General features: G+C 33.4%; 24 protein-coding genes across 46 annotated transcripts in view; 16 read left to right on the forward strand and 8 right to left on the reverse strand.

The window, feature by feature from the left end:
- Positions 1 to 47,273, forward strand: part of LOC101893274 (venom dipeptidyl peptidase 4) — a 282,967-nt gene extending 235,694 nt beyond the window's left edge. Inside the window, exons 2-12 of one of the 3 annotated variants that reach the window (XM_059129441.1) lie at positions 9,685 to 10,140; positions 40,438 to 40,719; positions 40,783 to 40,860; positions 41,117 to 41,839; positions 42,982 to 43,327; positions 43,390 to 43,503; positions 43,596 to 43,816; positions 43,895 to 44,064; positions 44,148 to 44,308; positions 44,382 to 44,587; positions 47,108 to 47,273. In XM_059129441.1, the coding sequence (XP_058985424.1) occupies positions 10,066 to 10,140; positions 40,438 to 40,719; positions 40,783 to 40,860; positions 41,117 to 41,839; positions 42,982 to 43,327; positions 43,390 to 43,503; positions 43,596 to 43,816; positions 43,895 to 44,064; positions 44,148 to 44,308; positions 44,382 to 44,587; positions 47,108 to 47,221 (2,490 nt within the window). In that variant the 5' untranslated portion in view covers positions 9,685 to 10,065 and the 3' untranslated portion in view covers positions 47,222 to 47,273. The remainder of the gene's footprint in view (positions 1 to 9,684; positions 10,141 to 40,437; positions 40,720 to 40,782; positions 40,861 to 41,116; positions 41,840 to 42,981; positions 43,328 to 43,389; positions 43,504 to 43,595; positions 43,817 to 43,894; positions 44,065 to 44,147; positions 44,309 to 44,381; positions 44,588 to 47,107) is intronic. The other 2 variants (XM_059129439.1, XM_059129440.1) reach the window with 2 other exon arrangements.
- A 14,588-nt stretch (positions 47,274 to 61,861) lies between these two features.
- On the reverse strand, positions 61,862 to 63,280 carry LOC131805805 (midnolin homolog). The gene is made up of 3 exons (XM_059129450.1): positions 62,549 to 63,280; positions 62,315 to 62,464; positions 61,862 to 62,095 (listed from the first exon to the last, which is right to left on the reverse strand). The coding sequence occupies exons 1-3, from the start codon at positions 63,278 to 63,280 to the stop codon at positions 61,862 to 61,864; spliced, it is 1,116 nt and encodes a 371-aa protein (XP_058985433.1).
- On the reverse strand, positions 63,147 to 108,815 carry LOC131805793 (transcription factor GAGA-like). 6 transcript variants are annotated; one of them, XM_059129418.1, is made up of 8 exons: positions 108,689 to 108,815; positions 107,075 to 107,735; positions 84,310 to 84,543; positions 84,031 to 84,250; positions 83,661 to 83,966; positions 80,598 to 80,735; positions 72,679 to 73,241; positions 63,147 to 63,358 (listed from the first exon to the last, which is right to left on the reverse strand). In XM_059129418.1, exons 2-8 carry the CDS (start codon positions 107,267 to 107,269, stop codon positions 63,296 to 63,298), a joined length of 1,719 nt encoding a protein of 572 aa, XP_058985401.1. In that variant the 5' UTR covers positions 107,270 to 107,735; positions 108,689 to 108,815; the 3' UTR covers positions 63,147 to 63,295. The 6 variants fall into 6 exon arrangements, with proteins under 6 accessions (XP_058985401.1, XP_058985400.1, XP_058985404.1 ...); XM_059129417.1 differs by having other exon boundaries at positions 107,075 to 107,729; positions 108,689 to 108,795; XM_059129421.1 differs by having other exon boundaries at positions 108,717 to 108,790.
- Positions 108,816 to 116,469: 7,654 nt separating this feature from the next.
- Positions 116,470 to 120,211, forward strand: LOC131805808 (ubiquitin-like-conjugating enzyme ATG3). The gene is made up of 6 exons (XM_059129461.1): positions 116,470 to 116,621; positions 116,807 to 116,942; positions 117,011 to 117,201; positions 119,175 to 119,483; positions 119,573 to 119,860; positions 119,915 to 120,211. Exons 1-5 carry the CDS (start codon positions 116,550 to 116,552, stop codon positions 119,852 to 119,854), a joined length of 990 nt encoding a protein of 329 aa, XP_058985444.1. The 5' UTR covers positions 116,470 to 116,549; the 3' UTR covers positions 119,855 to 119,860; positions 119,915 to 120,211.
- Positions 120,212 to 123,035: 2,824 nt separating this feature from the next.
- LOC131805809 (protein roadkill-like) lies at positions 123,036 to 124,315 on the reverse strand. The gene has a single exon (XM_059129462.1). It carries the CDS (start codon positions 123,931 to 123,933, stop codon positions 123,052 to 123,054), a length of 882 nt encoding a protein of 293 aa, XP_058985445.1. The 5' UTR covers positions 123,934 to 124,315; the 3' UTR covers positions 123,036 to 123,051.
- A 3,225-nt stretch (positions 124,316 to 127,540) lies between these two features.
- Positions 127,541 to 133,274, forward strand: LOC101895098 (biogenesis of lysosome-related organelles complex 1 subunit 6). Of its 2 annotated transcripts, none has more exons than XM_005188895.4 (6): positions 127,541 to 127,699; positions 127,778 to 127,933; positions 129,791 to 130,108; positions 130,175 to 130,259; positions 132,652 to 132,738; positions 132,876 to 133,274. In XM_005188895.4, exons 2-6 carry the CDS (start codon positions 127,908 to 127,910, stop codon positions 133,014 to 133,016), a joined length of 657 nt encoding a protein of 218 aa, XP_005188952.2. In that variant the 5' UTR covers positions 127,541 to 127,699; positions 127,778 to 127,907; the 3' UTR covers positions 133,017 to 133,274. The 2 variants fall into 2 exon arrangements, with proteins under 2 accessions (XP_005188952.2, XP_019894261.2); XM_020038702.2 differs by having other exon boundaries at positions 127,562 to 127,723.
- Positions 133,275 to 138,571: 5,297 nt separating this feature from the next.
- Positions 138,572 to 165,191, reverse strand: LOC101898172 (major facilitator superfamily domain-containing protein 6-A). Of its 6 annotated transcripts, none has more exons than XM_059129476.1 (6): positions 164,208 to 165,176; positions 149,565 to 149,703; positions 148,662 to 149,493; positions 145,237 to 145,695; positions 142,408 to 142,600; positions 138,572 to 139,058 (listed from the first exon to the last, which is right to left on the reverse strand). In XM_059129476.1, exons 1-6 carry the CDS (start codon positions 164,269 to 164,271, stop codon positions 138,991 to 138,993), a joined length of 1,755 nt encoding a protein of 584 aa, XP_058985459.1. In that variant the 5' UTR covers positions 164,272 to 165,176; the 3' UTR covers positions 138,572 to 138,990. The 6 variants fall into 6 exon arrangements, with proteins under 6 accessions (XP_058985459.1, XP_058985454.1, XP_058985456.1 ...); XM_059129471.1 differs by lacking the exon at positions 138,572 to 139,058 and having other exon boundaries at positions 142,097 to 142,600; positions 164,208 to 164,416; positions 165,061 to 165,191; XM_059129473.1 differs by lacking the exon at positions 138,572 to 139,058 and having other exon boundaries at positions 142,097 to 142,600; positions 164,208 to 164,544; positions 165,061 to 165,185.
- Positions 165,192 to 166,967: 1,776 nt separating this feature from the next.
- LOC131805816 (general transcription factor IIE subunit 1-like) lies at positions 166,968 to 174,496 on the reverse strand. The gene is made up of 4 exons (XM_059129479.1): positions 173,927 to 174,496; positions 168,255 to 168,991; positions 167,705 to 168,189; positions 166,968 to 167,632 (listed from the first exon to the last, which is right to left on the reverse strand). Exons 2-4 carry the CDS (start codon positions 168,932 to 168,934, stop codon positions 167,436 to 167,438), a joined length of 1,362 nt encoding a protein of 453 aa, XP_058985462.1. The 5' UTR covers positions 168,935 to 168,991; positions 173,927 to 174,496; the 3' UTR covers positions 166,968 to 167,435.
- A 16,464-nt stretch (positions 174,497 to 190,960) lies between these two features.
- LOC101900176 (F-box/LRR-repeat protein 16) lies at positions 190,961 to 333,736 on the forward strand. Its single transcript, XM_059129454.1, has 6 exons — positions 190,961 to 191,225; positions 214,297 to 216,639; positions 251,530 to 251,703; positions 251,794 to 251,911; positions 333,086 to 333,281; positions 333,353 to 333,736. Exons 2-6 carry the CDS (start codon positions 215,245 to 215,247, stop codon positions 333,648 to 333,650), a joined length of 2,181 nt encoding a protein of 726 aa, XP_058985437.1. The 5' UTR covers positions 190,961 to 191,225; positions 214,297 to 215,244; the 3' UTR covers positions 333,651 to 333,736.
- A 13,478-nt stretch (positions 333,737 to 347,214) lies between these two features.
- On the forward strand, positions 347,215 to 356,224 carry LOC101890399 (acyl-protein thioesterase 1). Of its 2 annotated transcripts, none has more exons than XM_059129444.1 (7): positions 347,215 to 347,372; positions 347,622 to 347,889; positions 348,003 to 348,034; positions 350,927 to 351,314; positions 351,379 to 351,534; positions 351,609 to 351,626; positions 355,897 to 356,224. In XM_059129444.1, the coding sequence occupies exons 2-7, from the start codon at positions 347,839 to 347,841 to the stop codon at positions 355,969 to 355,971; spliced, it is 720 nt and encodes a 239-aa protein (XP_058985427.1). In that variant the 5' UTR covers positions 347,215 to 347,372; positions 347,622 to 347,838; the 3' UTR covers positions 355,972 to 356,224. The 2 variants fall into 2 exon arrangements, with proteins under 2 accessions (XP_058985427.1, XP_058985428.1); XM_059129445.1 differs by lacking the exon at positions 355,897 to 356,224 and adding an exon at positions 355,489 to 355,626.
- Positions 356,225 to 359,304: 3,080 nt separating this feature from the next.
- LOC101896421 (ATP-binding cassette sub-family G member 1) lies at positions 359,305 to 392,069 on the forward strand. The gene is made up of 8 exons (XM_059129499.1): positions 359,305 to 359,929; positions 375,952 to 376,522; positions 387,761 to 387,890; positions 387,952 to 388,496; positions 388,559 to 389,017; positions 389,097 to 389,213; positions 391,264 to 391,520; positions 391,580 to 392,069. The coding sequence occupies exons 2-8, from the start codon at positions 376,441 to 376,443 to the stop codon at positions 391,919 to 391,921; spliced, it is 1,932 nt and encodes a 643-aa protein (XP_058985482.1). The 5' UTR covers positions 359,305 to 359,929; positions 375,952 to 376,440; the 3' UTR covers positions 391,922 to 392,069.
- A 24-nt stretch (positions 392,070 to 392,093) lies between these two features.
- LOC101892643 (serine/threonine-protein kinase RIO1-like) lies at positions 392,094 to 394,686 on the reverse strand. The gene is made up of 2 exons (XM_005191852.4): positions 394,473 to 394,686; positions 392,094 to 394,412 (listed from the first exon to the last, which is right to left on the reverse strand). The coding sequence occupies exons 1-2, from the start codon at positions 394,527 to 394,529 to the stop codon at positions 392,652 to 392,654; spliced, it is 1,818 nt and encodes a 605-aa protein (XP_005191909.2). The 5' UTR covers positions 394,530 to 394,686; the 3' UTR covers positions 392,094 to 392,651.
- A 290-nt stretch (positions 394,687 to 394,976) lies between these two features.
- LOC101892469 (glycine--tRNA ligase) lies at positions 394,977 to 397,696 on the forward strand. The gene is made up of 2 exons (XM_005191851.4): positions 394,977 to 395,045; positions 395,137 to 397,696. The coding sequence occupies exon 2, from the start codon at positions 395,428 to 395,430 to the stop codon at positions 397,468 to 397,470; it is 2,043 nt and encodes a 680-aa protein (XP_005191908.1). The 5' UTR covers positions 394,977 to 395,045; positions 395,137 to 395,427; the 3' UTR covers positions 397,471 to 397,696.
- A 789-nt stretch (positions 397,697 to 398,485) lies between these two features.
- Positions 398,486 to 459,692, forward strand: LOC101894631 (CTP synthase). The gene is made up of 5 exons (XM_059129431.1): positions 398,486 to 399,113; positions 399,186 to 399,370; positions 457,329 to 457,499; positions 457,565 to 458,066; positions 458,136 to 459,692. Exons 2-5 carry the CDS (start codon positions 399,205 to 399,207, stop codon positions 459,190 to 459,192), a joined length of 1,896 nt encoding a protein of 631 aa, XP_058985414.1. The 5' UTR covers positions 398,486 to 399,113; positions 399,186 to 399,204; the 3' UTR covers positions 459,193 to 459,692.
- On the forward strand, positions 421,523 to 454,764 carry LOC101894954 (uncharacterized). Of its 2 annotated transcripts, XM_059129432.1 has the most exons (4): positions 421,523 to 421,698; positions 452,277 to 452,470; positions 452,543 to 452,692; positions 452,756 to 454,764. In XM_059129432.1, the coding sequence occupies exons 2-4, from the start codon at positions 452,317 to 452,319 to the stop codon at positions 454,111 to 454,113; spliced, it is 1,662 nt and encodes a 553-aa protein (XP_058985415.1). In that variant the 5' UTR covers positions 421,523 to 421,698; positions 452,277 to 452,316; the 3' UTR covers positions 454,114 to 454,764. The 2 variants fall into 2 exon arrangements, with proteins under 2 accessions (XP_058985415.1, XP_005191995.2); XM_005191938.4 differs by lacking the exon at positions 421,523 to 421,698 and having other exon boundaries at positions 452,201 to 452,470.
- A 1,551-nt stretch (positions 459,693 to 461,243) lies between the features above and the next one.
- LOC101894787 (tryptophan--tRNA ligase, mitochondrial) lies at positions 461,244 to 466,774 on the forward strand. Its single transcript, XM_059129478.1, has 5 exons — positions 461,244 to 461,258; positions 463,782 to 463,942; positions 464,011 to 464,172; positions 464,229 to 464,491; positions 465,921 to 466,774. Exons 2-5 carry the CDS (start codon positions 463,808 to 463,810, stop codon positions 466,723 to 466,725), a joined length of 1,365 nt encoding a protein of 454 aa, XP_058985461.1. The 5' UTR covers positions 461,244 to 461,258; positions 463,782 to 463,807; the 3' UTR covers positions 466,726 to 466,774.
- A 53-nt stretch (positions 466,775 to 466,827) lies between these two features.
- LOC101895113 (mucin-2) lies at positions 466,828 to 470,126 on the reverse strand. Its single transcript, XM_059129477.1, has 2 exons — positions 469,980 to 470,126; positions 466,828 to 469,900 (listed from the first exon to the last, which is right to left on the reverse strand). The coding sequence occupies exons 1-2, from the start codon at positions 470,044 to 470,046 to the stop codon at positions 466,878 to 466,880; spliced, it is 3,090 nt and encodes a 1,029-aa protein (XP_058985460.1). The 5' UTR covers positions 470,047 to 470,126; the 3' UTR covers positions 466,828 to 466,877.
- Positions 470,127 to 476,400: 6,274 nt separating this feature from the next.
- LOC101892531 (rab11 family-interacting protein 3) lies at positions 476,401 to 669,124 on the forward strand. Of its 7 annotated transcripts, XM_059129490.1 has the most exons (11): positions 476,401 to 476,665; positions 531,533 to 531,944; positions 536,041 to 536,109; positions 541,655 to 541,699; positions 582,135 to 582,173; positions 585,237 to 585,345; positions 664,139 to 664,273; positions 664,340 to 664,793; positions 664,857 to 664,984; positions 668,556 to 668,594; positions 668,914 to 669,124. In XM_059129490.1, exons 2-11 carry the CDS (start codon positions 531,598 to 531,600, stop codon positions 669,055 to 669,057), a joined length of 1,509 nt encoding a protein of 502 aa, XP_058985473.1. In that variant the 5' UTR covers positions 476,401 to 476,665; positions 531,533 to 531,597; the 3' UTR covers positions 669,058 to 669,124. The 7 variants fall into 7 exon arrangements, with proteins under 7 accessions (XP_058985473.1, XP_058985474.1, XP_058985475.1 ...); XM_059129491.1 differs by lacking the exon at positions 541,655 to 541,699 and having other exon boundaries at positions 476,402 to 476,665; XM_059129492.1 differs by lacking the exons at positions 476,401 to 476,665; positions 531,533 to 531,944; positions 536,041 to 536,109; positions 541,655 to 541,699 and adding an exon at positions 553,148 to 553,518.
- LOC131805819 (uncharacterized) lies at positions 480,030 to 481,181 on the forward strand. Its single transcript, XM_059129494.1, has 2 exons — positions 480,030 to 480,870; positions 480,937 to 481,181. Exons 1-2 carry the CDS (start codon positions 480,118 to 480,120, stop codon positions 481,168 to 481,170), a joined length of 987 nt encoding a protein of 328 aa, XP_058985477.1. The 5' UTR covers positions 480,030 to 480,117; the 3' UTR covers positions 481,171 to 481,181.
- On the forward strand, positions 484,605 to 485,523 carry LOC131805806 (probable chitinase 10). The gene is made up of 2 exons (XM_059129451.1): positions 484,605 to 484,620; positions 484,685 to 485,523. Exons 1-2 carry the CDS (start codon positions 484,605 to 484,607, stop codon positions 485,521 to 485,523), a joined length of 855 nt encoding a protein of 284 aa, XP_058985434.1.
- Positions 669,125 to 669,274: 150 nt separating the features above from the next.
- On the forward strand, positions 669,275 to 676,302 carry LOC101898056 (uncharacterized protein DDB_G0290685-like). The gene is made up of 2 exons (XM_059129486.1): positions 669,275 to 672,657; positions 672,731 to 676,302. The coding sequence occupies exons 1-2, from the start codon at positions 672,630 to 672,632 to the stop codon at positions 676,216 to 676,218; spliced, it is 3,516 nt and encodes a 1,171-aa protein (XP_058985469.1). The 5' UTR covers positions 669,275 to 672,629; the 3' UTR covers positions 676,219 to 676,302.
- A 56,838-nt stretch (positions 676,303 to 733,140) lies between these two features.
- On the reverse strand, positions 733,141 to 734,105 carry LOC101890725 (uncharacterized). 2 transcript variants are annotated; one of them, XM_005189266.3, is made up of 5 exons: positions 734,045 to 734,105; positions 733,770 to 733,963; positions 733,619 to 733,698; positions 733,358 to 733,524; positions 733,141 to 733,273 (listed from the first exon to the last, which is right to left on the reverse strand). In XM_005189266.3, the coding sequence occupies exons 1-5, from the start codon at positions 734,090 to 734,092 to the stop codon at positions 733,208 to 733,210; spliced, it is 555 nt and encodes a 184-aa protein (XP_005189323.1). In that variant the 5' UTR covers positions 734,093 to 734,105; the 3' UTR covers positions 733,141 to 733,207. The 2 variants fall into 2 exon arrangements, with proteins under 2 accessions (XP_005189323.1, XP_019894394.1); XM_020038835.2 differs by having other exon boundaries at positions 733,770 to 733,966; positions 734,045 to 734,104.
- A 27,813-nt stretch (positions 734,106 to 761,918) lies between these two features.
- LOC101887479 (frizzled-like) lies at positions 761,919 to 996,123 on the forward strand. The gene is made up of 5 exons (XM_059129453.1): positions 761,919 to 762,758; positions 845,442 to 845,561; positions 860,573 to 860,767; positions 860,954 to 861,179; positions 991,262 to 996,123. The coding sequence occupies exons 1-5, from the start codon at positions 762,027 to 762,029 to the stop codon at positions 991,789 to 991,791; spliced, it is 1,803 nt and encodes a 600-aa protein (XP_058985436.1). The 5' UTR covers positions 761,919 to 762,026; the 3' UTR covers positions 991,792 to 996,123.
- Positions 996,124 to 1,151,197: 155,074 nt separating this feature from the next.
- The window catches only part of LOC101892535 (uncharacterized), a 21,009-nt gene continuing 18,773 nt past the window's right edge, over positions 1,151,198 to 1,153,433 (forward strand). The window contains exons 1-2 of the mRNA XM_059129452.1: positions 1,151,198 to 1,151,762; positions 1,152,923 to 1,153,433. The exon at positions 1,152,923 to 1,153,433 is cut by the window's right edge and continues 1,810 nt beyond it. Coding sequence (XP_058985435.1) covers positions 1,151,606 to 1,151,762; positions 1,152,923 to 1,153,433 — 668 coding nt within the window. The 5' untranslated portion in view covers positions 1,151,198 to 1,151,605. The remainder of the gene's footprint in view (positions 1,151,763 to 1,152,922) is intronic.

The raw sequence follows: 1,153,433 nt of genomic DNA on the forward strand, positions 1-1,153,433 counted from the left end.
TTCCTAAGGAATTTTTTCCTAAATAATTTGGAAAAAACGAATTTGCTTCTGCAAAAGTGTTTTAATTTGCAAAAAATTAGGTTTTATATACTTCCCGATGCATAAAAGTGCGAAATCGCGAATTTTCAAGGTGTGGTGAATTTCTCGAAAAACTCACCACACCCAGAAAAATGTTGGAAATTAAGCCAAATTGGCTATAAACATTAGTTATGGCCATAAAATGGAAGCGAGATGTTCTTTAAAGGCAATATGACAAAGAAAAAATATTCAAATTGGTAAAACGGCTATTTTTTATTAAAAAAAAGTTTTTTTTTATTTTTGTCTTTTCAATTTAGTATTTTATAAAATATTTTGGAGAACATTTTACATAAAATTGTGGAAACATGAAACTAATTTTCTTTACAAAAAATTTTTTCAAAATGTCGAAATAACATTTGTAAACAACATTTTGCTGAACACAATTCCTAAGAGACTTAAATGGGATATTTTCTAAATTATTTTGATAAAAAACGAATTTTCTTCTGCAAAAGTGTTTTAATTTGCAAAAAAATTGTTTTTTATATAATTCCCGATGTATAAAAATGCGAAATCGCGAATTTTCAAGGTGTGGTGAATTTCTCGAAAAACTCACCACACCCGGAAAAATGTTGGAAATTAAGCAAAATTGGCTATAAGCATTAGTTATGACCATAAAATAGACGCAAGATGTTATTTAAAGACAAAATGATGAAGAAAAAATATTAAAACTGGTAAAATGTTTAACATTTTTTACTAAAAAATGAAAAGGTCACATTGAATCCAGTTTAATTTCCTTTAATATTTTATAAAATATTGTGGAAAACATTTTACACAAAATTGTGGAAACACATGAAACTAATTTTTTCCACAATTTTTTTTTTTTTTCAAAATATGAAAATAACATTTGAATACAAACACTTTACTGGTCAAAATTTCTAAAAGACTTAAATGGGATTTTCCTAAATAATTTAGATAAAAAAAGAATTTACGTCTCCAGATTGGTTTGAATTTTTAAAAATTGTGTGTTTTAAATACTTATCGACATTTTTAAATACGAAATCACGAATTTTCAAAGTGTGGTGAATTTCTCGAAAAACTCACCACACTTAGAAAAGTGTTGGAAATTAAGCCAAATTGGCTATAAACATTAGTAATGACCATAAAATAGACGCAAGATGTTATTTAAAGGCAATATGACGAAGAAAAAATTTAATTTGGTTAAAAATTTAAATTTTTTTACTAAAAACAAATATTTTTTACTAAAAATTAAAAAAAAAATAATTTGGTAAAATATTTAAATTTTATTTTACTAAAAACAAATATTTTTTACTAAGAATTAAAAGGTCACCGTGATTCCGGTTTGATTTCCTTTATGATTTTGTAAAATATTGTTTAGAACATTTTGTAGAAAATCTTGGAAATACACAAACTAATTTTTTTCAAAATAAAATTTTCAAAATATTGAAAAAACACCTTCGAAAATTTTTACAGTGCTTCTAAGTCTAGGATAAAAGAGTTTCTTAATTATTTTCAAGGTGTGGTGAATTTTTCACCTAGAAAATTAAGGGAATTGCATTGCCGCGTTTACGGTAAATAAACGAGCATAGATCCCAGAACTTCTTTGAAATTCGAAAACAAATTGTTGGAAATACTCACCACACCTTTGAAAATTTTTACAATGCTTCTAGTTTACGCCAGTATGTGTTATAAAATTATTCTACATCATTTTCAAGGTGTGGTGAATTTTTCCCAAAACTCACCACACCCAAAAATTAGAGGAATTTGCATAATTAGACTCCAGTTAACGGGTATATCATCAAAAGTCATTGCTATGGCCCCGTTTGGGGTATACAAACGGCTATAGAACCCAGAACTTTTTTCAAATTCGAAAACAAATTGTTGGAAATACTCACAACACCTTAGAAAATGTTTATAATGCTTCTAGTTTATGCCAGTATGTGATAAAATATTTTTTACATAATTTTCAAGGTGTGGTGAGTTTTTGTGAAAACTCACCACACTCTGAAATTTGAGGAAATTGCATAATTAGACTCTAGTTAACGAGTATAAAATCAAAAGCCATTGTTATGACTCCGTTTATGGGAAATAAAAGGCCATAGACCCAGAACTTTTTTGAAATTCGAAAAAAATGCTAAAAATACTCACCACACCTTAGAAAATGTTTATAATGCTTCTAGTTTATGACAGTATGTGTTATAAAATTATTCTACATCATTTTCAAGGTGTGGTGAATTTTTGCCAAAACTCACCACACCCAAAAAATAGAGGAATTTGCATAATTAGACTCTAATTAATGGGTTTAAAATCAAAACTCATTGCTTTGACCCCGTTTGCAGGGAGTTAAATGCGCAAACCCCTAGAATTTCATAAATGCAGATTTAATATTCTTTCAATTTTGTGAGCAAAAAAAATAGGCCAAAGGCATATGCAGATGCAACTTATGCAGTTATATTTTTAGCTGCACTTGCTTGAGTGTAAATATTTTAATATTTTCCATGGCAATGGATAAATGTCATTTCATATGGTTAGCTAACTTGGCACACTTTTTCGAAAATGGATTTTTTTTCTCGTAACCCCCTTTCAATAATATGTATAAATTTACCTGTGCTACCACCTGTATTATGACAAATGCCTACGGCCAACATTTTTCAAATATAAAATTCACTTTCGATGCTCGGTTTTTTTTCACTTTTTTTTTTGTAAAATGCTATTTTTATTTTAGAATGTGGTGACATTACGCTTGAATGGCAAGGAAAGTGATGGCTGTTGATGCCTGACGCCTGATTGCTGATGGTTGCCATGTTCAAGCTCAACTTGTATTTCAAATTCTGTGACAATAACACAGATGTATATGTGTGTGTGTATGCGAGTGTTTTGGTAACAGTGCCAGTGTCAATGTCGCATTTCATGTTTCTTGTTTTTTGCTTCGTTATCCTTGTGTTGTTCTACTCACTCTCCTGGCAGTCATAAATGTAAACATGACAAATGCATAACTTCTGTATAATGTTACGTTTCAAAACGAAAAAGCAGAAAACTGAAGGCTTTCTGCGGCAACATGTTCTCCAAAAAAAGGACATGTGCTTTGTTATTTCTTTCTTGTTGTGTGATAAAAGGATTGTTGCTTGGTTTCTCCCCCTTCCATCCGTACGACATGTTTTCGTGTAAATTCAGTTTTTTCCCCTCAAAATTGTTTCACATGACAGCAGTATTGAAAAAATGCAAAAGAAGAAAAATCGAAACAAAAAAAAATCCAATCACCATATATCGATGATGATTTATTTATGCCTTGGAGAAGGGAAAAATAAAACGTTAAGGTTTTCAATTTCATCTTCATGACATTTTCCAAGGATAATAGTGTGGCAAAGGAGATATCAGATTATATGTGTGTGTGTGTGTTTGAAAACAACCAAATAATTGGATGTATAAATCTACATAACAATCTAAGCAATATTCCGCACACACATCACACACACATCAGACCTCCACCACAAGTCATGGCTTGAAGAAGAAGAATGCCTTCACCACACATACACACTGCATTCATCTAAAGGACTATGTCATCTCAATCGACTTAATGGAGTAGCAGTTCATGTATATCTCCCATAGATTTGCACATGTTAGAACGCCGTGACTCAAGGTTTTTTTCTATTGCAATTATTTTTTAATTTTATTCCGCGCAGTCCTGTAGTTCTTGCTGCTATTGCGTTTATTTCAAGTTCCTTTCTTAATTGCTGACTATATTTAAATTTTTAATGTGACATTCGTGTGGGATTTCAAGGTCCTGGGAGTCGTTAAAAAATCTGAAAAAAAAACAAAAAATTAAGGAAAACGAAAACTGAAGCTCTTAAATCCCAACTTTTATGTAAAAACTAGCAATTATATAACATTATTGTGATACAACACAAAAATACTTACTTTTTTCGTAATGCAAATCACGTTTTCTTTCATTTGAAACCCATTTTTGGGGTGTGGTGAATTTTGACATAAACTCACCACACCATGAAAATGGCGCAAATGGCATAAAAAATAATTTTTATTTATGTAAAAAGGCTTAGAATGTGGTTTTACAACTCCTAAATATTCTAAAATTGAAAAATATATGATAGACTGCCTCAATTAAATCTTTACTAAAAACCCACACACATTTTAAGCAAACACTGGCCATTGTATATTGTTGTAATGATAGGACACCAAAATACTTACTTTTTCGTAATCCAAATCACGTTTTCTTTCATTTGACACCCATTTTTGGGGTGTGGTGAATTTTGAAACAAACTCACCACACCTTGAAAATGGCGCAAATGACATAAAAAATAATTTTTATGTATATACAAAGTCTTAGAATGTGATTTTTCAATTCCTGAATGTTACTAAAATTAAAAAATATAAAATAGGCTGCCTTAATTAAATCCAGCAAAAAAATATTGAATTTTTTACAACTTTAAGTTTCTATTCGAATTTTTTGAGACCAAAATATTTTTTTTTATATTATATATTTTTTATATTATATATTACATTATATATTTGACACAAATTTTAGGGTGTGGTGAATTTTCACAAAAACTCACCACACCAAGAAATTTAGTAAAACTGCATAAAAAATAATTGATGCGTATATCCAAGAAATTTGCTGAATATATTTGAATTTTTATTGTGGCATTCATGTCGGATTTCAAGGTCCTAGAAGAAATTACGAAATCTAAAAATATTTTAGGGAAAAAATTTAAAGACCAGCGATAAAGGAAGGGATTTTCTAGTTAACAAACACATTTTCTTTAATTTGACACAAATTAAAGGGTGTGGTGAATTTTCAAATAAACTCGCCCCCCATATAAGATGGCTTAAAAAACCCATAAATTTATTTATGCATATATCTGGATGTAGAGAAACTGTCTTAACATCGTAAATTTCAATTACAAATTTAAACAAATAAAATTTATATCAAATCTTCTAAAGTCCAATCAATATCTGACATTTCTCAGAAATTCATGTACGATACATTTCTTCGAAGACAGAGCCATTATTTTAAATGTCGTTTTCGCATTAAGAAATTAATTTTCTTTGATTAGACATCAATTCTAGGGTGTGGTGAATTTCCACAAAAATTCACCACACCTTGAAAATTACGTAAATCACCTAAAAATATTTTTCTTCACATATCTAGATGTTTAAGAATTTTATTAAACCATAAATTTGAATGGAAAATTAAAATAATAAAAGAATATTTCAAATCCAAACACTAATTCTCTCACAAATTTCGACCATTTTTCTCAAACGTTTGAAGCAAAAAATTGTTTTTACAATATTGTTTCCCCATCAACAAATAATTTATCATTAATTTGAAAAAAAAAAATTAGAGTGTGGTGAATTTTTCTCAAAACTCACCACACCTCGAAAATTGCTTGAAACAGCTTAAAATGTTTTTTATATGTCTCTAGATGATTAAAAATAGTTTTGAGTCGAGAGTCTTAAATTTCAACCAGAATTTCCGATTCTAACCCAAAGGACTGTATTTTTCAGTTTAGACCTTAATGGTAACTTTTGAGGCATAAATATTATTCATAAAGTACATGTACAAGTACAAGAAACTTAGAAATTTAACATGGCATAAGTAAAAATGTGTAAAAAAAGGCCAGGAGATGAAGAATGTCTTGAATGGAGGAAATTTAATTTTTAATGAAATTTTTGGGGGAAAATTGGAGAACGTTTTTGTGTAACTGCCTTTAAACTTCATAATAAGCTATTTATTTTAAATTTTAGCAATTTTTAAGGTGTGGTGAATTTTTATAAAAAAAAAACTCATCACACCGGTAAAACAATTGCATTCGTTTAAAATTGTGAAAATATTAATGTTTGAAACATTGACTTGGCCAAAAATGAGTCGGAGAACCAACCGTGGAGTGGTAAATTTTTATGAAAACTCATTCACTGTATGTAAATATGGATGTTAGAAACATATAATAAATGCCAAAAACGGACAAATTTATCTCTGAGCCTTAAAAAAAATTGGGAGTGCTGGTTTTTTCTTTAAATTTCTTTATTCGATAAAAATTTGTGAAATAATACTAGGAAAAATCTTAGAATGTCTTATTACTCAACATTATGTAATTTTAGAACAATTCCAGCCATTTTCAAGGTGTGGTGAATTTTTGTAAAAACTCACCACACCTGAAAAATGGCTGCATTTGCCTTAATTTGTCTAAATGTTGATGTCAGAAACCGAAATTGACAATTTCGCACGCAAAAAAATGTTTCAGGAACCTTAAAAAAACTTAAAAGTTAACAAAAAAAACTTTTCATTTAAATTTATTTTTCAATAAAAATTTTAGAAAAAAAAGTGGACAAACACGATTTTTAATGTCTAATTATTTAATACTAAGTAATTTTAGAACATTCCCATCCATTTTCAAGGTGTGGTGAATTTTTGAATAAACTCACCACACCTGAAAAATTGTTGCATTTGCCCTAACATTGTGTAAATTGTAATATAAGAAAGAGAAGTTGATTGCTATGCATCAAAAATAGCTCTCTGAACCCTAAAAAACGACGTAACGGCGTTTTTCATTAAAATTTACTTTTTTTGTTAAAAATTAAAAAAAAAAGTGAAGGAAAATTGTTAATGTCTAGTTACTCAATATTACGCGATTTTCGATGATTTCCAGCCATTTTCAAGGTGTGGTGAATTTCCGTAAATACTCACCATACCATATAAATTACTGCATTTACTTTAATTTTGTGTAAATTGTAATATAAAAAACAGAAGATGATTGCGATGCATCAAAAATAGCTCTCTGAACCCTAAAAAACTCAAATGTAACGACATTTTTCTTTAAAATTTATTTATTTATTTTGATAAAAATGTTAGAAGTTGAAAGGAACATTTTTTAATGTCTAATTACTCAATTTCAAGTAATTTTCGATGATGTCCAACAATTTTCAGGTGTGGTGAATTTTAGTAAAAACTCACCACACCTGAAAAATTGTTTCATTTGCTTTAATTTTGTGTATATTGTAATATAGAAAACAAAAGTTGATCGCTATGCATCAAAAATAGCTCTCTGAACCCTAAAAACACGAGAGTAGCGACTTTTTTCATTAAAATTAACTTTTTTTGTTAAAAATTTAAGAAAAAGTTGAAAGGAACATTTTTTAATGTCTAATTACTCAATATTATGAGATTTTCGTTATTTTCCAGCAATTTTCAAGGTGTGGTGAATTTCTATAAAAACTCACCACACCTGAAAAATTGTTGCATTTACTTTAATTTTGTGTGAATTGGAATATAGAAAACAGAAGTTGATTGCTATCCTGTAAAATAGGTCTCTGAACCCTAAAAAACTCAAGTGTAACGACTTTTTTCTTTAAAATTTCATCTTTTTATAAAAATCGAAGAAAAAATTGAAAGGAAAATTTTCTAATGTCTAATTACTCAATATTACGCGATTTTCGATGATTTCCAGCCATTTCCACGGTGTGGTGAATTTCCGTAAAAACTCACCACACCTGAAAAATTACTGAAATTGCTTAAATTAATAATAATATTTACAATAGAAGTAAAATTTTAAGGTTTTGTTTATATATTACTCATCTTAATGAGAAACTAAGCCATGTAGAAACCATACTATTTCCTAATTTTTAATTTAATTAGAAAAATACCTCCATCTTGTGTGGTACTTGCCGTTTTAATTAGATTTCAAAAGTCATTGAAAAGTGGAAATTTCATGTATTTCCTTCCAAAACAAAACGACCTTATCCTTTTTGCGGATTGTTTTGGTTTTAATTGGCAATTGGCCAATTGAATTACACAAGCCATCAATGGCTTTATTTGGTTATGGAGAACGAAAACCAAGAAAGAAAAAAAAAACAAGAACTCATTAAATTTTGTTGAAATGAAGTCTCCAGACAATGTTTGGCAGACGCCATAATGACTGGCGATGATGAACGCAACTCATGTGTGTGTGTGCGTGTGGGAGTGTGCTTTAGGCTTCCATATCACTTACTCACCCATGAAATTAGTAAAATAATCAAAATCTATAGTTTTGTAAATTTATAAAAGTGATACCTAAACTGTTATATTTAAAAAAATTTAAAAACTGACTTGAATTCCTATCATTTTGGAACAGTTACTTTCAACTGTTATACAGCTATTATAGTGCTCAAAATGTTATGCCACTTCATACAGGTTATATAAATTCCAAAAACCGAGAATTTTTCAAATGTAAAATAAACTGTTATACTTTTCAAACACACCCAAAAATTATAAATTTCTTTAATTGAAACAATGAAGAAAGTAGTTCTCATAAATATATGATTGTATAGCAGTTAGAAAAAAATAATTTCCTTTGTATAACAGTTGTTTTAAACGATAATGCAGTCTAAGTCAAGTTGTAAATAGTTTTGTTAGACATTCTTTTGTTAAACTTTCCAAATGATAACATTTTTTGAGTTGTAGCCCAGTTATTGGTGCTGTATAACAGTTATGCCAAACTGTTATACTCCTCTGAAATGCATACGAATGCTATATTTGCTTAGATATAGATATCCTGTTGAATTGGGAGTTAAATGTTATAGTATAACAGTTTTTGTTAACTGTTATACAACTAAAAAAAGCTAAAAAATCAAAAAAGAAAATAAATTGTTTTACTTTAGCGCAAAATAAAAATAAAATATGTATATTCCACCATTTCTGGTTTCACTATTTAGGACTATTTAAGAATTTTCTAATTTTGTTTGTATAACAGTTATTTTTAATCATAAAACTGACTAAATCAAGTTGTTGGATAAATATTTATTTGATATATATTTCAAATAAGAACACTTTTGCAATTGTAGAACGATTGAAAATTCATATAAAATATTTAATATAGGTATCCGGTTGATTTTGGGTTGAAATTTGATTGTATAACAGCTTTTGTTAACTGTTATACAACTAAAAATAGTTAAAAAACAAATCCAAAATATATAAATTTTTTTTATACTTTGACTCAAAAAAGAATAGAAAATATGTATATACCGCTATTTCAGGTCTCATTAGTAATGACTGCCTAGGAACGTTCTAATTTTAGTTGTATGACAGTTATTTGGGACAGTTATACACACTTAATCACTCAGTGAAGTGGTTTGTTAAACCTTATTTTGTTATATTTTCCAAAAAAAATAACATTTTTGCAGTTGTAGAACAGTTTTTCGTGCTGTATAACAGTTATGTCAAACTGTTATACTCCTATGAAAATGCATAATAATGCTTACTTTTCTTAGATATAGCTATCTTGTTGAGTTAAGAGTTAAAATTCGTAGTATAACAGTTTTTTATTAACTGTTATACAGGTATAAAAAAATCTAAAAAAATTCCAAAAAAATATATTAGTAGCTGTCATTTTACACAATGTTGAAATGAAAAATATTATTACAAAAAGAGCCCCCTCAAAAAAATGGAACAGCAGCCAAACAAATGAAACGTGTGGTTAAAAACGCTTTGAAACCAAAAAAAAAACGGAATAAAATAAAATCAATAAAAAAACCAAAAAAATTGCAACTGAAAACGAAATCGCCCGCCCAATAAACTTCGACTTGAAATCAAACTCCTCGAAAAAAAAATAAACAAAAAGTGAAAATATTTTTTTCTTCTTCTTCAAATAATTACAGGATAAGTTTTTTCTGCTTTACCTTATGGTTTTGTACCGAAACAAAACAAACAAACTTCACTCACATTGAGTGAAATTGCATGTCAAAAATAAAAAACGGAAACTGTAAATAAATTCTACAGTGGAAAAGTTTTACCAAAATCAACCTCAATATCCCCGTTTTTTTTCTTTGGCCAAAAGTCTTCCTGGAATCCAATCCCCCTCAAATAAGGGAAAAATAACTGCCTACCTGCCTGCCCGCCCGCCTGCCAACAACCAAGCATATCCTGTAGTTTAAGAAACAATATCCCAGGTTGTTTTTTTTTTTGGTTCTCTTCTCCTCTTCTTCTACAACAAAAATTAAAATCAAAATAACAATAAGAACATAGTACCAACAACCAACATGGCTTCCAATGATCCAGCGAATAACATAGAACTGGGCAAGGTGCCAGCTCCAGCAGAAGGAGCCCAACCAGAGGTAAGTTGTAAAAGTTCCCTGTGACGTTGCAAAAATAAGTTTTTGATTTTTTCATTTTTTTGAAACTTGCCTGTTTCCTTTTTTCGTCTTTTCGATTTCTGGTATTTCATTTTTGTTTATTTGCTAGTTTGTTTGTTTTTTTTTTTCTTTTTTCCTATTGTCATTTGCCAAACTTCCGGCATGTTTATTTTTGTAATTAGAAATAGTTTGCAATGTCCGAAAATACCGCATAGAATTGTTGCACCTTAAGTAGATTTAGTATTGAGTTCAATATCCTGATATTCAGAGAAGTCCTTATTTCCCATATCCTGTAAATTAGGAATATAATTTTTTTTTCTTTTTATAACCTCCACCATACTATGGAGGGTATATTTACTTTGTCATTCCGTTTGTAACTCCTTGAAATACTCATGTCAGACCCAACAAAGTATATATATCCTTGATCAGCGTAAAATTCTAAGTCGATTTAGCGATGTCTCTATGTCCGTCTATCAATCTGTTGTAATCACGCTATCTTCCGAACGAATTGAGATAAAAGGCTAAAATTTTGCACACATGCATAGTTTACCAGTAGGCAGGTTATGTTCGTAAATGGGCCATGTAGGCCCACGTCTTCGTATAGCCCCCATATAACGGTACCTCCCAATATTCGGTATTTTGATGATTTTAGCGACATTATTCACCGGAATTGTTTCAAATTTAGTATTCTAAGTTCGTAATGGCAACTATAGTCTGTGACAGAAAATTGTATATGCAGGCCCACGTCTTCGTATAGCCCCATATAACAGCACCTCCCGATATTCGTTTTTTTTTTTAATGATTTTAGCGACATTATTCACCGGAATTGTTTCAAATTTGGTATTTGAAGTTCGTAACGGATATTACAGCCTACGACAGAAAATTGTCTGTGCAGGTCCAGGTCTTCGTATAGGCCCCATATATCAGTACCTCCCAATATTCAGTATTTTGATGATTTTAGCGTCATTATTCACCGGAGTTGTTTCAAATTAAGCATTTAGAGTTCGTAATGGGTTCTACAGCCTATGACAGAAAATTGTCTGTGCAGGTCCACGTCTTCGTATACGGCCCCATATATCAATACCTCCCTATATTCGGTATTTTGATGATTTTAGAGTACAATACTCACCGAAATTGTTAGAGATGTCGTATTTGAAGTTCGTAATGGGTTCTACAGCCTATGACAGAAAATTGTCTATGCAGGTCCACGTCTTCATATAGTTTCGATATAACGATACCTCCCAATATTCGGTATTTTGGTGATTTTAGCGACATTATTCACCGGAGTAGTTTCAAATTAAGTATTTAGAATTCGAAATAGAATCTACAGTCTGTGACAGAAAATTGTACGTGCAGGTCCAGGTCTTCGTGTAGCCCCCATATATCAACACCTCCCTATATTCGGTATTTTGATGATTTTAGCGACATTATTCACCGGAATTGTTTCAAATTTGGTATTTGAATTTCGAAATGGATACTACAGTCTGTGCCAGAAAATTGTCTATACAGGTCCAGGTCTTCGTATAGCCCCCATATAACGGTACCTCCCAATATTCGGTATTTTGATGATTTTAACGACATTATTCACCGGAATTGTTTCAAATTTGGTATTTGAAGTTCGTAATGGATACTAAAGCCTATGACAGAAAATTGTCTATGCAGCTCCAGGTCTTCGTATAGGCCCCATATAACGGTACCTCCCGATATTCGGTATTTTGGTGATTTTAGCGACATTATTCACCGGAGTAGTTTCAAATTAAGTATTTAGAGTTCGAAATAGAATCTACAGTCTATGACAGAAAATTGTCTGTGCAGGTCCACGTCTTCGTATAGGCCCCATATATCAGTACCTCCCTATATTCGGTATTTTGATAATTTTAGCGTCATTATTCACCGGAATTGTTTCAAATTAAATATTTAGAGTTCGAAATGGGAACTACAGTCTATGACAGAAAATTGTCTATGCAGGTGCAGGCCTTCGCACAGCTCCAATATAACGGTACCTCCCTATATCCGGTATTTTGATGATTTTAGCTACATTATTCACCGTTTATTTCAAGTTTCGAATTTGAATATGGTAATGGCTTATGACAAACAATGCCAATGTAGGTCCACATCGTATAGACCCCAATATAACGTCTATATTCTGTATTTTTTAAAAATCTTAACAGAATTTTTTAACGGATTTTATTTTTTGAAAATTTCCAAATTCGTTCTAAAACGGCCCGGCCAAAATTACTGCTTTTTAACTTTGTCCTGGGAAATAAATTTTAAAAGATCTACCATTTCTGCTGGTCCTGGCGAAATTATCAAAAAACACATATGTTCCATTGGTAGTAGAATATTTAGAGTAGTACGAATATGAATCTTCCAGGGATGTTGTAAAAATGTAATGGATCCTTCCACCTCTGTTATGGGGAAGTTTTTCTACCTCCCTTTATTGGAGGTTACTTATTGGCTCTATTTTCCACTCTCCTTTTCTTCTCCTCTATATAGAAGACTTTCTGCATCAATACAAAAATCTTCTCTCCCTTCCCTCTCCCCTTAGAGTCCGATTAATTACCAATGCTTCAACAAATAACAAAATCAATGTTTGCTACAAACCTGCATTAACCTTTTATCACAAAGAGATAGAGAGAGAGAGAGAGAGAGAGCGATAAACCAAATAGAAGCAAATATAAATAAATAAAAATACAAAAACAAAACACAAAATCCTTTGTTTAAATATTCAACATCTTTTGTTAATTACGAAGCAAATATGACCATCATAGAGGCCAAGCTGGCAGCCATCATGCCCGACTTTGACTTGGCCAACAAATATCAAATGCCACGGAATTAGTTCATCGAGGAGAGGGGGAATAGTGGAAAAATCCAAAACCAAAGTATGGCCTCAAGAAACATCCTTCGTTGGAGTTTAGCTCCACAACTCAAAGAGCAGTCCGACCGACCACAAACAGCGTTCAGAGAGATAGAGAAAAATAATTGCTCTAAAAAGGATACGGACGTGTGAATTCGAATGTTGGCATGGAATGAAAAAATAGAACCAGGCAACCAAATGGTGGTCCACATATATGACCATCATCGTCAAGGCAAATATCATCATCTCAAGTCTTTTGCACTAATGAGGAACAAATAATGAAAAATAGCAAAGAAAGAGAAAATCTGACAAAAAAAAATACAATATTTTTTACACATATGAGGGAAGTGCCGAGGGGAGGGAGGGAGAGACTGAATATTGCTCACAAATATTGCCAAATTAGAGCATATTGAGGTTACTGGCTGTGCCGTCTTAGATATTGGCACAAAACCAATATTATGGCCATACGTAAAGAAAGAAAATAAAAAGGGCTAACAAATGTGCTGGGCTGGGTTGTGGGTTCTATGGCATTCGGAATTCGGCAACTCTTTAATGTTGCGAATGAAGATTTTTTTTTGGGAGGGAAAACATTTTTCTTTTTATTTTTAATATATCCAGAGGTTTTAGAAATTTTCAAAAAATAAAATCCTTAAAATATTCTAGTAAAATTTTAAAAATACCGAATATAGCCATTATATTGGGGTCTATACGTTGGCGTTGTTTGTCATAAGCCATTACCATATTCAAATTCGAAACTTGAAATAAACGGTGGATGATGTAGCTATAGTCATCAAAATATCGTATATAGGGAGGTACCGTTATATCGGAACTGTGCGAAAACCTGGACCAGCATAGACAATTTTCTGTCACAGGCTGTAGCATGCATAACGAACTTCAAATACGACATCTCAAACAATTTCGGTGGGTATTGTACCTAAACTCGTCAAAATACCGGATACAGGGAGGTACTGATATATGGGGCCTATACGAGAATCTGGACCTGTATAGACAATTTTCTGTCACAGACTGTAGTTTCCATTACGAACTCTAAATGCGCAATTTGAAACAAACATCCAACTCTCTTCAAATTTCAACGGAAAATTGTTTATGCAGGTCCAGGTCTTCGTATAGCCCCCATATAACGGTACCTCCCGATATTCGGTATTTTGATGAATTCAGCGACATCATTCACCGGAATTGTTTAAAATTTGGTATTTGAAGTTCGTAATGGATACTACAGTCTGTGACAGGAAATTGCCTATGCAGGTCCAGGTCTTCGTATAGCCCCCATATAACGTTACCTCCCGATATTCGGTATTTTGATGATTTTAGCGACAATATTAACCGGAAATGCTTCAAATTTGGTATTTGAAGTTCGTAATAGATACTACAGCATAAAACAGAAAATGGGTCATGTAGGTCCACGTCTTCGTATAGCCCCCATATAACGGTACCTCCCTATATTCAGTATTTTGACGATTTTTGCGACATTATTCACCGGAATTGTTTAAAATTTGGTATTTGAAGTTCGTAACGGATACTACAGCCTATGACAGAAAATTGTCTGTGCAAGTCCACGTCTTCGTATAGCCCCCATTTAACGGTACCTCCCAATATTCGGTATTTTAATGATTTTATAGAAATTTTTTCACTGGAATTGTTTCAATTTTGGTATTTAAAGTTCGTAATGGATACTACAGCATAGGACAGAAAATGGGTTATGTAGGTCCACGTTATCGTATAGCCCCATATAACTGTACCTCCCGATATGCGGTATTTTGATAATTTTAGCGACATTATTTACCGGAATTGTTTCAAATTTGGTATTTGAAGTTCGTGATGGGAACTACAGTCTGTGACAGAAAATTGTGTGTGCAGGCCCACGTCTTCGTATAGCCCCCATATAACTGTACCTCCCAATATTCGGTATTTTGATTATTTTAGCGACATTATTCACCGGAATTGTTTCAAATTTGGTATTTGAAGTTCGAAATGGATACTACAGCATAAGACAGAAAATGGGTGATGTAGGTCCACGTCTTCGTATAGCCCCCATATAACGGTATCCACCGATATTCGGTATTTTAATTATTTTAGCGACATTATTAACCGGAATTGTTTAAAATTTGGTATTTGAAGTTCGTAATGAATATTACAGCCTATGACAGAAAATTGTCTATGCAGGTCCACGTCTTCGTATAGCCCCCATATAACGGTACCCCCGATATTCGGCATTTTGATAATTTTTGCGACATTATTCACCGGAATTGTTTCCAATTTCGTATTTGAACTTCGAAATGGATATTACAGCCTATGACAGAAAATTGTCTGTGCAGGTTCAGGTCTTCGTATAGGCCCCATATAACTGTACCTCCCGATATTCGATATTTTGATGATTTTAGCGACATTATTTACAGGAGTGATTTCAAATTAAGTATTTACAGTTCGAAATGGGAAATACAGTCTGTGACAGAAAATTGTCTATGCAGGTCCAGGTCTTCGTATAGGCCCCATATATCAGTATCTCCCTATATTCGGCATTTTGATAATTTTTGCGTCATTATTCACCGGAATTGTTTCAAATTTGGTATTTGAAGTTCGTAATGGATACTACCGCCTAAGACGGAAAATTGTCTATGCTGGTCCAGGTCTTCGTATAGATCCGATATAACGGTACCTCCCTATATTCGGTATTTTGATGATTTTAGCGACAGTATTAACCGGAATTGTTTCAAATTTGGTATTTGAAGTTCGTAATGGAAACTACAGTCTAAGACAGAAAATTATCTGTGCAGGTCCACGTCCCGATAATGACAAACAATGCCTATGTAGGTCCACGTCGTATAGACCCCAATATGCCGGCTATATTCGGTATTTTTAAAAAATTTTATTTTAACAGAATTTTTTAAGGATTTTACTTTTTGAAAATTTTCAAATTCGTTCCAAATGGTGGAGGGTTGTCAAAGTTCGGCCCAGCCGAACTTACTACTTATTTACTTGTTTTTCAATATAGAAGTGTTTTTTTTTTTTTTGATAAATAATTTTTTTTTTAAGATTTAATATTTCCATCCAACTTCCTAAAAACCTTCTTTGAAGATATTCTCGACATTACCACACAAACACAACAACAATTCATTATTTTATTTGGTGTGATGAAATTGTTTATTTGTATTTACACACGACCCATTGTGTCCTGTGATTTGAATCCTTGAATACTTATTATGGCATTTGTGTAATGGGATTTAGGTTAAACAATTTTATCACTCATGCCAATTCGAGAAAAAACATGCTCCTTTCGAAGCATGCCGACTGACTACAAAAACAAATCAACTTCGAGGAAAATAGACTGGCTAAAGGCACATGAATGCCAAAGAAGTCCTTAAATAAATCCTAAAGTAAAGAAGATGAAGAAAAACTGAATTTAAGCTGTGCTAATGGACCATGGAGCAACACAAAAACAAACACAAAGGAGGCGAAGAAGAAGGAGAAAACAAAAAGTCTACTCAATGTGAAATAGGAATACAAAATAAACAATCATAACAATAAACCATTAGAATGGTAGAGGCAGAGGCAGGGCAACCAAAAACAGGTTAAAAAACAGTAAGTTCCGGGCCGGGCCGAACTTTGAATACCCTCCACCACCACTTGGAACGAATTTAGAAAAAATAAAAAAAAATAAAAAAATAAATAAATAAAAAAAAATAAATAAATAAATAAAAAATAAATAAATAAATAAAAAAATAATAAATAAAATAATAAATAAATAAATAAAATAAATAATAATAAATAATAATAAATAATAATAAATAATAATAATAATAATAATAATATATAATAATAATAATAATATAATAATAATATAATATAATAATAATATAATATAATAATAATAATAATAATAATAATAATAATAATAATAATAATAATAATAATAATAATAATAATAATAATAATAATAATAATAATAATAATAATATAATAATAATAATAATAATAAAATAAATAATAATAAATAAATAAATAAATAAAATAAATAAATAAATAACTAAATAAAATAAATAAATAAATAAATAAAATAATAAAATAAAAAAATAAATAAATAAAAAAATAAATAAATAAATAAAAAATAAAATAAATAATAATAAAAATAATAAATAAATAAATAAAAAATAAAAAAAAAATAAAAATAAAATCCGTTAAAAAATTCTGTTAAGATCTTTAAAATACCGAATAATGCCATCATATTGGGGTCTATACGACGTGGACCTACATAGGCATTATTTGTCATAAGCCATTACTCTATTCAAATTCGAAACATGAAATAAACGGTGAATAATGTAGCTAAAATCATCAGAATATCGTATATAGGGAGGTACCGTTATATCGGAACTGTGCGAAGACCTGGACCAGCATAGACAATTTTCTGTCTTAGGCTATAGTATTCATTACGAACTTCAAATACCAAATTTGAAACAATTCCGGTGAATAATGACGCTAAAATCATCAAAATACCGAATATCGAGAGATACCGTATATGGGGGCTATACGAAGACGTGGACCTGGACAGACAATTTTCTGTCTTAGGCTGTAGTATACATTACGAACTCTAAATACGTAATTCGAAACAATTCCGGTAAATAATGACGCTAAAATTATAAAAAATACCAAATATATAGGGAGGTACTGATATATGGGGCTATACGAAGACGTGGACCTGCACAGACAATTTTCTGTCATAGGCTGTAGTATCCATTACGAACTCTAAATACGTAATTCGAAACAATTCCGGTGAATAATGACGCTAAAATCATCAAAATACCGAATATTGGGAGTTACCGTTATATGGGGGCTATACGAAAGCGTGGACCTGCATAGACAATTTTCTGTCTTAGGCTGTAGTATTCATAAGGAACTTCAAATAGCAAATTTTAAACAATTCCGGTGAATAATGACGCTAAAATCGCCAAAATATCGAATATAGGGAGGTACTGATATATGGGGGCTATTCGAGGACGTGGGCCTGCACAGACAATTTTCTGTCCTAGGCTGTAGTATCTATTACGAACTTCAAATTCCAAATTTAAAACAATTCCGGTGAATAATTTCCATAAAATCATAAAAATACCAAATATAGGAAGGTACTGATATATGAGGGCTATACGAATACGTGGACCTGCGCAGACAATTTTCTGTCTTAGGCTGTAGTATTCATAAGGAACTTCAAATAGCAAATTTTAAACAATTCCGGTGAATAATGACGCTAAAATCGCCAAAATATCGAATATAGGGAGGTACTTATATATGGGGCCTATACGAAGACCTGAACCTGCATAGACAATTTTCTGTCACAGACTGTAATTTCCATTACGAACTTCAAATACAAAATTTGAAATAATTCCGGTTAATAATGTCGCTAAAATCATCAAAATACCGAATATTGGGATCTAGCGTTATATGGGGGCTATACGAAGACGTCAACCAGCACAGACTATTTTCTGTCATAGGCTGTAGTATCCATTACGAACTTCAAATACCAAATTTGAAACAATTCCGGTGAATAATGACGGTAAAATTATCAAAATAATATCGCGAATATCGGGAGCTACCGTTATATGGGGGCTATACGAAGACCTGGACCTGCATAGACAATTTTCTGTCTTAGGCTGTAGTATGCATTACGAACTTCAAATACCAAATTTGAATCAATTCCGGTGAATAATGTTGCTAAAATCATCAAAATACCGAATATTGGGAGGTACCGTTATATGGGAGCTATATGAAGACCTGGACCTGCATAGACAATTTTCTGTCATAGGCTGTAGTATCCATTACGAACTTCAAATACCAAATATGAAACAATTCCAGTAAATAATGTCGCTTAAATCATCAAAATATCGTTCCAAAGATAGCGTGATTACAACAGACGGACGGACAGACAGTCGGCATGGGTAAATCTACTTTTAATTTTACTGATCGGGAATATACTTTGTTGGGTCTGACATTAGTATTTCGAGGAGTTACAAACGGAATGACAAAATTAATATACCCTCGATAGTATGATGGAGGGTATACAAACAAACAAAGAACTGTTTTTTCTTCACATCATCCTCGATTGGGGGGACTCCCACACCACCCCTCCCCCTACCGGCATTGTTGTTGTTATTGTTGTGGAAATTGAAAATACTTTAAATGTGGAAGTAATTTCCTATTATGACTGGGGATTTTTGGGAGACTACTATTTTGTCCCAGAATATCTTTCTTGGAATCGTATTTTTTGTTGTTGTTGTTGTTGTTGTATTTCTGGGAAGTAGTCTATTAAGAATTCGAAACACCAAAATACTACCCTCTAGGAAAATCATATTCAAGGCTATGCCAAAATAAATATTAAAGTGTAAAAGATAAGCACGAGAAGTGCGAATAAACAATTGTAAAAAAGTAAACATTGAAGAGAAAGAGGAGGGTGGTGGGGGAGGGGGAATTTTCGCAAAAAAAAAATGAAAAGTTCTGTAAAAGGTAAAAAATTGAATATTTAAAATTTACTGACTGACTTAATGATTCATCAACGGCCAGACGAAACGGCGGAAGGTAGAATCTTGAATTTTTTTTACATTTTTTTTAAAATTTTATTGAATGAAAGCAACAAATGTCGGAAATAGCATCAAATTTTAAAATACATTTAGATTTGTTCGAATTTGTCACCTTTGGCACAAATCATGGCCTTCAAACGGCCAACGTCACACGCTGTGCCCGAATGTTGCTCTGCGGTATTTTGGCCCATTCCCGGCGAAGTGCTTGCTTGAGGTGATCGACACTTTGGATATTTTTAGTGCCAACCTTGCTTTCCAAAATATTCCAGACACAATAGTCCAACGGGGATTGGTATACGGAGACTTTTTGGTGGCCATTGTGCGCTGGAAATGAAGCGAGGAGGAACCTCATTTTGTAACCATTCTCGGGTGGCGCGTGCTGAGTGCGGCGATGTGATGCTGGGTCCTGTTGAAATGTCCAAGGTCTGCTGCGGCCAAAATATTTGCATGCCCAAGGTTTTAATACACCCTCCAGAATATTTTGGCGATAATATTCGGCATTTATTCTGATGGCACGGTCGATTAATATAAATGGAGAGCGACCATCGGCTGTTATGGTGGCTCACACCATCACCATGGCCGACGCTTGAGTTCTGGTGGCCAAGCGAAGGTGCACATTTTCAGCTGACCTCTTTGGCAAGTAAACAGGATCATTTGATTTGTTTAGAAACTGCTGGACAACGAATGTTTTCTCATCGGAGACCACCAAACCAAATTCGGCAGATCACCATTTTCGGCCAAGCGAAGCAACTCTTTAGCTCTTTTGAGTCTTTTTTCTTTCGGTTGCGATGTAAGTTCCGGAACTTTTTGGAATTTCAATGGCTTTACCCCGAGCTGATTTTTCAATATTTGTCGAATGGAATATTGCAATATGTTCAGCTCACGAGCCATTTTTCGGCCACTGCGACGCTTCTTTACTTTTCGAACCATTTCTGCTGATGTTGCGGTTTTCTTCCGTCCACTTCCTTGACGTCGTCGGGCTACGCTACCAGTATCACGGTAACGAGCGATGGTACGAGACACAAAAGATTCATTCACATTTAAATGCTGGAGTGCCCTAACGATAGCCACTTGAGGTTTTCCAGCCAAATATAAAGAAATCACGCTATCACGCTTCAATTCCATCACGAATAACTTTTTTCTGGAAAAGTCTCACCACAAGGCTGTGGTACGCTTGAAGACAATATAATGAGCTGTCACTGGAATAATTTTAACAGCTGTCGGACGAGTGGCTTAGAAATGAAAGCAGTCTGAAATTGGTTGCGGTTTTTTTATCTCATCCTGTAGGTTTGCTTTAATACGTTTCCATTTCGAGTCAAAATCTCCCTTTAAACTGCATTTTTTGGACAAAGAGTCAAAGGAAAAATTATTCTAGATCGAATTTCATTGTGGGTTTCGGAATAAACCATGTCTGTAGGACCAATAGTTTTTATGGAAATTACAGTCGAAATGTGTGTACAAAAAATAAAAATTATGTCTTTGCATTTTTTTACTGCTTGATTTAACACGTTTCAAATCCGAGTCAAAATCTCGCTTTAAACTTCATTTTTCGGACAAAGTGTCAAAATAAGAATTATTCTAGACCGAATTTCATTGTGGGTCTCAGAATAAACCATATATCTAGGTACAATATTTTTTTATGAAAATTATATTCGAATTGTATGTACAAAAAGTGAAAATTATGGCTTTGCATTTTTCTACTCTTTGATTAAACATGTTTCCATTTCGAGTCAAAATCTCCCTTTATTCTTCATTTTTTGGGTAAAGTCTAAAAGTATGAAATATTCTAGATCGAATTTCAATGTGAGTCCCAGAATAAACCATATATCTAGATACAATAGTTTTTATGAAAATTGCAGTCGAAATAAATGTACCAAAAGCGAAAATTATGTCTTTGCATTTTTTTACTATTTTATTAAACACGTTTCAAATCGGAGTCAAAATCTCTTTTTATCCTTCATTTTTCGGACAAAGTGTAAAAGTATGAAATATTCTAGATCCAATTTCAATATGAGTCTCAGAATAAACCATATATCTAGGTACAATAGTTTTCATAAAAATTACATTCGAAATAAATGTATAAAAAGCGAAATTTATGTATTTGCTTTTTTTACTCTTTGATTGAACACCTTTCCAATTTGAGTCAAAATTTCACTTTACTCTTCATTTTCCGGGAAAAGTATGAAAGTATGAATTATTCTAGATCGAATTTCAATATAAGTCCCAGAATAAACCATAATAGGTGCAATAGTTTTCATGAAAATTGCATTCAAAATGGATGTACTAAAAGCGAAAATTATGTCTTTGCATTTTTTTACTCTTTGATTAAACACCTTTTCAATCCGAGTCAACATCTCGCTTTATGCTTCATTTTTCGGGAAAGGTGTCAAAGTAATAATTATTCTAGATCAAATTTCATTGTTGGTCTCAGAATAAACCATATATCTAGGTCCAATAGTTTTTATGAAAATTACATTCGAAATGTATGTACAAAAAAGTGAAAATTATGTCTTTGCATTTTTTTACTCTTTGATTAAACACGTTTCCAATTTGAGTCAAAATCTCCCTTTATTCTTCATTTTTCGGGCAAAGTGTCAAAGTATGAAATATTCTAGATAAAATTTCATTGGGAGTCTCAGAATAAATCATATATCTAGGCACGATAGTTTTTATGAAAATTACGTTCGAAATGTATGTCAAAAAAATGAAAATTATGTCTTTGCATTACTCTCGGATTAAACATGTTTTCAGTCCGAGTCAAAATCTCCCTTTATACTTAATTTTTCGTGCAAAGTATTAAAGTATAAAATATTCTGGATCGAATTTCAACGTAAGTCTTAGAATAAACCATATATCTAGGAGCAATAGTTTTCATGAAAATTACATTCGAAATAAATGTACCAAAAGCGAAATTTACGTCTTTGAATTTTTTCACTCTTGGATTGAACACGTTTCCATTTCGAGTCAAAATCTCCCTCTATACTTCATTTTTTGGACAAAGTGCCAAAGTAATAATTATTTTAGATCAAATTTTATTGTGAGTCACAGAATAAACCATAAATCTAGGTGCAATAGTTTTCATGAAAATTACATTCGAAATGTATGAACAAAAAATAAAAATTATGTCTTTGCATTTTTTTACTCTTTGATTAAACACGTTTCAATTTCGCGTCAAAATCTCCCTCTATACTTTATTTTTCGGGCAAAATGTCAAAGTAAGAATTATTCTAGATCGAATTTCAATATGAGTCTTTGAATAAACCATAAATCTAGGTGCAATAGTATTCATAAAAATTACATTCGAAATGTATGTCCAAAAAATGAAAATTATGTCTTTGAATTTTTTTGCTCTTTGATTAAACACGTTTCCAATCCGAATCAAAATCTCGCTTTATACTTCATTTTTCGGGCAAAGTGTCAAAGTATGAAATATTCTAGATAAAATTTCATTGGGAGTCTCAGAATAAATCATATATCTAGGCACGATAGTTTTTATGAAAATTACGTTCGAAATGTATGTCAAAAAAATGAAAATTATGTCTTTGCATTACTCTCGGATTAAACATGTTTTCAGTCCGAGTCAAAATCTCCCTTTATACTTAATTTTTCGTGCAAAGTATTAAAGTATAAAATATTCTGGATCGAATTTCAACGTAAGTCTTAGAATAAACCATATATCTAGGAGCAATAGTTTTCATGAAAATTACATTCGAAATAAATGTACCAAAAGCGAAATTTACGTCTTTGAATTTTTTCACTCTTGGATTGAACACGTTTCCATTTCGAGTCAAAATCTCCCTCTATACTTCATTTTTTGGACAAAGTGCCAAAGTAATAATTATTTTAGATCAAATTTTATTGTGAGTCACAGAATAAACCATAAATCTAGGTGCAATAGTTTTCATGAAAATTACATTCGAAATGTATGAACAAAAAATAAAAATTATGTCTTTGCATTTTTTTACTCTTTGATTAAACACGTTTCAATTTCGCGTCAAAATCTCCCTCTATACTTTATTTTTCGGGCAAAATGTCAAAGTAAGAATTATTCTAGATCGAATTTCAATATGAGTCTTTGAATAAACCATAAATCTAGGTGCAATAGTATTCATAAAAATTACATTCGAAATGTATGTCCAAAAAATGAAAATTATGTCTTTGAATTTTTTTGCTCTTTGATTAAACACGTTTCCAATCCGAATCAAAATCTCGCTTTATACTTCATTTTTCGGGCAAAGTCTAAAAGTATGAAATATTCTAGATCGAATTTTAATGTAAATCTCAGACTAAACCATATATATAGATCTAATAGTTTTTATGAAAATTATATTCGAAATGTATGTACAAAAACTGAAAATTATGTCTCAGCATTTTTTTACTCTCGGATTCAACACGTTTCCATTTCTAGTCAAAATCTCCCTTTATTTTTGATTTTTCGGGCAAAGTGTCAAAGTGTGAATTATTCAAGATCGAATTTCAATGTGAGTCTCAGAATAAACCATATATCTAGGTATTATAGTTTTCATGAAAATTACATTCGAAATTTATGTCCAAAAAATGAAAATTATGTCTGCATTTTTTACTCTTTGATTAAACACCTTTCCAATTTGAGGCAAAATCTCCCTTTATACATCATTTTTTGGGAAAAGTGTCAAAGTATGAAATATTCTAGATCCAATTTCAATATGAGTCTCGGAATAAACCATATGCCTAGATACAATAGTTTTCATAAAAATTACATTCGAAATAAATGTATTAAAAGCGAAATTTATGTATTTGTTTTTTTACTCTTTGATTGAACACCTTTACAATTTGAGTCAAAATCTCCCTTTACTCTTCATTTTTCGGGCAAAGTATTAAAGTATGAAATATTCTAGATCGAATTTCATTGTGAGTCTCTGAATAAACTATAAATCTAGGTGCAATAGTTTTCATGAAAATTATATTCGAAATAAATGTACTAAAAGCGAAATTTATGTCTTAGCATTTTTTTTACTCTTTGATTAAACACCTTTCCAATTTGAGTCAAAATCTCTCTTTATACTTCATTTTTCGGGCAAAGTATTAAAGTATGAAATATTTGAGATCGAATTTTAATGTAAGTCTCAGAATAAACCAAAATTCTAGGTGTAATAGTTTTCATGAAAATTACATTCGAAATGTATGTCCAAAAAATAAAAATCATGTCTTTGCATTTTTTTACGCTTTGATTAAACACGTTTCAAATCCGAATCAAATTCTCGCTTTATACTTAATTTTTCGGGCAAAGTATCAATGCAAGAATTATTCCAAATCAAATTTTAAGGAGGGTCTCTGCACAAAAGAAATTTGTATACTCAATGTGTACCATAAAAAAATAACATAAAAAGAAACCTTTTCATGGGACCAATTGGTCTTTGGATTTTTAAAAATATTTTTTTCCCAGAACCAAATGGAGTTTTTTTTAAATTTTAAAAATATTTTTCCTAGAACCTGTAGAATCTTGAATTTTTGTTAGCAAATATGCAAGTATAAATTAGAATTTGGATATTTTAAAAATATTTTCCTGGAATATTAGAAAAAAAAGAAATTTCCGATTTTTTTTTTCTAATATTTTTAGCACGCTTATTTCTGTTATAATTTTTAGCCTGCTTATGACTGCCAAGTTAGAGATTTTGTGTATTTTTTTTTAATTTGTTAATTTGCACGAAGTAATAATTCACTTCCTTCCTCCCTCAAAAAAAAAGAAAACAAAATTAACCATCCTCCTCCCACCCCAGCAAGAAATGCCTGAATATTTGATGAAATTATGATTTCAATTCTGCTTGGCGTTGATAATCTTTACAAATAACTTTTATTTTTATTCCCCCCTCACCCCCCCCTCCCTCTTCTGCATAAATATATATATTTGTATTTTTTTTTATTATCAAATTTATTTGTGTGTGTGAAATTTCTCCCTTCGCCGATCCTCGCCTACACAGTTAAGTCATTTCGATTATGGCCCTAATAAAATCTTGGCCAAATGTGGTAAATATTTGAATAACAACAACGGTGGCACAAAAAACCAACAACAACAACACAATTTGTCTCGTGCCACAAGGATAACGGCAGGATACTCAAGTAGCCAAGACAGTGGCCGGGACAGCGGTAGAGATAGCAGTGTTCGTGAGATTATGAGCAGCAGCAGTAATCCGAACAATGCCAGCAGTGAGGAGGAAAATAACATCAACAACCACCTGCCGTATCAGGACAATCAGGAGGAGAATTTTGTGGCTGGGAGTGGGAGGAGGAGGATGAGGAGGGGAGATGGCGAAGGAGAAGATGTTGGTGATGCTGATGATGGTCGTGGTGGTCACATTAGTGTTGGTACTTCATTTGATAGTGATTCGGTCTTAACCGAAGGTAGGCATTGTAATTTGTTTAGTGAGAAACAGGGTTCCCTCTACCACCCGCCTGCCAGCCGGGAGTATCAGAGATCTCTTCATCAGGCTAAACAAATCAGAATTAATTCGTCTAATAGAATGGCCAATGAAGCTGCAGCATCATCAACAACAGCTTTGCATAAGACCTCAATAGCTGCCATCAGTGGTGCTGGTGGTGGAGGAGATGGTGGGCTGGGCTACTTTGATAAATCCTCCATGGAGACAAACACATTAGGCTCTGGAAATTCATTACATCATAACCTTTATACGAACGACTCATACGAGAGTCGTTTCGGTAACGACCATCGGCCACTCCAACACCAGCAGTACCCCCACCAACACCATCACCACCACCGCAACAACAACAGCATGTCGGCCTCATCGACATTCCTCTTGGATGATGGCAGTGAAATGGAAATGGAGAGTGGAAAATCGTATTTGGTGCCATTGGATATACCCACACCGCCGCCACAGCCACACATGCCGCATAGTCGGCCAACACAGCAGCTCCAGCAGCAGCAGTCGTCTGTGTGTCAGTGTGACACAATTGGCAACAATGGCGCGGGACTTTGCCATCATCAGCAACATTTTCAGCAGGTAAGCCAGCTCAGGCATCAGCATAATGGTACTGCGCCAGCCAACAACAACAACAACGACAGCAACAATGACTTCAAAAACATGGAAACACCATTGGCCAATGGCCTCAGCCATCATCATCCTCATCGTCCGCATCACACAAGTGGTCTTCTCAATTATAAATTACATGATCCACAACAGCTGCACCAGTTCACAACTCCGTCTCCGCATCAGCATCATCATCACCAGCACCAGCACCACGACCACCACGCATTGGAAAGTAATTTTGGGCAACATCATCTCCATGCCAAATTGGGCTCACAAAAAAGTCTAACAAAATTGCAGCTGCATCAGAAGCAACAACAACTGCAAAATCTCGTCTATCCCCAGCTATCGCCCTGCCATGTCGCCGATGAGCGTAACTCGTTTCATCGGATGGACGATCTTAAAGGTGGTTATGCGAAGAAGGTAAGAGCGAAATGGAAGGGGATTGGGGGGAGGAAAGCAATGGTGATTTTTTTGCAATTCTCCAGGTGGGAAAATTGGGAAAACCCAAGAGATCTTTGAAGGAAGGACTTGGAGATGACGGGATTTCTTAAGAAGTTTGCCGAGAAGATACTTGTCAATCCTTAAAAAGATCCATTGGTCTGCTTTCAAATGAATCCTCTCTTTGGTCCTCCAGAAACTAAAACTTTCAGGACATCTTCAAGACGACATCTGGGGTCTTCTTTAAGAAGACCCCAAGGTCTTCTCGAGAAGAACTCCTATGACACATTTTACAAGAATTTTCGAACCTTCTATGAGAAGACCCCTCGTATCTTCTTTTAACGAGACCTCTCGGGTCCTTTTTAAAAGGACCCCCGGGTCTTCCGTGACAATATCTTTCGGGTCTTCCATGAGAAAACCTCCCGGGTCTTCCTTGCGGAGACCTCTTAAATCTACTATGAGATAAATCCCCGCGTCTTCCGAGAGAATACCTCTCGGGTCTTTTTTTTTTTTTTTTTTTTTTTTTTTTTTTGAGACTATTCTGGATTTTCTTTGAAGAGACCTCACAGGCCTTCTATGAGAAGATCTCCAGGCTCTTCTTCGGAGAGACCTCTCAGGTCCTCTGAAAAAAAAACTCACAGGCCTTCTATGAGAAAAACCCTCGTATCTTATTTTAAGGAGACCTCTCGGGTCTTCTTTAAAGAGGCCACCCCCGGGGCCTTCTCTGAGAAGATCTATCGGTCTTCTATGAGAAGAACTTTGGGGTGTTCTATGGGTGACCCCCGGACTTTCCAAAAAAAGACCTCTCGGGAGTTTTTTGAAGACCTCTGGGGTCTTCTTTGAGAAGACCTCTCTGGCCTTCTGTGAGAAGACATCTCACGTCTTCTATGAAAAGACTTTAAGAATCTTCTATGAGAAGACCCATGAGAGGACTTCTATGAGAAAGCCCACAGGTGTTTTTTGAAGGAAATCCTCAGGCTTTCTATAAGAAGACCTCCCGGGTCTTCTATGAAAAAAAAACTTCTTTTTTGAGAAGGAGACCCGACTTCTGTGAGAAGACCTCCCTGGTTTTTTGACGGGAAGTCTCGGTTTTTCTTTAAAGAGACCTCTGAGATTTTATTATTTATTTATTTAGAAGACCTCTTGAGTATTTTATGCGAAGACCTCTAGGGGTCTTCTTCGGCGAGACCTTTCGGACCTCACTGGTATTTATGGGAAGATGGCTTGAGGAAGACTCCTAAGATCTTCTAGGAAAATTCCTCTGGGGTCTTCTACGAGAAGACTTCTGTGGTCTTTATGAGAAGGTCTCTTGAGATTTTTGTGAGAATCTTTTAAGAAATGACCGCCGGGGTCTTCCAAGAAAATGCCTCTCAGAGAGAGAGACTCCCGGGATTTCTTTGAGGAGACCCCTCAGACCTCTCAGGTCTTTTATGAAAAGGCCTCTTTGGAATTTTATTTTGAGAAGATCCCTATGGACTTGTATGTGAGATTCGCACTGTTCTTCTAAGAGAACACCACTACGTTTTTTTTTTTTTGAGGAGATATCTCGGCTTTGCCTTGAACAGATATATTAGAAGACCTTTTGGGTCTATTAGAAGACCGCTATGGTCTTCTTTTAAACGGAACTCTCATATCCTCTATGAAAAGACCTCATTGACCTTCTGTGGGAAGACCTCTAGGGTCTTCTACGAGAACACCTCTCGAGTCTTTTTTTTGTGAGAGAAGACATTTCACGTCTTCCCTCTGGCTTTTTATACCAATACCTCTTCGGTCTTCTATGAGAAGACCACTTCGTTTATTTCGTTTTTGGAAAATATCCCTTGGGTCTTCTATGAGGGGATCTCCTCACAGGTCTTAAAAGTCGTCTCTTTGAACGAATCGAACTTTTTTTGAGGAAAATTCTCGGGTCTTCTTTGAACAGACTTCTTAGGTTTTCTATTAGAAGACCTCTTGGGTCTTCTGTATGAAAACTCCATGGCCTTCTTTTGGAAGACCTCTAGGGTCTTCTATGAGAAGACCTCCAGTTTGTTCTGTAAAAATCTGTAGGGCCTGCTATTGGCAGAACCACTGGTATTTTATGAGAAGCACTCCAGGGTGTTCTTTAAAAAACCTCTAAGGCCTGCAGTTGGAAGATCCCGAGTCTTCTATGAGCGGACCTTTAGGTTTGTTCTGTAAAAAAATTCTAAGGCCTTCTATTGTAAGAACCCCGGGTCTTCTATGGGTACACATCCAAGGGGTTTCTGTAAGAAACCTCTAAGGCCTTCTGTTGGAAGACCTCCAGGGTGTTTTGTTCTCTAAGGCCTTCTATTGAAAGACCCGCGGGTCTTCTGTGAGAAGACCTCCAGGGTCTTCTATGGGAAGATCTTACAGGCCTTCTATAAGACATCTCTGGTCTTCCATGAGAAGAACCCTCGGATCTTCTTTCAGAAGATCTCTCAGGCCTTCTTTAAGGATACCAGACAGACCTCCTATAAGAAGAATTCCTAGGTCTTTAATTGGAAGATCTGTCTGCTCTTTTATGAGGAAAACTCTTGGAGTTTTTATGAGTAGAACTCTCTCTTCTATGAAAATACCCCTCAGGATTTCTATGAGGTGATCATTAGGAATTCTTTGAGGAATTCTCTCATATCTTCTTCGAGAAGACTCCTCGGCTTTTCTAAGAGGTGAGATCTGCTTATGAGGTCTTTCTGAAATTAACTGGGAGTACTTACATTGAACGACCGCGGGAGAATATAATTTTGCTAATTCTTGGACCACTCTCTTTCTCTCTCTCTCTCTCTCTCTCTCTCTGTTAAAAAATGTCACGGTACCTGGTTGCGTATTATTGCCGTCAACATGTATACGACATGATGGACATAGAGAAAAAATTCCTTTTTTCATTATTTTGTACAGTTGGAAATCTCAGCAAAGTCTCTATTAAACGGCTGAGCAATTTCTCAGCCATGGATTCGTGTTTTTTTTTTATTTTTTTCTTTATTTTTATTTTCGGTTTGTCAGAAATTGTTTCTCTTTGATTTCTCTCTCTCCCAATGCCCGACTCATAGTCGATTTAAAATAATTTAATTAATTAGGGGGATTATAATCTGCTGCATTTTTCCATCTTTGCGACGAAAACTCATATCCCAAGAATATTATCGCCTGAGGATGACTTTTAATTTGCTTAATTTGCCATAAAATAATGAAACTCTTCAGGATGTCCAAATAATGCAACCCCATAATTTCATTATCTTAATCGCCTTTAATAGAAAATTATGTAAGTGATAATTGCCAGTATCACAATGCAATGTGTCTCAATGGGGGATGGGACCGGAGGGTGTTAAATGCTATGTTGGAAAATAATTTATATTTATGATTATTTTTGGGGAGTTGTTTTTTAAAGAATATTTAAATAAAATATTTTTTTAAAGACCATTAACAGTTTTTTTCTAGTATTTTTGCCATAGACAACCTATCGAGGTTACAACATATCTTGTAAGCCGATCTTAAGTCTTGTTTATTTTTTAAATAATTTTTAAAAGAACTGCTACAGGCTGAAATAAAAAGAAACCTGCCACAAAGTCAAACGCCAAAATTTTTACATTTGTTGCTCTTCTTTGGACCTCTTTCTCTCTCTCTCTGTTAAAAAATGGCACGGTGCCTGGTTGCGTATGATTGCCGTCAACAAGTATACGATATGATGGACATAAAGAAAAAATTCCTTTTCTTTCGAACGAATTGAGATAGAAGGCTAAAATTTGGCACACATGTTTATATTGCCAGGTTAAGTTCGTAAATGGGCCATGTAGGTTCACGTCTTCGTATAGCTTCCATATAACGGTACCTCCCTATATTCGGCGCTTTGATGATTTTAGCGACATCAAACCGGAATTGTTTCAAATTTGGTATTTGAAGTTCGAAATGGATACTACAGCCAAAGACAAAAAATTGTCTGTGCAGGTCCACGTCTTCGTATAGCCCCCATATAAGAGTACCTCCCGATATTCGGTATTTTGATGATTTTAGCCACATCATTCACCTGAATTGTTTCAAATTTGGTATTTGAAGTTCGAAATAGATACTACAGCCTATGACAGAAAATTGTCTGTGCAGCTTCACGTCTTCGTATAGCCCCCATATAACGGTATCTCCCGATATTCGGTATTTTGATGATTTTAGCGTCATTATTCGCCGCATTAGTTTCAAATTACGTATTTAGAGTCCGTAATGGATACTACAGCCTATGACAGAAAATTTTCTATGCATGTCCACGTATTCGTATAGCCCCCATATAGCCGTATGTTCCGATATTCGGTATTTTGAAGATTTTAGCGACATTATTCACCTGAATTATTTCAAATTTGTTATTTGAAACTCGTAATGGATACTACAGCCTGTGACAAAAAATTGTCTATGCATGTCCAGGTCTTCGTATAGCCCCCATATAATGGTACCTCCCAATATTCGGTATTTTGATGATTTTAGCGACATCAATTAACCGGAATTGTTTCAAATTTGGTATTTGAAGTGCGAAATGGATACTACAGCCTAAGACAAAAAATTGTCTGTGCAGGTCCAGGTCTTCGTATAGACCCCATATATCAGTATCTCCCTATATTCGGTATTTTGACGATTTTAGGTACAATACTCACCGGAATTGTTTGAGATGTCGTTTTTGAGGTTCGTAATGGATGCTACAACCTATGACAGAAAATTGTCTGTGCAGGTACAGGTCTTCGTATAGCCCCCATATAACGGTAGCTCCCAATATTCTGTATTTTGATGATTTTAGCTACATTATTCAACGTTTATTTCATGTTTCGAATATGAATATGGTAATGGCTTATGACAAACAAAGCCTACGTAGGTCCACGTCGTATAGACCCCAGTATAATGGATATATTCGGCATTTTTAAGATTTTAACAGAATTTTTAAAGGATTTTATTTTTTAAAAATTTCCAAATTCGTTCCGAACGGGTGGAGGTTATTCAAAGTTCGGCCCGGCCGAACATACTGCTTTTTAACTTGTTTTTCTTCGAATTGATAACCATTTTTTTTTTAATTTTTTTTAAATTTTTATTTTATTATATGAAAACAAAAAATATCGGAAATAGCATCAAATTTTAGAATAAGTTTAGATTTGTTCGAATTGGTCACCTTTGGCACGAATTATAGCCTTCAAATGGCCAATGAAACCATTACACGCTGTGCCCGATTGTTGCTCTGCGGTATTTTGGCCCATTCCCGGCAAAGCGCTTGCTTGAGGTGATCGACACTTTGGTATTTTCTTAGTGCCAAACTTCCTTTCCAAAATACTCCGGACACAATAGTCCAACGGGGATTGGAATCCGGAGATTTTTTGGTTGCCATTGTGCGCTGGAAATGAAGCAAGGAACCTCAATTTGTAACCATTCTTGGGTGCCGCGTGCTGAGTGCGGCGATGCGATGCTGAGTCCTGTTGGAATGTCCAAGGTCTGCTATGGCCAAAATGTTTGCGTGCCCAAGGCTTTAATACACCCTCCAGAATATTTTCGCAATAATGTTGGGCATTTATTCTAATGCCACGGTCGATTAATACGAACGGAGAGCGACCATTGGCTGTCTTGGCGGCCCACACCATCACCATGGCCGGCACTTGAGTTTCGGGTGGCCAACCGAAGGTGCGCATTTTCAGCTGACCTCTTTGGCATGTAAATACGATCATTTTCGTTTGTTTTTAAAAACTGCTGGACAACGAATGTTTTCTCATCGAAGACGACCAAACCAAATTCGGCAGTTCAGTACTTTCGGCCAAGCGAAGCAACTCTTTAGCTCTTTTAAGACTATTTTCTTTCTGTTGCGGTGCACTTTTTGGAATGACTTTAACCCGAGCTAATTTTTCAATATTTGCCGAATGCCGAATATTGCGATATGTTTAGCTCACGAGCCATTTTTCGGCCACTGCGACGCAGGTTTCGATCATGGCGCTTCTTTACTTTTCGAACCATTTCTACTGATGTTGCTGTTTCCTTGACGTCCACTTCCTTGAAGTCGTCGGGCTACGCTACCTCTAGACACAAAAGATTTATTCCCATTTAAATGCTGGAGTGCTCTAACGATAGCCACTTGTGGTTCTACAGTCAAATAATAAGAAATCACACTATCACGCTTGAATTCCATCACGAATAACTTTTTTTCTGGAAAATTCTCACCAAAATGCTTTGGTACGCTTGTAGACAATATAATGAGCTGTCGCTGGAATAATTTTAACAGCTGTCGGAGGAGGGGCTTAGAAATGATAGCAGTCTGAAGTTGGCTGCAGTCTTTTCATCATTTGCCCCTATCTTTTTTAAAAATATTTTTTGAAAATATTTTTTAAAAATATTTTTTGAAAATATTTATAAAAATATTTTTTTTTAAATATTTTTTGAAAATATTTTTTGAAAATATTTTTCAAAAATATTTTTGAAATTTTTTTTTTAAAAATATTTTCTAAAAATATTTTCTAAAAATTTTTTTTTAAAAATATTTTTTGAAAATATTTTTTAAAAATATTTTTTGAAAATATTTTTTAAAAATATTTTTTGAAAATATTTTTTAAAAATATTTTTTAAAAATATTTCCTAAAAATATTTTTTAATTAAAGCTGGAGTCATTTAAATTTTTTTTCTCACAAAAATTAATAGCTATAAGCGTGTGAATTTTGAAGAGAAAAAAATACTCAAAAAAAATCGTAAAGATCCATTGACCTACCTTAACAATTGTTTTCTTCAAAAAATTCCAAACTATTACCCATCTTTGCATCACCAAAATACCAACAAATTTCTAAGCTTCACCCATGAATGGGTACCACTTTTTCCCCTTTCCCACACTTGCTATTTCAAAAAAACAAACGACAAAACAACACGACAAATTACTTCCCCAAAAAAAGAGCCATATAATTATGTTCGTCGTCATAAACGCCAAGAAATTAAAACAAAGAAATGGGTAAATAAATATCTTTATTTCTTCTTTCATTGTTGTCGTCGTTTTTTTTTTTTTCTTCTTCTCCTCCTCTAACTGAAATGCTTCATTGCATACAAATAAATCCACAAAAAAAAATGGAAAAAAATATTACTTCAGACATTACGTTCGTTGTCGCGAAGCACTTCTACGAATTTCTTTTCAAGCACTCCATTGGTGTTGCGCAGGCGCAACATAACCGCTTATAAAACAAACAATGACAACAACAAACACCATTTACTTTTTGTGGTATCCAACGACAACAACAACAACAACATCGCCCAGCAATTGCAATAAACCAAGCAACCAACATTCCCGATTTACGTGCCCGGTATGAATAATGACCAGTGTCGAATCTACTTGACTTGTCACTTTTGACAAAGCAACAAAAACTATAAAACTCAAGACGCTGATGATGAAAACTTTGATGACTACGTTGACAAACCACAATTTGTTTAAATTTCAAAATTTTAGGAAAGAGGAAATTTTGAATATGTAATGGCAATGGGTAACTCCATCTGGCAGTATTCTATCAAAATTTTAAGAAGAAAATCCAACCAATAACTAGTACAGCCCGAAAATCTGCCGGTACACACTTTTCCAATATCGAGAATAATTTTTCTTGTCGATAACAACTTTTTTATGGAGAAAAGTTGTCGATAACAACTTTTCCATAACGAAAAGTTGTCGATAACAACTTTTCTATAACGAAAAGTTGCCGATAACAACATTTCTATAACGAAAAGTTGTCGATAACAACTTTTCTAGAACGAAAAGTTGTCGATAACAACATTTCTATAACGAAAAGTTGTCGATAACAACTTTTCTATAACGAAAAGTTGTCGATAACAACTTTTCCATAACGGAAAGTTGTCGATAACAACTTTTCTATAACGAAAAGTTGTCGATAACAACTTTTCTAGAACGAAAAGTTGTCGATAACAACTTTTCTATAACGGAAAGTTGTCGATAACAACTTTTCTATAACAAAAGGTTGTCGATAAGAACTTTTCTAGAACGGAAAGTTGTCGATAACAACTTTTCTATAACGAAAAGTTGTCGATAATAACTTTTTTATGGAGAAATTAATTTTTTCAAAGTTGTTATCGACAACTTTTCTCCATAGAAAAGTTGTTATCGACAACTTTTCTCTATAGAAATGTTGTTATCGATAACTTTTCTCTACAGAAAAGTTGTTATCGATAACTTTTCTCTACAGAAAAGTTGTTATCGACAAATTTTCTTCATAAAAGAGTTCTTATCGACAAATTTTCTTCATAGAAAAGTTCTTATCGACAACTGGTCTTTATCGAAAAGTTGTTATCGACAACTTTTCTTTACAGAAAAGTTGTTATCGACAAATTGTATCTATTAATATGTTGTTATCGACAACTTTTCTTAATAGAAAAGTTGTTATAGACATCTTTTCTTCATAGAAAAGTTGTTATCGGCATCTTTTCTCCATAGAAAAGTTGTTATCGATAACTTTTCTTCACAGAAAAGTTGTTATCGATGAATTTTCTTCACAGAAAAGTTGTTATCGACAACTTTTCGTTATAGAAAAGTTTTTATCGACAACTTTTCGTTATAGAAAAGTTAATATCGACAACTTTCCTTCATAGAAAAGTTGTTATCGACAACTTTTCTTCATAGAAAAGTTGTTATCGACAATTTTTTTTCATAAAAAAGTTGTTATCGACAACTTTTCTTAATAGAAAAGTTATTATAGACATCTTTTCTTAATAGAAAAGTTGTTATAGACATCTTTTCTTCATAGAAATGTTGTTATCGATAACTTTTCTCCATAGAAATGTTGTTATCGTTAACTTTTCTCCATAGAGATGTTGTTATCGATAACTTTTCTCCATAGAAATGTTGTTATCGATAACTTTTCTCCATAGAAATGTTGTTATCGATAACTTTACTCCATAGAAATGTTGTTAGCGATAACTTTACTCCATAGAAATGTTGTTATCGATAACTTTACTCCATAGAAATGTTGTTATCGATAACTAAAGTTGTCGATAACAATAACGAAAAGTTGTCGATAACAAGCTTTCTAGAACGAATAGTTGTCGATAACAAGTTTTCTATAACGAAAAGTTATCGATAACAACTTTTCTATAACGAAAAGTTGTCGATAACAACTTTTCTATAACGAAAAGTTGTCGATAACAACTTTTCTATAACGAAAAGTTGTCGATAACAACTTTTCTATAACGAAAAGTTGTCGATAACAACTTTTCTATAACGAAAAGTTGTCGATAACAACTTTTCTATAACGAAAAGTTGTCGACAGCAACTTATCTATAACGAAAAGCTGTCGATAATAACTTTTTTATGGAGAAATTAATTTTTTCAAAGTTGTTATCGACAACTTTTCTCCATAGAACAGTTGTTATCGACAACTTTTCTCCATAGAAATGTTGTTATCGATAACTTTTCTCCATAGAAATGTTGTTATCGATAACTTTTCTCCATAGAAATGTTATTATCGATAACTTTTCTCCATAGAAATGTTGTTATCGATAACTTTTCTTCACAGAAATGTTGTTATCGATAACTTTTCTCCATAGAAATGTTGTTATCGATAACTTTTCTCCATAGAAATGTTGTTATCGATAACTTTACTCCATAGAAATGTTGTTATCGATAACTTTTCTTCATAGAAATGTTGTTATCGACAACTTTTCTCCATAGAAAAGTTGTTATCGACAACTTTTCTCCATAGAAAAGTTGTTATCGACAACTTTTCTCCATAGAAAAGTTGTTATCGACAACTTTTCTCCATAGAAAAGTTGTTATCGACAACTTTTCTCCATAGAAAAGTTGTTATCGGCAACTTTTCTCCATAGAAAAGTTGTTATCGGCAACTTTTCTCCATAGAAAAGTTGTTATCGACAACTTTTCTTTACAGATAAGATCTTATCGATAACTTCTCTCCATAGAAAATTTGTTATCGACAACTTTTCTTTACAGATAAGATCTTATCGATAACTTCTCTCCATAGAAAAGTTTTTATCGATAACATTTCTTTACAGATAAGTTGTTATCGATAACTTTTCTCAATAGAAAAGTTGTTATCGATAACTTTTCTCTATAGAAAAGTTTTTATCAATAACCTTTCTTTACAAATAAGTTGTTATCGATAACTTCTCTCCAAAACAAAATTGTTATCGACAAGTTTTACTTACAAGAAGTTTGTTATCGACAATTTTTCGTTTTAGATAAGTTGTTATCGACAACTTCTCTCCATAGCAAGGTTGTTATCCTATGGAAAAAAAGTTGTCGACACTAAATTTTACCCTTGAATTCAGTTATCGATTTTCTATTAGCAATTATACAACAAAATTAATTGCAGTAATACTCGATTTATTTTAAACATTTTTGGAAAGCGAAATGTTGTCATGGCTAAAAGTGGAAGTGAATGTGCGTAGCCGACCCCCCTGCCCCCCCAGTTGCATAATTTCTACAATCGAACGAAATGTAATGCAATTTTTACCACTTAACAAACCAAACTAACCCTAGATGGCACGCACGGTAGTGGTGGTGGTGGTGATCGGGTGGGGAGAGGTGAGCGGGACTATTACAACAGTCTAACCACACATATACCTGACCACATGGAAATGAAAGCGAAAAAACCAGATCCGAACTGACCGATATCAGCAAACATTTTAACAGGGCTTAAAAATCGGTTATGTGGCATCGGTTTGTTGCAGTTGTTGCTCCTATTGACCCAACATGGGCCGATGGTAGAGTTGTGAATTTTATGTAATTATTTTGTGCAACAACAACGACAACAACAGCATCCCCAACAACAAAAAGCGCTCCAAGCAAGCCAGCCGGCCGGCCAACCTACCAGTCATCCAGCAAACAAACAAACAAATGGACAGTAAGCCCCATCCTGAAATGGTCAAAGTGACGGTAACTATGCCATCAGTTGGTCGATCGGTCGGGTGGTTAGTCAGTCGGTCTTTGACCACAAATACCGAACTGGGTGAAGTGGGGGTTTAATTGAGATTATAGAAATTCATCTGTGGTTTGTTTGGGGCTGTTTTTTTTCGAATCCGTTCGTATCGGTATTTTGTCTTTATTGGGAAGTTGTTGTTTTTGTTGTTCCTGTTGTTATTGGTTTGGCTTTATTTTTCAATGAATAGAAGTGGATTTTAATATGGTCAAAATTGCGGAAAATTCCATAAGCTGTTGTATTTACAGCAAATGATTTATGGAGCTCAAACACACAAATACACAGAGACACACACACACATATGTAATGGTTGCTGTACAGATGGTTTCCTGGCATGGATTGGAAGGAACAACAAACGGATTTGAATTTGTCAATAAAGTTGTAAAATTTAATGCGATTATGATAACACAATAGCAACAAAAAAAAACAAAATTGGTAGTGGAACAAAGCGGTTATGGAAAAAGCGGTTCATAGGAAAGTTGTTATCGACAACTTTTTTCATAGAAGAGTTGTTATCGGCATCTCTTCTCCATAGAAAAGTTGTTATCGATAACTTTTCAATACAAAAGTTGTAATCGGCTACATTTCTTCATAGAAAAGTTGTAATCGACAACTTTTCTTCATAGAAAAGTTGTTATCGACAAATTTTCTTCATAGAAAATATGTTATCGACAACTTTTCTCGATAGAAAAGTTGTTATCGACAACTTTTCTTTATAGAAAAATTGTTGTCGACAACTTTTCTTTATAGAAAAGTTGTTATCGACAACTTTTCTTTATAGAAAAGTTGTTATCGACAACTTTTCTTTATAGAAATATTGTTATCCATAACTTTTCTTCATAGAAAGGTTATTATCGCTAACTCTTTTTTGTAAAAAGTTGTCATCGATAACTTTTCTCTATAGAAAATATGTTATCGACAACTTTTCTCGATAGAGAAGTTGTTATCGATAACTTTTCTTCACAGAAAAGTTGTTATCGACAACTTTTCTTCATAGAGAAGTTGTTATCGATAACTTTTCTTCATAGAAAAGTTGTTATCGACAACTTTTCTTCACAGAAAAGTTGTTATCGACAACTTTCCTTCATAGAAAAGTTGTTATCGACAACTTTCTTTCTTAGAAAAGTTGTTATCGACAACTTTTCTTCATAGAAAAGTTGTTATCGACAACTTTTCTTCACAGAAAAGTTGTTATCGACAACTTTCCTTCATAGAAAAGTTGTTATCGACAACTTTCTTTCATAGAAAAGTTGTTATCGACAACTTTTCTTCATAGAAAAGTTGTTATCGACAACTTTTCTCCACAGAAAAGGTGTTATCGATAGCTTTTATCCACAGAAAAGGTGTTACCGATAACTTTTATCCACAGAAAATTTGTTATCGATAACTTTTATCCACAGAAAATTTGTTATCGACAACTTGTCTTTTAAGAAGAGTTGTTATCGGCACATTTTCTCTATTAATATATTGTTATCGACAAATTTTCCAAAAAGGAAAGTTGTTATCGACAACTTTAAAAAAAAGTTAATATTGACAACTTTCCTTCATAGAAAAATTGTTATCGACAACTTTTCTTCATAGAAAAGTTGTTATCGACAACTTTTCTTCATAGAAAAGTTGTTATCGACAACTTTTCTTCATAGAAAAGTTGTTATCGACAACTTTTCTTCATAGAAAAGTTGTTATCGACAACTTTTCTTCATAGAAAAGTTGTTATCGACAACTTTTCTTCATAGAAAAGTTGTTATCGACAACTTTTCTTCACAGAAAAGTTGTTATCGACAACTTTTCTTCATAGAAAAGTTGTTATCGACAACTTTTCTCCACACAAAAGGTGCTATCGATAACTTTTATCCACAGAAAAGGTGCTATCGATAACATTTATCCACAGAAAATTTGTTGTCGATAACTTCTCTCTACAGAAAAGTTGTTATCGAAAAATTTTCTTCATAGAAAAGTTATTATCGTTCATGAAATGTATTTTTGCAGAATTATCGATAACTTTTCTTTATAGAAATATTGTTATCGATAACTTTTCTTCATAGAAAGGTTATTATCGCTAACTCTTGTTTGTAGAAAGTTGTTATCGATAATTTTTCTTTATAGAAAAGTTGCTATCGATAACTTTTCTTTAAAGAGAAGTTGTCGATAACAACTTTTCTATGAAGAAAATGTATACGCAATAACTTTCTACAAAGAAAAGTGGTCGATAACAACTTTGCTTTGCTTATTGACAATTTGTCTTCATGCATTTTCGACATTTCGTTTTTGGAAATAAAATTTCTCCATATAAATGATATCGATTTTTTGATAAAATCTAGGTTGAAACTCAAAATTTTCCAACAGGCATCAGAGATTTCTTAGTTAATTCAATATGTTAATAAAACATATTAATAATACTATTTCCCCTTTCCCTCTTCCCCTTTTCTTGTCTTTTTTATTTTCAGAACCTTGTCCCATCGCCACAAAAATTACGAAAACGTCGTATAATTATCGTGTGCGGCATTCTTATTGCGATTCTAGTGGCTATTGGCATCTATTTTATTGTGACAGCAGGCAGTGATGACTCGACAAATGGCGACGGCAATGGTGGCAATGGTGGCAATGGTGGTGGTTCCGGCTCATCCAATGGCATCCATTTGGAGGATATATTACAGGGTAAGCTGTTGTCGCGTTCCTTCAATGGCAGCTGGTCGAATGGACCCAATGTGATCTACAAGGAAAATCATGTAAGTTGTTGTCATCATGCTGTGACCCATCGAAAAGATTTCAATCAAAATGCTACCATAAAGAATTTTCAAAATTTGCAGGCCATTGTGGAGCTGAATGTCAAGACGAAAATGAAAACCACGCTGATGATGGATGAGGCTGTAAGTAGAAAAATTGGCTAGAGTCCTTTGGGAAGGCGGAGAGGATTATGAGGCTCAAATTAACAAAAAATTAAGGGAGAAAGAGATGTGATTTGTTTTCTTTAGACATTTATTGGAGTGAATGAGAATTATATTACGTGGTTTACACGGGAGTCCAGGAACTGTATTTAAATATTCACATCTCTTTTTCTCAAACTAATTCCTTACCCGTCTTAATTCATCCCTCTATTTCTCTCTCTCTCTCTCGCCTTTTTAGCAACAATATGTGCTCTTTGAGAAATCAGCCGATGGCACTCTCCTGCTTCTGGCCAAGAACTACAAGAAGAACTTCCGCCACAGTTACGAGGCCGAATACGATATCTACAACATTTCCAGCGGACAAATTCAACCGTTGCTCATCCAGAACCAAGTCCATCCCCTGATTTTGGTCCAATGGGCCCCGGTGGGTAATGCCCTCGTCATTAACTTCCAACGCAACCTCTACTACAAGCCAACCGCCTTCGCCCAAGAAATCGCCCTCACCGACGATACGAATTTGGCCATTCTGAACGGTATACCCGACTGGGTGTACGAAGAGGAGGTATTCGCCTCGAATTCGGCCGTCTGGTTCAGTCCCGACGGCAGCCAACTGGCCTTCATCCAATTCGACGATAGTCCAACGCCTGTCATTAACTTCCCCATCTATGGCGAAGCTGGTGATATCCGTTTCCAATATCCCTACAATCGTTTGGTGGCCTACCCGAAGTCCGGCTCACCAAATCCCCGCGTCAAACTGTTTACATCGGATTTAGCAAGAGCTGCTGGTGGTAATACAGACCACTTGACTGAGATCCCACGGCCCAGTGCTCTGAACACAGAAAGTGATTATATTATCACCGTAGTTGATTGGCTAAATAACACGAATGTGCTGTCGGTGTGGATGAATCGGATACAGAATTCGGCCCATTTGCAGATATTCAATGGGCTGAGGAGGCAGGAGGTAGGTATCACTTGATGTTATTTAAGTTGTAAAGACAAAATACTTGAAAGCACTTTTGGCAAAGAAAAAAAATTACTCAATGGAAAATTTTATTATCGATAACTTGTGGCTACGGAAAAGTTGTTTTCGATAAATTATCTATCTATAAAACCCATCATAGATAACTCTATTCAATAGAAAAAATGTTATCGATAGACTTTCTCTATAGAAAAGTTGTTATCGATAATTTTTCTCCATAGAAAATTTGTTATCGATAACTTTTCACTATAGAATATTTTTTATCGATCACTTTTCTCTATAGAAAAACTGTTATCGATAACTTTTCTCTATAGAAAAATTTTTATCGATAACTTTTCCCTATAAAAAAAGTTTTTATCGATAACTTTTCTCTATAGAAAACTTGCTATCTGTAACCCTTCGCAATAGAAACCTTGATATCGATAACTTTTTTTTAAGAAAAAGGTATTATCGATCAATTGTATCTATTGAAAAGTTATTATCGGTAAATTTTATTTACAAAAATGTTGTTATCGATCATTTTTTCTTTATAAAAATGTTATTGTCGTCAAGTTTTCTTTATAGAAAAAATGTTATCGATAACTTTTCTGAATATTAATGTTATTTTTCTATATCGAAACATCGTTATCGACAACGCATATCTATACAAATGTTGTTATCGACGACTTTCCTCCGTAGAAAGTTGTTATCGATAACTTTTTCTTTATAGAAAAGTTGTTATCGACAATTGTTGTCTATAGGAAAGTTGTTATCGATAATTTTTTCTACATCGAAATGAAGATATCGATTATTTTTTTCCATTGAAAAGTTGTTATCGACATATTCGCCAAACGAACTGTTATCGAAAATATGTTATCGATTTATTTCTTTTTATTATTATTGAGCACCTTAAGCAAAAGAACTTATCGATTAATTTTATTTAAAGAAAATTTGTTAAAAATTAGTTATCGATAATTTTTCGTTATCGACTAATTTTATTTAAAGAAAATTTATTAAAAATAAGTTATCGATACTTTTTCGTTATAGAAAAACTATTTTTTAAAAAAAAACGTTATCGATAACTTTCCTTCAAAGAAAACATATTCATATTCTTTTTTTTTTTTTTTTTCTTCTTCTTTTCTCAGATCTTCAGTTTGGAATCGAAAACCGGTTGGGTCGACTTCTTTGCCGCCCCCTTCAAAAATCGTGATGGTTCTCGCATTGCCCTAATCTTGCCTCAGACCCAGGTTGATGGCGGTGACTATCGTCATTTGTGTCTGCTGGCCACCTCGTCGGGCAGCAACAAACCCGAGGCCATAACCAAGGGTAAATATGTTGTCACCTCCATTCTGCATTGGGACAGCGGGAGCGATGTGATCTTTTATACCGCCAATACTGAACAAAATCCGGAATATTTACACGTCTATGCCATTAGGGCGGCCACGGGACAAACGGCCAAATGTTTGACCTGTAAATTACATACATCGAATGGTGAGTGGGACGGGGAGGGGTGTGGTGTGGTGATTTTTCGATTAATTTTCTTTGGATTTTAGGTGTGGAACAGACCTATTACAGTGCCGATTTTAATACTGCCAATCAGGTGGTAATCACCTCTATGGGACCAAGCATACCCATTACCTCAGTCTATGAATGGAGTTATTCGGGAAGTAAGTTTTGAGTTCCCATTGATTTAGGTCTTTAAGTGTTCTCTTTTTTTTTTTGGTCCTTCGAGCTGATTTAAATCCGTTACTTCTTCCAGATCAAGTTTCTTTGAGCAAATTAATGGATTGGGAACACAATGATAATCTACGCCACAAACTGGAGGGTACGGCCATGCCCACAATCGAAATTGAGACGGTACAAATGTCAAATGGTTTCTCGGCCAAGGTTTTGATGCAGCTACCTCCCAATCTGGATCGCAGTGGCAAAACCAAATATCCCATGTTGGTCGATGTGTATGGTGGCCCAGATTCCTATTCGGTAGGTCAGGGAGTGTGGGGGGCATATTAAAGAGTTTTTGGAATAATTGGCATTCTTCTTCGGCTTCCTCTGCTTTAGGTTGTGAACAAATGGATCCTGGATTGGGGCACCTATCTTTCCTCAAATCAATCTGTGATTTATGTCAAAATTGATGGACGTGGCTCGGGACTGAGAGGAGAAAAACTGTTGCACTCGGTTTACCTTAAATTGGGTACCGTGGAAATTGCCGATCAAATTGAAGTGGCCCAGTAAGGCGGACTAAAAATTCAGTTACTCATCAAATCCAGAGATTTAAATCCTCTCTCTCTCTCTCTTTCCCTCCCTCTTCCAGGTATTTACAAAAAAAACATCGCTTCATTGATGCCGAACACTCTGGCATTTGGGGTTGGAGTTATGGTGGCTATGCGGCTGCTATGGCCTTGGCCAATGATAAAAACAATGTCTTCCGTTGTGCTGCCTCAATTGCCCCCGTCACCGATTGGGCCTACTATGGTAAGTCATACAAACCCCCCAACCTTACCCTTTCCAATTTTTAAACAATACTCACCTCTCTCATTTTTTTCAGATTCAATTTACACCGAACGTTACATGAGCCTGCCCACACTCAACGAAATCGGCTATGCCAGTTCCCGCCTCAGCACCAAGGCCACAAATTTGAAGGGCAAGAAATTCCTGCTGGTCCATGGCACCCTGGATGATAATGTCCATTATCAGCAGGCCATGATATTGGCCAAGAATTTGGAGAGACATGATATTCTGTTTAAGCAAATTGTAAGTATTGGGGGTGCGGGGAGGGGAACCTTACCAGAGGCCCACATAAAAATAAGAGACCAAAGAGGTAACTCTATCTTCCATGTGGGTAATTGGATGGAATTTTTTCCGCAGTTTTGAAAATTGAATTTTATCCGCGTTCTACGGATAACATAAAATCCTTATCTGCCTTTTTTCGGATAACATAAAATTCTTATTCGAAGTAAATGGAGAACCTTAAAATTCTATCCGCAACGCATGGATAAATTTTTCGCGATGCACGGATAACCCAAAACCGTTATCCGTTGTTTCGGATGTCTTGAGAATGTCACCTTAACTTTATCCGTGATACGCGGATAAAATTTTTAACAATTATTATTCACGCGTCGCGGGTAATGTTCATATATTATCCATGCGTCGCGGATAATTCTAAAACTTTATCAGCTCTACCTAAAAATGTTATCCATGATGTTCGGATAACCTAAAACTTATATCCGTTAGCACGGATAACCTAAAAACTTTATCCGCGTCACTTATATAACCTAATCAGTTTATCCGCGATCGACGGATAACCTAAAACTGTTATCCGTTGTTTCGAAATTGCTTAAAAATGTATCTGCGCCATTCAAATGACCTCAAAATGTTATCCGCGGCGCGCGGATTATCCTAAAACTTCATCAGCTCTGCCCAAAAATGTTATCCATGATGTACGGATAACCTAAAATTTTTATCCGCAGATGCCCGGATAACCTAAAAACTTTATCCGAGTCACTTATATAACCTAATCAGTTTATCCGCTACTCACGGATAACCTAAAAATTTATCCGCGTCACTTATGTAACTTAATCGTTTTATCCGCGACCCACGGATAACCTAAAACTGTTATCCGTCGTTACGAATGTCCTTAAAATGTTATCTGCGCCATTCAAATAACTTAAAAATCTTATCCGCGGCGCGTGGATAATCCTGAAACTGTATCCGCTATGCGAAGAAACGTTATCCGTGATGTTCGGGTACCTAAAACTGTTATCCGATATGCAACCTAAAAATTTTATCCGCGTCACTTATATAACCTAATCAGTTTATCCGCAACCTACGGATAACCTAAAAACGATACCCGTTGTTTCGGAATTGCTTAAAAATGTATCTGCGCCATTCATATGACTGAAAAATGTTATCCGCGGCGCGTGGATAATCCTGAAACTGTATCCGCTATGCTAAGAAACATTATCCGTGATGTTCGGGTACCTAAAACCTATATCCGGTATGCACGGATAACCTAAAAACTTTATCCGCGTCACTTATATAACTTAATAATTTTATCCGCGACCCACGGATAACCTAAAACTGTTATCCGTTGCATCGAAATTGCTTAAAAATGTATCTGCGCCATTCAAATAACTGAAAAAGGTTATCCGTGGCGCGTGGATAATCCTGAAACTGTATCCGCTATGCCAAGAAACGTTATCCATGAAGTACGGATAACCTAAAACTTTTATCCGCTATGCACGGATAACCTAAAAATTTTTTCCGCGTCACTTATATAACCTAACCATTTTATCCGCGACCCACGGATAACCTAAAAGAGTTATACGTTGTTACGAAAGTTCTTAAAATGTTATCTGCGCCATTCAAATAACCGCGAAATGTTATCCGCGGCGCGTGGATAATCCTGAAACTGTATCCGGTATACCAAGAAACGTTATCCGTGGTGTTCGGGTACCTAAAACTTATATCCGTTATGCACGGATAACATAAAAACTTTATCCACGTCGCTTATATAACTTAATCATTTTATCCGCGACCCACGGATAACCTAAAAACTTTATCCGCGTCACTTATATAACCTAATCATTTGATCCGCAACTCATGGATAACCTAAAAACTCTATCCGCGTCACTTATATAGCCTTAACAGGTTATCCACGATGCACGGATAAGCTTGAACCGTTATCCGTGACACGCGGATAACATAATAACATTATCCGATAACCTTAAAAATCATATGCGCTATGCAGGATAACTCAAATTGCCCTATTTGATGAATGGATAACATAACAATTTTATCCGCTGTTATCCGAATTTTGCAGATAATCTAATAAATGTTAATCGCATTATTTGTATGATCCAAAACCGGTTATCCACTTTATCCGGATAAAGCAAAAATGTTATCCACGTTATGTGGATAACCTAGAAATTTTATCCACGCTCTGTAAATTATCTTAAAACTTTATCCACATTGCATGGATAAAATGAAAATGTTATCCAGTTTATCCACATGATGTGGATAACCTAAAATTTTTATCCACATTTTTCGGATATACTTAAATCATTGTTTTCATGATTTGAATGGCAAAAAATCGTTATCCCCATGATGCGGATAACCTTAAATCATTATCTCAAAGATTTGGATAACCCCACGTTTTTTTATCCAAATGATACGGATAATTAAAAAAATGTTATCTCATTATCCAAATGTGTTTTTACTAATATTTTGTCTTCTTTTCTCTCTCTCTCTCTCTCTCTCTCTCTTCCTTTTCAGAGCTATCCCGATGAAGATCATGCTTTAGCCGGTGTTAGACCTCATTTATATCATTCATTGGATCGTTTCTTTGGCGAATGTTTCGCCCAAAAGCGTATGGTCTATCGAAAATAGACAAATTCCAAAGCGGATAATCAATTTTGCCATTTATAAAAAAAAACAAAAACTAAATTTATCGAAGAGGAGTTAACAGAAAATGAATCGAAATTTATTAAAAAAAAATTAAAATAACAGCAAACACAAGAACAACAAAAAAAAACGCAGCTAACAAAAACATATTGTACTTATACATACAATATCTATTTAAAAACAAAAAAAATATATATATAATTTATTTATTATATAGCATTTAAAAATTGAAACAAGAAAAAAATTAAAGCCAACTAATTCCAAAATGAAAATAATAACAAAAAAATAAATTAATGACAGTTTTCGAGGGGGTGGAGATCGGGGGATAATACAATTGTTTTTTAATTAAAAGTTTTAATTAAATTTTTTAAAATTGGAAAAATTTTCAAAATTCAGTCTTTTTTTTTGATGTTTTTTTGCGGTTTTGGCTTCGATGTTGTGATATGATTGAGGTTCAATTCGGATATTAGCATAGGAGTTTTATAACCAACAAATGCAACAACAAAAATACAGGTATTTCTTCCAAATGTTTTTTTAGAATTTTTTTTCAATTTTTTTTTCAAAAAAAAAAATCTAAAGTTTTTTCCACATTTCTAAAAGTAGCAGTAGAGGTATTTTTTACAAAAAATATTTTTTTTCAAAAAAAAAAATTAAAAATCTATTTTTCAATTTTTGTTTGAATTCTAATTTTTTTTTCGAAATTTCTTCACATTATCTTTCCCTAAAATAGTAGTATGGGTATTTTTTTAATATTTAGTTTTTTTCTATTTTTTTTTTTAATTTAAAATTATTTTCAAAAAAATTAAAAATTTTTTTTAACTTTCTTGTATTTTTTTTTTTTTTTTTTGTTGAGAGTGAAGGTACTTCTTACAAAAACTGTTTTAAAATTTTTTCTTCAAAAAAAAAACATTTTAATCTTTTTATACCCGACTTTAAAACTTTCTTTACTTGTTTTTTTTTAATATTTATTTTTTCCAGTTTTTTTCTATTTTTTTAATATAAAATTATTATCAAAAAGAAAATAAAAAAAAACTTTTTAAATCTTTTTTCAATTTTTGTTTGAATTCGAAATTTTTTTCGACATTTCTTCACATTATCTTCCCCTAAAATAGTAGTATTGGTATTTTTTTAATATTTATTTTGTTAATATTTTTTTTCTATTTTTTTTAATTTAAAATTATTTTCAAAAAAATTCATTTTTTTTAAGTTCTTGTATTTTTTTTTTTGAGAGTGAAGGTACTTCTTCCAAAAACTGTTTTAAAAATTTTCCTAAAAAACATTTTAATCTTTTTGTACCCGACTTTAAGACATTCTTCACTTGTTTATTTTAATATTTATTTTTTCCTGTTTTTTCTATTTTTTCAATTTAAAATTATTTTCAAAAAAAATCCAATTTTTTTAACAGTTCTTGTAATTTTTTAGAGAGTGAAGGTACTTTTTCCAAAAACTGTTTTAAAACTTTTCTTCAAAAAAAAAAACATTTTAATCTTTTTTAAAAAATAATTTTTTAAAAAAAAAAGTATTTTTTTAAATTCTAATTTTTTCAAGTTTTATTTTGCGGTTATTGGTACAGGAAAGTTGTTTTGAATTTTATTTTTTTTTTCAATTTTTTTTCCAAAAAAAATCTATTATTTTTTCCACATTTATTCTCACTGTTTTTTACATCATCTTTCCTAAAAGTAGTGGCAGAGGTTTTTTTCCTAAAATTATTTTAAATCTTTTTTCAAAAAAAAAAAATAAATTCTAATTTTTTCAACTTTTATTTTGCGGTTTTTTTCTTCTCACTATTCTTCACATCATCTTTCCTAAAAGTAGTAGTGGAAGTATTTTTTCCAAGACAATTTTAAAATCTTTTTTAAAAAAGATTTGAGTTTTTTTCAATTTTTTTTTTTCATTTTTTAATTTCAAATTGTTTTAACAAAATTTGTTTCCAAAAAAAATTCGAACTTTTTCCAAAATTTTGTTTTTTATTCTAAATTTTTTTCTACTTTTATTTTGCGGTTTTTGCTTCGGGTTTTATAACCAACGAATCAACAAAAAAGAAATATTGGTATTTTTTCAAATGTTTTTTTTAGAAATTTTTTTCAAACAATTTTTTATTCCAAAAATAAAAAAAAATAATTTTTTTTTCCAAATTTCTTCTCACTGTTCTTCACATCATCTTTCCTAACAGTAGTAGTAGGTATTTTTGGAGATTTTTTTTAATTTTTTTTTAAAGAACAGTGTTTGGCTTGCTTGTTTGGGATACCATAGTATTTTGTTGTTGCAAAATCGTCAGGCAAAATCCCATTATTGTTGTTTTTATAAAAACAACGTTTGTTTATGAGTGGAGAACGATGGTAATGTTTACCAGGGGGTAAGGCAGGGAATACCTAGGTTTCGGAAAGAGCCACCAATCCTCATCAGTTCCCTTGTTTTTGTCTGGGATATTCTCCCCAGAAGTTATTTTAAAAATAACTTCTATGACAAAAAACATTTTTTACCCAAGTGACGAGATCGTAAGCTCAATAGAAGAGGAACAAAAGAATTACATAAAACTAAAATTCTTTTGGAAAATCTTCTAAATCTTACAACCGCACTTATAAACATTTACATCTTTCTCCACTTTGTTATGCTTTCGTTCAACCTGAACGAAGTAACATAACCATGTAAGTTTGTTTTGTCTGTTACAACAAAAACCCCTTCGTCGACCGTGCCTGTGTCTATTAATAGAACAGTGTTTGGCTTGCTTGTTTGGGATACCATAGTATTTTGTTGTTGCAAAATCGTCAGGCAAAATCCCATTATTGTTGTTTTTATAAAAACAAAAAGAAAAAAATTATTTTTAATTCCAAAAATTTTTTCAACATTTCTTATCATTATTTTTCACATTTTCTTCCCTTAAACAAGTATTACTGGATTTTATACAATGTTCGTAAAAATAAAAATTTTAAAAAATTCCTTTTCTATTTTTTTTTTTAATTCAAACATTTGTTCAACATTTTTTCCCAGGTTTTTACATAAATTTTGTTTTTATTTTTTTTTTAAATTCTTCTCTTCTAATTTTTTTTTAATTTTAAAATTTTTTCTCATTACCCTCACATTTTCTCTCCTTAAAACAGTAGTAAAAGTTTTAAAAAAAAATATTGTTTTTCAACATTTACAAATATTTTTATTTTTTCTTTATTTTTTAATTTTTTTTTTAATTTTCAAAAATGGGCTTTTAAGAAAGTTCCAGCAATTCTTGTCATTTATTGAAAATTGTTTTTCAAGTTATCTCCCCCTAAAGGTAGAGATTTATACGCCTTCTATTAGATATTTATATCTCTTATAGTTCTTTGTCTCTCTCTCTCTCTCTCGCTATCTCTATCGTTACCATATCTCCCGTACTCTTGAAGCACTAATTAGTCACCGCACAACTTAGCCATCTTTCTTTATATCGTTCTCTCTCTCTCTCTCTCTCTCGCTACCAGGGCTCCCATTATTTTTTCAACATTTCTTGTCATTTTTGAATCTTCTTTTTCAATTCTTCCCGCCAAATATTGGCCTTTGTATGCCTTCAAAGAGATACTTTTATTTACTCTCTCATAGTTCTCTCTCTCTCTGGCTACGTCCTTAACATATCTCCCCATATCTCTCTAATTAGTCACCGCACAACTTAGCCATATTTTTTTATATTGTTCTCTCTCTCACTCTCTCGCTACCATGGCTCCCGTTCTTTTTTCATCATTTCTTGTCATTTTTTGAATCTTCTTTTTCAATTCTCCCCCCAAAAATAGACCTTTGTATGCCTTCAATGAGATACTTTTATCTACTCTCTCTAATAATTCTTTATCTCTCTCTCTCTCTTGCTACCTTAACATATCTCCCGTTCTCTTGAAGCATTAATTAGTCACGGCACAACTCAGTCATCTTTCTTTATCCCTTTCTCTCTCTCTCTCGCTATCTCTATCGTTACCATATCTCCCGATCTCTTGAGACCACACAACTCAGTCATCTTTTTCTTAGAATCACTTCCGTATTTTTTGGCTTTCAAATAAATATTGAAATTTAAAGTTTTCTTAAATGAATTTTTTAAATAACCCTTCTTTACAGGTTCTCAAAGTGGAGAAAAGATTTTCTGCTCCCAAGGGAGAAGGGAGTTATATATCTTTTCGAGAAGATAGATTTGTGGTGAAAATGGTGTTTAATTGTATGCCAGATTCTGCAAGATTTCCAGACAATTTTTTAATGGTTGTGTTTAAGAAGGGAGAAGAAAAACGCGCTCTCTCTCTCTCTCTATTTTCAAAAGCCAAAAACTCCTGTTCATAAGTTTTATGAAAATGTTTATGAAATCAAAGAACACAAGAAATAAACTTCGGAAAAAATGGGTTTTGGGAAGAGAGCAGGGGTAAGAGGCCTGTGCACCTCTCTGGCTCTCTCTCTTCTACCCATGAATAAAAGATCATTTTTTGGAAAGCGAGGAGAGATGACTCTTATCTCTCACTTATGCACTGGGTTTTGGAAAGAGGACAGAGGTAGGAGTCCTGTTGATCTCTCTCCTCTCTTCTACCCATGAATGATTTTTTTTTTTTGTAAAGAGAGCATAGATGACTCTTATCATTCACCTATGCATTGGGTTTTGGAAAGAGAGCAGAGGTGAGAGTCCTGTCCATCTCTCTCGCCTCTATTCTAGCCATGGATGAAAGACAATTTATTTTTGGAAAGAGAGAACAGATGGCCCTTATCCTTCAACTATGCATCCCTCTCGTTTTCTCTCTCTCTCTCTCTCGCTATCTCTCTATTTCTCTTTCTTCTTGCCCATCTTAATTCAATAATTTTGTGTATAGTTGGTCCAAACAATTTTTAAATTCGATAAAATTCGATTTCCCTCTTAATCCTCTCCCTCGTAAAAAACAAGTTTCACCCTGAGAAAAACAAGCAATCCCAATATTAAAAAAAACAACAACAACAAATATAACGCGCATAAAACCAAGCATTTGTAGTTTGTAGAAAAATTTAGAATTTTTTTTTATAAAAAAAAAGAATATAACAACAACAACAAAAAAATCAACAACAACCAAAATGATGCCAACAAATACAAGAATACCACAATGCTTATGTCAAACAATAAAATCAAAATAACGAAAACCAAAACAAACTCCTCATCAAAAGTAGTTGGGTGCCTATATGAAAAATATTAAAACAAAAAAAATAGTTATATATAGTTCTAAATTTATAAAAACAAAAATAAAATTGTGGAGAAAAAATGTGAATTTCGCAACACAACGGTTTACAACAATAAGAAAATTAACAATAATTAGCAATATAAATTAAATAAATTTTAAAAGGCGAAAATACAGCTAATAGAAGAAAAAATATGGGGGAAAAAATTAAAACACTGTGCTGCAGAAAAATTTCCAACTGGAAGTCGAAATAGAAGGCCGAGTAAAAAAAATGAATTTAAAAACTTCAAAATGTTTGATAAAAATTTGAATTAAATAGAGCTCCCCAAAATATGCCTTTTTTGCAAGAAAACTTTTTTCTTTATTTTTTTTTTTTTGTGAATAAAAATATTTTGTGATTTTCCAAAAAATAATAACCAGATGAAATTAAAAATTTCTTCAATGTGAATTTTTAAAACTTCAAAACAAAAAATATAACAGATTGGTAAACAAAACCTGAGATTCCGTGGTCAATTCAAATAAAAACCCCCTAAAGTAGGCAATATTTTAGATAAGTAATTTTTTTGGAAAAAATTTAAGAAAACGTACATTTTCCTTTTTTTTTACAATTTTTAACAAATAAATAAATAAAGCTCCCTAAAGTTAGCATTTTTTTCAAGAAAACCTTTTTTGCAAAATATTCGAAAAAATTTTTATTTGTTTTTTGGAAAAAAAATTTATAGATTTTCAAAAAAATTATAACCAGATGAAATTTAAAATCGCTCCAAAGAAATTCTTTAAAACTTTAGAACAAGAAAATATATATTTGGTGACCAAAACCTGAGATTCCATGACCAATTCAAATACAAACCCCCTAAAGTAGGCAATATATTATTTAAAGCAAAAAAAAAAAAAACACTTTACTGAAGAAATTTTTCTACAGGAGGTCGAAATAGAAATTAAAAGAAAAAATGAATTCAAAATTTTTGATAAGAATTTAAAAATATTTTTAAATTAAATAGAGCTCCCAAAATATAGACAATTTTTACCAAGAAAACTTTTTTTGAAAATTTTTTCAATTTTTTTAAGTTTTGAAAAAAAAAATATTTTGGGATTTTCCAAAAAATAATAACCAGATTAAATTAAAAACCTCTTCTCTCTTCTAAAAAAATATTATATATTGGTGTCCAAAATCTAAGGTTCCATAGTCAATTTAAATACAAACCCCCTAAAGCAGGCAATATTTTATTTAAAGCAAAAAAAAAACACTGTGCTGCAGAAAATTTTCAACAGGAGGTCAAAATAAAAGACCGATTTTAAATTAAAAAAAATAATTGAAAACTTCAAAAATTTTGATAAAAATTTTAAAATATGTTAAAATTAAATAGAGCTCCCTAAAATAGGCAATTTCTTCCTAGGAAACTTTTTTTTGAATTTTTTTTTAAATTATTTTTTTTTTGAGATTTTTAAAAATTAATAGCTTTTGAAATTTTTGATCTCTCCAAAGCGAATTTTTAAAACTTCAGAACAAAAAAAGTAGTATATATTGGTGACCAAAACCTGAGATTCCATGGCCAATTCAAATACAAACATCCTAAAAATAAACAATATTTTAAAAAAATATTTTTTTTTTATTTTTAGAAAATTGCATTTTCATTTTAAATTTTTTTCAATTTTTAGAAAATTTTCTGTTAAAAAATTATTTTTTATTGCAAAATTTGAAAACTACAAATATCCCTTCTTTAAAAAAATATTTGTCTTTAATTTTTTTTTTCAAATTTTTTTTGGCCGGCCCCATTTTGTAGCACAGTGTAGTTCCATAGAGAAAAAAATCAAAAATAACCACAATTACCAGGCAGCATAAAATAGGCAAAAAGCTACACTCATACATAAAAAGCATATGTATGTATGTGTTAGTTAAGTATTTATTTCCTTTGTAATAAAATTCAATAGAAATGCTGAAATTTAATAAAAAAAAAAACAACACATTCTCTTTATAATATATATTTATTTATATATTACCCATGTAAACGATATATATTTTTAGTAGACAAATGGAAAAATATAAAAAAAATCAAATAAAATAATAGAAAATTAAATAAGGAAATTTAAAGCAAAGTAAAATCAAACAATCCCCTTAAACAGAAAATTGTTAAAATCCCAAACATAAAAAACCCAAAATGTGGCCCAAAAAATTAGGAGAAATCAATAACATTTTTGTAGAAAAAAAAAACAGAAATAATACATTAAAAAATTAATTAAATAATTATTGATTATAAAAAAATAATATTCTTATAGTTTTTATTATTGTTAATAAGTTTTTTATAAATTTTTATTATTTTGTTTTCAATTAGAATTATTGTTTTTAACCATTTTTATGTTGATTTGTATTAGTTAGCCAAGTTATTACTTGTTGCGCCTGAAAGTATGCTCTGTGTTTTTTCCCTAAATGTAAGCCATTTCGTTAACTCCCTTATTTTTTCAATCGCTCTTTTTTTCGTTAGTAATTGTATATATTTTACATTTTATTGTAAATTACAAAAAAAAACAACAATAACAACAAGAGCTATTTATTTGTTAACAAGAAAATGAAACAAAAAACAAAAAAACATGAGAAATCAAAAAACAAAACATTGTTATGCTGTTCTTTTCCTACTTAAATTTAAGCTAAACGAAATAAAGTAAATTGTAAAAAAAATAATTAAAAAAAAAAAATAAATAAATAATAAAAATTTAAAGAATTTATTAAATAAACGAGAACAAATATAATAAACAGAAAAAAATATGTGTTTTTAATTTTTCAAGAAAATAATATTTTTGCAGGGATCTAAAGGAATATATTTTTAAAGGAACAAATGATAGCCAAACTTAAAATTTTTCCAGGATCCTGAAAAAAAAACATTTTTAAGGATTTTTTAAAAATATATTTTAAGGGAGCTTTTAAGTATTTTTTCAAGGACCAACAGGGACGCCCACATGGTTTAAAAAAAAATATTTTTATGGAGTTTTGAAAAACATTTTTTAAGGCTTTTTTATAAATCTTTTTCAGGGACCAAAAGCTACGCAAATGTGCATTTTTGAAAAAATATTTTTGGGTGTTTTTTTTTCACATATTTTTAAGGTGTTTCAAAAAATAGAAACGCAAAAGTGGATTATTGAAAAATATTTTTAAGGATTTAATTTTTTTTTAAATATTTTCAAGTATTTTTAAAAAATAGCGATGCAAACGTGTTTTTTTTAAATTTTAGGCGTTTTTTAATATTTCTGGGGAGTGATGAAAAGTAGCGACGTAAACATGGATTTTTAATTTTTTTTTTAAAAAACTACATGGACACGAACGCGGAAATTTTAAAAATGATTTTTCAAATCTATTTTTTCCAATAATTTTAGACCCCACAAAGCATACAGGGTGAGATAAAAAAACTACAACAAAGTCAAACGCCATAATTTTTCCTTTTTTTTAAATTTTATTGACTGAAAGCAAAAAATGTCGGAAATAGCGTCAAATTTTAAAATAAGTTTAGATTTGTTCGAATTTGTCACCTTTGGCACGAATTATGGCCTTAAAACACGCTGTGCCCGAATGTTGCTCTGTGGTATTTTGGTCCATTTCCGGCGAAGCGCTTGCTTGAGTTTCGTATTTTGAATCCGTAATGTATACTACAGCCTATGACAGAAAATTGTCTTTGCAGGTCCAGCTCTTCGTATAGCCCCCATAGAATGGTACCTCCCTATTTTCTGTATTTTGGTTATTTAAACGGCATTATTGACAAGAATTGTTTGCAAATTTTGTATTTGAAGTTCGTAATAGATACTACAGCCTATGTCAGAAAATTGTCCGTGCAGGTCCACGTCTTCGTATAGTCCCCATATATCAGTACCTCCCTATATTCGGTGTTTTGATGATTTCAGCGACATTATTCACCGGAGTTGTTCCAAATTTTGTATTTGAAGTTCGTAATGGATACTACAGCCTATGACAGAAAATTGTCCGTGCAGGTCCAAGTCTTCGTATAGCCCCATACAACGGCACCTCCCGATATTCGGTATTTTGATGATGTAAGCTACATTATTCATCGGAATTGGTATTTGAAGTTCGTAATGGATACTATGACAGAAAATTGTTTGTGCAGGTCCACGTCTTTGTATTGCCCCCATATGACGGTACCTCCCGATATTCGGAATTTTTATTATTTTAGCTACATTATCCACCGATTTTTTTCAAGTTTCGAGTTTGAATATTGTAATGGCTTATGACAAAAGATGCCTATGCAGGTCCACGTCAACGGCTACATTCGGTATTTTTAAGATACTAACAGAATTTTTAACGAATTTTATTTATTTTTTTTTTTTTAAATTGCGAAGTTTGTTCAAAATGGTGGAGGATATTCAAAGTTCGGTCCGGCTTACAGCTTTTTTATTTGTTTTTATTTATTTATTTATTTTTATTTATTTATTTTTATTTGTTTTTATTTACTTATTTTTTTTTTTTATTTTTTTTTATTTACTTATATTTATTTATTTATTTTTATTTATTTTATTTTTTTCTGAAAGACCAACAGGTCCTCCCACGTTAAAAACTAGCCTCCTACGTCTCCTTGCCCGAATGTTAATTGAATTAACAAATTTAAATTTTTTTTCTGTTTCAAATAAATGTTTATTTTTTATTTATTTATTTATTTATTTATTTTTTTTTTCATTAAATATCTATACACATTATATGTCTTCCTTATTATAACTATTATTTTAACATGCTATATACATTCAGATTTCTTTTATATAATACAAATTCTATGTTATTTAATAATATTTTCAAAATTACTTAAAAAGTCAATTTGTTCTTCAATTAAAACGAGTTGTTGTTTTTTTTAAAGAATTTAATGAAATTTTTAAATGTTTGATTTAGAAAAAAATATTAAAGATTTTATTTTGTATATTTTGTTGACTTATAGACTAATATTTATCATTTATTTAATATGTAATTAATGCTATTTATGTATATGAGATAATTAAAATTTTAAAAATAAGAAAATATATTTTTTTAATTATTTTCATTGGCTTTTAGACCGTTTACGTAGTGAAATTTTGAAAGTTTTTAAGGAAACGTATTGAAGAAAAATATTAAAATATTGCAATCTAAACATGTTTAAGAAAAGCCCTTTTTGGTTAATATTTAAATATGTATACACATTTTTTTTATAAACATTAAAAAAAATTAGGTTAATTCAAATTGCACCTGGACAACTATTTTAAAAAATATTTTTTAACAAAAATCCACGTCGATAAGTATTTTGAAAAATATTGTGTTAAAAAAATTCTCATTAGTAAGTAAAACAATTAAAAACAATTTTTTTAAATTTACGTTGGTTGGTATTTTGAGAAAATATTTTTTTTTAAAAAATCCACGTCGCTAAATATTTTGAAAAAATATTTTTTAAAAAAAATCCACGTCGGTATTTTGAAAAAATATTTTTTAAAAAAAAATCCACGTCGGTATTTTGAAAAAATATTTTTTAAAAAAAATCCACGTCGGTATTTTGAAAAAATATTTTTTAAAAAAAAATCCACGTCGGTATTTTGAAAAAATATTTTTTAAAAAAAATCCACGTCGGTATTTTGAAAAAATATTTTTTAAAAAAAATCCACGTCGGTATTTTGAAAAACATTTTTTTAAAAAATCCACGTCGGCATTTTGAAAAAAATTTTTAAAAAATCCCCGTCGGTAAATATTTCGAAAAAATATTTTTTTGTATTTATATTTTGGTATTTAAATATGTATTCACATTTTTTATAAACATTTAAAAAAAGAAAATTAGGTCAATTAATATTGCACGTGGACAAATATTTTAAAAAATATTTTTTAACCAAAATCCACGTCGGTAAGTCTTTTGAAAAATATTTTGTTAAAAAATTCTAATTAGTAAGTATTTTTAAAAACATTTTTTTTTAAATTTACGTTGCTAAATATTTTGAAAAATATTTTTTTAAAAATTCCACGTCGCTAAATATTTTGAAAAATATTTTGTTTAAAAAAAATCTCATTAGTAAGTATTTTTAAAAATATTTTTTTATATTTACGTTACTAAATATTTTGAAAAAATATTTTTTTTAAAAATCCACGTCGCTAAATATTTTGAAAAAAATATTTTTTAAGAGAAATCCACGTCGGTATTTTGAAAAACAATTTTTTTTAAAATCCACGTCGTTATTTTGAAAAACAATTTTTTTTAAAATCCACGTCGGTATTTTGAAAAATATTTTTAAAAAAATCCACGTCGGTATTTTGAAAAATATTTTTAAAAAAATCCACGTCGGTATTTTGAAAGATATGTTTAAAAAAAATCCACGTCGGTATTTTGAAAAATATTTTTTTAAAAAATCCACGTCGGTAAATATTCTTGGAAAAAATATTTTTTTTAAATCCAAGTTAGTAAGTATTTTGAAAAAAAAAAAACAATATTTTCTAAAAAATCCAACAGCTCAACTAGAACAACTCACTCCACACCCATAGCTCAAATATTTTTGGCGGAAGCTAAATATACGGGCCAAATTCCTCCTCTTCGTCATTTTTGAATTAAGATTCGAAGGAATCCATTTATTTTAGGTAGATAGTGTCTTCGGCAATATTGTAGAAAAAATAAGAGGAATATATTGATTGAAAATTTTAAACCTCAAGCGAGTCAAGAAATGGACCATTTTGGTCTATTATTTAAAATATGATTAAGAACTCCATTTAAACGGGATCGTAGCAAGTCAAAATATTCCACAAAGTTATTTATTATAAAATTCTACTGTAGGTCCTAGAAGACGTCAAGAGTCTTAATCTTATCTAAACGCCAGGAATTCATATACAATAACAACCCACATTTAGGGTTAAAGCCGTATTTTCTGTGAGTTTATGCATAACTCTCCAACAAAGAATAACTTTCGAGGGATGACGTCAGAGACAAAAGTATTCCCCATCAAATTTCACTATGAGTCATCAAAGAACAAAAATGTCTATTTCCATTGTATAGCAAAAAAATATTTGCAACAATGTTCCCAAAAAAAATATTGCCTAATTTGTCTGATAAATTTTTCCTCTGGCTTTTTTTTCGAGTTGACGCCTGGAAATAATATAAAGTTAATTTTAGACGAAAGGTGTCTAAAGAATATATATTCTATACAAAATTTAACAATAAATCTCAGAATAAACTTTATATCTAGATGCAATAGTTTAAAAGCCAGGAACTCATATATATTAGAACCCCATTTTAGGGGCTAAAACTGTACTTTGTGTGAGTTTGTGCAAAACTCTCCAACAAAGCATACTTTTCGAGGGATGACGTCAAAGACAAAAATATTCCCCATCAAATTTCACTATGAGTCATCAAAGAACAAAAATCTCTATTTCCATTGTATAGCAAAAAAAAAATATCAAAAAAAAAACGAAAATATGCTTAATTTTTTGATGAATTTTTCTTTTGACCTTTTTCGATGTGACGCCTGGAAATAATTTAAAATTTAATTTTAGGCGAAAGGTTTTGACACAAGATAAAATTTTACAATAAATCTCAGAATAAACCCTATATCTAGGTGCAATAGTTTTAATGAAAATAACATTCGAACTTGATGTATTATAAGTCAAAATTAGGTTTTTGCTTTTTTACTGTTTAATTTAACACGTTTTCAATTCGAGTAAAAATCTCCCTTTTTACTTCATTTTTTGAGCATTGTGTCAAAGTAAGAATTATTCTAAATTAAATTTCAATGGGGGTCTCAGAATACACCATGTTTCTAGATGCAATAGTTTTAATGCAATTTCCATTCGAACTTTATGTACAACAAGTTAAAATTATGTTTTTGCTTTTTTTTACTGTTCAAGTGAACACGTATACAAACCGAGTCAAAATTTCCCTTTATACTTGATTTTTTGGGCAAAGTGTTAAAGGTAGAATTATTCTAGATCGAATCTCAATGTGAGTCTCTGAATAAACCATCCATCTAGGTTCAATAATTTTTATAAAAATCGCATTCAAAATTGATGTACTAAAAGTAAAAATTATGAGTTTCCTTTTCTTGCTGCTTGATTTAACCCGTATCTAAGCCAAGTCGAAATTTCCCTTTGTACTTAATTTTTTGACAAACGTGTTAAAGTAAGAATTATTCTAGATCGAATTTCAATGTGTGTCACTGAATAAACCATATATCTAGGTACAATAGTTTTTATAAAAATTATATTCAAAATTGATGTACTAAAAGTGAAAATTATGTTTTAGCTTTTCTTGCTGTTTGATTTAACAAGTATCCAAGCCGACTTAAAATCTCCCTTTATCCTTCATTTTTTGGGCAAAGTGTCAATGTAAGAATGATTCGAGATCAAATTTCAATGTGAGTCTCATAATAAACCATATATCTGAGTACAATAGTTTTTATGAAAAATACATTCAAAATTAATATACCAAAAATGAAATTTATGTGTCTACTTTTTCACTGTTTGATTTACCGAGTATCCATCTGTATAAAAATCTCCCTTTATCCTTCATTTTTTGGGCAAAGTGTCAAAGTAAGAATAATTCTAGATCAAATTTTAAGGAGGGTCTCTGAACAATAGTAATTTGTATACTTAATATGTACCATACAAACAATAGCATCAATTTTTGTTAATATAAAGCCTTGTTTATATCTGAACAATTTAGCACTTTTTCCCAATTCGCTGCAACTTTTCTTGTAATTTCCCCCCAAAAAATTTAATTGTGCCGGTCGCATAATATTAGGGCTATACCATATTTCAATACCAGAAATACTACGGGCTTTAAAATATTTTAAACCTTATGAAAGCTTGTCATAAGCAAGCCCATGCTTTGGGCTCCTCATTATATTCTTTATTTATTTATTACAAACCTTGAATATTTGAACAAAATTTCGAACATAGAAAAATTTTTTAGAGGCCCTTAAGATGGATTAGAAAACGTTTTTGTATTTTTTAGAAGCACTCTTTGGATATCTATGAAAGATCCATACATATTTTCGATTCAAATTTCCTTTATATTTCGTTTTTACTTTTTCAAAATTTCGCACCTAAAATACTTTTTAAAAGGTCGTTATGTGGAACTTTTCGAAACCCTCTTGGCTTTTCGAAAACCCTTTTGAATAACTTGTAATCCATAAAAGATCCATACATATTTTCGATTCTTGGCCACATTTCCTTTATATTTTCTTTTCTCTTTTTCAAAACTTACTCTATACAATTTCAATTTTCTTATACAAATCTCTTATTATGTATATGTATTTATATATATATTAGACTTAAATCTAATATCTATGCAAAATCGTCCTCTTCTTCTTTTTCAAACAAAAAAAGAAATCTAAAAAAATTGCAACATTGTCTCCAGTTAATTTTTTTTTCTTCCTCGTAAAAAAATAAAATCTACCTCCATATATTTCTTCTTCTTCTCCTCTTCCTTCCTCTTAATCTTAATCATTTAAATTTACAAAAATATTTCTCATCGATCTTGGATCTCTATTGCAAATACACCTCTTCCACTTCACCCTCGTCGTCGAGACACTCCCCCGTAGCTGAGGTCTGCAGTTGCACGGTATGCAGCTGTTGGATGTGATGCGTTTCGACAACTTCTTCCACATCTTCGGCATCTTCAACGGACATGGCTGCTTCAACAACTTGATCAACATTACTGGTACTATATTCGAGGAGATCTTCATCATCCATGTCCGCTGATGTGGCCTGGGTTTGGGTCTGGATACTCATCAAATGGGGTACACCAGCCGAGGTTTGATGGTGATGATGATGTTGCTGCTGCTGCTGATGGTGGTGGTGATGTTCAGTTGTTTGATATTCAGCCCCACCTCCACCTCCAGGATGGGTGTGATGATGTATTATGACCTGATGTTGTTGTTGTTGCTGTTGGGGTTGATATTGTTGTTGTTGTTGATGATGTTCCTCGATCTCTTCGACTTCGTGTAGCTCATGATGCTGCAGCTCTTCGGCACTGTGATGGGTGGTTGTGGTAAAAACCAATGGAGGTGGTGATACTGATGTGGCTGTGGTTGTTGTTGTCCTTGTTGTGGCATGATGTGTGGTGGCAATGTGTTGTTGTTGGTGTTGCTGATGATGATGTTGCTGTTGTCGTATAATATGATCTGCGGTATTTTGTTGAGATTTATTAGATCTCTTCAGGGTGACGGTGACCTCAGAGCCTAGACCAGCCAATGAAACGGGGGTGGAGCCGGTTGATGTGCGAACGGTGGTGGTGTTGGCATTGCCATGGCCACCAGCATGATGCTGGGATCGAGTTTGAATGACTCTACGTGTTGTGGTGGTGGTTGGACCGCCACCACTCGATGATGAGCTTTGAATGATACCAGCCGGGCCATGATGTTGTTGTTGGTGGTGATGTTGCTGCTGCTGATGACCCCCACCACCGCCACTACTACTACTGGCAGCAGTGGCATGGGCATGAGAGTGACTAGTGGCATTGTTGTTGTTGTTACCCGCCGCATTCGGTGATATATAATTGATGAGCAATACCCTTTCCCCGGCCGCATTTGTGGTGGCATGGCCCCGCAACATGCGTCGCGTGGCCCTCGACAATGGCTGGGTTGTGGTAATTTGTACATTACCCTGGGCTCCACTAACCATCTGGGCCAATTCGGCGGCACTTACATTCAAAACCTCGCCACCGCTTATGACCGTTGCATTTCCGCCACCACTACCCCCGCCGCCACCGTTTGTCTGTCCCGTTGCCGTTTCGTGTGCTGATGTCGTTGCGGCCACGACAGTTGATGTTGTTACTGCCGACGATGCTGTTGATGCCGCTGCCGTTGTGGGGCCCGCCGTTACGACCTCGACTCCGTTGTCCGTTGTTGCGGCAGCCGCATGTTGATTTGCCGCTGCTGTACCACCGTCGGAGCCGCAGATCATATCGTTGGATCATCATTACGTATTATTACTGCCTTTTAAAATGAAAACCTTCTTTACCAAAATGTTCTTGTTGTTGCCCTGGTTGGTTAGGCGTCCAGGTAAATATTTAGGAAATATTTTAAAGGTTAGGTTTGGAGGTTAGGTTTTGATGATCATGATTTTGGTTTAATGGAACAGCAAATTGTTGTTGTTGTATTTTATTGGTTAGCACAGTTGGTTATTGGCAATGACATTGGACGACGATGATGATGATGATGATGTTTTTCGATGATGATAATGATGAAAAGAGAGTAAAAAAAGAGACAAGAAAAAGAGAACACACAATTAGTACTTTGTAATGATATTTATGGGGAATGGTTATAAACATTTTTTTTTTAATTTTGTTATTGTGATGAGAGGCGGGCGGTTCATGAATGCTCTGTCAAAGAGTGAAAATGTTAGTAACAATAATGTGACATAACCTCACTATTTTAGGAAATCTATTTACAACGGATATTCTACAAAATCTTTCTATAGAAAGGGTTTTTTATAAATAAAAAAGCAAAATATATAGTGAAATTGAATAAAAATATTGAATTTTGGGTATGACTTCGAACATAACCTCAATTTTGCAAAATAGCTTCAACAAAAAGTCATGAAATTCTCCGAATAAAATAGATATTTCAACAAAAATTCTACAAAATATAATACATATTGATATACATTTTTAATATTTAATTTAAATTTTTGGAAATTTGATATTTTGGAAAAAATTTTCAACATAACCTCAATTTTGGAAAATTTAAATTTTAGCAAATTTCTTTCATTTTTGCAACATATATGTATACATAAAACCCAAATCCATGCGAAGGTCTGATATTCAGACTCAATATTTAAAAAAAAAATTGGAATTTTTGAAAAAATGAAAAAAGTTCAAACCTAACCTCAATTTTGAAAATGTTATTTTGCACCGGATTCCATCAGTTTTGCAATTTATACTTAGATGTACATGTAAATTTTTTTTATGCTGAGCCGTAGTTTTTGGAAATGTTCAATTTTTGAACAACATTTTTCGAACCTAACCTCAATTTTGGAAATTGGAATTTCAACAAATTTTCCTTGAATGAAATATATGTATATTAAAAATCTTGAAGGGAAATTCACTTAAATACAATTCATATTAATGTAAACTTTTAGGATTTGAACTCAATTTTTGGAAATTTTTAATTTCTTGACAAATCTTCAACCTAACCTCAATTTTGAAAATTTAAATTTTAGCAAATTCCTTTCATTTTTGCAACACCTTTATACATAAAACAAAAATCTAAGCGTTTTCCCGAATCTCATACTCAATTTAAAAAAAAAAAAACTGAATTTTTAAAAAAAAAATTGAAACCTAACCTCAATTATGAAAATATTATTTTACACCGGATTCCATCAATTCTGCAATTTTTACATTTATACAATTTTTTTACAGATATACATGTACATTTTTTTATGCTGAGCCGTAGTTTTTGAAAATTTTAAATTTTTGCATAACATTTTTCGAACCTAACCTCAATTTTGGAAATTAGAATTTTAAGAATTTTTTTCTTAACAAGGATATATATTAATTCGTAGTAATGTAAACATTTATGACTTAAACTCAATTTTTGGAAATTTTGAGTTTTTTTGACAAATCTACAAACCTAACCACAATTTTGAAAATTTAAATGTTAACAAAAATCTTTCATTTTGCCAAAAAAAATCGAAATTTTTGTTAAAAAAAATCAAACCTAACGTCAATTTTGAAAATATGATTTTGTAACGGATTCCATAAATTTTGCAATATATACTTAGATATAGAGGTATATTTTTGATGCTGAGTTGCAGTTTTTGGAAATTTTGGATTTTGGATAAATTTTTTCGAACCTAACCTCAATTTTGGAAATTTAAATTTAAACAAATATCTTTCATTTTTACGATATACACATACATAACACTTAAATCCAAGCGATTTTCTAATACTCAGACACAATTTTTACATATCGCAATATTCCATTCGGCAAATATTGAAAAAAGAGCTCGGGGTAAAGCCGTAAAAATTCCAAAAAGTGCAAGAACTTACACAGCAACAGAAATAATATGGACTCTAAAGAGCTAAGGAGTTGCTTCGCCAAAGAGGTGAGCTGACCCCTTCGTTTGGCCAAGAGAACTCAAGCGCCGGCCATGGTGATGGATCGGCCATAACAGCCGATGGTCGCGCTCTCCGCTCGTATTAATCGAACGCGAGAATAAAATTGTGTATGCAAGTCCACGTCTTCGTATAACCCCACATATAACGGTACCTCCTGATATTCGGTATTTTCATAATTTTAGCCACATTATTTACCGGAATTATTTAGAATTTCGTATTTGAAGTTCGTAATGGGTTCTACAGCTTATGACAAAAATTTTTGTATGCAAGCCCACGTCTTCGTATAGCCCCTATATAACGGTTTCCATTTAAGTGGTAGTTTTCGGAATTTTTTGAAAATTTTCAAGTTCCTTCGAAATGGTGGAGGGTATTAAAAGTTCGGCCCGGCCGAACTTAGGTGCTTTTTTACTTGTTCCTTCTCGTCATGTATGGTCCCTGAAAAAAATATTGGTCCTTGAAAAAAATATTTGTAATTCCGTGGACTAGTTAATTGTCAGGGGGGTCTATATCGACAAAAAAAGATTTGGAAACTCTTGTAGAAAATAAAAAAGGGGAAAGGTATTACCACTAAAAAATTGATATTAACATTGAATACGACAACATGCTGGATAAGAGGAAGGGAAGGTGAAACAAAGCCAGAAAGAATAATAAGAAAATCATCTACACTCTAAAGATGGTGTTTGAAATTGAAAAAAAGGTTTTATTATAAAATCCAAAATCTCAAAAGAAATATTAGTAAAGTTTCGATAACGTACAGTAGAACATGGCTATGGTGTAGTAATGGGGAGTAATATTGCTTTTGGCTTTTAAGTTTTGTGTTTGGAAACATTGAAATCACAACAGTAAAATGAAATGAAAAAAAAAAAAAAGATTCAAAATAACCCATAGATTCATCATGGCCATGTTCGACTGTTTTCAGTTTTTAATTTTTTTTTTGTGGTATTTTATTTCAATGAAAATTTTTCAAAACAAAATATATCTAAGAATAGGCATTTTTATTTGGGGTAGAAGAATAGATGTTTACTAGGAAGCACCGAGGTGGTACCCGGAGAAATGTTTTACAAAACCATTTTTGAATTTCAATTTATGGTGGAGGTGCTCAACATCTCTCTGGATACATCGTCGTTGCTTGGAAGGGTAACTATTTTCTAAAAAAAAAAAAATAATTAACTACAACTAAAAACAAAATATAATTTTATTTATTTTTTTTAAGGCAATTAGTGGAAATTAACTAAGGAAGCAGATTTTTACAAAAAGCACATTTTTTTACAATTTTACTTATAAACGGAACACAAACTTATTTTTTTTTAAATTTATAAAATTAAATATACAAATAGTACTTAAAATATGTTTTTTTAATAACTTATAATATTCTAATAACTAATACCAAAAAAAAATGGAAATGAAATAATTTTAATGGTAATTAATAACAAGTAAAACAGCTGTAAGTTCAGACGGGCCGAAAATTGAATACCCTCCACCATTTGGAAAGAAATTTGAAACAATTCCGGTGAAATAATGTCGCTAAAATCATCAAAATACCGAATATCGGGAGGTACCATTATATGAGGGCTATACAAAAAACGTGGACCTGCACAGAAAACGTTCTGTCATAGGATGTAGTCTCCATTGCGAACTTCAAATACCAAATTTGAAACAATTCCGGTGAATAATGTCGCTACAATCATCAAAATACCGAATATCGGGAGGTGTTGTTATATAGGGCCTATACGAATACGTGGACATGCACAGACAATTTTCTGTCATAGGCTGAAGTCTTCATTGCGAACTTCAGATACCAAATTTGAAACAATTCCGGTAAATAATGTCGTTAAAATCATCAAAATACCGAATATAGGGAGGTACCGTTATATGGGAGCCATACGCAGACGTGAACCTGCACAGACAATTTTCTGTCTTAGGCTGAAGTCTTCATTGCGAACTTCAAATACCAAATTTGAAACAATTCCAGTGAATAATGTCGCTAAAATCATAAAAATACCGAATAACGGGAGGTACCGCTATATGGCGACTATGCGAAGACGTGGACCTGCTCAGACAATTTTCTGCGTTAGGCTGTAGTCTCTATTACGAGCTTCAAATACCAAATTTGAAACAATTCCAGTGAATAATGTCGCTAAAATCATCAAAATACCGAATATCGGGAGGTCCCGTTATATGGGGGCTATACCAAAACCTGCATGGACCAATTTCAATACCAAAAGTCCTACAGACATAGTATACATTTGAGTAAAATTTTATCAACCTACTTCATTTCGTTCGGAAGCTAGAGTGATTTCCACAGACGGATAGACGGTCATAGCTAAATCGACACAGAATTTTAAGCTGATCAAGAATATATGGGGTGTTATGGGGTCTAAAATGTATGTATATTTCGAGGTGTTACCAACGGAATGACAAACTTAATATACCCTTCATACTTTCCATTAAAAAATCTCTGAGAGGACCAGTAAAGATTTCAGTTTTAATTGACATCCTAACTCTAGGTCGTCTATGAAAACTCCCAAGCCCACAGCTCACCCATGATAGCCATTTTGGCCTCCAGATCACCCTGCTCTTCAGCTGTATCTTTAAAAAGTCCCAGACATTCATAAATAAATCGAAATGCCAGAAGAGATGAACGAATAGTTTCAAGGATGTACTTTTGACTTGTTTTTAAGAATGCCACCAAGCCCTTTTTAAAATGGATTTTTAAGATTAGATATATTCTAGAAAAATATTCTCCACAAAATTCTACCATAGACATCTAGGTGCAACGTAACAGAAATCCTAACATCAGACTCTCTTAGTGGAACCAAAACCAAGTTTTATTAAAACAAAGTATTTTGACCCCTATTCAAAATTGACTCGAATACGCTGGTTTAGAAGTTACGTAATGTTCTACAAAAATGGTGATCACGAAATTCTTTTAGGCGATCCGGTACAAAACTTAACGGAAATACCAATCTGAATATCAGATAAAATTGAAAACCAAAAGAAATTTTTAAGTAAGGACCAAGTTTAAAAAGTAATTTTGTCAACTTTTCGAAAATGGTACAAAAACCCATCTAAACGCGATTTTTACGGTATGAAATATTTTGGAGAATTATACGCAACATAATTCTACTGGGGCTCTCTAAATACAACATAACTCAAATCTCAATTTAAATGTCTGAAAAAGTTTGAAATAAAATCATAACTTTGAGTGAACCTGAATAAAAGGAGTTTTTCTGGATAGTTTTCAAAAATGGTACAAAACACCTTTAAAACGGGATTTTTTAGGTTCAATATACTCTAAAGATTTGTTTGTCACAAAATTCTACAATGAGTCTCTGGATGTAGCATAACTCAAATCTCAGTCTTAGTGTCCGAAAAACGGCGGATTCAAAAACATAGTTTTACGTAAAAACTAATTTAAAGGGTATCTCTGAATACTTTCCAAAACTGGGACAAAATTCGATATATTCCTGAGATTGGTTCGTCATATAATTCTATAATGGGTCTCCAAATTTGGCGTGACTCAAATTTCAATTCGAATGTGAAAAAAACATTTAAAACAAAAACATAATTTTAGACTGAATTGTAAGATTTTTGCGGACTACTTTCCAAATGCTTAAATGTGATTTTTACGTTCCGATGTATTTTGGAGATCAATTTTCTATAAAATTCTATTAGGGATCTCTGAATACAACATGGATAAAATTTCAATACAAATGTGAGAAAAAGTTTAAAACAAAAAAGATAGTTTTAGGTTAAGACCGAATTAAAGGCACTTTCAGACTATTTTTCAAAAATGATACAAAACACCGCTTAAAAGGGATTTTTAAGGTTCGATCTATTCTGAAGATCGGTTCGCCATAAAATTCTGTTAGAGGTCTCTGTTTATAACATAAATCAAATCTCAGTCCTAATGTGAGAAAAGATGGAAAACAAAATAATATTTTTATGTGAAAAATTAATTAAAGGTATTTTTTGACAAATTTCCAAAAATGGTACAAAACAATCCTTAAATAGGATTTTTAAGGTTCGACATATTTAGAAGATTGGTTCGCCATAAAATTCTATTGGGGGTCTCAGAATATAGCATAACTTAAATCTCAGTCGTAATGTGAGAAAAAAATGGAAACAAAATAAAGATTTTAAGTGAAGAATGAATTAAAGGTATTTTTTGACAAATTTTCAAAAATGGTACAGAACACCGCTTAAATGGGATTTTTAAGATTCGATATATTTGGAAAATCTGTTCGCCATAAAATTCTGTTAGGGGTCTCTGAATATAGCATAACTTAAATCTAAGTCCTAATGTGAGAAAAAGTTGAAAACAAAAACATTATTTTAAGTAAAGAATGAATTAAGGATATTTTCTGGCTACTTTCTAAAAATGGTACAAAACACCGGTTAAATTCGATTTTTTAGGTTGGATATATTCTGAAGATCGGTTCGCCATAAAATTCTGTTAGGGGTCTCTGTTTATAGCATAACTCAAATCTCAGTCCTAATGTGAGAAAAAGCTGAAAACAAAAACATTATTTTAAGTAAAGAATTAATTAAGGGTATTTTCTGGCTACTTTCTAAAAATGGTACAAAACACCGGTTAAATTCGATTTTTAAGGTTGGATATATTCGGAAGATCGTTTCACCATAAAATTCTATTGGGGGTCTCCGGATATAGAAAAACTTAAATCCCAGTCATAATGTGAGAAAAAGATGGAAACAAAATAACAATTTTAAGTGAAGAATGAATTAAGGGCCTTTTTGACAAATGTTTAAAATTGGTACAAAACACCACTAAAATGAGATTTTTAAGGTTCGATATATTTTAAAGATCGGTTCGCCATAAAATTCTATTGGGGGTCACTGTATATATCACACCTCAAATCTCAGTCATAATGTGAGAAACAGCTTAAAACAAAAACATTATTTTAAGTAAAGAATGAATTAAGGGTATTTTCTAGCTAGTTTCCAAAAATGGTACAAAACACCGGTTAAATTCGATTTTTAAGGTTCAATATATTCTGAAGATTGGTTCGCCATAAAATTCTGTTAGGGGTGTCTGAATATAGCATAACTCAAATCTCAGTTATAATGTGAGAAAAAGATGGAAACAAAATAATAATTTTAATTGAAGACTGAATTAAAGCTATTTTCTGACTACTTTCCAAAAATGGTACAAAACACCGGTTAAATTCGATTTTTAAGTTTCAATATATTCTGAAGATTGGTTTGCCATAAAATTCTATTGGGGGTCTCTGAATATAGCATAACTCAAATCTCAGTCCTAATGTAAGAAAAAGTTTAAAACAAAAACATTATTTTAAGTAAAGAAAGAATTAGGGTATTTTCTGGCTACTTTCCAAAAATGGTACAAAACATCGGTTAAATTCGATTTTTAAGGTTTAATATATTCTGAAGATCGGTTTGCCATAAAATTCTATTAGGTGTCTCTGAATATAGCATAACTCAAATCTCAGTCCTAATGTGAGAAAAGATGGAAAACAAAAACATTATTTTAAGTAAAGAATGAATTAATGGTATTTTCTGGCTACTTTCCCAAAATGGTACCAAACAATCCTTAAATGGGATTTTTAAGGTTCGATATATTTAGAAGATCAGCTCGCCATAAAATTCCATTGGGGGTCTCTGAAAATAGCATAATTTAAATCTCAGTCGTAATGCGAGAAAAAGAAGGAAACAAAAACATTTTTCCAAGTTAAAACTGAATTGAAGATATTTTCTGGTTACTTTCCAAAAATGGTATAAAACACCGGTTAAAATCGATTTTTAAGGTTCGATATATTCTGAAGATAGGTTTGCCATCAAATTCTATTGGGGGTCTCCGAGTATAGCATAACTCAAAGCTCATTCATAATATGGGAAAAGGATGGAAACAAAAAATATAATTTTAAGTAAAATTCTGAAATATTCTAAAACACTAAACAACCTATAAAAAACAGCTTTTAAGACTTGATTTAAGAAAAAATATATAAAAGTTCTAAATAATATTTCCATAAAAAAATTGTTTATATTACAAAGTTTTTTTTTTAAATTAAAAGTAAGCTTAGCTTTTTACAGAAAAGAAAAACACAAAAGACCATGGGAAAATTTTGTTTTTTTTTTAATTATTATCTATTTATAGATATTTTTTAATTTATCTAACACAAAGTTTTTTTTTTGTAAGAGAAAAGATAAAAGAATAAGAGTAATTATTTAACATAAGGGTGGGGGGATAAAACGAAGATAACTTAAAACCAAGTTTTTAAAGCAAATTACATACAAAACTAAGTTATAACTATATTTAAAACAAATAGTACAGGACACAATTAGCATTGGGGGTTTTGCCGGGGTGTGGTGGGGGAAAAGCTTTTAGCTCTACCAAAGGCAGGTAAGAACATACAGGGGGAGAAAAACACAAAATGCAATTTCAAGAACCAAAAGGGATTTAATTTTACGAAAAGCAAAAGAAAGTACATAGCTCTTAAATGGTAAATGGAAACAGAACAAAGATAATCAAAAAATTATTCTACAGAATTTTATTTATTTATTTTTGTTTTTTTTTTTTTTTAACTTCTTTAAGTTAAACCAAAAGAATTTTAGTTAATTTTAATAATTTACAAACTAAAGGGTTTTTGGGGGTTAGTATTAAACTTAGGCTATTGACATAATTGTTTATATAGACTACCGAATAAAAAACATAAAACCTTGGGTGAAACATAACAAAACCAATTCAGAAAGAAGTCGCAGATTTGGACAATTTCATGGAAGAAGATAAATTGTTGGCTACAGAAATCATTTATTTCTTCAGATTTCTTCCATGAATTTTTCCAATCTAGGTTAAATCAAATACAATAAATAGCTTGTCATTTTGGGGAAGGGGGGTTGGTTTCTGGAGGAGTACAACAATTCCACTAAAGGTGTTGTTATGACGTTCTACTTATTTCTAAATTTTCTAAAAATCTAAACAAAGAAAATAAGTATTTAAAGCCAAGAAAGATGTATGCTTTCTTCCCCTCTCTACATGTTTTTCTAAGAATATTTGAAAAAAAAAAATTAGGAAATAAAAAACAAATTGTCTTAATTTTTTTTTTTTTTTTTTTTTTTTTTAAAATAATTTTTTCTTTGCGTGTGTTTGTGTGCGTGTGTGGCAATTAGTTTTGTCATCCGTCCACTCTCTCTATCTTTCTTACGCTCTCTCACCACCCACTCATCACAATGTTGGATGTGTTTGGTATTCAGTCATATTCACCTGATTGATATTGCCCAAAATTTGATGGCCCGAGGGCAGGGTTTGCACCTGGGCAATGGATAGCGAGGTGGTGCCATCGGTATTTTCGGTTTGTGTTACAATCTGTTGGGCTTGTTGTTGATTCTGTTGCTGCTGCTGTTGTTGCTGTTGGGCTTGTTGTTGTTGTTGCTGCTGTTGTCCCGTGGTTGTTGTAGTCGTCGTGGTGGATATATTGCCCGATTGATCGATTATATGATGCTGTTGTATCTGTTGAGCCTGTTGAACTTGAACTTGTTGCACCTGTTGTTGCTGTTGTTGGTTTTGTTGTTGCTGGTTCTGCTGTTGCTGATTCTGCTGTTGTCCGTTGTTGTTGTTGCTGCCCGTTGTTGTCGTGGTCACTGTCATTGTCTGTCCTTGGTTTTGTGCATCAGGATCCTTCTTAACTTGCACCGTCTGTAGGGTGTGCAACGATTGTACCGATTGCACTTGCGGCACCGTGCTAACCGATGTCGTGGTCACTGTCGATGTACCAGATGCATTCGTTGAACCGGGCGGTACAGCCATGGCGGTTTTCTTACCGGGAGCTAGAAATGAAAAGAAACAACAAAAAACAAGATGTTAGAAATGGGAAGTCTATATAAAACACCTTGGTCGTCGGCGAGGCTATTTTACACAAGAAATGCTTACGGTCTTTCTGAAACGTTTCTCTTGCAGTTTTTTTTCATTTTAGTCCTAGGTTGTGCATTTTGGAGGTAAAAAAAACAATTTTAAGTAAAAAGCCTATTTTGACGACTTTTCCAAATTGGACGAAAACACACCGAAAACGTCGCTATAGAGTTCCGTAACATGCTACAAAAGGATTGACCACAAAAATCTACAAGGGGTCTCTGAACATAGCAAGACTCAAATATCATTCTAAATATTCAAAAGAGGGGGAAACAAAATCAATATTTTAAGAAAATACTAAATTAAAGGAGTATTATTGGATGTTTTACAAAAATGCTATAAAAGACGAATAAAACGTGATCATGACAAATCGATATATTCTAGAAAAATGTTGTCTGGACAATTTTAATAGGGGTCTCCACATGTAGCGGGATTTAAATAAAGACAGAAGTTTATCAAAGAGATGAAAACAAAAATAGAACTTCAAGTAAAGCACGTATTTTGGCCTTTTTTCAAATTGGTCCAAAACGACTCGAAAACGTCGCTCTAGACTTCCGTAACATTCTACAAAAAAGTTGACCACAAAATTCTACTAGGGGTCTCTGAATATAGCATAACCTAAATCTCAATTTAAATGTCCGAAAGAGGAGGAAACAAAAAGATAGCTTTAAGTCAAAATTTTTGACTACTTTTCAAAAATAGTTGAAAACACGTCCAAAAAGGAATTTTTATGTTTCGATGTATTAAGAAAAATTGTTCTTCATAAAGTTCTACGAGGGGTCTCTGAATAGAGCATAACCCAAATATCAACCTAAATGCAAAAAAGAGGAGGAAACGAAAATACAATCTTGAGTCTAGACGAACTTAATGTATTATTTTTGACTACTTTTCAGAAATAGTTGAAAACGCCTCCAAATCGGGATTTTTAAGGTTCGATGTATTTAGGAAAAATGTTCTCCATAAAGTTCTACTAGAGGTCCCTGACTATAGCATAATGAAAATCTCAATCTAAATATCCGAAATAGGTGGAAATGGAAATACAATTTTGATTCAAGACGAACTACATTAAGTACTTTTCAATAATAGTACAAAACACCTCCAAAACGGAATTTTTATGGCTCAAAATATTCTAGAAAATGATTCTGCACTAAATTCTACTGGGGGTCTTTCAGTATAGCATAACTCCAATCCCAACCTAAATGCCAAAAAGAGGAAGAGAAAAATGACAATTTTATGTCAAAACTAAATTTAATTAACATTATTGAATAGTTTTCAAAAATGGGACAAAACACCACGAAAACGGAATTTTTAAGCTACGATATATTCTAGAAAATGGTTCTACACTAAATTCTACTAGGGGTCTCTCAATATAGCATAACTCCAATCGCAACCTAAATGCCAAAAAGATGAGGAAACAAAAATACAATTTTAAGTCAAGACTAAATTTAATTAAGATTATTAAATATTTCTCAAAAATGGTACAAAACACCTCGAAAACGGGATTTTTTGGCTTTCAATTATTCTAGAAAATGGTTCCACAATAAATTCTACTGGGGGTCTCTCAATATAGCATAACTCCAATCCCAACCTAAATGCCAAAAAGAGGAGGAAATAAAAATACAATTTTATAGCAAAACTAAATTTAATAAACATTATTGAATATTTTTCAAAATTGCTACAAAACACCACGAAAACGGGATATTTAGGGTTTCATTTATTCTAGAAAATTGTTCTCCACAGAATTCTACTGGGGTCTCAAAATACAGCGAAACTCAAATGTCAATTTACATGTCGGAAAAAGTTCGAAACAAAAACATTATCTTATGTCAACACTAAATTAAAGGAGTATTTTTGAATATTTTTCAAAAAGAGTAGAAAACACCTTGAAAACGTAATTTTTAGGCTTCAATATATTCTAGAAAATTGTTCTCCACAAAATTCTACTGAGGGTCCCAAAATACAACGAAACTCAAATTTCAATTTAAATGTCGGAAAAAGTTCGAAACAAAAACATAATTTTAAGTCAACGCTAAATTAAAGGAGTATTTCTGAGTATTTCTTGAAAAATGATACAAAACACCTTAAAAACGGAATTTTTGGGCTTCAATTTATTCCAGAAATTTGTTCTCCATAAAATTCTACTACGGGTCCCAAAGTACAGCGAAACTCAAATTTCAATTTAAATGTCGAAAAACGTTCGAAACAAAAACGTAATCTTAAGTCAACGCTTAGCTAAAGGATTGTTATTGAATATTTTTCAAAAAAGAGTAGAAAACACCTGGAAAACGGAACTTTTAGTCTTCAATATATTCTAGAAAATCGTTATCCACAAAATTTTACTGGGGGTTTTAAAGTACAGCGAAACTCAAATTTTAATTTAAATGTCGGAAAAAGTTCGAAACAAAAACATAATTTTAAGCCAACACTAAATTAAAGGAGTATTATTGAGTATTTTTTTAAAAATGATACAAAACACCTTAAAGATGGAATTTTTAGGCTTCAATATATTCTAGAAAATTGTTCTCCACAAAATTCTACCATGGGTCTCGGAATATATCATACGCCAAATCGTAATATGAGTCTCTCAAAAAGATCAGTTTCAATATGAAAATGTATTTTAGAACCCTTTTTCATTTCGTTTCATCTGCAGAGCCTCCATCTGGCCTTCATTTTATCCATAAACCTGATCTTTCTCTGACCTTCAGATTGTTTGCACAATACTTCATTACATCCAACTGGCCCCTAAAAAGAGGATCACCAGAATTCTGGTTCCTGAGCAACGTATTTTCCCCTTTCCGAACTACAAATTCATCTCGGAAGTTTATCAGCAACACAGCGCACATAGTTGTTACAATAGTAGAGGGTGGAGGTACTGAATGATTTGATTGGATTAATGAGTTGAATAAAAATGACACGTTCAATGATTATTTTTGTATGAATGTATGTGTGTGGGTGATGTAAGTGAGTGAGTGGGTGAATATGAAATGATGTTAGAAATACAAAATTTTGTTTACAATTTTATAAATTTTAATACTTTTTCTTTTGTGTTTGTGTATGTGTTTTTCGGTTAGTATATTAAAAAAAAAAAAAAAAAACAAAACAAAAACCAAACTTTATCGTGATGAATTTGTAGTTGCGAGAAAAAAAATCAGAAGAGGGAAGAAGACTTAAAAAATTCAATGCAAGGTGGTCAGAGATCTTGGGGTTTGGGGATTTAAATAGTATTCAAAAATTAGAAATATCTGAAATATCTAACTACAGAATAAAGTTCAGATTAATAAATGATATTCTCAAAACTAGAGTAGTAAAAATTATAAATACCAAAAAACAAAAACAAGGAATACAAACTCATAACAAATAAGGTTTGGTTTTTCTTTCATTATGTCCACTTTATTTATAAAGAAGTTTTCACTTTCATGTTTCGTTTTCTCTTTTTGTTGTTGTTAATTGAATGTGTATATATGTAAGTATTAGGTGTAGTTAAGTTATTCTAGTATTATTATAAATTATATTATAAAAAATATATATATATATATATATATATATTAAAATACATAAACTAATAATTTAAAAAATAGTTTAGAATTATAAATATTTTAAAAATATAAAATTGTGTTTTTTTTTTTTTTTTGTATTTTTTCTGTCGTTTTAAAGACTATTATTAAGTATTTCTTTACAATGCTTAATACAAGAAAAAATAAAAACAAAATTATTTAAATAATTTTGATTTTTTTTCAATTTGTATTCTCTTTTTTAAAAAAAATTTAATAAAAAATACATGAGATTAAGTTTTTTTTACAATAATATAGTTTAAAAGTTGTAGAAAAAATGGGAATTGAGTGAAGCTTTAGGAAGATCCTTAAAGAAAGGAATTTGAATTTTGACCCTAAAAATAGGATTTACTTTAGTTTGTCGATAAAGAAGGCATTTGGGTAGTCTAGAAAAATTCCCTTCTTTAAAAAAGATAGTTCATTTTTTTTTTGCAACTGCAGGGTTAACTGCAGGTTATTTTTATTCGTAACAACACGAAGAACAGTTTTGTAGAACATATTTAGTATCCTTTAGGAATTGATGTAGTATTTATGATAAGTTTTCAAAATTGTTACAAAACACCCCGAAAACGTGGATATTGTAAATCGTGATGGTCTACAAAAATATTCTCCACAAAATTCTACTAGGGGTCCCTGAACACAGCATAGCTCAAATCAAAAGATTTAAGTTAGAGAAAGATGAAAACAAAAACAAAACTTTTAATAAAATTTAATGGGAGTACTTTTACGCAATTTTTAAAAAATATGTTCAAAACAACACGAAAACGTGGATATTGAAATTCCCATTAGCTACAGAAATATTCAAATCGTAGCATAAAAGATAAAAATAAAATAACCATTTTTAGAAAAACGTTTTTTTTTCTGACACGTTTCAAAAATTGTCCGAAACCAATCGAAAACATGGATATAAAAGTTCGCGATAGCCTACAAAAATATTCTCTATAAAATTCTACTAGAGCCCTCTGAATACAGCATAACTCAAATCGGAGGACAAAAGTGAGAAAAAGATAAAAATAAAATCACCTTTTTTAGTTATAGTTAATTGAAGTAGTTTTTTGACATTTTCCAAAAAATGTACAAAACAACCCGAAAACGTGAACATCGAAGTTCGCGATAGTCTACAAAAATATTCTCTATAAAATTCTACTAGAGCCCTCTGAATACAGCATAACTCAAATCGTAGCATAAAAGTCGGAAAAAGATAAAAATAAAATCACATTTTTTAGTTATAGTTTATTTGAAGTAGTTTTTTGACATTTTCCAAAAAATGTACAAAACACCCCGATAACGTGAAGATCGAAGTTCGCGATAGTCTACAAAATTATTCTCTATAAAATTCTACTAGAGCCCTCTGAAGACAGCATAACTCAAATCGGAGGACAAAAGTGAGAAAAATATAAAAATAAAATCACTAGTTTTAGAAGAAGCTTTTTGACATATTTCAAAATATGTACAAAACACCCCGAAAACGTGAAGATCGAAGTTCGCGATAGTCTACAAAATTATTCTCTATAAAATTCTACTAGAGCCCTCTGAAGACAGCATAACTCAAATCGGAGGACAAAAGTGAGAAAAAGATAAAAATAAAATCACCAGTTTTAGAAGAAGCTTTTTTGACATTTTTCAAAAAATGTACAAAACAACCCGAAAACGTGAACATCGAAGTTCGCGATAGTCTACAAAAATATTTTCTATAAAATTCTGTTAGGGGTCTCTGAATACAGCTTAGCTCAAATCGTAGCATAAAATTCGGAAAAAGATGAAAATAAAATCACCATTTTTATTAATAGTTAATTGAAGTAGTTTTTTGACACTATTCAAAAAATATACAAAACACCCCGAAAACGTGAAGATCGAAGTTCGCGATGGTCTACAAAAATATTCTCTATAAAATTCTACTAGGGGTCTCTGAATACAGCATAACTCAAATCGGAGGACAAAAGTGAGAAAAAGATAAAAATAAAATCACCTTTTTTAGTTATAGTTAATTGAAGTAGTTTTTTGACATTTTCCAAAAAAAGTACAAAACACCCTGAAAATGTGAAGATCGAAGTTCGCGATAGTCTACAAAAATATTCTCCACAAAATTCTACTAGGGGTCTCTGAATACAGCATAGCTCAAATCGTAGCATAAAAGTCGGAAAAAGATAAATATAAAATCACCATTTTTAGTTATTGGTAATTAAAGTAGTTTTTTGACATTTTCCAAAAAATGTACAAAACACCCCGAAAACGTGAAGATCGAAGTTCGCGATTGTCTACAAAAATATTCTCTATAAAATTCTACTAGGGGTCTCTGAATACTGCATAACTTAAATCGTAGCATAAAAGTCAGATAAAGGTGAAAATAAAATCACAATTTTTAGAAGTTTTATTTTTGACTCTCTTCAAAAATTGTTTTTGAAAAAGCTACGAAATTCTGCTAAAACTTGGATTTTGAGACTTGTCATGTTCTACAAAAATGTTCTTCACAAAATTCCACTGGGGGCATCTGAATATCCAAAAACTCTAAACATAAGCGAAAGGCTGAAATTAGGTAATAACAAAAAGAAAATCTTTTGTAAAGAAGAAAAATAGTTTGATATGGCCCCCATCGAAGAGATCCTTACAATGTGGGCCACCTATTGATTTTTCTGCTTTAGAAAAGATAATGCTAGATAAAAATAGGAACCTTTCAATAGATACTCTAGAGAAAAAATTGGATCTTTACTGATTTTAAAAATGTACTACTCCCAAATAAAACTCCCTTTTTTTCTACAACTTTTCTTTCATAACTTATAATAATGTTGTTGTTTTTTTGTTTGTGTTTAAAATTATACAAATAAAATTAGATAAAATTTTAAATTACTTTGAAGTAATAATCTGATATATACAAAAAAATATATATATTTAAAAAAATTAAAAACTTTGAAAGAAAACCATAAAGGAATTGCATTTAAGCGTGTGTTTCTGTTTAAGAGAGAGAGTGAGAGACATACAGACAGAGATTTGCTTGCCAACCGCTGGTGGGCATTGTTAGAAGAAGGAAGCAGAAAATTATCAAAATTGCAACTCGAAATGCAATGGAAGATATGTCAAACAAAGAGATGAAGAAGAAAAGTAAATGATGTCAACAAGGAATGCATGATGATAATGATTGATGTTGTTGTTGAGAAAATGATGATGCTGAGCGGGTAAGTATTGATTAGAAACAAAGAAAATGTGTGGTGTTTTATGATTATTGCTGTTGATGTTGCTGCTGCTGTTGTTGTTGCTGTTGTTGTTGCTGCTGCTGATAAACTTCCTCACTAACTATGTGTATGACATTTTGCATTTGACCTTGATTCGCCGCATTGGCCACCTGCTGAGCCGTTGCTGTACCCACAATACAACCACCAGCGGTTGTGGTAATGGTTGCGGCGGCGCCTGGCTCCTGTTTAAGTACGGGCAATTGGGTGATGGTATTGCCCATAATTATGGGCGTGCCACCACTTGTTACCGCCGTCGTCGTTGTATTCATGGGTATCGCATTGCTCACAGCCGTGACCAAGGCATTGACACCACCACCGCCGCCGTTTGCATTATGTCCACCCGCCGTTGTCGTTGTTGTATTATCTAGTATACCACTGGCATCGCTGGTCATTGTCGTCGAACCTAACATTGTTGTGTTGTTACCGTTCATTGCCTCAGTCGATGCATCTAGATCGGCACCGGTGCCGCTGCCATTACCACCACCTGACTTACTTTTCTTTTCCTTTTTCACACCGGGTTTGGCAAAATGTCTCAGCTCCAAGTGACGACGTAAGTTGCGCGATTGACGAATGACAGCATAACAGATGGGACATGTGGCCGGTTGTTCGGATTGTGATCGGGAACGAGGTTCTGCAAAAAGGAGATGGAGAAAAATTAATGAGAAATCGAAATTAAAATAAAATCTCAATAAAATGTGTGCATTATCCAAATAGCATGGATAATGTATCTATGCCATACAAATGGCATGGGAAATGTATCTAGCCTATACATATGCTATGGAAAATGTATCTACATTATCCAAATGTCGTGGATAATGTATCTACATTACCCAAATGACATGGAAAATGTATCTACACTATTCAAATGGCAGGGTTAATGTATCTACATTATCCAAATGGTGTGGATACTATCTACATACACTAGATACACAATCCAAATGACAGGGATAATGTATCTACACTATCTAAATAGCATTGATAATGTATCTATACTATACAAATGGTACGGATAATGTATCTACATTATCTAAATAGAATGGATAATGTATCTGCATTATCTAAATGGCAGGGATAATGTATCTACATTATCTAAATGGCTGGGATAATGTATCTACATTGTCTAAATGACATGGATAATGTATCTACACTATCCAATGGCTGAGATAATGTATCTATACTATCCAAATGATGTGCATTATGTAACTACATTATCCAAATGACATGTATAATGTATCTACACTATCCAAATGGCGTGAATAATGTATCTAGACTATCTAAATAGCATGGATAATGTATCTACACTATCCAAATGGCAGGGATAATGTATCTACACCATCCAAATGGCATGAATAATGTATCTATACTATACAAATGGCATGGATAATGTATCTACATTATCCAAAAAGCATGGATAATGTATCTACACTATCCAAAAGGCATGGATAATGTATCTACACTATCCAAATGGCGTGAATAATGTATCTAGACTATCTAAATAGCATGGATAATGTATCTACGCCATCCAAATGGCATGAATAATGTATCTGTACTATACAAATGGCATGGATAATGTATCTACATTATCCAAATGGCATGGATAATGTATCTACATTATCCAAATGGCATGGATAATGTATCTACATTATCCAAATGGCATGGATAATGTATCTACATTATCCAAATGGTATGGATAATGTATCTACTTTATCTAAATAGCATGGATAATGTATCTACCTTATCCAAGTGGCATGGATAATGTATCTACATTATCCAAATGACATGAATCATGTATCTAGACTATCTAAATAGCATAGATAATGTATCTTCATTGTTCGAATGAAGTGGATAATGTATCTACTTTATGTAAATAGCATGGATAATGTATCTACCTCATCCAAATAGCATGGATATTGTATCTAACTACACAAATGCCACGGACAATTTATCTACATTATCCAAAGGGCATGGATAATGTATCTACATTATCCAAATGGTATGGATAATGTATCTACATTATCTAAATAGCATGGATAATGTATCTACCTTATCCAAATAAGGTCTACGCTATGTAAATAGCATGGATAATGTATCTATACTATATAAATGGTACGGATAATGTATCTACACTATCAAAATGGCATGAATAATTTATCTAAACCGTGTAAATTATAAATATGACGTTTAAAAAGTATCTCCATTTTCTAAATAGCGTGCATTTTGTAGAAGAAAAAAAGTTGTTCCTCCATCGACTACTACTTACTACTAAATGACAGGTATAATGTATCTACACTATCTAAATAGCATAGATAATGTATCTTCATTGCTCAAATGAGGTGGATAATGTATCTGCACTATCCAAACGGCATGCTTAATGTATCTACACTATTCAAATGACATGGATAATTTATCTACACTATCCAAATGGCATGAATAATGTATCTACGCTATCCAAATGGCATGAATAATGTATCTACATTATCCAAAAGGTGGATAATGTATCTGCACTATCCAAATGGCGCGAATAATGTATCTAGACTATCTAAATAGCATGGATAATGTATCTACGCTATCCAAATGGCGCGAATAATGTATTTAGACTATCTAAATAGCATGGATAATGTATCTACACTATTCAAATGGCGTGGATAATGTATCTACACTATCCAAATAGTTTAAATAATGTATCTACAACATCCAAATGACAGGGATAATGTATCTACACTATCCAAACGGCATGGTTAATGTATCTACACTATTCAAATGGCATGAATAATGTATCTACACTATCCAAATGGCGTGAATAATGTATCTAGACTATCTAAATAGCATGGATAATGTATCTACGCCATCCAAATGGCATGAATAATGTATCTGTACTATACAAATGGCATGGATAATGTATCTACATTATCCAAATGGCATGGATAATGTATCTACATTATCCAAATGGCATGGATAATGTATCTACATTATCCAAATGGTATGGATAATGTATCTACTTTATCTAAATAGCATGGATAATGTATCTACCTTATCCAAGTGACATGGATAATGTATCTACATTATCCAAATGACATGAATCATGTATCTAGACTATCTAAATAGCATAGATAATGTATCTTCATTGTTCGAATGAAGTGGATAATGTATCTACTTTATGTAAATAGCATGGATAATGTATCTACCTCATCCAAATAGCATGGATATTGTATCTAACTACACAAATGCCACGGACAATGTATCTACATTATCCAAAGGGCATGGATAATGTATCTACATTATCTAAATGGTATGGATAATGTATCTACATTATCTAAATAGCATGGATAACGTATCTACCTTATCCAAATAAGGTCTACGCTATGTAAATAGCATGGATAATGTATCTATACTATATAAATGGTACGGATAATGTATCTATGCTATCCAAATGGCAAGGATAATTTATCTAAACCAAATGTATTATTCACACGACGTTTAAAAAGTATCTCCATTTTCTAAATAGCGTGCATTTTGTAGAAGAAACAAAGTTGGTCCTCCATCGACTACTACTTACTCTCTCCACTCAAATTCTTGGTACGTTTGCCAGTTTTGCCGGGTGTTGAAATGCTTATTTCACCACTTGTGTTCGGGTCCATAACGATCGTTTCCACTTTGGTAACTTCACTCTTGATAATCGGTGTCGAGGTGATCATTGAGCCGTCATTACCATTTTCGATCTGTTGCTGCTGTTGTTGTTGTTGTTGCTGCTGTTGGACCTGTTGTTGCTGGGTCGTCTGTACCGTGGCCGTGGGATGAGATGTTGTTGGGGTGCTGATAATCGTGTCCATGCCTTCAACTTTAGTGATTTTCGGAGCAGTGGCTGTTTCGCAGAAACAAATGAAATTAAATTTTTGAAATGTCAAAGAAATGTATTTCAAACTTACGTGACATTTTCTTAACACGGGGTTTACGTTTGCGTGCCGGCAAATATTGTTGTATAACATCCTTGGTAGCATCTGTGGTCACAATGGTCTGTTGTTGTCCTTGTTGAGTTTGTGTGGTCGTTTGCAGAATTTGTCCAGCCTGATGTATGTCGTCAACAACTTGAGCATGTACCGTTTGTTGGGGAGCCGTGGCAATGGTGGCAATCAATTGTTCTTGTTCCTATGGAAATAAAATTTATTATTTCATTTGTCTTTTTCATGTTTTTGATTTTAACTTACATGGTGGTGTTGGGGTATCATGTGTTGCAATTGTATCGAATGCGTATAGTCGTCTTTGGTCACAGTTTGTGGCGCCAGCCCTTGTATATTCAAACATTGTGCTGCCTGCAACAGTGATGGTAATTGGGCATGATCGACACTCACCTCACCACGATAGACAAACTCCAGCAATGCCTCCAAATCGTTGGCATTGACACCGGCCAACATAACGACCGGATGTTTGCAGGGGGTGTTCTGAAATTGAATTAGAAAAAAAATATTTTTTTAATTATTTCATTAAAGGAGAGAAAATGAGACATCAAAAGGCCTATTCCCAACACTATTTTAATCAAAAAGGGAAATGTTTTCCGTTTATGGTAAATTAATATAAGGACAGTGTAAAAATTCAGGAAGATCGTCTTCTCTGAATGTCCTAGGAAAGAAATTGAATTAATGGGTCCTATACTTTCTTTTATTGAAGCACTGACTCCAAAAGATTTTCTATAGATAAGGGGCTAGAATAATAACTCTGCAAATAGAGTTTTATAACTCTCTGTGGGACCTTTAATAAAAATCCTAAAATATTCGTATCTGATACCAAAAGCTAAATAATTCCCATATGATCTAGTGGCAAGGATTTTTCTTGATAGAAATCATAATAGTTTTCCAAGTTCTACATTCTCTCTTCTAAAACCCTATCGTGTTCTCAAAATTTCCTCAAATGATCAGCATGTCGTAAAGTCATTGAATATTTCCTTATTATTCCCATACGGTCTAGTGGCGAGGACATCTAATTCGATTTAAGAATTATTGACATTTCCAAATACTTCCAACTTCTGAAGAAAATGCATTTGATTTTTTCCCATATGTTCTAGTGACGAGGACACCTAATTCGATCTAAAAACCACTATCGTCTCCAATGACTTTTAACATCTAATAATCATTGGATTTTCTTAATTCCCATATGTTCTAGTGGCGAGGAAAACTAATGCGATTTAAAAATTATTGTCGTTTCCAAAGAATTTTTAAATCTAAGCAATAAAATTAGTAAAAATAGTACACGAAATTAACATCCGATTCCATTCAGACTTGGTACATCTCAATATTTCCACCAGCACAAGATTTGTTATAAAGATGGTAGAGATAGGACCATTCCTTCTAGTACCTCCCCCACAAAGGGTTTAAGTTTAAAATAACCAAAAGGATCATAAAATCCAAAATAAGCATCCGATTCTTTTCAAATTACACACATTACAATACTTGTATTGGCCCAAGGTCTGGTGTGAAGATAGGATATATTGGCCCACTTTTTTGATACCTCCCCCACAAAGGGATAACATTTTGAGTATCCATGAAGCACCGATTGCATTCAGACTTGGCACATCTCAATATTTCATCAAATCTGTTATAACGATGGTAGAAATCGGACCATTCCTTCTCAAACCTCGCCCACAAGGGTTTAAGTTTTGAATAACAAAAATGATAATAAAATCCGAAATAAGCATCCGGTTCTCTTCAAATTACACACATCACAATATTTTTAATAACCCAAGATCTGATGCGAACGTGGAATATATCGGTTCATTCCTTCTGGTACCTCCCCCACAAATTGATAAAGTTTTGAGTATCCATGGAACTCATAAAACGCGGAATTAACATCCGATTCAATTTAGACGTTGTACATCTCAATATTTCCATCAACACAAGATATGTCATAAAGATGGTAGAGATCGGACTATTTATTCTGGTACCTCTGCCAGATAGGGTCCAAAATTTTTGGAAAAAACGCTCAAGGACAATGAATTAAGCATACGGTTCTCTTCAAATTTCACACATCACAATATTTTTAATAACCCAAGATCCAGTGTGAAGATGGGATATATGTGCCAACCCCTCTTCTGGTACCTCACCCACAAAGAGTCACAACATCCAAAACATATATCTGTCATAGCTTGCGAAGCTTGCCATATCTAAATATTTCCCTCAAATCTTTGCAAGATATGGTATGCTGGAGATAGCTTCATAAATTCTTTATGGGGTTCATGTCTGTACTCTGGTATTCCCTTCAAATCTTTGCAAGATATGGTATGCTGGTGGAATTTTCCATCGAGATAGCTCCATAAATTATCTATGGGGTTCATGTCTACACTCTGGGCTGGTGTATCCATGACGTGGGGAAAATTATATAGCAGCCATGGCCGCACTTGTGTTTCGGGGATCATTGTCTTGATAAAAATAATAATCTTCGCCATGGCCGAGTTTTTCCTTACAGAGTGGCAAACTTTCTTTCAAATGTAAGGTACATAGTCTGATCCATAATACCCTCAAAAAAATGCAATACACCAGGTCCAGAGGCTGAAAATGAACCTCACACCATTATTGGCCCACCACCGTGCTATTTTTTTGACAATTTTTTGCCTTTCTCCATAGATAAGGTCTGCCATCTGAACCAAAAAGGTTAAATTTGCTCTTTTCCGCGACCAGCACATTGTTCCATTTGTTATCCGTTTTAATATTTAAGTCAGTAAATTACACAACACGTGGAAATTTGTGATAAATCAGCTGTTAGGGACTTCCCCAAATATATTTTCCAATAATCGCGTGAAGTTGAACGCAGTTGCCGTATAAATGTAAGCTGTACGAGTTTAGCTTTTGCATAGAAATTTGGTGAGTCTTAGAATAAATTCCATTGTTTCGTTAAAAAAAAAAAAAAACAGTAAAATTCTGTTCTACGGCTAGGTTAGGTTAAAGGACGCGCGGTTACCATATGTCAACCGCTCCACTCGGAGACCTATAGGTCCATTGTGTTCATCCTAGAAAAGAGTGTTAGATCAGGTTTTGACAATGACATCAGCGACCTTGTTCTCTTCTCCGAGAGTGTGGGCCAGATTCGTTTGGGGATGGTACATCCAATTTCATCCAGCCATTTTTGTTGGATTTTCTCAGAGTAGTGTTTGTGAATAACCTGTAGGAAATTGGCACAGTGGTGGTTTAACCGAGTTGTCTACTTCAATTGTAGTTGATTCGGATCCTAGTCTGGCCAATTCGTCTGCAGTCTTGTTACCTGGGATGTTGAAATGTCCAGGAACCCAACAGAGCTTGATGGATAACCTAGTGTTTTCCAAGGCTTCCCTGCAGTTCAAAACAGCCCTAGACTTGATTGTAAAGGAACTCAAGGCCTTCAGTGCCGCTTGACTATCGACATATATAGTCACCTGACTACTGACTTCAATGCTCCTGAATGCGTGACCAGCAGGTCAATGGCCTTTTTGACCGCAATGATTTCCGCCTGAAATACGCTACAGTTGTTTCCAAGCTTGTAGGATTCACGAACATTAAGAGTATCACAGAAGACACCAGCTCCCGTACCACACTCCATCTTTGAACCGTCGGTATAAACAGCTATGCCACGGAAAGGTGGGTTGTTTTGAGCCCAGGCGTCTCTATCAGGTATGTGTAGTATGTCAGGTGGGTAGAAGCTTAGTCGTGGTGAAATATAGTCACTTACAAAGTCTCCCACATTCCTTACATGCCTTAGAATCGCAGAATGTCCAAAGGGTTGACTGCGCCATTCACCTAGTGGATGCCTGTTCCTCCACATATACATTCAGCGGGCTTAGGCCCAGTAGAGTATCCAGTGCTGCTTGAGGCGTGCTCCTGTGTTCTACGGCTAACTCTAATAAAAAAATATACGAGTTTCGCTTGGAGCTACTGTAGATCAGTCTTAGGTCAAATACGAATTGGTTAATACAGACCTCCCCCATAAAGGGTCAACAGTTAGAAAAATCATAACTCGTGACTGGGGGTATACATCTGCGGGCAAAACCGACTGATACTATTTTACTTGTTTTTAAATAAAAATTTATTTTTATTGTTACAATTGTAAATTTAATAAAAAAACGAGCTCGAGGTCTTTGTTGTTGTTTAATTATTTATTATTTTCGATATTTCGTCCTCCAACGGAAGACATCATCAGGAACAATACTGTTCAAAAATATATAAAAAAATTTTACAAAATATCGCCAAATGTTCCTGATGATGTCTTCCGTTGGAGGACGAAATATCGAAAATAATAAATAATTAAACAACAACAAAGACCTCGAGCTCGTTTTTTTATTAAATTTACAATTGTAACAATATATAATAAAGGTCGAATTAAATATCTAAAAATCAAATAATTTATTTCTATTACACCAAAATGCCCATATGGTCTAGAGGCGGGGATATCTAACAGGTTGACATTTTAATCCACCTCCATCAAAGTTCTTGAATTAATTTAAAGACCTTCCAGCCAACAGGCCTCCTGCCAACATACTACTAAACTCATGACACAATATATGCTGTATTGGAACTTTTCGCGCCTAAATTTGTATAAACAAAATTACCAACACAATGACACACACGGAGAGATACTATTTTTCCGTTCATGTACCGGCATTTTTGTCCCATATTTTGGTATAGATTTTGTTTTTATTTTCTTTTTTTTTCGTTTTTGCTAAGAGACGTCGTCTGTCACAGTAACTCTTTTTTGCCAGCGGTGCGAGAGGAGGTTATCTCAACGTGTGAGTATGTTGTTGTTGAGATATGTTGACAATGATTTACAACAAAATAGCTGCCATATTCCCAATAGCAATTAAACACAACAAAAATGCAAACGAGAGCAACAAATGGGCCAAAAGAGATCATGGTTGAGGCGCAACAACAAAACAAACACACGCACTCACACACACACACACACACACACAAACCTAGATGTAACAAAAAAAAATCCAATTGACTCCAACGGCAAAAAAAATGCAACACAACACCTGCAGAGAAAAATGTAATGGTCCCTCTTCTACACCTCTCTTGCTCTCTCCCAAGAATTTTAAGATACTCACAACGACGACAACAACAACAACAATGGGGGGGACTCCGTTAACCATTAAAAACTATTCTAAATCAGAGATAAATATTTTTAGTTTCATTTATGCTCTGCATTTTCTTTCTTGGTAATTTCTTTCCCCCGTGGAGATTAGAGGAATGAGAACGAACAACAATAAAAAAAAACCCTCCCAACATTATTATCATCAAAAGGAGAAATGAAAATATGAGAATTAGCTGGTTATTGAATAAAGGGGCGGGGGAGAGGAAACCGCAACTAAATGGGAGTAGAGAAAGATTACTCTTCCCCGCCTAAATACAACAGAAATTTAGAGTAAAAGAGATTGGTGTTGTTGGTTTTTTCGTTTAGAAGACTCACAGCATTGAATCTTGCTGGGAGACGACTTTGATGGGAGAAATCGAAGGCAAACTCACACATAGTTTGCTACTCCCTTCCCCCTCCCCCCTCGACAGAAAACAAACAAATCACAAGGCAATGACCACCAGCAGCAGCCGTCATCAAGAAGAGCGCGGCACACACATTTAGAGAATGGGTTCTGAAAAAAAAAAATTCCACTAAAATGGGAAAATGGAGAAGAGTTTAAAACACAAAAAAACGAGCAACAGCGAGTAGTGGGACATGTAAAACAAAAAAAAAGAAAGAAAACAAGAAACATAAAGGAATCCAATGTTTACACATTGCCCTCAAATCCAAATGAGTAGCGCGCGGCAGTCATCACTCTTTTTTTGATTTTCTCCATTCCACATTTGGGGTTAATAAACTCTGAGCGGAAGTAAACAACAAAGTTTCTCCTGGTGAAAATTTTGTTTTACTGAGTTTAGTTGGTTTGAAGAAATGTCTGAGTAGAGGTGATGTACTTGTGGTGAGGTGGAGAAGCAACAGCGGCAGCAACAAAACCAATCATGTACATTATTGCCCAACGTGAGTGAATTGGAAAGCGCAATGAGCCCGCTGTTTTGGCGCTTTTGCTTAACAATAACAAAAAAAAAAAAAAAAAGACATGGATTGTAACTACTCAAAAAATAGAGGTAATGCCAGGAAAAAAAGACGTGGTCTAATAAGCCTGGTGAAAATTTAAAAAATTTAAACAGCGATTGTAGCGTTTTTCATGGAAGAGATTTTTGCTGTCAGAATGGCCATAGAGCTGTTGGAAAACAGAATCAATGAACGGGATGGACCGGTGACTATATATGTCGATAGTCAAGCGGCCCTAAAAGCTCTAAATTCTTTTATAATGAAATCTATGGCTGTTTTGGAGTGCATGAATTGCCCTGGAAAAGGTAAAGTCGTTTGTCAAGCTCTGTTGAATTCCTGGACACTGCAACATATCTGGCAATGAATCTGCCGATGAATTGGCCAGACGCGGATCTGAGTCAGTAGATCTAGAGATTGAGACCTCAGTGAAGCCACCTTTATGCCACTTCTTTCAAGTACTTCATAATCACTATCTTGGGAGATTTCAACAGAACTGGCTATCTGGAAGGCGATGTAACATCTCCAAAAAGATTTGGCCGGTGAACTCTGAAAGGAGATCACGGTCACTCACATCCATGCCGAAGTTGGACTTGAAGCTTGTGGTGGGTCTAATTACAGGTCATTGCAACATAAAGGCCATGACTTAAAAATGGGGGGGGGGGTGACGACACTGAATACTGCAGGCTTTTCCAAGATGAGAAAGAAACAGAAACGGTGGAAGACTTACTCTGTCACTGTCCTACCCTGATCGGAGTAAGACATAGGCTTCTAGGTAAGCAAATTCTGCCCGATTTGTCATGGCTCTCCGAAACCGAGCCAGCAGTTATTCTTCAGTTAGCCAGAGGACTAAAGTGGCTAAGGACGACACGCTGACTACGCCGTGGATGCAAACCCACTAACTCTTCTATTTCCTATCTATATTCTACTCTAACCTCCTAACTTATTTCACTTTCATTTTTTCTAAATTAGGATGATCACAATGGGCCAATAGGTCTCCAAGTGGAGTTGTTGTTTTTACACAGCCACACATCCTTTAACCTAACCTAACCTAACCCTTAAGCTATAGCAAGTCTAAAATTGGACTTAATATACAGAAGCAATTCAGTTGAAAACATGCTTCATCGAAATAGCGGTCTTAGACACTAGGTCTCTTTGCAACAAATCCGTTTCAGAGCATTTGAAGTCCATCTAGGGATATCCGTCCGTCCGTTTGTTTGTCAGTCTGACTGGGGCACACGATAACTCTCAAAGGGAGTATCCGATTTGATCCAAACTTGGTAAATTGTAATATTATTGTCAAACTTAGAACGAGTTTGGAGATGGCCAATATCGGTCCACTCATTCTGGTACCTCCCCCACACAAAATGGCAACATTTTCAAAGAAAATAATTTAGCGCACAGAAAGAGAAAAATTATCCGATTTTGCTCCAAGTTTGCAAATTCTAATATTTGCATCAGTGCTAGGCGAGGTGCGAAAATGGGCAATATCGGTCCACTCCATCAAGTACCTCCCCCACAAAGGGTTAAAAATTTTGAATAATTAAAATTCTTATAAAATTTGATGTAAGTGTCGGATTGTTTTCAAATTACACACATCACAATATTTTTATTAACGCAAGGTCTGGTGTGAAGATGGAATATATCGGCCCATTCCTACTGGTATCTCCCCCACAAAGGGTCAAAACTTTGAATATTAATGAAACTCATAAATCACGAAATTAAACTGCTATTTCATTCAGAATTGGTACATCTCAATATTTTCGTCAACACAAGATCTGTTATAAAGATGGTAGAGATCGGACCATTCCTTCTGGTACCTCCCACACAAAGATTAAAAGTTTTGAATAATCAAAACGATCACAAAACGGGAAATAAGCACCCGGTCCTCTTTATATTTCACACATCCCATTATTTTTACTAACACAAGATCTGCTGTGAAGATGGGCTATATGGGTCCACACCTTCTGGTACCTGCCCCACAAAAAGGGTCAAATTTTTTAAATAACCAAAACGATTGTAAAATCCGAAATAAGCTTCCGCTGTCCTTCAGGTACCTTCTCCACAAAGGCTCAACATTTTAAATATTCACGAAGCTCCGAAAACGCGAAATTACCATACGACTCTATTCAGACTTGGTATATCTCAATATTTCTATCAACACTATATCTTTTTGTCCACAAGAATACATCGACATCGACTCAGAAAGTGATGCTATGAAGATCCTCAAAAGTAACTATGGGTCTATCTCGCTTCCTTCTGCATGTTACAAAGAAATGCACAAATACATAATACCCTTACCTTTATGTGGTGTAGGGTATAAAAATGCCAAAACTCGCCGGGAACAGCAATCCAAGGCTTTAGTCCAAGTTAAAAATCGGACTAAATATACAGAAGCAAAAAAAAAAGCGTCAAAAATACCTAAACTCGTTGGGACCAGCAAATCTAGGCCTCAGTCAAATTTAAAATCGAACTAAATATACAGAAGCATCGAGAGGAATTCATTTTAAAAATGAGAGATCAATCGTCAAAAATACTTAAACTAGCCGGGTCAGCAACCCTTGCCTTTAGGGCAAGTTTGGAATCGGACTTAATGTACAGAAGCATTGAGGAGCCATAACGGGCGAATTGGAAAGAGAGGAGAGACACCTTTAGTCACATTTTTCAATGACATTGTCTGAAATTCTACAAATTCCCCTGAAGGAGAATTTTCTATATAGGTCCACAATATCGTATAGCCCACATACAATGGTGCCCCCCAAATTGTCTAAAAATCCACAAAAGGAGTTCCCTCTGAGTACTTTACCCCCTGGAAGGGAATTGCCTTATAGGTCTACGTTTTAGTATAGCACCCTTATAACGCTACTTTCCTACGCTACGCTATTTGAAGTTCCGTATAGGTACTACAGCTTAAGACAGAATATTGCCTATGCAGGTCCACGTCCTCGTATAGCCCCCAAATAACGGTACGCCCCCCTCCGCCGATTTTCGGTATTTTGGTGATTTTGGCTACATTATTCACCGGCAATGTTCCAAATTTGGTATCTGAAGTTCGTAATGGATACTACAGCCTAAGGCAGAAAATTGTCTGTGCAGGTCAACGTCTTTGTATAGCTCTCATATAACAGTACCTATGGGATTTCGGTATTTTGAGGATTTTAGCGACATTATTCACCGGGATCGTGGCAAATTGAGTATTTAAAGTTCGTAATGGGTTCTACAGCCTATGACAAAAATTTTTGTATGCAGGTCCACGTTTTCGTATAGCCCCCATATACCGTACCCCCCGATATTCGGTATTTTGATGATTTTAGCGACATTATTTACCGAATTTGTTTTCAAGTTTCGAATTTTAATATTGTAATGGCTTATGACTAAAGTTACCTATGCAGGTCCACGTCGTCGTATAGACCCTAATATAACGGCTACACTCGAAAATTTTTAAGATTTTAACAGAATTTGTAAGGGATTTTCTCTTTTTGAAAATTGCCAAATTCGTTCCGAATGGTGGAGGGTATTCAAAAGTTGGCCCAGCCGAACTTACATTTTTTACTTGTTTTTATTTTCAATATTCATTTCCCATATGTTCTAGTGACAAGGATATCAATTTTACTTCCATTTTTTCTATTTTTAAAAATTCCACACAAATTATCAATGCTCCTTTCTTCTTAGATGGATCAAACCATTTGTAATTCATGGCAAAAAGTGCATGGTGGAGGGTATTCAAAAGTTGGACCAGCCGAACTTACATTTTTTACTTGTTTTTATTTTCAATTTTCTTTTCCCATATGTTCTAGTGACAAGGATATCTTTTTTTGACTTCCATTTTTTCTATTTTTAAAAATTCCACACAAATTATCAATGCTCCTTCCTACTTCATGGCAAAAGTGCACGCTTTCAAATCAAAATTACATAAAAAAATTCAAGCCGGTAGTGAAAAGAAAACAAAACAACTTGTTTGTCCCACCTCTGCACCCACCTCAAAGAAAGCAACACTCGGACAGAGTGAGAGTTGGGTTATGAGCAGCAGTACGCCGCCACGTACTCACAATTAATCTACTCTTTATTTATTATTGTACGACACTTTATGTTAAGCAGCAAAGGCCAGGCCGCCGGGAGACAAAATAAAGTTGTTGTCCAGATAAAAAAAAAAAATCGTTCAAATGCCATGGCGGCCAGTTGCAGCAGCTGTGAATGAATGAATGAATGAAGGCGAAGTGAAAGTTTATGGACACAAGTTGATTTGTTTTTTCTTGATGTAGTTTTGAGACATAACGGAATTTCACCAGGAGAGTAGAGAAAGAGTAATGTACATGTGTTGTGTGGCGGAGAATTGGCCTCAAAGTGGCGTAGATTGAAAAGATTTCTTGCTCAAACGACATGAGACACATTTTCTTATGTGGAGTATACGACTTTTGTTCAGAGCATACTTAAGCATGTTTCTCCTTGCGTAAATAATGCCACGGAAACCAAATATTACTGCCAACAGTTATCAGAGTATAGAGTGGTGGCAAATGACTCTTTTTTTGTTCCTGCAAAAATATAACAGAAATGAGGTGTTGAGGATAGTGAGAAGAGTGTACAGAGAACATACCATACGACGCAATGCAGACAGCAGCACTTAACCTCATCTCTGCTGCTGCTGCCTCAATGAGTTTTAAAGAGTTCAAACACATTTAAATTTTGTGCACATGATTTTTCCCTAAAGATAGAACATCAAACAGCTGCCTGCCGGTCGGTCGGTTGGTCGTGGTGGTAATAATTCAGACATTGTTTTGGGTTCTGGCATTCTCTATTAAAGAGTGTAGTCTCTAGTCATTCTCACAGCCCTCATTTGAACACAGAACGCCAGCATTATTATCTCCACCATCCGCAACCTCGTGTCGTAATCAATGGAAAATATTCTCTGTTTACAATTTATTTTCTGTTTCGAGATATGAGAGGAGGGTTATAGATTTTAACTTCTTCTCTGTTTACATTTGTCTCTGTTTCGAATTTTTGTTGATAAACAAAAGAGGTGCAGCAGTTCCATGAAATATCCATGAAATTTAAATTTCAATGGAAATACGAAAACCCGATTTTTATTCTGTTGGGGGGACTAACCATATTAGAGACTTCCACGTCTTTTACCCAAAAACAAGTAAAGAAACTGTAAGTTCCGCCGGGCTGAACTTTGAATATCCTCCAACATTTGGAAATTTTCAAAAAAAAATAAAATCCATTAAAAATTCTGTTAAAATCATAAAAATACCGAATGTAGCCCTTATATATGGGGGTCTATACGACGACATGGACCTACATAGGCAACTTTTTTCATAAGCCGTTAATAATGAAGCTAAAATCGTCAAAATACGGAATATCGGAAATTGCCGTTATATCGGGGCTATACGAAGACGTGGGCATGCACGGACAATTTTCTGTATTAGGCTGTAATATCCATTACTAACTTCAAATACGAAATTTGAAACAGTTCCAGTGAAAAATGTCGCTAAAACCATCAAAATACCGAATATCGGGAGGTGCCGTTATAAGGGGGGTATAAGAAGACGTGGACCTGCATGGACAATTTTCTGTCATAGGCTGTAGTATTCATTACGAACTTCAAATACCAAATTCAAAACAATTTCGGTGAATTCCGGTCGCTAAAATCATCAAAATACCGAATATCGGGAGGTGCCGTTATAAGGGGGCCATAAGAAGACGTGGACCTGCATGGACAATTTTCTGTCATAGGCTGTAGTATCCTTTACGAACTTCAAATACCAAATTTGAAATAGTTCTGGTAAATAATGTCGCTAGAATCATCGAAATACCGAATATCGGGGGGTACCGTTAGAAGGGGGCTATAAGAAGACGTGGACCTGCACGGACAATTTTCTGTATTAGGCTGTAATACCCATTACTAACTTCAAATACAAAATTTGAAACAATTCCAGTGAAAAATGTCGCTAAAACCATCAAAATACCGAATATCGGGAGGTACCGTTATATGGGGGCTATAAGAAGACGTGGACCTGCAAGGACAATTTTCTGTCATAGGCTGTAGTATCCATTGCTAACTTCAAATACCAAATTTGAAACAATTCCAGTGAACAATGTCGCTAAAACCATCAAAATACCGAATATCGTTAGGTGCCGTTATAAGAGGGCTATAAGAAGACGTGGACCTGCATGGACAATTTTCTGTCGTAGGCTGTAATGTCCATTACGAACTCCAAATGCCAAATTTGAAATAGTTCCGGTAAAAAATGTCGCTAGAATCATCAAAATACCGCATATCGGGAGGTGCCGTTATAAGGGGGCTATACGAAGACGTGGACCTGCAAGGACAATTTTCTGTCATAGGCTGTAGTATCCGTTACGAACTTCAAATACCAAATTTGAAATAGTTCCGGTAAAAAATGTCGCTAGAATCATCAAAATACCGCATATCGGGAGGTACAGTTATATGGGGGCTATACGAAGACGTGGACCTACACGGTCCATTTTCTGTGTTAAGCCGTAGCATCTATTACGAACTTTAAATATTAATTTTGAGACAATTCCGGTAAATAATGTCGCTAAAATCATCAAAATACCAAATATCGGGGGGTACCGTTAGAAGGGGGCTATACGAAGACGTATATCTACATGACCCATTTTCTGTTTTATGCTGTAGTATCTGTTACAAACTTCAAATACCAAATTTGAAATAGTTCCGGTAAAAAATGTCGCTAAAATCATGAAAATACCGAATATCGGGAGGTACCGTTATATGGGGGCTATACGAAGACGTAGACTTACATACACAAATTTTGGTCATAGGCTGTAGTACCCGTTACGAACATCAAATACCAAATTTGAAACAGTTCCGGTGAATAATGTCGCTTAAATCACCAAAATTCCGAAAATAGGGAGGTACCGTTCTTTGGGGGCTACATGAAGACGTGAACCTACATCACCCATTTTCAATACCAAAAGTCCTGCAGACATAGTACACATTTGAGTAAAATTTTATCAACCTATTTCATTTCGTTCGGAAGCTAGAGTGATTTCCACAGACGGACAGACGGACGGACATCCATACTATGGTGGAGGGTATAAAAAGAAGTGTAAAGGAAGAAAGTATAAAACAGAAAATTGCATTAATATGAAATCCCCATTTATCCTTGTCTTCCTGAATTGTTTGGCATACTTCCCTGTTGCCTGGTAATTTATTTATATTGTATTAATAATGTGGCTAGGGGATCTTTCCGGGTTTTAAATGCCAGTATTTCGCTTTGTGAACTTTAATGACGGCCAATTTCCAATTTCATCAATATTCTGTCTTTTGGATTTCCTACCAAAAATTCTTAAACTTTTATAATAAACAATATTTCCCATATGGTCTAGTGACGATGATATCTGACTGTAATCATCAAATGAATGTGTATTTTATACTTTCGTTTTACATCACCACTTTCAGAAAAATTGAAATTAACAAATTTTGCAAATATTGCGCAAAGCGTTGATGAAACATTTAAAGACATTTATGTCTGAAGCTGGCGATTGATTGTGAGGCACAAACAACACTGTGCTTGGTTTCTTTTCCAGCGACACTTCCAACGCTGACTATAGTCATGAGAAACAAGACACACACACATACACTGGCTTTCAAAAAATTAGCGGAGCTTAAAATCGTGGGATGACTACATTTTATTTCACAAAAAATATCTGTTTATGTGTGTAGGTGTTTTGTACACATGGACGCTGCAGAGACACACAAGTCTGATCAAGTTTGTACATAAAATGCCGTTTGGTTATATATCTCGCATGCTCACATCACATCGCAGCCAGAGATCCCATGGAAACAATTTCCCCTCTTTTTTTCTGTGTGAAATATTTGAGTAAGAAAGAGACGTTTATAGAGTCGCAGCAAGCGGCACACAGTCTCTGCCGATTGCCGACACTGCCACACTGCAGAGTATAACGTCATCCGAAAAAAAGAGCTTATGTATATATTCATTCAAATGCTCAGTTGTATGTATTGGCGGCTCCCGTACTTATACTTTCAAATGGCCTTCGCCGTTATATAGTTGTGTCTCACTCTTTGGCCTCTCGTTATCTCTCACTCTATCTCTTTTTGATTGTTGTGTGTGTGAGTGTGCTGTGCTGTGTTTGTTGTGCGCATGGAAAAAAGCTCTCATTCTATCACATGAATTATTAAGGTTAAAAGTTATAGCTCACCTCCCTGCCTCCCTGCCCCACCACCATCTCCGGCGTTGCCATGCCTTAAGAAATGTATGGGTTTACGCTTCAAGTTTTTTTTGTTGCTATTTTTTTGTTTCTGTTTGTTGTAGTCCATGTTTCTGTCTTAATCGGAATTTTAGCTGTTGTTTCAATTTTTTTTCATTGTAGCAATGTTTTGGATCATAGATTGGATTTTTGAAATAAAGATTTTGGATATCACGAGAATGGGGTGGTCTCAAATAAATTTGAATTATACCTAGAAGCCTCAGAGACCCCAACTTTTAACCAAAAAAGTTTTTAGAATTTTTGACAACAATTTTCAATTCTGATCCACTATTTGTAAAACAGTTCCTACGGACTCTCAATACTAATAAAATACAGAAAATGTTCAACTCAGACCTATATTTAAGGAACATAGTCACAGGGGCCCGACCCGGGTCGGACATTTTTGTACATGGTACATAGAATAGTTACTTTTATGGCAATAGTGAAGAAGATATGAAGCGGGCCACGGTTCCACTTAACTCCATATGGCCTGATGGGCAAGGATGTTAATTTCTATGGCGTGCCAACAGTTTCTCTGCCATAATTTCTTTTTATACCCTCCCACCAAACATAGTATGGAGGTCCATGATATCGTCTAGGTATTTTGACGATTTTAGCGATATAATTCACCGGAATTGTTTCAAATTTCGTATTTGAAGTTCGTAATGGGTATTACTGCCCATAACATCCCGATACTCTGTTTTTGGATGAATTTAGCAACATTATTTACCGGAATTATTTAAAATTTCGTATTTGATGTTCGTAATGGGTACTACAGCCTATGGCAATTTTTCGTATGCAGGTCCACGTCTTCGTATTCATTTGAGTGAGTTTTCGGATTTTTTTTTTTGAAATTTTTCAATTTCCTTCAAAATGGTGGATGGCATTAAAAGTTCGGCCCATCCGAACTTAGCTGCTTCTTAAATGCTTTAATTCCCATATGTTCTAGTGACAAGAATATCTTGATACTTTCTTGATCTAACAAGTTCGTCGTTCACGAAACAGAACACTGGATGTTCTTGCTTTTTAATTTATGCATATTTCATTTTTTTATTATTTTTATATAAGTTGTTATTATTTGATTATTTTTATTATTACTTTATGACATATTTATTTTTTATTATGATTATTATTATTTTTTTTTTTGTTTATTATTATTTTTATTACTTGTATTTTTTTTTTTTTTGTTATATTGTTACAACATTTTTTATATCTATTTTTTTAAATTTTTATTTCATCATTTTTTACAAAGATTTTAAAAATATTATATATTATTTTTTACAATTATTATTTTTTTTAATTAATTTTTTAATAATTATATATTTTATTATAATTATTTTCTTTTTTTATTTTTTTTTATAATAATTATATTTTTTATTATAATTATTTTCTTATTTTTATTTTTTGCTTATTATTTTTTATTATAAATATTTTTAGCTTACGCTTATTTTTTAATTATATTTATTATTATTATTACAATTTTTTAATTTAAAATTAATGTTTTATTAGTTTTCCTTATTTGATTTTTATTTTCTATTATTTTTATTATTATATTGTTTTTTACTATTATTTTTGTATACCTATTTTATGTTAACATTTATTTGTATATTTTTATTATAATTTTCTATTTTTTATTATTATTATTATTGTTATTTTTTATTACATATCAATTTCATTTTCAACCCAAATAAAAATTTATACTTCTGATCCCATCAAAATAAAACTATCAAATGTTCCCAAAACGAATCTCAAACCAATCAACAAATTGGCGGGAAAATCCCATTGAAACTGAAAAAAATCCAATTAGAGAATCTGCTCTTTTTTTTCGAAAAAAAAAAAAAAAAGAAATCAAAACAAACCATTATCCACAAAAGAAAACAATATCTCACAATAAATAGGTATCTCCATAACTGTTCTACTCCCAAAACAAAACAAAAGTAAGAATTTTAATCTCTCATCTCTCTGTAACCAAAAAAAAAAATAAAATTGCCAAGAGCCTGAGAAAAGAAAACCCAGAAAAAATCCAATTTCAAATTTCTCAGAGAAAATGTCCCGATAGACAAAATAAAAATACTTTTTCAGAGAAAATAGAGTTTTGTCAATGAATGAACCCACTGTGTTCTGGCCTATGTAGTGTGGTGAGCATCAGGAGCGCGTACAACAACAACACCAAACAGGCACAAACAAATAAAATCGATGAGTTGGCAACAAAGTCCATATAACAGCCAGAGTACAGCCAGCAACAGAGTATAAAAAACGCACAACACACAGAGCCCCACACACAGAAAACGGGGTATATCTCTGAGAGTGTGAGTAAGTGTTTTGTCTGTGTGATACTCAGAGTATGTGTGTGAACGACGATGACAACAGCGTGTGGGTTTTTGCTGATTGTTTTTGTTGTTTGAAAAATTTCAACAGAGCATGAGCAATAAATATAATCGTCTGGCAGAGAGGAGTATGTATGTTGGGTATATAAAAAAAATTGGGTTGTTGAAAACAGAAAAACAAAGAGTAAAGGAGGTGGTGGTCGATACTCATTTAATATAAGCACTCTCTCGCTCTGACACAGGCCATTTTTGTTGCTGGTCATGAGATCAAGTCATGTATTTCCAACCTCTCCCCGCTCACTCACTCTTTCTCTCTTGCACTAAATGTTAATAAAACAAAATCAACGAAGACTTCGTCGATGAAGGAAGGAAGGGAGGAAGCAAGTAGTGGTGGAAATGTTCATCGGCGATAGAGACTGAGTACGTGTAATATACGAAACGAAGAAAAAAAAATCCACATTAAATGTGAATAGAAAGTGGGAAACAACAACAAAATGTTTTTTTTTATATATATAAAACAATTTTTCAGTGTAGAGAAAAAAAAAGAATACGGAAAATTTAAAAAAAGGGAATATTGAAGTTTGGACAAAAAAATACAATTATTTGGAAGTTTTGTTGTAAGATTTGTGTAAAAATGGAAAATTTTATTTTGGTGTTGAACAATAGGCATTCAAAAATCCAAATTCTTTCAAAAACCTTTTCGAAAAATTAACTATTTCAGAATTTTCAAAAATTTATCCATCAGATATTTTCCGTTGTACCTAGCTTTTTAAATTTTGAAAATAAAATATTCAAAAAACTTGGATCTTTTTGTCCATTAAATAAATGTCGAAGTTTAAAAAGGTTAGTGGGGGTTAATAAAATTTAATTCAATTTTTTTTATTAAAAGATATGAGTATTTTTGTGGAATTGAGAACAAATATTGACATTATTTTACAATTGGGTGGTGTGTAAATAATCTTTTGACACCAATTCCTTCTGATTTTTTCCAAATATTGTTTTTTTTTTAATTTATTTTTTTTAATTTTTTTTTAATTTATTTTTTTTAATTTAATTTTTTTTTAATTTAATTTTTAAAATTTTATTTTTTTTTTTTAATTTTTTAAAATTTTATTTTTTTTTTAATTTTTAAAATTTTATTTATTACATTTTTTAATAAATTCGTATTTTTTGTAAAAAAATGTGTAATTTTCCCTTAAAATGCGTTAAAGTTTTTAATGGAAATATAATTTTTATTTTTGTTATGCTTTTCTATCACATGAGTGTTGAAATTTTTAAGATTTTGAATTTTGGTCTCAGTTTTAGATTTTTTGTAAAAAAAATGTGTAAATTTTTCCTTAAAATGCGTTAACATTTTTATTGAAAAATATAATTTTTATTTTTGTTATGTTTTTCTTTCCCCTGAGTATTGACATTTTTGAGATTTTGAATTTTGGTCTCAGTTTTAGATTTAATTTTTAAAATTTATTTTTTTTTTAATTTTTCAAATTTTATTTTTTTTTTAATTTTTCGAATTTAATTTTATTTTAATTTTTAAAATTTTATTTTTTTTCAATTCGTATTTTTTGTAAAAAAATGTGTAATTTTTTCCTTAAAATGCGTTAACATTTTTATTGGAAAATATAATTTTTATTTTTGTTATGACTTTTTCACATGAGTATTGACATTTTTCAGATTTTGAATTTTGGTCTCAGTTTTAGATTTATTTTTTTAAATTTTTTTTTATTTTTAATTTTTTTTTTTAATTTTTATTTTTTAATTTTTCAAAAATTCGAATTTTTTTTGTAAAAAAAAATTGTAATTTATTTTTTTAAAATGCGTTTAAATTTTTATTGGAAAATATAATTTTTATTTATACTTTCACATGAGTATTGACATTTTTCAGATTTTGAATTTTGGTCTCAGTTTTAGATTTATTTTTTTAAATTTTAAATTTTTTTTTATTTATAATTTTTATTTTTTTTTTTTTAATTTTGCGAAAATTCGTATTTTTTTGTAAAAAAAATTTGTTAATTTTTTTCTTAAAATGCGTTAAAATTTTTTGTTCGAAAATATAATTTTTATTTTTGTTATGTTTTTCTTTTCAATTGAGTATTGAAATTTTTGAGAGTTTGAATTTTGGCCTCAGTTTTAGTTGAGTGGCACCAAGAGTGCCTCCTTGGCTCAGAGACCTTTTTGGTCTCCGACTCAAAGGAAAACAAAGTAGAGATAGGTTTCAGAATGAATGGATGGATGCTCTTCCATCATGTTCTCGTTTGTCAGTTACACTCTTGGTGGCTTCTCCCCACAACAACAACAAAAAATATGGGGATTGCTATTTCATCGGCGGTCTCTGGCCAAACCACTAACCAAACGAGAACAAATGATGGTTAACTAAGGTCAGTATTTTTGCATTATTTTTTCTCTAGAAAAAAAAAATAATGTTCAATGTGAGGGAAGTAGAAACTCCCGCTCATCTACCACCCGCCATCTCTATTGAGTCGGAAAACAAACCCAGAGACACCAAGCTCAGAGTCCAAAAAGAAATTAAACGGCCTCTTTTTGTGTTGCCGTCGCCACCAACTCAAAAATATGTTTGTGTACGTGTGTGTGTTTGTGCTTGCCCATGTAAGTTTCATTCTTGCAGTGCAGGGAGACATTTCCTCATTTGCCTCAATTGACAATTGAAATCTTTTAAAGAAATCTCTAAAAATCTTACTTGGTAGAGGAGAAAATGACGAAAATTACCCTCAGAGCAGAGTTTAAGCACCAGCAGCAACCAAAACAAAACAGGTCTTATTCTGCGTGACACAATGCAAGCAAGCAAGCAACCAACCAACAACAACGATTGAGACACAGTGTTTCCCCATCAAAAGGCCTATTGAGTCGATAGTTAAATAAAAATAAAATAATAGAGCGGCGGTCAAAACTCTTTATGGCGCCAAAAAAAAAAGCCATTACCTTACACTCTGGATACTCTAATCAAGAGTTTTCTTATTGGACCGGGGGAGATGATGATGAAATAAATGTAACCTGTGTGCTTGCTCTTCTCATCATCTCATCTCAATGTGAAACAACAACACCAACAGCAATCCCCCACCCCAGAAGGTGGTGCTTTACTAATAAAACCCCACCATGCCACTCTATGTTGTGAGTGTGGGAGAAGAGATTGCAGACAGCAAGTTTTTGTCTCCAAAAGAAGCAAAAAAAAAAACAATTGTTTGACAGATGACCAATTTGGCGCGCGTCACCTCTTTTCTATTTTTTCGGTCTAGAGTTGTTGCTGTTGTGAGTAAAGCCAAACGAGATGTGAGTGAAAAAAAATAAAGTGCGTTGTTTTTGTTGTCTTTTGGAGAATTTAATTTAAATATTTTTGTTAATGAATTACAACAAACTGAATGAATTTACGGCCGGCGGCCGCAAACATTTCTCTGCCACATTTATTTTTGTTTGGCTGGTTGGTTCTTCTTCTCAGAGCATAACAATAACAACAATGTGTTCTCTGACAAACTATGCCAGCAGCAAATGATGATTATTAGACAGAGGGAGAGGAGAAAAGGGAGGGAGAGATTGTACCTTGTTCTTTTACTTCTCCGTGAATGTGAGTAGTAGTAGTTGTTGGTATATCTCTAACAAAGGCTCTTCCTTCTCCTCTATAGGGAAACTCTCATCTCTCTGTTTACAAACAGAAAAAGCGCGCCTTTTTTATTATTGTAAAGGGCACAAGTCTAATTAGAATCAATGCAAGAGTGGTTGAAAAACTTTCATGGAAATGAAATTTTTGATAAATAAATGATGGGAAAACCAACTCAACTACCCAATTTTATACGGGCCGAGTATGTGGCAGCTGAATGGAGGCCAAAATGGGTGATTGAAAAACATTTAAATCCAAGACTTATGGGAAACCAACTATGAGGCGAGGCATAAAAGTTGCAGGTATTTCCGTGACATAAATAAGACTATTGGAAACGTACCCCAAGGCGGTAAGTAGTGGTGGAAGGTAAAGTCCTGGAAATAATGTAATGATGTTTAATTCCAGGTGAAGTTTGTTGCACTTGCCAATTGAAGGTACCTTTATTCCACGAACGTACAAAATACAGGACCTCATCTCCTCCATTCAAAAAGGTTATTTTTCTGTCATTTAGAGTTTATTTTTTCATAGAAAAGGCTAAATCGTGCCAAGGCCACGGTCCATAATAATGTAAGTAGTTTGAAAATACATGAATTAAGAACTTTTTAATCAATTTTTACTGGCAAATTTGTTTTAGTCGGACAATAATGCTTAGAAACCTGAAGAAATAAATAATGGGAAAACGGACTCAAATACCCAATTTTATACGGGCCGAGTATGCGGCAGCTGAATCGAGCCAAAATGGATGATTGAAAAACATTTAAATCCAAGATTTATGGGAAACCATAAATAAGACTATTGGAAACGTTGCCCAAGGCGGTAAGTAGTGGTGGAAGGTAAAGTCCTGGAAATAAAGTATTGATGTTCAATTCCAGGTGAAGTCTGTTGTAATTTTTAAGTGAAGGTACCCTTCCACGTACGTACAAAATATAGGCCTCCTCCATTCTGTCATTTAGAGTTTATTTTTCATAGAAAAAACCAATCGTCCCAAATGATCCAAGCTCACGGTCCATAATGGTGTAAGTAGTTTGTAAATAAATGAATTAACATTTTAATCAATTTTTACTGGATGATATCTTTTAGCCGGACACTGCTGAGAACCCCGAGGCAACTATTTCAAATATGAGTGAACAAGTTCCTAACTTGGGGAAGCTTTTGGAAGTCCAACAAATTTAATATTTTTGCTGTAAATTTAATGGAAGGTATTTAAGGCAGATCCTTGTCGTGTTCGACATTCAGAAAATATGGAAATGTGTAAAGACGGGTTGGTTCTGAAACAGAATAGGTATTGGAATCAATGACTTTTAATCAAATTTTATAAATACTCGAAAAATTACCTATATGATGTCGACCAGTAAAGCCCATCTACACCTAAGTTTGCAAGTCAAAGAGAGTCGAATCCCAATAACGCTAAAACCTCCAAGTTTCTTGTCAAATTGTTGTTAACTGTAGTCTACACTTGGCCGACCTTATGTAGGCCTTGTTTCGATGCAGCAGAACCTGGTTAGTTAGGGGCGGAACTATTTTAAATGGTAATTCGTGTTTAAATACCACGTTAGCCAAGATGTAAACAAATCTCTTTTATTTTTTTTTTTTAGAGGAAAGCCTTTGGAGGTCGTTGTGTAACTCCAAAATAATCGGAATATGTTTTTAGAATACCAAAAGACAAGATGTAAAGCTACGGATCTGCAATAATTTAAAAGGAATACTCCAAAAAACCTGAAGAAGCAAACCATGACAGGCATAAATATTAAACATTAGAAATAATTTCTGCAGGTGTTAGATTAGATTAGACGAATCAAGAGTACATTTAAGTCAGATCAGTAAACATATGTATATCAGCTAGTCTTTAGAGAGTTGTTACAGACCGTTTAATTTTCAGGGAATCGTGAAAGTTGTTCTGAAGAGAACAAATTGAAGTATTACTCAGAAAAACATTAGAATGTCCTGTAGGATTCATGGACTCTGTGCTTAGTAGGATTCATGGACCACTGCTTATGGATGAATTTCGGAAGGACTTCTAAGCTAGATATTCTTGTGACCCTCAAGCTAAGACAGATCGTGAAGAGATGTTCAGTACAGAATGACATGCAAATGTCATTCTACATTTTTTGGAAATTCAACGATAACCTTTCAAGAATAGGATTTGGAAGGGGTTTTAATGTAGACCTTCTTGTAGCTTTCCACCTATGACAGATCGTGATGAGTTGTTCTATATATGAATGACTTACAGACCTTCTACCAATTATGGAAATGGAAATTCACCAGGAAACTCCCATGAAGAAGAAAATCCATTGTATAATTCCTGATGTTTAGATTAACCGCATAGATGCTATTAGGGATTGTGCAAGTATGGAATTAATTTGAAAGAACATTAACCAATTGGAGATATACTGGTATTGGGGTTATTTATAGGCTTTCAAATTCAATCATAAAAGCTATAGAATCAGGTCTCCTATCTTCAAATGGCAAAATACGTTTTATATTGGAAAAATGACCTGTAAGAGACCACTTTTAAGATTATAAAACTTCAAAGCTGAAGGACAGACTTCCTTTCATTCCTAAAATGTGTTGTTTATATTCATCAAACTTTATAATCTGGACATTACACTTGTTCGGACAACAACCCTTTACCCTCATATTTCACATATCGAAAATTCTCTTCCAATTCTAAAATAATAACAAAATAACAAGTATTCTTCTAAACCTTAAACAAATAACGAATTTGTTGCCACTTACCTTTAACAAATCCAGCAGAAACGGTGATGCAGCACATAAAACAATTTTATGGGCCGGAAAGCTGCGTCCACCCGCTGCCAGCGTACAATCGACCAAATCGCCGTGACAACGCAACAGCTGGATGGCCGATACTAATGAGGTGCCATAGTCACCCCATGTCAGGGAATATAGAGAATTCATGGGCAAAGCCATCATGGAGTCCACCGATTCACCAACAGCACAAACGTCCTCCAAGGGCTGTTGCTGTTGCTGAATTGGGTGGTAATAGTGGGTAATGGTGGCGGTGAATTTAAATTACCCGAAATACACAAAATTATGCACTGGTTTGTTTAGCGCGGATGATTGTCTTTCAAGTTTGGTTTTTGCCACGGGGCGTTGTGGTGGTGCTTGTGGCCGCCTTTTGCTGATGTGGGAAAGACCATGCACCGGTTTCACGAAAAAAAGTCCTTTTTATCTTTGTTTTGTTTCTGCAATCACTTTATGATAAAACTTTGTTTTTTTCTTCTTTTTGTCTTTTATGTTGTTTTTGTTTTCACTGACAATTTTCTTTTAAGAAAACATTTTTTCTTTTTTTTTAGATATTTTTAGTTTCTATTCAACTTTGCGAGCCGTCCCGCAACGAGACCAACATAAATGTCTACGATTTTTTCTGATACTGAAACTGTAAATAATCATTAATATTTTTTTCTTTTCTTTTTTTGATAGCAAGAAGAAGCACACAAAAATGAGGGGAAATGCCATTGACAGCAATAACGTTCTCTCTCTCTCGCTCACTCACTGTCTAAATATGGTGGGGGCCCACACAAGCACTTTTTTATATATACTCTCAACCATGCAATGGGAAAGAGCAAGAGAGTGACAGAGAGAGAGGGAGAACATAAACATTTCAGAGTATTGTGTTGTGTGCTATGCTCTGGTGTGTGTGTGTGTGTTTGTTGGGGGGAGTTGGGGAGCTCGACACCAGGCAACCATGCATATTTACACTTGTGGCCAAAATACAATCAAGAAAAAAAAAAACAAAATTGTTCAAGTTTCTAGAAGCATTGCGCACTGCCGTGAAAGAAAAAAAAACACAAACGTATTGACATAAAAAAAAAACTGGTAAAGGCGCGCTGTTGTTTCTTTATACTGAATAAATTTAACAATATGGGGGACTTTGGTTTTTCAATTCTTGGAAAAAATTATAGGGAATTTTGTTGAGTGGACTCTCTTGGATTTTTTATTAAATATTTTTTAACACCATAACTGGGCGGCTTTGTACAGTTCACATAATTTGTATTATTTCATGTTAATATTGCCACTTTTTTGTTTTTCTTCCAACTGGAAGCCGTCAGGTACTACGACACTTCTCTCTTTACTTCTATTTGTTGTTTTTAGAGATTTTTCCCGCTTTTTTGATAATCAGATTTTTTAGGCACCTCAGAGCACACAGAACCCAAGAATCAGTTCAAAATTTTTATTCTCATGAGCGTAAAGCGGACAATCTATCTTTTTCAGAAAAAAAAACGCACACACAACACATGCACATAGCCACTACTACACTCTGTACTCTGAAATTCTTCTTTTGATGTTGCTAAAGAGGAGGTGGATGATGATAATGATGACGATGATTACCATCAGAGGCACAAAATTTGTATCTCACTCTGGGAGCAAAATGTTATTTGTTTGAAATTTTGCGCTCACAACTTCTCGCCAACGATGAAAATGTTCTACTAAAAATTGAGTTTTTCAAAAAATCCCTGAAAAGTCATGCGATATACTACAAGGCAGATAGGCATGCACGCAAGCAAATACACACTCACACACACACACACACACACACACAGAGACACGTAGAGTGGTCGGAGCAGAGCACATCACACGTGTAGAAGAGAGACGTGTACGCAAAGGGGAAAACAGCAAAACAACTACAGAGCATTATACAAAAACAGTGCACAGGGGAGTCTCTTCCGTGCGTCTCTTGTATAAATTTGTTTTATTTATAGGATGTATGTGTGTGTGTGAGTGCCTGTTAATGCTGTGTTATGTGGTTGCCTTTCCCATAAGATAACACGTATTGAATGATGACAACATTGCGCTGTGAATAAAACGCTGAAATTTGAAAAATCACCAAAAATAGGAAAAGTCGAATTTAAGAGATTTTTTTTGGCTTACTAGGACTTAACAACAGCTATTAGCTGACAAAAACTTTTTCGAAAAAAAAAACTTTAAAATGACAGTACGAACAAAACTATTCAAAAATAAGAAAATTATTTAAAAATAATTGTTCTGAGTTGGAAAAAAAGCTTTTTCTTCAGATAAAATACAGCGGATAAAATTATATAATTAGTTTTTATGAGAAAAAAAGCTGGGATGTCAAGTTTAACAGTTTTCGAAAATGATACCTTCGAGCTGGATGTCTTTATTTGAATTGAGGCTACCCCGAAGTAAAAAAAATAATGGAAAACAAGTAAAAAAGGCCGGGACGAACTTTGAAATACCCTCCACCATTTGGAACGAATTCGGCAATTTTCAAAAAAAAAAAAAAAATTTTCTGCCTTAGGCTGTAGTATCCATTTCGAACTTAAAATACCAAATTTGAAACAATTCTGGTGAATAATGTCGCTAAAATCATCAAAATAGCGAATATAGGGAGACACTGATGCATGGGTCCTATTCGAAGACTTGGACCTGCATAGACAATTTTCTGTCATAGGCTGTAGTTCCCATTGCAAATTCTAGCTACGAAATCTGAAACAACTCCGGTGAATAATGTCGCAAAAATCATGAAAATACCGAATATCGGGAGGTGCCGTTGTATGGGGGCTATATCAAAACGTGGACCAGCACAGACAAATTTCTGTCATAGGTTGTAGTATCCATTACGAACTTCAAATACCAAACTTCAAAACAATTCCGGTGAAATTGAAACAACTCCTGTGAATAATGTCGCCAAAATCATCAAAATACCGAATATCGGGAGGTACCGCTATATGGGGGCTACACGAAGACGTGGACCTACAGGGAGAGATAAAAAAAATTGCAACAAAGTCAAATTATTTTTTTTATTGAATTTTTTGAAATTTTTAATTTTATTGAATGAAAGCAAAAAATGTCGGAAATAGCATCACAATTTAGAATAAGTTTAGATTTGTTCGAATTGGTAACCTTTGGCACGAATTATGGCCTTCAAGCGGAAAATGAAACCGTCTCACGCTGTGCCCGAATGTTGCTCTGCGGTATTTTGGCACATTCCCGGCAAAGCGCTTGCTTGAGGTGATCGACATTTTGGGATTTTTTTCGGTTCAACCTTGCTTTCAAAAATACTCCAGACACAATAGTCCAACGGGGATTGGTATCTGGAGATTTTTTGGTGGCCATTGTGCGCTTGAAATGAAGCGAGAAACCTCATTTTGTAACCATTTTTGGGTGGCGTGTGCTGAGTACGATGGTGCTGAGTCCTGTTGGAATGTCCGTCGTCTGTTCCGCTAAAATGTTTGCGTGCCCAAGGCTTTAATACACCCTACAGAATATTTTCGCGATAATATTCGACATTTATTCTGATGCCACGGTTGATTAAAACATGCGGAGAGCGACCATCGGCTGTTATGGCGGCACACACCATTACCATGGCGCTGGCGCTTGAGTTTTGGTGGCCAACCAAAGGTGCACATTTTCAGCTGACCTCATTTGGTTTGTTTACAAACTGCCGGACAACGAATGTTTACTCATTGGAGACCACCAAACCAAATTCGGCAGTTCACTACTTTCGGCCAAGCGAAGCAACTCTTTAGCTCTTTTGATTCCGTTTTCTTTCTGTTGCGGTGTAAGTTTTTGCAATTTTTGGAATTTCAATGACTTTACCCCGAGCTCCCCAATTTTTCTATATTTGCCGAATGGAATATTGCAATATGTTCAGCTCACGAGCCGTTTTTCGGCCACTGCGACGCGGGTTTCGATCAAGTCGCTTTTTTTACATTTCGAACCATTTCTGCTGACGTTGCTTCCCTTTTCTTCCGTCCACTTCCTTGACGTCGTCCGGCAGCACTACCAATATCACGGTAACGAGACGCAAAAGATTTATTCACATTTAAATGCTGGAGTGTTCTAACGATAGCCACTGGTGGTTTTCCAGCCAAATATAAAGAAATCACACTATCACGCTTGAATTCCATTACGAATAACTTTTTTTCTGGAAATTTCTCACCAAAATGCTTTTGTACACTTGTAAACAATATAATGAGCTATCGCTGCAATAATTTCAACAGCTGTCGGAAGAGTGGCTTAGAAATGACAGCAGTCTGAAGTTGGTTGCAGTTTTTTCATCTCAACTTGTATATAAATTTTTCGATATCTCAATGGAAAAATCGATTATCGATGTAAAAAAATGTATATCCTTGCAGTTCTGGAACAGATCAATACATGGTAGAACCATGGTACAATAAGGAGGTAGAAAAGCTTCGTAAAACTACAAAAATACAGCCCTAATGTTATGCCCGCTTCCTGTCAGACTCATTCAAAATTATTGTTTTCATTTTTTTTTTTCCATATTTTTCCTCATTTTTAAAATGAATTAAATACCGCCAAAAATGAATAAAATGTCTGGATTTTTCTCTCAAAAATATGATCCCAACTGTTCAATCTTACAATTTCATGGCTATACTGGTTAATAGCCTTAATGCGCCTTTCCAATCATTGGTTTTGGAAATATTTTTTTTTTAATTTTTCAAAACAATTAATACATACACAAAATTTGGCAGAAGTCGGGCACACTTAGAAAAAAAAATTGTAATCAGCTGTTAGCTCTACGTTACCCTTTTCATTGTACCATGGGTAGAACTGAGAAGGAAAAGTCATGTAATCATATGTTTACAATTTTTTTTAATATATACATTTGACAGCATCTCATTGTCAAAATCTATATTCATAAATCCATTGTATAGACACAAAATCAGAGATGGAAACTCTTTTTTATGCATTGAAATTTCTAAGGTAAATTACAGAGCTGGGAATGTTAATTTGAAATGAGATTACCTATATTTTATTGTACCATAAGATCAATTAACATTTTCTCTCCTAAAAAACCAATTTGGCGTTTTTTTTGGTTATTTTGGCGATTTTTTGCATTTCAGCGATTTTTTCGCCATAAAAAGTTAACATCATTGTTAGTTTTCTTTTGTGGTGTGTGCGCGACTCAGTAAATGGTGTTGTTGTTATTGTTGTTCAAATGGGAGCAAGATGGCTGACGCTCTTCTCGCACACATAACTCTCACACAAACACACACACACACACCCGCCGACCATTGCCTTCATTTTTGTTATTGCAGTCGTCACACAACTCAGCAAAACAAGCACAAGCCAGTCAGCCAGCCAGCCCCAGCCATATCCCAGAAAATGAGGTACAGTCATTCATTGTATGAATTTGTGAGTTCGTATTTTTTCTGGCTGTGTGTTTCGTGAGCATTAATTTAAGTAAACGCTGGCCTCGTGTTTCAAAAGAGAAGAGTGGCAGAGATGATGATGAGGGAAATGAATGGTTTTGTTGGTTGTTGGTTGAAAAAGGAAATTAAACTGAACTGAGTTTGGATTTAAGAAGAAGAAGAACCCAAATGCTAAATGAGCCACGTTGTTTGGTTTGCAATAACAAAAACTATTGCAAAGCAAAGGATAGAGAAGAGAAACCGATTAGAGATATTCTGATATTCCAGAAAATGGTTTTTAAACTCTCTAAAAATTGTCAAATCAAAATTACAATTTTGTTTACCTTTTACAATTGGTTCCCCCCCCCTGCGGCGAATGGCGTTGGCGGCATTGGTCCTCCTCTCTGTTATGATTTTCTGTAACAATCTCTTCTAGTTTGGTTATTTTGTTGTTCTCCTTTCCCTGGGAGAGGGGTTTTGTTTTTTGTTTTTGATTTTTTTTTTTTGGAGGGAGAGCCGTAGCAAATTGCAATTTGGAGAAGAGTTGTCATAAAATTTATTCTTATTGCGGTTTTCCATTGAGTTTATGGTTTATGTTTTCATCTTCACATTGGGTAGATGAGAGATGTACCGTTAGTAAAATCATTATTAGTTGGTGTGGAGAGGAGAGGAGGAGACTGAGAGTGTGAGAGGTTATTTTATGCAAAGAAATCTAATTTCAAAGGTATGAAAATAATCATACAATGGGTACGGCATTCGCCAGCCTGGCATTCATTTGCAAATTGCAACAGCAGCAGTCGTAATTGGAGATTGATCTCATAAAGAACAAGGGAATCTGTGGCACTGGCTCAAAAAATTCAATGAAAACAAGGGAAATGAAATAAATTGGAAAATATTTATGGAAATATTTTTGCTTTATTCCGGAACTACAAGTTTTTTCGATTTTCCCTTTATGATACCGAAACAATTGAAAATGTTTTGCAGTTTCTGGAACTTGTGGACAAAATTTGTAAACATTTTTTTTTGGGAAAATGTTTTCAAAGTAAATTCCAATCAACAACACCATCACATGACTAAATAAATGTTGGTCTTGGACCACGATTGATGCAGACTGTCATCATAGCAATGGGGGAATACTACGGCATGGAAAGTCAACAACAAACGTGTCCATGCAAAGGATAAAAAATCTACGAAAATAAATGCTAACCAATTTGTTTGCATTTTATTAAACTCAAATTTGGGTTTTATGTTTGAAAATCATAACTGGCACAGATGTGGTTGCAAGCTAGCTTAAAAAAAGAATATGGAACATTTTATCCTGGTCACTAGACTATATGGGAATATTGAAGAATATTTTTTTTTCAAATATCGGAAATGACTAAACACTCAAGAGAAACAGAAAATATCTAACATTTTATCTTGGCCACTAGACTATATGGGAAAATTAAAGGATATGTAACATCCATGGTACAATAAGGAGGTAGAGCAGCGAGAACAGAACAAATTTGCATGCAACAAATTGTTTCAATTTATTCAATATTTTTTCTCATTTTTAAAATCGGTTAAACAGTGGGAAAATGAATGAAATGCCTGGATTTTCTCTTTTTTTTTTCATTTTATTAACCTCAAATTTGGGTTTTATGTAGCTTAAGAAAAACATGGAACATTTTATCCTGGTCACTAGACTATATGGGAATATTGAAGGATATTTTTTTTTTCAAAAACCCGGAAATATCTAAACACCCAAGAGGAACAGAAAATATCTAAAATTTTATTTTAGCCACTAGACTATATGGGAAAATTAAAGGATATGTAACATCCATGGTACAAAAAGGAGGTAGAATAGCTTTGTAAAACTACAGAAATACCAGCTCTGGAGCTATGCCCGCCCGCTTCCTGTCAAATTTGCATGCAACAAATTGTTTCCATTTATTCAATATTTTTCTTCTTTTTTTTCAGCGGGGAAAAATGAATGAAATACCTGGATTTTCTCTTTTTTCTCATTTTATTAACCTCAAATTTGGGTTTTGCGCTTGAAATCATAACTGGCACAGATGTGGTTGCAAGCTGGCTTTAAAAAAGAACATGGAACATTTTATCCTGGTCACTAGACTATATGGGAATATTGAAGGATATTTTTTTTTTCAAATACCGTAAATATCTAAACACTCAAGACAAACAGAAAATATCTAAAATTTTATCCTAGCCACTAGTCTATATGGGAAAATTAAAGGATATGTAACATCCATGGTACAAAAAGGAGGTAGAATAGCTTTGTAAAACTACAGAAATACAGCTCTGGGGCTATGCCCGCCCGCTTCCTGTCAAATTTGCAAATTGTTTTAATTTATTCAATAATTTTTTTTTTTCATTTTTTTTCAAAAATGTGATCTAAATAGTTCTATCTTTCAATTCCATGGCAAACCTGATGAATAGCTTTAATGCGCATCTTGCAATGTACGCCTCTTCCAATCATTGATTTTGAAAATATTGTGTTTTTATTTTTCAAAACCATAAATACCTACAAAAAAATGGCGGAAGCCGGGACAAGTCGCTTCTTTACTTTTCAAACCATCATTTCTGCTGATGTTGCACACTATTACGCTTGAATTCCATCACGAATAACTTTCTTTCTGGAAAATTCTCACCAAAATGCCTTTGCACGCTTGTAAACAATATAATGAGCTCTCACTGGAATAATTTTAACAGTTGTCGGACAAGTGGCTTAGAGATGGCAGCAGTCTGAAGTTGGTTGCAGTTTTTTCATCTCATCCTGTATATCTTCAATCGATTTCGGATTAATTGTATCAGTCCAAATAATCTGAATTTTGGCTCATCCGTCTGAATTCAGTCGAGAAGCAAGTACACCAAATTTGGTGAAAATCGGTTCAGATATAGCTATAGCTCCCATATATATACATTTCATCCGATTTAGGGTCTTATGTCCTTCACATTCGCAATATGCACTCCACAAGAATGATATGTGGTACCAGATATATGATACAGCCCAGAAATACCTCTGCCGAATTGTATCAGGATCGGTTTAGATTTGGATATAGCTACAATGTATATCTTCAACCGATTTCGGGTTAATTGTGCACCAAATGGCCAATATCAGTCCAAATTTGGTGAAAATTTTTATACGAATATTTAAATACGAAACTTAAAAAAATTCCGGCGGATAGTGTAGCTAAAATCCGCAAAATACCGAATATAATGTGGCTACAATCATCAGAATACCGAATATAGGGTTGGTCATCTTCAAGAGAACTAGAATAATGCAACTCTGTGCTGGAGTTATATATGGAATGTTCCAGAACCTGCAAGAATCTACTAATTTTGCAATTTTCTTCGATATCATAAAGGGAAAATTGGTTATCCTAGTAAAAACTTTTGGATTCTCGCAGTTCTGGAACAGACCAATAGCGTTTATTTTTAATTTTTTAAACGAAATTCTTATATTGGAAGAAACCCGCGAGGTATTGGTTGGCCAATATTAACATTTTTTCCTCAAATAGGATTCTTTAGGACACATTATTTTCTCCTACTCCCGTACAATCTCTATGGTTTTGATTTTAAAAACCTTACCCGATCGTCCAATGTCAATTCACTCTTCTACTTCAGCTTTGGCGCCATTCTCATTCATTTGTGCGTTGCCAACGAGCCACCCGTTTCTCTTCCCATATATTCCTTTTGCACATTTCTCGAAAACAAATCGAAACTTGAAACGGTCTTTCACTATAATACAATAGAATTCACAATAACCCTCATTAAATCTACAAAGTGCCTTGATCCAGCTTTTATGGTCAATGAGAACATCAAATGCTAATCTTAACATGGCATATGTTACTAAAATAATGTCTAGGGACCTTTAATTCTGATTTGATACTTAACGTTTGATGACTTATCGATTAATCGACATTACAAAGTCGACTTAGCTTACCCTAAAAAGAAAGCAAAAGAAAGTGTTAGAAGTGTTGAGAGATTAGGCGAAATTAGAAAAGAAATTTAAAAAAGAAAATTAAACAAAGAACATAAAATCATTTCCCAATCCTACCTTAAAGACAATCCAAGACATGCAAAGTGTTTTAAATACCGTTAAAGGAACTGCCCTAAATGTCGCTGAATATTTGACACCAGTTCTAAAGGTAACAAAAATATAAAAACGATAAAGAATGCATCACAAAACGACAGAAAGAGTGGGTGGGGGTTACTGACTGATTATGCCCAGTCTTTATTGTTCTTGCACCCCATCTATTACTATGTAGACAATGTGGAACTAGACTGGATGGCGATGAGTCATGTTATAATAAACATTTTCTTTCTGTCATAGGAATCCAAATTCCGTGAAACTGGAGTATTGACACCGGAAGAATTTGTGGCAGCCGGCGATCACTTGGTCCATCACTGTCCAACCTGGCAATGGGCAGCTGGCGATGAAAACAAGACAAAATCCTATTTACCCAAAGGTTTGTAGAACTTGTGTAAATAATTAAAGTTATGGAAGTAAATTAAATTCCTTTGTTGTTGTTGTTAGATAAACAATTCTTGATTACACGCAATGTACCTTGCTACCGCCGTTGCAAGCAAATGGAATATGTGGGCGAAGAAACGGTTGTGGAAGAGGAGGGTGGCGATGGTGGCTGGGTGGAAACGCATCAAATGAATGAGGATGGCACCAAAGCGGAATTGGACGATAAAATTTGTGAACTGACTCTGGATGATCGGGTAAAGATTTCGAAGCCAAATCAAAAATGTTTTTTTAGGGCAAAAGGAATGCGATTCAAAAGTGGTTTAAAGAAGTATTTTTATTATAGGGTTCACAGGAACGGACACGGGAACGCCTTTCGAGAGCTTTTGATGGGTGGATCTGGTAACAAAAAAACCAATTTTTCCATACAAAAAGTACAAAAATCGTGTGAACTGTAACCTCTTTTTTTTGTCCCCAGGATCACACCCTGCGCTTGTGCCCGTTTGTTCAATTCCCAAATCAGCTATACTATGGGCGCTCAAATAACATTCCTCATTTCTGACAAAGTTTTTAGGTTTGAGGATCGAAGAACAAGTTATGTTCATTCCCATAAATCTAACTTTTCTTATCCCCAATATTTCCCCTTTGTGGGAAATATCTTCAATGTACGGAAATTGCTTGGGAAATTACAAAGTTTTTTGCCCATCATTTTTATACCCTCCACCATAGTATGGGGGGTATATTATGTTTGTCATACGGTTTGTAACACCTCGAAATATAAATTTTAGACCCCACAAAGTATATATATCCTTGATCAGCATAAAATTCTATATCGATTTAGCGATGTCCGTCCGTCTATCCGTCTGTCTGTGGAAATCACTCTAGCTTCCGAACGAAATGAAGTAGGTTGATAAAATTTTACTCAAATGTGTATTATGTCTGCAGGACTTTTGGTATTGAAAATGGGTCATGCAGGTCCACGTTTTGGTATAGCCCCCATATAATGGTACACTCTTTTTTCGGTATTTTGGTGATTTTTGCGTCATTATTCACCGGAATTGTTGCAAATTTTGAATTTGAAGTTCGTAATGGGTACCACAGCCTACGACAGAAAATTGGTCCACGTCTTCGTATAGCCCCCGTATAACGGTACCTCCCGATATTCGGTATTTTGATGATTTTAGCGACATTATTCACCGGAATTGTTGCAAATTTGGTATTTAAAGTTCGTAATAGATACTGCAGCCTATGACAGAAAATTGTCTGTGCAGGTCCACGTCTTCATATATCCCCCATATAACGGTACCTCCCGATATTCGGTATTTTGATGATTTTAGCGACATTATTCACCGGAATTGTTTCAAATTTGGTATTTGATGTTCGTAATAGATACTACAGCCTATGACAGAAAATTGTCTATGCAGGTCCAGGTCTTCGTATAGCCCCCGTATAACGGATCCTTCCGATATTCGGTATTTTAATGATTTTAGCGACATTATTCACCCGAATTGTTGCAAATTTGGTATTTGAAGTTCGTAATAGATACTGCAGCCTATGACAGAAAATTGTCTGTGCAGGTCCACGTCTTCATATATCCCCCATATAACGGTACCTCCCGATATTCGGTATTTTGATGATTTTAGCGATAGTATTCACCGGAATTGTTGCAAATTTGGAATTTGAAGTTCGTAATGGGTACCACAGCCTACGACAGAAAATTGGTCTACGTCTTCGTATAGCCCCCCATATAACGGTACCTCCCGATATTCGGTATTTTGATGATTTTAGCGACATTATTCACCGGAATTGTTGCAAATTTGGTATTTAAAGTTCGTAATGGATACTGCAGCCTATGACAGAAAATCGTCTGTGCAGGTACACGTCTTCGTATAGCCCCAATATAACGGTAACCCCCGATATTCGATATTTTGATGATTTTAGCTACATTATTCACCGAATTTTTTTATTCAAATTTCGCATTTGAATATTGTAATGGTTTTGAATTTTGAATATTGTAATGGATTATGATGCAGGCCCACAACGTCGTATAGACCCTAATATAACGGCTACATTCGGTATTTTTAAGATTTTAAAAGAATTTTTAACGGATTTCATTGTTTTTGAAAATTGCCATAATCGTTCCAAATGATGGGGAGGGTATTCAAAGATCGCTTACCGCTTTTTTATTTGTTTTAAATGTAATTTGAAGTTTATATTTATCTTATTTTAGGACGAAATGCACACTCCGGACAATGAACAACCTGGAAATATGGACGATGTTGCTGGGGCTGATGATGAGGAGGATGACGATGAAGCTTTAGATATGGACGAATTCGAGGAAAGCGGTATGTTGGATTTAGTCGATCCTGCGGTGGCAACCGTACGCAAGACGGAGAAGCCTGAAAGCACAAACAGTGAGGGCGGGGCTGCCTCGTATGATACCCAAGACTCGGTGCTGCACACCCGTACCTATGATCTGCACATAACCTATGATAAATATTATCAAACACCACGTCTTTGGGTGGTGGGCTATGATGAGGTAATGCCAATATTTTCCAAAAATTTTAATACTAGAATTAAAATAAGATATTTTACTCTCTCTCTCTCTCTCTCTCTCTCTCTCTTTAGAATCGCAAACCCCTGACCGTTGAACAAATGTACGAAGATGTCTCACAAGATCATGCCAAAAAGACTGTCACCATGGAATCACATCCCCATTTGCCGGGACCGAATATGGCCTCGGTGCATCCATGTCGCCATGCCGATATAATGAAGAAAATCATACAGACCGTTGAAGAGGGCGGCGGCGAATTGGGTGTGCATTTATATTTGATTATTTTCTTAAAATTTGTACAAACTGTTATACCAACAATTGAATATGATTTTACACAAAATTTCAATTTATCTTAAGGTGGAATATATATATATATATATATATATATATATATATATATATATATATATATATATATATATATATATATTTTATTTTTTTTGTAATGACACTCCTCAACACCATCCTCCTCCCACATGATATTAGATATATGTATGTAACGTTATGGCTTAACTGCTTAAAACATAAATGTAAAAACAAAAAAACACATGCAGAAACATTTCGATTCTTTTGTTTTTGAACATCTACCATTACAATTGGCATACATCAAAGTAGGCTTAATTTAATTGCAATTTATAAACAAAGAATTTGTATAAAGCTATTGTTTTAAATTATTTTCATTTCTTATTTAAATAAAATGATATTCCCTAGTATCCTTAAGACTAAAATATTTATGAAACAAAAAAAAAAAAAAAAAAAAAAAAAAACAAGTAAAAAAACTATCCGGGCCGAACTTTAAATACCCTCCACCATTTGGAATGAATTTGACAATTTTCAAAAAAAAAAAAAAAATCCGTTAAAAATTCTGTTAAGATCTTAAAAATACCAATTGTAGCCGTCATAGTAGGGTCTAAACGACGACGTGGACCTGCATAGGCATAAGACATTACAATATTCAAATGCGAAACTTGAAAAAAATCGGTGAATAATGTAGCTAATATCATCAATCTAAGGAGGTACTATTATATGAGGGCTATACCAAAATGTGGACCTGCACAGACACTTTTCTGCCATAGACTGTATTATCCCTTACAAACTTCAAATACCAAATTTGAAACAATTCCAGTGAATAATATCGCTAAAATCAGCAAAATACCGAATATCGGGAGGTACCGTTATATGGGGGCTATACCAAAATGTGGACCTGCACAGACACTTTTCTGCCATAGACTGTATTATCCCTTACGAACTTCAAATACTAAATTTGAAACAATTTCAGTGAATAATATCGCTAAAATCAGCAAAATACCGAATATCGGTACGTACCGTTATATGGGGGCTATACCAAAATGTGGATCTACACAGACACTTTTCTGTCATAGGCTGTAGTATCCATTACGAACTTCAAATACCAAATTTGAAACAATTCCGAAGAATAGAGTCGCTAAAATCATCAAAATACCGAATATCGGGAGGTACTATTATATGGGGGCTATACAAAGACGTGGACCTGCACAGACACTTTTCTGCCATAGACTGTATTATCCCTTACGAACTTCAAATACCAAATTTGAAACAATTCCGAAGAGTAGAGTCGCTAAAATCATCAATATACCGAATATAGGAAGGTACTATTATATGGGGGCTATAACAAAACGTGGACCTACATGGCCCATTTTCAATACCAAAAGTCCTGCAGACATACAAGTGCAATTGTGCAATTTTATCAATCTTCTTCATTTCGTTCGGAAGCTAAAGTGATTTCCACTGAACGACAGACGGACGGACATCACTAAATCGACATAGGATTTTATGCTGATCAAGAATATATTTACTTTGTGGGGTCTAAAATGTATATTTCGAGGAGTTACAAGCGTAATATACCCTCCATGGAGGGTATCAAAAAAAGAGTAATCTGAGCTGATTTTGAAATTTAGACCATAAAACATTTAATTTCTTCGAATATTCTTAAATATTTTGCTGAATCTTATCTTTACGGGGCAAAAAAACTTAATGAAAAGACAAAAAAGATCTGAATCATTTTTTGAGGTTAGAATCACAACTTTTTCGTCCGAATAAAATTCTTAGCATCTTATCTTGCCATGGCAAAAAAAATCCAAGAAATTTAAAAAAAGTCTGAAAAAAATTTATTTTACAATTTTAAGGTTAGGATTCAATTCATGTCAATCAATTAAATTGAAAATCTTGTGAAATTAAAACATATTTTTTTTTTGGGAAATTAATGGAGCCGTTACAAAATAATATTTAAATCATTAAAAATGAGTGAAAATCACTTTCAACAAATTTTGAGGTTAGGACCACGATTTTTCAGGCCAAGGAAAAATCTTTGCATTTTATGGAATATTTCCACATTTGGACGAGCCTTATGTTGCAGTGAAAAAAAAATTACAAGAAATGTACAAAAAAAAAAATGCTAAAAATCATTTCCAACAAACATTTTTCAGCCCATAGTAACTCCCTTAATATTTTATAGAAAAAATTGCATTTTTAAAAGAATTTTGTCTTGCAATGGCAAAAATTCCCAAATATTTCTTTTTTTTTTTTTTTTTGAAAAAAAAAATATTGCCAGCAAATTTTGAGGTTAGGACCACTTTTCAGCTCATGGAAAAATTTTCACATTTTATAGGAAAATTTTGCATTTTTGTTTCAAATCTTATCATGCAATGTCAAAAATTTCAAAATATTTCGGACAAAAATTCAAAACAAATAATAAATAATTTCCTATGGATTTTCAGGTTAGGTCCAAAACTTCAGAAAAATTGTTCAAATTTTTTAGAAAAAAAAAATTAAGTTTTGACAGAATCTTGTCTTGCCAAGGCAAGAAATTTGATCATATAGAAATTTGTATTTATCACACTTCATTCAAAGCATTCTATATCTGATATTTGCTCATCATTACAGATAGCTTTAATGGTTTTACTCAAAACATCTATACATAAGGTGTGTCTGGTTACCCTAAAATTTGTAACAATTGTTACAAATTGTTACTGGAAGTCGTCTGTTAACCCAAAAGTTCTGCAAAAGAGAGCGGTTGGAGAGAGAAATTTTGACAGTTCTTTCAGTGAGAGTTTGCAAATTCTTGCTGGAAAAATTTCTTCTTGCAATTGCTTGCAACTCTTCTTCTTCTCATTTATTGACATTCAATCAGATGTTTTCTATTGTTTGTTTATTTATTTTTGTGCTTTCAATTTGAAAATATTTTTTTGGAATTAGCAAGACTAATAGTTTTTGGAGAAAAACTTTACAAAATGTGAAAAACGTAAATGTTAATATGTAATAAGAAAATAAAAGACTATTTCCAACATTTTTATTTAAAAAAACTTGTAAAATTAGTATTGCTTCCTTTGTTTTAATTCTCCTTATGGGGGACAAATTGGTTTGTTTTGATTTGATCAGCTGATTAGTTGCAAGCTTCTGCAGGAATACCGTCTGTTTACTTTTAGCATTTTCCTTGCAAAAGAGAATAAAACTACCTTACTCTCTCAGAAAGAAGTTACTGGACAAATCCTGCAGGAAAAGTAACCAGACACACCTATAGATTGTGATCCAACGCTTGCAGACGTTTCCAACTTGCTGTCTCCATAACAGCTACAATATTTTTCGATATAAACTGAAGAGCATTTCTCTTCAGACGTTCGTTGGACGTCCGTTCGGCTAGCAAAAGAATATCGGCCACAGAAGATATATCCATTGTCTGGGTTAAGATGCTTTCACACAATGACTGCAGATCTACCAGGGCATATTTGTCGGCTGCCACATAGAGGTCAGCGGCCAATTCTTTGGATACAATCTCCTCGGTGTAGATATAGTTTAACATTTCCTGCAACACCTCGCCGTCTATGTCATCGATGGAAACCGAATTTGCTTTATTCTCCAGGAATTCGTTGTCAAACATGGCAGCAAAGACCTCACTGCGGGCACTTAATATATTCTTGTGGGCTCTGAACTGCATTCCACCGCGGCCCACCAGAGTAACATCGCTAAATTTTTCATCGGTCAACAGTTTGGCAAGATCTTTCTTGATCTTCGATATCGGCAGAACTTCCTCAAAAATCACTTTTTCATCCTTATATTTGACGCTAATTTCGAACATCACTTCCATGGGAAGTGCACGCAAGAATGGCGTATCGCCTAGGTAATGGTACTTGTTACTTTCTTTCGTGGAAATTTCCCCACTGATAGAAAAATCGTTAGTTGATATACTGACTGTAAACTGGGTATCAGATATATTGGCAGAAATCAGCTTGACATAGAACTTTTTCCTTTCTAAATACAACTTCCATGTAGATGAGATGCCATCAATGAATGTCTTAATTAGGGGGGATTCAGCAGAGAATCCGCGTATTTCAAGGCGCCAAATGTAACGATTGCCGAAATTTATAACAGTTCCATGTTCGAAATTCTCAGCAGCCATGGTTAACCTTACGATTTTCTCTTTTATTTAAAATGACAATGACAATTTGACTTGCGATTGAGTGTAGATCGAGTGAATATGCGAATATGGGCCAACGGTTTTGAATTGCGAATGCAGCATGGTAGAAAAATACAGGTAGATGCATCAACGCTTGAGAGCATTGATATGTCAAAAATTTTTAAATTTCTTTTCAAATATAAGTAGATTTTTATATGTTTTCTTATACGACAAAAATCGTGGGTTGTAAAGATATGCATTTTTCAACAATTTTTACAAATTTAAATAATTTTTCATTCAACATTTTTAATTCCAAAATTGGTTTGACAGTTCATTGTCCCAGCAGCTGCGTCGATGCGTCTACCTATATTCTTCTACCATGGAATGCAGCGAATGAAAGAAGACGATAACACCGAAAGAAGAATACAGGTAGATGGATCGCTATTTGTAAAAATTGATATGTGAAGAATTATAGAAAAGATTATTTAAAAATAATTCAATTTTGAAATGCTTTCGTATCAAAACGCATCATTCGGAGTTGGTATTCAGAAATTTAAGGAAATTTGAACAACTTTTTATTGAAAATATGTTCTGGCTGTATGTTTTGTACCACCTGTTGTGTTGATGAGGCTACCTGTATTATTGTATCGTGGTAATGGAGAGAAAAAAAAACAAATACAACTGATGTGTGAATAAAAAGAGATAGAGAAAATAGACTGAGTTGCAAGGTGGCATGGCCACATCATAAATTCTCCAAGGTAGACCATAGAAATACACAATAAACACGTTCCACACTCGTTTTTTTTTCGCAATTTTCTCTTAAATAAAAATTGCAAGAAAAATATCATATAAATTAAAACAGTTTGTCTCATTTGTTATTGGTAAATTTGAAGTTACAAGACTTAAGCATCAGGTTACCCTGCCTTGTAGTAATTGTACCAAGCATGGTAGAAAAATACAGGTAGATGCATCAACGCTTGGGAACATTGATATGCCAAAAAATTTTAAATGTTTTTTTTTGAATATAAGTGGAATTTTATGTTTTTTTTATTCGACGTCATTCGGAGGCTATTATAATTCGCGTCTTTCAACAATTTTTACAAATTTAAATAATTTTTTATTCAACATTTTCCATTCCAATATTGGTTTGACAGTTCATTGTCCCAGCAGCTATGTCGATGCGTCTACCTACCCATGGTACAATAAAAAGGTAAGGTAGAGCTACCAGCTGATTACAATTTCTTCCTAAGTGTACCCGACTTCTGCCATTTTTTTGTATGATTTTTTTGTTTTAAAAAAATGAAAACAAAATATTTTCAAAAGCAATGACTGGAAGATATGTAGCTTGCGGCTCGCGCATTAAAGCTATTACCAGTTTATCCATAAAATTGAAAGATTGAACAGTTTGCATCACATTTTTGAGCGAAACTCCAGGCACTTCATTAATTTTTCGCGCTATTTAAATCATTTTAAAAATGAGGAAAATATGAAAAAATATAACAACTTGTTGCATACATAATTTTGAATGATTTTGACAGGAAGCAGGCATAGCCTCAGGGCTGTATTTCTGTAGTTTTATGAAGCTGTTATACCTACTTATTGTACCATGGGTACTACCTATTCAAATCAAAATTTTAGATATTCAGGTCCTCAAAAAATCGAGCTTTGAATGTTTCGTGGATTTAAGGGCTAAGTACATAAAAAGCTTGAAGCCATGGCTAGGCATATTTTGTGACATTTCACAAAGGGATTACAGAGCCGCACTAAAATCCAGCCGTCGTTTTCCATTATAATTTGACATTAATATGCCTAGCCATGACTTTAAGCTTCTTATGTACTTAGCCCTTTAGATTTTTCCTTTATGAAATTGCATAACTTGCAGGCTCTGGAACAGAGCAGAAGTTACCTCGATTTAATTGTTCCATGTAAAAAAAGGTGTTATTTTTTCAGTGATTATAAAGATGAGTTAGCATTTTCTTCCATGTTCTTATGGTACAATAAAAAAGGTAAGGTAGAGCAACCAGCTGTTTACAAGTTGTTTTTTCTAAGTGTGCCCGGTTTCTGTCAATTTTTGCTCTGTTCCAGAACCTGCAAGAATCTACTGGTTTGGAAATTTTTGTCGATATCATAGAGGGAAACTCGGTTATTGCAGGCAAAATTTTTACATTCTTGCAGTTCTGCAACAGACAATTTTTGTATGTACTTAATGTTTTAGGAAAAAAACAAGAAATCATGGCAAAACAAAAAAGGTAAACTCATTTGCTAAATTTAATATGGCAACACTTTTCTGACGAACTCGACTATGTCACTTTTTTAATAATATCTTTTTTGATATCTAAAATAGGCAGATTTTACAATAATAACAAATAATCTCTAGTTTTCGGTACACCTTTTTACAAAAAAACATACGCGTTCTGGACTTAAGGAAACGTTTTTGTAGGAAAACATATCTAATCTACTTATTTTTGAAGTAACATTTAAAAATTGTTGACATATCAATGTTCCCAAGCCTTCATGCATCTACCTGTATTCTTCTACCACGAGATATGTCAAATTTTTTAAAAATTTTCTCCAAAAATAAATGGATTTTGAAAGATTTTCTTATATAACGACAATCAGAAGTTGTTATGACATGCATTTTAAAAAAATTTTTACAAATTGCAATATTTTTTCATTCAAAAATTGCAATTCCGAAATTTGGTTTGACAGTTCGTTGTACCAGCAGCTGTGTTGTTGCGCCTACCTGTATCATTTTATCATGGCTGTACTTCACATCACTAGTTCTCATGGTTCCGTTCAATGATTAGTACCATCGAACTATCCATCATCGTCAATTTGATATTCAATTGAGTATATAGTTGAGATCGGGAGCAAGTCTCATGTGCACTCTCTCTCTCTTTCTCTCTTTATTGTTATTTCATAAATTATCTTTGTTTTTATTCGCAAATTGCATTTGTTCCCTTAACAAGAGGAAAATAGTTCAAAGGTATAATGTTATCATCTCGTAGTACATTTATAAATGTTGTAATAAAGAAGAAGACTCGCATAAAGAAAACAACTAATATTCAGTTATGAAAATTCATGATTATCATTTATTAGAGTTCATTTTGTGCAGGGCTTAAATCGATCTTCGGCATTTTTATTTTGCAACTGGCTTTTTGATTTATTTAATTCAAATATTTGAAAGTATATAAATTAAATGTTTTTCTTTTTTGGATGAGTCTTATCTCGAAAGAAAATCATAATAGCAAAAAATCTTTTACCGGTCAGACGCCAATATTAAATGTGCTATTTTAAGCAATTAAGCCTTTACGGTTTTTTATCTTTTTCATTCAATTGACCTTGTTTTGGTTAAACTGGTTCAACTTACCCTATCTCTGTTAGCCTCGTTATGATATTTTAAGGTTTATTTTTTATCTACAAAGACAAAAAAACATCTGTCACCTGTCACACGCTTGTATTAATGGTGCTACTATAATACGTTTTCCTCCATTCCAACTGTCCAGCTGATTGCATTTTCTTCATCTTCATTTCTTCTCATTCGTAAACAACAGCGTTGTCGGAGATTTTGCTTTTTGTTTATTTTTTATCAGGCATTACCCGTTTTGAACCACCTTCTTATTTGTTTCGTTGGGAACGATTTTTATTTTTGTTTGCTTTGCAGTAGCCGATAAACATACACCCACCTCCTTACAAAAAGGACATTGTATTTGGAATTAGGACACACAGAGAGAGGTGGCTTCATTAGAGTCCTGCAACTATACCGGAGGTTAGATGGGAACATCTCCACGAGGTTACAGAAGCTTCGTGTAAAGACCATTGCAAATAATGATTCTCTTTTTTATAGAGCCATACCGTAATTGAAAAATTAAATCAAAGCCCCGTGTTGCTATCCAACAGTAATTAAATTCAGTTGATGAAATCCAAATTTAAAGACGCTTTAACTTGGATAGGCTCAAAAAGTAACTTTTTACAAAATGTTGAAAAGCAACAACTTCAACAGGTGAGTACTTCAATTGGCAACTTACATCAACAGGTCAGGTCGGTCAACAGGTGTATCAACAAGTTTTTACAAAATAACAAGTGCCCTATAGTAGGGGGAGCAAAAAGCAACAAAACAAGTCAAGTTTTGAAAAATTCCCAAGACTTTCGCGGATTTTGTCAACAATGGGCGAACAAGTGTCATAGCTAAAATATGGGTCGAATGTTTGCAAAGAGGAATGAGCTGTAAGAAAGACAGAGAGATTTGTCCACCTGATGGAAAAACTTAATTTAAAATCCAATCCACCGTCATCATTTCGCCCGTTACTACATTTCCAAATCTTTATCTGGTACATTCCCAAATCTTCATCAGGTAATCAGACCATTTCAACACATGATAACATGATATTGAAAGCGATAATTCCGAGTAAACTATTTCATGGCAAAACAACCAGATGAGCCACGAATCCAAGAAATATTGAAGCACATGCTTTTGGCGTGAAATATATCATTATTATACCCTCAGTCATATGGCTACAAAGGGTACATATCATTTGATACGACCAAAATGTGCCCCATCGAAATAATGGTTTTAGACCTTAGGGCATTTTGATTCGATCTAGCGATGTCCATCTGTTTGATGTGAAGTTATTGTCAAACTTAGATGTAGTTCGGAGATGGACAATATCGTTCCACTCCTTCTGGTACCTCCCCCACAAAATGTCAACATTTTCAAAGAAAATAATTTACTGCACCGAAAGAAAAAGGATAATCCAACTTTGCAAATCCTAATATTTACGTCAGTGCTAGGTCAGGTGCGAAAATGGACAATATCGGTCCACTCCATCAAGTACCTCCCCCACAAAGGCTCAAAATTTTGAATAATTATAACTCTCATAAAGTGTGATGTAAGTGTCCGATTGTCTTCAAATTACACACATCAAAATATTTTTATTATTCCAATGTCTGGTGTGAAGATGGAATATATCGGCCCACACGTTCTGATACCTCCCCCACAAGGGGTCAAAATTTTGAATATTCATGAAGCTCATAAAACACAAAATTAACATCCGATTCCATTCAGACTTGGCACATCTCAATACTTTCATCAACACAAGATCTGTTATAAAGATGAAGAGAGATTGGACCATTTCTTCTGGTACCTTCTCCACAAAGGGTCAAAGTTTTGAATAACCAAAACGATCATAAAAAACGAAAAAAGCATCTGGTTCACTTCAAATTACACACATCACAATATTTTTGCTAGCCCAAGGTTTGGTGTGAAGATGGAATAAATCGGTTCACTCCTATGGTACCTCCCGCAAAAAGGGTCAAAATTTTGAATATTCATGAAGCTCATAAAACACAAAATTAACATCCGATTCCATTCAGACTTGCCGCATCTCAATATTTCCATCAACACAAGATCTGACGTAAAGATAGTAGAGTTCGGTTAGGTCAGATATGAATTGGTCAATATTGGCCAACTGCTTGGGAAGGGTCAACAGTTGGAGTAATCATAACTAAAGGCATCTGTCGGCATAACCCACTGATACTATTTTCATCATTTAAGTATATCCACTTTAGCAATTTCGGAATTTCCAAAACGTCTACACTTTTGAGATATCGCATTCATATTGAACTTATCTTAAAAAACCTACCTTCTTTGTAGCAAGAGAATACGTGCTTTATTTTATGGTTGTATAATTATGAGATAAGTGAAACAATGTTTGTTGCCATTGTTAATGACTTGTTCGTTTTGTTGTTTTTTTTTTTTTGTTTACAACTCAATCTGTCTTTAATTTCAATTATAAATTTTTTTATTAACCTTTTGTTTTTGTTTTCTCCAACACACACCATTACCAACCACCTACCATAGCATTATCGATGACTTATCGGCATTTAGTCAAGCAGATACATTCGAAGCATTAAGACCTACAACACTGGAATTGGATGAAGCTGGCAGCAGCGATCAAATAACCTCGATACAATCACCCACAAATAATAATCTGAATTCATTAAATAATAACAATAATGAAAAGAACAATGCTGAGAAGAGTCAACCATCTACAGACCCCACAGATGAAACCTCGTCACCCTCCACATCCTCCCTAGCGGCCTTACAATTAACAGCGGGTTTTATGCAGTTGTATTCACCGCCATTGGCCAAGGCAAGGACACAGCTCAAGGAGTTAATGTAAGTGGAGAAAGTGTGGTGGAGTTTTATTATTATTTAGAATTGAAAAATTCCTTCTTTTTCTAGTGGCAAACAGAATAAAATCTATATAGATTTGTCGGCGGAAAAATTCAAGCTGGACAATGGTGAAGTTGCCAAATTACAAGATATGGTAAGGAGAGTAATTAGTTACCCCATGTTTGGAGCCATAAAAATAGTTATTTGAGGAAAATATTTTACGATGTGTTTTGAAAGAGATATTATCTATAAAACATTTTATATACCACTCATACTATCCATTACCCATGTCAGTGGAGATACTTGCTTTTTTGAAAGCAATAAATGTTGCTCGGCACAATAATTTATCAAGAATAGATATCTTAACTGATAATTTGAACAGAATACAAGCAGTTGAGGCAAGACAACATAAAAACCTATTGATAAGTTAATTGAAAAATATTACGGCCAAAATGTGTCTCATCGAAATAACGGTTTTAGAGCCTAGGTCTCTTTGGACCAAATCCATTTTAGGACATTTGTCCGTCCATCTGGCTAGCTGGTGTGCACGATAAAGAAGGGAGTATCCGAAGGTAGTATCCCACTTGTATACAACCGTGGTACATCGTAATATTATTGTCAAACTTATATTGAGTTCGGAGATGGACAATATCGGTCCACGCGTTCTGGTACCTCCCCCCCCCCAAAATGTCAACATTTTCAAAGAAAATAATTTACTGCACAAAAAGAGAAAGGATAATCCGATTTTGCTCCAACTTTGCAAATCGTAATATTTACATCAGTGCTAGGTCAGGTGCGAAAATGGACAGTATCGGTTCACTCCATCAAGTAATTCCCCCACAAAAGGTAAAAATTTTGAATTAACAAAACGATCATAAAATGTGAAAAAAGCATCCGATTGCCTTCAAATTACACACATCACAAAATTTTTATTGACCCAAGGTCTGGTGTAAAGATGGAATATATCGGTTCACTCCTTCTGGTACCTCCCCCACAAAGGGTAAAAATTTTGAATAATTATAACTCTTATAAAATGTGATGTAAGTGTCCTATTGTCTTCAAATTACAAACATCACAATATTTTTATTAATCAAAGGTCTAGTGTGAAGATGGAATATATTGGTCCACCCCCTCTGGTACCTCCCCCACAAAGGGTCAAAATTTTGGATATTTATGAAGCTCATAAAACACGAAATTAATATCCGATTCCATTCAGACTTGGCACATCTTAATATTTCCATCACCACAAGACCTGTTATAAAGATGGTAGAGATCGGAACATTCCTTCTGGTACCTCCTCCACAAAGGGTCAAAGTTTTTAATAACAAAAACGATCATAAAATCCGAAAAAAGCATCCGGATCTCTTCAAATTTCACACATCACAATATTTTTTTAACCCAAGGTGTGGCGTGAAGATAGAATGTATCGGTCCACCCCCTCTGGTACCTCGCCCACAAAGGGTCAAAATTTTGAATATTTTGAAGCTCATAAAACGCGAAAATAACATCCGGTTCCATTCAGACTTGGTACATCTCAATATTTCCATCAACACAAGATCTGTTATAAAGATGGTAGAGATCGGAACATTCCTTCTGGTACCTCCTCCACAAAGGGTCAGAGTTTTGAATAAACAAAACAATCATAAAAAAGCATGCGGTTCTCTTCAAAATTCACACATCTCACTACATTTATCAACCCAAGGTCTGGTGTGAAGATGGAATATATGGGGCCACTCCTTCTGGCACCTCCCCCTCAAAGGGTCAAAATTTTAAATATTCATGAAACTCATAAAACAGGAAATTAACATCCGATTCAATTCAGACTTGGTACATCTAAATATTCCCATTAACAAAAGATCTGTTATAAAGATGTTAGATATCGGATCATTTCAACTGATAACTCATAGGGTTCAAGGTTTTGAAAAAAAAAAACGTTCAAAGAAAGCGAAATAAGCATCCGATTTTCTTCAAATTTCACACATCCAAATATTTTAGCTAACGTAAGATCTATTGTGAAGATGATATACATATATCTGCCAACCCTTTAAGGGTACCTCACCCACAAATGGTCACAATTTCCAATGCTTATATCTGTCATAACTTGCGAAACAATTCGGCGATTCTTTACAACTTGCAATGCCTAAATATTTCTCTTAACCACAAATCTGATTTGAATATGTAATTTATCGAAATTTATGATTTCGCATAAAATTCGATATATAAATGTTCGATTTCCTTTAAAATTTTGCACATACCAATATTTTTTATCAGTATTAGATGAAGAATGAAAATGGAATATTTCGGTACCTCACGGATATTTTCCAAAAATTTGCACATATCTCATATAAAGTATAGGAAGTAGTCGATATAGCCTAAATCTGATACGTCGTAATATCTATATCAGTCTTAGGTCAGATACGAACTGGTCGATATTGAAGAACAGCCTTTTTACAACATTTCTTCCACTGGCATCTCTACACCATTCAGATAAAATTTTATTTAACCATTTTGTATAAACTCCCAAAAAAATGTTTTTTTTTTTTCAGATGACTGATGTCAAAGAGTATCGGGAAAAATTATTGAAAATTAAGAAACAAATGCAAAACATTTATCAGAGGTCCAAAGAGCTGAAGGTATGACAATTTTTTTTTTGGTTTTTAAAAAAAAAAAATAATAATAAATTCTAAAATTAAAAACAAATTTAAATATGAAAAACAAAAAACAACAAAAAATATTTATTTTATTTTATATATATTTTTCGAAATAATAGAAAAGAGCTCTAAACATACAGTCGTGCAAAGAGAAGGAGCTACAAAAGAAATTACAAAAACAACAACACGAAGAATCATTAATTGCCAAAAAACAACAACAACAGCAGCAGCAACAACAGCATCATGAGGAACCACAATAGTATTGAGAAAAAAATGAATATAAGTTTTTTTTTTTTTAATTTTTAGTGAATTTGTTGTTACAAAGAAAAAAGAAATAATGGGAAAAGAATGTCACGGTAAAGTAGATAATAAATTATAAAAAAAAAACCGAAAATAGTGCAATAAATAATATTTGATTTTAAATGCAAAAAAATAATAAAAAATTACGGTTTTTATATTAAAACAAAAAAATATAATAATAATTAAATAAATTAAAATTAAAAAAATAAATAAATAAAAAATTATCTAAATTAAAAAATATTAATAATTTTCAAAGGTGAAAATCAATTGTTTTAATTAAAAAAAATAATAAAAAAAACATTTTAATTAAAAAAATGATTTTATATAATTTTAAAAAATCTGTTGATTTTATATGATTTAAAAAATGTTGATTTTATTAAAAAAAAAAAAATAATAATATCCACAAAAAATTTCGGCATAACAAAAAATTATCTAAAATAAAAAAAAAATATTAATCATTTTCAAAGGTAAAAATCATATTTTTTAATTAAAAAAATAACAAAAAAAAAAAAACACATTTGAATTCAAAAAAAAAAAAAAGAGATAAAGATTATATATAATTTAAAAAAAAATCTGTTGATTTTATAAAAAAAAAAAATAAAGATAATATCCGCAAAATTTTCGGGATAAAAAAATTACAATATTTTATAAAATAAAAAATGTAAAAAATATCACGGAAATTAACGCGAAGGTAGATAAAAAATAGTGCAATAATATTTGATTTGATTAAAAAAAATAATAAAAAATTACGTATTTTATATTAAAACAAAAAAATATAATAATAATTAAATAAATTAAAACTAAAAAAATAAATAAATAAAAAATTATCTAAATTAAAAAATATTAATAATTTTCAAAGGTGAAAATCAAATTTTTTAATCTAAAAAAAAAAAAAATAACAAAAAAAAAACATTTTAATTAAAAAAAAAAAATTATATATAATTTTAAAAAATCTGTTGATTTTATATAATTTAAAAAAAATGTTGATTTTATTAAAAAAAAAATAATAATATCCACAAAAATTTTCGGCATAACAAAAAATTATCTAAATTAAAAAAATATTAATCATTTTCAAAGGTAAAAATCATATTTTTTAATTAAAAAAATAACAAAAAAAAAAAAAAAAAAACACACACATTTGAATTCAAAAAAAAAAAAGAGATAAAGATTATATATAATTAAAAAAATCTTTTGATTTTATAAAAAAATAAAAATAATATCCGCAAAATTTTCGGGATAAAAAAATTAGAATATTTTATAAAATAAAAAATGTAAAAAATATCATGGAAATTAACGCGAAGGTAGATAAAAAAATAGTGCAATAAATAATATTTGATTTAAAATGCAAAAAATAATAAAAAAAATACGATTTTAATATTAAACTAAAAAAATAGTAGTAATTAAAATATTTAAAATTAAAATAAAAAGAAAATAAAAAAAATATCTAAATCAAAAAATGTTAATCATGTTAATTTAAAAAAAAATTAAAAAAATATTATATATCATTTTAAAAAAATCTCTTGATTTTATATATAATTAAAAAAAAATCCGTTGAATTTTATATATAATTTAGAAAAAAAATGTTGATTTTATAAAAAAATCCGCAAAAATTTTCGGCATAACAAAATTACAAATTCCAATATTTTATAAAATAAATAATGGAAAAGAATATTATGGAAATTAACGAGAGGATAGATAATACAATTATAATAAAAGCGAAAATAGTGCAGTAAATAATATTTGATTTTAAATGCAAAAAATAATAAAAAAAATTACGTTATAAATATTAAAATATAAAATAAATAATTAAAAATTAAAAAAAAAATTATCTAAATTTAAAAATATTAATCATTTTCAAAGGTAAAAATAAAAAAATAATAAAAAAAATTTAAGCAAAAAATTTATATATAATTTAAAAAAATCTTTTGATTTTATATATAATTAAAAAAAATCCCTTGATTTTATATATAATTTAGAAAAAAAAATTGTTGATTTTATAAAAAAAAAATAAAAAAAATCCACAAAAAATTTCGGCGTAACAAAATTACAAATTCCAATATTTTATAAAATAAATAATGGAAAAGAATATTATGGAAATTAACGAGAGGATAGATAATACAATTATAATAAAAACGAAAATAGTGCAGTAAATAATATTTGAATGAAAAAATGCAAAAAATAATAAAAAATTACGTTTACAATATTAAAACAAAAAAATGATAATTTAATAATTTAAAATTAAAATAAAAAGAAAATAAAAAAATATCTAAATCAAAAAATGTTAATAATTTTCAAAGGTAAAAATTAAAAAATAAAAAAAATTAAGTAAAAAAATTTATATATAAAAAAATCTTTTGATTTTATATATAATTAAAAAAAATCCCTTGATTTTATATATAATTTAGAAAAAAAAACATTGATTTTATAAAACAAAAATTTTCGGTATAATAAAATTACAAATCCCAATATTTTATAAAATAAAAAATGGAAATGAATATCATAAAAAGAAAATAAAAAATATCTAAATCAAAAAATGTTAATCATTTTCAAAGGTAAAAATCGAAAAATAAAAAAATTAATTAAAAAAAATATTATATATCATTTAAAAAAAATCTCTTGATTTTATATAATTAAAAAAAAAATAATTTTTTATATAATTTAGAAGAAAATTGTTGATTTTATAAAAAAAGAAAAGAAAATAAAAATTACAAATTCCATTTTTTTATAATTTTGCTTGTTTTCGACAAAAAAACATTTTTAAATAAAACAATGTTTTCAAATTTTTTTTAATGTTCCCTTAATAAGTTATGAAGACTTTATTTGTTATCGTTTTTTTTTAATATAAATAAAATTCAAAATTTTAATTTAATTTTGTTTTTACATAGAAAACTATCTAAGACTTTGGTTTTCTAACAATTACAAAAAAATAATAAAATTTAATTATAAGCTAGATATAGATGTATACTTTTTTGTTAAAATTTTATAATTTAAACATGCCTAAATAAAATTATTTAAATACTTGTTTTTTTCTCTCTTTCTTTTTCTTTCTATGCAATTCTTATTTTTAATGACAAGTTACAAAAACATGCAGTAGTATTTTAATTTATAAACATTTGGAATGACATTATTTAATGAAATCATATTTATTTTTTATTTAAATTAAAAATTCGTTGCCTTTTAAAGGAAATTGAGAATTTAGAAACATGCACAATGTTTTACAATTTTTAGAGTTTGTTTTTCATTTAAAAATCTATAAATTAAGAACTAATAAATAAGTTAAATTGCTAAAACAAGTCTAGTTATAAAAATACATACACATAACACTAGGTAATTAAATTCTTTTTTTTTAAACAAAAGGATATTTAGAAAGTTAAAATCTTAAAACATGGTCGGGTATTTCTTTTTAAAACGTTGGCTAAAAATGTGAAATATTTGGTGTGGCATAAAAGAATATTGAATTCAAATGCAAGGGCTTAATTTTGACTAATTGAAGGTAAAAAAATTACTAAAAATTTTTTAGTAATGGCCCTTGCCAGGGCTGAAATTCCAAATTGTTTTGGAAAAATTTGACAATTTTCACCAACAAATTTTAGGGTTAGGACCACTACCACTTTTCAGGCCAAGGAAAAATTTACGCATTAAAAAAAAAAATAATAATTTTTGACAGAATCTTGTCCTGCCAAGGCTGAATTTCCAAAATGTTTTGGAAAATGTTGATAATTTTCACCAACGAATTTTAGGGTTAGGACCAAGACTTTTCAGTCCACGAAAAAATGTTCAGATATTATAGAAAAAACTTAAATTTGTCACAGAATCTTGTCTTGCCAAGGCTGAAATTCCAAAATGTTTTGGAAAAATGTGAAAATTTTCGCCAATAAATTTTGAGGTAAGAACCACGATTTTTCAGTTCAAGGAAAATATTCTCAGGTTTTATAGAAAAAAACTTGATTTTCACAGAATCTTGTCTTGCCAAGGCTGAATTTCCGAAATGTTGACGATTTTCACCAAAGAATTTTGAGGTTAGGATCAAGATTTTTCAGTCCAATGAATAATACTCACATTTTACAGATTTTTTTTGTTTTAATTTTTTGATTCTTATTTGGCAATGACAAATATTTTGAAAAATTTCGAAAAAATCTAGAAAATTATCTGCAACGATTTTTGAGGTTAGGACCACAACTTTTCAGCCCATCGATAATTTTTCACATTTTATAGGAAAATTTTGAATTTTTGTTAGAAACTCATTTGGCAATGACAAAAGTTTTGAAATATTAAAAAAGAAATATTGAAAATTTTCTCCAACGAATTTTGAGGTTAGGACCATGACTTTCCAGTCCAAGGAAAATTGTTCAAATATTATAGAAAAACTTGAATTTTTCACAGAATCTTGTCTTGCCAAGGTTGAATTTTTTTAAATGTTTTGGAAAAATTTGACAATTTTCACCAACGAATTTTGAGGTTAGGATCAAGATTTTTCAGTTCAAGGAATAATACTCACATTTTATAAAAAAATTTTAATAATTATCTGCAACGATTTTTGAGGTTAGGACCACAACTTTTCAGCCCATCGATAATTTTTCACATTTTGTAGGAAAATTTTGCATTTTTGTTAGAATCTTATTTGGCAATGACAAAAGCTTTGAAAAATTTCGAAAAAATATTGAAAATTTTCTCCAACGAATTTTGAGGTTAGGACCACAATTTTTCGGTCCAAGGAAACATTTTCACATTTTATGGAAAAAAAACTTGAATTTTTCACAGAATCTTGTCTTGTCTTTTTCACAGAATCCTGAATTTCTAAAATGTTTTGGAAAATTTTGACAATTTTCACCAACGAATTTTGAGGTTAGGACAACGATTTTTCAGTTCAAGGAAAATTTTTTCAGGTTTTATAGAAAAAACTTGAATTTTTCACAGAATCTTGTCTTGCTAAGGCTAAGTTTCCAATATGATTTGGAAAATTTTGACAATTTTCACCAACTAATTTTAGTGTTAGGACCACGACTTTTCAGCCCAAGGACAATTTTTCAGATATTATCGAAAAAAACTTGAATTTTTCACAGAATCTTTTCTTGCCAAAGCTGAAATTCCAAAATGTTTTGTAAAAATTTGATAATTTTCACTAATGAATTTTAAAGGTTAGGACCACGACATTTCAGCCTTACGTAATTTTTTGAATTTTTTTGAAATAATTAAATGTTAAGTGAAAACTAATGTCATTAATAAAAATAAGAAAATCTTTAAAAACCACTTGAAAACTATATTATAAAAATTTGAGGTTAGGACCATAATTTTTCAGCCGAGTTTGATTTTTTTGAATTTTTAAAAATTATTTAAAAAAATGAAATGCTTTGCTACCAGGATATAAAATTGGAAAATTCTTCAAAAAATTGGAAATTGCTCTCAAAGGATTTGATGTCATAACCATTAGCCCTGGTCCGATTTGAGGTTAGGACCATAATATTTCAGTCGAGTTTGATTTTTTTTTTGAATTTTTTTGAAATAGTTACAAAAAAAATTTAAATACTATGTCAACGGGATATAAAATTGGACAACCCTTTAAAAAAAATGGAAATTGCTCTCAAAAGATTTGAGTTAAGAGCCATGAATTATTAGCCCTGGCCATACTAAAAGTACACAATCTGAAGACTATCTTTCACGGGACCAATACTTCATATCACAACCAGGAAATATCTACTATTTCCTGGAGGTTTTTTAAAGGTTTTTAGTTAAATTTTTTTTTTTGTACGACACACCTCATACTTTTTTTGTTTTTGAAATATTAAGCCAACGTGATAAAAATCAAATACCCTTTCATCAAACTGCCATTTTGAAAAAAATAAACTACTTAAAAATTATAAACACATTCTCAAAATTAAAAAAAGGTAATAAAACATCTATACGATAATGTTAACGTTTACACACAGCCCACATCTACGTTAGAAATTCTTGATCGTTAAGCATATGCATTGCATCTGTAGGCGCTAAATATTTAACAGTGCCTAAAATATTAAAAAAAAAATAAAAGAAAATTTGAAAATTAGTTACAAATTTTAACAAAAGACATACATATAAATTATGTTATATAAAAAATAACAATAGATATACAGGGTGAGATGAAAAAAAAAACTGCAACAAAGTCAAAGACCATAATTTTTTCTTTTTTTTTTTAAAAAAAATTTGAATGAAAGAAAAAAATGTCGGAAATAGCTTCAAATTTTAGAATAAGTTTAGATTTGTTCGAATTTGTCACCTTTGGCACAAATTATGGCCTTCAAATGGCCAATGAAACCGTCACACGTTGCCCGAATCTTACTCTGCGGTATTTTGGCCCATTCCCGGCGAAGCGCTTGCTTGAGGTGATCGACACTTTGGTATTTTTTAGAGCCAATCTTGCTTTCCAAAATACGCTCTAAATACTACTGATTTTTCAGTCTAAGAAAAATTTTTCAGTTATTATAGAAAAAACTTGAATTTTTCACAGAATCTTGTCTTGCCAGGGCTGAAATTCCAAATTGTTTTGGAAAAATTTGACGATTTTCACCAAAGAATTTTGAGGTTAGGACCACGATTTTTTCAGTTCAAGGAAATTTTTTCAGGTTTTATAGCCAATCTTGCTTTCCAAAATACTGCAGACACAATAGTCCAACGGGGATTGGTATCCGGAAATTTTGGTGGTTTTTGGGCACTGGAAATGAAGTGAGGAGGAACCTCATTTTATAACCATTCTTGGGTGGCGCGTGCTGAGTCCTATTGGTATTTGAGGTGATCGACACTTTGATATTTTTTAGTGCCAACCTTGCATTCGAAAATACTCCAGACACAATAGTATCCGGAGGTTTTTGGTGGCCATTGTGGGCTGGAAATGAAGCGAGGGACCTCATTTTGCAACCATTTTGCGATGGTGCTGAGTCCTGTTGGCTTTAATGCCCAAGGCTTTAATACACCCTCCAGAATATTTTCGCGATAATATTCGACATTTATTCTGATGCCACGGTCTTTTAATACAAGCGGAGAACGACCATCGGCTGTATTGGCCGATCCACCATCATCAGCATGGCCGGCGCTTGAGTTCCGAAGGTGCACATTTTCAACTGCGATGGTGCTGAGTCCTGTCGGAATGCCCAAAGTCTGCGGCCAAAATATTTGAGTGCCCAAGGCTTTAATACACCCTCCAGAATATTTTTGCGATAATATTCGGCATTTATTCTGATGCCATGGTCGATTAATACGAGCGGAGAACGACCATCGGCTGTTATGGGGGCCGCCACACCATCACCATGGCCGGCGCTTGAGTTCTGAAGGTGCTGGAGTTCCGAAGGTGCACATTATCAACTGACCTCTTTGGCAAGTAAACACGATCATGTCAACAGCTGGACAAAGAATGTTTTCTCATCGGAGAAACCCAAATTCGGCAGTTCGCCACTTTCGGCCAAGCGAAGCAACTCTTTAGCTCATTTGAGTCTATTTTCTTTTCGATACGGTGTAAGTTCTTGCACTTTTTGGAATTTCAAAGGCTATACCCCGAGGAGTTCATTTTTCAATATTTGCGGAATGGAATAGATATTGCGATATGTTCAGCTCACGAGCCATTCCATCCATCGGCCACTACGACGCGGGTTTCGAACAAGTAGCTTCTTTACTTTTCAAACCATTTCTGCGGTGTAAGTTCTTGTAATTTTTTTTACCCCGAGGAGCTCATTTTTCAATATTTGCCAAATGGAATGGATATTGCGATATGTTCAGTTCACGAGCCATCCCATCCATCGGCCACTGTGACGCGCGTTTCGATCAAGTCGCTTCTTTACTTTTCCAACCATTTCTGCGGTGTAAGTTCTTGCACTTTTTTTTACCCCGAGGAGCTCATTTTTCAATATTTGCCGAATGGAATAGTTATTGCGATATGTTCAGCTCACGAGCCATTCCATCCATCGGCCATAGTGACGCGCGTTTCGATCAAGTCTCTTCTTTACTTTTCGAACCATTTCTGCGGTGTAAGTTCTTGCACTTTTTTGGAATGTCAATGGCTTTACCCCGAGGAGCTCGTTTTTCAATATTTGCCGAATGGAATATTGACATATGTTCAGCTCACGAGCCATTTTTCGGCCACAGCGACGCGGGTTTCGATGAAGTCGCTTCTTTCCTTTTCGGACCAATTCTGCGGTGTAAGTTCTTGCAAGTTCAATATTTGCTGAATGGAATATTGTGATATGTTCAGCTCACGAGCCATTCCATCCCTCGACCACTGCGACACGGGTTTCAATGAAGTCGCTTTTTTACTTCTCGAATCATTTCTGCTGATGTTTATGTTTCCTTGACGTCCACTTCCTTGACGTCGAGTTCCGCCACCAGTATGACATTAACGAGCGATGCTACGAGTCGCAAAAGATTTATTCCCATTTCAATTCGGGTAGCCACTTGTGGTTTTCCAGCCAAATATAAAGAAATCGCACCATGACGATTGAATTCCACAAATCGCAAATAACTTTTTGTCCTGGAAAATTCTCACCAAAATGCTTTCGGACGCTTGTAAACAATATAATGAGCTGTCCCGGGAATAATTTTAGTCGCCTGTCGGACGAGTGGCTTAGACATATGACAGCAGTGGTGGCTTAGACATAGGGCTGCAGTTTTTTTATCTCACCCTGTATATATATGAAAGTATATAAAAAAATTACTCTAAATATAAATAAGAGAATCTCACGAGTAGATGACCCTGTTTATCATCTATCATCGAAGAGAATGAATTTTGGGATTTTTTTCCAAATCGCTCTCTCTCTCTCTCTCTGAAATCGTTATGTTGTAGTTATTATATCACACATGGGCATATCCACTTTTATTTGGCATGTGATTTTGCCCCGCCAAGGTCTCTTAAACAAACCAATGAAATTATCTGGAAAATTAGTACAGCTTATCTTGAAAAATGTCTGGCTAAAATTCTATTTGCCTTCCAACACCATATTTGGTATAAAAATTGTTTATTGTTATAAAAAATACGCAAAAAATAAACAAAACAACAATTTTCTTTTTTTTACAAAAAAAAAAAAAAAACACAAAACCAAATAAAAACAAAAAATATTGAACAATATCGTAAACTTTTAAAATCTCTTATAAAAAATCTCTAAATTCGTCTTTTGGTTAAAAAAAAAATTAAGCTCCCTGCGTTAGGAAACTTTTATAAATTTGTTTCCCACAACAGCAGACACTGTTATGAGGAGCCGTTGTTGGGCGGCTCCACCTCACTACTATTGGTCTGGGTGGCCGCATTACTATTCGACTCAATATCGACATTACCATCTTCATGGAGTATGGGATTTTCTGCCGTTGGAGCTTTATCATCAATTTGCTTACCATTTTCAGTATCGCTGCTGGAGTGATGACGCTGCAAATACATTTGCACACACACATGAACAATGAAGGCCACAAAAGCGGCCACACCAAAGATTTCAAATGTATGACCACCACCAATGGAATCGAAGAGATAGCCAGCAATCAAACTGCCCACAGAAACGCCAACGCCTTCGAAAATGGCACCAACCAGACCCTGCAAAATTTCAAAAAAATAGAGAATTAAAAAAAATAAATAAAATAGACAGTATCAGTCGGTTCTGCCGAAAGATGTATAACCTCGATTATGTAAATATATTTTGACTTATGTTATGATTATACAAATTGTTGCTGCTGGGCTAATATTGTCGGACCCACATAAATATGATATAAATATTGCGACGTGCCAGGTTTGGACTAAATTCATCCATTCGATTGGTTTTTCAAAATTTTCAACCCTATGTGAGGAAGGTACCAGAAGAAATGGTCCGATCTCTACCATTCAGAGCCTTTGTGGGGTAGGAGAAGAAGGAGTGGGCCGATATATCCCATCTTTACAGCAACTGGTTGCGTATTTTGGATTTTATGATAGTTTTGGTTATTCGAAACTTTGTCCCTTTGTGGGGGAGGTACCAGAAGGAGTGCGCCGATAGATCTCATCTTTATAACAGATCTTGTGTTGATGGAAATATTGAGGTGTACCAAGTCTCAATGGAATCGGATATTAATTTCGCTTTTTATGAGCTTTATGGATATCCACAATTTTGAACCCTTTATGGGGGTGGTACCAGAAGGAGTGGTCCGATATCTACCATCTTTGCAACAGATCTTGTGTTGATGGAAATATTGAGATGTACCAAGTCTCAATGGAATCGAATGTTAATTTCGGGTTTTAGGAACTTTACGGATATTCAAAATTTTGACCCTTTGTACCGGAAGAAATGGTCCGGGATGTACCGGAAGAAATGGTCCGATATCTACCATATTTGCAACAGATCTTGTGTTGATGGAAATATTGAGGTGTACGAAGTCTCAATGAAATCGGATGTTAATTTCGCGTTTTAGGAGCTTCATGGATATTCAAAAATTTTGACCCTTTGTAGGAGAGGTACCAGAAGGAGTGATCCGATCTCTCCAATCTTTATAACAGATCTTGTGTTGATAGAAATATTAAGGTGTACCAAGTCTCAATGGAATCGGATGTTAATTTTGCTGTTTATGAGATTCATGAGCACTCAAAATTTTGACCCTTTGTACGGGAGGTACCAGAAGGAATGGTCCGATCGCTACCATATTTATAACAGATCTTTCGTTGATAAAAATATTGAGATTTGCCAAGTCTGAATGGAATCGGATGTTAATTACGCGTTTTAGGAGCTTCATGGATATTCAAAATTTTGACCCTTTGTGGGGGATGTGCCAGAAGGAGTGGTCCGATCTCTCCCATCTTTACAGCATATCTTGTGTTAGTAGAAATAATGGGATGTGTGAAATATGAAGAGAACCGGATGCTTATTTCGGATTTTATAATCGTTTCGGTTATTCGAAACTTTGACCCTTTGTGGGGGAGGTACCTGAAGGAATGATCCGATCTTTACCATCTTTGCAACAGACCTTGTGTTGATGGAAATATTGAGATGTACCAAGTCTCAATGGAATCGAATGTTAATTTCGCGTTTTAGGAGCTTCATGGATATTCAAAATTTTGACCCTTTGTGGGGGATGTGCCAGAAGGAGTGGTCCGATCTCTCCCATCTTTACAGCATATCTTGTGTTAGTAGAAATAATGGGATGTGTGAAATATGAAGAGAACCGGATGCTTATTTCGGATTTTATAATCGTTTCGGTTATTCGAAACTTTAACCCTTTGTGGGGGAGGTACCTGAAGGAATGATCCGATCTTTACCATCTTTCTAACAGATCTTGTGTTGATGGAAATATTGAGGTGTACCAAGTCTCAATGAAATCGGATGTTAATTTCGCGTTTTAGGAGCTTCATGGATATTCAAAAATTTTGATCCTTTGTGGGGGAGGTACCAGAAGGAGTGCACCGATATATTCCATCTTTGCAGCAGATCTTGTGTTAGTAGATATAATGAGATGTGCCAAGTCTGAATGGGATCGGATGTTGATTTTGTGTTTTATGAGCTACATGGATATTCAAAATTTTGACCCTTTGTGGGGTAGGTACCAGAAGAAGTGTGCCGACATATCCCATCTTCACACCAGAACTTGGATTAATAAAAATATTGTGATGTGTGTAATTTGAAGACAATAGGACAATCACATAACATTTTACAAGTGTTTTAATTATTCAAAATTTTGACCCTTTGTGGGGGAGCTACTTGATGGAGTAGAACAATATTGTCCATTTTCGCACCTGCTGTAGCACTGATGCAAATATTTGGATTTGCAAAGTTGGAGGAAAATCGGGGTACCCTTTCTCTTTAGGTGCAGTAAATTATATTTTTTGAAAGTTTGGACCTTTTGTAGGAGAGGTACCAGAAGGAGTGGATCGATATTGCCCATCTCCAAACTTGATCAAAGTTTGATAATAAAATTCCGATGTAACAAGTTTCGATCAAATCGGATACTCCCTTCGAGAGTTATCGTGTGCACCAGTCAGCCAGACAGACAGACGGACGGACATCGCTAGATCGACTCTAAATGACCTGAAACGGATTTCATCCAAAGAGACCTAGAATCTAAAACCGTTATTTCGATGAGGCACGTTTTGGCCATATCAAATGTTATATAACCTCTCTAGCCATATGTCTAAGGGTATAAAAATCAAAAGGAACCCCATGGGACTTCCCCCAAAAAATTAAAACATTTCAAATTCCATCTACTCACCTGCATTGTGGTCTCCGTACCGGGCGGTGCAACAATGCTCGCATACGAAGCCATTGTTGCATAGAATAGACCAAAGGTCACTCCGTTCAGCAGCTCAATGGGCAATACATACCATGGATCCTGCAGCATAGAGTACAATATAAAACGTACACCGAAACCGAATAGCACCATGCTCATAGCATTCACATGACCGATTTTCTTTAAAATCCAACCGGAGAAAAAGAAAAACGGCAACTCTCCACAGAAACATTGAATGGACATAACAAAACCTTGTAGCGTTTTCATGTAGGTGGCATCACAGCCGCCCAACGTTTCCAGGTGTACAAATAAAAAGTTCCAAATGAGAGCGGTACCCAGACCAATGAAGATGCACCATATGAAAAAGATCAGACATCGAATGGAGAGGAACATTTGACCCACATCTTTGAGGATGTTGGGCGATAAGTGGGTTTGGGTGTGCTGTAAAGAGAGAGAGAGAGAGATCAGAGATGGAAAAAAAACATTAAAAATTAGAATTTTTAAACATATTTTTCTCGAAATTATCAAATTTTACGCAATGTGGAAAAGTCTCCACTTTTGGAGAGTTTCAAAAATCACTTGAAATTCGGCTTTATGAAAATTTTTAAACGTATTTTCCTTAAAATTATAAAATTTCATGCAATTTGAAAAAGTCTCCACTTTTGGAGAGTTTCAAAAATCACTTGAAATGCGGCTGTACGTAAAATTTTTAAACGTTTTTCCTTAAAATTATAAAATTTCATGCAAATTGAAAAAGTCTCCACTTTTGGAGAGTTTCAAAAATCACTTGAAATACTGTTTAAAATGCTTCGGTAGTAAATTACAATGAAAGTAAGCATATTTGCTCAATATTTAAAAGATCTCCACTTGTGGAGAATTATTACAAATCGCTATTCGGAACTTTAAAGCAAAGTATAACCTTCAAAGCAATTTTATTATAGCAAAAAAAAAAAAATAAAAATACAACTTTATATTTAAAATAATACAAAACACTCAAATTTAATACAGCTGGTTTAAAATATTTTCAATTATTAAAGAATATCGAAATTTCAATACAACTTTTTTACTTTTGGCCCTAAACTCGATATTTTTATAATTTTTATAAAGAAAAAATTGGCTAATACCATGCAACGAAATACAATTTATGAAAAATTCAATCAAAATAATTAAAATTAGGAAATTTTGAAAAGTCTCCACTTTTGGAGACTTTCGAAAATGAATGGAAACATTATGCACAATGGTTGTATTGTCATTGGCAATAAAACCCAGAGAATTTAGAACATTTTTACCAAGTCTACACTTGTGTAGAGTTTTTAAAACTAGAAATTTTGAAGGTTTTTTGAATGTTTATGGTTCAAAATACATCTATAAAGTCGTTAAACACATTCCCAAGAAATTTAAAAAAGTCTCCAGAAGTGGAGACTTTGCAAAATTACTCGTAATGTGGTTTTGAATAATTTTCTGATAACTGGCAATGAAAATAAATTACGCACAATGGTTGTATTATCATTGTCAATAAATACTAGAAAATTTAGAGCATTTTTACAAAGTCTACACTTGTGTAGAGTTTTTAAAAATAAAATTTTTGAAGGTTTTTTGATTGTTTATGGTTCAGAATACTTCTATAAAGTAGTTAAAAACATTTCCAAGGCATTTAAAAAAGTCTCCAAAAGTGGAGACTTTTCAAAATTAATGGAAATTGTGTTTTGAATAATTTTCTGATAACTGGCAATGAAAATAAATTATGCACAATGGTTTTATTATCATTGGCAATAAATACTAGAAAATTTAGAGCATTTTTACAAAGTCTACACTTGTGTAGAGTTTTTAAAAATTGAAACTCTGAAGGGTTTTTGACTGTTTAATGTTTAAAATGTGTCTATAAAGTAGTTTAACAAGTAATTTCCAAGGCATTTAAAAAAGTCTCCAAAAGTGGAGACTTTTCAAAATTAATGGAAATTGTGTTTTGAATAATTTTCTGATAACTGGCAATGAAAATAAATTATGCACAATGGTTTTATTATCATTGGCAATAAATACTAGAAAATTTAGAGCATTTTTACAAAGTCTACACTTGTGTAGAGTTTTTAAAAATTGAAACTCTGAAGGGTTTTTGACTGTTTAATGTTTAAAATGTGTCTATAAAGTAGTTTAACAAGTAATTTCCAAGGCATTTAAAAAAGTCTCCAAAAGTGGAGAGTTTTCAAAATTGCTCGTAATGTGGTTTTGAATAATTTTCTGATAACTGGCAATGAAAATAAATTATGCACAATTGTTGTATTATCATTGGCAATAAAAACTAGAATATTTAGAGCACTTTTATCAAGTCTACACTTGTGTAGAGTTTTTAAAAATATAATATTTTTTGGTTTTTTGACTGTTCAATTTTCAAAACATGTCTATAAAGTAGTTAAACACATTCCCAAGAAATTTAAAAAAGTCTCCAAAAGTGGAGAGTTTTCAAAATTGGTTGAAAATTTGTTTTGAATAATCTTCTGATAACTGGCAATGAAAATAATTTATGCACAATTATTGTATTATCAATGGCAATAAAAACTAGAATATTTAGAGCACTTTTACCAAGTCTACACTTGTGTAGAGTTTTTAAAAATATAATTTTTTTTGGTTTTTTGACTGTTCAATTTTCAAAACATGTCTATAAAGTAGTTAAATACATTCCCAAGAAATTTAAAAAAGTCTCCAAAAGTGGAGACTTTTCAAAATTGGTTGAAAATTTGTTTTGAATAATGTTCTGATAACTGGCAATGAAAATAAATTACGCACAATGATTGTATTATCATTGGCAATAAATACTAGAAATTTTAGAGCATTTTTACCAAGTCTACACTTGTGTAGAGTTTTTAAAAATTGAAACTCTGAAGGTTTTTTGACTGTTTATTGTTCAAAATATATCTACAAAGTAGTTTAACACATTTTCAAGAAATTTAAAAAAGTCTCCAAAAGTGGAGACTTTTCAAAATTGCTCGTAATGTTGTTTTGAATAATTTGCTAATAACTGGCAATGAAAATAAAACACCCCTGATCCTTATTTTAAAGTCTACACTTGTGTAGAGTTCTTAGAAAATGCAAATTTGAACATTTTGTCATCGTACTATTAATGATATAGATAAATTCAATTCGAATTAAATTCGAAAATAGAAGTTTCAAAATTCTTTGCAAAATGGTTCAAAATAATCGTGGATTTTTGGGAAAAGAATATAAAGGCTCTCAAACTAGTTATTGCCAATTTAAGAGAAAAAAATTCTGGTTATTCTTTTGAAGTCTCCATATGTGAAGAATTGTGAAATTGACAATTTTTAATATTTGGTTTAAAGAATTTTATATAAGTTCCTAATCCAAAAAAAATTTGACATTCAAAATATCTCATTTTCTCAAAAAAAACCTACCTTCAATTTCATTGAGGCCACAACATCCAAACCAATTAGCACGGCTGTCATCCAAAAGACAATGGTGTAATCCTTTTCGACACCATTCGACATCTTATCCACCAAAACCCCCGCCAAAATGGAGAATATACCCCAACCGACCGAACCATAGAGACGTTGTTTGCCATACAAATGGGCCCGTTCACCCAATATGCCAAAACAAATGGCATCACCAATACTGACCACAGCCGCCATGCCAATCCATGATATGATCAACATACCAAAGAACCACCAGAATTGATATAAACCCATGGCCGCTGTGGTACTTATCACCGGACTATCGGCTATTTTACTATCCAAATAGGTGTCATTGCAATCCATGGAACAGATGCTGCTGAAATATGGCTTGTCGCTGGGACAATACATCGTTGCATTGTGGCCATTCACTTCGGCATGTATGTGCGGCACACTGAAGAAGACACAACCCTCATTGGAGGTTTCATTCCTTTCCACCAGGAGATTTGTGAATGTGGCACTTATATCTATGTTTGCATTATCATTTGCGGGCGGACACAGTCCGGTAGTGTTCCAGTCTTTGCATATTATATCCCACATAAAGGCCTGGGCGGGACAGTTCAGCTTACATGCTAATGCCTTGTCCTGATAGTCCCGCTCGATTTCGTTTAACGTGCACTGATCTTCGGTGCAAAAATGAAAATTCGCCCCACCCGCATGACAATGAAAGGTCACCGAGGGCAGCTGTTGTGGAATGGCGGGCGTGAACATTATGGCGAAGAAGGCAACTGCGGTTAGAATTTCAGCGGCTATAAAAAGGCTGCGATGGCGTTGGTATCTAAAGGGAAAGGAAATTGGAAAAATTTGAAATATTTTTGAAAAAAAAATGAAATTTTGAAAAATACTTACCGATCTGCTATAAATCCACATAATGGCTTGGCCAGCATGCCAATTACCGGCAATATAGCATACATGGTCCCCACAACCACATTTGAATAGCCCAATTGTTTGGCCAGGGTGGGCATAAAAGGTACAACCGGTGCAGTGCCTGAAAAGATAGAGAAAGAGGGACGATAATGAAAATTGTAAAATTTAAAACTTAATTTTTTGGAGTTTCAGGATAGGTATTTTTTATTCAAAAACATTAATATATTTTCAAAATAATAGTAAATTTTTTACAATTTGAAGTGCCACCACTTCAAATATCAAGTTCCACGGTACTTTTTTTTATTGAAAAGGTATACCGGATGAGATAAAAAAACTGCAAAAAAGTCAAATGCTATAATTTTAAAATTTTATCGAATGAAAGCAAAAAATGTCGGAAATATCATCAAATTTTAGAATAAGTTTAGATTTGTTCGAATTGATCTCCTTTGGCACAAATTTTGGCCTTCAAACGGCTAATGAAACCGTCAAACGCTGCCCAAATGTTGCTCTGCGGTATTTTGGCCCAATGCCGGCGAAGCGCTTGCTTGACTTGATCGTCACTTTGGTATTTTTTAGTGCCAACCTTGCTTTCCAAAATACTCCAGACACAATATCCGAAGATTTTGGTGGCCATTCGCCGGGAATGGGCCAAAATATCGCGGACCAACATTCGGGCATAGCGTGTGACAGTTTCATTGGCCGTTTGAAGGCCATAAATCGTGCCAAAGGTGACCAATTTGAACAAATCTAAACTTATTCTAAAAATTGATGCTATTTCCGACATTTTTATACCCTACACCACAAGGTGGTCAGGGTATTATGGCTTTGTGCATTTGTTTGTAACAGGCAAAAGGAAACGAGATAGACCCATAGTTCCTTTTGATGATCTGCATAGAATCACTTTCTGAGTTGATGTATGCATGTCAGTCCGTCTGTCCGTCCGTCCGTCTGTCCATGTATTCTTGTGAACAAAATGCAGGTCGCATTTATTATCCGATTGAGATGAAATTTTGCAAACAACATTTGTTTGGCCCAAGAACGAAGCCTATTGAAATTGGAGATAATCGGTAAAAATTTAGATATAGCTCCCCTATATATAACTTCGTCCGATTTACCATTTATTGTGCACCAAACGTCTAATATTTGTCCAAATGGGATGGAATTTGGCACATACGACCGAATTTAGTCTAAAAGGTAGTATGTCAAATTTGGTGAAGATCGGTTCAGATATAGCTATAGCTCCCATATATATTGTTCATCCGATTTGTTATTTGTTGTCCTCAGCAGCCGTAATATGCACTCTGTAACAACAATATTTGGGGAAATATATCAAATACAGCTCAGAAATACCTTTGCTAAATTTTATCGAGATCGGTTCAGATTTGGATATAGCTCCCATATATAACTTCGTCCGATTTACCATTTATTGTGCACCAAACGTCTAACATTTGTCCAAATGGGATGGAATTTGACACATACGACCGAATTTAGTCTAGAAGGTAGTATGCCAAATTTGGTGAAGATCGGTTCAGATATAGCTATAGCTCCCAAATATATCTTCGTCCGATTTGCTTTTTATTGTGCACCAAACGTGTAATATCAGTCCGAATAGTATGGAAATTTGCACGTACAACCAAATTAGGCCTGAAAATAAGTATGTCAAATTTGATCGAAATCGGTTCAGGTATAGCTATAGCTCCCATATATACTGTTCATCCGATTTGTTATTTTTGTCCTCCGCAGCTGTAATATGCACTCTGTAACAACAATATTTGGGGAAATATATCAAATGCAGCTCAGAAATACATTTGCTAAATTTTATCGAGATCGGTTCAGATTTGGATATAGCTCCGATATATAACTTCGTCCGATTTACCATTTATTGTGCACCAAACGTCTAATATTTGCCCAAATTGGATGAAATTTGGCACTTACGACCGAATTTAGTCTAGAAACTAGTATGTCAAATTTGGTTAAGATCGGTTCAGATGTAGTTATAGCTCCCATATATATTGTACATCCGATTTGTTATTTTTGTCCTCCGCAGCCGTAATATGCACTCTGTAACAACAATATTTGGGGAAATATATCAAATACAGCTTAGAAATACATTTGCTAAATTTTATCGAGATCGGTTCAGATTTGGATATAGCTCCCATACATAACTTCGTCCGATTTACATTTGATTGTGCACCAAACGTGTAATATTTGCCCAAATTGGATGAAATTTGGCACTTACGACCGACTTGAGTCTAGAAACTAGTATGTCAAATTTGGTAAAGATCGGTTCAGATATAGCTATAGCTCCAATATATCTTGTTCATCCGATTTGTTATTGTTGTCCTCCTCAGCCGTAATATGCACTCGGTAACTACGATATTTGGGGAAATATATCAAATACAGCTCAGAAATACATTTGATAAATTTTGTCGAAATCGGTTCAGATTTGGATATAGCTCCCCTATATATAACTTCGTCCGATTTACAATTTATTGTGCACCAAACGTCTAATATTTGTCCAAATGGGATGGAATTTGGCACTTACGACCGAATTGAGTCTAGAAGCTAGTATGCCAAATTTGGTAAAGATCGGTTCAGATATAGCTATAGCTCCCATACATACTGGTCATCCGATTTGTCATATTTATTACCCACAGCCGTAATATGCACTCCCCGTAACAACGATATTCAGGGAAATATATAAAATACAGCTCCGAAATATCTTTGCCAAATTTTATCGAGATCGGTTCAAATTTTTATATAGTTCCCATATATATTTTTATCCGATTTCAAATTAATTTCTCACCAAATGGGCAATACAAGTCCGAATTTAAAAGATACAAATGCTTCGGCATATTTAGTCCTTTGAATTTTAAATTATAATTATAATCATAGCGTGGTGCATGATTGAATTCTCCGATAAAAACTTTTAATTGTTATGTGGAGCTCTACTAAGTTAGCAAAGTGGTGTAGGGTATCATAAAATCGGCCCCGCCCGACTTAAGGACTTTCTTTACTGGTTTGCTTTCATTCAAATAAAATTTAAAAAAAAAAATGTAAAAATTATGGTGTTTGATTTTGTTGCAGTTTTTTTTTTTTTTTTGTCTCACTCTGTAATGGAATTTTCAAAAGTCTGAAATTTTGAAGAATTCAAGAAAATTTTGAATGTAGAATTGATTTTCATAATTTTGGAATAAAATCTAAAATGAAAAATTTTCAAATTATGACTTTATTCAATAATTCTTATCAATTTTGAAATTGAAATGGGCAGGGAAAACCATAAATGCTCCATAAAAGCCATTAAATTTTTGATTCTCTCCATTGAAAAATATTCCAATCTCCCAAAATTTATTTATTTGCATTATTTACTTTGTTGCAGGATAATTATTTTGAAAATTTTAAATCTTAAGGAAAATTATAATAAAATTGTTTCAGTATCCAGAATTTCCCAGAATTTCAAAATGAATTGAAATATTTAGCGAAAAGTTCCATAAATGCCTTTCCCTTTTCGTTTCTCTCCATTTGAAACAAACAATTTTCAAACCTCCCCAAAAATTGATTTATTTGCATTATTTACTATGTTAAGATCTTTGAATGTTTTTTTTCGTTTTTTTTTTTGTTGGTCTCTTGGCGAGCAATCTTATCAGCCACAATCAATTGGTATTGAAAAAAAAAATGACTTTTCGAAAACCAAAAAGCATGGTTACAAATTCAATTAGTCGCCTATTTCAATCATATTTCTTTAATCTAGATTGACATTCCGACGCTTGTGTGCAATTGGCCAATAGAGGGCTATGTAGGTTTTAATTGATTGAATGGAATGATCATCAACGAAATCAAAAGGAAGAGCATTGCTGTCTGGCTAGGCTATTAATAATAGGTATAATAACAAATGATGGGGCTGGGGAGAGACACAATAAACAAATGTGAGGGTAGAGGAAGGAAGTATTTGAATGCAGAAGTGTGAGGATATTCAACTTTGGACTTAATAGGGAGATGATGGGGAAAAGATGTGTAGCGAAGAGCCATTTTCAAAATGCATTTTGGCGAGAATTTTCCAGAAAAAAAAAACTAGTAAAGAAAGTCTTAAAGTCGGGAGGGGCCGACTTTATGATACCCTACACCACTTTGCTAATTTAGTAGAGCTCCACATAACAATTAAAAGTTTTTATGGGAGAATTCAATCATGCACGCTATGATTATAATTATAATTTAAAGTTCAAAGGACTAAATATGCCGAAGCATTTGTGACTTTTAAATTCGGACTTGTACTGCCCATTTGCTGCACAATTTTTTTGAAATCGGATATAGATATATATAAGAGCTATATCTAAATCGGAACCGATCTCAAAAAAAATTGGCAAATATATTTCTGAGCTGGTTTTGAAATATTTCCCTGAATATCATGGAGTGCATATTACGGCTGCGGAGGACAAAAAGTAACAAATCGGATAAACAGTATGTATAGGAGCTATAGCTATATCTGAACCGATCTTCACCAAATTTGACATACTAGTTTCTAGACTCAATTCGGTCGTAAGTGGCAAATTTCATCCAATTTGGGCAAATAGTAGACGTTTGGTGCACAATCAAAGGTAAATCGGACGAAGTTATATATGGGAGCTATATCCAAATCTAAACCGATCTCGATAAAATTTAGCAAATGTATTTCTGAGCTGTATTTGATATATTTCCCCAAATATTGTTGTTACAGAGTGCATATTACGGCTGCGGAGGACAAAAACTAACAAATCGGATGAAAAATATATATGGGCGCTATAACTATATCTAAACCGATTTCAATCAAATTTGGCATACTTATTTTTAGGTCCAATCTGATTGTACGTGCAAATTTCCATACTATTCGGAGTGAAATTACACGTTTGGTGCACAATAAAAGGCAAATCGGACGAAGTTATATATGGGAGCTATATCCAAATCTGAACCGATCTCAAACAAATTTGGCAAATATATTTCTGAGCTGTATTTGATATATTTCCCTGAATATCGTTGTTACGGAGTGCATATTACGGCTGTGGATGACAAATATGACAAATCGGATGAACAGTATGTATGGGAGCTATAGCTATATCTGAACCGATCTTAACCAAATTTGACATACTATGATCTAGACTCAATTCGGTCATAAGTGCCAAATTTCATCCAATTTGGGCAAATATTAGACGTTTGGTGCACAATCAAAGGTAAATCGGACGAAGTTAAATTCGGGAGCTATATCCAAATCTGAACCGATCACGATAAAATTTAGCAAATGTATTTCTGAGCTGTATCTAATATATTTCCCCAAATATTGTTGTTACAGAGTGCATATTACGGCTGCAGAGGACAAAAATAACAAATCGGATGAACAGTATATATGGGAGCTATAGCTATATCTTCACCGATTTCGATCAAATTTGGCATACTTATTTTCAGGTCTAATCTGATCGTACGTGCAAATTTCCACACTATTCGGACTGATATTACACGTTTTGGTGCACAATCAAAGGAAAATCGGACGAAGTTATATATGGTAGCTATATCCAAATCCGAACCGATCTCGATAAAATTTAGCAAATGTATTTCTGAGCTGTATTTGATATATTTCCCCAAATATTGTTGTTATCGAGTGCATATTACGGCTGCGGAGGACAAAAATAACAAATCGGATGAACAGTATATATGGGAGCTATAGCTATATCTGAACCGATTTCGATCAAATTTGGCATACTTATTTTCAGGTCCAATCTGATCGTACGTGCAAGTTTCTATACTATTCGGACTGATATTACACGTTTGGCGCACAATAAAAGGCAAATCGGACCAAGATATATATGGGAGCTATATCTAAATTTTGACCGATTATCTCCAATTTCAATAGGGTTCGTCCTTGGGCCAAACGAATGATTTGTGCAAAATTTCATCTGGATAGGATAATAAATGCGAACTGTACTTTGCTTACAAAAATACATGGACAGACGGACGGACGGGCGGACGGACGGACATGAATAAATCGGCTCAGAATGTGATTCTATGCAGATCATCAAAAGGAACTATGGGTCTATCTCATTTCCTTTTGCCTGTCACAAACAAATGCACAAAGACATAATACCCTGCCTGACCACCTTGTGGTGTAGGGTATAATTATTCGTGATTTGGCTAAACAACCACAAGTGGCTATCGTTAGAGCACTCCAGCATTTAAATGTCAATAAATATTTTGTATTTCGTACAAGGAAACAGCAACATCAGCAGAAATGGTTCGAAAAGTAAAGAAGCGACCTGATCGAAACCCACATCGCCGTGGCCGATGGTTGGAATGGCTCGTGAGCTGAACATATCGCAATATTCCATTCCATTCGGCAAATATTGAAAAATCAGCTCGGGGTAAAGCCATTGAAATTCCAAAAAGTGCAAGAACTTATACCGCAACAGAAAGGAAATAGACTCAAAAGAGCTCAAGAGTTGCTTCGCTTGGCCGAAAGTGATGAACTGCCAAATTTGGTGGTCTCCGATGAGGAAACATTCATTGTCCAGCCGTTTGTAAACAAACAAAATGATCGTGTTTTCTTGCCAAAAAAGGTTAGCTGAAAATATGAACCTTCGCTTGGCCACCAGAACTCAAGCGCCGGTCATGGTTGTTGTTGTTGTAGCAGTAGTACATGTGAGTGTTTGCGTTCTGCTAATCTGGTTCCAGTTCCAGGTTTAGAAATTCGGCTATTTTAATGAGCTGTTACCAGAGATCATCTGAAGTGAGTTGGGTAGGCTTGGCTGTGCAATTAAAGAGATGCAGCGTATTGTGCGGACCTGTATCACACGCCGGGCAGGCGTCACGCACATCTTCATCAATTCGTGCCCAATACGAATTGAGACGACTACACCATCCTGAACGTAATTGTGCCAAGACTACCCTGGTTTTTTTCTAGGCAGTTGCTGTTCTTCCGCTGCAAAGGATGGGGCCGGCCATGGTGATGGTGTGGGCCGCAATAACAGCCGATGCTAGCTCTCCGCTCGTATTAATCGACCATGGCATCGGAATAAATGACGAATATTATCGCGAAAATATTCTGGAGGGTGTATTAAAGCCTTGGCCACGCAAACATTTTGGCCGCAGCAGACCTTGGACATTCCAACAGGACCCAGCATCGTCAGCACCATCGAACTCAGCACAAGAATGGTTACAAAATGAGGTTCCTCCTCGCCGCATTTCCAGCGCACAATGGCCACAAAAATCTCCGAATACCAATCCCCGTTGCACTATTGTGTCTGGAGTATTTTGGAAAGCAAATATTTTAAAAGCGAAAATATTCTGAAGGTTGTATTAAAGCCTTGGTCACGCAAACATTTTGGCCGCAGCAAACCTTGGACATTCCAACAGAGCCCAGCATTGCATCGCACTCAGCACCATCGCACTCAACACAAGAATGGTTACAAAATGAGGTTCCTCCTCGCCGCATTTCCAGCGCACAATGGCCACCAAAATCTCCGAATACCAATCCCCGTTGGATTATTGTGTCTGGAGTATTTTGGAAAGCAAATATTTGAAAAGCGAAAATATTCTGAAGGGTGTATTAAAGCCTTGAGCACGCAAAAATTTTGGCCGCAGCAGACCTTGGACATTCCAACAGGGCCCAGCATTGCATCGCACACAGCACGCGCCACCCAAGAATGTGGTTACAAAATGAGTTTCCTCCTCGCTTCATTTCCAGCACACAATGGCAACCAAAATCTCCGAATACCAATCCCCGTTGGACTATTGCGTCTGGATTATTTTGCAAGGAAAGTAAGGTTGGCACAAAAAAATACCAAGGTGTCGATCACCTCAAGCAAGCGCTTCGCCGGGAATTGGGCCAAAATACCGCAGAGCAACATTCGGGCACAGCGTGTGACGGTTTCTGTGTTTGTTTTCTCTCATTGGCCGTTTGAAGGTCATAATTCGTGCCAAAGTTGACCAATTCGAAAAAATCTAAACTTAAACTAAAATTTGATTCTATTTCCGACAGTTTTTGCTTTCATTCAATAAAATTTGAAAAAAAAAAATCTAAAAATTATGGCTTTTGACTTTGTTGCAGTTTTTATACCCTCAGCCATATGGCTACAGAGGGTATATATCATTTGATACGGTCAAAACGTGCCTAGTCGAAATAACGGTTTTAGACCCTAGGTCTCTTTGGACCACATCCGTTTCAAGACATTTGGAGTCGATCTAGCGATGTCCGTCCGTCCGTCTGTCTGTCTGTCTGGCTGGCTGGTGCGTACGATAACTCTCGAAGAGAGTACCCGATTTGGTCCAAACTTTGTACACCGTAATATTTTTGTCAAACTTAGATCGAGTTCGGAGATGGGCAATATCGGTCCACTCCTTCTGGTACCTCCCCCAGAAAAGGTCGAAATTTTCAAAAAATATATTTTCTGCACAGAAAGAGAAATGATGATCCGAGTTTGCTCCAACTTTGCAAATCCTAATATTTTTGTCAGTGCTAGGTCAAGTGCGAAAATGGACAATATTAGTCCACTCTATCAAGTACCTCCCCCACAAAAGGGTCAAAATTTTGAATAATAACAACTCTTATAAAATGTGAAGTAAGAGTCCGATTGTCTTCAAATTTCGCACATCCCAATAATTTTATTAGCGTAATATCTGGGGTGAAGATGGAATACATCGGTCCACTCCTTCTGGTACCTCCCCCACAAAAGGTCGAAATTTTCAAAAAAAAAAAAAAATATTTTTTCTGCACAGAAAGAGAAATGATGATCCGATTTTGCCCCATCTTTGCAAATCCTAATATTTGTAACAGCGTAAGGTCAGGTGCAAAAATGGACAATATCGGATCACTCCATCAAGTACCTCCCCCACAAAAGGTCGAAATTTGCAAAAAATATATTTTCTGCACAGAAAGAGAAAGGATGATCCGATTTTGCTCGAACTTTGCGAATCCTAATATTTGCGTAAGTGCTAGGTCAGGTGCGAAAGCGGACTATATCGGTCCACTCCATCAAGTACCTCCACCACAAAGGGTCAAAATTTTGAATAATTATAACTCTTATAAAATGTGATGTAAGTAACCAAACGTCTTAAAATTTCACACACCCCAATATTTCTATAAACCTAAGATCTTTTGTTAACATGGAATATATCGGTCCACTCCTTCTGGTACCTCCCCCACAAAGTGTCGACATTTTGAATACCCAGGTGGTTCATAAAACGCCAAATTAACATCCGATTCCATTTAGACTTGGCACATCTGAATATTTCTATTAACACAAGATCTGTTATAAAGGTGGAATAGATCGAACCATTCCTTCTGGTATCTCCCCTATACATAGGGTTCAAGATTTTGAAAAAAAAAAAAAAAAAAACGCTCAAATAAAGCGAAATAAGCATCTCTGCAAATTTCAAACATACAAAATTTTTGCTAACACAAGATTTGTATATATCTTCGAACCCCTTCTGGCACCTCACCCACATAGTGTCACAATTTTCAATAATTTTATCTGTTTTTATGATTTGCCATAAAATACGAAATGGACAATATTGACCCATTTCCTCGAAACCTGCTGCATAGAGGGTCAAACGTTTGAATAATCGTAATACTAGCCAAAATATATTTAAATAATCTAACGTAGGCTGAGGGTATATATCTGTCGGCAATACCGACTGATACTTTTTAATTTGTTTTTTATCTCACCCTATAAATTTCTTGCTTCTTGTGAGTAAGGGGCTCCATCCTGTCCCCTTTTGCTTATCTTCTCATAATTCTTATCATTCCGTCTATTAAACATTTTTTTCTTTCCAAAAAGAAAAAAAAAAACAGTTTTGAAATGAAAAAAATGATGACCAAATATTTGTCTATTTGTTCCCCCTGGTTTTTGGTGGAATATCCTAATTGTTTGTGTGTGTGTTTTTTTAAATGCATATTTAATTAATACCTTGTGATGACTGGGACAGATCAAAAAAACACACTGTTTTTCCATAACAAGCTCTTATCAAAATTTACCGCCCACACTCAGTTAAAAACATTTATCTGCATATACACACACACATACATACGAATGGCTTATTTTTATTAGCATAGTTACTGTTATTGCATTTCTTGTATAGCCTCTAGTGACTATTGTTTAAATTTAATCAAGATAAGCTACATATATTGGACATAAAGAATAATAAACTAACTCGCTCACATGTCTAAATACAGGGAGTTGAGTAAATAAGAATTTCGAAGTAGGCAATAGCTTAGCTGATAATACGAAAAAGCACAGAAAAAAATGGAATGGATTCGTATGACAAAAATGTCTATAGCTAAGGGTAATTTGAGGCCCAAGCATGGGGACAAATGTTGGGAAAAACAATACTGCAACAAAAATTAAAAAAAAAAATAAATAATAAATAAAAACAATTAAAACCGCAACACAATCGTTTGGGCATTTGGGGGAAAAAAATCGCATAAATCACGTAGCAAAAAATGCTTTAAATTGCAATTAAATCAGTTTTTATACCCTCAGCCATTTGGCTAGAGAGGGTATTTATCATTTGATACGGCCAAAAAGGTGGCTCATCGAAATAACGGTTTAAGACCCTACGTCTCTTTGGACCAAACATTTGGAGTAGATCTAGTGATGTCCGTCTGGCTGGCTGGCTGGCTGGTGCGCACAATAACTGTCCGATTTGATTTAAACTTGGTACATCGTAATATTATTATCAAACTTAGATCGAGTTCGGAGATGGGAAATATCGGTCCACTCCTTCTGGTATCTTCCGCCACAAAATGTTAACATTTTCAAAGAAAATAAATTACTGAACAGCAAGAGAAAGGATTACCCGATTTGGCTTCAGCTTTGCATATCCTAATATTTGCCTCAGTGCTAGGTCAGGTGCGAAAATTGACAATATCGGTTCACTCCAACAAGTATCTCCCCCACAAAGGGTCATAATTTGGAATAATTATAACTCTAACTCGAACTCGAATCCGATTGTCTTCAAATTACATACATCACAATATTTTTATTAATCCAAGGTCTGGTGTAAAAATGGAATATATCTGTCCACTTCTACTGGTACCTTCCCCACAAAAGGTCTAAATTTTGAATATCAATGAAGCCCATAAAAAACAAAATTAACATTCGATTCCATTCAGACTTGGTACATAGCAATATTTCCATCAACACAAGATCTAAAATAAAGGTGGTAGGGATCGCAACATTCCTTCTGGTACCTCCCCCACAAAGGGTTACAAATTTGAATAACCAAAACGATCATAAAATCCGAAATAAGCTTCCGCTACTCTTCAAACTATACACATCACAATGTTTTTATTAACCCAAGGTGTGGTGTAAAGATATAATATATCGGTCCACTTCTTCTGGTACCTCCCCCACAAAGAGTAAACATTTGGAATATTCATGAAGCTTATAAAACACAAAATTAACATTCGATTCCATTCAGAATTGGCACATCGCAAAATTTCCATCAACACAAGATTTGTTATAAAGTGAGATGGTAGTGATCGGACCAATCCTTCTGGTATCTCCCCCACAAAGGGTTACAATTTTGAATAACCAAAACGATCATAAAATCCGAAATAAGCATCCGCTTCTCTTCAAACTACACACATCACAATATTTTTATTAACCCAAGACCTGTTATGAAGATGGTAGAGATCGGGCCATTCCTTCTGGTACCTCCCCCACAAAGAGTAAACATATGGAATATTCATGAAGCTCATAAAACACGAAATTAACATCCGATTCCATTCAGACTTGGCACAACGCAATATTTCTATCAACACAAGATCTGATATTAAGGTGGTAGAGATCGAACCATTTCTTCTGCAACCTCCCCCACAAAGGGTTACAATTTTGAATAACCAAAACGATCATAAAATCCGAAATAAGCATCCGCTTCTCTTCAAACTACACACATCACAATATTTTTATTAACCCAAGACCTGTTATGAAGATGGTAGAGATCGGGCCATTCCTTCTGGTACCTCCCCCACAAAGGGTTAAAATTTTGAATATCCACGAAGCTCAAAAAACACGAAACTAACATCCGATTCTATTCATACTTGGCATATCGCAATATTTCTATCAAAACAAGATCTGATATAAAGGTAGTAGGGATCGCACCATTCCTTCTGGTACCTCCCCGCATAGCTTTAAAGATTTTGAAGAACAAAAGGCTCAAGGAGAGCGAATAAATGCATCCAAATCCATCTCCTTAAATATCCCACACACAAAAATTTTTGCTAACAAAAGATCAGTTGTGAAGATGATATACATCTGCCAACCCCTTGTGGTACCTCACCCAAAAAGGGTCACAATTTCCAATATTTATATTTGTCATAACTTGAGAAACAATTCGTCGGGTCTTTACAACATGCTTTATCTAAACATTTATCCTAATCAGAAATCTGATATGATATGTAATTTATCGGAATTTATGATTTCGCATTTGATTAGATGAAGTTTTAAAATGGAATATTTCGGTCCGCTATATCTGTTACCTTACGCATGTTTCCACATTTTCCAAAAATTTGCAAATGGCTCATATGAAGAACATGGAGTAGTCGATATAGCCCAAATCTGTCAACTTGTAATATTTGTATCAGTCTTAGGTCAGATACGAATTGGTCAATATTGGTCAACTGCTTCGGAACATCCGCCATAAAGAATCAAGAGTTTGAATAATCATAAGTCAAGGCTGGGGATATACATTCATCTGTCGACAAAACCGACAGATACTATTTACTTAGTTTTTTCTTTAACATTGCATTTGGGATATTGTTGATCGGATGACAAATTATCCTTCAGAAAATGTCACAAGGGTTGATTTTTTTCTGCAATAGAATATTCTTCTGTGATGAATTTTTTTAATATTTCTGCAGGACAGATCATCCGGTTTTTAATTCTTCTTTGGAAAAGAAACTGCGGGAATATATTATTTCTTAAGGAGAGATAATCGGGTACGATTTTCTTTAAAAAGATTTCATGCAGAATAAGTTTTCTTCGTACGACGAAATACATTCCGGGATTAATTTCGTTAGAAAGATTCATCTGGGAATGAGTTTTCTTACGGATGATTTTTTCTTTGATTTTTCTTTGATGCGATTTTCTTTAGAAAGGTTCATCCCCAATGATAAAACATCCGAATGATCTTTTCTCAGTGAAAAGACGCAAATAAGTGTTTTGTGCTCAAGGAGAAGTCGTTTTAAATGAGTTCTGGTGTATCAAGGAAGGATATATTCGGGATTTTTTCTGTAACATTCGATGAGTTTTCTACACAAAGACACTTGAAAGAAGTCCTGGGTCATATATGATAAACTCTATCATGGAAAAATCCAATTTAGATTAGTTTCGTTCTGCCAAATGTAATTTCAGATGATTTTTTGGTTCTCTTTAATGGCTTATTTAATAGTCGTTTCAGAACGAATCTGAAAAAAGATTATCATTGAGTTTTTATGCTCTAAGTTTGTAAATTATAATACTTGTCTTATATTTCCCAATTAAGTCCTGATACAGACTAGGCGACTAGGGCTAAAGTATGTTTTGGAACACCTGATTCATATCAAAAATGAAATGTAACTTAAAACCGCCAAGGCTAGAAGTTACCTTTGGCCTTCCCACTTCAATTTTCCTCTATTCATTAGCTATTTGTTTTTAATTTTTATCATTTTCTATACGTTCTACTCTTGAATTGATTAAATGAGACAGCTGATCGATGTTTTGGCTGATCATATTGGGATGTTGCAATTTTTTGCAGAATACTTGATTGATAAATCATTTTATAAGGATAAATCCTTATAATATTTGTTAAATCCTTTCATAGATAAATCCATTTCTGACAATTTTTACTCAATATGCAATTGCCATGGAGCCTTTGCAATCTTAGATTATTTTTCTTTGCCAAAAATAATTATAGAAATTTTTTTTGATAAGGAGAAGGTCCTTTCCGATTAACTTGTCTATAAAATGCCATCCAGAACGAATCTGAAATAAAATCCAGTATTATTGAGTATTATACACTCAAAGGTTAAAAAATTATCTTGTCTTTGAATTTCCCAATAAGTAAATGTTTTACAATACCTAGATGTTACTTTTGGCCTTCTCATTTCCATTTATTTCTTATTTTCTCCTTTTTTTTAACTTTTATCATTTTCTATTAGTTTGCCTTATAATTGCCAAGATTCTATTGAATTGACTAAATGATTGACAGCTGATCGATCTTTTGGCGGCAAAATATGCAATATGCGACTGTCACGCATTCCTATTTCTCTGCCCCTTTTGTGTTTGGTTATGTTTATTCTCTCTCTCTCTCTCGCTCTCTTTCAAACACTCATCTAATTAGAATGAATTCCCTGACTTGTCTCAGTGTATTTTAGTATGGAAGTGATTAGACTTTGCACGACAAAAGTAAATAAGCAAAAAGTTATAAAAAATGTACAACAGTAATAATAATAACAATTATTAAAAGAAAAACTAACTAAAAAACATCACATACGTGTATGGGCATTAATGAGGCTAATGATGCTGGTTAAAATGTGTCAAATGTTTATGGTTGTTTGGGTTGTAGCACAAATATACAAATACCCTCTTGTCCCTCCCATTCGATTCTTTCAGAGTTACTTACCAGCATTAAAGAAAAAATAATGCGCCTTCATAGGCAGTAAATCTTTGTCAACTTTTGGTCTCATTTTGATGCAGTAGCAGCGGCGGCGACCGGCGTAATTTAATGTTAATAATGATTATTATTTCTACTGCTGTTGTAATTATTCTCTGGTGGGTTGATAATAGACCACCCTTCTTTGATTAGGCAAACACTGAATTGTAAAATGGCCCCTTGAATAGTTGAAATTAAGTTAAATCACAAAAGGAAATGTTAGAGTTTCGTGTTTTTTTTGTTGATGTTCAGTTGTGTGTGTTTTTTTGTGGGGTGTAAATATTGACATACACAGCCTAATTATATACTAAACAAACGACAAGTCGCGACACAATGAATTATGGATGACATTTACACTCCAGTAACAACAACAATTTCACATATATTGACAATTTCTGGCTTTGGTCGGGTCAGTGGCTATGGGTCAATGCATAACAAAATGTTGCTTCTCAAGTGTCAATTGAAGTGAGTGCAAATACTTTTTTTACACAATAACAACATCAAATAACAATAAAAGTATCTGCTTATTTAATTAACCAAACATTTTTAATATATATTTCCCATTTAATTGACCATTAAAGGCTTTTTAACCAGTTTTCTTAAACAATTTATTAACTCTTCACTTTATTTATTTCCACACACACACCATACTCCGTCTTCATTCATTCATGCACACTCTTATTTCCTCTCACACATTCTCTCTCTCGTTCACTCGGCCAACACATTTGTCATGCTGATTTACGTTTCTTTTTTTGTTTTTCACCAATGAATTATTAAAAGTAATACACTTTGTCTTGACCAAGCACATGGATTTAAAGCTTACGCCAAGATTTTTTTGCTCGCGTATTGCGTGTCTAGCGCATCTTTTTATATTCTGCGGGAAATTTATTTCGTATGGTTGACGAATAAATAAACACTAGCAGAAAAAAACGAAGGAAAACAATTTGACGGCTGCTCATTAGAGTTGCCATATTGTCATTGAAAAACGTATGATTAGCAACATTGATGGAGGGAAACAATGTTCTCAACGTCAAATGTGTTGGGAATTTTAAATTAGTCATGCAAGCTTTTGATTTATTATTTCAACAGATGTCGCTCTGTAATGAGGGGAAAACACTAATGGTAATTGTTATGGAATTTTCTGGCTAGACAGAAAAGTTCACTCGAGATGTTTGTTACATATAGAAATGTTAATCAGAGATAAAAATAGTTCATTGATAAAGTTTTCTAAAGAAAAAATCATCATTGAAAAAATTTCTTAAGAAAAATTTGTTGTCATTAAATCTTTTCTGAATCTGAGATGATTTTTTCTTTACAGAATTGCATCGGGAATGAATTTTTCTTTAGAAAAGTTCATCGGGGATTAATTTTTCTTAAGAAAACTCATCGGGGATGAATTTTTCGTTAGAAAATCGAGGATGAATTTTTCTTTAGAAATGTTCATCCGGGATGAATTTTTCTTTAGAAAACTTAATCGAGGATGAATTTTTCTTTAGAAAACTTAATCGAGGATGAATTTTTCTTTAGAAAACTTCATCGAGGATGAATTTTTCTTTAGAAAAGTTCATCGAGGATGAATTTTTCTTTAGAAAAGTTCATCGAGGATGAATTTTTCTTTAGAAAAGTTCATCGAGGATGAATTTTTCTTTAGAAATGTTCATCGAGGATGAATTTTTCTTTAGAAAAGTTCATCGAGGATGAATTTTTCTTTAGAAAAGTTCATCCGGGATGAATTTTTCTTTAGAAAAGTTCATCCGGGATGAATTTTTCTTTAGAAAAGTTCATCCGGGATGAATTTTTCTTTAGAAAAGTTCATCCGGGATGAATTTTTCTTTACAAAAGTTCATCGGGGATGAATTTTTCTTTAGAAAAGTTCATCGGGGATGAATTTTTCTTTAGAAAAGTTCATCGGGGATGAATTTTTCTTTAGAAAAGTTCATCGGGGATGAATTTTTCTTTAGAAAAGTTCATCGGGGATGAATTTTTCTTTAGAAAAGTTCATCGGGGATGAATTTTTCTTTAGAAAAGTTCATCGAGGATGAATTTTTCTTTTGAAAAGTTCTTCGAGGATGAATTTTTCTTTAGAAAAGTTCATCGAGGATGAATTTTTCTTTAGAAAAGTTCATCGAGGATGAATTTTTCTTTAGAAAAGTTCATCGGGAATGAATTTTTCTTTAGAAACGTTTCTCCGGGATGAATTTTTCTTTAGAAAAGTTCATCCGTGATGAATTTTTCTTTAGAAAAGTTCATCCGGGATGAATTTTTCTTTAGAAAAGTTCATCCGGGATGAATTTTTCTTTAGAAAAGTTCATCCGGGATGAATTTTTCTTTAGAAAAGTTCATCCGGGATGAATTTTTCTTTAGAAAAGTTCATCCGGGATGAATTTTTCTTTAGAAAAGTTCATCCGGGATGAATTTTTCTTTAGAAAAGTTCATCCGGGATGAATTTTTCTTTAGAAAAGTTCATCCGGGATGAATTTTTCTTTAGAAAAGTTCATCCGGGATGAATTTTTCTTTAGAAAAGTTCATCCGGGATAAATTTTTCTTAAGAAAACTCGTCGGGGATGAATTTTTCTTTAGAAAAGTTTATCGGGGATGAATTTTTCTTCAGAGAAGTTCATCTGGGATGAATTTTTCTTAAGAAAACTCGTCGGGGATGAAGTTTTTCTTTAAAAAAGTTCATCAGGGATGAATTTATTTTTCTACAGAAGTAAAAAAGGTGTGTTTTTTTTAATTTTCAAGTTTTTTTTATTGTTTTGTTGATTCTTTGTTTTACTTCTTCTTCTTTTAAATATATTTTCTCGTTCAAAGCATTCTTCTCCGTCTGTCTCTCTCTTCCATTCTCTTAAATATTATTTTATATAAACATTTAACGAAAATTATTTATTTAATTAAAAAAAAAATAAGATGAGCAAAATTGTGAAAATATTTGGACGATGGAGGAGGTGGAGGGTCAGGCTTTCAAATTGGAGAAAATTAAAACACTATTGGCTTGTATAAAGAATTAACTAAAAAATATATAATGAAAAAAATTAATAATAATAATAGTAATAATTAATATAATTATAGTAATAGTTGTTGTTGTAGTTGTTTGTTGAAAAAAGAACATCGAGTTGTGGGTTTGTAAAAAAAATAATGATTGGGGTTTGAGGAGGAGGAGGTGGGTAGGGGAGGGGGGAGGGGAACGGGAGTTGTTTTTCAATCATATATATGACTATAATGTTGCTGATATATGTGTATATAGTTCTCCTTCTCCTGCTGAGACATTTGGCCAATTAGCACATCATTGATTTGATCAATGGGATGAGGACGGCCGGCCACCAAAACGGAAGGAACATCATCCTCTTCTTCTTCAGATTCGGAATTAATAAAGTTATTGTAATCATCGTTATTGGCTGATGAAAGAAAACGAAAGTCGAAATTAAATAAAGAAAATTGAAAAAGAATTCCCTCGAATGACTACTTACGAATTTTGGTATTTTCTATGTCATTTTCATCATCACTCGAATCACTGGAATTGGCATTGGAAGTACCGAAACGTAGACCCTTGCTATTGTTTTTCTTTTGTTCAGGTTGTTTCTCATATTGCAACAGGACAGCCATGATGTCTTCCTGTTCCTTTTTGCGATTGTTGTTGAACGTACTGTTTGTGGTGCTGGTGGTGGAGGTGTTGCCTCCGGCGGCGGAAGACCACGCCGACAGGCCGGGTTGTTGGGAATTTTGTGCTGCTTCATTGAGTATGGCATCGGTATTGTCGGTATTATCCTCGGTGATGACCGTACTCTCCGTCATCCAAATGGGGCGGGCCTTACGTTCGGCCACGGTATCGGGCACATCATCACCACCAATGTTAATGTCCACCCGGGTTTCTTCCACGGCAAAACCTTGGTTTCTCGTGGCCTCTCCGGACCATTGTTGGCCCTCGCCACGCACCGCCGAGGGTTTGTTAATCCTACAAAGAGACAAAAAGGAAATTAATACATTTTTTTTCTCACAAAATAACCCTCCTCCACTTACCCTCTTATCGTATCAATATCCACCGGCTCGGGTTCCAAAATCTCCGGTGCCAATTTAATGCCCTCCACCTCCCTCAGCAGATCATACAATGGCTGTAACTGTTCATTGAATCTGGCCAACATCAGGCGCGAATCTTTGGTCGGCATGGCCGAGGTATCCTCCTCCACCGTACACCCACAATATGTACAACGAAATTCCTGAGTATTGAAGTCAAACAGTTGATCGGCCTCCAAATCCGTAAAGGTCTTATTACAATTCGTACACTTGAAACTCGCCCGACTTGTGGCGTCCCGCTCTTCCGTCTCCATGCGCTTGCGCATCAGATCCAACTTATATTTGACTACATTTACAAAGGTTTTATAATTTATAAAATAATAATTGACTTTTTGAGCCTTGCCATCCGGACCCGTTTCCATTTTGAGACGAATCTGAATGAATTTATCGCTGCGCAGGGTGGTGATGCGGGCCCGCATTTGTTTCTTTTCGAAACGTAACAGTTCGGCAATGTCATCCTCTTTCATGCAGGGATTCCGGACCAACATGTCGATGATGAGGGCATCCTCAATGGTGTAGAAGCCCCGGACGACCAGGCGGGCTAACTGTTTTAGACTACTAGGCACTTCGGTAACATAACGGATTTCTGTATTGGATGTGGCAGCAGCAGCAGGAGCTGAAGACATGGCAGAGGAAGTAGAGATGTGAAAGGAAGGATATTTGAGGTGATACGAAGATGGGAGCTGGAAAGAGAAAAACGGATTATTGCATTAAGAATTTTGGAAAATCTAAATTCAATCAAACATCTAAATTCATCTGAAATGATTTTTTTTCTTTAGAAAAGTTCATCCATCCATCATCGGGGATGAATTTTTCCTTAGAAAAGTTCATCCGCGATGAATTTTTCTTTAGAAAAGTTCATCGGGGATGAATTTTTCTTTAGAAAAGTTCATCGGGGATGAATTTTTCTTTAGAAAAGTTCATCGGGGATGAATTTTTCTTTAGAAAAGTTCATCGGGGATGAATTTTTCTTTAGAAAAGTTCATCGGGGATGAATTTTTTTTAGAAAAGTTCATCGGGGATGAATTTTTCTTTAGAAAAGTTCATCGGGGATGAATTTTTCTTTAGAAAAGTTCATCGGGGATGAATTTTTCTTTAGAAAAGTTCATCGGGGATGAATTTTTCTTTAGAAAACTTGATTCGGGATGAATTTTTCTTTAGAAAACTTGATTCGGGATGAATTTTTCTTTAGAAAAGTTCATCCGGGATGATGTTTTCTTTAGAAAAGTTCATCCGGGATGATGTTTTCTTTAGAAAAGTTCATCCGGGATGATGTTTTCTTTAGAAAAGTTCATCCGGGATGAAGTTTTCTTTAGAAAAGTTCATCGGGGATGAATTTTTCTTTAGAAAAGTTCATCCGGGATGAAGTTTTCTTTAGAAAAGTTCATCCGGGATGAAGTTTTCTTTATGAATGATGAATTTTTCTTTAGAAAAGTTCATCGGGGATGAATTTTTCTATAGAAAAGTTCATCGGGGATGAATTTTTCTATAGAAAAGTTCATCGGGGATGAATTTTTCTATAGAAAAGTTCATCGGGGATGAATTTTTCTTTAGAAAAGTTCATCGGGGATGAATTTTTCTTTAGAAAAGTTCATCGGGGATGAATTTTTCTTTAGAAAAGTTCATCGGGGATGAATTTTTCTTTAGAAAAGTTCATCGGGGATGAATTTTTCTTTAGAAAAGTTTATCGGGGATGAAGTTTTCTCCATCCGGGCTGAATTTGCTTTAGAAGAGTTCATCGGGTATGAATTTTTCTTTAGAAAAGTTCATCGGGGATGAATTTTTCTTTAGAAAAGTTCATCGGGGATGAATTTTTCTTTAGAAAAGTTCATCGGGGATGAATTTTTCTTTAGAAAAGTTCATCGGGGATGAATTTTTCTTTAGAAAAGTTTATCGGGGATGAAGTTTTCTCCATCCGGGCTGAATTTGCTTTAGAAGAGTTCATCGGGGATGAATTTTTCTTTAGAAAAGTTCATCGGGGATGAATTTTTCTTTAGAAAAGTTTATCGGGGATGAAGTTTTCTCCATCCGGGCTGAATTTGCTTTAGAAGAGTTCATCGGGTATGAATTTTTCTTTAGAAAAGTTCATTCGGGATGAATTTTTCTTTAGAAAAGTTCATTCGGGATGAATTTTTCTTTAGAAAAGTTCATTCGGTATGAATTTTTCTTTAGAAAAGTTCATTCGGGATGAATTTTTCTTTAGAAAAGTTCATCGGGGATGAATTTTTCTTTAGAAAAGTTCATCGGGGATGAATTTTTCTTTAGAAAAGTTTATCGGGGATGAAGTTTTCTCCATCCGGGCTGAATTTGCTTTAGAAGAGTTCATCGGGTATGAATTTTTCTTTAGAAAAGTTCATTCGGGATGAATTTTTCTTTAGAAAAGTTCATTCGGGATGAATTTTTCTTTAGAAAAGTTCATTCGGGATGAATTTTTCTTTAGAAAAGTTCATTCGGGATGAATTTTTCTTTAGAAAAGTTCATCGGGGATGAATTTTTCTTTAGAAAAGTTCATCGGGGATGAATTTTTCTTTAGAAAAGTTTATCGGGGATGAAGTTTTCTCCATCCGGGCTGAATTTGCTTTAGAAGAGTTCATCGGGTATGAATTTTTCTTTAGAAAAGTTCATTCGGGATGAATTTTTCTTTAGAAAAGTTCATTCGGGATGAATTTTTCTTTAGAAAAGTTCATTCGGGATGAATTTTTCTTTAGAAAAGTTCATTCGGGATGAATTTTTCTTTAGAAAAGTTCATCGGGGATGAATTTTTCTTTAGAAAAGTTCATCGGGGATGAATTTTTCTTTAGAAAAGTTTATCGGGGATGAAGTTTTCTCCATCCGGGCTGAATTTGCTTTAGAAGAGTTCATCGGGTATGAATTTTTCTTTAGAAAAGTTCATTCGGGATGAATTTTTCTTTAGAAAAGTTCATTCGGGATGAATTTTTCTTTAGTAAAGTTCATTCGGGATGAATTTTTCTTTAGAAAAGTTCATTCGGGATGAATTTTTCTTTAGAAAAGTTCATCGGGGATGAATTTTTCTTTAGAAAAGTTCATCGGGGATGAATTTTTCTTTAGAAAAGTTCATCGGGGATGAATTTTTCTTTAGAAAAGTTCATCGGGGATGAATTTTTCTTTAGAAAAGTTCATCGGGGATGAATTTTTCTTTAGAAAAGTTCATCGGGGATGAATTTTTCTTTAGAAAAGTTCATCGGGGATGAATTTTTCTTTAGAAAAGTTCATCGGGGATGAATTTTTCTTTAGAAAAGTTAATCGGGGATGAATTTTTCTTTAGAAAAGTTCATCGGGGATGAATTTTTCTTTAGAAAAGTTTATCGGGGATGAAGTTTTCTCCATCCGGGCTGAATTTGCTTTAGAAGAGTTCATCGGGTATGAATTTTTCTTTAGAAAAGTTCATTCGGGATGAATTTTTCTTTAGAAAAGTTCATTCGGGATGAATTTTTCTTTAGAAAAGTTCATTCGGGATGAATTTTTCTTTAGAAAAGTTCATTCGGTATGAATTTTTCTTTAGAAAAGTTCATTCGGGATGAATTTTTCTTTAGAAAAGTTCATTCGGGATGAATTTTTCTTTAGAAAAGTTCATTCGGGATGAATTTTTCTTTAGAAAAGTTCATTCGGGATGAATTTTTCTTTAGAAAAGTTCATTCGGGATGAATTTTTCTTTAGAAAATTTCATTCGGGATGAATTTTCTTTAGAAAAGTTCATTCGGGATGAATTTTTCTTTAGAAAAGTTCATTCGGGATGAATTTTTCTTTAGAAAAGTTCATTCGGGATGAATTTTTCTTTAGAAAAGTTCATTCGGGATGAATTTTTCTTTAGAAAAGTTCATTCGGGATGAATTTTTCTTTAGAAAAGTTCATTCGGGATGAATTTTTCTTTAGAAAAGTTCATTCGGGATGAATTTTTCTTTAGAAAAGTTCAACGGGGATGAATTTTTCTTTAGAAAAGTTCATCGGGGATGAATTTTTCTTTAGAAAAGTTCATCGGGGATGAATTTTTCTTTAAAAAAGTTCATCGGGGATGAATTTTTCTTTAAAAAAGTTCATCCGTGCTCAACTTTTTTTAAAACGTATTATTATACCCTACACCACAAGGTGGTCAGGGTATTATGTATTTGTGCATTTGTTTGTAACAGGCAAAAGGAAACGAGATAGACCCATAGTTCCTTTTGATGATCTGCATAGAATCACATTCTGAGTCGATTTATGCATGTCCGTCCGTCCGTCTGTCCGTCCGTCCGTCCGTCCGTCCGTCTGTCCGTCTGTCCATGTATTTTTGTAAACAAAGTACAGGTCGCATTTATTGCCCGATCCAGATGAAATTTTGCACAGATCATTTGTTTGGCCCAAGGACGAACCCTATTGAAATTGGAGATAATCGGTCAAAATTTAGATATAGCTCCCATATATATCTTCGTCCGATTTGCCTTTTATTGTGCACCAAACGTGTAATATCAGCCCGAATTGTATGGAATTTTGCATATACACCCAAATTAGCCCTGAAAATATGTATGCCAAATTTGATCGAAATCGGTTCAGATATAGCTATAGCTCCCATATATATTGTTCATCCGATTTGTTACTTTTTGTCCACCGCCGCCGTAATATGCACTCTGCAACAACAACATTTGGGGAAATATATCAAATACAGCCCAGAAATACATGTGCCAAATTTTATCGAGATCGGTTCAGATTTGGATATATCTCCCATATATAACTTCGTCCGATTTACCTTATATTGTGCACCAAACGTCTAATATTTGTCCAAATGGGATGGAATTTGGCACTTAGGACCGAATTCAGTCTAGAAGGTAGTATGCCAAATTTGGTGAAGATCGGTTCAGATATAGCTATAGCTCCCATATGTATTGTTCATCCGATTTGTTATATTTGTTACCCACAACCGTAATATGCACTCCGCAACAACGATATTCAGGGAAATATATCAAATACAGCTCAGAGATATCTTTGCCAAAGTTTATCGAGATCGGTTCAGATTTGGATATAGCTCCCATATATATCTTTATCCGATTTCAAATTAATTGTGCACCAAATTGGCAATACAATTCTGAATTTAAAAGATACAAAAGCTTCGGCATATTTAGTACTTTGAACATTAAATTATAATTATGATCATAGCGTGTATGATTGAATTCTCCCATAAAAACTTTTAATTGTTATGTGGAGCTCTACTAAATTAGCAAAGTGGTGTAGGGTATCATAAAGTCGGCCCCGCCCGACTTTAAGACTTTCTTTACTGGTTTTTTCGCTTAAAGTAGTTTTGTTTATTTTTGCCCGTTTCGCAGTAGCAACCAACAAATCCTAGTTTGCTTAGCGCCATCTGTTGTTCTTCAAAACCCAAAGCTTTCATTGGCCCGAAAAACAAATTTGACATGTTGCCGCGCATCCATTTGTTTCGCAACAAAACCACATTCCCACACACATCTGGCAACAACACTTGTTTCGCTCTCCCTCTCCGGCGCGGTTTTTTGATGTTAATGTTGTTGGTTTCTTTCAGGTTGCTGTGTTCCACTCTCTCTCTCAACATTTTGCATTGTCAAGTTTTGACATTTTTCCATTAGTCGTTTATTTTGTGTCATTCTTACCTCTTGTTGTTTCTGTATCTGTGCTGCTGCTGGGGTATCGTCGTCGCTTTCGTTGGTGTGTGATTAGAGTAGGAATTTTTTTTATAATTTTTGAAAACACTTTTTCACCGCTGTTAACAATGAAAAACGTCAACTTTCATATCGCTCAGCATAATGTCGGCTTGGCGAAGATGTATGTATAGTTTTTGAGGAGTTTAATTGCCTTATTCTTAGACAATTATTAGTTTTTTGAGGAGACTATAAAAATGCCCGACCGCAAAATATCTGCGTAAGGCGAGACAGGGTATTTCATGTGGTGTGTGTGCATGGAAATTGCAGTTTGTGAGAAAACATATGTTTCCAATTGTTGATGTTTCGTGGGCACCCTGTTCAGAGACAGGGTTGCTTGATGCTACAAATGGGTGTTGCTTGAATGATGACGTGTGACAAAATGAATGTGCTTCTGAGGGATTTTTGTTGGAAAATGAGGTTTTCGATGATTTCGTTTGCAATTTTTTAGGTTTTTATGAAAATTTCGAGTTTTTCTTGTTTTAGAAGAATAATGAGTGCATATTTTTCTGTTTGTTGCTATGTGCCCTGGTTTAAGTTTAACATTTAATTGAACAAGTTACGAACAAATTAGGTACATTTTCCTGACAATTATTCGAAAATTTAAGGGTTTGGCAAAATATGTTTTTATATTGTTTATATATATTTCAATTTAATTCAGTAGTTAAAAACCCTACAAGAATATTTGTAATATATTTGTTTACATTCAGGACTTGTAGGAAAACACAAACAGAATATAATTTGTACAAGAATTTATGTATTTATTTATTGAAAATTAGATAAAAAAGGTTCGAAATATTAACGTTTGTTGAAAATTGAAATGGAATTTTTTATATAACATATTCTTTATATAAAAATAATTTAATTAATATTTAAGAAATAAAATATTTTAATAAATTATTTTTTTATTATATTAATTATTTTTTGTTGGAAATTCGAAAAATATATTTTTTAGAAAAACAATTTTGTCAAAAAATTAAAAAAATCAAGTTTGTTAAAATTAAAAAAATATATTTTTTTGTGAGCGTCTTCTGTTGTAAATTAAAAAAAAATATTTAAAAAATTACTAAATAAAATATTTTAATAAATTAATTTTTTTTATATTTTTTGTTGGAAATATTTTTTTTTAAAAATCCGCATTTGTTAAGAATATAAAAAAACCACGTTTGTTGAAATTTAAAAAAATATGTTTTTAAAGCGTCTTCTGTTGTAAATTTAAAAAAAATTTAAATAAATAAAATATTTTAATAAATTCATTTTGTTGTTGGAAAAATATTTCAATAAATTAATTTTTATTTTATTATATTAATTATTTTTTGTTGGAAATTCAAAAAATATATATTTTAAAACCCCAATTTTGTAAAAAATTTAAAAAAAACCAGGTTTATTGAAATTTAAAAAAAATATTTTTTTAAAGAATCTTCCGTTGTAAATTTAAAAAAATATATATTAAAAAAAACATAATTTTTAAAAAATTAATTTCCTTTATATTTTTTTATTGGAAATTTAAAAAAATATTTTTTAAAAATCCGCATTTGTTAAGTATAAAAAAAAATCCACGTTTGTTAAAATTAATAAAAATATATTTTTTAGAGCGTCTTCTGTTGTATATTTAAAAATATATATTAAAAAAATAAAATAAATAAAATATTTTAATAAATTAATTTTTTTATATATTTTTTTTTGGAAATTAAAAAACATATATTTTAAAAATCCGCATTTGTTAAGAATATAAAAAAATCCACGTTTGTTGAAATTTTTTAAAAATATTTTTTTAAAGCGTCCTCTGTTGTAAATTGAAAAAATATTTAAAAAAAAATGAAATTTTTTATAAATTAATTTTTTTTTTAATTTTTTGTTGGAAATGAAAAAAAAATATTTTTTAAAAATCGGAATTTGTTAAGAATGTTTTGTTTTTTAAAAATATTTCTTTTTTAATCGTCATCTGTTGTAAATTAAAAAAATATTTAAAAAAAATTAACCTTTTTTTAAATTAATTTTTAATATTAATAATTAATTTTTTTAAGAATCCGCATTTGTTAAGAATATAAAAAAATCTACATTTTTTTAAAAATGTTTCTTTTTTAGTCGTCATCTGTTGCAAATTTAAAAAAATGACACTAACAAAATATATTCAAAAAAATAATAAATTTAAAAAAGAAATAAAATTAATTAAAAGAAAAAAATGTTTTTTTTTTTAATTTAGTTTTGTGAAAAATATATGAAAAAATATGTTTTTTAAAATATCCAAATTTGAAAATAAAAAAAAAATTATATATAACAAATATAATAAATAAAATATTTTAATAAATTAATTTTTTTTCATATTTTTTTTGCTGGAAATTAAAAAAATAATTTTTAAAAATCTGTTAAGAATATAAAAAATCCACGTTTGCTTAAATTTTTTTAAAAATGTTTCTTTTAAAATCGTCATCTATTGCAAATTTTAAATAAAATATTTCAGAAACACAAAAAAAATATTTTTGAGAAAATTAATAAATTTAAAAAAGAAACAAAATTAATTAAAAGAAAAACAACGTTTTTTTTAATTTAGTTTTGTGAAAAATATATGAAAATATGTTTTTTTTAAATATCCAAATTTGAAAATTAAAAAAATGTTTAAGAAAAATCCAGTTTTATCGAAATTTATAGAAAAAAAATTTTAAAAAATTCACGCTTGTTCAAAATTTAAAAAATCTACGTTTGTCAAATATAAAAAAAAAATAAATTTCTTAGAAAAATCCAAGTTTGTTAAAAATATTTTTCAAAAAAATCCAGTTTTATCGAAATTTAAAAAAAAAAAAATTCACGTTTGTTAAAAATTTAAAAAAAACCACGTTTGTCAAATATTAAAAAAAAACATCCAGTTTTGCTGTAAATGTAAAAAAATATTTTAAAAAGATCCACGTTTGCTAAAAATTAAAAAGAAATAAATAAAAAAATACACTTTTGATGAAAATTTAAAAAAAAAATTCAAAAAGATCCTTGTTTGGTAAAAATTAAAAAATACACTTTTGTTGAAAATTTGAAAAAAATATTTTCAAAAAAATCCAGTTTTATCGATATTTAAAAAAAATCACGTTTGTTAAAAATTTAAAAAAATCCACGTTTGTCAAATAATAAAAAAACATTTCTTAGAAAAATCCAATTTTGTTGTAAATGTAAAAAAAATATTTTAAAAAGATCCACGTTTGCTAAAAATTAAAAAGAAATAATTAAAAAAAAACACTTTTGTTGAAAATTTAAAAAAAAAAATTCAAAAAGATCCACGTTTGCTAAAAATTAAAAAAATTTAAAAAAATACACTTTTGTTGAAAATTTAAAAAAAAAATATTTTCAAAAAGAGAAATTAAAAAGAAAATAAAAAAGATTAAAAAAATTCGCTTTTGTTGAAAAGTTGAAAAAAATATTTTTAAAAAATCCTCGTTTGTTGAAAATTTAAGAAAAATATATAAAAAAATAAATAAAAAATTTAAAAAAAAATTGTTGGAAATTTTAAAATTTTTTTTTTTTTAAAAAATGCATGTTAATTGAAAATTTAAAGAAATCCACGTTTGTTGAAAATTAAAAAAAAAAAAATATTTAAAAAACAATAAACAAAAATTGTTGAAAATTAAAAAAATGTTTTTTTAAATATTTATGCTTGTTAAAGATATATTTTTTTTAAATATCCAAGTTTGCTGAGAATTAAATTTTTTTTTAAGAAAACCGCCATCCTGAGAGTAAAAAAACACATTAAAAATTTATTTTATTTATGTTTTATATTTTCTTTTTTTATTTTTAATCCAGGCTCCTCCGTTTTGGGCTCTGACAAGTAAAATCTACGCTTGTTAAAAGTATATTTTTTAAAATATCCAAGTTTGCTGAGAATTTAAAAAATATATTTTTTAAGAAAACCGGTATCATTGAAAATAATAAAAAAAAAACATTAAAAAAATTTTTATTTTATTTATTATATATTATGTTTTTATATTATTTTATGTTTTATATATATATATTTTTTATTAATTTTCACGTGTATTTTTTGTTTTATTTTTAATCTAGGCTCCTCCGTTTTGGGCTCTGACAAGTCATTACCATTACTTTCACCCACTCATTAAAATCGCTTACCTCAAAGAGCATGTGTGTGTGACTCAGAGCCGGAGAAGTGTCTTTATGTTTGACATTAAAAGTTTTTTCTTATGTTGTTGTTATTGTTGTTGTTATTGTTGTTTTGTTTTTAGTTTAATGCTTTTCGGTACTTGAGATTCCATTTCATTGTTGCTGCTGGTGCTGCTACTTGCTGGTCCATTTCTATTTTTGTTGTTGATGCTGTCATTGCTCTTTGGTACTTAGCTTGCCATGTCCTTGTTTTACAAGGAATTAGTTTTTCTTTTCATGTTTCTGTTTCTTTGTTTTCCTCTGGCGCGTGGGATTACCAAAGTTCAATAGCGTACGTTATTGTAAACAACAACTGCAGGGGCAAGATGCAGAGAAAAAGGTAATGTGTGGCCATATTTCTTACATTTCCCGCTCTCCTTTTTTCTATTTGTTGACTATTTTTGTTTTTTTGGGGGGAATTATTTTCTCCCTCTCTCTCTGTGTTGGAAAAAGTAGATGAAGTAAATACCCATAAAAATAAAAGTAAAATTATATTGACGGCCCAGACATTTGGACGCCAAACTGTTCCATTTAATATTTTATTTAGTTCAATGAAAATAAGGAGCAAAAAGATAAAGACCAAGAAGAAGAAGAAAATACAGCCGTTGTTGTGTGCGGCCAGGGATCTCAAAAAGTCAACACACATTACTCACTCTCTCACACATACACACACCCCGATGAGCGACTTAACGGAGTATTGCCATTGCATTCCTTTTGTTGGGGGAGATGAGAGTAGCCTACCGATATCATCAAATGAGACACATAACGGAGTATTCTCATGGGAAGGAAAGAGATGAGAGCAGATAAACAACGTCAACTTACAATGAAGTGGACACAGGCAGACACACTCTCATGCGTGTGTGCGTGTGTGTAACTCTAAATGGGATTATTTAACTTTGTAACCAGACAACATCAAAATAAAACATCAATTCCCTTTTGCACATTCATGACGTGACGTGTCGTGGAGAGAGTTAACAACTTTAACGTTGATGCTGGTATTTCTTTCAAAGTTGGCTTTTTTTGGACATTTTGCTTTCATTTGATGTGGATGACGATGATGGATGTTGTTTTTGAAGTGTTTGAATTTTCTAACAAAGTTTTTCTTCTTCTTTTTTTAGGTGAATATCAAAGAATGGAAATTGAAGGTGGAATAAGAAAATGGGATACAAATGAGAGGAAATAAAGGGCAATGGTGAAGGCATGAACTAAATCATGAATTGAAATCAAATTGAAAGGCAAACAAAAAACTATTAGAAAATCGATTGGGAACAACTCATCGAAGGAAACTAAAGGAACATTTTTATAGACCGAAGAAGATCTCTCCGACAACATGGATCAAAAAAAAAAACAAGAAACAAAAATAAAAATGGACAATTGAAAAAGAAAAAAAAAACAAAAAACAAAAATAAAAATGGACAATTGAAAAAAAAAAAAAAAAAAAAAAACAAAAATAAAAATGGACAATTGAAAAAGAAAACAAAAAACAAAAATAAAAATGGACAATTGAAAAAGAAAAAAAAAAAAAACAAACAAACAAGAAAATAGTATCAGTCGGTTTTGTCGACAGATGTATGTATACCCCCAAATTTGAGGAGATGGATGGATGGATTTGGATGATTATATCGCTTTCTTTGAGAGGTTTGTTTCTCAAAATCTCGAACCCTTGGTGGGGGAGGTACCAGAAGGAATTGTCTGATCTGTACCATTTTCATAACAGATCTAGTGTTGACGAAAATATTGAGATTTGTCAAGTCTGAATGGAATCGGATGCAATTTCGAGTTTTATGAGCTTCAAGAATATTCAAAATTTTGAACCTTTGTGGGGGAGGTACCAGAAGGAGTGGACCGATATATCCCATCTTTACACCAGATCTCTGGCTAACCAATATATTGTGATTTATGTATTTTGAAGGGAACCGGGTGTTTCTTTCGGATTTTATGATCGTTTTGGGTTATTCCTAACTTTAACCCTTTGTGGGGCAGGTACCAGAAGGAATGGTCCGATCTCTACCATCTTTATAACAAAACTTGTGTTGGCGAAAATATTAAGATGTGCCAAATTTGAATGGAAACGGATGTTATTTCCGCGTTTCATGAGCTTGATGAATATTCAAAATTTTAACCCTTTGTGGGGGAGGTACCAGAAGGAATGGTGCGATCTTTACCATCTTTATAACAGATCTTGTGTTGATGGTAATATTGAGATGTGCCAAGTTTGAATGGAATCGGATGTTATTTTCGTGTTTTATGAGCTTCATGAATATTCAAACTTTTGACCCTTTGTGGGGAAGGTACCAGAAGGAGTGAATCGATATATCCCATCTTTACACCAGATCTTGGGCTAACCAAAATATCGTCATGTGCCTAATTTGAAGAGAACCGGAAGCTTATTTCGGATTTTATGATCGTTTTGGTTATTTCAGATTTTAACCCTTTGTGGGGGAGGTACCAGAAGGAATGGTGCGATCTTTACCATCTTTATAACAGATCTTGTGTTGATGGTAATATTGAGATGTGCCAAGTCTGAATGGGATCTGACGTTATTTTCGTGTTTTATGAGCTTCATGAATATTCAAAATTTTGACCCTTTGTGTGGGAGGTACCAGAAGAAGTGGAACGATATATCCCATCTTTACACCAGATCTTGGGCTAACCAAAAAAGCGTCATGTGTCCAATTTGAAGAGAATCGGATACTCATTTCGGGTTTTATGATCGTTTTGGTTATTCCAAATTTTAACCCTTTGTGGGGCAGGTACCAGAAGGAATGGTGCGATCTCCACCATATTTATAACAGATCTCGTGTTGACGGAAATATTAAGATGTGCCAAGCCTGAATGAAATCGGATGTTAATTTCGAGTTTTATGGGCTTGATGAATATTCAAAATTTAAACCCTTTGTGGGGGAGGTACTAGAAGGAGTGGACCGATCTCAACCATCTTTACAACAGTTCTTGTGTTGGCGGAAATATTAAGATGTGCCAAGTCTGAATGAAATCGGATGTTAATTTCGAGTTTTATGAGCTTCAAGAATATTCAAAATGTTGACCCTTTGTGGGGGAGGTACCAGAAGGAGTTGACCGATATAATACATCTTCACACCAGACCTTGGGTTAATAAAAATATTGCGATGTGTGTAGTTTGAAGAGAACCGGAAGCTTATTTCAGATTTTATGATTTTTTTGGTTATTTCAGATTTTTACCCTTTGTGGGAGAGGTACCAGAAGGAATGGTCCTATCTTTACCACATTTATAAGAGATCTTGTGTTAATGGAAATATTGAGATATGCGAAGTCTGAATGGAATCGGGTGTTAATTTCCTGTTTTATGAGCTTCATGAATATTCAAAATTTTGACCCTTTGTGGGGGAGGTACCAAAAGGAGTGAGCCGATATATTCCACTTTCACACCAGACCTTGGTTTAATAAAAATATTGTGATGTGTGTAATTTGAAGAGAATCGGATGCTTATTTCGGATTTTATGATCGTTTTGGTTATTCCAAATTTTAACCATTTGTGGGGGAGGTACCAGAAGGAATGGTCCGATCTCTACAATTTTTACAACAGATCTTGTGTTGATGGAAATATTGAGATGAGCTAAGTTTGAATGGAATAGGATGTTAATTTCGTGTTGTATGAGCTTCATGAATATTCAAAATTTTGACCCTTTGTGGGGAAGGCACCAGAAGAAGTGGGCCGATATATCCCAACTTCATACCAGACCTTGAGTTAATAAAATTATTGGGATGTGTGAAATTTGAAGACAATCGAAGTCTTACATCACATTTTATAAGAGTTGTATTTATTAAAAATTGTGACCATTTGTGGGGGAGGTACTTGATAGAGTGTACCGATATTGTCCATTTTTGCACCTGACCTAGCACTAATGCAAATATTGGGATATGCAAAGTTGGAGCAAAATCGGATTATCGGTTCGCTTTCTGTGCAGAAAATATATATTTTTTGAAAGTTTCGATCTTTTGTGGGGGACGTACCAGAAGGAGTGGATCGATATTGCTCATCTCCAAACTTGATCTAAGTTTGATAATAATATTACGATGTACCAAGTTTGGACCAAATCGGAGACTCCCTTCGAGAGTTATCGTGCGCACCAGCCAGACGAACGGACATCGCTGGATCAAATCTTAATGTCCTGAAACGGATTTGGCCCAAGAGACCTAGGACCTACAACCGTTATTTCGATGAGGCACGTTTTGGCTGTATCAAATGATATATATGTACCCTCTCTGGCCATATGACTGAGGGTATTAAAAAATGGACTGTTGGCTCCTTGAAAAAATCCTCAAATGATTGGGTCATGGGGATAGATTGATCCTTGAAAATAATATCCAAAAGAATGCTTTTTTTGTGATTTTTTGGAAATTGGAAAAATTTTCTCAAATTTGCTCTCACGGATCCTCGAAAAAAATCTTTAAAAAAATCCACTTTTCTTGGAACGGTAGCTGCTTGAAAAAATCCTCAAATGATTGGGTTATGTTGATAGATCGATCCTTGAAAAAATATTAAAAAAATCCCCGTTTTGAGGTCTTTTTGAAATAATCCTTGAAAAAATCCTCAAATGATTGGGTCATGGGGATAGATTGATCCTTGAAAATAATATCCAAAAGAATGCTTTTTTTGTGGTCTGTTGAAAACTAGAAAAATTCCCTCAAAATTCGGATTATGCTCTCACGGATCCTCTAAAAAAATCTTTAAATAAATCCACGTTTCTTGGAATGGTAGCTCCTTGAAAAAAATCCTCAAATGATTGGGTTATGTTGATAGATCGATCCTTGAAAAAATATTAAAAAAATCCCCGTTTTGAGGTCTTTTTGAAATAATCCTTGAAAAAATTGCTCCTTGAAACAATTCTCAAATGATTGGGTCATGGGGATAGATTGATCCTTGAAAATAATATCTGAAAGAAAATGTGGACTGTTGGAAACTTGAAATTAAAATTCTCTCAAAATCCAGGTTAAAAGCTCTCACGGATCCTCGGAAAAAAATCTTTAAAAAATCCACAAAAATTATCAAATGATTGGGTTGGTGGATACGTTGATCCTTGAAAACATATTCCAAAAAATCCTTGCTTTGTGGTCTGTAGGGTCTTCAAAAAAAAAAAAAAAAAAAAAAAAAAATCCTCAATTTTGTGGTCTCAATTATCCTTTTAAAATTCTTAAAACGAACCCTAGCTTTGTGGTCTGTGGGTGCTTGAAAAAATTCCAAAAATCCACGACTTGTAGTCTGTTGGGTCCTTGACAAAAAAAATTTTCAACAAATCTAAGATTTTTTTGTGGTCTTTTGGTCCTTGAAAAAATCCAAATTTTTTCGTTAGTTAGGTCCTCTGAAAAAATCGACATTTTGTCGTTCGATAATTCCTTAATTTTTTGCCAGAAATCTGATTTTGTGGTCTGTTGTGCCCTTAAAAATCCCTGATCTTTTGCTCCTAAAATCTTCAAAAATCTAAGTCTCGTGGTCCTTGAAAAAATCCTTTAAAAAACCACAATTCTTTGTTGTCTGTCCGAACTTTAGAAATATTCTTAAAAATCCATATTTTGTGGCTTTTCATGACTTAAAAATCTCATTTTTAGTTCGTTGGCTGTAGGGTCTTCGAAAAATTTTTCAAAAAAACCTCAATTTTGTGGTCTCAATTATCCTTTTAAAATCCTTAACAAAAATCCTAGCCTTGTGGTTTGTGGGTGCTTTAAAAAAATCCTAAAAATCCGACACTTGTCAGTTGGGTCTTTGACAAAAAATTCTTCAACAAATCTAAGTTTTTTTTTTGTGGTCTTTTGGTCCTTGAAAAAATTCAAATTTTGTGGTTCCTTAGGTTATTTGAAAAAATCCACATTTTTTGGTTCGGTAAGTCCTTAATTATTTTCTTCCAAATATACTCACATTTGTGGTCTTTTGTGCCCCTACAAATCAATGTTCTGTTCTCCAAAAAATTTTTCAAAAAATCGAAGTCTCGAAGTAGATCTACTGATGATGAAATATTTTTTAAAAATTCCACGTTGGATCTACTTATGAAAAAATATTTTTTAAAAAATCTGAATTTATTGTATTCATGAAAAAATATTTTTTAAAAGATCCAAGTTTATTGTATTAATGAAAAAATATTTTTTAAAAAAATCTAAATTTATTGTATTCATGAAAAAGTATTTTTTAAAAGATCCAAGTTTATTGTATTAATGAAAAAATATTTTTTAAAAAATCCACGTTCGTTTTATTAATGCAAAAATATTTTTTAAAAAATCCACGTTCGTTTTATTAATGAAAAAATATTTTTTAAAAAATCCACGTTCGTTTTATTAATGAAAAAATATTTTTTAAAAAATCCACGTTCGTTTTATTAATGAAAAAATATTTTTTAAAAAATCCACGTTAGATCTACAGATGAAAAAATATTTTTTAAAAAATCTACGTTCGTTTTATTAATGAAAAAATATTTTTTAAAAAATCTACGCTCGTTTTATTAATGAAAAAAAATATTTTTTTTTTTAAAAATCTACGCTCGTTGTCCTTGAAAAAATACTTTAAAAAATCCACGTTTCTTTGAGGTCTCTCCGGTCTTTAGAAATATTATTAAAAATCCATATTTTGTGGTTTTTCATGACTTAAAAATTTCCATTTTTAGTTCTTTGACTCCTTAAAAAATTCTTAAATTTATGCTCTGCCTGACTTTCTTAAAAAAATATATTTCTTTTAATTATTCATTTTAATTGCATGTCCTTAGTTACAATCATCCTAGAATCCTCCCATAAGTCATTCATTTGTTCAGCAAGAAATCCCTTCGTCAATATTGTCTCCGCTCCGTTTTGTTTATTGTCATGCCAACTTGTTTGCGGCAAGTGCGTGCAAACATCCCAAGTAAAAAAGGGAGAAAAAAACAAAAACAACAAATTGAAATAACGAAAAAAGTCCGGCCAAGGAATCAGTCCTTTTAGGCTTTGTGGAACGAACGTCAAATCACCCTGCACTTGATGATGACGTCAGCAGACACTGTGCAAATAGAAATACCCATACGCATCTACACACAGACACACACACACACACAAGCAACATCCCCCACAACGGGCAATGCAACAACCCCTCGAATAAGAATTTAATGAAATAATGTTCTTTGAAATGGATTCTGGTTTGCTCTTGTTCTTCTTGTTGTTGCTGCAAATGGTGTTGTTGTCATAGCCATTGTTTACTTCCTGCTGCACCGCATACACTCACATACCACAACACTCATGTGATCTCTCATGCATAGAAAAAAAACACCAACCAACTCCCTTTGAGAGAAGAGGAGGAGAGGAGAGGAGAGAAGAGAAGAGCAAACACCCGTTAAATATTATTGAGTCAAGTAAACGAGATTATTTAGACTTAGTTGTGAATGTGAACAAAAAGTTGTTGCATTACCTGTTGATGTTTTGTTGTTTTTGTGGCTTTGGCTCTGGACTCAATATATCAGTAGCATCAATGGTGGCGGTGGTCCTGCAAAAAAAAAAAAAAAAAAATGAAAATTAGAATGGGATTGGGTTGCATTCCCAGCCTCTGTGCTGAAATGGAAAACAGGGAAAGTTTTGTTTAAACACACACACACATAAATAGCAAATAAGGGAAATGAGATTATGGATTTTTAATGCATACTTTAAGGCATGAAATTCAATAAATTGGCAAAAAAAAAATAAATAAAAAATTATTAAAATAAAAAAAAAATAAAAAATTATTAAAATAAAAAAAATAAAAAAATATGATAAATGATTTTTTTTTGTAAAACAAATTCATCCAAGTTTGATCTACTGATGAAATTTTTTTTAAATCATCGTTGGGTTCACTGATGAAAAAATATTTATTTAAAAATCCACGTTTATTGTTTTTATGAAAAAAATATAGAAAAAAATATAAAAAAAATATAAAATATATATTTTATGAACAAATATATAAAAACAACAATAAAGGGATTAAGCCTGACCATTTTGCAACAACGAATATATATATATTTTTTAATAAAGAATAGAAATATATATTTTTTTAAAAATCCACGATTATTGTATTCTTGAAAAAATATGTATTTAAAAAATTAAAAAATCCATTTTTATCCAATTTTATTTTATTCATAAAAAATATTTTAAAAATATTATGTCTCACTTTTGTTAAAAATATACATTTTTCATGAAAAAGTATATTTTTAAAAAATCCACGTTCGTTTTATTAATGCAAAAATATTTTTTAAAAAATCCACGTTCGTTTTATTAATGCAAAAATATTTTTTAAAAAATCCACGTTCGTTTTATTAATGCAAAAATATTTTTTAAAAAATCCACGTTCGTTTTATTAATGAAAAAATATTTTTTAAAAAATCCACGTTCATTTTATTAATGAAAAAATATTTTTTAAAAAATCCACGTTAGATCTACAGATGAAAAAATATTTTTTAAAAAATCCACGTTAGATCTACAGATGAAAAAATATTTTTTAAAAAATCCACGCTTATTGTTTTTATGGAAAAATATTTTTTAAAAAATCCACGCTTATTGTTTTTATGGAAAAATATTTTTTAAAAAATCCACGCTTATTGTTCTTATGGAAAAATATTTTTTAAAAAATCCACGCTTATTGTTTTTATGGAAAAATATTTTTTAAAAAATCTACGCTTATTGTTTTTATGGAAAAAATATTTTTTAAAAAATCCACGCTTATTGTTTTTATGGAAAAATATTTTTTAAAAAATCCACCCTTATTGTTTTTATGGAAAAATATTTTTTAAAAAATCCACGCTTATTGTTTTTATGGAAAAATATTTTTTTAAAAAATCCACGCTTATTGTTTTTATGGAAAAATATTTTTTAAAAAATCCACGCTTATTGTTTTTATGGAAAAATATTTTTTAAAAAATCCACGCTTATTGTTTTTATGGAAAAATATTTTTTAAAAAATCCACCCTTATTGTTTTTATGGAAAAATATTTTTTAAAAAATCCACGCTTATTGTTTTTATGAAAAAATATTTTTTAAAAAATCCACGTTTATTGCTTTAATGAAAAAATATTTTTTTAAAAATCCACGTTTATTGCTTTAATGAAAAAATATGTTTTAAAAAATCCACGTTTATTGCTTTAATGAAAAAATATTTTTTTAAAAATCCACGTTTATTGTTTTAATGAAAAAATATTTTTTTAAAAATCCACGTTTATTGCTTTAATGAAAAAATATTTTTTTAAAAATCCACGTTTATTGCTTTAATGAAAAAATATTTTTTTTAAAAATCCACGTTTATTGCTTTAATGAAAAAATATTTTTTTAAAAATCCACGTTTATTGCTTTAATGAAAAAATATTTTTTAAAAAATCCACGTCTATTGCTTTAATGAAAAAATATTTTTTAAAAAATTCACGTTTATTGCTTTAATGAAAAAATATTTTTTAAAAAATCCACGTTTATTGTATTCATGAAAAAATATTTTTTAAAAAATCCACATTGTTTCTACTGATGAAAGAATATTTTTTAAAAAAATCCACGTTGGATCTACTGATGAAAAAATATTTTTTAAAAAAATCCACGTTGGATCTACTGATGAAAAAATATTTTTTAAAAAAAATCACGTTCGTTTTATTAATGAAAAAATATTTTTTAAAAAATTCACGTTCGTTTTATTAATGAAAAAATATTTTTTAAAAAATCCACGTTCGTTTTATTAATGAAAAAATATTTTTAAAAAAATCCACGTTTATTGCTTTAATGAAAAAATATTTTTTAAAAAATCCACGTCCGTTTCATTAATGAAAAAATATTTTTTAAAAAATCCACGTTCGTTTCATTAATGAAAAAATATTTTTTAAAAAATCCACGTTCGTTTTATTAATGAAAAAATATTTTTTAAAAAATCCACGTTCGTTTTATTAATGAAAAAATATTTTTTAAAAAATCCACGTTCGTTTATTAATGAAAAAATATTATTTAAAAAATCCACGTTCGTTTTATTAATGAAAAAATATTTTTTAAAAAATCCACGTTCATTTTATTAATGAAAAAATATTTTTTAAATAAATCCACGTTCGTTTTATTAATGAAAAAATATTTTTTAAAAGATTCACGTTCGTTTTATTAATAAAAAAAATATTTTTTAAAAAATCCACGTTCGTTTTATTAATGAAAAAATATTTTTAAAAAAATCCACGTTCGTTTTATTAATAAAAAAATATTTTTTAAAAAAATCCACGTTGGATCTACTGATGATGAAATATTTTTTAAAAAATCCACGTTTATTGTATTCATGAAAAAATATTTTTTTAAAAAATCCACGTTTATTGTATTCATGAAAAAATATTTTTTTAAAAAATCCACGTTTATTGTATTCATGAAAAAATATTTTTTTAAAAAATCCACGTTTATTGTATTCATGAAAAAATATTTTTTTAAAAAATCCACGTTTATTGTATTCATGAAAAATTATTTTTTAAAAAATCCACGTTTGTTTATTAATGAAAAAATATTTTTTAAAAAAAATCCACTTTCGTTTTATTAATGAAAAAATATTTTTTAAAAAATCCACGTTCGTTTTATTAATGAAAAAATATTTTTTAAAAAATCCACGTTTATTGCTTTAATGAAAAAATATTTTTTAAAAAATCCACGTTTATTGCTTTAATGAAAAAATATTTTTTAAAAAATCCACGTTTATTGCTTTAATGAAAAAATATTTTTTTAAAAATCCACGTTCGTTTTATTAATGAAAAAATATTTTTTAAAAAAATCCACGTTCGTTTTATTTATGAAAAAATATTTTTTAAAAAATCTACGTTCGTTTTATTAATGAAATAATATTTTTAAAAAATCCACGTTCGTTTTATTAATGAAAAAAATATTTTTGTAAAAAAATCCACGTTCGTTTTATTAATGAAAAAATATTTTTTAAAAAATCCACGTTCGTTTTATTAATGAAAAAATATTTTTAAAAAAATCCACGTTAGTTTTATTAATGAAAAAATATTTTTTAAAAAATCCAGGTTCGTTTTATTAATGAAAAAATATTTTTTAAAAAATCCACGTTCGTTTTATTAATTAAAAAATATTTTTTTAAAAAATCCACGTTCGTTTTATTAATGAAAAAATATTTTTTAAAAAATCCACGTTCGTTTTATTAATGAAAAAATATTTTTTAAAAAATCCAAGTTAATTGTATTCATGAAAAAATATTTTTTAAAAATCCACGTTTATTGCTTTAATGAAAAAATATTTTTTTAAAAATCCACGTTCGTTTTATTAATGAAAAAATGTTTTTAAAAAAAATCCACTTTTATTGTATTCATGAAAAAATATTTTTAAAAAAAATCCACGTTTATTGTATTCATGAAAAAATATTTTTTAAAAAATCCACGTTTATTGCTTTAATGAAAAAATATTTTTTAAAAAATCCACGTTTATTGTTTTAATGAAAAAATATTTTTTTAAAATATCCAGGTTTATTGCTTTTATGAAAAAATATTTTTTAAAAAATCCACGTTTATTGTATTCATGAAAAAATATTTTTTAAAAAATTCACGTTTATTGTATTCATTAAAAAATATTTTTTAAAATATCCTCGTTTATGGCTTTAATGAAAAAATATTTTTTTTTAAACCACGTTTATTGTTTTAATAAAAAAAAATATTTTTTTAAAAAATCCACGTGGAATCTACTGATGAAAAAATATTATTTAATAAATCCACGTTTATTGCTTTAATGAAAAAATATTATTTAATAAATCCACGTTTATTGCTTTAATGAAAAAATATTTTTTAATAAATCCACGTTTATTGCTTTAATGAAAAAATATTTTTTAAAAAATCCACGTTTATTGCTTTAATGAAAAAATATTTTTTAAAAAATCCACGTTTATTGTTTTCAAGAAAAAATATTTTTTTTTAAAAATCCACGTTTATTGTTTTCAAGAAAAAATATTTTTTTTAAAAAATCCACATTTATTGTTTTCAAGAAAAAATATTTTTTTTAAAAATCCACGTTTATTGTTTTCAAGAAAAAATATTTTTTTATAAAATCCTCGTTGGAAAAATTATTTTTTTATCCAGTTTTTATTTCTATTTTAAATATTTGATTTTCATTTATTTCTATTTTTAATTAAGTATTTCATTGTTAATTTCTTTTCCCATATTCATTTTATTTTATTTATTTATTTTTTCATTTTTTATTTAATTAAAATATTTTCTATTTAATTTCTTGCCATAATTTAACCATATGTTTCTGATGATTGTTGATTTTATGGCTGCTTTGGTTGTCTGTCACATATGTCACATTGCCACTCAGATCCTTTTGATAAGGGAATTCTACTCTCTCTCTCTGTACTTTCCCATTCGGTTTTGATTAAAACGACCAACTCTCTGTGTGCAAAGAGCGTAGCATCTGATTGGGGGTGTTTTGTATAACCATTAAGGAGTTGTTGTTGCTGCTGTTGTCTTTGCTTCCCCCCAAAATACATTGTATCGACGAGGAATGCGAAAGCCCAGCCGATGGCAATGGCTATGGTGTTTGTTTGTTGTTGTGGTTCTTTGCCAATTAGCAAAACCAAAACAATGCAAGTGCGCATGTTTGTTGTTGCTCTCACACACACCGAACTCTTTGAGCAAAACCCAAATGAGCATAGGGAGCATTTGTTTGGGGATAGAGCAAGGCAGAGAGCAAGTGTTTTCCTTTCATGTGGGGGAGCATTGTATTGTATGGTATTTATGGGAAAAGAGAGAGAGAGAGAGAGAGTACGAAAGTAAAGGAACTCATTGTTGTTTTTATTGTATGTCTTTCAATGTGAGACACCAACCATTGAGGAAAATCTGTCAGACATTTGGTCGAATGCAGTTTTGAGTCGTGCGCTGTTATGTTCGGTTATAAAAAAACGGGAAGTCTTGCCAAAGGAACAAAAGATTTTTAATTAACTAAACAGAAAAAGAAACAACAAGAAAAAAACCAATTAATTGTATAAAAGTAAAAGAAACCCTTAATGAAATAAAATTAACAAAAAAAGTGGCAAGAATGCATTAGAAAGTGCCATGAAATAGCAACAAAATACCAAAGAAAAAATTAGTTTTTTTGTTAAAGAAAGTAGGAAATTTTCTGCAAAAGATAAAAAAAGGTGAAGATTTATATTAAAAAAATATTTTAATTAAGAAACAAAAAGAGAAAAATATTGAAGAAGAAAATCGAAGAGAAATATCTGTGTTGTGTAAATCCTTTCTGGGGAAAATTGTGAAAAAGAAGAAAATACTCCACCAAAAAATTACTCAAACTCCAGAAGGAAAAAAGAAGCCACTTTGGTGGTGGTTGGTTGGTTGTGAAGCGAAGTGAAGTTTTGGCCCATGGAAAATTGTTTGTAATGGCCAAAAGAACCCCAAAAGGAAAATAGAGACCAGGAATATTTTTTCAAAATGGGTATTTGAAACAGATTGCAATTTAAAAAATTTATTTTTTAATGAAAATATTTTATTTAAATTTAAAAAAGAATCTAAAAATAAAAGAAATCCTTAGAGAGAAAAATGTTTTTTTTTTCCCAACCAAATGTACATCCGCTTTTGTCTAGCTAAACACGGAAGTGAGGTAATGCCTTCAGCAGCTTTTCCCTTTGGTTGTTGTGGTTATTCTGTTTTTTTTTCCTTCAATTCTCTAAGCCTTTATGACAGACTGAACCCACCTTTTTTTAGCAAAGCAGTGCCCTAGCAGTCCACTGTGTGTGTGTTTTGTGTTTCATTTCCATTATCCTGTATATACCACACAAGTACTGTTGTCCTTGCTATGGGCCTTTGTGTGCGGTTGACAGTGATTTTGTGTGTGTTGTTGTTGTTGTCACTGCCATTCTTGTTGTTAGTTCATTTGCTGTGGCATTAAAGGCCTTTAAATTTCTTTGGAGCAAAGAAACAGCAAAAAAATAGATAGACCGTCACATGACTGCAGTGGTTTCCTATATTTGACCCAATTTTGAAAAGCCTACTCGGTCAGGGTCGTTAATGTTGGGATTTTGTTGAGGCGAATGATTAATAAGTTTTTTTTTCATTATGGACATTATGGAAAAGTCATTGAAAAATCATTTTTCTGTGGAAAATGATATCAGAGAAAATTTTTCCCATAGGAAAATTCATAGGAGAAGTCAATTAGAAAAATCATTTTTGGTCTGATTTTTGTAAAATATTGTTTCACTATAAATCATTAACTTTTTACTTATTTATTTTATTTAAAATCATATTTTAAACAAACCTAGATTTTTTAAACAATATTTTTTATATTTTCAACTAACATGGATTTTTTAAAAAATATTTTTTGCATTTATAAAAAGAACGTGGATATTTAAAAAAAATAGATTTTGCATTTATAAAAAGAACGTGGATTTTTAAAAAAATATTTTTTCATATTTTTAAAAGTCGTGGATTTTTAAAAAATATTTTTTGCATTTATAAAAAGAACGTGGATTTTTTAAAAAATATTTTTTGCATTTATAAAAAGAACGTGGATTTTTTAAAAAATATTTTTTGCGTTTATAAAAAGAACGTGGATTTAAAAAAAAAAAAATATTTTTTCATATATTCAAAAGTCGTGGATTTTTAAAAATTATTTTTTCATATTTTCATCATTAGATCCAACGTGGAATTTTTTAAAAAATATTTTTTCATCATTAGATGCAACGTGGTTTCTTTAAAAAATATTTTTTCATTATTAGATCCAGCGTGGATTTGTTAAAAAATATTTTTTTTTATCAGTAGATCCAACGTTAATTTTGAAAAAAAAATATTTTTTTATATTCCACAAACGTGGCTTTTTTAAAAAATATTTTTTATCAGTCGATTTTTCAAAAAAAATATTTTTTTAACAGTAGATCCAACATGGATTTTTTAAATACGAACGTGGGTTTTTTAAAAAATATTTTTTTATATTTCCAACAAACGAGGATTTTTTAAAAAAATAATGTTTTATATTTCCAACAAACGCTAATTTAAAAAAAATATTTTTTCATATTTCCAACAAACGTGGATTTCTTAAAAAATATTTTTTCACATTTCCAACAAACGTGGATTTTTTTTAAAAAATATTTTTTCAAATTTCCAACAAACATGGATTTTTTAAAAAGTATTTTTTTCAAAAATTCCAACAAAGTGGATTTTTTAAAAAATATTTTTTCAAATTTCCAACAATCGTGGATTTTTTTAAAAAATATTTTTTTCATATTTTCAACAAACGTGGATTTTTTTAAAAAATATTTTCTTATATTTTTAACTATCACGGATTTTTAAAAAGTATTTTTTTATTTTATAAAAAATATTTTTAGCGTCGATTTTTTAAAAAATATTTTTTCTTCAGTAGATCCAAGGTGTATTTTTTAAAAAATATTTTTTTTATCATTAGGTCCAACGTGGATTTTTTAAAAAATATTTTTTATCAGTAGATCCAACGTAGATTTTTTTATTTTTTTTTCATCAGTAGATCCAACGTGGATTTTTTAAAAAATATTTTTTATCAGTAGATCCAACGTAGATTTTTTTATTTTTTTTTCATCAGTAGATATTTGTAAAATATTGTTTCACTATAAATCATTAACTTTTTACTTATTTATTTTATTTAAAATCATATTTTAAACAAACCTAGATTTTTTAAACAATATTTTTTATATTTTCAACTAACATGGATTTTTTAAAAAATATTTTTTGCATTTATAAAAAGAACGTGGATATTTAAAAAAAATAGATTTTGCATTTATAAAAAGAACGTGGATTTTTAAAAAAATATTTTTTTCATATTTTTAAAAGTCGTGGATTTTTAAAAAATATTTTTTGCATTTATAAAAAGAACGTGGATTTTTTAAAAAATATTTTTTGCATTTATAAAAAGAACGTGGATTTTTTAAAAAATATTTTTTGCGTTTATAAAAAGAACGTGGATTTAAAAAAAAAAAAATATTTTTTCATATATTCAAAAGTCGTGGATTTTTAAAAATTATTTTTTCATATTTTCATCATTAGATCCAACGTGGAATTTTTTAAAAAATATTTTTTCATCATTAGATGCAACGTGGTTTCTTTAAAAAATATTTTTTCATTATTAGATCCAGCGTGGATTTGTTAAAAAATATTTTTTTTATCAGTAGATCCAACGTTAATTTTGAAAAAAAAATATTTTTTTATATTCCACAAACGTGGCTTTTTTAAAAAATATTTTTTTATCAGTCGATTTTTCAAAAAAAATATTTTTTTAACAGTAGATCCAACATGGATTTTTTAAATACGAACGTGGGTTTTTTAAAAAATATTTTTTTATATTTCCAACAAACGAGGATTTTTTAAAAAAATAATGTTTTATATTTCCAACAAACGCTAATTTAAAAAAAATATTTTTTCATATTTCCAACAAACGTGGATTTCTTAAAAAATATTTTTTCACATTTCCAACAAACGTGGATTTTTTTTAAAAAATATTTTTTCAAATTTCCAACAAACATGGATTTTTTAAAAAGTATTTTTTTCAAAAATTCCAACAAAGTGGATTTTTTAAAAAATATTTTTTCAAATTTCCAACAATCGTGGATTTTTTTAAAAAATATTTTTTTCATATTTTCAACAAACGTGGATTTTTTTAAAAAATATTTTCTTATATTTTTAACTATCACGGATTTTTAAAAAGTATTTTTTTATTTTATAAAAAATATTTTTAGCGTCGATTTTTTAAAAAATATTTTTTCTTCAGTAGATCCAAGGTGTATTTTTTAAAAAATATTTTTTTTATCATTAGATCCAACGTGGATTTTTTAAAAAAATATTTTTTCTTCAGTAGATCCAAGGTGTATTTTTTAAAAAATATTTTTTTTATCATTAGGTCCAACGTGGATTTTTTAAAAAATATTTTTTATCAGTAGATCCAACGTAGATTTTTTTATTTTTTTTTCATCAGTAGATCCAACGTGGATTTTTTAAAAAATATTTTTTTATATTTCCAATAAACGTGGATTTTTTAAAAAATATTTTTTCTTCAGTAGATCCAAGGTGTATTTTTTAAAAACAATTTTTTTTTTCATTAGATCCAACGTGGATTTTTTAAAAAAATAATTTTTTATATTTCCAATAAACGTGGATTTTTTAAAAGATATTTTTTCATCAGTAGAACCAACGTGGATTTTTTTAAAAAATATTTTAGATATTTTTATAACGTAGATATTTTTAATTTTTCTTCACCAGTAGATGCAACTTGGATTTTTTAAAAAACATTTTTCCATTAATAAAACAAACGTGTTTTTTTATAAAATATGTTTCCATTAATAAAACAAACCCGATTTTTTTATTTTTTTCATATTTCTAATTAACGTAGATTTTTTAAAATATATATTTTTCCAACGTTGATTTGTGTTATTAGCATTTTTTTTTATTTTAAGAATTTTCTCTCTACATTTCATAGAAATAATATAGTTTTAGCTTTTAAATATCAAAAGAATTTTTTGAATATCAGCAAGATTTTAAAAGATATAAGCTATTCTATGAAAGTACTTATTAGCCGAAAGAATTTCAAAAATATCTTCAAAACTTCCAGAGACATAATAACTTTCATGGAAGTACTTTTTATTAATAACAATCATACGCACCATGGGTCAAAGTGTTTATTTCATGAAATACTGGTTATTTCTCAGCATTATCAATGGCAATGTGATTTCTTATGTTAGGGTTCTTAAATAGCAAGATATCCTTGAGGGTGTAAAGACCTTTTTGCCAATAACATTTCAATCAAAAGACTGTTCTGTTATTTTATGTTTTATTAGCATATTTTTCATCGAAAGGATATATTGTGAGCTTCTCATATTTGAAATTATTTTTATAATAACTTCAAAACGGCCAGAGATATAGTGAGTTTTATACAAGTACCTTTTATCAATAACAATCATACGCTCGATGAACTAAAATGTTTATTTCATGAAATACCCAATATTTTTCAGCATTATCAATGGCAATACGATTTCTTATGTTAGGGTTCTTAAATGGCGAGAGACCCTCTAGGGTATCAAGGCAGAAATCCTTGTTGGTAATAGCATTTCAATCAAAAGACATATTTAATATTTTTTCTCGCCAAAAATCCACATAATCTGTTATTTTGAGATTTATTGGTATTCTTATATTCGAAAAAATTTTGAAAAGAACTTCAAACCTGACCAATTTATGTGCAATTTTATAGAAGTACCTTCTAATAATAATAATCATACGCTGGATGGGCCAAAGAGTTTATTTCATGACATATTTATTTCTTATGTATGCAAGATATCCTTGAGGTTGCAAGGCAGAAATCCTTGTTGCCAATAACATTTCAATTAAATGACATTTTACATTTTTTTCTCTCACCAAAGAATGTATTATCTCATATTTTCAGTTTTAGGGTTCTTAAATCGCAAGACATCCCCAACGATTATAAAGTTGGGGAAAAGTCCTTTCTACGGAGATTATGTCCATCTAATTAAAATAAACTTTTTGTTTTTATCAATAACTTATATATAAATTATTTTACGATTTCGTTTCATAATTTTTATTAAAGAAGAATATTAATAACTTCTTATATCCAAAAGAATTTTCTAAATATCTGCAAAACTTCCCGAGATATAAGCATTTCCATGGAAGTACTTTTTATTTATAACAATCATACGCATCATGGGTTAAAGTTTTTATTTATTGAAACACGGCAAATTTCGCGATATAAAAATTGCAATAATGATTATTAATGTGAGAGCTCTTAAATAGCAAGAGATTCTGTGGCACATTTTGAGAGCAATGCTTGCTAACGAAGAGATGTCATTCAAATAAAATAATGCTTTTATTTTTTGTTGTAAAGTTGCATAGCTCTTTATTTTAAGAATTTTCGACACATTTTTTATTGGAAATAAATTTTCTCAGCTACCCAAATCGGGAAAAATCTTTAAAATAACTTCAGAACCTACTGAGATGAGATGAATTTCTCAAAAGTACTTTGTATTCAAAATAATCATACGCACCATGGGTCAATGTGAGTATTTTTTAAAATATTAGACATTTTATTATTTTAAAATTGTAATACTGTTTATTTATGTAAGGGCTTTTGAATAGCTGGAGATCCTGTGGCATATTTTGGAAGAAGTCTTTGCCAATGAAGAGATGTAATTTAAATTAAATTTCATTTACTAACTTTTGCTGCAAGATTCCATAACTCATTATTTTAAGAATTTCCAGATATTTTTTGTATCAGGAACACCTTCTTAGCTTTTCAAATCCGAAAGAATTTTGAAGATAACTTAAAAACGCCCGAGATATAGGAAATTTCATTAAAGTATTTTCTATTAATAACAGTCATACGCAGCGTGGTCCCAAAACCAGATTTGTTGATTTAATGGGGATTTGTTCCATATTATAAATATTTTTTGGAATTGAATGAGCCCTGCCGCAGTAGAAGTTATCTCCTGTAAAGTGTTCTCTGGGATAAGTCATGTGATATGACATTTTCAATACGGCCGCTGTTCAGAAAATTAAATTTAATTTCTTTCACCGCTATATTCTTTAACTTATTATTTTAAGAATTTTGTTCATATTTTATGTGGCAAGTACATTTTCTTAGCTTTCCAAATCCGCAAGAATTTTAAAGATAACTTCAAAACTGCCGGAGATATAGGCAATTTCATTAAAGTACTTTCTATTAATAACAATCATACGCAGCATGGTCCCAAAACCAGATTTGTTGATTTAATGGGAATTGTTTCCATATAACATATATTTTTTTTGGAATAGAATTGATCCTGTCGGGGCAGAAGTCATCTTCGTACAAGTGTTCTATGGGAAAAATAGTTTGAAAAGCATTTTTTTTTGCAGAAAAACTCATGTGAGTCGGAAAATTAATTTTTATTTGTTTTTTCTTTCGCCGCTATATCCCATAACTCATTATTTTAAGAATTTTCCATATATTTTTTCTAGAAAGTACACTTTCTTATCTTTCCAAATCCGCCAGAATTTTAACGATAACATTAAAAACGTCCGAGATATAGGCAATTTTGCTGAAGTACTTTCTATTAATAACAATCATACGCAGTGTGGTCCCAGAACAAGATTTGTTGATTTAATGGGATTTTTTCCATATAACATCTATTTTTTGGAGTTGAACGGACCCTATGAAAGTTTGAAAAGAAAATTTTTTTAGAAAATGTCATGTGGTATGACATTTTAAATACGACCGCTGTTCGGAAAATCCCTAAGAAAAAAATGAAAACCTTCTTCAAATTCACAGAATGACATCACACAAGATATCATGGTTTACCAAGTTTCGGTGGCAAAAACGCCAACAACAAGCCACTGGAAATATCCAACGGCACCATCATCGCCACCACCCCCAAACCACAATAAAGCATTCGGCGGACAGACTAACAAATCCATGGTCGTCGATGGCAAATAAAACAAATAAAAATGAAATGGTTAAAGGGACAAAACAAGAAACGGTAGATGAAAGAGGAAAAGCGGTAACCAAAAATAAACAGGACAAAAAGAAAATAGCAAAACAAAGAGAGAAGAAGAGAGAAAAAAGGAAAAACGAAATCGTTGTTAAATAAATTTTTTTAAAAGGCCACGGGAAGTTTGGATGATAAAATACAACAAGACCAACAATAAAGACAACAACCTTAATCGTTTGAGACCCAATGAACTATAGAACGAGCCTCTAAACCATTTAGATCATCATTGTCAGTTGGCGTAACACGAAAGTGCTCCCTCACCACCCATAACCCACCTCAGAGGGTAAACCTTGGAGACTAGACAGGCAGACAGCGAAATAAAGACAGGTGTGAGGTTCTGCCTGGCTAGCTTTCAGGTAGTGGAAGACGGGGTGGAGGAGGAGGTGGGGTCCAAGGAGGAGAAGGTGGGTTGCCGGTCTTTCTCTGCTGGTGCTAATGATGTTGGTAACGATAATAACACTATTTTAGACAACGGCCACACCAAGGCAGACTCATTCAAATAAAGATAATGACATCACAATCAGTTTGTCTGAGTATGTATGTGTGTTTGTGTGTATTTTAAAGTCTGGGCATATGATTTATGAATTGGGAAAAATATTACTTATCACTGGAAAAATGTTTTTTTAAAAAAATAATTTTGAATTAAACTTGAATTTTTAAAAAAAATATTTTTTTATTAAACGGCGATTAAAAAACAGATTCTATTATTTTAAGTTTTATTGGCACATTTTTCATAGAAAGAACCTATTCTCATTATCTCATATTCGAAAGAATTTTGAAAATAACTTAAAAACTTAACGAGATATAGTGAAATTAATAAAATTACCTTCAATTATTAATAATCATACGCAGCATGGGTCAAATTATTTATTTCATGAAATACCCGATATTTCTCAGCATAATCAATGGAAATGTGATTTCTTATGTTAGACATCACTTTTTATGCAGGGCATCTTATTTTCCACGTTGGGAAAAAGTCCTTTCCACGGAAATTATGTCCATCAAACTATTTTTTTCCTTTCATCAGAAATTATTAAAATAAATGTTTTTAGATATCGTGCCATATTTTTTTTATTAAAGAAGCATATTCCTATCTTCTTATTCCAAAAGAATTTTTGAAATATCTGCAAAAATTCCCGAGATATAAGCATTTTCATGGAAGTACTTTTTATTAATAACAATCATACGCACCATGGGTCAAAGTGTTTAGTTATTGAAATACAGCAAATTTCGCTATATAAAAATTGCAATAATGATTGTTTATGTGAGAGCTCCTAAATAGCAAGAGATCCTGTGACATATTTTGAGAACAATGCTTGCTAACGAAGAGATGTCTTTTAAATAAAATATTTTTTAATTTTTTTGTGTTAAAGTGGCATAGCTCTTTATTTTAAGAATTGTGCACACATTTTTTATGCAAAGTAATTTTTCTCAGCTTCCCAAAACGGGAAAAATCTTTAAAATAACTTCAAAACTTACCGAGATAAGATAAATTTCCCGAAAGTTCTTTGTATTAACAATAATCATACGCCCCATCCGTCAATGTGTATATTTTTTAAAATATTGGACATTTCAGGATTTTGAAATTGTAATACTGTTTATTTATGTAAGGGGTCTTGAACAGCAAGAGTTCCTGTGGCGTATTTTGGAAGCAATCCTTGCCAGTGAAGAGATGTCGTTCAAATTAAATTTTATTTGTTTTCTTTCACTGCACAATTCCACAACTCAGTATTTTAAGAATTTTCTACATATTTTATGTGGAAAGTACATTAGCTTAGCCTTTCAAATCCGTAAGAATTTTAAAGATAATTTCAAAACTGCCGGATATACAGGCAATTTCATTAATGTACTTTTTATTAATAACAATCATACGCAATGTGGTCCCAAAACAAGTTTTCTTGATTTAATGGGAATTTTTTCCATATTATACATATATTTTGAAATAGAATGGACCCTATCGGGACAGAAGTCATCTCATGTGAAGTGTTCTATGGGATAAGTAATTTGGAAAGGACTTTTTTGCAGAAAAAAATCATGTGAGAAGACATTCGGATAATTTAATTTTATTTTTTTTCTTTCGCCGCTATATTCCATAACTCATTATTTTAAGAATCTTCGACATATTTTGTGTGGATAGTAAATTTTCGTAGCTTTTCAAATCCGCAAGAATTTTAAAGATAATTTCAAAACTCCTGGAGATATAGGCATTTTCATTAAAGTACTTTCTATTAATAACAATCATACGCAGCGTGGTCCTAAAACAAGATTTGTTGATTTAATGGGTGTTTTTCCAAATAACATATTTTTTTTTGAATAAAATGGATCCTATCGTGGTAGTAGTCATCTCCGTAAAAGAAAAAAATATATATATTTTTAAAAGCCATTAAAAAAATTGTGAAAATATTTTTTTTTTTTGAAGTCATTAAAATTTTTTTTTCAGGATAAATATCAAATAAATTCTTTTTTTAAAATTCACATTTGGGAAATGATTTCTTTTTTTCAATCCATATTTGGTGTTTATTTGGAAAATATATTTTTTATTTTATTTTTCATAAAAAAATTTTTATTTGTCCCATATTTGCCTGAATCCCTTTTTATTTTACAATCAAATTTGATTTGCTTTAGGTATTTCCCACTTCCATCCCTTTACATCTTTATTTGAATTGCTTTTATGAAACATTTGCAATTTTCCATTTTGATTTAAAATTGCCTAGATTTACTTGTTAAGACATCAAACAAAAGTGATGACGTAGATAACAAGGTTGGCAATATTTTATATAGAAAAAAAGAGGCAATACCTTTTCCCCCCTCTCTCTTTGTTTTTTTTTCTTGGGTTGAGTCACACGCATTTTATTTGTTTTTTTCGGGGTTTTATTTCTGGTAATTCCTTGTTACAATTTCTACTCGAAATTTCTTGTTACGATTATCTTTGTGAAATATAACGTGGTTGTAATTTACACACAAACACACACACACACACACACCAATACACCCAAGCACCCATGTGTAGGGAGAATCCCAAAAATAACATTGAGACAGGATTACCCAAAGTGTTTTTGGGTTGTTGGCTGTGTGTGTGTGATGGCATGGCATGTGGCTGGATTTCTCATACTCTGAGGCCGATATATTCTCTTTTCTCTCAGGGGGTGGGGTGGTGCTCCCTAACAACGGTGTAAGCTCAATTTATGTGGGCTTCAAGTAGGCTTTACTGTAGTTGTGTTGTGTTGCTGTGCGTGTGAGAGCGGCAGTGGGAGTGGGTGAAACGGTAATGTTGTTGTTGATTGTTTATGTTTTAAACCTAATGGTCTGGTATTGTTGGGGAGAGGGAGAGAAAGAGAGAGAGAAGAAAATGTTTTGTTTTTTTTCTTGTGGAAGTAGAGGAGAGAGGAAACTCTTTTACATGGAAATAATAATAATACTGATGATAATAATATAAATATTATTACAACATTAGAAAAAATAAATAAAAAAATAATAATCATAAAAATAACAAAAAAAAAAAAAAAAACAAAAATAACAATAATAATAATAATAACAGTAATAATAATAATAATAATAATAATAATAATAATAATAATAATAATAATAATAATAATATAATAATAATAATAATAATAATAATAATAATAATAATAATAATAATAATAATAATAATAATAATAATAATAATAATAATAATAATAATAATAATAATAATAATAATAATAATAATAATAATAATAATAATAATAATAATAATAATAATAATAATAATAATAATATAATAATAATAATAATAATAATAATAATAATAATAATAATAATAATAATAATAATAATAATAATAATAATAATAATAATAATAATAATAATAATAATAATATATAATAATAATAATAATAATAATAATAATAATAATAATAATAATAATAATAATAATAATAATAATAATAATAATAATAATAATAATAATAATAATAATAATAATAATAATAATAATAATAATAATAATAATAATAATAATAATAATAATAATGATAATGATAATAATAATAATAAAATAATAATAATAGTAATAGTAATAGCAATAATAATAATAATAATAATAATAATAATAATAATAATAATAATAATAATAATAATAATAATAATAATAATAATAATAATAATAATAATAATAATAATAATAATAATAATAATAATAATAATAATAATAATAATAATAATAATAATAATAATAATAATAATAATTAAAAATTTTATTGAATGAAAGCAAAAATATCGGAAATAGCATCAAATTTCAGAATAAGTTTAGATTTATTCGAATTGGTCACCTTTGCCACGAATTATGGCCTTCAAGTTTGCAGTTTTTTCATCTCACCCTGTATACATACATGTATGTGTGTCTGTGTGATTTTTCCCACCATCTCACTTACAACCACATTACACGTGTCCTCTGCTTGTATTTGTAATTTTTTCATACACATCCATTACCTCAAAACATATGGCTCATTACAAAGTAGGAAAACACACGCACTCAGTTAAATAAAAAATAACAACAACAACAACAAATGTGCTACATAAAAAGGATAATGACAGGAAACATTTTCTAGTTTATGATTTCAGGCACGTTCACATTGTACGTTGGCCATTTGTTATGAGTTTTTTTGTTTTTCTTTGGTTTTGCTATTACTCTTGACTATCAAAACCGCCCCCTCCCCCTCTCCCACCATATCTCTTCGCTCTCTTAACCTATCAACGGTTTTATTAAATAAATGACCGGTATTTGAAGGTGTATTAGAGGGAGTTACGTATTGCGTGCTGTTGTGCTTAACACATTTGGCACTTAATTACGTAAAAATTACAACAACACAAATAATGTGGTTAAAGTTCATTGAGGGTATCAAATAAAATGGTTTTCAAAAAACTTTTTTACGAGAGTACATCAGAGGTGACGAGGAAATTTAAAAAAAAAATTCATCAGTAGAACCAACGTGATTTAAAAAAAAAATAATTTTCGTTGATACAACAAATGTGGATTTTTTAAAAAATATTTTTTTTAAGTTTCCAACAAACGTGGATTTTTTAAAAAATATTTTTTCATTAATACAACAAACGTGGATTTTTTAAAAAATATTTTTTCATTAATACAACAAATGTGGATTTTTTAAAAAATATTTTTTCATTAAAACAACAAACGTGGATTTTTTAAAAAAAAAAATATTTTTTCATTAAAACAACAAACGTGGATTTTTTAAAAAAAATATTTTTTCAATAATACAACCGACGTAGATTTAAAAAAAATATTTTTTCATTAATACAACCGACGTGGATTTTTTAAAAAATATTTTTTCATTAATACAACCGACGTGGATTTTTTAAAAAATATTTTTTCACTAATACAACCGACGTGGATTTTTTAAAAAATATTTTTTCATTAATACAACCGACGTGGATTTTTTAAAAAATATTTTTTCATTAATACAACAATCGTGGATTTTTTAAAAAATATTTTTTCATTAATACAACAAACGTGGATTTTTTAAAAAATATTTTTTCATTAATACAACAAATGTAGATTTTTTAAAAAATATTTTTTCATTAATACAACCGACGTGAATTTAAAAAAAAATATTTTTTCATTAATACAACAAATGTAGATTTTTTAAAAAATATTTTTTCATTAATACAACCGACGTGAATTTAAAAAAAAATATTTTTTCATTAATAGCCCCGACGTGGATTTAAAAAAAATATTTTTTCAAGTTTCCAACAATCGTAGATTTTTAAAAATTTTTTTTTTTCACAGTTCCTACAAACGTGGATTTTTTAAAAATATTTTTTCACATTTCCAACAAACGTGGATTTTTTAAAAAATATTTTTTCACATATCCAACATACGTGGATTTTTTAAAAAATATTTTTTCATTAATACAACAAACGTGGATTTTTTAAAAAAATATTTTTTCATTAATACAACAAACGTGGTTTTTTTAAAAAGTATTTTTTCATTAATACAACAAACGTGGATTTTTTAAAAAATATTTTTTCATTAATACAACAAACGTGGATTTTTTAAAAGTTATTTTTTCACATTTCCAACAGACGTGGATTTAAAAAAAAAAAATATTTTTTCATTAATACAACAAACGTGGATTTTTTAAAAATTATTTTTTCAAGTTTCCAACAAACGTGGATTTTTTAAAAAATATTTTTTCACATTTCCAACAGACGTGGATTTTTTAAAAATTATTTTTTCAAGTTTCCAACAAACGTGGATTTTTTAAAAAATATTTTTTCACATTTCCAACAAACGTGGTTTTTTAAAAAATATTTTTTCAAGTTTCCAACAAACGTGGTTTTTTTAAAAAATATTTTTTCAAGTTTCCAACAAACGTGGATTTTTTAAAAATGATTTTAAGTTTCCAACAAACGTGGATTTTTTAAAAATGATTTTTTCAAGTTTCCAACAAACGTGGATTTTTTAAAAATGATTTTTTCAAGTTTCCAACAAACGTGGATTTTTTAAAAATGATTTTTTTAAGTTTCCAACAAACGTGGATTTTTTTTATAAAATATTATTTCAAGTTTCCAACAAACGTGGATTTTTTTTATAAAATATTATTTCAAGTTTCCAACAAACGTGGATTTTAAAGAAAAAAATTTCATTAATACAACAAAAGTGAATTTTTCAAAAAACAAGAAAAAAAATCATGGTGTTTTTTTTATCTCACCCTGTAAAGTGAAGTATGGCCATATAAATTGGAATAATTCTGAATAATATATTTTTAATATATATTTATATATATATGTTTAAAAAATATTTTCTATGCATTAATGGAAAAAATATTTTTCGCTGCCTACTTTCAGGCAAACGTTTAATTTAATTGAAACTTGAACTTCATTTTCTAAAAACCTTTTTCTAAAATACACATCGTGCCCAAAGCAATAAACTTGCATTATCGTTATAACATTTGCATAAAATTGCCCTAAACACACACACACACACACAAATACCACATGTCTCGAGTTAGCACGGCATGGCCATAGAACAGAATAATAAAAATCCTAAACCGAAACCACAACTATCGTAAAAACAGAAGAGCGAAAGAAAAATCGATAATATTTCAGCCACTATTCCATGTGAGGCCAAAGCAAAGGCCAGAATGGAGAATTAAAGGAGAAAAAATGGAGAAGAAGCACAAAAGTTAGTTCAGTGGAACAGCCATGCGACATGGAGCCTCTAACAAATTAACAAACCAACAAAGCAAATTCCAAATGTAGAGAAAGAAACACAGACACACATTTTTATGAGGCAGCCGAGAAAGGTGAGAAGGGGAGAGAGAGGGCCAGGAAGGGTTGCTTGCTGTTGCACGAGACAAACATAAATACGAGGCTGCATGGCTATACGGTCATACACATTTATTTAAACCATCTGAACCATTAACACACACACTCCCCTATCTGACTGTCTGTCCAACTCTCTCCTCTCTTTACATTCGCCCCCTTTGTTAGTTTGCCCAACATGGCATGAAACAAAAACTTTCAAAGCAACGACTGTTCGTTCCAACTTCAAAACTCAGTCAGTCAGTTTCAAAAACAACATTCATCCTCTTCATCAAACTGATTATCTGCCATAACAGCTTTGAATTAACGCATGAAGGCTCAAAATGCCGTAGCGAACACACATACACACACTAATACAGAGAACATAAATTCCCTCCCAACAACAACAAAACATGGCTGAGTTCCAACTAAAATCATTGCTCGCAACCATTAGTTTTCCCAAACAAAGGCATATCCATTTATCAAAACAAAATAGGGTTTCAACTCCTCTCTCTCTATCTCTCTACCCTTTGGAGATGAGTATGGGCGACTCTCTCTCTCTCCCCACAAATGCATTGAAGTAAATGAGCATTTGAAGTTAACAAATAGACCGTGGCAGCTTAACTTCTGTTATTGTGTCACAAGCTTTGAATGGCTGTCTCCTACTCTCGGGGAGTTATTACTCATCCACTCTCACGGATGATTAACTCGCAACAAGGCTCTATCAATCGCACTTTATGGTTACTTCCTGGGTTTTTGTTGTGTCAAAGGACTTGGTTTGCTGGCAAACGGGATTTGTGTTTTTGATGTTAAATTAACCCTTAAGTGGAGCAGAAAAAATATCCCCACAGTGTTTTAAGACGATAACGAATGTTATCGAATAAATTCATCTATTGAAGAAGTTGTTATCGGACAACTTTTCTATAGAACAAGTTGTTATCGGACAACCTTTCTATAGAACAAGTTGTTATCGGACAACCTTTCTATAGAAATAGTTGTTATCGGACAACTTTTCTATAGAAATAGTTGTTATCGGACAACTTTTCTATAGAAATAGTTGTTATCGGACAACTTTTCTATAGAAATAGTTGTTATCGGACAACTTTTCTATAGAAATAGTTGTTATCGGACAACTTTTCTATAGAAATAGTTGTTATCGGACAACTTTTCTATAGAAATAGTTGTTATCGGACAACTTTTCTATAGAAATAGTTGTTATCGGACAACTTTTCTATAGAAATAGTTGTTATCGGACAACTTTTCTATAGAAATAGTTGTTATCGGACAACTTTTCTATAGAAATAGTTGTTATTGGAAAAGTTGTTATCGAACAACTTTTCTATAGGAAAAGTTGTTATCGGTCAAATTTTCTATAGGAAATGTTGTTATCGAACAACTTTTCTATAAAAAAGTTGTTATTTTCTATAGAAGAAGTTGTTATCGAACAACATTTCCATAGAAATAGTTGTTATCGATCAATTTTTTATATAAATAGTTGTTATTGAACAACTTTTCTATGGAAATAATTCTTATCGAACAACTTTTCGATAGAAAAAGTTGTTATCGAAAAACTTTTCTGTAGAAAAACTTGTTATCGAACAAAGTTGTTATCGATGGATTTTGTGGATAAAGGATTTCGTGGTATCGAAATGTTGTAACTGTAGAAAAGCTTGTTATCGATTGTTACGTTTTTGGAAAATGTTGTTATCGATTAAATTTTCAATAAATTTTATAACAAAAATCTCTTAGAAAAATTATTATTGTTTAATTTTTTCTTCGATAGCGTGTTATCGCTTATTTCTGTAGAAATATTTGATATCGATGGATAAGTTTGTGATAAACGTTGTTATCGATAACATTATGAAAAGATTTCATTAGAAATTTTGTAGAAAAATTTTTATAAGTAAATTTTCACTTCGATAAATGTTATCGATAATAAAAATTTTCATAAACTATTAAAGTATTTTTGCAGAAAAGATGATCGATAACACGATCATCTTTTCTGCAGATATACTTGATTAGTTTATGAAAATTGTTATTATCGATAACATTTTGTAAAGATTTTATTAGAAATTGTTTTGAAAAAATTTTATCGGTTAATTTTTGCCCCGATAATCGTGTTATCGATCATCTTTTCTGCCGAAGTATTTGATATCGATGGATTAGTTTGTGAGGAATGTTGTTATCGAAAACCTTTTCAAAATATTGTATTAGAATTTTTGTAGAAAAATTGTTATCGGTTAATGTTTACTCCGATAGTGGTGTTATCGATCATTTTTTCTGCAGAAATATGTAATATCGGTGGATTAGTTTGAAAAAATTCTCTTATCGATAACATTTTCAAAAGATTTTATTAGAAATGTTGTAGAAAATTTGTTATCGGTTAATTTTTTACTTCGATAACGGCGTTATCGATCGATTTTTTGCAGATATATTTAATATTGATGTTATCGTTTAACTTTTGATTAGAAAAAACTATTATCGATCTTAATCAATCAGGTTTATCGTAAAAAATATTGTTATTGCTTAAGTTTAAATTCGATTACTGTCTAATCGATGGAATTTTCTGTAAAAATACTTGTTATCGATGTATATTCCTTAAAAAAAATTTTGTTATCGATTGAGTTTAAGTTCGATTGCGGGGTTATCTATGAACTTTTCTGTAAAAATACTTGTTATCGATACATTTTTCTTTTAAAAAACGTTGTTATTGATGAAGTTTTCGTAGAAAATTTTTATTTCTTGAAAATAATTTTTTGTTGAGTAAATTTTCAATGAAAAAAAAAACATCCTGTTTTAGTATCCTTTTTGTGATATTGTACAAACATTTACATTAAAAATCCTTTTGTCAATTTTGCCATCGTTTCTTTTTTTCTGTTTTTTTCTTTTTTTTTTTTTGTTGCCAACAAATAAATAAATGTAATGACAGCAATTTGCAGACAACCATAGTCTGAATTGAAGCCAAGCTCCGCCATCATCATCATCATAATAATAATATAAACTGATGATATTTATGTTATTTGTTATTTGTGATTATTACATCAAATCAAAACAACTTTGGTTTTATTTTAAGTTCTTGTGCTTTGTGTTCGTTCGGTTGTCTGCTAAGAATTCTCTTTTGTCTTCCAATTTCAATTGAAAATGTAATTGTTTGCATTTGTGTGTGGGTGTTTTTTTTTTTTTTTTTGTTTTTGTTGACTTGGCCATTATCGAGTTGCCAAGAAAGCAGCTCAATACAATTGTGATTGAGTTTTTCGTTTTTTTTTTCAACTTTTGATAACATTTTTTAATGGTTTGTGGCTATTTAAAGAGCATTTTAGGTTGATTTTCATATTTTGCCTAAAAGTATGCTTTACTTTTGTATTGTAAATGTAATTCCTTTGTCTGGGGTGGGGGCAACTTGGGGCGTATTAGTGATATTTATTTTTATTTTTTGGGTGTTGTTGGTGTTTGTTTTCAACAAATCATCCTAAAAGTATGCCATAGAATTTGTGTTTTTTTATTTCCAAAGCCAGTGATGGGCTTTACATTCAAAATCGCCTTTCTTATCGAATGAATAGGCCACAATTTGTAATATTTTTTTCATTTCATTCATCAATTTTCCATAAAGTTAACAACCTCAAATCCCTTCTTTTTTTTAAATAAATTTGTAATCTTTTAAAATTCCATTTTGGGATGCCGACAACCACTGAATGCGGAAAAAAAGGTTTCCGCATTGTTGGTATTTCAGTTTTTTTTTTTAACAAAAATTCCCCACAGACCACTTCACTGCTTTAGCATCCTCCACTCATTCAACATTCAAAATTTGCCGAAAAAAGAAATGATTTTTTTTCTTGCATTTCACCTGTACCCTCCCTGGCCCTGGCTTTGGGATGCCATTCATTCATCAGCCGTGCCGGGTTTTTAATTACTAGTTTATACTTTTTTATACTCCTCCTGCGGTTTTTATTGTTGCTTTCATGACTCTATTTATTTGCCATTACTGGTTAACAACCGCAGGCCCAGTGGGTATCCTTTCAGAACCGAGAGAGAGGAGAGAGAGAGGGGGAGAGAAAAAAAAAAAAAAAAAACAAACCAACCAACCAACGAATTATGTATGTAAGCCATTCAGATAAAACGTCATTAAGGGGCAATTTACTTAGTGGCCGGTAGGCAAATACCAGGTAATCCATCAAAGGACCGACGGCAAAGTAAAGTTCAATGGCCACAGGCAGGGAGCAAAAAAAAAAACCTGGAATAACAAAATTGGAAACAACTGGCCTACGGTCGAGGCAAGTGACCCTTAGACGATTTTTTGTAATTGCCTAAAAGTATACTTCTATTTTTAGTTTTCGTTTTATTTCTCCAAAAGTTCATGCCATGGCGTATAAGCGATATTAATTACTTATTAATTGACTTTCAGGCAATCTGGCATGGCGGACAAATCGCCAATCACACAAGTCCAAAGAATTGCACAACTTTCCAGAGAGAAAAGTTCATTTAGCGATAACTGGAAGCAAAACAACAATTTTGGGGAAAATAATTGCTTTTCCACTCTCAAAGAGGGCTCAAATTAAATTAAAACAATAAAAAATAGTTAAATTATAAAAATTTCTCAAAAAAAATTTTATCGATAACAGGTTATTCTACTTTTTAGTAGAATAACCTGTTATCGATAACATTTTTATGCAGAAATTTTAATGCTATTATAATCGATAACATCATTCTCCACTTAAAACTTGAAGGATAATACGTTTTTGCAAAGAAAACCCAATCGATAACATCATTTATTTTAACAAAAAATGCAATCGATAACAAATTTTTGTTGAGAAGATTTATCGAAAACATTTTTTTCGACAAAAAAAAAAAAATGGACCGAAAGAATATCATAATGGATAATATTATTTCCCATTGAAAAATGCACCGATAACAATATTTTTCTATTACATAGAAATCAATAACAAAATTTTTCATCGATAGTAGCATTTATTATAAATACCATTGACTATAATCGATAACAATTTTTCCAAGAAATTTCTTATATTAAATTTATTGAAAATGTTATCGATAACAACATTTTACACAAACTAATCCATCGATATCAAATATTTCTGCAGAAAAGTTAAACGATAACACAGTTATCGAAGAAAAAAAAACTAATTAATAATAATTTTTTTTAAGAAATTTCTTATAAAATTTTATTGAAAATTGAATCGATAACAACATTTTCCAAAACACAAATCTATCGATAACAAGAATTTTTACAGTGAAATCATTGCAAGTTAAACGATAACAACATTTCCACCACAATGTCCATCGAAAACAAAAAAATTTTTTTTAGAAAAATTGAGCGATAACACTACTATCGGAATAAACATAAACCGATAAAAAAATTTTTTAAAATATATCTCATAAAATTTAGTGTATACAATAGAAAAATTGTTCGATAACAACTTTTTTTACAGAAAAGTTGTTCGATAACAACTTTTTCTATGGAAAAATTGTTCGATAACAAAATTGATAATAACTATTTCTATAGAAAAGTTGTTCGATAACAACTTTTACTATAGAAAAGTTGTTCGATAACAACTTTTTCTATAGAGAAGTTGTTCGATAACAACGTTTTCTATAGAAAAGTTGTTCGATAACAACTTTTTCTATGAAAAAGTTGTTCGATAACAACTTTTTCTATGAAAAAGTTGTTCGATAACAACTTTTTCTAGGGAAAAGTTTTTCAATAACAACTATTTCTATGGAAAAGTTGTTCGATAACAACTTTTTCTATGGAAAAGTTTTTCGATAACAACGTTTTCTATGGAAAATTGTTCGATAACAACTTTTTCTATAGAGAAGTTGTTCGATACCAACTTTTTCTATAGAAAAGTTGTTCGATAACATTTTTTCTATGGAAAAGTTGTTCGAAAACAACTTTTTCTGTAGAAAAGTTGTTCGATAATAACTTTTTCTGTAGAAAAGTTGTTCGATAACAAATTTTTCTACAGAAAAGTTGTTCGATAACAACTTTTTCTATAGAAAAGTTGTTTCGATAACAACTTTTTCTATAAAAAAGTTGTTTCGATAACAACTTTTTCTATAGAAAAGTTGTTTCAATAACAACTTTCTATAGAAAAGTTGTTCGATAACAACTTTTTCTATGGAAAAGTTGTTCGATAACAACTCTTCCTATAGAAAAGTTGTTCGTTAATAACTTTTTCTATACAAAAGTTTTTCGATAACAACTTCTTCTATAGAAAAGTTGTTCGATAACAACTTCTTCTATAGAAAAGTTGTTCGATAATAACTATTACTATGAAAATGTTGTACGATAACAACTTTTTTTATGGAAAAGTTGTACGATAACAACTTATTTATGGAAAAGTTGTTCGATAACTACTTTTTCTATAGAAAAGTTGTTCGATAACAACTTTTTCTATAGAAAAGTTGTTCGATAACAACTTTTTCTATAGAAAAGTTGTTCGATAACAACTTTTTCTATAGATAAGTTGTTCGATAACAACTTTTTTTATAGAAAAGTTGTTCGACAACAACTTTTTCTATAGAAAAGTTGTTCGATAACAACTTTTTCTATGGAAAAGTTGTTCGATAACAACTTTTTCTATAGAAAAGTTGTTCGATAATAACTTTTTCTATAGAAAAGTTGTTCGATAACAACTTTTTCTATAGAAAAGTTGTTCGATAACAACTTTTTCTATAGAAAAGTTGTTCGATAACAACTTTTTCTATAGAAAAGTTGTTCGATAACAACTTTTTCTATAGAAAAGTTGTTCGATAACAACTTTTTCTATAGAAAAGTTGTTCGATAACAACTTTTTCTATGGAAAAGTTGTTCGATAACAACTTTTTCTATAGAAAAGTTGTTCGATAACAACTTTTTCTGTAAAAAAGTTGTTCGATAACAACTTTTTCTATAGAAAAGTTGTTCGATAACAACTTTTTCTATAGAAAAGTTGTTCGATAGCAACTATTTCTATAGAAAAGTTGTTCGATAACAACGTTTTCTATAGAAAAGTTGTTCGATAACAACGTTTTCTATAGAAAAGTTGTTCGATAACAACTTTTTCTATAGAAAATAACCATTTCTTCCAAAAGAAAAAGTATCAATAATATAATTTTCCATTAGAAAATAAATCGATGACAATATTTTAGTGTTATATACTTATCGATAGCACATTTTTTTAATGATAATATCGTTTATTATTATAAAATCTAATAGGTAACATATTTTTGTTAAGAAAATTTTTCGATAACAGTGTTTTTATAAAAAAAAGGACCTCTAACAAAATTTTCATTAGAAAAGTTTATCGATAACACAGTTTACTATTAAAAAATAAGCCATTACAAGTAATTCCAAAAAATTATGTTATAGATAATAGTATTTCCCTCTGAAAAAATGCATCGATAACAATATATTTCTGCCATATATTTATCGATAACACAAATGTTCATCGAAAAAAAATGTTTTTGTTATTGAAATGGATCGCTACAAGAAATTCTTCATCATTTCCGTTTGAAAAATACATTGATTGTAATATTTTCCTATTAAATATTTATCGATAACATAATTCTATATCGCCAAATTTGCCGATAATCATTATATCCAAAAAAGAGTTTTTAGATAATTATATTTCCTATTGAGAAACTCATCGATAACAATAAATATTTTATTGTAGATTGACCATTTTTCATCGGAAACATATTTTCGCAAAAAAAAAAATTATAGATTAAAAGTTTTTCCAGAAAATATTGTTTATCGATGATTTCCGATTGACAAATGCATCGATAATAATATTTTCTTGTTACATATATAGCGATAACATATTTTTTGTTATCGAAAAACGTTTTGATAACTGAATTTGCTATAGAAGTTCTGATCGCTATTTATCGATATAAACTATTTTCAAAAATAAATCTTCTTTTAAAACCGTCCCACAAATATGTTTTCTATGAAATTTGTAATCGATAGGAAGAAACATTTTTTTCGATAACAAATTTTCCTTTAAATAAATGTGTTTGATAACAAGTATTTATCGTTAAAACCCAAATCAGTGAGAATTTTCAATTAAAATGGAGAGAAAAGTTTCCGCAAAAATATGGCCCCTTTCTAAAAATAACAGTTCATTAAAAAGTTTCCCCCTCTCTCCATCTTTCTCTTCCTCTCGCAACAGAAATTGAGAAAACAAAATTAACAACCCAACACCGAGAAGCCAGTCAATTTAACAATGAAAAGTTTTGGCTACGTGGCGAAAAGTTTCAATGGGAAAAAAATACAAAAAACAATTTTTTTTTTGACTTACCTTCAATGTTTGATATCGGCGTTGTTGTTGGTTTGTTTCTCAACAACAATAACAACAACATAAAAGTTAATTATAAAACTAATGAATATTTTTTTTTGTTGTTTTCATCTCTTTTCAAGGTCAATGAAAATAAAAAAACGTCAACCGGACACCAACAACAAAGGAGCAAAACCCCAAAACAACAACAACAACCAAAAAAAAAAGGGTTAAAGGCTGTCAAAGTTTTTGGTTTTTGTTTTAATAAAAAAAGAAGAACAACAAAAATGAAATTGGAAGTCTAGTAAAGTTAGCTAAAAGCGAAAAATTTTTGATAATTTAAAAAAAGGAGAAAAAGAAAAAAGCAAAATAAAGGCTCTTATAAAATAACGGCTTTAAAGAGCATTGGAATTTAAAGAGAAACATTTGTGAGAGAGAAAAAGAGTAATTGTAACCAACTCCATTTGGGATCTTTGTTTGAAAGAGTTAAAGAGAAACGGCCGTTATTTTTCCATAGTGGAATCACGGCATTGCTGTTATTGGGAAGAGAGAGTCCTTGTCTGAGGCAAAGAGAAAGAGAGACAGAGTGGAATATAAATAGCCCAATTGAAGAGAAATTCCATTTTACGTTTGAAAAACAATTGATTGCTGAACAAGAGAGAAGCTGGTCTTTTCTTGGAGGTATAAAAAAATTGGGAGAGAGCAAAAAAGAGAATAAGAGAGAGCAGCTATAGCATTGGACTCGGAAGACCTTTAATAGAAAATTAACAAAGAATTAATTCAAAGCTCCCCAAATTAAACGGAAAAAAGGCAGTTTTGGAATTTGAAAAAAAAAATTAATTTTGTTTGGAAATCCTACCGCCCCTCTTTGGCGATTTTGAAGACTTTGTAAAAGTCTCTCTCATTTGAAATCGATAAAAAAATCTCAAAAAGTCCTCTATGATTTTTCCAGCTCAAGCATCCTCTTAACACTCTCTCAAAACTAACTTCCCCTTCGCCCTCCCCCAAAATTCTCGATTCTTGTCTTGTTTTTCGCCAGGAGCGCGCCACGCCAAAATACCGGCTACAAAGTGAATTTATTCCAGCATACCATGTCCTCAATATCGGCGCAAGGCGTGGTCGAACGTGCCTCCGCTGAACTATCCAAGCGTATCAATGGCCTCGGCTTGCGTTCGAAACACCATCATGGCAATAGTGGCAGCTCAACAACGACAACAACATCGTCAGCAGCGGCAACAAACAACAGTAATACAACAACTAGCGGCGGAGGCAATCAGTCGGCGAATAATTCCTCTCCCAACTCTGGCAGTTCTTCGTCCTCATCCTCGTCGTCTTCGTCCTCCTCTTCGACCAGCTCCTCCTCCAACTCCTCGTCGGGCAGTGGCAAGACCTCGGTAATGGAACGCGTAACGAATGCCCTGTGCGGTGGCAATTCAAATGCCAACTCCAATTCGAATGCGAACAATTCCAGTCAAAACAATTCCCATGGTCAGAACACAACAACAGTGGCGTCAGCAAGCAGCAACCTGGTGACACCTGACAAACCCAGCAGGGCGGGCACCATAACAACCAACACCCAGCAACAGACCCATCACAGCCTGCAGCATCACATGACAACGACAACAACAGCCACCAGCGTCAACAGTTACCAGCTGCTGCAGCAGCAGTCCCACAAAACCCCTCCAGCCTCCACCCAGCATCAGCATCAGCACCAGCAGTATTTAAGTTCACAGATCGCCAACTCCACGCTAATCAACTCGAATCTCATGAATCCGGCCGGTCCACCACCCACGGTGGTCGCAAACATTCCACTGGGGGCGCCACCCACGCCCACAGTCAATTCCATTGCCAAGCAGATGAACATCACCATACCCGGCACTCCGGGCACCCCTGCACCCCAGTTCACCACCATGGGCATGGCGGCGGCCCAAAAGTCCCAGTCTCTCACACCCCTGCAAATGCGCAAACAGCTACCCAATCCCCATCTGCATCATCCCTATGCCTCGGCAGGCGTGGGCGGCGGTGGAACAGTGGCGGCCACCCAACTGGCCGCTGCCGTAACCCAGTCCGCCCTCATTCTACCCAAACAACCCCCGCCCATAACAAGCATCGACTCCCTGATGCAGGACGAGCGTTTCCTCAACAAATTCTTTCTCTACTTCAATTCCTATGAGCGGCGAATCCTGGCTCAAGTCTGCATGAAATGGCGTGATGTGCTCTATCGCAGTCCGAGATTTTGGTCTGGCCTATTGCCGACACTGCAGTGTCGTGAGCTGAGACAAATGAATGCCACCGATCGGGTGAAACTCTTCAATTCGTTGATACGTCGCGGATTCCATGCCCTGGCCCTGGTCGGGGCCAATGACGACGATGCCTACGATGTGGTGCATTCGTTTACGCTGGCCTCGAAGCACATACACTCGTTGTCGTTAAGATGTTCCTCAATATCGGATCGTGGCCTGGAGGCATTGCTAGATCATTTACAGGTGAGTAGGAGCAAAAATTAGGAATTAAATAAAATATTTTCAAATTAAAAACAAAATCGATAACAATCGATAATAAATCGATAAATGCCTTTTTTAATAAAAAATAGATCAAAACGACATCGATAATAAATTTCCTCTGGAGAACTTTATCGATTTGCAATAAATTTTATTTCGATAACAATCGATAAATTTTATTTTCGTGAGCAAATAAGTGAAGTATATCTTTTTCATGACAATTGGATCGATAAGAATTTTGTTAACAAATTTTCCTTGGAAAATTTATCAATTTGCAATGAAAACTACTTTCGATAACAATCGATAACATAGTTGACGATTATTATTCATAAAAATAGGTCGATAAGTATTTCTTAAATGAAAAATTTAACGACTAGAACTTTGATGAACAATTTTATGGGGAAAAATTATCGATTTGCGATAAAAACAAATTTCGATAACAATCAATAACACATTTAACACTTATTTTTCACGAAAAAATGCGTCGCTAAAATTTTTTTTAATAAAAAGTGTATCAATTATTTCTTTGAAGACAAATTTTCCTTGGAAATTTTATCGATGTGCGATGAAAACAAATTTCGATAACAATCGATAACATATTTGACACTTATTTTTCACAAAAAATAGCTAAATGTGTAACGACTTGAACTTTGTTAAGGGGGAAAATTACCGATTTCCGATAAAAACAAATTTCGTTAATAATCGATAACACATTTGACACTTGTTTTTCACCAAAAATAAGTCGATAAGTATTTCTTTTAATAAAAAGTGTATCAATTATATCTTTGATGACAAATTTTCAATGGAAAAATTTGTCGATTTTCGATAAAAACAAATTTCGATAACAAACGATAACACATTGAACACTTATTTTTCACCAAAAATAAGTCGATAACTATTTTATTAATAAAAGTGTATCGATTATGTCTTTGATGACAAATTTTCAATGGAAAATTTATCGATGTGCGATAAAAACAAACTTCGATAACAATCGATAACACATTTAATTTTAGTATTTAGTATTAGTATTTATTTAATAAAAAGTTTATCAATGAGATCTTTGATGACAAATTTTTAATGGAAAATTTATCGATTTGCGATGAAAACTACTTTCGATAACAATCGATAATACATTTTTCACGAAAAAATAGGTCGCTAAAAATTTTTTTTAATAAAAATGGTATCAATTATTTCTTTAATGCCAAATTTTCAATGGAAATTTTATCGAATTGCGATAAAAACAAATTTCGATAACAATCGATAACACATTTAACACTTTTTGATGAAAAAAAAGTTTTTTTTTAAATAAAAAGTGTATCAATTATTTTTTGGATGACAAATTTTCAATGGAAAATTTATCGAATTGCGATAAAACAAAATTTCGATAACAATCGATAACACATTTAACACTTATTTTTCACGTAAAAATGGGTCGCAAAATATTTTTTTTAATAAAAAGTGTATCAATTATATATTTGATGGCAAATTTTCTGTCGAAAAATCTATCGATTTTCGATAAAAAAATCGATAACAATCGATAACATTTTTTCATAGAGGAAAGAAGGGCGAAATACTTTTTTTTTAATAAAATGAAGAACGGTTTGCAAATTATCTCTTAAACAATTTATAGATTTTTCGATAAAAGCAAATTTTGATAACAATCGATAACATTTTTTGATTGGGAGGAAAGAGGTCGAACAACATGTTTTAATAAAAAGTAAAACGATAAAATTTTTAAGAACAAATTTTCGTTTGAAATGTTTATTGATGTGCGATTGAAATAATTTCGATAAAAATCGATAACATATTTTCAAATGGGAAATAAGGTCGGAAAATATGTTCTAAATAAATATTGGTTTTGATAACGAATATTCTTTGGAAAATTTATCGATTTGCGCAAGAAACAAAATTTCGATAACAATCGATAACACATTTAACACTTATTTTTCATGAAAAAATGGGTCGCAAGATATTTTTTTGTAATAAAAAGTGTATCAATTATATCTTTGATGGCAAATTTTCTGTGGAAAAATTTATCGATTTTCGATAAAAACAAATTTCGATAACAATCGATAACATTTTTTCATAGAGAAAGGTAGGGCGAAATATTTTTTTAATAAAATTAAGAACGGTTTGCAAATTATCTTTGGAAAAGTTAATCTATTTTCGATGAAAATAAATTTTGATAACAATCGATAACAAATTTTTATTGGGAAAATAGGTCGAAAACATTTTTTAATAAAAAGTAAATGGATAAAAACTTGAGGAATACATTTTTGTTGGAAATGTTTATTGTTCTGCGATTAAAATTAATTTCGATAAAAATCGATAACATCTTTTCATAGGGGACATAAGATCGGAAAAAAAATTCTTAATATAAAATGGTTTTGATAACGAAATTTTCTTTAGAAAATTTATCGATTTGCGATAGAAACAAATTTCGATAACATTCGATAACACACTTAACACTAATTTTTCATTTTTCAAAATAGGTCGAAAAGTAATTTTTTAATAAAATGTGGATAGACAATATATTTGATAATGAATTTTCTTCAGAAAATTATCGATTTTCAATGGAAACTAATTTCGATAACAATCGATAACAGTTTTTTTCCGTTCCTCCGTCTGTGGACATCACTCTAGCTTCCGAACGAAAAGAAGTAGGTTGATAAAATTTTACTCAAATGTATATTATGTCTGCAGGACTTTTGGTATTGAAAATGGGCCATGTAGGTCCACACGTTTTGGTATAGCCCTCATATAACGGTACCTCCCAATATTCGGTATTTTGATGATTTTAGCTACATTATTCATCGGAATTGTTTCAAATTTGGTATTTGAAGTTCGTAATGGATACTATACCCTATGACAGAAAATTGTCTCTGCAGGTCCATGTCTTCGTATAGTCCGCATATAATGGTACCTCCCGATATTCGGTATTTTGAGGATTTTAGCTACATTATTTACCGGAATTGTTTCAAATTTGGTATTTAAGGTTCGAAATAGATACTGCAGCCTTTGACAGAAAATTGTCTGTGCAGGTCCACGTCTTCGTATAGCCCCAATATAAGAGTACCTCCCTATATTCGGTATTTTTGATGATTTTAGCGACACATTTCACCGGAATTGTTTCAAATTTGGTATTTGAAGTTCGTAATGGATATTACCCCATAGTTCCTTTTGATGATCTGCATAGAATTACATTCTGAGTCGATTTATGCATGTCCGTCCGTCCGTCTTTCCATGTATTTTTGTAAACAAAGTACAGTTCGCATTTATTGCCCTATCCAGATGAAATTTTGCACAAATCATTTGTTTGACCCAAGGGCGAACCCTATTGAAATTGGAGATAATCGGTCAAAATTTAGATATAGCTCCCATATATAACTTCGTCCGATTTACCTTTTATTGTGCACCAAACGTGTAATATCAGCCCGAATAGTATGGAATTTCGTACATACAACCAACCTGAAAATAAGTATGCCAAATTTGATCGAAATCGGTTCAGATATAGCTATAGCTCCCATATATACTGTTCATCCGATTTGTTATATTTGCCCTCCGCAGCCGTAATATGCACTCTGTAACAACAATATTTGGGGAAATGTATCAAATATAGCTCAGAAATACCTTTGCTAAATTTTATCGAGATCGGTTCAGATTTGGACATAGCTTCCATATATAACTTCGTCCGATTTACCTTTTATTGTGCACAAAACGTGTAATATCAGCCCGAATAGTATGAAATTTTGCACATACAACCAAAATAGGCCTAAAAATAAGTATGCCAAATTTGATCGAAATCGGTTCAGATATAGCTATAGCTCCCATATATAATGTTCATCCGATTTGTCGTATTTGTTATCCACAGCCGTAATATGCACTCCATGACAACGATATTCAGGGAAATACATCAAATACAGCTCAGAAATACATTTGCCAAATTTTATCGAGATCGGTTCAGATTTGGACATAGCTCCCATATATAAGTTCGTCCGATTTACCTTTTATTGTGCACCAAACGCCTAATATTTGTCCAAATGGCATGGAATTTGGCACTTACGACCGAATTGAGTCTAGAAGCTAGTATGTCAAATTTGGTGAAGATCGGTTCAGATATAGCTATAGCTCCCATATATAACTTCGTCCGATTTGCCTTTCATTTTGCACCAAACGTGTAATATCAGCCAGAATAGTATGGAATTTTGCACATACAACCAAATTAGGCCTGAAAATAAGTATGCCAAATTTGATCGAAATCGGTTCAGATATAGCTATAGCTCCCATATATAATGTTCATCCGATTTGTTGTATTTGTTACCCACAGCCGTAATATGCACTCCGTAACAACGATATTCAGGGAAAATATATCAAATACAGCTCAGAAATACCTTTGCTAAATTTTATCGAGATCGGTTCAGATTTGGATATAGCTCCCATATATAACTTCGTCCGATTTACCTTTTATTGTGCACCAAACGTCTAATATTTGCCCAAATTGGATGGATTTTGGCACTTACGACCGAATTGAGTCTAGAAGCCAGTATGTCAAATTTGGTGAAGATCGGTTCAAATATAGCTATAGCTCCCATATATATTATTCATCCGATTTGTTATTTTTGTCCTTCGCAGCCGTAATATGCACTCTGTAACAACAATATTTGGGGGAAATATATCAAATGCAGCTCAGAAATACCTTTGCTAAATTTTATCGAGATCGGTTCAGATTTGGATATAGTTCCCATATATAACTTCGTCCGATTTACCTTTTATTGTACACCAAACTTCTAATATTTGTCCAAATGGGATGGAATTTTCCACATACAACCAAATTAGGCCTGAAAATAAGTATGCCAAATTTGATCGAAATCGGTTCAGATATAGCTATGCTCCTATATATACTGTTCATCCGATTTGTTATTTTTGTTCTCCGCAGCCATAATATGCACTCCATGACAACGGTATTCAGGGAAATATATCAAATGCAGCTCATAAATACATTTGCTAAATTTTATCGAGATCGGTTCAGATTTGGGCATAGCTCCCATATATAACTTCGTCCGATTTACCTTTTATTGTGCACCAAACGTCTAATATTTGTCCAAATGGGATGGAATTTTGCACATACAACCAAATTAGGCCTGAAAATAAATATGCCAAATTTGATCGAAATCGGTTCAGATATAGCTATAACTCCCATATATATTATTCATCCGATTTGTTACTTTTTGTCCTCCGCAGCCGTAATATGCACTCGGTAACAACAATATTTAAGGAAATACATCAAATACAGCTTAGAAATATCTTTGCCAAATTTTATCGAGATCGGTTCAGATTTGGATATAGCTCCCATATATAACTTCGTCCGATTTACCTTTTATTGTGCACCAAACCTTTAATATTTGTCCAAATGGTATGGAATTTGGCACATACAACCCAATTAGGCCTGAAAATAAGTATGCCAAATTTGATCGAAATCGGTTCAGATATAGCTATAGCTCCCATTATATATCGTTCATCCGATTTGTTATTTTTGTCCTCCGCAGCCGTAATATGCACTTTGTAACAACAATACTTCGGGAAATATATCAAATACAGCTCAGAAATATCTTTGCCAAATTTTATCGAAATCGGTTCAGATTTGGTTATAGCTCCCATATATAACTTCGTCCGATCTACCATTTATTGTGCACCAAACGTCTAATATTTGCCCAAATGCGATGAAATTTGGCACATACAACCAAATTAGACCTGGAATTAAGTACGTCAAATTTGGTGAAGATCGGTTCAGATATAGCTATAGCTCCCACATATATTGTTCATCCGATTTGTTACTTTTTGTCCTCCGCAGCCGTAATATGCACTCGGTAACAACAATATTTGGGGAAATATATCAAATGCAGCTCAGAAATACATTTGCTAAATTTTATCGAAATCGGTTCAGATTTGGCTATAGCTCCCATATATTACTTCGTCCGATCTACCATTTATTGTGCACCAAACGTCTAATATTTGTCCAAATGGTATGGAATTTGGCGCTTAGGACCGAATTGAGTCTAGAAGCTGGTATGTCAAATTTGGTGAAGATCGGTTCAGATATAGCTATAGCTCCCGTATATATTATTGATCCGATTTGTTATTTTTGTCCTTCGCAGTCGTAATATGCACTCTGTAACAACAATATTTGGGGAAATATATCAAATACAGCTCAGCAATACATTTGCTAAATTTTATCGAGATCGGTTCAGATTTGGATATAGCTCCCATATATAACTTCGTCCGATTTATCTTTTATTGTGCACCAAACGTTTAATATTTGTCCAAATTGGATGGAATTTGGCACTTATGACCAAATTGAGTCTAGAAGCTTGTATGTCAAATTTGGTGAAGATCGGTTCAGATATAGCTATAGCCCCCATATATAATGTTCATCCGATTTGTTATTTTTGTCCTACGCAGCCGTTATATGCACTCCATAACAACGATATTCAGAGAAATATATCAAATACAGCTCAGAAATATCTTTGGCAAATGTTATTGAGATCGGTTCTGATTTAGCAAAGTGCTGTTGGATATCATAAAGTCGGTCCCGCCCGGCTTTAAGACTTTCTTTACTGGTTTTCTATAGAAAACCCGATGTATATATTTTTTATAAGTTATGTTGAATATTTTTTTGTCGATAACACTTGATGTTTAGAAATTGTTCATATTTTTCATAGCTATTTTGAAAAGGTCAAAACCATTATTCCCACGGTATTTGCATAAGTTAATGTCATTATTTATTTTATTTCCATATTTTAATTTCGTTTATCCGTGTTGAAAACCATTTATCCGCAGTGTTTGGATAAGAGAGAAAAAAACAACAATCATTATCCGCCGCAACACCACTTCAATTTGTTGCTTTCAAAAAAAAAAAAAAAAAAAACGCTTTAATTGTGTTTGCCTAAAAGCATGCTTTAATTTTTCTAATGACCAATATTTATTGGCAATACTGATTTGAATCTCTCCCCTCCCTTCCCCCTCTCATTCCATTTCCACATGACAGTTACACAACAAATGACAACCAGGCAAACATGTCGTGGGATCATTGTTTAATTTGACATTGACTTATTGACAGTGGCAAAGCAATGGCAAACACACAGGGGCTCTGCTGCCATCCATCATCAACGCCATTGTCATCATCATTATAAACAACAACAACAACAAGGAAAACAGTAATTCTAACAACAACAACAAATGCAAATATCTAAATAAAGCCATGGCATCCTTTTTTGTTCTAAATATTCATTTCCAAGCAAAGCCAGTAGTGCTACACACACACACACACCAATTGATGGGAGGGAGAGAGCAAACGGCATTGTGTGGTGGAGACAAGAGAGAGAGAAAGGCAGAGAGGCAGAGCATGCATTGCATTCCAATATGGCAAAAATTTGTGCCTTTGACAAATTTGTTTGATTGAGTGTAACTGGGCCATGGAATGTGTTGTGTCATGTCGTACGTGTGTGTGAGTGTGTGTGTGTGACTTCGTTTAATTTGCATCCCTGGCTCGTTTCGTGCCACACACAAAGTCAAGTGATAGTGAACGCATGTTTGTATTCTTTGCGTTAAACAAAAATTGAAAAGTTGTAATTTTTTTTGAAAATTATTGCTATTGTTGTTGTTGTAGTTGTCATGACAAATGTTGACATTTAAAATGTCATGTGAAACTTCCATTGTTGATGTTGATGAATGAAAGCGAATTTCTCATAAATTCAGGGTGCGATGAAAAAACTCCAACCAACTTTAGACTGCTGTCATTTCTAAGCCACTCATCCGACAGCTGTGAAAATTTATCCAGTGACAGCTCATGATGTTGTTTACAAGCGTTCGAAAGCATTTTGCTGAGAATTTTCCAGAAAAAAAAATTATTCGCAATGGAATTCAAGCGGGATGGTGTGATTTTTTTATATTTCCCTGGAAAACCACAAGTGGTTATCGTTAGAGGACTCCAGCATTTAAATGTGAATAAATCTTTTGTGTCTCGTACCGACGCCATCGCTCGTTGCGTGATACTTGGTAGCGTAGCTGGACGACGTCCAAGAAGTGGACGGAGGAAAACAACAGCTACATCAGCAGAAGTGGTTCGAAAGCGAATAAATGATCGAAAGCCGCCTCGCAGTGGCCGATGGATTGAATGAGCTTAACATATCGCAATATTCGGCAAATTCGGCAAATATTGAAAAATGAGCCGCTCGGCAAATTCGGCAAATATTGAAAAATGAGCTTCTCGGGGTCAGGCCCTTGAAAACACCGGGCAGGCGTCACGCCTTCATCTTCATTAATTCGTGTCCAATACGAATTGAGACGCCTACACCATTCGGAACGTAATTGCGCTTAAACTACCCTGGTTTGTCTAGGCAGCAGATGTTCTTCGGCTGCAATGGATGGGGGGTGGACTCCGAGGACGGCATTCATATTGTGGTACTATGTTGTGGATTAAATCCGTGCTGATGGTTGGCAACTGGATAGCTTCCTGTAATGCTGGGGAGGAGTAAAGCCACAAGAGTCTTAGAACCTAGCGACAACGGCGAAATCGGCCTGTACGATTCGCCTTTACTGGCATCCTTGACTGGCTTCAGTAGCGGGACCACCCGGCCCATTTTCCAGGCTTCGGGCACTATACGAGTGGCTAGCGACAGGTTGAGAACTTTCGTTAGGTACTCAACTCCCGGAATATGAAGGTGTTTCAGCTTGGGATGATACTGGAAGGGTAGCCCGACGTCAAGGAAGTGGACGGAAGATAACGGCAACATCAGCAGAAATGGTTCGAAAAGTAAAGAAGCGACTTGATCGAAACCCGCATGGCAGTGGCCGAAAAATGGCTCGTCAAAAAAAAAAAAGAAAGAAAAAATGAGCTCCTCGGTGTAAAGCCGTTGAAATTCCAAAAAGCGCAAAAACTTACACCGGAAAGAAAATAGACTCAAAAGCGCCAAAGAGTTGCTTTGCTTGGCGGAAAGTGGTGGACTGCCGAATTTGGTTTTCTCCCATGAGAAAATATTCGTTGTCCAGCAGTTGACATGATCGCGTTTACTTGACAAAGAGGTCAGCTGAAAATGTGCATCTTCGATTGGCCAACAGAACTCAAGCGCCGGCCATTGTTGTTATTGTTGTAGCAGTAGTACATGCAAGTGTTTGCGTTCTGCTAATCTGGTTCCTAAATATAGGGAGGTACCATGGAGTGGACCGTGGACCTGCATAGACAATTTCCTGGCATAGGCTGTAGTATTCATTACGAACTTCAAATAAAATTTTTGAAATAATTTCGGTAAATAATTTCGCTAAAACCATCAAAATTCCGAATATAGGGAGGTACCTTTATATGTGAGCTATACGAAGACGTGCACCTACACAGACAATTTTCTGTCATAGGCTGTAGTATCCGTTTCGAACTTCAATTAAAAATTTGAAACAATTCCGGTGAATAATGTCGCTAAAATCATTAAAATACCGAAAATTGGGAGGTACCGTTGTATGGCGGCTATACGAAGACGTGGACTTGCACTGACGATTTTCTGTCAAAGGCTGTAGTACTCATTACGAACTTCAAATACCAAATTTGAAACAATTCCGGTGAATAATGTCGCTAAAATCATCAAAATACTGAATATCGGGAGGTAGCGTTATATGGGGGCTATAAGAAGACGTGGACCTGCACAGACAATTTTCTGTCATAGGCTGTAGTATCCATTACGAACATCAAATACCAAATTTGAAACATTTCCGGTGAATAATCTCGCTAAAATCATCCAAATACCGAATATCGAGAGGGGAGGTTATATGGGGGCTATATGAAGACGTGGGCCCGCACAGACAATTTTCTTTCATAGGCTGTAGTATCCATTACGAGCTTCAAATACTAAATTTGAAACAATTCCGGTGAATAATGTCGCTGAAATCATCAAAATTCCGAATATAGGGAGGTACCGTTATATTGGGGCTATGCGAAGACGTGGACCTGCACAGACGATTTTCTGTCATAGGCTGTAGTATCCATTACGAATCTCAGATACCAAATTTGAAACAATTCCTGTTAATAATGTCGTATATATCACCAAAATACCGAATATCGGGAGGGAGGTACCATTATATGGGGGAAGGTACCCTCCATACTATGGTGGAGGATATAAAAATGTAAAAATTATGGCGTTTGACTTTGTTGCAGTTTTTTTCTGTCTCACCCTGTAAATGAATGTGTGCTGAGAATGTTGTAATGCTAGAAGATGGCTGTGCTGATGATGACATCGGTGTTGCCTGCCCTCAAATAAGATATTGTAAAATTAAAGCATACTTCTAGGCAGCAGCTCATTGTAAATTAAAACCTTTTGTCTGGCTTACTGAGAGAGAAAGAGACTAAGAAGATATTCAAAATGTGTCCTTGAAACACATATCGTAATCAAAATATTTCCCAAAAATCCAATTTCATTGGAAACATTTTCTAAAGCATACTTTTAGGCCCAGAACATCAAAGCAAAGATTTTGCAGCATTTTAACAAAATTCCCAGAACATTATTAAAATTTTGCAAGAATTTGTGTTAGACGCCAGACAATCAAAATATTAAAGATGAATATCTTGAATTCCGGGAACTGGAAAGCAATACAAATTGCCAAGGCTACAAGTGTTTTAAAGCGGAATTTGTTTGCACTGAAAGTTTTGGAAATGTTTCATCAAAATCTGGGAATTTTTTGGTTGGCCTGGATGCTGATTGGGAAACACAAAATGGGATTTAAGAAATAATTTTAGATAAAATGGGATTTAATTTGAAAACTTTTAAATACCAAAGGTTATATATCCTCCACCCTAGTATGGAGAATATATATGGTTTGTCATTCCGATTGTCTAGCTTCCAAACGAAATGAAGTAGGTTGATGAAATTTTACTTAAATGTATATTATGTCTGTAAGACTTTTGGTATTGAAAATGGGCCATGTAGGTCCACGCCTATATAGCCCCCATATAGCGGTACATCCCGATATTCGGTATTTTGATGATTTTATGGACATTATTCACCGGAATCGTTTCAAATTTGGTATTTGAAGTTCGCAATGAAGACTTCAGCCTAAGACCGAAAATTGCCTGTGGAGGTCCACGTCTTCGCATAGGCCCCATATAACAGTACCTCCCTATATTCGGTATTTTGATGATTTAAGCGCCGTAATTAACCGGAATTGTTTCAAATTTGGTATTTAAAGTTCGCAATCGATACTACTGCCTATGACAGAAAATTGTCTGTACAGGTTCACGTCTTCGTATAGCCCCCATATAACGCTACCTCCCTATTTTCGGTATTTTGGTGATTTCAGCGTCATTGTTCACCGGAATTGTTTCAAATTTGGTATTTGAAGTTCGCAATGGATACCACAGCCTATGACAGAAAATTGTCTGTGCATGTCCACGTCTTCGTATAGCCCCCATACAACGGTACCTTCCGATATTCGATATTTTGATGATTTAAGTGACTTTATTCACCGGAATTGTTTCAAATTTGGTATTTGAAGTTCGTAATAGATACTACAGCCTAAGGCAGAAAATTGTCTGTGCAAGTCCACGTCTTCGTATAGCCCCCACATTACTGCACCTCCCGATATTCGGTATTTTGATGATTTCAGCGACATTATTCACAGGAATTGTTTCAAATTTGGTATTTGAACTTCGTAATAGATACTACAGCCTAAGACAGAAAAGTGTCCGGGCAGGTCTACTTCTTCGTATAGGCCACATATAACAACACCTCCCGATATTTGGTATTTTGATGATTTCAGCGACATTATTCACCAGGCTTGTTTCAGATTTTGTATTTGAAGTTCGTAATGGATACTACAGCCGTGGACAGAAAATTGTTTGTGCAGGTCCACGTCTTCGTATAGCCCCCATGTAACGGTACATCCCGATATTCGGTATTTTAACTATTTTAGCGACATTGTTCACCGGAATTGTTTTAAATTTGGTATTTGAAGTTCGTAATGGATACTACAGCCTATGACAGAAAATTGCCCAAGCAGATCCACGTCTTCGTATAGCCCCCATGTAGCGGTAGCTCCCGATATTCGGTATTTTGATGATTTTAGCGACATTGTTTACCGGAATTACTTCAAATTTGGTATTTGAAGTTCGTAATAGATACTACAACCTATGACAGAAAATTGTCTGTGCAGGGTCACGTCTTCGTACAGCCCCCATATAACGCTACCCCCCTATTTTCGGTATTTTTGTGATTTCATCGACATTACTCACCGGAATTGTTTCAAATTTGGTATTTGAAGTTCGTAATAGATACTACAGTCTTGGACAGAAAATTGTCTGTGCAGACCTACATCTTCGTATAGACCCCATATAGCGGTACCTCCCGATATTCGGTATTTTAATGATTTTAGCGACATTGTTTACCGGAATTGTTTCAAATTTGGTATTTGAAGTTCGCAATGGATACTTCAGCCTTGGACAGAAAATTGTCTTTGCAGGTCCACGCCTTCGTATAGCCCCCATACAACGGTACCTCTCGATACTCGATATTTTTATGATTTTAACGACATTATTCACCGAAAATATTACAAATTTGGTATTTGAAGTTCACAATGGATACTACAGCCTTGGACAGAAAATTGTCTGGGCAGGTTCACGTCTTCGTATATCCCCCATATAATGGTACCTCCCGATATTCGCTACCTTGATGATTTTAGCTACATTATTCACCGGAATTGTTTTAAATTTGGTATTTGAAGTTCGTTATGGATACTATAGCCTTGGACAGAAAATTGTCTGTGCAGGTCCACGTCTTCGTATAGCTCCCATATAAGAGTACCTCACGATATTCGGTATTTTAAAGATTTTAGCGACATTATTCAACGGAATTGTTTCAAATTTGGTATTTGAAGTTCATAATGGATACAACAGCCTTGGACGGAAAATTGTCTGTAGAGGTCCACGTCTTCGTATAGCCCCCATATAACGCTACCTCCCTATTTTTGGTATTTTGCTGATTTTAGCTATATTATTCACCGGAATAGTTTCAAATTTGGTATTTGAAGTTCGCAATGGATACTACAGCCTATGACAGAAGATTGTCTGTGCAGGTTAACGTCTTCGTGTAGTCTCCATATAACGCTACCTCCCTATATTCGATATTTTGATGGTTTTCGCTACATTATTCACCGGAATTGTTTCAAATTACGTATTTAGAGTCCGTAATGGGTACTACAGCCTATGACAGAAAATTGTCTTGGTAAAATTGTATCTCCCTATATTCGATATATAAGATTTTAATAGAATTTTTAACGGATTTTATTTTTTATTTATTTTTTTTTTTTGAAATTTGCCAAATTCGTTCCAAATGGTGGAGGGTATTCAAAGTTCGGCGCGGCCGAACTTACAGCCTTTTTACTTGTCTGTTGTTATCAAAAATATCGATAAATTTAATTAGTAATTCCGTGTGTGATTCATTTCCTGTCTCTCTTCCTCTCCACTATCTAAATGGAGAAAAAGTAAAGCATACTTCTTGGCGCCATCGCTCATTGCGTGTAATTTCCTGTATTTTTTTACTGTGAAAAATATCACATCGATTACCTCTTTTCTTCTTCCTTTCCTCTCTCTCTTCCCCTGCTCTCTCCTTCTCTCTGCCAAAATGAGTCATCCGACGCACAGCACCACAGTCTCTTGTGTGTTTTATTTGTTTGTTGAGCTCGTTTTATGCCGACATAAAAATTTGTTTGTTTAAAATTGTGCGGGCGTTTCCATTGTCTGTGGTCAGAACCATTGATTTGTGGGCCCCTCTATCCCTCTTCACCTCTGGGGCTGGTGTGTTGGTCTACCACGATGATGATGTGTTGAAAGTGTGCCATAATTTGCCATTTAGACGAAAAAAAAAATACAATTTATACAAAAAATATTTAATTATACCAAAATAGATGGATGAGATGGATAACATGCCATCTCGGTGAGATTGGGTCTCCTCGCCGAGTGTCTGCTGTTGTTGGTCAATTCACAAGTAGCCAATTGGGGGCGGGCGGCGATTTGGAAATAGTCCGAATCTAGAGATGTGGGGGCGATTAGATGACATGTTTGAAAATGTATAAAAATATTTTGTGTATTCAGGTGGGAATGTTGATGACAAACGAATGAGGGAGTGGTGTGATAAGTTTGGGGAATTTTGAAAAATAAAATATTTTTTAGAGTAAAAAATTATTTTTTCAATTTATCATTAAGACGTGGATTTTTTAAAAAATATTTTTTAGGGTTAACATCAAGGCGTGGATTTTTTAAAAAATGTTTTTTAGAATTACGATCAAAAATGGACTTTTTAAAAAAATGTTTTTTAGAATTACGATCAAACATGGATTTTTTAAAAAAATATTTTTTTGAGCTACCATCAAGGCGTGGATTTTTTAAAAATGATTTTTTCAAGTTACCATCAAGGCGTGGATTTTTTAAAAATGATTTTTTCAAGTTACCATCAAGGCGTGGATTTTTTAAAAAATATTTTTTAGAGTTACCATAAAGGCGGGGATTTTTAAAAAAAATTTTTTAGAGTTACCATCAAGGCGTGGATTTTTTAAAAAATATTTTTTAGAGATACCATCAAGGCGTGGATTTTTTAAAATTTTTTTTTAGAGTTACCATCAAGGCGTGGATTTTTTAAAAAATATTTTTTAGAGTTACCATCAAGGCGTGGATTTTTAAATTTTTTTTTTTAGAGTTACCATCAAGGCGTGGACTTTTTAAATTTTTTTTTAGAGTTACCATCAAGGCGTGGATTTTTTAAATTTTTTTTTAGAGTTACCATCAAGTCGGGGATTTTTTAAAATTTTTTTTAGAGTTACCATCAAGGCGTGGATTTTTTAAAATATTTTTCAGAGTTACCATCAAGGCGTGGATTTTTTAAAAAATTATTTTTTGAGTTACCATTAAACGTGGATTTTTTAAAAAATATTTTTTAGAGTTACCATAAAGGCGTGAATTTTTCAAAAAAATATTTTTTAGAGTTACCATCAAGTCGTGGATTTTTTAAAATTTTTTTTAGAGTTACCATCAAGGCGTGGATTTTTTAAAATATTTTTTACAGTTACCATCAAGGCGTGGATTTTTTTAAAAAATATTTTTTTTGAGTTAACAACAAGGCGAGGATTTTTTTAAAAAATATTTTTTTTGAGTTAACAACAAGGCGTGGATTTTTTAAAAAAATATTTTTTTGAGTTAACAACAAGGCGTGGATTTTTTAAAAAATATTTTTTAGAGTTACCATAAAGGCGTGAATTTTTCAAAAAAATATTTTTTAGAGTTACCATCAAGTCGTGGATTTTTTAAAATTTTTTTTAGAGTTACCATCAAGGCGTGGATTTTTTAAAATATTTTTTACAGTTACCATCAAGGCGTGGATTTTTTTAAAAAATATTTTTTTTGAGTTAACAACAAGGCGAGGATTTTTTTAAAAAATATTTTTTTTTGAGTTAACAACAAGGCGTGGATTTTTTAAAAAAATATTTTTTTGAGTTAACAACAAGGCGTGGATTTTTTAAAAAATATTTTTTAGAGTTACCATCAAGGCATGGACTTTTTAAAAAATATTTTTTAGAGTTACCATCAGGTCTTGGATTTTTTAAAAAATATTTTTTAGAGTTAACAACAAGGCATGGATTTTTTAAAAATATATTTTTTAGAGTTACCATCAGGTCTTGGATTTTTTAAAAAATATTTCCTAGAGTTACCAACAAGGCATAGATTTTTTAAAAAATATTTTTTAGAATTAACATCAAGGCGTGGATTTTTTAAAAAATATTTTTTAGAGTTAACATCAAGGCGTGGATTTTTTAAAAAATATTTTTTAGAGTTAAAAAATATTTTTTAGAGTTACCATCAAGGCGTGGATTTTTTAAAAAATATTTTTTAGAGTTACCATCAAGGCGTGGATTTTTTAAAAAATATTTTTTAGAGTTACCATCAAGGCGTGGATTTTTTAAAAAATATTTTTTAGAGTTACCATCAAGGCGTGGATTTTTTAAAAAATATTTTTAGAGTTACCATCAAGGCGTGGATTTTTTAAAAAATATTTTTTAGAGTTACCATCAAGGCGTGGATTTTTTAAAAATATTTTTTAGAGTTACCATCAAGGCGTGGATTTTTTTAAAAAATATTTTTTAGAGTTACCATCAAGGCGTGGAAATTTTAAAAAATATTTTTTAAAGTTACCATCAAGGCGTGGATTTTTTAAAAAATATTTTTTAGAATTACCAGCAAGGCGTGGATTTTTTAAAAAATATTTTTTAGAATTACCATCAAGGCGTGGATTTTTTAAAAAATATTTTTTAGAATTACCAGCAAGGCGTGGATTTTTTAAAAAATATTTTTTAGAATTACCATCAAGGCGTGGATTTTTTAAAAAATATTTTTTAGTGTCACCATAAAGGCGTGGATTTTTTAAAAAATATTTTTCAGTGTCACCATAAAGGCGTGGATTTTTTAAAAAATATTTTTCAGTGTTACCATAAAGGCGTGGATTTTTTAAAAAATATTTTTCAGTGTTACCATAAAGGCGTGGATTTTTTAAAAAATATTTTTCAGTGTTACCATAAAGGCGTGGATTTTTTAAAAAATATTTTTCAGTGTTACCATCAAGGCGTGGATTTTTTAAAAAATATTTTTCAGTGTTACCATAAAGGCGTGGATTTTTTAAAAAATATTTTTCAGTGTTACCATAAAGGCGTGGATTTTTTAAAAAATATTTTTCAGTGTTACCATAAAGGCGTGGATTTTTTAAAAAATATTTTTCAGTGTTACCATAAAGGCGTGGATTTTTTAAAAAATATTTTTCAGTGTTACCATAAAGGCGTGGATTTTTTAAAAAATATTTTTCAGTGTTACCATAAAGGCGTGGATTTTTAAAAAATATTTTTCAGTGTTACCATAAAGGCGTGGATTTTTTAAAAAATATTTTTCAGTGTTACCATAAAGGCGTGGATTTTTTAAAAAATATTTTTCAGTGTTACCATAAAGGCGTGGATTTTTTAAAAAATATATATTTGGAATAGAATTTTTCCAAATTTTTTTATTTACCCTCGTTCTTTTGTCTGTGTTTCTTTGCCATTTTTTCCCTGTTGTTCACACTACTGCGAAAGGTGTGAAAAATATTTTGAAAACAGAAAAAAACAAACAATATCTCTATGAGAAACATGTGTCATTCTGAAAAGCTATTCAACTTAGAAAGATGACGAACCATTGGGGGGAGGGGGTCTTATCTTTTCCGATTCAATTTAATTAAATTGAGTGGAAATTTTCTAAAGCAAGGCGGCTTCTTTCAAATAAAAATATATTCTGATATATTGTAGATTATTATTTCAAAATTAAATTATAAAATATTTAGCATTTCAAAGACCATAGAAAGGATGCAGGTGAAATTAAATTTATTTTCGTCACTTTAATAATGCAGCTGAGGAGGGGTTGAACGAAAAACAAATGTTTTAGGCCATTTTCAGTTTCACAAAATTCCAAAAAGAGAAAAAAAACACTCAAGTCATTCAAACCCGCCCCCTGACAATGTAAAGACAGACAGCTCTCATCCACAAAAAAAGGCACGCACTCGAACACACACACAAGAGAGAGAAATGAAAAATAGATGAATGACAGGCAGCATGATATGAATATGACAGACAATGGGACCGACAGCCATTTCATGTTCGACAAGGAGAACAAAAATTAGATTATAAAATTTCCACTGACAAATCGACACTGACGAAACGCCAGGCGGCAATCATTTTTAATTTAATTTTGCGCCCCCAAAAGATATGCTTTAATTTTCTAGATGATTACAAAAGTCATCGGGATTTTTAAATGGAATTTTATTTGGCCTTAGGTTAGGCTTTGATTATCTTTGAGTTAATTAGAAGCGGAGCAATTTGAAAATGTCTGCACAAACAAACAGTGATTTAATTACTTAAGACGCCTCAGAGGTATGCTTTAATTTTGAGCAAAATAAATAATACATAATTAAATCAGAGGAAACAGATTTTTGTAAACTTTTTAGGAGTTACTACCAAAGCGTGAATTTTTAAAAAATATTTTTTTCTAATTACCATCAAGGGTTAATTTTTAAAAAAATATGTTTGTAAGTTGTCGCCGGGGCGTGGATTTTTTAAAAATGTTTTTCCAATTTATCACCGAAGCGTGGATTTAAAAAAAAAAAAATATTTTTTAGAGATACCATCAAGGCGTGGATTTTTTAAAAAATATTTTTTTGAGTTACCTTCAAGGCGTGGATTTTTTAACAAAATACTTTTTCAAGTTACCGCCATAGCGTGGATTTTTTAAAAAATATTTTTTTTTCAAATTAATATCGAGGCGTGGATTTTTTAAAAAATATTTTTTTGAGTTACCTTCAAGGCGTGGATTCTTTTTTAAATATATTTTAGAGCTACCATCAAGGCGTGGATTTTTTAAAGATATTTTTTAGAGATACCATCAGGGCGTGGATTCTTTTTTAAATATATTTTAGAGTTACCATCAAGGCGTGGATTTTTTAAAAATATTTTTTAGAGATACCATCAGGGCGTGGATTCTTTTTTAAATATATTTTAGAGTTACCATCAAGGCGTGGATTTTTTAAAAATATTTTTTAGAGATACCATCAGGGCGTGGATTTTTTGAAAGATATTTTTTAGATATACCATCAGGGCGTGGATTTTTTTAAAATATTTTTTAGAGATACCATCAAGGCGTGGATTTTTTAAAAAAATATTTTTTAGAGATACCATCAGGGCGTGGATTTTTTGAAAGATATTTTTTAGATATACCATCAGGGCGTGGATTTTTTTAAAATATTTTTTAGAGATACCATCAAGGCGTGGATTTTTTAAAAAAATATTTTTTAGAGATACGATCAAGGCGTGGATTTTTAAAAAAAATATTTTTTAGAGATACGATCAAGGCGTGGATTTTTAAAAAAAATATTTTTTAGAGATACCATCAGGCATGGATTTTTTAAAAATATTTTTTTCAAGTTATCACAGAGGCGTGGATTTTTTAAAAAAATATTTTTTAGAGATACCATCAGGCATGGATTTTTTAAAAATATTTTTTTCAAGTTATCACAGAGGCGTGGATTTTTTAAAAAAATATTTTTTAGAGATACCATCAGGCATGGATTTTTTAAAAATATTTTTTTCAAGTTATCACAGAGGCGTGGATTTTTTAAAAAAATATTTTTTAGAGATACCATCAGGCATGGATTTTTTAAAAATATTTTTTTCAAGTTATCACAGAGGCGTGGATTTTTTAAAAATATTTTTTTCAAGTTATCACAGAGGCGTGGATTTTTTAAAAATAATTTTACGAGCTATCACCGAGGCATGCATTTTTTAAAATAATATTTTTTTCAAGTTATCACTGAGGTGTGGATTTTTAAAAATATTTTTTTCAAGTTATCACACTAATGCGTGGACTTTTTAAAAAATATTTTTTTAAGTTAACATCAAGGTGTGGATTTTTTAAAAATATTTTTTTCAACTTGCCATCAAGTCGTGGATTTTTTAAAAATATTTTTTCAAGTTAACATCAAGGTTTGGATTTTTTTAAAATATTTCTTTCAACTTGCCATCAAGGCGTGTTTTTTTGAAAAATATTTTTTTGAATTACCATCAAACGAGGATTTTTTAAAAATATTTTTCCAAGATACCATTGAGACGTGGATTTTTTAAAAAATATTTTTTCAAATTTTTACCGTGTCGTGGCTTTTTTTAAAAATATTTATTCAATTTAGCAGTAAGGCGCGGATTTTTTTAAAAATATTTTTTCAAATTTTTACCGTGTCGTGGCTTTTTTTAAAAATATTTATTCAAGTTAGCAGTAAGGCGTGGATTTTTTTAAAAAATATTGTTTCAAATTTTTACCGTGTCGTGGCTTTTTTAAAAAATATTTATTCAAGTTACCAGTAAGGCGTGGATTTTTTTAAAAATATTTTTTCAAATTTTTACCGTGTCGTGGCTTTTTTTAAAAGTATTTATTCAAGTTAGCAGTAAGGCGTGAATTTTTTTAAAAAATAATGTTTCAAAATTTTACCGTGTCGTGGCTTTTTTAAATAATATTTATTCAAGTTACCAGTAAGGCGTGGATTTTTTTAAGAAATAATGTTTCAAAATTTTACCGTGTCGTGGCTTTTTTAAAAAATATTTATTCAAGTTACCAGTAAGGCGTGGATTTTTTAAAAATATTTTTTTTAGTTACCATCAAGGCGTGGATTTTTTAAAAAATATTTTGTTTGAGTTACCATCAAGACAAGGGTTTTTTTAAAAATATTATTTTGAGATACCATCAATTCGTGGACTCTTTAAAAAATATTTTTTAGAGTTCCCATCAAGGCTCGCATTTTTTAAAAATTATTTTTCTTTTGGTTTGTCTTCAATGCATGGGTGCATTGGGCCCTATGATTACTGTCCGTACGTATACGTCATGGGTGTCTTCTTTAATAATTTTCAACATTATTTCCCCTTCCCCTCCATTTTTTTTCCCATAAAATCTTTACATCAAACAATTTTCCGTACCAATTCCATCTATCATTGTATTAGTCGAGTGTACTTTCACTTCATGTCGTCTATACACACTTGTATGTGTGAGTGTGTGTGTGTGCCATCATATGCGTGCTTTTGACATCTCGATAACAAGCCGAACGATTTGTTTGCTGGCTGGCTGACTGGCAGTCTCTCGAGTAAATAGTTTGCTTTCTTCCCATTTCTCATGTCATTCATCTTATTTATGTTGGTGTTGTTGTTCTTGTTGTTGGCATAGTTCTCATTTGTTCTAGTTTCACGCTCGTGTCTTACTTTCACTGTTCACATGCCATCTTAAAGATAATATTGCGATAATTCTAATATTCGCTTCAAAATTGAAGTGCTGCACAATGGGGTACTTTGTGGGGAATATGGAGGTAGGAAATCAATTTCTTTTCATTGGCTGAAATTCAAAAAAAAAAAAAAAAAAAAAACAGTTATGGGTAAATATGTTGTATACGTAATGGAAGCAGTTATACACACCCCTGTACCAAAGGAAAATATTTTTTTTTATAATTTTAAGGTATAACAGAACGAAAAATGTAGGTGTGGATTATTTTTTAAAATATTTTTTTCGTGTTACCATGAAGGCGTGAATTTTTAAAAAAAATACCTTTAAGGCCTGGATTTAAAAAAAAAAAAAAAAATTGAAATACCATCAAGGCCTGAATTTTTTAAAAAATATTTTTTCAAATTATTATTAAGGCGTGGATTTTTTAAAAAATATTTTTTCAAATTATTATTAAGGCGTGGATTTTTTAAAAAATATTTTTTCAAATTATTATTAAGGCGTGGATTTTTTAAAAAATATTTTTTCAAATTATTATTAAGGCGTGGATTTTTTAAAAAATATTTTTTCAAATTATTATTAAGGCGTGGATTTTTTAAAAAAATATTTTTTCAAATTATTATTAAGGCGTGGATTTTTTAAAAAATATTTTATTCAAATTATTATTAAGGCGTGGATTTTTTAAAAAATATTTTTTCAAATTATTATTAAGGCGTGGATTTTTAAAAATATTTTTTCAAATTATTATTAAGGCGTGGATTTTTTAAAAAATATTTTTTCAAATTATTATTAAGGCGTGGATTTTTTAAAAAATATTTTTTTAAAATTATTATTAAGGCGTGGATTTTTTAAAAAATATTTTTTCAAATTATTATTAAGGCGTGGATTTTTTAAAAAATATTTTTTTTAAATTATTATTAAGGCGTGGATTTTTTAAAAAATATTTTTTTCAAATTATTATTAAGGCGTGGATTTTTTAAAAAATTTTTTTTTTAAATTATTATTAAGGCGTGGATTTTTTAAAAAATATTTTTTTTAAATTATTATTAAGGCGTGGATTTTTTAAAAAATATTTTTTTTCAAATTATTATTAAGGCGTGGATTTTTTAAAAAATATTTTTTTTAAATTATTATTAAGGCGTGGATTTTTTAAAAAATATTTTTTTTAAATTATTATTAAGGCGTGGATTTTTTAAAAAATATGTTTTCGAAATACCTTTAAGGCTATTATAACTAAATTCTACACTAAATACCTTTAGGATTAGCTAGCTTGAAAATAGAGGTCTCTAAAGTCAACTACTCTGCAGTAGAGGCGTCTGTGGCCACCTAAGCTATATTAGTGCCATCTATCGCCAAATGTTCAACAACAAAGGTCTAATATTTCAGCTACTCTTCGATAGAGGTCTCTAACTTAACTACTTTATAGCAGTGGTCTCTATGACCAGTTTCCATTCACTAAAATTCCCTTAAGACCAATTATTATATTGGAGTTGCCTCTAGGGCTGGCTACCTTCAAAATAGAGGTCTATAAAATCAACTATTCGTAGAGGCGTCTGAGGCCAACTACTCGATACTAGTGCCATCTATCGCCAACTGTTTAAGAGTAAAGGCCTCCTAGGACACCTAGTCGATTGAAGATGTCTTCTGGAAGAGAAAAGTGGGAAGTTATGCCAAGACTTCGATGAGAATGAGCTGAATGAGCTGAGAATTGCTCAACAATAAAGGTCAATAGGCCAGCTACTCTTCAGTAGATGTCTCTATCTTAGTTACTCCACAGAAGTGCTTCAAAGCTACAGTAGTGACCACCTTCCCTACATTTATGCCATCTATCATCAGCTGTTCAACAGTAAAGGCCTCCAGGTCAGCTAGTGGATTATAGATGGCTTCTAGTAAAAAATATCCCCCTATTCTGTTCTAGAAGACATCTACCAAGGGCAAGTCTTTCACAACTGAGGTCTATAGTGATAACTACTCTGCGGTAGAGGTCTCTAAGCCAGCTACTCTACAGTATCAACCTCTATGACCAGTTTCCCTACATTAATGCCCCTCTAAGGCCAGCTAGTCTGCACTAGATGCCTCTAAGTCTAGCTTACTTGGCTATAGAACCCCTAACGCAAACTTTTTTACAATAGAGATATTTGGGGCCAGTTACTTCACCCTAGCGCCACCTATGACCAGCTACTTTATTGTAGAGGACTTTTAGACTAGTTTCTTCCAGCATCTCACCGATGGAGCCCTCTAAATTTATCTGCTCTGCAAAAGAGGTCTTTAAACCCTGCTACTTGTCGGTAGATGTCTCTGTTCCCAGTTATTTAATAATAGATACTCGATGTTACTACCCTCTATGGTCAGCTACTCTGAAGTGGAGAGTCTCTAAGGCCACTTTTTTGCGGTAAAGGTCTCTAAGGCATATTTCTTAACCTAATAGATCTCTAAGATCAGCATCTCTACGAAAGAACCCTCTACGTTTAGCTGGTAATAGATGTATTTAAAGCCTGCTACTTGCCGGTAACGGTTTGTGTTACTCAATAATAGCTACTCGATGCTAGTGCCCTCTATGGTCCGCTACTCTGAAGTAGGTGTCTCTAAGGCCACTTTCTTGTGCAGTAAAGGGGTCTAAGTCATACTTCTTAAATTAAGAGACCTCTAGACCAGCATCTCTACAATGGAGTCCTCTATGTTTAGCTAGGCGGAATACTAGAAGGAATACTTTTTTGACTAAAAGACCTCTAAGACCAGCATCTCTACGAAAGAACCCTTTAAGTTTAGCTGGACTGCAATAGACGTATTTAAAGCCTGCTACTTGGTGATAGAGGTTTCTGTTACTCAATAATAGCTAATCGATACTAGTGCCCTCTATGGTCAGCTACTCTTAAGTAGGTGTCTCTAAGGCCACTTTTTTATGCAGTAAAGGGGTCTAAGGCATACTTCTTAAACAAAGAGATCCCCTAGACCAGCATCTCTACGATGGAGTCCTCTAAGTTTAGCAAGACTACAATAGAGGTATTCAAGGACTGCTATTTGCCGGTAGAGGTCTCTGTTCCCAGTTAATTAATAATAGCTACTCGTTGCTAGTGCCCTCTATGGTCCGTTCTCTGAAGTAGGTGTCTCTAAGGCCACTTTTTTGGGCTGTAAAGGGGTAAAAGTCATATTTCTTAAATTAAGAGACCCCCTAGACCAGCATCTTTACGATGGAGTCCTCCAAGTTTAGCTAGACTACAATAGAAGTATTCAAGGACTGCTATTTCCCGGTAGAGGTCTCTGTTCCCAGTCCGCTCTATGGTCCGCTACTCTGAAGTAAGTGTCTCTAAGGCAGTAAAGGGGTCTAAGTCTTACTTCTTAAACTAAGAAACCCCCTAGACCAGCATTTCTATGATTGAGTCCTCTTAGTTTAGCTGTACTACAATAGAGTTATTCAAAGCCTGCTACTTGCCGGTAGAGATATCTGTTTCCAGTTACTCAGTAATAGCTACTCGATGCTACTGCCCTCTATGGTCAGCTACTCTGAAGTGTGGAGTCTCTAAGGCCACTTTTTGACGGTAAAGGTCTCTAAGACAAATTTCTTAAACTAAAATATCTCTAAGACCAGATCTCCAAGAGTCCTCTAGGTTTATTTTCTCTACAATTGAGGTTTTCTAAGGCCTGCTACTTGTCGGTAGAGGTCTCTGTTGCCAGTTATTCAGTCATAGAGGCCTCTGAGATCCACTTTCCTACATTATTGGCCTCTAAGGCCAACTTTTTTCCGAATGAAAGAGTTTCAAGCCAAGGGCTTTCGTGTCGTATACCTGCTGACATCAGTTATACGCCCCAGTGTACCACTTGCTACATTTCTCATAGTTTAATATTTACGATCCGATAACCTATATATTCTTTTCTAAAAATAATTTTTCAACAATTCTTTTGAAATTCTGTGGTCAATGAGCTGTAAATTGTTTCACGTAGTGTGCCAAAATGTAGCGCGACACACATACATATATACATATAGAACCCGCTTGCCAGAATGAATGCCCCAAAGACTGTCTGAAAATCATAGATTTGCCATTTATTGTTATCGTGTGTCATTTTTACCTCAGGACGGCGGACGTCATCATGTGGCAGACACATGTGTCACAACGAAAGCAAATTGTCTTAATGGTTTGGCAGAGAGCGAAATGTCATTACTTTTTTACTTAGCGGTGTCTTTTTGGTTGGTTGCTTGACACAGGGTGTAATGTCTTGAGTTTTGTGGTAAAAAGCAAAAAGACCTAAGTATTTTTTTTATTTAAAATGGAGAATAAGAATGTGGAATGAATTTTTTTACCTGCCAGCAAAATTGAATTTTTCCTCTAAGGTACCTCGTAGCGTATGACTAGCGACAGCACGTATACGACGCAGTAACCCCCAGATTTACATATGCAAATTTAGACATTTTTTCGTCTTTTTTGTTCCCTCAAAAAATAACAGGCGCTAACCTCTAAAATATTCCCACCATTAACTTCGAAGAAAAAACTAAAAGACTTCTTGAGCGAAGAAAATTTATAACCCCCAAAGAACAGAGGATAAAAAAATGAAAAAAAAATGAAAAACGGAAATATTAAATATTACATGGCTTCGCCGTGTCATTGTACGAAGAGAGAACGGGAGGGGGAGAGAGAGGAGAGCGTGTAAAAAATTGCCATAATACAAAAAAAGTACTTCATGTTGTTGAAAACCCTCCGCATGGGGTAATAATAATTGTTTGCCATTGCTAACAACTTCTGCTTCTGATGTTCGAACACTCGCGAGCACACACTTGCCAATGTGTTGCATAATTATTGGGGTCAAGGAGCTTTCGCGAAAATAATAACAGAAACTACGAGCACATTGTGGCATGAAAGGCGGAGGGTTCATGCTATGCATTTGCGAAAGGAATATGACTTAAAGAAACTTCAAAAAAGATGCAAAATTACTTGCGGGGTGAACTGGCATATACGTGCCGATAATGGTCATACGCAACCATGCACAATATCCAAATTTCGTTGCTGGTTCTGATTGCTTCGGAACTGTAAATTAAAAAAAAAACTTGAGGATATGCCTAAAAAATATTTTTTAAAAAATCCACGCCTTGATGGTAACTTGAAAAAATAATTTTTAAAAAATCCAAGCCTTGATGGTCACCCGAAAAAATATTTTTAAAAAATCCACGCCTTGATGGTATCTTGAAAAAATAATTTTTTAAAAAATCCACGCCTTGATGGTATCTTGAAAAAATAATTTTTTAAAAAATCCACGCCTTGATGGTAACTCGAAAAAATAATTTTAAAAAAATCCACGCCTTGATGGTAACTTGAAAAAATAATTTTTAATAAATCCACGCCTTGATGGTAACTTGAAAAAATAATTTTTAAAAAATCCACGCCTTGATGGTAACTTGAAAAAATAATTTTTAAAAAATCCACGCCTTGATGGTAACTTGAAAAAATAATTTTTAAAAAATCCACGCCTTGATGGTAACTTGAAAAAATAATTTTTAAAAAATCCACGCCTTGATGGTAACTTGAAAAAATAATTTTTAAAAAATCCACGCCTTGATGGTAACTTGAAAAAATAATTTATAAAAAATCCACGCCTTGATGGTAACTTGAAGAAATAATTTTTAAAAAATCCACGCCTTGATGGTAACTTGAAAAAATATATTTTTTAAAAAAATCCACGCATTGATGGTAACTCGAAAAAATAATTTTTAAAAAATCCTCGCTTTTTTGGTATCTTCAATTGCAATATTAAAAAAAATTAAAGCATACAATAGGCTGATATTTCAATTAAACCTTTTTCTACACCACTTGCCAACCCGAAAAGAAAATTTGTTTATTTTACAACTTTTTGACTTTGAAAATTCTTCAAAGGATTAAATCCTTTTTTTTGGCCCAGATTCCCTTTGATCTTCGAAATGAAATGCTGGGGAAAATTCAATTAAATTGAAAGCATTTTCCTTTTTTTTTGGCTCGTTCAACAAATCACTAATTGCCAAGTTAATATTTTTAATGACAGCACGGGGAGGACACATTTCAAGGGAATAGGATTTATATCCTTTAGCCATACAAAAAAAAAAAAAAATAACAACAACAACACTCGAAAAAAGGGATGGCATTTTGTCTAAGCATGTAACTGACATTAATGAGTTCATTGTTGAGGAATATGTATTGACAAGGCAGGATGGTGGGAATGGGAGGAGTGAGAGGGAGAGGGTTGGCCTTTCTTTTAGCACTTTTGTTTATTGACAAAACGTTAATGGAAATAAATTTCGTATTGTTTAGCTTCTTAAGGAATTGTCACGTACAGATATTCGGCAGACGGAAAAGGGTCCAAACATATATACGGGGGACCCCATGAAAAGGTGGATTTTGTGAAAATATTTTGTTAATGGCCCAGACAAAATATTTTTTCAAAGCCCCCAAAAAAATGAGGATTTTTTAGAAATATTTTTTCAAAGGCGTGGATGTTTAAAACTATTTTTTAAACGCGTGGATTTTTTAAAGTATTTTTTCAATAGTGTGGATTTTTTTAAAAGTCTCAACAAAACGTTTTTTTTTTAAATATTTTTTCCAAGGCCCTAACAAAACGTGGGTTTTTTAAAACAATTTTCCAAAGGCCCAAACAAAACTTGGATTTTTTAAAAATATTTTTTCCCAAGGCCCTAACAAAGCCTGGATTTTTTAAAAATATTTTTTCAATGACTCAAAGAAAACCTGGATTTTTTAAAATATTTTTTCAAAAACTTCAATAAAACGTGGGGGTTTTAAAAATATTTTCAAAAGGTCTCAACTAAACGTGGATTTTTTTAAAGCTCAGACAAAATGGGATTTTCTTAAATATTTTTTCAAAGTCGTAGATTTTTTAAAAAATGTTTTTAAAAGGACTCAGCTAAATGTAGATTTTTTAAAAAAATATTTTTTCAAAGGCGTGGATTTTTTAAAAATATTTTTTCAAAGACCCAAACTAAACGTGGATCTTTTAAAATTTTTTTTCAAAGGCGTGGATTTTTTAAAAATATTTTTTCAAAGGCCCAAATTAAACGTGGATTTTTTAAAAAATATTTTTTCAAAGACCCAACTAAACGAGGATTTTTTAAAAATATTTTTTCAAAGATCCAAACTAAACGTGGATTTTTTAAAAAATATTTTTTCAAAGCTCAGACAAACGTGGATTTTTTAAAAAATATTTTTTTAAACTCACACAAACGTGGATTTTTTAAAAAATATTTTTTCAAAGCTCAGACAAACGTGGATTTTTTAAAAAATATTTTTTTAAACTCAGACAAAAGTGGATTTTTTAAAAAATATTTTTTTAAACTCAGACAAACGTGGATTTTTTAAAAAATATTTTTTTAAACTCAGACAAAAGTGGATTTTTTAAAAAATATTTTTTTAAACTCAGACAAACGTGGATTTTTTAAAAAAATATTTTTTTAAACTCAGACAAAAGTGGATTTTTTAAAAAATATTTTTTTAAACTCAGACAAACGTGGATTTTTTAAAAAAATATTTTTTCAAAGTCTCAGACAAACGTGGATTTTTTAAAAAAATATTTTTTCAAAGTCTCAAACTAAACGTGGATTTTTAAAAAATATTTTTTCAAAGACTCAAACTAAACGTGGATTTTTAAAAAATATTTTTTTAAACTCAGACAAACGTGGATTTTTTAAAAAAATATTTTTTCAAAGTCTCAAACTAAACGTGGATTTTTAAAAAATATTTTTTCAAAGACTCAAACTAAACGTGGATTTTTAAAAAATATTTTTTAAACTCAGACAAACGTGGATTTTTTAAAAAAATATTTTTTCAAAGTCTCAAACTAAACGTGGATTTTTAAAAAATATTTTTTCAAAGACTCAAACTAAACGTGGATTTTTAAAAAATATTTTTTCAAAGACTCAAACTAAACGTGGATTTTTAAAAAATATTTTTTCAAAGACTCAAACTAAACGTGGATTTTTTTAAAACTATTTTTCCCAAGGACGAAACAAAATTTGGATTTTTTTAAAACTATTTTTCGCAAGGACGAAACAAAATTTGAATTTTTTGAAACTATTTTCCCAAGGCCCAAACAAAACGTGGATTTTTTAAAAATATTTATTCCACGGCCCAAACAAAACGTGGATTTTTTAAAAATATTTTTTCGAAGGCCCAAACAGAACGTAGATTTTTAAAAAAATATTTTTTCAAAGACCCAAACAGGACGTGGATTTTTTTAAAAATATGTTTTCAATGGCCCAAACAAGACGTAGATTTCTTAAAAATATTTTTTCAAAGACCCAAACAAGACGTGGATTTTTTAAAAATATTTTTTTCAAAGGTCTTAACTAAACGTGGATTTTTTTTAAAAATATTTTTTCAAAGGTCTCAACAAAACGCGGATTTTTTAAAAACTATTTTTCCCAAGGACGAAACAAAATTTGGATTTTTTAAAACAATTTTTCCCAAGGCCCAAACAAAACGTGGATTTTTTAAAAATATTTATTCCACGGCCCAAACAAAACATGGATTTTTTAAAATATTTTTCCCAAGGCCCAAACAAAACTTGGATTTTTTTAAAATATTTTTTTAAAGGACTCAAGAAAACGTGGGTTTAAAAAAAAAAAATTCCAAAACCTCAACGAAACTTGGATTTTTAAAAAATATTTTTTCAATGACCCAAGCAAAATGAGGATTTTTTTAAAAATATTTTTCCAAGACCTCAACGATACGTTGACTTTTTAAAAAATATTTTTTTAAAGACCCAAAAAAACGTGGATTTTTAAAAAATATTTTTTTAAAGAACTCAACAATACGTGGTTTTTTTTTTAAATATTTTTTCAATATTTTGTCAATGACTTCAAGAAAACCTGGATTTTTTGAAAATATTTTTCAAAAGACCCTTAAAAAATGTTTTTTTTTAATATTTTTTCAAAAAAAAAAAAAAAAATCTGAAACATATGTGGTTTTAGTCCTCAATCCTTTGTTGTCCTCGCACGAAAGTGAAAAGTGTGCTAGCGTGTGTGCCTTCACCATGTCCTTGGGTTTCTGGTCCTTTTTCTCTGCCTTTGTTTTGCTCTTGTTCGAAAAGAAAAGGAGGAATTTTAAAATGCATTACTTGCTTGCGGGTTGCCGGGTTGTTTGCGGTGGTATTTTTTTCATAGCTGCAAACCACTTTACAAACACCTTTTGTTTGACGCCATAAAAGGATTCAATTTAGGGTTTTGAGCTTAAAATCCTTGAAAAGGATAATATTTTTGAGAGGTCCTTTAACCTGTCGCCTTCGAACAAAATTTATGTTAATGTCATAACTTGTGCTACGATTAGTTTGAACAATGGAAATATTTATTTTAAATCCTTTTCAATCTCGAAGAAATATGAAATCCTTTGTGAGACCACATGGGGGGCGTATACCTGTTGTCGTGTATCATACGCCATCCCCTACCCCATGGAAATCTGAAGATTATGGGGACTATTGAAGTTGAACTCTGTTAAGTTTTGGATCTCCAGATTGGAGGAGGGGACAAAATCATTAGAAGACAAATCTTTCGATTTGAAAATTTCTAAAATGTTTCCAATTAAGAACAGAAAATAGGAATCAAGGTCTCAGCATTTATTCACTTTGATCCAATGAATGAATCACACATTTCTATACGCAAATATTTTCTATGCCATCTTTGTTGTAAAAAGTGTGTGATTTATATTGTTGTTGCCTTCTGCTCTCATAATTACCTTCACATAAAAATTCTTTCGCCAAGTGGCTGCTAAATGGCGAACAGCAAAACAACAAAGGTGTAATAAAATCTTATGATTTATGTTCTGCAAGAGGTGCTTTTTCAATATTCCGCCAAATGGTAACGTGTCGAATCTAAAAACAAAATACCACAATGTTGTGGGAAAAATGAAAAACAAAATAAAAAGATTTTCTCAAATATTTTTGGAAAATATTTTGGACAATAAATTATTCGCTTGATATTGTTCTTGTCCTTGACTTTAAAATAAAAAGGTGAGACATTTTTGAAAATACATTGACATGCCGAAAATGCTTTTTAATAATCTATAAACACAAAATAAACCTATTGGCCCATGGTACGTATGAGTGTTATTATTAGAAAGTGTTTTTACTAAATTTGTCATATCTCTATCGGATGCACCTACATTTTCAAATTTTCTTCACTTAAGGAAAGCTAAGAAGACAAGCTATCGAGGAAAAATATAAAAGAAAATCTTAAAATTAGAAAATATAAAATTTTACGGGGTAAGAATACGAATACAATTTTCTTTGATCAAGATTTCCTCGTTAGGGAGATTATAGTCCAAATACCTTGAAAGAGTTAATAAATTTGACTTTAAAATAAAAAGGTGAGACATTTTTGCAACTACATTGACATGGCGAAAATGCTTTGTAATAATCTGTAAAAAAAAAAATAAACTTATTGGCCCATGGTGCGTATGGGTGTTTTTAATAAAAATTGATTTTATTAAATTGGTCATATCTCTGGCGGATGAAATGATATTTTCAAATTTTCTTCACTTAAGGAAAGCTAAGAGAACTTACTTTGAAGGAAAAATATGAGAAAAAATCTTAAAATTGGAAATGACAAACATTTAAGGGGAAAGAAAATAAAGAGAATTTTCTTTGAATAAGATTTAATTTTTAGGGATATTCTAGTCCAAATATGTTGAAGGAGTTAATAAATTTGACTTTAAAATAAAAAAGGTGAGGCATTTTTGAAAATGCAATGACATAGAAAGAATGTCTTTTAATAATTTGTACAAACAAAATAAACTTATTGGCCCATGGTGCGTATGAGTGTTTATAATAAAAAATGATTTTATTAAATTGGTCATATCTCTGACGGATGAAATGATATTTTCAAATTTTCTTCACTTAAGGAAAGCTAAGAAGACAAGCTTTCGAGCAAAAATATAAGGAAAAATCTTAAAATTAGAAAATATAAAAATTAACGGGATAAGAATACGAATTCAATTTTCTTTGACTAAGATTTTCTCGTTAGGGAGATTCTAGTCCACATGCCTTAATAGAGTTAATAAATTTGACCTTAAAATAGAAAGGGTGAGGCATTTTTGAAACTACAGTGACATGGCGAAAGTGCTTTTTAATAATCGATAAACACAAAATAAACATATTGACCCATGGTGCGTATGAGTGTTATTAATAAAAATTGATTTTATTAAATTGGTCATATCTCTGGCGGATGAAATGATATTTGTAAATTTTCTTCACTTAAGGAAAGCTAAGAAGGCAAGATTTCGAGGAAAAATATAAAACAAAATCTTAAAATTAGGAAATATAAAAGTTTACGAGGAAAGAATACGAATACAATATTCTTTGACCAAGATTTCCTCGTTAGGGAGATTCTAGTCCAAATACCTTGAAAGAGTTAATAAATTTGACCTTAAAATAGAAAGGGTGAGACATTTTTGAAAATACACTGACGTAGAAAGAATGTATTTTAATAACTTGTACAAACAAAATAAAACTATTGGCCCATGGTGCGTATGAGTGTTTTTAATAAAAATTGATTTTATTAAATTGTTCATATCTCTGGCGGATGAAATGATATTTGCAAATTTTCTTCACTTAAGGAAAGCTAAGAGGACCTACATTGAAGGAAAAATATGAGGAAAAATCTTAAAATTTGAAATGACAAACATTTAAGGGGAAAGAAAATAAAGAGAATTTTCTTTGAAAAGGATTTCATTTTTAGGGAGATACTAGTCAAAATAGTTCGAAGGAGTTAATAAATTTTACTTTAAAATAAAAAAGGAGATATTTTTGAAAATATATTGACATAGAAAGCATGTCTTTTAATAATTTGTACAAACAAAATAAACATATTGGCCCATGGTGCGTAGGAGTATTTTTAATAAAAAGAGCTTTTACTAAATTGGTCATATCTCTGGCGGATGAAAAGATATTTTCAAACTTTCTTCACTCGGGGAAAGCTAAGAAGATTTACTTCCACAGAAAAATATGAAAGAAATTCTTAAAATTCGAAAATATAAAAATTTAAGGGGAAAGAGAACTAATAAAATTTCCTTAGCCTAATATTTCTTCGTTAGGGAAACTGTGGTCCAAATACCATTAAATAGTTATCGGATTTGAAGATAATTCACTTAACTAATAACATCCTCCCCATTTAAGTATGAAAATTCCCACTATTTCATTAAATAGACTCTTTGGACCATGTTGCGTATGATTGTTATTAATAGAAAATACTTCCATTGAATTGCCCATATCTCTGGCAACTGCAAGGGTATTTTTAAAAATTATTTCGAATTTGAACTGATAATTAAATTCGCTTTTTAAAGAAAAATAGGAGAATAAATCCTAAAATATCAGATTTCATACCTTTTTGAAGAAAAATAATAAGTGCATATTTAATTGTTAGTCACGCCAAATCCTGGAGAACTTCTTTCCGGTTTTCTTTGACTGAGCCTCTAGTATTTAAGATTTTTAACATAAATAATCATTATCCCACGTTTTATTTCAAGAAAAATTGCTGTATTTCAAAAATAATCTATTTGGACCATAGGGCGTATGATTATTCATAATATAAAGTATCTCCATTGAATTGGTCATATTTTTGGGAGTGTAATAGACATTTCCAAAATTCTTTCAGTTATGCGAAGCTAAGAATGTTGTTCTTCAATTAAAAATGGGCAGATAAATCTTAAAAAACTAGATTACATGCTTTATTCACGAAAGAAAATCCTGTCAATTGTTTTCAATAATCACTTCATATTCGGAAGTTTTTCATTGCAGTTTTCTTGACTACACCTCCAGTACTTTTAGAGTCTTAACGCAACAAATCCCAATTTCACATTTTTATCATGAAAAATCCCGTATTTCAAAAATAAAGTCTTTGACCCATGGTGCGTATGATTATTATTAATTGGAGGTACTTCCATTGAAATTCTCATATCTCTGAAACTATAAAAGATATTTTAGAAATTCTTTCTCTCAGTTGAGGCTAAGAATAATCTCTTTTGAGGGAAAATGTAGGGATAAATCTTAAAATATTAGATAATATACTTTATTGATATCGAAGTATATAACTCATTGGCGAAAGAAATTCCAGTCAATATATTTTCATTATCTACGGCATATTTTGAGGATTTTCATTCAAGTTTTTTGACTTGGCTACTAGTATTTTCGATTATTAACTCTAAAAATCATAGTTTACGTTTTTTTATAACAAAAAATCCAATATTTTAAAAATTAAATGTTTGGCCCATGTTGCGTATGATTATTTTTAATAGAAAGTACTTCCATTAAAATTCTCATATCTCTAGAAGTACTAAAGATTTTTTTTAAATTCTTTCGGTTATGGAAAGCTAAGAATATTCTCCTTTAATGAAAAATACGGGGACAAATCTTAAAATTTAATTCGATGGAAATTTTTTTGAAAAGGCACGATCCATGGCCCATGTTGCGTATGATTATTTTTAATAGAAAGTACTTTCATTTAAATGCCCATATCTCTAGAAGTACTAAAGATTTTTTTCAAAATTCTTTCAGTTATATAAGGCTAAGAATATTCTCTTTTGATGAAAAATACGGGGACAAATCTTAAAATTTAATTCGATGGAGATTTTTTGGCAAAAGCTGGAAACCTACATTTTGTTAAAGTGCCGTTTTGAAATTCGTTTAATTTATTGTCCTTTTAAACCTCAAAAAAACCTTTAAGTTTAAGATTTTTAAAAATTCCCCATAAAAAGTCTTTGTTTTGTCTTAAAATATGAATTATTTAAATTTTTAAAACATTGGCCTAGGGTGCGTATGATTGTTATTAATAGAAGGTACTTGTATTGATTTGCTCATATCTTCTGAAGTTTTCAAGCAATTTTGAATATTTTTGCGGATATTGAAAGCTAAGAATATGGTCTCACATAAAAAAATATTCTCGAAAAAACCAAAATTTGAAAAAATATTTAAAAATTGACTTTTTATACAAACTTTAATATTTATTTGTTTATTTTTTTCTGACATTTGTTTTTTTTTTTTTCTCCTCCTTCCAGAGCCTCTTCGAATTGGAACTGGCTGGCTGTAATGAGGTCACTGAAGCTGGCCTCTGGGCATGCCTGACACCGCGCATTGTTTCATTATCCTTGGCCGATTGTATAAATATTGCCGACGAGGCTGTGGGTGCTGTTGCTCAGCTATTGCCATCCTTATACGAATTTTCATTGCAAGTAAGTAGCGGGTGGGAGGAGAAATGTGGAAGATAAAGTTTTCATATTAAAATTTCCCATCTCTTCCTTCTGTTTTCTTGTTTTTCTTAGGCCTATCATGTCACCGATGCTGCTCTGGGCTATTTTTCACCAAAACAAAGTCATAGTTTAAGTATATTACGCTTACAATCCTGCTGGGAATTAACCAATCATGGCATCGTTAATATCGGTAAGTAAGAGATGCTAATTTTTTTAGGGGGAAAGGAATTTTCCTCATGTTTTCCCCGAGGGTGTTGTTTGAGTAATTATCACAGAGGCAAGTTGTAATAAAATTGTGTTGTTGGGTATACAGCAATTTCCATTGCCTGCATTTAGGCGTTGACATGCACTTTAGCCAACATTTCCCATGAAACCATTTGCTTTGGAGGCATTGTGGCCGAGACCAAAATCAAAGCAAAGAAAAAAATGTCCTGGCAAATTTCTATCCCCTTTCTCATCCTCCACATTACCCACAATTTAACCTTGTAGTTCAGAGGAGCAATAATTGCTGTTTTCCTGTTCTGTTTGGGTTTTTTGTTTGCTCCTGTCATAACCACAGCTCCAACAAATGCCACAGAGTTCGACATGAGACCAGAATATTTGTGTTGAACATGTACTCTGCCCCCCATAGCCCACCTCTTCTCCTTCAAACATTCATTCGTGGGTTTACTTTGTCAATATTCCATTCTGTATTTGGCATTTAGTGGCCAAGTTCCTTTGCTGCTATTGTGGCGGCACCGGCAGTTTTCACTCCACACTTCATTATTGTGGCGCAAGAACAACACCCCTCGATTTCGTAATGAAATCGGAATTCTGTTCGGTTTTCGCATTGCATGTAGAACGCAAATCATGAGTTCATAGAAAATAACCTTTGGGGAATTTGGTTTTTCTAATGATGAAGGTTATTTGATGGTGGAAATTGTGTTCACAATGGAAAACATGGAGGTAGAGCTGGGAATTTTCACTCCAGGTTTAGAAGAGAGAAATGTGTTCTCCAGCTGATTTAAAAATTTCATATGGTTTAGGGTGCAAATTAGTAATTGATTTAAAAAAATATATAAGAAAGTGGAAAAAAAGAATTGGAGTCGAAATAATAAACCTTGATTTAAAAATCGTCCCATAAAAATATTTATAGAAATTGATTGGATTTTTTACAATCTCCTGTATTTTAAGAATTTTTTTCATATTTTTCATTAAGAAGGAATATTCTTAGCTTTCCATATCCGAAAGAATTTTGAAAATATCTCTTAAATTGCCAAGGTTACGATTTATTTACCAAAAGTACTCCCTATTAATAATAATCATACGCACGATGGGCCAAAGTGTTTATTTCACGAATTTAGGGCAATTTCCTTACGCAAACGTACAATTATTATAAAATCAGTGAGGAATAATAAATCTATGGTAATAAATGGAGCGATAGATGGATCTTTGGCAAAAATTGAAATACATATTTTAACTAAACAGAGCACATTTTCATAATTTTATAATTAAGTAGAATTTTTCATGATCTCCATAATTTTAAGATTTCTTTCCACATTTTTTGTTAAGATAGAATATTCTTAGCTTGCACTATCAGAAAGAATTTTGAAAATATCTCTAAAATTGCCAATGTTATGCCATTTTTACTAAAGGTACTTCCTATTAATAACAATCATACGCACTATGAGCCAAAGTGGTTATTTCACGAATTAAGGTCAGTTTCCTTACGCAAACGTACAATTATTATAAAATAAGTGAGGAATAAGAAATCTATGGTGATAAATGGAGTGATAGATTGATATTTGGGAAAAATTGAAATATATTTTTAGCTCAACATAGTACATTTTCATAATTTTATAATTAAGTAGAATTTTTCATGATCTCCATAATTTTAAGATATCTTTTCACATTTTTTGTTAAGACGGAATATTCTTAGCTGGCCATATCTGAAAGAATTTTGAAAATATCTCAAAAGTTGCCAATGTTATGATTTATTTACTAAATACACTCCCTATTAATAACAATCATACGCACTATGGGTCAGAGTGTTTATTTCGCGAATTAAGGGCAATTTTCATACGAAAATGAACAATTATGATCAAATGAGTTAAGAATAGTAAATCTATGGTGAGAATTGAAGCGATAAATGGATCTTTGGCAAAATTCTAAATATTATTTTCAGCTATACAAATCACTTTTTCGATGATTTTCCAAAGTTATGATATTTTTTTTTACAAACTCCGGTATTTCAAGATTTCTTTCTACAATTTCGTCTGGGAGCGCACATTCTTAGCTTGCCATATCCGAAAGAAATTTGAAAATACTTTTAAAACTGCCAATGTTATATTTGATTTACTAAAAGTACCCCCTATTAATAACAATCATACGCACTGTGGGCCAAAGTGTTTATTTCACGAATTTAGGGCAATTTCCTTACGCAACCGTACAATTATGATAAAATAAGTTAGGAATAGTAAATCTATGGTGATAAATGGAGTGATAGATAGATATTTTTGGGAAAAATTGAAATATATTTATAGCTCAACATAGTACATTTTCATAATTTTATAATTAAGTAGAATTTTTCATGATCTCCATAATTTTAAGATTTCTTTCCACATTATACTATAATAAAATGGATAAATTTCGGCACTCATGGAACTCAAAATCAAAATTGTTTTTTTTTTTAAAGTTGTATATTTTCTCTGGATTTACACATTTTTGCTAAACAAAGCACATTTTACATGATTTTACTAAATTAGTAGGAATTTTTTGCAATCTCCGCATTTTTAAGATATATTTCCAAAATTTTCTTAAAGAAAGATTATTCTTAGCTTGTCATATTCGAAAGAACTTTGAAAATATCTCAAAAATTGCCAATGTTATGTTTGATTTACTAGAAGTACTTCCTATTAATAACAATCATACGCACTATGGGCCAAAGTGTTTATTTCACGAATTAAGGGCAATTTTAATTCACGAATTAAGGGCAATTTCCAAACGCAAACGCACAATTATGATAAAATAAGTTAAGAATAGTGAATCTATGGGTAAATTAAGGGATACTTTGCAATTAAAATGGATAGGAAAACTTAGGACATTTTATGTTTAAATTCATTTTGGGTACATAGTATTTGCTTATTTACCTTAAAATTTGCAATTAATGACCCAGGAAAATAAATAATTATAACATATCTTGTCTAACTTATCCTAACTCTACATTTCCTAGGCGAAATTCTCATTATTTCAGGAAATAATCCCTTTGACCTATGGTGCGTATGATTGTTATTAATGGAAAGTACTTTCATTAAATTCATCATAACTTTGGCGATTTAAATGGTATTTACAAATTTATTTCGGATATGGAAAGCTGAGAATATGCTCTTCTTGAGAAAAATAGGAGAATAATTCTTAAAAACAAACGTTATGTAATTATTACATAAAAGAAATGCATGTATAATTTTTTTGAAGAATAATAAACTGACAATTATTATTTTGGCATAGGTATCCCAAAAGATCCATTTCTTTTGAACATTTCCAACATAAACCACTTTTAAATGCATAAAATATCCACTATTTCAGTGATTTACATAGGTGGCCCATTGTACGTATGAGTATTATTAATAGAAAGTTGTTTCATGAAACTGGCCATAACATCTGTAGTTTTGTGGTTATTTTAAAAATTCTTGCAGATATGAAAAGCCAGCAAAACACTCTTCCTGAGAGAAACGAAACTATAAATCTTAAAATAATAAGTTGTTCCGATTTACAGAGAAAGAAAATAGGTTAAAATTTGATCTTAAGACAAACTCAAAAAAATGTATTTCCACATCCATTTTTAGATAACGAGAATCACGTTATTGAATAACCTTTGAGGTTTTTGTTAGAATATTCGTTGCCATATGCCCTTAACGAAATATATATTATTTAACATGTACACCAAACACGAATCATTTTTCATTTTTTAACAAAAGAGGAGTTGCGTCTTAGTTTATTTTTTAATTTTTTATTTATTTTCTAAAAGTTAATGCCTTTTTAAGCAGTTTTCTGCAGGACAATACGTTGAAGCTTTTTGCAGGGATTCACAATTAAAATTATATTAAAATACCAACGCTTCTTGTTATAAAACAAGATTTAATTATTTGGCTATCAGAGCGTATGATTGTTATTAATATAAAGTAAGTTCATCAATTTCCCCATAACTTTGGTAATTTTTGGAATATTTTTGTAATTTCTTCGGCTCTGAAAAGCTAGGAATATTGTCGAAAAATGAAAATTCAACGCTTCAAAAAATGTGTTTGCAGATTGTTGAGTAAAATAGATTTTAATGGAATGTAGTTTTTTAAATGTCCGTAAATGTTTCCATTTTTTCGGCTTTGGAAAGCTAAAAAAGTTTTTTTGCAATTAATTGGTAAAAATAATAATATTTCTTCTAAGCCTATACCGACGTATCTTTTTTCATACTTTGGCAAATATAAAAAAATTAAACGTGTTTATGTTGCGATTTTATTTTTTACTTTTTAATTTTTTTAGAAAAGTTAATATTTATTTGAGGCAATTATGTGCCGGAAAATTCGTTGAAGCTATTTAAAGGGATTGGCAATTAAAAATTACACTAAAATACCAACGATTCTAGTTCTAAAACAAGATTTAATTATTTGGCCATTATAGCGTATGATTGTTATTAATATAAAGTATGTTCATTAATTTCTCCATAACTTTGGTAATTTTGGAGATAATTTTGTTATTTCTTCAAATGTAGAAAGCTAAAAATATTGTCTTAGAATCGAAATTAAAACCTACATGAAATTTGTTTGCAGATTGTGGAGAAAAATTAAAACTAATAGAATATATTTTTTTTAAATGGCCGTAGCTTTTTAAATTTCTCTCGAATTTTTCAATTTTTTCGGCTTGGGAAGGCTCAAACAGTTTTGTTGCAATAAATTGATAAAAATAATATATTTCTTCTAAGCCCATAACGATGTATTTTTTTCATACTTAGGCAAATATAAAAAATTAAACGTGTTTATGTTGCGACTTTATTTTTAACTTTTTTATTTTTTTAAGTTAATATTTATTTGAGGCGATTATGTGCCGGAAAATACGTTGAAGCTATTTAAAGGAATTGGCAATTAAAATTATACTAAAATACCAAGGATTCTTGTTATAAAACTAGATTTAATTATTTGGCCATCGGTGCGTATGATTTTTATTAATAGAAAGTAAGTTCATTAATTTCCCCATAACTTTGGCCATTTTTGACATATTTTTGTTATTTCTTTGGCTCTGAAAAGCTAGGAATATTGTCGAAAAATGAAAATTAACAGCTCCAAAAAATTTGTTTGCTGATTGTGGAGAAAAATTATAACTAATAGAATATAGTTTTTTTAATGGCCGTAAATTTTTCCATTTCTCTCGAATTTTTCAATATTTTCGGCTTTGGAAAATACAACAGTTTTGTTGCAATAAATTGATAAAAATAATATATTTCTTCTAAGCCCATAACGATGTATTTTTTTCATACTTTGGCAAATATAAAAAAATTAAACGTGTTTATGTTGCGGCATTATTATTTTACTTTTTAATTTTTTTTTTTTTTTCAAAAAGTTAATATTTATTTAAGGCAATTATGTACCGCAAAATACGTTGAAGCCATTTAAAGGGATTGGCAATTAAAAATTATATTAAAATACCAAGGATTCTTGTTCTAAAACAAGCTTTAATTTTTTGGCCATCGGTGCGTATGATTGTTTTTAATAGAAAGTAACTTCATTAATTACCCCATAACTTTGAAAATTGTTGAGATATTTTTGTTATTTCTTCGGCTATGAAAAGCTAGGAATATTGTCTAAAAATGAAAATTAACAGCTCCAAAAATTTATTTTGCTGTTTGTGGAGAAAAATCAATATTAATAGAATATAGTTTTTTAAATGGCCGTAACTTTCATAATTAAGTTCAATAATTTCCCCATAACTTTGGACATTTTTGAGATTTTTTTATTATTTCTTCGGCTCTGGAAAGCTAGGAATATTGTCGAAAAATGAAAAATAAAAGTTCCAAAAATTTGTAGTAGTAGAATGTAGTTTTTTTTAAGTGGCCGTAACTTTTTCAATTTCCCCCGAATTTTTTCGGCTTTGAAAACCTAAAGTAGTTTTGTTGCAATAATTTTTGTCAAAATTTACATATTTCCCTATTAAAATTTATTAGTTCAGTTCTTTTTATCTAAACTTGCTGTGTATTCCAACGAGTATGAAGACTATAAAGTCCATTCATGATAAAAAAAAACAGGTCACTGTACAACGTTATGAAAATTTTAATTTTTACCGCTTTTCTATAAAGAATTATTCATGAATGAAGTTTTCAAAAAGTTTTTTTTTTCATACAAAAAAAGAGGGTTATTTACATCGTGCAGGTGTTTGTATGGACATAATTAGTTATAATTAAAAGGAATGTTAAATGTTTTTTCTTTTCGCTCAGTCACTCTTTCATTCATTTCACACACACACTGTATTCTTTTACGAATTTAAACATGACCCAGTTCTCAGGAAACTATTAAAAGAGCACAAACACATACACTCAACTTAAATAATTGAGAAACAACTTGGTCTTCGGTGGGGTAACACGACCAGCATTACTGCTGCAAGAACATGCCATGGAAAGGCAAAGAGAAGGAGCAAGGAAAAATACTCTGAGGAGAATATAAAGCAGTTGGAAAGAGAAAAAACTCACATTAAATTTTAAACAAAGTTTTATGGGAAGAAAAAATATCGCCAAATTCTTGGCAGACCTTCGGGGAAGAGAGGAGTGCTAAGAGAACAAACCGTGGAAGGCGATAATTATCTTGAGAGTTTTTGAAACACTTATCTAAATTGTGGCAAACATTTTCTGGAAGAGGAATTGTGCGCCAAGTTTTCTGTAACAATTTTTTCCTCCTTGGCTGTACATTTTCCCAAAAAAAATATTCTCTTTTTTTATTTCCAACTAATTTGTATTTAATTTCATGTTTAATGGCAAAGTTTTAATGTTTCTCGATTTTTGGTTCTCACAAAAAGTCCATAAATCTTAATGCAAAAAACCTCTTCGAAATCATAGCCTACTTTTAAGTTCATCTTAAAGGGAAGAAAATATGATCTATGTTTTCTTTGGCTTCTGCTCATATTTCAAATGTCAGTGGATGTTTTATGAGCCACTTAGATTTCCAGGCTTTTGGAAGGGGTTTAAATTCAATTTAGAGCTAAAAAAATGGAAGAAGTTACTAAAAATATAAATTGTACGCGATATGAATCTGATGAGGACTATGTGCCCCCAGAAATTTTTTTTTGTAATGCCTTGGAGTGATAATTAACGATATCAATTGGAATCAAGTCCATAAACACCATTAAACAAGGTTATTTTAATAAAATCCCATTGGGGCCATGGGTGCGTATGATTGTTATTAATGTAAAGTACTTCCATGAAAAGGGCCATAACTTGGGCAATTTAGGAGGTTTTCAAAAATTTATTTTTGTCCTGGAAAGCTAAGAACATTTGCTTTAATTTCCCCAAATTTCCCCAGATATGTTTTTAAAACTGCCTTTGACGATTTTTCTATTTCTTTTTAGTGGTTCTTATTAAAGCATATTTTTATTAACGTTAAAATAAAACGAAATTCGGCTAATTTAACGAAATTGCTCCTTGGCCATGGTTGCGTATGATTATTATACATAGAAGGTACTTTCATGAAATTGGCCATAACTTGGGCAATTTTCAGAGCTTTTGAAATTTTATTTTTGCCATGGAAAGCTAAGAAAATGTTCTTCATTTAAATTAGAACCTTTTCATAACCCCTCTTTAGGAGTGATGAGGAAAATTTCACTTTTTTCCGAACTAAGTGTTTGCGTCGGCGGTTATGTTTGCTTCTCTTACGGATGTTCTTCACTAGGATTATTTATTTAATCCTTTTGATTTTTTACTGTTTTAGAGATTCTTAGCAAGACTTCGTTTATATTACACCTTTAAATCCCATAAAATTAGCGTAATTTAGCTGAAACTCTCTGTGGCCATGGGTGCGTATGATTGTTATTAATAGAAGGTACATCCATTAAATTGATCATAACTTTGGCAATTTAAGAGGTTTTCAAAATTTTATTTTTGATATGGAAAGCTAAGAATATTTGCTATAATTAAAATGAAACATCTTAACAATGGCCATTTTGAGTTGATGGAGAAAATTTAACTTATTTCGTACTAAATGTTTGCCCAGTCGTTTTGCTTCGCTCGAGGAAATATTCTCCCAGAAATGTTTTATTAAATTCTTTTTTGATAACTTTTTTTCATTGGGTTTAGTCATTCATACACAGATAATCTCTCAAAAATTCAGGTTGATAAGCTATAGAAGTATTCAATGGTATGCTAGCTATTCAAGAAAAGTTATTTTTAACACCTAAAATAATTTAATTTATAAGTTATAAGCAAAAAACGCCAGGAACCTTGGTGCGTATGATTATTATTAATAAAAAGTACTTTTACATGTTTCGCCATAACTTAGAAAGTTTTGAAGATAATTTTAATATTTTTGCGGATATGGAAATCTAAGAATATTGCCTAAATTCAACTCTTTGGGCTCAGAAGGACTACTAAGATGTTTCTTCCAAAATTCCAGCAATTTGGAAAAACTTTCTAAAGAATATCTTAAAAATTATGCGGCCATAAAAATTTCTCTCATGCATAAACCCGAACAAATACAAATACCTTTGCACTCTAACTATTAGGCAAAGTGAAATTTGAACCTAAAACTAATTAAATTTCTGGTTTACAAGCCAAAAACCTTCTGTGGACATCAGTGCGTATGATTGTTATTAATAGAAGATACTTTTAGCAAATTTGCCACAACTTTGGTACTTTTGCAGATAACTCGAATATTTTTTCTAATATGAAAAGCTTAGAATATTCTCTTCAACTATCATTCGGGTGTAAAAGACGGAAACATAAAGATTCTAAAGGAAAATCAGTCAATAATAAGAAGCTAATGATTTTTCCTTGAAAATTATAGGACATGGTAACTAAATGAGTCTTCCCACCTTTTTTCAAATGTCGTGGTCCCAAAACCCCCACCAACCCTAACCTCCAATAAATATTTTAAAAACATAAGTCCATCTAAGAAAGCCTCCGAAAGGGACTTTTTAAAATCTTCAATCACAAATAGAATATCCAAAAGTATTTTTCAAAATACAAGTAAACCCACTCTGGAAAATCTACTTTAATAAATCACTTGTCCGGAGAATCATATCAAAGTCAAGAAACATAAAAAGCTTTTAAAAAAGCGATGACACAACAAAAAATTCGCCTTTTACGGCTTTATATAAACTTTTTACAAATTGGGCTATGGTGCATATGATTGTTATTATTTGACGAGTAGTTTTACAAATATATACATAACTTTGGATATCTTAAAGATAATTCAAATATTTTTTCGAATATGGGAAGCTAGGAATATTCTCTTAGTTCAGTTCACTGGGCTCAGGAACAAAATCATAAGGCTTCTTGAAGAAATTAAGCCAATAATCAAAACCGACGTTTTTTTTAATTATGCAAAATTTAATTTTAATAAATTCCTGCAATATTTATGGCAATAAAATGCTTCTCAAAGATATTTTAGGAATCCACATATTTGAAATAATCAGGACCCTAAGCTATGGAAATATTATTTTCTAAATATCCCAAACAATTATGTTTAGCTCATAAAATTACTTAATTTTAGAGTTATAGGCAAAATATGTGTGTGGACCCCCGTGCGTTATGTTAAGTTATGTGCAGGACAATACGCTCAAGCTACTTAAAGGGGTTGCCAATTTAAATTATATTAAAATACCAACGATTCTTGTCTTAAAACAAGATTTACTCATTTGACCATCAGTGCGTATGATTGTTATTAATAGAAAGTGTTTTCATTAATTTCCCCATAACTTTGGTAGTTTTTGAGATATTTTTATTATTTCTACGGTTCTGGAAAGCGAAGAATATTGCCTTAAAATGAAAAATGAGAACTTTAAGAAATTTGTTTGCGGAATGTGGAGTAATATAGTTTTTTTTTATAGAATACATATTTTTTTAAATGGCCGTAATTTTTTTTCATTAATTCCCCCATAACTTTGGTAGTTTTTGAGATATTTTTATTATTTCTTCGGTTCTGGAAAGCGAAGGGTATCGCCTTAAAATGAAAAATAAGAGCTTTAAGAAAATCGTTATCAGAATGTGGAGTAATATAGTTTTTTTTTATAGAATATATATTTTTTTAAATGGCCGTAATTTTTTTTTCATTAATTCGCCCATAACTTTGGTAATTTTTGCGATATTTTTATTATTTCTTCGGCTCTGGAAAGCGAAGAATGTTGCCTTAAAATGAAAATTAAGAGCATTAAGAAATTTGTTTGCAGAATTTGGAGTAATATAGATTTTAATAGAGTATAGTTTTTTTAATGGCCGTAACTTTTAAACTTCCCTTCATGAAGTCATAGAATTTCTGCTATAGATAGCTAAGAATATATCACTTCTTATTGTAAAAAATATGAAGACCTCCAGAATTGCTATTTATATTTTAGATTCAAAGCCCAATAATTTATAACCGAAAATGCTTAAAAAAATATGTTTAAAAATCCTCTCCCATAGATAGGTCTTCCAAAAATATTTTTAAAAATCTATGGCCGCAAATGAATTAATTAAAAAATATTTTTTACAGATTACTGTCGGTAGTAGAACCTGATAAACTGTTTTCACTTCCACCTCCGTAAATATGCTTCCGAAAAAAATAGTTATAAAAATGTACGGCATATAAATATTTTTAAAGCCACGGCCAAACAAATTATTTTTAATTATTAAATTTTAATATTTAATTTTATCCTTTAATATTAAGGGTTCGCTTGACGTAGTATCCTGTAGTCATAAATTATAGAACAGAAAACACTCCGCCTAACGCTATTTTAAGAAAAAAAAATGGTTATTTTTAATAGAAACCCAATTATTTTAAATAAAACCACTTGGGACAATAGTGCGTATGATTGTTATTAATAGAAAGTAATAATACCAATTTACCCATAACTTTGTTAGTTGTTGGAATATTTTACTTATTTTTAGGGATTTGGAAAGCCAAGAAAATTCTCTATAACACACACTTTAGTAATTACCACAGATTCTTTGAAAAATGTGGCATATTTAAGGTTTTAAAGTCTAAAGGTCACAAAATAAATGTCATCCTTCAATCTGAGTACTTGTCTTCCCAACGCCTTAATTACACATTTTCTTTTTTCATTTCTATTTTTTTTTTTTTTCAAATGTCATAAACGTCCCTTTCTCTTATCTTGTGTTCTCAAAATACCAGTATCCTTTGACGCAACAGCTTTTGCGTCACTTGTGACGCACCACAAAAACGTTAAAAAAATCCCTAACAAGTCTCCGATAATTGAACCTATACAAGTTGTCTTCTTATTCTTCTTCATCTTCTCCACACACACACAGCATCCACCCGTCACTTTTCAATCTATTAATCAACTAGTTCACTGCATCTGTTTTTTCCTCTGCCTCTTGTTTGCTTTGCCATTCATTAGCCGGAATAAAGTAGTTGGGGTGGAGAAAAAAACAGGAATCAACGACATGACTTCCACATCATTATCATTGTCACCATTATTATTGACAATTGTAACGTTGTATGCAAAATGTTGCTGAGATGTGTGTTGGGCGATGAAAGCAAAGTAGGAATATATGCATTCATTTGCGTAAATGGGATGTTTGCTCTCAAGACACTAGAGGCTGGATGATTGGCAAAAAACAAACAAGTTAAGGAGGTAGGGAAATAATTTGTAAGAAATATATGTTTCTTAAATAATTTAAAGAAAAAATCAGGTTCATAAGCTATGGAAGTATTCAATTATACGCTACCTATCACAAAAAGTTATTTTTAGCTCTTAAAATTACTTAATTTTTGAGTTATAGGCAAAATATGAATGTGGGCTCCCGTGCGTATGACTGTTATTAATAAAAAGTACTTTTACGAGTTTGACCATAACTTTGGTAGTTTTGAAGATAACTTTAATATTTTTGCTGATATGGAAAGCTAAGAATATTGTCTATATTCAACCCACTGAGCTCAGAAGGACTACAATGATGTTTTCTCCGAAAAATTAGTAATTTTATAGAATTTTAACTCCAAAAAAAATTTTAATACTTATCCGCAGATAGTTTTTTTTTAAAATTCCTAAGCAATGGATATATTTAATGATATGCTAGCTATTCAAAAAAGTTATTTTTAACTCTTAAAATTGCTTATTTTTCAAGCTATAGGCAATATATCTCTGTGGACCCCCGTGCGTATGATTATTATTAATAAAAAGTACTTTTACGTATTTGGCCATAACTTTGGTTTTGAAGATAATTTCAATATTTTTGCGGATATGGAAAGCCAAGAATATTGTCAGCATTCAACTCTTTTGGCTCAGAAGGACCTCCATGATTTTTCTTTCCAAAATATTACTAGTATTATTTATTAATTTCGTATGATTATTATTAATAAAAAGTACTTTTACGAATTTGGCCATAACTTTTGTAGTTTTAAAGATAATTTCAATATTTTTGCGGATATGGAAAGCCAAGAATATTGCCTCCATTCAGCTCTTTAGGCTCAGAGAGACTATCATGATGTTTCTTCCGAAAATATTGCTAATTTTGTAGAATTTGAATTTTTTCGCTTTTAAAATGTTAGAGATTCATTAATTTTAAAAATAAAAGACACAGTCCCATGAAAGAACCTTAATATTTTTTTTTTATGAATTACTAGGGCTACTACCCATAGCCATATATATGGACCCATTAAATAAATATATTTAAAAATATTTAAGCAAATTCATAAAGGGAGTAAAATCTCAAAAAAACATTTTTTTTTAAATATTCATCCACAGATAATTTCTCAAAAATCTAGGTTCATAAGCTATGGAAACATTCAATGGTATGCTAGCTATTCAAAAAAGCTATTTTTAACTCTTAAAATTGCTTATTTTTCAAGTTATAGGCAAAATATATTTATGGACCTCAGTGCGTATGATTGTTATTAATAATAAGTAATTTTACAGATTTGGCCATAACTTTGGTAGTTTTAAAGATAACTACAATATTTTTGCGGATATGGAAAGCCAATAACATTGTCTCCATTCTACTCTTTGTGCTCAGAAGCACTACCATGGTGTTTCTGCGAAAATATTACTAATTTTATAGAATTTGTATTTTTTCGCTTTTGAAATTTGTACCGATTTTAGTAATTATTTATGAATTAAACACCGACTTCCAATAAAAAAACCAAGTATTCTTTAATTTCAGGGCCATATTAAGACTCTCAAATATACATTCATATCCCACAGTCCAATCCTCCAAAATTTAATTTAATGATTTTTTTTAACTTTCATCTACAGACAATCTCTTAAAAAAATATTTAAAAGACGGAGCCAGAGATAAGCCGTGCCGAATGTACACCTTCACAAATCCACGGACTCAGAAAGATTTAAAAAGGAATATTTTTAAAAAATCTACGACTACAGAAGGTGCTCCAACAATTGTTTGTTTTTTAACCCAAGTCCTTAGACTAATTTAAACCTTTTTTTTGAAAATTGTTGGCCATATTAGTCACGTAATAATGTATGTATGTGGAAATCTAAGACCCTGTATGGTGCTCCAAAAACGTGTTCAATATTCCATCGCCATAAAGATGGTCAAAAATATTTCTAAAATTCCAAGGTGTAAAAAAACCGCTTCAAAGGATTTTTTCAAAATTCAGCGGCTATAAAAAGCCTTTCGTGCTTGAAAACGAACAGATAAATATACCCTGGTGCCCTAAATGTTACATAAAGTGAAATTTGACCCTAAAAATATTTAAATTTCTGGTTTACAAGCGAAAAACTTCTTTGGACCCCAGTGCGTATGATTGTTATTAATAGAAGATACTTCTACCAAATTCTTAAAGAAAATCAGCCAATAATAAGAAGCAAATGATTGTTCTTTAAAAATTATGGAACTTATTAACTGGATCTGTCTTCACACCTTTTTTAGAATGCCGCGCTCCCAAAACCCTCTTCAAAAATATTTTTTGAAACCCTCCAACAAATATTTTAAACAGTCAAGTCTATCTAAGAAAGCCTCCGAAAGACATTTTATTATCTTCAACCACAAATAGATTATTCAAATGTATTTTTCAAAATCCATGCAAACCCCCTCTGCAGAATCTACCTTCATAAATCACTGGTCCAGAGTATTTTTCAAAGTCAAGAGCCATAAAAGACTTTAATAAAACAGATATCACAACAAAAAATTAGCCTTGTGCGGCATTATATATACTTTTTACAAATTGGACTATGTTGCGTATGACTGTTATTATTTGAGAGTACTTTTAAAAAATTCTTCATAACTTTGGCATTTTTTAAGGTAATTCAAATATTTTTTCGAATATGGAAAGCTAGGAATATTCTCTTAATCTAGTTTATTGGGCCCAGTAACAGAAACATAAAATTTCTTGAAGAAAATAAGCCAATAATTGGAAGCAGATGATTTATACCAAATTTTTACAAACTTTAAATTCAATAAATCCTAGAGTCCTTGGCCATAGTAGGTCTTTAAAAAATAGTTTCAGAAATTTCCAAAAAAAAATTGTTTTTAAGAAAAAAACCAGCCTCCTGCGGCCTTATTTAAAGGATATAAAAAATTAGTTTAAGAAATCTGCTGATAACTTGGGAAGTATTCAAGATATTTTGAATATTTTTTCGGATTTGAAAAGCTAACAATATTTTCAATAATCTCATGAAAAATAAAGATAAAGGTTTTTGAAAACATGACTTTCTTTCTACATGAGATTCCAGAAACAAAAATTTAACATGCATTTCTCAAAAATTTTCTTTGCATTTTTCTTAGGATATTTAATCGATGCCAAGACTTTAAGGCTTATTTTAAGATATGCATGTGTTAGAAGCAAAACCGGCATTCCAAAAATATTTTTTTAATTAAAAATCAGCCTCCTACGACTTTATTTAAAAGAAATACAAAATTGGACAACGGTGCGTATGATTGTTATTAATAGAGAGTAGTTTCACGAATCTCCTTATAACTTTTGAAGTTTTCAAGATATTTTGAATATTTTTTCGGTTTTCAAAAGCTAACAATATTTGCAAAGATCTTATGAGAAAAAACACCGGGGAAAATTATTTCAAAATTTTTGCATTTTTCTTGTGATATTTAAACATTGCAAAGACTTTAAGGTTTATTTTAAGATATACATGTATTGGAAGCAAAGCCGGCATTCCAAAAATATTTTTTTAATTAAAAATCAGCCTCCTACGGCTTTATTTAAAAGAAATACAAAATTGGACAATAGTGCGTATGATTGTTATTAATAGCGAGTTGTTTTACAAATCTCTTTATAACTTGTGAAGTTTTCAAGATATTTTGAATATTTTTTCGGATTTGAAAAGCTAACAATATTTTCAATAATCTCATAAAAAATAAAGATAAAGATTTTTGAAAATATGATTTTTTTCTACATGAGATTCCAGAAACAAAATTTTAACATGAATTTCCCAAAATTCCTCTTTGCATTTTTCTTAGGATATTTAATCGATTCCAAGACTTTTAAGTTTATTTTAAGATTTAAATTTTTTGGATGCAAAGCTGGGATTCCAAAAATATTTTTTTAATTAAAAATCTGCCTCTTACGGCTTTATTTAAAAGAAATACAAAATTGGACAATAGTGCGTATGATTGTTATTAATTCAGAGTAGTTTTGCAAATCTATTCATAACTTGGGAAGTTTTCAAGATATTCTGAATATTTTTTCGGTTTTGAAAAGCCAACAATATTTGCAATAATCTCATGAAAAAAGATACTGGGAAAAATATTTGAAAATATAACCTTAAGATTCCACAAACAAATTTTTAACATATTTCTGATGATATTTAATCGATGCCCAGACTTTTAGGTTTAACATTTTTGTAGGCAAAGCCGGCATTCCAAAAATATTTTTTTAATTAAAAATCAGCCTCATACTACTTTGATTAAGAGAAATACAAATTTGGACAAGGGTGCGTATGATTGTTATTAATAGAGAGTAGTTTTACGAATCTCTTTATAACTTGGAAAGTTTTTAAGATATTTTAAATATTTTTCCGGTTTTGTAAAGCTTACAATATTTGCAATAATCTAATGAAAAAAGATACTGGGAAAAATATTTGAAAATATGAATTTTTCTACATAAGTTTCTAGATTTATTTGAAATTAAATTTTTAAATGAATTTCCCAAATTTTCTCTTTGCATTCTTCTGATGATATTTAATCGATGCCAAGACTTTTAGGCTTATTTTAAGGTTTGCATTCTTTTGGAGGCAGAGCTGAGCCAATTATCTTTGGGAATTACGATGCCACCCAGCACTATAACATCTACCACTGTTGTTTTAGTTGATGACGATGTTGATTTTAGTGCCCCCCTGCCTGCAACCCCGCAAATTAATGCGTGGTGTATAGTTCAAGTGTTCATATCTGCCGTTGCAACCAAGTATAGAACGTTAGACATATCTTGCTTCAGTGCATCCACAACAGAAGACTAAGCAAAGAATGTGCAGCAAAGCATGAGTGCGTGTGTGCGAATGGGGCGAAGATTCCTCACCGCCCATTACAAATTGAGGTTAACTGTTTGAAATAAAAGTCTTGCTTAAACCACCGAAAGCGTTAACGTTGAAGTGGAGGCGAAAAAATAAGCAAGAATGAAAAAACTGAAATAAAAAACAACCTTTCACGGTTGTAATGAAAACTGCAGTTCCCAGTTCCCTCACTTCCCTCTCTCCCTTTTCATGTTTTCCATGCCTGGCATATAAATAGAGACCCCGAAAATGCACTTGACTATGCAATGGAAAGGAAATGTCTTGTTATGAATTGCTTTTGTAGGCTGGTGAGGATGGTAGTTCGGTTTAAACTTCCCCTCCGCCACATGAGAAGGAGCTATGAAAAAAATTGCACTTTGCCTCGGGGTAAACGGAAATGGATTATTTGCTCTCTCACTCTCTCCCCATTCTTTTCTATTTTTCTGGCATTCAATTCCATTGCAACCAGAGGTGCTGATACTTTTGGCCACTGCAGCTGTAGATAATCGAAGGATGATGAACGTATAGTTCGGAATTATTATGCAATTCACATATGAAATCATTCAAGGGGTTCGGAGGGAGGAGGAAACATCAATTAAGGAAGGGAAAGTGTATATTTCTGTTGAATTTTATGGATTTTGAATTGTTTGGGAACGTCGTATGACTCATGGGGCGTATGACTGTTATTATTTAAGGTTATTGGGGTCGTATGAGTATTGGCAAGACTTATACGGCAATTAGATGAGAGAAAATACTGTTATTAAATATCAAGGTGTGTTGAGGGCATTTGAATAATTTTTTCAAAATTCCCTGGCCTTGATAGGCCATCTAAAAATTGTTTTTAAAGTCTAAGGACCTAAATATGCTGTGCAAAAATATTTTTAAAAATACGCAAACATTAATATTTTCTATAAGAATATTTTTTTAAAATCAGTTGAGATTATTAGCTCCTAGATTTTTTTTTGTAATCCATGGTCATTTATAGGTCTTACAAAAATTATTTTAAAAAAATCGTCATCCAAAACAAAACAAATTTTTTTTTTTTAAATTCACAGGTCAGCCAAAAAATTTTTTAAACTTCCCCCATCATTTTAAGGTCCCACAAGAACAATTTTTAAAAAATCACCGCCTCAAGTACACCCTTCAAAAAATATTTTAATAAATCCATGGCCATTAAAAGGCCCCGTAAAAAAATTATTTTGCAACCATACGGCAATTACAAGAACCTGGAAAAATATTTTCAAACATTCACAGACATTAATACCCTCTATAAAAATATATTTTTTAATTTCAGGGCCATTAATAAGCCATATAGAAATAATTTTAAAAATTCTGCAGCCATTAATAGGTCATATGAAAATTATTCTAAAATTCTACAGTCATTAGTAGGTCCAATAAAACTCCAAGCTTAAAATACAAGAAAAAAATTCCTTGGGACCACAGTGCGTATGATTATTTTAAATAAAAAAGTACTGATACAAATAAGGCCATAACTTTGGTACTTTAAAAGATAATTTGACTCTTTTTTCAGATATGGAAAGCTAAGAGTATACTCTCGATTAAACTTATCAGGTACAAAACCAATATAATGATATTTCTTGGAGAAAATTAGCAAATACACGGCCATAATGGGTGCAAAAAATATTTTAAAAACTCCAAGGCCACAAAAAGCTCTTTCAAAAATAATTTAAAAAAATTCACGGCCGTTAATTGGTCCTTTAAAATAAATTTTAAAATTTCTTTAGCCATTGATAGGTCTTATAAAAATATTCTCATAAATCCACAGCGATTATACTAGCAAAAGTCCCGGGTGGACTTCTCTTCGTATGATTATTATTAATATAAAGTACTTTTAAGAATGTGGCCATAACTTTGGCTCCTTAGATGATATTTGAAGTATTTTTTCAGATATGGAAAGCTAAGAGCTTTTTCTCGAATAAACTCAACAGGTCCAAGAACATTGCAATGACATTTCATGGAGAAATGAAGCCAATCAGCGGCCATATAGGTCAACATAAATATTTCGAAAAAAGCAGGGCCCCTCCAAAAAAATATTTAAAAAATTCTCGGCCATTTATGGGTCTTGTAAAAATTATTTTAAGCATTCTTATCCATCAATAGGTCGTATAAAAATATTTTTAGAAATTTAAGCCAACTATACAAGCAAAAATTGCGATTGGACTCCACTGCGAATGATTATTATTAATAAAAAAGTACTTTTACGATTGTGGCCATAACTTAGGGTCCTTAGAAGATTTTTGGATTCTTTTTTCAGATATGGAAATCTAAGAGCATCCTCTCGATTAAACTCATCAGATCCAAGGACATTGTAATGACTTTTCATGGAGAAATGAAGCCAATCAGCGACCATATAGGTCCAACAAAAATATTTAAAAAAAAAAAAAAAACACGTCATTCAGAGCCCCTCCAAAAAAATATTTAAAAAATTCTCGGCCATTTATGCGTCTTGTAAATATTATTTTAAACATTCTTATCCATCAATAGGTCCTATAAAAATATTTTTAGAAATTTAAGCCAACTATACAAGTAAAAATGCGATTGGACTCCACTGCGTATGATTATTATTAATATAAAGTACATTTAAGAATGTGGCCATAACTTTTGCATCTTAGAAGATAATTGGATTCCTTTTCAAGATATGGAAAGCTAAGAGCTTTCTCTCGATTAAACTCATCAGGTCTAAGAACATTGTCATGACTTTTCATGGAGAAATGAAAGCAATCCGCGGCCATAATAGGTCCAACAAAAATATTTCGAAAAAAACACTTCATTAACAGCCCTTCCAAAAATATTTTCAAAAAAGTCACGGCCATATATGGGTCTTGTAAAAATGATTTTAAAAATCATTAGTCATTAATAAGTCCTATTAAAATATTCTTAGAAATTTAAGCCAACTTTACAAGCAAAAATGTCTGGACTACACTGCGTATGATTATTATTAATAAAAAATACTTTTACGAATGTGGCCATATCTTTGGCTCCTTAGGAGATAATTGGATTATTTTTTCAAATATGGAAAGCTAAGGGCATCCTCTCGATTAAACTCATCAGGTCCAAGAACATTGTTATGACTTTTCATGGAGAAATGAAGCCAATCTATGATAGGTCCTACAAAAATAGTTTTAAAATTCACGATAATCAATAGCTCCCCCAAAAATATTTTTAAAAATTTCCCGGCCATCAATAGGTCTTGTAAAGTTAATTTTGAAAGTCTACCGCAATTAATAGGCCCTACAAAAATATAAAATATATAAAAATATATATATAAATATATTCAAATATTTACCGCTATGGATAGACCTTAATATTTCGAAAAAAGTTTTTAAAAATTCTCTTTCACGAAGAAAATTTTTTTCACGAAACGACGCTCATTGACAACCCTTAAAATAATATTTTTAATAAGAATCTATCGGAAATAATTTACAAGAAATCTCTAAGCAATATATTTCCAGAATTATAAGCAAAAACCTTTGCGAACCCTAGTGCGTATGATTGTTATTAATAGAAAGTAGTTGTAGTGATCGTGTCATAACTTTGTCGATTTCGAAGATATTTTTAAGATTCTTTTCCATATAGAAAGCAAAGAAAATACTCCCCATTATGTTGCCTGGGTTTAGAAGCAGGTATATTGGCTGTATGTGGGAAATAAGGCCAAACTTGCGCAAGTGACCATAATTCGTCTTTTGACAAACGGATTACTATAGATAGTCTCTCAAGAAATTAAAAATTCATAGGAACAGCTAGCCTATGCAAAAATACTTTCAACAAATTCACAGCTGTTGATAATCTCTCCAGAGTATTTTCAAATAACCATCGCTATAGATAAACTTAAAAAAAAAATAATGAACAAAAAATTCTTAAAAATTCACTGCCACGAAAATCACTTCCAAAAATAATTCTATGTGAACGACGGTTATTCATAGTCCTTAAAAAAATAATTTTTAATAAAAATCTTTTGAAAATAACTAACGAGATATCTGTAATTTGTCTATTTCCTGAATGATAACCAAAACATTTTTCGGACACAAGTGCGCATGATTATTATTAATAGCAAGTACTTTTACAAATCGGGCCATAACTTTGTTAATTTTTAAGATAATTGAAATACTTTTTCTGATATAGAATGCTAAGAAAATTCTCTTGATTATGTTGTCTGGGTTTGGAAAGAGATATATTGGTCATATATGGGAAATAAGGCCGAACACTCGCAAGTGACAATTTTTTTCTTTCGACAAATGGTTTTCAATTGGTAACCTCTCAAGAAATTTAAAATTCATGGATATAGCTACATGCATATTTTTAGAGAATTCAAAGCTGTAGATAATCCATCCAAAGAATATTTTTTAATATCCACCACCATAGATAAACTTAAAAAATTTTATGATCCTTTCAAAAAATATTCTTAAAAATTCTCTGCCACGAAAATTTCTTCCAAAAATGTTTTTTAATGAAACGACTGCCATTGATAGCTCTCAAAATAATATTTTTTTTATAAAAATCTATTAAAAATAACTAACAAGAACTTTGTTATTAATCTATTTCCTGAATTATAAGCAAAACATGTCTGAGGACACCAGAGCGTATGATTATTATTAATAGAAAGTAATCTTACAATTCGTATCATAACTTTGTTAATTGTCACGATAATTGAAATATTTTTTCTGCTATGGAATGCTAAGAAAATTCTCTTCATTATGTTCTCTGGGCTCAGAAAGGAATATATGGACTATCTATGGGAAATAAGGCCAAACTCTCGCAAGTGACCAAATATAGATAAAATTAAAAAAAAATGAATTAAATTTCCTTCCAAAAATTCTTCTAAAATCTTGGCCATTTATATATATTCCAATAATATTTTTAATTGAAAAGTTTTCGAAATAACTAACAAGAAATTTGTAATTAATCTATTTCCTGAATTATAAGCAAACCATATCTGAGGACGCTATTGCGTATGATTATTATTAATAGAAAGTAATCTTACAATTCGGGTCATAACTTTGTTAATTTTCAAGATAATTGAAATATTTTTTCTGATATCGAATGCTAAGAAAATTCTCTTCATTATATTCTCTGGAATCAAAAGGGGATATGTTGGCTATATATGGAAAATTCGACCAAACTTCCGCAATTGAAGAATTTTTCTTTTGAAAGATTGAATTATAAAATTCCCAGCCATTTATATAATCTATTTCAGATATTTTCTAAAAACCGCCAGGGTATATTCAACAAAAAACGCTCTCAGAGCAGATATCAGTAATCTGAATCGCATAATTGAGGACTCTGTTCGAATCTCCGGAGAGGATGGACTTAAAATTTTTTTAGGTAGAATTAGAGATGTTGGGAAAACTATCGCTATAGTCTAAAAGTCAGCTGGACTGGATACAAAAGAACCTGTAAGATTTGTTACGGAAGATGGTGAGAAGATTGAATCCTTAGGAGATCACGTGCAGCGCGTTTCGGCGGACTCTTAAAAAAATAAAAAAAATCAGAAAATATTTTTTAAAAACCTATTGATTTGTAAAGCCACCTTCGTCCACCTTAGCTTCTCCCAATGAAATCAAATATTTCCCTACCATCAGAATTTTTAAATCCTAATTTTATAGCTTCAAGCCCATCTGGCGTATACATATTATTATTTATTGATTATTATTTCTATTAATATTAATCATACGCAATATGTTACCTATTTTCATGGCATTTATTTGTGTGCATTTGTTCGTTATGAGCAAATATTTGCCATAAATATTTTTAATGCCAACCAAATGATGATGTTGATGACTTTCGGTCTCATTTGAAACAATGCAGAGAAAAAAAATATTTTATTTCTCCCCCCATAAAAACAACAACATTTCATTAAATTTGTTTACATGCCAGAATACACTTATTTTGTGGGTAATAATATCAAATATTTTCCTTTTTTTTGCATTCGAAATTTATTCACTCGATTTGTTATCTGCATTGTTTTCTCACACATATTTGTTCGTAATTACAGAGCGCACACCACTTCCCCACACCATACACCGTGACAGCCGGTAGTCACTCAGGTTGGAGGGGTCCATTGCTCTTTGTGATGTAAAAATACGAATAGAAATCAATTTATTTTTAAAAATCGTAATGAAAACGTAATCAGCGATTTTTCTGAGACAAAAGAACAGCACGTACATCCTGAGTTAAGTACCTTGAACTTGGTAATGGATGGGGAAATTCTTGGCGTCTTCTTTTTTTCTCAGTTCTTCAATTGATTTCTTTTCTTCATTCATGGCACTGCCTGTGGCAAAGACATCACCTATGATGATGCCCACAAGGGAGGGGTGGGGTGGAAAGGGAAATTGAATATACACGAGATTTGTAATCTTGGCAACAATTGTAACGAAATGATTGAGGAAATAACGTCTGATGTTGTGATAACCATAAATTAAGACATTTCTTGGTTGAATAGAGAGCTAACCTGGCAATACAAATTTTATACCTGGTTGCGTATGATTGTTATTAATTATTTAAAAATACAAATATTGGTGAATATAGACACAATTTTTTAAGGGGAAGGCATCAATGGTTTTGGATTTTAAGAAAAAATTTTGAAAGGGCTTGTTGTGACAGGGAGTTTTTTAAAATATATTTTAGGAGCAAGCTTATGCTAAAACTCCAAAAAAAATATTTTTAGAGATGCTATCTGTAGCCGTAATATTTTAAAATTATTTTTGCAAAGGCCATCTAAAACAATGAAAAATTAAAAAAAAATTATTAAGGCTATCTGAGCAATATTTCAAAAGCAAAAATCTTTATTTGCGAAAGTATGACCTAAATTCCCAATGATAGTCCATATATGCCTTTTTGAGCCCAGAGACTCTAATGAAGAGAATTTTCTTAGCTTTCTTAATCAGAAAAAATATTTCAATTATCTCGAAAATTAACAAAGTTATGACCCGAATTGTATAGCTACTTTCTATTAATAATAATCATACGCACTTGGGTCCTCAACGATTTTTGCATATTATTCAGGAAATAGATTACTTAGAGATTTATTGCTGGTTATTTCGAAAAATTCTCAATTAAAGATGTTATTGGGATATATATATAAATGGCCACGATTTTAGAAGAATTTTTGGAAGGAAATTTAATTTTTTTTTAATTTTATCTATATTTGACCACTTTCGAGAGTTTTGCCTTATTTGCCATAAATAGTCCATATATTCCTTTCTGAGCCAACAGAACATAATGAAGAGAATTTTCTTAGCATTCCACATCAGAAAAAATATTTCAATTATTTTGAAAATTAACAAAGTTATGACCAGAATTGTAGAAGTACTTTCTATTAATAATAATAATACGCACTGGTGTCCAAAGAGATTTTTTGATAATAATTCAGAAAATATATTGGATACAGATTTTTTCATAGTTATTTTCGATAGATTTTTAATAAAATACACTTTTTGAGGGCTATGAATGACCGTCGCACATTTAGAAATATTTTCGGAAGAGATTTTCATGACAGTTAACTTTAAAAAAATTGATAGGATAATTATCTACAGCGGTAGATATGTGAAAATATTCTTAGGAGAGATTATTTATAGCTGTGAATACTTATGCATAGGCTAACTATATCCATGCATTTATAATTCATCGATCGGCTACCTATTGCAAACTATTTTTCAAAAAGGAGATGTTTAGTGTCGAGAGTTTTGCTTATTTCCCATAGATAGTCCGTATATGCCTTTCTGAGCCCAGAGAACATAATGAAGAGAATTTTCTTAGCTTTCCTAATCAGAAAAAATATTTTAAATTTCTTTCAAAGTGACAAAGTTATGACAAAATTCATACAAGTACTTTCTATTAATAACAATCATACGCACTGGGGTCCGCAAAGATTTTTTGCTCTAAAAAAAGGAATTGAATTATTTTCTCAATTTTTTTAATTATTTCCAATAAATGAACAACAAATCATTATTTTTAAGGTCCAAGTACGTGAAAATGTTCCTTATTTTGTTAAAAAATGAGATCTACATATATTTTTTGCATGAATTTTTATCTAACTATGTCTGTGTGTTTTTGGTTGTTTTATGGGCCTGGCCTTCTAAAGCCGTAGATTTTTTCAAATATATTTAAGGAACTAGTTATGACTGTGAATTCTATTTGAATAACTTTAAGAGTTCTTATGCGTAGACGTGAATTTTCAAAATGATATTTTTTGTAATTCCTTACTATGGTAATGGATTCTATTTTAAAGAGTTCTTATACGTAGACGTGTATTTTTGAACATATTATTTTATAATTCCTAACTATGGCCATGGATTCTCAAAAATATTTTTGGATTGCTTATTAATAGCCGTGATTTTCTCTTAAACATTTTTTGAGTGCCTTCCTATTATCAGGAATTTTTAAAATATATTTATCAGTGGCTGTCTATATTCGGGGGTTTTTAAAAATATTACTTGGAAGTCCTGATAGTTTTTTAAATATTTTTTGGAGGGCATTCCAATGCCCGTCAAGGTTTAAAAATTATTTTCACAACATATATTAGGCTGTAGAGGATCTACTTATGGACGTTAATTATTAGGAGCAGTGCTTCTCCCGTAGATTTTTTTTTAATATTTCTAAAGGTTTTCTCAACATCTGTGAATTTATGAAAAAAAAATCCGAAGCGTTTATATGGCTGGAAATATTAGAAAATATATTCTGAAGAACATATCAATGATCGTGGTAATTTAAAAAAGTTTTGGTAAGCCTATCAAAGTATTTTGAAGAGCCTATCAAAGTCGTGGATGTTTTTGGAGGGCATAGCAATGGTCATAGATTTTTAAAAATTATTTTTCGAGGGCTTAGCATCAGCCGTGGATTCCCAAAGGCATTTATGAAAGCCTATATATGGCGATGATTTTTTTGGTGAGCCTATCAAAGTATTTTGGAGAGCCTTTCAAAGCCGTGGATATTTCTGGAGGGCCTAGAAATGGCCATACACTTTTAAAAATTATTTTTCGAAGACTTAGCATCAGCCGTGTATTCCTAAAGGCATATATGAAAGCCTATCTATGGCCATGATTTTTTTTGGTGAGCCTATCAAAGTATTTTGGAGAGCCTATCAAAATCGTGGATATTTTTGAAGGGTCAGAAATGGCCATACATTTTTAAAAATTATTTTTCGAGAGCTCAGCATCAGCCGTGGATTCCTAAAGGCATTTATGAAAGCCTATCTATGGCCATGATTTTTTTTTGTAGGACATGTCTGGTGAGGGAACATTTTTAAATATATTTTTGCAGGGCTTATTCATAGGAGCGAATTTATTTTTTGGAAGTGTATCTAAAGGTGGATTAAACAAAAAATACTTTTGAAGCCCTACCTCTGGATGTAGATTGAAAAATGCTTATAAAGGGGCATAAATACAGACGCGCATTTTAGAAAATATTTATAGGGGCTTACAATGGTGGTGGATTTTTAAAATTTATTTTAGAAGGCCTAACAACATCATGAACTGCCAAATAATATATTTTGAAAAGCTTTTCCATGATCATGAATTTTTGAAAATTATTTTAGAGGTTCTCTTAATTTCTCTCGACACCATTTTTCTAATAACATTTTGAAGTAGCAATATTAAAGTTTTAGTCCGAGCAACCACTATTGCGTTATTTATAGAAGTTTAGAGTATGTTCTTAGCTTTCTAAATCATAAAAAATATTCCAATTATCTTTAAAACTACCCAAGATATGGTCAAACTGGTAAGTGCACCTTCTATTAATAATAATCATACGCACCCTAGTTCAATTCGTATTTAACTCAAATAAGGCCTTGTAATGGAGGGTATTTTGTAAAAAAAGAATGTACCTTGATAAAATAGATTGATAGTGGAATTTCGAATATATTTTTGAGGCAAAATCTAAACCGTGCACAAGTAATAATTTTATCCATAAACCTTCTATATCCGGAGATATTGAGAAACATTTGTCATGGACCTTCTAAAATGGTGGATTTTTAAATATTTTGCAGAAAGCATTATCCACTGTTGTAAAATTATAGAGGGTCCATATAGAGTCGAGGGGGTTCAAATTTAATTAACTTCTACGAATGTGTGCTATAAAAAATAGATTTGGAAGGACGTTTTAGATTGACGGTCCTGACTTTGTGAGTTAATATTTTTGCAATTACCTGCACGTGTTATCAAATACCTGTTTTTTTTTTTTTTTTTTCTTAAAAAAAAATAAATGCTAATGGTCTACCTGTCACAGATAAACTACGCATCAAAAAATAAAAATTACCCCTAAGAACATTTTTTCTTAGACAATGACGATTTGATTTATGCGAAAACGAAACTGTCTTCCAAATCCATCAAAGTCAGTCAGGTAGTGTAGATGCGACATGAGTAGGATTAGTTGGATTTTTGCAATGTTTTATTTTTCATTTTTTTTCCTCAAATTGAAATGGAAAACATGTCAGTGTGTTGCAAAGAAGTGGAGAAAAATGGAGAAGAAAAATAGTCAAATGACTTTGAAAATTGTGCAAGAACTCATCTGTACTAAATCATTTTCTCGTTACGCTTGAAGTATGCTTGAAATATTATATTTATATTTTTTTCAAAGAAATGAATATAACTGGGACATTAAAAAAGAAAACATATGCATGGAGAATAGAAAGTTATTCTGTGCAAGAATTGATGGATGGTTTGTTTTGTAAAATATGAAAGAAATAGTTAGGAAGAAAGAAGTTTTTTTTCTGATGCCAAGATTTCTTTCAAGAAATCAAAAGTAATTTATTAAAATGAAGAAAACTTCCATAGCTACAGAGGGGAAAAATTGAATTGATTTGATATAAAGAATATCTACAAGAAATTTTGTTGTATAGTTTAACAAAAGATTTCTAGGAAAAATTCTTAGAAAAATAAACATTTTTTTGGAGAAACTTTTCACAAAGTCATAAAGTTTTCATATTTTTCAACAAGTTGTATGTAACCCTTCTCTTGTCTGCTATTTTTAAAATTTAGAAAATTTTCTCAGCTTTCGAATTCCGCAAAAATATCTAAATTTTCTTTAAATCTGCCCAAGTTATGAAGAAATTGGTAAAATAACTTTTAATTAATAACACTCATACGCACCCGGTAACCCAAAAGTATTTTATTATTTTTAGGGGGAATATCCACAGTTCTTTGGGATTTTTTTTTTTTTTCACATATATTTAGAGAATTTTCTCAGCTTTCTTTTTTCGCAAATATATCTAAATTATTTTTAATCTGCCAAAGTTATGAAGAAATTAGTAAAATAACTTTTAAATAATAATATTCAAACGACACCGGGGCTTCAGAGTATTTTATTATTTTTAGAGGGAATTTTTTTCACATATCTTATAAGGAGTTACATAAGCCATTGTATAAATGCGGATTTGGTTAGATAATATTTGAAAGAGCAATATATTGTGGTGTATTTAAATAAAAAAATGATGGTTATATTAATTGGAATGGATTTTAAAAATATTTCAAAAGAAGCCCATTGCCATCAATAATACGCACCCATGTCCCCATAGTATTTTATTATTTTTAGGAGGTATATTCACAGATTTATTTGTCACGATAATATTAAGATCGACTGAGGCCATTCTAGAACTGTGAACTTTTGTGGTGTATTTAAACCAAAAATAAATTTTGGAGGTCCTATTAATGGCAATGGATTTGAAAATATTTCGAAAGAAGTCACCTATGGCCAAGATTTTTTAAGTTATACTGTTGGCAGCAACTTCTAAGTCTGCGGACATAAAACAATATTGTCCTATTGCCAAAAGAGTTTTTAAAAAAATCTACAATCTCGAATTTTCAAAAAAATAAAAATAAATAAAAAAATCTAAAAATAACACCAGTTTTTCAATATATTTACTTTTCATTTCTTTTGCGAACAAACATTTTAAATTAGGGAATTTTCTTAGCTTTCCATAGCCGCAAAAATATTAACAATATCTTCAAATTTGGCAAACCTATGAAAAATTTAGTAAAAATACCGGTAATTAATAACAATAATACGCACCCATGTCCCCATAGTATTTTATTATTTTAAGGGGGAATATTCACAGATTTAGTTTGAATTTTTTCACGAAAATGTTAAGAGCTATTGAGGGCATTCCAGAGCTGTGGATTTGTTTAAAAGAACAACAAAAAGTTATGTCTTAAAAAAAAATAAAAAGGAATTTGTAATAACGTCTATGGATATTAAAACTTATTTCATTGAGGGTTATCTTTAATAAAGAATTTCCAAAGTAAACTTTCTGAGGACTATGTTTGAGGACTCAGAAAAATAACCCTTTTATGTTCCTGGTAATAAAAACTATTTTAAAGGCATCCTATTGTAGTGGTTTTTTTTTGAATATAAATGCTTAAAATTTCTGCCAAGTCTAAAAATAACCCCATTTTTTCCATATGATAACTTTTTATTTCTTTTACCACCGAACATTTCAAAATTAGAAAATTGCCTAAGCTTTCCACAGCCGCAAAAATATTTACAATATCTTCAAATTTGCCAAAGCTATGAAGAATTTAGTAAAAATACCTGTAATTAATAACAATCATACGCACCCATGTCCCCATAGTATTTTATTATTTTTAAATGGAATTTTCACAGTTTTAGTTTGAATTTTTCACGAAAATTTTAAGAGCGACTGAATACATTCTAGTGCTTGGGATTTGTTTAAAAGAACAACAAAAAGTCATGTCTTAAAACAAAGGAATTTGTAATAATGGCTATGGACATTAAAAATAATTTCTTTGAAGGTTATCTTTAATAAAAAATTTCCAAAATAAACTTTTTGAAGCTACTTCCAAGATTGTGGACTTAGAAAAATAACCCGTTTAAGTACTGGATAATAAAAATTATTTTAAATGCACTCTATGATAGTGTTTTTTTTTTAATATAATTACTTAAATTTTTTGCAAAGTCTAAAAATAACCCCATTTTTTCCATATGATAACTTATCATTTTTTTGCGAGCCGACATTTAAAATTATAGAATTTTCTTAGCTTTCCATAGCCGTAAAAATATTTACAATATCTTCAAAATTGCCAAAGCTATGAAGAATTTAGTAAAAGTACTTTTAATTAATAACACTCATACGCACCCCGTTCCCCAAAAGTATTTTATTATTTTTAGAGGGAATTTTCATAGTTTTAATTGGAATTTTTTTACGAAAGTATTGAGAGCAACGTGGGGCATTTTAGTACTGTGGTTTTAATTAGAAAATATATAAAAAGCTTACCTATAGCCATTAATTTAAAAATAAAAAAAATTGGAAAATTCCAACATATGCCATTCTATACTTATCTCTAATTTATTATTTTTTTTTTCTTTTTTATTTTGTGATTTAAATGTCAACAACATTTTCAAATCAAATCAAAAACCCTGACCTTTTTGCCTACGTTTTTTAATAATCATAAAAAAGTGATACGTGCCCTGGCATTGTAGGCATTTTTTCTGCTAATGCCAGATTACCTGGCTTTCCAATAAAAAGTACAATTCCATTTTTTTTTTTGTTATAATGTAACAACAACAGCAATAAAAGATATAAAATAGATTGCAAATTTCCATTTGAATAGAGCAAGATTTCACAAAAGAAGGGAATGGTGGAATTTCGTTTTTTTTTTTTTAATTTTTCATATAATACCAAAGCACTGTGGGATATTTTGGTTAAATTTTGAAAAAATATTAAAATGTTTTTTGGTTATCAACTGCAAATTTTAAATCGAGCCTCTTGCAAAATTGAAGAGATGTAGACAAAAAAAAAAAAAAAATACTTTTTACTTCAAATACCTACTTTGGACCTCTTGTTTTCTAGGCATGTATCATATTTATAGATTTTAGCTGCTCAGGGACCCATAGTAAAATCTTGTGGAGAATAATTTTTTCTTTGACATCAATGCTCTAGAATAAAACACAGTGGGAAATTTTGGTCGAATTCGAAATTTTTATAAAAAAATTAAATAAATTTTTTTACCCAACTTGAATCTTAGTTTTCCTTGTCATATATAATATCTACAGATTTTTGTTGTTCTGTGACCAATAATGAAAATTGATGTAGAATATATTTTCCTTTGACATCAAACCTCTAATGTGCGGCACAATGGGTCATATCCGCCAAAAATTCGAAAACATAAGGAAAAAATTAAAAAATAAAAAAAATTGCTTAGTATTCCCAATTTGAACCCTAGATTTACGGGACATACAACATATCTGCATAATTTTCTTGGTCAGTGACCCATAATGAATTTTTATGGAGAATATATTTTCCCCTTACACCTAACCTCTAAAGTGTCGCACAGTGGGCTTTTTTGGCAAATTTCAAAAATAAACAAAAAATTAAAGTGTATTCCCAACCTCAAATTGATCCTTAGATTTCCTTGATATATATACTATCTACAGATTTCTTTTGCTCAGTGACCCATCGTGAAATTTTGTGTAGAATATATCTTTCCATGACACTAATCCTCTAAAGTGAACCACAATGGGTAATTTTTGCAAATTTGGAAAATTTTACAAAAAAATATGAATTTATAATTTTTTTCCTAACATTAAATTGATTCTCAAATTTCCTTAATATGTATCATACCTACAGATTTCCTTTTTTCGGTGACCTATAGTAAAATTTTATGAAAAATATTTTTTTCTTTGACACCAATTCTCTAAAATGCCGCACAGTGGGATATTTTGGGCCAAATTCAAAAATCTAATAAAAAAATGGAGAAAAATATATTTTTCAATGTTTCCAATTTGAACCCTAGATTTCCGTCGTATATATCACATCTACAGAATTTCGGCGGTTAGCGACCTATAGTCAAATTTTATAAAGAATATTTTTCTCTCTAACACCCATTCTCTAAAGTGACGCACAGTGGGTTATTTTGATCAATTTTCAAAATGTATTTATTATTTTTTATTATTTTTTTTCTCATTGTACCCGAATTTGACCTCCGATTTCCTGGACCTGTATGATATACACAGCTTTCTTTTCTTCAGTGACTCTTAATGAAATTCGATGTAGAGCATTTCCTCCATTGACATTAGACCTCTAAACTTAAGCACAATGGGTCATTTTGGCTCATATTCGAAAACATAATAAAAAAATATGCTTTTCTTAGCATTGACAACTTGGACCTCCGTTTCTCAGGATAAACGTGATATTTTCCGCTTACTTTTATTCTACGACCCATAATGAAATTCTGTGTAGAAAATTATTTTCTTTGACACCGACCCTCTAATGTAGTGCACAATGGGTTATTTTGGCCCAAATTCATAAATCTAATGAAAAATGGAAAAAAATATATTTTTCTCAGTATTTCCAATTTGAAGCCTAGATTTCCGTAATACATATTAAATCTAAATATTTTTGTTGGTCAGCGACCTATAGTGAAATTTTATGGAGAGTATTTTTTTCTCTAACATCAACCCTCTAAAATTAAGCACAACTGGTTATTTTGGTCAATATCAAAAATAAAAAAATTAAAGAATATTTTCTTTAACCTCAAATTGGTGCTTCGATTTCCTTGATATATATCATACTTACAGTTATCTTTTATTCGGTAACCACTAATGAAATTTGATGGAAAATACTTTTCTTTTTAACAACAATGCTCAAAAGTTACCCACAATGGGTTATTTTTGCCCAAATTCAATAATCTAATAAAAAAATGAAAAAAAAATATTTTTCTCCCTTTTTCCAATTTGAACCCTAGATTTCCGTGATATATATCACATGTACAAATTTTCGGTGGTTAGCGAGCTATAGTGAAATTTTATAAAGAATATTTTTTTCTTTAACAACAATCCTCTATAGCGATACACAGTGGGTTATTTTGGCCAATTTCCAAAAAAGTTGTAAAAAATTAAAAATCGTTTCTCTTTGTGTACCCAACTTTGACCTCGGATTTCTTGGACCTGTATGATATATACAGCTTTCTTTTGTTCAGTGACCCATAATGAAATTCGATGCAGAGTATTTCCTCAATTAACATTAGACCTCTAAACTTAAGCACAATGGGTCATTTTGGCCCATATTCCAAAACATATTGAAAAAAATAAGCTTTTCTTAGCATTGACAACTTGGACCTCAATTTCTCAGGATAAAAATAATATTTTCCGCTTACTTTTATTCTATGACCCATAGTGAAAATCTGCGGAGAATATTATTTTCTTTGACTTCAACCCTCTAATGTGGCGCACCATGGGCTATTTTGACCCAAATTCAAAAATCTAATGAAAAATGTAAATAAATATATTTTTCTCAGTATTTCCAATTTGAAACCTAGATTTCCGTAACAAATATTACATCTAAAGATTTTTGTTGGTGAGCGACCTATGGGGAAATTTTATAGAGAATATTTTTTTCTTTAACACCAAACCTCTAAAGTCAAGCACTATTGGTTATTTTGGCCAATTTCTAAAATAAAAAAATTAAAGAATATTTTCTTTAACCTCAAATTGGTGCTTCGATTTCCTTGATATATATCATACTTACAGTTATCATTTTTTCGGTAACATCTGGTGAAATTTGACGGGAAAGAATTTTCTCTTTAACACCAATGCTCAAATGTTAGGCACAATGGGTTATTTTGGCCCAAATTCAAAAATCTAACAAAAAAAATGAGAAAAAATATATTTTTCTCCCTATTTCCAATTTGAACCCTAGATTTCCGTGATATATATCACATCTACAAATTTTCGGTGGTTAGCGAGCTATAGTGAAATTTTATAGAGAATATTTTTCTCTTCAACACCAATCCTCTAAAGTGGCTTACAGTGGGTTATTTTGGACAAATTCCAAAGAAGTTGTTAAAAATTAATAATCGTTTTTCTGTGTGTACCCAACTTTGACCTCGGATTTCTTGGACCTGTATGATATATACAGCTTTCTTTTGTTCAGTGACCCTCAATAAAATTCGATGTAGAATATTTCCTCCATTGACATTATATCTATAAACTTAAGCACAATGGGTCATTTTGGCCCATATTCGAAAACATAATGAAATAATATGCTTTTCTTAGCAGTGACAACTTGGACCTCAGTTTCTCAGAATAAACATGATATATTTCGCTTGCTTTTATTCTACGACCCATAATGAAATTCTGTGGAGAATATTTTTTTCTTTTACATCAATCCTCTAATGTGGAGTACAATAGGTCATTTCGGACCAAATTCAAAAATCTAATGAAAAAATTAAAAAATACATATTTTTCTCAGTATTCCCAACTTGAACTCTAGATTTCCGTGATATATGGCAAATCTACAGATTTTCGGTGATTTGCGACCTATGATGAAATTTTATGGAGAATATTTTTCTCTCTAACACCAATCCCCTAAAGTGGCGCACAGTGGGTTATTTTGGCCAATTTCCAAAAAATAATAAAACCATAAGAAATCGGTTTTCTTTGTATACCCAACTTTGACCTCCGATTTCCTGTACCTGTATGATATATACAGCTTTCTTTTGTTCAGTGACCCTTAATGAAATTCGATGCAGAATATTTCCTCCATTGACATTAGACCTCTAAACATAAGCACAGTGGGTCATTTTGGCCAAAAACGAAAATATACCACGAAAAAACGTTATAGTACCCTTCAAGTACACATTTTTTGATTTGGCATCCTCTTGATAAATATGATACCTACCGATTTTTTCACTTCAGAGACCCATAGTGAAATTTAGTCTGGAATATTTTTCCCTTTTACTCCACCTCTCTAAAATGCAGATTTAAGGATTTTTTTTGACTTTTTCCATTAGTTCCCATTTTTGTCATTTTATTTTTATTCACTCATCCATGATTACCTTTTAGCTACTTGTCGGGCCATTTACATTTGCCCTTGTTACTTTTCCCCCCCTCCCCCAAAAAATTCCATCTTTGTCGTTGTCTTCGTTTTCCTCTTTGGCTTCTTTGTTCTGCGATTTATCTCAACTGTCATTTATTTTGATTTTAATTTTCATTTCAACATTTCCATGTTGTGGCTCGCCTGGCCATGAGTCAATACTCATATGTATGTGTCTGTGGGTGTGTTAGTGTTTTCCCACTATGTTAGTTGGTAATTTGGCTTGAATGTTAAACGAAAGAGAGAAGCAAACTCATGAAACCCCAAAACAAATAAAGGAAATACTCTTGAATAGTCATTGTTGTCGCTATGAGTTTTTTTTTCTGTTACCAATTTGGCCAAATGCCCAAAAACGACAAATGCCCGACTGGGCCAGCATCCATCTCGGAGTACACAGAGACATGAGCGAGATGGACGTTTAATGTCACCACAGATGACATACAAACCTCTATTGGACTCAAACAAAACAATGGAATGAACCTCAGAAAAATTCAACCCCTCCTCTTTTGGGATTTGTTTTCGCGCTATCATTTAATGTTTGTTTTTTATTGTGTCACATTATTTGGCAGCGGAAAAAAAATCGAAAGATTTTTTTTTTGATTTCCTCCCCGAAGAACAACAACAACAACCGCCACACTGTGATGCCATAACAATTTTTTAAACATCATAAATATTCATTGGAATTTTTCTGGGTCCAATTCAGCCTGAAGGGTCCTCGAAAGGTTGGCAACTGTGTTGAGTCAAACGGTAAACAAATTTGTTTTTTTTTTTATATCTTTATTTGTTTACAATAACAAATCAATAGCAAATATTTGTTTGTTTGGCGAGGAGAAATAAAAAACAGAAAGGAGAAGAGGAGAGAAAGCAAAGGAAATCTAAAGCCAAAATATCATTTGCCAAGGAATTATATAAATTATTTTTTTAAAGATCTAAAGGATACGAGGGATTAAATAAAGAAAAATAAAAAAACTACATAAAAAAATAAATAAATATATAAAATTATTTAATGTTATATATTAAATAATTTATATTAAATACCAATAATAAATATTGAATATTAAATATTATTATACCTAACTTGGGCCTAAGATTTCCCGGTCATCTATGATACACACAGCTTTCCTTTGCTTGGTGACCCATAATGAAATTTCATGTAGATTATTTCCTCCATTGACACTTAACCTCTAAACTTAAGCACAATGCGACATTTTGGGCCAAAATCGAAAACATAACGAAAAATTAAAAAAAATATTTTTTTCGAAGCGAATTTGGACCTCAATTTTCCCAGGTATACATAGAATTTTTCGACTCGTTTTGTTCAATGACCCATAGTAAAATTCGATGGAGAACATTTTTTTCTTTGACATCAATCCCCTAAGTTGGCGCACAATGGGTTATTTTGGTAAATTTCCAAAAATAAAAAAAAATTGTTTTTTTTTTTCGTGTTTCCAACATGAACCTTAAATTTCCTGGTCATCTATGATACCCATAGATTTCTTTTGCTCCGTGACACATACTGAAATTTGATGTAGAACATTTCCTCCATTGACATTAAATCTTTAAACTTAAGCACAATGGGTCATTTTGACCCAAAATCGAAAACAATATGAAAAAATTAAAAATTATTTTTTTTGAAGTGTTACCAATTTGAACCCCAATTTTCCCACATATACGTAGAAATTTCCGACTTGTTTTGTTCTATGACCCATAATGAAATTTGATGGAGAAAATTTTTTTCTTTGACACCAAATCTCTATGTTGGCGTACAATGGCTCATTTGGGGACAAATTTGGAAACAAAATGAAAAAAAAAATAAAAAATAGATTTATCTTAGTATGTCCATCTTGAATTTAGATTTCCTAGACATCCGTGATACACACAGCTTTCTTTTGCTCTGTGACCTATAACGAAATTCGATGTAGAATATTTCCTCCATTGACATTTAACCTCTAAACTTAAGTAAAATGGGTCATTTTGGCCCCAAATTTTTCGAAGTGTTTCCAAATTGGACCTCAATTTTCTCAGGTATACATAGAATTTTCCGACTTGGTTTGTTCTATGACCTATAGTGCAATTCGGTGGAGAATATATTTTTCTTTAACAACAAACCTCAAATTTGGCGCACAATGGGTTATTTTGGCAAATTTCCCAAAAAAAATCAGAAAACAAATAAAAAATAGTTTTTTCTATGTTCCCAACTTGGACTTACGATTTCCTGGACATCCGTGATACCCACAGTTTTACTTTGCTCGGTGACCCATACTGAAATTTGATGTAGAACATTTCCTCCATTAACATTAAATCTCTAAACTTAAGCACAATGGGTCATTTTGGCCCAAAATCGAAAACAATATGAAAAAAATTAAAAATTATCTTTTCGAAGTATTCCCAATCCGGACCTCAATTTTCCCAGATATACATAGAATCTTCCGACTTCTTTTGTTCTATGACCCATAGTGAAATTCGATGGAGAACATTTTTTTCTTTGACACCAAGTTTCTAAGTTGGCGCACAATGGGTCATTTGAGGCAAAATTCGAAAAAGTAATGAAAAATTAACAAAATATTTTGTTTTTTCGAAGCATTCCCAACTTCTGTTTCGCCTGTTATATATGATATCTTCCGATTTCTTTTGTTCTGGAACCCATAGGCAATTCGGTGGAGAACATTTTTATGTTTGACACAAGATCACTAGATTGTCGCACAATGGGATAGTTTGGCAAATTTCCAAAAAAAAAAACAGCAAAAAAATAAAACATCGTTTTTTCTATATTCGCAACTTGGACCTAAGATTTCGTGGGCATATGTGATAAATACAGCTTTCTTTTAAGTAGTGACTCATATGAAATTTGATGTAAAACATTTCCTCCATTGGCATTTAACCTCTAAAATTAAGCTCAATGTGTCATCTGGACCCAAATTCGAAAACATAATGAAAAATTAAAAAAATATTAATTTTTATCAGTATTTTCCACTTGGACCCCGATTTCCCTGGATATTTATGGTATTTTCCGACTTCTTTTGTTCTATGACCCATAGTGAAATTCGGTGGAGAACATTTTTTTCTGTGACACCAAATCTGTAAGCTTGCCCATAATGATTCTGGCCCGAATTCGAAAAAATAAAGAAAAATTAAAAAAATATTTTTTTTTAGTATTCCCAATTTGGACCTCAATTTCCCTGGATACATATATTATTTTCCGATTTCCTTACTTCTACAATTCATAGTAAAATTCGATGGAGAATACTTTTTTCTTTGACACCAATCCTCTAAGTTGGTGCACAATGATTGATTTTGACCCGAATTCGAAAATGAATAATGAAAAATTAAAAAAATATATTTTTCTTCTTAGTATCCCAACTTGGACCTCAATTTTCCTGGATATGTATGGTATTTTGCGGCTTGTTTTTTTTTTTTCTATGACCCATAGTAAAATTCGGTGGAAAACACTTATTTCTTTGACACCAACCCCCTAAGATGGCACACAATGGGTCTCTGGGGTCAAATTCGAAAATAAAATGAAAAAAATAAAAAAATATTTTTTTCTTATAATTCCCAAGATGGACCCTAGATTTGCCTGATATACATCATATTTACAGATTTTTGTTGATCAGTGACCCATAGTGAATTTTTATGGAGAACATTTTTATCCTTTACACCAATCCTCCAAAGAGAGGCATACTAGGTTATTTTCCCAAATTTTGAAAATATAACAAAAAATTAATATATATTTTATCTCTTTTCTAACCTTAACATATTTCTGCGATTTTCTGGTTAAATATCACATTTACGAATTTCTGTTGCTTGGTGACCCATAGTGAAATTTTGTGAAGAACATATTTTTCCCTGACACCAATCCTCTAAAGTGAGCCAGAATGTGTAAATTTTGCCAAATTTGAAAATATAATAGAAGAATATAAATATGTTATTTCTTTTCCTAATCTCAAATTGGACCTCAAATTTTATTGATCTGTATCATATCTATAGATTTCTTTTGTTCGGTGACCTATGGTGAAATTTGATGCAGAATATTTTGCTCTTTAACACCAATCCTTTTAAGTGAAGTCCAATGGGTTATTTTGGCAGATTTCCAAAAAAGGTATTTCAAAAAAATGAAAGAAAAAATATTTTTTACTTAGTATTCCCAACATGGACCTCAATTTCCCTGGATACATATATCATTTTCCGGTTTCTTTTGTTCTACGGTCCATAGTAAAATTCGGTGGAAAACACTTTTTTCTTTGACACCAACCCTCTAGTTTGTCCCACAATGGGTCATTTGAGGCCAAATTCGAAAATAAAATGAAAAAATTATATAAATTATTTTTCTCTTAGAGTTCCCAAGATGGACCCTAGATTTGCGTGATATAAACCATATTTACAGATTTTTGTTGGTCAGTGACCCATAATGAATTTTTCTGGAGAAAATATTTTTCCTTAACACCAATCCTCCACAGTGAGGCGTGCTGGGTTATTTTGGCACATTTTGAAATAAAATTAATTATATATACCTTGTTATACATTTGTTGTTGTGTTTTTCGAAAAAGAAAGGTCAAAAGGATTATTGTGACAAATGTCAGATAATTTATTAACCAATGATATTGCACTTTTTCAAGGACATTTCGAAACACTGGCCAGATGTGGCCAAACTGATATGGCATTTTTTCCTTTTTTTGTGGAACAGCATGTGGCCTATATGATAATTTGTAGGTAGTTTGGTTGGGAAAGCCATTAAAACGGCATGGATTTGTTGCAGGACATGCATTACAAATTTGCTATTTTTAATGGCGTATGATTAATATTATTTGGTTAATGGACATGAAATAATAATACTCATACGCCCTCCATTACAGATAGTGGCAATAATTCCCATAAATCATACGCCATAGAATAAATCCCCTCATGGGAATATTGAAAATTTTGAAATAAGCTTTAAGTAGCTTAAAATAAATAATTCATTAATTTTGTCAAGGGGAGGGGGTGGGAGGTTGGCCATGGCATGCCGCAACCCCATTGTTATTCATGCTTTCTTTTATTTTGGTGGTAGATAGGTACCATCCCCTTTGCACACCTAACAAAAACCCCACAAATCAAAGAAAATTCTCTCATCTTGCTCTCTCACCTTTCCCCTTGCCCTCTCCCACATTATGCCAATAATAATGACATTTAAATGTTAATTAACATTGTCATGTTTTTGTTTTGTTGTTATTTTTCAATTTGTGTTTTATTTTCTTTTGCTGTTATTATTTTTTTTTTTCTTCTTCTTCTTTTGTCATTTTCATTCATTCATTCATGCGCTAGGGGTTCCTTTTCTTCTTGACTTGGCTAATTAATGTCACAACCGTGCTAGAAGAAATTTTGAAATAATTATTGTAAATTAATTTGATGAGATTAAATGAAATGCGAAATGTAATTGGCGAGATGATAATGAGGTGAGATTGGGTGGGGTGGGGACCTCTTGCATGGTCCGATGGGTTTTGGTGTTGATAATTTAATTAAATTCAATTTATCAAAATGGGTATAAGAAGAGAGAGAGAGAAATAAATCTTGATAAAGGAAAAATGTATTAAAAAAATTCGGAAATTTCAAAATATTTTATTTAATCACCGGATTTTGACCTATCAAGGGCACATATTTTTGGAGACCTTGAAAAAGTATTTTTTCAAAATCCAAGTTTGGTTGGAGACCTTAAAAATATATTTTTTAAAAATCTACGTTTGGTTGGAGACCTTGAAAAAATATTTTTTTTAAAATGCACGTTTGGTTGGAGTCCTTAAAAAAATATTTTTTTAAAAATCCAAGTTTGGTTGGAGACCTTGAAAAAATATTTTTTAAAAATCCTCGATTGGTTGGAAACCTCGAAAAAATATTTTTTAAAAATGCAAATTTGGTAGGAAACATTAAATGTTTTCTAATAATCCACATTTGGTTGAAGACATTAAATATTTTTTAAAAAACCACATTCGTTTGGAGACCTTGAAAAAATATTTTTTAAAAATCCACATTTCATTCGAGACCTTGAAAAAATATTTTTTAAAAATCCACGTTTCATTTGATACCTTGTAAAATATATTTAAAAAACCACGTTTGTTTGGAGACCTTGAAAAAACATTTTTTAAAAATCCACGTTTGTTTGGAGACCTTGAAAAAATATTTTTTAAAAATCCACGTTTGGTTAGAGACCTTAAAAAATATTTTTTAAAAATCTACGTTTGCTTGGAGACCTTGAAACAATATTTTTTAAAAATCCACGTTTGGTTGGAGACCTTAAAAAATATTTTTTAAAAATCTACGCTTGGTTGGAGTCCTTGAAAAAATATTTTTTAAAAATGCACGTTTGGTTGGAGTCCTTGAAAAAATATTTTTAAAAATGCACGTTTGGTTGGAGTCCTCGAAAAAATATTTCTTAATAGTCCACTTTCGGTTGGAGAATTTGTAAATTATTTTTTTAAAAATTCACGTCTGCTGGAGCCATTGAAAAAATATTTTTTAAAAATCCAAGTTTGCTGGAGACCTTAAAAATATTTTTTAAAAATCCAAGTTTGGTAGAAGACATAAAATATTTTTTCATAATTCACGTTTGGTTAGAGACCTTAAAAAATATTTTTAAAAAAATCCACGTTTGGTTAGAGACCTTAAAAAATATTTTTAAAAAAATCCACGTTTGGTTAGAGACCTTAAAAAATATTTTTAAAAAAATCCACGTTTGGTTAGAGACCTTAAAAAATATTTTTAAAAAAATCCACGTTTGGTTGGATGACCTTGTACAATATTTTTTATTAAATCCACGTTTGGTTGGGGACCTTGAAAAATATTTTTTAAAAATCCACGTTTGGTTGGAGACCTTGAAAAAATATTTTTTAAAAAGGCACGTTTGCTTGGAGACCTTGAAAAAGTCCACGCTTGGTTGGAGACCTTGATAAAATCCACGTTTGGTTGGAGACCTTGAAAAAATCCACGTTTGCTGGAGCCATTGAAAAAATATTTTTTTAAAAATCCACGTTTGGTTGGAGACCTTGAAAAAATATTTTTTAAAAATCCACCTTCGGTTGGAGACCTTGAAAAAATATTTTTTAAAAATTCACGTTTGGTTGGAGACCTTGAAAAAATATTTTTTTAAAAATCCACGTTTGGTTGGAGACCTTGAAAAAATATTTTTTAAAAATCCACCTTTGGTTGGAGACCTTGAAAAAATATTTTTTTAAAATTCACGTTTGGTTGGAGACCTTGAAAAAATATTTTTTTAAAAATCCACGTTTGGTTGGAGACCTTGAAAAAATATTTTTTAAAAATCCACGTTTGGTTGGAGACCTTGAAATAATATTTTTTAAAAATCCACGTATTGGAGACCTTCAAAATATTTTTTAAAAATCCGCGTTTGGTTGGAGACCGTGAAATAATATTTTTTAAAAATATCCACGTTTGGTTGGGGACCTTGTAAAATATTTTTTAAAAATATCCACGTTTGGTTGGGGACCTTGTAAAATATTTTTTATTAAATCGACATTTGGTTGGAGACCCTGAAAAAATATTTTTTAAAAATCCACGTTTGGTTGTAGACCTTGAAAAAATATTTTTAAAAGTCCACGTTTGGTTGGAGACCCAGAAAAAATATTTTTTAAAAATCCACGTTTGGTTGGAGACCTTGAAATAATATTTTTTAACCCCCAAGTTAGAGAGACCTTAAAAAAACATTTTTTTAATAATCCACGTTTGGTTGGAGACCTTGAAAAACTTTTTTTTAAAAAAATCCACGTTTTGTTCGATTTCGTAAAAATATATATATTTTTAAATAAGTTCTACACTCTTTCACACTTTTGGAAATTTTCGAATTAAGATTCTATGGAATCTATGTATTTTAGATGCATAGTATCCTGTGTAATATTACAGATAAAAATACAGGGATTTTTTTTGGTGGCCAACCGAAGGTGCACATTTTCAGCTGACCTCTTTGGCAAGTAAACACGATCATTTTGTTTGTTTACAAACTGCTGGACAATGAATGTTTTCTCATCGGAGACCACCAAACCAAATTTGTCAGTTCACCACTTTCCACCAAGCGAAGCAACACTTTAGCTCTTTTGAGTCTATTTTCTTTCTGTTGCGGTGTAAGTTCTTGCAGTTTTTCGAATTTCAATGTCTTTACTCCGAGCTCATTTTTCAATTTTTTTTAATATGATGTGGATGATGTGGTCAATAAGATGTGGATTTTTTAAAAATATTTTTTCAAGACGTGAACTTTTTTTTAAATATTTTTTCAATAGCTTAAACAATGCCTATGTTTTTTTAAATATTTTTCAAGGCGTGGATGTTTTAAAAATATTTTTGAAGACCTTAAACAAGACGTTCAATTTTTAAAAATAGTTTTTCAAGGCCTTAAACCAGGCGTGAATTAAAAAAAAAATTTCAGGGTTCTAAGTCAGACAGGGATTTTTTAAAAAATATTTATTCAAGGACCTAAATTAGACTTGAATTTTTTAAAAATATTTTTCAGGGCCCTAAGTCAGACGGGGATTTTTTAAAAATATTTATTCAAAGACCTAAATTCGACAAGTCTACCAAGTTTGGTAGAAGACATTTGGTTGGAGACCTTGAAAAAATATTTTTTAAAAATCCACGTTTGGTTGGAGACCTTAAAAAAATAAATTTTTAAAAATCCAAGTTTGGTTGGAGACCTTGAAAAAATATTTTTTAAAAATCCACGATTGGTTGGAGACCTTGTAAAAATATTTTTTAAAAATCCACGATTGGTTGGAGACCTTGTAAAAATATGTTTTAAAAATGCAAGTTTGGTAGAAGACATTAAATGTTTTTTAAAAATCCACTTTTGGTTGGAGACATTGAATATTTTTTAAAAATCCACGTTTGGTTGGAGACCTTAAAAAAATATTTTTTAAAAATCCACGTTTGCTGGAGCCATTGAAAATATTTTTTAAAAAACCACGTTTGCTGGAGCTATTGAAAAATATTTTTATAAACATCCAAGTTTGGTTGGAGACCTTGAAAAAATATTTTTTTATAAAATCCACGTTTGTTTGGAGACCCTGAAAAAATATTTTTTAAAAAACCCCGTTTGGTTGGAGACCTTGAAAAAATATTTTTTAAAAATATTTTTTTAAGTGCCCAAATAAGACATAGATTTTTTTAAAAATATTTTTTCAAGGCCTTAAAATAGACGTGGATTTTTTAAAAATAATATTTGCCGAATTTGCCGAATATTGCGATATGTTCAGCTCAGGCCCATTTTTGATCACTGCGACTCGGGTTTCGATCAAGTCGCTTCTTTACTTTTCGAACCATCATTTTTGCTGATGTTGCTGTTTTCTTCCATTCACTTCCTTGACGTCGTCGGACTACGCTACCAGTATCACGGTAACGTGCGATGGTACGAGACACAAAAGATTTATTCACATTTAAATGCTGGAGTGCTCTAACGATAGCCAGGTTTTCCAGCCAAATATAAAGAAATCACACTATCACACGCTTGAATTCCATCACGAATAACTTTTTTTCTGGAAAATTTCTCACCAAAATGCTTTCGAACGCTTGTAAACAACATCATGAGCTGTCACTGGAATAATTTTAACAGCTGTCGGACGAGTGGCTTAGAAATGACAGAAGTCTGAAGTTGGTTGCAGTTTTTTTTTTTATCTCACCCTGATATAGATAATAACGCATTTTATGAAGCTCCCCAAAAAATATTTCTAAAAATTTGACTTTTTTTAAACAATTGTGCCCCAATTAGACCCTAGAAAAAATATATTTTCCTTTAAAAAAATCGTAATATTTCAATTCTTCTTCCCTTGCAAATTCCTTCAAGTGCCTTGAAGTATGCAATGAATTTTCTTTTATTTTCATTTTTTTAATTATCATATTTCCACAAATTATTTTAAGAAAGACCATGGATTTCATAGGAATTGTGCCAATTGAATTAACAATATATTCCCAAAACGTGTGTACATTATTCACTTTGTTATTATTTGTGATTCGCTTGAATTACGATCATCCAAAGAGCTTTGGCTTTTTGATGCTTTGTTGTGTGTGTGAGTGTGTGTGTGGCAAAAAAATTTCAAGCATATAGGAATTTACCCTACAATTATGAAAGTTACTATGGGCAACTGCTACCATTGGCCCTGGAGTCGGTGGGTGGGGAGCAATGAGAGGGGGAGGAGGAGTGGCAAAAAATAACGGTCATATTACCATTATTATAATTTTTTGTTTTGTATTCAATGGCAGTCGTCGGCAATGATTCATGATATTATTTTTCTTTTTTTTTTTTGTTTTGCCTAATTGCCATGGAGCGAATGGAAATATTGAATGGGAAAACCTTTTTTTTGTATAAAATTCATTGGAATTTTCTATGGTAGTTGTGTTTTTTTGCTTATTTGGCAAAAATAATGAAACAGATTGTAATAATATACTGGGGCTGTTTTGCAAGGCGTAATAAAAAATAATGATGGCCACATATTGTGGAGAAGGCGAGGAGGGGTTGCCATTGTTCGTTTCAAAATCAGTTTTTATTTTCATTGGAGAAAAAATACAAAATATTTTCTTAAGAGGACTTTGGAGCGTATTAGTATTAAAAAATAACATATCAAGTAAATAATATAAAGCATACGCCATATATGACATGCATAATGGTGCATACTCTAAGGCGACCATTAAAGAAACAGTTTCACATTCATGCATAGAATAAATGAAAATCCCAACTTAAATTTTTCTATTTTTTCTTTTCTATTCTCTTCATTCTCTTGCCTCATAAAACTGCAACATTTATTGTGAGTCATCACATATTCATCTGAAAGAATATCCAAAGAAGAAAAAAAAGAAACGCCATAAAAGAAAACACTAGAGAGAAACTTGCATTAAAATATTGTTGCTTTCCTGGGCCACCCACTATCTTTATTTTTTATTATTATCCTCAACCTGTGCCATTATCTTGAAGCTAAAAAGTTGTGTCTTGGGCCATGGCATCGGGTTCTTTGTTCGCCTAGCAACTCTTTTGCTTTCAAAGCTCACACACAAGATGCATCAAACACAGAGGGAGAGAGGGAGGGAGAGAGAGAGAGGTTTCTTATAAAATATTAAATGTAATCATGGTCATTCATGAAATAAAAAAATGTGAAGAGAGATAAGATGGAAGGGGGAGGGGAGGGGGAAAATTTAACACACAATTTCTTTGGAACATATGTAGTTATACTTAAGTGAAAAAAATTGGAAAAACGAATGGAAACCTTGGGTACGAATAATTTTGAGAAAAATTTTTTAAAAACATTTTTTAAAGGACCTCATCTAGGAGAGGAGTTCTTACCAAATATTTTGTCAAAAACCTAAATTATTCACAAATTTTAAGAATATTTTTAAAGGACACGGACTTTTAAAAAATATTTTACAATGACTTAGACAAGACGTGGATTTTTTAAAAATATTTTTCAACGGCTTAGACAAGACGTGGATTTTTAAAAATATTATTTCAAGGCCTTAAACAAGACCTGGATTTTTAAAAGTATTTTTTCAAAATATTATTAAATATTATTTCAAGGCCTTAAACAAGACCTGGATTTTTAAAAATATTTTTTCAAACACTTAAAAATGACGTGGATTTTTTAAAAATACTTTTTTAAGGCCTTAAACAAGACCAGGATTTTTAAAAATATTTTTTCAAGGCCTTAAACAATACCTGGGTTCTTCAAAACTATTTCTTTAATTGCCTCAATAGGATGTGGATTTTTTAAAAATATTTTTTTCAAAGATGCGGATTTTTTTAAAAATGTTTTAAATGAATGTTTTACAAATAATTTTTCAATAGCTCAAACAATGTGTGGGTTTTTTTAAATATTTTCCAAGGCCTGGGCTTTTTAAAATATTTTATCAAGGCCTTCAACAAGACGTGGATTTTTAAAAAATATTTTCCAATGACTTAGACAAGACCTGGATTTTTAAAAATATTTTTTCAAAACGTTAAACAAGACCTGAATTTTTAAAAATATTATTTCATGGCCTTAAACAAGACCGGGTTTTTAAAAATGTTTTTTTTCAAAACCTTAAACAAGACCTGGATTTTTAAAAATATTTTTTCAAGGCCTTAAACAAGACCTGGGTTTTTTAAATTTTTTTCGTTCAAGACGTGTATTTTTTTAAATGTTTTCAAATTAATGTTTTATAAATATTTTTTCAATAGCTTAAACAATGTGTGGGTTTTTAAAAATATTTTCCAAGGCCTGGGCTTTTTAAAATATTTTATCAAGGCCTTAAACAAGACGTGAAAATGAAAAAAAACTCTGAAATTAAAAAAAGGCCTTTTCAAGTGTCCTAATAAGACGTGAATTTTTTTTTTTTTAAACATTTTTCAAGACCCTAAGTCAGACGTGGATTTTTAAAAATATTTTTTAAGGCCTTTAACAAGACCTGGAACTTTTAAAAGTATTTTTCAAGGTTTTTTTATCTCAACCTGTATATGGTCTTTAAAAAATCTTAATATTTCAATTATTATTCCCTTGCAAATTCTTTCAAGTGCCTTGAAGTATGCAATGATTTTTCTATTTTTATATATTTCTATATTTAATTATTATATTTCCACAAATAACTTTCAAAATATTTTTTTAAGACCTTAAACAGTATCTGGATTTTTTAAAAATATTTTTCAGGGCTCCAAGTAAGGCTAGGATTTTTTAAAAATATTTTTCAGGGCTCCAAGTCAGGCGTGGAATTTTTTAAAATATTTTTCAGGGCTCCAAGTCGGACGTGGATTTTTTAAAAATATTTTTTCAAGTGCCCAAATAAGATGTGGATTTTTTAACAAGACGTGGATTTTTAAAAAAAGAATGCTCAAGGCGTGGATTTTTTTAAACGTTTTTTCAAGGCGAGGGTTTTATTTAAATATTTGTTCAAGGCGTGGATTTTTTGAAATACATGTTTAAGAAGTAGATTTTTTAAAAATATTTTTTCCAAAAATATTTCTTAAGGCTTTAAGCTAGACCTGGATTTTTTAAAAATATTTTTTCAAGACCTTAAACCAGACGTGGATTTTTAATAAAAATTCTTCAAGTCGTCGTCTAAAAAAAATACAAAGCGCGCATTTTTTTAAAAAATATTTTTTCAAGGCGTGAATATAATATTTTTCATATTTTTTAAAGGCGTGGATTTTTTAAAATATTTTTTCAGGGCGTGGATTTTTTTTTAATATTTTTTCAGGACGTGGATTTTTTAATTATTTTTTCAGGTCGTGGATTTTTTAAAATATATTTTCAGGGCGTGGATTTTTTTTAAATATTTTTTCAGGGCGTGTATTTTTTTAAATATTTTTTCAGGGCGTTGTTTTTTTAATTATTTTTTCAGGGCGTGGATCTTTTTAAATATTTTTTCAGGGCGTGGATCTTTTTAAATATTTTTGTGTGGGTTTTTTTAATATTTTCCAAGGCCTGGGATTTTTAAAATATTTTATCAAGGCCTTAAACAAGACGTGAAAATTAAAAAAGCTCTGAAATTAAAAAAAATATATATTTTCTGAAGGCCTTAAGCTAGACGTGGACATTTTAAAAATATTTTTCAAGTGTCCAAAAAAGACATGAATTTTTTAAAAACATTTTTCAAGACCCTAAGTCAGACGTGGATTTTTAAAAATATTTTTTTAAGGCCTTAAACAAGACCTGGAACTTTTAAAAATAATTTTCAAGGTTATTTTTATCTCAACCTGCATACGGCCTTTAAAAAAATCTTAATATTTCAATTATTCTTCCCTTGCAAATTCTTTCAAGTGCCTTGAAGTATGCAATGATTTTTCTGTTTTTTTCCATATTTCTATATTTAATTATTATATTTCCACAAATAATTTTTGTGAAAATATTTTTTTAAGCCCTTAAACCAGTTTTTAAAAATAGTTTTCCAGACCTTAAACAAGAGGTGGATGTTTTAAAAATATTTTTCATTGCTCCAAGTCAGGCGTGGATTTTTTAACAATTTTTTTCAAGTTCCTTAGTCAAAAGTGGATTTTTTTAAAAGTATTTTTCAGGGCTCCAAGTCAGACGTTGATCTTTTAAAAATATTTCATATTCAGGACCAGACGTTGATTTTTTGACAAGGCCTTAACCAAGACATGGATTTTTAAAGAATATTTTTTCAAGGCCTTTAACAAGACTTGGTTTAAAAAAATGCTCAAGGCGTGGATTTTTTTAAATGTTTTTCAAGGCGAGAATTTTTTTAAATTTTTGTTCAAGGCGTAGATTTTTTGAATTACATGTTTAAGGAGTGGATTTTTTTAACAATATTTTTCAAGGCGTGGATTTTTTTAAAAATATTATTTCAAGGCGTGGATTTTTTTAAAAATATTATTTCAAGGCGTGGATTTTTTTAAAAATATTATTTCAAGGCGTGGATTTTTTTAAAAATATTATTTCAAGGCGTGGATTTTTTTAAAAATATTATTTCAAGGCGTGGATTTTTTTAAAAATATTATTTCAAGGCGTGGATTTTTTTAAAAATATTATTTCAAGGCGTGGATTTTTTTAAAAATATTATTTCAAGGCGTGGATTTTTTTAAAAATATTATTTCAAGGCGTGGATTTTTTTTAAAAATATTATTTCAAGGCGTGGATTTTTTTAAAAATATTATTTCAAGGCGTGGATTTTTTTAAAAATATTATTTCAAGGCGTGGATTTTTTTAAAAATATTATTTCAAGGCGTGGATTTTTTTAAAAATATTATTTCAAGGCGTGGATTTTTTTCAAATATTTTTTTAAGGCGTGGATTTTTTTAAAAAAATTATTTCAAGGCGTGGATTTTTTTAAAAATATTATTTCAAGGCGTGGATTTTTTTAAAAATATTATTTCAAGGCGTGGATTTTTTTAAAAAAATTATTTCAAGGCGTGGATTTTTTTAAAAATATTATTTCAAGGCGTGGATTTTTTTAAAAATATTATTTCAAGGCGTGGATTTTTTTAATACGTGTTTAAGAAGTAGATTTTTTTTTCAAGGCGTGGATTTTTTGAAATACATGTTTAAGAAGTAAATTTTTTAAAAATATTTTTTCAAGGCGTGGATTTTTTTAAAAATATTTTTTTAAGGCGTGGATTTTTTTTAAAATATTTTTTTAAGGCGTGGATTTTTTTTAAAATATTTTTTCAAGGCTTTAAACAAGACCTGTATTTTTAAAAATTATTTTTTGAAGCCTATTACCATAGGTGGGTCTTTTTAAATTATTTTTTGAAGGCCTAAAACAAGACATGGTTTTTTTTAATATTTTATCAAGGCCCTAAACCAGACCTCGATATTTTAAAAATATTTTGTCTAAGTCAGACGTGATTTTTTTTATTATTTTTTCAAGGCGTGGATTTTTTAAATATTTTTTTAGGGCGTGTATTTTTTTAAATATTTTTTTCAGGGCGTGGATTTTTTTAAATATTTTTTCATGGTGTGGATTTTTTTAATTATTTTTTCAGGGCGTGGTTTTTTTTAATTTTTTTTTTCAAGACCCAAAAAAGACGTGGATTTTTAAAATTTTTTTTCAAGGCCCAAAAAAGACGTGGATTTTTTTTTTAATTTTTTTCAGGATGTGGATTAAAAATGTTTTTTTTTCAAAACCTTAAACAAGACCTGGATTTTTAAAAATATTTTTTCAAGGCCTTAAACAAGACCTGGGTTTTTTAAATTTTTTTCGTTCAAGACGTGTATTTTTTTAAATGTTTTCAAATTAATGTTTTATAAATATTTTTTCAATAGCTTAAACAATGTGTGGGTTTTTAAAAATATTTTCCAAGGCCTGGGCTTTTTAAAATATTTTATCAAGGCCTTAAACAAGACGTGAAAATGAAAAAAAACTCTGAAATTAAAAAAAGGCCTTTTCAAGTGTCCTAATAAGACGTGAATTTTTTTTTTTTTTTAAACATTTTTCAAGACCCTAAGTCAGACGTGGATTTTTAAAAATATTTTTTAAGGCCTTTAACAAGACCTGGAACTTTTAAAAGTATTTTTCAAGGTTTTTTTATCTCAACCTGTATATGGTCTTTAAAAAATCTTAATATTTCAATTATTATTCCCTTGCAAATTCTTTCAAGTGCCTTGAAGTATGCAATGATTTTTCTATTTTTATATATTTCTATATTTAATTATTATATTTCCACAAATAACTTTCAAAATATTTTTTTAAGACCTTAAACAGTATCTGGATTTTTTAAAAATATTTTTCAGGGCTCCAAGTAAGGCTAGGATTTTTTAAAAATATTTTTCAGGGCTCCAAGTCAGGCGTGGAATTTTTTAAAATATTTTTCAGGGCTCCAAGTCGGACGTGGATTTTTTAAAAATATTTTTTCAAGTGCCCAAATAAGATGTGGATTTTTTAAAAATATTTTGTCAAGGCCTTAACCAAGACATGGATTTTTAAAGAATATTTTTTTTAAGGCCTTTAACAAGACGTGGATTTTTAAAAAAAGAATGCTCAAGGCGTGGATTTTTTTAAACGTTTTTTCAAGGCGAGGGTTTTATTTAAATATTTGTTCAAGGCGTGGATTTTTTGAAATACATGTTTAAGAAGTAGATTTTTTAAAAATATTTTTTCCAAAATATTTCTTAAGGCTTTAAGCTAGACCTGGATTTTTTAAAAATATTTTTTCAAGACCTTAAACCAGACGTGGATTTTTAATAAAAATTCTTCAAGTCGTCGTCTAAAAAAAATACAAAGCGCGCATTTTTTTTAAAAATATTTTTTCAAGGCGTGAATATAATATTTTTCATATTTTTTAAAGGCGTGGATTTTTTTAAATATTTTTTCAGGGCGTGGATTTTTTTTTAATATTTTTTCAGGACGTGGATTTTTTAATTATTTTTTCAGGTCGTGGATTTTTTAAAATATATTTTCAGGGCGTGGATTTTTTTTAAATATTTTTTCAGGGCGTGTATTTTTTTAAATATTTTTTCAGGGCGTTGTTTTTTTAATTATTTTTTCAGGGCGTGGATCTTTTTAAATATTTTTTCAGGGCGTGGATCTTTTTAAATATTTTTGTGTGGGTTTTTTTAATATTTTCCAAGGCCTGGGATTTTTAAAATATTTTATCAAGGCCTTAAACAAGACGTGAAAATTAAAAAAGCTCTGAAATTAAAAAAAATATATATTTTCTGAAGGCCTTAAGCTAGACGTGGACATTTTAAAAATATTTTTCAAGTGTCCAAAAAAGACATGAATTTTTTAAAAACATTTTTCAAGACCCTAAGTCAGACGTGGATTTTTAAAAATATTTTTTTAAGGCCTTAAACAAGACCTGGAACTTTTAAAAATAATTTTCAAGGTTATTTTTATCTCAACCTGCATACGGCCTTTAAAAAAATCTTAATATTTCAATTATTCTTCCCTTGCAAATTCTTTCAAGTGCCTTGAAGTATGCAATGATTTTTCTGTTTTTTTCCATATTTCTATATTTAATTATTATATTTCCACAAATAATTTTTGTGAAAATATTTTTTTAAGCCCTTAAACCAGTTTTTAAAAATAGTTTTCCAGACCTTAAACAAGAGGTGGATGTTTTAAAAATATTTTTCATTGCTCCAAGTCAGGCGTGGATTTTTTAACAATTTTTTTCAAGTTCCTTAGTCAAAAGTGGATTTTTTTAAAAGTATTTTTCAGGGCTCCAAGTCAGACGTTGATCTTTTAAAAATATTTCATATTCAGGACCAGACGTTGATTTTTTGACAAGGCCTTAACCAAGACATGGATTTTTAAAGAATATTTTTTCAAGGCCTTTAACAAGACTTGGTTTAAAAAAATGCTCAAGGCGTGGATTTTTTTAAATGTTTTTCAAGGCGAGAATTTTTTTAAATTTTTGTTCAAGGCGTAGATTTTTTGAATTACATGTTTAAGGAGTGGATTTTTTTAACAATATTTTTTCAAGGCGTGGATTTTTTTAAAAATATTATTTCAAGGCGTGGATTTTTTTAAAAATATTATTTCAAGGCGTGGATTTTTTTAAAAATATTATTTCAAGGCGTGGATTTTTTTAAAAATATTATTTCAAGGCGTGGATTTTTTTAAAAATATTATTTCAAGGCGTGGATTTTTTTAAAAATATTATTTCAAGGCGTGGATTTTTTTAAAATATTATTTCAAGGCGTGGATTTTTTTAAAAATATTATTTCAAGGCGTGGATTTTTTTAAAAATATTATTTCAAGGCGTGGATTTTTTTTAAAAATATTATTTCAAGGCGTGGATTTTTTAAAAAATATTATTTCAAGGCGTGGATTTTTTTAAAAATATTATTTCAAGGCGTGGATTTTTTTCAAATATTTTTTTAAGGCGTGGATTTTTTTTAAAAAAATTATTTCAAGGCGTGGATTTTTTTAAAAATATTATTTCAAGGCGTGGATTTTTTTAAAAATATTATTTCAAGGCGTGGATTTTTTTAAAAAAATTATTTCAAGGCGTGGATTTTTTTAAAAATATTATTTCAAGGCGTGGATTTTTTTAAAAATATTATTTCAAGGCGTGGATTTTTTTAATACGTGTTTAAGAAGTAGATTTTTTTTCAAGGCGTGGATTTTTTGAAATACATGTTTAAGAAGTAAATTTTTTAAAAATATTTTTTCAAGGCGTGGATTTTTTTAAAAATATTTTTTTAAGGCGTGGATTTTTTTTAAAATATTTTTTTAAGGCGTGGATTTTTTTTAAAATATTTTTTCAAGGCTTTAAACAAGACCTGTATTTTTAAAAATTATTTTTTGAAGCCTATTACCATAGGTGGGTCTTTTTAAATTATTTTTTGAAGGCCTAAAACAAGACATGGTTTTTTTTAATATTTTATCAAGGCCCTAAACCAGACCTCGATATTTTAAAAATATTTTGTCTAAGTCAGACGTGATTTTTTTTATTATTTTTTCAAGGCGTGGATTTTTTAAATATTTTTTTAGGGCGTGTATTTTTTTAAATATTTTTTTCAGGGCGTGGATTTTTTTAAATATTTTTTCATGGTGTGGATTTTTTTAATTATTTTTTCAGGGCGTGGTTTTTTTTAATTTTTTTTTTCAAGACCCAAAAAAGACGTGGATTTTTAAAATTTTTTTTCAAGGCCCAAAAAAGACGTGGATTTTTTTTTTAATTTTTTTCAGGATGTGGATTTTTTTAATTATTTTTTTACTGACGTGGATTTTTTTACTATTTCTTCAAGGCGTAGATTTTTTTAAATATTTTTTCAGGGCGTGGACTTTTTTTACTATTTCTTCAAGCGTAGATTTTTTTAAATATTTTTTCAGAGCGTGGACTTTTTTAAATATTTTTTCAGGACTCGGATTTTTTTAAATACTTTTTCAGGGCTTGTATTTTTTTAAATATTTTTCAGGGAGTGGATTTTTTAAAATATTTTTTCAGGGCGTGGATTTTTTAAAAATATTTCTTCTAGGCATGGATTTTTTAAATATTTTTTCAGAGCGTGGATTTTTAAAAAATATTTTTTCAAAGCTTTAAACAAGAAGTGGATTTTTTTTAAATATTTTCAGGGAGTGGATTTTTTAAAATATTTTTTCAGGGCGTGGATTTTTTAAAAATGTTTTTAAGACCTTAAACAAAGCGAGGTTTTTTTTAAAATATTTTTTGAAAGCCTTAAAGAAAAAACACGGACTTTTTTAAACATTTTGTAAGACCTTAAACAAAACGTGGATTTTTTAAATAATATTTTCAAGTTCCTTAAACCAGACCTGTATTTTTTAAAATTCTTTTTCCAAGCCTCAAAAAAGTCGTGGATTTTTTAAAAAATATTTTTTTCAATTTAAAATATATTTTTAAAAAATAATTTTTTTCGATGTTATGGTTATTTTCAATTTTTTTTTTAAATCTTCGATTTCTTTCATATCTTTGTTCATTATTTATTCAAAACCCCTGCAGTACATATACATGTATGTTTGGCCATTAACCTATATTCCCAATAATTTGTTTCAAAATTCAATTGCAATACCTGTAAATCATTAAAACCTCCTTGTCCCTCTCCCCCCTCTCTCTCCCTCGCTTTGCGTATAACACACAATAAAATCCATGTACATTTATTTCAAAAGATAAAACTTCGTTTAGGGATTATTTCGAATTCATTCCAATAAATATTTGCATATGCGGCCAGCAAGCCGGCAGTAGCTAGCTGGAACTGCAAATTGGGGAAACCCAACCAGCAGATGGCTTGGCCCAAATATTCTATGGCAAATAAAAATGCATACAATTTGCAGCTATAACTGGGCCTTATGCAGGCTATTTGTGTATGCATGGGTGAGTGTGAGGATTTTTATATTTGGTTATCTTTGTTTTAATATAGACAACTCAAATATTATGAGAGAGAGAGCGAAAGGGGGGGAGAGGGAAAGTTGTACAAATTTGTTTAGCCCAGCTGCAATGACAATAAACACACGGAAACGGAAACATACTCGTATATATTTTAATGTGCATATGTGTGTGTGTGGGTGGTCGGTCCACCACATGAGAATAGCCCCACAAGCTTTGCATATAAAGTTGTAGCACCAACAACAAAGCAACTTTTTAGCTTTTAACAGCTGCAAGCAAATAATAAAACGGACATTTTTATTGCATTCTCCCCAGTTATGTGGGGGTGGGGAGAGAGAGTTTTTAAGCGGATATTTGATAATAAATAAATTTTATTGGAATTTGTTGAGTTCCTGAAATTTTTTGAAATTAAATGAAATTGGTTTAAAAAAAAAAGTTTAAAACATTACACGTTTTATTTAGACCCTTGAAAAAATATTACACAAAATATTAAATATTAAAAAAAAATTTCAAGAGTTTAAACAAGACGTGGATTTTTTAAAAATATTTTTTCAAGGCCTTTAACCAGAGTTGATTTTTTTAAATAAATTTTTGCAAGGTCTGGATTTTTTAAAAATATATTTTCAAGGCCTTTAGCCAGAGGTGATTTTTTTAAAAAAATATTTGCAAGACCTGGATTTTTTAAAAATATTTTTTCAAGGCCTTAAAGAAGTCGTAGACTTTTGAAAAATATTTTTTCAAAGCCTTAAACACTCTTGGATTTTGTAAAAATATTTTTTCAAGGCCTTAAAGAAGTCGAGGATTTTTTAAAAACACTATTTAAGTGCTGGATTTAAAAAAAAATTATTTTAAAAAATTACACATTTAATTTAGGCCCTTGAAAAAAATATTAAAAAATATTAAATATTAAAAAATCCACGCTGTGTTAAGGCCTTTGAAGCCTATTTTAAAAAAAATATTGTTTTTTGGACTCTGAACACTTTTTGGGTCCCGAGAAGTATGTTTGTTGAAATATCCATGGTTTTTTGGTTTATCGAAATTTTTCTTTCAAATATTAACGTTTTGTTGGATTGTTGTTTGGAACATTACACATTTTTTTTAAAAAATTCAGGGTTCCTTTGATTTCTTTCTCAAGCCCGAAACTTTTCAGCCTTGGCCAAGAGATTGACTAGGTAAATTGGAAATTTCATTAATAATGATTGTGAAAATTCAAAATTCCAAAAAAATTTAAGTTAAAATAAATATTTTTTTTTTGTTTTAAATATATTTCTTATTCAAATTCCAACCCCCTCTATAAAAACAAAGACATGAATTTTTTAAATATATTTTTTCAAGGTTTTAAAGAAGAATTTGATTTTTTTTTAAATATTTCTTCAAGCCCCTAAACAAGACGCGGATTTTTTAAAAATATTTTTTCAAGAACGTCGTTTATACAAGACGTCGATTTTTTAATTTTTTTTTAATATTTTCAAGACGTGGATTTTTTTTTTAAATATTTTTTCAAGGTCTTAAAGATATTTTTCAAAACGTTAAACAACGCGTGGATTTTTTAAAAAATATTTTTTTCGAGCCTTCAACAATACGTAGATTTGTTAAAAATATATTTGCAGAGCCTTAAACAAGACGTCGATTTTTTAAAAATATTTTTTAAGGACGTAGATTAAACAAAACATCGATTTTTTAGAAATATATTTTTAAGGTCTTAAAGAAGAAGTGAATTTTTTATAAATATTATGAATATTATAATATTAAATTATATTATTATAAATATTTTTTTGCAAAACCTTCAAAAAACGTAGATTTTTTAAAAATATTTTTTCAAGACGTGGATTTTTTAAAAATATATTTTTTTTTTAAATGTTTTCAAATGAATGTTTTTTTTTTATTTTCTATTCCCTCCACCATTCTATTAAGGGTAGATAAGCTTTGTCATTCCATTTGCAACTCCTCGAAATATTCCTAACAGACCCTTCAAGGTATATATATTCTGGATCAGCTAAAAATTCTAAGACGATCTAGCGATCTCCGTCTGTCTGAATGTCTTTCTGTCTGTCTGTTGTAATCACGCTATCTTTCAAACGAATTGAGATAGTTTACCAGTAGGCAGGTTAAGCTTGTTCGTATTACAAATTTCTTATTTGAAGTTCGTATTGGGTACTAGCCCCCATATAACGGTACCTCCCGATTTTCGGTATTTTCATGATTTTTACAACATTATTCACCGGAATTATTTCAAATTTCATATTTGAATTTCATAATGCGTACTGCAGCCTATGACAGAAAGTTGTCTGTGCAGATCCACGTCTTCGTATAGCCCCCATATAATGGTACATCCCTATATTCGGTATTTTGATGATTTTTGCGACATTATTCAGCGAATTTTTTTTTTTTGTTTCGCTTTTGAATATTGTGATGGCTTATGACAAAATTTTGCCTATGCAGGTCCACGTCGTCGTATAGACTCTAATATAACGGCTTCATTTGGCATTTTTAAGATTTCAACAGAATTTTTAACGGATTTTATTTTTATTTATTTATTTATTATTATTTTTTTATTATTTTATTTGTTTTTTTAAAATTTTTCAAAACTAAAATAACTGATTTTTACCTTATTTTCGTTTATGGAAAATATTAGTATTATATTAAAAATGTATTTAATTTTTTTCATTATTTCCCATTTGGGTGAGTTAAAAATCTGTAGGCCCGGGACTTTTCAGTCCTGGCCATTATGCGGTCCATCTCAACGAGAAAAATTTTTTTTATTTCATATTTTGATTAACAATGACATAGTGAATTCGAAATTGAAAAAAAATATTTTTTTATATTTTTTTTCTGATTAGGCCCGGGACTTTTCAGTCCTCGCCATTATGCGGCCCATCTCAACGAGAAAAATTTTATTAATTTAAGATTTTGATTTACAATGATATAGTAAATTCGAAATTTCTGATTAGGCCCTTGACTTTTCAGTCCTCGCCATTATGAGGCCCATCTCAACAGAAAAATTTTATCAATTTAAGATTTTGATTAACAATGATATAGTGAATTCAAATTTGAAAAAAAATATATTTTTTTATAAAAAATGTTTTTGCATTTTTATTTTATAAAAATTTAAAAAAAATGATTTTTACGTTATTTTCGTTTATAGAAAATATCAGTGTTATATTAAAAATAAATTTATTTTTTTATTATTTCCCATTTGGGAGAGTTAAAAATCTGTATTTTATTATTTATTATTTTTTTATAACTTTTTTTAAATTTTTATTTTATAAAAATTTTCAAAAAAAATTGATTTTTACGTTATTTTCGTTATATGGAAAATATTAGTATTATATTAAAAATATATTAATTTTTTTTATTATTTCACATTTGGGAGAGTTAAAAATCTGTAGGCCCGGGACTTTTCAGTCCTGGCCATAATGCGGTCCATCTCAACGAGAAAAAATTTATTTCTCTAAGATTTTGATTAGCCATGATATAATAAATTCGAAATTGAAAAAAAATATTTTTTTTATAATTTTTTTCTTTATTTATTTTATAAAAATTTTAATTTTTATTTCATACAAATTTTCGAAAAAAAAATTATCTTTACGTTGTTTTCGTTACATGGAAAATATTAGTATTATATTAAAAATGTATTTATTTTTTTTATTATTTCACATTTGGGAGAGTTAAAAATCTGTAGGCCCGGGACTTTTCAGCCCTTGCCATTATGCGGCCCATCTCAACGAGAAAAATTTTATTAATTTAAGATTTTGATTAACAATGATATAGTGAATTCGAAATTAAAAAAAAAATATTTTTTTATAAAAAATTTTTACATTTCTATTTTATAAAAATTTTCAAAATAAAAATATTTGATTTTAATTTTATAAAAATTTTCAAAAAAAATATTTGATTTTTACGTTATTTTCGTCATATGGAAAATAATACTAATATTTTAATATTAAAAATATATTCAATTTTTTTTTATTATTTCACATTTGGAAGAGTTAAAAATCTGTAGGCCCGGGACTTTTCAGTCCTGGCCATTATGCGGTCCATCTCAACGAGAAATATTTTATTTATTTCGGATTTTGATTAATAAAGACATAATGAATTCGAAATTGAAAAAAACATATTTTTTATAATTTTTTTTTTTAAATAGGCCCGGGACTTTTCAGTCCTGGCCATTATGCGGTCCATCTCAACCAGAAAAATTGTATTTATCTAATTCTTTGATTAACAATGATATAGTGGATTCGAAATTGAAAAAAAATATTTTTTATAATTTTTTTTTTTATAAATATTTTTTTCTGATTTGGCCCGGGACTTTTTAGTCCTCGCCATTATGCGGCCCATGTCAACGAGAAAAATTTTATTAATTTAAGATTTTGATTTACAATGATATAGTGAATTCGAGATTGGGAAAAAAATATTTTTTAAAAAATTTGTTTTATAAAATGTTTTATAAATTTTTATTTTATAAAAGTTTTCAAAAAAAAGTAATTGATTTTTACGTTATTTTCGTTATGTAGAAGATAATAATATCATATTTAAAATTTATTTTATTTTTTTTTTTATTATTATTATTTCCCATTTTGGGAGAGTTAAAAATCTGTAGGCCCGGGACTTTTCAGTCCTCGCCATTATGCGGCCCATCTCAACGAGAAAAATTTTGTTTATCTAAGATTTTGATTAACAAAGATGTAGTGCATTCGAAATTGCAAAAAAAATATATTTTTTTATAAAATTAATTTTTTATAAATTTTCATTTTATAAAAAATTTCAACAAAAAAATATTAATTGATTTTTGCGTTATTTTCGTTATATGGATCATATTAATATTATATTTAAAATTTATTTTAATTTTTTTTTATTATTTTTCTTTTAAGAGAGGTAAAAATCTTTAGGCCTGGGACTTTTCAGCCCTGTCTATTATTGAGCACTTCTGTATGGGACAAATTTCATTCACTTTAGAATTTTATGGGCACTGCTGTTGTGAAACTAAAATTTTAAAATCAATGTTTGAATTATTTACAAATAATTCTTATAAAAATACCCCCTTCTCTGTGTATAAATCTCTTTCAAAATCTGTTCGTTGTTTTATACTCAGAGAGCGAGAGAAGGAGTAGAGCACACACACACACACTAACAAGAATCCATTTGTGTTTTTTTTTCTTAAATGTTCACTCAATTCACTTTCTCAATATTTAAATCCTTTAGTAATCCGTTTTTCTTTTTGGAAAAAAAATCCTTTTTCATGTTGATGTTGTTGCAGCTGTTGATTCTCAATACAATTTCATAATTTGTGATCGCAAAAACGAGTAAATTCACAAAGCAAAAAAGGGGAAAGAACTCTTCTTCAATTACAAACAAATCAGAAGAAGTTCGAACCAAATTTTTTTCTACCCGTTAGTGTCGGTCACAAAATAAAATTGCAGTATTCCATGGCGGGCAGGATCAACGGCAAATCCAGGGTTCTGCATTTTTTTATTACTTGTAATTTTTTGAAATTTTAATTTTTTTTTTTTTTTGAAAATTTCGAGATGAAAACAAAATCCAAGTCTAGCTTAGACGATGGCTGATAAGAAAATGATTTAGAAACTCTATTAAAACGCTTACTAAATATGCGCATTTTGTTATATTAGTCTTGAGTTTAGTTGCATCGATTTGGAAGGAGGAAGAAGAAGAAAGAGAAGTCTCATATGTTTTTGGTTTGAGGCTTTGTTGCCGCAACCGCTCCCCGGCGGGTTGGCGGGTTGCACCCAGCACCCAACAAAAACTATTGAAACTTAATCAATGCATTTACTGTTTTGTTTTGCATCCTCCGTTTCTTCTTCTTGTTCGCCATCTTTCTTTTCGTTACTCAATATTTAATTCATAAATAAAATTAATAGTTATAAATAAAAAGGGCGAATTGGGGGAAGGATAGCCAAGTTTAAAATAGGATTTATTTTTTTTTTTTTTGATTTTTTTAAATGTTAACAATTTAATTTATTTATTTATTTATTATTATTATTATTATTATTATTTTTTTTTTTTTGTAGTGATCCTTCCCTTGCTGTTCTAGTCTTTGTGTCGTTGGTAATCACATTAAAGTCTAGCGCCGGCATCTAAGTTATTCTCATTAAAAAAAATTGCCCTACACTCACAAACTTTGATGCCGGCACTTGACACACAAACACTAATAAGACTCAAACATAGATAGACAATAGGGTGTTTGAAAAAAAAAATAAAAAATGAATTAATTAATTAAAAAAAAAACAATTAAATAATTAAAAAAATAATTAATAATAAATTAAGTAAAAAATTCATAAATTAATTAAAAAAATAATTAATTAATTAAAAAAATAATAATAAAAAATATAATCGAAAACTGATAATTTTTTTTCTCAAAAATTCTTATTATTATTATTATTATTATTATTATTATTATTATTATTATTATATTATTATTATTATTATATTATTATTATTATTATTATTATTATTATTATTATTATTATTATTATTATTATTATTATTATTATTATATTATTATTATTATTATTATTATTATTATTATTATATTATTATTATATTATTATTATTATTATTATTATTATTATTATTATTATATTATTATTATTATTATTATTATTATTATTATTATTATTATTATTATTATTATTATATTATTATTATTATATTATTATTATATTATTATTATTATTATTATTATTATTATTATTATTTATTATTATTATTATTATTATTATTATTATTATTATTATTATTATTATTATTAATTATTATTATATTATATTATTATTATTATTATTATTATTATTATTATTATTATTATTATTATTATTATTATTATTATTATTATTATTATTATTATTATTATTATTATTATTATTATTATTATTATTATTATTATTATTATTACTATTATTATTATTATATTATTATTATTATTATTATTATTATTATTATTATTATTATTATTATTTTATTATATTATTATTATTATTATTATTATTATTATTATTATATATTATTATTATTATTATTATTATTATATATTATTATTATTATTATATTATTATTATTATTATTAATTATTATTATTATTATTATTATTATTATTATTATTATTATTATTATTATTATTATTATTATTATTATTATATTATTATAATTACTATTATTATTATTATTATTATTATTATTATTATTATTATATTATTATTATTATTATTATTATTATTATTATTATTATTATTATATTATTATATTATTATTATTATTATTATTTTACTTTTATTTTATTTTTTACTAATTTTGTATTTTTTATTTTTTTTTTTAATAAAAAACTCTTACTTTCTTCATTCCACCCCAATACGTGGCAACACCTCCTTGTGAATTAATGCAATGTAAGCAAAAAACAACAACAACAACTAACATTTATTGCTCTGAATCATTCATTGAATTACAGCCAGGTCACTCCATATCTCTATCCGTGTGTGCGTGTGTGTGTTTATGAGTATGTGAGAGCATGAGAAATTGAGAGTATGACAAATGGCATGTCATCGATTAATTTGATTTGGAAACTAAGTAAAAGCCAATCAATGAAATGCTTTGATGGCTTTTAAGTTCATGTTCTCTCTCGCTCTCCGCCGCATGGACTCTTGTTCTCAATAATAATCTCCTTTAAGATACTCATCTAATAGAGATCTAATCAGATTTGTTTTACACACACACACACCATAGCAGAATTAAAAGGTGGAGAAGGGGGGTTTATTTAGTTGTCGTCGCATGTCAAGTCTTTTAACGCCTATTTTCCCAATACCAAGGCAAATGGAAAACTAAAGCAACAATAACAATAATATTTTTGTGGTTTTGTTTTATTTAGGATTTAATTACTTAGAAAATCTGTAACAAAATACCGTAAGAAGACCTACATAAGACACAACACAAGTACTTCTTTCATTACACATGCGTGTCACCCACTCCCTCTGTTGCTCGTCGCTCTCTCTCTTTCTCTATCTTCTCTCCGTTCACCACACCTTGAGTCTGTGTTGCTGTGCAAGACATTGGAAATTAGTTCAACAATTGGTTTCCATTGATTTGCTGATTTTTCAATTTATTTTCCATTTTTTTTTTTTTTTTTGTTTTTACATTTTTGACCTGGAAAATAGGAAAATGCCTGGCTTCGCATAATGGCATTTGCTGTTGTAATTACAACAAATAATCTCTTGGATTATTCGGCATTAAATTGTTGAGCATTGGATTGGACCTAAACAAAGGGGGTTTTTGTGTTTAGAGAAAATTCGAAAAAAGGTGGAATATTTTGAAGAATTTTAAACTTGAGCTAGAATGTCGAGAGGATGATGAAAGAAAGTCCTTTCATGGCAATTTAAAAAAAACGGGTCAAGATTTCCAACGAATAATGAGTTCAAGTTAGGGGGCCAAGGACAATAATCAAGACTAAAATCTAATTTGAAATAATTTACAAAAAATCATGAAAACGATGAATTATTACTTTTTAGGAAAATTATTTTTAAGTATTTTTTTTTATTATTTATTGTTTGAAAATTCGTACTAAAAGGGTACGAAAATTACTAAAATGTACTAAATTTACGTTGATCTTGAAATTTTACACTAGGGTCAGTCTTGATGCGTAGGCTTGTGAAATGGCATGGTTTTTGGAAATTCGTACTAAAAAGGTACGAAAAGTACGAAAATGTACTAAAATTTAATACTTTGTATTGGACAAACGGAATGAGCTAGAATTTTGAAATTTGGTATGAGAGTGACTGATTGAGTGCAGGATAGATGTACCAAAGGGTTTTTGGAAATTCGATCTTTAAGGATACGAAAAGTTCTAAATTGGTACCAAACTTCTAAAATGGTACTGCGGAATGAGTTAGAATTCTAAAATTTGGAAAGACAGTCACTAATGGAGTGCAGGATAGGTGTACCAAAGGGTTTTTGGAAATTCAAACTTTAAGGTTACAAAAAGTTCTAAAATGGCACTAAACATCTAAATGGTACTATCAATTGGTACCAAAACGGATAAGACTAAAAGATGTGGTATGAGATGAGAAGACTGGAAATTAAATTTTATGTATGAAAGTGGTTTTTGGAAATGTGTACGAAATGTGCGATTTGTACTAAATGGTACTAAATTTGGAACATTTTGATTTAGGGTGAACGGATGTTGCTGGAATTGCTAAAATTTTTATGGGGGTCTCTGTTGGTGGTAGATTTGTGATAAAGAGTTGATTTGGAAAATGTGTACTACAAATGCACGAAAAGTACAAAAAAGTACTATATTTGGTACAACTGGGTATTGGGTGAAAAGATAGTGCTTGAAATCTGAAATTTGGAATTAGGGTCGCTGTTCATGTGTAGGCAGGATATAAGGAAAAGGTTTTGGAAATGTGTACTATGAACGTACGAAAAGTACTAAATGGTACCAAATTGGGTTTTGGGTGAAAGTATATGCCTGGAATCCTTAAATTTTAAGTTTAAGGTCTCTGTTGAAATCAAAAATTGAGATATGCAGTTGGTTTTGGAAATGTGTACTATATTTGAACGAAAAGTACTAAATGGTACTAAATTTGGTATTGGGTGAACTGATAGAGCTGAAATCCTCAAATTTGATATTGAGGTCTCTGTTGACATCTGGAATTGAGCTCCATATCTCAAATGAGTTTGGAAATGTGTACTATAGTTGTACGAAAAGTACTAAATGGTACTAAATTTGGTATTGGTTGAAGGGATCGAGCTGGAATCCTCAATAGAGCTGAAATCCTCAACAGAGCTGAAATCCCCATTGAGGTCTCTAGGAATTGAGATTTGGCGGTGGTTTGGAAATGTGTCGCATATTTGTGCGAAAAGTACTAAATGGTACTAAATTTTGTAGTGGGCTGGAATTCTGAAAATTGGGTTTTGGGTCTCTGTTGGTATCTGGGATAGAGATATGGAGGTGTTTTTGTATGGTTGTACTGTAGGTTTACGAAAAGTACTAAAATGGTACTAAATTTGGTTTTGGGTGAAGGAAAAGAGATTAAATTGTGAAATTTAATATTGAGGTTGCTATTGGTATCTGGAATTGAGATATAGAGGTGGTTTTGGAAATGCGTGTCCTATATGTGTACGAAATGTACTAAATGGTACTAAATTTGGTATTTGTATTAGGATAGGGCTAGAATCCTAAATTTTTATATTGAGATCTTTATTGGTATCAGGGATTGAGATATGGAGGTGGTTTTTGAAAATGCGTACCATAATTGTACGAAAAGTACTAAGTGGTACTAAATTTGGCACTTTGGTGAAGGGATAGAGATAAAATTCTGAAATTTGATATAGAATCCACTAATGGCGTCTGTGATTAAGATATGGAGGTGGTTTTGGAAATGCGTCCTATTTTGTACGAACGGTACTAAATGGTACTAAATTGGGTTTTGGGTGAAAGGATAGGGCTGGAATCCTCAAATTGGATAATGAGGACTCTGTTGATATCTGAAATTGAGATATAGAGGTTGTTTTGGAAGTGTGTACCATAATTTTATGAAAAGTACCAAATGGTACTAAATTGGGTATTGGGTGAAGGGATAGGGCTGGAAGTCTCACATTTGGTATTGGGGTCTCTGTTGGTATCTGGAATTGAGATATGGATGAAGTTTGGAAGTTTGTAATATAATTGTACGAAAAGTACTAAATGGTACTAAATTTGGTATTGGGTGAAGGAATAGAGATAAAATTCTGAAATTGGATATTCAGATGACTGATGGTGTATGTGTTTGAGATTGGGCGGTGGTTTGGAAATGTGTACTAAATATGTTCGAAAAGTACTGAATGTTACTAAATTTGGTATTGGGTGATAGGATAGGGCTATAATCCTCAATTTTAATACTGAGTTCTCTGTTGGTATCGGGAATTGAGATATAAAGGTGATCTTGGAAATGTGTACTATATTGGTATGAAATGTACTAAATGGTACTAAATTTCGTATTGGATGAAAATATAGGCCTGGAAATCTCAAATTTGATATTGAGGTCTCTGTTGGTATCGGCAATTGAGATATGGAGGCGGTTGTGGAAGTGTGTACCATAATTTTATGAAAAGTACTAAATGGTACTAAATTGGATATTAGGTGAAGGGATAGTCTCAAATTTGGTATTTAGGTCTCTGTTAGTATCAGGAATTGAGATATGGAGGAAGTTTGGCTGGGTGTACTATAATTGTACGAAAAGTACTAAATTTGGTATTGGGTGAAGGAATAGAATTAAAATTCTGAAATTTGATATTTAGATCACTGATGGCGTTTGTGTTTGAGATTTGGCGCGGGTTGGGAATGTGTACTAAATATGTTCGAAAATTACTAAGTCGTACTAAATTTGGTATTGGGTGAAGGGATATTGGTGAAATTCTGAAATTTGATATTAAGGTCCCTGTTGGTATCTGGTATTTTTATATGGAGGTGGTTTGGGAAGTGTGTACTATATAGGTACTAAAAATACAAAATGGTACTATATCTGCTATTGGGTGAAACTATAGGCCTGGAAATCTCAAATTTGATATAGAGGTCTCTGTTGGTATCTGGGATTAAGATATGGAGGTGGTTTTGCAAATGCGTACTATAATTGTACTAAATTCGGTAATGGGAGCACTAAAAATGCCAACACGAATTTTCAGAACGAATCTAAAATTTTAGGGTGGACTCCTCGCTGACGAAGTTGCGGACACTGGCTAGTTCCCTACATCAGACATTTTCATTTGCACACACAGACCCTTTGTACATGCATTTCTATGTGTGTATGTATGTGTACCATTCCGCCCTGCACGAACAACTTCCTCTGTCGTTAAATAGGCTTCTTATGCGGTCTAGTGCAGGGGTCTTTTTAAAAAATAAAATAAAAACCTAACATAAAAAGTTATTAGAAAAAATGGATTAAAAATTTGTTGAAGAAGAAAGGGTCGGAGGGTTTTGGGAGGGGAACGTAACCAACAACTACCATATTGCAAATCCGTGAAGACATAGAAAAAAACGTTTATGCCAGAGGTAGCCTAAAGACAAAGTATTTAAAGTTAAGATCATTTCTGGCCAGAAATGCTGCAGAAGCCGCTCACAAGTTAAGGGGGTTATTTCGGCGAGGTGGGGGGAGGCTAGGGTTGGAATTAGGTTTGTTGCATTTTTTTGTGCAGTTCCAATTTTTGGGCTTGAGGTGAGGCTTGGTAGCCAAAGAAGTATTTCTAACCAGAAATGCTGCAGAAGCCCCTCACAAGCTAAGGGGTTTCTGGGAGAGGAGGGGGGGGTGTGTGGGCTAGGATTGGAATTAGGTTTGTTGCATTTTTTTGTGCAGTTCCTATTTTTGGGGTTGAGGTGAGGTTTGGTAGCCAAAGAAGCATTTGAGGTTTGCTCTTTCCTCGTATTCTTCTTCTTCCTGTTGTTGTGAGCAGAGAGAGAGGCCTGGGGGGATTCAAAATGGAAAAACTTTGTTTTAACAAAATATGAATGACCCATCCATGACATGCCCGGTTATTGCGGATGGTAGTTTTGCAATGGAACCAAGGCCTTCTATGTATGGGTGTGTGTGTGTGTACGCTTGATTCTGGCCTGGCCTGGCCTGGCCTGGGTTGGCTCTCTGTCTGTCTGTCTTGGTTATTTGTGCGGTTAACTGCAGTGCCCTAGTTTGCGAAAGAAAACCGTATTGTCTCTTTTTTGTGTGCCTCGGAGATACTTATGGTTGTTGTTTTTGTTATAGTTGGTGACTTCTTTTACCCCCTCTTTCTTTCACATACTATTCTCTAGTCAGCTGATCTGAACAAAAACCCCCAGGGGGGCTAGAAAAAAATTTGTCACAGATCAGGAGGCAGGGGAGGTTAACACAAACATAGAAACCCCAAACTGCAGCTTTGTATTAGGTATCCATACCCCTCTCCTCTTTCCACCTCCTTTCCCCTCTGCCAAGTCTGATTCTTCTCTGTTATGTTAAGCAGCAAATAATAGCTCGGAAAATATATAGCAACTAAAATAAGTACGCATTGTCAAACGTTTGTTGGGCTTCTTCTTGGCGTTTTTTTTTTTTTTGTCATTTTCCTGCCTCACCAGGCATTGTTGTAATGTCAGCAGCAACAACAACAACAATGTATTGCGACAAAAAAAACTATTTGAAACTGTAATCGAAAAACCACAAAATAAAGATTTAAATTACAATATGTTAAGAAATAGACAACCCCCTCCCCCCCCCCCCCCCCCCCACCTCACACACACACAGCCATCTTCAGACCCAGAGAGAGCGAAGAGCTACTTGAATAAAGACAACAAAAAGCTACAAAGTTTTTAATTGAATTGCAGTTGGCTGGCAAAAAGAAGAAGCAGAAAAAAGGATAACCAGAGCAAATGACAAGCAAATTAAGGACATTATTTAGAAAGAAGGGATGAGGATGGAAAGGGAGGGGAGGAGAGGGGAGGAGAGGAAATAATCTAATAATGCAACACTTAGTAGAGGCAAAATAAAGTTAACAGTTAAAAGGATTTTCGTGAGGGGGTGGAAGGACTTTTATTTCAAAGGACCAAAGGGGATTTATAAAAATTATATTTTTTCAAAGGATTTTTTACAATTATTTCGAAATCTTTATTTAAATGCCAAGAAGTTTTTAGAAGAATGATTTCTTCTAAAACCTTAGGCGTGGTTTTATTTAACAAATATTTTTTCCAATGATCTTAGGAGTGATTTTAATTTTAAAATAAAATTTTCCAAGGACCTTAGGGGTGGTCTTATTTAACAAATATTTTTTCCAAGGACCTTAGGCATGGTTTTATTTAACAAATATTTTTTCCAAGGACCCTAGGAATGATTTTAATTTTAAAATAATTTTTCCAAGGACCTTAGGCGTGGTCTTATTAAAAAAAATATTTTTTCCAGGGACCTTCGGCTTGGTTTTACTTAACAAATATTTTTCCAGGGACCTTAGGCGTGGTTTTATTTGACAAACATTTTTTTCAAAGGAACTTAGGTGTGGTTTTATTTAACAAATATTTTTCCAAGGACCTTAGGCGTGGTTTTATTTGACAAAAATTTTTTTCAAAGGAACTTAGGTGTGGTTTTATTTAACAAATATTTTTTCCAAGGACCTTAGGCGTGGTTTTATTTAATAAATATTTTTTCCAAGGACCTTAGGCGTGGTTTTATTTAACAAATATTTGTTTCAAGGATATTAGGCGTGGTTTTATTTAACAAATATTTTTTGCAAGGATCTTAGGCGTGGTTTTATTTTACAAATATTTTTTGCAAGGACCCTAGGAGTGATTTTAATTTTAAAATAATTTTTCCGAGGACCTTAGGCGTGGTTTTAATTTAACAATTTTTTCTAAGGAACTTAGGCGTGGTTTTATTTAACAAATATTTTTCCAAGGAACTTAGGCGTGGTTTTATTTAACAAATATTTTTCCAAGGAACTTAGGCGTGGTTTTATTTAACAAATATTTTTTTCCAAGGACCATAGGCGTGGTTTTATTCAACAAATATTTTTTGCAAGGATCTTAGGGGTGGTTTAATTTAACAAATATTTTTTGCAAGGACCCTAGGAGTGATTTTAATTTTAAAATAATTTTTCCAAGGACCTTAGGCGTGGTTTTATTTAACAAATATTTTTGCCAAGGACCTTAGGGGTTGTCTTATTTAACGAATATTTTTTCCAAGGATCTTAGGCGTGGTTTAACTTAACAAATATTTTTCCAAGGACCTTAGGCGTGGTTTAATTTAGCAAATATTTTTCCAAGGACCATAGGCGTGGTTTAATTTAACAAATATTTTTTCCAAGGACCTTAGGCGTGGTTTTATTTAACAAATATTTTTTGCAAGGATCTAAGGCGTGGTTTTATTGACCAAATATTTTTTCCAACGACCGTGTGCAAGGTTTTATTTAACAAATATTTTTTTCAAGGACCTTAGGCGTGGTTTTATTCAACAAATATTTTTTCCAAGGACCTAAGGCGTGGTTTTATTTAACAAATATTTTTTTCAAGGACCTTAGGCGTGGTTTTATTTAACAAATATTTTTTGCAAGGATCTAAGGCGTGGTTTTTTAAATATTTTAAATATTTTTCGAAGGACCTTAGTTTTATTATACAAATATTTTTTCCAAGGACCCTAGGAGTGATTTTAATTTTAAAATAATTTTTCCAAGGACCTGAGGCGTGGTTTTATTTAACAAATATTTTTTCCAAGGACCTTAGACGTGGTTTTATTTAACAAATATTTTTTACAAGGACCTTAGGCGTGGTTTTATTTAACAAATATTTTTTCCAATGAACTTAGCCGTGGTTTTATTTAAGAAATATTTTTCTAAGGACCTTACGCGTGGTTTTATTTAAAAAATATTTTTTCCAAGGGCAAAGATTTTTTCTAAGGACCTTAGGCATGGTTTTATTTAACTCAAATTAACACTTTCTTCTTTTTTCTTAAAATTTTTGTTCAAGGACATTAGGCAAGGACTTTTTACTTAATACTTTTTTCTAAGGCAAGGACTTTTTTCTTAAAATTTTTGTCCAAGGACTTTAGGCAAGGGCTATTTTCTTAAAATTGTTTTTCTAAGGACCTTAGACAAGAAAGTTTTTGTAAACACTTTTTTCTAAGGACCATAGGCAAGGAATTTCTCTTAATTTTTTTTCAAAGGGCCTTAGACAAGGACGTTTTTCTAAACACTTTTTTCTAAGGACCATAGGCCAGGAATTTATCTTAATTTTTTTTCAAAGGACTTTTTTCTTAAATTTTGTTTTCTAAGGACCTTAGGCAAGGACTTTTTTCTTAAACTTTTTTATTAGGACCTTAGGCCTTAGGCAAGGAGTTTTTTTTTTTTGAACATTTTATTATAAGGGCCTTTGGCAAGGACCTGTTTCTTAACATTTTTTCGAAGGACATTAGGCAAGGATTTTTTTTAATTTTTTTAAGGAATTTTGGGCAAGAACTTTTTCGAAGGAAAGATTTTTTTAACAATTGTTCAATGACCTTAAGCAAGAATCTTTTAACCTAAGGATATTTAGCATGGATGCAAGGATTTTTTCTCTTTTTTTGCTAAGCAACTTAGATAAGGAATTTTTAATTTTTTTTTTGTAAGGACCATAGCCAAGGGTTTTTTCCTAAATTTTTTTAGGGACCTTGGGCAAGGATTTTTTTAATTTTTCTTTAGACCATAGCCAAGGGTTCTTTTCCTAAAAATTTTTAAGGACCATGGACCAGGGTTTTATTTATCTTTTTCTAATGATCTCAGGCAAGGATTTTTTAAGGACCTGATCAAAGATTTTTTATTCCTATAGATTTTTTTCATAAGACTTTTTTAAGGACCTTTTTTTCATAACATTTTTTCTGAGGAACTATTTTTTCTGAGGATTTGATTCTTAAGATTTCTTTCTAAGATTAGTTTGTCAGAGACTCTTTTCGTGAATTTTTAATAATATATTTTAGAGACCTTTAGCATGGGTACAGATTTTTAATCTAATAATTATCTCAGAATTTTTTACAAAAAATGTTTTTGTAAGGACCTCACGCTTGGAAATAATTTTTTTAGGGGGATTGTGCATAGATTTTTTATAAAATAATTTTTCCAAGAACTTAATGCATGGATTTTTGTTAGAAAATATTTTTCCAAAGACCTTCAACAAGGCTTATTTTAATAAAACATTTTCCCAAGGGCCTTGATCGTTGATATTTTTAGAAAACCTTTTTTCAAGGACCTTTTTTTCCAAGGTCCTTCCAACAAACTCCTCCACCCTCTTATCCTATCTTATTTGTGTATATTTTTCCTTTTATTTAATCCCTTCCAAGAAATCTCCCATTACAAAAATTCCATTTTATCCTCTGTCGTCCAGCCAAGCTTACTTACTTGCATTTAATCTCCCTAAAGCCGATATTGACCACATTTAAAACCTAAACGATGTTATCTTTAAGAATTTTCACAAAAACAAAACACATCCTTCTTGTTGTTGCTGCTGCTGGCTTTCGATTTCTCTGCCAACTAGAACCCGAAAACAAAGAAACAAATAAAACCTCAATAATCCGCTTAAAAATCACCTACGAACGATTGAACAGCAGCAACAACAAGAATTTGAAATTTTATTCTAAGATTTCGAAAGACAATGTCATGGATCCTGCAACCTCCCCATTCTACCAGTCAACTTTAATCCTTTAAGCAGTAAGACGAATATATATATATGGACTGCAAGTAATTTTCAGTACTTAGACATTGATGATGATGGCGATGACGATAATGTTGAACTTTGACCTTTGTGTAAAAAAGACTTTGAAAATGTATTAGAGAGAAACACACCGATTTATTTTTGGCTCGTAAAAAGTTCAGAATAATAAGTTTTGGGCAATGAGAATGAGACGAAGAATGGATAAAATTTGGAGAGAGGCAATTTTATTTTTATATATATATCGCAATTGAGTCTCAGTTTTAGGGGATATCTATTATAAATACAGATTACTTTTGGGTGAAGACTCATGGTAAAATTTGGTGTTGAATATTTTTTTCTTTGGGACCAACTCCCTTAAGTAAAGCTTTCATAGGATTTGGGATCAATTCCCAAAAGTACTTAGGAATAACAAGTGAATATTTGATAAGATATTATTTTTTTATAATGCAAATTTCATCCCAACATTTTAAAGTTATCTGTTGTAAGAAGCGATTTGTATTGTTCGGAAGCTCATAATGGAATTCGATGAAGAATATTTTTCCCTTTGGAACCAATCCTCTAAAATGGCGTCTTAACCTAATTTGAGATCTATTCTCAAAAGTTCTTTAAAATTCTAAACTAAGTAGTTGCGAAAAATGTGTGGTTCGTTTGTCCATATTGCAGACGATATATCCCTTATAAATATTATACCTACAGATATATTTTATTCCGAGACTTCTAGTGAAATTCGATATAGAATATTTTTCTCATTGACACAAAGTCTTAAAAATTACGTTTTCATTGAATTTTAAACCAATTCCTTAGAAAACCCCAAAAAGATCAACACAACAAACTCAATTAAAAATTTTAGTTGTATACCGTATTTGCCAGCAACGTCTGTCGGAGATATATTGTATTTACGAATTTATTCTCTTCAGCGACTCATAGTGAAATTTGATATAGAACCTTATTTTCTTTGAGGCCAAAGCCATAAAATGACGTCTTGACACAATTTGGGATCTATTCTCAAAAGTTACTAAAAATTTCGAACAAAGCACTTACAAAAATGTAAGGTTCATGTGCCCATATTGCAAACGATATATCCCTTATAAATATTATACCTACAGATATCTTTTGTTCCAAGCCATCTAGTAAAATTCGATGTAGAATATTTTTCTCATTGATACCAAGTCTCAAAAATTACGTTTTCATAGAATTTTCGAACAATTCCTAAGAAAACCCCAAAAACATCAACACAACAAACTCAATTAAAAATTTTAGTTTTATACCATATTTGCCAGCGACATCTGTCGGAGATATATTGTATTTACGAATTTATTCTCTTCAGAGACTCATAATGAAATTTGATATAGAACATTATTTCCTTTGAGGTCGAAGCAATAAAATGGCCTCTTGATCCAATTTGGGATCTGTTCTCAAAAGTTACTAAAAATTTCATACAAAGTATTTACAAAAATGTAAGGTCCATGTGCCCATATTGCAAAAGATATATCCCTTATAAATATTATACCCACAGATATCTTTTGTTCCGAGACTTCTACTAAAATTCGATGTAGAATATTTTTCTCATTGACATCAAGTCTTAAAAATTACGTTTTCATAGAATTTTGGAGCAATTCCTAAGAAAACCCCGAAAAGATCAACACAATAAATTAAAATAAAAATTTTAATTGTATACCATATTGCCAGCGACATCTGTCGGAGATATATGATATCTACTCTTTTCAGAGACTCATAGTGAAATTTGGTATAGAACCTTATTTCCTTTGAGACCAAAGCCAAAAAAGGACGTCTTCATAGAGTTGGCGAGCAACATCCAAGAAGACCCAAAAACTTCAACAAAACGAAATAAATAAAAAACTTCGAATTTCCAACGACATCTGTCCGGAATATATCATGTCTACGAACTAGGTTTGTTTAGAAACTCATACTGAAATTTGATAAAGAATATTATTTCAATAGACACCAATTCCCCAAAATGACGTTTTCATGGAGTATCTAACCAAAAAAAGACCCAAAAATTTCAACAAAATAAATTCAATTTTAAAATTCGACTATATACCAACGACATCTGTCGGATATATATCATATCTACGGATTAAGTTTGTTCAGAGACTTATACTGAAATTTAATGCAGATTTTAACTTTCTTTGAAATCGAAACCATAAAATAACGGTTTCATGGATTACTGTAGCGATTTTAAAAAATACCCAAATTTATACAGCAATGCTAAGGGTAAAATATTTATAAGTACTCCGCATTTTCAGGGGTATTTAAGTGGTATGGGTTACACGTACTGATATCTTTTGTTCAGAGACGTATAGTGAAATTCGATGTAGAATATTTTTTTCATTGACAGCATTTTCCTAAAATGCAGTTTTGGGGCAATTTCGGACCAATTCTCAAAAATGTTCAAAAATACCTTTCAAAATTCCAATACATTTCTCACTCTTTATACCTATATTTCTGCCAATATTAGGTTATTTTATATTAGAATTACAAAGTTTTTTTGTTCGGAGACCCATAATGAAATTCGATGCAAAATATTTTTTTCATTGAGTCTAACTCACTAAAATGACGTTTTCATAGACTTTCCGATCAATTTCTAAATAGACCCAACAAAGGTCAACAAAACTAAATCAATAAAAAACTTCGAATTTATAGCGACATCTGGTGGGTATATGTCATATCTACGGATTAGGTTTTTTTAAAAGACTAACCCTGAAATTTGATTTAGAACATATCTTTCTTTGAGATCGAAGCCATAAAATTACGTTTTCATAGATTTCCGTAGCGATTTAAAAAAAATACCCAAATTTGTACAGCAATGTTAAGGGAAATATTATTAGGTACTCCGCATTTGTAGAGGTATTCGACTGCTAAGTATTACACGTACTAATATCTTTTGTTCAGAGATCTGTAGTGAAATTCAATGCAGAATATTTTTTCCATTGAGACTACACACCAAAAATGCAGTTTTGGGACAATTTCAGACCCATTTCCAAAAATATCCAAAAATCCCTTTGAAAATTCCAATACATTCCTTACTCTTTATACCCATGTTACTACCAATATGTGGTTATTTCATATTGGAATTACAAAGTTTCTTTGTTCCGAGACCCATAGTAAAATTCGATGTAGAATATTTTTTCCATTGAGACTGACTCACTAAAATTACGTTTTCATAAGGTTTCCGATCAATTTCTAAAAAGCCCCAGCATAGGTCAATAAAACTAAATCAATAAAAATCTTCGAATTGCTAGCGACAGCTGTCGGATATACATCAAATATACGGATTGGGTATGTTCAGGGACTTATACTGAAATATGATGCAGATCATAACTTTCTTTGAGGTCAAAACCATGACATGTCGATTTCATGGATTACTGTAGCGTTTTAAAAAATTACCCAAATTTGTACAGCTATGCTAGGGGAAATAGTATTATTAGGTTCTCCGAATTTTTAGACGCATTCGACGGATATCTGTTACACGTACTGATATCTTTTGTTCAGAGACGTCTAGTGAAATTCGATGTAGAATATTTTTTTCATTGACAGCTTTTTCCTAGAATGCAGTTTTGGGACAATTTCGGACCAATTCTCAAAAATATCCAAAAATCCCTTTCAAAATTCCAATACATTCCTTACTCTTTATACCCATATTACTACCAATATTTGGTTATTTTATATTAGAATTACAACGTTTTTTTGTTCCTAGACCCATAATGAAATTTGATGCAAAATATTTTTTCCATTGAGTCTAACACACTAAAATGACGTTTTCATAAGGTTTCCGATCAATTTCTAAAAAGCCCCAACAAAGGTCAACAAAACTAAATCAATAAAAATCTTCGAATTGACAGCGACATCTGGTGGATATATTTCATATCTATGGATTAGGTGTGTTCAGGGACTTATACTGAAATTCGATGCAGATCATAAGTTTCTTTAAGGTCAAAACCATGACATGACGTTTTCATAGATTTCCGAAGCGATTTTAAAAAATACCCAAATTTGTATAGCAATGTTAAGGGAGAAAGTATTATTAGGTACTCCGAATTCGTAGAGGTATTTGACTGGTATGTGTTACACGTACTGATATCTTTTGTTCAGAGACTCATAGTGAAATTCAATGTAGAATATTTTTTTCATTGACAGCACCTTCCTAAAATGCACTTTTGGGGTAATTTCGGACCAATTCCCAAAAATATCCAAAAATCCGTTCTAAAAATTCTATTACATTTTTTTATTTATACCCATATTACTACCAATATTTGGTTATTTTATATTAGAATTACAAAGTTTTTTTGTTCGGAGACCCATAATGAAATTCGATGCAGAATATTTTTTCCATTGAGAGTACCTTTCTAAAATGCAGTTTTGGGCCAGTTTCAGACCAATTTCCAAAAATTAACCAAAGATTTTGCTCAAAATTCCTATTCATGTTTCCTATTTGTTATCATATTTCTACCGATATTTCGTTGAATTAGGCTATAAAGACATATTTCTTTGTTCAGAGACCTATACTAAAATTCGATGCTGAATAATTTCTCCATTGAGACCATTAACCTAAAACAACGTTTTGGGGGAATTTAAGACCAATTAAAAAAACACCCAAAAATTCAATCTAACTTCAATGGCTATTTTATTTTCTATATACCCATGTTGGCATCGAAATTTTACCAGTATTTATTATATCTACAGATTTCTTGTGTTTGGTGACTTATAGTAGAATTGCAAGACGAATATTTTTGTCATTGGGGTCAATCCTCTACAACCCGATTTTGTTTGAGTTTTGTATTAAAATTCAAATATTTCCAAAAAAACAATCTGTAATCCCTCAAATTTTTATTACAAAAGTAGGATCGATTGAAATCACAATTCAATTGATTTGAGGAAAAATATTTTATTTTTTATCTATAAATCAAACCACTTAACTGTTATGGATTCTGTGTTTTTGTTGTTGTTTTTTTTTTTTGCTTTACTTCATGTGGCCTTCTAGCCATCTTAGCCCAGCGTTCAGTGGGAAAAATTGTGTTTTTATGAAGAACAAATCCTTGGATTGAGGCAATAATAATAAAAATAAAATAACATTTAATAAACAATTTCTGGATTACCTCAATAAACTACAGCTCACATATACACGAACCGACACAAACACGCGCGAATACATCCATGGCACCCACCAAAAACCACAAAATGCTCTATTGAACTATAAATTGTTTCTGGGTGTGAGGAGGCTACAACTGTTATATGAAATATGATGATATTATGACAGAGAATTGAAAAATTGTTGAAATCGATTGGCTTCACAGCAGGGAAGTGCATGAATCACAACCACAAACACACAGACATCGCAAGCATCATTTCATCATTGTAGTGGTGTGGCGTAAATCAATAGCTGTTTGTAGGGCATAGATTTTAACAAGGCTATATGGAATTATATATAAAGGGACGGAGGGAGGTTGAAGGGAGGAAGTTATAGACTGATATATATGCCACCCCTGCCGCCCCCTGATTTACAAAAACTACAACAATTACTTCACAAACACACACACCCACAACTCAATTGTGAAATCCAATTGCTTCGAATGCAACAATACAATCAACAAAAGGAAACCATAAATATTGACCACAATCGACAATATTGAAGTATTGTGGTCGGAATACAAACTCATAAAATTGTAACAGTTTTCAATTAAAACCAAATGAAAATCGCAATAAGACACAGGCTCTTTAGTGGGTGAAAAAAAATTGTTGTTAATTTTTGGGTAATTTTCAAAATGGTTCCGAATCTCCCTGAAAACTACATCTTAGAAAGATGGTCTCAATGGGATAATTATGCGCCAGCGAATTTCACTATGGGTCTCTGAACAATCGAAATCTGAAAATGTAACATTTATCGATATTTATCGATAAATAAAATTGATGCTGTTTTTTGGGCAAATAAAAGCTTTTGGGTATTTTGTGATTTGGGTCGATAATTCTATGAAGATGCCTTTTTAGAACAATGGTCCCAATGGAAAAAATATTCTAAATCAAATTTCATTAGGAGTCTCTGAACACAATAATCGTGTATATATACTATGTATAGGCTAAATAGTTCTATGAACATTAATATATATAGAAAATCATATCATACGGATTTTTTGGGTATTTTTTTAATTGGTCGGAAATTTTATGAAAACATCACTTTAGAGGGATGACCTCAATGAGAAAAATACTCTACACCAAATTTTATTATAAGTTCCAGAACACTACATATGAGTACATATATTACATAGCAATAAAATATCGGCAGCAATATAGGTCTAAGTATATATTTTAGTGATTTTTGTACCAAATTTGTTAATTGGTCGAAATTTCCATTTAATCATCATTTTTGACGATTGGACTCAATGGGAAAAATATTCTGCATGAGATTCTACTGTTGGTCTTCAAACACAAGAAATCGATATGTTGAACAGATACCACTCAAAAATGGCGGTCAATTTGGGTAAACCAAAATGTTGAAAATATCCCAAAAAATAGGATTTCTATAATGGTCGGAAGCTGTATCAAAACATCATTTTAGAGGGTTGGTCCTAATGAAAGAAAAACTCCTTATCACATTCCACTATGAGTCTCCGAACACAAAAAATCGGTATATAAAGTAAATTCCAATTTAATATCGGCATCAGTTTTGGTACCTACAAAATTATTTGGACATTTTTTGTTCGAAAATTTGGGCCATTTTTTCAATGGTCGAAAATTCTATGAAACCATCACTTTAGAGGGATGAACTCAATGAGAAAAATACTCTACATCAAATTTTACTATAGGTTCCAGAACATTAGACATAGGTATATATAGTACATAGCAATAAAATATCGGCAGCAACATAGATCTAAGTATAGATTCTACTGATTTTTGTACCCAATTTGTTAATTGGTCGATATTTCCATTAAATCATAATTTTAGAATATTGGACTCAATGGAAAAAATATTCTGCATGAGATTCTACTGTTGGTCTTCAAACATCAGAAATCAATATGTTAAGCAGATACCACTCAAAAATGGAGTTCAATTTGGGTAAACCGAAATGTTGAAATAATGCAAAAAATTGGATTTTTTTACAATGGCCGGAAATTGTATCAAAACATCGTATTTGAGGATTGGTTCTAAGGAAAAAAATATTCCCCATCAAATTCCATTATGAGTCTGCGAACAGAGGAAATTGGAATATAGACTATATTCCCATTAAATATCGGGTCTAATTTGGCTATATTCAAAATTACTCGTAAATTCGTTGCATTTTTTAGAATGGTCGGAAATTGCATCAAAATATCATTCTAGAGTTTGGGTCCTAATGGAAGAAATAATCCTTATCAAATTCTACTATGAATCTTCGAACACAAAAAATCGGTATATATAGTATTTTCTATTTAAATATCGGCTTAAATTTGTTTATTTTCAAAATCGCATGCAATTTCGTTGTTTGAAAATTTTGGGCATTTTTTATAATGGTCGGAAATTTCATGAACACATCTTCTTGGTCCTGATAGAAGAAACTTTCCTTATCAAATTCCATTATGAGTCCCCGAACACAAGAAATCGGAATATGTAACACATTCCGATTAAATTTCGGATCTAATTTGGTCATATACAAAACTACTTGTAAATATTTTGCTTGAGATTTTAAGGCTTTTTTTAGTATGGTCGGAAATTGTACCAAAACATTATTTTAGAGCTTTGAACTTAATGAAAATAATATTCCTTATCAAATTCTAGTATGAGTCTCCGAACACAAGAAATCGGAATATATAACATATTCCGATTAAATTTCAGATCTAATTTGGTTATATTCAAAACTACATGTAAATTTTTTATTTGGGATTTTTAGGCATTTTTAAAAATGGTCGAAAATTGTACCAAAACATTGTTTTATAGCGTTGATCCTAATGGAAAAAATAATCCTTGTCAAATTCCATTAAGAGTCCCCGAACACAAGAAATCGGAATATATAGTATATTCTAATTAAATATCGGTTTCAATTTGGTTATATACAAAATAAGTTGTAAATTTTTTATTTGAAAATTTTGGACATTTTTAATGTGGTTGGATATTGTATCAGATCATACTTTTAGAGGATTAGTCCTAATGGAAAAAATATTCCTTATCAAATTCCATTATGTGTCTCCGAACACAAGAAATTGGAATATATAACGCATTCCAATTAAATATCGGGTTAAATTTGGTTAAATACAAAATTATTTGTAATTTTTTTCCTTGCAACTTTTGGGCATTTTTTTCAATGGTCGGAAATTGTACCAAAACATTATTTTAGAGCGTTGGTTCTAATGAAAATTATATTCCTTATTCGATTTCATTATGAGTCTCCGAACATAAGAAATCGGAATATGTAGAATATTCCGATCAAATTTCGGACCTAATTTGGCTATATTCAAAACTACTTGTAAATATTTTGTTTGAGATTTTAAGGTATTTTTTAGTATGGTCGGAAATTGTACCAAAAGAATATTTTAGGGCATTGGTCCTTACGGAAAAAACATACCTTATCAAATTCCACTATAAGTCTCCGAACACAAAAAATCGGTAAATATTGTATATTCAAATTAAATATCGGTTTCAATTTGGTTGTATACAAAATAAGTTGTAAATTTTTTATTTGAAAATTTTGGACATTTTTTAATGTTGTCGGATATTGTATCAGAGCATAATTTTAGAGGATTAGTCCTAATGGAAAAAATATTCCTTATCAAATTCCATTATGTGTCTCCGAACACAAGAAATTGGAATTTATAACGCATTCCAATTAAATATCGGGTTAAATTTGGTTAAATACAAAATTATTTGTAATTTTTTTCCTTGCAACTTTTGGGCATTTTTTTCAATGGTCGGAAATTGTACCAAAACATTATTTTAGAGCGTTGGTCCTAATGAAAATTATATTCCTTATTCAATTTCATTATGAGTCTCCCAACACAAAAAATCGGAATATGTAGCATATTCCGATTAAATTTCGGACCTAATTTGCATATATTTAAAACTACTTATAATTTTTTGTGTGAAACTTTTGGACATTTTTTTTTCAATGGCCAGATATCGTATCAAAACATTATTTTAGAGCATTGATCTTAATGGAAAAAATATTCCTTATCAAATTCCATTATGAGTCTTCGAACACAAAAAATCGTTATATATAATAAGTGTTTTTAGTCGCACGGATATATAAAAAAGACTTTTAAAATTTTTGTTTGCAAATTTTTATTAAACATTTACAAATCGTTTCTGTACTGCATGAAAACGTAACTTTAGAGATTTGGTCTTAGAGAGGAAAATATTCTTCAGAAAATTTCAAAAAGGGTCTCTTGACAACCAATCTCCTTAACTCTATTAGATATCATGTAAAAATCACAATATAAGTAGAACTTTTTTTCTCAAAATGTTTTTGGTTTTCTTATATTTGCAGTCCATTCGCTGCCGCATTTGACAGTTTTAAGCTTATCCGGTTGTAGTAAATTGACCGACGATGGTGTGGAGCTGATTGCCGAAAATCTACAAAAACTACGAGCATTGGATTTGTCATGGTGTCCACGTATAACGGATGCCTCGCTGGAGTATATTGCCTGTGATCTAAATCAATTGGAAGAATTAACGTTGGATAGGTAAATATACCTCCTCCCCCCGCCAACCCCTAGAAGGCTTTATATATATATTTTTTTTTTTTCATTTTCAGATGTGTCCACATAACCGACATTGGTGTTGGCTACATCTCCACCATGCTCTCGCTAACCGCTTTATTCTTACGCTGGTGCTCACAAGTTCGTGACTTTGGCCTACAACATTTGTGCTCAATGCGTAACCTGCAGGTCCTCTCGCTGGCCGGCTGTCCATTGCTTACCTCATCGGGTCTGTCCAGTCTCATACAGTTGAGGCATTTGCAAGAATTGGAGCTGACCAATTGTCCGGGTGCATCCCAGGAACTCTTTGAATATCTCAAAGATCACATGCCTCGTTGTTTGATAATTGAATAATTGTCGAAAGAAAACACCCAAACAAATAATTTTTTTTTGTAACTTATTTTCGGTGTAGTCTTATTATATATACATATATAAAACAATTTTTTTTTTCTAATTTATATAACTTTTAAAAACTAAAAACCAAAAAAAAAAATATTTAGTTCCTGAAAGACAGAAAAACAAGAGAATATTTAATTTAGATCAGATCGAATTTTTTTCTTGATGTTATATAGTTTATTTTTGTATTCTAATTCAAGTAATTCTACTTCTACGTAATATAAATGTATATGTTTCTTTCTGTGATTTTAGATTTTAAGTTCATTTGGTTTCAAAAAGCAAAAACTTAATAATTATAATAATTTATTATTTATTTTATTAAGCTGTAAAATGGGAATACAAAGTTTTGGAAAATATTTTCATTTAAATTCAATTTGAAATTTAAAAATTTTTTTGTTGCAGAAAACCGAATAACCGGTTCAAAAAGTTGAGTAACCGGTTCAGAAAAACGAGTAACCGGTTCAGAAAACAGAAAACCCGCTTCAAAATTTTGTGTAAATCTCGTTGTTAGCAGTTGGAGTCTTCTAAGCTTCATAACTTGCATTTTTTCAAACAAATATTGATTCATCGAACCGAGTAACCGTTACCAAAATCCCAAATAACCATTTCAAAACATCAAATTAAACAGTACACAATAACAAGTAGCAAAATTAATGCAGAATAAAGTGTTACCGGCTCAGAGTACCCGGGTAATCGGTTCCAGAAAAGCGAGTAACCATTTCAAAACCTCAAATAAAACCTTTAAAGCTTAGCGTAAATCTCGTTATAAGCAAGTTGAGTTTCTTAAACACTAATAATTGTAATTTTACAAGCAAATATTGATTCACTGAACCGAGTAACCGTAGCCCACATCTCAAAAACCATTATAATAATAACCATTATAATAAAAAAAAGATGAAATTACACATAAAACTGTAATAAGAAACGAAATGAATGCAGAATTGAGTGTTTCCGGTTCAAAGTAACCGGGTAACCGGTTCCAGAAAATCGAGTAACCGGCTCAAAACCTCAAAAAATCCACTTAAAGCTCAACGTAAATTTCATTCTAAGCTTTTGGAGTTTTCTTAACACTAATAACTGTCATTTTACAAACAAATATTGATTGATTGAACCGAATAACCGTTACCCAAACCCCAATTACCATTTAAAAAAATCAAAATACACATGAAACTGAAAAAAGAAGCGAAATGAATGCGGAATTGTGTGTTACCAGTTCAATAGAACTCTAGTAACCGGTTCAACAAAACGAGAAAACCGTTTAAAAACCCGCATAACCGCTTTAAAATTTCGCAAAAATCTCATTATTAGCAATTTATCAGCAATTAGCAAATATTGATTCATCAAAATCGAGTAACCGTTTCATAATATCAGGTAACCAGTCGGGAAAAGTCAAATTTTTACATTTGAAGTCGTTCAAAACTTTCTAGGCTATAAGAATACTAAAGCTACAGGTTATGGATGTTCTTATGGACAAATAAAATTGATATGGTACCGAGTAACCGGTACCAAATTTCAGATTTAAAAGATTAGAAAACCGAATAGCTTTATATATAGATAACAATTCTAAGAAGTAAACAAATAAATAACATTTGAAATATAAATTACAAGAAAACACATAACCGGTCTTGAGAAACCGAGTAACCGGTACTCCAAACATTGAATTTCAATAAAAAGTTGTTAATTCTTTCACTCCGTTTTTTAATAAAGACATATAAGGCCGTTTATCAACAACAATAGTCCAAAAACCCCTGAGTAACCGGTTCCAAAACTTCGAGTAACCGGTTTCCAAATATAAAAATAATTAAAGAGACTTATTGAAACTATTCATAACAAGAAAAAGAGTAGACGTTACATAAAAAGCCAAAAACTAAGTAACCTGTCGTAAGAAACCGAGTAAACGGTTTCATAAAATTTAGAATTTCAATAAAAAAATATATCCTTTTGTCTTTTTTATAGCAAAGTCATAAGAAGCCTATTATCGCCATCAATAGTCTAAAAACCCCCTAAGTAACCGGTTCCAAAACTTGAAGTAACCGTTTCCGAAAAATAAAAATAATTGCAGAAGATTTTTTTTAAAGAATTCTTGAAAATTTTCGTGCGAAAACAACGGGTAATCATTACCGGAAAACCCAAATCCAAATAATCAGCCATAAGAAACCGAGTAACCGGTTTCATAAATTATTGAATTTCAATAAAATATTGTTATTTCTTTGTTTCACTTTTTAATAAAATCATAAAAGTCTGTTATCACTGACAATAGTCTAAAAATCCCTAAGTAACCGGTTTCAAAACTTCCAGTAACCGTTTTCAAAAAATAAAAATAATTGCAAAAAAACTTGTTATAGAATTCTTGAAACTTTTTATGCGAAAACAAAGAGTAATTGTTACCCAAAATCTCAATAACCGTTCGTAAGAAACCGAGTAACCGGTTTCAAAGAATATTGAATTTCAATAAAATGTTGTTATTTACTTATCTTCTTTTTAATAAAGATATAAAAAGCCTGTTTTCGCCAACAATAGCCTAAAAGTCACCTAAGTAACCGGTTCCAAAACTTTGAGTAATCGGTTTCCAAACAAATTTATAATAACAGACTTTTTTTTATGAATTTTTGTAACTTTTCATAGGAAAACCACGAGTAATCGTTACCTAAAAATCCAATAACCGTTCGTAAGAAACCGAGTAACCGGTTTCCTAAAATATTGAATTTCAATAAACTGTTGTTATTTCTTTGTTTTCTTTTTTAATGGGCCTTACCAAGACATTTATGGCCAACAATAGCCTAAAAAAACGCTAAGTAACCGGTTCAAAACTTTGAGTAACCGTTTTCAAAACCTAAAAATAATTGCATATTTTTTAGGATTTTTGAAACTTTCCATTTGAATACAACGAGCAATCGTTACCCAATAACCGTTCGTAAAAAACCGAGAAACCGGTTCCAAAAATCCAAGTAACCGTTTCCAAAACTCCGAGTAACCGTTTCCCAAGAAAAAAAAATGATTGCGGAACATATCGGATATAATTTTTGAAAAATTTTAAAATGAAAATCGGAAGTAATCGTTGACGAAAAATTCGAGTAACCAATTCAAATATTTTTTTTTTTTTTTTTGAAAATATTTTTTTTTTTTTAATTTAATTCCTAAACTTTGTATTTCCATTTTACATAAAAAACACATTATCTTTATTATTAAATGTTCATAAATGTTTACAAAAAAAAAGAATAAAATACACCACCCTCTTGACCTCCCCTCCTCCCAAGAAAAAAACGACACTGTACAAAATCTATTTCCTCAAAACCGATAACCAAACAAATAATTCTTATTCCACAAATAAATACGATTTAAGGAATATTGAACAAGACACCCCATCATCACTCACTGTAGATTAGAAATTTTTATAAAATATAGAGATCGAATTAGAAAAAGAAAAACCAAACACCCAATAAAAAAAAATTGAAATGAGCACCCAAAATGTGAATAATGCCCCCAAAACCGGGTCATTGTTTTTTGTAGTGAGTCTTTTGAACTTGAAATAATTTTTGTTAACAAATTTCCAAGTTTATCTTAGGATACTCAAATAGGAGAAAAAACTCAAAGAAATTTAAATTCTTTACAAAACGCCTAAAAGTATGCTTTAAAAGTTGTTATTTAGTTACGTGGCTCTTGTTCAATGATCTTTAAATTGCCAACTAAGATTAATGTTTTTTCAGTGCTTAATTAAACAAAAAAAGCCTCAACAACAAAAGAAAATAGTAAAAACAACAACAACAAATTTTCTATCACAATAACATAACAAATAAATAAATAACAAAAACTTATGGAAAAATATCTGCGCCAACATCAGTTTCAACCAACCAACCAAAAACAAATATAAGCTTTAATAATGACATAACAAATCACAAGGACATATTTTAAGGATATGCTGCTATTTTCACAAAAAAAAAAACAGATGGGAGAATAAGACTTGGTGTGAAATATCCTGGACCCAGCAGACAGTGTGTCAAGGTGAGAGTTCATAAAAGGCTTTTTGGCTGACTTCTTAGTAGAAAAACAAAGGATTTTTAGGTTGACTTAGTTCGATTTTAGCCTACGCTCCTTTCTTATTTTCCGATGACGCCAGTCAAAAAAGCGTTGTATATATTCTTACCTTTAGTTCCTGGACATTTCATGCCTTGACACCAAAAAAAATACGGCACATCACCCACTCACTCACTCATACAAAAAACCCGCCCTTTTCAATATTTTGAAAAAAAAAAAACAACTATTTCTTTACTAACAAAAACTAGTAAATGCAGAATTTAAAAAAAAATATTTTTCAAAAAAATAAATCAAAAAAAAACCTAAAAATTATTCTCTTAAAAAATACTCTGCAAAAATTTCTAAAAACCAAGACCAACAATTTATTATGACAAAGGATATAAATAAATAAATAAACCATAACAAATGAATATTGTAAACAATATCTCCCCCTCCCCGCCTCCACAATTCTCGATACACAAAAAAAAAATTAAAAAAAAAAAACCAAACAAACAAACGCAAATCAATGGATGATTGAAGGAATGACAGAAAGACATTCAAATGTTATTTGACAAAAAACAAAACAAAAAAGACTTTTTAACACAAAGACCGAAGAAAAGGAACAGAAACTTAACATTAAATATTAACTAACAAAAATTTAACAGAAATATATTAAAAAAAAATAAAAAACAAAACCAAACCAAACATACAAGGCTTAAATATGCATAATTTAAGATTTAACAAATATTAAAAACCAAAAAAAAAATCTGAAAATTGTTAATGTGAAAAATACAAAAAAAAAATAATTGATATATGTTTGAAGCGAAAGAACAGAAACAGAAGATTTTCTGTTTCGGTGGTTAGAGCAAACCAAAAAGGGATATTTTAAAAAATTAAACATATTTCAAGCTAAACAACAACAACAAAATTTAAAAAATATATATATAAATAAAACAAAGAAGAAGAAGAAGAAAGCAAGAAACCAAGGGTGTTTTATTTCAAAGCGAAAATGAACAATTGGATGAGGAATTGTCCAGCCTTTACCTCCCTCTGCCATAAAAAGAGTCTTGGAAGCTTCATTTGTATGGGGGAATAGATCAAATAATCTCGTTTTTAAGTCCCTTACAACCTCAAAGTCAATTTGGCAATCGTTCAGTTGAAGAGTCAAAAATCGATCTATGTTCCCCTAAAAAAAACAAAATTGTCAAAAATATATAAACAGAAGAAGAAAGCAAGAAAACAAAGATTTTATTTCAAATTTCTAGCGATTTTTCCTTTTGATCTATATTCCCTTTACCTCCCTCCCCCAAAAAAATAGGCTTGGAAGCTACATTTGTATGGAGGAATAAATCAAATAATCTTTTTTTAATTCCCCTATAACCCCAAAGACAATTTGGCAATCTTTCAATTGAAGAGTCAAAAGTCGATCTATGTTCCCCTAAAAACAAAATTGTCAAAAAATAGATAAATAAAAAACAGAAAGCAAGAAACCAAAGAATTTTTTTCAAATCGGAGAAAACAATATTTGTTCTAATAATGAATCGGATGAATAGGGTGAACGTGGTTGTTTGGAGGAATATTTTTTCCAATAACGTTGGGCATATTTTTCATTATTGCCTTTTCAGACTTTTTTAGTAATATTTTTGTAAACGAAACAAAGAGGAATTGCCCAGAAAATTTTAATTTCAAGCGATTTTTCCTTTTGATTTATATTCCCTTTACCTCCCTCTCCCAAAAATAGGCTTGGAAGCTACATTTGTATGGGGGAATAGATCAAATAATCTTTTTTTAATTATTCTATAACCTCAAAGTCAATTTGGCAACCTCTCAGATATAGAGTAAAAAGTCGATCTATGTTCCCCTAAAAAAAATAATATTGTCAAAAATAAATAAATAAAAAACAGAAAGCAAGAAACCAATAAATTTTTTCAAATCGGAAAAAAACAATATTTGTTCTATTAATGAATCGGATGAATAGGGTGAACGTGATTATTTGGAGGAATATTATTTTCATTTCCTGGGAATATATTTTATTATTGCCTTTTCAGACTTTTTTATCAATATTTTTGTAAAAAAAAAGAGGCGCAAGAGGAATTGCCCAGAAAATTTTAATTTCTAGCCTCTTTTCCTTTTGATTTATATTCCCATTACCTCCCTCTCCCAAAAAAATAGGCTTGGAAGCTACATTTGTATGGGGGAATAAATCAAACAATCTTTTTTTAATTCCCCTATAACCCCAAAGACTATTTGGCAATCTTTCAATTGAAGAGTCAAAAGTCGATCTATGTTCCCCTAAAAAAAATAAAATTGTCAAAAGTATATAGCTAAACAGAAGAAGAAAGCAAGAAACCAAACGTTTTTATTTCAAATCGGAAAAAAACAATATTTGATCTAATAATGAATCGGATGAATAGGGTGAACGTGGTTGTTGGAGGAATATTTTTTCCATTTGCTGGGAATGTTTTTCATTATTGCCTTTTCAGACATTTCAATTAATATTTTGTAAAAAAAACCGGAAGCACAAGTGGAATTGCCCCAAAAATTTTAATTTCTAGTCATTTTTCCTTTTGATATATATTTCCTTTACCTCCCTCTCCCGAAAAATAGGCTTGGAATAATCTTTTTTTATTCCCCTATAACCCCAAAGTCAATGTGGCAATCTTTCTGTTGAAGAGTCAAAATTCGATCTATGTTTCCCTATGTTGTTAATGTGAAAGAATGCTAAATGTTAAAGAATGTTAAAGAAAACCAAAAAGGGATATTCTAAAAATTAAGCATATTTCAAGCCGAACTTTGAATACCCTCCACCACTTAGAATGAATTTGGCAATTTTCAAAAAAATAAAATCCGTTTAAAATTCTGTTAAAATCTTAAAAATACCGAATGTAGCCGACGTGGACATGCATATAGGGAACTTTTGTCATAAGCCGTTGCGAATGTCAAATACCAAATTTGAAGCAATTCCGGCGAATAAGGTCGCTAAAATCATCAAAATACCGAATATCGGGAGGTACCGTCATATGGGGGCTATATGAAGTCGTGGACCTGCACAGATAATATTCTGTCATATGTTGTAGTATCCATAACGAACTTCAAGTACCAAATTTGAAGCAATTCCGATGAATAATGTCGCTAAAATCATCAAAATTCCAAATATCGGGAGGTACCTTTATATGTGGGCTATACGAAGACAATTTTCTTTCATAGGCTGCAGTATCCATTTCGAACTTCAAATACCACATTTGAAACTATTCCGGTGAATAATGTCGCTTAAATCACCAAAATACCGAAAATTGGGAGGTACCATTATATGCGGCTGTACCAAAACGTGGACCTACATTTTCCCTTTATTGCGCAACAAAGGTGTAATATTAGCCCAAATGGGATGGATTTTGCCACTTACTACCAAATTAAGTCTAGAAACAAGTATGTCAAATTTTCTGAAAATCGGTTCTGATATACCTATAGCTCCTATATATATTGATTCAGGGGAGGATATTCCTCTCATTCCTTAGGGCTTTAAATTATATCTATAATCATGATAAAATCACTATATGATATAATTCTCACAAATTCCCTATACAAATTTAATTTAAGGTAAAGCTCTACTGAATATGCTAAGTGGTGTAGGGTATCATAAAGTCGGCCCGCCCGGATTTTAGACTTTCTTTACTGGTTTTCATTATTGCCTTTTAAGACATTTCAATTAATATTTTTGTATAAATTTTTGCATAAAAAGCGCAAGAGGAGAACTAGCTGGAAAATTGACATTTCTAGCCTCTATTCCTTTTGATTTATATGTCCCTAACCTTTCCTGATTTTCTCCTTATTTTTACTCTCTTAACATAGACGTGGAAGTAAGATATGTGTTCCTAAAATCCATGGCAGAAGAATACAGGTAGATGCATCAACGCTTGGGAGCATTGATATGTCAAAGAAATTTAAATGTTTTTTCAAATATAAGTAGATCTTCATATGTTTTCTTATACTACGTCATTCGGAGGCTATTATAATTCGCGTTTTTCAACAATTTTTACAAATTTAAATAAATTTTCATTCAACATTTTCAATTCCAAAATTGGTTTGACAGTTCATTGTCCTAACAGCTGTGTCGATGCGTCTACCTATTACTTATACCATGCTAAAATCCCAAACTCAATTTGCACACCTTTTAATTGGGGAGTCAAAAGTCGATCTATATTTCCCTATTTTTCATACTGTATATACTTCAAAGCCACAGAAGACGGTTTACCGTTACGACGGTTTATAAAACGAGACTGAAATAGAATCGTACTCTTTTGATTTATATTCCCTTTTACTTCCCTCTCATTCTCCCACAAAAATAATCTTGGAAGTGAACTATGTACTCTGCAATAGATCCAATAATCTCTTTTTTATTCTCCTATTATCACAAAATCCATTTTGGCAACTTGTTTACTTGTCGAGTCAAAAGTCGATCTATGTTTCCCTATTTTTCACACTGTACACACTTCAAAGCCAGGGACGATAGATAACGTTTTCATAAAACTAGAATGAAAAAAGAAATGAAATGAATTTGTTCTCTTTTCTTTGGTAGAAGAATCCATTCAGTCACAGCGACACAGATGCTGGGACAATATACTGTCAAACCAATCTTGAAATTGAATTTTTTTCAATGAAAAATTATACAAAATTTATAAAAATTGTTGAAAATGCATATCATAACAACCTCCAATTGGCGTCGTATAGGAAAATATTTTTGAGAAAAAAAAAAAGAAAATAACATTTTAAAAATATCGACATATCAATGTGCGCTTGGGGCTGATGCATCTACCTGTATTCTTCTACCATGATACTTTTGCATTACAAAGTTGTCAGCCATGCGATAAACAGGGTATTTCATAAATGTCATTAAATCTCTGTATCATCCTGTGAAAATTCACCGGAATAACGGGACTTACCCATTTACCAAGAAACTTCATTTTGCCGGAGTCATTTCGTAATTTCTCCCCCGAAGAGGCAGTACTTTATTTAACTGCTATTCCAAAATGTCCGATATACAAGCCTACAAGAAGTCCATTGAAACTGAAATGGAGAAAACGGACAAGGCATTTGATGATTTTATAAAAATTATTTGCCAGAAAAAAGCCGATGTTTATGTGCATCTTGCTGGCATAAATCTTTCCGAACCGATGCTGGCTACAACTATTCTGCTCAATAAACTCGAATACATGGAAGTCGAATTGAAGGGCAAAATTGATAAAATGCCGTTCGCAGAACAAAATCATCAATCGGAGAAGACAGCAATCAATAATGACAAGAAGGAGAAGAAGAAGGGAAAGAAAGCTAAGAAAAATGACAATGATTCAAATAAATTCGCAGAGGAGGAAAATTCTGAAATAAGCGCCAAGCGGTCAAAAATGATTTTGGAGTTGTACCATTTACACCAGGCAATGTCACAGCAGTGGAGAGAGAAAGTCATCCGTTTGACGGAGAGGGCAGCACAGGTCATTGATCGTTTGAGCCTGCAACAGTGTCTGCAGATACACCATTATTTGAATTTTAATTTGGAAAGATGCCAATAGTGTTCCATTAAAAATGAAGTATTTTTTTTAATTCTTTTTTTTTTCACTTTGAATACCTTGAATTTCATAAAAAAGAATACATAAATTATAAAGAAAAATTTTTTATTTAAATCATTAAATGTCAGGAGAATTAAGCTGCAAGTACATAAGAAGCTTGAAGTCATGGCTAGGCATATTAAAGTCAAATTATAATGGAAAACGCCGGTAGGATTTTAGTGCGGCTCTGTAGTCCCGTTATGAAATGTCACAAAATATGCCTATGTACTTGCATCCTTAGAAAGTTTTTACTACGATAACCACTTTTTCCTTAATGATATCGAAAACAATAGCAAAACTAGTAGATTCTTGCAGGTTCTGGGATGGAGCAAAAGACAACGAATTTCCTCCTTCATTTTCAGTCGGATAGACATTTCATTCCAGGAAATTGTCGGCGGAAATTTTCGTTTAAGTACAGGCACCGATATTGTCAAGATTTTGACACAAGGCCTGACTCTCAAACGTAGATTTTTTAAAAATAGTTTCTAAGGACTCTCAAATAAACGTGGATTTTTAAAAATATTTTCTAAAGACTCTCAAAAAAATTAGGATTCTTTTTGAAAATATTTTCTAAAGACTCTCAAATAAACGTGAATTTTTAAAATTATTTTCTAAAGACTCTCAAATAAACGTGGATTCTGAAAAATATTTTCTAAAGACTCTCAAATAAACGTGAATTTTTAAAAATATTTTCCAAGGACTCCAAAATAAATGTCGACTTTTTAAAAATATTTTCCAAGGACTCTTCAATAAATGTAGACTTTTTAAAAATATTTTCTAAAGACTCTCAAATAAACGTGGATTTTTTCAAATAGTTTCTAAGGACTCTCAAATAAACGTGGATTCTTAAAAATATTTGCTAAAGACTCTCAAATAAACGTGGATTTAATAAAAATATTTGCTAAAGACTCTCAAATAAACGTGGATTTGTAAAAATATTTTCTAAAGACTCTCAAATAAACGTGGATTTTTAAAAATATTTTCTAAGGACTCTTCAATAAATGTAGACTTTTTAAAAATATTTTCTAAAAGACTCTCAAATAAACGTGGATTTTTTAAAAATATTTTCTAAAGACTCTCAAACAAACGTGGATTTTTTTTAAATATTTTCTAAAGACTCTCAAATAAACGTGGATTTGTAAAAATATTTTCTAAATACTCTCAAAAAAATTACGATTCTTTTTGAAAATATTTTCCAAGGACTCCAAAATAAACGTCGACTTTTTAAAAATATTTTCTTAAGACTCTCAAAAAAATTAGGATTCTTTTTGAAAATATTTTCCAAGGACTCCAAAATAAACGTCGACTTTTTAAAAATATTTTCTAAAGACTCTCAAAAAAATTAGGATTCTTTTTGAAAATATTTTCCAAGGACTCCAAAATAAACGCCGACTTTTTAAAAATATTTTCCAATTACTCCAAAATAAAAGTGGATTTTTAAAAATATTTTCTAAAGACTCTCAAATAAACGAGGATTTTTAAAAATATTTTCTAAAGACTCTCAAAAAAATTAGGATTCTTTTTGAAAATATTTTCCAAGGACTCCAAAATAAACGACGACTTTTTGAAAATATTTTCTAAAGACTCTCAAAAAAATTAGGATTCTTTTTGAAAATATTTTCCAAGGACTCCAAAATAAATGTAGACTTTTTAGACTTTAAAATATTTTCCGAGGACTCCTTAATGAACACTGAAAAAATATTTTCTAAGAACTCTCAATTATTTTGGATTTTTTTCAAAATAATTTCAAAGGACTCTCAAATAAATAAGGATTTTTTCAAAATAATTTCTAAGGACCTTCAAATAAAAAAGGATTTTTTAAAAATTCTCAAATAATTGTAGAAGCGAGAACGTTACCTTAGGATAAAGAGCTTAAAATCTCTTAAAATCTTTATGGGTTTAAACCCGAGAACTATTAACCAAACATGGTTTTCCTAAGATTAGAAACGTATAACGGCTTCTACGTGCCAAGGAATGCCAAAAATAAGAGATTATTTTTTTTTTTTTGTAAAATCTGCCACTCGTCATACGTAAATATTTTAGATACGAAAATAAATTTTATTTGAAAAATTACATGCTCTATTGCTTCGCGGTTTTCAATAATTTTTGCAGATTTATATAATATTTCATTTAACATTTTCAATCCTAAAATCTAACAGTTCATTGTCCCAGCATCTGTGTCGATGCGTCTACCTTTATTTTTCTACCATGAATACACTTTGTCACTCTCATGTTGTCAGTCGTGTGAGATACAAGGTGATTCATAAATAGCAATTACTCTGTATCACCCTGTAAAGATATGCCACTTGCACTTGGTACTTCCCCATTTTGAAGCAAGCATAAAATTGAATCATTTCACCAGATTCAGTCCAAGTTCAAGATAAGTTGTGTTTGTTGCGGGAGCTAAACGGAGAAAAATGTCTGGACTTAAAACCGACAAGAAAACCATCAAAACTCAAATGGAGAAAACGGATAAAGAATTCGAGGAATTTTTTAAAACCTTACTCAATCGAAAATCTAAAATATATGTAATTTCTGCCGTTATTCGTTTATCTGAATCAATGGTGGCCGTAAATATTTCCCTGAATCAACTTAGGTACATGGAAATCGAAAAGAAAATCAACATTGACAAAATGCCAAAGGCTGACGTTGAATGTGAAAAGAAGGAGGAATCCAAGAAAACTGGTAAGGGCTCGAAAGTAAAGTCCGAAAATGATGCAGAAACTGCAGCGATGCATTCAAAACGCTCCAAGATGATCTTGGAATTGTACGACATTACAGAACTACGCGAATCCTCTACACTGCAATGGAGGAAAAAAATCCAAGAAATGGCCCAGAAGGTTCGTTGTATCCCCCAATTTACGCTACAAGAAGCATTGAACGTGCAGGGGTTTGTGAAAGTATGTGCTGACGTTTTGCAGCAGTTGGAATAGAATAATGCAGAAAGTGTTTTTTTTTTTTTTGTATCATAAAATGAAATATGTTCTGTTTGCGTTTATAATTGTTTTTTGTGTTTCTGAAATAAATACCAAACTACTTTATCTTTAATTTAATGGAATTTTCTTTAAATGTTGAATAAGAAAATGCGATTTTCTCCCATAAAAATATCACTAAATTCTTTCCTTATTGGGTGGCAGATGGAGGTATTTTTTCAAGATAATCCAATAATAAATGGTTGTCTTAAGCTACTGTTTTCAACATTGAGGCTTTCCTTGCAACAGCCAAAGGGAACTATGCAAAAATCAGACAATCTCGCCACCAAGATCTGTATTCGAAATTTTCGTATAAATGTCTTCTTTGGGAAAATATTGTGAAACCCCAACAATCAGAATTGAATTCTTAGAATTTTCTAGGCGTAGCAAGAAGCTAATTTTGGAGAACAAAGGAAGCCACAACGCGGCGTTGAATATTTAGGCAAAGGGCAATTGTTGTGGAAACGGCGGGGAGGGTAGGAATACTATGACGATTTACAAAACCCTTATTTGACTAGATAAAAGTCAATCTAAGTTTACCTATCTCTTGCTACTGGGCTACTCAATGGTAATATTTAGTTCTATTTGAAAAATATTAGAAATTTTGATAAAAATGAAGATAAGATAGTTCACTTCCAAAAACCCAGTATGTATCTAACACTCCGGGAGTGGACAATTTCCTGAACACATTAAACTCCAATGTCGATTTTGAGATCCCTTAACCGGGCGAAAAAAAGGAACTACATATCCCAATTTTATTCATCTTTATTCTTATAAAAACAAACTAAAATAAAATAGCATCGCTTAGCGCCTTTTGTTTGTTTGCTCTGGTCTTTTCGTGTTATTTATCGCTTTCCTTCATTCTAAATACATTCCATAATCAGTGTATACTGTTTTTGTTATTATTCTGTCTTTATCCATTATTTTGCATTACGCACTGTTTCTTACTTTCACAACGGCGTCATATGTGCTGTGGCTTAACTTTGTATTGGCTTCAAACGGCGGCACAAACAGAATTGCAAGGCGCTAGACTCTTATAATAACCTTATTGACAAGAATAATTAATCGTCTACTCATTGAATAAAATAAATTAGGTAAAAAAGAATGGAAATATTAGGAAAGAAAACTATTAAGAAGAAGTTAAAATATCCTTTACCGGCATGAGTTGCTTTTAGTGATTAAGTACATACATAATGAAACATCAAGCTGCCTGACCGCACATGCGAAAACATGCAATTCTTTCATAAGCCAACTTTTGCAAAATTCTTGGCTGGATGCCGCATTAGCTAAAATTATGAATAATTAAAATCAAACTGAAACTCATGATTCTATTTTTATTCTAGTCTTTTTCCCGTGTTGTGACTTGCAAAATCTCTCCCCCCCACTTATGAGAGCCTGCCTCAAACCTTGTTGTGAGCAATAAAAAGAAGGAAAAAAGTGTACCTGGATTTATAGAAGATAACACAAGATCACACACACACACACAACAATCAACTACAAGCAATACTAGCCAACCAACCCACAACCCTTTATAGTTTCCCTATTCAAAACGAAAGAAAAATGTCTATTGCACCCGTTATTATAGAGGCTACAGCCAAACATACTGCTACGGTGAGTTTAGCCAGCAATATTGAATTTTCCCATAACAAGGTTAACGTGTCATTTTTTCTATTCTCCCCCCTCCCCCACTTTCTTGTCTCATCGCATTCACATTCTAATTACAGTTGATATTTATGCATGGTCTTGGCGATACTGGGTATGTAGAGTGTTAATAATAGTTTTCATGTTGTTTTTGGTGTACTTTGACATTTATATAAACTAATCTAATCAATTTGTTATTTGTAAGTCATTATGGACGTGTCCATACTACTTTATGGGCCTTTGTTGAGTTGCATATCAATGATGATGACCCTAGCTTCTTTGTAGGTGTGACATGACATTGATATCCCTAGGAGTTCTTATTTAACACAACAACTATTTACGGTCAGTAGAAGCACGCATGGCTAAAAGTGAGGTCTAAATTTGTTGCAACAGGAGACTATGGGCTTTTGTTGAGAAGCAATCCTTGTAGGTTCGACATGACACTGATATCCTTAAGAGTTGATATTTAACACAACAAGTACGTACACTCGGTTGAAGCACGCATGGCTAAAAGTTAGGTCTATATTTGGTGGCTTGAAAAAAAAGTTCTTCAATTTTAAAGTACAGGGTGAGATAAAAAAAAAACTGCAACAAAGTCAAATGCCATAATTTTTAATTTTTTTTTTAATTTTATTGAATTGAAAGCAAAAAATGTCGGATATAGCATTAAATTTGAGAGTAAGTTTAGATTTGTTCGAGTTGATCACCCTTGGCACAAATTATGGCCTTCAAACGGCCAAGGAAACCGTCACACGCTGCCCAAATGTTGCTTTGCGGTATTTTGGACCATTCCCGGCGAAGTGCTTGCTTGAGGTGATCGACACTTTGGTATTTTTTAGTGCCAACCTTGCTTTCCAAAATACTCTAGACACAATAGTCCAACGGAGATTGGTATCCGTAGATTTTTTGGTGGCCATTGTGTGCTGGAAATGAAGCGAGGAACCTCATATTGTAAACATTCTTGGGTGGCGCGTGCCGAGTCCGATGCGATACTGGGTCCTGTGGGAATGTCCAAGGTCTACGGCGAAAATGTTTGCGTGCCCAAGGCTTTAATACACCCTGCAGAAGATTTTCGCGATAATATTCGGCATTTATTCTAATGCCACGGTCAATTAATACGAGCAGAGAACGACAATCGGCTGTTATGGCCGATCCATCACCATCATCATGGCCGATGATGCTTGAGTTCCAGTTGGCTAACCGAAGGTGCACATTTTCAGCCGACCTCTTGGGCAAGTAAACATGATCATTTTGTTTGTTTACAACCTGCTGGACAATGAATGTTTTCTCATCGAAGACCACCAAATCAAATTCGGCAGTTCACCACATTCGGCCAAGCGAAGCAAATCACACTTTTGAGTCTATTTTTTTTTCTGTTGCGGTGTAAGTTCTTACACTTTTTGGAATTTCAATGGCTTTACCCCGAGCACATTTTTCAATATTTACCGAATAGAATATTGCGATATGTTCAGCTTACGAGCTATTTTTCGGCCACTGCGACTCGGGTTTCGATCAGGTCGCTTCTTTACTTTTCGAACCATTTCTGCAGATGTTGCTATTTCCCTTCGTCCACTGCCTTGATGCTACGCTACCAATATCACATTCAAATGCTGGAGTGCTCTAACGATAGCCAATTGTGGTTTTCCAGCCAAATATAAAGAAATCGCACTATCACGCTTGAATTCCATCACGAATAACTTTTTTTCTGGGAAATTCTCAACAAAACGACTTTGTACGCTTGTAAGCAATATAATGAGCTGTCACTAGAATAATTTTAACAGCTGAGTGGCTTAGACATATGAGAGCAGTCTGAAGTTGATTGCAGTTTTTTCATCTCAACCTGTAGAGTGATTAAGTAAAGGCTTCTGAGAGACCTCCTCCACTAAGAAGTCAGTCATATACAAAAGGTGGGTTAGAGGTTCCATTAACGAAGAAGTATGTTCCATGAACGAAGAAGATCTAATCTAAATTTAAAAAAAGTTTTCATTAAGTTAATATAGATCTACTTTTGTCAATAAAAAAACCCTATGAGATGCTCCCTGTGCAAATAGAGAAATTCTAGAAATTTCCTAAACATAGAAAAGAGATAAAGAGATCACCTGGAAATAGAGGACCTTTTTGTGCGAAATAGAAGACCACAATGAGCACTTCCTCTATTCCAGAAAGTCTATTGACAGAATAAATCTAAAAAGTCTTTAAAAAGCCTCCACTTCAGATCACCTCTAAATCTCACCAACTCAGATCACCTTTAAATAGAGGACCTTATATTGCGACGTAGAAGACCACAATAAGCACTACTTCTATTTCGAAAAGTCTATTGGCAGAAGAACTCTAAAAAATCTTAAACAAACTTTCAAAAGCATCCACTTCATAAAAAAGCCTGGAGGAATTCTCCAGTACACAATGGACATGTGAGATATTTCCTATATAGAGGTTAGAGGTTATGCTCGATTTTATATGTTTTGTATTTGCCTTTTTCTCTTGACGGTTTCTTCACTCCAAGAACTCTAAAAAGTCTTTTAAACCCCTTTAATAAGCCTCCACTTCATATAAAAGCCTGGAGAAGTACACAATGGAGATGTACGATATTTTCTATTGATATAGGTTATGCTACAGTAGCTGACTTTTTCTCTTGACAGCCACTTCATTGGAAGAACTCTAAAAAGCCTTCAATAAGCCTCCACTTCATAAAAAAAGCCTGGAGGAATTCTCCAGTACACAATGGACATGTAAGATATTTCCTATTGATAGAGGTTATGCTAGTTTTTATATTGACAGTTGATAGCCACTTCACTTTGTCTAAGATGAGCACCTGAAAAATAAGTATAGAAGGAAATAGAAGAACATAAGGTTGTAGATATAAATACCCTAAATTAAATCTTCCCAACAGTTTCTCTGATCAGACAAAGCCAAAGAGTACTTGACACAATCCCACCATACTATTCTTCTGTTTTATATATAAATTTTATATATAATTTATATATATTTTTTAAAATTTATTTTCCAGACATGGTTGGAGCAGTGCTTTGGCTGCCATACGTCCGGCCTGCATGAAAGTTGTTTGCCCCACGGCACCAACACAGCCCGTCTCACTGAATGCCGGTTTTCGTATGCCATCATGGTTTGATTTGAAAACTTTGGATATTTCCGGGCCCGAAGATGAGGAGGGCATTAAGCAGGCTTCACAGAATATTCATAGCATGATAAATACCGAAATTGAAAAGGGTGTACCCGCTGAACGTATTGTCTTGGGTGGTTTCTCACAAGGTGGAGCTTTGGCCCTGTATTCAGCCTTGACCTATAACAAGCCGCTGGCCGGTGTTGTGGCCCTGTCGTGTTGGCTGCCATTGCATAAACAATTTCCTGGTTTAAAAACAAATTCCGATGAAATACCTGTAAGAAAAATTAACTTGATTTGTTTTGTAGACACACTCATAGACCCGTCTCTTGTCTTTGCAGATATTCCAATGCCATGGTGACTTTGATCCTGTTGTTCCCTATAAATTTGGCCAATTGAGTGCTAGCTATTTGAAAAACTTTATGAAAAATGTCACATTCAAAACCTATAATGGCTTATCACACTCATCTTCCGAAGAGGAAATGGACGATATGAAGGTAAATCTTTGAGGTAGTGGACAAAAAGAATATGTGAAGCTAAATTTGTTTGGTTCGGTTTTTTCTCGTTTCAGGACATTCTTGCTAAATGGGTAAATTAATGAAATAATTTAGTTTTTTTGTAGTTTTTGGGTTTTGTTTTCTGCCACTATCTCAAAAGTACATTCTTTTGAAAACCAAAACTAAAGGCCAGAGAATATGCAAAAGAAGAAAAAATTACATTTATTTTCTCCTCACCTTGAAGTGAATTCTAGAAACTAAAAAACAACCACAACAACATTGGCAATAAATAAAGCAAGCAAATATAAATAATAGAAGAAATTAAAAAAAAATACCTTTAAATTAAAAAAAAAAATACCAGAAATTCCACAACTATAAAACAATTATAATTTATAGTATTATCATAGTTATAAAGGCAATTTTAGGTTTATTATTTCATTCTGCAATACTCCCCAACAAAGAGAATAGCAGCGACATAGCCAGAAAAAAAAAAAAAAAACATTTCGAAAACATTCTTTTTTTTTTTGTAGAAAATACAAAAAAAGTTTAACAAATGCCAGGCCATGTGGCTCAATTTTTCTGACTACGCAGCTGCTAATATCCGTCCTGCTTTTTTTCATCCAAAGTTCCTGTACAACTTTCCTTGAAATATACATTCTTCTTGATTTCTTTTTTAAATACCTTTATTTGTGCCTACCCTCCTCTTTTCTTTTTCTTTTCTTCTTATTTTTTTCCACTTTTTCTGAGCTCTGTTCCCCTGAAAGCAAACTTTACACAAATTAGTTTGTATCTAAAAAACTAAAAAACAAAAAAAAAAAAAAAAACAACAAGCAACACAGTATTGTTCCCAAAATACACAATACTCAAGCTCTCACTCTTTATTGAATGCAAATTGTAAAACATTATTTATTGAAAAAGAAAACAAAAAAACTCAACAAATATATAAATAAGAAAATGAAAAAAAAAAAAAAAAAAAAAAAAACAATGGCTAACTATTCGAAAAAATTATATTCAGAAAAAAAATACAAATATTACCGCAACAACAACAACAAAATAGTTCAATAAAAATAACATAAATGAAACAAAAACCAAGTAGTATTACAAATTTTGAAAAAAAAAGTTTTTATTTAAAAATTGGCTACCAAAAAAAAAAAAAGAAAAAAAATGAAAAGTTCACAGAATATTTATCTACTAGGGAGCCAATTGGATGACATGTTAAGAAGAAGTTTCGGTATTTAATAGGTGTGTTGTATCGCTTTGCTAGTTAGGATACCAATTGGTTTTTAATGGATTTTTTTGTTTTTGAAAATAAGATCAACGAATTTTTTCTAAATGGTCTTCGGTCAAAGCCTTCACATAAAGAAGACATACGGGTATTTTATAAAGAGAGGACATTAAGGGATCACCATGAGACCTCCTTCTCTTCATAAAAGTCTATAGATAGAAAAAGTCTTAACGGTCTTTATGAAAACTTTTAAGAAGCCTCATCGAAATGCCAAAAAAAAGGAAAAACCTGGAAGGAATTCTTTGAAAAAATATATTAAAAACATTCACGTTTAATTGTTCCGATGGTTGAAGGTCTTTGAAAAAAAAGCATTTTTTTAAAAATCTATGTTTTATTGATCTTTGAAAAAATATTTTTCAAAAATCCACGTTTTATTGGTCCGATGTTCAAAGGTCTCTTAAAAAAATATTTTTCAAAAATCCACGTTTTATTGCTCTGATATTTTTAAATATCCACGTTTATTTGTTCAATGTCTTAATAAAGGCCCTTGAAACATCTTTTTAAATTTTTTTCAAATAAAAAAAAGGTAGATTTTTAACATACTATTCAAAATACTTTTTTTTTATATAAATTTATTCAAGGCCCAATTAAATTGATTGATTTCTTAGAAATAGTATTTCAAGGTGTGGCAATAAATGTGAATTTTTTAAAAATATGTTTTCTAGGGATTGAAATTATATCTGATTTTTTTTATATTTTTTCCAAGTACCTATGTTTTTTTTACCATTTGTAGGGTATCACTTTTGCACCTAGAGAATAGAATCTCAAAATAAGTGTTAATTTAATAAAACAATTAATTTAATATACATTCCCTATGTATAGAGGTTATATTAGATTTTGGAGCTCTTAAAGGTCTTTACAAAAACCTTCAAACCTCATCAAAATCCAACAAAAAAAAAATAAATAAATAAAAACCCTGGAAGGAATTCTCCACCAAACAAACGTATAGAGGTTATATTAGGTTTTGGACCTCTTAAAGGCCTTTATAAAAACCCTCAAGCCTCATCGAAATGCAAAAAAAAAAAAAAAACCTGGAAGGAATTCTCCACCAAACAAACGTCATCTAAGACATTTGCTATGTAGGGAGATTATGTAATGTTTTGGATGCGTATTGGACATTTTCTGGCACTTCACTTGGAGACCGATGGTCCCATTGGGCTCACCCTGAAAAATTAGGACAGGGTGGAAGGACAGAAAAGAAGGTCGTAGAGATAAATTCTCTGAAAGATATGGTATTTCTCAAATGGTGCCTTGAATGTACTTAATCGCCACTTCTGTGACAGTCAGAATCTCTTTCTGAAAAAAGCTTCAATTGCTTTTTTGTTATACATGAATTTACGATAAAAAAAGATTTTTGATTCCCTCCTTAGCCTGTCCCATTTTAATATCTGAGTCGATTTAGCCATGTCCGTCCTTCAGTTCATTGGTCCGGAGTCCAAACGGCATGTCATAGAGAGCTAATAATTTGCGCAGAGTCGTCTTTTGCCTGCAGGCATTGATTCTCTCCTTAGCCTGTTCCATTTCAGTATCTGAATCGATTTAGCCATGTCCGTTCTTCAGTCTGTGGGTCCGTCCACAGTCCAAACGGCATGTCATAGAGAGCTAATAATTTGCCCAGAGTTGTCTTATGTCTGCAGGCAGTTCAAGTTCAAAAATTAGCTAGATCGTTCCACGTTTTAGAATAGCCCTCCATATAATTGTACCTCTCGATATTCGATATTTTGATGATTTCAGCCTTAGTTTTTAGTGGAATAGCTTCAAATTTGGTATTTGGAGTTCGTATTGAGTTCTACCCAATGTGGCAGAACTTTGTCTATTTAGGTGGAAGTCTTTCTATAGCCACCATATAATTGTCCTCCCGATATTCGATATTTTGATAATTTCAGAATCAGTTTCTAGCGGAATAGCTTAAAATCGGTATTTGGAGTTCGTAATGAGTTCTACCTAATGTGGCGGAACGTTGTCTATATAGGTGCACGTTTTCCTATAGTTCTCCTATAATTTTACCTTCCGATACTAAGTTTTTGTCGATTTTAGCTACAGTTTCTGGCGGAATAGCTTGAAATTCAGTAATTGAAGTTAGTAATGGGTTCTACCTAATGTGGCAGAACATTGTCTATTTAGCTCCACGTTTTTCTATGGCCCCCATATAATTGTACCTCCCGATATTCGGTATTTTGATGATTTTAGCCTCAGTTTTTAGCGGAATAGCATAAAATTCGGTATTTGGCGTACGTAATGAGTTCTATTTACGGAACGTTGTCTATATAGGTCCATGTTTTCCGATACCCCCATATAATTGTACCTCCCCATATTTGGAATTTTACGATTTTAGCCTCAGTTTCTAACGTAATGGCACACAATTCGGTAGTCACAGTTCAAAATGGGTTGTACCAACTGTAGCAGAACATTTTCCGTATAGGTTCATGTTATCCAAAAAAAAACATGGTTTATCCTTGAGCATACTTCAAAAATATAAAAAAACTTGGTATGGTCCTTATAAAAAATTTTAAAAATATTTAAAATGTTCAAGTTTTTTTTATTAATTTATTTTTTTAATAAAAAACTATTTTCTCATTTTAAAGCTATTCATTCTCATAAAGCTGCTTTCATGATTTCTTTAATTTAATTATTTTTTTATAATTTTAAATTATATTTTTATGTTTTAGGTTTCAAGCGCCTCTCACCTTTGAGTAGAGATCTTCATTTTTTGGCCGCTTATTGATTTATGTAAAAAATTTAAAATTCTCAATTTTAATTTTATAAATATTTTCACAAAAAATAAAAGTAGAAGGGTACAATTAAAAAAAAAAATGAATAAAAAGTAAAAAATTTCGTGCAAACAAACTTGGTATTTTGATGAACTCTCATTTAAACTCTCATTTATGATAAATTCTCATTTTTTCGTACCCACTGCTTGAAGTTCTCACTTAAACGACTCTTAAATCATTAAAGATCACATAATACGTTAATTTTATTTCTTCCCAGGGGCCATTTTATGCTTTATTTTTTTACTCTCAATATTGTGTATTATTTTCTATCCATTCGATTTTTTTCTATTTCTATCTTTCTTACAGACCAATGACTATAGTAATATCAAGCCACGTAGTTCCACGGCCTCAAATGTGGAACAATGTTGTCATATTTTATAACTAGAATGTAGTTTAAAAACATTAGTTAAAAACAAACAAAAACTCATCTCATTAAATGAAACTGAAACTGAAACCGGAACTGATACATGCCTCATTGCTGTTCGAGCGGCGCTCTATTTCTAACTATCTCATGTACTCTCTCCATTTTAACTCTATCTCTCTCACTCTCTCTTTGTAACATTTTATAGAAAAATTTTGTTATTTATATTGTTAATTTTCATTGGAAATGGAATAATTTTTAATTTATCATTGTTGTTTTTGTTTTTCTTTTCTAATTGAAAATATTTTCATTTTGTAGTTTTTATTATATTTTATAAAAAAAAACAGTTAAATATACAGATATATTATCTGCTGAAACCACAAGAAACATTTCAAAGTAATTTCATAGAATTCATAATAAAATAAACAGGTAAGGTAGTAATATTCTCTCACTTTCATCATTTACTCTATTCTCCATTCACAACGAAATGAGTGTGCTTGGCATTTTGCAAAAATTACGGTTTGTTTTGCAGAGCAAGGCTTGATTGAGCCATGTATCATCAAAAAAGATCAATAATAACAACAACAATTTGGCAAAACGGTCATCACAGAGTTGCCGTTTAGTAACGATAAGACGTTATGTTGCCATATGGCAGCTTTCCTTCTATGATTCGTTGGCGTTTGGCTTTTTCATACTACTCACCACTAGATGGCAATGCCATATCAATAACAGGGTACTTCACATACAGTTCGTTATTTTTCAATTAGCAAACGAGCATTATATTTAAAGGGAATTTTCAATAAAATATCGAATGAACATTGTAACAAGTAACGAAAGTCTTATAGTCAGACGGGGGGCGACTTTATGATACCCTACACCCCTTTGCATATTTCCTAGAACTTCACATTACAAATAAAAATTTTTATGGGGAATTTGTGAGAATTAAATCATATCAGCTATGATTATAGTTATCATTTAAAGTCCAAACGAACTAATATATGGAGGAATATCCTTCTTTGAATCGATTTTTACAAAATTTGGCGAGGCACTTGTGCCTTTTAAATTCGGACATTACATTACTCATTTGGTGCACTATTAAGTTGAAATCGGATAAAGATATATATGGGAGCCATATTGAAACCTGAACCGATCCCGATAAAATTTGGCAAAGATATTACTGAGCTGTATTTGATATATTTCCCCAAATATCATTGTTACAGAGGGCATATTACGGCTGCGGAGGACAAAAATAACAAATCGGATAAACAATATATATGGTAGCTATAGCTATATCTGAACCGATTTTCACCAAATTTTATATACTTGCTTCTAGGTTCAATTTGGTCGTAAGAGCCAAATTTCATCCCATTTGGGCTAATATTACGGCTTTGGTGCACAATAAAAGGCAAATCGGACGAATATATATATGGGAGCTATATCTAAATTTTGAGCAATTATCACTAATTTCAATAGGGCTTTTCCTTGGGTCAAGTAAAAGACTTGTGCAAAATTTCATCGGGATCGGACAATAAATGGGACCTGTACTTTGTTTTGCAAAAATACATGGGCAGACAGACGGAGGGACGGACTGACATGCATAAATCGACTCAGAATATGATTCTATGCAGATCATCAAAAGGAACTATGGATCTATCTCGTTTCCTTTTGCCTGTCACAAACAAATTCCCAAAGCCATAATACCCTGACCCGCTTCTGGTGTAGGGGGTATAAAAATAGTAACCTAAATAGAGGGCGAATAGCTCCCCCTTCTCTGACATGTTTTGAAATTTTCGAACTAAGATTCCTTGGAATCCTTTAATTTTAGCTACATATGAACCTGCAAGAATCTATTAGTTTTATAATTTTTTCCGATCTCATAAGTAAAAATCTTAGTAAAAATGTTTACATTCTCACAGTTCTGGAATAGGGCAACATGACTTCTTCGTAGAGGAACAAAGGAGTTTTAGGTTGACGTAGTTCGATTTTGGCCCTAGGCTCCTTTGTTAATTACGGAAGAAGTCAGCCGATGACTTAAGCCAGCCAAATAAGCGCTTTATGTATTTCCATCTTAAGTTCGGCCGGGCCGACCTCTTAATACCCTCCACCATTTGGAACGAATTTGGCAATTTTCAAAAAAATCCATTAAAAATTCTTTTAGAATCTTAAAAATACCGAATGTAGCCGTTATATAAGGGTCCATACGACGACATGGACCTGCATAGGCAACTTTTGTCATAGGTCATTACAATATTCAAATGCGAAACTTGAAAAAAATGCGTTGAATAATATCGCTAAAATCAACAAAATGCCGAATATAGGGATGTATCAAAACGTGGACCTGCCCGGACAATTTTCTGTCATAGGCTGTAGTATCCATTACGAACTACAAATACCAAATTTGAAACAATTCCGGTGAATATTGTCGCTAAAATCATGAAAAAACCGAATATCGGAAGGTATTTTTATATGGGGTCTATATGAAGACGTGGATATGCCCGGACAATTTTCTGTCATAGGTTGTAGTATCCTTTACGAACTTCAAATACTAAATTTGAAACAATTCCGGTTAATAATGTCGCTAAAATCATCAAAATACCGAATATCGGGAGGTATTTTTATATGGGGGCTATATGAAGACGTGAACATGCCCGGACATTTTTCTGTCATAGGTTGTAGTATCCAATGCGAACTTCAAATACCAAATTTGAAACAATTCCGGTTAATAATGTCGCTAAAATCGTCAAAATAACGAATATCGGGAGGACACATTTTTTTTGTCATAGGCTGTAGTACCCATTTCGAACTTTAAACATGAAATTTTAAATAATTCCGTTAAATAATGTCGCTAAAATCATGAAAATACCGAATATCGGAAGTCAATGGTATATGGGAGCTATACGAAAACGTGGACCGATATGGCCAATTTACAAACTCAACCTGCCTACTGGTAAACTATGCATGTATGTATGTATATTAGCCTTCTATCTCAATTCGTTCCAAAGATAGCGTGATTACAACAGACAGACGGACGGACATCGGTATAACGTCTTAGAATTTTACCACGATCCAGAATATATATACTTTTTTTGAGTCTATTATGAATATTTCGCAAAGCTAATATATCCTCCATAGAATGGTGTAGGGTATAAAAACATATTTTTGTAGCACTTTTAAGCACACATACACACATACAAATAAAGAGTTCCATAGGAAATCTTAATATTCAGTCTGTGGCAAATAGAGTTAATGTTTACATATGTTTTCCTCATTTCCCAAGCATTGGCAACCCTAGCCTCTGTTGGTGGCTTGTGTGTTTGGTTTTTTTTTTTTTTTGCATAGATTGTTTGGTTTGTTGCTTTTCCCTCTTCATCTGATTTGGCAGTTGGCAGTTGAACCGAACGCACGTGAATTTGCGAATTGTCGCACAGTAACGGTATAAACGAAAAAAAAGCAACAACACACTCGTGGTGAGAACGTAAACAAACTGTAGAAGAGATTTTTATGCGTGTCGTTGTGGTTCTAAGAATAAGAATAACGGAAAGTGATTGTTTGAAAAAGAAAAATCAACAAAACTAAAGACTCAAAGAATGAAAAAAATATATCAAAACAGAACAAAACAAAACTAAACAAAAATTCAATAATCTAAAGAAACAAGAAACATCAAAAACATACCTTTGTTTTGCTAATTAATTTGCGCTCGATACCAGAAAAGAAAAACCCAAGAAAAAACAAAAGAAAAGACAACAAAAGGAAAATATCACAACATGAAAGCAAGTAGTAACTCTCCTTAAGCTGTTGACGTTATGTCAATGAAGTGTTGTAAGTCGTCTACCTTATAAGGAAAGAAAGAGTAGAAAAAAAAGGGGATTGCATTTCATTGGGCCTTTCCCAAAAACAAAAAAAAAAACAACAAGTGTTTACAATTGGAGTTGTGTGTTGGTGGTGTTGTTGTCCCGGGGTTTCTCCAAGAAAAAAAATGTAAGTTTTATTGCTTGGCCTTTATGGACATATCTAAATATTCCTGTTTGTCTCCAAACAGGTACTTAATAGGTTAAAGCTTAGAAACGGGTCCTAACCGAGTCAGCTTTATATGTTAGTGGTACTATGTAAGTAATTTGCAGAGGCGGGAAAATCTCTTGCATAGGAGTGAGTGTTCATCGTGTGTTTATGTGTCAATCAAAATTTTGGTTTCCATAGAAAAAGGAAAGTGTTTGGGTGTAAACAAGTGAGGGCTGAAAAGTTGAGGCCTTTTGAAAAGCGACATTTTCGACATGATTTGACAAAATTAAGCCAACAACATTGGGGTAGGTTTCGGCCGCGTTTTCAAACTAATTACGAATTAGCTGAGCTATAAATGCAAATTTAAGATGCTTTCCAAGGCGCAAACTTAAAATATTTTTTTTTCGATTAATAAAAAAAAAACTTTGGAAAAAAAATAAAGGGAACAAAAGGACCTCTTTGGTGATTCGCTTGGGTTTTAAATTTGTGACCAAAATAATCCTCGCATTTTTATACCCTCCACCATAGTATGGAGGTTATACTAAGTTTGTCATTTCGTTTCTAACACATTGAAAAATATATTTTAGACCCCACAAAGTATATATATTCTTCATCAGCATAAAATTCGATGTCCGTCCGTCTGTCCGTCTATGGAAATCACTCTAGCTTCCGAACGAAATGAAGCAGGTTAATAAAATTTTACTCAAATGTATATTATGTCTTCAGGACTTTTGGTATTGAAAATGGGTCATGTAGGGCCACGCTTTGTTATAGCCCCCAAAGATTGGTACCTCCCGATATTCGGTATTTTGATGATTTTAGCGATATTATTCACCGGAATTGTTTCAAATTTGGTAATTGAAGTTCGTAATGGATAGCTTGAGACAGAAAATTGTCCGAGCAGGTCCACGTCTTCGCATATCCCCCATACTGTTACCTGCCTATATTCAGTACTTTGATGATTTTAGCGACATTATTCACCGGAAATGTTTCAAATTTGGTATTTAAAGTTCATAATGGCCACTACAGCCTATGGCAGAAAATTGTCTATGCAGGTCCACGTCTTCGTATAGGCCCCATATAAGGATACCTCTCAATATTCGGCATTTTGATGATTTTAGCGATATTATTTACCGGAATTGTTTCAAATTTGCTTTTTGAAGTTCAGAATGGATACTACAGCCTATGACAGAAAATTTTCCGGGCAGGTCCACGTCTTCCTATAGCCTCCATATAATGGTAACTCCCGATAATCGGTATTTTGATGATTTTGGCGATATTATTCACCGGAATTGTTTCAAATTTGGAATTTGAAGTTCTTCGTATAGCCCCCATACAATGTTACCTCCCTATATTCGGTATTTTGGTGATTTAAGCGACATTATTCACCGGAATTGTGTCAAACTTGGTATTTGAAGTTCGTAATGGAGATGACAGCCTATGACAGAAAATTGTCCGGGCAGGTCCACGTTTTCGTATAGCCCCCATATAATGTTACCTCCCGATATTCGGTGTTTTGATGATTTTAGCGATATTATTCACCGGAATTATTTCAAATTTGTTATTTAAAGTTCTTTACTAATACTACAGCCTTCGACAGAAAATTATCTGTGCAGGTCCACGTTTTTTTACATCCCTATATTCGGCATTTTGATAATTTTAGCGACATTATTAAAGGCAATTTTTTAAGTTTCGCATTTAAATATTGCCATATGACAAAAGTTGCATATGCAGGTCCACGTCGTCGTATAGACCCTAATATAACTGCAATATTTGGCTTTTTTTAAATATATTTTTTAATAATTTTTAACGGATTTTATTTATTAATTTTTTTTGTTGAAAATCGTCGAATTCCTTGCAAATGGCGGAGGGTATTAAGAGCTCAGCCCGGCCGAACTTTAGGTGGAAATACATAAAGCGCTTATTTGGCTGGCTTAAGTCATCGGCTGGCTTCTTCGGAAATTAAGATAGGAGCCTAGGGCCAAAATCGAACTACGTCAACCTAAAACTCCTTTGTTTCTCTACGAAGAAGCCATGTTGCCCTATTCCAGAACTGCGTGAATGTAAACATTTTTACTAAGATAACCGATTTTCTCTTTTTAGGGAATCGGAACAATTTTAAAAGTAGTAGATTCCTACAGGTTCATGTGTAACTAAAAATGAAAGGATTGCTAGGAATCTTAATCCGAAAATTGCAAAACATTTGAAGGAAGGGGGAACTTTTCGCCCTCTACTATTAAGTTAACTATTTTTATACCCTACACCAGAAGCTGGCCAGGGTATTATGTCTTTGTGAATTTATTTGTAACAGGCAAAAAAAGACGAGATAGACGCATAGGTCCTTTTTGATGATCTGCATAGAATCATATTCTGTGTCGATTTATGCATGTCCGTCCGTCTGTCCATGCTTTTTGGTCTCATTTATTGTCCGATCTACATGAAATTTTGTATAAGTCATTTTTTTGACCCAAGGACGAACCCTATTGAATTTGTAGATAATCGCTCAAATTTTAGGTATAGCTCCCATATAAATCTTCGTCCGATTTGCCTTTTATTGTGCACCAAACGTGTAATATTAGTCCAAAGGTGATGGAATTTGGCACTTACTAGCCAATTGATCCTAGAAACAAGTATGCCAAATTTGATCGAAATCGCTTCAGATATAGCTATAGCTCCCATATATATTATTCAGGCGATTTGTTATTTTTGTCCTCCACAGCCATAGTATGCACTCTCTGACAACGATATTTCGGGAAATATATCAAATACAGCTCAGCAATACCTTTGCTAAATTTTATCGAGATCGGTTCAGATTTGGATATAGTTCCGACATATATATCTTCGTCCGATTTACCTTTTATTGGGCACCAAACGTGTAATATTAACCCAAATGGGATGGAATTTGGCACTTCCGACCGAATTGAGCCTAGAAACAAGTATGCCAAATTTGATGGAAATCGCTTCAGACATAGCTATAGCTCCCATGTATATTTTTTTATCCGATTTGTCATTTTCATCCTCCGCAGCCATAATATGCACTCTCTGACAACGATATTTCGGGAAATATATCAAATACAGCTCAGCAATACCTTTGCTAAATTTTATCAAGATCGGTTCAGATTTGGATATAGCTCCCACATATATATCTTCGTCCGATTTGCCTTTTATTGGGCGCCAAACGTGTAATATTAACACAAATGGGATGGAATTTGGCACTTACGACCCAATAGAGCCTAGAAACAAGTATGCCAAATTTGATCGAAATCGCTGCAGATATAGCTATAACTCCCATATATATTATTCAGGCGATTTGTTATTTTTGTCCTCCACAGCCGTAATATGCACTCTCTAACAACGATATTTGGGGAAATATATCAAATACAGCTCAGCAATACCTTTGCCAATTTTTATCGAGATCGGTTCAGGTTTGATATATGCCTTTATCCGATTTCAAGTTAATTGTGCACCAAATATATTAACATATAAGCCCGAATTGAAAAGGCACAAATGTCTTGGTTCCGAGGAGGATATTCCTCTCATATATTAGTTCCTTTGGACTTTAAATTATAATTACAATCATAGTTGGTGTGGTTTAATTCTCACAAATTGCCCATAAAAACTTTTATTTGTTAAGTGAAGCTCAACTATATTTCCAAAGGAGTGTAGGGTATCATAAAGTTGGCTCTTAGACTTTCCTTACTGGTTACCTCTACTTTAAGAATCTCTTGGATTTTTCCCGTAATTTTCAAAAAAAAAGTTGGATGAATTATTGGATGTGAACTCCCCTTATGTTGATCACCTGTTAAACACTGTATAACAAATCTATTTGGATCTTAACTGTCAATTCCATTGCGCATACGTCAAATAAGAACCACTGGATTTAAGAAGCCTCTATGGCATTCTTCAACTCTAGGTGCAGCTGCTGCGATCCCGTTTAATGGCAGTTTTTAATCACATTTGAAAAAAATGACCAAAGAGACCGTTTTTATGATTCACTTTGGGGGGGTTAAAAATAATCCTCGTATTGTTATCTGTGCTATTGCCGAACACACTTTATGCCTAAAATGTTGTGACGATTTCAAGGATTCTTAATCCGAAAATTAAAAAAAAAATCTGGAAGAGGAGGCAACTTTTCTCTCTTTATTTCCTTAATTTTTCGAACTAATCTTTTAACCCGCCGATGCGTGTTCTATTTTCAGTTCTACGCTCATAATTTACTGAATTTTTCCTGTAATAATTGAAAATAAAGAAATATGTCGCACAGAAAAATATTGAATGTGAACTACCCTAATGCCGTGAACGCCTTATAGCACATTTACATACATTACATCCAGTGCATGGCAGACGAATACAGGTAGATGCATCGGCACTTGTGAACATTGATATGTCAAAAATTTTAAAAAGTTTCAAATGCTAGAATTTTTGCCCAGAACAAATTGGAAAATAATTTCTGAATTGAGACATCGGCTATGAATATAGGAGAAATCTAAATCTTCTAGCGAGCATTGCAACTGCGCACCAGGGGGTTAAAATTAAATAAAAAACATTCGACATCAAAAAAAAAATTTTTCTTGTCTCCCAATTCAAGGCTGAAATCTTATCGCCATATATTGCGTTTTCGAGAGGGTGAGCACTTGGGGAAGCATAGATGTTGATATTTCTATCAACATGAAAATAATATGCCAATTTTTTTTAATTGCGAATTTGCAATTGTTTTTTTTTTCTTTGCAATATGCTTATCACACTCTATCACAAACTTGTATACAAACACATATTGTTTTTAATAAATGCATCAATATTAGAAAAAATACTATTGTGGAATTTTGAAAACTAAGAGTTTCGAAAAAAAACAATGAATTTCTAATCCCATTCGTCATGTATTTCGCAAAACAATGAAAACAATGTCTCAAATTCTTTACGTGATCCAGAGTGGGACTTTGAAACAATGTCGTCGTGTTACAGTTCTAAAATGATTAATTCCATGCGGACATGAAACCATTAAACAAAACCATCATCTCTGAGAAATCTGACTTCATTTGATGATTGATGAGCACAGAAATCACATTTTTTCAATGCCAAATATACGGTACCCTTCATTTGCCAATATTTCGATTATTGGCAAGATATTTGAAAATATCATCTCTTTTACGAAATTATGTTATTTTTTTCGAGATACAGGTATTATTTTTCAAGTTATGGGGTCTAAAGTGTCTTAGGAAGAAGTATTTAAAGAGTCGGAAAGTTTGCCTAATGTTTTGGGGATATCTTGGGTATTTGGTCAGATATACATATGAAATCTACAGAAATTGCAGGAATGACATTCTCCTTTCCTAATCTTTTTATTTTAGAGCGATACATTAACTTTTTCGGAAGTTACAGGCCAAAGAACACAAGAATAAAGAATATTAAATAAATTAAAAAATTCAAGCACACCACAACTTTTGGTTATATCTCGGGAATTTAGCAAGATACAACTACGTAACTTACAGGAATGTTTCATTTAATACTCTCCTTTCAAAATCAGTTGATTTTATTCGAAAGCATCAACAATTTCACAAGTTATGGTCTTTGGAAAGTTATGCAGAAAATAATTTTTAAATTTGAAAAACTGAGCACTTGGAATATTTTGGCGATATCTTGGGTATTTGCTCAGATATATTGATGTAGCCTATAGAAAAGTAAGATATGATAGTCCTCTTTAAATATTGTTTTATTTCAGTGAGATACATTAACTATTTTCAAAGTTAGAGGTCAAAGACTTCAAGGACAAGAAGCAGTAAACAACTTAAAAAATGTAAACACTAGTAAACTTTTGGCTATAACTTGGGTATTTGATGAGATATGATCATAAAACTTATAGAAGTATTCCATATAATGTTCTCCTTTCAAAATCAGTTGATTTTATTCGAAAGCATTAATATTTTCAAAAGTTATGGTCTTTGAAAAATTATGCTGAGAATTTATTTACAAATTTAAAAAATTAAGCACATGGAATATTTTGGAGATATCTTGGGTATTTGATGAGATATCTAAATGTAACTTATAGAAATGTAAGATATGAGAATCCTTCTAAAATATAGTCCAAATTTAGTGAGATACATTAACTATTTCCAAAGTTGGAGGTCATAGACTCCAAAGACAAGAAGCAGTTAACAACTTAAAAAATTAAAACACTACTATATTTTTGGCTATAACTCGTGTATTTAGTGAGATACAACTACGTAACTTATAGAAATGTGTCATTTAATATTCTCCTTTCAAAATCAGTTGATTTTATTCGAAAGCACCAACATTATCAAAAGTTATGATCTTTGGAAATTTTGTGCCGAAAATAACTTTTAAATTTGAAAAACAGAGCACTCGGAATTTTTTGGAGATATCTTGGGTATTTGATGAGATATATTAATGTAACCTATAGAAATGGGAGATATGATAATCCTCCTTAAATATTGTCCTAATTTAGTGAGATACAATAACTATTTTCAAAGTTAGAGGTCCCAGACTCCAAGGACAAGAAGCAGTAAACAATTAAAAAAATGAAAACACTACTAAACTTTTGACTATAACTTGGGTAATTGATGAGATATGATCATACAACTTATAGAAGTGTTACATATAATATTCTCCTTTCAAAATCAGTTCATTTTATTCGAAAGCATCAATATTTTCAAAAGTTATGGTCTTTGAAAAATTATGCTGAAAATTATTTACAATTTTAAAAAATTGAGCACTTTGAATTTTTTAGAGATACCTTGGTTATTTGAGGAGATATCTGAATGTAACCTATAGAAATATGAGATATGATGATCCCCCTTAATTATTGTCATAATTTAGTGAGATACATCAACTATTTCCAAAGTTATAGGTCAGAGACTCCAAGGACAAGAAGCAGTAAACAATTTAAAAAATAAAAACACTTCTAAACTTTTGGCTATATCTTGGGTATTTGATGAGATATGATCATTATACTCATAGAAGTGTTGCGTTAAATGTTCTCCTTTCAAAATCAGTCGATTTTATTCGAAAGCTTCAATATTTTCAAAAGTATGGTCTTTGAAAAATTATGCTGAAAATTATTTACAATTTTAAAAAACTGAGCACTTGGAATATTTTGGAGATATCTTGAGTATTTGATGAGATATCTTAATGTAACCTATAGAAACATGAGATATGATAATCCACCTTAAATATTGGCCTAATTTAGTGAGATACATTAACTATTTCCAAAGTTAGAGGTCAGAGACTCCAAGGACAAGAAGCAGAAAATTATATAAAAAATTAAAACACTACCAAACTTTTGGCTATAACTTGGGTATTTGCTGAGATATGACCATGAAACTTATAGAAATCTTAGATATTGTAATCATCTTTCAAAATCAATTAATTTTGATGAGATATGTTTTTTTATCTCAAAATATATGAGCTTTACAAAATGATGCACAAAATATTCAACATTTGACAAAAATAGGCACTTGGAACTTTTTTCCTATATCTCAGGTATTTGAATTGTCTTGCTCTCTAAACTTTTTTTATTTGAAAATAACAATATCTTCTTTTAATACCAGCTGATTTCAGTTAGATACTCCAATCAGTTCCGAAGTTCTGTGTTGTTGAATATAAAAATGACTTTTCTTTAAGATTTTTGAAAATTTAAGCACCAATGGATTTTTGGCTATATCTTGGGTACTTGGTGAAATATGTCAATTTAACTTTCTAAAATATCTTAAAAGATATTTCTCTTTCAGAATCAATTCACATTGTTTGGATATGTCAATGTTTTCAAAAAATGTGGTCTCCAAAATCAGATGCCCAAAAATATAAAACAATCTCAGAAAAAACTGGGTACATGTAAACTTTTACTGATATCTCTGGTACATATTTAGATATGTCAATATAACTTACCGAAGTAGCATATCTGCTATTCTTCTTTCAAAATTATGCCATTTTGTTTAGATATGTCAATCTATTCGAAAGTTATGGTCTCCAGAAGATGATGCCCAAAAATAAAAACTGGTTACATGTAAACTTTACTGATATCTCGGGTATTTGGTTAGGTAGACGAGTGATATTTATAGAAATGTCAGAAATGACAGTTTCCATTAATAATTAAGTAGTTTTATCAAAATATATTAACTATTTCATAAGCAATGGCTTCCCGAAAAAAATGATGGGAAAAAGTTTGAAATTGAAATAAATTAAGTACCTGAATATTTTTCGGATATCTCGAACATTAGGTTAGATATGTAATTAAAACTTATTGATTTGGTAGATAGGGCGTCCTTCTTTCCAAATAAATTGTTTTTATAAGGATATGTTCATTTAATGGAATGTTATGGTCTCGGGATAATGATACCTAAAAAAAGCATACATGTCTGAAAAACTGGTAACTGATATATTTTTGTCGATATCTCCATAATATGGTTAGATATGTTAATGTAACTCATATTTGTATTGAATAAGACCTTATGCTTTCAAAATATGTTTAATTCATGGCAATACGTTATATATTTCCAAAGTTATGGTCTGTGGAATATGGCCACATGAAATATTAAACGTTTTTATAAATTAAATTATCTCGGTTATTTGGTCAGATATGTAAAAGTAGCTGAAAGAAGTAGGCCTTCTTTTAAAACTGAGTAATGTTTTAAGATATTTGAAAATTTTAAGGGACATTGGACCTGAAAATCTCTGAAAGAAATATAAACAAAATATCAATAATAATATATGTTTATATGCCAACATATTTTTTTGCTATAACTTTGATATTTGTTCAAATTTGTTACTATATCTCATGGTAATTTCAGATAAGATTTCCCTCCTTAAAGTCCAACTAATTTTTATAAGATCCCTTCAAATAGTATACAATATATAGCTTTTAGAAAATAAATTTGAAATTTTTTTGATAAATTGCAAAACCGGGCACCTGAAACGTTTTGGCCATATCTCAGGTATTGGATTATGTATGTCACCAAAATTTTAGGAAGTAACGGCTACGATAATCTACTTTCTTAATTGTGGCGTTTTATTAAAATCCGTAAAATAATTGCCAAGTTCTGGCCATCGGAAAATGTTGACAAGAAAAAATATTTTTTATGACAAATTAGGCGCATGTAATTTATTGCGTATATCTCAGGTATTTTTTGAGATATATCAATATAACTTAGAGAAACGTCAGATATGATATTCCTCTTAAGAAATCTTTTTATTTTTTGGTTATATCTTAATTTTTTCAAAATTTATCGTCCTTGAAAAACAGATGACCAAAAATATGAAAAGTTTTATAAAATTGGATATAACTAATCAAATGTTCCTATCTTTAGTGTTTGTTCAGTTATTTTAGTAAAACTTTCAAATATTTTAGATATGATATTCTTCTTTCAATATCGTGTAATTTTACCTAGGTACATCAATTATTTTAGAAGTTATGGCCTTCGGAAAATGATAACGAAAAAGGGGACAATTTTTTTGCAGATTTGGGTATATCTATTAATTTGGCGATATCTCGTAAACTTGCTAGGCTGCATTTATGATTTTTTGCAGGCTTCAATATCTGATATCAATGCTCCAAAATCATATTTAATCTTCTTAATACATTAGCTACTGCCAAAGATATGCCCAAGGGAAAAATTGTGATAAAAGTAAAACCCTGTGTAAACCTGGTTAATGTCAAACATTTGTGTATTATGTGATTATACACCGCGACAAAATTTATAATTTAACTTCAATATTTTATATAGCTATTGAAAACTCAAGCATGTTTCTAAACACAGTAATTATTATTACAAATGTGATGGCTTCTGGCTCCAGTTCATTTAATAAGTACATTTAATATTTTCTAATTGCCCATAGAAAACGCTTCACAGTACAATGTTAATTAGGTATTAAAGACTTAAGTGCAAACAATATTACCTAAAACGTTACGTATATCTATAATAAGGCTCGTACTTTATTATTATATAATTCAACTAATAATATGTTCACATCAGAGCTTTTTGTAGGGTAAATAATATTTGACGTTTATGCACTGGAATTGACAACTTAAATTCACTGGGACATTTTTTTCCCAATTATTACTAAATTATTAAATGAAATCCCAAAAAATTTGAATGTTCGCAAAAAAGAAACAGTAAGTTGACAGTAGATTGAAAGATGCGGAATCGCATACGTCATTTGCGGAGCGACATTTAATGCATTTATTTGATGACTCGACATGTCTGAAATTTTTTTCAGAAATTCTTAAAATGCCGAAATCCCAGCAGAATGATTGAATTAATTTCGTTGTCAATTTCAATTCAACTTTCCATTTCAATAATTCGATAGGAATTTCTATTTCTATTTTTATTATTATTCATTATTAATTATTGTTTATTTGATTATGTTAGCTGACGGCTTGATTGATCATAACATTTTAATGACCGAGTAGAATTAATGTGAACACCAACAACACAAAAAACCGGTAAATTATGGGGGAAGACCTCACCTGGGCAAAACAACAACAAAAACCGAAATTCTAAAATACTATCGATTTTTTTCTGTTTTGTTTTGAGCGTTTCTTTCTTTTGGCAAAATTCTTTGGTTAGCTAATGCGTTTTTTACTGTTTTTGTTTGTTTTCTTTTCCTCAATTATTGTCTGACCACATAAAGTGGTTAATTTGGTTACGGACAGTTGGAGGTCAACGTTAAGGTAGTGAGAGAGAGAGAGAGAGATTGGGTGATTTATTGCTAAACCCTGCATGAAACGCAATTTTATTTATATCAATATTTAGTCAATATTTAGTCAATATTAAAGACTCTCAGCAACTTTCCTATGAGAAAAATCTTCGCAAAGGATCTTTTTGAGGAAAATTACAAAAAATAAGTCGTTATAAAATAGTGTTCATTAAGGTCTGCCAATTAATGATAATTCGAATTTCCCATCTCTGGGAAAAATGTCTCTCATTCTTTACAAAACGGACATTCAGCAATTAGCTTTACAACCAAGGGATTTCTAGTTCGATGTTTTAAGTTGGGTACACACATGGCAAAAGAATACAAATTGATGTATCAACACTTGGGGACATTGATATGTCGAATATTTTAAAATGTTTTTTAAAAAATAAGTAGATTTCATTAAAGTCGCCAATTAATGATAATTTGAATATCCCATCTCTGGGAAAAATGTCTCTCATTCTTTACAAAACGGACATTCAGAAATTAGAGTTACAAACAAGGGATTTCTAGTTCGATGTTTTAAGTTGGGTACACACCATGATAAAATGATACAGGTAGGCGCATCAACACTTGGGATTATTGATATGTCAAATATTTTAAAATATTTTTCAAAAAATAAGTAGATTTCTATATGTTTTCTCATGCGGCGCCAATCTGAGGTTGTTATAATAAGCATTTTTAAACAAGTTTTAAAAATTTGAATCATTTTTCATTCAAAATTTTTTATTCAAAAACTAGTTTGACAGTTCATTGTCCCAACAGTTGTGTCGATGCAACTACGTATATTCTTCTACCATGCTATCGCATAACAAAAAACAAAAAACAAACAAAACAAACGAAAACAAACTATTGGAAACGTTTGCAATCGTTTCGTTCCGTATTTTCTCGAAGCACGAAACGGAACAAAACCGATGCAAACGTTTCCCGGCGATTGTTTCGCAAACGATACAGCTCGGCAACTCACTGCCGAAGTACATTGAGGCAATCGCATTGTTTGTCTACTTCAGGCATTGAAACGTTTGTGGTTTTGTTTTGTTTGGAGTACAAAACGATTGAAAAAATTTTAAAAGTTTGTGTCTTCGTGAGAGGGATTCGTTAATCGTTTCGTTCGCTGCCTTTGATTATATTATTTTTCCGGATAAAAATAGGGCCCGCTGTGATCGAAAAAGTACATATTCACTTTACTCATGTATTTCACAACTGAAATGTCGGTCATGTATCACACAATATGTGCAAAATTCTACATATGGAAAATTTGACATTACATATGTTTCAAAACATATCGTCTGATAGAGCCTTTGGCAGGGCCACTTCTAAAGGTGAGAATAAATAAAACGCTTTTTGACTCTCTTAAATCTTCTGCTGGCTTCTTCGAAAAAAAAAAAAAAAACAAACAGTAAAAAGGCTGTAAGTTCGGCCGGGCCGAACTTTGAATACCCTCCACGATTTGGAACGAATTTGGCAATTTTCAAAAACAATAAAATCCGTTAAAAATTCTCTTAAAATCTTAAGAATAACGAATGCAGCTGTTACTTTAGGGTCTATACGACGACATGGACCTGCATAGGTAACTTTTGTCATAAGCCATTCCAATATTCAAATGCAAAACTTAAAAAAAGATCGGTGAATAATGTAGCTAAAATCATCAAAATACCGAATATCGGGAGGTAAAGTTATTTGAGGGCTATACGAAGACGTGGACCTGCCCAAACAATTTTCTGTCATAGGCTGTAGTATCCACTACCAACATCAAATACCAAATTGGAAAGAATTTCTATGAATAATGTAGCTAAAATCAACAAAGTACAGAATATCGGGAGGTACAGTTATATGAGGGCTATACGAAGACGTGGACCTGCACAGACAATTTTCTGTCATTGGCTGTAGTATTCACTACCAATATCAAATACCAAATTTGAAAGAATTCAGGTGAATAATGTCGCTAAAATTAACAATGTGCAGAATATCGGGAGGTACCGTTATATGGGAGCTATACCAAAACGTGGACCTACATGACCCATTTTCAATACCAAAAGTCCTGCAGACATAATATACATTTGAGTAAAATTTTATCAATCTACTTCAATTCGTTCGGATGCTAGAGTGATTTTCACAGACGGACGGACATTGCTAAATTGACATAGAATTTTATGCTGATCAAGAATATATATATTTGGCGAGGACTAAAATGTATATTTCGAGGTATTACAAACGGAATGGCAAACTTAATATACCCTCCATACTATGGTGGTGGTGGTACTATGGTAGTGCCAAAATCGAACTAAGTCAACCTAAAACTCATTTGTTTCTCTGCGAAGAAACCAGCCGATGACTTAAGTTAGCCAATAAAGCGTATTGTGTGTTCTCAGCTTTTAATGTAATACTGGTAGAGAGTTTAGTTTACACTCATTAATATCTCTTTTTACTAGGGATTCATAGGTCGATAAAGGAAACCTTCTATTTCTCTTAATATTTCCTCCTTTCTAAGCGTATATCCTTCAAACAATTAATTTAAATAAATAATTAATAATTAAATGAGTAACATTAATAGATGTAATAATTATCATGATAATAATCATATTATTAATATAAATAATAATAATCAATGCAAAATTAAGTGGCTAGTGTCATTTGTCGCATGTGCCTATTGACGAAAAATCACTAAAAAAATCGTATCAGATAACCATTTACATAAATTTTAAATGTTCATTTCCTCTATTACAAGGTCCACCTTGTTGTCGAAATTTATTACTTCCAGTTACAATTCCTTTAAACAATATTGTATTTTTAGTCTCAGAATATTTGACATTATATTTGTTAAAAAGAAAAACATATCGTCTGATAGTGCCTTTAGCTGGGTTCATTTCGTAGCTTTTAATGTCATATTGAAAGAGAGTTTAGTTAACACTCTTTAATTTCTCTTTTTTTATTAGGGATTCATAGGTCGATAAGGGAAACCTTCTATTTCTTTTAATATTTCCTCCTTTCTAAGCGTATATCCTTCAAACAACTAATTTAAATAGGACAATATCAGATCACCATTTATTTAAATCTAAAATTTTCATTTTCTCTATTACAAGGTCCACAATTTATTACTTCCATTTAGAATTCCTTTAAACAATATTGTATTTTTAACCTCAGAATATTTGACATTACTTTTGTTAAAAAACATATCGTCTAATAGATCCTTAAGCTGGGTTCATTTCGTAGTTTTTAATGTCATATTGATTGAGAGTTTAGTTAACACTCTTTAATTTCTGTTTTTACTAGGGATTCATAGGTCGATAAGGGAGACCTTCCATTTCTCTTAATATTTCCTCCTTTCGAAGCATTTATCCTTCAAACAACTAATTTAAATAAGACAATAATTAATAATTAACTAAATAATATTAATAAAAGTAATATTTATCATGACAATAATCATATTATTAATATAAACAATAATAATCATGGCAAAATTAGGTGGCTAGTGTCATTTGTCGCATGTGCCTATTAACAGAAATTCACTAAAAAATAAGTAGTATTGTATATGCTTTCCTATACGACGCCAATCGAAGGTTGTTAAAATATGTATTTTTAACAAGTTTTACAAAATATGAAAAATTTTTCATTCAAAAATTTTAATTGAAAAATTATTTTCTGTTTTTTAGGGATGCATAGGTCGATAAGGGAAACCTTTTATTTCTTTTAATATTTCCTCCTTTCACAGCGTATATCCTTCAAACTAATTTAAATGAGACAATAATTTATAATTAAATAAATAATATTAATAAAAGTAATAACTATCATGATAATAATCATATTATTAATATAAACAATAATAATCATGGCAAAATTAAGTGGCTAGTGTCATTTGTGGCATGTGTCTATTGACAACAATTCAATAAAAAAATGTATCAGATCACCATTTATTTAAATGTAAAATATTCATTTACTCTATTAAATGGTCCACATTGTTGTCGATTTATTATTTCCATTTAGAATTCCTTTAAACAATATTGTATTTTTAGCCTCAGAATATTTGACATTACATTTGTTAAAAGAAAACATATCGTCTGATAGTGCCTTTAGCTGGGTTCATTTCGTAGCTTTTAATGTCATATTGATAGAGAGTTTAGTTAACTCTCATTAATTTCTGCTTTTACCAGGGATTTATAGGTCGATAAGGGAAACTTTCGATTTCTTTTAATATTTCCTCCTTTCTAAGAAGATGTCCTTCAAACAACTAATTTACATAAGACAATAATTAATAATTAAATAAGTAACATTAATAAAAGTAATAATTATCATGATAATAACCATATTATAAAAAAATCGTATCAGATCATAATTTATTTTAATCTGAAATGTTCATTTTCTCTATTACAAGGTCCACCTTGTTCTCGCAATTTATTACTTCCATTTACAATTCCTTTAAACAATATTGTATTTTTAGCTTCAAAGTATTTGAGTAAAGTAAAGTATTTGTTAAAAAAAAAACATATCGTCTGATAGTCATTTCGTTTTTTTTAATGTCATACTGAAATAGAGTTTAGTTAACACTCTTTAATTTCTGTTTTCACTAGGGATTCATAGGTCGATAAGGGAAACCTTCTATTTCTTTTAATATTTCCTCCTTTCTAAGCGTATATCCTTCAAACAATTAATTTAAATAAGACAATAATTAATAATTAACTAAATAATATTAATAAAAGTAATATTTATCATGATAATAATCATATTATTAATATAAACAATAATAATCATGGCAAAATTAAGTGGCTAGTGTCATTTGTCGCATGTGTCTATTGACTACACTGAAAAAATTGTATTACATCATTTATTTAAATTTGAAATGTTGATTTTCTCTATTACAAGGTCCACCTTGGTCTCACGATTAATTACTTCTAGTTACAATTCCTTTAAACAATATTTCATTTTCAGCCTCATTTCATTTCGAAAAAGGCAATTGTATTCCATGTTATTAATATATATGTTTGCCCTGACTGTAAAAATAACAATAATAAATCAAATTAATAAATAAAATAAAAAAATAATCAAATTTTTTTATTAGTTTTAAATACTAATAAAATATGTTGATCAATTTTTTTTTTGTCATTTATTCAAGTAGGTTTGATCGAAATAAAATCACCAAAGCAAATTGGCTTACTGGACTTTCTCCTAGGCACGTCATCTGTTTAGAATTATTCATACTTGTCGAGATAAAATTGCCTTATTTAAATGTTCATTACCATACCAATAAAAATAATAATAATATAAAATCAACATATATTTTTTTTTATTCTTTTCAGAGTTGTTGTTGTTGTGGTCAGTTAATGGTGTTGGCGTTTATTACAAAAAAAAAAAAAAAACAACAAACTACAATTAGCGCTGAATAAAATTATTATTGTTAACGCCTATGTCAATATTGCACGCCTAGCTGCTCAAAATTGTTGTCCAGATTTTAATGAAGCATTTTAATGCCACAGACACGTCGTTGCATCTGAAGCGTAAAGTAATTCGAGATATTATCGAAATAAATACAACAACAAAAGGAGGAATAAATCTCTCAACACTTGGTTTATTTTTCGTAAAGCCCATATGATTTCTGGAAGTGAAACAAGAACAAGAAACAATATCCCGTGGCATTTCTATATTTAGATCTTCATAACAAAAAAAAAAAAAAAAAAACCAAAAAAGACTTCTTTTCTTGCCAATCGTTGCTTTTGCCAGGTATTTAATACCCTTTGTCATCATCCAACACCACACCACACCAACCAACCATCCTCCTTATCATCGCCATGGAATTGACATCGTTGAATCAAACAAAAGATGTTGAGTTTCAGGACGTCTACTATACCGTAACACAAAAGAAAAACTTTGGTAAGTTTTGTTTTTTTTTCTTGTTCCCAAGAACATTTTATGACGCACCTTATTTAATAGGGAGGAACGAAGATAGTTTCCTAAAAAATAATTTTTATAAAAAATATCTAAACATACAACAGATTTTTAGACATACATTTTTTTAAAAATTTTAATTCCGCACTTTGTCAGTTTCAAGTAGCTTAATATAGTTTTCTATGAGAAAACTCCGGATTTTGTGTTTTTTTCTTTAGAAAACCCGCTGAATATGTCTTTAGTCAGTAGACAGCCTCAATATATCAAAAAGTTTATACCTACAGCTGATTTGTAAGCCTGCTCAAAGCTCAGTAAACTTCTTTGTATATCGGCCTAGTGATCCCTATTAAAAAAATTTGGAAGTAATTCCAAGTAATTCCATTTCACAATAGTTTCGATAGTGTATACCCCACTTTAGTTATGCCACTAGGGATTCCTATGGAAAAAAAGATGCCGGACTTCGCGTTCTTCTTTAGAAAAGTAGCTGAATATTTCCTCAGTCGGCAGGAATTTACTAAAATTGAAAAAAAAAATATTAATAAGCTCAGTAAATCGGCCTGGTGATCCCTATTAAAAGTTTTTTCGATTCGTTCACAAATTCACATGTAATTCGATTTCATAATTAACTCGATAGTGTATATCCTACTTTATTTATGATACTAGAAATCCCTATGAAAAAGAAACTATACAGGGTGAGATAAAAAAAAAACTGGAACAAGACTTTGTTGCGCCATAATTTTTACATTTTTTAATTCTATTGAATGAAAGCAAAAATTGGCGGAAATAGCATCAAATTTTAGAATAAGTTCAGATTTGTTCGATTTTGTCACCTTTGGTACGAATTATGGCCTTCAAACGGCCATCACACGCTGCCCGAATGTTGCTCTGCGGTTTTTTGGCCCATTTCCGGCGAAGCGCCTGCTAAAGGTGATGACACTTTGGTATTTTTCAGACACAATAGTCCAACGGATTGGTATCCGGAGATTTTGGTGGTCATTGTGCGCTGGAAATAAAGCGAGGAACATCATTTTGTAACCACTCTTGGGTGGCACGTGCTGAGTGCGATGCGATGCTGGGGCCTGTTGGAATGTCCAAGATGCCACGGTCGATTAATACGAGTGGAGAGCTACCTTCGGCTGTTATGGTGGCCAACCGAAGGTGCATATTTTCAGCAGACCTCCTTGGCAAGTAAACACGATCATTTTGTTTGTTTACAAATTTCTGGACAACGAATGTTTTCTCACCGGAGACCACCAAACCAAATTCGGCAGTTCCCCACTTTCGGCCAAGCGAAGCAACTCATTAGCTCTTTTGAGTCTATTTTCTTTCTGGTGCGGTGGAAATTCTTGCACTTTTTGGAATTTCAATGGCTTTACCACAAGCTCATTTTTTAATATATGCCGAATAGAATATTGCGATATGTTCAGCTCACGAGTCATTTTTCGACCACTGCGAGGCGGGTTTCGATCAAGTCGCTTCTTTACTTTTCGAACCATTTCTGCTGATGATGCGGTTTTCTTCTGATGTCGGGCTACGCTACGATCTAGTTATCCCTATTTAAAGCGTAAATTGATGAGAGTTCATTATAACATAGTTTTCTCACAACAAAAAAACAGTCAAAGCTCAACCAAGTGAAAAACGAGACTTTTTCTTTTTTCTTTTCCCTTCTCTCTTTGTCTCTCTCTCTATCCTCTTATACTATTATATGTGCCGGACAATTGGCAAACATGTGTATACATTACTTTGGGAATCGATCTAGTGATCCCAATTCAAAGCGGCGAACAGAACATGTTTTTTTTTTAATCTTCCCCTCATGTAATAAAATGGAGAAGAATACAGGTGGATGCACCAATGCTTGGGAACATGGATATGCCCAAATTGTTTTAAACGGTTTTCCAAAAAAATCTAATTTTTATAAGTTTTCTTATACGACATTACTCGTAGTTTGTGCTGCGCAACTGAAAAACATGTATCTAAACTACTTTGCTAATCGATCTAGTGATCCCTATCCAAAGCGGAAATTGATGAGAGCCTATTATACGTCTTTCTCACAAAAAAAAAAACAACAGTCAAAGCTTAACTCCAACGAAAAAACGCGAGTTGAATGATGTATTTTCGCCTCCCCTACAGTAAATGATATCCTAATTACATTTTCGTTGTCTTACTTCGATCTCGTTTACAAGGGGAAATTATTAGGAGAGTTCACACGAGTTAATAAAATAGCGGAATACAACATAAATAGAGGTTCGACGAACAGAACATGTTTTTTTAAATCTTCCCCTCATATAAAACCATGGTAGAAAAATACACGTAGATGCATTAATGCTTGGAAACATTAATATGTCAATTTATTTTAAAAGTTTATTTAAAAATAAACAGATTTTTACATGTTTTCTTATGCGACGTCATTCGGATGTAGTGTCGCGCAACTGACAAACATGTATATAAACTACTTTGCTAATCGATCTAGTGATCCCTATCCAAAGCGGAAATTGATGAGAGTCCATTATACGTTTTTCTCACAAAAACAAACAACTGTCAACGCTTAACTCCAACAAAATAAAGGGAGTAGAAGGATGTATTTTTCTCTCTCTCTCTGTTTTCCTCCCCTATACTTAAATGTATTCTTATTGCATTTCCGTTATCTTACTTCAATCTCGTTGACAAGGGGCAATTATTAGGGAAGTTCACACGAGTTAATAAAACACCCAAGCAGCATACAGTAACATATCGACTTAGCTGCTGGGACAATAAACTGTCGAACTAATTTTGGAATTTAAAATGTTGAATGAAAAATATTTAAATTTGTAAAAAATGAATGAATGACGTCCTATAAGGGCGTCACATAAATATATTTTCTCACGTAAATATATTTTATATTTATATAAAACTAGTTTCAGTGTTTTGAAAAATGTTTTTTACACCAGTTTTTTTATTTTTTTTTATTTTCTTATATAGAATGTGCTTATGTGCCTGGTCTACTGTATCTATTTTTAGCTTTATATTAAGTAATTGTTATTTTCGAAATCAACCAACAAATTGACATCATTTGCTAAAGGTAAAATGAGAGTATTGGCATTTGCATCTACTTACCTTTACCTCGTTTATAGGGAACAAATTTGTGACAGGAGCTTACGCGTGAGATGTGAATGAACAGAAAAATTAAAAAAAAATCTGGCCACGTTTCTCATATTTTATATACGGGTGTTAAAAATAACATCACTTAAAATTCCAAAACAAAAAAAAAACGGTTTGTTGTTTTTTTTTTCTTTGGTTTTGGTTGTTTTCCTGCAATTCAATTGAAGTCAATTTGCAGGGAAGAGATTTAAAGCAGCAGCAACTAATAGCTGCCATTAAACGAATGAATGACTGGCGGACAGAGCATGATTACATGAATGAATTCATGACAATACAAACCCCTTCCCCCACCCCTCACAGAGTATTGCTGGTGGTGATCATGTCGTGAAGTGTAGTGATGTTGTTACGGCTTGTGATTTTCACAATTAATTGAAGTGGCAGTTGCAGGGTTAAACTCAGTTCATTCATTCATCCGTTTAAACATAACCCACAATAATACCGACAGCTCAATGTTACAGACTGAGTGTCTAACTGGCTGGCTGAAAAAAGGTTAATTAATCTTCCGCCAAAGCAAAGCAGATCAGAGCATGACTGCTCAACAATTGTTTGTTGCCCAAGTGGCAAGGGTTTCGATTGCAAACTTTATTTGACTGAGATTATGGGATGTGCAAGCAACCAATTAAACCTGCTGTAATTTCTGTAAGATTCCCTTTAATAATTAAGATTTTCAACAAGGCATTGTTTAAAATTAAAAACTTGAAATTTTTAGTAATAAAAAACAGATATGGCAAAAATTATAGGTAATTATAAAATTAAAAAAAAAACAAAAAAATATTAAATGGCTCATCCAAGTTATAATGCTGTTGTTATTGGAGGAATACCCATTTACAACAATGTAAAGTGTAATTGTTATTTTATTATTTTAATTTTTCTAGTAACACAACAATTACCTATTTGCCAATGTTGGCACAAAAATAAACCAAAAATATATCCACTTCCAAATGTCAAAATAATTCTGCTAACTAACTAACTACCCAACCAACTATTGACCAATCGACCAACATAATATTAACAATTTTAAAGAAAAAAAAAACAACAAAAAATACCAAAACAAATTTCAACATTCTACTTGAACTTTGTTGTTGTTGTTGTAGCATTGCGTTTCTTGGTTGCTTTTTTCAATTAGAAAAAAATGAAACTTGTTTCTTCCACAACATTCGAAAATATAATGGCAAAAAATTTAGGCAATAACCAGCGTCATGAGAAAAAAGTGTGTGTGTGCGCTCAAATCCATCCACTAACCACTTAAAGGCATGATCAAAACAAACCAACCAACAACAACATCATCATCCAGTTAGCAGGTGGTCGGTCGGCCGTTTGGCATGGGCACACCGCCATGGAAGCTTCTAGAAAACTTCTAATTCACATAAAGATAAATATTGCAAACATTTACATTTGAAATGTATTAATGGTCATTTGACATTATTGGCTGTAAAAATTCGTTACTATTTTATAATTGAGCATTGCCATTTGAGAACATTTTCGGTTTCGGTGTTTAACGGCTATGAGAATATTTGATTGTGTAAACGGTGTTTAATGGCTATGCGAGAAGTAGGTGAATAAATATATTTATTGTCAATATATTGACAATTGCGTTTCCTATTTCTTCCTCTCCTAATTCCCATGCATTTGTTTACTTATGCTCTCCCTCTCTATCCCGTTTGAGAGGCCGACATGTATGCATGTATAAACATAAATAGAATGATGTCCGTTAAATTCTCTATTTCTCTTTTCTACGAAAAATATATGTTCTGTTATTCCAATTCAATGTTATTGCTTAAGCATGGTTTACACAGGACTGATAGGAGATTATTGTGATCGTTATAATGTAATTAAAAAATGTTTTTTAAAGAGTTATAAGAATGTTTCTCAAAAAAATAAATAAAATAAAAATAAATAAAATAAAAATAAATAAATAGAATAAAAATAAATAAATAAAATAAAAATAAATAAATAAAGTAAAAAAAATAAATAAAAAAATTACGAAAAATTTATGAAAACTTTATTTGAAAAAAAAATAATAAATTAATAAATAAAATAAATATATATTAAATAAATAAAAAATACAAAAATGATTTCTAAAGAGCTATGAGAATGTTTCTCAAAAAAATAAATAAAATAAAAATTAATAAATAAAATAAAAATTAATAAATAAATAAAAAAATACGAAAAATTGATGAAAACTTTATTTGAAAAAATAATAAATTAACAAATAAAATAAAAAATATAAATTACGAAAAAATGGATGAAATTTGTATTTGAATTGTTAGTACCATTTTAGAACAATATAGGAAGTCGCATCATTTTCGAAATTTACAAGTTAGTCTTTGAATACCCTCCACAATTTGGAACAAATTATGGCAATTTTCAAAAAAATAAAACTCGTTAAAAATTCTGTTAAAATCTTAAAAATACCGAATGTTGCCCTTATATTAGGGTCTATAGGACGACGTGGACTTGCATAGGCAACTTTTGTTATAAGCCATTACAACATTCAAATGCGAATTTTGACAAAAAAAAATATTCGATGAAAATGTAGCTAAGATCATGAAAATACCGAAAATAGGGAGGTACAATTATATAGGGGCTATACCATAACGTAGGTCTGTAGAGACAACTTTCTGTCATAGGCTGTAGTATCCATTACGAACTTCAAATAACAAATTTGGAATAATTCCGGTGAATAATGTCGACAAAATCATTAAAATACCGAATATAGGGAGGTACCATTATATGGAGGCTGTACGAAGACAGTGACCTGCACAGACAATTTTCTTTCGTAGGTTGTAGTATCCATTACGAACTTCAAATACCAAATTTGAAGCAATTCCGGTGAATATTGTAGATAACATCATCAAAATACCGAATATAGGGAGGTGCCATTATATGGGGGGCTATACGAAGACTTGGACATGCACAGACAGTTTTCTGTCTTAGGCTGTAGCATCTATTACGAACTCCAAATACCAAATTTGAAACAATTCCGGCGAATAATATCACTAAATTCAACAAAATACCGAATGTCGGGTGGTACCATTATATGGGGACTATACGAAGACATGGACCTGCAAAGATAATTTTCTGTCATAGGCTGTGGCATCTATTACTAACTTCAAATACCAAAGTTGAAACAATTCCGGTGAATAATGTCGCTTAAATCACGAAAATACCGAAAATAGGAAGGTATATGGGGGTTATAGGAAGGCATGGACCTGCACGGATAACTTTATGTCATAGGCTGTACTATCCATTACGAACTTCAAATACCAAATTAAAAAAAAATCCGGTGAAAAATGTCGCTTAAATCACCAAAATACTGAAAATAGGCAGATTCCATTATATGGAGGTGAAACGAAGACGTGGACCTATATGACTCATTTTCAATACCAAAAGTCCTGAAGACATAATTCATTTCGTTCTGAAGCTAGAGTGAATTCCTCAGACGGACGAACATCGCTAAATCGACATAGAATTTTATTCTGATCAAGAAAATATATACCTTGTGGGGTTTAAAATGCATATTTCGAGGTGTTACAAACGCGATGACAAACTTAATATACCCTCCATACCATGGTAGAAGAATACAGGTCGATAAACCAACGCTTGGGAACATTAATATGTCAAAAAATTTTAAATGTCTTTTCAAATATAAGTAGATTTTTATATGTTTTCTTATACGACGCTACTCGGAGGTTACTATAATACGCGTTTTTCAACAGTTTTTACAAATTTAAATAATTTTTCATTCAACATTTTCAATTCCAAAATTCGTTGACAGTTCATTGTTCTAGCAGCTGTGTCGATGCGTCTACCTATATTCTTCTACCATGCTCCATACTATGGTGGAGGGTATAAAAAGGCAAAAGGCGACTTGGCAACGGAGATTACTTCCTTAATTTTGCCATGAGTTAAACTGTTTTCATTTTCATAGAATTGGTCTTGTGTAAACCGTCGGTTACTTTCATCGATAACATGCTTGGTATATGGCAATTTAGCAAAATATACCGTTAATTATTTTTTTGGGTGGAGATTGGAAATGTCATTCTAATTATCTCTCAATAATAATTTTCGTAGGGTTGCCAATCAATCAAGTATGGCAATTATAATGTCTGCATATTTTATAGTCTTTTTTGTTTTTTTTTTTTCTAAATAATTGTCTTCCTTAATTTCGCATTTCATAATGTATATTTCATTTGCATTTGAAATTAACATATTCATATAATATTTCTAGTTGAAATGCATTCATATAGAAAGATATATAAATCAAACGAATGCCGATGAATAATATTTCATTAAGGCAGGGTCAGGTTTTTTCTTTGTATGGTGTTTGCTTGCTTGCTGGCCTGCTGATTTTAACACATGTGTTTGTTTTAACATTTTGTTTGCAATAATTAATTACCGCATCTTGATGAAATAAAACAATGGACTCATGAAATTAATATGATTGAGGAAAAAGTAAATTATTTGCCTTATTAACGTTGATAAGTCGGGGAAAAGTTTTAATAGCTTTTTCCTTTTAACAGAAATTAAAAAAAAAAAAAAATTATGTTCATCGCAACGATGAATAGTTGATTATATAGTTCTTCCCGTGTTTCATGATGACAATGCATTGTTGGTCCAAAGTGTCAAATGTGAACTTTGAAATAAAAAATTATATTTTTTCAAAATAAAAAAAATAATATTTTTGTTTTTGCGTGAAATAAAAGCATTTCCTGAAAAGATGTGATTGTATCAGAAATATTGTATATTGTCGTCAGGAAGAAATAAACATGCAATAACAAAACAAAGTGAAGGTGAGATTACGTAAAACGCTTTTTTGGCTGGCTTAGACAACGGCTGAGTTCTTCGGAAAAGAACAAAGGAGTGTAGGGCCAAATTCGATCTAAGTCAACCTAAAACTACTTTCTTCAAAGACCTAAAATGGTAAAGTTTGTCATTTCGTTTGTAACACCTCAAAATGTACATTTTAGATCCCATAAAGTATATATATTATGGATCAGCATTAAATTCTATGTCGATTTAGAGATGTCCGTGAGTCTGTTCATCTGTGGAAATCACAATAGCTTCCCAACGAAATGAAGTAGATAGATAAAATTTTACTCAAATATATATTATGTCTGAAGAACTTTTGATATTGAAAATGGGTCATGTAGGTCCACGTTTTGGCATACCCCTATATAATAGCACCTCCATATTTTCAGTATTTAGGTGATTTAAGCGACATTATTCACCCGAAATGCTTCAAATTTGGCATTTGAAGTTCGTAATGAATACTACAGCCTATGACAGAAAATTTTCTGTGCAGGTCCATGCCTTCGTATAGCCCCCATATAACGGCACCTCCCGATATTCTTTATTTTGATTATTTTAGCGACATTATTCACCGGAATTCTTTTAAATTTAGAGTTTGAAGTTCGTAACGGATACTACAGCCTTGAACAGAAAATTATATGTGCAGGTCCACGTTTTGGTATAGCCCCCATATAATGGTACCTACCGATATTTGAGCGTCATTATTCACCGAAATTGTTTCAAATTTGGTATTTACATTTTTTTACTTATTTAAATTACGTCATATTCATTTTAACCTGACAATCTGTGTTGAATATATTCACAATTTCATTTATTTAGTTATGAATTTCCGTAAATAAACATTGCATTTTTTCTGGTTAATAAATTTTTACTCAACAATGTCTGCATTGCATAGGCGATGATGATGAATGAGCGCCATCCGCAAGTTCAATGACTTCTGCAGCCGAAAACGTACCATAAAATGTACAGGTACAACTTTTATTGACTGTTTTGTTTTTGCCAAACAAGAGTGATACAACAATCATTCTTGGGGCTGGGTGGGCTTGTCATTATGAAATTAACATGCCGTTGGTTTTTCTGTCTGTAGTAATAAAAAGCTACACTTGTTTACAAAAAAAAAAAAAAAACATTTAAAAAAATAACAATTTATAAATATTAGACATTGAAGATGTATACCATTCTCTTTTCAATTTCACATAAATATTTACCATTTCATACTAAAAAGCCCATATAAATATTGTATCATTGTCCCAGCAGCTGACAGTTCATTGTCCCAAAAATATTTTTTTTTTTTAATATTTATAACTTTTCCCTAACAATTCGATAAAAGATGGATCGTTTTTTCCACCGTATGAACCCTGCATAAAATAATTGTGACAATAATAATCTAAAAATTTTTGTCTCCTTTACACGAATACTTCAAAAATTCATGTAAAAAGTGTACTTGAAAGAATTATGGACATTATGTTGTGATATCTTTTATGTAATTTTTATTTTTAAATTATTTATTTTAATAATATGGCATATTTTCTAACAATTCGTGAAAAGACCCAATTTTTTGTGTTGTGTAAAACGTGTATAACAGTCAGTTAACAACTGTTTGAAATATGTCAAGGATTCTCACTCTCTCTCTCTGTCTCACACAAATGCTTTCTAATAAATAGGTACTAAAAACTTATTAAATTAATGACGATTTAAACATTATTGCCAACAGCGTTCAATACTTTTCTTTAGATATCTTTATATTTGCAAGAAAATTATTAATAACCTGTAAACTGTGGTAAAACAACCGGTCATTATTTTCACTCTCACTCTCCCCTTCATCTGCCACACAAAGAATATTCTTTTGTTTACTATATCTCTGTGTCATGGTGAAAGAAATATTCTATTTCTGCACGTTTTTATTTCTGTATGCATGCAAGTGTGTTTATAATTTACATACATACAATACATTTGCACGCAATGTATGTAAATGATCTTGTATTTGAGCCTTTAAACAACACGGCACATGCACATCTGGCTGCCCGCACGGATTCATAATCGATGCAATTATTGGCGGTTATGCTTTTGTTGTTGCTCTTTAGTAAATTTGTATTACAAAATAATATAGAGGTGATTGTGCGGTGCTTTTTCACACATCATTGTTGTTGTTGCTGCTGATAATGCAAATCTTCGTTTGTTTACATTCAATATGCCGTTTCTTTGTCAAGAGTAAATGAGAGTACGCGTCTCACCGGCCATATGAGAAAGAGAATCTTTAAGCTTTGTTTTTTGAACAGTGAGAGATGGAGACAGAGTCAAACTTATAGTTTCCCGCCAAAACAACGTTGCAAATGCCCGACAATTATCTTTCCGGTGCATTTTATTTGTAATTTCTTGATTGGTTTATGCTGTCGAAGAATAATATCGGTCATTATCAATGGCACTGACCTTGGAGATTATTTTAAAGTACAATTAAATTTGAAGTGGTTAACAACAAGAACAATGTATGGGTTTAAAAGAGTGATTAATGTTTATTTTTATAAGTGTCCATAATATGAAGTAGAATGCAAATTATAATTATCGATGAACTAACCTTTATTGAAGGTTATAAAAAACTGGGTGAACATTTTCAGACAAATGGTAAGAAAATATGATTTTTTTTAAGAATATTTGTTCAATAAATGCCAGGACATTATTGGGGCATTTGGAAATAGGAGAACTATGAAAAAATATTTTTGATAATTTAAAAGGGCTTTTTAAAAATTAAAAAATATGTTTTTTGGAATATAAAAATTGTGAAATTTCCGTCAGCTGTCGGGTTTTTAAAAATGTTCAATGGATTTTAGGTATTTTCTTTAAATTGCGGTGTTTTTAGTTTTATATTGCCAAAGACAATAATTGTGATTGAATATTTATAGAGAATCAATCACAATAGTACAAAACTACAAATTTTTGTCAAGAGCAGCCTTCTTGGCTGAACTTATAGGCTTTGTATTAGTTCTTACCGATATCGTTTTTTTCCACATTTTTTTTTTTGAATTCTGAATTTTTATAAATATAACAAAATATGTTAAAATTTTATTTCAAAATATTTGAAATATATTTTAATTTTTTAAATTTTTTTCAAAGAAATTAGGTTTTTTTTTTAAATATATTTCTTGAAAAGTTTGATTTAAAAAAATTCAATATTTTTCATTTTATGTTTACTTTTTATGTCTTTTAATTTTTAATTATTTTTCGAAATATTTATCAAAAACTAATTCAAATTCTTTATTTCCAACTTTTTTGCAGTTAAAGTTATTGGAAAGCGCCAAATCTTAAAAGGTGTTAGCGGAAGCTTTCGCAATGGCCAGCTATCGGCCATTATGGGTCCGTCGGGTGCCGGCAAGAGTAGTTTACTCAATGCCATTTCGGGATATGTGTAAGTATTTTTTTTTGAATGTTACAGACCCGATTATTACCAAGTCTATTCTTTTCCCTAGAACTTCTGGTGTGGACGGCCTAATAAGTATTGATCGTAAACATTCCTGTTACATTACCCAAGAGGATCATCATCAAACTTTACTCTCTGTCGAGGAGTTAATGAATCTTGCCTGTGATCTCAAATTAAAGCGTAGCCATCAACAGAACAAAACGGAATTGATAGCGGAAATATTGGATAGTTTAAATTTGAATCATCGCCGTAATGTGAATGCCAATGATTTAAGTGGTGGTGAGAGGAAACGTTTATCGGTGGCCCTGGAATTGGTGGCAAATCCGAAAATATTTTTTCTCGACGAACCAACAAGTGGTTTGGATGAAGTAACTGCGGCTCAGTGTATACGTTTGCTAAGATCTCTAGCCCAACGGGGCCATACCGTGGTTTGTACAATACACCAACCCTCGGCCACCATTTTCAATTATTTCGATAATGTTTATGTTTTGGCCAAGGGCAAATGTGTTTATCAAGGTTCACCGAGGGCCTTGGTTTCCTATCTCAGTCATGCCGACAAGAAGTGTCCCAAACATTATAGTCCACCGGATTATAGTAGGTTTTCTCTTATCTCTCAAAATATTATCAAAATAATTAATATCCGTACTCTTTTCCAGTCATTGAGTTGTGTGATTTTGAGGACCCTCAAGTGGTATCGACCCTTAGCGCCCTTGTGGACAATGGCAAGCTGCGTTACACGGCCCAGTGTGATCAAGAATACTCATCGTTTGCCATGAAAAATGGCAATTGTGATAGTCACAGTTTTATGCCGTTTCGTCAGGCTTTATTTTCTCTCTTTCCCGAATCTCCACCAACGAAATCGTTATCTTCAATCTTCACAACAAACGCCAAGAGTAACGGTAGCAATCCACTACTGGATGGTGGTAAAGTAGTATTGCTGAGTCAAGCTAAAACTCTACTCCGACAATTGTCTACTACGGATCGTGAAGTGGATCACATATCAAGTTTTCAACAATTCTCAGTGCTTTTGCATATTTTGTTTTTGAGGATTTTGCGAGCCCGTATACCAATTTTTATACAAATCTTTCACCATGTCATGGTGGGATTGTTGTTTGGTGAGTATGGAGGATTTTTTTTTTGAAAATTGCAGGAAGTTATATTTTTAATTTAATTGTTTTAATTTGATTCCAATAGGTGTCCTGTATTTCAAGCGTGGCAATGAAGGTTCGGAATTTTTCTCCCATCTGAAATATTGCATCAGTGTGATTGTTATGATAACCTATACTCAGACAATTATACCGGTTATTAGCTGTAAGTATTCGAGAATAAGATGTATTCCAAATAATATTCTTAAAAGACCATGAGCGTCGCAATTTTTTAGGAGTTCGTCAAAGAATGTTCTCAAAAATCCAGTGCCTGTCTAAAAATATTTGTATACCCTCCACCATAGCATGGAGGGTAAATAAAGTTTGTCATTTCCGTTTGTAACACCTCGAAATATTCATTTTAGACTCCACGAAGTTATATATTCTTGATCAGCATTAAATTCTATGTCGATTTAGCGATGCCCGTCCGTCTGTGGAAATCACTCTAGCTTCCGAACGAAATGAAGTAGGTTGTTAAAATTTTACTCAAATGTTTATTATGTTTGCAGGACTTCTGGTATTCAAAATGGGACATGTAGGTCCACGTTTTGGTATAGCCCTTATATAACGGTACCTCCCGATATTCGGTATTTTGATGATTTTAGCGACACCATTCACCGGAATGGTTTCAAATTTGGTATTTGAAGTTCGAAATGGATGCTACAGCCTAAGACAGAAAATTGTCTGTGCAGGTCCACGTCTTCGTATATACCCCATATACTGTAACCTCCCTATTTTCGGTATTTTGGTGATTTAAGCGACATTATTCGCTGGAATTGTTTCAAATTTGGTATTTGAAGTTCGTAATGGATACTACAGCCTATGACAGAAAGTTGGCTGTTCAGGTCCACGTCTTCATATAGCCACGTCTTCATATAACGATACCTCCTTATTTTCGATATTTTTGGTGATTTAAGCGACATTATTCACCGGAATCGTTTCAAATTTGGTATTTGAAGTTCGTAATGGATACTACAGCCTATGTTAGAAAATTGTCTGCGCAGGTCCACGCCTTCGCATAGCCCGGAACCGCCCGATATTCGGTATTTTGATGATTTTAGCGACATTATTCATCGGAAATCTTTCAAATTTGGTATTTGAAGTTCGTAATGAATACTACAGCCTTGGACAGAAAATTGCCTGTGCAGGTCCACGTCTTCGTATAGCCCCCAGATAGTGGTACCTGCCGATATTTGGCATTTTGATGATTTTAGCGACATTATTCACCGGAATTGTTTCAAATTTGGTATTTGAAGTTCATAATGGATACTACAGCCTATGACAGAAAGTTGTCTGTTCAGGTCCACGTCTTCATATAGCCACGTCTTCATATAACGATACCTCCTTATTTTCGATATTTTTGGTGATTTAAGCGACATTATTCACCGGAATTGTTTCAAATTTGGTATTTGAAGTTCGTAATGGATACTACATCCTACGACAGAAAATTGTTTATGCAGGTCCACGTCTTCGTATAGCCCCCATATAACTGTACCTCCCTATTTTCGGTATTTTGGTGATTTAAGCGACATTATTCATCGGAGTTCTTTGAAATTTGGTATTTGAAGTTCGTAATGGATACTACAGCCTTGGACAGAAAATTGTATGTGGAGGTTCACGTCTTCGTATCGCCCCCATATAAAGGTATCTGCCGATCTTAGGTATTTTGATGATTTTAGCGACATAATTCACGGATTTTATTTCGCATTTGAATATTGTAATGGCTTATGACAAAAGTTGCCTATGCAGGTCCACGTCGTCGTATAGACCCTAATATAACAGCTACATTCGTCATTTTTGAAAATTTTTTTTTTGAAAATTGCCGGAAGAGCCTTTTTTGTGAAGACTTCTTTTAAACGGCTTTAGAATTCTGGAGCCTTTCTAAATATTTTAAGACTAAATTGGGGTGCCCTAATATATTCATAGAAATCCGTCTTTAATGTGGGTTAAAATTCTAGAGCCTGTCTACACACATGACTTTCTAGAAGCCATCCGACAATTCTACTTAAAAATCCAAAAGTTTTCATAGAAGATTTATTAAAAAAACACTAGGAGTCTGTCTAAAAACTTCCTAAAAATCTAGGATTCTTAGCAAAAGTCTCCCTCGAAATATTCTTTAAAATATCTAAAAAACTTGTAAAAGTCTTCAAAATTCGATAGCTAACATTTTGAAATGTCCATAAAAAGTATTTACAAAAATCTTTTTTTTTTTGCAGATCCTTTGGAGGTGAAAATCGTCAAGAAACAAACTTTCAATCACTGGTACTCCCTCTCAACATATTTCATGGCCCTGTGTATGAGTCGTATGCCGCTGCAGGTATTCTACAATGTAATATTTCTTACACTAAGCTATTGGATGACAGGGTTTCCATGTCAATGGTGGCGTTTTGCAATATTTGTGGGAGTTGGGATTATGGTGTCACTGGTGGCCGAGGGATTGGGTCTGACAATTGGAGCGGCCCTAAGTATAACGGTATGTAAAAAATCATCAATCTTTTTGGGTGAAATTTATTTTTTCATTTCTATTTCCAGAACGGTTCCGTTTTCGGTCCCATGAGCATTGCTGCCTTTATGGGCTTGGCAATATATGGCTTCGATTTTGCCGGACAAATTTCGCCAGCCATGGATTGGTTCATGAAAATCAGTTTTATGCGTGACGGTGTTGTGGCCCTGGTCATAACCATATTCGGTTATGGTCGTGACATTTTAGATTGCGGTGAAATCTATTGTCACTTTAGTAATCCACGGGTGTTGTTGAAGTTTTTAAATCTGGATAATGTCAGTGTTCTCCATCAAATTTTGTACTTATTTGTATTGTTTATTGCCTTTAGAGTATCATTGTTTATATCTTTGTGGAGACGTTGTAAGACATGAGAGTTTTTTCCTGTAAATATCGTATGCTTAAATATGGGTGTATGGGCGGGTAATTTTAACTGTGATAATCATTAAGTGAACATTTTTTTATATATATATTTTATATAGCATATACTCCAGTGAGAAAATAACATATGCTTAAAATAGATTTGTATAGCTCTCTTTTTTAAAAAAAAAATATTGAATATTTCATTCATCCAAAGAATGTTAAATGAAGTTATATTTTATGTGAAGTGGTGAACATAATTCCATATTGTTTTTTTAATAATAATAAAATGCAAAAGAAATAAGAAAGCAAAAGCTATAGTCGTGCGGGGCCGACCATGTGATACCCTACAATATGTTGGAAGCCCCTCATGTCGAAATCCATTTTGGAAAATTTCGTTTTTGAAATAATGTCATAGAGTCGTGCCCAGATGTTACCCTTATTTACCCACTCCGTCGTGCCATACAAAATGCTCGACTTCTTCCCTGTCCGATTGGTTTTAAATTGTGACCTGTAGAACCACTGTAAATCAGGAAAATTTTAACTACGAGATTCTAGAAGTCCTATTTTTAAGAATACTTCCGCTCTTTCTATCCAGTGTAGTTTAGTAAAATTTATTTCCATTTACAAATTATTTACATTTCGAAACGGATTTTCTTACATGCAAGTGGTTAAAAAAAACTATATTTATTTTCCTCTAAATATATTACAAAATTAGTTTAAAAGAAAAAACTATTACAACTCTTACTTCTTGGCACTGGCCATTTTCTCTTTACGTTTCTTGACATGTTTTTTAACTTTCACTTTGCGTTTCTCGGCCTGGGCCTCTTTAACAGCCTTTTTGCGGGCCTTTTTACTTTCCGGCGACTCATCACGGGGTCTGGCGGAATTTTTGAATTTCGTTTGATCTTCATCATCACTGGAATCACCTTCTTCGCCATCCTCATCACCCTCCTCGTCCTCCTCTTCCTCATCATTTTCACCATCTGCCTTTGTTTTATTCGAATTTTTCTCATTCTCTTCTCGCTCCTTTTCCGACAAAATTGCCGGCTTCTTTTGTACCTCCAGCTTTTCATTGAGGCCCGTAATTTTGCCATAAATCAAATTTTGCTTCTCTCCCTTTTTCACCTTGTCTACATCACGCTCAAAATAACGTACCTCATCCAGACGCTTGGGTATAAAGGTTTGTTGCCACACAGCCTCATCGATTTTTTCCTGGGCTGTGATTGCCTCAAAATCACGATCTTTGATTTTTTCCGATATCTTTTCCAAGCAAGTTTCCATATTTTCCTCGGTAATTGTTTGATCGGTAATAAAATCAAACAACTCTTTGACGGTCATGGTGGCCACAGCTTTTTTACGGAAAAATTCCGATACATTTGTACAATCCTTACGCAAGAAATCAAAGGCATGCGGATGATCGTGCTCCACGGACTGTGAGACATCAATTATAATCAACTGGCCATCTTGAACGAGAATGTTAAATTCCGAAAGATCGGCATGGACCAGACGACATTTGTTATAAATTTTCCACATCAGAACCACACAGTCGCGATACAGTTCGCGGGCCTTTGATGTGGTCAGTTCAACATCTTTTAATTTGGGCGAGGGCCAGCCATTTTTACCACAAAAGCGCATGACCAAAACATGAGACCTCAGAAGTATTGGTTCCGGTACGGGCACCCCAGCATTGAACATTCTCAAATAATTTCTCATTTCCTTTTCGGCCCAGGTGCGTACCATTTTTCTGGGATTGTGGCGACAATAGCCGTGGCGAAAACGAAACTCGCCACTCACATACTTATCGCGATCTTTGAATACCAAGATGGATGTTTTATAGATTTTAATGGCAAACTCATCATCGGTATCCCTTGAAACTGCATGATAGACATTGGCCTCCTTGCCCGTGGAAATACAGCCATTGATTTCTTGAATCAGGCCACGATTTAAGAGTTTAAACAAGATCATACGTGTTCGGGGATCCATGACTTGCTCTGCCGTCGCCCGATCATGTTTATCACGTATTTTAATCTTATTGTCCTGTTTGGAATCGAAGGATACCAAACGATTTGCCGCCTGGGCAGACATATTTGTTGTGGGATCATATTTTTCCACATTTATACGGGCTGAATACCGTGTGAATAACTTTTCGTTGGGTTGATAACTGCTAACACGTTGTGAGGCACCGCCGCCACCACCACCTCCTCCACCCGTTCCTGACGAGGCAGAGAGGTGATTGTGTGTATTGTGTTTTTGAAAGCCGGCATAATTTTCCTCATAATCATAGTTATCCTGATAATCTATATCATCATCCTCGTCGTCATAATAGTCATAGGCATTGTTGGGGTCGTCATTCTCATCCTCCTCAGCATCATCGTCAGCCTCCTCTTCTTGGGCTAAAATTATCTCCTTTAAGTCGTCCGTTGTCTTGTCCACTACATCTTTTAAATCTTTAAAGATTTCATCCTTAACCGTTAGCTTCTTGAAACCGGTAACTAGGTTTTCCTAAACAAAACATAATTTATTAAATGATTTTTCCTTGGAAACAATGTATTGACGTCTTACCTTATATGGTATCTCTTCATCTTCTTCGGCATCACTAAATTGATGTAAATCGGTCATTTTGTGTCAAAACTCCACTACTCTCACATAAATTACCAAATTGGCAAGGAATATTTGATAAAAAAATACTTAAACTGTTAAATATATAGAGTTTTTCTCAATTGCGAAACAATTCAACAAATTTCTGCTGTTCTCTCTATGCACGTGTTTATTGTTTACATTTTCACAACAATGAAATGACAATTGTAAACAGCTGGTTTATCGAAATCATTAAAGCGAAGGCGTAAAGCGTGTGGCGTCAGACGACATTGCTCTAAAAAGAGTAATAACAATTGATTTAAATTAAGAATAAAAAATATGATTAATTATTGCCTCTCTTTAGATGTTTTAGCAATAGTTTCAGTTTATATTGACAAGTTAAGTTAAAATTAGCAAATTCTTTCGTATGTGCCTCTGAGACACAAATGACGAAAGTTATCGATATTACCCACTTAATCGATAATATAGCCGAAAAGAGCTATCGAAAGAACCATCGAGGATTTGTCATCTCTTGCCGCAGCACATGCATCATTGAAGGTTCGTGTTTCAGTCCAAGATTTTTGTGGAATTTTGTGATGTAAACCCAGTGAAAATTGTGAAAAATAATTAAATCTCAATGTCTTTACAGATTTTGAATACGTTTCTGAAAACACGTATTCACTTGGCGACGAATATCTGTAGAATTGCCGGTGGTTTTGCAAAGCAACGAAGAGAATTTGCCAGCACATCACTGTTTTCTTCTACATCACCCTCTACATCTTCTTCGGCAGCAGCAGTTGCAACCTACTACAGCTTTGATTTGTCATCAGCGAGTAGACGTTTTAAAAGTACCCAACCAGCAGCAGCAGCCGCCAATAAACCACCAGTTTGGGGTTCAAAGAAAACTAAGCGCAACGTTCGCCTGAATCTAAAGGACATCATGAGTAATCCTGAAATTGAAGAACAATTGGCTCCTCTACGGGCTGCCGTCCAGGAGCAGGGAAATTTGGTTAGAGAACTAAAGGCCAATGGTGCGGCGGAGATTGATGTGAAAAAAGCTGTGGCCGAATTGAAATTGCGAAAAAAGGTCTTGGAAGACAAAGAATTGGAATTGACCCCCACTGTGGTGACATTCGATAGATCTAAGATGGAAGATTTGCTCAAACGTCGTTTCTTCTATGATCAAAGTTTTGCCATTTATGGTGGTATTACCGGCCAATATGATTTTGGTCCCATGGGTTGTGCTTTGAAATCAAATATTCTGAGTTTGTGGCGCCAATTCTTCAGTTTGGAGGAGCAAATGTTGGAGGTGGATTGTTCGATTTTGACACCTGAACCTGTTCTCAAAGCTTCGGGACATGTAGATCGTTTTGCCGATTTGATGGTAAAGGATGTCAAGACTGGCGAATGTTTCCGTTTGGATCATTTAATCAAAAATGCCTTGGAAAAGTTGTCACGTGAGAAAAATGCCACCGCCGAGCTTAAAGCTGAGTGCGAAGATATTTGCATTAAACTGGATGGCATGAATAAACAAGAAATGGCTGATGTTTTGACCAAGTACCAAATCAAATCTCCATTGACCGGCAATGATTTAACGGAACCCATTGAATTCAATCTTATGTTTGCCACCCAAATCGGTCCCACTGGTTTGGTGAAAGGTTTTCTACGTCCCGAAACGGCTCAGGGTATTTTTGTGAACTTCAAACGTCTGCTGGAATTCAATCAAGGCAAGTTACCCTTTGCTGTGGCCCAAATTGGCAACTCTTTCCGTAATGAAATTTCACCACGTTCTGGTTTGATACGTGTGCGTGAGTTCACAATGGCTGAAATTGAACATTTCTGTGATCCCACGCAAAAGGATCATTCCAAATTTGAGTTGATAGCTGAAACAGAAATGACACTCTATTCGGCCTGCAACCAAATGGATGGCAAATCGGCACAAAAGATTCGTATTGGAGATGCTGTTAAGAGCGGTTTGGTGGCCAATGAAACTTTGGGTTACTACATGGCGCGTATCCATCAATTCCTGCTAACAATTGGCATCAAACCCGAATGTTTGCGTTTCCGTCAACACATGAGCAATGAAATGGCCCATTATGCCTGCGATTGTTGGGATGCTGAGTGTTTGACCAGTTATGGTTGGGTTGAGTGTGTTGGCTGTGCCGATCGTTCGGCCTATGATTTGAGTCAGCACATGGCTGCCACTGGTGTACGTTTGGTGGCGGAAAAACGTTTGCCAGCTCCCAAGACCGTTGAGGTATCGGAAATTGTACCCAACAAGCAAACCTTGGGTAAGACCTTTAAAAAGGATGCCAAGGCCATAACTGATGCCCTGGCCAAGCTGTCATTGGACGATGTCAAGAGTGTGGAACAACAATTGAATGAAGCTAAGGAATATACCTTGAAAACTGGTGAAGGAGCTGAATTCAAGTTGACCCCCGATACCATTTCAGTTAAGCACTCAACAAAAACTGTCCATGTTGAAGAAATCATTCCCAGTGTTGTGGAGCCTTCATTTGGTATTGGCCGCATTATGTATGCTTTGCTCGAGCAAAACTTTATGTGTCGTGATGGTGATGAGCAGCGTTGCTACTTCACCCTGCCCTCGGTGGTGGCACCACTTAAATGTTCCATTTTGCCTTTATCCAATAATGCTGAATTCCAACCCTACACCCGGCAATTATCTTCGGCTTTGACAAAAGCTGAACTTTCTCATAAGGTTGATGATTCCAGTGGTTCAATTGGTCGTCGCTATGCTCGTACTGACGAAATTGCCATACCATTTGGCATCACCGTTGACTTCGATACTTTGAAGGAGCCCCATACTGTCACCTTGAGAGATCGTAATTCCATGAAACAGGTGCGTGTCGACATCAATGAAGTTATTGATGTTGTCAAGGATTTGTCGACTGGCAAGATGCAATGGTCTCAAGTTTTGGAGAAATATCCTTTGTTTGAACAACAGGAAGCTACCACAAAATAAGAGAACTTCGATTGGACTATTTTATATTATTAATGGCTATTTATTTCTATAGTTACTATTTCGTTAATTGCATTTTTTTTTTGTATCAGTTTACTCAATTTTTAGTTACATATTTTTTGCTTACTCTGAAATGGGATTATTTCAAGGCATTTATAAGACAACAAATGTATCAATAAAACGAAATTATTTTTTAAATAAAGTGCTTAAAGCAATAGAAACAGAAAAAGTGGGGTAATTTTATTATGTAACCTTTGATGTGAATGGGAAGAATATTCAAATCAGGCAACACTCTGAATGTTTTAAACAGAGCATCTACAAAACCTTGTGGTATATTAATAGTATTCCCAGTAGATAATCTATAATTTCTCGTGGATTTCTAAGAATACATCGAGCAAGACCTCTTTAAATCTCTTGGATTTTAAAAATATTATAATCAGTCCATTTATAGTTGCTCGTAATTTTTTTCAGAATATTTTTTTTTTTGTAAGAATCCTACAAAGACTTTTGCACAAAATCCTAGACTTTTGGATTCATAAAAAAAAACATTTGTATCAAGTCATCTTCACAGGCTCGCAAGTTTTTCAAAATATGTTGAGTATGACTCGTAAAAACTAATGGATTTTAAGGAACAGTTCTTGATCAATTTCTTCAAAGACTACATAGGGTTGTTAATTTGTAAGACAGACTCCTACAAAAACTCGTGGATTAATCACCGAATTTATTTCATGTCTTGTCTGTAACTTTTTCCCGCCAACTACCAAAATTGATAGAAGTTATTGGAGCAGAATTTGCATGTAAATAAAATTAAGCTATGGTAAACAACTTTGCTTTTATAAAAAATAATGCTTCACATTTGCCATTACTTTATCAGAAAATCCGTTAACAATTCGAAATCAAATATCCAACAATTCACACGATTCACAGAAAGATGATGCCTTATGAGGGATCACTAAGTCGACTGTTGTACTCTTCCGATAATCGATTAATCGTTAAGGCCAAAGTCGATCAACATAACCCTAATTGGCAATTTGTAAAATAACACGCGGCCACATTACAGATGTGCAAATAAAAAAACAATAGAAGCGCGCAAAAAGTTAATAAATCTTAAAAAAAGATTGAGAATCAAAGAAACGTGCTCTATAGGAAATCGCATAACAAGTGATTTTCGTTTTCCTTAATTTCTACAGTAAAAAGAAGAAACCTAAAGAACATAATTGAACATGTTGATTGGTTTCTGCTAAAAAATCACATGCAGTCTTAAAAAAGTGGCGTAAAATGCGAGATTTTGTTAAATGAGATCCATCTATCTAAGCTAATAAAGTTGTGTATAACTTCAGTGTCCCAAAAAAATCGATTTTGTAAGGGAAAACCTACAACCAGTTTTTATATATCCTATATACACCGGATCCTGCTCCGACCGCGTGTTTTCATTTCCCCCCGTGGTATTCGTTAACATTTCCCCTACAACGACGACAACAACAACAACAAGTTCACCCCTCACGTTTTGTGTTTTGTTATTTAAAATATTGTTGTTGTTGTTGTTGCCATCTATTGTTTATACAATAACAAGAACAAGATAAATTTTTCTGCTGCTGCTGCTGCTGATTTTGCTTAATTGAAATTCTTCAATTCATCTGACAAAGGTTAGTTGGCTGTTATGGGAAATTATTTTTGCAAATATTTTTAATTAATTTGAAAATATTATTTTATTTTAGACATCTTTGAAAAAAGAAAATGAAATACATTTTGGTAACTGGTGGTGTCATCAGCGGTGTCGGCAAAGGGGTCATTGCCTCATCATTCGGCACCCTCCTTAAATCGTGTGGTTTGGATGTGACATCCATTAAAATCGATCCATATATAAATATTGATGCCGGCACCTTTTCACCCTATGAACATGGTAAGTGAATTGAACTACTATTATTTATTAGCCTGCCTTTCGCGGGTATGGAAAATAGAGACAAAAATTGACAAATGTTCTTGGCAACAGGTTTTTTTTTTTTTTTTATAGTTTTAAATAATTCTATTGTTGTTATATACAACAAAAACAAATGTCTGACGTATTTATTTATTTTTCTTGTTTTTGCCATTACGAAGGTCAGATTTGTGTATGCCTCCTCTTTCTTTAATTTTTTCTTAAGCATTTGTTTATATTTGTGTTTCTTCTGATTTTATTTATCCTATTCGTATTTCCTTCTTTTGAGCGTAATTGCTGACATCTTCTGATATGAATGTACATGGCGGCTATATGCATACGACGACGACCGTATGTGTGGCATTTTATAGCTATACTGCTTTGTGGTTTTTGGTGAGAAGCCAAAAAGAAATGTCGTCGCCATAAACTTGTTTTTATTCTATGCCCTGATATGACAGCAGAACTGTGAAGTTCAAAGTTTATAATTTGGAGAAAAAAGTATATGATTAAAAAAAAAAACGTCTATATGGGAGTTAAACAAAAAATCTCTGCCTGTTTTAAATATTTTATATTAATCATCCGAAAAAAACCCACATGCGTTATCACCTCATACGATGTTGGTGTCTAAGCTCTGTTCTAATAACTAATAAATTATATTGCAAAATAAGTACGTAACTGTCTGCCTGATAGTTGCAAAAATACTAGACATTGTCTATCGTCGTAGCAACATTTTTTACACCATGAATGACATTAATTATTCCTTTTCCCCCACTAAGTCTTATCGGTTTCTTTTCTTTTCGAATTGAATGGGAATTCATAGTGCAAAAAGTAATAACAACAAACTATTTGTTTACATTGCAAATAAAAGGCGCAATTTTATTTATTTTTAAATTTAATATCTTTTCAATCTTTTTTCGTAGCTATTATTCTCATTCATTCAAATGAACTGTTTGGTTGTGGTACTAGGCATTTGAGAGGTGTAATTTCAAAAGAATTTTTAACTGCACGTGGGATATTGGAAATAGAAAAAAAAAAACATATCCAATGTTTATTATGAATTCAATGGGGATTTTAATTTTCTTTTTTATTGCCTTTTATTGAAGCTTTGGTTTTTTTGTCTTCGTCTTAAGAATCCCTTTGGCTGGAAACGAAAGTTCTTCCCAGGAAAGAAAACATAAAAACCAAAATGAATACAAATTTATGGGGAAGTCAGCAAATGAATTGAACATCTGCTTACGGTGAATTACAGGGTGAGATTAAAAAAACTGCAACGTAGTCAAACGCCATAATTTTTACATTTTTTTTAAATTTTTTTGAATGAAAGGAAATAACATCAAATTTTAGAATAAATTTAGATTTGTTCGAATTGGTCATCTTTAGCACGAATTATGGCCTTCAAATGGCCAATGAAACCGTCACACGCCGTGCACGAATGTTGCTCTGCGGTATTTTGGCCCATTTCCGGTGAAGTGCTTGCTTGAGGTGATTGACATTTTGGTATTTTTTAGTGCCAACCTTGCTTTCCAAAATACTCCAGACGCAATAGTCCAACGGATTGGTATCTGGAAATTTTGGTGGACATTGTGCGCTGGAAATGAAGCGAGGAAAATTAAACCGTCACACGCTGCCCGAATGTTGCTCTGCGGTATTTTGACCCATTCCCGGCGAAGCGCTTGCTTGAGGTGATCGACACCAAGCTTGCTTTCTAAAATAATCCAGACACAATAGTCCAACGGGTTGGTATCCGGAGATTTTAGTGAACATTGTGCTCTGGAAATGAAGAGAGGAACCTCATTTTGTAAACATTCTTGGTGGCACGTGCTGAGCCCTGCTGGAATGTCCAAGGTCTGCGGCCAAAATGTTTGCGTGCTCAAGGCTTTAATACACTCTCCAGAATATTTTCGCTATAATATTCGGCATTTATTCTAATGCCACGGTCGACTAATACGAGCGGAGAACGACCATCGGCTGTTATGGCTGATCCATCAGCATCACCATGGCCGACGCTTGAGTTCTGGTGGTCAACTGAAGGTGCACATTTTCAGCTGACCACTTTGGCAAGTAAACACGATTATTTTGTTTGTTTACAAACTGCTGGACAACGAATGTTTTCTCATCGGAGACCACCAAACCAAATACGGCAGTTCACCACTTTCGGCCAAGCGAAGCAACTCTTGAGCTCTTTTGAGTCTATTTTCTTTCAGTTGCGGTGTAAGTTCTTGCACTTCTTGGAATTTCAATGGTTTTGCTCATTTTTCAATATTTGTCGAATGGAAAATGATAATATGGGGAAGCCAGAATTAAACATCTGCTTACAGCGAATTAATTAAATTTGTGCAGTTCGAGAAATTGTTAAATTGACTAAGATTTTTCCCTATGATACAGGGGCCTGTATTGAGGCCCAGTATAAGTCTCTTGAATTTCGTTTAACGCTTCTTGGGAGGCACTACAAAGATTTCTCATAGAACTGATTTGGATAGTTTATGTCTTTCCTTCTGCTTTGCAACATTTCCAAATCATTGAATAGATTTTTGCTTTTGGCTCTTTTTTATACCCTAATTGCTATAGTTGCAAATCTATGTGCTTTTGCGTGCCATTCGCCACACACCACACACACATCGGACAACGGATATTGGCAATTTGAACTTCAATCACAGCCACTAAAGCCCAGTGGATGACGGAATTCAAACCCTCATGGCCAGCATTCAACATGTCTGTCGTCTATCCATTGTTGCTGTTGCTTTGAGCTGTAAGTGAGTCATTCTTTTATGCCAAAGGAAAAGAGATGCCAAGATGTAAGAACAAAAATGAAATTCTTTGCTTGGATTAGAAGTTTTATTGCATTTTATTATTTTGCAGAACTCTTTCAGTTGCATTTGTTTGTTTTTATACCCTCTGCCATTCTATGGAGGGTATATTAGCTTTTCATTCCGTTTTGTAACGCCTCGAAATATCCATGATAGACCCTAAAAGGATATATATTCTGGATCAGCGTAAAATTCTAAGACGATGAACAGAAGTCCGACTGTCTGTCTATATGTCTGTCTGTTATAACCAAAAAATTTTCCACACATGTTTATTTTGCCAGCAGGCAGATTATGTTTGTAAATGGGCCATGTCGATCGACGTTTTCATATAGCCCTCATATAACCGTATCTCCTGATATTCCGTATTTTGATGATTTTAGAGACATTATTTACTGGAATTGTTTCAAATTTCGTATTCGAAGTTTGTAATGGATACCACAGCCTATTCCTAAACATTTCCTGAGCATGTCCACGTCTTCGTATAGCCCCCATATAACGGTACCTCCCTTTATTCGATATTTTGATGATTTTAGCTTCTTTATTCGCCGGAAAAGAAATTTCGTATTCAAAATTTGTAATGGATACCACATCCTATTTCTTAAAACTTCCTAAGTATGTCCACATCTTCGTATAGCCTCCATATAACGGTACCTCCCTTTATTCGATATTTTGATGATTTTAGCGACTTTATTCGCCGGAATTGTTTCAAATTTCGTATTTGAAGATCTTAATGGGTACTACAGCCTATGACAAAAAAATTACTAAAGCAGGTCCATGTCTTCCTATAGCCCCCCCCATAAATGTAGGTAATCATATAAACGGTATTTTTCGGAATTTGTTGAAAATTTTCAAATTCCTTCAAAATGGTGGAGGTGTTTGTATTTTTCGGAATTTGTTGAAATGTTTCAAGTTCCTTCCAAATGGTGGAGGTTATTAAAAGTTCGGCCCGGTCAAACTTAGCTGGTTTTTTACTTGTTTCCCTTTATTTCCTTCCGATCGCTGGAAAAAATGCTAAATGGATTCGGGTGATGGATGGATGGATTGAAAAATGGGGAAATGAAAGAAAAATCCAATGGGTTTGATTTATGTTTACGGGATGATCAGTAGATTACATCTGACCTTATCTGGCTGGAAGTGGGTCATCATAGATGCCATATACCCCACTGATTATCATTGGTCCCTTTTTTTCTACGGAGAGCTTGTACTACTGCATAGAGAACGAAGGGGGGTCATAACCTGAAAAATCCACTGTAAAGTAGAGGACCACAGGGGTAATTTTCTGCACAGTTGTTGTTGTAGTTGTAGCAGTAGTACATGTATGTGTTTGCATTATGCTAATTTGGTTCAAGCTCCAGGTTCAAAAATTTGGCTACTTTAATGGGCTGTAGCCAGAGATCTTCTTGAGTGAGTTGGGAAGGTTTGGCTGCGCAATTAATGAGGTGCAGCGTATTGTGCGGGCCTGTATCACACGCTGGGCAGATGTCACACACATCTTAGTCAATTCGTGCCCAATACGAATTGAGACGACTACACCATCCGGAACATAATTTCGCCAAAACTACCCTGGTTTGTTTAGGCAGCTGGCGTTCTTCAGCTGCAATTGATGAGGAGTGGACTCCGAGGACGTCATTCATTCTATAACTGCTCATAGCATGACCGTAGACAGTAGATGGCCACAGGCAAGGTGTACTGTACCTGTCTTATACTATATAATTGTTGATTACAGGGGCCAACTGAAACCAACTCCTGCACCTCAGATGGTCATAGAGACCGAATACTGTGCCTCAGATCGGTAAAGAAAATCTTTTTCGGTAGATAATAACGGATGCCATTTTTGGTGCAGATGTCACTCGGTGTCGTAGATGACAGGGACCATCTACTTACCCCAGTAGACTTCCGGATTATTTACTGTACAGTAGATAAACACCTAGGCCACAAAGACCATCTGCTGTAAAGTAACGGAAGGATATAGTGTGGCGTAGAAAAAAGCCAGAGGGTATATTAGATGACCACAGAGAAAATTTGAAGCACAAAAGTCTATTACAGCAAACATCTTCTGTACAGTACAATTTACTGCATGCTAAATGACACCGGAGACCTATACTGTACAATGAAGGTCTGGTATGGTAGCCATCTTCTGTGCAGTAGATGCCTGCTTAGCAATCTCAAGATGTATCTACTGCACTGTAGATAAACACGACGACCATTTACTGTATGGTAAATGACACCGGAGACTTATACTGTACAATAGAGGTCTTTTATGGCAGTCCATATTGTTGTACAGTACTTTTCTGTACAATATCTCGACATAGGTGTACTCTACTGTACAGATAATTATATTATGGGTCACACTCTCTATATTCCTTAGCATGATTTGTACAGTACTCGATCTGCTCATTATATGCTACATGACCACAGTACCAAACATTGTACGGTACATGACCACAACCACCATGTACTGTACATACACGGACCTTTTAAGGGAAAGTCGACGGCTGCTAAAGCCAACTACTCTGGAATCCGATAAGGAGCATTCTTTGTTTATTTAGTTTCGGCTGGAAAGCTCCAAGGAAAATTCTTTGTTTATTCAGTTCCGTTTGTTTGAATATCGCTTTCTTATTTTCCGCGGTCCACAAAGGATATTGGCCTAATATCCTTGAATCCAATTAACAAACGAATATAAAAAAAATTCTGGATGGCCAACACCTAAATTAGACAGCCAACCTGCCAAGCAACCAAACGAAGAATCTTGCAATGAATTCAATTTACTTTCTGTTAGCGTTTTTTGTCGAAGGGATGGGTAATCTCCAAAGTTTCTGGCCTTTCTTGGGCTAATAGCTGATGATGATAATTACCATCATAATTGCTGTTTAGATACTTCATTATCATTGGCGGAGTATTTTTTTTGGTAACAATAAAACCGTAAATATTTAATTCAACCTATCCCCTCTCAATGCTCCTCTTCATTTTGCCATTTAGCTTTATTGTCGTTTCTTTTGGATTGGAGAGTCATGAAACAACTTCTGCTCGCCATATTTTGTGTGCTATGTTTTTGGGCAATCCCTGGCTGGCTCGCTATGTGGCTGTTGGCTGACTCAATTGCTTGCTGTCGTCTGGCTTTGCTGCTGTTGTACGTGTATAATTTCTGTTGAAATTTTACAACGATCAGCCTCCAAGCTTGTCATGATGCCTGGCATACAATTACGACGCACACCAAAGGCAAGCAAGAGGTCCCCCATGAGGTGGAGAGAGCATGGTGGTGTTCATTCCACCATATCCTTGATTTCAAAAATGGATTTCAGTCTGCGTTTCTGGCATTTCCGTTCGTTCGTTGGTTTGTCTGCATGTCTCTCCAAGCTGCCAGCCATTCATTCGGTATTTGTTGCTTGCTGGTTATGTCTTAACAGTCTGACTGCCAGCCAGTCATCTAGCCAGATTTCCTGTGCCTTTTTGCACCTTCTTCTCTTTCAGTTTTTATGTGCCTTGGATTTTTCAGGATTTGTTTGTTTCTTCGTCTTTTATTTCAGCTTGGTATGGCAGTTATTGCGACATAAATTTATATTTATCATCCATCCTGAGCTGTTTCCATATTGGCATCATAATTTCGGTATGGGAGGCATTCTCCCCTTTTTTTGGGGAAGGACTCCAAATGTCCAAATTTCATAGGTAAAGTGTCTTTCCACAAAATCTTCTCCCATTCGGATAGTAAAAACTTTACAATCCTGCCTCGTATATACCGTTCATTGCGTGCTGTTGTATTTTTATGTTATTTTTCCATTGCCCTCCATTCTTAACAGCTTTGGTGACTCTCTTATTCGCCAATGCTTTTGCTTTTGAATGAATGTCTATCTGGGTGTCTGTCTGATGGTCTGTCTTTTGTCATCAATCCAAATGACTGTCAGTCCTGGTCCAACATCGTAACGATTTTCTGGCAAAACGAGCAATCTGCTTGTTCTATATTTTCTAGCTGACATGTATGTGTGTGTGGTTGTGTGTCCCCAGGACTGTTGCTGCTTTCCTTCGTTGTTGTGGTCGTTTTTCGTTAGCTTCTCCAATTCATGCTTATTGACACAAAATTGCTTCTAAACTATTTGGTTTTTATGGCTCTATGTGTGCAAAAAATGGAGGCATTAATTTGCCTTCTTCTCCAGACGCAGAGGAGCAGAAGGAGGAGATATACCATGGAGCGTGGTGTACTCCGTCTACTTGTACATAGGTGTGATTGTATATAATTCATGTATGTGATGTGCGTTGCTATTCGTTCGAACGCATGAATCAAATGACTACTGTTTGGCTTTCTTACTAACCGACTATTTGTCTGTCTATCAGACTGACTCACTTAGTTTGGGTGAATTTCCATGTCATCCGCAGGAAAGAGTGCTTGTCAATGATGCTACAGCTGTCATGCTGCCAAGAGATAATTGCCAGATTGTATGCGGATGCTGATCTATAGTTGTTGGATCCTATGACCATCTACTACTCTGTCAGTAGATGGCCGTAGGTGATATTCAATATGTGTTAGAAGACTGTGGAGACTTAGATACATTATCTACGTCTTTCAGAAAAACTTATTTGCATTCTCTATATAACGTAGATACATTATCTACATATTCTAGATAATGTAGAACAATTTTCCACGTTCATATGATAACGTAGATACATTATCCAGGTCCATAGGATAACGTAGATACATTATGCACGTCCCTAGGATAACGTAGAAACCTTATCCAGGTCTAGCAGATAATTAAGATACAGTATTTGCATTCTATATGTAACGCAGATACATTATCCACGTCTTCCAGATAATTTATATATATATATATTTTGCATTCTCTATATAGCGTAGATACATTATCTACACATTCTATAAAACGCAGATACATCCTCGGTGTATTCTAATACTTTTTTTTGCATTTTCTAGATAACGTTCGTACATTCTAGATAACGTAGACACATTATTCAGGTCTTCTGGAAATATAAGATAATTTTTTTTGCATTGTAGATACATTTTATGCATATTCTAGATAACGTACATACATTATAGATAAGGTAGATACATTATCCAGGTCTTCTAAATATATTAGATACATTATTTTCATTGTATACAGTACGTAGATACATTTTCTGTGTATTCTAGATAACGTTCATACATTCTAGATAACGTAGATACATTGTTTTCATTGTCTATAGGACGTAGATACATTTTCTGCATATTCTAGATAACGTATATTCATTCCAGATAATGTAGATACGTTATCCGGGTCTTCTAGATATATCAGATACATTATTTTCATTGTCTATAATACGTAGATACATTTTCTGCATGTTCTAGATAACGTACATGCATTTTCGATAACGTAGATACATTATCCAGGCCTTCTAGATATTTAAGATACATTATCTGCATTGTTTATAGTACGTAGATACATTTTTTAAATAACATTCGTACATTCTAGATAACGTAGATACATTATTTTAATTGTTTATAGTACGTAGATACATTTTTTGCATATTCTAGATAACGTACATGCATTCCAGATAACGTAGATACATTATCCAGGTCTTCCAGATATATTAGATACATTATTTGCATTACCTATAGTAGAAGATACATTTTCTGCATATTCTAGATAATTTTCATACATTCTAGATAACGTAGATACATTATACATAACGTAGATACATTATCCACGTCTTCTAGATATATTAGATACATTATTTGCATTGTCTATAGTACGTAGATACATTTTCTGCATATTCTAGATAATTTTCATACATTCTAGATAATGTAGATACGTTATCCAGGTCATCTACATATGTGAGGTACATTATTTGCAATGTCTATAGTACGTAGATAAATTTTCTGCACATTCTAAACAACGTAAATGCATTCTAGACAACGTAGATACATTATCCACGTCTTCTGGATATATTAGATACATTATTTGTATTGTCTATAGTACATAGATACATTTTCTGCATATTCTAGATAATTTTCATACATTCTAGATAACGCAGATACATTATAGATAACGTAGATACATTATCCACGTCTTCTAGATATATTAGATACATTGTTTACATTGCCTATAGTACGTAGATACATTTTCTTTATATTCTAGATAACGTAGATACATTATCCCGCTCTTCTAGATATATTAGATACATTATTTACATAGTCTATAGTACGTAGATAAATTTTCTGCATATTCTAGATAATTTTCATACATTATAGATAACGTAGATACATTATAGATAACGTAGATACATTATCCACGTCTTCAAGATATATTAGATACATTGTTTACATTGCCTATAGTACGTAGATACATTTTCTTTATATTCTAGATAACGTACATGCATTCTAGATAACGTAGATACATTATCCAGGTCTTCTAGATATATTAGATACATTATTTGCAATGTCTATAGTACGTAGATAAATTTTCTGCACATTCTACATACGTAAATTGATTCTAGATAACGTAGATACATTATGCAGGTCTTCTTCATATATTAGATACATTATTTGCTTTGTCTATAGTACGTAGATACATTTTCTGCATATTCTAGATAACGTTCATACATTGTAGATAACGTAGATACATTATAGATAACGTAGATACATTATCCACGTCTTCTAGATACATTAGATACATAATTTGCATTATCTATAGTACGTAGATACATTTTCTGCATATTTTATATAATTTTCATACATTCTAGATAACGTAGATACATTATAGATAACGTAGATACACTATCCACGCCTTCTAGATATACTAGATACATTATTTGCATTGCGTAGATACATTTAATGCATATTCTTGATAATATTGTAATACATTCTAGATAACGCAGATACCTTATCCAGGTCTTCTAGAAATATTTTAGATAATTTTTTTGCATTGTCAATAGTACGTAGATACATTTTCTGCATATTCTAGATAAGGTACATGCATTCTAGATAACGTAGATACATTTTCTGTATGTTCTAGATAACGCTCATACATTCTAGATTCCGTAGATACATGTCCAAGTCTTCTAGATATATTAGATACATTATTTACATTGTCTATAGTACGTAGATACATTCTAGATAACTTAGATACATTACCAAAGTCCGCTGGTAATGTATCGCATATCTTAGATACATTATTTGTATTCTTCTTATAACGTAGCTTCATTTTCTACATATCATAGATGACGTGGATACATTATCTACATATTCTAACTGACGTAGATACATCATCTAAGCCATCGGAATAAGCCCTCTAAGCCCTTCATTGTAGATACATTATCCTCGTCATTTGGATAATATAGATATATTATCCTCGTCATCTCGATAATGTAGATACATTATCCACGTCATCTAGATAACGTAGATACATTATCCATGCAATTTGGATAACGTAGATGCGTTATCCTCTTCATTTGGATAATGTAGATAAATTATCCTCGTCATCTAGAATGCGTAGATACATTATCCATGTCATCTGGATAACGTTGATATAATATCCACTTCCTCTAGAAAACATAGATACATTATCCACATCCTCTAATGGTAGTATCCTATAGATTATATGTCCGAAGTGTTGTAGGTACCCTCATCGCGATATATGCTTTCCATCAATCTGGCCACTCTCTCTTAGACGCTGCCAACAACAACTATTTATCTTCATCATCATCGTCACCATCAATTGTTGTATGGACTTCGTTGGCGTCGTTGATTGCTTTGAAAAATATCGTCATGAGTGTGTGTGTGCGTGGATGTATGGTTCGTTTTTCGTTTCGGCTGCAGTGGCACTTATGCCATGCCAACCGAACAGTATATGCCATTCTATGTACGACTTAATGAATCTCGTGTGTATATTTGTTGGATACAAACATGTACCACGTTTCCACTCAGCTTGCCTGGCTGACTGCCTGGACAATTTAGGCTTTTAAATACCACCCTGGACTTTGTCATGACTCGCTCGCTCGCTCGCTTGCAAGTCTGGCCATTTGCTGCCTGGTGGATGGCTGGCTGGCTTTTGCGTTGCCTCTATGCCTGACGACATCAATTGCTGGCTTTTGTTGTTGTTGCTTGGCTCCCCTGATGATAGCTTAACTTGTGTTGGCACAATGGTTGGAGTTTTGCTGCCACCGACGAGGATGATAATGCCGATGCCAATGCGTTGGCTGGCTGGCTGGCTGGCTGACTATGTGGTTCAACGACAACGACGATGATGATGACTATGACGTTAGTTTGTTATGGTTGCTGTTTTTGATGGTTCCATACCTTCTTTCTGCTGCTGCCCCTCCTCCTCCTCCACATCTTTCGCTTGGCCATTAAACATGCTGACTCTGCTTGCTTCGCACGTTTGCCATGCAAAATTTGCTCCCCTTTCGAGAGTCATTAGCTAGTTGTGAATACTGTTTGCTGATGAATGTTATTATTATTGTTGTTGGCATATTCGCTTGTTCGCTTGTTCGCTCGTTCGTTCAGTCATCGTCTGCTGTTAAATGGTGTTCTTCTACTCCTTGGTGGATATGTGTGTCGGTGTCTGGGTGTGCATGTGCCTGCTTGCCGCGTCGTCTATATGACGACAATATAACTGTAGACATCGGTCTGCCTTTTTGCAGCAAAAAAAGAAAAAAAAAAAAAAAAACGAATATTTCAATACCATCAACTGGCTTTTACTTTTTTTGTGAAAAGCATTTCCTGTCGAGAGTATTTGAGCACTCTTGAGAAGCTGAAAACGCCAAATGCTAATGCTATTGGCATAAAAACGAGGGGGATAAGGAAAAATGAAGTAAAAAACAAGTGAACATTTTGCACGTAGATAAGTAGAATGAACATTATCCAAGTTCCTTAGATCATGTAGGAACTGTATCCAAGACATATATAGTTCTTAGATGAATTATGCATTCTTGATCATCTGAATGACATATCACGATATATACATTATCCACGTTTTCTGGATAGAAATCGTAGATACATTATGCATGCCTCCTGCATAACGTAGATACATTATCCCCTTCATTTGGATAATGTAGATACATTATCCCCTTCATGTGGATAATGTAGATACATTATCCCCTTCATGTGGATGATGTGGATACGTTACCCACGTCATCTAGATAACGTAGATACATTATCCACGTCATCTCGAAAACGTAGATACATTATCCATGTCATCTAGATAACGCAGATGCATTATCCTCGTCATCTTGATAATGTAGATACATTATCCTTGCAATCTGGATAACGTAGATACATTATCCATGCCATCTGGATAACGTAGATATATTATACCCTTCATTTGGATAATGTAGATACATTATCCTCGTCATCTGGATAATGTAGACATATTATCCTCGTCATCTAGATAACGTAGATACATTATCCACGTCATCTAGATAACGTAGATACATTATCCATTTCATCTAGATAACGTAAATACATTATCCATGTCATCTAGATAACGCAGATACATTATACATGCCCTCTGGATAATGTAGATACATTATCCCCTTCATTTGGGTAATGTAGATACATTATCCTCGTCATCTGGATAATGTAGATACATTATCCTCGTCATCTAGAAAGCGTAGAACATTATACATGTAAATACATTGTCCTCGTCATCTGGATAGTGCATATACGTTATCCACGTCATCTATATAACCTAGGTGCATTATCCACGTCATCCATTATCCACGTAGATACATTATCCATACCATCTGGATAACGTAGATACATTTTCCCCTTCGTTTGGATAATGTAGATTTATTATCCTCGTCATCTGGATAATGTAGATATATTATCCTCGTCATCTGGATAGTGTATATACGTTATCCACGTCATCTATATAACATAGATACATTATTCACGTCATCTAGAAAACGTAGATACATTATCCTTGCCATCTGGACACGTAGATACATTATCCCCTTCATTTGGATAATGTAGATACATTATTCTCGTCATCTGGATAATGTAAATATAATATCCTCGTCATCTCGATAATCCACGTCATCTGGATAATGTAGATATATTATCCTCGTCATCTCGATAATGTAGATACATTATCCACGTCATCTATATAACGTAGATACGTTATCCTCGTCATCTGGATAATGTAGATGCATTATCCTCGTCATCTGGATAATGTAGATACATTATCCACGTCATCTGGATAATGTAGAAACATTATCCACGTCATCTGGATAATGTAGATACATTATCCCCGTCACCTAGATAACGTAGATACATTATCCTCGTCATCTGGATAATGTAGATACATTATCCTCTTCATCCGGATAATGTAGATACATTATCCCCTTCATTTGGATAATGTAGATATATTATCCTCGTCATCTCGATAATGTAGATACATTATCCTCTTCATCCGGGTAATGTAGATACATTATCCATGCCATCTGGATAACGTAGAAACATTATCCCATTCATTTGGCTAATGTAGATACATTATCCTCCTCATCTAGATAACGTAGATACATTATAATCGTCATTTAGAAAGCGTAGATACATTATCCATGCCATCTGGATAACCTAGATACATTATCCCCTACATTTGGATAATGTAGATACATTATCCTCGTCGTCTGGATAATGTAGATATATTATCCTCGTCATCTGGATAATGTAGATACATTATCAACGTCATCTAGAAAGCGTAGATACAGTATCCATGCCATCTGGTTAACGTAGATACATTATCCTCGTCATCTGGATTATATAGATATATTATCCTCGTCATCTCGATAATGTAGATACATTATCCACGTCATCTAGATAACGTAGATACATTATCCATGCAATTTGGATAACGTAGATTCGTTATCCTCTTCATTTGGATAATGTAGATAAATTATCCTCGTCATGTAGATAACGTAGATACATTATCCATGCCATCTGGATAACCTAGATACATTATCCCCTTCATTTGGATAATGTAGATACATTATCCTCGTCATCTGGATAATGTAGATATATTATCCTCGTCATCTGGATAATGTAGATACATTATCCATGTCATCTGGATAACGTAGATACATTATCAACGTCATCTCGATAACGTAGATACATTATCCACGTCATCTAGAAAGCGTAGAACGTTATCCATGACATCTATATAACGTAGATACATTATCCACGTCATCTGGATAACGTAGATACATTATCCACGTCATCTGGATAAGATAGATAGATTATCCACGTCATCTGGATAACGTAGATACATTATCCATGTCATCTGGATAACGTAGATACATTATCAACGTCATCTCGATAACGTAGATACATTATCCACGTCATCTAGAAAGCGTAGAACGTTATCCATGACATCTGGATAATGTAGATACATTATCTACGTCATCTAGATAACGTAGACACATTGTCCTCTTCATCTGGATAATGTAGATACATTATCCTCGTCATCTGGATAGTGTAAATACGTTATCCACGTCATCTATATAACCTAGATACATTATCCACATCATCTAGAAAGCGTAGATACATTATCCATGCTATCTGAATAAGGTAGGTGCATTATCCATGCCATCTAGATAACGTAGATACACTATTCACGTCATCTAGAAAGCGTAGATGCATTATCCTCATCATCTGTATAATGTAGATAAGTCATTTGGATAATGTAGATACGTTATCCAATTATTATGTTGATAATCTAGATAATTTCTTCCCCTCCAGTCTTATCCGACCCTCTCCACAATATAAATCCAAAGCTTATCTGACAACCCCCCGAAGCTAGTGTGTGTATTTCGGTTTGTGCATGGCTTATGCCGTTCAAGTCCTTCCACTATTCATGCCTGTGTGTGTCCTGTCTCCTGGTAAGATATGTGTATTGGAGGAGGGTTTTTTCCCACTGCTGCTTAACTGCTCCACTCAAATGTTGGCGGCAATGATTGTTACACTTTCATTATCCTTACCACCTCCCACCCCTTAGATCAGGACTTCAGCTACCTAGCCATCTTTGTTAAACGTGGCTAGGCTATAAACGTTTCTCTTAAGATCTGTGTGTGTGCAAGTTGAGACATATATTCGTTCATTCATTTTACCAAGGCAGTCCGTCCGTCAGTCAGCCAGTCATTCTCTCCGTCAGTTTTTATTTCCATCCATCTATCCAGGCATCCATCCAGCCAGCCTGCCAGCCAGCCATCGTTGTCGCCAGCATCTGCTGCAAAAACAACTTCATCATTGCCGTCATTACCTTCCATGGTTATGGTTGTTGTGCGGCGTCCATCATCCTCGGCATCAGTATCAGCAACATCATCAGTTCCATTGTTGATAACTTCTGCTGGCTGGCTGGCTGAATGACTGGCTGACTCGATGCCACTACTTTGTTGCTGCTGTTATTGTTGTTGTCGGAAAACGATTTTTGTTTTCGAGATACGAAAAACGAAGAAAACGGGAAATGGGAGGAGGAGGAGTAGGAGAAGGAGGTTGATGATAATGAAGATATTGTGTTGTAGTTAATGGCTCATGTGGTGTTCTTGGTGTTGTTGTTACTGCTGTTGCAACTGGTGGTGTTAATTTTCACATTGTTGTTGTTGTTGTTGCTTTTATTTTTGTTTCAGTTGCTTGCTGTCATTTACAATTTCTGTATTGAAATTCAGTTTTCAGTATTTGTGCCGCATTGTCAAGTACTTGGAAGCTTTTCCAAGTGATTTCCCATAGTCGTCCTGGAGCTTCTTTGGGCACAACGTTTCGCCTGATTGAGGGTCTACTAGCTCCAACCACTCCCAGGCTCTCTGCTGTTCATTTGCCAGGCCATGGAGCTGTCGAATAAGGCTTTCTCGGCACCGGAATATTGGCAAAATGTTAGTTCTCTGTACCCTCCTGCTGCAACCCCTTGGTTGCTTTGCCCACAAGCTCACTACAGTCATCTACTTTGATCCATTCATAATGGAAAACACTGGCCATGAGCGTGTTGTTTATCCATGCCGCCTCTTCTCTTCTATCCTCTAAGGTAGATGGATGGCATACAGATATATTGCTAGGCAAGCAATCAGCCAGTCAGTCAGCCCACCTTTGTTTCCATGAGGACACCAAAGAGGACGTTAGTTGACTATTAGAGCCGCACACGTACATTCAATTCATACCAAAAGGCAGTCATCCATCCATTCAGTCCAGCTACTATTCCCTCTAACCAAACTGCAGCACAGCACAGCTAGGCCAGGCAACGAGCCTGTCTGCTTGCCGGCCTGCCAACCAACCAAGCAACCATCCAAAACCTATACAAGCTGACTCGTCGTCAGTCACACACGTAAATGTTTGCTTGCCCGCCTCTCTGTCGGACTCTTGGCGGTCTGTCTGTTCGTTGGTTCGTTTATCCAAAGAATGGAGAACGTTTTGTGTGTGGTGTCATTTTGTGCGAACTCTATTGCTCGATTTGTGTGTCGCTTTGTCGACATCGTGTTCATGTCAGTCAGAACACTCGGTCTGCACACACACACACAAACTTACAAATGTGTGTGCGAGTGTTTCTGTGGTTTCAACAGTCTATATAGTGGGGAGACCGGCTAAGGCTTTGGGATGTTTCGAAAAAGCATTTTGCTCGTTTGTACGTTCATTCGTTAACACGCATACATACACACACACACTCACTCACACAAAAATACCATGTGGCGGCGCGTGTTAAAACTCCAAACGAAATATTCTGGAGCATGAGGGCTTTTTACAGTATCCCGTCGGAAAATTGAGTTTGGATGTTATGTGAATAACATAGATACTTTATCCATGTGATGTGGATAAATTAGATACATTATCTATTTCGTTTCGACAACGTAGATACATCATATGAATGACGACCATAGATTATGCATGACTTATAATCGTAGATAAATTATCCATGTCAGCTGGATAAGGGAGATATATTATCCACGACGTCTAGATGTAATAGGTACATTATCCACACATACTGGGTAACGTAGATAAATTGTGAACGATATTTGAAGGACGTAGATACCCCATCAGTAGAACGAAGATGCATTATCCTTTTATTTGGGAAACATATATGACACCTGTGGAACATAAATGGGTCTTCAACTTTATTTGGATAATAAAGATGCATTCTCGACGTTATTTAGATAACCTAGATACATTCTCGACGTCATTTGGTTAACGTAGATACATTCTCGACATAATTTAAAGAACTTAGATACATCTTAGATACATCTTTTCTATCATTTGGATAATGTAGATACATTATCCTCTTCTTTTGGATAACCTAGATACATTCTCGACGTTATTTAGATAACGTAGATACATACTCGAAGTCATTTAAAGACTTAGATAAATTTTCCATGACATTTGGGGATCTCAGATACATATTTCATATCATTTGGATAATGCAGATACATTATCCTCGTCATTTACGGAACATAGATACATTATCCATGCCAGCTGAAGAACGTAGATAAATTATCCACGACTTTGGGGGATCTAAGATATATTTGTTCATATCAGTTGGATAATGTAGATACATTATTGATGACATTCAGACAAAGTATCTACATCTTTGAAGTCATTTAATTACATTATCCACGTTATTTGGCGATCTTAGATACATTTTTTGTATCATTTGGATAATGTAGATGCATTTTCGACCACGTTTAGACAACGTAGATACATCCGAAGAACGTAGATGCATTTTCAAGCCGTTAACATAACACAGATACATTTTCCACACATTCTAGTTAACGTAAATACGTTCTACTCGTCATCTGGAAAACGTAGATACAATATCCAAGTAATCTAGAGAACGTAGATACATTATCCACCCAATCTGGATAGCGTAGATACATTTTCCACGTCATTTGAAGAATGTAGATACGTTTTCTACTTCATTTAGATAACGTTGATGTATTATCACGTCATTTTGCTAACGTAGATACTTTTTCCACGTCATCTGAAAAACATAGATACATTATCAAAATCAATTTGATAACGTAGATACATTATTCGTGGCATTTGAATAATGTGAATACTCTTCCTACGACATCTGAAAAATGTAGATACTTTTTTTAAGCCATTGACATAACATATATACATTTTCCACATATTCTGGTTAATGTGTATACGTTCTACTCGTCATCTTAAATAATCTAGAGAATGTAGATACATAATCCACGTAATATACTTGATATAGATACGTTTCCACGTCATTTGGTGGGGCATAGATACATTCCCCACTTCATCTGAAGAACGTAGATACATTATCCACGCAATCTTAATAACGTAGATACATTTTCAAACCAATGAAATGACGTAGATACATTTCTTTCGATATCTTGAGAACGTAGATAGAGTATCCATGCTATTTTAATAACGTAGATACATTTTTCAAACCAATGAAATAACGTAGATACATTTCTCTCGACATCTTAAGCACGTAGATACATTTTCCACGCAATCTGATTAATGTAGATACGCTTGTAACTTCATCTGGAGAATGTAGATACAAATTTAAAGCCATTGACAAAACGTAGATACATTGTTTTTGTTAACTAGATATTGAATATACACATTCCATGTCATTTAAAGCATATAGATACATTCTCTAGGCAATATCCATAGCGTAGATACATTTTGCACGTTATCTGGAGTCCCTAAATACATTATCCCTGTCATCTGAATAACGTAGATACATATCTTCGACATATTGAGAACGTGAATACAATACCCAAGTAATCTTGTTAACGTAGATACGTTTTTTCAAGTCATCTGAAGAATGTAGTTACATTTTGCAAATCGCCCACTAAACTTTAATACATTTTCAATGCAATCTGGATTGCGTAGATACATTTTTCATGGTATTTGGTCTGTCTAGATACATTTACTATAGTATCTGGGTTGTGTATATACATTTTCCATGGTATCTGGATTGCATAATTACATTTGCCATGGTAACTGGATTGTGTTAATACATTTTCGATGGTATCTGGATTGCGTAGATACATTTTCCATGGTATCTGGGGAACTTAGATACCTTCTCCATGTTATCTGGAGAGCGTAGATACATTATCCGTAGATACATTTTTCAAATCAATGAAATGACGTAGATACATTTCCCTCGATATCTTGAGAACGTAGATACATTTTCCTCGATAGGTTTCTAATGTGATCTGGAGAATGTAGATACATATTTTAAGCCATTGACATAACGTAGATAAATTGTTTGCGGATACATTTTGCGTAGATACATTTTCCATAGTATCTGGATTGCGTGGATACATTTTTCATGGTATCTGAATTACGTAGATCAATTTTCCATGGTATCTGGATTGCGTAGATACATTTTCCATGGTATCTGGATTGCGTAGATACATTTTTCTTGGTATCTGGATTGCGTAGATACATTTTTCTTGGTATCTGGATTGCGTAGATACATTTTCCATGGTATCTGGATTGCGTAGATACATTTTTCTTGGTATCTGGATTGCGTAGATACATTTTCCATGGTATCTGGATTGCGTAGATACATTTTCCATAGTATCTGGATTGCGTAGATACATTTTCCATGGTATCTGGATTGCGTGGATACATTTTCCATAGTATCTGGATTGCGTAGATACATTTTCCATGGTATTTGCATTGCGTAGATACATTTTTAATTGTATCTGGGGAACCTAGATACATTCTCCATGTTATCTGGAGAGCCTAGATACATTATCCCCACCATCTCAATGAGGTAGATACATACAAACCAATGAAATAACGTAGATACATTTCCCTCGATATCTTGAGAACGTAGATACTTTTTCCACGCAATCTCATTAATCTAGATACGTTTCTAACATCATCTGGAGAATGTAGATACATATTTTAAGCCATTGACATAACGGAGATACATTGTTTTCGACATCTAGATATTGTAGATATATATTCCATGTCATTTAGATCATATAGATACATTCCATAAGTCATTGAAAGAACATAGATACATTATTTACGTTCTACTTCTGTTAGATAACGTAGATACATGTTATGAATTTTTAAAAAGTCTTGCCTACTTTTAGGCGTTCTGTTCTCTTATACTTTTCACCTTTCACTGTTAACATGTGTGTGTGTGATTCTAACTGTCTGTCTGCTCGCCTGCCAACAAGCTGTAATGGTAGAAACACATTCATACACACACACACACATACAACCACGAAACAACAATAATTTAGGCACCGGAACACTGATGGTAGCTGGGCAGCCAGGCAAACTCGACGACAATCATTCAAACCAACAGTCACCAGCAGCAGCAAGCAATGGCAGGCTAAGGCAACGACAAATAAGCATAGTCAGGCAGACAGGCAGGCCTGTATTAAGCAAAAAGCCAGCCAGCCAGCCAGGAGAATCAACAACAACAACAAAAATAACAGCAGTAGCAATCACATTGACAGGCAGCAGGCAATCAGCCTGGCTGGCTGGTTGGCTGGCAATAACAACATTTAGACATACTGACGTATGTATGCATGGATGTGTGTGAGTTGGAATATACGAGCCAAACGCTTGAACGAAATAAAATGTGAATGGTTGGGAACAAAATATACAAACCGACAGACAGACATACATACATGCACACGCACAAACACATACACACACACACACATGGTGAAATATTTTCGCATTTGGACTCTGCTGGTTTGATTTTGCCATAAAGAATAGAAGAACGAACCCGACACACACCGGCAACAACAAAAGCAAGAACAACAACAATGACAATCCTCACTCTGATGACTGGCTGGGCTGGCTATGGCTTTTGAATTCGTTTTTGGGCTGTTGCTGGCTGCTGCTGCTGTTATTATAGCCAGCCTGGCCAGGCTGCAGAGCACAGCACATCACACAGGCGGCCATGGCACCACAAAACGCTCTGTGGCAGTAAATATTCTACACACATTGCTGCAGAAAGAACCAAATGACAGACCAGGCACACACACAGTTACAAACATACACACATCCATCGATGTAGCAGCAATTCATCCATCCATTCAAGCAACAACCATCCTGGCTGGCTGGCTTGCTGGCTGGGGCCCATCCAGGCCCACCACCAAGCAGGCAAGCACTTCATCGTCATAGCCAACCAGCCAGCCAGCCATCATCATCATCAACGTTGTAGTCGTCACCATCACCTCTGAGCTCTCCCATGGATGGCAGTGGCTGGTTGGCTGGCATTCATACAGAAAATGCTCGCATAGCCTGGCCTGGCATGCCAGCCAGAACAACAACCAAATGAGAAACGTAAAAAGCGTTTTATACGGCTGGCGTTTTTTCGTTGTTGGTTTTGTTGTTATATTTTTGTGTATTGCTGCTGCGGCTGGCTTCTGTGTGGCTCTTGCCTGCCTTTGGATTTGTTGTTGCTGTTGGCTGGCTGGTTGGCTCTGGTTAGTTGGTGTTTTTTGGGGGGCTTTTTCCTCCTGTGTCGTTGCCGTTGTGGCGTTGTGCTATGCGCTTCGCAATGCTTTGCTGAATTTTCAATTTCAGTTCAGTTCAGTTGTAAGCTGACTGCAATCAGCGTTGGAAGTGAAATAATTCTTGAATTTTGTGCTCGTCGTCATCGTTGTCGTCTTGTCTGTCACAGTGTCATCATTGACACCACCTCATAATCATAATCAGCTGGTGACGTTTGTGTGTGTGTGTGTTCGGGTTTTAGCGCCTTTTAGCGGATTCCAGTGGTGACAAAGGGGTGAAGATCGGTGTGGTCCCCTTCCGTACCACCCTCCCCCTCAACACTCTTCGGTGTTTTGCAATAAAAAAAACACGTGTGTGATTAGACTAAAAATCTGATTAACAATAAGAAAAAAAATAACAATAACAACGACATTTTTTGTTTCTTTGGCAAAAAAGCCGTACAAAGAAGAGTTTTTAAAAATATTTTTTTAAAAAAAAAATTGTAGTGGAAATTTAAAAAAAAAAATTGTGAAAAAGACGAAGAAATGGAAATACCGGTTAAATTTGAGCTTCAAAAAATTGTCTAAATATCAAAACATTTACAAATCAATTACTGTCGAAGTTCGAATTCTTCATTGAATCCACAGCCAGAAAGGCGAAAAGATAAACAGAAACGAAACCTCAATACCGGGTAATTTGAATTTACAAAAATAATGAATGAAAACGATGTATAAATTTTCAAAACATTCAAAAATCGCGTTGAAACGAAGTTACTACCCATTCCTGCAATAACTCAACCAAACAGAAATAAAAACAGATATAAAACCTAAAGGAAAATACCTAATTTGAATTTTGAAAACCAAGTGTTTGAATCAATTTTAAAAACAATTACAAGACGAGCTATTCCTCAGCTGGGTACTGAGTCAGTAGATGGAGTAACTACAGAAAGTAAACCCAATATTGAGTCGAAAATGATTGAATAAAAAACAGAATTCAAAATATTTGCAAATTTCACAGAACCAAAGTTACCACCTCATTGTGGCAGCCGAAAAGGGCAAAAAATTGATAAATAAAGAGTAACAAAATCTAAATACCAGGTAATATAAATAGACAAATTATTGAATAAAAATATAACTTCGTCAAATCATTTATAAATCCAGTAGAATCAAAGTTACCGCTCAACGCTACACCGACTTGGCCAAAATGACAAAAAAGGCAGAATTCACTTAAACTATGGAGATACGAAAATGAGAAAAAAACTTCAAATGAGTCTTTTTCAATTTTGTTTAGGAATAATTAAAAAAAAAATAGAAATGAGTCTTTTTCAATTTTCTTTAGGAATAATTAAAAAAAATTAAAAACTTATGTGGAATGGGGTTTTTCGAATAATGACAAAAAATTGACTAAAAAAAAATTGACACAGTGGCATCAAACTTACCTTTCATCGATAGGCTTGAAGATGATATTCAATTTCTTTCGTTGAAAAATGTTTTTTATTTCTGGAGTGCTTTAATTTTTCTTTTGAAAATATTTTTTAAAAAAGTCCTCCAAAAGTATTCAAGATTTTTTTAATCTTTTCATTAATTCACAAATTTAAAAAAAAATCTCGTTCGCATTCAAATTTGCATCATCATACAAATAAATGCAAAAAAAAAAAAAAAATTAAAAAATTATAAATAAAAAATTATAAAATAAATCAAACGCAGTGTCATCAAAGGGGAGTACCTTTCATCGATAGAATTACCGATGATATTAAATATCTTTGGCTATAAATATTTTAGATTTCTGTTCTGCTTCATTTATTTTTTTGAAAATATTTGAAAAAAAGCCCCCAAAAGTATGCACGACTTTTTTTTAAAAACCTATTGGGAATGATATTTTTGTTTTCATTCAAATTTCTCTAGTCATACAAAACACAGTGGCATCAAAGGGGGCAACTTTCATCGATAGGCTTACCGATGATATTCGCTGTAAATTTTTGAGAATTTTTGGAGTATTTTTTTAATTTTTAGAAAAAATAATTTAAAAAGCCCCTAAAAGTATGCAAGATTTTTTCAATTTTTTTTTTTTTCAATAATTCAAAAATTTACAAACATTTGGAGGAAGATATTTTTCTTTCGCATTCAAATAAATATAAAAAAATGAAAAAAAAAAAATAAATAAATAAATTGACTCAAATCCAGTGTCATCAAAGGGGAGTACCTTTCATCGATAGACTTACCGATGATATTCAATATCTTTGGGTGTAAATATTTGAGATTTTGAGATATATGAGAGCTATATTTATTTTTTTGAAAATATTTAAAAAAACCCAAATGTATGCAAATTTTTTTAATTTTTTTTCTTTAATTCAAAAATTTAAAAATCTAATGAGAATGATATTTTTGTTCGCATTCAAATTTCTCCAGTCATACGAAAACATGCACTTAATAGCGAATATTTAAAAACATACAAATTTACTAAAACACAGTGGCATCAATTTATCCCCCATTTATCGATAGACTTAATGATGATATCCAATCTCTTTCGCTGTCAATTTTTTGAGATTTCTGGAGTTTTGAAAATATTTTAAAAAAAGCCACCAAAAGTATGCAAGTTTTTTGTTGAAAAAAAAAATTACTTCCCCCAATATTTTTTTTTGAAATTTACTTCCAAAAAAGTGTGATTTTGGTCTTTAATATACGAAAATGATTGGGAAAAAACTTCAAATGAGTTTTTTTGAATAATACAAAAATTCAAAAACATATTTGGAATGGTGTTGGTTTGTTCGCATTCAAATTTGAATGACATCATAGGGGATACCTTTCATCGAAAGGCTTACCGTTGATATTCAATCTTTTTCGTTGTAAAATTTTGAGATTTCTAGAATGTTTTAATTCTTTGAAAATATTTGAAAATGTCTCCCAAAAGTATGCAAGATTTTTTATTTAAAAATGTAATGTAAGCAATATTTATTTTTTGAAAGTTACTTCAAAAAAGTATAAATTTGGTCTTTAGGTTTTACTATTTTGAGTAAAAGAATGCGGGACATTCGTTGTCAGTTTTCTTTTATCCATTTTTCATTATAACCCCAAAGTATGCAATACATTTTTTGAAATTTACTTCCAAAAAGTATGCGTTGGTCTTCAGGTTTTAAATTTTTTCCGAAAATCTGTCTTGGAGATTCGTTGTGATTTCTTTTATCTATTTCTCAGAAATACTTAAAACAAAATCCCTAAAAGTGTGCAACATATACATTTTTAAAATATACCTCAAATGAAATATACTTCCAGAAAGGTACCCGGGTGATTTCTTGGATTATATATTGTTTTTAAAATTATCCAAAAAGGTGCAGCACATGTTCTTTGTAAAAATACTCCAAGAAATATACTTTCACAAAATGTGCTACATTCGTACATGATATGCTTTAAATGTTTGGCATAATTTTTTAATATTTTTAATTTTTCATAAAACTTTGCAACACAAGATGTAGAACATTTCCGTAGACTCCGGTCGTTTGTATAAAAACTCTGTGTATGCGTATGATATGCAATTCATGAAATCACTCATACTTTTAGGAAGTGCTGTATACGTGAGGTCCATTCGTTTTAATATTTTTCCATTTTTTTAATGGTATAAAGATTTTTTTATAAATGTCATCTAATAACGTGGAGCACATTTTGTTTGTAAATAAATCCCAAAAGTATGCAACATTAATTTGAAATTTACTTTCCAAAAATATGCAGGAATCCTTGGCTGTAGAATTTTATGACTGTCTTTAAATGTTGGCATCATTTTAATATATTTTTTTATTTTTCCTAAAATTATGCAACATCAGATGTATGCCACATCTTCGTGAAAGTTACGTCACATAACAGATTCGTTAATTGTCTAATGTATGATTTGCTTTAAATCCATTATCCATTATTTTTCAAAATATTGTTACAAAATTGTCTAAAAATATGCAACATTTTTATATTCGAATTTATGTAACATATGTAATAGGGTATGTCAGAGTATCATTTAAATTTATATAACAAAAACATTTTTAGGCAAAATTTTTATGCATAAATTTAGGCAACGTATTTTCAAATTCGATATAGATTACAAAATATTTAAAAGGTATTCAACATCTTTGCTTAACAATTTTTAAAAATTTAATTTATTTGATTAAAATATCTTTTAAGAAAAGATCCTTGAAAATATGTAACCAGTTCACTAGGATGGGAGTTTTTAAAAATGAAAAATATCAATTGATACAGCAGATATTCCCCAATAAAAATTGAAAAATATTTTTAAAGTTTAGATATTTATTTAAATGTATATAAACAATGGAACTTAAAGGAGGCAACAAAAGAAAAGCATGCAACACCGAAAATTATGGTTCTGAAGGCATTTCAAGAGAGAGAGAGAGAGAGAGAGCGAAATAAGAGTTGGTGGAAGCACTCATAAAAAATGAAATTTATAAAAACTGGGGGGATCCATGTCGTTTTGCACTCCACAGTTGGATGGAGGATTATTTAGACCTTTGTAATCCTCATGAAAGTTTTCGATCATTTATGGGTCGAACAGAAACCACTTTTAAAACCTTATTTATTCATTTTTGTGGAATACTAAGTAGGTCATGGTCATTTTATTTTTAAATATATTTTTAAGGTTTTATCTAAGCCGTCGTCTAAGCATATACTTTTTAGCCGGATCTAAGCATATACTTTTTAGGTTTTATTTATGGTCAAGGATTTTTAAAAATATGCTTTCAGGGTTGATTTGTGGCAGTTGATTAACAAAAGCATGTAAAAAAGTAGTAAGTTCGACCAGGCCGAACTTTGAATACCCTCCACCATTTGGAACTAATTTGGATATTTTCAAAATAAATAAATAAAAAAAAAAATAATAAAAAATAGAATCCGTTAAACATTCTGTTAAGATCATCAAAATACCGAATATAGGGAGATACCGATATTTAGGAGCCATACCAAGACCTGAAGCTACATAGACAATTTGCTATCATAGACTGTAGTACTTATTAGGAACTTCAAATACGAAATTTTAAACAATTCTGATAGATAATGTCGCTAAAATCATCAAAATACCGAATACACGCTGTAGACATTTAATATTTTCATGTTTTTTTTAAGAAAACTAGTAGATATTTCTTAATTTTACTTAAGAAGTTGATTTTGTTTAAAAATATTTTTAAGGTAATATTTTTGACCTTGAATTTAAAAAAATATCCCCTCAGGACTTCAATAAAAAAAAAATTTTTAGAAATATTTTTTTCATTTAATATCGGGATTTTTTTTTACATTACAATTCGTTTATATTTTTTTTAAATACCATGATTCATTAGTTTTCAAAGACAAGGAATTTTAATTATTTTCATCCTAAAAGTATGCAACATATTTTTAACTTAACTTATGAGTATTCAGCAAATGGTCTTCCCAATGCTCTGTTTTTTTCTCTTTTAATTAAAACTCGGTTTTTGTTGTTGAGAGAAGCGAAGTGTCTCTATCAATTAATCCAATGCCCATGATATTTCGGCTTGAAACCCACTGCGGCGTACTCTGGCCAAATTAACACCATTCAGGTGCAAACAAAAAACGTTTGCTGTTGCTTTTTTTTCGGTCATTATTTTTTTATTATTGATTATATATTATTATACGTTTTAACTCAACACCTACCCCTCACCCTTTCTTACTTATCCTCTCTACAATTGACCATGTTTTTCTTTGGCCAATTCTCACCCCCCTCTGTTGATGAAGTTTTCTTATTTCACGTTATGCCTACCGGCCTGGCTTACTGATTGCCTGCCTGCCTGCCCGTCCAGACGCCTGTCCCAATGCCCACCGCCAGCTCAACCCCTCTTCCATTCGTTCCTTCATATCTGAATCGCCTCTGTTCCCTGTTAATGCCACATTTGTTGTAGCATTTAATGATCCTTCATTGCTCTCCCACCAGAAACGAACGGCAGTAGCAGCAGCAAAATAACAAGCATTAAGCTTTGCCTCACCACCACCCCCACACCAAACCAAGAGGCTCGCACTCGCACACACACACAGACACATAAGAAAAACCAATCATCAGCCTGGCTAGCAGGCATCACACGCTAGCTTTTCCCGATACTGTCGATGCCAGTGGTGGGGGGTGGTACACCGGTGACTGGGTGGTTTTCCAATAATACTATTAGTACATGTGTACTCTGTAGGGAACTTATTTATGTGTGTGTATGAATGTGTGTACGAGTGTGTGAGTGACAGTTGTTGCTTTATTTTCTGCTGCTGCTGGCTGTTTGGCTGGCTCTGTGGCTGTTTCAAAAAAGCCCCCTCTCACCACATTCTGTGTGTTCGTTCTATAGTCTGTTGTTGTTGTCAATTTTGCTGAATGTGCGAATAGGTAAAGCAAAGCATTCTGCATTCATTGTCGGTACGACTGACTGTTTGTCTGTCTATCGGTCTCTCATCGTTGCCTACCTAGATTCTGGCAGTTGTTCTTGCTTTTTTACCCGACAATTCATTTTTGGCACCACAAAACCCATCGCCTGGACATTTGGTGGGAGCGATCAGATGGTGATTTTGCTGCTGCTACTCTCCAAGTTCCCCCCGCCCACCACATACGCAATTTTTAGAGCTTAGCAGTGAGTCACCTTGTTTTGTATGTTATTCAGAGGACGTAGATGGGATTTGACAAGCTACTGCACCAAAGATAGCTCTCGTGCAGATGTACTGTACAAAATATGATCGTTATGGGCAGCTACTGTAACAGAGATTGCTTCTCTGAACATCTACAGTAGAGTAGATGGTTCTTCTGGACATCTATTAAAATTGGAGATGGCTATTTTAAACATTTACTCTATTCAAGTTGATTCCTTTTGGTGTCTACTGTGTAGTAGAAGGTTTTTTTACATCTATGGTAACATTTTTTTACATCTACGGATTTGTAGGTGTCTCTTGTGGGCATATATTGTATAGTAGATTACTTTTGTTTGCATCTACGGGCTTATAGATGGCTCTTATGATGGTCTATAGTGTAGAAGATGGAGCATTTTCCACAGGGTGTGTAGATGACCCCACCATCAGCTACTATTATGTAGATGTCTCTTGTGGACATCTGTGGTATTGTAGATGTATCTTTTGTACGTCTGTGTTATTGTAGATGAAAAAAATAAATAGTAGATTACCTTTTTTTCGCATCTACGGGTCTATAGATGGCTCTTCTGATTGCCTATAGTGTAGAAGATGAAGCATTTTGCTATCTACGGGTGTGTAGATGACTCCAAGGCCATCTACTATTCTACTATGATGTAGATGACATTTTTTCACATCTACGGTTGTAGATGGCTCTTCTACAGTCTACAGATGACTCCACGGCATTGCAGACGTATCTTCTACTTCATCTACTATGCTGTAGATGAAATTTTTTCACATCTACAGTTTTGTAGATGCTTCTTCTGACGGTGTACAGTGTAGAAGATGGAACATTTTTACATCTACGGATTGGTAGATGACTCCACGGTATTGTAGACGTACCTTCTATTTCATCTACTATGATGTAGATAACATTTTTTCACATCTATGGAATTGTAGAAGGATTTTGTGGGTTCCTACGGCATTGTGAATGACTCTTATGAACATCTACGGTGTAGAAGATGGATCATTTTCACATCTACGAGTGTGTAGATGACTCCACGGCCATCTACTATGATATAGATGACATATATTTCACATCTACTGGCTTGTAGATGACTCTTTTGAAGGTCTAGAGTGTAGAAGATGGATAATTTTTACATCTACTGGCCTATAGATGGCTCTTCTGAAGGTCTACAGTGTAGAAGATGGGAAATTTTAACATCTACGGGTGTGTAGATGCCTCCACGGTATTGTAGACCTATCTCCTATTACATCTACTATAGTGTAGATGACATTTTTTCACATCTACGGATTTTTAGAAGGATCTTGTGGGTTTCTACGGCATTGTGAATGACTCTTATGAACATCTACAGTGAAGAAGATGGATCATTTTCACATCTACGAGTTTGTAGATGAAATTTTTTCACATCTACTGGCCTGTAGATTGCCCTTCTGAAGGTCTACAGTCTGGAAGTTGGATCATTTTTCACATCTACTGGCCTGTAGATGGCTCTTCTGAAGGTCTACAGTATAGAAGATGAAACATTTACACATCTACGGGTGCCTACATGACTCCACGGTATTGTAGACGTATTTTCTACTGCATCTACTATGGAGTAGATAACATTTTTTCACATCTACGGAATTGTAGAAGGATCTTGTGGGCTTCTACGGCATTGTGAATTGCTCTTATAAACATCTACAGTGTAGATTATGGATCATTTTCACATCTACGAGTGTGTAGATGACTCCACAGTCATCTACTATGGCTTTTTTTCACATCTACAGGCCTATATATGTTTCTTCCGAAGGTCTAGAGTGTAGAAGATGGATAATTTTTACATCTACAAGTGTGTCTATGACTCCACGGTATTGTAGACGTACCTTCTACTTCGTATACTATCGTGTAGATTAATTTTTTTCACATCTACGGATTTGTAGAAGGGTCTTGTGGCCTTCTACGGCATTGTGAATGACTCTTATGAGCATCTACAGCGTAGAAGATGGATAATTGTTGCATCTACGAGTGTGTAGATGACTCCACATCCATCTACTATGATGTGGATGTTATTTTTCACATCTACTGGCCTGTAGATGGCTCTTCTGATGGTCTACAGTGTAGAAGAAGGATCATTTTCACATCTACTGGCCTGTAGATGGCTCTTCTGAACATCTACAGTGTAGAAGATGGATAATTGTCACATCTACGAGTGTGTAGATGACTCCACAGCCATCTACTACGATGTGGATGACATTTTTTCACATCTACGGGCTTGTATACGGCTCTTCTAAAGGTCTAGAGTGTAGAAGACGGATCATTTTTCCCATCTACTGGCCTGTAGATGGCTCTTCTGAAGGTCTAGAGTGTAGAAGATGGATATTTTTTACATCTACGAGTGTGTGTATGACTCCTCGGTATTGTAGACGTATTTTCTACTACAGCTTCTCTGGTGTAGATGACATTTTTTTCACATCTACGGATTTGTAGAAGGGTCTTGTGGGTTTCAACGACATTGTGAATGACCCTTATGAACATCTACAGTGTAGAAGATGGATAATTTTCACATCTACGAGTCTGTAGATGACCCCACAGCCATCTACTATGATGTAGATGAAATGTTTTCACATCTACGGGCTTGTATATGACTGTTCTGATGGTCTACAGTGTAGAAGAAGAATAACTTTTCACATCTACGGGGGTGTAGATGACTCCACGGTATTGTAGACCTATCTTCTTTTACATCTACTCTGGTGTAGATGACATTTTTTCACATCTACGAATTTGTATAAGGATCTTGTGGGTTTCTACGGCATTGTAAATGACTCTTATGAACATCTACAGTGTAGAAGATGGAGCATTTTTACATCTTCGAGTGGGTGGATGACTCCACGGCCATCTACTATGATTTTGATGACATTTCTTTCATATCTACTGGCTTGTAGATGACTCTTTTCAAGGTCTAGAGTGTAGAAGATGGAGCATTTCACATTTACGAGTGTGTATATGACTTCACGCTATCGGGACGTACCTTCTATTACACCTACTGTGATGTAGATAACATTTTTTCACATCTATGGAATTGTAGAAGGATTTTGTGGGTTCCTACGGCATTGTGAATGACTTTTATGAACATCTACAGTGTAGACGATGGAGCATTTTTACATCTACGAGTGGGTGGATGACTCCACGGCCATCTACTATGATGTAGATGACATTTCTTTCACATCTACTGGCTTGTAGATGACTCTTTTGAAGGTCTAGAGTGTAGAAGATGGATAATTTTTACATCTACGGATGTCTAGATGACTTCACGGTATTGTAGACGCATCTTCTATTACACCTACAATGGTGTAGATGACATTTTTGCACATCTACTGGCTTGTAGATGGCTCTTAAGGTCTACAGTGTAGAAGAAGGATCATTTTTCACATCTACTGGCCTGTAGATGGCTCTTCTGAAACATTTACACATCTACGGATGTGTAGATGACTCCACGGTATTGTAGACGTATTTTCTACTACATCTACAATGGTGTAGATGCATTTTTTTCACATCTACAGATTTGTAAAAGCTTCTACGACATTGTGAATGGCTCTTATGAACATCTACGGTGCAGTAGATGAAGCATATATGCATCTATGGTCTTGCATATGTACCTTATGGACATCTACGCCAACATAGAGGATACTTATGAGCATCAACAGTGTTGTAATGAACATCTACTCCACAGTAGATGCCACATATGTCCACCTACTGGAGAGTATATGGTTAAAATGGAAATCTACTGCATACAATATACACTTAGAACACTGTCCACAATTGCTCACTGGAGTTTTGTTTTTGGCCCAAGCACTGAAGAAACAAAAATCCGCAACAACAACAATGTGTGACTGTTGCTGGCGCTGCGTACATTTTTAAAAGCATTGCTCTGCTGTATGAATGAGCCAGACTGATGACTGAATAGTTTGTCAAAGGAACACACAGGTGGGGGGGATGGTTAATGGCAAAGAGGAAGCAGTCTTTGGCCATTGCTGCTTCATCACTGAGTTTGTCAGTCAGCAGTCAGGGCACCATTACCATGGTGGCCATGCAAGTGGTGCTAGCTAGCTTGCTGGCTGGCTGGCTGGCTTGATGGTTTAGTTAGTTTGTTCTATGGGGTTATAGCTTTATATACCCACATGGAGATGATGGGGGCCATACATATATACAAACGTTTATATATGTATGTACTTGTGTGGAAAGTACACACATGACGAGCCGAATGATTCCGGCTACATACATACAGCACACACCCTGGACATGGCAATCATCCTCATCGTCATCAGCATTGGCAAATGCCAGTTATAGCTGGCGAGTGAGGGCTTCTTTTTTCTGCTTCTTTCATTCTTCAGTTCGGTGTGTTCGTGTGTGCTGCGGTGCGAATGAATTTCAATGCTTGGCCGGCCTGTCGGTTGGTCGGTCGATCTAGGCACACACTCTTTGTTGTACAGGCAGGCAGGCAGCCAGCCACAAGCACAGGCCAGTCAGCCGGGCAGGCAGGCCGGTTCTAGTTGTGTGTTGCAAATTGCGTCAGGAATTTCACAAGTTGAGTGGTATACCACTCAACCAACCGATTCAGTAGTTTTGTAGAAATGGCAAAACCTCATCAGCGCCAAGTTGAACAGCAAAGCAAAAAATGGCCAGAACAGAGCACCACCAACATCAGTGCAGAACAATGAAAAGCTGGGGCAAGCCAGCCAGGGTAACCAGAGCTATTTCATGGCATTGATGATGTTGTTGATTCCAAAGGCTTGGCTGGCTGGCTGACTGGCTGGCAAGTTTGTCAAGAGCTCCCCAAAATGAAAGGCTGGGGATTTTCGAAGTGGGGTAACTACTCCATAAGAACTGGTGACGAAAGAGCAGCTAGTCATCCATGGAACCAGGAGGGGATCCGCTATAACACAATCATCAACAACATCATCATCATCCACATCACCGTCAGCAACTTGGGTGTTGGTTCTTTTGGCTTTGATACAACAATCATCTATGAAAAACACCAGCCCCACCTCCTCCAACCCTCCAGCCCCAATCGACCACACATCCAGCTCCAATGCACAACATGACCGGAAGGGTAGGGAAAAAAAGGAAAATTACTTTCATTTCATGGAATGAATATCTGCTCGGAAAACAGTCAACACGGCAGCCAAGCAGGTCGACCACCAGCCGGTCGCTCACTCACTTGGTGTTGCCAACGCCTTGGCCCATTCAAAGCGTCATTTGTTTTGCTTCCTTTTTTTTCTTGTTTTTGCTCGTCCAAATGCCGGCCAGTCTTTCAATTGGCAGGCAGTCAGACAGCCCAGGTCTTTCGGTCCCCATGATATTGTCACAAATTCCCCCTTGGAGGGCACAACATGAAATTCTACAGCAACGTCAGCACAAGCCACCCAACAAGCGTGTAAGAACCAAATGCCGCAGTGATGTAATTCAAATTAAATTTTCGTTTTCAACAAAAATTGAATTATTAAGACCAAGAAGATGAAGAGACCAGCATAAGGGGGAGGGAGGGCGAGAGAGAGAGTCAATGTGGCCAAAATAAAAATGCAAAAAAAAAAAACGACAAAGAATTTGGACTCGCTAATTGAGATTGGCAGAAAACGTGTTAAGGGGGAGGTGGTGGACCAATGGGGAGGTGGTGGACCAGGGGACATTTTGGTGGAGAAAAACGAAAAATAATCAACACAGATGCAAATAGAGGTAATCTACTGCAGAGTAGATGCTCACCAGGGTCATCTACAATGCAGTAGATGCCTGTTGGAGTCGTCGGATACGTCGTTGATATCCATATTGGTAATCTATAGACTCGTAGATGTCCACAGGGGTATCTGCTACACTGTAGATGTTCACAAATTGTGGTATCTCTGTAGTAGATGACCATAAGATCTCGAATAGGAACAGATTCAATATAGTAGAAGTCGCAAAAACAGCATCTACTACACTGTAGACGACCAAAAAATGCAGTAGATGTCCAAGAAAATTTATCTGCTACCCAGTAGATGACCAACAAATGTTTCTACTCTGCAGAAGTTTCCAATAGGTGTTCTTAAATTCATTGTAGATGATCTACGAACTCATCTACGAATGAATAGATGACTTAACATTCATTTACTATCCAGTAGATGTTTAAAAACGTAGTTTTCTGCAAAAATATGGACGACCATCTACTACACAGTAGCTGTCCATAATATTCATCTACGGCACTATATGTGTCTACAAAATCCATCTACGAGACAATTGATGACTGATAATCCATCAACTAAACCGTAGTCGTTGATAAGCGTCATCGAATATCCAGTAGATGCCAAAGCGGCCTATCTACAACACAATAGATATCTAAAGACTTCATCTACTGGGTAGTAGATGTCCAAATATAGTTGGTATAACACAAGATATGTAATTTTGAGTCAAAATCCGCATAGTATATCTCCATAAGTTCCATCTACAAAGCAGCAGATATCCAAAAAATCCATCTACAAAGCAGTAGATGATTCAAAAATTCATCTACGACACAATGGATGGCTGAAGATCCCATATATAAAAAAGAGTTGTCTTGAAACCTCACATAAAACCTGGTAGATGCCTATGGAACCCTTCTACAATACAATAGATGTAAAAAGTCAATTTTCTATGCTGTAGATGCCCAAAAATGGCATTTACTTCAAAGTAGATGACCGAAAAATCCATCTACCAGAAAATAGATTCTTGGAAAATACATGTATTATATAATAGCTCAATATAAGTGTCATCCAATGTCCAGGAGATGCCAAAAGAATCCATCTACAACACTATAGATGCCTTAAGTGTTCATCTACTGTGTAGTAGAAAAATGAAATTTACTTCACAGTAGATGTCATTTCCAGCCAAAATCCGCACAGTAGATGCCCATAAGTCCCATCTACAAGGCAGTAGATGTCCAAAAATTCCGTCTACGAGACCATAAGCGTCATCAATTAACTATTAGATACCTAGAGAACCTCTATAAGACGATAGGAGTCCAGTAACTGTCATTTCGGGCCAAAATCCGCACAATAGGTGCCCATAAGTCCCATCTACAAGACAGTAGATGTCCAAAAATTCCGTCTACAAGACCATAAGCGTCATCAAATACTTGACACATGCTTGGAGAATCTCTCTACAATACAATAGATGTCCCAGTAGTCCATCAGTAACTGTCATTTCGAGTAAAATCCACACAGTAGATGCTCAATTGTTCCATCTACAAAGCAATAGAAGTCCAAAAAATCCGTCTACGAGACCTAGTAGATGCCTAGAGGACCCCTCTACAGAAAGTTGTCTATCAGTAACTGTCATTTCGGGCCGCAATCTGCGCAGTAGATGCCCATAAGTCACATCTACAAAGCAGTACATGTCCAAAAAATCCATCTACGAGACCATAAGTATCGTCAAATACCTAGTAGATGCCTAGAGGACCCCTCGACAACAAGTAGTCCATCAGTAACTGCCATTTCGGGCCGAAATCCGCGCAGTAGATACTCAATAGTTGCATCTACAAATCAGTAGATATCCATAAAATCCGTCTACGAGGCAATAAGCGTCATCAGTTAACTAGTAGATGCCTAGAGAACCTCTCTACAACATAATAGTCCACCAGTAACTATCATTTCGAGTAAAATCCGCACAGTAGATGCTCAATAGTTCCATCTACAAAACAATAGATGTCCAAAAAATCCGTCTACGAGACAATAAGCGTCATCAAATAACTAGTAGATGCCTGGAGAACCTCCCTACAAGACAATAGGTGTCCTAATAGTCCACAAATAACTGTCATTTCGGGCCAAAATCGCACAGTTGATGGCCATAAGTCCTATCTACATAGCAGTAGATGACCAAAAATAAGAGTATTTAAATAGCTAGTAGATGCCTAGAGAACTACTCTACAACACAATAGATGTCCAAGTAGTCCACTAGAAACTATCATTTCGAATAAAATCCACACAGTAGATGCTCAACAGTTCCATCTACAAGGCAGTAGATGTCCAAAAAATCCGTCTACGTGACAATAAGAGCCAAAAATTACCTAGTAGATGCCTAGAGAACCTCTCTACAACACAATTGATGTCCCAGTAATCCATCAATAACTCTCATTTCGGGCCGAAATCCGCACAATAAATGCCCATAAGTCCTATCTACAAATCAGTAGATATCCATAAAATCTGTCTACGAGACCATGAGCGTCATCAAATACCTAGTAGATGCCTAGAGGACCCCTCTAGAACAAGTAGTCCATCTGTAACTGTTATTTCGGGCCGAAATCCACGCAGTAGATGCCCATAAGTCCCATCTACAAGGCAGTAGATGTCCAAAAAATCCATCTACGAGGCAATAAGCGTCATCAGTTAATCAATAGATGCCTAGAGAACCTCTATAAGAAAACAGGTGTCCAAATAGTCCACCAGTAACAAGAAACCAGTAGTTGCCCATAAGTCCCATCTACAAAGCAGTAGATGTCCAAAAAATACGTCTACTAGACCATAAGCGTAATCAAATACCTAGTAGATGCCTAGCGGACCTCTCTACAACAAGTTGTCCATCAGTAACTCTCATTTCGGTACGAAATCCGCGCAGTAGATGCCCATAAGTCCCATCTACAAAGCAATAGATGTTCGAAAAATCCGTCTACGAGACAATAGGAGTCATCAACTACCTAGTAGATGCCTAGCGAACCTCTATAAGACAATAGGTGTCCAAATAGTCCACCAGTAACTGGTAACCAGTAGATGCCCATAAGTCCCATCTACAAGGCAGTAGATGTCCAAAAAATCCGTATACGAGACCATGAGCGTCATCAAATACCTAGTAGATGCCTAGAGGACCCCTCTACAGCAAGTTGTCCATCAGTAACTGTCATTTTGGGCCAAAATCCGCACAGTAGATGTCCATAAGTCCCATCTACAACAGCAGTATATGTCCAAAATATCGTCTACGATAAGCGTCATCAAATACCTAGCAGATGCTTCGAGAATCTCTCTACAATACGATAGATGTCCAAGTAACTATCATTTCGAGTAAAATCCGCACAGTAGATACTCTATAGTTCCATATACAAAGCAATAGATGTCCACAAAATCCGTCAGCGTCATCAAATACCTAGTAGATGCCTAGAGGACCCCTCGACAACAAGTAGTCCATAAGTCACTGTCATTTCGGGCCGAAATCCGCTCAGTAGATGTCCATAAGTCCCATCTACAAAGAAGTAGACGTCCAAAAAATCCATCTACAAGACAATAAATGTCTGAAAATTCCACGTATTAAACAAAAGCTGTCATCAAATACCTAATCGATGCCTAGAGAACCTCCCTACAATACATAGATGTCCAAATAGTCCACCTATTATGCTGTAGAAACATATGAGGGTCCTCATATCTACTGTAGATGTTCTAAAGAGTCATACTTGCTCAGTAGATGGGTTAAGACCAATCTACCATACAAGATATTTAAAAAAATCCGTCTACTAGAAAATGGATGACGAAAATCTATCGGGTGATCGGTAGATATCCAAAAACTTTTTGTACAGTACTTACCTAGGCTCACACCTTCTTCTGTACAGTATCCATAGCCATTGAAACCTTAAGTATAGACCACTCCACCACATGCTAATTTTCACCATATCGATTTATGTTCGCAGTCATCTCCCGCCCAACTTGCTGCGCCCCCTCTCAAACACTTTGTTTCTTTGGTTATATTGCGTCGCATATGTTGTTGGTGGGTCTATGGCTGGGCTGCTCGCCTTCCGTTCGACTACATCAGCAAATTTGATATTTCCAACCCAATCAGCGACGACGATAACGGCGATTTGGCGGCGTAGTTCCTCTGCTTCGTCGCCCATGCTGCTGATGACCCCCTTATTATTCCGCACTGTATTTAGCAATGCTCGCTCGGCAAAAACATTTTGCTTTTGGCTTTTGCTATGTGGCGGCTTTGTCTGCAGCTTGCTTTATGTGCTTTTTTTTTGTTTTTGTATTTCCGACACGTTGGTTCTTCGGTGTTTTGGTTTCTTTTGCGTTTTCAAAATTTTCTTCTTTTGGCACACTCAGCCTTTGCATTCGCGAGTGCTCTCGCATTGTATGGAATGGTAATGCAAAGTGATGTTTATGACAGCAAAAAGGGCTCTTGCCGCCAAGTCCATCGACTGGGTGTTTGTCCAGACGTCGGAGTATCCAAATGAAAAGTTATTTTTGTTGGATGTGGGTTTCGTTCGTCAGGGAGCAGAAGACGAGGGTTGTAAGAAAAAGGAAAGGGAAGAGATTATGGTAGGACCGCCATCTATACAATCGATGCCGGTTTGGGTTATATTTTGTACAGTAGATGGCTTAAAGGGCCATATCTTGTGCGACAGATATCCGCAGGGGCCTTCTTTTGTACAGTAGACGCCCATGATTTTTGACAATGATTTTCCTTACGCATAAGGCACATGTTGTGTACAGTACATAATCCCAAGGCCCATTTTTATACCATTCACCATAGTTTGGAGGGTATATTAAGTTTGACATTCCGTTTGTAACACCTCGAAATATATATTTTAGACCCCTCAGCATAAAATTCTATGTCGATTTAGCCATGTCCGGCCGTCTATCCGTCTATCCTTCTGTGGGAAATCACTCTAGCTTCCGAACGAATTGAAGTAGATGGATAAAATTTTACCTAAATGTATATTATGCGTGCAGGACTTTTGGTATTGAAAATGGGCCATGTAGGTACCTATTTTGGTATATCCCCCATATAACGGTACCTAACGATATTCGATACTTTGACGATTTTAGCGACATTATTCACCGGAATTGTTTTAAATTTGGTATTTGAAGTTCGAAATGGATATTACAGCCTAAGACAAAAAATTGTCTGTGCAGGTCCACGTCTTCGTATAGCCTCCATATAACGATACCTCCCGATACTCGGTATTTTGATGATTTTAGCTACATTATTCACCGGAATTGTTTCAAATTTTGTATTTGAAGTTCGTAATGGACGCTACAGCCTAAGACAGAAAATTGTCTGTGCAGGTGCACGTCTTCGTATAGCCCCCATATAACGGTACCTTCCGATACTCGGTATTTTGATGATTTTAGCGACATTATTCACCGGAATTGTCTCAAATTTGGTATTTGAAGTTCGAAATAAATATTACAGCCTAATACAGAAAATTATCTGTGCAGATCCGCGTCTTCGTATAGCCCCCATAAAACGGTACCTCCCGATATTCGATATTTTGATGATTTTAGCGACATTATTCACCGGAATTGTCTCAAATTTGGTATTTGAAGTTCGAAATAAATACTACAGCCTATGACAGAAAATTGTCTGTGCCGGTAAACGTCTTCGTATAGCCCCCATATGACGGTACCTCCCGATACTCGGTATTTTGATGATATCAGCGACATTATTCACCGGAATTGTCTCAAATTTGGTATTTGAAGTTCGTAATGGATGCTACAGCCTAAGACCAAAAAATTGTCTGTGCAGGTCCACGTCTTCGTATAGCCCCCATATAACGGTACCTCCCGATATTCGGTATTTTGATGATTTAAGCAACATTATTCACCGGAATTGTTTCAAATTTGGTATTTGATGTTCGAAATGGATACTACAGCCTAAGACAGAAAAATGTCTGTGCAAGGTTCACGTCTTCGTAGAGCCTCCATATGACGCTACCTCCCGATACTCGGTATTTGGATGATTGAAGCGACATTATTCACCGGAATTGTTTCAAATTTGGTATTTGAAGTTCGTAATTGATGCTACAGCCTAAGACAGAAAATTGTCTGTGCAGGTCCACGTCTTCGTATAGCCCCCATATAACTCTACCTCCCGATACTCGGTATTTTGACGATTTAAGCGACATTATTCACCGGAATTGTCTCAAATTTAGTATTTGAAGTTCGAAATGAATACTTCAGCCTAAGACAGAAAATTGTCTGTGCAGCTCCACGTCTTCGTATAGCCCCCATATAACGGTACCTACCGATATTCGGAATTTTGATGATCTAAGCGACATTATTCACCGGAATTGTTTCAAATTTAGTATTTGATGTTCGAAATGGATATTGCAGCATAAGACAGAAAATTGTCTGTGCAGGTCCAGGTCTTCGTATAGCCCCCATATAACGCTACCTCCCGATACTCGGTATTTTGATGATTTCAGCGACATCATTCACAGGAATTGTCTCAAATCTGGTATTTGAAGTTCGTAATGGATACTACAGCCTAAGACAGAAAATTGTCTGTGCAGGTCCACGTCTTCGTATAGCCCCCATATAACGCTACCTCCCGATATTCGGTATTTGGATGATTTTAGCTACATTATTCACCGAAATTGTCTCAAATTTGGTATTTGAAGTTCGAAATGGATACTACAGCCTAAGACAGAAAATTATCTGTGCAGGTCCACGTCTTCGTATAGCCCCCATATAACGCTACCTCCCGATATTCGGTATTTTGATGATTTTAGCGACATTATTCACCGGAATTGTCTCAAATTTGGTATTTGATGTTCGTAATGGATGCTACAGCCTAAGACGAAAATTTATATATGCAGGTCCACGTCTTCGTATAGCCTCCATATAACGCTACCTCCCGATATTCATTATTTTGATGATTTAAGCGACATTATTTACCGGAATTGTTTTAAATTTGGTATTTGAAGTTCGAAATCGATACTACAGCCTAAGACAGAAAATTGTCTGTGCAAGTCCACGTCTTCGTATAGCCCCCATATAACGATACCTCCCGATACTCGGTATTTTGATGATTTAAGCGACATTATTCACCGGAATGGTTTCAAATTTGGTATTTGAAGTTCGAAATGGATGCTACATCCTAAGACAGAAAATTGTCTCTGCAGGTCCACGTCTACGTATAGCCTCCATATAACGCTACCTCCCGATATTCGGTATTTTGATGATTTTAGCTCCATTATTAACCAGAATTGTCTCAAATTTGGTATTAGAAGTTCGTAATGGATGCTACAGCCTATGACAGAAAATTATCTGTGCAGGTCCACGTCTTCGTATAGCCCCCATATATCATACTCCCCGATATTCGGTATTTTAATGATTTAAGCGACACTATTTACCGGAATCGTTTCAAATTTGGTATTTGAAGTTCGTAGTGGATACTACAGCCTAAGACAGAAAATTGTCTGTGCAGATCCACGTCTTCGTGGGTTGTAGAAAATTTGCTTTGCTGGGTTGTAAATGTGGCCATTTACATTGTTTTTGGCTGCGTTTCCTTCTCCTTTCCCTCTTTTTTTTTATTTGCTCTTCCAGACGCTAACGACTCTTGACTGAGTTTTGAAGTTGAGTTTTGAGTGAATGACTGTCTGTCTGAACGATTTTGGCTTTGCAAATTTCGTCTGACAATGTCGTCGATGGCGGCGATTATGATTTCTTGCATGACACGATAGACGACAGACAGACGGATAGACAACCAGTCATCCTGCCAGCCAGCCAGACAGCCAGCCAGCCAGCCATCCTGCCAGCCAGCAGTTAGTCAACTAGCTAAACTCAACATAGTATAGTTTCGGTTTTTATGGCTGTGTTCTGCTGGCTGATGATTATAATGTTCGTTCCAGCCTCAGCCGCAGTGAGTTTTCGCAAATGGAAGAACATAAAGATGTGTGGTTTTGTTGTTGTTGTAGTTATGGCTTTTTCTGCTCCTGACACTGATGATGAGGTTTTTTTCTTTTTTGGTTTTTGTTATTGCTTCATTATTGCTATGAGAGCTGTTGTTGTTGTTTTTGCTGTAAAGCATGCCAGACTACCTTAGCTGACGCTGGCCTAGCAGGGACTAGCTTCCATCCACCACCACCTCCCCTTTCTATGACTATCTTTGGCCGGGTATTTACGACTGATGAGCTCCCCATTTTGCTGGGCAGAGTTGATGGTGGTCCAAATGCTGGCGGTTGGGTTTCCATATATATATTTTGGCGGCATAAAAGCTGATGAGCAGACATTGTCAGGGACAATGGTGACGACGTGCCTGCAACTATGGTCCCATTGGAGTGTGTGTGTGTGAGCGCAAATTTTACACCCAACCTGCGATGGCTTGCTCTATAACATTATGGACACAGAGGCCCATCTATAGGCGTTAACGACCAAATGAATCCGGACAGCAGCAGGAGCAAGAAAGACGTATGGCTGGAAGGGGAAAGGAACATCTGAAAACAGACGTTGCTTTACGGCAGTCACTTGTGTGTGCCAGCTTTGCCTCCCGGCCGCTACTACAACTCAGGGCAGGGTGTGTGTGTGTGTCGTTGTTTTTGTTGTTGTTATTCATTGTCGAGCTTGTTTTAATTTCCATTCGTTTGCTTTTCGCAATGCGATTTCTGCTTTGTGCGATGGGTTTCTTTTGCTTAGATGTGGATGATTTCGAGACGACTCGCTAGCTGGCTGGCTGGCGGAATGCCTCGATGCTTGGCTGGCTGGCTGACTAACTAAAATGAATGTTTGCTAATATTAATACTTTGTTGTTGTTATTGCTTTATGTCTGTCGTTTGTTAATGGCGTTCTTTCTTTTGTTGCCAGAACGAAGCACATAGACCCTCAGTTCATTCCCAATCATCATCATCATCATCGTCGTCCTCCTCAATCGTTTTGCCGGAGCAGTCTCCAACAACATTTATCAAATTGAAATCCTTAATGCCAGCAAATCAGTTCTTTTGCCTTCTACCTTTGTTTGTGTGAGTGTATTGGGGTGGTGGCTCTGTGTGCGTTTGTACGGACCTCAGAGGCCCATTAATTGTGCCTGCCTGCCTGCTGTTTGTCCCCAGCATCAATGGCCGAGGCTCCACCGCCCTCTTCCCTACATCTATCACTCTTCATACACATGTATTATTGTTGTATTTCAATGTAATCAAGCCAACAATATTTGAATGATGAAGACAAATTGTTCTTTATTCCATTGAGGGGGTCCTGTGCTCTAAACTCGGTATCCTGATGACCCGCATTCGCTCTCGCCACACAAAAATTGAATGGATTTGGCATAAAAAGGAAGTTATTTTAAGGAATGACTGGTAATAGTCCGAATTTATATATATTTTGAGTTATTTGCCCCAGCCCCATGTTGGGCGCCACATGCTACTTAAGGAAAAATATCCCTTTTAAGTACTTAAAACGAATATGAAATGAAAACAGAAGTACTACTTGAGGAAAAACACCAGAACTTATCAAGTTTTTTTTTTTTTTTTTTTTTTTTGATTGCCCAAGTTGGGCGCCATAAATTCTCTGAAATGCATTTTCGAAGTTTTTTTCATATAACAAATAAGACATTAAAAGGAGAAGCCAATATAAAAACAATAAAAGACTAAAAACAATGAAATTTTGAAGTTTTTGCTGACCCTCATGTTGGGCGCCATTTCAAGAAAGTGGCATTTTATCTACACAAAGCTTTAAAAACTAAAGCAATTTTTAGAAAAAATGGTTATTATATGCATATAGCCCGTAAAAGTTGAAGGAATAATCAATAAAAAAAGTTAAATCTGAATTTAAAGTTTTTTTTAGTCTCCTGTTGGGCGCCACTTCAAAAAAGACCAATTTTTCGACACAACATTATTAAAAATCAAAGTGATTTAGAAGAAAAAAAAAGGACTGTGAAGAATTTTCAGTTTTTTTTTTATTTTTTATGTTCACTATTTTGAGTTATTTGTCCCAGCCCCATGTTGGGCGCCACACAGGCTACTTAAGGAAAAATATCCATCAAAGTACTTAAAACGGATATGAAAAAAGAAAATGAGTTACTATGTGGGGAAAAACGCCAGGGCTTATCAAATTTTTTTTTTTGATTTCCAATCTAACTTTAATTGCCGGTCCCAAGTTGGGCGCCATAAATTCCCTGAAATTCATTTTCTAAGCTATTTTCATATAACAAATAAGATTATAAAAGAAGAGGACAATATAAAAACTAAAAAAGATGAAAATTTAAACTTATCTTTTTTTTTTTTTTGATTGCCAAATCAACTTTTTAATTGCCGGTCCCAAGTTGGGCGCCATAAATTCCCTGAAATGCACTATTTTCATATAACAAACAACATATTAAAAGGAGAGGTCAATATAAAAACAATAAAAAACTAAAAAAATATGAACATTTGAATTTGATGAAATTTTGTTTTGCTGAGCCCCATGCTGGGCGCCACTTCAAAAATGTTGCATTTTATCTACACAAAACTGGTAAAAAATATAACAATTATTAGAAAAAATAATAGTGCCGGGCAGAATTACCATTTTTATTTTTGATGAGACCCACGTTGGGCGCCAAATATGCCTTAAGACATAAAATATGCCTTTTAGTTACTTAAAACGAAGATGAGATTATTTAAAGTTACGCCATTAAAAAAAAACTATAACTGTTCAGAATTTATCAACATTTATTGCTTTTGGATTGCAAAACCGGACCCACATTGGGCGCCATAAATTCTTTTCAAAAAATTACCGCATATAACGAATAAGAGTTAAAAGGAAAATCAATAAAAAATCAGTGAAAGTCTGAATTTAATAAATTTTACATATTTTAGTCCCATGTTGGGCGCCACTTGAAGAAAATTAATTCTTATCTACAAAAAACTATTTCAGAGGAATGCCATTAAAGGAAAAACTACAGTAACAGGCAGAAATATATTATTTATACTATTTTATATATTATTATATATATTATTTTTTAGGTTGAGTCTCACATTGCGCGCCACAAATGCCTTAAAATATAAAATATCCCCTTTAAAGCATGGTACAATGAATTCAAGGTAGGGCAGAACTACCATATGATTTCAATTTTTTTATTTTTCTGGCTTAATATGTCAACTTCATTTGTTTATGTGTGCGTATTCTTTTCAATAATAAAAAAAATTGTTCAGAAAATATTCAAATTCTGGTGTTTTCAAAATGCTTATTGCAACGTATGCATCGACAAAGTCTACAGTTTTTGTCGCGAAAAATTTGAATTTAAAATTAAATTAAAAATATGTCTCTGTCATTTATATCTAAGGATTACGAAATAAAGAAGATAGACCAATATAAAAAAACAGTGAAAGTCTGAACCTACTCAAAAATTGCGATTTTTCTGATTTCCATGTTGGGCGCCACTTGGAAAAAAATATTTATTTTCACACATAAAGAATAAGAAAATGGAAGCCATTTCAAGTAACATAACAGTGGTGGCAAAATTTGCAAATTTTTTCGGCCGACCCCTCGTTGGGCGCCACAAATGGCTTAAAATATAAAATATCCCCTTTAAAGTACTTGAAACGAAAATGGGGAAGTGGAACCATTTTAGGTTAAATATCGCTCTACTCATCAGAATTTAACAACTTTTTTGTTTTTGGTTGCAGGGCCCACGTTGGGCGCCTTGAATTTAAAATTCAATTAAAAATATGTCTCTGTCGAACGAATATGAGATAAACAAGAGAAAACAATAAAAAAATAGCAGTGAAAGTCTGAATCTATCAAATGTTGGGTTGTTACTGACTTCCATCTTGGGCGCCACTTGGGAAATTTTCATTTTATTCACACATAAAGAGTAAAAAATGTAAGCCATTTCAAGAAACATATAAGTTCTGGCAAAATTTGCAATTTTTTCGGACGACCCACGTTGGGCGCCGCTTATGCCTTAAAACATAAAATATCCCTTAAAATCCCTTATGTATTTGAAAAGAAAATGTGGAAGTGGAACCATTTTAAGTAACATATAAGTAATCAGAATTTAACAGCTTTTCTTGCTATAGATTGCTGAACTCACGTTGGGCGCCATAAATTGAAAATTAAATTAAAAAAAAATTAACTGTCATTTAGATCTACCGAATATGAGATAAAGAAGATAAACCAATATAAAAAAAACAATGAAAGTCTGAACCTACTCAAATTTGCGATTTTTCTGCTTTCCATGTTGGGCGCCACTTGGAAAAAATATATTTTTTTCACGCATAAAAAGAAAAAAATGTAAGCCATTTCAACAAACATAACAGTGCTGGCAAACATTGAATTTTTTCGGTTTTTTATTGTTGAGTCTCACATTGGGCGCCACAAGTTTCGTATGGCAAAATATTCATCGAGAGTACATAAAACGAAGATTTTGCAAGTCACACGTTGGTCGCCAAAAATTCCCTGAAAATTGTTTCTCTGTTATTTTCACATAACTGATAAGATACAGAAGGAAAGCCAAGTTAAATACCAGTAAAAGTTTGATTTTTTCCATCTTTTGAAGTTTGTTTGCTGAGCCCTATGTTGGGCGCCACATGAAAAAGTCCCACAAAATGAGTAAAAAAGGAAAGTCATTTAAAGAAAAACAACAGCACTGGACAGAATTTGTTTTTTGCTTTAATTTTTCTGTTGAATCCCACGTTAGCTGAGCTTCACGTTGGGCGCCGAAAGGTCCTTCAGGAAAAAAATTACATCTGTACTGGCGCTTGGAGCAAAAAATTGTCCTTACTAAGGTGTACTGTACAAAATGTTGTCATCAATATAAGGCCACTATTTCCGAAAGTCATCTTAGCCTCCATGTTCTTAAATTTCAAATGTCATTCGAATTTTGGTTACACACAGAGTTTTGGGTTACTTCTATCCCTTGGTTTTGTTTTTGCTTAATTAGCAAAACTTCAATTAGCGCTTTTTTTTTTGGGAGATAGTATTTCCCAATTCTTCGCCTTTGCTTCCTTTTTGTCGCTTCATTTTTGGGTTGACTTGCAGACGATGGTTGTTCTCATTTTCTTTTGGGCGTTTCATATTTTCAGCACTCGTCTAAAGTTGTTGTTGGCTGTTGTTTCTCGGCGTTCCTTCTTGCCAGAGATAGCTGTGTGCAAAACGAGCTATCTTCAGGCTGGTTACTTTCTTGGCTGGCTGGCAGTACGGCGATTTGGTTCTGTTTTTGCGTTTCAGAAAAGCAAAAGCAAGACAGCCAACCACTGGCAGTGTTGAGTGTCGTATGTCTGTCCAGTCCAGAAGTTCGCCTTGCCTGCGTTCTTCTGCTCATACTTCTCACTTCTCTGTTCTTATATACATATATATATATATATATATATATATATATATATATATATATATATATATATGGCAAAGATTAAGAAACACTTAGCCAAGCATTTCCTGTCGCACAGCCAGTGGGAATACAAAATGAAACTTGAAATCCAAAATAACGCAAAAATCTGCATGAAATTTACTTAGCTACCTTCAAACATATGAGTGTATGTATGTTTGTCCATAGTAGAGGAAAGAACTTTGTATAAATTTCCAAAATACGTAAATTTCAAGTAGCTAATATGCATTGAAGCCAAAGCTATAAGCAATTTAAATTTATAGCGGATTGGATTTTTTGGAGGATAGCATAAATACTCACGTGTGTGTGTGTCTCGCTTTGAGGCTCCAGATTACAAGTCCTGCTCTGATATTCAATTCCATGTGTGATTGCTTCTCTGAGGAAAAAATATTTTTTAGATCTGTTTTAAATTTTGGAAAAAATGATAATCAAAAAATCCTCGTTGTTTTTCAAAAAAAAAAGTGAATTTTTGAAAAATATTTTTTAAAATCCTATTTGAAAAAAATATTTTTTTCAATCCACGTTGACTAAATATTCGAAAAAAATATTTTTTTTAAAGTCCACTTAAACTGAATATTCGAAAAAAAAAACATTTTTTAAAAAATCCATGTCGTCTGGATATTGGAAAACATATTTTTTAAAAATTCACGTTGTCTGAATATTGGAAAAAATATATTTTTTTTAAAAATCCACGTTCTCTGAATATTCGAAAAAATATTGTTTAAAAATCCACGTTCTCTGAATATTCGAAAAAATATTGTTTAAAAATCCACGTTGTCTGAATATTGAAAAAAATATATTTTTTAAAAATCCACGTTGTCTGAATATTCGAAAAAAATATTGTTTAAAAATCCTCGTTGTCTGAATATTCGAAAAAAAATATTTTTTAAAAAATCCACGTTGTCTGAATATTCTAAAAATATTTGTAAAAAATCCACGTTGTCTGAAAATTTGAAAAAAAAAAATATTTCTTAAAAATCCACGTTGTCTGAATATTCGAAAAAAAAATATTTTTTAAAAATCCACATTGTCTGAATATTGAAAAAAAAAATATTTTTTTAAATCTACGTTGTCTGAAAATATTTTTTTAAAAATCCACGTTGTCTGAATATTAAAAAAAAATATTTTTTAAAAAAAATCCATGCTGTCTGAATATTTAAAAAAATATTTTGTTTTTAAATCCAAGTTGACTGAATACTCGAAAAAAATATTGTTTAAAAATCCACTTTGTCTAAATTTTGGAAAAAAAATATTTTTTTGAAAACCCACTTTGTCTAAATTTTGGAAAAAAAAAATATATATTTTTTAAAAATCCACGTTGTCTGAATATTGAAAAAAAATATTTTTTAAAAATCCACGTTGTCTGAATATTCGAAAAAATAAAAATCCACGTTGTCTGAATATTCGAAAAAAATATTTTTTAAAAAATCCACGTTGTCTGAATATTCTGAAAATATTTGTAAAAAATCCACGTTGTCTGAAAATTCGAAAAAAAAATATTTCTTAAAAATCCACGTTGTCTGAATATTCGAAAAAAAAAAATATTTTTTAAAAATCCACATTGTCTGAATATTGAAAAAAAAATATTTTTTTAAATCTACGTTGTCTTAAAATATTTTTTTAAAAATCCACGTTGTCTGAATATTAAAACAAATATTTTTAAAAAAAATCCACGCTGTCTGAATATTTAAAAAAATATTTTGTTTTTAAATCCAAGTTGACTGAATACTCGAAAAAAATATTGTTTAAAAATCCACTTTGTCTAAATTTTGGAAAAAAATATTTTTTGAAAATCCACTTTGTCTAAATTTTGGAAAAAAATATTTTTTTAAAAATCCACGTTGTCTGAATATTCGCAAATATATATTTTTTTAAATCCACGTTGTCGGAATATTTGAAAAATATTTTTAAAAAAATCCACGTTTTGTAAGGATCTTTGAAAAAATTTAGTCCGCGTCGCTTCTTTTAAATCCTTGGACATGTGTGAGTCACTATTTTACCATTTAAGAATTTGCTACCCATGTATGTTTATATGTGTGTGAGTATCTGCATGTGTGCTCTTGCCATGCCCTGGGCCTTACTTTTTATGTCGGCCGTTATGGTTTGGTGGTTATGACAAAACGTGCCGGCTGGCTGCTCGGCTGGTTGGTTGATGGCAAATGTAATAAGATGACTCTTGATACGACTGCTGTGTTTCGTTCTCATAATGGTAGCTAACATTTTTTTATTAGCAAAGATTTCACAAAATCCTGTGATGCATGGAAGAGGCAACACAAAAAAAAAAAATACCCCAGCAGGTCGCTGAATGTCCTTGTAAGAATCGGCATAATGATCATTTGGATAATAATGATTGGAAATTGATGATGAGGCTTTAAAATGGATGATGAAGTTTAAAAAATTACGTTGGGTTGCCTGCTGTGGGCCATCGCTGGCTTTTTTGTTTCCTTTTGGCAGCGTTTTTTTGTTTCTACGTTAAGCCGTGAGTTAGTTTACTTTCGCAGCCAAACGGCGAGACATTACTCATCCATCCATTCAAGCATCTCTCTCGCTCCATCCAGTTCATGCCTCATTCATTCAAGCATGCAAACTAGAAACAATGTCAATGAAGTAAGCTGCTTGGAGAACAAAACATTATCTACTCTTTCTTTTTGTGCTGCTATCTCGTTGTCGTACTTAGCTGTAAGGGATTTTATGGTCTTGAAATGCATAGTGTTTAGAAATTTTTGCAAAAATGCCAGACCCAGAAATGTTTCTTTTTTTCTGAAAAACTTTAATTTTTTAATGGAAACAAAAAGAATTGCAATATGTTACTTACTTTGATTCGAAATTTCCAATATGTAAATTGGGAAAATTCAAAAATACCTTAGGCCCATGGCCTAACTTTTTATTCATCAGTCATCTACGGCTTTAAATTCCCAGCGGACCGGTCAATCTCACCATATTTAATCTTAAGCCTGATCCTATTTATTAACACCGCAGGCAGTTGATATTTTATTGATCTTCGTTAATTCTTAATTTACTTAACTATTGTGTATAAAATTATTGATTTATTTGCAAATTAATTTTTCTCTTAATTGCAATCCACCATTCTAAACATTTTTTCTTGAGAGAGAAGAGATTAGTATAACTGACACTCTCTCACACAGTAGATGAGAAGTAAATAACACTTTCCAGCCGTGCATATCAATCACTACGAATTGATAGGTTTCAGAGGTGTAAACTTTGCGATTTTTTAATTCTTGAAAAGTCAAAAAGTGGTTAATACTTTAGGAATTTTATTCAAAAATTGTAGATAATAAATTTTAATAGATTTTTAAATGACGTTCTTGCAATTTACAGATTGTCGGCAATAATATTTGTCCTAGTAAGTAAACACTGTACCATAGATAAATAATTGTTGTTTACAAAATTGAAGAAAAATACGAAAAAGTATCAAATGCAAATATTTTGTTGTATAGCGAACGACATGGGTTGGAATTCCAAATATTGCCCCCAAAAAATACGCTTGGAAAAATTTGTAAACGAAAATTGAATCATATAGAAATAATTCAAGTTTTATATGAGTACTGCGTGCTACAAAAATAATTATAAATCGCAACAAAAAGATAAGTGCCACTTTTAATTACAAAAAAAAAAATAATATTAAATGAAAAAGTTGTAATAAACATTTTTTAGAATTATATTTATTTAATTCGTAATTTGAGCTTAGCAATAAAATGTTAAAATTGGTGTCAGAAATGTACACTTTTAAATAACTTTTAAATAACATGGCATTTTATTGTCAAGATGTATAATATTAGTTATACATTGAGAACCTGTATTCGATGAAGTTAAATTATTATTTATATAGTTTTTTTTTATAGTTTTTTATTATAGAACTCTGTAAGAATTTTTAATTAAAAAAATAACAATAGGTTATTTTTATTTATAGAATATTATATTAAAAAAAATATTTAAAACTTCCCATCTACGCTGCCCTCTCTCCCTCTCACACGTAATAGGTCAATTGGATATAGGAAACTTTTCAAACTTTCTATTTCACGCTTTTCCAACAGCGCTATATTTTTTTCTCTATTATTTAACCTCTCACACAGAAGGTGAATTTGTTATATAAAATAATTTGATTCTATTTTGTATTTGTGTCACTCTTTGTTGTTTGGCAAAAAGAAATAAAAACGTTCCATTTTCGCTAAGAAAAAATAAAATTATCTTTTTAAAACGTCCCATCCATGCATTAAATTCACACACAGAAGGCAACGGATTTCTGGATTGCTAATTTGTTTTTAATTTTGTAAAATAATTTGATTTTGTTTTATATTTGTATTTCTCTAGTCACATTTTTGTTTATTGAAAATCATATTGCAAAGAAACTATTTGAAACATTCCATCTCTGCCAAAACAAACAGGTGATTTTTCCTTTGTTGAGAGAGATAGAGATTCAAAACAAATAGTGACCAAACATGAAGACAATTTTTTTTAAATAACTATGCAACAAAATATGCTTTACGCTTTCATAAACTACACGCGTTACCACACAACTATTATTAATGTGTCATAGAAATATTCTATTACCACCTCTTTGCATTTCAAGAACAAATGCCCTCATTGCATGCATTTGTCATACCTCTGAGAGAGAGTGATGCTCTCTTGAAATGAATTTCAAAGGCTATCCCGCCAAAATTGATAAATATTGGCAGTTTGTTAAATAAAAAGTATTGGCAATTTGTTTATATTATGCACAATTGCAATGCTAAGATTAAAAAAAATCTCTTAAAATATTAATGCCATGTGTAATAGAATTTTTCTTTAATAATTCATTTTCTTATGTCACACATTTCTCTTTGAGGAAACACTGTCAAAATAAGCAAATCACGGCCCAGAGTAATAATCTACTTTTTATTAGCATTCTTGCACTCTTTAACATTATTTTAAGCCATTTCCCAACTAAATTTCTTATAATTTAAAATCTCCCTTGGTATTATTTGCCTTCTCTTGGTGGCTCCCCTTGGTGGTAGTACGTCAAACTGACTATGAATTTCGATTGCGGACAACCAATAGTTCTTATTAGACCAATCATCATGTTATTCTTGCAGTTTGCTTTGAGTAAATGCAGATTTTTTGTTAAACCATTATCCTTTTGGTATTCCTCTTCTTCTTGCATATTTCCAAGCAACAGCTTAGCTCTCTAAAAGGAAAACAATAACCAACTCCATTGTTATTTTTGTTGTATGCAATGCTATGTTGTTGCCTATAACACCTCATTCGTTTTCATACACTTTCGATGAAGCTGTCTGTCATTGTCGCCGTCGCCGCTGCCGTGTCATTTGTCTGGCTGGTCAAGTTGTTCTATTCTAAATTGCAGTTCTTCCTTCGTCGCCAAGGAACACACACGGGCACACATACCGAAGAATTCAAATGTTCCAGCAGCAAAAAACATTATTGCTGTTGGTTTTTTGTTTTTGTTTTCATTTTTTTCATACTAACACTGTTGGCAAAGCGTCTTCTTTCTCTGCTTTTGCGTAGCTCCCTTAATGGTGTGATTTAGGGGAGAGGGTGGGGGGCAAGCAAACTACCAATACTTTGCCAAATGCCAGCAATCGTCGTTTTGCTCGTTCATAAACACAACGGCAAACGCCATCACATGTGTTGTCAAAAGGCAAGGGTGAGCCAAGTTCTTTCAGAGTGAGAGAGTGACAGAGAGCAGAGGTAAAGGAGAGATGAGCATTCAAATCAATGCTGCTGCTCCCCCAACAAAACAAAAGCAAAAAAGTAAAGAACGCGGGGAGTTAAATGTGCATTGCTTTGATTTTATTTTTCTGGACTTCAGCTCGCTGCGCTTAACATAACGGTTGAACAAGTTGTAGGAGTTTCAAGTGAAGTTAACAACGAGTGGTACACTTTGGTTCTACTGTCAAATGATTTGTAAATGATTTGAACGTAAAGCGAAGAAAACAAAGCAGCTAATTGATTTGCTAAAAAATTTTCAACATTTTTAAAGATTTCCATTGCTTGATTGATGTCTTGCTGAATTGCCTTAAATGGCTCCCAAAAAATCCACAATAGTCTTAAACGTTGAACAGTTCATAAGGGACGTGGAACAGCGTCCGGCAATATGGAATCGGAATTTCCATTGTAACAAGGCTTTTCTTGAGCAAATGTGGGATGAGCTATCCTCGGAACATAAATTGCCAAGTAAGTAGCATAGAAATTGCAAAAACCAAAAGAGTGCAATTTTTGAAATTTTGGGGGTAATTTCCTTTCCAGAGGTGGTGCTAAAGGCCAAATGGAAGGGTCTGCGTGACAATTTCCGTGTGGAATACAAACGCATACCCCGGGCCGATAATGGTGATTTTTTGGTAGAACCAGCCACCTTTGAGTCCAAGTGGATCCATTACTATGCCTTGTTGTTTTTGAGTAAGTAACCCCTCACCTGCCGCCCTTAGTTATTCTAATTACCCTAATAACGTTTATCTGCAGCCGAACACATGCGCCACCGGGTCCCCAAAAATGAACAGGATCAAGCCTTCTTTTTTGCCCAGCAGAGTCAGGATTGTGAGAAGACCGTGGTTGAACCAGATCTCACAAATGGTCTGATACGACGCCTGCAGGACAGCGATGAAGAGTTCGATGAAGATGATGTTGACGAGGACGATGATGAGGTTACCGAAACTACACCCCCAGCGGCCCATTCCCAACCTCTGACCTCAGTGGTGAATGGTGTACCGGGAGCCATAATTAAACTTGAGGATAATAGGAAAAATTTTGATAAAGAGGTGCAAGATTTGTCCAAGAAATCATTGGACAGTGCTGCAGCAAATTTGACGCAGGCGTCAACAGCATCACCGGTAACAACACTACAGCCACAGCAGCAACAGGCCACAACAATATCTTCAACAACGGCGGTTAGCCCCTTGGCCTTGGGCTTAGCAGCAGCAAGCACAACAGCAACACCCGTGCCAGTAGCATCATCATCACCCTTATACTTACAAACGGTACCAGTTTCCTCCTCCAGTTCACTGGCCCCGGCTCCAGTTGCCCCGGCAGCAGCCTCATCATCCTCACTCTCCTCCTGTTCCGTGTCCTCTGTTTCAAGTACAACCTCCAATTCACCACCCTCATCTACAGCATCGGCCACAGCAGCAGCCCCCTTGACAGCTTTAAATTTATTTCAAGCCACCCCACCAATGGCCCATAACACAGCCTTTGCTGTGGCTGCCACCTTGGCCTCTATGAATGGTGGTGGTGGTGGTGGGATATCTGGCAACAATTCCCTGCCCTCGGTATTGCCATTATCCCTTACCACAAATCTGCCCAGTGCATTGGTGTTACCCAATACCTGTTTGCCCAATGGCAGTGGTGGTGTTCCCCCCAGTGGTGGACAACAGAAAATTCGTTCAGTTTCACCGCCACCGCTGTACAACAAGGCCCATCATCCGCCGCCCAGTAGCAATAACAACGGCAACAACATCTCATCGGCCATGAGTAAAGATCGTTCCGACGATTTCCCCCTCAATGTGGCCAGTTGTCTACATGGCAGCCATGAAAATTTGAATTTTACCAAATATTCCTATACCAATGGTTTGATATCGGCTTTGAAACTCAAACGACCACGCCTCTCAGAGGATAGTAATTTCAATGGTTCCTCATCAATGGATACATCAAATGCGGCCACGCCCACACCCTTGGTGCCCGAGGATGATGATTATCATTATTTGTTGTCGCTACATCCCTATATGAAACAGCTGACGGCAGCCCAGAAGCTAAGGATTCGAACAAAAATACAAAAATTGATTTTCAAAGAACTCTACAAAGAGGATTTGGAGGAATCGAAATAAGGGGGGTAGAGAGAGAGAGGTTTTGTGGAAGATGAAAAAAAAACAATTAAACCAAAGTCATTACTTTTTAGATTTTCTAATGCAATGAATGTGAAGGACCTTATCTCTCAAATCTCTGTGTATGTGCCAAAACATATCTAGCCTTAAATTGTATTTCCTCTCACACACTTGAATCCTTTAATAATTAAGATACCTTTCATTGTATACATATTAAAAAAAAAAAACAGTTCCTCCTTTTGGCAGGAAATTTGGAAGGAAAAAAATTATGCTTTAAATCATTTACTGAATTATCTACTTAATTTTTTTTTTGTTTTTAGTTTATAATTATTATTAATTACATTGTACTTCTCAGAATATCAGCATTTATTTTCTTATTTTGTAAATATATTTTTTTTGTTAAATGGCCATAGTTTGGATATTAATATACGCCATTATGTTGAGTAGACCTTTTTGGGTTTTAATATTTCTCTTTGAGAAAAATTCATAAACCCTTGCGAAACCTACCAAACAGAGCATTTATAATATTTAACAAAAAACACACAGAAATCTTTACATATGTATCTCAAATTTAGTTTTTAAATGTATTTCCGTATATATAAGAATTCTATTTAAAAACAATAAATTACAAAAAAGAATTTAACTAAAAATAAATCTTGAAAAAAAAACCACAATTATTTTTATGAATTGTTTTTGCAAAAAAAAAAACCAAAACCATAAATTATGGATATTCATTTGAAATGCCAACAACAGGGAGTCTTCTCTCCTATTTTATTTTTTTATACCCTCCACTTACATAGAGGGTATATTAAGTTCGTCATTCCGTTTTTAAGTCATCGAGATAACAATTTTTTAACCCAACAAAGTACAGGGTGAGATGAATTCAATGGTCATTTTAATCTTTTTTTTATTGCCTTTTATTGAAGCTTGGCTTAAGAATTCCTTTGGCTGGAATTGAAAGTTCTTCCGAGGAAAGAAAAAAAAAAACCAAATGAATACAAAGATATGGGGAAGCCAGCAAATGAATTGAACATCTGCTTACGGCGAATTAGAGAGTGAGATAAAAAAAAAACTGCAACAAAGTCAAACGTCATAATTTTTACATTTTTATACTCTCCACCATAGTATGGTGGGTATATTAAGCATAAAATTGATCAGCATAAAATTCTATCTCGATTTAACAATGTCCTTCCGTTTATCCGTCTGTGGAAATCACTCTAGCTTCCGAACGAAATGAAATAAGTTGATAAAAATTTACTCAAATGTGTATTATGTCTGCAGGACTTTTGGTATTGAAAATGGGTCATGTAGGTCCAAGTCTTCGTATAGCCCCCATATAACGGTACCTTTCGATATTCGGTATTTCGATGATTTTAGCGACATTACTCACCGGAATTGTTTCAAATTTGGTATTTGAAGTTCGTAATAGATACTACAACCTATGACAGAAAATTGTCTATGCACGTCCACATCTTCGTATAGCCCCCATATAACGGTACCTCCCGATATTCGGTATTTTGTTGATTTTAGCGACATTATTTACCGGAACTATTTCAAATTTGGTGTTTGAAGTTCGTAATGATTACTACATCCTATGACAGAAAATTGTCTGTGCAGGTCCACTTCTTCGTATAGCCCCCATATAACGGTACGCCCCGAAATTCGGTATTTTGATGATGTTAGCGATATTATTTACGGAATTATTTCAAATTTGGTATTTAAAGTTCGTAATGGATACTACAGCCTATGCCAGAAAATTGTCTATGCAGGTCCACGTCTTCGTATATCCCCATATAACGGTACCCCCATATACGGTATTTTGATGATGTTAGCGACATTATTCACCGGAATTATTTCAAATTTGATATTTGAAGTTCGTAATGGATACTACAGCCTATGCCAGAAAATTGTCTATTCAGGTCCACGTTTTATAGCCCCCATGGTACCTCCCTATATTCGGTATTCTGATGATTTTAGCTACATTGAAAAAAAAAATCTGTTTATTTTAAGTTTTGCATTTGAATATGCAATAGCTTATGACAGAAGTGGCCTATGCAGGTCCACCTCGTCGTATAGACCCTAATATACGGCTACATTCGGTATTTTTAAGATTTTAATAGAATTTTTAACGGATTTTATTTTTTTGAAAATTGCCAAATTTGTACCAAATGGTGGAGGGTATTCAATGTTCAGCCCGGCCGAAATTATAGCTTTTTTCCTTGTTTTTTTTTTTTTTTTTTTTTTAATTTTATTGAATGAAAGCAAAATATGTCCGAAATAGCATCAAATTTTAGAATAAGTTTAGATTTGTTCGAATTTGGTCACCTTTGGCATGAATTATGGCCTTCAAATGGCCAATGAAACCGTCACACGCCGTGCACGAATGTTACTCTGCGCTATTTACGACCATTCCCGGCGAAGCGCTTGCTTGAGGTGATCGACCTGACACAATAGTCCCCAAAAGGATTGGTATCCGGAGATTTTGGTGGACATTGTGCCCTGGAAATGAAGCGAGGAACCTTATTGTGTAACCATTCTTGGGTGGCTCGCGCGCTTTCTGAGTGCGATCCGATGCTGGGTCCTCTTGGAATGTCCAAGGTCTGCGGCCAAAAAGGTTTGAGTGCCCAAGGCTTTAATACACCCTCGAGAATATTTTCGCCATAATATTCGGCATTTATTCTGATGCCACGGTCGATTAATACAAGCGGAGAGCGACCATCGGCTGTTATGGCGGCGCTTGAGTTTTGGATGGCCAAATGAAGGTCCACACTTTCAGCTGACCTCATTTTGTTTGTTTACAAACTGCTGGACAACGAATGTTTTCTCATCGGAGAAAACCAAATTCGGCAGTTTACCACTTTCGGCCAAGCGCAGCAACTCTTTAGCTCTTTCAGTTCTATTTTCTTTCTGTTGCGGTGTAAGTTCTTGCACTTTTTGAAATTTTAATGGCTTTACCCCGAGCTCATTTTTAAATATTTGCCGAATTTCTGCTTCCACGAAAAATCACCAAAAATTGAACATTTTTAACAAATAAAAAAAAACGCTATTTTTGAGGTTATGTTGACAAGGAACTCGTGACCAAATATTTAACGCCTGAAAGTATGCCACCACAGACATTTGTCAATTCATTTCAATTCTCTCAATTAAATCGTATACTAATATTTCTCTCTTTTCCCCCCTCCCAACTCCCTCTCTCTCTCCCGTCTTTTATTTTCCAGGTGAAGTCTATGTCTTGGACGATGGCGGTGAAGTCGATTTGGATTTGGGCAACTATGAACGTTTTCTGGATGTCACACTGCATCGTGACAATAACATTACCACGGGTAAAATTTATCAACTGGTTATTGAAAAGGAACGTAAGGGAGAATATCTGGGCAAGACGGTGCAGGGTAAGTGGGAAATACCTAGCATTTCTTTTTGACAAATTAACTCAACACCTCTTTCCATCCCACAGTTGTACCCCACATCACGGATGCCATACAGGAATGGGTGGAACGTGTGGCCGATACACCCGTACGCGGTGAGTCCAAACCCCAGGTTTGTATCATTGAACTGGGCGGCACCATTGGCGACATTGAGGGTATGCCTTTCGTTGAGGCCTTTCGTCAATTTCAATTTCGTGTGAAACGTGAAAATTTCTGCTGTGCCCATGTCTCGTTGGTACCCTCACCCTCGTCGACGGGTGAACCCAAAACCAAACCCACCCAGAGTTCGGTGCGTGAGCTAAGAGGTTTTGGCCTAAGTCCTGATCTGATTGTCTGTCGTTCCGAGAAACCCATTGGTTCGGAGGTGAAGGAGAAAATCTCGAATTTCTGTCATGTGGCTCCGGACCAGGTCATCTGTATACATGATTTGAGCTCGATATATCATGTCCCGTTGTTGATGGAACAAAATGGCGTCATTGAATTCCTCAACGAACGTTTGCAGTTGAATATCCAGCCGAGCAAAAGGGAAAAGTGAGTTGCATCTTTGCTTATTCTTTTTTTTTGAGGTTGTGTTTTTAATTGGAATTTTGAAATTTTCAGGTGTCTGCAGAAATGGAAGGACTTGGCCCGTCGCTCGGAAACCCTACGCAAAACCGTCAACATTGCCCTGGTGGGTAAATACACCAAATTCAAGGATTCCTATGCCTCGGTAATCAAGGCCCTGCAACATGCCGCCCTGGCTGTGGGCTATAATCTCAATCTGAACTTTATCGATTCCAGTCTCTTAGAAAACGAAACCCTGCAGGATGCCCCCTCCAAATACCACAAAGAATGGCAGCTGTTGTGTGAAAGTGATGGTGTCTTGGTACCTGGTGGCTTCGGTTCCCGCGGCATAGAGGGCAAAATCAAGGCCTGCAAATGGTGTCGTGAAAATCGCAAACCCTTTTTGGGTATTTGCCTGGGTCTGCAGGCGGCTGTTATAGAATTCGCCCGCAATGTTTTGGGCCTGGAAGATGCCAACACCACAGAAATTAATCCCAAAACGGCAAATCCCTTGGTCATTGACATGCCTGAGCATCATACCGGTCAAATGGGCGGCACCATGCGTTTGGGTAAACGCACCACCATCTTCTCCGAAGAGCCCAGCATTATTAAACAGTTGTACGGTAATCCCAAAACTGTTGATGAACGTCACCGGCATCGTTATGAGGTGAATCCCAAATATGTACCCCAACTGGAAGAGCAGGGCTTGCGCTTTGTGGGCTGTGATGATACCAAGCAACGTATGGAAGTTATTGAGCTAAGGAATCATCCCTATTATGTGGGCACCCAATATCATCCGGAATATTTGTCACGCCCCCTGAAACCCTCACCACCATTTTTGGGTTTGATATTGGCCTCAGTGGGACGTCTGCCAAACTATATTGCCCGTGGCTGTCGGCTATCGCCTCGTCAACAATCAGATGCCTCTTCGGATGAGGATGATTTGCAGATAACGGCAAAAATCAACAACCTTAAATTAAATGGTGGCAGTACATTTTTGACACCCAACGGCATCAGCCGGGCGGGAGGAGAATTATTTTTAAATGGCACATCATCTGTGGAGGCTTCAGACACAGAATCGGGTAGCAAACCACTCAATGGTGGTGGTGTTTAAACTGGTGGGGGGAAGAACTGTTGTAACACCAACACATAGACACACAAATTGCTGCTGGATAAATGTTAGATTTTAGGGTTAAGAAAATATCAAATAAAAAAAAAAGATGACAGTCCAGTGGTACTGAACTTTAATACCTTCCACATAAGACTGGATAGGGTATTGAGGATACTCGTTTTGAATACAAAAAAAAAAGATAAAAATATTAAAAAAGCAACTAAAGAGTCAAAGGCTCCTGCTTAGTTTGTAAGTTAAATAGATAACCCACACACACACAATGTATGGTTCAAAACTGAAGGAATTTTTCGCGTTGTTTATTTTGTATGAAAATATTTACAGCATCCATCCACCACCACCCATGCGCGCTGTGTAGGGGATGGTGGTGGCAGCGTAAATAATTGTGATTTTGGCAAAACAAGCACTAGTTAAAACTATACTACAAATATTTCCAATATTTTTCAAACTTCCTCTCCCCCTCTCTCTCAAAAACAAAAAAACAAGACAAGTTTAAAGTAATTTATGCTTATACAAAGAATTTTGAAAATATATACATAACCTTAACAATTACAATTCATAATTTTTATTATGAAACCAATTAATAAATATTCGGAAATTTTACTTCTTTAAATTAAAATATTCAAAAAGAAAAACAATATGAAAATAAAATGTAAAAATTAAACAAAAATATTTTTTTCTATTTTATTTATTAAAGAGGAAAAATAGGGTATTTTAAAACGCTCATAACTCCTTAAATATTAACATTTCGGGGTTTTTAGCATATTATTTCATTGAGATATTTAAAGAGGAAAAATAGGGTATTTTAAAACGCTCATAACTCCTTAAATATTGACATTTCGGGGTTTTTAGCATATTATTTCATTGAGATATCGAAAGAGGAAAAATAGGTTATTTTAAAACGTTCATAACTCCTTAAATATTGACATTTCGGGGTTTTTAGCATATTATTTCATTGAGATATTTAAAGAGGAAAAATAGGGTACTTTAAAACGCTCATAACTCCTTAAATATTGACATTTCGGGGTTTTTAGCATATTATTTCATTGAGATATTTAAAGAGGAAAAATAGGGTATTTTAAAACGCTCATAACTCCTTAAATATTGACATTTCGGGGTTTTTAGCATATTATTTTAATTAATTTTATTAAAGAGGAAAAATAGGGTATTTTAAAACGCTCATAACTCCTTAAATTTTATTATTTTCATTTATTTTATTATTTTTAGGTAGACGTTAAAAATAGTTTACAAATAGTTTTAAACCAATATTTTTATTTCAATAAAATGTTTATTTATTTTAATAGTTTATGTATATATCGCCATAGTGCTCAAGTATTTATATATTATTTATTCACATTTTGTTTGCTTTTTGTAATTTAATAATTGCTTAATGAAAAGGAAACTATCTCCCGTAAAAATGTTTGCAGAAAAGGTTCCAATCCTTAGATAAAACCAATGTATTTTTGGCGCCATCTATACGGGCAATTATATCACTAAAATCATGCTCTCATTATTTGCTTTTAAAATATGGCATATGCATATATTTTATATAATTATTTTTATATTTTATAACCACTTTTAGGTAAACCTTAACCTTACCCCATTAAAAACTAATATTTTTCTTTTAATAAAATATTTTTTTAATAGTTTATTGATGTATCGCCATTACTTAATACTCTTCAAGTATTTATTATTATTTATTCACAATTTATCATTACTTTATTTGACGCCATCTATGCGGGAAATTATGTCACTACAGTCATACTCTCATTTGTATAACACAATGGCAACACCAACCCCAACGAACATATTTCGATCTAAGGAACACTAACATTGTTGCCCTTTTTGTTGTGATTCCACATCTTTATTTAATTTTTCTTCGTAGCCTTTCCCTCCAAACTTGCCATATCACATTGTCGTTCAGATTTTGTTGGCCTTTCTGTTTTGATTCCACATCTTTATTTCATTTTCTGTTTGTGTCGCCATTCGCCTTAGAGTTATTTTCCGGTCTATAGAACACTAATCAAAAAATTCTTGGAAACGTTCGTTTGGTAAATTGTTAATAAAAATTAATATTTTAGGTATAATTCGTATAAAATTTATTATAAAAAAATGAAAATGTGTAGAAGAAACGTGTACGTGTGATTGTGCATGCTCAAAAATATCAATAACACGATAAAATATGAAAAAGAAACTCTTGAACATGAACTTAACCTATAATTTGAAGCGCTTTTGTTTGGTGTGTTGGGAACAACTCTAGTTTAGTAAAAACTCTTAGATTTTTTCGAAATTTTTTCCAGAGGTAGGTATTTTTACCCTGAACCCGGGAAACTATTTTTTTCTTTGGGGTCGGACCCGGGACCCCAGATTTTTGACCCGAAAGTCCGGGATCAAGACCCCGCCTGGACCCGGATCCACTTAACCGATATAGACAATATGAGTATCGATTGAAAGCTTATGGAAATACCTATCCAACAAGTGGTCACATGAAGGGGTAAGTTGTCATGGTTCGGAAGTTATAGTCAAATTATCGATTTTTTGGACCCGGATTTTTTATGAAACCCCCAAAAAGTCAAAAAAGGGCCCATTATGGGGGTCAACAAAATTGTTTCCAAATTATAGCTGACACTCTTACCTTTCCAAAATGCTACAATTTGTGCTAATACCTTTTTCGGGTCCAGAGATATGGGTCTTTCCATCCGCATAACGCGATTCTAACCAGTTCACTAAAATGATGTTTTCAATAAAAAAGTGTTTATTTCGCGTAACAGTCGTCGGAATAACAAAAGTTTTCTAAATTTGGCACTTTTTGTAAATAGCCGGCCTTCGGCCCGGGCTTGAGATTTTCACCTATGGGTATGTCCGACACCGGCTAACGCGAACAAAAGGTTCATAATTTCGGCACTTTTTGTAAGTAGCCGGCCTTCGGCCGGGGCTTGAGATTTTCTCCTCTGGGTATGTCCTACACCGGCTAACGCGAACCAAAGTTTTGTAAATTGGATACCTTTTGTAAGTAGCCGGCCTTCGGCCGGGGCTTGAGATTTTCTCCCCTGGGTATGTCCTACACCGGCTAACGCGAACCAAAGATTTCTAAATTTGACACTTTTTGTAAATAGCCGGCCTTCGGCCGGGGCTTGAGATTTTCTCCTCTGGGTATGTCCCACACCGGCTAACGCGAACCAAAGTTTTCTAAATTGGATACCTTTTGTAAGTAGCCGGCCTTCGGCCGGGGCTTGAGATTTTCTCCTCTGGGTATGTCCTACACCGGCTAACGCGAACCAAAGATTTCTGAATTTCATGCTTACGCAAAATATACCTTTTTTTATTAAAAACATAGATTTAATGAACTGGTTATGCGGATGGAAAGACCCATATCTCTGGACTCAGTGAAGGTATTAGCACAAATTGTAGCATTTTGGAAAGGTAGAAATGTCAGCTATAATTTGGCATCAATTTTGTTGTCCCCCATAATGGACCCTTTTTTGACTTTTTGGGGGTTTTATAAAAAATCCGGGTCCAAAAAATCGATAATTTGACTATAACTTCCGAACCGTAACATCTTACCCCATCATGTGACCACTTGTTGGATAGGTATTTTCATAAGCTTTCCAACGAAACCCATATTGTCTATATCGGATAAGTGGATCCGGGTCTAGTCTGGGTCTTGAACCCGGACTTTCGGGTCAAAAATCTGGGTTCCCAGGTCCGTCCCCCAAGAAAAAAATAGTTTCCCGGGATCATGGTTAAAATGCCTACCACTGCAAAAATTTTCGAAAAAATTGAAGAGTTTTTACTAAACTAGAGTTAAGCCGGTGTGTTGTGTCTGTGTAATAATAAAACAATTAAAAGAATTAAAAATATTTGGATAAAAACCTAAATAATAATTTAATGAAAAAAGGGCCACTGCTATTCTATGCTTTCGGCTATTCGAAACTAAGAACTAGATAAAGGCCTTCTAAAAGTATGAGGAGTGTTTAGGGTCTTCTGTTGTTTTTAGGCCCTAAAGACTCCTTACATAAAAAATAAAAACATTGTACCAAATTAAATATCTTATAATAGCTTTCCATGAGGTAAATGGACCTCCCGGGGCTTAAGCTGATTATATGTAGGTGGAAACATATTTTCCGGCTTAGCTATAGTTTTGTAAAAGTTCTTGATATTTTGGGTCAAATACCCCGGTCCATCCCCCAAATACCAAATACTACACATGGAAAAGTTTTAGAACAAAACATAAAAAATACAACAAATCGGGGAATGCCTTTTGGACATATGTTCTACTAGTTTTGCAATTTTCTTCGATAAAATAAAGGAAAAATCGGTTAGCGTAGTTAAAACTTTTATATTCTTGCAGTTCTGGAGCAGAACATATAAGAATATGTATTAAAAAACGTACTTAAATACTATATATATATATATTGATTATATATAAATACTATATATTGATTATATATTTTAAAATACAAATTAATTATATACATTCTTTTTGTTCAGATACACCCTGAAATTGGATCCAGAAAATTTCTCCCTTTGACAAAGTTAATTATAAAATAAATTTTTAAATTATTTCTTTGAAGGAAGACATAAATTCAAACAAAAACAAATGAATTGCAACAAAATTATGCGAAGTTTAACATGGCTAAGGGCAAAGAGTTTGAGAATAAATTTGAGAAGTCTTTCGACTCAGACGACTAGGAAATCTATGGAGTCAACACCCACCATGGAAGAGGAAAAGGAGGTATGAATGTAAAATTATATGTAAAAATAAAAAACAATAATAAAATTTAAATATTTCCCTATTTTCAGAATCTAAAATACCCCAGAAAGATCTTTTCCGGCATACAACCCACCGGTCAGCTGCATTTAGGTAATTATTTGGGTGCCGTGCAGAAATGGACACAGCTGCAGAACAGTGGTGATGATGTTACCTATTGCATAGTTGATATGCATTCCATAACAATACCCCAGGTTAATAAATAATTAAATATCCGATGACCGTTTAAAGAAATTCCATTTGTTTTCAGAATCCTGCCGTTTTGCGTGAAAACATTTTCGAAATGGCTGCCACAATGCTGGCCTGTGGCTTGGATCCCCAGAAATCTACAATATTTGTGCAGTCATCGGTACAGGAGCACACGGAGCTGGGTTGGATTTTAAGCTGTTTATGTACCATGCCACGTCTGGGCCATTTGCCACAATACAAAGAGAAATCACGCACGGTCAAAGATGTACCATTGGGTCTTTACGTATATCCAGTATTGCAGGCTGCCGATATTATGTTATACAAGTAAGAATCGAACAAATCTCGTTTTGCTTTCAATGGGGAACCATTTATAGATTCTAGAGTCTCGCAAATATTATTTTTTATACCCTCCACCCCGATCACCATAAAATTCTATGTCGATTTAGCGATGTCCGTCCCTCTGTCCGTCTATGGAAATCACTCTTGCTTCGGAACGAAATGAAGTAGGTTTATAAAATTTTACTCAAATATATATTATGTCTACAGGACTTGTGGTATTGAAAATGGGTCATGTATGTCTACGTCTTCGTATAGCCCTCATATAACGGTACCTCCCGATATTCGGTATTTTGACAATTTTAGTGACACTATTCGCCGGAATTGTTTCAAATTTGGTATTTGAAGTTCGTAATGGATACTACAGTCTATGACAGAAAAGTGTCTGTGCTGGCCCATGTCATCGTATATCCCCCATATAACGGCAGCTCCCGACATTCGGTATTTGGTTGATTTTAGCGACATTATTCAGCGGAAATGTTTCAAATTTGCCATTTGAAGTTCGTAATGGAAACTACAGCCCATGAAAGAAAATTGTCCTTGCAGGTCCACGTCTTTGTATAGCCCCCATATAACGATACCTCCCAATATTCGGCATTTTTTTGATTTTAGCGACATTATTCACCGGATTTGTTTCAAATTTGGTATTTGAATTTCGTAATGGATCCTGCAGTCTATGACAGAAAATTCTCCGTGCAGGTCTACGTCTTTGTATAGCCCCCATATAACGATACCTCCCAATATTCGGTATTTTGATGATTTTAACGACACTATTCACCGGAATTGTTTCAAATTTGGTATTTGAGGTTCGTAAGGGATATTACAGCCTATGACAGAAAATTGTCCATGCAGGTCAATGCCTTCGTATAGCCCACATATAACGGTACCTCCCAATATTCTGTATTTTGATAACCTTTGTAGGTATCATTTTTTTCTAATAGAAAAAAAGTTCGAAAAATGTAGGTTTTATTTTTTTCCGGTAGAAATGAGTCGAGTCCTCTGTAGGTCTTCGTTTTTTTCCGAAGAAAAAAATTCTAGATCTCCGCAGGTCACTGTTTTCTCAACAGAAAATATTCGAGATTTTCGTAAGTCTTAGAAAAAATGTAATCCTCTGAATATTTCAGTTTTTTTTTCCAAAAGAAACAATTCAAGGCCCCTGTAGGTCTTAGTTTTTTTTTACGATAGGAAAAATACCAGGCCTCTGAGGGTCTTAGTTTTTTCCTTTTCCGTTTTGTTTTTTTTTTTTTCAATAAAAACCTTCAAGATCTTCGCACTTGTTCATTTTCTCAACAGAAAAAAAAATCGGATACCTCAGCAAGCTCTAGAAAAAAAATGAGAAATACGAAGCCCTCGTTTATTTTGAAGAATTTTCATAGATTTTTTTCCTTCATCTAATTTTTTTCGTTTTTCGTTCCAGAGCCACTCACGTCCCTGTCGGTGAGGACCAATTGCAACACATCCAGTTGACACAACATTTGTCGCGCATTTTCAACACCAAATTTGGGCAAACCTTTCCCATATGCCATGCCATGATTGACAATCATGATGCGGCGCGCATACGTTCTCTACGCAATCCTGCCAAGAAAATGTCCAAATCCGACTTGGATACCAAGGCCACAATAAATATACGCGATGCACCCGAAGTCATTGTGGAAAAAATCAAAAAAGCTGTTACCGATTTCACCTCTGATGTTACCTATGAACCTGAGGCACGGCCTGGTGTTTCAAATTTAGTTGTAATTCATTCGATGGTCAGTGGAACGCCCATAGAGAAGGTCGTGGAAGAAGCCAGAGCCATTGATACAGGCCGCTATAAGTTACGTGTTGCTGAGGCTGTTGTGGAGCATCTGAAACCCATTCGCTTGGCCATTGATGAGCATTTAGCGCAGAAAAATGATTTGATTCATTTGCTTGAATCGGGAGCGGAAAGGGCACGGCAAGTTGCCCAACAGAATATTGTGGAGGTTAAAGAGAAAATGGGTTTGGGCATTTATCGCAATGTGCCACAGTACATTGATATGTCTGCAGAGTTATTAAATGCCTTGCCGAAGGACAAGAAAAAGCCAAAGGCCAGCGACAAGGAAACGGAAACACCAATCGTGCCCAAACAAAAGCTGCGAGTGGAGAAAAAATCAGCTCCACAAAATTTGGCCCCCACTTTCAAGTTGGACGAATCGCTGGCATCACCCCCCTCTCCTTCCGTGGCAAAGAAGGCACAATAGATTTAAGTAAATTAATTAGTCAATGGAAGTCTGGACTCCCCCCCCCCCCCCCAAAAAAAAAATATGCCTAGTCTTTAAATAAATTAAAAAAACAATTCACAATTTACGATGCTTTAAATATTTTATTTTAAAATTATTTGCTGCAGACCAATCTATTTGTTGCCGATGTCACATTTGACCATATTTCGGAAGTTGCAAACCATCTTGGTCTCATCGAAGTAGAGATTAGCGGGACAGTTAAATTCTACACTTCTTCCGTCGAGGCAGGCGTGGAATTTGCCACAGTCATTGGGATCACGTACCAAAGATCCATAGGCCTGTCCCACGCAGATTGGATGCTGGTTTCGTCGGGAGGTTATTTTACCAGATCTGGCCCTTAAAGTGGAAGAAACCTTTTTTCGATTTTGTTTACTCTGAGGACAGGGTGTTGTGGTCTGGTGACAGGGAGTTGTAGTTCTAGGATGACATGGAGTTGTTGTTGTAGTCACTGGGGGCTCAGGATGGCACGGAGTTGTGGTGGTGGAAGATGGTGGTTCAGAATTTTGGGGAGTTGTTGTAGTCGAGGATGGTGGCTCAGGATGGCATGGAGTTGTGGTCGTGGAGGATGGTGGTTCAGTTTGGCATGGAGTTGTTGTTGTGGAGGACGGGGGATTTTGGGGAGTTGTGGTCGTGGAGGATGGTGGTTCAGTTTGGCATGGAGTTGTTGTGGTGGAGGACGGTGGATTTTGGGGAGTTGTGGTCGTGGAGGATGGTGGTTCAGTTTGGCATGGAGTTGTTGTGGTGGAGGACGGTGGATTTTGGGGAGTTGTGGTCGTGGAGGATGGTGGTTCAGTTTGGCATGGAGTTGTTGTGGTGGAGGACGATGGATTTTGGGGAGTTGTGGTCGTGGAGGATGGTGGTTCAGTTTGGCATGGAGTTGTTGTGGTGGAGGACGGTGGATTTTGGGGAGTTGTGGTCGTGGAGGATGGTGGTTCAGTTTGGCATGGAGTTGTTGTGGTGGAGGACGGTGGATTTTGGGGAGTTGTGGTCGTGGAGGATGGTGGTTCAGTTTGGCATGGAGTTGTTGTGGTGGAGAACGGTGGATTTTGGGGAGTTGTGGTCGTGGAGGATGGTGGTTCAGTTTGGCATGGAGTTGTTGTGGTGGAGGACGGTGGATTTTGGGGAGTTGTGGTCGTGGAAGATGGTGGTTTAGTTTGGCATGGAGTTGTTGTGGTGGAGGACGGTGGATTTTGGGGAGTTGTGGTCGTGGAGGATGGTGGTTCAGTATGGCATGGAGTTGTTGTGGTGGAGGACGGTGGATTTTGGGGAGTTGTGGTCGTGGAGGATGGTGGTTCAGTTTGGCATGGAGTTGTTGTGGTGGAGGACGGTGGATTTTGGGGAGTTGTGGTCGTGGAGGATGGTGGTTCAGTTTGGCATGGAGTTGTTGTGGTGGAGGACGGTGGATTTTGGGGAGTTGTGGTCGTGGAGGATGGTGGTTCAGTTTGGCATGGAGTTGTTGTGGTGGAGGACGGTGGATTTTGGGGAGTTGTGGTCGTGGAGGATGGTGGTTCAGTTTGGCATGGAGTTGTTGTGGTGGAGGACGGTGGATTTTGGGGAGTTGTGGTCGTGGAGGATGGTGGTTCAGTTTGGCATGGAGTTGTTGTGGTGGAGGACGGTGGATTTTGGGGAGTTGTGGTCGTGGAAGATGGTGGTTTAGTTTGGCATGGAGTTGTTGTGGTGGAGGACGGTGGATTTTGGGGTGTTGTGGTCGTGGAGGATGGTGGTTCAGTTTGGCATGGAGTTGTTGTGGTGGAGGACGGTGGATTTTGGGGAGTTGTGGTCGTGGAGGATGGTGGTTCAGTTTGGCATGGAGTTGTTGTGGTGGAGGACGGTGGATTTTGGGGAGTTGTGGTCGTGGAAGATGGTGGTTCAGTTTGGCATGGAGTTGTTGTGGTGGAGGACGGTGGATTTTCGGGAGTTGTGGTCGTGGAGGATGGTGGTTCAGTTTGGCATGGAGTTGTTGTGGTGGAGGACGGTGGATTTTGGGGAGTTGTGGTCGTGGAGGATGGTGGTTCAGTTTGGCATGGAGTTGTTGTGGTGGAGGACGGTGGATTTTGGGGAGTTGTGGTCGTGGAGGATGGTGGTTCAGTTTGGCATGGAGTTGTTGTGGTGGAGGACGGTGGATTTTGGGGAGTTGTGGTCGTGGAGGATGGTGGTTCAGTTTGGCATGGAGTTATTGTGGTGGAGGACGGTGGATTTTGGGGAGTTGTGGTCGTGGAGGATGGTGGTTCAGTTTGGCATGGAGTTGTTGTGGTGGAGGACGGTGGATTTTGGGGAGTTGTGGTCGTGGAGGATGGTGGTTCAGTTTGGCATGGAGTTGTTGTGGTGGAGGACGGTGGATTTTGGGGAGTTGTGGTCGTGGAGGATGGTGGTTCAGTTTGGCATGGAGTTATTGTGGTGGAGGACGGTGGATTTTGGGGAGTTGTGGTCGTGGAGGATGGTGGTTCAGTTTGGCATGGAGTTGTTGTGGTGGAGGACGGTGGATTTTGGGGAGTTGTGGTCGTGGAGGATGGTGGTTCAGTTTGGCATGGAGTTGTTGTGGTGGAGGACGGTGGATTTTGGGGAGTTGTGGTCGTGGAGGATGGTGGTTCAGTTTGGCATGGAGTTATTGTGGTGGAGGACGGTGGATTTTGGGGAGTTGTGGTCGTGGAGGATGGTGGCTCGAGATTTAAGGGAGTGGTTGTTGTCGAGGATGGTGGCTCCGAATGGCATGGAGTTGTTGTAGTGCTACGTGGTGGTTGAGCGTGACACGGAGTCGTTGTTGTCACAACTTCAGGATGACAAGGAGCCGGAGTTGTTGTTTTGCAATTTTCTCTGGCAGCTCCGCCTTCCGACGACACATCCCTTTCCATGCTGGAATATTCATTCAATCGAAGCGCAATACGTTTCAATTGGGCACACTTGACCAGACCGGCAATGTTACACATTCGGGTGTGATCATCATAGAATAGGCCACTGGGACAGCGTTGACGGTAACGTTGACCCTGGTAACAGATGTAATAGTGCGAACAGCTACGGGGATCATTGAGATAAGCGCCATCAGCTTGGTTGCGACAATCGTTGACATGGCTAAAGGGATTTGCTGTAGCTATTGCAATCATCGGCCCGATGACCAATAAGGGCAACAAAAGATTTACTGCAACGAAAAAATGAGGACAAAATTTGAGTTTCAAATATTCAGAGGTTTTTTTTTTGATTTGATTTTGAAAACTTACTGCCTCCCATATCTGTAGACATCAACTTTTGATCAAAACAAATTATTGCTACTGTTTGCCATGACATCGCGCCTATTTATACTGCTACCCTGGTGGCATCTCGACATGACAGGGGAAACAAATCAAACGTTATCTTACCGATGTTATAGTTCTGTAATTATTATTGATTTCGAATTTACAAACACTTTGTGGTGTTGTTGTCGTCTGTGGTTGTAACAAATGGTAACATTGTAAAATAACTCTGCTATCAATTGTGTCAACTTCCCGTGACCCCATATCGGGAATATCGTGTACCGGAAAATTCGTGCGCAGATAGTGGAAATATTTTTTTTTTGCAGGAATATCGAAATGTAATGAAATGCTGTCTAGGGTGGATGGCAACAGATTTTAGGTGAACAACACCACTTTGCTGAAATTATATATATTTTCTCAAAAGTTTTTATATTTTTATAACTCTGGCGAAATCATAGTCTCAGCTGCCGGAATAATCAGGAAAATGTGTTTATATAGTCAGCTTTCTGAATTGCATGAAAAATATGGAATTGAAGCTGGACTAAAACACATTAGGAATATGCTGCAATGATTGCTCCCCATCGCTGGTGGGAAATATAAAATTGGAAAAAAAAATTTTTTTCTTTAATTTTTTTCCCTTATTTTATTTTATTTTCTTTTTTTTGACTTAGTTCACTTTCCATCGCCAGAGGGAAATTTTAATTAATTTAAAAAATTTAATTTAAGTTTTGACAAATATGTTTTTTTTTGTTTAAAAAATACTGTTCCCTTTTATTTTTTTTATTTTAGTTTTTTTACTTAGTTCACTTTCTCTTTCCATAGGAAAATTTAAAATTGCGGAAAAACACAAAATATGTTTTTTTGTTTAAAAAAATATTTTTATATATTTTTTTTACTTTAGTTTTTTTTTTTTTTGACTTCCACTTCCACTTTCCATCTCTGGTGGAAAATCCAAAAATTGCAAAAAAAAACCCAATATATGTTTTTTTTTTTTTTGTTTAAAAAAAAATATTTTATCTTAGTTTTTTGACTTAGTCCACTTTTCATCTCTTGTGGGAAATTTAAAATTGTAAAAAAAAAAAATACAAAATATGTCTTTTTGTCTAATAATTTTTTGTTTAAAATATATTTTTTTCTTTAATTTTTTTTTTTTTTTTGGAGGGAAATCCAAATATTTCAAAAAAAAAACAAAATATGTTTTTTCCTTGACAAATATGTTTTTTGGTTTAAAAAAATACTGTTTCCTTTAATTTTTTTCTTATTTTTTAGTTTTTTGACTTAGTCCACTTTCCATCTCTGGTGGAAAATTTAAAATTGTGACAAAAATATGTTTTTTATTGCCTTATATTTTTTTTGTCTTAAAAAATACTGTTTCCTCTCATTTTTTTCTTATTTTAGTTTTTTGACTTAGTCCACTTTCCATCTCTGGTGGGAAATTCAAAAAATTGCAAAAATAGGTTTCTTTGTCTAACATTTTTTTGTTAAAAAAAAATATTTTTTTTAAATTTTTTAATTTTAGTTTTTGACTTAGCCCATTTTCCATATCTCGTGAAAAATCCAAAAACTGAAAAAAACACAAACTATGTTTTTTGTTTGTTTTTGTTAAAAAAAATATTTTTTTTCAAAAAAATATTTTTTCTTTAATTTTTTCACTTAGTCCACATTCCATCTCCGGGGGGAAATTTAAAATTGCGAAAAACACAAAATATGTTTTTTCTTGTCTAACATGTTTTTTTTTTTGTTTTTGTTAAAAAAATATTTTTTCTCTTTAATTTTTTTCTTATTTTAATTTTTTTTAATTATAGTTTTTGACTTAGTCCATTTTCCATCTCTGGTGGAAAATCCAAAAACTGCGAAAAAAACACAAAATATGTTTTTTTGTTTTTGTTAAATTTTTTGTTTCTTTAATTGTTTTCCATCCCTGGTGGAAAATCCAAAAATTGCTAAAAAAATATGTTTTTTGTTGCCTAACATGTTTTTTTGTTAAAAAAATTTTTTTTCTTTAATTTTTTTCTTATTTTAATTTTTTCACTTAGTCCACTTTCCATCTCTGGTGGGAAATCCCAAAATTACAAAAAATACATTTCTTTGTCTAATATTTTTTTATATTAGTTTTTGACTTAGTCCATTTTCCATCTCTGGTGGAAAAGCCAAAAACTGCAAAAAAAAAAGCACAAAATATGTTTTTTTGTAGCCCAACATGTTTTTTCTTTTTGTTAAAAAAAAATATTTTTTCTTTAATTTTTTTCTTATTTTAATTTTTTCACTTAGTCTACCTTCCATCTCCGGAGGGAACTTTAAAATTGCAAAAATAGGTTTCTTTGTCTATTTTTTTTTGTAAAAAATATATTTTTTTCTTATTTGTTTTTATTTTAGTTTTTGATTAGTCCATTTTCCATCTCTGGTGGATAATCCAAAAACTGCAAAAAAAAAAAAAACAAAAAAAAAGGTTTTTTCTTGTCTAACATGTTTTTTTGTTGTTTAAAAATATATTTATTTAATTATTTTTATTTTAGTTTTTTTTTGACTTAGTCCCCATTCCATCTCTGGTGGGAAATCCAAAAATTGCGAAAAAAAAAAAACAAATAATATGTTTTTTGTTCAATTTTTTTCTTATTTGCAATTTTTGACTTAGTCCACTTTGTCTTTCATTGGGAAAAACAACAACTATATGTCACATAATTTCCTAATGCGGAAAAAATTGCTACACGCATTTCTAATATTAAAAAAAGATTTACTTAGCAAAATGTAATTAGTATTTCCCATCTCTGGCATGAGAGATAACAAATGGCAAAAAAATAGAGCCTAGCTACTATATTCGTATATTCGCCATAAAATGCTGTTCTTTTAAGTTATTTTGTTTTTTCAAATTTTTATTTTTGATTTAGTTCACTTTGTCTTTCATCGGGCAAAACAACAACTATCTCTCTTATTGCTATTGTGTAACATTTCACTTAACTTCCTAATGCGGCAAAAATATTGCTAAACGCATTCCTAATATTTAAATAAAAAACAATTATTTATTCGCAATTACTATTTCCCATCTCTGGCAGAGGCTTTACTTTATTTTCTTATTTTAATTTTGGGACTTAGTACACTTTGTCTTTCATCGGGCAAAAGCAACATTTAACTTCCCCAAGTGGGAAATTATAGACACTTACATTTCTAATATTAATTATCAATTATCACTTAGCAATTACTATTTCCCATCTCTGGCTAATAAAGTGCAAAAAAAGCGACTATATACTGTTTAGTTTTGTTTAATTTGTCTGTTTTTAATTTTCTTCTTTTAATTTTTTGACTTAGTCCACTTTGACGTTAACCCAGAAAAACACAGCCTTGCCATTGAACTTCTCATCAAATTGCCTAGCATAGAGAAAACCCCGTCAACCTAAAAATATTTCTGCAGTTCTTTGTGATATAAAAGAAAAATCTCAATTACCACTTTCCATCCCTGGTAGGAATGCTGCAAACAGTGAGAAGGTACAGTGTTACCAAAACAAAAAAAGTTATTCTCAAATATTTTTTCATTGTTGATTTAGTCTATTTAGATCTGCACCAGCAACAAAAACAAAACAAAAAAATGCCATTGATTTTCTCTACAAAAAATTATTTTTCTCAAATATTTTTTCATTGTTGATTTAGTCTACTTTGATCTTCACACGCCAAATCAGCAACAACAACAAGAACATTTTGCCATCGATTTTGTCCTCCACTTGTCTTAGAAATTTGTTTTAATTATTACATCCCAACCCTGATGTGTGATTTTCCAGTTACAATAACAACAACAACGTTTTGTCATTGATTTTCTCCCTCATCTTGTCTTATATTGTGTCGTCACAATATTAAAAAGTAGCCTTAGTAATTTGTTCGAATTAAAACTTCCCATCTTTGGTGTGTGATTTTCCGCTTACAACTACATTTTGCTATCGATTTTCTCCTCAATATGTCTTATATTGTCGTCATAATATCAAAATGTAGCCTTAGCAATAATTTGTTCTAATTAAAACACCGATGGCGAAAGTCCGTTACCAATTTTGTTTAACCTCCCTCCGCCTCCCCAAGAAGTTGTTTTTCTTTAATCATTTTTCATTGTTGATTTAGTTCACTTTGCCTCTCAGTCGCCAAAAAACAACAATCACCTCTCATTTTTTCATTGAGAAGACAATATCAAAATTGTCTTAATTAATAAAAAACTGTCTTAACAAAATTAAAAAATCCCTTTGAAATTTGTTGCAATTATCATGTTCCATCCCTGGCATGGGAGCTTTCATTGCATAAAAATAATAGAATGTGACAGCTATAGCCTGCCTGTCATTTTCTTCAACTTCCGCTTCCCCAAAAATTAGATTTTCTTCAATACTTTTTTCATTAGTGATTTAGTCCACTTTGCCTCTCACCCAGCCACACAACAACTACCTGTCATTTAGCCATTGATTTTGTCATAGAATAGTCTTGCATTGAGAGTAAAAACCCCGTTGTGCTGAGATGTGCAATGCATAACCAAACACTTTTGAATGGTCTCTTTGGTGTTATGTTCTCTCTCTATCTCTCTTTTGCACAAACGAAACTCTTCGGGAAAATAAATTACGGTCTTGCATTGGCAATGCTTTCCTTACGTATGGTGGTTGTGGGTAAGAGAGTCACCCAGAGTGGGTGCGAAAGAGAGAGAACAACCACTGAATGTAATTATGAAGTTATTGCACAGAGAAGAAAGAGTGTCGGCATTTTGGCTGGTCTCTGTTTGCTAGAGTTAGTTAGTTGTCGGCGTGATTTCAAAACGTATTGTTGTCAGCGGAAGTGATATATGGAACGTTTTTTTTTTGTTTTGTTCAAAATAATCCAAAATTGGTAGTGGCTTATTGCTTTGTTATATGTTTTTCTTTTATTATTATTATTATTTGTCGATGGTTAAGAGCGAAGTTAAAAAAAGTAAGCTTCAAACGAAGGCTTGAAACATGAATAACAACACACGCACACACAAAAAATAGCCAAAACCAGTGTTCAGCAAATAAATGAATAAAAGCAAATGAAAAAAAAAAAAATATAACAAATAAACAACAGCAACAACAACGTTACCAAGTTACTGAAAAAGCCGAATAAAAATATTCAGCCAAAATAATAACAACAATCTTTTTTCGAGTGAAATAAAACAAGCAAGGTAAATTGTGCATAATTATGAAATAAATTAACAAAAAACAATTGTAAATTTCTAGTGAAAGTTTGTTGTTTTTTTTTGAGAAATTGGGAAGAAAAAATGATGGCAGGAAAAAGGTCATAAAGAAGTGTGGCAAAAGTAAACAAAAAAATTGTGAAACCAAAAATAGTTAAAAATAAAAAAATATTTCAAAATAATAATTTTTAAAAATCTAAAAAAATATACAAAAACTGTTAAATTTTACAATTATTTATATAAAACACAAAAATAGTTTCATTCTATGCATTTTGCCAAAAATCGACAAGGGCTACCTGTTCGCTCCAGCAACCATACAAAAACAACAGCAACAACCCAATTCAAACAAGGCGGCAATTTACACTAAATAAACACAAAACGAAACAAAGGCATTTAGTTGTACAAAAAAAAAGCAAACGAAGCAAAAAGGAAAAAAAAAAACATCCAACAGAAATTCATCAAGCAAAACCGGCCAAAAACAACAACAACAACAACAATATTAGTTGTGTACCTTTTCGTCTAGAGTAGAGGTGTTCAATTTTAGTTGTTGTTGCTAGTTTTCTTTTGATATTTAATTCGTCGAGTCGTCTTTGTGTGTGTGTGTGCTGCAAGTTAAACAAATCCGAAAAAAAAGAAAAACATTTCTTAATTATAAATAATATTTCATGTTCTCTTTTTATTCATCAACAAAAACAAAGAAGAAGAACACAGCATAATTGTACAGGTGCATGTGTGTGTGAATGTGTGTAGCCCCATTGGCAGCAAACAAAATCATAATTAATTTTGTTCGTTCTTTATTAAATTTTCTTTCCTATCTTCCATCACAAATGTGTCTCTGTCTTTTGATTAAATGAAATTTGTTGTTGTTGTTCCTTCGATTTTGTTTGATTTGTGTCTTAAAATTTTCTAGAGCTCCAAAAACAATTCTAAACAAAACTAACATCTGTGTGTAAATAACAAAACAAAATGCAATTGCACCTGTTTTAATAAGACAATAACCCGCCACAAGAACAAAAACAACAACGAAAACATAACATTTCAAATTCTAACAAATAAATAACAAACCAGAATAACAAGAAGAAGAAGAAGCAGCAGCAGCAGAAGTAATCAAAAGAAATTCCCCCCATCACTGAGAATAAAAAGATAAAACAAATCGGTGTTACTCACAACATCCTACTCTGTACTCTGCTGTGCCGTGCCGTGTGTGTGCATTTTTCTCTCCTGCTCAACAAATTTATCATCTTCAGTTATTTTGTGTAGTTGTTTTGTGTGACAAGTGTTAAATCCCATTCCTTTTTCATTGTGTTGCTCACTCACCTGGTTGCAGTGTGAATGAGAGAAGAGATAAGAAGTGATTGCGGTGTTTTTGTCATAAAGGAAAGAAGTAACACGAAAAAAAAAAACACGCACAGAAACCTGTCAAAAGTGCATCCATCATCACCCACAACACAGGGTTGCCAACTGTTTGGTGAAATCTACAAGGCAATCGACATTTGAAAAGGTGAGTTTATCATAGAATTTTTTAAATAAAATTATAAAAATAGGAAATTTGAAAAATAATTAAATTATGAGCATTTTAAATGGAAGATAAATAAAAATTGGTGGTGAAAAGTAAAAACAACAGTTCCAAAGTGAAAAGAAAAATGTAAATAATAATAATAATAATTATAAACAAATATGCAAATAATCAAAACAAAAAGAATGTATATAAATATGTAACTGAACGACTAAGAATCAACGCCCAGACAACACGGCTGAAGCTAGAATCTTAGAATTTTGCAGAAGGGGGCAGTCTTGGATTTTTAGAAATTGATACTAAAATGCTACGAAAAGTACTAAAATGCACTAAAAACTGAATACTTTGTATTGGACAAACGGTATGATTCTAAAAATTGAAATGAGAGTCACTGGGCTCACATAGGGTGCAGGATAGATGTACTAAAGAGTTTTTGAAAATTCGAAATTTAAATGAAACTAAAAGGGTACGAAAAGTACTAAAATGTATTAAAAATTTAATAATTTGTATTGGACAAATGGAATGAGCCACAATTCTTAAATTTGGATTATGGAAGTGACTGATGGAGCGCAGGATGAATGTATGTGCAGGATGAATGTATGTTTTCGGAAATTCGAACTTTAAGATTACGAAAAGTACTAATATGGTACTAAACTTCTAGAATGGTACCATTTTGGTATTTTGTGAACCGATAGAATTAAAAAGTTGAAATGGAGGTATGAGAATAGAGGTTGGAAAGTAGGTTTGATACATGAAGGTGATTTTAGAAATTTTGTACTAAGTATGCGAACTGTACTAAATGGTACTAAATTTGGTCCTTGAAAAATATTCTTTAAAAATTCCACGTTTGAAGGACTGCTGGTCCTTGAAAAATATTCTTTAAAAATTCCACGTTTGAAGGACTGCTGGTCCTTGAAAAATATTCTTTAAAAATTCCACGTTTGAAGGACTGCTGGTCCTTGAAAAATATTCTTTAAAAATTCCACGTTTGAAGGACTGCTGGTCTTTGAAAAATATTCTTTAAAAAATCCACGTTTCAAGGACTGCTGGTCCTTGAAAAATATTCTTTAAAAAATCCAAGTTTCAAGGACAGCTGGTCCTTGAAATATATTCTTTAAAAAATCCACGTTTGAAGGACTGCTGGTCCTTGAAAATATTCTTTAAAAATTCCACGTTTGAAGGACTGCTGGTCCTTGAAAAATATTCTTTAAAAATTCCACGTTTGAAGGACTGCTGGTCCTTGAAAAATATTCTTTAAAAATTCCACGTTTCAAGGACTGCTGGTCCTTGAAAAATATTCTTTAAAAATTCCACGTTTGAAGGACTGCTGGTCCTTGAAAAATATTTTTTAAAAAATCCACGTTTGAAGGACTGCTGGTCCTTGAAAAATATTCTTTAAAAAATCCAAGTTTGAAGGACTGTTGGTCCTTGAAAAATATTCCAATTCTTGGTGAGGGCGTGCAATTTTAATGACCGTCATGAATCGAAATTGTTTTGAATAAAAAAGTACCAAATAGTACTATATTTAGTACAATTTGGTATTGGGTGAACAGATAGTGCTTGAAATCTGAAATCTGTACGAAAAGTACTGAATAGTACTATATTTAGTACTGGGTGTTGGAATTGAGATACAAGTCTGAAATTTAATATTTAGATTACTGATGGGGTCAGTGCTTCAGATTTGGAGGATGTCCGTATATATTTTACAAAAAGTACTAAATGGTACTAAATTTCTGAAATTTGATATAGAAACCCATTGTAATATTTGGAATGGAGATTTGGCAGTGGTTTTTGGAAATGTGTACCATAATTGTACAAAAGGTACTAAATTTTGGTATTGGGTGAAGGTATAGAGCTGGAAACCCGAAATTGGAGATTGGATATTGAGGCATCTGTTGGTATCTGGAATCGAGATATTGGAGGTGGTTTTGGTAATGCGAACTATAATTGTACAAAAAGTACGGAATGTTACTAAATTTTGGTATTGTGTGACGGTGTAGCACTGAAATCCTGAGATTTAATATTGAGGTCTCTGTTAATATCTGGAAGTGTGTTCAATAATTGTACGAAAAGTACTAAATGGTACTAAATTTGGTATTGGGTGAAGGAATAGGGGTGAAGTCCAGAAAATTTGATATTAAGGTCTCTGTTGGTATCTAGAATTGTGATATGGAGGTATTTTTCGGAATGACATACTATAATTGAACACAAAAGTACGGAATGCTACTATATTTGGTATTAAATGAAGAAATAGTGTTGGAATCCTCAAAATTTGATATTGAGGCCTCCATTGGTATCTGGCATTGAGATATGGAGGTGTTGTTGGAAATGTTTACCATAATTGTTGTAAATGACAGGAATTTGGGTATTGCATAAAAGAATGTAGCGGAAATCCTGAAATTTGATATTGAGGTCTTTCTTAATATCCGAAATTGAGATATGAAGGTGGTTTCGGAAATATGTAGTAATTGTACGGAAACTACTTAATGGTACTACATTTGGTATATTGGTTGCAGGTATAGAGCTAGAATCCTAAAATTTGATATTGAGATCTCTGATGGTTAGTGGTTTTAGAAATTAGGAGAAAAATGGGAGTTTCTTTCCATTTTTTTTATTAAATATTTCGAATTTTTCGTAGTTGATTTCTTGAACTATTTTTGGTCCTTCGATCAAGAAAATTGTTTTCTAAATTCTTTTGGTTTTTTTTTAATATTTTTGGTCCTTCGCTATTAGGAAAATGTCAGATTATTGAATATTTTTTATAAAAATGAAAAAAAAAAAGTTTTTTTTTTGGCTTTCGATTTTTGTATATTTTGGTCCTTCGGCGAAGAAAATTGTTTTTTAAAAAACATTTTTTTGAAATAAAGATCATTTTTTGGTCCTTCGGTCTGGGTATTTGTTTGGTCCTTCGTTTACAATATTCTCTCCTTTGAGGATTTTTATAGGTATTTTTGTGGTTCTCCGTTTAAAATATTCTCTCCTTCGAGAATTTTTATAGATATAAGGTCTTTATTATTAAAATTACCCTTAGAAGACCTCCAAAATTTCTTCAAGTTCTCCGAAAGGACAAATAAAAAGTTTTCCCCAAAAAAGATTACGTGACTCATTTTCCCCCACACAATGTCGTGGGAAAGGTCATTGCCTGCCTGTCTTAGATAAGAAAAAGTTTATCTTTCGGATTGATATTTCGAAGAAAAAAAGAACCAGATTTCATTATTCAAAGAACACCAGAGCAAAATATGTACGCAAATCAATTAACAGGCAATTTACCATGCAATTATCGAGATATGATAACGTCGGAAAGAGGGAAATTCACTTTCAATAAAATTGACAGCTACTGCCGCAAAACCCTTCAGTTAGACGAAATCTTCTCACCAAAGAACAACCAAATCCGACTCCCAAGACTTAGAACAAGAAATCTACGGAGAGAAACCAAAATGCCAAGATCACCAACTTTGTGGATAGCCTTTGTTATGGCCCTATCGCCATGGCTTTGTGGCATAGCCTTAGCCGACGACTATGCCGAATGTGAGGGTAAAGACAATCGTTATATTGCCAGCTCAAAGGGCTGTTCCAGTTACATTTTCTGCTATGGCCATGAATCCTTTGAGGGTAATTGTGATGAGGATGCTCCATATTTTTCCGAAGACGAACAGACATGTGATGTTAATCCAGAGGTTTGTGCAAATTTGGAGCTAACAGAATCCGGTGAGGAGGGAGGTGATGCTGATGGTGGGCAGAGAAGTGAGGAGGAGCAGGATCCACAGGGACCTCAAGTGGAACCAAATGCTCCAGTGGAACAGCCCTCAAATGTGGCAACCCATGCGCAAACCGCAACCTCAGCAGCCCCTGCCCCAGCTCCAACATTCTCGCCAACTTCTTCCCCTGCTGTGCCAACCTTTGTACCCACAACCTTCAAGCCCTCTACAGGCATTACTAGTACATTTGCCCCTTCTACCGCAAAGCCAGCCCCAACTGGCTCCAGTATTTCAACACCCATTGCCCTGCCCGATGCCAAATGCCCCGCCGTAGATGATCCCTCCAATCTGGTTTTCCTACAAAATCCCAAATCCTGTTCCGATTATTTTATGTGCTATCATGGTGAGCCCATTGCCATGCACTGTTCGCATTCGCTGCATTTCGATATCAAGACGCATAAATGTGATTATCCGGAAAATGTCCAGTGTCAGGTGGGCTGAGTGAAATTTTCCTGACAGAGAAGATAAATTAATTTTTATTATTTTTTTTCGTTGTAGCTACATTTCTTCTCTCCCCGGGAAAAATGCCAGGCCCATACCGTCGATGTTTTCCCCCATCCCACCAATTGTAATTATTATTACATGTGCCGTCTGGGCTATCTCCTGGTGATGCAGTGTCCCCCCAACATGGATTGGGATTATAATCGCAATGTTTGTGTGCTGCGTGGCCGGGCCAATTGCTATTCGAATGTCAATCGACAGAGCAATAATTGGAATTTGTTTTTGAATTAAAGGGGAAATTTTTAAAAATAGAAATTTTTCGAATCTAAGGACCATTAACGAAGGACCAAAAATAAAACGTTGTGAAATTAAAATTAAATAAATTTGAAATATTAAATAATGAAAATTAGAAGCACGAATGCTTGGAATGAAATATTTACAATATTTTTATTAACCCAGGGTCTGGTGTGAAGGACCACTCCTTCTGGTACCTCCCCCCACAAAAGGTCAAATTTTGAATATCCATGAAGATCATAAATCGCGAAATTAACATCCAATTTCATTCAGACTTGGCACATCTCAAAATTTCTATCAACATACGATCTGTTATAAAAATGGTAGGGATCGGACCATTCCTTCTGGTAGCTCTTCCGCAAAGGGTTTAAGTTTTGAATAACCAAAACGGTGATAAAATCCGACATCAGCATCCGGTTCTCTTCATATTTCACACATAGCAATATTTTTATCAACCAAAGGTTTAGTGCAAAAAGGGGATATATCGGTCCACTTCTTCTGGTACCTCCCCCACAAAAGGGTCAAAATTTTGAATATTCATGAAGCCTATAAAACGCGAAATTAACATCCAATTCCATTCAGACTGGGTACATCTCAATATTTCTATCAACACAAGATTTGTTATAAAAATGGTGGAGATCGGACAATTTCTTCTGATAGCACCTCTTCACCCCAAAGGGTCAAAGTTTTGAATAACCGAAACGGTGAAAAAATCCGAAATAAGCATCCGGCTCTCTTCATATTTCACACATCGCAATATTTTTATTAACCAAAGGTTTGGTGTAAAAAGGGGATATATCGATCCACTCCTTCTGGTACCTCCCCCACAAAGGGTCAAAATTTTGAATATCCATGAGGCCCATAAATCGCGAAATTAACATCCGATTCCATTCAGACTGGGTACATCTCAATTTTTCTATCAACACAAGATTTATTATAAAGATGGTAGGGACCGGGCCATCCTTTCTGATACCCCACCCCCCAAAGGGTAAAAGTTTTGAATAACCAAAACAATTCTAAAATCCAAAGTAAGCATCCGGTTCTCTTCATATTCCACACAATCCATTACTTCTGCTAACACAAGATATGCTGTGAAGATGGAATATATCGGTCAACTCCTTCTGGTACCCCTTATATAGCCCCCATATAACGGTACCCACATATTCGGTAGTTCGATGATTTTAGCCAAAGTTGTCAATGGAATTGTCTGGAATTCTTCACAAAAAGTTCTGTGTGAGTACTTTACCCCCTGAAAGAGAATTGTTCATGTAGGTCCACGTCTTCGTGTAGCCCTCATATAATGGTACCTCCCGATATTCGGTATTTTGATGATTTTAGCGACATTATTCACCGGAATTGCTTCAAATTTCTTATTTGAAGATCGTAATGGGTGCAACCTATGACCAACCTATGACCGAAAATTCTCGCTGCAGGCCCACGTCTTCATATAGCCCCCATATAACGGCACCTCCCGATATTCGGTTTTTTATGATTTTAGCGACATAATTCACCGGAATTGTTTCGAATTTGGTATTTGAAGTTTGTAAGGGGTACTACAACCTATGACCGAAAATTGCCGGAGCTTGTCCACGTCTTCGTATAGCCCCCATATAACGGCAACTCCCGATATTCGGTATTTTGATGATATTAGCGCCATAATTCACCGGAATTGTTTCAAATTTCGTATTTGAAGATCGCAATGGCTACTACAACCTATGACCGAAAATTGTCTATGCAGGTCCACGTCTTTGTATAGCCCCCATACAACAGTACCTTCCGATATTCGGTATTTTGATGATATTGGCGACATAATTCACCGGGATTGCTTCAAATTTTGTATTTGAAGTTCGGAATCGTTACTACATCCTATGACAGAAAATTGTCCCTACAGGTCCACGTCTTCGTATAGCCCCCATACCACGGTATCTCCTTCTATTCGGTATTTTGATGATATTAGTGACATAATTCACCGGAATTGTTTCAAATTTCGTATTTGAAATTCGTAATGGATATTACAGCCTATGACCAAAAATTGTCTATGCTGGTTCTGGTCTTCGTATAGCCCCCATACAACAGTACCTTCCGATATTCGGTATTTTGATGATATTAGCGACATAATTCAACGGAATTGTTTCGAATTTGGTATTTGAAGTTTGTAATAGAAACTACAGCCTATGACAGAAAATTGTCCGTACATGTCCACGCCTTCGTATAGCCCCCATACAACAGTACCTTCCGATATTCGGTATTTTGATGATATTAGCGCCATAATTCACCGGAATTGTTTCAAATTTGGTATTTGAAGTTGGTAATGGGTACTACAACCCATGACGGAAAATTGTCCCTGCAGGCTCACGCCTTCGTACAGCCCCCATACAACAGTACCTTCCGATATTCGGTATTTTGATGATATTAGCGCCATAATTCACCGGAATTGTTTCAAATTTGGTATTTGAAGTTGGTAATGGGTACTACAACCCATGACGGAAAATTGTCCCTGCAGGCTCACGCCTTCGTATAGCTCCCATACAACGATACCTCCCTCTATTCGGTATTTTGATGATATTAGCGGCATAATTCACCGGTATTGTTTCAAATTTGGTATTTGAAGTTGGTAATGGGTACTACAGCCTAAGACGGAAAATTGTCCCTGCAGGCCCACGCCTTCGTATAGCCCCCATATAACGGAACCTCCCGATATTCGGCTTTTTTATGATTTTAGCTACATTATTCACCGGAATTGTTTCAAATTCGGAATCGTTTCAAATTTCGTATTTGAAGTTCGGAATCGTTACTACAGCCTATGACATCAAATTACTTTTGCAGCACCAAGGCTTCCTATAGCTCTCATACAAAGGGTTTCATTTGTGCGGCATTTTTCGACGGATTTTTTTTAAATTTTCAAATTCTTTGCGAATGGTGGCCGGCCGAACTTTGCTGTTTTTTTGTCCTCCGATCAAAATGTCTCTTTAATTGTTGTTATGGTAATTTCGGAGTATTTCTCTTTTCAATAACATGTCATTTGGTCCTTCGACTTGTTAGTGATTCTCAATCCAAAAAATCAATTAATTCCAGAAAAAAATCCCAACATAACCCTGACTCATTTTGACACGCTTAACAATCTGAGTTAATTGATATTTGTTTATTCGTTTCAAATATTTGTAGAAAAAAACAAAACAAAACAAAAAATCCCAGAACAAAACACAGAATTCAAATTACTGGCGGAAGAAGAGATAACCCAGATAATGGGAACCGCACTTCCATGGAAATAATCTTATTTTGTTTTTTGCTGAGGGAACGGAAATTGATTCGATTCGAAACTTATCTGAGTTGATACATTTGAATGACTTTAAATATGCAAAGAATTTAGATCAAGTTTAGACGTGGTAAAGTTAAGAAGTTAGCGGACAAAACGTCAGCGCAAAAACAAAATGAGGTTAAGCCAAGGTAAGGGGAATGGATTTGGAAGTTTCAAAGGAAAAAAGTGTTTAAAGGTTATATTTTGTTGCAGATTTAAGGCTCATGAATCTAGTAGTGGTTTTGCTGGAAATTTTCATCGATCCGGTCCAAAGTTTGAGGCACAAAGTTGCACGACAAAGTTCCAATCCTTGTGCCAATCATGCGGTGGGAGATTTGGTGGAAAATCCAGCCGACTGTAGCCTCTTCTTTTTCTGTGGCGATGATGGTGAAACGGTGGAGGCCTCATGTCCCTACAATATGTTCTTTAATCCCCAAACGAAGCTGTGTGATGTGGCCGAAAAGGTACCACACTGCCAGACAGGCAATCGCCCCCCATCCCCGGCCAATGGTCCAAACTCTGCTGCCCCAGCTGCCCCATCGGCCCCGGTAAGCGCTGAAGACATTCTGGCCAATGCGAATCGTTACTGCTTCGATTTGTACGGCCAACAGGCCCAATCCAATGCCCTGGTATTCATTGCAAATCCCCAAAATTGCTATCAATATTTCATGTGCTATCACGGCCAGGCCTTGGTCCAGGAATGCAGTGCCAATCTCTATTGGAATGCCAAGATCGGTAAATGTGACATGCCCACAAATGTCCAATGCATACCGCCCGAGTTAAGCAATGCAAATGCAATGCAAATATCTCCCGTGCCAGGGGGAGGGGAACAACCGCTGGAACAGGAAACCATGTGTCCGGTGTACGGGCATCATATCTTCCCACACATGGAGCGTTGCGATTTCTTTATCTATTGTGTCAAGGGTCATGCCATTGTTCAGCGTTGTCCATTCTTCCATTATTTCGATGTGGAGAGTGGTCGCTGCAAGGTCCGGCCGATGGCCTTGTGTATCAAGGATTTAAATTTGAAATTCCGCATGAATTCATTTTGAAGCGAAGAGAATAAAATTTTAATGAAGAAATAAAAAAAAATATGTTAAAAAGCAGCCGAGTTCGACTTTTAATACCCTCCACCATTTGGAAGGAACTTGAAAAATTAAAAAAAAAATCGACGGAAAAAAACGACTAAATGAAAACCGAAGAACCTGTATAAGTAATTTTTTTTGTCATCGATTCCGAATTTCGAATACGAAATTTGAAATAATTCCGGTCAAAAATGTCGCTAAAATCATTAAAATGCCGAATATCGGGAGGTACCGTTGTATGGGGGGCTATAAGAAGGCCTGGTCCAGCATAGACAATTTTCTGTCATTTCGAGCTTTAAGTACCAAGTTTGAAACAATTCCGGTCTATAATGTCGCTTACATCATCAAAATACCGAATATAGAGAGGTACCGTTGGGGGATGTATAAAACAAAGGTGGACCGACATGGGGCCTTCCCATTGGATTATTCCATTATTGGAGTTATTTCAAATGGAGAGTTTTTCTTTCAAAGCTTATCAGAAGTCCTCTTTCAAAAGCTCACCTAAATACTTCCGAAAAAATGCCACTCCGAAAGAATGCCATCTTGGGAGACCCAAGTATCTGTCTCTGTATATACAGGGTGAGATAAAAAAAACTGCAACCAAGTCAAACGCCATAATTTTTACATTTTTTTTAAATTTTATTGAATGAAAGCAAAAAAGTTCGGAAGTAGTATCAAATTTTAGAATAACTAGATTTGTTCGAATTGGCCACCTTTGGCACGAATTATGGCCTTCAAATGGCCAATGAAACCCGCACACGCTGCTCGAATGTTGCTTTGCGGTATTTTGGTCCATTCCCGGTGAAGCGCTTACTTGAGGTGATCGACACTTTGGTATTTTTTAGTGCCAACCTTGCTTTCCAAAATCCGCCAGACACAATAGTCCAACGGATTGGTATCCGTAGATTTTGGTGGTCGTTGTGCGCTGGAAATGAAGCGAGGAACCTAATTTTCTAACAATTCCTGGGTGGCGAACTATTCTGAGTGCGAAGCTGCTGAGTCCTGTTGGATTGTCCAAGGTCTGCGGCTGAAATGTTTGCGTGTCCTAGGCTTTAATACACCCTCCAGAATATTTTCGCGATAATATTCGGCATTTATTCTGATGCCACGGCCAATTAATACAAGCGGAGAGCGATCATCGGCTGTTATGGCGGCCCACATCATCACCATGGCCAGAGCTTGAGTTCTGCTGGCCAAGCGAAGGTTCACATTTTCAGCTGACCTCATTTTGTTTGTTTACAAACTGCTGGACAACGAATGTTTTCTCATCTCGGAGACCACCAAACCAAATTCGGCAGTTCATCACTTTCTTCGGCCAAGCGAAGCAACTCTTTAGCTCTTTTGAGTCTATTTTCTTTCCATTGCGGTCTAAGTTCTTGCACTTTTTGGAATTTCAATGGCTTTACTCCCCGAGCTCGTTTTTCAATATTTGCCGAATGCCGAATATTGCGATATGTTCAGCTCACGAGCCACTAGAATAATTTTAATAGCTGTCGGACGAGTGGCTTAGAAATGACTGCAGTCTGAAGTTGTTAGTAATTTTTTCATCTCACCCTGTATATATCTATGATGACCCTCTGTGGAGTAGGTTCTGAAGGAATCTTGAACCCCTAAATAGAAATATTGAGAAGTGCGAAGTCTAAATGGAATCGGAATGGAATGAATGGCTGAGAGTACGAACAAGTACCCCTAACGAAAGTCTGACTTTGCCTGGCAAAGATTTTGTTACAATTTTGTTTATGTAGCTCAGCCATGGCTTGCAGCTCTCCTAACCGTCCCCCGCGATATTTTTCTACCAACTGCTGTAATGTGCTGCTGTCTGTGTTTTTTGCTGGAAATCTGGTGATAAGCCGTCGCCATGATTTACCAACCATGCAGCCATACAGTCAGCCAAGCAGTTAAGCAATTGGGTACCACTCGGCGATATCGTTCGTACATTTCAAATGAGCAAATTGCGAATGTTAGCAGAAAATGCGCGAAAAAGAAACACAAGAAGAAAATATGTTGTCAACCAAAGGTAAAGGCAATAAAAAAATCGGTTGCGGTGATTTGATTGTAGGTTTTATGTTGTCAGGTTTGAGTTACAAACACTTACGGGTGATTTTGGTGGTATAGGTTTTTTGGAATTTTTTTTTCCGAGGATATGTTGACATATAATCAAAGAATAAAAATATGTGGTACAATAAATGGTCCTTCGGGGCCAAAAAACATGGGATTATTTTTTTTAAGACAAATTTTTTTATATAATTTTTAGACTTTATAAGATCCTTAGGACCTAGGAAACATTTGCCACAAAATATTGCAGACCCCAAGGAACTTATGACGATTTTTTATATAATATAGTGCCCATGATGGCCACGTATAATTTTTTATAAAATTTTGGTAGGCTCCAGAGGTTCCATGAAAAATTTCGTATAAATGATGTTTGGCTTTTAAAAAATTTTCCTTGCAATCTAGAGCCAATAAAAAATCTGTAAAAAATTGTTAGGCCCTTGGGAGTCTTGGAAAATTTTTATAATCATTATCTTTTTATCTATAAAGTTTCTTAGGGGGTCTACCATAAAGTTTCTATGAAGCATTGTAGGCCACATTGAGTTTATACAATTTTTTCTTTAAATTTTAATAGGTTCCTAGGGGTCTATGAAAATTTGCCTATAAAGCGTCAGTAGGCTCTTGGGTCTGTGAAAAATTTGCGTGTAAAATATTATAGACCCTACTGAGCCATTGAAAACTTGTCTATCAAATTATATGGAAACTTACGAAAAATGTTCCTAAAATTGCATGAAATTTGGGGCGCATGAAAAGTTTTCTTTCAATTTTTTTAGGCAACCTAGGGGTCTATGCGTTTTTTTCTATCCTGTGGCCTAGGAACTATTTTCGATAATTTAAACAAAAAACTCTTGTTTTTTTTTCTGGAAATCACTACCAAATTTTATAAACTCCAAGGCACCGAGAAAAAATATTTCAGGACCTCAGATTCCTATGCAAAAATTGTAAATCTAATTTTCCGAACCCCTATGCATATTGTAGGTCAACAGGAGACTTATAAAAGTTCTTTACAGCATTTTTCCAGGGGTATATATATATTTTTCAAATGCTTATAGTCATAGCTTCAGCATTTCCATGCTTTCAGCTTCCCTACCGCCACTTCTGCTTTGATTAGAAAATCGGAAAAATTCGATTATGTGGAATCGTTTGGTAGCATAAGGCATATATATTCAGAAAGTATTTGATCGACAGCTTTCCGTCTCAATTCAGTATCTGCCATGCAGTTTCCCTGCCGCCATGTCGCGATATTATGTGATTTTTCTGTTGAATTAATTTAGGAGAACTCGTGAGCTGAATATATCGCAATATTCGGCAAATTCGGCAAATATCGAAAAATGAACTCGGGTAAAGCCATTGAAATTCCAAAAAGTACAAGAACTTACAGCGCAACTGAAAGAGAATAGACTCAAAAGGGCTAAACAGTTGCTTCGCTTGGCCGAAGAAAGTGGTGTACTGCCGAATTTGGTTTGGTGATCTTCGATGAGAAAACATTCGTTGTCCAGCAGAAACAAAACAAACAAAATGACCGTGTTTACTTGCCAAAGAGGTCAGCTGAAAATGTGCACCTTCGGTTGGCCACCAGAACTCAAACGCCGGCCATGGTGATGCTGATGGATCGGCCATAACGGCCGATGGTATTGTGTCTGGCGGATTTTGGAAAGCAAGGTTGGCACCAAAAAAATACCAAAGTGTCGATCACCTCAAGCAAGCGCTTCGCCGGGAATACGCCAAAATACCGCAGAGCAACATTCGCAACATGGAATAATCATAACTCTTATAAAATGTGACGTAAAAGTCCGATTATCTTCAAATTGAACGCATCATAATATTTTTATTAAACCAAGGTCGGGTGTGAAGATGAAATATATCGATCCACTCCTTCTGGTACCTCCCCCACAAGGGATCAAAATTTTGAATATCTATGAAGTTCATATAACGAGAAATTAACATCCGCTTCTATTCAAACTTTGCTCATCTCAATGCCGATGGTCGCTCTACGCTCATATTAATCGACCATGGCATCAGAATAAATGCCGAATATTATGGCGAAAATATTCTGGAGGGTGTATTAAAGCCTTGGGCAAGCAAATATTTTCGCTGCAGACCTTGGATATTCCAACAGGACCCAGCACCATTACACTCATAATGGTTCGCCACCCAAGAATGGTTACAAAACGAGGTTCCTCGTTTTCCTAGCCCCAAAATCTCCGGATACCAATCCGTTGTTCTATTGTAGCTGGAGTATTTTGGAAAGTAAGGTTGGCACTAAAAAATACCAAAGTGTCGATCACCTCAAGCAAGCGCTTCGCCGGGAATAGGCCAAAATACCGCAGAGCCACATTCGGGCAGCGTGTAACGGTTTCATTGGCCGTTTGAAGGCCATAATTCGTGTCAAAGATGACCAATTCGAACAAATCTAAACTTATTCTAAAATTTGATGCTGTTTCCGACATTTTTTGCTTTCATTCAATAAAATTTAAGAAAAAATGTAAAAATTATGTCGTTTGACTTTGTTGCAGTTTTTTTATCTCAACCTGCAATAGTAATAATTTAGAAAAAAAAAACAAAAAAAAATATTTAAAAATCAATCACCAATCCCACATCGAAATATTTTTTCCAAAAATCGACGGGGATTTTTTAATTATTTTGTCAAGAGCCCAACGTTCAGTGAAATCCCTTAAAAAAAAATATTTCTTCGATCGTCCAAAGCAGCTTGGATTTTTTAAATATTTTTTTCAAGCACTCAAGGCTGTTGGGACTTAAAATAAAAATAAATAAATAAAATATAAATAAACTAAAAACCAGTAAAGAAAGTCTTAAAGTCGGGCGGGGCCGACTTTATGATACCCTACACCACTTTGCTTATTTTAGTAGAGCTCCACATAACAATTAAAAGTTTTTATGGGAGAATTCAATCATACACGCTATGATTATATTTATAGTTTAAAGTTCAAAGGACTAAATATGCCGAAGCATTTGTATCTTTTAAATTCGGACTTGTATTGCTCATTTGGTGCATAATTAATTTGAAATCGGATAAATATTTATATGGGAGCTATATCCAAATCGGAACCGATCTCGATAAAATTTGCCAAAGATATTTCTGAGCTGTATTTGATATATTTCCCCAAATATTGTTGTTACAGAGTGCATATTACGGCTGCGGAGGACTAAAATAACAAATCGGATGAACAATATATGTGTAAGCTATAGCTGTATCTGAACCCATTTTCACCAAATTTGACATACGAGCTTCTAAACTCAATTCGGTCGTAAGTGCCAAATTCCATCGCATTTGGACAAATATTAGACGTTTGGTGCACAATAACAAGTAAATCGGACGAAGTTATATATGGGAGCTACATCCAAATCTGAACCGATCTCGATAAAATTTGGCAAAGATCTTTCTGAGTTGTATTTGATGTATTTCCCCAAATATCGTTGTTAGAGAGTGTATATTATGGCTGCGGAGGACGAAAATAACAAATCGGATGAACAGTATATATGAGAGCTATAGCTGTATCTGAACCGATCTTCACCAAATTTGACATACTAGGTTCTAGACTCAATTCGGTCGTAAGTGCCAAATTCCGTCCCATTTGGACAAATATTAGACGTTTGGTGCACAATAAAAGGTAAATCGGACGAAATTATATATGGGAGCTATATCCAAATCTGAACCGATCTTGACAAAATTTGGCAAAGATATTTCTGAGCTGTATTTGATATATTTCCCCAAATATTGTTGTTATCGAGTGCATATTACGGCTGCGGAGGACTAATATAACAAATCGGATGAAGAATATGTATAGGAGCTATAGCTATACCTGCACCGATCTTCACCAAATTTGACATACGAGCTACTAGACTCAATTCGGCCGTAAGTACCAAATTCCATCCCATTTGGGTAAATATTACACGTTTGGCGCCTAATAAAAGCCAAATCGGACGAAGTTATATATGGAAGCTATATCCAAATCCGAACCGATTTCCAAAAAATTTGGCAAAGATATTTCTGAGCTGTATTTGATATATTTCCCCAAATATTGTTGTTACAGAGTGCATATTACGGCTGCGGGGCACAAAAATAACAAATCGGATGAACAATATATATGGGAGCTATTGATATATCTGAACCGATTTCGATTAAATTAGGTATACTTGTTTTCAGGCCTGAATTGGTTGTATGTGCAAAATTCCATACAAGTCGGGCTGATATTACACGTTTGGTGCACAATAAAAGGCAAATCGGACGAAAATGTATATGGGAGCTATATCTAAATTTTGACCGATTATCTCCAATTTCAATAGGGTTCGTCCTTGGGCCAAACAAATGTTGTTTGGAAAATTTCATCTCAATCGGATAATAAATGGGAAGTGTACTTTGTTTACAAAAATACATGGACAGACGGACATACATAAATCGACTCAGAATGTGATTCTATGCAGATTATCAAAAGGAACTATGGGTCTATGTCGTTTCCTTTTGCCTGCTACAAACAAATGCAAAATATTTAAAAATCAATTACAACACCGATTTAAAAAAAATATATATTGTTTCGCCAATCCCACACCGAAATATTTTTTCCAAAAATCGACGGAGATTTTTCAATTATTTTGTCAAGGGCCCAACGCTCAGGGAATTCGCTTAAAAAAATTCTCCGATCGTCCAAAGCAGCGTGGATTTTTAAAATATTTTTTCAACGACTCAAGGCTGTTGGGACTTAAACAAAAAAAATAAAAAAAAACAATAAAAAAATAAAAAAAAAATTAAAAAAAATTAAAAAAAAAAAATAAAATAAAAAAAATTAAAAAAAATAAATTAAAAAAAAAATAAAAATAAATATTTTTCAAAGAACTCAAGGCTGCTGGGACTCAAAAAAAAAAAAAACTAAAAACAAGACAGTCTGAAATTTTTATAATTTTTTTCAATATTATTTTTGGAGGATAAAGAAATATATGCGCAACAAATAATTATTTTTTTTTAATTTTATTGAAAATTAGCAGCTCTCAAATATATTTCGTGATCTGTCAACCTTGAATCTCCTCCGTCCAAAAAAAAAAAAAAATAATGACTTGTTATTTGTTTCCCATTGAATCATCTTCTCTGTAATTTACTTCAATTCAACACTTCAAATGCGAACTTCTGATTATGTCATTATCAGCAGCGGCAGTTTTTTTTTTGGCAAGAATCAGTACTTGTTGTTGATGTTTTGGCTAAAACTTTGTTTGTTGTTGGTTTTTGTTGTTGCCTACTTCAATGCGATTTGAAATACATGTCGAAAATTGGGTCTCTTACCTTGACTTAGATACGAAAACGAACAATTAAAGTTTGGATTTTTTGTTGTTGTTATCGACATTGTTGTATTTGTGTGTGTATGTGTCTGTGTGAATTGTTCTTGCTGGTGTGCAAAGATGATATTTAAGTTTTGTGTTGTTGTTGTTGTTCTTTTCTCCCTTTAATTGCCAAACAAACACAAGTTTTGTGGGACCCAAGAAATACAACAAAAAATAATCTGAAAAAAAAAATAGCTGGCGGCCCTATGGCGAATCTTTGAAAGGACACATTTTCAAGTGGGTCACCAAGTGATGTCGCAAAGGATGTCTGCAAAAAAATAAAAAAATTCCAAGACGAAGAGGAAAATGCAAACACATGGTAAAGCGGTTCACATGAAAAGTAAACAAATGAAAGAAATCATCAGCATCATCATAACGACCACTTTTTTTGACGGGGCAAAAGGACACACACACATGTCCTGTTTGAGTGGGCATTTTTGTCTGAAGGATTAGCCAAAAAAATTGTCTCCTAAGTGTTGCTAAGGCTCATGCACATGTGTATGTTTGCATATCCTCGATGTCTGCAGACGGTCATTCTTTCAAAAACAGGAAGTGTGTCCTTGGCGTATCAAATTACCCATTTCCTTGCAGGCTAACAGCCTTACATCAATTCTACCTGTTTGCCGTTTAGAAATTTCGTATTATCTTCTTGACCGACTGAAGTTCATTGGGATTTGTATTTTGTTTTTTATTCTGCCGTATTTATTTTGAAATTTAACACGTTTCTTATTATTGGAATGGGATTATTGGCATTTATTGTCATTGAAATTGGCGAATCGAAATACGTGCTGTATTGCCAGATTGGACTGGAAACCTCGAATGGCATAGGTATTTTTAAGCTGACTAGTACCACTTAATATGATTAATGACTGGGAATTCTGGAGCTAAAAATATATATGGTTATGGTCTCTAGAGAAGAATATTTACAAATTAAAAAAAATCCTAGAATTTTTTTTTTTTGACAAAAAATATTTTTAAAAAAATTAACTTAAAAAAATATATTTTAAAAAAATCAACATAAAAGGATTTTTTAATATCCCCTTTTTTAAGGATGCTTGAAAATAATATTTTCAAATATCCAAAATATTATTTTTTTAAAATATTCCCTATTTTTGGGCTTGAAAATAATATTTTAAAAATTAAATTTTATACCCTACACCACAAGGTGATCAGGGTATTATGTCCTTGGGCATTTGTTTGTAACAGGCAAAAGGAAACGAGATAGACCCATAGTTCCTTTTGATGATCAGCATAGAATCACATTCTGAGTCGATTTATGCATTTCCGCCCGTCCGTCTGTCCATGGATTTTTGTAAACAAAGAACAGTTTGCATTTATTGCCCGATCCAGATGAAATTTTGCACAAATCATTTGTTTGGCCCAAGGACAAACCCTATTGAAATTGGAGATAATCGGTAAAAATTTAGATAAAGCTTCCATACATATCTTCGTCCGATTTACCCTTTATTGTGCACCAAACGTGTAATATCAGCCCGAATAATATGGAATTTTGCACATACAACCAAATTAGGCCTGAAAATAATTATGCCAAATTTGATCGAAATCGGTTCAGATATAGCTATAGCTCCCACATATATATTGTTCATCCGATTTGTTATTTTTGTCCTCCGCAGCCGTAATAGGCACTCTGTAACAACGACATTTGGGGAAATATAGCAAATACAGCTCAGAAATACCTTTGCTAAATTTTATCGAAATCGGTTCGGATTTGAATATAGCTCCCCTACATATAACTTCGTCCGATTTATTTTTTATTGTGCACCAACCGTCTAATATTTGTCCAAATGGGATGGAATTTGGCATTAACGATGGAATTGAGTCTAGAACCTAGTATGTCAAATTTGGTGAAGATCGGTTCAGGTATAGCTATAGCTCCCATATATACTGTTCATCCGATTTGTTATATTTGTTACCCACAGCCGTAATATGCCGTAATATGCACTCTGTAACAACGATATTCAGGGAAATTTATCAAATATAGCTCAGAAATACATTTGCTAAATTTCATAGAGATCGGTTCAGATTTGGATATAGCTCCCATATATAACTTCGTCCGATTTACTTTTTATTGGGCACCAAATGTCTAATATTTGTCCAAATGCGATGGAATTTGGCACTTATGACCGAATAGAGTCTAGAAGCTCGTATGTCAAATTTGGTGAAAATGGGTTCAGATACAGCTATAGCTCCCATATATATTGTTCATCCGATTTGTTATTTTAGTCCTCCGCAGCCGTAATATGCACTCTGTAACAACGATATTCAGGGAAATACATCAAATACAGCTCAGAAATATATTTGCCAAATTTTATCGAGATCGGTTCCGATCCGGATATAGCTCCCATATATATCTTTATCCGATTTCAAATTAATTGTGCACCAAATGGGCAATACAAGTCCGAATTTAAAAGATACAAATGCTTCGGCATATTTAGTCCTTTGAACTTTAAATTATAATTATAATCATAGCGTGTATGATTGAATTCTCCCATAAAAACTTTTAATTGTTATGCGGAGCTCTACTAGATGCATTATCGATGTTCTTTCCAAAAATGGACTCCACAATGTTGCATCCTTAACGGTTTCTCAAACCAATCTCTCCTTGGAGTGACCAATCGAAATTTAATTCGTGCAACTGTGGGATTTCCGGATGGGTTTGTCAAAAGAAGTGTTTTAGAAGCATTTTATGAAGAAAATTGTAAATAGACCCCTAAGAGCCTGTGGGCCTGTAAAATGTTATCGAAAAATTTTCTTAGATATCCTAGGCCCTTTTTAATAGGAGTTTTTCAGGTCCCCTAGGAGCTAATTTTTTTAGAGTTAGTTACACAATTTTATAAGGTTAGTTACACAATTTCATAGGTACCTTGGGGCCTAGAAAAATTGGTAGCTAAATTTTTGCTAAGCTTTTTGGGTCTTATGAATTTTTATAGAAAATTGTTCATAGACCTCTAAGAGCCTACTAAAATTTTATAACAATCAAGCCCTGAGGAATTGTGTCGAAAATTTTTTATAGACCTCCTAGGGCTTATTTTATAGGAATTTTTCCAAATGTCCTCTAGAATCCAACTTTTTTGTAGAAAGTTACACAATTTTATAAAAAAATCTTCATACGATTTTTGGGCCCAAAAAAATATTTAGCAAATTTTTTCAAAGCCCTATGGGCCCTATGAAGAAAACTGTAAATAGACCCCTAAGAGCCGAAACGAAAAATTGTCATAAACATCCTAGGCCCTATTTTATAGGCTTTTCCAGATATACCCTAGGACCTACCATTTTTTTTAAAAAGCTACACAATTTTATAAAAAAATTCTTCACAGGTACCTTGGGACCCAAAAAAGAATTGTAGCAAATTTTTCCAAAGCTCTCTGGGTCTTTAAAGTTTAATAGAAAATGTTAATAGACCCGTAAGACCCTACACAAATTTTAAAGAATTTTTATACCCTCAGCCATATGGCTACAGAGGGTATATATCATTTGATACGGCCAAAACGTGCCTAGTCGAAATAACGGTTTTAGACCCTAGGTCTCTTTGGACCAAATCCGTTTCAGAACATTTGAAGTCGATCTAGCGATGTCCGTCCGTCTGTCTGTCTGTCTGGCTGGCTGGTGCGCACGATAACTCTCGAAGGGAGTATCCGATTTGGTCCAAATTGGCTACATCGTAATATTTTTGTCAAACTTAGATCGAGTTCGGAGATGGGCAATATCGGTCCACTCCTTCTGGTACCTCCCCCACAAAAGGTCGAAATTTTCAAACAATATATTTTTTGCACAGAAAGAGAAAGGATAATCCGAATTAGCTCCAACTTTGCAAATCCTAATATTTGCGTCAGTGCTAGGTCAGGTGTGAAAATGGACAATATCGGTCCACTCTATCAAGTACCTCCCCCACAAATCGTCAAAATTTTGAAAAATTACAACTCTCATAAAATGTGATGTAAGAGTCCGATTGTCTTCAAATTTCACACATCCCAATATTTATATTAACCCAAGGTCTGGTGTTAAGAAGAACAATATCGGTCCACTCCTTCTGGTACCTCCCCCACAAAAGGTCGAAATGTTCAAAAAATATATTTTTTGCACAGAAAGAGAAAGGATAATCCGATTCTGCTCCAACTTTGCATATCCTAAAATTTGCGTCAGTACTAGATCAGGTGTGGAAATGGACAATATCGGTCCACTCCATCAAGTACCTCCCCCACAAATGGTCAAAATTTTGAATAATTACAATCTCATTAAATGTGATGTAAAAGGCCGATTGTATTCAAATTTCACACATCCTAATATTTGTATTAACCCATGGTCTGGTGTGAAGGGGGAATACATCGGTCCACTCCTTCTGGTACCTCCCCCATAAAATATTGAAATGTTGAGTACCCACGAAGCTCATAAAACGCCAAAGTAACATCCGATTCCACTTAGACTTGGCACATCTGTCGAAATATTTATATCATATTTTGGATCCGATAGGAAATGGGCAATATTGGCCCATTCCTTCGGGATCTGCTCCATAGAGGGTCAAACGTTTGAGTAATCTTAACACTAGTCAAAATATATTTAGATAATCGAACATAGGCTGAGGGTATATATCTGGCGGCAATACCGACCGATACTTTTTAACTTGTTTTCTTAGATCCCGGTGTGTCGTTGAAATTGTGTCGAAGAATTGTCATATACCTCGTATATCCTATTTTACAGGAATTTTCCCAGAAACCCCATAAAATTTGTTTAAAAATCCAATGGCCCGTTAAATGTCATAGACAAATTCTTATACGTTCTATGAGATCAACAAAATTGTATGGATTTAAAGGCCCCCATTTAATTTATTCCCAGGAAACAAGACCTTGACAATCTCCATAAAATTAGCCGTATTGTCACTTGTCTTTGTCAATAATTTGCAGACATCTTCTTGGTTTAATTAGTACTTCCTCGAAGTCCCACAAAATTCTTTTACATTTTCATTAAAGGGAAATTCCAAAGAAAAAAAAAAAACACCGATCAACATTTTTTTAATCTCTCATCAGTATCTCAATGGATATACCAGCTGCTTGACTGGGTGCATAGCCGGCATATTTTTTGATACAAACCCAAGAAGCCCATGGAAAATCGAGAACTATGACAAAATTGTAAATTGCAGCAAGAAATTATAGCTGACAAGTTTTGCTTTTGACTGATTTTCCATTTGCTTTGCCGGGAGTCATGAAGGATGGGGAGAAAATGCGATGCAGCTATGTGTAGGGGTGTTGGGACAGCAATGCAGAAGTCTCGCTATTTTTAGGTCTCTTGAAAAGTCACAACATTTTTGTTTCGAATTTTTTTTATTCAGAATTTTCTTTGCCTTTATTTTCTAGCCATAAAAATATTTTTTTTTGCCTGTGTGGGGAGTTCTTTTAAAAGTCTAGCCATTCACCCCACATTATGTGGCTTCATGTCACTCGCTCATGGAAAAGTGTGGAGCGCAAAGTAGAAACGATTTTAAATGCCTGGGAAATTTATTGCCCTTGGGAGTTTTAAAACGCCTCCTCCATAATAAAAAAAAATACCTTACAAAGATAAAAACGGAGCAGTGGCCTGGATTGGTGGAAATGACCCCCAAGAATTTTCTAAAATTTTTTTCCGAAAGAATTTTCCAAATCCAAAACAGTTAACAGACCAATTTTTATCTGAGTTTAAAACGTAAATGCATTATTTCAAGTGAATGTGCCTTGAGGTAAAGAGAATGATAGGTTGGTTACCTGGTGTTAATGTTGTCTCAGCGTCTATTATCGCTGTTGTTAATAATCGATTGACTTGCAAATTATGTACCGGTTGAGCGGGTTGTCAACTCTTGGCTGGCTTTAAGCCAGACAACATCAAGTCCATTATATATTAGCTGACGATTTTGTTTGCCAAATGACAATCGATGGCCGGTAAATGTGTTTTCTTCACTTTGACTTTCGCATTTCTTCTGTTTTTTTTTTGCTCCCCACGAAGTCTTTACGGGAATGTCATATACCTTTTCAATAAATAGGTCAAATTCTTTAGAATCAGAATAAATAATTCGTTGGTGCGATAGAGAATAACAGCAGAATATAAAAAAATATATATAAGATAATCAATATATACGCCTGAGGACTTCATTAGATTCATGGCAATGAAGAACCTTCTGAGTTTCTGGAAAGAATAAAGTTCTATGATAGGAAACATGTGTGAAACTTGACAAGATTAACATAATTTACGGTAGATACGAACCTTACAAACCATTACTATACAGAATATAATAAATGACATATAATCTGCAAAAGAGAAACCTCAATAGATTCCTTTTTCAATTGCAAGCTCGACGATTCAATGACAGACTTCCAGAAGCTCGTTCTAAATGAGTTATTTTTTGGTTCTAATTCATTGCTCTATTTTACAACCTTAAAGAAGAGGCTTTGCCCTTTCCAGTGCCGGGATTTTAATAACAATACTTAGTCTAAGTCAGAAGTTATGACGGAATGAGTGGGAACGTAATTTTAGGCTAAACTTTGCAAGATACCACGACATCGAACAATATTTTTACAAAGTGTTTTGAACTCTTATGCGAAATTATGGTAATTTTTGAAAGCAGAACCATCCGCCCATTCGAAATCAAGTTATTTCATGAAGATATAGTGACTACTTCAAAATTTATGGGCTCTGGAAGGGTGTTACCCAAAAAGGCAAAAAATTTTACCCATTTGCGTACATGTCTTCAATAAGACAGATCTCAGGCACATGAAGGGCTATGTCTACGATATTTCTAGCAAAGTAAATACATTATTCAAGCATTCGAAAACTGCGTTTTTTTATTACAATATGTAGTCAGAGTTAAGAGTTCGGACTTCACAAGACAATAGTAGTTTACTCCGCGATGGTGTAAGAAAACTCAACACCAGGCAACATTGTTTGCCATGTCTGAGAAGAATTCATGCTGAAATATTGGCATTGCTGGAAACAAAAAACACGCGCGCTTTTAAAATCAATTCAATTTATAAAGATATAGCAACTTTTTTCAAAGTTATGGGGTCTGGAAGGCGGTTGCCAAAAAGATCCAAAAATTTGGCCTATTTGCGCACATATTTCCCTTTGTTCATATCTCTAGAATTTGATGAGCTATCTCAACGCAACTTATAGTCAAGTAAATGTAATAATCTTTCGAAAACTGCATTTTTCATCAAAATATATAGTTTGAGTTAAAGGTTATGACCTCACAAGTCGGAGTGTAAATTTAAACATGTGGTCTTGAGAAATACCACAAATGAAAGCAAACGTGTTTTTTTCGTCTCTTTTGGGGAATATTCTGCTGAAAAGTAGATGTTGCCGGAAATAAGAAACACCTCCGTTTTTAGAATCAAGTTAGTTTATGAATATAAAATGACTTCTTCAAAATATATAGGCTCTGAAAGTGTGTTACCCAAATTGACCAAAAAATCGGCTGATTTGCGCTCACGTCTTCTTTCAGACATATCTCTGGAATTTGATGAGCAATATGGATGCAACTTACAGAAATGGGAGGGGGATGTAGTTAGTTTTTAAAATCTCATAATATAATGGTAATGCTATAACAGGGTCAGAAAATAGGGCGTTATAAATACGACTATTGAGATATACTTATAAAATTGTGTAAAAACTGGCATTCGAACATTTTCCTTTTTTTTGTAAAATTTTGCAATGAGTTATGAAAATATCTCTAATTTTCTCAAAGTATATGTTTCTACGATCACGTTTACCTTTTTTCGTGAAAATTAATCTGCAAATCTAGAAGTTATGGCTCCTGGAAGTTATCTACTCAAAAAGGTCCAAAATTTGACACAATTTTGCGCATGTCCTAATTAAGACATATCTCGGTAATGAAGTGAGCTATATTAACAAATGTTACATTTGTGTAAAGCTAAGATGTGTATCTTTCAGAATAAATTAATTTCCTCGGGAAAAATTAGACCCGGACCAAGTATATACCTAAGGGAATAAAAATTTCGATAATTCCATACATCCTCTTAACGAACTTTGAATTTAACAATATTTAGGTGTGTTGAAGTGGGGAATATCACGAAATCTGTTCATTACTGGTGGTGTAAGTGTTCAAACTTTCGAAATTAAGTTGTTTTATGAAGATACACCGATAACTTCAGAAATTATGACCCCTCGTAAATTGTAACTCCAAAAAATCCCTCAAAATTTTTAAGCAAACGAAATATCTTTGGATTTTCTTTTTTAAGATTTCAAATATTTTTTTAAATTTATTGTTTTTTATTCATAGGATCTTATTCTAGGATCTTCTTTAGCTGATTATTTGAAGATATATCGATTAATTTAGGTGTTATAGCTTCTAGAAGATGTTTACTCAAAAAAGATCGAAAATTTGGCACAATTTTGCGCATGCCCTAATTGAGCCATATCTCTGGTATTATGTGAGCTATATTAATAAATGATGCATTTATGTAAAGCTAAGAGGTATATCTTTCAGAATAAATTGATTTTCTCGAGAAAACATGGATCAGGACCAAGGATATATCCATGGGAATAAAAAAATCTATAATTTCAAACAACTTCTTAACGAACTTTGTATTCAAGAATATTTTCGTGTTTTGAAGGGCGAAATATCACGAAATCTGTTTATTATTGATGGATTAACAGTTCAAACTTTCAAAATCTAGTTGTTTTATAGAAATACATCAAGTACTCTGAAAGTTATGGCCCCTGGAAAATGGTAATTCCGAAAATTTCTCCAAAATTTCCAAACAACGAAATTTTTTTGGATTTTCTTTTTTAAAATTTTAAATATTTTTACTACATTTACTGTTTTATTTTTATAAGCTGCTAGGTTGTCCTTTAGCTCATTATTTAAAGATATATCGATTAATTTAGAAGTTATAGCCCCTAGAAGGTGATAACCCAAATTGTTCAAAAATTTGGCACAGTTTTGCGCATGCCAACATTTTGCCATATCTCTGGTATTATGTGAGTTATATTAACAAATGTTACATTTATGTAAAGTTAAGAGGTCTGCCTTTCAGAATAAATTAATTCTGTGGGGAAAAATTGGACCAGAACTAAGGATTTACCCATGAGAATAAAAATTTCTATTGTTACGCGCAACTTCTTAACGAACTTTTAATTCAACAATATTTTCGTGTTTTGAAGGGCGGAATATTACAAAATATGTTCATTAATGGTATAGTAAGAGTTCGAACCTTCGAAATCTAGTTGTTGTATGAAGATACACCCAGTACTAAAGAAGTTATAGCCCCTGGAAAATTGCCAAATTTTTTCAAGTTTGCGTATGCCCAAATTTAACCATATCTCGGGTATTATGTGAGCTATATTTACAAATGTTACATGTATGTAAAGCTAAGAGGTCTGCCTTTCAGAATAAATTAATTTTCTGGGGAAAATTTGGATTAGGACCAAGGATATACCCATGGGAATAAAAATGTCGATAGTTAAATAAAACTTCTTAACGAACTTTGAACTTAACAATATTTTCGTGTTTTGAAGGGCGGAATATTACAAAATATGTTCATTAATGGTATAGTAAGAGTTCGAACCTTCGAAATCTAGTTGTTGTATGAAGATACACCCAGTACTAAAGAAGTTACAGCCCCTGGAAAATTGCCAACATTTTTCAAGTTTGCGTATGCCCTAATTTAATCATATCTCGGGTATTATGTGAGCTATATAAACAAATGTTACATTTTTGTAGAGTTAAGATGTTCATATTTCAGAATAAATTAATTTTCTGGGGAAAGTTTGGATGAGGAACAAGGATATTCCTATGTGAATACAAATTTCGATAATTCCATACAACGTCTTAACGAACTTGGAATTTAGACATTTTTCCGTGTTTTAATGGGCGAATTAATGTAAAATCTGTTAATTACTGGTGGGGTAAGAGTCCGATCTTTCGAAGTCTAGTTGTTGTATGAAGATACACCTAGAGTTTGAGAAGTTATGGCCCCTGAAAAATGGTTAACCCAAAAAATTGTTCAAAATTCAAAATGTCTTTGTTTTTTTTTAATTTTAAATATTTTTGTTTCAAATTAAATTTTTTTAATTTTAAATATTGTTTTTATTTACAGTTTTTGATTCAAAAGCTCCATCCAAAAATCTCCCAATGTATTTATTTTTTTATATTATTTTAAATGTTAATCCCCCCAAAATTTGGCCAAATAGCTGCATACAAAATCCGCATCTAATTTCCAATTTCCCCTCCTCCCCTAAGTATTTTCTTTATATCTTTTTAGCTACTTGTTTGTATTTTCCTATTTCCCGTTTTGTTTCCATTTAGCTTTTAAATATTATGAAAAGAAAATAAAGTCAAGAAAAAGGCAATACTTCAGGAAGGCGGATGTCGGTGCGATGCTGCAACAAAATGGAAATGTGTCAAATCTGGTTATGGCCCATTTCTTTTCGTTTCGTATTTGGTCTTTCAAAACATGTGTGAACTCTTTTTGTTGTTTTTTGGTTTTCAGATTTCTTGCTGTTGTTGTTTGGCATCCTCAGGTTGCGTATAAAAATATATTTTTGTTCGGTTTATGTTTAATGGATGAAAGGCTTTAAACGTGTCCGTATGTTTTCCCGCCCATTACATGTTGATCTGTTTCAAAAGAGAAGGGGGTGGGGGGTGTGTGACAACCGTGACAAGACAATATTTTAGAAATATTTCAAAAGATTTTGGTTTAATGTTTTCTTTATGAGATCAGGTCAGGTCAGGTTTGGCATGGGAATGGGAAATTTTGAAAAAACCTTTTTTTTTTTTGAAAAATTTTCAAATTCCTCAAAATTGTTATACCCTCAGCGATATGGCTACACAGGGAGGGTATATATCATTTGATTTGGCCAAAACGTGTCTCATCGAAAAAAAAAACTTTTTTAGACCCTAGGTCTCTTTGGACCAAACCCGTTTCACGATATTTGGAATCGATCTAGAGATGTACGTCCGTCGTCTGTCTATTTGGCTGGCTGGTGCTCACGATAACTCTCGAAGGGATGTATCCGATTTGGTCCAAACTTGGTACATCGTAATATTGTGGTCAAACTTAGATCGACTTCGGAGATGGGCATTATCGGTCAACTCCTTCTGGTACCTACCTCCTACCTCGCAAAAGGTTGAAATTTTCAAAAAAATATTTTACTCCCCAGAATGAAAAAGGATTATCAGATTTTGCTCCCACTTTGCAAATCCTAATTTTTGCATCAGTGCTTCGACAGGTGCTAAAATGGACAACATCGGTTCACTTCTTCAAGTACCTCCCCTCTAATAGGGCCAAAATTTTGAATAATTGTAACTGTTATAAATTTTGATGCAAGAGTCCGATTGTCTTCAAATTTCACACATCCTAATATTTCTATCAACTCAAGTTCTGGTGTAAAGATGGAATATATCGGTCCACTGCCTCTGGTACCTCCCCCACAAAGGGTCAAAATTTTGAATATCCAAGAAGCTCATAAAACGTGAAATTAACATCCAATTCCATTCAGACTTGGCACATCTCAATATTTCTATCAGCTCAAGATATGTTATAAAGATTGTAGAGATCGGACCCTATCTTCTGGTACCTCCCCCACAAAGGGTCAAAGTTATGAATAACCAAAACGAATATAAAATCTAAAATAAGCATCCGATTACTTTCAAATTTTCGAATATCTCAATATTTCTACCAACACAAGATATGCTGTGAAGATGGGATGTATCGGTCAATTCCTTTTGGTACCTCCCCCACAAAGGGTCAAAATTTCGAATAACCATGAAACTTATAAAACGCGAAATAAGCATCCGATTACTTTTAAATTTCGAATATCTCAATATTTCTACCAACACAATATCTGTTATAAAGGTGGTAGAGATCGGATCATTCCTGCTGGTACCTCTCCCACAAAGGGTCAAAATTTGGAATAACCGTTAAGGTCATAAAACGTGAAATAAGCATCCGATTCCTTTGGAATTTCATACATCTCAATATGTCTACCAACACAAGATGTGGTGTGAAGATGGTAGAGATCGGACCATTCCTGCTGGTACCTCCCCCACAAAGGGTCAAAATTTGGAATAACCGCGAAGCGCATAAAACACGAAATAAGCATCAGATTACTTTCAAATTGCGAATATCTCAATATTTCTACCAACACAATATCTGTTATAAAGGTGGTAGAGATCGGACCATTCCTGCTGGTACCTCCCCCACAACGGGTCAAAATTTGGAATAACCATGAAGATTATAAAACGCGAAATAAGCATCCGATTACTTTCAAACTCGGCACATCCAAATATTTCTATCCACACAAGATCTGTTGTGAAGATGGACAATATCGGAGTACTCCTTCTGGTACCTTCCCCACAACGGGTCAAAATTTGCAATAACCATAAAGCTCATAAAATACGAAATAAGCATCGGATTACTTTCAAATTTCGAACATCTCAATGTTTCTATGAACACAAGATCTGTTATAAAGGTGGTAGAAATCGGACCATACCTGCTGGTACCTCCCCCACAACGGGTCAAAATTTTGAATAACCATGAAGCTGATAAAAGGCGAAATAAGTATCCGATTACTTTCAAATTTTGAACATCTCCATATTTCTACCAATACAAGAGCTTGTGTGAAGATGGTATACATCGGTCCTCTCCTTCTGGTACCTCCCCCACAAAGGGTCAAAATTTAGAATAACCATGAAGCTTATAAAACGCGAAATAAGCATCCGATTACTTTCAAACTCGGCACATCCAAATATTTCTATCCACATAAGATCTGTTGTGAAGATGGACAATATCGAAGTACTCCTTCTGGTACCTTCCCCACAACGGGTCAAAATTTGGAATAACCATAAAGCTCATAAAATACGAAATAAGCATCGGATTACTTTCAAATTTCGAATATCTCAATATTTCTACTAACACAAAATCTGCTGTGAAGATGGAATATATCGGTCCACTCCTTGTAGTACCTCCCCCACAACGGGCCAAAATTTGGAATAACCACGAAGTTCATAAAAATCAAAATAAGCATCCGATTACTTTCAAATTTCATACATCTCAATACTTATACTTAAGCAAGATCTGTTGTGAAGATGGACAATATCGGACTACTCCTTCTGGTACCTTCCCCACAAAGGGTCAAAATTTGGAATGACCATAAAGCTCATAGAACGCGAAATGAGCATCCGAATATCTCAATATTTCTATCAATACAAGATCTGCTATAAAGATGGTAGAGATCGGACCATTCCTGCTGGTACCTCCCCCACAACGGGTCAAAATTTGGAATAACCATGAAGCTTATAAAACGCGAAATAAGCATCCGATTACTTTCAAACTCGGCACATCCAAATATTTCTATCTACATAAGATCTGTTGTGAAGATGGACAATATCGGAGTACTCCTTCTGGTACCTTCCCCACAACGGGTCAAAATTTGGAATAACCATAAAGCTCATAAAATACGAAATAAGCATCGGATTACTTTCAAATTTTGAACATCTCAATATTTCTACCAACACAAGAGCTGGTGTGAAGATGGACAATATCGGAGTACTCCTTCTGGTACCTCCCCCACAAAGCGTCAAAATTTTAAATAATTAAAACTCTCACAAAACGCAAACTTTTCGAAAAATTATCAAACATCTCATTTGAAGTCAAGGAAGTAGCCTGTCCTTCAAGAGCCTATAATAGGTTAAGCCCAATTTTCGGAGGCCCCTTTAAGGTCCGCTTTTTCCAGGAGACCTACACAGCCTCTCCTTTCTCTTTCCTATAATAACCTCCCATTTTTTATTTATCTCCGCTTGGAAAATTTTATACAAAACGCCCCTCAATATCCTCAAATCTTTGAGCCCTGCTGTCTTCCCCCCTCTACCAATCTGTCAATATGCATAAAATTTCCAATCCTCAATTGGAGATAATGAAATACGCCCCTTAAAAAAATAATTGAAAATTTGTCAACATCTCTTTAAAAATAAACAAACAAAAGGGGACCTTTGGGGATGGTTTCCAATTGAAAAATAATCATTTCCCCACTTTACGGCGATCATTGTCATGGAGATTACAAAAAAAAATTACAACAAAAGAAATTTCGAAAATTAGAATAGAGCACTGAGGACGTTGAGAGGAGACATGTGTTGCTGGCATGTAATTAACACCACTAAATGTTTTCCAGAGTACCAAGGAGGAAATGACAGCACGCGAGTGCTGTGGGCACTTGAGGTTTACAAGGACGTCTAAGGATCTGGCGACGACATGTGTGGTGCGTGTGTGCGAGCCTTTATTTGAAATTTTAATCTGGGTATCTTTCATGATGTGCCAGAGGAGGAGTTTATTATTAATTTGTGAAGATGAAGATTTAGAGCAGGCAGGAAGAGGCTCCTTCATCCTTCAAGAAAAAAACATGAATGAGATACTTCCTCCGAAATTGAAAATAATCCTGATGAGAGATAAAATTCCTAATTTCCCCTTGTCTGATTACATCCTGCGCGGTGTTGAAAGATTAGGGATTATCCTTGTTCTACGTTGCTGATTATCCTTGTTCTACGTTGAAAAAAAATTCCCATTCTCTTACCATGCAGGCCATCCTGATTATCCTTGTTGTAACGTTAAGGAAGCTAATATGATTTAATTAAGGCTGCATTGATTGCTATTTTTCTTTCGAATGACTAGAAACCTTCCCCCCATTCTCCTTCCCATTTTGGCCATCTGTTCGCTCGTAGCATTCATGATTCTGGCATTTCAGCATTTATTTCATTACCAAATTACCTCGAATTTCAATTGCAAACTCTTCACATTTCATAGAAATGTGTTTGGGGAGAGGAAGGGGGAAAGCAGACATCGAAAGAGAAACGAAATTATGCAATTTTTCTGCAGCTGCATTTCGGTTTCATATTTCATCTTCGGGGCAAATTTCTTCCGCTTATTTTTTCTCTTCTTCTTTAGTTTTTTTTTTTCAGGGCAAGACAGAAGAGGAGGAAAAAAATTTATTAGGAAAAAAGTGGCAAGACCATATGTCCCAGCCGGTGATCATTGTTAGGGCAAACACACATTTAAACACTTGAGGCCTCTTGAACAGGCACAGGGAATATTTAAGTAGGCCCTCGCTGTCGGAACTCCCGCGTCTTGCCATGCTTGGCCTTATTAAAAAAAAAAAACAAAAACAAACAATTTTTTTTTTTGTAAAAAATTAAGCCCTCGGAACTATTCAAAATTTTAGCTCCCTTGTGGAGGAGGTCCTAGAAAGAGTGATCCGATATCTGCCATCTTCGCACCAGAATTGGCGTCAGTAAAAATGTTGAGATTTGTGAAAATTGAAGACAATCGGATGCTTGATTCGCGTTTCATGAACGATTTGTTTATTCAAAATTTTATTCCAAAATTGTTTTCCGTTGTGGGGGAGGTCCCCGAAGTACTAACCCGATATCTTCTATGTTCACACCAGAATTGGCGTCAGTAAAAATATTGAGATGTGTGAACGTTGAAGACAACCGGATTCTTGATTCAAGTTTTATGAGCCATTTGGTTATTAAAAATTTTAGAACCTTTGTGGGGGAGGTCCCAGAAGTACCGACCCGATATCTACAACCTTCACTGTAGATCTTGGGTAAGTGGAAATATTGAAATGTGTAAAAGATGAAAACAATCGGATGCTTATTTCACATGTTATGAGCGATTTGGTTATTCAAAATTTTAGCCACCTTGTGGGGGAGGTCCCCGAAGGAGTGACCCGATATCTTCCATCTTCACAACAGATCTTGGGTTAGTAAAAATATTGAGATGTATGCAAATTGAAGACGATCAGATGCTTGATTCGGGTTTTATAAGCGATTTGGTTATTCAAAATTTTGGAACCTTTGTGGGGGAGCTCCCAGAAGTACTGTCCCGATATCTACCATCCTTACAACAGATCTTGGGTAAGTGGAAATATTAAGATGTGTGAAAGTTGAAAACAATCGGATGTTTATTTCGCGCTTTATAAGAGATTTATTTATTCAAAAAAATTTATCCGTTGTGGGGAAGGTCCCAGAAGGAAGGACCCGATATTTACCATCTTCACAGCAGATCTTGGATTAGTGGAAATATTGAAATGTGTGAAGTTTAGAATGAATCGGATGCTTATTTCGCGTTTTATGAGAGATTATTTATTCAAAAAATTTTATCCGTTGTGGGGGAGGTCCCAGAAGTAGGGAACCGATATCTACCATCTTCACACCAGAATTCGCGATAGTGAAAATATGGGGATCTATAAAATTTGAAGAGCATCGGATGCTTATAACGAATTTTATTAGATATTTATTTATTCAAAAAAATATGCTTTTGTGGTGGGGGGGGGGGGGTGTACCGGAAGGAGGTGTCCCATATATTTCATCTTCATACCATATCTTGAGTTAGTAGAAAAATTGAGATGTTCGAAATTTGCAGGCAATCGCCCTCTTAGTTCACAATTTATAAGAGTTATAATTATTCGAAATGTTGCCCCTTTGTTGGGGAGATACTTGATGTGGTGGGCCGATATTGCCCATTTTCACACCCTACTGAGGCAAATATTAAGATTTGCAATGTTTAAACAAAATCAGATGCGTATTTTCTCTTTTCATGACGTAAGATATTTTCTTTTAAAATTTTGTAACTTTTGGAGGTGGTGGAGGTACCAGAACAAGAGGACAAGTGAATATCCTTCTTTGAAAAATTCTCGATTTGGTCCTTGGAAAAAATGTTAAATAACCCTCGTTTGGGTCCTTGGAAAATTATTTTGAAATTATGGATTTTTTTAAAAAAAAGTACAAGTTTGGCCCTTTGAGGGAAATTCTTAGGTTTGGGTGTTGAATTTTTTATACAAAAATGGCCGGTTCAATTTTTGTAAAAATACCTGAAAAAATAAACCTTTGTGCCTTTTAAAATTTCTAAACGATTTTTTTTGATCCTTAGGAGACATTCTCAAAAAATGTTTCTTTGGAAAAGAAATTAAAAACCAACGTTTTGGTCCTTGGAAAAATTCTTTAAAAATATTCTTAAAAAATCCGTCCATATTCTCAAAAAAAATCCACAATCCAAAAATTGAAAAAAGTTCATGTTTGGGTCTTGAAAAAAATTAAAAAAAAAATTCTTAAAAAAATCCATAAATTGGCTTCAGGAGATATTCTTAAAAAAATTTAAATTTATCCCCATTCAAGGCCTTGAAAAAAAACTTCCAAAATCCACATTTGGGTATTTGGGTTTCGGTCCTTGGAAAAAAACTAAAAACCCAACGTTTTGGTCTTTTGGAAAAAAATCTTAAAAAAATCCATATTTGGGTCCATTTAGAAATTCTAGAAAAATATTCCAGAAAAATCCACATTTGGGACTTTGGAGATATTTTTAAAAAAATCCACGTTTAGATCCTTGAAAAAATCTACAATTTAGTACTTGAAAAAAAATTTAAAATAATTGGCAACCAAAAAAAAAAAAAAAATAAAAAAAATGGGAAAAAATACATCAAAAGTCCGCGTTTGGGTATTTGAAAAAATTTGTTAAAAACCCAAGTTTGGATCCTTCGAAAAAAAAACTAAAATCCAACGATTTGGTCCTTGAAAAAAAAAACAATAAAAAAATTTTTTTTGATCCACGGAGAAATTTTATAAAAATATCTATGTTTGAATTCTTGGAAAAGTCTGAAAAAAATCCACCTTTGGGTCATTAGAAAATATTTTTAAACTATCAACGTGGGTGACCTTTTCTCATTGTCTCCAAAAAAATCGACGTTTGGGTCCTATGAAAAATTATCTTCAAATTTGAAAACGAATCCACATTTAGTTCCTATAAAAATACAAGTTTTAGTCATTGGTGAAATATTAAAAAAAGCTACGCTTGGGGTCCTTGGGAAAGTTTTTTTTGAACCACCATCGTTTGTGTCCTTGGAGCAACACCGAGAAAATCGACGTTTGTGTCTTATGAAAAATTCTCTACAAATTTTTGGCGTGGATCCTTGCAAATTCTATTAACGAATCCCTATAAAAAAATCGAAATTTTAGTCCTTGATAACAAATTAAAAAATCCACGCTGGGGTTCTTGGGAAAGGTTTTCTAAACCACCAACATTTGTGTCCTTGGAAAAAATATCAAAAAATCGTCGTTTGGGTCCTATGAAAAATCCCCTACAAATTTAGGCGTGGATCCTTGAAAATTCTATTAACGAATCCACATTTAGGTCCTATAAAAAATCGAAATGTTAGTCCTTGATAACAAATTAAAAAATTCACGCTGGGGTCCTTGGGAAAGGTTTTTTAAACCACCAACGTCTGTGTCCTCGGAAAAATACCAAAAAATCGTCGTTTGGTCCTATGAAAAATCCTCAACAAATTTAGGCGTAAATCCTTGAAAATTCTATTAACGAATCCAAATATGGCTCCTATAAAAATCCACGTTTCAGTCCTTGGCAAAAATTTAAAAAAATCTAAAATGTGGATGATAAAAATTGAAAAAATCCACGCTTAGGGTCTTTGGGAAAGTTCGTATTTTAAACTACCAACGTTTGTGTCCTTGGAAAAATACCAAAAATAAATCAACGTTTGGGTCCTTCGGAAAGTTAATACAAATTCAGATGTGGTTGCTTGAAAATTCAATTAACAAAAAACATTATGGGTCCTTTAAAAGCAATCCACGTTAAGGTCCTTGGTAAAAATTTAAGGAAAAATCCTTGGAAATTTTTTTAAAAAATACGTTAGGAAAATGTTTAAAATAATCCACATTTGGGTCCTTGGAAACAATTTTTTAAAGAATCCAAATACGGATTCTTGTCGGAATTCTTAAAAAATAGCCCTGAAGGGTCTGGTCAGGTACGCGAAAACATTTTTTTTTTGGGAATTATTAGGGTCTTTTGATTTTTCAACTTCAATTGTTATCAATTTTGACCTCCACATCTCCTTTGGTTACGGTCCCAGGTTGAAAGTCAATGTCTCCTCTCTGACTTCTAATCTTTGAAAAAATCTAACAAAAGTTCATGAGCAACGCTCATCTTCCATTAAACCATCAGCTACGACAACCTCCAATTGCCACGCTTAGCAGTGGCAAATTTAATGGCCATCTTTAGCTGAGAAGACACCACTTACCTTGTTGAAAAATCCGCTTTTGAATCCGTTTCTGTTTCGCGTTTTTTGCGGCGAAAAAAAAATAAAGCAATTAAAAATAGATTCCACCAAAGAAGATGAAAACGACGATGAAGCAGAAGATGAAAAGAAAAACAAACTACGAAGAAGAAGCTGTGAATAGGAAAGAAGCCAACAATGGTTGGCTAGAAATCATTTTCTGGTGGCAAAAGAAAATTTGACCGCATTTGGGGCTCTCGAGATGATTCCGCTTGCCAACCAACCACCAAACCAAGTGGCAACATTAACGAAGCAAAAGAAGAGGAAGCGTAAAAGCCAACAAAAAAAAAAAAAAAAGCCCCAACATGCAGTTGTTAATTACAGCCACAACTGTTCCGACAGGCCAACCCAAGCATGTGTGTGTGTGTGTGTGTGTGTGACTTATAGGAATCTTCCAACCAACCAACCAACCAGTCATGCCTTCAAACTAGGCTTTCCATCGACATCTCTAATTGCTGGGGCTGCTGTGGCTGTGGTTACGTCGCTCCGCACCGGCAGCGGTAATGATGATGATGCTTTAGTTGTTGTTTTTATTGTTGTTTCTGTTGTTTTATTGCAATTGCAATATAACTGTTGAATATGCATGAGCACTCACGAATTTTGCATGAGCTCCATAATGCCAAAAACAAGCCAGCACATATGAATTAAGACCCCAGCCAAGTATCTCCACTCACCCCTCAACCATGCCTGCATCTATACACCAATGAAACCGCCTCTTCTTCTCCAGCCAACAATCTTGAGAAAATCCAACAAAAACACAAAACAAAAAAGAAAATTGCACTCAGATTCGACTTTTCATAAATTCTCACGTTCGGAATGCATTTGTAAAATTGCAATTGTCTCTCATGAGGGGGAGGTTTTGCAGGGCCAGGGGTTCTGGCGCACTACGAATTACGTCTGTTTTTTTTAGTGTTTTTTTTTTGGTTGGTAATAATTAAAAGATAATTGCATAATTCCTTGTCATTTCTTTTTTTCTGTTTTGCTGGTTTCTCTTGGAGGGGGAATTACACTACGGCTCATGTCAACCCACATGGGAATCGTCATCAAGCCAACAAGCTTGAGAGATCATTAAGACGCTTAAAACAGTTAACAACTGTGTTAGCATTTCAATGGCCATTAATGGACTGTTTTTTTTTTGTGGTAATTAACAACTTTTGACGGGGTTGGGGAGGTAAAGAAGATAATTTTCGAATGTAGATAAATTATCTAAGTCATTTAGATAACATAGATAAATTATGAAAATAATCTCTAGGTCACATAAATACTTTATTTTTATTATTTAGATGACATAGATAAAATCTAGATAATTTATCTATATTATCTAAATGACTTAGATAACTGATGGCCATTAATGGACTTTTTTTGTGGTAATTAAAAATTTTTAAGGGGGGGATACAAAGAAGATAATTTTCGAATGTAGATAAATTATCTAAATCATCTAGATAACGTAGATGAAGTTTCGAATTAATTTCTAAGAGACATAAATACTTTATTTTTATTATTTGGATGACATAGATAAAATCTAGATAATTTATCTATACTGTGTAAATGACTCAGATAAGTTATTTACGTAATCTACGCCATTCAGATAATGTATATATTTATGGATATGATTTAGATAACTTATTTATAGCGCTTAGATAACTTAGATAATTTATATATTACTAAAATAATTTTTTTTATCTCATGTATATATGAATTAGATAAATTATCTGTACTATCTAAATCACTCAGATAACACATTTACGTTCTCATTTAAATATTAATCATTTAAATAATAATGTAGATAATTTATCTAATGACATAGATAATTTACCTATATCAGTTATATGACCTAGATAGCTTGTCTTCGTCGTCTGGAGGTCATCTGTGTTATTATGATGACTAAGATAATTTGTCTAAATTATCTAGATGGGTTGGGGATACAAAGAAAACAATTTGGGAATCTAGATAAATTATCTAAGTCATCTAGATAACGTAGATTAAGTTTCGAATTAATTTCTAAGAGACATAAATACTTTATTTAAATTATCTAGAGGTCATAGATAAAATCTAGATAATTTATCTAAATTATCTAAACGACTCAGATAACTGATGACCATTAATGGAGTTTTTTTTGTGGTAATTAACAACTTTTGACGGGGTTGGGGATGTATAGAAGATAATTTTCGAATGTAGATAAATTATCTAAGTCATCCAGATAACATAGATAAATTATGAAAATCATCTCTAGGACACATAAATACTTTATTTAAATGATTCAGAAGACATAGATAAAATCTAGATAATTTATCTATATTATCTATATAACTCAGATAACTGATGGCCGTTAATGGAGTTTTTTTGTGGTAATTAACAACTTTTAAGGGGAGGGGATACAAAGAAGACAATTTGGGAATCTAGATAAATTATCTAAGTCATCTAGATAACGTAGATGAAGTTTCGAAATAATTTCTAAGAGACAAAAATACTTTATTTAAATTATCTAGAGGTCATAGATAAAATCTAGATAAGTTATCTAAATTATCTAAATGACTTAGATAACTGATGGCCATTGACTTTTTTGCGGTAATTAACAATTTTTGGGGGAAGGGATGCAACGAAAACAATTTGGGAATCTAGATAAATTATCTAAGTCATTTAGATAACGTAAATGAAGTTTCGAATTAATTTCTAAGAGACATAAATACCATATTTAAATTATCTAGAGGACATAGATAAAGTCTAGATAATTTATCTATACCATCTAAATGACTCAGATAACTGTTGGCCAATGACTTTTTTGTGGTAATTATCCACTTTTCACGGGGAGGGGATGCAAAGAAGACAATTTGGGAATCTAGATAAATTATCTAAATCTCTAGAAAACATAAATACTTTATTTAAATGATTCAGGAGACATAGATAAAATCTAGATAATTTATCTATATTATCTAGATGACTCAGATAACTGATGGCCATTAAAGGACTTTTTTTCAATTTTTGAGGGAAGGGATGCAAAGAAAACAATTTAGGAATGTAGATAATTTATCTAAGTCATCTCGATAACGTAAATGAAGTTTCGAATTAATTTCTAAGAGACATAAATACTTTATTTTTATTATTTGGATGACATAGATAATTTATCTATATTATCTAAATGACTCAGATAACTGATAGCCATTAATGGAGTTTTTTTGTGGTAATTAACAACTTTTGACGTGGTTGGGGATGTAAAGAAAATAATTTTCGAATGCAGATAAATTATCTAAGTCACCTAGATAACGTAAATGAAGTTTCGAATTAATTTCTAAGAGACATAAATACTTTATTTAAATGATTCAGGAGACATAGATAAAATCTAGATAATTTATCTAAATTATCTAAATGACTTAGATAACTGAAGGCAATGGACTTTTTTGTGGTAATTAACAACTTTTAAGGGGAGGGGATATAAAGAAGATAATTTTCGAATGTAGATAAATTATCTAAGTCATCTAGATAACGTAAATGAAGTTTCGAATTAATTTCTAAAATACATAAATACCTTATTTAAATTATCTAGAGGTCATAGATAAAATTTAGATAATTTTTCTTTATTATCTAAATGACTCAGATAACTGATGGCCATTGACTTAGGTTTGGACCCTTGGAAACAATTTTTTAAAGAATCCAAATACGGATTCTTGTAGAAATTCTTTATAAATTGGCCCGTAGGGGTCGTGGCAAAACAACATTTGGGTCCTTTGACAACAATCCACTTTTGAAACCTTGGTAAAAATTTAGAGAAAAATCCTTGGCCAATAACAAAGAAAAAAGTTCGGTAAATTCTTAAAATAACCTACGTTTGGGCCCTTGGAAACAATTTTTTAAAGAATCCGAATTTGGATTCTTTTAGAAATTCTTAAAATATAGCCCCTTAGGGATCTTGTCGGGTACCCGAAAAGATTTTTTTGGAATTATTAGGGTCCTTCGATTTTTCAACTTCAATTGTTTTCAATGCAAAGAAGACAAGACAGGGGATGCAAAGAAGATAATTTTCGAATGTAGATAAATTATCTAAGTCATCTAGATAACAAAGATAATTTGTGGATGTAATCTTTAGGAGACATAAATACTTTTTTTTATTATTTAGATGACATAGATAAAATCTAGATAATTTATCTATACCATCTAAATGACTCATATAACTTATTTACGTTATCTACGCCATTCAGATAATGTATATATTTATGGATATGATTCAGATAACTTATTTGTGTCGCCTAGATAACTTAGATAATTTATCTATGACTAAGATAATTTTTATACCCTCCACCATAGTATTTTAGACCCCACAAAGTATATATATTCTTAATCAGCATAAAATTCTATGTCGATTTAGCGATGTCCGTCCGTCTATCCGTCCGTGGAAATCACTCTAGCTTCCGAACGAAATGAAGTAGGTTGATAAAATTGTACTCAAATGTGTATTATGTCTGCAGGTCTTTTGGTATTAAAAGTGGGCCATGTAGGTTCACGTTTGGGCATAGCCCCCATATAAGGGCACCTCCCGATATTCGGTATTTTGATGATTTTAGCGACATTATGTACCAGAATTGTTTCAAATTTGGTATTTGAAGTTCGTAATTGATATTACATTCTAAGACAGAAAATAAGCCATGTAGGTCCACGTCTACGTACAGCCCCCATATAAAGGTACCCAACGATAGTCGGTATTTTGATGATTTTGGCGACATTATTTACCGGAATTATTTCAAATTTTGTATTTGAAGTTCGTAATGGATACTACAGCCTGTGACAGAAAATTGTCTGTGCAGGTCCACGTCTTCGTATAGCCCCCATATAGCGGTACCTCCCGATATGCGGTATTTTGATGATTTTACCGACATTATGTACCGGAATTATTTCAAATTTTGTATTTGAAGTTCGTAATGGATACTACAGCCAATGCCAAAAAATTGTCTGTGCAGGTCAATGTTTTAAAATCCTCATGGTACCTCCCTATATTCGGTATTTTGACGATTTTAGCTACATTATAAGCAGATTTTTTTCAAGTTTCGCATTTGAATATTGTAATAGTTTATGACAAAAGTTGTCTATGCAAGTCCAAGTCGTCGTATAGACCCGGATTTTAACAGGATTTTTAACGGATTTTATTTTTTGAAAATTTGCCAAATTTGTACCAAATAGTGGAGGGTATACAAAGTTTGGCCTGGCCGAACTTACAGTTTTTTTATTTGTTTGTTCTCTGTGTAATTTTGCAGGTAGTTTTCGTTATCTTATATCCACAAAAACCCTGACACATTTCTTGCCACCTTATGACGGGATTCTAAAATGAAAAATATTTTTTATACCCGAAAAATATTCACTCAACACAGAACAGATCTTATCTCCAATTACAGTTTGGCTGAGAAAATCTTTTCTTCTTCGCAGCGATTCCTCAAAGGTTAATGGTTTCTTCAAAAAACAAAACAAAGCAAACGAAATAAAAACAACAAACAATTGAAGTATGGAGGGTGGTGGTTTGAGGGAAAAACAAAGAGGAAGTCAGGTAGGCAATGAAACTCCCAAAAACAAAAAAAATTCGACAAAGAACAACAAATAATAACCACCACATGTTGTTTTTGCTGTCTTTGTTTTTTTTCTTTTCTTCTAATGCCAAGTTTGGTCATTACTTTTTGGGAGTTAATGGCAGTGAGTTGGCTGAGTGACGTACACACTGACTGACTGACGATCTGAATGCCTAGCTAGCTGATTGATGTTTGATGATCTCCATGGCTAATGGAAAAGGTAGCTGGAAACATAATCCAAACAAATCAATACTCTCAAATAGCTGTAGTCAGACTTGCATAACCACCTGGAGTGCACAAAAAAGAGAGATGGAGAGAGAGAGAGAGAGAGAGAGAGAGAGCGGGAGAGGATATACATTTTCAAGCAATGACAACGTAATACCCATCAAATTTTCAAAACAATCGATGGATTGTGATTTTTTTTGTACCCTCTACCAAACTATGGAGGGTATATTAATTTTGTCATTCCGTTTGTAACTCCTCGAAATACTCATGACAGACCCAACAAAGTATATATATTCTTGATCAGCGTAAAATTCTAAGACTATTTAGCCATGTCCGTCTGTCCGTCCGTCTGTCTGTTGTAATCACGCAACTTTTTCGAACGAATTGAGATAGAAGGCTAAAATTTTGCCCACATGTTTATTTTTCCAGTAGGCAGGTTAAGTTCGTAAATGGGCCATGTAGGTCCACGTTTTCATATAGCCCCCATATAACGGTACCTCCCGATATTCGGTATTTTGATGATTTTAGCGACATTATTCACCGGAATTGTTTCAAATTTGGCATTTGAAGTTCGAAATAGATACTACAGCCTATGACAGAAAATTGTCTGTGCGGGTCCACGTCTTCGTATGGCCCCCTTATAAAGGTACCTCCCTATACTCGGTATTTTGATGATTTTAGCGTCATTATTCTCCGGAATTGTTTCAAATTACGTATTTAGAACCCGTAATAGGATCTACAGTCTGTGACAGAAAATTGTCTATGCAGGTCTAGGTCTTCGTATAGGCTCCACATACCAGTACCTCCCTATATTCGATATTTTGATCATTTTAGCGACATTATTTACCGGAATTGTTTCAAATTACGTATTTAGAGCTCGTAATGGGATCTACAGTCTGTAACAGAAAATTGTCTGTGCAGGTCCAGGTCTTCGTATAGGTCCTACATACCAGTACCTCCCGACATTCGTTATTTTGATGATTCAGCGACATTATTAACCCGAATTGTTTAAAATTTGGTATTTGAAGTTCGTAATAGATACTACAGCCTATGACAGAAAATTGTCTATCCAGGTCCACGTCTTCGTATGGCCCCCATATAAAGGTACCTCCCGATATTCAGTATTTTGATGATTTTAGCGACATTATTAACCCGAATTGTTTCAAATTTGGTATTTGAGATTCGTAATGGATACTACAGCCTGATACAGAAAATTGTCTGTGCAGGTCCAGGTCTTCGTATAGGCTCCACATACCAGTACCTCCCGATATTCGTTATTTTGATGATTCTAGCGACATTATTCACCGGAATTGTTTGAAATTTGGCATTTGAAGTTTGAAATGAATACTACAGCCTAAGGGAGAAAATTATCTGTGCAGGTCCACGTTTTCGTATAGCCCCCATATAACGGTACCCCCGATATTCGGTATTTTGAGGATTTTATCGACATTATTCTCCGGAATTGTTTCAAATTACGTATTTAGAGCTTGTAATGGGATCTACAATCTGTGACAGAAAATTGTCTGTGCAGATTTACGTTTTTATATAGCCCCCATATAAGGGTACCTTCCTATATTCGGTATTTTAATGATTTTAGCGTCATTATTCACCGGAATTGTTTCAATTTTGGTATTTGAGATTCGTAATGGATACTACAGCCTATACCACATACCAGTACCCCCACATACCAGTACCTCCCTATATTCGGTATTTAGATGATTTTAGCGACATTTTTAACCGGAATTGTTTCAAATTTGGCATTTGAAGTTCGAAATGGATACTACAGCCTGAGACAGAAAATTGTCTATGCAGATCCATGTCTTCGTAGAGCCCCCATACAACGATACCTCCCGATATTCGGTATTTTAATGATTTTAGCGACATTATTCATCGGAATTGTTTCAAATTTGGCATTTGAAATTCGTAATGGATACTACAGCCTAAGACAGAAAATTGTCTATCCAGGTCCACGTCTTCGTAAAGCCCCCATATAATAGTACCTCCTGATATTCGGTATTTTGATGATTTTAGCGACATTATTATCCGGAATTGTTTAAAATTTGGTTTTTGAAGTTCGTAATAGATACTACAGCCTATGACAGAAAATTGTCTGTGCAGGTCCAGGCCTTCGTATAGGCTCCACATACCAGTACCTCCCTATATTCGGTATTTTGAGGATTTTAGCGACATTATTAACCCTAATTTTGTTTAAAATTTGGTATTTGACGTTCGAAATGGATATTACAGCCTAAGACAGAAAATTGTCTGTCCAGGTCCACGTCTTCGTAGAGCCCCCATATAACGGTACCTCCCGATATTCAGTATTTTAATGATTTTAACGACATTCTTCATCGGAATTGTTTCAAATTACGTATTTAGAGCTCGTAATGGGATCTACAGTCTGTGACAGAAAATTGTCTATGCAGGTCCAGGTCTTCGTATAGGCTCCATATACCAGTACCTCCGTATATTCGGTATTTTGAGGATTTTAGCGACATTATTAACCCTAATTTTGTTTAAAATTTGGTATTTGAAGTTCGTAATAGATACTACAGCCTATGACAGAAAATTGTCTGTACAGGTCCACGTCTTCGTATGGCCCCCATATAAAGGTATCTCCCGATATTCAGTATTTTGATGATTTTAGCGACATTATTCACCGGAATTGTTTCAAAATTGGTATTTGAAGTTCGTTATGGGAACTACAGTCTGTGACAGAAAATTGTCTGTGCGGGTCCAGGTCTTCGTATATCAGTACCTCCCTATATTCGGTATTTTGACGATTTTAGGTACAATACCCACCGAAATTGTTTGAGATGTGGTATTTGAAGTTCGTAATGGATGCTACAGCCTATGGCAGAAAATTGCCTATGCTGGTTCAGGTCGTCGTATAGGCCCCACATACCAGTACCTCCCTATATACGATATTTTGATTTATTATTTTAGCTACATTATTCACCGTTTATTTTAAGTTTCGAATTTGAATATGCTAATGACAAACAATGCCCATGTAGGTCCACATCGTATAGATACCAATATAACGGCTATATTCGGTATTTTTAAAAATTTAACAGAATTTTTTAAGGATTTTATTTTCAAATTCATTCCAAATGGTGGAGGGTATTCAAAGTTCGGCCCGGCCGAACTTACAACTTTTTAACTTGTTTTTATTATTTTCCTTTCTTCTTCGTGATTTTCTTGAGCATGTAATGCATATTAATCAAGCAATCAATCATAATATTGGGGCCCGTTTGTTTTTATGATTATGACCGGCCGGAGAGACTGAAAGAGGGAGGGAGGGAGAGAGAGAGGATATTGAGTAATTGTTATGAAATGCACGTTTTAATGTTGCCGTGGCCATAGCTGAAGAAATTATGGTTACAAAATTTTATGATTTTTGGGACAAGGGTTCTTTAAACAAATATAAAAAAATAATTTAAATTAAAAAAAAAAAATTTTTTTTTAATTTTCAATTTATTTTGATATTTGTTCCAAACCATTTAGAAACTCCCCAACGTTTTCAAGCATAGAAGAAATGTGTGTACACCTTCTTTTCCAGCTATTTTTACGCTTTCTCTAAAATCATTCATAAAAATGTTTTTCTTTTACTACAACAAACACCTCTACCCGCCACCATGACAAAAGAAAACTCTATGAAAAAATACAAAAAAAAAAAAAGAAAAAAAAAAAAAAAAACACGCAATAATCATCAATGCAATACTAATTTACTTTCAATTTTCTTCTTTCTAAATACTCCATTTCTTTTTCATTTTTTTTGTGGCTCTCAAGCAAAAGCAATAATTTCGAACCAAATTAAATTGCCTTTCATGTAAAAATGTTACGCGTCTTTTATTTCGTTTTCAATCAAAAAAATACCGGGGAGACTCGTTTTGGCGTTTTTTGTCTAGCTAAGCTTTGTCTGTTGTCATAAATCCCTCCTCGCCAACAACAATTAGTCAACAGAAAAATACCATAATTTTTTTCCGACATAAATGGACAATGAAAACACAAAAACAAAAAAACGTCACCAAAAATCGTACCGGAAAGCGGAAGGTAGCTACAAGGCAGGGAAGGGGAGGGGAGAAAAGGGAGAGAAAAAAAAAACGATAAACGCACAACTAGAGTTTATTGAACTTAAAAAACGTTGGGAATATATCATTAGTAAAAGAATTGATAAAAATAAAAATTCATATTTTATTGCATATTTTTGGGGGTCGACATCATTAAACCATGACAAATTAGAATACCCTCCACCATTTGGAATGAATTTGGAAATAAAATCCTTAAAAAATTCTGTTAAAATTTTAAAAATACCAAATATAGCCGTTATATTGGTGTCTATACGACGTGGACCTACATGGGCATTGTTTGCCATTAAAATAAACGGTGAATAATGTAGCTAAAATAATAAATCAAAATATCGTATACAGGGAGATAGCGTTATATCGGAGCTGTGCGAAGACCTGAACCAGCATAGAGAATTTTCTGTCATAGGCTATAGCATCCATTTCGAACGTCAAATACGACATTTCAAACAATTTCGGTGGGTATTGTACCTAAACTCGTCAAAAAACCCGGTACTGGTATAAGGGGCCTATACGAAGACCTGGACCTGCATAGACAATTTTCTGTCACAGACAGTAGATCCCATTACGAGCTCTAAATACATAATTTGAAACAATTCCGGAGAATAATGTCGCTAAAATCATCAAAATACTGAATATCGGGAGGTACCCTTATATGGGGGGTATACGAAGACCTGGACCTGCACAGACAATTTTCTGTCATAGGCTGTAGTATTCATTACGAATCTCAAATACCAAATTTGAAACAATTCCGGTGAATAATGTCGCTAAAATCATCAAAATACCGAATATCGGTAGGTACCGTTATATGGGGACTATACGAAGACCTGGACCTGTACAGACAATTTTCTGTCATAGGCTGTAGTATTCATTACGAATCTCAAATACCAAATTTGAAACAATTCCGGTGATTAATGTCGCTAAAATCATCAAAATACCGAATATCGGAAGGTACCATTATATGGGGACTATACGAAGACGTGGACCTGTACAGACAATTTTCTGTCTTAGGCTGTGGTATCTATTACGAACTTCAAATACCAAATTTAAAACAATTCCGGTGAATAATGCCGCTAAAATCATCAAAATACTGAATATCGGGAGGTACCCTTATATGGGGGCTATACGAAGACGTGGACCTGTACAGACAATTTTCTGTCTTAGGCTGTAGTATCCATTTCGAACTTTAAATACCAAATTTGAAACAATTCCGATGAATAATGTCGCTAAAATCATCAAAATACCGAATATCGGGAGGTACCGTTATATGGGGGCTATACGAAGACGTGGACCTGTACAGACAATTTTCTGTCTTAGGATGTAGTATTCATTACGAATCTCAAATACCAAATTTAAAACAATTCCGGTGAATAATGTCGCTAAAATCATCAAAATTCCGAATATCGGGAGGTACCGTTATATGGGGCCTATACGAAGACCTGGACCTGCGTAGACAATTTTCTGTTACAGACTGTAGTTCCAATTACGAACTTCAAATACCAAATTTAAAACAATTCCGGTGAATAATGACGCTAAAATCATCAAAATACCGAATATCGGGAGGTGCTGTTATATGGGGGCTATACGAAGACGTGGACCTGTATAGACAATTTTTTGTCATAGGCTGTAGTACTCACTACGAATCTCAAATACCAAATTTGAAACAATTCTGGTGAATAATGCCGCTAAAATCATCAAAATACCGAATATCGGAAGGTACCGTTATATGGGGGGTATACGAAGACGTGGACCTGTACAGACAATTTTCTGTCATAGGCTGTAGTATCCATTTCGAACTTTAAATACCAAATTTGAAACAATTCCGGTGAATAATGCCGCTAAAATCATCAAAATACCGAAGATACCTTAGACATTATATCCGTGTACCGTAAACGTTTTATCCGCGTTATCCAAGTTTTGCAACTTTTTTATTTACCTCATACGCTTTATCCACATTATCCAAGTATATGGAAGGCCTTCAACATTCCCATGGATATTTCTATGAAATAGGCAACCTCTGTTCCTACCTTTTTCTTTCTTCATCTCCCCAAATTTTACCTTTCATCCTAAAAAAAGGAAAGGTGATATCTTTTCATGTTCGTCTCCATATTTCCATGTCGCGATTTTCTGGTGCTAAACAATAAAACCAGAAAACCATTTCCTTTCATTTACAATGTTTTAGTTTTGCGGTTATTCTTTGGCCGGACATTTCCATGCGATTCGATTTCAATGTCTGCCAAACTGATGGTTGGTCAGTTTCTCCGACTCCTGCCGCCCGCCCCGGCCTCCATGGGAATGAAAATAGCGTGTTTTGTTTGCTCAAATTTGTATCTAAACGGTTGTTGTTGTTACTTTCTGTTGTTATTGTGGGTTTTTGTTTACCGGTGGCTGAAACCCCCTCTCCCCCACCCACTACTTGAGAGCAACAGGTTGCTCTGTCTGGGGCTGCTTTGCTTTTCCACTGCTTCAACACAGGAAATTTAACATGAACTGATCTACTCCTCTCCGGTGTTTGTTTTTGTTTTTCGTTTTTTTTTTTGCTCCGTTCCTACTCCTCCCACTCGCTGTCATTTCATTCGGCGGAATTGTAAACAATTGCCAGCCAAAGCATTGTTGATATGGAAAATAATACGAACGAAGTGAAACAATGCCAAACGAGAGTCGGGTATTAGAATTTCAGTGCAAAATCGGGTGGATGGATAATGGGGTGGAGTGAGGGAAGAAATATTTTTGGAGAATGGAAATGCCATTTACATATTAGACGAGTGTGGAAATATATATTCCAGGTTATCCAAATTTTGGAACTGAATTATACGAAATATCCAGGTAGATCATTTGCTTTATCTGTATTAATCGAATGTCGTTAAATGGATTATCCGCATTGTCCGAACATTATAGATCCGTTCTCCAAATCTTCTAAATGTCATCAGAGAGAATTCTAAAAACTTTATCTCTGTTATCCAGATAGTATCCGTGTTATCCGAAAGTTATATATTCTTTATCCGCATTATCCGCCATCAGGAATTTATAAAGACATTATCCGCGTTATCCTGATATTAAAATTGTATTATCCGTGTTATCCGAACATTACAAATATTTTATTCGTATTATCCGGATATGGTAAAAAACATTTTTTTTAAGTTATCCGGAGGCTACAAGTGTTTTATCCGCTTTTTTACAATGCTTTTAATGTCTTATCCGAGTTATCCGAAAGCTATATTTGCTTTATCCACATTATCCAAAATTGTTTAAATGCTTTATCCGTGTTATCCACAATTTCCCAATGTATTATCTATGTTATCCGAGCCATATAAGTGCATTATCCACTTTATCCCAAACAAAAATATGCATTATCCAAGTTATCCGAAGAATATAAAACCATTTCTCGCGTTATTTGAACCATAAAAATGCATTATCCCTTTTATCCGAGGCATATAAATGCATTATCCATGTTATCCGTATTATCCGTATTATCCGGATATGGTAAAAAACATTTTTTGAGTTATCCGAAGGCTACAAGTGTTTTATCCGCTTTATTACAATACTGCAAATGCATTATCCGTGTTATCCGAAAGCTATAATTGCTTAATCCGCATTATCCGATTGTTGTAAATGCATCATCCGCATTATCCAAACTTTGAAAATTCAATGTCCACACTATTCGAGTGTTGTAAATACTTTATCCGTGTTATCCGAGTATTTTAAATGCATTATCCGCGTTTTCTAAAATGTTTGAAATGCTACACATGTTATCCGAATGTGGTTAATTTTTTATCCATGTTATCCGAATACTATAAAAACCTTCATAAGAACTAGTCAAACTTTTAAAATACATTATCCGCGTTATCCGAATATTTTTAATGTATTATCCACATAATGCTTTATCCAGGCTATCCGAATATTGTAAATTCGTTATCCGAACATTTTTAATGCTTTATCCGGGTTATCCAAATATTTAAAATTATTTATCCATATTATCCAAGAGTTTAAATGTTTTATCCACGTTATCCAAATAGTTTTATTTTTTATCCGCATTATCCAAAATCCCCCAAAGCCTTATCCGCGTCCAGATGGCTTATCCACGTTATCCAAAGTGTTCTAATAAAAAGTGTTCTATAAATGCATTATCCGTTGTATCCAGATATTATAAATATTTTATCCGTGTTATCCGAATATTATAAAAATGTTATCCGTATTATCCGGATATGGTAAAAACATTTTTTTGAATTATCCGAGAGCTATAAGTGTTTTATCCGCTTTATTACAATACTGCAAATGTATTATCCGAATTATCCGAAAGCTTTATTTTCTTTATCCGCATTATCCGCATTATTGTTGTAAATGCTTTATCCACATTATCCAAAATTGTTTAAATACTTTATCCGTGTTATCCACAATTTCTCAATGCATTATCTATGTTATCCGAGCCATATAAGTGCATCATCCACTTTATCCCAAACAAACAAATGCATTATTCGAGTTATCCGAAGTATATAAACCAATTTCTTACGTTATTTGAACCACAAAAATGCATTATCCCTTTTATCCGAGGCATATAAATGCGTTATCCATGTTATCCGTACTATCCGGATATGGTAAAAAACATTTTTTTGAGTTATCCGAAGGCTATAAGTGGTTTATCCGCTTTATTACAATGCTTTAAATGCCTTATCCGTGTTATCCGAAAACTATAATTGCTTTATCCGCATTATCCGATTGTTGTAAATGCATTATCCGCATTATCCAAACTTTGTAAATTCAATGGCCATACCATACGAGTGTTGTAAATACTTTATCCATGTTATCCGAGTATTTTAAATGCATTATCCGCGTTTTCCAAAATGTTTGAAATGCTACACATGTTATCCGAATGTGGTTAATTTTTTATCCATGTTATCCGAATACTATAAAAACCTTCATAAGAACTAGTCAAACTTTTAAAATACATTATCCGCGTTATCCGAATATTTTTAATGTATTATCCACATAATTCTTTATCCAGGCTATCCGAATGTTGTAAATTCGTTATCCGAACATTTTTAATGCTTTATCCGGGTTATCCAAATATTTAAAATTATTTATCCACATTATCCAAGAGTTTAAATGTTTTATCCACGTTATCCAAATAGTTTAATTTTTTATGCGCATTATCCAAAATCCCCCAAAGCCTTCTCCGCGTTATCCAAAGTGTTCTAATAAAAAGTGTTCTATAAATGCATTATCCGTTGTATCCAGATATTATAAATATTTTATCCGTGTTATCCGAATATTATAAAAATGTTATCCGTATTATCCGGATATGGTAAAAAAACATTTTCTGAGTTATCCGAAGGCTATAAGTAGTTTATCCGCTTTATTACAATGCTTTAAATGCCTTATCCGTGTTATCCGAAAGCTATATTTGCCTTATCCGCATTATCCGATTGTTGTAAATGCTTTATCTACTTTATCCAAGCACCTAAAATGCATTATCCGTGTTATCCACAATTTTCCAATGTATTATCTACGTTATCCGAGCCATATAAGTGCATTATCCACTTTATCCTAAAACAAACAAATGCATTATCCGACTTATCCGAAGTATATAAACCCATTTCTTACGTTATTTGAACCACAAAAATGCATTATCCCTTTTATCCGAGGCATATGAAGGCATTATCCATGTTATCCGTATTATCCGGATATAGTAAAAAAACATCTTTTTTGAGTTATCCGAAGGCTTAAAACGTTTTATCCGCTTTATTACAATGCTGTAAATGCATTATCCTTGTCATCCGAAAGCTATATTTGCTTTATCCGCATTATCCGATTGTTGTAAATGCTTTATCCGTGCATTTATCTATATTATCCGAGTCATATAAGTACATTATCCACTTTATCCCAAACAAACAACAGCATTATCCGAGTTATCCGAAGTATATAAACCCATTTCTCACGTTATTTGAATCACAAAAATGCATTATCCCTTTTATCCGAGGCATATAAATGCATTATCCATGTTATCCGTATTATCCGGATATGGTAAAAAACATTTTTTTTGAGTTATCCGAAGGCTATAAGTGTTTTATTCGCTTTATTACAATGCTGTAAATGTATTATCTGTGTTATCCGAAAACTATAATTGCTTTATCCGCATTATCCGATTATTGTAAATGCGTTATCCGCATTATCCAAAATTTATAAATTCAATGGCCATACCATACGAGTGTTGTAAATACTTTATCAGTGTTATCCGAGTATTTTAAATGCATTATCCGCGTTTTCTAAATATTTGAAATGTTATATCCGTTTTATCCGAACTGAGTAAATTTTTTATCCATATTATCCGAATACTATAAAACCTTCTTGCGTACTAGCCAAACTTTTAAGTTACATTATCCGCGTTATCCGAATATTTTTAATGCTTTATCCGGGTTATCCAAATATTTAAAATGCTTAATCCCCCTTATCCAAAGTGTCTGAATGCCTTATCCACGTAATCCAAATAGTTTAATTTTTTATCCGCATTATCCAAAATCCCCCAATGGCTTATCCGCGTTATCCAAATTGTCTACATGACTTATCCACGTTATCCAAAGTGTCCTAATGCTTTATCCACGTTATCCAAAGTGTCTCAATGCTTTATCCGCGTTATCCAAATTGTCTGAATGCCTTATCCACGTTATCCAAAGTGTGTAATGCTTTATCCGCGTTATCCCAATGGTCCAAATGCGATATCCACGTTATCCTAAGTATGCCAATGCTTTATCCACGTTATCCTAATACTCTAAATGCTTTATCCGCATTATCCAAATTGTCTAGATGGCTTATCCACGTTATCCAAAGTGTTCTAATGTTTTATCCACGTTATCCGAACAGTCTAAATTCTTTATCCACGTTATCTAAATGGTCCGAATGTTTTATCCGCGTTATCCAAATAGTCTAAATACCTTATCCGCTTTATCCGTGTTATCCAAATTGTCTGAATGCCGTATGCACGTTATCCTAAGTGTGTCAATGCTTTATCCGCGTTATCCAAATAGTCTAAATACCTTATCCGCGTTATCTTAAGTATCTAAATGCCTTATCCGCGGTATCCAAAGTGTCCCAATGCTTTATCCGCGTTATCCAAAGTGCTTCAATGCTTTATCCGCATTATCCAAATAGTCTAAATGCATTATCCGCGTTATCCAAATTGTCTGAATGCCTTATCCACGTTATCCAAAGTGTGTCAGTGCTTTATCCGCGTTATCCAAATAGTCTAAATGCTTTATTCGCGTTATCCGAAGTGTGCCAAGGCAATACCCACGTTATCCAAAGTGTCCTAATGCCTTATCCGCGTTATCCAAAGTCTACCGGTGCTTTATCCACGTTATCCAAAGTATCTCAGCGCTATATCCGGGCTATCTAAAGTGTCTTAATGCTTTATCCGCATTATCCAAATTGTCTGAATACCATATCCTCGTTATCCAAAGTGTCCCAATGCTTTATCCGCGCCATCCAAATAGTCTAAATGGCTTATCCGCGTTATCTTAAGTGTCTTAATGCTTTATCCGCGTTATCCAAATAGTCTAGATACCTTATCTACGTTAACTAAATTGTCGCAATGCTTTATCCGGGCTACCCAAAGTGTCTTAATGCTTTATCCGTGTTATCCAAATAGTCTAAATGCCTTATCCGCGTTATCCAAATAGTCTGAATACGTTATCCACGTTATCCAAAGTGTCCCAATGCTTTATCCGTGCCATCCAAATAGTCTAAATGGCTTATCCGCGTTATCTTAAGTGTCTCAATGCTTTATCCGCGTTATCCAAATAGTCTAGATACCTTATCTACGTTAACTAAATTGTCACAATGCTTTATCCGGGCTACCCAAAGTGTCTTAATGCTTTGTCCGTATTATCCAAATAGTCTGAATACGTTATCCAAAGTGTCTCAATGCTTTATCCGCGTTATCCAAAGTGCGTCAATGCTTTATCCGCATTATCCAAATAATCTAAATGCATTATCCGCGTTATCCAAAGTGTACCAATGTCTTATCCACGTTATCCAAATATTATAAATGCCTTATCCGTGTTATGCAAAGTGTTCAAAGAGCTTATATGGCTTATCCACGTTATCCAAAGCGCCACAATGGCTTATCCACGTTATCCAAAGTGTTCTAATGGCTTATCTGCTTTATCCAAATGGTCCAAATGCCTTATCCGCGTTATCCAAATAGTCTAAATGCCTTATCCGTGTTATCCAAAGTGTCCCAATGCTTTATCCGCGTTATCCAAAGTGCGTCAATGCTTTATCCGCATTATCCAAATAGTCTAAATGCATTATCCGCGTTATCCAAAGTGGACCAATGTCTTATCCACGTTATCCAAATATTATAAATACCTTATCCGCGTTATCCAAAGTGTTCAAAGACCTTATATGGCTTATCCACGTTATCCAAAGCGTCACAATGGCTTATCCACGTTATCCAAAGTGTTCTAATGGCTTATCTGCTTTATCCAAATGGTCCAAATTCCTTAACCGCTTTATCCAAATAGTCTAGATGCCTTATCCGCGTTATCCAAATAGTTTAAATACCTTCTCCAGGTTATCCAAAGTGCGTCAATGCTTTATCCGCATTATCCAAATAGGCTAAATGCATTATCCGCGTTATCCAAATCGTCCCAATGGCTTATCCACGTTATCCAAGTAGTCTAGATGGCTTATCCACGTTATCCAAAGTGTTGTAATGTTTCATCCATGTTATCCAAATAGCCTAAATGCATTATCCGCGTTATCCAAAGTGTTCAAATGCCGTATCCGCGTTATCCAAATGCTCAAAATGCCTTATCCACGTTATCCAACGTGTCCCAATGATTTATCCACGTCATCCAAAGCTTTCCAATGGTTTATCCGCGTTATCCAAAGCGTCCTCATGTCTTATCCGAGTTATTCAAAGCCTCCTAATGACTTATCCGCCTTATCCCAAGTGTGCCAATGCCTTATCCAAATATTCAAAAAACTTTATTCAGGCTATATATTTTTGTTTTTCTTATTTTTAAAAATCCTTAAAAAAAATTCTCGCTCCACCCCAATACCCCCCGGCAGACCCCAATCACAGATATTTTTATTTTTTGTTGTATGCGGTGCAGTGCGGTGTAGGTATTGAAAATAATAATAACTATTGATTTGTGTGTGCTCTACTGACAATCATTCATATCTATGTCATCGATCTAAGGTAACGAACGACAGACAAACGCGTCCTTCCTTCCGACGTCGACAACGCCACAAAGGTGATTTCTAGGTGACTAGAGGAGGTCGTAAATAATACTCGGACTAATGATGGTGTCTTGTCAATAAATGTCACTAATAATTGTTTGACAACAATGGATATTGAGGGTGTATTGGACCCCTCTCTCTCTCTCCCCCTATTGGCTCCTTATAGGGAGATTCAATTTTTTTGGGTTTTTATGTCAAGGCGAAAAATGTTTTTTTTTTTTTTTAACACATTTGGATATTTTGGGGAATGCGTAATTGGAGTTTATAGAATTTGGGTTATCAATTTTTTCCGACCCATAAATATTTAAGTAACACGCAGCCTTGTCCCACATTAACTAATTTTTTCCCTTCTTCTCTTTCCAGCATTCCATTTAACTGCCCTCAAAATTCCTCAATTGTGAACAGAGAAAAACACTCCCACCCTCACCATGGCACCCATGCCGAGTAACAAAAGTTCAACGGTCACCACAACTCCCAGTGCCAATTATCTGTTCGCCTCCACCCCTGATTCCGGCGATAGCAGTTCAACACCCTCCAGTCCCCCATCCAGCACGGATCCGGGCAAGTCCCAATGTTCCTCGCTGTCGGACGGCGAATCCTTTGAGGGCTATGGTGAAAATGAATTGGGCAGCATCCATTTGTCGCATCACTCGCACGAAGACCATGTCGATCATGCCCTCTCGCCGACCGATGCCAATGGCAATTTGAACGGCAGTTCGGGTGTGGAATTGGATTTGGCGCCGCATCAACACCACAGCTCGTCGACACCACAACAGTGAGTATTTTGAGAATTTACTTTTTGTTTTTATTTATCTGAAGGAGGAGGATAATGTGGATAATCTACTTTATTCGAAAGCCCAAAAAAATTATGCACGTTATCCGAAAGGCCAAAAAAAAAAATATTTAACCACATTATCCACGTTATCCGAAAGCCCAGGAAATTTATCCACCCTATCCGCTTGTCAACAATTCATTATCCACTTTATCTGAAATCCTAAAGAATTTATCCGTGTTATCCCTTTGATAAAAAAAATCGTTATCCACTTTATACGGAAGGCCTAAATAGACTCCACGTTATCCGAGAGGACGAAAAGTTTATCCGCATTATCCATTTGAAAAAAAAATCGATCCGCTTTATCTGAAAGACATAACTTAGTTATCCGTTGACATATCTACGTTATCCAAAATCTTTATCCGTGTTATCCAAAGTCTCCAAATGCTTTATCCGCGTTATCCAATGTATGCCAATGCTTTATCCAAGTTATCTTAATAGTCTAGATACGTTATCCGCGTTATCCAAAGTGTCCTAATGCTTTATCCGCTTTATCTTAAAGACATAGCATAGTTATCCGTTGGATTAAAATTCGTAATCCACGTTATCCGAAGCCTAAAAAGTTTATCCGCATTATCTATTTGACAAAAAATCTTTATCCGCTTTATCCGAAAGTCGTAAAAAGTTTATCCGTTTTGAGAAAATTATGCATTATCCACTTTATCCGAAGGGCATACATGGGTTATCCATTTTATCCACTTGACTTCAATTCATTATCCACGTTATTCGAAAGTTCCAAAAATTTATCTGCATTATCCATTTGACAAAAACTTGCTATCCACGTTATCCGAAAGGCCTAAATAGGTTATCCATGTTTATCCGGAAGCCAAAAACGTTTATCCGTGACAAAAATTCGTTATCCACTTTATCCGAAAGACATAAATTCGTCATCCGTTTGATTTAGACTCATTATCCGCGTTATCCGAAAGCATAAAAAATGTATCCGCTTTATCCGAAAGACCTAAAAAGTTTATCCACGTTATCCGTTTATTATCCGCGTTATCCTGAAGACTCCATTAGTTTATCCGGAAGCCCAAAAAATGTTTATCCGTGACAAAAATTCATTATCCACTTTATCCGAAAGACATAAATCCGTCATCCGTTTGATTTAAATTCGTTATCCACGTTATCCGAAAGCAAAAGAATTTATCCACTTTATCCGAAAGGCCTTAAAAGGTTAACCACGTTATCCGCGTTATCCTGATAACTCCATTAGTTTATCCGCGTTATCCATTTGACAAAAAATCGTTATCCACGTTATCCGAACGCCCATAAAATTTATCCGCGTTATCTGTTTGACGAAAATCCGATATCCACGTTATCCGAAAGACATATATCCGTTATCCGTTTGATATAAATTCATTATCCGGGTTATCCGAAAACCCAAAAAGGTTTATCTGCTTTATCCGAAAGGCCTAAGTAGTTTATCCACGTTATCCGAAAGCCGTAAAAGTTTATCCGCATTATCCATGTCCCAAAAAAACATTATCCACGTTATCCGAACGCCCACAAAATTTATCCGCGTTATCCATTTGACAAAAATTTATTGTCTGCGTTATCCGAAAGACTTCCATTTGATTTAAATTCATTATCCAGGTTATCCGAAAGGCCTGAAAAGTTTATCCACGTTATCCGGAAGGCTCTAATGGTTTATCCGCTTTATCCGTTCTCCACGTTCTCCGAAAGACATATATCCGTTATCCGTTTGATTTTAATTCATTATCCAGGTTATCCGAAAGCAAAAAAGTTTATCCGCTTTATCCGAAAGGCCTAAAAAGTTTATCCACGTTATCCGTTTGTCCTCAGGACCGTATACACGCTATTCAAAATGGCTTAATTCATTATCCCCGTTATCGGAAAGGCTCCAATAGTCTATCCGCGTTATCCGAAAGACATATATCCGTTATCCACTTGATTTAAATTCATTATCCGGATTATCCGAAAGCTCAAAAATGTATTCGCTTTATCCGAAAAGCCTAAATATGTTATCCGTTTGTCCTCAGGACAATATCGACGTTATTTAAAAGCCTAAATAGCTTATCCACGTTATCCGAAATGTCTAAATTCATTATCCGCGTTATCCGAAAGGCTTCAGTAGTTTATCCACGTTATCCGTTTGACCTCGGGACAATATCAACGTCATACCAAAGGCCTAAATAACTTATCCGCGTTATCCTGAAGACTCAATTAGTTTATCCGCGCTATCTGAACGTCCACAAAGTTTATCCGCGTTATCTGTTTGATGAATTTCCGTTATCCACGTTATCCGAAAGACGTAAATCCGTTATCCGTTCGATTTAAATTCATTATCCGGATTATCCGAAAGCTCAAAAATTTATTCGCTTTATCCGAAAAGCCTAAATATGTTATCCGTTTTTCCTCAGGGCAATATCAACGTTATTTAAAAGCCTAAATAGCTTATCCACGTTATCTGAAATGTCTAAATTCATTATCCGCGTTATCCGAAATGCTTCAGTAGTTTATCCACGTTATCCGTTTGACCTCAGGACAATATTAACGTCATGCCAAAGGCCTAAATAACTTATCCGCGTTATCCTGAAGACCCATTTAGTTTATCCGCGCTATCCGAACGTCCACAAAGTTTATCCGCGTTATCTGTTTGATGAATTTCCGTTATCCACGTTATCCGAAAGACCTCAGGACAATATGAACGTCACTTCAGAAGCCTAAATAGTTTATCCACATTATCTGAAATGCCTAAATTTGTTATCTGCGTTATCCGAAAGGCTCCAATAGGTTATCCAAGTTATCCATTTGACAAAAAATCGTTATCCACTTTATCCGAAAGACCTTAATAATTTATCCATAAAGTACAAAAACGTTATCCGCTCTCTAAAAATCGTTATCCGAACGCGCAAAAAATTTATCCGTGTTATCCATTTGTCGTAAATTCTTTATCCACTCTATCCGAAATGCATACATCCGTTATCCGTTTAATTTAAATTCAATAGCCGCTTTATTCGAAAGCCCAAAAAGTTTATCCGCTTTATCCGAAAGGCCTAAATATGTTATCCACGTTATGCTTTTTCCTCAGGACAATGCCTACATTGTGTCAAAAGCCTTAATAGTTTATCCGCGTTATCCAAATTGACTAAATTCAATATCCGCGTTATCCGAAAGGCTCCAATACTTTATCCGCTTTATCCATTTGACAAAAAATTCGTTATCCACTTTATCCGAGAGAGCTTGATATCTCAAAAATTTGTTATCCACTTTATCCAGCAGGCCTTAATTGTTTATCCACGTTATCCGAAAGCCCAAAAAGTTTATCCGCGTTATCCATTTGACAGCAAAACCGTTATCCACGTCATCCGAAAGACAAAAAAAATTTATCCGCGTTATCCATGTGACAAAAAATCGTTATCCACGTTATCCGATTTCCGTAAATAGTATCGACGTTATCCGAAAAGCCTAACCATTTTATCCACGTTATCCGTTTGACTTCAGTTTATTATCCACGTTATCCGAAGGCCTCAAAAAATTTTTCCGCGTTTTCCATTGGAAAAAATTTCGTTATCCACTTTATCCGAAAGGCCTAATTCTGTTGTCGGAAAGGCTTAAATGGATATATCATTTTTTTATTTCCATTTTTCGTTGTGAAAACATTATTGGCTTTTCCCATCAATCAAAATTCTGTAACACCCCCTTCCAGCACCCACCCCCTCCAACAGTTGACAAATTTCCAAATTGTCATTTGCCTGTCGCAACAGTGAAAAGATAACGAGCCACTAGTTCGGGAGGGCTGCCAAACTGTCGCATGGTGCTCTATTTTTAGAGTCATGCCGGGCCGTTAGTTTACCTTTTGCCAATAATTAATGAAGAGAAGAATCGGAAAATTTTACATGACTCGCTAGCAAATGGAAAACGTGTTGCTATTTCTGGCGTGGGAGCTAAGGTGAATGGATAACAGCTGATGCTTTTACGTCATAATAATATCGAACTTTCATTGTTTTGTTTTTTTCAAAATTATTTTGTTAATTATTTTTTTTTTTCTTTTTTTATTTAATTTTACTTTCAGCGATGATGATTTAAGTTTCATACCACGCGATAATTGGACACGCATGAGTTTGAGGCGTACGCCCACCAAGTAAGTGGTCAATTTAAAGAAAAATTCAGAAATTCTATTTGGAAAACTTAGTTTTAAGATTATCGGCTAATTGTGGGCAATTGGTTTCGTGTTCAGTTCGGAAATGCTTGAAATGAAGTTGTCATTCTATGGCTTTCCGCTTTGACGAACAATTGTTAGCTTCTGGCCTGGCTATCCCCATACCATAAAATTATTTCGTTGCTTTTGCCATTATGATTGTCTCATACTTCGATTCAGTTAGTGTTTTTTGCTTTGTTGTTTCATTACCGGTTCCATGCTCCGTCTTACCCTCTCTTCCAGTTCCCTTAGCCTGCAATTTTTTAGGCTTTTGTTTCAGCCATTTAAATTAATTTTTTGTAGGGGGAACTTTGCTTTTGTATGCATTTGTTCCATGTTGTTGCTCTTCTGTCTCTCTCTCTCTTTCTCTGTAATTCTCTCCTCTCTTTTGTTTGTGTATTGCAAACCGGTTTGCAAAATTTTGAATCTGGGCTTTGTTGCTTAAGGCTAGCTTTTTTTGGACGTAGCTATTTATTTTATTTCACCAGTTGAACGAGAAACGAAAAAAAAAATAACCTCATCATCATCATCGGACGCTTGACCTGGCTACCCTCATCCAGTTATGGTTATTGGCTATTCAACCAGCTTGTAATTCTGCCAAGTTCCTACCCATTTCTCATGTAAAACATAAGCGGTTTACAATTTTTTTCTTTTTGGCTTCCATTATTTTATGTTTATTTGGGTATGAGTCAGTCGGGCAGCCACTCACAACACACACACACAGGTCGCCATATCTTGGCCAACTACGTCATAGCCAGTCAAACGGCAGCAGCATTCATGTTTAGTTTTTCTTGTTTTTATGATTGTTTTTTGTTTGTTTTTGGCTTTGGCATCAACAGAGATTTTTCCCACATCAATTTCAATTGCTTTCTGGCTGAGAGAGCGAGAGAGTCACACAATGAGAAATAGAGAAAGAAATTAGTAAATATCTCTTAAAAACAATTTTTGAACATTGAGAGTAAATGCGAGAGCAAGAGAAAGGGAAGTGTGTTATCTCTTAATGTTGTAGCATTTTATACCGTAAAGATGTCTAGGAATCAGTGTTGCCAATAACGTTGCAAAGGAAAAGTGACTCAAAAAAAGCCAAAAAAAAAAAAAAATAAATATATAAATATAATAAATAAATAATAAATAAAAAAATATAATAAAAAATAAAAATTAAATAAAATAATAAAAAAAACAAAAATAAACATAAAAAAATGTAAAAAATTAAATTAAATAATAAGTATAAAAAATGAAAATAATATAAAAAATAACAATAAAATAAAAAAAAAATAAAAATCGACGGAACTGTCAGGAAATAAATTTGGTTCGGATAAAATATTTCTAATTTTTTTTTTATTAAATTAAAAAAATAAAATTAGAAAAAATAATAATAAATAATAATAAAAAAACAAAAAAATAAATAAATAAAATAATAAGAATAAAAAATGAAAATAAAATAAAAAAATAACAATAAAATAAAAAAATAAAAATAGAAAAAAAAATAAAAATCGACGGAACTGTCAGGAAATAAATTTGGTTCGGATAAAATATTTCTAATTTTTTTTATTAAAATAAAAATAATAAAAGTAGAAAAAAAATAAAATAATAATAAAAAAAAAACAAAAAAAAAACATAAAATAATAAGAATAAAAAATGAAAATAATATAAAAAATAACAATAAAATAAAAATAGAAAAAAAAAAATAAAAAAACGAAAGAACTGTCGTTAAATTTGGTTCGGATAAAATATTTCTAATTTTTTTATTAAATTAAAAAAAAAAAAAAATAAAAGTAGAAAAAAAAAAATAATAAAAATAATACCCCCAACACAAAGTGCTCTAGGGTATAAATAAAAATAGAAAAAATAAATATCGATGGAATTGTCAGGAAAAGTCGCTTAATTTGGTTCGGATAAAAATATTTCAAAATTTTTTTTTCATTAACGTCTGTTTGATTTAAATATTTAATATCCACATTATCCGAAGGGCCGCTTGAGTTTATCCATTTTATCCGTTTGCCCTAATTATCCGAAAAATCAAAAAAGTTTATCCGCGTTATCCATTCGAATAAAATGTATTATCCACTTTATCCAAAAGACCTTAATCGCTTACCCGTTTGACAAAGATTCGTTATCTAACTTTATCCGAAAGCCCCAAAAATTTATCCGCGTTATCCATTTGATAAAAAATTGTAATTCACTTTATCCTAGAGGCCTAAATAGGTTATCCATGTTATCCATTTGACTTCAATTCATTATCCACGTTATCCGAAAGCCTAGAAAATTTATCCGCGTTATCCATTTGTCAAAAAATCGTTATCCACTTTTTCCGAAAGACCAGAAAATTATCCGTTACCCATTTGGTAAAAAATTGTTATTCAGGTTATCCTAGAGGCCTAAATAGGTGATCCTCGTTATATATTTGACATCAACTCATTATCCACGTTATCCAAAAGTTCAAAAAAAGCTATCCGCGTTATCCATTTGTATAAAATTCATTATCCATTTTGTCCGAAAGACTTAAGTAGACTATCCACATTATCCAAAATACCGAAGAAATTAATCCATTATCCGAAAGGTCTAAAACGTTTATCCACTTTATCCACCTCACTACAAATACCTATTGGCGTTATCCAAAAGACCAAAAAATTATCCGCGTTATCCATTTGACTAAGATTTTTTCCACTCTATCCGAAAGGTCTAAATAGTTTATCCACATTATCCGAAAGACCTTAATTGTTTATCCGCGTTATCCGTTTGACTGCAATTTATTATCCAATATAGCCGAAAGGTCTAAATAGTTTATCCACATTCGTTATCCCCACTTTATTCGAAAGGCCTAAAGTCGTTATCCACTTTATCCGAAAGGCCTTAATTATTTATCCACGTTATCCGTTTGACTGCGATTTATTATACACATTAACCGAAATCTTAAACAATTTATTCGCATTATCCATTTGACTAAAATTCGTTATCCACTTTATCTGAAAGGCTTAAATTCGTTATCGCCGTTATCCAAAATGCCTAAAGTCGTTATCCACTTTATCCGAGAGGCTTTAATTCAATATCCACAATATCCGAAAGCCTAAAAAACTTATCCGCTTTATCCGTTTGACTAAAATTTGTTATCCACTTTATCCGAAGGGTCTAAATAGGTTATCCACTTTTACGAAAGGCCTAAATTCGTTATCGCCGTTATCCAAAATTCCTAAAGTCGTTATCCTCTTTATCCTAGAGGCTAGAGTTTGACTGCAACTCATTATCCACATTATCCGAAATCCTAAAAAAACTTATCCGCGTTATCCGTTTGACTAAAATTCCTTATCCACTTATTCGAAAGATCTAAATAGTCTATCCACTTTACCCGAGAGGCCTTAATTACCTATCCACTTGATCCGAAAGGCCAAATTGCTTATCAGCGTTTAAAGTTTTATTTCAAGTCATTATTGACATTATCCGAAAGCCTAAAAATGTATCCGCGTTATCCCTGTGACCGAAACCCATTATCTCCTTTATCCAAAAGATATCTACTTTTATCCAAAAGCCCTAAACACTTTATCCACTTCATCGGAAATACCTAAATATTTTATCCGCATTATTCATTCCTCATTACCTAAATTATTTATCCGTGCTATCTGAAAGACCTAAATGACTTTTCCCCGTTATCCGTAGGGTAAAATAGGTTACATATGTTATCCATTTTATAAACAATTGTTATCCCCGTTATGCGAAAGTTCCAAACAGTCCATCAACTTTATCCGATTGACTTTAATTTCTTTCAATTTATTGACAATGTCCTGTTGGTCTTAATTCAATATTTTATTCGTTGTTCGTGAGGCTAAATATTTTATCCATGATATCCGTAGGACTTAAATTCATTATCTTTGATGCCCGAAAATTAAAATAGTTTATTCTGGTTACCAACTTTATCCGAAAGGCCAAAAAAAGTTTATTCAAAATTATTTGTTTATAAAAATCCGCATAGTGTTCTTATATTTATACCCTACACCACAAGGTGTCCAGGTTATTATGTCTTTGTGCATTTGTTTGTAACAGGCAAAAGGAAACGAGATAGACCCACATTTCTTTTTGATGATCTGCATAGAATCACATTCTGAGTAGATTTATGCATGTCCGTCCGTCTGTCCATGTATTTTTGTAAACAAGGTACAGTTCGCAATTGTTGTCCTATCCAGATGAAAATTTGCACAATTTATTTGTTTGACCCAAGGACGAACCCTATTGAAATTGGAGGTGATCGCTCAAAATTTAGATATAGCTCCCATATATATCTTCGTCCGATTTGCCTTTTATTGTGCTCCAAACGTCTAATATCATCCCGAATAGTATGGAATTTTGCACATACAACCAAATTAGGCCTGAAAATAAGTATGCCAAATTTGATCGAAATCGGTGCAGATATAGCTATAGCCCCCATATATATATATTGTTCATCCGATTTGTTATTTTAGTCCTCCGCAGCCGTAATATGCACTCTGCAACAACAATATTTGGGGAAATATATCAAATACAGCTCAGAAATACATTTGCTAAATTTTATGGAGATCGGTTCAGATTTGGATATACCTCCCATATATAACTTCGTCCGATTTACCTTTTATTGTGCACCAAACGTCTAATATTTGTCCAAATGGGATGGAATTTGGCACTTACGACCGAATTGAGTCTAGAAGCTAGTATGTCAAATTTGGTGAAGATCGGTTCAGATATAGCTATAGCTCCCATATATACTGTTCGTCCGATTTATAATATTTGTTACCCACAGCCGTAATATGCACTCCGTAACAACGATTTTCAGGGAAATATATCAAATACAGCTCAGAAATATCTTTGCCAAATTTTATCGAGATTGGTTCCGATTTGGATATAGCTCGCATATATATCAAGTGGGCGATACAAGTCCGAATTTAAAAGATTAGATGTAAAGAAGTCTGAGGATATAACACTTCATTTCTTGTTTCAAATGCTGTTTGGTTATAAAATTCTCCATTTTAATCTTTTGGTCCTTCAAAAATGTTTTGGACACCAATGACTTTCAGACTCGATATATAGCAATTTATATTTAAAAGTAATTGTTTTTCTTCTAATTTTTTTTTTAATTTTTCTGGTCGATTTTTTGTCCTGAGAATTTTTTTTTTGTTGAATTCTTTTTTCCACTGGTTTCATTTTCATCCATTTCAAATCATTTTTGCGGTATAATTAAGAGAAAAGTTGAAATATTTGGCAATCATCCATCCTCTTCAAATTTCATACCTAAGAGCAAGTCTATATAAGCCATGCATTTGCCTAAGACTCTTAGTAGAGTCAATTGCAAAATTCATACAAATCAGTACTCTTGTTATTACCGTTCTCTTATCTCAATTATATTCTTCTCTTTTGAAATACTATTTTGATAAGTTAATTAAAAAAAATATTTATTTTTTTCTTTCTTTTTTCTTCTTTTATTTGCCAAATTTTTTGTAAATCATCGTCATCGCACACCCAGAAACCCGGACAGTTTAGCCAACCGTCGCTGGGGATCAATGAGACAGTAAGATTTTTTTTATTTATATTTGGTTCAAGGGTTTCAAAAAATGAACTTAATGCTTACTAAAAATGTTTGTAAATATGCTTCTTGGGGATAATTTGGTGGTGATTTTATGTAAATAATTTTATTTTAAGAAAAATTGGCGATATGTTCTTTTTCTGCAAGAATTTTGCTTAGAACTTCTTAACTTTAACTTCCAGAAAACATAATTTCATCTAAAAACATTAACCAACCATAAATTGTTTGTCATCTTGTCTGTGTTATCTCCAAAGGCATCATCTCATCCTCCCCTTTTGGAAACTCTGTTAATATTTGGGCATAACATAATATGGGTGTCGTATGATAATTTGATTTAATAAATACAGAGAGAATAAGATATCGATTAAATTTTATAATCCTATTTATAAAATGTCGGAGAGGTAATAAAGACCCCTTTGAGAAGGTTATATCTTCTAAGTTTCGTTGAAAGAAGCCTCGTTTACCTTTACATTGATGTAAAATTTGTTGAAGTATCTCATCAAATACCAGAGATATGCTGGAACGAAGACAATTACAAAATATGGTGATCAATTCGAGCGTTTTGCGTAACTAGCGTCCAGAGGACATAACTCCTAAAGTTATGGGTGTATCTTTAAAAATCTAATTGGTTTTCAAAGTTAGAGCTCTACTCCTTCCTGCAATGCCATAATATTGGCAATTCTCAGCACAAAAATTCAAAAAAGAGATGGGGTACAAATAGACAAAAAAGTCTCTTAAGGACTTTGGAATTTTTGTAAGTAACAGGTAATATTGTAGGTTATATTCTTAAGAAATAGGTGTATCTTGAAGAAAAAGTTTGTTTTTTAAAAGTAAGAGCTCTATTCATTCCTGAAATGTCATAATATTGACAGATGTCGGCACAAAAATTCAAAATAGAAGTGGGGTAGAAGTGGACAAAAAAAGTCTCTTAAGGACTTTTGGAAATTTTTAAAGCAACAGGTCAATTTTTGGTTCCTAGTTGGGATCTTGTTCAGAAAATTAATTTCTATCGAAAGCTTAATATCTATCCTTCACAAAAATGTATTATTTGTGAATATAACTCACAAAATGCCAAAGATATGCTAAATAGAAGGCATGCGCAAAACTTGAAGGCATGCGCAAAAATATGCTGTATTTTCTGATTTTTTTGGGTAATTGGTTACTGGGGACCACAACTTCGGTTATAATCGCAATATCTTCCCGAAATAAATAGATTTTGATAGTAAAGGTACTTCGGAGTTCATTGCTGCAAAGATATTGCCATAAAAAAATCCGAAAATTTTTAAAAACTTGAGATTTGAAAATTGATTTTACCATGACACATGAGTAGCACGAAGAACGTGATACTTATGGGACCCTATCTTTGGACTCCGACTGAGTAGTGATATGAAACTACTAGAATTTGATAGGAGATCGTATTAACGTTATAATGATGTGACAAGATTTGTTATAGCTAACAAAGCACCAGAGATACGGCTGAATGAGGACATGCATGTAACAGTGTCATATTTTTTCTACTTTTTAAGTAATCATCTTCTAGGTTGCATAACTTCGGATATAATCGCAATATCTTCCTGAAATAAACTGATTCTGATAGCTGAGATGCTTCTTACATCAGGGATGCATATATATTCCCATAAAAAGTTCCTCAAATATTAAAAAACTTGAAAATTAATATCACATATGCTACACTGTGATGGTGGGGCGCATGAGGCCCCATATCTGGAATCTGAATTAGTAGTGGCATGAAATGACAAATATGTCATAGAAGAGCGTATTATGGTTATAAGGGTGTGACAAGCTTTGTTGTAGCTCAAAAAATACAAGAGATATGATCAAATGAAAACGCGTGCGCAAAAATGGCATATTTTCGGCTTTTTTGGGTAATCACTTTCCAGGTACCATAACTTCTAAAGTTATTGGATTATTACTTTAAAATAAATTGATTTGGAGAGCGTTAATCTTTCTTTTAACAGATATCTACTAAACTTTCTGCCTAAAAACAAAAAAATTATGAAAAACTTGAAAATTAAAAATAAATTTTTTACAAAATTGCATATGTTATACAGCGATGGTGGTACTTTTGGGACCCTATCTTTTGACTCCGACTTAGTAGCGGTATATAAAAAAACTGAGCTTTGAAGAAGGTCGAATTACCTTCCCAGTGATGTTAAAAATTATGTTGAACCTCATGAAATACCAGAGATATGTTCACAAGAAGACAGGTCCGCAAATACGTCATACTTTATAGCCTTTTAAGTAACCACTTTCTATGGGATATAACTTCCGAAGTTATTGGGCTATCCTTACAAAATAAATTGATATTGAAGGCATAGATAGATCTCATTTAAGTGGTCTACAAATATTTTGATAAAAATCATCTGAAATTTTAAAAAAAAATAAAAATTTTGAACTGTCCTTTACTGAAACAAATGTGTCCTGCATGATTGTCGCGATTATAGGGCCACATCTTTGGAGTCTGTCTGAATATCGTTTTGACATTAAAAGGAGATCGATAGAAGGGCGTCTGAACTTTACATTGATGTAGCATACATTGTTGTAACTCTCAAAATACGGTAGATATGGTCAAATGACTACATGTGCCCAAATGTGTCATATTTTTGGGGCATTTTGGGTAATCACTTCCTGTGGACTATAACTTTTGAAGTAGCTGAGGTATCATTGCAACATAAATTGATATTAAAAGTATAAATACTTCCTTATTTTGAAGAATTCAAGAACAATGGCAAAAAGTTTCCAAAATATTTGAAAAATCTGAAAATATAGTCTTTTTACTTAACTTTAGCAAATGTGTCAGACATGATTGCCGTGCTTACAGGACCACATCGTTTGCATTTGTCTGAATATCGTTTTGATATTAAAAGGGGATGGATAGAAGGGCGTCTGACGTTTACATTGATATAGCATACATTGTTGTAAGTCTCAAAATATGGAATATGTGTTCAAATGATGATATGTGAGCCAAAAAGGCAAATTTTTAAATATTTTGGGTAATTTCTTCCTTTTGACCATAAGTTCTGTAATAGTTGGTCTATCGTTTCGAAATAAATTGATAGGGAAAGTATAGATACGTATCATTTTAGTGATTAAGAAATGTTCTGGAAGGAAGTTGTTTAAATATTTCAAATACTTAAAAATTTTATCTTTTTCCTTTACTGTAACATATGTATCAGACATGATTGCCCCACCAACAAGAACTTATCTTTTGAGTCTGTTTGAATATCGCTATGTAATCGAAAGGAGATGGGAAGAAGAGTGCCTGACCTTTACATTGAGGTGCTATACTTTGTTGTAACTTTCGAAACACGGGAGATATGACCAAATGAAAACAAGTGCGCAAATATGATATATTTTTGGCATTTTTGGGTAACCACGTTCCAGGACCCATAACTTTTTGAATATGTGGTGTATCTCTATTAAATATTTATTTTTGGAAAGAGCAAGCTATATACTCTTCCAAAATACATACATTTCTTTGAAAAATTTGTTAAAACTTTGGAAAAATTGCACATGGGTTTGGTATTTTGTCAAATTATGGGCTTGAAATCATGATACGACTCATGAGATCATAACCTCTGACTCCGATCGAATTTCGATATGAGAAGACCGGCGTTGGAAAGATATGAGCCTTCTCTTCAATATAGCGTGTATGTTCATAGAATTATATCCAAAAACCTAGCCTTGAAGTTAGGTTTTCTGAATGGCAATCGTTGAATCCACGTACACGAAAATGAAGACATGATCTCAGCAATCATCTACCTTGAAATGGTTGGTCTGAAATTAATGTTTTGTGTGGTATTTGACATCTGGAATTATGTATCGTCAGCCATACGTCATTTTTTTTGTTGGTACGCATATTCTGACATTTCTTCTCTTCCCTCATTCCATCACATTTAAACTGCCCTTAAGGCAATGTGTTTGGGCCAATTTCTATCATAACTGCTTTTTGCTTGGCCAAATATTTAGGTCAGCTTATTATTGAGGAATGTTTTGGGCATAACATAACATATTTATTACAGCTCCAGAGATAATATCGCCAAGAGCACAAGAACAAAAAACCACATTATCATCTTGGAGTTGGAATTGAAATGTTACAATTTTTTTTTTCCGGCGGGGCTTTTGTTTTTGTAGATTTCTGGCAACTGTCAAGAATTTGGCACACAAGCTATTAAAACTATTTCTCTGCTTTAAGCCACCGCCTTTGTAACGATAACAAGAACTGCTTCGTTTTTGCCAAGAAATGAATTTCTTTTTGCAAAAAAAAAAAAGTTATGCTTTGAAATTAAAAAAAAAAACTGGTTTGGCTTTAGAAACTTTGTTTTAGCCACGACAAAAAAATTGCTTGGGTTTTTGTTGTGGTCTAAGTCAAAACAAGAATCATCATCATGGTGATGATGATGAAGATGGCAATAATCATCCTGCTTGTTTTTTAAAAGCCATCTTTTGTTACCAGCCATGTGCTGCTGTCAAAATAATGAATGGCTTGGTTAAGTTGTAAACCACCACCAGCACCACTACCATTGCCTTCATCTTTGTCAGCTTTTTGCGCCTGCGTGAATGCGTCATGCTCAAGGAATGTCTTGTTGTCTGCTTTGTCTTTCACTCTTCGAATTCCATGCCATGGCATGCCATTCGTTGGCCTGTGGTAAACCATTTATGCCCCTTTCCCGATTTCTTTTAGCCGTTCCTCTGAAATTATTTTGTTCCAAAAGTCAAACTCCCATGCAATTGAATTGTAGTTTTTTTTCAAGACAGGAAAGATCGCAAAAGTGCAACCCGCCAGTTGCAACTGTTGAATGCCGCAAACAAGTTTCCAGTTTGTGGCAATGTCTGCAGTTCTTTAAAAGGTTTCCTTTTGCCATATATTTTGTGTGTGTGTGCGTGGTGTCGTGTCAAATTCTTGTTTGCTACAATTTTTGCGGTTTTAGATTTTAAAACCGCCGTTGCTCTTGGAGATCTATGCTGCTGCTGCTGCCTTGCACAAATGTGGCAGCAGTTCCACCATGAAAACTTGTCTAGATCTAGAATTTCAAAATGAAATTTAATCGGAAATTTAATATTAACAGCAGTCTCCAATTGTCGGATGAAGATTTCGAAATCGTTGAAGACAAACTTAAAGTTAGAGGACTTCATTAGATTCAGTGCGAAAGAAAAACAAAAAACGATTTTTGGAAAGAAAAATTTCAATGATATGACATAATTTATGGTGTCTAGGAGCCCAAGACCCTTTTACTTAAAACGCATGGCTTCAGAAATAAAATTTAGACCAAGAAAAACCTCTGTATGTTCTTTCCTCACTTTCGAGTACGCGGATCCAATGATGGTCTTCTGGAACCATGGAGTTGAAGGGTTCTCATTTGCACCCTGTTTATCAAATGAATACATTTAATTGGAGAGGAAATTATCCCCTTTCGAACGGCGGTTACTTCATAAGGATGTATAGTCTGGGTTCGAAGATATGGCCTCATGAGTAAAATGGTATTTTTATGCCTAAATTTTGTAGTCTTCACGATGAAGAATGAATGTTTTCTGGTATTTTTCAGAACATTAAAGGAAAGATATGGGTATTTTCGATCTGAGAAGCATCGCCGCTTTCCAGATCAAGTCATTTTATGAAGATCGGCCGATTATGTCAAAAGTTATGGGCAATGGAACAATGTTACCCAAAAGTGTCGAAAATTTGGCAATTTTTTGCACTTGTATTCAATTGGTTATAACTCAAGTATTGTGTGAGCTTTGTCTACTTATTTTACGGAAATGGAAAGATGACATCATGAGCTTTCCAAAACTGAGCATTTCATGGATATACTCCCTACGGGTCCGAAAATATGGATACATTAGCGAAGAAACTAGTACTTTTTTCCTGTGCACTTGTGCTATAATACAAATATTGAAATATTTTTCCTCAATTTTTGAAATCTACGGAAATGGAAAGATGACATCATGAGCTTTCCAAAACTGAGCATTTCATGGATATACTCAATACGGGTCCGAAAATATGGATACATTAGCGAAGAAACTAGTACTTTTTTCCTGTGCACTTGTGCTTTAATGCAAATATTGAAATATTTTTCCTCAATTTTTGAAAAATTTTAGGTTGGTCATAAATTAATTTTATGTACTATAAAAAGACAGCTATTTATACTATCGTAATCAATTTACTTAAAGAGAATACATTAGGTTATTTAGAAGCTATGGTGCCTAGAAGATAATTACGCAAAAGTATCCAAAATATGACCTATTTTTGCGCATGCATTCAATTGGCCGTAACTTTCGTATTTTGCGAGTTATATTGACAAATTGGACAACAATGAGAAGGTGAGGCATGACTCTTGAAAAATAAGTTAAGTTTGTCCAGGAAAATACCGACCAGACCTACAGAAAGTCCACTGAAGTAAAAGTTTCTCCTATGCCACATAAAACCTCTTCGTGGAGTTTACCTTAAATATTTTTCCGAATTTTTGGATATGTTTGGAGTGGACATACATAGATATTGCACATTTTCTTAAAGGTAATAATATCTACTTCTTGGGTCAATTTATTTGGAGAGATTATAGCTATTTATTTAGAAACTGTGGACCATGAAAGATGGTTACGCAAAAGTGCCAAAAATGTTGCCTATTTTGCGCATGCATCCATTTGGCCATAACTTTAGTATTTTGCGAGTTATATTAACAGATTTTACAGCAATGGGAAGGTGAGATATGATTCTTCTTATATAAGTTAATTTTATCCAGGAAAATACCGACTAGGCCTACAGAAGGCCTCTAAACTAAATCATACTGCTATACCACATAAAGCCTCTTTGGTATCAAAAATATTTCTAATTTTTTGGACATGTTTGGAGTGGAATTACATCATTATTGCAAATTATTTTAAAGATAATAATGTCTTCTTCCTTTATCGAATTTATTTCAAGAGGATATACCTATTTATTTGGAAGTTATGGACCCTAGAATATGGTTACGCAAAAGTGCCAACAATGTGGCCTGTTTTTGTGCATGCATTCATTTGGCCATAACTTTAGTATTTTGCGGGTTATATGGACATGTTTTACAGCAATGGGAAGGTGGGACACGATTCTTGCAAAATATGTTCATTTTGTTCAGGAAAATAACGACCAGGCCTATAGAAAGTTTCCTGAAGTATAACTTACTGCTATACCACATGAATACTTCTTTGTGGAGTTTAGTTTAAATATATTTCTAAATTTTTGGATATGTTTGAAGAGGACATACATCTATATTGTACACTATTTTAAAGGAATTAAAGTTCTCTTCCTTTATAAATTTGTATCAAGAGGATATACCTATTTATTTGGGAACTGTGGACCATGAAAGGTGGTTACGCAAAAGAGCAAAAAATGTGGCCTATTTTTGCGCATGCATTCATTTGGCCATAACTTTCGTATTTCATGCGCCACAATGATAAATGTTACACCAATGTAAAAAGGAGACATAGTTCTTTGAAAATAAATCAATTTTCTCCAAGAAAATTCCGAAAAGGCCTTCAGAAAGTCCCCTGAAGTAAAATTTTCTCATATACCACATACATGCCTTTTGTGGATTTTGTCCTTAAAGTATTTTCGAGAATTTTCGGAAATTTTACATAAAATGTTACGATATTTGTAGTTTTCATGAAAAACAAGAGTCTATACCCTTAAAGCCAAATTATCTTATGAAGATACAGCAATTTTTTCGGAAGTTATGACCCTAAGATGGGGTTACCCAAAATGGCCAAAAATATGACATACTTTTGTGTCTCTTTTCATTTGTGTATATCTCTGTCATCTTATGAGCTATGTAAATAAAAGTTACATCCCTGTTAAGGCGAGACATATTGCTTTCAAGCCCATGTAATTTCAATCCGATATTCCGTCTGGGTCGGAATATATCCTGGAAATACTTTTTGAGTAGCGTAATCACTGTGCAACCATCTTGAATGGTAATTGCATACTTTTAGGCTCTCTTGAAAAAAAAACACACTGCTCTGCTTTCAACACTTAATGATGTTAAAGCTTACAACAAAATACTTTAAACATTACCACGCTTCTTGTACACGTCGTGAAGGGAAAACTTCTCCCTCTCTAAGAGACAATGAAAAACTAATTTAAATATTTTCCCATAATTATTGAGACTGGCTATTAAGGAAAAAAGACCAGCACGGCAAAAAACCTCCACTAGACAAAGAAAACTTCCCAGTGAGCCACGATTCACACGCAGCAGCAACAACAACAAAACCAACATTTGTGCATCTAAATTACAATGGGCAGAATGAGCTGAGAACAAAATTACAAAAAAAAAGAGCAACGAAAAGGAGGAATTCTCAGCTTGTGCAGTGAATTGAGATTTTTTTCCATCTCTCTTTTGGCCTTGTGAAAAATGGCCCAAAAGAAAAAAGTGCATTCTTTGTTTAGACAATGAACGCCATCGACTTGATAAAGGGAAGTGCATGAGAGTCGGGGTTTTCTTAAATTTGTTTAATTTAACAATTTGGATGTGCTTTTGTTGGCTGGTTTCATGTTTGACAAAGTGTTGTTTAAACAGCATTTTGTTCTTGGCCGGGTATATGTATGTGTGGTGGAAAAACTAACAAAATTCAGTTTTGTTTCAACAATGAAAATTTTCTGTTTTTTTTCATTTATCAGTTTTCTTTCCTTCATTTCGTTTGGGAAAAGTTTTGTCATTCTGATCACGTTTCGGTTATGCTGGCAACGGTTTTTTCTAAACTCTGGAGTTTTGGTATTCGACAAGTTTGCGGTAAAACTGACAAGTGGAGTGGAATTTAAAGAACAAAAAGGAGAAAGAGAAATAGTTTGACAACTAAATAAAAAGAAAATTAAATTTTAGATCTTGAAATATATAAATTAAGCAACTTCCAAAACTTAGAGATTATATGCCACGATTTTGCAGGATAACAGGCGAATTTACTTATGATACATTATCTATATTAAATTATCTGGCTCTTTATGGGTTTGTCGAGAAACTGGCAGAGTTTTACCTTAACACAGATGTAAATTTTATAAATGTATCTTCCCAAATACCAGAGATATGAGTTAATGAAGCTATGCGCAAAAATAAGTTAAATTTTTGGTATTTTTTGGGTAATCAAGCTCTAGGGCGATATCCTTTGAAGTACTCGATATATCAGTAAAATATGGCATAATATTGAGAGTGCAGACTCTTCTACGCCCAAAAATTAATATATGTTGGGATAAAGTTTGAAGAAAATAGGAAAAACTTGAATATTTGTGAACATACCTTCCAAGAGATCTGGTATGAAATGATCATATCCTCCTTAAGTTAATATATTTTTACTCTAATTGAATATTTGTATTAAAATTATTCAATTTAAAAGAAGAATGCTTTGTTTTGCAGCGATGCATACCAAATTGTTGTAGCTCTCAATATACCAGAGATATAGGCAAAGGAAAGCATGCGCAAAAATTTGTCAAAATTTTGGTCGGTTTGCGTAATTAAGTCTAAGGGCCATAACTTCATAAGGCAGCAACTTATCGTTAAAAAGCATATTTTTTTGAATGCTCGGATAATCTGCTCTTTAATAATGAATGTATTTCCGTCCAGAGTTTAATGGAACTATGAAAATTTGACGTAATTATTTCCGCACCTTTCAATACGTCTAATATGAAATGTTCGCATCATCCACAAGTTAATATTTATAACTCAAATTTAGTATTTTTAGTAAAATCAACCTTTTATGAAAGAAGTAAGGGTCGTTTTGCAGTATTCCATACTACATTGTCGTAGCTCTGAAAATACCAGAGATATGGCCAAAGTAAAGAATGCGCAAAAAAGGGTCAAATTTTTGGTCGATTTGCGTAATTAAGCCTAAGGGCCATAACTTCTTAAGGCAGCGGCTTATCGTTATAAAGCACGGTTGTTACGAAAGTTAGGACAATCTGCTTATCAATAATACATTCATTTCCGTCCAGAGTCTAATGAAACTATAAAAATTTGGCGCAATTAGCTCCATACCTTTCAAGACTTCTGGTATGAAATGATGATATCATCCGCAAGTTAATATTTTTTCTCTGCTTGAATATTTTTTATAAAAATCGATATTTTATGAAAGGGGAATGCTTTGTTTTCGCAGTGTTCCATACTACATTGTCGTAGCTCTGAAAATACCAGAGATATGGCCAAAGGAAAGAATGCGCAAAAATGTGTAAAATTTTGGGTAATTAAACCTAAGTGCCAATACTTCTTAGGGAATGGATTTATGGTAAAAAAATGCATTTATTCTGAAAGCTAGATCAATCTGCTTTTCATTTGATCTTCCTTTAATTTGTTGGACATTTTAAAATACCCGAGATATGGCTAAATACAGAAATGCGCAAAAATGTCTCAATTTTTTGGTCGATTTGGATCATAATTTTTGAATTTTTGTGACTAAAATTATGATACAACTTGATTTGGAAAATACGGACGACATTTATTTAAATTATGCCTAATTTTTTTTGAAATTTTCTTGAAACATGGAAAAATCTGGGTTCATATCCCCACACCTTATAATACCTTGGTTAAAATGATGACATCGCTCAAGAGTTCATATCTTCCGATGTTTGTCTCGTATGGTTATGAAATGGTCATCTTTGGAAAGAACAATATCTCGCCTTTGCTGTGATCTACATTAAATAGTTGTGCATTTAAAGATGCTCGAGTTATGGCCAAATAAAGACATGCGCAAAAATGTGCCAAATTTTGGGTCAATTTGGGTAATCCACCTTTTGGATCATAACTTCTGAATTTATGTAACTAAAATTATGATTTGACTTGATTTGGAAAATTCGGAATACATTTCTTTAAATTATGCCAAGATTTCTTTAGAAAATTTCATAAAACATGGAAAACCCTGGGTTCAAATCCCCACACGTTACAAGAGATCCCAAGAAAATGACGACGCTACTTATGAGTTCATATCTTCTGATCTTGATTACGTATCGTTATGAAAGGTTTAGTAATGGAAAGAAGAATGTCTCGCCTTAACCCAGACCAATGTAGAAATGTTGTAGCTTTCAAAATACCGGAGATATGACCGAGTGAAGGCAAACGCAAAATGTGGGAGATTTTTGGTAGACATTTTCTCCCAAAATAATCTATCTATCCATTGTTATGTAATGTTGAAATTTGTCCAAAGCATTTAAAGATTCTCAACTCCCATCTCTGCATTTTTGTTAAAGAGAGTGCTCTCTCTCTCCACACGCTTTATTTACTCTTTCTCTCGCAACCAAACAATCATTAAATAAATAACTCTCAGCGTGAGTTGTTTTTCTCTCAATTTTATGAAGGTTACTCTCCATTACTTGTGTTATTTGGGTAAGTTGGTAGGTAGACGAATAGTTTCACTGGCTGCCACACTGACTGACAATTGCCGGCATTTGTGTTTCGGGTTTTTTGTCGATGGCACTCTTTTAGTTGAGTGAAACACGTTTACGCCGTTGGAACGTAGTTGAGATACGGATGCTCATCGCTGTCGGTTGGTTGCCTGGTTCGGTGCTTGATTGAGTTGTGAACACAAAAAAAAAACGAAATATTTGATTTTACCTGAAAAAGTAACAACAACAAAGTACAACTATTCAAGCCAAGTTGAAACCAAAAAAAAAAAAAAAAAATCAAACAAAACCATAAAACGAAACGAGAAAACTCGTCTCATAAAACGTGTACGCTTTTCCACAATTGTTGTTTTTGTTTTTTATTGCACTTTGAATTGGGTGCCGCCGGGCCCATTAAAAAATTTTTCAAAATTTCACACAAAAGGTTAAAGTACGTAAACAAGTGGTTTTCAATTATAAATTAAGAGGGTTTCATAATTAAGAAATTATTTTGGTTGGTTTTATTTCTGTGACACAGAGAAAGATAAAACAAATGGGCCTTGAAAATATTTTTTGGAGTGAGAAAAAAATTGGAAAAAATATAAAAAAATTGAAAAAAAATACCCAAAGTGAAATTTGATTAAATAATCTTCAAAATTTAATATTAACCTCCAAGGCTTGCTATCTTAAAAAAAAAATAAAATACGGAGCGAAGATTTCGAAATCGAAAACATTTCTGAGTTCATTTTTGAATTATGAATGAATTTAAAATAAAATTTAAAAAAATATATATTTCATTTGCCGTCAACCGGTATTTGCGAGGTGTTATGTTACGAATTTGCTACATTTTTTTCGGTTTTAGCTCGCATAATTTATGTGTATATATATATATTTTGAGTATCGGAAACGGAAGTTATGCCAATTTTTTTTTTTGTTTTACACATGTTATTATTGTTTGATGTTTTGTATTTCTTTTGTGAAATGTTACAGTTTTTTCCATAAATTTAGCGGCCCGCGTTTTTCGTGTTTTGTATTTCGGAGCTGATGATGACTTCGTTCAAAACGAGTTTCAGTGACGTGCAATAATTGTGTGTTTTATTGTTGGCTTTATTTATTTATTTTTTTTTTTTAATAAAAAATAAAACAAAAAAAAAAAAAAAAAAAAACATTTTTTGTTATGCTTTAATGCTTTTGAAAGTGTAAAGTGTTTTAAAAATAATTTAGAAATTTTTGCAATAATGTTTGGAATTTTTGAGAATTTATTTGAAATTTGCAAAGTGAATTAAAGATTACGAGAAAAATGTGTAAAATGACAAAGTAATTTTAAAAATTTCCGCAAAAATTGTTTCAATACCCCATGAATTATGAAAGAAATTTGAAAGTAGATTGCCTCAGCTTTATATGGATCTAAATTCTACAGATATATCTCATAAAACACCAAAGATATGCCTAATTTAAAACAAGACCCAAAATTTATCAAATTTTTTGCCATTTTGGGTAACTCTTTTCTAGGGGTCATAACTTCGAAAGTAATCACTGTGTTCACATAAAATAACTTGATATTTTGAAGATGCAGAGGATTATCTTTTCAGAGGTGTAAATATTTATATTTAATAATCCTTAAAATATAGAAATTTTGAGTCAGGAAATACTATAACTTAAATGACATAAGGAGGAAATTTGGAACTCCACTTATTAGTTCATATTTTCTAAATCTGGCTTACCAAAAATACTTTTAGTACCTTATGAAATATGAAATGAATTTGAAAGAAGATTGTCTCGGCTTTACATGGATCGAAATTCTACAGATATATCTCATAAAATACCAAAGATATGCCTAATTTAAAACAAGTACCAAAATTTATCAAATGTTTCTCCATTTTGGGTAACTCTTTTCTAGGAGTCATAACTTTCAAAGTAATCGATGTATTCACACGAAATAAATGGATTTTGAAAGAACAGAGGACTATTTTCCATTGGTGTATATATTTCTGTTAAATATTCCTTAAAATATAGGATTTTTGAGTCCTAAATTATACTACCTTAAATGACCTCATGTATAAATTGGGAAGCCCACATATTATTTCATATTTTCTAAATCTAGCTTACCAAAAATACTTTTAGTACCTTATAAAATATGAATTGGTTTTGAAAAAAGATTGTTCCAGCTTTACATGGATCCAAATTTTATAGCAATATCTCATAAAATAGCAAAGATATGCCTAATTTAAAATAAGTACTAAAATTTATCAACTTTTTCGCCATTTTGGTTAACTTTTTTCTAGGGGTCATAACTTCCAAAGTAATCACTGTATCCACATGAAATAAATTGATTTTTAAAAGTACAAAGGACTGTCCTTTTAGAGGTGTAGATATTTATACTTAATAATCCTTAAAATATAGGAATTTTGGGACTTGAATTATAATACTATAAAAGACTTCAGGTGTAAAGTAGAAAGCCAACATATTAGTTGATATTTTCTAGATCCGGCTTACCAAAAATTCTTTTAGTACCATATGAAATGTGAAACAACTTTGAAGGAAGATTGCATTAGCTTTACATGGATCTAAATTCTGTAGATATATCTCATAAAATACCAAAGTTATGCCTAAATTAAAACAAGTACCAAAATTTATCAAAATTTTCCCCATTTTGGGTAACTCTTTTCTAGAAGTCATAACTTCGAAAGTAATCGACGTATTCATATGAATTAAATTGATTTTGAAAGTGCAGAGGATTATCTTTTCAGATTTGTAGATATTTTTGTCTAATATTTCTTAAAATATAGGATTTTTCAGTCCTAAATTATACTACCTTAAATGACCCCATGTGTAAATTAGGAAGCCCACATATTAGTTCGTATTTTCTAAATCTGGCTTACCAAATATTCTTTTAGTACCTTATGAAATATGAATTGGTTTTGAAAGATTTTCCCAGCTTTACATGAATCTAAATACTACAGATATATCTCATAAAATACCAAAGATATGCCCAATTTAAAACAAGTACCAAAATTGATCATATATTTCGCAATTTTGGGTAGACATCTTCCAAGGGTCATAACTTCCAAATTAATCACGGTATCCTCTTAAAAAAGAAATGATTTTAAAATTGCAGAGAACTATCCATTCAGTGGTTCAGATATTTTGGCTTAAAATTTCTGAAAATATTGGAATTTTGTGACCTCAAATACGAAAGCTTAAATGTCATAAGGAATAAAATTGGAACCCCAGTTATTACCTTATATTTTCTAACTTTGATTAAGTATCGTTATAAAAATTGGGTAACTATTTTGGGTAACTATTTCTTGGGATAAAAATTTTCTAAGAAAAATCATGTATCGGCATGAATTTATTTAATTTTGAAATTGAGCACGCATCTTCTTTCAAAGGTGTCATTATTCCCACTTAAAACTTAATAAAAACTTTGAAAATATAACTAAATTGTATCTTGACGAATGGTACATTACACGACAGTAGTTTTGAAATGCTAAGCTCACTCATGACCAAAAATCTTTAGATTCCGATGAAGTATCACCATAGACTGAACTGGGTTAAGCAAAGAAGACGTCTAACCTTCATAGCGATGTATATTACATATCTGTAACTTTCAAAATTCCCAAGATATACACAAACGAAGACATGCGCAAAATATTAGCACATTTATGGTTTTTTGGTTAACCCTTTTCATGGGTCATAATACCAGAAAAATCAATATATCTTTATGAAATTATACAATTTTTAAAATTAGGAGAAGTAGGCTTCCGGAGATTTCAATATTTCCGCTTAAAACTTAAGTAAGTTTGAAGGAAATGTAATGAAATTGCATCTTGAAAAATGGTACCTCACACGATATCAGGTTAAAAATGCTAATGCTACTCATGGCCATATATCTTTTGGTTCGAAATAAATACCATGATTAATCGTCCAGAGTTTTTGCAGACAAATGTCTACCATTCTCAAAAACTTAGAATAGATTGTAGTAACTCTCAAAACGTCAGAATTATATTCAAATAAAAACATGCGCAAAAATGTTTGGTATTTTTAGGTAACCCTATACTTTGGCCAATGGTGTGAGGTACTGAACCCACTCTTGGCACATATCTTCCGATTCTGACGAAGTATATCTATGAGTGGTCCAGATATTAAGAGAAGAATGTCTAACCTTTAGAATGAAGTGGATTTCATGGTTATAGCTTTCGTAATATCAGAGTTATGATCCAATACTTAAATGCGCAAAAATATGCCAAATATTGCTGGATTTCGGGCATGCACGTCTGGAGTCGTTATTCCCATAGTATTTGCCGTATTCTTATGTAGTTTTTAAATTTGGATAGGATAGACAACCTTTTTCTCCCCGATAAATATTTCTTAATGAAATTCCTTAAAAATATTAGAACGGTGCGGCTTAAATACTATACTTTAGAAGGTCTATGGTGTGAGGTGCAAAGTCCACTCTTGGACACATATCTTCTGATTATGACTAAGTATCTCTATGAGTGAACCAGGTATTTAAAGATGAATGCCTTACGTTTGGAACGAAGTCCATTTCATGGTTGTTGATGTTGTCATACTAGAGTTATGGCTCAATGCTTGAACGAGCAAAAATTTGCCAAATTTTTGATCGATTTGGGTAAATACTCTAGGGGATGATAACTTCTACAATTTTCACCATATTCTTTGAAATGTTGATGTTTGGATAGAGCAGATAATGTTCTTCTCCGTTATAAAGATTTCTTTACAAAATTTCCTGGAAATATTGGAACGTTGCGGTTTAAAATACTCTACTTCAGAAGGTCAATGGTGTGAGGTGTTGAGCCCACTCTTGAACACATATTTTACGATTCTGAAAAGTATCTATATGATAGGAGCCGTGATTTAAAGAGGCATGCCTTACCTTTACATGGAGGTATGTTTTATTGTTGTAGCTCTCGAAATACCGGAGATATAATCCAATGTCTGAATGCGCAAAACGTTGCCTTTTTTTGTCGATTTGGGCAACACGTTTTGGAGGCCGTAACTTCTGAAGTTTTCACTGGATTTTTATGAAATATTTTAATTTAGATAGGGAAGAGCACCTATTTATTCCGGATGAATATTTCTGTAGAAAATTTCTTGAAAATATGAGAAACGTGCGGCTTAAAATACGGTATTAAATAAAATCCTTGGCGTGCTGTGCTGAGGTCCCTCAGGAGCACATATCTTCTGAATCTGATTAAGTATCTTTATAATTTGACCAGGGATTGAAAAGTAACGTCTCGCAATTTCAGAAAAGTGTATACAATATTTTGTAGCTCTCGAAATACCAGAGATATATCCTCATTACTGAATGCGCAAAAATTAGTCAAATATTTTGTCGATTTGGGTAACCATTTTGGGAGTCGAACTTCTTTAGTTTTCGACATATTCTTATAATTTTTTTTTAATTTAGATGAGGCAGTAAATGCTCTGTTGGCTGATATATATTTCCTATGAAAATTTCCTTAAAATGCGGGATATGTGTGGCTTGAAACACTGTACGTTATAAGACCACTAGTGTGATTAGTTGAGACTACTCAGAAGCACATATCTTCGGACTCCGCTTGAGTATCGCCATGAATTGACCAGGGATTGAAAGAAGAAGGTCCCACCATCACAGGAATATATATTAAATTATTGTAGCTCGGCAAATCCAAGAGATGTGATCACATGAGGTTATACGCAAAATTGTGTCATGTTTCTGCTCTTTTTTGGGTAATCTCTTCTAGGGGCCAAAACTTGAGAAGTGATTAATGTATCCCTATAAAATTATTTAATTTTTAATAGCAGGTTCACGTATCTACAATAGCTCAACAATTAGTTTTTGTAAAGTAATTAACTGTTTTGGATTTTTGTTGTAATTCCAAAAATTGTTTCATTACATTTCGTTGTAAAAAAAAAAAATGCACTCAAATCTCAAATAATGATGCCTGCCTGAGCGTGTGTGTTGTAAAGAGTTTAAATACTCATTAATTACATTTAATGACCAGGTTTTGTAAAGCAATTTCAACATTTTAACTCTTCTTTTTTCGGTGTGTGCTCTGATTTACTAGTTGCGGCTGTAGCTGTTGTTGTTGTTCAATACAAAACAATTTTCACAATGAAAGTTATTAATCAAGAAAACGCCACAATGAGAGAGCGAGCGCCAACAATGAGCTTTTCAATTAGTAACAAAAAAAAAAAAAAAAAAAAAAAAAATACAAAAAATAAACCAAACAAACCTTTCGAAAAGCTTCTTTTGACAAAACATTTAAAAAAATGAAAACAACTGAAGTCCATGTGCGGATCATATCAATATCACGTGAAATTTGACTTCTATTTCCCCACTGCATTTTAGTTAAAATAATTATTACAATGACAATAAATTTTGTAATATGATTTACGTTTTACAATAAATTTATTACAACACAATACTAAGTTGACTTGTTATGATTCTCAAACTCGCATGTGACGACATTGCAGGGGAATATAGAATTCAATTCTCAACGAATTGAAATGAAATCACTCGAGATGTGTGGCTTCAGATGTTTGTGTTTTTTTCTCAATTCATTTATTTGTGATAATTTAATTTGTGAATAATGTAGAAATATTAGTTATAATGAAATTCACATATATTAGGGTGGAAATAAAATGACAATTTTTGGATTTTTTTTTAAAAAAATATCATATAGATATTGTCTAATACACATTTGTTGTTACAAGTCCTCCAAAAATATTCATAAAAAGGAATGATCAATTTTCGGTAAAAATTTAATTTTAAAAATGATTGGAAGAGTCGTTCATTATAGCTATATATACGGCCAAAAATTCTCGTTTTGTAGCCCTTGTATATCCTTGAAAAAATTATTTAAAAAATCCAACATTTTGTGGACTTTAGAGCATTTTTAAATATTGGCTATTAGGGCGTATGATTGTTATTAATTATGGGTTATTTCGGAAAATAATTTATAACTCTTTGATTTTTCAAGAGATTTTAAAGATAAAAACTGTTTTAAAACCTAGACATCTTCACGGAAATTCTTCAAATATTCCCTAAAAAATAGTTCTAAAAATTCATAGATTTTTTGCTTTTGAAAGTCCATAAAAATATATATTTTTTTAAATCCGAAATAATTGTTTAGAAAAAAATCTAATTTCTCAAAAAAGATTAACGATTACTTCTAGAACCTACGACAGCTGTTTTGAGAGTCCCTGAAACTATCTATTTAAATATCCATGATCATTCCTCAAATTATTCTTTTCTTTTGGAATTTTATTCTTGGATTTTTAAACTTTTTTATAAGTCTTTCAAGTTTTCTCTAAACGCTGACTGAAAAAATTCTAGGCTAAAGCTCTTTTAGATCCTAGAAAAAAAATTATTAAAAATCTCAATTTTTGAAGACTTAAGTTCATTTTTAAATATTGGCCATTAGTGCGTATGATTGTTATTAATTATGGGTCATTTTATAAAATAATTCATAACTCCTTTAGTTTTCAAGAGATTTTGAAAATTAAAAATGTTTTATAATCCAGACATCCTAACGGAAATTCTTCATAAGAAAATATTCTTTAAAAAATCAGAGATTATTGTTTTGGAGAGTCCTTGAGAAATATTTCTGAATTATCCAAATTAATTTCTTAGGAGTTTCTTAAGAATATTCTTTAAAAAGTCTTCAAAATTTGCTGTAAGCGTTGACTGAAAAAGTTCTAGTTTGTTGCCCCTGTCGATTCTTGAAAAAAGTATCGAAAAATCTTAATTTTTGAAGACTTTAGAGTACTTTTAAATATTGTCCATTAGTGCTTATGATTGTTATTAATTATGGGTTATTTTGGAAAATAATTCGTAACTCTTTGATTTTTCAAGGGATTTTAAAGATAAAAACTGTTTTAGAATCCAAACATCTTCACGAAAATTTCATAAAAATACCCCAAAAAGATTCCTGAAAAAATAAGCGATTAATGCTTTTGAAAACTCTTCAAAAATATTTCTGACTAATCCAAAATAATTTATTGAGAGCCCCAAAGAAAAATTCTTAAAAAATCCTAGATTCCTTCCTGAATCTAAGACTAATATTTTGAGAATCCATAAACATTTTCCTTTAAATATCAACCATCATTCCTCAGAATATTCTTTAGTCTTTGACTTTCGTAAAAACAATTCTTAAAAATATTCTTTGAAAAGTCTAACAAACTTGTTAAAAATGTTGACAGAAAAAAATTTGGGCCATAGCTCTTATAGATCTGCGAAAAAAAGATTTTAAAATCCAATTTTTGGAGATTTTAGAGCCATTTTTGTATGTTGGCTATTGGTGCGTATGATTATTATTAATTATGGGTTATTTTAGAAAATAATTAATAAATCTTTGATTTCTCGATGGATTTTAAAAATAAAAGCTGTTTTAGAATCCAAACATCTTGATGAAAATCCCCTGAAAATACCCCAAAAATATTCCTGAAAGAATCAGCGATTAATGCTTTTGAAAGTCCTTACAAAAATATTTCTGATTAATCCAAGATAAATAATTTCACAGTCAATGAATAAATTATTTTTTAAAAATCAAATATTCCTTCCTAAATCGCTGACTTCTAGTTTAAGAGTTCTCCAAAAAATATCTCTTAATAAATTGAAGATCGTTACCTTTGATAGTCCTCCAAAATATTCCTTTGGAAATCCGAAATCATTGTTATGCTTATGCTCCAAAAATATTTCCTAAAAATTCACGACTATTGCTTTTGAAAATCTTGGAGATTATTGGTTCGAGAGTCTCCAAAAAAAAAAAACTTCCATAAAATATTCACAAAAACGGATTTAAATGAGTTCCTAAATTATTCCATAAAAAGGCAACAGTTATTGCTCCGAAAGTTCTCTCTTGAACTTTCAAAATAAACTCTACATCTATGTCCTGGAAAGTCCTCCGAGGATTTCGTTGAAAGATCCACTACTCTCGTATATAACCCCTCAACGAGTCCTTAAATAAATTTCTACTTTTGATGTGAAAGGCAGCCTCGGTTAGAGCTCTTTTAGATCCTAAAAAATCTCCCAAATATTTCAATTTTGAGGATTTTAAAGCATTTTTAATATTGGCCCTTATTGCGTATGACTGATATTAATTCTGGGTTATTTTAGTAAAAAATTCATAACTCTTTTGTTTATAAACCGATTTTGAAAATATCAACCGTTTTGGACTCGCGACATGTTAAGCAAATTTCTTGGGAAATTTAGAAGTCCTATGCAAATCAAAACAACAATATTTTTAAAAGAGAATCTAAAGTTTGCAAAATTTAAAAAAATTTGCCACAAAGTGTTACATTAAAAATTGAGCACGATCAACAAAGAAACCACGCTATAAAAAAACCTGTTGGATCCCTAAAAATTATCCTAAAAAATGTTTAATATCTTGGTTTAAAAGAATTTAAAATTTTGTCCCTCAGTGCGTATGACTTATGTTAATTATGAGTTGTTTTAGTAAAGACTTTGTAACTCTTTCATTTTTTAAAGGATTTTAACCATTCAAAAGGTTTTGAAATCTAGAAATTCCATTGCATTTGGGACTGAGGCAAAATATTAAAAAAAAAATCTAATAAAAACCTTGTCTTTTGAGGATTTTAAACCCATTTTTAAATTCTGCCCCTGGGTGCGTATGACTAACATTAATTATGGAAGTTTTTAGTAAAAAATGCATAACTCCCTAATTTGTTGAGACATTTTGAATATTAAAACAGTTGCGGAATCTAGACACTTCAGCGGAAAATAGGGAAAACTTAGGCAAGTCAAAATAAACAATTTTTGAGTGTTTTAAATCATTTTTAAAAATTGTCCCTTGGTGCGTATAACTAATATTAATTATTGATGGTTTTAGTAAAACATTCATAACTCTTTAACTGTGTAAGGGATTTTGAATATTAAAACAGTTTTGGAATCTAGACATTCCAGCGGGTGTTATAGGAAAATACGGAAAACCTAGACAAGTTGCAACAACAAGAAATTTTAAAGCAGATCTTTGGTTTGCCTAAATCTTGATTAAACCTTAAAGTTTTTTTTTGGCAGTTTCAAATAAAGCAAAACAAATTACTTAGAGTCTGACAAAAAGACATTAAGCTGCCGACAATATGGTGTGAATATAATGTTCATCAGCAAAACCGCAACAATTCAACGCCTCAGATAAAAACGCGTACACGCCGCTCAACACTTAAAACTCAAGGCAAACGTGCACAGGCTTAATGATGATAATGTAAAAAAAACGCACAGCGCAAAAATAAATGCATTTTGCGGTTTTTTAATTTTAGTTTAAAAAACACACACACAAAACAAAATCGAGGAAAGAGGAGAAGATATAAAAAGCAAAAAAAAAAAAAAGTCATTAGCTTCAAAATAATGCAGTCGCGAAAAAAAAGGCAACGTTATCTCACATGACTAACAAAGCAAAGATGAACATTAGATTTTAATCTTTCTGATGCCATGGAATGGCATGGCATACAATAAATAATAGAGCCAGAGTAAATGTTTAACTTTTAATGGCAATGAAAAGAAGAAGACAAACAAATTTTGAGGAAGGCGTTGACACAATCAGCATCATCAACGTGATTATTGCCGCAAGAGATTTTCTTTTTCAGCAGAAAAAATGAATGGGTCCAATGACAATTTGGCAAAAACGAAAGTATAACAAAAATTTCTTTTCTCAAAATAAATTTTTATTACACATTTCATTGTTTGTAACAAAAAATTAAAAAAAATGTTGCTGTTATCTAAGCTAGCAATCAAAAATGGCCAGCAAGATTAGTCTTATCTTTGGAGAAATTGTATCACGGAAAAATAAAGAAAAAAATATTTTTTCCTCTCACTCTTTTTTTCTAATCTTTACAATCTGTTGCCAAACACTAGCCAACGAACGCTGTTAAAAAAAAATAAGGAGACACACAAACAGTTAATCCATTAGATAATACTACCGGCCACAAATGGTCAGCTCAAATTGTTTGGAATAACATTGACCCGAATAGCTAACTGCTGCTGCTGCTTCTAACTAACTGCTGCTGTTGTTTTTTCGTCTTCTCATTTTTGGCTAATTTAAGCAATTAATTTAACTGATTAATGGATGACAGATAGCGGTTAAGCAAATTTTGGGAGAAAAACATAAATATGCTGAGAGAAAAATTCCGTTTGAATAGAGATGAAATTTATATTTTAATTTTAGTAAACAAGTTCATTAAATATGCCCGAAAATAGTTTTCTAGGCTTCAATATTTTTAATGCGAATTATTTTATGATAGGAAATACTCTGGAGAACTCAAAAAATGTTAAAAGACTTAAAAATCCATTCGTTTGTTCCCAAATGAAGATCCACGGCATTTACGCAAATTTCATTTTGGGAAAATATCAGATTTTTGGAAAAACAATTTTTAATAAATTACTTCCAAGTATCTCAAATTTTCCCAAAATTTATAATTAAGTTCTCCAAGGTGTCTAGTTTCTGAAATAATTTTTATTTGCCAAATTTTCTTCAGAAATTAACGAGTTATTGACAATTTTCTAAAATACGATATAATTAATAATAGTCATACGCTCTATGGGCCGTAATTTTAATTATTGAATTACTCAGTTACTTTTTACCATATATTCATGCATTAAAGCAATGATGACCTCGAGAAAATAATCTTCAAAATCCCCATAAATAATTAAGATTTGCCATACACCTTAAAGGCGTTTAGGCAAATTTTACATTGAAAGAAAAATTAATTATAAAAAATTTTAATTTTTTAATTCTTCTTTAAAAAATTGCTTTCAAGTTTCTTAAATTTCTCAAACTTGCTACTTAGATTCTTTAATGTGTCTAGATTCTAAAATAATTTTTATTTTCAAAATTCTTTTCAGAAATTAATGAGTTATGGGCAATTTTCTAAAATATCAAATATTTAATAATTGTCATACGCCATATGGGCCACAATTTAAAGTATTAAATTACTCTCTTAGTTTTTATCATATATTGCTTCTTGCCATAATGGCCTGGAAATAATATTCTTTAAAATCCTCACAAATAATTAATATTTGCCATGCATGCATATAGGCACGTTTCATTTTTAGGAAAATACCAAATTTTCTGAAAAACTATTTTTAGTAAAATATTTCCAAGTTTCTCAAATCTCCCTAACTTTGCAATTGAGTTCCCCAAGGTGTCTAGTTTCTGAAATTATTTTTATTCGCAAAATTCTCTTCAGAAATTTATGAGTTATGGACAATTTTCTAAAATATAAATAATTAATAATACTTATACGCCCTATGGCTCGCAATTTAAAATATTGAATTGCTCCGGTACGTTTAGTCATATATACTTGTTTTTAAGTCATGATGGCTTAGAGACATTATTAGTTACGTCCCATAAATTAACAGTTTCTAATATTAAAAAAAATATAGCCTAAGCTTCAGAAAAATATTCCCAAAAAATCGCCTGTGAAAAACATTTCCCAAAGGGTTCGGTTTTATAAAAAAAATTCCCGGAATAAAGCTCAGTTAGTTTTTCAAAAATATTTTTTAATCTCTCAGAAAAAGGAAATCAGCGATGCTCTTTAAAAATTTTAAAAATTGCTATTTTTCAGAATTTTTACTGCAAAGTTTGTCATAAAATTCTATATATTCAATCTGAATATTTCGAGTTCATGATTCTTATCTAAAAGCTATCTAAAAATTGCCAGGAGCTTTTCAGTTCAACTCCTAAAGTCCTCCAAAAAAGTTTATAAAATTCCACAATTATTATTTGGTAAGTCCTTCAAAATATTCCCATAAGCATCCACCATTAGTTTCCTGAAAGTACAAAAAAAAAAAAAAAAAAAAATGCGATAATTTTCCTGGAAGTCCTCCAAAAAATGTTTATAAAAATCTTTCTAAAAATCGTCAGAAAAATTAATGTTTTGTTTCCTGAAAGTCCTCCAAAAATATCCATAAAAAATCACGAGTACACCAACAAAGTCATAAAAAGCAGTCTCAAATAATATAAATAAAAACCCACAATTACTTGCTGAAGGTCCACAAAAAAATTGCCCATACAAAGCTAATATAATTTTTCTGAAAGTTCTCCGGAAAATATCCATAAATATCAGTATTGTCTTGGAAGTCTTTTAAAAAATATCCAGAATTATTTGCCCAAAAGTTCTTCGGATAATATCCAAAATTATTTTCTTGCCCCTCAAAATGTTCAATCCTCCATTCAAATCTTTTTCCTTAAAGTCTTCTTAAAAATATATCTAAAAATCCGCTGTTATTTTCCTGGAAGTCCTCCAAAAATAACCATAAAAAATCACGAGTACACCAAAAAAAAAAAATCAGTCTCAAAAAGTATAAATAGAAACCCACAATTAGTTCCTGAAGGTCCTCCAAAAATTGTCCATTCAAAACCAATATTATTCTTCTGAAAGTCCTCCGAATTACATCGATAAATATCCAACAGTATTGCCTTGGAAGTCCTTCAAAAAATATCCACTATTATTTGCCCGAATGTTCTTCGGATAATATCCATAAAAGTCCAAAATTATTGTCTTAAAAGTCCCTCAAAAATGTTCAATCCTCCTTTATCCTAGAAAATTTTCCAGAAAGCCCTAATTGAAATGTCCGTAAGTTCCACATTTTTTGTCCTGAAATCTTCCAAAAACTATCCATAAAAATATTGCGATTATTTTCTAAAAGTCCTCTAAAAATTCCCCTATTATTTTCCTTTTAGTCCTCGTACAGATACCCTTCAATATTATCTTAAAAAAATTGTGAATTCTTGCCTGAAAGTCCTTCAAAAATATATTCAAAATGTAGGATTAAATTTCAAATGGTTTTCTATTTAAAATTTTCCAAAAAATTCGCAGTATCTTTGAATTTAAGGATTTTAAATGTCAGCTATATCAGCGTATGATTGTTATTAATTATGAGGTATTTTTAGAAAACTGCTCATAACTTTCTTATTTTTCGACATATTTTGAGAATCCTAATGGGTTTTGAAAGAGAATACTTTAACTTTTCTGAAAAATAGTCTGGAATTTTAATTTTTAACAAAATAATTGGGTCTTTTCTTCATTAGAATTTTAATATTATAATCGTAAACATTTATATCCAAAAAAAAGAAAAAAAACTTAAAATTTATGGTTTTATTTTCTCCTAAAGAGAAAATAGCTGTTGACGTTTATATATTATCGGCAAAAATGTTTTAAGAAGGCCCTGCAAAAGTTCTAATAGCATATCTTTAAAAAAATTCGAAAACTTTGTTATTTTGCATAAAATTAAGGATTTTAAATGTCCGCCACCAATGCGTATGATTGTTAATAATTATTGGGTATTTTTGGAAAATTGTCCATAACTTTTTTATTTTTCAATATATATTTAAAATTATAGCATCTTTTGAAAGAAAATACTTCTGCGGTTACGAAAAATAAAATAATTTGTGTGGATTCTCAGTAGAATTGCTTCGAATTTTATTAGAATTTAAATTTTATAATTATAAAATATTTTCCCCAAAAATCCTATGGCATGTTTTGCTCATCTATTTAAATGTAAAACGAGATTCGTATATAATGTTTATTAATTATAAATATTTATGTTCTATTTAACACAATAAAACTTAATTTTTGCCCAATTTATTGAAATAAATATTGCATAAATTAAAATATATAATTAAGTTCGCTTCAATGGAATTTGATGGTGGAAAATAAAGCTTCCCATAAATTAAGTAGCCTATACCACAAAGTCTATTTCTCAGCTTGTGTGTGATATCCAAGAGTTCGGAACCCTACTTATATACCAACAATTCCCAAAACGAGAGGAAGAGGTAAGGGGAACACCTCTTCGACGAATCATTCATTGACGTACAAAACACACCTTTTCATGACGAATCAATAAAATTGTTTGATGATGTTTTGGATTTTTTTTTTTTTTTTTTGTTTGTTCTTCTTCTACACCTCTCTTCTGCTTCTCAAATTTGTTTAACTTCAAGGCATGAATGTCAAAATGTTCTTAAACGATTTAAATTTGATAAATGAATTTTAATATTGAAACGATTTTTGAGCCAGACTTAGGTGAAGTCAATTTGTCATAAATAATAAAATAGCGTTTTTTTTTTGTGGCCGTCTTAACAAAGGATTGTTAAAGTTAACGAGCAAATGATAAGTGGCCTTGTTAAGATGGCAACAAAAGCAACGGAAAAAATACAGAAATTTTGTTATTGAAATAAAGCCAATAATGATGAGATTGACGTTGGTGATGATGAGTCAATAACTAGGAAAAGAAGGTGCTAATCGAGTGAAAGAAATTTCAAAAAAAAAAAAAATGTAAATAGGGTTTGCAAAAATGTATTCAAGTTGGGCTCTAGGAAGATATTTCAATCATTTTTTTTTTTCAAAATAAAAGTATGCACTCCTCATTCCCCTAAAGAAACCTGAAAAAGCTCACATGAATTTTATTTTGGTTTATTTTTATATTTGTTTTTATGGCTTGTCATCTTAATGTGGTCAGTGTAAGAGACACCTCATATTTTTTCAAGATAATGTTTTCTTACATGGCAAATGACAACCATATCCAACCACAAACATTTTGACGGGAAGTTATTAAAATATTAACCCGTTTCGTAAATTACCAAGCGAATGTGTCTTTGTGGGTTTTGGTGATTTTTTTTTGCTCTCTGCAATGATTTTATCATTTGACAATGAAACTTGCAAAATTTTGGTGGTATTACTGCCCGGCTTATATAATCGGATTATTTTGCATAAGATATGGAAAAATATTGCGGAAGAAGGGCAAATTATGTCAGTCGGTTTGTTTAACTTTGTGGAATGAGAATAATTTGGAATTTGTTTCTGAAATGTAATATATTCGAATAAATTTTTTAGAATATTGTAAAGAAGTTTATTGTGTGTCTTATTTGGAATGTTTTCTATCTGAAATGGTTTAATTTGTCCCTATCGCATGGCAAATAAAAAAGTTATGGCGATTTTCCCCAAATAACCCATAATTAATAATAGTCATACACACTAAAGCACGAAATGGAAAATATGTGAAAAAGAAAGAAATTTACAATCCTTTCAATAATTTTTTGATGACAAATTGTATATCTATTGCTGACCATTATAGCCTGAAATAAATTCCCTAAGAAACAGTTTAAAATCTCATATTTTATTCCAATATATAATATTTTTTCAACAATGTCTAACTTTATTTTCCAATTAACTACAAGTTAAGTTTGATTTTTTGATTTTAATTGTTGTTTTTTGATTGCTTTGAACTTTGAATGTTATTTGACAAACAGAATCAAATTTATTTTAAATAAGATAAACAAAAATCCCAAGAAAGAAAGGCATTTTTATCTTTCATAAATGCTGTCTTCATGAGAAATATATTATTCAAAATTTCTTACGAATCCCAACGTAATTGAATGATATTTACAAAATGTGTTATAAAATTATTGTCCTGCGGCTTCTTTGGAATGTTTTCTATCCGAAATGGTTTAATTTGTTCAAATCGTATTACAAAAAAGAAAGTTATGAAGATTTTCCCTAAATTACCCATAAATAATAACAGTCATACGCACTAAAGCACGAATAAGAAAATATGGGAATTTGAAGGATATTTACAATCTTTTCAATATTCTTTTTAGGGCAAGTTTGCGTACATCTATTTTTTGAGATTATAGCCTCAACTAATACCCCCATGAAATAATTTTAAATTCTATATTTTGCCCAATTTTAAGTACTTTTTTCAACAACGTCTTACTTTTCAATTAACTACTAATTTAGTTTGAAATTTCGAATTTAATTGCTGCTTTTGATTTCTTTGACTTTTGAATGTTATTTGACAAACAGAATCAAATCAATTTTAAATAAGATACACAAAAAAAAGGAAAGAAAGACATCTTTGATCCATCATTAATTTTAGATTCATGAAAAACAAATTATCCAAAATTTCTTTAGGAATCCAAATATAATTGAATGATATTTACAAAATGTGTTATAACATATTTATCTTGTAGCTTCTTTGGAATGTTTTCTATCCGAAATGGTTTAATTTTGTCAAATCGTATGGGAAATAAAGTAGTTATGAAAGATTTCCCAAAATAACCCATAATTAATAATAGTCATACGCCCTAATGGTCCAAATAGAAAAATTAGAGAACTAAAGGGAAATCTACAATCCTTTCAATAATTTATCAGGCACCAGTTGTAGATCTTCTGCTGGCGATTATAATCTGAAATAAGTTCTCTAAAAAATTGTTAAAAATCCCATGAAAAATAAATTATTCAAAATTTCTTAAGGAATCCAAATATAATTGAATGATATTTAAAAAATTTGTTATAAATTTAATGTCTTGTGGCTTCTTTGGAATGTCTTCTATCGATAAAGGTTTGATTTGTTCAAATCGTATTAAAAATACAGAAGTTATGAAAGATTTCCCAAAATAACCCATAATTAATAATAGTCATACGCACCATTGGACGAAATAGAAAATATGGGAAATACTAGGAAATTCATATTAATTTCAATAGTTTTATAGACTTAAGATGAAGAGCTATAACTTACAATTATAGTCCAGATGGTTTTAGCAAAAAATATTCTAAAACCCCAAGTTTTTTGGTCTGATTCTTAATTTTTCCGAAAAATGTCTAACTTCCCATTTCAAGAAACTAAAGATTCGATTTGTACTCTTGAATTTATTTTTGCTCTACTGTTTCTTTGGTTTTTAAATGTTGTTAGACATAAAAAACCTGACATTTGTTTAATAGGATAATCAAAATTGGCCGGAAGGAAATTTAGTTTATATCAATACTAAATTTAAATTAAAAACTTTGATTTTTTCGAAACTTCCTTAAGAAACCGAATACATTTGTATTATATTTGTTTTTAAATTACTTGTCTCGAAGCTTCTTTGAAGTGTTTTTTAATGGAAAATATGTAAATTACTTTATTCGTATTAAAAATGAACAAGTTACGAATATTTTCCCAAAATAACCCATAATTAATAGTAGTCATACGCACTAGAGGGCGAAATTGAAAATACGAAAAATATATGATAACATGAAATAGTTTCTTTGAATTTTTAAGCACATGATATAGAGCATTTACTCACGAGTATTGCGCAGCTAGTTTCTTCAGAAAATTGAAAAAAAAACAAGAAATTTGGGCCAATATTTTATATTATTTTTCCGGAAAGAAATTGAAATTCTGGTTCCAATAAACTCGCGACTTAATTTGGATTTTAGAATTTATTTCTTGCTCGTGTGTTTCTTTGATGTTTGTAGTTCGTAGAATCTAATAATAGCAGGAAAGAAGAGCATTACATGTCAATCATAAATCTTCATTTCAAGAAGGAAGCATTTTTCGAAATTTCTTAAAAATTGAAATGTATTTGATTTATATTTAAGGAATATGGTATACAATATTTATCCTGCGGCTTCCTTGGAATGTTTTCTATTCAAACTGATCGGATTTGTTAATATCGTACATAAAACAAATAAGTTATGAAGATTTTCCCAAAATAACCCATAATTAATAATAGTCATACGCACTAGTGGACCAAAGAGAAAATATAAGAAATATAAGGGAATTTGCAAAGATTCTATCAATTTCTTTGATAAAAGCGTTAGGGTTTGTACTAACGATTACAGAACCGCCGATTTTTCCAAACAGATCCTAAAAAATCCGCATATATTGGTGTGGTATTCAATATTATTTTTTGCAAAAATGCCTACGCTCATTTTTCAATAACCCACTAATTTCGTTTAAATTACAGTGTTCATTGTTTGTTGTTGTTGCACTTCTTTGATATTGGACAATATCAGTTACGCATGAGTGCAGGGCTATGTGGCAGAAAAAAATCCAACAACAACAAATAATATAAGTCAAGCATTACGAAAGTAATGTTGTAATTCAATGACTTCGTTTTGTTATTGCTTTAGAAGTTGTTGGTATTTAAAAGTGTTATAGTGTGTATGTTATGTAAATTAGTTTACAAAATAATCTGGGTCAGTTAATGTTAAATGTAAAAGCTTTGGCAGAACTTTTTTGAAAATTACAAAAAGTAGTAGTTATTATTATTTATTTTGGGCAAATAAACAATTGTTAAAGTTGGAATATTGCTCAATTGTACTGGTAACAAGTAGCTAGAACCTTTTGTTGATCTGTCAGAATTGTTAACAATAAAAATATCATATATTTAAAATAACTTTATAAATTGTCCAAAGTGTAGACAGTTTTTGGGTAAATATTAAATTGTTTATTGATATTTCTTTTCTTCAATATGTTCGTTGCAATGTTCTCTTTTGAAAATATTTTATTTCAAGAAAATCGTCTGAAAATTGTGGAAGTTATGGGAACTTTTCCAAAATATTCCATAATTAATAATAGTCATACGCCATGATGGCCCAGATGTAAAAAATTGAATATAAGGAGAAATGCTATAACCACATGGATAAAAATGGAAGAAAAGACATCGGATAGGCCTGCATCTTGTTCACAAATGGCTCTTTCTCAATAAAATACCTTATGTGATACTTATCGCTACGTTTTTGTAAATTGAGTCGTCCTAGCCATCACTGTACCTATTTTTGGGCCCTAGATCAATATTTCTGAGGATTTCATTACGTCAAATTGAAGAACAACGTTTGAGCTTTATTTCCAAGATATTCTTAACTTTATTCAAAGATGATTGGTGTCAGAATTTGTTAAGGCCGAACAATATCTTGAAGCCCAAAATGGCAAAAATCTGGTGCTTGAATTTTGGGAATTTTGTATTTTTAAGGGGTCATATCTGGGATCTTTGCCAAAATTTCTGAATCATTCAAAAGCAAATTGGAAGAAGAACATCTCAGCTTCACATGAGTGTCAGATTTATTGACATAGCTTGAAAACTGTCACAGATATGACATCACAAACTACGTTACCGAAAAGGGTCAAATTTTTGGTCGTTTTGGGTAATCATTTTCTAGGTGCCATAACTCCAGAAATATTATTCCAATCTTAATAAAATAACTTGATTTGGATAGCAAATACATTCCTTCTTTCATTAGAGTCCAATATTGCCAATTATTGAGGCAAAGACTTTGACATATTTTAAAAAAATATGTATCAAATTGTCATATTTGAAAATATTACTTTATCGCTGTGATGGACTCATTTTCGAGGTCATATTTTTTGATTCTGTCACAAACGGCATCATATATTGTAAAGAGAAAGTCTCGTCTTCATATTGGTGCAAAATTTATTAATGTACCGTGAAAACTACCAGAGATATGAACACAGGAACAGCGGTGCCGAAAAATATCAAAATTTTGGACTTTTCGGGTAATCTTTTTTTAGGGGCTATATCTTTGGAAATATTTAACGGAACTTAATGATATAGGTGGTCTTAAAAATCCAAAATCCAAGATCCAAGACATTTGTAATATTTTCAAAAATTATGTATTAAGTTGTCGTATTTTGCTACATTTTTTTACGCTGCAGTAGTCGCACTTGCGCAGTTGTGCCTTTTGGTTCCAAATGATAATATTCCAAAAAGGATTGCTCTCCCTTACATTTTTTAAAGGAAAAAGTCTATCCTTCACTTTGAAGTGAAATTTTTTGACATAGCTGGAAAACTACTAAAGATATAGGTATTTGAGCAAAGTTGCTGAAATGACCCAAATTTTTTGTCGTTTTGGGTTACCATCTTCTAAGGGACATAAATCCAGAAATATTGACCAATTCTCAATAAAATGATTTGAATTGGAAAGCAAGGATGTGTCTTCTTTCATTAGAGATCAATATTGCCATATTTGAGACCAACAATTTGCAGTATTTTGTAAAATAGTGTGTCAAATTATCATATTTTGTAACATTAATTTTACGAATTGTTAAAAAAATTAAATCCTCATTTTTGTTCCTGACAAATAAGGGCTTCGTAGGGTAACTCTTCACAAATATTTTAAGGACAATTGTCTTAGCCTCACATCAATGCTAAATTCATTTATGAATCTTGACAACTTCTCGAGATATGACCACAAGAAGAGCAGTGCTGAAAAGTGTAAAAATGTCAGCATTTTTGAGTTATCATAATCTAGAGGCCAAAACTTCTGAAATATTGTTTGTACCCTAATGAAATATCTCGATTTTGAAAGTCAATGAACTCTCCTTTTCATTTAGGATCCGATTTTGTTCCTTTTGGTCGCAAAACTTTATCAAAATTTGGAAAAATTAACCATTAAGTCATCATAGTGTACAGCATTGTTATGATCCAACTTAGTGGGTTATATCTTTGGATTATGACAGAACACATTTATAAAAAATAGAGTGTGGATAGAGCAGATCAACCTCCACGATGTTTCGTTCATAAATCTAGTCTAAAGTAGTTCCGTGGCGCGTAGAGGCATTTTCTTTAAATGAACCAGGGTGGCGTATGATTGTTATTAATTATTGGGGATTTTACAAAATCTCTCATAACTTTTTTGTTTTTCAAGATATTTGGAAAATCAAATACGTGTTGGAAAGCCAACAAAATGGGGCATTTTAAGTTCCAGTGTTCTAGAAAGAGTCCATGTGTCCAAGAAAAAATATGTGGGCCTTTATTAGGATTCAATGAATATCACTAAAATATTGTTGGGTTAAATAACTAATGAGTATTTTTTTTATAAATATATTTGAAAGAATAAGTTTTTGAACCCGGAATTCTTAAGTTCAACTCTTATTTTTTCAGCTATATAAATATAAGATATATAAATAAATGTACAAAGTTGTTAATGTGTGCCACTTTGTGAAATCTTTCTGGGTAATAATTTATGGGAACCCATAACCTACGAAGTATCCCATGTATCCTCAAAAGATTACTTGATTTCGAAAGTGTTGAAACCACTCTTTTCCAGAACTAACAAATATAGATATCTTTCGCTTTGAAATATTTTTAATACTTTCAAAAAATCCAAGGAAAATTATGATATTTTGTAATACAACTTTATGAGATTATATCTTCTGAATCTGACCACTAATGAGATTATATATTCTGAATCTGACAATATATTGCTGGCTATAGACCGTCATTTGAAAGAAGAGAATATAATCTTTCACATTCCATCCAAAAACTCCAGTTGACATTGTTATTTATTACGTTTAAGTAATATTTACTTTTGGGACAGGGTGGCGTATGATTATTATTAATTATGGGTAACTTTAAGAAATCGCTCATAACTTTTTTGTTAATAAAGATATTTTAAAAATCAAAAATGTTTTGGAAAGCCAACAAAATAGCCTATTCTCTATTATAAATTTTCATATTTTCATAAAAGACTATAATGTTATATCTGAAGCCTTTTCCAAATCCCAAAAATTCCATAATATATTTTGACCCAGAAATTATGTTTGATTTGGAATATTCCATTCCTTTCAATGATTTGTTATTTTTTGATTTTGTTTTCAAATTGAACAACATATTCCGAAAATAATTACCAGATTTGAATGCTGTTCTAATTTTATGTTTTTTTTTGGCAAATTTACAATGGGATCAAATCAATAAACAAAAATACAAAATTTGCAATGAAATGAAAAAAACACAATTGAAAAAAATATTAAGTTGTTTTGGTGTGTTTTTTATTTTCAATTGTGTTTTTTTTTATTTCATTGCTAATTTTCTGGCTTTTTCATTCACTCAACAAAAAATCCACAGTCAATTGAAATTAAATTTTAATATTGAACGAAGAATAATTGAGAGAAACAACAATTGAAATTATCATAAAATGACGTCAGAGAAAAATTAGTAGTTGATTGGTATTAAATCACTTCAGCAGACATGTGTGTGGGCAAACTAATGTTATGAGATTGAAAAAAGGTAATAAAATATAATAAAAATTTTGTTAAATTTCGTATTTTTGTTTGGGGATTGCAAGGAAATCTACCCTTTTATTTAACATTAATTATGTTTTTTAATTTTTGTATTATTTTTTTTGGTTAATATATTTATTTAAATTTTATTTGGTTTCTGGCGGAGCACTGCTCTAAATTATGCAGTTTTTTTTAAAGAGAGATCCATGTGCTTTAATTTACCATATCAAGAGTGCCTCCACCGTACCTATTTTCTACGTAAAAATAGTATTTATAACTAGACCAGAGTGCCGTATGATTATTATTAATTCATGGACATTTTACAAAATGACTCATAACTTTGCTGTTTATAGGAATATTCTGAAAATCGGATATGTTTTGGAAAGCCAAGAGACTCCCTGAAAAGTATCTCAGAATTTTTATCTGGAATAGAAAAAGTTGAAAAATATATTTTTATTTTTTTTCCTCAGTTTCTTCATTATATTTTTCTTGTCATTTTTATTGATTTCTGCTAGAGTACAACTATAAAAAGGGATTACTTGAAAGATAACGTTATCCTTATTTAAAAATCATCTTAAATCTTCCTTAAATTCAGCTGATTTCTATGCATAAGTAATATTTAAAATTCTGCCAGGTTGGCGTATGATTATTATTAATTCTGGGTAATTTTACAAAATCGCTCATAACTTTTTTGTTTTTAGAGATATTTTGTATATGAAATATGTTTTGGAAAGCCAAAATATAGCGGCTTTTTAAACATACTAAAATAAATTCATTAACTTGAATTTTATGTTAAAAAAATATAAAAAATATTTTTAATTTTATTCCTAAATTTTTGGGGATGAAATATTTGTTTTAATTTTCATTGGTTGCTGGCACAATGGCCCTGCTTGGAAAGAGAAGAGCATCTTCTTTGATTTATCATCTGGAAATAACATTAAATGTGGGACTGTTCTACGTATAAGTGATATTTATTATTCAGCCGGCGTATAATTATTATTAATTTAGGTTGGCGTATGATTATTATTGGGCAGTTTTACTAAATTGTTTATAACTTTTTTGTTTGCGAAGATATTTTGAATATGAAATATTTTTTGGAAAGCCAGAATATGAGGGCTTTCAGGACTTCTTAAAAGAAGTCCAGAATTATCCACTTAATATTAAAAAAATATATAAGAAATAGTCTTTCATTTTCTTCCTTATTTTTTTGGTAGTAAATAATTTGTTTTAATTTTCATTGGTGCCTGGCACAAAGGCACTGCCTTGAAAGTCGAGAGCATCTTCTTTGATTTAATATCTGGATATAACATTTTTTGTGGGAATTTTCTACGTATAAGTGATATTTATTATTCAGACAGGGTGGCGTATGATTGTTTTTAATTCTGAGAAGTTTTACGAAATCGTTTATAACTTTTTTGTTTGTGAAGATATTTTGAATATCAAATATTTTTTTGAAAGCCAGAATATGAGGGCTTTTAAGACACCATATATGAAGTCCAGAATTTTCCACTTAATATTAAAAAAAATTAAGAAATATTCTTTCATTTTCTTCCTTATTTTTTGGTAGTAAAATATTTGTTTTAATTTTGATTGATTCCTGGCAGAAAGGTACTGGCGTGAAAGAGACGAGCATCTTCTTTGATTTAGCATCGGGAAATAACATTTAATGTGGGAATTTACTGCATAAAAGTGATATTTATTATTCAGCCAGGGTGGCGTATGATTGTTTTTAATTCTGGGAACATTTACTAAATCGTTTATAACTTTTTTGTTTTTGAAGATATTTTGAATATCAAATATTTTTTTGAAAGCCAGAATATGAGAGCTTTTAAGACTCCTTAACAGAAGTCCAGAATTTTCCACTTACTATTAAAAAATATAAGAAATATTCTTTCATTTTATTTCGTATTTTTTGATAGTAAAATATTTGTTTTAATTTTGATTGGTTCCTAGCGGAAAGGTACTGCCTTGAAAGAGACGAGACGAAAGAGAGCATCTTCTTTGATTTAATATCTGGATATAATATTTTTTTTGGGGAAGTTTCTACGTATAAGTGATATTTATTATTCAGCCAAGTTGGCGTATGATTATTATTAATTTTGGGGTAGTTTTACTAAATTGCCCATATCTTTTTTGCTTATTAAGTTATTTTGTAAATAAAATGTATTCTGGAAAGCCAGGGCAATAGAGCTTTTACTGCTGCACTAGAGATACCATCGAATTTGCACTAAGTGCCTAAAAAAAATAATATAATATCTATTTTTTTATTTTTCCTTATTTTCTTGATAATATTTTTCTTTTAATTTTGAATGGTTCCTGGCAGAAAGGCATTAGCTGAGAGAGAAAAGCATCTTGTTTGAAATAATGTTTTAAAATGCCCTCGTATGCAGCTAATTCGTTATTTCAAAGAATATTTATTATTCAGCCAGGGTGGCGTATGATTATTTTTAATTTTGGGAAGTTTTACTAAATTGGCCATAACTTTTTTGTTTGTGAAGATAATTTTAATATCAAATATGTTTCGGAAAGCCTGGACAATAGAGATTTTTATTATTCACCTACATTTAGGAAATTGCGCTTTAGTATCCAAAAATAACTTAAAAATATACTTTTTTCTTTTTTCCTTATTTTTTGATAATATTTTTCTTCTAAATTTGAATAATTCCTGGCATAAAGGCAGCATCTGAAAGAGAAAAGCATTTTGTTTAAAATAATGTTTTGAAAACCCCTTGTATGTAACTATTTCCTTACTTTAAATAACATTTATTGTTCAGCCAGGGTGGCGTATGATTATTATTATTCAGGATGGGAGGTTTTACTAAATTGGCCATAACTTTTTTGTTTGCAAAGATATTTTGAACATCAAATATGTTTTGGAAAGCCAGAATAATAGAGCTTTTTTACTATTTTGCTAGACTTAAACTTGAAAATGCAAATAGTGCCTAAATTGAAATAACAAGTACGTTTTTATTTTTTTCTTATTTTCTTGATTATATTTTTTTTTTTAATTTTGAACAATTCTTGGTAGAAAGGCAGTACCTGAAAGAAGAAATCATCTTGTTCGAAATAATGTTTTGAAACGCCCTCATATGCAGCTAATTCTTTACTTTAAATAATATTTATTATTCAGCCAGGGTGGCGTATGATTATTTTTAATTTTGGGAAGTTTTACTAAATTGGCCATAACTTTTTTGTTTGTGAAGATAATTTTAATATCAAATCTGTTTCGGAAAGCCTGGACAAAAGAGATTTGTTCTACTCTACTGGATTCAAATTTGAAAATGCACATAGTGTCTAAAAATAAATAAAAAAAATTATATATGTTTATGTTTCCTTATTATTATTTTTTGACAAAATTTTTCTTTCAACTTTGAATAATTGCTGGTGGAAAGTCAATAATAGATAGAAACTAACCTTTTTGTTTAAAATAATGTTTTGAAAACTCCTTATATGCAGCTATTTCCTTACTTTAAATAATTTGTATCATTGAGCCAGGTTGGCGTATGATTATTATTAATTTTGGGAAGTTTTACTAAAATGGCAATAACTTTTTTGTTTGCGCAGATCTTTTGAATATCAAATATGTTTTGGAAAACCAGGGCAATGGAGCTTTTTTAGGTTTTATTGCAGCTGCCCAAAAATTTATATATAAAATTAATATATATTTTTAAAAACATTTTTTTATTTTCCGCATTAAATTATTAAATTAAAACTCATTCCAGACAAAAAGTTGCTGTTTGAAGGACAGATTTATCTTCTTAAATTTAGCGTCCGACAACACCTTCCTAAGCCACTATTTACTATGTATACGTACTATTTATTATTTAGCCTGGGTGGCGTATGATTATTATTAATTCTGGGGAGTTTTACTAAATTGGCCATAACTTTTTTGTTTGCCAAGATATTTTGAACACCAAATATGTTTTTGAAAGCCAGGAAAATAGAGTTTTTAATGTGTTATTATATGTTATGTTACTATATAATGACTTGTGTCAAAAAAAAAAAATAAATAAATATTTTTTTTTAAAAACACTTTTTTTATTTTCCGCATAATTTTTTCGATTTTGTTTTAATTGATTACTGACATAAAGGTATAGTTTGGAAGACAAATGTAACTTCTTTAATAAAGCGTCTTACAACACCTTCCTATGTCACTATATACTATGTATACGTACAATTTATTATTTTGCCAGGGTGGCGTATGATTATTATTAATTTTGGGAAGTTTTACTTAATTGGCCATAACTCTTTTAATTATTAAGATATTTTTAAAACTAAATAGGTTTTGGAAAGCTAACACAATAGCCCTTCTTTATAATTCTATGTGAGATATCTTGGTTAATGATTCCACAGAAAAATCTAATGATCTTTCCAATTTAAAATTTTCCCAGCCAAAATTTTACGCATAATTTATTCGACTTTCTTTTAATTGATTCCCGACATAACGGTACAGGATGAAAGAAATATTTATCTTCTTTAATAAAGCGTCTTACAACAACTTCCTGTGCCACTATTTGCTACGTATACGTACTATTTATCATTTAGCCAGGGTGGCGTATGATTATTATTAATTTTGAAAAGTTTTACTTAATTGGCCATAACTCTGTTAATTATTAAGATATTTTTAAAACTTAATAGGTTTTGGAAAGCTAACACAATAGCCCTTCTTTATAATTCTAACGGAGATATCTTGGTTAATGATTCCACAGAAAAATCTAATGATCTTTCCAATTTAAAATTTTCCCAGCCAAAATTTTACGGCTGTCTGTATAATCAGTCAGATTATTTTTTATCTTTTTTTTAGAATTTTTATTTCAATCACTTCATTAACCCAGTTTATGTGTCAATTCTTATTCCACGGAGAGCAAAAAATTTGCATAGCAAAATTTCAAATAAACTTGTTTATATCTTCCTCTTTCCAAATTTATCTGCCCATGATGATGATGATGATAATTTTTGCTAAAAATGACACACTTTCTGTTCTGCAAGTTTTGTGTTTCTTTTTTATAATATTTTTCTGTTATTATTGTTGGTTCTAGATTAAACATTCATTCTGAATTTTGTTTTTCAAAACCAGCCAATATCCAAGTTTGGGTGGTGTTGTGAATTTTTTTGTTTGTGCATTATTTTTTTGTTTTCTATTCATTATGATATGACTCAATCGTGTCCAAAGCGTGATGATGTGAGTTTTGAAAGTTCAAAAAAAAATAAAAAAGACAAACAAAAAATATTTACTACAAAACATGTGCAAATGACAATGATAAACAATATGGAGACAATGATCCCAATTTCTATGGGAGAAAAAAAAAATGCCAATTATTTGAAGAAAGTGAAAATCTCCTCCCTTTCAACCCTGCAATAGTGTTCCCCATGAAATAAACAAAAATTCCTTGAATAAATATTTTGACATTTCTTTTTTTTTTCATTTGCTGTCCAATCCCAGCTCCCATTTTTTGGTGTCAAAATTCCTCAAAAAATACAATTTTTTCACCTTAGCAAATATCTACCCACTTGCTCTCGCTGCTTTCGGCTGTGAGCATGTGTGTGTGTTTGTGCGCTTCTCGGCTTGTAGGTAGCTATTTATGTATGACATGCCATTGTTTGAGAATTTAATTTCCTATAATTTTTGAGGTAGGTTCAGTTGAAGATTTCTTTCGCAGAATTCAATTGTGGGCTAAATTAGGTTAAATAACCGAAATAATGAATTAATAAATTCAAAGCAAATGGTAGAATTTATGCAAATTTGTTTTTGGGGGGAGGAGGGAAATTTTGGTATGGAAATATTTAGAAGAAAAAAATAGCTAAAATTTTATTGAAAAAATATTGATAAATAAAAAAAATTACAAAACAAAAATTAAATAAATTAATGCAACAATGTTTGCATTTTTGTAGTTATTTTATTGTTGTAATTTAAATTAATTAAAATTTATTAATTTAAATTAAACAAATTATTTGAAAAAATACGAATTGAAAAAAATAAAAAATAAAAAAAAAATTAAATTAAATTAATTAATTATTAATAAAAGAAATTTAAATATAAATTAATTTAATTAAAAATAAGCATGGGTTCAGAACTATATTTTCGAGGTTAAGGCTTCTTTATTGTCCACATTTTTCCGGTGGTATAAAAATAATTTTGAAATAAAAAAATAATTATGAAATTAAAAATAGTTTTTTTTCCTCTAAAGTTAAAATAACTAAAAATAATTCGATTTTATAAAAATTAATATTTTCTAATAATTATTTTTTTTAACTTTTTCTAGTTCCAACCGACACCAGTTGGGTTCCAATGCCCTAGCCACGTAAGTATTGTAGTTGTAGTTAAAATTTTTACTCAACAATTCTTAAGAAATCTAAGTTTTAGACCTGCATTTTTTTAAATACAGTGAGAAAGTCCTCCAAATTTTTGTTTAAAAAAAAATTAAAAATATCCACTTATAACGCTTTCGAAAATTCCCTAAAAAATTGCTAAAAAAAATTCCGAGTTAAATTTTGCGAAAAATTAATTATTTTACATTCCTTTAAAAATTTATTTAATTGATCGAAATATTTTTAAACATTTAAAAAATGAGATTTATTTTTTCTTAGAGAACTTACTATTCTCCCATCCGAGATTCCTTAGAAAATCCACCTATTATCTGTTGAAACACTTACTTAAATTCTCGTTTTGTTTTTGAAATTTAAATTCCTTAAAATTCAAAAAAAAAAAAAAAAAAGAATCCTTAACCAATTCTTGAAAAAATACAGGATTAGTCGCCAAAAATTTTTTTCTAAAGTTCCAGCATAAGTCCTTGAAAAAAAATATTTAAAAAGTCCACGATTGATCTTTCCTTAAATAATTCTGAAAAAATCCAGGATTTGTTCTATGATTAGTTATTAAAAAACTTCCTACAATTAAAAAAAATCTGAGGTAGCACTTCAAAATATCTTAAAAAAAAAAATAAATAAATAAATAAATAAAGATAAATAAATAAATAAAAATTAAGAATGTGTCTTTCAATAAATCCTTCTACAATTCATGATAAGTCCTTTAAAATATTTCTTACGGAGTCCTCGATTAGCTTTTTAAACAATTCTTGAATAAATCCCTATAATAAATTCTTAAAATTCAAAATATGCTTCAAAAAATAAAAAAAAAAATTAAAAAATCTATGATTAGGCCTTCGAAAAAATCTTTAAAAATCAAATTTAAAAAAATCAAAGGTTCTATTAAAAACTCCATGATTATTCCTTCAAATAATTAATTAAAAAAGTCTAAGTATGCTTAAAAAAAAAAAAATAAATAAAAAATCTATGATTAGGCCTTCGAAAAAATCTTTAAAAAATCAAGTCTTTGTCAATCTGCGAAAAACTTTTTTAAAAAATTAAAAAAAATATCCTCAAAAAAATTAAGAATGTGTCTTTCAAAAAATCCTTCTACAATTCGTGATGAGTCCTTTAAAAGATTTCTTAAAGAGTCCACGATTAGTTTTTTAAACAATTCTTGAATAAATCCCTATAATAAATTCTTAAAATTCAAAATATGCTTCAAAAAATAAAAAAAAAAAAAAATATAAAAAATCTATGATTAGGGCTTCGAAAAAATCTTTAAAAAATCAAATTTAAAAAAATCAAAGGTTCTATTAAACAATCCATGATTATTCCTTCAAATAATTAATAAAAAAATTCAAAATATGCTTCAAAAAAAAAAAAAAAAAAAAAAAAAAAATAATAATAAAATAAAAAAAATAAAAAAAAAAATAAAAATTAAAAAATCTATGATTTGGCCATAGAAAAAATCTTTAAAAAATCCAGTTTTTATCAGACGAAAAAATTCTGTGAAAAACTTTTTTAAAAAATTCAGGTTTAGTCCTTTGAAAAATATTAAAAAATCGATTTCCCTTCTTCTTCTTCTTCAAACAAAAACAAAAAAAAAAAAAATAGAAAATCAAGTCATATTTGTTTAAAATATCCACTTTTTGTCCTTCAAAATTTATCCAAAAATTCTTCAACATTGCTTTAGTCTTCAAAAAAACTTCTTGAAAAAATCCTCTTTTAATCCCTCAAAAATTGTTATTAAAATCTACGTTTAGTCCTCCAAAAATGCTCTTTCAAAAAATCTACGTTAAGTACAGCATTTCTTAATCCACTCTTAGTCCTGGAATTTTTCTTTAATCCATTTTTAGCCCTTCAAAAAAAATTGTTGAAATCCAAGTTAAGTTCCGCAAAATTTTCTTTAAAAAAACACAATTCTTAAAAAATCCGAGTCCATCCTTCCTTTTCATGAAATTGATTGATTAGTCCCTCCCTCAAGAAATATACAAATATAACCGAAAGAGTCCTTCAAAAAAATTTTGTTGAAATCCAAGTTAAGTTCCGCAAAATTTTCTATTAAAAAATACAATTCTTAAAAAATCCGCGCCCATCCTTCCTTCAGCAATATTTTCATGAAATTGATTGATTAGTCCCTCCCTCAAGAAATATACAAATATAACCGAAAGAGTCCTTCAAAAAATTGTTTAAAGGATCCAGATCTTTCACACCTTAAAATGCTTTAGAAAATTCTCTGAATAACCCACTTCATAGTTCTGCAGATAGTACAAACGGTTACTTTGTTATGGACCTGAGAGTCCGTCAAAAATCTTCGTTAACAAATCCCAATTTTAAGCGTTTCAAAATTATTTTTACAAATTTCCAGGCTTATATCTCTGAGATGTGTTAAGAAAATCCATGTTTATAATACTTAGAAGCCTTCGGAAATGGCCTTTAACATTTCCACATTTATAGCCCGAGTTCTCTTCTAAAATATTCTCCAAAAAAGTCATTCAAATAAGACACCGTAATTGATATTTTAAAATATTTTTCATCGGCAAAAATATTTGTGCTTTCCTCACGAAATTGCTTTTTTTTTCTGGTCTGGCAATGCCCTGGCTACAGTTTGAAAGCAATTACATTTGAACCGTAAGCATAGCCACACACACATGTGTGTATTTATATTTCTCTTGAAACGGTTCAATTGCTGTAGAACTGTTGAGGTGGGTGACTCTGCTGGGAGACAATCACAATTGAAGGTATATGTCTCGGCTAAATAGGTGGAATAAGTCACAGTGTTTGCTAGCCAATGACACAACCTTTTGATGACACTATTGTGAATGGTTAAGTTTTTTTGTTTCTAGTCTATGGACAATAAAATCAAATATTTTTATTTATTCTATAAAAATGTTATAATATATAAAAAATATTTAATTTTTTTATTTTTATATATACTATAAAAATTATATTATTTTATATATTATATATTTTTATATATCTATTTTATAAAAAAATATTTAATTTTTTTGTTATTGTTTTAATTTTTCTCTCTCCCTCTCTCTCTCTCATTTCAGTCAAATGTACAGATCATCCAGTTTCAACACATCGAGGCGCAGTTCCAGCTATGATACAGACGAGGCATACGACTGCAGTTTGGACAATGTCCAGGATATTAATTATAAGGTAAGTGGAGGACCTTTATAAATTATTTTTTTGATGCCCTCCATCATAGTATGGAGGGTATATTAAGTTTGCCAATCCGTTTGTAACACCTCGAAGTATACATTTTAGACCCCACAAAGTATATATGTTCTTGATCAGCATAAAATTCTATGTCGATTTAGTGATGACCGGCCGTCCGTCTGTCCGTCTGCGGAAATCACTCTAGCTTCGAAACGAAATGAAGTAGGTTGATAAAATTTTACTCAAATGTATATTATGTCTGACTTTTGGTACTGAAAATGAGCCATGTAGGTCCACGTTTTGGTATAGCCCCCATATAATGGTACCTCCCGATATTCGGTATTTTGATGATTTTAGCCACATTATTCACCGGAATTGTTTCAAATTTGATATTTGAAGTTCGTAATGGATACTACAGCATACGACAGAAAATTGTCTGTACAGGTCCACGCCATCGTATATTCTCCATATAACGGCACCTCCCAATATTCGGTATTTTGATAATTTTAGCGACATTTTTAATCGGAATTGTTTCCAATTTCGTATTTGAAGTTCGTAATAGGTACTATCGTCTATGAATGAAAATTGTCTGTGCAGGTCCACGCCATCGTATATCCCCCATATAACGATACCTCCCGATATTCGGTGCTTTGAAGATTTTCGCGACATTATTCACAAGAATTATTTCAAATTTGGTATTTGAAGTTCGAAATGGATATTACAGCCTATGACAGAAAATTGTCTGTGCAGGTTCACGTCTTCGTATAGCCCCCATATAACGATACCTCCCGATATTCGGTGCTTTGAAGATTTTCGCGACATTATTCACAAGAATTATTTCAAATTTGGTATTTGAAGTTTGTAATGGGTACTACAGCTTATGACGGAAAGTTGTCTGTACAGGTCCAGGCTTTCGTATAGCCCTTATATAGCGATACCTTCCGATATTCGGTATTTTAATGATTTTAGCGACATTTTTAATCGGAATTGTTTCCAATTTCGTATTTGAAGTTCGTAATGGGTTCTACAGCCCATGACAGAAAATTGTCTGTGCAGGTCCTCGCCTTCATATAGCCCCCATATAACCGTACCTCCCGATATTCGGTATTCAGATGATTTTAGCGTCATTTTTAATCGGAATTGTATTAAATTTGGTATTTGAAGTTCGTAATGGATACTACACCCTAAGATAGAAAATTGTCTGTGCAGGTCCCTGTATAATGACACCTTCCTACAGGGTGAGATAAAAAATTGCAACCAATTTCAGACTGCTGTAATTTCCAAGCCACTCGTCCGACAGCTGTTAAAATTATTCCAGTGACAGCTCATTAACTTGTTTACAAGCGAACAAATGCATTTTGGTGAGAACTTTTCCAGAAAAAAAGTTATTTGTGACGGAATTCAAGCGTGTGAAGGTGTGATTTCTTTATATTTGGCTGGAAAACCACAAGTGGCTATCGTTAGAAACCTCCAGCATTTAAATGTGAATAAATCATTTGTGTCTCGTATCATCGCTCGTTACCGTAATACTGGTAGCGTAGCCCGACGGCGTCAAGGAAGTGGACGGAAGAAAACAACAACATCAGCAGAAATGGTTCGCAAAAGTAAAAAAGCGACTTGATCGAAACCCGCGTCGCAGTGGCCGAAAAATGGCTTGTGAGCTGAACATATCGCAATATTCGGCATTCGGCAAATATTGAAAAATGAGCTCGAGGTAAAGCCATTGAAATTCCAAAAAGTGCCAGAACTTACACCGCAACAGAAAGAAAATAGACTCAAAAGAGCTAAAGAGTTGCTTCGCTTGGCCGAAAGTGGTGAACTGCCGAATTTGGTTTGGTGGTCTCCGATGAAAATCTTTCGTTGTCCAGCGGTTTTTTAACAAACAAAATGATCTTGTTACTTGCCAAAGAGGTCTACTGAAAATGTACACCCTCGGTTGGCCACCAAAACTCATGCGCCGGTGTTGATGTGGGCTGCCATAACAGCCGATGGTCGCTCTCCGCTCGTATTAATCGTCCGTGGCATCATAATAAATGCCGAATATTATCGCGAAAATATTCTGGAGGGTGTATTAAAGCCTTGGGCACGCAAACAGGCCTCCAAAACCTCTGGAAAGCATTTTGGAAAGCAAGGTTGGCACTAAAAATTACCAAAGTCTGGATCACCTCAAGCAAGCGCTTCGCCGGAAATGGGATAAAATACTGCAGAGCAAGATTCGGGCAGCGTGTGACGGTTTCATTTGGCCGTTTGGAGGCCATAATTCGTGCCAATGGTGACCAATTCGAACAAATCCAAACATATTCTAAAATTTGATGTAATTTCTGACCTTTTTTGTGCTCAGTCTAATATATATATGGCGTTTGACTCTGATGCAGATTTTTTATCTCGCCCTGCATTCCAAAAGGCTTTATTTAAACATTTCCCATTTTTTTTTCTTTTTTTATTCAAAAATCCGCAAATTTATTTCCAATGAAAGTATTTAATTCAATCAAAGATACGACATCTCCTCTAAGCTTTTGGTGCTACCAAAAACAGTTGAAAACTTGAGTGCTGGCCAAAAATCGTTTGCTTCACCGATGGCCACCAAAGACTTTGACTTGTCTTTGGCCGTTTTTTCTTTTTTGTTTTTTTTTTTTCAAGTGTCATTAAATTTCTTCGGGCCATATATAACACCAGGTACTTTTACATCCCCAAACACTTACAGCGTGTATTTACCATTATTTGCTGTTGTTGTTGTTACCATTTATTATTGTTCAAGGCAATGGAGATTAATCAAATCGGTATCTAAGGTGTTTTCGTTTTCTGCTACCTCTAACATTTCTTAACGAACCACCACCACCTACAAGGTCAGCGTTCAATTTCTTTTCTTCTTTCCTCTTCCCTCTTTCATTGCCTCCCCGTCTTTATTTTCTTTTTCTGTATTTGGAGGTTTTAAGTCAATGGCCGTCGATTTTTTTGCTTCGCTATTGACAAAATGCTTTACATTTGAAGTCAAGTGATTGCCATTTGAAGGTGGGTAGTTGTTGCTGTTGTTGTTGTGGTTTTTTGGATTTTGTGTTCGATTCGATTTCCCATATCGATATGGAAGACTGCCGTTTGGTTTACATGTTTACTGGCCACAAGTGGTAAATTTATAATTGGATTACAATTTGTTAACTGTTATTGATTAGAAAGCCAGGGTGACAAGGAAATTATAAACCATGGAGAGGGGAAAAATATAAAAAAAATTATACGAAAAAAAAAATAATTAACAAAAAATCCTTGAATCAATCTTTTGAAAACATTTTTTTTTTCAACCTTTAAAAACATATTAAAAAAAAAAAAAAAAAAATTAAAAAGTCTAAAAAAATTAGAAATAACATTTGTTAATAATAATTGGAAGAAAATTCCTGAAATTCTTCAGACACTTATGGTAGTCCGTAAGATATATCAAGGATGTCTCAAAACAAAAAATCTTTAGAAAATCCACGTCAATAGGCCCCAGAATCTTTCAAATGGAAATTCTTTAAAAAAACACGTTTATAGCCTCGAAATCCTCCAAAAAATCCTTCAAATAAAAATTGTTTAAAAAACACGTTTATAGCTTCGAGAATTCTCCAAAAAGTCCTTAAAAGAGCCACGTCTATGGCCCTGAGAGCCCTTCAATTAAAAATTCTTTAAAAAAATTCACGGTTATAGCCTGAATTTTTCAAAAAATCCACGTCAATGGTCTCGAGAGTCGTTCAAATGAAAATTCTTAAAAAAATCCACATTTATAGTCTCGAGAATTATCCAGAAAAAAACCTTAAAAATCCACGTCAATGGCACCGAGAAGCTTTTCAATGAAAATTCTTTAAAAAATCCACGTCAATAGCCTCGAGAATCCTTCAAATGAAAATTCTTGAGAAAATCCACGTTTAAGTCCCGATAATCCTCGAGAAATTTTTTTTAACCCGGAGAAAAATTATATTCTGTCGATCATTGAAAATATTGTTTTTCTTACATTCTCTTCTCCTTGGTCTTTGAACGTTTTTTAAATCCAAAATATTTTTTAAAAAATACAAAATATTGTAATTGAAAATTTTTTTTTTTTTACAAATCCACGTTCTATGTGTCATTAAAAAAAATATTTTTTAAAAAATCCACGTTCTCTTGGTCGTTAATAAAAATATTTTTTAAAAAATCCACGTTCTCTTGGTCGTTAATAAAAATATTTTTTTAGCCTCGAGAATTTTCAATAGTTCTAAATATTAAAAATATAGAATTAGTATATTAAAAGAAAAAATAAATCTGCTCAAATTACTTAAAATATTTACAAATATTGTTTATGGCGGATTTTTCCGGTAATCAATTAGCATGTCCTCAGCTACTTGGTATGAGTTCTTCAATTCCGTTTTCAAACTATGAAAATTCCTCCTATTTCCCTAGTTATTGAATTTTTAAACTTTGGCCACCATTGCGTATGATTATTATTAATTAATGACTTATCTTAGAAATCCGGCCATAACTTCCCCAAATTTTGGTATTTTTTTAATATAAAAATGCCAATTTAAAGTAAACACTTCCAGGCATAATTAGAAATTCGTATTTGTGTCTGGGATTTTTTTTAATATTGTTAAAAATTAAATGAAATCAAAAATTGTTAAAAAAAATTAAATCTACTATTTTTTAAAAAAATCCACGTTCTCTTGGTCGTTAATAAAAATATTTTTTAAAAAATCCACGTTCTCTTGGTCGTTAATAAAAATATTTTTTTAAAATCCACGTTCTCTTGGTCGTTAATAAAAATATTTTTTAAAAAATCCACGTTGTATGTCTAAAGTTTTCAAGTAAAAAAATGTCTAAAGTTTTCAAGTTTTTGAAAAAAAAAAAAAATTTTTTTGAAAAATCTGATGGTCCTTAAAAAATTTGCATTTATAGCAAGAGTCCTCTAAAATTTTTCTTCAAAAAAAAATCCACCTTTGAAGCCTAAAATACCTCAGAAGATCTTAAAAAATATCATCATTTCTATTTTTGAGAGTTCATCAAAAAAATTAAAGTCTACTTTCTGTTGGTCATTAAAAAAATATGTTCTTTAAAAAATCCGCTTTATTGTGGTCCTTCAACAAATATTTTTAAAAAATTGATGCAGTATGGGTCTTTGAAAAATTTTAAAGAACCACGTCCTGTAAAAAAAAATATTTTTTAAGAAATCTATAGGGTCCTTAAAAAAATATTCCCAAAAAAAAAACGTTTTTTTTGTGGTCGAGAGTAATGTTTAAAAAATGCACGTTGTTTTGGTCGTGGGAAAATATTTATTTAAGAAACACTGTTTGATTTGGTAATTACCAAAAATATTTTAAATTTTCCCTCATAACCTCCTTTATATGTAATGAAGTTGTTTGTCCAATCCCGTTTTCAAACTACTTTCCTAGATATTGAATTTTTAAAATTTGGCCACCATTGCGTTTGAGTATTAAAAATTAATGACTTATTTTGGAAATTCAGTCATAACTTTGATAAATTTCTATATTTTTTAATTACAAAAATATCTAAATAAAATAGACCGTTCAGGCTTTAATTTAAAATTATATTTTGAATTTTAGATAGTTCTAAACATTAAAAACAATTAAGAAATTCTGAATAAATCCAATATGTCCAAAATACTATTGCCGATTGTAGAGTATTAATTTTACCATGCAGTTTTCAGATTCTGAAGTTTGTATTATTCTCCAATAGAATTTTTAATCTTTAAAAATTCCTCATTAAAATTAAAAAATAAATAATTCCTAAAAATTAAAAATGTTTTGAGAAGCTCCGGAAAAAATTAAATATGTTTAAAATATATAATATGTTCAAGATTTTTTTTCAGCACCCAATTTGAATTGTCCTCAAGTATTTCGTATGAGTTCTCCAAATCCTTTTTCAAACTTTAAAAATTTCTACTATTTTTCTAGATATCGAATTTTTAAACTTTGGCCACCATTGCGTATGAGTATTATTAATTAATGACTTATTGTTGAAATCCGGCCATAACTTTCCAAAATCTTGGTATTTTTTCAATATGAAAACAGCAAGTTAAAGTAGACACTTGCAGTCATAATTAGAAATTCTTATATGCGTTTGTGTTTATTATAAATATTATTTAAAAAAATTAAAAAATGCGTAGAAACATTTTTGTTTAATAACTATTTTTTTAAAAATTCTCTCATAACTTCGAAAAATCTCAATATTGTTTGATTACAAAAAAATACCTAAATAAAGTAGACAGGTTCAGCGTTAATTCGAAATTATTATTTGAATGTTCAATAGTTCTAAATATTAAAAAAATAGAATAGAATTAATATATTAAAAGAAAAAATAAATCTGCTCAAAATACTTAAAATATTTACAAATTTTGTTTATGGCGGATTTTCCGGCAATCAATTAGCATGTCCTCAGCTACTTGGTATGAGTTCTCCAATTCCGTTTTCAAACTTTGAAAATTCATCCTACTTTCCGAGATATCGAATAACCTGTGGAAATATGGAAAATTTTATATGTAACGGTTTTTAATTATTTTATTATTTATTTTCGTCTCTGCTACTTGAATTAAATTTCCAACCCTTGCAGTAACAAGTTAAGAATTTCTTTCGGCAAACATAAAACCCTAGCCCACTTTTGCTAAACATTTTCCATTTCATTTTCAAAAATGTAGGTCTTTGAGGTATTAAAAATAATCCCGTATTATTCCATTAAGGGAAACTAGAATTTTTCTTTTCCATTTTTTATTTTTGTTTTTCTAAATATAGTCAGGTAAATATTTCTGTAAAACGTTTAGCCTACTTTTAGGCTAATTGACTGAAAATATGCCATATTTTCCGCCGTTTTTTTTCTTTTGTTGGAAAAAAATCAATAAATTTTTCACTGCAATTTGCAAAACAAAATTATTGCCGTGGCCCAGCAAAGAAAAAAATGTTTAACGAACACCAGCTGTTTGTTCATTTCCCACAGTCGTTGGCTGTAAACCAACAGCTCGCTCTCTGCGCCTTACTGGGGCATTATTAAGTCAAACAAATTGCAATGTCTTAGCCAAAAGCTGGGCGCATTTTTCGCAACTAATTTCAAACCTGTAAGACTTGCACCGGTGAGCGGGTCTCGGTCTGTGTAGCTGTGTGTGGGTTGGCTTAAGGCAACACCCACAATACTGGCAATTATCGTTAATTTTGTTTAGTGCTACAGAATTTGTTTGACGACTAGTTGGATGGTTGCTTGGTTGGCTGGCTGTTTGATTGTTTAAGCCACAACTTTGTGGCAAAGCCCCAGCGAAACAATTCTCCCCTGGATTACCGAATTACCTATGCATTTGGTGTCAATTTCATTGATTTCTTTGCGGTTAATTTCTGTTTGGGGTTCTTTGCGTTTTGCCAAAGCGGAAAACCACCTTCTGGCACACGTGTTTGAAATTTTCAATTATGCTTCCTCTGCGACCAGACACAGGCGCGCTCACACACACTCACACGCCTTTTGGCTTTACCGCCATCAATTGCCCGCTGAGCTGGGCTGCCAAACAGGTTACCAAATCGAGAGTTGGCTGAATTGTCGTCATTTCCTAAGCCAGAATTTAAAGTGGATTGTTTAATCGCACCACAATCGTCTTAAGAATCGTAGGTAAACAACACAATTGCATAATGCAACAACTGCAACGAGTTGGCTGGGTTGGCGGATCAATAACCACCAACCACCGCCGGACCGATCCAAAATAGTTGCCTTCTTCTTTGTCTTTGCAGACAAAAGGCAAACGCCCTGGCAAACATACTCGGCAACTTTATGCAAATTTTTTCCCTTACATGCGAGTACAATTAAGATTGTTGATGGTGGTGGAATGGCTTTAAACCAAGCCTACAAAGACAATGGCTATGGATATTACAGAAAATGTAAAGGAAATGTACTTTTTTGGGAAAACACGTAGCTGCAGTGATGAGAAAAACAAATCACGTAATTCAAATATCAATGGAAGAAAGAAAGAAAGCGGAAAAAGGAAATGTAAATAGATTTTTTTTTGCCTTTTCCAAACAAGTTTCTTGTTTTCACCTGAACTGGAGGTTCTTAATAATTTTTAACATTCTTTAAAGAATTTCTATTTTTTGCTGCAAGTGTCTAGTTTTGGGAAATATTTTAGTTTTTGAAAAAATATTGAGATTTAGTAAAGTTATGCCGGATTTTCCAAAATAAGTCATTAATTAATAATACTCATACGCATGGGTGGGCAATGTTTAAAAATTCAATATCAAGGAACCTAAACGTAGTTTTTAAAAACTGAAAACGAATTTGGTTGGCTCTCATGAGGTTCTTCATATTTTCCAAAGAATTTTAAATAACATTTAACACATTATAGATTTAAATCTTTTCGATTTTAGCATATTTTGAAAACAAATAATTTTTTTAACATTCTTTTAGGAATTTCTATTTTCTGCTGCAAGTGTTTAGAATCGGAAAATATTTTAGTTTTTGGGAAAATATTAAGATTTGACAAATTTATAGTCAATCTTCTGAAATAAGTCAATAATTAAAAATACTCATACGCATAGATGAACAAAGTTTAAAAATTCGATATCAAGGAAACTAAGCGGGGTTTTTAAAAACTGAAAACAGTATTGGTTACCCCAGATGAAATACTTCAGAATATACAAAGAATTTTCAATAAAAATTTCACTTTGCAATTTTAAAAATTGTCGCTTTTAGCCAAGCCATAAAGCGATGGATATTACAGAATATATAAAGGAAATGTACTTTTTTTTTTTGAAAACACGTATCTTTATTATTGAGAAAAATAAATCACGTAATTTAAAATATGTAATAAAGGAAGCGGAAAAAGGAAAAATAATATAAATAGATTATTTTTACCTTTTCAAGGCAAATACCAAATCTAAGACTGAAAAAGAGTTTCTTAAGAACTTTTTAATATTTTTTCAAGAATTTCTATTTTCTTCTGCAAGTGTCTAGACTCAGAAAATATTTTTCTTTTTAGAAAAATATTAAGATTTGACAAAGTTATGTCGAATTTTCTAAAATAAGTCAATAATTAATAATACTCATACGCATGGCCAAAGTTAAAAAAATCGATATGAGGGGAACTAAGTGGGATTTTAAAAAACTGCAATTGGAATATATCTCCTCAAACAAAGTACTTCAAATTATGCAAAAGACATTCAGTAAAATGCAGTACATGTTATGTTTAATTTTTCAGCTTTTTCAAATAGGTTATCAAATTCCAGGCTGAATTAGAGGATTTTAATAATTGTTTAATATTTTTTAAGAATTTCTATTTTCTGCTGAAAGTGTCTAGTTTCGGAAAATAATATAGTTTTTGGGAAAGTATTAAGATTTGACAGAGTTATAGTCAATCTTTTAAAATGAGTCAATAATTAAAAATACTCATACGCATGGATGGCCAAAGTTAAAAATCATGCAATATCAAGCAAATGAAGAGGAATTTTTTAAAACTAGATCATTTAAAAAAATATTTTTTAAGTAGACAACAACATCGGTATTTTTTTTAAATCATTTCTTCAAGTACCCAACAAAACCTGGATTTTTTTAAAAATATTTTTTTCAAGTACCCAACAAAACGTGGATTTTTTTAAAAATTATTTTTCCAAGTACCCAACAAAACGTGGATTTTTTAAAAATTATTTTTTCAAGTACCCAACAAAACGTGGTTTTTATTTAAAAATTATTTTTCCAAGTACCCTTCAAAACGTGGATTTTTTAAAAATTATTTTTTTAAATACCCAACAAAACGTGGATTTTTTAAAAATTATTTTTCCAAGTACCCAACAAAACGTGGATTTTTTAAAAATTATTTTTCCAAGTACCCAACAAAATGTGGATTTTTTAAAGAATATTTTTCCAGTTAACCACGAATGGCTGAATTTTTAAAAATTATTTTTTCAAGTACCCAACAAAACGTGGATTTTTAAAAATTATTTTTTCAAGTACCCAACAAAACGTGAATTTTTTTTTAAATTATTTTTTCAAGTACCCCACAAAACGTGAATTTTTTTTTAAATTATTTTTTCAAGTACCCCACAAAACGTGGATTTTTAAAACAAAATTTTTTGCAAGTACCCAACAAAACGTGGATTTTTAAATTCTTTTTCAAGTACTCAACTAAACGTGGATTTTCTAAAAATTATTTTTTCAAGTACCCAACTGAACGTGGATTTTTTTAAAATAATTTTTTTTAAGTACCCAAAAAAACATGGATTTTTTCAAAATTATTTTTTCAAGTATCCAACAGAACGTGGATTTTTAAAAATTATTCTTTCAAGTACCCAAAAGAACGTGGATTTTTTAAAAAATATTTTTTCAAGTACCCAAAAAACCGTGGATTTTTTTAAAAATATTTTTTCAAGTATCCAACCCAACGTGGATTTTTTAAAAATTATAATGTTCAACTTCTTCATCTTCATTGCCCCAGTTAATTATTTAGTTTGCCCATTATGGTCTCCTCTAATTAACATATGAAAAGAAGAACTGTAAAATCGCTCAACTGGAAAAATCGGCATTAATCATGTTTTCTTTCCAACCAACAACGGCCATCTCCAACCAGCCCTGGCGAAGGTGTGTTAACATGTTGTTTTTTTTTTTTGCGTTACGCTCCCCAGCTTTATGTTCAACACACCATTTCATATTAGACGGAAAATTATGCATAACAAACAGGGGCAATTGAAAAAAGCCAAAGAAACAACAACGAAAAAATCTGTTTTGTTAATCTGATTTTCCATAAAAAAATCACTGGAGAAGAGGAGGGAGAAGTTCTTCAAAAGAAAAACCAAAAAATTAATGAGAGGCAGATAAAACAAACAAGAAAATTATTTTCTGCAACATTACAATTTGAATTTTTTCACAATTTTTTTTTTGCCGAGAGCAACAGCTGGCGGAGACAATCGCCAGAAAGTGGAGGAATTACCTCATCGTTTATTGTTGTACAAACTCTAGTTGTGATGTGGAATGATATCTTGTGGACACATCTTTTCCCACCTTAGATGCCTAAGTGATCACAAATTGTTATGGTGGAATTGCTTCGGGTGGCATAGAAGGCAGGCACCTAGCTTCTGTGGCCCTAAGCACATGGTTTTTTATTTAGACTCTTCTTCATTTTCCGAAGTAAATTATTTTGTTTGTGTTTTTCTCGGGAGCTTTTTTGCTGAGTGATTTTTCAATTGCTTAGCTCAGAATTTCTTACAACTTCTTTAAATGGAAATTTTCGTAAGAGGTGATAAGATTTTTTCCTTAGTAAATTATCACCGACATGCGTTTTTATCACTAAATCAAGTGCTATATATTTATGAAGGAGAAGGGAAAAAATATATATTTTATTCTAGTTTTTTGACTTCGAAATTCTACAAATTTTTAAAAATCAATTCAAATTTTAAAAGATTTATTTTTGATGGATGAAAAATAAGGATGGGTACCTATTATAAATTACAATTTCCTTAATATGAAATGGATACGGAATCTGTAAAAAAATCGCAAAAATAATGCTTAGTTCCAGAGAAAATTAACTTTCAAACTTTGGACCAGGGCGTATGAGTGTTTTTAATATGTAGGCAACTCTGGTATTGAGCCCATAACTTCCATAATTCTTACATGATTTTAAAATCTTTAGTGGCAAATGAAAGCAGACATTTTCCGCTATAATTCAAAAATATATGGAGAAATTTTGATAGTTTTGAGAACCAAAAAATTAGAAGGAATTCAAGATAAAATTTAAAACTTCCCATTATCAAAAATAATTTTGTGTTTTTCACTGATTTATTTTTCCCGTACCTCCTACAATTTTTTACTTATTTCCAAATTTATATAGGCTACTAAAAGCAGACAATATCAGCTAAAAATAAAAATTAAATCGAAAAATTTGGATATACGGAAAACGAAACGAAAGAACAAAAAAAAAAAAAAACTTCAGGAAGAATTAAAAAAAAAATCCCAGTTTTTAAGTTCTCTTTTAATACCCGCCATAGTTCCCCGAATTTTAAGAGAATCTCAGTTTTCAATGCGAAATGGAAGGAGATGTCTTTAGATAAAATTCAAATTTATATTAAGAAATTTGGATATATTTAGAAATTAAAAGTCGTACATATTTCATTATAAGCAAAAATTGAAAAAAAAAAACTCAAAATTATTTTATGAGATTGATAGTCATTTATTTGTAATTTTTAAACACTAAGGAATTTTCGATTTTTGAATTCGTTTTTCAAGATTACTACTCATTTCCGAGAAAATTAAATTTTTAACGTTGAACATCTCAGCGTATGAGTATTATTAATTCGGGGATAACTCTATAATTTCCTCTGTAACTCCTATAATTCTTAAGTGATTATTGAATTTTAAAAGATAAGTGAAAGCAGACACTTTCAGCCAAAAATGAAAATTATTTTAAGTAATTTGATAAAATGGGGGATAGTAAAAATCGGCAAGAAATACAAGGTAGACTATTGAAAATCTCCGAATTATAAAAAAACTCTTAATTATTGCCATAGCTCTCACAAATTTTATAATTATTAATTGATATTTAATTGATATTTCATTTGTAACTTTTAAACTCCATTAGAATATTTTATCTTAATTTTTTTTTTTTTTGCTAAAATTAGCTTTAGTTTCTGAGAAATATGATTTTTAAACTTTGGACACCTCAGCGTATGAGTGTTAATAATTCTGGGATAACTCTATTACATTCCCTGTATCTCCTACAATTCTAAAGCGATTTTTGAGTTGTGAAAGACGGATGAAAGCAGACACAATTAGCTAAAAATAAAAATTATTTTAGGAATTTTGAAAAGTTTTGAGGACCAAAAATCGGCTAGAAATACAAGGTATACAATTGAAAATTTTCGAAACTCTTATATTTTTGCCGTAGCTCCCACAAATCATGAGTGATTTCTTATAAATCTTAAGCGATTTTAAAATTCTGAAAGACAAGTAAATGCCGGCACTATTAGCTACGAATGCAAATTATTTATGGAATTTTGAAAAATCTTCGTAATCCAAAAAATTGATAGAAATACAAAGTTGACAATTAAAATTTCTGAAATTTTTGAAAACTTTATTTTTTTCCGTAGCTTATACAAATCCTTATCGATTTAATTTCTTTTCATAGAAAATGCGAGAAGAGACTTCCAGCAATAATTAAAAAAAAGAATGTCTCGCGCACAGTGTCATTTAGCCCAATTTAAATTGATTTACAATTTTTAATATTTTTTTACCAAAAACTTTCCTGTTTTGCAAAGTTTTTAAACCAGGAATTTTTGTAATTTTTATATCAAAATTGTCCTCCAATTCTGAGAAAATTGTATTTCAAATTTTGGAGTACCTGGCGTATGAGTGTTATTAATAACTAGGTTAATCCTGTATTTTACCCATAGCTTCTAAAATTGTTGAGCAATTTTTATTTTTATAGTCGCAAATGAGAGTAGACATTTACAGCTAAAAATGAATATTAGTCGAGGAAAATCAGAAATTATCCATGACCAAAAATCGCAAGAGAAATACAAAGATAAGAATTTAGAAGTTTTTATATCTTATATTCGACCCTTGATATAATTTTGAATTTGCTTTTCTCTTACAGTTTCAAAGCGATTTTAAATTTTAGCGGCTTGAATGAAAGCTGACCATTTTAATTTAAATCTAAAATTAATTTGGAAAGTTTAGAAAGTGTCAAGGATCTTAAATTATAAAAATGAAAAGATTTGCACAAATTTAAAAATTCGTAAATTGTTCTTGAAATAATTTTGATATTTTTACTTGAGGGTAAAGTTTGTTTCAACACTTTTTTTCGAAATTGAAGCCTTTCAATAATATTTTTAATAAAAAGACTATAGTAGGACCTTATTAGGACAAATTTCTTTAAGAATGGAACCATTCTAAACCCCTTTCACGGAAATAACGGCACTTTAAACTTAGTTGCTGAAAAAGTCTGCTGAAACCCATTGTCTTTGAAATAAGGGGAGTTTTGAATTGTTTGATTTCCCTTTAAAGCGTCTAGAACCTGAGATTTAAAAGTTTAAAAAATACTCTGCTTTGAAGAGTAAAAAAAACTTACCTTCTTTACAAAATTTCCTAGAAAATTACTAAATGATAAATGATTCTCTAATTGCTTGATCGGAAAGATATATCACATATCTCTTGGTTCGACATTGTTAAAAATCCAATACCAAACGAAAATTGCAAATTTATGCAAATTCGTCCATAAACTATGGAGAAAATGAATTTTTAAATGTTGGACACCCTGCCGTATGATTGTTGTTATTACAGGGGTTAATCGTGTATTTTTCCCATAGTTCCTAAAATTCTACAGGGATATTTAATTTTGTTGTCGCAAATGAAAGCAGACACCTCTAGCAAAAATCCAAATCTATTTAGGAAAATTGGAAAATGTTTAAGGACCAAACAGAGAACAAGAGATACGAAAAATACAATTTTAAAATTTTTAAAAATTCAAATATATGTCACATTTTCTATTTGTTATACTTTTTAACTAACATTCGATTATCTAATGCCCTGCTAATTTTAATTTCCTCTTTTTTTCTATTTTAGGTAAACTTCTTATCGCCCAACTGTTATCAATTTAAACAAAATGTTTATTGCAAACTTAAGTTTTATCGTAAGCGTAAGTACAAACCTTGTATTTTTTGCATAACATTCGTTTACCAATTAAACCATTAACTATTGGCCAATTGTTTTTTATTATTGTTATTTATTTCTTTTGGTAAAAAATTTGTTCATTTGTTCTTAGGGCATGCGGTCGCCAGAAGGTAGAAAATGAAATCGCTGAAACCGACAAAAAAAGTTAAGAAATCAGCCAAACAGACGTCATTGCTTCTTAGTTTTTCTTGCCAGTTGTCTGGGGGCTGCATTTCGTTGATTTTATGGTCATTTCATGTTTCGCATATGCTGTTGTTAACATGGCTAACATGCGAGTCTGTGTTACCATGACAATACATACAATAATAACAATATTTTTTTATTTTCTGGTTAGAAAAAAACAGCCACTTTTTTATGGCCACACTGCCTTGAGAAGGTTTCCACCTTTGCTTTTTTGCTTGTCCAGACCAGACCGGGCCATATTATTATCTATTTCAATATTTTTTTTCTTCTCTCCACTCTCTTCCCATTCTTGTGGCCAAAATAGGAAAAAAATATGAAATTCAAAACTAGTTGTGTTTAACACTTGGTTAACAACATTGTTCATTTGGCTATCATGGCTCAAAGTGGTAATACAAACATTGGCTTCAATTCCGTTGGCTTGGAGTTGACAAAGTTGTTCAGTTCAGTTGTTTACGCCACCTGGAATTCCAAAAAATAACACGATGTTGTCGTGGCTGGTTGTATTTGGAAAATCAGATTTTTCCAGCCATACAATTTTCTTGTCGTGTCTTTATTATTAGTTTTTGTTGTTGTCTTGTTTTTTCGAAGATGATAAAATTACCAACTTGTTACAAAGTAAAATAAGACAAAAAAAAATAATCTTTCAACAAGGTAAACAGCTTTTTGAATGGCTTGCTGGGGTATTGTACACAAGGAAGGTAGCATAGTTTCTACAAAGAAAATGTAACAAAATGGATGGTAGTTGTATTTTTCTATGTTTTTCTTTCTTACTGCTACGAAATTTTCTTTCTTCTATTTTTCTAAGGTAGAAGGGAATATTTTGCGTCATATTTGAAAGAAAAAAATTAAGGTTTTTGCTTTCAACGTTTAAATAATCAAATATCTTTCTTTGAGACCACCTGGGCGTATGACTATTATTAATAGCTGACTATTTTCAGTAATTTAGGCATCATTTCCATATCTGTAGGAGAATTGCGCTCGTTTTAATTTTCATTGAGAGAAAACACTCGTAGTTAAAAACCAAAATTATTAAAAATTGGGTACTGCAAAATTCAAATGGTAGAAATTTCTTTGAAAATAAAAAATTTTTTTTTTTCAAATTATTTTTTTTGAATTTGTTTTTTTTTTTTGCAAAAACATTTTCTTTACAACAATTTTTGTTTCTGAATTTTTTTAACTGAATATTCTACGTCATATTTGTGAGAAAAAATTGAATTTTTTGCCTTATATAAAAATATAAAAATTTCTTTCATCAGACCCCTTGGGCGTATGACTATTACTAATATCTTACTATTTTCGGTAATTTAGCCATAATTTCCAAAGTTGTGGGCGAATCATGCTCGTTTAGATTTTTGTTGAGAGAACACATTCGTAGTTAAAAACCAAAATTATTAAAAATTGGGTACTGTAAAATTTTAGTGCCGAAAACTTCTTTGAAAATGGGAAAAATAAATGTTTCTTTTTAAATTATTTTTTGCATTAATATTTTTTACAACAATTTTTGTTTTTGAAATTTTTTATAAAAAAGAGAATATTCTACTTCATATTCGAAAAAAATGGGTTTTTTGGCTTCTATATAGAAATATTAAAATTTCTTTCATCAGACCCATTGGTCGTATAACTATTACATTATAGTCAGATATTAGACTATTTTCGGTAATTTAGCCATAATTTCCATATTTGTAGAGGAATCATGCTCGGTTTGATTTTAGTTGAGAGAAAACATTTCTACTTAAAAATTATAATTATTAGAAGTTGGGCAATACAAAATTATTGTGCTGGAAATTTCTTTAGAAATGGGAAAATAAGTGGAAATTTGTGTTTAAGTATTTTTGGCAACAATATTTTCTTTACAACAATTTGTGCTCCTTATATTTTTTTACAAGGAAGCAAGGAATATTCCATTTCATATTCGAAAGGAAAAGCTAAAGTTTTTCGCTTCTAATGCCAAAATAATCAAGTTTACTTCCGTGAGACCACCTGGGCGTATGACTATTATAAATAACTGACTATTTTCAGTATTTTGGGCATAACTTCCATATTTATTGGCGAATTATGGTCATTTTAGTTTAAATTGAAAGAAAACATTCCTAGTCAAAAACCAAAATTATCAAAAAAATGGATTCTGCCAAATTAAAGTGGTGGAAATTTCTTTAAGAATGGGAAAAATATTTTCCAAAAAAATTTTCGCTAACATTTGTTGTTTCCAAGTTTTTTACTTTTCAATTATGCACTGATTTTAGCTTTTTATGAGAAGTTCGATTCATTTTTAAAACGATTCTCGATTTAAATAGCTATTATTCTACTGCAAACATAGAATTTTTGGCAAATCTTTGTGGAACACTTTGACGTATGATTACCATTAATTATTGACGCTCTTCGGAATTTTACACATAACTTCCGTAATTCTCAATATATTTTTCTCATTTGTGTTTCTTCTTTTTGTATCATATCCCAAGGACTTTTTATGGAGACAATGCAGAATATGTTTCTTAAGACCCATTGCATCCAAATTCCCTTTCGAAAGAAATCCAAAAAGACAAGAAGAAACTTGTTTCCCTTCATGTTTCTCTCTCAGAATCTGATCAGAAAGGATTTTTTATACTGCCTACCAAGGATGTGGGTGTGTTTCTTAAGACCTCATATACCCATATTTATTCCTACGAAAGTCTATTTATTTTTGCAATTTTACTTCAATGAAGCCCATTTCTCCCTCAGCCCCTTCACTCTCTTCCCTACTCTCACGGTAGCCGATCACCAAGAAATTAAATTGTTTATCTATTTACTTTGAATATCTAGTTAAATAAACAATTAAATATTTACCGTACAACTAATTAACACCAAAAACAAAAAAAAAAAAAAAAAAAAAAACAATTTTTTGCCATATTTACAAAGCCAGCAATTGACAGAGACGTCGACAGAGCAAATACCTACAACGATGGCAAAAAATAAGCCGGTTTTTCTTTGGCCAAATAATAAAAAACTGAGTCTTATTTCATTCACAAGACGAATATTGCTCTCTCTCCCAGTGGGGCTTTGTTGTTGTTAGATGGCTGCCTTTTTTCTAATAAAAATAAACAAAATGCAAGGCAATATAATGTAATGCACTCGCTGTTTTAATATGGGCTCTCTCTCTCTTGCTCTCGAATTTTCTTCTTTGATATAAATTGCTGGGTGTTTATTCTCCCCCCTTCAGCCATTCAAAATAAGAAACAGTACTCTACTCAGCATACTTTACCCCATACTTGCAATGGTATTGCTATGCATTGCACGGTGTGTGCAACAACACCATCAACAAAGTACTCTTTATATTACCCCACCACAGTTATATGCAATACTCACTCTCATGTTTTTTCTTCTTCGTACATTCGGCTGCTCTGTGATGTTGGTGCGGTACTTGTTTTTCTTTTTTTTTTTGTACATTTCTCGTTACTCGTGCCGATGTTGCCGACTTCGTGTTTGTGTGTTTGGTGCCGAGATAGGGTTTATTATTGTTATTATTATTATTGCCACAATGCTGGTGGTGGGGCTGCTGCTGCCGTCGCCACCGCTGTTCTTGGTGTTATGGTGCTGCCTGCGTCGTTGCCTTGACGACGACGGCGTCGTCAATGAATGGTTGGTTCGTTAAATGGCTGATATGGCTGATTTAGATGCTTTTTAACGTTTGACGAGTTAACAACAATACGACGCGAAGTTTTTGTCTCCGGTTACCGGTCTCTTGGCTACCGAAGTGCAATAGAAGTGTAGCAACAACAATAACAATTGCACCACATACAACCATAAAAGCAAATCAAATGAAATAAAATAATAGACCCCGTTTTTTTGGATGCCCCGTCGCTTACGGTTGTGTTTTTCCCCTGTGTTTATATTTTGTGTTTCGTTTCCATTTTGTTTCGTTTGCCTAAAATGAAGTGTTCCTTAGTAAATAATGACAAGTATTTTTGGGGACAATTCCATATGTTGTCATTTCTCTTAGATGGAAATATGTTGGACACTTGATCTTGCAAACATTTCACATCTGTTTGGATTATTATTATTTTTTTGTGGGGAAAACGGCAACGGTTTCTCGTACAAACAAAAGAAAGTCGTCGCCGCTCGTCACCGTCGTTGTTGTCGTCGTCGTCGTCGCCTGGTGAAAAGTGAATGGGGTGGTATGTCAACAAAAATTATGACCATTATTATTGTGATGATAATGATGTTGCAAATGGGCAAAAGAATAAATTAATGAATGTATGATAAATTGTCATATGTGTGGATGGTGTGTTGATGATGGTTTCTTTCAAATGGTGTTTTTTTTTAAAGTGATTTATTGAATTTAATGGCAGTAAAAGAAGAAAATGAAAGTTTAGAAAATATGCGCAAAAAAATAATAATGGACATTTGCAACATTTTCTATACATTTCTTGAAGAAGAAACCTCAAATAATATGGAACAAAAAATTGAAAAAGTAAATAAATAAAGTAAATAAATAACAAAAAAAGAAAATAAATAAAAATAAGTTGGTAAAAAATAAATAAATAAAAAATCCCGAAACTTCAAAGAATTTTTGAAAGAAATCCAAAGAATTTCAAATGAAAATTCAAATGAATACAATTTCAACTTTTCTTGATAAGAAGTGAAGAAAAATAAACAAAAGTAAGCTATCTAAAATTACCATTTGATTTCAGCGATATCGTGACGCTGGCTTTTGCCTAAGAACTTTGCTGTAGTGTGGAATTAATAAATTACTCACACATCGACTGGAAATTGAAATTAGATACACGATATGATAAATAACACAGGGTAACAAGACATTTTGTGTACCCAGATAAACTCGATTTTTTTAATAAAAATATTAAAAATGCCGGATTTAAATAAATAACAACTGTTGTAAATTTGGAAATTAAAATAAAAAAATATATAAAATTTTATAATGAAATTTTATCGCAAAAATTTTAAATGTTTTGAAAAAAAAACTTATTCGCTTTTTAAAAGTGTACATATTTTTAAAAATTTAACAAAATATTTTTTAAAAATATGGATTAATATATTTTAATATAATTTTTTTGTTTTTGAAAAAAAAAAAAAAAAAAAAAAAACACATGAACTATTTAAAAGTCTACATATTTCTAAATATTAAGAAGAATATTTTTTAAAAATCTGGATTTATTTTTTTTTGTTGATTTTTTTCATTATAATTTTATTACACGTATTAAACATTTGTGGATTTTGTTTAAAGTATCAAAAATACTTGAAACTGAAAATTTTTATAAAAAAAATCCAAATTTTAGAAAAGTGCAAAATTTTTTAATTAATTCAGTTTTCCTTAAATCCGGATGATTTTTAATTTTTTGCAGTTTTTTAAATTATTTTTTTAATCTTTATTATTGTTTTCGACTTCTTTCAAAAGGAGGAATAAAAAAATTTTAAGAATTCCGAATTATTAATTTTTTTGTAATTCTTAAGATTTTAAAAAAATAAAAAGTTTTTTATATTTTCTTGTAATTTTTTTTTTAAATAAATTCTTGATTTTATAATTTTTATTTATTTATTTTCTTGAATTTTAACAAGATTTAAAAAGAAGTTTTTGTTTTAAAATCTTTGTTAGTTTTTTTTTTGTGATTTTTTTAATCTAAAAAATGAATTAGCCGATTTTTTCAAAACAATTTTAATATTTTTTTTTCAAAATTAGTAAATATTTTTGGATTTTTTGAAAATATCTAAAATATTTAAAATTGAAAATTTTTATAAAAAGAAGCTTCTCATTATTTTTAAACAGAAATCGCAAAAAATTAAAAGTCATCCAGATTTAAAGAAAACCTATTCCAAAAAATCTTTCTAATTTAATAGGTTTTCTTTAAATCTGGATGAATTTTAATTTTTTGTGAGATTTTTTACATTTCTTTCATATTTTCTATTGTTTTTTGGAAATTTAATTTTTTTAGTTTTTTTCACAACAAGGACGAATATTATCAGCACAAATTCTAAAAGTTGTAAATAATTTTAATTTTTTTTTTTTAATTTTGGTCCATAATTTGTAAAAATTACGACATTTTATATTTTTTGACATTTTTTTAATTTTTGATATTTTTATGGATTTTTTTAATAAATTCTTGATTTTATTTTATTTTTTTGATATCTAAAAAATGCATTTTTATAAATTTAAAAATTTTGAATTTATAATTTTTTTTTATGTTCCTTAATTAATTTTTGCTCATTTTTTCCATTTAAATACATTCAAAAACGTTTTTCTCCTGAACTCTTTTTAAAGGACAAAAGAGATCTGAAAAAGAGAATACTGAGCATGTTGAACGGATGGACACCGTTATGGGAGCAAAACCCGTGTTACTGTCACATTCACTGAAATTTAAATGATTAAGCCGTTAAGTGAATGATCTCTGTCGCTCTCTCTTTCCCTTAAAATTGGAGGAGTATATGTAAAACATAAATATGCCTGCACTGTCAAGGCAACAAAGGAAAAATGCTTGCGAGTGTATGAATGTTGTTTCAATGATCTTTTAATTGGGGTCACATTTTAAAGGGAAAAGAGGTCACAAACAAATCAAGTTGAACTGCATGTTCTTGTTAATAATGAAATAAAGAGTTTTTTTTTTTTATAATGGACTCTGAAAGGGCAGAGCATTACAGAAAACAAATCTATGCATTATTAAGATATTAAGGGTGGAGAGTGGGAGTAATGATGGGATCTAATCAAATTCATTGCTGAGATGGACTGCACTCCCATTTGGCCTTTTGTGAAGAATCGAACTAAATTGCGTGTATTTTTCAATCGTTCTGGTGCTGTTTATGGCTTGAAATGTTAAAAATAAAAACTATAAAAAAAAACATTTGCTGAAAATGGAACATATGGTACAATTTCAAATGAAGAACATTGTTTTGGAAAATAAAAAGGAGAGCAGTCGAAAATAAAATAAATAAACACAACGTGATCTAGGGGCCATTTAATGGCGGCGGAACATTATTGTACATTCAATGATGTTTGGAAAACAACTGTTGTTTTCTGTTTTATTTTTTACAATTAATTTTTTATGTGGATAGTGAACTTACATGGCCATCAATGGCTAAATTTTGAATGGCATTTTTTTAAGGAAGGGAAATACACATGTTAAAATTTCTTGCGCTGTGAGGCAACTTGGAAAAGAATGTTAATAAGGGGCATGATGTAATTTAAATGGAATATGTATTTTTTAAAGTTGATGAACATGTAAAAAATTTAATGGAAATTTTTTGAAAATGAAATAAATGGAAAATATCATAAAAATTTTTAAAGGAAAATTATATACATTATTTTAATTATAAATTTTTTTATTAATAATTATAATTTTTATTTATTTATTTTTATATTTATTATTTTTTTATTTATTTTATTTATTTATTTTTTTTTTTTTTTTGAGATAAATTGTCGCAATATTTTGAAATTTTTGAAATTTTTATATTTCTTTATTTTGATAAATATCTGGGAAAATTTCTCTCTTTTTTTATTGAATCGATATTTTTTTTTTTTTTTTTTTTCGAAAATAGAAATTACAACTCTTTAAAAAAAATATTGATTCAATGAAAAAGAGAGAAATTTTTCCAGAAATTTACCAAATAAAGAAATATAAAAATTAAAAAATTTAAAAATAAAATAAAATAAAAAAATAAGTAAATAAAAATAAATAAATAAAAGTACATAAGTAAATAAGCATAATAATAATAAATAAATATAATATGTTTATTACAACAACATAAATATTCCCTCAAATAAAATATTTATTTTCCCAGGAAATTCCATAAATTTTCAAATGAGCAACTTTTTCCTACGAAAAAAAGTCTTCAATTTGTATTTCATTTCACCTTAAAACAAAATTTGTCATAAGTTTTTTTTTATAACCTGTTTTTTTGTTATTGTTTTTTTTTCTTGCCAAGTATTATTCACATTCTAATTTTTAATTGTTTTCTCTAATATTGCTTTATTAACTACGTAGTAGCCATGCCTATTATAATAAGAAAATATTTTATAATTGCCAATTAATTCCTTATCAATCTATGGCTTCACTTCACATTTTCTACGTTTGATAGATTAATAATGTCGAGATATTGCACGTCTATGTTGGAATAGATAGATAAAACATGGAATAGGTGAATGAGGGAAATAAGCATTTCATGATGAAAATGTCGTGAATTAATTCATGGCATGAAAAAATAACAAAAAAAAAAAACAACAATAAAATTAGTTGAAGTTTGAAAATATTATTCTGACTGAAGGGAAGGTGATTGTCACGGAAATTTTCAAAAATACATCTACTTCAATTGGGTTGGCCTTTTTAATTTATTTATTTTATTTTTTATTTATTTACATTCAATTAACACAATTACCTAGTCCATAGGGCCATGGACGGTCCCAAAATCTTTTATATATGACTACCCTAATTTTTTTTTTAAATTAAAATTATTATTTTTTGAAAAATATTACCAAAAAAAATCCAATTTTTATTTGAAAATATTTAAAGGCAGTTTTATGGCCTTTAATTTTAATTTTTATTTTTTGATTTGATTTGATTGGTTCAAAGAAAAAAACACTTAATGTCCAATTGTACCATATGTTCCATTTTTGGGTAAACATTTGATTTTATAGTTCTATTTTTTCATTTCAAAACATTTACAGCAAAAAAAAATCGATTAAAAAACGCAATTCAGTTCTTTTTCAATTTCGATTGTCAAAAGGCCTCCATTCTAATGGGAGTGGTGGCCATCAGCATTGTTCTTGTTTACATTGTTGCTTCATTACTCTTTTGCCCCTTCTCCCTCTTGAACATAAATAGTGCAGAGATTTGTTTTGTAAATCTCTACCACTTCAATCAGATCCATTAAAAAGTACTTCATTACATTATAAGAAACAACAACAATTCAATTCCATTTACAGTTGACCCTTTTCTCTTCGAGAAATTGACTCCAATTAGATTCTCATTGAATGAACTCTCACACTCCCACAATATCCCCCCAACTACAACTTATTCTCTTTGCAATGACTCCCTTAGTCAGATTAACATTCAATACAAACACATAAATACTACCATATTCCTCTGTAGAAGAGAACGACGGAAATGGAGGTCAATTTTGTTATTTTAATTGATTAAAAAATACATATTTAAAAGATAAAAAAATAGATATTTAAAAAGAAAATATTTGAAAAAATATTAAAAAAATATATATATTAAATTAGGAGGAGGCCAACATGACCTAAGTCTGATATAAATGCCAGATTCGGACTGAATCCGACTACTCCCTAAACTTTATATGATATATGTGATAATTTTTTATGAAAATGTTGAAATGCGCGTAATGTACCAGAAATAGTGGACCGAAGGATTCCACTTCATCTACAAAATTTAAAAAAATCTAAGATTTATTTCGAGTTTTTTGCGATTTAAAATTCACAATGTTAAACTTTTGGGGGATGTGCCAGAAGGAGTGGTCCGATCTGTTCCATCTTCACAACAGATGTTGTGTTAGTAAAAATAATGAATTGTGTGAAAATTAAAGAGAGTCGGATGCGCATTTTGCATTTTGTGAGCATTTTCGTTAATTAAAATCTAGACACCTTTGTGGGGGAGGTACTAGAAGGAGTGGTCCGATCTATTCCATATTCATACCAAGTCTTGTGTTAGTAAAAATATTGGAATGTGCGAAATATGAAGAGAATCACATGCTTATATAGCATTTTATAAACATTTTGACTATTCAAAAAATTTGACCTGATGTGGGGGAGGTACCAGAAGAAGTGGCCCTAGATCAGCCGTCTTTACACAAAATATTGCGTTAACAAACATATTTGGATGTACGAAATTTCAAGAGGATGTATTTTTTGAGAGTTACAATTATTCAAGAATTTTTACCCTTTGTGGGGGAGGTACCAGTAGGAGTAGTCCGATCTGTTCCATCTTCACAGCAGATCTTGTTTTAATAAAAATATAGAGATGTGTGAAACTTTAAGAGAATTGGATACTTATTTCGTATTTTGTAAGGGAGTTAATTATTCAATAATTTTGACCTGTTGTGAGAGGGGTACCAGTAGGAGTGGGTCGATATATTCCATCTTCACACCAGATCTTGCGTTGATCGGAGTATTGGAATGTACCTAGTTTGGAAGGTATCGGATGCTCAAATCGTGTTGTATGCGCTTCATGTTTTTTTAACATTTTGACCCCCTTGTGGGGGAGGTACCAGAAGGAGTGGTCCGTTCTATCTGGTTTTCATGCCAGATCTTGTGTTGAGAGAAATATTATGATAGGCGAATTTTGAAGACAATCGGATTCTTATTTCACATTTAATAAGAGTTATATATATTCAAATGTTAACCCTTTGCGGGGGTGTAATTGATAGCGTTGGCCGATTTTGTCAATTTTCTCACCTCTCCTAGCACAAATTAAAATATTAATATTTGCTAAGTTTGCAAAAAATCGGATGATCCTTTCTTGTTCCATAACGAAAATTGTTTTTTCGAAATTGGTAACGTTTGTGGGTAGGTACCAGAAGGGGTGGACTGATATTTTCAATCATTGAACTCGATCTAAGTTTGATAATAATATTACAATGTATCATGTTTGGACCAAATCAGATACTTCCTTCGAGAATTATCGTGCCCAACCAGCAAGACAGACAGGAAGACGATCACCCCTAGATCCCTGAAACGGATTTGGTCCAAAGAGACTTAAGGTGTAGAAACTTTATGTCGACGAGGCTCATTTTGGCCATATCAAATGATATTTACCCTCTTCAGCCATATGGCTGGGGATATAAAATTTGGAATCTGCAAATATTTCCATGAAAAATTAAAAAAAAAAAACAAAAACTAAAAAATGTTCTACCGACATTTTATACATTTATATTTTAAATTGATAAAAAAAGTTTAAAAAAATCTAAATTAAAAAAACTGGCTTTTTTAATTACTCTTTAAGTTTTTCCTAAGCATTAAACATTGTCTAAAAATTTCTAAATTGTCAATTTCTTGCTGGAAGCATTTCCGTTCCACCAAAACACCTTCTAATCTTCTCGGTTTTTTCTCCCAACACCATTAGGTGGCTTCCGCACATTATTACGGTATTAGTGTGTGTCGTTTATTCTTTTTCTTTTGTTTGAACGGCGAGAGGAAGTTAGATTTATGAGATTCTATTAGAAATTTCCGACAACAACAACAACAAAAATAATATTCAAAAAATTTACATGGCATAAATTAAACTCAACACCTTGTGAACTGATCATGATCAAGTGATGTGATGGGTGTGAGTGTGTCTGTCTGTGTGGAGTGTGATCACGAAAGTGAACAACACGTTTCAAAAAAAAAAAAATAAATAAATAAATAAAAATCAAATAATAATAATAAAAAATAAAAAATAAATAAAAAAGGGAAATAAGAAAATGGAACTAAACTAGACTCACTATTAGTTGTATTCGAAGAAAAAACAAAAATTATAATCTTAAATAAAATATTAAAAAAAGAAATAATATGAAGTTTAGTAAAATTATATATTTATAAAAAAAATATAAAGAAATAAATTTATTTATTAATAAATAAAACAAAGGATACAAAAAAATGAAATAGATTACACAGAAAGTAAAACTCCTTTGAGGAATCCTCCATTTTTAATTAAATAAACAAAGAACGGCTATTCTTCATGAAATATTGCCTCTTTTGAATTGCTCTGTTACTCTCTTAAGGCAACTAATTCCCATTTATTATTCTTTTACTTATTCGATCAATTCTCCCTTCTAATTTGTCTATGCCAACATTCCAACTTCCCTTATGAATAAATCCACTACTTTTGCCCTCATTAAATCATTTCCCCTAGTTAACTCCCCCATTTCAACCTCTAAATGATCTCTTAATGTCTCTGTCAGTCTCTCTCTCCCTTTATCTCTTTGAATAAATCACCCATCAAGTGATTGACCTTTGTTCTATGCCGTTAAATCGTGTCATGCATTTTAAAAAAATTGTCACACTCTTTGTTGGCTTTGCTAATGCGGGCAAGTAAATAAATAACTGTTTGCTCTCATGACGAATTTAAGGCCTCCCTTGATTTTGTCTCTCTCTCTTTCGGGGGATCTCAAATGCCGAATCCTCGCCTTCATTTTTCGGGGAAATGTATACTCTTTTGGGGGGCCTTCTCACAGAGGTTTGTTTATTTGCTTTACTGCTGGGTGAGGAGTGATGCTATGTGTATGAGTGTGGTAGTGTGTGTGTACACACAATTGGGTGGTTTGTTGATGGGATGAATGCCATCAATATTTTATTTTTGCTCTCAATGTACATTTTTCTGGGATATCATTTGTAGTTGTTGTTGTTGCTGCTGCTGCTATTTTGTATGTGAATCCCGCGTCATCATTATTTTATGATTGTAATTTTTATTTTATGATTATTCTCTGTTTGTATTGTTGTTGTTCTTGTGAGAAGGGAAAATACATACATTCTTTGATGCTGGTGGTGTCTATCAAAGTAGTCGGTTGATGTCGTCTACATCGTTGCTGTTCGTTTCGTTTCTTTTCATATATTGTTGTTGTTGTTGTTTGATTCCTTCAGAAGAAAACGACGATGATGACGAGTGTCTCAACAATTGAGGAGAGCAACAAATTGGGTTTGTTTTGTTTTTACTCGCAGGGGGTTCGTGAGTTGTTGTGCTGCCGTTGCCCGTGAATTTTGTAGTTTGCCAAAGATCGCCGCCGCTCATCTTTTTCTTTTCCGTACAATTTCCCCAAATCATTTTCAATCGATCAAACGTGACCACGACGAATCGTGTTAAAATATTGGAAAATCGTTTATTTTGGTTTTTGGTGTCGCGTTTTCATTTGCCTAGAAGTGATTTAATCAAAGTAATTTATTGGAGATACAAATTGCAAAAAAATATAAAAAACCGATTTAAAAAATTAAAAAAAGAAAAAAATAAAAAATAGAAAAAAATTAACAAAATTAAGAACTTTAATCAAAAATCTATTGCTAAATATTTGTTTGGAGAATTTGTTCTGGAATCTCTGTATATTAGCTAAGCTAATACGTGAATATTACACAAAATAAAATTCTTATCTTTAAATCCGGTCCATACTGGCCCGGAGATAACAAACATTTTTTTTTTTGCTTTTGTTTGTTTAAAGCAAAATGTGATTATTAGAAGAAATAAAAAACTTGAATAAATGAAAGCAAGTGACAAATATTTAAAGAAATTTTACCTAGCCAATGGGAACGAACTAAAAAAATTTAAAACGACAAGTTATAAAAAATATGGATTTAGAAATCAAAAATTAAAATTAAAAAAATTGGTACATAAAATACTAAAATTATAAATAACAAAAAATATATATTAAAAAATTAATACAAAAATTATTTTTAACACAAAAAAAAAAAAAATAGAAAAATAATAATAAAAAATAATGAAATAATAATTGAAAATATTTGTATAAACACAATTGTATTAATTAAATTTGTTTTTATATTTGTATTTTTAAAAAAAACCTCGCTCATGACGAGAAAGCCATCGCAAATACATTTATTGGCTGAAACACGTTTTAAGCTTATTTTGTAATCCAGAAAAAAAAAAAAAATACTTAGAATTCAATGCCTACAGAATATTGATTAGCTGTGAATATAAAGTAAAGCAACAGAAAACTGGGTCATGAAACGAAGATGCATTCGAATATTTTAAATAGGCTACGGCCACAGAGGGCCTCATCAAAACGATTTTAGAAGAGGCTTAGCTCTTCGAAACAAATCCATTTCAGGACATTTGGAGTCGATCTACGGGTATCCATCCGTGCGTCCGTCACCCTGTTTGGCCGTCCGTCACCCTATCTTGCTGATGATAACTCTCGAAAGGAGTATCCTATATGGTCCACAATTGGTATAACGTAATATTATTATCAAGCTTACATCGAGCTCGAAAATGGGTGATATCGCCCCAATCCTTCTGGTACCTCCCCCCAAAACTTTAAAATTTTCACCTATAGAGCATGGAAGGATCATCCGTTTTGGTTCAAACTTTGCAAATCCTAATATTTTTATCAGAGCTAGGTCAGGTGGGAAAACGGACAATATAGACCACTCTTTCTGGTACCCCACCCACAAAGGGGACAAAATTTTGAATAATTAAAACTCTTATAAAATGTGAAATAAGAGTCCGATTGTCTTCAAATTTCATACATACCAACATTTCCATTAAGGCAAGATATGGTGTGAAGAACGGGTGAAACAGATCTCACCTTTTGGTACCTCGCCCAGAACGGGTCAAAATTTTTGGAACATTATGACTCTCATAAAATCCTAAATAAGCATTCGAATCTCTTCAAACTCGGCACATCCCAATATTTCTATTAATAAAAGACCTGGTATGAAGAACGGGTGGAACTGACCCCTCCTCCTGGTACCTCGCCCACAATGGGTCAAAATCTTTAAATAATTGTAACTCGCGTAACATAAGAGATTTTTTATCTCTTATGTTACGCGAGTTCTCTTAAAGTTTTATACATCTCAATATTTTCATTACCCCAAGAATTAGTGTGAAGATGGGATATATCAGCCCACTCCTTCTGCTACCTCCCCCACAAAGGGGCTAAAATTTTGAATAATAAAAACGCTAATAAATTGCGAAATATGAATCCGATTATTTTCATACTTGGCACATCTTAATATTTCTATCGACACAATATCTGATGTGGAAATGGAGTATATAGGACCACTCTTTCTGGTACCTCCCCCACAAAGGAGCCAAATTTTTGAATAATAAAAACGCTCATAAAATGCTAAATAAACATCCAATTTTCTTTAAATTTTACATATCACAATATTTCTACAAATACAGCATATTCTGCAAAGATGGTAGATATCGGACCACTGCTTCTGGTACCTCCCCTACAACGGGTCAATTTTTTAGAATAAATGTAACACCCATAACATGCCAATTAAGCATCAGATTATTTCCAAATTTCACATTTCCCTATATTTCCATAAACATAAGATTTGGTGTAAAGATGGGATACATCGGCCGGCACTCCTTCTGGTACCTCCCCCACAAAGGGGTCAAAATTTTGAAAAACAGAAGCGCCTATAATATGTGATTTAAGCATCCGATTCTCTTCAAATTTCACATAGTCCAATATTTTTAGTAACTCATGATCTGGTGCAAAGATGAAAGATATCGGCCCACCCCTTTTGGTACCTCCCCCACAACGGGTCAATTTTTTTGAATAAATGTAACACGCATAACATGCCAAATAAGCATAAAATTATTTTCAAATTTCACATTTCCTCATATTTCTATAAACATAAGATCTGGTGTAAAGATGGGATACATCGGCCCGATCCTTCTGGTACCTCCCCCACAAAGTGGTCAAAATTTTGAAAAACAGAAGTGCCTATAAAATGCCATATAAGCATCAGATTCTCTTCAAATTTCACAATTCCCTATATTTCAATCAACATAAGATCTGTTGTGAAGATGGGCTACATCGACCCACTCCTTCTGGTACCTCCCCCACAAAGCGGTCAACATTTTGAATAACAGAAACGCCTATAAAATGCGAAATAGACATGCGATTCTCTTCAAATTTCACATATTCCAATATTTTTACAAACATAAGATCTGTTGTAAAGATGGGGTACATCGGCCCACTGCTTTTGGTACCTCTCCCACAAAGCGGTCAAAATTTTGAGAAACAGAAACGCTTATAAAATGCGAATTGGACATACGATTCTCTTCAAATTTCACACATTCCAATATTTTTACAAATGTAAGATCTGGTGTGAAGATGGGATACATCGGCGCACTCCTTCTGGTACCTCACCCACGACGGGTTAATTTTTTAAATAATTATAACTCTCATCAAATGAGGGAAAAGTCTTCGATCCCTTCGAAACTCCGCACATCCCAATATTTTTACTGACACTAGGCTTGTTGTGAATATGACAGATATCGGCCCACCCCTTCAGGTACCTTCCCCACAAAGGGGTCAACATTTTGAATAACCAAAGGGCTCATAAAATGCGATATAGGCTTCCGATTCTCTCTAAACTTCAGACATCTCAATACTAAACCTGTTGTGAAGATGGTAGATATCGGCCCACTCCTTCTGATACCTCCCCCACAAAAGGGTAACATTTTTTAAAGAATTGCAATGGTCATAAATTCCAAAATTAGCGTCCGAGTCTCTTCCAATTTCAGATGATCTAATATTTTTACAAACTCAAGATCTGGAATCTGAAGGTAGTAGATATCGGCGATCTTCTTTAGAAAAATCCGACATTTTTTTAAAAAAAAACGACATAATTTTTGTATATTTTTATACCATTGGTTTCCTCTCCCTCTCTCTCTCTCTATATATATATATATATATATATATATATATATATATATTTTTTTTTTTTTTCTAACTCCATCCTTTTTTTGAATATCCGCTATTAAATATTATGTTCTCAGACTTTAATTATCTTTGGAACGTGCCTTTCCTCTAACATTTTTGAATTATTGGGTCGGCCATTAAGGTGCATCGGTTTAGTTTATTTTCATTTTTATTGAAATTTAATAGCCAGTCTCACAGCCAGTGGAGAGCAGGAAATGCCTAGTTTATGAATTCTAAAAGAAAATTGAAAAACACACAACACCATGGAAACTTAGTTTATTGCAGTTACACGTGACCATAAAGCAAAGGTAATGAAGGTGAGGGGGAGGTGGCGACAGGCAGCAGCAACATTACCTTGGCAGGTTTGTTGGTTGGCTGGCTGGCACATCATTCATAAACATCTAATTACAATGCAACACCAGGGCCACAAAATAAAGCGAAGAAAAACAAAAAACCCTAAAAAACAACACTTCCGCCTTTGCTGCAAGGCAAGAAGAAAGAACGAAACGAAAATTAATAAAAAAAAGATTCTTAAAAAAATTCAGTTTTCTTTGCCTTACTTCTAAAAATGCAATCTTTTGCCTCATGTTCGCTTGCCATGTTTTTCTTTTAATAATAAAATTATATGTTGCATTGTAAGCGAGTAGAACACGAAAAAATATTTTTTCCTTTGCTATTTTTAATTTAAAAAAATAATTCTGTGGCTAGTTGCTTTAAAAAAAATATCTGCAGCCATGTTTGCCATGAAGCGTTAAATTATGTTTTTTCCCTCATCTGGATTTTTTGTTTTGCAAACTGCAAGCAAAGCCAGGAGGAGGAAGGGGGAGGAGAGAGATGCGAAAAGACTGGAATTAAATTTCAAGTTTTGGGCCTTTGTTAAAACGAAAAACAAAAAAAACGCCTCTAAAGAAAACTCCAGGAAAATCATGGCTGGTAAAGGAGAAAAAACTTGGCAACTAGAACCCCTAAACACGAACAGCTGGAATTGGATTCTCTGTTGGCTGGCCAAAGAACAATAGACCGATATGACAATCTAGAAGGCGGGCAAGCGAAGTAGTACCCTACTCCCTATGCCTCCTTCCTCCCTCTCTCCTCCTCTTCTCCCAAGAAACTCGTAAAAACCAAGTCTAAACGAAAAACCCAAGCTCAATTGTTAATTGTTGCTGCCTGGCAAGGTAAACCTGAACATCTAATATCTTGCCACGGAAAATAAAACCCCAAGCCACGCTTCGTTAAGTTTTTCGCGAGGAACTATAAAAAATAAAAAAAAAATAGTTACAGAAAAGAAAAACAAAAATAGTTACAGAGATTGAAGATGACCAAAGCAAACCCCTCTCCATTTGCAAATTATTAAACAATGGCGGGCAGTCTTGACCAAATCTGAGAAGAAAACATAATTTTTTTTTCTTCAAATTATTCCACATTTTATGAAAGCATTATTTTGTTAAATTATCGGTAACCGGGGTAATCATGCGCAATATTTTCATGGCTACTTATGATGGCGATTATATTTCAAAAAAAAAAAAAAAAAGAAAAAACAGATAAATAATAAAAAAAAAAAATAAATAAAAAAAATAAGTTAAAAATTAAAAAAATAAAAATATTATGTAGCCATAAGGCTACATGAAGGGGATATATCATTTGATATCCCGAAAATGTGTCTCATCGAAAAAATGGTTTTAGACCCTGGGTCTCTTTGTACCAAATCCGTTTCAGGACATTTGGAGTTGATCTAAAGGTGTCCGTCCCTTCGTACGCCCGTCTGTCTGTATGGCTGGTGCGTACGATAACTATCGGTGGGACTATCCGATTTGGTTCAAACTTGGTACATCGTAATATTATTATGAAATTTAGATCCAGTTCGGAGATGGGCAATATCGGTCCTCACCTTTTGGTACCACCTAAAGGTCGACTAAAGGTCGAAATATTCACGGAAAATAATTTCCCTTACAGAACACGAAGAGATCATCTAATTTTGTGTAAAATTTACAAACTTCAAAATTTTTAATAGTCCTAGGTGTGGTGGGACCCCACAAAGGGGTCAAAATTTTGAATAACCAATACGCTCATAGAATGAGAAATAAGCATTCGATTCATTCCAAACTTCACACACGCCAGTATTTCAACTAAAAAAAGATCTTTTGTGAAGATGGAGTATATATATCCACCCCTTCCGTTACCTTCCCCACAACGGGTCAAAAATTTTGAATAAATGTTAAACTCATAAAATGCGAAATAACCATGCAATTCTTTTGAAACTTCACACATTTCAATATTTCTATCAACACAAGATCTGGTATGAAGATGGTAGATATCGGACCACCCCTTCTGCTACCTCCCCCACAACTGGTCGAAATTTTTGAATAATTGTAACACTGAAAACATGCGGAATAAGCAACCGATTCCCTTCAAATTTTACACATCCCAATATTTATATTAAGGCAATGTGTGGCGTGAAGGTGAAATATATCAGACTATCCCTCCTGGTACTTCCCCCACAACGGGTCAAAATTTTTGAATAATTGCAGGACTCAAAACATGCGATGTGAGCATCGTATTCTCTTCAAATTAGACACATCCCAATATTTTTACTAACAAAATATCTGATGTGAAGATAGTGTATATCGACCCACACCTTCAGGTACCTCCCCCACAACGGGTCAAAATTTTTGAATAATTGCAGTACTCATGACATGCGATATGAGCATTCTATTCCTTTCATTTGACACACATCCCAATATTTTTATAAACTCAAGATTTTGGGTAAATATGGTAAATATCGGACCATTCCTTCTGGTACCTCCCCCACAACGGGTCAAAATTTTTGAATAATTGTAAGACTTATAACATGCGAAATATGCTTACGATTCTCTTCAAATTTCACACATTTCAATATTTTAACTAATACAAGACCTGGTGTAAATATGGTAGATATCGGTCCGCTCCCTCTGGTACCTCCCACACAACGGGGTCAAAATTTTGAATAATTATAACTCCCATAAAATGCAAAAAAAGCATCAGATTCTTTTCAAATTTCACACATTCTAATATTTTTATTAAGACAAGATCTGATGCGAAGATGGTAGATATCGGCACCCTCCTTCTGGTACCTCACCTACAAAGGGGTCAAAATTTTGTATAGATATAACTCCCATACAATGCGCAATAAGCATCCGATTCGCTTCAAATTTTGAACATCGAAATATTTCTATTAACACACAATCCGGTGTGAAGATGGTAGATATCGGACCATTCCTTCTGGTACCTCCCCCACAAAGGGGTCAAAATTTTGAAAAATTATACCTATAATAAAATGTGAAATAAGAGTGCGATAGTATTCGAATTTCGTATATCGCAACATTTCTAGCTACGCAAGATCTGGTATGAAGAGCGAATGGAACGGGCCACTCCTTCTGGTACCTCTCCCACAAAGGGGTCAAAATTTCGAATATCCAGGCAGCCCATAAAACGCGAAATATGCATCCGTTCACTTTCACAATCGTCGCGTCTCTATATTTCTATCAACACAAAATCTGGTGTGAAGATGGTAGATATTGGCCCACTTCTTCTGGTACCTCCCCCACAAAGGGGTCAAAGTTTTGAATAATTATAACTTCCATAAAACGCGAAAAAGGCATCCAATTCTTTTGAAATTTCTCACATCTCAATATTTCCATTGACACAAGATCTTCTGAGAAGATAGTAGATATCGCTCCACTCCTTCTGGTACGTCCCCCACAAAGGGGTTAAAATTTTGATTAACAAAAATGCTCATAAAATGCTAGATAAACATTCAATTCTCTCTAAATTTCTCCTTTCACAATATTTTTGCCAAAGCAAGATAAGTTGAGAAGATGGTAGATATCGCTCCACTACTTCTGGTACCTCTCCCACAAATGGGTTAAAATTTTGATTAACAAAAATGCTCATAAAATGCGTAATAAGCATTCAATTCTCTCTAAATTTCACATTTCTCAATATTTTTGCCAAAGCAACATAAGTTGTGAAGATAGTAAAGGTCGAACCACTCCTTCTGGTACCTCCCCCACAAATTTTTATAACCAAAAATCCATTTTTTTATAAACATATTTAATGAAATTTTAATTTTTTAAATATTATTTTTTGAAAATCAAAATTTTCTTCATTTTAATTCTTAATAACTTCAAATAATTTTTTTTATAATAAAATAATTAGCTTTAGCAAATACGTCAATCATGATCTCATTATTTAATAAATCAAAATGCGGAAAATAAAACCTCTAACTCACTCTCCATTCACAATGACCCCCCTCTCTCATTGGCTTGGTCGCCTAAATACAAAACTTAGGACTTAAGCTGATTTACTTCGGTGGCAATTCGTGTTGGCCATTATCTGCAAATCTTTGTAGGCGGTTTTAGTTCTGCAATTAACAAAGAAATGACTTCACACAGAGACAAATGGTGGGAGGGAGGGAGAGAGAGAGACACACCAACTAACTGGATATGGATAACTTTGATAAAGTGGTCCAAAAGAGAGAGAGAGTGAGAGAGAGAGAGAGGGGGAGAGAGAGAGGGGGGAGAGAGAGGTTAATTATAATTTATGTTTGCCTTGTGGTTGAACCCACAAGGAGACTTAAATTTGCCATAACAAAAAATCTGTAACTAATCCCCTGGCGAATTGTTACGAAAACCGAAAACAGACGCTGAGCCTAAGACGTTGAAAAATTTTAGGAATTTCGAATATGTCCAAGACTAGCTATGGCCAGCAGTGCACTACACTTGACAATTGAAACAAGTTACAGCATATTTTAACTAGCCAAATGGACGCCAGTTATCTTTGCCAAAATGCCAGGCAGCCAGGCCGAGAGTCAAGAAATTTTCGAGACGACAAAGAGAGACAATCCACAATCACAGGAAACTTGCTGCAACAAATAAATCAGCAAACCAATTTGGTATGTGAATGTTGTCTAAGTGTACCCTCCTCTTCCCGCGGCTATATATTCCCTGGCTGCCGATGATGGTTTGCATTTGATGCAAGTGAAAGTTGTAGGTCGAGATCACGTTGCAATAATTGTGTGTTGTCATGGAGGTATTTGTTTTTGGAAAATATTTTTTCTTCGCAACAAATAAATATGGTCATAATTATCAATGACAGAAATACCGACCCCCCTCCCAACCGTATATAGAGGCATCATCACAATTATAATGGTGGAGAGGTGATGATTGTTGGCTTAGAAACCATAACTTCCTCCCGCTTGGCAGCAAAAGAAAGGCAAAAGGCCACAAACACACTTTCATAATAGTGGCAAAACAACAACAACAAACACATAATTATAATTGGCAGCGATGATGATGATGATGATGGCATGGAAAACTGTTAAGTGATTGGTTAAACATTTAATAATTGAAGGCCGTTTAGAGGTTTACACCGTGGATGAATGTCGTCGCTGCAGTGGGTTTATTAGTCTCACTGCATTGTGGTGAAATTGTTTTTTTTTTTCGTTTTCAAGATAATATCGTAATACACCAATTATAATGCCCGACCGAGCAAGCTATGAACTTCCAAATGAAGCCGTATTTTCCCACAGGCACATAACTCCAGCATGCATTTCGTGGGGAGCTATGGAATTTTATTTGAGCCAATCAAAATAAGGGTATCATAAACTAATATTTACCATGAAAATTATCTACCATCCCTCTCTCTCTCCCCACTCCTAAAATGGCAGTCGGAAAATATGCGGTAATAATTCAAACAGGATGTTTCTTTTTTTTTGGAAAAATTGCAAAAGAAAATTAAATGAAAGTGCCATAAAATAGCATGCTTTTCTTCCTTACAAAAATATATGTTTTTTACGGGGCATTGATTTTCTTACATAATTTTTCCAAATTTTGTAAGAAAAGTGAACATTTCTCGTTAGATTTGTAATATCGTAAATGGTATATTACGAAAAACAATCAAATTTCATTTTCTAATCCAATGCATTTTGCGTTTTATTGAAAACGAAATATATTTTTTCAAAAAAATCGAATATCGTAAATTTACGATATTAGAATTTTGGTCCAAAAAAGTAACTTAATTCACTAGTAAAGGCATTGCAAGGAGTTTAAATGAAAAAATCTATAACAATTCTTTAAAAGTATTCTTTCCTAAGAAATTTATAATATCGTAAATGATATGTCGTGAAAACCAACTTAATTACATAAAATAATCTATTTTATATTGAGTTTTATTGAAAAATAAATATAATTTTTCAAAAAAAAAAAAAAAAAAAAAAATCCCCAAAATATATGTTTTTACGGGGCATTGATTTTTTTTACATAATTTTTCAAAATCGTGTAAGAAAAGTAAACATTTTCGCATAGATTTGTAATATCGTAAATGGTATATCACGAAAAACAATCAAATGCCGTGTTCTAACCCAATGCATTTTAAGTTTTATTGAAAATGAAATATATTTTTCGACAAAAATTCGAATATCGTAAATTTACGATATTAGAATTTTGGTACAAAAAAAGTAAATTATGGCTCAAAATTCGCTAGTAAGGGCATTGCAATGAATTTAAATGAAAATACAATCTATTACAATCCATTAAAAGTATTTTTTCCTTGGAAATTTATAATATCGTAAATTAAATATCGCGAAAAACGTCTAAATTACATAAAATAATCTATTGTATAGTGAGTTTTATTGAAAAATAAATATAATTTAAAAAAAATGTTTTTTACGGGGCATTGATTTCTGTTACATAATTTTTCAAAATTGTGTAAGAAAAGTGAATATTTCTCTAGATTTGTAATATCGTAAATGGTATATCACGAAAAACAATCAAATTTCATGTTCTAATCCAATGCATTTTGAGTTTTATTGAAAATGAAATATATTTTTCCCAAAAAATTCGAATATCGTAAATTTACGATATTAGAATTTTGGTACGAAAAAAGTAAATTATGGCTCAAAATTCGCTAGTAATGGCATTGCAAGGGATTTAAATGAAAATACAATCTATTACAACTCATTAAAAGTATTCTTTCCTTCGAAATTTATAATATCGTAAATGATATGTCGTGAAAAACAACTAAATTACATAAAATAATCTATTTTATATTGAGTTTTGTTGACAAGTAAAAAAAAAGCCATAATATATGTTTTTACGGGACATTGATTTTTGTTACATAATTTTTCAAAATTGTGTAAGACAAGTGAAAATTTTCTCCATAGATTTGTAATATCGTAAATGGTATATCACGAAAAACAAACAAATTTCATGTTATAAGACAATGCATTTTGAGTTTTATTGAAAATGAAATATATTTTTCCCAAAAAATTCGATATTAGAATTTTGGTACAAAAAAAGTTATTTATGGCTCAAAATTCAGTAGTAAACGCATTGCAAGAAATTTAAATGAAAATACCATCTATTACAATTCATTAAAAGTATTATTTCCTTGGAAATTTGTAATATCGTAAATAATATATCGTGAAAAACAACTAAATTACATAAAATAATCTATTTTATATTGAGTTTTATTGAAAAACAAATATAATTATCCAAAAAACCCAATATCGTACGTTTACGATATTAGAATTATGGATCAAATTATGCAATTTTTGGCACCAAATTACATTTTAGGACACTCCAGTAAATTTCAAAGAAACGGGTTTCCAAAATGTTTCAAATATTCAGCTACAAACCGATTTTTTCTCAGTAAATTTGTAATATCGTAAATGTTAAGACATGAAATGTGAACAAATTTCATCAAATAGACGGTTTTTATTGAGTTTTGTTGAAAAACTTTAGATTTTCTTCAAAAAAAAAAAAAAAAAAATCAAATATCGTAAATTTACGATATAATAAATTTTTGTTCAAATGAAGTATTTCATGGCTCAATCATCAATATAAAAGATATTCTAAAGATTTTGTACGCCAACTCAATTTTTTCCAACAAAAATGTAATATCGTAATTTTTAAATTGCAATTTTAGGCGTCCATCAACTAATACATGCAAGTTTTATCAACCAGAAGGTTATTTATTGAATATGAATGAAAAATAAGTATATTTTGTAATAAAAATCTAATATCGTAAATTTACGATATTAGGAATAAGGATCAAATTTCAGAATTTGGTGGCTTAATTATACATACAGAAGGTATTCTAGTATTTTCTTGTTAAATAGTTGTGAATATAACAAAAAATTGTAATATCGTAAATTTCAGATATTAAATTTTATGCGTTCATCAAGTAATTTTTGTGAACAAAAGTTTATGAAATGATATTTGAATAAATTTGGATAACAGACTTGTACAATTTTCACAGAAATTACCTACAATTGCGTATCGATAAGATTTACGATATTAGAATTGCTGTTCAAAAAGGTTTTTCTTATGAAAATATGCAAATTTTTTTATATTGTTATATAGACGATATAATTTTTTTGTGAAAATTTCTATTTCAAAGTTGTGAGACATCATCACAATTTGGTTAAATAATAAAAAATGTGATTTTTAACCATTTTTTTAATTCCGTAAATGTTACGATATTACAAAATGTTTGGTTTAGTAATTGACAAATGTGTTCTACAACTTAAGGAAGGGGAAGCAAATCTTAAAATTAATAAAATAACAAATTTTAACCACATTATAAATATCGTAAATTTTACGATATTACAAACTTTTCATGTTTTCAATGGGAAAACATTGAAGATAAGTTGCAAATATAAATTCCCTTTGAATGTCGATTTTTTGTTACCAAAAAATTTACGGTATAAGAAAATTTAGCTGTTACGATATTACAAAATGTATGTAATAATAATGAAAAAAAAAACTCTACAGCTAAAAGAAAGAGCAGCAAAAGTTATAATGGATATATTTATAATTTTTGTAGTGACTTTTTAATATCGTAAATTTTACGATATTAAAAAATGTTGCATATTTTCAATGCAAAACATTTTAGACAAGTTGTAAATATAAATTTCCTTTGAAAACTTTTCTTTTGTTACCGAAAATTTTACGATATAAGAAATTTTAAGTGTTACGATATTGCAAAATGTATGTAATAATAATAAAAAAAAGATAAAAGATAAAGGAAAGGGTAGCAAATGTTATAATGGATATAGTTGTAAATTTTTACTCATTTTCTTATATCGTAAATGTTACGATATTAAACAAATGTCAAAAAATTGGGATTTTAGACAAGCCGTAAATATGAATTTGCTGAAAACAATTTTTTTCTTACCAAAAAATTTACGATATAAGAAATTTCAAGAGTTTTATAATTTTACGATATCGCAAAATTCGTAAATATTCAATGGGGAAACACATTGCACAAGCCATACATATTAATTCCCCTAAAAATTAATTTTTTTGTTGACGAAATTGTTTACGATATTAGAAATTTTGAATGGATTTTGCATTTTTTTGTTCACCACAACGTGTTTCTTGAAGAACATGGAAATGAAATAAGTTTGTTAATGTAATAATTAATAAAATAACAATTTTTGTTACCAAATTTGTAATATCGTAAATTTTACGATATTTCTAAATTGGATTAATTTCATTGCGAAAACATTTTAGGCAAGCTGCAAATATGAACTCCGTTGCAATTTGAATTTTTTCGTTCAAAAAAATTTACGATATAAGAAATTTCAAGGATTTTTTAGTATTACGATATTGCAAAATTGACACATTTCCAATGGGAAAACCTTTCAGACAAGCTGCAAATATGAATTCTGTTTAAAAAGTGGATTTTTTTATTGCAGAAATTTTTACGATATTAAAAATTTTGTATAGGTTTTGCATTTTCTTTCACCCAACGTGTTTTGTAAAGAACATGAAAATGAAATATGATTTGTAAATGTAATAATTAATAAAATAACAATTTTTGTTACTAAACTTCTAATATCGTAAATTTTATGATATTTCTAAAGTGGACTAATTTCATTGCGAAAACATTTCTGACAAGATGCAAATATGAATTCCATTATAATCTGAATTTTTTCGTTCAAAAAATTTACGATATAAGAAATTTCAAGGATTTTATAGTATTACGATATTGCAAAATTGATACATTTCCAACGGGAAAACATTTCAGACAAGCTGCAAATATGAATTATGTTTAAAAAATTGATTTTTTTATTGCAGAAATTTTTACGATATTAAAAATTTTGTATGGGTTTTATGCATTTTTTCCATCCAACGTGTTTCGTGAAGAACATGAAAATGAAATAAGACTATTTTGCCTTGAAATTAATTGTATTTCTTCCAGAAAATTTACGATATTACGATATATAATCTACAGCTTAAAGAAAAGGTAGCAAATGTTATAATGAATATAATTGTAAATTTTTACTCATTTTCTAAGATTCGTAAATGTTCAATAAATTCCCCCAAAAACTGATTTTTTTGTTGCCGAAATTTTTACGATATTAAAAATTTTGTATGGGTTTTGCATTTTTTTTCAAGGCAATATTTGCCAATTTTTCTGTGGAATTTTTGTTCTCTGAATGATTCAGAATATACGTTTAATTCTTATGCAGCCGAACAACTAATTGAAATTAATTAAAATAAATGACCACTCGACATGTAGAGCTGGTAACAGCTGCCTTGGCTTCCCAGTGAGCCAGTCAGCCAGCCAGCATTTATTGTTTATGTATGCGTGTGTGTGTGGGTCTGTATTTGCAATGGTCCCCCCAATGAATGTAGCGGCATCGTGTGCCCCCATCTCACTTGTCTTCATAAGTGATGAGGGTTTTCATATTTCATATTATTGTTTTTGCTTTTGTTGTTGTTGTTTTTCCTCTGTATTTGAATATGGTCTGCTACCCATTTTATTTCCATTCTCCTCTAGTATAGTGAAAGAGTCACTTTTCTTTCTTTCATTCCTACTATAGAATATGAATTGAGGATGTGCGTCAATTTCGAAAGAATAAAGAAGTGAAAAACAAAACAAAAAACTGATTCATAACGTAAATGGCAATCCATTCTATTCGAATTGTACCATCACCATCTATTATTATGGCTTCCACAAGTGGAAAGAATGTATGGGGGACCATAGGCGACACATGATGCCAAGACGACGGGATGACTGGCCGTTGAAGAGTTAAATTTTGTAAAGAAAAAAAAAAAAAACATAGCGGTCCCCTTGAAATCTGCGGCATTCATAATTTCAATTTACATTCGCCGTTCGCCAACATCTGTTGAGCCAAATAAATTTATTTATTTATGACTATTTTTCTAATTATTTCAAAGGCTATTTTTCGCCGAAAAAAAGAGAAATAAAAAAATTATGTTTTGACTCATCAATTTAAGTGATGCATTCCGTTTTTTTTCGTTGGGCATAACTCATCAAAAACGATGATGACAAAATGTGGCAGTGAAAAAATGACATAATTTTGTTTTGAAAAATTATAAAAAAAAATAGAATATTTGGCAATTTTTTTCAAGGTCAACATTAAACAAAAAACAAGTAAGCAAAGGCTACAGTCGAGCGGGGCCGACCGTTGAATACCCTACAACACTATAATAAACGATACAGTTAATATAGGCGACATACTCGAAAAAATTCCACAAGATATTGTGACAAATAATAAAAGAAAACCATCAGGTTTCGTTCTCTAATTTTGGAATAATAGCAACTTAAACAAATTTGCTCATTTCCAATTTATTGGAAGATGTTGCACGTAAATGGTCTTCCTAGATCTGGAACCAATATTTCCCAAAGACCTATAATCTCTAAGAAGTGGCAAAAGATTAACATTTATTATTGCTTTTTGACTGAAACGCATCTATATGAGATACAGACATTTGAATATATTCTTCAACGAAATAGTGAGAAGTGCTTCTTTCCTGTATTTGTGAATTCTCCAAAAAGTCACTGGAATGAACATTTTCGTATTTTGTCTATAAACGTTGGCAAACTCCTTCACACATTGAATATTTTTGGATGACCATCCAAAACTGCTTGGCTTTTGCAATGTCCGGTAACCCCCATAATTACGACCTACTGACAATTTTGCAGTTTTTTGGTCCATTTCAACCCCTAAATATATGGCGATCATCTCCAAAAAGAATAGGCTTTTATTCTGACCCTCATCTTATCTCCATGCAAAATTTCGTAAGGATCGGGCCATAAATGCGATCTGTATATGATATCCTGATATCCTAACTACTTAGTTTTGTTAGCTGTAGAAATATTACCAAATGTTTAATTCAAAATGAAAATATGCCAAAAATATGACAAAATTGAAAAAATATGAGAAAATTTTACAAAATCAATATTTTCATCTTTAGAGAGATATTTTTATGCGATTTTTTTAGACGTTTTATGTTTCCTGCGAAGAGGCCATTCCGAATTAATGAGAACTGTCGAAATCAGTTCAGCCGTTCTCGACATATAAGAGATTTTTCAAGCATATCTTCTTTGATAAACATATATATCGCACATATTTTGCTATATATCCGTTTTGTTGGATGTTAACATCAATGTAAAGATCAGAAGTAACCTTGTCATGGCTTTGCGATTTCGCCGGGATTTAAAATATTCGCGGTTTAATGAAAAATTTTGAATTTTTTCAACAAAAAAGATATGGTCTATTTTACCCGCTAAATATTATCCGATGACCACCCAAATGGGTAGGCTTCTTGCCAGCCCTAAACTCTAGCTACATGCGAAATTCCGCGCCGATTGGTCTATAATTGCGACCTGTAGAGCAAGTGCAAAATCAGGAATTTTTTCAGTTTTTGGTCCATTTCAACCCCTAAATATTATGCGATCATCACCAAAAGAAATAGGGTTCTATTCTGACCCTAGCCCCACCTCCATTTTAAATTTCGTGAAGATCGGACCATAATTGCGACCTGTAGAGTGATTACAAATTAACATGGACAGACGGACAGACGGACAGACGGACAGACGGACGGACGGACATACATAGCTAGATCGACTCAGCTCGGCGAGATAGGAAGATCCATATATACTTTCCTATGTGGGAAATCAATATTTCGTGGTGTTACATAATTTTTGGCCCAATCAAACTTATAATACCCCCAACACATAGTGTTGTAGGGTATAAAAAAAATGATAAAAAAAATTAATCATCGAAGACCCCCTCTTTGCATGGGTTTTTATTGAATTGTTCTTAGTTTCCTAGAGATCTTTGAATTCTGCCAAAATTATTTTAAATATGGCAAGGAAGTTTTTGCAGGATATGTTTAGCCTCTGACTACTCATAAAAGGGGCATTTTAACCCCCTTCCTCAGCGTCTGTTTTTGTACCCTCCACCATAGTATGGAGGGAGGGTATATTAACATTGTCATTCCCTTTGTAACATCTCGAAATATACATTTTACACCCCACCAGATACATACAGGGTGAGATACAAAAACAAATTCAATAAAGTCAAATGCCATAGTTTTTACATTTTTTAAATTTTTTTTGAATGAAAGTAAAAAATGTCGGAAATAGCATTTAATTTTAGAATAAGTTTAGATTTGGCACAAATTATGGCCTTCAAATGGCCAATCAAACCGTCACATGTTGCCGGAATGCTGCTCTGCGGTATTTTGGCCCATTTCCGGCGAAGCGCTTGCTTGAGGTATTTTTTAGTGCCAACCTTGCTTTCCAAAATACTACAGACACAATAGTCCAACAGATTGGTATCCGGAGATTTTGGGGGCCATTGTGTGCTGGAAATGAAGCGAGGAACCTCATTTTGGAACCATTCTTTGGTGGCACGTGCTGAGTGTGCGATGCGATGCTGGGTCCTGTTGGAATGTCCAAGGTCTGCGGCCAAAAAGGTTTGTGTGCCCAAGGCTTTAATACACCCTCCAGAATATTTTCGCAATAATATTCGGTATTTATTCTGGTATTCGACACTTTGGTAATTTTTAGTGCCAACCTTGCTTTCCCAAATACTCCAGACACAATAGTCCAACGGATTGGTATCCGGAGAATTTCGTAGCCATAGTGCGCTGGAAATGAAGCCAGAAGAACCTCATTTTGTAAACATTCTTGGGTGGCACGTGCTGAGTGTGCGATGTGATGCTGTATCCTGTTGGAATGTCCAAGGTCTGCGGCCAAAAAGGTTTGCGTGCCCAAGGCTTTAATACACCCTCCAGAATATTTTCGCAATAATATTCGGTATTTATTCTGGTATTCGACACTTTGGTAATTTTTAGTGCCAACCTTGCTTTCCCAAATACTCCAGACACAATAGTCCAACGGATTGGTATCCGGAGATTTTGGTGGCCATTGTGCGCTGGAAATGAAGAGAGGAACCTCATTTTATAACCATTTTTGGGTGGCGCGTGCTGAGTGTGCGATGCGATGCTGGATCCTGTTGAAATGTCCAAGGTCTGCGGCCAAAATGTTTGCGTGCCCAAGGCTTTAATACACCCTCCAGAATATTTTCGCCATAATATTCGTCATTTATTCTGATGCCATGGTCGATTAATTCGAGCAGAGAGCGACCATCGGCTGTTATGGCCGATCCATCACCATCACCATGGCCGGCGCTTGAGTTCTGGTGGCCAACCGAAGGTGCACATTCTCAGCTGACCTCTTTGACAAGTACATAAACACGATCATTTTGTTTGTTTACAAACTGCTGGACAACGAATGTTTTCTCATCGGAGACCACCAAACCAAATTCGGCAGTTCACCACTTTCGGCCAAGCGCAGCAACTCTTTAGCTCTTCTGAATCCATTTTCTTTCTGTTGCGGTGTAAGTTTTTGCCCTTTGTGGAATTTCAATGGCTTTACCCTGAGCTCATTTTTCAATATTTGCCGAACGGAATATTGCGATATGTTCAGCTCACGAGCCATTTATCGGCCACTGCGACGCGGGTTTCGATCAAGTTGTCTCTTTACTTTTCGAAGCATTTCTGCTGATGTTGCTGTTTTCTTCCGTCCACTTTCTTGACGTCGGGCTACGCTCCCAGTATCACGGTAACGAGCGATGGTACGAGTCACAAAAGATTTATTCACATTTAAATGCTGCAGTGCTCTAACTATAGCCACTTGTGGTCCACGTTTTCCTATAGCCCCCATATAAGGGTACCCCTCGATATTCGGTATTTTGATGATTTTAGCGACATTATTTACCGGAATTGTTTCAAATTTGGTATTTGAAGTTCGTAATGGATAGTACAGCATATGACGGAAAATTGTCTGTCCAGGCCCACGTCTTCGTATAGCCTCCATATAATAGTACCTCCCCATTTTCGGTATTTTGATGATTTTGGCGACATTATTCAACGGAATTGTTTCAAATTTGGTATTTGAAGTTCCTAATGGATACTACAGCCTATGACAGAAAATTGTCTCTGCAGGTCCACGTCTTCGTATAGCCCTCACATATAATGCTACCTCCCTATATTCGTTATTTTGATGATTTTCGCGACGTTATTCACCGGAGTTGTTTCAAATTTGGTCTTTGAAGGTAGTAATGAATACTACAGCCTATGACAGAAAATTGTCCGTGCAGGTCTACGTCTTCGTATAGCCTCCATATAATAGTACATTCCTATTTTCGGTATTTTGGTGATTTTTGCGACATTATTCACCGGAACTGTTTCAAATTTGGTATTTGAAGTTCGTAATGGATACTACAGCCTATGACAGAAAATTGTCTGTGCAGGTCCACGTCTTCGTATAGCCCCCATAAAACATTACCTGCCTATATTCAGTATTTTGATAATTCTAGCGATATTATTCACCGGAATTGTTTCAAATTTGGTATTTGAAGTTCGTAATGGATACTACAGCCTTAGACAAAAAATTGTCTGTACAGTTCCACGGCTTCGTATAGCCCTCATATAACAGTACCTCCCGATATTCGGTATTTTGATGATTTTGGATACCTTCTTCACGAATTTTTTTTTCAAGTTTCGCATTTGAATATTTTAATGGCTTATGACAAAGGTTGCCTATGCAGGTGCACGTCGTCGCATATACCCTAATATAACGGCTACATTCGGCATTTTTAATATTTTAATAGAATTTTTAACGAATTTTATTTTTTAAAAAAATTTGCCAAATTCGTTCCAAATGGGGGAGGGTATTCAGAGTTCGGTCCGGCCGAAGTTACAGCTTTTTTTTCTTGTTTTTTAATAAAAAATATATATTTTTAGTCCTCTAAGGCTTAAAAAATTTTAAAGAAACTCATTTTTTCCCTCATTTAAATTTTTTAAAAATCTTCAAAATTTTCCCCTCCAAGTTCAAGGCCCTCTTTGCAAGCACATTTGCATGCCTCAAAAAGGCCACTTATGGAAAATTTCCATTTTCACTTATTTTTTTCGCAATGCTTAATTGATATAGAGAATAATTATTGAAAACAATTGTTGTTAAAGAAATCTATTTTAATTTACTTTCTTTTTGCAAAAACCCCCTCCATTTGATGAAATGACTTTGTTTTAATGATTTTGATTTTTCATTACACATTTGCTTCGCTGTAATTTTCTACTTTTTCCGTCTAATTAAATGCTCATGGAAATGGAAAACTGAATGTAAAAACTGCATAAAATTAAATATGTGGTGGCCCTCTTTGGAAAAGTTTCACTCCATGCATAAATTATGCAAAATTTTGAAGAAGCGGGTAACAGAAAATAAAAATGAAAATTAATTATAGAAATGGAGAGGGTTGTGGTTTTTGGTAGAAGAAAATTTGAAAATTTGGCAATGGCACTTGGCAAAAATTTTTTGTATTTTTGTTTTATAAGAAAAAGGAAGATATGAAATTTCTAAGCTCTCATTGAAGAGAGTGAGAAATACCCTCTCTCCTGTCTCTCGTGGTCATCTTCTTTCAATTGCGACTCCTGGCATTATTTTCATTACCAATTTTCAAAGGCAAAAAAATGAGGAGCAGAATATTTTCTGGAATTCACACCCATAACGGAGTAAATCTTCAACTCCAGATCTTTATCCAAACAAAAAAGAAAAAAAATAATATACAAGTAATTGCCTTGGAACCATATTGTTTGATAAACAAATCAGAGAACATAATCGAATATTTTTTATGTTTATGACTTCCTCTGGATTTTTTTGGCTTCAAATTTTAGTGTTTAAGGCCACAGTTGGAAATTGTTTAAAAAATAATAATAAAAGCACATGGAAAATATAATGATAACATCTTTGCCAAAAATTCAATTTGGATAAACAATAAAAAGGGGGAAAAATCAACCGCATGCAACTCATGAAGATGGCCATACGAAAGATGGCAAACACTGTAGGACCATCAAAGTATAAACAAATAATTGTTTTTTGTTTATTATTTTGCCACGAAATAACTTAAGGGCAATTGACCTAAAGGTGACCTTAAAGTTCGCAATAAAGGAAGTACTTCAACATTTTTCATTTAATAAAAAAAATCGAACATTTGCTTCTTAAAATAGATTTGCGATATTATAAATTTGTATAGAAAATCGCTTAAATAACTTTTTCAAAGGCATTAGAATATGAAATTATGGATTTAATGCAAAAATATTAAATATCGTAAATTTTTTAAAATTTACGATATCGCATATTTGATAGTAAAAAATGATTTTTGAATCAGTATCTTAATGAAACATTCGCAATAAATAAACGATTTCAACATTTTCTCTACAAAATTGAAAAAAATTAAACCTTTTCCATTCCAGATGCATTTACGGTATTTGATTCTTTCCAACAAAATCGTTTAAATAATTTTTTATGCTATTAAAAACCCAAATTATTGGTTTTTGTTAAAAATTATTCGCAATAAAGAAAGTTTTTCAACATTTTTTCTATACAATTTAATAAATTTTGTTTTTCGCACTCATTTACGATATTAGAAAATTCTCGAGATTTTTAAACAAAATCGCTTAAATAACTTTTTCAAAGGCATTAGAACACCAAATTATTGATTTTAGGCAAGAATTTTTAATATCGTAAATTTTTAATATTTACGATATCGCATATTTGATAGTAAAAAATGATATTTGAATCAGTATCTTAATGAAACATTTGCAAAAATTAAGTATTTCAATTTTTTTTCTATTAAACTGAAAAAATGAAAAATTTTTTTATTTACATGCATTTACGATATTAGTATTTTTTTCTACAAAATCGTGTAAATAACATGTTTAAAGTCATTAGAAACCCAAATTATTAGTTTTTGGCAAAAATATCCTATATTTAAATTTTTTAAATTTACGATATCGCATATTTGATTGTAAAAAGTGATTTTTTGAACAATTTCTTAGAATATATTCGCAATAAAGGAAGGTTTTCAACATATTTTAATAAATCAAACACTTCATTTTTCGCATGCATTTACGATATTAGAAATTTCTCAAGAAATTTTAAAACGAAATCGCTTAAATAACTTGCTGAAACCCAGTAGAACACCAAATTATTGATTTTGGGTAAAAATGTTTATTATCGTAAATTTCTAAAATTTACGATATCGAATATTTGATTGTAAAAAACATTTTTTAATTAGTTCTTAACATCACATTCGCAATAAATAAAGTATTTCAACATTATTTTTTTGTAAAATGGAAAAAAATGCAAGCATTTTCTATTCCATATGCATTTACGATATTAGATATTTCTCGAGATTTTTAAGTAAAATCGCATAAATAACTTGTTAAAAATCATTAAAACCCCAAATTATTGATTTTGAGTAAAAATGTTTATTAGCGTAAGTTGTTAAAATTTACGATATCGCATATTTGATTGTAAAAAGCATTTTTTAAATCAGTTCTTAACATCACATTCGCAATATATATTATTTTTAAAAATTGAAAAAAATGCAAGCACTTTTCATTCCATATGTATTTACGATATTTGACATTTGACGAGATTTTCAAGTAAAATCGAATAAATAAAGTTAAAGTTCAAAGGCATTAGAACACGAAATTATTGATTTAGTCAAACAAATTTAATATCGTAAGTTGTTAAGATTTACGATATCGCATATTTGATTGTAAAAAGCAATTTTTTAATCAGTTCTTAACATCACATTCGCAATAAATGAAGTATTTCAACATTATTTTTGTAAAATTGAAAAAAATGCAAGCACTTTTCATTCCATAGGCATTTACGATATTAGATAATTACTAAGATTTTTAAACAAAATCCTTCAAAAATCCTGTCCAAGTCTTAGGAACCCCAAAATTATTACTTTTTGACAAAAATCTCTTTTATCGTAAATGTCCAAAATTTACGATATTAAGTGTTTGATATTAGAAAGTGCTTTTTAAACTGTTTCTTTGAAATATGTTGCCAATATACGTGAATTTCTTAATTTTTCTATTAAAATGAGTTTTGCTTTTCATATTCATTTACGATATTAGAAATTTAGAGAAAAATGTCAAGTAAAAATTAGCTAAATAACTTTTTTAAAGCCATAAGATGCACAATTTATTAATTTTACACAAAAATTTCTCCCATCATAAGAACTTGAAATTTACGATATTACTTATTTGATAGTAAAAAGTGATATTTAGTTCAGTTTCTTAACAAAACTATAGCAATAAATGATGCATTTCCATATTATTCTGTAAAATCGAAAAAAATCAAACATTTCCTTTTTACATGCATTACGATATTAGAAATTTGACGATATTTTGAAATTATCACTGTAAAAAATTGTTCAAAGACATAAAAACCCCAAAATATAATTTTTATACAAACATCTTTTATATCGTAAATTTTAAAAATTTACGATATTACGATATTTGATATTGAAAATTGTCTTTTAATTATATTCTTAAAGCTACTTTCGCAATAAAGTTGATATTTCATATTTTTTTCCGTTCAATTTGGTTTGGGTTTTCATATTTATTTACGATATTAGAAATTCTACGTGATTTTCAAGCAAACTTGGTTAAATTGCATGTAAGGAATGTTCAAATTTTTGTTCAATTTTCGTGTTTGTACTAAAAGTTTTGTTCAATTTTCGTGTTTGTACTAAAAGTTAGTAAAATTTGTACACTTCTTGAGAAAAATTCATTCAAAAATATATTTTTTAATCAATTTTTGGCATTTACGATATTAGATATTTAATGAAAATACCTGAGAATTTTCGCAAAACTCTGTAAGAAACGGTGCTTAGGGGCATAAAAATACTAAATTATTGTTTTTAAACGATTTTTTGTAATATCGTAAATTGTTTAAACATTAGATATCCAATTTTTTAAGGGAGTAATAACCTTTTTCTCTCGCCTATTTTAAATCAGCGGCTTTGGATGAGGGCCGATAGCAAAAAAAAAAAAAAATAAATAAATGAAAAAATCACTTATTCCATTTTAATATTTACGATATTAGATATTATTTCATAAAATCAGACCAATTTTGAGAAATCAACGCTTGCATAGAGCAATATTTTGTACATTTGTAAGAAAAATTCCACTTTAAAATGCAGTGTTTTCGTGTTTTGAGATTTACGATATTAGAAAAACGAACAAATTCCTTGCGAATTTCTACCCTAGACACTTAAATAAGTTGTTTAGAGTAACAAAATCAAGAAATGTGCTATTTGTAGACAAAAAGTTCTAATATCGTAAATTATAAAATTTACGATATTCGATTTTTTTTGGAAAAATATGATGAAATTGTAAATAATACATTGAAAAAAGATGTTGAAGAGTTAAAACTACATACTTGCCACCTTTAACAATTTACGATATTTCAAAAAAATCTTATTTTTTTGAATGGCGATCAATATTTAAATAATTAAAAAATAAATTAAATAAAGATTAAGTGAGAAATAAGTAGTTATAAAAATAAATAGAATATATATAATTGAAAATATTTAAACATTCAATAAATCACCACAACAGCTGCTATTAAACCTCGCCGCATATGACAATTTATCTGTGATTCTGAAAAACAAAAGTGCTATATATTTAATTTAATAAAATTTCCTATACAGATATCTGAACAATTTTTTTCTCTCACAAAAAAATTAAATCATGTAAAAATTTCTGAAAACTTTGATAAACCACACAAAGAAAAATACCAAAAAAATCATAAAAAAGTCTTCCTTAAAAATACGAAAATTAGTGCCTTACAAAAGAAATAATCCTACAAAGTCCTATCTACAAAACTAAAACAACCTACACCACAACCACCAAAAAAAAATACTCACAAACAACTCTCCACAACAAATCATGTCATCAAGTCAACCCGCCAGCCAACCAGATAGCATTGATTTGGCCTATGATATGTGGGCCGGCCAGTTTGAGTTTGTCGGACCAAGAGCAATAACAGCCATCAATAAATCACAAAAATCATCGCTCAACAATAATATCCTGACCTTTGGTGACAAATCCTCGCCCCACAAACAGTCGACGGAGAGTCTCGAGGATTTAAATCTTAACTTTAATGCACCCCACAATCACAACAACCCCCATCAGCAGTACAGTCCCTACTCGTCCCAGTCTATGACCAATTCGGCCTATTCGCTGGGCTGCAGTGGCTACGAAACGGATTATGGCAAACAGCCCATCCTGATCGATCAAGAGACATTTTTGAGTTTAAATCCGGCGGATTTTGAAGATATTGTGCCATCGAATTCGGGACCGAATTCATTGATTTTCATCGATAATAAATTGGTGGATGCCGAATACAATAATAACAATAACAACAACAATAAATTAATAAATTTAGAAAGTTTGACAAACAAAAGTAACAACAAAACCAACAACACCAATACCAACGGCTTTAAATTGGAAAATCTAAAGAATTTTAAAAATAAATTGATTTGTGATTACGAAGAGAAATCGGAAAATAACAACAACAATCATCACAACAAAATGAATGGCCTAAGTTTGGAGGTGTGCGAAAATCTCAATGAGCAAGTAAGCATGATTATTCAATAGATATTAAGGATAGTTTTATTTTTTTTAATAAAAAAAGTTAGAAAATTATTTTAAACCAGTCCCGTTAAGGATCTTGAATAGTTAGAAGTCCTTATAAAGATTGTAAAAAATCCACTTCTTGAAAAATATCCTCGAAACTCAACGACTTTAAAAATGTCCATGTCTTGAAAAGATATCCTTAATAATCCACTTATTTTCAAAACATATCCTTGAAAAAATCACGTCTTACCAAATATCCTTGAAAATCACCGTATCAAGAATATCTTTGAAAATCCACTTTTTAAGAAATATCCTTAAGAAATTAATTTTTGACAAAAAAATCCTTAAAAATCCACCTCTTAAAAAATATCCTTAAAAAATCATTCTTAAAAAAATTCTTAAAAAATCCACATCTTAAAAAAATATACTTAATAACTCCACGTCTTTAAAAATATATTTGAAAATTTTAATAAAAATCCACGCCTGGAAAAAATATCCTAGAAAAATCCACGTTTTAGAAAAATATCCTTAAAAATCCGGGTTTTAAAAAATATTCTTAAACATTAATGTTGGATCTATCTATTCGGATTTTTAAAAACCCAACATTTCTATAAATTTGCCGTCTTGAAAAAATGTCTTGAATAATCTCTGTCTTGCAAAAAGGCTTTTGAAAAATTCAGGTATTTAAATATCCTCGAAATATCAATTTATTTTTAAAAAATATCCTTAAAATCTACTTCTTTAAAAAAATATCCTTGAAAATTAAATTCATTAATGACATCCTTGAAATATCCCCGTCCTCAAAAAAAATCCTTAAAAATTTCCGTCTTAAAATAAATTTCCTTAAAAAATCCACGTCTTGGAAAAAATACATTAAGAAACCACGATTTAAAAATATCCTTGAAAAAAACATTCTTGAATCTACGTCTTAAAAACCTATCTTTGAGAGTACACGTCTAAAAATTATCCTTGAGAAACCCATGTCTTGTCGACTCTTGGGTTCTTGAGTTTAGCGTACAGTTTGACAAGAAAAGCTTGAAAAATCAAGTCTTTGTGGATTCTTTGGTTCGCCAAAAATTCCTAAAAATCTTCCTTTGAACATTGATTTTTTTGTAGCTTGAAGGAATTCTTGAAAAAATAAAATTTTTATTCTTGGAGTCCTTGAAAACTCTAAGATTTATAAACACTTTGGTCCTTGACAAGATAATTTTAAAGACTCAAATTATTTAAACCTGTGCGTCTTGAAAAGATATCCTTAAAAAATTCTGTTATTAAAGGCTCTGGATTTATGAAAAAACTCAACAAATCCTTGTGAAAATGTCTTTGATTTTGTGATTTTTGGATTATTAAAAATATCCTATCCCTTAAAATTTCAGTTTATGAAGACCATTGGGACCATGAAAAGATTTCCATAAAAAATCCAGTTTTTGATCGAGAAGAAAATATTTTTGAAAATATTCATTTGATCCTTGAGAAAATCTTTAAAAATCCTTGAGAAAAAATTATAAAAAAAATACACTTTTGGACCTGTAACAATTTTTTAAAAGTCCAAAAATCCACGTTTCGTCCTAGAAGAAAAATATTTAAAAGCTAACATTTGATCCTTGAATAATAATCTATAAAAAAACCCTTTTGGTCTTTGAAGAATAATCTAAAAAATTACGTTTGGTCCCAAAAAATATTCTGTGAAAAATCCTCGTCTGCTCCATGAAAATATTTTCTAAAATATAAGTTCAAGTGGATCTTGAAAAAATCTTTAACGAGTCCATGTGTATTTTTTATACGGTCTTTGAAAAAAAACTTTAAAAATCCCATGTATGTAGCTCGGATTAAGCTTCGGAGAAATTCTTTGGAAAATTAACGTTTGTAGGTCATATCCTGCAAGAAATCCTTTAAAACTCCTTTGAAAAATTCATATCCTAAATATCCTACAAAGGAATCCTTTAAAAATCCACGTCATATCCTACAAAGGGATCCTTTAAAAATTCACGCTATTTCCTACAAAGGAATCCTTTAAAAATCTACGCCATATCCAACAAAGGAATCCTTTAAAAACCCACTCTATATCCTACAAAGGAATCCTTTAAAAATCCACGTTTGTAGGTCATATCCTACAAAGAAATCCTTTAAAAATCCACGTTTGTAGGCCATATCCTGCAAAGGTATCCTTTAAAAATCCACATTTGAATGCCATCCTACAAAGTAATCCTTTAAAAATCTACGTTTGTAGATCATATCCTACAAAGGAATCCTTTGAAAAATTCATGTTTGTAGGTCATATCCTACAAATGAATCCTTTAAAAATTCACATTTGAAGCCCATATCCTACAAAGGAATCCTTAAAAAAATTCACGTTTGTAGGCCATATCCTACAAAGGAATCCTATAAAAATCCGCATTTGAAGGCCATATCCTACAAAGGAATCCTTTAGAAATCCACGTTTGTCGGTCATATCCTACAAAAAAATCCTTTAAAAATCCACGTTTGTAGGCCATATCCTACAAAAAAAAAATCCTTTAAAAATACACATTTGTAGGCCATATCCTGCAAAGGAATCCTTTAAAAATCCACGATTGTGGGTCATATCCTATAAAGGAATCCTTTAAAAATCCACGATTATAGGCCACATCCTACAAAGGAATCCTTTAAAAATCCACATTTGAAGGCCATATCCTACAAAGGAATTCTTTAAAAATTCACGTTGTAGGTTATATCAGAAAAAAGGAATCCTTTAGAATTCTACGTTTGTAGGTCATATCCTACAAAGAAATCCTTTAAAAATCCACGATTGTAGGTCATATCCTAAAAAAGGAATCCCTTAGAAATATACTTTTGCAGGTTATATTATTCCTAAAAACACACGTTATAGGCCATATCCTATAAAGAAATCCTTATAAAATTCACGTTTGTAGGTCATATCCTACGAAGGAATCCTTTAAAAATCCACGTTTGTATCTCCGATTATTTAGAAAAAAATCTTTAAGAAATTCACGTTTATAGCTCAGATTATTCTTTAAAGAAATTCTTTAAAAATTCCACGATTGCAGTTCAGATTATCCGTCAAAACAATACTCACAAAAATTTGCGTTTATAGCTCGGAACATCCTTTGTCCCTCAAAAAAGTTCTTTAAAAATCCTAGTTCATTGCTCATATGGACCTAGAAAACATTATTTAAAAAGCCAGGGTTATACTCAGATTATCCTACAAAAATTCTTTAAAAAATCCACATTTGTAGCCCTGATTATCCTCCAAAAAAATCTTTAAAAATCTCCGTGTATAGCTCAGATGCTACTCGAAAGAATCCTTAAAAGCTCTTATTATCCTTCATTAAAAATTAAAAAAATCGACGTTTTTGATCAGATTGTTCTTTAAATACATATTATCAAATATCCACGTTTGCAGCTCAGATTATCCTTTAAAATCCCTTAAAACACTCCATCCTCAAAATTTTCTTTGAAAGTCCAAGTTTATTGCTCAGATGGTCCTTGCAAAAGATCTTTCATTGCATTTGAAAACATTTCCTAAAATATCATTAAAAAATCGACGTCTATTGCTTTCATGGCCCTTAAAAAATCTCCAAAACATGTACGTCCTTGAGAAAAAAAATCTTCTTAATATTCTAATATTGGGAAAATTCCAATTTACTTAATTAATTTGGAAATGCCATCAATTTGTCCCACTTGCCGGGTGGGCATGAGATTCCGTTCCAACCAATCTACATGTTAAGTGGCAAATATTAGGCGTCATGACGCCACTGCCATAAAAATGTCAATAAATTGAATATTTTTTACTTGTTTTGTTTTTGTTGTTGTTTTTGTTCCGACTTTGCTGGGGACCGAGTTGGAATATTTTCCGTTTAGTTCGCTGTCTACTTTCCATAGCGCCTGTAGCCACCACAAAATTAGTTAATTCCATTTGAGACAGGAATAGTTTAACAAAGCAGAAAATTGAGGGAAACCCCACTTTTTTCCTCCCACTCCTGCGGAACAAAAAAAAAAACCGTTTCATTATGAATTGACAGACAACGAAATGAACTAACGAACTGAATGAATGAATGGAAAATAACCTCAGCAAAAAAATCTACGATTCATATAAAATGTTATGACGGGGTTTATTCGACTTTTAGTTTTTGTTACTGTGCCTGGTAGTAGTAATACGCTGATATTTGGCCAGAGCGTGTGTGGTTTCTTGTTGTTGTTTGTGGAAAATAAAAATAGTATTGAAAAAAGTAACAAAAATAAATATTGAAAATCAATCTAAAAATTTCGAAAAATTCTTAAACGCCATGCATAGTACACCCGAGGAGGAAGAGGATGAGCATGATGTGAGTATTGAAAATTATCGCCAACTTCCGTTGGCATCCAAATCCCCCACCTTGGCAAGTAGTAACCCACAATTTGTTTATAACAAATAGTATATGAAAAATTATTTTTATCGATTTTCTCACCCAAACGAAATGGGTGTCCGGAAGGCAGCCAGCCAGCCAGGCAGTTTGTTTAGATTCCCATGCTCTCCATGCACATGTGTTTGTACTAAAGTTTTAAAGCAGAAAAAAACAACACACTTCTACTATTACATATTACATTATGTACACACATATGTAATTGTCGTATTTTGTTTCTAAATTTCGAAAAAAAAAATTCTAGAAAATTATTGTGATTTCTTCTGCATTTTATCGCCAACAAACGGAAATTTTCTTCATTACTTGTTTGGATGGCCTCGCTCGTTGTGCTCAGCCGCCTGCCATCGGCTTGTCAATTGTGTCAAGGCAATGAGACAGAAAGGGAAGTTTTTGTATTTTTTGTTTTTCACTTTAATGGCGTTATCGATTTTTCTTTCTGACTAGACATGAAAATTTATGGACACAAAGTAACTAAATATTACTAAAAGAAATATTAGAAAAATAGAAAACTTTAGAAAAATATCAGAAGATAATAATAAAACAAAATTTAGAAAAATTAAAAAATCCAATATTGATATTCAGATGACAGCGAAAAACATCTGCCGTGGCTAAAGGTTCCTTATTTTTTTTTTCAAAATATCAGGGTTTGGTGGTCAAATTATCCTTAAAAATTTTTTTACCAAAATTTAAAATCCCGGATTTAATGGTTATTAAAAAATATTTTAGAAAGCCATTCTTATTGCTCAGATGGCAAAAAATTCTCAAAAACTCCATTATTGTGGCCTAATTGTCCTTGAAAAAAATTCTATAAATTAAAAAAAAAATTAAAAACTTTTCGAAAAAGTTTCCTAACAATTTTCAAAAAAAAATTTCTAAAATATTTAAAAAATTTTTTTAAAAATGTTCGAAAAAATTCTCTTGCAGTTTTCAAAAAAATTTCTACAAATTTTCAAAAAAATTGCAAACAATTTACTAAAAGAGATATTAAAAAAATAGAAAACTTTAGAAAAATATCAGAAGATAATAATAAAACAAAATTTAGAAAAATTAAAAAATCCAATATTGATATTCAGATGACAGCGAAAAACATCTGCTGTGGCTAAAGGTTCCTTATATTTTTTTTTTTTTTCAAAATATCAGGGTTTGGTGGTCAAATTATCCTTAAAATTTTTTTTACCAAAATTTAAAATCCCGGATTTAATGGTTCTTAAAAAATATTTTGGAAAGCCATTCTTATTGCTCAGATGGCAAAAAATTCTCAAAAACTCCATTATTGTGGCCTAATTGTCCTTGAAAAAAAATTCTATAAATTAAAAAAAAATTAAAAACTTTTCGAAAAAGTTTCCTAACAATTTTCAAAAAAAAATTTCTAAAATATTTCAAATTTTTTTTTTAAAAATTTTCGAAAAAATTCTCTTGCAGTTTTCAAAAAAATTTCTACAAATTTTCAAAAAAATTGCAAACAATTTTCAAAAAAAAAAAAAATAAAATTTTTGTTCAAACGATTTTTAAAAAAAGTCTTATAACTCCACATTTGTAGCTCAGGTGATCTATCAATTGTTCTTAGAGTTTTTGTTCTAAGATGATTCTCTCTAAGAATACAAATTTTGTAGCTTAGACGATCCTTGAAAATAACGATTAAGACATAAAGTTCCAAATAAAAAATTTAAAAAATCCATGAAAAATGTCGTAATGGTTCCTGAAATAAAATTCAAAAATCCTTTATGGTCCTTCAAAAATGTATAGAAAATTTTTGGACCATAACATTCATTCAAATATCTTTGAAGATCCTTAGCAACATTTCTTTTTTAAAGCCACTTTTATATTTTCAATGTTACTTTTCAATGTTCTTTCATAGACCAGATTTAAATTAACTTCTAAAATCCTTTATGGTCCTTAGCAAACATTATTTTTAAAATCCTTAATCCTTGATCCTATTCATTCAAAGCAGGCGTTTATGGTGCTAACTTTTCTTGAAAAAATTATAGCATTTGACCAATTTGATCCCTAAAATTTGGACTTAACGATCCTCGAAAAAAAATTATGAATAATACTTTTTAATATTCTTGAGCAAATTTGCTTAACATTCCTGATAGTGGTCCCAATGTCCTTCAAACAAATCCTTAAATATTTAACATTTTCAAAGAATCCTTCAAAAAATTCTTAAACAATTTTCCAAATCGGTCCCTGAAATGTTGCCTAAAAGGTCCTTGCAAACAAAAAAATATAAAAAAATGCTTGTTGATGGTCCTTGAGAAAAAAAGACCGTAGCTCAGATTATTCTAGTGTTTTTTTTAAAGGACACGTCTATAGCTCAGACGCCCCTAAAAAATCCTTGAAAAAATGCCATTTGTTCCTGAAAAAAAAATATTCAAAAAATCCTTAACGACCATATCGTAGCCATGACGATTATTATAATCCTTTAAGAAAGTCCTTAAAATTGCCTAATAGCCTTTGGAAAAAATCTCAACTGATATTTGCCGAGAAAATCTTTAAAAATTCACAATTTTAGACCTAATCATCCTTGAAAAAAATCTTTATAAAATTCAAAATGTTGAAAAAAAATCATTGAAAAAATCCCCAATTTTGTATCTAATGATACTTGAAAAAATCTTTGACAAATCACCAACTTTGGATCTAACGATCCTTAAAAGTATTCTTTGAAAAATCCCCAATTTTGGATCTAATAATCCTTGAAACGATTCTTTTTTTGAAAAATCTACGTTTCTTGTCCTCAGATTTTTTTTTTAAATCCACGCTTCTGATCCTTAGAAAAATATTAAAAATCAATGATGAAGTCCTTAAAGGTCCTTGGAAAATTTGAAAATGCAAGTGATTGTTTTATTTATAAGATACCTTAAAAAATCTAAATTTAGCCAAATTATACTTCACATTTTGGGGATAGCGCAAAGCGGTGAAATGTTCTACGACAAATTTCACTATAAGTCAATTGCTGACCGATATTCTTGTGAATTTTGTACTCTTCGGAATATACCAACTTTTGTACATTTGTATTTTAATTAAGGTGAAAAGTGTCAAGGGCTAAAATTTTATGTATCAAATTCTAATGTTAGCAATCGAATGAAAAAGATCTCTACAAATATTCAATTCAAACCAAAAATCTTAAATGTAAATTTTGATTTCTCTCAAATGTAGGCGATTTGCCCCTTGCCTTCACGCTAGGGGGATGGTGTCAATGGGAGAAATTTTCTACACTTAATTTCACTATAAGTCACTGAAGAATGGAAGTCTGTAACAATAATATTTGCTAAAGAAATATCGGTACCAAAATTGGTGTATATAGAAAAAAATTCCTTACTCGTTTTTATGGGTGTAATTTTTTTACTTTCCGAAATTTAGCCAATTTATACGGCTATTCTTCACTTTAGCTGAAGAGTGTCAAAGAGGGAAATGTTCTCCATTAAATTTCACTATAAGTCACGAAAGAAAGTAAATCTGTATATATAATGTTTTTCAACAAAATATCGGTACCAATTTAGGTATATATACAAAAATTTCCTCCGCATGTTTTTTGGGTGTCATTTTTTACTCACCGGAATTAAGCCTATATGTACGGCTGTACTTCACTTTAGGTGAAAGATGTCAAAGAGGGAAATTTTCCTTAAAAAATTTCACTATAAGTCACTGAAGAAAGGCAATCTGTAACCATAATATTTGCCAAAGAAATATCGGAACCAATTTGGGTATATATACAAAAATATCCTTACACATGTTTATGGGTGTAAAATATTTACTCTCCGGAATTCACCCAATTTATACGGCTATACTTCAATTTAGGTTAAGGATGTCAAAGAGAGAAATCTTCTACACAAAATTTCACCATAAGTCACCGAGAGGAGTAAATTTGTATATATAATAAATATTTATAAAATATCGGTGTTCAATCGCTTATGTTTACGAAAAAAAAATTACATTACACATATTGTTGTGTATGAATTTGATACTCTCTCGAAATTAACCAATTTCGCCCATTATCCTTAACTTTAGAAGCATGATGTCAAAGAAGGAAATGTTCTTCACTAAATTCAACTATTAGTCACTGAAGAAAATAAATCTCTAAATATAATAGTTTTTCCATTAAATGTCCCTAACATTTTTCAAATATGAAAATTCCCTTAACGATATTCTACATGTGAATTTTTGAAATCTCCTAAATTGGGTCCTCCTAATTCCGTTATACTTGAGTTTAGGAGTTTGATGTCAAAGAGACAAATGTTTTTTACCAAATTTTACTATTGGTCTCCGAACGAAAGAAATTCGTAGACATAAAATTGTTTGATTAATACTCGTTGTGATTATGGGGTATATACAAGAAAAAAGTATTTTCCATTTTTTAGTTATCGCATTCTAAGATTCTTGTGAAATACCTTAAATCATCCATAAAAGCTTCACTTTAGGATTTTGGTGTCAAAGGGGAAAATATTCTTCATCAAATTTAACTAGGGGTCTCTTTTAGCCACATTTTAGATTGAGTAATTTTTATATCTGAATTTTGTATTTAAATTTACTCTGTTTTCCTCCACTGTGTCATCACCAAAAATTTTTGAATTTTTGTAATATTTTTTTTCTCAGTTTTTTATAGTCAATAATAATTAAATTTTGTTTATGCCACATGTTTGCCTCATGTTGTTGAATACATTAAGCTATTTTTCTGCTTAATTGAGCAAGCGAAAAAATAAAAAAACAACAAAACACATTATTGCTCATCATAACAGGCGGGCGGGTATAAAATAAACTTTTAGCATCACCTAAAAAGAGGGTGACTTTATTATCAAACAATTTATGCCAAGGTACATAGAGAATATATGAAAACAGAAATTTTGAAAAAATGCTTCTTCTTCTTACCTCGATTTTGCATTATGAAAATGAAAAAATAAACAAAGATTTTCAAATAAACTAAAATCAATTGCCAAGAAAATTTGAAAAAAATCAACAACATTTTGTGTAATGTAAACATGGGAAAGTCATGTTTATGGCAGCGAATATAGAAATCGAAATGGAGAAGGCGAAGTTAAAGTTGAAAAAGAAAATTGAAAAGAATTAAGAATGATATTTTGTTTTTTTTTTTTTCTTTGAATGTTAAACTATGAATGAGATCAGCACAATATGCCAATAACATTGACTTAATAAAAAAAAATACAAAAACAATTGGAAAATCTAATGGGAAATGGGAAACCAATCAGCCATTTTAGAGAAAGAAGGAAAATGAAAGAGAAAGAAGAATTAAAATGAAAAGAAAACAAACTTAAGTTGTATTTATGTTAGGCTAATAAGATTAGCCCCATTTTTGGGGGTCTTAGTGTGTGGTGGCAATGAAAGTTAGAATTTGATGGGAAATAAGGGGAAATTTTGACATTTTTTTAAAGATGTAATTGGTTTATTGAGGAAAAATTGAAATCATGATTCAATATTACTTTAAATATTTTTTTAAGATTTTTTTTTTAAATTTTATTGTTGACATAGTGTAATTTAAAAAATCGTCGTTAGAATTTCTCCAATTTTTTGCCTAATGCTCCACTTTAGGAGGGTTGTGTGAAGGATCTATCGATTTTTGGTGTTCGGTAACCTCTAGTGAAATTTGATGAAGAATATTTTTCCCATTGATACCTAACCCCTAATTTTTTTATTGGAGGAGATTTTTGTACAAAAATGAAAAAGACCCAAAAATAAACATTAAAATATATATTTATATTGAAACCCTCATATTGTTGTTAGTATTTCACAGATATATGTTGGATCTACCGATTTTTGGTTATCGGTAACCCATAGTGAAATTTTATAAGGAATATTTTTTCCTTTGATACCTAACCCCTAGTTTCAGTTATTTGGGGCGATTTTGGCACAACATTGAAAATACTCAAAAAATACAGATAAAAATATTTATATTGAAACCCCCATATTATTGTTATTATCTTACAGATATATGTTGGATCTACCAATTTTTGTTGTTCGGTGACCCCTATTGAAATTTGGTGTAGAATATTCTTGCCCTTGACACCAAACCTCTTAAGTTAAAATCTGACCAAAATGTTGGTACAAATTTAAAACGCCCAAACATGTTCGTAACAATTTTAATAATTTGAAACCCCAAGATTGTTGCAAGTATTTTACTAATATGTGTGGGATATATCGATTTTTGATGTTCGGTGACACCTAGCGAAATTTGATTAAGAATATTTTTTCCATTGACACTTAACCCCTAATGTCACTTATTGTGGGAGATTTTGGCGCAAAAATGAAAATACCCAAAAAATAAACATAAAAAAGTTTACGTTGCAACCCTCATATTGTTGTTATTATTTTACTGATATATGTTGGAAATACCGATTTTTGATGTCCGGTGACCCCTATCAAAATTTGGGATAGAATATTCTTCTCATTGACACCTAACCTCCAAAGTTAAGATCTGCCCACATTTTTGGTACAAATAAAATATGGCCATAAATGCTTGTAACAAAATTTCTTACTTAAATCATCAAGTTAGTATTGATATTTTATTAATATGTGTTGGATCTTCCGATTTTTTATGTTCGATGGCCTATAGTGAAATTTGACAACGAATATTTTTACTATTGATGCCAAACCTCTAATTTCATGTATTGTTTAAAAAATTTGGCAGAACTTTAAAAATGCCCAAAAATGTTCGTATCAAAGTTTGTTATTCGAAACCCCGGATTACTGTCGATATTATATTAAAATATGCTGTGTCTACAGATGTTTAATGTTAAGTGACTTATAGTAAAATTTAATAAAGAACATTATTTGCTTTGATACTACCTTTCTAAAATAAAATCTGGAGGGATAAATTGCCCTCAGCTCCCAAAAGTACAAAATGTGACCAAAAAAACTATTTTTTCATTCACCCATTTAAATAGATTTTTTATCCATATATATTAGATCGGTAGATTTCTTGTGTTTGGAGACATATCGTGAAATTTGATGAGGAGTGTTTTCTTCATTGAGACCACTCCCCTAAACTGAGGTGTTGTGGGATAAATAAACCCCTTGATTGCTATGATGCGAAAATCGAACAAAAATGAATTTATTTTTAATATTTGCAATGGAACTTAATTTTAATGTACATATATATTGGGTCTTCAGATTTTTGGAGGTTGGGCAAATTTGATGAAGAAAATTTTTCCCTCTGGGACAATCAATTTAATATGAATAATTACGGAAAATTGTCCAATTATTGAAGTTGTATAAAAATAACCTGAATTATTTTTTTATTTTTTAACGAAAGTTTAGCTATTATTTTATGGATATCTATTAAGTCTACCAATTTCTTGTGTTTGGTGACCCATAGTGAAATTTAACATAGAAAAATTCTTCCATTTACAACAACCCTCTAAAATGAGCCATTGAGCGAGAAATTATCCCCAGTTCACTAATGTGTGAAATTCGACCAAAATAATAGTTATTTTAATACTAGTATTGGAATCGATTTTTTGTTCATATATATTAGATATTCAGGTTTCTTGTGTTCGGCGACCCATAGTTGAATTTAATAAGGAGTATTTTCTACTTTGAAACCACCTCTCAAAAACGAACCTCTAAGGGATTATACGACCTCAGTACGAATACGTGTGAAATTCTATCATAAATTTATATTTGTTTATACTTCGAATGAAAGATATTTTTGATATATAACTAACAGATCTTCCGATTCTTTAAAGTCGGTGGCCTATAGTAAGATATATCCTATACCTTTTAGGGACAAAATGACCAATTCTTATGAAAGTGGAAAAATTTCCCAAAAATATGTTTTGTTTTTTTTTTTTTCTTAAGCTTCAACTAATTTCCAAAATTGCCTCAATTGTTTGATAGTCATATTGTAATTTCCCATATGATATCATTTTTCTTCGTCCAAAACCTATTCAATTAATTATAATTTTTTAAATTGATTTCTTCGAAACAAATTGAAATCGACAAATAGACAATTAATTGAAATTTTCAAAATTTTGTAGTGAAGAAACTGATATTTCTATGCCTTCTGCCGTATCTTAATTAGAAAGTAATTTGTTTTTTTTTTTTAATTCTCAAACACACACACACACACGCACAGAAGAAAACGTTAAGAAGAATGAGAATAATCGAAACTGCACCAGATGTTTGTTCCTTCTATTGATAATACGGCTATTAATTGATGCTGAATCATTTTCATCGTTCGTTTCGAATCGATGGCAGTCAGGTTAATTGGCTGGGATATCAGAAATAAAAATGGAATAGATGGATGATGAGTATTATTTGCTTTATTAATGCAATTAAAGAATACTGAACATTGAGAATTTAAGGTCATGTTTGAGGTTAAAACAGAAAGTTAGTCATACAGAAATTGGGTCTTAGAGAAATTAGATGCGACTGGTATTAGAGTTATTGAGAATTATATGTGTTACACAGAAAGTGAAAACAAGTGAAAAGTAATCTTTTAAATGCTTTGGAACAAAATCGAATATTTTTAGGGAAAGCACACATATTTTTCGGGATATTCTTGAGATCAGATCGTCAAGCTTTAAAAATTAATAGATTTTAGTTCATATATTTGTATTTTATCTCACGAAAAAAGTATCTCAAGCTAGAAATTGTGAAATGTAATATTGAAATAAGAAACCCGGCTCAATTCTTCTCATTTGAGAATATTAAATTGTATTTTTAAAGGCAAAAATGTCAGATACGAAATTTTTACCACAGAAGCATATAATACGGCTGCCCTTAACTTACAATTTCCATAAAAAAGAAAACAAAAGCTTCTGTCGGGCCAATTCCTCCAAAAATATTTCCCCCAATCCTAGTAATTTTTTTTTCATACATTTCCTTCTCTTTCCATCTGTTTTGTTTCCACAATATTTATTTCCCAAACTGTCACTTGTAATTGACATAAAACACTTGTTCTGCACGCATTCCATGCAATGGATTTTCTTAAAACAAATTTTAACACAACCCGAAAATGAATAATGCTTTATATTCACATATAAATGTATTTATAGACATTTGAAATCATCATGGACGCTTTCCACGAAATGTGATGTTGTGGTGACACAAAACAGTTGCATTTTAATGGCCAACTTCTGTTAGATGCCATAAAATCATCAAAGCATAAATGAAAAATGATTTTCCGAGTGTCATGATCAAGAATTTAGTGATCGAAGTGGGACAGAGGTTCCCAAACGTCGCATGGGAAATTTTCTCAAAAAAAGTAAAAAATAGAAAAAACAAAAAAGCAAAAAAAAATAGAAAAAACTAAAAAAAATAAATAAATAAAACTAAATAAATCTAAAAACTTATCTTGACATAAATTTGGCATAATTTTTAGACAAGAAAATATTATCTTGAAGGAAAAAATCTTGTGAAACTGATTTCCTGAAACCATAACATTAATCTTGCATAATTAAAAAACAAAAAAAAAAAAAACATTGCAAAAAATGCCCAAAAATGTTCGCAGCAAATTTTTTATTCGAAACCCCGGATTGCTGTTGGCATTTTATTGATATATGCTGTATTTACAGATGTTTAGTGTTAAGTGACTTATAGTAAAATTCGGTAAGGAATATTTTTTTCATTGACACTACCATTCGAAAAGGAGATCTGGAGGGTCAAACGGCCATCTGTTCGAAAAAGTACGTAATGTTACCAATAATTATTCTTTTTAATTCATGCATTGAAATCGATGTTTTGTTCATATATATTATATCTGCATATATTATATCTGCAGATCCAGTCGAATTTGATGAAGAGTATTTTATTCTTTAAGACCACCTCCCTAATGAGGGGCACTGAGTGATAAATTGTCCTTCTTTCGCTAATATGCGAAAATCGACCAAAACATGTTGTTAATATTTGCTGGCTGGTGACCCTTTGTAAAACTTGATGAAGAGTATTTTTCCCACTGGGACAATGCAACTAATATGAATGGTTATGAAAAAAATCCAATCCAATTTTCGAAGATGTACAAAAAAAAAACCCGAAATCTTTTTGTTTTTTTTTTATCCAAAATGAAGCTGTTATTATATAGAGATCTATTAAGTCTGAATATTTCTTGTAGGACATTTTTTTAAAATTCTCTTCTTAACACAATTCCCTCGAAGGAAAATTTAGATTGGGGTAAAAATTTCAAGTCAAAAACATGGGGAACCGAACTTTGCTGAATAGAATACTTAATTGTGGTTTTCAAAAAAAAAAAAAAAAAAAAAAAAAATGCCTTAAAAATTTCCCACAAGGGATATGGTGTTTAAACTTTTGAAATTAATTTTCTGAACCACAATCAGTAATTTAACAAATTTCCTGAGATAAATAAAATTTCGCTTTGAAGAAAATTTAAATATGAACACTCATTTCTTAGGTCGATGCTGGGTTAGTGGAATAACCGTTTTTCAGTACTCACAAAATTTCCCCCAAAAATGTCTTCAATGATAAATTTTGAAAACACCTCTGAAGATGTGTTTTCGAAATTTTAGAAATATTTTTACAACATTACAACTAAAAATTTTCTTTAAAAAGATGTGCTGTAAATTTACAAGCAATAATAGATAATTTCCTAAAGATATGCTCTAAAATTCACGAGCCCACGCAGAAGAGTTTCCACGGTCCTGGACTCCTAATGTGTGCTGAATAAATGCCTTTGTAATAGACTCTCTAAAATTTGTCTTCAAAAGGCTTTTTAGATGACTCCCTGAAAGTATACTTTAAAATCCATGAAAATTTTTAAAAATCTACAAGCCCTTATATATGGCTCCCTAAAAGTATACTAGAAAATCAACTAGTCTTTGTAGGTGACTTGATTTAAGAAATCACGAATATGATATCTAACTCTTTTTAATTATGCATTATAATCCACTACCCTTTATAGGGCACACCTCTAAGTATGCGTAAAATTCCACAAGTTTTATGGATGACTTCCCAAAAAAAACGCTCAAAATTCCTCGAGCCTTTATAGGAACTCCCTTAAAATATGCTTACAAATTTATAAGTTTTTATAGGTGACTACCTAAAAATATGCTTCAAAGTCATGAAATGTTTTGGGTGATTCCTTCTAAAATAGGTACAAAACTCCAAGAGATTTGGTTAACATATGCATAAAAATCCTCGAGCCTTTAAATGTGACCTCCTAAACAAAATGTTTAAAATCCCAGGCTCTATAGCAGACTCCCTAAAAATATTTTAAAATCTTTGAAGCCTTTTTGGTGATTTTCTAAACATATAATTTGAAATCCACGAAGGTTTTAAAAAAATATGTTTAAAAATCCAGTAGTCTTTATGAGTGACTTCCTCAGAATAATCTGAAAAATTAAAGAACCTTTTTTGGTGATCCCTTTAAAATAAAGCAAAGAATCCTCTAGACTTTATAGTGCACTGCCTGAAAATATGCTCAAAATTCCTCGAGCGTTAGTAGATATATTTTAAAAGCACACTAAAATCATCTAGCCTTTATATGACACTACTGATGGTGGGCTTCAAAAATCAACGAAAATTTTTAAGTAAACCCCCCAAAACATGGTTCGAATTTCATAAGCTTGAGTTGACTCCCTAAAAACTGCATAAAAATCCTCCAACCGTAACTTTTTTAAATTATGCTTAAATATCCAGGAGCCTTTATAGGTGGTTCAACAACACTAATAGAATTTCCTTAAAAAACTATGAACATAAAAAACATACCTCCCAAAAATATGCTTTAAAATTCAGGGGCCCCTAAAACAGTGACATAATTTTAATTTTTTGTTCACAAATTAAAACTTCTCTCCTGGGCAAAATGTTGTGAGGACCAAGAGTCCTAAATGGCAACACTGGAAATAAACACAGTAATATGCAATGAAAATTCCAAATTTTTACAACAACTCATAGATTTTTTATTGATATTTATTTTAGTTTCGTTTTGAGTTCACAATCCTCTATTGTACTTTAATCGGGCGTTATTCAAATTATTCCATAAAAAACAGAATTAAATATCTTCTATCTTACATACAGTATTTTTACATTACCTTGTAATGGGTTAAGAGGCTAATTTTTTCTGCTTCTTAGGTTTTAAATTAACCTTAAAATGTTCCCAAAGGGAATTTATTGTTGACTTGGGACATTGATAAATTTGTGGTCTTGGGCAATTTTCTATATTGAAGATTTAATTTGAAATAATGAAAAATTTAAATATTAAAATCGGAAAAAGGTATTTTTTTATTAAAAAAAAATCAAAAAAAAAAAACATTTGTTAATGTTCTCAACAAAAATGTCTTTTACTAACTACTAAATACTAAAAAATTTCCCTTTGCCTGAAAATTTTTTCTTTTGTTTTCAATATCTGTTTTATTCATATTTAAATACCGTTGTGTTTATTGCCAAATTGTCTGTCTGGCATGTAAAACTATTTTAGCATTCTTCTTGTTGGTTCATTGGCCATTTTTAGATTGGCTTCATATGGGCCAGAGAGTATCAAACCACAAACAACAACAACAACAAAGCATAACAATCTGGCCAGAAGATAACTTTGGCCACAACTAGCCAAACATTGTGGTGGTGCTCAATCAAAATCTAAACTCTCCCTAGGAAAAAAATAAATATATTTTGTATTTTTTTGTTTATATCAGTTGAGGTTGCATGGCACTTGTATGGTCGACTGCCAACATGTTGGAAGTGCTAAATTTTTAAATATTTTTTTTAAATGTTTATGTTTTGTTTTGTTTATGGCTCTGCCTCTCTCTTTTACTCTCTTGCTCTCTCTCTATGGGAGCAATGTTTGGCTAAATGATAAATTAAGACATTTTTGTGTATATTTCTTTGTTTTATTTGTGTTGTTGTTGGCCGGTCGATGTTTGAGTTGGCTGGGGTTGTGTGGCTGAGTTTTTTTTTTTTTTTTGGGAATTTTGTTTTTCTTTTGGCCAAAATAAATGTCTTTTTGACTTGAAAAAAATAGCGTTTTGAGAATTTCACCATTCTATCTGTCTTTGGGTGTTCTAGCTGGCCATTTAGAGAAGTGTAAAAAATGTTGAAACTATCTCTGGTGGGGAGTGGATCTGAAAAAAAGAAAGAATTGCTTGGTTGTCGAGAGTATGAATTTCAATTTAGTTGTTGGCCATCGTACAACGTGGTGTGTTGATGACGACGACGACACCATCAATCCCGGCACAGATATCGCGCATCAAGTTTTTTTCATGTCTTGTCTTTTGTTTTTTTTTTCTTCATCTATATTTTTGTCTTTTGCTTTCATTCAAGCAAAAGAAAATAAAAATAAATAAATAATTATTGCTTCCGTCATTTGTGCGCTCCATTGTTTTGGTTACGGGTTTCGTTTCGTTGTGGCCTAAATATTGTTGTTGCTGTTGTACAAAGTTCCCGCTAAACGACGGTGACATTACCAAATCGTCGTGTTCCAAACTAAACGTCCTGTGCCGCGGCTTTTTTTTATGGCGTGTCTTTTTTCGGTTTTTATTTCTAATCGTCGCTTTTTTGAGTAATTTGTGGTAAAAACGCGTTTTGCTTTTGTGGGAAATTTTTGAAATTGTGTGTGAAAAAAAGCAAGAAATCATAAAAAACAACAACACAAACACTAAAACTTCATATTTTGTTCATAATTTTACTTGGCTCAGCTCTCAAAGCCTGGGTTGGAGGAAAATTGAAATGATCACGTTTTCTTTGTTTACTGTTTCAGTGCTGGAAGTTGGCTTGAACTCTTTGAACCCGTGGTGATACCCTCTCAGATCAAAATTGTATTTATGGTGTGAAAATAATAGGAAAGGGGAAAGAGTGCGGCAACTCAAAAAGTAAAAAAAATATGGCTAAAATATGAAATATGTGACTGAGGTGGCTTTTTTCGAATAGGAAAAAAATCGACTGAGGTGGATTTTTTCAGTAAACAATTCGACCGAGTTGGATTTTTTCCGAATAGGAAAATTTTCGACTGAGTTGGATTTTTTCCGTATAGGAAAAAATTCGACTGAGGTGGATTTTTTTCGTATAGGAATTCGACTGAGGGGGGTTTTTTCCGTATAGGAAAAAATTCGACTGAGGTGGATTTTTTCCGCATGGGAAAAAATTCGACTGATGTGGATTTTTTCCGTATAGGAAAAAATTCGACTGAGGTGGATTTTTTCCGTATAGGAAAAAATTCGACTGAGGTGGATTTTTTCCGTATAGGAAAAAATTCGACTGAGGTGGATTTTTTCCGTATAGGAAAAAATTCGACTGAGGTGAATTTTTTCCGTATAGGAAAAAATTCGACTGAGGTGGGATTTTTTCCGTATAGGAAAAAATTCGACTGATGTGGATTTTTTCCGTATGGGAAAAAATTCGACTGAGGCGGTTTTTTTCGTATAGGAAAAAATTCGACTGTTGTGGATTTTTGCCGTATAGGAAAAAATTCGACTGATGTGGATTTTTTCCGTATAGGAAAAAATTACCTCATTTTTATTTTTCCGAATAGGAAAAAAATCAACTAAGGTGGATTTTTTCCGTGTAGGAAAAGAATCGACTGAGGTGGATTTTTCCGTGTAGGGATTTTTTCCGTATAGGAAACAATTCGACCTCAGTGACTGAGAAGAGCTACCCCCTTTTTATACCCTCCACCATAGTATGGAGGGTATATTAAGTTTGTCATTTCGTTTGTAACACCTCGAAATATACATTTTAGACCCCACAAAGTGTATATATTCTAAGTCTATTTAGCGATATCCGACCTTCTGTCCGTCCGTCTGTCAGTCTCTGGAAAGCATTTTAGCTTCCGAACGAAATGAAGTAGGTTGATAAAATTTTACTCAAATGTGTATTATGTCTGCAGGACTTTTGGTATCGAAAATGGGTCATGTAGGTCCACGTCTTAGTATAGCCCCCATATAATGGTACTCCCCTATATTCGGTATTTCGATGACTTTAGCTACATTATTCACCGGAATTGTTTCAAATTTGGTATGTGAAGTTCGTTATGGATTCTACAGCCTTGGACAGAAAATTGTCCGTTCAGGTCCACGGTTTGGTATAGCCCCCATATAATGGTACCTCCCGATATTCGGTATTTTGGTGATTTAGCTATATTCATCGATTTTTTTTCAAGTTTCGCATCTGAATATTGAAAAGGCTTATGAAAAAAGTTGCCTATGCAGGTCCACGTCGTCGTATAGAGCATAATATGACGGCTACCTTCTGTATTTTTAAAACTTTAAAAGATTTTTTTTTGTTTGAAAAATTTCCCAAAAGAGAAATTTTTAAAAATCCATAAAATTTATGTATCTGGTTCTCAATAGCAATTTTAAAAAATTTCCTTCACAAATAAAAATTAGGCATAAGTTAAAAAATTATCCCATCACATATAAAAATTTCCCTCGAAGGGAAATTTGTATTACAACCAAAATTTCATCATGGTCTTATTGGGAATCGATCTAGGAACGCTTCTCAAAGTTAATTTCGGTGTTAACAAAAAATTCCCAGTGGCAATTTGACATAACTTCCTTCACAAATAAAAATATATAAATTAAAATTACATAAATTAAAATAAAAACCATCACATATAAAAATGTCCTTTGAAGGAAAATTTGTGTTATGACCAACATTTCATCATTGTGTCACTGAGAATTGATCTGGGGAAGTTTCTAAAACTCATTTTCGGTATTAACAAAAATTTCCCTAAAAATTTCCCAAAAGGGAAATTTTCTAAAAATCCCTAAAATTGATTTAGCTAGCTAGCTGATAACATAATTTCCTTTATAAATCAAGATTTTCCATAATTTTGAAAAATATCCCAACACAAATAAAAATTTCCCTCGAAGGGAAATTTGTGTTATGAACAAAATTTCATCATGGTCTTATTGGTAATTGATCTAGGAAAGGTTCTAAGACTGGTTCTTGGTGTTAACAAAAATTTCCCAAAAGGCAAATATTCTAAAAACCCCCAAAATTGGTTTATATGGTTCCCAGTAGCAATTTTAGATAATTTCCTTAACAAATAAAAATTTGGCATAAGTTGAAAAAATTTCCCATCATAAATTTGTGTTACGACCAATTTTTCCACATGATATTACTTGCAATTGATCTAAAAACGGTTGTAAGAGTTAATTTTGGTGTTAACTAAAATTTCCCAAAAGGGAAATTTTCTAAAAATTCTCAAAATTGACTTATATGGATCCCAGTGGTAATTTTACATATTCAAAAAAATTTTCCCCACAAATAAAAATTTCACTTGGAGGGAAATTTGTGTTACAGCCAACATTTCAATGTGGCAACATTGAAAATTGCATACTTATTAATGAAATAATTCATTTTCAGTGTTAAAAATCATTTTTTTAAATAAAAAAAAATTTTAAATCTCAAAAAAATATTTTTCCTCTCTCCCAAAATACTACATTTGCATCCTTTCCACCCACCAACTAATTAAAATATTTGTCTTCACGTCTTTTAGTTAAATTTCCACTTCCTTGAATTGTTTGCTTATTTTTTTTTTTTTCATTTTCACTTATCTTCTTTCCAACACATGTGTTCGCCATTAAATGACAAGTTTTTTTGTAAAACTTTTCTTGTCACAATTTTGTTTTTTCACTTTTACCCCCGTTCTCCATTCAACCACAACATTAATATTTCAACGATGTTGCAATCAGTTTTTTTCTGGTCATATTTTTTATCTCTTCCTCTCGTTTTCCATATGAAAAATTTCACACACTGTTGTTTTTGTTGTTTTATTTTTCTGTCACTATTTTATAGTTGGTTGAAGCCTTTTGTTTTTCTTTCTTCTTTAATATTTGTTTTTTCGAGTTGCAATTGCTTGCGCCATTCATTCATCGTTTCAAGATAAATTGTTCTGCTACTCAATGAGCCATACCATAATGTATTTGTCAAGACCCATTCCCCCTCTCGCACTCCACAACTTTTTCCATATCCCACCTACAATGGCTGCATTCAAATGCACCCACATACAAACACTAGAATTCTTTGTGTTGTTCTTGAAGAGTCACTCAGTTAGTCAGTCAGCCAAGCAGCCACAAAGTATGAATGATTTCATGTTGAACATGAAGTATGAACGAACAGCTCATTATTTGACTTTTATGGGGCTTCATTTGGGGGATCTCTTTTTGATTTCAATACAGAGTGTGGGAAAAAGAGAGATAAAAAAACACCTGAGAGAACCTTAAAAAAAAGTTCGGCCTGGCCGAACTTTGACTACCTTTCACCATTTGGAACAAATTTGGCAATTTTCAAAAAAAAAAAAAAATAAATAAATAAATAAAATCCTTTAAAAATTCTGTTAAAATCTTAAAAATACCAAATGTAGCCCTTATATTAGAGTCTACACGACGACGAGGACCTACATAGGCAACTTTTATTATAAGCCATTACAATATTCAAATGCGAAACTTAAAAAAAATCGATGAACAATGTCGATAAAATCTTCAAAATACCGAATATCGGGAGGTACCATTAAATTGGGGCTATACCAAAACATAGACCTGTACAGACAATTTTCTGTCATAGGCTGTAGTATCCATTCCGAATTTCAAATACCAAATTGGAAACAATTCCGGTGAATAATGTAGCTAAAATCACCAAAATACCGAGTATCGGGAGGTACTGTTTTATGGGGGCTCTACGAAAACGTGGACCAGCACAGACAATTTTTTGTAATAGGCTGTAGTATCAATTTCGAACTTCAAGTACCAAATTTGAGACAATTCCGGTGATTAATGTTGCAAAAATCATCAAAATACGAAATATCGGGAAGTACCTTTATATGGGGTCTATACGAAGACGTGGATCTGCACAGACAATTTTTCGTCTTAGGCTGTAGTATTCATTACGAACATCAAATACCAAATTTGAAATACTTCCGGTGAATAATGTCGCTAAAATCATCAAAATATCGAATATCGGGAGGTAGCGTTATATGGGGGCTATACTAAGACGTGGACCTGCACAGACAATTTTTTGTCATAGGTTGTAGTATCCATTACGAACTTCAAATACCTAATTTGAAAAATTTTCGGTGAATAATGTCGCTTAAATCATCAAAATACCGAATATTGGGAGGTACCACTATATTGGATCTATACCAACCCGTGGACCTGCACAGACAATTTTTCGTCATAGGCTGTAGTATCCATTACGAACTGCAAATACAAAATTTGCAGTAATTCCGCCGAATAATGTCGCTAAAATCATCAAAATACCGGATATCGGGAGGTATCGTTACACGGGGGCTATACGAAGATGTGAACCTACATAGACAATTTTCTGTCTTAGGCTGTGGTATCCATTACGAACTTCAAATACCAAATTTGAAACAATTCCGGTAAATAATGTCGTTAAAATCATAAAAATACCGAATGTAGGAAGGTACCATTAAATGGGGGCTCTACCTAAACGTGGACCTGCACACACAATTTTCTCTCATAGGCCGTAATATCCATTACGAACTTCAAATACCAAATTTGAAACAATTCTGGTGAATAATGTCGTTAAAATCTTCCAAATACTGAATATCGTGAGGTACCGTTATTTAGGGGCTATACGATGAAGTGAACCTGTATAGACAATTTTCCGTCATAGGCTGTAGTATCCAATACGAACTTCAAATACGAAATTTGAAACGATTCCTTTAAATAATGTCGCTAAAATCATCAAAATACTTAATATAGGGAGGTTCCGTTATATGGGGGCTATACGAAAACGTGGACCTGCAAAGACAATTTTTTGTCATAGGATGTAGCATCCATTACGAACTACAAATACGAAATTTGAAACATTTCCGGTGAGTAATGTCGCTTAAATCACCAAAATACCGGGAAAAGGGAGTTGCCATTATATGGGTGCTATACCAAAACATGGAGCTACGTGGCCCATTTTTAATACCAAAGGGCCTGCAGACATAATATACATTTGAGTAACATTTTATCAACGTACTTCATTTCATTCGAAAGTCAGAGTGATTTTCACAGACGGATAGACGGACGGACATCGCTAAATCGACATAGAATTTTATGCTGATCCAGAATATGAATATTTCGAGGTGTTACAAACGGAACAACAATCTTAATATACCCTCCATACTGTGGTGGAGGTTATAATATTCTTGGAAATCCATTCTCTGAAAGTCTGCTCAGTTCCTGAGAAATTGTTTTCTATTTCAGTGCCTAGGAGACTCCATAGTGTCTCCATAGTGATTAAGAAAATGTTTTTCTCTACGAAAAACTTGCCTGAGATCCGGAAGAAATGTTTTTTTATTTTTCCGTTTTGGCGTTGCAAAATGGTCAGGCTTAATCCCACCATTGTTGTTTTTATAAAAACAACGTTGGTTTTATAAGTGGAGAACGATGGTAATGTTTACCAGGGGGTATACCTATCCTCATCAGTTCCCTTTTTTTTGTCCGTTTTTTTAAGTCTCCTCAGTTTCTGAAGAATTCAATTCAAATTTTTATTGAGTCTTTTTTTTTTTTTTTAACACGAAAATTTACAATTTTGAAGTGAAGAAAGAAATACTTAAAACTATAATGTTTTGTTTTAATGACTAAAGCGTATTTTCAGCGTCTGGCTTTACAAAAATTGATAATTAGTGTTTACTAAACTAAGAGTGTATATCGTGCTTGCTCCCGGCACTACAATGTTTGAGAGCATGTCTCATTTTATTTACCTTAAAACTAACTTAACCTAAACCTAACCTACACTTAAACAACAGAGATGATCAAACGAAAGTTTGTTCATCTAAGTTGTTAACTAGCCCCTGTGAATTCCACGAGAGGTGCTAATGTAAAATTCTGGACACTGAATATCTTCCAGAGACATGTATAAGTCAATACCTAACGGTGAGACGTAATTAGTATTTTGCCACGTGAAATTAGATTCCTTATTAACACATTCCTGAATAAGCAAGTTTGAATGCATAAAAGCCCTGTTAGCGTAGTTTTTAATTAAACGCATAGCATATACTGAGATTGGGGTAACTTTCGATGCTTCGTATATATACCGATTTGAGAAACGCTTATTATGGTACTTAAAATTTTTTCCAACACAGAGACGAAGTATTTTTCTTTCGAATATCTCAAACTCTTTCATTACCGTTGGAGAGATTGGGAACCATATAGGTAGTGCGTACACCAGTACAGGCCTAATGCTTGTTTTGTAGAGCATTATCTTGGTTTTCGTCGGTAATGACTTGCTATTAAGAAGTCTTGCAAATGACCCCTTAATACCATATGCCTTACCTAAGTAGCCTCGCGCATTTGCATTAAATTTGAATAATTTATTGTACCAAACACCTAAATATTTAAATCTATCTCTAAATGGTATTTCTACTCCATTCAGAGACAACTTCAAGGACTTGCTTTCTGGTACAACCCATCTCTTACATTTCCCTGAAGCGTTCCTCAAACACATAGCCTCGCTCTTAGAAGTATTGATTTTTATACCCCAATCAGTATAGAAAGCATTAACTGTGTTTAAATGACAAGATACCATAGACAACGCCGCAGCAGGAGATTCAGCGTGCGCATACAAAAGACAGTCGTCTGCGTACAATACACCCAAAGAATTTTGCATAGTATGAGGGAAGTCATACATGTAAATATTGAATAGATGGGGAGATAAAATTGATCCCTGAGGAACACCGCATGACACATTCTCCACACATGATTTCAAATTTCCCAATTGTATATAAAATTTTCTATTGGTAAAAAAACTTTGAAATAACTTCACCACATTAGCTGCAAATCCTAATTCTGTCATTTTAAATAATATACCATTATGATATGTTCTATCAAATGCTTTTTCAACATCCAAAGAAACTGCGACAGTACATTTCCTTTCACGTAAATTAGAAATTATATCACTGCTAAATTTAGTCAAAGCATCGAAAGTTACCCCAATCTCAGTATATGCTATGCGTTTAATTAAAAACTACGCTAACAGGGCTTTTATGCATTCAAACTTGCTTATTCAGGAATGTGTTAATAAGGAATCTAATTTCACGTGGCAAAATACTAATTACGTCTCACCGTTAGGTATTGACTTATACATGTCTCTGGAAGATATTCAGTGTCCAGAATTTTACATTAGCACCTCTCGTGGAATTCACAGGGGCTAGTTAACAACTTAGATGAACAAACTTTCGTTTGATCATCTCTGTTGTTTAAGTGTAGGTTAGGTTTAGGTTAAGTTAGTTTTAAGGTAAATAAAATGAGACATGCTCTCAAACATTGTAGTGCCGGGAGCAAGCACGATATACACTCTTAGTTTAGTAAACACTAATTATCAATTTTTGTAAAGCCAGACGCTGAAAATACGCTTTAGTCATTAAAACAAAACATTATAGTTTTAAGTATTTCTTTCTTCACTTCAAAATTGTAAATTTTCGTGTTAAAAAAAAAAAAAAAGACTCAATAAAAATTTGAATTGAATTGAATTGAATCTTTACAGCTGCAAATCTTGCAACAGCAAGTCACTGATCTGGCCGATACTCAAGTCATAGCAGAAGATCGTACCACACGCACAAGAACCGAATATGCTGTGCTGCAGGCCCGTTATGATATGCTCGAAGAGCAGCTTAGAGAGGTAAGTCCCATCTCGGCATAACAAAGAAAATCCTTATTCATTTCCCCCCTTCTCTTTACTACACAGACCGAACTGCGTGCCGAGGAACGCCTGGCGGAGGAACAAAAACGCAATCGAGAACTATTGGCCCGTGCCGAACGTGAAGCCTCTTTGCAAAATGAAAATTGTCAAATAAAAATCAAAACAATTGAAATCGAAGCGAATGCTTTGCGTGAAGAGAATCAACGTTTGCGTGTTCTCTGCGACAAACAAGCCAGTGATTTACATCGTACCGAAGAGAAATTGGAATTGGCCCGAGATCGTATTGCTGGGCTACAACAAGACTTGGATGAGGCTCTGCAAAAGGAGCGTAAATATGAAGAGGAAAAGAAAACGTCCGAGGAATTGATGTTGGAATTGAGCAAGGAATTGGAACGCTTGAGGGCCGAAACAGGCCCAGCAATGCCCACAACATCACCTGAGGCCATAAGACTGGAGGAGTTGCATCAAGAGTTGGAAGAGATGAGACAAAGGAATAAGGGTAAAGTGTAGCTTTCTTAGAATTCCAAGAAATTTACTAAATTCTGTTTTCTTTCTCTTTTAGGTTTGGAAGAACAAAACGAAGAACTACAGGCTGCTGTCTTAACACGAGGCGTTGAAGAGGGTCGCCATCTATTGAATGGCACATTAAATAGTTTGGCTCAAGAACTCGAAGAAATGTCACAAGCACAGGTAAGCTGGGCCGAAAATATCCATAACTTGCCCCTAAGATATGAACACATCACATCCCGCTATCATTTGTGAAAAGTTTTCGCCGCACTCTTCAAGCAATGCCCGCCACATTTTATTTTGCAAAATTTATGACAATAAAACAAAGCTTTTTAAGCCTCTTTAAGCTTTATCTAACGCTTGTAAAGTAGCAATTGCAATTGATCCCAAATGCTAGAATAGAATAACCCAAATATTAGACTATACTTTGCCTCTGATGTAGGCATGAATAATATTTTCAACAAATATTCATATTTAGATGGATATTGAAAAAATATTCTAAATAAAATCCAAATTTATAGAGCCTCGAAAATTGTAAAAATCCCATAGCTCACCAAAAATTGTCGGTCATTCTGTCCCAAATGCTAAAATATAATATCCTCTTTATATAGCCATGAAAAAAATGTTTTAAGTAACCACTCCAGACAGTCACTGAAAAATATTCTGAACTGCATACATAACTTAATAGACCCTAGAAAAAATTCTGAATAATTTTCAAATAGAATATAAAGGATATTTATTTGGTCCCATATACTAGAATAGAATATCCTTTGATTTCCTCATGAATATCTGTTCCAAAAAAAAAAACTCAAATTTAGATAGTCACTTATTAAATATTCGAAATAAACTCCACATTTTGATAGGCCTTAAATCTTATAAAAAATACCTTATCTCAGGAAATTGTTTGCCTTTCTGGCCCAAATATTAAAATCTAATATATCCTCTTGAATGTATCCATAAATATTTTTTTCTAAAAATTGACCCTTCTAAACGAAATCTTAGCCTGATAGAACCTAGAAGAAATTTTAAAACAGAATATAAAATGAATTTAGTTGGTACCATATATGAAAATAGAAAACCTTTCGACTTGGTCATTAATATTTTTTCCAAAAATATTCATATTTAGAAGGTCACTAACACATATTCTAAGACTTCCACATTCTGTTAGGCACTCAAAAATTGTAAGAAACCGATAGCTCCCCAAAATGGGTCTGTTTTTCTTTTGCCCCAAACATTTAAATAATACGCCCTCTTGATATGGCGATGGATAATTTTTCTCACATAAAAAATCCCCTCCGTCCCCAAAAATGGTTCGTCTATCTATTCCAAACATAAAAATATAATATCCTCTTCATGTAGCCATGGGTATTTTTTTGTTTTGAATAAGCTCTTCAGATAGTCATTAAATAATATTATAAACAGAATTCACAGTATTATGAACCCTACAAAAAGTTACTTAAAAAAAAAACATTGCTTAGCATCTGAAAATAGTAAATCTGATTCAAATTTTAGAATATAATATGTTTGATATACCCACGAGTAATTTCTTTAATAATATGCACATATTCTAAACAAAATCCAGACAAACCCTAGCAAAATATTCTTAAAAGATACCAACGCTTCGGGGAAAAATATTTTAACAAAATCCATAACCTAATGGGCCCAAAAATATTCTCAAAAAATCACATAGCTTTGGGGCATTATTCTTAAGTAAATTCAAGATCTGATAGAGTTAGAAAATTATTCTGAGCAAATCTGATGCCCTTAAAAAATCTTCTTGAAAAGTCCAAAACGTTCTGGAAAAAATTGCATAGCTCCTGATATTAGTATGTCTGTCTTAGATATTAGAATAGAAGAATGTCCTTGATATGCACATGAATAACTCCTGTAAAATTATTCACACTAAAATAGACTCGAAAAATGTTCCCTATTCCTAAAAAATTCCTACCGTCCCTGGAAAATTATTGAATTTGTACTTATCAGAAAAATATTCCAAAAAAAAAAAGTCGTAACCGGGGAAACAATTCTAAAGTAAATCAGAAGGGACATCGTTCATGGGTGTCTAATGTTCATATTTCCCATTCAAAATAAAATCCATAACCGGATGGGCCCTTGTAGACTATATAAAAATCCCAAAGCTTCTGAAAAATAACCTTTAATAATATCCGAAACAAAATCCCCCTAGAAATATATTCTGAAAAGATTCCATAATTCCGAAAAAAAAACTTTTAAGCTAATTCACGATCTGATAGTCGTAAAATAATTTTCTGAACAAAATCCACAAACTGATAGATTCACAAAAACATATTTTTAAAAGTAACCTTGAACAAAATTATTATTTAATCCAAAATATGATAGCCCCCCGAAGAATATTCTTACAAAGAGCCACAATCTAATCGTAAATTTATTTTTAAGAATCTTACAATTTGATAGGAACTAAAAACGTCTTCACAAACCCTAAAGCTCTACTTTTGATTCAGAAGCTTCTTGGCCTAGTAGAACTTGGCTCTCCTCCATCATGAATGTAATATGTGACCCATTAGTTTATGATATAAATTATTTTCCCATCGAGCCCCAGAATAATATCTAAACCAAATTCACAACCTACCCTAGGCCCTAGGGAAATATATATTTTTAATTCTGTAGCTTATATTTATTTATTAACATTCTGATAACCCCGGAAAAATAATCATATCCATAGTGGAAATAAATTAAAGAAGCTCTACTGTTGTTTCTGAAACGTCAGAGTACCTGTCCTTGTCCTAATAAAGCTTGGGTCGTTCCCTTTCATGAATGCCTAATTTGTCCCATTGGAGGTTATTGATGCGCAGGATTATTTTTCCATGGAACTCTTGAAAATAATCTAAATATGTTCCACTTTTCATTGTTCTTAAAAATATTCTTGAAAAATTCCCTGTTTCCTTGAAACCTCTTTTAATAGAAACGCGGCCTGTTGTTTCAGAAACGCCTGAGTTGGCAGTTTTTGGCTTAGTTTAATGTGGGTCATTCTGGGTCATGAATCACATAGCTCCTGAAAATAGGCACTAAAAATATAAAATAAAAGTCTCATGAGACCTATTGTAGCTTGGGGTAGTTGAAAATCAAATTTATTTTCCAATCAAGACTCTGAAAAATATTGTAATCAAAATTATTTCCTCAGTCCCCTGGGGTAATTTTTTGGTCAATAGAAACAGAATTCCTCACGCCCTGAGGATACTTTTTTATAGAAAAAGAATTTCTCAGGTCCCAGAGGATACTTTTTCAATAAAAAAATAATTCCTCAGGCCCCTGAGGAGATGTTTTTCGATAAAAAAAAGAATTCCACAGGTCCCTGAGGAGTTTTTTTTTTATAAAAAGATTTTCTCAGGTCCCCGAGGAGTTTTTTGTTATGGAGACAATTCAAATAACAAAAAATTGTTTAGGAAAAAGTCCTTAGGCCCTTAAGTCTGCTGCTCATACCAACATCCGAATTCAAACTAAATCATTTTAAATCACTTCCCCTTTTAATTCATTTGCATGTTTTCAATTGTTTTATCTAACCTCCATTCCATTTTTTTTATTGAATAACTCAAATCACATTGTTTTGTCCTTTGTTTGCAAGATGCCTCCCCCTTACTTACAACAAAAAACATTTTTAAAAAATCTTGATTTGTTGTTGTTGTTTTTATCATATCAAACTTTCATTATTTTGTGTTTTTTTTTTCTTTCTCTTCTTTTTTATGATTTACACAAAACAAAAATCAAACAATTCCAGGATTCTGTGGATTCAGCCACATTAGCATCCTTAAGTCAGGTAATATTTTGAAATGAACAAACAAATTCATTATTTGTTTAAGTGTTCTGTTTTTTGGGTAAAGGATCACCATTTTAAAAAAATACATTTTTTTCATTGAAAACCATAAAACAAACATTTTTCTATTATTTTGTGTTGAAATAACTAACCTGGAATGTTAATTTAAAAAATTTAAAAAATAGGTGAAAGGTGGAGAGATATTTTTTTCATGTTTTTTTTTTTTTTTTGGGTGGTAGTTGATTTTAATAAATGTTTTTTTTATATTTTATTATTATTGATTTTACTAATTTATTAATTTTTTTAATTTTTATTTTTATAGTTACAACAAGCCTTCCAAGAAAAAGAGGAAGAAAACACCCGCCTTAAACACTACATCGATACCATACTTTTGAATATTGTGGAGAAATGTCCCCAACTATTGGAAGTGAAAGCCATAAACAACAATAACAATAATAAAAAATAATATCTACAACACAATCAAGGCCAATTATATTTAAAAAGAAATTAATTTTTATTAATATTATTTTTTTTTTAAATGAACAAAAAATAACATGTAATTATACAAATTAATAAAACAAAGAGAAACATAAGAAAATGTCAAATAAATTTTATGATTTTTCAATAGATTGTAAGTTTAGTTAACAAACCTCCCTTCTATACACAACTATTAAAATAATAACTCACTCACTTAATAATTATACAAAACAAAACAAAAAATTAGTAATTTAAGTTAAATTATATAATTATATACAAAAAAAAAAAACACAATGGCATGTAATCCATAATCTCTCTAATATAACCTTAAAGAACAACAAAATTTTAGTGTAGTTTAAAAAAATCAAAAAGTTTTTATAATATAATTATTTTGTTTTTGTAAAAAGTCTCTTTTTTTAGAAAATCAAATTTTTCCAAAATTTTCTTTTCTAGATGTTTGTTAAATTTTAATAAGTTTTCATTCTTCCTTCCTAATTTCTTTTGTTTGTAACAAAATTTTGAGCTGTTTATTTTCCTCTTGCTTTTGTAAACAAGATTTTTTTTTAACATTAGTTTATAAACACAATTGGTTAAAACCAAAAAATAAAAAGTAAACCCACAACAAACATTAAGGCAAACCTATTGTTAAATGCATCTGTAAACTATAAATATGTATTTTAAAATTAATCTAATTGTTAATGTAGTCATTATTTTTGTAAAATAAAGAAAATATATAAATAATAATAATTTCAAATAGAAAAAAAAAACTAAACAATTGGAATATTTTTGGTTGCAAATTATTATTTTTTTATGGATTTTTATAAATTTCTTTTTTCGATTTTTTTTTTCGAAGATGGTGTAATGATCCAAGAAAAGCCCCACCAAAAAAGTTAAAAGTCCACTTTTCCATAAAAAAAGTTCTTTTTATGATTTCTCTCTAAATGAGCTTATAATTCTTGAGCTTAAAGGTATAATAAAGACCAAGGTTTTTATCTTTGTGGTCTTTAATACACATCAAGGTCTTTATTATACCTTTCACCACAAGATGAGGGTAAATTAGATTAGATTCTGTTTTAACAGAATTTTTAACGGGTTTTATTTTTTGGAAATTGCCAAATTTGCACCAAATGGTGGAGGGTATTAAAAGTTCGGCCCGGCCGAACTTACAGCTTTTTTACTTGTTTTGGCTTAATTAAAAAAAATGAAAAATTTTGATCTTTCCTGTGGATTATTTTTATTTGGTCTTCTAGTTTTTATACCCTACACCACAAGGTGGTCAGAGTATTATGTCTTTGTGCATTTGTTTGTAACAGGCAGAAGGAAACGAGATAGACCCATAGTTCCTTTTGATGATCTGCATAGAATCAGTGAGTCGATTTATGCATGTCCGTCCGTCCGTCTGTCCGTCTGTCCGTGTATTTTTGTAAACAAAGTACAGGTCGCATTTATTGCCCGATCCAGATGAAATTTTGCACAAATCATTTGTTTGGCCCAAGGACGAACCCTATTGAAATTGGAGAGAATCGGTTCAGATATACTTCCCATATACATATATTGTTCATCCGATTTGTTATATATGTTTTCCACAGTTGTAATATGCACTCCGTAACAACGATATTCGGGAAAATATTTCAAATATCACTCAGAAATACCTTTACCAAATTTTATCGAGATTGGTTCAGATTTGGATATAGTTTCCATATATATCTTTACTCGATTTCAAGTTTATTGCGGGTCAAATGGTTAATATAGGTCCGAATTGAATGTATTTTGGGACATACGAACGAATTCAGTCTGCACGCAAGTGTATCAAATTCGGTGAAAAATCGGTTAAGATATAGCAATAGGTCCCGTATATATATGTTTCATCCGATTTGGTATTTATGTCTCTTATACCCGTAAAATCCTCTTCACAACAGCGAAATTTGGCCTCAGCTATCAGATGCAGCATATAAATGCCTCTGCTAAATTTTATAGAAAACGGTTCAGATTTGGATATAGCTCCCATATATATCTTCATCCGATTTCACGTATATTGTAGCTAAAAATTGTAATATCAGCTCATATAAATTTCTCATTTTGATACCGCCAAAAAGGAACCAAAGGATTACAATTTTTCGGAAATATAAATTTCTCATTTTGATACCGGCAAAAAGGAATCAAAGGATTACAATTTTTCGGAATCAAAACTCAAATAAAATTTGAAATTAGTCCCACATCTCTTATTGCTATCAATATTAGATCCCGTGAAAGGACAGGATTTAACAGTCCACTTTTTAGGAGCCTGGCTCATATGCGGCCAAATAATTGCATTACGCGTAAGTCAGATGATAAAATAATCAAAAATTATTGAACTTCATAGTTTCGGCCCATATCTTTAAATGCCCCATAAATCAAATGCGAAAATAAAATTTATTATTTTTTGTGGAACGCCGCTAGATATCCTAAATTCGTTTCCAAATTTAGTTCTCAATATGTAAGCATTACGGTATTTTTTATTTTTAAATAAAATGCCAGCAGGTGGAAATATGTCTCATTTAAGACTTGAAAACACAAATTTTTTATCACTTTTTAATAAATGTGGCAGCGTGTCTACACCACTTTTTCAAGAGTTTTTTATTTTTATTTTGGTTTTGAATTATTTGTTTTCTATTTTTTTTTTTCATTTCAAAAATCTTAAAAACCACTTTATCCTAAAAAATTTGCGTTAACAGAAGGACAATCGAAGAAATGAATCAAAATAATGGTAAAAAAATAATAAAAAATATGTATTTAAATGATTATATGTAATAAATAAAATATCCTTAATAAATTATTAATATTTTATATACGATAAATAATAATTATTAAATTAATAAACTCTTAATTTAATAAACAACGAATGTAATTTATTTGCAATTTGGCCTTTGTAAACAAACGTTGCCAGCCATTGTTATGTTGGCAAAAACCCAAAGCATACTTTTAGGCGTTAGCAATAAACTAACCATTCAAGCAGCAAACTGTGACCAAACAAACCCCATAAAAAACTGTATTTAATTAAATTAAGCACTTATTAAAGCAAGCAAATTTATGACCTCACATACACATACACATGTATGTAAGTGGGTGTAGGTATGTATGTTACACCTTCTAAATATGAAAAAAAAAAAATACTGACATTGTAAATACGCATTTAGCAATTAGCGAACGAACGAACAAACATGGCAAATAAATTTTTATTTTTAGAAATAAAACAAGATTTTGGTGATGTGTTTCAATTGTTGGGATGGATGGGTGGATGGCTCCAAAGGAGGTGGAAGAGGTAGTATGGAAAAATATTCCAACAAGATCTGACGTCAAGATGTTTGTATTTTTGGTGATCTGAATCGCCAAGGATAAAATTAGATTTCAATTGTTCTTCAATGGAGAATTTTCCTGGCTGCAGCTGATGCAAGAAAAAAGAAAGTTGTTCGTTTTTGGGGGTTTCAAGAGTAGGAAGAAGAAAAAAACCAAATCATATAAAAACTTCCGAACACAAGTGGAGAATACAAGCAGTTCAACTGCAACCCGAGAAGTAGTAACATGAATATTTTGGTGATATTTTTGGCAGGTAAGTTGTGGATGGTTCCTGAAAAGCAGGAACTCAATTTTAAATATATTCTCCTGTTCTTTTGTCTCCTTAGGTTTGCTGGCCATACAGGCAGCAACAGTGCCTTTAAACGTCACTCACACCGTCAGTACCCAGGTGCCAGCCAATGTGTTGGCCGGCCAGAAGGATAATGTGGAAGTGCCAGCAGTTGTGATGGAGGTCACCAAGGACAACAAAGTTGTTGATCAGGCAGTTACAACTCCAGTGCCAAGTGTTGTCGATGTGGTGATGCCAACAAAACTGCCTTTACCGGTCACCACAAAACCAACGGCCAAGGTTACTGTCAAGCCAGGACTATTCATTATCCCACCAACCTTGCCAACAGTGGTTGTAGATCATGTTGTCAAGCAAAGATCTATCGATGATGACAACCATTGGGCTGGTGTTCATTGGGGCGACGATGATGACTGGGATAATAAAAATGATAATGGAAAGGATGCAGGACATAATGCCAATTGGAATCTCAAAGGCAATAAGCATGGGATGCATAAGAGATCCAGCGATTGGAATGATCATGGCAACTGGGGTCACAAGGAGTCGTGGCATAGCAACGATTGGAACAACCATGATGATGGCCACCAATGGGGTAACAAGGATAACGATGGCTGGAATAACAAGGACGATGATCACCATTGGCATAAGCGGTCCGTAGGAGATGATGATAATGATTCAGGACATGATGATGGTCATGGCAATGATGATGGTCACAAGGACTCAGGTGACCATGGGGACTCTGGAGACAAGGATAACCATGGAGATGATCATGACATGAAGAAGAGGTCTGCCGATTGGGATGACCATGGCAACTGGGGTCACAAGGACACGTGGCATAGCAACAGTTGGAACAACCATGATGATGGCCACCATTGGGGTAACAATGAAAATAATGGCTGGAATAACAAGGACGATGATCACCATTGGCATAAGCGGTCCGTAGGAGATGATGATAAGGATTCAGGACATGATGATGGTCATGGCAATGATGATGGCCATAAGGACTCAGGTGATCATGGGGATTCCGGAGACAAGGATAACCATGGAGATGATCATGACATGAAGAAGAGGTCTGCAGATTGGGATGATCATGGCAACTGGGATCACAAGGATTCGTGGAACAACAACAATTGGAACAACCATGATGATGGCCACCAATGGGGCAACAAGGATAATGATGCTTGGAATAACAAGGACGATGATCACCATTGGCATAAACGGTCCGTAGGAGATGATGACAAGGATTCAGGACATGGCAATGATGATGGCCACAAGGACTCAGGTGACCATGGTGACTCTGGAGACAAGGATAACCATGGAGATGATCATGACATGAAGAAGAGATCTGCGGATTGGGATCACATGGGTTCGTCGCACAACAACAATTGGAACAACCATGATGATGGCCACCAATGGGGTAACAAGGATAACGATGGCTGGAATAACAAGGGCGATGATCACCATTGGCATAAGAGGTCCGTAGGAGATGATGATAAAGGTTCAGGACATGATGATGGCCATAAGGACTCGGGTGACCATGGTGACTCCGGAGACAAGGATAATCATGGAGATGATCATGACATGAAGAAGAGATCTGCCAATTGGGATGATCATGGCAACTGGGGTCACAAGGATTGGAACAGCCATGATGATGGCCACCAATGGGGCAACAAGGACAACGATGGCTGGAACAACAAGGACGATGATCACCATTGGCATAAGCGGTCCGTAGGAGATGATGACAAGGATTCAGGACATGATGATGGTCATGGAAATGATGATGGCCACAAAGACTCAGGTCACCATGGCGACTCTGGAGACAAGGATAACCATGGAGATGATCATGACATGAAGAAGAGATCAGCCGATTGGGACAACAACTGGGGTCACAAGGATTCGTGGCATAGCAACGACTGGAATCACAAGGATGATGGCTACCAATGGGGTAACAAGGACAACGATGGCTGGAATAACAAGGGCGATGATCACCATTGGCATAAGCGATCCATAGGAGATGATGATAAAGATTCAGGACATGATGATGGCCACAAGGACTCAGGTGACCATGGCGACTCCGGAGACAAGGATAACCATGGAGATGATCATGACATGAAGAAGAGGTCAGCCGATTGGGATGATCATGGCAACTGGGATCACAAGGACACGTGGCATAGCAACAATTGGAACAACCATGATGATGGCCACCAATGGGGTAACAAAAATAGCGATGGCTGGAATAACAAGGGAGATGATCATCATTGGCATAAGCGGTCCGTAGGAGATGATGACAAGGATATAGGACATGATGATGGTCATGGTAATGATGATGGCCACATAGACTCAGGTGATCATGGCGACTCTGGAGACAAGGATATGCATGGAGATGATCATGACATGAAGAAGAGATCAGCCGATTGGGACAACAACTGGGGTCACAAGGATTCAGGGCATAGCAACGATTGGAGCCACCATGATGATGGCCACCAATGGGGTAACAAAAATAGCGATGGCTGGAATAACAAGGACGATGATCATCATTGGCATAAGCGGTCCATAGGGGATGATGATAAGGATTCAGGACATGATGATGGTCATGGCAATGATGATGGCAACTGGGGTCACAAGGACACGTGGAACAACCAATGGGGTAACAAGGATAACGAAGGCTGGAATAGCAAGGACGATGATCACCATTGGCATAAGCGGTCGGTAGGAGATGATGATAAGGATTCAGGTCATGATAATGGTCATGGTGGCGATGGTGATGGCCACAAGGACTCAGGTGACCATGGCGACTCCGGAGACAAGAAGGACCATGGCGATGATGATCATAACATGGAAAAACGCTCCCCCGGTGAGGGTTGGGAAATACATGACAATTATGTGGAACATGACTACGGATGGCATCCAGATTTTTATCATGTAGGCAATTTTCCAGATTCCTCATCATCGGAGGAAGATACATCTGAGGAATCATCCGAAGAAAACTCCTCTGAGGAATTCTTTGCCAAGGAAACGGTGATTTCCGAAGTCCTAAGTCATCCACATATAAAAGATGAAGTAACCGTGCCGCATATTACAACCCTACCACCACCCATTACCACAGACACCCGGAAGTCCAACAAAAATATGACCACTGCCGATGAACGTTTGAAGCGGGAAGTTGTGACTAATACACCTGTGATGTTAACATCAACAATGAAGTCGATGACTACCAAAGTTCCCCCCACCACTGCTATGCCCCTGGACGCTAAGGTGACGACAGCAAAAACGTCAGTAAGCATCACTACCGGTAAGGCCGTCCATCCACTGCTGCGATCCAAAATAGATCCCTGCGATTTGTTGTGCACCAAATTTGAGCTGGAACCCATTTGTGCCACCAACGGCATTTGCATCCATGAATTCCCCAATCAGTGCATCATGGACGGCTATAACTGCAAACATCCCAAGGAGAAATTCACCGCCACCAAAGATGATCGCTGTCTAATGCACTGGTTGGAACAATGCAAGGATAGTGATTTGATTTGAGACGGAGAGAGAAAGAGTGAGAGAAGAGAGGATTTTTGAGTTAATCGTTGAGTTTTTTATTCTTGTTGTATTCGGATTAAGAGAGAAAATTGGTTGGATTTTTTAATAATAAAATAAATTTTTTATAAAAAAATAAAAATTGTTTTTTTTTATAAACTACGGGATATATAGGGATCAGGATATAAAAGAGGAATCTGTAAAGAAAATATAATCTACAGAAATTTTGGTGTAGCCTCCTTACTATGAAAAATATCAGAATACCAGGTTTCAGCCGTATAAATTCAATACATGTTTAAAAAAGTGTTAAGAGGTCGTAACATATACAAAAGAATGTATGACCAGAACAAAAGGACACTCTCAGTTATTTTTCTATGAAAATATTACTTCACGGCTTTCCATGCCTAAAAAGTTCTATTTCATTTAAGTTTGAATTTGATAAACAAGTTGTGCCCGAAGAAAATAGTAATAGTTTTCAAAAAATAATTGTAATTTTCTCTAAAACTTACATTCTTAAGAAATAACAAAAAGTAGGCGTCTTTGGGAGCGCACCATGCCCACTCCTTTCAAAATGGTGACTCCAGCTTTTGGACAAGTAAGTTTTAATATGTCACCAATCGGATTTCATAAATATTTTAGATATCTGTTGTGACAAGAAATGAGAAATGATGGATGGCGCCCAACGTACAGACGATATTATCAGCAAAAAAAAAAATATTTCTATTAATAGAATATATCGTAGGTTGGTTGCTCTTTTGTACTCAATTTAATGGCAAAGTGTTTAACGAGAAATTCATGCATAAAAATAGAAAATCGTGCAAAATGGCGCCCAATATATAGTCAAACAATACATTATTTAAAAAACTGGAAAGATTTACTGAATGTCAGCTAGGTTTGTTTAGGATTGTAGGAGGATCCATTGGACTTGTAAGATCTGCTAAGGGGTTTTACAGAAAGAAGAAGGCCTTTAGAGGCAAGAAAGATTTTCTCAATGTCCACTAGGGTTTTTATGGTCTTCGGAGAATCAATATGACTTGTAAGATCTGTTAAGGTTTTTACAGACTTAGGGAGGCCTTTAGAGGTTAGTTTTTTTCTTTTTCCTTAAAGAGACTGCAATTAAGGGCTCACTTTTTTCTCAGTCATCTTAGAACTGTTATATAGTTTATACTCAAATTCTTCAATAAAATTTAAAATCTCCCGAAATAGCGTTCAACGTTCAGCCAGGGAACAAATTTTTTAGAAAAAATCATGAAAAGTGCTCCAGAATCATTCAGAAAAAAAATTATTTTAAAGAGAGTCCTCTTCGTATTTTTTCCTTACAGAATAAGCTAAGATATTTTAAAATGTTTACAAGCATTCCAAGATTTTGTATAAAATTGTAAAGTGTTTTTATACCCTCCACCGTACATAGTATGGAGGGTATATTCATCACAGACAAAAAACAAATAAATATGGAAGCTAAAATTTTGCACATATAAGTCTTTTGTCTGCAGGCAGGTTAATTTCAAAGATGGACTATATCGATCCACGATATCGTATTACCCCCATATTACGGTACACCTCGATATTCGGTATTTTGATGATTGTAGCGAAACTTGTGAATGAAATTGTTTGAAAATCCACAAAAGGAGTTCCTTCTGAATACTTTACCCCCTGGAAGTGTATTGCCTATATAAGTCTACGATATCGTATATCCACATACATAACGTATAGCCCACATACAACGGTACCCTCCGATATTCGGTATTTTGATGATTTTAGCGACATTATTCACCGGAGTTGTTTCAAATTTCGTATTTAGAATTCGTAATGGGTTCTACAGCCTATGACAAATAATGACGTATGCAGGCCCACAACTTCGTATAGCCTCCATATAACGGTACCTCCCAATATTCGGTATTTTGATGATTTCACCGACATTATCTACCAGAGATGTTTCATATTTCGTATTTAGAGTTCCTAATAGGTACTACAGCCTGTGACAGAAAATTGTCGATGCAGGTCCAGGTATTCGTATGGGCTCCATATATCAGTACCTCCTTATATTCGGTATTTTAACGATTTTAGGAACAATATTCACCGGAATTGATTAAAATTTCGTACTTGAAGTTCCTAATAGATACTACAGTCTGTGACAGAAAGTTGTTTATGCGGGTGCAGTATAATCCCCATATATCAGTACCTCCCTATATTCGATATTTTAAGATTTTAGGAACAATATTCACCGGAATTGTTTGAAATTTCGTAAGTTCCTAATAGGCCTGTGACAGAAAATTTTCTATGCAGGTCCAGGTATTCGTATAGGCCCCATATATCAATACCTCCCTATGTTCGGTATTTTAACAATTTTGGGAACAATATTCACCGAAATTGTTTGAAATTTCGTATTTGAAGTTCCTAATAGGTACTATAGCCTGTGACAGAAAATTGTCTATGCAGGTCCGGGTATTCGTATAGGCCATATATATCAGTACATCCCAATATTTTAACATTTTTAGGAACAATATTCACTGAAATTGTTTGAGATTTCGTATTTGAAGTTCCTTATAGGTACTACAGCCTGTGACAGAAAATTGTCTATGCAGGTGCAGGCATTGATATAGGCCCCATATATCAGTACCTCCCGATATTCGTCATTTTAACGATTTTAGGTAGAATATTCACCGGAATTGATTCAAATTTCGTATTTGAAGTTCCTAATAGGTACTACAGCCTGTGACTGAAAATTGTCTAAGCAGCTCCAGGTCTTCGTATAGGTCCCATATATCAGTATCTCCCTATATTCGGTATTTTAACGATTTTAGGAACAATATTCACCGGAATCGATTCAAATTTCGTATTTAAAGTTCCTAATAGGTTATACAGCCTGTGACAGAAAATTGTCTATGCAGGTCTAGGTCTTCGTATTGCCCCGTTATAGCGGTGCCTCCCTATATTCGGTATTTTGATGATTTTAGCGGGATTTTATTCAAGTTTCGTATTTGAATATTGTAATGGCTTATGACAAAAATTGCCTTCGCAGGTCCACGTTTTCGGTATTTTTAGGATTTTAATAGAATATTTTACGGATTTTTTTATTTTTTTAAAATAACCAAATTCTTCCAGATTGTGGAGGGGAATCAAAGTTCGGCCCGGACGAACTTACTGATTTTTTATTTGTTTTACTTCGAGCCTGTAGAGACTATATTTGATGTCTCCAAGGAACTTTGCCAAATCCGGTCTTAGTCTATTTCTAAAGACCGTTTTTATAGGCATTAAAGGGTTCTCAATCGTTGACATATTTCCACAGATACTCTATATAGGTCCTCTTTAGATATTCCATATTAGACAACATGAACTCCACTCCAGTCATATGAATTAGTCCTTTTCACTCCTCTATATATCCATACTCCTCTATTATCGATTTAAGGCAATTTAAAGAAGTTCCATAGACTTCCCTACAACTGCCAATGGAAATTTCACATAAGTCATCTATAGAGTCTCAATTTCTCTATATTTTGCCCTCGAAGTTCATAACTTCCTACCATCGTTGAATCGCTCCAGTTTTGCCAAAAAAAAAGAAAAAAGCTGTCCCTATACATCTCCAAAAACTAACAGGTTTTCCCTTCCTTATCCCCATCCTGTTGTGTGACATTGACATTGTTTTGCCACTTGAAATACTTCCAGTCGCACCTCTCCGTGTCATTGGCCATTGTGTACACGAACTGGAAACCAAAACAATGCAATTTTTCCCAAAAAAAAAACAATTTAATTTGTTCGATAATAAACTGTGTTATGTAAGAAGCTCATCAACATCGGAAACCGGTCAACCGATCCAGATGAAGATAAATGCACGCAATCTCAATACAGAACAGGTTATACAAAAATAAAGTTGAAATGTGGCGGAGGTGGTGGTTGTGGAACAGCCAATTAAATGAAGAAGCTCCGGCAAACTAGTCTAGCGAACAAGTTCGTAACAACAAGGATATGAGAGGATTTTTTTTGGAGCATCCACAGGTATAAAACCCTGTGACCTACTGGCTGCGAACTGCAGTCTTTTGTAAAATTTGTTGCCGAAAATCACAATATGAATGGATTTCTAGTATTGTTGGGTAAGTTGCGCTGCAGGTGATTGAAAATGGATTTTTTTAAATTTTTATTAATTTTTTTTGTTTGGATTTCTAGTTGTTTTGGGAACCACAAATGCCAGAGAAACACAGCAGCAGAAAATAATAGGATCTCAAGGCTGGAAAATTGCAGAAAATAAGGATTACTTTGCACCACGCACTGAAGGTTCCACAGACTATCAAAATGTGGAACGTTATACCAGAGATGTGGGTAGTACTAGCACAATGGTGCCCAACGTGAAACCGGAGGATGTAATAAACCCAGCAGCAGAAGAGGAACCAGCTAATTTCAGTGAATCTGAACTGAAACATGAGTTAAATAAAGAACTTATATTGGGAATGGCGCCCAACGTAGATCAGTCAAATATTATCAAAAAAACAATGGTCTCTTCTCTCCCAGAGGAATCTGCTGTCTCCAAAGAATCCGAGCCACCAAATAAACAACGAAATAACAGAGATGTATCACACATACTGCATCACAGCAGTGCCTCAATGGCGCCCAACAAAAGTCCAGAAAATTTTTCCAGCAAGGCATGGGATTCAGGGAGCACTACTATGTCAGACGCACCTCCTGGCGGTACTCAGCCCAGTGTCGAAATTGATGAAATTCTAACAAGGGAAGTGTTGCAAATTTTTGGAGGTATTACAACCATGGCGCCCGAGGGGCAACAGGAAGTCATAATCAATCAAAATACGCCAATAGAGCCTATTGAAGGAAGCATGCACAATTTTGAACGAGTTGGGCGAGATATTTCTCATATACTCAGAGAAATTGGCAGAATGGCGCCCAACGCAAAACAAGAGGATCCACTTACAAATCTGAATGAACATCCGGAAAATAATGCCAACAAAAATAAAAATTCAAATTCTCAAAATCCTGAACGATTTGGGCGAGATGTCTCTCATTTAGTGGTAGGTTTTGTCCCAGTGGCGTCCAACGTTGAAAAGGAAGGAATATCCACCCAAATGTCACCCGACACCAAAAATGAATTCGATAAAGCCGTCAACCCCAATGCTGAAGATTTCACGAATGGTGAGTCACAGAAACCCCCGAAATTCAGCACCTCCATAATGGCGCCCAACGTACAGCGGGAGGATCCACTTACAAATCTAAATGAACATCCGGAAAATAATGCCAACAAAAATACGCCATTGGAGCCTAAAAATTCAAATGCCCAAAATCCTGAACGATTTGGGCGAGATGTTTCTCATTTGGTGGTAGGTGTTGCCCCAGTGGCGCCCAACGTTAAAGAGGAAGGTATTCCCACCCAAATTTCACCAGACAATGGCACTAGCTTCAATAATGTCGACACACCCAATGCTGATGAGTTTGCGAAGGATGAGTCCCAGAAATTGCCAACAGCCAGTTTATCCACAATGGCGCCCAACGCACAGCAAGAGGATACTCTCACAGATCTGAATGAACATCGAGAAAATATTATCAACAAAAATACGCCAGCGGAATCTAAAAACCCAAATGTACAAAACATTGCACGATTTGTACGAAATGTTTCACATATACTGGAAGGAAGTGCCACTTTGGCGCCCAACGTTAAAAAGGAAGGTATTCCCATACAAACTTCTTCCGACACTGGGATTGGCTTCAATAAAGCCAAAACAGTCAATGCTGAAGATTTTGCAAAGGATGAGTCCCGGAAACTGCCAACAGCCAGCTTATCCACAATGACGCCCAACGTACAGCAAGTGGATTCTCTCCGACAACCTAGTGATCTCACGAGATCTGCTACCCAGCAAAAACCCATTATCTTTAGAGATGACCAATTACCAGACACATTGATATCAGAGGTGTTTAATCCCAAAGCTCCAGCGACTTCTGAGATTGTTAAAGTACATAAATCGGTTCAAATTCAAATACCTCAAACCTGTATGGCAACATTTCGGAGTGTGCGAAATGCAATTCTCCGACCCAAACCCATTTCAAATCTTTCCCTCATACAAGGAGTTCTAAATTGTCTGACAGACATAACGGAAGAAGAGCTGAAGGAGGGTCATCAACATCACAGCCCTGAAGATGTGGCGGAGGATGTTATACGACATTCGGATTTTCAATATTTTTTGGGCGAAAAGCATCCCAGATCTCAAGTGGAGGGGCGGAGTAATGTTGGGGAGGACGATACTCCCAAATTTCTAATCGACAGGAAAATTGATGGCATCCTAAATAAGGAGGAAGAGGAGAACACAGCCTATTTTTATAATCCTCAAATATTACCCAAGGATTTTCCAAGGCGTGTGGCTTTCGAGGGTACACAGTTTTCTTTCAGTGACAAAAACGAAGATGAAAAGAAGGAGAAGGAGGAAGCAAAGCAACAGGTTTTCGATGAAACCATGGAGATTGCAACGAATTCCGGGGGAGCTGTAAATGATCTGGGCCATACAATTAACAGCTTGCTTTTAGAGAGCCAACGAGAACCTGGAAAGTCATCAAAGGATACAGCAAATGATTCATCTCTCTCCGAGAATTTTCAAGAACTTGATAAGCCTTCAGAACTCAGGCTTTGCCATGAGAGTGGGGAAAATTTGATTTCTCCTTTGAAAAAGCCCTCAGAACTTCATGAAGAGGTTGGGAATACCGAAAATGGCCCTTCGTTGGCAGCTGAAGGAGCGGTGTTAGATGTCCCACCGGAGGCAACAGAAAATGGTCCTTCGTTCTCAACCCATCGTCTGGCCAGAGATGTGTCTCATTTGTTCGGAAATTTGAAAAAATCCGAGGAAGTACCAAAAATCTCAGCAAATGTTCCTTCGCATCTAGAGGACCAACCTGCCGTTGATCTTCCTTATATTTTCGTCTCAAGGTTGCACGATGCTCCAAATTTAAAAGTTAATGAAAATAGACCTTCGATTCAGGTTCGACGTCAGGCAAGAGATGTTTCAAATTGGCTGGCGCCCAAGTTGAGAGAAATTTTGAAAGCACAGGGTTCCTCAAATTCCCGAAGTGCTGGCCAAACAAAAATCCCCGCTCTTGAGTGTGGGATGTCTGCTCCGTCAGCGGATTCTCATTTGAAGCAATCCACTACACAGAACGTTGCTTCTTCTCCCGTGCCAGAAACCGGTCCTTCGGCCACGCCTCTTCGTCAAGTGAGAGATGTTTCCCAGCTGCTGGCTTCCAGGCTAAAACGTTTCCGTAAAACGCAGGATTCCTCAAAGACTCCACCAAAGCCTGGTCAAGAAGATAACCCAAATTCTGGGACCGTTATGGCTGTACAGCCACCAGACGAAAATATTTCCCATTTGAAATATCCCGACATGGCTGTCACAGAAAGTGGATCTTCTCCTTCTGCCGATCGCAAAATCAGAGATGTGTCGCACCTATTACATCAAAATCAGGATAAATTTCCACACCCAACATATCATGAGAACCCTGGAGGATATGGATCTAAAACCATGGATATGCCTGCCAATGTAATTGTGACCCCCATTCCTCCATTGGAAGACCTTGATAGTATCGCAAATGGTCCTTCGTTGCCAATTTTGCCACTTGACATTGAGTCATCCATTTTATCTGTGGGCCCTCAAGTATCGGAATTTTTGGAATTGAATCGACTGCTACCGCCATCTTTACCAGAAAATAGTGAAGCCAGCGGAAATGATGCCCCAATACAATTTGAAAATCGAGCGCAAGATGTCGCTACACAGCCTTTAGCGGATATGCCTTCATCGTCTGCGAAATTAGATGCTATTAATACGAAGACCTTGCCGGAAGATTCTCAATTGTTAATTAAACCTCAAATCAAAGTGGGTGTCAAAGATCTGATGGAACTAGAAGGAGGGGCGTTCATTAAGTCAGAAGTAGACACATTATCCGTTGGTTCTCATGTTTCAGGAAATGTGAAAATAAAACTAGGAGCGCCATCTATACCACAAAATAACATGGAAACAGGAAATGAACTCTCAATGGCAACAGAAAATCCACTACAAGATGTCGCTCCCCAGAATCTAAATTTGAATCCTGAAGGCCTACTTGAAATTGTGCAAAATATTGAGAGAAAAGTCCGAGACATAAGTCATCTACTTAAGGCTACATCCACTGTAGCTCCCATGGACTTGGAGAATTTTTCAGAAGTCACAACGATGAGGGAGAAATTAGAGACTTATTCTGTTGGCCCTCAAGTGCCAGAATATTTGGAGGTGAATCAGCTGCTACCGCCATCTTTACCAGAAAATGATGAAACGCTCGTGAGTATTAATTCCTTATCAATTGAAAATCGAACACAAGATGGCGCTGCCAAAGAAACAAAAATCTGGACTGAGAACTCGACACATTCGAATGATTCACAATCAATGGAATCTAAAGCCATTACCCTCCCAAATTTGAAGGATAACAACATTGAAATATCCACGGCCCTTGAAAAAGGCTTGGAAGAAATTGAAAACATCATGGCCATAAAAAGAGAAGAACGTGACGTCTCCCATCTTCTGGGGATGCTGGATAGCCAAATGAATCTTAAAGTAACCATTACACATTCAAATCCCGAACATGAAGCTTTGGACCCGATTGATGAGCATTCAAGGGACATTGCTCTCTTATTTGGTGTTGATGATACTAATGATCGGGAGCATGGAAATACTCATCAAACCGGTCAAAGAAAATCACGAGAAGTACAAAACGTAGGCCACATCGATGAACTTCCACTTGCGGGGGAACCCATTGCATTCAATGGCGGGAATGAAGTTTCAGGGCCCCTAGAAATTTCCGTCGATCATGAAAATAACATCATGGATGTCCTGCAAAGAATTCAAAGATCTTCTGGGGAGAAACTTGCTAGCCCCACCGAGATTTCAGATCAAATTGTGGAAGATGATCCTTATATTGAGAATATATTACTAAAACCAGTAGCAAAAGAATATAATCTTCGAGCATTCCACAAGAAAGTGAAAAGATCTGCTGAGTTAGTTCCAGAATATCCCATGGAAATCCACTCCACACCAATCCCAGCGAAATCGGAGGATATGACAACCGTTACTCCGGACCTTCCAAAATCAACCATTAAATCTCCCCGCTCAAAATTACCATTGACAGTATTTGCCACTCGGCCAAAACGTTTCAAGGACTCCCAGCCCAAACCGGTAAGGAAAATGCCACTTCATTCAACTGTGAATATAATACGACCCAAGAAGTTACGAAAGCCCATATAGAGATTGAATCTATTTTTTGTAAATAATATTTGTTGAAATAAATTTTCTTTAATTTGAAAACAAAATTTATATTTGAAAACGATATGGGAATATTTTCAAATCTAATAATTTTAAGAAACCACTAGAAATATTTCCAGTCTTCACTTCTTCCTATCATTTTCTCAACTCCCATAAATCCGCCAGCTTCATATCCTTCTCGCTTTGAAGGCATTTGAGATAAATGTTTGCTTAATTAAATTTATAAATTCTAACATTTCCCCCGTTTCAAGATTAGAATACACGAAGCTGAAAAAAAAAACAGACGAAGCAAATAGGAGCCATCTGAAGCCATTTGATGTCTCAAAATTGAAATTAACCCGTTTTCTTTTTTGCCATAAATTTCAAATGCCGTTGAACCACTTGTCGGCAATGGCATGCAACGGCCCAGCGTTTGTGGTCAGTGAAAGAAAAATAAATCGCCACTATGGAACAGGTTCTTTTTTCTTTCCAAGCTGAAAGGAAAAAAAAAGAAACGAACAACTTTTTTCGCTTCGAGATAATTCACGCACGCATGACAAATTTAACAAATGTTATTCATACGAAAATGGTCATCCTCCAGAGCCACCTATCTGCGATGTTAGGCAATTTGTTTTAACATGAGATAGAATGGAAATGGAATGGCAAGAGAAAAAAAAAACAGAATTTGTTGGGAAGATTTGTTGGCACAACAAAAATGACCACATTAACATGATTAATTTTGGGAAGAAGAAAAAATTCTCCAACAAAAGTCGTAGTGTTTTTGCTATTAAATGAAAATCTTCCAAGGAGGATTAGCGGAGCAGTGATTTGAAAGGATGTATTGAGGAAGGGTTGGCTGCTATAGAAAGAAAGCTAAATAGAAAGAGATAGAGAGAGGGGGAGAGAGAATAAGTGAGAAAAAAGAGATTTTGAGAACCTCAACTCCGGACTGTGGTTAAGTTTCCTTTTCAAGACCCTATCTAAGAGAATGGCTGCTTTTAAGGACCTCATTTTTGTAAAAGGGTACTTTTTAGTAAATTTTTTGCAGGGAAGGGGTTTTTAAATAATTGGTATCTGAGAATGTGTGCTTTTTATAGGCTTAACATCAAAGGGTGGGTATATTTTGGTACTTTCCTTTATAGGACCCTTTCCAGGAGGATGCGTGCTTTTTAGCACCTCATTTCTGAAAATAGGCACTTTTTAGTAAATTTTTGCAAGGAAGTATTTTGAAGTACTTGTACTCTGAGAATGTGTGCTTTTTATAGTCTTAACAGCAAAGGCTAAATTTAAGAACCCTTTCAAGAGGATGGGTGCTTTTAAAGACTTCTATAATGAAAAAGCGTACTCATTAGTACATTTTTTGCAGCAAGTTTTTTTAAGTACTTGGTATTCTGAGAAAGTGTGATTTTTGGTATCTCAACAACAAAGATCGGTATGTGTTCATACTTTCCTTTTATGGACCCTTCCTACTAAGATGGGTGCTTTTTAGGAGCTCATTTTGGAAAAAGTGTACTTTTTAGGGAAGTTTTTTTTTTTTTGAGCTCTTGGTACACTGAGAAAGTGTGATTTTTGATATCTTAACTACAAAGATCGGTATATTTTCATACTTTCCTTTTTATGGACCCTCTCTACTAAGATGGGTGCTTTTTAGGAGATCATTTTGGAAAAAGTATACTTTTAAGGGAAGTTTTTTTTTTTGAACTCGTGGTACTCTGAGAATGTGTGCTTTTTATAGTCTTAACAGAAAATGGTGGGTATATTTTGGTACTTTCCTTTCAAGGACCTTTCTAAGAGGATGGGTGTTAATTAGGACCTCATTTTTGAAAACGGATATTTTTCAGGGAAGTTTTTTGAGCTCTTGGTAATCTGAGAAAGTGTTCTTTTTATAATCTTAACAAAAAAGGCTGGTTATATTTAGAACTTTCTTCTGAAGGACCCATTCTAACAAGATGGGTACTCTTTAGGACCTCGGTTTTGAACACACGTACTTTTTTTTGCAGGGAAGGGTTTTTAAGCAATTGGCACTCTGAGAAAGTGAGGGTGCTTTTTAGGACCTCAGTTTTGAAAAAGCGAACTTTTTAGTACAGTTTTTGCAGGGATGTGTTTTTAAAGTACTTGTACTCTGTGAATGTGCGATTTTTAGAGTAAAATTGATTTTAAGGACCCTTTAAGCGGATGGGTGCTTTTTAGGGCCTCAATTTAAAAAAGCTTACTTTTTAGTATTTTTTTTGCAGCAAGGGTTTTTTAAGTACTTTGTACTCTGAGAAAGTGTGAATTTTGATATCTTAACTACAAAGATCGGTATATTTTCATACTTTCCCTTTCTACTAAGATGGGTGCTTTTTAGGAGATCATTTTGGAAAAAGTATACTTTTAAGGGAAGTTTTTTTTTTTGAACTCGTGGTACTCTGAGAATGTGTGCTTTTTATAGTCTTAACAGAAAATGGTGGGTATATTTTGGTACTTTCCTTTCAAGGACCTTTCTAAGAGGATGGGTGTTAATTAGGGCCTCATTTTTAAAAAAGGATATTTTTCAGGGAAGTTTTTTGAGCTCTTGGTAATCTGAGAAAGTGTTCTTTTTATAATCTACAACAAAGGCTGATTATATTTAGAACTTTCCTCTGAAGAACCCATTCTAACAAGATGGGTATTTTTTAAGACCTCGGTTTTGAACACATATACTTTTTAGTACATATTTGCAGGGAAGAAGATTTAAGTAATTGGCACTCTGAGAAAGTGAGCTTTTCAAAATCTTAAGAACAAAGGGTGGATACATTTTAGTACTTTCCTTTCAAGGACCATTTTTAAGAGAATGGATGATTTTTAGGACCTTAATTTTAAACCAGTAAGGAAAACTCAAACGTCGGGCGTGGCCGACTGTATGATACCCTACACCACTATGCATATTTAGTAGAGCTCCCGTAACAATATAATTTATTTGAAGTAGATCACACCACCTATCAACATTTGGCTTTAGAGCAGTTACAGTTTGGTTTCACAGGGTACAAACATATGGGAGGCATATCCAATTCTGAACAGATTTTCACTTAATTTGACGGAGATATCTTAATCTTTTATACCATATAACATTGCTATAGAGTGCATGATATCACATCGAGAAGGGTACCCTTCACCATTTGGAACGAATTTGGCAATTAAAAAAAAATCCTTTAAAAGTTTTGTTTAAATCCTACGACGACGTAGACCTGCATAGGGGTTATACGAAGACGTTGAACTTCATGGACAATTTTCTGTCATAGCCTGAAGTATCCATTACGAACTTCAAATACCAAATTTGAAACAATTCCGGTGAATAATTTCGCTAAAATCTTCAAAGTACCGAATATCGGGAGGTACCATTATATGTGGGCTATACGACGGCGTCGACCTGCACAGACAATTTTTTGTCTTAGGCTGTACTATACAGTACGAACTTCAAATACCAAATTTAAAATAATTCCGGTGAATAATGTCTCTTAAATCACCAAAACACCGAATAAGGGAGTTGCCGTTATATGGGGCTATACGAAGACGTGGACCTGCACAGACAATTTTCTGTCATAGGCTGAAGTATCCATTACGAACTTCAAATACCAACTTTGAAACAATTCCGATAAATAATGTCGATAAAATCAACAAAGTACCGAATATCGGGAGGTACCATTATATGTGGGATATACGAAAACGTGGACCTACATGTCCCATTTCCAATACCAAAAGTTCTGCAGACATTATTCACATTTAGGTGAAATTTCATCAACCCACTACATTCTATGTACTTGCTTTGTATCCGAAATCGGTTGAAGATATATATGGGAGCTATATTCACATCTTGGCCGTTCTCCATTAGATTTTACAAAGGTATATCCGAGCTCCATAAGATATCTGGTACCAAATATCATTGTTGTCGAATGCATATTACGAATGTGAGGGACTTACACACCAAACCGGATGAAACATATATACGGGAGCTATAGCTATATCTGAACCTACTTTCACCAAATTTGATGTAGACTGAATTCTTCTAGACTGAATTCTGTCGGATGTACCAAAATTCAGGTCATTTGGACTTATATTGGTCATTTAGTGCACAATTAACCCAAAATCGGTGGGAAACATATGTATGACAGCTATATCCAAATGTGAACCGATCTTAATATAATTTGGCACAAATATTTCTGGGCTGTATCTGATATCTAGTGCCAAATATCATTGTTGTCGAATGCATATTACGAATGTGAGGGACTTAAACACCAAATCGGATGAAACCTATATATGGGAGCTATAGCTATATCTGAATCGATTTTCTCCGAATTCGATGCACTTGCTTCTAGTCTAAACTTGGTGGGATGTACCGAAATTCAGGACTTTTGGACTGTTATTGGCCATCTTTTGCACAATTTATACGAAATCGGTTGAAGCTATATATGGGAGCTATATCCAAATCTGAACCGATCTTGATACAATTTGGCAGAGGTATTTCTGGGTTCTATCTGATGTCTGATACCAAGAATCATTCTTGTGGTGTGCGTATTACGATTGTGGGGAACTTAAACACCAAATCGGTTGAAACATATACGGGGTGAGATGAAAAAACTGCAACCAATTTCAGACTGCTGTCATTTCTAAGCCACTCGGCCGACAGCTGTTAAAATTATTCCAGTGACAGTTTATTATATTGTTTACAAGCGTACAAAAACATATTGTTGGGAATTTTCGAGGAAAAAAGTTATTCGTGATGGAATTCAAGCGCGATAGTGTGATTTCTTTATATTTGGCTGAAAAACCACAAGTGGCTATCGTTAGAGCACTCCAGCATTGAAATGTAAATAAATCTTTTGTGTCTCGTACCATCGCTCGTTACCGTGATACCGTGGTAGCGTAGCCCGACGTCAAGGAAGTGGACGGAAGAAAACAGCAACATCAGCACAAATGGTTCGGAAAGTAAAGAAGCGATGGATGGAATAGCTCGTGAGGTGAAAATTTCGCAATATTCCATTTGGGAAATTTTGAAAAATGAGCTCGGAAAATAGACCGCAACAGAAAGAAAATAGACTCAAAAGTGCTAAAGAATTGCTTCGCTTGACCGAAAGTTGTGAACTGCCAAATTTGGTTTGGTGGTGAGAAAACATTCGTTGTCCAGCAGTTTGTAAACAAACAAAATGATCGCGTTTACTTGCCAAAGAGGTCAGCTGAAAATGTCCACCTTCGGTTGGCCACCAGAACTCAAGCGCCGGCCATGGTGATGGTGTGGGCCGCCATAACAGCCGATGATCGCTTTCTGCTCGTATTAATCGATCGTGGCATTAGAATAAATGGCGAATATTATCGCGAAAATATTCTGGAGAGTGTATTAAAGCCATGGGCACGCAAACATTTTGGCCCCAGACCTTGGACATCCCAACAGGACCTAGTATCGCAACACACTCAGCACGCCACCCACCCAAGAATGGTTACAAAATGAGGTTCCTCGCTTCATGTCCAGCACACAATGGCCACAAAAGTCTCCGGATACCAATCCCCGTTGGACTGTTGTGTCTGGAGTATTTTGGAAAGCAAGGTTGGCACTAAAAAAATACCAAAGTGCCGATCACCTCAAGCAAGCGCTTCGCCGGAAATAGGCCAACATACCGCAGAACAACATTCGGGCAGCGTGTGACGGTTTTATTGGCCGTTTGAAGGCCATAGTTCGTGCCAAAGGTGGCCAATTCGAACAAATCTAAACTCATTCTAAAATTTGATGCTATTTCCGACATTTTTTGCCTTCATTTAATAAAATTTAAGAAAAAATGTAAAATTTATGGCCTTTGACTTTGTTGCAGTTTTTTATCTAACCCTGTAGATAGAGCTATATCTAATTCTGATCCGATTATCACCAATTTTAATAGGGTTCGTGTTTGGCCCAAACAAATATTGATTGGAAAATTTCATCTCAATCGGATAATAAATGCGACCTGCATTTCCTTCACAAGAATTCATGGACGATCGGACAGACGCACTGGCATGCATAAATAGACTCAGAAAGTGATTCTTTGAAGTTCCTCAAAAGTAACAGTGGGCCTATCTCACTTCCTTCTCCTGTTACAAAAAATGCTCAAATACATAATACCCTTATCACTATGTGGTGTAGGGTATAAAAAGCGTAGTTTTTATACCCTACACCACAAGGTGGTCAGGGTATTATGTCTTTGTGCATTTGTTTGTAACAGGCAAAAGGAAACGAGATAGACCCATAGTTCCTTTTGATGATCTGCATAAAATCACATTCTGAGTCGATTTATGCATGTCCGTCCGTCCGTCTGTCCATGTATTTTTGTAAACAAAGTAAAGTTCGCATTTATTGCCCTATCCAGATGAAGTCTTGCACAAATGATTTGTTTGGCCCAAGGACGAACCCTATTGAAATTGGAGATAATCGGTCAAAATTTAGATATAGCTCCCATATATATATTCGTCCGATTTTCCTTTTATTGTGCACTAAACGTGTAATATCAGCCCGAATAGTATAGAATTTTGCACATACAACCAAATTAGGCCTGAATATAAGTATGCCAAATCTGATCGAAATCTGTTCAGATATAGCTATAGCTCCCATATATATTGTTAATCCGATTTCTTATTTTTGTATTCCGCAGCCTTAATATGCACTCTGTAACAACAATATTTGGGGAAATATATCAAATACAGCTCAGAAATACATTTGCTAAATTTTAACGAGATCGGTTCAGATTTGGATATAGCTTCCATATATTACTTCGTCCGATTTACCTTTGATTGTGCACCAAACGTCTAATATTTGCCCAAATTGGATGAAATTTGGCACTTGAATTGAGTGTAGAAGCTAGTATGTCAAATTTGGTGAAGATCGGTTCAGATATAGCTATAGCTCCCATATATACTGTTCATCCGATTTGTCATATTTGTTACCCACAGCCGTAATATGCACTCCAACGAGTGCATACCCACGATATTCAGGGAAATATATCATATACAGCTCAGAAATATCTTTGCAAAATTTTATCGAGATCGGTTCCGATTTGGATATAGCTCTCATATATATTTTTATCCGATTTCAAATTAAATTTGCACCAAATGGGCAATACAAATCCGAATTTGAAAGGTACAAATGCTTCGGCATATTTAGTTCTTTGAACTTTAAATTATAATTATAATCATAGCGTGTATGATTGAATTCTCCCATAAAAACTTTTAATTGTTATGCGCAGCTCTACTAAATTAGCAAAGTGGTGTAGGGTATTATAAAGTCGGCCCGGCCGACTTATAGACTTTCTTTACTGCTTAGTACTTCTTAAAGGGAAAGGGTGGATATATTTCGGTGCTAGTTTAAAGTGCTAGTTGCCCTGTTACCAGCATGAAGATGTGGTCAAGGTGGCCCCACCAATTATCCTTGAAGACATCCAAAAGCCCATTTATATTTATTATCCACAATTCAACACTTCTGACTGATTGCAATTCCTAGAGTGAAATAATGACGACCGGATCCTGTTTGGTATACTAATGAGCTGGTAACAGCTGCATATCCTTGCCACAGAAATAGATATTCATTTCTGATAGAAATATGCAAGTACCTGCTACTACCAACCCATCATGGCCATCATTTGCACCATCAAATTATGTCAAAAGAGTTTTAATTAAAATTTCAAAATTGACTTCATATCTGTGTGGACCTGCAGCAGCAGCAGGAACACAAAGCTTTTATCTGAAACATTAACATTCTTAAACATGTCAATTAACAGCTCAAAAGGAAATTCAACACAGCCGGACATACATGTACATTCACACACACACATATACATATGCCCACACATATGTACATGGCGAACATAATTCCGTTGTCTGGGCACTTGTAGTTCGCCAGTCCGTCAATCACATGTTGAGGACTTAAAGAAATTGTGAAAAATTATCCCTGGCTCCCCCCTTCTCACCTCTTCCCCTCTCGCCGGCAAAAGGGAGGATAAATGACTGATGGAAATATTAGAATTTTAAATGACCGTCAGTCACTTTGACAAGATTCTGTCTGTCTGTCTGTCCGTCTGTGCCGTTGTGTAAATGTCTGACATTAAATTCTAATAAAACCGCCAGAACCGAAACTGAAACGAAGTGCTGGGCTTTGCCAGCGGTAAATTGTTAAACACCGAAAGACGACAAGCAAACAAACACTTCCTTATCGCCACAGCAAGCCAGCAAGCCATGGGATGATGGCTGGTGTTCGGTGGCCATGTTTAACTTTCATTTTAATTTAAATGAATTGATGCTGCCGCTTCGGCGGCGGCCTCCTGGTCTCCGCCTCAACGACATTCTTTTTACGTGGCTGATGTTGTTGTGGCTGTTGTCGTCGTGAATTCTGGTGGCAGTGATGTGAGGACGTCGCCTTGGTCCTATACTTTTTTCCTTCGGTCTGCAGAAGCCTTTGGCTGATTATTGTTATTGTTGCTATTGCTACAGATGTAGTTGTTGTTGTTGCTGCTGGAACTTTACTTGCATGCTGCGATGTGGGTAATTTAGCAGCAATTTTTCAAAGAGCATAATTGCATAATTTCAAACTTGTTGGCAACTTAATTGTACAAAGCGTGGTTTAAATGTAATCGAAGCTTAACTGCCAATCAACAACAAATGGCAGGACGGCACTGCAGCGATGACAGTAGGAACAAGATGGGGCAGTGAGGACAAAAAGCATTAGGAAAAATTACATTCTTCAATAAAAAAAATATGTAATAACGTCTCTCTTTCTTAGTACCTTTGCTGATGCCTTTGTAGTACGGAGGGGTAATTTTGGAAAAATGTCTAAGGGAAAAAATCTTTAAACAAATCTTTCTATTCAAAGACATTACCAAGAACGATTGCGCTTTTTCTAAGGTTCTTGCAAAGATGAAAGTAGCTTCTTAGAAATCCACGTCTGTTAAAATATTCTTTAAGGACCTCCAAATATCTTTAAAAAATTCCACGTCTGTTAAAATATTCTTTAAGGACCTCCAAATATCTTTAAAAAATTCCACGTCTGTTAAAATATTCTTTAAGGACCTCCAAATATCTTTAAAAAATTCCACGTCTGTTAAAATATTCTTTAAGGACCTCCAAATATCTTTAAAAAAATCCACGTCCATAAATTAACTTCTAAGGCCCTCCAAATATTTTTTAAAAAATCCACGTCCACAGAATATCCTTTAAGGACCTCCAAATATTTAAAAAAATCCACGTCCATAGAATATCCTTTAAGAACTTCCAAATAGTTTTAAAAACTCCACGTCCATAGAATATCCTTTAAGGACCTCCAAATATTTAAAAAAAATCCACGTCCATAGAATATCCTTTAAGGCCCCCCAAATATTTAAAAAAAATCAACGTCCATAGAATATCCTTATGGTCCTCCAAATATTTTAAAAAAGTCCACGTCCATAGAATATCCTTTAAGAACCTCAAGATATTTTTAAGAAATCCACGTCCACTGACCTAAAAATATCTTTAAGAAATCGACGTCCATAGAATATCCTTTAAGGACCTCCAAATATTTTTAAAAAATCCACGTCCACAGACCTAAAAATATCTTTAAGAAATCGACGTCCATAGAATATCCTTTAAGGACCTCCAAATATTTTTAAAAAATCCACGTCCACAGACCTAAAAATATTTCTAAGAAATCGACGTCCATATAATACCCTTTAAGGATCTCCAAATAATTTTAAAAAATCCACGTGCATAGAATATCCTTTAAGGACCTCCAAATATTTTAAAAAATCCACGTCCATAGAATATCCTTTAAGGACCTCCAATGATTTAAAAAAAATCCACGTCCATAGAATATCCTTTAAGGCCCCCCAAATATTTAAAAAAAATCTACGTCCATAGAATATCTATTAAGGACCTCCAAATATTTAAAAAAAATCCACGTCCACAGACCTTCAAATATTTTAAAAAATTCACGTCCATAGAATATCCTTTAAGGACCTCCAAATATTTAAAAAAAATCGACGTCCATAGAATATCCTTTAAGGACCTCCAAATATTTTAAAAAATCCACGTCCATAAAATATCCTTTAAGGACCTCCACATATTTTAAAAAATCCACGTCCATAAAATATCCTTTAAGGACGTTCAGATGTCAATAAAAAACAATATTCATTAAAATATCCTTTAAGGACCTCCAAATATTTAAAAAAATCCACGTCCATAGAATATCTTTTAAGGACCTCCAAATATCTTTAAAAAATCCACGTCCATAGAATACTTTTTAAGGACCTCCAAATATTTTTAAAAAATCCACGTCCACAGACCTAAAAATATCTTTAAGAAATCGACGTCCATTGAATATCCTTTAAGGACCTCCAAATATTTTAAAAAATCCACGTCCACAGAATATCCTTTAAGGACCTCCAAATATTAAAAAAAAATCCACGTCCATAGAAAATCTTTTAAGGACCTCCAAATATTTTAAAAAAATCCACGTCCACAGACCTCCAAATATTTTAAAAAATTCACGTCCATAGAATATCCTTTAAGGACCTCCAAATATTTAAAAAAAAATCCACGTCCACAGACCTCCAAATATTTTTAAGAAATCCACGTCCACAGACCTCCAAATATTTTAAAAAAAATCCACGTCCATTGAATATTCTTTAAGAACCTCCAAATATTTAAAAAAAATCCATGTCCATAGAATATCTTTTATGGACCTCCAAATATTAAAAAAAAATCCACGTCCATAGAATATCTTTTAAGGACCTCCAAATATTTTTAAGAAATCCACGTCCATAGAATATCCTTTAAGGAACTCCAAATATTTAAAAAAATCCACGTTCTAGAATATCCTTTAAGGACCTCAAAATATTTTAAAAAAATCACGTCCATAAATTATCCTTTAAGGACCTTCAAATATCTATAAATATCCACATCCATAAAACTTCCTTTAAGGACTCCGAATATTTAAAAAAAATCCACGTCCACAGACCTAGGTATATCTTTAAAAAATCCACGTTCATAAAATATTTTTAAGGACCTCCAAATATTTTAAAAATTCAACATCCATAGCTCTCGATATGGGTCTTCGCAGCGTTTTCAAATTGTCCTTAAAGTCCTCCAAATATCCTAACAATGTGGATCCTCCTAAAGTCCAATGTGGGTCCTCCTAAAGTCTAAAATATGGGTCCCAGGAAGGTAGTAAAAAAAATTCCTAAAATCCACGTTTCTAGGGTTTAGAAAGTGGGTTTTCCAAATATCCTTAAAAATTTTTTTCGGGATGGAATTGAGTATTCCTGTTTTCTTTTAGTCTTTACTATTTCTAACCACTGTGTGCTTTGAGGGGTACAAGCCGCAACCCTCTAACGTGACATTAACATCAGCAAAATGCCATGGCAGCTCTAACCTTAAATCAAATTGTCTCTCTTTCTCTGTGGCAGCTAAGGAAAACCTCTGATGAAAGTTTTGTTCTTCTCTCTTCTTTGGGAATTGACCAAATCTTCTTCTTCGTCGTCGTCATTGTAAACAGAATCAGGAAAATGTTTAAGATTTTAGCAGCTGTTGTTGGTATTGCAACACCGAGCGGTCGTTCGGTCAGCAATCATCCGACGCTAGCAGGGTAAGTTCCAGCAGTCCACATCGTCGGTGGAAAGGCGTTGCATTCTTAATGGTTAACATATGAAAATGTCAGTATTTACTGGCCTTCGACAATGGAGACTGGTATACCAATCTACCAACTACCCAGCCAGCCAGCGATGTTGCCACAACGCCAGAGGAAGCTTGTCATACTGTTGGCCATCACCATATATTTAAGCTATTATAGAATAAACATTTTGCTCCGTATTATATTACCCTACACTCAAAGCCAGCCCAGTGAAAGAGAAAGGATTGTCCGGCTATCTTCTTATCACTCGCAATACTGGCAATTGTAGGGTATCAGTGGATGCTCTGTAATCTACCATGAAAATTATCATGGCATTATTATCTTCCCATTTGCCATCGACCATGGCAATTTATTTAGGCTCACTTAGATGTGCTGCTCTTAACAGCATGTCCAACATATGTTAGCCACACCAAACCAGATTTCAGAGATTGCTTCAATCTCTGCTCGTGAGGGGTCCCGTAGTCATGCTATGGGGGGAGGGGGGTATTTGGTCCAGTGTTTGTTATATATTTTTACTAATAACCCAGTGTGTTGTTTAGATGTTGGAACAATTTAATATACACCTTGCCTCAGCGAATTGTAATCGGAATCCATTTATGGACAATTTGGTTTCAATGCGAATTCGATGCTAAATAAAATTAAATAGCCTCAAGGATGATAGAAGAATTCTCATAATTTCTCAATTGCATAAATGTCGAACGGAAAGAGGATATTAATTGGGAAAAACGAATGAATGATGAAAGATTTTCAGGAAAATGTGGAAGACTTAGCCAAGGAGCTACAATGCTTTCAGGAATAATATTTATGCATTTTATAAAAATTCTTCGCTCATTGTCCCTAAACAAGGATCCAAGAGCCTCCACAAATTGTGTGAAATTTTACTCCATTGTCCTTTATTAAGGCTACAAGAATAATTTAAAAATTCTTCTCCTTGTCTTTCAATATAGTCCTAATATGTCCTTACACAAGGCTCAAATGTAAAAAATTCCCTTTTCGAAAGAAAATTCGGTAAAAAATTCTCGAAATGGATCCTGCTAAAAATTCTCCTTTATGATGCCATAAAAAAGATCCTAGAAAGCTTCAATCCCTTAATCAGATTCCAATAATTCATTGAAAACCCGCATTCTTTCAAAATCTTCTTTCGTAGACTTTCTTCCTTCCTCCTTCGTAGCCCTTACATTTAGTATCCCTTTAGAAATTCTCCTACGTAGTACTTTACTAAGGCTCCATGAATTTTATAAAAAAAACCCTTTCATGAGTGCTTTATGCTCCAGTGCTTTACTGAAGCTCCAATAATTCTGAAAAATTGCCATTTACACCATTCTGCAAAAAGTGCATAAAAGTTATTTTTTGATATTCCTCACACATGGCTTCAAAATTCCTATAAAAATTGGTACTGTATAGCCCTTATACAAAGCTTTAAGGATTGGACCTTTTATATGGCTCCTAGTATTCTGTAAAAAACTCTTCATTAAAAAGCCTTCAAGAACTCTCTCCGAAATACCAATTTATATTCATTAAAAATCCTCCGTCATAATCCTTTTCAAAGGCTCCAAATATATATATATTTGTTTTCAAATTCCATGAACCAGGATGGATTTGTAAAGGAGGCATGGAAGAACTTTGTAAAAAACCTCTTTTATAGCTACAAAAGAAAACTTCGAAAATTCATAAAAAAAAACCTCCTTTAAGGACAATAATGCTGAAGAATACTGGAAAATTCCTCTTCATGGTCTTCCAAAAGTTTGAAGAACTCGTAGAAATCCTCTATAGTCCTTATGAAGCTCGAAGAAGGGGTTCAAGAATTCTGTATTCCGTTGTCATTTATTGAGCCTTCAAGTGTTTGTTGAAACCCCGAACAAAAACTTGAAGAATTCTACAAAAGTCCTCCCTTGAAGTCTTTTTAAAGAATTCTGTAAAAAATTCTTTATAGCCCACATAAAAAGCTCGGCGAACCGTGAAAATCCTCGTTTGTAGCCCACTAAAAGGGCTCCAAGAATTCTGTATGAGTACCTAATTGGTTGTCATTTATTTAGGCTCCAAGTATTCAGTGAAAATCCCCATAAAAACTCCAAGAAACTTGTAAAAGTTATTATTCGAAGTCCTTCAGTAAGGTTCCAAGAATTCTGTGTAAACTCCTACTTCATCCCTTTCAGTTAGGCTGAAAGTATTCTTTAAAACTCCTCCTTAATAGCCCCGTAATAGGGCTCCAAGGATACTGTACAAAACGCCTACTTTAGAGTCCTTGCGGAAGAACTTTGTAAAAATCCTTCTTCATAGTCCTCAAACAAGGCTCCAAAATAACTTCAAAAAGTCTCCCTCGAAGTCCTTTAAAAAAAGTTTTAAGTAAAGCTCAAGAAATTCTCTAAAAGTCCTACTAAATATCCTCGTAATAGGACTATAAGGATACTTTAAAAAATCCTACTTCAGAATCCTTTCGGAAGGCTCCAAGAACTTTTGTAAAAATCCTCTTTCATAGGCCTTACACAAGGTTTCAAGAATGTTTCTAAAAATCCTCCCTTGTAAGGCTCAAGCAATTCAGATCAACACTTTACCCTTACACATCAAAAGTTACGTGGTTTTCTCGACGGCTGAGATAAGCTCAGCTGCACCCAGGGTCTCCATAAGGACCCAATAAACCTTACGAAATAATAAGTGTAGATTTCTCCCTTTCCTGGGAGTAAAAATCGGAAGTTTTATTGACTTTAAATACTTAATTGATGATCGGGAATTCGATGTTTACTCGTATCGCAGGCAAGAGGATGGACGACTCGTGGACAATCGGGAAGGATGATGTCGGACTGTTTACAATGCGTTCAAGGGTGGTTAATGTGAAGTGTGGTTAGCCGACGACTATTGGGAGGCGATTGGATACTCGTGAACATCAAACGGTCGTCCACGGCTGATTGATGAGGAAGATCGGGAACTACGATATTGCATTCGGGTAATGCTGGCGTTAAAGATTTGAAGGTAATTGGGAACTTGTGGTCGTCGGATGCCGGCGGTTTAATTGTTGTCAGAAATTACGATGTTTGTGATCGAGTGATGCGGGATGTTGGCGATTGGAAGGTAATCGGGAACTTGTCGTCCTCGGTTTGACTGTTTTCAGAAATTAAGATGTTTGTGTTCGGGTGATGCTGGCTTTCGGAAGGTAATCGGGAACTTGTGGTCGCCGCTTGTCGATGGGTTGAATATGATCAAGGGTCACGATGATTGTGCACGGTCACGTCATCGTTCAGGATGTTTTCGATGTAGAGTTAATCGGAAACTTCATCGGGCCGACGAGCTGTGAACAATTGGGGTTTGCGAGGTGTGTGTTTGGGATGTAGATTTACAGGGCTTCGAAGGCGAATTGGAGACTTGTGGAATAAAAGCTAGCAATTCACTGTTGAGATCTTCGGGAACAGCTGCCCAGGTCTTCGTAGGCGGATTGAGATTTTTTCGGTTTTGGCAGCTCAGTGAATGTAGGTTCGGTTCGTTCGGGTTCGTCAACTCGTTGAAGGTAGGTTCGGCAACCGATGTCTAGGGCTTTGTAGATGGATAGAGTCTCATTCGGGTTCGACAACTCATTGAGGCTAGGTTCGGCAACCGATGCCTAGGGCTTTTTAGATGGATCGGAACTCGTTCGGGTTCGACAGTTTGTTGAGGCTAGGTTCGGCAACCTATGCCTAGGTCTTTGTAGATGGATTGAAACTAATTCGGGTTCGACAGCTCGTTGAGGATAGGTTCGGCAACTGATATCTAGGGCTTTTTAGATGGATCGGAACTCGTTCGGGTTAGGCAGCTTGTTGAGGTAAGGATCGGCAACCGAAGTCTATTTCTTTGTAGATGGATCACAACTCGTTCGGTTTATGCAGCTCAGGCCTAGCTATTCGAGTCGTATACAAGGGCGAGGTAATTAGTCTGGCTACGGTTTACAACTACATCTACTCCAATATCAATCGTGATACAGAAAGCGGAAGCTCCCATGGAACAGCGAGCCGAAACTCCTGCGGAACAGCGAACCGAGACTCCTGCGGAAAAACGAGCCGAAGCTCCTGTGTAAATTGATTACTGGCCACTCAACCAGTCTTAAAAAAAGTATTCAAACGGGCATTCGCCAATCGATATCTAGTTCTTTGTAGATGGTTCGGAACTCGTTCGGTTTAGGCAGCTCGGGTTTAGCTATTTAGTCCCACTACGTTTTATAAATACATCTGCTCCACTTCCAATGTTTGACTATGATACGGAACAGCGAGTCGAAGCAACTGCGAAACAGCCAGCCGAGACTCCTGCGGAACAGCGAGTCAAAGCTCCTGCGTAACAGCGAGCCAAAAATCCTGCGGAACAGCGAGCGGAGACTCCGGCGGAACAGCGAGCCGAAATTCTTGCGGAACAGCGAGCCGAGACTCCTGCGGAACAGCGAGTTAAAGCTCCGGCGTAACAGCGAGCCGAAAATCCTGCGGAACAACGAGCCGAAGCCCCTCTGTAAATGAATTGCAGGCCACTCAACTTAATGAGAGCCAGTCTGGAAAAAAGTATTCCCAGCTAACGCTTTTGTCAGTCGTAGGACGGCATATGATTTAGAATATCACTTGCTATCATATGGCAAGCCCCCTGTAGTAGCAAGCCTCCCCTATCGTACCCCCTAAACCAAACACTATATGTGACCTGCCATACCAAGTCAATGAGAATTCTTAGATTATGCTGTAATTAAGTCTTCCCGTTACTACCCATATACCAAATTTGTATGTCTTTCACGTCTGCGGTTAGTATGTCAATCAGTCTTTCAATTCAGGATCTGCAGTAGGCCTTCTATAAAAGAGAACCTTAACGAATTAAATGGTCTGAAAATGTTATCTCTTTTCAAAAGATATTCCATTACAAATGTCCTTCATATGTTCTTAAAAGTCCACATTTAAAGCGCTTAATTTGGGTCTTTAAAACGTCCTCCATAAATACAAGTTTATAGTTTTGAATATGGCTAATTCATATATCCTTAAAAATCTTAAAAGTCCTGCAAATACTCTCGAATAATCCACGTACTTAGCTATGGACATGAGTCCTCAAAACGTTTTCAAAATAACCTTCAAATTCCTTGTTAGAAACTTCAAATGTGGGTCCTTCAAGGAAGCATCAACATTTACGTCCAAAGGTCCCTAAAAATTCACGTACGTAACTCTAGATATGGGTTCTACAAATGCCCTTTACAATTTACATTTATAGCTCTGAATGTGTGTTCGTTAAAGATTCGCTATATGCGAGAGATAATCAAAACTTACAATTCTAACACATATCCTTAATGGATGGAAGGTCTTCTTCCCGACATCCATTGTACCCCAAAATTTCCATTTCCATTACCTGTTTTCCAATATTTGCCTCAGTGTATTTTTTTTTTTTGATTCCTCAACTCTCTGTACCTCTTCCTCCGTTGGGAGCTATTCAAATCATGAGCATTCACTCACATGACACTGACATATGTACGGCGGAGGATTTGTCTGTTCGCCTCATGGCTGACTAAATCCTCGGTGACGTTGGTCACCACATTTACCTGTTTCGAGTAGGAATTTCATGGTTGTCGCTTGTCTTCTTGCAATTTTAAATAGTCTCTGTGGGATTACCATGGTGTTGGGGTGTGGGGGCAATAAAATGGCCGTCATAATGATGATTGCTCTTTTTGCATACCACAGAGCAGGAATTGAAGTTGCTGGTAGTGTTAATTTAAATAAATGCTGCAGTATTTAACATTTGACTTTATTTCGATGCCGGCGAACATGGAGATTTAATTGAAAAAATATATTCTTTAGAAGAAGAATTTTTAGATTTCGGCTTTGGAAAGTGAGGTTAGGTTGAAAAAGGAAAACATTTGTCTAAATTTCAGAGATTTGGTCATATTTTAGAAAAAAATACAGAAAATATTGAAATTAAAAATTATAACATACTTTTGCTAAGTAATAGCACCCAGGTAGCTCCTCTATCCTTCCTATCGGTCCCTCTTGAAGGTCCCACCTCGTTTATTTGGCGGCTTCAATTTCCCAGCTAAACCCTTTTCATATCTCATCTTCTTTCTAAAGCCAATGGTGTGATATTTCTCTGACAGCGATATCTTACAGACCTTGGATAGCTTATCGTTCCCGCGTTGCATGCACTCATAATTTCCGATCACTCCAGCCTGACTCTTTGAAGGGCCCACCTACCATGTCTGATGGCTTCAATAGCAAAGCTGAGCTCTCTTCTTGTCTCCCCTTTTCTCTGCAGCCAATGGTGTGACATATTTCTGGCAGCGCCATCTTACAGATCATGGACAGCATATGGTTCCAGCATTGCAAGCGCTCATAATTTTCTGTCACTTCAGCCTGCCTTTTTTTAGCTGCACCACTTCCACTATGCATTTTCATATCACCAGTATTATCTGCAAGTCTTACATATCGGTATTCGTTATTTCAGTCCACCTCCTTTGTCTGGCGACTTCAATTTCCAAGCTGAACCTTCTTCATGTCTCGTCTTCTTTCTGCAGTCAATGGTGTGATATTTCTCTGGCAGCGCCATGTTACGAACCCTGGACAGCTTATTGTTGCGGCGTCGCAAGCGCTCATAATTTCCGGTCACTCCAGCCTGCCTTTTCGAAGGTCCTACCTCCTTTGTCTGGCGGCTTCAATAGCTAAGCTGAAACCTCTTCTTGTCTCCCCTTCTCTCTGCAGCCAATGGTGTGACATATTTCTGGCAGCGCCATCTTACAGACCATGGACAGCATACGGTTCCAGCATTGCAAGCGCTCATAATTTCCAGTCACTCCAGCCTGATTTGTTATAGCTGCGCCACTTTCACTAGGCATTTTCATCTTATCGGTATTCTCCGTACGTCTTATAATATCCGCATTCGTTATTTCAAGCCGCCTTATTTGTCTGTCAACTTCAATTTCCAAGCTGAACCCTCTTCATGTCTCGTCTTCTTTCTGCAGCCAATGGTGTGATATTTCTCTGGCAGAGCTATTTCCATGGACAGCTTATCGTTCCAGCGTTGCAAGCGCTCATAATTTCCGGTCACTCCAGCCTGCATTTTCGAAGGTCCCACCTCCTTTGTCTGGCGGCTTCAATAGCTAAGCTGAACCCTATTTTTGTCTCGCCTTCTTTCTGCAGCCAATGGTGTGATATCTCTCTCATAATTTCCCGTCACTCCAGCCTGGCATTTTCTAGCTGCACCATTTCCACTAGGCTTTGTCGGCTGCAAGTCGTGCTTTCTACGAACAAAAATTTAATCAACAATTCTTATTACCGAAGCCTTGTCATTCCGTTCTTCCTTCTGTTTAGTCGCTGATAATTCGTCCTTTGTTTCCTAGGCTACACACAGAGTGTTCTTGACTTTCTGCGTCAGATTCTTGACAAATTTGAAGGCATCCTTCCTTTTCGTTTTTGTGTGACATCAAGGCAAGCTCCATTGCCTTGATCTCACCTTCCATTTCTCTCATTTCGTTGATATTGACCGCTAATTTCACGTCCCATTCATCAGCCTCGATTTCGAAGGTTATGAATGTCTTCTGTCTTCTACTTTTAGTTGCAATATATCAGTCTCCAACAAGGATATCCTTCTATCTTTACCAGTCACGTTCCGTTTTAGCTGCAAGTTATGCTCTCTTTGAACAAGATAATTAATTAGTAAGTTGTTGTATTACCCAATTCAGAGCCTTGCCCTTGCGTTCTGGCTCCTGGTTAGTCGCTAATAATTCGTCCTTCGTTTCCTCGGCTACACACAGAGTATTTTTGACATTCTTCTTTAAATTCGTGGCCAGTTTGCAGGCCTCTTCTTTTTCATTTTGTGCGACATCAAGGCAACCTTCATTGCCTTGATAACACGTTCTATTTCTCTCATTTCGTTGATATTGACCGCTAATTTTACGTCCATTTCATCAGTATCGATTGCGGATGTTATGAATGTCTTCTGCCTTCTTCTTTTTGTTGCAATATATCAGCCTTCAGCAAAGATATCATTCAATTTTTATCTTCTTTACCTTCTAGCTTTGTGGCCAACCTGTCGCATTGAGTTTCAGCTCCAAGTAGTGCTCTCTTTGAACAAGACAAATTATTAATTTGTGTTATTATAATTCAAAGCCTTGCCCTTGTGTTCTGGTTCTTGGTTAGTGGCTAATAATTCGAAGATAGTTTCCTCGGCTACTCACAGAGTATTTATGACCTTCTCCTTTAAAATCGTGACAAGTTTGCAGACATCTTCATTTTCATTTTTTCTGTGACATCAGGGCAACCTTCATTGCCTTGATATCACCTTCTATTTCTCTCATTTCGTTGATATTGACCGCTAATTTTGCATCCAATTCATCAGCCTAGATTTCGGATGTTATAAATGTATTCTGCCTTCTTCTTTTAGTTGCAATATATCAGCCTTCAGCAAAGATATCATTCAATTTTTATCTTTTTAAGGTTCTAGCTTTGTAGCCAATAATTTGAACAACACAAATTATTAGTAAGTTGTTGTATTAACCAATCCAAGGCCTTGACCTTGCGTTCTGCCTTCATGGTTAGTCGTTAATAATTCGTCCTTAGTTTCCTCGGCTACACACAGAGTATTTTTGACCTTCTCCCTCAAATTCGTGAGAAGTTTGAAGGCATCTTTCTTTTTTTCTGTGACAACGAAGCAACCTCCATTACCTTGATATCACCTTCTATTTCCCTTATTTCGGCTACCGCTGCTTCGCGCTCCTTTCACTTATTGTCTAATTCGGATGTTATGTCGGTCACTTGTTTTTCAAGCAACTAACTTCCTTCTTCAAAGACTTCATTTTGAGATTTGTTTGAACTCTTTAATCATGCGCTCTCTCCTCAGCAGCCACCAATTCAGACTTGAATTCAAAAGAGTTTACGTTGGGATTTATTTGAAAGCATGCGCCCTTTCCCCAGCATCTATCAATTCGGACTGGAGTTCCCATATTTCATCTGGTAGGACAAGGCATTTATATCGATTCACATTATCCTTCAATTTTAAGTCACGTTGAACCTTGTATTTCAATATCTTCAGTGACAAAACAGATGACAGCAACACAAGGTCGACGTTGGTATTCGTATCTTTTTGTTATATGTTTAAATATTGTTCCTGATCGTCGGAGGACAAAATATCGAAAATAATAAATATTATTAAAAAACAACGATCTCAATTTAAGTAAACTTACATTTGTAATATTTTAAAATAAAGGTCGAATAAAATAACTAAAAATCAGAACAAGTTCTGGGAAATCCTTGCAACTGATATGACAATTTGATCTTTTATGCCACCTCAAATCTCTTCCTGTTCCATATATAATTATCTGCTCTGCTCTCTTATTGTTTTCACCTTCAGAGTTAATCACCAATAATTGCCAAGTAGATGGCGCTACATCACATATAATATATTTATTGACCAATATATGGCTCTGTAATATCCTTCAAACTAGTATGGCAAGGTAACCTTGAATTCCCAATGTAATGCCTTCTATTTTTAGGCATGATTATCCTCTTAGATAAATTTCTCGCATTTTCTTTGCCTTCAGAGTTAATCATTAATATTTGGCAAATAGATGGCGCTATTTCATATTTATTATATTTATTGACCGTTAGATGGCTCTGAGATATCCTTTCAACTAATGTGGCATAAAAGTCCTGTATTCCAAATGCAATCTCTTCCTCTTTTATGTATGATTGTCCTCTTAGGCTAAATGTCTCTATTTTCTCTACCTTCAGATTTAAAAATAGTTTGTTGATAAATAGATGGTGCTACTTCATATGTAATGTATTTATTGATCAATAGATGGCTCTGAAATATTATTTCAACATATATGTCAAAAAGATCCCTGTAATTCATTTCTCTTCCATATATGACTTTCCGCTTTCTATAAATCTCTCTTAAAGTACTTAGCTTAGAGTTAATCCACAAATCCGTTTGTTGGTAAATAGATGACGCTACTTCACATGTAATATAATTGGAATTCCTTGTTATCCCATCTTTCTTCTTCACATAGCCTGACATCTCATTTTCACAAAACCTGAGTGGTCCCAAGGGAAGCCTTTCTAAGTTGCTGCACAACTATTACATTTATTGACCTACAGATGGTTCCGCGGTATTCCCCACATAGAATATAGCTAAGTGTTTTTATATTTCATTTGTAGTCTATTCCTACATCACATTTTTCACTTATTTGATGTCCTCTTTGGATGATGTTTTCTCGCTGTCTTTCCCTTTTAAATAAAGTGATCTTTTTTTGACAAAAAGATGGCGCTAGGATATCCCCAGACAGAAAGTATACACATTTATTCTGTATTTCTATCCCTATTGCATATTTTTGATTGCCCTCGTAGGCTGATACTTTCTTTTCATTCTCTGAGCAAACCAAGGTTTATTGACAATTAAACTACTCGGGATTATTCCTATAATTCAAATGACCAATAGGGGGTGCTACTGTATCTCCCACTGATTATTGATAAGTATATGACTTAAATATGACATACAGATGGCGCCAGGTTTTCGCCACAACAAATCTAAAGTGGTTTTGTATTTGTTTTCCTATTCTACATGTCTATGCAATATTAGAAAATCTGAATGCTCTCGAAAAGATTTTCTTTCCAAATTTGCATTTTCTTCTCCACCTGATAGAGTGACTAATGTCTCTATAACACAAAACCCATTAAGCCGAGGTTAATCATTTCTGTCTACATACCAAATTTATTAAAAAAAAATCACTGGAAATGCAAGGCAAAATAAATTCTCCTGCCATCTATTGGCATAGGTTGCACAAAGTCACAGCACTCAATAATGTCCCGTAGGCTATTATTATCATCATCAGCAGCAGCACAAAAAAAGTACCGTTTAGAAGATAGACGAGCCTTCTTCTTCTTCTACTTCTTTGCCATTAATGACTTATGAGTCTTTAAAGGAGAATAACTTTATTCGATATGGCCTCCACCTGATCGCAGGACCATCATCATTGAATTTGTCGACAAGAACAAATTTTCCACTGACTTTGAGATGAAAAGTTAAGCATGTCCAAAGATCATGTTTTCGAAACTTTGTCTAGTGGTGGCAATATGGTCGGTCATATACCCACACACACAGAAACAGGAAGCCATACTTGGAAGCTTATCATAAACTTTGCACAAACTACCATGTTGAGTGGATGAGTGACGAACTAACAGACTAGCTAGCTGGTTGGTTCGTTGGTTGCATCTCCTTGCCGCCCGATTTCCTTAATATGAATTATGCGTATGATTAAAACGTCACAGTAGCTTGTCACGTACGAAAAGAACCGAAAAGAAATGAAAGGCCGGCAGATCATGAAATGATGTAACCGGCAGCGAAGAAAAAAAACGCCAAATAAAAGGGAACGATAGAGGGAAAACAGTGGGGGAGAGGGGTAACTGGAAGGATACCAACAACAGTTCCGCTAAATCCGAAATACCCGTGGAAAGTGCTATAGCAGTAGAAGAGGAACAATAAATTAATGATTTAAAATAAAAAGAGGATTACATCCTGCTGCTGCCACTTTTTCAATAAACAGGCTTTTATTTACAAATAGATGGCGTTAGCATATCTCTTAGGTCTAGTACAGCAGAATCTTTCTCTATTTCTATTCCAGTTACATATTTCATTATCCTACAACGTTTACGGTCTCTTGATGTCTCCTTTTTCGGAATTATCCATCATTTATTGGCAAATAAATGGCTTTTGATTACTTCCTTGACTAATATGAGGAATAGATGGCGCTGGATATTGTCATTACTAAGATAACAAATCGAACTACTTTTACCGTTCCAATTCCGCTGTTCATATTTAATTAATTATCCCATTTCGATGATGCTTTTCTATTTTTTTTCTGATTAAATTTTCTGTTTTCAGCTCTTTTTGAAAAAAGTCGAACTACTTTTACCGTTCCAATTCCGCTGTTAATATTTCTTTAATCATAACCTTTTGATGATCCTTTCCTGTTTTTTTCTGAGGAAACTTTCTATTTTCACCACGTTTGGAATTAAGAGGCTTTTATTTACAAATAGATGGCATTAGCATATCTCTAAAGCCTAATATAATAAAGCCTTTCTGTATTTCTATCCCAGTTGCATATTTGTTTATCCTCCAGCGTATACGCTCTACTGTTGTTTACTTTTTCTGGGTTATGGATCATTTTTGGCAAATATATGGCTCTTGATTACTTCCTTGACTAATATGAGGAATAGATGGCGCTGGATATTGCCGCTACTAAGATAACAAATCGAACTATTTTTGCTGTTCCTATTCCGCCGTTCATATTTAATTAGTTATAACCTTTTTATGATTCTTTCCTGTTTTTTATTTTCTTAGGAAACTTTCTGTTTCAGCTCTTTTTGAAAAAACAGGCTTTTATTTACCAAAAGATCGCGTTAGCATATCTATCAAACCTACCTCTAATAAAGTCTTTCTGTATTTAATTCCAGTTGTATATTTGCTTTTCCTCCAACGTATACACTGTCCTGTTGTCTCCTTTTTCTGGGTTATGGATCATTTTTGGCAAATATGAGGATCTTGATTACTTCCATGACTAATATAATATGGCGAATAGATGGCGCTGGATATTGCCACTACTAAAATAACAAATCGAACTAACTAAATAAATATCCCCTTTGATGATGCTCTCCTGTTGTTTCCTTTCTAAGGAAACTTTCTGTTTTTACCACGTTTGGAATAAAGAGGCTTTCATTTACAAATAGATGACGTTAGCATATCTCTAAAGCCTAATAAAATAAAGTATTTGTGTATTTCTATTTCAGTTCCATATTTGTTTATCTTCTAGGTTTTACGGTCTCTTGTTGTCTCCTTTTTCGGAATTACCCATAATTTATTGACAAACGGTGACTCTGAATTACTCTCATAACTTATGTGGCACATAGATGGCGCTGGATATCGACAATATTAAAATGACAAAGCAAATCTCCTAAGAAAAATCATATTGCGTTATCCATATTTAATTATTCTCTTTGGATTATGCTCTCTTGCTGTATTTCCCTTTTAAATAAATTACTCTTTATTGACTAATAGATGGCGCTAGGATATCCCCACACAGAAAATATAACAATATTATCCTGTTATTCTATCCCTATTTCATATTTTTTATTGCCCTCTTAGGCTGATACTTTTCTTTCATGCTCTGAGCAAACCACCTTTTATTGACAATTAAATGACTCCGGATTAAGCCTGTAACTAAAATGACCAATAGGGGGTGCTGCTGTATCTCCCACTGATTATTGATAAGTATATGATTTTAGTATGACATAGAGATGGCGCTAGGATTTCACCACAACAAATCTAACAAAGCGATCTTGTATTTGTTTTCCTATTCTTCTTTTAACTATAGTCTGAGATAGATGCCTTCTTGTTGCCACTTCTTTATTATCCTCTTTGAATGCTGTCTCGTTGTCTTCACCTTCTAAGTAAAGTGCCCTTTATTGACAAATAAATGACGCTACGATACAAATCAAAAAATCGTACAAATTCATCCTGTATTTCTATCATATCCCATATTTTTGATTGCCCTCTTTGGATGATGCTCTTGTAACTTTCTGAGCAGACTACAGTCAGTTGACAAATATATGGCTCTAGAATATCCCAACAAATGCTATGACAAAAGGATGGCGCTAGAATTTCCCAACAATTAATTAACGAAGCTATTTTGTATTTTTATTTCTATCCCATATTTGATTATGCTAACTAACTAATACCACAAAGCAATCCCGTATTTCTATACCATATTTTTTAGTGTCTTCTCAAGATGATTCTCGCTCATTATCTTCTGAATAAAGAAAATGGCGCGAATTGAATAAAATTTATTGGAAATAGGCGGCTATTTGGAATTCCTGCAAATTATATGATAAAAAGATGGCGCTGAGGTATCCACAATAAATTTAAATAATAATGTGATCATTTATTTCTGTTACAATTCCATATTTGATTAGCTACTTAAAATGTTTTTCTCCTTTTGTCTTCGATTCCTAAATGGATCACAATTTAACCAAAAACTCATACAACTGTCATCAGAAATAGATGGCACCTGAATATTTTCTCAATGAAGATAATAAAGTGATATAGAATTTCTATTCCTATTCCGTATTTTACTCTCCCCTTACAATGATGCTACCTCGCTGCGTTAACCCTCCGAGTAAATCGCCGTTTTTTTGACACAAATGAAACTTCAGTTTCTCCCCCATAAATTCTTTGACAAATAGATGGCGCTACGGTTGTGAAAACAATTTGTTCCTATTCCATATTTTATTATCGTCTCAGGATAACACTCATTTCTTCCCACCATGTTCTAAGTGAAATAAACTTTTTTGGAAATAGATGGCGCTTTAATATATCGTGCATACAATATGACAAATAGATGGCGCTGTGATAGCTACAACAAAGTTAAATACCTTATGTGATAATTTATATCTATTCCAATTCCAATTCCGAATTTCATTATCAAAAATTCCTATTGCGTATTTTACTCTCCCCTTAAAATGATGCTCCTCGCTGCGTTAATCTTCCGAGTAAATCGCCGTTTATTGATAAATATGAAGCTTCAGATTATCTTTATTATTTGTATGACAAATAGATGGCGCTAGGTTGTGACAACACTCTTTTTTCCCACCATCTTCTGAGTGAAATACATTTTTGAGGAAAGATACGGCACTTTTTTATCACTGCAACCAATATGACAAATTGATGCCGCTGTGATAGCCCCAAAATGTAATACTTTATGTGATAACTTATATCTGACCCAACTCTGTATTTGATTAGCTTCTTAGAATGTTGCTATCTCGTCTTGCCTTCGCCTTGGCAAATTCCTACAACAGCTATGACGCTTGCATATTCCCTCAACGAAGATGATCCTAGAATTTCTTTTCCTATTCCAGACAAATAGGCGCTAGGATATCCCCAAAAAATTTTAATAATTTCTGAGATCATTTATTTCTGTTCCAATCCTAGTTTCTTAGAATGTCGCTCTCTTTTCGCCTGTGACTGATTTAAGAAATAGATGGCGCTTGAATATTCCACCAACGAAGATAACAAGTTGATCCAGAATTTCCATTCCTATTCCATATATGATTCTCCTCTTAGAATGAAGCTTTCTTACTCTTTCAACCTTCTGAAAAAACCTTCTGGTCAATATGAAGCTCCAGTTTACCCCAATAAATTATATGAAAAACAGATGGCGCTGGGGGTTTAAAAAATGTCTGAGGTTTTTAGAGGAATAATAGAATAGACTAATTTCGCCGCCATAATTTTCGTTTGGCAGAACAATTTATTGGTCCAAGTTACAATGGGAGAAGATGCAACACTGAAGTTATTTTCAGTGTAGGAAACGGCATCCTTGGGACACCCACAGTCATTCTCTTTTGGTCTGGAATAGCAGGACAAAATAAAACTGCTCTTCGGATATTTACCCCACTGTAATCCAAGACGTATGAATTAAACTCCCTCCTTTCCCCTCCATGAAATACCCTCAAGTTTCCCCTGTAAGTCCTCCCACAGTCACTCTCTTTTAGTATGGAATAGCAGGACAAAATAAAACTGCTCTTCGAATATTTACCCCACTGTTATTAAAGACATGTGAATTAAGCTACCTCCTTTCCCCTGCAAAAATACCCTCAAGTTTCCCCTGTAAGTCCTCCCACAGTCACTCTCTTTTAGTATGGAATAGCAGGACAAAATAAAATTGCACTTCGTATATTTACCCCACTGTAATCCAAGACATTTGAATTAACCTGCCTCCATTCCCCTCGATAAAATTCTTTGCAGATCACATTCCCCCTCCTATGTCCTCCTATGGCACTTGTCTACAATAAGCAATTAGTTCTACTCATCAATTTCAGCACGTTTTAAAAACTAGTCTCTGCTTCATGTGGCATGACACATCGTTTAGACCCTAACAAGTCTTGGCATTCTGGGCAGAGTTAAACATTGTTGCTACGGCTTTATGTTGTGGCAAATAGTTCTACAAAAAATCAAAAGAAAAAATCCACTCATTCAAAGCAGAACAACAACAAAATACTGAAAGAAAAGTAGAAGTCGAAGGCAAAAAACTGTCACAAAGTAGGCGATAAAGTACAACATGTAGTTGCTTCTGTTCCAGCTGCTACAGCTACAGCTGCCAATGATGATGGTGATGGATTTTAATCAATTTACAATGTTTATATTGACGTCCGAAGACAACAGCCCATTTGAAATTGTCCGTCCGTGGCATACCTGGCTGGTGGAAATTGATATTTAACATTTTTTATTAACCATTTATTTTAATTTAACACAAAACGCTTCGTGCCGTTGTTGGCAGTTAACAGGTTGCCTGATAAGCGGAACTATTTCATTTTATTTTCCAAAGCTGGGGATATGAGGGTAATTATGCAATGTAAACCTGATGATTTAAGGCTTAGAATTGCTTGATGAGTTAATTGAAATATCTGCATGAATAATAGTTTGAGTATGGCGAAAGGTATGTGAACCGGAAGTTAAGGAAATAAGTTGAGATTCCTTGAAAAAATAGAAACATGGTCACTTCGAAATGGAGGTTCAACGAAGAAGACTTAACCACGAAAGTATTAAAAATCTATTTAATCCCATTTTTTAAGTGCAAATAAGCTGTTAAACGTACTTTAACTTAACATTTTTACGTTGGGCGCCACGTTAGTTCAATAATTTCTTTCTGAGAAAAAATTCAACTTTTTCAATAATAACGCGGAAAATCCAGCAGATTATGAAAGTAGAGCTAAAAAACTAAGACACGTGTAACGGCTTTTTGAAAGTTTACATCGAAAAGTAACCAAAATGGAGGGGCCAAAGTTCTCCCATCTTCAACACTTTTGGACATTTTCGGATAAAGATTCCTCGAAATCCGTACATTTTAAGTATATAGTGTCTTCGGCAATATTGCAGGTCGAAATACGATAAATATTTTGGTAGACAATTTTAACCCTCAAGCGAGTCAACAAAGGGGCCTTTTTGGTCCTTTTTTAAATGTATGGCTAAAAACTTTCTTTAAACGGGACTGTATCGAGTCAAAATATTCCACAAAATTATTTATCACACAATTCTACTATAGATCCTAGAAGACATCAAGAGTCTAAATCTTACCTAAACGCCGGGAATTCATATATATTAACAAGTAAAAAACGCTATAAGTTGGGTCCGGCCGAACTTTGAATACTCTCCACCACTTGGAACGAATTTGGAAATTTTCAAAAAAATAAAATCCGTTAAAATCTTAAAAATACCGAATGTAGCCGAAATATTAGAGTCTATACGACAACGTGGAGCTGCATCATTAATAAAATAATCAAAATACCGAATATAGGGAGGTACTATTATATGGGACTATACCAAAACATTGACCTGTACAGATATAGGCTGTAGTATTCATTACGAACTTCAAATACCAAGTTTGAAGCAATTCCGGTGAAAAGTATCGCTAAAATCATCAAAATACCAAATATCGGGAGGTACCGCTATATGGGGGCTATACGAAGACGTGGACCTGCACAGACAAGACGTGGACCTGTCTTAGGCTTTAGTATCCACTACGAACATCAAATACCAAATTTGAAACAATTCCGGTGAATAATGTCACTAAAATCATCAAAATACCGAATATCGGGAGGTAACGTTACATGGGGGCTATACGAAAACGTGGACCTAAATGGTCCATTTTCAATACCAAAAGTCCTGCAGGCATAATATACATTTGAGTAAAATTTTATCAACCTACTTCATTTCGTTCGGAAGCTAGAGTGATTTCCACAGACGAATAGGCGGACAGACGGACGGACATTGCTAAATCTACATAGAATTTTATGCTGATCAAGAATATATATACGTTGTGGGATCTAAAAATATATCTCGAGGTGTTACAAACGGACTGACAAACTTAATATACCCTCCATACTATGGTGGAGGATATAAAACCCGTTTTACGTTTAAAGCCGTACTCTTTGTGAGTTTGTGCAAAAATCTCCAACAAAGCGTCGTTTTAGAAGAATGACGTAAAAGACGAAAATATTCTTAATCAAATTCGAATATAAGTCACCAAAGAGAAGAGATCCATATTTACACTGCATGTCATCAAAAACTTTCCATCAATATTTCCAAAAAAAAAAAACCTAAAGTATTCCCTAATTATTTTGATCAATTTTTCCCCGGACTTTTTTCGAGTTGACGTCTGAAACTCATATAAAATTTCATTTAAGACGATAGCTATCAAAGTAAGATATATTCTACACAAACTCACTATAAATCTCAGAATAAACTATATATTTAGGTACAAGGCTTTTTTTTGAAAATTACATTCAAAATGTATATACCAAAAGTGAAAACTATCTCTATGCGTATTTTTACTGCTAATTTAACACCTATCCAATCCGAGTCAAAATCTCCTCTTATACTTCATTTTTTGCGAAAAGTGTTGAAGTAAAAATTATTCTACATCAAATTTCATTGTGAGTCTCTAAAAAAAAAAAAAATTAAAATACTTGTTATGTTCCATAAAAAATATCACACATTTTTTTAATAAAACAAAAGAATTTTGCACTTTTTTCCAATTCTTTTTGTGAGTTTGTGTAAAAATCTCCAACAAAGCATCGTTTTAGAAGGATGACGTAAGAGACGAAAATATTCTTCCTCAAATTCGAATAGAAGTCACCAAAGTAAAGTAATCCATATTTCCACTACATATCATCAATTACTTTCTTTCAATGTTTCCAAAAAACGAAAATATTCCCCAATTTTTTTGACATATTTTTCCTTGGACTTTTTGTGAGTCGGCGCCTGAAAATAACATAAAATTTCATTTACGGCGGAAAGTGTTAAAGGAAGAAATATTCTACACAAAATTTTACTATAACTCTTAGAATAAACCATATACCTAATAACAATAGTTTTTATAAAAAATTACATCCAAAATTTATCTACCAAAAGTGAAAACGACGACTTTGGTTTTTTACTGCTAATTTAACACCTATCCAATTCGAGTCAAAATCTCCGTTTATATTTCATTTTTTGCGAAAAGTGTCAAAGTAAAAATTATTCTACATCAAATTTCATTGTGAGTCTCTGAACAAAAGAAATTTGAATACTTGATATGTACCGTATACAAAATAACATACATTTTTGTTATTGTTAATAAAAAACCTTGATTATTTTATAAAAGAATTTTGCACTTTTTTCCAATCCTTTTTGTGAGTTTGTGCAAAATCTTCAACAAAGCATTGTTTTAGAAGGTGGACGTGAAAAACAAAAATATTTTACATCAAATTCTATTAGAAGTCACCAAAGAAAAGAAATCCATATTTCCACTGCATGTCATCAAAAACTTTAATTCAAAGTTTCCAAAAAAAACCGAAAATATTTTTTTGACCTATTTTTCCTGGGACTTTTTTCGAGTTGACGCCTCAAAATAACATAAAATGTCGTTTTCCGCGAAAAGTGTCAAAGGAAGAAATATTCTACACAAAATTTCACCATAAATCTCAGAATAAACTATATATCTAGGTACTGAGGTTTTTATGAAAATTACATTAAAAATTTATATACCAAAAGTATAAATTATTTCTATGCGTTTTTTACTGCTAATTTAACACCTATCCAATCCGAGTCAAAATCTCCTTGGACTGTTTTTGAGTTGGCGCCTGAAAATAACGTAAAATTTCATTTTCGGCGGAAAGTGTCAAAGGAAGAAATAATCTACACAAAATTTCACTATAACTCTTAGAATAAACTATATATCTAGGTACAAGAGTTTTTATGAAAATTAGATTCAAAATTTATGCACTAAAAGTAAAAACTATCTCTTTGCGTTTTTACTTTTAATTTAACACGTATCCAATCTGGGACAAAATCTCCCTTTATACTTCATTTTTTGCGTAAAATGTCAAAGTAAAAATTATTCTATATCAAATTTCATTGTGAGTCTCTGAACAAAAGAAATTTGAATACTTGATATTTACCATAAAAAATGGCACAAATTTTTGGAAATAAAAAACCTGGATTATTTTTGAAAAAAAAATCACTTTTTCCAATTCTTTTGTGAGTTTGTGAAAAAATCTCCGACAGAGCGTCGTTTTAGAAGGAGGACGTAAAAGACAAAAATGTTCGTCATCAAATTCTACTATAAGTCACCAAAGTAAAGAAATCCATATTTCCACTGCATGTCATAAAAATATTTACATCAATATTTCCAAAAAAAAAAAAAAAAAACAAAAATATTCCCTAATTTTTTGATCAATTTTTCTCGGAACTTTTTCGAGTTGGCGCCTCAAAATAACATAAAATTTCATTTTCGGCGGAAAGTGCCAAAGGAAGAAATATTCTACACAAAATTTCACCATAAATCTCAGAAGAAACCATATATCTAGGTACCAAGTACAGCCGTCAAAAGTAGGCCCTCTCTCCAAAATGAATGGCTCCATCTTGTTTTCTTTTCTTATATTCGAATTATTGACCCCACAACTACTTGAGTAATTAAAAAATTAGAACAAATAATAAAATCTGTTTTTTTTTGCCTTCAGACCCCAATTCCAACATGTTCCGTTTGCAAGCCGAACGTTTATGGCAACTTTTCTCCATAAATGCATTCTGAGTTTACCATAACCTCCAAAAAAACAATGGATGGCCATTACCATGGCTAAGATTGTTCGTGTGTAAATAATGAATGCTTGCTCTTGCTTTGATCAAGTCAAGTGCTGTGTAGAACTTCATTAGGCCAGGCCAAAAACAATGGCAACTAAAATTTTCCACTTTAACTAAAATTTTCCACAATTTTCCACCACCAGCCAAATGGAGAAGAGAATTCAAGGCAATTGGTCTCCATAAATGTGTGTATGTAAATATGTAGATATACATGTATTTATGGGTGTATGTTTGTATCCATGTATGTGTGGATGTATGAGTGCAAACATATGGCAAGTGGATGTTCACACAAGTTGCAATCCTTCTAAATGTTGGCCTTAATTGAGACATTAAAGTGCCAACGCAGGCAACACACATGGCTACCACTTGGCAGCCATGCGAAGCTCAGCTGAGCTGAGTTGAGCTGCATTGTTCCATTGGCCAACAATACCACTAAGAATGTTAGATGAGCCTCATAAACTTAAACATAACCTAGTAAAAGCTCCACCATCCCCTTCCCCATATCACCATCAGATCTCTGGGATCAATCGTTGCAATCGTTTTATCGCTTTTTCTTCTATTGCTCGCTCGGCCAGCCAGGTAAGCTGTGTGAACATGTGGTCGAATATCTCTCTCTCTATCCGTATGTGTGTAGCTATGTACATATGTCTTTTGGCCTGACAATAAAAGTTTATGTCATAATAATCGGTTGCTTTGCATACGGAAGTCCATAGCCATTTATTTATTAGGCGTTTGAGACTTCGAAAACATTGAGAGTTGAAAATAAAAATCCTTCCATTTAAATTAACATAAATAAACGATCAGTACCGACTACCATCCATTACTTTGGGCCATCTCGTGTCGTGTTATGGCCGCCTAAGTATGGCAATTGCAAAACTTTATAACCTGGCATTTATTTGTTATGTCTTCGTAACCATATTCTAATTGAGTGCAGCATAAAAAGGAAATTAGGAAAATTAGTCATGAGCAAAGGAAAAGCTATTATTAAGCAATAGATTTTCTTAAGGAGAACATCCAGTCCAATAATAATTATTTGGAAAAAAACAGCATTGGCTGGAAAATTTTATTTTTAAAACGACAGATACCGACTTTTTTCCGACAGATCTATACCCTTTGCCAATGTTCGATTATTTAAATATATTTTGATTTCTGTTACAATTATTCAATTTTTTGACCCTCTAGGGCACAGGTTCCAAAGGAATGGGACAATATTGTCCATTTTGTATCGGACCTAAATAAATATGATCGACTACCACCTTCACTTTATATGAGATATGTGATAATTTTTAGAAAATTTTAAAATGTGCCAGAGGCATCAGATATAGTCGACCGAAGAACAGGGTGAGATGAAAGAAGTAAAAAAGCAGCTAAGTTCGGCCGGGCCGAACTATTAATACCCTCCACCAAACGATTCCGGTAAATAATGTTGCTGAAATCATTAAATTACCGAATATCGGGAGGTACCGTTATTTTTAGGGGGCTATACGAAGACTTGGACCTGCATATAAACATTTTTGGTCATAGGCTGTAGTACCCATTACGAACTTCAAATATGAAATTTTAAATAATTCCGGAAAATAATGTCCCTAAAATCATGAAAATATCGAATATCGGGAGGTACCGTTATATGGGGGCTATACGAAAACGTGGAGCGACATGGCCCATTTACGAACTTAACCTGCCTACTGGTAAACTATACATGTATGCAAAATTTTAGCCTTATATCTCAATTTGTTCGAAAGATAGCGTGATTACAACAGAGAGACAGACGGACAGACAGATTGACGGACATCGCCAGATCGTCTTAGAATTTTACGCTGATCCAGAATATATATACTTTATAGGGTCTATAGAATTCAAGCGCGATAGTGTGATTTCTTTATATTTGGCTGGAAAACCACAAGTGGCTATTGTTAGAGCACTCCAGCATTTAAATGTGTAAAAACCTTTTGTGCCTCGTACCATTGCTCGTTAACGTGGACGGAAGAAAACAGCAACATCAGCAGAAATGGTTAAAGAAGCGGCTTGAGCGAAACCCCCTTCGCAGTGGCCGAAAAATGGCTCGTGAGCTGAACATATCGCAATATTCCATTTGGCAAATATTGAAAAATGAGCTCGGGGCAAGGCCATTAAAATTCCAAAAAGTCCAAGAACTTACACCGCAACTCAAAGAAAATAAACTCAAAAGAGCTAAAGAGTTGCTTCGCTTGGCCGAAAGGGGTGAACTGCCGAATTTGGTTTTTTCAGATGAGAAAACATTCGTTGTCCAGCCGTTTGTAAACAAACAAAATGATCGTGTCTACTTGCCAAAGAGGTCAGGTCAGCTGAAAATGTGAACCTTCGGTTGGACACTAGAACTCAAATGCCGGCCATGGTGATGGATCTGCTATAACAGCTGATGGTCGCTCTCCACTCGTATTAATCGAATAATCGTGGCATCAGAATAAATGCCGAATATTATCGCGAACATATTCTGGAGGGTGTATTAAAGCCTTGGGCCCTCAAACATTTTGGCCGCTCTCCGCTCGTACTAATCGACCATGGCATCAGAATAAATGCCGTATATTATCGCGAAAATATTCTGGAGGCTGTATTAAAGACTTGGGCACGCAAACATTTTGGCCGCATTTCCAACAGGACTCAGCAAGCGCCACCCAAGAATGAGCTTTCAAAATGAAGTTCCTCGTTTCATTTCCAGCGCCTAAATGGCCAGCAAAATCTCCGGATATCAATCCCCGTTGGGCTATTGTGTCTGAAGTATTTTGAAAAGCAAGGTTGGCACTAAAAAATATCAAAGTGTCGATCACCTCAAGCAAGCGCAAGGGAATGGGACAAAATATAGTAGAGCAACATTTGGGCAGAGTGTGACGGTTTCATTGGCCGTTTGAAGGCCATAATTCATGCCAAAGGTGACCAATTCGAATAAATCTAAACTTATTCAAAAATGTTATGCCATTTCCGACATTTTTTGCTTTCATTCAATAAAATTTAAAAAAAAATGTAAAAATTATGGCAGGTTTTGATAAAGCACCCATTACGTTATATGGGGGCTATATCGGGGGGATATAAATGCCGTATCCCGTATTTTGATGATTTTAGCGATATTATTCACCGGAATTGTTTCAAATTTGGTATTTGAAGTTCGTGACGGATACTGCAGCCTAAGACAGAAAATTGTCTGTACAGGTCCACGTCTTCGTATAGCACCCATATTGCGGTATCTCCCGATATTCGGTATTTTGAAGATTTTAGCGTCATTATTAACCGGAATTGTTTCAAATTTGATATTTGAAGTTCGTAATAGATACTACAGCCTAAGACAGAAAATTGTCTGTGCAGGTCCACGTCTTCGTATAAACCTCATATAACGGCACCTCCAGATATTCAGTATTTTGGTGTTTCAAGCTATATTATTCACCGGAATTGTTTCAAATTTGGTATTTGAAGTTCGTAATGGGAATTACAGCCTATAACCGAAAATTGTCCGTGCAGCTTCACGCCTTCGTATAGCCCCCATATTACGGTACCTCCCGATATTCGGTATTTTGGTGTTTCAAGGTATATTATTCACCGGAATTCTTTCAAATTTGTTATTTGTTGGTCGTAGTGGATACTACTGCCTATGACAGAAAATTGTCTGTGCAGGTCCACGTCTTCGTATAGCCCCCATATTGCGGTACCTCCCGATATTCGGTATTATAATGATTTTAGCTACATTATTCACCAGAAGTGTTTGAAATTTGGTATTTGAAGGTCGTACTACAGCCTGAGACAGAAAATTGTCTGTGCTGGTCCACGTCTTCGTATAGACCTCATATAACGGCACCTCCCGATATTCGGTATTGTGGTGTTTCAAGCTACATTATTCACCGGAATTCTTTCAAATTTGGTATTTGTTGGTCGTAGTGGATACTGCAGCCTATGACAGAAAATTGTCTGTGCAGGTCCACGTCTTCGTATAGCCCCCAAATTGCGGTACCTCCCGATATTCGGTATTTTGATAATTTTATCGAAATTATTCACCGGAATTGTTTCAAATTTTTCATTTCAAGTTCGTAATGGATACTACAGCTAGTGACAGAAAATTGTCTGTGTAGGTCCACGTCTTCGTATAGGCGCCATATATCAGTACCTCCCGATATTTGGTATTTTGACGATTTTAGGTACAATACTCACCGAAATTGTTTGAGATGTCGTATTTGAAGTTCGTAATGGATGCTGCAGCCTAAGATAGAAAATTGTCTGTGAAGGACCAGGTCTTCGCACAGTTCCGATATAACGGCACCTCCCTTTTCGTGATTTTAGCAACATTATTCACAGATTTTTTTTTAAGTTTCGCATTTGAATATTGTTATGGCTTATGACAAGAGTTACCTATGCAGGTCCATGTCATCGTATAAACCCTAATGTAACAGCTACATTCGGTAATTTTAAGTTTTTAACAGAATTTTTAACGGAATTTATTGTTTTTGAGAATTGCCAAATTCGTTCCAAATGGTGGAGGGTATTCAAAGTTCAACCCGGCCGAACTTAAAGCTTTTTTACTTTTTTTTACCTCACCCGTATTAAATTCCAGGACCACCGGGAAAAATTGGCCATTTTTTTAATTTTCCAAAGTCTTCCAGAACATAAATGTTTTTTTACAACATTTTCCCATGGTCTCGCCGAACAAAAAAAATATAATTTGAAGATGTCACAGCTGCACGGTTTTAAAAAAAGATATTATATAACCTCTTCAAGAAAAAATAACCCTCACTAAATTTTTTTGTAATTTTTTTTTTTTGAAAATATAGTTATTTAACCACCGAAATTCCGTCAACAATTCCGAAAGGATATCACTGTGTATGCACGTCGGTGTGTGTGTGTGTGTGTGCGTCCTTTGATATGTGTCCATTACACATCATTAACTCGAATCACATAACCTCCGTTAATTAGGGTCACATTTAGACATTCAAATAAATCCTCATATTTGCCCATTATATACTCCTATTACCCTACCCTCCTTCTTCCCTTCCACCTACTCCTTCCCTATTTCCTCTTCTATCTGCCAAACAATCACACTGAATTTCAATCAGTCTAAATCAAAATGCCAATTAAATATGCCATAAATATTAATGGCATTTGCCTAATAATCCTCCGCCAACTCGGTTTCCTGCCTGGCAGCCAGCCTTCCTCTACTTGGAGGCAACAATGCGAGAGTATGTGTGTGTGTGTGCCAAACATTAACCACTTAAAGTGGTCCTTTGAGTGCCATTTAGAGAAATTGTGGCTGCTAGGCGTAAAGGACATATGTTATCTGTGATAGGTTCCGTTAGCCCCCCTTCCCCCAAATTTGGGCCCTCTCACACCCCATACCCATATCAATTGCCTTTCTAAACTGTTTTCAGTTAAGCTCATCAACGCCGATGGGGCATTATCAATGTTTGAATTAATTTTACATTTGTATGCATGGCACACATATTCAGAGAGAGAGTGAGAGAGAGAGAGAGAGAGTGGGGGGAGAACACCACTCATTCTGAGTATTGAATATTCACACTCTTTACCTTCTACCACACACACACTTAAAGTGGCATTTTTGGTATGCTGTTTTACATAATTCTGTAAGGATAAGCTGCACACTTACACACATCCATACGCCCAGACATATATCACCACTCACACATCCTTATCATTGAAATATATCATTCACTCTGTGCACATAGCCGGAAGGAAGGCAGGCTGAATGCTGCTTGAAGCATTCGAAAGCTTTGAGAAATTTATGTAAATATTTCAACACTTTTATTCGTCACCCATCCCCCCCCCCCACTTTCTTTCTTCTTAAGGAGCGACCCAAACACATACACAGTCATAAATATGAATATGAGTTATTCTTGAATATGTTTTCATTTTTTTTATTTTTCCTTTTTTTGGAAACCCAAATTTCTAGTGGCCCCACAAAAAAAGAAAACAGACAAAGAAAAGAGCAACATATATTCATAACTTTTTCGGATTCTGTCTTCGGATTCAAGGATTGCTCCCTTCATAAGAATTTTTTTGGCAGCAACGGCGTTCTTGGGATGTGCAAATTATGAAAATGTTAAGGCGAGAAAATAAAACTTTTTCAAAAAGGCCTTACTTCTCAAGAGCCTTAAGTTCCCCTCCCTCTTCCCCTCCCCCCTCTTCCCCTCCCCCCCCTCTTCCCCTCCCCCATTCCTAAAATTACCTCAACATCACATCAGACTATCACTTTCTCTTTTTCCCATCCACTTTTTTTACACACTTTCAATTCAGCGCTAATAAGACGTTAATTGACAAAACATTATCGTCGGATATCCTTGAGAGAAAAAAATGAAAACGAAAACGCAGGAGGCCCGATGCAGGATGTCATTACGTGCTCATTATAATGACGAAAAGGCAATGTTGTAACAGCATTTAAATATTTAATTTGTAATTAAGAGAGGAGAGCACACGCTTGGCTGAAATCTAGCGGAAATCTTTGAATGGCTTAGACAAATTTTCCAAGGATTTGCTGGAAATAATGAAGGATAAGTGGGACAGGTTGTTTAACATTTTTTAATTTTTTGTTATCCTTTTTTGGGCCACGAATTTTAATTGGTAATTAATTTTGGTAAAAAAAATTCCGAGGGCGGTCTTGGCCAATGTAGAAAAGAACTTCAGGAGGATTTGCTTTTTTGGGGCGAGGATCTTTCTCTGTTTTTTTGAGGGCCCTCCTCTGTTTTTTGGGGACTTTCCTCTGATTTGAGGCCTTCAAAAGTGGTTCTATGTATAAGGGACCTCTAGAAGAAGACATTCCGGAGGACTTCTTCAAAAGATGTTCCAAAAATAAGACCTCCAGGTGGTCTTCTCACAAAGAAGACCTACTGAGGGACTCCTTTACAGAGAAGGTCATCTGAAGATTTTTTTTTTTGAAATAAAAAACACCCAAAAGCCTTTTAAAGTTCTTCTAGCCAAGGATGACTTTTAAAAAATTGTAACTAAAGGCTTCGAACGCGAATTCATCCTTACCAACACAAATTCCGAGCCTTGAAACAATTTCCAGCCAAAAAGCCTTTTTAAAGCTCTACTAGCCAAGGAAGACTTAAAAAAATCTCGTTAGTACAAGGGAGCTATTAAATTCTTCTGTCTAAAAAACTTAAAAGAAATCTTCTGTCCATAAATGAGGTGTAGAATTTTTTTTCCAGCAAAAAATCCTTTTAAAGTATTTCTAGCCAAGAAAGAGATTTAAAAATTCCTCTAAATATGAGAAAGCTTCCAATTTTCCTCTGTTCAAAACCTTAAAAAAATCGTCCGTCCATTAACGAATTTTAGATTTTTTTCTGGCTATAGGAGAACTCTTAAAGGCAAAGAAAAGCTTTGAAACACCTTCCAGCCAAAAAGTCTCTACCCTTAACCTCTTCAAAAGAAAATCGAAAAATTTTATTTGTAATTCCAGAATATTTATATTTTTACCATGAAACCAATCCTTAATGAAAATACATCCAATATTTTGCTGAACTGCAGAAAACTAGCTGGCCCCCCATAAATTTATTTGTGACATGCTTATTTCGACATTCCCTTTGTATTTCTCGATTTCAAATTGTAAATCATAATAAAATACATGCCCACCTAAGACAAACTTTCAATTCAATTGAAAATCTGCCACCACAAAGGCATGTTCATGGCATACGCTCTCAAGATAAAACCGGAAACCAAACATCTCAGCCAATTGCCATTCCAAGAAATACTAAATCTCTCTCCACCCCAAATGACAGTAGCCTAGTTGCTAAACTTTTCTGCTTTAATTCCATAATTTATGACAAGCTTTGGAAATTTTAAAACATTAAAAAGCTTTAGAAGCCATAAAAGACTTAAGACACTGCCGGAGCAGTGTTGTAAAGATGTTGAAGCGACGTACGCACCAGTCCTAGACAAAGGCTGCCATTAACTTGTTTTGCTGGCCAAACATTGTCCTAGGTATCTTTTGGAGAGGCGTTACGACCACCTCAATGTCATCTTTGACTGTGGCAATTGTGGCGACTAATGCTGATTTATGGCCCCGCCATACATGCCTCTTTGTCCTTGCTACAGTGTGGAGCATTTTGAAATTCCAATGAATGCTTAGTCGGATGAAATTTAAAGACGAAACACAGCAAAGGTGGAGTTTAGAATTTTATTCTGTTTCTTTTTCCCTGACAAGTCTCAGGGGTCGTATAAACCTGCAATTTGCACGTATTTTTTTCGATTGCTTACTTTTGCTTTTATCTGATACGCCACAAACCCCTTTCCAAAAAAAGAAAAACGCGTTAGAATGTTTCCAGAATTTTTATTTGCGTGTTGGTGCTTTCCTAAAGCCCTTAACAAAATAAAAAAGCTTAAAATCCAATTTGGGGAGATGGGTATTTCAATTTCATGGCGCAGGTAAGATTTATTTCTAATAAATTGAAAATTTTTCATAGAAAATTGTATTGGAAAGTATTTTTTGATAGATTTTTTTCTATCGAAAAATATTATCGATAATTTTTTTCTATGGAAAAATATTATCGATAACATTTTTACTATGGAAAAATATTATCGATAATCGATAACATTTTTTCTATGGAAAAATATTATCGATAATCGATAACATTTTTTCTATGGAAAAATATTATCGATAATCGATAACATTTTTTCTATGGAAAAATATTATCAGAACAGTGTTTGGCTTGCTTGTTTGGGATACCATAGTAATTTGTTGTTGCAAAATCGTCAGGCAAAATCCCATTATTGTTGTTTTTTTATAAAAACAACGTTTGTTTATGAGTGGAGAACGATGGTAATGTTTACCAGGGGGTAAGGCAGGGAATACCTAGGTTTCGGAAAGAGCCACCAATCCTCATCAGTTCCCTTGTTTCTTGTCTGGGATATTCTCCCAGAAGTTATTTAAAAAATAACTTCTATGACAAAAAACATTTTTTACCCAAGTGACGAGATCGTAAGCTCAAATATTATCGATAATCGATAACATTTTTTCTATGGAAAAATGTTATCGATAATCGATAACATTTTTTCTATGGAAAAATATTATCGATAATCGATAACATTTTTTTTATGGAAAAATATTATCGATAATCGATAACATTTTTTCTATGGAAAAATATTATCGATAATCGAAAACATTTTTTCTATGGAAAAATATTATCGATAATCGAAAACATTTTTTCTATGGAAAAATATTATCGACAATCGATAACATTTTTTCTATGGAAAAATATTATCGATAATCGATAAATTTTTATCTATGGAAAAATATTATCGATAATCGATAAATTTTTTTCTATGGAAAAATATTATCGATAATCGATAAAGTTTTTCCCCTGGAAAAATATTATCGACAGTCAATAAAGTTTTTCCTATGGAAAAATATTATCGACAGTCGATAAAGTTTTTCCTATGGAAAAATATTATCGACAGTCGATAAAGTTTTTCCTATGGAAAAATATTATCGACAGTCGATAAAGTTTTTCTTATGGAAAAATATTATCGACAGTAATATTTTTCCTATGGAAAAATATTATCGATAATCGATAACATTTTTTCTATGGAAACATATTATCGATAATCGATAATTTTTTTCTATAGAAAAATATTATCGATAATCGATAATTTTTTTCTATAGAAAAATATTATTGATAATCGATCAATTTTTTCTATGGAAAAATATTATCGATAATCGATGACATTTTTTCTATGGAAAAATATTATTGATAATCGATAACATTTTTTCTATGGAAAAATATTATCGATAATCGATAACATTTTTTCTATGGAAAAATATTATCGATAATCGATAACATTTTTTCTATGGAAAAATATTATCGATGATCGATGAATTTTTTTCTATGGAAAAATATTATCGATGATCGATAAATTTTTTTCTATGGAAAAATATTATCGATAATCGATAATTTTTTTTCTATGGAAAAATATTATCGATAATCGATAATTTTTTTTCTATAGAAAAATATTATCGATAATTTTTTTTCTATGGAAAAATATTATCGATAATCGATAATTTTTTTTCTATGGAAAAATATTATCGATAATTTTTTTTCTATGGAAAAATATTATCGATAATTTTTTTTCTCTGGAAAAATATTATCGATGAATTTTTTTCTATGGAAAAAATATTATCGACAGTCGATGAATTTTTTTCTATGGAAAAATATTATCGATGATCGATAAATTTTTTTCTATGGAAAAATATTATCGATAATCAATAATTTTTTTCTATGGAAAAATATTATCGATAATCGATAATTTTTTTTCTATGGAAAAATATTATCGATAATCGATAATTTTTTTTCTATGGAAAAATATTATCGATAATTTTTTTTCTATGGAAAAATATTATCGATAATCGATATTTTTTTTTTCTATGGAAAAATATTATCGATAATCGATAATTATTATCGATAATCGATAATTTTTTTCTATGGAAAAATATTATCGATAATCGATAATTTTTTTTTCTATGGAAAAATATTATCGATAATTTTTTTCTATGGAAAAATATTATCGATAATCGATAATTTTTTTTCTATGGAAAAATATTATCGATAATTTTTTTTCTATGGAAAAATATTATCGATAATTTTTTTTCTCTGGAAAAATATTATCGATGAATTTTTTTCTATGGAAAAAATATTATCGACAGTCGATGAATTTTTTTCTTGGAAAAAATATTATCGACAGTCGATGAATTTTTTTCTATGGAAAAATATTATCGATGATCGATAAATTTTTTTCTATGGAAAAATATTATATTTTATATTATTATATTATATTATTTTTGTCTATAGAAAAATATTATCGATTAAATTTTTTCTATAAAAAGATATTATCGATAACATTTTTTTCTATAAAAAAAAATATTATCGATAACATTTTTTTCTATAAAAAAAATATTATCGATAACATTTTTTTCTATAAAAAAAAATATTATCGATAACATTTTTTTTTATAAAAATATTTTATCGACATTTTTAAATCCAATTTTTAGAAAATATGTTATCGTTAACATTTTTTCTATAGAAAAACATTATCGATAACATTTTTTTCTATAGAAAATGGTCGATTGTGTTTTCTTCCTCCCTCTTTACCACTTACCTCACCTAAACTGAAATAAAAATTCAATCGGTGTCAATTGTTCGTATCAAAGGACGAGAGAGAGAGAGAATTGATGGCACCTCCCCCAGCGCCAGGTATGGCTGGCGTCAGCAATTGCTAACAAAGAACAGCTTGTAACACTTTGACAATTACAAGCAGTCAACTACAACAACAAATTGACAGCATACAAACCCCAACAAAACTGAAACACAAACAGAAAAAAACACCAACAACGACGGCATGACAAGATCCCATAAAAAATGATTCTCCACATTCGGGTGACATATCCAGCTGGAAACATATCCTTGCACGTTTTGCTGGCGCTGCTTAAGTTCTGGGTATTTGGGGCAGCTACGAGCAGCGACAACCGTTTATGGTCTGTTCAATGTATCCTTAAGGGGCTACCCATCCCCCGATTTCGGAAACCTACAACGTGTTAGGATTTTCTTCTACTCCTTCTCACCCCCTTCTCCTTCATTGGAATCCAACACGAAACGTACAACGCAAATGAAAGCGAAAAAAGGAAACGGAAAACAAGGCAAACAAATAAAGTCAAGACGTAAACTAAGTCAACAGACAAATCGACAGACAGACAGTCTGCCAGATGGAAAAAACTTGCAAAATCGTAAAAACCAACTGCCAACTGAGGCCCGGCTGACTGACTGATGTTGCCAGCATTTGGTTACACGTTCAGCCAGCCAGTCGGGCAGCCAACATAAATTCTGATATAGATATTCCACGGCACCAAGGCATCTGAAAGGATACATATGTTGCTACATATGTATGGGAGGAAGGAGGAAACTGATTCCTCCTCCTTCTCCACCTTCTCAACTGCTTACGAGGACAAGAAAACTGCTTCGTTACCTTGTAAAATACCCTCCGGCGTGGGGCAGGTAAAATCCAAGACGTGTGCTACAAATCAACTGGATTGTGTTCAATTTAAGTTGTTTTTAGTGAGGGGATGATTGTATTGCGTGTTGCGATATCCTTTCTCCCCTCCCTTCAAGTCGTTTGAGTTCCTTCAAAGGATTTGCCGAAGACAAAAAAAGGGTAAATAACAAATAAATGTTTACTTATCTCGCATAACAATTTCACGAGAATAACAAATTTCTGTGTCAAATATTTGCTGTAGGTAAGTGGATTATGGAGGGGGAATAGGAGGGGTAAGAAGGATACTTTAAGGCCAGTTAAATCAGAAATTGGATTTGGGAAGTGATACACAAAGGTGGAGGAGGATATTTAAAGGAATTAAGACGTAAATTTTTTAAAGAATATTTTTAAAAGAAATTTCCAAGGTTATCTAAAGGTCTTCAGGTGTAGAATTTAAAAAAAAAAATCAAGGATATCTGAAGGTCTTCAAGTGTAGACTTTTTAAAGAAAATTTCAAGGATATTTAAAGGCCCCAAGGCGTGGATTTTTTAAGGAAATTTTCAAGGATATTTAAAGGCCCCAAGGCGTGGATTTTTTAAGGAAATTTTCAGGAATATTTAAAGCCCCTTAGATGTGGATTTTTTAAAAAAAATTTTCAAGGATATTTAAAGACCCTTAGGCGTGGATTTTTTAAAATATTTTCAATGATATTTAAAGTCCCCAAGGTAAGGACTTTTTAAAGAAATTTTCAAGGATATATAAAGTCCCCACGGCATGGATTTTTAAAGAATTATTTGAAGATATTTAAAGGCCTTCAGGCAAGGATTTCTTAAGGAATTTTTCAAGGGTACTTAAAGGCCTTCAGGTGTAAATTGTTTTTAAGAAATTTTCAAGGATATTACTAGCCCTCCAGGCATGAATTTTTTAAAGATATGTTCAAGGATATTTAAAGCCTCTTTGGCATGGAATTTTAAAGAAATTTTCAAGGATATTTAAAGGCCTTAACACGTGGATTTTTTAAAGAAATTTTCAAGGATATTTAAAGGCCTTAACACGTGGATTTTTTAAGGAAATTTTCAAGGATATTTAAAGGCCTTAACACGTGGATTTTTTAAAGAAATTTTCAAGGATATTTAAAGGCCTTAACACGTGGATTTTTTAAAGAAATTTTCAAGGACATTTAAAGGCCTTAACACGTGGATTTTTTAAAGAAATTTTCAAGGATATTAAAAAGCCCCAACACGTGGATATTTTAAAGAAATTTTCAAGGATATTAAAAAGCCCCAACACCTTGATATTTTAAAGAAATTGTCAAGGACATTTAAAGGCCCTAAAACGTGATTTTTTTAAAGAAATTTTCAAGTATATTTAAAGCCCCTTAGGCACGGATTTTTTAAAGAAATTTTCAAGGATATTTGAAGCCCCTTATTCATGGATTTTTAAAAACATTTTCAAGGACATTTAAAGGCCTTCAGGCGTGGATTTTTTAAACAATTTTTCAAGGATATTTAAAGCCCCTTAGGCGTGGATTTTTTAAACAATTTTTCAAGGATATTTAAAGCCCCTTAGGCGTGGATTTTTTAAACAATTTTTCAAGGATATTTAAAGCCCCTTAGGCGTGGATTTTTTCAAGAATTTTTAAAGGATATTTAAAGCCCCTTAGGCGTGGATTTTTTAAACAATTTTTCAAGGATATTTAAAGCCCCTTAGGCGTGGATTTTTTCAAGAATTTTTAAAGGATATTTAAAGCCCCTTAGGCGTGGATTTTTTCAAGAATTTTTAAAGGATATTTAAAGCCCCTTAGGCGTGGATTTTTTAAACAATTTTTCAAGGATATTTAAAGCCCCTTAGGCGTGGATTTTTTCAAGAATTTTTAAAGGATATTTAAAGCCCCTTAGGCGTGGATTTTTTAAACAATTTTTCAAGGATATTTAAAGCCCCTTAGGCGTGGATTTTCAAGAATTTGCCCACGGCGTGAATTTTTCAAGAATTTTTCAAGGATATTTAAAGTCCCCAAGGTGTGTTTTTTTTAAATATTTTTGAAGGATATTTAAAGTTCCCAAGGCGTGAATTTGTTCAAATATTTTTGAAGGATATTTAAAGTCCAAAAGGCGTGGATTTTTTCAAATATTTTTGAAGGATATTGAAAGTCCACAAGGCGTGGATTTTTTAAAGAATTTTTCAAGGATATTTAAAGTCCCCAAGACGTGGATTTTTTTAAAAAAAAAATTCGGGGATATTTAAAGTCCATAAGGCGTGGATTTTTTAAAAAAAATTTTCAAGGATATTTAAAGTCCCAAGGCGTGGATTTTTTTTTTTAAAAATTCCAGGATAAGGCGTGGATTTTTTTAAAAAAAATTTCTAGGATATTTAAGGCGTGGATTTTTAAGAAAAAAATTTCAAGGATATTTAAGGCGTGAATTTTTTAAAAAAAATTTTCAAGGATATTTAAATTCCCCAAAGCTTGGATTTTTTTTAAAAAAATGCAAGGATATTTAAAGTCCCTAAGGCGTGGATTTTTTAAAAAAATGCAAGGATATTTAAAATCCCCAAAGCGTGGATTTTTTTTAAAAAATGCAAGGATATTTAAAGTCCCCAAGGCGTGGATTTTTTACTGAAATTTTCAAGGATATTTAAAGACCCCAAGGCGTGGATTTTTTTTAAAAAATGCAAGGATATTTAAAGTCCCCAAGGCGTGGATTTTTTTACTGAAATTTTCAAGGATATTTAAAGACCCCAAGGCGTGGATTTTTTTTTAAAAATGCAAGGATATTTAAAGTCCCCAAGGCGTGGATTTTTTTACTGAAATTTTCAAGGATATTTAAAGACCCCAAGGCGTGGATTTTTTTACAGAAATTTTCAAGGATAAAAATAATCCCAAGGCGTGGATTATTTTACAGAAATTTTCAAGGATATTTAGAGACCCCGAGGCGTGGATTTTTTAAAGATATTTTCAAAAATGTTTAAAGGCCTCCACACGTGGATTTTTTTAAGAAATTTTCAAAAATATTTAAAGGCCTCCAGACGTGGATTTTTTTAAGAAATTTTCAAAAATATTTAAAGGCGTGGATTTTTTAAAGAAATTTTCAAGGATATTTAAAGGCCCTAACACGTGGATTTGTTAAAGAACTTTTCAAGGATATTTAAAGCGTTCAAGGCGTGGACTTTTTAAAGAATTTTTCTAGGATATTTAAAGTCCCCAAGGAGTGGTTTTTTATGGAAATTTTCAAGGATAATTAAAGTCCCCAAGGAGTGGTTTTTTATGGAAATTTTCAAGGATAATTAAAGTCCCCAAGGCGTGGCTTTTTTATGGAAATTTTCAATGATATTTAAAGTCCCTAAGGCGTGGAATTTTTGAAGAATTTTCTATTTAAATAATTTTGGTTTTCATATATTTTTTAATTTAATTTATTACAAAGAATCTTATAAAAATTACAAACAAAAAGTTCCAGTCTCTTCAAACATACGTATGCAGCACATCATCGTCCTCGCTGACTTTAATGGGTATGGAAGAGATGGGTTTCTAAAAGAATGAAGGACATCATCAAAATCATCATCATCTTCGTCTCATTTATGCCCGAAAACTCCGGTCCCTCTAATTACCTACCAAAGTTTCGGTTTGCATGAACTTATTGTCCGTTCTCAGGCTTCTGGTGGTACAGCAGTCTTCCAAGAAGAATAGAATGGCCACCAGAAAACTTAAGCCTCCCAATACCAGGGCATTCAGCTGTATGTTCTCATGAACATATTCCACTGTGTAGAATACCATAATACCTACAATTATGGAAACCGAAATTAGTTTCCACACTTTTTTTTTTTTTTTTTTTTTTGGAGCCAGAAAATTTTCCGATTTCCCCCAGCAGCTTACCTTGAAGACAAAATATGATCATGCCAAACCTTAAGAATAGTGTGTCTGTTGTGCTGGGAATTTTGCGATAGTTGATGAATCTGGAAATGAAAATGAAATTTGTCGGATTATTCATATCGATTTGCCTCGGCCACACCTTGCAGCTAGCTACCTTTCCAGTAAGCAAACGGCAATTATGAAGGTGTATCCCGCATATGTGAAGATGCTGAAATCACTGCCCTCCTGTGACCAGTTCACATTTTCCAATAGCTTCCATTCGTTGAGACTTTTCTGATTGATCCTCAGGGTCATGCGGGCCCGATTGTCCGTGAGCTTTTTGTAAATCAAAGCAGCAACACAGGTGATCTACTTAAAAAGAAGGGACGAGATAAGAATTGTTTTTGGCCTCTCCTGTCTCCCTCTCTCTCTCTGGCTCTGGCTTCTTACCAACTGTAGAATCTTCAAAGTCACGCTTACCGCTGACGACCGACTCATTTTAAAGTGTAAATACTACTAATCGCATAAAGTTCTAACAAAATATTAACATTTACAGCGAAATGCATAAATAGGGTTGCCAATGTATTTTCCAGATGATATAATGATCTTAGGCATATATCCTAAGTTCCCCAAACAGGAAAATACAAACCCTAAATATTCCTATTTCCAAAGAATTGTTAATAATTACTCCAAAAATACTTTCAAATTCTTTGCCAACCTGGCAACCCTGACCGCGATCTTACTATTTTCCAAAATATGCAAAAAAAATGACACAGGTGAGCTAAGTTAATTTGTCGATGTTCCCACAATTGTTCGACGTATTCAGTCATTCAGATTTTTCGTCACTAACCAGAAATGCTAGAATACAACAACAATAATAACAACAAAGCCAGCTACAACAATAACAACAAAAATAATTCACACAATTAAAATGGGCGGCATATCTCAGGTATGTTAATCTCCATGACTTCCTTTAGATGTGAACGCTCACTGCGGAGTAGAGGAAAAACTCAAAAGTGCAACAACAACCAAATGCAATGAGTCAACAAAAATAAAAACAACAACTTCTACAAAAATAAAAACAAAAACTAATACAAAATAAAAAATTAAAAAGAAAAAAAAATATCGATTATCGATAAAAATTTCTATAGAAAAAAATGTTATCGATAAAAGACTTTCTATAGAAAAAAAATTTTTTATCGATTATCGATAAAAGATTTTCTATAGAAAAAAAATTTTTTATCGATTATCGATAAAAGATTTTCTATAGAAATTTTTTTTTATCGATTATCGATAAAAGATTTTCTATGGAAAATTTTTTTTATCGATTATCGATAAAAGATTTTCTATAGAAAAAATTTTTATCGATTATCGATAAAAGATTTTCTATAGAAAAATTTTTTATCGATTATCAATAAAAGATTTTCTATAGAAAAATTTTTTTATCGATTATCGATAAAAGATTTTCTATACAAAAAAATTTTTATCGATTATCGATAAAAGATTTTCTACAGAAAATTTTTTTGTCGATATTCGATAAAAGATTTTCTATAGAAATTTATTTTTTATCGATTATCGATAAAATATTTTCTATAGAAATTTATTTTTTATCGATTATCGATAAAATATTTTCTATAGAACATTTTTTTTATCGATTATCGATAAAAGATTTTCTATAGAACATTTTTTTTTATCGATTATCGATAAAAGATTTTCTATAGAACATTTTTTTTATCGATTATCGATAAAAGATTTTCTATAGAACATTTTTTTTATCGATTATCGATAAAAGATTTTCTATAGAAAATTTTTTCTATCGATTATCGATGAAAGATTTTCTATAGAAAATTTTTTCTATCGATTATCGATGAAAGATTTTCTATAGAAAATTTTTTCTATCGATTATCGATGAAAGATTTTCTATAGAAAATTTTTTCTATCGATTATCGATAAAAGATTTTCTATAGAAAATTTTTTCTATCGATTATCGATAAAAGATTTTCTATAGAAAATTTTTTCTATCGATTATCGATAAAAGATTTTCTATAGAAAATTTTTTCTATCGATTATCGATAAAAGAAAAGATTTTCTATAGAAAATTTTTTCTATCGATTATCGATAAAAGATTTTCTATAGAAAATTTTTTCTATCGATTATCGATAAAAGATTTTCTATAGAAAATTTTTTCTATCGATTATCGATAAAAGATTTTCTATAGAAAATTTTTTCTATCGATTATCGATAAAAGATTTTCTATAGAAAATTTTTTCATCGATTATCGATAAAGATTTTCTATAGAAAATTTTTTCATCGATTATCGATAAAAGATTTTCTATAGAAAATTTTTTCATCGATTATCGATAAAAGATTTTCTATAGAAAATTTTTTCATCGATTATCGATAAAAGATTTTCTATAGAAAATTTTTTCATCGATTATCGATAAAAGATTTTCTATAGAAAATTTTTTCATCGATTATCGATAAAAGATTTTCTATAGAAAATTTTTTCATCGATTATCGATAAAAGATTTTCTATAGAAAATTTTTTCATCGATTATCGATAAAAGATTTTCTATAGAAAATTTTTTCATCGATTATCGATAAAAGATTTTCTATAGAAAATTTTTTCATCGATTATCGATAAAAGATTTTCTATAGAAAATTTTTTCATCGATTATCGATAAAAGATTTTCTATAGAAAATTTTTTCATCGATTATCGATAAAAGATTTTCTATAGAAAATTTTTCATCGATTATCGATAAAAGATTTTCTATAGAAAAATTCTTTTATCGATTATCGATAAAAGATTTTCTATAGAAATTTTTTTTTTATCGATTATCGATAAAAGATTTTCTATAGAAAATTTTTTTTTATCGATTATCGATAAAAGATTTTCTTTAGAAAAATTTTTTTATCGATTATCGATAAAAGATTTTCTATAGAAAAATTTTTTATCGATTATCGATAAAAGATTTTCTATAGAAAATTTTTTTATCGATTATCGATAAAAGATTTTCTATAGAAAAATTTTTTTATCGATTATCGATAAAAGATTTTCTATAGAAAATTTTTTTTATCGATTATCGATAAAAGATTTTCTATAGAAAAATTTTTTTATCGATTATCGATAAAAGATTTTCTATAGAAAAATTTTTTTATCGATTATCGATAAAAGATTTTCTATAGAAATTTTTTTTATCGATTATCGATAAAAGATTTTCTATAGAAAAATTTTTTTTTTATCGATTATCGATGAAAGATTTTCTATAGAAATTTTTTTCTATCGATTATCGATGAAAGATTTTCTATAGAAATTTTTTTCTATCGATTATCGATGAAAGATTTTCTATAGAAAAATTTTTCTATCGATTATCGATGAAAGATTTTCTATAGAAAATTTTTTCATCGATTATCGATAAAAGATTTTTTATAGAAAAATTTTTTATCGATTTCTATAGAAAATATTTTTATCGGTTATCGATAAATACCTATAAAAATTTCTTTAAAAAAAAATTCTATAGAAAATTTCGTTCCAGTTTTTTTGCTATTTTTCTCCCCACCCCTCATCATGCGTTCCCTCACATGATGTGCTAACATTCCGTTTTATATATATCCAATTTCATGCTTCATCAAGCCTCCTCCTTTCCTTTTTTTTTGTTGTGTTGTCGGGTAACAATTAATAATAAATTCGATTACGGAAAACAATAGCCTATGAAAGGGATGCCAGACATATTATCAGTCTTCGTGAATCGCATCAAAATTCCTTGTGTCCTTATTAAGGTACACACCTAGAGTGAGATGAGCTGGCAGTCAACGCCTTTAATTTGCTGCAAAGGATAATAAAACTGAAGGATCCTTTTTTTGCAAAAACAAAGTTTTCTTTTTTTGCAGCTATTGGAAAATGAAAAATTCAACCTTTTTCAAGAAAAAAAGGCAACAACAAAACTTTTCATATGTGTGAAAAAAGTTGAGCTGGAAAAAACTGGGAAAACAAAAAACTTTTCACTTCCCTATCGATTTGGAGTAAAAGTTAAATGGGTAGAGATGTGAGCAAATAAAAGGTTGCATGGAAAAGTCATGGCAGAAACGTGCCGGGAATAAACACAAACTTCTTAAAGAGAGGGGGTGAGTTTTATCCTCTCCCACCTTAGCTTTCGAGAGCTGCTTCAATTTTTATGCCAAGTTATGTGGCATAGATTTTATGCGAAGTAAACCTTTGGTTGGGGGGATAAGGATGTGTGTGGGGGTTGTTTCGCCTTTCATCTGCCAGCTGAGTATGTAACCCAAAAACCCAACTAACCATACCAACATCCTTTCAAGTCCTTTAATCTCCCCCAGCCCCTGTTGATTTAACTGCCTTTCAATGGTTTCACTTTCATCATGACGTTGTAATAAACTTCTACACCTTTCGGACGATTTTTCCTGCGCAATATTTTGCCGTAATAAAAGACTTTTTTTCGTCTCAATGGTATATAAGGAACATTAGAGGAGGTCGAGAAAAAATGAACCCGAATTTCAACAGAATTTTTAAGGAAATTCGTGGATTTTTTCAACGATATTTAAAGGCATTCAGGCGTGGATTTTTTAAAAAAAAATTTTAAAGGTTATTTAAAGGCCTTAACACGTGGATTTTTTAAACAATTTTTCAAAGATATTTAAAGCCTCTTAGGCGTGGATTTTTAAACAATTTTTCAAGGATATTTAAAGCCCCTTAGGCATGGATTTTTTAAAGAAATTTTCAAGGATATTTAAAGCCCCTTAGGCGTGGATTTTTTAAACAATTTTTCAAGGATATTTAAAGCCCCTTAGGCGTGGATTTTTAAACAATTTTTCAAGGATATTTAAAGCCAATTAGGCGTGGATTTTTTAAACAATTTTTCAAGGATATTTAAAGCCAATTAGGCGTGGATTTTTTAAACAATTTTTCAAGGATATTTAAAGCCAATTAGGCGTGGATTTTTTAAAGAAATTTTCAAGGATATTTAAAGCCCCTTAGGCGTGGATTTTTTAAACAATTTTTCAAGGATATTTAAAGGCCTTCAGGCATGGAATTTTTAAGTAATTTTTAAAGGATATTTAAGGGCCTTCAGGCATGGAATTTTTAAGGAATTTTTCAAGGATATTTTAAGGCCTTTAGGCGTGGTTTTTTTAAACAATTTTTCAAGGATATTTAAAGCCCCTTAGGCGTGGATTTTTTAAACAATTTTTCAAGGATATTTAAAGCCCCTTAGGCGTGGATTTTTTAAACAATTTTTCAAGGATATTTAAAGCCCCTTAGGCGTGGATTTTTTAAACAATTTTTCAAGGATATTTAAAGCCCCTTAGGCGTGGATTTTTTAAACAATTTTTTCAAGGATATTTAAAGCCCCTTAGGCATGGATTTTTTAAACAATTTTTCAAGGATATTTAAAGCCCCTTAGGCGTGGATTTTTTAAACAATTTTTCAAGGATATTTAAAGCCCCTTAGGCGTGGATTTTTTAAACAATTTTTCAAGGATATTTAAAGCCCCTTAGGCGTGGATTTTTTAAACAATTTTTCAAGGATATTTAAAGCCCCTTAGGCGTGGATTTTTAAACAATTTTTCAAGGATATTTAAAGCCCCTTAGGCGTGGATTTTTTAAACAATTTTTCAAGGATATTTAAAGCCCCTTAGGCGTGGATTTTTTAAACAATTTTTTCAAGGATATTTAAAGCCCCTTAGGCGTGGATTTTTAAACAATTTTTCAAGGATATTTAAAGCCCCTTAGGCGTGGATTTTTTAAACAATTTTTCAAGGATATTTTAAGCCCCTTAGGCGTGGATTTTTTAAACAATTTTTTCAAGGATATTTAAAGCCCCATAGGCATGGATTTTTTAAACAATTTTTCAAGGATATTTAAAGCCCCTTAGGCGTGGATTTTTTAAACAATTTTTCAAGGATATTTAAAGCCCCTTAGGCGTGGATTTTTTAAACAATTTTTCAAGGATATTTAAAGCCCCTTAGGCGTGGATTTTTTAAACAATTTTTCAAGGATATTTAAAAGCCCCTTAGGCGTGGATTTTTAAACAATTTTTCAAGGATATTTAAAGCCCCTTAGGCGTGGATTTTTTAAACAATTTTTCAAGGATATTTAAAGCCCCTTAGGCGTGGATTTTTTAAACAATTTCTCAAGGATATTTAAAGCCCCTTAGGCGTGGATTTTTTAAACAATTTTTCAAGGATATTTAAAGCCCCTTAGGCGTGGATTTTTTAAACAATTTTTCAAGGATATTTAAAGCCCCTTAGGCGTGGATTTTTTAAACAATTTTTCAAGGATATTTAAAGCCCCTTAGGCGTGGATTTTTTAAACAATTTTTCAAGGATATTTAAAGCCCCTTAGGCGTGGATTTTTTAAACAATTTTTCAAGGATATTTAAAGCCCCTTAGGCGTGGATTTTTTAAACAATTTTTCAAGGATATTTAAAGTCCCCAAGGCGTGGATTTTTAAACAATTTTTCAAGGATATTTAAAGCCCCTTAGGCGTGGATTTTTTAAACAATTTTTCAAGGATATTTAAAGCCCCTTAGGCGTGGATTTTTTAAACAATTTTTCAAGGATATTTAAAGCCCCTTAGGCGTGGATTTTTTAAACAATTTTTCAAGGATATTTAAAGCCCCTTAGGCGTGGATTTTTTAAACAATTTTTCAAGGATATTTAAAGCCCCTTAGGCGTGGATTTTTTAAACAATTTTTCAAGGATATTTAAAGCCCCTTAGGCGTGGATTTTTTAAACAATTTTTCAAGGATATTTAAAGCCCCTTAGGCGTGGATTTTTTAAACAATTTTTCAAGGATATTTAAAGCCCCTTAGGCGTGGATTTTTTAAACAATTTTTCAAGGATATTTAAAGCCCCTTAGGCGTGGATTTTTTAAACAATTTTTCAAGGATATTTAAAGCCCCTTAGGCGTGGATTTTTTAAACAATTTTTCAAGGATATTTAAAGCCCCTTAGGCGTGGATTTTTTAAACAATTTTTCAAGGATATTTAAAGCCCCTTAGGCGTGGATTTTTTAAACAATTTTTCAAGGATATTTAAAGCCCCTTAGGCGTGGATTTTTTAAACAATTTTTCAAGGATATTTAAAGCCCCTTAGGCGTGGATTTTTTAAACAATTTTTCAAGGATATTTAAAGCCCCTTAGGCGTGGATTTTTTAAACAATTTTTCAAGGATATTTAAAGCCCCTTAGGCGTGGATTTTTTAAACAATTTTTCAAGGATATTTAAAGCCCCTTAGGCGTGGATTTTTTAAACAATTTTTCAAGGATATTTAAAGCCCCTTAGGCGTGGATTTTTTAAACAATTTTTCAAGGATATTTAAAGCCCCTTAGGCGTGGATTTTTTAAACAATTTTTCAAGGATATTTAAAGCCCCTCAGGCGTGGATTTTTTAAACAATTTTTCAAGGATATTTAAAGCCCCTTAGGCGTGGATTTTTTAAACAATTTTTCAAGGATATTTAAAGCCCCTTAGGCGTGGATTTTTTAAACAATTTTTCAAGGATATTTAAAGCCCCTTAGGCGTGGATTTTTTAAACAATTTTTCAAGGATATTTAAAGCCCCTTAGGCGTGGATTTTTTAAACAATTTTTCAAGGATATTTAAAGCCCCTTAGGCGTGGATTTTTTAAACAATTTTTCAAGGATATTTAAAGCCCCTTAGGCGTGGATTTTTTAAACAATTTTTCAAGGATATTTAAAGCCCCTTAGGCGTGGATTTTTTAAACAATTTTTCAAGGATATTTAAAGCCCCTTAGGCGTGGATTTTTTAAACAATTTTTCAAGGATATTTAAAGCCCCTTAGGCGTGGATTTTTTAAACAATTTTTCAAGGATATTTAAAGCCCCTTAGGCGTGGATTTTTTAAACAATTTTTCAAGGATATTTAAAGCCCCTTAGGCGTGGATTTTTTAAACAATTTTTCAAGGATATTTAAAGTCCCTTAGGCGTGGATTTTTTAAACAATTTTTCAAGGATATTTAAAGCCCCTTAGGCGTGGATTTTTTAAACAATTTTTCAAGGATATTTAAAGCCCCTTAGGCGTGGATTTTTTAAACAATTTTTCAAGGATATTTAAAGCCCCTTAGGCGTGGATTTTTTAAACAATTTTTCAAGGATATTTAAAGCCCCTTAGGCGTGGATTTTTTAAACAATTTTTCAAGGATATTTAAAGTCCCCAAGGCGTGGATTTTTAAACAATTTTTCAAGTATATTTAAAGCTCCTTAGGCGTGGATTTTTTAAACAATTTTTCAAGGATATTTAAAGCCCCTTAGGCGTGGATTTTTAAACAATTTTTCAAGGATATTTAAAGCTCCTTAGGCGTGGATTTTTTAAACAATTTTTCAAGGATATTTAAAGCCCCTTAGGCGTGGATTTTTTAAACAATTTTTCACGGATATTTAAAGCTCCTTAGGCGTGGATTTTTTAAACAATTTTTCAAGGATATTTAAAGCCCCTTAGGCGTGGATTTTTTAAACAATTTTTCAAGGATATTTAAAGCCCCTTAGGCGTGGATTTTTTAAACAATTTTTCAAGGATATTTAAAGCCCCTTAGGCGTGGATTTTTTAAACAATTTTTCAAGGATATTTAAAGCTCCTTAGGCGTGGATTTTTTAAACAATTTTTCAAGGATATTTAAAGCCCCTTAGGCGTGGATTTTTTAAACAATTTTTCAAGGATATTTAAAGCCCCTTAGGCGTGGATTTTTTAAACAATTTTTCAAGGATATTTAAAGCCCCTTAGGCGTGGATTTTTTAAACAATTTTTCAAGGATATTTAAAGTCCCCAAGGCGTGGATTTTTAAACAATTTTTCAAGTATATTTAAAGCTCCTTAGGCGTGGATTTTTTAAACAATTTTTCAAGGATATTTAAAGCCCCTTAGGCGTGGATTTTTTAAACAATTTTTCAAGGATATTTAAAGCTCCTTAGGCGTGGACAATTTTTTAAGGATATTTAAAGGCCTTCAGATTGGGATTTTTGATTTTTTTTCCATGTTTTTCTTTCAATGTATTTGCTGTTGAAACGTTAACACAAATGTCTGCATTTCCCTCGGCATTCCCTTACATGTGTTAGCTTCCTCCAATTCAACACCCCTCCCCCAGAACCCAAATTTATAGCTCCAAAGGCCAACAACAATTGCGAAATAACTTTGTTTTTGTGGTTGGAGAAATGTCCTTTAGAGTTCCATATTAAATTATGCACCTTTCCCCACACCTGCCATCCTTATTACCATACTTTGTGTCATTATTTGTTGTCCAAACGTGTTCATATATCCTTGACCATTTTTGCGCGCTGTTGTCCTTTTTTGGTTGTAAAGGCGACGGTTTTCCAGCTATGACTTTATTTATAAACCTAAAAAACGCACTCAAAGGGAAGGTCCCACAAATTGGGAAGGGAGGTCCTTAATATAACCCCACCATTAGCCAGAATATGAAACATTTTTTTTGGGATTATGGCCAATTTCTATGTAAATTTTTCGTTGTTCTGACATTAATTTTTAGGGGAGTGGGAGGGTTGTTTTCATGGAAACTCTCTATTTGTTTGGAAGCCCTTCATGCTGAAGGTCTATTTTGTTCTTAAACAACCAAAGAACATAAAAGTGTAAATATGTAATCAGTTTTTTTATTAGTTGCCTTGTTCTCATTGGCCTTTTAATGAAATGAAAGGGGAAGATTTTTTATTATTCAGCCAAAACAAGACATGCTGATAAAGGTTGCCATAATCACCGACAAGTCATTTGTACAAATTAGGCTAACATGAAAGCTCAGCACGATATTGAAATTTAATACTTTGTTGAAAAACGCTCAAAAAATCCTCCATGAAAAATATACCCCTGAAGACCCTTAGATAAAAAAATCCACGCCTGGAGGCCTAGAAATGTCCTTGAAAATTTCTTTAAAAAATCCACGCCTGGAGGCCTAGAAATGTCCTTGAAAATTTCTTTAAAAAATCCACGCCTGGAGGCCTAGAAATGTCCTTGAAAATTTCTTTAAAAAATCCACGCCTGGAGGCCTAGAAATGTCCTTGAAAATTTCTTTAAAAAATCCACGCCTGGAGGCCTAGAAATGTCCTTGAAAATTTCTTTAAAAAATCCACGCCTGGAGGCCTAGAAATGTCCTTGAAAATTTCTTTAAAAAATCCACGCCTGGAGGCCTAGAAATGTCCTTGAAAATTTCTTTAAAAAATCCACGCCTGGAGGCCTAGAAATGTCCTTGAAAATTTCTTTAAAAAATCCACGCCTGGAGGCCTAGAAATGTCCTTGAAAATTTCTTTAAAAAATCCACTCCTGGAGGCCTAGAAATGTCCTTGAAAATTTCTTTAAAAAATTCACGCCTGGAGGCCTAGAAATGTCCTTGAAAATTTCTTTAAAAAATCCACGCCTGGAGGCCTAGAAATGTCCTTGAAAATTTCTTTAAAAAATCCACGCCTGGAGGCCTAGAAATGTCCTTGAAAATTTCTTTAAAAAATCCACGCCTGGAGGCCTAGAAATGTCCTTGAAAATTTCTTTAAAAAATCCACGCCTGGAGGCCTAGAAATGTCCTTGAAAATTTCTTTAAAAAATCCACGCCTGGAGGCCTAGAAATGTCCTTGAAAATTTCTTTAAAAAATCCACGCCTGGAGGCCTAGAAATGTCCTTGAAAATTTCTTTAAAAAATCCACGCCTGGAGGCCTAGAAATGTCCTTGAAAATTTCTTTAAAAAATCCACGCCTGGAGGCCTAGAAATGTCCTTGAAAATTTCTTTATAAAAACCACGCCTGGAGGCCTAGAAATGTCCTTGAAAATTTCTTTATAAAAACCACGCCTGAGGCCTAGAAATGTCCTTGAAAATTTCTTTATAAAAACCACGCCTGGAGGCCTAGAAATGTCCTTGAAAATTTCTTTAAAAAATCCACGCCTGGAGGCCTAGAAATGTCCTTGAAAATTTCTTTAAAAAATCCACGCCTGGAGGCGTTGATATGTCCTTTAAAATTTCTATAAAAAATCTAAGCCTGAAGGCGTTGATATGTCCTTTAAAATTTCTATAAAAAATCTAAGCCTGAAGGCGTTGATATGTCCTTTAAAATTTCTTTACAAAATCCACGCCTGGAGACCTAAAAATGTTCTTGAAAATTTCTTTAAAAAATCCACGCCTGGAGACCTAAAAATGTCCTTGGAAATTTCTTTAAAAAATCCACGCCTGGAGACCTGAAAATGTCCTTGAAAATTTCTTTAAAAAATCCACGCCTGGAGACCTAAAATTGTCCTTGAAAATTTCTTTAAAAAATCCACGCCTGGAGACATAGAAATGTCCTTGAAAATTTTATTATAAAAACCACGCCAGGAAACCTAGAAATGTCCTTGAAAATTTCTTTAAAAAATCCACGCCTTGGGGATTTTAAATGAATATCCTTGAAACATTCTTGAAAAAATGCACGCCTTGGGGACTTTAAATGAATATCCTTGAAACATTCTTGAACTTTGGGGTCTTTAAATATCCTTGAAAAATTCTTGAACAAATCCAAGCCTTGAGGTCTTTTAATATCCTTGAAAAATTTCTTAAAAAATCCACGCCTTGGGGACTTTAAATATTATTGGAAAATTCCCTAAAAAATTCACGCCTTGGGGACTTTAATTATCCTTGAAAATTTCTTTAAAAAATCCTTGATAATTTCTTGAAAAAAATTCTTGTAAATTTCTTTAGAAAAACCTTGAAAATTTCTTAAAAAATCCACGCCTTAGTGCCTTTAAATATCCTTGAAGATTTCTTTAAAAAAATCCTTGAAAACTTCTTTAAAAAATCCTTGAAAATTTCTTTAAAAAATCCTTGAAAATTTCTTGAAAAAAATCCACACCTTAGTGTCCTTAAATATCCTTGAAAATTTCTTAAAAAAATCCTTGAAAATTTCTTGAATAAAAGTCCTCAAAAATTTCTTGAAAAAAAATCCTTGAACATTTCTTTAAAAAATCCACGCCTTAGTGTCTTTAAATATCCTTGAAAATTTCTTTAAAGCCATTTAAGCCCTTAAAATATTTTTGAAAATTTCTTAACGCCTTTTTGTACATCTTTCTCTCCCTCTCTCTCTCTCTCTCTGGGTGCAACTTGTGGATTAAGTAATTTTTAACAACTTTGTTGAGAGCCTATTAATTTTGTTTCCTGTTGTTAAAGAGTGGCCGCTTTACGACTGCGATCTTGTGAAAAGTGAATTTATTGATTGTTAAAATTCCTTTAATTAACTTATGGCCAATAAACCTGATCAGAGGACCATTTGAGTGCCCTTCCAACAATGTTTCATTGCTGTAAATATCCGCGTGCGAAGTCAAGGCAGTAAATGACACTTTATTACCCCCACCTTTCGTAAGCGTTTTTTATGGCAGCTGATGATGATGGTGTGATGTTGGCTGGTGACTTGTCCAGTATGTGGCCGAATGAAAATGTCCATAATCTGGACACATTTTTCTTGTCCGCTTCAGATAACAGATTATTACAGCAGTTAAAGCAGTTAATGTTCGGTCGGTCGGTCGGCCGGTCATATTCAAACTTCATGGAATGCCAACAAAAAATGGTCGTATGTTGGCACTTCAGCCATGGCGCGCTTCACTTCAAGGGCTTGCAATACAGGTAAAGGCAGAATCATGAACAAAAAAGTGGAAACAAGGAAGGAAGGATGGTCTGCGGCCTGTCATATTTAAGATACTCTTCCTCCTCCATCAGACGCAGATAATAAAAATAAGATTATGAAATTATCCATAAAAAAATAACTTCGCAGTGGATTTACTTATATCACCTGCCATGGATGGGTATTGGGGTATGGATACGAAAATGGAAAAATGACCATAAAGAGGGAAAGAATGATGATGACGAAGGTGATTATGTATCGACACACGTTTGAGTATTTAAGGATTGATATCAATCAGTGAGCAAAAACATTGTTGACCAGACCGTTAAAAGGCAATCCACAAACCAGGAACGGGCTGTCACAGCTCTGTCAACGATAATCAAATAAAAACAATGGCCGGTGTTCAATTAACATTTATTGCATCCAATATGTTCATTCAGGTGAATACACTCAATTCTGGTCATATATTGAAAAAATATTTAAATGACTGTCAGACGTGATTTTTTAAAGAATATTTCAAGGATATTTAAAATCCCAAAGCGTAAATTTTTTAAAGAAATTTTCAAGGATATTAAAATTCACCAAGTCTTGATTTTTTTAATGAAATTTCCATGGATATTTACAGGCCCCAAGGCGTGGGTTTCCTAAGACAATTGTCAAGTATAGTTACAGGTGTGGAATTTTTAACGAATTTTCAAGGATATTTAAAATCCCCAAGGCGTTGATTTTTTCAACAAATTTTCAAGGATATTTAAAGCCCTTCAGGCGTGGATTTTTTTTAACAAATTTTCAAGGATATTTAAAGCCCTTCAGGCGTGGATTTTTTAAACGAATTTTCAAGGATATTTAAAGCCCTTCAGGCGTGGATTTTTTAAAGAAATTTTCAAGGCTAGATAAAACCCCTTAGGCGTGGATTTTTTAAAGAATTTTTCAAGGATATTTAAAGTCCCCAAGGCGTAGATTTTTTAAAGAATTTTTCAAGGATATTTAAAGTCCCCAAGGCGTAGATTTTTTAAACAAATTTTCAAGGATATTTAAAGCCCTTCAGGCGTGGATTTTTTAAAGAATTTTTCAAGGCTAGATAAAACCCCTTAGGCGTGGATTTTTTAAAGAATTTTTCAAGGATATTTAAAGCCCTTCAGGCGTGGATTTTTTAAACAAATTTTCAAGGATATTTAAAGCCCTTCAGGCGTGGATTTTTTAAACAAATTTTCAAGGATATTTAAAGCCCTTCAGGCGTGGATTTTTTTAAGAAATTTTCAAGGCTAGTTAAAACCCCTTAGGCGTGGATTTTTTAAAGAAATTTTCAAGGATATTTAAATTACCCAAGGCGTGGATTTTTTAAAGAATTTTTCAAGGATATTTAAATTACCCAAGGCGTGGATTTTTTAAAGAATTTTTCAAGGATATTTAAATTACCCAAGGCGTGGATTTTTTAAAGAATTTTTCAAGGATATTTAAAGTCCCCAAGGCGTGGAATTTTTAAAGAATTTTTCAAGGATATTTAAAGTCCCCAAGGCGTGGAATTTTTAAAGAATTTTTCAAGGATATTTAAAGTCCCCAAGGCGTGGAATTTTTAAAGAATTTTTCAAGGATATTTAAAGTCCCCAAGGCGTGGAATTTTTAAAGGATATTTAAAGTACCCAAGGCGTGGAATTTTTAAAGAATTTTTCAAGGATATTTAAAGTCCCCAAGGCGTGGAATTTTTAAAGGATATTTAAAGTACCCAAGGCGTGGAATTTTTAAAGAATTTTTCAAGGATATTTAAAGTCCCCAAGGCGTGGAATTTTTAAAGGATATTTAAAGTACCCAAGGCGTGGAATTTTTAAAGAATTTTTCAAGGATATTTAAAGTCCCCAAGGCGTGGAATTTTTAAAGGATATTTAAAGTACCCAAGGCGTGGAATTTTTAAAGAATTTTTCAAGGATATTTAAAGTCCCCAAGGCGTGGAATTTTTAAAGGATATTTAAAGTACCCAAGGCGTGGAATTTTTAAAGAATTTTTCAAGGATATTTAAAGTCCCCAAGGCGTGGAATTTTTAAAGGATATTTAAAGTACCCAAGGCGTGGAATTTTTAAAGAATTTTTCAAGGATATTTAAAGTCCCCAAGGCGTGGAATTTTTAAAGGATATTTAAAGTACCCAAGGCGTGGAATTTTTAAAGGATATTTAAAGTACCCAAGGCGTGGAATTTTTAAAGAATTTTTCAAGGATATTTAAAGTCCCCAAGGCGTGGAATTTTTAAAGAAATTTTAAAGGATATTTATAGCCCCTTACACTTGATTTTTTTCAGAACTTTCAAAAAATATTCAAAGGTCCTTAGGTGTGGAATTTTTAAAGAAATTTTAAAGGATATTTATAGCCCCTTAGACGTGAATTATTAAAGAAATTTCCCAAAATATTCAAAGATCGTTAGACATGTATATCCTTTCTAAAAATATTCAAAGGTCCTTAGGCGTGGATTTTTTTAAGAAATTTCTAAAAATATTCAAAGGTCCTTAGGCGTGGATTTTTTAAGGAAATTTCTAAAAATATTCAAAGGTCCTTAGACGTGGATTTTCAAAGAAATTTTCAAGAATATTCAAAGGTGGATTTTTGAAAAACTTTCTAAAAATATTCAAAGGTCCTTAGACGTGGATTTTCAAAGAAATTTTCAAGAATATTCAAAGGTGGATTTTTGAAAAACTTTCTAAAAATATTCAAAGGTCCTTAGAGATTTTCAAAGAAATTTTCAAGAATATTCAAAGGTGGATTTTTGAAAAACTTTCTAAAAATATTCAAAGGTCCTTAGACGTGGATTTTCAAAGAAATTTTCAAGAATATCCAAAGGTGGATTTTTGAAAAACTTTCTAAAAATATTCAAAGGTCCTTAGACGTGGATTTTCAAAGAAATTTTCAAGAATATTCAAAGGTGGATTTTTGAAAAACTTTCTAAAAATATTCAAAGGTCCTTAGACGTGGATTTTCAAAGAAATTTTCAAGAATATTCAAAGTTCTAAAAATATTCAAAGGTCCTTAGGCGTGGATTTTTTAAGGAAATTTCTAAAAATATTCAAAGGTCCTTAGGCGTGGATTTTTTAAGGAAATTTCTAAAAATATTCAAAGGTCCTTAGATGTAGATTATTAATGAAATTTCTAAAAATATTCAAAGGTCCTTAGACGTGGATTTTTAAAAAAATCTAAAATTATTCAAAGGTCCTTAGATGTGGATTTTTAATGAAAATTCTAAAAATATTCAAAGGTCCTTAAACGTGGATTAAAAAAAAAAATTCTATAAATACCCAAAGGTCCTTAGGCGTGGATTTTTTAAGGAAATTTCTAAAATATTCAAAGGTCCTTAGGCGTGGATTTTTTAAGGAAATTTCTAAAAATATTCAAAGGTCCTTAGACGTGGATTTTCAAAGAAATTTTCAAGAATATTCAAAGGTGGATTTTTGAAAAACTTTCTAAAAATATTCAAAGGTCCTTAGACGTGGATTTTCAAAGAAATTTTCAAGAATATTCAAAGGTGGATTTTTGAAAAACTTTCTAAAAATATTCAAAGGTCCTTAGACGTGGATTTTCAAAGAAATTTTCAAGAATATTCAAAGGTGGATTTTTGAAAAACTTTCTAAAAATATTCAAAGGTCCTTAGACGTGGATTTTCAAAGAAATTTTCAAGAATATTCAAAGTTCTAAAAATATTCAAAGGTCCTTAGGCGTGGATTTTTTAAGGAAATTTCTAAAAATATTCAAAGGTCCTTAGGCGTGGATTTTTTAAGGAAATTTCTAAAAATATTCAAAGGTCCTTAGACGTGGATTTTCAAAGAAATTATCAAAAATATTCAAAGGTGGATTTTTGAAAAACTTTCTAAAAATATTCAAAGGTCCTTAGACGTGGATTTTCAAAGAAATTTTCAAGAATATTCAAAGTTCTAAAAATATTCAAAGGTCCTTAGGCGTGGATTTTTTAAGGAAATTTCTAAAAATATTCAAAGGTCCTTAGGCGTGGATTTTTTAAGGAAATTTCTAAATTATTCAAAGGTCCTTAGGCGTGGATTTTTTAAGGAAATTTCTAAAAATATTCAAAGGTCCTTAGACGTGGATTTTCAAAGAAATTTTCAAGAATATTCAAAGGTGGATTTTTGAAAAACTTTCTAAAAATATTCAAAGGTCCTTAGACGTGGATTTTCAAAGAAATTTTCAAGAATATTCAAAGGTGGATTTTTTAAGGAAATTTCTAAAATATTCAAAGGTCCTTAGACGTGGATTTTCAAAGAAATTTTCAAGAATATTCAAAGTTCTAAAAATATTCAAAGGTCCTTAGGCGTGGATTTTTTAAGGAAATTTCTAAAAATATTCAAAGGTCCTTAGACGTGGATTTTTAAAAAAATCTAAAATTATTCAAAGGTCCTTAGATGTGGATTTTTAATTAAAATTCTAAAAATATTCAAAGGTCCTTAAACGTGGATTAAAAAAAAAATTCTAAAAATACCCAAAGGTCCTTAGGCGTGGATTTTTTAAGGAAATTTCTAAAATATTCAAAGGTCCTTAGGCGTGGATTTTTTAAGGAAATTTCTAAAAATATTCAAAGCTCCTTAGGCGTGGATTTTTTAAGGAAATTTCTAAAAATATTCAAAGGTCCTTAGGCGTGGATTTTTAAAAACTTATGGAAAGATGTCGAAGAATTCTTAGACTTGAGCTTTTGGGAAAAATATTTAAAGCTCTTAGACGAATACTTCGTAAATACTTTTTTAAGGTCTGAAAAGCCCTAAAATCACCTTTAAAATGTTTAAAACCCTGTGATGTCATCAATTAAAAAATTTTTCATTTTTGTTTGAGTCACCTAAATTCATTTCATTATTTCACCTCCGGTTTTTTTTAATTTCATTGACTCCATCGCAAAAAATTCTCCGCAGCCAATTTTAAAATATGCGTAAAGTGAAATATTGTTTTCCCAATCATGGCGAGTAATCAATGAAATGGAAAAGCTGGTTACATTCTTTGTTTGCTTATTTGTTGTTGTTGTTGTTGTTACACTCGGCTCTCTGTATGTCAATGGTACGGCATCCATTCATTTCCCACACTATATATTTACATAGATGACCGAGCAACGACTATCCTGACCATCCTGATGGCAGATTGTAAATTCCACAAACATAATTTGTATAGCCAGCCAAAAGAATGGCAATTTCCTGCCAGCCAACCAGCCAGCCAACCACCCACCCATCCACCTGTCTGCCATAAAGAGGTGGAAAAATCACATATTTGAGATTGTCCAAATGATTCGCAAAGAGAGAGAGAACAGAGCAATGGATAACAACATCAGCAATGTGAGTGGAAAAACTATGGCTTAAAGGCCAAATGCACTAGGACCCCTCAAAGTCACTTTGGCCCTGGTGCGAAGTAACATGTTAAACTCCTGTTGCAATATTCATCGAAGTGATACTACACCTGCTTAATGCCACGCACACACTAACATATGCAGACACAGTTTGCTTAGTGTCCACCTGATGAGTCCATCTCTCTGTGCCCACCTATTGCCAGGTCTTGTTTGTTTACCTTGTTGGAACTCGAAATGGAAAACCACACAAAGGTGGAGAGTAGGAAAACAAGTCGATTGCGTCTCATTTGTCCATAAATTATGGCCACAATCTTCCTCCGATACACATTCATTCATGAACAACAAACACTCACACACACACATATGTAGACACACTGGCCATGGAAAATTCTCCATCCTTATGGCTTTGGGGGTAGATATTTCCCAAACAACTTCAGCCCCCATTTTTTCTCGGTGTGTCGAGGAATTCGCATGCCTTGCAATTTTCAGAGGTTGTTGCAATTTCGACTTGTGCCTTGTGGCAACAACAACCACAACTGCCATGAATGCAATACCCGTTCACGCCTTCTTGTTCGCTAAGGTTCGTTCCTGTGGCAACCACCACCATTGTGATTGATGGTGCCGTGGCCAAGACTGGCTTTAGAAATTCCAATGCAGCAGAACATTTCATTCTTAAAGGCAATTCTTTCCACCTCCTTACAGATGTAGCAGTCGCAACTTTCCCATTCCCATTCTGATGATGGTGGTGCTGGCTTTTCTCCCGCCCGTTCCTCCATGGCGTATCCCAACTTTTAATTGCCATTCTATTGTAAATAAAGTATAAATTATACAGTTGTCCTCTGGGGTAACATAACATTTTTGAAATTATCATAAATTTGAAATTAGCTATGAAATAAATGGCCTCGGATTACAAATCAAATATCAGGAGCAGGAACGAAATGGACGGATGGATGGTTGGTGGAAATGTTTTGATGTTATTGACAGGCAGTCAAGGTGGAGTTGGAGTTTTAAATAGGGCGATGGGTGGTGAGTTATTTATGGGTAAAGGAAGATGGATTTTATTGGGCTTTTTTAAGGTTATCATTGGAGCTGATTTTTAAGGATTTTTATCAGGATATTTAAATGTGGGTTTTTAAAAAAAATATTCCAAAAAAACATTTTTTCAAAGGATTTTTTAATATTGTCTCCTTTAAACGTCCTTTAAAAAATTAATTTATCTTTGCCATTAAAAGTGCTGCTAATAGCTCTTTAAAATCTATGTAACGATGAGTGGCAGGATATTTAGGGGCATAACAAGAAGGATTTTTACATTTAGATGCTTTTAAGGACGATTTTTCAACATAGTATTAATGTGTCCTGTTTCTTGGCCTCTAAAAAACACTCGAAAAAATCCCCTTTCAACTCCTTCTAAAAATTCTTAAAAAAATCGACGTTTTCAGGCCTTATTTTTTAAAATTAACTCTTCTAAATCCTTAGATCTCTAAAAGCTCTTTGCGGATGATTAAAAGGATAATAAAAGGACTGGAATCTATGGGTTTTATAATTTTCAACGACAGGTTTTGAGAATTGGATTTTAAGGACTTTTTTCACATAAGATTTTTCTTGTTTCACCTTTTAAGATTTTTAGGAGGACATTCCAAGGCCAAGGTTCATAAAAATACACTTTTATAGACCTTTGAAGAGGTTTTCAATTATTATTTCATTTTATTTATTTTTTATTTTAAAATCCACGTTGGAATTTTTAATTTTTTAAAAATTTTTCTATTTTTTTTTTTATTCCACGATTTTAAACCTTAAAATATTTAAATTTTTTTTGAAACTTTTTTTTCTAAAATTCTTTAAAAGTCCACGTCTTTAGGCACCAAAATATTTTTGTTTAACTTTTTTGAAAGTCTATGTTTTTAAGCTTTAGAATATTGTTCAAAAATATTAAAAAAAGAACAGGTTCATGAGTCTTACAATATTTTCCCTAAAAATCCATATTTGATTACCATTAAAATGGTTTCACAGAAGTCTTAAAACAAAAGCGCTTTGAGAATCCACCCTTATTTTCTAAAAGTCCTCAAAAGTCAACGTCTGGGAATCGCACAATATTTTGGAAAAAATTATTAAAAATCCAAGGTACCTCGAAATAAATATTTAAAAACTCATGTTTGTTCGGGATACCGTAGTATTTTGTTGTTGCAAAATAGTCAGGCTTAATCCCATTATTGTTGTTTTTGTACCCTCAGCCATATGACCACATCGTTTGATACGGCCAAAACTTGCCTCATCCAAATAAAGGCTTTAGACCCTAGGTCTCTTTGAACCAAATACGTTTCCGGACATTTGGAGTCGATCTAGCGATGTCCTTCCGTTCGTCCGTCTGTCTGGCTGGTGCGTACGATAACTCTCGAAGGGAGTATCCGATTTGATCCAAAGTTGGTACAACGTAATGTTATTGTCAAAATTCGATCGAGATGGGCAATATCAGTCCACTCCTTCTGTAACCTCCCCCACAAAATATCGACATTTTCGAAGAAAATATTTTACTGTTTAGAGAAAGAAAGGATAATCCGATTTTATCCCAACTTTGCATATCCTAATATTTGCATCAGTTTTAGTTCAGGTACGAAAATTGATAATATCGGTTCACTTCATCAAGTACCTCCCCCCCAAAGGGTCAAAATTTTGGATAATTACAAATCTTATAAAATGTGGTGTAATAGTCCGATTGTCTACCAATTACACATATCGCAATATTTTTATTAACCAAAGAACTGGTCTAAAGAGGGAATATATCGGTCCACTCCTTCTGGTACCTTCCCCACAAAGGGTCAACATTTTGAATACCATGAAGCTCATAAAACGCGAAATTAACATCGGAGTCCATTTAGACTTTGCAAAGCTCAATATTTCTATCGACGCAAGATCTGGAAAAGATCGAATCATTCTTTCTGGTACCTACCCCCCAAAGGGTCGAAATTTTGAATAACCAAAATTATGATATAAACCGAAATAAGCATCCGATTTCTTCATATTTCACACATCTCATTATTTCAACTAACACAAGATCTGCTGTGAAGACGGGATATATCGGTCTACTCCTTCTGGTAACTCCCGCCCAAAAGGTTAAAAATTTTGAATATCCCTGAAGCTCATAAAACGCAAAATTAACATCCGATTCCATTCACATTTAATACATCCCAATATTTCCATCAACACAAGCTCTGTTATAAAGATGGCAGAGATCGGACCATTTATTCTGGTACCTCCTACAGAATGGGTCATAATTTTGAATATCCATGAAGTCATAAAACGGGAAATAAGCCTCAGGTTCTCTTTATACACAAAATCTGTTGTAAGGAAGGGATATATCGGTCCACTTCTTCTGGGACCTCCCCCCCCCCCCCCCCCCACAAACGCTCAAAATTTTGAATATCCATGAAGGTCATAAAAAGCGAAATTAACATCCGATTCCATTCCAGACTTGATACATCTCAATATTTCCTTCAGCATAAGATCTGATGTGGATTTTCTACAAAATTTCATAAATGTCATGTAAAGTGAAGGAAGTTCCCAATATAGTCCAAACCTGGCACGTCGCAATATTGATATCATATTTATTTATACGAAATGGCCAATATTGGCCTATTCCTTTGGAACCTACTCCATAAGGGGTTAAACATTCGAATAATATTCATAACAGAAGTCAAAATATTTTTAAATAATCGAATATTGGCTGAGAGTATACATCTGTTGTTAAAACCGACTGATACTTTTTAACTTGTTTTGGTTAAAAAGGTTAAAGGTTAAAAACATTTTTTTCCAAAATTCCTTAAAAATCCATTTTAGAAAATATATTTTTAAAATTCTAAAAAATTATATATTTAACAAAATAAGTGTCCAAATCATTTTAACCTTCTTATAGAATTGCCACTTAAAATTTTTCTGTAGTTACTTAAACGTATCTTTCTAAAATTTTTTAAAAAATCCCTGATTGAGACCCATGCGTATTTTCCCTAAATCCCTTTAACATCAATGGTTGAAGACCTTTTGCTATTTTCTCTAAAATTTATATTTTTCTACAATTATTTTCTCTAAAATTTCCTGAAAAAATCCTTTTTTTTTAAAAACCTTCTTCGAATTCACATTAAATTGCCCATACTCCAATGTTAATACTAAAACCCTGTCATTTACACAGTTTCAACCTCCCAACCATAGCTCTTACCAGTTTAACATTATTTCTCTTGTTCTCCCCATTCGATGAGAATGTTATGAATATGTTTTCGCTGAATAGCTCTCTGTTGGAGGACTCTCTGTCCAACTCTCTCTCTCTCTCTGTCTCTTGCAGTGACAAAACAAAAAACCCGTACATCTTGTTTTGCCGGCTTTTGGCTACTGTTATTGTCTGGTTGTTGTACCTGCTGGCCCTCTCGCCGGCCTGCTCTCACCCTCTCATCCATAATGCTGTCTTGTGTTGCTAATATGCGGGTTGTTTTGGCATTGTTTACTATTTGAAGAACATGGCGCGTTTTGTTGTCTTCTCTTTTTCTTTCTTCATATGCCTCTTTTGTTTGTGATGTCAGTGTTTGTTTTGCACTCACACACACACACACACACATACAGATGTTTTGTTGCTGTTTTGAGGGGGGGAAGACGATATCCATAAGACAAATGCTTACTTAAATTGTTGTAATTCAGCTTTGAACTTTACAATGACACGAAAGATGTGATGTGATGCCATTAAAAATAACAACAGCGAGAAGAAACTGCATGCAAAGGAGGGGGGTTAAGAAAACAAAAAAAAAAAAAAGTAAAGCAACATCAGGGTCTTGTCAGGAAAAAAAGAAGAAAACAGCAGAGAGAAAGAAACCAAACAACCAAAAGAAGTAAAGCCCATGATTATGGGCTATTATTTCTTCTTATGGCCCGGGTCTTCGAGGTTCTGTTGATCTCTTTGTGTAGTTTTTTTTCAGCTTCTCGCTTTTGTTTCTTTTTGTTTCTTGATGCTAACGAACTTTGCTGAAAAGAATACCAGTGAAAGACTTAGGAAGGGGAAGGCGAAGTAATTGAAGTAACAGCCAAAGCAGAGTTTGCTGTAATGGACTTGTTGTGGAGTAGTTGGTTTGGTGCTGTTGATGCCCTGGTCAAGAGATAAAGAAATTATACAGCATTAAAGCAAAAACATGAAAATAATAACAGCTCAAAGAAAAAAATCAACAAGCCACACAAAATAATGAAAGTGTTGAAAGCAATTGAAAGTAGACAACAAAAGAAACATATTTGCCGGGTTTGTTGTTGTTGTTTTAGTTTTTGTAATGAGTTTTAATAATCGGCAAATGACAATGGCTTCGTGATATAAACGACACGAAACCTATACACACACACACAACCGCATACAGTGGGACCTCGCTATATTCACACTGAGAAAAACAACAACTAAATTGGGACGCATTGCTTTCTCATTTACTTCATAAACAAACACCTCCCAAAAGGGATCCCACATCCCTCTCCTGAAAACACTTTATTTTTCTCATGAAATCAATGCCATGTCATGAGAGGCATAACTGTAATCATATTTTGTCTGTAGATGCCATTAGAAATGTGTATCGGTGCTGGTGGGGGGTTGCCTCACAGTTCAAAGGGCAAAGAGATGTTGTCTCTGGCACTTCATAAATTTCACACTGGACTCAGCTGTTTCTAATGTCGGCATTGTTGTGGTTGTTGTTGTTCTTGCTCTGGCTTGTCGAGCAAAAACAATAAAGTCGTCTGCTTTGTCTCTGTCCACATTCAAGGTCAATAAATTTTTGGGAGTTTTAATGGTGTGTTGTCCTTTCTATCACCGTTTCATCCCTCATAAATGTAACAGAGTTAGCAAATGTTAGATCGATTAACAGAGACACTGTAAAAATAGAAAGGCTAATATTAAACCATTTGCCGTTTACATTTCTCTGTAAAACAATAAGAAAATGTGAGGAAAGACTACACAGTGGGGCAAGAGTAAAAAATATATTTACCCAGATCAAAAAAAAAAAAAATAGAATAAAATAAAAATAAATAAATAATAACAATAAATAAATAACAAAAATTAAAATAAGTAATTTCGAATAATGGGAATTTGGTTTGGATTTTTTATGAGTTTTAGAAAAGTATTTTGAGGTCCTCGGAAGTGGATTTTTAAAGAATTCTAGAAAAATAGTAAAAATCTTTAGACCTGGATTTTTTAAAGAAGAATTTAAAGAAGATATTTGAAGACTCTCAACCTTTGAATTTTGAAGCCATTCTGCTGTATAAATAGAGAGTCTCAAACTTGGATTTTTTTTATAGAATTTTAGAAAAATATTCCGGAGTCCTCCAAAGTGTAGTTTTTTGAAGGATTTTAGAAAAATATTTAGATATCCTCTGACAGGGATTTTTGTTAAGGGATTTTAAGATAAATTTAGAGATCCTCCGAAATGGATTTTTTAAAGAATTTTATAAAAAAAATATTTAGAGATCCGAGGATGCGGTTTATTAAAAGTTTTAGAAATATATTTAGAAGTCGCCAAATGTAGTTTTATTAAGGAAGTTTAGAAATATTTTCAGAGGTCCTCGCCGTGGATTTTTAAGGAATTTTAGAAAAAATTTTGAAGACTTGGACTTTTTTAAGAAATTTTATAAAAATATTTAGATGTCCTCCGTCGGAATTTTTTAAGGAACTTTTGGAAAATATTTAAGGATCCTCGGGCACAGATTTTCTAAGCCATTTTAGAAAAAATATTTAAAATATCTCAACGTGGATTTTTTAAAGAATTTAAAAAAATAATAAGAAGTCCTCCGCCGGGGATTTTTTTTTAAAGAATTTCAGAAAAAATTGGAGGTCTCGCGACAGGTATTTTGAAAGGAATTTTAGAAAAATATTTTGAAATCCTCCGACGTGGATTATTTAAAGAATTTTAGAAAACTATTCAGAGGTCCTCCGAGGTGGACTATTTAAAGAACTTTAAAAAACAGTTAGAGATCATCGGACGCGGACGGGGATTTTCTTAAAGGATTTTAGAAAAAAAATTTAAATTTCCTCCGACGAGGATTTTTGTAAAGAATTTTTCGAAAACATATTTAAAGGTCCTCCAACGAGGAATTTTTAAAGAATTTTTAGAAAAAAAATGTATATGTCCTCCGACGAGGTTTTTTAAAGAACTTTTAGGAAAATATTTAGAGTCCTTCGACCTGTATTTTTTTAAGATTTTTTAGAAAAAAAAAGTAAGAGATCCTCCGTGGATTTTGTTTAGAAATTGAAAAAAAATATATTTTGAGGGCCTCATGCGTTGATTTTAAAAATAGAGAAAAATATTTTTTTGAAAATTAAGAAAAATTATTTTAAATATCCCTAAAAAATATTTTAATATTTTTATATATCCGCGAAAAATTCTATGCATGAAATTTTCTTTAAAAATCCGTGCCAGAGTGCCTTTGAATATGTTTGAAAATTTGTTTAAAATCAATGTCTCGGAGATTTTAAATATGCTACATTTAAGGACCCTTTAAATATTCTTGATTTTTTTCAATAAAAATTCATTTCTAAGGTCCCTTAAATGCCCTTGAGCAACTTTCTTAATAAGCTCATTTCTGCCTTAATTTTGTTTAATTATCCCTTAAAAATTCTGTAATAAGTTCTCGATGGTTATCCCTTAAAAAAATTAAATTTTTCCTAACAGTCCCTTAAAAATTCTTCCTGTTTGGTCTTGAAATGTCCCTTAAAAATTCTTTAAACATTTCTTGAAAATCAATTTAAAAATCCTCGTCTTTTGGCTTTTAAATGTCTCCAAAAAATTCTTTACGAATTCCCTAAAAATCATTTCGAAAAATTCTCCTTGTAGTTTTTTAAATTTCCCCTTAAAATGTCTCTAAATATTTCCTAAAAATACTTCAAAAATGCTTAATTTTTGACCTTTAAATATCCTCAAAAAATTCTTTAAAGATTTCTCAAAAATCCTCGTTGGCTGGCCTTTGAAAGTCTCTCAAAAATCCATTATCCATTCCTCCAACAAAACCTTTAAATGTCGCTCAAAAATTCCTTTCCAATTTTCAAAAAATCCTAGAAAACATACACCTGAATGATCTTTAAATATCCCTTAAAATTTGTTAAAAAATCCTTGTCAAAAATTCGTTAAAATATTCTTTTGATTACCTCGTAAAATCCAAAAAATACTCTTTAATATACTTTCTAAACGTTCTCTTTAACGTTTACATCCTCTTTTTTTAACACGAAATTTTCAGATAATGTTGGTTCCTCTGTTACTGGTCATTTGCACCTTGACTTACTTTTCCTCCCTCGTTTAACAAATATAATGGCTCTGTTATTAATAAAATAATGTGAAAATAACAGATTCCTTGTTACTTCTACAACTCCGTCACTAACATACCATATATAACATGCTCTCTGTTACTCTCCCACTCTCTTTTTCTCATTCACTCCATATTCAGCCATGTTTAACCTTAGTAAACTACTAAGCAGTCATTAGTAAATGGCAACGGCATAGCAGCATACCCCCAGCCATATGAAAAATGTAAACAAAACAAGTGATGAGAGTGAGTGCCTGAGAGAGAGATAATGCCACTACCAAACCAGACACCAACGCACACAGTGGGAGAGCCAGCCGTGGAAAGACAAAACTTGTTTCATCATATCGGTGGCTTCTTCTTCAGTTGTTAGCGGTCTTTTTAAGCGTCTGGTTGCAAGGAAACGCATGAAATTTTTTGTAACTCCTTCTCGTTGTAATAATACGGCGCGTCGTTATTTTGTCGTCGTCGTGGTCGTTGTTGTTCTTTTAATTCTTTCTATGAGAACAGTCGTGGTCGTCATCGTCGTGGCTTGTCGTCGTTGTCCGAGCTGTTGAATGCATGGCTTGGTTACGTTGATGGATGGATTACGGTGCTTTGTTTTGTTGAGAGTCAATGTGTGCGTCTGTGTGAAAGAGAATTAAAAAAGTAAAGGAGATAAAAGAATTACCAAAAAATAAAAACAAAATGCCGTCGGCTTGGCATGGAGAGTTATGAAAAAATTAAAGGAAATCAAATAAATTATTGGAAATTAAAGAAAAAATTGAAGGAAATAGTGAAGAATTTAAAGGAGCATTAAATACAAAAAGTGTTGTGTTGTGTGAGTAAAAAAATAGAGTTTTAATGAGGATAAATTGAGAAATATACAACTCATTGTGGTGTAAGTCAATGTTGCGACCTGTGGATTACTAAAAAAGGAATATTGACAACGGATAATGGCGGAAGAATACCCCGAAAACATTAATTTAAAAATAGAAAATTAGATTTCCAACACTTAAAAATGCAAGAAAAAATGTGCAAAAATTGCTAAAATTATAGAAAAAATAAGCTAAAAACCAAAATTGGAAAATAAAAGTATAAAAAATATTTAATTAAAAAATGTGAGGAATCAATTAAAAATCAAATAGAAAACCTATCAACATTTACAGAAAAATGAAAATAGAACAGTGTTGGCATTTTTTGTTCGGTATGCCGTAGTTATTTTGTTATTGCAAAATAGTTAGGCTTAATCCCATGATTGTTGCTTTTATAAAAAATATTCTAAATAAAAATGCCAAAATTAAAAATTGAGAAAATTTAAAGAAAGTTAAAAAAATTAAATAAATAAAAATATAATAACAAAACAAGTTTTAAAGCAATAAAAAAATAAATGAAATTATGTTGAACTCAAATAAATCAAAATAAAAATTTCAAGAAACTTTGCAAAAAAACTAGTTATAGGAAGGAAACAAATCAAAATATACAGAGGAGTCTTAGAAACACAACAAAATTAAAAAAAATATATTTTTTTGGAAGGCCTTAGGAAAAATTATAATTTTATAAAAAAATAAATTTAAAAAATATTAAGAAAAATTAATTTCAGTTTAACTGAAATAAAAAAATTCCAAAAAAATTCAAATTCCAGAATTAAAGCATTTCATATAAATCTGAAAAAAATAAATAAATTTTATGTTTTTCTTTTTAAATTTTCATTTCAGTTTGACCAAAGTAATTAAAAAATATCTGACGAAAGAGAAAGTTTTAAATGAAGCAAAAATAAATAAAAACAATAAACAAAATTGAAATATAAAATATTCAATATTTTCACCAAGGAAACAATAATTTCCAAAAAATAAATAAATTAATAAAAGATATTTGCAAAAAAAAAAAATAATAATAATGAAAATAATAATATTTCCATGAAGTAAAAAATTAATAATATTTTTATAAAATAATAATTTATTTAAATTGAGAAATTAAATTTAAATTAAAAAAAGTGCACAAAAATTTGACAAACTCTGCAAAATCCAGAGTTATTCAAAAATATTAACAAAACGGAAATTAAAATTTTCATAATGAAAAGGTGTCAAAATATTTAAAAAGAATTTTCAAAATAAATAATTGAAAAATCAAAGAATCTTAAAAAAAACAACAGAACCCCCAAAAAAAGGAATAACTTGCCGCTCCTGGTAAAAAAATTAAAAAACTACACAAAAATGGCCAAATTCCCACGAAATACCCCACCAGCCAGCCATTTTTTGGCCCTCTTCCTGATATTCCTAAGCCTCAATTCATCGCCCACCTCTGCGGTGCATCGCTACGATCAATCATCCTCCATCGAATCGAGTAATCCCTATTATCGCACCTCCAGTTCCGGAGAGGTTGTGGGCTCCACTTCTATGTCGGGAGATGATGCCTTCCCCCACCACAATCGCTGTGAACCCATAACCATTTCGATTTGTAAAAACATACCCTACAATCGGACAATAATGCCTAATTTAATAGGGCACACCAAACAAGAGGAAGCCGGTCTAGAGGTGACACAATTTGTACCCTTGGTCAAAATCGGCTGCAGTCCTGACCTACAGCTATTCCTTTGCTCGCTTTATGTACCGGTTTGCACAATACTCGATCAACCCATACCGCCGTGTCGTTCATTGTGTGAATCGGCCCGGGTTTGTGAGACCCTAATGAGAAATTATAATTTCAATTGGCCCGAAAATTTGGAATGTTCAAAATTTCCCGAACATGGCGGAGAGGCGCTGTGTGTGGCGGAAAATTCAACGGCCTCCACCCCACCTCCGACGAGGATATCGAAAAAGGTTACAACACGCAAAAATTATGCCGGCATGGATAGCCCTCATCCGCATCGAGATATTGGCTTTGTTTGCCCCATGCAAATGCAGACACCACCCGATATGGGCTACTCGCTGAAAGTTGGAGGAAAGGTGAGTGATTTTGGAGTGATTTCGTATTTCAGTTTTATGTTTTGCAAATTTAAACGACTTGGGAGAATTAAAATCAAACAAATGTCTGTTATAAATTTATTCCGCTTAAAATGATCGCCGATTTATTCTTTTAAGAGGTCATACTTCCCAAATAGCATGAGGAGTTTTGGCTCAATGTGAAGTTGCATTCTCAATTTTTTCATCGTAAAGTCAAGAATCGACGACGCAGAATTCTAGCAAAATATTTCAGGAAGCGATAGGTAATAATCGATCACACCACCTTTAGTACTCAAAGTTCTGAAAGCCGTAGTAACCGATTATCAATTGTGCGACTTTGACTTGAATAGCCCATCGAACTGAATAATTGACACTCATATTTAAAATGATTCGAGGTAAAACCTCATTTTCGTTGTTGAAATTACAGAGAATGGTCACAATGTCATGCTCGAAGGACCATTTTTCCTGAATCCAAAACAAAAAATTGCATTTACATACAGCATCTATTTTATATCTTAAAAGAGGATAATCTTTTAAGTAGTCGAATGCTTCAAATATTTCGATTATAAATCTGCAACAAAGTCAAACTCCATAATTTTTACATTTTTTTTAATTTTATTGAATGAAAGCAAAAAATGTCGGAAATAGCATCAAATTTTAGAATAAGTTAAGACTGGTTCGAATTGGTCACCTTTGGCACGAATTATGGCCTTCAAATGGCCAACGAAGCCGTCACTCACTGCCCGAATGTTGTTCTGCGGTATTTTGGCCCATTTCCGGCGAAGCACTTGCTTGAGGTGATCCACACTTTGGTATTTTATAGTGCCAACCTTACTTTCCAAATTCTCCAGACTCAATAGTCCAACGGATTGGTATCCGGAGATTTTGGTGGTTATTGTGCGCTGGAAATGAAGCGAGGAACTTCATTTTGTAACCATTCTTGGGCGACGATTGCTGAGTCCGATGGTGCTGAGTCCTGTTGGAATGTCAAAGGTCTGCGGCCAAAATGTTTGCATGCCCAAGGCTTTAATACACCCTCCAGAATATTTTCGCGATAATATTCGTCATTTATTCCGATGCTACGGTCGATTAATACGAGCGGAGAGCGACCGTCGGTTGTTATGGCGGCCCACACCATTACCATGACCGGCGCTTGAGTTCTGGAGGCCGGCCAACCGAAGGTGCACATTTTCAGCTGACCTCTTTGGCAAGTAAACACGATCATTTTGTTTGTTTACAAACCGCGGGACAACGAATTTGGTTTTCTCATCGGCAGTTCACCACTTTTTCGGCCAAGCGAGGCAACTCTTCAGCTCTTTTGGGTCTATTTTCTTTCCGTTGCGGTGTAAGTTCTTGCAGTTTTTGGAATTTCAATGGCTTTACCTCGAGCTTCTTTTTCAATATTTGCCGAATGGAATATTGCGATATGTTAAGCTCACGAGAATTTTTCGACCAATGCGAGGCGGGTTTCGATCAAGTCGCTTCTTTACTTTTCAAACCATTTCTGCTGAGGTTGCTGTTTTCTTCCGTCCACTTCCTTCTTGACGTCGGGCTACGCTACCAATATCACGGTAACGAGCGATGGTAGGAGACACAAAAGATTTATACACATTTAAATGATGGAGTGCTTTAACGATAGGCACTTGTGGTCTTCCAGCCAAATATAAAGAAATCTCACTATCACTCTTAAATTCCATCACGAATAACTTTTTGTTCTGGAAAATTCTCACCAAAATGCTTTTGTACGCTTGTAAACAATATAATGAGCTGTCACTGGAATAATTTGAACAGCTGTCGGACGAATGACTTAGACATGACAGCAGTCTGAATTCGGTTGCAGTTTTTTCATATATTTTTCGTATTAATTGACCTTGGCATCAGAATAAATGCCGAATATTATCGCGAAAATATTCTGGAGGGTGTATTAAAGCCTTGGGCACGCAAACATTTTTCCCGCAGACCTTGGACATTCCAACAGGACTCAACACCATCGTACTCAGCACGCGCCACCCAAGAATGATTACAAAATGAGATTCCTCGCTTCATTTCCAACGCACAAAGGCCCCCAAATCTCCGGTACCAATCCGTTGGACTATTGTGCCTGGAGTATTTTGGAAAGCAAGGTCGGCACTAAAACATACAAAAGTGTCGATCACCTCAAGCTAACGCTTCTCCGGGAATGGGCCAAAATATCTCAGATTAACATTTGGCCAGCGTTTGACGGTTTCATTGGCCGTTTGAGGGCCAAATTTCTTGCCAAAGGTGACCAATTCGAACAAATCTAAACTTATTCTAAAATTTAATGCTATTTCCCACATTTTTGCTTTTATTTTATAAAATTTGAAAAAAAGAATGTAGAAATTATGGCGTGTGACTTTTTGCAGGTTTTTTTTATATCGCTCTGTTTATAGACGCTGCATGTGAATGCAAACTTTTGTGTTTCAGTAGAAAATGGTGCTTCGATTGCCAGTTAGTGGAACTATTTTACAAGTAACACTTTACGATCCCATCCAAAGAGAGAGACTTCCTTTTCCAAAGAAGAAGATCCTGACATGCTATAACAATTATGGTCCTCCCTGTCATATATAAGTAACACTTAACGATCCCATCTATAGAGAGACTTCCGAAGAAGAAGATCCTGACTTGCTATAACAATTATGTTCCTTCCTGTAATATAAAGATAGAATCTTATATATAAATATATTTGCTCATATCCGTACAATTTTTATTTACCTGCTGTTGCAAAATAGTCAGGCTTAATCCTAGTACTGTTTTTTGTTACAAAAACAACGTTTGTTAATTGTTCTTTACCTTTAGGATTAATTTGGTCCTTCGATCTGTTGCAATTTCAATTATTTTTTTAGGAATCCTGATCCTTGATTCAGGTACATTATTCGACAGTAAATTATTCTGATAAATAACTATTTGACAGTATTTATGAGATTTTCCCTCTTCTTTTCATGCTTAGCATCGCTGTATTAAGGACAACCGATACCCCTTTCCATTTCAGAGGAAGAAGATCCCAACCTCCCAATGTAATTGTATTGATTTATTGTCTGCCTAATATTCAACACAATCCTCTCGTGATTATTATTTTTTTTAAGAATCTTGATTGTGAAACATTTGTAGAATTGTAAAACGCAAACTGAAATATGGAGTCGGTCAATCCAAAGCAGTTTCTGGGACAGACATTTCTCGAAGCTATCATGTTTCAATATGTTGCCCAAGTAGTTAACTTGATAAACTACTTGGCGATTTGAAACGGCAGCCTTGTTTCTTATCGATATTTCTCAGAGCAAATGACTTCTTTAGAGCTGTCGAATGATTGCTAAATACCGCAACTTACAACTTATGGATGTACGGCAAGGCGGGAAAGGAGCCACAACATTGGTGACAAAAATTTATACCCGCTATCGATTACTGTATGACAATTTGCAACACCTTTTAAAGTAAACTGCAAAATAAAAAAACGCAGGCCAATATGGCTAGTCAGCCAATCAATATGGTCAGCAAAGAGGCAAAAAAGTAAACATGAAAACTTAACAATCAATGGAAATAGGGTGCAGCTTTTCTGTGTGCCCCTCCGTTGCCTTCTACCAATTCCCCCTTCTTTTTGACCATTTTATGAAACAGTTTTACAAACGAAAAGAAAAATATGTTTTGGTCATAATAATGACACTAAATATCAAATAATTAAATATTAAATGTCGATCAAGAGACAAAAAAACTGTCATTTTTCCAAGCCACTGAATTGGCAACATCAGCAACACCCAGGCCAAAAATATACTCGGCTTTACACATACTCTGTGGGCCTATATTACGCGTTTAATTAGCTGACATTTGACGTTACTTTGGCGAACACATTGCTGGCAGTTTTCTTGCCTTCGATTCACAACTACCACCACCACAGCAGAGGCAACAAAATTAAGAAATATGGCGTTGAAGTTGTTAACGACTTCTTGTCAATTTGTTAAAATGACAGTTGGTTTAGGTTTGCGGCAAATACTAATTTGTTAAAAAAAAAAAAAAAACACAGAGACCATAAGAAAAATAAAGTTTGTTAACTTCCCTTGGCTATGGTTTTTTTATTTAAAAATGGCTGAAGAAAAGAGAAGAATATAAAATAACAAATCATATGACACGTAGCGGAACGAAATAACTTCTAAATTTGATGATGAACAAAGCTCTTGAAAATTAGTCATCAGAGTCTTCTTGCTGTAAAGGAAAATGGTCCTTCGTTTAGGGATTTGCTTGAGAGTGTTTCACATAAAACCCCGTATGGCTTCAAATTATTGCAGCAGTCTCCTAAATGGGATTTTCAATTTACTTCCTTAAAAGAAAATGGTCCTTCGACGAGGGGTTCGCTTCAAAGTGTTTCAGGTCAATGTTTAGGTCTCACTGCGAACAAAGTACGCCCTTGAAAGCTAGTTATCATGAGACAATCTCCTAACTGGGCTTTTTAATTTACTTTCACAAAAGAAAATGGTCCTTCGATTAGGGGTTCGCTTCAAAGTCTTTCACTCGTAAAAGTGAAAACTATGGAGACAGTTTCCCAACTAGGCTTTTCAATTTAAAATAATCCCAAAAAGGAAATGGTCCTTCGACGTTCTTCATAAAATTTTCTAGGGACCTTACAGGGTCCATTTCTGTTAACTTTAAAAATTTGTTATTGTATTGAGACGCTGCTTGTAAATGCAAAATTTTTAGTTTCAGTAGAATATAATCCTTCGCTACGGGTTTAGGTTTAACTACTGAGAATGTATGCCCTTGTAAGGTAGACATCCTTTTTATTGTTTCATTAGAAAATGGTCCTTCGATTATAGTTTTGGTGGAGAATATATTTTCCATAAACTTTGTACATTCCCGAACTATTACCACAGACTTGAATCAGCTGTTTCCATTTTAATTTGTGATTATTTTCCAAAAGAAATAATAATCAAGTGCGGAACTCAAAACCATGATTTTCGTGGACGTATTAGTTTTTATATTAAACTAGCTGGCCCGGTCCGCGTTGCCGGCCCGTAGTTTTAGTCTTTAATGCAAATTTTGCATAGCATAATATTTTACAAATCTACCTCATAAAGGTGAACAAATTTTAATATAAATATTGATTCGACTAAGTGGAAATAAATAACTATGGAAGGAGGGCAAAATAATTTCTGAATAGTCAAAGTTAATTACGCTTTTACACCCATTACCATAGCACATCAAATTGCGCATGAGAGTCCCCAAAAAGTATATTTTCTTGTTCATAGTAAAATTCAATGACGATTAAACAATACCCGCGTTGTTGTCCGCCAATCGGTAAACATCACTATAGATCGGCAGGCCTGAGGACTATATGGGGATTGTACCAAAATATTTACGTATGTTGACATTTTTCTGTAAGATGGTTCTCTACTCAAAAAGTAGCCTAAATACAGCAAATAATGGCCAAATCAGTTGAAAAACGTGGCCAAGACCACGGTCACAGCTGAAATCAGGGATACATTTATATAAGGGTTATACCAAAACGTGGCCCAACCAATATTCTCTTGGGGTTACAAATTCAATAGAAAACAAAATTTTCTTTTCTGACCACCAATTAGATGTGAAAGTGGACTTGGGGATACTCCAATGTGGGGACTTTACTTAAATAAATTCCTATGTGGCAATTATCTGTATGATGGTTCCCTACCCCAGGGGCATAAATACAATTTTTAGCCAAATCAATTAATGAATGTGGTCAAGACCAAAATGGCCCCTACTCTGAAAATTTCAAACTTTATGCGAAGAGGTTCTCTACCTCCTTAGAAACAAAGATGCCAAATAATGGCCAAAATATTAAAAAAGTGACCAAGACACCAAAAATAGCTTAAATCATACGATGGTTATATAAATATGAAATCGGGTTGTACCCTTATACGTGAGTTATGATCATGACCTGCAAAAAAAATTATGATCATGACCTGCAAAAGCCATTTAAGGTATCTTGAATGTTTGGGAAGAATTTCTGGAAGGATAGAAATCCTTTTCTTACTAAGAATCCCATTCGCTCTACTATTTTCCACCCTTTATATTTGGTATTTTTCTGATTGTACATTGGACGGATTATTGTGACAGGAAATAAGTAGTTCCACGCTTTGAAATGAGCCCCATTAGGCTTTTTCGGTCATTTTTATACCCTCCACCATACTATGGAGGGTATATTAATTTTGTCATTCCGTTTGTAACTCCTCGAAATACTCACGTCAGACCCAACAAAGTATATATATTCTTGATCAGCGTAAAATTCTAAGACGATTTAGCCATGTCCGTCTGTCTGTCTGTGTGTCTGTCTGTCTGTCTGTCTGTCCGTCTGTCCGTCTGTCTGTCTGTCTGTCTGTCTGTCTGTTGTAATCACGCTATCTTTCGAACGAATTGAGATAGAAGGCTAAAATTTTGCACACATGTATATTTTTCCAGTAGGCAGGTTAAGTTCGTAAATGGGTCATGTAGGTCCAAGTTTTCATATAGCCCCCATATAACGGTACCTCTCGATATTCGGTATTTTGATGATTTTAGCGACATTATTCACCGGAATTGTTTCAAATTTGGCATTTGAAGTTCGTAATGGATACTACAGCCTAAGACAGAAAATTATCTGTGCAGGTCCACGTCTTCGTATAGCCCCCATATAACGGTACCCCCCGATATTCGGTATTTTGATGATTTTAGCGACATTATTTAACGGAACCGTTCCAAATTTGGTATTTGAAGTTCGTAAAAGATACTTCAGCAGAAAACAGAAAATGGACCATGTAGGTCCACGTCTTCGTATAGCCTCCATATACCGTACCCCCCGATATTCGGTATTTTGATGATTTTAGCGACATTATTTAACGGAACCGTTCCAAATTTGGTATTTGAAGTTCGTAATAGATACTGCAGCAGAAAACAGAAAATGGACCATGTAGGTCCACGTCTTCGTATAGGCCCCATATACCGTACCCCCCGATATTCGGTATTTTGATGATTTTAGCGACATTATTTACCGGGATTGTTTTAAATTTCGCATTTGAAGTTCGTAATGGATACTTCAGCCCATGCCAGAAAATTGTCTGTGCAGGTCCACGTCTTGGTATAGCCCCCATATAACGGAACCCCCTATATTCGGTATTTTGATGATTTTAGCTACATTATAAACAAATTTTTCTTCATGTTTCGCATTTAAATGTTGTAATAACTTATGACAAAAGTTGCCTATGCATGTATACGTCGTCGTATAGACATTCGGTATTTTTAAGATTTTAACAGAATTTTTAAAGGATTTTTTTTATTTTATTTTTTTATTTATTTATTTATTTTATTTTTTTGGAAATTGCCAAATTTGTACCAAATGGTGGAGGGTATTAAAAGTTCGGCCCGGCCGAACTTACAGCTTTTTTACTTGCTGTTTGTTTAAATGTGTTCGCATCTTCCAGCTGAACCACGATGAAGGCCCTGGAGTTGAAAGGTAGATGTCAGTTAACATCGTATTTCCCACTCATTTCATTTTTTTGTGAAAATTTGTATATAGTGAAAAATTATTCTTTATTTTGTTCACAAAAAAATTTACTGAATTCAATTGGATAATACAAATTGAAAAAAATGACAAAAGAAGAATAACACATTGAAAAAATCTTCAACTTGTTCGCTGATTTTTTACAGCAAATGTTTAAAGATCCTTATATAGTTTGTCAATAGAATGTACTTCTATTTTAAAATTCGATTCCATTAAATTATTTCGACATCATCTATTCCGTTTCGCCACCACATAATTTGGTACTACATTTCCATGTAACTCGCCATCAATTTCATTTCTCAAGAAATCAAGTCAATTAAATAATTTGGTATTAATATTTGAATTCAAAAATAAAAAATAAAAAACACTACAAATGTACATTAGAAAAAAGTAAGTCAAAATGGAAAAAAATCATGCAAAATAAAACATTACTATTGTACATTTCAAAAGTCAAAATGAAAATGTTAAAATATCACATTTTTACGCGATTTTTTTGGATATTATCCTTTTCGGAGAGGAGACAATTACGAATTTGTATGAATCGTTAAAATCAGTCCAGCGGTTCTTAAGTTATAAGCGTAGTAACTAACACAACTTTCTTTTATATATATAGATATAGACGCTGTATGTAAATGCAAACTTTTTTGGCTTCAGTAGAGTATGGTCCTTCGGTATTAAAATTTTACAATGAAGGATCACATTTTCCAACTTCTGACAAAGAGAAAAATGCCCCTCGATTAGATATTTGCTGGAGAATAAATTTTACAATAGAGAAATGATCAATTACTTCAAAGTAGCACTTTGCAATAGAGACATGATCATATACCTCCTTTCGTTGGAGATATATTCAAAATAGAGGCAATATATTTCTAAAATATTGAGACAGACTTCTTGCGTTCGTTTTTTTTTTTTTTTGTCAAAATGGTCCTTCGACCATTAATCCAATTGAGATACTTAACATTTTTAATGGACAATTTTTTTTTATTAAATAGTGACGCTTTTTTGTTTCACTTGAAAATGGTTCTTTGGAGCCCCTTTAAACAACTGACTGAATCCAAGTCAGTCTCAAAAGAGACAATAACTCAGACTCAATCTTCCCTGTTTTTGGAAAATTAAAAAGTTTTGCATTCACACGCAGCGTCTAAAACTTTGCATCCTTTTCTGAGCTCTCTTCCAAAAAGATTTGTCTCCAAAACCATTTCCTTTTATAAATGACTCAGTTCTTGTCCAGATATTGTAACCTAGTATGCTTAAACGTTTCAAGATATTGTTATCAGCATCATGGGTTGTAATCTACGCCGATGGGTCTACGGCGATCACGATTTGGTTAAGCAAAAGCCATGATTTATGCCCGTCTCCAGTCATCCATGATTTCGACAACGACTTTGGATTCAATCTTCATAGGCGCAAAAAATTCGACTCTTTGTTTCCAATGCAAAATTTTGCATTCACATATAGCGTTTAAAAATTGAGCATCCTTTTCGAGGTCAAGATACTTCTGTTTTAGGCACCTACTTTGGATTCAGTCTCCATGGGGACAACAATTCAGTTTCCATCGTTTTCTGCTTTTTGGAAAATAAAGAATTTTGCATTCACATATAGCGTCTAAAATTATTGCATCCTTTTTTTCAAGCTCTTTTGAAAAATATATTTATATCTACTGGGTTGCAATCTACGCCGACAAGTACTTTGTACAAGTTTTGCATTCACACATAGCGTCTAAAAATTGAACATCCTTTTCTACTTCCCACGCATACCTTTCTCTTTCCCGTCTCTTCTAAAAATATGCTTATGTTTTAGACAACTACTTTAGATCCTGTCTCCAATTAGACAGCTACATCGGATTCAGTCTCCATAAAGACAAAAACGTAGGCTCCTTCGTTTCCAGTTTTTGAAAAAATATAAAATTTTCCATTCACATATAGCTTCTAAAAATTGTACATCCTTTTCTCCTTCCGTCGCATACTTTCCTCTTTTTCCCGTCTTTTCTAAAAATATGCTTTTGTTTTAGGCAACTACTTTAGATTCTGTCTCCAACAATTCAGTTTTCATCGTTTCCTGTTGTTGGAAAAATAAAGAGCTTTGCATTCACATATAGCGTCTAAAATTATTGCATCCTTTTTCGAACTCTTTCGAAAAATACACTTATATCTACTGTACTTTGGATTCAGTCTTCATGGCGACAAAAACTTAGACTCCTTCGTTTCCAGTTGTTGGAAAAATTCAAAATTTTGCATTCACATATAGCTTCTAAAAATTGTAAACCCTTTTCCGAGCTCTCTTCTAAAAAGATACTACTTTGGATTCATTCTCTAAAGGGTCAACAACTCAGACTTCATCGTTTCCTGTTCTTTTTTTGTAATTAAGAGTATTGTATTCAAATACAGAATCTAAAACTTTGCATCCGTTTCTGAGCTCTCTTCCAGAAAGATATCTCCTTTTACCACTGTCTCCATAGGGATAAAAACTCAGACTCCTTCGTTTCCATTTTCTAAAAAATTACAAAATTTTGCATTCACTTACAGCGTCTAAAAAATTTTTGGCATCCTTCATCATCCTTCCTTTAGCGTATTGTCCTCTTCAAAAAGAAATTTTCCAATAAAGTGCTGCTTGCTTTAATATAATCGTTTAAATCTACCCACCGCTTCGTTCAATTCTTTTCCACCTGACCTCATTAGTTCGCCTGGCAAGTGAGCAGCAGCGAACATAGTAGAAACACAACTTGGACTTGTTATTGCATGTCGTCATAGAGACTCAATTTCAAGGATACAACCCAGATAATTGAATGTATTTTAAGTTGATGACACACAAAGAAATGACATGGATTTCTTTTGTGTGGAAGGATATTCGAAGGATGGGCATTTGAGAGATTGCATGTTGTTCTATGGGTTGTATTTCCATTCTCCTCGCCAAGAGTTACCTGTTGAAACACCTCAATGCTTTGTTGTATTTCTATGTGACAAAAAATGCATAGAAAAAAAGGATCTACAAGCATTGATTGTATCTGCCGGTCTCTGTTGCTTGAATACTCAAAAAGGACATTAGGGTAGGTAGCGCTTAATTTATTTGGCACCTCTTTAGAGAGGGGAATTTTATATAGAACTGGTATTGCTGGTGGTGGTGTTGGTTGTACTGTGTGAGTCCGCCTTGGAGGACTCGAAAAACCACCCTTAAGTAAGGATATGCCAACAACACGATAATGTTGTTGTTCTTTGTCAACTTCACGAAAAAAGGTTCACTCACCATCTGATAGGCAGACGATGGATGAATGGCTGAATGTACGTATCGATGGCCGGATGTGTGTTTCACAACTGTCTGCAATTGTGTTTGCCAGGAGGATTTATGAGGCGACAAAGGAGGGCTACGACGACGAGCATAACAATGGAGGGTCGTTAGGAGCTGGTAGTCAAGTCAAGCCACCATGGCCAACACTTCTTGCTCCGCATTAAAACAAAAGCAATGTTTATTTATGCAACATGTTGCATGAATGTTCTCTGTGGCATAAATATTATTTTTAGCTCAGGACTGTGTGTGTGTGTGTGTGCGTCCGTCCTCTCTTCTGTCTGTCTGCCAGTCTGGCGGTAATACATATAAAATTATGTTGTAGACAACATTGCTGGCATATCAAACAGACAAATAGAATATCCTTTTGCCATATTTTCTGTTTCCATGTTCGGAGAGGAAAGAGGGTTGGATGGTAGGTTTGTTTTTCAACGTTAGGCAATTAATGCCGTTTAATGGCAGAAAAATCGGTTTTAGAAAATGATATTCTTCTATAAACATAGACGTCCTGTAAGTGTGGAAAATCCTCGCATAATCCTTGTGCGAATCGAACAGACATTGTTCGTCATGTTTTTTTCGGAACTCCATTGTAAACGTAATCTAATGGTTTTAATGATTTCAGAGTTGTGACAAGTTTCATGGGCGTGGAAGGTCAAAAGGAAAAGATAATTTGGATAGGATAATTCTGGAGAGGGTAATTCTGAAAAATGAAATAATGAAGCAATAAGGTAGCCAGGAGAGGTTGTTCTTTCCTAAAAAAAGTTTGCATTCACATGCAGCGTCTAAAATATCTGGTACTTAAAACCCCCTACACAGGACCCTAAGAGGAGACATTTTGGTCTTCTTTGAGGAGACCTTTTGGCCTTCCATGAAAAGCCCTTCTGGTCTTCTATGGGAAGACCTTTTGGTCTTCTAAGAGGAGACCTTTTGGTCTTCTAAGAGGAGACCTTTTGGTCTTCTAAGAGGAGACCTTTGGGTCTTCTATGAGAAGACCTTCGGGTCTTCTATGAGAAGACCTTCGGGTCTTCTATGAGAAGACCTTCCGGCCTTCTATGAGAAGACCTTTTGGCCTTCTATGAGAAGGCCTTCTGGTCTTCTATGAATAGATCTTCTGGTCTTCTATGAATAGACCTTCTGGTCTTCTATGAGAAGACCTTCTGGTCTTCTATGAGAAGACCTTCTGGTCTTCTATGAGAAGACATTCTGGTCTTCTATGAGAAGACATTCTGGTCTTCTATGAAAAGACATTCTGGTCATCTGTGAGAAGACCTTTTGGCCTTCTATGAGAAGAAGACCTTTTGGCCCTCTATGAGAAGACCTTCTGGTCTTCTATGAGAAGACCTTCTGGTCTTCTATGAGAAGACTTTCTGGTCTTCTATGAGAAGACCTTCTGGTCTTCTATGAGAAGACCTTCTCGTCTTCTATGAGTAGACCTTCTGGCCTTCATGAGAATACCTTCTGGCCTTCTGTGAGAAGACCTTCTGGCCTTCTGTGAGAAGACCTTCTGGTCTTCTGTGAGAAGACCTTCTGGCCTTCTATGAGAAGACCTTCTGGCCTTCTATAAGAAGACGTTCTGGCCTTCTATGAGAAGACCTTCAAGCCTTCAATGAGAGGATTTACTGGTCTTCTATGTGCAGAAGACCTTTTGGCCTTCGATGAGAAGACCTTTTGGCCTTCGATGAGAAGACATTCTGGTCTTCTATGAGAAGACATTCTGGTCTTCTGTGAGAAAACCTTCTGGTCTTCTAGGAGAACATTTTTTGGACTTCTAAAATAAGACTTTCTGGTCTTCTAGGAGAAGACCTTCTGGTCTTTCATGAGAACTTTTGGCCTTCTATGAGAAGTCTTTCTTGTCTTCTTTCTGGCCTTCTATGAGAATACCCTGGTCTTCTATGAGAAGACCTTCTGGTCGTCTTTGAGAAGACCTTCTGCTCTTCTTGAGAATGATTTCATGGGTCTGGAGAGTCAGGAAGGAGAGGATTTGGGATCTTTATGAAAACTCAAGAATATCTAGACAACAATCCTGGGAAAACTACTCCATACAGACAAAATGAAGTAATACAATTCGCCATAAGTTAGGCCACGGGAATTCTAGTCCCGATAAATTGTTCGTCCCAGAAAAAAAATTTGCATTCACATGCAGCATCTAAAATATCTGGCATTTAAAACCCATGTAAATGTACCTTTGAACCATCTGAAATTTATGACTTCTGTAAATTAAAAATTCAATATAAAATTCAGACTCGGATTCCTAATTTTAATCTCCAAAAAAACTGGTTGTAGAGTCCCAAAATACAAAGATTTATCTACAATTGAATTGCCTAATAGGACAATATTTAGTCCCCAATAATCTGGTCTTTCAGCTGACTCATTCTCTTATAAGACCACGATATTGTGTCCCAAAATACCGCGATATAATCTAGCAATCCACTTTTTAACCTCATTTTATTTCGCGTTTTAGTCTCCTAAATTACAAAGATTTACGCACGATTTCCCCCTCTATCGAACATTTCTTTCTAAATCATCCTTTTCCCTAGCTACGCCACTGAGTTCTTTCCGGTCTCTCATTCTATCTACTTTACTTCCATTTCATTGTTTACTCATGGCATGTAATCAATTAAAAATACAATATGAATTATTTTAGAGTGGTGCAAAACAAAAAAATAGGGAAAACAAAAGGAAGTAGAAAAAGAGGAGGAGGGTTGAAAAGGCGAATTATAGAGTTTTCATTCGATTTAATGCTTACCGAGGGATTAGTGCAAATGTAATGGCATAGAATAAGTCTATTAGAAGCTAATGGTTGAGGATAACAATTAAAAAAAATAGTAAATAAATGGGAAATGAAAACAAAGTAGATTATTTATAAATACTTTAGATTCATGCTCGTCGAAGGACCAATTAAAATATTACATAATGAATTGTCATTCGATTTGAAATTTAAAATTTATTCTGGTTTAAAATTTTGCTGTTCAAAAAATATTTTAATGTTTTCGATATCGCAGTGGTTTTGAGTAAAGATAAGCAGATTTTTTGGTTTGCCCGAAGGACCATTTCGAGCACAAAACTACTCAAAAGTTGTGGGACAGGAGGAGCTTTTAAGAAAGATATGTTTATATTAAGTTGAAAGTATTTCATTGCTCCTTTGGTTTACTCGAAGGACCATATCTTTATAGTGCATAGTTAATGTGAGTATGATCATATTGAAAGCAGAAATATATTAGGATTTAGTTGAAGATAATTTCAGGCACTAACGATGATCTTTAAATTCAGTTTGCCTGGTCTTAATCGGCAATTTTCAGCCATTTTGACCTGCTCGAAGGACCATTTCATTGGAATCTATCCAGGTCAAAAAAAAGCACCAGTTTTCATGGCGACAAAGAGTAACTGGAGTCAGGAAAATTTTTGTGTCGTTTTGCATTGTTTCACTGGCAAATATTCAAGTTTTGGTTCTACTCGAAGGACCATTTTTTTGTCGAGGAATTTTCAATGAAAAATCAATGAGTCCTACTATATGCCGAGGTATATTATAAATTTAACTTAAAATCATTCTATCAACTAACGATGGACGAAGGACAATGTCTTTACCTTTCATCGTATCATTTATTAAATTTGTCCTAGTCGAAGGACAACTTTATGAAAATTGGACCAACGAAGTTTATGATAATTTTTGCCATTTGGGTGAGCTCGAAGGACCACTTCATTAATATAACTTCATATAATATAACTTTTATTGACAGAACTTAAGTCGACGGACCATTTTGGCTTTTCGAACGACCACTTCATTAAATATAAATCTTTTTCTGGAGAAGGGACTTATGAAATATTCAGAAATTGAGCTCAGGTCTGCCCGAAGGACCATTTTGTATCAAGTCCCATTTGATCTCAAGTCGCAAAACCTTCTCGAAGTGCCATTTTTTCCAACTAACTGATTATTAGCGAATCTCTCTTAGATTTTTTGAAACATTTAACGTCCGAAGATTTCAATTCGTTCAGAAAATGTTTTCTGAATTATTGACAGATGAGCTGAAGTCGAAGGACCATTTTGCCTTTTCGAACGACCACTTCTTTTCTGGAAATCTTTTTCCGGAGAAGGGATTTATCAAAATCTCAGAAACTGAACTCAATTTGCAATTCTTTAGGTTTTAAATGGTTACCATGTCATCTCAAGTCGCAGAACCACTTTTGCCTACTCGAAGGATCATTTTCTCCAACTAACTGACTATACATGCATGTATTTCGATTCTTTAACACATATCACGTCCAGAAGACTTCAATTGGTTCAGAAATTGATTTCGTGAATTGTGGACCGATGAGCTTAAGTCGAAGGACCAATTTTATCTTATCGAAGGACCATTTCTTTTCTAGGAGTCTCTTGTCCTGGACTTGAAATATTCAGAGATTGGACATTTTTTATACCGAAGGACCATCTTTTATATAGTTACAATTTGATCTCAAGTCGAAGAACCACATTTGCCTTCTCGAACGACCATTTGTGAATATCTTTGTATTTTATGAAATATATAACGTCCGAAGATTCCAATTTGCTTAGACAATAGTTTATTGTATTAGAGGTAACTGATCTAGAGTCGAAGGACCATTTTGCCTTCTCGAAGGACCATTTCTTCTCTGGAAATCTTTTTCTGGAGAAGGGACTTATGACATACTCAGAAACTGCTCTCACTTCTGCCCGAAGGACCATTTTTCTAGAGTGGCCATCTGATCTCAAGTCGCTGAACCACTCTTGCCTGCTCGAAGGACCATTTTCTCTAACTAACTGGTTATAAATGTATCTCTTCCGATTTCAATTTGTTCAGAAATTCTTTTCTTGGATTATGGGCCGATGAGCTTAAGTAGAAGGACCACTTTTACGTCATCGAAGGACCATTTATTTTCAGGAAATATATTTCTAAACAAGGTAATACTCAGAGGTTGAGATTAATTTGAATTTGTTATGTGTAAATATTATCTTCTTTAGGTCTGCCCGAAGGACGATTTTTTATATAGTAAACATTTGATCTCAAGTTGAAGAACTACATTTCCCTTCACTAAGGACCATTTCATCCATCTTTGCTTGGAGATTTCGTTTTGTATATTGGCCAGCTGATCTTAAGTCGAATGACCATTATAGCTTCTCGAAAGACCTTTTATTTTCTGAAAATCGCTTTTTATTATTGGATTACACTTCTCCTCTAACTAAGTATATTAGCGGAAGCTGATCTTAAGTCGAAGGACCATTTTGTCTTCTCGAAGGACCATATATTTTCTGGAAATCTCTTTTTTATATTGGGAATATAGTTCCCCTCTAACTAAGTAATTAGTAATGCTAAGTGATTAATTAAATCTCCTTTGAATCTATGAATGCCATAACAAACGAAGATTTCAATTTATTTAGAGAATTTTTTCCACCCATCAATCATTTTGTAAAATGACAAGTGCTCTCATGTAGGTGTCGCTCTCCATGAGCAGGATGTGCATTATGGCTGCAAGGAGATTTGAAGTGATAAAAGCCCACATGAAATAAATTCAAAGTAGTTTCCTAGATAGTGGTCATACAATTTGTTCGGCCAACTATTCGAGTGGTCATCCAAACTAATGGCCCATTCAAGAATAGCAAATTTTTCTTTTTGCCTTTCATTTGTTAAAAATGCATTAATAAAATCCATTTTATGATGATCATAATTAGGAAACAAGATGAAAAGTGTAAAAACATAAGAACCAGCACAACAACATGAAGATGATCTGGCAAAAAAAAGAGATCCTTAGGAAGTCATTCATGCAACAACTCAATGGAAATTGTATGGTTCATACGGCAGGTCTCTCGTATGACAGTGCCATCTCATGGCAATATGATATCCATTGATCTGGTACTGGTCGGCAAGGGATTGTCATGTAAATACAAGACTGAAACCCAGTGGGCATACAAAGGATGGCATAGCCAGCCTGCTCGTCATGTAAACATGTTGCCATAACAAACAACTCTCCACGTTACAATGTAACCTCTGAGCCTCTGAGTTGGCTAGGGTATGAGGCCTAATAAACTTGGATTCTTTAAGAAACATGACTAAGTATAATTTATGGCTTCTGCTTACAAATGCATCGGAAGAATCGGTAACTCAAGTCACACCACGACGTGGATCCACAAACAATAAATAACAAATAACATGGACAATTCCTTTCCGTCTTTTTTTCTTCTTCTTTTAAAGAGAAGAAACTATTGTCCGGTTTGCTGGCTGGCTGGCTGGCTGGCTGTTCCTCTGTCTGTCTATCTATCTATCAGGGTGTTGTATATGATGATCGTTTTCATATTCAACACCGTCTGTCTGTCTGTCTGCCTTTCTTTCCCTTATTTTGCAAGTTGCTTGGCGAACTACTTGCTATAGAATCAAGCATTGCAGCAAATGTCTTGTTGTTCATAAAACTTGTTTCACTTGTTTTCCTCTTGTTTTGTTATTATTATGTTGTGGTATCTTCTTCGTTGTGAAGTGTAACTCAAGACGCATAAGAACAAGAATTACATGAACAAAAACAAGTAGGAAACAAGTATTACACAAAAGCAGGACAATGCAAATGCAGTGGAAGAAAAATCTGCTGAGAAATATCCCGAAAGTTCGATAAGAAGAGAAATGGTCCTTCGACCAGGACAAACGTAATAATATGCAAGAAAAAGAGATGGTCCTTCGTTCATTGTTAGTTCCTGAAATGAAAAAACCTCGGCAAATACAATGGAAGAGCAATCAATTAAAAGACCCCTTGAAAGTTCGACGAGAAGATAAGTGGTCCTTCGACCAAGACAAATTTAATAATGCGCAAGAAAAAGAAATGGTCCTTCGTCCATCGCTAGTTCCTGAAATGAATACATCTCGGCTTCCAGTAGGAGTATGGGAATGATATGATTCCCATGGAATATCCTCGACAAAGAAATGGTCATTCGAGCAAACCAAGACCACAATGAAAACAAAACTAGGATATTTTTTTAGACCCGCAAAAAGTATCCCCACATTCTAAATAGCTGCTTCTGTCAATGAAAATAATATTTGATGAATGGTCCTATTTAATCGAAAGTTCGATGAGAAGAGAAATGGTCCTTCGACTACGACAAACTTAATAGTACTGGAAATGAAATAGTCCTTTTAGCAGATCAAGACCGTAATGAAAACAAGACCAGGAAATTTCTCTTATCCCCCTGTAAACTTGTATTTCTGTCTAAAAAAATAATATTCAATGAAATGGTCCTTCGAGCTCACCCAAATGGCAAAAATGATCCTAAACTCCATTTGCCCAACTTTCATAAAGTGGTCCTTCGACTATCTCTAGTTCCTGAAATGATTTTTAAGCAAAATATCAAACAAAGGAGATCAAGACCGCAATGAAAACAAAACTAGGGCATTTTTTAGGCCAGCAAAAATGATTAATAACCCATATTTCTTTTCCACACATTATGAACAGGTGCTTCTGTCTATAAATTATCGTATTTGATCAAAAGTTCGATGAGAAGAGAAATGGTCCTTCGACTAGGACAAACTTAATAGAACTTGAAACGAAATAGTCCTTCGTCCATCGTTAGTTCCTGAAATGACCCTAAAGCTAAATTTTCATATATCTCGGCTTTTAATAGAACCCTTTGAATTTTAATGGAATATTCTCGACAAAGAAATGGTCCTTCGAGCAAATCAAGACCACAATGAAAACAAATTTCCATGAAATATCCTCGATAAAGAAATTGTCCTTCAAGCAGACCAACATCACAATGAAGACAAAACAATGAGACCTTTAAGCCCCGCAAAAAATATTCAGAACCCACTTTTTATCTCCACGATCTAAACTACTGCTTCAGTCAATAAAGATAATATTTAATAAAATGGTCCTTCGATCTCGGCCGAATGGCAAATAATTGTCATAAACTCCATTTTTCCAATTTTCGTAAAGTGGTCCTTCGATTAGGACAAACTTAATAATATGAAAAGAACTTTAATGGTACTTCCTCCATTGTTAGTTTTGAAATTATTTTGGGCTAAATCTTTTACAAAGAAATGGTCCTTCGAGCAGATCCAAAACTTGAATATTTACCAGTTACGCAACACAAAAACGAATCCTAAGAAACTATATTTAGCCCCACAAATATAATACCTGGCTTCAACTACTCTTTGCAACCATGAAAGCTGATGCTTTTGTCGCCAAGTATAGATATGGGTGAAATGGTTCTCGGAGAAGACTATCGTTAGTTCCTGAAATTATTTTCAACTAAGTGATAATATATCTTAGTTTCCAAGGTAGAAATTTCAAGAAAGGCTAAGTATTTTACAATTTTTGGTATTTTTTAAATATTTGGTCCTCTTTTGCAGAGAAAATTTGTCCTTCGACTAGCGGAAAATTTCAAGAATTTTTTTTTACAGTTTTGTTTTTTATTTTTTTTTGATATTAAACCCTTCCTCGTAGAGGGAAAATGGTCCTTCGACCTGTCGAAATTTTAAGAAATGCGACATTTTTTAATATTTTTGCTTATTCCAATATTTGATCCTTCGCTGTTGAGAGAGAAATGGTCCTTCGTCTTGTCGGAATTTTAAGAAATAATGATTGTCATACAATTTTTTATCTTTCCAAAATTTGGTCTTTCGACGAGTCGAAATTTCAAAATTTTTAAACTTTTTGTATTTCCAATGTTCGGTAGAGGTAAATAATCCTTCGTTTCGACAAAATCTCAGAAAATCCTGATTACTTTACAATTTTTGGTATAAAGACATACTAACTACTTCACAGTTTTTTTCATTTCCAATATTTGGTCCTTCGTCGTGTAGGGAAAATGGTCCTTCGAATTGTCGAAATTTCAAGAATTGCTGATGGCTTTATATTGTCTGATATTTGCAATATTTGGTCTTTCTTCGTAAAGAGAAAAAGGTTCTTGGAATTGTCGAAATTTTAACGAAAGCTAATTCCTTTACATTTTTGGGTATTTTCAATATTTCCTCCATTCCTTTCCTCTTTCCATATTTCGTAGAAGGAAAATGATCCTTCGACTTGTCGAAATTTGATATTTCCAGTATTAGGTCCATTGTCGCAGAAGAAAAATGGTCCTTCGATCTGACAAAGTTCGAGAAATGCTGAATTCTTTTGAATTTTTGGTATTTCCAATATTTGTTTGGTCGTCGCAAAGGGAAAATGGTTCGTCGATCTGACAAATTTTAATAAATGCTGAATTCTATTAAATTTTTGTTATTTCCTCGAATTGGTCCTTCGTTGTAGAGGGAAAATCATTCTTCGATCTGACAAATTTCAAGAAATTCGGAATTCTTTTATTTTTTTTGTATTTCCCTGAATTGTTCCCTCGTCGCAAACTGAAAATTGTCCTTCGACTTTGTCGATACTTCCAAAATGATGATTACTAACAATTTTTCGTATTTTCCAGATTTGGTCCTTCGTCATAGAGGGAAAATGGCCCTTCGAGCTGACGGAATTTCAAGAAATGCATATAACTTTTAAATCTTTGGTATTCCCCAAATTTGGTTCTTCGTCGTAGAAGAAAAGTGGTCCTTCGATCTGACAAATTTCAAGAAATTCGGAATTCTTTTAATTTTTTTGTATTTCTTTGAATTTGTCCTTCATTGGGAAGGGGAAATGGTCCTTCGACTTGTCGGCATTTTAAGAAATGCTGATTACCTACAAGTTTTCGTATTTTCCAGATATGACCCTTCGTCGCTGAGGGAAAATGGTTCTTCGAGCTGACGGAATTTCAAGAAATGCAGATAACTTTTTAAATTTTTGGTGTTCCCCAAATTTGGCTCTTCATCGTAGAAGAAAAATGGTCCTTCGACTTTGTCGATATTTCCAAAATGATGATTACTGACAAGTTTTCGTATTTTTCAGATTTGGTCCAACTTTGTAAGAGAAAATGGTTCTTTGAATTGTCGGAATTTTAAGAAATGCTGATTATTTTTGGTATTTCCCAAATTTGTTAGTTCGTCGGAGAGAAGGAAATGGTCCTTCGATTTGACAAATTTCAAGAAATGCTGAATTCTATTTTCTAATTTGGCATTTCCTTGAAATTGTCCTTCGTCGTTGAAGAAAATGGTCCTTCGATCTGACAAATTTCGAGAAATGCTGAATTCTATTTTCTGTTTTTGCATTTCCTTGAATTGGTCTCTCGTCGTAGAGGGAAAATGGTCCTTCAATCTGACAAGTTGCAAGAAATATGGAATTCTTTTAAATTGTTTGTATTTTCATGAATTGGTTCCTCGTCGCAGAGGGAAAATGGTCCTTCGAGCTGACGGAATTTAAAAAAATGCTGATTATTTTTGAATTTTTGGTATTTACCAGATTTGTTCCTTCGTCGTAGAAGAAAGATGGTCCTTCGACTGGTAGAAATTTCAAGATACAATGACTGCCTTCCAATTTCTTTATTTCCAAAATGTGGCCTTTCAGCGAAGGGGGCAAATGGTCTTTCTATGTGAAAATATTTCAAGAAATGCAGAATTCCTTAATTTTTTTATATTTCCCTGAATTGGTCCCTAGTCGTGGAGGAAAAATGGTCCTTCGACTTGCCAAAATTTCAATTTTTTTGGAATTTCCAATGTTTGGTCCTTCCTTGTAGAGGAAAAAATGGTACTTCGTTCTAAAGCTTTCTTTGACTAGTCAAAATTTAAAAAAATTAAGCTTTTCCAATATTTTTTCCGATCGTTTTTATTTAAAGTAATATTCCCGAATTATTTTCTCCGTGTGTTTGTTTTTTTGCCATGCCTTTATCCCCGATCACAATCAAACCAAACATGTTTTAAATATGTTCGTTTGGCAACAATTCCTTCTGTTGCTTCTTCGTTTGAGCTGCATTAAAGTGAATATGGAGAACATGCCAGTGGTAGCTTGCGAATACAAAAGAAAACATACAAACAGCCCAACAAATGCACGCATGCGCCAACCAGACAATGATGATGGTGATGACTTTATGCCAAGGAAGTCATGTTCCAATTGTGTTCTTCTTCGTTTGCTTTCCACCTCTTCTTCTTCTTCTTCTTCTTCAAAAGGGTAACGTGCTTTCGTGGAGCAGAAGATGGGTTGGTTTCAGGGCCTTTCTTAGCCAAAAGGGGGAAGGGGGGTACCCTCATGCAACCTCTAAATGGACTCGTTTTAAAGACATTCTTCAACACTTTTCCATTAGTCATGTCAGCCGGCTGTTACCTTACCTTTCTGAGAACTCTGCAAATTGCCAATTTTAATTAAAAATGTAAATGAATTTTAGCTCTTGAATGCTGTGGCAGAATGAAGTTGTAATTAGGTTTGAAATATATATTTTTTTTTTATTTTAAATTTTTTTCTAATGTCAAATTTCCGGAAAATCTGTTCCGTAATTTGGGTTTGTAATAAATTTTATTCAAATCTCTGGGTGTTTTGACAATTTTAACAGTCGTGCCAAGGCATGCTGCAAATCTCCAAACATATCATTACTCATTTGGCATGCACTACCAAAGTAATTAATTAATTCGCTTTTTGGAAATTGTCTTCTTTTCCGTAAAGACCCGCCACTTAATGACTGCGCATGCCATCAAGTTGCCAAAGTTGATTACATTTTAAGCGACTACATTTTTTCCAGAGGTTATTATTACTCGATTCTAATATTGCCAATGGCAGCAAAAAGGAAGCCGGTTCGTTGATCTGCAAGTGGACGAATTTCACACCTCGTTTTTTGCTGGCCTGCGGCAAACTCGACGCGGCCAAATCAAAATGTCAATGTGATCAAACAAATCATGTTGCTGGAAAAACGTGTCATGTTTACCGTAGCATGTCGGGGATACCGGTAAACATTGCCCCAGCCCCACACTGAAAAACAGCCAGGCCAACGCTCAACGGTTTCCAAGATCATTGGATGGATAATAACTGGCCACAATGACTGGCTGGTTGCTTGGCTCTCCTCCGGCGGCAAAAAAAAAAAAAAAATACAAACAGAACTCCACCGCCAACAAAAAACGATCTCTAACTGCATTTTAATGGTGTGCAGTGTTAATGAATCGTGGATAATTCCCCCCTCCTTCTACCCCTCCTCAGAGACTACTAAAACTGGAGCACATTTCTTCGTACAGCTCTTGGCCAAAAGAAAAACCTGCCGGGGCTCCACACGCAAATGATCATTTGGGACTTTCACCCGACTTTGACAAATGGAAAATATTATTGACAAAGATAGATGTGGATGGATGGACCGACGGACGGTCGGACGGACGCACGTAAAGAAATGGCTAAAAATGAATGCAGCCGCTAATGGCCATAAACGCCGACACATATTCCATTTTTCCCAGCTAATGTTTGGTGGTTTCCTCCCAGCAGTTTTGCCTGGGGAGCCATGAAGATTCTTAAGTATCCTCTTAATGGTGTTGGATGGCACACATTTTTTTTTCCAAACATTAGGCCGGTTTTGCGTAACCGGCCCAAAGTGTGTTCGAACAATTAAACTGTAATATTTTTATGAAATTTTTGAAGAAGAAGAAAAAAAATCGCCGTTAAGTGGTAATTAATGGACTTACAATGTATGAGCTGCTGCTTAGAATTTTAATATCCTGAGATAAGCTAATGTTGAATTAACGGAAAATTTGCATGGCTCACAAATGGGCGGAAATCAGAAGGATTTTTTTTTTTCAAAGAAAGCTCTTTTCGGAGGAAAAATATCTCAGGGAAGTTTCACTAAAATTAGTGTTAATTGGACCCATACAAAGGCTTTAGGATATTCTTAAAATAACTACTTTGAAATATAACAAAAAATAATAAAAAGGCCTTGGGATATCCTTAAAAAACCACTTCGAAATATCCTTTAAAAATACTTTGAGAGTGTGTTTTAAGAGACTCCTGTATATCCTTTTAGGAAGAACATCTCCTGAATATTCCGCAAAAATCCTTATTTATTGGACAATTTTCTGAGGAAAAATATCTCAGGAAAATTCTGCAAAAATTATTGTTAATTGGGCCTAACAAAAAATCAAAAAAATGCCTTGGGATATCCTAAAAACCCACTTCAAAATAATCTTCAAAAATACTTTGAGAGCCTGTGCTGAAGAGACTCCTGTATACCATTTGAGGAAAACCATCTCCTCAAGAAAAAATCATAAAAACCACTTCGAAATATCCTTAAAACGTTCTTTGAGAGCCTGTGTTTAAAGACTCCTGTATATCCTTTGAGGAAAAACATCTACCGAATATTCCGCAAAAATCCTTTTTAATTGGGCAATTTTCAGAGGAAAAATATCTCAGGAAAATTCCGCAAAAATTATTGATAATTTTCCTTACAAAAAAATCAAAAAAAAAAAACCCCACATCAAAATATTCTTCAAAAATACTTTGAGAGCCTGTCCTGGAGAGACTCCTATATATCCTTTGAGGAAAACCATCTCCTCGAGAAAAAATCAGAAAAAGACCTTTGGATATCCTTAAAGAAACCACTTCGAAATATCCTTAAAACGTTCTTTGAGAGCCTGTTTTAAGAGACTCTTGAATATCCTTTGAAACCCTTCCATGAATGACCCCAAAAAATTCAATTAACATTCAGACTCAAGAGTCTCTAGATACAATTTAAATTTTGTTCGTCTTCAAATGTTCTTGAAACAACCCTTAAAATTCCATACTTGATGACTTTTGAATATCCTACAAAAATTCCTTAAAAATCGAGATTGCTGGCATTTAAACATCCTTGAAAATGTCATCAAATATTTATTAAAGAGCGTGACCTTCCTACGCTCTTTAATAAAGACTTAAAAACGATTTTTTTGGTCTTCTAGGAATTGTTTAAAATCGAAATCCTTAAAAATCCAAGTTTTGTGGCCTTCAAAGAACGAATAAAAGAATCCTTAATAGTCCGAATTTGCTAACTTTTGAATATCCTAGAAAAATTCCCTAAAAAAATCGAATTTGGTGGCCGTCAAAAAACCTTGAAAGTATCCACTAGTGTTGAAAGTCCTTAAAAACAATTTTTGTGGTCTTCTAAGAATTTTTTAAAATTGAAATCCTTAAAAATCCAATGTCTTTGGCCTTCGAAAAACAAATAAAAGAATCCTTAATGGACTAAAATGGTCTCTAAAAATCCCTTTACAATCCCATGTGAGAAGTACTCTTTATGTCCTTAAGAAGCCAGCTTCTCGTAGTTTATTTTCGAAAAAAAAAACTCCTGAGCGGGCATCAAGCTACCTTCGAACTCCATGAAAGGATATCGAACTACCTTCAAATTTTATGAAAGGGCATCAAACTACCTTTAAATTTCTTGAAATGGTATCAAACTACCACAAACTTTATTAAAGAATATCAAACTACCCTAAAATTTCTTGGTAGGGTAACATACTAACTTCAAACTTCCATAAAGAAAATTAACTATCTTCAAAATTCTTGAAAGGACATCAAACTACCTTCAAAATTCTCGAAAGGGCATTAAACTACCATCAAACTCCTTTAACGCTTATCAAACTATCTTTAAACTTCAAGAAAGGAAACCAAGCAACCTTCAAACTTCATGAAGAGACATCAAACTGCCGTCAAAATGTTTCTGCGAGTATCAAACCACCCTCAAACTTCATAAGAGTACCAAACTTCATTCATACACCTTGAAAGGGCATCAAGCTATCTTCAAACTTTAAAAAAGGATATCAAACTACCTTCAAACTTCATGAAAGGGCATCAAACTACCCTAAAATTTCTTAAACGGGTATCAAACTACCTTCAAACTTCATGAAAGGGCATCAAACTACCTTCATACTTCTTGAAAGGGCATCAAACATACTTCAAACTTTATGAACGGGTATCAAACTTTCTTCGAACATCACGAAAGTGCATCAAACTACATTCAACCTTCTTGAACGGACATCAAACTACCTTCAAACTTTGTGAAAGGGCATCAAACTACCTTCAAACACATTAAAAGGGCATCAAACTGCCTTCGAACTCTATAAAATGATATCAAACTACCTTCAAACTTTTTGGAAGGGCATTAAGCTAACATAAAACTACATTAAAGGGCATCAAACCACCTTTACACTTCATGAAAAGACATCAAACTACTGTCACAGTTCTTAAGCGGGTAGCAAACTAACTTCAAACTTCTTGGAAGGACATCAAACTATCTTTATAACTCTTGAAACGGTGTCAAACTACCTTTAAACCTCATAAAACGGCATCAAACTACCTTCAAACTTCTTGAAATGGCATCAAACTATCTTCAAACTTCTCGAAGGGGCGTCGAGCTACACTCAAACTTCATGAAAGAGCATCAAGCAACCTTTCAACTTCTTAAACGGGCATTATCCTACCTTCAAATTTCTTGGAAGGTCTTCAGGGTAACATCAAACTTCATGAAAGGGCATCAAACTACCTTCAAGCTTTGTGAAAAGACATCAAACTTCCTTCAAAATTCTTAAGCGGGTATCAAACTACCCTCAAACATCAAAAAAGCTTATTAAATTTTCATACTTCTTGAAAGGCCTTCAAACTTCATGAACAAATTACCTTCAAACTTCATGAACGGGTATCAAACTTTCTTCAAACATCACGAAAGGGCATCAAACTACATTCAAGCTTCATGAACGGACAACAAACTTCTTGAAAAGGCATCAAACTACCTTCAAACTTCATGAAAGGGTATCAAACTTCTTGAAAGGATATGAAACTATTTTCAAACTTCATGAAAGGGTATCAAACTTCCTTCGAACTTCTTTGAAAGACGTCAAGCTACCTTCAAACTTCGTATAAACATTTCAGTAGGGTATCAAAATATTTCAAGCTACTCGAAAGCTTATCAAACTTCTTGAAAGGAAACCTACCGTGAAACTAATTTCTTTAGTTCAAAAGCGGTTTCAAACTATGCTCAAACATTTCAAAAAGCCTCATTCTACGTAATTTTGTAATAAAATACTTATTTTGGATAAAAATATCAAAGCCAGTGGCTTCATTTAGAATAAAAATGCTTTGATAAGTTTATGAAGCTTCAATTATGGCCATATTTGAGGATATTGATTTGAATGTGTGTGTGCATAACCAAATCTCAATTGCAATGCCATTTTCACACCCAGTTTTCCCAATCTGCCCATCTCGCTATCACAAGTTTCATGACTGGCTTTCTGTGCCATTCAAAAACATCATTGATATGCCATCTCGACAAAGAAAAAAGAAGAAGATAAATGTGTCGTTGTCATTTCACTTTCCTTTCCTTTGGCGAGATAGAAAAAGCCTCTTAACTGCTACTTTCATCTGCTGATATAGGCTACATAAAATAATCATTAGCATGTTAATGATATGGAGAACTTGAATGCCAAGGAGGCTGCTGGAGAAAAAATAAACAACCAACCAACAATCCTGTTAGATAAAAATAAACCCGCAAAGACACGCAGCTTGGCACGCAGTCTTAGATGTTGTTAATGATTCTCTGCTGATTCTCAAAACTCGCAAATATAGGAGAAGTGCGTGCACAGATGAAAAAAAGTGGTCCCCATATTTCATTCCTCATGGCCCAGAGTTGGCACAAATGTAACCTAGCCTTGACAGTTAACGCAAGAAAATGCTCATGTTTCTGCTCGGCATTTACCTGTCGCAATGCTGCCGGAACATGCGGCATGACTTTTTCATAAATCATTCCCTTTTTCATAAATCATGGCCATAAAATAGTAAATTAAATAAATTATTGCATGCAATCAAATTGTTAAATGTGAGACAAAGAGACTGAGGGACCTACCCAAAACGACATGGCGGACAGGGGAGGTAGAACAATAAAAATACACCACATCAGCATCCTATTTTCCCTTGCGACCAAGCAAAGGAAAATATGTAACCCAAATGTTACAATGTTTATGGTTATGTCTTAGGCTCGAAGCCAGCCAACATCTGCGTACATTCTTAGCTTCCTCTCTCTCTTTCTTTTTCATTTACTCTTTTATCCCTGTGGCCCAGTTGTGCTAGAAACCACAATTTCCAAATGCCTTAAAGAAATGGTTGCAACTGCTGTTAAATATAAATTGTGGTTTCGAGAATTATTCCTTTTGTGGTGAAAAGTATTTTCTTTTTCTTTGGGGTGTTTGGTAAATTCAGCCAAATAGTTTGGCGAACTGTGAATATTTGGCATTAGCGTTGGGGTGTGTAGAAACTGTTGGGGAATTTAAGGAAACTCCCACAAGGAAATGTTTGTTAGTTTGTGTGAACCAAATATAATCAGACTGGTTGTGTTGGTGCCATAGGGCATCACACTACCTTCAGAATGCTTAAAGGGGTATCAAAATACCTTCTAACTTAATGAAAGGGCTTCGAACTGCCTTCAAATTTCTTAAACGGTTATCAAACTTCTTAAACGGGCACCAAACTATCTTCAAACTTCTTGAAAGGACACCAAACTACCTTCAGACTTCTTGAAAGGACATCAAACTACCTTCAAACTTCTTGAAAGGATATCAAACTACCTCCAAACTTCTTGAAATGATATCAAACTACCTTCGAACTTTTTAAAATGGCATCAAACTACCTTTAAACTTCTTGAAAGACCATAAAACTACCTTCAAACTTCTTGAAATGGCCTCAAATTACCTTCAAACATCTCAAAGGGTACAAAATTACCTTCAAACTTTTTGGACGGTTACCCAAAAATACATTTAAATCCTTAGAACTACCTTTAAACTTCTTGAAGGTACATCAAACTACCTTCAAACTCCTTGAGCTGGCGTCAAACTACTTGAATTGACATCAAACCTCCTGAAAAGTTATCAAACTGCCTCAAAACTCCTTGAAATGGAATCAAACTACCCTCAAACTTCTTGAAATGGCATTAAACTACCGTCAAACTTCTTGAAAGGGCATCAAACTACCCTCAAACTTCTTCAAAGGGCATCAAACTACCTTTAAACTTTTTAGAAGGCTATTAAACTTCTTTCAAACTTCTTGGAATGGTATTAAACTACCTTCTACCTTCTCGAAAGGGTATCAATCAACCTTCAAACTTCTTGAATGATCATGGAACTGCCATCAAATTTCTTGAAAGAACATCAAACTGCTTTCAAACTTCTTGTAAAGACATTGAACTACCTTCAAACTTCTTGAAATGCCATCAAACTACCCTCGAACTTCTTTAAAGCGTACCAAACTTCCTTCAAACTTCTTGAAATTACATCAAACTACCTTCAAACGTTTTGAACGGGTATCAAACTACATTTCAATTTTATGAAAGGGCATACAACTAGCCTCAAACTTATTTAAAAGTATCAAACTTCCTTCAAACTTCTAGAAATGGCATCAAGCCACTTGTAAACTTCTTGGAAAGGCATCAAACTACCTTCTACATCTCGAAAGGACATCAAACAACTCTCAAACTTTGTTAACGGGTATCAAACTACCCTCAAATTGCTCTAAGGGGTATCAAACTTCCTTCCAACTTATTGAAATGGCACTAAACTACCTTCAAACATCTCGAAAAGACATCAAACTACCCTCAAACTTTGTTAACGGGCATCAAACTACCATTAAACTTCTTGAACGGGCATCAAACCACCTTCAAAATCCTTGAAAGGCATCAAAATACCCTCGAACTTCTTTAACGGGTACCAAACTTCTTGAAATGGTATCAAACTACCTTCAAACTCCTAGAAGGGGTACCAAACCAGCTTTAAAACTAATGAAAGGGCATCAAACTTCTTAAGCATCCATCAAACTACCCTCAAACATTTTTAAAGGCAATCAAACCCATCTCAAACTTCTTGAAATAGCATCAAACTACCTTCAAACTTCTTGAAACAGCATCAAACTATCTCTAAACTTCTTGAGCGGGCATCAAACTACCTTCAACCATTTTGAAACGACATCAAATTTCTTGAAAAGGCATCAAACTACCTTCAATCCTCTTGAAATAGCACCAAACTTCCTTTAAACCTCTGATACGGGTACCGAACTACCTTCAACCTTCTTGAAAAGACATCAAACTTCCTTCAAACTCATTGAACTGGTATCAAACTACCTTCAAACTTCTTCCAATGGAATAAGACTTCATTCAAACTTCCTGTACGGGTATCAAACTACCTTTAAACTTCTTTAACGAGTATCAGACTACCTCACAACTGTCTCAAAACTTCTTGAACGGGTATCAAACTACTTCCAACTTCTTGAACAAGCATCAAACTTCTTGAAAGAGCATCGAACTACATTCAAACTTCTTGGGCGGGTATCGAACCACCTTCAAGAGTGTTGAAAGGGCTTCAAATTTCATAAAAAGGAGCACAACCACATTTAAACTTTATGAAAGAGCATAGAACTACCTTCAAACTTCATGAAATGGTATCAGACTACCTTCCAACTCCTTGAAAGGTTATTCAAGTACCTTTAAAGTTTTCCATACATTATAAAACATCCTCAAACTTCGTCATAGGATTTTCAGTAGCCTTCACTTCTGAATGACTTGAAACTCTCCCAACCTCCAAACTTTAAATAGAAGTTTTTGGAATGCCAACAAAACCCAGGGATTGCCATCATAAAAATAACCCCAAAAACTTCTCAATAGTGATTTTTGGGTTAGGTTTTCTTCTTCATCTCCTTGTTGGTTGTTGTGAGATATTCTTGTTTCCATTGTTCAGTGTCATTTTGTTCTGAGACATTTTATTGCAAAGTACTGACATTTTAAGTACATCATCAGAACAATAAAATTGCATATTTTATGAGATACAATAAATATCATCCGGCGGCGGCGGCGACGGCGACAGCGTCGCCATCGTCTGTCGCAAACCCCCCCAAAAACAGAAATCCCCACTCAAGAGAATAAAACTGAATACCGAATATAAGAACAAGCAGTTGCTTAACATATAACCTTAAATAAAAATGTATTCTAAGCGTAAGCGTTTAATGGCTGACTGGCTGGCTGGCGGGTTTCTTGGTTACATTTTTCGTTGACAGACCAACCGAGAGCCAGAGACACTCTGAAACCCCATTGTTTTTTCATGGAGGATGTTATTTTTTTCTTCATCTCGATATTTATATGGTTCTCTCTCTCTTTCTCGAAATGAAAGCAACATGTGGAGACACATTAATAGAGAAGAGCGCAAAAAAACATCAGCAACAACAACAATGCAGACGGACACCAGAAAAAAACTACACAACTGTCTGACATTTATGGTCGAAAGGTTTATGTAAGTTTCACCATAAACGTTTTAAATGTTAAATGATGGTCCTTGAGTTTGGATTTTTTCCGTCTCTGGTCTTTGTCTTGCTGTGAGACAGAAGATAAATGGAAGAAAAAAATATATCTAAAACTTTAAAGTGTTGGGGGAGGAGGGATTTCAAGGAGGTTGCTGGAGTATTCCTGTTGGACATCTTAAGGGCAGGAAAAGGAAAATGCAGAAAGGAAATCGGGGAAAACATGGGATAGCCATTTCAACGGAGCATAAAAATGCAATTCTTACTTATTTTCTAGTGTCAACCTGCCTTCAGCCTACTTTTTCGAACATCGACTTGCTATCACACATAATTTTCCCACATTTACACAACCTTTAGACAACTTTTTATAGCATCAAACTACTCTACGACTTCTTTTGAGAGCAACGAATTATCATCAATCTAGGCAGAAAGCTACTATCAATGGTAATTTTCAGCATCAAACTACTTTTCCGAACATCAAACCAGTATACAACCAGATTTTCTCGTGTCAAACTATAGTCAAACTTCCTTTTCCATCATCGACGGACAAACATACTTTAGACAATTTTTATAGCATCAAACTACTATAGAACTACTTTGCGAATCTTAAACTACCATTGGACCAGATTTTGGGCCATAAACTATCATCAAACTCAATTTTTGACATAAAACTACTATCCAACATCTTTGGTGAGCATCGAACTATCATTAAACTAGATTTTCGGTCAGAAAAGTAACATCAAAAAACCTGCAGACTGATTTTTCGAGCGTCATACTACCCTTCTAACGAGTTTTCCCACGTCAAACTACCGCCAGTCTGTTTGATACACGAAGTTGATGTTTGAAGGTAGTTTGAAGTCTGAAATTGAAGTGTGAATGTAGTTCAAGGCCTGCAATTGAAGGTTGAGGTAGTTTGTAAGATGTTTGAAGGTGGTTTGAAAACCTAAACGATGATATTGAAGTTTGAAGGTAGTTTGAAACACAAAATTAAATTTTCAATGTAGTTAAAATATTAAAACTCAGGTTTGAAGGAAGCTTAAAGCAGAAAGTGATGTGTAGGCAGTTTGAAACCTGAAACTTATTTTTGAAAGCAGTTGAATATGAAGTTTGAAGCCAGAAGTTTAAGATTAAAAGTAGTTTGAAACGCAAATTCAAAGTAGTTAAAAGCATAAAATTGAGGTTTGAAGGTATCTTAAAAGCAGGAAGTGATGTTATGAGAAGATTGAAACCTAAAATTTAAGATTGAACTTAGTTTGATAGCCAAAAGTGAATTTTTAAAATAGTTTGAAATCCGAAGTTAAATGTTAAAGGTAGTTAAAAGCCCAAAAATCTACAAAGATCGCTTGGAAGAGGAACGTAGTATTAGATTGTGGTTTGAAAACCAAAATTGAAGTTTGTAGGAAGTTTGAAATCCAAAGTTGATTTTTGAAGGTGGTTTTAAGCCTAAAATTGAAGTGTGATGATAGTTTAAAACCTACAATTGATGGCTGAGGTAGTTGGAAAGCCAGAACAAGAGGTTTGAATGTGGTTTGAAAACGATGTTTGAAGTAGTTTGAAAGCAGAATTTGAAGTTTGAAAGCAGAAATTAAAGTTAAAAGGTAGTTTGAAACCCGAAGCTAATGTTTGAATGCAGTTTGAAGCCTAAAATTAAAGTTTGAAGGTGGTTTTTGACTTGAAATTGATGTTTCCACGTAGTTTGCAATCTAAAAATGAAGTAGGAAGCAGTTCGAAATTTGAAATTTTGAGGTAGATTGAAAGCCCAACGTAAAGTTTGAAGCAGGTTTGATGGTGGATTACGGTTCAAAATAATATTCACACGTCTTTTAGAAGACGAGCACGAAGTTGGAATGTGGTTTGAAATCTAAAATTAATTTTTGCAGCTAGTTGAAGGTCCTAAATTTAAATTTGATATCCATTTTGAAGAAGAACGTAAAGTTAGAAAGTAGTTTGAAACCCAAAATTAATGTTTGAAGGTAGTTTGATGATAGTTGAAAGCCTGCAATTGATGGTTGAGGTAGTTAGAAAGCCTGAAAAAGTGGTTTCAATATGGTTTGAAAGCCTAAATTGAAGTTTGAACGTAGTTTGAAAGCAGAAGTTTATGTTTAAAAGTAGTTTGGAGCATAATATAAAAGTTTGAAGATGGTTTTTAACTTGAAACTAAAGTTCGATCGTAGTTTGAAACCTAAAAATGAAGTTGGAAGGTAGTTTGAAAGCACAAACTTAAGTTTGAAGGTAGTTTGAAATCCAAATTTGATGTTTGATGATAGTTTAAAGCCTGCAATTGATGGTTGAGGTAGTTAGAAAGCCTGAACAATAGGTTTGAAGGTTGTTTGAAAGCCTAAATCGTAGTTTGCACGTGGTTTAAAAGCAGAAATAGAAGTTTGAATGTAGTTTGAAACCCAAAATGAAAATTTGAAAGTAGTTGATGTTCGAAAGTAGTTTGAATGTGATTTTTAACTTGAATTTAAATTTTGAACAAAGTTTTGAAATCTAAAAATGAAGTTGGAAGGTAGTTTGAAGTCACAAAGTGAAGTTTGAAGGAAGTCAAAGGCGTAAAATAGAGGTTTGATGGTCGTTTGAAAGCAAAAGTTAATGCTTTAAGGAAGTTTGAAATCTGAAAATGCACTTTGATGTTTGTTTGAAGTCCGAACTTGCTGTTTGAAGGCATTTTAAAGCCTGAAGTTAAATTTAAAGCTCGTTTGAAAGCATAACGTTTAGAAAGGTTTCAAGTCTTGAAATTGAAGTTTAAAGCCCAAAAATGTTATTTGAGGGTATTTTTAAATCTGAAATTGAAGTTTGAAGGTACTTTGAAACCGGAAAGTGGTATTTAAAAATTGTTTATTTTGCCAATTATTGGGATTGCCTCTAATAGTCCCCAGAATTTATGCCTCCTGATAATTTTTTTCTCCATTCCCACTTGGTGTTCCGATTAAATTCCAACAACCGGACTTTAAACTGGTTCTCAGTCGCAAAAAGGGCTTCGCTTGGGAGAAGAGTGATGAAGAAAGAAATGAGTGCATGGAGAAGAAAGAACAAACCAATAATGTGTGAAACCTGCTGGCCCTAACATTTTTCATGCTGTGCCGCAGTACGGCCACAAAAGGCAAGTTTCCTTTTGAGTTTGAGTTGGCTGGCTGGCTGGCTGGTCATACTTTACCACATTCACATATTGCAATAACATTTGCTTTCATTTTTGTTCATTCGCTCGTGTTTTTTTTTTTTGCAATGCATGGTTCAATGCATTGACGTTTCTGTGGCACATGCTTCAATTTCATTTTCGCAAAGATACTTTTGATAAGCTTCAGCGGCAGGCAATGGCATGGCAGAATGTCAGCCGAGAATGGTGGGGGGACAACAGAACGGATGGTTGGTTGGATGAAAGAATGAACGTGGAGACTTCATGCTGACTACGGCAACATCGATCTTCTATCACATACAATATTCATATTGGTAACGCCTTATTTGTAATTGATATCTGGTTTTCTCTTGGCTTCTTCAAAGCAACATCACTTCGATTCCCTTCAATGGGGAGAAGAAGAAAAAAAAAATAAGAAAAGCAAACAAAGAGCATTGGGAAGTGAATTATTTTTTTTTTTGCTATTTTTCTTTGTTCTCCAAAGCCTGCAACCATGTGTTGCTCTGTTTATGAGCTCCGCAAGACTTGGCCAAGGCTCTGGTCCATTTGCTGGTTTGTCATAATTGTGGTTGCTGGATTTCAAGCTTGACTTCAGTCAGGTTTCCACAGCATTGGCAAATATTTTCTTTCCCCCCATCCAGTGGTTGCAACCACAAAAGATCTCCAGATATTTATGGCTTTGTTGTTGTTTCCTATGGAACGATGATGTTTTAATTAATTTCACTTTGTTTTTCTTTTTTTTCAATTCAATTCATTTCATCCATCAACACTCAATTCTGGGAAAACTGAAAACAATTGAAAGCCTGGTCGGAGACCATAGATGTTTGTCTTCCAAGTTTTTCCATTGGAATCACTTTTTTTTCTACCTCTCAACAAAAGTGAAACTTGCTTTCAAACAAAAGCATTGAAAGAAATTGAACAAAGCCAAATTGTTTTCATTCGAAAATAGATTAGCTTGAATTTTATGGTAATAAAATATTTGAAATTCTTTCAAATTATTGGACCCCCCATTTAAGTTTGGGCTCAGTATCGATTACAAATCTTAATTTGTAGTGCCCACCCTTTTTTGGGGGGGGGGGGCTGGCAATTTTATGTCGAGAGTGGAAAATAAATGGAAATGCCAGCATTTTCCATGTAATTTCAATAAAATGCCTAGGCGTGATGTATACATGGTGTGGCCAACTTAGCGGAGAATTTGTGGAATTTGTGACCATATTGGTTGGAATTAGTCGACAGCTTGTAAGCGGTTTGAAAATCATAGCAGAGGCCAATAGAAAGCAAGGTATGATGTGATACAAACGTTGAAAGACATTGCTAAGAGAAGTTTGATGGATGTTTGATACTCTGCGTTTTTGTTCGATGGAAATTTGAATGCATTTAAATCAGTAACAAACTACCTTCGAACCACTTTAAGGGTTTCAAATATCTACCAAATTGTTTGTATTGCTTTCAAACTACCGTCAAACTGCCTTTGTGGGCTTCAAACTTTCATCCAACTTCTTTCGTGGACATCGAACTTCCATGAAACTGATTATGTGAGTTTCAAACTACTATCAAACTACCCGAGAGAGTATCAAACTTCCTCCCAACTCCTTTGATGAACATCAAAACTGCCACCAAAGTACTCTAATGGTTATCAAACTTCCTTCGAACTACGTTGATGAGATTTGAACGTCTATCAAACAATTTGTTTGCATTCCAAATTTCCACCAACAACTTTTGTGGGCATCAAACATGTATCAAACTACTTTTATGGACTTCAAACTCCCATCCATCAACTGTTATAGGTATCATACTTCCTTGAGGGGTTTCAAACTTCAATCAAACAATTTGAATGGGGTTCAAACTTCCATCAAACATCTTTTTCAGGTTTCGATGGGTTTCAAACTACTATTGAACTACTTTAAGAGGCTTGAAAATACTTTTAGGGGATTCAAATTTACATCAAACTACTTTCGTGAGCAGCAAACTTCCATCAAACTACTTTTAGGTGTTTCAAACTTTCATCAAACTACTTTTAGTTGTTTCAAACTTCCATAAAACTACTTTTAGGTGTTTCAAACTTCCATCAAACTACTTAAGTTTGTATCACACTTTCTTCAAACTTCTTTAATGGGCATCAAGTTTCCATCAAAAAATTGTTTGGGTTTCAAACTCCATCAAACTACTTTAATTAGTTTCAATCTTCCATCAAACTTTAGTAATGAGCATCAAACTTCCTTCTAACTACCCTGATGGGTTTCAAACTTCCATCAAACTACTTTTAGGGATTTCAAACTTCCATCAAACTCCTGTAATGAGCATCAAACTTTCTTCGAACTACCTTTATTGGTTTTGAACTCCCATCGAACTACTTTTATGGGTTTCAAACTTTCATCAAACTAATTTAATGGGTTTCAAACTTCCATCAAACTACTTTAGTTTGTATCACACTTTCATCAAACATCTCAAATGAGTTTCAAACCTCCCTCAAACAATTTGTATGGGCTTCAAACTTCCTTCGAACTACTTTAATGGCTTTCCAACTTCCACCAAACCACTTTTGGGGGTTTCAAACTTCCATCAAACTTCTGTAATGAGCATTAAACTTCCTTCGAACTATCCTGATTTGTATCAAACTTCCATCAGACCACTTTAATGGTTTTCAAACTTCCACCTAACTACTTTGATGGAGTTCAAACTTCCATCAACCACTTTTATGGGTTTCAAACATCCATCAAACTATTCTAATGTGTTTCAAACCACCACCACTAATTCAATGGGTTTCAAACTTCCATCAAACTACTTAAGTTTGTATCACACTTTCATCAAACTTCTCAAATGAATTTCAAACCTCCCTCAAACAATTTGTATGGGCTTCAAACTTCCTTCGAACTTCTTTTAGGGGTTTCAAACTACTTTTAGGGCTTTCAAACTTCCATCAAACTACTTAAGTTTGTATCACACTTCCATCAAACTGCTTTAAGAGGTTTCAAACTACTTTAATGGGTTTCAAACTTCCATCAAACTACTTTCGTGGGCATCGCACCTGCATCAAACTTCTCTAATGAGTTTCAAACTTCCATCAAACTATTTTAATGGGTATCAAACTACTTTTATATGCTTCGAATCTCATTTAAACTACCCGTGCTAGCATCAAACTTCCATTCATCTACTTTAATTTCCTTCGAATTACCTTAAAAACGTTCAAACCTCCATCGAACAATTTGTATGAGTTTCAAACTTCGATCATACTATTCTAATGGGTTTCAAACTTCTGTCAAACTACCCTTTCTAATATCAAACTTGCATCAAACTCCTTTGATGAGTGTCAAACTGCCATCAAACTACTTCAATGGTTAACAAACTTTCTTCAAGCTATTTTTACTATCTAAAAGTAAGTAAAAATGTTTTTTGAAATATTTGCCTTTCAATGTCGGACTTCCGTTCTCCTTCTCTTGCTCTCTAAAATGCCAACTATTCCGAAAATGTTGCCTTAGCCAACGGCGCGTGTAAACTTGGCAATCACAACATTGTTTTTGATTCTCCTGCTCCTTCTTCTCCTGGTCTCTTCTTTGGTATTCTTTCCTTGTTGCCTGATATTTTGTTGTGTCGACATGGAATTGTTGGCACAAATAAGTGAGGCTAAGCACCACAAATGTCGCCAGGCATCATCTGTCGCTTTTGCAACACTTTAACTGGTTTCCGCAGAGGAAAAAGGAACTCCAATTTAAAATAAAGGAATGATGAGTATCAAGACCTTGTAGCAAGTGGGAGGGAATAATGAGACCTTTAGTTCTGTTTGGAGTTTCGCCAAAGTCAGGGGATAAGAAAGGCCCAGCATTTATGCGTGTCTGCCGTGTTGGCTTTAGCAATTATTGTGTTCTCAACCAATTGCAGTGGCAATTGTCGTCTGTCAAACCTAGAATTGCGGATGCTCTCCTTCTCTCTCTATCTCCCTCTTATCCCGCTTGCGAAGGAAGTGCATGTGCCCATCTCTGATTTTTATCATTTAACAATTGTAAAAATTTTAATTAAATTAAAGATTTTTAGCATTTCATTCTTTTGTCGTGGCTTTCTTGGATGTTGGCTGTTGCAGTTGGATCGCTGCCTCGGCTAGTTTTCCATTCATGCTCTGGGGGGGCAAGATAATGAGCCAGTTGTGCAGTTCAACGACCATGGCCATGCTGTGAGTCTTCTTAACTCGTAACGAAAATCTGTCTTTTGTCTGTGTCTCGCTTCTTTTTTTGTTTGCAAACAAGTTAAGCAAAGACTAGATCTCGTGATGAGATTGCTGGCTGGTAGTGGTATCAGGACAAAAGGAAACAAAAAGCCCAAGTCATGATACTCCAGTTGTTCATGAATATTTTGTTTTGTTTTTTTTTTCTACAGAGAACTGACTCAGATTTTTTTCTTTTTTTTGCTCCGCTGCTTTTGGAAAATGAGTTTCATTTTATTCCTTAACATCTTTTCCAATTTTCTTAATTAGTTGCTGTATAATTTTTCCCCGAGCTCTGTTCATCTTGCTTATCTCCCCCTCGCCCTGTGGCTTAGCCTTGATTAGAGAACTTGTCTGGCAATCAAATACCATTGGCCTTATAATGCCTGGCAATGGTCAGATTCTGTCTTCCAACTCTCATACCTTGACCATATTGGGAGTCTCAGGTCTTTATCCCCCTCCTTCCGCTTACTGCTCATTACTGAAATCCCCTGGCAGATAGAGCCAAGCCAACCACCTCCTTGCTTTTTGTCAAGTCACTGTAATATCATCTCTGCAACGGATTTTATTTCCATTGTTCTTCTTCAGGTTCATTATCTGGCCGTCCATCAAGTCTTGTTGAAAAGATTTTCCTTTTTCATTTTGAGAAAAAGAAAAAGAAGATCATTGTCATCATGGCCACAAAAAGTTATCAAGAAAACAGCCTGCATGACTTGACAAAACTGAACTCTTTTTTTTTTCGTTTCTCTTCTAATGTTCACAATCAAACAGTTAGATAAAGCTTTGCGTTAGCCATCAGTGGGTCAAATTATGATTATGAAGGTAGTCTTCTGCGAAGTGGGTTGCAACTTTGTAATGGATATAATTAAGATCTTTAATAGAAAACAGGAGGCGGGGAAAATGCTTGTAAATGGCCATTATATGGAGCGCTTCCAATGTATTACCATTTTTTGAGAAGGCTGAGAATTCCAACCTCAGTCACGTAAAATGTTGGCTTTACATTGCCAAAGATTCCAGAAAGTTTTTTTTTTCGAAAATGAGGACTAACATGTCTCCATATTTAGAACAATTAAGGCATCGGATAGAGCTTCAACATATATAACCCTGGAAGCTAAAGACTATGAGGAAGTCTGAATTGCAAGACTTTGAAGCTCCACTTGCTCGCTTCCGCCGCCACTAATTCATACTTTGAGGGCGCGTCAATATTTTTGTCTCACTTTAAAATTTCATTCGAGCGTCAAACGCTTTTGAACTTGTTTCCCAACCTCACACCAACTACCAACTAACTATTGCTAAATGCCTCTAAGACTCCTCACTTCTAAGTCAGACTATTTTTTGGCACCTTTCACAATCAACTCATAATTCAATGATGAGAGGAGTTCATCTAAGACATTCCATTTAAAATTAATTACTAATCTTTTCCTTGGGCTTCATTGTCAACTATCAGTTAACCTTCAACTTCTACCTTCCACAACTACCAACTCATGTTGCAGTGATCAGAGGAATGCCTCCAAGGCCTTCCATTTGAAATTGTTTCTTAATCTTTCCCTTGTGATTCATTGTCAACTATTGGTAAACCTTCAACTTCTACTTTTTTCGAATGTTAAACTTCTTTGAAGTGCCTTAGGCCACCGTTAGGCATGTTCGAAAAAAAAAACTAAACCTCTGGCAGATGTGTCAAACTACTTTGTTATACATTAAACCACCTTTAAACTAGTTAGGCAGGCATCAAACTACCTTCAAATTACTTTGGGATACATTAAACCACCTTCAAGACAGGCATCAAACCATCTTCAAACTGTCTTAATAGACATCAAACTACCTTCGAACATCTCTGACATGCATCAAACTACCTTCAAACAACCCTTTCAAGCATAAAACCTCTTGGTATAGATGAAACCACATTCAAACTAACTTGACAGGGATCAAACTACCTTCCAACTATCTTAATAGGTATCAAACTACGTTCAAATTACTTACACCTTCAAACTGCATTCGACAGGCATTTAAGTACCATCTAACTATTCTTTCACATATCAATCCACTTTCAAACTACTTTGGTATACATGAAACCACCTTCAAACTAGTAAGACAGGCATCAAACAACGTTCAAATTGTCTTGATAGGGGTCAAACAACCTTCAAATTACTTTGCGCTGCATCAAACCACCTTCAAACTACATTCGACAGGCATTAAACTACCTTCAAACTGTCTTGATTGGTCTTAAACTACATTCAAACATTTCTGTCATGCATCAAAATACCTTTAAACAACCCTTTCAAGTGTCAGACTTTCTGGTTTGGAGTGAAACTACTTTCAAAATTTTCTTTCAAGTATCAGAACACATTCAAACTACTTTTATATACCTTAAACCACCTTCAAACTAGTTTGACAGGCATCAAACAGTCTTCAAACTGTTTTGATAGGCATTAAACTACCTTCAAATTACTTTGGGATACATCAAACCACCTTCAAACTACATTCGGCAGGCATCAAACTAGCTTCAAACTGTCTTGATTGATATCAAACTGCCTTCAAACTACTTTCACATTGAGAGGAATGTCTTTAAAGCTCTTTACAAAAAAGTCGTTTAAAAAACTTCCCTTTGTCCTTGGTTTAGCAATCAATTCAAATTCCCCCTTCCTCCGTCAATTGTACAGGTGTCAAATTACCTTCAAATTAGTCTCTTAGGTGTCAAACTATCTTCAAACTACTTTGACATGCATCAAACCACATTCAAACTACTTTTACAGACATCAAACTTTCATCAAACCACTTTGTAAGGTGAAAAACTATATTCAAACAACTTTGAGATCCACTGAACGGCATTCACCCTGCTTTAAAAATCATGAAAATACCTTCAAATTACTTTGATGGGGGTCAAACCACCTTCAAACTGCTTTGATAAGTGTCAAACTACCTTCATACTACTTTCACGATCATCAAACTAGCTTCAAACTACTTTCAAAATCATTAAACCACCTTCAAACTACTTGGATAGGTGTCAAATCACCTTTAATCTGCTTTCACAACCATCAAAATACCTTTAAACTGCTTCACTGGGTGGCAGAATACCTTAATACTACTTTCAAAATCATCAAACTGCTTTGGTAGGTGTGAAACTACTTTCGGAACCATCAAACTACTTTCACAATCATCAAACCACTTTCAAACTGCTTGGATAAGTGTCAAACCACCTTTGATCTTCTTTAACAATCATCAAAATACCTTCAAATTGCTTCGTTAGGTGTCAAACTACTTTCGGAATCATCAAACTACCTTCAAACTACTTTCACAATCGTCAAACCACTTTCAAACAGATTGGATAGGTATCAAACTACCTTCAAACTGCTTTCGTAGGTGTCAAACTACTTTCATAATCATCAAACTACTTTTATATGTGTCAAACCACCTTCAAACTGATTTCAAAATCATCAAACTACCTTCAAATTACTGTCGCAAGCATTAAGCTACCTTCGAATTACTTTGATATGTGTAAAACTACCTTCAAACTACTCTCACTATCATTAAACTATCTTCAAACTACTCTCATAATCATCAAACTACTTTCACAATCATCAAACTACCTTCAAACTGCTTTGTTAGGTGTCAAACTATCTTCAAACTACCACCTTCAAACTACTTCAAACCACCTTCATCTACTTTTACATGAATTAAACTGCATTGAGGGGTGTCAAACTACCATCGAACTGATTTAGTAGGCATCAAACTACCTTCAAACAACATTGAAAAGCATCGAACTACCTTCAAACTTTGTTGCCATGTGTTAAAGTACCTTCGAACTTGAAACTAGTTTTCGAAGCATCAAACTACTTTGGTATGGACTCAAATAATTTAAAATTATTTAGGTTGCATAGGACTGCGGAAAAACGACTTATGTATATACTCAAGAGCCTTCAAACTTCTTTAGCATGCTTTAGACTACTTTCAAACTACTTTAGCATATATCAAATTGTCTTCAACTCATGTTGATATGCCTCAAACTACATGGCTACGTATCGAACTTCCTTCAAACAACTTTGGTATGCATTAACTTACTTTCCAACAAAATTGAAACCAGCTGGCATCCATCAAACTACCTTTAAACAACTTTAAAATGCATCAAACTTCCTTTCAACTACTCTTTAATGTATCGCAATACCTTCAAACAACTTTGCAATTTTTTGGATTGCCTTCAAGCAGCTTATTGATATACTTAATTGTCTTACAACTTCTTTAGCATGATTTAGATAAGCTTCAAACTACCTTAGAATATTTCATACTGCCTTAAAACCGAAAAAACGTGGCTTAAACTTCATGGTTATGCATCAAACTTCCTTCAAACTACTTGGGTATATATCATACTATCTTTCAACTGAATTGAAGTCAGTTTAAATCCATCAAACTTCCTCCCAACAACTTGAAAATGCATCAAACTTCCTTTCAACTGTTCTCTGATGTATCCAACTAGCTTCAAACTACTTTCCAATGTTTCAGACTGCCTTGTAAATAAACTTAATGGCCTTCAGACTTCTATAGCATGTCTCAGACTAGCTTCAAACTACTTTAAATGCTTCAAACTGCCTTTAAACTGAAAAAACTTGCCTCAAACTTCATGAGTAGGCATCAAACTTTCTTCAAACTACTTGGGTATATATCATACTATCTTTCAACTAAATTGAAATCAGTTGGCATCCATCAAACTTCCTTTCAACTATTCTCTAACATATCCAACTACCTTCAAACTACTTTGCAATGTTTTGGATTGCCTACAAACTGCTTCTTAATATACATAATGGTCTTCAAACTTCTTTAGCATGTCTCAGACTAACTTCAAACTACTTTAGAATGTTTCAAAATGCCTTTAAACTGAATTGAGTTTCATCAAACTTTATGACAACGTACCAAACTTCCTTCAAACTACTTGCGTATATATCAAACTACCTTTCAACTAAATTTGAATCAGTTGACATCCATCAATCTTCCTTCCAACAACTTGAAAATTCATCAAACTTCCTTTCATCTACTCTCTAATGTATCCAACCACCTTCAGACTACTTTGCGATATTGCGCACTGCCTTCAAGCTGCTTGTTAATATATTTAATGGTCTTCAAACTTCTTTAGCATGCCTCAGGCTACTTTCTAACTACTTTAGAATGTTTCAAACTGCCTTCAAACTGAATAGACATGCCTCGAACTATAATACTATCTTTCAACTAAATTGAAATCAGTTGACATCTCTCAATCTTCCTTTAAACAACTTGAAAATGCATCAAACTTCCTTTCAACTACTCTCCAATGTATCGGACTACCTTCAAACTACTTTGCAATGTTTCAGACTGCCTTGTTAATAAACTTGATGGTCTTCAGACATCTTGAGCATGCCTCAGACTAGCTTTAAACTACTTTAGAATGTTTCAAACTACCTTCAAACTGAATAGACACGCCTTTAACTACATGGCAACGTATCAAACTTCCTTCAAACTACTTGGGTATATATCAAACTATCTTTCAACTTAATTGAAATCAGTTTGCATCCATCAAACTTCCTTCCAGCATCTTGAAAATGCATCAAACTTCCTTTCAACTACTCTCTAATATATCCAACTACCTTCAAACTACTTTGCAATGTTTTGGATTACCTTCAAACTGCTTCTTAATATACATAATGGTCCTCAAACTTCTTTAGCATGCCTCAGGCTACATTCTAACTACCTTAGGATGTTTTAAACTGCCTTTAAACCGAAAAAACGTGCCTCATACTTCCTGGTTCGTGTCAAACTTCCTTCAAACTACTTGGGTATATATCAAACTATATTTTAACTAAATTGAAATCAGTTGATGTCCATTAAACTTCCTTTCAACAACTTGAAGAGCATCAAACTTCCTTTCAACTACTAACTAATATATCAGACCTACCTTCAAACCACTTTGCAATATTTTGGATTGCCTTCAAATTGCATTGTTAATATACTTAATTGTCTTCGAGCTTCTTTAGCATGATTCAGACTACCTTTAAACTACTTTAGGATGTTTCAAACTGCCTTTAAACTGAAAAAAGCGTGCCTCAGGCTTCATGATTCGCATCAAACTTCTTGCAAACTACTTGGGTATATATAAAACGACATTTTAACTAAATTGATATCAGTTGATGTCCATTAAACTTTTTTCAAACAACTTGAAAATTTATCAAACGTCCTTTCAACTGCTCTCTAATACATCCAACTACCTTCAAACCACTTGACATATTTTGGATTGCCTTCAAACTGCTTGTTAATATGCTTTATTGTCTTCAAACTTGTTTAGCATGCTTTAGGCTACCTTCTAGCTACTTTAGAATGTTTCAAACTGCCTTCAAACTGAATTGAGTTTCCTCAAACTACATGGCTACATATCAAACTTCCTTCAAACTACTTGGGTATATATGAAACTAACTTTCAACTAAATTTAAATCAGTTGATGACCATTAAACTTCTTTTAAACAACTTGAAAATGCATCAAACGTCCTTTCAACTACTGACTAATATATCAGACCTACCTTCAAATCACTTTCCAATGTTTTGGATTGCCTTCAAACTGCTTCTTAATATGCTTAATTGTCTTTAAACTTCTTAAGCATGATTTAGACTAGCTTCAAACTACTTTAGGATGTTTCAAACTGCCTATAAAGTTCAAACCTTGTTGATATGTATCAAACTATGATCAAACTACGGTAAAATGCATCAAACTTTCTTTCAACTACTCTCTAATGTATCCAACTACCTTCTGACGACTTTTCGACATATCTAACTATTTTTCAACTACTCTCTAACGAATCAGACTGCCTTCGAGGCCTACGATGTTGCGGACTGCTTACTAATATACTTAACTGCCTTCAAACTCCTTTAGCATGCTTTAAACTATCTTAAAACCAAATTGACATTCCTCAAACAACATGGTTTCATATCAAACTTCCTTCATACTACTTCGGTATGCATCAAACTACATTCCAACTAAATCCAAAGCTCTTTTGACATGCATCGAAAGACTTAAAAAAACATCAAACTTCTGGCAAACTTTCTCTCCGATACATCAAACTACCTTCAAACTACTCTATTGTGTGTCGAACTAGTTTGTTTTATCCTTTTTTTGACATTATAGTTGAAAGGGCTAAATAGGTAGTTTTTTTTTTTTTTTTTTTTTTTTTTTTTTGATAGGGACGATGTTCAAAATTTCAGATTTTCTGAATTATGCTATTTTTCTATTATTTTCGTAGATTTGTTTTATTTTGAACCTGTGATTAAAATTTTTGTTTTTTTTCTTTATAGGTAAGCTTTGGAATACCAAATTGACTAGATTTGTGAGTATGACCATAAAATATTTGGTCCTTCGAGAAGGTAATGTATGCTGAATTTCTATTGAAATCCGATAGTCTTCTTTGAGAAACAACCTCCTGATCTCCAACTATTCACCCCCTGTACCCACAATTTCCAGAAAGCCACGAAAAGTTTTCCCAAAAGTACCACAAAAGACAATGAGAAATATAAAGTAATTTTTCATTTTGCAACAGTTTTACTCCAAAAATTCCCAGTGCAGAACTTTTTGCCATCCTGCCATTCTGTATTTCGCTGAGCGATTACGACGAACATGCGAAAAGCAACCCAATTTGTCTTCCTTTACTTGTCAGACAACAATTGTTTGTCGGTCGGTCTGTTGGTCGTTCGGATGCTCTTCTCTTCCCTCCTTTGTGAAATGGCTGCAGACAATATGGAAATGGCAAATGTTGAATATCTTTTTAACACATTAATGTTGGTGTTTTACAAATGATAAATGTCAGTTGATGGGAGAACAGTGGAGAATAATTCTGCATTGGGAGAATGTATGTGAGTGTAATGTTTGAGTAATCGATTTGGCTTTTGGGGAATTGAAAATAAAAGATTTATTTTTGGAGGAGGAGACCTCCAAGTCTACTATGAGAAGACCTCCTGGTCTACTATGAGAAGACCTCCAGGTCTGCTATGAGAAGAGACCTCCACGTCTTCTATGAGAAGGCCTCGAAGTATTCTATGAAAAGTCTTCTTTGGGAAGATCTCCAGGTCTTCTATGAGAAGACCTCTAGGTTTTCTTTGAGAAAACTTATAGGCCTTCCATGAGAAGACCTCTGGGTCTTCTATGAGAAGAATGTGTTATCAAAGTCCGATTTACTTCAAATTATCCCGAATATTGAAATTCCATTACCAGCAAATCTGCAATTCATTATCAGCCAAAGTCCAAAGAGCATTTGGCCAAGTTGATTTGAAAACAAGAACCATTTACCTCGAAGTGATTAAACTAAACTAATTAAAGAAATTTCTTTGAGAAAAAGAATGCTCAGGAGCTTGTTCTTGGGTAGCAATGCCATGATTTTGATGTATCCAAAATAATAAAAAAAATATTTTCCAAAGCAAATTTTGGATGATCTTTTGCTTCCCAAAAAGCCATTTTAGATTCATTTATAAACTTTTCAAAATATTTAGAAATATTGCTAATGAATTTGAATATTGAAAAAGTCGTGTTCAAACTATTTTCAAAACGACATCATTAATATTGATGCTCCACTAATTATTAAGATTTTCAAAAGTTTAATGACCCTTTCTCCCTTATTTCCCCTGCTTTCTCTGCCGCTCCGATTTGTTGCCCTCTCAATTCATCAATTTGTTTGAAGCACACTTGTAATATGTAGAGTTGTTGATTCCATGCCGCAGCACCAAAAAATCAACTGAAGTCCTACAACAGTGTGAACGCCCATTGTAACTGACACCGTTGCTGCAGCATTTGCGGCGAGAAGGAGGGAAACATTTGCCTGCTTTTTGTAAAATACTATTTTTTCCTATTCCTCCGAATGCAATATCGTTGTGGTATGGTGGTTTCCTTCATCCTTCATCGCTCTGCTCTTGCTTGTCTGTCATCTAGATTTGCAACATCTCATCGTCAATGGCTGGCTGGTTGGTGTGTAAATGACAAAAAAAAAAAAGACCGACCGACAGAAACTTTGAAGTCAAGCGGCGTTTTGTCAATAAATCAAAAAAGGTTTCCTGTTTTCTCTCTCTCTCAAAAAACGAATATCAAGTGTCCACTCAGCGGGACTTCCTCAATGAGACGAAGACAATGACAACAACAACAACATTTCTTTTGGATGGCTACAAGCGAAAAACGACAAAAACATCAAATTTAAATTTACGCAATGGAATTTGAAATTTTAAGAATTTTTTTTGGAATATTTAAGTACAAAAATCGAAGCCGAATCTATTTGTGAATTTTAAGTCAATATTTTCTTAAAAACTTGATCACAAAACTGAAATGCAGATCATATATCGTCACAGAAAATGTCAAGCTCAACAGGATCCATAACTACTTTTGAAGTATAAAAATGTAAGAGAGATTCGTGGTAACTGGGTAAATACTAATCTGTTTATTGTTCTGCTGGCTACGAAGTTGATGACGAAGTTTGAATACAGAATATAACGAACCAAAAATGTTCGGTACAAGCGAAAGACGACATAAATATGATTTTTAAATATGTGCAATGGAATTTGAAATTTTAAATTTTTTTTGGAATATTTAAGTACAAGAATTGAAGCCGAATCTATCTGTGAATTTTAAGTCAATATTTTCCTAAAAACTTGATCACAAAAATAAAATGGAGGCCATATGTTGTCACAGAAAATGTCAAGCTCAACAGGATCCATAACTACTTTTGAAGTATAAAAATGTAAGAGAGATTCGTGGTAACTGGGTAAATATTGAGCTATTTATAGTTCTGGTTTGAATACAGGACATATCGGACCAAAAATGTTCGGTACAAGCGAAAAACGACATAAATATGAATTTTAAATTTACGCTATGGAATTTGAAATTTTAAGAACATTTTTTTAACATTTCCAGGGCACAAAAATCGAAGGCGAAACTATTTGTTAAATTTAAGTAAATATTTTCTTGAAAACTTGATCATAAAACTAAAATGGAAGCTACGTGTTGTCCTAGAAATTGTCAGGCTCAACAGGATTCAATGACTACATTTGAAGCACAAAAAATCGGGGAAAAGTTGTGATATTTCTTGTTTCTATTTATTGTTCTGCTGGCTGCGAAGGTAGTCATGAAGTTTAAATACGGGATATACTGAGCCAAAAATATTCGGTACAGGCGAAAACAACATAAATATGAAATTTAAATTTACCCAATTAAACTTTTTTCGAATATTTTCACAATTTTCAAGAGCACAAAAATCGAAGCCGAATTTATTTGTTAAATGTAGGTAAATCTTTTCTTGAAAACTTGATTCTAAAACTAAAATGGAGAACATGTTTTGTCCTAATAACTTTCAAGTTCAACAGGATTCAAAGACTTCTTTTCAAGCACAAGAAATCGGCGAAAAATTGTGGTATTTGAAGTCCAAGCGGTGGAAATTTGGATCTATTTATTGTTCTGCTGGCTGCGAAGTTAGTAACAAACACAGTATATACCGAGCCAAAAATGTTCGTACAATCCAAACGAAGTTCGTCATATCCAATGGAAAACGAATGAATTGTAAGACAGTCTGCATTTTCTTTGCAAATTGTTTTAGAAATTCGAATTTCTCTTCGGGATTTTTAAATAGGCTTTAGTTAGCTCTGTTGCTGAAATATTTGAAGACCAACTGTTGGTAATTATAAAAATACAGGACTTTTTACAGAAGATTTCGCTAAAAGTTGGCAAAGAAGATCGAAAATATGTTGGTTCTCATAGCATCCGATATAATCTTGTTTTGAGTATCGGAATTGGATGGAAAAGTCTTCGAGCCTACTCTCACCTAAAGAAGGTTAAGTCGGAGCTATTTCTTGGCTTTCGCAGGTACTTTTATTATAAAATGTTTCAAAAATCCTAAATGGGTGCTATGTGTTGTTCGAAGAAAATATCGATGTTGCTGAATACTGCACAATAAATCTCGAAAAGATTATGGTGGCCATTGAACCCAATGGAATATTTTTTGAGGGCTGTTGAATCGGATATATCGGAATCCTTTTGGTATTCTTTAGCCTATAATAATATAGGCTATGTGCTGACGTTAGAGAATTTTGCGTCATTGCATACAAGCGAGACCAGTTTAAGCCTCGTAGAATCTTATGGAAAACGGATAATTCCGAATACCCATAGGGACATTTTCAGAAAATATTCAAAGTATTATAGGTGATAGTTCTAAACACCAACTGGTAGTAGTTCAATGAAGTCCGGACAAATTACAGTCGATGTTGTTGGAAACTGTACAGTAAATCTTAGAAATTTAAAGTGGGCATTGAATCAAAAGGAAAAATTTTTGAGGGCTGTTGAATCGGATATATCGGACTACTTTTGGCACTCTTTAGCTTTTAATAAGTTAAATCGGAGCTATTTCTTGACTTTTCCAGGTACTTTTATTACAAAACGCGTCATTAATCCAAAAAGGGGGCCATGTGTTGTTCGGAGAAAATGTCAGGCTCAACAGGATTCAACAGCCTCAATGACAAAAAATGTGTTATAGAACTGGCTTCAATTTGTTAAAAACGAATTTTTAACTTATAATGTTTACTTTAAAGCTATAATGTTAGTAACGGAAATCAAACATAGGTTATGTACTGACGTGAGAGAATTTTGTGCCATTGTATCCAAGCGAATCCAGTTTGAGTGTCGTAGAATCTGATGGAAAACAGAAATTTTCGAAGGGACATTCTCAGAAAATATTCAAAGTATCAACGCTGATAGTACTAAGCACCAACTGGTAGTAGCTTAATGAAGTCCGGACAAATTACAGTCGATGTTGTTGGAAACTGTACAGTAAATCTTAGAAATTTAAAGTGGGCATTGAATCAGATGGAAAAAAATTGGAGGGCTGTTGAATCGGATATATCGGACTACTTTTGGCACTCTTTAGCTTATAATAAGTTAAATCGGAGCTATTTCTTGACTTTTCCAGGTACTTTTATTACAAAACGTATCATTAATCCAAAATGGGGGCCATGTGTTGTTCGGAGAAAATGTCAGGCTCAACAGGATTCAACGGCTCTAATGTCAAGAAATTTTTTATACTACTGTTTTTTTTTTTTTTTTTTTTTAACAAATACCACAAATTTAACCATAAAGCTGGCTGTAAAGTTAGCAACGGAGCTCGAATACTGGCTATAGGCTGACGTGACAGAATTTGGTGCCATTGAATCCAGACGAGACCAGTTTGGAGGGTCGTTGAATCCTATGGAAAACTCTTGGAATATTAAGACAGTCTAAATTTTCCTTTGCTTTGCGGAGCCTCTCATAGGCTCAACTTATCCACAGCGCGACCAAAATGTGTTCAAATCGTCATGCCAAAAAAAATATTGCCCGAATTCTCAAATTATTTATTTCCTTTTTCCATTCATTTAACAATTAAACTCAATTCAATTGCAATAAATTTCCCCATAGCATATGTTAAATTTCATGCACTTTTAGTGCAATTTTATTTTGTCGCCTTATTCGAAACGTTAAAAAATAAAGTTCCATTAAATTTTATCTGCCGAAAAATTCAGTTTAATGGCTTGAAAATACAGCTTAGCTAGCACGACAAAAAAAAAAGAAAACTAGGGAATGAATAAAAATTCCGTTTGCGTTTTTAATTCTATTCGAGCAAATGATGATGATACTCTTCTCCTCTTTTTTCGTCGCTAAAACTAGATTACATTGGCAGAACTAAAAAAAAGGATGGACAAAATAAAATAAAAACACTGAATATGGAGAAAAATGAAAAACACAGCAGCACATTCATTCCATACCATTCGATTGTCTGTCCCGCTATTTTGGTGAAAAACAAATTGAGCCATTTTTTTGCTGCTCTGATTACTTGGCATTTTGGTGACAATAAAATTCAGCTCCCATCTAACTAACGAAATGCAAATGTAAGCTATTCCCCAATATCTAAAACAATATTCAGGCATAAAGCTCTCAGAGAATTGAAATGTTGGCAAAAAATTTGCAAAGGTGTTAGATGTGCCACTAAGCCCAAAACCAAATTCGGCTTAGACTGGAGATGATAAAAATAAAGGGATTTAATGGGTGGAGAAAATTGAAAAAGGTGCGAGCTTTTTGAGATGGAATATTTAGCTGATTCCTGAAAAAACTATTTGAAGATCATCTGTTAGTAATTCTTGGCCAGGGGATGCAGAATTCTGAACTCAAACCCAATACGAGAAACTGAAAGTGAGACATTTGCCAAGGCTATATTGTTCATACAAAAACCGAGCCACTCATTGGAGAGTTCCATTTGCTTCCTACATAGAAAGCGAGCCACTCATTTGTGAGCGCCATTGCTTCCTACAGGAAATCGAGCCACTCATTTGTGAGACCCATTTTTTCCCATCGTTTCCTATACAAAGAACGAACCTCTGAGCGATGACGTTGTTTCCTATACGGGAAAGTGAGCCCCGGAGCGGTGGCATCGTTTCCTATACGGAAAACGAGCCCCGGAGCGGTGGCATCGTTTCCTATACGGGAAAGCGAGCCCCGGAGCCGTGGCATCGTTTCCTATACGGGAAAGCGAGCCCCGGAGCGGTGGCATCGTTTCCTATACGGGAAAGCGAGCCCCGGAGCGGTGGCATCGTTTCCTATAGGGAAAGCGAGCCACTAAGCGGTGGCATCGTTTCCTATAGGGAAAGCGAGCCACTAAGCGGTGGCATCGTTTCCTATACGGAAATCGAGCCACGAAGCGGTGGCCTCGTTTCCTAGACGGAAAGCGAGCCACGAAGCGGTGGCCTCGTTTCCTAGACGGAAAGCGAGCCACGAAGCGGTGGCCTCGTTTCCTATACGGAAAGCGAGCCACGAAGCGGTGGCCTCGTTTCCTATACGGAAAGCGAGCCACTAAGCGGTGGCATCGTTTCCTATACGGAAAACGAGCCCCGGAGCGGTGGCATCGATTCCTATACGGAAAACGAGCCCCGGAGCGGTGGCAATGTTTCCTATAAGGAAATCGAGCCACTCACCGGCGAGTGAGTACCATTCGTTACTATACGGAAAGCGAGCCACTCACCGGTGAGTGAGTGTCATCGTTGCCTATACGGAATGCGAGCCAATCAACGGTGAGTGAGTACCATTCGTCCCTATACGGAAAACAAACCTTTAACCGATGAGTGAGTGTCATCGTTTCCTGTACGAAAAGCGAGCCACTCACCGGTGAGCGCCATCGATTCACACTGGAAAGCGAGTCACTCATTTGAGAGAGCCATTTTTCCTTCACAGAAAGCAAACCACTCACTGGGGACTGTCATTGCTTCCTAGACGGAAAGCGAGCCACTCACAGGTAAGTGCGATTATTTCCTACATGGAAAGGGAGCCTCTCACTCACCACTGAGTATCATCGTTTCCTGTACGGAAACCAAGGGTTCGTTTCCTACACGGAAACCGAGCCACTCTCAGGTGAATGCCTTTCTTTCCACCACGGGAACAGAACCACTCAGCGCTGACTCATTTCCTTATGAGTCTTAAAACTGCAGAAAACTTTTCCCTCCTGCTTTTCTCTTCCAAATCCAGTTAAGTGGCCCTCTCAACTCCTCTCCCTCATTTCCATGGAATAGTGTTCCGGCATTTCAATTCGTTATCTTGTCAAATTAAAATTGAAATTTGATTACCGACTTGAGAATATGGCCATTACCCTTAACGTTTTGCGAAATCGTTATCAAATTATCTCCAAAATACAGTTAAGATAATGACAGGCACATTTAAATACATTTGCTAAGTTCGGAAAATGCCTGGCAAGTTAGTTTTCCACATTTTATTTGAGTGATTTCTTTGGACAGCAGCAGGGGTAGCAGCAGCATTTCATTTCATTTGCCAACAACAGACAAAGTGTCTAAATGGCAGAAAATCACTGTCTATATTCCCTCCGAAAAATAACAATTTTTCTAAACTTAAATAGAGGTTTGCCAGCCAACCTGCCACCCATCAGCATTGCCGGAATCACCAGCAACAATATAGCTAGCATTTAAGTGGTTAACAAGTTTTAACGGTTTTCTTGAACCAGGCGCTCAGTGTAATTTAGGACACCATGCCATGTGGCGGTGGCTACAGGTTTTTGCTTGGCCAGCCGTCTATTTTTCTTTTGTCAGTCTGAACATGGGGGAAGCCAGTTAAAAAAAAAATATTTAAAGCCTGTTTAATGGCGAACTTGGTAGACTAGAAGTTAGTTTGGAGAATCCTAATGGCCATCACGCATTTGAAATTGGGGTGGTGTTCCGGGAGGCACATTGTTTTGGTCATCAGTGCGGGCAAGTACCGTTGATTCCTGTCGCTTCGGATGATGATGACAATGACAATGTGTAGGAATGTGTTGTCTATTTTGGATTTTTGGTCATCCATCATTCTTCGTCACTGGAAGGAGAATTCTATCTATTATTTAGTCTTTAAATGGCTGGACTAGAGGATTTTAATTTTTGTCCAAAGACTTTTCATTTTCTTGTCTTTCCAAAGAAACAATATTGAAAAATCCATGAGTCAAGTTGGAAACGAGAGGAGCTTGATAAAAAATATTTAAAGATGGTTTAAAGGTGATCTTCTCGGGTTGAATGTTAGTTCGGAGTGTCGGGATGACCACCACGAAATTAAAACGGGAGTGGGGTTTGAAGTACCCATTTTTTGGCCATCACCGTTGGCGAGTGTCGTGGATTCCTGTCGCTTCGGATGATGACAATGTGCAGGAATGTGTTGCCTATTTGGGGAGTTGGTCATTCATCATTCTTCGTCTTTGGAGGAGAATCCACTGGATTAAATAGTCCTTAAATGGCTGGTCTGGGGGATTTTAATTTTTGTCCAAAGAGTTTTCATGTTCTTGTCTTTCCAAAGAGACAATATTGAAAAATCCATGAGTCAAGTTGGAAACGAGAGGAGCTTAATAAAAAATATTTAGAGTCCGTTTATCGGCGAATTTTTCAGGCTGAAAGTTAGCTCAGAGTGTCGGGATAACCACCACGCATTTGAAATTGGGGTGGGATTCGAAGGGCCCATTGTTTTGGCCCTCAGCGTCGGCAAATATCATGGATTCCTGTCGCTTTGAACGATGATGCTAAGAATGAGTAGGAATGTGTTGCCTATTTGGAGGTTCGGTCATTCCTTATTCGTTGTCTTTGGAAGGAAATTCTCTCGATTATATAGTCCTTAAATTTCTGATGTAGAGGATTCTATATATTTCAAGAGAATTTTCATTTCCTTGCTTTCCCAAAGAATCAATATGGACAAAATCATGACTCAAGTTGGAAATGAGAGAAGCCACATATAAAATATTTAGGATCTATTTAACGGCGAACTTTTCATACTGGAAGTTAGTTCGGAGTGTCGGGATGACCACCACGCATTTGAAATTGGGGAGGGATTCGAAGGACCCATTGTTTTGGCCCTCAGCGTCGGCAAATATCATGGATTCCTGTTGCTTTGGATGACAAGCAAGACAGTGTGCACGAATGTGTTGCCTATTTGGAGGTTCGGTCATTCATCATTCTTTGTCTTTGGAAAGAGATTCGTCTCGATTATATAGTTCATAAATTTCTGGTCTAGAGGATTTTAATTTTTGTCCAAACAATTTTCATTTCTTCGACTTTCCAAAGAAACAAATCAAAAAATCCATGAGTCAAGTTGGAAATGAGAGAAGCCTGATAACAAATATCTCAAGTCTGTTTAACGACAAACTCTGCATACGGGAAGTTCGATTTAAGTGTCGTCATGGTTTCCGCGTGCTAAAAATTAAGCTGGGGCTCGAACGACCCATTGTTATGGCCATCAGCCTTTGCAAGTGTCATTTATTCCTGTCCATTCGGATTGTGATGATGAGAATGAGTAGGAATGTATTGTCTGTCTTGGGTCCTTGGTCATTTATCATTTTTTTTTGTCTTTGGAAGGAGAATCCTCTCGATTATATTGTTCTTAAATTTCTCTTCTAGGGAATTATATTTTTATCCAAAGAATTTTCGTTTGCCTTTCCAAAGAAAGAAATATTTTAAAAAAAATCCAAAAGTCAAGTTGGAAATGAGAGAAGTAAAAGAGTATTTAAAGAAGGTTTAAACGTGAACTTTTCAGGCTGAAATTTAGTTCGGAGTGTCGGGATGACCACCACTATTTTAAAATTGGGATGGGGCTCGAACGTCCCATTGTTATGGCCATCAGCCTCGGCAAGTGTCATGGATTCCTGTCCATTCGGATGGTGCTGATGAGAATGAGTAGGAATGTGTTGTCTACTTTGGGTCCTTGGTTATTTCCTTATTCTTGTCTTTGAATGAGAATTCTCCCGATTGTCTTTAAATTTCTCTTCCAGGGATTCTATTTTTGTCCAAAGAATTTTCGTTTCCTTTCATCTGTCTTTCCAGAGAAGAAAATATTAAAAAATCCATTAGTCAAGTTGGAAATGAGAGAAGCCTGAAAAAACCCGTTTAAAGCCTCTTTAAAGTTAAACTTTGTATATTGGAAGTTGGAATTTGAGTCTCGTGGTGGCCCTCAAGCATTTAAATTTAGCATGGAACTCGATCGGGTCATGTTTGGGTCTATCAATGTTGGATAAGTATCATTGATCCTGTCGCCACCTTTAATGAAAATGTGTGAAAACTCTTTCAATTATTAAGCCTATAAATTGCCGATCTAAAAGACTCTATTTTTGTCCAAATAAGATATCCTCTTTCGTTTGCCTTTCCAAAGACGCAAACTAAAAAAAAAACCTTGAGTCAAGTTGGAAATGAGAGGAGCCTTTAGAAAAATACTTAGAACCTGCTTCGCAGCGAAGTTTGTGGATTTTAAGTCATATTTGAGTGTCGTGGCTGCCCTCAAGCATTTAAATTTGGGATCGATCTCGATCGGTTGATTTTTGGGGCTATCAATGTTGGATAAGTGTCATTGATCCTATCGCCGCCTTTAATGAAAATGTGTGAAAACTCTTTCCATTATTAATCCTATAAACTGCCGATCTAACAGACTCTATTTTTGTCCCAAGACTCTATTTTTGTCCTTTCCAAAAAAAAAATTCCATGAGTCAAGTTGGAAATGAGAGGAGGCTGATAGAAAATATTGAAAGCTCGTTTAAAGGCGAACTTTGTAGATTGAAAGTTAGTTCGGAATGTCGTGATGGCCACCATGTATTTAAATTTGGAATTGGGATCGACCGAACCATTCTTTGGGTCATTAATGTAGGCAGGTGTCATGAGTTCCTGTCGCCGGTGTTAAAGAAACTTTGTAGCCAAAATGGACAAGTTTCAATCCATGTCTCAATTTTTTTATTTTAAACCAAATAATTTTAATTTTTTTTTTTTTTTCAAATATTCAAAATCCCTAAGTCAAGTTGGAAATGAGAGAAGCCTTTAAAAAAATATTTAAAGCCAGTTTAAAGGCGAACTTTTTAAATTGAAAGTTAGTTCGGAGTGTCGTGATGACCATCAAGCATTTAAATTTCAATTTGGGTTGGACCGGACCAGTGTTTGGGTCATTAATGTAGGCTGGTGTCATGAGTTCCTGTCGCCGACGTTAAATGAAATGTGTAGCCAAAATGGACAAATTTCAATCTTGGCCTCAATTTTTTTATTTTTAATCAAAGAATTTTAATTTATTTTTCTTTCAAATATTCAAAAACCCTAAGTCAAGTTGGAAATGAGAGAAATCTTTAAAAATATATTTAAAGCCTCATTAAAGGCGAACTTTGTAGATTGAAAGTCAGTTCGGAATGTCGTGATGGCCACCATATATTTAAATTTGAAATTGGGTTGGACCGGACCAGTGTTTGGGTCATTTATGTAGGCAGGTGTCATGAGTTCCTGTCGCCGGCGTTAAAGGAAATGTGTAGCCAAAATGGACAAGTTTCAATCTTGGTCTCAATTTTTTTATTTTAAACCAAATAATTTTAATTTATTTTTCTTTCAAATATTCAAAATCGTTAAGTCAAGTTGGAAATGAGAGGAGCCTTATAAAAAATATTTAAGGCCCATTTAAAGGCGAACTTTGTACATTGAAAGTTAGTTCGGAGTGTCGTGATGACCATCAATCATTTAAATTTGGAATGGGATTCGGGCGGACCCTTGTTTGGCCCATTATTGTAGAGAGGTATCATGAGTTCCTGTCGCCGTCATTTTTGAAAAAGATGTATCCCAAATTGACAAATTTCCATTATGACTGCCCTGGCATCCTTCGTTTCAAAAATTTCTCAACCAGTTTGACCATTTATTGCGCATCTGAATTTGTCTCAATAATTATAATTCTCTCGGTTGTTTTTTTTTTTTTTTTTTTTTCAAAGTAACAAATCTCAAATTCAATTGCCTGTAATTGAACCGGTTTCATTGCTGTCTTCCACGACTTAATATGAAGTTCATCAGCAAGGCCTTGTTAGTTGTCCGATATATTTATGTACCATGTTTTTCATTTGTTCTTCTCTCGCGATCAACACAAAGTGGCAAGATGCAACAATGTTGCATCGAAGACCATAAATTGTGGACCATAATGATGTGGCGGTCGCCTGCCATTAGTTTATAGCTGCGATATGCTTATCGTGTGGCGAATACAAATCAATATTCAAAAAGAACTTCCGCAAACCAAGTGCAACATTTAATTTTGTTAAGAGAAGAGAGATATTAAAAAGTATTAAGTAAATGACAACATCTGTGATAAGAAAAAAACGTTCCAGCAGAAAGATAAAAACGTTCCTGCAGAATCTAAAAAATATTTTCTTAAGTTTGTCCTGAGCAAGGAAAATTTACGAACAGAGCAATGAAGATAGAGGTGATTTGTTTATGTATTTAATTTAGCAAAGCGAAAGGATATCGTAAACTGTTTTCCAAAATGACAGCACTTATTATAGAAATGCGTTCCTGAAAAAACATAAAAGCGTTCCTCGAGATTGAAACGAAAAAAAAAACGGTTTTCTAACTCCTGCCGCCCAAAAAAATTTTCTTAATGGCAAATAAGAAAATTCCGATTTTTCTTAAATTTAGTTTCGGTTTTGAAAATGACAGCACTTATGATAGAAAAGCGTTCCTGGGGAAACATAAAAGCGTCCCAAGCAAGACATCGTCGTGGCAAAGAAGAAAGTGTAGATTTATTTTAAATTTAATTTGATAAGAGAAGAGAAGATTGGAAGAGATATCATAATCGTCTTTGAAAATGACAGCACTTATGATAGAAAAGCGTTCCTGGGGAAACATAAAAGCGTTCCTCCAAAATGAAACAAACTCCTGGGGCCCAAGAAATATTTCTTCATGGCAAAGAAGAAAATGCCGATATTTCATAAGAGAAGATTGGAAGAGGTATCATAAGTAAAATGACAGCACTTCTGATAGAAACGCGTTCCTGGGGAATCATAAAAGCGTTCCTCTAGAATGAAACAAAAAGAAAACATACTCTCACTAATGGCGCCCAAGCTAAATTTTTTCATTCTTTTTTTCTTAAATTTAGTTTCATAAGAGAAGATTGGAAGAGATATCATAAACCGTCAAGGATGTGGCAGCACTTATAATAGAAAAGCGTTCCTCTGGGATTAAATGAAAAAAAAATCGTTTCTTAAACTCTTGGCGCCCAAGCGAGAATTATTTATGGCAAAGAAGGAAGTGCTGATTCCTTCTAAATTTTAATAAATTTTTGTTAAGTTTGATAAGAGAAGATAAAAAGAAAATTGTCAGGAATATATGACAGCACTTATGATAGAAAAGCGATCCTCAAGAGCTCATGCCGCTCCAAGCTAGTTTTCTGTAGAGCAAAGGTAGGAGTATTGGAAATTTAGTTCAAGAAGCGCAAATTATTGCAAACAGTTAAAAAATTGACGGATGAACATAAAATGGAATTAAAAAACGAGGAAAGCGAGGAACATGAAAAGCGTTCCCAGGTAAATTAAAAATGTTCCTCGAAAACATAAAAGCGTTCCTCGAACTTAAACTGTCCCAAGCAATTGGTGAGGGCAATCGAAAATGGCATCAAATTTTAGAATAAGTTTAGATTTATTCGAACTGGTCACCCTTGGCACGAATTATGGTCTTCAAACGGCCAATGAAACCGTCACACGCTGCCCAAAATTTGCTCTGCGGTATTTTGGCCCATTTCCGGCGAAGCGCTAGCTTGAGGTGATCGGTACTTTGGTTTATTTTTAGTACCAACCATGCTTTCCAAAATACTCCAGACACAATAGTCCAACGGATTGGTATCCGGAGTTTTAGGTGGCCATTGTGTGTTGGAAATGAAGCGAGGAACCTCATTTTGTAACCAAACTTGTTCAGCCCAATCAGAAATGGCATCAAATTTTGGAATAAGTTTAGATTTGTTCGAACTGGTCACCTTTGGCACGAATTATGATCTTCAAACGGCTAATGAAACCGTCACACGCTGCCCAAAATTTGCTCTGCGGTATTTTGGCCCGTTTGCTTGAGATGATCGACCTTTTGGTATTTTTTAGTACCATCCTTGCTTTCCAAAATACTCCTGACAAAAGAGTCCAACGGATTGGTATCCGGAGATTTTGGTGGTTATTGTGCGCTGGAAATGAAGCGAGGAACCTCATTTTGTAACCATTCTTGGGAGGCGCGTCCTGAGTGTCAAGTTCCACAAATGTTGACATAGAAAGTTTTGGTGATGAACCCGCACCTTTTTTTTTTAATTCTCTTCATGCAAAACTTGGTGACGAGTGCGCGCGAATTCAATTTTTTCAGGGTAGAAAAATTTATGACGAGTGCCAGGGAATTCCAATTCATACGCTTGGAAAATTGGTGAGCCTCACTCACAAATTCTCGGTAAATTTTCTAAGAAGAAAGATTCCGGCAAAGCGCTTGCTTGAGGTGATCGACACTTTGGTTTATTTTTAGTGCCAACCTTGCTTTTCAAAATACTCCAGATGCAATACTCCAACGGATTGGTATCCGGAGATTTTGGTGGCCATTGTGCGCCGGAAATGCAGCGAGGAACCTCATTTTGTAAGCATTCCTGGGTGGCGCGTGCTGCAAGGTCTGCGGCCGAAATGTTTGTGTGCCCAGGGCTTCAATACACCCTCCAGAATATTTTCAAGATAATATTCGTCATTTATTCCGATGCCACGGTTGATTAATACGAGCGGAGAGCGACCATCGGCAGTTATGGCGGCCCACACCATTACCATGGCCGGCCAGCACTTGAGTTCTGGTGGCCAACCGAAGGTGCACATTTTACGCTGACCTCTTTGACAGGTTTGGTATTTTGTTTATAAACTGCTGGACAACGAATGTTTTCTCACCGGAGACCACCAAACCAAATTCGGCAGCTCACCACTTTCGGCCAAGCGAAGAAACTCTTTGGCTCTCTCTCTTTTGAGTCTATTTTCTTTCTGTTGCGGTGTAAATTCTTGGACTTTTTGGGATTTCAATGACTTTACCCCGAGCTCATTTTTCAATATTTGCCAAATGGAATATTGCGATATGTTCAGCTCACGAGCCATTTTTCGACCACTGAGATGCGGGTTTCGATCAAGTCGCTTCTTTACTTTTCGAACCATTTCTGCTGATATTCCTGTTTTCTTCCGTCCACTTCCTTGACGTCGGGGGGCTACGCTACCACGGTATCACGGTAACGAGCGATGGTACGAGAGACAAAAGTTTTATTTACATTTAAATGCTGGAGTGCTTTAACGATAGCCACTTGTGGTTCTCCAGCCAAATATAAAGAAATCACACTATCACGCTTGAATTCCGAACACGAATAAATTTTTTTTCTGGAAAATTCTCAGCAAAATGCTGTCGTACGCTTGTAAACAATATAATGAGCTGTCACTGGAATAATTTTTATAGCTGTCGGACGAGTGGCTTGGAAATGGCAGCAGTCTGAAGTTGGTTGCACTTTTTTCATCCCATCCTGTAGAGTCCTGACTTTACTTTTTTTGGAGGGAAAGAAAGCAGTAAAGCTCCTCTCCTTTGGAATAAGTGCGCCCCTTTTCTCTCTACCTCTCTCTGAACTTCCTACCTCTCCAATAAAGCAACTGTCAACACATAATGAAATAAAACAAAATTACACATTCGCCATTCGAGACTTGAGACAATAACAATTGCACTAACCGACGGTTAAAAAAAAATCTTTTCCCAAATGACGGAAAAAGAACAGCAAATCCCCATGTTAGAAAAATTACAAAATTATAGAGTAAAGATCTGGAAAATTTCGTAACAACAAAATTGTATGTTTCGAACAACCAACCGTTTGATATGTGTGTGAGTGTGGCACAGGCAGAAGCGCACATGTTCGTTCTTTGGTTGTCTGTCGTGTCGGCTAACATGTCATGGAAATAATACTCGGGCAGCTCCAATTCAGAGGAGGCGTAAAGCCGTTTGATGAGATTTTAAAATGACTGGTGTGACTAAAACGTAAAGAATGCTAAAATTACTAGATTCCCCGATAATTGAAGTAGGCGGCGGAATTCGAGAGACAAAAAATTACGTTATTAATCTTGAGGAATTTATCACAGAATAATTGGGACATTCGTTTGGATTTTTTTAAAGGAACTAGAATGGGAGCAGAATTGTTTTTTTTTTTGGCATGAAATGGAAAAGTAGGAACCATTTTCACAAGAAAATAGACGGGACAAACCAGAAGAGTATTATTTTCTTTCGCTCGATGACTTTTTTTCAGACAGTCAAAATATTCCAAAGAGATGGGGTTTCCCAACAATTACGGATACATCTAACTTTTGATTTCTAAAAAGAATTAGGATGGGACCAGTGTTCTCTACCAAGACATGGAAAAAAAGAAGCCTTTTACCGTAAGAAATAAGGCGGGTCAAACCGGGAGTATTATTTGCATGCGCTCGAAGACATTTTTCAGTCAGCCAAAATATTCCAAAGAATCTGGTATTTTTCCTCCGTTTACGGAGACATTAGACTTTGCATTTCCTAAAAGATATGATATAAGGCCTGTATTTTCTACCAAGACATGAGAGAAGAGATACCTTTTTTCACACGAACATATACGGGACAAGCCCGGAGGATCATTTTCTTTCCCTAGATTTTTACTCCAGACTTTTATTCAAGCTATTCAGAATATTCCAAAGAGATGGGAGTTTCCAAACGATATGGAGATCAGACTTTCCATTTCTTAAAAGATATTATATGAGAGCTATGTTTCTTACCAAGACATGGGAGAAGAGAAGCCTTTTTTCACAAGAAAATAGGCGGGACAAACCAGAAGTGAATTATTTGCATTCGCTCGAAGACTCTTTTTCAGTCAGTCGAAGTATTCTAAAGAGGCTGGTATTTTTTTCACAGTTTACGGAGTCTTCTGACTTTCAATTTCCTAAAATAAGTGATGTAAGAGCTGTGTTCGCCATCAAGACATGGGAGAAGAGAAGCCTTTTCACACGAAAATAGGCAGGACAGGAGGGGAGGATTATTTATTTATCATTTGCTCGAAGACTTTATTTCAGTCATTCAAAATATTCCAAAGAGTCTGGCTTTTTTCAACGTTTACGGAGACACCGGACCTTAAATAATCTTGTAAGACTTCTTTAGGATATCTGTAGAGGTCTCTCCGTCATAATTGCTCTCTTGGAGACTCCCTTTCATTCAATTACAAATATTTATACACTATCCTCACTATGTCTTACGATAAATCTTGAATTCTGTACTTTCCTAACATTAATCATCTTTTTTGCAGGTTACCTGGATCATCGGATTAGCAGCTGTAGTTTTAAGTATTGTTATTGTTATTTTTGAGCATGGATTAATTGAACAAAATCTAGAATTAAGTACCGTTTTCCCCCCCGAAAAAGTCTTGGAAAGTAACCAAAAATGTCTTTCTTGAGCGTGGCGAGTGGGAGCGAGGATCATCTTTTCTGCCTAGAAAGTTTGGTGAAGAGTAAGAGAGACTTAAGTGTATTGGGCCTAGAAAAGATGGCGCCGAGTGCACGCGAGTTTCATCTTTTCGTCATGGAAAAGTCGATGACCAGATCCCGGAAATCCCATCTTATCTGTCTAGAATAAATGCTTTCGAGCACGTGTCTAACTTTTTTTCATGGCCTCCCTTTCATGGCGAAAAATTCTGGCTCTCGTGCGCTCCCCAAGTTTTCTATGAAGAAAAGGTAAGGTTTTTCTTTTCTATGAAAGAAAAGTTGAGGCTCGCGTACGCTCATCAACTTTACTCTGGAAGAAAAGTTAAGGCTCGCGCACGCTCATCAACTTTTTTATGAAAGTAAAGTTAACAAGAATCATGCGCGCTACTCAACTTCTTTATGAAATGTGAGATCGCGCTCAACAACTTTTCCATTAGATCGTGAGCGCACAAGCCTTATGTTTTCATCCATAGAAAAGTTAGAGGGCGCACGCGAACCTCACCTTTTCTTCCATGGATAAATTCGTGAGCTCACGCGAACTTCAACTGTTTTTCGATAGAAAACTTTTCCAACTATTCCTTCTTAAAAAGAAGGAAAGAAAGAGAGCGCGCGAACCTCAACTTTTTTCCATAGAAAAGTTGGCGAACGCGCGCTAGACTCAACTTTTCTTCACAGGAAAGTAGACGAGCACGCGCGTGCCTCAACTTTTCTTTTATAGAAAAATTGGTGTGCTCACGCGAACCTCAGCTTTTCTTTCATAGAAAAGTTGGTGTGCACACGCGAACCTCATCTTTTCTTTCATAGACAAGTTGGGGTGCGCGCGGGCCTCGACTTTCAACTTTTCTTTCATAGGAAAGGTAGAAAGCCTCACTTTTTTGAGAGAAGTTGGCGCGCTACTCAACTTCTTTATGAAATGTGAGATCGCGCTCACCAACTTTGCTATTAGATCGCGCGCGCTCGCCCACTCTTCTATGGAAAAAAAAGTTAAGGCTCCCGCTCGTTTTTCCACCTTTTTTTCTGGAAAAAAAGTTAAGGCTTACGCACGCTCATCAACTTTTCTCTGGAAGAAAATGTAAGGCTTCTGCGAGCTCCTCAACTTCTCTATGAAAGTAGAGCTCACGCTCACCAACTTTTCCATGAAAGACAAGGTTAGATTAGCGCGCACTCACCATCTTTTCTATGAAAGAAAAGTTAAGGATCACGCGCGATCGACAACTTTTCTATGGAAGAAAGGTTGAGGCTCATCAACTTTTCTATGAAAGAAAGTTGAGGCTCTCACGTGCTCACCAACTTTTCTATGGAAGAAAAGTTGAGTCTCGCGCGTGCTCACCAACTTTTCTATGGAAGAAAAGTTGAGTCTCGCGCGTGCTAACCAACTTTTCTATGAAAGAATAGTTGAGTCTCGCGTGCTCTCACGAAATTTTCTGTGAAAAAAAAGTTCAGGTTCGCGCGCGCTCTCCTACTTTTCTATGAGAGAATAGTTCAGGCTCTCCAAAAAACTATTTTTTTTTAAATTTTTGATATTTAAAATATATCTAACGGTACTTAATCCTATATTTTGTTTACTTGATCTATCCTTGCAAATAACAATAACAATCCTTTAAACTACAACTGTTAGTCAGCGGATTTGCGTAATCCCACATTTTAATGATTGAAACCTATACGATCCACTTTGCTTTAAGTAGAAGCAATTTTTATTCTTTCCTAATAGGAAACTTCCAGAGAGGTACACTCTAATTTCATGGTCATATTTCACCTTAATATCCTGTTATATTTTATGGTGTCAGATGCGTGAAAACTTTTCTCAAAAAATCTTTTTCCTATCGCCACTTTAAGTACCTCCCCTGGATGACCCCCTTTGGAGTTTTGATAAACTACCAATTGATTTGTAACAATTATGTTCATTTAAATTATCACGAACATTCAACTCGAAATGGCCAAGAGGCCATCGAACGGGATCATCAGGAGGAGGAGGAGGAGGAGAAGGATCGAAACATGGACAAAACTCTCAGTGGCCGTAAAACATGACACTATCTCATCCCATGGAAGCATTTCGCCAGAGATAACGTGATTTTGGCACCTGCCTGGATGTTGGCTGGTTAACTGGATGGCTGGCTGGCTGAGTGGTTGGCACCATGAAATTGGTCCACAATGTCCGTTAGTACATCGTGAATGTCTGGATGACTGGCTAGCTGGCTGGCTGGCAGGCTGACTTGGCTGTTCGAGCGCATGGTATGCATGTTGTACACGTAGTAACCATAATTATTTTGGTCATATCCGACGGACATGTTACCAAGAACTCGACAGGCACACACAGTGTTCTGAACTATTTAGACATTAGAAAAACATTTGCCACATAAATAAGACTGCAGGAAAATTTCCATTTCCATCCACTGTCATCCTGGATGTAAATGAAAATTCCATCTGTAAATAATCAACAAACCGAAACTCATGCCGGGCAAATAAATAAAAAAATATCCGACGATGCTAGACTCGATTCGAAGATGCCTGAAACTAGAGATGCATCTCCATTGTATCGGAACCATAACTTGTTCTAACATTCCCTGCCAATGTTCAATGCTGGCCATAATTTAAACTGTAAAAGAACTCCACAGCCTACACTCCTACTTAGCATGGCTTCTTTTCTTTGAATGTTGCATTCTTGAAATTTATTTCCATGCAAACCAATTTTGACACATAAATTCTGTGAATTACAAATATCGAAAGACAAAAGACTGGAGAAGTCGAATGAAAAAAATGAAGAAGAAACTAGAAGACATTTGGAGATAGATTGAAACTCTTATTTAACAGCTTTGTTATTATCCTCCATTAGACAAGATCTCCAGCTGTGTGAAGGCCTGCCAACCCAACTAGACTAGACTTTGAACTACCAGCATAGTTTTATGTTTTGTTTTGGCCATACATAATACAAAAGGCTTAAAGAACGATGGCCCAACACAATGGGACCGCACACACGCAACCAACCAACTTTGTTATGGGCACAAGGGGTGACAAATCTATTTACAAAGGCTTCCGGTATAAGACAAAAGGCCTTTGAATATTTTTGAAAATGGAAATGAGATATTAGAAAATAACTATTTTGTAACAAGTCAAGAATGGGAGATAGTCGTTTTGTAAAGAGAAACAAAAAGTGATTAACAGCTGCGGTTTTATGGATTGTTACTGTTAATTTTAAGGATGGATTAAGTAAAGAAAATGTAGGATTAAGTACCATTAAATTTCAGAAAGATTCCTTCAGAAGAAAGCTTCCGAGGCTTTTCAACAAAAAGTGTTTTATTTAAAATACATAACTCGCATATTCACCAACTTTGCTCTGAAAGAAAAGTGAGGATTGCTCGCGCGCTCACCAACTTTTCTATGAAAGAGAAGTGAGGATAGCTTGCGCGCTTACCAACTTTGCTCTGAAAGAAAAGTGAGGATAGCCCGCTCGCTCTCCAACTTTTCTATGGAGAAAAGGGGTCTCTCTCGGCAACTTTTCTATGAAGAAAAGCCTCACAAAAGTTGGCGAGCACAAGCCTCGTTTTCCTCCATAGAAAAACCGGAAAACATCCTTACTTTTTTCTATAGAAAAGTTGGCGAGGGCGAGTCTATGAAGAAAAGGAAAGCCTCCCTCCGCAACTATTCAATGAAGAAAAGCTCATGCTCGCCAATTTTTCCATGAATAAAAGATTGGCTCGCTTTCGTCAACGTTTGTGAGGCTTTTTTTTTAGAGAAGTTGCCGAGGAAGGCTACCTTTTCTTCATAGAAAAGTTGCCGAGGGACGCTACCTTTTCTTCATAGAAAAGTTGCCGAGGGACGCTACCTTTTCTTCATAGGAAAGTTGGTGAGCGAGCCACAACTTTCCTAGCAAAGTTGGTGAACGATTGAGCGAGCCTCGACATTTCTTTCGTAGAAAATTTGGTGAGCGAGCCTCGACTTTTCTTTCACAGAAAAGGTGGTGAGTGCACGAGCCTTATGTTTTCTTCAATAGAAAAGATGGAGAGCGCGCGCGAACCTCAACTTTTCTTTTATGGATAAGTTTGTGAGCTCACACGAACGTCAACTTTTTTTCCATAGAAAACTTTTCCTTCTTAAAAATTAGGAGCGCGTGCGAACCTCAACTTTTCCTTCTTAAAAAATTGAGGGAGCGCGCGCGAACCTCAACTTTTATTCACAGAAAAGTAGACGAGCACACGCGAGACTCAACTTTTCTTTTATAGAAAAGTTGGTGTGCTCACGCGAACCTCAGCTTTTCTTTCATAGAAAAGTTGGGGAGAGAGCCTGACTTTTCTGCCACAGAAAAGTTTGTGAGCGAGCCTGACTTTTCTGCCATAGAAAAGTTTGTGAGCGAGCCTGAATTTTCTTTCATCGAAAAGTTGGTGAGCGCGAGCCTCACTTTTTTTCACAGAAAAGTTGGTGAGCGCGAGCCTCACTTTTCTTTCATAGAAAAGTTGGTGGACAAGCGAACTCACTTTTCATTCATAGAAAAGTTGGTGGACAAGCGAGACTCACTTTTCTTTCGTAAAAAAGTTGGTAAGCGCGAGCCTCACTTTTCTTTCACAGAAAAGTTGGTGAGCGCGAGCCTCACTTTTCTTCCATAGAAAAGTTGGTTAGCACTAGTCTCACTTTTTCCCATCCCATGGTGAGTGCCAGCCACAATTTACTTTCATAGAAAAGATGGCGAGCGAGCCTCAAATTTTCTTCAATAGAAAAGTAAATGGGCGCGCGCTCACCTTTACTTCGAAGAAATGTAAGTTGATACTCCCTCGTATTTTTTTGTTAAAAGTTGGGATCTTTTTCTCATATTTTTCTCACAAATGTCCAGGAACATTTTTGTTAAACTTAACGGTACTTAATCCTAGATTTGTTTTTCAGTTTCGTATAACTTTAAATGCAAATATATTAAATTGGATTGGAATTTAAGTCAATTCCGTAAAAAAACTCTCAGCTGCAACTTGTTCTGCTCTCTTGCCTTCCTTGGATAGTGTTAAAACTTTGTGGTGTCTTGTTTTTTTTTTTTGTTCCATTTTTTTTGGGTCAAAAGTTACCTTGTAGTTCTCAGCTGTTGTCCGTGCGATAAAAATCTCAATCTTTATGGAATAAGTATGTTCAGTGTCATTATTACAAATATTAATTATGCATATTTTTCGCAACGTTCAGTTTGCAGTTTTTTCTATCGCCAATGGCATTGTTATCTGAAAACAATTTATATGCCATAACACATAATTCGTATCGAACTACACAAGTTCTCCATAAGCTCTATCTGACGTTGAGCTAAACTGGCGTTTTTTTTTTCTTCAGTTGTTGTATGCAGTTAACAAAACTTTTTAGCTCCAGATCAGTTGAATTACAAATTTAACAAATTTGTTTTATCTGAAACATCGTGGCAAACTGACTGGCTGGCTGGCTGATTGGTGGTGGTGAAGGCGTTAGGTGGGACGGCAGTTGGGCTTTGAGTTTCACATTTTGTGGAGTTCGCATTATTTTTGTTTCGATGCGGCTTTTATTTTTCCTGGCGGTTTTCTTTGGTGCGGTAGAATTTTACATTTGAAACCCAAACGTAAACAACAATGCCGCCACAGAAATCTCAAACTTGTGTGAGCCGAACAAACAACACGTTGCCAAATGCAGTGGAGCAAAGCCAAAGCAAAAGCGAATACAATACAAACGACCGCATCCCGGCATTTTGCAGCTCACTCTGCCGGCACAGGCTTTTCGTGGATTCAGACAACGCAAAAATTCATTCAATTCACTATGGAGGCTTTGGGCTCGTTGTGTGTGCAGAGGAGAGCAGAGGTGAAGTTGGATGATAGGTGGAAGCATTGTTTCAACTTGTACTTTTATTATATGGCCAAACAATAAATAATTGTTGCCCAAGGAGAGGAGGAGGCGAAGCCCAAGTGTAGGGAAGGCAACCAACCTACGTAAACATTTCTGAATGCCTGACGGACGACTTCAGTTGTCAGTTTGTCGTCAGCAAAGCATCCTGTCCATCTCTCACAAGAGTGGATGCAACCATTCCCAAAAGCTGTTGATTTTCAGACCAGCCGACCAACCGTCCGGCAGGCAGGCAATAATTTTAAAAGCCATTTTGCTCGGTAACTCCTTTAATGGTGGATGGAGATGATGTCTTCCGGCCGGCCGATCCGAAGGACTTATTTGCTCGTTCTCCTCCAAAAGTGATTTAATTTATTAAAGATAAATTTTGGTATAACATCAAAAGGTTCGATGCAACGCACAGTAAACCAAAAATACAAAGACTTTTTTTTCTTGGGGAGAACAAAAAATGGAAATGGAGAAAAAGGTAATGGACAGTGGGCGATGAAAAAATCAAAATCAATCTGCAGGGAATGGTAAAGATCTTTTGGAAACAAAAATTTAATATATTTGCATTTAAAGTTAATTTTTATAGGACATAAATCTAAGACAAAATAAAAAAGCCTACAAAGCCTTAGAAGCCTACAACAGTTCTAAAATCACTTTCTCATATTTTCAGAGACCTAGAAAATTTATTGAAACTTTTTCATTGACATTAAAGCTATGGATAAAAAATATGACACAAAAGGTTACTGAAAGGAAGACGTATCCTGCAATGAGGACAACATTAACCAGGGCTTTAGAGACAATTTTATATATATACCCAATTGATATTCAGATAAGGTATTATAACGACAGGATTTCTTCCCTAGGGCTGTCGGGGTTCAGCGGTTCGTAGAGAAATTTGTTCAGAATTTGTGCGAGAGAGAGAAGTACCTGTGCGATTGGTTGTACAGTTAAAGGGATTTTATTCACTGATAGAGAAAACCAATATCGGAACAAATTTTACTTATTTACTAAGTATCTACGGGATTGGTGCACTTATTCTAACGGTCCGCTGTCCACAGGGCTCACTGGGATTCGTCTTGGTACGAGACCTTAATAAATATTCATAGTCTCAGGAAGGCCGAGTGTATGAAGGATTGAGATCTAGATAAGTACTCTACATGTTTCCCAGAATACGGGGAAGGCTCTTCAAATCTACTTGTTGTTGGACTGTGGGTGAAAGGGGATACAAGAAATTCAAAGCTACGATTGCGAGAGACCTTAATAAGTACTCAAGCAGACTACAAGAATATTCAAGAGCTAGAGACCTGGATAAGTACTCTAAGGGAGGATGCTAATTACCGAGGATTGTGTTGTCATGTTAAAGGTATGGCACTGACTATCCCGATTCTGCCATCGACTGCCCAATTTTACGGATAAAAACGAGAGAGCCAATTGAAAACATTGTATCATACCGGGTTTCTGAAACAGTTGGAGCCACCTCACGTCAAACATTAATTCCCACCAGAGGCTCGTGGATCGATGGATTCCTATCACATATGCCTACTGGAAACTGTTGTTACTCAGACGGCACAGAGCTAGGGGACTGGGACTTTATATTCAAGAACCCTATTCCGCACTCTCAATTCCATTCAGACTTGGTGCATCTCAATATTTCATATTTAAAAATCGTAGAGATCTGACTATTCCTTCGGGTACCTTCCCCACAAAAAGTCAAAGTTTGGAATAACCAAAACGATTATAAAATCGGAAATTAGCATCCGGTTTTCCTTAAATTTCTCACATCACATTTTTTCTAGTAAAACAAGTGAGGAGGATGTGAGGATGGACAATATCGGTTCACTCCCTCTGGTACCTCCTTTACAAGGGGTAGATATTTTGAATATCCAAATCAATCATACAATCCGAAATGAGCATCCGGTTGTCTTTATATGCCAAACATCCCATCATTTCTACCAACACAAGATCTCCTTGTGAAGTTGATGAATCGGTCCACTCCTGGTTCATGCCCCACAAAGGGTCAAAGCTTTGAATAACCGAAACGAATATAAAATCCGAAATAAACTTTCGGTTCTCTTCATATTTAACACATCCCATTATTTCTGGTAACAAAAAATCTGCTGTGAAGATGGGATGTATCGGTAAACAGGTACCTTGGTACTTCCCTCACAAAGGGTAGACATTTTGAATTATCCAAATCTATCATAAAATCCGAAATAAGCATCCGGTTGTCTTCATATTTCCCATTATTTCTACTAACACAAGATCTCTTGTGAAGATGGGATGTATCTATCGGTCAACTGGTAGCTCACTCACAAAGGGTCGGTATTTGGTATAAGGATGGTAGAAATCTGACCATCTGCTGTGAAGATCATATATTTTTGAACGTCTTTTGGTACCTCAAAGACCCACCAATACTTCAATAACTTTATCTGTCATAACTTGCGTTGGCGAGTAACCATTTCTGAATCCTGCTGGGTATTCGTTTAAAACTAGATTTCTCTCCACCCCATTACATATTCGTTGATTTGAAATACCCATGCAATTCATGTAGGCAATTCCTATATATTTTGACAGCTCGGTCGTAGCTTTTTTTTTTGTAGATATGTGGCGAACATAACTGTCTTGACAAAGGGAATATCTGGGGAAGATCCTAGAAAGTTTTCATTTTTAGGCTTCAAAAGATTACGAAAATGTTTAACTTTAAATGCAAATATGTTAAATTTGGATTTTAATTCGAAGTCCTGCAAAGGTTGGCTCTTGAAATCATTTAAAATTTCCTTCATTGCTCCTCTGAGGTGATGGCTGGCTGGTTACAGACACGTTGGTAAGATTATCATCCACTACAAACGTTCTTGCTTCCTTGATAAGATTCATCTGTTTTCCACAAAAGTTTGTGTATAAGTTGGCTGCGGTTGCATTGCACATTTTGACGGTACGCCATACGACCACGGGCCACAATGTCAGGGTTACTTTAATATTAATCTCTGTGTTTCTCCTCCCCCGCATTCTCCCTCTCTCTCTTTTGTGGTCCAGACAAAAAATTTTGCGCTGCCTTTGACCGAAAACAAAATTACAACTGCCAACATTCAGTCTTGCCTTTTGATGTGTTCCTTCAGGGGGAGCGTAAAGGACTCGTTAAGGCAGGCATAAAGTATAACATTGAATCAGGCTGTCGGCATTGTAGTTAACGTACACGCCAAGGGCCCACAGTCTTTTGCACTATTTAACTTCAATTTGGTGTTGTAGTTGCCTCTCTTTGAACTTGTTGTTGTTTTCTTGCCTTGATGCTCTGGGGTTGCTTTACACGGCCATATTTGTGCTCATGGTTATCTTTTGGGCTTGCTTTTCTTTTCTTCTTCCTCTGCCACATCTTTTGTTTCTTTGGCCGAGGGGGTTGTTCTCTTGGTCAAAATGTGTTAAAAACTTGGCAAAAGCCAGTCAGGCAGGCAGATCGGCAGACAGATGCAAAGCAAAGAAAACCATTATCCGATTTCTTAACAATTTAAGCAAAATGAAACCGTAAGCCACTGCACAAGGGGAAGTTATGACTTTAAGTTGAAATATTCGGTTTTTTTTCGTAAAAGACAATTGTCTGTTCCCTTTCTGCCATTTTTTTTTTTTTGGCCCTTGGGCTAAAAAGCTTTTATTCATTGCATTTTAAAATAAATGATGATGATGATATTGTTTGGGTGGGTAGATTTTTGTAGGCTGGACCATACACATGAAAATGAAGTTTAAAATACTTCGACGATATCTTTTCAGAAAAAAATAATTAGTGACCGTCATATCAGAGCACAGAGATTACAAAATGGGAGTTTTTCAAAATTAGTTTTAAATTTTTTGAAGGCACAATAACTTAAAATGCCATTAAGAGAAATATTTACGAGAATGCCTGAGGATATGTTTTTGGAAACTTATTAGACGTTACAAAATGTCTACAAAATTTTAATGACCTCTAAGGTCTATAAAAAATATTTTTTAACATTTTACAGGTCACCAAGGGCTGGAGAAAAAAATTCCCATAAAATTGTATAAGGCCCCAGTTCTAGGAACCTTTTAGACCGCCGACGACAATTGCTAATAATTTTTATAAACTTTAATGGCCCAAAGGAAAACTTTTCTCAGAAGTTGTAAAGGCATCCTTCCGTCGGCTGTAAATATAATTTGTAGTGGCCTCCGAGACATATGGAAAATGTTCTTAAAATTGTACATCATTTCGAGGTCTATGAAAAATGTTCTTCAAAATTTTACAAGCCACCTAGCTCTTGGAAAATTGTCGAACAATTTTAGGAGTTCATAGGGTACAGGAAAATGTTTCTACAAAACTTTATGCACCTCCCAGGACTAAGAACATTTTTTTATTGAACTGAATAGCAAAATAAACACTTTCTTAAAAATTTTAAAGATATCCATTCACTTACGTTTCGTAAATTTTGTTGAGAACAATAATTGTTTGTTTTATTATTTCGGCTTTTTTACTCTCCTTGCTCTTCCTTCTTGGAGTTTTTTTTTACACACACAAATATTAGTTTAAGGATACGTTTCTGTAATGTAGTTACTTCTAAGCCTAAGATCATCGCATCGCAATTGAATGACAAATAAAATCAGAAGCATCTCTTATTCGTTGCCTAATTAATAACAACTATTCAGAGCCTGAATAATATCAACTAATTTTGCAAGGCAAAAATAGACAAAAAAATCATTTTCATTTAATGATAACAAAATACTCCTGATAATATAACTTCTGGTCTTGATAATATAACTTCTGGTCCTGAAAATGTTGATTTTTATTGAGAACAAAAATTAGTTGCCTCATCATTTAATGTTGAGACTTTTTGCTTCGTCTTGTTTGTTTTCTTCAAATTATCCTTTCAAACCCTTCATGAAGTAGGTTATCGTGAATATATCTTTCCTCGTGCACTTGCGGTGCAGTTGGCAAAAAAGCTGTGATCCATTAAAAACCTCTCCTAACAACATTTGGGCGCCACGGCACCACTCTCATATTATTTCGAGGCCACCAATCGTAGGTCCCTATTTTTCATTTTTTCAAAAGTGAGTCACAAAATCTAGATGTTATATTTCAGTTTTAATCTGATGCTACGAAATTTGCAACAACATTGACGGCTGACTTGCTACCAACTCGACACCACTTTCGTACTAATTCTAGGTGGTTCCTGATCTAGTACGATCTATTAATATAACTTATGTCCAAATTTCTCCATTCGTTTAGTTATCTCAAACAGTTGTCTAAGATCCTCTTTTTGTATTATTCCGGGCTGGCTCTGACTCCTTTATTTATTTGGAGGCCTAATAGATTTCTCTTGTTCCCTCTTTTTAAGATTAAGCAGAAACTCACTTAATCGAGGTGTCAATGAGCAGTTTTTTTTGGATGCTATCATTTTTTCAATAATATTGACGGAGCCGAGCTGCGATCAACTCGCAACAACTTTCATATTACAACGAGTTCTTCGCTATTCTACTGAAAACTGTTTTTCTCCATAAGGTTCGAGATCTTAAAGGGTCGGTTAAATTGCGACTAACTTAACATCACTTTCACATTACTCCGAGCTGGCTCCTGGACTATTAAGATTTTTTCCTCTATGGTTTGATGTCTTATTTTTTATTTCTCATATTTCACATAGATTATTTAAAGTTTCTCATAGAATCTATGTACTACAGTCCACATTACTCCAGATGTTACCATTTTTGCAACGGCTGAGATAGCGCTCGTCTTGTTTTCCATTTCTGCTCTGAGTTTCACGCAGCGGTTGTATAAAAGGAAGACATGGGATATTCAATTCCCTTGTACATTTCCTTGAAATAATAACTTCGAATATAGGAAAGTATCAACCTGGGTCATTGTGAGGACTTTTTCCTGGTCGAATATACAATTATTTATTGCCAATAATTTTTCAAATATATCACTTTCATACCGGCTTGAAAATATTTATTGAGAACAAAAATTAATAGTCTTTTTGAGAACACTGTGCTCTTCTTGGTTCTCTCCAGACTTGCTTCGCAAGTAAAGATATATAGTATTAGTATTATTTTCTTTTATAAATTTTTATACCCTACAATAAAGGTTCTTTATATTTACCCTTGTGTTCCCCTCTTCTTCCAATTATATTTCCAAACGGGTGTAAATTTAAGAAATTCTTTTTTGCAGGTTTATGTGATGGTCAAAAATATATTTTTAAATTTAAAAATATTTATTGAGAACAAAAATTAATTGGATTTTTGAGAATACTTCCTATTTTCTCATTTGATAGTTCTTATTATTTTAGTAATTACTAGTAACATACTCGCTAGAAATTTATTTATTTTTATTAGGAACAAGAATTAATTGTTCTTTTATTTCTGTGCTCTTTACTGGTTGCCAGAGGAATACTTTTCTAACTTCATGTATCATGTATGACGAATTTAAACATTTTTATTGAGAGCAAAAATTAATTGACTATAAGACCATGATGCCCCAAACCTACCTCCCAAATAAAATTATTTATTATAATTTTTATCAATATTAATATAAATATTCAAATATTTATTGAGACAATAATTAGGTGGTTTAGCCTTTAATTTCAATATTACTCCTCCTTATTCTTAAATTATTTTTTGAATTTGCACAAAATTCCTTCGCGATCGTTCCGTGGACTTCCTTCCTGGTTGTATATCTTGTGACAAAAAAATGTAATTTATTTTCAAAAATTTTTAGGATTTAAGACTATCATGCGAATTAAAAAAATATTTATTGAGAACAATCAATTTGCTTTTTGGAGACATGTTACATTTTTTAGGTACTATCCTGTTCCTACCTCTCGTTTATTGTTTTTTATTCTCATTATTATTATTTTTACCAGAATATTATTGAATCATCATCTCATATAAATTTTAAGATTTTTTTGAGAACAAAAAATTAATATGTTCTCTCTATTATTGGAGGGCTTTTTACTTCTCTTGTTACTTCTGCCATTGTCTTTACGAATATGTATGCGGCGTCAAGACTAATTTTTTCCTGGTTGTAGATCCGTTCGTTAAAAATAAAATTTCAGTTCTTGTCTACATTTTTTAAAATTTGCTGTTTTCACACGAATTTAAAAATATTTATTGAAGACAAAAATTAATTGGTTTTATGACTCTTGATCTGCCTCTCAAGTAAATTTCTGCCTTAACAAAGCAAAAATCCAACATACTTTTAAAGTGGAATTGTTTTATCTTCTTCTCTTAAGTGTTTTCTTAGCAATTGTACTGCCAGCCCCACTGCTTATTTTTATGCTTTTGTAATGCAAATCTTTGGCGGTCACCCAAAATTTACGATTCCCAAAAAATCTACAACTAGTGGGGTTTAAGTTCTCTCCTTATTACCCTTTCCAATTCTCTCTGGGGATCACAAATAAATTGCATATTTTATTGCACTTGTCAGCTAAAAAATGTAATTTAATTAGCCTGATCCACTTGCCTGCCACCACGCCGAGAAAACAAAAATTACCGCCAAAAACTCACAAAATTGTTACACTTTTGCCCAAGCAGAGGCAAGCGAGCATGCTTTTCGTCCCGGCCACTAAATATCCGCTCAAGTGTTGTACCCGAATTGATGTGAAATGTGACAACATAGCATTTTTGTTTGTCGCCTGGGCATTCTTCATTGATGATTGCTGGCTGCTGGTCGCCATGGCGCAGAAGGTACTGAACACGAACAATAATGTCAGGCACAACGAGCGACCGTATCAACCCCGACTGAATGGTTGTGTCTGTCGCCTTTGATTGTTGCGAGAGTTGTGAAGAGTTAGTTTGCCACTTAAAGAGCTCAATAAATGGAGCACATGTTGTTATTGTTCCTGTTGTCTTGTGTAGCACGCACGTTTAACATTCTGCACATCACACCATGCACTCCAGGCTCAGGCAAACTCTCACACAAACTCTGAGAGAGAAAGAGACAGAGAGAGAGGGAGAAAAGCATGCAAGGCACAATTCCCTTTGGGGACAACATTTGTACGCAAAGCGACGAAACAAGAAATCAGAAACAGCAGCAGCCTGAAGAACATGACAAAAAGTACAATAACAACAACAATGACAATGACAATAAAAGCAGCAACAACTTGTCAAAAATGTATTGCGGCACTCACTCTCGACAAACTCAGCAGCAAAACAAAAACACATTGCTTTGCATGCCCTTTCCGTCCATCAGATGCCAGTCCGTGACAGTCAATCAGAGTCTGAGCCCCTTTAGTTCGGCTTAGATCACTCCTTGGCGGCTTAATGGAAGACAAGAAAAGATGCCGGTTGGTAGACAGAAAAATCAGGTAGAATGTAAAGAAGAGAGAAATCAAGCTAAATGTTTTTGCAGTTTTCGTTGCGAGTGCTTCGTTGCGGCAACAAAAAATAAATTGTGTAAGAATTTTTTGTTGTTTGTCTTGCCATTTACCTTAATTTAGTTTTTTTCGCATACACAATCCCGTGTAGGTAGCAAAAGAAAATGAAAACAAGAAAAAAAAATTCCCTAAACACTTTTAAAAGGGTTTCTGTAGGACGGAGACCCAAAGAGAGAGAGAGAGAGAGAGAGAGAGACCGGGGAAAAATCTGAAACCACCTTGGCACAAAAAAGGTGTGACAAAATGAAAAGTGAAAAAAACTGCACTTGAACAATTTTCAAGTGTTCAAAAGGAAAATGAAATATTTAAGGCTCAAAATGGCACGATTCATAGACATGCGAAGAGCAGGAGAAGTATGATTATTTAAACAAGTTTTTTCCTCTGTCTGGAAGTACTTACATGTTTTGAAGTGTCATCCTCTTCAGATTTTTTTTGGAAGATGTCATCCGTAGATTAATATGTTAAAAAATTAATTTAACATATTTGCATTTAAAGTTAATTTTTGATGGAGCTCCATTGACATGGGATGTATAGGGTCTGCGTATTGGGTCAATACAGCCGATGAAGCAGGAGAGGTTATATTTAAAATCCTGGCAATATTGTTTAACCAGTGTCTGAATGAGGAATATTTTCCTAGGGCAAAGAAAGAAGCTATGTTGTTTCCCATGCAGAAGATAGATTCCAATCCGGATAATGCAACAGCATATTTTGTGGACTGGTGATAATACCTGATTTGTAGGTCTAGAAAAGAACCTATTTTGGTTCCCATGTATAGGAGAGATTCCAATCCATTATAATGCTACAGCATATTTTGTGGACTAGTCAGAATACCCGATATTGCCTCTAAAAATGAGGGAGTATTTATACTTCTATTGCAGACTATATTGATTATTCACTGAGATATTTTCGCAGGTCATGTAGGGAAGCTATTTTTTCTCTCCTATATAGGAGTGGTCCATTTCAGACACAATGTAGCAGTTATAAGCAGCTATAACTCTTTTTGGCCTTGGGAGAACCCATTGAGTCCTTCATTTTGTTATGACTTTGTCTCTATGAGGAAAATAGCATTTCGAATAACAAATAGATTGGCTCCAGGGCAAGCGCAACAATATATAAGAAATCATTTTTCAATTCCTGGCTGTCTTGTTGAAGCACGTTCTGAACCTGGTATATTTTGCGCCGGGAGGTTCATCAAGCATCGAAAACAAGTTAATTTTTGTTCTGAATATAATTTCGCCCTGGGAGATTTACTTCACGTCCAAATCTATTTAACTTTTGTTCCCAATAAAACTTTTAATATCCTGACTATGTAAGCCAAGTCTAAGCGTCCTTTGGAACTCTTGTTCAGTCGTCAGCAAGGTCTCCCCATATACTGTCTGTCGACCAAGCACTTCAATCATCGTAGAAGTTTCATTATCTTCATTATGTGAAGACTTAAGCTTTTTTAAGGAGAAAGGCGTTTCGAACAAAGTGGTTCCCGGGCAAGCGCAACAATTGACAAGATATTATCTTGCAATTCCTGGCCGTCATGTTGGAGCACTTTGTGAACCTGGTATATTTTGAGTTGGAAGATTTATTGTCCATCAAAAATCAATTAATTTTTATCCACACCTCCCTACACTCCAATAGCTTCAAGCTTTTAAGCCTCCCTAAGAGATCCACCTGACATTTAAACCCAATTAATTTTTGTTCTCAATAAAACTTTGAAGGTCTTAAACATATTAACCGAATCCAAGAGTCTTTTGGGACTCCTTTTTAGTCATCTGTATAGTAGCCCGGTAAACTGTTTGTCACTGGCACGTTCATCCGTCGCCGTAGCAAATTTGTAATCCGTCCAAAACCGACTGACAAAAATAAATTGAAAATCCTTATTTGTTATGTAAATTCCAGTTTCACTATTTTCCTTGCTCTCCAATAGCTGAAATCTTTGAATTTGTCCGGCGAGATTCTTCAACCGATTCCCCAAAAAAATTTGAAAATAATAATTCTCAATAAAATTTTGAAAGTCCTCATTTAATTGCTCTATTCCAGATTTAATGTGGAACCATTGTTTCCTTGCATTCTAATAGTTGAAATCTTTAACTGTCCTGGGATATTATTTGACTGTTAAAACTAATTAATTTTTGTTCTTAATAAAATTTTGGAAATCTTGATAATGTAACCAAAATTTTAGTATACTTTGGGTGTCTTTTTCAGAAACCTACAAAGACTTCCAAGAAATTATTTGTAAGGCCATCTCTTCATACGTCGTGGGAGATTCAATATCCATCTAAAACAAATTATTTTTTGAAAGCCTCAATTTGTTTGCTGAGTTCATGATCCAATCCAAAACCATAGCCTCCTTACACTATAATAGCTGCAAGCTTCTATTCCGTCTTGGTGGATTCATTTGAAGTCAAAAATCAATTAATTTTTGCTCTCAATAAAATATTAAATACCTTGATCAACTTTGTTGTGGAAGCCCAAATCCAACCTTAATTTGGGAATATTTTTCGGTCGTCTTCATAGACTCTCGATAAATTGTTTGTCGGGCAAGATCTTGAAACTTCCAAGAAATTATTTGTAGGACCATATCTTCAAACGTCGTGGGAGATTCAATATCCATCTTAAACAAATTAATTTTTGAAACCCTCAATTTGTTTGCCGAGTTCATGATCCAATCCAAAGCCATAGCCTCCTCACACTCTGATAGCTGCAAGCTTCTAAGTCGCTCTGGAGAATTAATTTCAAGTCAAAAATCAATTAATTTTTGTTCCCAATAAAATTTTAAATACCTTGATCAACTTTATTAAGGAAGTCGAAATCTTGGAAAAAAATTTTTTGTCGTATTCATAGACTCCCGATAAATGATTTGTCGGGCAAGATCTTGGAACATCTTTGGAGATTCTTTATCCATTAAAAAAAGTATATTTTGTTGTCAATAAAATTTTGAAACCCTCAAATTGTTTGTTGAATTCTTGATCCAATCCGAGATCCTAGATACCTCACCCTCTAATAGCTGAAAATTTAGAAGTCGCCGTGGAAAATTCGTTGTCGGTTTAAAACCAACTCCAATCTAAAAAAGTAGAAACTTCATTTTTCTTCTCAATAACATTTTGTAAACAGCTAAAAATAGAAGTCTGTGGGTTACACTTCTTCAGGGTCCTTTTGGACATTATCCGTTCAAGAGCAATTATATGTTCTTCGAAAGATAAAGGTTTCTTGCCAAAATATAAGCCTGTAGTTTATTTTACTTTAATAACTGCAAGCTTTTAAATCGTCATGGAATTTCTTCGCCTCAAATCAATTAATTTTTGTTCTCAATAAAATTCCGAATTCAGCTCCGATTAAGTTTTATTGTTTCCCTCTGACTTTGGTCATCGCCATGGGTTATCAACACATAGACAACTTCCAATTTTTCTAAAAAAAGTGGTAAAACTTAATTGTGAAAAAGCGAATCTAAATGCGATCCACCCACGACCATTATTATCTACTGATTTTCTTTTATGGCTGGTCATCGTTTACCATTGGCAAGGGATCACCAAGGCCGTAGCTAATTTTCAGTAGTAACTGGAATCATTTTTTCAGTCAAAAATTGAAGCCTGTGGGTTATACTTGTCCAAAAGCAATTACATTGTGTTCTCATAATAATGGCTTCCTGCTCCAATCTAAAATTTATTTTAATAGCTGCAAGTTTTTAAATCTTTCCTGGAATTGCCATTCCTCGCCTCAAGCCAATTAATTTTTGTTCTCAATAAAATTTTAGAAAATCTTGATAACGGAAACCCAGGTACTATTTTCACCCCCTGATTTTTAATAACTGGCCATCGTTTCGCATTCGCCATAGGTCCTCTGACTTTTTGATGGCAGGTCATCGCCATGGGCTTTCAACACATAGATAACTTCCAATTTTTCTAAAAAAAAATGTAAAACTTAATTTTGGAAAACCAAGTGTAAATCCAATCCACGACCATTGTTATCTACTGATTTTCTTTTATGGCTGGTCATAGTTTCCAATTGGCCAGGGTTCACCAAGGCCATAGCAAATTTTCAGTAGTTATTGGAATCCTTTTGCAAGGAAAAATAGCGGTCTGTGGGTCACACTTTTCCAAAAGCAATTACATTGTGTTCTCATAATAACGGTCTCCTGCTCCAATCTAAATCCTCTTTTAATAGCTGCAAGTTCTTAAATCTTCCTGGAATCGCCATTCCTCGCCTCAAGCCAATTAATTTTTGTTCTCAATAAAATTTTAGAAAACGGAAACCCAGATCCAAAACTATTGTTACCTTCTGACATTTTAATGGCTGGCCATCGTTTCGCATTCGCCATGGGTCATCAAAGCCACGGATAACTACCAATTTTTCTAATAGGTTTTTATTCTCTCTCCCCCTAACATCTTCCTCCCCCTTCTCATTGCCTCCCAGCCTTCCATCTTGATAATCTTTTATTTATGGATATTAAAAATCATATCCAATCTTAACTTTTATCTCTCCCCTCTCTCTTTTAATACCTGTGTTTATGTTTCGTACCTTCCGTTACGGCAGACAAAAAAAGAAGTAGAGTACTTACACTTTATCAAAAGTAAATACCAGGACAAAGGAAGAACAGAATTTTCTAAATTGCTTTTTATTGTCTACGCACACCCCAGCCAGCCAGCCAGCCACACGTTGACGCCCTTGGAAGGCTTAATGGGCCAGTATTATAAGACTTAATGTGCGTCTGTTTGATTGTCTGGCAAACAGATTCAGATTCCTTTCTTTTTTTCGTTTTTTTACGTTTCTGAAAAGAAACTCTTTAATGGGGAGGGGGTGGCTTTAGTTTTTATGGCATTCCATGTTGACTTGCTTTTATGAATACGACGTAAAATGAATATTAGATACCAGCTTTCAAAGGAGAAGAAAATCTCTTTTACATTTCACATCGTTTTTTTTGCTGATATGAATTCTTGTTTTTCTTTACTTTCCATTTCTTTCAACTCCCAAGTCTTTATGTTTTCACTTGCTATTTTTTACTTGTTCTTTGATTTTTTTGCAAAAGGAAAATTTGAAATTTTAATGAGCTCTCTTCTCATGTTTGAATTTCCCCCCTTGATATAGGACGAAAAACATTTGCAACTCGTGCTTACGAAGAAATCTCAGATCTTCCCCCCTTTCCCGAAATGAAATGGAATTTCAAAATTGTTAACGAATTCCCTTGACAGGCAAAAAGAAAAGCTAGCGGGCCAGGATACAGCACATAAAAATACATCAAGGACGACACATTATTTATTAACCTCCAAAGCATACAATATAACATGAGCTTGTTCCCCATGGCAATACTGCTCTGGTTTTTTTAAAAAAAATCTGCGTAGCACAACAACTTTTCTTTTACTTCTTTGAATTTGAATTATAAATTTTGCCAACTTCACATGAACGTGTACCGTTTCTAATTGATTTTTCATTTTTCCCTTCTTCTTCTTCTCTTACAGGAAAAACTCCACTGTGGTGCTCCCTGTCATGCCATGTTCTTCCCCGAAAAAGAACGCACTGTTCTCAGGTATTGGGTTGGTTCATGGGCTGCGGTTTGCGTTGCCAGCTGTTTATTTACGGTAAGTGAAAAGTTTCAATATTTGTTTTGCGTTTTTAATTTTCAGGGGAATTTTGGGGAGAGGGGAAAATCACTTGTCAAATGGCAAAGTGAAAAGCTGGGGGAGAGAGTATATTCGAATACAAAATTGGAACAGGTTACATTTGGGAACTTTGAATTTCTCATGTCAAGAAAACTTTTAATCCACTTGGATTTTTAGTTAAATGATTTCGATTTCTGGCCAAAACCAGAAGTTAATGGATGCATTCTTTCGGATATTTCAAAAATACTGCTTCTCTGTCGCCTAAGGAGGCTTCCAATCAATCAATTGGAAGACGATAGTTTAGCGAAAAAAGGAATATAAATTCCTGTCCGACCACATAGAGAGTTAATCTCAACTGCAGAAGATTGGTCTGGAAAATAAGGCTCTAAGATTAACTGATCCCAGAAATAAGCTGAAGAGTATGACTTTTTAGAGCTTTCTTTCTTTTCTTTCCTGAGATCTAAAAAACGGTTTCAAGTAGGGGAGAGTAAAGGCTATTCTCTTCTGTCGTTGAGATTAACCTTCTCACCACTAATAAGGTCTTCCATTTCTCTCCTTTAGTTATCTTCTAGCGATCAGGGGTCTATTGCAATGATCTCTTATTTTTATTGGGGGCTTGAAAAGCAAACCATTTGAAGGATTTCTTTGCTTTATTGGGCTCGAAGGACCACTTTCTCATCGAGTTTTTGATTTACAAATAATTTTCATTCAAACATCTGCTCAATTTCCTCAAATCAGATTCCTCTTGATTCGTTCAGATATAATCTTTATTTATGGATATATTGCCTCTTTGTTGTGCTCGGAAGATCATTGTTTTCTGCTACATCATGATCTGAATGCTATCTAACTTTCCAATAAATTTCCCAAAAAAATTGACATTTGAAATTTCTTTCAAGGTACATAAACTCTTTGTCATCTCCCCAAAGTAGCCTCGTTTGATCCTCGACTTCCCGCGTAGGATATCTACCTCCCTGAGAATGGAGTTGATTCCAAACATTTTAGACTTCATTAGCATCACTGGGGCCACATTTTCCCCCGTGTATTGAGGGATGTTTTAAAATTGTCTTCAAAGTATATAAACTCTTTATCATCTCCCAAGGAAGCGTCGTTAGATCCTCGACTTCCCGCGTGGCATGTCTGGCTTCCTAAAAATGTTGTTGATCCCAAACTTGGTACACTTCATCAGCATCACCGCGGCAACCTTTTTCCACATCTATTGAATGAAGTTTTCGATTCCTTCGATTCTTCCATGGTGATTTTCTTTCATATGTCTAAGGACACTCTGTTTTTGGTTATATAACCTTCTTGCTTTGCTTGAAGGATCATTACTTTATGCTGGCCTAAATGTTACTTAAGTTCCGAGTGAATTTTTCCCAAAATAAAATGGGATTTAATTTGTTTTAAAATATACAAACTTCTTGTTATCTATTCAAATGGACCTCATGGAATCCTCGACCACACGCCTGACATATCTACCTCCCTGAGGATGCTGTTGATTCCAAACTTTGTGCACTTCATCAGTACCATAGCGACCATATTTTTCCACATCCATTGAGGGCAGTTTTCAATTGCCATAAAAATCAATTTGAAAAGTCTGCTAAATTTCCTTCGTGGTGATTTCCCTTCACTCTGTTGGTTATATCACATTCTTCCGTTGCTCGAAGGACCATTTTTTATGCTGAAGCATAATCTAAATGTTATTTATGCTCCGAATGATTTTTTCCCAAAAATAAATTTGAATTAAGATCTGTTTTAAGATATACAAAGTGATCGTCATTTGTACAAGCTTTCCTCATGGAATCCTCGACCTCCCGCGTAGCATATTTAGCTCCCTGAAAATATTGTTTTTCCCAAACTTGGTACACTTCATCAGCGCCACCGCGGCCACCATTTTTCACATCTATTGTGGGATGGTTTCGATTTCCATAAAAATAAATTTGAAAAGCTCTCTTAATATCCTTCATGGTAACTGACTTCCTTTCATCATCGAAAGACATTCTTTTTTCGATTATATCACTTTCTTGATTTGCTCGAAGGACATTGCTTTATGTTTAAACGTGATCTGTATGTTCTTAAAGCTTGGAATGCATTTTGGCAAAAATATTCTTAAATTAAATTAGATTTAAGATAAACAATCTCATCGTCATCTATATAAGCTTACCTCATGGAATCCTCGACATCCCGTGTAGCATATCTGGCTTCCTGAAAATGATGTTGATTTCAAACTTTGAACACTTCATCAGCATCACCGCGGCCACTTTTTCTGCCATATATTGTGAGATGGTTTCGTTTTGCATAAAACTTCACTAAAAAAACTGCTTATTTCCTCCGTAGTGATTTTATTTCATAAGTCTTCAGAGACTCTATTTTTGGTTGTATCACTTTCTTGCTTTCCAAGAAGAGCCATTACTTTTTGCTGAATCAGGATCTGAATGTTCTTGAAGCTTGGAATGCATTTTTCTAAAAAAAAAACTGTAATTAAATTTGATTTTAGATATAAAAACTTGTCGTCATATACTTAAGTGTACCTCATGGAATCCTCGACCTCCCGCGTGTCTTATCTAGCTTCCTGAATATGTTATTGATCTCAAACTTTGTACACTTCATCAGCACCACCGCGGCCACCCTTTTCTATACCTATTGAGGGGAGTTTTCGATTTACACAAAAATCAATTTGAAAAGACTGCTTCACTTTCTCCGTAGTGATTTCCTTTAATCCCTCCATAAAGACTTTGTTGCTGGCTATATATTGTTTCTTGGCATTTCTCGAAGGACCATCGTTTCAGGAGTTATCATGATTGAATTCTATTCAATTCTAGAATGTATTTTCTAAGAAACTTTTTTATAAAATTTGATTTAAGATATACAAACGGATTGTTATCTATTCAAACTTACCCCATGGAATCCTCGACCTCTTGCGCATCATATCTTCCTCCCAGAAAATCGTGTTTACCCCAAACTTTGGCAATATCATCATCGCTACCGCCTCATTGAATGGTGCATTGCTTTCCCTCCAAACCCGAACTTAACCTCTCAACTCTGTAGCTTTTTGTGTGTGACCCAGGCAAATATCCAAACTTTTTTCACTGAACTGTGGCAATGGATTTGTTTGACTTCTTTGTTGGCGTGGAATGGTGATGCCATCACGGCTGATGACAAATGAAGTTTTAATGATGTGGTTTTAGCTTGCAAATGAAAATGTTTATCCAAAGCACTATGGCAGAGCTAAAGCTAGAAAACCTCGCAACTAGAGTCAACATTTTCGGGAAGTGCACGCGAAAAACTTTGTGGTTCCATTGCCACAATGGCACACAGATGGCTAGCGACGGTTGTGACTTTTCCAATTCGCAGTCATGGTGATGCGTTTTGAGATTTTTTAATGAGAAAACTTTGGTCGAAAACACCTCCTCGAACCACAACCCGTCCCGTTCTCACTCTCTCTTTAATTAATATCCACAAAAATTGTCACTTCGACTAATATTTCATTTAGTTTTTGCCCCAATGCCATACTGAAAGGACTCCTGGAAAATTGGAAACATCTTTATTTTGTGGGGCCACTGAAATAATGCCAACATTTTCATTTATTTTTTTGTTGTTGTATTTTTTCTTTTTGTTTTATTTTTGTCTTGTGTTCTGCCCCATCTGTGTGGCTGGGTGTTTCTCCTGTCACATAATCCTCAGTTTGTTATGCCCACCAAAAGTTATGGCACATAATTTGTCACTGAAATCCTAGCAAGTCAACAAAAACTCATTAGAAACGAAACGAAAAATAATCGAAAAGAAAATTCAAGGCACGTTCCGAATGGCCTCCTGAAATTTAACACATGCACACCTCACCATACCCCACCCCTTCGACTTCTATCATCCAGGACACACATTCCAAACAGACGTCTATGAAACAAGTTGTGGAAGAGTAGGTGATGATATGGGGGTTGTATGGGAAGTTTGGGGAGCATTGGTCAGTAAATTAACACCTCGAAGGATGTTTTTAAGGATATTTGGGGGACAACAAGGCATAGCTTTTTATAAAATTTTTGAGGAATGTTTGGAGACTGACAAACCTGAACCTTTTGGAATGTTTTGTAAAAAATTTGGAGACTACAAGGCGTGTAATTTTCAAAAATTTGGGGATATTCGGAGACTACAGGATATGGAATTTTGAAGGTGTTTTTCAAACTTCGATTTATTGAGGGATTTTAAAGGGTTAGTTAGAGACTACCAGATTCGCAAAGAATTTTAAGGGATAATCGGAGACTATAGGAAGTGGAGTTTTAAATGATGTTTTGAGGGACTTCTAAAGGGATGTTTGGAGACTACCATACTTTTGTTTTTATGGGATATTTGGAGACTATGAGTCCTGGAATGTTTATGGAGACTATCGCCCATGGATTAATTAGGAAAATTTGAGGGACATATTAGTCAAGTATTTTTGAAAAGAAATTTGGAGACCACAATGCATTGACTTTTTGAGGGTTGTTTGGAGACTACCAGACAAGGATTTTCCAAGGAAGTTTTGAAGGATGTTTGGAGACAACTAGACCTTGATTTGTAGAAAAATTGTAAGAGATACGAGTAGACTACAAGTCAACGATTTTTTTTGGGAGTTTTTAACGGAAGTTTGGAGACCACAATATATAAACTTTTTGAGGGTTGTTGGGAGACTACTAGACCTGGAAATATTAAGGAGCCACATGGAAATTTTTTAGAAAAAATTTAGGGAGATTAGGCTACAACTAGTCAAGGGTTTTCGAAGGTAATTTGAAGATTACAATACGTGAACTTTTTTGGGGTTGTGTGGAGACTACCCGACTTAGGTTTTTATGGAATGTTTGGAGACTACCAGGCCTGCTATTTTTATAGAATTATTAAGGCCATTTGGAGAGAATTATCTAAGGAAGTTTTAAAAGATGAAACAAGGCATAGCTTTTTATAAAATTTTTGAGGAATATTTGGAGACTGGAAAACCTGAACCTCTTGGGATGTTTTGTGAAAAATTTGGAGACTATAAGGTCTGTTATTTTTTTTAAAAAAATTGGGGATATTCGGAGGCTACAGGATATGGAATTTTGAAGGTGTTTTTCAAACTTCGATTTATTGAGGGATTTTTGAGGGTTATTTAGAGACTACCAGACCCGCAAAGAATTTAAAGGGATAATCGGAGACTACAGGAGTGGAATTTTATATGATGTTTTGAGGGACTTCTAAAGGGATGTTTGGAGACTACCATACTTTTGTTTTTATGGGATATTTGGAGACTATGAGTCCTGGAATATTTATGCAATAATTAAGGAATCTTTGGAGACTACCACACGTGGATTAATTAGGAAAATTTGAGGGACATATTAGTCAAGGATTTTTGAAAAGAAATTTGGAGACCACAATGCATTGACTTTTTGAGGGTTGTTTGGAGACTACCAGACAAGGATTTTCCAAGGAAGTTTTGAAGGATGTTTGAAGACAAATAGACCTAGATTTGTAGGAAAATTTTGACGGATACGAGTAGACTACAAGTCAACGATTTTTTTAGGATTTTTTAACGGAAGTTTGGAGACCACAATATATAAACTTTTTGAGGGTTGTTGGGAGACTACTAGACCTGGAAATATTAAGGAGCCACATGGATTTTTTTTAGAAAAAAATTAGGGAGATTAGGCTTCCACTAGTCAAAGATTTTCGAAGGTAATTTGGAGATTACAATACGTGAACTTTTTTTGGGGTTGTTTGGAGACTACCCAACTTAGGTTTTGATGGAATGTTTGGAGACTACCGGGCTTACTATTTTTACTAGTTTCAGAGGGAACCTTGGACGAGGTTTTTCTAAGAAATTTTTGAAGGACATGTGGAGACTACCTATCGAGGATTTTTCACAAAAATTTTCGAGACTATCACAGTTGCGAATTTTTAACGAATTCTTTTAATGGATTTCTGAACTTTCCAAAAAACGGATTTTTATGGCAATTATGGGTATTTTGAGGAATTTTCGGTAAACCAGAAGACCAGAAATGGTTTTTATTAGTTTTTGAGGGATCTTTGGATGATACCATACAAAGATGTTTTATGGAACTTCTAGGGATATTTGGAGACCTCCTGATGGGGATTTATTAAGGAATTTTTGAGGAAGTTTTCAAAACCATTTGGAGTGGATTTTTAGATTTTTTTAAGAGTTTCTGAAGAATCCTTGGAGGATACCACACTAATATTTTTTTAGTAATTTTTGAAGTATTTGTAGAGATTTTTGAGGAAGTTTTCGAGACCATTGAAGGATATAAAACGTAGAGGTTTTTTTAGGAGTTTCTGAGGGATCCTTAGTCGACGATTTTCTAAGGAACTTTCGAAGGATATGTGGAGACTACCAAGCGTGGATTTTTCACAATACTTTTACGAAATATCGATTATATCAGTGGCAACGACTTTTTAGGAATTTTTAATGCATATTTGAAGATTCCGAGCAGCGCATTTTTTAGGAAGTTTCGATCGATACTTTGAGACTTTCTGGCGAAGATTTATTGAGAAAGTTTTCGACACTACTTAAAGTGGATATTTTCAGGATTTTTATCAGGTATATTCAAAGACTACCAAACGTGGAGTTTTAAAGGAGTTTCTGAGTGATCTTTGGAGGATACCAGACTAGGATTTTTTTAAGTATTCTTAGAGACTCCCCGACGTGTATTATTTACACAATTTTTAAAAAATATCGAAACTACCAATTGCAAATTTTAAGGAATTTTTTTTACGGGTATTTGAATAATCCGAGGACAGGATTTTTTAGGAAGTTTCAATGGATATTTGGAGACTTTCTGACAGGGATTTATTGAGGAAGTTTTCGGCACTACTTAAGGATTTTTTCAGTGATATTTATTGACTACCAATCGTGGGGTATTTAAGGAGTTTCTGAGGGATCCATGGGGATTAACATTCGAGGATTTTCTAAGGAATTTTTGAAGGATGTGAGGAAAATTCTCACAACATTTTTGATGAAGTTTTCGAGGGATTGGATTTTTGGGGGATTTTATAAAGGATATTTGAAGGCTATCAGAGGTGGATTTTAAAGGAGTTTCTAATAAATATTTAATGGCTACCAGATGTGGATTTTTAAAAGATATTTGAAAGCTATCAGAGGTGGGCTTTTAAGAAACTTCTAAGAAATATTTGATGGTTACCAGGTGTGGATTTTGAAGGGACTTTTTGGAAGGAAATTTGAATGTGATTTTTTGGGAAATTTCAATTAATATTTGGAAATTATCAAAAGTTGAGTTTTAAGGAATATTTCAGGGATATTTGGAGGCTATCTTAGTTAAATTGTTTAAGGAGGAATATTTTTAATTAATTTTCGTGAGATATTTGAAGGCCACCAGACGTGGATTTTTGAGTGATTTGTGAAGACTACCAGTTTTGGATATTTTATGGAATTTTTATTATTATTTTCTTAAGATTTTAGAAGGAATTTTTTGGGGAGATTTTTAGGGCCTTGAAAAAGTATTCTTCTAAAAAATTTTTAAGGGTTTTCTAATGGATTTTTGGGGGATTTTTAGAGGTCTTGAAAAAGTATTTTTCTGCAGATTTTTTTAGGGATTTTAGAAAGATTTTTAGAGGTCTCAAAAAATATTTCTCCCAAAAATTTTCTGGAATAACATTTTTTAAAATATTCAGAGGCAGTCAATTTCTGAAGGAATTTTGAGGGATTTTTAGAATTTTTAAGTGATTTTAGAAAGATTTTAAGGGATTTTCGATGGATTTTTTGAGGGATTTTAGAAGGATTTTTAGAAGGAATTTTTAGAGGCTTCGAAAAAGTATTTTTCTGCAGAATTTTTGAGGGATTTTTGAAGGGTTTTTAGAGGTCTGAAAAAATTTTTTCTCCCAAAAATTTTCTGGAAAATTAAGATTTTGTTTTTTAGAGATCTTGAGAAAGTATTTCTTTTGAGGGATTTTAAAAATATTTTTAAGGAATTTTCGATGGATTTTTTGAGGGATTTTGGATGGATCTTTTTTAAGTGATTTTAGAAAGATTTTAAGGGATTTTCGATGGATTTTTTGAGGGATTTTAGAAGGATTTTTAGAAGGAATTTTTAGAGGCTTCGAAAAAGTATTTTTCTGCAGAATTTTTGAGGGATTTTAGAAGGATTTTTGAAGGGTTTTTAGAGGTCTGAAAAAATTTTTTCTCCCAAAAATTTTCTGGAAAATTAAGATTTTTTTTTTAGAGATCTTGAGAAAGTATTTCTTTTGAGGGATTTTAGAAATATTTTTAAGGAATTTTCGATGGATTTTTTGAGGGATTTTGGATGGATCTTTTTTTAAGGATTTTAGAAGGATTTTTTGAGGGATTTTTAGAAGTCTCAAAAAAAGTATTTTTCTGCAGAATTTTTGAGGGATTTTAGAAGGATTTTTAGAGGTCTCGAAAAAGTATTTTTCCCGAAAATTTTCAGGAATATTAAGAGAGATATTTTTAACAACATTTCTGAAAATATTCAAAGGCTTTCAAATAGACTTCTTAGGAGTTTTAAGTGACATTTCGATGCCCCAAAATCTGGGTATTTAAGAATATTTCTTGAGAAACGTTGAAACGTCCTTAAGAGTGCTGTCTTATGTAACCTCCCCTCGAATAAATATTTTCTTAGAAATACAGATCCTTAAGGAATTCTTTCTCTGGCCTTCATTTATTTTAATAACATGTGTGGGTATGTTTCTCTCTTTTTTTTTTGTCAGAATTTTCCTTCCTGCCATCCATTACTCGATGCTATTTCCTTCATTTTGCCCTCTTTAATTTTGTTTTGTTCATGATATGGTCCATATGCCAATTAATCATATTTGCCTGGAATTCTCCGTCTTCGTTGTCGTTGACTTCTTTGGAAAATTTCCCCAAAGATTTTCGTTTCTGGCCAAAAAAAAAAAATATTATTTATGTGTGGATTTGGATTTGTTGGGGAGAGGAAAAATCCAGGGTCCTCTTTGAAAGGCATACCGAAAAATAAGTTATTTTCTGTTTGTGTTTTTTGTTTTTCATTTCTAATCCACTTCCCTTGCCATTTGATAAATTTGCCATTAACAAATATTGTTGGCCAAGTTGTCGGCGGCCATGCCATAAATATTAACAAAATTTATTTTTCTCAAAAAAAAAAAAAAAAAAAAAAAAAAAAAAAAAAAAAAAAAACATGGCTCTCAAACTCGAACTATGACAGCCTCTACCGGCCATTGCATTTCCACAGCCAAGAAATGTCTTTTTCTTAAAATGTTGTATGACATATTGACCACATTAGTTTGTTGGACAGTTTCGGGCTGCTCTGCGATTTGCATTAGTGAAAGGAACTGGCAATTATTTTGTCAAGTTTAGCGGAAAATTGTTTTCAAAAAAAAAAAAAGAAGTATTTGAAAAAGCCATTGCCAAAGAGATAAAAACAAGTCGAAATGGAGAGATTTATCACCCAAGACAAATCTAAATGGAATTGACCAATGCTGCTGCTGCTGCTGGCGGTGGCACTTGTCATTACTGGCCATGGTTAATTGAAATGCTGCTAAAGGTGGCCAATAATAAGAAATAAACAAGAAAGGAGTTTTTGAAGAAGAAAAATAGAAAGGAGATTGGAAATACTTCCTCTGGTTCTGCAGAGACTTTTTCTTCTTTAAAAAAAAATAAAATAAAAAAATAAAAATTAAAAAATTAAAAAAAAATTAAAAAAACAAATAAAATTTAAAAAATTAAGGTTAAAACAAAAATAACTCATATTTTTAACCCAATTTGTTGCCTGAGAAAAATTATCATTTCTTCAATTTGCCATCAATTCAAAAAAATCAAAAAAAAAAAAAATCGAAAAAAACCTAAGCATCGACGTAGGCGTTAATTTACGACCAAATGCAAATGCAGATTTCAAACTGTGACAGCTGTCATAACATTAACTGAAAAGAAGTTATGGTTTTATACGGAACCAAGCCCCATCAGCAATTTGTTGTTTTCCACCATGGAGGACAACGACGACGAAGTAGATTTCGCTTGAATCTCAATTTCGAATTCTAAGGTATGAAAATGAATTATGGATAAGCCAAGCGGCGCAGCTATGCAAATTTTATGATTATATGATTTGTTGTTTTTGTTGTTGTTGTTGTTTTTGTTGTTGTTGCTTTTTTTGTAGTTCAATAGAACTTCATTATTGAAATGCGAATGGGAGAGAGAAACAACACACCCTCAGAAAATTAGTGGAAAAAATAGAAAAAAAGTAGGAAAAATAAATAAAAAAAATCGAAGTGAGCGGGCCTCCATGTATACCTAAAAATCGAAGTCTGGTGGTTTTCAAATATTTCTTAAAATTCCTAAAGACCACATCTGGTAAGCACCAAAGAGTCCTCAAAAAATTCTTTAAAAATTCAACTCCTAATGGCCCTTATATTCTTTCAAAATAACAGGGCTTCAAATATCAGCCCTTTTTAACCTTTCAAAAATTAGACATCAAAACATTTATAAGTTTTTTCCAATATATTTCTCGGAGCCTTTCAGTACCCCTAAATATTCCCTTAAAATTTCAGGTCACTTATATAAATGTCAAAAGAAATCGTAACAGGTCAAGTTTGGCTGTCTTTAAAACTCTTTCAAAAAGTTCGGAGCCCTTATTAATCCCTAAAAAAAATTCATAAAAATACAGGGATTGGGATCTTAAACATTTCCTAAAAACCTTTGAAAATCGACGTAACGCAACCTTAGAACTTCCCACAAAATTTCTTAACAAATCCACCTATTTGTGCATTCAATTATCCCTTCAAAAAAACTTAAAAAAAGACGTAATGGAGGCTTAAAAATTCCCCTAAAAATGCAAAAACAAATAAACATTGGTTTTCCGAAAATTCAAATTTTCAGACCTTCCAATATCCCTCAATATTTTTCAAAAATTCAATTTTTCTGACCTCCAAATATTCCCCCAAAATCCATATGTGGCAGCATACAGCGAATATTACTCAAAAAAAGCTAAAAAAAAGTTCTAAGTCTTAAAGACATCCATTATCCACAGAAATATACGTCTATGAGTCTCTTAATGTCCTTCAAAAACTCCATTGCACGGAGCTGAAAAGGATTTGAAAAAAAAAAATCATTAAAATTATTAAATATCAAATCCCCGAACCCTAAAATATTCCTTATAAATCCTTCCACATATCCCTTTAAAATCGCTTAAAAATCCTTTGCTCGATGCTTTCGAAATTCTCTCAAAAATTTGTAAGAAAATCAGGTCTCGAAAAAATCATTCAATATCACATTTGGTTGTCTCAATTTTTATAAAAGAATTAACTACTCGGAGCCTTTAGGTATCCTTGAAATTTTTGAAAATCCACATCCAGGAGCCTTCAAATATCTATCTATATGCCTCAAAAGTTATTTGAAAATCCATGAGTTGGAGCCTCCAAAACCTCCTGAAAAGATCCATTAAAAATCCACACATTGGAAACATAAAACATCCCATGCAAACTCCTTAAAAAATCTACTCCTTGGGACCTTAAAATGCCTCTCAAAAATTCTTTAAAAATGTACAACTTGCCTCTACAAACTCCTGATCCTTGGAACCTCCCAAAAATTCGTAAAAAATCCAAACCTTGATGACTTTAAATCCCTCTTAAAAATTCATGAAAAAATCCACGTTTGGAGTCTTTAAAAATTCCTGAAAAAATCCAATCCTTGGAGCCTTCAAATATCTCCCAAAAATTCTTAAAAAAAACCCAAACCTTGACGACTTTAAGTACCTCTTAAAAATTCGTGAAAAAATCCTCATTTGTCTTTAAACATCCCTCAAAAATTCCTGAAAAAATCCACGCATTAGAGCATTTAAATGCCTCTCAAAAATTCCTGAAAAATGCCTCGGGGTCTTAAAATGCCTTTGAAAATTCCTTAAAAAATCTAGTCCTTGTAGCTTTTAAATGACTATCGAAGTTCAAGCCTTGGCGCCTTTAAATGCCTCCTAAAAGTTCCTTAACAAATCCAATCCTTGGAGCCTTTCAATGTCCCTTCAAAATACCTTAAGAAATCGACGTTTTATCTCCCAAAAAATCTGAAAAAATTCAATCCTTGAAGTCTTTAAATATCCCCTAAAAATTCCTTTAAATGCTTCTAAAAATTCGTGAAAAATCCACTCCTTGGAACCTTTAAATATCCTTACCTTGTACCCTTAAATTAACCTCAAAAATCCCAAAAAATCCATGCTTTGGAGCCTTTGAATATCCCTCAGGAAAACCTTAAAAAATCCTACTTCGGAGCCTTTAAATTTCCCTCAAAAACTTCTTAAAAGTCACGTCTACTAGCCTTTAAATGTCTTTGGAAAAATTCTCAAAAATTCAAACCTTGAATTCCTTAAAAAATACACGCCTGGATGCCTCAAGATATTCTTCAAAAATTCCACGTCTGGTGTCTTCCAAATAATTCGTTAAATTTCATATATGCTTTTTTAAAAAATCCATATCTGGTTGCAATTAAAAATGCATCGGATGTGCCTTTAAAAATATGGACCTTGTAGTCTCCAAATATCCCTCAAAAGTACAAAAAAAAATATGTCTGATCGTTTTTAAAACAAGCTCTTGCAGCTCCCAAATATTTCTAAAAATCCACTGAAAATAGACTCCACGTATCCCTGAGAAAGCCATGCTTGGTAGTCTTCAAAATTCCACAAAAATTCCTTCATAGCCCATGTCTGGTATCATTCAAATAGTCTTCAAAAAATCTTAAGAAATGCCACGTTTTATGGGCGTTTTAAAACAAAAAAAAAAACCTTTAAAATCTATGTTTAGTAGTCTCCAAATTGTCCTCAAAAAATTTACTAAAAAATAACATTAGGTTAAAATATCCAGTCGTGGTGGCCTGTAAATAACCTTTAAAAATCCAAGTTTGCTGATCTGTATATAGCCTGGAAAAATTCCTTTAAAGATCCACTTGGATGCCTTGAAAATTTCCTTAAGAAATTCCTTAAAAATTTTCTAAAAATCCACATCTTTTGGCCTGCGAATATCTTTGAAAATCTTCTCGAAAAAATTCCAGATAATTTTCACGTCTCGTGTGCTGTAAATAACCTCAAAACTGCATTTTATGGAAAGTAAATATCCTTGAAGCTGATTTTAAAATCCACTTTTGGTATCCTTATAAATGTCCTCAACAAAATCCAAATTTTGTATCCTTTAGCCTTCCTTAAAAATTCATAAAGAAGTCAAGCTTTGTAGAATTAAAATCTCTTGAAAAAAATCATATAAAATTCACCATTTGAGTCTTGTAGATATTCTTTAAAAAATTCTCATCTCTAGACCAACAAATATCCTTTAAAAATCCTTAAATAGACCACTTCCTATCCATTAAAAAATCCATCAAATCTCCTTCTGCCCACACTTTTTAATGTTTTCCCTTCTTTTTCTATTCTGCGGTTGCCTATTTCTGCTCATTTTTCATGTGGTACCGCAATTTGTTGGCCATTTGCACAAAAAAGAAGAGCAACAGTAAATTTCATGCTCCTCACACAAATCGATTTTAGGTTCGGTGTTTTTTTTTTCAAATTCCTTTCGTTTGTAAACGATAGCCATGTATTTTTTTAGGGTCACTTTACGCTACATTTTCCGGCTTTTTAGGATTCCACCAAAAAAAAGGAGCCCCTTCAATTTGTCAAGATTGTGTTAACAAATTGTTGTGAATTAAGCGAGTGTTTTGAAGAGGATCTTTTTCATTAATCTTTTGCGAGGATTTGCTTTTGTTTAATCGCCTAGGAAACATGGGTTGGAGTTTGTAGGGTTCGGGGAAAATATTCTTAAATAAATCTTTGAAAAAAATATTTGCAAAATATCTATTCTTGGTCTTTTTATTGGGATATTTCTGTATGGCCTATCGGACGTATAAGTAATAATAATTATTGGGTATTTTTGGAAATTTGTAGATATCTTGAAAAGGGGAAATGATATTTCTACAATTCCAAAAGGAAAATTGTAGCCAAGAGGTGCCTCTATTATCATGAGAAAGAAGGTTTGGAGTGTTAGTTCCTATGGCCTTAATTTTTGATATTTCCCAAGGAATTGTCAAATTTTTGAGATTTAAGAAATCATTAAAAATACAATTTTTGTTCTATTTTGAATATCTAAGTGGAATGTATCTCGAATAAAGCAACTCTGAGGAATAATTGAATTCCTTATTATTATATTGTGTTGCTTTAAATCCCTAATTTATTCAAAGTATTTTGAAAAAAAAAAAAATTGAGCTAATATTTTTTTTTTGCATTTTCCAAAAACATTGAATATTTTGGGGGAATGAAGTGATAACCTGACACCTCTAAAGACAAAGTTTAAGCCTTTAACTGTCTGAGTATCTCTGCAAAAAATCGTTCTCCTACGATATTCCTAAAACCTTTAATTTAAATTTTTCCCAAACGGCCTCAGGGCGTATGAGTGTTCTTAATTTTTGGGTAATTTTGGAAAACCATGAATATTTTTATAAAACGCGCAGACAGGAAGGCACACCCAAAGAAAAAGTTGTGGCGAAGAGATGCCTCTATCCAGCTGGAAAAGAATTTTTAATTTTTATAGATTCCTGAGTCTTAATTTTTAAGAGTTTTTCCAAAATTTATATTTTTTGTTCTTTTGAAACTTTGAACAAAATTTATTTTTTGGCATTTTCCAAAAACTTTCAATAATTTGGGGGAATGAAGTGATAACCTGACACCTCTAAAGACAAAGTTTAAGCCTTTAACTGTCTGAGTATCTCTGCAAAAAATCGTTCTCCTACGACATTCCTAAAACCTTTAATTTAAAATTTTCCCAAACGGCCTCAGGGCGTATGAGTGTTTTTAATTTTTGGGTAATTTTGGAAAACCATGAATATTTTTATAAAACGTGCAGATAGGAGGGCAATCCCAAAGGGAAACTTGAAGCCAAGAGATGCCTCTAACCGGAGATATAAGGATTTTTAATTTTCATAAACCTTAACTCTGAAATTTTCACAGTTTTTCCAAAATTTATGGTAAAAAATAATTATTTTTTCTTTTTTTCAGGTCCTCACTTTCCTGATTGACTCCTCCCGCTTCCGTTACCCTGAGCGAGCCATTGTATTCCTGGCCGTCTGCTATTTGGTTGTGGGCTGTGCCTATGTGGCCGGCTTGGGAGCCGGGGATTCGGTGGCCTGTCGGGAACCCTTCCCACCGCCAGTCAAACTGGGACGTTTGCAAATGATGTCCACCATAACACAGGTAGGACACACTTTTCATTTTTTCTTTCCAGAATTATAAATTATTTTATGAATTTATTCAAATATCAATTCATTTTCCAGACTTTAAATATTTTCTTATTAGAATTATGAAAAATTATATGACTTTTTCAATTCATTTTCCATATTTTAAATTATTTTTGTGTCTCTCCTCTTTGCCTCTTTCCAGGGTCATCGCCAGTCAACGGCCTGTGCCATTCTATTCATGGCTTTGTATTTCTGCTGTATGGCCGCCTTTGCCTGGTGGTCATGTTTGGCATTTGCCTGGTTTTTGGCGGCCGGCCTAAAATGGGGTCATGAAGCCATTGAAAATAAATCACATCTCTTTCATTTGGTCGCCTGGGCCATACCGGCACTGCAAACAATTTCCGTATTGGCATTGGCCAAAGTTGAAGGTGAGTAGCAAAATAGAATCGGAACAAAATATTAAATTTATTTTTCCTTTTTTTCGGCAAAATTATTAAATATTAGAATCATAATTTAAGACTCCTTTTGAGGCTTTGGGACACGTTTGGAAAATAAAATTCTGGTCACGTTTTCCATGGAAAATTATGCCGGACCTTATTGACTATTGCCAGGGCAGCAAAGGAAATTAATTGTGTAAATAAATTGCAAAGCTCAGCCATGACGCCCCAAAAAAGTAACGCTAATGAATCATCATTAGCAGGCGAGGGCTTTCTTCGAAGACACTACACAACCACGAAGTCAGAGTCTAACCTAAAAATAATTTACAATCATTTATACAATTCAAACATTTACTCACATTCACCAGCCCACCAAAACCAAAAACAGAAAATGTTCATTAAGAATCCCATCGTTTTTTGTTTGTTCTTTTTCTTCTTCGGTGTCTTCTGTCTCCTCCTCAAAAGCGTGACGAATTTTTAATGTACTTCACGTCTTTTTGGTGTTCTTTACAAAACAGAGTTTGTCGTTCTGTTGTTCTGGGTTCCTTTGCTCTGTGCATTGCATTGCTTTAAACTAATTTGCATATTTTTTTTTCTACGCTGTGTTCTTCGGCTATGCCTCCTACATGAAACGTGAAAGAAGAGAGACAACGCCAACAACAACAACAATGAAGAGGATGAAAAAGAAATAGCAAAGCTTACAACAGCCCAACAATGGAGATACGACTCATGTATTGTAATGTGTGGGTGCATTACCATCCGTTGAGGGAGACAGACAGACAGGCGGACGGACGGACAAAACTGAGTAGGATAGACAACTTGTAGGGAGGTATATGTCATGAATATGATTTCCAGGCACAGTGGGTCGTTAAGTGACCCTATTTCTATTTAAAAAGTAAAGAAAAATATCCGTTGGGGTCTTTAGAACGGCCTTTTTATAAATTCGCACACTATGGCGTATAAGTATTATTAATTCATGGGTATCTTTGGAATTTTGTTCATAACTTCTACATGGAAACTGATATTGGCCTAAAAATTAGCGGAAAATAATCGGAAGATAGGAAGGAATAAATCAAAATTATAATCCATATGAGAAAGAGGAAATTTCTGAAAGAAAAATACAAGAAATATCAAGAAATAAATTTAAAAAAAATGAAATCTTGACAGTTACAACCACAAAAAAAATTGCTGCAGGAATTATGTATATCCTACTAGTTGGCCTAAAAATCGGCGGGAAATAATCGGGAGATATCAGGGAATAAACCAAAATTATAAGCTTTACAATTGCAGAGGGAAGTTCAGGGAAGAAATTCAAGAAATGTCGATAAATAAATTGAAATAAAATGGAATCTTAACAGTTACCTCAAAAAAAATTTGCTACAGGAGTTGTATATATCTGAATAATTGTTCTGTGGGACAGAAAGGGCCTTATTCTAATCTGAGAATATGTCCTAACAGCTAGCTTACATCTTAAATATTAAATTTTAATGAATTTGGGCACTCTGGCGTATAAGTGTTATTAACTATTGGGTATATTTACAATGTTTGCAATAATTTCCAAACGGATGCTTATATTAGCCAGGAAATTTGTGGAATATCTTCAGGAGATATTAGAGAATAAACCAAAATTATAAGTCTTTAAGGGTGCAGAGGAAAATTCAGGAAAATATTGAACGAATTTCGTGGAATAATTGAAAATACATTAGGATATAGTCGGCTATCACCCAAAAAATGGATAAAAGGCAATTAAGTCAAATTATCGGCAGGCTGAGGCAAGCTGGAAGAACATGCGACCCCATTTGTACCAAGAAAAAAGAAAAACGATATCTTGCTGCAGTCCTTATATCGCATTTTAATGAATTTGGACATCCTGGCGTATAAGTGTTATAAATTATGAGGTATTTTCATAATTTTGATCATAATTCCCCAAAGAAAGCTAGTATGGGCCAGGATAAGGGCGCAAAATATTCAGGAGATCTCGGGGCATAAACCAAAATTAAAAAACTTATGGGTAGAGGAAAATTCAGGAAAAAAAATTAAAGAGTATCACGGAATAATTCAAAAATAATTTAGAATATTGTCAGCTATCACCATAAAGTTGCATACAGGGGTATTCTATCCGAATAATCGTCTATGAGATTCTTTGGAATGGTATATTGAACCGTTTCGATCCAAAAAATAAATGCCACAGCTTTGTAGAACCTTAAATATCGCATTTAATGAACTTTGGACACCCTGACGTATGACTATTTTTAATTCCGGAGTATTTTTACAATTTTTACGATATTTCTGCAATGGAAAGTGATAGGGCCTTGGGAATAAGTGGCATTTACTCGTAAGATATCAGGGCATAAACCAAAATTCATCTTCTGGGTGTTAGTCAGAAAATGAAAGAAATAAGTTTGACTTTTGTTAATTAGCACAGAATAGATAACTTCAGAGGTATTGTAAGGGAATAATTGCGTCAGAAACGTAGAAGTGAGATAAGTAAGCCTATTTTTTGCAAAAAACACAAAACTATAGCTCGGCAAACCATTAAAAATAAGGTTAAATGAATTTTGTACACCCTGTCGTATGACTATTTTTAATTCCGGGGTAGTTTTACAATTTTGAAGATATTTTCGCAGCGGAAAGAGATAGAGCCCTGGAAAAAAACAGTATTTACTCGGAAGACATCAGGGTATAAACCAAAATTCTTATCCTTGATCTGCTCTAAAGAAAATGTTAGACAATAATCATAATATATCGAGAAATATATAAAGCAAACAGTGGAAATATGCAATAGATGACTTTACGGGTAACATATTCTATTAGTCGCCAAGTGAAAACAGTTGCGGGATGCGTGACTCTATTTTCACCAACAAATGGAAGTCAACACCTTTCCATAACCATAAATATCTCGTTTTTTTTTTAATTTTGGACATTCTGGCGTATGACTATTATTAATTACTACGTATTTTTATAATTTTGAAGATTTCTGCGCCATGGAAAGTGATAGGGCTTTGGGGATAAATGGAAGAGATCAGGGAATAAACAATGATTTATTATTTATATTTTAACTCGGGGAAATCTTCGGAATATCTCGGGGAAAAAAGGAAATACTTTCGAATTTTATTAACACATTTTTAAAAAAATATTTTTCATAGTTCCAACCCACTGTGCAATATTTTTTTTCAAGATCTATAAGACGAATATATCTTTTTTAAATATTTTTTCCAATATCTACTTGACGAGTAATTTCTTCTACATTTTTTTCAAAAATTCGTTAGAATGGGACATTTTTCAAGCTTTGCACAATTGCGGTTTTTTTTTTATTATTATTATTTTTTTTTTTTTTGTTTTCCAACCCACTGTGCCAGCATTATCATCTGCTACATTCCGACTCATTGTTTCATTTGTTTGAAAAGACTCCATTATTTACTTTATTAACAACTTTTAACAGGAATTCGACGGTGTCTGTTCTTGTGATTTGAATATTAAATAGCTGTAACCGAGAATTTGCACAATTCAAAGGAAAACGATGTTCGTTGGGGGTTGGGGGTTGGGGGAAGGTTCGTTTCGTTTCGATGTTTTTTTTTTTTTTTTTTTTTTTTTTTTTTTTTTTTTGTTGGAAAAGTAAAGAATAATTGTCATCAGTGCAAATGGAAAAATTTTTGTTTGAACAATAAATTTATTGGAATTGAAATTGGTAAAAAAATTGAATTGAAAATTTTGAAAAACTTTAAATAAAAAATAAAATAAAATTGATTCCAATTTTCAATGATGTCCCCTTAGGTCATTATAAGTTCAACTCGAAAGAGAAAAATTCTCAAAAGTATTTTTTATTGAAATTTTTTTTAGAAGATCCGTGTGTTCGGAAATGTTGCTAATTTTTATATATTTTTTTAAATTTCTTTATTTTTTTATATATTTTTTTTTTTGAAAAAAAAAATTTAAAAATTTTTTAGATTTAATTTCCGTTTTGTTGCCTTTTATCTCACCACCAATCTTCAAATATTACTCTTCGAGAAATTGAATTGAAGATTTTGGAAAAAATTTAAATAAAAATAAAATTGATTCCAATTTTCAATGCTATCTCCATAGGTCATTATAGGGCAATCTCGAAAGAAAAACATTGTCAAAAATATTTTTTATTAAATATTTTTTAAGAGATCCGTGTGTTCGGAAATGTTGCTAATTTTTATCTACTTTTTTTAAATATCTTTATTTTTTAAGAATTTTTTTTTTGAGATTTTTTTTTTGAAATGTTTTTTGTTTCCATCCATCTTCAAAATTACTCTTCGAGGGCATTAAACTTAAAATCTGAATTTACTTTTCTATTCATTTTCATTCCCTTCCCCATCTCACTTTAATAGACTTCTAAAAAAAATTCTGGAGATTGCCCTCATTTCCTTTCTTTGGCTGATGCGAAAAAAGCCTTTACAAATGGAGCAAAGCAAAACCAAGAAAAAAAAAAATGAAGCAAGAGTGGTGGAAGGGGGAGGAGAAGAACAAATATGAAAAATGTGTTTTCTTTTGGTAGGCATTTTCCCCGGCTGATGCATTTTCCATGTTCATCCGGTATTGAGTTGCAAATAAAAAGCGATTTGTAATGCCACAATTCCGGCAAAGGGGGGTGGGGGGCTGGAAATACACATGGCTTTATTACATGCTCTCTCCTCCCCCAACCCACCACCATAAATTCTATTGATTTCTGTGGTGCCTGTCATGTGTGGCCCTTCACAACCATATAAATTGATTTTCTATTGAGAACTACCAAAGAAATTGAAAAGTAACTCAATTTTTAGAAATGCAGTAAATCGAAGTTCTGGTCTTTGGGAAAACATCTGCATGTGGCAGCTGGGAAATTTTCCTTTCAATTTCACTTTCACGCCGCAATCCATGACAAGTTCAATTAATTTGTATAGCCTTATTTGGGGGTGTAACTGGAATTTTTAAAAATATCTCAAAATTGTGGGTTTTTTTAAAAATATATATTCCAAAAAATCCAGAGTCCTTGGAGCAGGAATAATTCTATGGCGTAAATATTAATTAAAGCTATTTTTTTATATCCTTGAAATCATTGTAGGTCCCTCTGCGACGCCTTTTAATCCACTATTGTATGCGAAATTTGTAGGTTAGTTGGAGTTCAGAAGGCCACTTTTATGGAACAGCTTTGATATCTTTGAAGCGGGTTTACTTACAGGTCTTTAATCTTATTTTCATTCAATATTTCTTCATCTCTTTATAGGCTTAGAAGGCGACTCTCTTGCCTTTAAATATCCACAATTTTTGTGTAATTCGGAGTTCAATTACCGATTTTATTTAAGTTTTTCTGTAAGGACACTAGTGCGTATAAGTAATATTAATTTTTGGGTAGTTTCGGTAAAAGTCAAATAAAATCTATATCAGTGTTGATATAGCGATAAAGAACATAGATTTAGATTCGTGAGAAAATGCCCTATTAAAATAAAAGTAAGTACTTTAAGCGTGGACTGGGTAAGTGGACTTCTGAGCCACGAAACCTTAATAAAAAAATAATAAAATTAATGTTTTTCGATTTTACAATGTTCGAAGGGCTCTTAAATTATTTTGTAATATATTTTTGGGGCTAAATATAAATTGTGTTTGGAAAAATATCTTTAAAAGGTCCCAGAAATAGTGAGTTTTTTTTAAAAAATATTTAAAAAAATTCAGAGCACGGTTTTCGGGAGGCTTCTTCTGGATCCTAGGAGCAGAAAATACTTTTATTTCTTAAATGTAAATTTCAGTAAAGATTATTTTACATATATTTCTGTTGTGCCTTTAAATCCACTATGTGGTGTAAATTTTCTAGGTCAGTTGGTGTTCGGAACACCAATTTTATGGGACAGCCTCGTTATCATTGAAGAGGGATTGCTAGTACGCCTTAAATCTAAATTTGAGTCAAGATTTTTCATCATCTCTCTATAGGCTTAGAAAGCCATTCTCTTGCCCTTTTAAATACACTATTTTTTGTGAAATTTAGAGGTCTATTGCCGATTTCATTTAAGTTTTTCTATAAGGACACTAGTGCGTATAAGTAATATTATTTTTTGGGTAGTTTCGGTAAAAGTCGTATAAAATCTATATGAGAGTTGATATAGCAACAAATAAAACAGATTTAGACTCGTGAGAAAATGTCCTATAACAATAAAACTAAGCACTTTAGGTATGAACCTGCTAAGTGTGCTTATGAGCCACAAAACTTTGATGGAAAAATAAAAAAAATAATATTTTTCGAGTTTACAATGTTCGAAGAGCTCTTAAGTTATTTTGTATTATATTTATGGGGTTATACATAGATTGTGTTTGGAAAAAATCCTTTAAAGGTCTCAGAAATGGTGAGGTATTTTTAAAAATATTTCAAAAAATTCAGAGAACGGTTTTCAGGAGGCTTCTTCGGGATCCTAGGAGCAGAAAATACATTTATTTCTTAAATATAAATTTCAGTAAATATTATTTTTCATATCTTTCTGTTGTGCCTTTAAATCAAATATGTGGTGTAAATTTTCTAGGTCGATGGGGTTCGGAACACCGCTTTTATGGTACATATTTTTTATCTTTGAAGCGGGAATACCAGTTGGCCTTAAATCTGAATTTCAGTATATATTTTTACATCTCTTTATTGGCTTAGATGGCAACTTTCATGCCTTTTCAAATCCACTATTTTTATGGAATTCGGAGTTTAATTGCAGTTTTTATTAAAGTTTTTCTGTGGGGACACTAGTGCGTATAACTAATATTAATTTTTGGGAAATTTCCTTAAAAGTCTCATAAATTCTTTACGGGAAGAAATGACGCGCAATGAAAAACCGATTTAGACTCTTGAGAAAATTTACCATAACAGTACAACGATGTTCCATAAGTTTGGGTAAGTCGGGGTTTTGAACGTCGAAGCTTTTGATTAAAAATAGTAAAATTAACGTTTTTCGAGTTTGTGTTATTGGTAGGTTTTTAATTTAATTCGTAATATTTTTGGGGTTCAAATGTCCAAAAGAATCGGATTGGTCCCTGCAATAGCATGATATTTATGGGACATTTAAAAAAATATTATAAAAAAATCTGAAAACGGTTGTCTGGAGGCTTCTTTGTAGTCCTTGAAATTTGGATACATCCAGACCTTAAATATTAATTTCAGTTAAAATTATATTATATATATATATAAATACGCTTTTAAATCTGCAATTTTTATGAAATTTGAACGTATATTGCCCTTTCCAATCAAATTTTTATTAGAGGACGATATAGCGTATAAGTAATATTAATTTTTGGGTAGCTTTAGAAAAAGGTACATAAAATCAGTTTGGTAAATGATAGAGCACTACAGAAACCGGTTCTGAATTCATGAGAAAATGTTCTACCAAAATCATGCTAAATTTTTCTTATGCATGCTGTTTAAATAGGTTTAGAATTGCCGTAACTTTCAAAAAATATTCTGCACCTGGTAATTTTTGGGGTTTCCATTGCTCATATGGCTTTTAAGTCTGTTTTTGTGATCCACAGGTTTACGTATCGTGTGCTTTAAGCTATTTAAGGCCCTGCTCTTCTTTTTTAGATAGTGATTCAATTGAGGGGATTCCTATTTTGAGAAAACAATCTTAAAATTATCCAAGCTACCTGAAGATATTAAAAATTATTTAAAAAAATAGTTTTACTTAAATTTGCTCTGCTCTTTTAAGTGCTTAAAGACCGCTTCGATACGCTTTTAAATCTGTAATTTTTATGAAATTCGAACGCCTATAGCCTTTTTAAACCAAATTTTTATTAGAGGACGATAGAGCGTATAAGTAATATTAATTTTTGGGTAGGTTTAGAAAAACCTGCTTGAATTCAGTTGGGTAAACGTTAGAGCGCAACAGAAACCGGTTCTGAATTCATGAGAAAATGTTATACCAAAATCATGCTAAACTTTCTTTATGCATGTTGTTTAAATAGATTTACAATCGATGTAACTTTGAAAAAATATTTTGCACTTAGTGATATTTGGGGGTTTCCATTGCTCTTATGGCTTTTAAGTATGCTCTAGTGGTCTATAGGTTTCCGTGTCGTGCCGTTTAAGCTATTTAAGGTCCTGCTCTTCTTTTCTAGATAGTGATTCATTTTTGATAAAAAAAATCTTAAAATTATCCAAACTATCTGAAGTTATAAAAAAATATTTAAAAAAATAGTTTTGCTCAAATTTGCTCTGCTTTTTTAAATGCTTAAAGGCCGCTTCGATACGCTTTTAAATCTGTAATTTTTATGAAATTCGAACGCCTATAGCCTTTTTAAATCAAATTTTTATTTTTTGTACTATACGTCGTATAAGTAATATTAATTTTTGGGTAATTTTAGAAAAACTTGCATAACATCAGTTTAGGAAATGATAGAGCGCAACAGAAACCGGTTCTGGGTTCATAAGAAAATTCTCTAACAAAATCATGCTAACTTTTCCTTATGGATACTGTTTAAATATGATTACAATGGCTGTAACTTTGAAAAAATATTCTACACCTAGTCATTTTTGGGGTTCCCATTGCTCTTAGGATTGTTAAGAGCTGCTTTTTGTGCTCCGAAAAAAATATTTTCGCTCTCTGAAAGTTTTAAAAATTACATAAGCAATTTTTGCAAATTTCCCCCTCAACTTTAAACCAATTTATGATGGGAAATTGGGCATGAAAAAATTGCCAAAAAATAATTTTTTCTCCCCAATTTGCCTTTCGGCTAGGCGGCATCAGCTAGACAGCCCAGCTGACACTCACATACAATTATGACTTCAATTTGATTTGAAATTGAATGAACGAAATGAAATACGAAAAAAAAAGACGAAAATAAAAACATCACAGCTTGTAAAAAAACTCCACAGCAGACACATTTAGATAAGATTTAAGCACTACACTCGACTTTGCTACAAAACCCGACAGGGAGCTATGGCAGTATGTGAAAAAGCTGCCGTTGTCTTTGCTGGAACATTAAATCAACACCCATATAAAGCCATTATTAAGACATTAATTGTTGAAGTTTTTTTTTTTTTTTGATTGCTCTTTTCATTTCATCCAATAAAAAAGGCGACAACAATAACAAAAAAAATACTGTCTTGTTTTGTGAGTTTCGCTTTTTTCCACATTCGTTGTTTTTTTTTTTTTGCTCTTGCTTTTTGTTTTACGACAATTAAAACTTTAATAAGTCGTGTATGTCTGGGCGTTATTGGCTTTAATATTTGTTAAGAGGAGGCAATAAAACACGAGTAGCAATAAAAAACGAAACTTTTAATAAAAATTCAAATAACAGAGTTTTGAAAACTTTAATGAAAATCATAATTTATGGCAAACTGGTAATTTTTGGGAAGTATGGTCATATTTTGGGTGGATTATGATTATATGTGGATAGTTTTATTGCGGACAGGTTAAATATATTCCATAGATGTCTTGGCAATTATTTTATCCCAAAGATTAAATTTTATGTAAATGATTTTTATGTTTTCCCTAAGGCCCTTAAAAAAACTTTTTTCCAAAAAATAGTTCATATGGGAAAATAGACGAATTTTACTGTTTTTTTTATGAAAACACCTGAATAATTTCGTTTTGAGTAGTCTGCAATGGAGTCTCCAGATTTCAGAACAGTAATTTATTCTCATATAATGGCTACGATATGGAAAATATCAAGGATTTTCCGCAGATTCCCAATAAAAAATAATAGCACAAGAACTGGCTCGTAGGGGAAAAAGGACGAACTTTGCCGGTTTTTATAAAAACACCTGAATATATTTTTTGCGAATGGTTTGCAATGGGGTCTCCAGATTCCAAAACAGTAATTTATTCTCACATAACGACTACGGTATAGAAAATATCAAGGATTTTCCGAAAATACCCAATAATTAATAATACTTATACGAACAGGGGTCCCATTTGGGTAAACAGGCAATTTCCTGCAGATTCCGTTAGCTTTTTCAACTAAAATCAATGCAGATCTATTCTAGGAATCCTGAAGATTCTAAAAATATCAATGTCTTCTATGAAATAATTATTTTTGCAATAATTTTGAATAGATTTCAAAAATACCAAATACCAAAAAATACCAAATGTTTGCGTAGCAGAAAAATGGTCAATTTTTTTCAACATTTTCTTTCAACACAACCACATTTTTTTGTGACGAAGAGCTCATTATGAGTAGCGGATTCCAGAACTGTAGTTTGTACCGAGAGATAAATTAGATTTTGGATATTTTTAATAATATTTGCAAAAATGACAAAACACGAAATTTGCCTAAGAATTTTGCGTAAGGAATAAATGGTAGATTTTTTTTCGGGATTTTCTTGAACATTTTCACAATTTGTTGGGAGTGTCTTCAGGAGGTTCTGTAGACTCTAAAACGGAAAGTGAATTACCTGGATAAACTATTTTTTTGAAATAAATACAGCATTTTCTTCAATCCGCATAGAAAAATTAAAATGTTCCCCAAGTGTTAGGTATGGCATAATTCGTCGATTTTTTCAGGATATGGTCAAACCCTGAGCACAGTTTTTTGTAGATACTTTCTCCAGGCTCCGTAGATTCCGGAACAGAAATTGGATTCCGTATAATATTTATACTTTGCAAAATTTTTTATATTTCCTCAAATACGCAAAAATAAAATATTGCCCAAAAATTTGTTATGGCGATACTTGTATTGTACGATTTTTTCAAAGTTATTGCAAGCGAACATATACAAGTTTTCGTAGGCGTGTTTCACAGAATCAATAGATCCTAAATCGTGAATTGGTTTCCAGAAATCGATTAATTTTTGCTATAATTTCACAACTTTTCAGCAATCTGCAAAAATTGCAAAACTTTCTTCGAATGTTTGGTAAGGCATTAATTGGTCATTTTTTTTTCGAAGGATTTTCACTTGACTTTTATAAAAATTGCTGTCCAAATCTTAAATAGGCGCTGTAGTTCCTTAAAAAAACATTAGCTTAAGTTAATATTTTAATGAAAAAATTTAAAAATTTTAAACATTTATTAAAATGCGCAAATATTTGTGCGATACTCAATCTTTCAAGTAACAGAAAATTGATCGGTTTTTACTAGAATTTTCGATTGCTACTAGGTATATTTTTGTGTGGTTGTCTTCTGGGATTCCTGTAGATTCCAAAACTTCTATTGGTTGATATAAATTAATAACTTTTAGGACAATTGTCAAAATATTCCCAAAACACCAAAAACTAGGGATATATTTTTTAGATTTAAGAAATTCGTATGTGATAAATGGTCGATTTTTCAAATGGTTTTCTATGAATAAATTGATTATTTTTGCTGGAATTTCATGGCAGACTACCTTAGAATCAAAGCAGGAAAAAGTTTTCTTAAATCAAATAATTTTAGATTTTTTTTTAGTTTTTTTGAAAATGCCCCAACAAATATGTATTTTGGTACATTGGGTTTACTTGCCACAAATGGTCTATTTTTGTTGAATTTTCTTTAAGTAGATGAATTATCCGTGTGTGTATGTCTTTGGGTGGTTCTTAGGAAGATTATTTATTTATAATGTTGTGTAAATCATTTCATTTGTAGATTTTATCGGCAAATTACCGGCATTACTCAGGTATTAATAATACTTATACGCCCAGTTGTTCGCCAAATTAATTTATATTTTATTCCTTCAGTTTTAAATTTTTTTCTTCGAATTTTCTATGTTATATTACACAGGACTACAGGTTTCCGAAACAGTATTTAATTTTCTTAAATAAAAATAAAATTTACCAATTTTGACATTTTTCGAAAATACCCAAAATAAATATGTGGTTTGTAAGGATACATTTTAAATAAATGGTCGATTTTTGGGGGGATTCTCTTCACACATAAATATAATCTGCATATGGATGTCTTCGTTGAAGTCTTGGCCACAAAATGTATCGACTTAATTTTTTGTATCAATCGATTTACAGTTTTTATCGGCAATTTACCAAATGTATAATACTTATACGCCCTAGTGTTCGCAAAATTAATTTATTTTTAAATTATTTAATTTTTAATGTTTTTCTTCAAAATTTTTATGTAATATTATACAAGACTACAGGTTTCCGCAACAGAAAATAATTTTCTTAAATTAAAATAAAATTTACCAATTATTACATTTTTTAAAAATACCTAAAATAAATATATGGTTTGTAAGGAAACATTTCAAATAAATGGTCGATTTTTTGGGAGATTCTCTTCGCACATAAATGTAATCTGCATATGGATGCCTTCGTTGAAGTCTTGGCCACATAATTTATCGATTTATTTGTTTGTATCAATTCACTCACAGTTTTTATAGACAATTTACCAAATATACCCAGCAATTAATAACACTTATACGACCGGGGTTGGGAAAATTAATTTATTTGTAATTCATTCAATTTTTAATATTTTTTCCCAAATTTTTACATTTAATATGTAAGACCACTTAGTTTCCGGGACTGATGTTTGTTTTTTTAGGTCTTACAAATTTTTCATATTTTTTTTACAATTTTCCGAAAATACCTAAAACCAATATTTGGTATCTAGGGTTTGCTATCTAATACATGTTCATTCATTTTTTTCGAAAATGCTCCAAAAAATATGTATTTTGGTACATTGGGTTTACTTGCCACAAATGGCCGATTTTTGTGGAATTTTCTTTACGCACAAGAACAATCCATATGTGGATGTCTTTGGGGGGTTCTTAGGAAGATTATTTATTAATAATGTTGTGTAAATCATTTCATTTGTAGATCTTATCGACAATTTACCGGCAGCACTCAGGTATTAATAATACTTATACGCCCTAGTGTTCGCAAAAATTAATTTATTTTTGAATTATTTAATTTTTAATATTTTTCTCTAAAATTTTTATGTAGTTTTATACAAGACTACAGGTTTCCAAAACAGTGTTTATTTTTCTTAAATAAAAATAAAATTTACCAATTTTGACATTTTTCGAAAATACCCAAAATAAATATTTGGTTTGTTGCGAGAAATTGAAAGTTAATGGTCGATTTTCTGGGGGTTCTCTTCGCACATAAATATAATCTGCATATGGATGCCTTCGTTGAAGTCTTGGCCACAAACTTTATCGGCTTAAATTTGCGTATCAATCGATTTACAGTTTTTATCGGCAATTTACCAAATGTACCCCGGAATTAATAATACTTATACGGCCTAGTGTTCGCAAAATTAATTTATTTTTAAATTATTTAATTTTTAATGTTTTTCTTCAAAAATTTTATGTTATATTATACCAGACTACAGGTTTCCGAAACATTATTTAGTTTACTGATATTAAAATAAAATTTCTCAATTTTCACATTTTTCGAAAATACCCAAAATAAATATTTGGTTTGTAGGGGAAAATTTCAAATAAATGGTCGATTTTTTTGGGGGATTCTCTTCGCTCATAAATATAATCTGCATATGGATGCCTTCGTTGAAGTCTTGGCCACATAATTTATCGATTTATTTGTTTGTATCAATTCACTCACAGTTTTTATAGGCAATTTACCAAATGTACCCAGCAATTAATAAAACTCATACGCCCTGGGGTACGCAAAATTAATTTATTTTTAAATTATTTAATTTTTGACAGTTTTCTCTCAATTTTTACTATTTAATATGTGAGACTTCTTAGTTTCCGGGAGAAAAATAAGTTTCTTAGATCTTAACAATTTCTAACATTTTTTTTTTGCAATTTTCCCAAAATGCGCAAAAATAATAATTTGATATATAGCATTCGCTTGCTAAAAAATGTTCGATTTTTCTGTTATTTTCTCTGCACCCACAACCAATCCGCATATGCATGTCTTCGTTGAAGTCTTGACCACAAAATTTGTCGACTTAATTTTTTGTATCAATTCATTTTACTTTTTTATTGCCAATTTACCAAATGTATCCAGGAATTAATAAAACTCATACGCCCGGGGGTTCGCAAAATTAATTTATTTTTAAATTTTTCAATTTTTAATATTTTTTTCCAAATTTTTTATATGATTTTCCTTACACCAAGAGCTTTTATGTATTAACATGAGTTGATTAATTTTTTGTTTACTTTTAATTTTCTTGGCTCATTTTTTATGGCCGCCATTGAGTCAGGGGGAGTTGGGCTTGATTTAATTAACTTTAAATGCCACAAAGAGGAGATTTAGAGCGGGCAAGTTTTTGTGCATGGTAAAAGGAACATATGGGACTCTGGAACGTTTCATAAAAAAGTATCCGACAAAGAAAATACTCACATGTGTCATTGTTTAGCAAAGAAATGTCATTACAGAAAAATTTCCCCCAAAAGTACTTTTTTTTTATTAACTTGATTTTCAATATCCCATGTGTTGAGATATAACTTTTTTCAAACAACGAAAATTTGTTTTGAAACAAAAGCAAGAAAAATGGCATCAGTTGCCACCAAAGAAATGAAAAAAAAAAAAAAAAAAACAGAGAAACATGTTTATGGCTTTATGTCTGTATGTATGCAAAATAAAACGCCTACGTTCTACGAAAAAGAAGTCATTAAAAAAACGCTTTATTGCTTATGAAAGACAGTCGGAAGAGGCAGACGGTGGGACGCACTGAGGCAGTAATGTAAGCATTTTCACAACTTCCTTTTCGAAGTCTATTAGAAATCCCATTAAAACAGTTACCGACAGAGAGACAAGTTGGTGGGGGGTATAAAACTCCTTATGAATATTATTGTTGGAAGAAAATGGCGGTAGGGAAGTGTAGGAAACCACCAAAGATTTCCTCACTTTAGGCCGATAAAAACAACTTAACGCATATGTTCAGCTCTTCCGTTTACATTGGCATCCATGGGGAAAATAAAACTTATTTTCGTGTGTGCCAAAAGAAAATAGATTACTTTATTAAGCCTTGAGGCCATATGACTGGATGAATGGTTGTTTGGTTGAATGAATGGAAGATGCCAGAAAAAATATATAACGTATGACCCAAAGTTCATTTGGTTTAAATGATGATTTCCCTGTAGGCGTGTATTAATCGAGGGGAAACCATAAAGCAGCGTGTTTTTTTTTTGTGAAGTTGGAAATGTGTAAAAATTATATTAAATTACATTTTGTGGCCCAAAATGGGCGAGAACGATTAACAAGCGGATGGTTTATTGTGTGCTATCGGTTATACGGAAATATATTCGGAAAATATGCTTGCAAATTATTAAATATTGTAGAGTAAAAAGGAAAATTGTTGTGAAGATATCAAACTTCCAGAAAAAAATTCTTTGGGGGCTTCACTCGTCCATTTTAAGTTGCTAAAACTTCTGAAAAATTCAAAAATGTCTGATTTGGTTTTTTTTATCACAAAGTTTTGGGCTCGGAAACTAAATTTTCCAAAGGAGTGCTTGATGGCTCTTAATTTTCGTTTATAGGGAATTTTGTTGACAACAAAACCCCATCTTCCGATTGGCTCTATCATTTTCCCTCGCGATTTTATCTCAATTTTACCAAGATTACCCCAAAATTAATAACACTTATACGCCCCAGTGGTCCCGAAAGAAAAACTGCAATTTAAGTGTCTTCTAACCGTCGAAGTTACTACAAAATCATGAATTAAATAGCCCAAGGAAGCAAGGAAGTGTAGAGAAGACAAACTCTGAGTAAAACATAGCACTACAGACCTTACACACCCTTTTAAATATTCGGAAAATACTAAGCACTTCAGGAAATGTTATAAATCAATTTTAGCGCCTTCTAACGGTGAAAATTAATACAAAATCATAAATTAAAAAACCCAAGGAAACAAGGAAGTGTTGGGGAGTCAAATTCTGAGTAAAAAATAACCCTAAAGACCTTACACACCTATTTCAGTATCCTTATTATAATAGGAACGGCAAAAAAAAAACAGTATATATCAATTAGTAGCTAAAAATGTTTGGCTTCGAAATAAAGGAGGAAGGTTCTAGCGACTCGTCCATTTTAAGGTACCAATACGAATGGAGATTTCAAAAATGTCTGATTTTTTTATTTTTCGCATAGTTTTGGGATCGAAAACTTAATTTTCCAAAGCAATGTTTGGTGCCTCTAATTTTTTCTTTACGGAAATTTTTGTTGGTAATAAAATCCCATTTCCCGTTTGTCTCTATCATTTTACCTCACGATTTTATCTCAGTTATACCGAAATTACCCAAAAATTAATAATACTTATACGCACTAGGGCCCGGAAAGAAAAACTACAATTTAGACGACTTTTAACCTTCAAATTCCACGAAAAGTCATGACTTTCAATGGCCAACGAGGTAGTGAAGTGTTGAGAAGACAAACTCTGAAAAAAGTAAACCTCATTCGCCTATTTTGATATCCGAAAAGTATGGAAACTATAAAAAATATTACATAAATTGTTAGCTTATAAGTCTTAGTGTTTTTAACCCGATTTCCTTAATCCACACTTGAGTCTTGTTATTTTTTGTTTAATGAGGAGTTTTGTCAAGAATCTAGAACCGTTTTTCGATTTGTTTTATCACATCTCAATCTATTTCCATAAAAGTGTTAACAAAATTACCCAATAATTAATATCACTTATACGCACTAAGGTCCCAAAAGAAAAATTGCAATTAAAATCTTTTCTACAAATCGATTTGAAAGAAAAATCATGGATTTTAAAGCTCTAGAAAGAAGTGATTTCTGTCAAATATTTATTTTCAGAATTTTATTAGTGAAACACACACAAAAATGTCAAAATTGTGTATATATTTAGTGTTAACATCAAAATAGAATAAATTTTGCCAAAATATGTCTAGAAATATTTGATTCTTGGTGAATAATGGTGGATTCTAAAGCGCAATGCGGTAATTATTAAAGACTAGAATTAGCTGAATTCTGAATAAAAATCAGTGCTTCAGCCTTATAAAAAATATTGAGACTTTTCCCTATGAAAACCTGAACATTTTTTGGTCTTCATTTTATGGAGAATTTTCGCAGGAATGTAACCCCGCCTTCCGTTTTATTATATCGGCTCTATTGTTGATTTAATGGCCTTTTTAGAAAAACGATAGTGTACATTTTTATTTTCCTTGGCTTCTGACCTCTGAATTTAGGGGAAAATAGTATAATAAATTTTAAACGCAAGACAGCAGCTATTGAGGACATGAACTAGTAAAGAAAAAGTTTGAATAAAAATCACAGTTTCAATCTTGTAAAGAATATCATCTGGTATTACATCTTTGAAGAAATCTTGTACCCGAAATTTATGGGTACAAATCCCCATTTTTAGCTTTTGTTTGTAGAGAATTTTCTCATGATTCCAACCCCGTTCTCCGCTTTGTTATATCGGCTCCCTAGATGATTTTATGGCCTTTTTAGTAAAACTACCCAATAATTAATATTGGTTATACAAACCAGTGTCCACAAAAAAATATTAATTTACCGCGGCCTCTAGCCGATCCGACCTTTATGGAAAATGTTGGATTTTAAAGCTCAAGACAGCAACTATTGAGGACATGAACTAGTAAAGAAAAAGTTTGAATAAAAATCAAGATTTCAATTTTGTAAAGAATATCATCTGGTATTGAAGCTTTGAAGATATCTTGTATCTAAAATGTTTGGGTCCAAATTCCCATTTATCCTATGAACACCCAGACATTCTAAGTCTTAATTGTATGGAGAATTTTCTCTAGATTCCAACCCGGTTCTTCGCTTTATTATATTGGATCCCTCATTGATTTTATGGCCTTTTTAGTAAAACTACCCAATAATTAATATTAGTTATACGCACCAGTGTCCACAACGAAAAATTTAATTTACCACGGCCTCTGACATCCGATGTTTATGAAAAACAGTGGATTTTAAAGCGCAAGACAGCAGCTATTTAGGATTTAAACTAGTCAGGAAAATGTTTGAATAAAAATCAGAGCTTCAATCGTATAAAAAATATCATCTGCTATTGAAACTTTGAAGAAGTCTTGTGCTTGATGTTTTTGGGTCCAAATCCCAATTTTTGCATATGAACGGCGGGACATTTTTAATTTTTGTTTAAAGAAAATTTTCTCAAGATTCCAACTATGTTCTCCTTTTTGTTATATCTGCTCTCTAGTTGATTTTATGGCAGTTTTATTAAAACTACCCAATAATTAATATAAGTTATACGCACCGGTGTCCACAAACAAAAAATATAGTTTACGTCGGACTCTGACCCCCCGAGTTTAATGAATAATGGTGGATTTTTTAGCGCAATGCGACGTCTATTGAGCACTAGAATTAGCTAAGAAAAATTGTTAGTGAAAATCAGAGTTTCAATCTTATAAAGGATATTATATTATATTAAAACTTTTAAAAAGTCTTGTATCTGAAAATTTTGGATTCAAAATCTTAGATTTCCCATATTCACGTGATTTTTTTTTGTTTGTTTTTTCATATATCGGGAATTTTTCCAGGAATCCAAATCCGCTTTCGATTTTGTATTATCGTTTTCCTAGTTGATTTAATTGCTTTTTTAGTAAAAATGTTCAAAACTTAAAATTAGTCATACGCACTAGTGCCCACAAAGAAAAAATTAATTTACCACGGTCTATGAAATATATCTATGAAAAATAGTGGATTCTGAACGCGCAAGACAGCGGCTACCTAGGATTTAAACTAGTCAAGAAAAATTTTGAATAAAAATCAGAACTTCAATCGTATAAAGGTTATCATCTATAATTGAAACTTTGTTATACACGACATTTTTGGATACAAACTCCTAGTTTTCCTGTATTCACATACATTTCTTTACATTTTTGCTATATGGGGACTTTTCTTAGGAATCCAAATCCGCTTTCGATTTTGTTATATCGATTCCCTAGTTGATTTTATAGCATTTTTGGTAAAAATACCCAAAAATTATTATTAGTCATACGCACCAGTGTCCCTAAAGGAAAATGTTTGTTACATGGGCTACAGACCTCGGAATTTTACAATAAGCGGTGGCTTTTGAAGCACAAAAGATAGGCTATTTACGACATACATTAGTCAAGAAAAATTCTGACAAAAAGTATTTAAAATTCTATAAAGGATTTTCTATGTCAAGACTTTTAAAAAGACCTGTTGTGAAAGGAGGAAAGGAAACTTTTATTCGAACTATGTTTTAATTGAATTTGATTTGAAGCAGTTTGCAAAGAATCCAAGAGAAGAATTCCGCACTCCGCAAGAAAGTTTCAAAATATATCAACAAATAAAATAGGGAAAGGTAATAATATAAACTATACTTTGAACGATATCATTTGCCTTATTTGTGACCGAAAAAAAATCAATACAAAAGAATGGAAATTTTATTACAAATTCCTTCATGGCACTCAAAAAAATATTTTGTTTTTCTGCAATTTATCAATATTTTGTCAGCAGCAAAGTAGGTAAGGATGAGAAAGAAAGGCGACTACCAGCCACAATACAAAATGACAAATCCCTTAGATATCTCCTACGGTTTTATGTGACAGTTAGGATTTCATATTTCTTTTTAACATATTTCGCTTTTTTCCACTTTTTGTATTCTTACGCTCGTTTGTTTTTACCAGGCATTTGCCTTAAGGGATATTGTTGTCATCTTCCTTTTTTTGCAAGAACTGCACCATCCTCTCAGTCTCAGTTTTATTACAAAGATAGCTGTAACCATTTTCCTCCTTCCTGCGTAATACACCAACCAACTTGTTTTCCATTCTTGAGTTATTTTTCTCCACAAAGTTTTGGGTAAGAGATGTAGAAGAGATTTGCTTGTTTGTTTCTGGTGTTCCAAGAACGAAATCTTCTCTGAAGCATCACAAACAGAAATTGAAATGTGTATTATTGGCGTCAGACATCTGCCAGACATAACAATTCGTGTGTTTCAATAACAATATTAGAAGGAAGGATGGTAAAAAATGGAAAGGATGTTCTGCTCTGTTTTTTTACTACAATGAGGGAACATAGAAGTGATTCATGGGGATTTCGGAGAAAATATTCATGGATAGGATGACTAGGATAGCACTTACTTTGAAACTTTAATTTGAAATTTGAATTTAAGCACAATTTTAGTTCTTTACGCCTGAATATTATAATCTGCTGTTTAGAACATTTAAATCAACTATTATTTTCGCCTCTGGATAACAAGAGAACGTTTTATGGTTGGGAATATAATTATAAGGAGTCATGTGAATGCGAATTTTCCCCAACTCAGTTTTCGACTGTAATATATTTTTTTGGCTCCGCAGCCCTGATTCCAAGAGATTTTTTTTCAAAATTAAGCATTTAAGAATTTCTCTACTGCATGGGAAATATTGTTACATCCCAAAAATTGCATATTTCCCTCTGCAAACCGATATTTTGGTTATTTTCTTTTCTGGCCATCCCTGCGTATGAGTATTAATAATTATTGTCATTTTTTGGAAAATCCCCAGTATTAAGCTCGAATGAAGCGATAATAAACATTTGAAATATGCATACGACTCGGGAGACTTCACTCTTTCCACCCACTAATTAATTTTTAGAAATACTACAGCATATAATGGATATTTAGCTAATATTTTTAAGATTTCTGAAAAAATATTCAAGAAAAATTCATTTAAGAAAAAATCGAAATTTGAAAAGAATAATCCGCCAACTTTGGATTGCTTTTCTCGAGAAAACTATCTATTGATGGTCCCTCTCTTGTATTTATATTTCTTCGGTGGGGAAATCATGGAATTTAAGATAATATTTTCAAGATTCCTGAAGAAATATTCCAGGAAAAATCCATTAAAGAACTTAAAATTTTACAGGGATAAACCACAAGCTTTCCATAGCTTTTGTTGAAAGAATTGTGTCCCGATGTTCTTATTCTTGTATTTTTATTTCTTCTGCGGGGAAATTTAGGAATTTTAGGCAATATTTTCAAGATTTCTAAAAAATAATCAGGGAAAAAGCAATTGAAAAAATTTAAACATGACAAGAATAGTTCGCAAGTCTTTCCGTAGCCCGTCCGTTCCTTGGAATTATATTCTTTGCATTCTTTTAGATTCTTAACACTTTTTGAAGGCTCTCTCAGAATACCGTTGAATTATTTGGAATCAAAATTAAAATGTGCTTTAAAATCAAAAATTCAGAACATTACTAAGACCCAAATTCAAACTTTTTGAGACCATCTACGGTAAAGTTTTCCCTATCAAACAATTTTTGCGTAGCCCTGACTTCCAGAATTTTATGTCTTCTTCCTTTATTTGAAATGAAACAAAAGAAAATTGGTTGAAATCCCAAACTGGAGATCATTAGGGGCGAAAATAATTTTTCAAAGCCTATTTCGACCACAGCAAAATTGTTTGGCTCCGCAGACCTGGATCCAAGCATCATATGCCTTCTTTCAATCGCTGAAAAAATTACCAGTGTGCCTGGGACCATTTTCCAGCCCAAAAATGCAAAAATTATTCCCATAGAAAGCGGCATTTTTAATATTTAAATGAGTGGACCTCGCTGCGTATGAGTATTATTAATTATTGACATTTTCTGGAAAATCTTCATTATTATAGTCAAATGAAAAGATAATGGAGATCTGAAAAATGGAATCTACTCTAGAGAAATTAGTCTTTTCGAATATAATAAGTTTCGAAAAGTTTACGGAGAAAATCCAGGGGTTCTGAGGCCGGATTTACGAGACTTTTGTAGTGCTTTTTAATTTTGGCCTTAAAAAATATATATTTTTGAAATGTTCGTGATTATATTTCATTTTTTTCGATCCACAACTGTGAAGAGGTATTCATTCTTTAGAACTCTTTCCGGTAGTGTCAGTGTTTTTCAGGAATTTTCAATAATTGGAAGCGTTATGGCTCAGCAAGATTTAAAATAAAATCCATGGATTTTGAGCTCCTAAAGACTCAGGACTTTTCTTTCTTTTTTATTTATGTATCTAGAATTTCTTCTTCAAAAAAATCTTGTTGTGATGGCTTTTGTTTTGCCTTATTTATATTCCGAGTGGCAAATATCAGAATATCTTGATTTTGTCTCTAAAGAGAAGTTTTTGGAACGCTCGAACTAAGTGTTTCTTGGCAAGACATTTTTTGATCAAAGCAAAAATGTAGGGTCAAACAATTCCTCTCCAAGCTAAATTGTTGGACCCCACAGCCCTGGTTTCCAGTAGTCTTTTGTCTTTGAAAATACTTCCTAAAAATCCTCCGTGACATAGAGAAGGTTTTCCAGTTTTAAAAATGCAATATATTCCCACAGAACGTAGTATTTTCAGCTTTTAGTTCCTTGGACAACCCTGCGTATGATTATCTATAATTATTGACATTTTCTTTTAAATATTTAATATAACATTCAAATGAAATGATAATGAGGATCTGAAAAATAGATTTTACTCGGAAGATTTTATCCTATTCGAGTATGCCTCAAACCATTAAGCGTCCGGAGGAAAACCTTAAGCTTTGAGCTAATATTTTCAAGATTAAGAAATATATGTTGCCAAATTTTTTTCTTGGCACACCAATTTTACTTTCTTGACTCGTCTTTTCTTCGTTTCGTATCAGAATAATCAGCCTTGCGGTTTAATATAGAATTTTTTTCGGATCAACAGAACCAAATTTTTCTTGGCGAGACATTTTTTTTATCCAAGCAAAATTGTTTGACCTTACAGCCCTGGATCCAGTAGTCTTTTGTCTTTCAAAATACTTTCTAAAAATCCTCTTTAGCCTAGAGAAGGCTTTCCGGTTTTAAAAAGACGATATATTCCCACAGAATATGGTGTTTTGAATTGTTTAATCTTTGGACATCCTTGCGTATGATTATTAATAATTATTGGCATTTTCGATAAAATATTTAATATTAGAGCCAAATGAAATGAAAATGGGAATTTGAAAAATGTTTTCTACTCGGAAGATATCATTCTTTGTGAATATATTTAGTTTTAATAGGTGTTCACATGGAAGCCTTGAGCTTTGAGGCAATATTTTTAAGACTTATAAAAATTTGTTTTCAAAAATTTTTTCTTGGCAAAAAAAATTTACTTTTTTGGCCTGGATCGAAGGGTATTATACCTTCTTCTAATCCCAGATTATTAAATGAATTATCAGTGTCCAAAAAAACATAATTCAGCCAAAAAATGCAAATACATGTCCATAGAAAGTATTTTTTTTAATATTTAAATAGGTGGACTTCCTTGCGTATGAGTGTTATTAATTATTGGCATTTTCCTGAAAATCTCCATTATTATAGTCCAATGAAATGATAATGGGAATATGAAAAATGAATTTTAATCGGGAGATATCATTCTTTCAGAATATATTTACTGTTATTAGGTATTCATCGATAGTCTTGAGTTTTGAGGCAATATTTTCAAGACTTATAAAAATTTGTTTTCAAAAATTTTTTCTTGGCACAAAAATTTTACTCTTTTGACATCTTTATTTTTCCTTTTATATTTTTTTCTCTTTTCCACATCATTTAATTAATATTTGAAGTCAAATGTCAATCTCTTGATTTCCTAATCAAAATCTTCCAGACCTTAGTTGCCCACGGCATCACTTGGGCAAACACCTACCATCCCTTATTGCAATTCCATAAATTCTCGGCACACATTTAACCCCTGGCCATGTGTTTTGCTAAAAATAATAACCATGCACCATTCGGGCTTAATTAAAACAAACAAGAATTCTCAATTTCGTGAGGGGTGGAAAAATATTTGCAATGTGACACTTCGTGGAGGGGTGGTTTTTTTCCTTCCTTCCACTTAGGCTGTAGGCCTTGAGGGGTTGCTTATTTGTTATGCTAAAATAATTTCATATTTTTTTTTCTTGACTTGTTGTCGTCAAATATTTTGAAATTTTTATTGCAAACCTCGTGAAGAGCATTAAAATAAGTCCATTGAGGCTGATTACGATGATATGGTCCATAATTGTTGCTATTCAAAATTGTAGTTGATTACACGCTTGGTGGTGGTGATGATGATGATGATTGCTTGTTATTTGGAATGTAACCTTTAATTATGGTATTTATCAAAATGTGATTTTTTTTTTTTTGAAAAACTAGGGTTGTTATTGTTCCTCATGTTATGGATATTTTATTCACCTTCATCAATATTGGCTATTGATTACCACCATCCATTCAACAGCTTCATTGCCGGCATTACACATTGCCATGTAAACTGTAATTTTGTGGCATTTAAGCAACGATTATGGCGACTGCCTGGTGATTTGTCTGGTGTTTGAAGAGAATCGATTATGGCCGGCACTTGTGTGTCAATTTATTGAGATTTTTTGTTTCCATGTTGGCAAAAAGATAAATGGTTTTCGGTTAACAGAAAAAAACCCAGAATGTAAATTTGTCAGAGTTTTTTGGACAAGCCTGGGGTTTTTGCCAAAAACCAAGGCCACAAATTGAAAAATAGTTAAGAAGTGCTTGATATCTTCCATCACATATGACCAGAAGAGATTTTACATCATATAAGTTGCATATAATGCCAAGAGGAGAGAGAAAAATTAAATTTTTCTCAAAGAAAGTTTCTAGGGTTATCAGAAAAAATCACAATTCCCTAAAGCCTGGCCTCAAACTTCCAACTTTCCGCCTTCACAATTCATGGAAATAAACGTTTTCGGAAAGAACGATGTCCTCTGAACCGTTTGCCTTTTTCAGATCTCTATTTGGATTTCATTTGACTCCAATAACGTGGATTTTCCGAAAATCCCCAATAATTAATAAAACTTATTCGCCATGATGTCCCAAGATTAAAAATTCACTATATATAGTAAAACTAAGGTCATACATTTAATAATGTTTAAGAATTGCTTGATATCTTCAATTACAGATGACCAGAATAGGTTTTAAATCATATAGGAAGCAAATAATGTAGAAGGAGGTCAGGAAAATTAACTTTTTCTTAAAAAAAAAACCTTGAAGAATTCAAAAAATTTACAAATCCCTAAGTTCTGGTCTTAAAGTTCCCACTTTTCACCTTCATACTTTATAAAACCAAATATTTTCAGAAAGAATGTTGTCTTCTGAACCGTTTGCCTTTTTCAGATCTCAATTTGCATTTCATTTGACTCCAGTATTGCAGATTTTCCGAAAATCACCAATAATTAATAATACTTATACGACATGATGTCCAAAAAAATTAAAAATTCAATATACAATGTTTTGGAGCACAATTTGTCTAATTTAAAAACTAAAATAGATTTTTTGGAATACTGAGGATTTTTTGAAAACATTTTGGAAGAAACTGGAACCTTAAAATGAGGGCTGCAGAGCCATTCTAGGTTGCTGGAGCCCACTGAGACTCGTAGACTCCATTTTTGCCAAAAAGTGCCACATTTTTTGACTCAACGCGGGTTTATCTAAATATATTCCGTTAGAATGAAATCTTCTGAGTAAAATGGATTTTACAGATCTCTATTTCTATTTCATTTGTCTGAAATAAATTGGATTTTCCACAAATAAGGCAATAAATAATATCCCCTATACGCAGAGATGTCCAATATATTTTAAAGTAAAAATGCAATGTTGCAGGTCAGTAAAATACTGCTTTAAAGAGCTGAAAACACTTTCAAATAACATTGGCGATCTTTTAATGAATGTTCCGAAGGCCTTAAGCCCCTCTATACTAAAATTTAAAACTTTCAACAGCATCTGGAGTAAAGTTTCAATCATACAATCCTTTTTCGACTCCAGCAAATATTTTTAGGCATCAAAGCTTGGTTCCTGGGCTTTTATGTCCTCTTTAAAATTACTGCAAATATTGTCAATGTCCCAGAGAACAACTTTCAGTCCTAAAATTTAAATATATTTTCCTAGAAAGCGGTATTTTGAATATTAAAATGAGCGGCCTTCCCTGTGTATGAGTATTGTTAATTATTGGCGTTTTCTTCCAAATCTTCAGTATTAGAGCGAAATGAAAAGATATTGGAGATCTGAAAAATGAAATATACTCAGGAGATATCAATTCTTTGGAATATATGTAGCTTTGGCAGATATAAGGGGAAAATCAATGGATTTTGAGGCAAGATTTGTCATAATTTCCACAGTGTCGTCTACTCTTTAATATTTGTTCATTCAAGAGAATATTTTTCTTTACTATACTATTATTTATCAAATGGTAGTCATACTTTTGAGCACTTCCTTATAATCTCAGTTGTTTTTAATATTTTCAATAAATTAGTAACATATAGCTACTTCGCTCACCTTAAACCCCTCGAAAAAGGCCTGGGGAGCCCTTCAATTTTGCTGGAGTCGAAAAAGGCCCTTCTCCAAAAATGCATATTTATAAGGAAACTCGGGATATTTAATGCGTTTGATTTATGTATCGAAAATATGCTGTCTTGTAAGGCTGAATAGAAATTATCACCCAGTAGAAATATTGCAAGTAAAAACTCGGAAAGAAAATAAACCTTTCCCCAAAAAAATGTGATGTTACCAAAAAACTCATCAAATTTAGAAAGTCTAGCTTCATATCCCATAGTTTTTCTTTAAACACATAATGACACGAATTATTGTCGGATAGAATGATGTCTTCCGAACAGAATGCATTTCCCAGATCCTTATTATCATTTGATTTGTCCACAATATCGCTGATTTCCCAGAAAAAGCCAATAATTAATAATACTTATACGCTCCGTAGCCAAAATATTAAAAATTCGAAATATCATGTTCTAGGTAAAACATATTTGATTTTTGCAATCCGACATTATTTCTAAGACTATTGCGAACTCTTTTCAAGACATTTTGATGGACCCCAGGAAGCACGTCTGCGGAGCCATATAATTTTGTGAGAGTCAAAAGTTACTCCTCTCCTTAGTTTGCCCTCAAAGCAGCCACATTTTTTTTAACAAATCAACCATTTTAATCCTCATCCTCTTAAAATGCATTTCTATCGCTGATAATCGGAAGAAACTGCACTAAAAGAAAAGATTTGAAGAAGACATTTTTTGTTAGAGAAAAAATCTACAAATTGTAAAAGTCTAGCATCAAAATCAACAGTTTCCTAATACAAAGTTCCCGCATCTTAGTATTTTCTGAAAGAGTAATTTCTCCTACTTGGAGTGCAGTTTTCAGATATTTAATATAATTTTATTTGACTTCAATATGGCCGATTTTCCAGAAAATGCCAATAATTGATAGTACTCATACGCACCAAAGTCCAAATGTTAAAAATTCAGAATATCCTATTCTAAGTAAAAATATTTGATTTCTGCAATTGGAAATTGTATTTACAATTCTTGCGGATTTTTTTACGACATTTTGGTGGACATTGAAACTCAGAAACCAAGGCTGCGGAGCCATATAAATTTGTGAGAGTCAAAAGTTACTCCTCTCCTAAGTTTGTTTCCAAAGCAGTTATTTTTTTGAACAATTTTAATCCTCACCCTCTTAAAATTCATTTGTCTAATGCCTTCAAAACTTTTCCATTAGTAGTTAACTTCAACAACATCAAATTTCCGTACCGCAAAATATTGAAAACTTTTCAAATATTTTAGCAGAGCCAGCCACCTTATACCTGTAATTATTGTGAACTTTGTAATGAAGCGAAGAAGCCAAAACAGACAACCCAGTAACTAACCGCCAGCTATTATTTGGAAACTTTGTAAAGTTCAAATTGTGTGCTCTCTACGTCGTCTTCTTCAACGTCTCCTCTTTCTTGTCTCTCAACTTAATCTGTGAGTTTTTTATAATGACTTTTTGACACCGCAACATAATCAACAGACAACTCAACTCACCTCAACTTCTTGTTAGTCTTAGCTAGAGTTGTGGTAATGATAGAAACACAAAAAAAAAAAAAAAAAAAAACAAACTGAACAGGTAAGGCAATGGCATTTGCTTGGCAATGTGCCGCATAGGCTGCCATTATTGTTGGTATGTTAAAAAGGTTCAAGTGTTAAACTACAATGTTTATGCTTATGGTCGTCCGATGAGTCAGGAAGAGGTTCTTCTGTAAAGAAATAAAAACCCATTAAATATCATTTGCCAAATGTGGATGGAATTGTTATTTAAGTCTCCGTTAACAGGAAAAAAAAAAATCAATAAAGGTATGTTAATAGGTTTTCCATTAACTGGAGAAAATTTTCTAAAATATTCAAATAGTTTCGTTAATGGTTATTGGATGAGAAGGTGAGCTTTTAGGGTTAATATATTCATTGAATTTGTATTTGTGTGAAGATATTTTATAGATTTTTATTTAATTTTAAATAAAAAATCATAGTCTTGCTTTGCAGAATGCCAAATGAATGATATTCTGCTAAGAAGACCTCAAGATAATCTCTGAAAAAATTAATGGTTTTTCTCATGGGCTTATCTTGAAGTAAAGTCAATCGCGTGGGCTTATGTGCAAAATTTTCGGTATCTATAGTTATTTTAAAGATATTTGACTAGCCGACAATAATCTTTATAAGTTTTCTGAGAGTTTTTCATGTGAACATTAGTTTCATTAGGAATTTTACTCCTTTTAATGGACACTCGACTGCGAGATTCCTTTTACGACTCCATCAGAATTGTTGAGCTCCGCAGCCCTAGTTCCTATTGTCCAATACCTTTGAAATTCGTTCTAAAAATTCTCAGTGGCCTCGAAATAACTATCCAACTCTAAAAAATGTATATCTCTCCTTGTAACATGGCATTTTGCCTATTTTATTCTCTGGACAACACTGCGTATAATTAATATTAATTTCTGGCATTTTCTGTTAAATCTCAAATATTAGAGTCGATTGAAATGATGATCAGAAAAATGAATTTTACTCGAGAGACATCATTCTATACGATTTGTTTTATAGTCATAAGTCGCTTGGGAAAAATTATGGATTTTTCCAAGATATTTGAGGCGCTTTGTAGTTTTCTGATTTTTTTCTTTGCAGAAAGTCAATTTTTTTAGAATTTATTGATTTATTCTCACATAGGTGATCGTTTCCAGCTCGATATACTCTCTTAAATTCATTAATTCGAAGGAGTTTTTGTTTAGAGTTGTTTTTAAGATCAATATTTTACTCCCTGCTTCTTCATTTGAAGAGAACAGATTGAATGGTCTCACAGACCTGGTTCCATTAGTCCAATACCTTTGAAATTCCTTCTACAAATTCTTAAGAACCTTAGAATATCCAGACAGCTGTAAAAAGTTTATATTTTCCTTCAGAACATGGCATTTTGTATATTTTATTCTGCGGACCTCACTGCGTATAAGTAATATTAATTTTTGACATTTTCTGTTAAATTTCGAATATATGAGTCAAATGAAATGATAATGAAGATCTGAAAAATTCATTGTAATCGGGAGACATCATTCCATGCGAATGCAATAAAGTTCGTCAAGTGTTTTTGAAAAAACCATATATTTTGAGGCAATAGTTATGAAAGTTATATATCCAAATGAGAATTTTTTAATATTTTTTCGCAAAAGTATTTATATTAAAAAGAGACCACAGAGGTTTCAGACCTCCGAATAGTGTTGCTATAGAAAAACTGGTATCTTTAACAGACAGAACACTCTAGAAATGGTCTTCTATAGTTGGAAGGTTTCATGAAAAGAAAATTGTCGCTCCATAAATAAAATTGCGTAAAATTGTCTTTTTTACTCCAGGAAAACTGTTTTCCCCCGCAGCCCCGATTCCAATGCAATATTTATTTCCCCAAGATATCCCTAAAAAATTCTTCTTTGCCTAGAATACGATTTTCAGTTAAAAAAGTGTCAAAAATGACCCTACAAACAGTTATTTTGAGGTTTTTATTATATGGCCTCCCCTGCGTATAAGTATTATTTATTATTGGCATTTTCTGAAAAATCGCAAATATTGAAAAGAATTGAAAACTTATTTGAGACCTGAAATAGGATTTTTATTACGTAGATGTCATTCTATCCAAATATATTTAGGTTCCTTCAAAGTGCGGGGGGAAATCATTGACTTTGGAGTAATATTTATGATGAATTGTTTCACCTCTTGGTCATTTTTCATAATTGCCTTTTGGATATATATTTTCGGGTACCTGAAAACTATAGAAAGTTTTCAGTATCTTCTGTGCAAGGAAAAGACAGCCAAAATATGCTCAATAGATGACCAAAATTTCCCTTTACTTTCAAATAGTTCCTTTGGGAATTGATACCTTATATTTGGAACCAATTTGAGTGGCAATTTGGAACCGATTTTTTGAGTTCCCTGAAATTTTCAGGCAATACTCGACTTCTTTTTAATTATCACAGTATTACTTCATGTCTAAGCTCAAAATAAAAATCCATCAAAAATCAAATTAGTTTTTTAGCACCATCTGCAATTAACTTTTTTGTTTGAGTCCAATTTCTCCTTCCTATAAATTGTTCGGGCTCCGCAGCCCAGGTTCCAATGGTTCTATATATTTAAATCCAACTTGAGAAAATCGTCTAGTGTACGGAGAACAATTTCCAGCCATAAAAAGTAAATATATACCCTCGCAAAGTGGTATTTCGAATATTTAATTCTCTGAACATCCCTGCGTATGAGTATTATTAATTATTGGCATTTTTGGGAAAATCTTCATTATTTCAGCCAAATGAAATGATAATGAGGATCTGAAAGATGTTTTATACTCATGAGATATCAATCTTTCCGAAAATAATTGGTTCCTTTGAGACTTCTTAAAAAAATCATGAGAATTAGGGTAATATTTTTGTAAATGTTTCCATTTTGTCGTTTTTTTTTTTTTTTTTCTTAGGGAAAAAATGAATGAATGAAAGAATTTTTTGATTTTCTTATAATGTTTACCAGACCTAAAGAGCTTTGAGAAGTTTTTGCTGCAAACTATTTCCTTTGATTAAAGAAAAGTTTTTTTGCCTTTAGACCAAAACCTATCCCCTGGCATTTGTTCGTTAAAATATTGATTTGCTATTAAGGTGTTCAAGGAGACGGGAATGCCTCTTCCAATGTTCTTGCGGTCAATTTATTTTAAGACATCCATTAAGAGGTCCCCTAATGACTTTGTCACTCTTGTTAATTACCAATTAAAATTAAAAAAAAAAAAAAAATAAATCAAATTCCTATAAATAATTCTTTCATTTTAAATTTCTAAAAATTGTTTGCCTCCGCAGCCAAGGTTCCAATGGTTCTATATCTTCAAATGCAACTTGAGCAAGCCCTCTAGTGTACGGACAACAATTTCCAGCCATAAAAAGTAAACATATTTACCTTGAAAGTGGTATTTTGATAATTTTAATTTTCTGGGCATCCCTGCGTATGAGTATTATTAATTATTGGCATTTTCGAGGAAATCTTCATTATTTCTGCCAAATGACATGATAATGAGGATCTGAAAAATGAGTTTTGCTTAGAATGTATCAAGCTTTCCGAAAATATTTGGGTTCTTTGAGGTTTCTTGAAAAATTTTTGAAAATTAGGGCAGTATTTTCAAAATTTTTTTGTGAATTCTTCCATTTTGTCGCTTATTTTCCTTAAAAAAAAATAATTAATGAAATAATTTTTTGATTTTCTTATAAATTTTACCAGACCTAAAGGGCTTTGAGAAGTTTCTTCTGCAAACTATTTCTTTTGATTAAAGAAAAGTTTTTTGCCCTTAGACCTAAACCTATCCCCCAAACAAATGCCGTTTGTTGAAAAATTGATTTTCGAACAATGTGTCCAATGAACGGTGAATGCCTCTTCCAATCTCCTGGCGATCAATTTATTTTATTAAGACATCCATTAAGAGCTCTCCTAATGACTTTGTCACTCCTTTTAATTACCAACTAAAATAAAAAAAAAATTAAATCAAATTCGTATAAATAATTCTTTCATTTTAAATTCCGGGCTGCGGAGGTAAGCCCGGGTTCCAATAGCAATATATCTTCAAATGCAACTTGAGCAAACCCTCTAGTGTACGGAGAACAATTTCCAGCCATAAAAAGTAAATATATTCCCCTGCAAAGTGGTATTTTGATAATTTTAATTTTCTGGACATCCCTGCGTATGAGTATTATTAATTATTGGCATTTTTGGGAAAATCTTCATTATATATGCCAAATGAAATGATAATGAGGATTTGAAAGATGGATCCTGCTCAGAACATATCAGTCTTTCCGCGAATTATTGGGTTCTTTGAGGTTTATTGATAAAATCATGAAAATTAGGGCAGTATTGTCAAAAATTTTTTATGCATTCTTCCATTTTTTACTTTTTTCTTAGAGAAAAAATTAATGAAAGAATCTTTTGATTTTCGTATAAAGTTTACCAGACCTAAAGGGCTTTGAGAAGGTTCTGCTACAAACTATTTCCATAGATTAAAGAAGAGTTATTGATTTCGCACCAAGACTTATCCTCTGGTAGTTGTTTGTTGAAGAAATTGATTTTCTATCAATTTGTCCAGTGAGAGGGGAATGCCTCTTCCAATCTTCTTGCGGTCAATTTATTTTATCAAGACATCCATTAAGAGCTCCCCTAATGACTTTGTCACTTTGTTAATTACCAATTAAAATTTAATTTTCATTTTAAATCAAAGAGCTTTGGAAGAAGATGAAAAAGAATTCCATTCATTTCCAAGATCCGTTAGCAATTACCGCTCGTGCCATAAACTATGGACAGCAGTGACCTTCTAAATAAATAAAATTTATTTTTTGTTTTGTTTGCTATTTTCAACAACGAAAAAAACAAACTTAATTGGCAAAGAAAGTAAAGAGAGGCACCCAAAGCAGACCGACAGACTGAGGACTTGTGAGGCATGGTAGTAAACTTGGCCGGGTATTCCATTGCCTAATTAACTTTGGCAACAGCAAACGAAAGAAGCCACCATCAGCAAGCAAGGAAGCCCAACATTTGGGCAAGAAACATAAGACGATGGCCAACAAACAAGTTGGTAAGCTAAAGATACTCAAGTCAGCAAAAGACTTTTTGAGTGAAAGAAGCAAAGATACAAAACAGAAATGAAAAAAAAATCCTCTTTAAGTGAACTATCCTAGGAAACAATTGGTGGTGCTGGGGGAGGCGGCAGGGTATGGTCTACAACTTTCCAAAAACTAATTTTACAAAACAAAAACAGAAAAAAAGGTTTCATTATTTAGACAAAGACAACAGCAGAACAACCATCGTAGATTTCCTTAAAGACTACAGCTAGTCGATAATGATGAACCATTGACTTGAATATCTCTCACTCCCCCTTCCTCCACATCATCGCCCTCATTATTAGAAAAGATGAAAGTTTTCTGTTTTGCCAGACCCCACTACTTCCTTAAGTTTCAGTTGTGTTGGGGTGAAAATTGATTTTTTTGCTTTCCCCTGTCTTTTTTCCCTTCTCCTTCTCTTTGGATTTCCCCCAAAGAAGCTTGGCTGTCTGGCTGGCTGGTTGGCTGCCTTCATTATCTCGGGTTGTAATAATATTTTTTAAGTAAAAGTAATTTGTTGAAATGCACTTCATGAGCAGGGTTTATGGTTTCATTACAACATCAAAATTGTACTGGTGGCAACAGCTAACCCCAGCCAACCAACTAGCGACCCAGCAAGCAAGTGCAATTATGAATAATTATATTTATTAAAGACAAAGAACTTAATTTTTCCTATAATTTGCAAAAAGAAATGAGTTGTTTTATTAGGAGATCGCATTTTATGACATCATTAGGCAGATATGTTTATGATTTTAAGAAAATTGCAGGTCGCAAAAAAGAAAGACTTGGAAAGAAAGACTTGTTCGGCAATAGAGTCTTGAAACCTTTTCATCACCTTTCTTTATATAGCAGACCCTTTCAAGAGCTTTCTGTTTATGGAATATACGGTCATTTAGTAGAAAATCCCTTCAAGGGTCTGATAATAAATATTTTTTTCGAAAATTTTTGAAAAACTGCTATTTGGAAATAGAATTCTTGAAAATATTGCCTCAAAATGCATTGTTTCTCTGAATAAACTTGAGGAACCACATTACATTCGGGTAGAATGATGTGTCCCGAGTACAATGCATATTTTGGATCTTCATTATCACTTCATTTCGTTCAAGTATTCGCGATTTTTCAGAAAATGACAATAATTAATAATAGTCATACGCAGGGGTGTCCACATATTAAATAATACAAAATTCCCTTTTGGAAGGAAAAATTTTGGATTTTTGTAAACAGAAATCGTGGTCCAGACAACTGAGAATCTTTTTAAGGATATTTTGAAAGATTTTGTAGAAGCAGGGCTACGGAGCCAAATATTTTTGTTGGAACGAAAAAAAAAAACTAAAAGAAAACTTGGCGTATGGTGCCTTCATAGATTCATGAAACTTTTTTATTGCCCATCTATATATAGCAGACCCTTTCAAGTGTTTTCTATTTGTGGAAGATAGCAAAGTCTTTCTGTAGAAAATCCCTGAAATGGTCTGAAAGTAACTATTTTTACGAAAAATATTGTAAAACTGTAATTTGGAAATAGAATTCTTGAAAATATTGCCTGAAAATGCATTGTTTTCCATAATAAACTTGGCGAAGGCCATTGTATTCGGGTAGAATGATATGTTCTGAGAATAATTCATATTTTAAATCCGCATTATCACTTCATTTTGTTCAAATATCCCAGGATTTTCAGAATATGTCAATAATTAAAAATAATCATACGCAGGGGTGTCCAGAGATTAAAATAATTCAAAATACCACTTTGGAATAGAAAATTGCGAATTTTTCTAAACAGAAATCGTAGTCCAGACTATTGAGGATTTTTTCAGGCCTTTTTGGAAAATAGAAATTCCCTGTAATCAGGACTGTAGGGTCAAATAGTTTTGCTGCTGTCGAAAAATAAACAATTGGTTCCACATGTTGTGGTATATTTATAAAATTCTTATAATGGTCTATACGTCTGTAGAAGATTTTATTTGTAGTTTTCGAACCATTGAAGATGCCTTGAATATCATTCTTTATTTTCAAAATCTGTTGCTCTATTTTGAATAAAAGTATTTTTTTAAATATTGAAATACTGTCATTTGGAAATTTAATTCTTGAAAATATTGCCTGAAAGTGCATTGTTTCTCCCAAAAAACGTAACGAACGCCATTGTATTCGGGAAGAATGAAGTGTCCCAATTACAATGCATATTTCGGATCTTCACTATCACATTTTTTCTTCCAAATATTGAAGCATTTACAGAAAATGTCAATAATTAAAAATACTCATACGCAGTGGTGTCCAGAAAATAAAATATTCAAAATACCCCTTTGGAATGGAGAATTGTGGATTTTTGTAAACAGAAATCGTGGTCCAGACAACCGAGAATCTTTTTAAGGATATTTTGAAAGATTTTGTAGAAGCGGGGCTACGGAGCCAAATATCTTTGCTAGAAACAAAAAATGAAAACTTGGCGTATGGTGCCTCCATAGTTTCATGAAACTTTTTTATCGCCCATCTATATATAGCAGACCCTTTGAGGTTTTTTTATTTGTGGAAGATACCGTCTATCTGTAGAAATAACCTTAAATGGTCTGATAGTAACTATTTTTACGAAAATTTTTGAAAAACTCCCATTTGGAAATTGAATTCTTGTAACTATTGCCTCAAAATACATTGTTTCTCCCAAAAAACTTGAAGAACGCCATTATATTCGGGTAGAATGATGTGTCCCGAGTACAATGCATATTTCGGATCTTCATTATCACTTCATTTCGTTCAAATATCTAAGGATTTTCAGAAAATGCCAATAATTTTACTCATACGCAGGGATGTCCAGATACTAAAAAATTCAAAATACCACTTTGGAATGGAGAATTGTGGATTTTTGTAAACAGAAATCGTGGTCCAGACAACCGAGAATCTTTTTAAGGATATTTTGAAAGATTTTGTAGAAGCGGGGCTACGGAGCCAAATATCTTTGCTAGAAACAAAAAATGAAAACTTGGCGTATGGTGCCTCCATAGTTTCATGAAACTTTTTTATCGCCCATCTATATATAGCAGACCCTTTGAGGTTTTTTATTTGTGGAAGATACCGTCTATCTGTAGAAATAACCTTAAATGGTCTGATAGTAACTATTTTTACGAAAATTTTTGAAAAACTCCCATTTGGAAATTGAATTCTTGTAACTATTGCCTCAAAATGCATTGTTTCTCCCAAAAAACTTGAAGAACGCCATTATATTCGGGTAGAATGATGTGTCCCGAGTACAATGCATATTTCGGATCTTCATTATCACTTCATTTCGTTCAAATATCCAAGGATTTTCAGAAAATGCCTATAATTTTACTCATACGCAGGGATGTCCAGATACTAAAAAATTCAAAATACCACTTTGGAATGGAGAATTGTGGATTTTTCTAAACAGAAATCGTAATCCAGACCACTGTGGATATAGACCAGATGATATATCCTGAGTAAATTTCATATTTCAGATCTTCATTATCACTTTATTTCGTCTGAATATTCGGGATTTTTCGGAAAATGCCAATAATTAAAAATACTCATACGCAGGGGTGTCCAGAAACTAAACTATTAAAAAATTCCCCTTCGGAATTAAAAATTGTGGATTTTTGCAACCAGAAATTGTTGTCCAGACAACTGAAATTTTTTTAAGGATGTTTTTAAAAATTTGGTAGAGTCAGGGCTATGGAGTCAAATATTTTTCCTTGAACCAAAAAATAAAACGTGGCTGCGTATGGCGTTTCATGATTCATATAACCTTTTTATTACCTTTCTACATATAGCAGACCCTTTTAAGCGTTTGCTGTTTATGGCAGATACTATTTTTCTCTAGAAAATCCCTTTAACTGTCGGATAATAAGTATTTTTTTTTTCGAAAAATATTAAAAACTGAAAAAAGAGAATTTTTGAAAAGTTGGCCTCTAAACCAGAATTTTCTCGACACACTAAATGAAAACGAATATATTCGGATAGAGTGATGTGTCCTGAGTAGAATTCATTTTTCAGATCGTCATTATCGCTTCATTTAGTCCTAATATTCGCGATTTTTCAGAAAATGCAAATAATTAAAAATAATCATACGCAGGGATGTCCAGAAACTAAAATATTAAAAATTCCCCTTGGGCATGGAAAATTGTGGATTTTTGTAACCAGAAGTTGTTGTCCAGACCACTGAGATTTTTTTAAGGATATTTTGGAGAATAAAAAATTATTTAAAACAGGCTTGTGGGGTCAAATAATTTTGTTAGACTCGAAAATGAAGCCTTGACTCGGTATTTTGTCTTTTAAGAAGACCCTTGACTGACCTTCTATATTTTTTAAGGATCCCATCATTTAATTTTTATTTTTTGAGGACTTCTTCAGACATTTTGTGTAGTTGGTGGATCTTTTCGAATGTCCTCTATTTACTGGAGATTTTTTCAATAGCATTTTAATAATCTTCAAACTATAAAAAGTCCTTGAAATAGTTTTTTAAATATAAAAATCGATTTTATTTTTTTTTAATTTTTTATAACGCTCCATAGCTCCCACACCTCTCACAATTTCCAAAGATAGCCATAATTCTTTGCACGTAATTAAATTTTTAATTAATTGATTTCCCATGTTCTTGTTTTTACAATTATTCTATAACAAATTATTAATTAATAATGCATACATTTTTATTTTTTATTGGAATCTGAAAATGGTACTTCTTGGACAGATTATCCAAGGCATGAGCGTGGGAAAATTTAGAATTTAGGGTATTGGCAGCCACTGAAGGGGAGATAACATATTTTTGTGAGATAGAAGGGGGATCTCTATTTTTCACTACTGTTTTGAAACTCCCGCCTTGTATCTGAAGTATTTCAGAAGAAAAATGGTCCCCATTTTCCAAAGGCTACCTACCTCTCTGTCTCCCCTGCCAAGATTTCTACCCAAGATAAACATGCTCCATTGCTCGTTATTTTTTTTTTTTCTCCATCGCCATCTGATATCTCCAATCTGCATGGCCAGCCAGCCATTCGGCTACCATAAATCGATATAAGTAAATATTTGACATTAGGTGTGATATGATTATGTTGTACGACATGATCGGACATTGTCTGTCCGTCATCAGCGATCGAACCAACACACCACACCAATCGCCACTCTGCTGCTACCGCTTTAATTATTTCAATAATTATTATTGTTCAGCTTTTTTCTTTCAATATTTCTTTCAATATAAAGCCTCACAGCCCCCATATTGTTAATGGAAAAAAATTATGAATAATAAAAAAACAACAGCAACAAAAAAAAAACCTAACATTAAAAGTAATTAAAATTTATGACTAAAGAAAAAAATTGAACAACAACAACTGCCAACAGCAGTGGACAATATTAAAATAGAGATTTATTTTTTTAATAACAACTTTTGCAAATGACAACGACAGCAAAGGCAACAAAAAAATCACTTTTCATGTTCCCCACACTACGTTGACAATTGTGGCCGGACCGATGAAGGTGCTAGGCTTACAAGACCAGACCATACCCGGCCAGACCAAACCCATATCTGTGTTATGAAAATAATTTGCATAAACTGTCAGATAAAAACAAATCCAATGGAATAAACAATCAAATCAAATGATTGCAAAAAATATGATTATTTCAAATGGCGAAGATTGGATAGCGTGGTGGCAGCTGGTAATTATTCGAAAAAAAAGAATAGAAAAATAAATAAATTAAAAAATTATCGAAAAGTTCGAAAAGCAAACACAATTTTTAAAAAAAAATTGCCTCAGAATAGACTGTTTCTCTTAGAAAAATTGATGAACCCATTTATATTCGAAGAGAGTGATATGTCCTGAGTCCAATGCATATTTCAGATATTAAAAATCACTTCATTTCGTTTAAATATTCGAGGTTTTTCCAAAAAATGCCAATAATTAAAAATACTCATACGCAGGGGTGTTCAGATATTAAAATATTTACTATAGCACTTTGGAAAGAAATATTGGGGATTTTTTTAATTCGAAATTTTAGCGCAAACAAAGGAGAATTTCTAAAAAAATATTTGAGAAAATAAAAATTCCTCGGAACCAGGGATGAGGGGTCAAAAAATTTAGTTAGAGTCGAAAATGGATACTTTTCTCGGTGCAGTTCCAAATTTGATATTTTTTATGAAATTTTCGGAAAGATGATATTGTTTTCAAATATCCAAGCTCCTCCATAGTGAATACATTTTGCTTGAAATACCCTTTTTAGTTCCCCTGAAGTAAGTGATGCGGAAGTTTATAAATTCTCTCCCGGAAAGTTTGGATTTTTTTTTAATCTTTTCTGGAATTTCTTACCCATTCACTGGAAAATAACACACTATCTAAAAGATATCGGCATTTTTTTTTTAATTCTACCCTTTCTGGGTATACTAAGACATTTGTTTTAAAAGTTCCACACTCTCTGAAAAGATTTTGATTTTCTCAGAATTTAAATATTATTTTGGAAATTTATGGAAAGTGACCAGAAATAAACACAATTCTTGAAACTATTGCCCCCAAAATAGATTGTTTCTCTTAGTACAATTAATGAACCCACACATATTCGAATAGAGTGATATGTCCCGAGTCCATTACATATTTCAAATCTTTTTTATCGCTTCATTTCGTGGAGATATTTGTGATTTTTCAGAAAATGTCAATAATTAAAAATACTCATACGCAGGGATGTCCAAATATTAAAATATTTATTATAGCACTTTGGAAAGGAATATTGGGAATTTTTTTAATTCGAAATTGTAGCACAAACCAAGGAGAATTTTTTTATGGATATTCTGGAACATAAGAGTGCCTTGGAACCAGGGATGAGGGGTCAAAAAATTTAGTTAGAGTCGAAAATGGGTACTTGTCTCGGTGTTGTTCCAAATTTGGTATTTTTCTATAAAAGTCTTGAAAAGGTGATATTGTTTTCAAATATCCAAGCTCTTCCATAGGGAATAAATTTGTCTTAGAGAAACTTCTTGGAGTGGAGTTTTTCGCAGAAATTTAGAATTCAATCCCCGGAGAAATTAAAACCTTTAAATCCCTTGTGGAACTTCTGACCTCTACACTCACTATCTTTCAGTGCATTTTTTTTAAATTCTGTCTGCCTGGGAAATTGGGACATTCATTTTCAAAATTTCTCCCTCTCTCTCTTTCTCTATCTCTCTCTCTCTCTCTCTGAAGAGATTTAGATTTTTTTAAATATCTCATATTTTTATATTTCCAGAGCCCACAACCTTTCCGAAAAAATTTACCTAGTTTTCTAGTGGCGCTATAATTTTAAATAATTTTATAAATTAACTTAACTCTATTATGGCAGTTTGGGAGATTTAAGGCAATGAAATACAAAATGCTAATTTATGAAAATCTTTTTAAAAATTGATTAAGTCATTCATTCATAAATTCTGATACAATCAAAGCTCAAAGCACTGCCTCGTCTCAAAATACCCCTGAATACGAAATGATATCGAAATGAATTAATAGTTCAAATTCTGTGTTTATGGAAATTTAAAATTGCTAGGGTTGAGCCCATAAAAGTCAAAATTAAACCTGTAAAAATTAACATATTTTTCGATATGATTTTTGAACCACTCGCATCATAGAATCAATGAATAATTCAAAGCCCAAAAAATGGGGAAAATAGGAAACTAAAAAGAAAAAAATAAATAAATATAAAATTGTTTGAAAAGATAGTCAACTTTATGCACGCACGAAGAAGAAAGAGGTGGCCAAAGAAGGGAGACGAAAATTTCCAAAAATATAAATTGAAAGAACCAAGCAAGGAAGAGGACAGTTTATGGCATTGCCATTCATTCATGGACGAAACTTGCGACTCATTTCCGTTTTTTCCAATTTTTTTCTTTTTGGTCATGATTTTCCATTTTGCCTTGCCTTGCTGTGTGCTCAACATTTAAGCTGGGCCATGACAATAAAATTTCGCTTTTTATTATTTCCTCTTCTTCTCCTTCCTCTTTTTTGGTGTTATTGTTATCTAATTCTCGAGAATTGTATTATGTTTTACAGCCGGAGTCTGTTTTTATTTCTTCCACACAATTCCCTGAAGTCGTTAAAATATTTTTTTTTTTTTTTTTTTTGGCTTAAATCACCATCCGCTTTGTTTGAAGCTTGAGACACATGCCAATTGGCAAAACTCTTCTTAAGGTGGTCTTAACATGAGTTACAAACATATTTTCGCATGAGCTCTTAATCAAACATGTTATTGCAATTTTTCATTACAAAAAAAAAAATTAAATTAGCTGATCCAACCCAAATTGTGTGGGAAAATATTTTCCGCCTATTTCATGTTAACTTGGGAAGGTGAAAAGGAGGAAGTACTCACATAAAGAAGAAAAGCTATCCGAAGATGATTTTTGATATTGAAAAGGAATTTTTTTTAGAAAAACTTTATGTCTTCATGCGAAGAATATTTAAAAAAAAATTGTTGGCATTGATATTTTCCGCAAAAAAATTGAATTTTTTAAGGTCTCCCTTTTAAATTCGTATTTCGTAAAAAACCAGTCTCCTCGAAAAAGTGAAATTCTCTCGGAGAGGATTGTTCATTTATTTTTTAATAGAGAAAAGTCATATCTAAGGCGAGAAATATTTTTAAATATCATTTTAGGCATTGCTTCTTTAAGGCCTTCTTTTAAGATTGAATTTTTTTTCAAAAAAAAAAAAATAAATAAATAAATAAATAAATAATAATAATAATAATAATAATAATAATAATAATAATAATATAATAATAATAATAATAATAATAATAATAATAATAATAATAATAATAATAATAATAATAATAATAATAATAATAATAATAATAATAATAATAATAATAATAATAATAATAATAATAATAATAATAATAATAATAATAATAATAATAATAATAATAATAATAATAATAATATAATAATAATAATAATAATAATAATAATAATAATAATAATAATAATAATAATAATAATAATAATAATAATAATAATAATATAATAATAATAATAATAATAATAATAATAATAATAATAATAATAATAATAATAATAATAATAATAATAATAATAATAATAATATAATAATAATAATAATAATAATAATAATAATAATAATAATAATAATAATAATAATAATAATAATAATAATAATAATAATAATAATAATAATAATAATAATAATAATAATAATAATCATAATAATCATAATAATAATAATACGCTTGAAATGTTCACAAAAACTTATTTAGCACTTCCATAAAGGGTGGTGATTCTTTAAAATATTTCAATACTCTTCCAAAAGGGTGATTGTCCGATTGTCCAAAAGGGTGATTGTCCGGTATCACGGTAACGATCGATGGTACGAGACACAAAAGATTTATTTAGGTTTTTATTTAGGTTTTCCAGCCATAAATATAAAGAAATCACCCTATCACGCTTAAATTCCATCACGAATAACTTTTTTTCTGGAAAAATCTCACCAAAATGCTTTTGTAGGCTTGTAAACAATATAATGAGCTGTCACTGGAGTAATTTTAACTGCTGTCGGACGAGTGGCTTAGAAATGACAGCAGTCTGAAGTTGGTTACAGTTTTTTCATCTCACCCTGTATTTATATCATATTTATTTAGGTCCGATACGAAATGGAAAATATTGCCCATTCTTTCGGAAACTAATCCATAGAGGGTAAAAAATTTGAATAATCATAACAAAAATCAAAATAAATAAAAAACCAGTAAAGAGAGTCTTAAAGTCGGGCGGGGCCGACTTTATGATACCCTACACTACTTTGCTAAGGACTGAAGATGCCGAAGCATTTGTATATTTTAAATTCGGACCTGTATTGCTCATTTGGTGCACAATTAATTTGAAATCGGATAAATATATATATGGGAGCTATATCCAAATCTGAACCGATCTCGATAAAATTTGGCAAAAATATTTCTGAGCTGTATTTGATATATTTCCCTGAAATTCGTTGTTACGGAGTGCATATTACGGCTGTGGGTAACAAATATAACAAATCGGATGAACAATGTATATGGGAGCTATAGCTATAACTGAACCGATTTCGATCAAATTTGGCATACTTAATTTGAGGTCTAATTTGGTTGTATGTGCAAAATTCCATACTATTCGGGCTAATATTACACGTTTGGTGCACAATAAAAGGCAAATCGGACGAAGATATATACGGAGCTATATCTAAATTTTGACCGATTATCTCCAATTTCAATAGGATTCGTCCTTGGGCCAAACAAATGATTTGTGCAAAAGTTCATCTGAATAGGACAATAAATGCGAAGTGTACTTTGTTTACAAAAATACATGGACAGGCGGACGGACGGACATGCATAAAACGATTCAGAATGTGATTCTATGCAGATCATCAAAAGGAACTATGGGTCTATCTCGTTTCCTTTTGCCTGTTACAAACAAATGCACTAAGACATAATACCCTGACCACTTTGTGGGGTAGGGTATAATAACGAATATTGGTTGAGGGTATCGATCTGTTGAGAAAATCGACTAATACTTTTTAACTTATTTTTTCAAAATATTTCTGTGCCTTCCAAAAAAAGTATTTGCTCTACAAAAATTTCTAAAAGCTCCAAAAAAAAACTAAAAAATAAGAGCTAAATTTTGAAAAAAAGGCCTTTTTATAAAAAAAAAATTAAAAAAATCCCAAATATTTGCCAATTAAGAAATTTTCAATTTTCAAATTATCTTGAACATGTCTTTCCACTTCCCAGAAAGTGTCGACTACATATCTCCAATTAAAGAGAAATTTCGAAAAAATCCACTTTTAATTAAAACACCACTAGGTAATTAAAGAAAGCACACACACGAGTTATTATAAATAAATCAATCTCAATTTTACCGGATGCCTTGCCACAAAAAAAAACAGAAATTTAACTAGTCAATAAACCGTCTCCCTAAGCTATACCTGAGTAGGAAAATGTTGGAAGGAAAACATGGAGAAAAATAAAAATTTATTAATTTTTAATGCGGCAATTAATGGCTGAAATTAAAAAGAACACAACTTCATTTGTTCAGTTTTACAAGCAACAGTTGGTTGTGAGGTTCTGGAGATTCTCTCAAAACACTTGAAAGACTCAAGTATCATTTTTTCTTGTCTTTTTTTTCAAAACCCATTTTCAAAGGTGTATTGAAATAGAAAATTAACCATAAACACGCAATGTTGTTGTCCAATTTCGAAATGGTGTTGCTGATAGGCCAACTAGATGTTGGCCTAAGAAGAAGAACAACAACGATACAACCCCAAAGCCATAAGTCTACACCTACAAAACGTCTGGCTGGTCCGCAAGACAACTCTCTTCGACGAAAGACACTTGAAGAGCCATGTGATAAAAGATCAAACAAGATCAAGAACATTTACGTTTCTTTTTTTGAGCTACAAAGATGTATGGCAATCAATAAACAACTACAACAACAACAACATGATCATCATCAATCGGACAATCAGCTAGATAGCTGGCTGGCTGGCAATAAACACTTTCAAGTATGATCAACGAAACCCCTTATTAAGCAATGCCATGCCATGACATGCCGGCAGAAATTCATTTGTTTTGAAAATGTTTTGCGGGATACTGAATTCTAAAGGCGAACTAATGCCGAACTCAAAAGACAACAACAACAAAAATACACAAAAAAATTACGACGCCACATAACCTCAACAAAGAGCCATGCGATGCCAACGTCACTGCTATCGTTGGTTTTGGAAGATAGTTCGACCTCTGCCAGTCATTTGCTAGAGGTGGGGGTGTTGCGGAGAAGGGCTCGAATGGTTTTCTATGGGTTTTTTTTTCTCGAAAGATGGGTTATGACATTCTCTTGTAAAACAAGGCCCATTAAGTATCGTCTTCAATAGCCGATGATAGTTGTAGGAGGGGAGAACATATTTTTTCCCAAGACTCTCAGTTTCTAGAGGAAGGATCGGCTGATTGTGGGTGGAAAATAATGACTAAATTAGAAAAATAATGGAATCTTTGGTTTTTCTAATGGAAAATTTATTTTTTTTTAAAAAAATTAAGAAAAAAAATGTTCTGATAGAAAAGTTAAACCATTCCCTTTTTTTATACCCTCCACCATACTATGGAGGATATAATAACTCATGTCAGACCCAACAATGTATATATATTCTTGATCAGCGTAAAATTCTAAGTCGATTTAGCGATGTCCGTCTGTCTGTCTGTCCGTCCGTCTATCTGTTGTAAACTTTCGAACGAGTTGAGATAGAAAGCTAAAATTATGCACACATGTTTATTTTACCTGTAGTTCGTAAATGGCCCCCATATAACCGTACCTCCGCATATTCGGTATTTTGATGACTTTAGCGACATTATTCACCGGAATCGTTTAAAAATTGGTATTTGATATTCAAAATGGATACTACCGCCTGAGACAGAAAATTGTTTGTGCAGGTCCACGTCTTCGTATAGCCCCCATAAGTACCTCCCGATATTCGGTATTTTGCTGATTTTAGCGACATTATTCACAGGAATTCTTTCAAATTTGGTACTTGAAGTTCGAAATGGATACTACAGCGTATGACAGAAATTGGTTCTTGCAGGTCCACGTCTTCGCATAGCCCCCATACAACGGTACCTCCCGATATTCGGTATTTTGATGACTTTAGCGACATTATTCGCCGGAATCGTTTAAAAATTGGTATTTGAAGTTCGAAATGGATACTACAGCCCATGACAGAAAATTGTCTGTGCAGGTCCACTTCTTCGTATAGCCCCCATATATAAGTACCTCCCGATATTCGGTATTTTGCTGATTTTAGCGACATTATTCACCGGAATTGTTTAAAATTTGGTGTTTGAAGTTCGAAATGGATACTACAGCCCATGACAGAAAATTATCTGTGCAGGTCCACGTCTTCGTATAGCCCCCATATAACGGTACCCCCGATATTCGGTATTTTGATGATTTTAGCGTCATTATTCACCGGAATTGTTTCAAATTTGGTATTTGATGTTCAAAATGGATACTACCGCCTGTGACAGAAAATTGTCTGTGCAGATCCACGTTTTCATATAGCCCCCATATATAAGTACCTCCCGATATTTGGTATTTTGCTGATTTTAGCGACATTATTCACCGGAATTGTTTCAAATTTGGTATTTGAAGTTCGAAGTGGATACTACCGCCTGAGACAGAAAATTGTCTGTACAGGCCCACGTCTTCGTATAGCCCCCATATATAAGTACCTCCCGATATTCGGTATTTCGCTGATTTTAGCGACATTATTCACCAGAATTGTTTCAAATTTGGTATGTCAAGTAGGTAATGGATACTACAGCCTATGACAGAAAATAGTGTATGCTGGTCCAGGTCTTCGTATAGGCCCCATATATCAGTATCTCCCTATATTCGATATTTTGACGATTTTAGGTACAATGCTCACCGAAATTGTTTGAGATGCCGCATTTGAAGTTTGTAATAGATCCTACAGCCTGTGACAGAGAATTATCTATGCAGGTGCAGGCCTTCGTATAGCTCCAATATAACGGTACCTCCTCATTTAAGATATTTTCATAATTTTAGCTACATTATTTACCGTTTATTTGAAGTTTCAAATTTAAATATGGTAATGGCTTCTGACAAGCAAAGCCTATGTAAGTTCACGTCGTAGAGACCCCAATTTAACGGCTATATTCGGTATTTTTAAGATTTTAACAGACTTTTTAACGGATTTGTTTTTTTTTTTAAATATCCAAATTTGTTCCAAATGGTGGAGGGTATTCAAAACTTACTGCTGTTTAATTTTTTTTTATTTTTTTTGAGAAACTCGGGAATTATCGATTTTCCAAGGAAATACTCAAATATTAATTTTTCTCCATACATTTATAATTTTTCAAACTTTCAAATAATAATTTTAATTATCTTTTTCATTGCAGGTATGTAAACGAATTGGTCTTATCCCAAATAACGCCTTCTCTCAAGAGAGGAAGAGAGAGAGGGAATGATAATATTAGTGAGTAGAATTGTTATAAACTGGTAAAATAATATATATATTTATACCCTCATCCATAAGTCTACAGAGGGTATATATCATTTGATACGGCCAAAACGTGCCTCATCGAAATGACGGTATTAGACCATAGGTCATTTGGAATCGATCTAGCGATGCCCGTCTGTCTGGCTGGCTGTTCCGCACGATAACTCTCGAAGAGAGTATTCGATTTGGTCCAAACTTGATACATCGTATTATTATTATTATCAAACTTACATCGAGTTCGGAGATGAACAATATCGGGCCCCTCCTTCTGGTACCTCCCCCACAAAAGGTCGAAATTTTCAAAAAAATTATTTTCTGCAACAAAATATATTTTCTACAAACCCTAGTATTTCCATCCGTGCTAGGTCAGGTACGAAAAGGGACAATATCGGTCCACTCCATCAGATACCTTCCCCATAAAGGGTCAATTTTTTGAATAATTATAACTCTTATAAAATGTGATGTCAGAGTCGGGTTATCTTCAAATTGGACGCATCACAATATTTTTTTAACCCAAAATCTGGTGAGATATATCTGTAGAGCATTCCAGCATTTAAATGTGAATAAATCTCGTAGCCCGACGTCAAGGAAGTGGACGGAAGAAAACAGCAACAGCAACAGCAGAAATGGTTCGAAAAGTGATGAAGCGACTTGACCCAAACCCTCGTCGCAGTGCCCAAAAAATGGCTCGTGAGCTGAACCTATCGCAATATTCCATTCGGCAAATATTAAAAAATGAGCTCGGGGTAAAGCCATTGAAATTCCAAAAAGTGCAAGAACTTACACCGCAACAGAAAGAAAATAGACTCAAAAGAGCTAAAGAGTTGCTTCGCTTGGCCGAAAGTGGTGAACTGCCGAATTTGGTTTGGTGGTCTCCGATGAGAAAACATTCGTTGTCCAGCAATTTGTAGACGAACAAAATGATGGTGTTTACTTGCCAAAGAGGTCAGCGGAAAATGTGCACCTTCGGTTGGCCACCAGAACTCAAGCGCCGGTCAGGGTGATGATGTGGGCTGACAGCCGTAACAGCCGAAAGTCGCTCTCCGCTCGTATTAATCGACCGTGCATCAGAATAAATGCCGAATATTATCGGGAAAATATTCTGGAGGGTATAATAAAGCCTTGGGTGCACGCAAACATTTTGGCTGCAGACCTTGGACATTCCAACAGGACTCAGCACCATCGCACTCAGCACGCTACCGCCACCCAAGAATGTTTACAAAATGAGGTTCCTCGCTTCATTTCCTGCCCAAAATGGCCACCAAAGTCTCCGGATACCAATCCCCGTTGGACTATTGTGTCTGGAGAATTTTGGAAGGCAAGGTTGGCACTAAAAATACCAAAGTTCAGATTACCTCAAGCAAGCGCTTCGCCGGGAATGGGCCAAAATACCGCAGAGCAACATGTGACGGCAGAGTGTCGGTTTCATTGGCCGTTTGAAGACCATAATTCGTGCCAAAGGTGACCTGTTCGAACAAATCTAAACTTATTCTAACATTTGATGCTATTTCCAACATTTTTTGCTTTAATTGAATAAAATTTAAAAAAAAAAAAAATGAAAAATTATGGCATTTGACTTTGTGGCAGTTTTTTTTTTATCTCACCCTGTATATAAACTTGGGGGGTCTAAAATGTATATTTCGAGGTGTTGCAAACGGAATAACAGACTTTATATACCCTCCATACTCTGGTGGAGGGTATAAAAAATATTCAAATATTTTTCAGAGGTTTTCCAAACGACAGTGGAGGAATATTTGAAGGCTATTCAAGAGGTCGTAGACATTTCAAAAAAAAAAAAAAAAAAAAAAATTTGATTTTCGTTTTTTAATTTTTTTATTTTATGTTTTTTTTTTAATATTTCTCCTATTTTAGAATTTGTAGAAACTTTGGATTTTTTGAATAATCCACACAGTCTGTGGAAAGATTTCTGCAAAAAATCCACGTTCCTTGCTCTTTTGCGTAATTCCAATTTTTTTTCTAAAAATTAGTGTTTTTTTGGCCATCCTGGAAAAATGTATTTCAATATTTGTATTTTTTTATTTTTAGTTCCCCTCTCTCTCCCTCTTCGACAAATAATATTTGTTGTTGTTATTGTGCCAACAAATTTCAATGCATTTGTAATGCAATTTATTGCATTTTTTATTTGTTGTATGAGTTTTTATTTGAATGTATGTCGCCGTCGCATTGCGTTACAACTTCTTCTTTGAGAGCTTTGAAATGTTAAACGAGACTCCTTGTTATGGCTGACTGCCGGTCGGGCTGCCTGAATGCCTGGCATTGGAAGATGGATGTTTAAAATTTTGTTGCCTTATTGCCACTGGAATAACGTCGCCAGTTTATGGTCTTCCGCACTTATGGCTGTGGAGGTATTTTTGGTGGATATCTAGGCGAGGGAAGGAGAGGGGAGGGGAAAAATGCCCGAAAAAAAATGAAATATGTTGAAATTTGCATGTGAACAAAAGTTTCGAACAAAGTTTGGAAGATGCTGAAGTTGTAGATTCCGCTGCTGCTGCTGTTGCTTTGCTGATTGTTTGTTCGGTCGTTCGAACTGCTGTATTGCAATTTTATTGTTCAACAGTTCCCGGACAGGCTGTGGCATTTCAAGACTTGCAGAAAATATAAATATTGACCTTTTCACTCACACACAAACACACATGCGGGAAGGGGAATACATGGGGGGGGGGGGGTTAGAGGTAGGCTGTAAAAAAATTGTCAACTACTTGAAAACGCACTGTTCTCAGGTCTTTATATGGTCTAAAGTGATTTTCGTTTTTTTTTTTTTTTGAGGCTCCATTTCAAGACTACTTCAGCTTTTGTTGTTGTTATTGTTGTTGTTTTACAGCCGTATGTACAACAAGGAATTTGCATATTTTCATAATGTTCTGCGTTGTTCGGCCAAGGAAGGAAAAAAAAGCAGTATGTTCGCAGGAAAATAACGAGAAAGCGAAACAAGCTTCGCAGACGCATAGCAACGACACATTTATAATAACCTTCGCTGGAAAGGCATTGCCATCATCCTCTCTCTCTCTCTCTCTCTCTCTCTCTCTCTTCTTCTCATCGGCATCCACAACCACGGCATCGGCGACTTATTGCCAAACAAGCCAAAATAAATTGTGGCCCATTGTTCGCGTCGCTTTGCCAAAAAAAGAAGAAGACAAAAAAAAAACACCAACTCCAAACAAGCCAGGAAGCTGAAACAACCTAGCAACCCATTCCAGCTTCCCAACAGGAATTTTAACGATGGCCTGTTAGGTTTTGAAGCGGAATGGCACGTTTTCGTGTTTAGCCAAAGATTTTACTATTCTCTTGGTTTTAAATTGGTTTTTGTACGGGAAGCTACTTCCCCACACTACTCCACCTTCTGCCCCCTAACTCCCTTGACGTCTGCCAACCGCCAACCGCCTCCCGCCAAGATTTATGGCTTTATTGTTTTAACACAATATGGACATCATTAGAATGAAATGTTTTGTTGCAAAACGCAAATCAGCCCGGCATCATTGATTAAACGAGCGAGGAAGAGAGGGAGAGAGAGAGAGGGAGGGAGAGGGAGAGAGAGAATACACCATTGATGTTGATGATGATTCTGAGGAAGCCGCTAAGTGATGAAAACAAAAGCCGCTCAATTTTGGAGGATAATTTCCCAGTAACATTTTAGATTTTCAAGGGAATTTGGGAATGGATTTTGAAAAATTCTGAAAAAATCATTTCAAATAGTTGTTAAAATTTTCTGGTATTTTTTTGAACTCTTTCAATTTCTTTTGTTATTTTTTTTATTTTATTTTTTTTTTTTTTTGGGAATCTCATGGATTTTCTAAGGAGTGGGGAATATTTAAAAAAAATATTTATCAAAGCTTTTTTAAAAATTTGAAAATATTTCCTCGCACACGAATGGATTATGGATTTAAAAAAAATATTTTGAGGTTTTCTAAAATAGCGTGGAATCTAAACAAAAAAAAAATAAGTTCCACAGGAGAGGATGACATTTTTTATACCCTCCACAAAGGAGGGTATATTAACTTTGTCATTCCGTTTGTACCATCCATAAATATTCGTCGTAGACCCCATAAGGTATATATATTCATAATCAGAATAAAATTCTAAGTCGATTTTACGATGTCCGTCTGTCTGTCCGTCTGTCCGTCTGTCTCTCTGTCTGTCCGTCTGTCTGTTGAAATCACGATACAGCCCACATTATTTGACGTAGAGCGCCAAAATTTAGCAAAGCTATTTGTATTCTGTCTAGGATGGTTGGTATTGAAAATGAGATATATCGGTCCACGTTCTGGTATAGTCCCCATATAACGGTACCTCCCGATATTGGGTATTTTGATTACTGATGCCACATTTTTTCACGGATTTGTCTGAAAATTGGTACTTGTAGGTCATAATAAGTCCCTGTGCGTGTGGCAAAACATTGCATGTATGTGTCCATGTTTTGGTATAGCCCCCATATAACGGTACCTCCCGATATTCGGTATTTTAGTTTTTTTTGCCATATTTTTTAACGGATTTGTCTGAAAATTGGTATTTGTTGGTCATAATGAGTTCCAGCTCCGGTGGCGAAACATTGCATGCATGGGTCTATGATTTGGTATAGCCCCCATATAACGGTACCTCCCGATATTCGGTATTTTGATGGTTTTTGCCACATTTTTTCACGGATTTGCCTGAAAATTGGTACTTGTAAGACATAACGGGTCGTTAAGCGTGTGGCAAAACATTGCATGTATGGGTCCACGTTCTGGTATAGCCCCCATATAACGGTACCTCCCGATATTCGGTATTTTGATTATTTTTGCGACATTTCTTCACGGATTTGTCTAAAAATTGGTAGTTGTAGATCATAATGGGTCCCAATTCGTGTGGCGAGTCATTGTAATTATAGGTCCACGTTTTGGTATAGCCCCCATATAACGGTACCTCCCGATATTCGGCATTTTAATGGTTTTTGCCACATTTCTTCTAATGTGTCTTTTGCCCTAAGGTGGAGGGCATTAAAAGTTTGGCCCAGCCGAACTTAATGTTTTTTACTTGTTTTTTATTTGTTTATTATTATTATTTTTTTTTTTTTGAGGATCTCATAGATATCCTGGAGAACGAGGAATATTAAAAAAATATTTATCAAAGCTTTTTAGGAAATTTGAAAATATTTTCTTGCACACGAATGGATTATGGATTTAACAAAAAAATTTTGAGGCTTTTTTAAAAAAACTTCCACAGCAGAGGATTTGACATTTTTTATTACTTCTAAGCTCTTGATTCTTAAATGGGAGACTACAATTTTGTTATACCCTCCACCCTTGTATAGAGGGTATATTAAGTTTGTCATTAATCAAACGATTTTCAAAGGGAATTTGGGAATGGATTTTTTCAATTTTGAAAAACTATTTGAAATAATTGTTAAAATTTTCGGGGAATTTTTTGAACTCTTCCAATTGGTATTTTTTTTTTTTGGAATTTTATAGAGATCCTAAGGAACGAGGAATATTTAAAAAAACATTTATCAAAGCTTTTTAGAAAAATTTGGAAATATTTCCCAGCACTCCAAAAGATTATGGATTTAAAAAAAGTTGAGGCTTCCTAAAAGAGCTTGGAGATTTTAACCAGCGTTCCATTTTTTTAAAGATATAAGTTCCACAGAAGAGGATGGCATTTTTTTTATTATTTCTAAGCCCTTGATTCTTAAATGGGAGACTAAAATTTTTTTATACCCTCCACCATAGCATGGAGGGTATATTAATTTTGTCATTCCGGTTGTAAGACCTTGAAACATACATTTTAGACCCCACAAAGCATATATACAGGGTGAGATAAAAAAATGCGACATTGTTGCCATAATTTTTACATTTTTTTAAAATTTTATTAAATGAAAGCAAAAAATGTCGGAAATAGCATCAAATTTTTAGAATAAGTTTAGATTTGTTCAAATTGGTCACCTTTGACACGAATTATGGCCTTCAAATGGCCAATGAAACCGTCACACGCTGCCCAAATGTTGCTCTGCGGTATTTTGGCCCATTCGCGGCGTAGCGCTTGCTTGAGGTGATCGACACTTTGGTATTTTTGAGTGCCAACCTTGCTTTCCAAAATACTTCAGACACAGTAGGCCAACGGATTTGTATCCAGTGGCCATTAGACGCTGGAAATGAAGAGAGAAATCTCATTTTGTAACCATTCTTGGGTGGCGAACTATTCTGAGTACGATGCTGCTGAGTCCTGTTGGCATATCCAAGTTCTGTGGCGAAAATGTTTGCATGCGCCTAAGGCTTCAATACACCCTCCAGAATATTTTCGCGATAATTTTCGACATTTATTCTGATGCCACGGTCGATTAAAACGAGCGGAGAGCGATCATCGGCTGTTATGGCGGCCCACACCATCACCATGGCCGGCCAGCGCTTGAGTTCTGGTGGCCAACCAAAGGTCACATTTTCAGCTGACCTCTTTGGTAAGTAAACACGACATATTTTGTTTGTTTACAAACTGCTGGACAACGAATGTTTTCTCATCGGAGACCTCCAACCAAATTCGGCAGTTTACCACTTTCGGCCAAGTGAAGCAACTCTTTAGCTCTTTTGAGTCTATTTTCTTTCCTGTTGTGGTGTAAGTTCTTGCACTGTTTTGGAATTTCAATGGCTTTACCCCCGAGTTAATTTTCAATATTTGCCGAATGGAATATTGCGACATGTTCAACTCACGAGCCATTTTTCGTCCACTACGGCGCGGGTTTTGATTAAGTCGCTTCTTTACTTTTCGAAACATTTCTGCTGATGTTGTTGTTTTCTTTCGTCCACTGCCTTGACGTCTGGGTACGCTACCAGCATCACGGCAACGAGCGATGGTACGAGACACAAAAGATTTATTCAGATTTAAATGCTGGAGTCCTCTAACGATAGCCACTTGTGGTTCTCCAGCCAAATATAAAGAAATCACACTATCACGCTGGAACTCCATCACGAATAACTTTTTTTCCGGAAAATTCTCACCAAAATGGGGTTGTACGCTTGTAAACAATATAATCAGCTGTCACTGGAATAATTTTAACAGCTGTCGGACAAGTGGCTTAGAAATGACAGCAGTCTGAAGTAGGTTGCAGTTTTTTCGTATCTCTCTGTCTATTCTTGATCAGCATAAAATTCTATGTCGATTTAGCGATTTCCGTCCGTCTGTCCGTCTGTGGAAATCACTCTAGCTTCCAAACGGAATGAAGTAGATCGATAAAATTTTACTCATATGTATATCATGTCTGCAGGACGTTTGGTATTGAAAATAGGCCATGTATGTCCACGTTTTGGCATAGCCCCCATATAATAGTACCTCCCGATATTCGGTATTTTGTTGATGTTTGCGACATTATTCACCGGATTTTTTTCAAATTTGGTATTTGAAGTTCGTAATAGATGCTACGGCTTAAGACAGAAAATGGGCCATGTAGGTCCACGTCTTCGTATAGCCCCCATATAACGGTAACTACCGATATTCGGTATTTTGATGATTTTAGCGACATTTTTACCGGAATTGTTTCAATTTTGGTATTTGAAGTTCGTGATAGATACTACATCCTAAGGCAGAAAATGAGTTATGTAGGTCCACGTCTTCGTATAGCCCCCATATAACGGTACCTCCCGATATTCGGTATTTTAATGATTTTAGCGACATTATTTACCGGAACTATTTCAAATTTGGCATTTGAAGTTCGCAATGGATACTACAACCTATGACAGAAAATTTTCTCTGCAGGTCCACGTCTTCGTACAGCCCCCATATAACGGTGCCTACCGATATTCGGTATTTTAATGATTTTAGCGACATTATTCACCGGAATTGTGTCAATTTTTGTATTTGAAGTTCGCAGTGGATACTACAACCTATGACAGAAAATTGTCCGGGCAGGTCCATGTTTTCGTATAGCCCCCATATAACGGTATCTACCGATATTCGGTATTTTAATGATTTTAGCGACATTATTTACCGGAACTATTTCAAATTTGGCATTTGAAGTTCGTAGTGAATACTATAGCCTATGACAGAAAATTGTCGGTGCAGGTCCACGTCTTCGTAGAGCCCCCGTATAACGGTACCTCCCGATATTTGGTATTTTAATGATTTTAACGACATTTTTCACCGGAATTGTTTCAATTTTCGTATTGGAAGATCTTAATGATTAGTACAACGTATGGAAAATTTTTCATATGCAGGTCCACGTCTTCGTAGAGCCCCCATATAACGGTACCTCCCAATACTCGATATTTTTATAATTTGTGCCACATTATTCACCGGAATTGTTTCAAATTTGGTGTGTGATGTTCAAAATGGATACTACAGCCTATGACAGAAAATTGTCTGTGCAGGTCCACGTTTTGGTGTAGCCCCCATGCAGGTCCACATCGTCGTATTGACCCTAATATAACCGCTACATTCGGTATTTTTAGGATTTTAACAGAATTTTTAAAGGATTTTATTTTTTTTGAAAATTGACAAATTCGTTGCAAATGATGGAGCGTATTCAAAGTTCGGCCCGAGATATTTTTTATAAGGCTTTCACATATGGATTTTTTCAGAAATATTACAAAGCCTTTAAACATGAATTATTTTAGAATATTTAGGACTTTTTATTAATATTTTTAATATTTATTTTACTAATATTTATTAATATTTTTCCAAAAGTCTGACATTTTCCCGCTATATTCCTAGGCCCTCTGAGAGAATATCAGAATTTGTCTTCCAAGTTTTTAAAACAATTTTTCCTATTAAAAATTGTTCCTTGTGCACTTTGTACGCCCAATTAGGTCTATAAAAATTCCATTTAAAATAAACATTGTATATCAAAGGAGAACGCCGCCTGAGCTACACATCTCTGAAGACACCCAACCAACCAACCATCCGACCATATGCATTCCCCAGCTAATGGCCAATTGCAGCGTCAAAATCATTGTAGGAGTATTTTTTTTATTTTTAGACTTTTAATGAGCCGTAAAGATGCTTTGATCTCCATTTGTAGGCAAAAAAGAGAACCGAAAAGCAATATGGCTCTTAAAATGCTAAACAAAATATTTGGTTAAACAAAACAAATGCCATAATTAGAGGCTACAGAAGAGAAAAGAAAACTAAATATTTCCATTTAGCGAAAGTGGAAAAACGGGGTGAGGGGAGGGGGTTATTTTAATTACTCTCCCCCCTCTACTTGGGCAAAGTGTTGCAATTTTAATTAAAGAAATTTTGCTTCGCTGCGTGAAAGAAGAGCAATGGCAACAAAAAAAAATTATAAATAATTCAATGCAATTAAAATGAGTCGGCGATGCATATTTTATTTGTATTTTTGTTTCCACGATTTTTTTTTTTTCACAACCACATTTTCCCTGCCAATCTGCGAAATGAAAAGTGCTAAAGCGTCACTAACAGAAATTTTCCAGGCCACCACAATTATGTGATATTTCACGGAGAGAGAGAGAGAGAGAGATATGGAAAACTCAAATGAAAAAAATGGAAATTTTTGCAAAAAGAAAAAAAAAAACTCCATCAAAACCTAGGCATATGACAGGCGGAGTGGAAAAAAATTGCAAATTCTCTGACGTTGTCAGTAAATTTATTGGGTGTGTATTGAGGAGATTGCCTGCCTCCCTGCCTTCCTCCATATGCGGTAAATATGGCCTATTGTCTATGACTTACTTTGAGAGGAGGTATTTTCAAATTGAATGACTAATGAGTAGTCATAACGAAAAACAAATAAAATAAGCTGTAAGTTCGGCCGGGCCGAACCTTGAATACCCTCCACTATTTGGTACAAATTTGGCAAATTTCAAAAAAATGTAAATCCATTAAAAATTCTGTTAACATCTTAGAAATACCGAATGTAGCCGTATATTAGGGTCTATACGACGAGATGGATCTGTATACGCATCTTTTGTCATAAGCCTGCACAGACAATTTTCTGGCATAGGATGTAGCTTCCATTACGAACTTTAAATACAAAACTTAAAATAATTCCAGTAAATAATGTCGCTAAAATCATCAAAATACCGAAAATCGTGGGGTAGCGTTATATGGGGGATATACGAAGACGTGGACCTACACAGACAATTTTCTGTCATAGGTTGTAGTATTCATTTCGAACTTCAAATACCAAATTTGAATCTCTTCTGATGAAAAATGTCCATGTATGTCCACATCTTCGTATAGCCCCCATATAACAGTACCTCCCGATATTCGGTATTTTGATGATTTAAGCTACATTATTCACCAGAATTGTTTCAAATTAGGTACTTGATGTTCGTAATGGATACCACAGTCTGCGACAGAAAATAGTCTGCGCAGGTCCACACCTTCGTATAGCCCCCATATAACTTTACCATGCCGATATTCGGTATTTTAATGGTTTTAGCGACATTATTCACCGGAATTATTTCAAATTTGGTATTTGAAGTTCGTAACGGATACGACAGTCTACGACAGAAAATTGTCTGTTCAGGTCCACGTCTTAGTATAGCCGTCATATAACGATATTCGGTATTTCGATATTCGATATTTCGATGATTTTAGCGACATTATTCAGCGGAATTATTTCAAAGTTGGTATTTGAAGTATGACAGAAAATTGTTGCCTCCCCATATTCGGTATTTTGACGAGTTTAGGTACAATATCCACCAAAATTGTTTGAGATGTCGTATTTGACGTTCGTAATGGATGCTATAGCCTGTGACAGAAAATTATCTATGCTGGTCCAGGTCTTTGCACAGCTCCGATATAATGGTACCTTCCTATATACGATAGTTTGATGATTTTAGCTACATTATTCAAGATTCGAATTTGAATATGGTAATGGCTTATGACAAACAATGCCTATGTAGGTCCATGTCGTATAGACCCCAATATAACGGCTATAGTCGGTATTTTTAAAATTTTAACAGAATTTTTTGAGGATTTTATTTTTTGAAAATTTCCAAATTCGTTCCAAATGGCGGAGGGTACTTAACTTGTTTACTTTTTTAATTTCCTGTTCTCTGGAGAGCTTGGAAATTACTTCGAAAAATTCCACGGTCTCAGGCTGAGCTTGGAGTGTTGTTAATACTCCCTATAATTACAACTAAGCTATAATAAAATGAAGCATTTTTGTTCATTTTTGTTGCCTAATTTTAGGCGTCATCTGAAATTTACAGCTGACTGGTGTCCAAAATATGCTGTATTGCTGGAAATTCAATTGAAATGCCATAAACATAAAAATCTATGCTCTGTGGAGTAGCTTCGCAATTTTATTATTTCTATTCTTTCTTTCTTTTTTAATTTCCTGTTCTCCGGAAAGGTGGAAAATTTCTTCGAAGAATTCCACGATCTCCGTATGAGCATAGAATGTTTTTAATATTCCCTGCGATTACAACTAAGCCATAATATAGATGGCTAGTTATTTATGAAGCAACAAAAATTGTTGCGTACTTTTAGGCGTCATCTGAACTTAACAGCTGACTGGTGTCCAACATATGAAATATTGTTGAAAATTCAATTGAAATGCAATAAATTAAATCAGTTCCATTGCTCTGCGTTGTTGGCTTTGCAATAGAGACAATATTTTCCTGACATTTTTTTTTTGGCGGTTTAATATTTGCAATGGGCTGCGTGGCTTTTGTTGGATTTTTCTGTCATTTTTCTTTTTTTTGTTCCAATAACTATTAAGTAATAAATCATCATAAATTTTTATGTGTGAATGGATTTTGATTGTAAAATATGGCTTTTCGCATACATTTCCCTTCTCTCCCTCCCCCCACCACCACCACCAGATAGCTTTGGTGGCAGCCAGTAGCCAAGTCAGGCCAGGCCAGGCGGCTTGAAAATGCCATGGCATGAAAGGCATTCGATTCGAAGTGAATGAAGAAATGAATGAATGGCTGATTGTTACAACAACAACAACAACAGCGTATGGCAAATGTTATTTATTTGTAATTTCTGCTATTGTTGTTTGTTTGTTGTTTTTGTTTTCTTTGGCTGCTCATTTGCTGGCTGATGAATGATGAGAATTATTTATGTTTTCATTTGCACAAGCGTTTGCCGCTGCCAGATCAAAAGCGGCAGACCGACCAGATGGCAAAAAAATCAGATCAACGCTTTTAGTTTTTGATGAGCCTTGAGTGCGTGAGTCTGCGAATGGGGAAAAAATACGCCTAAATGGGTCTTAATTTCAGCCGCAAAAAAATTGATGATTTCAATCACGTACCAAAGCCAGTCAGCTAGCCTGCCAGGCAATACCAAGCCAAGATGTTGCTGATGAGAAGGCTCCTCATGATTTAGGGGTGTCATGCAATCCAAACATTATTAAAAGATTTATCTATTTTTTTGCCTCCCCCTCTCCCCTCAATTTCTTCTCTATCCACAATTTGATAGTTTGGAGTCTTATAAAGGCTAGATTTGCAGAAGATGCGGAGGGCTTATGATTTGACTTTGCCGAACTTTGGCGGCCAAAACAATAAGAGCTCAATTAAAAAGTTTCCCAAAAGACAAAAAAAAATATATATATTTTTAGATATAAATTATTTATTTGCAATTTTGAGATAAGCATCACAACAGCCAGGACCCAACAAACCCAAAGAGCATCTTCTTCAAATTTCCTTTGAAAAATACCAAAAAAAAAAAAAAAAAAAAAAACCATCAAAAGCCATAAATAATTTATTTCTTCCACCCAGTCATCTTTTTAATATTCAAAATGTAAACTTTGCCAGGGCCAGGCCATGATTTCCTCAAAGCCAGCCTCAACGCCGAAAAATAAAAATATTCAATGGGTCCCTCGTTTCTTGACAATAAACCATAAAATTGTATGAATTTCCCTTCTTCGATTTATCTTCGAAAAAAAAAAAAAAAAAAAAAAGTCGCGAACAAAAAATTCAAACCAAAAAAAATTGAAATACTGTGCGGAATTGTGAATATGGATGAATGGAGGGAGAACTGGCTCTCTGGCTGTTTGATTGTATCTCCTGAAATATGGCTTGGCTAACTTGGGTAGGTTGCCAGGTAGGTAGGACGGCATGCCATCAATGAATGACTCCTTGGCTGGCCAAATAAAAAAAAATATAATCGAACAGAAAAATCATAATAAAAAGCCATAACATCTGCAATAAAATCATAAATCTGTTCAATGGTAAAAATATAAGCAACAACAAGAAAATCATAAAGAACTTCAGGCAAAATATTGAAGGAAAACAAAACAACAAAGGAAAAGTGAAGACATAACCATACATCATTATTTTATGGATGAGAACAAAATTTATATCACTGAATGGAGGCAAGGGGTAGCAAAAAAAAAAAAAATTAACCTGGTTAACAATGGATCCTTTGCCAAGAACCTTTAGAGGACCCTGGGGAGGGACAAAAAGGAAACAAATCAAGAATTCAATTTGCAGAAAGACGAATGCAAAATATAAACTACTGCCAAGAGGAACCACAAATCAGCTGTTCCTAAAATCAACGCCTAAAAGTATGCACCATCTTATTTTCAGATATTAAGGGAAAGATAGGAAAAAATTAAGAAAATCTAGAGTCTTTCATGTTGCGTAGGATTCCATCAGAATTTTAAAAAAATCAGTGAATAGAAAAAAGGTTAGGGGTGAATCCCTGACAAGAACTTTTATAGGAACCCACCTGAATAAAGAAGGACTCAAGAACTCAGTTAATAGAAAGACGTATAAAAATAAATTTCAGCTAAGGAATGTAACAATCAGATATTTTCCAAAATCAACGCCTATAAGTATGCACCATAAATATGCATTTTTGACAATTTTAAAGCTCTACCTGGGAACGAGTCACTTGTTTAAGAAGCGAAAATTATTAAAAAGTATAGAAATTAAAGGGAAAAATTTAAAAAATTTGTTAAGGCTGAAAATCTTTGAAGAGAATAAGAGAAAGATTCCATCAGAATTTTCAAAATATCAGTGAATAGACGTAAAGAAATAAAAACAAAGATGGTTAGGGATGAATCACTGCCAAGAATTTTTACAGGAACCCCCCGAAAAAAGAAAGACGTATAAAAATACATTTTTGCTAAGGAATATAATGATTAGATATTTTCCAAAATCAACGCCTATAAGTATGCACCATAAATATGCATTTTTGACAATTTTAAAAACTCTTCCTGAGAACGTTGCATTTGTTTAAGAAGCGCAAATTATTTAAAAAGAATAGAAATTGAAGGGAAAAATTGAAGAATGCCTAAAAGTATGCACCATTCTCTTTTAAGCAACCCAAAAAAATACATTTTGGTGCGTAGGATTCCATCAGAATTTTCAAAATATCAGTGAATAGACGTAAAGAAATAAAAACAAAGATGGTTAGGGATGAATCACTGCCAAGAATTTTTTACAGGAACCTCCCGAAAAAAGAAAGACGTATAAAAATACATTTTTGCTAAGGAATATAATGATCAGATATTTTCCAAAATCAACGCCTATAAGTATGCGCCATAAATATGCATTTTTGACAATTTTAAAAACTCTTCCTGAGAACGTGGCATTTGTTTAAGAAGCAGAAATTCTGTTAAGAAAAAAAGAGATAGAAGGGAAAAAATAAGAATGCCTAAAAGTATGCACCATTCTCTTTTAAGCAACCCAAAAAAATACATTTTGCTGCGTAGGATTCCATCAGAATTTTCAACATATCAGTGAATAGACGTAAAGAAATAAAGACAAACAAGGTTAGGGATAAATCACTGCCAAGAATTTTTGCAGGAACCTCCCGAAGAAAGAAAGACGTATAAAAATACATTTTTGCTTAGGAATATAATGATCAGATATATTCCAAAATCAACGCCTATAAGTATGCACCAAAAATATATTTTTGACAATTTTAAAAACTCTTCCTGAGAACGTGGCATTTGTTTAAGAAGCAGAAATTCTGTTAAGAAAAAAAGAGATAGAAGGGAAAAAATAAGAATGCCTAAAAGTATGCACCATCTTCTTTTTCTTTTCTTCCAAAAAATTACTCTTTACAGCTACATGGAGTTTTTGGTACCTATTAAAGCTGAAATTTTTTGAAGAGACTAAAAGAAAGATAGGAAAAAATTGAGAAAAACTAGAGTATTTTATGTTGTGCAGGATTCCATCAGAATTTTTAAAATATCAGTGAATGGACGTAGAGAAAAAAAAAACTTTTATAGGAACCCCTTGAAAAAAAGGAAGGACTCAAAAATTCAGTTTATAAAAAGGCGTATAAAAATAAGTTAAAAAGTATCAATCGTGGTGGAGGTACAAGAAGGAATGGTCCGATCTCTACCACATTTATAACAGATCTTGTGCTGATGGAAATATTGAGATGTATGAAGTCTGGAATGGAATCGGATGTTTATTTCGCGTTTTATGAGGTTCATGAATATTCAAAATTTTGAACCTTCGTGGGGGGAGCTACCAGAAGGAGTGGACCGATATAGCCCATCTTCACAACATACATTGTGTAAGTGGAAATAATAGGATGTGTGAAATATAAAGAGAACCTGATGCTTATTTCGCGTTTTATGGCCTTCGTGGATATTTAAAATTTTGACCCTTTGTAGGGGAGGTACCAGAAGGAATGGTCCGATCTCTACCATCTTTATAACAGATCTTGTGTTGATAGAAATATTCACACGTGCCAAGTCTAAATGGAATCGAATGTTAATTTCACGTTTTATGAGCTTAATGGATATTCAAAATTTCGACCTTTTGTGGTACCTCCAGAAGGAGTGGGCCAACATATTCCATCTTTGCACCAGATCTTTAGTTTATAAAAATATTAGGATTTTTATAACAGTTATAACAGTTATAATTATTCAAAATTTTGACCCTTTGTGGAGGAGTTACCTGATGGAGTGGTCCGATATTGTCCATTTTTGCAACTGAAATAGCACTGAAGCAAATATTAGGATTTACAAAGTTGGAGCAACTTCGAATTAAAGTTTCTCTTTCTGTGCAGAAAATATATTTTTTGAAAATTTCGACTATTTGTGGGGGAGGTACCAGAAGGAGTGGACCAATATTGCCCATCTTCGAAGTCGATCTAAATTTGACAAAAATACTACGATGTACCAAGTTTGAATCAAATTGAATACTCCTTTCGAGAGTTATCGTGCTCACCAGCCAGACAGACGGACGGACGGACATCTCTAGATCGACTCCAAGTGTCCTGAAACGGATTTGGTCCAAAGAGACCTAGGGTCCAAAACCATTATTTCGACTTGGCATGTTTTGAGCGTATCTAGCCATTTGGCTGAGGGTATAAAAAAATGTTATCTAAGGAATAAGATATCGGATCAGATATTTTCCAAAATCAACGCCTATAAGTATGCACCATAAGTATTAATTTTTGACCATTTTAAAGCTCTTCCTGAGAATGTGTCATATGTTTAAGAAGTTTAAAAGCTCTCCTAAATAAAGAGGAAGTTTTTTTTAAAGAGGTAGAAGGGGAAAAATAAGAAAAAAATCTTTGACGGCGTAGAATTTCTTCAGAATTGTCAAAAAAACAAAGAATGGAAGAATAGAAAAATTAACAAAAATATCCTTCCAAGAATTCAAAAGACGAGTATCCACAGGCGAGTTGAAGTCCAGGGACTCTCCATAGAGAGACTGATGGACAGAATGACGCAAGGGAGCCTTTAAAGACCAGGTGTAGGTCTGGAAGTCTCAACAGTTGTCTGAAGGCCAGGGAGTCGCCATAGCCGAGGTGAAGGCCAGGCAGTCACCATAGACGAGTTTAAGGCTAGGGACTCTCCATAGAAAGCTGATGGGCAGGGAATCTCCATAGACGAACTGATGACCAGGGAGTCTCAATAGAGGAGCTGATAGTCGGTGAGTCTCAAAAGACTAGCTGATAGTCAGGGAGTCTCAAAAGAATATCTGATAGTCAGGGAGTACCAAAAGACTATCTGATGGGCAGGAAGTCTCAAAAGATTAGCTGATGGGCAGGAAGACGAGCTGAAGGTCAGGAAGTCTCTATGGGCGAGCCGATGGCCAGGGAGTCTACAAAGACGATCTGAAGATCTGGGAGTCTCCACAGACGAGCTGATGGTCAGGGAGTCCCCATAGATGAGCTGATGGACAGGGAGTCTCAAAAGACTAGCTGATGGGCAGGAAGTCTCCATAGACGAGCTGAAGGTCAGGGAATATCTATGGGCGAGCCGATGGCCAGGGAGTCTACAAAGGCGATCTGAAGATCTGGGAGTCTCCATAGATGAGCTGATGGTCAGGGAGCCCAGTTAGCTGTAATAGACGATCTAAAGGGTAGGGATACCGCATAGTTAAGCTGAAGGCCAGGGAGTATCCACAGGCGAGCTGAAGCCCAGGGACTCTCTATTGAAGAAATGAAGACCAGTCTGTCTCTATAGGCCAGGAAGTCTCAAAAGACTAGTTGATGGTCAGGAAAGTCTCCATAGACGAGCTAGAGTTCAGGGAGTCTCTATGGGCGAGCCGATGGCCAGGGAGTCTACATAGACGATCTGAAGATCTGGGAGTCTCCATATACGAGCTGATGATCAGGGAGTCTCCATAGATTAGCTGATGGACAGAGAGTCTTCATAGGCGAGCTGATGGTCAGGGAGCCCAGTTAGCCGTAATAGACGATCTAAAGGGTAGGGATACAGCATAGTTAAGCCAGCTGAAGGCCAGGGAGCTGAAGCCCAAGGACCCTCTATTTAGGAACTGAAGACCAGTCTGTCTCTATAGGCCATTTTTCAATTTTTCAAGAAATGTCCTTCTCTCTCTCTCTCTCTCTCTCTGAAACCAAATCCAAAGTTCTCCCAGAGAATTGAATCCGAATTTTTTAAGCTCTGCAATTAAAAACTTGGCCGATGAGTTCCATATTCACACTAGATCTACATTAGGCGAAGGTATTGCTCTCAAGGAGCATCAATTTTTTTCCAAGAATATTAAGATTGAAGTTGTTTTATGAAAAGTAGTAGCTCTCTTGAATTTCTCAGAGAAATCGTGCCTCTTTGAAACAAAATTCCCAGTTCTCTCAGTTTGTTAAGAATATTCTGAGCATTATTTTTCCATCTCCCACCTGCTTCATCAATGTTCGATGGTGATATGAATTCAATTTCCTTCAAAATCTCAAAACTGTTTATTAATTATAGCAATTCTCGCTGCTTTCAATAACATTGGAAATAATTTAAAATTATCGTCATCTCTTATGAACGGCCCAGTGCAACCAGTATTTGTTTTAGTTACAATTTTTTTTTTTTTTTTTTTTGGTTTTGAAATTTTCTACAGGTTCTGGGAACAATTTATATTCATTTGTTGTTGGTGTTGTTGTTGTCGATGGTCTTTGCTTTCGTTTAACATTGCCATTAATTTGAATTTATCACTACATATTGATGGGGTATTTTTAATCAATTGACAATCAATCATTTTTAATTAAACTTTGCCATGCGGCGGCTGCTGTTGCTGCTGCTGCTGCTGCAGTCGAGGAGTATGGATAACAAATTCCAACAACAAACAATGACTGTCAACCAGGCTGGCTGTCGGGAAGTTAGGCTGTTAGGCATCCATTCTTGCCAGCCAGCCAGAATATTGGAACATTATTTTAAGATACCGAAACCAAATCAGAACAAGTAAAAAGAAGCTAATTTCGGCCGCGCCGAACTTTTAATACCCTCTACCATTTCAAAGGAAGGAACTTGAAAAATTAAAAAACAAAAATCCGAAAACTACCACTTACTTGAAAACCGTTAGATGGAGACCATACGAAGACGTGGACCTGCTTACACTAAAAATGTTTTTCATAGGCTGTAGTACCCATTGCGAACTTTAAATATGAAATTTGAAATAATTCCGGTAAATAATGTCGCTAAAATCATCAAAATACCGAATATCGGGAGGTAGCGTTATATGGGGGCCATACGAAGACGTGGACCTGCTTACACAAAAATGTTGTCATAGGCTGTAGTACCCACTGCGAACTTTGAATACGAAGTTTGAAATAATTCCTGTAAATAATGTTGCTAAAATCATGAAAATACCGAATATCGGGAGGTAACATTAATTGGGGGGCTACACTAAAACGTAGACCTGCTTCCACAAAAATTTGGCATAGGCTGTAGTACCCATTGCGAACTTTAAATATGAAATTTGAAATAATTCCGGTAAATAATGTCGCTAAAATCATGAAAATACCGAATATCGGGAGGTACCATTATATGGGGGCTACACCAAAACGTCGACCTGCATGCAACAAATTTTGTCATAGGCTGTAGTACCCATTGTGAATTTCAGATACGAAGTATGAAATAATTCCGGTAAATAATGTAGCTAAAATCATCAAAAAGACCGAATATCGGGATGTACCGTTATATGGAGGCTATACGAAGACGTGGACCTGCACAGACAATTTTCTGTCTTAGGCTGAAGAATTCATTTCGAACTTCAAATACCAAATTTGAGACAATTCCAGTGAATAATGTCGCTAAAATCATGAAAATACCGAATATCGGGAGGTACCGTTACATGGGGGCTATACGAAAACGTGGACCTGCATGCAACAAATTTTGTCATAGGCTGTAGTCCCCATTGCGAACTTTAAATATGAAATTTGAAATAATTCCGGTAAAAAATGTCGCTAAAATCATGAAAATACCCAATATCGGGAGGTACCATTATATGGAGGCTATACGAAAACGTGGATCTGCATGCAACAAATTTTGTCATAGGCTGTAGTACCCATTGCGAACTTTAAATATGAAATTTGAAATAATTCCAGTAAAAAATGTCGCCAAAAACAGTGAAAATGCCGAATATCGGGAGGTACCATTATATATGGGGGCTACACCAAAGCGTGGACCTACATGACCCATTTTCAAAAGTCCTGAAGACATAATAAACATCTGAGTAAAATTTTAACAACCTACATAATTTCGTTCGGAAACTGGAGTGATTTCCTCAGACGGACAGACGGAAGGACATCGCTAAATCGACATAGAATTTTGCATTGATCCAGGATATATATACTTTGTAGGGTCTATTCTGAATATTTCGAGGAGTTACAAACGGAATGACAAAGCTAATATACCCTCCATAGAATGGTGGAGGATGCAAAAAAAATTCCATGAACCAACATGTTGCATAAAGAATGATGTTCTGCTCTTGAGAGCGATAGCCTCAAACACTTCATTGTCGTCCTCGTCGTCGTCGTCGTCGTCGTCGTCGTCATCATCATCATCCTCATCAGAATTGGCCTCAACGCCTTGCGCATACATAACATGGGACACAGTGGTGCAATGCTTCTTGACCACCTCTTCCCCTCGTTGCCGGACACAACACACATTCATGTGTGTCCATTTAAACGAAGCCATTATACCGGTATTTGCCTTGTATTTGTTGGGCTGGCTTGTGGAACTAAGGAAAATAATATGCCTGGTCAAATTGAAGTCATAACAACAGCCAGCCGACCAATGACCAGCTCCAGCATCCATACACTGCAAACAAGTTTTTCAAGTTCAATTTACCTCTCTGGTGGAGGGGTCACCCCTCTCTTCACCGTCCCCAAAATGAGAAACATTGTTTGCATTTAAATTTGATGCAAGCCTTTGTCTCTCCTCCATGGGATGGATGACAGCTATTCCTTCACTCCAACCTTGCCATCTTCCCCGTCAATGCCATCTCCAAGAACACTGCTTCCTATTTCGCCTTGCCAGGGTAGAAAACTTGTTTCCCTCGACTTTAATTTTTCTATATTTTTTTTTTTTTTTTTTTTTTTAGAGCTCCTCAGCCGAAGAACATCATCTTCATCACTGAGGATGGATCTTGATAGCAATGCGTCGTCAATCAATTTGTAGCAACTACAGAGAACATTTGAGACAATGACAAACATTTGCCAGAGGTCCCCTCAACCGTCCTTCACTCCACCACCACTGATTGATGAACAAGGAAAAAATTCTTTCAGAAATCCCAAGAAAAGTTCATTTTTCTTTGGCAAGGAAGGAAAACAACATATTACGATAGGCATGGCGGAGCTGCCTGGAAGGGAAAGCATTTATTACATTTTTCAAAAAAAAAAATCTAATCTTGGAAATTTTTTTTTTAAAATTAGAGATTCAAAAAAAATTATTGAAAAAAAAATCCCACTTTCTGGAAGAGCTTTACATAATTCAAAAAATATTTAATATTTTGGGAGAGTTTGAAATAATCAAAAAAAAAAAAAAATAATAATAATAATAATAATTAAATAAATAAACAAAAAAATAAATAAAATTAATAAATAAATAAGTTGGGGAAAACCTTGAATAATTGTTCGCTTTCTTAGAAATATTAAAAAAAAAAATAGTTTCACGTTAGCACTCCTAGAGAGCACGTTCTCTTTGTGAGGGCTCATGCTTTTTTTAACTTCCACGCTCTCTGGTAGATCTAAATATTAAAATGTTTATACCCTCAGCTATATGGCTAGAGAGGGTATATATCATTTGATACGGCCAAAATGTGTCTGCTCCAAATGAGCAGGTCTTTTTGGATCAAATCCATTTCAGGACAGGATAAATCTCGAAGGGGTATCCGATTTAGTCCACACCTGGTACCTCGTAATATTGTTATCAAACTTAGATCGAGTTCGAAGATGGGTAATATCGGTCCACACCTTCCAAAATTTCACAGAAAAGAATTTACCTTATTGAACAAGTAAAGATTATTCGATTTTGCGAGAACTTGGCAAATTCCAATATTTTTGTCAATTACCTCCCCCACATAGGGTCAAAATTTAGGATATCCATGGAGCTCATAAAACGCCAAATTAGCCTCCGATTCCATTGAGGCTTGGTACATCGTAATATTTCCATCATCACAAGATCCGTTATAAAGATGGAAGAGGTCGGACCATTCCTTCTGGTACCTCTCACACAAAGGGTCAACATTTTGAATAACCAAAACCATTATACAATCCGAAATAAGCCTGCGGTTCTCTTCATATTTCACACATCCCATTATTTCTAATAACACAAGATCTGCTGTGATGATGGAATATACCGGTCCACTCCTTCTAGTACCTCCCCCATAAAGGGTAAAAATTTTGAATATCCATGAAGCTCATACAACGCATAATTAACATCCGATTCCATTCAGACTTGGTACATCTCAATATTTCCATCAACACGAGATCTGTTATAAAGATGGTAGAAGTCCGAACATTTCTTCTGGTACCTCCCACACAAAGAGTCAACATTTTGAATAACCAAAACGATTATAAAATCCAAAAATGGTATTCGGTTCTCTTCATATTTCCCACGTCCCATTATTTCTACTAACTCAAGATCTGGTGCAAAGATGAAACGTATCGGACCACTCCTTCTGGAACCTCCCCCACAAAGAGTCAAAATTTTGAATATCCCTGAAGCTCATAAAATGCCAAATTAGCCTCCGATTCCATTGAGGCTTGGTACTTATCAATATTTTCATCAGAACAAGATCTGTTATAAATATGGTAGAGGTCGGACCATTTCTTGTGGTACCTCCCCCACAAAGGGTCAACATTTTGAATAACCAAAACGATTATAAAATCCGAAATAAGCATCCTGTTCTCTTCATATTTCACACGTCCCATGATTTTTGCTAATACAAGATCTGTTGTGAAGATGAAATATATCGGTCCACTCCTTTTGGTAAAATTTTGAATAACCAAAACGATTATAAAATCCCAAAACTGCATCCGGTTCTCTTCATATTCCATATATCCCATTATTTCTACTAACACAAGATATGCTGTGAAGATGGGATATATCGGTCCACTTTCTCTCGTACCTCCCCCACAAATGTTAAAAATTTTGAATATCCCTGAAGCTCATAAAACGCCAAATCAGCCTCCGATTCCATTGAGGCTTGGTACATCTCAATATTTTCATCAGTACAAGATCTGTTATAAATATGGGAGAGATCGCATCATTCTTTCTTGTACCTCCCCCACCTAGGGTCCAAGATTTTGAAAAATAAAACGCTCAAAGAAAGCGAAATCAGTATCCAAACCTCTTCAATTTTTTTTGAAGATATATATATCTGCGATTCCCTTCTGGTACCTCACCCACAAAGCTCATATAAAGTGAAGGAAGTAGTCGATATAGACCCTACCTGGCACGTCGCAATATTTATATCATTTTTATTTAGGTCCGTTACGAAATGGACAATATTGGGCCATTCCTACGGAACCTACCCCAAATATATTTAAATAAGTCAATATATATTTAAATAAGCGAACATTTGCTGATGGTATAAATTTGTTGGCAGAACCGACTGAAACGTTTTATTTAATTTTTTTTTTTTTGGTGTCCAATAATTTTAAATTTTCCTCTTGTTGCCCGGAAATAGTTCTTTAATCCTCCCTTCTGGTACCTCACCCACAAATCTCATATAAAGTGAAGGAAGTAGTCGATATCGACCCTACCTGGCACCTCGCAATATTTATATCATTTATATTTAGGTCCGTTACGAAATGGACAATATTGGCCCATTACTTCGAAAGCTACTCCATAGAGGGTCAACAATTTGAATAATCATAACCGAATTCAAAATATATTTAAATAATCGAACATTGGCTGAGGGCATACATCTCTCGGCTATGCTGGCTGATACTTTTTAACTTGTTTTTATACCCTACACCACATAGTGGTAAAGGTATTATGTCTTTGTGCATTTGTTTGTAACATGGAGAAGGAAGCGAGATAGAACCATAGTTACTTTTGAGGATCTCCATAGAAACACATTCTGAGTCGATTTATGCATGTTCGTCCGTCTGTCCATGTATTTTTGTAAACAAAGTACAGGTCGCATTTATTGCCCGATCCAGATGAAATTTTACAAAGATCTTTTGTTTGGCCCAAGGACGAACTCTATTGAAATTGGAGATAATCGGTCAAAATTTAGATATAGCTCCCATATATATATCTTCGTCCGATTTGCTTTTATTGTGCACCAAACGTATAATATCAGTCGGAATTGTATGGAATGTTGCACGTACGATCAGAGTGGACCTGAAAAAAAGAATGCCAAATTTGATCGAAATCGGTTCAGATATAGCTATAGCTCCCATATATATTGTTCATCCGATTTGCTATTTTTGTCCTCCGCAGCCGTAATATGCACCCTGTAACAACAATATTTGGGGAAATATATCAAATACAGCTCAGAAATACATTTGCTAAATTTTATCGAGATCGGTTCAGATTTGGATATACCTCACATATACAAATTCGTCCGATTTACCTTTTATTGTGCACCAAACGTCTAATATTTGCCCAAATTGGATGAAATTTGGCACTTACGATCGAATTGAGTCTAGAAACTAGTATGCTAAATTTGGTGAAGATCGGTTCAGATATAGCCATAGCTCCCATATATATTGTTCATCCGATTTGTAGTATTTGTTACCCATGGCCGTAGTATGCACTGCGTAACAACGCTATTCAGGGAAATATATCAAATTAGGCCTGAAAACAAGTATGCCAAATTTGATCGACATCGGTTAAGATATAGCTATAACTCCCATATATATTGTTCATCCGATTTGTTATTTTTGTCCTCCGCAGCCGTAATATGCACTCTGTAACAACAATATTTGGGGAAATATAGCAAATTCAGCTCAGAAATACATTTGCAAAATTTTATCGAGATCGGTTTAGATTTGGATATAGCTCCCATATATATCTTTATCAGATTCCAAATTAATTTTGCACCAAATGGGCAATACAAGCCCGAATTTAAAAGATACAAATGCTTCGGCATATTCAGTTCTTTGAACTTTAAATTATAATTATAATCATAGCGTGTATGATTGAATTTTTGCCACAAAAACTTTTAATTGTTATGTGGAGCTCTACTATTAATTATCTACTACTAATTAGCAAAGTAGTGTAGGGTATCAATAATTCGGTCCGCCCGACTTTAGGACTTTCTTTACTGTTGTTTTTTTTTTTTTTTTTTGAATTAAATAATTCTAAATTTTTAATTTTCCTCTCCTTGCCCGGAAATAGTTCTTTTTATTCCAATAATCAGCTTATAACTGAACTAATACTGGCCCTCTCTTAGCCATTCATCATTTGCGAGATTATTGTGAAACATGTCATGGCTTTTGTCTTTTTTTCGTCGGATCTGGACAAAGTTCAATTGTTGTTGTTGTCGTTCCATACACCCTCTCATGTAACCAAGTGCGGTGGAAGTTTTTCAATTCATTAAAGTCGTTGGGTATTACATCACACCAAACTCACTCTTTCTCCCCCATCCTAACCCCTCTCTTTTGATCACTTTGAAGGTGGGCCATACATTGTGGTGTGTCTTTTGAGATTTTAATTAAATTTTTCTATTGACAGACTTCATTGTTGTTGCTGTTGTTTGAAAAAAAAATACAAAATGTTAACTAAAAATCAGGTCATATATGGCTTACCAGTATGTCTGCTGCCTGCCTGTCGGGCTGCCATGAAATGCTGAGGTTGCTGCTCCAACTTGGGTTTTGTCTTAAAATTTAAGAAGCTTAAAGTTGTGAGAGCTCTTGAAGGAAATCTAGTCAGTAGTCTGACTGTCGGGCCACAAAAGTTGACATGTCGTCAAATTGGAAGGTAGGGAGCGGAGGGTCTCCATGTCTCTGATTGTGACGAAAAAGTGCCACAAGACAAGCAAATATTTTCAAAATAAATTGATTGAGAATCAAAAAATAAGATTATAATGAAATATAAATGTGTAGTTGACAACTTTCCAACTGAGTGGCAAAATTAAAAGTAAACACAACTTCTGGGGTACAGATAAGGCTCGGTGGATGCGAAAGTGGAAAAATCTACAAATTCCAACGAAATTTACAATCAGTTTGAATCTCGAAAAGAAAAACCAGTAAAGAAAGTCTGAAAGTCTGGCGGGGCCGACTTTATGATACCCTACACCACCTTGCTAATTTAGTAGAGCTCCGCATAACAATTAAAAGATTTTATGGGAGAATTCAATCATACACGCTATGTTTATAATTATGATTTAAAGTTCAAAGGACTAAATATGCCGAAGCATTTGTATCTTTTAAATTCGGACTTGTATTGCCCATTTGGTGCACAATTAATTTGAAATCAGATAAAGATGTATATGGGAGCTATATCCAAATCTGAACCGATCTCGATAAAAATTGGCAAAGGTATTTCTGGGCTGTATTTGATGTATTTCCCCAAATATTGTTGTTACGGAGTGCATATTACGGCTGCGTAGGACAAAAATAACAAATCGGATGAACAGTATATATGGGAGCTATAGCTATATCTGAACCGATCTTCACCAAATTTGACATACTAGCTTCTAGACTCAATTCCATCCCATTTGGGCAAATATTAGACATTTGGTGCACACTAAAAGGTAAATCGGACGAAGTTATATATGGGAGCTATATCCAAATCTGAACCGATCTCGATAAAATTTAGCAAATGTATTTCTGAGCTGTATTTGATATATTTCCCCAAATATTGTTGTTACCGAGTGCATATTACGGCTGCGGAGGACAAAAATAACAAATCGGATGGAGAATATATATGGGAGCTATAGCTATATCTGAAGCGATTTCAATCAAATTTGGCATACTTGTTTCTAGGCTCAATTGGGTCGTTAGTGCCAAATTTCATCCAATTTGGGTAAATATTAGACGTTTGGTGAACAATCAAAGTTAAATCGGACGAAGTTATATATGGGAGCTATATCCAAATCTGAACCGATCTCGATAAAATTTAGCAAATGTATTTCTGAGCTGTATTTGATATATTTCCCCAAATATTGTTGTTACAGAGTGCATATTACGGCTGTGGGTAACAAATATGACAAATCGGATGAACAGTATATATGGGAGCTATAGCTATATCTGAACCGATCTTCATCAAATTTGACATACTAGCTTCTAGACTCAATTCGGCCGTATGGGCCAAATTCCATCCCATTTGGGCAAATATTAGACGTTTGGTGCACAATAAAAGGCAAATCGGACGAAGTTATATATGGGAGATATATCCAAATCGGAACCGATCTCGATAAAATTTAGCAAATATATTTCTGAGCTGCATTTGATATATTTCCCCAAATATTGTTGTTACAGAGTGCATATTACGGCTGCGGAGGGCAAAAATAACAAATCGGATGAACAATATATATGGGAGCTATAGCTATACCGGAACCGATTTCGATCAAATTTGGCATACTTATTTTCAGGCCTAATTTGGTTATATATGCAAAATTCCATACTATTCGGACTGATATTACACGTTTGGTGCACAATAAAAAGCAAATCGGACGAAGATATATATGGGAGCTATATCTAAATTTTGACCGATTATCTCCAATTTCAATAGAATTCGTCCTTGGGACAAACAAATGATTTTTGCAAAATTTCATCTCGATAGGGCAATAAATGCGAACTATACTTTGTTTACAAAAATACATGGACAGACGGACGGACGGACGGACATGCATAAATCGACTCAGAATGTGATTCTATGCAGATCACCAAATGGAACTATGGGTCTATCTCGTTTCCTTTTGCCTGTTACAAACAAATGCACAAAGACATAATACCCTAATCACCTTGTGGTGTAGGGTATAAATATTTTTCCATGTTTTTCGACACCTACCTGTACCGGGATTTCAAATATTATTCTTTAAACTTTTGGCCAGGCCACTCCTTTAGATTTTTCATTGAAGCAATTCCCATATTGCTGGTGGTCAATATCTTTCATTTCCCAACTAATTTGTCTTTATTATTCCCCGACACACACACACAGAGAGATACCCTTTCACACACTTGGACAGACTCGGCAAATGTGTCATGATGTGTGTCTTCGCTGAGGACGATGTACGTATTCCCCTTATGGTCATCCCATAGCTATTGGGGAGTGCAACTATCGATGTTCTCAACATCTACGTCACAGCAGCAGCAGCATTATTAAACAGTTAACGGTATTAATCTTTGGTCGCCTTCGTCATTTACAAGCTTTTAGATGGCGTACATGGGCTATATGCCAACCAGAGAGCTCCTGTAGTTTGCCACTGGCAGATATTGGGTTTCAGCCTCCTCTTCTTCTGTTTCTTCTACGGTGTAATTAATATGTCCACGTTAAGATGATGTCGCTTGCCATGTACACTCATTATGGCCAATATTTTGTTAAAGGTTTCATGCTCGCTCGTAGGCAGCCCGAGATGGCGGGCAGGGTATTAGGAAGCTTGTTTTAAAAGAGATACGTTAATGTTGTAATAACATTTTTACAAAAAAAAAAACGATCTGTGATCTCAGAGAAGTTGCGAAATTTCCGTAGTGAATTTTCAAAGCTGTCTCCGAGAACTTGGAAATTTTGAAAAAAAAAAAAAAAAAAAACAAATCTCAAATTTTTGAAATAAGACTTGAAGCTTTCAAAGGATAAGCTTTCGTCAAAAGCCCATCCCATGCGAAATTTATTCCGGGTATTATGTCTTTGTGCATTTATTTATAACAGGCAAAAAGAAACGAGATAGACCCATAGTTCCTTTTGATGATCTGCATAGAATCACATTCTGAGTCGATTTATGCATGTCCGTCTGTCCATGTATTTTTGTGAACATAGAATAGTTCGCATTTATTTTCCCCTATCCAGATGAAATTTTGTACAAATCATTTGTTTGGCCCAAGGACGAACCCTATTGAAATTGGAGATAATCGGTCAAAAGTTAGATATAGCTCGCATATATATCTTCGTCCGATTTGCTTTTTATTGTGCACCAAACGTGTAATATCAGCCCGAATAGTATGGAATTTTGCACATACAACCAAATTAGGTTTGAAAATAAGTATGCCAAATTTGATCGAAATCGGTTCAGATATAGCTATAGCTCCCATATATATTGTTCATCCGATTTGTTATTTTTGTCCTCCGCAGCCGTAATATACACTCTGTAACAACAATATTTGGGGAAATATATCAAATACAGCTCAGAAATACCTTTGCTAAATTTTATCGAGATCGGTTCAGATTTGGATATAGCTCCCATATATATCTTCGTCCGATTTGCCTTTTATTGTGTAATATCAGGCCGAATAGTATGGAATTTGGCACATACGATCGAATTGAGTCTAGAAGCTAGTATATCAAATTTGGTGAAGATCGGTTCAGATATAGCTATAGCTCCCATATATATTGTTCATCCGATTTGTTATATTTACTACCCACAGCCGTAATATGCACTCCGTAACAACGATATTCGGGGAAATATATCAAATACAGCTCAGAAATATCTTTGCCAAATTTTATCGAGATCGGTTCAGATTTGAATATAGCTCCCATATATATTACTTCGTCCGATTTACCTTGGATTGTGCACCAAACGTCTAATATTTGTCCAAATTGGATGAAATTTGGCACATACGGCCGCATTGAGTCTAGAAGCTAGTATATCAAATTTGGTGAAGATCGGTTCAGATATAGCTATAGCTCCCATATATATTGTTCATCCGATTTGTTATTTTTGTCCTCCGCAGCCGTAATATGCACTCCGTAACAACGATATTTAGGAAAATATATCAAATATAGCTCAGAAATATCTTTGCCAAATTTTATCGAGATCGGTTCCGATTTGGATATAGATCCCATTTATATCAAATGGGTAATACAAGTCCGAATTTAAAACATACAAATGCTTCGGCATATTTAGTCGTTTGAACTTTAAATTATAATTATAATGATAGCGTGTATGATTGAATTCTGCCATTAAAACTTTTAATTGTTATGCGGAGCTCTACTAAATTAGCAAAGTGGTGTAGCGTAGCATAAAGTCGGCCCCGCCCTTCTTTATGACTTTCTTTACTGTTTTTTTTTTTTTTTTTGATTTTCTAATCTCTCCCTCACTTTCTCTCTCTGTCTCTCTCTCTCTCACTCTCTCTCTCTCTGAGAACTTTGACTATTTTGTAAATATATTTCTAGGCTTTTGAAAACCCAGTTCCTTAAAAATAATTCTACAAATAAAAATTTTGTTTATTACCATTTTTTCCGTTTCTATTGATTCACTTTCTGAGCTTTCTCGAAGATCAGCTTCGTTGAGATTGTGAATTATTTTAAATTTTTTTGGGCTATTCCAGAAATCAAGTTATTTTTCTTCAACGAAAGATTTGAAGGTTTCTAAGCTTTTTAGCGACTTTCAATAGAGCTTGGAATTTTTAAGAAAATAATTTCTTTCTCTGAATGGGGAACGTGTAATTTAAAGGATGTCTATACCCTCCACCATAGTATAGAGGGTATGTTAAGTTTGTGATTCCGTTTGTAACAGCTCGAAATACACATTTTAGACCCCACAAAGTATATACAGGGTGAGATGAAAAAAATTGCAACCAACTTCAGACTGCTGTCATTTCTAAGTCCCATCGTCCGACAGCTGTTAAAATTATTCCAGTTGCAGCTCTTTATATTGTTTACAAGCGGACAAAAGCATTTTGGTGAGAATTTTCCAAAAAATAAGTTATTCGTGATGGAATTCAAGCGTGATAGGGTACGTTATTTATATTTGGCTGGAAAATCACAAGTGGCTATCGTTAGAGCACTCCAGCATTTAAATGCGAATAAATCTTTAGTGTCTCGTACCATTGCTCGTTACCGCGATACTGGTAGCGTAGAAAGACTTCAAGGAAGTAGACGGAAGAAAACAGCAACATCAGCAGAAATGGTTCGAAAAGTAAAGAAGCGACTTGATCGGAACCCACGTCGCAGTTGCCGAAAAATGGCTCGCGAGCTGAAGATAATGCAAGGCGGGTAAAGCCATTGAAATTCCAAAAAATGCAAGAACTTACACCGCAACAGAAAGAAAATATACTCCAAAGAGCTAAAGAGTTGCTTCGCTTGGCCGAAAGTGATGAACTGCCGAATTTGGTTTGGTTGTCTCCGATGAGAAAACATTCGTTGTCCAGCTGTTTGTAAACAGAACAATATGATCGTGTTTACTAGCCAAAGAGGTCAGATGAAAATGTTCACCTTCAGTTGGCCGGCCTCCAGAACTCAAGCGCCGGCCATGGTGATGATGTGGGCCGCCATAACAGCCGATGGTTGCTCTCCGCTCGTATTAATCGACCATGGCATCAGAATAAATGCCGAATATTATCGCGAAAATATTCTGGAGGGTTCATTAAAGCTTTGGGCACGCCAACATTTTGGCCGCAGACCCTGGACATTCCAACGGGACTCAGCGCGCCACCCACCCAAGAATGGTTACAAAATGAAGTTGCTCACTTCATTTCCAGCGAGCAATGGCCACCAAAATCTCCGGATACCAATCCATTGGCTATTGTATCTGGAGTATTTTGGAAAGCAAGGTTGGCACTAAAACTACCAAAGTGTCGATCACTTCAAGCAAGCGCTTCGCCGAAAATGGGCCAAAATACCGCAGAACAACATTCGGGCAGCGTGTGATGGTTTCATTGGCCGTTTGAAGACCATAATTCGTGCCAAAGGTGACCAAATATAAACTTATTCTAAAATTTGATGCTATTTCCGACAATTTCTGCTTTCATTGAATAAAATTAAAAAAAAAAAAATTTTGAAAAATTACGCCGTTTGACTTTGTTGCAGTTTTTTATCTCACCCTGTATATATATTCTTGATCAGCACTGTCCATCCGTCTATCCTTCTCTCCGTCACACTAGCTTCCGAACGAAATGAATTAGGTTGATAAAATTTTACTCAACTGTATATTATGTCTGCAGGACTTGTGGTATAGAAAATGAGCCATGTAGGTCCACGTTTTGATATAGCCCCCTTCTAATGGTACCTCCCGATATTCGGTATTTTGATGATTTTAGCGACATTATTCACCGGAATGGTTTCAAATTTGGTATTTGAAGTTCGTGAGGGTTACTACAGCCTATGACAGAAGATTGTCTGTGCAGGTCCATGTCTTCGTATAGTTCCCATATAATGGTACCTCCCGATATTCGGTATTTTAATGATTTTAGCGACATTATTCAGCGGAATTGTTTCAAATTTGGTATTTGAATTCGTGAGGGTTGTTACAGCCTATGACAGAAGATTGTCTGTGCAGGTCCATGTCTTCGTATAGCTCCCATATAACCCGATATTCGGTATTTTGATGATTTTAGCGACATAATTCATTTGATTAGTGATTAACTCGTCCTCCACGTATTACTCCCTCCTTTCCAATTTCCCCTGTTTTCAAATCGTGTTGTGCGTGCCTAAATTCCTACAAACATTTTCAAAAGCTCATTGCATACCTCTTTCTCTCCAATTCAAAATATGCATCATTTTGCACGTACGTACGTCTTGTGAATCTCATCTCTCAAGCAGATACATGCCCCTTGGGTATATCAGCCAGCTATCATGTTTAAACATGACTTTGTTTTTCTTAATAATGATTAATAATTAAAAGTCAAACAATGGCAGAACACACTCACACACACCCGGATGATGTGTGTTTTTTTTTTCTTCTTGGATTCTGGCTGATCATCATCCCATTAGAAGCGAACAAATGCCAGGCGCAGGTTTTCATTGTTCGAAATGCATTTTCCTACAGCCATGCTTACAATACTCACACACACTCATGATGCACCACAATTTATGTTGGCTGTGGCGGCCTAAGTGTTTGAGAACATTTCTAAAATAATTTTTCCGAACTTCTTTTTTTGCGCCAAGGCATCTAAAAGAGGAAAAACAAGTGAACATCATGGGTGAGAGGAAGAGAGAGTAGGGGTATAGAACATAAATCCAACCCGCACACCATCCATTAGCGAGGAAAACCAAGAACTACATCTATCACCTCAGTGCTGGATGGCTGGCCAGATAGCTAGCTGGTTCGATGGATATATGGTGTTGAAAGTTCTTTTTTCTTCTCCTTCTCTCAGATGGCTTCGATTTGTTTTTGTTTTCACAGTATCTGCATGGCGTTTTTTGTAAATTACTATTATCTCCTCTTCTTTGCCGCCGCCTTCTCTTCATCCCATCCTCCGATGGGTAGCATGAGAGGCGTTCGTTGTTGTTTTTAGCGTTACATGAGAGACCGTGTGTTCGTCTGATAATAAAAGCCCGGCCAACTACAAACAGTTGACGTTTAATTAAATTATTAGAGTTATAATTGCTTTATCTGTGTTTCGGTTTTTTGTTCTTCTGGTCTTCTTCTTTTGAGGCGGCAGCATCTGCAGTTCTTCTAAGAGGAAGTATATAAATATGTTGTAATTTTGTTATATATGAACATACATACATATTTATAAAAGAGATTAAGATGCAGGTTCATAATTTATACCAGAGAAATTAAAAATATGGTTTAGAATTTAGGGTATAAACTGCCCTAAATCTTTATATTATGGGTGTGGTGTCAAAGGGGAAAATATTCTCCATCAAAGTTGACTATGGGTCACCGATGAAATGAAATCTGTATATATAATATATGTTCGAAAAAAATTACAAATAATTTGAGCAAATAAGAGAGGAAATTTTCCTACTCATTTTCAAGGGTTAATTTGGTATTGGCCCAAAATCAGCCCTAAAACTTTGCCATTGAGGGTTAATGTCAAAGAGAAAAATGCTCTGCATAAAATTCTATTAAGGGTCTCTGACCTACAGAAACCTGTATATATAGAATATAACAATAAAATATCGGTTGGAATATGGGTATATATAAAATTGTTTTTATTATTGAAAATTTGAGGTTAAATTCAATTTGGGTCAAAATCTCCCATTGTACTACATCGTAGAGGGGTAGTGCCAAGAGAGAAAATATTCTACATCAAATTTCACTATGGGTCGCCGACCAATAGAATTTTGTATATATAGAATATAGCAATAAAATATCGGTTGGAATATGGGTGTATAACAAAATTGTTATTATTTTTGAAATTTTGAGGTTAAATTCAATTTGGCTCAAAATCTGCCATTATACTTCATCGTAGAGGATTAGTGCCAAGAAAGAAAATATTCTACATAAAATTTCATTATGGGTCGCCGACCAACAGAAATCGGTATATATAGAATGAAGCAATAAAATATCGGTTGGAATATGGGTATATATATATATATTTTCTTATTATTTAAATTTTGAGGTTAAATTAAACATTTGGTCAAAATCTCCCATTATACTTCATCGTGGAGGATTGATGTCAAGAAGAAAAATGTTCTCCATCAAATTTCACTTTGGGACCAATAGAAATCGGTATATATAGAATATAGCAATAAAATATCGGTTGGAATATCAAGAGTACCAAATAAAACTATTTTTATTATTGATATTTTGAGGTTAAATTGAATTTTGGGTCAAAATCTACCATTATACTTCATCGTAGAGGGTTAGTGCTAAGATAGAATATGCTCTACATCAAATTTTACTGAGGGTCGCCGACCAATAGAAATCGGTATATATACTATGTAGCAACAAAATATCGGTTCGAATATGGGTATATAATTTTATTTGATTATTAAAATATTCAGGTTAAATTACAATTTGAGCCAAAATTTGCCATTATACTTCATCGTAGAGGGTTAGTGCCAAGAGAGAAAATCTTCTACGTCAAATTTTACTATGGGTCACCGACCAATAGAATTTTGTATATATAGTCTATGCTCATAAAAATCAGTTAAAATGTGGATATATAAAAATGTTATTTTTTGTTTTCTACAATTTTGAGGTTATGATTGATTTGGACCGAAATTACCCATAATGCTTTATTTTAGGGATTTGTTGTTAATGAGGCATAAATTCTTCATCAAATTTCAATATGGGTCACCGACCAGCAGAGATCTGTGATAAAGTTCATGTCGGGAAAAAATCGTTTCAAAAACGAATATATTAAAATATTTTGATATTTATTGAAATTTGTAGATTAGTTTGGATTTTGGCCAAAATGACGTTTAACCCTTCAATTTAGGAGTTTGGTGCTAATGAAGCACAAATTCTCCATCAAATTTCACTATGGGTCACCGACCAACAGAAATCTTTATATATATTAAATGTCGAGAAAAATTCGCCTCAAATACGGATATATTAAAATATTTTGTTACTTATTGAAATTTTTAGGTTAATTTGGGTTTTGACCGAAATGGCCCATAATCCTTCATTTTAGGTGTTTGGTGGTAATGAAGCACAAACTCTTAATCAAATTTCACTATGGGTCACCGATCAACAGAAATCTGTAAATATAGTATTGATCCATAAAAAATTGCTTCAAATATGTCTATAAAATTTTTATAGTTTTTTTTTTTTTTTTATAAAATTGTTAGGTTAACTTTGATTTTGCACCAAAATATCCCATAAAACCACCTCGCAGATGTTAGATGCCAATTAAACAATTATTCTATATCAAATTTAATTATGGGTCACCGATCATCTGAAATCTGTATACATAGTATAAACAAAGAAAATATCGGTTAAAATATTTGGTTTAAAAATTTCTACGATTTATTAACAATTGTGGCTTAAATTGCATTGATTCCAAAATCCGCATAAGGATACCTCGTAGGGGTTAGGTGTCAATGGGGAAAATATTCTACATACAATTTCACTATGGGTCTTCGACAGCAAGAAATCTGTATGAATAATACATACCAAGAAAATATCGGTTCAAATATAGATTTGTGGAAAAATTCTTTTTTCTTCAATCTTTCAAGGGTTTATTTTGAATTTAAGCCCAAATGCCCAACATGGCTTGGTCGTAGGGTTTGGGTGTCAATGAAAATAATATTTTACATAAATTTTCACTATGAGTCCGCGACATGGAGAAATCTCTATATATAGTATAAACCAAGAAAATACCGGTTCAAATATATATGTTTAAAAAGTTCTATTGTTTATTTACATTTCAAGGTTAACTTTGAATTTGCACAGAAATGTCCCATAAATTCACCTCGTAGGGGTTAGTTGTCAACGAAACAAATATTCTACATAAAATTTCACTAGGGGTCTTCGACAGTAAGAAATCTGTATAAATAACATATACCAACAAAAAACATCGGTTCATATATAGTTTTAAATAACAATCCTATTTTTGTAATTTGCTGCGGTTAATTTTGAATTTAAGCCAAAATGTCCGACTAGAACTGGTCGTAGGGTTTGGGTGTCAATGAAAATAATATTCTACATTAAATTTCACTATAGGTCCTCAAAAATTAGAATTCTCTATATACAGTATATGTCAATAAAAAATCGCTCCAAATATGGATATATAATAAATTTATTGTTTATTAACACTCTTAGGTTAATTTAGATGAAAATATCCCAAAAGATCACCTCGTAGGTGTCGATGAAAAAAATATTCTACATCAAATTTCACTATCGGTCACCGACCAACAAAAATCTCTATATGTAGTATGTATCTATTGAAAATCGGTTCAAAACATGGATATATAAAAAAAAAATTATTGTTTATTAAAAACTTTAGCTTCATTTGTATTTTGTCCCAAATGTCCCAAAAGATCGCCTCGTAGGGATTGGCTGATAATGAAAAAAATATTCTACATCAAATTTCGTTATGGGTCACCGACCATAAAAAATCCGTATATATAGTATATATCAATTGAAAGTCGGTTCAAAATATTGAAATATAAAAAAAATGTATTGTTTATTAAAAAAGTTAGGTTAATTTATATTTTGTCCCAAATGTCCCAAAAGATCACCTGGTAGGGATTAAGTGTTAATGGAAAAAATATTCGTCATCAAATTTCACTATGGGTCTCCACCTATGGCAAATCGGTATATGTAGTACATATCACTATAAATCGGTTTAAACTCGCATATATTGAAAAATGTTGCGATTTTTAGACAAATGTAAAATTGGTACAAAATAGCCCAAAGGACCTCGTTTTAGGGGAGTGGTGTCAAGGAAAAAAACATTCCCCATCGCATTTCACTATGAGTTATCAACCAATAGAAACTTGTATATATAATTAAAAAATAGGTTTAATTTGGGTATTTAAAGAAAATTATTTTTTTGTTTACTTTTTTAGGTTAGTTTTGAATTTTTGATAAAATACCCCGTAAGACCTTGTTTTAGAGGATTGGTGTCAGTAAAAAAATATTCCCCATCGAATTTCCTTATAAGTCACCGGCCAACAGAAGTATATATATAGTAGATTTAACTAAAGAAAATCGGCTATAAGTTGGATATGTCCTAAGGAAAAAGAATACAAGTATTTTTCAAGGTTATTTTGACTTTGTGTCGGAATAACCATAAAGTTATCGATTCAGAGTGTTCGTGTCAAGGAAAAAAATATTCCCCATCAAGTTTCGCTATGGGTCAAAAACCAACAAAAATCTGTATATATAGTGGATCTAATTAGAAAATCGGGCTAAATTTGAATGTGTTACAGAATATAAAAGGTTTTTTTTTTTTTTTTTGTTTTTTGGTTAATTTTATTTTTGCCTTAAAATCCGTCTTTTGAACACGTTTGGGGGGGCTACTGTCAATGGAAAAAATATTCCCCTCGAATTTCCCTATGAGTCACCAACCAACAGAAATATTTATATATAGTAGATATAATCAAAAAATCGGTTATAATTTGGATAATTCACAATGAAAAAATATAAATAAAATAAATATAATTTTTTTAAGATTATTTTAAATATGTGTCGAAATTACCCTTAATTCCTCGGTTTAGTGCAGTGGTGTTAAAGACAAAAATATTCCCCATCAAGTTTCCCTATGGGCCACCAACCAACAAAAATTAAACTTGGATATATATTATAAAACAAAATAGTTTTGGAATTATTTGGGGTTAATTTTGACTTAGCCTCAAAATCCGTCTTTGGAACACGTTTGAGGGGGCTACTGTCAATGGCAAAAATATTCCCCATCGAATTTCACTATGGGTCCTCAACCACACGAAATCTGTAGCTATAGTATATATCCATGAAATATCAGCAACAATTTGGGTATAAAAAGACAAATCTTAGAATTTTTCACAGAGATAAAGAGTTTTTGTTGTTGAAATATTGCCTCTTTTTTTCGTCTTCACCCCTACCCCTTTTAGACCCACTTATAACTTGATTAAAATCTAAAGTAAATAATCAAAAAAAAAAATCAAAAAAATTGTGGGAATACTGTAAAGAGGTTGCACTTGAAATGCTCCATAGTGGGGGCAAATAACTGGAAAACCAATTCAATTCTCTTCTATCTCTGGATTGCCCGTCTGCCTGACAGTACTTTGGGTCGGCGACCACCAGAAACCATTGATTTTTTCTTTCATAAGCTCCAATCTATGTTAATGTATTCTGGAGCAAAATTGAACTTCACGTTTGTCAGCCGCCTAACAATTGGGAGTCTGTTTGGTTTCTGTTTTTTTTTTCTTTCTCTCTCTCAACTTATTGCCCGGCAGCCTGGCATGGAACCTTGAATATTATTAGGATTTCTAATAAAGAAGAGAAAAAAAAAAACTGCAAAATCATGCTTGTCCATGTGTAGACAATGATTCTTGTTGTTGTTAGATTTTTCTTTAAAACCGAAACCAAGACTGGTTTCGGTTTCTGCTCCATCTCCAGTGGTGGGGGGAGGGGGGGTTTCAATGGTGTCCAAGAGCAGTGGACGTTTTTCTATTGTGGCAAGATAGGAAAAAAAATCTTGTAGCCAGAAAATTACCAACAACAATAACACTTGAGACTGGTTTTGTTTTTGTTGTTGGCGTTTTAGAAAAACAAAGTTTAGAAGACCCAGACTACAAATGGTGACAGTGATGACGACGACGGCAATGATGATGGCGATGATGATGATTGTTGATGTTGAATAGTTGAATAGTTGTTGTTGTTGTTGTTTCTGGTGGTGATTATTGTCTTGGTATATTTTCTCATCCCCTTCCCCTCCTCTCCCCCTCCCACCTCTTGTGTGATGATTTCCAATAGCTGAATAATCAATTGCTTCGATATCATATTCCCTCTGTCTGGGCAATTAGAAATGGGGATAGAATTCAAGTGTTTCATGCCATGACACAGGCAATAATTTTTTTTTTAAATTTTTTTTTGGGTTTGGGGTATTGTATTAAAGACAAGTAAGCAAAGGCTACAGTCGAGCGGGGCCGACCGTTGAATACCCTACAACACTATAATAAACCATACAGTTTATGTAGGCGAAATTCTCGACAGAATTCCACAAGATATTGTGGCAAATAATAAAAGAAAACCATCAGGTTTCGTTCTCTAATTTTCGAATAATAACAACTTAAACTAATTTGCTCATTTCCAATTTATTGGTAGATGTTGCACTTAAATGGTCTTCCTAGATCTGGAACCAATATTTCCCAAAGACCTATAACCTCTCAGAAGTGGCAAAAGATTAACATTTATTATTGGTTTTTGACTGAAACGCATCTATATGAGATACAGACATTTGACTATATTCTTCAACGAAATCAGCGTTAACGAAATAGTCGGAAGTGCGTCTTTCCTGTTTTTGTGAATTCTCCAAAAAGTCACTGGAATGGACATTTTCGTATTTTGTCTACAAAAGTTGGCAAACTCCTTCACACTTTATTTCCCTTTATTCCCTTTATTTCTCCCTTTATTTTTGGATGGCCATCCAAAACTGCTTGGCTTTTGCAATGTGCGGTAACCCCCATTCAAATGTGCGTGAGGATCGGGCAATAATTACGTCCTGCCGACAATTTTGCAGTTTTTTTGGTCCATTTCAACCCCTAAATATATGGCGATCATCTCCAAAAAGAGTAGGCTCCTATTCTGACCCTCATCTTATCCCCATGAAAAATTTCGTAAGAATCGGGCCATAAATGAGATCTGTATATGATATCCTGATATCCTAACTACTTAGTTTTGTTAGCTGTAGAAATATTACCAAATGTTTAATTCAAAATGAAAATATGCCAAAAATATGACAAAATTGAAAAAATATGAGAAAATTTTACAAAACCAATACTTTCATCTTTAGAGAGATATTTTTATGCGATTTTTAAGGCGTTTTTTCTTTTCTGCCACGAGGCCAATCAATATAAAGGTCAGAAGTAACATTGTGATGGCTTTGTGATTTCGCCGGGATTTAAAATATTCACGGTTTAATGAATAATTTTGATTTTTTTCAACACAAAAGATATGGTATATTTTACCCGCTAAATATTATCCGATGACCACCTAAATTAGTAGGCTTCTTCGCGTCGATTGGTCTATAATTGCGACCTGTATAGCTACTGCAAAATCCGACATTATTTCAGTATTTGGTCCATTTCAACCCCTAAACATTTGGCGATCATTTCCAAAAGCAATAGAGTTCTATTCTGACCCTAACCCCACCTACATTCTAAATTTCGTGAAGATCGGGCCATAATTGCGACCTGTAGAGTGATTACAAATTAACATGGACAGACGGACAGACGGACGGACGGACATACATAGCTAGATCGACTCAGCTCGGCGAGCTAGGAAGATCCATATATACTTTCCTATGTGGGAAACCAATATTTCGAGGTGTTACATAATTTTTGGCCCAATCAAACTTATAATACCCCCAACACATGGTGTTGTAGGGTATAAAAATTGAAAACTTTGGGAAAGAAAAAATGCCGAAAATATAGATTTAAAAAAATTTCAAGATTCGAATATTTAAAAAAATTACTACCATGAGATACACCAAGTTTTCAGTCCACCATAATTTATTTCTATAGGAATCCGATTGCCATCAGATTTTTGATGGGACCCCTACCTCTAAAGTAGGTCACAAATTCTGGAATATGTCCAGCAGCACAATGAGCTATAATATTGTAAAATAAGTTAACACCCGAATGCCGTTTTGGTGGGGTCTTTCTGGTGCCACTTTAAAAAATACAAATTTTGGTCCCATTTTACCTTAATTGGTACTCATATTTTTTTGCTATTTACTTGACCTAAAAATTTCTTTTCTTTGTTGGCTCATTGTAAAATTTGATAAGGAATATTTTCTCCTTTGAGATTGCCTTCTTTAAACGAGATCTTGATAGGAATTTTGGCACAAAACCAAAATTAGCTCCAAAAATTAAAAAAAAAAAAACAGTCCATTAAACATCCAAATTCAACTCGATTATTTCTCATACCTAACATATATTCAGATTTCTGCTAATCGGTGACCCATAGTAAAATTTGATGAGGAATATTTTTTCTATTGGCACCATCCCCCTAAAATGGAACCTTAAAGAGTTATTTTGAGAGAAATTCGAAATTAGCTAAAAAAAAAATCAAAAATATATTCATTATTAAATGTCCCCACTTAGCTCGATTTTCAACTATAGCTACTAAATATACCGAAATATGTTGGCCGAAGACCCGTATTAAAATTCGATGGCGAATATTTTTTCCATTGATACATCAATCCCCTAAAATGCAATCTTAAGGGGTATTTTGACACAGAGCCGAAATTAGCAGAAAAGACCGAAATATATATATAGAAATCCGTATATATAGTAGCTATAGTTAAAAATCGAGTAAAGTTGCAATATTTAACAAAAATATTTATATATTATATATATATATATATATATATATATATATATATATATATATATATATATATATATATATATATATATATATATATATATATATAAATATATAAATATTTTTGTTAAATATTGCAACTTTACTCGATTTTTAACTATAGCTACTATATATACGGATTTCTGTTGGTCGAAGATGCTATCTTAAGGGGTAAAATGCTATCTTAAGGGGTATTTTGGCACAAACTCGAAATTAGCAGCAAACAATAAAAAATATATATATATTCATTATTAATGTTCGATATTAGCTCGATTTTTAACTATATTTACTAAATCTTCAGATTTCTGTTGGTCGGAGACCCTAAGTGAAATTCGATGAGGAATATTTTTTCTATTGACATCTACCCTCTAAAACGTGATCGTAAGGGGTATTTTGACACAATCTCGATATTAGCAGCAAAAAATCCAAAGAAAAACTATCTCCATTATTAAATATCCCAACTTAGCTCAAGTTTTAACTATAGCTACTAATTTTATAGATTTCTGTTGGTCGAGGACCCCTAGTAAAATTTGATGGCGAATATTTTTTCCATTGGCATCATCTCCCTAAAGCGTGATCTTAAGGGGTATTTGGGCACAAAATCGAAATTAGCAGCAAAAAATCCAAAAAGAAAATATTCGTTATTAAATATCTCAACTTAGCTCGATTTTTTACTATAGCTACTATATATACAGATTTCTATTGGTCGAAGACCTCAAATGAAATTCGATGGGGACTATTTTTTCCATTGACACCTTCCCCATAAAACGTGATCTTAAAGGTTATTTTAGCACAATTTTGAAATTAGTAGCAAAAAAATTCTAAGAAAAAATATCTCCATTATTAAATACCCCAAATTAATTAGATTTTTGGCTTTAGCTACTAAATATACACACTTCTCTTGGTCGAAGACCCTTAGTGAAATTTGATGGCGAATATTTTTTTCCATTGACATCATCTCCCTAAAACGTGATCTTAAGGGGTATTTAGGCAAAACATCGAAATAAGCAGAAAAAAATCAAAAAAGAAAATATTCGTTATTAAATATCTCAACATAGCTCGATTTTTAACTATAGCTACTATATATACAGATTTCTATTGGTCGAAGACCTCAAATGAAATTCGATGGGGAATATTTTTTACATTGACACCTTCCCCATAAAACGTGATCTTAAAGGTTATTTAGCACAATTTTGAAATTAGAAGCAAAAAATAAAATAAATCGTTATTAAATATCCTAACTTAGCTAGATTTTTAACTATAGCTTTTAGATTTACAGATTTCTGTTGGTCGAAGACCCCAAGTGAAATTCGATGAGGAATATTTTTTCCATTGACACCTTCCCTCTAAAACTTTATATTAAGGGGCATTTTAACACCAAGTCGAAATTGGCAACAAAAAAATAAAATAAATCGTTATTAAATATCTCAAAATAGCTGAATTTTAACTGGAGCTACTACATATACCAATTTTTCGTGTTCGAAGACCCTTAGTGAATTTTGATGGCGAATATTTTTTCCATTGACACCATCCTCTTAAAGCTTGATCTTAAGGGGTATTTTGACACAATTTTGAAATTACCAGCAAAATGAAAATATACATTATTAAATATCCAGTTTTAGCTGGATTTTGAACTATAGCTACTAAATATACTGATTTCAATTGGTTGAAGAACTTATGTGAAATTCGATGGGGAATATATTTTCCATTGACATCTTCCCCCTAAAACGTGATCTTAAGGGGTATTATAGCACAAATTTGAAATTAACAGGATGAGGACCCTTAGTAAAATTTGACGTAGAATATTTTTCTCCCTGACACTATCGCCCTAAAACGTGATCTTAAGGGGTATTGGGGTACTAAGTCGAAATCATCGCCAGTAAAAACGATACAAATACTTCCTTCTTCAAATATTCGATCTGATCCGGTTGTTAAATTGTATACAGTATATATACCAATTTCAGTAGAAAGGAGACCTCTATTGGAATTTTATAGGTAATATTTTTTCCATTGCCAAGAACCCCATACGACATAGTCTTATGGGTCATTTAGATAACAATTCGAAATATACCAGAAAAAATCAATGAAAAATTGGAAAAAAAATAAATATCCATATTTGCTCTAATTTTTAATGATATGTGCAATATTTAGAGACTTCTGCTGGTCGGTAACCCCTAGTGGAATTCAATGAGGAACATTTCTCCTGTTGGCAACAATAATATAATTATAGATCCTAAGGCGAATTTTGATCCAGCTCGAAATTAACTGAAAAATGTCAAATAAATTATTTATTTTTGAATATCCACACTTATCAAGATTTTTTTTATTATAGCTCTATATATGCAAATTTTTGGTAGTTGGTGACCCATAGTGGAATCGGATGGGGAATATTTTTTTCCTTTGACATGGACCCGCTATGTTGAATTGTTATGGGTGTATTGAGTACTGGTTCGAGATTTCTCCAAAAATATCAGTAGTTCATTTATTTTATTTATTGCCACATATATTCCAAAATTTTATTGGTACGTGTTATATATAGAGATTTCGGTTAGTCGGTGACCTATTGTGAAATTTGATGGAGAATATTTTTTCCTTTGACATGGATCCGCTATGTTGAAGTCTTATAGGTTGATTGAGTACTGCTTCGAAATTTCTCCAAAAATATCACTAGTTAATTTATTTCATTTATTGCCACATTTATTCCGATTTTTTTTATTGGTACGTGTTATATATAGAGATTTCTATTGGTCGGAGATCCATTGTGAAATTTTATGGAGAATATTTTTTCCTTTGACATGGATCCGCTATGTTGGAGTCTTATAGGTTGATTGAGTACTGCTTCGAAATTTCCCCAAAAAATATCAGTAGTTCATTTATTTTATTTATGCAGATTTCTATTTGTCGGAGACCCATAGTGAAATTTGATGGGGAATATTTTTCCATTGCCACCAAATCCCTAAAACGTAACGTTATATGACTTTTTGGCAAAAACTTAATACAAACCTAACAAACCTAAAAATATTTACAAATTTTTTTAAGGGGTCCATTGCCCCTGAGGACTAATTTTTTAAGATTTTTTTTTTGTTTTCGAGAAAAATAATCCTGACTTCGAATAAATTATGTAATTTACCAATTGCTTTATTAAAATAAATACAATTTTTATTTTACAAATCCATGTTCCCGCTCGCTTTATTGCCTGTTGGTTTTTCCTTTAGTTGCCCCATAAATCATGGCAACAGCTACATATTCTGTTTTATTCTTTATTTGTTTTTTTTTTTTTTTTTTTTTTTTGTATTTAAATCATTAAAAATGATTTATGAAATTTATGTTTCTTTTTCATACAAACGTTACCAATGTAAATCTGCATACTAAGCTTGGCGCCCAATATTGCCACCAACACCAGTACCACTTCAAACTCCAACCATAAATCCAAATACTCTCCTTAGCTACTGAACATACACCATTAGTGGTTTTAAGAATAGCTTGGTAGAGGGGGGTTGTGAAACTTGTTTTTTCAACCATTGCTGATTTGTAAACGGCGATAATCCGAGTGCAATAAACGAACAAATAAACGCAGCAAAACAACATTGAACCGAGGGACCACAAACGGTTATGATTGGATTTCAGTTAACGATTTACAAACAAGCAATTTCGGTTCGGGGCCATAAAAAATCTTGGCTTCAAAACAAATTGAAATTATTCGAAATATAATGCTGGTGGGATGTTTCACTGCACGACGGAGGTTTTTCAGTTAATTAGCGAAAAACGACATATTGGCCATAAAGTTTTACGTTTCTTCTGTAAGTTGTACTTAGCTGTGATTTTTTTATTTCAAAAATTAATTAATTAAATAATTTGTATGACAGCTAAGCGTTATATGCAGGCGTATGACCCGCAGTGGATTGAAAAAATGCTTATTTTTATTATTTGTTTATTTCAAATGGCACTTGAGATCTAATCAAAACTTCAAGTGCATTTTGGGTGACTTGCAAAGCTTAACATTTGAAATTGATGGAGTAGTTATGGGATTTCCCATAGCATAACTTCCGATACCCCCACATTAGATAACACCTACACACACACCAAAGTATTTCAATATTGAGAAATTTATTTTATTCTCATAAAAATATATTTTTTTCATTAAATTTGATTTTGTGTCAAAAAGTCCCTGAATATTACATTGTAGGGAGTTGGTGTCAATGGAGAAAATATTCTATCTCAAATTTCACTATGGGTCACCGACTACCAGCAATTTGAATATATAGAAGATGTAATAAAAAATTGGCTTAAATTAGGATATTTAAAAAAAATATTTTTTTTTATCGATTTTTGAGGTTAACTTTGAAATTTCCTCAAAATTTCCTATCAGATCTCATTTGAGGTGAGTGGTGTCGATGGAAGAAATATTCCCTATCCAAATTTATTATGGGTCACCGACCACTAGAAAATGTATACCGTTATAAAAACGGGGTAAATATATATATTTAAAAAAAATAAATAATTATTTTATATATTTCGGGAAATTTCGAATTCTGGCACAAAAGTCCCATAAAACTTCATCGCATGGGGTTGCTTTCGATGGGAAAAATAATCCTCATCAAATTTTACTATGGGTCCTCGACCATCTGAAATCTGAATATATATTACCGATAACTTAAAAAACGGATAAAATTTCGATATTTTCAAAAAAAAATATTTTTCGATTTTTTGAGATTGCTTCTACTTTGTGGCAAAATTCCCTTTAAGACCTCGATTTAGGGGAGTGGTGTCAATGTCGAAAATATTCTACATCAAATTTCACAAAATCCACGCCTTTGGATTTCTTAAAAACATATTTTTTAAAAAATTCAAGCCCATGGATTACTTAAAAAAATATTTTTTAAAAAATTCACGTCCATGGATTACTTAAAAAATTATTTTTTAAAAAATTCACGTCCATGGATTACTTGAAATAATATTTTTTAAAAAATCCACGCCTCCGGATTACTTGAAATAATATTTTTTAAAAAATCCACGTCTATGGATTACTTAAAAAAATATTTTTTAAAAAATCCACGCCTATGGATTAATTGAAAAAATATTTGTTTTTAAAAAATCCACGCCTATGGATTAATTGAAACAAATATTTTTTAAAAAATCCACGCCTATGGATTAGTTTATTTTTTTTTAAATCCACGCCTATGGATTCGTTGAAAATAAATTTTCAACCATGGATCACTTGAAAAATATTTTTTAAAAAATCTACGCCCATGGATCACTTGAAAAAATATTTTTTAAAAAATCTACGCCCATGGATCACTTGAAAAAATATTTTTTTAAAAATCTACGCTAATAGATTTATTGTAAAAAATATTTTTTTTAAATCTACGCTAATAGATTTATTGAAAAAAATATTTTTTTTAAATCTACGCCTTTGGATTACTTAAATAAATATTTTAAAAAAATATTTAAAAAAATCGATGCCTAAGGATTACTTGAAAAAATATTTTTAAAAAAATCCACGCCTAAGGGTTGCTTGAAAAAATATTTTTAAAAAAATCCACGCCCCTAGATTTATTTGAAAAATATTTTTTAACAATCCACGCCATTTATTGGAAAAAATATTTTTAAAAAAATCCACGCTCATGAAATTATTTGAAAAAATATTTTTAAAAAAATCCACGCTAAAGAAATTATTTAAAAATATAATTATTAAAAAATCGACGCCCATGGATTACTTGAAAAAATATTTTTTTTAAATCCACGCCCGTAGGTTACTTGAAATGTTTTTTTTTTTAATCCTAGCCTATGGATTACTTGGAAAAATATATTTTTTATAAAATCCACGCCCATCGATTACTTGAAAAAATTTTTTTAAATAATTCACGTCCTAAGGATAACTTGAAAAAATATATCTTAAAACATCCACGCCAGTGGATTACTTGAAAAAATAATTTTTTTTTTTTGAAAAATCCACGCCTATGAATTACTTGAAAACAGTTTTTTTGAAAAATCCACGCCTATGGATCATTTAAAAAAAAAATATTTTTTAAAAAATCTGCGTCTATGGATTACTTGAAAAAATATTTTTCTAAAAAATCTGCGTCTATGCAAAAGTAATTTAAAAAAATCCACGTCCACGGATTACTTGAAAAAACATATTTTTTTAAAAAATCCACCTCCATGGAATAATTGAAAAATTATTTTTAAACAAATTTCAAGCTTATGAATTTCTATGAATTTTTTTCTGAGAAAATTCTTGTAATTTGTTCCAATTACTCATTGCCATCAATAAATCATTTAATAAATTTGTAAAGATTAGCGGTTTTTGTTCTCATTTCATGAACGGCAATCAAATAGTTCTTGTAACCGGGCTTTTAATGAAAATCTGATCTTTCATTTGTGGCCAAATAAATTTGTAATTGTAAAGCCGAAGTTTTTTTTTCTTTGGCATTTTTTCAAACATAAATCTGTATTTTGCGATTATAAACATTTAAATTATGGCTGTCATTTGATTTCCAAGCCACAAAAAAGCTACCTCGTAATAATAATGATCATGAGTCCAGATCAGACCAAAAAAAAAAAACGGCTGTCTGCCTCACCTCCAAACCAACAAGCTATTGAAATGCTGGTAGTTTCAATGTAGCCAAGTTCAGAGCTAATAAAGTGGTTAGTTAGGAGTCGTAATTTAGAGTTGACCACAAAAAATTTGCATTCGACTTGGAAGAACGAAACAACCCGGCGGCGGATACATTCGTGGCTGAGGCCATTCTAAACTTGAGAGCCACCAGCATTTGATACGCTCCATTACCAGGCATTTGTTTATGGCTGTCACAGACAACCAAAAAAAAAACGATTCATAAGAATTTGCGTACAAATTCTACAACAACAAAAATGTATTTTTATTGATGCATTTGTTGTTGTTTGTGTTATTGTTGTGGTTCAGGTTCAATTACTGCTGCAGCAAAGAGGAGGTGATTTAAATCTTTCACCCAACACCATCGTGCCTGGCATCGGAGCATGCGTGAGTGCGTGTTCGCTCGTTGTTCTCAGCCATGATGTGTTCGCGGATGTTCCTTGTTGGCCAACTGGCTGGCTGAAGGTGTTGTTGGGTTATGTTCTGGCCAACATTGAATGTTGCCATTTTCGTTTAGTTTTCCTTCATTTGTTGAGGAAAACATTTATGGCCTTAGCAGTATTTTTACATATGGCAAGAAATGGGAAAACAAGGAAAAACTGTTGTGAGTTTTCAGCCAAACTGCCAAAACAACCGTTAGCGCGACAACACCAACAAAAATGGCAGCTACAATAACAACAATAATAACACCAACTAAAAAAGAACACCTATCCGCAGATGTGTGAGATCCTTTGACCAAGATTGTTATTGCCAATTTCGTGGATGATGTTGTTTTTGTTGTTATTACTGTTGTCTTCTCATGGCCCAAGAATTCTTACGAATAGTCGAAACTGTTATGAGCTACAACTATGGATACAATTCAATGAATGTTTTGTTGTCGTTTTTTTTTGTGTTGTTTGTTATGGCAACAACAGTTAATTTAAATTCCTTCATCGTCCGCTGTTGGTTTTTTGGTGTAACACAATCTGTGGATCTCGGCGATTACACCAGGGAAATCCATATGGACATAGTTCAATATCACCAAGATTTGGGCATAGAAACAGCGGAAACATAAAATCATCAAAATGGAAATCAAAGACACTTAACGAATACAACGACCGAAGTTCAAGATGTGTAAAAAATATCGAAATGAGAACAAATTTTATAAAAAAAATCCAAATTATGTATAAGTGAGATTTTTTTTAAAAAAATATTTTTTCAAGTAATCCATTGGTGTGGATTTTTTGAAAAATATTTTTTCACATAATCCAAGTGCTTGGATTTAAAAAAAAATCAAGTAAACCATTTGCGTGCAATTTTTTAGAAATATATTTTCAAGTAATCCATGGGCTTCGATTTTTTAAAAAAATATTTTTTTAAGTAATCCATTGGGTTTGGATTTTTTAAAAAAATATTCTTTCAAATAATCCATAGACGTTGATTAAAAAAAAAATATTTATTTAAATAATCCATAGGCGTGGATTTTTTAAAAAAAATATTTTTTCAAGTAACCCATAGTCGTGGATTTTTAAAAAAATATTTTTTCAAATAATCCATGGGCGTGGATGTTTTAAAAAATATTTTTTCATATAATCCATAGGCGTGGATTTTTAAAAAAAATTTTTTTCAAATAATCCGTAGGTGTGGATTTTTAAAAAATATATTTTTTCAATTAATCCAAAGGCGTTTTTTTAAATATTTTTTAAAACAAACCGTAGGCGTGGTTTTTAAAAAATATTTTTCAAGTAATCCATAGGCGTGGACTTTAAAAAAAAACATATTTTTACAAGGTATCCAAAGGCGTTGATTTAAAAAAAAAAATGTTTTCAAAAAATTCATAGGCTTCGACTTTTTAAAACATATTTTTACAAGGTATCCAAAGGCGTTGATTTAAAAAAAAAAAAATGTTTTCAAAAAATTCATAGGCTTCGACTTTTTAAAAAATATTTTTTTTTTCAAATAATCCATAGGCGTGGACTTTTTTAAAAAATATTTTTGCTGGTAATCTATAGGCGTGGATTTAAAAAAAAAAATATTTTTTTAAGTTATCCATAGGCGTGGATTTAAAAAAAAATATTTTCTAAGTAATCCATATGCGTGGATTAAAAAAAAATCAAGTAATTAATAATAGTGGATTTTTTTAAAAAATATTTTTTTTTCAAATAATCCGAAGGAGTAGATTAAAAAAAATTCGAGAAGTACCTGGGCGTAGATTTAAAAAAAATTTTAATTTAGTTAATAAGAGTGGATTTTTAAAAATATAGTCTCTTAAAATAATCCATAGGAGTGGCTTTTTTAAAAACTATTTTTTTAAGCAATCCATAGGCGTGGCTTTTTTTAAAAATATGTTTTCAAGCAACCCATAAGCGTGGATATTTTAAAAAATATTTTTTCAAGCAACCCATAGTCATGGATTTTTTAAAAAATACTTTTTCATGCAATCAATAGGCGTAGCTTTTTTAAAAAATATTTTTTAAGCAATCCATAGGCGTTGCTTTTTTGTAAAATATTTTTTAAGCAACCCATAAAAACTTAAAAAAAAACTATCCATGGGCGTGGTTTTTTTAAAAAAAATATTTTTTCAAGTAATACCAAGACGTGGGTTTTTAAACAATATTTTTTTCAAGAAATCACTAGGCATGGAGTTTTAAAAAAAATAATTTTCAGATAATAGGCGTGGATTTTTTTTTTAAATATTTTTTTCAAGTAGTACTAACGCGTGGATAAAAAAAATATTTATTTAAAAAAATATTAGTACCAAGGCGTGGCTTTTAAAAAAAATATTTTTTTCAGGTAATCCATAAGCGTGGATTTTGTAGAAAATATTTTTTTTAGGTAAATCATAGGCTTGGATTTTTTAAAAAATATTTTTTCAAACAATCCATAGGTGTGGATTTTGTAGAAAATATTTTTTCAAGCAATCCATGGGCGTTGATTTTTTTAAAATATTTTTCTTAATAATCTATTGATGTTGATTAAAAAAAAGTTCTGGTAATCCAAAGGCGTTGATTTTCAAAGTAGTCCATAGCCTATGGACTTAAAGGTTTCTTAAAAAGCAGGCGTTGATTAAAAAAAATCTCTGGCTTTCTAAAGCTACACTTTTGGTTTTCCAAGTGGTGTGTTCCCTTTTGCATCTGCCTTCAAATAAGACGATTCTTTCTTCTTAAATTCAGACCACAAATCAATGATGACTTGTCTGTTCTACTCTGTTCCAGAAACTACCATTGGCATTGACACCGCTTATTTCGAAACGGTGGATATACTCCAATTATCCCTGCGATCTGTAATGGTAGCCTGCATCAAAAGCAATCGTAGCTTCCTTTGTGACGATATAAATCTTTAAATTTCCCTGAAAGATATTTATTTTCCTTCTTCATTACCCGATTAAAAATGGAACAAGAAGCCGCCGACAGCATGATGAAGCTGCTGTTGCCAAGTTGCTCCTGAGAGATGTTTATCGTATTTTGACTTTGAAGAAGTAGATCCTCCTCTACTCAGTGTAGTACTGGAAAGCAGTCGCAGCTTCTTCGCTTTCTGGTGGCCTCTTCATTTTAATTAAAGCTAAATAATTGATTTTCAACAAATCAAGCTCTTGCCAAGATTAACTGCCTTGTCATTATTTTGTCGTTGTTGTTGTTTTTTACATATTGTTTTCTCCAAGCTTAACTTGCCATTGCGGAGCTTTGTATGGCGCCCACACACTTTTTTGTGTTTTTTAGGCAAACAAAAAAGTGAACGCAATAAATTTGAAAGTGAAACCAGTAGCTGAGATTCGAAGATTGTAAAGATTTAAGATTAAAATTTATTGTTCTCAGCGGGCAGAGGAGCGCAACATTTCGAATTTTTTTCTAAAGAGAAAGAAAAAATATTCAAAACTTAAGCCCAATTATTTTTTTTTTTTTATAAAAGAAGAGATTTTCCGAAAACATAGTTCTTTCTTGGCAAAAGTAATTTTTCTTTGGGAAAAAATGTTCATACAGGATGAGATAAAAAAATAGCATCAAATTTTAGAATAAGTTTAGATTTGTTCGAATTGGTTACCTTTGACACGAATTATGGCTTTCAAACGGCCAATAAAACCGTCAATCGCTGACCGAATGTTGCTTTGCGCTTTTTTAAAAATCCTATGGATTAGTTGAATTTTTTTTTAAAATCCAAGCCTATGGATTAGTTGAAGAAAGGATTGTTTTTAATCCACGCCTTGGATTACCTGAAAAAATATTTTTTAAAAATCCACGGCTTTGGATTACTTGAAAAAATATTTTTTTAAAATCCACGGCTTTGGATTACTTGAAAAAATATTTTTTAAAAATCCACGGCTTTGGATTACTTGAAAAAATATTTTTTAAAAATCCACGGCTTTGGATTACTTGAAAAAATATTTTTTAAAAATCCACGGCTTTGGATTACTTGAAAAAATATTTTTTAAAAATCCACGGCTTTGGATTACTTGAAAAAATATTTTTTTAAAAATCCACGGCTTTGGATTACTTGAAAAAATATTTTTTAAAAATCCACGGCTTTGGATTACTTGAAAAAATATTTTTTAAAAATCCACGGCTTTGGATTACTTGAAAAAATATTTTTTAAAAATCCACGGCTTTGGATTACTTGAAAAAATATTTTTTAAAAATCCACGGCTTTGGATTACTTGAAAAAATATTTTTTTAAAAATCCACGCCTATGGATAAATTGAAAAAAAAATATTTTTTAAAAATCCACGCCTATGGATTTCTTGAAAAAATATTCTTTAAAAACCCACGCCTATGGATTAAAATATTTTTTTGAAAATCCGCGCCTATGAATGAGTTGAAAAAATATTTTTATGAACAATCCACGGAATTTAGGAATTTTTTTAATCCACGCATTGGATTACTTGAAAAAATATTTTTTTTAAAAATCCACGGCTTTGTATTACTTGAAAAAAATATTTTTTAAAAATCCACGGCTTTGGATTACTTGAAAAAATATTTTTTTTTAAAAATCCACAGCTTTGTATTACTTGAAAAAAATATTTTTTAAAAATCCACGCCTATGGATTGCTTGAAAAAATATTTTTTAAAAATCCACGCCTAGGATTACTTGAAAAAATATTCTTTAAAAACCCACGCCTATGGATTAAAATATTTTTTAAAAATCCACGCCTATGGATTACTTGAAAAAATATTTTTTTTAAAAATCCGCGCCTATGGATTAATTAAAAAAAAATATTTTTTAAAAATCCACGCCTATGGATTACTTGAAAAAATATTTTTTTTAAAAATCCGCGCCTATGGATTAATTAAAAAAAATATTTTTTAAAAATCCGCGCCTATGGATTAATTAAAAAAAATATTTTTTAAAAATCCACGCATATGGATTACTTGAAAAAATATTTTATTTAAAAATCCGCGCCTATGGATTACTTGAAAAAATATTTTTTAAAAATCCACGCCTATGGATTACTTGAAAAAATATTTTTTAAAAATCCACGCCTAGGATTACTTGAAAAAATATTCTTTAAAAACCCACGCCTATGGATTAATTGAAAAAAAATATTTTTTAAAAAAAAAAAATATTTTTTTAAAAAATCCGCGCCTATGAATTAGTTGAAAAAATATTTTTATGAACAATCCACGCCTTAGAAATATTTGAAAAAAAAATTGTTTAAAAATATATATATTTGTTCAATTTTACTAATTTCCCTTTTTCTCCGTTTCTTTCAGGTATGTTTCCAAAATATTTGAAGAACACATGGTAAAATGAAAATAATTTAAATTAATTTGAAAATAAATGTTCCATTTCCCCTGAAACGAAGTATGTGTGTAAAACACAAATTAAGCTGTTTAACGCTGTGTTAGCTGTTTTACCCCCTTGGCATTTCACAAATTATTTCAATTTATGTAAATCACCTTCCTAAAAAATAAAACAAAAAAAATATAAGGTGTTCAGTTTTAATTGCCGGGTTAAATATTTAATTGCCCTCACATGCTAAGCCAAGCCGAAAAAAACGAAACCAGAAAAATACCCAAAAATTAAATTCTCTGGCTTTTGGATTTCTTCCAAAGTTTTGTAAAAATCAAATACTATAATTTAGCTGCTTCTCTTTGTGTTTATCAACATTAATAATAATTAAAATTTGACAGTCTATATTTTTATGCTGTGTTCATTTGAGGAGGCCCCAACGGCAAAAAGAAGAAGAATGCCTAAGAAGCGTTTAACAGCCAACATATAATTTACGAGATCTCTTCCTCAGCTCTCCATATTAATATGTTAATGAAATATTTAAATTTACTCCGCATTATCTTCATTATCAACAAATAATCAGCGTCATTATGAATCGGGGAAAAAGAGAGGGGGAAAAGAAGCGGAAGACAATGACGAAGTTTATGACAAGATAAAGTTAATGGTGCTAAAGTCAACAAATGATGATATTTGACATTAATGCGAACATCAAGAATTATTATGCTAATCATTTGGGGTTATGGCGGATACATGGAGACAGGAGAGAGAGAGATTCGCAGATAATGAAAATCTGCTGGAGAGGTGGGGGAGGAGATTTTAAAGTTGCAATTTTGAGGAAAGAGAATTTAAGAAATTTTGAAAAAATTTGAAATAAATTTGAAATTGACAGATAAAAGTATTGAACATTGTGACCTTTTGCTTGCGAGGTACGAGGTAAGGAGTTCGCAGATATAAATAATCATCTTTACAACAGATCTTGTTTTAGCAAATATGTTTGTGTGTGTTAGATGCTTATTTCGCTTTCTTTGAACGTCTGAATGGAATCGGATATTAATTAGGCGTTTTATGAGCTTTATGGATATTCGAATTTTTGAACCATTGTGAGGGAGGTACCAGAAGAAATGTTCCGATCTTTACCATCTTTATAACAGATCTTGTATTGATGGAAATATTGCGATGTGCCAAGTCTGAACGGCATCGGATGTTAATTTCAAATGTTTTCAGAGCCTCGTGGTAATTCTAAATTTTGACCCTTTTGTGGGGGAGGTACCCGAAGGAGTAGGCCGACATATTCCATCTTTACACCAGTCCTTGGGATAACAAAAATATTGTGAAGCGTGAAATATAAATAGAATCGAATTTTTATTTCGGATTTTAACATCGCTTTTGTTATTCAAAAATGTTAACCCTCTGTGGGGGAGGTGCTAGAAGGGGTGGACCGATGCATCCCATTTTCACACCAGATCTTGGGTTAGCACAAAAAAATGGGATGTGCGAAATTTGAAAAAAAATTGGATGTTAAATTCGCTTCATATGAGAGAGTTGTAGTTATTCAAAAATGTTCCCCCTTTTGTGGGGGAGGTACCAGAAGGTGTGGACCGATGTCTACCATCTTCACACCAAATCTCGTGTTAATAAAAATATTGAGATGTATGAAATTATAAGAGAATCGTATGATTATTTCGCATTTTATGAGAGTTATAATTATTCAACCCTTGGTGGGGGAGCTACCCGAAGAAGTGGTCCGATATATCCGACTTTCGCACCAAATCTTGTGTTGATAAAAATATATGAATGTGAAGAGTTTGAAAGAAATCGGTTGTTCATTTCGCGTTTTACAAACTTCATGATTATTACAAAATTTCGACCCGCTGTGGGGAAGGTACCTGGAGTAGTAATCCGATATTTCCTATCTTCACACCAGATCTTCTGTTGGTAGAAATATCGACATGTGTCAAAGTTTTGAGACAATCGGACTTTTAGTTCACAATTTATATGACCGTGATGTAGTGGACCGATATTACCCATTTTCGCATCAGACCTAGCAGTGATAAAAAATATTGGGATTTGCAAAGTTTTCACAAAATTGCATGATCTCTGCTTGTTCTGTGAGGTAAATTATTTTATGTGAAAATTTTGACCTTTTGTGGGGAAGGTAGCAGAAGGAGTAGACCGATATCGCCCATCTCCTAACTCGATCGAAGTTTGATTATAATATTACGATGTACCAAGTTTGGACCAAATCGGACACTCCCTTCGAGAGTTATCGTGCGCACCAGACAGACAGACGGGCGGATGGACCTCGCCAGATCGATTCCAAAAGATTTGATCCAAAGAGACCTCGGGTCTAAATCTATTATTTCGATGAGGCACGTTTTGCCGTATCAAATGATATATACCCTCTGTAGCTAAATGGCTGAGGGTGCAAAAAACACTCGGAAAACCAGTAGAAAATTCTTTGCCTTTCTTGTATGTTTTAGTGATTCTTACTACGGTTTTTTCAACTAACCGGAAATCAGTGCACGTTCCTTTTCATTTCCTAAACATTTCATTTTGACTTCCATTTTGTTTTTTCCCCCAACATTTAGAGTCAAACTGGCCTTTTCATCAGCATCTTTGGCAGCTGTTTTTTGCAGGACTCCATTTTTTTCGCCTCAAAATCAACCAATCAATTTTTGCAATTTTTTGTTTTTTGGCGCTTTCCCAAAGCCTGTCATGAAACATGACTGATAATCTTGCAACGCTTATTTCTGTCATTTCGTTTTACCTGTTTTTCTTTCTTTTTGGGGACAGACCTTTTTTGCCGTTGTTGCCTTTATTTTCATGGCTTGTTAAAAGTTTTGTTTATCTGGCAAACATTTGTTGGCGTTGTTGTCGACGTCATCATCCTCGTGATCTTTTGCCATATCAACAGAAACGAAGAATGGTAAAACTATATTTGGAAAACATATAAAATACCAAATGTTGCCAAAAATCCGAAAATGTTGAGATGTCGTTTTACTGTCACTTCATCATCCTTTGTCGCTCCCAAATGAAATGGATAAGTTGGCCTGATGTTTTTGCATATGTTGCCATGTTTAGTGCTTGTATGTGTGTGTATGTAACAGTTATTTTTTGGGGAAATGTGTTGTTGATTAGTTGAAAAACCGGTTAAATATTTTTGACAGTGGGAAGGTAAAGAAAAAATTCCCAGAGCCAGAAGACCAGCTTCGTAGATTTTGAGAAAAAAAATGTTTTTGAAATAATCCCAGGGCGTGGATTTCTTAAAAAAATATTTTTTGAAGTTGTCAATAGGGGTGGATTTTTTAAAAAATATTTTTTCAAGTTGTCAATAGGCGTGGATTTTTTAAAAAATATTTTTTGATGTTGTCAATTGGCGTGGACTTTTTAAAAAAATATTTTTGAAGTTGTCAATAGGCGTGGATTTTTTAAAGCAATATTTTTTTTAAGTGTCAATAGGCGTGGATTTTTAAAAATATATTTTCGAAGTTGTCAATATGCGTGTTTTTTTTAAACTATGTTTTTTGAAGTCGTCAATAGGCGTGGATTTTTTTAAAAATATTTTTTAAAGTCGTCAACAGGCGTGAATTTTTCAAAAAAAAAAAATATTTTTCAGGTTATCCCAAGGCGTGAATTTTTCAAAAAAAAAAAAATATTTTTCAGGTTATCCCAAGTCGTGGATTTAAAAAAAATATTTTTTCAAGTCGTCAATAAGCGTGGATTTTTTTAAAAATATTTTTTAAAGTCGTCAACAGTCGTGAATTTTCAAAAAAAAATATATTTTTCAGGTTATCCCAAGGCGTGAATTTTTCAAAAAAAAAAATATTTTTCAGGTTATCCCAAGGCGTGGATTTAAAAAAAATATTTTTTCAAATTACCCCAAGGCGTGGATTTTAAAAAAAATATTTTTTCAAATTATCCCAAGGCGTGGATTTTAAAAAATATATTTATTGAAGTTGTCAATAGGCGTGGATTTTTTAAAAAAATATTTTTTCAAATTATCCCAAGGCGTGGATTTTAAAAAAATATATTTATTGAAGTTGTCAATAGGCGTGGATTTTTTAAAAAATATTTTTTCAAATTATCCCAAGGCTTGGATTTTTTAAAAAATATTTTTTCAAATTATCCCAAGGCGTGGATTTTTTAAAAAATATTTTTTCAAATTATCTTAAGGCGTGGATTTTTTAAAAAATATTTTTTCAAATTATCCCAAGGCGTGGATTTTTTAAAAAATATTTTTTCAAATTATCCCAAGTTTTCAATAGGCGTGGATATTTGAAAAATATTTTTTCAAATTATCCCAAGTTTTCAATAGGCGTGGATATTTGAAAAATATTTTTTCAAATTATCCCAAGTTTTCAATAGGCGTGGATATTTGAAAAATATTTTTTCAAATTATCCCAAGTTTTCAATAGGCGTGGATATTTGAAAAATATTTTTTCAAATTATCCCAAGTTTTCAATAGGCGTGGATATTTGAAAAATATTTTTTCAAATTATCCCAAGTTTTCAATAGGCGTGGATATTTGAAAAATATTTTTTCAAATTATCCCAAGTTTTCAATAGGCGTGGATATTTGAAAAATATTTTTTCAAATTATCCCAAGTTTTCAATAGGCGTGGATATTTGAAAAATATTTTTTCAAATTATCCCAAGTTTTCAATAGGCGTGGATATTTGAAAAATATTTTTTCAAATTATCCCAAGTTTTCAATAGGCGTGGATATTTGAAAAATATTTTTTCAAATTATCCCAAGTTTTCAATAGGCGTGGATATTTGAAAAATATTTTTTCAAATTATCCCAAGTTTTCAATAGGCGTGGATATTTGAAAAATATTTTTTCAAATTATCCCAAGTTTTCAATAGGCGTGGATATTTGAAAAATATTTTTTCAAATTATCCCAAGTTTTCAATAGGCGTGGATATTTGAAAAATATTTTTTCAAATTATCCCAAGTTTTCAATAGGCGTGGATATTTGAAAAATATTTTTTGAAGTTATCAATTGGGTTTTTTAAAAAGATATTTTTTGAAGTCGTCAATTGGCGTGAATTTCTAAAAAAAATATTTTTTCAAGTTGTCAATAGGCGTGGATTTTTTAAAAAATATTTATTGAAGTTGTCAATAGGCGTGGACTTTTAAAAAAATATTTATTGAAGTTGTCAATAGGCGTGGACTTTAAAAAAAATATTTATTGAAGTTGTCAATAGGCGTGGACTTTTAAAAAAATATTTATTGAAGTTGTCAATAGGCGTGGACTTTTAAAAAAATATTTATTGAAGTTGTCAATAGGCGTGGACTTTTAAAAAAATATTTATTGAAGTTGTCAATGGGCGTGGACTTTTAAAAAAATATTTATTCAAATTATCCCAAGGCGTGTATTTTTTAAAAAAAATTTTTACAATTAATCCATAGGCGTGGATTTAAAAAAAAAAAATATTTTTACAATTAATCCATAGGCGTGGATTTAAAAAAAAAATATTTTTACAATTAATCCATAGGCGTGGATTTTTTAAAAAAATATTTTTTCAAATTATCCCAAATCATGGATTTTTAAAAAAATATTTTTTCAATTAATTCTTAGGCGTGGATTTTTTTAAAAATATTTTTTCAAATTATCCCAAATCGTGGATTTTTAAAAAATATTTTTTCAATTAATTCTTAGGCGTGGATTTTTTTAAAAATATTTTTTCAAATTATCCCAAATCGTGGATTTTTAAAAAATATTTTTTCAATTAATTCTTAGGCGTGGATTTTTTTAAAAATATTTTTTCAATTTAACCATAGGCGTGGATTTTTTAAAAAATATTTTTTCAAATTATCTCAAGGCGTGGATTTTTTAAAAAATATTTTTTCAATTAATTCTTAGGCGTGGATTTTTTTAAAAATATTTTTTCAATTTAACCATAGGCGTGGATTTTTTAAAAAATATTTTTTCAAATTATCTCAAGGCGTGGATTTTTTAAAAAATATTTTTTCAAATTATCCCAAGGCGTGGATTTTTTAAAAAATATTTTTTCAAATTATCCCAAGGCGTGGATTTTTTAAAAAATATTTTTTCAAATTATCCCAAGGCGTGGATTTTTTAAAAAATATTTTTTCAAATTATCCCAAGGCGTGGATTTTTTAAAATATATTTTTTCAAATTATCCCAAGGCGTGGATTTTTTAAAAAATATTTTTTCAAATTATCCCAAGGCGTGGATTTTTTAAAAAATATTTTTTCAAATTATCCCAAGGCGTGGATTTTTTAAAAAATATTTTTTCAAATTATCCCAAGGCGTGGATTTTTTAAAAAATATTTTTTCAAATTATCCCAAGGCGTGGATTTTTTAAAAAATATTTTTTCAAATTATTTTTTTTTTTTCTTCAGAAGAAACTCTGTAACATCTTCTTTTACTTCAGAAAACAAACCTCTTGGCCGAAGGACAAAATATTCGAATGACCACCAAATGTGTCACCACTTCACAATAGTCTCTCAAATGATGTCCAAAAAAAAACATTTAAGCCTGAGATTGATCCTCTGGGGCACAACATACCCAGTAGCGGTATTTGGCGGTGCAATAAAATAAAACACAGACAACAATAACAACAAAAGGCAAACAGATAGTTGAGATTTTATTGTTTGCCTAGAATTCTTGGCCTTTTGGCTATTTAGGCGGCTATTGGCTGACCAACCGTATTCCTCTAGAGATGACCATAAATCATTAGATATGGAATGAATGCTTCTGCTGGACTTAAATTGCGGCCATATAAAGCGGTGTAACAAATAGCTTTCAAATGGCTCCCTTGGAATGCAGTGACAAAGGCTCGTTCGAACACCAATACACTTCATCAAACACACTCACACACACACAGGCATACTTGGCTGTGGCAAGACGTTTGCATTTGTTAACATTTCAAAACATGATTCAATGTTGCACCAGAAATCGGCCGCAGAAGTTGCAAAGCTCAAGTCACAGAAGACAGAGAATACAAAAGATTTCCCCGCTCTTTTTTCGAGAAGCTGGCAAAGTCGAAAACTGACACACACACCTGCATTAGGTAAAACAGGAAATGGGTGTTCCATACAAAGTTTCAAAGTTGCAAAATGGCAGAGCTGTAACTTTGGAACCTTTCACAGAGCTGTTCAGGGCACTTCCAAAATTGAAGTCTGGAATTTGGTCCCCGCTATGATTGGCAACTGTTCTTTGTGACAGTCGTTTTTATTAGAAAATATTTTTGTCAATAAAATATGCGTCGCATGATTTGACAACTACAACTCCAAAAACACACAACTGCCAACATCACTGCTTGACATCGTTGACAGAGCTTCTATGACTTCATGGAATGACAAAAAAACAATAAAAAATAGATTTCTTTCACAAAAAAAAAAATCGGCGTTGAAGAACTTTTCAAAATCTGAGGACCAAATTTTGTTTTTTTTAAATAAAAAAAATTCTCAGAATCTAATGATCTATTTTTATACCCTCCACCATAGTATGGAGGGTATATTAAGTTTGTCATTCCGTTTGTAAAACCTCGAAAAATACATTTTAGACCCCACAAAGGATGTATATTCTTGATTGGCATAAAATTCTATGTCGATTTAGGCTTAGTCCGTCCGTCCGTCCATCTTTGAAAATCACTATAGCTTCCGAACGAAATGAAGTCAGTTGATAAAATTTTACTCAAATGTGTATTATGTCTGCAGGACTTTTGGTATTGAAAATGGGCCATGTAGGACCATGTTTTGGTATAGCTCCCATATAACGGTACCTCCCGATATTTTTTGATGATTTTATATTTTGATGATTTTAGCGACTTTATTCAACGAAATTGTTTCAAATTTGATATTTGAGATTCACAATGGATACTACAGCATATGGCAGAAAATTATATGTGTAGGTTCACGTCTTCGTATAGCCCCCATATAATGGTACCTCCCGATATTCGGTATTTAGATGATTTCAGCGACAATTTTCACCGGAATAGTTTCAAATTTGGTATTTGAAGTTCGCAATGGATACTACAGCCTATGGCAGAAAACTGTCTGTGTAGGTCCTCATCTTCGTATAGTCCTCATACAATGGAACCTCCCTATATTCGGTATTCTATTGATTTTAGCTACATTATTCCTCGTAAATGTTCCAAATTTGGAATTTGAAGTGCGTAATGGCTACCACAGCCTATGACAGAAAATTGTCCGTGCAGGTCCACGTCTTCGTATAGCGCCCATAAAACGGCAGCTCCCGATATTCGGTATTTTGATGATTTAAGCGACATTATTCACCGGAAATGTTTCAAATTTAGTATTTGATGGTCGAAATGGATACTACAGGCTATGACAGAAAATTGTCCGTGCAGGTCTACGTCTTCGTATAGCCCCCATGTATCGGTACCTCCTGATATTCGGTATTTTGATGATTTTAGCGACATTATTCCTCGTAAATGTTCCAAATTTGGAATTTGAAGTGCGTAATGGCTACCACAGCCTATGACAGAAAATTGTCCGTGCAGGTCCACGTCTTCGTATAGCGCCCATAAAACGGCAGCTCCCGATATTCGGTATTTTGATGATTTAAGCGACATTATTCACCGGAAATGTTTCAAATTTGGTATTTGAAGTTCGCAATGGATATTACAGCCTATGACAGAAATTTGTTCGTGCAGGTCCACGTCTTCGTATAGCCCCCATAAAACTTTACCTCCTGATATTCGGTATTTTGATAATCTTAGCTACATTATTCACCGGAATTGTTTCCAATTTGGTATTTGAATTTTGCAACGGATACTACAACCTATGACAGAAAATTGTCCGTACAGGTCCACGTCTTCCTATAGCCCCCATATAACGTTACCTCCCAATATTCGGTATTTTGATGATTTTAGCTACATTATTCCTCGGAAATGTCTCAAATTTTGTCTTTGAAATTCGTAATGGATATTACAGCCTATGACAGAAAATTGTCTGTGCAGGTCCACGTCTTCGTATAGTCCTCATACAATGGTACCTCCCTATATTCGGTATTTTGATGATTTTAGCTACATTATTCACCGGAATTGTTTCAAATTTGGTATTTGAAGTTCGCAATGGATATTACAGCCTATGACAGAAATTTGTTCGTGCAGGTCCACGTCTTCGTATAGCCCCCATAAAACTTTACCTCCTGATATTCGGTATTTTGATAATCTTAGCTACATTATTCACCGGAATTGTTTCCAATTTGGTATTTGAATTTTGCAACGGATACTACAGCCTATGACAGAAAATTGTCTGTGCATGTCCACGTCTTCGTATAGCCCCCCTATAACGGTACCTCCTGATATTTGGTATTTTGATGATTTTAGTGACATTATTCACCGAAATTGTTCCAAATTTAGCATTTGAAGTTCGTAATGGCTACCACAGCCTATGACAGAAAATTGTCTGTGCATGTCCACGCCTTCGTATAGCCGCCATATAACGCTACCTCCCGATATTCGGTATTTTGGAGATTTAAGCAACATTATTCAACGAAATTGTTACAAATTTGGTATTTGAGATTCACAATGGATACTACAGCCTATGACAGAAAATTGTCTGTGCAGGTCCACGTCTTCTTATAGCCCCCATATAACTTTACCTCCTGATATTCGGTATTTTGATGATTTTATTGAATTTATCCACCGAAATTCTTTCAATTTTGGTATTTGAAGTTCGCAATAGTTCGCAGTCTATGACAGAAAATTATCTGTGCTGGACCACGTCTTCGTATAGCCCCCATATAACGGTACCTCCCTATTTTCGGTATTTAAGAGATTTCAGCTACATTATTCACCGGAATTGTTTTAAATTTCGTACTGGAAGATCTTAATGGGTACTGCAACCTATGGCAAAAACTTTCGTATGCAGATCCACGTCTTCGTATAGCCCCCATATAACGGTACCACCCGATATACGGTATTTTCATGATTTTAGCGACCTTATTCACCGGAATTGTTTCAACTTTGGTATTTGAAGTTCGTAGTGGATATTACAGCCTATGACAGAAATTTGTTTGTGCAGGGCAACGTCTTCGTATAATCCTCATATAACGGTAGCCCCCATATATTCGGTATTTTGATGATTTTAGCTACATTATTCACCGGAATTGTTTCAAATTTAGTATTTGAAGTTCGTAATGGATACTACAGTCTATGGTAGAAAATTGTCTGTGCAGGTCTACGTCTTCGTATAGCCCCCATATAACGGCATCTCCCGATATTCGGTATTTTGATGATTTTAGCGACATTATTCACCGGAATTGTATCAAATTAGGTATTTGAAGTTCGTAATGGATACTACAGCCTATGACAGAAAATTGTCTGTGCAGGTCCAGGTATTCGTATAGCTCCTATATAATCGTACATCCCTATATTCGGCATTTTGATGATTTTTAGCGTCATTATTCACCGATTTTTTTTTAAGTTTCACATTTGAATATTGTAATGGCTTATGACAAAAGTTGCCTTTGCAGGTCAGTCCACGTCGTCGTATAGACCCTAAAATAATGGCTACATTCGGCATTTTTAAGAGTTTAAACGAATTTTATGTTTTTGAAAATTGCCAAATTCGTTTCAAATGTTGGAGGGTATTCAAAGTTGGGCCCGGCCGAACTTACGAAAAAATCGTCCCCAGTTTCTGGAATTTTTTTTAAAGATGTCCCAATTTTCTAGATATTTTTTTCCATAAAAAATAGCCTTAGTTTCGGAAAATTTTTTCTATAATTTCTGGTGATACGGGTTTTCGACAAAAAAAAGTCTGTAGTTTTGTAGCAAATTTTTCCATAGAAAATATCCCCAATTGAAGTAGGGGACCGACTTTTTTATACGAGAAAATCTTAAGAAGCTGGTGACCAATTTTCGTAGAAAAAATACCTTAGAGGTTAAGTTTTTATTAAAAAAAAATCCTTATTCATAGTTTTCCCGTTTTCCTCTCCTTGATATCCGATTCTTTCTTATTTGAATCTAAAACCAAATTTGCTGGCCATTTGGCCAGGTTTTTAGCAAAAGAACAACACGGAGAGTTAATGCAGCGTAGAACCTCATCATGAGGTGTAAAAAGTCTAAGCAGAACAAGATGGACCACAAAAGCACCAGGGACGGGGCAAAATTGAAATAAAAAACATTGGCAAGCCTGTGAGGGTTAGAATTATTCTTTTTTGTGGCCCAGAAAAGAAGCCATTCTAGTTTTTGCTGCAGCTGCAAAATCTAACATTTAACCCTTCTTGAAAAAAAAAACAACACAAACAGCATCACGGGCAATATGCAAGCTGTCATAGAAAACATTTGCTCTGGCCTCCTTTCCCCCCTCAGAAAATATGAAATCCCAAGCTAAAAAAAAACAAAATCCTTCGCTACCATTTAGTCGATTTGCTGGGAAACGTTCTTTCGACCATGGGGTTTCAATACGATTTCTGCAAATCATCATGAAAAGCCCCTCCATCTCAAGTTTCATTGAACTGTTTGTTTAGCCACAATCGACACTTCTTGGCCAAAAATGTTTGAGTTTTCTTCAATGCCTTGCTTTTTTGTGGTGCTCTTTTTGGAGATTGTTTTTTGCTGTTGTTTTTTCTGGGTTAATGATGCCTAAAAGACCATAAAAGGCCAACAACAAATTGATGTTGGTTTTTCTCCAAGCTATTCCAGATTTTCGACATGTTTTTGTTTAATGTTGTTGGAGTTGTTGTTGGTTGCAAGCAAACATTACCCCCTCAAAAAAAATGAAATGCCAAAATGTTAGGAGATCGCCAGAACACCTCAGCCACAATCCCACAGCAACGAGAAAAAGAACAGCTTGTAATTGTCGTCAGCGAAAAAACACCAGAAAACCATTAGAGGGACATGCCTCGAAACGTTAATGGTCCAGCAAACGGAGACCGGCAAATATTCATTGTCCCTCGAAAGTCGTTTTTTTTTTTTTTTTTGAAACTAGGAGGATTTGTTAAAGTCATTTATTTGTTATTAAAAATATGTTAATGGACAAAATTAGAAATGAAAATTCCTCAAGTCATTAGAGGGTCATCAACGGTCAAAATACACAGGAAAAATTCCGTCCCTCAGTACACTGAGGTCACTTTTTTCTGTAGAAAAAAATACGGGCCCTCAGTTCGCCTGAGGCCACTATTTTTTTCTATAGAAAAAAATCTGGGCCCCCAGTTAACCTGTGGCCACTATTTTTTTTCTACAGAAAAAAAAACAGTCCACCTGAGGCCACTATTTTTTTCTATGGAAAAAAATCCGGGCCCTCAGTTTGCCTGAGGCCATTATTTTTTTCAATAGAAAAAAATCCGGGCCCTCAGTTCGCCTGAGGCCATTATTTTTTTCTATAGAAAAAAATCCGGGACCTCAGTTCGCCTGAGGCCACTTTTTTTCTATAGAAAAAAATCCGGGACCTCAGTTCGCCTGAGGCCACTTTTTTTCTATAGAAAAAAATCCGGGACCTCAGTTCGCCTGAGGCCACTTTTTTTCTATAGAAAAAAATCCGGGACCTCAGTTCGCCTGAGGCCACTTTTTTTCTATAGAAAAAAATCCGGGACCTCAGTTCGCCTGAGGCCACTTTTTTTCTATAGAATAAAAAACCGGGCCCTCAGTCCACCTGAGGCCACTTTTTTTCTATAGAAAAAAAACCGGGCCCTCAGTCCACCTGAGGCCACTTTTTTTCTATAAAAAAACCGGGCCCCCAGTTCGCCTGAGGCCACTATTTTTTTCTATAGAAAAAAATCCGGGCCCTTAGTCCACCTGAGGCCACTTTTTTTCTATGGAAAAAAATTCGGGACCTCAGTTCGCCTGAGGCCACAACTTTTTTCTATAGAAAAAAATCCCGGCCCTCAGTTTGCCTGAGGCCACTATTTTTTTCTATAGAAAAAAATCCGGGCCCTCAGTTTGCCTGAGGCCACTATTTTTTTCTATAGAAAAAAATCCGGGCCCTCAGTTTGCCTGAGGCCACTATTTTTTTCTATAGAAAAAAATCCGGGCCCTCAGTTCACCTGAGGCCACTATTTTTTTCTATAGAAAAAATCGGGTCCTTGAGGCCACTACTTTTTTCTATAGAAAAAATCGGCTCCTTGAGGCCACTACTTTTTTCTATAGAAAAAATCGGCTCCTTGAGGCCACTACTTTTTTCTATAGAAAAAAATCGGCTCCTTGAGGCCACTACTTTTTTCTATAGAAAAAAATCCAGGCCCTCAGTTCGCCTGAGGCCACTGACTTCGGTTCCTCCCAACTTTGCCTCATTATTTGAGCCAAAGTTCATGAACCCTTTTCATTACTTGTTGATTTCAATTAAGCCCTCCTCCTTCCCTAAGCCTTTTGCTGTTGTCACTCCATTAACAACATCTTTTTATGACCAGAAAACTTTTCATATGACTTTTCCAACTACATTCTAGGTATATTTTTTTCTCCTCCTCCACCTCCTTCACATATCCGCATCCTGTAGAATGTTTGTTTTTCTCTTTGACTTTTTTTTGTTAACATTGTGGAGCTCTGGCAAACCCTTCAACTCGTCAAATATTTTCCTTTCAAAAGGTAAACTAGAAATATTTCAACTATCTTCTCTGCTGACACCTAGAGCACCTCCTCCTCCTCTCGCCGGTGTTCCATGTTCTACAAATGTGCAAACTTTGGGCTCAGGATGATGATAATAATGCTGATGTTGATGACTTTGTTTGTGTTAATCATGTCTGTAACACTAGCAAGGATATCTGGGTGTGTATGTGTGTGGGTGTGTGTGTTTGTGTGAGTATCTCAGTTATTGCCAACGTGTGATAAAGTGCACAGGAGTTCAGGTTGTAAAATACCTTAACAAATGTCAACAGGAGTAATTAATTTGTGTGTATTGGTATGTCATAGAGAATTTACTCAGATACCTCTCCCTCTCCCTCTCTCTCTCTATCACCCTTTCTCCTCATCACGAACTTCCTGATTCAAGTTGTGTGTTCAAGTTGTCTATGGCAACCATAACTGCAACATTAGTTAGGTGTAGCATAAATCCTATTTACACACATAATAATATGTTCATGTGCGAATGCATGTGTGTGTGTGTGCAGAGAGTAGTTACTTACCTACATCCCAATATACCAATGCTGGGTCCTTGCCATACTCCTTTCGTATTTAAACAAGTGAGATTTGTAAACTATCAAGTGTAGTGCAGGCCAAAGAAGCTTCGGTCCTCTACCACGAAGAGCCCCTCCGCCCTCCAACACAGCACTCCCCTCCCCCCACCCACCGGCCCAACATGCTGCTTTTGTCCCTCTTAAATCCTGGTATTTGTAAATTTTAAAAAATTAGTGCCCTGTTGAATGACAAAAATATCCTTGTTGGGGCCGAAGCAACCACATGGCATAGAAATGTGGAGAGCATTACCACTTTCCTAAAAAAATGGAAAACAAAATCTGTTGGAGGCGATGACATTAGACATACCAATTACCACATGGCTGACAATGGTCATGGAAAACTCCATGTCACCCCTTTTCGGTGTAATTTACATATTACGACATGAAGGATATGCTTAGAGGACATAGAAAATAATATTGTAGAGCTGCCTTAAAAAATATAATTAAATCTAAGCCACGTGACAACCTTTCTTTGGCAGTGTATGCATGATGAGGATTAATTTAAACAAAAAATCCGGAAAGACATGGGGACCCAGTACAACATTTTTTTCTCTAGGAAAAAAAATCTCCGAGAAGCTGAATTCATTAGGCCCGTTTTTTCTGTAGGAAAATAGTCGGAGACCTCTAAGGGCTTTTTTTTTCTATAGAAAAATAGTCGGAGACCTCAGTGTCTCTGAGGCCTGTTTTTCTATAGAAAAATAGTCGGAGACTTCCTCAGTGCCTCTGAGGCCTATTTTTCTATAGAAAAATAGTCGGAGACCTCAGTGTCTCTGAGGCCTGTTTTTCTATAGAAAAATATTCGTAGACCTCTGTGTCTCTGTGGCCTGTTTTTCCTACAGAAAAATAGTCGGAGACCTCAGTGTCTCTGAGGCCTGTTTTTCTATAGAAAAATAGTCGGAGACCTCAGTGTCTCTGAGGCCTGTTTTTCTATAGAAAAATAGTCGGAGACCTCGGTGTCTCTGAGGCCTGTTTTTCTATAGAAAAATAGTCGGAGACCTCGGTGCCTCTGAGGCCTGTTTTTCTATAGAAAAATAGTCGGAGACCTCGGTGTCTCTGAGGCCTGTTTTTCTATAGAAAAATAGTCGGAGACCTCGGTGTCTCTGAGGCCTGTTTTTCTATAGAAAAATAGTCGGAGACCTCGGTGTCTCTGAGGCCTGTTTTTCTATAGAAAAATAGTCGGAGGCCTCCTCAGTGCCACTGAGGACTGTTTTTCTATAGAAAAATAGTCGGAAACCTCAGTGCCTCTGAGGCCTGTTTTTCTATAGAAAAATAGTCGGAGACTTCCTCAGTGCCTCTGAGGCCTATTTTTCTATAGAAAAATAGTCGGAGACCTCCTCAGTGCCACTGAGGACTGTTTTTCTATAGAAAAATAGTCGGAGACCTCCTCAGTGCCACTGAGGACTGTTTTTCTATAGAAAAATATTCGTAGACCTCAGTATCTCTGTGGCCTGTTTTTCCTACAGAAAAATAGTCGGAGACCTCAGTGCCTCGGAGGCCTGTTTTTCTATAGAAAAATAGTTGGAGACCTCCTCAATGCCTCTGAGGCCTGTTTTTCTATAGGAAAATAGTTGGAGACCTCCTCAATGCCTCTGAGGCCTGTTTTCCTATAGAAAAATAATTGGAGACCTCAGTGCCTTTGAGGACTGTTTTTCTATAGAAAAACAGTCGGAGATCTCCTCAGTGCCTCTGAGGCCTGTTTTTCTATAGAAAAACAGTCGGAGATCTCCTCAGTGCCTCTGAGGCCTGTTTTTCTATAGAAAAACAGTCGGAGACCTCCTCAGTGCCTCTGAGGCCTGTTTTTCTATAGAAAAACAGTCGGAGACCTCCTCAGTGCCTCTGAGGCCTGTTTTTCTATAGAAAAACAGTCGGAGACCTCCTCAGTGCCTCTGAGGCCTGTTTTTCTATAGAAAAACAGTCGGAGGCCTCAATGATTTGGAGGAGCATTTTTATACCCTCCACTATAGTATGGAGGGTGTATTAAGTTTGTCGTTCCTTTTGCAACTCTATTCGATTAAGCGATGTCCGCCCGTCTGCCCGTCCGTCTGCCCGTCCGTCTGTTGAAATCATTCTAGCTTCCGAACGAAACGAAGTAGGTTGATTAAATTTTACTCAAATGTATATTACGTCTGGACATTTGGTATTGAAAATAGGACATGTAGGACCATGTTTTCGTATAGCTCCCATAATGGTACCTCCCAATGTTCGGTATTTTGGTGATTTAAGCGACATTTTTAACCGGAAATGTTTCAAATTTCGTATTTAAAGTTCGCAATGTATACTACAGCCTTAGACAGAAAATTGTCTGTGCAGGTCCACGTTTTCGTATAGCCCCCTTATAACGGTACCTCCCGATATTCGCTATTTTGATGATTTTAGCGACATTATTCACCGGAATTGTTTCAAATTTGGCATTTAAAGTTCGTAATGTCTACTACAGCCTATGAAAAAAATTGTCTGTGCAGGTCCACGTTTTCGTATAGCCCCCTTATAATGGTACCTCCCGATATTCGCTATTTTGATGATTTTAGCTACATTATTCACGATTTTTTTATTCAAGTTTCGCATTTGAATAGTGTGATGGTTTATGACAAATGTTATCTATGCAGGCCACATCGCCGTATATACCCTAATATTACGGCTACATTCGGTACTTTTAAAATTTTAACATAATTTTTTAAGGATTTTATTTTTTTGAAAATGGGTGGAGGATATTCAAAGATCGTCCTGGCCGAACTTACAGCTTTTTTACTTGTTTTTCATAAATATAATTTTTCTGACCAGTTTAGCCTCATATTCTTAGGATAATTTTCTACTGAAAAAAACTTGGTCTTCTGCTTTTGCGAAATTACCCCAACAGCTCTTCATTACACAATTGCCTCCCATTGTCTTGGCCCATTTAACACCTGTTTGTTATATTTGTTTCTTAACAATTTCAAGTTAAGAATTTTTAATTTTTTCTTACCTCAAAACAAAAATTTATGATTTTCTAAGAATGGTCATTAGCAGAGAAGAAAATAAAACGACAACAATAGAAATAAATCATAAAAAATATATTCTAGCCATTGAAAGAAGAAAAAAACATTTGTCACTTCACGCGGGTTTTAATGCTCTGTGTGTATATGTATGTACATATGTATGACTGTAGTGTGAGATTTATATCTATTTTGGTTAAACTCTTCATTAGCGTTGACAGTTGGGTAAATGGGGTTGCTCAGTTGGTTGGCTGGTTGCCTGGCTAGTTGCTTGGTTGTTAACTTGGTTGATTACTCACCGAAACATGTTTCTGGTGTCAGACGTTTAAGAAGAAACAGCAACTCAGGCGTGTTAAAAACGAAGTGAAAAATTTAAGCTAGTGGCGGAGACCCGGTGACAATTATAGCCAAAACTTGAAATGGAATGAGCAGAAGCAAAAACGAGAAGAAAAACTTAAAAAAAAAAAAAACTAAATGCCAGTTTGGCTTACACCGGCCTAGGGAATGTGGATGGACGGATGAATGGAGGTGCGTTATTACATTCCCAAGACCAAGGTAACCACCAAAGATGTCTTAACAATGTCATAATTGCTTAATTTGATAAACGAATAAAAAAAAGACAACTATGCCCACAAAAGAGGCTGAAACTAATGAATGACGGCATGATTAAGACACTAATCGTGGTTAGGGCTTAAATGAAATGTGAAGGGATTAAAGAAGGGTTGAGTCTGTTAAGTATTTTTTTTGGTTTTTTTTTGTTATAAGAAAACACACCTTTGCACATAATCGCCAATATCTGGGGCCATTTTTGTTTTTATAGAAAAAGATCTCCTAAAATAGGTTTGCATTTTTTACATCGAAAATTATCCCCAACAAATGGGGACGCATTTTTTTCTGCGGGCCGAATCCTATTCTATAGTTTGCCAGAAGAAGAGGACCTTATTTTACCCTAAAAAGAAACTTCCAAGACACGATTTTTGAGTGAGGGCAATTTTTTCTATAGAAAAAACTCCCCAGAAAAAATATCGAGAGTCTGGGGAATTTTTTGCTATAGCATATAAAAAAGTAGAACTTGGAGTCCCTCTCCTTCTACAAAAAAAAATCCTCAATAAATAGGGAGTAAAAACTTAAAAAAATACTCAGGGACCTATTTTTTTCTATAGGAAAACATTCTAAGGCATTGGCCAAGACACGTTTTTTTAGGGAGGAAATTTTTTTTCTATAGAAAAAAAAAAATCCCCAGAAAAAATAACAAGAGTCTCGGGAATTTTTTTTTGCTATACAATATAACAAAGTAGAAACTGGGGAGGGACTTCTTCTAAAAAAAAAAAATAAATAAATAAATAAAAGTCCTCAATAAATGGAAAGAAAAAAAATTTTAAAAAAAACTTGGGGACCTATTTTTTCTATAGGAAAATATTCCAAGACACTGGCCAAGACACGATTTTTGAGTGAGGACAATTTAAAAAAAAAAAAAAACTCCCCAGAAAAAATATCGAGAAACTGCGGAATTTTTTGCTATAGCATATCAAAAAGTAGAAACTGGAGTGGACTTCTACAAAAAAAATCCTCATTAAATAGGGAGTAAAAAAATTTAAAAAAAAAAAAACTTAGGGGCCTAATTTTTCTATGGGAAAACATTACAAGGCCTGGCCAAGCCACGATTTTTTAGGGAGGATAATTCTTTTCTATAGAAAAAAATCCCCAGAAAAAATATCGAGAGTCTGGGGAATTTTTTACTATAGCATATAAAAAAGTAGAAACTTCTCCTTCTCTCCTTCAACAAAAAAAAAATAACAATAAAAACATCTCAATAAATAGGAAGTAAAAAACTTGAAAAAAAAATTGGGGACCTATTTTTTTTTTTTTTCTTTAGGAAGATATTTCAAAACACTGGCCAAGACACGATTTTTGAGTGAGGACAGTTAAAAAAAAAAAAAAACAAGTAAGCAAAGGCTACAGTCGAGCGGGGCCGACCGTTGTATACCCTACAACACTATAATAAACCATACAGTTTATATAGGCGAGATACTCGAAAGAATTCCACAAGATATTGTGACAAATAATGAAAGAAACGTTCTCGAATTTGCTCATTTCCAATTTATTCGTAGATGTTGCACTTAAATGGTCTTCCTAGATCTGGAACCAATATTTCCCAAAGACCCCTATAATCTCTCGGAAGTGGCAAAAGATTAACATTTATTATTGGTTTTTGACTGAAACGCATTTATATGAGATACAGACATTTGACTATATTCTTCAACGAAATCAGCGTTAACGAAATAGTCAGAAGTGCGTCTTTCCTGCATTTGTAAATTCTCCAAAAAGTCGCTGGAATGGACATTTTCGTATTTAGTCTACAAAAGTTGGTAAACTATTTCACACATTGAATATTTGTGGATGGCCATCCGAAACTGTTTGGCTTTTGCAATGTGCGGTAACCCCCATTCAAATGTGCGTGAGGATCGGGCGATAATTACGACCTGCTGACAATTGACAGTTTTTTGGTCCATTTCAACCCCTAAATATATAACGATCATCTCCAAATCTCCTCATCTCCTCATCTTATCCCCATGCAAAATTTCGTAAGGATCGGGCCATAAATGCGATCTGTATATGATATCCTGATATCCTAACTACTTAGTTTTGTTAGCTGTAGAAATATTACCAAATGTTTAATTCAAAATGAAAATATGCCAAAAATATGACAAAATTGAAAAAATATGAGAAAATTTTACAAAACCAATACTTTCATCTTTAGAGAGATATTTTTATGCGATTTTTTTAGACGTTTTTTCTTTCCTGCCAAGAGGCCATTCTGAATTAATGAGAACTGTCGAAATCAGTTCAGCCGTTCTCCACATATAAGAGATCTTTCAAGCATATCTTCTTTGATAGACATATATATCGCACATATTTTGCTATATATCCGATTTGTTGGATGTTAACATCAATGTAAAGGTCAGAAGTAACCTTGTCATGGCTTTGTGGTTTCGACGGGATTTAAAATATTCACGGTTTAATGAAAAATTTTGAATTTTTTCAACACAAAAGATATGGTCTATTTTACCCGCTAAATATTATCCGATGACCGCTCAAATTGGTAGGCTTCTTCCCCGCCCTAAACTCTAGCTACATGCAAAATTCCGCGTCGATTGGTCTATAATTGCGACCTGTATAGCTACTGCAAAATCCGACATTTTTTCAGTATTTGGTCCATTTCAACCCCTAAACATTTGGCGATCATCTCCAAAAGAAATAGGGTTCTATTCTGACCTTAACCCCACCTACATTCTAAATTTCGTGAAGATCGGGCCATAATTGCGACCTGTAGAGTGATTACAAATTAACATGGACAGACGGACTGACGGACGGACGGACAGACGGACAGACGGACGGACGGACATACATAGCTAGATCGACTCAGCTCGGCGAGCTAGGAAGATCCATATATACTTTCCTATGTGGGAAACCAATATTTCGAGGTGTTACATAAATTCTGGCCCAATGAAACTTATAATACCCCCAACACATAGTGTTGTAGGGTATAAAAAAAACCTTCGTTACTTAGGGCTCGATCGATTTCCAGCCCTTTATCTAAATCTATTAATCCCCCCAGGTTTCGAGTATCTAAACTTGATGTCAATATCTTTTGTTTACCTTTTTTCCGAAAATTTTATGGGAATTTTATGACACCCTAATCTCACCTCAATTTATCGAAAATTTACAACCTACCCCCTCCCTCCGTCCCCAACAGATGTGGATTTAATGGGTTTATAATGTTGTTGCCCTCAACCGTCAACCCCTTTTTTTTTTTGATCGATGCATTATCTCTTTTGTCTTTCTCTCACGTCGTGTTATCAATTTGTTAACAAAGACAGAAAAAATAAGTTCTGGCTGCTGATAAAAATTAAACCATCAACAATAAAATAATAAAAGATGAGCTATCAAAATGCCGACGCTTTGATGTGTCGGTGTGTGTGTGGCTGGTAAATTGTGGGCCCCCATTCTGTCTGTGTTTGTTTTAGGGCGTAGGTCCGCCAAGCGCCCCGCCAACTGTTGTCGCTCTTCCAATATTTGCTCAAAGCAAATGTTTACACGGCACCTCCGCTCGTCAAAAAGGGAATTGTTTATAAACAAATGGCGATATGGACTTCCTTTTGTTGTTATTTGGCTTCTGATGTATTTTATTGTTGTTGTAGTTGTTGTGTGTGTGGCAAGCAAAGGGGTGTTTGTTTGTTTGCCACAAAACACACACTCACACAACAACAACTATAACAAATTCACACTTCTATCAAATGATAATGGTGGTGGTGATGGTGGTCGTTGCGGCAGTTGCAGATCAAAGACTCGTCTTTGTTTTGAAGACAAACAAAACGGGGTGAGAGGGGAAATGCAGATAAACATCTCCTGCAAGAGAAAGTGTTGCTGAGTTCTATTTTGAAAATTTCCACAGGTTCTAATCGTAAACTCTGGGAATTTAATTCGTGAGGTTTTTCTGTGGCAGATAATTAATTTTCAATTTTACGTTGTTGATATTTGTTGAGGTTGATTGATTGGAGCGATAAATGGATGGGAAAAAAGAAATAAAAATTCGAAAAAAATTAATCTATTTCCAGAGATAAACAATTTTCCTAAGAAACTTTTATGGAATTTTTTAATACAATATTTATTAAAAATAAAATAGCCTTTGGATTAGAGGATCGATTTTTTATGAGAAAATTGCCTCAGAAACTCATCACTATTTTTTTGTAAAAAAAATCGGAATCTCAGGACAAAATTTAATAATAAAAAAATGCCTTATTCGGTGATAACCGATTTTTTATAAATAAAAAACGAGTAAAAATACTTTCGGCCGGGCCGAGCTTTGAATACCCTCCACCATTTGGTACAAAAAAAAAATTCTGTTAAAAATTCTGTTAAAATCTTGAAAATATGTAGCCGTATATTAGGGTCTATACGACGACGTGGACCTGCATAGGCAATTTTTGTCACAAGCTATTACAATATTCAAATGCGAACTTGCAAAAAATCTGTTTATAATGTAGGGTTATAAAACGTGGACCTGCACAGACAAATTTCTGGCATAAAATCATCAAAATACCGAATATCGGGGGATATACGAAGACGTGGACCTGCACAGATAATTTTCTGTCATAGGCTGTAGCATTCATTACGAACTTCAAATACAAAATTTGAAATAGTTCCGGAAAATAATGTCTCTAAAATCATCAAAATATCCAATATCGGGAGGTATCTTTAAATGGGGACTATGCGAAGACGTGGACGTACATGGCCCTTTTCTGTTTTATGCTGTGGTATCTATAACGAACTTTTAATACCAATTTTGAAACAATTCCGGTAAAGTAACATCAAAATACCGCATATCGGGAGGTACCATTTTATGGGGACTATACCAAAACGTGGACCTACTTAGCCAAAAGTCCTGCGGACATAATATACATTTGAGTAAAATTTTATCAACCTACTTCATTTCGTTCGGAAACTAGAATGATTTCCATAGACAGACAGACAGATGGACATCGCCAAATCGACATAAAATTTCATGCTGATCAGGAATATATGTACTTTGTGGGGTCTTAAATCTATATTTCGATGTGTTACAAACGGAACGACAAACTTAATATACCCTCCATACTGTGGTGGAGGGTATAAAAAAAGGGTCCTGGAGAAAAAAATTCGGTGTCCCATAGAAAAAATAAATTGGCCTGATAGTCCTGTCAATTTTTCAGGGAAAAAATTCGATCCGCTAGGTTTGGAGATTTTTTCCCATAGAAAAAATTTTTGCTGCCCCAGTTTTGCAGATTTGTTTTCAAATGAAAAAAAATCGGTCTCCCATAGAAAAAAATTGGCCTTATAGTTCAGTCAATTTTTCAGGGAAATTAGGTCCGCTAGGTTTGGAGAATTTTTCTATTTGAAAAAATCGGTCCTTTTTATCCCTGGAAGCAACGCATCAGGTGTTGAGATGCCAATCTGCCACGTTGCATCTCATCATCAGCTAATTATTTCCTTATTGTCATCGAAGCGGGTACCAAGCCTGTAATTTGGTTTCAACTTTTCCTTTGCTACATCATTTGTCCGAATGTCTGCCTGGCAGCTTGGCTTGCCAATCAACATCATCACACCTCAATGCAGCGGCAGCTTCATCATCAATTTGTGGACAACAACAAAGAAAAAAAACGACACAACAGCCAACAACAACAATAACGCATCCTCTACTGCATCATAAAGGTATCATCACAATCGTCATCATTATTAGCCACAACAACAACGACGACAACACCATAGCCATTGCTGACTGGCTGGTTGGCCAATCATCCTTATGATATCTGACACTCGGCATTGTTTCGGGTACTGCCGTTGTCATCTTCAACTTAGCCAAAGAAACGTTTTCGACAAAAAAAGGCGAGGAGAAAAAGTTGTTCCACCATCCAAGAGATTGTTGCCTTCCAGCCAGTTAGGCACTTGCCGTTTCGTGGCTGGGCTGCAATGATGCAACGAGCTCGGAATACGTGAATCGGTCAGAGAAGTCAAGCGAGAAGAGGTAACAACATTGCAACACGCATATGCAACATGCCATTATGAGGATGATTATGAGGATGATGATGATAATCATAAGGAGGATGAGGATGATGATAAGGACAATGATAATGACGATGAAGATGTTGATGATTATGGGGTTCCATATGAATGCTGATTGCTTGGCTGCATATGCTGCGCAAACTACGTGAGGGGGTTGGCCTCCCAAAACAGCTGCAGCAGCAGCAGAAAAACAATTGAAATGCTTTATCTCTCTCTTCTCCTCTCTCTCCAACTCCCTCTCTCCCCACCTTTGCAGTTACAACTTTTAGCGGCCATAACTCCGCTCTGTCCTTTGAGGACGTTAATGCCAGGATTTCTTATGCATGACAACGTGGAACAGCCACAGCCATCGATTTGAGTGGCATTTGTCGCAGAGCAACTGGTGCACAAAGCCCAAAGACAAGCTCCTCATCCGTTTTGGCATCTTTTTCGCCTTGGCATTTTTATTTTCATTGGATTTCTTTATTTATTCTTGTTCTGGCCAACTTAATTCAGTTTCAGTTTCTTTTCTTTGCCTCAGCTAAATGGAAAGACAACTTGGCTGGCTGGCTGGCTGGTTGGCCCCAGGAATGACAGCAGCATCAGCATAGCCTGGCAAGAGCTATGCTGTCCTGCTGATTGTCACACAAAATTGGCCACGAAATTGTAAACTTGTTTTCTTGCCAACCATAAAAGCTGTCTTGGGTCTTTCCTCCCCCTCCCCTCCCGTCCCTCTCTTTCTCTCTCTCTTTGCTCCTCGTCCGGAGGATGAGCTATTTAACTTTTATTTTATTATTGTTCTACGAAAAATGTCGTTCCTCGTTGTTGTTGTCTTGCTTTCCTTCTTTTGTTCTTCATTCACGACTTCTTGATGTTTTGAATTTTCAGTTTCTTGTTTATGTCGCCTTATATTTATTGAATTTTGCATTCAGTTTCAATTTTTTTTTTATTTGCGTACATCCCTCCTCCTTGAAGATGGTCCCTTAGTAATTTAAGCAGGTGCAAACTGGAAGTCACATCCATAGATTGTTTTTCAGGACCGACAAATCAAGCTACTGATAAACGATCAAAGATAAAGCGATTACAAGCTGATTGGAATTGAGTTGATGGACCTAATTTATAAAAAAAGGAAGACAAAATTAAATAAAAACAACAGCTACTAGAGTGGGAAGGAAAGTAGCTCAGAAGCAATTTTTCTTCTACAGAAAAAAATCTTCGATAAAAAAATATACTCAGAAATCCGAAACATTTTTCTGTAAAAAATTTTCGGTAGGGATTGATAACCGGCGGACTCAAATATTTTTTTTTATAAAAAAGAGCTTCAGTTAAGACTTAAGACCGGCGAACCAGGAAGCTGGGCACTAACTTTTTATCTACGAAAAAAAATCGAGGACTACCCCAACAAAAAAAAAAATTTTCTACAAAAAAAAAAATAAAATGGGCACCTTTCTATAGTGGGAAGGAAACGGGCTCAGGAGCAATTTTTCTTCTACAGAAAAAAATCTTCGATAAAAAAATATCCTCAGAAATCCGAAATATTTTTCTGTAAAAAATTTCGGTAGAGATTGACAACCGGCGGACTCAAATATTTTTTTTATAAAAAAGATCTTCAGTTAAGACTTAAGACCGGCGAACCAGGAAGCTGGGCACTAACTTTTTATCTACGGAAAAAATCGAGGACTACCCCAAGAAAAAAATTTTCTCTACAAAAAAATGGGCACCAACCTCAAAGATCCTTTCTATAAAAAATAGGAAGAAAGCTACTGGCATGGTAAAGGGGAAATAATCTGGGGAATAAAGGGCATTCTTTTTGTACAGAAAAAAAAAAATTTATAGAAAACAATCGTCAGGAATCCTCAGAAATCCGAAATATTTTTCTGTAAAAAAATTTCGGTAGAGATTGACAACCAGCGGACTCAAATATTTTTTGTTATAAAAAAGATCTTCAGTAGAGACTGAAGACCGACGAAGCAGGAAGCTGGGCACTAACTTTTTATCTACAGAAAAAAATCGAGGACTCCCCCAAAAAAAAAAATTTTTTCTACAAAAAAAAAAAAAAAAAATACGGACCAACCTCAAAGATCCTTTCTATAAAAAATAGGAAGGAAGCTACTGCCAAGGTGAGGTGGAAATAATCAGGATAAGGGGCATTCTTTTTGTACAGAGAAAAAAAAAACTTATATAGAAAACAATCGTCAGGAATCAGGGGGCTCTAAATATTTTTCTGTAAAAATCTGCAGAAGAGACTAAAGGCTGATAACCTTGGAAGCTTGACTTTTTGTCAACGGAAAAAAGTTACGGCCTCCCTCAAGAAATAATTTTTTTTCTACAAAAAAAAAAAAAAAATACGATCGGCCGGGCAGATTTTAAAATACCCTCCACCATCCGGAACAAATTTGGCATTTTTCAACAAAAAAAAAAAAAAAAAATCCGTTCAAAATTCTGTTAAAATCTTAAAAATTTTAGCCGTTATATTGGGGTCTATGCGACGATGTGGACCTGCAAAGGTAACTTTTGTCTTAAGCCATTACAATATTCAAATGCGAAATTTGAAAAAAAAAAATCTGTTTATAATGTAGCTAAAATCATAAAAATACCGAATATAGGGAGCTACCATGGGAGTTATAAAACGTGGACCTGCACAGACAATTTTCTGGCATAGGCTGTAGTATCCATTGTGAACTTCAAATAGCAACTATGAAACAATTCCGGTGAAAAAAGTCGCTAAAATCTTCAAAATACCGAATACCGAGAGGTACCGTTCTATGAGGGCTATACGAAGACATGTACCTGCACAGACAATTTTCTGGCATAGGCTGTAGTGTCCATTACAAACTTCAAATGCCAAATTTGAACCAATTCCGGTAAATAATGTCACTAAAATCATCGAAATACCGAATATCGGGAAGTACCGTTATATGGGGGCTATACGAAGACGTCGACCTGCAATGACAATTTTCTATTATAGGCTGTAATATCCATTACGAACTTCAAATACCAAATTTGAAACATTTCCGGTGAATAATGTCGCTTAAATCTCGAAAATACCGAAAATAGGGAAGTACATACCGTTATATGCGGGCTATACGGAGACGTGGACCTGCAATGACAATTTTCTGCCTTAGGCTGTAGCATTCAGCCTAGCGTAGCCCGACGCCAAGGAAGTGGACGGAAGAAAACAGCTACATCAGCAAAAATGGTTCGCAGAAGTAAAGAAGCGACTTTGATCGAAACCCGCGTAGCAATGGCCGAAAAATGGCTTGTGAGCTAAAACATATCGCAAAATTCCATTCGGCAAATATTGAAAAATGAGTAAAGCTATTGAAATTTCAAACAGTGCAAGAACTTACACCGCAACAGAAAGAAAATAGAGCTAAAGACTTATTTCGCTTGGCCGAAAGTGATGAACTGCCGAATTTGGTTTTCTCCGATGAGAAATCATTCGTTGTCCAGCAGTTTGTAAACAAACAAAATGATCGTGTTTACTTGCCAAAGAGGTCAGCTGAAAATGTGCACCTTCGGTTGGCCAACACAACTCAAGCGGCGGCCATGGTTGTTGTTGTTGTAGCAGCTCATACAGCTGTATTCGTTCTATTTCTATTTTCTGAGTCCATTCAATCTGGTTCTGCCTCTAAGTCCAGTCTCAAAAAGGATGCAATCTGGTTGGGTTGTGTTCATAACGAGACTGGAGTTATGTGAGTAGGCTTGGCTGGACAGCGATATAGGTGCGGCGTGTCATATGGGTCTTTGCCACATGCTGGGCAGACGTTCTGCACGTCGCTGTTAATTCAGGGCCCAGTATGAATTTAGGCGGCTGCACCATTCGGATCGTAATTGTGCCAAAACTACTCGGGTTTGTCGGGGCAGCTCTCGTTCTTCGGCTGCGAAGGGTAGGGGGGGATGGTCTCCTAGTGCAATATTTACTCTATATCCTTCAATAACTCCTGAGACCGCATTAGAGTGAATACTATTCAGTCCCGCTTGATAGGCCTGTTGATATAGAGGCTCTCATAAAGGTCTTAACTTACGTGCCTGGGCGGAGGTTGCCTATCCACAATATAGCGATGCGGATGGCTTTGTCTATAACACCTAAGCAGGTAAGACCTTCGCCTTCTCATGCAGGTGATCGACAGGTGCCATGAGGAGACACCCTGTTGCGGTTCTAAGGGCAGCATTCTGGCAGTGTGGGCCGCCATAATAGCCAATGGTCGCTCTACGCTCATATTAATCGACCGTGGCATCAGAATCAAAGCCGAATATTATCGACAAAATATTCTGGAGGGTGTATTAAAGTCTTGGGCACGCAAACATTTTGGCCGCAGACCTTGGACATTCCAACATGACACAGCACCATCGAACTCAGCACGCGCCACCAAGAATGGTTACAAAATTAAGGTTCCTCGCTTCATTTCCAGCACACAATGGCTACCAAAAAATCTCCGGATACCAATCCGTTGGACTATTGTGTCTGGAGTATTTTGGAAAAGCAAGGTTGGCACTAAAAAATACCAAAGTGTCGATCACCTGAAAAAAGCGCTTCGCCGGGAAAGGGCCAAAATATCGCAGAGCAACATTCGGGCAGCGTGTGACAATTTCATTGGCCGTTTGAAGGCCATAATTCGTGCCAAAGGTGACCAATTCGAACAAATCTAAACTTATTCTGAAATTTGATGCTATTTCCGATATTTTATGCTTTCAGTCAATAAATAAAAAAAAAATATTAAAAATTATGGCGTTGGACTTTGTTGCAGTTTTTTTATCTCACCCTGTAGACCTCAAGATTCTATTGAAAATGTTTGCAAACCTGCACGTGTAAAGCTCTAAGAGACCTATTTAAATTTGATAGCTCAAAAGTCCTTTAAAAATATTGTTTAAAAAATTCGATTTTTTTTTGAAGGACTCTAAAGGTCCTTCGATAAAATTAAAAAAAAAAATGTAAAAATTATGGCGTTTGACTTTGTTTCAGTTTTTTTATCTCACCCTGTAGACCTCAAGATTCTATTGAAAATGTTTGCAAACCTGCACGTGTGAAGCTCTAAGAAACCTCTTTAAATTTGATAACTCAAAAGTCCTTTGAAAAAAATTATTAAAAAAAATATTTTTTTTTGAAGGACTCTAAAGGTCCTTCGATAAAATAAAAAAAAAAATGTGACTGTAAAGGTCCTTCTATAAAATTAAAAAAAAAATGTAAAAATTATGGCGTTTGACTTTGTTTCAGTTTTTTTATCTCACCCTGAAGACCTCAAGATTATTTTGAAAATGTTTGGAAATATCCAAGTGTAAAGCTCTAAGGGACCTATTAAAATTTTATAGCTTAATTTGTCCTTTTAAAATATTATTAAAAAATCGATTTTTTTTTGAAGGACTCTAAAGGTCCTTCGATAAAATTGAAAAAAAAGTGAAAATTTTGGCGTTTGTCATTGTTACAGTTTTTTTATCTCACCCTGTAGACCTCAAGTTTTTTTTGAAAGAGTTTGCAAACCTGCACGTGTAAAGCTCTAAGAGACCTATTTAAATTTTATAGCTCAAAGTTCCTTTGAAAATGTTATTAAAAAAATCGATTTTTTTTGAAGGACTCTAAAGGTCCTTCGATAAAATTAAAAAAAAATGTGACTAAAGGTCCTTCGATAAAATTAAAAAAAAATGTAAAAATTATGGCGTTTGACTTTGTTTCAGTTTTTTTATCTCACCCTGTAGACCTCAAGATTCTTTTGAAAATATTTGCAAACCTGCACGTTTAAAGCTCTAAGGGACCTATTTAAATATTATAGCTCAATTTGTCCTTTTAAAAATTATTAAAAAATCGAATTTTTTTGAAGGACTCTAAAGGTCCTTCGAAAATATTTTTAAAAAACCCCAATTTTTTGTTTTAATTTTATTATTAATGTTTATTTATTTATTTAATTATTATTTTTTTTTTAATAATTAATTTTCTAATAATTTTAAATTTTTTAATTTTAATTTTTTTCTCTCCTTCCAGGTGACATTTTATCGGGCGTCTGTTTCGTCGGCCAACTGGACACCCACTCTCTAGGGGTATTTCTCATCCTACCTCTGTGCATTTATCTCTCGATTGGAGCCCTATTCTTGCTGGCCGGCTTTATATCCCTTTTCCGTATACGTACCGTTATGAAGACGGATGGCAAACGTACCGACAAGCTGGAACGCCTTATGATGCGCATTGGATTCTTCTCGGGTCTCTTTATCCTCCCAGCCCTGGGCTACTTGGGTTGTCTCTTCTACGAGTATTATTTCTTCGATGAATGGATGGTCCAATGGCATCGTGACATTTGCCGTCCCTTCTCAATACCCTGTCCCCTACCAAGGCCCGACGGGTCTGAGTCGCGGCCTATTTTTCAAATATATATGGTCAAGTATTTGTGTTCAATGTTGGTGGGTGTCACCTCTAGTGTGTGGCTGTATTCGAGTAAGACGGTGGTGAGTTGGCGTAATTTTGTCGAGAAGCTGCAGGGGAAGGAGACGCGGACAAGAGGTCAGGCGTATGTGTAAAAAACTAAGAAACCACAAAAATTAGTTGATAAGGATAATTTAATGATAAGAAAATATGCTATGAATAGTTTTTTTGTTGTTGTAATAATTTGTAAAATATTTTTTTAAAAAATTACACACACACACACAGATACAGACAGACAGCAGAAGCAACAACTTACCTAGAAATGTAACACAAAGCAATTGAGTGCTCAAATTTAGAGTTTAGAAATCTTTATTTTCAATAGACGTAACGCGAGTAGTACCACATGTGGTTGGTAGACCACAGTATACTCAAGAATACAAGGCGTAGGGACGAAAATTGTAAGAGAATCTAAAAATTGTTGCAATTTTTTCCCTAGGTCTCCAAAATTAAACCAAATCACAGAAAAATTTAACACAAATAAAATATTTGCACACAAGATATGGAATTTCCAAAACTAGAATTTCTCCAAAAATTCACAATTTTCCGTTTCGAAATATCAATTCATTTGGCTTCAAAAATTGCAATTTAAAGTTAGCATAAATGGGAGCGTATTAGTAATATTAATACCAAAGCCAATTGGGCGTATGATGAGTAATTTATTTTTTGACATATCTGTTACTTATACGCCCCCCTTTGATAATATGAATATTTTCCCCCCAATATAAGGTTATTTTTCTCCAATCAAAATGTTTTCCTATCCTGAAATCCGAAATTACCTTCCTATTTTTAGAAACTAGAGTTCCTATGGAACCTCTCTCAATTTACCTTTTTGAAATATCATTTCATTTGGCTCCGGAAATCGCATTTTAAGGCATGCATATAGGGGCGTATTAGTAATATTAATATCCACCGATACTTTGGCGTATGACCGATATTATATTCTAATATTTTTATTGTTCATACGCCACACACTATGTCTCTCTAAGAGGATTTTAAACTACAGCGAACCACCAAAAGAAATATTTATAAAAATTTTCTTCAAAACTTAGTTTTCCTTAAAAACTTCATCCAGACTTTAATGTGCTCTGTCGAACCTAAAAATCTTTGCGGATCAATATGATTATAATATTTTCTGAAACTGAATTTCTTGGTAAGTAAATCCCTATTTACCGTTAGCAGATATCAATTCATTGAAGCTGAATAATGCCAAGTCTAATGGGAGCCTATAAGTAATATAAATCAAAAGTACCATGTTGCGTATGTTTACAGTTTTTCAATATCAGGTAACTGGACCGGAAAAATGCACCTAGAACTAACTTGCTTAGAGGAAAGGAGAACATTATACTCACAAAACTTCAAAGTGATTTTCTGAGTTTCAGTGAATTGATCCGGAAGAACTCCTAAAGGAGATTTGTTAGCTCGATTAGTCCCCTATTAATGGATATGTAATTTGGCTAGCAGTTCAACAAAAATTTGTAAAATTTCTGCACAAAACTGCTTACGCATTTTCAGAAAGCGCATAAGTACTTCGAATTCATACTACCCTCTTGCGTATGATTTATTTTAATTATTCGATATGAGATTTTGTTAATAATTTAGGAAACTATGGTATTTTCTGATAGAGCACAGATCGAGGAAACAATTGTGGTTAACAGTTTTTCCAAAATAAATTCATTGGAGCGCACAATATTGCCCGAAAAATAACTTGCACAGAGTCCCAAGGAAACTCTGCAATAATACTTTTCTATGCTAGATTTTTTGTTTTAATGAATTAATTACCTACAACTTTAGGCCTAATTTAAATCCTTAATATCTCCTCTTTCAAAAGTTGTGAGGGTTCTCCATATCTGCCAATAAATCTTATAACATATGCTACTTGTGGCACTTGCGCATTTTCCGCAATTATCGGTACAATTTTGAGTAAAGTATTTCCATCAGTTTTCACATGCAGATTTGGGGAATTTTAACATATTTTGGAGAACCAGAGGCTAGACAATAACAACTGGACCACCATTTGTCAATTTGAAGTCGTTGAGGCGAAAAAATTGCCCAAGAAATTAGTAACCGAAGGCCATACGAAGACCTCCAAGATTTTAACATTCTTTTGACGTTTTGTAGGTTTCATTAACTGGGTTTCAAAAAAGTTTATGGCCGAAGTGGTTGCTCAAAGAGTCCTCTTCAAGATTAAAGTGGAGTTACACTGGTGCATAAAGAAATCCCGGGAAAACTGATCCCAGAGTACTTGCGCAAAAATTGAAAATCCAGAGTTTTTCCTAAATTTAAAATTTCTGTTTTTCTTTTTGGCTTTTTTGTGTTTTTGGCAAAACGCTTTATTTTTGAGATGCAATGAGGGGTCCTCTCCCGAAATTTGTAAAAGTTAATCACGGGTACAGGCAAAATTGATCAAATTTGTCCGCTGGAGTATTTGCGCAATTTTGGAAAATTTAATTGCAAATATTCTATGACGATCTTATATTGGCTTCGCCTGCACCTTCGCATATCTTTAAAGAGTATTGGGTAGAGAAACACATATGAAGTTTAGGTTCCCAATATCAATAATTTGGAGCAAAATTCTAGACCGAGAAATATCTGCCTAAAATTGATAAGAGAAGTTATAAGAGCTTCGATGTGCAATGAGCTATTTTTATGGTTCAATGAATTGATTTTGGAAATCTTTGAATTGCAAATGGTTACTTAAAGGATCGCCTTTAAAAATATATGTTTGTCTTCGACATGTGCTACCATAACCTCCGACAGTGGGTTATAATATACTTGCGAAAAATTCAAAATTTAGCAATTTTTCCTAAGTCGGACTATTTCAATTATATTTTATTGAATTTTTATTAGTTCTGACTACATCTCAACATATTTTGGAAGGGTATTGGATAGAGAAACACACAGGAAATAAAATTTTCCATTATTAATAAACTGGAGCAACAAATCTTGACCGGGAATTATCCGCCTAAGAGCATAAGAATAATTGTAAGGTTTTGACATTCAATGGGCAATTTTTATGGTTCAATGAATTGATTTAAGAAAACTTTACATTGAAAATTTTTACTTAAAGTACCCGCCTTAAAAATATAACAGTGTTTCCGAGAAGTTAAACCAAACCCCTGGACAGTAGGTCAGAGAGTACTTGCGCAAAATCCAAAATTTGGAAATTTTCTAAAATCCTGATTTTCATGTTATTTATATAATTCTTGAGAGCACTTAAGCTGAAATTGTTTGTTTAAAGTGTCCCCTTTTGAAATATATTTAAGTTGTCTATGTGTTTGACCAAATATCGGAAAAATGCCACCAATAGTACTTGCGCAAAATTTGAAAATATAGGAAAATCTTTTGAAATAATTTTTATTCTCTATCTTCTTTGTAATTTGGTTTCTTTTTCCGTTACATAAATTATTTATTGGGGAAAATAAAACCAAATGTGTGTCCAAGGTTATTTTCTCTTCGAAATTTATAGAAATTTTTTAAATGTTCAGACACAAGCAATGAAAGTTGAATATATTCCTCCCATCGATATTTTCGAAACAAGACTTGGCAATTTATCACTTTCATTTAAAATTTTCAATTTGTCATTTAATTTAGCTATCGAAATAACCATTTTTCTCTTATGGTATGGGGGTGCGTATAAGTATTTTTAATTCCCAAGACCACATGGCGTGTGACTTATATTCTCTCATTTGTGTTTTTATTACTCATACGCTCCAAAGTTTATATAGATACATTTATTTTGTGTTTCTGACAACAAATTGAGTTTCAAAAATTTGAATTTTGTTTTTAATACCTAATTTAAATAACTTTAAAAATTGTATTGACATTTTCTATGAGTGCAGCCAAAGTTTAAATGTAAAATTAAATATAATGTGCTAAGAAAAAATATTAAAAAAAAATATTTGCAAATTATTTTTTAGAAGAAGTAAAGGGAATTTTCGGAACGTCTTCGAGGCCAATAAAAAAAACTTCTTAAAAAATTGCAAAAAAAATTACTTTCAAGAAAAAAAGCTTACGTTAAGAAAATTTCCCACTTTCTTTGCCTTCATCTTAAATGTGAGTCAACAAACTTTATGAATTATTTTAATTTTCTTCGTTTTTTAGAATCTATAGCTTACTATATGGCTTGTGTAAATAGTTAGCTTTAATTTGAATACGATTTAAATAAGTATTTTTATTCTCAGCTGAGTCCTCTCTGAATTAATGCTTACAAATTAAGTTTTATTTTTTAAACAATAAGCAACGAAAATAATATATTGTTAATAATTTGCTCATAAATATTTTTATTGACTAATTTAGTAGAGATACATATTTTGTAGAATTATGATTTTTAAGTTATAAAAGCTTTATATGTGCCCATTAAATATTATTTTTAATTTAAGAAAAAATATATTTTTTTTTAACAAAAAGAAAGAAAAACAGAAAAAGAATTATGAGATTTTTTTTTTATAAAATTATTATACGCTAAGGAAAAAGTTGTTGAATTTTTGTGAGATTCCAACAAAAAATTACATTTTTTTATAAATAAATTGAAGTGTTTTGAAATTTGGCTCTAATTTTACCCAAATATTCATTTTAGACTAACAATGTCAATGGAGAAAATCTTCAGCTATTACTAATGTCAAGAAAAATGATAATAAATTGTATTGTAAATTGTGATTATTTTCCACATGCACCAAAAAAATGTTCAGAGTACTTCATTTTGGATACATGACGTCAATAAGAAAAATATTCTACACCAAATGGGAAATATTTTTTCCTTTAACATCAAATCGGTAAAATGTACTGAAGTAGAAAAATGGGTCCGTGTTGAACATAACTCCCACAATTACCAAAAAATAAATGTAATCAAAAATAATGTTTATATACCCAAACTGGAGGCGATATTTTCTCGATATCTATTCAATCTATAGATTTTCTGCCTTTGGCGACCCATAATGAAATTTACCGGAGAATATTTTCTCCCTCAACAAAAACACTCTTAAATTTATATTAGATAGAAATATGAAAAGATTTTGAAAAATCTCCAATTTGACAAAAGAATGAAAAGATTCCCAAAAATATCAAATTCTTTGATATTATTTCCCTAATATCTATTGTACCTACAGAGTTCTGGTCTTCGGTGACCCATAGTGAAATTAGATGGAAAATATTTTCTCCTTTGACCTCCAGCCGCCAACATGGAGTGTTGTAGCAAAAATGGACCAATTTTAGAAATTTCTCCCAATTTTGAAAAAATCAAAAATACATGGTTTTTATACCTAAATTGAGTCGGATTTTTTCTTGATATCTAATCAATTAACAGATTTGCTTTCTTTAGCGGTTCATAGTGAAATTTTACAGATAATATTTTCTTCATTAACATCAACACTCTAAAATTTATATTAGACAAATATATGGACAGATTTTGAAAAATCCCCAGCTTGAAAAGGTCCCATACCAAATCTCTTTACGATGTTATCCTGAAGTCTGTTGCATCAACGGGATTCTGGTTTTCGGTGACCCTTAGTCAAATTTGGTGAAAAATATATTCTCCTTTGACATCCAAACCTCCACTTGGAATGTTGTAGAAGAAATTCGTTAATTTTTGGAAATTTCTCCCAATTTAGGAAAAATCGTAAATATTGATTTTATATCCAAATTGGGGCCGATATTTTCTTAATACCAATTCAATATAAATATTTGCTTTCTTTGGAGACCCATAGTGAAATTTAACGGGAAATATTTTCCCCATTAACATCAACCCTCAAAAATTGGTATTAGGCAGAAATATGAACAGATTTCGAAAAATCCCCAATTTGACAAAAGACCTAACGGGTCCCAAAAATATCAAATTCTTTCCACTATTTCCCTAATATCTATTGTATCTACAGAGTTCTGGTCTTCGGTGGCCCATAGTGAAATTAGATGGAAAATATTTTCTCCTTTGATCTCCATCCGCCAACATGGATTGCTATAGAAGAAATGGACCGATTTTGGAAATTTCTACCAATTTAGGAAAAATCAAAAATTTTGTTTTAATATCCAAATTGGAGCGGATTTTTTCTTGATACCAAATCAATATAAATATTTGCTTTCTTTGGCGACACATAGTGAAATTTAACTGAGAATATTTTCTTCATTAGCATCAAGCCTCTAAAATTAATATTAAACCGAAATATGAAGAGATTTTGAAAAATACCCAGTTTGAACAAAGAAAGGAAATTGTCCCCAAAAATACCCACTTCTTTTAATTATTTTCCTATTATCTACTGTATCTACAGAGTTCTGGTCTTCGGTGACCTATAGTGAAATTAGATGGGAAATATTTTTTCCTTTAGCCTCCAGCCGCCAACATGGAGTATTGTAGCAAAATTGGACCAATTTTAGAAATTTCTCCCAATTTTGAAAAAATCAAAAATATATGGTTTTTATATCTAAATTGGAACCGATTTTTCTTAATATCTAATCAATTTACTGATTTGCTTTATTCGGCAACCCATAGGGAAATTTGACGAAGAACATTTTTTCCCTCAACATCAACACTCTAAAATAGATATTAGACCGAAATATGAACAGATTTTGAATAATCTCCAGTTTGACCAAAGGAAGGAAAGGTCCCCAAAAATATCAAATTCTTTGCAATATTTCCCTAATATCTGTTGTATCTACCGAGTTCTGGTCTTCGGTGACTCATACTGAAATTAGATGAATAATATTTTCTCCTTTGGCCTCCAGCCGCCAACATGAAGTATTGTAGAAAAATTGACTAATTTTAGAAATTTCTCCCAATTTTGAAAAAAATGCAAAAATATGATTTTTATATTCAAATTCATTCAAATTCAATTTTTTCTTGATATCTAATCAATTTACAGATTTGCTTTCTTTGGGGGCTCATAGTGAAATTCAACGGAGAACATTTTCTCCATTAACATCAACCCTCTAAAATTTGGTATTAGACAGAAATATGAATAGATTTTGAAAAATCCCCAGTTTGACCAAAGAGAGGAAAAGTTCACAAAATACCAATTTCTTTACGCTATTTTCCGAATATCTATTGCATCTACAGAGATCTTGTCTTCGGTGACCCATAGTCAAATTAGATGGAAAATATTTTCTCCTTTGACATCAATTCGCCAAAATGGAGTGTTGTAGATGAACTGGACCAATTTTAAAAATTACCAAAAACATTTCCCTATTTAAGAAAAATCATAAATATTGTTTTTTATATCCAAATTGGTGCGGATATTTTCTTCATATCTGTTCAATTTACAGATGTGCTTTCTTTGGTGACCCATAATAAAATTTGAGGGAGAATATTTTCTCTTTTAACATGAAACCTCTAAAATAGATATTAGATAAAAATATGAACAGATTCTGAAAAATCCCCAATTTGTCCAATGGAAAAAAAAAACCCAAAAATGCCAATTTTGTTAAGATTTTATCCTGAAATCTATTGCATTTACATAACTCTGATCTTTGGTGACCCTTAGTGAAATTTGATGACAAATATTTTTCACATTGACATCAATCTGCCAAACTGGAGCGGTGTAGAAGAAATAGACCAATTTTGAAAATTTCTCTCAATTTAGAAAAAATTACAAAAATATGATTTTTTTTATATATAAATTGGGCCGATTATTTCTTGATATCTATTTAATTTACAGATTTGTTTTGTTTGCAGACCCATAGTGAATTTTGATGAAAAATTTTTTCCCCTTTGACCTCAATTCGCCAAAATGGTGTTTTGTAGAAGGAATAGATCAATTTTTAAAATTTCTCTCAATTTAGGAAAGGTTAAAAAAATATTGTTTTTATATATAAATTGGAGCGGTTTTTTTCTTTATATCTATTGAATGCTTTCTTTGGAGATCCAAAGTGAAATTTGACGTAGAATTTTTTTCTCTTTAACATCAAGCCTCTAAAATGAAGTCTTACTGCAAATATGGTCACATTTTGAAAAATCCCCAATTTGGACACAAAAGTACATTCATTTTTAATGCACTCAAATTAGGCCTGATATCTTCTACATCGTCACTCCATGTACCCTGTTGGATGTCTCTTAAGGGTGTTTAATTAAAAGTATTTTTGAAAATTTTTAAAATTGTCTAACAAAATCAACAACTTTCCTGGTGTTTTATTTTTATTTATTTATTTTTTTTTTTATTCAAATATTCTTCATTAAAAAATTATTTTTTGGTTCTTACTGCAAACTAAACGTCCTCCAATGTGCTAAAAATCTATAAAGAAGTAAAATATATATAACAAAAAAAACAAAATGTTATTAACATTTACTAACAAATAAAATTACTTAAAAGTAGATATTTTCTCTTGAAGTTAAGTTAACGGATTTTTGTTGTATTAAAAGTGTGGAAATAAAAATGTGTTGTTTTTTTTTAATTTTATTAAATTAAGGAGAAGAAGAAAAAATGTGTATTATTTATTTCATGACGTTATAGTCATAAAACAAAAAAATATTGAAAAAAAAAAAATTAAAAAATATTGTGTTTATAATTTAAGATTTTTTAAAATGTAAGTTAAATAACCAATAATTTCTTGACTAACCCACACCGAACCAAGAATTACAAAAAGTTACCACACAAAGATAATTTTTTTTTCTTGAAAAAAAAAAAACACAACAACAAACTGCCATTTTTTAGCACAAAAACAAAAAAGAATCAAAAACAGAACTTTAGATGAGAAACCTGTGTTTTCTATGTAAAATAAATCTCCCCCCACACACAAAAAGTTGTTGATTTTTGTGAGATTCCAACAAAAATTACTTTTTTTATAAATAAATGAAGTGTTTTGAAATTTGGCCTCTAATTTTACCCAAATATTCATTTTAGACTAACAATGTCAATGGAGAAAATCTTCAGCTATTACTAATGTCAAGAAAATGATATAAATTGTATTGTATTGTGATTATTTCCACATGCACCCCAAAAATGTTCAGAGTACTTCATTTTGGATACATGACGTCATAATAAAAATATTCTACCCAATGGGAATATTTTTTTCCTTTAACATCAAATCGGTAAAATGTACTGAAGTAGAAAAATGGGTCCGTGTTGAACATAACTCCCACAATTACCAAAAAATAAATGTAATCAAAAATAATGTGTATATACCCAAACTGGAGGGATATTTTCTCGATATCTATTCATCTATAGATTTTCTTCTGCTTTGGCGACCCATAATGAAATGTACCGGAGAATATTTTCTCCCTCACCAAAACCACTCTTAAATTTATATTAGATAAAATATGAAAGATTTGTGAAATCTCCAATTTGACAAAGAATGAAAGATTCCCAAATATCAAATTCTTTGATATATTTCCCTAATATCTATTGTACCTACAGAGTTCTGGTCTTCGGTGACCCATAGTGAAATAGATGGAAAAAATTTTCTCCTTTGACCTCCAGCCCCACATGGAGTGTTGTAGCAAAAATGACCAATTTAGAAATTTCTCCCAATTTGAAAAAATCAAAAAACATGGTTTTTATACCTAAATTGAGTCGGATTTTTTCTTGATATCTAATCAATTAACAATTTGCTTTCTTAGCGGTTCATAGTGAAATTTTACAGATAATATTTTCTTCATTAACATCACACTCTAAAATTTATATTAGACAAATATATGGACAATTTTGAAAAATCCCCAGCTTGAAAGGTCCCATACCAATCTCTTTACGATGTTATCCTGAAGTCTGTTGCATCAACGGACTGGTTTTCGGTGACCTTAGTCAAATTTGGTGAAAAATATATTCTCCTTTGACATCCAAACCTCCTGGGAATGTTGTAGAAGAATTCGTTATTTTTTGGAAATTTCTCCCAATTTAGGAAAAATCGTAAATATTGATTTTATATCCAAATTGGGGCCGATATTTCTTAATACCATTCAATATAAATTTTGCTTTCTTTGGAGACCCATAGTGAAATTTAACGGGAAATATTTCCCCATTAACATCAACCCTCAAAATTGGTATTGGCAGAAATATGAACAGATTCGAAAAATCCCCAATTTGACAAAAGACCTAACGGGTCCCAAAAATCCAATTCTTTCCACTATTTCCCTAATATCTATTGTATCTACAGAGTTCTGGTCTTCGTGGCCCATAGTGAAATTAGATGGAAAATATTTTCTCCTTTGATCTCCATCCGCCAACATGGATTGCTATAGAAGAAATGGACCGATTTTGGAAATTTATACCAATTTAGGAAAATCAAAAATTTTGTTTTAATATCCAAATTGGAGCGGATTTTTTCTTGATACCAAATCAATATAATATTTGCTTTCTTTGGCGACACATAGTGAAATTTAACTGAGAATATTTTCTTCATTAGCATCAAGCCTCTAAAATTATATTAAACCGAAATATGAAGAGATTTTGAAAAATACCCAGTTTGAACAAAGAAAGGAAATTGTCCCCAAAATACCCACTTCTTTAATTATTTTACTATTATCTACTGTATCTACAGAGTTCTGGTCTTCGGTGACCTATAGTGAAATTAGATGGGAAATATTTTTTCCTTTAGCCTCCAGCCGCCAACATGGAGTATTGTAGCAAAATTGGACCAATTTTAGAAATTTCTCCCAATTTTGAAAAAATCAAAATTATTGTTTTTTATATCTAAATTGGAACCGATTTTTCTTAATATCTAATCAATTTACTGATTTGCTTTATTCGGCAACCATAGGGAAATTTGACGAAGAACATTTTTTCCCTCAACATCAACACTCTAAAATAGATATAGACCGAAATATGAACAGATTTGGAATATCTCCAGTTTGACCAAGGAGGAAAGGTCCCCAAAATATCAATTCTTTGCAATATTTCCCTAATATCTGTTGTATCTACGAGTTTCTGTCTTCGGTGACTCATACTGAAATTAGATGAATATATTTTCTCCTTTGGCCTCCAGCCGCCAACATGAGTATTGTAGAAAATTGACTAATTTTGAAATTCTCCCAATTTTGAAAAAAAATGCAAAAAATGATTGTTATATCAAATTCATTCAAATTCAATTTTTCTTGATATCTAATCAATTTACAGATTTGCTTTCTTTGGGGGCTCATAGTGAATTCAACGGAGAACATTTTCTCCATTAACATCAACCCTCTAAAATTGGTATTAGACAGAAATATGAATAGATTTTGAAAAATCCCCAGTTTGACCAAGAGAGGAAGTTCACAAAATACCATTTCTTTACGCTATTTTCCGAATATCTATTGCATCTACAGATCTTGTCTGCGGTGACCCATAGTCAAATTAGATGAATATTTTCTCCTTTGACATCAATTCGCCAAAATGGAGTGTTGTAGATGAACTGACCAATTTTAAAAATCCAAAAACATTTCCCTATTTAAGAAAAATCATAAATATTGTTTTTATATCCAAATTGGTGCGGATATTTTCTTCATATCTGTTCATATTTACAGATGTGCTTTCTTTCTTTGGACCCATAATAAATTTGAGGAGAATATTTTCCTCTTTTAACATGAACCTCTAAAATAGATATTAGATAAAAATATGACAGATTCTGAAAAAATCCCCAATTTGTCCAATGGAAAAAAAAACCAAAAATGCCAATTTTGTTAAGATTTTATCCTGAAATCTATTGCATTTACATAACTCTGATCTTTGGTGACCCCTTAGTGAAATGATGACAACTATTTTTCACATTGTCAATCTGCCAACTGGAGCGGTGTAGAAGAAATAGACCAATTTTGAAAATTTCTCTCAATTTAGAAAAATTACAAAAATATGATTTTTTTTATATATAAATTGGGCCGATTATTTCTTGATATCTATTTAATTTACAGATTTGTTTTGTTTGCAGACCCATAGTGAATTTTGATGAAAAATTTTTTCCCCTTTGACCTCAATTCGCCAAAATGGTGTTTTGTAGAAGGATATCAATTTTAAAATTTCTCTCAATTTAGGAAAGTTAAAAAAATATTGTTTTTATATATAATTGGAGCGGTTTTTTTTCTTTATATCTATTGAATGCTTTCTTTGGAGATCCAAGTGAATTTGACGTAGAATTTTTTTTCTCTTAACATCAAGCCTCTAAAATGAAGTCTTACTGCAAATATGGTCACATTTTGAAAAATCCCCAATTTGGACACAAAGTACATTCATTTTTATGCACCTCAAATTAGGCCTGATATCTTCTACATCGTCACTCCATGTACCCTGTTGGATGTTCTCTTAAGGTGTTTAATTAAAAGTATTTTTGAAAATTTTTAAAATTGTCTAACAAAAATCACAACTTTTCCTTGGTGTTTATTTTTATTTATTTATTTTTTTTTTTTATTCAATATTCTTCATTAAAAAATATTTTTTGGTTCTTACTGCAAACTAAACGTCCTCCAATGTGCTAAAAATCTATAAAAAGTAAAATATATATAACAAAAAAAACAAAATGTTATAACATTTACTAACAAATAAAATTCTTAAAAGTAGATATTTTTCTCTTGAAGTTAAGTTAACGGATTTTTGTTGTATTAAAAGTGTGGAAATAAAAAATGTGTGGTTTTTTTTTAATTTTTATTAAATTTAAGGAAGAAGAAAAATGTGTATTATTTATTCATGACGTTTAGTCATAAAACAAAAAAATATTGAAAAAAAAAAATTAAAAAATATTGTGTTTATAATTTAAGATTTTTTAAAATGTAAGTTAAATAACCAATAATTTCTTTGACTAACCCACACCGAACCAAGAATTACAAAAAGTTACCACAACAAAGATAATTTTTTTTTCTTGAAAAAAAAAAACACAACAACAAACTGCCATTTTTTAGCAACAAAAACAAAAAAAGAATCAAAAACAGAACTTTAGATGAGAAACCTGTGTTTTCTATGTAAAATAAATCTCCCCCCACACACACACTTTTAACATTAAGGCATGTTTTTCATTATATAAGTGTAAATACTAAAATAACAACAACAACACCATTTAAACACATACCACACACACCAACAAAATAACAAAAGCAAATAAATTTAATAAAAAAATTATATTGTTAAAGACTGAAAAAAAATATGGAAAATATCAAAGAGTTTTTTTATTTGGCTTACAAGGGAGGGGAGAGGAGAGGAGGCGACTCCTGCAAAGCAAACAATTTGTTGTACTAATTTTGGGCCACATTAATCCTGGGGGCAGAGGCCGACGAAACCACCAAATATTTACAACATCCTCAGGCAAGGCAAATATCAAAAAAAAAACAGCAACAACTCTTGGAGCCCACTTGGAACAAAAACATTTTTACATCTTCCAAGCCATAAAAACAACTACACGCAGGAAATGTAAAAAAACCTACATCCATCCATCCATCCAACCAACCATCTATCCATCCATGGACTCCACTCACAATGTTTATGGCCACGCTTGGCTAAATCAGTTTATGTGGCGCAGCATTGGAGTGGCTTAGTCTACCCCTTCCTCTCACTCGGTTTTTAACTGGAAATTTCAATTAAACAAAGTTTTTTCCACAGGCCTGCCTCTCTGCATCATGGCTATGTACGAGTATATGTATTCGCAAAAAATAGATGGAGCCTTACCACAAAAACCACCGAAATAAAAATGTTGTTTATTTTAAAATTATTGAGACAACATCCATGGCAAAATTGTTCCTTTAGCTCCAAAGGTTGGGGAGTGTTTAACTGCTTCGTTTCCTTTATTGGCGGGGGAGGGGGTAAAGGCAATAAAAGTGCCAACAAGTGCTGGCAAATTGGAATTTTGGCCATTTGTTGGAAGAAATGCCAATAAAAATTAAATGCCAACACAAACACAAATATTCAATTAGTTAAATGGCCCAAAGGAGGAGGAGGATGGAGGTGGGAGATGGATTTCCGTAATATACTTCATTTTGGAATGATGATGATAAAAGGAAAAATATACTATATTAAATTTCATTAGAGGTCATCGAAGAAAAGAAATTTGTGGACTTAACCGATTTCTGAAAAATATTCGCACCGAATTGGAAATCTAAAAATTTATTTTAAATTTTGGGTCATTTTTGGACTTTTTTGGTAAAGTGACCAAATTTACATTTAGACTTTATTTTCGAGCAATGATGTCAAGAGAGAAAACAATCTATGCCAAATTCCACTAGGAGTCCCAAGCGACAGGAAGTGTGGATTTTGAGCAGAAATCTGAAAAATATCCGACTCAATTTAGATATATAATAAAAATTAATATCTTAGGTTTTGGTCATATTTGGGCTGTGTTCTAAAATATGGCCAAATCTACGCCTAGAAGTTAGTTTTGCAGTATGTTGCCAAGGGAGAAAATTTTCTATACCGAATTCTACGAGGGTTCACCGACAACTCGAAGTCTGTATATAACATATATTAGGAAATATCATCACTGATTTGAATATATAAAAATATATTTTAAATTTTGGGTCATTTTTGGGCTTTTTTGGTAAAGTGACCAAATGTACCTTTAGACTTCGTTTTCGAGCAAAGATGTCAAGAGAGAAAAAGATCTACACCAAATTATACTAGGAGCCCCGAAAGGCAAGCAGCCTGTATTTTGGACAGATATCCGGAAAATAAGCGGGTAAATTTGGATGTGTAAAACTAAATAGTTTGTTTGGGTCATTTTTGAGCTGTGTTCTAACATATGGCCAAATCTACCCCTAAAATTCAGTTTTCCATGATGTTGTCAAGGGAGAAAATATTCTATACCAAATTCAACAAGGGGTCATCGACATGGAGAAGTCTGTATATAACATATATAAGGAAATATCAGCACCGATTTGAATATTTAAAAATGTATTTTAAATTTTGGGTAATTTTTGGGCTTTTTTGGTAAAGTGACCAAATGTACCTTTAGACTTCATTTTCGCGCCATGATGTCAAGATAGAAAAAAAATCTATACCAAATTCTACTAGTAGTCCCAGGAGACAGGAAATCTATATTTTGAACTGATATCTGGAAAATATCCAGATCAATTTCCATATTTTAGAATTTAGTCATGTGGGTTTTGTTGGTCATATTTGGGCTGTGTTACAAAATATGACAGAATCTACCCCTAAAAGTCAGCTTTGCATGTTGTTGTCAAGAGAGAAAATATTCTACACCAAATTCTACTAGGGGTCATTGACAATGAGAAGTGTGTATATAACCTACATATTATGAAACCTCAGCCCCAATTTGGATATTTAAACTGTGCTTTAAAGTTTGGGTCATTTTTGGACTTTGTTTAAAGATATGGTCATATTTACCTTTAGACTTCATTTTCGCTCGATAATGTCAAAAGAGAAAAAAATCTACACCAAATTAAACTATGAGTCCCGAAAGGCAAGCAGCCTGTATTTTGAACAGATATCTGGAAAATATCCCGGTCAATTTGGATATATAAAAATAAATAGTTTGTTTTGGTCAAGTTTGGACATTGATTCAAAATATGACCAAATCTACCCCCCAGAAGTCAATTTTGCATGATGTTGTCAAGGAAGAAAATATTCTATACCAAATTCTACTAGGGGTCATCGACAACACGAAGTCTGTATATAACATATATTATGGAATATTAGCCCCAATTTGGATATATAAACTGTAGTTGAAATTTTGGGTCATATTTGGGCTTTGTGTAAATAGATGGCCATATACCTTACCTTCAGACTTCATTTTTGATCGATGATGTCAAGAGAGGAAAAAATCTATACCAAATTATACTAGGAGTCCCTAAAGGCAAGCAGCCTGTATTTTGAACAGATATCCGGAAAATAAGCGGGTCAATTTGGATATATAAAAATAAATAGTTTGTTTTGGTCAAATATAGACTTTGTTTCAAAATATGGTCAAATCGACCCCTAGAAGTCAATTTTGCATGATGCTGTCAAGGGAGAAAATATTCTATACCGAATTCTACGAGGGTCCACCGACGACTCGAACTCTGTATATAACATATATTAAGAAATATTAGCACCGATTTGAATATATAAAAATGTATTTTTAATTTTGGGTAATTTTTGGGCTTTTTTTGGTAAAGTGACCAAATGTGCCTTTAGACTTCATTTTCGCTCGATAATGTCAAGAGAGAAAAAAATCTATACCAAATTCTATTACAAATCTTAAGAGAAAGGAAGTTCATATTTTGAACAGATATATGCAAAATAATCGACTCAATTTGGATATATAAAAATTAATATCTTAGGTTTTGGTCATATTTGGGCTGTGTTCTAAAATATGGCCAAATCTACTCCTAGATGTCAGTTTCGCATGAAGCTGTCAAGGGAGAAAATATTCTATACTAAATTCTACTAGGGTTCACCGATGATGAGAAGTCTGTATATAACATATATTAGGAAATATCAGCCCTAATTTGAATATAAAAACTATAGTTGAAATTTTGGGTCATATTTGGGCTTTGTGTAAATATATGGCCATATTTATCTTTAGACCTCATTCTAGCGCGATGATGTCAAAAGAGAAAATATTCTACGCTAAATTTCACTAGGGGTCACCGAAGTTAGAAATTTTATATATATTATAGGAATACCAAGAATATAAGGATTAATTTGGATATATAATAATATAGATATATTAAATTTGGATAATTTTTGGAATTTAAAGGAAATGGTAAAATTTCGTTCTACACTTCGTTTTATAGGGGTACGCTAAGAGAGAAAATATTCAACACTAAATTCACTAGGGGCCACCAAAGGCAAAAAGTCTGTAGATTAATAGATATCTGGAATATTTCAGGACCAATTGCATATAAAATATATTTTGGGAATTTTTTCTGATTTTTAGACACTTTTATAAAATGACCAAATTTTGGTGCCAGTCTTAATTTAGAAGGTTGACCGCCAATAGAGAAAATATTCTAGACCGAATTTCATTAGGGGTCACCGAAGACAAAAAGTCTGTAGATAGTATAAATATCTGGGAAATATCAGGAATAATTACATATAATATATATTTTTTGGATTTTCCGTGAGGAGGAAAAATAGCGTATTTTGAAATGGCCATAACTCCTTAAATATTGATATTTAGGGGTTTTAGCCTATTATTTAATTGCACTTATTGAAGAGGAAAAATAAGGTATTTTAAAACGCTCATAACTCCTTAAATATTAACATTTCGGGGTTTTTAACCTTCTATTTCATTGAGATATTAAAGAGGAAAAATAGGGTATTTTAAAACGCTCATAACTCCTTAAATTAACATTTCGGGGTTTTTAGCATATTATTTCATTGAGATATTTAAAGAGGAAAAATAGGGTATTTAAAACGCTCATAACTCCTTAAATATTGACATTTCGGGGTTTTTAGCCTATTATTTCATTGAATATTTAAAGAGGAAAAATAGGGTATTTAAAAACGCTCATAACTCCTTAAATATTGACATTTCGGGTTTTTAGCCTATTATGTTCATTGAGATATTTAAAGAGGAAAAATAGGGTATTTTAAACGCTCATAACTCCTTAAATATTGACATTTCGGGGTTTTTAAGCCTATTATTTCATTGGATATTTAAAGAGAAAAAATAGGGTATGTTAAAACGCTCATAACTCCTTAAATAGTGACATTTCGGGGGACTTACGCTACTTATTTCTTGAGATATTAAAGAGGAAAAATAGGGTATTTTAAAACGCTCATAACTCCTTAAATATGGACATTTCGGGGTTTTAGCTTACTAGTGTCATTGAGATATTTAATGAGGAAAAATAGGGTATTTTAAAAACGCTCATAACTCCTTAAATATTGACATGTGCGGGGTTTTTAGCTTACTATTTCATTGAGATATTTAAAGAGGAAAAAACAGGGGGTTATTTTAAGACGCTCATAACTCCTTAAATATTGACATTTCGGGGTTTTTAGCTTACTATTTCATTGAGATATTTAAAGAGGAAAAAATAGGGTAAATTTAAAACGCTCATACCGGTCCTTAATATTGACATTTCTGGGTGTTTGTAGCTTACTATTGCATTGAGATATTAAAGAGGAAAAATAGTGGTATGTTAAAAACGTCTCATAACTCCTTAAATATGGACATTCGGTCGGGGGATTTAAGCTTACTATTTCATTGAGATATTTAAGAGAGGAAAATATAGGGTATTTTTAAAACGCTCATAACTCCTTAAATATTGAACATTCGGGGATTTAGCCTATTCTAGTTCATTGAGATATTGAAGAGGAAAAATAGTGGATTTTACAACGCTCATATAACTGCCTTAAATATTAACATGTTCATTCGGGGTTTTTAGCCTAGTATTTCATTGAGATATGTAAGAGGAAAAATAGGGTATGTTAAAAACGCTCATAACTCCTTAATATTAACATTTCGGGGTTTTTAGACATATTATTTCATTGAGATATTTAAAGAGGAAAAATAGGGTATTTTAAAACGCTCATAACTCCTTAATATTAACATTTCGGGGTTTTAGCATATTATTTCATTGAGTATTAAAGAGAAAAATAGGGTATTTTCAAAACGCTCATAACTCCTTAATATTAACATTTCGGGGTTTTTAGGCATATTATTTCATTGCAATTATTAAAGAGGAAAAATAGGGTATTTTAAAACGCTCATACTCCTTAAATATTAACATTTCGGGGTTTTTAGCCTATTATTTCATTGAGATATTTAAAGAGGAAAAATAGGGGTATTTTAAAACGCTCATAACTCCTTAAATATTAACATTTCGGGGTTTTTAGCATATTATTTCATTGAGATATTTAAAGAGGAAAAATAGGGTATTTTAAAACGCTCATAACTCCTTAAAATATTAACATTCGGGGTTTTTAAGCATATTATTTTCATTGAGATTTTAAAGAGGAAAAATAGGGTATTTAAAACGCTCATAACTCCTTAAATATTAACATTTCGGGGTTTTTAGCATATTAATTTCATTGAGATATTTAAAGAGAAAAATAGGGTATTTTAAAACGCTCATAACTCCTTTAAATATTAACATTTCGGGGTTTTTAGCATATTATTTCAGTGCAGATTATTAAAGAGGAAAAATAGGGTATTTTAAAACGCTCATAACTCCTTAAATATTAACATTTCGGGGTTTTTAGCATATTATTTCATTGAGATATTTAAAGAGGAAAAATAGGTATTTTAAAAACGCTCATAACTCCTTAAATATTACATTTCGGGGTTTTTTAGCATATTATTTCATTGAGATATTTAAAGAGGAAAATAGGGTATTTTAAAACGCTCATAACTCCTTAAATATTACATTTCGGGGTTTTTTAGCATATTATTTCATTGAGATATTTAAAGAGGAAAAATAGGGTATTTTAAAAACGCTCATAACTCCTTAATATTAACATTTCGGGGTTTTTAGGCATATTATTTCATTGAGATATTAAAGAGAAAAATAGGGTATGTTAAAACGCTCATAACTCCTTAAATATTAACATTTCGGGGTTTTTAGCATATTATTTCATTGATATATTAAAGAGGAAAAATAGGGTATTTAAAACGCTCATAACATCCTTAAATATTAACATTTCGGGGTTTTTAGCATATTATTTCATTGAGATATTTAAAGAGGAAAAATAGGGTATTTTAAAACGCTCATAACTCCTTAAATATTAACATTTCGGGGTTTTTAGCATATTATTTCATTGAGATATTTAAAGAGGAAAAATAGGGTATTTTAAAACGCTCATAACTCCTTAAATATTAACATTTCGGGGTTTTTAGCATATTATTTCATTGAGATATTTAAAGAGGAAAAATAGGGTATTTTAAAACGCTCATAACTCCTTAAATATTAACATTTCGGGGTTTTTAGCATATTATTTCATTGCAATTATTAAAGAGGAAAAATAGGGTATTTTAAAACGCTCATAACTCCTTAAATATTAACATTTCGGGTTTTTAGCATATTATTTCATTGAGATATTTAAAGAGGAAAAATAGGGTATTTTAAAACGCTCATAACTCCTTAAATATTACATTTCGGGGTTTTTAGCATATTATTTCATTGCAGATATTAAAGAGGAAAAATAGGGTATTTTAAAACGCTCATAACTCCGTAAATATTGACAGTTCGGGGTTTTTAGCATATTATTTTCATTGCAGATATTAAAGAGGAAAAATAGGGTATTTTAAACGCTCATAACTCCTTAAATATTAAACATTCGGGGTTTTTAGCCTATTATTTCATTGCAATTATTAAGAGGAAAATAGGGTATTTTAAAAAACGCTCATAACTCCTTAAATATTGAACATTTAGGGGTTTTTAGCCTATTAAATTTCATTGCAATTATTAAGAGGAAAAAATAGGGTATTTTAAAACGCTCATAACTCCTTAAATATTAACATTTCGGGGTTTTTAGCATATTATTTTGCATTGCAATTATTAAAGAGGAAAATAGGGTATTTTAAAACGCTCATAACCCTAAATATTGACATTTCCGGGGTTTTTAGCCTACTATTTCATTGAGATATTTAAAGAGGAAAATAGGGTATTTTAAAACGCTCATAACTCCTTAAATATTGACATTTCGGGTTTTTAGCCTATTATTTCATTGAATATTAAAGAGGAAAAATAGGGTATTTTAAAACGCTCATAACTCCTTAAATATTAACATTTCGGGGTTTTTAGCATATTATTTCATTGCAATTATTAAAGAGGAAAAATAGGGTATTTTAAAACGCTCATAACTCCTTAAATATTAACATTTCGGGGTTTTTAGCATATTATTTCATTGCAATATTAAAGAGGAAAAATAGGGTATTTTAAAACGCTCATAACTCCTTAAATATTACATTTCGGGGTTTTTAGCATATTATTTCATTGAGATTTTAAAGAGGAAAAATAGGGTATTTTAAAACGCTCATAACTCCTTAAATATTGACATTTCGGGGTTTTTAGCATATTATTTCATTGCAATTTTAAAGAGGAAAAATAGGGTATTTTAAAACGCTCATAACTCCTTAAATATTAACATTTCGGGGTTTTTAGCATATTATTTCATTGCAATATTAAAGAGGAAAAATAGGGTATTTTAAAACGCTCATAACTCCTTAAATATTAACATTTCGGGGTTTTTAGCATATTATTTCATTGCAATATTAAAAGGAAAAATAGGGTATTTTAAAACGCTCATAACTCCTTAAATATTGACATTTCGGGGTTTTTAGCATATTATTTCATTGAGATATTTAAAGAGGAAAAATAGGGTATTTTAAAACGCTCATAACTCCTTAAATATTGACATTTCGGGGTTTTTAGCATATTATTTCATTGAGATATTTAAAGAGGAAAATAGGGTATTTTAAAACGCTCATAACTCCTTAAATATTGACATTTCGGGGTTTTTAGCATATTATTTCATTGCAATTTTAAAGAGGAAAAATAGGGTATTTTAAAACGCTCATAACTCCTTAAATATTAACATTTCGGGGTTTTTAGCATATTATTTCATTGCATATTATAAAGAGGAAAAATAGGGTATTTTAAAACGCTCATAACTCCTTAAATATTAACATTTCGGGGTTTTTAGCATATTATTTCATTGAGATATTAAAGAGGAAAAATAGGGTATTTTAAAACGCTCATAACTCCTTAAATATTACATTTCGGGGTTTTTAGCATATTATTTCATTGAGATATTAAAGAGGAAAAATAGGGTATTTTAAAACGCTCATAACTCCTTAAATATTACATTTCGGGGTTTTAGCATATTATTTCATTGAGATATTTAAAGAGGAAAAATAGGGTATTTTAAAACGCTCATAACTCCTTAAATATTAACATTTCGGGGTTTTTAGCATATTATTTCATTGCAATTATTAAAGAGGAAAAATAGGGTATTTTAAAACGCTCATAACTCCTTAAATATTAACATTTCGGGGTTTTTAGCATATTATTTCATTGAATATTAAAGAGGAAAAATAGGGTATTTTAAAACGCTCATAACTCCTTAAATATTAACATTTCGGGGTTTTTAGCATATTATTTCATTGAGATATTTAAAGAGGAAAAATAGGGTATTTTAAAACGCTCATAACTCCTTAAATATTAACATTTCGGGGTTTTTAGCATATTATTTCATTGAGATATTTAAAGAGGAAAAATAGGGTATTTTAAAACGCTCATAACTCCTTAAATATTGACATTTCGGGGTTTTTAGCATATTATTTCATTGAGATATTTAAAGAGGAAAAATAGGGTATTTTAAAACGCTCATAACTCCTTAAATATTGACATTTCGGGGTTTTTAGCATATTATTTCATTGAGATATTTAAAGAGGAAAAATAGGGTATTTTAAAACGCTCATAACTCCTTAAATATTGACATTTCGGGTTTTTAGCATATTATTTCATTGAGATTTTAAAGAGGAAAAATAGGGTATTTTAAAACGCTCATAACTCCTTAAATATTAACATTTCGGGGTTTTTAGCATATTATTTCATTGAGATATTTAAAGAGGAAAAATAGGGTATTTTAAAACGCTCATAACTCCTTAAATATTAACATTTCGGGGTTTTTAGCATATTTCATTGCAATTTAAAGAGGAAAAATAGGGTATTTTAAAACGCTCATAACTCCTTAAATATTACATTTCGGGGTTTTTAGCATATTATTTCATTGAGATATTTAAGAGGAAAATAGGGTATTTTAAAACGCTCATAACTCCTTAAATATTGACATTTCGGGGTTTTTAGCATATTATATTCATTTAAAGAGGAAAAATAGGGTATTTTAAAACGCTCATAACTCCTTAAATATTGACATTTCGGGGTTTTTAGCATATTATTTCATTGCAATTTAAAGAGGAAAAATAGGGTATTTTAAAACGCTCATAACTCCTTAAATATTAACATTTCGGGGTTTTTAGCATATTATTTCATTGAGATATTTAAAGAGGAAAAATAGGGTATTTTAAAACGCTCATAACTCCTTAATATTGACATTTCGGGGTTTTTAGCATATTATTTCATTGCATATTAAAGAGGAAAAATAGGGTATTTTAAAACGCTCATAACTCCTTAAATATTGACATTTCGGGGTTTTAGCATATTATTTCATTGAGATATTTAAAGAGGAAAAATAGGGTATTTTAAAACGCTCATAACTCCTTAAATATTAACATTTCGGGGTTTTTAGCATATTATTTCATTGAATATTAAAGAGGAAAAATAGGGTATTTTAAAACGCTCATAACTCCTTAAATATTAACATTTCGGGGTTTTTAGCATATTATTTCATTGAATATTAAAGAGGAAAAATAGGGTATTTTAAAACGCTCATAACTCCTTAAATATTAACATTTCGGGGTTTTTAGCATATTATTTCATTGAGATATTAAAGAGGAAAAATAGGGTATTTTAAAACGCTCATAACTCCTTAAATATTACATTTCGGGGTTTTTAGCATATTATTTCATTGCAATTATTAAAGAGGAAAAATAGGGTATTTTAAAACGCTCATAACTCCTTAAATATTAACATTTCGGGGTTTTTAGCATATTATTTCATTGAGATATTTAAAGAGGAAAAATAGGGTATTTTAAAACGCTCATAACTCCTTAAATATTGACATTTCGGGGTTTTTAGCATATTATTTCATTGAGATATTTAAAGAGGAAAAATAGGGTATTTTAAAACGCTCATAACTCCTTAAATATTACATTTCGGGGTTTTTAGCATATTATTTCATTGCAGATATTAAAGAGGAAAAATAGGGTATTTTAAAACGCTCATAACTCCTTAAATATTAACATTTCGGGGTTTTTAGCATATTATTTCATTGAGATATTTTAAAGAGGAAAAATAGGGTATTTTAAAACGCTCATAACTCCTTAAATATTAACATTTCGGGGTTTTTAGCATATTATTTCATTGCAATTATTAAAGAGGAAAAATAGGGTATTTTAAAACGCTCATAACTCCTTAAATATTAACATTTCGGGGTTTTTAGCATATTATTTCATTGAGATATTTAAAGAGGAAAAATAGGGTATTTTAAAACGCTCATAACTCCTTAAATATTAACATTTCGGGGTTTTTAGCATATTATTTCATTGAGATATTTAAAGAGGAAAAATAGGGTATTTTAAAACGCTCATAACTCCTTAAATATTAACATTTCGGGGTTTTTAGCATATTATTTCATTGAGATATTTAAGAGGAAAAATAGGGTATTTTAAAACGCTCATAACTCCTTAAATATTGACATTTCGGGGTTTTTAGCATATTATTTCATTGAGATATTTAAAGAGGAAAAATAGGGTATTTTAAAACGCTCATAACTCCTTAAATATTAACATTTCGGGGTTTTTAGCATATTATTTCATTGAGATATTAAAGAGGAAAAATAGGGTATTTTAAAACGCTCATAACTCCTTAAATATTAACATTTCGGGGTTTTTAGCATATTATTTCATTGCAATATTAAAGAGGAAAAATAGGGTATTTTAAAACGCTCATAACTCCTTAAATATTAACATTTCGGGGTTTTTAGCATATTATTTCATTGAGATATTTAAAGAGGAAAAATAGGGTATTTTAAAACGCTCATAACTCCTTAAATATTGACATTTCGGGGTTTTTAGCATATTATTTCATTGAGATATTTAAAGAGGAAAAATAGGGTATTTTAAAACGCTCATAACTCCTTAAATATTAACATTTCGGGGTTTTTAGCATATTATTTCATTGAGATATTTAAAGAGGAAAAATAGGGTATTTTAAAACGCTCATAACTCCTTAAATATTACATTTCGGGGTTTTTAGCATATTATTTCATTGAGATATTAAAGAGGAAAAATAGGGTATTTTAAAACGCTCATAACTCCTTAAATATTAACATTTCGGGGTTTTTAGCATATTATTTCATTGAGATATTTAAAGAGGAAAAATAGGGTATTTTAAAACGCTCATAACTCCTTAAATATTAACATTTCGGGGTTTTTAGCATATTATTTCATTGAGATATTAAAGAGGAAAAATAGGGTATTTTAAAACGCTCATAACTCCTTAAATATTAACATTTCGGGGTTTTTAGCATATTATTTCATTGCATTATTAAAGAGGAAAAATAGGGTATTTTAAAACGCTCATAACTCCTTAAATATTACATTTCGGGGTTTTTAGCATATTATTTCATTGAATATTTAAAGAGGAAAAATAGGGTATTTTAAAACGCTCATAACTCCTTAAATATTAACATTTCGGGGTTTTTAGCATATTATTTCATTGAGATATTAAAGAGGAAAAATAGGGTATTTTAAAACGCTCATAACTCCTTAAATATTAACATTTCGGGGTTTTTAGCATATTATTTCATTGAGAATTTAAAGAGGAAAAATAGGGTATTTTAAAACGCTCATAACTCCTTAAATATTAACATTTCGGGGTTTTTAGCATATTATTTCATTGAGATATTAAAGAGGAAAAATAGGGTATTTTAAAACGCTCATAACTCCTTAAATATTAACATAATATTAAATTTAGGGTATTTTAAAACGCTCATAACTCCTTAAATATTGACATTTCGGGGTTTTTAGCATATTATTTCATTGAGATATTTAAAGAGGAAAAATAGGGTATTTTAAAACGCTCATAACTCCTTAAATATTAACATTTCGGGGTTTTTAGCATATTATTTCATTGAGATATTTAAAGAGGAAAAATAGGGTATTTTAAAACGCTCATAACTCCTTAAATATTGACATTTCGGGGTTTTTAGCATATTATTTCATTGAGATATTAAAGAGGAAAAATAGGGTATTTAAAACGCTCATAACTCCTTAAATATTGACATTTCGGGGTTTTTAGCATATTATTTCATTGAGATATTTAAGAGGAAAAATAGGGTATTTTAAAAACGCTCATAACTCCTTAAATATTACATTTCGGGGTTTTTAGCATATTATTTCATTGCAGATTATTAAAGAGGAAAATAGGGTATTTAAAACGCTCATAACTCCTTAAATATTGACATTTCGGGGTTTTTAGCATATTATTTCATTGAGATATTTAAAGAGGAAAAATAGGGTATTTTAAAACGCTCATAACTCCTTAAATATTAACATTCGGGGTTTTAGCATATTATTTCATTGAGATATTTAAAGAGGAAAAATAGGGTATTTGAAAAACGCTCATATCCTTAAATATTACATTTCGGGGTTTTTAGCATATTATTTCATTGAGATATTTAAAGAGGAAAAATAGGGTATTTAAAAACGCTCATAACTCCTTAAATATTAACATTTCGGGGTTTTTAGCATATTATTTCAGTGTCAATATTAAGAGGAAAAATAGGGTATTTTAAAAACGCTCATAACTCCTTAAATATTAACATTTCGGGGTTTTTAGCATAGTATTTTCATTGCAGTATTAAAGAGAAAAATAGGGTATTTAAAACGCTCATAACTCCTTAAATATTAACAGTTCGGGTTGTTAAGCATATTATTTCATTGAAATATTTAAAGAGGAAAAATATGGGTTTTTAAAAACGCTCATAACTCCTTAAATATTACATTTCGGGGTTTTTAGCATATTAGTTCATTGAGATATTTAAAGAGGAAAAATAGGGTATTTTAAAAACGCTCATAACTCCTTAAATATTGACATTTCGGGGATTTTAGCATATTATTTCATTGAGATATTTAAAGAGGAAAAATAGGGTATTTTAAAACGCTCATAACTCCTTAAATATTGACATTTCGGGGTTTTTAGCATATTATTCATTGCAGATATTTAAGAGGAAAAATAGGGTATTTTAAAACGCTCATAACTCCTTAAATATTAACATTTCGGGTTTTTAGCATATTATTCATTGAGATATTTAAGAGGAAAAATAGGTATTTAAAACGCTCATAACTCCTTAAATATTGACATTTCGGGGTTTTTAGCATATTATTTCATTGAGATATTAAAGAGGAAAAATAGGGGTATTTTAAACGCTCATAACTCCTTAAATATTAACATTTCGGGGTTTTTAGCATATTATTTCATTGAGATATTTAAAGAGGAAAAATAGGGTATTTAAAAACGCTCATAACTCCTTAATATTGACATTTCGGGGTTTTAGCATATTATTCATTGAGATATTTAAAGAGGAAAAATAGGGTATTTTAAAACGCTCATAACTCCTTAAATATTGACATTTCGGGGTTTTAGCATATTATTTCATTGAGAATTATTAAAGAGGAAAAATAGGGTATTTTAAAACGCTCATAACTCCTTAAATATTGACATTTCGGGGTTTTTAGCATATTATTTCATTGAGATATTTAAAGAGGAAAAATAGGGTATTTTAAAAACGCTCATAACTCCTTAAAATATTACATTTCGGGGTTTTTAGCATATTATTTCATTGAGATATTTAAAGAGGAAAAATAGGGTATTTTAAAAAACGCTCATAACTCCTTAAATATTGACATTCGGGGTTTTAGCATATTATTTCATTGAGATATTTAAAGAGGAAAAATAGGGTATTTTAAAAAACGCTCATAACTCCTTAAATATTGACATTTCGGGGTTTTTAGCATATTATTTCATTGAGATATTAAAGAGGAAAAATAGGGTATTTTAAAACGCTCATAACTCCTTAAATATTGACATTTCGGGGTTTTTAGCATATTATTTCATTGAGATATTTAAAGAGGAAAATAGGGTATTTTAAAACGCTCATAACTCCTTAAATATTGAACATTTCGGGGTTTTTAGCATATTATTTCATTGAGAATATTTAAAGAGGAAAAATAGGGTATTTAAAACGCTCATAACTCCTTAAATATTGACATTTCGGGGTTTTTAGCATATTAGTTCATTGAGATATTTAAGAGGAAAAATAGGGTATTTTAAAAACGCTCATAACTCCTTAAATATTGACATTTCGGGGTTTTTAGCATATTATTTCATTGCAATTATTAAAGAGGAAAAATAGGGTATTTTAAAACGCTCATAACTCCTTAAATATTGAACATTTCGGGGTTTTTAGCATATTATTTCATTGAGATATTTAAAGAGAAAAATAGGGTATTTTAAAAACGCTCATAACTCCTTAAATATTGACATTTCGGGGTTTTAGCATATTATTTCATTGAGATATTTAAAGAGGAAAAATAGGGTATTTTAAAACGCTCATAACTCCTTAAATATTGACATTTCGGGGTTTTTAGCATATTATTTCATTGAGATATTTAAAGAGGAAAAATAGGGTATTTTAAAACGCTCATAACTCCTTAAATATTGACATTTCGGGGTTTTTAGCATATTATTTCATTGAGATATTTAAAGAGGAAAAATAGGGTATTTTAAAACGCTCATAACTCCTTAAATATTGACATTTCGGGGTTTTTAGCATATTATTTCATTGAGATATTTAAAGAGGAAAAATAGGGTATTTTAAAACGCTCATAACTCCTTAAATATTGACATTTCGGGGTTTTTAGCATATTATTTCATTGAGATATTTAAAGAGGAAAAATAGGGTATTTTAAAACGCTCATAACTCCTTAAATATTGACATTTCGGGGTTTTTAGCATATTATTTCATTGAGATATTTAAAGAGGAAAAATAGGGTATTTTAAAACGCTCATAACTCCTTAAATATTGACATTTCGGGGTTTTTAGCATATTATTTCATTGAGATATTTAAAGAGGAAAAATAGGGTATTTTAAAACGCTCATAACTCCTTAAATATTGACATTTCGGGGTTTTTAGCATATTATTTCATTGAGATATTTAAAGAGGAAAAATAGGGTATTTTAAAACGCTCATAACTCCTTAAATATTGACATTTCGGGGTTTTTAGCATATTATTTCATTGAGATATTTAAAGAGGAAAAATAGGGTATTTTAAAACGCTCATAACTCCTTAAATATTGACATTTCGGGGTTTTTAGCATATTATTTCATTGAGATATTTAAAGAGGAAAAATAGGGTATTTTAAAACGCTCATAACTCCTTAAATATTGACATTTCGGGGTTTTTAGCATATTATTTCATTGAGATATTTAAAGAGGAAAAATAGGGTATTTTAAAACGCTCATAACTCCTTAAATATTGACATTTCGGGGTTTTTAGCATATTATTTCATTGAGATATTTAAAGAGGAAAAATAGGGTATTTTAAAACGCTCATAACTCCTTAAATATTGACATTTCGGGGTTTTTAGCATATTATTTCATTGAGATATTTAAAGAGGAAAAATAGGGTATTTTAAAACGCTCATAACTCCTTAAATATTGACATTTCGGGGTTTTTAGCATATTATTTCATTGAGATATTTAAAGAGGAAAAATAGGGTATTTTAAAACGCTCATAACTCCTTAAATATTGACATTTCGGGGTTTTTAGCATATTATTTCATTGAGATATTTAAAGAGGAAAAATAGGGTATTTTAAAACGCTCATAACTCCTTAAATATTGACATTTCGGGGTTTTTAGCATATTATTTCATTGAGATATTTAAAGAGGAAAAATAGGGTATTTTAAAACGCTCATAACTCCTTAAATATTGACATTTCGGGGTTTTTAGCATATTATTTCATTGAGATATTTAAAGAGGAAAAATAGGGTATTTTAAAACGCTCATAACTCCTTAAATATTGACATTTCGGGGTTTTTAGCATATTATTTCATTGAGATATTTAAAGAGGAAAAATAGGGTATTTTAAAACGCTCATAACTCCTTAAATATTGACATTTCGGGGTTTTTAGCATATTATTTCATTGAGATATTTAAAGAGGAAAAATAGGGTATTTTAAAACGCTCATAACTCCTTAAATATTGACATTTCGGGGTTTTTAGCATATTATTTCATTGAGATATTTAAAGAGGAAAAATAGGGTATTTTAAAACGCTCATAACTCCTTAAATATTGACATTTCGGGGTTTTTAGCATATTATTTCATTGAGATATTTAAAGAGGAAAAATAGGGTATTTTAAAACGCTCATAACTCCTTAAATATTGACATTTCGGGGTTTTTAGCATATTATTTCATTGAGATATTTAAAGAGGAAAAATAGGGTATTTTAAAACGCTCATAACTCCTTAAATATTGACATTTCGGGGTTTTTAGCATATTATTTCATTGAGATATTTAAAGAGGAAAAATAGGGTATTTTAAAACGCTCATAACTCCTTAAATATTGACATTTCGGGGTTTTTAGCATATTATTTCATTGAGATATTTAAAGAGGAAAAATAGGGTATTTTAAAACGCTCATAACTCCTTAAATATTGACATTTCGGGGTTTTTAGCATATTATTTCATTGAGATATTTAAAGAGGAAAAATAGGGTATTTTAAAACGCTCATAACTCCTTAAATATTGACATTTCGGGGTTTTTAGCATATTATTTCATTGAGATATTTAAAGAGGAAAAATAGGGTATTTTAAAACGCTCATAACTCCTTAAATATTGACATTTCGGGGTTTTTAGCATATTATTTCATTGAGATATTTAAAGAGGAAAAATAGGGTATTTTAAAACGCTCATAACTCCTTAAATATTGACATTTCGGGGTTTTTAGCATATTATTTCATTGAGATATTTAAAGAGGAAAAATAGGGTATTTTAAAACGCTCATAACTCCTTAAATATTGACATTTCGGGGTTTTTAGCATATTATTTCATTGAGATATTTAAAGAGGAAAAATAGGGTATTTTAAAACGCTCATAACTCCTTAAATATTGACATTTCGGGGTTTTTAGCATATTATTTCATTGAGATATTTAAAGAGGAAAAATAGGGTATTTTAAAACGCTCATAACTCCTTAAATATTGACATTTCGGGGTTTTTAGCATATTATTTCATTGAGATATTTAAAGAGGAAAAATAGGGTATTTTAAAACGCTCATAACTCCTTAAATATTGACATTTCGGGGTTTTTAGCATATTATTTCATTGAGATATTTAAAGAGGAAAAATAGGGTATTTTAAAACGCTCATAACTCCTTAAATATTGACATTTCGGGGTTTTTAGCATATTATTTCATTGAGATATTTAAAGAGGAAAAATAGGGTATTTTAAAACGCTCATAACTCCTTAAATATTGACATTTCGGGGTTTTTAGCATATTATTTCATTGAGATATTTAAAGAGGAAAAATAGGGTATTTTAAAACGCTCATAACTCCTTAAATATTGACATTTCGGGGTTTTTAGCATATTATTTCATTGAGATATTTAAAGAGGAAAAATAGGGTATTTTAAAACGCTCATAACTCCTTAAATATTGACATTTCGGGGTTTTTAGCATATTATTTCATTGAGATATTTAAAGAGGAAAAATAGGGTATTTTAAAACGCTCATAACTCCTTAAATATTGACATTTCGGGGTTTTTAGCATATTATTTCATTGAGATATTTAAAGAGGAAAAATAGGGTATTTTAAAACGCTCATAACTCCTTAAATATTGACATTTCGGGGTTTTTAGCATATTATTTCATTGAGATATTTAAAGAGGAAAAATAGGGTATTTTAAAACGCTCATAACTCCTTAAATATTGACATTTCGGGGTTTTTAGCATATTATTTCATTGAGATATTTAAAGAGGAAAAATAGGGTATTTTAAAACGCTCATAACTCCTTAAATATTGACATTTCGGGGTTTTTAGCATATTATTTCATTGAGATATTTAAAGAGGAAAAATAGGGTATTTTAAAACGCTCATAACTCCTTAAATATTGACATTTCGGGGTTTTTAGCATATTATTTCATTGAGATATTTAAAGAGGAAAAATAGGGTATTTTAAAACGCTCATAACTCCTTAAATATTGACATTTCGGGGTTTTTAGCATATTATTTCATTGAGATATTTAAAGAGGAAAAATAGGGTATTTTAAAACGCTCATAACTCCTTAAATATTGACATTTCGGGGTTTTTAGCATATTATTTCATTGAGATATTTAAAGAGGAAAAATAGGGTATTTTAAAACGCTCATAACTCCTTAAATATTGACATTTCGGGGTTTTTAGCATATTATTTCATTGAGATATTTAAAGAGGAAAAATAGGGTATTTTAAAACGCTCATAACTCCTTAAATATTGACATTTCGGGGTTTTTAGCATATTATTTCATTGAGATATTTAAAGAGGAAAAATAGGGTATTTTAAAACGCTCATAACTCCTTAAATATTGACATTTCGGGGTTTTTAGCATATTATTTCATTGAGATATTTAAAGAGGAAAAATAGGGTATTTTAAAACGCTCATAACTCCTTAAATATTGACATTTCGGGGTTTTTAGCATATTATTTCATTGAGATATTTAAAGAGGAAAAATAGGGTATTTTAAAACGCTCATAACTCCTTAAATATTGACATTTCGGGGTTTTTAGCATATTATTTCATTGAGATATTTAAAGAGGAAAAATAGGGTATTTTAAAACGCTCATAACTCCTTAAATATTGACATTTCGGGGTTTTTAGCATATTATTTCATTGAGATATTTAAAGAGGAAAAATAGGGTATTTTAAAACGCTCATAACTCCTTAAATATTGACATTTCGGGGTTTTTAGCATATTATTTCATTGAGATATTTAAAGAGGAAAAATAGGGTATTTTAAAACGCTCATAACTCCTTAAATATTGACATTTCGGGGTTTTTAGCATATTATTTCATTGAGATATTTAAAGAGGAAAAATAGGGTATTTTAAAACGCTCATAACTCCTTAAATATTGACATTTCGGGGTTTTTAGCATATTATTTCATTGAGATATTTAAAGAGGAAAAATAGGGTATTTTAAAACGCTCATAACTCCTTAAATATTGACATTTCGGGGTTTTTAGCATATTATTTCATTGAGATATTTAAAGAGGAAAAATAGGGTATTTTAAAACGCTCATAACTCCTTAAATATTGACATTTCGGGGTTTTTAGCATATTATTTCATTGAGATATTTAAAGAGGAAAAATAGGGTATTTTAAAACGCTCATAACTCCTTAAATATTGACATTTCGGGGTTTTTAGCATATTATTTCATTGAGATATTTAAAGAGGAAAAATAGGGTATTTTAAAACGCTCATAACTCCTTAAATATTGACATTTCGGGGTTTTTAGCATATTATTTCATTGAGATATTTAAAGAGGAAAAATAGGGTATTTTAAAACGCTCATAACTCCTTAAATATTGACATTTCGGGGTTTTTAGCATATTATTTCATTGAGATATTTAAAGAGGAAAAATAGGGTATTTTAAAACGCTCATAACTCCTTAAATATTGACATTTCGGGGTTTTTAGCATATTATTTCATTGAGATATTTAAAGAGGAAAAATAGGGTATTTTAAAACGCTCATAACTCCTTAAATATTGACATTTCGGGGTTTTTAGCATATTATTTCATTGAGATATTTAAAGAGGAAAAATAGGGTATTTTAAAACGCTCATAACTCCTTAAATATTGACATTTCGGGGTTTTTAGCATATTATTTCATTGAGATATTTAAAGAGGAAAAATAGGGTATTTTAAAACGCTCATAACTCCTTAAATATTGACATTTCGGGGTTTTTAGCATATTATTTCATTGAGATATTTAAAGAGGAAAAATAGGGTATTTTAAAACGCTCATAACTCCTTAAATATTGACATTTCGGGGTTTTTAGCATATTATTTCATTGAGATATTTAAAGAGGAAAAATAGGGTATTTTAAAACGCTCATAACTCCTTAAATATTGACATTTCGGGGTTTTTAGCATATTATTTCATTGAGATATTTAAAGAGGAAAAATAGGGTATTTTAAAACGCTCATAACTCCTTAAATATTGACATTTCGGGGTTTTTAGCATATTATTTCATTGAGATATTTAAAGAGGAAAAATAGGGTATTTTAAAACGCTCATAACTCCTTAAATATTGACATTTCGGGGTTTTTAGCATATTATTTCATTGAGATATTTAAAGAGGAAAAATAGGGTATTTTAAAACGCTCATAACTCCTTAAATATTGACATTTCGGGGTTTTTAGCATATTATTTCATTGAGATATTTAAAGAGGAAAAATAGGGTATTTTAAAACGCTCATAACTCCTTAAATATTGACATTTCGGGGTTTTTAGCATATTATTTCATTGAGATATTTAAAGAGGAAAAATAGGGTATTTTAAAACGCTCATAACTCCTTAAATATTGACATTTCGGGGTTTTTAGCATATTATTTCATTGAGATATTTAAAGAGGAAAAATAGGGTATTTTAAAACGCTCATAACTCCTTAAATATTGACATTTCGGGGTTTTTAGCATATTATTTCATTGAGATATTTAAAGAGGAAAAATAGGGTATTTTAAAACGCTCATAACTCCTTAAATATTGACATTTCGGGGTTTTTAGCATATTATTTCATTGAGATATTTAAAGAGGAAAAATAGGGTATTTTAAAACGCTCATAACTCCTTAAATATTGACATTTCGGGGTTTTTAGCATATTATTTCATTGAGATATTTAAAGAGGAAAAATAGGGTATTTTAAAACGCTCATAACTCCTTAAATATTGACATTTCGGGGTTTTTAGCATATTATTTCATTGAGATATTTAAAGAGGAAAAATAGGGTATTTTAAAACGCTCATAACTCCTTAAATATTGACATTTCGGGGTTTTTAGCATATTATTTCATTGAGATATTTAAAGAGGAAAAATAGGGTATTTTAAAACGCTCATAACTCCTTAAATATTGACATTTCGGGGTTTTTAGCATATTATTTCATTGAGATATTTAAAGAGGAAAAATAGGGTATTTTAAAACGCTCATAACTCCTTAAATATTGACATTTCGGGGTTTTTAGCATATTATTTCATTGAGATATTTAAAGAGGAAAAATAGGGTATTTTAAAACGCTCATAACTCCTTAAATATTGACATTTCGGGGTTTTTAGCATATTATTTCATTGAGATATTTAAAGAGGAAAAATAGGGTATTTTAAAACGCTCATAACTCCTTAAATATTGACATTTCGGGGTTTTTAGCATATTATTTCATTGAGATATTTAAAGAGGAAAAATAGGGTATTTTAAAACGCTCATAACTCCTTAAATATTGACATTTCGGGGTTTTTAGCATATTATTTCATTGAGATATTTAAAGAGGAAAAATAGGGTATTTTAAAACGCTCATAACTCCTTAAATATTGACATTTCGGGGTTTTTAGCATATTATTTCATTGAGATATTTAAAGAGGAAAAATAGGGTATTTTAAAACGCTCATAACTCCTTAAATATTGACATTTCGGGGTTTTTAGCATATTATTTCATTGAGATATTTAAAGAGGAAAAATAGGGTATTTTAAAACGCTCATAACTCCTTAAATATTGACATTTCGGGGTTTTTAGCATATTATTTCATTGAGATATTTAAAGAGGAAAAATAGGGTATTTTAAAACGCTCATAACTCCTTAAATATTGACATTTCGGGGTTTTTAGCATATTATTTCATTGAGATATTTAAAGAGGAAAAATAGGGTATTTTAAAACGCTCATAACTCCTTAAATATTGACATTTCGGGGTTTTTAGCATATTATTTCATTGAGATATTTAAAGAGGAAAAATAGGGTATTTTAAAACGCTCATAACTCCTTAAATATTGACATTTCGGGGTTTTTAGCATATTATTTCATTGAGATATTTAAAGAGGAAAAATAGGGTATTTTAAAACGCTCATAACTCCTTAAATATTGACATTTCGGGGTTTTTAGCATATTATTTCATTGAGATATTTAAAGAGGAAAAATAGGGTATTTTAAAACGCTCATAACTCCTTAAATATTGACATTTCGGGGTTTTTAGCATATTATTTCATTGAGATATTTAAAGAGGAAAAATAGGGTATTTTAAAACGCTCATAACTCCTTAAATATTGACATTTCGGGGTTTTTAGCATATTATTTCATTGAGATATTTAAAGAGGAAAAATAGGGTATTTTAAAACGCTCATAACTCCTTAAATATTGACATTTCGGGGTTTTTAGCATATTATTTCATTGAGATATTTAAAGAGGAAAAATAGGGTATTTTAAAACGCTCATAACTCCTTAAATATTGACATTTCGGGGTTTTTAGCATATTATTTCATTGAGATATTTAAAGAGGAAAAATAGGGTATTTTAAAACGCTCATAACTCCTTAAATATTGACATTTCGGGGTTTTTAGCATATTATTTCATTGAGATATTTAAAGAGGAAAAATAGGGTATTTTAAAACGCTCATAACTCCTTAAATATTGACATTTCGGGGTTTTTAGCATATTATTTCATTGAGATATTTAAAGAGGAAAAATAGGGTATTTTAAAACGCTCATAACTCCTTAAATATTGACATTTCGGGGTTTTTAGCATATTATTTCATTGAGATATTTAAAGAGGAAAAATAGGGTATTTTAAAACGCTCATAACTCCTTAAATATTGACATTTCGGGGTTTTTAGCATATTATTTCATTGAGATATTTAAAGAGGAAAAATAGGGTATTTTAAAACGCTCATAACTCCTTAAATATTGACATTTCGGGGTTTTTAGCATATTATTTCATTGAGATATTTAAAGAGGAAAAATAGGGTATTTTAAAACGCTCATAACTCCTTAAATATTGACATTTCGGGGTTTTTAGCATATTATTTCATTGAGATATTTAAAGAGGAAAAATAGGGTAGTTTAAAACGCTCATAACTCCTTAAATATTGACATTTCGGGTTTTTTAGCATATTATTTCATTGAGATTATTTAAAGAGGAAAAATAGGGTATTTTAAAACGCTCATAACTCCTTAAATATTGACATTCGGGGTTTTTAGCATATTATTTCTTTGAGATATTTAAAGAGGAAAAATAGGGTATTTTAAAACGCTCATAACTCCTTAAATATTGACATTTCGGGGTTTTTAGCATATTATTTCATTGAGATATTTAAAGAGGAAAAATAGGGTATTTTAAAACGCTCATACACTCCTTAAATATTGACATTTCGGGGTTTTTAGCATATTATTTCATTGAGATATTTAAAGAGGAAAAATAGGGTATTTTAAAACGCTCATAACTCCTTAAATATTGACATTCGGGGTTTTAGCATATTATTTCATTGAGATATTTAAAGAGGAAAAAATAGGGTATTTTAAAAACGCTCATAACTCCTTAAATATTGACATTTCAGGGGTTTTTAGCATATTATTTCATTGAGTATTTAAAGAGGAAAAATAGGGTATTTTAAAACGCTCATAACTCCTTAAATATTGACATTTCGGGGTTTTTAGCATATTATTTCATTGAGATATTTAAAGAGGAAAAATAGGGTATTTAAAACGCTCATAACTCCTTAAATATTGACATTCGGGGTTTTAGCATATTATTTCATTGAGATATTAAAGAGGAAAAATAGGGTATTTTAAAACGCTCATAACTCCTTAAATATTGACATTTCGGGGTTTTTAGACTATTATTTCATTGAGATATTTAAAGAGGAAAAATAGGGTATTTTAAAACGCTCATAACTCCTTAAATATTGACATTCGGGGTTTTTAGCATATTATTTCATTGAGATATTTAAAGAGGAAAAATAGGGTATTTAAAACGCTCATAACTCCTTAAATATGACATTTCGGGGTTTTTAGCATATTATTTCATTGAGATATTTAAAGAGGAAAAATAGGGTATTTTAAAACGCTCCTAACTCCTTAAATATTGACATTTCGGGGTTTTTAGCATATTATTTCATTGAGATATTTAAAGAGGAAAAATAGGGTATTTTAAAACGCTCATAACTCCTTAAATATTGACATTTCGGGGTTTTTAGCATATTATTTCATTGAGATATTTAAAGAGGAAAAATAGGGTATTTTAAAACGCTCATAACTCCTTAAATATTGACATTTCGGGGTTTTTTAGCATATTATTTCATTGAGATATTTAAAGAGGAAAAATAGGGTATTTTAAAACGCTCATAACTCCTTAAATATTGACATTTCGGGGTTTTTAGCATATTATTCATTGAGATATTTAAAGAGGAAAAATAGGGTATTTTAAAACGCTCATAACTCCTTAATATTGACCATTTCGGGGTTTTAGCATATTATTTCATTGGATATTTAAAGAGGAAAAATAGGGTATTTTTAAAACGCTCATAACTCCTTAAATATTGACATTTCGGGGGTTTTAGCATATTATTTCATTGAGATATTTAAAGAGGAAAAATAGGGTATTTTTAAAACGCTCATAACTCCTTAAATATTGACATTTCGGGGTTTTTAGCATATTATTTCATTGAGATATTTAAAGAGGAAAAATAGGGTATTTTAAAACGCTCATAACTCCTTAAATATTGACATTTCGGGGGTTTTAGCCTATATTTCATTGAGATATTTAAAGAGGAAAAATAGGGTATTTTAAAACGCTCATAACTCCTTAAATATTGACATTTCGGGGTTTTTAGCATATTATTTCATTGAGATATTTAAAGAGGAAAAATAGGGTATTTTAAAACGCTCATAACTCCTTAAATATTGACATTTCGGGTTTTTAGCCTATTATTTCATTGAGATATTTAAAGAGGAAAAATAGGGTATTTTAAAACGCTCATAACTCCTTAAATATGACATTTCGGGGTTTTTAGCATATTATTTCATTGAGATATTTAAAGAGGGAAAAAATAGGGTATTTTAAAACGCTCATAACTCCTTAATATTGACATTTCGGGTTTTAGCATATTATTTCATTGAGATATTTAAAGAGGAAAAATAGGGTATTTTAAAACGCTCATAACTCCTTAAATATTGACATTTCGGGGTTTTTAGCATATTATTTCCATTGAGATATTTAAAGAGGAAAAATAGGGTATTTAAAACGCTCATAACTCCTTAAATATTGACATTTCGGGGTTTTAGCATATTATTTCATTGACATATTTAAAGAGGAAAAATAGGGTATTTAAAACGCTCATAACTCCTTAAATATTGACATTTCGGGGTTTTTAGCATATTATTTCATTGAGAATTTAAAGAGGAAAATAGGGTATTTAAAAACGCTCATAACTCCTTAAATATTGACATTCGGGGTTTTTAGCCTATTATTCATTGAGATATTAAAAGAGGAAAAATAGGGTATTTTTAAAACGCTCATAACTCCTTAAATATTGACATTTCGGGGTTTTTAGCATTATTTTCATTGAGATATTTAAGGATGGAAAAAATAGTGGTATTTAAAAACGCTCATAACTCCTTAAATATTGACATTTCGGGGTTTTTAGCCTATTATTTCATTGAGATATTTAAAGAGGAAAAATAGGGTATTTAAAACGCTCATAACTCCTTAAATATTGACATTTCGGGGTTTTAGCATATTATTTCATTGCGGATATTTTAAAGAGGAAAAATAGGGTATTTTAAAACGCTACATAACTCCTTAATATTGCATTTCGGGTTTTTTAGCCTATTATTTCATTGAGATATTTAAAGAGGAAAAAATAGGGTATTTTAAAACGCTCATAACTCCTTAAATATTGACATTTCGGGGTTTTTTAGCCTATTATTTCATTGAGATATTTAAAGAGGAAAAATAGGGTAGTTTAAAACGCTCCATAACTCCGTAAATATTGACATTTCGGGGTTTTAGCATATTATTCATTGAGATATTAAAGAGGAAAAATAGGGGTATTTTAAAACGCTCAGAACTCCTTAAATATTGACATTTCGGGTTTTAGCATATTATTTCATTGAGATAGTTAAGAGGAAAAATAGGGTATTTTAAAACGCTCATACTCCTTAAATATTAACTTTCGGGGTTTTAGCATATTATTTCATGAGATATTTAAAGAGGAAAAATAGGGTATTTTTAAAAACGCTCATAACTCCTTAAATATTGACATTCGGGTTTTTAGCATATTATTTCATTGAGATATTAAAGAGGGAAAAATATGGTATTTAAAACGCTCATAACTCCTTAAATATTGACATTCGGGTTTTAGCATATTATTTCATTGAGATATTTAAAGAGGAAAAATAGTGTATTTTAAAACGCTCATAACTCCTTAATATTGACATTTCGGGTTTTTAGCATATTATTCATTGAGATATTAAAGAGGAAAAATAGGGTATTTTAAAAACGCTCATAACTCCTTAAATATTGACATTTCGGGGTTTTTAGCATATTATTTCATTGAGATATTTAAAGAGGAAAAATAGGGTATTTTAAAACGCTCATAACTCCTTAATATTACATTTCGGGGTTTTTAGCATATTATTTCATTGAGATATTTAAAGAGGAAAAATAGGGTATTTTAAAACGCTCATAACTCCTTAAATATTGACATTTCGGGGGTTTTTAGCATATTATTTCATTGAAGATATTTAAAGAGGAAAAATAGGGTATTTTAAAACGCTCATAACTCCTTAAATATTGACATTTCGGGGTTTTTAGCATATTATTTCATTGAGATATTTAAAGAGGAAAAATAGGGTATTTAAACGCTCATAACTCCTTAAAATATTACATTTCGGGGTTTTTAGCATATTATTTCATTGAGATATTTAAAGAGGAAAAATAGGGTATTTTAAAACGCTCATAACTCCTTAAATATTGACATTTCGGGGTTTTTAGCATATTATTTCATTGAGATATTAAAGAGGAAAAATAGGGTATTTTAAAACGCTCATAACTCCTTAAATATTAACATTCGGGGTTTTTTAGCATATTATTTCATTGAGATATTTAAAGAGGAAAAATAGGGTATTTAAAACGCTCATAACTCCTTAAATATTGAACATTTCGGGGGTTTTTAGCATATTATTTCATTGAGATATTTAAAGAGGAAAATAGGGTATTTTAAAAACGCTCATAACTCCTTAAATTATGCATTTCGGGGTTTTTAGCATATTATTTCATTGAGATATTAAAGAGGAAAAATAGGTATTTTTAAAAACGCTCATAACTCCTTAAATATTAACATTTCGGGGTTTTTAGCATATTATTTCATTGAGATATTTAAAGAGGAAAAATAGGGTATTTTAAAACGCTCATAACTCCTTAAATATTGAACATTTCGGGGTTTTTAGCATATTATTTCATTGAGATATTTAAGAGGAAAAATAGGGTATTTTAAAACGCTCATAACTCCTTAAATATTGACATTTCGGGGTTTTTAGCATATTATTTCATTGAGATATTTAAAGAGGAAAAATAGGGTATTTTAAAACGCTCATAACTCCTTAAATATTGACATTTCGGGGTTTTAGCATATTATTTCATTGAGATATTTAAAGAGGAAAAATAGGGTATTTTAAAACGCTCATAACTCCTTAAATATTGACATTTCGGGTTTTTAGCATATTATTTCATTGAGATATTTAAAGAGGAAAAATAGGGTATTTTAAAACGCTCATACTCCTTAAATATTGACATTTCGGGGTTTTTAGCATATTATTTCATTGAGATATTTAAAGAGGAAAAAATAGGGTATTTTAAAACGCTCATAACTCCTTAAATATTGAACATTTCGGGGTTTTTAGCATATTATTTCATTGAGATATTTAAAGAGGAAAATAGGTATTTTAAAACGCTCATACTCCTAAATATTACATTCGGGGTTTTTAGCATATGATTTCATTGAGATATTTAAAGAGGAAAAATAGGGTATTTAAAACGCTCATAACTCCTTAAATATTGAACATTTCGGGGTTTTTAGCATATTATTCATTGCAGATTATTTAAAGAGGAAAAATAGGGTATTTTAAAACGCTCATAACTCCTTAAATATTAACATTTCGGGGTTTTTAGCATATTATTCATTGAGATATTTAAAGAGGAAAATAGGGTATTTTAAAACGCTCATAACTCCTTAAATATTAACATTTCGGGTTTTTAGCATATTATTTCATTGAGATATTTAAAGAGGAAAAATAGGGTATTTTAAAACGCTCATACTCCTTAAATATTGACATTCGGGGTTTTTAGCATATTATTTCATTGAGATATTTAAAGAGGAAAAATAGGGTATTTAAAACGCTCATAACTCCTTAAATATTGACATTTCGGGGTTTTTAGCATATTATTTCATTGAGATATTTAAAGAGAAAAAATAGGGTATTTTAAAAACGCTCATAACTCCTTAAATATTGACATTTCGGGGTTTTTAGCATATTATTTCATTGAGATATTTAAAGAGGAAAAATAGGGTATTTTAAACGCTCATAACTCTTAAATATTGACATTTCGGGGTTTTTAGCATATTATTTCATTGAGATATTTAAAGAGGAAAAATAGGTATTTTAAAACGCTCATAACTCCTTAAATATTGACATTTCGGGGTTTTAGCATATTATTTCATTGAGATATTTAAAGAGGAAAAAATAGGGTATTTTAAAACGCTCATAACTCCTTAAATATTGACATTTCGGGGTTTTTAGCCATATTATTTCATTGAGATATTTAAAGAGGAAAAATAGGGTATTTTAAACGCTCATAACTCCTTAAATATTGACATTTCGGGGTTTTTAGCATATTATTTCATTGAGATATTTAAAGAGGAAAATAGGGTATTTTTAAAACGCTCATAACTCCTTAAATATTGACATTTCGGGGTTTTAGCTATTATTTCATTGAGATTATTTAAAGAGGAAAAATAGGGTATTTTAAAACGCTCATAACTCCTTAATATTGACATTCGGGGTTTTTAGCCTATTATTTCATTGAGATATTTTAAAGAGCAAAATAGGGTATTTTAAAACGCTCATAACTCCTTAAATATTGACATTTCGGGGTTTTTAGCCTATTATTTCATTGAGATATTTAAAGAGGAAAAATAGGGTATTTTAAAACGCTCATAACTCTTAAATATTGACATTTCGGGGTTTTAGCCTATTATTTCATTGAGATATTTAAGAGTAAAAATAGGGTATTTTAAAACGCTCATAACTCCTTAAATATTGACATTTCGGGGTTTTTTAGCATATTATTTCATTGCGAATATTAAAGAGGAAAAATAGGGTATTTTAAAACGCTCATAACTCCTTAAATATTGACATTTCGGGGTTTTTAGCATATTATTTCATTGAGATATTAAAGAGGAAAAATAGGGTATTTTAAAACGCTCATAACTCCTTAAATATTGACATTTCGGGGTTTTTAGCCTATTATTTCATTGAGATATTTAAAGAGGAAAAATAGGGTATTTTAAAACGCTCATAACTCCTTAAATATTGACATTTCGGGGTTTTTAGCATATTATTTCATTGAGATATTTAAAGAGGAAAAAATAGGGTATTTTAAAACGCTCATAACTCCTTAAATATTGACATTTCGGGGTTTTAGCATATTATTTCATTGAGATATTTAAAGAGGAAAAATAGGGTATTTTAAAACGCTCATAACTCCTTAAATATTGACATTTCGGGGTTTTTAGCATATTATTTCATTGAGATATTTAAAGAGGAAAAATAGGGTATTTTAAAACGCTCATAACTCCTTAAATATTGACATTTCGGGGTTTTTAGCATATTATTCATTGAGATATTTAAAGAGGCAAAAATAGGGTATTTTAAAACGCTCATAACTCCTTAAATATTGACATTTCGGGTTTTTAGCATATTATTTCATTGAGATATTTAAAGAGGAAAAATAGGGTATTTTAAAACGCTCATAACTCCTTAATATTGACATTTCGGGGGTTTTAGCATATTATTTCATTGAGATATTTAAAGAGGAAAAATAGGGTATTTTAAAACGCTCATAACTCCTTAAATATTGACATTTCGGGGTTTTAGCATATTATTTCATTGAGATATTTAAAGAGGAAAAATAGGGTATTTAAAACGCTCATAACTCCTTAAATATTGAACATTTCGGGGTTTTTAGCATATTATTTCATTGAGATATTTAAAGAGGAAAAATAGGGTATTTTAAAACGCTCATAACTCCTTAAATATTGACATTTCGGGGGTTTTTAGCATATTATTTCATTGAGATATTTAAAGAGGAAAAATAGGGTATTTTAAAACGCTCATAACTCCTTAAATATTGACATTTCGGGGTTTTAGCATATTATTTCATTGAGATATTTAAAGAGGAAAAATAGGGTATTTTAAAAACGCTCATAACTCCTTAAATATTGACATTCGGGGTTTTTTTAGCATATTATTTCATTGAGATATTTAAAGAGGAAAAATAGGGTATTTTAAAACGCTCATAACTCCTTAAATATTGACATTTCGGGGTTTTTAGCATATTATTTCATTGAGATATTTAAAGAGGAAAAATAGGGTATTTTAAAACGCTCATACTCCTTAAATATTGACATTTCGGGGGTTTTTAGCATATTATTTCATTGAGATATTTAAAGAGGAAAAAATAGGGTATTTTAAAACGCTCATAACTCCTTAAATATTGACATTTCGGGGTTTTTAGCATATTATTTCATTGAGATATTTAAAGAGGAAAAATAGGGTATTTTAAAACGCTCATAACTCCTTAAATATTGACATTTCGGGGTTTTTAGCATATTATTTCATTGAGATATTTAAAGAGGAAAAATAGGGTATTTTAAAACGCTCATAACTCCTTAAATATTGACATTTCGGGGTTTTTAGCCTATTATTTCATTGAGATATTTAAAGAGGAAAAATAGGGTATTTTAAAACGCTCATAACTCCTTAAATATTGACATTTCGGGGTTTTTAGCTTGTTTTTTCTTTGAGATATTTAAAGAGGAAAAATAGGGTATTTTAAAACGCTCATAACTCCTTAAATATTGACATTTCGGGGTTTTTAGCATATGATTTCATTGAGATATTTAAAGAGAAAAATAAGGTATTTTAAAACGCTCATAACTCCTTAAATATTGACATTTCGGGTTTTTAGCCTATTAGTTCATTGAGATATTTAAAGAGGAAAAATAGGGTATTTTAAAACGCTCATAACTCCTTAATATTGACATTTCGGGGTTTTTAGCCTATTATTTCATTGAGATATTTAAAGAGGAAAAATAGGGTATTTTAAAACGCTCATAACTCCTTAAATATTGACATTTCGGGGTTTTTAGCATATTATTTCATTGAGATATTTAAAGAGGAAAAATAGGGTATTTTAAAACGCTCATAACTCCTTAAATATTGACATTCGGGGTTTTTAGCCTATTATTTCATTGAGATATTTAAAGAGGAAAAATAGGGTATTTTAAAACGCTCATAACTCCTTAAATATTGACATTTCGGGGTTTTTTAGCATATTATTTCATTGAGATATTTAAAGAGGCAAAAATAAGGGTATTTTAAAACGCTCATAACTCCTTAAATATTGAACATTTCGGGGTTTTTAGCCTATTATTTCATTGAGATATTTAAAGAGGAAAAATAGGGTATTTTAAAACGCTCATAACTCCTTAAATATTGACATTTCGGGGTTTTAGCATATTATTTCATTGAGATATTTAAAGAGGAAAAAATAGGGTATTTTAAAACGCTCATAACTCCTTAAATATTGACATTTCGGGGTTTTTAGCATATTATTTCATTGAGATATTTAAAGAGGAAAAATAGGGTATTTTAAAACGCTCATAACTCCTTAATATTGACATTTCGGGGTTTTTAGCATATTATTTCATTGAGATATTTAAAGAGGAAAAATAGGGTATTTTAAAACGCTCATAACTCCTTAAATATTGACATTTCGGGGTTTTTAGCATATTATTTCATTGAGATATTTAAAGAGGAAAAATAGGTAGTTTAAAACGCTCATAACTCCTTAAATATTGACATTTCGGGGTTTTTAGCCTATTATTTCATTGAGATATTTAAAGAGGAAAAATAGGGTATTTTAAAACGCTCATAACTCCTTAAATATTGACATTTCGGGGTTTTTAGCATAGTTATTCATTGAGATATTTAAAGAGGAAAAATAGGGTATTTTAAAACGCTCATAACTCCTTAAATATTGACATTTCGGGGTTTTTAGCATATTATTTCATTGAGATATTTAAAGAGGAAAAAATAGGGTATTTTAAAACGCTCATAACTCCTTAAATATTAACATTTCGGGGTTTTTAGCATATTATTCATTGAGATATTTAAAGAGGAAAAAATAGGGTATTTTAAAACGCTCATAACTCCTTAAATATTAACATTTCGGGGTTTTTAGATATTATTTCATTGAGATATTTAAAGAGGAAAAATAGGGTATTTTAAACGCTCATAACTCCTTAAATATTACATTGCGGGGTTTTTAGCATATTATTTCATTGCAATTATTAAAGAGGAAAAATAGGGTATTTTAAAACGCTCATACTCCTTAAATATTAACATTTCGGGGTTTTTTAGCATATTATTTCATGAGATATTTAAAGAGGAAAAATAGGGTATTTTAAAACGCTCATAACTCCTTAAATATTGAACATTTCGGGGTTTTTAGCATATTATTTCATTGAGAATATTTAAAGAGGAAAAATAGGGTATTTTAAAACGCTCATAACTCCTTAAATATTACATTTCGGGTTTTTAGCATATTATTTCATTGAGATATTTAAAGAGGAAAAATAGGGTATTTTAAAACGCTCATAACTCCTTAAATATTGACATTTCGGGGTTTTTAGCATATATTTCATTGAGATATTTAAAGAGGAAAAATAGGGTATTTTAAAACGCTCATAACTCCTTAAATATTGACATTTCGGGGTTTTTAGCATATTATTTCATTGAGATATTTAAGAGGAAAAATAGGGTATTTTAAAACGCTCATAACTCCTTAAATATTGACATTTCGGGGTTTTTAGCATATTATTTCATTGAGATATTTAAAGAGGAAAAATAGGGTATTTTAAAACGCTCATAACTCCTTAAATATTGACATTTCGGGGTTTTAGCATATTATTTCATTGAGATATTTAAAGAGGAAAAATAGGGTATTTTAAAACGCTCATAACTCCTTAAATATTGACATTTCGGGGTTTTTAGCATATTATTTCATTGAGATATTTAAAGAGGAAAAATAGGGTATTTTAAAACGCTCATAACTCTTAAATATTGACATTTCGGGGTTTTTAGCCTATATTTCATTGAGATATTTAAAGAGGAAAAATAGGGTATTTTAAAACGCTCATAACTCCTTAAATATTGACATTTCGGGTTTTAGCATATTATTTCATTGAGATATTTAAAGAGGAAAAATAGGGTATTTTAAAACGCTCATAACTCCTTAAATATTGACATTTCGGGGTTTTTAGCCTATTATTTCATTGAGATATTTAAAGAGGAAAAATAGGGTATTTTAAAACGCTCATAACTCCTTAAATATTGACATTTCGGGGTTTTTAGCCTATTATTTCATTGAGATATTTAAAGAGGGAAAAATAGGGTATTTTAAAACGCTCATAACTCCTTAAATATTGACATTCGGGGTTTTTAGCCTATTATTTCATTGAGATATTTAAAGAGGAAAAATAGGGTATTTTAAACGCTCATAACTCCTTAAATATTGACATTTCGGGGTTTTAGCCTATTATTTCATTGAGATATTTAAAGAGGAAAAATAGGGTATTTTAAAACGCTCATAACTCCTTAAATATTGACATTTCGGGGTTTTTAGCCTATTATTTCATTGAGATATTTAAAGAGGAAAAATAGGGTATTTTAAAACGCTCATAACTCCTTAATATTGACATTTCGGGGTTTTAGCCTATTATTTCATTGAGATATTTAAAGAGGAAAAATAGGGTATTTTAAAACGCTCATAACTCCTTAAATATTGACATTTCGGGGTTTTTAGCATATTATTTCATTGAGATATTTAAAGAGGAAAAATAGGGTATTTTAAAACGCTCATAACTCCTTAAATATTGACATTTCGGGGTTTTTAGCCTATTATTTCATTGAGATATTTAAAGAGGAAAAATAGGGTATTTAAAACGCTCATAACTCCTTAAATATTGACATTTCGGGGTTTTTAGCCTATTATTTCATTGAGATATTTAAAGAGGAAAAATAGGGTATTTTAAAACGCTCATAACTCCTTAAATATTGACATTTCGGGGTTTTTAGCATATTATTTCATTGAGATATTTAAAGAGGAAAAATAGGGTATTTTAAAACGCTCATAACTCCTTAAATATTGACATTTCGGGGTTTTTAGCATATTATTTCATTGAGATATTTAAAGAGGAAAAATAGGGTATTTTAAAACGCTCATAACTCCTTAAATATTGACATTTCGGGGTTTTTAGCATATTATTTCATTGAGATATTTAAAGAGGAAAAATAGGGTATTTTAAAACGCTCATAACTCCTTAAATATTGACATTTCGGGGTTTTTAGCATATTATTTCATTGAGATATTTAAAGAGGAAAAATAGGGTATTTTAAAACGCTCATAACTCCTTAAATATTGACATTTCGGGGTTTTTAGCATATTATTTCATTGAGATATTTAAAGAGGAAAAATAGGGTATTTTAAAACGCTCATAACTCCTTAAATATTGACATTTCGGGGTTTTTAGCATATTATTTCATTGAGATATTTAAAGAGGAAAAATAGGGTATTTTAAAACGCTCATAACTCCTTAAATATTGACATTTCGGGGTTTTTAGCCTATTATTTCATTGAGATATTTAAAGAGGAAAAATAGGGTATTTTAAAACGCTCATAACTCCTTAAATATTGACATTTCGGGGTTTTAGCATATTATTTCATTGAGATATTAAAGAGGAAAATAGGGTATTTTAAAACGCTCATAACTCCTTAAATATTGACATTTCGGGGTTTTTAGCATATTATTTCATTGAGATATTTAAAGAGGAAAAATAGGGTATTTTAAAACGCTCATAACTCCTTAAATATTGACATTTCGGGGTTTTTAGCCTATTATTTCATTGAGATATTTAAAGAGGAAAAATAGGGTATTTTAAAACGCTCATAACTCCTTAAATATTGACATTTCGGGGTTTTTAGCCTATTATTTCATTGAGATATTTAAAGAGGAAAAATAGGGTATTTTAAAACGCTCATAACTCCTTAAATATTGACATTTCGGGGTTTTTAGCCTATTATTTCATTGAGATATTTAAAGAGGAAAAATAGGGTATTTTAAAACGCTCATAACTCCTTAAATATTGACATTTCGGGGTTTTTAGCCTATTATTTCATTGAGATATTTAAAGAGGAAAAATAGGGTATTTTAAAACGCTCATAACTCCTTAAATATTGACATTTCGGGGTTTTTAGCCTATTATTTCATTGAGATATTTAAAGAGGAAAAATAGGGTATTTTAAAACGCTCATAACTCCTTAAATATTGACATTTCGGGGTTTTTAGCCTATTATTTCATTGAGATATTTAAAGAGGAAAAATAGGGTATTTTAAAACGCTCATAACTCCTTAAATATTGACATTTCGGGGTTTTTAGCCTATTATTTCATTGAGATATTTAAAGAGGAAAAATAGGGTATTTTAAAACGCTCATAACTCCTTAAATATTGACATTTCGGGGTTTTAGCCTATTATTTCATTGAGATATTTAAAGAGGAAAAATAGGGTATTTTAAAACGCTCATAACTCCTTAAATATTGACATTTCGGGGTTTTTAGCCTATTATTTCATTGAGATATTTAAAGAGGAAAAATAGGGTATTTTAAAACGCTCATAACTCCTTAAATATTGACATTTCGGGGTTTTTAGCCTATTATTTCATTGAGATATTTAAAGAGGAAAAATAGGGTATTTTAAAACGCTCATAACTCCTTAAATATTGACATTTCGGGGTTTTTAGCATATTATTTCATTGAGATATTTAAAGAGGAAAAATAGGGTATTTTAAAACGCTCATAACTCCTTAAATATTGACATTTCGGGGTTTTTAGCCTATTATTTCATTGAGATATTTAAAGAGGAAAAATAGGGTATTTTAAAACGCTCATAACTCCTTAAATATTGACATTTCGGGGTTTTTAGCCTATTATTTCATTGAGATATTTAAAGAGGAAAAATAGGGTATTTTAAAACGCTCATAACTCCTTAAATATTGACATTTCGGGGTTTTTAGCCTATTATTTCATTGAGATATTTAAAGAGGAAAAATAGGGTATTTTAAAACGCTCATAACTCCTTAAATATTGACATTTCGGGGTTTTTAGCATATTATTTCATTGAGATATTTAAAGAGGAAAAATAGGGTATTTTAAAACGCTCATAACTCCTTAAATATTGACATTTCGGGGTTTTAGCCTATTATTTCATTGAGATATTTAAAGAGGAAAAATAGGGTATTTTAAAACGCTCATAACTCCTTAAATATTGACATTTCGGGGTTTTTAGCATATTATTTCATTGAGATATTTAAAGAGGAAAAATAGGGTATTTTAAAACGCTCATAACTCCTTAAATATTGACATTTCGGGGTTTTTAGCCTATTATTTCATTGAGATATTTAAAGAGGAAAAATAGGGTATTTTAAAACGCTCATAACTCCTTAAATATTGACATTTCGGGGTTTTTAGCCTATTATTTCATTGAGATATTTAAAGAGGAAAAATAGGGTATTTTAAAACGCTCATAACTCCTTAATATTGACATTTCGGGGGTTTTAGCCTATTATTTCATTGAGATATTTAAAGAGGAAAAATAGGGTATTTTAAAACGCTCATAACTCCTTAAATATTGACATTTCGGGGTTTTTAGCCTATTATTTCATTGAGATATTTAAAGAGGAAAAATAGGGTATTTTAAAACGCTCATAACTCCTTAAATATTGACATTTCGGGGTTTTTAGCCTATTATTTCATTGAGATATTTAAAGAGGAAAAATAGGGTATTTTAAAACGCTCATAACTCCTTAAATATTGACATTTCGGGGTTTTTAGCCTATTATTTCATTGAGATATTTAAAGAGGAAAAATAGGGTATTTTAAAACGCTCATAACTCCTTAAATATTGACATTTCGGGGTTTTTAGCCTATTATTTCATTGAGATATTTAAAGAGGAAAAATAGGGTATTTTAAAACGCTCATAACTCCTTAAATATTGACATTTCGGGGTTTTTAGCCTATTATTTCATTGAGATATTTAAAGAGGAAAAATAGGGTATTTTAAAACGCTCATAACTCCTTAAATATTGACATTTCGGGGTTTTAGCCTATTATTTCATTGAGATATTTAAAGAGGAAAAATAGGGTATTTTAAAACGCTCATAACTCCTTAAATATTGACATTTCGGGGTTTTTAGCCTATTATTTCATTGAGATATTTAAAGAGGAAAAATAGGGTATTTTAAAACGCTCATAACTCCTTAAATATTGACATTTCGGGGTTTTTAGCCTATTATTTCATTGAGATATTTAAAGAGGAAAAATAGGGTATTTTAAAACGCTCATAACTCCTTAAATATTGACATTTCGGGGTTTTTAGCCTATTATTTCATTGAGATATTTAAAGAGGAAAAATAGGGTATTTTAAAACGCTCATAACTCCTTAAATATTGACATTTCGGGGTTTTAGCCTATTATTTCATTGAGATATTTAAAGAGGAAAAATAGGGTATTTTAAAACGCTCATAACTCCTTAAATATTGACATTTCGGGGTTTTTAGCCTATTATTTCATTGAGATATTTAAAGAGGAAAAATAGGGTATTTTAAAACGCTCATAACTCCTTAAATATTGACATTTCGGGGTTTTAGCCTATTATTTCATTGAGATATTTAAAGAGGAAAAATAGGGTATTTTAAAACGCTCATAACTCCTTAAATATTGACATTTCGGGGTTTTTAGCCTATTATTTCATTGAGATATTTAAAGAGGAAAAATAGGGTATTTTAAAACGCTCATAACTCCTTAAATATTGACATTTCGGGGTTTTAGCCTATTATTTCATTGAGATATTTAAAGAGGAAAAATAGGGTATTTTAAAACGCTCATAACTCCTTAAATATTGACATTTCGGGGTTTTTAGCCTATTATTTCATTGAGATATTTAAAGAGGAAAAATAGGGTATTTTAAAACGCTCATAACTCCTTAAATATTGACATTTCGGGGTTTTTAGCCTATTATTTCATTGAGATATTTAAAGAGGAAAAATAGGGTATTTTAAAACGCTCATAACTCCTTAAATATTGACATTTCGGGGGTTTTAGCCTATTATTTCATTGAGATATTTAAAGAGGAAAAATAGGGTATTTTAAAACGCTCATAACTCCTTAAATATTGACATTTCGGGGTTTTTAGCCTATTATTTCATTGAGATATTTAAAGAGGAAAAATAGGGTATTTTAAAACGCTCATAACTCCTTAAATATTGACATTTCGGGGTTTTTAGCCTATTATTTCATTGCAATTATTAAAGAGGAAAAATAGGGTATTTTAAAACGCTCATAACTCCTTAAATATTGACATTTCGGGGTTTTTAGCCTATTATTTCATTGAGATATTTAAAGAGGAAAAATAGGGTATTTTAAAACGCTCATAACTCCTTAAATATTGACATTTCGGGGTTTTTAGCCTATTATTTCATTGAGATATTTAAAGAGGAAAAATAGGGTATTTTAAAACGCTCATAACTCCTTAAATATTGACATTTCGGGGTTTTTAGCCTATTATTTCATTGAGATATTTAAAGAGGAAAAATAGGGTATTTTAAAACGCTCATAACTCCTTAAATATTGACATTTCGGGGTTTTTAGCCTATTATTTCATTGAGATATTTAAAGAGGAAAAATAGGGTATTTTAAAACGCTCATAACTCCTTAAATATTGACATTTCGGGGTTTTTAGCCTATTATTTCATTGAGATATTTAAAGAGGAAAAATAGGGTATTTTAAAACGCTCATAACTCCTTAAATATTGACATTTCGGGGTTTTAGCCTATTATTTCATTGAGATATTTAAAGAGGAAAAATAGGGTATTTTAAAACGCTCATAACTCCTTAAATATTGACATTTCGGGGTTTTTAGCCTATTATTTCATTGAGATATTTAAAGAGGAAAAATAGGGTATTTTAAAACGCTCATAACTCCTTAAATATTGACATTTCGGGGTTTTTAGCCTATTATTTCATTGAGATATTTAAAGAGGAAAAATAGGGTATTTTAAAACGCTCATAACTCCTTAAATATTGACATTTCGGGGTTTTTAGCCTATTATTTCATTGAGATATTTAAAGAGGAAAAATAGGGTATTTTAAAACGCTCATAACTCCTTAAATATTGACATTTCGGGGTTTTTAGCCTATTATTTCATTGAGATATTTAAAGAGGAAAAATAGGGTATTTTAAAACGCTCATAACTCCTTAAATATTGACATTTCGGGGTTTTTAGCCTATTATTTCATTGAGATATTTAAAGAGGAAAATAGGGTATTTTAAAACGCTCATAACTCCTTAAATATTGACATTTCGGGGTTTTTAGCCTATTATTTCATTGAGATATTTAAAGAGGAAAAATAGGGTATTTTAAAACGCTCATAACTCCTTAAATATTGACATTTCGGGGTTTTAGCCTATTATTTCATTGAGATATTTAAAGAGGAAAAATAGGGTATTTTAAAACGCTCATAACTCCTTAAATATTGACATTTCGGGGTTTTTAGCCTATTATTTCATTGAGATATTTAAAGAGGAAAAATAGGGTATTTTAAAACGCTCATAACTCCTTAAATATTGACATTTCGGGGTTTTTAGCCTATTATTTCATTGAGATATTTAAAGAGGAAAAATAGGGTATTTTAAAACGCTCATAACTCCTTAAATATTGACATTTCGGGGTTTTTAGCCTATTATTTCATTGAGATATTTAAAGAGGAAAAATAGGGTATTTTAAAACGCTCATAACTCCTTAAATATTGACATTTCGGGGTTTTTAGCCTATTATTTCATTGAGATATTTAAAGAGGAAAAATAGGGTATTTTAAAACGCTCATAACTCCTTAAATATTGACATTTCGGGGGTTTTTAGCCTATTATTTCATTGAGATATTTAAAGAGGAAAATAGGGTATTTTAAAACGCTCATAACTCCTTAAATATTGACATTTCGGGGTTTTTAGCCTATTATTTCATTGAGATATTAAAGAGGAAAAATAGGGTATTTTAAAACGCTCATAACTCCTTAAATATTGACATTTCGGGGTTTTTAGCCTATTATTTCATTGAGATATTTAAAGAGGAAAAATAGGGTATTTTAAAACGCTCATAACTCCTTAAATATTGACATTTCGGGGTTTTTAGCCTATTATTTCATTGAGATATTTAAAGAGGAAAAATAGGGTATTTTAAAACGCTCATAACTCCTTAATATTGACATTTCGGGGTTTTTAGCCTATTATTTCATTGAGATATTTAAAGAGGAAAAATAGGGTATTTTAAAACGCTCATAACTCCTTAAATATTGACATTTCGGGGTTTTTAGCCTATTATTTCATTGAGATATTTAAAGAGGAAAAATAGGGTATTTTAAAACGCTCATAACTCCTTAAATATTGACATTTCGGGGGTTTTAGCCTATTATTTCATTGAGATATTTAAAGAGGAAAAATAGGGTATTTTAAAACGCTCATAACTCCTTAAATATTGACATTTCGGGGTTTTTAGCCTATTATTTCATTGAGATATTTAAAGAGGAAAAATAGGGTATTTTAAAACGCTCATAACTCCTTAAATATTGACATTTCGGGGTTTTAGCCTATTATTTCATTGAGATATTTAAAGAGGAAAAATAGGGTATTTTAAAACGCTCATAACTCCTTAAATATTGACATTTCGGGGTTTTTAGCCTATTATTTCATTGAGATATTTAAAGAGGAAAAATAGGGTATTTTAAAACGCTCATAACTCCTTAAATATTGACATTTCGGGGTTTTTAGCCTATTATTTCATTGAGATATTTAAAGAGGAAAAATAGGGTATTTTAAAACGCTCATAACTCCTTAAATATTGACATTTCGGGGTTTTTAGCCTATTATTTCATTGAGATATTTAAAGAGGAAAAATAGGGTATTTTAAAACGCTCATAACTCCTTAAATATTGACATTTCGGGGGTTTTAGCCTATTATTTCATTGAGATATTTAAAGAGGAAAAATAGGGTATTTTAAAACGCTCATAACTCCTTAAATATTGACATTTCGGGGTTTTAGCCTATTATTTCATTGAGATATTTAAAGAGGAAAAATAGGGTATTTTAAAACGCTCATAACTCCTTAAATATTGACATTTCGGGGGTTTTAGCCTATTATTTCATTGAGATATTTAAAGAGGAAAAATAGGGTATTTTAAAACGCTCATAACTCCTTAAATATTGACATTTCGGGGTTTTTAGCCTATTATTTCATTGAGATATTTAAAGAGGAAAAATAGGGTATTTTAAAACGCTCATAACTCCTTAAATATTGACATTTCGGGGTTTTTAGCCTATTATTTCATTGAGATATTTAAAGAGGAAAAATAGGGTATTTTAAAACGCTCATAACTCCTTAAATATTGACATTTCGGGGTTTTTAGCCTATTATTTCATTGAGATATTTGAAGAGGAAAAATAGGGTATTTTAAAACGCTCATAACTCCTTAAATATTGACATTTCGGGGTTTTTAGCCTATTATTTCATTGAGATATTTAAAGAGGAAAAATAGGGTATTTTAAAACGCTCATAACTCCTTAAATATTGACATTTCGGGGTTTTTAGCCTATTATTTCATTGAGATATTTAAGGAGGAAAAATAGGGTATTTTAAAACGCTCATAACTCCTTAAATATTAACATTTCGGGGTTTTTAGCATATTATTTCATTGAGATATTTAAAGAGGAAAAATAGGGTATTTTAAAACGCTCATAACTCCTTAAATATTAACATTTCGGGGTTTTTAGCATATTATTTCATTGAGATATTTGAAGAGGAAAAATAGGGTATTTTAAAACGCTCATAACTCCTTAAATATTAACATTTCGGGGTTTTTAGCATATTATTTCATTGCAATTATTAAAGAGGAAAAATAGGGTATTTTAAAACGCTCATAACTCCTTAAATATTGACATTTCGGGGTTTTTAGCCTATTATTTCATTGAGATATTTAAAGAGGAAAAATAGGGTATTTTAAAACGCTCATAACTCCTTAAATATTGACATTTCGGGGTTTTTAGCTTACTATTGCATTGAGATATTTAAAGAGGAAAAATAGGGTATTTTAAAACGCTCATAACTCCTTAAATATTAACATTTCGGGGTTTTTAGCATATTATTTCATTGAGATATTTGAAGAGGAAAAATAGGGTATTTTAAAACGCTCATAACTCCTTAAATATTAACATTTCGGGGTTTTTAGCATATTATTTCATTGCAATTATTAAAGAGGAAAAATAGGGTATTTTAAAACGCTCATAACTCCTTAAATATTGACATTTCGGGGTTTTTAGCCTATTATTTCATTGAGATATTTAAAGAGGAAAAATAGGGTATTTTAAAACGCTCATAACTCCTTAAATATTGACATTTCGGGGTTTTTAGCCTATTATTTCATTGAGATATTTAAAGAGGAAAAATAGGGTATTTTAAAACGCTCATAACTCCTTAAATATTAACATTTCGGGGTTTTTAGCATATTATTTCATTGCAATTATTAAAGAGGAAAAATAGGGTATTTTAAAACGCTCATAACTCCTTAAATATTGACATTTCGGGGTTTTTAGCCTATTATTTCATTGAGATATTTAAAGAGGAAAAATAGGGTATTTTAAAACGCTCATAACTCCTTAAATATTGACATTTCGGGGTTTTTAGCCTATTATTTCATTGAGATATTTAAGGAGGAAAAATAGGGTATTTTAAAACGCTCATAACTCCTTAAATATTAACATTTCGGGGTTTTTAGCATATTATTTCATTGAGATATTTAAAGAGGAAAAATAGGGTATTTTAAAACGCTCATAACTCCTTAAATATTAACATTTCGGGGTTTTTAGCATATTATTTCATTGAGATATTTGAAGAGGAAAAATAGGGTATTTTAAAACGCTCATAACTCCTTAAATATTAACATTTCGGGGTTTTTAGCATATTATTTCATTGCAATTATTAAAGAGGAAAAATAGGGTATTTTAAAACGCTCATAACTCCTTAAATATTGACATTTCGGGGTTTTTAGCCTATTATTTCATTGAGATATTTAAAGAGGAAAAATAGGGTATTTTAAAACGCTCATAACTCCTTAAATATTGACATTTCGGGGTTTTTAGCCTATTATTTCATTGAGATATTTAAAGAGGAAAAATAGGGAATTTTAAAACGCTCATAACTCCTTAAATATTGACATTTCGGGGTTTTTAGCTTACTATTTCATTGAGATATTTAAAGAGGAAAAATAGGGTATTTTAAAACGCTCATAACTCCTTAAATATTGACATTTCGGGGTTTTTAGCCTATTATTTCATTGAGATATTTAAAGAGGAAAAATAGGGTATTTTAAAACGCTCATAACTCCTTAAATATTGACATTTCGGGGTTTTTAGCCTATTATTTCATTGAGATATTTAAAGAGGAAAAATAGGGTATTTTAAAAAGCTCATAACTCCTTAACTATTGACATTTCGGGGTTTTTAGCTTGTTTTTTCTTTGAGATATTTAAAGAGGAAAAATAGGGTATTTTAAAACGCTCATAACTCCTTAAATATTGACATTTCGGGGTTTTTAGCCTATTATTTCATTGAGATATTTAAAGAGGAAAAATAGGGTATTTTAAAAAGCTCATAACTCCTTAAATATTGACATTTCGGGGTTTTTAGCCTATGATTTCATTGAGATATTTAAAGAGGGTATTTTAAAACGCTCATAACTCCTTAAATATTGACATTTCGGGGTTTTTAGCCTATTATTTCATTGCAATTATTAAAGAGGAATAATAGGGTACTTTAAAACGCTCATAACTCCTTAAATATTGACATTTCGGGGTTTTTAGCCTATTATATCATTGAGATATTTAAAGAGGAAAAATAGGGTATTTTAAAACGCTCATTACTCCTTAAATATTGACATTTCGGGGTTTTTAGCCTATTATTTCATTGAGATATTTAAAGAGGAAAAATAGGGTATTTTAAAACGCTCATAACTCCTTAAATATTGACATTTCGGGGTTTTTAGCCTATTATTTCATTGAGATATTTAAAGAGGAAAAGTAGGGTATTTTAAAACGCTCATAACTCCTTAAATATTGACATTTCGGGCTTTTAATACCATCACATAACCCTTCATCGTTTATGACACCTTTCCACATCCCAATAATCGTCCTTTTTTAAGTGGCCTACCCTTTAAATTAAACACAAATCCTGCAATTTAAGCTTCCTCTTATCTCGCCGCTTTACTACAGCACTCTGGCGACAGCAGCTAAACAGCTCCCGAAGCTTATGAAATTTAATGTTTATGCCACTGAATTATGCGGACGTTTGAATGCGTGCCAATTTGGTTTGACATCCTCATCGTCGTCGTCATCATCAGCATCGCCATCCACGGGAGACTCCAGTGACTACCAACTGTTTGGAGTCATGAGGTCGGGCCAACATGGGTATTCTGCGGATATAGTGTCTGCGTACATGTGTGTGTGTGCATCGTTTCATAAAGCAGCGGATGAGTCTGAAAAACTGTTTCAAAAGCTGGGCAAAAATGTTAATTGTTTGTTATTTCACACTTTTCGGTGTTACTAGGTTGGCAAAGGATGGGTGGTCGGCCAGGTAGTTGGAGGGGAGGGTGTTAAAATGTTCTAGTAAAATTCTCCATTTAATCAGCCCATGTATGCGTGTGTGTCTGGGGTGCCATTACAACACCTGCCCATTTGAGTTTTTTGCCTTGATTCCCAGCATTGAAAATTTAATGAAGCCACCGTCATCGATGCAGAACTTTAATGTAATTTAAAATATTTAAATGTAATTATTTGCCATAAAATTATAATAGAATTATGTAAAGGCCATGTTGATTTTAGTGGCCTGGTAAAATAATATTTTTAATTGGAATATGGGCAATTAAATTTTGCAAATATTATGCCATGGGGTTGGGTTAGGTAGGAGGGAAGAGTTGGGGTTTTCAAAGTTAATTTAATGAGTTTTGTGATTTTTAAAGAATGTCGGAAAATGGAAAAATTCATTTTTAAAGAAATTTCGAAAATTGCAGGATATAAATAGTTCAACTGAAAAATAATTTGATTTTGAATAGAAATTTTTAATTGATTTTGCCTTTATCAAGGCAAAAATAAAAGATAAAATTTGAGTGAAAAAATAATTAAACCAATTTGTACGTTTTTTCCTTGAAATCTATGAAGTCTTCCGACTTCTTGTCTTCGGTGACCCTTAGTGGAAATAGATGCAGAATATTTTCTTCCTTGACATCGACCCTCAAAATTGTGCCCGTGTGGGAAATTTTGGTTAATTTTGAAAAATTACCAAAATTTAGCAAAATGCAACCTTTTTTCTTAACAATCAAATTAAACTCCACATTATCCGGATTTCTATAATAGCTACAGATTTCATTATTTTGGTAACCGACAGTGAAATTTAGTGTAGAATATTTTCTCCTTTGGCTTTAGCTCCCTAAAATGTATTTTTGTGTAATATTTGGGCTAATTGTGAAATATCCTCAAATTTTACCAAAAAAATATTCATACTTAAAACAATCAAATTGTTCCGGCTATTTTTCAGATTTCTGATATACATTGAGAATTCTTGTCTTCTGTGACCCATACTATAATTTAATGTAGAATATTTCCTCTCTTGACATCAACCCTGAAAATCTAAGTTTCATTGGAAATCTGAGCAGATTTTGAAAAATCCCCAAATTTTCCAAAATATTAATAACTTTTTTAGATAAACGAACCCATATCTATTACAGGCACGCAATTCTTTACTTCGACGACTCATAGTGAAATTTAGTGTAAAATACTTCTCTTCTGACATCTACTCCCTAAAATTAAAAATTGTACGAAATTTGGTATGATTTTGAAAAATCCCCAAAATTGACAAAAAAAAAAAAATATTTAAAACAATCAAATTCGATTAGCTATTTTCCAGATTTCTGGTGTAAATATTGATTTCTTATCTTCAGTGACCCATAGTGAAATTGACCGTAGAATATTTTCTCTCTTGACATCAACCCTGAAAATTGAAGTACTATAGGAAATTTTGGCAGATTTTGAAAAATCCTCAGAATTGGCCGAAATATTAATAACTTTTTTGATAATCAAATTCAAACCCATATTATCTCCACATGTATTATTGCCGCACAATTCTTTACTTCGGTGACCCATAGTGAAATTTAGTGTAGAATATTTTCTCTTTTGATATCAACCCTGAAAATTGAAGTTATGTTAGAAATATAGGCCGGTGTTCAAAAATTCCCATATCAACGTAAACCAAAAGTCTTCTTTATATATGTATATTACCACAAAGGGCGTAATATTTCCACCATATTTTTGTACCTATAGGCTGTATCTATTTGTTGTGTCCGTAGATCCTTAGTGAAATTTAATGCACAATATTTTCTACTTTAACGTCAAATCTCTAAAATAAAGTCTTGTGGGAAATATAAGTTGATGTTGGAAAATTCCCAAATTGCAAAAATAAACCTATCTTTATAAGCATACATACTGGCCGTTACATTTCCGTTATATTTGTTATAAATACAGCTTTGGTGTTGATCAAATTCGATTAGCTATTTTCCAGATTTCTGGTGTAAATATTGATTTCTTATCTTCAGTGACCCATAGTGAAATTGACCGTAGAATATTTTCTCTCTTGACATCAACCCTGAAAATTGAAGTACTATAGGAAATTTTGGCAGATTTTGAAAAATCCTCAGAATTGGCCGAAATATTAATAACTTTTTTGATAATCAAATTCAAACCCATATTATCTCCACATGTATTATTGCCGCACAATTCTTTACTTCGGTGACCCATAGTGAAATTTAGTGTAGAATATTTTCTCTTTTGATATCAACCCTGAAAATTGAAGTTATGTTAGAAATATAGGCCGGTGTTCAAAAATTCCCATATCAACGTAAACCAAAAGTCTTCTTTATATATGTATATTACCACAAAGGGCGTAATATTTCCACCATATTTTTGTACCTATAGGCTGTATCTATTTGTTGTGTCCGTAGATCCTTAGTGAAATTTAATGCACAATATTTTCTACTTTAACGTCAAATCTCTAAAATAAAGTCTTGTGGGAAATATAAGTTGATGTTGGAAAATTCCCAAATTGCAAAAATAAACCTATCTTTATAAGCATACATACTGGCCGTTACATTTCCGTTATATTTGTTATAAATACAGCTTTGGTGTTGATGAGGACTCATACTGAAATTTACAGTAGAATATTTCCTCCTTTGTGATCATTGCTGTAGAATAAATATTTGAAAAAAATGTGGGCTGATTATTAAAAATGTCCAAATTGACCAAAAAAAAAATTGTATACCTAAATATCCAAATTCAAGCCCATATTACTTGATAGCGATTGAACCTACCATTTTGTTGTTCGGGACGACCTATAGTAAAATTTCATGGGAAATATTTTGTCATTTGTTATCACTGCCCAAAAATGAAGCTTTGTGGGAAATCTGGGCTATTGTTTAAAAATCACACAAAATTGACCAAAAATGTTATTTTATTAAACCTCCAAATTGGACGCCATATTTCTTGATATCTGTTATATCTACAGATTTACAATTTTCGAAGACACATACTGAAATCTAATGTAGAATATTTCCTTCTCTGTTATTACTGCCCTAAAATGAAGTTTTGTGGGAAATATAGGCTATTGTTTAAAAATCCCCAAAATTGATCACCACACGTTCTTCTCTTTAAATCTCTAAATTGGGCGCCATATTTCCTGGATTTCTGTTACACCAACAGATTTGTAATTTTTGAAGACTCATACTGAAATATAATGTAGAACATTTCCTACTCTGTGATCACTGCCCTAAAATGAAGATTTGTGTGGCTGCTGTTCAAAAATCCCCAAATTTGACCAAAAAACTTTCTTCTTTTTAAACCACCCAATTGGGCGCCATATTTCCTGGATTTCTGTTATACCTACAGATTTGTAATTTCCGAAGACTCATACTAAAATCTAATGCAGAATATTTCCTCCTCTGTGATCACTGTCCTAATACGAAGTTTTGTGGGAAATATAGGCTATTCTTTATATATCCACAAAATTGGCAAAAAAACGTCTTCTTTTTAAACCTCCAAATTGGGCGCCATATATCCTGAATATCTGTTATACCCACAGATTTATAATCTTTGAAGACTCATACTGAAATCTAATGCAGAATATTTCCTTCTCTGTGATCACTACGCCAAAATGAAGTTTTGCGGAAAAATTGGGCTATTGTTTAAAAATTCCCAAAATTGCCCAAAAAGCGTTCTTCTTTTTAAACACCCAAATTGAACGCAAAATTTCTTGATATATGTTATACCTACAGATTTGTAATTTTCGAAGATTCATACTGAAATCTAATGTAGAACATTTCCTCCTCTGTGATCACTGACCTAAAATGAATATTTGTGCGAAATGTGAACTGCGGTCTAAAAATCCCCAAAATTGACCAAAAAACGTTCTTCTTTTTAAACACCCAAATTGGGCGGCATATTTCCTGGATTTCTGTTACACCAACAGATTTGTAATTTTTGAAGACTCATACTGAAATATAATGTAGAACATTTCCTACTCTGTGATCACTGCCCTAAAATGAAGATTTGTGGGAAATCTGGGCTGCTGTTCAAAAATCCCCAAATTTGACCAAAAAACTTTCTTCTTTTTAAACCACCCAATTGGGCGCCATATTTCCTGGATTTCTGTTATACCTACAGATTTGTAATTTCCGAAGACTCATACTAAAATCTAATGCAGAATATTTCCTCCTCTGTGATCACTGTCCTAATACGAAGTTTTGTGGGAAATATAGGCTATTCTTTATATATCCACAAAATTGGCAAAAAAAACGTCTTCTTTTTAAACCTCCAAATTGGGCGCCATATATCCTGAATATCTGTTATGCCCACAGATTTATAATCTTTGAAGACTCATACTGAAATCTAATGCAGAATATTTCCTTCTCTGTGATCACTGCGCCAAAATGAAGTTTTGCGGAAAAATTGGGCTATTGTTTAAAAATTCCCAAAATTGCCCAAAAAGCGTTCTTCTTTTTAAACACCCAAATTGAACGCAAAATTTCTTGATATATGTTATACTTACAGATTTGTAATTTTCGAAGATTCGTACTGAAATCTAATGTAGAACATTTCCTCCTCTGTGATCACTGACCTAAAATGAATATTTGTGCGAAATGTGAACTGCGGTCTAAAAATCCCCAAAATTTACCAAAAAACGTTCTTCTTTTTAAACACCCAAATTGGGCGCCATATTTCCTGAATATCTGTTATACCCACAGATTTGTAATTTTTGAAGAATCATACTGAAATCTAACGTAGAACATTTCCTTCTCTGTGATCACTGCCCTAATATGAAGTTTTGTGACAAATACGGGCTGCTGTTTAAAAATCCCAAATTTGACCAAAAAACGTTCTTCTTTTTAAACACCCAAATTGGGCGCCACATTTCCTGGATTTCTGTTATACCAACAGATTTGTAATTTTTGAAGACTCATACTGAAATCTAATGTAGAATATTTCCTTCTCTGTGATCACTGCCCTAAAATGAAGTTTTGAGGGAAATCTGGTCTATTGTTTAAAAATCCCCAAATTTGACCAAAAAACTTTCTTCTTTTTAAAGCACCAAATTGGGCGCCATATTTCCTGGATTTCTGTTATACCTAAAGATTTACAATTTTCGAAGACTCATACTGAAATCTACAGTAGAGCCTTCCCTCCTTTGAGATCATTGCCTCAAAATTAAGTCTTGTGGAGAAAATGGGCTAAATTTAAAAAAAATCCAAATTTACCGAAATTAACAGTTTTTCGTTATAAAATCCCGAATTGGGCATCATTTTTTCCTGAATTCCGTTATATATAGCGATTTGCGGAGTTTGGCAACCCTTAGTAAAATTTTATGAGGAATATTTTTTCCCTTGTGACCAGGGACATAAAGTGAAGTTTTGTGGGAAATTCGGGCGAATCCCCAAAATTGCCCAATTAATTATTTTTGCTTTGTATACACCAGAATTGGACGTCATATTTCATGGCGCCTGTTATGCATACCGATTATTAGTTATGTGGGGAGGTGGGTGAAATTAAGTGTAGATTATTTTCTTCCTTGGCATCCATACGCTAAAACGAACCATTGTGGTTAATATGGCCCCAATATGAAAACTCCAAATTAACGGAGATACAGAGCATAACATTTACACAAGAGAATCTTCCATTGATCTTATATCAGTAGAAGGCCTTTTTAGAGGGTCCTATATGTCTAGAAATAATAGCAGAGATTCCTTATGAAAAAAGGATCGCTAACATGTTTTCTGGAAATTTAATTCACTCTTCATTCCCCTGCTCCACTGTCAGACATGGACCCAATTCCATAACCACAACAAAAAGAAACAGAGACAACAAAACTCAAAATAGTTTTCAGTTTTTTTTTTCCTGTGGCTATTCAACCAGTTCCAATTGACACCACATCACACACACGCAATGCCCCAACATCCTGGATGGCACCTCTTTGACAATGCCAAGCAACCACATCTCGCAACAACTATCGCCAGCATCCATTCGCACATCCAACCACAGCAGGTGGCATCAACTGGAGTTTCAATTAAAATTACATGGCCCCAAAAACGCATCCATCCATTTGCAGGTACCTCCATCGGACTTGTGGAAAACAAAAAACTCACTTCAACAAAAACATAATAACAACAACCAAACTTAGTAAACCTTTTATGAAATTGCTGGTAAATTAAAGAAGTTGGAAGCAACCTCTGCCTTTGTGTGTGTGTGTGTGTGAGTGAGTTGGACAGGAAACTTATTACACCAGTAGCCCTTTGTTTGTATGTGACCCGGTTTTGTCCGTTGCAGTGTTTTACAATAAAGTAATAAATATTTTTTTCCAATTTCGGCTTTTTTTCTCTGGCCAGTAATAAAATGGCAAATATACAAATAACTTGAATTGTGGCAGACATCGTTTGGAAATATTAATTGAAGGTGGAATGCAACAAGTGTTGGCTACAGAGGCAGGCAGAAAGGAGTGAGAGAAATTAAACAAAGAACCGAAAGCTCTCTTACTCACTCGTATTTATAATTACTATCATCTTTGCTGTTTATATGCATTGACTGGTTTATGTATGTGCTGTGACGTGATAGCCGTTCCGTTGGAATATTGCAGAATAATCTGGATTATGATTCCCGAAATTTCTATGTATCCATGAGGAACTATAAATACGAGTAGGAGTACAGCCAATCTGTTTTCGTTTTATTTGGTGCAACTCGTACGGGGAATAAAACAGAATCTTGACCAGAATCTAAGGCCACTTTTCCCACAGTAATGGCCTCTATGGACAGCTACAATAAAGCAATTGCCACAGAGGACAGCTACTCAAATGTAGAGGTCTCTGATGCAAATTTGCCCACAGAAGTGGCCAGTGCTCAGTTTTTCTTTGGACTCTTAAGACTCCCCGCATCAGGTCCTTTAAGGAGGTACTAATAGAGTTTAGAAATACTCTTTAAGAGACCTCTGATGTTAGAGACCAAAGGGCAGCAGTTCCGAAGCATTGACATCATACGTCAGCTTCAAAAAGTAAATAGCTCTATGGTCAGCTACTGACCAATAGAGGCCTCTTTTGCAAACTGATCAGCACGGGAGACCTCTGACGTCAACAACCACACAATTAAGAACTATAAGGCGTGTCACTATAAGGTGGCGACCTTTGGCTCTAGCTTCGCTACAGCAGTGCTATATATCAACGACACTATTGTAGAGGTCTCTCCACTCAGCACTTGAGACCTCTGCGTCCATCTACTCTACACTAAAGGGCTCTGCAAAAGCTACTCTACGTCGGAGGCCGACAAGGACAACTACAGCTTTGATGGCAGCGATCTCTAAGGACAAATATTCCGAGTCCATCGACTAAAAAGTCCAGTTGTTATTTAGTAATGAACTCTAAGAGTAGTGGGCTAAAGGGCCAGCTACTCCACAGCAGCGACCTCTGTGGGAAACTGTAGATACATTCCGGACCGGCTACTGAATAAAAGAGTAATTTAAGATCCGTTTCTGATTCTACTAATCTAAAGAAGCGACCTCTGGATATACCTCAGTAATCTCAGTTAGTTAGTTAGAGACAAGCTACTCTCTAGTAGCGGTATTCTACAGTAGAGGCCTCATTAATATAACATAATGGAGCCCTTCAGGCAAGCCACTCGAAAGTAGCTCAAGTTAGGGTTAGTGGCATTGCAGTGACCTCTACTAAGCTATTTCTAAGATAGATCCTTGGCAGTAAAAACCTCTGGTCCAGATACTCGACAAGTGAAACCTTAAAGGCCATTAACTCTTCAGCGGCGTCCAGTGAAAGCAGAAAATCTTAAACAGTTGCCTCAATAGCCAATAACCAGCTACTCAACGACAGAGGTCTCTGGCGCCAGCAGTGGACTCTGGGACAACTACTCCCCTGTAGAGTGCTTTGAGGTTAGCTAGAAGTCTGTAAGGTCAAATACATCACGATAGAGGATCTGATGTCTGCTATATTACAGTAGAGGCCCTTGAGGTAAGCTGTTGTAAAAAGGAGATCTTTACGCCTTTAGGAGCAGTCATTCGACAATGGAGGTCTCTCAGGTCATCCACGTTAGAGGTAGAGGCCTCTGTAGCCAACTAGTTTTAAGTAGGGGTCTTGAAAGTCAGCAGTTCTAAAGTAGATGTCTCTGAGGTCAGCTATCCCAAAGAAAATGATTCAAAGGCGAGAAACTGTAAATTCGTGGCCTCAAAGATCATCAATTCAAAGGTAGTGGCTTCTAAGGCCAGCTACTCTACTGTAGGGGTCTCTGAAGCCGTCTACTCAACGAAAGAGGTCTCTGATGCTAGCTACGATACAGTAGAGGCCCCTTAGGCCAAAAAATCCTTACGAGAGTTTTCCAAGACCAACTGTTCTATTGTAGAGGCCGTTGAAGCCAACTACTCTGTAGTAGAGTCTTCTGAGACCAACTACACGCCAATAGAGGCCTCCATGGCCGTTTACTCAATAGTAAAGCACAGCTATCACACAGTAGATGTCTCTCCGGTGGTTTTTCAGTGTTAGAGGTCTTTTCTTCCATTTCAAACAATATTTTAAGTTTTTTTGCTATTTTTCTAATATCCGCTCCACAAAACTTGCACCCCCACAAATCTCGTGGACGACCCTTTTGAACATTTTACGATTATTACAACAAAATGTACATCACACACAAAAAAAGCCACAAATCGACACACCGAACACAAATTCCAAGGTATCCCTATGATATGGTAGCTGCTGGGTGCAGGACGTGCTCAGGGCTCACTGCCAGTATTAACTAAAATTAAGTCTCGAAATTTAAATAAAACAGCGGGAATCATTTGTTGTACAACTAGTCTAGAGCTTTATGCGAGGCTTTTAAGCTTAGTCGGAGTGTGTCGGAATGCTCCTTTTATTTGATAGTGTTGCTTATTTTGTCATATAAATTTGTTGTCCTGGTAGTAAAGCAAATAATATAAAATAATTTGTGTTAAGATCTGTCCTAAAAGAATGCCACAAATGATGTTTAAGGGCTGTTGGAGACTTGTTTATGGCTTAATTGGACCATCGGAATTTTATTGTTTTTAATTAGCATAAATCTGAAGAGGAATTTCTTTTTTCACAAGAAATGAAATGGAATTTTGTAATGAATGTTAAAAGAGCTATAAACTTAATTAGTCTGACATGAAGGGGTATTTGTAGCCAGCTAATCTAAGGCTCTGATTTCTGTGGCCATCTACAACACAGCAGAGGCTTTTGAGATCTGCTACTCCGCAACAGAGACATATAGTGGCCTTAAACGTAGGCAACTCTAAATAAAGTGATCTCTGTCGTCAGAAACATTAATATAGTGGCTCCCGAGGCCCGATAGCCTACGCCAGAAGGTTTTAAGACCAAAGGCTCTATAATTGAAGCCTGAAAATAAAGATTTTCTAAAGGAGGGATCTGTGATAATAGCTTATTAGCTGTAGAGATTCCAGAGGTTAGCTACTCAAAAGTATAGCCCTAAGAGGCGAGATACTCAAAAAAAGATCTTTGTCAGGCCATATTTTCTACTTTAAATGCGCCTGAGGTCATCTACTCAACAGTGGAGGTCTGTGGAGCTAGCTACTCATCAGTAGAGGGCTCCGGGATCCGCTGCCCTTCAGTAGAGACATTTAAGGCCAACTTCCCATCATAAGGCCCGGCCTCAAAGGCAAGCAACTCTACATGAATGACCTCTGTTTTCAGATACTCTGCAGTAGGAGACTCTGAGTCCATTCACTCTACAAATGAGACCTCAAAAGACTTGTCAGGCTAGATATTTAATTTTAGAGACGCCTGAGTTCATCTACTCAACAGTGGGGGTTTGTGAGGTTGGCTACTCGTCAGTAAAGGGCTCCGGGATCCACTGCCCTTCAGTAGAGACATTTAAGGTCAACTTCCCGACAAAAAAGGAATCTGAGAATAAGCAATCTAAACTAGTGGCCTGAGCAGCAAGCAATCCTACATCAGTGACCTCAGTTGAAAGGCACTCTGCAATGGGCAATTCTGAGTCCACCTCCTCTACATTTGAAACCTGAAATGACAGCAGATCGAAAGCAGAATCATTTGTGACCAGCTACTTTAAATCTTGGGATCTGACTTCAGATACTCAACAGTAGAGTACTCTTTGGTTAGCTACGGTAGATGTCTCCGCGCCCGGGAGAAACTACTCAAACGGCAAAATGTGTGAGGCTTGCTACTCATCGGTAGAGGGCTTTGGGCCTGCTACTCTACACTAGAGACATTTAAAGCCAGCTACTCGACAAAAGAGGTCTCTGAGAATAGCTAAGATAAAGTAGTGACCTACAAGGAGAGTGACTCTACTACAGTGACCTCTGTTGGCAGGAGCTTTACAGTAGATGTCTATAAGGCAGGTTACATTAGGGGCTTTAATGGCACTTACTCAGAAGTAGAGGCCATTTTGATCAGGTATTTTTTCTCTTCTCAATAGTAGAGTACACTTTGGATAGGTAACTATGTGTCTGCGGATAGGTGCAGCTACTCAAACGGCAAAATATGTGAGGCTTGCTATTCATCGGTAGAGGGATCTGGGCCTACTATTCTGCGCTAGAGACATTTAAAGGCAGCTACTCGATAAAAGAGGTCTCTGAGAATAGATAAACTAAAATATTAACCTGAAAAGGTAGCGATCCTATAACAGTGATCTCGGATGGCACTCACCCTACAGTATATGTCAATAAGGCAGCCATCATTAAAAAGTGGGCTCTAATACCAGTTACTAAGAAGTAGAGGTCGTTTTGGTCAGCTATTCTGCAATAGCTAACTCTGAGATAAGCTACTCTACAACAGAGGGCTCTGGGGCAAGTTGCTTAATAGTAGAAGACTCTAAGGCCAAAAACTCAACATTAGTTGTCTCTGAGGTCTGCTTCACTGCAACAGAAGCATTCGAGGACGCATTCTTAAAAATAGAGGCCGTCAGGCAGTCTTCCCTACATCTGTTTTCTAAGGCGAGATATTCTGAGAGAATCGAGAAATATGACACCAGCTAATTATCTGTAGAAGGCAGTATATGCCTCTATGGCCAGCAACATGATAGTAAAGGGTTCTGAGGCAAGCAACTCCTTAGTAGAGCCATCTGAGTACCCTTACTCGACAAAAGAGACCTATAAGGTCATGTACTTCATAGCATAGGACAGCGAGGCCAATTACTCAAAATTAAAAGCTTCTACAGCCAGCTAGTCTTCCGCAGGACCCTCCAACTATTCCAGGACAGTCCAGGTATTTAATATTAGCGACCTCTCATGCCACCTAGTTGACAATAGATGCCTCTTAGGTCAGCTATTCCACAGCAGAGCGCTCTGAGGCTAGCTGCCTGATAGCAGAAGGCTCTAAGGCCAAAGACTCGTCATTAGTAGTCTCTGAGGTCTGCTTCACTGCAATAGAAGCAATCGAGGACGCGTTCTTAAAAATAGAGGCCCTCAGGCAATCTTCTCTACAGCTGTCTTCCGAGATAAAGTAGAGAACACCAGCTACATATCTGTAGAGGGCTCTGAGGCGAGCAACTCGTTAATAGAGAAATCTGAGTCCCCTTAAATAGACAAAAAAGGTCTCTAAGATCATTAGAGGGCCTATAAAATTATTGATAATATAGGGCTCTGAGGACAGTTACTCAAAAGCAGATGCTTCTACAGCTAACTAGTCTGCAGCAGGAACCTGCTAGTTTAGCTACTTAATATTAGCGACCTGTGATGTCACATAGTTGACAATAGATGCCTCTTAAGTCAGTTATTCCACCGTATAGGGCATTAAAGGCCTTTAAGGCCAGCTACTTGATAGTAGAAAGTTGTGAGGGCAGATAGGGAACGCTGAGGTGAGCATCTCGTTAGTAGAGGCATCTGAGTCCCCTAACTGGACAAAAGAGGTCTCTTAGCTTATGACTTTATAATGTAGAGCTAAGAGGCCAGCTACTGAAAAGCAGGGGCTTCTACAGTCAGCTAGCTTGCAACAGCAGCCTCCTAGTCCAGCTATATAATAGTAGCTGTACTATTCTACAGTGGAGGACAGTAAAGGCGTCATTTTAGAGGCCTCTTTTATCGAGTATAATGATAAAAGAGGGCTCTAAAAGGTACTGCAAAAATGCCTATAGGGTCAGGTACTCCTGCAAAAACTTCTCTCGGAAGTTGCTCTAAAGTAGTAGTCTTTATGATTCAGTAGTGACCTCTATCATTTAGTAGTGTATTCAGAATATAGCTGCTCTGCAGTTTCGGAATGTGAGTGCACGTAATCTACAGTAGGGACCAAGATGTCAGCAGTAGAGCCCCTAAGATCAACTACTCTACAGTGGAGTAGGTGGCCTTAGACCTATCCCACAACAGAGGTCTCTGAGGTCAACTATTTGACAGTAGTGGCCGTTGAAGTCCACTAGGAAAGTACGTTGAGGCCACCTAGTGCTCTTTAGTGTCTTCTGATGTTAATTGTTCCTCAGCAGAGGCCTCCGAAGCCATTTCCTCAGTATAGACCTCTGAATCCAACTTCTCCACGATAGAGGTCTCTGAGGTCAGCTAATTTACGGAAGAGGAAGCTGAGCTCAGCTATTCTACAATAGAGGACAGTAAAGACCTGTAGGACCAGCTACTTATTGGTAGACGCTAGCCCAGTTTTCTGCAGTGGAGGCCTCTGAAATCAATTACTTCATAGCTGAGGTCGACTATTTTACAGTAGAGGCCATCGAAGTCCATTACTCTGTAGTAATAGACGTTGAGCCCATCTAGTGTTCAGTAGTGGCATACAATTGTGGCTTCTATGAGCACTTAATTTTTAATGGAGGACTCAGAGTCCAACTATTGTAAAAACAGAGGTCTCTCAGACCAGTCACTTTACAGAAGAATTCTCTGAGGCCATTTCCTCTACAGCAGAAGTCTCTGACGAAATTGAGTCCTCTCGAGCAGCTACTATGATCACTATTCTTAGGTATATATTTGATGTCAGCTACTCTATACTAGAGGCCTCTGAAGATAGTTACTCTAATAAAGTGGCTTCAGTAGAGATTAACTCTAAAGTAATAGACTCCAAGGCTTTTATAACTATAATAACTTTAAAATGGTAGCCTACAAAGTCAGAAACTTAATACTAGAGGCCTTTGCTGCTCTAGAGGCCTCTTTAGAACGATTTTCATCACTAGAGAGCACTGAAGCAAACTACTCTGCTATAGAGGGCTCTGACAGAATTTGCTTTTCAGTATCGACCTCTTCAGAGTACTACGAGTCGCCTACTCTAAATAGAGATCTCTGAGGCGAACTTTGCCACAGCAAAGGAATTAATGTGTACCTACTTTGCACCAGAGGTCTCTGGGGCTAGCCTCTCCTATGTAGAGTTATTAGAACAACTACTCGACTGTAAAGGTCTCTGAGGTCAGCTTCTCTAATGAAATGATATTAACTTTGCAGTACCAGTCCCCAAGGCCAGCGACTTAATAATGGAGGCCTTTGAGACCAGATAATCTTACCAGAGGCCTCTTACACCTGCTTCTCTACTCTAGAGGCCTTTTGACATCGCTTTTCCACACTAGAGGGCATTGAAGCTAACTACTCGACTATAGAGAGCTTTGACGGAATTTACTTTAGAGTATCGACCTCTAGTGCCAGCTGTAATGCATCATAGACCTCTAACGATATTTGACAATCTTTTGCTCTAAAGTTGTGGCCTTCTCCTGCTCTAAATTAGTGGGTTCCAAATCCAATCTTTTTCATGTGGTGAGCCATCTACCTTTTATGTCACCCATCTCCAAATTCCTCCCCACTGTGCTTCTAAAAATATGTCCCATTAAAAACCTCCTCAAATGAATTGCTTTAAAAATGCGTTAGTTTTTTGCGAGCTTCTTGTTCTTTGCCACTAAAAATCCAATTATATTTTTATGCATAAGAGGCGTGTTAAAAGCTTATTAAATACTTCATTTTGCCCATGACTAACCCAGCTAAAGCGGCAACCACAAAACTTCGCACTCTTTAGCTAATGGGCTATGCAGTCGTAAGTAGAAAAAAAATTGCTACTCCAAAGGAGGAGCAGCAGCTTCTTCATAATTTGCAGTTCATTAAAAAGTGGGCAAAAAATAAAAACGCATGCAGATGAACATAGGACGACTCCACAGCTAAATGAGTGGCCAAACTAGCTAGACTTTTCGAAAAATTAAAATAAGCGTGTGTGTGCTTGCTCTCGACAATAACTTTGTTTAACATAAATTACGCTGGGGAATTATTTACAACTTCTTAAAAGTCCACAAACGTTTATTCTTTTTGCGTAAAATAGTATTTTAGCACTTTTGCAAATGTTTTGTGAAAATCTTGCGGCTGGTGATTATCTTGGCAGGAGATTTTGGTCTCAAGCATCTGCATCTTCTTCTTTATCTTTCCAAAAAACTTGGGTGCAGCATTCCTCAATTCCATGAAAGTCGTCCATTCATTCCGTTCCATTCCATTATGAATTATAACGTCTTACAATGAAAAGTTCTAAATTTCGGCCACTTGTAAGGGGAAGTCGATGCCGCTATGCGTTGAGGCTCAATTCCACGGCGTGATGGCTGCCAGTTGTTGTTGGCTTTCAATTGAAAAACTCATATTATGCATTGCGGCAAAACTTTGTAAGACTTTGTTAAGATGTAAAACAAAATATGAGACTTTTTGGGTGGTAGGACTTTTGTTATGGTTACATGGATTCGGAATAATTATTTTCTTTGTAAAATTGTAGGAAGTTTGATCAAACAAAAAAGTTAGAAAATGTTTTTCAAATAAAAATTATGGGAAATTAAAGTTAGGTATGAATAAATCGTAGATTTTTATATTTTACCAAAAACTCAATAATATTGCCAACAGGAAAATATGGAATGATATGGTTTTACCTACCACCTTTTTCATAGGGTAAATGGGAGAAGTTTTCCCAAAACTTTGAATCTCTGAAGACCATTCGAATACAAAGTAATTTTTAAAACTGCCCGATTTTTTTGGTGATTCACCTTTTTTTTTTATTTCTCTGAAGCATTTATTTCTAATTGGAATTTTTGTAGGCATAGGCGGCGGCTCCCTTTCGCTTTGAGACGCATTGTTTTTTATAAAATTTGGACAACTGTAGCCTTTTTTATTGAAATACTACTTTTGGAACACTGGTGCGTATAAGTACTACTAATTATTGGAAATTTTTACAAAATAATCAATAGAACCAGTTAGGGAAGTGATGTAACCAAACGGAAAACTGGGTTGGATTCTTGATAATATTTCCTAAAAATAAAAATTAAGCTTTTCCGCATTTCGGTGGGTAAAATGTGGGAGAGGGTCACCAAAACTTTGAAAATGAAAATATAGATTTTTAACTTTTCAATATTTATATTGTGGTTCAGGCTTTTTAATATCTCTTCATTTGTAATTATTTTTTTAAACGCTTAAGTCCTTTCCAAATAAAAGTCGTTTAAAAAAATTTCTTGAATTATTGTTGAAGTGCTATCTTTTATATTATTTCTCTGAAGAATATTTCAAAGTAATATTTTAGACTGCTTATTTTTATGGTTAGTTTCTGTTAAGCATCATTTTATGCTCATTGCAGGCATGAGCGATAGCTCCCTTTCCCTTTGAAACGCGTTACTTTTTATCAATTTTGGATAACTGTAGCCTTCTTCATTGAAATATTACTTTTGAGACACTGGTGCGTATAAGTACTATTAATTATTGGGTATTGTTAGAAAAAATACAATAGAACCAGTTAGGGAAGAGGTATAACCAAATAAAAAACTGTTTTGGATTCTTGAGAATATTTCCTAAAAATAAAAATTAAGATGTTCCGTAATTCTGCATGGCAAATGGGCAAGGGTCGTCAAAACTTTGAAGATAATTTTATTCAAGGTTTCACTCTATGATTGCGATCTTTTGAGTTTCAACGAATTATATATTTATTATCACCTCATTTATTATTTTATTTTGTAAATCATTTAAGAATACAGTTATTTTTAAAACTGTCCGCAATGGTGTCTTTCTTTCTCTAAAAAAGTTTAAGTGACATCTTTGTTCCCGTAAAGAATTTTTTGAGTCATTTCTGTCAAGAATTTGTTTCTGCCTATTACAGACATAATCGGCGACTCCCTTTCGCTTTGATACGCATTAACTTTTATAAAATTTGGATAACTGTAGCCATTTTTTTTAATATTACCTTTGGCACGCTGGTGCGTATAAGTACTATTAATTATTGAGTATTGTTACAAAAAATACAATAAAACCAATTAGGAAAGTGATATAAGCAAACGGAAAACTGAGTTGGATTCTTAAGAATATTTCCGAAAAATAAAAATTAACGCTTTCCACATTTTGGCAGGGCAAATGGGCATAAGGCCCATAAAATCTTTGCAGATAGCTTTCTTTTGGTGTTACAATAACATTCTATGATTACATTCTTTTGAGTTTCTTGGATTTTATTTAATAGCACTTTATTTATAATTATTATTTTTAATCGTTCAAATCCTTTCAAATAGAAAGCCATTTTGAAAATTTTCTTGATTTTTTGGTGTCTTGTCAGTGTTTATTTTATTTTTTGAAGGATATTCCTAAGTGAAATTTTTTGTCTTAAACTGCTTATTTTTATGGTTAGTTTCTATTAAGGATAGTTTTTTGCTCATTGCAGGCATGAGCGACGGCTCCCTTTCCCTTTGAGACGCATTACTTTTTATAAAATTTGGATAACTGTAGCCATTTTTATTGAAATATTACTTTTGGGACACTGGTGCGTATAAGTACTATTAATTTTTGGGTATTTTTACAAAAAATACAATAGAACCAGTTAGGAAAGTGATATAACCAAATAAAGAACTGTTTTGGATTCTTGAGAATATTTCCGAAAAATAAAAATCAGGTTTTCCGCGTTTCGGTGGGGTAAATGGGCGAAAGGGTCCCCAAAACTTTGAAAATAAAAATATTAATTTGTAACTTCTCAATATTTACATTGTGGCGCAGGCTTTTTAATATCTCTTCATTTATAATTAATTGTTTCAAAACACTCAAGCCCTTTCCAATAGAAAGTCATTTTAAAAAATTTCTTGAATTATTGCTGAAGTGCTATTTTTTGTTTTATTTCTCTAAAGGATATTTCATAGTGACACTTTTTGTTGTCTTAAACTGCATATTTTGTTTGGTTTATGGTATGGTTTCTGTTAAGTATCGTTTTTTGCTCATTGCAGGCACGAGCGACGGCTCCCTTTCCCATTGAAACGCATTACTTTTTATAAAATTTGGACAACTACAGCCTTTTTTATTGAAGTATTACTTTTGGGACACTGGTGCGTATAAGTACTATTAATTATTGGGTATTTTTACAAATTATACAATAGATCCAGTTAGGGAAGAGGTATAACCAAACGGAAAACTGATTTGGATTCTTAAGAATATTTCCTAAAAATAAAAATTAAGCTTTTCCGTCTTTTTGCAGGGCAAATGGGCATAGGGTCGTAAAAACTTTGCAAAAAACTTTCTATCGTGATTAGAAATGAATACAACGATGGCTTCTCTTTAGTTTCTGAATTATTTTTTAATATCGCTTTGTTTATAATTTATTTTTTAAACCATTCAAGTCCTTTCGAATATAAAGTAATTAATAAAAAAATTCCTCATTCTTTCGTAGTTTGTTATTTTTCATTCTTCGAGGGATATTTCTGAGCGACATTTTCGTTGTCTTCAACTACAGATTTTTATTGGTCCTACTGTTGATATTTTTCTGGCCATTACAGACATAATCGGCAACCCCCTTCGCTTTGAGACGCATTACTTTTTATAAAATTTGGATAACTTTAGCAGTTTTTATTGTAATATTACTTTTGGGACACTGGTGCGTATAAGTACTATTAATTTTCTGTTATTTTTACAAAAAATACAATAGAACCCGTTAGAGAAGTGATATAACGAAGCGGAAAACTAAATTGGATTCTTGAGAGTATTTCCTAAAAATAAAAATTAAGCTGTTCCGCATTTCTGCAGGGCAAATGGTCAAAGGGTCGCCAAAACTTTGAAGATAACTTGTATTCAAGGTTGCATTCTATGATTCTGTTCTTTTGAGTTTCATGAATTATATATTTAATATCACCTCATTTATTATTTTATTTTGTAAATCATTAAGGTCATTCAAATATAAAGTAATTGTTAAATCTGTCCGCAATTTTTGGTGTCTCTTCTTTCTCTAATAAAGTTTAACTGACATCTTTGTTCCCGTAAAGGATTTTTTGGGCAATTTCTGTTAAGAATTTGTTTCTGCCTATTACAGGCATAGACTGCGACTCCCTTTCCCTTTGAAACCCATGACTATTTATGAAATTTAGATATATGTAGCCTTTTTTATACCCTACAACACTATGTGTTGGGGGTATTATAAGTTTGATTGGGCCAAAAATTATGTAACACCACGAAATATTGATTTCCCACATAGGAAAGTATATATGGATCTTCCTATCTCGCCGAGCTGAGTCGATCTAGCTATGTATGTCCGTCCGTCCGTCTGTCCGTCTGTCCGTCTGTCCATGTTAATTTGTAATCACTCTACAGGTCGCAATTATGGCCCGATCTTCACGAAATTCAAAACGTAGGTGGGGTTAAGGTCAGAATAGAACCCTATTTCTTTTGGAGATGATCGCCAAATGTTTAGGGGTTGAAATGGACCAAAAACTGAAAAATTTGCTGATTTTGCAGTTGCTCTACAGGTCACAATTATAGACCAATCGACGCGGAATTTCGCATGTAGCTAGAGTTTAGGGCGGGAAAGAAGCCTACCAATTTGGGTGGTCATCGGATAATATTTAGCGGGTAAAATAGACCATATCTTTTTGTTGAAAAAATTCAAAATTTTTCATTAAACCGCGAATATTTTAAATCGCGGCGTAATCACAAAGCCATGACAAGGTTACTCCTGATCTTTACATTGATGTTAACATCCAACAAAACGGATATATAGCAAAATATGACGATATATATGTCTACCAAAGAAGATATGCTTGAAAGATGTCTTATATGTCGAAAACGGCTGAACTGATTTCGACCGTTCTCATTAATTCAGAATGGCCTCTTGGCAAGAAAGAAAAAACGCCGAAAAAATCGCATAAAAACATCTCTCTAAAGATGAAAATATTGATTTTTTAAAATTTTCTCATATTTTTTCAATTTTGTCATATTTTTGGCATATTTTCATTTTGAATTAAACATTTGGTAATATTTCTACAGCTAACAAAACTAAGTAGTTAGGATATCAGGATATCATATACAGATCGCATTTATGGCCCGATCCTAACGAAATTTTGCATGGGGATCAGATGGGGGTCAGAATAGAAGCCTACTATTTTTGGAGATGATCGCCATATATTTAGGGGTTGAAATGGACCAAAAAAAAAAAACTGCAAAATTGTTAGCAGGTCGTTCACGCACATATGAATGGGGGTTACGGGAATTGCAAAAGCCAAGCAGTTTTGGATGGCCATCCAAAAATATTCAATGTGTGAAATAGTTTGCCAACTTTTGTAGACTAAATACGAAAATGTCCATTCCAGTGACTTTTTGGAGAATTCACAAATACAGGAAAGACGCACTTCTGACTATTTCGTTAACGCTGATTTCGTTGAAGAATATAGTCAAATGGCTGTATCTCATATGCGTTTCAGTCAAAAACCAATAATAAATGTTAATCTTTTGCCACTTCTGAGAGATTATAGGTCTTTGGGAAATATTGGTTCTAGATCTAGGAAGACCATTTATGTGCAACATCTTCCAATAAATTGGAAATGAGCAAATTCGTTTAAGTTGCTATTATCCGAAAATTAGAGAACGAAACCTGATGGTTTTCTTTTATTATTTGTCACAATATCTTGTGGAATTCTTTCGAGTATCTCGCCTATATAAACTGTATCGTTTATTATAGTGTTGTAGGGTATTCAACGGTCGGCCCCGCTCGACTGTAGCCTTTGCTTACTTGTTTAGATATATGTAGCCTTTTAAGTATTATTAATTTTTGGGTATTTTTACAAAAAATACAATAGAACCAGTTAGGGCAGTGATATAACCAAATGGAAAACTGAATTGGATTCTTAAGAATGTTTCTTAAAAATGAAAATTTAGCCTTTCCACATTTCACCCGGGTAAATGGGAAAAGTGTCCCCAAAACTTTCAAAATAAATTTTCTTTCTTGATTAGAAATACATTCAACGATGGCTTCTCTTTAGTTTCTGAATTATTTTTAATATCGCTTTGTTTATAACTTATTTTTTTAAACCATTCAAGTCCTTTCGAGAATAAACTAATTAATTGAATTTGCAAAGTCGAAGCAAAATTGGTTTATCCTTTCTCTTTGTGTGCAGTAAAATATTTTCTTTGAAAATTTCAACCTTTTGTGGGGAAGGTACCAGAAGGAGTAGAACGATATCGCCCATCTCCAAACTCGATCTAAATTTGACAATATTATTACGATATACCAAGCTAGGATCAAATCAGATACTCCCTTCGAGAGTTATCGTGCTCATCACTCAGCCAGCCGGACGGACGGCCATCCCGAGATCGACTCCAAATGTCCCAAAACGAATTAGGTCCAAAGAGACCTTAATCCGTTATTTTTTTTTCCATTTTTTGTCACGAGAAAAAAAAATATTCTAAATTTTGTAATTGCGGAATATTTTCTCTTAGCCTGTAATCGAAACGAAAGTGTGGATGTGGTAACGACGTGATTAAGCATCGACAGCAATTTCCATTTAGTATTCCATCTTCTGACATGTGAACTCTTCCACCTTCCCACCTTCCCCCACACACACACGGTCACACATACGAAAATGATGTAATACAATGGTCGGTCGTCTAAAATTGTAGCTTCCCATAATGGTCCGCGGGCTGAATGGAGGGTCTTGCAGAGCCATTATTGTTGCAGTGGTAACTGATGAGGCATGCATCTTTTGTTGCTGCTGCTTGCTCAGCTACAGTTCTTGCCGTGTTTGGTATATGCCCCCTCTTGCCCGAAATCCAACAGCTGCTCCTTCCCATTGCTGGCAGTCTCGGTTGTTGTTGATTTTTTTGCTTTTCTTGCCAGCGTAAAACGAATGAGCGAACAATTTCCATATTTGGCCCTAAGCTAAAATGTTCGCACACACACTAGCGGACACACATGCATACAGTGTTGCAAATGTTGGAGAAATATATGTAAATGTGAAATGCTAGCTGGCAATTCAAAGCGTGCAAAAGAGCGTTACTCTTCCCCTTTTTCAGGCTCCCAGACTTGGCGGAGCTACATTGGTTTTGAAAGGGAAGTTTGTTAATTCAGTTGGTTGACGATCATCATTGGCGAGTAGAAGAAGAAGAAGCACAAGAATCATTTGCTGACATCAGCCTTTGTCCATAGCTTGGCTCGCCAGCCTGCCTAGCCTGCCCGCCAGGCTTTTCACGAATAATAGAAACTGAAAATCGTTTTCCATTCAACAATCGTCGCTTTAAAAGAGAAAATTGCCCAGAACATTGATGCCGATGTTTGGCGAGCATGGAATACAATGGTAACAATACAAAAGCAACTAAAACAAAAACACCAACATACCATCTAAGCTGTGGCAGCTGATTATTGTTGTTCGCTCTTGTGGAATCGGTAGCCCCTGGAAGTGGAAGCGGCAGCAGCAGCCAGAATGGCATGGATTGCATTTGGCAACATGCAATTCGCCAAGCCCTCCCTTTATGCGCTGCCATGACTTTGTTGGAATCCATTGAAAATAACAGCAGCAGCAACAACAACAGCTGCCACATTACAACAATAGCAAAAAACAGCTAACAGCAAAATCGTGTCTCGAACATTTTGTTTTTGCGTTCCAAAGCAAGCGGCCTAAGCCAACAACTGGCTGTATTTTAGCCACAGCGGCAGCAACAACAACTGTAACTAATTTCCAGGTATTTCCAACAACAAAAAACAATAGCAGCAACAATTTCCAATAGCTTGAAGTCATCTTAAACAAGTCCCAAGAATGAATGCGCTATGGCGTAATTGGTCAAGGCTTAGCCACACTCAGACACACACACATCAGATCTAGTTAAAGGTAAGTGTGGTTTTTGTTGTTCTTATTTTAGCTGATGGTGGTTTTTTTCTATAACCTCCCCAACCTCGAGGTCTTCGAGGGCAATTATCTGTCATCGGAGAAAACATTTCATGGGATATGGCCCCAGGATCTAAGAGTGAGGAACAAATACGAAAAACAAAGATTTCAACAGGATATGAAAGTGTGTGGGAAGAGGTAGATTTCAATATTCTTTTGAAGACTAAAAATTATCTCCTTTTACATTTTTTTTTAGAAAAAGTTAAATTTAAAAAAAAAAACTTATTTTGATAAGAATATTCTTTCAAATTTCCCAAAATCGAGGAAATTTAAGAAATTAGGAAGTAATTTGCAACGATTTGGGGAAAAGTGTTAAATTTTTTTATTTACCAAAAATTGATGACATTTTTTCAGGTAAAATATTGAATATACGAATTTCTTTTGTTCAGGGACCTGCAATGAAATTTGATCTGGAATAATTCTTCCTTTAATACTTTTATCAAAAAACCAAGTTCAAAGGGAGATTTTGTCTTGGATTGGAAACACGTTTAATTAACAGTAAAAAAAGGAACACATAATTTTCACTTGCAGAAGACAAATTCGAATGTAAATTTCCTAAAAACTGTCATACCTAGATATATGATTTATTCTGAGATTTACAGTGAAATTTTGTGTAGAATGTTTCTTCTTCTGACAACTTCTGACTGTAACTAAACTTTATGTTACTTTTAGACCTCAACTCGAAAAAAGTCCGAGAGAAATTTATCAAAAAAAAAAATTTAAAGATTTTCGCTTTTTTTATTTCCAACAATTGATGATATTTTTCCAGGGAACATATTGAATATTCAAATTTCTTTTGTTCGGAGACTCATAATGAAATTTGATGTAGAATAATTCTTCCTTTGACATTTCTCCCAAAAAATGAAAAGTAATGTGTGATTTTGTCTTGCATTGGAAACGTGTTATATCAAAAGCGAAAAAACGCAAACACGTATATTTCACTTGCAGTACACAAATTCGAATGCAATTTTTATACAAACTATTGTACCTAGATATGTGGTTTATTCTGAGGCTCATAGTGAAATTTTCTGTAGAATATTTCTCCTTTTAATAACTTCTGTCTGAAATTAAACTTTATGTTACTTTTAAAAAGTCCGAGGAGAAATTTATCAAAAAAGAAAAATTGGGAAAGATTTTCGGTTTTTTTATTTCCAAAAATTAATATTATTTTTTAATGGGACATATTGAATATACAAATTTAGTTCTCATAATGAAATTTGATCTAGAATAATTCTTCCTTTGACACTTTTTCCAAAAAATGAATAATAAAGGATGATTTTGTCTTGCATTGGAAACGTGTTATATTAATAGCGAAAAGAGGAAACACATATATTTCACTTGCAGTACACAAACTTCGAATGCAATTTTCATAAAAACTATGGCACCGAAATATATGATTTATTCTGCGACTCATAGTGAAATGTTCTGCAGAATATTTCTCCTTTTGATAGCTTCCGCCTAAAATGAAATTTTATGTTACTTTTAGGCCTCAACTCGAAAAAAGTCCGACAGAAATTTATCATAAAAAATTGGGAAGGTTTTCGCTTTTTTATTTCCAAAAATAGAAGATATTTTTCAGAGAACACATTGAGTATTCAAATTTCTTTTGTTCGGAAACTCATAATGAAATTTTATTTAGAATAATTCTCCCTTTAATACTTTTTGTAAAAAAATCAAGTTCAAAGGGAGATTTTGTCTTGGATTGAAAACGTGTTATATCAAGAGTAAAAAAAGCAAACACATAATTTTCACTTGCAGTAGACACATTCGAATGTAAATTTCCTAAAAACTGTCATACCTAGATATATGGTTTATTCTGAGATTTGCAGTGAAATTTTGAGTAGAATATTTCTTCTTTTGACAACTTCTGCCTAAAACGAAATTTTATGTTACTTTTAGGCCTCAACTCGAAAAAAGCGACCCAAAAAAGTTGGAAAAGATTTTCTGTTTTTTTTTTTTATTTCCAAAAATAGATGATATTTTTCAGAGAACATATTGAATATTTAAATTTCTTTTTTTCGGAGACTCATAAGGAAATTTGATCTAAAACAATTCTTCCTTTGACACTTTTCCCAAAAAATGGAGAATAAAGGGAGATTTTGTCTTGTATGGGAAACGTGTTATATTAACAGTGAAAAAAAGCAAACACATATATTTCACCCTCAGTACACAAATTTCGAATGCAAATCTCATAAAAACAATTAAATCTAGATATATGGTTTATTCTGAGATTTACAGTGCAATTTTGTGTAGAATACTTCTTCTTTTAACAACTTCCGCCTAAAACGAAATTTAATGTTACTTTTAGGCGTCAACTCGAAAAAAGTCGGAGAGAAATTTATAAAAAAAAAAAAAAGATGGAAAGATTTTCGCTTTTTTATTTCCAAAAATTGATGTTATTTTGTCATGGAACATATTGAACATACAACAATTTTTTGCTCAGAGACCCACAATGAAATTTGATGTAGAATGATTCCTCCTTTGACACTTTTCCCAAAAATGAAAAATAAAGGGTGATTTTGTCTTGCAGTGGAAACGTGATATATAAACAGCGAAAAGAGCAAACACATATTTTTCACTTGCAGTACATAAATTTCGAATGCAATTTTCATAAAAACAATTAAAACTAGATATATGGTTTACTCTGAAATCTATAGTGAAATGTTGTGTAGAATATTTCTTCTTTTGACAACTTTTGTCTGAAACTAGATTTTGTGTTACTTTGAGGCATCAACTCGAAAAAAGGCGTAGGAAAAATTTATCAAAAAATTTGGGTAAGATTTTTTTTATTCCCTAAAATTAATGTTATTTTTTCATGGAACATATTGAATATAAGAATTTATTTTGTTTGGAGACTCATAATGAAATTCGATCTAGAATAATTCTCTCTTTGACACTTTTCCCAAAATATGAAGTCTAAAGGGAGATTTTGACTTGGATTGGAACGAATTTGGAAATTTTCAAAAAAAAAAAAATCTTAAAAAATTCTGTTAAAATTTTAAAAATACCAAATATAGCCGTTATATTGGGGTCTATACGACGTGGATCTACATAGACATTGTTTGTCATAAGCCATTACCATATTCAAATTCGTAACTTGAAATAAACGGTGAATAATGTAGCTAAAATCATCAAAAAAATCGTATATAGGGAGGTACCGTTATATCGGAGCTGTGCGAAGTCCTGGGCCAGCATTTACAATTTTCTGTCACAAGCTGTAGCATCCATTACAAACTTCAAATACGGCATCTCAAACAATTTCAGTGGGTATTGTACCTAAAATCGTCAAAATACCGAATATAGGGAGGTACTGATATATGGGGCCTATACGAAGACCTGGACCTGCATAGACAACTTTCGAGGTGTTACAAACGGAATGACAAACATTATATACCCTCCATACTATGATGGAGGGTATAAAAACTGCTACCAACTTCAGACTGCTGTCATTTCCAAGCTACTCGTCCGACAGCTGTTAAAATTATTCCAGTGACAGCTCATTATATTGTTTACAAGCGGACAAAAGCATTTTGGTGATAATTTTCCAGAACAAAAGTTATTCGCGATGGAATTCAAGCGTGATAGTGTGATTTCTTTATATTTGGCTGGAAAACCACAAGTGGCTATCGTTAGAGCACTCCAGCATTTAAATGTGAATAAATCTTTTGTGTCTCGTACCATCGCTCGTTACCGTGATACTGCCGTGAGCGCAGCCCGACGTCAAGGAAGTGGACAGAAGAAAACAGTAACATCAGCAGAAATGGTTCGAAAAGTAAAAAAGCGACTTGATCAAAACCCACGTCGTAGTGGCCGAAAAATGGCTCGTAAGCTGAACATATCGCAATATTCTATTCGGTAAATATTGAAAAATGAGCTCGGGGTAAAGCCATTGAAATTCCAAAAAATGCAAGAACTTACACCGCAACAGAAACGAAAAAGACTCAAAAGAGCTAAAAAGTTGCTTCGCTTAGCCGAAAGTGGTGAACTGTCGAATTTGCCGAACTTTCGTTGTCCAGAATCTTTTAAACAAACAAAATTATCGCGTTTACTTGCCAAAGAGGTGAGCTGAAAATGTGCACCTTCGGTTGGCCACCAGAACTCAAGCGCCGGCCATGGTGATGGTGTGAGCCGCCATAACAGTCGATGGTCGCTCTCGGCTCGTATTAATCGACCGTGGCATCAGAATAAATGCCGAATATTATCGCGAAAATATTCTGGAGGGCGTACTAAAGCCTTGGGCAGGACTTAGCACCATCGCCCTCTGCACACGCCACCCAAGAATGGTTACAAAATGACAAATGAGGTTCCTCGCTTTATTTGCAGCGCACAATGGCCACCAAAATCTCCGGATACCAATTCGGTGGACTATTGTGCCCGGGGTATTTTGGAAAGCAAGGTTGGCACTAAAAAATACCAAAGTGTCGATCACCTCAAGCAAGCGCTTCGCTGGGAATGAGCCAACATACCTCAGAGCAACATTCGTGCACGTCGTGTGACGGTTTCATTGGCCGCTTGAAGGCCATAATTCGTGCCAAATCTAACAAATTCGAAATCGTGACTAAAACACCCAGAAAACCTTAAATCTGCCGGTACAGTTCAATGGGACCATTACCTAAACGTGGACCTATATAGCCCATTTTAAATACCAAAAGTCTTGCAGTCCTAAAACACATCTAAGTCAAATTTTATAAATCTAATTAATTCTATTTGGAAGCTACAGATCATCAAAATTCCGAATATATGGAGGCACAGTTATATGGATACTATACCCAAACTTGGACCTATGTAGACAGTTCTATGCCAGGATGTTTCTTACCTGCTGGAAAGAGATACTTCCAATTTTCAGCAAATTCTATTTGAAATTGTGAATAAAACACCCGAAAACCCTTTAATCTGCCGGTACAATTATATGGGACCATTATCAAAATGTGGACCTATATAACCCATTTTCGATACCAATAGTCCTGCAGGCCTAAAACATATCTAAATAAAATTATATCAACCTAATTATTTTGTTTGGAATCCAGAGATCATCAAAACTCCGAATATATGGAGGTACGGTTATATTTATACTATACCCAAACTTGGACCCCTATGGACAGTTCTAGGCAAGGATGTTTTTTACCTGCTGGAAAGAGATACTTCCAATTTTCAGCAAATTCGGTTTGAAATTGTGAGTAAAACACCCAAAAACACCATAACTCCGCCAATACCAAAACCTGGACCTGTAAAGCCCATTTTCAATACCAATAGTCCTGCAGGCCTAAAACACATCTGAGTAAAATTGTATCAACCTACTTCGTTTCGTTTAGAAGCGAAAATAATTTACCCAGACGGACAGACAGATGGAAGAAGGAAATAAAAATGTTTTTTTTCCAGATTTTTAAAAGCGGGTTCATTGACCTGGCTTCAAGACATCGAATCTCCAACTATTTACATCACATATTTACATTTAATCCGCTTTATTTATTTATTTATTTTTTTTTTTTTTTTTTTTTTTTGAAAGGACTATTTCCTAATTATTTCCCTTTCAAAGGATCCAATTGGCTTTTCGGCCCAAAATTATTTGCTAAAATTAAAAAAAAAAATACTTCTAACCCCTATTTCCTTTTCAGAACAACAACAACCAATTGTAATTTAATATCGCTTTATCCCGAAAATCTAATCAGTTTATTTCGCCAATTGTATTGCCATAAATTCCGCCACCCCATCCACCAACAACTCAACTGTCAATCAAGCATGTTTGTCGCCATTGTCTTTGGGCGCAGACAGATATTTCTTGCGACGTAGCTAAGCAATTATTTTCGGTTGGAGAGGGGAGGTTGGGTTCTCTTCACAGTGCCAGCCTCTTTGGCAAATGGCAAAAAGTTAATGATGCCTGGTGGCCACTAACATCTTATTTGGTTAATTGTTTTGAAAATTGTCCCATCCCTGAGGATGAAAGAAATGAACTATTTTGTCAAGGGAGGGGAGGATGAGGACGGGCTTCCTTCCTTCCTTGAAAATCACAATTTCCTGGGTGTTCGAATGACTCATTCTCTGGTCATTTGGTCTGGATTTCTTCCTCAAGTTGCCACCGATAAAATGTCAATTGTCATAGTCCAAAGAATGCTCATCAAATAGATTTGAATGTTTGGCAATAATGAATGTCACAGATGTTAAGTAAACAAAGGCCATTCTAATGAAGCATACTTTTAGGGGTGAAGAGTGCACAGAGAAATTTAAAGGGGGTGGGTAGATAATTGCAATTGTTTGTGAAATTGTTATAGTTTTTCAAATTAACTTTGGCATGAATAAAAATTGACAAGAACGATAATAAAATTTCGAAAATAGAGAGAAGAGATGTAGAATGTGTCAGAGCGATAATCGTCAAGAAATCTGAGGAAGGGTGGAACAATTTGCGCAGCATGGAAATAGTATTGGATGGAGGTCATGTTCTAGAATCTTGAAATTTTACAGGAGGGTCAGTCTTGGTGCGTGGGCGTGTAATAAGGCTGATACGTACTAAAAGGGTACAAAACGTACTTAAATGTACTAAAAATAGAATACTTTGTATTGGCCAGACTGAATGAGCTAAAATTCTGAAATTTGGAATGAGAGTCACTAATGGAGTGCAGGGTATATATATCAAAGGGTTTTTGGAAATTCGTACTTTAAGGCTACGAAAAATTCTAAAATGGTACTAAACTTCTAAAATGTTACCAGTTGGTATTATGTGAATGGATCGAGCTGAAAACTTGAAATTTGGTTTGAGAATCAAGATTGGAAAATAAGTTTAATATATGCAGATAGTTTTGCGATTGTGTACTAAGTGTGGGAACTTTACTAAATGGTACAAAATTTGAAACAGCTTGGTTTAAGGTGAACGGATGTAGCTGGAATTTTGAAATGTTATATTCGGGTCCCTATTTGTGGTAGGTTTGTGACTAAAACACACGAAAAACCTTAACTCTGCCGGAACATTCATATGGGGCCAATACCTATACCTGGACACATAAAACCCATTTTCAACCCCAAAAGTCCTGCAGTCCTAAACCACATCCCAGTAAAATGTCATCAACATAATTAATTTAGTTTGGAAGCCAGAGATCATCAAAACTCGGATTATATGGATGTACGGTTATATGTTTACAACACCCAAACTTGGACCGATATGGACAGTTCTGTGCAAGGATGTTTCTTACCTGCTGGGTGGAGGGTATTCAAAGTTCGGCCCGGACGAACTTATAGCTTTTTACTTGTCTATACGAAAACATTATTCCGAATAATTTTCTATGGAAAAAAACACGAAAAAACAACTCCAACTTTTTAAATGCAAAAAAAAATATATATTTCGAATTGTTTTCCTTGCCAGAAAACACTACTCCGATTTTTTTCTTAACTAAGAAAAAATGTTTTCTATGTGCAAAAAATTATTCCAAACTTCTTGCTAAGCGAAAAAATTAGTCCGAATTTTTTGTCTAAGCGAAAAATTACTCCGAACTTTTTTTCTATGAGAAAAATGTGAAAGAATGTACTCCGAACTTTTTTCTATTTGCAAAAAATCCTCCAATTTTTTGTCTATGCGAAAAAAAATACTCCGAACTTTTTTCTATGCGAAAAAAATACTCGGAACTTTTTTCTATGCGAAAAAAGTTACTCCGAATTTGTTTCTATTCTAAAAAAATTATTCCGAACTTTTTTTCTATGCGAAAAAAATTACTCCGAACCTTTTTCTGTGCGAAAACAATTATTTCGAACTTTTTTCTATGTGAAAAAAATTACTCCGAACTTTTTTCTATTTGCAAAAAAATACTCCAAATTTTTTTTTATGCGAAAAAAATTACTCCGAACTTTTTTCTATGTGAAAAAAAAAAATTTATCGAATTTGTTTCTATGTGAAAAAAAATACTTCGAATATTTTTATATGCGAAAAAAATTACTCTGAACTTTTTTTCTATGTGCAAAAATTTCTCCGAACTTTTTTCTATGTGAAAAAATTTTCCCGAATTTTTTTCTATTTGGAGAAAAAATACTTCGAATATTTTTCTATGAGAAAAAATTACTCTGAACTTTTCTCTGTGCGAAAACAATTATTTCGAATTTTTTTCTATGAGAAAAATGTGAAAAAATGTACTCCGAACTTTTGCAAAAAAATCCTCCAAATTTTTTTCTATGCGAAAAAAATTACTCCGAACTTTTTTCTATGTGAAAAAAAAATTTCAAATTTGCTTCTATGTGAAAAAAATTACTTCGAATATTTTTTTTCTATGCGAAAAAAATACTCGGAACTTTTTTCTATGTGAAAAAATTTCTCCGAACTTTTTTCTATGTGAAAAAAATTCTCCGATTTTTTATATGCGAAAAAACTACTCCAAATTTTTTTCTTCACAACAAATTGATTCCGATTAATTTTCTATACCAAAAAAAATTATTCCGAATAAAATTCTATGTTAAATCAAGTGATCCGAAAATATTACTGAAATATTTTTTTTTTCAATTATAAAAAAATATTCCCAAATATTTATCTATGCTAAAGAAACTCTCCGATTTTTTTCTTTGCGAAATAACTTCACAGAATTTTTTTCTGTGCGAACAAAATTATTTCGAATAATTCCAAAATTGGTTTTTTATACAAAAAAATTCCTACTATTTTTTCTATTTTAAAAGACAATACCAAATACCTATCTTATTTCATCACCTTCACCCAGCCTAACCTGGCCAATAAACTACTACACTTCCTTCCAAAAATTTATTTTGATTGCATTGGCATATTGGCATTTCTAATGGAGAACCCGACAACCGTTATTGATATTTTGCCACATCTGTGAATGGACTTGGTAATAACATAAACTATCCTCATTGGCCGACGTTGCAGCAGCATCATCCCCATCATCCGCATCATCATGAACGTCATCAGTTTGGCATATCATTATCGCCGCGATAGACATTATGGCCAGGAATTGCAAAAAGGTTGAAAAATCACAGCCATAACTGCCAACTTTATCGCAAACAACTCCACCTTTTGACTCCAATGCAGAAAAACAACAACAACAGCAGCGAACATTTAATTTTGTCTATTCCGCTGGCAATCCCGAGTCTGGCCAAGAACAACCTTTGGCGAATATCAATAGGATTTGAAGTAATGCTGCTGCCATTGTTCCTCTAAAAAAGATTAACAACGCATTCAAATGGTCCAAACAAACTGAGAACGCCTTCTCGGCTTTGTGAGGCAGCAGCAACAACAAAAACAACAACAAATCTTCTTAGAAATGTTCACAAAATTATTAATATTTACATAAGATTAGGTTTTTTTTTTGTTAGGCCAATGGACCAAAGAAAGCCTTGGCAAGAAAGGAGCAATACACCTCCTCCCCCCGTAAACCCTCTTCCATATTCTCTTCACACACAGGGAAAAAAAAACCAAAACTCATAATTGTTCTCCATTGTCCATGGAGAACAATGGCCATCCACAGTCATTTATAATGGCCAGAGAAGAAGAACAACAACAAACGCCAGACATCCACATAAATAAAATTTGGTTAAAGGCTTTGTCCGACTCCAACTCCATATTCAATATTTGTTGGCTGGCCGTACTCAATGTTTGATTATCTGGTGAAAAGTTGCAAGTATTCCTATTATTTTTCGCTGGAAAAAAGAATTCCAGCTTTCTTTTCCCTCAAACGCTTCCCAGAATATGATTGGTGTAATAGAATATTTGTTTGTTGGCGGCTGGCAAAAAAAAATTGCCTCAAATTGCAATACTTTGAAGTGAACTGCCACAGTTGGTTGGTTGTTTGGTTGGCCTTAACGATGAACTTCTAAGGCTAAAACACCAAAAAAAAAAAATAAAACAAAATTTAAAACTCTACAGAGAACCCATTAAGCCAGAACTAGGACGAGACAATCTTTAGGGTTTTGTTTTTGGCCAAACATCAAAACAAAAGCCTTAACAACTATCAGCCGTGCAGTACTTGAAAAACTAACGAAAATCGACTTAATGGAATAAAGGTTACCTGGAGAGGGTATCAAAGAAAATCAAATGAAAAAAATACAAAAATGATGCACGGAGAGAAAAATGCATTATCTGAATGACTTGGATAACGTAGATACATTATCCGAAGGACTGGACTGAGTTATATACATTATCCGGGTGGTTTGAGTGATGTAGACACATTATCCGCATGATCTGGATAATGTGTATCCATTATTAGAACCTTTTGGATAACGTAGATACAGTATCCAGATGATTTGAATAATGAAGATAAAGTATCCATATGATTTCGATAATGTAGATACATTATCCGTATGATTTGGATAATGGATATGCATTATCCGGATAATTTAGATACTGTAGATACATTATCCGAATGATTTAGATAATGTATATACATTATCCGAACGATTTGGCTAATATAGATATATAATCCGCATCATTTGGATAATGGATATGCATTATCCGGATAATTTAGATACTTTAGATACATTATCCGGATAATTTAGATACTGTAGATACAATATCCGAACCATTTGGATAATGTAGATACATTATTCGTATGATTTGGATAATGTGGATACATTATCCGCACATTTTGGATAATGAAGATACATTATCCTCCTATTTTGGATAACGTAGATACATTATCCGCACGATTTAGATAATGTAGATACATTATCCGCACGATTTGGACATATAGATACATTATCCGAACCATTTGGACAATGTAGATACATTATCCGGATAATTTAGATACTGTAGATACATTAACGGTATTATTCACATAATGTAGATACATTATCCGCATAAGTTAGATAATGTAGATACCTTACACGAACCATTTGGATAATTAATATACATAATCCGGACCATTTGGATAATGGATATGCATTATCCGCATAATTTAGATACTGCAGATACATTATCCGAACTATTTGGATAATAAAGATACATAATCAGCATCATTTGGATAATGTAGATACATTATCCGCATATTTTGGATAACGTAGATACATTATCCGCACGATTTAGATAATGTAGATACATTATCCGAACCATTTGGACAATGCAGATACATTATCCGAACCATTTGGGCAATGTAGATAGATTATCCGGATAATTTATATACTGTAGATACATTAACGGTATTATTCACATAATGTATATACATTATCCGCATAAGTTAGATAACGTAGATACCTTACCCGAACCATTTGGATAAAAAAGATACATAATTCGGATCATTTAATTCGGATCAATTTAGATACTGTAGATATATTATCCGACCCATTTGGATAATGTAGATACATTATCCGCACATTTTGGATAATGTAAATACATTATCCGCATATTTTGGATAATAAAGATACATCATCCGTATGATTTGGATAATGAAGATACATTATCCGCATGATTTGGATAACGTAGATACATTATCCAAACGACTTAGATTATGTAGAAAATTATTCGCTTTATTTAGATAATATAGGTAAATTATCCATATGGATAATGTAGATACATTTTCCGGATAATTTAGATACAGTAGATACATTATCCGGATACTTTAGATACTGTAGATACACTATCCGAGCGATTTAGATGCTGTAGATACATTATCCTAAATATTTAGATGCTGTAGATACATTATCCTAAATATTTGGATGCTATAGATACATCATCCACACATTTAGGATAATGTAGATACATGGTCCAGATAATTTGGATAATGCAGATAAATTATCTATGAACGACTCGCTCCTCTATGATAGAGACTCGCTGGCCCAGCAGCTCCTCTATGATAGAGACTCGCTGGCCCAGCAGCTCCTCTATGATTGAGACTCGCTGGCCCAGCAGCTCCTCTATGATAGAGACTCGTTGGCCCAGCAGCTCCTCTATGATAGAGACTCCCTGGCCCAGCAGCTCCTCTATGAAAGAGACTCCCTGGCCCGCCAGCTCCTCTATGATAGACTCGCTGGCCCGCCAGCTCCTCTATGATAGACTCACTGGCCCACCAGCTCCTCTATGATAGAGACTCACTGGCCCACCAGCTCCTCTATGATAGAGACTCGCTGGCCCACCAGCTCCTCTATGATAGAGACTCGCTGGCCCAACAGCTCCTCTATGATACAGACTCGCTGGCCCGCCAGCTCCTCTCGGAAAGAGACTCCCTGGCCCGCCAGCTCCCCTATGAAAGAGACTCGGCCCAGCAGCTCCTCTATGATAGAGACTCGCTGGCTCAGCAGCTCCTCGATGATAGAATCGCTGGCCCAGCAGCTCCCCTATGATAGACTCGCCGGACCAGCCAGCTCCTCTATAATAGACTCCCTGGTCCACCAGCTCCTCTATAATAGACTCCCTGGTCCACCAGCTCCTCCATAATAGAGACTCGCTGGCCCACCAGCTGCTCCTCTATGATAGAGACTCGCTGGCCCACCAGCTGCTCCTCTATGATAGAGACTCCATGGCCACCACCAGCTGCTCTATGATAGAGACTCGCTGGCCCACCATCAGCTCCTCAATGATAGAGACTCGCTGGCCCACCAGCTCCTCCATCACAGACTAACTGGCCCACCAGCTCGTCTATGATAGACTAACTGGCCCACCAGCACTTCTTAATAGTCTCGCCGGGTCACCAGCTCCTCTATGACAGACTCGCTGGCCCACCAGGTCCTCTATGATAGACTCCTTTTCCCACCAGCGTATTAAGCTGGTCCACCAGCTTCTATAGGAAAGACTGCCTGAAACACCGGCTTCTTTAGCATAGACTTCCTGGCCTACCCCTCGCCTCTAATACGATCCCTTATCTTAGGCACCTGTCCTAGGGCTCTTCAGCTGTCCTCCAGCTCCTCCGTTCTTAAGGTCCTCCCTTAATTTCATCCCATCTTTTCACAGTGTATCCTTTCCCGCTGCAAGAACCTCAAATTGTCTTGCTTGATTTTCCTGGTAAAAGAAACCTCAAGAAATCCATGTGGAAAACCAAACCCACAACAACTCCGAAGCCATGATGTGGTGGCCACGTAACCCACTCCATGGGGAGAGAAACAAAAATCCAACAACAGCAACAGCAGCAAAAAAAGACTTCCCTGCCAAAAAAAAAAGAAGATATTGTGAGGGCGATAAAAAGGCACAATGCACGTTTTCTGTTTGACTAAATCAAGCCAAAAGAGTTACAGCTTTCAATGTAAGACCCAGAGGAACAAAAACAAACTACAACAACAATAACAACAACCATATTACCGGAAAAAAGGTGACTTCAAGACACTTCAAAGATTTCCAAAAGACAAAAGCTAACACAAAATACAAAGCAAATCTTTTACGCCGCAGACAAGACAACAATAAGTGGTGGAGAACTTTTTTTTGGGGGGGATTTTTGGTTACCGGGCAGAGGAGAGGCATAGAGGACAGGGAGGGGTGGGGAGGCAGATAGGCCGGCAACCTTTAAGTCGTTACTTTCAATACCTTTCAATAGCATTTGTGCTGTGACCATCAAACTAACACCAAAAAAGAGATGGAAGCAAAAAAACAACGAACCATGGCAGGGAGAAAAAGGTATAAAAAAGTTTCCATTGTTACAGCTTTGCAGCAGAACAAAAAACAAAAAAAGCCAACAACAACAAAACTTTGGAACAAAGAGTTCCTTTTTTGTGGCTGTCTTCCATAGCCGTTTTTTGTTTCTTATTTTGCCTGGGCTCATTCACGCTTCGCCTGTGGAAAGTTTTGCCAAGATCTTTCGAGGTATTGATGTGAACCGTTTCAAGTCGCGCCAAAGGTCAACAATGCAAGCCCAAGAAAACTCAAATACCTTTTGCCCGTTCCCTCTCCCCGAAGAAAATTCAGCCACCAAGTTTAATTTATTTTCTATAGCTGGCCCGGTCCGCGTTGCCGGCCCCTACTTTTAGTTTTTAATGCATATTTTTTAAAGCATTATAGAACACTGATCTGAATGATTTCAAAGTAGTCAAAGATAATAGGTCTTTTACACTCATTACCGTAATATAGGAATTAATTTCTTTTGTCATTAAAATTGTGCGTTGGAGAACCCATAAAGTCCATATTTTTCTTCATAGTATAATTCAATAACGATCCAAAAAAATAATATTCGTAATTTTTTCATGTTTCTGCCACAATTTGATATTTCGGAGTTTATGGCATGTAGACGTACATCCCACATCTACGTTCCAAACCAATATTCTCTTGAGAGTTAAAAATTCAATAGTATACCAAATTTTCTTTTCTGACCAAACCTTGGTTAGGAAAGTGGATTTGCGGGTACACTAATGTGGGAACTATACTCAAATAAATGCCTATGTGGACAATTATCTGTAAGACGATTCTCCAACCCAGAGTAGCCTAAATACAATTTTTTAGCCAAATCAATTGATGAATGTGATCAAGAGCAAGATGGGCTCCACTCCAAAAGTCAAAATATTATGAGAAGAGGTTTTTTACACCCGTAGAAACAAAGATGCCAAATAAAGGCCTGAAAAATGAAAAAAATGTCCAAAACCCCGAATATAGCTTAAATTATATGATGGTTATGCCAAAACGTGATAATTTTTTGCGAGGATGGTTTCTTCTCAAATTACCAACTTTTGCTAAAATGCGTATGAGTAAAATATGGTTAAAATGTAAACTACACTTGAAAAAGGATTGTACCCTTATCCGGGGGTCATATATCATGACCTGCAAAAGCGATTTAAGATATCTTGAAAGTTTAGGAAGTTTTTTTCTTTTTTTCCTAAATGTCCAATTCGCTCTACCATTTTGAACCCTTTATATTCGGTATTTCACTGATTGCCGTTCCAATGAATTGCATTTTGAGTTCTCATTGGGCGAATTATTGTAATATGAAAGAAATAGGTCAAAGCAAAGCATTGTCCTATTCTTATAATTATTTGAAAAAATGTGTTGTTCTTCCTAAAATCTCAAATTACCAACATTTGAGGAATTTGAAAGGGGCTACATCATTTGAGGGACTACATCAATTTAGGCCGACCCTTTGTGTTTGGTTAAGCTATATAAAATGGACCCTAAAAACGTTTGATCCGAAACCCCTTTTTGGGATTTTTATGTACCAACCAAACAATTTTCCAAGTGTAATTTCCCGCAGTGTAATTACTGATTATAGCGCATAGTCACCGTATAACGTTACATGGGAGTTAAGGTTACTTTTAAGGTATCGGAAGAATTTCCCGAGGATATGAATCCTTTTCTTTCTAAATTTTCAATTTGCTCCACTATTTTGTATAGTTCGCATATAACAGTGCTCTTCATATTCGGTATTTCACTGGTTGCAGTCCCAATCAATTTTGCATTTTAAGTTCTCATTGGATGGATTATTTCCATATCTAGTCAATTTCCATTGAATTTTTTTTCGATTTTTCCCGATTTGAGAATTTTTGCCATTAGATCTCTTTTTTCGTGTTTTTTAGCGATTTTGAAAAAGTAATTATCTTTTAACTTTGGTCTAACTGCGTTAAGTTATTTCGATATCATCTGACTGAATTCCATGCAACCCGCCATCAATTTCAGTTCTCAAGAAATCAAGTCAATTAAATAAATTGTTTTTAATATTCGAATTACAAAAAAAATATAAAAAAACACTACAAATGTACATTAGAAAAAAGTAAGTCAAAATGGAAAAAAATCATGCAAAATAAAACATTACTATTGTACATTTCAAAAGTCAAAATTGAAATGTTAATATATCACATTTTTACGCGATTTTTTTGAATATTATCCTTTTCGGAAAACAGACAATTCCGAATTTGTATGAATCGTTAAAATCAGATCAGCGGATCTTGAGTTATAAGCGTAGTAACTAACACAACTTACATTTATATATATAGATTTAAACAATAATGTCTAAACACTTTTGGCCTTTTCCTAGGATTTTTGTGAGGTTCTGCTTCTTTGACGTGGAGAAGACAAAACGGAAACGTGAGAAATTAAATAGTTCTCCAAAGGCTTATGTCTTCAACGCTCAAAAATTTTCAAATTGCGACAAAGAAATATGATGACGATGGCAAATGACTGAAGTGGTGCTAACCTATATTTTTGGGAAAATTAACAAGCATAATATATGAAAGGTCATGGGAGGGTCGATTTCTCAAACTAAGGGACCTGTAACCAAAAACAAAAAATATCGATGTTGGAAAAAATGCATATTGACATTTAGTTCTCATATCAGGCAATAGGTGGACGAAGACATGACAAAAAAGCATTAGGAACACTATAGAAATATGTGATTCCGCAAAAAACATCAGAAATTCCGATATTCAAATGTAAGTGTCACCATAACCAGCACCTCTAATGCTAGCACCATTAATGGCCATAAATTTTAAATTAGAGGTCACTAAGACCACCTCTCCTGACATGGGCGCCTCTGGGGCCAGCTACTCCAATGTAAGGCACTACAGCGTACGCCAAATACTTAAAATTAGTAGCGGCTGAAAACACCAACTCTAGAGACATCTGCATATTCTCCTTAGAGGCGTTTTGGTCAGGTATTCGACAGAAGAGGGCTGTGAAACCAGCCTTACAAGCCATACACTTTACTGTATACGCCTTCAACGCCAGCTATCCTATAGCACAATGTCCAGAGTGTAGCTATTCCCAACATAGTAGCCTTGATGGCAATTTCTTAACGGCAGAGCATCAGATACAACAACTACTCATTAGTGGAAGGCTCTAAGTCCAGCTTTAAAAAGGTAGAGGCCTCTCATGACAGTTCCTCAACTCTGAAAATTTCCAAATCAGCTACTTTTCAATAGAGGGCACTAATTGTAGCCGTTCTAAACAAGAAACATCTGATTATGGCAACAGGACAGTATAGGCTCTAAATGGCGGTTGCTCTCCGGATGAGGCCTCTAAGACCAGATATTTGACAGTCGAGGACACTGAGTCGTCGAGTCCCCCAAAGAACAAAACAGACATCTGCATATTCTCCCTAGAGTAGAGGCGTTTTGGTCAGGTTCTCTGCAGAAGAGGGCTGTGAAACCAGCCTTACAAGCCACTGACATTACTACATACGCCTTCTACGCCAGCTATCCTATAGCATAATCACCCAGAGGATAGCTATTCCCAACTTAGTAGCCTTGGTGACAATTTCTTAACGGCAGCGCACCAGATACAACAACTACTCATGAGTGAAAGCCTCTAAGTCCAGCTTTAAAAAGGTAGAGGCCTCTCATGACAGTACCTCACCCCTGAAGACTTGCAGACCAGCTACTTTTCAATAGAGGGCACTAATTGTAGCCGTTCTAAACAAGAAACATCTGATTATGGCAACAGGACAGTAGAGGCTCCTAATGTCGGTAACTCTCCGGAAGGGGCTTCTAAGACCAAATATTTGACAGTCGAGGACACTGATTAGCTACTCGACAGTAGATGCCTCTGAGGCCAGCTACTCTTCAGAGGAGACGTGTAAGGCTGGCTATTTAACGGTAGAGTCCTCTAAATCCACCTACTCCACAAAATATGCCTCTAAGGTCACCCATTCAACACTAGAGTCCCCCAAAAAAACAGCTACTCGCCAGTAGAGGCGTGTAGTGCTAGCTATTCGACGATAGAGGCAACCCAGACCAGCTAGACGATGACAGAGACTTCTGAGGCCAGTTACTGGGCAATAAACTCCTCTGAGACCAGCTACTCAACAGCGAAAGCATCTGAGGTGAGCTACTCAACACTAGAGAAATCTGAAGACACTTACTTAACAGTAGAGGCTTCTGAAGCCTCCTACTCAATCGGAAGCTACTACCCGACAGTAGAGGCCCCTGATGTCAGATACTCTACAGGTGGAGCCTCTGAGTGATGTGAGTTACTTGCCTAACAGGCCTTTGAGGCCACCTACTTGACAGAAGAGGTCTCAAAGGCCAGTTACACGAGAGTAGAGGCCTCTGAGGGCAATGCTCGATGCCAGCTAGACGATGAAAGAGGCTTCTGAGGCCAGTTACTGGACAATAAACGCCTCTGAGACCAGCTACTCAACAGCGAAAGCATCTGAGGCAAGCTACTCAACACTAGAGAAATCTGAAGCCACTTACTCAACAGTAGAGGCTTCTGAAGCCTCCTACTCAATCGGAAGCTACTACCCGACAGTAGAGGCCTCTGAAGTCAGATACTTTAAAGGTGGAGCCACTGAATACAACCAGCCTGCAGTATAGGCCTCTGATGTGAGATACTTGCCTAAGAGGCATCTGGGGCTACCTACTTGGCAGAAGAGGTCTCAAAGGTCAGTTACTCGAGAGTAGAGGAGGCCTCTGAGGTCAGCTGTTCGACAGTAGAGCCATATGAGACCAGCTACTCAAGAATAAAGGCCTCTGAGGAAAGCTACTTGACAGAAGTGGCCTCTTAGATCTTCTACTTGACAGCAGGCTCTGAGGCCAACCCGTCAGTAGAGGCCCCTGAAGTCAGATACTTTACAGGTGGAGCCTCTGAGTGCAGCTAGCCTGCAGTGTAGGCCTCTGATGTGAGTTACTTGCCTAAGAGGCCTCTGAGGCCACCTACTTGACAGAAGAGGTCTCAAAGGCCAGTTACACGAGAGTAGAGGCTGGACAATAAACGCCTCTGAGACCAGCTACTCAACAGTGAAAGCATCTGAGGCGAGCTACTCAAAACTAGAGAAATCTGAAGCCACTTACTCAACAGTAGAGGCTTCTGAAGCCTCCTACTCAATAGAAAGCTACTACCCGACAGTAGAGGCCTCTGAAGTCAGATACTCTACAGGTGGAGCCACTGAATACAACCAGCCTGCAGTATAGGCCTCTGATTTGAGTAACTTGCCTAAGAGGCCTCTGAGGCCACCTACTTGATAGAAGAGGCCCCAAAGGCCAGTTACTCGAGAATAGAGGCCTCTGAGGACAGCTGCTCGACAGTAGAGCCATATGAGACCAGCTACTCAACAATAAAGGCCTCTAAGGAAAGCTACTGGACAGAAGAGGCCTCTGAGACCTTCTACTCGACAGCAGACTCTGAGGCCAGCTACTCGACAGTAAATGTCTCTGAGACCACATATTCCACAGTAGATGCCTCTGAGTTTAGCTCCTTGATAGTAGAGGCGTTTGAGGCCCCCTACTGGACAGTAGAGTTTTCTTAGACCACCTACTGGACAGTAGAGGAATCTGAGACACCTACTCTACAGTAGAGGCCTCCGAGGTCAGCTGGTCAACAGAAGAAGTCTTTATACCAGCTACTTGCAAATAGATGCCTCTCAGGTGTGCTAGTTATCGGTCACACCTCTGAGTATAGACACCAATCGCGAGTAAAGGCCTCTGAGGCCAGCTAATTACCAGTAGAGGCAAATGAAGCTAGTTTGTCAGCAACAGGTAATTTGAGATGAGCTTTTCTGCAGTAGGGGATTCGAAGACCAGCTATGCGACAATAGGGGCCTCGAAGTTCAGCTACTCAGAGATCTCCATCTACTGTTCAGTAGAGGCCTCCAAGGATAGATATACACGACCCTAGACGTCTCTATGGACATCTACTCTACAGTAAGGGTCTCTGAGGCAAGCTGCTTTACAGCAGAGTTCTCTAAGGCCAGATATTCATTAATAGAGTAAAGGCAAAGACATAAAACTATAAAGGTTGGACAAAATGCATATGAACTTTAATTTTTCTATCAGGTAATAGATGACAGGCGACATAGCAGATATGCATTGGAAATTTTAGAAAAATATGTTATTCCGATATCGCCGAAAAATGGTGGAAATACGCGGAAAAAAATCAGGTATGATAGGCAGACTCTCAAAATGCAATTCCAGTAGAGGCTAATGAACCAGTTTGAAGGCAACAGGTAATTTTGAGATGAGCTTTTCTGCAGACGAGGCTTCGAAGACCAGCTATGCGACAATGACGGCCTCGAAGTTCAGCTACTCAGAGATCTCCATCTACTGTTCAGTAGAGGCCTCCAAGGATAGATATACACGACCCTAGACGTCTCTATGGACATCTACTCTACAGTAAGGGTCTCTGAGACAAGCTAATTTACAGCAGAGTTCTTTAAGACCAGATACTCATTAATAGAGTAAAGACCATCGAGGCTAGATACTCTACAATAGAGGCATTTGACAACATCTACACTATAGTAGACGCCTCCGATGCCAGCTACAAGGCAGCATGGCTTGGAGCTCTCGAATTTCCAACAGCCGACCACAGAGCCAACATTAGAATAGCTTGGCTCTACTTAAAAGCGAATTTATTTAAGTGCTTAAAGTAAATATAGATGGGCTCTATGGTCGAGTAGCTGTCCTTAGAGATCTTTTTGTAGAATGCTACTACTGTGAACTGTAGTAGGTCTCTACGGACAGCTACTCGACCCTGGAGGCCATCTATATTTACTTTAAGCAATTAAATCAATTCCCTTTCAAGTAGAGACCAGCTGCTCAAATGTAGATGTCGCTGAGGTCAACTATTTAAAGGTAGTTGGCTCTGTGGCCGGCTGCTAGAAATTCGGGGGCTCCAAACTATGTTGCTTTACAATCAATTAAAATTCGAGAGCTATGAGAGCTTTGAATTTTTAATTTTTTTTTTTTTTTTCAAAAACTAGCAAAGCTCTAGGAATTGTTGTTGTTGTTGTTTTTTTTTTAATAAATCTCCAATAACTAATCTTTAAAATATTTCAAAACGTCTTTACTTAACAACTATCCTAACATGACTTACGATTATATCCGCCATTCACTCTTCTACAGAGAATCGTTTGCTTTCTTCTACTTTGTTGCGATAACTTAATCTTAATGTCATTTCTCAAAACGTATAGCATGCCATAGAGGAAGGCAGGGCTGTGGCAGCGGAAAAACTCTTTAAGAATTCTGCACAAGAAGCAAATAACTCCATACTGTCATGTTTAAGTGGAAAATTGTTGCAGAACTTGCAACACAATAATGCATTTTTTCTTATCCCCCTCCGCTCTCCCTCCCTACTCCTTCTTTTCTCTTTTTCCTCTGGTACTTGTGCTTACGTTTCATTTATTTTTCACTTTCAAGGAGATGCAATAGCAAAGAAAAACCTCCGCAACTGGAGAAGCAGAAGCAAACAGTTTTTGTTAAGTGTTGTGGCTTTAATGCAGCTACAAATGCGTTTCTTTTGCCATGCTTATCCTGCCAGCGGGGTCCAATGGAGCAGCAGCTCAGCATCTCCTTTACCTCCTTATTTACGCAATTTTTTTTCTTCTTCTCTCCATCATCTACTTTAAACTTAACATCCTTGCTATTGTTATCCTGATGCTGTGCCACCACCACGAGCAAAAGGATATGCCATGGAACTGAGACTGTCAACTCAACCAGTAGCATGCATTTTCATGCTCTCCTCACACACACACACAACAACAACAAACAAAAGACGACGATGAGGAAGTTAAAGTTAAACTATGGAAAAACAATGACAGCCAAGCCTCAGATCCTCTTTAAGATGAAGAGCTTCTTTTGTTTGGAATTGAAGGTAGTTTTTTTCTTTCGTTTGCCTTCGAAAGCTGCGTAGATTAAGGAAATAGACTCTTAAGAGGCTTTTTTACTTTAGCTAAAGTTTAAAGGTAGGGGGGAGGGGGGTTTTGAAATTACGTTTTAAAGAAAGTGCAAGGAATGTTGGGGAAGATGTGCAGATTTTTTGTTAATGGAAATGGATGATATATTTCTTGAAATCTGGAAAATAAGTTTTCTGTTGAAAGCTTAGAGAAATAGTAGTCTCTAAACAGGTTTTTTTAAATCTCCAACAGTGGTCTCGAAAAATGTTTTAAAAGAAAGTTTCATCCTTGGAGTCAATTTTCTTAAATACGTTCTAATAGCCCCTAATAATTTGTATACCCTCAGCCTTATGGCTCTATAGAAAAAGAGTCGGAGACCTCAGTGGCACTGAGGATTTTTTATACCCTCAGCCATATGGCAAGAGAGGGTATATATTATTTGATACGGGCAAAATGTCGAATCATCGAAATAATCGAAATCTTTGGACCAAATCCGTTTCAGGATCGATCTAGCAATGTCCGTCCGTCAGTTTGTTTGTCTGGCTCTGGTGCTCTCGAAGGGAGTATCCGATTTGATACATCGTAATATTTTTGCCAAACTTAGATCGAATTCGGCACCTCTCCCACAAAAGTTCACAATGTTCATAGAAAATTATTTACCGCATGGGAAGAGAACGGATAATCTGATTTGGTGCAAATTTTGCAAATCCTAATATTTCCATCAGTGCTACGTTAGGTGTGAAAATGGACAATATTGGTCCACTTCATAGACTACCTCCCCCCGCAAAGGGTCAAAATTTACGTTTCAATAACTGACCCCAGCGACATCTACACTTGAGTAGCTGGTCTCTACTTAAAAGCGAATTAATTTAATCGCTTAATGTAAATATAGATGGCCTCCAGGGTCGAGTAGCTGTCCTTAGAGACCGTTTTGTAGAATGCATGTACTTTTCTTTAGTGTAGCTGGCATCGGAGGAATCTACTACAGTTTTTGCTGTTGTCAGAGACCTTTACCGTAGAGTAGCTAGCCTCGGTGGCCTTTACACTATTTATGAGTATTTGGCCTTAGAGAACTCTGCTGTGAAGCAGATTGCCTCAGATACCCTTACTGTAGATATGATGTCCTTAGAGACGTCTAGGGTCGAGTATCGATTCTTGGAGGCTTCTACTGAACAGTACCTGGAGATCTCTGAGTAGATGAACTTCGAGGCCCCTATTGTCGCATAGCAGGTCTACGAAGCCTCAACTGCAGAAAATCTCATCTCAAAATTTCCTGTTGCTGTATAAGAGACCTCTACTGTTGACCAGCTGACCTCAGATGCCTCTGCTGTAGAGTAGGTGTCTCAGATTCCTCTACTGTCTACTTTAGTGTAGCTGGCATCGGAGGCGTCCACCATAGCTGTTGCTGTTGTCCAAAACCTCTACTGTAGAGTAGCTAGCCTCGGTCGCCCTTACTCTATTTATGAGTATCTGGCCTTAGAGAACTCTGCCGTAAAGCAGCTGGCCTCAGAGACCCTTACTGTAGAGTAGATGTCCTTAAAGAGGTCTAGGGTCGAGTATGTATTCTTGGAGGCCTCTACTGAAAAGTAGCTGGAGATCTCTGAGTAACTGAACTTCGAGGCCCTATTGTCGCAAAGCAGGTCTTCGAAGCCTCAACTGCAGAAAATCTCATCTCAAAATTTCTTTTTGCTGTATTAGAGACCTCTACTGCTGACCAGCTGACCTCAGATGCCTCTACTGTAGAGTAGGTGTCTCAGATTCCTCTACTGTCTACTTTAGTGTAGCTGGCGTCGGAGGAATCTACTACAGTTTTTGCTGTTGTCAGAGACCTTTACCGTATAGTAGCTAGCCTCGGTGGCCTTTACTCTATTTATGAGTATTTGGGCTTAGAGAACTCTGCTGTAAAGCAGCTTGCCTCAGAGACCCTTAGTGTAGAGTAGATGTCCTTAGAGACATCTAGGGTCAAGAATCTATTCTTGGAGGCCTCTACTGAACAGTAGCTGGAGATCTCTGAGTAGCTGAACTTCGAGACCTCTAATGTCGCATAGCTGGTCTTCGAAGCCTCAACTGGAGAAAAACTCATCTCAAAATTACCCGTTGCTTACAAACTGGCTTCATTAGGCCTCCACTGGTAACTAGCTGTCCTCAGAGGCCTCTACTTGCTATTAGCTATACTGAGAGCTGTCTACCGATAACTAGCACACCTGAGAGGCCTCTATTAGCAAATAGCTGGTATAAGAGATTTTTACTGTTGACCAGATGACTTCAGATGTCTCTACTGTAGCGTAGGTGTCTCAGATTCCTCTACTATCCAGTAGGTGATCTAAGAAAACTCTACTGTCCAGTAGGTGGCCTCAAAAGCCTCTACTATCGTGGAGCTAAACTCAGAGGCATCTACTGTGCTATATGTGGTCTCAGAGACATCTACTGTCGAGTAGCTGTCCTCAGAGTCTGCTGTCGACTAGGTCTCAGGTGGCCTCAACAACCTTTACTATCGACGAGCTAAACTCTTAGGCATCTACTGTGCTATAGGTAGTTTCAGAGACATCTACTGTTGAATAACTGGCCTTTGAGACCTCTTCTATCAAGTAGGTGGCCTCAGAAGCCTCTTAGGCAAGTAGGTAACATCAGAGGCCTATACTGCAGGCTAGCTGGACGTAGAGGCTCCACCTGTAGAGTATCTGACTTCAGAGGCCTCTACTGTTGGGTAGTAGCTTCAGATTGAGTAGGAGACTTCAGAGGCCTCTACTGTTGAGTAAGTGGCTTCAGATTTCTCTAGTTTTTCGTACATCGCCTCAGATGCTTTCGCTGTTGAGTAACTGGTCTCAAAGGCATCTATTGTCGAATAGCCTCTACTCTCGAGTAACTGGTCTTTGAGACCTCTTCTGTAAAGTAGGTGGCCTCAGAGGCCTCTTAGGCAAGTAACTCACATCAGAGGCCTATACTGCAGGCTAACTGCACTCAGAGGCTCCACCTGTAGAGTATCTGACTTCAGAGGCCTCTACTGTCGGGTAGTAGCTTCAAATTGAGTAGGAGGCTTCAGAGGCCTCTACTGTTGAGTAAGTGGCTTCAGATTTCTCTAGGGTTGAATAGCTCGCCTCAGATGCTTTCGCTGTTGAGTAGCTGGTCTCAGAGGCGTTTATTGTCGAGTAACTGGCCTCAGAAGCCTCTTTCATTGTCTAGCTGGCATCGAGCAGCTGCCCTCAGAGGCCTCTTAGGCAAGTAGCTCACATCAGAGGCCTATACTGCAGACTAGCTGGACTCAGAGGCTCCACCTGTAAAGCCCTCTACTGTCGGGTAGTAGCTTCAAATTGAGAAAGAGGCTTCAGAGGCCTCTACTGTTGAGTAAGTGGCTTCAGATTTCTCTAGTCTTGATTACCTCGCCTCAGATGTTTTCGCTGTTGAGTAGCTGGTCTCAAAGGCATCTATTGTCGAGTAGCTGGCCTCAGAAGCCGCTTTCATCGTCTAGCTGGCCTGGGTTGCCTCTACCGTCGAATAGCTAGCAATACGCGCCTCTACTGGCGGCTAGCTGGTATAAGAGGACTCTATTGTATAGTATAGCTGACCTAAAGGAAGTCCGATTGTCTTCAAATTACACATATCACAATATTTTTATTAACCCAAGGTCTGGTGTATAGATGGAATATATCAGTCCATTCCTTCTTGTAGCTCCCCCACAAAAGGGTCAACATTTTGAATAGGGTATACATCTGTCGGCAAAATACATCTGTCGTCTGATACTTTTTAATTTGTTTTAAATGCATATCATACCTGTCACTCGACCCACATATGATGTTCCAACTCACACACACACACTCACACACATGTTGGCGTTTGATTGAAAGTCCAACATCCCCCCCCCCCCCCCTTCAAAACAAATAAAAATCGGCCTGACCTGCTCTCAAAGCCAAAGGTTTAATTGTAACTCTAATTTAGCGTTTCTGAATTGCAAATCAAATGAATGCTCATGCTATGCATCAGAGCGACATATATTGGCTGACAGACGGATAGACTGGCGAGCATGTCTGCACTGTTTTTGGGTTGGCAAAGTTAATTGAAGGCATGTTAAATGCCTTCTAATGGTCACAGTTTTGCGTTTTTTTTTTTTTTTTTTTTGTTTTAATTTAATTTCGCCAAGCCTCCCCGCCTTCCAAACAACACCAACGCCGCCTCCGTCACTCAGGTTTGTTAACAACCTGGATTTAAGTTCGGACATTCATTGCTATTTTATTTAACAAATAAATGAAAATAAAAGCAAACTTCATACATATCTGAATAATGTTGAACATGATCTGTACAAGGCTTACATTTTAATGATTTCTTTTAATTTTTTTATTTTTTTATTTAAATTTAATTTTTATTTTATATTTGGCCTCATGTGGGGGAATGTAATAGTATTTATGTGTCTGTGTGGAAATTGATTCGTCTTGCCATTGGCCTTAATGATCAGGAGACATAGATTCAACGGGAATTTCATGAAAAAAAAATTATTTCAAGGACATTTGAAAGAGGAAATTAAAATTATTTTTTCAAGGACTATAAGGGCCGAGGGGTTAGACAATTTTAAAAATATTTAAAAAAAATCAAGGACCACTACAATTATTGAAAACATGTTTTCCAAGAGAGCACAATTTATTGAAAAAAAATTCTAAAAAAGATTTTAAACCAGTAAAGAAAGTCTTAAAGCCGGGCGGGGCCGATACCCTACACCCTGATACCCTACACCACTTTGCTAATTTAGTATAGCTCCGCATAGCAATTAAAAGTTTTTATGGGAGAATTCAATCATACACGCTATGATTATAATTGTAATTTAAAGTTCAAAGGACTAAATATGCCGAAGCATTTGTATCTTTTAAATTCGGACTTGTATTGTCCATTTGGTGCTAAATTAATTTGAAATCGGATAAAAATATATATGGGAGCTACATCCAAATCGGAACCGATCTCGATAAAATTTGGCAAAAATATTTCTGAGCTGTATTTGATATATTTCCCTGAATATCGTTGTTACGGAGTGCATATTACGGCTGTGGGTAACAAATATAACAAAACGGATGAACATTATATATGGGAGCTATAGCTATATCTGAACCGATCTTCACCAAATTTGACATACTAGCTTCTAGACTCGATACGGTCGTAAGTGCCAGATTCCATCCCATTTGGGCAAATATTAGACGTTTGGTGCACAATCATAGGTAAATCGGACGAAGTTATATATGGGAGCTATATCCAAATCTGAACCGATTTCGATAAAATTTAGCAAAGGTATTTCTGGGCTGTATTTGATATATTTCCCCAAATATTGATGCTACAGAGTGCATATTATGGGTGCGGAGGACAAAAATAACAAATCGGATGAGAAATATATATAGGGGAGCTGTAGCTATATCTGAACCGATTTTGATCAAATTTGGCATACTCATTTTCAGGCCTAATTTGGTTGTATGTGCAAAATTCCAAGCTATTCGGGCTGATATTACACCTTTAGTGCACAATAAAAGACAAATCGGACGAAGATATATATGGAAGCTATATCTAATTTTGACCGATTATCTCCAATTTCAATAGGGTTCGTCCTTGGGCCAAACAAATGATTTGTGCAAAATTTCATCTGGATAGGGCAATAAACTGCGAACTGTACTTTGTTTACAAAAATACATGGACAGACGGACGGACGGACATGCATAAATCGACTCAGAATGTGATTATATGCAGATCATCAAAAGGAACTATGAGACCTGCAGAGACAATTTTCTGCCATAGGCAGAACTTCAAATACCAAATGTGAAACAATTCCGGTGAAATATGTCGCTAATATCATCAAAATACCGAATATCGGGAGGTACTGTTATATTGGGGACTGTTCGAAGACGTGGACCTGCAGAGACAATTTTCTGTCATAGGCTGTAGTACCCAGTACGAACTTCAAATGCCAAATTTGAAGCAATTCCGATGAATAATGTCGCTAATATCATCAAAATACCGAATATCGGGAGGTACCGTTATATGAGGGCTATACGAAGACACGAACCTGCACAGACAATTTTCTGTCATATGATGTAGTATCCATTACGAATTTCAAATACCAAATTTGTAAACATTTCCGGTGAATAATGTCGCTAAAATCGTTAAGATATCAAATATAGGGAGGTATCGTTATATGAGGGCTATACGAAGACGTGAACCTGCACAGACAATTTTCTGCCATGGGCTGCAGTATCCAAGACGAACCTCAATTAGCAAATTTGAAACATTTCTGATGAATAATGTCGCTTAAATTGTCAAAATACCGAATATCTGGAGGTACCATTATATGGGGACTATACCAAAACGTGGACCTACATGACCCATTTTCAATACCAAAAGTCCTGTAGACATAATATACATTTGAGTAGAATTTTATCATCCTTCTTCATTTTGTTCGGAAGCTAGGGTGATTTCCACAGACGGACGGACATCGTTTAATCGACATAGAATTTTATGCTGATCAGGAATATACAAACTTTGTGGGGTCTAAAATGTATATTTCCAGGTGTACAAACGGAATGATATACCCTCCATACTATGGTGGAGGGTATAATAATAGGGCTGTGAAAATTTTTAAAATTTCTTTGGAGGATATTAATCTCGATTTTTTTATTCATATCCTCCCATTCATAGTTTCCCAGCAACATTCAATTTTCCATCCTTGCTCCGCCTCCTCCAAGTATCCTTATTATTACACCAATAAATATCCTTACCTAATAGAATGAATATAATTTCCGCTTCCTCCATTTAGTTTTCCTTTAATAATGTTGCGCACAGCAATCGTTAGCTAGTACCAGGACCTGCAAGGCAAACAAGATACTTATTGCCAATAATAAACAAGAATTTGTGTTCTGCCCTGATTCTTCGCCTTCGACGCAAAAAACAACAAAACGCAAAGTTTCAAATGAATGAAAAACGGAGTAAATAAATGAGCATAAAATTGCAAATTGATAGCCCAGCGAGAGGGCAGGCGGACAGACCGCCAAAGCAAACAACCTGGCATCGTGGCAACTACCAGCTCCGTTTAAATGAAGTGGAAAAGTGCAATTTAAAAGCTATTTCCATAAAAATGATTTCAACAGCTTCTGCTTTGAAATCTGATGCAGGGAAATCGCATGGAAATGTGCAGTGAACTCCCGCGCAAAGGGCAGTTGATTTCGGTGAAACCAAGTCAGTCAGTCAGCCATTCATTAATACCGGCGGAGAAATAAATAAACTTTTTAATAACTCTAAAAAAAAAACTTCTCGCATAAACTTCCATTCATTGCCTTAATTTGTTGAATTAAATTTTTGTAACAGGACGTCGTCTTCCCGCCTTTTGCTGTTGCAATTTATTTTCATTTTTGTTGTTGGCATTGCTACTCTTTGAAAAGTTGATTTTGGTAAAGAAAATTTTCTTTTGAGTTTCTGTGGAATTTTCAATTTTCTTCATCATACCTGAATGCGTAAAATGGAAAAAAGGAAAAGTTTTACTTCCGTTCTTCCGAGTGACCCAAGAGACATGTTTATTTATTTCATTTTGAGTTTTTTTTTTATTTTTTGATGAAAAAGTTCTTAATACAATTTATTATGGAAATTTGTGGCTTGTTGTTTGCTACCGGAGATATATAAAAACTTGAAAATTTGTTGAATGAAAATAAAATTTATTTGAGTAACAAAGACTTATTATAAGGAAAGAGTATTAAAATTAATATCGAAGAACTCCCCTCATTTCTTCGAGGTTTTAAAGCGTTAAGCTTTCAAAATTGTTTTCATATTTTTTTAGGGTGAGATTCTTATATCTTTTTCTCGGGGTCAGTAAACTTGGATTTTAACAAAACAAAATTCAAGTGAGGCCCACGAGGCCAGCTACTCTACAGTAGAGGCCTCTAAGGCCAGCTACCCTGCAGTACAAGCCTCTGAGGCCAGCTACTCTACAGCAGAGACCTTTGAGGCCATCTACTTGGCCGTAAATGCCTTTGAAGAGAGCTATATGCCACCTATTCAGCATTAGATGCCCCAGATAGTAGCTACTAGAGAGTAGAGGCCTCTGATGCCTGCTACTCGCCATTAGATGTCTTTGAGCATAGCTTCTGTATATTTGAGGCACCTCAGGCCAGCCACTCGAGAGAAGATGTCTCTGAGGAAAGGTACTCTATAGTAGACATCTCTAAGGCAAGCTACTCGTTAGAAGAGGTCTTTGGGGCCAGCTACTCGAAGTAAATGCATCTGAGCTCAGCTTGTCAACACTAGACGTCTTTAAGGCCATCTACTCTACTGTAGATGCTTCTGAGGACAGCTACTCGACAGTAGAGGCTTCTGAGGACAGCTACGCTACAGTAGAAACCTCTGAGGCCAGCTACTCACAGTAGAGGCCAGTTACTCTATAGTAGAGGCCTCTGAGACCTGTTACTCGACAAAAGACGCCTCTGAGGCCAGCTACTCTACAGTAGAAGCCTCTGAGGCCAGCTACTCTATAGTAGAGGCCTCTGAGGCCAGCTACTCTACAGTAGAGGCCTCTGAGGCCAGCTACTCTACAGTAGAGGCCTCTGATGCCAGCTACTCTAAAGTAGAGGCCTCTGAGGCCAGCTACTCTGCAGTACAGACCTCTGAAGCCAGCTACTCTACAGTAGGGGCCTCTGAGGCCAGTTACTCTAAAGTAGAGGCCTCTGAGGCCAGCTACTCGACAGTAGTGGCCTCTGATGCCTGCTACTCTACAGCAGAGGCCCCTGAGGCCAGCTACTCTGCAGTAGAGGCCTCTGAGGCCAGCTACTCGACAGTAGAGGCCTCTGATGCCAGCTACTCTAAAGTAGAGGCCTCTGAGGCCAGCTACTATAAAGTAGAGGCCTCTGAGGACAGCTACTCTATAGTAGAGGCCTCTGAGGCCAGCTTCTGAAGCCAGCTACTCTACAGTAGAGGCCTCTGAAGCCAGCTACTCTACAATAGAGGCCTCTGAAGCCAGCTACTCTACAGTAGAGGCCTCTGAAGCCAGCTACTCCAAAGTAGAGGCCTCTGAGGCCAGCTACTCTACAGTAGATGCCTCTGAGGCCAGCTACTCTGCAGTACAGACCTCTGAAGCCAGCTACTCTACAGTAGGGGCCTCTGAGGTCAGTTACTCTAAAGTAGAGGCCTCTGAGGCCAGCTACTCGACAGTAGAGGCCTCTGAGGCCAGCTACTCGACAGTAGAGGCCTCTGATGCCTGCTACTTGTCATTAGATGTCTTTGAGGACAGCTTCTGTATAATTGAGACCCCTCAGGTCAGCCACTCGAGAGTAGATGCCTCTGAAGCAAGCTACACTAAAGTAGAGGCCTCTGAGACCAGCTACTCTACAGTAGAGGCCTCTGATGCCAGCTACTCTAAAGTAGAGGTATCTGAGGCCAGCTACTCTGCAGTACAGACCTCTGAAGCCAGCTACTCTACAGTAGGGGCCTCTGAGGCCAGTTACTCTAAAGTAGAGGCCTCTGAGGCCAGCTACTCGACAGTAGTGGCCTCTGATGCCTGCTACTCTACAGCAGAGGCCCCTGAGGCCAGCTACTCTGCAGTAGAGGCCTCTGAGGCCAGCTACTCGACAGTAGAGGCCTCTGATGCCAGCTACTCTAAAGTAGAGGCCTCTGAGGCCAGCTACTATAAAGTAGAGGCCTCTGAGGACAGCTACTATATAGTAGAGGCCTCTGAGGCCAGCTTCTGAAGCCAGCTACTCTACAGTAGAGGCCTCTGAAGCCAGCTACTCTACAATAGAGGCCTCTGAAGCCAGCTACTCTACAGTAGAGGCCTCTGAAGCCAGCTACTCCAAAGTAGAGGCCTCTGAGGCCAGCTACTCTACAGTAGATGCCTCTGAGGCCTGCTACTCTGCAGTACAGACCTCTGAAGCCAGCTACTCTACAGTAGGGGCCTCTGAGGTCAGTTACTCTAAAGTAGAGGCCTCTGAGGCCAGCTACTCGACAGTAGAGGCCTCTGATGCCTGCTACTTGTCATTAGATGTCTTTGAGGACAGCTTCTGTATAATTGAGGCCCCTCAGGTCAGCCACTCGAGAGTAGATGCCTCTGAGACAAGCTACACTAAAGTAGAGGCCTCTGAGACCAGCTAATCTACAGTAGAGACCAATTACTCTATAGTAGAGGCCTCTGAAGCCAGCTACTCTACAGTAGAGACCTCTGAGGCCAGCTACTCTACAGAAGATGTCTCTGAGGTGAGCTACTCGACAGTAGTGGCCTCTGAGGGCGGCTATTCTGTAGTAAAGGCTTTTCAGGCCAACTACTCGGCAGAATAGGCCTCTGAGGCCAGCTGTTCGACATCAGATGCCTTTTAGACCAGCCACTCGACAGTAGAGGCTTCCGTGAAATATGAATAGAACCAGATGCTTATTTCGAATTTTATTAACATTTTGGTTATTGAAAATGTTGGCCCTTTGGGGGGGAGGTACCAGAAGAAATGGTCCGGTCTCTACCATCTTTATAAAAAATCTTGTGTTGATGGAAATATTGATATATGCCAAGTCCGAATGGAATCGGATGTTAATTTAGCGTTTTATGACATTCATGGATATTCAAAATGTTGTTCCTCTGTGGGGGAGGTACCAGAAGGAGTAGACCAATATATTCCATCTTCGCAGAAATCTTGTGTTAGTAAAAATAATGGGATGTGTGAAATATGAAGAGAACAAAACCATATTTGGGCCAAACGAGATACTGCATTCGGAAGTTATCGTGCGCACCAGACTGTGATGACGCTTGAAAAACGTATCGGTTTTTAAAAATAAAAAAAAATTTAAACTGTTTGATGTCCTTGAAGGATACTCGTAAAAATCCACCAATTAAGAAAACCGTGCGGGAATAATCCCTTAAAATCTATAATTATCGTACAATGAGGTTCTTGAAAAATATGTTTGAAATATCCAATATTATTGAGCTGTGAAGTATTTTTATAAATCCACAATTTTTAAACAGTGCGGATTCTTTGAAAAATTATCTTTACAATCTGTGCTTGGAAAAAATATTTTTAAAAATTGCGGATACAAAAGTCCTTAAAAAATTTCGTATAAAAACTCCTGTGGATGTCCTTAAAAATATCCTCTTTTTTCTTTGACATTTTTTCTTAAATATCTGTCCTTGAAAAAATATTTTTAAAAATTAGGGATCGAATAGTCCTTGGAAAAATGTCGACTGTGGATGCCCTTAAAAATATCCTCTAATAGTCCTTAGAAATATGTCGTTAAAAAATCCTGTAGATGTCATTAAAAATATCCTCTAAAAGTCCTTGGAAAAATGTCGTTTAAAAAATCTTGTCGATGTCCTTAAAAATATCCTCTAAAAGCCCATGTAAAAATGTCATTTAAAAAGTCCTGTGGATGTCCCTAAAAATATCCTTTAAAAGTCCTTGGAAAAATGTAATTTAAAAAGTCCTATGGATGTCCTTAAAATATCTTCTAAAATTCCTTGGAAAATTTCGTTAAAAAATCCTGTGTATATTCTTAAAAATATCCCTGAAGGTCCTTGGAAAAATGTTGTCTAAATAATCCGGTGGATGTCCTTAAAAAAATCCTCCAAAAGTCCTTGGAAAAATGTCGTTTAAAAAATCCTATGGATGTCCTTAAAAATATCCTTGAAAATCATTGGAAAAATTTCGTTTAAAAAGACCTGTAGATATCCATAAAAATATCCTCTGAAAGTCCTTGCAAAAATTTCGTTTAAAAAATCCTGTGGAAGTTTTAAAAATATGCCCTGAAAGTCCTTGGGAAAATGTCGTAAAAAACTACTGTGGATATCCTTAAAAATATCCTAAAAAAGTCCTTGGAAAAATGTCATTTAAAAAATCCTGTGGATGTGCTTAAAAATATCCCTGAAAGTCCTTGGAAATATGTTGTCTAAATAATCCTGTGGATGTCCTTAAAAAATATCCTCCAAAAGTCCTTGGAAAAATGTCGTTTAAAAATCCTGTGGATATCCTCTAAAAATCCACAATTATTCGCGATTTTATAGTCCTTTGGGGAAAATATTCTAATAGTCGATTTCATAGTCCTTGATTAAATAGCCTTTGAAAACTATAATTGTTAGAAATGAAAGGTTCCTGAAAAATATTTTTTAAAAATCGACGATTATTTAACTATGGCGGTCCCTGAAAACTATTCGTAAATATTCACCTGGGGAAACATTTTCTTAAAAATCCTCAAAAAATAGTCCTTGGAAAAAATATACAATTAAAATTCCGTAAAGGCTAAGTTCTTAAAAAGTAAATTTTTCGAAAAATAAAATATTCTTTGAAGAACATTTTTATAAAAATTCATAATTTAATAGGTTTTGTGGAAACTCATCATTATTGCTCTGATGTATTATTCAAAGACATGATTCAGTAATCCACAATTGTAGTTCCGCTAGTGTCATAAAAATAAATGTTCCCAAGCTTCCAATAAATTTCCCAATTTTCACTTTCATTTACTTTTCATGGAGAAGATGTTCCTCCTCCCGCAGACCATAATCGCTTTGGTTTAGTGGCATTATTTCCAACTACTCTTTTTTATGTAATTTAAGTGGCAAATAAAAAAGAAAAACGACTTGTCACTAGGAACCAACAACAACGCTAACGTTCTGTCGTAGCCGTCTTAGTGACAACTTTAAGCCATCATCCGGCAAAGTCATGAGGAGCTTTGGAAGTGTTCTAACAAGTGTTAAATAACACTTTTGCTTGAAGCATTTTAAAGATACGGGCAAGATCAAGAAGACGAAAACGAAGAAGAACGAATGACAATGGCCATAGGAGCCAATTTAAAGACATAGCTGCTTGCAGTCCCTCCCCCATCTTTTCCCCCATTATTACACATCAGACATTCCCCCCCACCACGCACACACACACACACACAGACCAGGCAACAGCAGACAGCAAATTCCAAGAAATGCCAATAATGAGCCAAGTAATGATGAAAACTTATCATGGCGGGGCTTTCACTCACACTCCCCTGACATTATTATCACCACGCCACGCCACACCATGCCGACACGTCACCATCAAATGCTTTTAACAGACAAAACCAAATCATTAATGTCAAATTCAATTACAAACGAATGACATTTGAGAGAAATGAAAAGAAGAATACAACAACAACAACAACAATGGAGTGGTATTTCCTCACAACAACAACAGCAACAACACAGAAAACTGACAGTTATTTAGTTAGCAAACATTGAGTGTTTTTTATATTGGATTCCATCCTCGCTGGGAGGTTATCATGGAGCAAAGCTAAATTCAATAATGCCATCAAGTCGGACAACCACTTACATGGCTAAGGAGGGTGGAGATAAAGAGCTCCTACAATCTTCAAAGAATTTTAAATTTAATAACAATCAAATCTCATGTAATCTCGTTTGTCAAAGGACAAAGGACATTGACACCCCGTTGTCCTGGGGGATTTTAAAAATCTTAAGGTTTTAAAGTTAATTAAAAGAAAATTAAAAAATCAGAGTTTGCGGTTGAAATTAAAGTTTTATTAGCCCTTTAAGAAACTTGAAATCTTAATTTTATGGTCTGTAGGAGTCCTTGAGAAAAAAATCCTTGAAAAATCCAAGTTTATATCCCAAAGAGTCCTTGGGGAAATTGAATGAATTACGGATAACCCTTCCCAAATTATCTCAGAAATATTAATATTTTGTGGATTTTAGAGCCCTAAAAATATTCGCAAACTCTCTTCCCTTCTAAAAGTATATTTTTAAAAGCCCTAGATTTTTCGGTCCAAAAGTCCTACCCATAAAAAATTTCCTGAAAATACAAATTTTTGTTTCAGGAAATGTCCTTGTTTTTTTGCAAAAAAGAGTACGAAAAATATCCTTTAACATACCCGGTGTTTTGTCATGGAATGCTTTAGGAAATATCCTTGTTTTATAGGTATCGCTGCTTTTTTTCAGTATATATCCTTAAAGATCAGTTTTTTTCGTCTAAAAGTCCTTCATTGTCCTAAAAATTTCACCTTTTTTTGGTCTGCGAGTCCTTCCGAAAATATCCTTAAAAATGCACATGACTGTTTTATCAAAAATATCCTTAGATATCCTTTGTTTGGTCTGAAAGTCCTTAAGAAAATATCGCCAACAAATATACATTCCTTTGTTCTGATATTCATAAGGACCAAAAAAGGCCTAAATAATAAATATTTTAGTGAAGCAAATCATATAATGCCTTGGAAAAATGCATTGTTCTTGGTTTAAGAGCTCTTTAAAACATATCCTTAAAAATGCCAGTTTAGGAGTCCATAAAAAAACAATTCCTAAAAATATCACCGAGAGTTCTTCCAAAAGATCCTTTAATCTTCAGGAAATGTTCTTGTTTCGTTGGAATTACATCAGAATATATCCTTAAAGAATCTTCATTTTCTTTTCAACCAAGAGTCCTTCAGAAAATTTTTTTTTAAAAAATCCCTTTCTTCGTCTGAGAGTCCTTTTGTTAATATTCTTAAAAATACATGTTTTAATTTCAAGTAATGTCCTCTAAAAATTTAGCTTTTTATTCTGATATTCCGTTAGATGCAGAAAAAATGTTTTTTTTTTTTTTTTAGTTTGAAAACCTTCAAAAAATGTCCTTGAAGAGTCCTTCTTTTGTTTGTCCGATAACACATAACTAAATATTCCCATTTTATGGTTTTTAGAGTCCTTTAAAAATCTATATTTAGTCCAAGACTCCTAAAAAAAGAATATTCCTAAAAACTCCACATCTGGAAATATCCTTGTTTTGTTGGTATGCCAGTGCTTCGCAAAATGCTGTTAAAAAATATTCGTTTTTCCATCTAAGTGTACGTCAGAAATTATTTTTAGAAATCCCAGTTTTTTTAGCAACAGAGTCCTCCCGAAGATATCCTTGAAAATACTCGTTTTCGTTTCAGGAAATGTCCTTGATTTTTGTATGACAGTTTTCGGTAAATATCCTTAAAGAAATTACGCTGCTTGGTGTGAAATCACCATCAAATGTAGTTTTTTTAATCTGATATTCCTTTAGAAATATTTCAATTGCGTTTGAGAGACCTCAGAAAATGTCCTTGCAGAATAATCGTTTTTTTCCAAAAATCCTAAAAAAATTGTCTTAAATATCAAATATTTTTAATTTGAATACCAATCCTAAAATGTCTCTGAAATATTTACATTTTTTGATTTTATAGTCCTTTAGAATACATCCTTAAAAATCCAAGTGCAGGAGTCCTTAAAAAAGCAATTCTTAAAAATTGCACCTCAGCTTTTTTTAGTCAAAGGGTACTTCCGAAAATATCCATTAGAAATAAAAAATGCGCTTTCGTTACGAGAGTCCTCAAAACAAGTCCTTGAAGAGTCCTCGTTTTGATTTCTTGAGAGAAACATTCGTTTTTTTCTTTTGTCTATAATTCCTTCAGAAAATATTTTTAAAAGCCTCAGTTTTTTGGTCAAAGAGTCCTCCCGAAAATATCCTTTAAAATACACGTTTTTTGTGTCAGGAAATCTCCTTGTTTTCTATATGACAGTTTTGTTTTTTGCAAATATCCTTACAGAAACCACATTATTTCGTCTAAAAGTTCTTTAGAAAATATCCTCAATAAATGTATGTTTTTTATTCTGATATTCCTCCCAAAATATGAAAGTTGCGTTTTAGGTTTAAGAGTCCTCAGAAAATGTCCTTGCAAAATCCTCGTTTGCGTTCTAATTACAAAAAAGGCTTAAATAATAAATATTTTCAATCTGAGAACCAATCATGAAATGCTTCTGAAAAAATTAATTCTTCTTGGTTCAGAGTCCTTTAGAAAATATCCTTAAAAATCCAAGTGTAGGAGTCCTTTGAAAAAATCTTAAAAATCACCTTTTTGGTTTGAGATTTTTTTCCGAAAAAATCCTTTGTATTACCCGGGGATTTGTCTTGGAATGCTTAAGGAAATATCCTCGTTTTATTGGTATCGCAGTTATTAAGAATATATCTTTAAAGAATATTCCTTTTTGTCTAAAAGTCCTTCAGAAAATATTTTTAAAAATCTCTGCTTTTTTCGTGTGAGAGTCCTTTCGGTAATTTCCTTAAAATGCACAATTGGTTTTCAAAAATGTCTTAGAGAAACCATTTTGTTTAGTCTGAAGTCCTTAAGAACAAATTCCCAACAAATATACGTTTTTTTTATTCTGATAATCCGTAAAAAGCAGAAAAACAATTTTTGCGATTGAAGTCCCCTTGATAATTTCCTCACAAGGACTCCTTGAAATTTAAATATTTTATCTGAGTGTCGCTCAGAAAATATTCCTGAAAATATGAGCCTTGTTGCAGGAAATGCTCTCACAAAATCTCGGTTCGAGAGTCTTTCAGAAAATGTTCGTCAAAATTCAAGTTTTTTTCGACATCAGAAATTATTCTCACAAAACGCACGTTTTGCTTTCAATTAAAGTCCCCTTAGAAAATGTCCTTAGAATTTATTTTAATTAATCATGGCCTTGGGAAAATAGCCATATTCTTCATCTGGGTGTCTTTCAGAAAATATTTCTGAAAGTCCTTGAAAAAATACTTTCACAAAGTCTTGACTTTTTCAACCTAGAGTCCTTAAGAAAATGTTCGTTAAAATCTAAATTTTTCGACTGTGAGTCCTTTGCAAATTCTTCACATTTTATTCTCACGAACTCCACGTTTTGTTTTCAACTGAAATTCCTTTAGAACATGCCCTTAAAATCCATTTTAAGGAATCATTGCCTTAAAAAATATCTCTGATAACCCATTTTTATATGAGAGGTTTTCAGAAAATATTCTTGAGAGTCTTAGAGAAAATACTCTCTCAAAGACTTGATTTTTTCAACCAAAAGTCCTTCGAATGAATTCTCCTTAGAAAATTTCGTTAAAATTCATTTTGAGCTTTTGAAAATATCCCTGAAGTTTCTTTTTTTATTTGAGTGTCTTTCAGAAAATATTCCTTACAGCCCTTTGAAAAATATTCTTGAGAGTCCTTAAGAAAATACTCTCATATAATTTAGAGCTCCGAGAGTTCTTCAGAAAATGTTCGTTAAAATCCATTTTTTTTTTTTTTTTTTTGACTGAGAGTCCAACGCGAATCCTTCAGAAATTATTCTCACAAAATCCATGGTTTGTTTTCAACTAATGTCCGCTTAGAAAATGTCCTTAATAACCGATTTGGGGATTCGTACCCTTAGGAAAATATCTCTGATTTTTTTTTTTTTTTTGAATGTCTTTCAGAAAATATGCCTGTAGATCAGTAGATCTCACAAAATCTAGGCCTTACAAACTGGACGTAATTCAGTAAATGTTCATTAAAATACAACTATTTTCAATTGAGAGTCCTACTCAAATCTCTCATAAATTATTTTCACAAACTTCACGTTTTTTATAAACTGATGTCTGCTTAGAACATGTCCTTAAAATCGATTTAAATATCTCTGAGAATTCAATTTCGTTTTCTTACCTGAAAATTCCTTAAAATCCTTGAGGAAATACTCTCAAAAAACCTTGGGATTTTCAACTAGGAGTCCTTCAGAAAATGTTCATCAAAATCCAAGGTTTTTTCCGACTGAGAGTCCTGTAAAATAATTCCTAAAATATTCACATTTTTCCGTCTACCAATGCTTCTGGAAATATTTTGGTCCAAAAACAGAAAATGTCCTTACAAATCAACATTTTGAGGTCCTCAATGCTCTTTGGAAATATCTTCGGTTTGATGTCTTGAAAGATCCTGAAAATCTCTACTCATGGCTCATAAAGTCCTTGTGGGAAAATATTGTTCAAAATCCATGTTTAAAATTCTATTGATTTTTCTGAAAATAACCACGTTAATGGCTCCGGTGATAACTCATAAAAATTCATGTTTTTTAGTTTGAAAATACTACATCACCGCCTACTACTACACCGATTTAAACAATCCACAGTTCCCGATCTGAAAGTCGTTCAGATATACTTCCTTTTTTCGGTCTAGAAGTCCTTCAGAAAATCTCCTCAAAAATTCTGAAAACACATCAAAACATGTGTCTAAAATATTCACATTTATTGGTTTTCTTAGAGTCCTTTAAAAAACTCCTCCTTCCTATAGAAAAAAAAACTCCTAGAAAAAAATAATCTTAAATACTCCACTCCAGAAAATATCCTTGTTTTGTTGGTATGACAGTTCTTTCGAAAATGTTCTTAAAGAATATTCGTTTTTTCCCGCCAAAAGTATTTCAGATTTTTTTTAATCCCATTTTTTGTCTGAGAGTCCTTTTGAAAATATCGTCGTCAAAAAATCTACATTTCCAGGCCTGAGAGTCGTTTAGGATTCCTTCAGAAAATATACTTTCACTTTTTTTGATAGTCTTTCAAAAAGTAACCCTAAAAATCCTCCTTCTTGCCCAAGAGTCTTTGAAAAATTCCAAGATCTTTTAAGGAAAAATATGCTTCAAAACTCAATTTTCCAGCTCAGTTTGTCCCTCTAAACGTTTTCCGGGTTATAACTCAAATCGTTCCGGTGAAAATATCCTTTGAAAAATCCATGTTTAAATGTAAATTACAAAAATTATAAATTAGTGCACGTTACTCATACGCCATCATGTCCCCTAACAATACTAATATCAATCATACGCCACGATATCCATTTCATTATTAATATCAATCATACGCCTTAATTGCAAAAATACCAATCGAAATAATTCATTTCATCCAACCAAATAATTAGTTAACTTTGACATCATGTTTATTCCCCATCAAAACATTAAATTAATTAAAAGTGGAAATTTTTGGAAATTTTCCCATCAACAACATTTCCACACAAGTTGATAAATTAGTATCAAATTTAGAGCACTACCCCCCCTCCGCCCCCGAACATATATTTGTTTTGGCGAAAACCTCAAACAAATTGTGTTCTCAATATCAAGCGTTTTGTGATAATTTATGTAATTTGTAGATGTGGGTGTGCGTGAGTCTGTGTGTGCGCTCATGTAATTTCCCAGACTATGTCATTCTGTCTGGGGGGGTGGGGAGGTGCGTCTGGTATAATTTACAATTGTGTCGATGCACCAACTACCAGTCATCCATTTCAGCAGCCGCCACACACATCCAACCAGACATCCCTGAATTGCCACATTCATCCAGCTAGTCAGTCAGTCATTCAGCCATTCATTCAGTCATTCATTCTGTTCACTTATGTTCGCACATCCGTTTGCAATCGGATGCCATGTCACATAATTTGAGTAAAATGTTTAGGATTTCATAAAAGCTATTCTCACACAGTCACATTCACACACACACACACACACTCACACATACCACTCTTATTGGTAACGAGTCCTTCTTAGCTACTCAACAACTGCATTTGTGATATTATTATGGTATGCAAATATGTTTGTGTGTGTACACATGTTTGTACACCGACCATAAATACCATTGTACAACATGTACTACTACCAACACTACTAACCGCACACACACACACACAAACACAACAGCTGTGTGAGTGTGTGTGTCTCTGTGCATTCATGTATGCAAATAATGCTAAATCATCAGCATTTGTTTGTTTCTGACTCTCTGCAATTACCATGAGAAGATATATTTGTGTATATGTGTGTTTATATATGTGTATGTGTGTATTTGTCCGTTATATGATTATAGGTTATATATTACCATATGTATCAAAATTAAACTAAAATTTATTTGCTTGGGGTGCAAAAAAAACCAAATTCCAGAAAATGAAGTCTGATTTATTTGGGTTTTTTTTAGGATTTGTTTAATGAGGTTTTTTCAAATAAAATTTTAAGGATACTTGCACAAGGACTCTTTGAGCTAGGAACGTGGGATTTTAGGAACGTTTTTACAAAAACGAATAGCCTATAATTTTTAAGGATACTTAAATAAGGACTATGTGAATTATAAACCTGTCATGTAAAGGATATTTTCTCAGGGTGTGGATGGGTGTGAATTTTTAAGGATATTTTCTCCAGGACCGTTTGGGCTATAAATTTGAATTTTTTTCACAAGGACTATCTGAGGAAGAAACGTAAATTTTAAGAGGATATTTTCACAAAGACCCTCGGATTAATAAACGGAGATTTTGAAAGGATGTCGTTACAAGGAACTTCGGAGTAATAAACAAGGATTTTTGAGGATATTATCATAAGGATATTTGAGAATATTTTCATAAGTACCTTGGGAGCAATATACGTGGATTTTTACAGGATATTTCCACAAAGGCTTTCGGAGTGTTGAACGTGGATTTTTAAAGGATATTTTCACAATAACTTTCATAGTAATAAACGTCGTGAATTTTTGGAGGATATTTTTCCAAGGAAGTAGGAGATAATAAACGGAGATTATGAAAGGATATTTTCACAAGGACCTTCGGAGTTATAAACATGGATTTTGAGGAAATTTTCATAAGGATACTTAGGAATATTTTCACAAGGACCCTAGGAGTAATAAACGTGGATTTTCAAAAAGGATATTTGAACAAGGACCCTAGGAGTAATAAACGTGGATTATTAAAGGATATTTTAACAAGGACCTCAGGAGTAATAAACTTAAATTTTTAAATGATATTAAACGGAGATTTGAAAAGATATTTTCACAAGGAAAGCCTATTTTCACAAGGAGTTATTAACATGGATTTTTAAGGATATTTTCATAAGGATATTTGAGAATATTTTCACAAGGACCATGGGAGCAATAAACGTGGATTTTTAAAGGATATTTTCACAAAGGCTTTCGCAGTGATAAACGTGGGTTTTTGAAGGATATTTCCACAAAGGCTTTCGGAGTTATAAACGTGGATTTTTAAAGAATATTTCCACAAGGACTTTCGGAGTGATAAACGTGAATTTTTAAAGGATATTTCTACAAAGGCTTTCGGAGTGATAAACGTGGATTTTTAAAGGATATTTCCACAAAGGCTTTCGGAGTGATAAACGTGGATTTTTAAAGGATATTTCCACAAAGGCTTTCGGAGTGATAAACGTGAATTTTTAAAGGATATTTCTACAAAGGCTTTCGGAGTGATAAACGTGGATTTTTAAAGGATATTTCCACAAAGGCTTTCGCAGTGATAAACGTGGATTTTTTTAAGGATATTTCACTCTAGGACTCTCGAAGCTAGGAACGTGGAATTTTAAGGACGTTTTCGCAAAGACTATTAACCTATAGTTTTCAAGGATATTGAAATAAGGACTATCTGAATTATAAACATGGCATTTAAAGGCTATTTTCTCATGGTGTGGATGAGTGTGAATTTTTAAGGATATTTTCCCCAGGACCGTTGTTTGGGTTATAAATTAGAATTTTTTTTAATTTTCTTTCACAAGGACTATCTGAGCAAGAAACTTGGATTTTTAGAGGATATTTTCACAAAGACCTCGGATTAATAAACGGAGTTTTTGAAAGGATATTTTCGCAAGGAAAACACATTTTCACAAGGAGTTATAAACATGGATTTTTAAGGGTAGTTTATAAGGATATGGGAATATTTTCACTAGGAACTTTGGGAGCAATAAACGTGGATTGTTAAAGGATATTTCCACAAGGACTTTAAGAGTAATAAACGTCGATTTTTAAAGGATATTTCCACAAGGACTTTCGGATTGACAAACGTGGATTTTTAAAGGATATTTTCACAAGAACAAGGATCATATTTTCAAAAGAACCAGGATAGAGTTTTAACAAGATCTTGGATTTTGAACGGATATTTGAGAATATTTTCACATGGACTATCTGAAGATTTCAAGGGGTAATAAACATGGAGTTTTTTTAACACTCGATTTTTGAGGAAGAACCCGGAAATGATTTTTACAAGAACTTGGATTTTGGAAAGATATTGAAGAATATTTTCGCAAGGACCTTCGGAGTAATAAACGTGGATTTTAAGGGATATTTTAGAACAAGGATCTTTCTGGGGATATTTTCACAAGAACTCGGAATTTTAACAAGAACTTGAATTTTGAAAGGACATTAGATAATATTTTCTCAAAGATTTTGAAAGGATGTTTTCAGAAGGATCTTCTGAGTAATAAATGAGTATTTTCAAAGGATACTTTCACAAGAACCATGATAGGGTTTCACAAGGACCTTCGAAGTAATAAACGTGGCTTTTTAAAGGATATAGATAAAGGATATTCACAAGGACCTTCGAAGTAAGAAACTTGGATTTATAGAGGATATTTTAAAAAGGACCTGAGGAGTAATAAACGTGGATTATTAAAGGATATGTTAACAAGGGCCTTTGGAATAATAAACCTGGATTTTTAAAGGATATTTTCACAAGGACCTTCCGAGTAACAAACTTGAATTTTCAAAGAATATTTTCACAATCACATTCGGAGAAGTAAACATGGATTTTTAAAAGATATTTTCACAAGGACCTTCGGAGTAATAAACGCAGATTTTTAAAGGATATTTTCACAAGGACCTTCGGAGTAATAAACGTCGATTTTTAAAGGATATTTTTACAAGGACCTTCTGATTTATAAACGTGGGTTTTTTAAAGGATATTTTCACAAGGAACTTTTGAGTAATAAACGTGAACTTGTAAAGAATATTTTAACAAGATCCCACAGAGACTAAGAACCATAAATTTTTAAGGATATTTTCTCAAGAAAAATCTACCAAAGGAACGTGAATTTAAACAAAAATAATTGTTAAAGAATCCTTAGACCAAAAAGAAAGTTGGAATTTTTCAGATTTTTTTAAAGGACCCTCAGACCAGGGATATTATTACCCGATGATCCTCACGAAATCCTCTTTTTCTCAGACCAAAGACGCTTAGTTTTTTAAGACATTTTTCTTACAACCCTTAAACCAAGTAGACACAGCTTATAAAAGCTATTTTCCAAAGAACTCTCGGTCCCAAAAACTAGCATATTTGAGGAATATTTTCCGAAGAACTGTCAGACCAAAAAAGTAGATTTTTAGCGAATATTTTCTTCTCGACTAACGGATAAAAAAACTTGAAAGGCTATTTTCCAAAGGACTCTCGGACCAAAAACACGTGAATTTTTATTTATAATTATATTTATTTATTATTATTATATATTTTCTCAAAAAAACCTATAACCAGAGGAACGTGGTTAAAAAAGATATTTTCTCATACCTTCATACCAAAAAAAAGTTGAAATTTTTAAGAATAATTTTTATTTATTTATTTATTTATTTATTTATTTATTTTTTTTTTTTTTTTTTTGAATACGGATTAAAGAACATAGATCTTTATGGACATTTTCTAAAGGACTTTCCAGGTAAAAATAGAAGGAAATATCGTTTCCCATAGACCAAAAAACATGGACTTTTATGAATATTTTCTAAAGGACTCTTAGTGAATTTTTAGGGATATTTTCTCAAAAAACTTCTAACCAGAGGAACGTGGATAAAAAAAATATTTTCTCACGTCCCCTCAGCTGATTTTTTAAGAATAATTTTTAAGGACCCTCAGACCAAGAATATTTTTTTATTTAATCAAGTGATCCATAGAAGAAAACCTCTGTGCCAACACATTTTTTCTCTGAGTGTAATTCGTATTTTCATACGTTCCTCCCATTTTTATTATGAAAAATCGGGTAAAGTTTTTTGTGTTGAAAATTTATTTTGAAACTATAAACGAGTTCCCGAAGATGCCATTCCAAGATAAACCAGTAGGACAAGAATATACCTTAATTCAATTTACAAAAGAAAATTGAATTTCATTCTTCAATATTCCATTTCCGTCTAAATTTAAAAAATGATTGAAATTGTTTCTAATAGTTTTGATATGTGTTATACCAATTAAATTAAATATTCAAATTAATTTCAAAACATTTACAATTTTCCACTGCAACAAACATATATTAGAGCTCTTCAGGGGTGGCAGATATTTTTCCCGGAATTCAATATTTCCTTCTCTTTCATGGATTTAATATTTAACCCAGTCCCACTCCATTCCCCCTTGCTGCCATTTCGATTTTCTGTTACCACATTTTGTTGGATTCCCTTTTGCATATTTTTTGTTCTGTTGCCTTTGTTGTTCATTTGGCATAGCTTTTAATTTATGTTTGTAACTAAATGATTTATTTACCATGTTGCTCTTGACTTTTTGATTTGTTGGCAACCGAGAGATGGAGATGGGAGAGAGAGGAAAGAGGGATTGGATGTAAAGGCATTTCCCGTATTGATAGTTTGTTGCCCTTTTTAATGCATTTTCCGTTTTGCTTTCCGTTTGCTTGTGTTTCCCTCTACTCAAGTTGAGTACAAAAAAAGCATATTGTTATGTTTGTAGGGAATGTTAGAAAGTAAGGCAAAAAGTACGAGAACTGTTTAATGGTTACAAATTACAAAACTCATTAATAATGCCTGGAGGTGGGTTGTCAGTTTGCGTTTTGCATTTTTCCTCATTCTATGGCCATTCGACTGGCTGTGTGTGTGTCTGTCTTAGGGAAATTATAAAATTACCGTTTAGAAATCATTAATTTTCTGTGATATTTTTCCGCAACACAAACAGTTCATAATGGTCATGTAATGGCTTTAAATGGCATCAATAAGATAGTGTGCTTTATTGTGGACATTTCAATTCGAAATAGTGTGGAATTTAAATGATTTGCTTAAATTTTCGATGATTATTTCACAAGGACTATATGGCGTATGATTGGTGTCAATAGTTATACGTCACCTGTACCAACATGACGTTGTAGAAGAATTAGTAGATATTTACCCCATAATTATGTTCAACTTTTTCAGAAATAGTATATTAATGACCCAATATAGAAGAAAAAATTCTCCCCTTTCCATTGATGTAACTTATGTTGATGTAGCTGTCTTAACTCCGGAGATATGGCCATTTACATACAAGTCTCAAAACCGAGCATTTTTTGGTCCGTTTTGCGTAACCTTCTTTTAGGGGCCGTAATTTTGGGAGGAATTGATCGATCATCATAAAATCATGTAATTAGGAAGAATACTCCCTAAAAGACCATCTAAAATAAAATCATGGGCCAAGTCAAGAAAATTTTATAAGGAAATGATATTTAAATATTAAAATCGAAAAAAAATTATTGTATTCGATATGAGAATTATAACCCTATAAAACTGACTACTGGTCCTGATTGAATTTCCCGAAAATGATTTATGGATAATTTTTGTGAGCAAAAGAGGACCTCACCTTTTCATGAATGCAATTTATGTTGATATAACAATCATATTTTCCGGGATATGGCCAATTGTAGACAAGTGCCGAAACTAGTCTGTTTTTCAGTGTTTTTGCGTAACTTTTCTCTAGGAGCCATAACTAGGGAAGAAATTGATATATCCTTTTAAAAATGTGGATCTATAAAGAATATTTCCCAAGCTGCCCTTCAATCCTCAATTGTAAATCTAGGACAAAAAAATTCAGACAAAGCGATGTTTGATTACGAAAATTTTTAACACATAGTGTTGCACAAGATATGGTAAATTCTGACCTAAAATATCCCATAATTCTGATTCTACTTCACGGAACTGACTTATAGGTGACTTATTTGAAAAGAAGAGCATCTCTCCTTTACATTGATGATAGTTATATGAAAATAGCTTATATGGTACCAGAGATATGGCCAATTGTAGACAAGTGTCGAAAAAGGACATTTTTTGGAAAATTTTGCGAAACTTTACTCCGTAGCCCATAACTTCGTAAAAAATTGATATATCTTAAACAAGTAAATTGATTAAAGAGCTAGAGAGGCTCTTTTATGCTATTCTGCGAGATATTGCGGTAGTAACGAAAACTTTTAGTAACGAAAACTTTTTTGAATTTTCAAAAACAAAAATCTAATAAATCTCTAATTTCAAAATCAAATTTCATAATTATAATACAACACATGACCACATAGATTTTTACTCAGACTAAGCACAGTTACCAAAATATCAAAGTTTAAAACTGAGAACCGTAAGTCTGTAATTGCAAAATTTCCTGGACGTAGCTTAAAAACTTTAGGAGATATAGCCAAATAAATCATGGTGCGAAAAAGTTCAATAATTTTGGCATTTTTGCGTAGTCTGCTTCTACAAGCCGTATTTTCAGAACTAAACAATGTATCTCAATGAAATGCCTTAGTTTTGAAAGTGCAGAGTCTCCGAAACTCAGCTCTATATGACAATACCATAGCTATATGTAAATTTTCCTCAAAATACAAAAAATGTTTATATACCACAGTTGTGTAAAGTTACAAGTTTTGGGCAATTTCGCGTAGGTGGTTTCTAGAGACCATAATTACAGAACTAAGTGAGGTATCTCAATGAAGTGACTTGATTTTGAAATTGCAGACCCCTCTCCCCTCAAATCAATTTAATTTTTGACATATTTTCATGTACATTTTGTTCTCAAAACTGACTCAAACAATGTAATATATATTCGTATTTTTGAATACCATATTTGTGCTATTGTTGTAGTAGCCATGATGTCGAATCTTCTAACTCTGGTGAAGTATCTCCCTGAAAGAAGCAGCATTTGAAAGGAAAGAGGTCATAACTTTGATAGTGAAGTTACGTTAATGTATCTCATAAATTACCAGAGATATGACCAAGGGAAGGAAAGTATCAAAAATGGTAAAATTTTTGGTCTTTTTGAGTAATCTTCTTCCAAGGATCATAACTTCTAAAGTACTTAGGCTGTTTTAGCAATATTAATTGACTTGATAATCTAGGCTTAATAACTTTCTAAATTTGCAAAATGTATTCGAATTTCAATTTATAACTATCCGAAAAATTATTTTAAAAAAATGAAACAAATAACTGTTATAATCGTAAATCCAATTTTGCTGCTGCCTGTGGTCTCCCATGAGATCACAATTTCTATTCTCCGAAGCAAGATTACCATGAAAATTCTGCAGCTTGAAGTTGTAGCACATATGTCTTCAAACGTGTAGTTACATTAGTATAGCCCAGCAACTACCAACTGAAGACAAGTAAGAAAATGGGTTTATTGTAACCTATTTTTAACAATTTTCTTCCAACACTTAAGGTCACATCTTTATTCCCTGAAAGTTGATCCCTTTCGAAATTCCAGGCCTTAAAGATGGAGCACTAATGTATTCAAACGTAGAGTTTCATTGTCGTAGTCCATAAGACACAGGAAATATGACCAATTGAATACAAGTCCCAAAATTAGGTCCAACTTTGCAGTATTTTGAGTAAACTCCTTCGAGAAGACAAAATTCCGCAATCACATGGGGTATCTTAAAGAGGTGTTTTAATTCAGGAATTATAGAGATAAACCGTTCCATTACTGTACAAAACTACCATATTTTGATCTCAAATTTTCTCAAATGAAAATTAATATTTAATTATAATATTTTACTTCACCACAGTTATATAATAAGGTTTTGTCATATTAAATCATATTTTTGGACCCGGACTTAGTATTGCCACAAAATAACCAGCATTTGAAAGAGGAACATCTCCCATTTCAAAGTGGACAATTATGCTGATATGTTTCATGAACTACCAAAGTTATGGCTCAATAAAGTAAGGCGCGGAAAAATAGTACATTTTTAACATTTTTCGGTAATCATCTTCTTTGAGCCATAACTTCCGAGATAATTGGAAAATCCTAATAAATTGGTTACGTATAAAAGTATAGAGACCATTCTTTACAAAATCTAACCATTTTCAATATTTCAATACAAAATAGGTAAACAAATTTAATAGTTACTTTCAACTGCTGTTATTTTATTTCATTCATTCATTGTCCTTTCGTGCGTATGACCAATGTCAACATGTATACGCCCGATGCTTTTGGGTTCAAAATACCATGAAGTGACATCGTTGCCATGCTATTATAAGCAGCCATTAAATATAAATTATTTATTATTTATAAAAATAATAACAGTTTGCCGGTAAATGTTATTTTATAAATAAATGAAAAATCATTTTCGTTTAACTTTTGCATTCAGAATATTAAATCATTGTTTAATAATCTATGATATATTTATTTATTTAGTTATGTTGTGCTGTTGATATCTGTTTATAGTCTGTGTTTAATATACAAGTGATATTAAAATTTAATGCCTCAATGCATCAATAAGTGATACAAAAGCTGTTGTTTGTTTTAACTTTTCGATTTGTTTTAATTTTAAATAATTTATGAGGCAATTTTTCCAATGTTAAGTAGACAGGAATGTGATAAAGTGGTTGGTACAAAAAGAAAACTATTTGAAATATTTAATTTATATTTGATTAGAGGAAAAAATAGTATTTTTTAAAGGACCCTCAACTAAAACATAATTATGAATATATTCTGAAGGACTCAAAGAGTAAAACGAGTGGTTGTTTAAAAAATATTTCCGAATGGGTCGATGACCAAAAATAGTAGATCTTTCTTAAATATTGTCTAATGGATAACAAAAACATTGGAATTTGTAAGAATATTATGTGAAGGAATCTGAGGCCAAATAAGGACTCTCAGACAAAAAAATATGAGCAATTTTGAATATTTCCTAAAGGACCTTTAGATCAAAAAATAGTAGATTTTAAATATTTCTTAAATGATCCTCTGACATGGATTTTAATGATATTTTCACAAGAACAACCTCTTATTAAGGATATTTTCGAAAGAGTATCTAATTTGGAATGTGGATTTTCAAGGGCTCTTAAACCCAATTGTTTTTAAAGATCTAACGTAGAATTTAGAAATATTTTCCAAAGGAAAAAACTCATATTTAAAAAAAATTCTAAAGGATCAAAAGGCGATTTTTAAGATTTTGCCAAAAGAACAAAACATGAATTTTTAAAAATAGTTTCTAAAGGACCAAACTTTGAGAGTAAATTCGAAAAAAGGACAATGAAATTTCATACGAAAGGACATTGTTTGATAAAAGATTATAAAGGACTCTTTGACGGAAGGACGTGACTTTTTAAGAAAATTTTCCAGAGAACCTTCCAGACTAGTGTCATAGATTTTTTTTGAGGATATTTTTTAAAGGACCAAACGTCGGTTTTTTATGGACTTTCTGATGGATGAATGCTGTTTTTAAAAAAATGGGACAGAAGAACATGATTTGAGAAAAAATTCTGAAGTACTCCAAAAATGTTTGAATTTTTCAAGAATATTTTCTACAGGACTCGCATACAAGAAACGTTGATTTTTTTAGGATATTTTCTAAAACAATACCAGATCGAAGATAGTGGTCTTTTGAACGTGAAATTTGAAGATTTTTTTAAAGGACACTCAGACCTTAACATCTGAATTTTTACATTTTTTTTCTGAACGGAAATGTTGTTTCTCAAGGACATTCAAACCAAAAAAAAAAAAAAAAATTCGGATTTTTTCATATTTGGTTTTTGAGAATTTTTTTCCAAAGAATGGATTTTTTAAAAATTGTTTTTCAAGGACTCTCAGATCAAAAACCATGAACTTCTTTAAGAATTGTTCCTCAAGGACTTTCAGACCACGAAACGTGGATTTTTGAAGAATATTTTCTAAAGGACTCCCAAACCGAAAAACGTGGACTTTCCAAAAATATTTTCTAAAGGATTTTAAAAAAACTTTTTTCTAAAGGCCTCTCTGACCTAAAAAACAGGATTTTTAAAAACTTTTTTCTAAAGGGCTCTCAGGCAAAATAACTTGGATTTTTTAGTAATTTTTTTCCAAAGAACTCTCATATAAAAGGACGGGGATTTTTTAAAAGTTATTTCTCAAGATCTCCCAGACCAGAAACCGTTTATTTCTTTAAGAATTGTTTCTCAAGGCTTTCAGACCAAGAAAGGTGGATTTATCAAGAATATTTTCTAAAGAAAAGACCGACCGAAAAACGTGGATTTTTATTTTTTTAATATTTTCAGGCGAAAAAACTTGGATTTTTGACTAGATTTTTACAAAAGGTCTTTCAAACCAAGAAACGTGAATTTTAGAAGAATATTTTCAAAAGGATCTCAGATAGAAGGACATGGATATTTTAGGATACTTTCTAAAGAATATTCAGACCAAAGATTTTTTAGGAGTAATTTCTTAAGGATTTTCAGAACAAAAAACTTGGAGTTCTCAAGAATGTTTTCTGCAGGACTCTCAAAGAAGAAACGTGGATTTTTAAGGACATTTTCTAAAGGATACTCAGACAAAAAAAAACTAGAATTTTTCAAAAATATTTTCCAAAGGACTCTCAGACCGAAAAACGTGGATTTTTAAGGAAATTTTTTAAAGGATACTCAAAAATATTTTCTAAAGGCCGAAAAACGTGGATTTTTGAAGAATTTTTTTCCAAAGGCTTCTCAGATAGAAAGGTGTTTATTTTTTAAGAACTATTTCTACAGAACATTTAAACCAAAAAACATGGTTTTTTAAGATTGTTGTTTCAAGGACTTTCAGCCCAAGAAAAGTAGATTTTTTAAAGGACTCTCAGAGCGAAAAACGTAGATATTTTAAGAAATGTTTTTCAAGAACTCTCAGACCAAACAACGTTATTTTTTTAAATATTTTCAGATTAAAAAAATAGGATATTTGATGAAATTTTCCAAAGGATTTTCAGGACCAAGGGTGCAAGAAATGTGGATTTTTCAACGATATTCCAAAATAACATCAATTTTTCAAGAATATTTTCTACAGGAGTTTTATACCAATATATTTGTATTTTTCAAAAATATTTTTTTACAGGACTCTCAGATAAGACACGTGGATTTTCAAAGGATTTTTCCTAAAGGACTCCTAGACCAAAAAAAATAGAGGATTTTTCAAGAATAATTTTTAAATACACCAAAATCTAAAGCTTGCTTTTCCTAATTTATTCTCTCAGATGGAAGAATGTGGATTTTCTAAAAAAATTTTCTAAAGGACTCAGACTGAAGAAGGAGGATTAGAAAAAAAACGAAGGACTTTTCGACTGAAAAATGGTTTTAGAAAAATGTTTGAGGAACGCTCAAAAGGACGTGAATTTGTTACAATTTTCTTAATCTAAAAAAAATACAAAAATGTTCAGAAGGACTCCTAGAATAATTTATATTTTAAGGAATATTTTTTTAAGAACCTCCAAGCAAATAAACCAAGATTTTTTAGAAAAATTCCCCGAAGGACATGTAATATAGATAACTTTGGAATATTTGTTGAAAGATTCTCAAAGCCGAGATTAAGAATATCTTAAGAATACATTCTGTAGGACTGTCAGTTACAAAAAAGTCGCTTTTTATAATACGTTTTCCTGAGAACTCTAAATTTATATATATTTTTTTTAATTTTTAAAAAAATATCTGGTCAAAAAATTGTAATTTTTAAAGAAAACTTTCTAAAGGGCTTTCGGTAAAAACAGAATTTTTACAAATAATATTTTTAAGGACTGTCCGAGTAGAAAAAATGGATTTTTGAAGAGTTTTTTTCCAAAGGATTCGTATGCCGGAACACCAGAACTTTTTAGAACATTATTCTAAAGGATCCTCTGAACAGAGAAACCTCTTTCACCTCTCTTCGTTTTTTTCAGTTTTCCTCTCATTTTTTTTCTTCGAGTGTATTTGCCCAGTATTTAAAAATTTCACTTCTGCCATCATTTGGATATTGTAATGGGTTGTTAACACAGCAGGCCATTTCATGCTTAAGTTACTGCATGGCGGAGGTTGTGTTCGGCTTACTGCCACATGACTGCCGGAGATGGCTCCTCTGGGAAGACTTGCCGTACTACTACAACTACTAGCAATGCTGTTGCTGTTCTTTGTGCCATCATAAAATGCAAAGTATTAAAGAGCACTGCCATAGCCTCTTTATGTAGTAGTTGTTGTTGCCATAAATTTGACTGTTACAGTTACTTTTTTTGGGGGGCCATAAAAACGGAAATATGGCAAATACTTTAGTCGGCTCTCGGGTAGTTGGTGTTCACTTGTCCTGTTGTCTGTTGCAACCAGCACTCGGGCACAAGTTTGAAAATATGTTCGATGGTCACAGGGGTAGCCAGAGTAGCAGTCATGTTTGGTTGGGTTTAAAAGAGGGGGAGAACCGGGGGAAAAATAGTTTTTTTTTTTGGAGACCATAGAAATTGTACTGCTACTGGTGTTGTCCCATAATGTTGCATAGCTGGTCGGAAAAAGTATCTCTTTGTTGCTGCTGTTGTTGCACAAAAGGACACCAAATGTGTCATTTTTCTGCATGAGGTGCCTGGCTGGCTGACAGTCAGGTTGTCCGGCCCAAGGTCTGACAACTTATGTTTGACTGAAATTTTTGTTAATAGACTGCAAAATATGTCCTCCGAGAGCTGAGGGGACATGTCATGTCAGTGGCTCTACTATGCTCTGCTCCGCCGCCTGGCCCAAGGACCTCTAGTCAAACATCCTTGCCAGCAACGTCACAGCTGCAAAAAAAATTGAATTAGCAAAACCAAGTGTGCTTAACACGAAATGACTACTTTTTTCTGTGTTTTCCCAACACCAAAGAATGCATAGACACACACACACAGATGAAGAGAGAGGGGGAAGAGTGTGAAAGAGTATAAGAGAGGGGTTAATATCATTCATATGAGTTGGAACTTCTAAACTGCAGAAAAAAGAGGCCAAATATGAATTAGTTATTGTTCGTTGCACTTCTTGCTGCTGCTCATCCTTCTGCTGTGGAAAAAAGGATAATAAAGTAACCTGTGAATATATGTGAGTGTCTCGATGTGTGAGTGTATGTGAGCCCATGTGTGTATGTGTCCATAGAGTGTTCAACTTTGTTTAGAAATAAATTTTTATGGCACTCAATGCAGATACTAAGTGGACAAGTAACACACTTGGCCTAAATAAATTCGGGGGGATTGTGGTGAGAGGGGAAAGAAAATAGGGTGTAGAAATGGGAAGGCACAGCGGCCGGGTAGTAGATACGGTATTGATTGGATATAAATACGGAAGGTGATAAGGCATCCTTTGAATGGAGGAAAGGGTATGAAATAATCAGGGGATTTTTTTTCAAGTAAATGCAATACCTATATGACGTGGCTAATGTGGCAGTAGTATCTAGAAGTCGTAGATAAAGTATCTGTGATGCCATGGAAAAGATGCAATAATCGAATGAAGAAAATAAAATATCTATGATGTCCTGATGATAGGCATGAAATATCTATGAACTTTAGGTAATGTGGATTATGTATCTTTGTTGTCTTGATGTCCTGGACAATGGAGCTATCTCATTCAGACGACGTAGATAAAGTATCTATGATTCGTAGACGACGTGTAACAAAGTATCTACCATGTCCAGATGATGAAAATGACATGGCTAATGTAGCAGTAATATCTAGAAGCCGTAGATAACGTATCTGTGATGGATGAAGTATCTATGACACAGATAAAGTATTTACGATGTATTGGTGTTCTGGATAATGTATCTATGATATCTAGATTACGTGGATAATGCATCTATGATGCCTTGATGTTTTGGATAAAGTATCTATGATATCATAATTTTCTTGATAAAGTATCTATGATAACTAGATGACGTGGGTAATTAATCTGTGATGTCTACATGACGTGGATGAAGTATCTATGACAAGGAAAAAATATCTATAATATCCAGATTATGTGGATAAAGTACTATAATGTCTACATGACGTGGATGAAGTATCTATGACACGGATAAAGTATCTATGATGTCTTGATGTTCTGGATAATGTATCTATGATGTCTTGATGTTCTCTATAAAGTATCTATGACTCAGATAAAGTATCTATGATATCATAATGTTCTGGATAAAGTATCTATGATATCTGGATGACGTGGATAATGTATCTATGATGTCTACATGACGTGGATGAAGTATCTATGATAAGGATAAAGTATCTATGATGTCTTGATGTTCTAGATAAAGTATCTATAATATCTACATGACTTGGATGAAGTATCTATGAAACGAAAAAAGTATCTACATGACGTGGATGAAGTATCTATTACACGGATAAAGAATCTATGGCGTCATGATGTTCTGGATACAGTATCTATGCTATCTAGATGACGTGAATAATGAATCTATGATGTCTATATGACGTATATGTAGTATCTATGACTTGAATAAAGTATCTATGATATATACATGACGTGGATAAAGTATGTTTAACACGGATAAAGTATCTACGATGTCTTGATGTTCTGGAAAAAGTATCTATGATATCTACATGACGTGGATGAAGTATCTTTAACACGGATAAAGTATCTACAATGTCTTCATGTTCTTTAAAAAGTATCTATGATGTCTACATGACGTGGATGACGTATCTATAATATCTGGATGACGTGGATAATGTATCTATGATGTCTACATGACGTGGATTAAGTATCTATGACACGGATAAGGTATCTATGATATCCAGATGATGTGGATAAAGTATCTGTGATATTAAGATGACATGGATAATGTATCTATGATGTCCACATGACGTGGATGAAGTATCTATGACCCGGATAAAGTATCTATGATGTCTTGATGTTCTGGATAAAGTATCTATGATATCTGGATGACCTGGAAAATGTATCTATCATGTCTACATGACGTGGATGAAGTATCTATGACAAGTATCTATGACACGAATAAGGTATCTATGATATCCAGATGATGTGGATAAAGTATCTGTGATATTTAGATGACGAGGATAATGTATCTGTGATGTCTACATGATGTGGATGAAGTATCTATGACCCGGATAAAGTATCTATAATGTCTTGATGTTCTGGATAAAGTATCGATGATATCTGGATGTCGTGAATGAAGTATCTATGACACGGATACAGTATCTACGATGTCTTGATGTTTTGCATAAAGTATCTATGATATCTAAATGACGTGGATAATGTATCTATAATGTCTACATGGCATGGATGAAGTACCTATGATAAGGAAAAAGTATCTATGATGTTTTGGTGTTTTGTGTAATGTATCTATGATATAGATGACGAGGATAAAGTAGCTATGATATCTACATGACCTGGATGAAGTATGTATGATAAGGATAAAGTATCTATGATGTCTTAATGTTCTGGATAAAGTATCTATGATGTCTACATGATGTGAATGAAGTATATATGAAACAGATAAAGTATCTATGATGTCCACATGACGCGAGTGAAGTATCTATGATACGGATAAAGTATCTATAATATCTAGATGACGTAGATAATGTATCTATAATGTCTATATGTCGTGGATAATGTATCTATAACACCGATAAAGTATCTATGATGTCTTGATGTTCTGGATAAAGTATCTATGATGTGTACATGAAGTATCTATGACACGGATAAAGTATCTATGATATCTAGATGATATGGATAATGTATCTATGATGTCTACAGGACGTTGATGAAGTATCTATGTCACAAATAATGTATCTAAGATACCTAGATGATGTGGATAATGTATCTGTAATGTCTAAATGACATGGATGAAGCATCTATGACACGGATACAGTATCTATAATGTCTTAATGTTCTTTATAAAGTATCTATGATATCTGGATGACGTGAATGAAGTAACTATGCCACGAATAATGTATCTAAGGTACCTAGATAACATGGATAATGTATCTATGATGTCTACACGACGTGGATAATGCATCTATGATGTCTACATGACATGGATGAAGTATCTATGATAGGGAAAACGTATCTATGATGTTTTGATGTGTTCGATAATGTTTCTATGATATATAGATCACGAGGATAAAGTATCTATGATGTTTACATGACGTGGATGAAGTATCTATGAAACGAATAAAACATCTATGATGTCTTGATGTTCTGGATAAAGTATCTAACATATCTAGATGTCGTGGATAATGTATCTAAGATGTCCAGATGACGTGAATGAAGTATCTATGACACAGATAAAGTATCTATGATGTCTATATGACCCGAGTGATACGGATAAGGTATCTATAATATCTAAATGACGTAGATAATATATCAATGATGTCTATATGACGTGGATAATGTATCTATAACACCGATAAAGTATCTATGATGTCTTAATATTCTGGATAATGCATCTACCGTATCCAAATGATGAGAATAAAGTATCTTTGAAATCCAGATGATGAGCATGAAGTATCTGATTTGTCTAATTGAGGTGGATAATGTATCTTTCGTTATCCAGATGACCTGAATAATGTATCTACGTCATCCAGATAACATGGAAAATGTATCTACGTTATCCACATAGCGTGGATAGTGTATCTTTATTATGCAAATTACGTGAAAAATGTATCTTCGTCCTCCATATATCGTGAAAAATGTATCTACATTATCCAGATAACATGGAATATTTATCTACGTTATCCACTTAAAGTTGATAATGTATCTTCGTTATGCAGATGACTTGAATAATGCATCTACCTTGTCCAGATATCGTGAAAAATGTGTTTATGTTATCCAGATGGCGTGGATAATGTATCTACATTATTTCAAAAACCAGAAAAATGTATCTACATTATCCACATAGCCAATAAAATATCTACATTATTAAAATATACCGCAAAATGTATCTACAGTATCCAAATCTCACAGATGACGTGGATAATGTATCTACATTATTTCAATAATCAGAAAAATTTATCTACATTAGCCATATAGCGAATAAAGTATCTACCTTATCAAAATATCCCGCAAAATGTATCTACAGTATCCAAATCTCACGGATAATCTATCTACATTATCCAAATCTCACGGATAATGTACCTACATTACCCAAATTATCCAAAGCGGAAAATGTATCTGTCATATCCAAAATAACCGGATAATGTATCTACATATCCAAACAGCAAATTTTTATTTATCTACATTATTCAAACATCATAGATAATTTATCTACATTATCCGCAAGTCATATATATTTTATCTACATTATTAAAATTCTACCGAAAATGTATCTAAATTATCCAAACCTCCGGATAGTGTATCTACACCCTCCAAAACCCATGAATAATGTATCTCCACTATCTAAAAAGCTTGCCTTACCCCCTCAGGATCAAAAATAAGAACTTATTTTCCAACAACCCAACCAAGCTCATATCGATTTAATTCAATTTATCCATTGAGTCTTTAAGGTCAGCTATTTGCGATTCTAGGGGCGTTGCGGTGTTCATGATTTTTGCTGATGTTGTGTTGCTGCTGCTGCTGTTACCACCGATAGTTTTTGCTTAGTTTTTGCACACCGTGTTACCGCGCATAGCCATTAAATTACTTCATTAGCACAAAATCATGGCAATTTATTGACGTTTCTTGGCTAGTCTGGCTGCTCTGCTGCGCTCCTCTCTGCTCTCGCGCCGAGAATTGTGGCAATAGGAAATGTAACTAAAACGCGAATTGAGATTTAAAGCTAGCGAGGCAAAAAATTTGTGGTCTTAGACTAGGCAAAGGATAGCCCAGGCATATGCGTTGCTGTGGTTGTCTGAGGGAGGGGCCTCCTAACTAATGCCTATCTATTAAAGAAATCATGTTGAACATAACCTAAAAATAGAAATGGAAATGGAAATAAATGTTGCATGTTTTTTGTTGTTATTGTCAATGTGAGGAGGTAAGCTGTGGTCTCCATGGTCTCCCTTTCCTCACCAACTTCTTGGTCTGGCCATTTAGAGCAGTTGTTGTTGTTACAAAAACTAATGCTGCAACTCATTTGTTGCTCTTTTAACATTTGTAGACACAACCACAAGACAAGAACCAAACATAGCAGCAACAACAACAACCAAACCTCACCACCAACAACAGCAGCAGCCAACATGAAGCGTGGGTTGTTCCATGCCGGTCTGTGGAGATTTGGCCACGCAGGCCATAGTTGGTAATGGAACTGTGCCGCTTCCAAACAAAGGTAGTTGTCAGTCGCCACAGCCAAAGCTCCTTTTATTTAATGTTGGTCTGTCCGTCCGTCCGGCCATCATTCGTTTGTTTAATGCTCTATCTGTAGTTGTAGCAACAACAACAAAAACAGCAGCAGCATATAAGCATGTACGTCTGTCATCATTGTTGTTGTTGATCTTATTTGTTGCTCCAGCTAGGCCGGCGTATTTAGCGTGTGCTTACAATCAACTAATTCGCTTTGGAGTCGGACATACACATAAACTTCCATGTGTGTGTGAGTGTGTATGCCACACACACACACACATATGTGTTTATATATTCATGCATGAGTGTGGCATGTAAAGGCCGCCTTTGTCGCATTACATTCAACAGAATGTTGCAACATTATTTTTTTTTTGTTCTCCTTCTTCGTTTGGGAGAGAGGGGACCCCATGTTCGTAGTTTGTTGTGTCGTGGTCCCAAAATTATGTAGTAGTTGTTGTCTTATTTTCCATGTACATGGCATTGTTGTATTTGTTGTGCTTATTGTTCGGTGGTATCAAGGTTAAAGACAAGAAGCTTTAAAACAACAACGTAAGCGGGCCAGAAGCTGGGGACAACATTGGCATGAAATGCTAGAAGTCGTGTCTCATTTGAAAGGTCGGGAGTTCTAGACAGAGGGGGAGAGGAGGGGGGAATATTTTGTTGATTGGATATATGGGTAAGTAGGGGATATGGAGCGAGCTACCCTGTAGGCAAGCTACTCTGCTGTGGAGTTATCTAAGGTGATTTCTGAGGCCTATGTTGAAGAGGAGCTAGAATCGAAGGAACTAGCCTCAAAGGCTTCGCTAGCTAGAGTAGGTGATCTTAGAGGACCCTTTCGTCATTAAGAATTACTTAGAGGGCAAAGATCGACCTGAGCTGCCTCTAAGGCCTATGCCGTAGAGGAGCTGACCTCAAAGGCTTCTATTGTTGTCTAGCTGGCCTCAAAAGCCTCTGCTGTAGAGTTGGTTATCATAGAGGCCTCTACCGTAATTTAGCCGTCTTTTGAGACCTCTTTGGTAGAGTGTCTGGCCTTTGATGGCACTGCTTTAGAGGATCTGGCCTCAAAGGCCTCTGCAATATGGTAGGTGATCTTAGAGTCCCCTGTCGTAATTTAGCCGGCTTTGTGGGCACTACTGTGAAGTAGATTCGTAGCACTACTGTGTAATGGATTCGAGGGTACCGCTAAGGCTTATGTTGTACAAGGGCTGACCTCAGATGCTTCCGCTGTTGTCAAGCTGGCCTAGAAGGCTCCTATGGTAGAGTAGCTGCCTCAGAGGCCTCTTTTTTAGAGTAGTAGTAGCCTTAGAGGCTTTCAATGTAGAGTAGCTGGCCTCATAGGCCTCCAATGTAGAGTAGCTGGCTTCAGAGGCCTCTCCTGTAGAGTAGTTGACCTTAGAGGCCTCTGGTGTAAAAAAGCTGGCTTTAGAGGCCTCTGTTTAAGAAAAGATGGCCCAGAGGCCACTACTTTAGAGTAGCTGACTTTAGAGACCTTCATTGTAAAGTAGCTCGCTTCAGAGGACTCCAATGTAGAGTAGTTGGCCTCAGAGGCCTCTGCTGTAAAAAAGCTGACTTTAGAGGCCTCTGCTTTGGAAAAGCTGGTCTCAGAAGCTACTACTTTAGAGTAGCTGGATTCAGAGGCCTCTACTGTAGAGTATCTAACCTTAGTGGCCTTCAATGTAGAGTAGCCGGCTTAAGAGGCATCCAATGTAGAGTAGTTGGCTGCAGATGCCTCTACTGTAGAGTAGCTGGTCTTAGAGGCCTTCAATGTAGAGTAACTGGCTTCAGAGGCCTCCAATGTAGAGTAGCTGGCTTCAGAGGCCTCTGCTGTACAGTAGTTGACCTTACAGGCCTCTGGTGTAAAAAAGCTGGCTTTAGAGGCCTCTGTTTAAGAAAATATGACCTCCAATGTAGAGTAGTTGGCTGCAGAGGCCTCTACTGTACCTAACCTTATGGGCCTTCAATTTAGAGTAGCTGGCCTCATAGGCCTCCAATGTAGAGTAGCTGGCCTTAGAGGCCTCTGCTGTAGAGTAGCTGGCTCCAGAGGCCTCTGCTTTAGAAAAGTTGGCCTCAGAGGCCACTACTTTAGAGTAGCTGGCTTCAGAGGCCTCTACTTAAGAGTAGCTGACCTTAGAGGCATTTGCTGTAGAGTAGCTGGCCTCAGAGGCCTCCAATGTAAAGTAGCTGGCCACAAAGGCCACTACTTTAGAATAGCTGACTTCAGAGGCCTCCACTGTAGAGTAGCTAACCTTAGGGGCTTCTGCTTTAGAAAAGCTGTCCTCATAGGCCTCTAATGTATAGTAGCTGGCTTCTGTGATCTCAACTATAGAGTAGCTGACCTCAGAGGCCTCCAATGTAGAGTAGCTGACCTCAGAGGCCCCCAATGTAGAGTAGCTGGCCTCAGAGGCCTCCAATGTAGAGTAGCTGACCTCAGAGGCCTCCAATGTAGAGTAGCTGGCCTTAGAGACCTCCAATGTAGAGTAGCTGTCTTCAGAGGCCTTTGCTGTAGAGTAGCTGGCCCCAGAGGCCTCTACTTTAGTGCAGGTGGCCCAGAGACCTCTACTTTAGAGTAGCTGCATCAGGGGTTTCTGCTACTGTAGAGGAGCTGGCCTCAAAGGCATCTGTTGTTGCGTATCTGACCTCAAAGGGTACTGCTATTGTCTAGCTGGCCTCAAAGGCCTTTGCGGTAGAGTAGGTGACCTTAGAGGACCTCTCCTAATTTAGCCGGCTTTGAGAGCACTACTCTAGAGTAGATAGCCTTAGCTACCTTTAAAACCTATGCTGTAGAGAAGCTGGCCTCAAAGGCATCTGCTGTAGTGTATCTGACCTCAGATGCTTCCGCTGCGGTCCAGCTGGCCTCAAAGGCCTCTGCTTTAGGAAAGGTAAGCTTATAGACCCTTGCCGTATTTTAGTCGGCTTTGGAGACTTCTTAGCTGCCTCTTAGGCGTATGCTGTAGAGGAGCTTGCATCAAAGGCATCTGCTATAGTGTTTCTGACCTCAGAGGCTTCTGCTGTTGTCTTGCTGGCCTCAAAGGACTCTGAGGTAGGATAGGTAACCTTGGAGGCCCCACTCATAATTTAGCCGGCTTCGGAGGCCTCTAGATGGCCTTAAGTTTAGAATAGCTGACAATTGGATTTTCCTATTGAGACTTTAGGTGCATCAACCTTAACAAAGGTAGCCTTATTCTTTTAAATACATACCTCCAGAGCCTGTCCTCAGATGCTTCTGTCCTTGCGCATGGCTCTTGGAACCCATTTCATATATTCTTTGAATCTTAATATCCTGGTCATCGTGGCCCTTCAGCTTGTCAATATAAAAAGTTTTGACTTCATTGTCTTCTTACGTCCAATATTTCCACCTCCACTCCCCCTCTATGTTCCTTGTAGCTGTCACAAAACATGACATCATCTCCAATAGAATTAAAACGGAAATCAAAACGAAAACTGCAGCATAAAAACTATTGAGATTTTACTACGCCATCTGCACATTCTCCACCCCCATTGATTGCCATTACTGACCACCACCGCCTTCCCCCCACCCTCCTATTACTTCATGCATCCGTTTTAATTCCATTAACAATTTGGCAACTTTCAAAAGTTTCTTTTACTTCATTCTCTGGCATAGAATCATCGACAGAAATTTTATTGTTAAAACAATTAGCAAAGAACAATTTTTCCTTTTCCGCAACACCCTCCTCCATCCGAAGAAATATTTCTTTACAATTTCCTTTGTCAAGAGTGTGGGGGGCCGGCTAGGGGAGCGGATGGGATTTTGTATTGGTCATGTTGGCAATTTATGGCACTTGAGTTTTATTGGCATTGTTGTTGATTTTTTTTCTCCACTTTTCGGCAATGATAGTCGACTTAACAATTCCATATCCCCGCCTCTTCCTACTCTGCCCCCACCCCCTTCCACATTTATGTAACTGGTTTACAAGCTTATACCCGGCCAAGAAATGAAAAACTTTTGATGTAACTGGAAAATTTCTGAGAAAAAAGAAACTGGAGCAAAGGATTTAAAATCTGAACAAGAAAACCGTGGAGGAGGGGAGAGAAAAGAAGTAGAACAACAACAAAAAAGTAAACATTGTAAATCTTTTATCATTTAACACAAAGCCTGAATGTATGAATGGAAGTAAAACATAATACGACTATGCTGCATGGATGGCTAGCTCCCTGAATTTAAGCAGAAAAGATACCATGGCGGTAAGTAGCCACACAAAAACCAAGGCCATAAATTTAGGAACAACACAAAGTCGTGAAGGCAAAACTGGGAGGTTTTAAGGCACTACAGTTGACTTAAGAGTAGTGGGCCTAAGAGGCCTCCATTGAAGAATAGCTTGCTCTAGAGGTATCTACTGTAGAGTAGCTGACCTTATAGGTCTCCTAGAGTAGCTACCTTCAAAGGGCTTTTATTGCAGAATAGGTTATCTCTGGAGAGTATCTGACCTCAGAACCCTAGGCAGAGTAGCTGGATTCAGAGCCTCAGAGGTATCTGCTAAAAAGTAGATGGTTTCTACTATAGAGTAGCTAACCTCAGAGGCCTTTACTGGAGAGTAGCTACCCCCAGAGAGCTTTTATGGTAGAGCCGGCTTTTTGGGAGAGTATCTGACCTAATAACCCTCTTTAGAGTAGCTGGCCTCTAGTGTGATGTAGTTTAACCCAGTGGTCTCTGCTAACTGACCTCAGAACCCTCTTGGTGGAGTATCTAGCCTCACAGGCATCTATTGTAGAGTTGCTGGCCTGTATGGTACCTGGAGGCTTCTGCTGTAGAGCAACTGGTCTAAGAAGCCTCTTAGGTCGAAAGGCTGCTCTCAGAGGCCACTACTATAGAGTAGATGGTCTCAGAGCCTTCTAATTAAAGTGGCTGGCTTCCGAACCCTCTGTTGGGGAGTAGCAACCATCTGAGGCCTCATCTGTAGTGTAGCTGACCTCAGCGGCCTCTGATATTTGGTAGGTTGCATCAGAGACCTCTACTTTAGAGTTACTGGCCTCAGACGTCTCTGCTGTGTAGTGGCTGGCCTCAAATGCCTCTGCCTTAGAGTAGCTGGCCTCAGAGGCCAATCCTTTAGAGTAGCTGGCCCCAGAGGCCTCTATTGTAGAGTAACTGACTTCAGAGGCCTCCATTGTAGAACTGACCTCACAACCCTCTACGGTGTATCTAGCATCGCAAAATCATATTGTAGAGAAGCAGGCCTCTGTGGGCACTACTGTGCAGTACCTGGCCTCAGAGACCTCTACTGCTGAGTAGTTTGCCTCAGAGCTCTCTAATTAAAGAAACTAGCGTGAGAGATCTCTGATAGAGAGTAACTGGCCTCAAAGGAAACTGCTGGAGAGTAGCTTATCACTGAGTCCTCTACTGTAGGATACCTGGTCTCAAAAGCCTCTTTTGTAGAGTAGGTGGCCTCAGAGTCCTCTACTTAAAGTAGCTGGTCTTAGAGGCCTCTGCTGTAGAGTACCTGACCTCAATGGCCTCTTCTGTTGAGTAGCTTGCCTCAGAGCCCTGTAATTATTGAAGCTGCCGTTGGAGACTTCTGATGTAGAGTAACTGCCCTCAGAGGCCTTTTCTGGAGTGTATCTCGTTGCCTCATAAGCCTCTATTGCAGAGTAGTTGGCCTTAGATGCCTCTACAGTAGAGCAGCTGGCCTCAGCCACCACTTTTTTAAGGAGATGGCCTTAGAAGCCTCTGCCTAGATCAGCTGGACTTAGAGGTCTCTACTTTAGAGTGAGAGCCCTCTTCTCTTGAGTAGCTGGGCTCCGAAACCTCCATAGTAGAGTAGCTGGCCTCAAATTCCTCTACTATTGAATAGCTGGACTCAGAGGCCGCTACTGTAGAGTAGCTGGCTACAGAGGCCTCTATTGTAGAGTAGCTGGCTACAGAGGCCTCTATTGTAGAGTAGCTGGAAGAAGAGAGAAGCTGCTTCAAAGGCCTCTACTAGACAGTAGCTGGCCTCAAAGGCCTTTACTGTAAAGTAGCTGGGCTCCGAAACCTTAACAGTAGATTAGTTGGCCTCAGACGCCTCTGCCATAGAGTAACTGCCTCCAGAGGCCTCTACTGTTGAGTAGCTGGCCTCAGAGGCCTCTACAGAAGCCTCTGCCATAGAGTAGCTGACCTCAAAGGCCTCTACTGTAGAGTAGCTAGCCTCAGAGGCACCTATTGTGGAGTAACTGTCCTCAGAGGTCTCTACTGTACAGTAACTGTCTTCGGAGGTAACTACTGTTGAGAAGCTGGCCTCAGACGCCTCTTCTATAGAATAGCTGGCCTCAGCGATCTCTACTGTTGAGTGGCTGGACTCAGATGCCACTACTGTAGAGTAGATGCCCGCAGAGGCCTCTACTATAGAGGAGCTGGCCTCAGTGGCCTCTACTGTAGAACAACTTAACACAGCAGGCCTCTGACGTTGAGTAACTGACCTTAAAGGCTTCTGATGTAGAGTAGCTGGCCTTAGAAGCCTCTGTTGGAGAGTAGTTGACATCAGAGATCTCTGCTGGAGAGTAGCTCGCCTCTAAGGCCTCTCTTGGAGTGTAGCTGACCTGTAGAATAGCAGAGAACAGAGACCTCTGACTGAACAGAATTGCCCATAATCAATCTCCCACATCTCCCCCGTTGGGCACCATAAAATTCTCTTCAATTCGCTTTGTTTCAGTGCACAGAGATTTTTAGGGATTATTAAATGACTTCTGTGAAATAAATTGCACTCTATAGTAGTGAGGCCAGCTACTCTGCAGTAGAGGGCACTTAGGCTATATACTTTAAAGAAGGCTCCTCTGAGACCAATTATTCTACAGCAGAGGCTTCTGACGAAAGCTACTCCACGGTAGAGGTCTGTAGAGTTAGCTTCTCCATATTAGAGACCTGTAAGACCTACAGATTTGATCTCTGAAACCTGCTACTACCACATTAGTCACCTCCGAGGACTTCTACTCTACTTGTCTGCCATGTGACATATTAGCATGTCTGTAAATTACCATGCTGCGATCCAAGTTGTTGACATTTAAAATCTCCATCTTGGTAACCTTTCCAGCAAATATTTTTTAATTAAATCTTAATTTTCAGAAAACCTTGATTGCAACTCTCTGATGTTTTTTTTGGAATATTTTAATTAATTGACATTTTAATAAAACGACAAGTGGAGAAACCAAAAAAACAATCGCAACATTTATCATGTTTCATTTTTTTTTTCTTCTTCTATTCTCCATGTTCATTGTAGATTTTTGAATGTTGCACCGTTTAGCTGGCGATAATCGTCAGCGACGTCATCGTCATTTGCGAAATGTCAAATGTTGTATTCGACACATTAACGTACCCAGAGAAGGGAGAGAGAGAGAGAGCGAGAGCGAGAAAAACAAGGAGTGCTGCCTATTACAACACTTAAAACAATCTTTGCAGAGAACAAGACGCGGCATTGTGCCGCCACAAAGCATGTTAATGGAACGGCGTGTAAATTTGCCAAACAAACAAATAAACAACTGAAATAATTTTTCATAAATCCAAAGGCAGGCAATTAAATGTGCCTGTCATAAACCGGAAAAAAAAGACTAGACAAGGCTTCAAACGTTTTGCCATAGGATTGAGATTTTGTTTGCGGATTGGAGTTAAGCGTGTTTTTACTTTTTTTTTTTTGTTAAGCAGCTTCCACGCAGCAGTGGCAATAGGTAATACAAACATACCTCTTAGGTGGTAGGGCCACAGATCAAGCTCGAAAAGTTTGTCAAAAAGAAAAGTGTGTGTTTCGGAAGAAGGGGTCTCGGAAATGTATCATTCAGCCCCATTCAACACCCTCCTCCAAATACCCAAAAATTCCAGCCTTCAATATATGGCCTGGCCACCTACTCTACTTTAGAGTAGCTGGCCTTAGAGACCTCTACTGCCGAGTAGCTGGTCGCAGAGGCCTTTACTATAGAGTAGCTGGTTTCAGAGGCTTCTAATGTAGAGTAGCTGGCCTCAGAGGCCACTACTGTAAAGTAGCTGGCTTCAAATGCCTCTGCTGTAGATTAATTGGCCTCAGAGGCCTCTAATGTAGAGTAGCGGTCCTCAGAGGCTACTTTTGTAGATTAACTAGCCTCAGAGGCCTCTTCAGTACAGTAGCTGGCCTTTAGAGGCCTTCACCGTAGATTAGCTGGCCTCAGAGGCCTCTACTGTGAAATAGCTGGCCTCTACTGTAAAGTAGCTGAACTAAAAGAGCTGGTCTCAGATCCATCTACTGTAGAGTAGGTGGTTTTTGGCGCCTTTAATGTAGAGTAGGCGGTCTTAGAGACCTCTGCTGTACAGTAGCTGGCCTTATAGACCTCTGCTATTGAGTAGCTAGTCTCAGAGGCCTCTCCTGTGTAGCAGCTGTACACAGAGGCCTCTACTGTAAAGCACCAGGATTTAGAGGTCACTATTGTAGAGTAGCTGGCCTAAAATGCCTCAACTATAGAGCAGCTGGCCTCTTTGGAAGATCAGCTGGCCTCAGAGGGCTCTACTGTAGACTAGCTGGCCTCAGAGCTCTACAGTCGACTAGCTGGCCACAGAGGCCTCTTCTGTAGAGTAGCTGGCTTCCGGGGCTTCTACTGCAGAGTAGCTGGCTTCCGGGGCTTCTACTGCAGAGTAGCTGACGTGAAAGACTTCTACTGTTGAGTAGCTGGGATTCGAACCTAGCTGGCCTCTACTGTAGAGTAGCTAACCTTAAAAAACCTCTACTTGAGAGTAGCAGAACTCAGAGGGCTCTATTCACGAGAAGCTGGCCTTTGGAGGCTTCTTTCTATAGAGTAGCTGGATAATAAAATTTTCTACCTCCTCCAAATACCCAAAAATTCCAGCCCTCAATGTGTGGTCTGGCCACCTAAGATTTAATGAAATTTAATAAAATTGTCTACCTCCTCCAAATACCCCAAAAAAAATCCAGCCCTCAATGTATGGCCTGGCCACCTAAGATTTAATGCTGCCATTTGCCATTTTCAATGGCTCTTGCCTTGCGTGTCTGACATTTAAAATAAATGATTATTTATTGTTATTGTTTCTCTTTTCAATGTTTTCCTCTCCCCCACAACAAATTGTCATTGCAATGAAGACTTGGCATTTTATCTCCATGAAATATTAACAAACCGCCGGTAAAACAAAAAGTATTTTTCAAATGACAACTTAAAAAAGTGGCATCTTCTCTTTGTATGCTAATACCATAATAATTGCAAGATTACCGCCGCAACTGGCGACCAAATGTGTGTTGTGGTTGGCGTAACTGATTCTTCCTCTGCGCCAAGATATCTGTGAATTGTGACACAGTTGCAAACATTGATAGGTGATCATAAACATCGCCATCTTTGAATGCTCATTTCATTTTAAAACACATTTGTGGCGTTTTTTTTTTCGTGCCTAACTTGGTGCATCTTTACGATTTGTTGAATTGTTTCGAACAAATTCTTCCTCATTTTGAGGTGATCTTCGTTAAAGCCAATGTGTACAGTGGGGATAAAAGAGAATTGTAGCAGATCGGAGCAGATAAGGTCAAAACATACCAGAGATTTTTTTCTGGCATCATTATTGAAGAGAAGATGGCCCCAGATGTCTCAGAAGCCTGGTAGCTGGATTCAGCGGCGGCAACGATAAAGTAGTTGACCTCAGATACCTCTACTGTTGAGTAGCTGGCCTCAGAGGCCTCTACTATAGAGTAGCTAGTTGTTGAGTAGTTGGCATCTACTGTTTAATAGCTAACCTCAGAGCCCTCTACTGTTGAGTAGCTGACCGCAGAGATCTCTACTGATATCTCTAAAGCGGAGTAGCTGGTCTTAGATTCCTCTACTGTGGACTATTTATACATCCCCTACCAATAACCTCCCCATCACTTTCCAATATCCCCCACTGTACGTTGGGCGCCATAAAATCCTCTTCAACGTTTCGATTACGCAATCACTTTGTATCGGTTCACAGCTTCGCAGTGGAGATTTCGAAGGATTATTACATGACTTATGGCAAATAAAATACACTTCATTTGTGTGTGTGAATGTGTGTGTGTGTGTGTGTGAATGTGTGTCAATCCGACGAAGTTGGAAAAACAAACCAACTTCAATCGTAATTTGATGGTGAAAAAAATGAATTGTTTGGTTTATGCCGTCGATTTGTGGTTGGATTCGAACTCTTGGGTTACAGCTGGTAATATTCAAAGCGAAAGAGATTACCACGAACCAAAAAACAACAACAACAACTACAACAAGCACAATAATAATAATAATGCTGAAATATAAGACAATCATCATCAGCATCGTCATCACCATCGTTGCCGTTGATGGCTGTGATGCTGAGGCCGATTGTTTGATGCTATGATGCCGACCGCATAAAATGGCTTTTGGCTTAAACCTCATTTAGGTCAAGACATAAATTTCGTGAAACAATAACAGCAACAACAAAATATTGATACTTAAGAAATGATTCTTTGTTTATCTTTTTTGTTGTTGCCTTTAGCCGACCTCAGCTAAACGCCACTTGGAGAAGATGCCTCAGTTGGAACGCAAGACACGATCGCTGTTGAAAACCTCAAAACTTCTATCGGCTGATTTATCTTTGCCTAGTTTATCTGTCTCTGCGGAGGTATGTTTGTCTGTCCGTCGGCCTGTCTGTCAGTTGGGGTTTTCTATAACTTAAGGTTATTGGGGTCAATTTACTTTTGAATATCGTGTTCGCCAATTTGTCCCAATACAGCAACAACAACAAAAAGCACTATTTGCCAAGCTACGTTAGGCAGACTGCCAGAGCTAGCTGGTGTGAACATGAATTTATGATTTGTATACTTTTTTCGTAGCCGGTATTTAGAATGGGAATGAGTGGAGATTTTTGGGTGATTTGTGATGATTAGATTACCAACCACAAAGTGTGGGGGGAGGGGGTGCGAGATAAATTACCAATTCATGAGGAAAGAGAAATTATCATAATTGAGGAAGAAAGAAATATCCAATTCATTTTTGGTGGAAAAAATGTAGGTCATCAGAAATACCCGGAATGTTAACAGAGTGGCCTATATGGCCAGCTACTCTCAAAAAGAGGCTCATGAGGCCAACTGCTCGGTATTAGAAGCATTGGAGGCCGCTGAAGTCTTTTTCTCTCAGTAGAGCAGTAGAGGATTCTGAGGCTGGTTCCTCCCCAGCAGAGGCATCTGAGTAGTAGAGGCATTTGAGGCCAACTACATTACAGTAGAGGACCCTGAGGCTACAGAGAGGGCACTGAGGCAAGCTACTCTAGAGTACAGGCCTCTAACGCCAGCTACTCTACAGTAGAGACATCTGAGGTCAGAGGAACATCCGAGGCCACCTTCTCTGAAGCCAACTACTCCACTTTAGAGGCCACTGAGGCCTCCTTCTTTAGAGTAGAGGCCTCTGATGCCAGCTACTCTTCAGTAAAGGTCTCTGAGGCAGCTTTTCTACAGTAGAGGCCTCTGAGGCCAGCTACACTAAAATGGAGGTCTCTGGGACCAGCTACACTAAAGTAGAGGCCTCTGGGGTCAGCTAGTCTACAGTAGAGGCCTTTTAGGCAGATACTCTACAGTCTACAGGCCTCTGAGGATAGCTACTACAAAAATAGAGGACTCTGAAGCCAGCTACTCTATAGAAGAGGTCTCTGAGGTCAGCTACACTACAGTAGAGACCTCTGAAGCCAGCTACTCTACAGTAGCAGAAACCTCTGAGGCCAGCTACTCTACAGTAGAGGTTTCTGAGGCTTGATACTACAAAGAAGAGGCCCCTAAATTCAGCTCTTAAGTAGAGCCCTCTGAGGCCAGCACCTCTAAAGTAGGGGCCTCTAAGGCCAGCTACTCTAAAGTAGAGGCCTCTAAGGCCAGCTACTCCACAGCAGTCGCCTCTAAGGCCACCTACTCTACAGTAGAGGCATTTGAGACCAGCTACACTCCAGTAGAGGTCTCTGAGCTAAACTAAAATAGAGGCCTCTGGGTCCTCTACATAAGATGACTCCAAGGCCAGCTACTCTAGAGTAGATTCCTCTGAGGATTCTACTTTACAGTAGAGGCCTCTGAGGCCAGTTACTCCACAGTAGAGGCCTCTGAGGCCAGTTACTCCACAGTAGAGGCTTCTGAGGCCAGCAACTCTACAGTAGAGTCCTCTGATGCCAGCTAAGCTACTCTACAGTAAAGGCCTCAAATACCAGCTACGCTACTCTACAGAAGAGGCTTCTGAAGCCAGATACTCCAAAGAAGAGGCCTCTAAATTCAGCTCTCAAATAGAGGCCCCTGAGGCCAGCTACTCTACAGTAGACGCCTTTAAGGCCACCTACGCTACAGTAGAGGCATTTTGGGGCAGCTTCTCTCCAGTAGAGTCCTCTGAGGCCAGCTTCTCTAAAATAGAGGCCTCTGGGGCTATTTGCTTGACAGTAGAGACCTCTTAGGCCAGCTACTCCACAGTAGAGGCCTCTGGGGCCAGGAGTAGAGGCCTCTGTGGCTAGCTGCTCTAAAGTAGCTACTCTAAATAGAGGCCTATGGGACCAGAAGTAGAGGCCTGTGGGGAAAGCTACTCCACAACAGAGGAATCTGAGAGGAATAGCTACTCTACAGTAAAGGACTCCGAGGCCAGCTACTCTGCAATAGAGATGTCTGAGGCCAGCTACTCTACAGCAGAGGCAACTGAAGCCAGCTACTATACAGTAGAGACATTTGCGGTGAGCTAATTTTCAGTAGAGGCCTCTAAGGCCAAATACTCAGCTGTAGAGGTCTCTGAGCCCAACTATAGTCGGAAGGCTAACTATTCCGCAGTAATAGCTATGGATGACAACTACTCGTCCGTGGAGGTGTCTGAGGCCAAGTATTCCACAGAAGAGTCCTGTGGGTCCAACTACTCGGCAGTTGAGGCACTGAGGCTAGCTACTAGGCCTCTGAAGCCTACTAATCGGCAGTGGAGGTGTTTGTGGCCAACTATTCCCATTAGTGGCCTCTAAAGCCAACTACTTGGCAGTAGATAACTCTAAATCCAACTACTCCGCTTATACTACTCTGAGGCCATCTACTCGGCAGTATAGGTCATCTGCATCCAACACTCGTCTTCGCATTTTTCCAGGCCCTTCAACTCCTCTTAAAGTCTATAGACTCCTTCCGAACTGCAAATGTCAAAACAAATCAATTATTTTTCCCCAAATTTCACAAAAAATATTCCCACAACACCAAATTGAATGATGTTACCAAGGAAACCTTTAAAAAAATATATCGGCACTCACATTTATCTCAAAACAAAACGTGCACGATCAGAAAACTTCAAATACAACATTTCATTAGTTTTGAAGTTTCATTTGAAAACATTTCCTCAAAGCAACAGCAGCAGCAACCAAAAAAAAATGCAAGCATCATTGAATGCCTAACCTATAACCTTTTTTTGGTAAGATTTCGCTTAAAATAACAGAAATAACGAACAAAAACAACAAAAATACATCAACTCTTTCCCAGCAAACCAAGTTGGAGCTGTTGGAATTAGTTTTTAAATGTGTTTTCTATTAATGCTTCACTTGAGTAGATTGGCTGCCAGTGACTCTCAAACTGTGACATCATTACTATCGATTGTTTTCATTGACACAACAGCCACCCACCAAAACAGGTTTGTAAACAAAACAATGTGAATAACTGTGCTCTATAGTTTGTCGTAGATGCCGTTAAAACAGAGATGGGTATTTTTAATTGTTTAAAATTAGTCTTCTATATATAAATAACGATTTAATGGGAATTTATAAATAAAAATAATATTTTCTCTCAGGGGTCGTAGTGATGAGTTGTAAACGTAAACAAAACCTTGAAATTTGTTTGCATTAGGCTGTGTGGCCACCAATCGCATGGGTCTTATAAGAGTATGTATTATATTATATGGTTCATGTACGAAATAGAGAGCATTTCTAAATAAAAACTCCAAAAAAATTTTAAAAAATTCCTTCCCATTCCCCAGTTCAACATCCACCTGCACTATTATGCCTTTCCACAAATTATGTAATTATTTTCTAATTAATCTATCCACCATGCCAACTAAGAAAAACCAAAAATGCATATTAAATGTCATTTAAGAGGCATTAATTTAATTGCTAAAATTCAGTACGAAATGTCAAAGCGTGTTTACGTTAACATTGGGAAAAAAAACAGTGGCGACGACCGCCACAGTCTTCAATGGCATTACAGCCGTTGAATGGAATGAATATTTTGCGTGTGTGTGAAATAAATCGTGCCGGTATTCGATTACACATTTTTTGTTGGATTTCTTTTATTTTTCATTTCGCACACGATAATTGAAATGCTTAAGCATTAACTGGTAATCGAGGAATAAAACTGAAAAACTAACAAATTGCCAAATGCAAAAGTTGGCTGCAGAGAAACATTAAAGCGCAACTATCTTATCTATTAAATTAACCTAGATTTGAATATTTTTTGTTTGTTTTGTTTTTGGAAAAAAATACACACGATTTGAATATTACCTCACAAGTGAAATATTAAACGTCCGTTTCGGAAAAAATATCAATTAAGTAAAATCAAGTTTTTTGATTGATTGTTATCAGTTTGACAGATGGACAGATGTTTATTTTGGAAATATATGCAAAATTGAAATGGAGGACAAAAGTAAAAGGCGAAAGCGAGAGTAATTAATCCACAAGGGTGTCTTGCATTTAGAGAAGACCACCAGAGGGCGGGTTGCAATTTTTAGAAAGCCTAATCTGGTGTTTACACAGGGCAAGTATCCTTAAATCAGAGTTGTATTTAGCTTCCACATACGTACTGGGGCAGGATGTTTTTATAGAAAGCAAAGGCTAACAAATTTTGGAATTAAAAACAAATCGATTTTTCATTTGAGGAACAAAAGTAAAGGAGGCGTAAAAAAGTTGAGAGAAAAGGAAATAGGATTTTTACATTTTTATTTAATTATTTTTATAATTTCTCTGTTCCAGATCTGCAAGAATGTAAACATTTTTACTACGATAACCGATTTTCACTTTATGATATCGAAAACAAATCAAAACCTAGAATATTTTTTTGTGAGGTACTGGAACAGAGCAAATATTATGGCCACTCCTTAAGGTGAGAATACATAAAACGCTTTTTTGGCTGGCTTAAGTCATCTGCTGGCTTCTTCGTATAGGAACAAAGAAGTTTTAAGTTAACTTAGTTCGATTTTGGCCCTACGCTCCTTTGTCATTTTCCGAAGAAGCCAGTCGAAAAAGCGTTTTATGTATTCTCACCTTTACATCTTTTCTTTATAGTCCACTTTTGTTATCTCTTACTTGAGGAAAGGTAAAGGACAAGGGTGAGAATACATAAAACGCTTTTTTGACTGGCCTAAATCATCTGCTGGCTTTTTCGTAGAGGAACAAAGGAGTTTTAGGTTGACTTAGTTCGATTTTGTACTTGGTCTTTGTTCTTTTCTGAAGAAGCCAGCCGATGACTTAATAAATAAATAAATATTTTTGAAAAAAAAAATAATTTTCCCAAGCTTTAATGCATCTACCTGTGTTCTTCTACCATATTTGGAACGAAGAAACTACATTCCTACATGTGTAGTTAGTTAATTTTTTAGAAAAGGAACAAGAAACAATATTAACAATATTTTGTACAAAATATAGTTCGAAAGTCCAGTAAATGAGAGCGAGTAAAGACAGCCATTTTGACATTAAATTACAGAGAATTTGCAAAATTTTACTGGCAAAATTTACTTAGCAAGAGTTATCCAGTAAAATCAGCTGATTGGATTGTTTTATAGAAGTCGTGTGATATTGAAAAACACATAGCGCGCTCATTATGTTTTGGCCTTTAAAGCGTGAACAGAAAGAGCACGTTAAATAATTGGTATCTTACCGAACTTTCAAGAATCTACTAGTTTTGCAATTTTTTTTCGATATCATAAGGGGAAAATCGGTTATCGTAGTAAAATCATGGTACAAAAAGGAGGTAGGACAGCTGAAACCATAGAAATACAGCCCAATTTATTTATTCAATTCTTTCTTCGACTTTTTCCTCTTTTTTACAATAAGTTGTCTTTCTAAAATATGATCTAAACTATTCTATCTTTCAATTCCATGGCAAAACTTGTGAATAGCTTTAATGCGCGTCCCGCAATTTACGTTTCTTCCAATCATTAATTTCGAAAATATTTTGTTATTGTTTTTCAAAACAATAAATACATACATAAAACTGACAGAAGTCGGACACACTTAGAAAAAAAATTTAATCAACTGGTAGCTCTACCTTACCTTTTTATTGTATCATTGGTAGAATTAAGAAAGTAAAGTCATGCAATGATACATGCATATTTTTTTCAAAAATATTCATTTGACAACACCTCATTGTAAAAATGTACACTTGTAAATCCATTGTACATTGCCAAATAGAAACCTTCTTAATCTTCTTAATTTTACCATGGTAAACATTTTTACATTCTTGCCTTTCTGGAACATACCAAATATTTGTAAAATAAAATCCACAGGGAGACGGGTTTAGCGATACTGAACGTCTCCCTGTGGTTTTTGCTTTTTCGATAATATTTGACAAATGAAAGGGCTTAACGCTCTCATTCTGGTTTGGTGCAAAAACAGCAATTAGCAAAGTGTGCCACAACAATTTCCCAAAATTATAAATAAATATTTAATGCAAAAATTTTATGAACTGAAATATTTCTGCCCTGTCAAGCTTAACACAATTTCTGGTAAAATAATAAAAAAAACAGTCATAATTAGCAATCAGCTTTAAAGTAACTGTTTTTTTATTATTTTACCAGAAATTGCATTAAAATATCCATTTATAAGTTGGGAAATTGTTGTGGCAAAGTTTGGATCAATTAGACAACCATCATTTAGAAAATATATATACATTTACAAAGTTTACTGTTATAAACAAAATAGAATATTGGTAATCGAATGATTTTTGCAATCTCGCGTAATTAAATTATAGTTTTTCTTTTATTTAAAATGAAATAAGTACCACATTTCCACAGTCATTCGCTTATGCAGCAATACTTTGTCAGTCTAAACACCACAACTAATCTACTAAGTTGGCAACATTGTGTTAATATAAACATGTACGCGTTGCCACTGTCGCCTTTGATATGCCTACAATAACAGTGTTACCACTATCTGCAAGCATGGTAATATCGATAACAAAATATCAATTGGCTGGTTATCGATGTGTGTTGTCATGTATTGAGGTCATCTATAAAATTTGTTGTTAAAAAGATATGAAAGAAAAGGAAACACAATTGCAAAAACAAAGAAGCACAATTTAAGGAACAACATACGAAAATGTGTGCATAATTTTCTGCTTGGCGTAACAATTTGATTACTAAAGACCAATCAAAATGATGATGTTGACATTTTCATATATATTGTTAGAGAGATGCCATATCGCGTCAAAAGCAATGAAGATGGTACCACTAAATCAAATTTTATGTTTACATAAAAAAATGTAAGTATTGCAATCGGGATAAATTTACCACATTTTATAAATATATTGTTGACATTTTAATTATTTACAGCATTGCTCAAAACCGTGTGCTAGTAAAAATTGCATTTTCTTTATATTTATCCTTTCATTATAATTATTTTTAACTTGGATGTTGTCAAAAATTATTAATGAAGAGAATTTTTATAAAAATATATATAAATTATGTTTTAACACTGTTTTTTGGTGATTTAAAAAGAAAAACTAAGTGAGGTCTTGTTTTTGAGCAGCGCTGATTAATGCAACCCAACGCGAAAGTAATGTGTCAGCAAAATAACGCAAACATTTAATTTTTACCCTTTTTTGCAGAACAACAAAACAAATTTTTAAGGTATATTAATATAAAATATGTATTATAATTAAATATTTTTAAATCAATGCCTTAAATAAATTGCTACCGTCACATGGATTTATAGCTCATGGTACAATTACAAAGGTAATTCCATGCAATCACACGATTTCAGTTATTTATTCGATGTCCTTTCATTATCTAATTTATAACACGTTTTTCTTCCTGGTTATGGGCGTACAACTGGAAAGAAAGAAAACAGAAAAGAAAGAAAAAAGAAAAGGAAGAAAAAAACATTCATTTCCGATCAAATATTTCGTGTCTTTTAAGTTTTTTTTAACCCTCTGTAAATGTAAACCTGCTGCAGCTAGGGCAAGTATGAAGATCAACAATACCGCGATTTAATTTGCTATAATATTGGAAGAAAAATAGAAAATATTTTTTTTTAAATTTTATTGAAAGAAAACAAAAAAATCAAATTTTAGAATAAGTTTAGATTTGTTCGAATTCGCCACCTTTGGCACGAATTATGGCTGTAATACACCCTCCAGAATATTTTCGCCATAATATTCGGCATTTATTTTGATGCCACGGTCGATTAATATGAGTGGAGAGCGACCATCGGCTGTTATGGCTGCCCATACCATCACATGGCCGGCGCTTGAGTTCTGGTGGCCAACCGAAGGTGCACATTTTCAGCTGACCGCTTTGGCAAATAAACAAGATCATTTTGTTTGTCTATAAACTGCTTGACAATGAATGTTTTCTCATGGGAGAAAACCAAATTCGGCAGTTCACCAATTTCGGCCAAGCGAAGCAACTCTTCCGCTCTTTTGAGTCTGTTTTCTTTCCGTTGCGGCGTAAGTTCTTGCACTTTTTGGAATTTCAATGGCTTTACGCTGAGCTCATTTTTCAATATTTGCCGAGATTTAGGTACAAAAAGACTGACTTAAAATTAAAACAAACAATAGATTATTTTTAATTTTTGAAAAAATATTCCACAGGTCACACGTAAATATTTTATGTATGAAATTTTTTTATTTGCAAAATGGCAAGGTCGAGTTTAAATTAATTAATTAAAAACACGTTCCTATCTCTGATATGTAATGGCTTTGTAAATAAACGTTTTGACAATGAGATGTTAAATAAATAAATTTGAAATTGTGAACATACGATTGATTGCATGACTTTACTTTCTTAATTCTTTGTTTATGCTGTTCCTTTTGTTGCTGGGAAGCACTCAATTGTTTTTTTTTTTTTTTCTTTGTTCTTAATGTCAAAAATGAGGTAGTAAAATACAGCTCTGATTTCAGACGATGTGTCTTGTTTAAAGAATACTGGATTTTGAAATGAAAATTGTATAAAATTAATGTGAAGACACATAAGATGAAAGGCTGCACCCTTAATATACATTCATGGTCGTGGAATAATATTTATTTAATATCTTCTTTAAAACCCCCAAAGATTGGAAACAAAAACAACCCATTAAAAATATATATGGCATTTATTTGACGATAATTCGAATATCTAGTACAATTAAAACAAGTTGTGTTGTGTAAAATTATTTAATAAAGTGTTTTATTTGTCCCAAATCTGCATATATTTCTCCATGCAATTGAAATGATTCAATTATTGCCAACCTCGTGATTTATTCCTTTCATTGGAAAAATGAAGCCGATTGGCAACTCTGCACATGTTTCCCCATGGCGACTTTGACACATCATTGCCACTTCTTTTGTCTATTTTCATACAGAAATATATCAGAATTGCCTTCAGTTGGGCAACCCTTGTGAAATTTATCAAAAATAATCGAAATTTTCCTAGTCACTCAAAATGAAATCGATAAAACCTTAGCACATTTTGTGCTTCTTCTTCATGTTTTTGCCACTTGATTGGCAACAAAGATCATTGTTTAACGCAATACGGCAACCATTTTCCCCCTGAGAAATGTCATTTTAATTGTCAAATGTGTCGGTGTATACCTAAAGAACAGTCGATAATTTTTTCGCAATCGGAGTGTTTTTAGAGAAAAATCACATAAAATTTCCATAGCTGCTGTCAAAGAGTGTGAAAAGCGGAAAAACTAATAAAAAACACGAACAAATTTCATTGCATAGTTTGTTTACATCAGCAGCGGACAAAGTGTTCGAATAAAACAAAACTAACGCCGCCACTCCAGTGGCAAATGTGTGTCTCTGTGCAACGGTGAAAAAGAAGTTTTCGTTTGGCGAACGCGTTGTACCCTACCCTGTTATTGGCTGGTGTTGTGGGCTACACATAGGGGTTGTTGCGGGTGTTATTTAATCAAAAAGATTTAATTGTTAATTACAATTGTTGTTTGTATTCCAACAATATGCAAGCCAAGGAACAGAACATCCAGGCCAGTGCCCGCCTGTGTGAGGCCATTAAATGGCATCCCTGTTTGTATGACACCAAATCGAAGGTGTATCAAATGAAACATGCAGTCGATGCTGCCTGGCGTTCAATTGCCAATGAGTGCGAAGATACAGGTAAACAACAATAACAGGGAATAATTATGTTTCTAACATTTTGGTTTTGTTAAGCATGTTTTACATTGCTGAGCTTGTTTTTGTTGTTTTTCTTGTTGTTTGTTATGAAAATTCCTGCAATGTTTTGTTGGGCCGCTGTGTGTGCGAAATGATGGGTTTATTAGCTGTAGTTTAACGAAGTAGTGACTTTCAAACTGTAGTCGAAACAGTTGTTATGGTTAGCAGTGTTTACAAAACTGTTTCGATAACAAATGTAAAACAGATAACGACGAATTAATTTAATTTTTCTTAAACCGAATAATAAACTAGAAGGAAATTGAAATGGAAGTAAATTTTAATTAAAAGAGTCGAGGAAGGACATCAATCCATGAAAAATATAAAATGTTTTCTATTTATAAAATCATCTGTTCTATTAGAGATAAATAGTTTAGATCCTTATTTATACCATTTCTATGTAGACCCCTTAGACCAGAATCCAGTCTATGATCTACTCTTTTATCCAGAATCTCGTCTAGGATAGACTCCCTGCCCCTGCAGCTCGTCTATGACAGACTCCCTGCCCCTGCAGCTCGTCTATGATAGACTCCCTGCCACTGCCACTCCCTGCCACTGCAGCTCGTCTATGATAGACTCCCTGCCACTGCAGCTCGTCTATGATGGACTCCCTGCCACTGCAGCTCGTCTATGATAGACTCCCTTCCACTGCAGCTCGTCTATGATAGAATCCCTGCCCCTGCAGCTCGTCTATGATATACGACCTTCCACTGCAGCTCGTCTATGACAGACTCTCTGGCCCGCCAGCTCGTCTATGATAGACTCCCTGCACCTGCAACTCGTCTATGATAGACAATCTGGCCCGCCACCTCGTCTATGACAGACTTTCTGGCCCGCCAGCTCGTCTATTTTAGACTCTCTGGCCTACCAGCTTGCCTATGATGGCCCCTCTTTCCCACCAGCTCGTCTATGGTAGACTCTCTGGGCCACAAGCTCGTCTATCTTTCAGATAGTCTACTATAGGCCCAAGGCCCCGAACTTACTCTCATCTATGTACCCTCCAAATTATTCTTTAGTACCTTAAAAATATTATTTAATTTTTTTCTTAAAAACTTAAATAATTTTTCAATTAAATTTTTATTTTTTTTTCCTTCTCTCCCGAACAGTGGCCAACTGTAAATTCCGCTGGCGCATAATTCGCAAATCCTTTGCCATTACATATCGCGGACATGGCAACAAAAATAAACATTATCTCCAGGATTATTTGGAATTTTTGGTGCCACATGTGGCAAGTATTGACATCCATGATGGTAGCCTAAAGAAACCAGATCCCAAGAAGTCGACGGCTCCAACAGAAGTCGAAGAAACGCAACAACAACAGCAGTCGCAGTCACAGCAAGAAGAACCCGATGAGGATGGCCTCGAAGAAGAATATGAAATATTTGATGATATTGAAAATGAGAATGACGATGATGAAGATTTTGAACAAGAAGAGGAGGAACATCATGAATTGGACGAAGTGGATGGAGAGTTTCGGCCACGTCGAGGCGGCGGAGCTAACAAACGTAAAAGGCAACGTCAAATGGATGAGGATGGTGAAAGTGATACCACCAGTGCCGATGAAACGCTGAAGGAAAAGGCAGGCGAAAGAATTACAAGGCGCCGAAAGTTGGCCAC

Source organism: Musca domestica, unplaced genomic scaffold (assembly GCF_030504385.1).
Source record: "Musca domestica strain aabys unplaced genomic scaffold, Musca_domestica.polishedcontigs.V.1.1 61, whole genome shotgun sequence".
NCBI classification, from domain to species: domain Eukaryota; kingdom Metazoa; phylum Arthropoda; class Insecta; order Diptera; family Muscidae; genus Musca; species Musca domestica.

Excerpts from the sequence above, each read along its gene's own strand:
- LOC131805805 (XM_059129450.1), bottom strand. The coding sequence starts at position 63,280 with ATGATCTGCGGCTCCGACGGTGGTACAGCAGCGGCAAATCAACATGCG. Across the intron at positions 62,465-62,548 it reads TGGCTGGTCTAGGCTCTGAG|CAACACCAACAACAACACAT; the intron begins GTCACCGTCACC and ends CATCATCATCAG. Across the intron at positions 62,096-62,314 it reads AGCATCATGAGCTACACGAA|ACCCAAACCCAGGCCACATC; the intron begins GTCGAAGAGATC and ends ATGAGTATCCAG.
- LOC131805793 (XM_059129418.1), bottom strand. The coding sequence starts at position 107,269 with ATGATGGCTTTGCCCATGAATTCTCTATATTCCCTGACATGGGGTGAC. Across the intron at positions 83,967-84,030 it reads CCGTGTTAAGAAAATGTCAC|CCACTGCTCCGAAAATCACT; the intron begins GTAAGTTTGAAA and ends TCTGCGAAACAG. Across the intron at positions 63,359-72,678 it reads TTTTGGGCAATATCAATCAG|GGCAACAACAAGAACATTTT; the intron begins GTGAATATGACT and ends CTAACCAACCAG.
- LOC131805808 (XM_059129461.1), top strand. The coding sequence starts at position 116,550 with ATGCAAAGTGTTTTAAATACCGTTAAAGGAACTGCCCTAAATGTCGCT. Across the intron at positions 116,622-116,806 it reads ATTTGACACCAGTTCTAAAG|GAATCCAAATTCCGTGAAAC; the intron begins GTAACAAAAATA and ends TTTCTGTCATAG. Across the intron at positions 117,202-119,174 it reads AACTGACTCTGGATGATCGG|GACGAAATGCACACTCCGGA; the intron begins GTAAAGATTTCG and ends ATCTTATTTTAG.
- LOC131805809 (XM_059129462.1), bottom strand. The coding sequence starts at position 123,933 with ATGGCTGCTGAGAATTTCGAACATGGAACTGTTATAAATTTCGGCAAT.
- LOC101895098 (XM_005188895.4), top strand. The coding sequence starts at position 127,908 with ATGTTGAAAAGCAACAACTTCAACAG. Across the intron at positions 130,109-130,174 it reads ACACAGCTCAAGGAGTTAAT|TGGCAAACAGAATAAAATCT; the intron begins GTAAGTGGAGAA and ends TTCTTTTTCTAG. Across the intron at positions 130,260-132,651 it reads TTGCCAAATTACAAGATATG|ATGACTGATGTCAAAGAGTA; the intron begins GTAAGGAGAGTA and ends TTTTTTTTTCAG.
- LOC101898172 (XM_059129471.1), bottom strand. The coding sequence starts at position 164,271 with ATGAGACCAAAAGTTGACAAAGATTTACTGCCTATGAAGGCGCATTAT. Across the intron at positions 145,696-148,661 it reads TGGCCTCAATGAAATTGAAG|CACACCCAAACCCACTTATC; the intron begins GTAGGTTTTTTT and ends CTCTCTTTACAG. Across the intron at positions 142,601-145,236 it reads GTACGGAGACCACAATGCAG|GGTCTGGTTGGTGCCATTTT; the intron begins GTGAGTAGATGG and ends GAAATTTTGCAG.
- LOC131805816 (XM_059129479.1), bottom strand. The coding sequence starts at position 168,934 with ATGTCTTCAGCTCCTGCTGCTGCTGCCACATCCAATACAGAAATCCGT. Across the intron at positions 168,190-168,254 it reads GATATTGATACGATAAGAGG|GATTAACAAACCCTCGGCGG; the intron begins GTAAGTGGAGGA and ends GTCTCTTTGTAG. Across the intron at positions 167,633-167,704 it reads CATAGAAAATACCAAAATTC|CCAATAACGATGATTACAAT; the intron begins GTAAGTAGTCAT and ends TTCTTTCATCAG.
- LOC101900176 (XM_059129454.1), top strand. The coding sequence starts at position 215,245 with ATGTCCTCAATATCGGCGCAAGGCGTGGTCGAACGTGCCTCCGCTGAA. Across the intron at positions 251,704-251,793 it reads TATACGAATTTTCATTGCAA|GCCTATCATGTCACCGATGC; the intron begins GTAAGTAGCGGG and ends TGTTTTTCTTAG. Across the intron at positions 251,912-333,085 it reads TCATGGCATCGTTAATATCG|TCCATTCGCTGCCGCATTTG; the intron begins GTAAGTAAGAGA and ends TTATATTTGCAG.
- LOC101890399 (XM_059129444.1), top strand. The coding sequence starts at position 347,839 with ATGTCTATTGCACCCGTTATTATAGAGGCTACAGCCAAACATACTGCT. Across the intron at positions 347,890-348,002 it reads CAGCCAAACATACTGCTACG|TTGATATTTATGCATGGTCT; the intron begins GTGAGTTTAGCC and ends TTCTAATTACAG. Across the intron at positions 351,315-351,378 it reads CAAATTCCGATGAAATACCT|ATATTCCAATGCCATGGTGA; the intron begins GTAAGAAAAATT and ends TTGTCTTTGCAG.
- LOC101896421 (XM_059129499.1), top strand. The coding sequence starts at position 376,441 with ATGGAATTGACATCGTTGAATCAAACAAAAGATGTTGAGTTTCAGGAC. Across the intron at positions 376,523-387,760 it reads AACACAAAAGAAAAACTTTG|TTAAAGTTATTGGAAAGCGC; the intron begins GTAAGTTTTGTT and ends ACTTTTTTGCAG. Across the intron at positions 388,497-388,558 it reads TTATAGTCCACCGGATTATA|TCATTGAGTTGTGTGATTTT; the intron begins GTAGGTTTTCTC and ends ACTCTTTTCCAG.
- LOC101892643 (XM_005191852.4), bottom strand. The coding sequence starts at position 394,529 with ATGACCGATTTACATCAATTTAGTGATGCCGAAGAAGATGAAGAGATA. Across the intron at positions 394,413-394,472 it reads ATGAAGAGATACCATATAAG|GAAAACCTAGTTACCGGTTT; the intron begins GTAAGACGTCAA and ends TGTTTTGTTTAG.
- LOC101892469 (XM_005191851.4), top strand. The coding sequence starts at position 395,428 with ATGAGTAATCCTGAAATTGAAGAACAATTGGCTCCTCTACGGGCTGCC.
- LOC101894631 (XM_059129431.1), top strand. The coding sequence starts at position 399,205 with ATGAAATACATTTTGGTAACTGGTGGTGTCATCAGCGGTGTCGGCAAA. Across the intron at positions 399,371-457,328 it reads CTTTTCACCCTATGAACATG|GTGAAGTCTATGTCTTGGAC; the intron begins GTAAGTGAATTG and ends TTTATTTTCCAG. Across the intron at positions 458,067-458,135 it reads CAGCCGAGCAAAAGGGAAAA|GTGTCTGCAGAAATGGAAGG; the intron begins GTGAGTTGCATC and ends TGAAATTTTCAG.
- LOC101894954 (XM_059129432.1), top strand. The coding sequence starts at position 452,317 with ATGGCTCCCAAAAAATCCACAATAGTCTTAAACGTTGAACAGTTCATA. Across the intron at positions 452,471-452,542 it reads CTCGGAACATAAATTGCCAA|AGGTGGTGCTAAAGGCCAAA; the intron begins GTAAGTAGCATA and ends TTTCCTTTCCAG. Across the intron at positions 452,693-452,755 it reads CTATGCCTTGTTGTTTTTGA|CCGAACACATGCGCCACCGG; the intron begins GTAAGTAACCCC and ends GTTTATCTGCAG.
- LOC101894787 (XM_059129478.1), top strand. The coding sequence starts at position 463,808 with ATGAATTGCAACAAAATTATGCGAAGTTTAACATGGCTAAGGGCAAAG. Across the intron at positions 464,173-464,228 it reads ATTCCATAACAATACCCCAG|AATCCTGCCGTTTTGCGTGA; the intron begins GTTAATAAATAA and ends ATTTGTTTTCAG. Across the intron at positions 464,492-465,920 it reads GCCGATATTATGTTATACAA|AGCCACTCACGTCCCTGTCG; the intron begins GTAAGAATCGAA and ends TTTTCGTTCCAG.
- LOC101895113 (XM_059129477.1), bottom strand. The coding sequence starts at position 470,046 with ATGTCATGGCAAACAGTAGCAATAATTTGTTTTGATCAAAAGTTGATG. Across the intron at positions 469,901-469,979 it reads GTCTACAGATATGGGAGGCA|TAAATCTTTTGTTGCCCTTA; the intron begins GTAAGTTTTCAA and ends TTTTCGTTGCAG.
- LOC131805819 (XM_059129494.1), top strand. The coding sequence starts at position 480,118 with ATGCCAAGATCACCAACTTTGTGGATAGCCTTTGTTATGGCCCTATCG. Across the intron at positions 480,871-480,936 it reads CGGAAAATGTCCAGTGTCAG|CTACATTTCTTCTCTCCCCG; the intron begins GTGGGCTGAGTG and ends TTTTCGTTGTAG.
- LOC101892531 (XM_059129488.1), top strand. The coding sequence starts at position 637,650 with ATGTCATCAAGTCAACCCGCCAGCCAACCAGATAGCATTGATTTGGCC. Across the intron at positions 664,985-668,555 it reads AAGAAATGTCACAAGCACAG|GATTCTGTGGATTCAGCCAC; the intron begins GTAAGCTGGGCC and ends AAACAATTCCAG. Across the intron at positions 668,595-668,913 it reads CATTAGCATCCTTAAGTCAG|TTACAACAAGCCTTCCAAGA; the intron begins GTAATATTTTGA and ends TTATTTTTATAG.
- LOC101898056 (XM_059129486.1), top strand. The coding sequence starts at position 672,630 with ATGAATATTTTGGTGATATTTTTGGCAG. Across the intron at positions 672,658-672,730 it reads TTTGGTGATATTTTTGGCAG|GTTTGCTGGCCATACAGGCA; the intron begins GTAAGTTGTGGA and ends TTGTCTCCTTAG.
- LOC101890725 (XM_005189266.3), bottom strand. The coding sequence starts at position 734,092 with ATGAGTCGGTCGTCAGCGGTAAGCGTGACTTTGAAGATTCTACAGTTG. Across the intron at positions 733,699-733,769 it reads GCCGTTTGCTTACTGGAAAG|ATTCATCAACTATCGCAAAA; the intron begins GTAGCTAGCTGC and ends TTTCATTTCCAG. Across the intron at positions 733,274-733,357 it reads TCATGCAAACCGAAACTTTG|AAACCCATCTCTTCCATACC; the intron begins GTAGGTAATTAG and ends TCATTCTTTTAG.
- LOC101887479 (XM_059129453.1), top strand. The coding sequence starts at position 762,027 with ATGGCCAAATTCCCACGAAATACCCCACCAGCCAGCCATTTTTTGGCC. Across the intron at positions 845,562-860,572 it reads TTGCCAGCTGTTTATTTACG|GTCCTCACTTTCCTGATTGA; the intron begins GTAAGTGAAAAG and ends TCTTTTTTTCAG. Across the intron at positions 860,768-860,953 it reads TGATGTCCACCATAACACAG|GGTCATCGCCAGTCAACGGC; the intron begins GTAGGACACACT and ends GCCTCTTTCCAG.